General features: G+C 38.8%; 2 protein-coding genes, 2 non-coding genes and 1 pseudogene across 13 annotated transcripts; 4 read left to right on the plus strand and 1 right to left on the minus strand.

Annotated features, from left to right (window-relative positions):
• The first annotated feature begins 118,169 nt into the window (after positions 1–118,169).
• On the plus strand, positions 118,170–224,438 carry ARHGAP5 (Rho GTPase activating protein 5). Of its 10 annotated transcripts, none has more exons than XM_022553469.3 (7): positions 118,170–118,189; positions 131,536–135,423; positions 153,829–153,976; positions 179,002–179,079; positions 181,843–181,974; positions 184,075–184,180; positions 189,255–224,438. In XM_022553469.3, exons 2-7 carry the CDS (start codon positions 131,704–131,706, stop codon positions 189,580–189,582), a joined length of 4,512 nt encoding a protein of 1,503 aa, XP_022409177.1. In that variant the 5' UTR covers positions 118,170–118,189; positions 131,536–131,703; the 3' UTR covers positions 189,583–224,438. The 10 variants fall into 10 exon arrangements, 9 of the variants coding, with proteins under 9 accessions (XP_022409177.1, XP_022409178.1, XP_089763711.1 ...); XM_022553470.3 differs by lacking the exon at positions 118,170–118,189 and adding an exon at positions 118,474–118,569; XM_022553468.3 differs by lacking the exon at positions 118,170–118,189 and adding an exon at positions 118,738–118,943.
• On the plus strand, positions 224,342–224,448 carry LOC115803657 (U6 spliceosomal RNA). The gene has a single exon (XR_004024429.1). It is a non-coding gene; the product is annotated as a U6 spliceosomal RNA (small nuclear RNA).
• A 90-nt stretch (positions 224,449–224,538) lies between these two features.
• Positions 224,539–831,661, plus strand: AKAP6 (A-kinase anchoring protein 6). Its single transcript, XM_089907589.1, has 15 exons — positions 224,539–226,136; positions 289,684–289,784; positions 333,359–333,570; positions 451,182–451,539; positions 546,942–547,193; positions 557,032–558,798; positions 580,028–580,150; positions 601,328–601,424; positions 602,540–602,703; positions 684,747–684,895; positions 699,744–699,864; positions 733,784–733,930; positions 736,978–737,202; positions 769,626–769,841; positions 815,301–831,661. The coding sequence occupies exons 4-15, from the start codon at positions 451,216–451,218 to the stop codon at positions 818,679–818,681; spliced, it is 6,966 nt and encodes a 2,321-aa protein (XP_089763715.1). The 5' UTR covers positions 224,539–226,136; positions 289,684–289,784; positions 333,359–333,570; positions 451,182–451,215; the 3' UTR covers positions 818,682–831,661.
• LOC115803658 (U6 spliceosomal RNA) lies at positions 225,482–225,588 on the minus strand. Its single transcript, XR_004024430.2, has one exon. It is a non-coding gene; the product is annotated as a U6 spliceosomal RNA (small nuclear RNA).
• On the plus strand, positions 238,087–257,120 carry LOC149750263 (zinc finger MYM-type protein 5 pseudogene; annotated as a pseudogene).
• Positions 831,662–1,078,714: the final 247,053 nt, after the last annotated feature.

Consider the following 1,078,714-nt stretch of genomic DNA (forward strand, 5'->3'; position numbering starts at 1 on the left):
CTTCATTAATGTTGCTTATAGTGAGGCCTTTGTCACATATACGATTATGGGAGATTGACTCCTCCTGAATGTGTAAACACAGAGCACCAGTGAGAGGCTCCAGGCAGGCAGCAGCCTGAAAAGGAGCTTTTCTGCTGTTGGAGGGATGACATATGCTTTCGGTCCCTAGGGATGGGGGCCACACTGGAGGACCGGGTCTTAAATATCGGGGACTGGCTCTTGCTCCTCGGTCCTTGGCCCCGGGGGCCCACCTCTGCCCACCAGTCACCTCGCGTGACCTCATGTCCTTATCCATTCCTCCCTCCCCTCAGCCACATTCACCAAGTCCACTCAGGTTTCCGCCTTAACATCTCTTAACTCAATCCCTTCCTCTTTCCTCCTCCAGGGTCCTGTCCTCATCTAAGGCCACCATCATCTCATGGCTGGATTCCTGCGACAGCCTCTTAATCATACTGCCTACCTCTAATCTTGTACCACTCTCCTCCATTCTCACCCTGCTGCTGTCCTCATCTTTCTGAAATGCAAATCAGTTTGGGTCACTCTCCTTCTCTGGGAGAAGGCCAAACTGCTTCACCTGGTCTGCAAGGCTCTTCAGAACAAGGCCCCTGGAAACTTCCAGGCTTCAACCCCATCCCCTTTTTGGGCTATACTTTGTTCCAAGTTTCCAAAACAATTCTACCTTGAGCCTGATATCTTCGGGCTTTTACCTAAAGCAATTTTTTAGTTTTTCAAAAAAAATATTTTTATTAAGGTATAATTGACATATAACATTAGCTTCAGGTGTACAACCTAATGATTCAATATTTGTATACACTGTTAAATAATCACCACAGTATAAGTCTAGTTAAGATCTGTCACCATACAAAGTTACAAAAAAGTTTTTTCTTGCGGTGAGAACTTTGAAGATTTAGTCTCTTAGCAACCTTCAAATATGCAGTACAATATTATTGACTATAATCACCAGGCTGTACGTTACATCAACATGACTTACTTATTTTTAGCTTTTAATTCACTTACTCTGCCATTTCTCAGATTAAGCCAGGAGAACATGGGGAGGTGGATTAAATAAAATATCCAAATCACTGCTTTACTAAGTATCATTCTTCTCCAGGGATTGATGTTTCTGTTCTGAGCTGTCATACTCCGGCCACTTTAGGTGCAAGAAAGAGAACAGTCAAGTTACCAGAGGAAAAAAGGGGGAATTTATTAAAGGATATCCATGAGGGAACCCAGCGAAATCTGGCTTCGGGAAGGGTAGAAACAAGACAGCCCTATGGCCCTGCCAGTCTTTCCCTGTCTCTCTGTCTCTCTGTGTGTCTGTCTCTCTTTCTGTCTTTCTCATCAGCGTTACCTCTCTCCATTCTCTTTACTTTCTCTTGACCAGCTTCCTCTGCTTACTCATCTTGTACATAACCCAAAATGGCAGCTACATGCCAGGGTCTCCGTGGGCTTCCAACTTTAGCACCCACCACCCACTACAACTTCCTTTTGTTGGAGAGGGCACGGGCTGGTCCTGAGTCATCTCCCTGAGCCGGGCTGCAGCGGTCCTGGGTCCTGGTGGGCCTGGGGATTGGTTGTCCTTTGCTCAGAACTCTTTCCCGCAATTCTTCCCCATAGCTTTGACCCAGGGCAGGAGGTTACAAGGGTATCCTGCTTTCTCTGTCAGGGGCAGGGAGCAGAGGCAGATTATCAGTGGGAGGCTGTATTAATTTATTACCTTAACTGTATTACTAACAAAGTACCATAACAAAGTAATAAAGGAGGCTGTGTTAGTAACAAAGTACCACAAACTGGGTGGCTTAAACAATGGAAATCTGTTGTCTCAGTTCTGGAGGCTCGAAGTCTGAGATCAAGGAGTTGGTAGTGTTGGTTCCTTCTGTGAGGGAAGGATCTGTTCCATGCTATTCTCCTAGTTTCTGGTAGCCTTGAGCATCCCTGGCTTGTATATTGCATTCTCCCTGTGTCTTCACAGCATCTGCCTTCTGTACATGTCTGTCTCTGTGTCTTAAGTCTTCCCTTTTATAAGGACACGAGTCATATTGGATTAGGGTCCACCCTAATGACCTCATCTTAATTTGACCTTCTACAAAGACCCTATTTCCAAATAAGGTCACATTCACAGGTACTGGGGGTTAGGACTTCAGCATCTTTTGGGGGGCATAATTCAACCCATAACAGAGGCTAAGGTCAGGGCCAAGAAATATCTCTACTGTTCCTCTCATGGGTCCCCTCAGGAGCTCCCTGGTGAGCCCACTTTGCCAGTCTTCCAGATACAACTAGACACTGGAGTAGAGAGAGACATTAGGTGCAAATTGAGGCCCACGCTACAGACAGGAAAAGCCTTGTAAACCCCAAGTAAACACCTTCTACAGGTAAACAATGCCCCACTGAACCCTGGTCAGGAATATAGCTTTTTGGTTTTGTAAGACCTATAAGGAAAGATTATTTATAACCTGGATAGGTCAGTAGCTCTGATGGCAACTGTTAACCTGGCCAATAATAACTACAACAGTAATGCTAATACTGTATACCATGTGTGGGGCCTTAGAATTGTCAAAGTGTTTTCATATCCATTATTTTATTTGTTCCTCACAACAGCTGTGTGAAGTAGGAAGAAGCAGGTTTTCTTTTGTTTCATTTTATTTTACTTTTTTATTGAGGAATAATTGACATATAAAAGTATATTAGTTTCAGGTGTACAAGATGATTTGATATTTGTATATACTGTGAAATGATCACCACCATGGGTCTAGTTAACACCCATCACCATACTTAGTTACAAAAATGTTTTTCTTGTGATGAGAACTTTTAAGATCTACTCTCTTAGCAACTTTCAAATATGCAATACAGTATTATTAACTATGGTCTCCATGCTGTACGTCCCCGTGAATTATTTATTTTACAACCGTAGGTTGGTACTTTTTGACCCCTTTTACCCATTTTGCCCACCGCCAGCCTCTGTCTCTGGCAACCACCAATCTGTTCTCTGTATCTGTGAGCTTCTTTTTTTCTTAAAGATCATATGGTATTTATCTTTCTCTCCTGAATTCTTTAACTTAGCATAATGCCCCCAAAGTTCATCCATGTTGTTGCAAACGGCAAGATTTCATTCTTTTTATGGCTGAATAATATTCTGTTCTGAGTAAATCATATTGTATTTATCCATTTACCCACTGATGGACACTTAGGTTGTTTTCATATCTTGGCTATTGTGAATAATGCTTCAATGAACATGAGGTTGCATAAATCTTTTTGAGTTAATGTTTTCATTTTCTTCAGATAAATACCCAGGAATGGAAGCGCTGGATTTATATGGTAGTTCTATTTTTAATTTTTGAGGAATCTCCATACTGTTTTCCATAGTGGCTGCCCCAACTTACATTCCCACCAGCAGTGCACAAGAATTTCCTTTTCTCTACATCCTTGCCTACACTTGTTACCTTTTGTCTTTTTGATGATACCTGTTCTGACAGGTGTGAGGTGATAGCTCATTGTGGTTTTGATTTGCATTTCCCTGATTATTAGTGATGTTGAGCATCTTTTTACGTACCAGTGCAGATTTTGGTTATATTATTTCTTTGTGCCTCAGTTTCCTCCTCTGTGAAATGAAGATAGCAATAGCTGCTCAAAGGATCATTGCAAGAGTTAAGTGCATTAATAAATTTGAGCACTGGTACCCTGTAAACGTGATATAATGGATGATGTTTTCATCACCATCATTCATATCACAGTCAGAGAAAGGAGACATGGAGGGTAAGAGTCTCAGCTAAGACTCTCAAACCCACAACCAAGCCAGGGCTGTCCCTCACAGCTCAGGGGCAAGAGGATCAAATGGGTACCTCTGTTAACCCAGAAAGAAGATGCCCCTCCATTCCCACCACCTCTTTCCGTCATACCCTAGAGTTACTTTGCTAGAGGCTCATATAATGTCACTTCTTTAAACTATTTTCATTTATTTTATTTCCTGTCAGAGCTGTTTTGTTGTTACCAAAATTAAGAAAGCATAAAGAGAATATATTTTAGGTTAAAATAACATGCAACTCTTTAGTTATGCCTATAATATCCAAAGGGCATACAGTGCAATTTTTTGACGGAAAGAGAAAGGGGAAAGGAAACTCATACACCACATGTACGAACACACACACATATTAGAAGACATGTGGGATCTGGAAGATTGTACAAAATTTTTCTTTAGTTTCGGTCTAAAAACTGTCTAGCCCTTTCTGTCAAGCCCTCCTCTCTCATTTCCCTCCATCCACATCTCCGGGTCCCAACTGTTGGAGACTTGTTTTTCTCTCTCTCCCCTTTTTGCAGCCTCTTGGCTTCGTCCTGGGATGTCTTAAGTTGGGCTCCTCAGAGGCTGCTGCTGAGATAAGGATCATGTGAAAAAGATTTATTAGGAAGCATTCCCAGGAAAAATTGGCAGGGAGGTTGATCAGGAAGGGAGGTATAGGAAAATATCAAGCGAAGTCCCACAGAGCTGCTCTTGGAGAGAGAGGAGGTCATACTTCAGAGTTGTCTTCATCAGGAAGGGATGGGCAAGGCGCTGGAATATTTTCCACCTAATCAACAGTCATTGGTTGTTAAGTCCTACCCCTCCCCCTTTCCCTCCCCAGGACAGAAATTCCCCATCACTTCCAGCTGTCTGTGTGCAGGCCTGAGGGTGGGCCTTTACATGAGAAGCAGGTGCTGGCTGTTGGGAATGAAGGCACAGATGAAGCTGGTGTGTATGAAGGTGATAGAGAGATCTGAGGGGAAAGGGGGCAGCTCCATTGGGCAGTTCCTGCCTCCATCCTGTAAGAGGCTGCATGAAGTCCCTCCTGAGCCGCGCTGAGGCAGCTTTAAATCCTTGAGTGGAAAGTCTGCAAAACGATCACCTTTCTGTTGCTTGTGTGCACTGACTCTTTGGACAAAGCTTTGATGTTTCATGCTACACAGGGTATGGTTTTTTATTTATTTTACTAAACTCAGTGAAGGGAAAGAAATGCCATGAGTGAAGGTGGGAGAAAATCCCACCAGTCCACAAACATGTTTTAGTTCCATGTTACTGATTTTTAAACGAAAATAAGAGACCTCGTGGCCCTGAGGTCTCAGCTGTCCTTGGACATGTTCCTGATTCAATGTCAGGTGCCCCCTGTAATCGAAGACTCACTCCACATCTTTTTTTTTTCTTTGTCTTCCTCACTCTTCCCTTTCTGTCCAAAATTGGGCTTGGTTTCTTTATTTCCTTCTCCTTTTTTTCTTCTTTGAAAGCTATAGCTTTGCTAGTAAGGGGGGAGATGCTGAGAAAGGTGGGTTGAACCCCCAGCCTAGATCCTTTTCGGAATCAGAGTTTTGAGGTGAGAGGAGAGTTGTGAGGTAACCCTCCATGTCACGGATGAAAGGAAACAGGGAGGAACTTAAGAGAGCGTGCTGTCCGAACTCCACGTGTCAGAGGTAATTTCAGAAAAGACATTCTCCCTAATGAGGGAAGCTGGGTTTCTGGCCTACAGGTGGAGGGTGAGGTGCTTGGCTGGGGCAGGGGGAGTGGGGGCTGCTGGCAGCTGGTGCCTGAGGCAGGGAACTGGGCCACTCACCTCCAGTGCCTCTTGGCAGAAAGGCAAGGTACTTCCTAATGGAGACTGATGAAGCCGGAACTCTGAGAGATAATGAACTGAAACAGTATTCCTCGCTGAAATGAAAGTCAGGGCTGGCGATAATAAATGCAGCTGTCTCTATTGAGCCTAGAAGCTGCACTCTGCGTGGAACTATGTGAAATGAGGCCTTCCTTGTAGAACAACAGATTGTGAGGGGCGGACTCTATGTTTAAATTGCTGTTAAACTGAGCTAAGCGAAGTCAAGCCATAGCCTTCCAACTCAACAGATTTGTCCTGCAAGCAAGGTGCTTGGAAATGTCTAAGAGGCCTGAAGCCTTCTCAAATCTCCTGGCAACCTTTGAAAGGAAACAGTTGTAAAATTCCTCCTGCCAGGTAGGATCTTAAGCATCTCAAGGGCAACCTGCAACTATTGTCCAAGGTTGTTTCTCTGAATGGAGGGACATCCTCAAGTCGGAAATTTGTGATATTATGGGTAAACAAAAGAAGACAGAACCCTCAGCTGCAAGAACTTTGGAAGTCTAGAGAGACATTTTTCTGGGCTGGGAAGTATCAACAAAATATCCCAGACTTTAGGACACAGTAAAGAAGGAACTGAAGGAATGTTTGTTCCATAACAAGGTCGGATAACAAGTCTACTGATCCTGAACTCCCAGTGTGACTCCCAACATCACTAGCTTTTCTACTGTGCTGAATGGAAAGAGTTGGGCCTGGATCAGAGAGATGTGCTCTTGAGGTAGGATATTTCATTGATTTTTACACTGATATTTATCTGTATAACACTTGATATTTGCATTGTCGTTCACTAAGTTTTTAACTCCTGCCCTATGTGACTGCCAATAGTATGTAGTCTGTACTTCAGGAAATTTTGTGTAGGTTGGATTTTTTAAATCAATCATAATTTTGATGGTTTAAGGCTATAATAACACCATACATCTCTAAATCACTTCTACAGTTTACAGAGCATTTTAGTATATTTGGTATCAACTGCCACAACATCTTTGTGAGGAAGTGTTGTCATCTCCATTTTCCAGATGCAGGAACTAAGATTCATGAGGGTGCAGGGGCACACTCAACCTTCCAGGGCTTCCTGGCTTGTGTTCAGAAGTCAGTTCTCCTTACTGCAAATCTTATATTCTTTTTTAAAATTCAGTACTCATTAATTAAATTAACTCCCTTGTAGAATAAGTGCTCATTATGCCAGGTTAATTTTTCTGTTTAATATGTGTGTCAACAAATACTTCTTTTTATTTATCATATTATTGTAATGTGAGGTATACCTATAGTGTATCAGCATTGATACACGGTCAGCATTGAATGAGTATCAACTAAGACTGAAAGAAGGATTATTTTCCCCATGTTATGGGTAAGAGAATGAAACAATAGTAAGGTTAAGTGAATTTCCTAAAGTCTTGGTGAAATGGTAGTATCAGTACTGAGTGTTTCAAGTCTCCTGGTTAGCCCATAAAACACCCCTATCTTTTCTATTCTTGCTTTGATAGACCGGTTATTTGCAATACCCGTAAGAACACTTCCAGTAGAAGCATAATACGTGACCTTACACAAGACTCAAGGGCAGATCCATATGTCTGTGCTTTGAAGGTTACAGAGTTTAACAGAACAATTTTAAGAAAAAGAATACAAAATTAGTAAGGGACTCTGAAGATTAAGCTTCATGAGCTTCACAGTAAATCCACCTCTGCCAATAGCTGGCGGGAATGCTCCAGGCTCTCGCCACACTCCACCTCCCAGAGTTATACTATCCCCATGAGCAGGAATGAATTGATTTTTATCTCCCTTCATTGGTGAGGACACAGCCTAGAAAGATGAGGTAAAGCCCCAACTGAGGACAAAGATATTGAGAGCAGCTGGCCATTTGAAATGCATTCAGGTCTCCAAGGCCAGATAAATTACTTTCCAGGGAACCAAAACAATTGAAATATATGATTAAGGAACAACTTTTTAACAGTTTTTGAGCAAGTTACCAAGGAAGGAATAGCCACAGGTCAGAGGGAGAAATTGGTACCCCCCAAATCTCAGAGGTGGATTCTGCAAACTGCAGCCTAGTGATCTTAACATTAGCCACCGGCAGATTTCTAGAATGGGTTATCTAACAAATAGTTTGTTAAAATGTAGACAGGGGAGACATGATTACCAGGTTCTACGATGGATTTAGTAAAAAGAAATCATCACAAATCAAGTTCATTAACACTTTTTAAACTGAAATATTAAACCCAAAGATCAGGGGAATATGTTTGGGTTTTAGAAGGCTTTTTGACAGACTTTTTCATGATAGTTTTTCAAACAAGTTGGAGAAATGTGGATTGAACTATGAAATAGTTAAATAGATTGGTTTGGTTGACTGATAGAGTGAGATGAATCAGTGCTGAAGTGAAAGAATTGCCCATTTCTTTTCAGCTCTTGTTCAATGGGGATACAAAGATGAATAAGACAGGGCTACTGCCTTCAAGACTTCAGCAGAGGAAAATGATATATAAGCAACTAGCTATGGTCATTCTGGAGAGGGCTGTACCAAGGATATATACAGGAAATGGGATGACTGAAGTAGAATCACTGGGGTGGTGGGTGGGAGAGCTTTATGGCAGTTAGCAATGTCAACTGATACAGAGACCATCTTGCAAATTAGTGAGGATTTCAACTGGAGAGGAGATAACTTGGGGAAGGTCATTGAACCAAACGACTTTCAGGTTCTCTTCAAAGGCTAAGCTTCTGAGTTTGTTCATGGTTAAATCACAACAGCTGGTCTCAGCACAGCCAAGCCTGGCCAAAGCTCTGCTTCCATCTCCACAGCCAGACTGTGGGGCAGGGGAAGCAGAGCTGCTGAGGTAGGTACCAGAGTCAGCTCGGAAACCACATTTATGCTAGGAGCAAAGGACAGGGAAAGAAAGCTTGTTAGCTTGTTCAGATTATTGGGATCCTCCTGAAAGGGAACATATTTGTCTATTTAAAAAATTACAAGCTAAAGGGTCCGGGAATTAAAGGAGGCTTGTGGTGTAGCAAACGAAAGCTGGCAATAGTGGGGGGGGGGGAACCCTCCACTCAGAGAGATTGAATTTATGGTAAAGAGTGCGGAAAACCTCCACATTCTCCTCATTTCAAAGCTTTTTCATGCCACTGAAAAGACTGATTCTGCTTTTCGAAAGAACAGTGTGGGTTATTTATTAACGTTCATAAGAAATATTTCTGTAATGCTACCTCAGGGTTTGAAACCAATCTGGCTGGATGAGGCACATCTAAAGTCTAAAAATCCTAGTAATGTCAGCCTTGTTTCCTGTGCAGAGCATGGTTTAAAATGAAATATTAAGTCATTGAGTCATCTAAGTACCTGGAAACGATTCACATCCGACTGGGAAGAATTTATTAGAAAAACACATCCCAGTCCCCCAGCACAGGAGCCCACAGCTCACCACGCACAGTTGTCAACAGCAGAGTTCTGTTAGGTTCTCTCACTGGCAGCTGTCGTGGCCTAAATCTAAACTCTGACCAGGAATCTTCTCCACACCCCAAAGTCACCGTAACAAGATAGCCACCCCTCCTCAAAATCGTTTATAAATGTCTCTCCCTAGGGGCTCACCCTTTCTCAGATTGACACCCTCCTCTAAGGACAAAAACTGGGCATGTGGTGTGAGCGAAGCCCTTTTCACCAGGCGGTCCCTAATTACGCACGGCCTTTCTCCAGCGCATTCAGCGGCAAAGACCAGCCAGACAATGAACCCATGTTCAGGGCCCTGGATAATGCCGGGCATTTAATGCGGTTGAATATTGCAGCCAGGGCCCTCCTGTTTCCAAACCAGTCAATAGAGGTGCGGGGCCCTGAGTGTGTTTCCCAGCCTTTTGCCATCCCGTGGAAAACAAAGAGGAGTTTGATGTCTGTGCCCTGAATACTTAGCACAAGATGCTGAGGTCCAGCCTTCCCTCTGCACGGCAGTGGAAGGCTGTGGTGCTTGGACAGATCGGGGTAGAGCTCAGTTTGCTAGGCAGCACCACGCGCTGTACTCACAGGTCCACAGAGGGGATGGTCTCAATGTGACTGAAAGGATCTTTGGTCACAAAATAGTTTTCTATTTTCCCACATAAATATACAAACATTATACTTCTTTCAGGAACAAAAATATTAGTTGAATTTACCCGTCCATTTTCATACCCTGGCATTCCATGTTTTATTGGTAAAAACCACCTGTGTTCTTTGAAAATTTAATGAAACAATATTAAATAAATAATCCAGAAGTAGCATAATAAAATGCCAGTACATCCAGGCTGTGACTCCGTTCTGAGAGATGGGTGACGTGTAAATCTTGCTTTCTTTCTATTCAGGGAACTACCCTGCTAGTCTGAACATGTGAAAATCTAGCTGGGATGGGCCTTAGACCTTTGGCTCTTGGTAATAGAAAGAGAATACAGATTTGTACATAGGCAGTCTCTTCATTTTATCCATAATAGCTTGGCAGTCAGATCATTCCCACATTTCGGATGAAAACGGAATGCTATGAATAGCAATAAACTGAGTGAAACCAATGGGCTGGAGTGTGCTGTAAGAGAGAGCTCAATCCATCCCTCTCCCATCCCCCTTCCCCCCTACCTTCCATTTGTAAGAAACACTATCCCAAACATCTCAGGCAGCTAAGAATGAAAAGCCACAGAGATGCTATAAAATATGTGTGCTTGTGCACCTCCCCAGACCATGTCTAGCAAGTACAAAGGACTTGTGTGTTCTTGGCTAGGAATATATAGATGGATGGATAGAATCGATAGATCAGTAGATACAGACAGATAATTACATTATCATTTAATAACTATTTATGGCATAGAGTCCGTTTAAATAAATAGAGGAAAGCCAAGGTGACAATCCTAGAAATGATCAAGCTATGTTAAATCTTTCAGTTCTTTGAAAATACTCTTCTTTCATTCTCCCTAGCACCCATAACCAGCTAACTCAAGGTCTTATTTTAAGAAACACCAAAGATGTGAAGCATTCCATGATCTCCCAAGCCTAGGAGAAGAGTTGCCCTCGTTCTGTACCCTGTAGCATGCTATTCTCTCCCCGTCAGAGGGTCTTCATTGCCAGTCCGTGTTGTAACTGCTTGTTTAACTATGTTTCCCACTGGCCTATTAGTTCCCCATCTTTCTCACACTTTGATCTCCAGCGCAGATCGTGACACACAGTAGGTTTTCAATAGGCATTTGTTGAATGAATGATCTCACTGTAATTCAAGGTCACCCTACTTTGTAGGGCCAACAAGTATGAATTGTGCCCCTTTTATGTGTGAACACCATGCTCTGTCCTGGTTCTCCTGAGGTCATTGAAGGATATGAGCAGTGGCCCTGCTGTCAAATCCTTTGCAGATGAGCCAGACAAATGAGACAATCAGAAGCTCATCAAGAGCCTCTTTGAGCTGCTGATTTCAGCTGAAATTCAGAGAAGCGAGAGAGCATGGGGGCCTAGGAAGTCCTGTGAGGCAAGGAGTGAAGGGGACTGCAGCTGGGCTGGAAGGAGGGGGGGAATTTGATTAGGCAGAGAGGGTGAGGCGGGCACTGCGGAAAGGAGGAATAAGAAATGGAGGTGGGGATGAGTCTGGCATGAACAGGGAACAGGGAGGAGGCTGGCTTAGCTGGAACAGAAGGTCCAGATTCTCCACGACCTGTAGAAGCTGGAGCTGGATCCTGGAGGATTTGGAAAGCCAGGCAGAGGGGTCTGGGCTCTAGACACTGCATGACAGGATATTGATGTAAAACTTGGAGTGGGAATTTCGTGATTAAAAAAAAAGTCGTGAAGGAAGAAAGTCTTATGGTCATGGCAAGGAAAACCTGAAGGGGAGAGAACTGTGCTGAGGAGGCCACACTGTAGCCATTGCAATTACCCAAGAATGAGATGACATGGCCTGGGCTAGGGTGATGCAGGAATATGGGAAGAGAGGAAAAAGAAAACATTTTGGAGAAAGGAATGGCAGGCCGGCCTCAGCTAGAGGCATCTTATGCTTTTCAAAAGCCACAGGTCTGATTCTTCTGAAGGTACAAGTGGCTGCACCCTGGGAACCAGTGGCCAGGGACTGGATGGCCGATGAGGAGGAAGGAGATGGCTTTGGAGGTCATCCTGCTGTCCTGGCGCCCCTCATGGAGGTTGCCGGCCAACCTTCCCTTCCCCAGGGCGGTGCTCCTGTGCAGCTTTTACTCCCCTGGCAAGCACAGGGGGGTAACCTTCTCCCATCGGCACCATGCTTCTGTCTTCCAGGCGGCCGTTCAAGGACAGCTACCTTGCAGAGCTTCGAGTGCCTCCAGGACAGAGAACCCAGGCTGTGCTGGAGGCTTAGTTGAGGGCAGGACTGTACCAGGGGTTGTTGGGGAAGAATTCATTTTTAAAAATATGCCAGCCTTTGACTGCCTTCTCTAAGGCCTCAGGGTTCTGCTTTCACGCTTCCCTCTAATGGCTTTTCATCGTGGTCTTGACAACCGTCACATGAACGTATTACGTGAAAAGGAAAGGTGCCACTTTTCCAGAATGTGCTCAGGAGGAGTAGCCGTTTCCCTTGTGTCCCCATTCGCAGCTAAGCTCTTGGTCTGGAGAGAACTCGCGGCCTGGTTGCCGTGATTTATCATCCTGGTGTCTTTCCCGGACAGCCTGCCTGCTCCCCCAGTTCAACTTTTCATCATCATTTCGGGGCTGTTTGCTCAGCCTTCACTATTGCTGTTGCAATTGTGTTTTGGACCTGACCTCCTGGCAAGCCGTGGGCTTGGCTGAGGGAGCTGGCAGAGGCTGAGCCCAAGCTCCTGAGGGTGGGAGGAGACAGAGACACAGGTGTGTGTTTTCTGAGCCAAGAAGGGGATTCACTGAGCAACCAGCTTTGGTGCTTTACTGGAGCATTCTCTGGTGACCAGGGTCCTCTGTGGTGTGGCTTCCTCCTTCATCTCTCCTTAATTCCAGCTCCCCCTTCAGACTCCCATGCTTTTGCCACCTCCCAAAAAGATGATTATAATTCTCTCCAAATGGTGCTTCGTTTGAAATAAACTCAAAAGCATCCCTGAGGGCAGGACATAGCTGCCTGCTTCCATTTAGGAGCCAGGGCCCTGGGAGCCAGAGTCCACTCGATCTCCTCCCTGCCGCCCCCTTCACCCCTGGCCTGAGCCTACAGGCTGGCGAGGCAGCAGAGAGATGGAGAAGGGGAAAGAGCTTTGGCCTGGATGTCTGGACATCCCGGAGTCCAGAACCATCTCTAACCACCTTCTCCTGTGCTGCCTACTTTATAAGAACAAAACCACCAGCCTCTGTCTTGACCTAGGAGGGATGGATTTAGCTTTACTGATCATGTATTATGTGTCAAGCTATTTACATACCCTGTTAATCCTCAGGACAGCCCTTAAGAAGTAAATAGTTGTATCCTAAATTTATGGTTGCTCAGAGAGTGAAAATAACTACCTAAGGCTGCACAGCTATTAAGTGCTAAAGCTGGAATCGAGGTCTTCCTAACTTCTCTTATTCCACACTGCCTCTGAGAATGGGTGGGCCAGCCTGTACACTGGCTCTTTCTGATCCATACTCAAGCATGCTGTTATTGACATAAAATATATATATATATATATATATACCTTTTGAGTCCCTTCAATGTAAAGCAAGAAAATGCTTCTAGCTTCTCAGAGGAAAAATGCCATAGAAAACTCAACTTAGGTTCATAGTGGTTCTTGACCACCTCTCTTCAGGGCTATTTTGATGACCTTATGCTATGAACCATTGGGCATCATGTTTTCTACTGTCAGCTCAGACAAGTCTTGAACCAGAAGAGCCTGATGGCTGGTCCCAGCTGTCTCCTGTGTGTCAGAGAACTCATCATGCAGCCTGTCTGGGTTCCAGTTCCTCCACCTCAAAGGAGAAACTGAAACCCATGCCCTACAGAGCTTTGCTGTGAAGATAGATGCAAACATTTCAGGTTTACAAAGGTGCTACTGACAAACAAAAAGCTATACCCAGGTAATTTTCTGTTGTCCCCTCCTGGGAAGACAGGAAAAAGATTTTTCCTTTACCAGCTTCCCTTTACTTCTGAAACAAATCCATCCTTCCTTGTCCCCGTGTCACCCCTAACCCAGGAGCAGAAGCAGTTTGCTCCATCAAATTGTATAACACTAGCATTTTACACATGGGCAGGCGATCTTGGGGTACAAGCAGCTTATAGCACAGGCATGTCTTCTGGGCAGACTCAATTATTCATGGGGCCTGGTGCAGAATTAATGCTGTTTCCTTCCTCCTTCAATAAACTGGCTGCTCTTCCGGACTCATGCTTTGGGATAACAGACTTTGCCAGGTGATTTGACTTCTTAGCTTAGCCTCTTGGAAAACAGGACCTTTTTCTGTCTGGGCCTCGGATCCAGCCCCAGGACATTCCTTGAGTTAGGCTGAGACTGTTCTACACGCACCCAACAACCTACATAGAAGGCTTGAGCCACACCACGGATCTCAGCCGTCTGTTGGGGCTCCTCCCGGGCCCCGTTCTCGTCTTCCTTAAATGACCTCACACTCTTTCACCGCCCTGTCCTTCCTACGCTCCAGCTCAGCCATAACTAATGGCTTATATTATGTCTATCAACACCAACCACCCGGTAATGACCGCATGAAATACAGCGTTGACAAGGATTCTGAAGTTAAGCCTCAGTTTGGTGGGAAAAAATAGCCTAGACTTGATTAGCGGTGTCTGTCACGGGCACGGGAGGAAGGGGTCAACATGCATGTGAGGTACTTGCTGTCTCTGCACCAGCATTTTAAGAGCTTGTTTCCCTGGCCTCACATCAAGTGTTTTTGTTTTGTTTTGTTTTATTCTTTATTCAGCTCACATATTTTCCCCTTGGATGTGCAGTACCATTTTCTCCCCTGATAAGAGTAGCGTATTTAAAAGCACACATTTACATTTTATCATAATTGCCCTCCTCAATGCAGTGATTCTTAGAGAAAGGGTACTCTTTTTGCCATTGAGTTCTGTAGAAAATTTTGCTACTAGTAGTTCCCTCCTATTTCCTTGAGAAGTTAGAAAAAAAAATGGGAACATATATTTTATGGAGACAGGTACTAGAGATTTATTCACTCACTAAATAAGTCTTTATTGAGTGGTTATTATGTGCCAGAACTTCTAGGCACTAGGATACAGAAAGGAAAATGACACCGACTCTCTCTGCAAGAAGCTCACATTCTGGCCTGGAAAAGCCACATGTTAACAACTGACTATAAACAGATCACAAAGCCTTGCCACCTCTTCTAAGGGAAGCCACCATGATGTTCTTGGAACTGGAGAATTGTTCTCACCAACTTTCATTTTCTAAATAGGTTAAGCTGTTGAAGGAAGGAAGTTCAGAAGGAAGAACTAACCTCCTCCACGTTGTTATCTATCAATGAGTCAGTTCCCAGTGTCAAAGTTCCCGTGGTGCCTTTAAAACACTCTCAGGCAAAAACTGCTGAACTGGGCTAATAAATCTGACTGAGGTAGCAACCAGCTATTTGGCAATAGTCCTCAGAACCACCCTGTTCAGCCTGCACAGATTCCGATGCTCAGGAGTTGGCTGCCCATCCTGCATCCTGAGTTAACTCTGCCCTGGGCTTGAGATCTTCAGGCTGTGCCTCGCACTCCCAGTGTAACCTCACAACCCGGGGCTTCAGATTTCAGGCCTCTTCCTAAAACAGCACTTGTTTCCTCACGTGAAGTCCCGTGGCTGACGCCACTGCCCATCTTCAGTGCTGCCTTTTCAGACCAAGCCTGACCTCCTGTCGCTGACTTGGCATGCCCCAAATTCCATTTCCGCTAAGAGTCACTGCACCAGAATGGGTCACCCATGTAGCTGCTAAATGGTGCTAGAGCATGGGGATAGGCCTGAATTAGTTTGGCGATATCCAGGTATTTCACATTTGCTTTCATTGTGATTCTGGGCTGAATTTCAGAGCTCATCAACATGTTTGGCAATCCAGAGACTCAGCCTTGGCCTGGAGAAGGCTGAAGCCATCTGTTCTTTTAAGTGATAGAAAGGATGAGACTGAATTAGTTAGAACCAGGATAACACAGGGAATGCTTTCTGAAGAGCATGACCGGGTAGACATTTTGCTTTGTGTGCTTATGCAGAAATACATAAAACTGTGGGACGCAATTATCAGAAAACTGTTGTCAGAGACAGAAACTGAGTTAGTGGTTGCCAGGGGTTGAGGGATAGAGGATAGGGAAGAATGGCTAACGGTTACAGAGTTTTGGGGAGAGGTGGTAAAAATGTTCTCAAATTAGATAGTGGTAATAATTGCACAGTTCTGCGAATACACTAAAACCCACTGAATTGTATACTTTAAAAGGGTGAATTTCATGGTTTGTGAAGTATATCTCAATAAAGTTGTTATTTAAAAAAAGAAATCTATGATGTGTAGCAAAGACAACAACCAATAACCTGGGGTACATTTAACAAACACTTGCTCAGCATCTACTATATGCATCAAGCTTTGTCTGAAGCGTGAGAGGCATTCAGAAATGAGACAAACAAGGAGTTTGTAGCTACAAGCAACCCACAGATGCAATTGAAACTCCTCCTTGCCCACATCTAGGGCTCACCTGGATATTGGTAGCCTAGAGTCAGGTGTAGATACCCGTCCAGCCACAGTGGTCACCTTTGGACTTTCTACCAAGGAAAGACTGCCTGTCTTGGCAACCCTGAAGCCCTTTCATCTCCAGGGAGTGTTGCACTGATGAGCTGGCTTATCTCACTCATTTGTTAGTAATCACAGGAACAGAACAGTTTGTAATGAATTTTTATCTTTCCCTATGCTTGTGGGAGTCATCCAGACCTTTTTCTAGGGCTCCATAATCAGAGCCCCAGAGCTAATACAAGAAGGAGAATGCTAATACAAGACGTCCTCCCAAGTGGGTGCACTCCTGCAAGGTTGGATTGCCTGGCAGTTCCAAGTCCTTAGTAGGCCACTGTAACCAATTTTCATCCTCACCTTGAGAGGCTAAGTCCGTGGAGTGGCAGTCACGCTCCTGGACAAAGATGAGGCCCTACCTCCACTTCCTCTCTGGGAGACCATGTCTGCCTTGGCAGGGACAGTATGTTATTTATGTGAGATCATTCTCAGCCATGGTACCCAACCACACCTCCATCCACAACCAAAATTAAAAGAGCTTGGAAGCAATCTTCCTGTCCTTCACAGCTTACATTTTCTAACTTCCAGAAATGTCCAACATCTGGCCCTCAGCCTTCCGTCCAAACCAGAGCAAGGCCAGGCCTTGACTGACCCCGCCCCCACCCACCCCCATACCAAATACAACCCACTGTCCAACACCCACCTCTTTCCTGTGGAGCAAAACCAATTATAACCAGATGAGGATTTCCATTTTTGCCAGTGAGCTCTCAGACAGGAGAAGAAAGGGACAACTTTAGAAAGATGTCATCTAGTATGGAGACAGTTACGAGTTCACACCCTGGGAGCCAACTGGCTGTAAACTGAGCCTAGACTCCTGCTCTGAGATACATGCGTACATCCCTCAGGGATGGGAAAGCTATGCAGACAAGCACAGCCCTAGTAGTGTACTTGGAAACTAGGAACAGAGAGGAGGGGGGCTGTGGGAGGACAGAAGGACTCAGGGCATCTAGAAACTAGACACTTCCAGTTTGGGGGCTGTCTGGGGAGTTGGGTGGGGCTCATTACTTCTTCTTTAAGGACTTGGGCTAGGTGGGAAAGCTTACTTGGCAGAGGAGATAGAAATACGAAAGTTCATTTTTATTTTCAATGAAGTGAAACTTCAGCTTAAAAAAATTCTGTCATGACCGTGACCGGAGCCCTTCTCACAGATAAACACAGAAAAGCACCATTGGCTATTGCCATCTACCCTCAGTAACTGTGCCTTCAAAACACACTAAGGGGCATTTTGAAGGTCATGAACAGGTCCCGTCCAGCTGTCTCATAGGAGAAGAAAACAGGAGAGCAGAAGGGGAAGAGTTTAAAATAAGGGGGCTCTTAAATAGAGCTATAAAACTGGGTGGCAAACCTAGTCCAAGGGTTAAAAACAAGCTTTTCCTCCAAAGTTTCTATGGCAACTAGATAAAAATCTACAGCAAGAGTGTACTTAATGAAATATTTCTTCTAGATCAACATGTAGCAATAGCTAGTGAAGGCCGACTTTGTGCAGGGATCCAACACAGGTTACATTTTTAGCTGCTTCTGTTTTTTTCCGGCAAGAATTAGGTATGGAGTTTGGTGAGACTCCATTTACTATACACCCTGATATCTCTTTCTCACAGCACAGAGTCTAGAAAGCGGGGGCAGATATGCTGGTGTGGATCCAAATCACCTGGACTGGAGAGAAACCTTCTCCCTCCCTCCTTCCCCGCCCCCACCAACAGTTTGGATTCCTTTGACACACACTCACAGTGTTAATTTGGACATTTAGCATAAATGCTCGTGACTTACTAATTTTATCTGTACATAAAGAATAAACACAATCTGGTGAGGTTAGTTGGGGGCTACTTATGTTTTACGTGATGAAGAAGCAATGAGAATGCTTGGACTTGGAGGCCTTGAAATGGTATTTTAACCTGGTCAGTTATTAGCAGCGGGACTTTGGGCAAATTATTTACCGTGTCCCAAACTCCCATAAAATGGACCTGAGGGAAGTGCCCACCCAAAAGCTGGTTTGAGGATTAAAAGAGGTTAAAATGTATAAACGTGCCTAGCAGCAACTGGTATAGAGTAGGTTTTCAATAACAGCTTATTGAATCTAATTAAATTTCTTTGGCTACAAATCAGTTTCGGGTTCCAGAGGAGCTCCACTATGTTTCTCACCAAAAAGATTGAATCCTATATCCTTTCTATTAAGGTGGCTTCTCAGAGAACAATTTTAAGATATGAGATTATTCTAAAAATGGAACACATAATTGGATAATAATAAAAGTGGCTAACACTATTGACACTTATTTTGTGTTAGGCATTATTCAAAGCATGGTATATGCATTTGCTTGCAATCCTCACAGAACACTATGTGGTAGGCAATAGTATTATCTGTTTAACCGATGAGGAAATCGAGTCACAGAGAAGTTAAATTCTGGATAATGTCATAGATTATTTAAGTTAGCACCATTACCACCATCACTGTCAACACTAACATCTCATGAGCCTGACATTGTGCCAAACACTTTATGTGTATTATTTCATCACATCCTCATAACTTGGTATGACCACCTTACAGATGAGGACAATAAGCCTGTTATACTAAGTAATTAGTCCAAGATCACAAAGATAGTATGTGTTGTAGTCACCATTCAACATAAGCAATCATGCCATCTGTAAATAAAGACAGTGTTGTTTTTTCTTTTCAGATCTTTATGCTTTCCGTTTCTTTTCTTGCTTTATTGCACTGGTTATGACTTCTTTGTTCAACGATGACTAGAAATGGTAGGAGTGGACACTTTACCTTGTTCCCATCTTAGGGGGAAAGCAGCCAATATTTCACTGCTAAGTATATTTGCTGTAGGTTTTTATAGATGCTGTTTATCACACTCTGGAAAATTCCCTTCTAGTTCTCATTTTTTGAGAATTTTTAACCACAAATGAATGTGGAATGTCAAATTCTTTTGTTCCTCTATTAAGATGGTGATATGGCTTTTCTCTTTTATTCTGTTAAAATGATGAATTTCAATGACTGATTTTCAAATATTATGCTAACTTTCAATCTGGAATAAACCCCACTTGGTCATGATGTATTATCCTTTTTGTATTGCTGCGTTTGATTTGCTAGCATTTTATTATGAAGTTTTGTGTCTATAATTCATGAGCTATATTAGTCTGTAATTTTCTTTTCCTGCATGTTATTGTCAAGTATTAGTATCAAGGTTCTTCTGGCCTCAAAAAGGAGTTGAGGAGTATATGCATTAGGGTTCCAGCAGAAAAGAATCTAGTAGGGTAAATATATGTGTATATACATATGTATGTGTGAGTGTGTGTGTGAGAGGAAAGAAAGAAAGAAAGAAAGAACAAAAGAAAGAAAGAAAGAGGAAGGAAGGAAGGAAAGAAAGAAAGAAAGAAAGGAAGGAAGGAAGAAAGAAAGAAAAGAAGGAAGAAAGAAAGATGGCTATATTGCAAGTATTGGCTTATACTTATTGGGTGCTGGGTAGTCAAGTCCAAAATTTGTAGGACAGGCCATAAAGAAGGGCAGTGGGCAGGAGTTGAAGTTTCAGTCTACAGGTAGAATTTTTTCTTCTTCGGGGAAACCTCAGTTCTGCTCTTAAGGTCTTTGTAGCTGATTGGGTCAGGCCTGTCCAAATTAGTGAGCATAATCTCCTTAAAGTCAGCTGATCAGTAGCTGTTGATCACATCTACAAAATACCTTCAGAGTAACACCTAGATTACTGTTTGATTGAATAACTGGGGACTATTGCCTAGTAGAGTTCACATAAAACAGATCATCACAGTCTATCCCTTATCAATGTGATGCTCATATATATCTCCTTAAACTATACTTAATTTCCAAATAAAGACAATAACAAAGCCCTACTTTTGCCTAACATGATACAACTATCCTGTATATAACCAAAAACGCACTGATCCTTTCTCCAAAAGAGGATGAAAAGGTCTTGGGTGATGTTCACTCTTCTCTTCTCCCTGATATCCTATAATTTAAATACTGTTATGTAAAGTTCACTATTAATATATCTATGTTAGATGATATGGTGATAAGAGAGGGAAGAAAACAAACAAAAATATATATACACATATACATAAACATGTTTAATAAAATAAGCAAGAAATACTCATAGCAATTATAGTCCTCATTTCTGTAACTGGTCACATGGTTATAGCTGGTATTTATAATTAGCTTCTTATACTACATTTCCATATTCCTTTTGTTTGCAGCAAGCACCTTAGCTGATTGTGGTTCCTTGCCTCATAGTGTGATCCAGACCTTCATTCCTGAAGGGTCTGTCTGGACCATTAGCAGTTCTGCTTGAATTGGATTGTTCTAGTTTTCCACTGACTTCAATCATATAGCATGGTAGTACTAAGAGACACCCTGAGGGATTCTTATATTCCAGACATTCTCTTCCTCATATCCATTGTGTAGTACCAGCCCAGTTTCCCCTTGCTAATCAGGATCAATAACTCTAGCCAGTATAGTAACCCTCTTCTTTGCCTGTTGACTCAGAGGCATGAGGAGTCCAAAGTGGCTGAATGGCAGTTATACCTTCCAGTTCAATAGAATCATTGTTGTGTCTCCTGGTGAAAGCATTTCTCCCTTTGGGACAAAGATCAACAGACCAACAAAGCATTAAATCACAGGGATGGGAAGCAAACATTTTACTGGTGGATCACTAGAGGTAATAGTGAGTGGTGCTACTCCCATTTCCACCCCTTGGTTCTTAGACTCATGAATTCTGACTGTGGGAGAAACAGCACCACATACTGTATGCTGATTTAAAGCATACATAGCCTCTTGGAGGATATTGCCATAGTCCTGCAAGGTATTGCCACCTAGCCGGCACTGTGACTAAGTTTTCAAAAGGCCATTCCACCACTCTGTCAAGGCAGCTGCTTCAGGATGATGAGGAACATAGTTTGACCAGTGAAATCCATGAGTATGGGCCCATTGCCACATAGCCCATCACTGTGAAGTGAGTCGCTTGATCAGAAGCAATGCGGTGTGGAATACCATGATGATGGATAAGACATCCCGTAAGTCCATGGATGGTGGTTTTGGCAGAAGCATTGCACAGAGGTAAAACAAATCCATTTCCAGAGTAAGCATCTATTCCAGTAAGAACAAAGAACTGCCCCTTCCATGATGGAGGTGGTTCATTGTAATCAACTTGCCATCAGATAGCCAGCTAATTAGCCTGGGGAATGGTGCCATATCAAGAACTCAGCGCTGCTGCTGGCCGATTGGGTCTTCAACAGTAATTGTATTCAGGTGGGCCTTGGTGAATGGAAGTTCACGTTGCTGATCCCATGCATAATCTCCTTCATTGCTACCATAGCCACTTTATTCATGAGCCCTTTGGAAAATGGCAGGAGTGGCTGGAAAAAGAGGATGACATGTATTGCAGAAAGGGTTATTCTATCCCCTTGATTATTAAAAAATCCTCCTCGCTTAGGTCACCCTTTGGTGAGCATTCACATGGAACACAAATATATTCACTTTATTTGCCCATTCAGAGAAGTCTGTCTACATACCTCTTTCTCAGACTTTATTGTCACCAATTTTCCATTCATGTTACTTTCAAGTCCTTACCCATGCAGCCAAACCATTGACCACAGAACATGAATTACCATAGACTTGTACCTCTGACCATTTTTCCTTCCAAACAAAATGAGCAACAAAGTGCACTGCTTGAAGTTCTGCCCACTGGAAGGATTTCCCTCCACCACTGTCCCTCGGGGATATCCCAGAAAGGGGCTGTAGTGTTGCAACTATCCACTTTTGAGTGACACATGCATATAGTGCAGAGCTATCTGTAAACTAGGCATGAGTCTTCTCTTTCTCAGCCGACTTATTGTAGGGAACTCCCCATGAAGTCATAGGTGTGGGCTAGGGGAGAGAGGGTAATGTGGCAGGAGTGGGAACCATGAGTATTTGTGCCACTGCTTCATATAAATTACTTGTGCCTTCAGGATCTACTCAAACCCAATCTTGTATATACCACTTCCATTTGATAATGGGGTGCTTCTGGGCAAAGCCAACCTTGGTAGGTCAGACAACACCCAGTTCATGATGGGAAGCTCAGATTGCATAGTAACTTGGTGGTCCATAGTAAGGCCAGTGTGATGTCTTCTGGAAGGGAAAGGTGATCAAGGTACTGTGGACTAAATTAACAGGACTGGAGAGTTGCTATACCACTGAGGTAGGACAGTGAAGATGTATTGCTGGCTTTGCCCCTGAAAGCCAACTGTTTCTGGTGTTCTTTACTTAACAGGCTTTGAGAAACAGGCATTTGCCAGATCAATAGCTGCATATCAGGTGCCAGGGGGAGTGTTACATTTGCTCAAACAATGAAACTACATCTGGAACAGCAGATGCAATTGGAGTCAGCACTTGGTTAACTTTACAGTAATCAATTGTCATTCTCTAAGATCCATCTGGGGGTTATACCTCCTGCTCTGTTCTTTTTCCACAGGATTGCTTTGGCAATTCTGGGCCTTTTATGATACCATATAAATTTTAGGATTATTTGTTCTAGTTATGTGAAAAATCTCATGGGTAGTTTGATAGGGATTGCATTAAATCTGTAGATTGCTTTAGGTAGTATGGCCATTTTAACAATATTAATTCTTCCAATCCAAAAGCATAGAATATCTTTCCATTTCTTTGAATCATCTTCAAATTCCTTTATCAATGTTTTATAGTTCTCAACATAAAAGTCTTTGACATCCTTGGTCAGGTTTATTCCTAAGTATTTTTTATGTGATTTTAAAAGGGATTGTTTTGTTACTTTCCCTTTCTGATATTTCATTGTTAGTGTAAAGAAATGCAACTGATTTCTGTATGTTAATCTTGTATCCTGCTACTTTGCTGAATTCGTTTATCAGTTCTGGTAGTTTTTCTGTTGAGTCTTTAGGGTGTTCTATGTATGGTATCATGTCATCTGTATATAATGACAATTTTAGCTCTTCTCTTCCAATTTGGATACCTTTTATTTCTTTTTCTTGTCTGATTTCTTGTCCTAGCTGTAGCTAGGACCTCCAATACTCCATATGCTCTTGAAGAGAAAGTGTATTCTCAGTTGTTGAGTGTGGTGTTTTCTAAATGGCAACTGCATCTAGTTAGTTGATAATCTTGTTTAAATCTTCCTTGTCCACTCTGATTTTTTAAATTGTTTTATCAGTTGCTGAGAGAAGGGTATCAAAATCCCCAACTATGACTGTCTATTTCTCCCTTTAGTTCTGCCAGTTCTTATTCATAAATTTTGAAGTTCTGTAATTAGGTAAGTATACATTTAGAATTTTTATGTCTTCCTGATTTCTCCTTAAGAAATATCCTTTTAAAAAATCTGTGATAATACTCTTTACTTTGTCTGATATTAATGAATCACAGCAGTTTTCTTTTGCTTACTGTTTACATCGTATATATTTTTCCAACCTTTCACTTTAAGTTATCTCTGTGTTTATATATATCAAGTGGATCTCTTCTTGACAGTATTTAGTTGGGTCTCACTTTATAATCTCTCCTTTTTAATTGGCATATTAGTTCATTTATATTAATACGATTATTAGTTTCAAGTATATCATCTCATTTTTTTTTCTAGTTGCCAAATCTGTTTTTTGTTCCCCCTTTCCTGACTTCTTTTGGATTAAAGAAATACTTTTTAGTATGTTAGACCACATGATTGTCACATAGATCACTGAGTTTTGTTCATTTTTTAACCTATCTTTTATCTCCAGAATGGATAATTTCTATTTGTCTTTCTTCAAGTTTACTAATAATTTTCATTTCATATATTTGTACTTGTCAGTTTTAGAATTTCCATTTTATTCTTTTCTGTATTTTTCACCTCTGCAGAGATTTCCCATCTGTGCACTCATTTTAACCATCTTTTAAGTCCTTTGACATATTTGTAGTAGCTCTTTTAAAGTACTTGTCTAATAATTCCAACATCTGGAATATCTTGGTTTTTTTTTTTCTTTTTTCCCCTCTATTTCTTTAGTTTAGGTCATATTTATCTTTTTCTTTGCACGCCTGGTAAATTTTTGTTGTAGCCTGGACATTATGGATGATACATTACAGAGACTCTGGATTATGTGTTGAGTGTTGGGTGTAAAGAGTATTGAGTTTTGTTCTTATGGGTAGTTAAGTCACTGGTAGATACTTTTTGGTTCTGTCAGACTCAGTTTTGTTTTTTGTTAGGGGAGGACTGTTTTGGTTTTGAAGTTAGTCCTTACTCTATGATATGATTCTTACTCTTAAAGTTCTTATTTCTCAAGTAGGAACTGTAATCCTAAAACACAGTCTTTCTCAGGTCTCAACTGAATTCTACTACAGCCCCACCCATACCAAGAACCCATGGTGAATCCCCACACAGACTTTTGGGACCTCCCTTTGCACAGGTTCTTCTCTAGCATCTGATCTCACGCACTAACTGTTTCAGCAGCCTGGAACTGTAATCTCTGCCTTATCTGCACATTCTGCTTTGTCTCCATCTCCTCATATTATGGCAGAAGTATGCCCAGGGCAGAAAACTGGGGCAATTCTGGGGTTCATTTCACGCTTCCCTTCTCTCGAGAATTGCAGAATTACAAGAATTATAGTCCTATGCTCCCTATTGTTCTTTGCCTGAAAACAGTTGCCTCATATGTCTTGTTCCTTGTTATAGTTTATTGCAGTAGGAAGACAAGCCAGGTATCAGTTACTCTGTCATTGTGGGACGCTGAAGTCTCTGAACACATCATCTTAAAACCATTTTGAAATATGGAATGCTCGTATGTGATGTTTGCCAATGAGAAGACCAAGCTTCTGTAAAGAAAAATATGGCTATTTTCTATCTCTTTTAAATGAATATTCATACATCCAATGGCTTAGAAGTATTTACACTTTTTACTTGGTGTGTACCAAATAAAAGATAAAATCAGTTCAACCAATATTTTTGCTAACCCACATATAGGGCCCTGAGAGGCGGAAGAAAAAAAAACCAGAGCCCTAATGTCAAGAAACTTTTAATGTACTAGGAAAGTCAAGTTAAATATGAAGACAAGGCTGAATACAATTACATACTAAGACTTGTTGGAACAAATAGGTGAGACAAGTCTGATTTAACTTCCTCTTCTAGCTGCAGGAGCACCTCAGCATCACACATGCTTCCTCCCCCACAACTAACCTAAGGGTATCAATCTACAGATAATGCTTCGCCAGTGAGATTTCCCTCTAAGGATTTGAATTAAGAGACTCAGCCACTGCAGTCAAATGGTGCTCTGTGAAACTCTATGGAATTATGTTTACTTTCACTCCATCCTGGCTGATCCTCAAGTGGGTATTTTACGCCTCTAAGATGTAGAATCATTTAGGGTAGCACTAGAACTAAATGAAAATCAGAATACTAGGTTTGAATTCCAGCTTAGCTAATCCCCTTGTGGCCTCCCAGCATCTTGCCTCGCTCTCCCTGTCTGTATAGAGAATGAACATTGAAGGTCTTAGTCCTTGTTTCATATCAGACTATCGTTATAAGAATTAATGAGATCATGTTCATAAGAGGATTTAATATCTGCATTGTGGTAAAATATCAGATTGTAAATCCACCCAGCAGTTGTTGCCATAATAATTATAGTAAGCAATAGAGAATCTAAAGAGAGAAGTGGTTTTCTACTTTTGCTGTAATCGTGAGGAAGATTGGGAAGTGAGAAGGAAGGGGTAGAGAGATAAAAGCTAGCCTCACTTTGACTTGGATGGCATCTGACTCTCCCTTGGAGGTAGATGGAGATAAGAAGAGTCTCAGGAGGAGTAACTTCCTAATCCTTTACTCTGCATCACCACAGCCTTCTCACTGTCCTCTTTGAGAGAGCTGAAAACATCTCTGTCCTTAATTAAAGCTTTCCTATTTGTTGGGATGAATGGTGACATTTGGTGTAACGGCAGCACAGGTCAGGTTGAATAATTGCTTTGCTGTAAAGGGATCTTGCAGTAGAAGGATAGACCTGTAAGGATAGTAGAAGGTAGAGCTGTAAGAAACGCAAGACAGGAACAGTATTAAATTTGCAATGGCCAATGAAATGAGGGCTCATTTTGCATGTCTTGGATGATTCGTGTTAATGTACAGGCAGCGTTCTGACATACATGGCAGAAGTATCAGGCAAGCCTGCATGAGGTGATAATGTTCCCCATGAAGGAAAAAGTAGAGGCCAGAAGGCAACCAACTATCATAAAAGTAATTAATTGTTTTACTTTATAATGGTCTGGCAAGATTGCCTTTAAAAAAATGAATCATACAAATGGGACCATGACGTCACTCAGGCTGTCCATTGAGACACAATAAACTAGTTCCTGCTATAAATTATGACAATGAGTTAGTTTTTAAAATGTTTTATGAGGTTAAGAAGTGCAACGTCAAATTATTTTTCCTCCATATCTCATTGCTTTGAATGCCTTTCAGAAGACAGAGGGTAACATTTCCTCTCAAAAATTCTTTCCAAGTTTACTGGCTGTTGCTTTACCAATCAGGTCTTTCTCCAAGGATGGTTTTAGTGCATGATTTTCGTGACTCAGCTTAAAATGAACAAGACCCCATTGTTGGCTTTCTTGTTTTTGCACCAGCATTATTGACAAGATCTGCATAACTCTTGGGAAAAGGTCTGTTGTCTAACCAAGCTACTATGGAAACCTGATCCAGGCCATTTAGAAGCCTAATGCCTTTTCCTCTTGAATTGGTGAAAAATTTTGAGGCTGGTAAAACTTCACTCTGAAAATATTCATCAGGGCAGAGGGGTACAGCTTGTTCATTACACTTTGCTTTTCATCTTAAATCAGCTTTGCAAATAGACTCACTGGCCCAGGGTGAGAGACGGGCAGCGCTGCCCAAAGGGTCATTGTAAAAAAGCATGCAGCTTTCACTTATTTTATTCCTTACGTTCTGACTGGGCAGGAGCAGAGAGAAGCAAGGGCTTGGCTTCTTTTTTTTTTTTTTTAAAGCACACCTACATAATTGATAGCTGGAAAAAAATTGTAGATACCTATTTTATATCAATAATTAGCTCTATATGTAAGAAAAAGAGTTGAAACTTTACCTTAAACTTCCAGGTTCTAAAGAGGAGCCCAGAAATGTAGTCTATATTCTGCTCTCTCAGGAGAATCTTCCTCTTCCCACCCCCTTTCTCTAGGTATCACCTGAGAAGGGAAAGAACACACTGGAAGCCAACACCAGGAGTGCCCCAGCTGTGGCTGGTCAAGGACTTTCCTTAATAAATTCTTCAGGCCATTTCCTTTCCCTGTTTATTGCTGAGCATCCTGAGGCCTTAAAAGGGTGGAGGGAGGCTTTACTTTCAGTATCTTTAGGTATAAATCTCATCTCTGTGCAACAAGCCTTGCAAAATTTATAATGTGGTTATTCGTCATTATTTATGATTCATATACACTTAAACTTTATGACAACTCTGACCACAGTCATCTCTCCTGGAACATGGGCCAGAGGGAGAGAGCCATGGGGACGTTTCATGTGAACACTAACAGGATTCCTCACAACGTGACAACCGGGAACCGAGTATCTGTGAGTAACAGTCTCCTTCTTGGGATGTGAGATGCAGGATGAGCCCATGCTGTGCCGGGCAGGATACAGAACCTGAGGAGATCAGAGCCATTTCATATTCTCCTTTCATCCTCCTCAGAGGTGATAATATAATCACACCATTATCTGAGGTAATTGGGATAACTCAATGCACAGAGTCTACCCCTAATTCATGCCAATATTTCAAGCTCTTTTTCCTGCCAGATCTTTTATACAGGCTGGAAATTCAGTGCTATTGAGGTTTATGTTTCCCCTACCCTTTTGCTCAAGTTCTGCGATCTTATCAATAATGGTGGTGCACAAACAAAGTGAGGGAAAGAAAAAAAAGCAGGAGTTTGAACAGTCCAATGCTGGATTATCTGCCCTCAGTGAGGTCATTCCTGGCCCAGGGGGTATAGCTGAAGCTGGGGTGTGGTTTGGGCTCCCTCAGATTCCCCTGGGGAGTGTTTCTCCCACAGTTTCCTTTATAGAATCTAAGATACTGGCACAGAGACTTCAAGAAGGTGGTCAGCTTCCTGGCAGATTCAGTGAGAGCTAGATTCTGAGTTGGGTGGAAAGACTATTGGGTTATGACATATTAGATTATTAATTGATTCAATCAAAAAATTTTATTGAGTACCTAGCCTACTATGGGCTGGCCACTGTTCCAGATGCTTAGAATACATTGCTGAACAAAAAAGACAAAAATTCCTGCCCCCATGGAGCTTACATTCTAGTGGAAATAAAACCAATAAAAATAGGCAGAATCAATCCTCTTTAATGATAAAGATAAGGGGGACTGGAAGCACTGAAGGGTGCAGTTCTGATTTTAAACAGTATTAGTTAATTAGAGTGACCAGGATAGATCTCATTGAGAAGTGAGGTTTTGAGGAGAGTTGAAGGTGGGGAGGGAGTTCTCCATGGGGCTATATCAGAAGGAAGAGCATCCAGATGGAAGGGACAGATCAGGGGAAGGCCCTTAGGCAGGAACCTGTTGGTGTATTTGAGGACAGCAAAAGGCCTTGTAGCTGGAGCAGAGTGAGCAAGGGGGAGAGGAGTAGGAGAAAAGGTCAAAAGCAGTGGGGTGGGGCAGAGCAAGTAGCCACTTGCAGGCCATTGGAAGGACTTTGGCTTTTACTCTGCATAAGATGGGCAGCCACTGGACAGTCTGAGCAGAGGAGTGATATAATCTGACCTTGTGCAAGGATAACGCTGGTTACCGTACTAAGCACAGGCTATAGGAGAACGAAGGAGGAAGCAGAGACTGTTGCAGTCATCAAGGTGAGAGACGATGGTGGTTCAGCCCAGAGCGCTAGGAATGGCAGAGTGAAGAGAGAGAGAGAAAGGGAGGATTCTGGATATATTTGGCTATGAAGGTAAAGCCAGAAAGACCTCCTAATGGGTAGGAGAGTGAGTGAGTGGCTTCTAGTTCTAGGAATAAGTACTATGATAAACATGAGCAGAAGAAAAATCTCAGTGCCCAGTGAGAGTCCCCCAAGACTTGGTTGGCCCTGGGAGCAGCAGTAGTAGTAATAGCAACAGCTCGTGGCTGGGCTGGGTCTGCTTGGTCCTGAGCCCTCTCGGACTTCTGGCCTGTCTTTTCCCTCTTTTATTGGCTACTCCACCCCAGACACCTTCAGGGTAATATGCCAAAATAATATTAAATGTACACTCTGCAGCTTATTCAAGTATTTATCCTGCAAATACATATTTAGCACCTGTTCTGTGCCAATTACTGTACCAGATGCTGAGGATAAGAGACTCACAGTCATGCCTTGGTCTACTCAGCCAGACTGGGATCTCAGCTCAGTGCCTGCTCATCCAATTCCTCCCAAAGATCCTTTGGGATAAGGACTGTTTTTGTCTCTGTTTTACAGATAAGGAAAGTGGAGCTTAGAAAGGTTAAATAACTTTCCAAGGTCACAAAGCTAGTTAGGGGTGAGCTATTATTTGACCTAGGTGTGTCTGACTTAGATAGTACTTTTAGCCTCTATGTTCTAAAACAGAAGTTGGCAAACTTTTTCTGTAAAGGGCCAGAAAATATTTTAGGCTTTGTGGATCATGTTGTCTTTGTCACAACTACTCTGCCATTGTAGTGAGAAAGCAGCCAAAGACAGTATGTAAACCAGCGGTCCCCAAACTTTTTGACACCAGGGACCGGTTTCGTGGAAGACAGTTTTTCCATGGGGACGGCAGGGGGATGGTTCAGGCAGTGACGTGAGCGATGGGGAGAGATGGGGAGCAGCAGATGAAGCTTCCCTCGTGCTGTGTGGCCCGGCTCCTAACAGGCACTAGTCCTTGGCCCTGATGTAAATGATCGAGCATGGTTGCGTTAGATAAAACTTTACTTATGGACACTGAAATCTGAATTTCATATTGTTTTCATGTCATGAAATATTATTATTCTGTTGATTTTTTCCGACCGTTTGAAAATGTAAACCCCATTCTTAGCTCACAGGTCATTAAAAAACAGGCAGCAAGCTGGATTTGGCCCATGGACCATAGTTGTCAACTCATACTCTGAAAGAGAAAGTCTCCTAAAATTGTGGAATTTTCCACACACAATGTGTCCATTAGATTTTGATCCTCATAATTCTGGGATTCAGAGCAGGGGAAACTGAGGCCCAAAGGGGCTATTACTTGCTGAGGGCCACAGAGCAGTGGTGACTGGCCCTGGGCCTGCTGAACGCATTCATGGGCTTCTGTAAGGGTCACTGTCCCGTTGTTTATGGCTGCCTGCTTTCCGTAGAATGCTGAGGGCAACAGTCTCCCAGGAACATCATCAGGGTCCCTGCAGGCCTCAGTCTACTTAGCTTAGGGTTCTCAGTAGTAAAATCTTGAGATCAGAAAGGAAAACAAATCCTGGGCTTGACAAGAGACTTAAAGAGGACATGAGAGAGATTAATTACACACCTTTTAAGAGCTTAGCCTCCATCATCTGAGCCAGACAGAATGATTGTCACCTGCCAGTCCCTTTGCTGTGAATTTAGTTGTCTCAGTTTGTTCCCTCTCCAAGTTCAAGCAGTCCTCCCTACTGCTAAGAGAAGCAAACTCCCTAATACAGCATTTCTGGTCTCTGCCCAGGACCTGCCACACAGGCTGCCCTTGTCAGATCTAGAATCTGCCCAAGGCAAAAAAAAAAAAGCTTGTGTGACTTTTGATTCCACATGAACTGCAACGTCTTTAACACATGTCATGATTTTTAAGACATTTTTGGGTAAAACTAACTGATTAAAAATCAATCAAAAAATTGAAATGAACCTCCTACTGCCTTTAAAGGGGAATGTAGGAGATAAAAGAGCATTCTTGGAGAAGGAGGAGGATAGTATTTGGGAGGTCAATGGCCTGATCCTTCTAGAAGCTGTCCCTCAAGTGATTTCTGCTGAAATCAGAAATCTGCATCACATCATAGGTGAGTGGAGCTGGGGGGGGGCATTGGCTCATGCCAATGAGCATTGACTCAACCAGTAGAAAAGCCAGAGACTTAGGAACTATTGACCTGGCTTGAAAAGATGATCTGAGATCATCGGACTCCTCTATGGGTAAACTGTGACCGAGAGAGTTGATGGAGGTAAGGCAGTAAACTCAGACCCGGAGCTGTCACGTAGCCCAGTACAAGCTGAAGTGATGAGGAAATCAGGAATCTCCGAGGAGGGGAGAAGTGAAGCGTGGTCGTGTTGGAGTGCTGGAGTCAAGGTCTTCCCAGCCCTGCCATTGAGGTCCTGGCCACCCGCTCCAGTTCTTGCCTCCAGGACACCCAGCCCCAACAAGTAACCTACCAACTTTCCTATTGTTGGGTTTCTGTAAGACTCCTTCTTATTAAGGCAAATCCCCTTTACTTGAGATTGCTTGAGTGAGTGTCTGTTCCTATCAACCAGAGGGGAGATACCCAAAACACATATTCATCTATTTGCTCATTCACTCAATCAATATTTATTTTTAAGTTCTGGGGATCCAGCAGTGAGCAAGACGAAGCTGCTGCTCCTGTGGGCTCATGTTCTAGTCGGGGTCAGGGAGGGATAAAAGAGGCTAAACAGATAAACAAGTGAATATACTATATCAGATGCTGGTAATTACAACGGAAGAATGTGGAGGAAATGACAGAAGTCCTCACTGATAAGGTAACATCTGAGTGGAGACCTTAGGAGGTGGGAGAGCCAGTCCCACAAATATCTGGGGGGAGCATTCCAGGCCCAGAGTACAGTGAATGCAAAGGAAGCACATGTTTGGTGTGTCTGAGTATCAGCCACAGGACTCGAGTGGCTGGACTGAGTGAGTGAGGGTGAGAGCCGCAGAAGATGGATCAGAGTTTCCAATTATTATTATTCATTCAATAACCTTTGTTGAACTCTGCTATGTGCTAGGTCTCTTGAAAGTTCTAGAATTAGGAATTAGGGTACAAATGTCTTTTGTCTTCAAAGGCTCCCAGTTTCACTCCAGCCATCTGACACTAAAATAATCTGCAGCTTGTATTTTCCATACTCGAAAACGAAACAAATATATTAGGAGAGATAAAGCGGTCAAGTAATTTGCTTACTTCCTCGGACGAGTATAACGCATAGAAAAAGATACAGAACTGCAGGGTTGAAACAAGGCTTTAAAGTTTTATTCATCTACTTCTGCCCCTGCCTCCACGGCGGCGGTGGGGGGGGGCGGGTGTGCTCCCAAGTTGCCCCAGAAATGCAGCCCCTTCTCCTGAGCTTTGGAGAGATTCCAATGAGGACTTTCCAAAGCTGTATTTGGAAATGCCTTCTACAAACCCAACACTGAACTTGTGCTGTGCTGCATGAAAACATAAAGGCTTTCCCCACAAGGTACTGCTGCTACCAAAAATGTTACCAGGTGACCCAATTCCTTCATTCAAATGTTATTTTTAGTGAATGTCAGATAAAGGAAGAGTATCATTATGAAGCCGAGGACAAATCCCCTGCACATGCCTCCTCTTTTCATCTGTACCACCCATGGAGGACAAGAGTGACACCTGGCCAGTCTCTCTCTCTCTCTCTCAAGATGATATCTGACCAGATCCCAAAGTAGTCATGCTTCAGCCGAAAGATGAGTCTGCCTTTTCTCTTCCAAAGAAAATCAAAACCGTCCCCCATTTAAGTTCCTAAATGCATAATAACTCTGCTAAGTAACAGACTTGAATATAATTTACCATTTCCCAGAGACAGAAATAACATTAATAACTACCATTTGGATACATCTGCTCCTCAGATTTACAATCAATCTAAAAGATTGTATATTTGTTTCTGTGTCTTCTATGAAAAGTCTTTAAGTGTTGACCTGTGCTCCCTTAAAGAAAATGCATGAAAATGAAGTATTACTAAATCTCCCATCCTGCTCTCATTATAGACAAATCACTATCACTCTTGTGTTTGCTGTACTGCTGTTGGTGGCTCTGTGTGTGTGTGCATGTGTGTGTATGTATATATTTGTGTGTGCAGTTGTGTGTGTGTGTGTGTGATGGTGTATGTGTGTAGGGTTTGGACAATCCACATTAGAAATCTGCCTTCTGTTTGTCCCAGTGAATTTCCATTTTCTGTTCCTTTCTTCTTGCAAGCCAAGAAAGGCAAAAAAGAAAGTGTGCTCAATTGTCAGAAACACAGATTCTTGCCATCTGTTTACTAGGGTACAAAAAATGGAATTGCTGAAGATAACGCTTAGGATTTGATGAGGGCAACTGGTTTCTTTGGATGAAGTGCAGTGCTAACGTGACCAGGGCACAGGTTCAATCCCTTATGGACCACCTCGAGTCACACACAGATGAGACCTGGCTTCATAGTGTTTCTACCTCCTGAACCTTGACCAGTTGTCCTTTCAGTGTTCACTGTTGCCCACAAATAGGAAACCACATGCAGTGAGTAGAGCTCCATGAAAATTACTACAGAGGAAATAGCTCAAAGAGCTGGCCCTGCCAATGGGAAATACCATCTATATGACATAATGACTAAATGACAGAATATTGCCAACACTTGGTGCTTATGTAAATGTAAGGAGCTCAACATCTGTACACTGATATCTGTTTTTTCAGTATGATTAATTTCTTTATAAAACCAGTAGAGCCTAATGATTAAGATCTTCAGCTCCAGAGTCAGAGAACTTTTTTTTTTGCATTTTTTTAAAATTTAGTTTTTATTTTATGTTGGGGTATAGTTGATTTACAATGTTGTGTTAGTTTCAGGTGTACAGCAGAGTGACTCAGTTATGCATATACATGTATCCATTCTTTTTCAGAGTCTTTTCCCATATAGGTTATTACAGAAAATTGAATAGAGTTCCCTGTGCTATACAGTAGGTCCTTGTTGATTATGTATTTTATATATAGTAGTGTGTCTGTGTTAATCTCAAACTCTTAGTTTATCCCTTCCCCCAACCTTTCCTTTTTGGTAACCATAAGTTTGTTTCTGAAGTCTGTAAGTCTGTTTCTGTTTTATAAATAAGTTCATTTGTACCATTCTTTTTAGATTCCACATATAAGTGATATATGATTTTTGTCTTTCTCTGACTTACTTCACTTAGTATGATAATCTCTAGGTCCATCCATGTTGCTGCAAATGGCATTTTTAATTCAAAATCCTTCTTCACCTTTTACTAGCTGTGTCATCTTGGACAAATTAATGAACCTCTCTAAGCCTCAATTTCCTATCTGTTAAATAGAGGTTAAATAGTAGCCAGCTCATTATTAACAGGATTATACGAGATGCATGTAATACACTTGGCATACTGTCCCCCACAATCAGCATTCAGGAGCTGTTAGCTGTTGTTATTCAGTGTTATTTGCGTCTGCAGATAATAATGATAGTGCCTACTGCATCAGGCTGTTGCAAGCATTAAATGAGATAATCCAGGTGAAGAGCTTAGCACAGTGCCTAAGTCATAGTAAGGGCTCAATAAATGGAGGCCTCCATAATAGTGATAATGATGATAATGACCAGAGAGGTGAAGTGACTATCTCAAATTTACATAGTTGGTTAGTGGGTGAGTGGGAAATAGAATCTGAGTGCAGTGTCAGTTCTGTACTATGCCTCTATATTAAAATGTGAGCTAAGGGGACTTCCCTGGTGGTCCAGTGGCTAAGGCTCCACACTCCCAGTGCAGGGGGCCCAAGTTCGATCCCTGGTCAGGGAACTAGATCCCACATGACGCAACTAAGAGATCGCATGCCACAACTAAGAGTCCACATGCCACAATGAAGATCCCACGTGCCGCAACTAAGACCTGGTGCAGCTAAATAAATAAATAAATAGATACATTTTTTTTAATGTGAGCTAAGAACTGGTAATGAATATAATTCTTCCTGAACCTTAATTTCTGTCACCTTAGCACCAGTAGACAGCTTCTTAATATTTGAAAAGTTTGTTTCTCTTTACTTCGGGGAATCCACGTTTTTCTAGAACCACATTTCAAACAAAAGTCTCTTGTCCCATCTTTCATATGATGAATTAATCAGCTTTTCAATTTTCAATAAATTCAATGGCCATTTTTCATAGACAAAGAGTTTATCACTTCTGGAGAACAGTAGAGAACAACAGAGTCAGGCTAAGATGAGATTCAAAATGACAAATTCCTATGTATCATAGAAATCCAGAGTCACTTGCAAATAGCAGAAATGGCACATTGTAAACATGCCAGTGTGAAATCCTCAAATGCCAAGGGTCTACCCTCCCCATTCATTTCCCAAGATACTGTTCTAGGAAAAATCTTTGGAGAATTTGGAGAAAAGCCTGAAATAGTTTCAAAGAACATTAGCTTTAAACTGTCTCTTGGTATGCAAGTTTCTTACAAGTTCAGATTTAATCAAACTCATTTTTAAAAATTTAAATAAAAAGATATGATAAAGAACACCTATTGTCATAGTTGGTGGTAGAGAAAGAGTTGTTTTAGTCTCACTAATCCATCATGATAGTTGAGATAGTTGCAGCTGGGAAAAGCACATTTCTTCAGTGACCTGAAAGATTTTTCTTTTCTTCAACAAATCTCATTTGGAATTTTAGACTTCATCATAATTTCTTATATTTAATTATTATTACTTTAGATTCAGACCAATTAATTATTACTTCAGATTCAAGCACTTTTCAAAAGCTATTCTACCTATACTAAGCTGGGTCTTATAGGAGGGCAAGAATAGATTTCATAGGTGGTAAATCTGGGCCTAAATGTCTCTGAGTATTATGGGAATAGACATATTTCTCATTTTGTTGTCAGCAGAACCTTTCTCTCATATTTCATGATAATGTAAATTATTCAAGGCATTATAAAGAATGGGAGAGGAGGATAATGGGAAGGGTTGAATGAGAAATCAAGACTTGCGTGGTATCAGATACCAATGAAGTATGTAGCCCGATGGTTGTTTCTTACTATGATTAGATGCCATGGGAGATCAAAATGAAACCCATTCCTCATGTGCATGGTGCACCCCACACTATCCAAACTTTCCTAGAGTTTGGGTAGAAGGGGTGGGAGGTGACACCCCTGCTCTTGATTCCTGCTTCCAGTGGAGTAGTTTATGGGTCATCTGAGCACCTACGTGTGTATTTCTTACTCACTTGGTACTTTCCCACACATGAAACTCAGCACCTTTCGCTGCTTGGCACAAAGCAAGTAAAACAACAAAAAGGCCTCACTTGTGACCCTTGTGTGTACAGCAGACTTTATATAAATATGGGGAGATGAAGGGATTTTATAACCCTGAAACATAACTTCAAATTGAATTTAATACACCCCTGAGCTTAAACATCTCTGCTCCTGCCTCCTGAAATGTTTAACCCTCTCCTCTTCCCTTTCTCTCCCCTCTTAAAAGCTAATTTCTTCCATTTGCTTATGTATAACCATTTAGCTTTTCCTTTGTTCTGCCTTGCCCTTCCAGATGCTGTATTTAGTCTGTGTAAATGGTCCATCAATGTTTTTTATGCATTCATTTTTTTCCAACAAATATTTATTGAGCACCTATTATGTGCCCACCACTGAGCTAGGCACTGGGTATCCAAATAGCAGTAAAAGAGATATAGTTCCTATCCTCATGGAACTTAGCAGTCAGTTCTCTACACAAAAGGAATTCTGGTAGCAAAGGTTCTGACAGTAATTCTTTTTAAATCTCACTACATTATAAATTGGCATCTGAGCTTCCTAATTCATCATGTCATCCAATATTCTGTCATCGTGATCATAATTTGGAAATGTGTTAAATCCTCGTGGGAACATGGCAGTGGGCTATTCATGTCCCAAGTAAGTTTTAGTACTTTAAAGTCAACAAAAGGCGAACAGGTCCAGAGAGATATTTAAGATGCTAAATCCACTCCTCCACTCCTCTTTCTCCTCCTTCTCACCTCGTCCGGTCTCTGCGCTCCCGCTCCGGAACCCACAGCCTTCCCCAGACCATGCCGGGGACTCGGACCCCGCACCCTGAGAGTCTTTCTTAATGGATGTGGTGGCTCGAAGCACCACGACCCGGAGGAGCAGGTTGAAAAAATCCGATAGCAGCACCACTCTGACAAGCTTCATCCTCAGACAGGAGGAAGACAAAATGTAAAAAGCCAACGTCTGCTTCCGGGTCAGCTGAGGGCCGAACACCGGAGAGGAGGTGCACCAGCCCTGAGTGACAGGTGGAGCCCCAACGACGTTGGAACAGCCCTGGGGCTGAGTGGAGGTGAACAACAGGCTCAGGGAGATTTGGGCTGTGCCTGGGTTCACAACCAGCAAGTGCCCGAGGCATCACTTCATCCAGTTCTTCTAACTTTAAACCCTTCTGCTCTCTCAAGTGTCGGATGCCTGCCACAGCCATGTGGCAGACAGGGTCTTGGTGCTACGGCCGAGTGTCAGGCTTGAGCCTCTGAGGTGGGAGATCCAAGTTCAGGACATTGGACCACCAGAGACTTCCAGGCCCCATGTAATATCAATTGGCAAGAGCTCTACCAGAGATCTCCATCTCAACACTAAGATCCAGCTCCACTCAATGAGCAGCAAGCTCCATTGCTGGACACCCCATGCCAAACAACTAGCAAGACAGGAACACAGCCCCACCCATTAGCAAAGAGGCTGCCTATAAACATAATAAGGTCACAGACACCCCAAAACACACCACTGGACACGGTCCTGCCCACCAGAAAGACATGATCCAGCCTTATCCAACAAAACACAGGCACCAGTCCCGTCCACCAGGAAGCCTACACAACCCATTGACCCAACCTTACCCACTGGGGACAGATACCAAAACAACAGGAACTACGAACCTGCAGCCTGCAAAAAGGAGACCCCAAACACAGTAAATTAAGCAAAATTAGAAGACAGAGAAATATGCCGCAGATGAAGGAGCAAGGGAAAAACATTCTCCAGGATAGATTATATCTTGGGTCACAAATCAAGCCTTGGTAAATTTAAGAAGATTGAAATCGTATCAACTATCTTTTCTGATCACAATGCTATGAGACTAGATATCAATTACAGGATAAAAACTGTGAAAAATACAAATACATGGAGGCTAAACAATATGCTACTAAATAACCAAGAGATCACTGAAGAAATCAAAGAGGAAATCAAAAAATACCTAGAAACAAATGAGAATGAAAACACAATGACCCAAAACCCATGGGATGCAGCAAAAGCAGTTCTAACAGAGAAGTTTATAGCAATACAATCCTACCTCAAGAAACAAGAAAAATCTCATATAATCAACCTAACCTTACACCTAAAGCAATTAGAGAAAGAAGACCAAAACAACCCCAAAGTTAGCAGAAGTAAAGAAAACATAAAGATCAGATCAGAAGTAAATGAGAAAGAAATGATGGCAAAGATCAATATAACTAAAAGCTGGTACTTTGAGAAGATAAACAAAATTGATAAACCATCAGCCAGAATCGTCAAGAGAAAAAAAGGGAGAAGACTTGGGCTTCCCTGGTGGCGCAGTGGTTGAGAGTCCGCCTGCCGTTGCAGGGGACATGGGTTCGTGCCCCGGTCCGGGAAGATCCAACATGCCGTGGAGCGGCTGGGCCCGTGAGCCATGGCCGCTGAGCCTGTGCGTCCGGAGCCTGTGCTCCGCAACGGGAGAGGCCACAACAGTGAGAGGCCCGCGTATCGCAAATAAAAAAAAAAGGGGGGAGAAGACTCAAATCAACAGAATAAGAAGTGAAAAAAGAGAAGTAACAACTGACACTGCAGAAATACAAAGGATCATGAGAGATTACTACAAGGAACTATATGCCAATAAAATGGACAACCTGGAAGAAATGGACAAATTCTTAGAAAAGCACAACCTTCCAACACTGAACCAGGAAGAAATAGAAAATATAAACAGACCAATCACAAGCATTGAAATTGCAGCTGTGATTAAAAATCTTCCAACATACAAAAGCCCTGGACCAGATGGATTCACAGGCAAATTCTATCAAACATTTAGAGAAGGGCTAACACCTATCCTTCTCAAACTCTTTCAAAATATAGCAGAGGGAGGAACACTCCCAAACTCATTCTACGAGGCCACCATCACCCTGATACCAAGACCAGCCAAAGATGTCACAAAGAAAGAAAACTACAGGCCAATATCTCTGATGAACATAGATACAAAAATCCTCAACAAAATACTAGCAAACAGAATCCAGCAGCACATTAAAAGGATCATACACCATGATCAAATGGGGTTTATCCCAGGAATGCAAGGATTCTTCAATATACACAAATCAATCAATGTAATATACCATATTAACACACCGAAGGATAAAAACCATACGATCATCTCAATAGATGCAGAAAAAGCTTTCGACAAAATTCAACACCCATGTATGATAAAAACACTCCAGAAAATAGGCATAGAGGGAACTAACCTCAGCATAATAAAGGCCATATATGACAAACCCACAGCCAACATCATTCTCAATGGAAAACCTAAAACCATTTGCACTAAGATCAGGAACAAGACAAGGTTGCCCACTCTCACCACTCTTATTCAACATAGTTTTGGAAGTTTTAGCCACAGCAATCAGAGATGAAAAAGAAATAAAAGGAATCCAAATTGGAAAAGAAGAAGTAAAGCTGTCACTGTTTGCAGATGACATGATACTATACATAGAGAATCCTAAAGATGCTACCAGAAAACTACTAGAGCTAATCAATGAATTTGGTAAATTACCAGGATACAAAATTAATGCACAGAAGTCTCTGGCATTCCTATACACTAATGATGAAAAATCTGAAACAGAAATTAAGGAAACACTCCCATTTACCACTGAAACCAAAAGAATAAAATACCTAGGATAAACCTACATAAGGAGACAAAAGACCTGTATGCAGAAAACTATAAGACATTGATGAAAGAAATTAAAGATGATGCAAACAGATGGAGAGATATACTATGTACTTGGATTGGAAGAATCAACATTGTGATAATGACTATACTACCCAAAGCATTCTACAGATTCAGTGCAATCCCTATCACATTACCAATGACATTTTTCACAGAACTAGAACAAAAAATTTCAGAATTTGTATGGAAACACAAAAGACCCCGAGTAGCCAAAGCAATCTTGAGAACAAAAAATGGAGCTGGAGGAATCAGGCTCCCTGACTTCAGACTATACTACAAAGCTACAGTAATCGAGACAGTATGGTACTGGCACAAAGTCAGAAATATAGATCAATGGAACAGGATAGAAAGCCCAGAGATAAACCCATGCACATATGGTTACCTTATCTTTGATAAAGGATGCCAGAATATCCAATGGAGAAAGACAGCCTCTACAGTAAGTGGTGCTGGGAAAACTGGACAGCTACATGTAAAAGAATGAAATTACAACACTCCCTAACACCATACACAAAAATAAACTCAAAATGGATTAAAGACCTTAATGTAAGGCCAGACAATGTAAAACTCTTAGAGGAAAACATAGGCAGAACACTCTATGACATAAATCACAGCAAGATCCTTTTTGACCCACCTCCTAGAGAAATGGAAATAAAAACAAAAATAAACAAATGGGACCTAATGAAACTTAAAAGCTTTTGCACAGCAAAGGAAACCATAAACAAGACAAAAAGACAACCCTCAGAATGGAAGAAAGTAGTTGTAAATGAAGCAACTGACAAAGGATTAATCTCCAAAATATACAAGCAGCTCATGCAGCTCAATATCAAATATCAAACAACCCAATCCAAAAATGGGTGGAAGACCTAAATAGACATTTTTCTAAAGTAGACATACAAATTGCCAACACACACATGAAAAGATGCTCAACATCACTAATTATTAGAGAAATGAAAATCAAAACTACAATGAGGTATCACCTCACACCAGTCAGAATGGCCATCATCAAAAAATTTACAAACCTTAAATGCTGGAGAGGGTGTGGAGAAAAGGGAACCCTCTTGCACTGTTGGTGGGAATGTAAATTGATACAGCCACTATGGAGAACAGTATAGATGTTCCTTAAAAAACTAAAAATAGGACTACCATATGACCCAGGGGTCCTACTACTGGGCATATACCCTGAGAAAACCATAATTCAAGAAGAGTCATGTACCTTAATGTTCACTGCAGCTCTATTTACAATAGCCAGGACGTGGAAGCAACCTAAATGTCCATCGACAGATGAATGGATAAAGAAGATGTGACACATATATACAATGGAATATTACTCAGCCGTAAAAAGGAATGAAATTGAGTTATTTGTAATGAGGTGGATGGACCTAGCGTCGGTCATACAGAGTGAAGTAAGTCAGAAAGAGAGAAACCAATACCAGATGCTAACGCACATATATGGAATCTAAAAAAATGGTACTGATGCACCTAGTGGCAGGGCAGGAAAAAAGACACAGACATAGAGAATGGACTTGAGGGCACAGTGGAGGAAGGGGCAGCTGGGACGAAGTGAGAGAGTAGCACTGACATATATACACTACCAAATGTAAAATAGATAGCTAGTGGGAAGCTGCTGCATAGCACAGGGAGATCAGCTCCGTCCTTTGTGAAAACCTAGAGGGGTGGGATAGAGAAGGTGGGAAGGAGGCTCAAGAGGGAGGAGATATGGGGATATATGTATACAAACAGCTGATTCACTTTGTTGTACAGCAGAAACTAACACAACATTGTAAAGCAATTATACTCCAATAAAGATATTTTTAAATAAGTTAAAAAAAAATAAAAGATGCTAGATCCAGAGGAGATTATTATGAACCCTCCCTGATGGCCTGGACACAGGCATAGCTGACCTCAGAGCCATCACGAAGATGGAGCAGGAGAAAGAGCCCTGTCATCACCGCCTGCCTTTTTCTATGGAAAAAAAAATACAAGGGAAGTACCCAGGATGTTCCTAGGAATATGGGTCAAAATAAACAATGGATTGTGGACGCATGAAAACAGCATTCTTTAAACATGTTTAGTCCTCAAATTAGAGATCCCTGGGACGTATGAGAGTGCAACAAGTGTGAGGGCCAGGAGTTTGAATTAGCTCAAGGGAGCCCTTTTTCTTCTCTTACAAGTGCCATGCAGGTGCAACTGAAAGCACCCAACTGGGGACAGCTAGAGACATGCAAAATCAGAGTCTAAGCCAGGAGACTCGTACTTGGGGCTGGAAAGAAGGGCAGCAGTCAATGGGCAGATTGTGCTGCCTTCTTATCAGGCCCCAGAAGCTAAATAGTGCAAGACTTGTCCAATATGCAGATGGTGAAAGAGCAGATTCTTGTTTTCTACCAATGGCCTCATAACTACCATCAAGTGAAAAGCAATAGCAACGGGCAGACGGTCGGGATTTATTTAGAGCAAGAGGGGTGGAATGGCTCATTTGGGGCCAGGCATCACACAACCAGCCCATACAGCAGCATGCCTGGGTCAGCCCCGCCCAAAAGAACCCAGCTGCTGGCCAGCCTCGGGACACGGATGTGGTAGGTAGTTTTGTTAAATACAGCAGCTTGTGCTTCTCAAATGTTTCTGCTCAGGCATCCTACTTGCCAGAGCACAGACATGCTACTCCCTGGAAGCCTGGCATTGAGCAAACTACTCATGGATGTTGGAAGAGTTTGTTTCACTCTCTCCTTTTATGTTAAAATTATATTAGAATATTATACTCAATATATTGCTTTTTTTAAATATAAAACTATTTAAATTACTAGTTAAGTTGCTTTACGTGTCCCAACCCCCAGATCTTTGGGGAAAACATTTGTATTCTGGGAAGATGGATTTGTTTATCCCTTGGCTACCAGTACCAGGCACATGGCTACCTATTTCCCGGAAGGAGGAAGGTGTATATTCTGGTTTGAGAAATAGAGCATAGTGGAAATGAGTAGCAATGCTGCATATGCTGAGAGAGGGATGAAACTGCTTAAAGGTCATCCCTCCGCACTGCCACCACCACCCCTTCTCCTCCCTTCCGTCCTATGTTCTCATGTTGGTGTCATTTGAAAGTCAGTTCCTGCCAGTTCTCAGTCATTTAAGTATGATAAACAACCAAATAGCCACCTCCTTAAGAGACTGAAAAGCTATGCATTATTTAAACCCACTTGTCTCGGTCTTTCACAGACAGAATCAACACAGCCTCTGTCTTCTCTGGATAAACCTATAAGAAATGTTCTGAGACAGATGATCAAAAATGTTTGGTCATTAACTTCTTCCTTTTTCATTTGGAGTGAGTAGAAATAATGGGCATAAAAGAAGATGTGTAATTTCCATCTTTCCTAAAATAGGATAGAAACTGAGATGAAAGTAAAGTAAAATCTAATCCCTTCTCAACTTCATAATATGGCCACTTTGGCACAGGTAATCCACGTGAGAGAGAATTGAGAGATTCCAGTTCTACCTAAAAATACAGGTCTCCAAAGTAAAACAGAATGTGGAGGTAAGTATGCTGGTAAAATTCTAGCCTGTTCCTGAATTAATCTAGATTCAGACACAAGTGAGATTTTGCCTGAACTGCCCATGGCAATTGAGATTGTAAGAGGTTGCCCCAAAACAAGAATGTGAATACAACTGTTTGAGACATACCAAGGCCAGAAGAATAATTGACCAATTCCTTGAAAAACTTGGTTGCAGAAGAAAGGAATCATGACTGTGTTCCTCATTCCATTACTTTTCTCCTCTCTAGTTGGCAGTGCCACTTGATCCACCCAGCAGAATCTGGGAGACATTCCACCAAGAGAGAGAGACTACATCTGCATGTGGTAAACGTCCCAAGGAAATCACAATATCTGCTAAAGCTGACGAAAAATGGCTGTTCCTTAACCTAGAGATTTGTCTGCAGCTGAGTGCTAGGTTCTCTCACTTTTTTAAATGAAGCGAGAGATCTCATGGCTCAGGATGGGATTATTTCAGTTTGAAATGTGTCCCACCAAGGGTGGGGCTAGCAGATGGAAATGTTGTCATGAATAGCTGACTTGCCAAAATCCACAGAAAATGAGAACCGGGCAATCAAACTTGAAATCACTTCTGAAATTCCAGCCTTAAAACCGAGAAGAGAGAGTTCATACCCTCTCTTTTTGGAAGAAGTGGCCAATGGGACACTGTATTATCAGGAATTGGAGGTATAAAGGAGGCTCCCAGCCCATGCAGCCTCTTCAGGACAGAGTGGGTAGGGGGCTAGTAACACTTAACACTGTAAAGGTAGCTCTACCAACCCTCACCCAAAAGGTAGCTGGGCAGGTATCAACTTTCCTTTTTCCCTTTTGAAACCAAGCGTTTACTTTCAGAGAGAATTTCCAAGGTAACCAAAGAGATTCTACTCACCTAATTTGACATCATACCCAGGAAAACTCTGGGCTGAAAACCTAGAGCTGCAGATCAAGATTGTGAGGGGTCTGTTCTGAGAGCAGCACTGTTCGAAGTGTGTGTGCAAGAGGTGTGCCAGCCCAGCAGGCCAGTGAGTCAAAACAAGTTATGGAGTCTTAAAAACCACTGGCAAATATTATAAGATATTGCTTATATGTAGAATCTAAAAAAAAAAAAAAAAAAGATACAAATGAGCTTGTATACAAAACAGAAATAGATCTACAGACATAGGAAAAAAAAAAGTTAGGGTTACCAAGGGGGGAAGGAGGGAGGGATAAATTAGGAGTTTGGGATTAATATATGCACACTACATATGTAAAATAGATAACCAACAAGGACCTACTGTATAGCACAGGGAACTCTACTCAATATGAAAAAGAATATATGTATAACTGAATCACTTTGCTGTACACCTGAAACTAACACAACATTGTAAATCACCTATACTTCAATTAAAAAGAAAAAAAAAAAACCCACTGGCTGGACCAAGGAGAGAAGACTGGGCTGCCCGCTCCAGCTCGCATCCTCTTAGACGGGGCTTGGGCAGCATTGTGAATGGAAGAGCTCCCGCTGCCCCCAGCCCCGCTTCCAGAGGGAGTCATATGATGAACAAATTCCCACCGGCTTGTTAATGATTCAGTGTGTGGTTTGTTGTCTTCTCCCAGGAGACAAGGGCAAGGAATCTCTAATGATGGAATTCCACAGATGCTGTTGAGCTGGGAGGGCATGTTGGCTGGGGATGGGGCCTTTTCCTCTCCCCTTGGTCCCCACCGCCTTCTCTGAGTATGGGGTCAGCCCACACTCTGAGCTGCAACCTTCTGTTCTGACTTGGGGTTGGCCGTCTGTTTCCCTGACCCCAGGGGATGCCAGTCTTGCCTGCTGAGTGAGTGTCTGTCCTGTATGAAAGAATCCTGTGAGTCTCTGCAAAGGTAAACAGTTACGTAAGGAAAGATAGACTTACTTTAGTCCTAGATCTTATTGAGTGGAGCCTGCAATACCACATGGGGTATTAAAAAATAATGTGGGGATTTGTGCCGTCTCTTCTCTGTTTGTTCTTCTGAGTCATGCTCTAGTTTAAGCAGCAAGAAAGATGATGACCTTTCTCCTCACTCTAAATTAAAGAGCAACTGACGCCTAATGGAAAATTTTGAGAAAGTTGTCATTATGAAGCAATTAAATGGCCAGAGAATTTCCTGCAAGGCTTGTTTTTTTTGAGGGGGGGGGGGACAAAGAGAATTTCAGGGTGAGACACCTGGTGTGGGAGGATGAATCAGGAGGTCCGGGGAAGTGTTAGAACCGCAGGGGGACCAACAACAAGCTCCCCTTCGTGGCTGTGGTTCTCGGAAATTCCTTGAGATTTTTCTGGACTTTTACCTTGAAGACATGAAGGATACTTTGGACTGTGGGCAGGGCAAGGAAGTTCAAGTTCAGACGCTGGAGATTTTTCCTGGCTGTGCTGATAACTTGCTGGGGAACGGCACATTCCGGTTTCTTCCCTCATGTGGAGGTGATAATTCGTGCCCTATATGAGTCTTATAAAACTGTTTGGAAGAGTATGTGGTCAGTTTTGGGGTGATAATCTAGGCTAAACGGTAAAGAAATATGCAGTTAATTCCCAATCTGAAATTGTTTTATTGTGATTCTCTTCCCTGTGCCTGGTTCATGATGCTGCGCACGAGGATGTGTTAGGAAAAGGCAGCAGAAGCAGGTCTCATTGTCTATTTAGTTATTGTTCAAAGCCTTCCTGGAGAGGAGGGGGTGGAGACGGCTAATGAATAACCTAAGAGTAAAGAGTATCAAGGAATGTACTGTACAGAAGATGGGTGCTAATTAGTCTCCTCTGCTGAAGCTGCAGAGAGAGGGAAAAGGAAACTTGTATTAAAGCAAGAGAGATACAGGTTAGACATAATGAAGAACTTGCTGTTAATGAGTATTTTAAGTTGCTGAGCAGGGCAAGTAAAACCATAATCTTGGCCTTGGCCAATATAGAAAACAATGAAGGGACTTCCTGACAGCCCAGTGGTTAGGACTCTGTGCTTTCACTGCTGAAAAAAAGGCAATGAAGTGGGCCAGATTTCCCACAAGGAAAGAGCTCATATCTGAACTATCTGAATAAGTTAAGTCTGCTTTCTGGCATAAGCAGGCTTCCTTTCCTCACAAAGAGCACTCTAACCTGTGGGCTTGGCAATTTTAGGGTCTCTCCCTTTTTGGAAATGAGAGCCTTTCTCATCACTGTGAAAGTGAACTTACAGTTTCAGGAAAACTATAGATTTCTTAACTGGGAGAGTTTTTTCCTCCCTCCCTCTTTCTTTCTTGCTATCTTAAATGTTTTATTCAGTCCATTATACCACCACAGACACAGACTCTTCCCAGGGGGCTATTTCTGCCTCCCATTTATGGAGACTACCAGGTCATATCACTTGTTTTCCATTAACTCAGAGCTCTCAGAAGCTGCTATTAGGCCATTAACTGCTTTACTAGATGCCAACTCCCAAGCCTTCCTCCTCTTCCCTCCAGTCTGGCTACTTCACTGCACTTCCTTCCTCCTATATGCTCCACTGTCCTTCCTGCTTCCCTACATCCTCCTTTTTTTTACCCTTTCTCTCTCCTCCTGACAGCAAGCGAGCTTCTTTCTTTCTTTCTTCCTTTCTTTCTTTCTTCTTTCTTTCTTTCTTTTTTCTTTCTCTTTCTTTCTTTCTTTCTTCTTTCTTTCTTTCTTTCCTTCTTTCTCTCTTTTCTTTCTTTTTTTCTTTTCCTCCCTTTCTTCCCTTCTTCCTTTCTTCCTTTCCCCTTCTAAAACATGCTTACTGTACCTTCCAGAGTCATGATTGGAAAAACTAGATTGCTTCTGGAATCTACAATAGGAAGCTTGGCTGAAAATCACTCCTGTGAGGTCCAGGAAAGCCAGAACAGGCATTCAGATTTGTTTATTCATTCAACAGATATTTACTGAGCAGCTACTATGTGCCACATCCCTGAGATTAAAGCTCTCGGCAATCTTTAAACTGAGAGATAGTCTTGCTCATCTGACACATAGCCTTAATCGAAGATTAGAAGATGGACTAAAAAGCCCTTGTGTTATTCCCCAGCTCTGTGTTCATAATCAGTGATTATTGCTACAAAAAAAGTGCAACCAGAGCCTTTTACAAATGTTGCAAACATCCCAATGGCCATACTGGTTTTCCTTGGAATGTCACTAGGATTATGTGTGGTAATTAGTTTCCTTTTTCCCAGCCAAAGCCCCCTTCAGCATAGCAGTGTCTGGCCCTTTTCAAACCCTTTGAGCAACCGGTTTCTAGATCATTGTAACCAATTGTTTCCTATGGGCAAACCCTTCTCGATAATGAGCTCATCCTCCTATCAGGGGAAAATACAGCAGCACAATTAATATTTTGGGATAAAAATCGATTACTGTTTTCTGAGTAATGAGCCCTGAGTCCTGGTTTAAAGCTGAATATGCAGTGCAAGAACAAAATATAATTCTTTTCATGAGAACCGACAGACTTTACTTCAAACCAACTATACTTCATTAAAGCTCTGATAAGAGTCTGCAAAGCAGCACAGAAATGTTGCAGCTGTGGGATCTCGGAGAGAAGGAAAGAATCCTTATATTGTTCAAGTATGACACAATGAGTTTGTTATGGAGTCACTCCATCCCAGATATATTCGGATTCAATGCATTAATTCTCCTCGCCTGCCACCAGGGTTCACTTAATGGTGAAAGGGAGGCAGCATCCAATTCTCTTACTTGCTTTAGACTGTAAGGCATTGAGCAACAGAGTTGGAGCTGGGGGGAGGTGCAGAAGCATAAGAAGGATAAACTCCCTCTGAATAAGAGTGTGGGACTAGGAACAACAGTTTGGGCCAATCACATCCAGCCAAGATATGGAGGAGGAAAAGGGACTGGAGGCTGGACAGGCCTCCATAGAGGTGGAGGAGGTGACCACCCTTTGTGACTGCATTAGTGACGCTGCCTCTGGACTAGGAATTGGGGGTCAGAGGCTGCTCAGAGACCATCTCCTCCAGGAAGTCTTCTGTAATTCCTCAGGCCAAGTTAGGTGACTCCTCTGTGCTCCCCAGGTATCGTAGACAAACTCCTTTATAGTTCTTGCTATCTTCTACCGAAATTGTCTACATTTTCACAGTGGTTGCACCATGGACTTTGGAGAAAGGCTGTTTGGCTCTTTCACCGATTAGCTGTGTGACGTTGGGCAAGTCACTTAACCTACCTGATGCTTGGCTTCCTCGTGCATAAAGATTAGAGGTAATAACACTTCATAGGGAAGATGTAGTAAGTTAGTAAAGGACCTGGCATATACTAATCATTATCACCATTATCATTAATAATATCATCTTTCTCACTTTATCAGAAGTTTCATGTTCAGGGTTTGTATACTAAGAGCTCAGCACATAGGACACTCTCAGTAAAAATCTGTTTGATGGATTTCACAGCAATCTGCCAGCATCCAGTAAGAGGCTAGATGTGCCTCTCATGGGATGGTGATTAAGCCTGGAGAGAACTAAGAGTCAACAGTGACACAGAGGGTGTCACTTGCTGTTCTATATCTTTGCAGTGGTCAACGAGAAGTGATAGGAATGGCCTTTGCAATGAGGGTTAGGATAGGAAGGACTTCCTGCTGAGGAGGTGGTATGCTAAATCCAGAGAGCCTTGCACCAGGTACAAGCTCTCTGCCACACCTCAGGTGTGTCCATTTAGAAGGGAGTGACTATTGGAGCATGTGTCCCAGGAAAAGGTCCTTAATAAAGAGCCCAGCATCATGCATGTAGGAAATGGAGCTGTGGGTAACTTTGTACCCTTCTCTGTCTGCACTGCCTTTTATGGGCCTCCAAGGGCAGTGGGGGTCCTCTGGTCCCCTTTGCTGCCCACAGTGTGCCTGTGTATGGTGTGTACTCCTACAGGGTTGACACTTAGCAAGAATTACTGAAGGGCATTCCCAAGGGAGGAGTCCTCTGTATAAACAGTCAGATTTGATTACATCTGGGATGTACGGGTGTGATCATGTCTAAGGTGAACAAACTAGATAACTAGTTTGCAGCCCTTTGGGTACAGGAAATAATCTGTGTATATGTGCGTGCGTGCGTGTTTGTGTGTGTGAGAGAGAGAGAGAGACAGAGACAGACACAGAGAGATAGAGAGACAAGCGGGTAAGAGGCAAAGAAGAGAAAATCATGGCATTTCTAACCAAATTGTTTCTACAATATTTTCTCCCTTAAATTAGCATAGCTAGTGAAATGAGGAGGTGCTGCTGACTTGGAGATATTTCAGACAGCAGTGTTTCCACCAATTAATCAGAGATGTCATTAAGAAAGAGAATGACTAAAATCTGGTGGTATAATTACTGCTTTTAGCAGCCTTTTTCGAAGAGAGGGACTGGCTCACCTCTGGAACAGGGGACTTCAAAATTAAAGGGGGAGATGTTCATGTGACACGGTGACAAAAGTACAGCTAAGGAGAGGGCATGATAACTGAGCAGGGAATAGAGGGGAAAAACGTCTAATGGGAGTTAGGACATCTGGGTCCTAGTCCAGAATCTGCTACTAACTAATGTGTGATCTTGGGCAAGTCACTTCATTTCTTCAGACTTCAGTTTTTAAATTTGATGGGTCTCTTCCAGTCCTAACGTTCTAACTTATTAAAGCACGAGTATGTACATGTGAAATAGCAAATAAGACAGAGCTCTACTCTTTATATATTCTTGCACATTGGAATTCTGATGCTGCGTTAGTCCATGTTTATCAATGTCTAGACAAACATTCAAATGGGTTATATATTGATTCTCTTTCAAAGTTTCTTATAATGAAAATTGCTCTATCATCAAAAAAAAGTACAGCTCCCCAGCTCATGGCATTATTTCAAGTAATTATTTCTACGTTTAATTCTTTCATCCAGTTATTTAATAAGCATTTTTAACACCAACTGTGTGCCTGATGCTGTCCAAAGGAAGATGACACCAAGATTCCTGCACTTAAGAAGCCACCACAAAGTGACAGCCCAGTAAAACATTAGCAGCATCTTGGAATATGTCTCAGGACCTGACCTGCCCACAAATTTTGAAGTGATTATTTACATGAGTATTTCAGCTGAAGACAGCTAATCCAGGGTGTGCCTACCTGCAGCATCAATACTGTGTCAGCCAGGTTTGCATTGACTAAGTATGCCACTTCCTTTGTCCAAGGAACGATGGAAAAGTAATGGGGAAGTTCCCACCCAAAGTCTGAGAAGACAGGGTCTGGGATCCTGATAACTTTACAGGGGATGATGGACTTTCCCTTGATCTGGGCTCATCCAGAGTTCCAGCTCCTGACAGGTGGCGATAGTGGGTGATGACTGGAGCCCTGGCATGGAGGATGTCCACTGCACGTTTTCCTGTAAACACTTCTCTACTTCCCTGAGGCTTTTATCAGGCTTCGTGGTCTCTGTGTATTGCAGAAGAGCTCAAATATTTTAACTCAAGGGGTACCAAAAACCAACAAGGAAGTGATCAGCAAAGGGAACACGATGACAGAGGATGCTATGCAGGTACAAGCTTTGTAAATATTTAATAGGAGTTTTTCTTTAACGGCTTCCAACTTAAACCTTTAAATCACTAACCTGATAGTGTGTGTGTAGGAGATGTTTGCTCTGTTCTCCCTTCCTAAGGATTAGGGAGCCCTAAGGGATGGGCAAGAGCTAAGGGTCAGATATGACTAGTGAGAGGAATTGGGCAAATAGTATCTCCCAGCCCTCAGTAGTCCTGGTTTACAAGAATCTTCAGGAACCTCCTAGGCAAAGAATTTGAACTGAGTCCTTTAGCAAACTGCAGGAAAGGGATTTGGAAGAGAAAGATGTATCAAATACTGAAGTGCAAGAGCTGTACAGTCCCTGGGAGAAAACTTCTCCTTAGGGGAAGAAAAATTCTGGCACAGCAAGCTGGACTTAGCAAGAGAACTTAAGGATCGAAGAGTAATGAGTCTTGGTTGAGCACAGAGGCCATTATTTGAAGCCACCCTGGCCCAATTATCTCAGTGTTGTATGGTAGCCCTAGAGAGAAGAATAAATAAAACTGGAAAAGCAGTGTCACCGAAGTGTAACACCACAGAGCCCAGACAACTCCACTGCAGCGTGAGGCCTCTCCCCCAACAGAGCTTAACACAAGGAAGAACACCATCTCCCTTCTGTGTGGCCAGGGCGCTTGGCAATGCTCTGCCCCCCAAGCAGAGCATCGGCATTGGCAGGGCTGTTAGCCTGCAGCGGCAGTGGCTGCCAAAGTTGGGACGGGATGCAAACAGAGGTGTGGTCGTCACAGTGAGCAGTGCCCGATGGAGTCTCAAACACATCTGAGACATTCCCCAGATTCCCAAGAACACCTACAGGGTGAGGGGCTGTGGAGAGGGAATAATGCAGGTGGAGTCCTACACAAGCTAGTAAAATTCCATATTAAGGACAAAATTGGTTCATTGATTCCTATAGCCTGGAAACAGTTGGGTCACACTTCTTTGGAAATGTGCTTTTGAGGGGTGTATCAAACACGTCAGGTTCTACTTCAGTTATTCTCAGCCTCACCTGCTTGTTCCAGCTGCTTCAGAAGTAGCCAGCTCTGCGTGGACTCCAATGGGCTTCACACAGCTGCCACCTGACACTGTCTACCCTCATGACTGCATTGTAAGCTGTTCACCTTCCTGGTGCTTCCCTATTGACACAAAGGTGTGGGACCCCCACCCGCCAGGTGCCCATGCATGAGCAACAACCTAGAAGTGCAAGAGAGTTAACAATCCCATGGGTCATACCTTTGACCAGTGGGAAATGGGAGTTCTCCACCAACGGTGGAGAAATTCTTCCATCTTTCTCTCCCATCCCAGCACAACATACAATCTTTGAGGTGCAGTTTATGCACGTTCTTGGAGGATGGTCCTATCAGATGGAGCAAGGAGGTGTGGAGAAGAGACACATAGCTTGGCCTATGTGACTGGGCACAAAGTGTGCAGATCTTTGTGTCTCATATTAATGATCACCAAAGAGTATCCACCACAGAGGAGGATTTCAATAACCAGGAGGACCGCTGATTTATCCTGTGGAAATAAGCCAGTGTCTCTCGTCAGCTACCCAGTGCTTGAGCAGTGATCCTGTAAACAGTGTGGCCAAGGTAGCAAGGAGCCTATGCATGGGCCCAAAGTATGGGCTCCCCCTTACCAAGGCTGCTCAAGGCTTCTTGGCAGAAACAGAGACCAGTGTTGATTCCTTGCTATGACACCATTCTTCAGTGAGGCAGCTGGCTACGTCATGGCAGGGCAATCATATTGGTCCCTTCTACCCTGATGGGCAGCACTTCAGGGCTGATACCTACTCTGCATATGGGTTTGTTTTCCCTTCCCGTAGTGCCTCCACCGATATAACCATCTGAGGCCTTTCAGAATGCCTGACACATTGATGTAGTAGCCCTTACAACATTGCATAAGACCAAGAGACCCATTTTACAGCAACAGCAAAAGAGGTGTGACAAGAGGCACCTAACTACAGGGTCTACCATGTACCCTGTCATCCAGAGGCAGCCAGTCTCATAGAATAGTGGAATAGGCTAGTAAAGTCTCAGCTAAGTTGTCACCTTGGAGAAAACACCCTGCAAAGTTGGAGCACTTTCCTCTGGGCATGTAATATATGTGTTGAACCAGCAGCCAATATATGGTGTTATGTTCCCAGTAGTTAGGACACATGGGTCTGGGAAGGAGGCATGGCCTGTCTTATCAGTTCCAGAAACCTTCTTAGTGAATCTATTTTACGTTCCCACAAACAGAATTGTCCAAGTTTAGAGGCCCTGGTATTCAGAGGTTTCCCTTGAACTTGAACGGCAACTACAGCTGGCTCACTTTGGGCTCCTTATGCTGGTGGATCAGCAAGCAAAGGAAGAGGAGCTGTGGTTCTTCTGCGCAGTGTGAACAGGGGAGAGTACTTCTGAAACCCACAGGATTCATGAAGATGTATTTTGTTGCATCCATAGAAAATGGGTAATGACAGCAATCACAGCCCAAGGGCAAAGCAATATAAACCTCAGATCCCTTGGGAGTGTAGATCTTGATTATGCTACTAGGCAAGCAATGCAGATCAGTGGCAAAGTGCTGGCCAATGTGATAGAAATCTAAAACGGGAGGTGGAAGAGGGGGATGGTGAATGTCAATTATAGCCTTAGGACCAGCTGCAACTGTAGTACTACATCTTATATCATTAACCCTCTTGCTTTAGAGCTTTTTGAAAATTTCAGCTGCCACCACCTTGAGGGAAATTCTGTGACTGATTAGATTTAGACCTCCCCTTCAGGGAAAAAAAGTGAGAGCATCTTGCTCTTAGGAAAATAGAGGTTCCAGAGTAAACTAAGTGAGCCAGATGACAGAGGGCACAGCAGGCTGCTTGGTACAGGGGTGGGCTGTACTAGACAGTTCTTATCCACCACTTTAGATCTCTCAGTTCCAGCTGTCAAGCAGTGTCACAAAGGCACAACCTGACAACACTTTGCCTCACGTGCATGCTGTACACCATTTGCCTGTTACTCTGGGACTTCTTTGATACCAAGACATAGACATAGAAATTCACAGCAACCCTCACGCTTGTACACCTGGGTGTGCAGGAGAATTAACTCTATGGAGTGAAACTTTTGACCAATGGACTGTGAGAGCAGGGGATAAATTCTTCCCCTACTCTTCCCTAGAGGTACATTGCTGAGACATTGTTTACATGGCTCCATGGAAGATGGTCCTGTGATATCAAACAATCAGTTGTGCTCAGTGGTCGTCAGCTCAGTACACAGCTGGTCTGTGTACTTGTATACTGTGTACTTCCTTGTATGGGTTCTATCTCCTTTTCTGCCTTACTTCCCTTGTCCTTCACTCCTGATCCTTGGTGTACCCTCCCTAACAATATAGTAGCACATGAACCCTTGCCTCAGGCTCTGCTTTCTAAAGAAACCAGGCTAAGAAAATGTATCTGATGATAGAAAAATAGATAAATATACAAAAGAAATCATCCTCTTCCATGGAGGAAAGATAAGTCAAAATTTAAGCCCAACCATAGATGAACAGTCCACTGTACCAAGTGTCCCCAGTGGGGCTGAGATTTAGACTTGAGTCCTTGGTGTCAGGTAGCAAGAGCTATAGAAGGGCAGTTTATAAGCCTTTTTAAATTGCCATAGGGTACTTCCATTGGAGTTTCAGGATATTTTTATATAGAATTCAAGAGCAGCAAACACTAGTATCAGATTTGGGTTGGCCCAGGGTAACCTTCTAAGAAGGTGAAATTGATCTTTAATGCCTCTGCAGATATATTTTCAGCATCTTGCACTCATGTCCTAAAACCTTCAGTGCTTATGTTTTCTTTTCTCTCTCCCTTATCCTAACATTTTTAGCTACATATTATTTGGAAGTGGTCACTTAAGATTTGCAGTTGAGGGGCTTCCCTGGTGGCGCAGTGGTTGCGAGTCCGCCTGCCGATGCAGGGGACACGGGTTCGTGCCCCGGTCTGGGAGGATCCCACATGCCGCGGAGCGGCTGGTCCCGTGAGCCATGGCTGCTGAGCCTGCGCGTCCGGAGCCTGTGCTCCGCAACGGGAGAGGCCACAACAGTGAGAGGCCCGCGTACCGCCAAAAAAAAAAAAAAAAAAGATTTGCAGTTGAATGTTAATAACTAATAGAGTTTAATCTGGTAGTCCTCCTAGCACCCCAGGAGGTTTATATAGAACAATCCATAAACTCAGAAGACCATGTTTGTAATGGTAGAATTTCTGGCATCAATACTTGGCTGCTATAGATAGATTTGAGGGTTCCTTAAAAAAATCACATATACAATTCTTACTTTTCATTATGTCTAGGACTTAGTCCAAGCTATTTTCTTTCTGTGTCCTTTCAGATAATGATCTTTAACTATTAGAAGAAAGGGCAAGAAAAGTTAAAAAGCAAAACAAAACCTTGACTCAGTTTTTTACCACAATATTATTATAAACTGTTTAATAATAAAGTTGAAAGTTAAAAAAATTTTACATGAACGTGCTTATACCTACCACCTAGATTTCTTTCATTAATATTTCACTATACTTGCCTTATGACGGGTCTACATATCTATCCATCCCTCTATCCAACCCAATAATCCATTTTAGTTTTTGATGCATTTCAAAGTAAATTGCAGGCACTCTTCCCCCTAAATACTTCCCTGGCTTGATTTCCTTCTTAAATAGTCTGCAGGTCAGGACAAAGCAAAGAATTCAGCAACTGCTGCTTAAAAGCTCATTCATTACTTTGGGAATCAAGGCAAAGTGATACACGTGGATGGAATGAATTCAGTTCCTCCTCCTATTGTCTTTCTAGCAAGGAGGTGACTAAAGCCCTGAATGTGCGTTTCCTGGAAACTTAAAGTCCTGACTTGTCATCTTTGTAGTAAGAAAGAGCCATCAAACATTTCTTACGTAGCCACATGCCATAGTAAAACCAGCTCTCAACTGTTTATTTTAAAGACTCAAATCATTTTGCAGTGTCTTTGTGTTTATAGGTAAAAGTGTTTGAAGCTATAAATCAGACCTTGAACTAAGTACAAAGTTTGAGTCAGACCAACATAAGTTGTCTGATTGCATTCCTGACCCACACAGATACCCTTTGTGGATAAAAACAAGTTGCCGCATCTCAATCCTTTCTAACTTCATCTTCCTGACATGGCACCAGCCACTGGGTTGGTGGCTTCTCCACAAAGTGTTCCTTTACAGCTTCAGGAGCAGGGCTCTCCCATGGCCACCTGGCACAGCTCTACTTATTACCACACAGTTGAGCACTTAACTGTTTAACTATCAGTTGTTTGACTATGGGATGATCGTGTCTCACTTCCTGTGTCTAAGTTCTTGGAAGATAAGAAACCTGTCTTCTGAATCTTCTACATTCCTAGGGGGCTTGGCATAGTGCTAGGCACACACCTAGGACTATAGATCTTAAAGTCTTCAGATAGATATATAGATTTTTTTTTTTCCTCTCATTAAACTCAATGCATAGTAGACTGTTTGGCCTACTTGCTTCCAAAAAACTGGCTCTGAGTACTTTCAAAGTGCTTCCCTGGGATACATGATCACGGCAATTAATATCAGCAAGAATATTTTCCAGCAAGTCCGCAGGCAGTCATCATGAGCAGGGACTTAGAGACAGGGTTTTTCTGTGTTGGAGCCAGAATTCAGAAATGCTCTGCTTTTCTTGTTTAAAAGAGACCCAGGGTTTTTCTTTTGAACACCCATTTGCACTGACCTCTTTTTCTGGCTTCTCAGTAAAAGGATTAAGGACTCAGGAAGCACTGGAGCGGGGGAGCGAATGGCTTGTTTAGCTGGAGAGGGGGCTTAGGCAAGTCTGACAGTGTGGAGTGGAAAAGCCATGAAGGAGCTTCCTCTATGTCTGGCAGTTCTACAAACCCAGGTCCCTGTCCAGCTCTGGGTCATCCCAAGATGTGCATGGCAGTACGTCTGTTACGTGTACATTGCATCAAACTATTCCCTCAAGTAAGCACATCCTGGGAGTTAGCAGGACACAGGGTGCTGAAGCACTGGGGCAATTCATCAACTCGTACCTTAACAACCTAAACCATTTATGTTGGCTTCCGGAGGGTCCAGTATCTTCTAAGAATGTAGCCTATGGCAATGTGTTGATCCTTACACGTAACACCTTGTGGGTTTAGCTAAAAAACAAATACCCCCATATGCTTAAAAAATGAAAACAGATTCCAGCAATAGATGAATGTGCTTTTCTTTCTTCTAAATTTCCCCAGAGAAACTTCCTTCTCATTCTGACTTTTATGTGATAGAAAAATCATCTATAAATGCACTGGAAATATTGAAAATAATTTCACTGAGGCCCCATGATAAGTGACAGAAACTGAGTCTTACGGCTTGTTCCTGACCTGAGCTGGATTTAATCCCAGAACGCAGGTGGGCTACAAAGTGACCCACTTTTCATTATCCTTGCTTTTACTGTGATTTTGCAGTACTTTCAGCGATGTACAGACTGAAAGAAATCCTTAGGGGCTTATCATCAAAGTTGGATATAGAAACAGAGATATAAGGCACCCAGCAAGAAACTGATTATCTAGAGAAGAGTGAGTCCCAGAGCTTCTACTTCTGTATTTCTTCCTTCCTCTGTCATTCTACAATATCATTGCCTTCAATGTTTTTCATAATAGTCTTCCCAGGAGTGGTCTGGAAAACAAGGAAGCGTGGAGAACAAACTTCGCCAGAAGAAACATAACCGCACTGAGGGAGAAGAGGTGGGGCAGCTTTATAGTGATCTTGGCAAAGAAGCACCATGTGATATTCAGAGGCCGCTCAGTTCTCCCCTCCATGTCCACACATGTGGTGGTCTTGAATTCCCATCAGAGCCTACATGCCATGGTGCCTAAAGATTGCAGAGACCCCTAGGCCACCTCAGACACAGCCTGTGAGTTGCCAGATTGGGACCCCTGCGACTTATTAAGATGTTTGCATGCAGTGGCCAGCCCTGCAGGAGCCAGGAGGGCCTGTGTATTTTACAGCTCCATCTTGCTCAGATGAAGTAGAGTAATGGGTTAATAACTCCCCCTCCCCAATTAAACCCTAATTCCCTCACAGGAGGCTGTTATCAAGCCCACAGTCAATTTAAGAGAGCTCCCAGAGAGGATTCAAGAAAGTCAGTCTCAGACTGTCAGGAGGGACTCTCCTAAAAGATTTCCACCAGAGGAGGAAGCAGTACATGGTGAACAAAGCCAGAAGAACAGCTGGAGGCAGAGATGGTAGGGCTTAAACCCTGGATTAAATAGTGACAGTATTAGATGGAATTGTTCAGTAGATAGTAACAGAAAATCCACTATGAGAATGTCTATTGTTTACTTAAGAAAACCTTGAGCTAAGCTTTCCAGGTTTGTGTCAGCATCTTCAGAATTCAAGGGTTCTGAGTCAGAGTCTTTGCGATTCTCTTGACCTTCCACTCAGGATCACAAAATGGCTGCCGTTTGTGACCTCACAAAGCCACTTCCAAAGGCAGCTATTAGCAGAGATGTTCTTCGTGTGCCTTCTATCGTTTATTAATTATAATCATAACTAACATTTTTAAACGTTTACTATATTTCAGGGACTAGCCTAAGTAATTTCTATGTGTTAACTCCTTTAATTCTACAGCAGATAAGAAAAACCAAAGCAAACCAAACCAAAGCACAGGAAAAACCAAAGAGAGTACAATTAACTTTATCAGGGTCACACAGATAAGAAGTAGTAGAGCTGGGACTCACCCTCTGACAGTTTGTCTCCAGAGCCCTTACAGTGTCAAACTAGCTCCCAATTAGGGAAGAAGAGATTTTCCAGAATCCCCTCAGCAGCCTTACCTTATGCTCCATGGTTTAGACCTGGGTCACATGACCACCCTGGCTGCAAGGGAGGCTGGGAATACAAGTATCTGCCTACTTCAACCCATAGCAAGATAGGGGCTGTGAAAGTCAGTTACATGGCCAACCAAAAGTGTCTGCCATGGTTGCAAAAGGAACAATGGCCTTTGTCATAGGGGAAAGGTCCTAGTGCACTAAGGGCGTAGGTAAAAGTCTGAGGTCACAGGGTCATTTGGCTTACTGCCGCTGGGGAAGAAAAACAAGCTTCTGGACAAGACCAGCCAGAAATAACAAAAATGCCAGCAGCCTGGTAGTCTTATCTTTCAGCCAATCACTGGAGTGTCTATGCATGAGCAGTTCTTATTAAATTATTCATCCTGATTTAATGGGGAGGAAATCAGATGCAACAGGTATGGCTCTTCCTGCTCGTTAAATGGCTTTAAAACAAACTTCCAGATATTGGTCGCCTTGGGGGAAAGCAGCAGGAGGACAAATCAGCTGTATTTAAGCTAATTACCAAAATGCTACACTAGTACCTGTCAAAGAAGGACATTTGTTCTGGTGTCAGTGGTCATAAAATAAAAACCTGGAAAGAAAAAGAGAATATTACACAAGCAATATGCTTTACATGTACTTTAAAAAAGCCTCTCAAATGCAAGGTATAGTCACATCCCAAGTGTTATTGTACCTGCTTGTAAACTTGAGTAGAATCTCATTTTAATAAGCTTGAAGAGACTTCCAAATTGCTACATTAGATCCAAATCTCATTAAACTTGAACCCTATTGTTATAATATACTAAAATATACTGTATTGTTTCCTGGATTTAAAATTCACTTGCACAAAGCAAATGTTAGGTATACAATTCATTTGCAAATGACATGTGGGGGTGAGGGGGAAGAGATGGGTGCCAAAGGACTTGCTTGCCTTGTGCCAACCCGTTAGAGCCAGAGAAGGTAAATGATGCTACATCTTTCTGCAATGACTGAAGTTGAATGCAGCACAACATTTTAATGAAATATGACATGTGTTTCAAATGTTAGGTGGTTATGTTTCACAGTTTTATAAATTGTGGTTGTTAGGTTTTGCCCCAATTTCTCTTTCTCCTTTTTGGTCCTCAGCTCATTGTATTGGTACTAACAGCTAAAAAAGGATGTAAAATGAGCAAGGTTTTGAAGTGCCGTTATCTATTCAGAAAATAATTAGAGGTTCACTAAAGACAGTCTGTAACTGGAAGATGCTGAGAGCTCACAAAGCAAACCTACCCAGATCCACTCTTGTTTCTCCCTGGCCCTGCATCACCTCCACTGTCCCTCATCTCCCTGAGCCTCAGTTTTCTCATCTGCAAAATAGGGAACTGGACTCAATGATCTCTTGGGTTTTTGAAATGCTGAGGTTGTAAAGTTCTATGATTCTGCACACCCTGGGTCAAGATTTAACAGAGATCCCAAATTTGATAAATATCACTAAGCCACAACTGACATGCTTTTTCATATGCTGCTAAGAATATTTAACCGAGTAATAAGGGATACAGTCAATCACACTGTAATAATTTTATACGGTGACAGATGGTTACCAGCCTTGTTGTGATGATCACTTCATAATGTATTTGATTGTCAGATCGCTATGTTGTACACCTGAAACTAACATAATATTGTATGTTAACTATACTTCAATAAAAAGAATGTTTAACAATGCAAACAAAACACTATGTGAAAAGGAAATATCTTCATTCCAAAAATAGATGATTAAGAGGATACATATTTCTAAATGCTTTGTTGCACTGGGATTTTTTCCTCCACACCATTCCCTGTAGGCACACTGACAAATAATGCTAATGCACAAAGCACACTTAAGGCATGGAAATAGCCTTGTTCAGTTGGATGTTAAAATGGCATTCTCCTTACATTTTGCTTTATGAATGGAAGGTTAATGAAATTGTGCATGTTTCAGTTTTCACTCTGCATGTTATTTTGTAATAAGGATGAGACTGTCTTACCTTTAATCTGGTGTTTTATTAAATTAAATTCATTTCAAAGGAAGGGCTGTTTTATTCTGCTATTCTGTCTTATATTCACAAGCAAGAGGGCATGCTAAATGCTTTCTCTGTTGGTTCTTTTAGGAGTCTCCTGTTTCCAGTGAATGTGATATAAGCCCATATTTAGCACATAGAAGAAAAGTAATATTAATTTCTTTAAATCAAAGGTCTTTAAACTGAGGCAGGAGCTTCCTTTTGGATTTTTATGATTTGTTCTCATCTCACCTAAAAAAAAGAAGACTTAAACATAGGAATCGTTGGGACTTCCCTGGTGGCGCAATGGTTAAGTATCCGCCTGCCAATGCAGGGGACACGGGTTTGCTCCCTGGTCCGGGAAGATCCCACATGCTGCGGAGCAACTGGGCCCGTGTGCCACAGCTGCTGAGCCTGTGCTCTGGAGCCCACGAGCCACAACTGCTGAGCCCACGTGCCACAACTACTGAAGCCTGCGCACCCTGGAGCCCATGCTCTGCAACAGAAGCCACCGCAGTGAGAAGCCCACGCACCACAGCAAAGAGTAACCCCCGCTCGCCACAACTAGAGAAAGCCTGCGTGCAGCAATGAAGACCCAATGCAACCAAAAATAAATAAATAAAAATAAGAAACATATGAATGGTTAACTCAATGGTTCTCAACTAAGGGCTTAACATATCCTTTAACTCAGTGGTTCTCAGCTGCAGGGTTATTATTGTTGGTGGAACAATATTCGATTTTCATGACTGACCATGCATTGCAAGGTATCTGGCATTCCTGTCTCCCACTCACTAAATGCCAGAAGCACCCTCCCACCATTTCGACAACCATACTTGCCCCACACACATTACCAAATGCCAACTCCTCTGAAACAGTCCAAAGTAGAAGTGTCCCTCTGCAGAAAGGAGGTCTGGTCATGAGAGGTTAGTTTTCAAAAGCCCAGAGAGGGTCTGTGTCCACATGTGGAGAATGAGACATTTCATCATTTCAGTCCTCGTCTCCAGTTGACGTACCTTGGTGACTTCATTGCTCCCCAGATGATGACACATATATTAAGAGAAAAAGCATAAGAGAGGATGTTTGAGAATCATATGACTTATAAAACATCGTACACTTTTCCTGGATCTTAAATAAGAATCGAAGCTGGCAACATGTAACTTTATAGAAGATGTAGACTTATTTCTCTTTCATACTCTATGAAGTAGACTGCATGTGGTCCACCGTAAAATAACCCTTGAGAAGTAAAGATCCTGCATAATGAGAAACACACCAAGAGAATGAGTGGATTTTGTTTCCATATTCCAGATTCTTCTGTGGTGTCAGCGTTTTGAATTCCAACAAAATTCAACATTTCTGGGTATTGCGTGCTAAATGAGAAGGATTCTCTCTTGGGCCCTGGGAATGTAAAAGATGAATCAGACATGTTCTCTGCTTTTGAGGCTCACAGCTGTGCCTGGGAGACTGACTCTTGGAAAACCAGGATGTAAAATAATAAACACCACCATAGAGGTATGTTTACGTGCTATCGGAATCAGGAAAAGGGGTAGCTGATTTCACCCAGGCATAGGGGTATGGTGGTGGTGAGAGAAGGCGGAGACTGGCAGCTCCAGGGAAAGCTTCAGAGAAAAGGGGTCAGGTGAGTGGGCCTTAAGGAGAAATGGGCATTTGCCAGGTGGTGATGAGGTGGGGAACAGAATTCCTAGGAGAGAACAGCATATACGTGGTCACAAAAGTGTGAAAGAGAATGGAGAAAATGCAGCGTGTTGAGGCCTTAGTGGAAGGATGGTGGAGGGGACGGTATCAGCATCTAGAAGGCCTGATATACCAGGCTAAGAAGTTGGAGCTTAACTCACAGGTAGAAAGAAAGCAATTTAGATTTTTAAGCAGGAAAGTAAAATAATCAGATTTATATGGGGACAGAACTCTAATGGCAGTATGGAAGATGGATAAATGTAGACAAACTTCAACCAGGGATACCAGTTAAGTGAATTGACTGAATACTTCACTATTAAGCTTTCATTCATAAGATTTGAGAAACCAAGTTAATCCACAGCAAATTGAAGGCAGATAATACATTTGAAGATTTTCACCAGGGAAAATGTTCATGACTTGTCCTATTTTCATACTCTGAGTGCTGGCTCCAACCACAGTTTCTTCCTTTCTATACAAGGAAGCATGAAACATTTTCTTACACCAGGACACCATGTTTGTATGATATATTCCCACTGCCAAAGACATAGATGATTGAGTCAGAGATTCACTGTAGGCACCATAAAGAGCCATTGATAGCCTAGGTGGACTGGCTCTGGGTTCTGACCAGTGATGGGTGCCCTTTATTGGGTAAGGGCTACCCAACAGATCCTCTCAGGGTGTATGAACACAGACATAGACAGAGGCTTGCAGAAAACACAATGGTAAAGAAGCCAAGATACATAGAGAACAGCTCACACAAGTAGTGAGGAAGAAGAAACCAGGAGGTGCTGAGAAGAACAGAGAGACCATCAGAAGCAGCAGGAAAGAAAGATGCGGGACCAGTGAGGAGGTGAGTCTTGTGGGTGGGGCAGCCAAAGTCCCTCCTGAGAGGTACTCCTGAGCTTCCAGGAATACTGCCCCCAATTCGAGTCCTTTTCATCACCTATGTGATGTTCTAGCTCAGGTTTTTTCCTGCTGTTTCTTGTTTCCTTGTATCTCTTTAAAAAATTCAAATTAACTGAAAAAACTTGTATATGTCTCTGTTTCTTTCAAACCGAAGGAAACTTTCACATCTCACTGAGTGAGATGGTGGCATTTCTTCACAGTTCATAATGCAAACACCGTTTGCTGATGGCTCACTAAGTGCTGGGCACTGTGACGGGAGTTGTGCGTGCATGATCTTGCTTGAACCCCATGACAAATCTGTGAGACAGATTCTTCCATTATTCCCATTTTACAGAGGAGGAAAGCATCTCAAAGGTGACATAACGTGCCCCTGTCTACATGGCTAGTGAGTGGTAGAACTGGGGCCTGGATTCAGGTCCGTTGGGCTCTAGAACTGGCATTCTTGACAACTGTACCTTTGTGGCAGAGATGGCTGGCTGCTCCCGCCAATTTATATTCCACATTTCCTAACCTCCTTGTCCGGGGGCGGGAGCCATGTGACTCGTTCTTGCCAGTGGAGTATGAACTTTGGTTTTGAGTGTCACCTGTGGGCAGAGAGAGCCTTCTGCACACTCTCCTCTTCTGCCAGCTGAATGCAGATGACAGACGGGGCTCCAGGGAACAACAGAGCCACGGTGTGGAAGAGCCCAGGTCCCTAAGTCATAATATGGAAGAAAATTGCTGAACTGAAACCCTTGTATTGTATTATTGCATAAGCAGGAAATAAACTGAGACTTTGGGGTCTGTTTGTTTCCACAGTCTAACAGCCACACTGCCTCGCCTTCTTGCCTTAGGGGTCAAGAGCAGGGCAGTAAGCTTAAAGCTTGAACCTCTCGTGCCCTGGTAGGTTAACCAGCGTTGCTAAAGGAGCATGGTAACCACCTCAGATTGCACTGCTTTCCCACACCAAGAGTAGCTCCCTCTTTTTATTCAGCATAACAGGAAAACCAGAAGGTGTCAAAAACACAGAGTATGTTTTTAAACACATTGTTCTTATGACTTCTCAAAATCCTTGAAAACTCAGGAAGAAAAAAACAACAGGGCTTTGAGCCTTGGAGCACCTCTCATCTTTCAGAGGCCTCCACTCTAGTCCAACTTATATTTAGATGTCACTCCCTCTTTTACACTTCCGCCTGCTAGATCGCAGCCACCTTTGGTGTGAAACCTGGCACCTGTTTGATGGGCTCACAAGAGACGACACAGCTCTTTTCGATAGTAAGCAAAAGAGTACCGGACCTTGGGGACTTCCCTGGTGGCGTGGTGGTTAAGAATCCGCCTGCCAATGCAGGGGACACAGGCTCGAGCCCTGGTCAGGGAAGATCCCATATGCCGCAGAGAAACTAATGCCTTGCGCCACAACTACTGAGCCAGCGCTCTAGAGCCCACGAGCCACGAGTACTGAAGCCCACGCACCTAGAGCCCATGCTCCGCAACAAGAGAAGCCACCGCAATGAGAAGCCTGCGCACCACAACGAAGACTAGCCCCCGCTCGTCGCAACTAGAGAAAGCCCGCGTGCAGCAATGAAGACCCAATGCAGCCAAAAATTAATTAATTAATTAAAGAAAAAAAGAGTAACACACCTGGGAAGAGGCAGCATGACTAGAAAGGAGGAAAGCTAGGAATGTGGAGAGTTCGCCTGTACTCCTATCCAGTTGTGGGCTATGCCACTGATACGGGCGCCTGGGATCCGCCCCACAGGGACACTCAAGGGAGACACACAGACCGCACCTCAGAGTTATCTGCCTGGGCGGGTAGAAAGGGAAAGCACTTACCCATGAGTGACCATCCCCCATTGGTCAAGGGTTGCTCAGTGGGGTGTTAATCCCTGAGAACTTCCAGGTTACACATTCCTGGGGGCCAGTTCCAACAGGTATACCACGCTCAGGTGTCAAAAGCAGCCCCACTGAGAGAAGAGAGGCTATGAGGTGGGGCACCAGCAATGTCTGATACAGACCTCAGTGTTAGACAATGCAGGTGGGATTTGAATCCAATACCTTCTAATTCCAGAGTACAATGTCATTGCCCACACACTGGCCTAGGGGAGAGAATGCAGGCCTGGAACTTGGAACATCTGCTTCTAGCTCTGGAATTGCTGCTCCTGGCTACTTCACTTAGGCAAACCCTTTAATATCTAGACCTCAGTTTCTTTACCTCTAAAATAGGGATACTGAACTAATTCATTATTGCCCAAAGTGTGTTCAATGTTACAATAATGTTGCAGAATATTAATTAACAAGTATAGTTGAGAAGAGGGGGTTTTGCGGCCAAATAAGATTGGTAAATGGAGCCAAAATTATGCAAATTTCTTCCCCAAAGGCTATTTCAGAGTCTTTACAATATATATTACACAAGCTTCTTTATTTGAGAAACATTTTGGAGAACTAGGTTGGTTTTTATGCTGATATTTATTGAGTACTTACTATTTGCCAGGAATCATGCCAAGGACTTCTCTTGTATTCTTTCAGCCATTCATTTCTTCAGAACAACGTTGGCGAGCTCCTGCTATGTGACCACATTGTTCCTGGCACTGGTGATACCTCCATGAACAAGATAAAGTCCCTGATTTTTACTTGGGAGTAAGGTAAAGAGAAGACAGAGAAGAAACAGGTAAACAAATAGGTGAACAAAAAAATCAGCATGCCTCATCTCATATTCTCAACTAGTGCAACAGGGACTATTTTTATCTGTCCATTTTATAAATAATGAGACCAAGGATTAGAGAAGGTCACATTTAAAATCATAGGGGTGGAAATACCAGAGCTAGGACTATGTGTGCATTAAAGTCTGCTTTAAAAATGTTGTTGGCATCAGGTGAACAGCCCTGGATTAATCAGTGTCCTGAGTCCAATACACTCCTTGTCGTAATCCACGTATATCTCATGCCCATACCCACGGAGGTTGCCACCACTGTGCTGTGTGGTCTTGTCCACCATCCTGAAGGTCAGTGTTCTGCAAAACACCATCTTGAGAAACAATGCACCAGATAGTCTGGAAGGAGAACCTGTGGCCCCAAAGAGATGAGAAGCAGCAAAAGATTTTGCTCATATACCCAAGTAGGGATTTGGAACTCAAGCGAATGAGAAGTGACAGTTTTGCAAACTACTGCATAGTGTCTTGTGAGTTATGTCTTGCAACAGTTCTGAATAGACTTACATTATTATTCTCTTCTTACCATAACAAATTTTTTCTCTATAAGAAGTAAATGATGTTTGTGGAAGTTCTTGCAACTTTAATAATCTAAGGAGTGACTTGTCAGTGATAAGCTGATTTTAAAAGCATGTACTTTCTCTCGACACTTTCCTCTGAAGAAAATAAAAAATCCAGGGCCTGATTAATGATCCTTTGGTCTGTGATATCACTATCAGAAAAAATAAAATAGGGAAAGGAGGATTATATTTTCTGTGCATGGCCTACTGAAATGGTCAGGATTGTTGAATGTTAGATACAATGAAATATCCTTTGAAGATATGAACTGTTCATATGTAGATAACATTTCCTTAAATGCTTTGCTATTTTTACCATTGAAAGACCCCTCTTAAAGCTCAATCTAGATCTAATCTGACTTTAAAACTTCCCATACGAAAAGGGCTTGAGAGAGTTATAATTTATATAAGATCCCCTCAGTAGATGGAAACATCACGTATACACAGCATTATGTTTAAACGATTAAGTGACCAGATTTGAAAAATGAAACATTGTTCTTCCTGGAGATTTGCACAGTAAAGAGTTACAAACATAAAAACAACACAGGATAATCTTAGAATGATGAGACCTCAGTCATCTGAGGCCTTTAGGCCACATCCCCACTGGATCTGAAAACTGTAGCAAAATAGTTTCCTCTGCTTGCACTGGTTGACATTCAGCTGGGCCATTTTCTTTGGATGTGCATTAGGGAAAAGAACGGGAACAGGAAAAGGTACAAGAGAGTCAATGCAGTGATCATTCACCATACAGCATGTGGTTTTAAAAGTATATCATCTTGGGCTTCCCTGGTGGCGCAGTGGTTGAGGGTCCGCCTGCCGATGCAGGGGACGTGGGTTTGTGCCCCGGTCCGGGAGGATCCCATATGCTGCGGAGCGGCTGGGCCCGTGGGCCATGGCTGCTGGGCCTGCGCGTCTGGAGCCCGTGCTCCGCAACGGGAGAGGCCACAACAGTGAGAGGCCCGCGTACCGCAAAAAAAAAAGTATATCATCTTATTTTTAACAGGGTTGAGGCAGGGATCACAGATCTTTGACTTCTGACAGAGACACAGTGAAGGTGACTTAGAATGGGTTAGAGGCCGTGCTGGGAGAATGTCAAAAGCCCCAACATTTTTATGTTGAGGCAAGCCTCAAAACTTAGTTCTCCACTGCCCTATAAGAAAACATGGTCATCTGTGTCCAACCTTCCTAGAATAACCAAGGTTTCATCAAATGTGAAGTAATGATATAATATTCAAGTAGATGATCAAGGGAAATGCATCCACTATTCTAAACAGGTCGTAGCAGAAAACTAATTACAGATGATTGAGAAAAGAAAAGGGCAGGGTGTGTGGATAATGAGGCAGAAAAACACATTACAAAGCAAAGTCCATCTCATCTGGTCTTTGAAATTTGACTCAGGATTCCTGAGTCCTCGTTAAGAGGAAGTAAGTGTTAAAGCTGTAATTCTCATCTTGCACAGAAGGAGTCCATTTGCCACCTCTACAAGAATTCTTTGGATACTCATGCAAAGTCAGAAAGAAGAGGACAAACGTTTGCAAAGGAAACACTTGCCTATCTTACTAGAATAAAATCAGAATTAGAACTGCTTTCTAGCAATGACTGGGATAGTAAAGTTCTGGTGTTCTCTGTTTTAGAGGGGATTTAGCCCAACTAGTCCCCCTGAGCTTTGATCCTTTCTACCTCATCATCACCAAACTTAGATACCCCCAGGGTCAGAAACCTACCTCTGGTCTGACACAGCCTACATTTTTATGAGGATGACACAAACAGAACACCACCTACTCTGAAAGTCCAAAGGTGGTCATTAGAAGGAACTACTCATGATAGGTATGGGTGGCTAATTTTTTCCCTTCGTTAATTCATCAGACCTATGCTGAGCAATTTCCATGTCTCTGCTAGGCCTTGGGAACACCAAAGCGAATTACACCTTGTTTTTTGAGAGCTTTCTGTTTAGTGTGTGTGTGTGTGTGTGTGTGTGTGTGTGTGTGATAGATAGGTTAGATCAGTCGCAGGAAACTACAGTATGGTAGTTAATGGGGGAGATACATGGTCTAGGAGCACAGAGAAGAGATGCTTAAGAAAACCTTGGGAAGTTAGTGACACCTTCTACAAGTTGGCAAACAATAACCATTAAAAGAGGATTATGAAAATTGAGTAAAAAATTCCCATATGCATGCTCTTCTCTTGGTATCCAAGCACACAGAAACCCCTTTTATTTTTTTAAATTTTATTGAAGTATAGTTGATTTTCAATGTTGTGTTTAATTTCTGCTGTACAGAAAAATGACTCAGTTATACATATACATATTCTTTTCCATTATGGTTTATCATAGGATATTGAATATAGTTCCCTGTGCCATACAGTAGGACCTTGTTTATCCATCCTATATGTGGTAGTTTACATCTGCTAATCCCAAACTCCCAATCCTTCCCTCCCCTAGCTGACCATCCCTTGGCAACCACAAGTCTGTTCTCTATGTTTGTAAGTCTGTTTTTCTTTTTAATAAATTTATTGTTTTTATTTATTTATCTTTGGCTGTGTTGGGTCTTTGTTGCTGTGCTCGGGCTTTCTCTAGTTGCAGCAAGCGGGGGCTACTCTTCGTTGCAGTGCGAGGGCTTCTCATTGTGGTGGCTTCTCTTGTTGCGGAGCACAGGCTAAAAAACGCTCAGGCTTCAGCAGTTGTGGCTCGTGGGCTCTGGAGCGCAGGCTCAGTAGTTGTGGTGCTTGGGCTTAGCTGCTCCTTGGCATGTGGGATCTTCCTGGACCAGGGCTTGAATCCGCGTCCCCTGCATCGGCAGGCAGATTCTTAACCATTGCGCCACCAGGGAAGCCCTGTGAGTCTGTTTTTGTTTGGTAAGTATGTTCATTTGTGTCATATTTTAGATTCCACATATAAGTGATATCATATAGTATTTGTCTTTCTGACTTAACGTCACTTAGTATTATAAGCTCTATTATAGGTCCATCCATGTTGCTGCAAATGGCATTATTTCATTCTTTTTTATGGCTGAGTAATATTCCATTGTGAATATATATACCACATCTTCTTTATGCATTCATCTGTCAATGGACATTTAGATTGATTCCATGTCTTGGCTATTGTAAATAGTGCTGTTATGAACATAGGGGTGAATGTATCTTTTCAAATTATAGTTTTGTCTGGGTATATGCCCAGGAGTGGGATTGCTGGATCATATGACAGCTCTAGTTTTAGTTTTTTGAGGAAGCTCCATACTGCTTTCCATAGTGGTTGCACCAGTTTACATTCCCAGCAACAGTGTAGGAGGGTTCCCTTTTCTCCACACCCTCTCCAGCATTTATTATTTGTGCTTTTTAATGATGGCCATTCTGACCGGTGTGAGGTGGCACCTCATTGCTGTTTTGATTTGCATTTCTCTAATAATTAACCGTGATGAGCGTTTTTTCATGTACCTACTGGCCATCTGTATGTCTTCTTTGGAGAAATGTCTATTTAGGTCTTCTGCCCATTTTTTGATTGGATTGTTTGTTTTTTGTTATCGAATTGTAGGAGCTGTTTGTATATTTTAGAAATTAAGCTCTTGTTGGTTGCATCATTTGCAAATATTTTCTCCCAGTCCATAGCTTCTCTTTTCATTTTCTTTATGCTTTCCTTTGCTATGCAAAAGCTTATAAGTTGATTAGGTCCCATTTGTTTATTTTTGCTTTTATTCCTATTGCCTTGGGAGATGAAACCACTTTCAGAAGTCTACCATATTTCTTTTCCCTGAATGCTGTCACCTTGTGCTGTGGTGGGTTGAACAGCTCTGAGGACCTATTGGTGCCCTGTTAATAGAATGAATGTTTGTGTTCCCTCAAAATTTATATGTTGAAGCTGCACCCCACATTGTGATGGTACTAGGAGGTGGGGCCTTTGGAAGGCTATTAGGATTAGATGAGGTCCTAAGGATGGAGCTTTCATGAATGGGATTAGTGCCCTTAGAAGAGTCATAAGAGAGACGGCTTCGTCTACTCTCGGCCATGGGAGGATACCACGAGAAGGTAGCTGTCTGCAACATGGAAGAGATTTCTCACGAGAATCTGACCATGCCCACACCCTGATCCTGGACTTGCAGCTTCCAGAACAGTGAGAAATAAATTTCTGTTGTGTATAAGTCCCCCAGTCTATGGTATTTTGTTATAGCAGCCTGAGCTGAATATGAGATGGCCCCTTGCTTACCTTCATTTAGTCTTACAGGTCACATTGGTCACATGCTGTCTGAATCCTTTTCCAGGCTTGGTACAAAGGCAGTGCTGGGCACAGGTCCAGATAAAGAGCTTGGCCTTCATCATTGTATTTTAACCAAAGCACAGTGTCAGCTTTGTCTCTTTTATTATGCTGATAGCCTGCACTAATCAAATTTAACATTTTGCCCTTCTATTCATTTTCTATAGCTATCATTCCTTTGATACTTCATTACTTACTTTTTCACAGGAAATAGTTTTTGTCCAATGTGGCAGGGGTATGCTGGAGAAGAAGCTGATTGCAAAAGATTTATCTAAGTAGAGAGTCACATAAAATCAGTTACTATCAGTTCAATAAAAATTTGTGTCTGTTATGTGCCAAGTATAGGCAACTTAAATTTGGGGTATATAACTTGTCATATATGCAAATAAATTAGTGGATGGATCGATGGATGGATGGATGGATATGGTTGGAAGAAGAGTCAAACTGATAAGGCAGGTGCCTCTGTCCCCTAGAATATCACCAAAAGGAAAACAGTTCACACTCCTAGTGGGATATATGCCATAATTACAGTTGCCATGCTGTCTAAACCAAGACTGCCAAGTGCTGGCATCCTTGTGTAGGTAAACTGACAGACTATTTGAAACTGAGATTGCCAGAGAGCTAGAACTTAAGTTCACTCTACGTATAACACAAGACAAAAATAAAATCTTAAAAGAACAAATCAGTTCTGACGAGGAAAAGAGGGATGTTTACACAAAGGAGTTGATATATGGGTGGGCTGTGAGGGGCGAGCAGGGTTATTCCATCAGGTAACCAAGAAGGACAAAGTACTGAGGCAAAAAGAACACTTTGCAAAGGGCACAGGGCTGGGTAAGCTGTTATCCAGTGGGCCCGGAGGGTTGGGGTTCTGCCCTGAGGTGCTGGGAGATGGAGCCTGAGAGAGGAACTAGGGTTGCTGGTGAAGGGATTTTTTGCTCCACAGGAAATGAGGAGACAGAGATGAAGTGACACTTTAAACCTAAAATGGGAAGGAGGGCAAGGGAGTCTGACCATGCATCTTGAGCTCCAGGAGGCCAAAAACCATGTCTCCTACCTAGTTCAACAGAATTCCACCAGTAAACATTAGAGCTTAAATGAAGATTAGAAGTGTCCATCGACAGATGAATGGATAAAGATGTGGCACATATATACAATGGAATATTACTCAGCCATAAAAAGAAACGAAACTGAATATTTGTAGTGAGGTGAATTGACCTAGAGACTGTCATACAGAGTGAAGTAAGTCAGAAAGAGAAAAATAAATACCATATGCTAACACATATATATGGAATCTAAAAAAAAAAGGTTCTGAAGAACCTAGGGACAGGACAGGCATAAAGACACAGATGTAGAGAATGGACTTGAGGATACAGGGAGAGGGAAGGGTAAACTGGGATGAAGTGAGAGAGTGGCATGGACTTATATATACTACCAAATGTAAAATAGATAGCTAGTGAGAAGCAGCTGCATAGCACAGGGAGATCAGCTCGGTGCTTTGTGACCACCTAGAGGGGTGGGATAAGGAGGATGGGAGGGAGACGCAAGAGGGAGGAGATATGGGGATATATGTATATGTATAGCTGATTCACTTTGTTATAAAGCAGAAACTAACACACTATTGTAAAGCAATTATACTCCAATAAAGATGTTAAAAAAAATAAAATAAAATAAAATAGTGAATCAAAGAAAGGAAGATTAGAAGAGCTCTAGCATCTAGTCTACCAGCCCTCATCTCCAAATGAGAAAACCCAATGACTTAAATGACTCACGTAACTACTCAAATGACTGATTTACTACTTAGTGATAAAATCAAATTTCTGCTTTGCCCTTACTATATCTCTGGCTTCAGGCAAATTACTTAACCTTTCCAAGTCTTAGTTTCCCCACCCATAAATGCATGGTTGTTGTGATGATTCAGTGATAATATATGTAAAGTGCTTAGTAACATGCCTGATATGTAGGAAGAACTCAATATTAACAGAAATTATTATGAACAACAAAAATAATAACTACAGTATTATCGAAGTTCCCTGATTCTGTCCAATGCTCATTGGCCAGTAGGGCCCAATGCTGGCTGATCATCTTAATCACCTGGGGTGTTTTAGACAGTTATAAAGTTTCTGGCCTACCCCAAGCCTACTGAATATGAATCTTGAGATGGTTGGGGTACCTGAGCTTTTGAAAAGCTACCTAAATGTTCCTGACAATAAGACTAGGATTAGAAACAATTGTCCATATTTACTGCTGTTCAAATACTGCTTTATTTTCTTAGTCTTCAGATAAGAACATGGAATTATCTTTCATAGTTCAGTCCTTTAAAGGTAGGTGTAGGAGCAGGGGGTTGGGAGAGGGGTATTGCACATAATGCTGTGTTCCCAGGAGGTCTCTGCTCCCAAGAAAGGAGGGATTGGACCACAAGATTGGAAATGGGACATTTATCACTGGTGGAAATGATTAATTATACCCAGTTTTGCACATACATTAGCATGCCTCCTAATATAACATATGCAAATACAACTTTAATAGCATGACTTGTTTGCCAATGTTGAATGCTAACCATAAATAATTTCTATTTTTTGTAGTGTTTAGGAAACTTCAATATGGCACTTGCTGGCAGACAGTTGCTGTCTCCTGGATTTAGCAACATATTAAGTAATCATTACAGAAACATTTTTTCACTTACTACTAACAAAAGAAGTCTAGACAATTTGTGGTTGTCTATGGAAACAGAAGATAGGTAAAGCAGAAATAATTTAAATTTATGAAAAAAATTTAAAATATGGCCTATAGTTTCCATTTATTTTTTCCTTACTAAGTTTTGGCTAGTACAGAGCAAAATAGGCCATTAGACATTTCACCCCTTCTTTTAGGATCCTAGTTAGTTTTTCTGATGTCATCAACAGCCAACATAAGGTGGGCAATAGAATAGAGAGAGAAAATACCCAGGCGCCCTACTAGCCAGTACCTGGAAATATTAATCCCTGAATAACTACCTATTAATATCCCCCTCTCCCTGACTTCCTCTCCCCCATGCCATCCCCCAACACCCAGTGCATTGTTCTTAGTCTGTATAGGACTCATAGAAACTCTTGTTTGACCTGTGGATTCCTGGGACCTCACTTTCAGAGTTTTTGATACAGTATATCTAGGGGGTGGGCCTAGAAATCTGCAATAATAACAATACCCTCCCTCCCCAACCAGCCCTGTGATTTTGATGTAGATGGTCCTCAGGACATACTTTGATAAGCACTTCCCTGGGTAATGTAGAGCCTTGAAACTCAGTAGTTCCTGGGCCAGTAGCGTCAACATCACCTGGGAGTTCATTAGAAATGATGAATCTCTGGACCCAGTCCAGGCCTACTCAATCAGAATCTGCATTTCAACAAGATCCCAAGGTGATTCATAGGCCCATTTAAGTTTAAAAAGCATTGGTCTAGAGGAGGCATCTTCTTCCTTTTTTGTATGTATGAACCTATTTTTTTACTGAGTCTTCCTCTCCTAAATTACCTGGGATTGCTGGGTTCTCAAGGTGGATCCCCAGACCTACTGAGTCAGAAACTCTGCGGGGAGGGCCCAGCAGCATGTGTTCTAGCAAGCCCTCTGGCCGAGGTCCAGGTAATTTTGATGCATGCCAAAGTTCAAGAACCACTGGCATAGTTGATGTTATTGGTCTACATTTTAAAATGAAGTTCACTGGAATACACAGTGTCTTCAGTCATGTATAACAAATAGGCCAGTGTCACCTGAGGTAGAGCACATCTCACAGACTTTTGCTTTGCGTTGTCAATACCCCAGAATCAGTCAATCCTGCAGTGTCTCCTACCTCCTGCTTCACTGGTGAAAAGGATGCTTCAACTAACGCAAGTGTTGGAGGCAATCATCTCCTGCAGTAATTAGTGAAATGCCAGGATCTGCGAGCACCCTGGGCAGCTAAGCAGTATTATGGTATCAGGGGATGAGTGGCTCAGACTGTTTGAGTTTCAAATGAAAAATAACTCCCTGATCCAAATACCTTAGCGATTACAAATTAGTATTCTCCACTTTCTGGTGACTGACCCAACTAGAACAACCTGAGTAAAAATACCAAGGTTAGATGATGCTCAAAATAGAGCCCCTGAACGTGACGTGGGGGCATGATGTGGAGGAAAGGTCAGGGATAATATGATTGGACCACGGAGCAAGTCAATTTAAGCTGAATACATCTACCTTCCTTTCACTCTTGTTTGGACTTTCCAACAGGTTATTATACTCAATGCCTAACCTAATATCAACTAGCTCTGAATTAGAGGCTTTTGTTTCTCTCTCAGGTTCTCGCTCTATGTCATCTGTCTTGGGCTCTCTCTGTGTCTCTCTCCGTGTCTCTGGGTCTCTTCCTCTGTCTGTATCTCTTCATCACACTCTCTTTCTTTCTGTCTCTGACTCTCGCTACCTTCCCATCTCAATCTCTTTAATGAAAAGATGGAGCACACCTCCCAGGGGATTGTGGGAGGGGGAGGGAATTTCAATATGAGCAAAAGCAAAGAGGCTGCCAATAGGTTTTTGTTGGTACTGTTGATTATTTTTTCTGATGTTGGAGAGCTGCATGTTATCCTGATATCTCTGCTCCTTTTTTTTTTTTAATTTGCAAGTGTTTGCTATAGATTATTATCATGTTATTTCTCCATGGGACTAGAGTACTAGTTTATCAAAATGTCAGCATAAAGACCAAAAGTCAAGCAAATTTGCTGCAGTAAGGAGAGGCTGTAAATTTGCTGTCAGTTAAGAAATCCTCTCAAATTCAAAGTGCAAGTCTAGCTGAAAGCATTTTTTAATAATTGTGACTGAAAGAATGTGAGGTTAACCCAGTGTGTGTGCACTTTGATCTTGTGCCTTGTTAAATTTCTCAGTTTTAATAATAGGGGCCATTATTTATGCTATGATTCCAGGAGCTATGCTATCAGGGAATGCCAAAAATATAAAATCAGGTTCATTTTGCTAATTCATTTGTTGAAACACATATCTATCCCCCTTTTATTCTTTTTGAATGTTAATAATGATGCACCCAGGAATAACTTCCTTCTTCAAGTCTTAATTACAGTTTGAGTGAAATAGTGAACCGTTTTAACATTGAAAATATTTGGCAAATAAGCCTGATAAGAGAAATTTTTATAAAATTTCTCATTGTGGCCTGGATATAAGCACAAAGAGATGAAGCATGTGGAGAAAGACCTTTACCTCCTTGGAATTTTAAGTCTTTCTGTAATACACAAAGCAGTCATAGAATAGCAGTCCCCAACCTTTTTGGCACCAGGGACCAGTTTCGCGGAAGACAATTTTTCCAGGGACGGGGGTGGTGTGGAGCTCAGGCGTTAATGCGAGCCGTGGGGAGTGACGGGGAGCGGCAGGTGAAGCCTTGCTGTGCGGCCCGGTTTGTAACAGGCCATGGACTGGTACTGGTCTGCAGCCCAGGGGTTGGAGACCCCTGTCGTAGAAGACGAAACAAAAAGACTTCCTCAAATCTAATTATCAAAAAGCAATTCATCTTGCTTGAGTAGTTCAATGAACACATCCCTGAAACCACTTTCTCAGTTTGCTCTCCTGTCTGATGTGTGGATTTGTGTGTGTGTGTGTGTGTGTGTGTGTGTGTGTGTGTGTGTGATCATTTGGAGAAACCTCTTAGCATATGGTGGAAAAAAGGCTGTTTTGTTAATTTTATGTTTTATTTCTTAATAGCTTACTTCTCTGCAGCAGCTTTAGTAGAATGGTTTAAGCTCAGTCTGACTTTTTTGAGAGTCATTTACTCTGTGACAGTGACTCAGCTGGGTTAGAGCCAAGATGTTTACATGATTGAGGTGTGCACATCGGCTTCAGCTTTTGCCGCTTTTGCAGAGAGCTTACAAACTGTAGGCGCTCAGAATAAGTGGCATCATTTGTGGGCACAAAATGCCCTAAGGGTATGGGAGTGATTTAGAACTCTAGGATTCAGTGGAGAGAAAGTAGGCTAGGGGCTCAGGTGTCTGAGGGAACTGGATCCAGTAGTAGTGCTGAAGTGTGACCCTGGTTGTATCACTTGACCTTAATTCTTTACCTTTAAAATAAGGTGAATACATGCATTTTTCCTTTTCTTGAAATGCTGCAAGTTATCAGGGCAGTATTTGTCAAGCACAAGGAAGTCTTTTCACTTTAAGACAATTATTTTAGGTAATGATTTGCAAAAGATTACTTAACACAGGCAGCTTTCATCTAAGATTCTGTGAAAATGGCATGTGTCACAGTGGACATCAGCTCATAACCAAAGGGGTCATTGGCAGAATAACTATTTCATTTCCCTCAAAAGGGAGAGATGAGCTGGGCTCTTTGGAAATTTGGTCTTTTGAAACAAAAGTTGGAATTGTATAAATAACTGAATCAACCATTATTTTGTAGCCGAAGTCAGACGATCATGCCTACATTAGTATTCCCATCAAATGTGCATACCCTTGGTAAATCAATAAAGCAAAACATAAGTGCTCAACTGAATTTTTCCTATGTAATCACTGTGTTACGCACTGCTGGGTTTCCAGAACCTTAGCTATAGTCCTTACCCTCCAAAGGTTTAGATTTCAGACCTTCACTCTTTAATAGAACTTTCCGTGATGATGGAAATGCTCTCTACCTTTTTGGATGGGCATTTTAATCAAAGACAAAATTAATGCCCATAAAATCATCAGTGACCACCCATAAGGAGGTTTATAAAAAATGTTGTCTTGGACGGAGGGAAACTTGAGCTGAGCCTTGTTGGCTAGGGTAAGACAGAGATGGAAAAGAGAAGAGCGGATGTTCTGGACTAAAGGGATAATAAACCAGTGACCTAGAAACAAGAAGAGCCTGGCGTTGTTACTGAATAGTTAGGAGATCACCTGGACGGGAGCTGAAGGTTCCTGCTAGAGCTGAAGGGGAAAGAACACTGGAAGGGGTGGGAGAGAGGGCACAGAGGGAACGCCTATTCTGTACTAGGCACTTTGCACGTGTAATATAATTTAATCCGCACAACCAACTGATGAATAGTTGCTGCTATTATCCTTATTTAACGTCAGGGAAAAGACTCAGGGAAGTTAAACAATTTCCCCCAAGATCACCAGCTACAGTAGTGAGCCAAGCTTCAGAACCCAGGCAGCTTTCCTCCAGATGCCATACTTTTTAACCGCCTCACTCCACTGCAGTGATTGAGAATTTGAGCTCTGGGATCATCACACTTCTTTCTCTATTAGCGTGTGACAATGGGCATCTATAAATTGAGGACAGAAAAAGCATGTCATTTAAGACTGTTGTGCTAGGATTACATAAGATATTTCATGTAGAGCACCTAGCAGTTCCTGGCATATAATAAAGGCTCAATAAACCTTTGCCCAATCTTATTATGTCAGCAATAGACTCGAAAGGCAGCAAAGAAATTAGGGCTTGCTTGAGTAGGCATTAGGCAACCATTGCATCTTCTTGAACTGAGTGTTGAAGTGTTGAAACTATTATAAAAGACAAAGGACAGAAGGAAGAAGGACTGGAATGAAGGAGGCCTCCAAGAGGCAGTTGCAGTCAACTAGATCTGGAGGCTCACATTCAACAGATGAAAGGAATGCAATTTTATTCTTCCCCTAGAAACAAAAATAATATATATTTATTGGGGATAATTTTAAAATTTTAGAGGACAAGAAAGAAAATTAAAATCACCCATAATACCACATCTAAGAGATAATCACCATCAGTATTTTGGCATATATCCTTCCAGGTTTTTATGTTTGTGCTTGTATGTGTTAATTCATTTTTTAAGTTTGCCATATTCACCTACAGTAAAATTCACACTTTTGGTGTAATGTGGAGTTTTGACAGACACACACTGTCCTGTTACCACCAGCACAATTAAATTACAAAACAGTTCTAACAACCTCAAAAAAATTCCTTTTGTTGCCCTTATAGTCAACCTCTCCTCTTACTCCCGTCCCCAGCCCCTGGTGACCACTGATCTGTTTTCTCTTCCTATAATTTTGCCTTTTCTGGAATGTCATATAAGCAGGCTTGTACAAGATGTAGTCTTTTGAGTCTGGCTTCTTTCACTTAGCATAAGGCATTTGAGATTCATCCATGTTGTGTGCATGAGCAGTTCATTTCTTTTTATTATTGAGTAAGATTTTATTGTATAGATAGATGTACCACATTTTTTTTCCACTCACCAGAGGTACCTTTGAGTTGTCTCCAGTTTTCAGCAATTTGAATAAAGCCAATTGGAAATAAGTTTTCATTTCTCTTGCATGAATACCTAAGAATGGGGTTGCTAGATCATATGTTAGGTAAAGGTTTAACTTTATAAGAAAATACCAAGCTGTTTTCCAGACTGGGGATGAGAAATTTCCAGTCCACACAAATTAACTCTTCTAATTAGCTGATAACCTTTGAAAAGGTCTGTTTGCATCTTTGATGAAATATGAAGAGAAAACTGCTGTAAGTTTTGAAAGCCATTATAAATGCTGAGGCAAAGGAATGGTCATAGACTCCTGAAGTCAAGCTACTCCTCAGGAATCTGGGGAATCGAAAATCTCTATCTTATGATAGTAACTGTAAATAACTTTAACGTACAGTAGAGTTCTCTGATGTTTGTAAAGAAAGTTCTCTTTCTTCCATTAAAAAATACTTGTGTAGATAGCTATAGATGCAGATTTACACATGCATATACATAGGTTTGAGAAGAGAGAGTCAACAACCTTTTGATAAATTTTATTCTGAAGCATTTTTTATTTTGAGATGATTTTTCCCTGGATAAGTAAGTTTTCCATTAAAAAAAATAGAAATGTGAGTGTTTTCGACCCTAGAAACATGCATTCAAGAGTAATACTAAGTACCCACTTTAGTCTTATTTTTAGAGCTCCAAGAATCTGCTTTTCTTCCAAGTTTTATTTTAGAAAACGCAATCTAGTTACTCTTCAGATGCTCATAAAAAAAATGTCATTCATTGCTCTATTTTATAATTGAGTCAGAGCTCAAGATAATGGTAAATCTTGCCCGAAGGCCTCAGGGATACTAAGCATGAAGTTTGGGAGGAGTTTGGTTTTGTTGGTGTCCTTCTTTCCCAGTCTGGGGTTCAGATGAGTCTGTGTCTTTCAAAATGTTTGCACGAGAGGATGAACTTCAATGTTTGCATCGTTTCCCCTGTTTTACACTCTCTTCGCATAGACCACAGCTGAGAGTTTTAGAGAAAAGGCGCTTTCGGCAAGTGCAAAGTGGGATTGTCATGTTGCTACTGGAGCTGTCTGTGAGAGCCAAGAAAATAGGACAGAATAAAAAGGAAGTAAAATAAGTCATAGTGAAACCCTCTCCCTCAGAGGAAGGAAAGCAAACGTTGAAATATTGCTTTTTCCTGGCTGCTTATTAAAGGGGAAATTTGCCTACTGTGTTGGAAGAGTTTTATTCATCATTCTGTTGATGTGAAGCTTCCAATTTGAGGTTTGTTTTTGTATGCACAGCCCATTCTGTTTCTTAAGGTGAACTCTACTGACAGCGAGTATTGAACAGATTCAACGTTTCTCTGATTACAAAAGATGTTGCTTTGTTTTCATCCTTCAATAATTTAAACTGAAACAGTTCAGTTTAAACATGTTTGCGGCAAAGTCCCTTCAAATTTCTGAAATATATGAAGTCATTATTTATATGAGAGTGGAAGTCTTGTTTTTAATATGGATCAGTTTGTTTGAAATAGATGCTATTTGGATAGCTTGTGAAACTTACATAATTTTGTCACTTTCAGAAATGTTTAGGTACAGGGTATTGTAAATTAATTAATATAAAACCTCGAGTTTATAGATATAGAATTGTAGTGCCACATTATGCAATTAAATACCCGATGTTCTATTTTCATAAGTCCAAGGTCTTTGGTCTAAAGTACAATTATATAATTTCTGTTATGATTGCTGGTGATTGGTATAATTCAACTAATTATTGCCTAAACAATGGAAGTTGGCTGGGACTCAAACTGCAACAAATGCTTTTTTATATGAGAAGCACAAGGAAACTTAATACTTTTTCCTTTTATCATTCATTATGTTAGGCTGCAATTAATCATAAATATTGTACTGGGGAGTGTAGAAAGCTTTCCTTATTTTCCAGGATCATCTTTCTTGAATGGGATGGAAGGTAACCCTCCAGAGAAAAATAAATGATTATGTTTAGGGAAACATCACATTGACTGACTAATTGGAAGGATAGCGGAAAAATCCCACAGGAAACGGTCTGAAGCCTGTGACTTTTACAGTCAATGCTCTTCTTAGACAGAGCAAACATTCCTTTTAATGGCATAAAAGTCCATTTAAATTGAAAGTACCATCTGCCCAACCTTATTATCTGACCACAGGGTCAAGAGTAACCATTGCCAGATAAGGAAATAATAAAATAATAAAATGTCATGAAATATGGAATGAACTTGGGTCTAAATAATAAGAGTGCGATTACAAATTAGGGGGCTGCCTTTTGAAAAGGTGCTTGTACTTTGGGGCAACTTAATATATTACATCATTTATTAAAATCTTCTTAGCCTTTCCAACCTTTCCAGTAATTTCTTTGTCTATTTTGACCACAAACTTTGAATGAATTGGTGATGAGAGAACTTGGTCATTGTCACTTTCCAGAGGCATAGAGATTTGTGTGAGTACAGATAACACAGAACCGCCACAGCTGAGAATAGAAAAGCTAGGGAAGAAAATAGTGTGCACGATTTAGCTGTGCACCCAAAGATGTTAGGATTTGCACAGGGTTCTTGGAATTCCTTAGCATCTCTACTAGAGCTGAGGAACCCCCTGGTCCCTAGAGGCGAGGGGTATACATACCGTAAAAAGTCTACTGCTGAGGAGGCGCTGTGGGGACATCCCAGGGGCCCAGGGTGGGCAACAAGTTTTTTCCACAAACCTCAAGGCAATGAGGTTTTCCCAGTCAAAGTGACAGGATTGAGAATTCCATCCGTCTTATGGTCACTTCCCACAAATTCTAGGTAGAGAGTTGCCCCTTCTTCCCCAACCCCTTGCAAAGAGCTTTATAACTTGGAATATGTTCACAGAGACTGTTAATGCCATTTCCCCACATGTTGTATCCTCAATGTCAGAAAATTCCTATTAAAAAGAATGACAGATTGGATAGGGTAAATCTTCCATGCTAGTATCACATTCTAAAATTAATGGTATGCCTTCTGAAGTACTGAATGAAATAAATTGCCTTTAGTACAGCACAATGTAGCACAAATAAAAACGTTAAGTTCTTTATTTAAATCTCATTTGAACGTTTTATGCTGCTCACCTTAGAGATTGTCTCATTTCGTTGGCAACTAAGGACAAGTAGGCAGAGACAAGCTGACCGTTGTGGAGCTGGACCTTCTGGAAACAAAAGAGGCCTTCTGGAAGGCCGTATAGCACACCATTTAAACATGTCAGACCTGGAACCCAGTTGCCTGGGTTAAATTCTTGTTCTGCCACTACCAGCTATGAATCCTCAAGCAAGTTGCTTAACTTCTGTGGATCTCAGTTTCCTCATTTGTGAAATGGAATATATAATTATACCTACCTCAAAGGATTACTGTGAGGATTAACCAAAATCATTCATGTCAAACACTTATAAATTTTAGCTGCCATTATTATGAATTCATTTCTTCTACCTCGATATTCCTTCGTCTGGCGTTTCACACACCAGGATTATTCAGAATTATTACTGAGAATGCTTTAGCCTACCAAAATTTTAAATGCCTAAACAACAATCCTAGAGAAAGTTATTTATTCTTTAGATACAGTATAGGCACATTTCCAAAAAGGCCTGCTCTCTGGGTTTCCTCAGCACTGATAGAATATCCTTAGACCACAGTTATACCCAAAGTTATTTAAGTGAGCCCAGAACCTCTAAAAAATTAGGCAAATGAAAAATTTGCAGGCCAAGTAGCATTCCAATGATTCTGAACATCATGATTATAGAAGTTTCTGATCCACTGAGGGCACACTCTTCTCATTTGTCTCAGTAGCGAGAGCTCTGTAGTTCCACCACCCCCTTTTTAGCTCACAGAACTATTCCTTCATTTTTGAAGATGCAGTAAAATGTGAAGGGGGAAGGTGCTTGAGCACCTACATAGCCTGGTGCCCACCTGGTCTTTGATGGTTTGTCAGGGGTTTGGTTCTGGAGTTCATATTTTGGGTTATGTGTGGATTAGAGGTTATTGGCTGGAATTTTTTCTAAGCCGGAAAAAATAGTTACTTTGGTTTTTTAGGTCATAGCAGTCATGAATGTTATTAAAGATTAGTATGGAGTATAAAAAATTGTTTTCCTTAGAACTCTTGATCTAAAAAAGTAAGCTTTTCATTTTAACCTCTGAGCTTACCTTGCAATACAAGTAAATAGACTGCAGCAGTATTATACTCCTTAGCTCCAGCAGCAAACATTTCATCTTTCTAGGATGCTGCAAAATCATAAACTGAAGAAGTCAAAGTCAAATTATGAACTCTCCAAGATCTTATTAAGGAAAGAGCTAGAAAACAGACAGAAAATGTATATTTATCCTTATGGTACATGTAAAATAATCTCAGTACACTTCCCTAAGTGCCTCTACTATGCTATGTAGGCTATGTAAGATTATGAATGCATTGAGTTTCCTTAATATGATGCTTTTGGGAATGTGGTATAATTGAAAGCTTCAGAGATAAAACTAGCATCAATTGAGTTGAAAAGTTCCTTTTTAAATAAGAGCTGTTAAATTATACTGCAAAATGCTGGAGAAAATATTACACACTATCTAAATGTGAAATTAATGTCTCCCTTAACATTGCTATAAGTAGCGCATCTCAACTTAGTTCATAATTGAGAGAATTGTTTCCTTTGTTTCTGGTGATTCAGATTTCCCACGTAATAATATATCTTTTCCTTGTCTCTTTCTGTAACCAAATTCTGCTGCTAGAGTAGTCTGTTTGAACAAGAAAATTAGTGCCTTAGAAAGGTGTTAAGAAGTCACAGAGCTGAGAGGAATATTTCAAGGTAAATATATGACACAATTTTCTGAAAGTGAGCAAGTTTGCTTCATGATTTTCCTCACTGACTTAGAACCATAGCTCTTTCACCGTGGTCTTCCTTCTCTTTTGTAACTTGTGGCTTCATTTGTGTGACTCATTTCACTTGTTAGGTTTATCTCCATGGATACTAACCATCCAATAAGCCATACTTTGGACATTTAAAAACAAGATATAAATCAGCAATTCTCAACCTGTGTTTTCAGTATCCAAGGGTGTGTTGATGTAAATCAAGGGTTATCTTTAGTTCTTTAAAAGCTAACTCAAAATAGCTTTGGACTTCAAGATGCTACTGAAAACTAGAATGAATGATTGTGCAACAGCTTGTTTTCTAAGATTTGAAATACAGTTGACCCTCAAACAACATGGGGGTTTGGGGCCCCATTCTCTGCTCAGTGGAAAATCCTCCTATAACTTTACAGTTGACCCTCCGTGTCTGTGGATCTGTATCCACAGATTCAACTGTGGATCATTTAGTACTACAGTAGTTACTATTGAAAAAGTCCACATATAAGTGGACTGGCACAGTTCTAACTCATGTTGTTCAAGGGTCTACTGTATATATACTTAAAGAATTCTTAATATAGCTATAACTACTTGATTGAAGAAATCAGTTGCTAAGCAAACAACTGAATGGTCTTAAAAATATAACTTGTACTTGCTTCCATTTTTGGATTCCCATGCCCTTCCCTCAAATCCATAATATTTGGAGGCACTGTGTTGATATTATAAAATTTATAGAGAAACTAGACTCTGCTTATTAGATTTCACCATTGAAATGGTTAGGCTCTAGAGGTCATTATCATTTTAAAAATTGGCTTTCTTCAGCCAAATAAAATCATAGATACCTGATCTTAGGAACTCCTCATTTGTAAAGGAGCAAAGGCCCACAACATTCAAAGGAATTGTTTGAGTTTACCCAACTAGTTAGCAACAGAGTTCTACCCAGAACCTAGGACCCTTCCCACCAGTATTTTATTTTTTTCCCAATATACCAGACTACTATCTCATTGGCACATATCCATACATTTTAGAATAAAGTGAGTGACAAGGCAAGGGAATAAGAAATTGAGAATTAGAAATTTGGTGTAGGGTCTATGACATTGTGTCTCAAAGTATAATCTGATGATCACCTGTATTAATTACTTGGATGCCTGTTTAAAATGTAGATTCCTGGACCCTACCCCAGACCTACCGAATTTCAATCTTCCAGGGGTGGAACCCAGGAATATGCAACTTAAACAAGCTCTCTAGGTAATTTTTCCATGCCCTAATGATATCCTACATGTTTCACTAGAATGTTATTTAAAACATTTTAAAGTGTCATAATAACATAATAGATTCCCGTTTGAGAAATGTGTAAAATTTTGCAGTGGATTCTCAGGAGTGGTGCAGAGGAGACAGGGTGAAAGGGAAGGGCCTTGAGTTTTGGTTTCAGTCCAGGCTCTTCCACTTTTCTGTGTGAGCCTGGTCAGGGCACTTAACTCTCTGAGTCTCCAATTTTTCTTCTTTAAAATAAGAATAACGCCACCCTTGCAGGATTGCTGAGAGATAATGGATAGAAAATACCTGGCAGGCACTGGGCCTAGCATAGTAGAGGCATGCAGCTATTAATTACTGTCATTACCTAAGCTAATATAACTATTTTTTTCCATGCCTCTTCCCTTCCCATGCAAAGTAGAAATATATTGAATTCTACATTGTTTTAGACTTAGCTACCATCTGTGAGTAATTTCTGCCCTTCACTCCTCCTCCTGTCCTCTGTGGCTCCCTGCCTATCTCTTGGCCATTTCACTGTCCATTAGTCACCTCCACCAGGAAGAAATGGAAAAAAAGAAATTCAATTCAAAACACCTATTTTCCTCATATGTTATTACTTTTACTAAAAGGTTTGGTTTGAGAGAAAGAGGCTGAATCACTGACAAAAATAACAGTTTTTAGTTCTTTTGAGAATTGAGTTTATCTATTTTTTAGATAGTTTCTCTTCCTGCTCTTGTAATGGAAAAGTGGTAGTCATCTACTTGACATGCCCTCATTTGAAAACAGTGATTTTAGTCAAAACTGCATGATAAAGGGATATTTCTAAGTGAATCATCTGAATCTTCTTTCCTTCCTTACATTTTAGGGAAACTGAGAAGATGTGGTTTAGTGAAACTCATTAAGATCCTACTGAGAAGGAACCCGAGTATGAAGTAGGTCAAATTCAATCTCCCAGTCATGCCCTTCAGGCACTGCTGACATGAGTCTCTAGCATGGCAGAGGTGGATTGCATGTGGATGGATTCCTAGATCGCAGAGCTGCTCAGTCAGTATAGCTCACACCTAATGAGAAGGTGCCTGCACAGGGCCGGCAGCCAGGAGCCTAGAGTTTCATGTAAAATGTCCTCGGTTCCTTCAGATCTTCAGGTTTTTCCTCATGAAAAGTTCTTGGTGATAGGCATCTGTTGGTTGGAAAGGAGAGCCACAATCTCAGCTGCAAGAACTGTGAACCTCCAGAGGTGGTAAAACCCAAAGCATCACACAAAGGTGAGTGTAGCAATACGGAATTTTTTTCTTAACCATGCTGGTGTGTAGTCAGACTCTGGCAGGAGGGTGGGGGTGGGGTGTGGCTGTCTGGAGCCCTGGTCTTTTCTTCTTCCCACTCTTTACCTATTGCCAATCCTGGGTCCTGACAGGGTGTCTGATACTGGCCCTCAGGTGGACCAGTGATATGGTTGACATGTGTGGCATGAGTGGTCCACTAGAATAGCATCTTCTTGAGGGTAGGTATTTTTTTGTTTTGGTTTGGTTTTTGTTTTTAATTAGTTTCTTTTTTTCACTTTAGTAAAGTTGATTTACAGTGTTGTGTTAGTTTCAGGTGTACAGCAAAGTGATGCACTTATACAAATATATATATTCTTTTCCATTATGCTTAATCTCAGGATATTGAATATAGTTCCCTGTGCTATATGTAGGACCTTGTTGTTTATCCACCCTATATATAATAGTTTGCATCTGCTAACCCCAAATTCTCAACCCATCCTCCCCACTCCCCCTTCCCCCTGGCAACCACAAGTCTGTTCTCTATGTCTATGAGCCTGTTTCTGTTTCATAGGTAAATTCATTTGTATCATATTTCAGATTCCACATATAAGTGATATCATATAGTATTTGTCTTTCTTTTTCTGACTTACTTCAGTTAGTATGATAATCTCTAAGTCCATCCATGTTGCTGCAAATGACTTCATTTCATTCTTTTTTATGCCTGAGTAGTATTCCATTGTATATATGTACTGCTTTTCTTTATCCACTCATCTATTGATGGACATTTAGATTGTTTCTGTGTTGTGGCTTATTGAGGGTAGGTATTTTTGACTGCTTTTTTCACTCTTCTAATCCCAGCACCTAGAACCAGGTCTGGCATAGAGTAGGCACTTAATAAATATTAATTAAATAAATGCATGAATTAATCATCAGGGTTAATAAATGTTGAAGGAAAAGAATGGGGGTGGAGGGGCCTTCAAGATGGTGGAGGAGTAAGAAATAGAGATCACCTTCCTCCCCACAAATACATCAAAAATACATCTACATGTGGAACAACTCCTACAGAACACCTACTGAACACTGGCAGAAGACCTCAGACCTCGCAAAAGGCAAGAAAATCCCCACGTACCTGGGTAGGGCAAAAGAAAAAAGAATAAACAGAGACAAAGTAAGAGGGATGGGGACCTGCACCTCTGGGAGTGAGCTGTGAAGGAGAAAAAGTTTCCACAGACTAGGAAGCCCCTTCACTGGGGGTGGGGGTGGGGCAGCTTCAGACCCATGGAGGAGAGAACAGCCACAGGGGTGCAGAGAGCAAAGCGGAGAGATTCCCACACAGAGGATCAGTGCCAACCAGCACTCACCAGCCCGAGAGGCTTGTCTGCTCACCCATTGGGGCAGGGGGATGCTGGGAGCTGAGGCTAGGGCTTCGGAGTTCAGATTGCAGGGAGAGGACTGGGGTTGACTACATGAACACAGCCTGAAGGGGGCTAATGCACCACAGCTAACAGGGAGGGAGTCCGGGAAAAACTCTGGACCTGCCTAAGAAGCAAGAGACCATTGTTTCGGGGTGCATGAGGAGAGGGGATTCAGAGCACCCCCTAAACGAGCTCCAGAGACAAGTTTAAGCTGCAGCTATCTACTTGGACCCCAGAGACAGGCATGAAATGCTAAGGCTGCTGCTGTAGCCACCAAGAAGCCTGTGTGCAAGTGCAGGTCACTATCCACACACCTGCCCCAAGAACCTATGCAGCCCACCACTGCCAGGGTCCTGTGACCCAGGGACAACTTCCCCAGGAGAACACACAGCTTGCAATGTCACGCCAGCCTCTGCCGCCACAGGCTTGCCCCACATTCCCATTATAACTACCGTACCCCTCCTTCCCCCTGGCCTGAGTGAGCCAGAGCCCCCTAATCAACCACTGCTTTAACCCCGTCCTGTCTGGGAAGGAAGAGAAGCCTGCGGGCAACCTACACACAAAGATGGGGCCAAAACCAAAGCTGAACCCCAGGGGCTGTGCGAACAAAGAAGAGAAAGGGAAATTTCTCCGTGCAGCCTCAGGAGCAGCAGATTAAATCCCCATGATAAACTTGAGGTATGCTGCATCTGTGGAATACCTGAATAGACAACGAATCCACCCATAATTAAGGCTGTGGAATTTGTGAGCAACTGTAGACTTGGAGTTTGCTGTCAGAAGCTGACTTGTTTCTGATTCTTGTTTTCTTAGTATAGTTTTTAGTGCTTGTTATGATTGGTGGATTTGTTTATTGGTTTGGTTGCTCTCTTCTTTTTCTTATTACTTTTTAATTTTAATATTGTTTTAATTTTAATTATTTTATTTTACTTTCTAATTTTTTTCTTTCTTTTTTCTCACTTTTCTTCTGAGCCATGTGGCTGACAGGGTCTTGGTGCTCTGGCCTGGTGTCAGGCCTGAGCCTCTGAGGTGGGAGAGATGAGTTCAGGACATTGGAAAACCAGAGACCTCCCAGGCCCATGTAATATCAATCAGTGAGAACTCTCCCAGAGATCTCCATCTCAACGCTAAGACCCAGATCCACCCAACAGCCAGCAAACTCCAGTGCTGGATGCCCCATGCTAAACAACTAGCAAGATAGGAACACAACACCACCAATTAGCACAGAGGCTGCCTAAAATCATAATAAGTTCACAGACACCCCAAAACACACCACCACATGGAGCCCTGCCCACCAGAAAGACAAGATCAGCCCCACCAACCAGCACACAAGCACCAGTCCCCTTCACCAGGAAGCCTACACAAGCCACTGAATCAACCTTACCCACTGGGGGCAGACACCAAAAACAAGGGGAACTACAAACCTGCAGCCTGCAAAAATGAGACCCCAAACATGGTAAGTTAAGCAAAATGAGAAGACACAAATATGCAGCAGATGAAGGAGCAAGGTAAAAACCCACCAGACCAAACAAGTGAAGAGGAAATAGGCAGTCTACCTGAAAAAGAATTCAGAGTAATGATAGTAATGATGATCCAAAATCTTGGAAATAGAATAGAGAAAGTACAAAAAAGGCTTAACAAGGACCTAGAAGAAATAAAGAGCAAACAAACAATGATGAACAACACAATAAATGTGATTAAAAATACTCTAGAAGGAATCAATGGCAGAATAAGTGAGGCAGAACGGATAAGTGACCTGGAAGATAAAACAGTAGAAATAACTACTGCAGAGCAGAATAAAGAAAAAAGAATGAAAAGAATTGAGAACAGACTCAGAGACCTCTGGGACAACATTAACTGCACCAACATTTGAATTATAGGGGTCCCAGAAGAAGAAGAGAAAATGAAAGGGTCTGAGAATATATTTGAAGAGATTATAGTCGAAAAGTTCCCTAACATGGGAAAAGAAATAATCAAGTCCAGGAAGCACAGAGAGCCCCATATAGGATAAATCCAAGGAGAAACATGCCAAGACACATATTAATCAAACTATCAAAACTTAAATACAAATAAAAAATATTAAAAGCAGTAAGAGAAAAGCAACAAATAACATACATGGGAATCCCCATAAGGTTAACAGCTGATCTTTCAGCAGAAACTCTGCAAGCCAGAAGGGAGTGGCAGGACATATTTAAAGTGATGAAAGGGAAAAACCTACAGTCAAGATTGCTCCACCCAGCAAGGATCTAATTCAGATTTGACAGAGAAATTAAAACCTTTACAGACAAGCAAAAGTTAAGAGAATTCAGCACCACCAAACCAGCTTTACAACAAATGCTAAAGGAACTTCTCTAGGCAAGAAACACAAGAGAAGGAAAAGACCTACAATAACAAACCCAAAACAATTAAGAAAATGGTAATAGGAACATACATATCAATAATTACCTTAAATGTAAATGGATTAAATGTTCCAACCAAAAGACATAGACCAGCTGAATAGATACAAAAACAAGACCCATATACATGCTGTCTAAAAGAGACCTACTTCAGACCTAGGGATACATACAGACTGAAAGTGAGGGGATGCAAAAAGATATTCCATGCAAATGGAAATCAAAAGAAAGATGGACTAGCAATTCTCATATCAGACAAAACTGACTTTAAAATAAAGACTATTACAAGAGACAAAGAAGGACACTACATAATGATCAAGGGATCAATCCAAGAAGAAGATATAACAATTGTAAATATTTATGCACCCAAGGTAGGAGCACCTCAATACATAAGGTAAATGGTAATAGCCATAAAAGGGGAAATCAACAGTAAGACAATCATAGTAGGGGACTTTAACACCCCACTTTCACCAATGGACAGATCATCCAAAATGAAAATTAAATTAGGAAACACAAGCTTTAAATGACACATTAAACAAGATGGACTTTATTGATATTTATAGGACATTCCATCCCCAAACAACAGAATACACTTTCTACTAAAGTGCTCATGGAACATTCTCCAGGCTAGATCATATCTTGGGTCACAAATCAAGCCTTGGTAAATTTAAGAAAATTGAAATCATATCAAGTATCTTTTCTGACCACAACGCTCTTAGACTAGGTATCAATTACAGGGAAAAAACTGTAAAAAAAGTACAAACACGTGGAGGCTAAACAATATGCTACTAAATAAGCAAGATATCACTGAAGAAGTCAAAGAGGAAATCAAAAAACACCTAGAAACAAATGACAATGAAAACATGATGACCCAAGACCTATGGGATGCAGCAAAAGCAGTTCTAAGAGGGAAGTTTATAGCAATACAGTCCTTCCTCAAGAAACATCTCAAATAAACAACCTAAATTTACACCTAAAGCAATTAGAGAAAGAATAATAATAAAAAAAAATTAGCAGAAGGAAAGAAGTCATAAAGATCAGATCAGAAATAAATGAAAAAGAAATGAGGGAAATGATGGCAAAGATCAATAAAACTAAAAGCTGATTCTTTGAGAAGATAAACAAAATTGATAAACCATTAGCCAGACTCATCAAGATAGAAAGGGAGAAGGCTCAAATCAACAGAATTAGAAATGAAAAAGAAGTAACAACTGACCCTGCAGAAATACAAAGGATCATGAGAGATTACTACAAGCAACTATATGCCAATAAAATGGACAACCTGGAAGAAATGGACAAATTCGTAGAAAAGCACAACCTTCCAAGACTGAACCAGGAAGAAATAGAAAATATAAACAGACCAATCACAAGTACTGAAATTGAGACTGTGATTAAAAATCTTCCAACAAACAAAAGCCCAGGAGCAGATGGATTCACAGGCAAATTCTATCAAACATTTAAAGAAGGGCTACACCCATCCTTCTCAAACTCTTCCAAAATATAAGAGTGAGGAACACTCCCTAACTCATTCTATGAGGCCACCATCACCCTGATGCCAAAACCAGACAAAGATATCACAAAAAAGGAAAACTATAGGCCAGTATCACTGATGAACATAGATGCAAAAATCTTCAACAAAATACTAGCAAACAGAATCCAACAGCACATTAATAGGATCATACACCATGACCAAGTGGGGTTTATCCCAGGAATGCAAGGATTCTTCAATATACATAAATCAATCAGGGTCATATACCATATTAACAAATCGAAGGGTAAAAACCATATGATCATCTCAATAGAGGCAGAGAAAGCTTTCGACAAAATTCAACACCGATTTATGATAAAAACCCTGCAGAAGGTAAGCATAGAGGGAACTTTCCTCACATAATAAAGGCCATATATAACAAACCTACAGCCAACATCATTCTCAATGGTGAAAAACTGAAACCATTTCCTCTAAAATCAGGAACAAGACAAGGAAGTCTGCTCTCAACAATATTATTATGCAACATAGTTTTGGAAGTTTTAGCCACAGCAATCAGAGAAGAAAAAGAAATAAAAGGAATCCAAATTGGAAAAGAAGAAGTAAAGCTGTCACTGTTTGCAGGTGACATGATACTATACATAGAGAATCCTAAAGATGCCACCAGAAAACTACTAGAGCTAATGAATGAATTTGGTAAAGTATCAGGATACAAAATTAATGCACATAGATCTCTTGCATTCCTATACACTAATGATGAAAAATCTGAAAGAGAAATTAAGGAAACACTCCCATTTACCATTGCAATAAAAAGAATATAATACCTAAGAATAAACCTATGTAAGGAGACAAAAGACTGTATGCAGAAAACTATAGGACACTGATGTAAGAAATTAAAGGTGATACAAACAGATGGACAGATATACTATGTTCTTGGATTGGAAGAATCAACATTGTGATGATGATTATACTGCCCAAAGCAATCTATGGATTCAATGCAATCCCTATCAAACTACCAATGGCATTTTTCACAGAAGTAGAACAAAAAATTTCAGAATTTGTATGGAAACACAAAAGACCCCGAATAGCCAAAGCAATCTTTAGAACGAAAAACGGAGCTGGAGGAATCAGGCTCCCAGACTTCAGACTATACTACAAAGCTACAGTAATCAAGACAGTATGGTACTGGCACAAAATCAGAAATATTGATCAATGGAACAGGATAGAAAGCCCAGAGATAACCCTATGCACATATGGTCACCTTATCTTTGATAAAGGATGCAAGAATATACAATGGAGAAAAGACAGCCTCTTCAGTGAGTGGTACTGGGAAATCTAGACCGCTACATGTAAAAGAATGAAATTATAACACTCCCTAACACCATACATAAAAATAAACTCAAAATGGATTAAAGACCTAAATGTAAGGCCAGACACTATAAAACTCTTAGAGGAGAACATAGGCAGAACACTCTATGACATAAATCACAGCAAGATCCTTTTTGACCCACCTCCTAGAGAAATGGAAATAAAAACAAAAATAAACAAATGGGACCTAATGAAACTTAAAACCTTTTGCACAGCAAAGGAAACCGTAAACAAGACGAAAAGACAACCCTCAGAATGGGAGAAAATATTTTCAAATGAAGCAACTGCCGAAGGATTAATCTCCAAAATATGCAAGCAGCCCATGCAGCTCAATGTCAAAAAAAAACAAACACCCCTACAGATGAACTGGTTTACAGTGCAGAAATAGAGACACATATGTATAGAACAAACATATGGACACCAAGGCGGGAAAGTGGCGTGAGGGGGAGGGTGGTGGTGGTGGTGTGATGAATTGGGAGATTGGGATTGACATATATACACTAATATTTAAATTGATAACTAATAAGAACCTGCTGTATAAAAAAATTAATTTAATTTAATTTAAAAAATAAAAGCAACCCAATCCAAAAATGGGCAGAAGACCTAAATAGACATTTCTCCAAAGTAGACATACAGATTGCCAACAAACACATGAAAAGATGCTCAACATCACTAATCATTAGAGAAATGCAAATAAAAACTACAATGAGGTATCACCTCACACCAGTCAGAATGGCCATCATCAAAATATCTACAATCAATAAATGCTGGAGAGAGTGTGGAGAAATGGGAACCCTCTTGCACTGCTGGTGGGAATGTAAATTGATACAGCCACTATGGAGAACAGTATGGAGGTTCCTTAAAAAACTAAAGGTAGAACTACCATACGACCCAGCCATCCCACTACTGGGCATATACCCTGAGAAAACCATAATTCAAAAAGTCATGTACCACAATATTCATTACAGCACTATTTACAATAGTCAGGACATGGAAGCAACCTAAGTGTCCATCAACAGATGAAAGAATAAAGAAGTTGTGGCACATATGTACAATGGAATATTACTCAACCATAAAAAGAAACAAAATTGAGTTATTTGTAGTGAGGTGGATGGACCTAGAGTCTGTCATACAGAGTGAAGCAAATCAGAAAGAGAAAAACAAATACCGTATGCTAACACAAATATATGGAATCTAAAAAAAGATTTAAAAATGGTTCTGATGAACTTAGGGGCAGGGCAGGAATAAAGACACAGATGTAGAGAATGGACTTGAGGACATGGGGACAGGGAAGGGTAAGCTGGGATGAGGTTAGAGAGTATCATTGACATATATACACTACCAACTGTAAAGTAGATAGCTAGTGGGAAGCAGCCGCATAGCACAGGGAGATCAGCTCGGTGCTCTGTGACCCCCTAGAGGGGTGGGATAGGGAGGATGGGAGGGATACATAAGAAGGAGGGGATATGGGGATATATGTATACGTATAGCTGATTCACTTTGTTATACAGCAGAAACTAACACAACATTGTAATGCAATTATACTCCAATAATGATGTTAAAAAAATAAATAAATAAAAGTAAAATATATGTTAAAAAAAAGAAGAAGAAGGTGGAAAAATGGGAGGGGGAAATTATGAGGTGATGATTGGCCTGGTTGAGTCAATCTGATCATCTAAAGAGTGTCCTTTGCAGAAAAAAGAAGATACTTCTTTGGTCAAAGGCCCATGAGATTCCTGCTACTGCTAGATCCTCCAAAGTTTTAGGGTCTACCCCTGATAGTATTAATGCTGATGACTGTGTGAATTAGAAAAATAATGATAATAATGATGATGAACAACAACAACAGCAGCAACTGACATTATATAGCACTTACACCATGTGGATTATATTTCCCAATCCATTTGTAAACTTAGTGAATGATAGTAAAAGTATAATGGCGTTTTGCCACAGCAGTGTGAGAGCTTACTATAATATGGTATCAAGTCCATTTAGTCACTGGAATGCAATGTTACAAACAGGTCCTAAGGGCAGCAGGCAAGCCTAGTTTCTGTAAAAAGACACTTTGTGTGTGTATGTATGTGTGGGTGGGTGCATGCATATATGTGCATCTAAATACACAAAGCCTACTCAAAATCATTTTAGTGATAACCTTGATTCTGGAAGTTGGGTTGCTAGGTAAAGCTAAGTATAATTTTTACCTTAAGGCCACATCCTTTTATTCAGAGGATGGTTTTCTGGGAAGTTTCCAAAACCACAAATGCAAATGACACAAGCATCTCTAGAAATTTCCCTTTTAGGTGAATGGCAGTATGCCCACAAACGTGATGTACTTTTTTTTTTTTTTTTTTTTGCGGTTCACAGGCCTCTCACTGTTGTGGCCTCTCTCTCCCGTTGCGGAGCATAGGCTCCGGATGCGTAGGCTCAGCGGCCATGGCTCATGGGCCCAGCCGCCCCGCGGCATGCAGGATGCTCCCGGACCGGGGCACGAACCCGTGTCCCCTGCATTAGCAGGCGGACTCTCAACCACTGCGCCACCAGGGAAGCTCCAGAGTGTACTTTTAAAAGGAGCCCCTAACCTGGTCTGTATTTTATAGATCTGCTCTGTGATCTTTATTTTGTCATCTTTGTTTGCTGCTTTAACACTTTGGCTCTCAAAGGTACTTTAGTTAAATTCAGTGAAGGCAAACCGAAATGAATGGAACCATTAAATAGATTGTAGTGTCCTTCAGCGTGTCCTTTGTGAAAGGCCATAGGCTTTGGAAGAAGACAGGCTTGGGTGGTTTGGATTCCAGCTCCGCCAGTGGTCACTTGAATGATGTTGGGTAGCTTTCTTAATAATCAGAGTTCTCCACAAAATAGAGAAAGAAATAACCTCTGAGGGTTGTTGTGAGGATCAAGTGAATAATACATACAATAACATCGCATGTGTAAGGCGTATATATACTTACTTCCCTTATTACCTGCTCTTATCAACCCCCTCAGCATCCTGCACAGTGTTGGCTGCTTGTATACCTAAACGTCCACAGAACTAGAGTAAATTAAGAAAAAACCCAGTTTTTCCTCCTGTGTCTTTCTCCTTTATGTTCACACAGAACACTTCACTTCTGGTCACCAAAATGGTCACCAAATGCATGGAGTGTTTTCCCCCACAACAAGGAATTCTCTGTGACACTCAATTCTGGCCCTGTCTTCCTGGAGATAGTGTCATATCCCACAGGTTAAGGGCTTAGTTCCACAAGACAGCTCTCATCTCATTTCAGATGCCAATCGCAAATAGTCGGTCCCCAACTTCTGTGGGGCTTGGCTACGAATCAGAGGTTCCCACTACTTCCATCTTGGCTTTGATTAATTTGCTAGAGCAGCTCACAGAACTCAGGGAAACACTTACTTACATTTACCAGTTTATTAAAGGATACAGATGAACAGCCAGATGGAGAGATATATAGGGCGAGGTCTGGGAGTGTCCCAGATGCAGGAGCTTCTGTGCCTGTGTAGCTGGGGTGCATCACCCTCCTAGCATGGATGTGTTTGCCAACCTGAAAGCTCTCTGAACCTCATACTATTGGGATTTTATGGAGGCTTCCTCATGTAGGCCTGATCAATCATTCACTCCACTTCCAGTCCCTCTCCCCTCTCTAGAGAAGTGGAGGAAGGAGCAGGGCTAAAAATTCCATTTCTAATCATGGCTTGGTCTTTCTGGTGATCAGCCCCCATCCAGGAGCCCACCTGGAGTCACCTCATTAGATCAAAAGACGCTCCTAGTTCTCTTATCACTTAAGAATTTATAAAGGTTTTAGGAGCTCTGTGTCAGAGACTGGGGATGAACGCCAAATATATATTTCTTATTGTAAATCACAGTATCACATGGAGCCTCAGGGCAGCCCCTTCTTTCTCTCATAGACTGTTGCAGTTACAGCTAGACATTGTACTTCCAGCCCATTCTCTGCATTGCCACAAGCATTATCTTAAACACACACACACACAATCTTATTCTACTTCCTTCTTAGTTTTCTGCTGCCTTCAGGATAGAGCCTAAGCTCCTTGTTGAAGCATGCAAACCCTCCTCTTCTAGCTGTAGGTCTGTTGACTCATTTCTTGCAGATCCTGAACTGTTTCTTCAACCTTTCCATGCCCTTTTACAACTCTGTGTCTTTGCATATTTTTTTTTCCGGCCTAAAATGCCCTTCCACTCTTCTCTACACAGTGAATATCCACTATGTCTTCTTTAAAGGTAGAGCTCAAATGTTATCTCCTCTATAAATCCTCTCTGGACTGCCTGAAGCCAAGTCGGTCACTCCCCTTTATGCCTTTCTGACTCCCACAGTTCTTTAGGTATATCTTTATTTTAGCAGTGTCATGCAGTAATTAAAATTCAAACACACTTAGCAATGCCACTTTCTGGATGTGTGACTGGGGGCTCTATTAGCCTTGTTGTTTTCATTTGCACAGTGGAGACAATATTAATACCTATCAGACAGAATTATTGTAAGTATTAAATGAGATAATCCATGTTAACCACATAGTACAATGCCTAGAACATGGTCTTTACAGGGCTATCCTTGTTAGGCTGTGAGCTACTTCATTTTTGTATCCCCATTACCTAGCACAAAGTCTGGATCACAGTAGGTATTTAATATATGTTTGTTGGAAGAAAAGGAGGAAGCAAACAAGCTACATTTCATCTCTATTAACAAAAAACAGAAAGTGTTAAGCTGTATTTATGAGGAAGGCTCATTAGCTGTTCTTTCTTTCAACCTTCAGTCAATACTCGGATTTTCAGTTTTACCGGCTATAAAATGCCTACTTCCTGCTCTCCCCCAGAAAGCTTACAGAATATAATATGTAAAAATTACACAGCCTTAATTAAGTCTTCTAGGTACATCTTAGCTATAGAAACTGCTCCAATACTGTCCCCAAAAAGGGAAGAGAAATTAAGAATGCATTTAAACTGAAATTAAGGAAACTTGGTAAAATGGAGGTCAGATAAGCCATTCAGTAGCATTTCTAGAGTCCTCCATTTTCTGTATATAGTGTCAACACTTTTGTTTTCAGAAAACTTCACTCTCCTAATTATCAATCCTTTTAAAATTAATTGTCAATAAAATGATACTGTTGTCTTCCTTTACTTAAAATTCGAAACATAATTGTTAAAAACAAATGCCAATTGAGGACGCGGGGAGGGTGAAGGGTAAGCTGGGACGAAGTGAGAGAGTGGCATGGACTTATGTACACTACCAAACGTAAAATAGATAGCTAGTGGGAAGCAGCCGCATAGCACAGGGAGATCAGCTCCGTGCTTTGTGACCACCTAGAGGGGTGGGATAGGGAGGGTGGGAGGGAGGGAGATGCAAGAGGGAAGAGATATGGGAACATATGTATATGTATAACTGATTCACTTTGTTATAAAGCAGAAACTAACACACCATTGTAAAGAAATTATACTCCAATAAAGTTGTTAAAAAAAAAAAAGCCAAGTTTCACCGTAATAGCATATTACGGTATAGCAGCCCATTTCTTTCTGTCTGTCTAAAAGCGAGCTTTGGCAGTGGATGGCAAGATTTTGGGGTTCTAGTTCAGGGACAGGTATTAACAAGTGAGTTAATCCGGCCAAGTTTATAATTTACTATCTTAACAGCACTGCTGGTTATTTCTTAGATGCTTTGAAATTTTTAACATTGTTTAATTTTTCTGCAATTCAAGTTCCTCGTTTGCAAAAAGAAAGTAAAAATACCTATGGGAAGATATGAAGGTTAAATGAATAATGTAGATAAAACATCTAACATGGTTCTTTGCATGTAGTAGATGCCTGATAAATGTTATTTTCTTTTTTGTCAGGATTTTGTTTACAGCACCACGTTTTATTCAGACTAACCTGCTTAACATATGGTTTACCTCATTATACTGCAAACTCATTCGTGGCAGGAATTATGTTATACTCATCTTTGGATTCCTAGCACCCAGCACACTACTTAACACATAAGAGGTGTTGAATACATAATTATGGAAGGCAGGAAGGAAGGATGGGAGGAAAAAAAGAAAGAAGAAAGGGAGGAGAAGGTGAGAGATGGAGGGAACTAAATACTAGGTAGAGTTGAGTACCATGGAACAAAACCCCCTATATAATTATTCAAGTTATTGTGTTTTAAATATTTGTTTTATCATACTAATTGTAATGTCTAAGAAATTACCAGCACTATAAAAAATACTTGAATGCTACTTCATACTTTTGAAATGAAAAAAATATATATATATATCTCCTTTTGTTTTTGTTTTTTTGTTTTTTTTGTGGTACACGGGCCTCTCACTGTTGTGGCCTCTCCCGTTGCGGAGCAACAGGCTCCGGACACACAGGCTCAGCGGCCATGGCTCACGGGCTCAGCCGCTCCGCAGCATGTGGGATCTTCCGGACCGGGGCACGAACCCGTGTCCCCTGCACTGGCAGGCGGACTCTCAACCACTGTGCCAACAGGGAAGCCCCTCCTTTTGTTTTATGCCAATGTTCATGAACAAGCATTACTGAATGAAAATTGATTGTCAAAAATGTAACAAATGTGAGGTGGGCTGTGATTTTGATGGCACGTGTCACTTAGGCCAGCAAAATAAGAGAAGTGTCACCATGTTTCAGGGCTCTTATGTGGCACTTAGAAAACTGCAGTCTGTGACCTAGTCAAGGTGATTTATCACAGGTAAAAAGCATATGTTTTGTGCCTTTTTAGTGATGTGCTTGGCACATATTAAGAAATGATACAATCTGTATAGTATAAAGTTGCAGTGCATACCAATCAGAGATGTTATGCTTCGGGCTTACATAATTCACTGTTTGAAAATACCTTATCTGAAGAAAACAAAAGAACAAGAATCTGCTACCAAGATAGTTTTCAGTCTTCTCAAATAGACTTCTAGTACCCCTTCTCTAGTGTGTGCTATGGCCCCTAACTTTCTTTATTTTAGACTTTTTGTTGCTATTCTTTTCTCTTGGTTGACAGTTGATACATACTGTTTTCTTTTTAATTTTGTAAAAAGTTTTAATCATAAAATGTAAACAACATAAAAGTGTAAGTAACAAATTCCTCTTTGCCGTGTCCTTAACCCCCTTCCCTTGCATTCCAGCCACTTTCTTCCACAGGTATGTATCTTTCCAAATCTTTACCGTATATTAAATGTATAGATATATGTACATATACATACACATATATTTTTCACACAAATGGGATCCAGCCATATGTATGTATGTGTGTGTGTGTGTGTGTATATATATATATATATATAAAATTAAGTGACATGCTTTTTTCATTTAATATCTTAAGACACCTTTTCATGTTAGTACATATAAATACATCTCATTCTAATGGCTGCATAGTATTCCATGCCATGGTTCTAACAAAATTGATTTATCTATTCTTCTTTTAATCAAAATACATTTGTTTCCCCTCTTTTGCAATATAAATAGTATAGCAATTGACATTCTTGTCTATTTATCTTTCCATAGGGTAGAGTCCTAGAAGTAGAATTGCTGTGTTAAAGGGCACACCATTTTTCTGAGTGCCACTTAGAACAGTCTATTGCAACATTTAGTAACCATTGCTATTTGTTTTTTCTTTCCTGTTTTATAGAGGTTGGAAATCTACTCTGGTTTAACCGATCCTTCAAATACATTGAGATGTCAGCATAAAGAAGCTTTTGCTTCTTAAAAAGAAGGGGGAAAGGAAAGATTGTGCCTCTTATGTTAATTTAATCAGGAAGCTTTAATGATGTCTTAATGTATGGGTTTTCACCATAACAAAGTTTCTTTTAAAGTTGAGTTCAGTTCGTTTTACCTTATTGTTTTATCTTATGCCACATCCAAGAGGAGTTTAACCATTTAAATTGGTAGTCACTTAAAAAAGTTATCTCCCCACAGCATGCATTTGAGGGGGGCAGGCAAATATGGAGTGAAGTGCTTCTCATTAGATTATACGATTGCAATCCAGTTCTACTGAAGCCCTGCAAAATTATTGCTGCCAAATTTAATGTACATTTTCTGTTTTTTGATTTTGGGGGAACAAATGCTTTCATTATTTCTTTTGTATTGCAGAAAGGGAAGAATCTAAGAATTCTGAAATTTTAAGTGTTGAAAATGAGAAATGTAAGCTACAGCTATACGGATCATGTTTTGAGCTATCTTTTTAAAACGTTATGGAGATTTCTAAGAATGGGGTTATATCACAGCCCCTCAAATGGGAAGTTATGAATAACACTCATAGAGGACTGAGGAACTAGGGCCATAGAGTTCTGGGAAACTATTGGATGATGGTGTTTTGGGGCTGTTTGGTCATACCTCCTGGACTCCCTCCTAGAATCTCCTGGTACCCTCCTCCACCTATCCTGACTGCTGTGGTCACAAGTGAAATGATTTTCTTTATCATGTTATTGTTAAGCTTCTGCTACAGCTTCAAAAATCAGAAAATTTTAAAGTGGAAAAGGAGTCCTTGGAGACCACTAACTTCTTTCTCTTGTCCTGCAGTAATAAAATTGAGCTGCATTCTAGTGTAATCACAGGTCATCTGTCTTTCCAAATGATTCCTATTGAATTTCTTTCACTTATTTTTTAACTAAAAAAAAAAAAGTGATGACTAATAAGAACAGAATGAGCAAATCAAACATCTCCCTCTCCATGCCCTCAGCACATGTGCCCATTCCTTGGCCTTTCCCTACTCTGTTCAACGTTGCAGTTCCTCCTCCTTATACAGACTCTGGTTGGTTATCACTTCCTTGGTGATGGAAGCCATCCTTTGTATACCCTCACTCCCAGTGGAGAGCATTCTTCTAACATGCTTATCACTATAATCTGATATTTTTCTCCTGTTTGTCTCTCCCATTAAACAGTGAGAATAGATTTGTCTTTATCTTTGTATCTCCAGCACCAAGCACAACATCCAGCACTCAGTATATGTTGGTTAAATGAATGGACGAATGAACAACTGACTGAATAAACCAATTGGATAAACAGTCCTTTCTTAGATGTCAAAAATATTTTTCAATCTAGAGGAAGAAGGATGGATTAGAGTTCCCTCTCTACTTTCTGAGTCCGTAAAAGCTATAGTCATTTTACTTAGACGCTTTAAAATATTTGAGTATGGATGATAATCACCTACTTTGGAGAATGACTAGTGCATGATTTGGTGTTTGTTAATGTGCCAGAAGGCATCATGACAGCAATTGTTCATCCATCATTTGGTAATTTGCTGGATTCTTACTTAGCCCATGGAAAGGATTCCAGAGCTTTGTTGTAGAGACCTCTGATCGTCTGGACTGGGCCAAACTGATTCATAAAAATCTGAAATTTTCAGGGCCATATGTACCAAGAAACATTCCAAAATTTGTGTGTGATTGTGTTTAGATTAGATTGCCTTTTTTAAATTTGTCAGATGATGGCCAAAGTGACAAGACCTGTATCAAAACAAAATGCGCTGTGAAAACTGCTAAACAGTGGCATTCGGGAAACATGGTTAAGTGTGTGTGCTTTTGTAAAAGTGATTAAAGTGAATCAGGATTAGCAAAAGTTTAGGGTTCAAGATTAGCATAGAAATTAATTTCTGAACAAGCAGGTTGTCTTGTTTCATTTCATTGCTTCCTGTGTGATTATGTAAAGCTGAAATTAATTTCTGAGCTGTTTTTTAGCCATGGAACCATGCTAGTATTTCTCAACTTTTTATTTGTGTCTGTATCTAGATTCCCATTTTGTGTCCTCCCGTCATGCAGTGGCTAATCAAGGGCCTAGCTATACGCTTGTGAATTTCTGACTAGTTGCTTCTGACCCTACCTATCTCATGTAGCACTTTTCAGTTTGTATCTGAACCATTCCTTAATCAGTGTGTTTTTGAGGAAGATCTTTATCCTGCCAAGAACCTGGGAAAGCTTCATGAAGAGATTGCTCAGCAGCCTAGAATTTGCAAGTGCTTAATCAGGGTGCAAAGCTTGCTTAAGGTTGGAGAGTTAGTTCCCATGAATGCATCTATACCCACACAGCAGAGTGACTCTGAAGGGGGCCAACCCCTAATAGGGGCCTGCAGTGTGGACCAGCCATCCTACTTTATTCAGGAATGAGAAGGATAAAAAGAAGGAAGAGTTGTGGTGACAAAAGTCTTAATGCCATACTCCTTAGCTCTATAGAAGTTTCCTGGGTTTAAGGTCCTTCTGTTTTAGGCTCTATTCTTCTCCTTTTCACTGCCAGCTAAACCGCTGAAACTTTATCATGCTTATTTTGACATGACCTCTTAGATTCTTACTCAATATAATTTTTTATACCTGGGTGAAATGTAAACATACTAAATCCTCTTTAAACTGGTACTGGTTTGTTCTGGACAGTAGTTCTATTGCCCTAAGTGAAAAGCTACTCTTCTTCCCAGTACATTAGGTGCTTAGTTACTCTTAAAACACTGGCTATCCCAAGTTTCTTGGAGTAGAAATCTCTTTATTTCTAGGCTCCCAGTATTTTAAAATAAAAATATTTCCTGTAATTAGGCTTTAAAATGATGGAACAGTTATGAATAAAATTATTTCTGTGACTACCTAAAATATCCACTAAAAGTTCAAAATGATTAAGAAGAGGATGTGTGCTTGGCACTTAAATATCATATGTTTGTGTATAAAGTCATATTAGTTTTGTACATATACTCACTTCAGGAAAAAACATGGTCAGAAGAGTAAAATAGGGCTTCCCTGGTGGCACAGTGGTTGAGAATCCGTCTACCAATACAGGGGACATGGGTTTGAGCCCTGGTCCGGGAAGATCCCACATGCTGCGAAGAAACTGAGCCCGTGTGCCACAACTACTGAGCCTGTGCTCTAGAGCGTGCGAGCCACAACTACCGAAGCCGGCGTGCCTAGAGCCCGTGCTCCACAACAAGAAAAGCCACCCCAATGAGAAGCCCATGCACCACAACAAAGAGTAGCCCCCGCTCACCACAACTAGAGAAAGCCCTCATGCAGCAAGGAAGACCCAACACAGCCAAAAATAAATTAATTAATTAAAAAAAAAGAAAAGTAAAATAAATGTTAAAGATAATGCTACAATCACATTATTAAAGAAAAGTGAACATTAAATAGATCTATAAACATTAAAATTAGATTTGATATTTTAAAATTAAAAGGTATTATCATTTGTTGAAATTTACTAGGAACAGCACTTACAATTTCACTAACTCATTCGCTCTCAAAATTTTCCTGAAATGCTATTTATATAAGCAATAATAATATTAATATTAAACATTTTATGGTATAGTTCAACTTCAACATTTAAAAAGCATACACAAACCCTGATAGAGTAGCTTCATAGTCTATTAATCAATTACAATCAAATAGCACAAACCAGAAAAATACTGAGTTAATAGTCATCAGCAATTAGGATAGTGATAGTTTTGGAGAAGAAAATTTCCTACAGTGATTATTTCCATAACTTACTCATTGCTGTGAGGAGAGCATTAACACATACTTTTAGCATTCTTTGCAGAAATTATCTTCTAAAGACAGCTCTGTTCTAAACTATGTCACTGACATACTATGTGATTCTTTGGACAGACTTCAATGTTTCCATCTATAATACATGGATAAATATGTTGAAACCTAATTTTGAAGATCCACTGACTAAATGGAATATAAAAAATAAAGCAATGTTTGAAAATAGGCATGCTGCATATTTTTAATGGGTTTACTGAACACAAATGTGCAGGAATATTGAGAAATTTTTGGTAAGAACAACTTCCCTAGCATGAAAAGCATATTAATATTGCCACATGTTGACATTTACAGCCACATATGACATTTAAATCCAGTTGCATATGGTTGCTAAATCAAGGATCTGATATAATCAAAGTTTTAAAGCTCAAAGGATTCTTAAAGAGCAGCTAGTCCAAGCTCCTTATTTTATAGATGAGGAAATTATGTTCAGAATGGAAAACGCATTTGTTCATGTTTTCATGGAGTGACTGCACATCCAGATCTCCTCAGTTTCAGTTGTTATTTCCCTCAGAGGGCTGACTTTTGTTGGGACCTTTGAAGGTGCATACCAGTGTCTGGAAACTTAACATATAGTGTCCCACAGGTACAATTTTTCAAATGTACATAAATGCTACTGGGATTAACAAAATACATTCATTTTTAAATAATAAGAAAATTCACGATAGTTGTTATTTTTGCTGTTGTCATTTTGTATTTGTCTCATCAATAGATTCTCAAAATACAAAATATCACATGGAAGCCACTGAAAAATTTTGAAGAGAATATGAAAAGTTTGGGAACCATGACACAGTATCCCTTCTCCTCTCTATTTATTAAAATTTTGAATGGCTGGAAAGGATAATGATTTATTCATTTGTTATGATGATGGTGATGATGAACTGGGGGAACAGAGGCCCAGATATACTGATGCAAAGATGAGCCTGAAACCAAGGGCTCAGGTAAGCATGCTGATACTGGTATGTACCCTGTGCCACTGGAGCATTATTTACCATGCACTCACACCAAGTGAAAGGCAACCTCCTTATTTTATAGGCATGTTAAGACACACAGAACATTTGATTTTAATGGCATTTTTCAATTGACACTAGTAGTATCATAGTAATATCCACCTAGTCCTTTATCCTGACTTACTAGCAATACTCCTGATTCTGGTTTTCAAGCAACTCTGGAGAAGCCCGAAAACCCCTAAGGTATCTAGCAGTGTCAGGTCTTCCTTCTTTTTAACCTTATGGCAGTGTAAGCTCATTCCCTTTTGTTCATTCTTCACTGCTTCATTTATATGCTTAAAAATAGTTTTCCTTTTCTCAAGCAAAGGAATTCAAGTTACTTCAGCTCTTATGGAGTTTATTTTCCATAAATTAGGGCACTCAGAAGTACTCGTATTAAATTGCGCTCTGTTGAGGAGACAGTGAGTAGCACATCACTAGAGCAAAACACTCTGCCATGAGTCTGCACATAAGCAGGGTTCAGGAAAACATTCTGAGGCTTTCCCAGAAGAAAGGAGGATCCAGAACACAACCCTTATTACAATTCCACAAACCAACTGAGCATTTGTAGTCAGAACGTTCTCAGAGTCTCCTCTATTATATTCTCTGCGTTCCATGTTTGTTTTGATGTATGCACCTCATCCCCATTAACTTTAATGAGTTTTACCCGCAATCAAGAGACTGACCCTTGTATGTGGGGAGCTACCATTCTCTGTATTTCTCAGGAAACAAGACGCCACAGGGGTAGTCTTACATGGGAAGATAACCAAGGTCTTCCTTAAGGCCTCCTTTCCATAGCAGAATCTGCCTCTCTTTGCATTTAAGTGCTCGGAGTCTAAATACACTTTTGCATTTAAAAGAATAACTAAGATTTTTAGGTTAAAAGTTTGGCAACCCAGAAAAACCTAGTTTTTGTTTAAACAATTTGAGAAATAACACACATTGCTAAAGAATTGTGACTATTATTTGTGTTGAATCAACTAATACATGTACAAAATGTTGATATTTTTAATTCTTGGATTTTCAAAATTTATTTAAAAGGGTTAATGTTTAATTATGTTTATTATTTTTCTATACTACTATTACTACTGCTCTTGCTGCTACTACTATTAATATTACCAAGAGGACTTGCTGAATAAGAATTCTGTGTTTTGCTTGTCTTAAAACATCTCCCTTTATCACTTTTCTTGGAATGTCCTGCTAAAAGTTTAGTTACACTGAAGGAAATGGAAACAGTATACGAAGGAGGGATGGCTTTTATGAAATGGAATTTGCGGAATGCCCTCATTTTGGATGAGTTGCAGACTCAAATTCCACAGAAACCCAAATAAAAACAGTTATATGCCGTTAAAACAAGACTTCACTTGGTCTTGGAATGGTCTCTGTGTCATTTGGTGGTATGGCACTAACCTAAAAACTGCAAAAAAAAAAAAAAAGCCATGAGACTACAAATTTGACAGTAGAAGAGAAAAAATGAGTTAGAGTACCTCTAATGATCAGAATCTGAAAATACCATAATTGCAAAAGTAATTTGAACAAGTTAGTTGTTTAGTTAGATTAAGGAGAAATTATTGTCCATTCAAACTTGTCATTCTATAGATGGTTTTATCTATCTTTTTATCTATCTATCTATCATCTATCAATCTATCTATTTATCTGTCTATGCTTGTCATGTTTAAAAGGACAAATTGTAAATGATGAAGTTATTATAGAATAACAAATTGAAAGACTTGTTTGATCTTCACAGATGTAATATATGGACCTAGTTCTCAGTAAAGATCCAATCCTAGGACATGAAAATGAGTTCATTGCAGGCAGGGGCCATGCCTTTCATGTTTATATTTCTGGTTTGAGCAGAGTCTTTGGCACATAGTTGGTACAAATTGATAGTTGTTGAATGAGAGAGTATATCAAAATAATATTCCAAAGAGATGGTCTACTTGTTTCAAAACTCTTGTTGATTGTATTCTGTCTGCCAGACAGTGTAATTTTAAGGAACGTTGTGAATGAGAAGACATGATTAGTATGTGCAGCATTAAAAAAAGAATCCTCTTTTTAAAAAGTCCAATAAAGTATATGGATAGATAAGAAAGTATATAAGATGAATATGCAAGAAGTATATATGATAAGTATATTTTTTAGAAAATTACCCAGAGATAGCCACTGTTCATATTTTTATATATTTCCTTTCAGGCTATTTAAGTATTCATATGATTTTTATATTTGAACAAACTTGGAATCATATTGAATTTCCAAAATATGTCAAACTCCACATATATCTCATATATAAAATAATCCAGAGTAAACTAAAAATAATTACCCTATAACCAGCTTACACTTAATATATATCACTTTCAAACAATGAATTTTCAACAAATTTAAACTAAAAGCAAAAACTAAATAAGATTTGAACCAATGTAACAGAACTAGGGGGACTGAGGAGATTTCTAGTTGTCAGCACTCCTAGAGTGTTTCCCCTTTGTATGAAGACTTTCCATTTTCAAATGAGGGCATTTTACTTTAGCAGCTTATAGAGTATTTATTCTCAATATCTTAGGAGAGTTTGATAGGCAAGCATTCCCTCTAAGCTGCAGGTGTACATAGTGACATCTGATTTCTGAAAACACCTTGGCAAATACCTATTATTGTGATGATTTAGCTAAAAATACTTATCTGAAAGGTGGGCTGTGGTAGCCAATTACAGCAAGTTAACTGATGAGATGACTGGGCAGGGTGAAGAGTTTTATCCTCAGGTAAATTCAAAGAATTGTCAGCAGCCTGTTCCAATACAAGGTGAACATACAGAATGCTGTCAAAGCCAGAGCTCTTTTATTAGAATTAGGGTGACACTTGGGATGCTTACCACAGTAGCATGAACCCACAGGCCACACTGCAGATGTACACATAGTAAATCAGAAGAGAGTATCCAAACTGCAGTAGCCTCTTTTCTTTCTAATCCCTAAATTGCTGTGGCACATGATTTCTTTGAGGCCAAGAAGTTGCCTTACACTGCAAAATATTAAAAGGCATGGCAGTATTTCAAGGTATCAAATGAAAAGATCACTTTGAAGTGTTTTAAAATTGTATTCCCTTGGCTTAAAAGAGTTAACTCACTTTCAAAAACACTTACAACTATATACCCTGAGAAAACCATAATTCAAAAAGAGTCATGTACCAAAATGTTCATTGCAGCTCTATTTACAATAGCCCGGAGATGGAAACAACCTAAGTGCCCATCATCGGATGAATGGATAAAGAAGATGTGGCACATATATACAATGGAATATTACTCAGCCATAAAAAGAAATGAAATTGAGCTATTGGTAATGAGGTGGATAGACCTAGAGTCTGTCTTACAAAGTGAAGTAAGTCAGAAAGAGAAAGACAAATACCGTATGCTAACACATATATATGGAATTTAAGAAAAAAAAATGTCATGAAGAACCTAGGAATAAAGACACAGACCTACTAGAGAATGGACTTGAGGATATGGGGAGGGGGAAGGGTGAGCTGTGACAAAGCGAGAGAGGCATGGACATATATATACTACCAAACGTAAGGTAGATAGCTAGTGGGAAGCAGCTGCATAGCACAGGGATATCAGCTCGGTGCTTTGTGACCGCCTGGAGGGGTGGGATAGGGAGGGTGGGAGGGAGGGAGACGCAAGAAGGAAGAGATATGGGAACATATGTATATGTATAACTGATTCACTTTGTTATAAAGCAGAAACTAACACACCATTGTAAAGCAATTATACCCCAATAAAGATGTTAAAAAACAAAACAAAACAAAACAAAACACAACTGAAAGTGAATTAGGCACCAAGGAGAAGAAGGTTAGTTGTAGTAACTCACTTTTGATCAAAATGCCTCAAAAGTTCTGCTCAAGGCTCATGCTATTGAGATAGAGACCCCAATTGCCATGGATCAGGGAGCATATGACTCAGAGTTTAATAGTCGTTCACCCAGATTTTCTGGTAGAATGTGTGTACTGTTTCTACAACAAAATCAAATAGGATAACTGGCATGAAGCCATCCTGTTTAAACAATAAGGAAGGGGAAGGAAAGTAAACAACAGCTATGTATTGCCAATTAAGCAAACTGATTGTAAGACTACCCTAGAAGAGAAAATATTTTACTCAATGGTATTGTATTTTTTTACAACATTTTGCAAGCTGGGAGAAAGAAGCATTACAAACATGCAAGGAAGTATTGGGAAATATTAATAAAGTCATTGTTGCATTAAGAAAAAGTCTTAAGGATATTTCTGGGGAAAATTCAATCGGAGAATTTAAGATCCAGGGAGGCCCAACTCAATTATAAGGCTCACAACCCGATTTTAAAATAGGCAAAAGATTTTAATAGATATCTTATCAGAGAAGAGATACCAATGGCTAAAAAGCACATAAATAGATGTTCAACATCATTTGTCATTAGGGAAATGTGAATTCAAATTAGAATAAGATACTATTTCTTACCCATTAGAATGGCTATAATAAAAATGACAGACAATAACAGGTATTGGCCAGATTGTGGAGAAACTAGAACCCTCATACACTGCTGACAGAAATGTAAAATGGTACAACCACTTTGGAAAATATTTGGCATTTTCTTATAACATTAAACATAAATTTATTATATGACCCATCAATTTTACCCATAGGTATCTACCAAAGAGGAATGGAAACATATATCCATGCCAACATTTGTGTGTTCATAGCAGCATTATCCATGGTAGCCAAAAAAGTGCAAACAATCTAAATGCTAACTAACTGGTGAATAGATAAATAAATGTGATATATCCATACAACAGACTACTATTCAGCAATGAAGAGGAAAGGATCACTGATGCGTGCTAAAATATGAATGAACTTCAAAAATATTATAAGTCAAAGAAGCCAGATACATGAGACCACATATTGTATGATTCCATTTATATTAAATGTCCAGAATAGGCAAATCCTTAGAGGTAAAAAGAAGATTAGTGGTTGTCTGGGGCCGAATGTGGAAACAAGACTGATTGTAAATGGACACAAGGGAGAAAAAACATGGTGAGACCATGAGCAACTGAATAGATTACTAAATAGGATTGTGAGGACCCAGCATTGGCTACTGGATGCCCAGGATGGTACTGCTGATTGGGGGGTGGGGGACAGAGTGATGAATAAATTGTGGGAGTATAAAGAACTGTAAGCTTAGAAACTACAAAGCAACCTTTTGTCAAAGAAGGTTCAGAGAAGCTGACCTTATAACAGGGATGTGGCTGGCTTGTTCTAGCAAACCGGAGGTCCAAACCTAATGAAGTAGATTTTAGAGATGGGTTTTGGAGGAATGTAATTAATTTAGTTTCATCAGGATGAAGTTTTTTTTTTTTTCTCTTTGTGGGGAGGGATGAGGTATGGGACCCAGACAAAACCCGCAGGGAAGCTGAGAGTAACAACTTTGTCCTGGGTGTGATGGTGGGTGTAAATTAAGTGTGAAACAGGAAGAAGTGAAGCCTGGTCTATAGGCTAACCCTGTAAAATAATTTCAAACTCAATAAGGTTAAAGTGGCAAAGGGACAATTTTATGGATATGGAAACTTCAGAGAGATTCAATGACTTCTGAAGGTCACACAGAAAGCAGAACCTGAGATAACAAATTCAAGTCTCCTCATCCCCAGTTTGGTGGCCTTTCCACTACAGACTAATTTGTGCCCCAGCATTCCTTTGTACTATAGTTAAGACCATCTTTACCTTTCCTTTAAACTGGTAATCGATTGTACTGTGCTGAGGATATAGTGGAGGAGGAACTCTGCAAGATAAATGTCTGACTTAGAAAAGCAACCCTCATTTCCTTAGGGGTGATAGGAAGAAAAGGTAGCCTAAGTGTCAGCAAATCCACATGGGAAACCATCCAAATGGAACACATTTTATCATAAACCTTGTGCTACAAAGGGAAATACCAGAGCATGTGGAAAGATCAGTTCGGCTTTATCAGCATTAGAGAAGCTACTTATTGTCTATACCTGAAAGCTTTTCAGCAGAGTCTTAGTGTAGAAACAGAGCTTAAAATCTGTGCCATGAGACCATCAACAATAGAGGCATTGGTGTTGGCAGATTTACATAATTTAAAATAAGTCATTAGGGACTTCTCTGGTGGTGCAATGGTTAAGAATCCACCTGCCAATGCAGGGGACATGGGTTTGAACCCTGGTCCAGGAAGATCCCACATGCCGTGGAGCAACTAAGCCCATGCACCACAACTACTGAGCCTGCACTCTAGAGCCCACGAGCCACAACTACTGAGCCCGTGTGCCACAACTACTGAAGCCAGAGCACCCAGAGCCCATGTTCTGCAACAAGAGAAACCACCACAATGAGAAGCCTGCAACGAAGAGTAGCCCCTGCTCACCTCAACTAGAGAACACCTGCGTGCAGCAATGAAGACCCAATGCAGCCAAAAATAAATAAATAATTTAAAAAATAAGTCATTAAATATAATAAAATGTATGTTCTTTGCTTGATTTGGTCTGTAAGAACTTTAAAAAAAGTTCATCAAAGACAATACAATCTAGTGGTGGAAATAATAGGTTTGCCTATACCATTTCATTCCCTTACCTCAGAGGCTGCTGCAGACAGAAAGAGACAATGCCCAAGGTGGCTTGTAAAAGGCCCAAGAGAAAGTTAAGGGAGAAGGAAAAGAAGATGGAGAATCAAAAAATAAAAAGAAAGGAAGAAGGAGGAAACATCTAAAGTAAGAGTAAGAGGGGGAAAAGAGTGAAGAAAAGAAAAGGGAAGAATAAAAAACAATAAGTAGCTATATATATAGTAGGCAGTTCAATTGCTTCAAGACAGTTTACCTTATTCTGCTTTATACATTGCCTTTTTCTCAATTTTCAATACCAGTATAATCCAAACTTTTATTGCACAAGAAATAATAGGTTCATTTTTAAAAGTTTTAATTGCAGAAAAAGCAAAAAGAATAAAATAAACATTAGCTGTAATATCACCATGTAGATTAAATCTCTAGTAACATGTTAGTCAATAATATTGCCATCTTTTCAAAACATTTTCTTTTTTATAAAAATAGAGCTGTGCTTCCTTTCTCACTTTGTAGCCTGATTTTTTCACAGAAAATAAATGAATATCTTTCTACCTCAATAAATACATACTTTCAAAGTATCTTAGGGCTTCCCTGGCAGTCCAGTGGTTAAGATTGCATACTCCCAATGCACGGGGCACGGGTTCGATTCCTGGTCGGGGAAAGATTCCACAAGCCACACAGCGTGGCCAAAATAAATAAATAAATAAAGGGTGTCAAAAAATATTTTAAATATTTGCCTCCATTTAAATTTAATTTTAAAGAATTTGATTTATAGGACACACAGAGCTTTTACAAATTTATGAATTATTGCTTTTACTTTTTTATCATGTCTGTAAAATCTCAGAATTCTTTTTTTTTTTTTTACTTTTTATTTTTGGCTGTGTTGGGTCTTCGTTTCTGTGCGTGGGCTTTCTTCTAGTTGCGGCGAGCGGGGGCCACTCTTCATCACGGTGCGCGGGCCTCTCACTGTCGCGGAGCACAAGCTCCAGACGCGCAGGCTCAGTAGTTGTGGCTCATGGGCCTAGTTGCTCTGCGGCATGTGGGATCTTCCCAGACCAGGGCTCGAACCCGTGTCTCCTGCATTGGCAGGCAGATTCTCAACCACTGCGCCACCAGGGAAACCCTCAGAATTCTTAATGTAAACACTTTTGGGGGAAAGAATAGAAAAGAGTTACTTAACGTCTACTTCTAAGAGAACCAAAGCTAGAAATAATAAAGTATATGCTAGAACCCTGTGCCGGGCTCTGCTGAAGAGAGATGGGAAGACTATTTAGGGAAAGATGAGTATTGTTATTCCTCACTATGTAATAGGTGTGTATGAAAGAAGCTGTGCATCCATCAGAAAAATCACATTGTTATTTGTGAAGCTTTTTGAAGAAAATGCAGTAGCATGGATTGGTGAGACAAACATTTGCCATCTATTGCAGTTTACAATAACAGAGGAAAATGACAAAGCCTTAATTGTGAAATGATTATACACCCTATCATTGATTTCAGAAACTGCTAGTTGCATTTCTTTAGAATGTTCTCTGATGTTTCAGATCCATGGTTACTTGTCGCTAGTAACTCACATTTACCTACCAGAGAGATGTAATATGGAGAAATGTGGGTTGTACTTAGGGAAGGACATCTAACTCAACTTTCACAGGCTAATTCCTCAATTTCTTTAAATGATTTGTATTTTCCAAAGTGACTATCTCAGCTGTATTTCAAAATATAATCCAAAGCCTTCTGTTGGTAATAAATCCACAGAAATCCATAAAACCTAGAGTGTTTCATATTATTATTATCAAACATTTATTGAGCTTTCTACTAGTTGTATTCTAGTTATTGTATAGGGCCAAACATTCATTTGTGATCCCTACCTAGAGGGGCTCGCAATCTAAATTTGGCCTAAAGAGAGTGGGGATAAGGGATATTCACAAAAATTATGTGTATGGTTAAATAGTCAAGCAATACAAGTTCCTGTTTCCCATTGTAATGATTTACAAATTACAATGGCAACAATCTCAAAGAGAGAATTCCGTTAGCAACCTTTGCAGTTATTTTTTATCTTTATGGGGTTAACCTTACAGGGGTTGATTAAATTCAAGCTGCGATCTTTCATGAAAACTCAATGGAGGGTCCAGATGGTCCAACATTACCTCCTTTTGTGAGAGGAAATAACTTGAAGATTTTTGTCTAATTAAAGTATTTGTGCTGGTTATTCCTTTAAAAGGAGTCTGCATTACAAATAACCTTTATAAAATACTAATTAGTCAAAACTAGAGCTCTGATTTCACTCTTTCAGTTATGTCTGAGAACCAGAGCAGCATGAACACGACATTTTGAAACTAGACTCTGATACCATCTTTGGGATTTCAGTCTGAAAATACAATTCTGAAAAATCAACAGAACAAGGTTCTGTGGAACAAAATGCCAGGAAGGTCAATGCATTACTTTCCTACTGTTCCAGTCCCATGCTCACAATTACCTTAACTCTTGTCAAAATATTTTCTATGGTAACAGCCAAGACATAATTAGCACCTTTTCTTCATGCTGAAAATATCATTGGTAGCCATAAAACAAATTTGGAGAAAGCTTTTCAGCACCTCAACTTGGCAAATGGCTACTATGGTTATATTGTGGTCATTAGTTATTGGTATTTGCTTGCTAGTGGGAGAAACACTCCATCTTATTCTGCCTTCCCTCCTTCTAATAGCCCTAACTGTATGAGATACAGAGAAAGAGAAAAGTCTAGGGAGAAGGTGGGGATTAGGTGGGGTATGGAAATGAGTTGTGACCTTCTATAGGAAATTAGGCAAGAAACAACATTAACATGCTTTGGTTATTTAGTTATTTGCCTTTGTTATTCTCCAACTTCTTTGGGTATTTTGTCTGTAATCAGGTTGATATTCTCAGATAGTTTGTTCTCCAAAAGCCTGTCTTATGTCAGACAGGCAAAAAGTATGGGTCAATTTTGTTATGAATGGAAAGGCCCTTTATTTGGCTTTTCCTATGTTCTTGGTTCAGCCTACAAAAGCCAAAGTAGTTATGATCAGAGATTTCCAGCAGGGGGTGTACCTGCTTCTATAGGGTAAGCTCATTGAAGCCAAATGACATCAAACATCTCAATATGGTATGTAGTGTTACCACTGATGGTAGAAGGTGGAATTTTGATAACATTTTTTATGGCTGTCATCTCTTTTGATCCTAAAAAGGCCATGCATATTAATACTTTATTAGGATGTGTTAAAGAACTAGAAACTTGTGGAGAATATTTAAACTAAAAACCTAAAATGCCTGACTGAAATCTTATTCTGCTAATTTTTAAAAAGTAAATGAAGAACAAAGCTTCAGGTGAATTTAATTATCCAGTACAGCAGAACAAGTGCTTAAATTTTTTTTAAGATAAGAAGAGTAGTTGATCTGAGAGGGGTTGGTAATATTTACTCTCTCTCTCTCTCTCTCTCTCTCTCTCTCTCTCTCTCTCGCGCGCGCGCGCGCGCGCGCGCGCGCACGCGTAAATGATGAATTACTTATTTTCTCAAAGTTTTTGTTTTGGGTGGGGAGCGTTGGTGTTTAAAGCAATTTCTCTGAAGGCATGGTTCCTGATCAGTTTTAAAACATGCCATGTTGTCCTTGGGTTTTATTTTCTGCTGTTTATTGCCTTTTATTTGTATATATGTAAGCATTTTTAACCCTAGAACTTTTGCCCCCAATTCCTATTTTCAGATTTTTATGTGTACAGAAAACTGTATGCTTTCTTTTTTGAGAGGAGGCAGGTACTAACATAAAAATGATACAAATTTGTTAGTTATTAAGCAGTTTACCAGTATATTAGTATTAATAAGGAGCAAAGTTGTAAAGTTCCAGACCCCTTAAATCAAGATGGATGATGCAGGAGGACTAAGAAGTAAAAACAATGCCAGCTATGAAAATTATCTTTTGAAAACCATGACTTTTTTCCCCCTACACTTTCTGGTGTCTTCGTTATGAGAAAATGAGATTTCAAAAGTCCTTTTTTTCCTCCAGTATCATGTCCTGACTCTTCAGTATCATGTCCTGTTTTAAAGAAAACAGTATTATGTAAAGAAAGTAACACTTTTAAAAGCCCTGATTTGACTTTGGTTTATATTGATACATGTCCATGGTTATGAAATTTCTGATTATTTAGGAAATAATTTAAAAAATATCTTTAGGACACCCTATAGTACTTAACATTTCAACCTCAAAATTATGGCTTTGAATTGGCTTCTTGTACTTTTAAGGACTTTTAGTACAAAGGTCAAAAAATGCATGAACTTTCCAACCTATACAAGTGGTGTGGCTATGTAAGGCATTAGTACCATGTTTTGATGGATCCACTCTCCGAAATTTCCTCCTCTCCTCTTTTTTCTTCCTTTTCTCTGTATTTTCTTTCATTGCAAGTTTTCTTTAGTGTCCTTTTTCCCTGCCTATAGTTTGTAACTGAAAGAAATAAGTACCTATGTACCTTACTTATCTGGTACCATTCAGATGCGAGGGAGTGACTGGAGTAATTTTAGTCACACCTTTTTAAACTTAGGGAGCAAGAAACATATAGAGAAATTAAACATCCCTTCTGTTTTTGTCTATTAAGTTTACCTTAGAGAAACATGGAGAATAGAGGGGCAGGGGTGTGGAAGAAATGAACAGAATTTCTGCTGGAATATTGTGACAGATTTACTGACAAATATTTTCTAACAGATTTTTACCAAAAGGCAGTTTTTGTTTTTCTTTACTGACAGACCGGAAACGTACTTCTGGTTGGAAGCAGCTGCATCATTATAACACTAAAAAGCAACCTTGGCTAACTTCAGTACCTTATGTAACATAAGAAATACAGAATAATTTGAATTTAAAAGACTTTTTTTTTTATATGTTAACTTTATTGATGACGAACTGTTTTCAATGCAGGAAATCTATCCCCAAAGAGAAATTCTCCCCCACATTACTTCTTTCTTTTAAACTTAACAAATTGGGGTAGATTTATGTTTTCGCTCATTCATTCTTTCATCTGCTGGCAGCTATTTTAAGACCTCTGTGTAAGAGGGATTCTGATGACCTTGGGAAAATCACAAGACCTCAGTTTCTTCAATGGTAAAAGAAAAGGCATTCTTCCACCGTCCTTTCTCCACCATTCAATGCCAATGCCCAGATAAGAGATACACCGAAAGCTCAGTGTACCCCCAAACTTGTGAGATTTCCACAAGTCTCAAAAAATATTGAATATACTTAAGGCAGTGTAATAAAAGCCGGGTGGCCGATGGTTCCTAAGGTTGGGCTGGTAGTGGTGTGAGCAGGGGTCTTCTGGGCCACCCCAAAATCCGCCCCATGTCTTGGCATCTCGCTCAACTTCCACAAGAACGGACTCGAGGGCCTGCCTCCGTCCTTGTGCGGTGTCGACGGCGAAATGGATTCTTCTTGCTCCCATGGAGTTTTGCTTTCTGGGTGAGTATGGCACCAGGTCCCGTGCGGGTGATGTCTGTAGTTGGCCAGCGATCCCAGGCAGAAAACTGGCTGCACACACAGGAGCATACAGGCAAGTATGTCCCTGAGAACGAGCTTGGGCGCATATTTTCATCTCTTGAATTCTTTAACGCTCTGAGGCCGTAGGCTGATTTATCGAGAATCATTCAGTGCCCATGCGATGTTTTGCGGCTAACACAATATCTGGTTCCTTTTCAGTATTGTGGTTTGCTCTCAGTTACGGCCAGAAACCGGAACAGAAGGAAAGGGAGAAAGCAGGAAAGGTTTGGAGACGACCGTGCTCAGGGCGGCATGGTCTGCAGCTTCTAAAGCGTGGAGGATGGGACGGAGGAGGAGCAGAATACGGAGAAAGGGGAAAGCAGAGGAAAAACACTCACGCCAATGGGTAGAAGGGAAAAGGTGAGAAGGAATGGAGTAAGAGAGGGAACCAATGGGTGGGAGGGGCGGAGGAAGAAGGGGGAGGGGCAGAAGCCAATGGGGGAGCCGGGACGCGAGCGAGGACGCGGCCCCGCGCGCTCGCTCCCTCCCTCCTTCTCGGGAGCTCGCGCCTTCCCAGGCTCCCGGGAGACGAGGGCAGGGGCGGGGCCCAGCCGGGCTCGCGGCGCGGGAGGCGTCGCGAGGTGAGGGCGGCGGGGGCGGGGGATTGTGGGGAGGGCGCTGTGGCTGCGCGCGCGCGCGCCCCGTCGAGGCTGCGCCGCCGCTCCGCCCCCGGCCGGGTGTGTGGCAGCGCGCGCGCGCGCGCGTGCGTTCCGGCGGTGCGCGCCGGGAGAGATGCTGAGGTAAAGTTCGGGAGAGAGGGAGAGATCCGTCAGCGCGAGGGAGCCCGAGTGGCCGCCATTACTGAGCCCGGCGCGGCGGCGGGCGCAGGGGAAGGGGGGAGGGACGGGGCCGCCGCTGGTGGCGGGGAGGGAGGGAGGGTGGGTTACCCGTCCGCGGGAGCCGTAGGGCTTGAGGTTTCGGGGCGTGTGTGTTGGGGAGGGCGGGGGGAGGTGGCTGAAGGGACGCGGCGCACGGTGAGCGCGCCGGGGAAGAGAGACGAGCAGAGAGTGGAGGAGGAGGCGGCGGCGGGAGCGCTCCCCAGGAATGTCGCTGCCGCCGCCACCGCCGGGGCCGCTGCCGTTGAGGAGGAGATGGAGGAGACCGACGGTGTTAGGTAGGACCTTGCGACTCCCCGCTCCTTCCGGCCTGCCGGCTCGCCCCCTCCCCGCCGGGGACCCTCCAGCCGCCCGCTGCCCTCTGTCCCGCTCGGTCGCCGCCGCCGGTTGTAACCAGTTCAAGGGGCTGGGGCCCCGCAGCCGCCGAGGGGAGCCTGGCGCCGCGCTCGGTCCTTGCAGGCCGGGGCGGGGAGCGGCTGCCGCGGGGAGGATACGGGCGGCGTGAAGGGCAGAGAGGCCGTGGGGGTGGGGGGCGCTTTCTCCACAGGTGACGGGGCAGGGGTCGGCGGAGGCCTGGTGGCGGCCGGGGATCGCGCGGGCCCCGCCGGGTGTCCCATCTCGCCCGCCGCCCTCACTTGCTCTGGTCTCGGATGGTGCGTGGGGGAGGAAGGTGGCCGTGTCTGTTGCCCGGGTGGCTGCTGTTAACGAGTTCCACCTGGAAGGGGGAGAGGGGGTGGGCGCATATTCGCGGAGACACAGTCCTCGTTGCAAACTTGAGCGTCTTTCTGGGGGATCGGCCCTTTCACTTTTTTCCCCTAGCTCCCCCACTTCTCCCTGGGTTCTGTTCACCAATTTCCCGTCTGCTTCTAAAGCTCAGGGTAGGATATGAGAAGTTGCGCTGCGCAACCAAAACACAAGAGTCCTAAGGGTTGATTGCGACTGGGTGAGCCTTTGATACTGAGTTCTCGCTAGAATAACCTCTAGATTCTCCCTGTTTCCACTAAAGAAAAGTATCGGGGTGGGGGTGGGGAGCTGCGCGGGAGCGCGCGCGCACTTATCCACACATAAATACACTCACTCCTTCACACCCTCCCTCTCCAGCGTTACTAGAAATGCAAGTGAGGTGGACGCTCTGGGTGCAGCTGAGGCTGAAAGGTGCTCGGAATTCAAGGCAAACTATCAGGACGTTTAGTAAAATTTCGAGAAAGTTGTAGGGGAGAAGCTCCAGTCTGGGCCCACGTTGAATATATGGGAATTTAAATGTTCTAAATTTAGGCCAAAATAGGCATGCAGATGGTGTGTACGCGCGTTTTTAACTTTAAATTCCCAACGATAATTTGCTTTTGCCTTTGTGATTGGTAGGAAACGACATCATTCTTTAAAAAGTGTTCAGGTATAAAACAGTGAAATACATCGCTATATTTACTGATTTTTACTTATGCTGTCTTCTACAGGTGTTGGGGGGCGGGGTTTGTCGACTCCACTTAAATCCAAAACCAGTATTCAATTTGAATAGTATATTAGGGAGTGTTTATTTACATGGATGTTCTCCTTCATTTCAGGGCATATTTCTCTAAGTCTCCATTTAAGATGGTTCTTTTAACAAAAATGTGATCTAGATTCAACTCTTAAGAAAAATATTTAGTTAAGTAAGATATGTTAATAAAATGTGTTTGGAAGTGTTTTGCTGTCAATTCCAGTTTATTTGACTTTAATGTGATAAAACTGTACTCTTACTTAGTATTTTTAGATAGACATACTGACCATATAGGTAACCTGCTAGACAGTTTCCAGATTAAGGTTTTGCTTCCATTTTAAATTGCTTTCTCATTTTTGGCTTTTTCATGTGTTCTTTGTAGTTGACTCACATTTCTTGTATCTGTGTAGTATCAATAGATCAGAGGAAGAGACTGGTAAATGCAGATCACCAAAAACTTTTATAGGCCTTGGAGCATATAACTAAACATACATGACCGAAAAGCTGGGAATACCTGTGCATTTAACTTTCAAGAAATAGCACTATTGATCAGATGGACTTAAAGCAAAAATTAGAGCAATACAGGTGACTAGATAACAATCGATTTGGTTGTCATGTGTAGGCTACATTTTTTTTTTAACCCACCTCAGCATGTCTTATTTTACCATTCTTTGTACGTTAATTGTAAGAGCACTGGGGAATGGGGTGTGTTACACTTTGATATGAGAAAGAATTGTCACAGAATCTGATATCTTTATCAGTTTTTTAGCACCCCTCCCCCACATTTAAATTAGCCATTTAGAAATTGTATTGCAAAATTAATATCTTACTTCTGTCACCTGGTACTTATCCTAAATGTTTTCAAACCGTGCCCCTGCCCCCATCTTTTTATGTTTGAAAGGCAGATTTAAATCTGCACACTTGCTCTTTCGGAGAAAATTATTTTGACCTTGAAAGTTAAGATTTTTTAAGGAATAAAATACTGTACTTGCATTCTTTTTTTGGAATTGAAGTTGTGGCACAGCTTAGAATAATAGTTTTGTAACTCACTTTTAAATTGAAAAAATTATTTCTCAAGAAGAGCTTACTAAACTTTTACTTTTTCATCATTAGCAGGACTTAAGGTAAGTGTTGCCTTTAGTATTCACTTCTTAAATATGAAATGGCATAATAGAGATTTTCTTGATAGCTACAGAATGTTTTAATTTTCACAAGTTCAGTTTCCGTAGATATTATTTTTAAAACTGTTTATTTGGGCTAATTGTTTCTTTGCCCACTAAGGAAGGATACAGGTAATATAGTTCACTCAAGAAACGCTGTATAGTGTTCTGTTTTAGTAATGTCTTATGTTCCTAAAGGATGTTTGTAAAATACATTTGAAGTACACCAAGGGAATTCGGCTTTTTAAAGAACTGTGAAGAAACTTTATAAAGTGATCCATTATTTGGTGACTTGAGTAATCAAGCTCCTATTTGTTTACATGAAGGTTGTTGATAATTTTCTCAAACTCGGAAAATTAAGAAAAAATAGTTCAGTACTAAGAATTTTAAGTATGAACTTTAATTGGTTTTCAAATTCTGTTCCTTGGATCCCTTATGGATTTTTGCTGGATGTCTTGAGACTTCCTCTGTTACCCCACCCTTCAAAACCAGGGCAGCCTTTATTTTTGTCTATTAAATGCATTGTATCAATACTTAAATATAAAAATTCCTTTGAAAAAAGAAATCATCTGCATTAGGAATTTTTTGAAAGCCTCCAATTTGTATTCATTAGTTCAGATTATCTTTTTTGGCACTTATTATATGCCTGGCCTTGGGGGTACCAAGATAAGTTAGTAGTAACTTTACCAGGAGTAAATAGTTACAAGTACTAAGAGATGCGGAAAAGAGAACCACTGTTTCTATCAGGGCCTCTTTGGGAAACCTTTACAGAAGAAGCATTTGAATTTGGATGTTTTGACTGCAAATAGGAGTTTGAATGTAAGAGAGACAAAAAAGGTTTTTGTTTTTTCACTGTATTTTGGAGGTTGACTGTCCACAATTCCTTAGATTTGCAGTCAGATAAAGTAGGTTGTTAATATTTGGTCATGTCTGTGTGTTTTACTCCTTAGAATTAGACTGTTGGGAAAAAATTATGCATAACTTTGTAATTTTAGGGTTAAAATATGACTGGTATGTTCCATTTGGTTAGATTCTCAAGCTTTTCATCATGAAGAGTTAATGGAAAGGTGAATTTTTATTTTTCTAGCTTCGTATTAGATTTAGTCTATTTTATTATCCCTGACAAGTATTTTATTGAGCAACTAGACACTGTGAGTGATACAAGGAAATATAAAATATTGCTCCCTTAAAAGAGCTTACAGCTTTGGTGGGGAGTGAGCTTGGCAATTTAGGAATAGTTAAATGCCAGTTAGAAGTAGAGTAGAAGAGCCATATACAAGGTAGTACCTATTGATTTAAAAATTGGTGTAAAGGAATTTAGATAAAGGAGATGTCATTTGCAAGTTGCCTAGGATTGGAATGAGTGAGAAAAAAAGACATTTAAGTTAATGACACTGTGGACCCAAAGCACAGGGGAAGTGTGGATAAATTGACAGGTGAGGAGAAAATATAAGGTAAAAATATAAGAGCATCAGTTTGTATGTTGTGAGCCAAATTGAAGGATTGGGGAAAAGTGTTAACACAAGGTTAATAGGAGGAGTAATCGGGAAATAAACAAATTACATCTTCATTACTGTCCTTGTTATTATATTTGGCATTGTCAAACAGCCTTGGAAAACTCATTCTTTGGCTTCTGTTAAGGTATATAGTTTGTTCTTTTTCTTCCTAGTGATCCAATATTGTGATCCAGTATTTTATGTTTCTTTCTATACTTGCCTTTCCAGAGTCAGGATAATGTATCTCTTTTTATTTGCTCCTTTATTTTTATTTTGGTTGATTACTGAAGAGAAGGTAGAAAATTAACATTCCTATGATCTGGGAAACTGAGATCCAGATTTCTACTCTTCTCTGTAAGTTTGTAACTCTTTGGATGCTTGTTAAAAAGAGTATTAAATCAAATGGTCTCTTAAATAATTTTCTAAAGTTTATGATCTTGAAATTGATGTTACTGATCTTGACTTTGCCTCATTTCATTTCTGTATTTTCATTTGTCTTGGTAATACTGTTACCTGAAACTCAAGTGATAGCACCATCTGTTGCTGAGACTGATTAGTTTTTCTTTAAGAAACATTGACTCATTTGTTTTTATTTCTTTTATCTAGCAGCCAGTCACCAAGATCTTTGTCTTGGACTGCTGTTTTCAGTTCTGTGATAGTTCAGGTGCTTTCAAGCCTCTAGTATATATACATCTCTTGGGCATTGTGCCCTACCAAATCCAGTTTTGTATTCTACGTCTAATCTGGAATGGCTTCTTATTGCTCATTACAAAGTCTAACTCATGTTTGCCCTTGAAGACCTTCCGTAGATCTTATATCTTCAGAAATAAATAAGAAATAAGTTTCCACTTTCCAGCATGGCAGCTGTGCTCAACCACTCCATCCTAATCACACACCAGGAAGGACTTCTTTTTAAAATCCAAATCCAGTCTGTTTTCAGAGTTTACTCAGATCCTTTAATCTGTTGCAGGGGTCTGCAGATTATAGCCTCTGGGCCAAATCCAGCCTGCTGCCTGTTTTCATTTAATGGCTTTTTACATTTTGAAATGGTTGAGGAAACAGTTAAAAGAATAATATTTTGATATATGTGAAAATTATATGGAATTCAAATTTCATTGTCCATAAATAACCAGTGATCATTTTTGTAAGTATTGTCTATGGCTGTAATATTTACTGTCTGGCCTTTTACAGAAAAAGTTTTCCAAGCCCTGACCTATACCAATATGTACTGATTTTTCATTTCTTTGAAATCCTGTTACATTTATCAGTTCCATAGTATAACACACTGCCTGTGACTCCTCAGCTATGGTACTATATATAAAGCTTCTTAAAAATAGTGGAGAAAGTGTTTTTCAGCCTTTAAAAAAAAAATCCATACCTCCTTTTTAGTCTATACCCCTTTTTGAGATTCTTATTTGACCACCTAATGTTCCCATAATTAAGAATATTGTTAAACTTAATACAGTTTGTTTTCCCTCCTGTGTAGCATTACAATAACAAACGTTAAATTATGCCCTTTCCCCCTGCTTTTCAGTTCTTCAAAGTGAGAAGAAAGGACTCAGACCCTGGAAGGGAGCATATTCATAGCCTGGCTTAGTGGACTTCCCTATACATACCTTTGTACCCTCAAAACTTCTGACATAAAGCTAAGCAAATAGTAGCTAAGCACAGTATGTACTTAATGGGTTGCTTACATAGGTTGATGTAAATGAGGTTACTGTTGGTTCTTCTGTTTTCATCACAGAATAAGGAAATGGACTAGGAAGAGTTTAGAATAACTTTGACACCACGTCCTCAGAGACAACATGTTGTTAGAGGAAAGTGTGGATTAAAAACAGGATAGGCAGTTAATCTATCTAGGGAGTAGTTTACATCATTGCTTTTCAAATATTTTCTGCAATGAAACTTTTTCAAACAATAAATCCTTGAAATATCAAAAGGTAAAAATGGATAAAAGCAGAATTACATTTGCTGAGTAGGTTTTGGGGAGATCTCAGAGTTCTGCCTACTGAGACCCTTCTGGAAGGTACCCTTCAGGCTTAATGTTTATAAGCCCATAATTTGTTAATGAGCAGACTAAAGATCTTGGAAAAAATACTGGACTTTTTATATTAGAATATTCTGCTGTGCTAAACCTTATGGACCCATAATAGTGTGTGATTTTGTTAATTGTGACTGTGAATATGACTTCAAGATTGTCCAGTGGTTTGGGATCCGAGTCTGGAGATTGATTCATTCAGTCATCAAATACTTGAGCACCCACTGTGTGTCAGGCACTGATCTGAGTGCTAGGAATATGGTAAAAAACAAAACAAAATCTCCATCCTAACAGTTTATCCTGAATCTTACCAAGATATGCTTCAATAAAGACTAATTCATAGGAATGATGACTTCAGCATTCCTTTCACCCTTAAGATAGTGTGCTTATGTGGTACAGACCTTGGTCAAAGAAAACATGGAATATGATTGACTCTCCTACAGGTGTTAACATTGTTTACTTAGCTATCTTTTATATGTTAAAATGACTTTTCCATTTCTTCTTCTAATTTTTATGGCATATATTTGTCATTGAGAACTAGCAACATTAAGAAAAGTATATTTTAAGGCAATATTATGCCATATTCATCTTTTAGTATACAGTTGATGTTTTTATTCTCAAACTGTTCTCGATAAGTTTACCTAAGATTGTGGAATATATGATCACCTTTGGGCTTGGATCTGCTTCTGTCTTGAATATTTGTTTATTTAAGGGATATTTTCTCTATTTGACTTAAAGAAGATGGAGCACATAATTACAGAGCTGCTTCTGCATAATTAGGTCTTTGAAATGTTTTCTGTAGTAAATAGTTGTGATTTAAAAAAATTTTTAGGTGTCAAAAATAAAAGTTAGATGATTATTCTGGCTGAATACAGGCATACATTTTATTACGCTTCACAGATACTGTGTTTTTGCTCATTCAAGGTTTTTGGCAACCCTGTGTAGAGCAAGTCTATAGACACCATTTTTCTAACAGCATTATTTTTTAGTTAAGGTATGTACATTGTTTTTTTAGACATAATGGTACTGAACACTTAGTAGACTACAGTATAGTGTAAACATAACTTTCATATGCACTGAGAAACCAAAAAATTCATGTGACTTACGTTATTGTGATACTTGCTTTCTTGTGGTGGTACGTTATTGTGATACTTGCTTTCTTGTGGTGGTCTGCAACCAAACCTGCAATATCTCCGAGGTATGCCTGTACAGTATTATAGATTATAGTTAGTCTTTATTCTGATGGCTTAATTTTTGACAAAAAATTTTGGGACCTTGAATATATGTATATTTTCTCCATAAGTAGCTTTAGAAAATCTTTTAGATTATTAAATCATGGCACCTATTTAGTAAACCTAACGTGCTTTACTTTTTTTTTTTTAACCGAAGATTTAAGAACATTTGATTTTAATATTTATTAGCATTCATGCATTTGTTGAATAGCTACTAGGTGGGAAGGACTGTTCTGGGCTCTTGGGAGCCCAGATGATGGAATGAACAGATTTGTGCCTTTGTGCATCTTTATTAAACCTGGAGTGGGGCAGGGAGAGGGATAGAGTTAATGACAGATAATAAAGAAGTAAGTTGTATAGTAAGTTAGGAGGGTAAGCAAAGGGGAATTTGGGGAGTATTAGGAAATAAGTGCAAAGGTAGGAACATGTTTGGCTTGTTGAGCGACAGTTCAGGGTTTCTCACTGTGACTGGAATAGAATGAGAATGGGGAGAATAGTATGAGAGTAGGTCAGAGAGTAAGATAGGGCTGGAGAAGGTAGATCTTGTAGAAAGCCATTGAAAGGACTTGGCTTTTATTTTTAGGAACCACTGGAGAGTTTTGAGCAAAAGAAAGGAAGGATCTGACTTATGTTTTAAAAGAATTACTCTGGCTGCTCTATGAACAGACTGGGGAAGGGGAGCAGGAGTGGAAGCAGAGAAATTAGTTTAGAAGCCTTTGGAATAATCCAGAGCCAGAGATGACAGTGGAATGAGATCAGAGTTATAGCAGTAAAGGTAGTGAAAAGCAATAAATTCTGGATGTATTTTGAAGATAGGGCCAGCAAGAATTTCCTGACACAGTATGGTAACTTAAAAGTGTAAAATAGTTTTTAAAATATACTTTTTATTGATTAATGAGTGCAACAGTTCTGTGAAAAGGTACAAAACAAAATTTAGTTTAAGTCCAGAATTAATAAGAATCTTTTCAGTTTCCTAGATCCCTTATAGAACTTAAAAACATTTTTTTTTGCAGAAAACCACTTCATGTTATTAAAACTCCATTAAAAGGAGCATGTTACGTTTGAATGGCTTAAAATTGCTCAGAAAACTTAGTTGTAGAGGTAGCTTCATTGCAGCAGACAACTGTAGGACAGTTCCACTCAAAAATTGTACATTGTCATTAATTTCTGTAAGGATGCTTAATCTAAACATTTCCTTGAAGTGAAAGTTTATAGGATAATCTTAAAGGCAGGATGAGAAACTGATTGCAAACTATTAAAAGCAGCACTACTGCTTAAGAAAGTAGATTGGTCATCAAGAGACTCATCTTAACCCTCTAACTTTGAGTAGGTCATTGTTTTTATCTTGGTTTTTTCATGAGCAAAAATCAGCATGATAGTAGATGTTAGAGAGAACAAGGTATTTTTAGTTATATGAAAATAGTTATGTCAAAAATAGAAAAGAGGGGCTTCCCTGGTGGCGCAGTGGTTGAGAGTCCGTCTGCCGATGCAGGGGACACGGGTTCGTGCCCTGGTCCGGGAAGATCCCACATGCCGCCGGAGCCTGTGCGTCCGGAGCCTGTGCGTCCGGAGCCTGTGCTCCGCAATGGGAGAGGCCACAACAGTGAGAGGCCTGCGTACCGCCAAAAAAAAAAAAATAGAAAAGATATGTCTGGATTGACATAGTCAAATATTACCATTAAAAATATTTGAAAGGAATTTTCAAATTAAATCAAACAGGCTGCCTATAGACATTGGCCGTTAGCTTATTAGTGGGAACTCAAAACAAAAAAAACCAGAAGGCATTCATTTTTTATCAGCACAGCAGAAAAATTACCTTGGTTAGTTAATGAGGGCAGTTTTGACTTGGATAGTGAGGGCCAGTGGATAATTCATGTATGTATAAACTATCCAAGTGTCTGAAAGTAAATTTCTTTATAACCTATTACAGCCAATCTCATGAGAGCTGTCTTTCTCCCTTGGGGTGGTAATAGCGTACTCAAACAAATGGCAAAATCTTTTTGAGGGCAGGATGGCAACAATTTTTTTTTTTCTGGTCTAGGATTTCTGAAACATTTTAAAGATCGGAAAACACTTTTATAAACTTCAGTTTCTGAGTTAAGTAAACCTGTAAATCAAATAAAGAAGACACTGCTCTGATGAAGAGTTGGAGAGAGCAACTATTTATTTGCCCAGTGTTCTTTCCCACCTCTAGATGAAAGAATTTTCCCACCAGAATTTGAAAATCACTATATGGCGACTCATGACATAAACTCTGGATCTGACTTCAGAATACCAGCAGGTAGCCTGCCTGAGAGCATCGTTAGAAAAAAGAATATGGATGTTCCTCACTGTGTCTAATTGGTAGTTTACTGTAAATTTGGTTTGTTAACCATAAATGTCACACAAAGCTACCTTAGTTTTAATTTAAACTTCAGTATTTGTAATTCAGAGACTGCCACTAACAAATTAATTAGGATGTGTTGAAGCCTTAGTATTAAAAATTATCCTCAGTATAATAGAGGGGCTTCCCTGGTGACGCAGTGGTTGGGAGTCCGCCTGCCGATGCAGGGGACACGGGTTCGTGCCCCGGTCCGGGAAGATCCCACATGCCGCGGAGCAGCTGGGCCTGTGAGCCATGGCCACTGAGCCTGCGCGTCCAGAGCCTGTGCTCTGCAACGGGAGAGGCCACAGCGGTGAGAGGCCTTCGCACCGCAAAAAAAAAAACACATAGTAGAGGGTTTTTTTTTTGTCTGTTAGATAAAAAGCCTTCCAGTTTTCAATGACTGATGAAAGCGTGAAGACTTCATGCCTCCACTCATCTTCATTTACTTTTAAGGCCTTTTTCTTTCTGAAACTTTAAAAATTGATTTTGTGATAGTGTTTTTATTTCTACTCTTATACTCTATAACTTTAGATAGAAAAGTATCTCAGTCTTTTGAGGTTTATGCTCTAGGAGAGCATGAATGATTCTTTTCATGTGTTTCAATAAGTATATGTAAAAAATATTAACAAAGATGTGACCATTATGACAAGGATTAGATTTGTAGTTGAAATTTTTCTGCAATATTCAGTTCCATATGATGTTGTATTGTTACCTTTCTATTAACAGCTTTGTGTCTCTTAAGCTGGAAAGCAGGGGATAGTCTTAAACTTCTTTGAATTGCTCTTAGTTTTCAGAATAGATGTTTGTCTACCACAGAGTTAATAAAGAGCTATGTGTAGTTCCAGTGTTTGTACTGTTTAATGTAAAAATTCCCCAGTTATATTTTCTTTTGATTTACATTTAAAAGGATATCTTCTGCAATTTTTTGCTTGCTTAGTAAGAAAGAAGGATAGACCTTCTTTCCACGTATTCCACTGTGTTTTCAATTTTTTTTCTTGTTAGTTATGAATCACTATGCTATTTTCACAAACCAATTTCCCTTTTTATCACTGTTTATAACTTTGTTATCCAGTTAGTTCACTGTTGTCTTTTCAGTAAATATCCATTAAGTAGCCCAGTTGTTCTTTTATGCAGTTTAGGTAAAGAATGTTAAACTTGGTGCTAAGTGCAAATATTCAGTTTGATCACTTTAAGATTTGTAAAAATTTTTACTTAATGAAAGAGAGTTAAGAGCATTGGGTGGGACTGCCCTAATTTCTTATACTGCTAGTTATTGTATATACTGCTACCAGATAAATATTTGTAAGTCACCAGTCTGATCACATCATTTTTAATAAATCTTCAAAAGCTTCCTTGGTTCTAAGAATCAAATTTTAAAAGCAGAACTTAGTATTTGTTAAGCATTTTTTTCTTTGCTAGGCACTTAACATTAAAGAAAAAATTAGTTCTTAAATTTGTATAGATAGGCAGCCCTATTTTATAGATGGGGGAACCATGTCTCAAGAGGTTTAGGGCTTTACTATTGTCAAACTAGTAAATACTAGGAGTTGAATTTGAAATCAGTTCTATTTACTCATGGTGTTCTACTACTTATGTTGCTCCTTCAACATGACAATATTTTATTTATTACCGAATTGAAGATAATAAACATTTTGCTTGAATATCAGATGGTTGATATTGTTAAAATTAATATTTGGTTGAGGCTGATAGGATAAACTTAGAGAATACAAGAATAAATCTGAAATTTTATTTTAAAATATTGTACTAGAAATATTAGAATTTAAATTTCAAGAATAATTTCTCTTTACCATTAGTTGTTAGTATAGCAGATGTGCAGCACAACCTAAATAGATGTTTACTTGCAATTTTGAGGGTAGTGGAGAAGCCACATATTGGGGGCAGGTAGTGGTTCTTTTCTTACCTTTATTTTTTTCCTCATGGTCTTTTTATTCTTTTATTTTGTCTGGATTGAAGATAATTTTCACATATGTTGATGTACATGACTGGATATTTTCCTTGTGAAATTTTGATGTGGTAGAAATGATGTATTGCTTTTCCTTCAACCTCAAAAGAATGTGAAGAATCTCCAAATAATACCTTCGTAAGAGACTGATTCATTGCTTCCACACAAATAACCTAAATTAAATTACATGCAATTCTTAAAGTTTATTTGATGTTGTTGGTATATCAAATAATTCTAAAAGATTTTCTCAAATATACAATCGTAAAATTCTTTAGCTTTGTGCTACTCAAAATGTGATCTCTGAGCTCTTTGTAAATACTCAGAGGGAATAAATACAGAAATCAAAAACATTTAGAAACAATTTGACAGTAATTTTGTATCTCTTGAATCTAATAAGAAACTGGGACCTAGATTTTTTAAACATTTCATTCATTGTATTTTTAAAAATTGACTTACAGATATGAAATAAAAGGTCCTTAGATCGTTTGAGAAGCATTGATCTAGTTAAATGCTGTCATTATTTGTATTAACTGTTCATTTATATTTCCTTGTTTAAGTATATGAATATCCTTAATTGGTTTTAGATATAAAATTTGATAGATTTCACAGGAGTATGTTGAAACTTCTTGAAAATTTTTTTTAATTCTAAAATTTTGCTAAATTCATATGAAATTCCATTTTAGGGAATGAGTTTTGAGGAACCATGTTACAGAAAGCAGATAGTTTTTTAAAGTTGTGAGAGAGCTGTTCACGCAACTAGTATGTTTTAGTTATCGTCAATCATAGCCAGCCTCCAGTCAGAAAAGGCAGGAAAATTGAGGGAGGGGAAAAGACTAGTTGTTTCCTCAAACTCATAGGAAGAAGTAGAAACAAAATGCACATTTGGTTAAGAGGGTTTTATTTTAAACTTTGTAAGATCACATTAAAATTTGTATTTAGTTTTTTTTGTTGTTAGATTTGTCTTAAATTTTGAGGTCATCGTGCATTTATAACAGTAAATCATAAACTGTCTTTGGTGATTTCTTAAAATACATGTAACATTGTTAACTTGCCTGGTGCTTTGTTATGAACATCTTTAATATGTATATAATTCGACATGTGTAATTCATGATTAAGATTTGTCCTTTTTCTCTTTCTAGGAAGATGATCCATATGATCTTGAAGACCTTTCTGCACAGAAATGAGGGAAATACAAAGAACCAAATATTGTTCTGAAATTCGGGATCTGTATTTTGAGATGATTTTATTTTCAGAATGAGAAGTATATCTGGTTATCTTTATGAATGTAGAGACATGACAAGAGAGTTATGATGGCAAAAAACAAAGAGCCTCGCCCCCCATCCTATACCATCAGTGTAGTTGGACTCTCTGGGACTGAAAAAGACAAAGGCAACTGTGGAGTTGGAAAGTCTTGTTTGTGCAATAGATATGTACGCTCAAAAGCAGATGAATATTATCCAGAGCATACTTCTGTGCTTAGCACCATTGACTTTGGAGGACGAGTAGTAAACAATGATCATTTTTTGTACTGGGGTGACATAACACAAAGTGGTGAAGATGGAGTAGAATGCAAAATTCATGTCATTGAACAAACTGAGTTCATTGATGACCAGACTTTCTTGCCTCATCGGAGTACGAATTTGCAACCATATATAAAACGTGCAGCTGCCTCTAAATTGCAGTCAGCAGAAAAACTGATGTACATTTGCACTGATCAACTAGGCTTGGAGCAAGACTTTGAACAGAAGCAAATGCCTGAAGGGAAGCTCAATGTAGATGGATTTTTATTGTGCATTGACGTAAGTCAGGGATGCAATAGGAAGTTTGATGATCAACTTAAATTTGTAAATAACCTTTTTGTCCAACTATCAAAATCAAAAAAACCTGTAATAATAGCAGCAACTAAATGTGATGAATGTGTGGATCATTATCTTAGAGAAGTTCAGGCATTTGCTTCAAACAAAAAGAACCTTCTTGTAGTGGAAACATCTGCACGATTTAATGTCAACATTGAGACATGTTTCACTGCACTGGTACAAATGCTGGATAAAACTCGTGGCAAGCCTAAAATTATTCCCTATCTGGATGCTTATAAAACGCAGAGACAACTTGTTGTCACAGCAACAGATAAGTTTGAAAAACTTGTGCAGACTGTGAGAGATTATCATGCAACTTGGAAAACTGTTAGTAACAAATTGAAAAATCATCCTGATTATGAGGAATACATCAACTTAGAGGGAACAAGAAAGGCCAGAAATACATTCTCAAAACATATAGAACAACTTAAACAGGAACATATAAGAAAAAGAAGAGAAGAATATATAAATACTTTACCAAGAGCTTTTAACACTCTTTTGCCAAACCTAGAAGAGATTGAACATTTGAATTGGTCAGAAGCTTTGAAGTTAATGGAAAAGAGAGCAGATTTTCAGTTATGTTTTGTGGTGCTAGAAAAAACACCTTGGGATGAAACTGACCATATAGACAAAATTAACGATAGACGGATCCCATTTGACCTCCTGAGCACTTTAGAAGCTGAAAAAGTCTATCAGAACCATGTACAACATCTAATATCAGAGAAGAGGAGAGTAGAAATGAAGGAAAAATTCAAGAAGACTTTGGAAAAAATTCAGTTTATTTCACCTGGGCAGCCATGGGAGGAAGTTATGTGCTTTGTTATGGAGGATGAAGCCTTCAAATATATCACTGAGGCTGATAGCAAAGAGGTGTATGGTAGGCATCAGCGAGAAATAGTTGAAAAAGCCAAAGAAGAGTTTCAGGAAATGCTTTTTGAACATTCTGAACTTTTTTATGATTTAGATCTTAATGCAACACCTAGTTCAGATAAAATGAGTGAAATTCATACAGTTTTGAGTGAAGAACCTAGATACAAAGCTTTACAGAAACTTGCACCTGATAGGGAGTCTCTTCTACTTAAGCATATAGGATTTGTTTATCATCCCACTAAAGAAACATGTCTTAGTGGCCAAAACTGTACAGACATTAAAGTAGAGCAGTTACTTGCCAGCAGTCTTTTGCAGTTGGATCATGGCCGCTTACGGTTGTATCATGATAGTACCAATATAGATAAAGTTAACCTTTTCATTTTAGGGAAGGATGGCCTTTCCCAAGAACTAGCAAATGAGATAAGGACACAATCCACTGATGATGAGTATGCCTTAGATGGAAAAATTTATGAACTTGATCTTCGGCCTGTTGATGCCAAGTCGCCTTACTTTTTGAGTCAGTTATGGACTGCTGCCTTTAAACCACATGGGTGCTTCTGTGTATTTAATTCCATTGAGTCACTGAATTTTATTGGGGAACTTATCGGAAAAATAAGAACGGAAGCTTCTCAGATCAGAAAAGATAAGTATATGGCTAACCTTCCATTTACATTAATTCTGGCTAATCAGAGAGATTCTATTAGTAAGAATCTACCAATTCTCAGGCACCAAGGGCAACAGTTGGCAAACAAGTTACAATGTCCTTTTGTAGATGTACCTGCTGGTACATATCCTCGTAAATTTAATGAAACCCAAATAAAGCAAGCTCTAAGAGGAGTATTAGAATCAGTTAAACATAACTTAGATGTGGTGAGCCCAGTTCCCACCAATAAGGATGTATCAGAAGCTGACTTGAGAATTGTCATGTGTGCCATGTGTGGTGATCCATTTAGTGTGGACCTTATTCTTTCACCCTTCCTTGATTCTCATTCTTGCAGTGCTGCTCAAGCTGGACAGAATAATTCCCTAATGCTTGATAAAATCATTGGTGAAAAAAGGAGGCGAATACAGATCACAATATTATCATACCATTCCTCAATTGGAGTAAGGAAAGATGAACTGGTTCATGGGTATATATTAGTTTATTCTGCCAAACGAAAAGCATCAATGGGAATGCTTCGAGCATTTCTGTCAGAAGTTCAGGACACCATTCCTGTACAGCTGGTGGCAGTTACTGACAGCCAAGCAGACTTTTTTGAAAATGAAGCCATCAAAGAGTTAATGACTGAAGGAGAACACATTGCAACTGAGATCACTGCTAAATTTACAGCACTGTATTCTTTATCTCAGTATCATCGGCAAACTGAGGTGTTTACACTGTTTTTCAGTGATGTTCTAGAGAAAAAAAATATGATAGAAAATTCCTATTTATCTGATAATACAAGGGAATCAACCCATCAAAGTGAAGATGTTTTCCTGCCATCTCCCAGAGACTGTTTTCCCTATAACAACTACCCTGATTCAGATGATGATACAGAAGCACCACCTCCTTATAGTCCAATTGGGGATGATGTACAGTTGCTTCCAACGCCTAGTGACCGTTCCAGATATAGATTAGATTTGGAAGGAAATGAATATCCTATTCACAGCACACCAAACTGTCATGACCATGAACGCAACCATAAAGTGCCTCCACCTATTAAACCTAAACCAGTTGTACCTAAGACAAATGTGAAAAAGTTGGATCCAAACCTTTTAAAAACAATTGAAGCTGGTATTGGTAAAAATCCAAGAAAACAGACCTCCCGGGTGCCTTTGGCACATCCTGAAGATATGGATCCTTCAGATAACTATTCAGAACCCATTGACACAATTTTCAAACAGAAGGGCTATTCTGATGAGATATATGTTGTCCCAGATGATAGTCAGAATCGCATTATTAAAATTCGAAACTCATTTGTGAATAACACCCAAGGAGATGAGGAAAATGGATTTTCTGATAGAATCTCAAAAAGTCATGGGGAACGGAGACCTTCAAAATACAAATACAAATCTAAAACCCTATTTAGTAAAGCCAAGTCATACTACAGAAGAACGCATTCAGATGCAAGTGATGATGAAGCTTTCACCACTTCTAAAACAAAAAGAAAAGGAAGACATCGTGGAAGTGAAGAAGATCCACTTCTTTCTCCTGTTGAAACCTGGAAAGGTGGTATTGATAATCCTGCAATCACTTCAGACCAGGAGTTAGATGATAAGAAAATGAAGAAGAAAACCCACAAAGTAAAAGAAGATAAAAAGGTAAGTTTAATTTATGGTTCATAATGTTTCTAAAGATGTTTGCTTTTGACTTTTAAAAAATTATTTTTTAAGAGAATGGATTTGACATCCATGAGAACTTAGGCTGCCTGTGTCATTCAGTAAATATAATTGACAGCTCTTTTAAATTTTCTGAGTATTTTGTGAGGGCAGATTATTTTTTGTTACTTATTACATTTTATTTACTTGAGCTTTATCTTATTTGGGGTGGAAGTTTGATTTCATATTCTTCAGCATAAAAGTTCTAGCTGAATATGTGTGTTCTCTCTGCAGAAACTCAGATGTAAAGTGATTTTGTTCATTTTTTCTGTTTGTCTGTAAGCATCCCATTTGTCTGTTTTTCCCTTTTGATCTACCATTTTGCAATATTAATTTGATACATTGACATAGCTTGTTTTATTGTGCTTTGCTTTTTGCGCTTCTCAGATACTGCATTTTTTACAAATTGAAGGTTTCTAGCAACCCTGCAACAAGCAAGTCTTCATCAGCACCATTTTTCCAATAGCCTTTGCTTACTTCTTACTTGCTTCCATGTTACATTTTGGTAATTCTTGCAATATTCCAAACTTTTAGATTATTATATTTGTTACGGTGATCGGTGATCTTTGATGTTGCTGTTGCAAAAAGATTACAGCTCACTGTCGGCTCAGATGATGGTTAACATTTTTTAGACTAGAAAACTATAGACAAAGATCTGGCAAGATTGATCAGATAAAAAGAGAAGGCATAAATCCTGAGAATGAAAAGGGGAATATAATTACAGATAGATCAGATTAATAAGCTAGTAGAGAATACTATCAACAATTTTATGTCAACAAATTTGAAAGTTTAAACAAAGTTAAACTCCTTGACAAGAAAGCTTAGAATAATCCTGTAACTATTAAATAAATTATGAAGTAATAGTTACATCTTGCCACAAAAATACCAGGCCCAGGTAATTTTACAGGAGACTTTTTAGGGAACATATCATTCCAGTGTTCTACAAATCCAGGAAATAGAATAGGAGAATACATTCTTTAATTCATTATCTGAAGTTATCTATTCTTAATTCCAGAACCAGTCACGGGTAATATTAGAAAAGAAAATTATAGTCCCATTTTACTTATGAGTGCACATGCAAAAATTCTAAATAAAGTTCAGATCTACAGACCCTTAACTGCAATTTTGAAATCCAGTAACCTCTGAAAACCAAAAGTTTGTTTAGAACTTGGCAGCGTAATCTGATTTACCCTGTTCTTGGTGGGAAAACCTGACTTGAACTAATGTGTGAGGCTACGTATAAGCATTGTCTTATTTAGAGTGAATATCCATATAGTTCACTGCAAGTGTATTAATGTATTTGAATACAGGTACTGACCCACAGTTTGTTGGGGTTGTTACCTAATACATGTTTTTTGTACTGTACAGTAGGGATGATGACTAAAATTTTCTAAATTCTAAAATATCTTACCCTAAGGGTTTTACATAGGGATTGTGAATGTATAATACCAAAAAAAAAAAACTCCAACAATATATATAAAAAGCACTTGATAAAATTTAATTCATGAGAAAGCTACTAAATTATGAACAGATGAGAACTTACTTGAGAAAAGGTATCTATAAATATGCAAACAAGTGAAATCTACAATAAGCATCATCCTAATTAGGGAAATGGATTCCCTTTTCAACCAGGAACAAGACAGAATGTACACACCATCACCACTTCCAGTTGGTATTATACAGAGATCCTAGTTAAAGCAGTAAGATAAGAAAAAAAATTAAAAGGATGAGTATTGGAAAGGAAGAAACAAAATTGTCACTCTTGACTGATGATATGATTGCCTATGTAAAAGCCAAAAGGGATCTACAGATAAATTATTAGTATTAATAAAAGAGCAAAACAGCTCCATATAAGATCAGTAATCGTCCGTTGCATCTCTATACATCAGCAGTAAACAACTAGAAAAAATATCAGAGAAGACACCATTTTTAAAAGCATGGCAGATTATCAAGTGCCTGGGAGTAATTGTAACATCATGTGCAAACCTCCGTGTGGAAAAGTATAAAATTTTGTTGTAAGACATTAAAGAAGATCTAAGTAAATGGGGTCACTATTGCCTTCCTATCCATGAATATGGCTTATCATAAAGAAGTTACTGCTGTTCAGACTTATCTCTAGATTCAGTGTTGTTTCATTCAAAGTGTCAAAGATTTTTCAAGAAATTCTGCACTGATTCTAATACAAATATGGAAGAGTAAATAGTAAAACCAAATATTGAATAGCCAGGACACTTCTGAAGAAGAAAGGCAGAGGTAGAGTGGTGATGATATATGTGCTTATTCTATCAGATAACGTAAAACTTTAGTATTTAACATAATGTGTTATTGGCTCAGAGACAGGCACATTTACCAGTAAAACAGAACAGAGTGCTCCCAAATACACAGACCTCTGACTTGGAGCTGTCCTTCCAAGCCATGTGAGGCTGTTGAACACTTGAAATGTGGCTAATCTGAATTGGGATATACTGGTCTACAGGGTGAATAAAGGCTTCCCTGAGACTTGTCATTTTGTCAGATCTGATAGATGAATTGGACTTAAGTAGGGGAGTGGTTTGGTGGATGGAAGAATATTTAATACTGAATGAATAGAATGTGCATATTCTTGAAGGAGGTCACTGTGGCTAGTCATTGATCTAAAGCCGTCGTTGGCAAACTTTCTGTAAAGAGCAAGATAATAAATATTTGAGACTTTGAAGGTAATACCTCCTGTATTATAATTGCTCAGATCTGCTGTAAAAAAAAGCAGGCATGGACAACATGTAAGTGAATGAGTATGGCTTCTTTTTATTTATTTATTTTTGGCTGCATTGGGTCTTTGTTGCTGCGTGCGGGCTTTTCTCTAGTTGTGAGCGAGGGCTTCTCTTGTTGCGGAGCACGGGCTCTAGGCACGCGGGCTCTAGAGCGCAGGCTCAGTGGTTGTGGCACAGAGGCTTAGTTGCTCCTCAGGATGTGGGATCTTCCCAGGCCAGGGCACGAACCCATGTCCCCTGCATCTGCAGGTGGATTCTTAGCCGCTGCGCCACCAGGGAAGCCCAGTATGGCTATTTTTAAAAACAGGCAGCAGGGTGGATTGGTCCCCTAGGCCATAATTTGCTGATACCTGATCTATGGGAGAGAATAATACAAGGAGAGATTTGAGGCTAGGGACTAGATGCAGACCTTTTTAGCACTGTTAGGAATTTTTGTTATTTAGCCTAAGAGTAAATTGAAATTAACAGAGTTAGTGGATCTGAAATCACTGGGTTTCTGTATGGAGTATGGGTTGAGTGATACAGAAGACCAGTAGGCATTTACAGTAGTCTAAGCGAATCATGATAAAAGCTTTGAATAGTTGGAGTGGGGAGGGAGAGTGGTTTCAATGGATAGAATGGGATGGATTTGAGAAATACTTAAAATATATAAGATTTGGTAATGTATTGCATATGTGGGGGAAGAGTAAAGATGATGAAAGAGATAGGAAAGATATCTCCTTGGTTTCTAGCTTGTGCGGCTTAATCAGTGATGATGCTGTTCCTGACGTAGAGCATTGGAAATTTGCCAGGTTTGGAGTGGAGGGATGGAAATGAAAACTTTTAGAGTTCAAGTGGAGATATCAAATGGGCAGTTAGATATATAGGTCCTCAGAGAAGAGGTCTGAGTTGGAGATATGCATTTAGGAGACAATGAAGTAGAGATGGCAGTAGATGAAATGACCTAGGGAGTGAATGCAGAGGAGTGCCTAACACAGCCTAGACCAATGTTGAATGGCCAAGGAGCAGAGAGGATCCTTAAAGGTAGGGAGAGTAAAAATAGACCACTTACCCTTTCTTAGCTCATTCCCTCACCTGTAAATTAGGAATGATAATGTTTCGCTTGGAATTGTGGTAGAAATTGGAACTGTGTGTCTCAAGTGCCTGACATACAGCAGTGTTCAATAAATGCTATTGTAGTGTGCTTCGGGCCTGAAATATCCCAGTATACTCTGTCTGTATTTCAGAATAGTCCTTTGACCCATTTGCTGGATTAGTCTCCTGACTCATTTTTAAATTAAATACTCCTGTGATTTCTGATCCTGAATTTATGTACTTCTTCTTCTTCTTTTTTTTTTTTTTTTTCCTCTCTAAGAGAAAAGTTCATTCTCTTTACCTTCATTCTTTGATTCCAACATGGGAGCTATAGTCTAGGAATATTTTCTCAGGTTCCTTGACATTGGAAAATTATAACTTTTGGGCATTAGTGGCATCTAAGGAAGGCTCAAAATCTGTTTCTCTTAATGTGGGCTTTAGTTGTCATTCCTGCCAAGCAGAGAAGGCTTTATGCTTAATTATCTTTTGTTCTATACCCCAAAATGAGTTTAGTGTTAGTTGTGGGAACAAAACCTCTAAGATATTTCTTGATTTGCAAGGATTTTCTTAAGTCATAACCCGTTATAGACATAAATATTTCTATGTAAAGGAAATCTTGCAAAACAATACCTACTTTATAAGTTATTTTGATTTTCTAGTCTATTGCAGTGAAAAAAGGGGTGCTGGTTGTGACCTACTGAATTGACTTTAACTTAACAGGTGCTTGAAAAATAGTGCTTAAGAGAATGAACTGAATGAGAAAATTTGAGTTGTATTGATAAAATTGCCAGTTTTTAACATCCATTCAGTGAGATATACTTGTGTTTAAACTAGTTTGTTTTTTCTTCAGTATCCATTTCAGTGCTGTCAGCTTGATTCAGATAGTAAATAGTAGAATACTTTGTGAATTTTGTGGTGCATTAGAATAAGCTGGTATTCTAATGATTTTTCTTTTTGAGCTTTTCTTTAAAATTGTTTTCCTGTCTTATTTCCAGGTCATGAATCTTTTCATCCTCTTATTTATATTAGCAACTACCAACTCCTATTTTACTCTCAAATGTTCCATCCAGTCCTTATTATTTTCTCTGTGTTTTATTGGTCCCTTCTTATTAAACCCCTCTATCAAATAGTATCTTAGAAGATTCTGCTGCTTTAGCCATTATACTAGGGTTTGGAGCCTGTTTAGGGAAGAATACCAAAATAGGTATGTTTTCTTCAAAAAACTGAAGAGATATCTATATGTATATATTGAGTCGAAGATGTTAATTTAGTATTAGTAGATAATGAACTGATACCAAGCTATTAATAGGGTAGATCCTTTAGAGTATAGTAAATCTTAAGTTTAGAATTATTTGACTTCTGACTTCTAGAACCTACAGTCTTTATTAAGTAAAATGCCTTTTGAAAACACTGTCAACCAAACAGTGGTGACCAGAATTTTCTCTTGATTTATAGATTGTTCATTCCAGATATAAAAGTAATGAAGTATATGAAAGTATGTCTGTGGTGAACTGCTGTTTGTCTGTATCAAAATGTATAAGTTGTAGGGTAAGTTTGCTTTTTATTTTTAGTGTATATCACTTAACCTCTTGACAGTCACTTAACTGACTGTCAGTGTTCACATCTGAGGTTCTTGGAAGAGTTATAATTAAGGCTAAATAAAAATTGGATGGGGCTTCCCTGGTGGCGCAGTGGTTGAGAGTCCGCCTGCTGATGCAGGGGACACGGGTTTGTGCCCGGTCTGGGAAAATAGCACATGCCGCGGAGCGGCTGGGCCCGTGAGCCATGGCCGCTGAGCCTGCGCGTCCGGAGCCTGTGCTCCGCAACGGGAGAGGCCACAACAGTGAGAGGCCCGCGTACCGCAAAAAAAAAAAAAAAAAAAAAAAAAAAAAAAATTGGATGATTAAAGAGCTTACTGTAGGAAGAGCAATACTTACAGATCAGATACAGATAGAGTAGTTTGCACTTTGTTTAATGAGCTAAGTCATTTAACAAAGTCTTGAACTGCTCGACAGTTTCAGGTTTTCTATTTTTCACCTATTTTTTGGGGAGTACCTTGGTTAGATTTCTGGGCAGTTGATAATAGGGTGCCCATTATATATGTTATTACTTTGCAGACACTTCCTTAGGGGAGAGAGTGAGGGTCACTTTTATAAAGGAAGTATGATCAGAAGAATGAGAAAACTGCTTTCCCAGATTCCTCAGCCAGCATCTTTTCCAGCCTCATTGCCATGAGTTGGGTCTTATATCCATTCCTGACCAGTAAAGTCTGGCCAGAGGTGGAGAATTATGCTATTGAATGTAGGCCTGAGCCTTTAGAGCTCTTGGCGAGGTTGGCTTCCCCCAAATTAGGGTAATTTCTAAGGGATGAAAACTGCAGTGTCTAATGCAGGCTAGATTTATATGTTGTTTATAGTTGATCTCTATGGCCTAGCATAGTATGTTGTACTATGATCAGTTGAAGTCAGTAGGAGTATATAGGTTTGTTTTTGTAGTGGTAATGAAAGAACCATTTATGGGTTTTTAAAAATAATTACATTTTTTGACTCAAGGAAACTGTTGCTTTATTCAACAAGCATCTTACTGAATGCCTTCTATGCCTGAACACTGTCCAAAGCTAAGGATACAGGGATGACTTGGTCATGGGCTCTGCTCTCAGGCATTCAGTTTAGTACATTTGATTTTGGTGAAAATTAAACATATTTTTTATTTTCATCAAGGTTAGTAAAACTTCTGGTTCTTTCATATCTCTCATTTCATTTGGAAAGCATTTACTTAGGAGTCTTAGTAACGATTTTTATTGCTTTCATATTGGCTAAATATGTTCTACATCTGACTGATTAGTTCTGAGGTGTTTCTGAAATTTCTCATAAAGTTAAAATTGGTTTCTTTAGTAGCATTTCTGGTGCTGGCGACATCAATTTATGGTATGATGTAAGTGTGGATATATAATGTGAATATTTCTGCCTACATTTCACTATTTGCTGTTTCTTTGAATTTGTTCTGTGCTGTTGGGTTGACCATGATCTGTTACTCTTCAAATTCAGAATGAAATGTAACGAGATGGTTAGTTTTTAAAGTATATTTTGACTGATGTGTTCTAATAAGACTCAGCTTAAATGATTGTGTCAGTGGTATGCTTGTTTTCACTAATTTAAAAGCAAATGTAAATGTCTTCAGTGTGGCTTTCTATTCAAACTTTGTGTTTTTACTTAGTTTTCATAACAGCATGTTGAATGTTTAGCAAAAACTGGCATAGCACAAAGTATTGAAATTACTCTTCTGCAGCACATTCATTATATTAATTGTTAGACTATATTTAGTTAATATATCAAGGAGGTACTTTACCTCTATAACATAGAATACTGTGTTCTTACTATAATTTTATATCAATGGGCAATTGTTACTATTCCAAGACTTATAAGTGAGTTTATAGGGTTGTCAATTTTATGTGCTCCAAAAATTTATATACTACAAATCATCCCACTCAAACCTAGAAGAGTTATTTCCACAGTAGGTATAGTTTTATGATTTTCAGCTCTGTAATGTTTTCTTGTCATCTCAGCTGATGCGTTGAAAGAGTCCTCAATAGGGCTTAATCTATGACTGTGTTAAGAGAAACCTCAGCGGAAGGAGGACTGCTTTTTAAAAGTAGTAATATCTGATGTTTACAGTTCTTACAACAGAATATAAGGGTGTGACAAAAGTGATCTTGAGTTAGTATCTAACTTTGTCCATATAAAGGTACACCTTGCATATGTTTGTGTATGTGTGTGTAGTTGTTTTGAGCTTTTTGGAAATTGTTCTTAGCCTTTGAAAATCTGAGGAAAGGTTTGGATATTTTAACTGGAAAAATGCACGTTCACAAAATTTTAGTGGCATTTTAAGGGTGTCATGTATACTTTCTAAAGTATATATGGACTCTAGAACCTCTGTTGATGTAAGAGAAGAGAAGAACACACTTGAATTTGTCTCATTCTTTACTGATGCTCTGATTTGCAATCTTCAGAGTGACAGAAAGAACCTAACAGATGACATGGGAAACAAAGGGAGAAATAATGGTTTTAAGAATGAAATGCTGGGTATAATATAAAACTTATTTTGATTTGAATACACTTGAAAAAATATTTTTAGGGAAGTTGGGAAGAAATCACTCATCATTAACTTGAATAGCTGGATGTTTTGCTAGGACCCTCTCCAGGTGACTCCAGGTCTAATTTTTTGTTAGTAAAGTTGTTAATGGCATTAATAAAATGCCTGCCAGGTAGATAATATATGTTGAAATGCTTTATAGGAAGGTGTCATCTTAGAGATGAATCAGTGCAAGAACCAGTTTGTCTGATACATGTATACAAGAACCCAGACCACATTTATTTGCCCTCAGTTATTTTCTCTTCCCTCTTTACACCTAGTGTTAGGTTAAAGGGTCTGAAAGAGCATTCACAACATCCAGCACCTAACAGCTTTTAGAGAATTAAAAAAAAAAAAAAGGATTGAGTAGACCTTCATGGAGTACTGACTCTAAAGACTTCTTTTTTATGTTGATGTGTTATGCTATGGTGTAATACTTATTCTTCCCACATAAAGTAATCACTTTCTAGTAGTTTTATTGCTTTGTAGTTTAATAAGTTTTGTTTTTCTTACTACATTGTAAGCTTTTTGAAGGCAGTTATGATTATCATTCATCTTTGTGTACCGTACAGTAGTGATTCTCTATCTTGAATTATGTATTGACTTTTTTTTTTTAAGTTAAAGTCTCAGACTTCCCAGGGCTATATCTGTAGCCATCTCCCAAACTTGAGTTCTTAGTCCTTGATTTTATTAGCCTAGTGCAATGGTTCTCAACCAGGGTCAGTTTTGACCTGCAGGGAGCATCTGGCAATACCAGGAGACATTTTTGACTGTCACAACTCAGGTGGGGAATTGCTACTGGTATCTGTTAGATTGAGGCCAAGGATGCTGCTAAACACCCTGCAATTCAAAATGTCAATAATACTGAAGTTGAGAAACCCTGTGTAGCCAAATGTGGTCTTTAATGAAATTCCTGTGAGATTCTAGAAGTCAGTCATACAAGGCTTGTTTGTACTTGCTCATTAGGAAAGGCAGGTTTTTCCTCACAGGTCATAGATATTTCTTCCCTATCCTCACCATGATTGGGTAAGGATGTATTTTCAGGAAGGCGGTACTGTGGGTCAAAGCTACATGCTCTTGCTATTTAACTTGTCTGATCTTTATTCTGCTGTGAAACATGTTGTTTCCATTTCATTGTCACAGTCTTAGTTGAGGTTATCATAACTTCTTACTTGGATTATTGCAATGACCTTTTTTTTAAAAACTCTTTTTAATTTGAGGTAATTGTAGATGGACATACCATTGTAAGAAATAATGCAGAGAGATTCCATGCACCCTTTGCCCAGTTTCCCGCAAAGGTAACATCTTGCAAAACTAGTAAAATATCACAAACAGGGTATTGACATTAATGTGACCCGCAGATACTTTAGTCCCCCAGGTTTGCTTGTACTTGTGACTGTGTGCACGCGTGTGTGTGTGTGTGTACTCTCTGCAGATTTTCACACGTGTAGCTTTGTGTATCATATCCTGCACAATACCTAGCATGATGTTATGCACATGGTAAATGCTCAGTTCTTACACACTGTTGAAAGTATATTACCATATTACCTTATATCCAAATGAATTCACATAGAGTTGGCTATTTAATCCTTCTTGTAGTTTTATGATAAGAATCATTATTTTGTATGAATCCTGATTTTATTAGGTTCAGATGCTTAAGCTTAGATACATGTATATAATGACTCCCGTAGTAAAAAAAAATTAGGTATAATGAAACTGTTTGCATAACTGGTAAATAAACTAACAGTATTTCGTATGTTTATTAACAGAAATCTTATATGGTAAAGGCTTTCTCTGGTTCTTGTTTATAATTTTGTTTGCTGCTGTTAGTGTTGACTGAGCACCCACCATGTGCCAAGTTATAGGTACTAAAAAGGAAAAGTGGACAGTTTCTAGAGTATTTCGGAAGTCATACCAACAGAGCTTCTTATGCATTCGCTGTGGAGAGTAAGGGAAAATCAAGGCTGATTCATAAATTTATGGTTTAAGCAACTGGGTAGATTTAGATTTACTGAGATAGTGAAGAAGGTTAAGGGTGAAAGGTTTCAGACCAGAGAGACTCAAGACATCTGTTTTGTGCTTTTTATATTATGTTTAAAATATCTATGTTGACATCCCAGTGGAAGTATAAAAGTTAGATTATGAATCTGGTATTCAGAGGAAGACTTATCAGGTTATAAAATGATTGAAAGTTATGAGTTTAGATAAATTCACATAAGGACAGAGAATAGCTAGAGAAGAAGGGAGGGGCTCAGAAGTGAGTTTGGGTAGACCAGGAAGACTTGTTGGCAGGTGAAACCGATCCCACTACTGGGCATATACCCTGAGAAAACCATAATTCAAAAAGAGTCATGTACCACAACGTTTATTGCAGCTCTATTTACAATAGCCAGGACATGGAAGCAACCTAAGTATCCATTGACACATGAATGGATAAAGAAGATGTGGCACATATATACGATGGAATATTACTCAGCCATAAAAAGAAACGAAATTGAGTTATTTGTAGTGAGGTGGATGGACTAGAAACTCATACAGAGTGAAGTAAGCCAGAAAGAGAAAAACAAATACCGTATGCTAACACATATATATAGAATCTTTAAAAAAAAACAACAAAAAAAAGGGTTATGAAGAACCTAGGGGCAGGACGACAGGAATAAAGATGCAGACATAGAGAATGGACTTGAGGACACGGGGAGGGGGAAGGGTAAGCTGGGATGAAGCGAGAGAGTGGCATGGACTTATATATACTACCAGATGTAAAATAGTGGGAAGCAGCCGCATAGCACAGGGAGATCAGCTCTGTGCTTTGTGACCATCTAGAGGGGTGGGATAGGGAGGATGGGAGGGAGACACAAGAGGGAGGAGATATGGGGATATATGTATATGTATAGCTGATTCACTTTGTTACAAAGCAGAAACTAACACACCATTGTAAAGCAATTATGCTCCAGTGAAGATGTTAAAAAGAAAGAAAGAAAGAAAGAAAGAAAGAAAGAAAAATGAATCCCTGGTGAGAAAAGAGGAAAAACTGGTAAAGAGTAGTGACATGGGAGCCAAGAGAGCAAGTGTTTAAGGAGGAAGTGATCAAGAAAGAATGTTGCTGAGAGCTCAAGTGGAATGAAAAGTTTCTTTTTGATTTGATAGTGTGGAAGTATCTGATCTTGACAAGCAGTTTAGTGGAATGGGAGAGAAAGCCAGATGGAAGCAGGGTGAAGAATGAATGGGATGTGAAAAGTAGAGATAGATGTAGATGACACCTTCAAGAAGTGTTTCTATGAAAGGGAGCAAGATTTGGGTCAGTAGCTAGAGTTCAATATGGGATCAAAAAAGGGTTTTGTTTTCATGTTTGTTTTTAAAAATGAGAGATATTATATTTGTATATTCATAAGAATGACCCAGGAGAGGGACAGGTTGATGCTATGAAAGAAGAGGCAAGGGGATATTGGCTTGTATGAACAGGGGATACTACAGTCATAGGAAGGAAAACATGAATCAGGGTAGAGATACATAGGTGGGTTGGTTGTAGGTATAAATGAAGAAAAGGGAATTCCTATGTGTCTTTTCCAATGAAATGTGAGTTGAGGACATTAGGAAGAGAGAGGGTAGGTAGTGCTTGTAGTTACATGAGTTTCTTTAATTGTACAACTTCTCAGAATTTTTTAGCATGCTGTGATATGTTGAGAATCTCTTGAGTGTGGGACAGAGTATATAGGGCGGGACCAGAGAAAACTCAAATTGGAAGCCATTGGGGAGAAATTTGATTTCCTGTTTCTTTCCATTTTGAAAAGAGGATTAAAGTTCATATATCATAGACATAAATTTTTAAATTAATCTGTTTTTGGCTGTGTTGGGTCTTCGTTGCTGCGTGCAGGCTTTCTCTAGTTGTGGCAAGCTGGGACTACTCTTTGTTGTGGTGCGTGGGCTTCTCATTGTGGTGGCTTCTCTTGTTGTGGAGCATGGGCTCTAAGCACACGAGCTTCAGTAGCTATGGCACACAGTCTCAGTAGTTGTAGCTTGCGGGCTTCAGAGCGCAGGCTCAGTAGTTGTGGTGCATGGGCTTAGTTGCTCCACGTCATGTGGGATCTTCCCGGACCAGGGCTTGAACCCACGTCCCCTGCATTGGCAGGTGGATTCTTAACCACTGTGCCACCAGGGAAGTCCCTCATAGACACAATTTTTTAAATCTTGATTTTTTTTCTGGTTACACAAGTGATCTTTATCTTTTCAAAAAGTCCTTCCTTTACAAAAGGAAATGTACAATTTACAGTGAAAATTCTGTATAACCTCCCCCCGTCTTTTCTTTCTCTTTCCTTCTATACCCTGCTCTAAATTTAAGGGTATCGTTGTCAATAGTTTGGTATTCGTTTTTTAATTTTTGCTATAATATTAACATAAATGATTTATTTTGATGGAATGGAATTATACTATTTATCCTGTTCTTAAACTGTAACATATATCAGTATATGTAAATCTGTTAAAATCAGCCTTCTTAATTCATCTTTATTATCATTAATTTTGGTGTACTAGATCTTGACAAGGACTAAAGGAGATCATTTAAAATTTCTTATTCTGTTTCCATAGAGGTACATATTTCTGCTGTACTTTGTTTCTGCTACTTGGTGGATTGAATTCTAGATAATTGTAAGTGAGTCTCTTTTGTATAGTTCAAAGCTTTTTGCTTTGAAGACAGCTGCAATGTTAACCTTGCTCTTGTAAAAACAAAAAAAATCATTATTTTCTCCATCATTTTGTTTTCAGTTTTTAGGAGTCTGTTTAAATGGCATGTGGTTAGTTAGTCACGTTTAGTTTTTTGTTTTTTTGTGTTTTTTTAAATGAATGTATTTATTTGTTTGTTTGTTTTTGGCTGCATTGGATTTTCAATGCTGTGCGAGGGCTTTCTCTAGTTGTGGCAAGCGGGGGCTCCTCTTTGTTGTGGTGCACGAGCTTCTCATTGCGGCGGCTTCTCTTGTTGCGGAGCACAGGCTCTAGGCGCATGGGCTTCAGTAGTTGTGGCACACGGGCTTACTTGGTCTGTGGCATTTGGGACCTTCCCGGACCAGGGCTCGAACCCGTGTCCCCTGCATTGGCAGGCAGATTCTTAACGACTGTGCCACCAGGGAGGTTCTCCTGTTTAGTTTTGTACCAAGTCTGAGAGTCTTTTATAGCTGATCTGATCTTAATCCATTTACATTTATTTTTTAATTTGCTTTTTTCTTGTTATCTATTTTCTTCATCAGCAAAAAGAGAGAGAGAGAGAAATAAAGGAACTAATAGTTATTCTTTTTCAGATTCTTTTCCCTTGTAGATTATTACAAAACATTGGGTATAGTTCCCTGTGCTATAAAGTAGGTCCTTTTTGGTTATCTATTTTATATACAGTAGTGTTTATATGTTGATCCCAAGCTCCTAATTTATCTCTCCATGCCCTGTCTCCGCCCGATGATGTTTCATTATGTGTTTAGGATTTCTAGGGCAGTTCGAGAGTGCTATAATTTAAATATTAACTATTACATATTTGAGAACTTAAAAAAAGCTGTAGTTGCTTGTTACACACATTTGGATGACATACTGGCTAAATAAAGAATCTTTGACAAATCTTTTTCCCATGAACATTCACATAGAAGTCTTCTGACTTCCCAAGTTTTCGTGAGGACTTTGAGGCTAGCCTGATATTTTCCCTCCTTTGTTGGTCATTGGTTTCTTCTGCCTAGATGCTTTTAAGATTTTTGAAGCTTACTGAGTTCAGTAGCATATGTCTGTAACTTGATGGTTTACTCCTATTTGTGGTGATCATTCAGTCTACAAATTAAATTCATTATTTCAGAAGAGACCTCGACTATCTTTGCACTTTTCTCTTTCTCACAAGCAGAATTCCAGAGCATTGGAGTATGTTAATGAACAAAGCAGATAAAAATCCGTGCCCTTGTGTGGAGCTTAAATTGTAGCAGGCGTACACCAAAATAATAATGATGATGATGATGATATATGAGAAAATTTATATAGTGTTGTGGGTAGGAAAAGCAGTGTAAGAGGGATTAGAAGTACTGGGCGGTAGTTAGAGAAAGGCCATAGATAACAATTTTTAGTAGTCCATGTAGGCCTTATTGAGAAGGTAAAGGGAACAGCCAATGCAAAAGTCCTAAGTTAGGAGCATGTGTCACATGCTAAAAAAGCAAGTAAGCTGTGTAACTTACTTGCACAAGGAAGTAAGGAAAGGGAGTAAAATGATGGAGAAAGTAGAGGAAAATGAGGTCAGAATATATAGAAGCCGAGTTCAAAGCATGCTAGATTATATATGGCCTTGAAGGCTGTTATTTGTGGGTCACTATCATTCTGGGTGCTTTATTGAGAACGGTATGTAGAGAATGGTGGTAGAAGCAGGGAGGATTGATTGAGCAGTCAACGCAGTAATCTACATATGTGAAATGGTGATAGCTGTATGGACCAGGGAATTAGCAGTGAAGATGGTTAAGATCTCATAGATTTGGAAGTAAGGCGTGAGAAAATAAGAGGGATCAAAAATGACTCCAAGATTTTAGCCTGGCAGCTGAAAGGATGGAATTGCCAGCAACTGAGATGTAGAAGGCTGAAGATGGAGCTCATTTTAAGGAAATCATGAGTTCAGTTTTGCATGTTAAGAAAGAAATATCTCTTAGACATTCAAGTGAAGAGTCAGGTAGAAGGTTTCAAATGAGTCTGGAGTTCAGGAGAAAGAGCTGAGCTGGCAGTATTAATTTGGGTTAGCAGCATATGGATGACATTACCAAGAGGGTGATTATAGATACTGAGAAAAAAAGGCAGGGACTGAGGCCTGGGGTATTCACAGTATTACAAGGTTGCCGAGGAGGGACAAGCTAAGGAGACTAATAAGGGGAGAACAAGTGAGGTAATAGAGGTCGTCTCCTGAAGTCCACTAAAGAGAGTGACTGCTGAAAAGTTAAGTAAGATGAGAGCTGAGAACTCACTATTGCAAAACAGTCATTCGTGAACTTAAGAAGAGCAGATTTAGTGGAGTGATGAGAGTGATAAACTAATATAAGTACATATAAGAGGGAATGGAAGGAGAGGAATTGGAGACAGCTAGTATAGATGATTTATATAGAGTTTGTTCTACAAAAGGGAGTAGAATTCTGGAGCAGTAGCTAGCAGAGAGAAGAAGATTAAGACTTCTTTTAAAAATGGGAGCAAAAGTATTTTTTGGCGTGTGTCAAAGAAATGATACAGTAGAAAAGAGAACTCTGATGATCTTTTCCACTTTTCTCTGATCTTTTCAATCATATTGGTTCTTTTACTAAAGAGGTATTCATTTCTTTAATGGGTTTTTTCCTTCACTTTCTTTACATTTTGCCTCTGGTTGTCTCATTTCTTCTTTAATCTTTTATTTCAAGAATCCCATAATAAATTTAAGAGAATAGAGAAGTCCAGAATTTCTTGTTTCCTGGATTTATTCTTTGAAAGCGTCCTCAACTGTTTTTTGCTACTTAAGTTTTCTGCAGTTTGTTGGTTACATATGAAGCAATTGAGGTATTGTTTTTTTCAGTGTTATTGATTGTATCGACAGTATTTATTGAATATTTGAGGATGTTGCTTAGATGCTCTCCTTTGTTGTATTGCTGATATTGCTGAATGGAAGAGCAGATTCTGTAAAGAGCTATTTATATGCCTTTTCCTGGTCCTGTTTACTTATACTAATGACAGTTTTTAATATCCACTGGACACTTAACTGATAACATTGTTTATATTGTTTGTGAAATACAATGTTTATTTTACTGGATATGCTTTTGCAGATGTGAGATTTGCCTAAGTGGCCAGGAAGAAAAGACCATGGGTATTTGCATTTAAGCAGAAATTAAGATTTGTATGAATGTAGTAATGAATCAAAAGTTGGATTATCATAAATCAGATCCTGTTTTCCTGCTGGCATAATTATTTATTGGGACCTGCCATTTCTGACTATTGGTTCATCAAAAGCTATAGATATAAATGACCAAATAACCATATGCCTCATCTTTTTCTTGCATTTCAGAGAACCTTGATGGGATTTTATAGCAGTTGTAATCATCTAGCCTTAGTTTAATTTATGAAATAGATTTTAAATTATATAAGTTAATTTGAATTGGTATAAATTTGTAGCTATAGATTAGCAACTTTTAAGTAAGGGTTGTATGTTAGAATAATGTAGAGTTTTTCAAAATTCACATTTCTAAAGAACTCCCTGAAGTGATTCTTATGCTTAAGAACTATCACTTGTAGAAAAAAAGTTATATATGTTTTTATTCATCATAAAAGCTAATATAGGAATGTCTAATTCAAAACTATTTTCCTACATAGAGTTTTCTTTTGCACCACTGTAAATTAGTAGAAAAATTGGTAAAGTCACATAAGCTTTTTTTTCCCCATATATGTGAACTATAACTTGACTGTCAGGGCAGTTGTATGTTAGTAAATTATCCCTTTATACTTTGCCAGAAATTCCATGCTATAAGCCACTTAGCATTTCATTGCCTCAGATTACTGGTGTAATCTGATCTTGGAGTAACTGCAGAATTAAATAACTTGCCCTTGTAACTTTATGGACTTTGAGGGATGGATATTCCCTGAGCATAAGCCAGAGAAATCTACCCCCAATTTTAGTGAAGTATTCAGAGTTTAGTTTGGTTCCTAAAGGGTAATATGAAAAGAGAATTTCTTAAGAGTTGATTGGAACAGTTAGGACTAGCTAGCTTACTTTTCTTACAATTTTGTTTTTTAGGTGTCATTGCAGATTAAGATCTTTTATTCCTGTTGCTCTTGCCGTAGGTTAGGCATTGCTGTTTTCATTAACTTGCTTAAGTGTAATCTTTTTCACCACTGCATTATCTCTCTAAACAGAAACATCCATCTTTGGCTCAGTTTTCACTTTTGTAATCAAATGGTGCAGCTAATAGTTTGCAGGCTGGAAAGCACCTTAGTGCTCCTGAGAAAGAAGAGGACCCAGTCGCTGTATCCCTACCTCAGCTTTGAAATTACAATCTCTTCATTTCTACTTTCTTGCACATTGTTCTGTTTTGGTGGTGGTGGTACAGTGGAAGGATTGTTTAAGGAGTAAGGAAGGATCCACACTACTTGACTTGGTGGGCTAGGTCTTGAGCCATACCAAGTATTCCAATGCTTTGTTGGTAACATTTCAGACAACTAGTTATATTGTATGTAATCTGTACCTACCAGAGTTTATGTAATCTGTATCATCAGAGTGATAATATATGAAGACTTAGAAGTTGGATTTCATGAGATCTGGAAGTTTGCTAGGTAGAGCAGCCTGAAATTGAAATGAAGAAAGGACTTGATTGATTATGCAGGGTATCAGTTGCATAACTTGGAACTTGGAAGAACACATTGAAAGATCAATCCATCCAAAGGAGAGACTCCTCTGGAAATTAAAATGAGGACTGTTGCTTTAAGCATTGAAAGCTCTGCCTGTGTTCCCTCCCCTGCCCCCCCACACACTTTTCTGATTAGAAATGGTATGTTTTTATGTGATTTGTAAGTCAGTAACAATACTTACGACAAATATAAATACACCCTACTTAAGGAAGACTGACTCAGAATCTCCTTAAGGGTTGAATTCCAGGCAGTATTTCCTTAGGTTTTTGAAATGTTCGCTCCCTGGTTAAGAACCCATTTTCTCCCAATGCAATATTGAAATTAAACTTTGAAAATTCTTACGTAATTTTGTTTATTATTGTGAAAATGTTTTGTCCGTTACTTATAAAAATTATCTTTTTGGGGGTGCTTAATAAAACATTTTTAATAGACTAAATTAACATCTCCTTTCCCACTAGGATGTTATTTTCTTTTATAAAAATTATCTTAATATTTAAGAAATAGATAGGAAGAAAATGGGGTAATGATGGGGTTAAAACTCATGGAGTTGCATAGCTTCATTGTATAATCAATAATTAAAGCTATGTTATATTCTTACTAATATAGCTATGCACAAAAATCTCACTTGGAACTTCCCCAAAGACCAAATAACAAATGCACCAATCAACAGACCACACTGAAACTGTGAATTGAGCATTGCTTACTCCTAGTTTCTCCTTTTACCTTGGCATTGAAAAATGATCTTTTCTAATTTCCCTACCTATCCAGTTTTCTAGTATTTTACAAAGGGAAAAGTTTCTTCTATTCAGCCATTTTTTTGTCTGTTCACTTTTGTCTCTTTCTCTTGGTCACATTGCTGCTTCTAGCAGAATTTTTTTAATGAACCCGGTATTAATGGACATTTAGGTTGGATATGGCTTTTAAATATATCTTTTGATACAAAATGTTTATTTACATTGCTTAATACTAATGTTTTTCTGAAGGAAATTAATTTTAATAGTTTTAACTTGAATATGTTTTCTTATAGCAAAAAAAGAAAACTAAGAACTTCAATCCACCAACACGTAGAAATTGGGAAAGTAATTACTTTGGGATGCCCCTCCAGGATCTGGTTACAGCTGAGAAGCCCATACCACTATTTGTTGAAAAATGTGTGGAATTTATTGAAGATACAGGTAGGATAGAAGTATCATTGCAAGAGGTTTGATATAAAATTTCACTTTTGCTACACCAATAGTTTGTCAAATGTTCCTGATTCAAGCTAAAATTTGAAAGAGGTGTATCGTTCTCATTAGGATTGATTATCTTGAGTATTAATTCTAGATGTAACCATCTGATATTTGAAAGCAGTTTTGTTGTTAGCCAGTCATGCTTTTGTTGGACTTCTCTTTATTAAATGGCTAAGTCAAATACTAAAATGTTAAACTTACTTTTTTCTGGAATTTAGAATAACTCAGTTATTAAATTATGCTACTGTTTAATCATAGTTATGATTTAAATCAGTAATTTGAATGTTTGCAACATTTTAAGTCTAATACTATTTTTTAACTCATTTTACACGTGAATTTTTGTTTTAAAAATTCATAGCAATATTTGTGAATGTGCAAGAGGTAGCTTGTGATGTTACTATTTATTCAGCAGCACTAGCTTAATATGGTTTGTATGGTTTGAGTTGTATTTGTAAGGAGTGTGTAGATATCCTCACTGTTTTAAAAACAAGCCTGCTCTTATGTTTACTTTGTCTGATGAAACTATTCAGAAAGTAGTCAGAGTTGGGTTATAAAGGCAGAACATTATGTTTATGTGCATTTAAAATGAATACAAGTTAACCATGAAACTTCAGTGATTTGAATAGACTCCAAAATGTAATGGTTTGAAAACGTGAGCTAATTTCATTTTAGCTTTATTTATTCTTAATGACCTCTTTTGATAAACAAGTATTGTTTAAAGAATAAACAAGCTAGGATGCCCATGTCCTATCTAAAAAATCAAGCTCATTTTTACTTAGGTGTATGTACACCATACCATTTAATCTTGACTGTCAGCTAAGTTCTATACGTACCTATTAGGTTGTCCGGTGAGAAGTGCTAACTTTCAGTTTTAATAACGATTGGAATATGGGGCGATACCTGTTATCCACTGGTATTAGAGTTGAAATAGCCTATCTTCTCCCTTAAGTTAATAAATTTTAATTTATAGAGCCTGTATTTGTATATGCCTTTAATCATTTGTTTTTTCCTTCAACAGAAGTATTAGGCAAATTTCTTTATGTATTTCTGTCCATCTTTAGCATAGTAGAAATGCAGAGGTTCTTATAATATTAGCTATCTGCTTTGAGGTAAAAGAAATCTCATTTTCTCTAGTAATATAATTAGGCCTTGTGGATATGACTGAGCAATTCAAAAAGACTTTTCTTTAGTGATTAGAAAATAATAAAGTAATAATGGATTGCATTTTGTACATTTATTTTTATAATTAAAAAGTCCCACTTCTTGAATATTTTCATGGTAGTTGAGTGATTTGGCTTGAGGAAAATAAATTCCAAGTGTAAGATAAAATGAAAATTCTAGTTCAATTCTTAGCAACATTTGAATTAGTTCAGTCAACTGGCAGGTAATTTATATATTTAAGTGCTTTGTTAGAAGTATACTTAGGTACCATAAAACCATAAGAATACTTATATAAAGATTAAAGCTAGTTCTTTTGTTGATGTAGTAGTATGTATTATTTTGTTACTGATTAATGCTAATCCATTTTAGCAGAAATTCTCAGTTGTTTAAGAATTGAATATCAGATTCTCATTATGGACTGGAGCAGCCATCTCCATATTTAAGGTTTAACTTGTAATGTAAATATAATCAACACCCTTGTTTAGAGGACTAACCTTCTTTTAAACAACCCTGAAGAAAATATGGTGGAAGTTTTTAAAATCAGCTTTACTGTCATAACTTACATGCAATAAAATTTACCAATTTTAATTATACAGTATGAGTTTTAATAACTCTATAGTCATATAAGCGCCACCACAATCAAGATTTAGAACATTTTTATCACCTCAGAAAACATCTAGTCTTTTGTCAGGTATGATGTTAGCTCTTAGTTTTTTGTAGATATTCTTTATCAGGTTGAAAAGTATCCTTCTATTTTTTTAAAGAAAGCACTGGCTCTTTTATTTTTATTTTTTTATTTTTTAAGATTTTTATTTCTTTATTTTTTTTAAGTCTGTCGGGTCTTAGTTGCGGCACGTGGGGTCTTCGTTGAGACACGCGGGATCTTTCTCGTTGCGGTGCTCGGGCTCTTCGTTGTGGTGCTTGGGCTTCTCTCTAGTTGTGGCGTGTAGGTTTTCTCTTCTCTAGTTGTGGCCTGCGGGTTCCAGAGCGCCAGGACTCTTTAGTTTGCAGCACGCTGGCTCTAGTTGAGGCACATGAGCTCAGTAGTTGTGGCATGTGGGCTTTAGTTGCCCTGCAGCATGTGGGATCTTAGTTCCCTGACCGGGGATTGAACCCACGTTCCCTGCATTGGAAGGTGGATTCTTTACCACTGGACCACCAGGAAAGTCCCAATCCTTCTATTCTTAGTTTGCTGCATTTTTATCCAAAATGGATGTTGATTTTGTCATGTGGCTTTTCTGCTTCTGTTGATATGATCCTAGAGTTCTTATTAAAGTCTGTTTATGTGGTGAATTATATTAATTGATTTTTTTTTTTTGAGGTTTTTTTTTTTTTTTTTTGGCTGTGGGATCTTCATTGGGTCTTTGTTGCTGTGCAACGGGCTTCTCATTGTCATGGCTTCTCTTATTGTGCAGCACAGGCTCTAGGCACTCAGGCTTCAGTAGTTGTGACTCGTGGGCTCTAGAGCGCAGGCTCAGTAGTTGTGGTGCATGGGCTTAGTTGATCCGCGGCATGTGGGATCTTCCTGGGCCAGGGCATGAACCCGTGTCCCCTGTATTGGCAGGTAGAATCTTAAGCACTGTGCCACCAGGGAAACCCCATTAATTGATTTTTAAATGTTGATTTTTAAACTAACCTTGCGTTCCTGGGTTAGTCATACACCATTTGGTCATAATGTTTTATCGCTGGATCCAGTTTGCTAAAATGTTAAGGGTTTCTGTATTCTAAGAAATATTGGTCTATAGTTTTCTTTTCTTGCAGTGTCTTTGTCTGGTTTTGCTATCAGGGTAAACCTGGCATCATAGACTGAGTCTATTTTCTGGAAAAGTTTGTATAGAATGGTAATATTTTTTTATTAAATTTCTGTAGAATTCACCCAGGAAACTATTTGGACCTGGAATCTTGTTTGTGAGGAGGCTTTTAACTATACATTAAATTCCTTTAATAGATACAGGGCTGTACACATTTTCAGTTTCTTCAGTAAGCATTGATTGTGTCTTTCAAGGAGTTTGTCCATTTCATTCAAGTTGGCAGAGGTGGTTTATAAAATTCCTTATCATACTTTTAATGTCTGTAGCATCTGTCTTCTCTTTTGTTTTTGGCATTACTGATTTCTTTTTTTTGTCCTCTTGAGAGAGGTTTATCAATTTTCTTGATCTTTCAGAGAACCAACTTTTGGTTTTATTGATTTTCCTCTCTTGTCCATTTCTAAATTCATTGAATTACACTTTTTTTTCTGTTTTCCTTCTTTCTGCTTTCATTTTGTTTCTTTGTAGTTTCTTAAAATGGAAGCTAGATAATGATTTTGACCAGTCTTCTACTATAATGTTAAATGTTTAAAAATTTCCTGTAAACATTATTTTAGCTGTGTGCCACAGATCTTGATATGTTGTTTCCATTTTCATTCAGTTCAAAATACTTTGTAATTTCTCTTTTGACTTTTTAATTTAACTCATTGATTATTAAGAGTGTTTTATTTCTAAATGTTTTCCAGATATCTTTCTGTTATTCATTTCTAGTTTAATTCTATTGTAGTTGGAAAACAGTTTGATTTCAGTGTAAGTTTATTGAGACTTGTTATTTATAGCCCAGAATGTGGTCTGTTTTGAAGAATGTTCCATGGAGCCTTCAACAGAATGTTTTTTAAGCTGTTGGGTGAAGGGTTCTATAAATGTCAGGTCAAGTTCTTGAGAGTATTCGTCAAGTCTTGTCTGTCCTTACTGATTTTCTTGTTGACTTGTTTTTTTTAATCGAGTACTATTGAAATCTGAAATCATGATTGAGATTTGTCTGTTTCTCCTTTCAGTTGTGTTAGTTTTTGCTTCATGTGTTTTGAAATTCTTTTAGTTGCACATACATTTAGGATTATGTCTTTTTTTATGAACTGACCTATTATCATTATGAAGCATTCTCCTTGTTCTGAAGCCTCATTTGTCTAAAATTAACATAGCCAATGATATTTTCTTTTGAGTAGCGTCTATGTGGTATATCTTTTTTCATCCTTTCATTTGTATCTTTATATTTAACATAGTTTCTTGTGGATAGCATATCTGAATCTGACAATCCACTTCTTTTAAGCAGAGCGTTTATTTGATCATTGGCTTTTCATGTAATAATCAGTATAACTGGTTTTAAATCTGCCATCTTGTTTTTATTTTTCTTTTTGTCTCATGTGAACATTATTCCTTTTCTTTTCCTGCCTTCTTTTGGATTAACTGAATATTTTTTATTCTATTTTAACTCCAATGCCAGGGTTATTAGTTATATTTATCTGTTAGGATTTTTTAGTGGTGCTCTAGAATTTGAAATAATAAAAAGTTCAGAAAGTTAAAAAGGCATCAGTTATCACTTTTATACCATCCTAGTGACTTTGGTTTTTAAATGAATGAACAATGATGTACAGTTTTTACTATGTGGCCACTGGTTTAAAAGATGCTGACTTTATTTTTTCATTCATTTTTGCGGGAAAAGGGGACTTGTACATAAGGTCAGTCCTGCTCCCTCAGAATCATGTTAAATGTGGCTAACAGTGTGGTACAGAACTGTAGTTAGTTGTGCATTTGTGATTTTTATCACTGTTTGTTTAATCACAGTTCATCTTCAGGCAACATTACACCACCATGATATGTAGCTTAAGAACCTTGGACCAGTTCATTTAACCCTCCTATCCCTTGTTCTTTTGTTGTACATTTTAATTTTCCAATATGTTTTAAACATCACAATATATGTTCATAATTTTTGCTTTAAACAGATAATTATCCTTATTTTTGAAAGATATCACATACTCTGCAATTCACCCATTTAAATTGTACAATCCAGTGGTATATTTGTATATTCACAGAGTTGTGCAGCCATCGGCACTTTCAATTTTAGAGCATTTTCATTACTCCCAAAATAAACCCCACCCATTAAGCAGTCACTCCCTCTTCTCCACACCCACCCCCCCTTAACTTTCTGTCTCTATAGATTTACCTGTTCTGGTCTTTTATGACTGGCTTCTTTGATTTAACATAGTGTTTTATAACATCAGTGTTAGCATCTATCAGTACTTCATTCATTTTTATTGTTGAATAATTTTCCATTGATGAACATTTGTGTTGTTTGCCACTTTTTGACTATTGTGACTATTGCTGCTGTGAACCCTCCTGTAAAAGTTTTGTGTGGACACGTTTTTCACTTCTTTTGAGTATATATACCTAAGAGTGGAATTTCTAGATCATATGGTAGCTCTGTGTTTAACCGTTTGAGGAATTTACCAGACAGTCTTCCAAAGTGGCTGCACCATTTTACATTCCCACCAGCAATATGCAAGAGTTCCAGTTTCTCCACATCTTTGCTAACACTTATTTTCTGATTTTTTGATTATAGCCATCCTAGTGGGTATGAAATGCTATCTCATATGGTTTTGATTTGCATTTCCCTGATGACAAATGATGTTGAACATATTTTCAGGTGTTTATTGGTCATTTGTATATCGTCTTTGGAGAAGTATATATTCAGATACTTTACCTTTTTTATTTTATTTTTTTCCGGTACGCGGGCCTCTCACTGTTGTGGCCTCTCCCGTTGTGGAGCACAGGCTCTGGATGGACGCGCAGGCTCAGCTGCCATGGCTCACGGGCCTAGCCACTCCGCGGCATGTGGGATCTTCCCAGATTGGGGCACAAACCCGTGTCCCCTGCATCGGCAGGCAGACTCTCAACCACTGCACCACCAGGGAAGCCCCTGGATACTTTACCATTTTTAAATTGAGTTGTTTGTCTTACTGTTGAGTTTAAGAGCTCTTTATATATCCTGGATACAAGTTGCTTTCAATATGACTTGCAAAATTTTTTTCCCCAGATTCCTTATTGGTATCGTTTGAAGCACAAAAGTTGAAAATTTTGATGAAATCCAGTTTTTAAAAAAATTTTGTTACTGTGCACATGGTATCATATCTAAGAAGGTTTTACCAAACCCAAGATCACAAAGATTTATTCCTATATGTTCTTCTAAGAGTTTTTTTGGTTTTAGCTCTTTCATTGAGGTCTATGATCCATTTTGAGTTAATTTTTGTGTATGGCACAAGGAAGGATTCCAGCTTGATTCGTTTGCTTCTATGTATCCATTGTCCAAGCACCATTTATTGAATTGCCTTGGCATTCTTTTTGAAAATCAATTGACTAAATATGAGTACTTCTGCACTTCCACGTATATTCCATTTATCTATATGCCTATCCATTTTTTTTTAATATATTTATTTGGTTGCACTGGGTCTTAGTTGTGGCAGGTGGGCTCCTTAGTTGTGTCTCATTGGCTCCTCAGTTGTGGCATGTGAACTCTTAGTTGCAGCATGCATGTGGGATCTAGTTCCCTGACCAAGAATTGAACCTGGGCCCCCTGCATTGGGAGCATGGAGTCTTAACCACTGCATCACCAGGGAAGTCCCTATGCCTATCCTTTTTTGCCAGTACCACTTTGTTTTCATTATTTTAGCTTTCTAGTAAGTTTTGAAATCGAGAAGTGTAGTCTTTCAACTTTGTTCTTCTGATAGTTCTAGGCTGTTGATGGATTTCTTTTTTCTTTTCAGCTTTTTTTAAAAAAATTTATTTATTTTTGGCTGCGTTAGGTCTAAGTTGCTATGTGTGGGCTTTCTCTAGTTGTGGCAAGCGGGGGCTACTCTTCATTGCGGTGTGCGAGCTTCTCATTGCAGTGGCTTCTCTTGTTGCGGATCACGGGCTCTAGACGCGCGGGCTTCAGTAATTGTGGCACATGGGCTCAGTAGTTGTGGCTTGCGGGCTCTAGAGTGCAGGCTCAGTAGTTGTGGCACATGGGCTTAATTGCTCTGCGGCATGTGGGATCTTCCTGGACCAGGGTGCGAACCTGTATCCCCTGCATTGGCAGGCGGGTAACCACTGGGCCACCAGGGAAGCTCTTCTTTTCAGCTTTTTAAAGACTGCTTCTTGTCTTCTGCATGATATTTAAAAGGAAATCTGCTGCTATTCTTAGCAGTATTCCTCTGTATATGATGTGTTCCCCTTTCTCCCTCGATTCCCGGCTGCTTTTAACATTGTTCTCTCTAGTTTTTAGCAATATTATTAAAAATGTTATTTTAGTGTGTGCTTTAAAAAAAAAACACTTCTGCTTGAGGTTTCTGGAGCTTCTTAGATGTCATGGTTTGTAATTTTCAAATTTGCAGCCATTATTGAAATATTTTTTCCTGTTCTATTTCCCAGTTATGGACTCCAGTTACATGGTATTAGACATCTTAAAATTGTTCTGCAGCTTACTGAGACTGTTCATTTTTTTAAACCTTTTTTTCTTTCTGTGTTTCATTTCACCTAGGCTGTGTATCTATTGCTATATCTTCTAGTTCACTGATTTTTTTTTTTTTCCCCCTGTATGGTCAAATCTAGAAGTTCCATTTTAAGTCTCTTTTTTATCATTTATCAATATCATGTTGATATTTTCTTTTACATCTTTAAATATACTTATAAAATTTATAATAGCTGTTTTAAGGCCCTTGTTTTATGGATTCTGTCATATTTTATTTCTCGGTCTGTTTATGTTTCTGTTGGCTTTTCCCCTGATTATGGGTTGTGTTTTTCTGCTTCTTTGACTGGCGGTTTTGATTTGACATCAGACATTTTGAATTTTTCATTTTGCGTGGTGAATTTTCTAGTGTTCCTTTAAAGAGTGTTGGATTTGTTTTGTCATGTGTTAAGCCTTTTGTGTATCAGTCTGGTCCTTTCTAGGCTTGCTTGTAAGTTTATTTTGGCAGATCCATGACAGCTTTTATTCTAGTATTTATTTAGACCTACTTTAAGGTATGAAGACTTCACTTACTGCCCTGCATATTAGAAGGTCTTAAAATCAGCTATGCTTCAATTAAAAAAAAAGTCTTTTGAGAATAGAACTTGGACTAGTCTCAGCCCCTGTCCTCAGAAAGTTTCCTCTCACACACTTGCAGTATCCAACCAAAGACTCCAGTGTCTTTTCTGCATATCTCTGAGGCTTTCTCTATATATCTCTCCCTCTTTTTTTGGTACTCTACCTCACAAATTCTAGACATCTCATCCTTTCTGAACTCCTGTCTCCATATTCTCAACTCTGGTAGGCCAATATGATTCCACCTCTCTGCACTGCTATCTAATATCTGTTTCCAGGCACTAAATCGGGGCATTCAGACATTTTAATTTATTTGCTTCTTTTTCCTTACAGATCAGTTTTGAGCTGCCTATAGTTCAGTGTCTGAAAACTGTTGTTTCATTTAAATTTTACAGTTTTTAGTTGAAGTTGTGATAAGTTCCATTTAGGAAATGACCCTTGAAATATTAGTATAAGTTTTAAGTAGACAGAAAGTGTGGTGGAGAGAGATTGAAAAGAAAGAGTAATAGTCCTCTCTAAGAAACTATTTAGGATAGATAAGGAGTTGAAAGAGGTCTCAAAAATGCCTCTCAGATTCTATATTAGGGTGACCATAGGTGGTACACCATTAATGAAAACAGGAATTATGGTATGAAAAGCAGATTTGACAGTTTGATAATAGATTCATATTATGTACATCTTAAATCTTAAGGTGCCTGTAGGGCAGTGGTCCCCAACTTTTTTGGCCCCAGGGATCGGTTTTGTAGAAGACAATTTTTCCACAGACTGGTAGGGGCACGGTGTCGAGGGGGGTGGTTTCAGGATGATTCAAGCACATTACATTTATTGTGCACTTTATTTCTGTTAATATTACATTGTAATATATAATGAAATAATCATACAACTCACCATAATGCAGAATCGGTGGGAGCCCTGAGCTTGTTTTCCTGTAACTAGATGGTCCCACCTGGGGGTATTGGGAGACAGTGACAGCCGAAGTGTGTTGCTTATGGTCCAGTCTACTATGTAAGATGCAGCTTAATGGTCACTTGCCACTCACTGATAGGGTTTTGATATGTTTCTGCAAGCAGTTGATTTATTATGGTCTCTGTGCAGTCAAACCTCTCTGCCAGTGAAAATCTGTATTTGCAGCCGCTCTCCAGCACTGCAGTGGGGAACAGCTGTAAATACAGATGAAGCTTCCCTCACTCGCCCACTGCTCACCTCCTGCTGTGTGGCCTGGTTCTTTAAAAGTTCAAGATTCAATTGAATGTATGGCTGTGGATCTTTGGAAAGTTATTTGGTCTTTTTTTTTTTTTTTTTGCGGTACGCGGGCCTCTCACTGTTGTGGCCTCTCCCGTTGTGGAGCACAGGCTCCGGACGCACAAGCTCAGCGGCCATGGGTAACCGGCCTAGCCGCTCCGCGGCATGTGGGATCTTCCCGGACCAGGGCACGAACCCGTGTCCCCTGCATTGGCAGGCAGACTCTCAACCACTGCACCACCAGGGAAGCCCAGTTATTTGGTCTTAAGATGAGATTTTGGTAATTGTCATTGTATAGATATTAATGTAAACTATGTGCTGATGAAATTCAGGGTGAGCATAGAGACTGAGAAGAAAAGATCACATTGCAAATAGGCTGTACAAAAGAATGGAGCCCTAAAACACTAAGAAGAAAATTTTTAATAAGAAGGAAGCATGGTTATCAGCTTTGAAGTTACAGGGGTTAGATGACTTAGAATACTTTTTTTTTTACATTTTTATTCAGGTGAAGTTCATATATTATAAAATTAACCTTTTTTTTTTTTTTTCTTTGGTACGCGGGCCTCTCACTGCTGCGGCCTCTCCAGCCGCGGAGCACAGGCTCCGGATGCGCAGGCCCAGCAGCCGTGGCCCACGGGCCCAGCCACTCCGCGACACGCGGGATCCTCCCGGACCGGGGCACGAACCCGCGTCCCCCGCATCGGCAGGCGGACTCTCAACCACTGCGCCACCAGGGAAGCCCTAAAATTAACCATTTTAAGGTGTACAGTTCAGTGACATGTAGTACATTTACCATGTTGTACAACCACCGCTTCATCTAGTTCCAAAGATTTTCATCACCCCAAAGAAAACTATACCAATTAAGTGGTTATTCCCTTCCCTTTTCCCCCCTTGCTCCATCCTCTGCCACCATAAACCTACTTTCTGTATTTATGGATTTACTTATTCTGGATAGTTCATATAAATGGAATCACACAATGTGTGGCCTTTTGTCTGGCTTCTGCCATTTCGCATAATGTTTTTGAGATTCATCTGTTGTAGCATGTGTCATTGTATGGATATATACTGCATTTTGTTTATTTGTTCACTTGGTGGGCATTTGGTTTGTTTCCACCCTTTCGCTGTTGTGAACAGTGCAGCAGTGAACATTCATGTACAAATATTTGTTTGAATACCTGTTTTCAGTTCTTTTGGGTACATACTTAGGCGTGAAATGGTGGGTTGTATGGTAATTCTATATTTAACTTTTTGAGGAAATGTCAAACTGTTTTCTGCATTTTACATTTCCATCAGTAATGTATAAGGGTTCAAGTTTGTCCACATCCTCCTCAACACATGTTATATTCTGTGTGTGTGTTTTATTTATTTTAATTTTTTTATACAGCAGGTTCTTATTAGTTATCTATTTTATACATATTAGTGTATATATGTCAATCCCAATCTCCCAATTCATCCCACCACCACCACTCCCCCACTTTCCCCCCTTGGTGTCTATACATTTGTTCTCTACATCTGTGTCTCTATTTCTGCCTTGCAAACTTGTTCATCTGTACCATTTTTCTAGATTCCACATATATGTGTTAATATACGATATTTGTTTTTCTGTTTCTGACTCACTTCACTCTGTATGACAGTCTCTAGGTCCATCCACATCTCTACAAATGACCCAGTTTCATTCCTTTTTATGGCTGAGTAATATTCCATTGTATATATGTACCACATCTTCTTTATCCATTCATCTGTCGATGGGCATTTAGGTTGGTTCCATGACCTGGCTATTGTAAATAGTGCTGCAGTGAACATTGGGGTGCATGTGTCTTTTTGAATTATGGTTTTATCTGGGTATATGCCCAGTAGTGGGATTGCTGGGCTCATATGGTAATTCTATTTTTAATTTTTTAAGGAACCTCCCCATACTGTTCTCCATAGTGGCTGTATCAATTTACATTCCCACCAACAGTGTAGGAGGGTTCCCTTTTCTCCACACTGTCTCCAGCATTTATTGTTTCTAGATTTTTTGATGATGGCCATTCTGACCGGTATGAGGTGATACCTCATTGTAGTTTTGATTTGCATTTCTCTAATAATTAGTGATGTTGAGCAGCTTTTCATGTGCCTGTTGGCCATCTATATGTCTTCTTTGGAGAAATGTCTATTTAGGTCTTCTGCCCATTTTTGGATTGGGTTGTTTGTGTTTTTAATATTGAGCTGCATGAGCTGTTTATATATTTTGGAGATTAATCCTTTGTCCATTGATTCATTTGCAAATATTTTCTCCCACCCATTCTGAGGGTTGTCTTTTTGTTTTGTTTATAGTTTCCTTTGCTGTACAAAAACTTTTTAAGTTTCACTAGGTCCTGTTTATTTTTGTTTTCATTTCCCTTACTCTAGGAGGTGGGTTAAAAAGGATCTTGCTGTGATTTATGTCAGAGTTTTCTTCCTATGTTTTCCTCTAAGAGTTTTATAGTGTCCAGTCTTACACTTAGGTCTTTAATCCATTTTGAACTTATTTTTGTGTATGGTGTTAGGGAGTGTTCTAATTTCTTTCTTTTACATGTAGCTGTCCTGTGTGTGTGTTTTAATTCTAGCCATCCTATTATTCCTTTTTGATAGGGATTGCATTTTGATCTGTGGATGACTTTGGTAATATTTTCCATCTTAACAGTATTAAGTCTTCCAATCCATGAACACTAGATGTCTTTCCATTTATTTAGGTCTTCTTTAATTTCTCTCAACACTGTTTTATAGTTTTCATTGTACAAGTCTTGCATTTCCTTGGCTAAGTTTATTCCTAGGTATTTTATTCTTTTGGATGCTGTTATAAACGGAATTATTTTCTTAATTTCATGTTCGGAATGTTTGTTTCTACTATATAGAACTGATTTTCGTGTGATTATCTTTTATCCTGCAACTTTGCTAAAGTTTTTTTTATTAGCTTATTAGTTTTTTGGTGTGTGGGTGTATTTGGGATTTTGTCTGTATATAAGGTCATATCCATTTGTGAATAGGGATAGCTTTACTTCTTCCTTTGAAATTTGGTTGCATTTTATCTCTTTGTCTTGCTCTGGCTTGAACTTCCAGTGTAATGTTGAAAAGCTGTGGTGAAAGTAGGCATTGCTGGTATTCCTTACTTTAGAGAAAAACTTTCATTCTTTCACCATTATGTTAGCTCTGAGTTTTTCATAAATGCTCTTTATCGCATCGCGGAAGTTCCCTTCTGTATTAGTTTCCTGGAGTTGCCATAATGAAGTCCCACAGACTGAGTAGTTTAAAACAACAGAAATTTATTTGCCAACAGTCTAAAGGCTGGAAATCTGAAATCAAGATGTCAGCTGGGTCACACTTCATCTGAGACTCTGGGTAGAATCTTTCCTTGCCTCTTTCTGGCTTCTGGTGGTGGCTGTCAATCCTTGGTGTTCTTGGCTTGCAGCAGTGTTAACTCCATTCTCCCTGTGTCTCTGTCTTCTAAGAAAGACACTAGTCATTGTATTAAGGACTCACTCTACTCCAGTATGACGTCATCTTATCTTAGCTAATTACATCTGTGATGACCCTGTTTCCAAATAAGTTCCCCTTCTGAGGTATTGGGGGGTTGTGACATCAACATGTCTTTTGGGGAGACAGAGTCAACCCATAAAACCTTTTATTCCTAGTTGAATATTTTTTATCATGAAAAGGATTTTGTGAAATGGTTTTTCTTTCTCAATGGAGTTATCATGTGGGTTTTTTTCTTTCATTCTATTGATGTGGTGAGTTGCATTGATTGTTTTTTTCTTATGTTGAACCACTTTTGCATTCCTGTGATAAGTCCCACTTGCTCATGGTATATAATCTTTTTAATGCTGTTGCGTTCAGTTTACTAGTGTTTTGTTAAAGTTTTTTGCATCTGTATTCATAAAGGATATTGGTCCATAGTTTTTTTTTTTGGTGTCTGTCTGGCTTTAGTATCGGGGTAATACCTCATACAATGAGCTAGGAAGTGTTTCTTCCTTTATCCTTTTATCCTTTAGAATGATATTTTAATGAAAGTTTTCTCTGGTATTAAAAACGTGCTATCTTCAGAATCTTTTGAAGCATTCCTATGTTAGAGACTTTCTAAAATTTTTTCTAGATTTTATAGTTTTTCAGTTTCCTGCTTTGTTGTCAGTGTACCTCCTGCTGCTTATAATCTTATTTTACTTTTCCAGTTTGCAACTTCTAATCTGCTGTGAGTGAGGAAAACATATGGCAGAGTTAGTTTAAGTTGTGTTTTTGGTTAGGTTAAATAGAATCTGGAAAAACAGGAGGTATTCCTCCTATAAAGGAAATAATATATTTTAGTGCAAGGGCTTTGTACATCTTTTTGGCTATTTATAATCCTTTTTGTTTCCATTTTTTCAGTTATGACAGGTTAGGTGATCAGATGACCAAGTTCCAGATAGGGGAAGAATTTCTTCACCTATGTATCCTAAAATTTATATTTGCATGTAGATGTAGTTAATCTGGAATGCCCCCACTATTACAAATGGATTATAAAGAAATAAACTATCTGTATAGCCTAGAGGTTATTTTTCTGCTAAGACTCTGTTAGAAGGATGAATGTCTCGGTAAGTTTCTTTAAATATTGGTCTAAAAATTATGTTGTTCCAACACACCAATGATGGATGAAATAAATGAGGTTAAATGGGTAAAACAAATCTTTGTTTTATTGCTAAAATAAAGGTCAGTATAACTTTCTTTTTATTTAAATATATAACTTCCTTTTTATTTGATTTATTTATTTTATTTAAAAGCATTCCCATTTGCTTTTTTGAAGAACTCCTACTAAGTTTCATTATTCTGACACTTTTTCACTAAATGTCATTAACTAATGTCTTCTGTACTTCCTTGTCCTACTTATATATATCTCAGTCCATTTTTATATTCACTCCTTTGCATACCTCCTCAACCCTGACCATGTTATTCTCTTGGCAGACCTCAACTTTGGTTAAACTAACTCCCTGTCTACTCTGTGGTTGGACCAGAAAGTAGATTATAGCTGTAGAAAAACAAAAACCATGCATTTCGTGTTAAATGTGTGACCACAAATCTGAAGTAACCATCCCATATTTTCTTTATTTCTTCACATTTTGAAAACTTTTGAACGTTCAGAAATGTTGCAAGAATAGTATGATTGAGCATCCATATATCTTTCATCTAGATATACCAGTTTGGATGGGGGGCTGGGTTGCCACATTTCTCCCCAACTTTTTTTTTTTTCCCCAAACCATTTGAAAGTTACAGACATCATGGCACTTTGCTCTTAAATCTTTTTGGCATGTGTCTCTTAAGAACAAGGACATTTCCTCCACATAACCACAGTATAAATACCACCTTCAGGAAATGTAACATTGATAAAATACTGTTATTTAATATTTTACTTATAATCAAATTTCCTTCATTGTCCCAATAATGCCCTCTTACAATTTTTTTGTTCTTTCACTTTAGGATCCAGTCAAGGAGCGTGCATTGCATTTCTTGTTATGTTTCTTTAGTTTTCTTTAATCTAGAATAGTTCCCTAGCCTTATGTATGTTTTCCTGACACATTCTTTGAAAATTTTAAGTCACTTTTTTGCAGAATGTTCCTGAAGTTTGTCTGATTCCTGGTCAGATTCAAAGTAAACATTTTTGGCTGGAATTCTACACAGGGCAGTTGTGTCTTTCTTTTTTTTTTTTTTGCGTTACGCGGGCCTCTCACTGCTGCAGCCTCTCCCGCTGCGGAGCGCAGGCTCAGCGGCCACGGCCCACGGGCCCAGCCGCTCCGCGGCACGTGGGATCCTTCCGGACTGGGGCACGAAACCGTGTCCCCTGCATCGGCAGGCGGACTCTCAACCACTGCGCCACCAGGGAAGCCCTGTTGTGTCTTTCTTAATGCATCACACTAGGAGACATATTATTTCCTAAAGGACTTTTTATGTTGCTTTTGAAATTCTAGGCTTTTAATAACCTTATCCGTGTCAAATAATGCTAAAGGTTGGTATCATTGGCATCTGAATTTAATGATTCAAGTGTGACTTGTTTATTCTTGATCTAGCAAAGAGGAATTATAAATTAGACCTTAAAGCCTTTCTTTAGATAATTTTAGTATGCCTATATCTAGCAGAAATTCCTTAAGGTTTTTTAGTATGTTAATATGTTACCTTTTGTGTTTTCTAGTTTTGAAATAAATTTTTATCTGTTAGCAAGAACATTTTCTTCTTTGAAGTAGTTGGTCATTGGGTTACAGCCAATGCTTTGTTTTGTTTTGTTTTTTAAACACCACAGCCATTAGACCATAATCTCTAAGAGAGGAGGGACCCCCAGCTCCTAAAACTAGGAGGACATGTGAATAAATCCTTTTTTAATAAATGTTTAAAAAATGAACCCTACTTAATTTTAATAATCCTAAGTGTGTGTCCTTGTGCCAGTAGTTATACATGAATGATATCTCTTTAAGTCTTTATTTAACAAACTAGAATTAGCATTTATTATTTTTTCCTACAAAAATGCATGACCTTTGCAAAAGATGAGAGAATGGAGGCATTTGTGCTACAGTGTGACTTTTATAATTTACATTTATATCAATTGACTAATTTGTATTGTGCTGAGCTGTTATATCATTAAAAACCCAGGTTTTACATTGTAATAATAGTGGATGATGAAGGTGATACACAATATGCAAGATGCTCTGTGGTTATGACAGAGAAAGAAAGGCTATTCTCAGGAGAAAGCTATGTCAAATACTTTGTTTGTAAGTTAGATTGAAACATATGGAATCGTCATTTTTTTGTTATTGACAACCAGGTGATTATACCTGTAGCTCTTTTGTTTTTTTAATGGTGAAATTCCAGCAGGAAAATGAATGTGGTGCAAGTCTGAAGAAACACTCTAGCCCTTATCCTTTTTATCCCCAAGGTGAAATAATTAGTAATGTATTCAGCTTTTACTGAATGCTTGCTATTTGTATAGTAAACTTTCGGTATGCTACAAAATAAGTGTGTTGTTTTTTCATTTAATTTTTTTAAAGTATTTATTTATTTATTTATTTAGCCGTGCCCTGTGGCTTATGGGATCTTAGTTCCCCGACCAGGGATTGAACCCTTGTCCCCTGCAGTGGAAGCATGGAGCTCTAACCACTGGAATGCCAGGGGATTCCCTGTAGTTTATTCATTTAATTTTCACACCTCTATGGCGTGTGTGTGCATTTACTATCTCTGTTTTACAGAGCAAGAAACTGAGGCCCAGAGAAATTAAGTAATTTGTCTGAGGTCACACATTTAGATTCTAGCCCAGGCTCCACTACAATTATCGCTTACAGGTGATATTTGATAGCCAGGGGTTTTTTTGTTTGTTTGTTTTGATTTGTTTTAAGGAAAGGAACTATCTATTTCATTACAGCAGGAAAAAAAGTACAGATGAGTCCATAAGGAATAGAACTGAAAAAATCACCTGTGATTTCATGAGCAAGAGATAAGTTTTTCTTCTTCTAAATGTTTACACATTTAAACATATAGCTTTTTCAAAAGGGGAAAATTCAACATGGTTTTGTAATATTTTTAATACATGAGCAAAACTTCATTCCATTTGATAAGATACTTTAGAATTATTTTTTATGACCTGTATTTCGTATCTAACATCTTGATAATTATGGTTTATTCAGTAATTCCGTATTTCTGGACATGTCTTGAAACAGTCAATAATGGCACTTATCCTTTTGTTTACATCTATGCTCGCGTTTTTATTTTCTAGGAAACGTGACTAGACATGAAATTGCTATGCCCAACCCCAGTGATAGAAATCATGCAGAGAGAGGAAATCACCTAGCATAAAACAAATGGGGTAGCATGTCAAAAATATTTCCTTTTATATATTGAATGAGACAAACTAATGACCCTGGCTTGCCCAGTTTCTGATTTTAGCAAGTCACTTCACTTTTCTAAGTTTGTTTCCTTATCATTAACGTAAGGCCTCTTGTCTGTTATTTTGAAAATGGAATGAAAACAATGTATGTCATGTTTATGTTAAGTATTTTTAAGCATTATATGTAAAGAAAGTAACAAAATGAAAGATTGGAACACTGTTGTTGCTTTTTCTTGGATATTAAAGAGATACATATATATATATCTTTAATATAGCTTCCCCCCATTTTTAAAAATACTGTTTTTGATTGAGGAAAAGAAAATACTGCCTTTAGCCTTCTTATTTCTGTAACATTCTTGTCCCTGAAGTGTCACTTATCATTGCTAAAAGACTCTCGCTCCATTGATGTTACTTCATCCTTATAAGCTTTGATGTATCTATATATGTCTATATCTTTTTTTTTTTTTTTCTTTTTTTGCGGTTCGCGGGCCTCACTGTTGTGGCCTCTCCCGTTGTGGAGCACAGGCTCCGGACGCGCAGGCTCAGCGGCCATGGCCCACGGGCCCAGCCGCTCTGCGGCACGTGGGATCTTCCCGGACCGGGGCACGAACCTGTGTCCCCTGCATCGGCAGGCGGACTCTCAACCACTGCGCCACCAGGGAAGCCCTATATCTTTTTTTTTTTTTAAAGAAGTTTTAGGTTTATAACAAAATCAAGAGGGAGGTTTAGAGATTTCCCATATACCCCCTATCCCCCCACACATGAAACCCTCCTCACCCCCAATTACCAACATCACTCACCAGAATAGTACGTTTTTTGCCAAGGATGAACCTGCATTGACACATGATAATCACCCAAAGTTCATAGTGTACATTAGTGTTCACTCTTGATGTTGTACATTTTGTTGGTTTGGACATATGTATAGTGACATATCCATCATTATAATAGCATACAGAGTATTTTCACTGCCCTAAAAATATTCTGTGCTCTGCCTATTCATCTCTCCCCACCTCCCTCACCCCGGCAACCATTGATCTTTTATTGTTTTCATAGTTTTACCTTTTCCACAATGTCATATAGTTGTAATAATCATACAGTATGTACCCTTTTCAGATTGGCTTCTTTCATTTAGTAATACGCATTTAAGTTTCCTCCACGTCTTTTCATGGTTTAATAACTCATTTCTTTTTTGGCATTGAGTAATATTCCATTGTCTGGATGTACCACAGTTAAATTATCCATTCACCTCCTGAAGAACAGCCTGTATGCTTCCAAGTTTGGGCAGTTATGCAGTAAACATAGCTATAGCTATAAAATAAATGTTGTAAACATCTGTGTGCAGATTCTTGTGTAGATATGTTTCCACTTCCTTTGGGTAAAATAACAGAGGATGATTGCTGGATGGTATGGTAAGAGTACATTTAGTTTTGTTTTTTGGGTTTTTTTTGGGGGTTTTTTTTTTTTTTTGTCCACACTGCACAGCTTGTGGGATCGAACCCAGTCCCCTGGCAGTAGAAGTGTGGAGAGGACATTTAGTTTTGTTAAGAAACTACCAAGCTGTCTTCCAAAGTGTCTGTACCATTTTGCTTTCCCACCAGCATTGAATGAGAGTTCCTGTTCTCCACATCCTTGTCAGCAATTGGTGTTGTCAGTGTTCTACATTTTGGCCATTCTAATAGTGGTATCTCATTGTTGTTTTAATTTGCAATTCCCTAGTCACGTGTGATGTGGAGCATCTTTTTATGTTTATTTGCCATCTATAGATCTTCTTTGATAAGGTATCTGTTAAGGTCTTTGCCCCATTTTACAATGGAGTTTTTTGTTTTTTTTTTTTTTATGTGGTATGCAGGCCTCTCACTGTTGTGCCCTCTCCCTTTGCGGAGCACAGGCTCCGGACATGCAGGCTCAGAGGCCATGGCTCACGGGCCTAGCCGCTCCACGGCATGTGGGATCTTCCCAGACCAGGGCATGAACCTGTGTCCCCTGCATCGGCAGGCGGACTCTCAACCACTGAGCCACCAGGGAAGCCCTGGAGTTGTTTTCTTATTACTGAGTTTTAAGAGTTCTTGGTATATTTTGGATAACAGTCCTTTACCAGATTTGTGTTTTGTAAATATTTACTCCCAGTCTGTGGCTAGTCTTCTAATTCTCTTGATGTTGTCTTTCACAGAGCAGAAGTTTTTAATTTTAACGAAGTCTAGCTTATCAATGTTTTTTTCACAGATTGTGTCTTTATCTAAAAAGGCATCACCGTAGCCAAGGTCATCTAGGTTTTTTACTATGTTGTCTTCTAGGAATTTTATAGTTCTCCATTTTACATTTAAGTTTCTGATCCATTTTGAGTTCATTTTATATTTATATATATATTTATATATATATATATATATAATTGGCTGAGTCGGGTCTTAGTTGCAGCACGCAGGATCTTTTCATTGTGGCACGCATGCTCGCTCTTCGTTGCGGCATGCAGGCTTCTCTCTAGTTGTGGCACACAGGCTCAGTAGTTGCGGCACGCAGGCTCCAGAGTGCGCAGGCTCAGTAGTTGCGGTGTGTGGGCTTAGTTACCCCACGGCGTGTGGGATCTTAGTTCCCCAACCAGGGATCAAACCCACGTCCCCTGCATTGGAAGGCAGATTCTTAACCACTAGACCACCAGGGAAGTCCCCAGTTTGAGTTCATTTTGTCAAGGGTGAAGGTCTGTGTCTAGATTCATTCTTTTGCATATGAATGTCCTTGTTGAAGAGACTGTTTTTGCTCTGTTCTTATTGCCTTTGCTCCTGTGTCAAAGATTAGTTGACTGTTAATGGGTGTTTATTTCTGGGCTCTCTACTCTGTTCCATTGATCTATTGAATATTTGCCTCTTTTTTCCTCAATACCATATTGTCTTGATTACTGTAGCTTTATAGTAAATCTTAAAGTCATGTAACGTCAGTCCTCCAACTTTGTTCTCTTTAAATATTGTCTTGGCTTTAAGTCTTATCCTCTCTATATAAACTCTAGAATCATTTTGTTGATAACCATAGAATAATTTTCTGGGAATTTGATTGGGGTTGCATTGAATCTGTAGATCAGGTTGGGAAGAACTGACAACCTGACTATTTTGTCTTCCTTTCCATGAACATGTTGTATCTCTCCATTTACAGTTAGTTGACCCTTGAACAACGTGGGTTTGAACTGCGTGGGTCCACTTATACCTGGATATTTTTCAATAGTAAATACTATAGTACTACACAATCCATGGTTGGTTGAATCCGTGGATGTGGAGCAACAGTGGATACAGAGGGCCAACTATAAGTTATACATGGATGAACTACTGCATTGTTCAAGGGTCAGTTGCATTTAGTTCTTTGATTTCATTCATCAGTTTTGTAGTTTTTCTTATATAGATATTGTACATATTTGTTAGAAAATTCTCATTTGGGGACATGCTAATGTAAGTGGTATTGTGTTTTTAATTTCAAGGTCCGTTTATTCCTTGGTATATAAGGGAAGAAGTTGATTTTTGTATCCTGCAACCTTGCTATAATCACTTACTAGTTCAAGGATTTTTTTGGCAGATAGATTTTCTACATAGACAATCATGTCATCTGTGAAAAATGATAGTTTTATGTCTTCTTTCCCAATTTGTATACCTTTGATTTCCTTTTATTGCTTTAGCAAGTACAAGAACTTCCAGTACCAGATGTTGAAAGGTATGGTGAGAGGGGACATCCTAGCCTTGTACCTGATCGTAGTGGGAAAGCTTTGAGTTTCTTTGGGTACTAGACCCTTATCAGATAAATGATTTGCAAATATTTTCTCCCATCTTATAGGTTGTCTTTCTTGATAATGTCCTTTGATGCACAAAAGTTTTCAATATTGTTGAAATCCAATTTATCTTTATTTTGTTTCTCATGTGTTGGTGCTGTATCTAAGAATCCATTGCCAAACCCATTGACATGAAAATGTACTCCTGTGTTTTTTTCTAAGAGTTTTATGGTGTAAGTTCTTATATTTAGTAAGTATTTTCATCAGCAATTAGGACTAATTTTACTTAATTTTTTTATGCTTTGGATTCCTTTTATTTCTTTTTCTTGCCTAATCTAGCTAGAACTCCAGTACAGTGTTTATTAGAAGTAATGAAAGCAAACATCGTTGTTGATTCTCTCTGTTTTTCTACCTTTTTATTTTTGTATTCTACTTTTTATTTTGTTTATATCCATTTTACTTTTTATTATTTCCTTTGTCCTATGTAGGTCTCTTTGAGTTTATCCTGTTTTCAGTTCATTGAACTTCAGGTATAGATTTGTAGGTTTCTTTTTCATATTTGGAAGTTTTCAGCCATTATTTTTTCAGATATTATTCTTTCTTCTTTTCCCCTCTGGGAAAGTTTTTATGCTAGTGTTGGTATGCTTGATGGAGTCCCAGAAGTCTCTTTGGCTCTGTTCATTTTTCTTCATTCTTTCCTCTTTCTGCTCCCTAGACTGGGTGATCTCAATTAACCAGTCTTTAAGTTCATTGTTTCTTCTGCCTGCTAAAACCTGCTGTTAAACCTCTATAGTTTATTTTTCATTTTAGTTATTATACTTTTCAGCTCCAGATTTTCTCTTTAGTTCTTTTAATAATTTCTGTGTGTTTATTGATATTCTTCATTTGTTAAGTCATCATTCTCTTGGTTTTCTTTAGTTCTTTGCTCATGGTTTCCTGTAGCTTTTTGTGCACCTTTAAAGATTGATTTAAAGTCTTTGTCTAGTAAGTGCAGTGACTGGGTTTCCTCATGGACAGTTTCTATTAATTTCTTTTTTTTCTACAATGGGCCATACTGGCTTCTTTCCATGCCTCTTAATTTTTTTGTTGAAAATAAGAGGTTTTGAATATTTTAACATAGTGAAACATAGGCAAGCCCTCGTGCTCTTTCTTCTGGGAGCCACCAGACAGGTCAAAATATGCAACTACAGTTCTTTGAGAATAAGATCTGTGTTGCTTCCTCTGGCACTTGAAACCTAAACCCAGAGTGCAGGCTGCCTTCCTTATGGTCGTTGCCCGTCTAGAGTGGCAACGGGAATGGTAGGTGGGCAGCTTAAATCTTCTTTCTTCAGCAAGCCTTCTAATGGTGGTTGTAATTTTTTTTACTAGATTCCAGAGGTTCTGCAGAAGTTGATTCTGATACTTTTTGGCTGCTCATTAGTTGGCTTTTATGGGGGAACCAAGCCCCAAAATTCCTTTTTCTATCTCTTTTGCTGATGTCACTTCCCATAGACATATTAATCTAATTTGTGGATTATCTACACACCTTACTTCCCCTTTACCATTTGTAATCTGTTTTATGACTTCAGTGAAACTCTTGTATCTGTTAGCAACTCAAAGAGAACTTAGACCATTTTAGAACTTAAGATATCAAGAGTTCTGTGTAGTGTAAGGATTAGTTACCTTTCTAATGAAAGAAAAAGGGGTGATGATACTTGGTTCAAACATATTTTAAATTTAGTTTTGGAATATTGGTATAGATTTTTAATACCTATATATTACTTGGAGGCCCAGGATAGATACTTTGGGTGATTTAAGTTAAACTTGTATAATTCACATCTAGATAATTGAGTTGGCTGCTGCTGCTTTTTTTTTTTTAAAGTCAGTCATTTATTAGTGAATGGAAGGCAAGATTTTTTATCATAGATGATTAAGCACCTTATAATTTTCATTTAGCAAATAAATGCTTATCACTATGTCAGGGTTTCTCAACCTCAGCATTATTGACATTTTGGGCATTTTAAATTCTTTATTAGGCAGACACTTCAGGAGCTAATCTATGTGCACTGCTTTTAGTAATCATGTCTTTTTTAACACCTTTAGTTTGGGAGAGTTGCTCAGCTTCTTTTGTTTTTCTTGACTTTGAGACTATCAGACTTTCAGCCACTAGTTTTAGCTTCCGTTGATGATTTTTTTTTAGTCTCTCATTTTTTGTATGTTTATTGGTTGGCATTTTACTGTACAAATGAACTTTTTCTTTCTCCTTCAATTTGAGGTTACTGTTTCCTCACTATTAAATTCAAATTATGCATTTTTGTTAGAAATACCACCAAAGTAATGTTGTATCCTTCTAAGTGCATCATATCTGTTGGGATAGGATGTTATTTTGTCCCACTGTAGATGATAATAATTTTGGTTATTTGGTGGTGTCTGCCATGCTTCACTGAAGTTAAAACTTTGGATTTAATAACTTTGACACTTTCATCAGTGGATTTTTGCTACCTTTATGACCATGAATTTCTGAATATAAAAAATTAGAATTAACATATTGTCCCATACAAGCGCCTTGACATTTGTCCAGGAATAAATTTGACAAATTCTACGTTTCTGTTGATTCTTTTTTTCCCTTGGGATCAGAACAATACAATGCCTTATCAAATGGAGCCTCTTTCAGAAGTGCTTTCAGAAACTTCCCATTGAACATAGAGATAGGTTTTCGGCTGATGACACAAATATTAGATCTTTTGTTATTGTCCCACAAATCCCTGAGGCTCATCATTTTTTTTTTAGTCTAATTTCTTTATGTTCTTTAGATTGGGTAATTTCTACTGATTTGTCTTCAGGTTCATTTATTCATTATCATTACTCTGTCATTACTTTTCTGTTATTGATCCCATTCAGTGAATTTGTTGTTTCTGTTACTGTATTTCTAGTTCCAGAATTTCCAGTTAGTTCCTCCTTATATTTCTGTTTCTTTGCTAAAACTTTCTATTGGGAAGTTTGTTTCAAGTGTGTTTATAATTGTTCACTGAAGTGTTTTATGATGCTTTAAAATCCTTGTCAGATAATTCCACAACTGATATCTTTGTGTTGGTGTCTGTTAATTGTTTTTTCTCATTCAGGTTGAGACTTTCTTGGTTCTTGGAATGATGAATGATTTTAGTTTTATTATTATTGTATTCTAGACATTTTGGAGAGTATGCTGTGAAACTTTGGATCTTATTTAAATCTATTTTAGCAGGCCTCCTCTGACACTGCACCAGCAGGGGAGGTGCAGCTGCCTCATTACTACAAAGTGGGGCTGGAAGATTGGACTCCCCTCCCCACTTGATCTCTACCAGCCTCTGTTGACTACCATGGTGAAGAGGGGAGGGTACCTCTTACCTCAAGGTGGTAGTAGAAGTTCAGACTTGCCATTCAATCCTTGCTGACACTCTATAGAGGGGAAGGGGCACCTTTGTTACTGCTGGCAGAGGTAGAATTCTAGTCTCCCTACTTGGTTCCACTGATGTGGATGAGGAGGAGTGGATTCCATGGTGTTTGGCTGGAGTAGGGCAGTAACAGTAAAAAATGTTTTTGCTTCCTAGTCTGCACCTTTCCCAATCCTTTTACTAGAGAGAACTGGCTTTTCTTGTTGGTTTTCTGAGTGGTGTTTTGTTTTTATTTTTATTTTTTTGCCTGTGCTCATTGGTACTTCTGGGTTGCAGGCTTCTCTGTTGCCTGGTCTAAGATACGTAAGAAGCAAAAGGAAAACCCAGGGAACTCACTGTGTTGTTGTTCTTCAAATTCTGTGGTTGCTATTCAAATTCACTTTCTCTCCACCTTTCAGAGTCTTTTGACGTTTTTAATATATTGCACTCAGGAATTTTAGCTGTGTTTAGTGGACTAGGAAGAAATGTATCTTATTTTACATGGAACTGGGTAGTCTAAATGGTTTAAAATTAAGGTAGTCCATTAAGAACTTACTTTAAATGAAATGCTCAAGAATATTTTATTCTTAAAAATATTTTACCACCATATTTTCTAAGTCACTAAGATGTACATAAGGTTAAGTATATTCTTTGTTATAGCTATATATTTATGTGTAAAAGTCTATTTATTTCTTTATTCTTTTAGGATTATGTACTGAAGGACTGTACCGTGTTAGTGGGAACAAAACTGATCAAGACAATATTCAAAAGCAGTTTGATCAAGGTAAGAAGATAATTATAGATATATTTATATATATATTTGATCAAGGTAAGAAGATAATTATAGAAGATAAAATCATTGTTTTATTATTTCCCTCATTGAAATTTCATATGAAAACCTCCTAAGAATATGGATGTTTAGGGGAGAAAGTTTTGAAGTAGTATTGGAAGTATTTAATGGAACAGATACCACAGTCAACAAATGGGAGAGCTATAAATCCATTACCAGAATTAGAGAAGCAATAAATTGAGTTATGATGCATCATCATCTTTGTATATCACAGATTGCACCTATTTAAAGTTGTGATTTAAAAGGTTTTTTTTTTTCCTTCATGATACTGGGCCAACTAACCATTAGGAAGTTTTAAAAAGCTGAATTTCCTACTCATATTAAAGGAAATCTGTATGAGATCAAAGGTTTAAATGCAAAAAATGAAAACTAAGTTCTAGGGAGAAAAACGAGTGAATATATTTATAATCTTGGAGTAGGGAGAGGCCTAAACTTGACATGAAACCTAGAAAGCATGAACAAGATGATAAACTAGACTGCCTAAAAATGTAAAACTTCTGTATGAAATAGTGTATAAAGCAAACAGAATCAGGAGACAAACTGTAAACTTGGTGTGGCTGTGGAATTTCTTTGCTAGATTAAGCAATTCATATCAGAAGAAAGCAACCAACAAATATATGAAAATATGCTCAGCTCTGTCAGTTATAAAGAAATAAAAATTAAAACAAAAAGGTTGTATTTTATTATTTGAGTGGAAAAGATTGTTGGTAGGGTGTAGGCAAGCAGGTGTGTTGTATGCTGTTGGTTATGGGTGCTTCAGGTAGCTTTGCTGGAGAAATTCTATTTGTAAATACTTATGTTACAAAAGTCTCTGTGTAAGCATACCAAGATATTTATTGCAGCATTGTTTGTATTTTGTTTTAAAGGTAGGGGGACCAGTCCTGTTTACAAGTAGAATACTAGGTAGCCGTATAAAATAATGAAGATTATATGTGTTGAAATGGTAAAATGTTGAGTGGTAAATGGTAAAGTTGAGTGGTGGGTGGGGTGTTTGTGTGTGTGCCTTGCTTTGAAAGACTGGTACTTCATTATTGCATGGTATTTCAAATACCATACATTATTGCATGGTATTTCATTAAAAACAAAATTGTTAGAAGAACTGTTTAGACTTTAGCAAATTGGTACAATTTCACTTCAGGTAATGAAGGAAGAGTAGTCGTCAGTACCAGGGCCTCTTGAATTAGAGTTTCTGGTTTTGTTTTCTGGTTCTGCCACTTACTGTCTTTGTGGCCTAGTGAGGTTAACCTTTCTAAATCTCAGCTTTTTCATATCTAGAATGGGAGTGATAAGAGTAACTGAGGAATAATGAGATAATGCATATAATGAGTTTTCTGTGCCAGGCACCATGTTAAATGTTCACTGGGTAGCTGTTATTACAAGGAATATAGCCTGCCTAAGGACCTAAGCTTTAGTACATAAAAGTTGTTATCATAACATCTTTATAATATTTTTAAATGAAATAAATCTAAATGTTCAGTAATAGAATATTATGTAAATTTTTATATCTGGGAGAATGTTTTGTAGCCATTAGAATTGCTTATGTAGGGCAGAATGTAAGGATTGGTGATTCTTGGTTAAGGATATATGTGAGTTCTTTGTATTTTTATTATTCTTGCAAATTTTCTGCAAGTTTGAAATTACAATGAAATGTTACCTGCCCCCTCAAAAAGTTTTTAAAAGTTGCTTGTGAAATTTTATTAACCTTGGATAATGCCTTAAAAATTAAATCCGATATACAATCTATCTATCTATATATATATTTTTTAATGAGCAGAAAAGGGCTGAAAGGAAACATGCTAAAGTATAAACAGTGATTATCTCTTGGTTATGGGAGTAATTTTTTTATTTATCATAAATATTCATTGTATTTATAATAAGGAAAATGTTACTTTTTTAATAGCAAATTAACCTTATGATATACCTTTAATATGTTACATTCTTATTTTTTAAGTCAGAACTTCACTGATAAGTGTTTTATATTAAAATTTTTTAAGTATAAGTTATAAGTTCCCCACCAGGGAACTAGTAGATTTACACTGTAGATTACAATTTATATTGGCTTGCAGTATAATATTGTAGAAAAAACACACAAAAGTGGTCCTGCGATGTGAGAATAATAATGTATATTGAAACAATAAAATAGTGTTCGCCTTTTACCCCTTTTATGTCCAATTAAGCATACTCCATGAGGTATAGTGATTTTGTTTTTTCTTCCAGTTTTATTGAGATATAATTGATATACAGTACTGTATAAGGTGTACAACATAATGATTTGACTTATATATATCATGAAATGATTACCACAGTAAGTTTAGTGAACATCCATCATCCATCAAAACTTGAATTTATATGCATGATTCCTATCTTTTGTCTTTCTGCTTCCTTATGGCCTCTTTTAAATAGCTTATGTGAACAAAATGTTTCAAAAGAAGAGAGATGTCTCATATACTGACAAGCCTAATAGCATTTTTTTATTGTCACAGAAAATGCTTCTTACTTGGTTTTCTCTTTCCTTATCTATAGTTTGTCAGGCAAACTTATATTAAAACAATGGGGGAGGGATGAATCAGCCTGTGAAGAAAGGTGGTCCATGAGAAGACTTAAATGTCTTTGGATCTACAAGTATCCATTCAACTTACTTCTCCTGTAATAAATTTAAATCTATTATAGTTTTTAATTTTTATTTTTGTCTTATAGATCATAATATCAGTCTAGTATCAATGGAAGTAACAGTAAATGCTGTAGCTGGAGCTCTTAAAGCTTTCTTTGCAGATCTACCAGATCCTTTAATTCCATATTCTCTTCATCCAGAGCTATTGGAAGCAGCAAGTAAGTAAAAGCCTCCTTTTTTTTCTTTTGAGAGGGATGATGATAGTGGGGTTTGTACATTGATTGCTTTGTGTTAAAATCAGTCATGCACTAGAATATGTAGCTAATAAAAATTTAGCTTCTAGAACTGTTTATTAAAGCTCTTTCCCTTTAAATAAATAGTTTTAGCTAGGCTCCCAGATGACTAGGTGCTCTTAGAAGTTAGATCATTATACTAGAAGTTTGAGATTTGTGTTTTTAATTCAAACTCAAAGGCATTGTAAGAAAAAGAAATTAAGTCTTGGGCTTCCCTGCTGGCACAGTGGTTGAGAGTCCGCCTGCCGATGCAGGGGACACGGGTTCGTGCCCCGGTCCGGGAAGATCCCACATGCTGTGGAGCGGCTGGGCCCATGAGCCATGGCCGCTGAGCCTGCGCGTCCAGAGCCTGTGCTCCACAACGGGAGAGGCCACAACAGTGAGAGGCCCACGTACCGCAAAAAAAAAAAAAAAGAAATTAAGTCTTCAAATGAATGTATCTGTAATGTATTTTAGTAACATATTAACCTGTGTATGGTCTGTACACATGTGTATATATATATTTTTTAAGTCAAAGAAATTAACTTTGGCCTCATGTCTTAATTCAGTTTTTGAAAAAGTAAGACAGGAAAATGGGTACTCATTCAGTATTGATTCCTACTTGGCATCATCATTCATCCAGATGTTTCTATGAAGCAAATACTCATTTGTTATCTGGAAAATGAGACCAAAGGTCTATTTGAGTATCAGGTAACCTAGTGCTTAATCCACATTGTGTTCTCAATGGCTAAATTTAATGTAGTTTCTAAATATTTCTCTTTAATATTTCCTTTTGATTACAAGTCTTCAAGCTCTGTAGCGTGAGACTACTTATAATACTTATTGTTAAAGTTCTCGGTTAATTTTCATTTCATTGAAATCCACTTTAGTATATTGTCATAAGATACAGTTGCCTTATACATTCTCTCATATGAAAACTAGGAAAATAGTCAATTGATAGCTTAGATTTTCTTACGTTTTGGCTATGAACAATAGCCTCAGAACTTCCCTACTTAGGAAATATTGAGGGCTGATTTAGAAGTAATATGTGGCAAATGAGAAATTTGTTAGTACTTGGTGTACTACCATGAGTTGGTTGGCAGACTGGCCTCCTCCAGAGGAATCCATTGTTATTTTTGAAGAATGAACTGAATGAGGAAGAGCAGAGCAGTAAGGCACTCTGTCCTCTCCCATTTACAGCAGAGCCACATTTCAGTTATCCTGTTTCATAATTTGTGTAAATTTGGAAAGTAACTGAGCTAAATGCTTGTACTGCTTGTGCTACTTGTGAAGAACAATGTTTTATAAGCTAAGTGGATTATAAATAAGTATAATGCTTTAAATCAGGTGTTGGCAAACTGACCTGTGGGCCAAATTTAGCGTGCCATCAGTTTTCAGAAGGCTTGCAAGCTAAGAATGTTTTTTTACATTTTTAAATGGTTGAAAAAATATTAAAAGAAAATTTTACAAAATATTAAAATTATATGAATTCAGATTTTTAAAGTTCTATTGGATCACAGCCACTCTTGTTACATATTGTCTGTGGCCGCTTTTGTACCACTGCAGAGTTGAGTAGTTTCACCCACAAAGCCTAAAATACTTACTATCTGTAGCATGAATATAAAGAGCCTAACAGATTTGTAAGTAATTAGTTAATTCTAAATCAGTATCTAGTTATATAAGTTGCTTAGAGAAATTACTAATATACCATTTCCTATTTTACCACCCCCAGGTTACTTTGATCTTCAGTTATTAGCTTTACTTGTGAAAAGGCTATTGTAAATACATGGTATATTATTAGCAGGTTCTTTACAACATTTTTATTAGCAGGTTCTTTACAAATTTTACAACATTTTTATTAGCAGGTTCTTTACAACCTGTTTATTAGCAGGTTCTTTACAACATTTTCTTTGTTTTTGTTTCCCTCTCTTGATATGCTTTATATACATTCTTGATTGTCTCATACAATAAGCATAGCAGGAAGCTTTATCAATATTTTTTAATGTTTGTGTTTCACACAAATTCCTCGCTACTTTAATTTTACAGAAATCCCGGATAAAACAGAACGTCTTCATGCACTGAAAGAAATTGTTAAGAAATTTCATTCCGTTAACTATGATGTATTCAGATATGTAATAACACATCTAAACAGGTATTTTTATTTTTCGTTTTTGCAAATAAAATGCACTACGGATTTCAAACACGTAACTTTATAAATTGGGTAATCATAAAATAGAGAAAGAGAGACTAATTTAAACATGCAGTTCAATTTTGGTTCTCTAAATTATTTTTTCTGTATTTTTAAAATAGATTTTTCATCAACTTGTTTAAAGAAAGGTATATGACACTTTTAGTATCTAACATGATTATATAAATAATAAGTGTGGTGAGTACTTTTTTTTTGTCACTGCTGTTTTTTAACAATTCTCTTCTATAGAATCTTAGAATTTTAGTTATGAAATGACGCTTAGATAATTAACCAGATCAACCTATTTGAAGTTGGAAAGGTTGAGGTTTAAAGAGAGAAATCATATGCTCAAGTGACACATCTTATAACTAGAATCCAAGTTTTATTAAGTGGTTTAATTGCCTCTTCTTTTGTACTGTGTCTCTTTTATGTATCTTGCTTGTTTTGTTTGGATATTCTTCATAGTGAAATTTTATTAGAAACTTGAATTCATATCACTATCCACCTTGACTGTTACTGAAATGCAGGACATTAATCCTATATCAAAAGCCTTAAATATGTTAAGCTTCAAGTTTATACTTTTTTCTATAAAGATACTCTTCCCAACACCATTTCTTAAATGAAAGGCAATATTAATATTGTATAATAGCGTAAAGCTCAAGACTGTGGAATTAAATAGGCTTGGTTTTGAAACATTTTTAGTTCTGTGGCTTTGGACAAATACTTCACCCTGCCTAAGTCTTGATTTTTCTCAACTATAAGAATGAGAAGAATAATAGCTCACAAAGTTGTTATTGAGACTGAATAGAATTATTAGTATTTGTACTACTTTTTTCAAAAGTCTACTCTTCACAGTATTTTCTACTAACATTTTAACGAACTGAGGTTTGGTTTTTTTTAACTAATAATGTCAGTGTCCAAAACAAATACATTTCAGTCTGTACCTCTTAAAAGAGAGTATTAAGCAGTGTTTAAAGTTTTTTTGTTGTTATCAATGTAGCATAAAATTATATTAGCACTTCTAGTAACTCTTCTCTGGGGTCTCCCTCTGTGAGAAAATACCAACATACATAGTATTGCAGTATAATTAGTGGAATTTTCTCTTTTGAAAATTACCATGCAATGTGGTTCATGATTTAACAGATGTGTACAGGGTACTACAGGAGACCTTACCCAATATGGAATGTAGGGATGGTATATGAACATATTATTGTATTGCCTGATTAAAGTGCTGAAACAAGAATTGGACTTTATTAAAAACAATAGGGAAAAGAGACAAAGGGAAGAGCATATGCGAAGAATCACAGTGCTAGCCCACCATCAATGTTATATTAAGACACTTAACTGTGTTTGACTCCAGTGATACAACAGTTAATGACAGGCATATTTGGCATGTTGAGGAACAGCAAAAAGGTCTGTGTGGTTTGAGCAGAGTGAAGGATAGGGCAGTACTACCCAGAGTTTAGCCTATTGATTAGCTTTAGTCCTCAAAATATTTTACTGACAAGGAGGTTGCTTTCATGTCTATCACTAAGTGCACTGTTGAGTTCAGCTGACATTTATGGGGGGTGGGGTGGGGAGCAAGACTTTGTCAATGAAAAAAGCATTGCATGATTGTTACTCTGAATGGTATGGGGAGCCACTAGAGAGTAGAACAGAGAAATAGTATCATCAGACTTAAATTTTAGAACAAACACTCAACTATTGATTATAATGGATGTACTCTTTGTGCCAGGTACTCTTGTAAATGCTATACAGACATAGCAGTAAATAAAATAATCACATTTCATGGAACTTTACATTCCAGTATAGGAAATAAATGATAAATATATATTGGGTGATTGACAGATTGCAAAAATTAATCCATGGAGCTGTTCTTTGGATGTATTTTCTCTCACCTTCCATATTCAGTGAGTTATTGTGTCAAATTAGTTTTTTCTCCTGATTAGTTTTCCTTTTCATTCCTCTGCCACTGCTTTAGTTTAAATTTTATCATTTCTCATTTAGGAAACTCTAGTTTGTCATTGAGCTCTCTCTCTGCCTATTTTTCTTCTTGATTCTCCCTTGATCCTGATGCCAGAATGATCTTTCTAAAAGCTCTTTGTGTAAAGATCACTTACATCCTAAAGGAAAAAAATCTAAATTGTTTATCATTAAGTGGCCTAGTTCTAACTTACTCTGTTAAATCTCCTTTCCTTTTCCACCGTGCAACACCAAGTGCCACTGTATTAATATTAAACTAATAGGACTTAACCGAAAGTATCAATTTGTGCCTGGTCCCTTATCACATCTTAACATGACTGCCTCAGTCTTGCTCAAAATTCAGTCCTCAAAGCAGCAGCATCAGCATCACCTGGGAACTTGTTAGGAATGCCAATTATCAGGCCCCACCCCAGACATAATTATCAATCTGTGTTTTAACAGGCCCTCCAGGAGGTTCTGATACACACTGAGAATCACTGGGGGTGGGGGTTTGTTTGTTTGTTTTTTATCGAAGTATGGTTGATTTACAACGTCATATTAGTTTTCAGGTGTACAGCAAAGTGATTCAGTTATATATATTCTTTTTTTAGATTCTTTTCCATTATAGGTTATTAAAAGCTATTGAATATAGTTCCTGTGCTATACAGTATTGTTTATCTATTTTATATATAGTAGTGTTTATCTGTTAATCCCAAACTCCTCATTTATCCCCCACACACCCTTTCACTCTTGGTAACCATAGGTTTGTTTTTTGTGTTTGTGAGAATCTGTTTCTGTTTTGTAAATAAGTTCATTTGTATCATTTTTTTTTTTTTAGATTCCACATATAAGTGATATCATATGGTATTTATCTTTCTCTTTCTGCCTTACTTTGCTTAAAATGATAATCTCTAGGTCCATCCATGTAGCTGCAAATGGCATTATTTCATTCTTTTTTGTGGCTGAGCAATATACCATTGTGTGTGTGTGTGTGTGTATATATATCATATCTTCCATGTCTTAGCTATTGTAAGTAGTGCTTCTGTGAACATTGGGGTGCATATATCATTTCAAATTAGAGCTTTCATCTTTTCTGGATATATGCCCAGGAGTGGGATTGCTGGATCATATGGCAACTCTATTTTTCGTTTTTTAAGAAACCACCATACTATTCTCCATAGTGGCTGCACCAATTTACATTCCCAACAACAGTGTAGGAGGGTTCCCTTTTCTCCACAGCCTCTGCAGCATTTATTATTTGTAGACTTTTTGATGGTGGCCATTCTGAGCAGTCTGTGATGGTATCTCGTTATAGTTTTGATTTGCATTTCTCTAATAACTAGTGATGTTGAATATCTTTTCATGTGCCTGTTGACCATCTATATGTCATCTTTGGAGAAATGTCTATTTAGGTCTTCTGCCCATTTTTTGATTAGGTTGTTTGTTTTTTGATACTGAGCTGTTTGTGTATTCGGAAATTAACCCCTTGTCAGTCACATCCTTTGCAAATATTTTCTCTCCGTAGGTTGTCTTTTCATTTTGTTTATGGTTTCCTTTGCTATGCAAAAGCTTATAAGTTTGATTTGGTCCCAGTTGTTTATTTTTGCTTTTATTTTTGTTGCCTTGGGAGACTGACCTGAGAAAACATTGCTACGATTTATGTCAGAGAATGTTTTCCCTATGTTCGGTTAGGGGTTTTATGGTGTCATGTCTTATATTTAAATTTTTAAGCCATTTTGAATTTATTTTTGTATACGATGTGAGAGAGTGTTCTAACTTCATTGATTTACATACTGCTGTCCAACTTTTCCAACATCATTTGCTGAAGAGACTGTGTTTTCTCCATTGTATATTCTTGCCTCCTTTGTCAAAGATTAATTGACCATAGGTGTGTGGGTTTGTTTCTGGGCGCTCTCTTGTGTTCCAGTGATCCCCATATGTCTGATTTTGTGCCAGTACCACGCTGTTTTGATTACTATAGCTTTGTAGTATTTGAGAACCACTGTTTTGACTAAATTACTCTTTCTTCCTACTGTTTTACTAACACCCATCACCCTTGGCTCAACTCAAACATTACCTCTTCAAGGACCCTGACCACTCTCATCTAACTGATTTGCTACCTTTCCTTTGTACTTTTTGACTCAACAATTAGATTTGATGCCCATATTCATGTCTTTCAAATCTATGGGTATTTTCAGAACCTATACTTGACTACCACATAGACACACCTGACTGGGCCCCTCTATACACTATATTTTAACAGAGGTTGACTTTATTCTGAATATTCTAATTTAGTCTCTTAACAAATAGTAATAACTTTTACCACAGAACACATGTTTTTAGAGCACTTATTTTACCTCAGATGAGCAACTCCTGTGTTTGGGGGTGTGGGTCCTTTGGTTTAGATTTTTAATTTTTTGATACACAAATTCAAATAAAAAATTTTCCTGCTACCTTGCATATTGGGCAAACTGTTTCTTCATGTGTGAATGAGAGGATTGGATAAAATACCTAAAATTTCCTCCCAATTTAATAATTTTGAGTTAAAATTCAAGATTTGCTTCTTATGTTTCTTGCTTATTACAGACAATGGTAGTAGTGCTTGCTCACATATTTAAAAGACTGGATGCAAAATAGTTAACATATGGTCATTTGTAAATTATTTATTGTCAGATCAAAAGAATTTTAAGGTAGAATTTGCTCTCTGAACTGTTGTCATTGAAATTAAATTTGTAACGATGTACAAGATAGTTAATGATTAAAAAGATTGTTTTTTGGAATACTAGAAACTTGAGTTTTTTGAAAGTTGAAAAGTCTCCCGGTTGGAGGATATGATAGTTTTTCCAAAGTAAAAACCATCTTTCGTTCTCATAAGGAATGGATTTTACTGCTTTTTTCTGTTATTAGAATGTAGTTGAACATGGAATGCACAAGCAGGAAAATGTTTTAAATTTGAAGTTAAGATTTTTAAAAAAGGTAAAACCAGATCATCTGAAATAATATTCAGCTCTCAGATTCTTTAATTGCAATGAGTTTTGACTGGTTTCTAATTGTTTTTTTCCTATCATAATTTCAGGGTCAGTCAGCATAATAAAGTCAACCTAATGACAGCAGACAACTTATCCATCTGTTTTTGGCCAACTTTGATGAGACCTGATTTTGAAAATCGAGAGTTTCTGTCTACCACGAAGATCCATCAATCTGTCGTTGAAACATTCATTCAACAGTGTCAGTTTTTCTTTTACAATGGAGAAATTGTGGAAACTGCGAACACTGTGGCTCCTCCACCACCTTCAAACCCAGGACAGTTGGTGGAACCAATGGTACCGCTTCAGTTACCACCACCATTGCAACCTCAGCTGATACAACCACAGTTACAGACGGATCCTCTTGGTATTATATAAGTAGGAAGTGATTGCAGACAGCCTGAAATTGGACAAAAGCAAATCTAGGCATGCATGTTTCAGGGTTCAGTAGTATACTTCATGTTTCTTACAGATAATTCACATTCAAAATAATGAAACATTTTCTCTTTGAACTATATGGTATTCCTTATTCATTTATATTACAAATCTAAGACCATGTGATAAGCATGACTGGAGAGGTTTAATTTTTATAAACAAAAATAGCTATAAAATACAAAGCTGCTGTTGCATGCAACCTTATTGCAATCAGTATATCATTCCTGTGGCATTTTCTGTCACATTATATTGTGAATAAAATTTTTCTATAGAAATTAAATGATTTAAAAACTCACGTATATGAAACATTTAATGCTTTCCAGCCTGCTTTATGGCTGGTTTTGTTATTTGATGTGCTAATTTGAGCAACTTAATTTACTTTTATCAGTCTGTATAGATAACTAAAAGCCCAGTTAAGTATTTTATAATTTCAGGCTACTTATGCCATGCTTGGGATGTTGTTTGAAAGAAAGAAAAGTACACTTAACATATTTCTGCACCTTCATCTTCTAAGTAAACCTGTGGATGATCTGATGGGGGTAAATGGATATATTTCTTGTACACACATACCAAGGACATGCTTGTGGCTAAAGTGAGTTGATAATGTTGTGCAAAGGATAGTTGTCACCAACTCATTTCTTTATAGTCCATGATGAAACAAACATCTTGTATACTGTTAATTCTGTAAACAGATGCATGTTCAAAAGATCTATTATGGTCTTGTAATCTTAATCTAATATATTTTAGATATTTTAATTTTTTCCCTCTCGGGAAATACACTTAGTATAGTGTAGAAAATACTTCATGACATTTTCATATAAGGTTATATAACTTTTCATACATAAACATGAAATTTGTTGTAGAAAATTCTTTAAACCAAACATTTTAATCTAGGATTTCAATTTAAATCTGTCCCTTGAATCTATTTTTATGTGGCCCTTAAAAACATATCCAAAAATCCATTGCTAATATAGCAATAAAAATACTTTGGGTACTGACAGCCTCTTTGGAGTATGTATATATAAAGTTGCATACTTGTATTCATATTCTTTTCTGTGATATGTTGTACTAAAATCCAAAGTGGCTTTTGCACCATTTTTTAAACCAATTTTTTCCTTTGATGTTGGTACCAGATTTGCTGTAAATGACTGCTGCTTTGGAGGTTAAACATTTCGTTAGTGAAGTTACAACCAGAACACGAAATTATGGATAAAATTTTCAGAATAAGTGGCATAGGTAAATTTTGTTAGGCTTTATTCAAAATTTGTTCATTATCAAACCATGCCAGTTTTTTTCCCAGAAAGGGAAAAAATGGTTTTTTTGTTGCTAGGTTATATTTTGTGTAGTAAAGAAAAAATTCTTTGGTCCACATTGTAATCTTCATACTGCAATTTTAAGGTTGTCTTATGTGTACTGTAGTAAATAGATGATTTTGAGATTTGAGGCTCCTAAGAGTTTGATTTACTCCATTTTTTCCTAAAATAAATATTGTCTTTCCCAACTGTTATGTCCTAGGTATTGTACTTCTAATTTTAACTTCAGAATCAAGATGTTGACATGAACCAGGCTGCTGTTGAAGTACATGTATATTATAAATTATCTTATTTGTGTTATACTCTTACATGTTATTATCTTTTCTAAGAAAACAAAGTCCCTATTATTCCTATTGCAAAGCACACAGGAATTAAGAAAGTACAGTAATTTTTAAAAAGAAAAATCTGGTAAATGTAGTATTCTTAACCTGTTCTATATTACTTATACCTATTGTCTATATAGCTTTAATTTATAGCTGTCAGTTTAACATCGGCATGTCTGGCAAAGAAAATTAAACTTTAAGAGTTTTATAAACTGTTTCTAGGTTGCTAAAGAATTTATTTTTCTACTATATATGGTATAGACAAAGCTCAAAACTATGTACAGGAAAAAAGCCTGACTATTTCTTTTGGAAGTAGGCTGAAAAGAGAATTTTCAGAACTGTTCATTTCTTCAGTTCATTTGGTCATAACTTTGCTATTGTAATATGTGAATCCCAGTTTATTTAAGCTATTCTCTTTTATACTGTGTTAATTTAACTTTCATGTGCATTTAGTACAACTTTTGTTATTGAAACTAGCATTTACCATTTTCCACATTTACTACCTTACACCTTCCCAAAAATTTATCTCCACTTTTCTATGCATTCTATAATTGATTTGAAAAGCTTCATAGTGGGTCATTTAAAATTCTACTTTTGGTTCACTTAACAGATAGGTTACAGTTAATTGAAAATTAAAATACGGTTTAAAGCTCAGTCTGTTACACTGAATTGATTGCGTTTGTTTTTGCCAAGGGTTTAGATATGTTTTTAAATATTAGAAAAATAATGCTAAAAACAAAATAATATGATTAAACTTTTTTCTGGTAAGTTACTGGAAGGTTTCACTGTTTAGGGAACTATCATATATGAAACTTCTTAAAGGATGAAAAGAATATTAGGTAGTCTCGTAATTATGCGTAAACATTAAGGCATTATATTTTACAGTTTTAAATAAAATTCCATCTACACACATGTTGCCATCGTTTCATTTAAGCTTCAGTGCTTGTAATTATTACAGTATTGTACTTAACGGTATCTAGATTAGCAATATAAAGAAGCGTAGTGGAATTCTCAAATTTTCAGTAGATTTATGGGAAGTCAAATTCTGTTCAACAAACACTTATTAGGATATACAATTAATTTTAGAACAAAATTCCAGGCACAACATATTTTCATTTGAAATGGTATTTGTTAGTAGTGCTTATTTTTTCCAACATTTACAATGTAAATAATGTAGGTAGCAGCAATCTAACTTAGCCAAAAAGCAGCTTTTATTTTCCATACTGTATGTAAATAATGTAGACTTTTTTTTTGAGGTACTGCAATTTAATTTCTAATATCTCTTAGATAGGAACAAAAAGGAACAATTGGAATAAGAACTTAGGCCTTAGCTTCCATGTGATTTTTAGTTTTTTATACAGTAATAATTGTGATGCTATTTGTCAACTGGATATAAATATATATATATAATTTTAAAAAGTCAAAAGTGCTTTGTTTCTTCGTTTATAATTAATGTAATTTTGTGCTTCACCAACAGGATGCTGCAGTAAATTAAATATCAGTGAAGCTTCTTCTGTATGGAGAATGCTGTGAATAAAACATTAAGAAGCTGTGTAATTTTAAGTTATAGTTGCCTCTAATTTTACCATTTTATTGGTAAAAATCAACTAATATTTTTTCATAAAATAGGAAAATGTTTTTAAAATTGTGATGAAAATTTTATTAGGGAAGTGTATTATTGAGCTTTTACTGTACCCATGAGAGGAGATCTAAAATTTATTCTGGATGTATACATACAGATGAAAATTAATTTTTAAACGTTTAGGAAAACAGGATTGCACAGATTTCTAAGACTCAAATGTTACCTGGAATTTCGAGCTGTGGCTAGACATATTTTGAGCCACTGAAAATATTTTGAAGCCTATTCTAGTTTATAACAGAGGTGCTAACATTGAACAACAATATTTTTATTTTCTTCATGGTTTATGAATATTAAGTCAGACTTCTATAGGTATATGTTGTCAGATTCTATGGATCTGGTGAGGTCAGTTTGACCTGAATCATTGTATTTGTTTATCTTGAGTTTAATCCTTTTAATTAAGTTCCTTAATTCTTAGGCTGAACAATTTCTGATTTGTTTCAGAACTTTATGGGACACTTAAAATTTTTTATTGTGTCTGAACTGTTAAAGTTCTTAGCATTTTCAATTTATCAAATGTCTGAAAATAAAATTTTCTAAGGTTTAATAAGGGAAGGAACTACTCTTCAAAATTGATTTGTTATGGTAGGATTTGTGTGTAGTTGAGAAGACTGTACAAGCATTAATGACATCTCATATCCAATATCCAGTCATTAGATGTGATCCAAGTACCATGATCTTTTTAAAGCAGTTAAAAATCTACTAACTAAGGAACTTTGGGAACATCCACTATTCAGTTGGTCCTCATCATCATTCTATAAGCACGAGTCCATTTTTTTTTCCCTTACAATATTAGTTTTAACTCTTGGGGTGTGTTTGGGGGGTGGCGCTGGGTGGGAAGGATCCACAGTTCTCACATTAAGTCTTAAAATGTTCAATATTAGTCTGTAGAAATTTTGCAGGCAGTAGGAATGATTTTGAAAAGCTAATCAATGGTAGTCAAAGGTAGTATTTCAGTTATAACTAAGTTTAATGTATAAAATTATAAACCTTGAAATTAATGCAGTGCTGGCAGTTCTGGTTTAGTTATTTTTTACTCATCATTAGAAGAGTGCCAAGACTTGCAGTATACGCACTTCTTGCTGTAAGTAGTTGTCAAGGAATTCGTACTTTAGAAACGACCTAATACTTGTTTATTCGCACAGTATAGTTTTTCTATTCAGCTTTATTTGCCTCATAAAATTTATTCATAAATTTATTATGAACTATTTAATAATGGCTTTCTTGTTCTAATAGTTTATCTGATACTTAGTTAAGATTCCCTTAGTGTTAAAACCTATTTTTTCAAATTTCTATTTTGTGTTAAATCTTATTCCAGCACAAGTGATGTTGGATTAGCAATTGATATATTTACTAATTGCTTTACTAATTCATCAAACTTAGTTTTAGTTATGTATCTGTACTCACCAGATCATTTTCTTTTTTTTCTGTTATCTATTTTATACATAGTATCAATAATGTATATATTATTGATATATATATATATATATACACACACACACACCCAGATCATTTTCTTATGACCTTGAACTAAATGTTCTGTCCTAACTATTTAGTATTTTTTAGGTCCTTACCAGTTTTTTTTTTTTTTTTTTTTGCGGTACGCGGGCCTTTCACTGTTGTGGCCTCTCCCATTGCGGAGCACAGGCTCCGGATGCGCAGGCTCAGCGGCCATGGCTCACGGACCCAGCCACTCCACGGCATGTGGGATCTTCCCGGACCAGGGCACAAACCCGTGTCCCCTGCATCGGCAGGCAGACTCTCGACCACTGCGCCACCAGGAAAGCCCCCCCCTTACCAGTTTTTAAACTATCTTATCAGTTTCAAATTTGGAGCTCTTAGTTTCCCTTATCTCTAGATTCTTGGTATTTCATTTTATCCAAATAAATGTCTTTGTAGGCTTAGTTGCTCCACGGCATGTGGTATCTTCCCGGACCAGGGCTTGAAACGTGTCCTCTGCATTGGCAGGCGGATTCTTAATCACTGCGTCACCAGGCAAGTCCCTATCCAATTCTTTATTGCAAAATGACTTGTAAGTTACTTTAAAATCCACTTAGATAATTATGATCATGGTGAGCAAACTTTTTGGTGAAAGGACAGACAGTAGATGTCTTAGACTTTGTAGGTCATGCAGTCTCTGGAACTACTCAACTCTGCTGTGGTGCAAAAATAACCAGAAAAATATAGAAATAAATTAACACGACTGCCTTCTAATAAAACTGTGTTTATAAAAAAAAAAGGCAGCAGGCTGGATTTGGTCCACAGAGCTGAGTTGATTGATCCCTGCCTCAGATGGTTAGTAGAATTAGGATCTTCCAAGTTTTATCCAGGTGGAATAATGTATGATAGAGTAACACAAAGTAATGTAGGTCAAAGTAAAATTTTATGAAGGATGATGACAGTTGCCCGCTGTTCATGCTGCCTTTTTTCCCAAAGGAGATCATCTTTTTTTAGTCGTAAGTAATGAGAGCTATGTGGAATAGTTTTTTGAAAGATCATAATAAATTATTAAAACGTTGCATCTAGAAGGTAGGAATGATGATATAATTTTATACATCAGAACTGAATTGCTTTCATAGCTTTATTTCTCAAGGATAAAGTAATATTTTTGAGGGCAGTAATTGCCATCTCCACACACTATATATTAATCATATATAATCATACATATAATAAGTACGTCAATAAGTTGTTACATAGGTTAATGAAGTGGTTAATATTTTTAAACTGCTAACCCTAAAATAAAATCATGTCCATAATGGATCTAGTAATAGGTGACCATCATTTAATGGATCATCTCTTCAAACTGCAGATCTCTACTTCTGAAATCTTTTTGGTTGTTTTTAGTCTATATTTAAGTGCTATATGAAGCTTATAATGGCAAATCGTAATAGATTCATACTTAAATTCAAACAAGTTCCTTCAGGTAAAAATAACCTTTCTCAAGTTTTAAGAATATGCTGGCCTTTGAGTGTTTTTCTGTTTATAGCAATGGTTTCCATACATCAGAATCACTTGTGGGAGCTTTTTAAGAATCAGGCTATCCAGAAGCTAGCCAACTATACAAATCTCTGAAGTGCAAGTGTAACAGATTTATTCCCAGTCATGTGCTTTTGTATTCCATCTAGGGAGGACAAAATGGAGTTTCCAGAAGAAAAATTTCATATGGTAAGGGTTAATTACATAGAAAAAGCCTTGGTATTCAAATTTAAACTCATAACTATATCATGTAGGCTTGATAGTTACTGAGCAATTTTATAATCATCCATTGTAATAATCTAGTTAAAACTAAGCTTTTTAATGGCAGAGATCTGGGCTTGTTAGTAAGGAAATTTTAATGTTTTTTCCTAGAAAATTCAAGTATTTACAATTCCTTCTTCCCCTTTTTGTGAATAAAAGGGTTCTATCAAAGAAATAGGAAAATGATAATAAAGGGAATAGGGCAAGGAATTGGAGGAAAAAGAGTAATTTGTATGTAGAATGTTTTTTAGTGTTCTAACTTTATACATCCTGAATTTTCCAAAGTCGTCATTTTCATTTTTATACCACTTTAATATTTGCCTTACAAACAATGTAGAGGTTCTATTTTCAATGGGATGTAGTAGGTCACAGCAGGTAAAACTACACCATCTAACATATAAAAAAGCAAGATAATTTTCGAAGGCCATATTTTTAAAGCCATCAGTGTGATATGGAAATGACTGACTCTAAAATAGACTTCAGTCTCACAGAGGGGAGAACTATTCAGAGGTTAGTGGAAGATCAAAAACCTTTTTTTTTTTTTTTAATCTCCCTTATTTCCTTTGCAGTATCAGGGCATAGTCTGGGGATCTGGATTTGGCCCAGGCAGAGGGCCATGTTAAGGGAAAAAGAAACCAGCTATGCTTTTAATGATTGCATAGGGCTGGAGTTACAAAATTGGAGGTTTGAAAGAATAGCCAGTCTTCCTGTCAAGATATTAAATGTTGTAGCTTAGAAAGGCTGAAAAAGCTAAGCGGAACATTTCTGACAGGCAGAGCTGAATCCCTTGCAGATTCCTGTACCTCAGAAATGTAATAAGTGGGTTTTTTTGAGAATTCTTTAGGAGGTAGCTGAGCAGCTGAGCAATACTTCTGATGGCCTCCTGTAGGCATAGGTGGGTTTTGAGTTTGGGGGTAATTTACACAGCAATAGGACATCAAAGCACAATTGCACATCAAAGTTCATAGTGGGGGTTATGAATGCAGTGATTGTGCATTTCCTTCACTTCCAAGTCACAGTTCCAAGTGTAACAAAATTCACACAGAGTGATATCATATATGTGTACTGAGTGAGAAAGCACTAAGTGCTAGAGTAAATCTCAGTAAATGTCAGAAAACTCCCTGTAATGAAAAATTATATTTGTACCAGATAAGAGAGAGCCTTTGTAAAGAAATCTTTAAAATACATGTCAGAGAACCTGTACTAGACAGAAATTGTATGAGTGTGCTGACTGTGGTAGCTCCTCTAGGAAATATCACAGAAGCAGTGGAATCCAGTGGCTGCTGGACTCAAAAGGGAAAGAAACTGTGTGAGAAACTGTGTGTGTGTGTGTGTGTGTGTGTGTGTGTGTGTGTGTGTGTGAAGGCTTTTCCAAACAGTGTTTGAATATGACCAGAGTAGTCATGCTTAAGTCACCGTTAATGCAGTGACGGTGGGAAGGGCCTTGGAATGAGTTATAGTGTATATCAATTTAAAACTGAAAGAAAATCTGTTTCTTCAAAGTGAGAAAGTCTTACAGAATCAGATGAAATTGCACATTACAGATTTTATATAGCCTAGAAACTATATAAATATATTTGTGAGAGGAACTCTGAGGAGAACAAAATGAAGGATGCATTGAGGAAAGGGCATCTCATTTCACTTAAGTAATAATTCATAATGATGGAAAACCTACCAGTTTGAAGTATTAGGGTGTGGACCAGCAAACTTATAAAGGGCCAGATGGTAAATATTTTCAGCTTTGTAGGCCAAGAGGCCAAAACCAAAAATATTATATAGACACTTAAGAGAAAACAAATGTCCACAGTATTTCTACTGACAAAAATTAACGTCATTGCATTGCAAATCATTTCCAATTGAAGTTTGGAAGTTCCACAATTGCACAAATATATTTTTAGATATAGAAATTTCCCTTGCAATTTTATCAAGGTCCGAAAAATCCTGCTGGAATTATAGTGTAAGTTTGGAAAGTACATCCAGTGCAAATTTGGAAATGAAGGATTCACTTCTTGTTTTAACTTCTGATAGTACTGAAAGTGTATAAAGCAGCTTGACATTACTTTTGATTCAAACAATGTTAATTGTCATCGAGATGACTTTACTGCAGCATAGATTTTGCATGTAAGAGCTATTTTGCCACCCTCCACAAAAGAAAGAAAAGCATTTTATGTGAACATAACACTCAAGTGGAATTTAAAGGAAAAAAAAAAAAGTTACACAAGTTTGTTTCGTTTTGTTTTACCACAGTTCCCACATATCTTCACCCTTATCAAGCCACCTTTTTTCTTACAAAAAGTCAGGTTCCTATATAGTTAGAATATAAATGACTTCAGTAACAAGAAGGGATTTCCATTTATAATAATGCCAGGTAAGGTCATTTGGACCAACTCTTCAACTTAGGACACTTAGAAAGAAAAAAATGGACAAAATTATTTCAAAAAAATCAATTTGAAGTCCATCAAAAAACTAATAGTGAAGTGAAGATTTGCAGCTAATAGTGAAGATTTGCAGCCAGGAGTTTGGAGAGAAAAGATGCCTAGATAGATAAACCTGTGTTTGGAATCACTTCCCCCTTGGGTTTTTTTGAGAATTCTGTAGGAGGTAGCTGAGCAACTGAGCAATACTTCTGATGGCCTCGTGTAGGCATAGGTGGGCAGAAGTTGGAGTTCAAGACCTCAAGTTTGGTGTCCATTACAAAATAAGTCATGTGTGGAGATAAGGCAACATGTATTAAAAGTAACAGAAACACAAAATTTAAAATATGCTAACTGAGCCCAAGGAGATAAAAGTCAAGATGGAGATTGCAGCAGATAACTGGGAAAGTACAGAAAAGTACCAAATGGAAGTTAGAGAACCAAAAAATATATTAATTGAATTTAAGAATGCAAAGGATGAGCTTATAGCAGATTAGACACAGCTGACGATAGAATTCGTGAAAGACTGGTCAGAAGAAAATAGAATAAAATGAGAACTGAAAGAATAAAAATACAGAGAAGAGAGTTTTGTGATAAATTTAATGAACTTCGCAGAAAGAGAAAGAGGTAGAAGGATTATATGAATGGATAATGGCTGAGATCTTTGCACAGCTATCTGAGAGCAAGCAACTGATTCAAAGTTTGTGAATTAACCCCATGCAAGAAAGAAAAAGAAATCCATACTTAAGCATATCATAATAAAGCTGCTGAAAACTGGACAAAAAATTATAAAAGCAACCAGAGAAAAAGAATCACCTTTGAAAGAGTACTGCTTAGACTAAAATCTGCTTTCTTAATCAAAATATTAGAAGCCAAAGAACAGTGAAATTATCTTTACCTAAAATTCAGTAACAAAAAATTTAGCCTTTAAGGAATCTCCAATGGAATGCTGATATGTAGGAAAGAGAGAAGAATGAAAAGCAATGAAAAATACCTTGGTAAATCTAATGTTAACAATAATAGTAAAAAAGAGTCTAACATCAAAGTCAGTAGAAGGGGGAAAATAAAAAATGCTTAATAAAAAGGGGAGAAAAAGAAGAAAGAATAAAGGCAAATAGAACACAAATGTATTATGGTACATTTAGACCCAAATATATTAATAAGTACATTGAATTAAAAAAAATGTTCTAAGTGATACGAGAATCAGACTGGATTAAAAAATGACAAAATTGCAAGCATTTACAAGGGCCCCACCAAAAGTCATAAGGATCAGAAATATTAAAAGGAAAAAGATTATAAACAACTGATACCTATTAAAATGAATCTGTAACTTCAAAGTTCATGACACACATAGGCCTACATGGCTTTGCTGGTGAATTTCACCAAATAAGGGAGAAATAACACAAATCTTATATAAAGTCTTTAGCAGAACTGAAAAGGAGGAAATACTTTAACTGATTCTATGAGGCCAACATAATCTTGATAATTAAATTCAACAAGGGCATAATTATGGGGCAATCTCATGAATATAAATGCAAAAATCTTAAGTATTTGTATTTAGCAAGATATTAAGAGGGAGAAATAGAGTTGGTTCAACTTTCAAAAATCAGTGACTAATTTGCATTTATGGAATAAGAAAAATATATGATTGTGTCAAAAGATAAAAAGGCATTTTAGAAAAATATATCATGCAAATACTCATAGCTGGTATTGCCACGCTATTATCAGACAGTAAAATATAACGCAAAAAGCATTACTAGAGAGAGACCATTTAATAATGATGAAGGGTTTATTCAGCAAGAAGAGATAGCAATTCTAAATTTGGAAGCACCTAATAACATAGCATTAAAATAAATAAAGCAAAAAAGAAATACAAGGAGAGAGAGAAAAGTTTACAATCCAAGTAGGAGATTAGCACCTCTCTTTCATAGCTGATGGAACAAGCAAATAAAATATCTGAAGGTATCAAAGATTTGAACATGGTAAGCAAACATGACATAATGGACCTATATTACACATGGCACCTAATAATTGTAGATATTTACATGAAATTGTTACAAAATTGGGGCTTCCCTGGTGGCGCAGTGGTTGAGAGTCCGCCTGCCGATGCAGGGGACCACGGGTTCATGCCCCGGTCTGGGAAGATCCCACATGCCGTGGAGTGGCTGGGCCTGTGAGCCATGGCCGCTGAGCCTGCGCGTCCGGAGCCTGTGCTCCACAACGGGAGAGGCCACAACAGTGAGAGGCCTGCATACTGCAAAAAAAAAAAAAAATTGTTAACAAAATTGAATATACACTGAACCACAAAGGAAATCTCAATAAATTTCAAAGGATGAAAATCACACAGAGTTTGTTCTCCAGTTACATTAGAATTAAGGTAAAAATCATTAACAATAAGATAAGAAAGCCTCCAAATGTTTGGAAATTAAGCATATACTTCTAAAAGTTCATGGGTGAGAAAGAAATTGAAATGAAACATATTTTGAACTAAAAGATAATGAAAATAACATCAAATCTCGTGGGATGTTAATTGTGGGAGGTTGCTTAGGGCCGTGCTTAGAGGGAGATTTATGGCTTTGAATGCGTATATTATAAACAGGATTTATAGCTTTCAATGCATGTATTAGGAAACCTAAATTATCAGTACAGAAAAAGAGTAAAAAGTAATGAAGTAGAAAACACACACACAGAGTAAAGCCACAACTCATATCTTTGTTTGCTTTTTGTTTTTTAATCTTTCCCCAATGTGAAATTTTTTAAATTTTATTTTATTGAAGTATAGTTGATTTACAGTGTTGTGTTAATTTCAGGTATACAGCAAAGTGATTCATATATATATATATATATATATATAATATATATATTCTTTTTCAGATTCTTTTCTCTTATAAGTTATTACAAAATATTGAGTATAGTTCCCTATGCTATACAGTAGGTCCTTGTTGGTTAACTATTTTATATACAGTAGTGTGTATATGTTAACCGCAACTCATATCTTTGAAAAGACAAATAAGCAGAGTTACCTATATTTTTAGGTATATGATGGGAAAAGACAACATGTGGCATTTATGGTATCATTCCCCAACAGAAGAATCAAAACAGAGTTTCTTAGGATTTTGAAGCAATCCATATCATCTGCAGCAGAGAACTGCATACTTTTTAGAAAGCTCCTGGCATGCTTATGGGCCATGGAAAAGACAGAAAGCATGATCATGGACTATTAAGTGACCATGTGGCCAGAACTATTTAAGATGAGGTAGGTTCTGTCAAATCCATCAAGTCATCCTGAGGTCAGATGGACCCAGCAGCAATCTATCATAAGATGGAAGTGGCACATCTGTGATTGGGCCTTAGTGGGTCTGGAGGACCCAATTAAGTTGCACAAGCAAGTCATTGTGAGCCCCATCTCATCATCTTGTGTTGCCCTAGTGCCTGCTTCTCAGTTCAAAACCATGTGCATATGGTAGCCATGGAAGCACACTGCTCAAATCTTTCAAGAATTGCCTCTAGGATTGCACTCGGCTGACAGTCCTAAGCTGCAGCACTTTCAGAATCCACTGCAGCATTTAAATTCAAGACATACTATCTCTGGGTACCTATAGCCAATGACCAAGTACTGGTGGGGTTGGACAGATATTAGGATCTAAATATTTCTGCATTCACCAAGATCCTGTGACTTTGCATTCATCAAGACCATCAGGAATGTTCTTGTGAGAGGGGCACCAAGTATCACTAAAGAGTGTAGTGGTGACTCCTCTCATCTACAGGCTGGAGATGGTGGTAGGAAAGGTAGTCACAGAACTGAGCTAATTAATAGCAACAGGAATGATGGCATCCCAAAGCAGGTGGCACACTAAACTGCAAGAAGTCACAAGGCCATAATTACAATGACCTGCAAGGTTGGAGGGGTAATCTCAGAGGCTCGACTAGGGAATTGTGGAGAAGGCTAATAGAACATTTCATCTCGGGGGGCAAAAGAGATGGGCATTCAATAAGGATGCTGTTTAACATCTAAAAAACTTTTTTTTAACCAAGTATGGAGAAACAAGTGGCCAAAGGCAGCCAGTCCAAAAAAGTTGAAATCCCTTGCTTAGTTCCCTGACCTGTATTCACAACCAGAACCAACTGACTAAAAAGGCGAACAGGTCTCCAGGAGGAAAGATCCCACAACATCTCAGTATATATTATAAGATTTCCTGTGTTTTCCCAAAACGACTGAGGCCCTTTACTCAGGTGATTGTACACTGGAGAAAGAGGAGAACCTTGCATTTCAAAGAATATTAGACACAGGGTCTGAGTTGACCTTTGATACCTAGAGACCCAAAGCATCATCACCACCCCTTTGTTAGAAATTCACTAGTCTGTCCTCCGAAGAAACCAGATGGATCCTGGAGAATGACTGTAGACTATCATAAATTCAACCAAAGGGTGTTATGTAACATTACATAACAGATGTAATGTTAGGCATATCATTGATAGAGTATGTTAATAATATACATGTCATGTGTCCATTGATTTGGCAAGTATAAGAATATATTCCAATTGGGAAAGAGAATCAGAAACAGTTTGCTTTCATGAGGAGCAGATGATGTTGATTTAAGTTTTACCTCAGAACTCTGTCAGTCCTCTTAACATCTGTTATAATACATTGTGAAGAGATGAAAGTGTCTGGGCATCCCATGATCCATTAGACTGATGTCACACTGATTACGCAGGTGGAGTCCTTGATGAGACAATGCACTCCAGAAGAGGGAGATAAGCCCTTTAAAGATCAGCGAGCTGTCACTTCAGTAGAATTTTTAGGGGTCCAGCGGTCAGGCACGTGCCAGTATATTCCCTCCAAAGTAAGAGAAATTTGCTGCATCTTGCATCCCCTTCTACAAATAGGGAAGTACAGCACCTGGTAGGCCTCTTCTGGCTCTGAATGCAACACATTCTACAGCAGGGTTTTTCAACCTTGGCACTATTAGCACTTTGGACCAATTAATTCTTTGTGTGGGGAGCTATGTTGTGCATTGCAGGATGTTTAGCAGTATCCCTGGCCTCTACCCAAGTTGATGCCAATAGCACTCCCCCTACTCCAGTCATGAAAATAAAAAGTGGCTCCAGACTTAGCAAATGTTCCCTGGGGAGCAAAATCATCCCTGATTTAGAACCATTGTTATATACCTAGGAATTCTGCTGTCCCATGTACCAAGTGACAGGGAAAGCTGCCAGATTTCAGGGTGGTCCAGAATACAAAACAGCCCAGCAGAAGGTACAAGGTTTGGTATAAGCAAATATACTATACTATCCAGTAGACCCTCTGGTCTTGGAGGGGACAATAGTGGAAATGTAGAGTTTGTTGAAAGTCCTAAAGGGACAATTACAGTGCAGACCCTTGGGGTTCTGGAGCAAGGCCATGCCATCTACAGTGGAAATTCCTGTATCTTTTGAAACACAGCTTTTGGCACATTCCTGGGCTCTGGTGGAGAAAGGAATATTTGACTGTGGACACCAAGTGTCCACACTCTGTTGTAGGGAGGAAGGTGGGACACTAAGGGAGATGCTGGATCATTATATGACAAAGGAGGAAGAAACCTTAAAGAACCTCAACATTTCACCATTGAGGAAGCTGAGTCCAGAGACATAACTTTGCCTAAAGTCATCACGAGGTTAGTGGAAACCAAGTTAGGAGTCTTCTACTCCATGTAAGTGAGAATCTCACTTCATAAATTGAAAACGATTGCATTTTCCCTGTGGAATATTCTTACACACAATTCTTGGGTTGTTTAGTACTGTGGCTACAGTGCATTATAGGTTAAAGAGAATTTTGTGGGCCAGTTTGATGTCTTTCTCTTACAGAATGCATTCTGAGTCCCTAAAAACTGACCTACAAAACAAACTTGAACACTGGGAACTTCTTGGTATGTGTGTGAGGTATGTTGTGGGCTGTCAGGTTTTGGAACAATAAAAGGGAATCCTCCCCCATACTCCTGCCCCTGCCCCATATACTGGGCAACAAACCTTTCTGCCAGGTTACATGGAGCAGCAGTTTTCAATTCTCATTTTGACCAAGACCCAGAGTAAGAGATATTTTTGACATCATGACCCACTGTGTGTATGTGCACACATACACACTCACACATACAACACAGATATGAAAGTTTCCCAAATAGAACTTGCCCTTACCATATATAATGCTTTCAAATATTTCCTCTATGTTTTTAGTATTGATCATAACCAACTAATCATAGCTACAATCCTCCTGAGTAGGTAATTTCACAGCCCATTAATAGGCTAGGTCCCAAAGTTAAAACAAAAACAAAACACCAGTGTTGAGAGTTGTAGGCCTAAAAATTCTAGACTCTAAATATAACTTGATAATAATATGTACTCAAAGATTAATTTTTCGGGATTTCCCTGGTGGCACAGTGGTTAGGATTCCACAATCCCAATGCAGGGGGTCCAGGTTCCATCACTGGTCAGGGAACTAGATCCCACATGCATGCCCACCTAAGAGTTTGCATGCCACAACTAAGGCCCAGTGCAACAAAATAAAAAAAAAAAAAGATTAGTTTGTAAAATATGAACACTTACTGGAAGTTGGCTGTTTGGATGGAGAATACATTTCACATTGGGAAATATATCTTTTAAGGTATAAAGCAGGCCAGTCCACAAAACTTTCTTTCCATAAATGTATACACAGGAATAGGACACCAATTGGGCAGCATCTTGGGGTGGGCAGTCAGCCACTTCACTGATGCCCTTATGTTTTCTTCTACAGCCATTTCAAAAACAGGACATTCTCTTTTATAATAGACCAAAAAAATGCTAACCAGCCCCTTGGAAATTATGATAACCCAAAATGCAAAATTTCTTGAAATGGAATTTTTTGGTCCACACAATAGGATTATTAAGTATGTGATGTTTAGAACTTCCTAAACCAGATTCTAGGAGAAGCATTTTCATTGTGTATGAGTTATACCCACTTAGAAACATGTTATCCCTAACACTGAGTAGGAACAGGGACAAGAACTACATAATAGAGCACCTAGAGGCTCTACAATAAACACTTTCTATACAACACTTTCTGTACTGGGCTTAGTAATTCTATGAACAATATTTTTATCCTGCAGCTGAGGAAACTGAGATGCAGATATTTTAAATGTAATTTTCTGAAGACCATGCAAGCTTTATGGTGGATTTGAACCCTGGTTGTTCTGACTACAAAGCCCATGTTCTGCACAGTCTCATCTGCTTCTTAGTCATTTGATTTGTTGATTGGGAAGAAGTGGCCATCCTTTGACGGTCGGTCCTTTGAAGAAGTCCATAGAGCTATGAGTTCTTACTGCACCAGGAAGTGTCAGGTAAGCCTGAAAAGCTGACTTTGCTCCAGTTTTGATCAAGATGGAAAAAACTGAACTCCAAAGTCAGTGATGTATCACCTGAAACGTGAATTTCTGAGATTGGACATAATAATATAAAGAAAATTAGGGAATTCCCTGGCGGTCCAGCATGCTTTCACTGCTGTGGGCCCAGGTTTGATCCCTGATGGGGGAACTAAGATCCTGTAGGCTGCGTGGTGCAGCCAAAAAAATAAATAAAAATAAATAAAAATAAGGCCAGAATTCTAAAAAGATATTTTTTAAAAAAAGAAAATTAACAATGGTTTCAATAAGAACTCTAACATAATTTCATACCTTGCATTGTCTTCCACTGTTGATAGGGTACTGATGTTTAGGCCTTTCCCACCCCACTCCCACCCCCAAGTAATATTTCATATGTCTTTCACTATACCATCAGAGGCTTAGCATGAAATATGAGAGTTCAGACAATCCTTCCTTTTCTGGTCAGGAGGAATCCAAACAATCTTGGGAGGATCATCTAAAAGATCACCTCTCTTTGGTGTGAGCCTGAAATTTTTTAGTGAATTTTCAATTTGCACCAGTCCATAACCACATCAATCTGATATGATTGACAATATTTTTCTACAAATTTGTCTCATTCATCTAAACTTTCAAATTTATTGACGCTAGTTGTTCATGTTTATTACCCTTTTAATTCCTGCTGTATCTGTAATATCCCTTCCTCTACATTTTAAACATTGCTTATTTGTACCTCTTCTCTTTTTGTATTGATTAGTCTTGCCAAAGTTTGTTAATTTTATTAGGTTTTTTCCAAAAAATCAAGTTTTTGCTTTATTGGTTCTTTCAAAAATAGGGTCTTTATTTTTTATTTCATTAAATTCTGCTTTTATCGTTATCATTTTCTTCTGGGTTTATTGTGTTGTTTTTATAATTTCTCTGGTTACCTAGATCATTAGTTTTGGAGTTTTTTCATTCCTTTAATGTACATTTAAAGCCATAGGTTTTCCTATATGTAGTACATTAACTGTATTCTACAAATTTTGATATAGAGTTTTTATCATTGTTTATTTTGAAATATTTCCTAATTTCTGTGTATTAGAAGCATTTTTAATATTTTATATACAGAAGATTTATAGTTATGTTTTTGTATGATTTCTAATTTAATTGAAGTTTTTAGAGATCATAGTCTTTCTAAAATTTTTCTTGTCTTGCCATAAAATATGAATTTATTTCATCATAATCAAAGTCGACAAATTGTCCTCTGATTTTTTTAACTAAGAGAAAAGGTTGATGAAAAGAACTTCAGTTGGGGCAGTTCAAAATTGGGATTTCAGCTGGTGCAGCTCACACATGGTAGAATCCTAGAAATCATAATCTTTCTAAAAACACTTTGAAATTAGTTGAGATCTATTTTATGGAGAGTATGTGATCAGTTTTCTTTCCATAGACACTTGGAGAGAAAAGGTGAAGTCTCTAATTCTTGGGTACAATTCGTGTTCTATACCTGTCCTAAATTACACTAAGCTTAGTAAATTGTTATGCTTTCGATCCTTAATATTTTTATTGATTTTTTTGTCTATTGCTCTCAATTACTAAGATAAGTGTGTTAAAATCTTTCATATGATGTAGAATTTGCCAGTTTTTCCTTACGTTCTGTCAATTCTTGCTTTAGATAATGTGAAGTTCTTTTTTATGTTCATAAATATTCATGATTATTAAACTTTCTTGGTGAATAATATCATCATTGTATAATGTCTCTTTTATCCCTGTTTATGCTTTTTGCCTTAACATCTATTTTGTTCATTATTAATACAGCTCTGCTGCTTTCTTTGTGTTAGCATTTACTGAGTATGTCTTTTTTTGATCCTTTACTTTCAATCATTGTGTTGAAACTTCATCTCAAACTTTAAATATTTCTCCTGTAAATGGCATAGGGATGGACTTCTCTTTTTTTTTTTTTTTTTTTTTAACCAATTAAATAACATGCTTGGCTTCACTTTCAGCCTTAATTTCTACTACACTTTTTTTTTTTTTTTTTTTTTTCCGGTATGCAGGCCTCTCACTGCTGTGGCCTCTCCCACCGCGGAGCACAGACTCCGGACGCAAAGGCCCAGAGGCCGTGGCTCACGGACCCAGCTGCTCTGCAGCATGTGGGATCCTCCTGGACCAGGGCACAAACCCGCGTCCCCTGCATCGGCAGGCGGACCCTCAACCACTGCACCACCAGGGAAGCCCTCTACTACACTTTTTAGCAAGGATGATTGATTTTTTAAAATTAATTAATTAATTATATTTATTTTTTGGCTGCGTTGGGTCTTTGTTGCTGCATGTGGGCTTTCTCTAGCTGCGGCGAGCAGGGGCTACTCTTTGTTGCAGTGCGTGGGCTTCTCATTGTTGTGGCTTCTCTTGTTGTGGAGCACGGGCTCTAGGTGCACAGGCTTCAGTAGTTGTAGCACATGGGATCAGTAGTTGTGGCACACGGGCTTAGTTTCTCTGCAGCATGTGGGATCTTCCTGGACCAGGGCTCAAACCCGTGTCCCCTGCCTTGGCAGGCGGATTCTTAACCACTGCACCACCAAGGAAATCCCAGGGATGGACTTCTTTTTAACTTAGGGCAACAGTTTTGTATTTCAGTTGGAAGTTCTATATACTTTTTGTAATCATTTATATACTCAAATTTCTTTTTGTCATCTTATTTTGTGCTTTCCATCTGTTCCATTTTCTCTCCCTCCTTTGTTTCTTGCCTTCTTTTGGCTTTGAGTGAGTATTTTTGTTTATTCCTTCTCCTCTACTAATTGGAAAATTTTACACTCTATGTCTGTTCTTTCAGCTTTACTCTTAAAATTTTAATATGCTTTCTTTTTAAAAAATATTTAGACTGCGCTGGGTCTTAGTTGCAGCACACAGGATCTTTGTTGTGGTATGGGGGATCTTTACTTATGGCATGCAGGCTTCTTAGTTGTGGCATGCATGTGGGATCTAGTTCCCTGACCAGGGATCGAACCCGGGCCCCCTGCATTGGGAGCATTGAGTCTCAGCCACTGAACCACCAGGGAAGTCCCTTTGTTTGCTTTCTTAAATTTTAAAGTTAGTCAATACATTTATTTTTTTCTTGATCATTACAGGAGCTTTTTAACTCTGACCACCCCCACCCACCTATATGTTATTATTTTCTAGTATTTTTAAAAAATTTATAACCATATAAATTAATTCCCATTATTATTTAGCATAGTAAATATTTGTTTTTATTTAATCACATATTTACTATTTTCTTTGCTCACAATTCCTCCTTTTAACTCAGATCTTGTTTCTGGATTTATTTTCATTCTTTCTGGAATATATTCTGTATGACTTCTTTTAGTGAGGATTCTAAGTTTTAGTGTTGGAAAAATATCTTTATTTTGCACTTTTTATTAAAAAATAGTTTTACTAGCTATGCATTTCTAAGTTCACAGTTGATTTTGAAGATATTATTATTCCATTATCTTTTTACTTTCATTGAAGCTGGTGATAAATCTGCTGTCAGTCTAGTAGAGGTTCCTTTGTAGATAATTTGTGTTCTCTGTCTTCCCCTAAGATTATTTTTGTCTTTGGTATTCTGTAGTTTCAATATGATATGTCTAAGTGTGTATTTCTTTTCATTTATACTGCTTGGATTTTTAAAATTTATTGAACATCAGTTCTAACTGTTCTCAATCATTATGTCTTTGAATATTATCTCTTTCCTGTTCTATCTAGTCTTGCCTATTGTTATGGACTTAATGTGTCCCACCAATATCCATATGTTGAAACCCTAACCCTCAATGTGGTTATATTTGGAGATAGGGCCTTTATAGAGGTAATTAAGTTTAAATGAGGTCATAAGGGTGAGGTCTTAATCCAGTGGTGTCCTTATAAGAAGCGGAAGAGAGACCAGAACTCACTCTCTCTCTCTACACATACATAGAAGAAAAGCCTTGTGGGGACACAGAGAGAAGGCAGCTATGTACAAGCCAAGAAGAAAGACTCCACCAGAAACCAACCCTGAGAACAACACCTTGATCTTGGACTTCAAGCTTCTAGAACTTTACATATGTTTTAATATCTGTATTAGTCAGCATTCTCCAGAGACTGGCCAATATCCTCTATTTATTTATTTACCTCTACATATATAACCATTTACAAATCTGGAGAAAGAAAGAGAGAGAGAGAGAGAGAGGAGAGAGAAGAGATTTATTGTGAGGAATTGGCTGACATGATCATGGGGGCTAAGAAGTTCCACAATCTGTTGTCTGCAATTGGAGATCCAGGAAAGTGGGTGGTGTAATTCTAGTCTGAGTCTGAAAGCCTAAGAACCAGGGGAGTCAATGGTGTAAATGCCAGTCCAAGATCAGAAGACCAATGTCTCAGTGCAAACAGGCAGGCAGGAAAGGGATAAATCCTCTCTTCTTCTGCTTTTTGTTCTATTCAGTCCCTCACCAGATTGGATGCTGCCCACCCACATGGGGAGAGCAGTCCACTTTACTGAGACCATTGATTTAAATGCTAATCTCATCTAGGAACACCCTCACAGACACACTCAGAATAGCATTTAATCTGGGCACTCCGTGGTCCAGTTAATTTGACACATAAGATTGACCATCACAATATCTTTGTGCTATTTTCTGATTTTTAGCTCTATCTTCCATTTTAGTTAATTCTCTCTTTAATTATAAACAATCTGATATCTAACCTGATCATTGAGTTTCTTATCTTAGTTTCATTTTTCATTTTTAGATGTTATGTTTGATTTTTTTTTTTTTTCCGGATCTACCTGATATTTTGATGGTCTCTTTTTCCTTGGGCCTACTCTTAATACTCTCTTGTTTTTTAAAACATAGTCACTACAATCTGGCACCACTTTTTTTTTTTAATGGTCACCACTATGTATTCCTTTGTTTTTTTAATAAATTTATTTATTTATTTTATTTTTGGCTGTGTTGGGTCTTCGTTGCTGCTCACGGGCTTTCTCTGGTTGCGCTGAGCAGGGGATACTCTTTGTTGCAGTGCGTAGGCTTCTCACTGCAGTGGCTTCTCTTATTGAGCAGCCCGGGCTCTAGGCTCACAGGCTTCAGTAGTTGCAGCACCCAGGCTCAGTAGTTGTGGCTCGTGGGCTCTAGAGCGCAGGCTCAGTAGTTGTGGCGCATGGGCTTAGTTGCTCCATGGCATGTGGGATCTTCCCAGACCAGGGCTCAAACCCGTGTCACCTGCATTGGCAGGCAGATTCTTAACCATTGTGCTAGCAGGGAAGTCCCTCTTTTTTAAAAAAAAATATTTATTTATTTATTTGGTCGCACTGGGTCTTAGTTGCAGCAGGCAGGCTCCGTAGTTGCAGTTCTCCAGCTTCTTATTTGTGGCACATGGGCTCCTTATTTGTGGCTTGCAAACTCTCAGTTGTGGCATGCATGTGGGATCTAGCTCCCTGACCAGGGATTGAACTCGGGCCCCCTGCATTGGGAGCTTGGAGTCTTATCCACTGTGCCACCCGGGAAGTCCCATAGCATCACTTTAAACTAAACTTTCAGCTTAATATAAATTCTGGCCTGTAACCCAGATGAAGGCAGACTTGTGATTAGGAAATCTTCAGAGAACATTTTCCCAACTCTATTCAGAAATAAGATTGAGACTGGCATATTTCCTAACTATCTTCCTCTATGTGATGGGGTTTTGCCCAAGTTTATCCTTCCATTAGAATGACACCTCTCAAAGTCTCAGCTTTATGCCAGTATCTTACTTTGAATTGCCATTTTATATATGTGTTCCAATTAAACTTTATATATGGACACTGCGATTTGAATTTTATACAACTTTCATGTGTCATAAAATACTATTCTTCTTTGATTTTTTTTCAACTATTAAAAAATGTAAAAATTATTCTTAGCTCATGGGACATATAAAAATAGGTGGTAGGTTGGATTTGGCCCATTGGGTTATAGTTTGACAATCCCTGTTCTATAAGAATGTTTTCAGCAGCAAAATAATCGATACAACCTAAGTATTCTTTATGCAAGAGTGAATAAACTAAAAAACAGTGACATATCCAGGAAAGGAATACTACCCAATAGCTACATGTATTAGCATGGTTAAACATAAAAAATATAATTTTAAGCCAAAACAAAGCAAAAAGTTGCAGAAGGACATTCTAATATGATACAATTTAAATAAAGTTTTAAAATCTGCCAAAGAAGACTATATATTACTTATGGATACATATATATGTGTGTATGGAAAATTATTTTTTAAACTCATGAAAATTGGAATTTAGAGAGAGAGGAAGAATGGCAGCTGAGAGAGATACACAGTGGGTCTAAGATATATCTGTTATGTATTGTTATTTTTGAAAAGTTTGAAGCACGTTGGGCAAATAAGATTTTATATATAGGGTTTTCTTAAATTATTCTCAATACTTGTGTATATGTTTGAAATATTCCATAATTTTAAAAATAATCTAAGATTTCATCTTAAAATTTGTATGGAGACACAAAAGACCCCGAATAGTCAAAGCAGTCTTGAGGGAAAAAAACGGAGCTGGAGGAATCAGACTCCCTGACTTCAGACTATACTACAAAGCTACAGTAATCAAGACAGTATGGTACTGGCACAAAAACAGAAATATAGATCAATGGAACAGGATAGAAAGCCCAGAGATAAACTCACACACCTATGGTCAACTAATCTATGACAAAGGACGCAAGGATATACGATGGAGAAAAGACAGTCTCTTCAATAAGTGGTGCTGGAAACCTGGATAGCTACATGTAAAAGAATGAAATTAGAACACTCCCTAACACCATACACAAAAATAAACTCAAAGTGGGTTAGAGACCTAAATATAAGACCAGACACTATAAATCTCTTAGAGGAAGACATAGGAAGAATACTCTTTGGCATAAATCACAGCAAGATCTTTTTTGATCCACCTCCCAGAGTAATGGAAATAAAAACAAAAATAAACAAATAGGACCCAATGAAACTTAAAAGCTTTTGCACAGCAAAGGAAACCATAACCGAGACGAAAAGACAAGCCTCAGAATGGGAGAAAATATTTGCAAATGAAGCAACGACAAAGGATTAATCTCCAAAATTACAAGCAGCTCATGCAGCTCAATATCAAAAAAACAAACAGGCCAATCCGAATATGGGCAGAAGACCTAAATAGACATTTCTCCAAAGAAGACATACAGATGGCCAAGAAGCACATGAAAAGCTGCTCAACATTAAAAATTATTAGAGAAATGCAAATCAAAACTACAATGAGGTATCACCTCACAGCAGTTAGAACAGGCATCATCAGAAAAATCTACAAACAACAAATGCTGGAGGGGGCGTGGAGAAAATGGAACCCTCTTTCACTGTTGGTGGGAATGTAAATTGATACAGCCACTGTGGAGAACAGTATGGAGGTTCCTTAAAAAACTAAAAATAGACTTAACATATGACCCAGCAATCCCACTACTGGGCATACACCCAGAGAAAACCATAATTCAAAAAGACACATGCACCCCAATATTCATTGCAGCATTATTTACAATAGCCAGGTCATGGTAGCAACCTAAATGCCCATCGACAGACGAATGGATAAAGAAGATGTTGTACATATATACAATGGAATATTACTCAGCCATAAAAGGGAACGAAATTGGGTCATTTGTAGAGATGTGGATGGGTCTAGAGACTGTCATACAGAGTGAAGTATGTCAGAAAGAGAAAAACAAATATTGTATATTAACGCATATATGTGCAACCTAGAAAAATGGTACAGATGAACCGGTTTGCAGGGCAGAAATAGAGACACAGATGTAGAGAACAAACATATGGACACCAACGAGGGAAAGTGACATGGGGGTGGTGGTGTGATGAATTGGGAGATTGAGATTGACATATATACACTAATATGTCTAAAATGGATAATAAGAACCTGCTGTATAAAAAAAATAATAAAAGACCCTTGCCTTATTCACCACCTGAAAAAAAATGATCTAAGATTTCATTAGTTTGCATAATATTAACATGGTGTAAAATGCACATCCTGGTTTGGAAGAAAGTTTGGAGAAATGAAAAGAACACTAAACAACTTAGGACAACTTAGTCCTAAGCACTAGACTCTATCAGGAACTAGCCTCAGACAAGAATGTGACCTCAAACAAGTCTTTTCATATCTTTGGGTCCAATAGAAGAAGTTCTATCTGATGACAGTGTGCCACCTGTTTGAAAACAGTGATACGAAACACCCTAAAAATGCAAGAAGATACATATTTTTTGTTTGTTTGAGACACACACACACACACCCCTCATTTTAAGCCTTGTCCATTGTGAAATTTAACACACATACATAAAAAGTGCATAAAATAGTAATGTATACCTTAATCATCATAAAATCAAACCATGTAGCCACTACTCAGATCCAGAACACTGGCAGCTCCCAGAAAACCCCTGAATGCTCCCCACCCCTCCACCTATGATAATTGCTTCCTTGCTTTCCTTTTCAAGGTAATTGTTAGTCTTTTTTTTTTTTTTTGGCAGCCCCACACAGGGCGATTTCAGTTCCCCAAGCAGCAGTGAGAGCTCTGAGTCCTAACCACTGGACCACCAGGGAACTCCCCTTCAAGGTAATATTTTTATTTGTTTGTTTCAAGATATTATCCTTGATGAAATTTACTGTGACCAGAATTCTTACAGTATTTTGACTCAAAGGTCTTTGGAATGTCTGTGGGCTCAGAGAGAAGGGGATTGGGAAATTCCTTACTAGATTGTTGTTGAGAACTCTCCTTTCTCCTGAAAGGGAAACTCAGGCTTAGGCTGTGCCTTGAATGGCAATATCAGCTGCCTAGATGCCCCACCTCTAGCCTGTACTGTGCGGTGGGCGCTGTTTTGGGCATTGTATATATTTACATCATTTCATCCTTGAAACAGACTTGTGAGAAAACTGAAGTAGTCTCTAAGGTCAAAGAGCCAAAGAGAAAGATAAAGGAAAGAAAAGTTGCACTTAATTCCTAAATATTCAAGACTATTAATTTATTTACATTTTTTCCCAAGGTAAAATGTACAAGGCATAGCCCCAAGTGACTGATTTGAATTTGCCTCTTTAAAGTATTTGCATAATTGCCATTTACTTTATCTGTGGAGAACTTGAAAAAATAAATTTCCGTGGATCAAAGCATTTTGAACACATTTAGGGCTCACCAAAATTCTTATGAATTATTAAAAATGTATCATGTGTACCTATAGTCAGCTGTACTGTAAATTGCAGCTAATCGATGTTTAGTTGACAAAAGGTGGAATAGTTTGGCTGATTTACTCCTTGGGCTCCTCCTGTTTCACTGGAAAACTCATCTAAACATGTATGTCACAAACTAATTTCAAGACAAAAGCAAAGCCTCAGCTGAATGGTGAAAACAGATAGCCCCGTCCAAAATAGATAGCCCACCTTCCCAGGTAAGACTGGGAAGACTGCCTGTCTGAAGGAAACGGCCATCAATCTAAGTGAATGCTCCAGAAAGACACTTCTAAAAATAAAAGCAGCCTCTCTACAGGAGAAAAGAAATATCACTAGACATTTTGACCGTGGTTTTATTTCATTAAATTGCTGAGTGTAAGCTGAGTTACAAGAAGTAAAATTCAATATATAGTTTCCAAGTGCCTCCTCTGTTTAAGGCACTATGTGGTGGGTGCCAGAGGACGCAAAAAGGAATGATCTGCCATCCTCACTATTGAGGAGGTTATAATCTAAGGAGGGGTAAACAGCAAGATAACATTATATGAGCAATGTGTGATAAGGCTTATGAGAAAGAAGCAGAGGGGAAATGAACCAAGTTATTTGAGTACCTTTCATAGGCCAGGCATGTTTCATACATCATCTTATTTTAATCTTACAATAAGGTAATGAGGTTGATATTATTCCCAATTCTAGGAACTGTGGGAAAGTACAACCAAACAACTAACCCAGGATCACACTAGTAAATGGCACAGCTGAGATTCAAATCCAGATATGCCTGCCTCAGAACTTGTGTTCCTAACAAGCCCACAGGCCTTAACCATGTGATGGATAGAAAAGAGGTCCTTACTGACCATGACTCTCAGAATTAGAAAGGAGCCAGGAGGATAAAACATATTAGGGTGACTTCAGACACCATTTATGTGTGCCCTCCAATACATGATTGTATGATTTGGCCTTGTTTTCTTAGCCTAGAATGTAAAACACTTCGGATAGAAGACATGGAGTGAGATTTGATCACAGGCGTTCTTCTGTCTCTGCCATCAACCTCACTCTGCTCAAAAAGATAAAACGAATTGAATTTTATTATTTATTCATGTGAATACTAACACTGTGGATATATTTTCATAAAATAAGAAAAAAAAACCCCTCAGCCTCACCATATAAATTGTAGGAGTCCATTTTCACTCTTATTACTATTACTATTTATCATTTTGATTCTTAATTGTCCTTTGTTCAGGTGACTATGCAGCCCCAGTTGTCCTTCTCTTTAAGTGCTTGCTTTCGCTTGAATACCTGCTTCATGGTTTCTCAAGAGCTATCATCATCGTTATCATCATTATTTTGAAAGGTGAATGAACATAAATGTCGATTTTAATCATGTGTAGACTCCACTGACAATCAGCAAAAGTTTTTCTTTCATATGAATTGTATAGCTAGAAGATTAGCCCCAAATGGAAAGTTCAGCACTCTCTGGTTTAATTTCAGTTCTGCCAGTGAGCCACTGGGCAGACCACACTGCCCTTTGGCATGGTCTCTGTTTCTAAGCAGGTGACATTAAAGATGCTTGTCACCCATTGTTTTCCCTGAAGTGCTAATAGGGTTTACTAATGAAAGAAAACACCATTTCTCAAAATGATATAAAGCATCATAGAAACTAAAATTACGGGAAATAATTTCACCCACATTTTGGCTTGCACAGGCCTACCTGACTTTGGGAAAGTTGTTTTTAGGACAAGGGTTGATCTACCGTAGTTGAGACTAATACAGTTTTAGCTTTTCATCAATGTCAAACAAAGCTAAAACACCAATAGCTAGAATCTCTTTCTGTTCCTCCACTGATGAGAACCAAAATAAACTTCAAGACATCAGGAGCAACAATACTATGGTGTGGTAACAGATGCTTAAACTGGTGAAATCCTGTGGCTCAACTGCATGACTCTAGAACAATTCCAGTGAACTAGTTGCTAAGACTTTAGAGTCTGAAACTTTTATTCCCTATACCGTACATGTTATATGAACGAGGGCTTGGTATGTAGTATGATTTTCATGGGTCATTTCAAGCCAGTAGGTTTTAGAAATCCCCAGTCACTTACTAGTATACCTTCTTAAATATTCAAGCCTTGAGGAGAAAGTGGGAGTTTCCAGTGAAACTGAGGGATGATAGTGGATCTTAACAGTGTGGTGTTCTTAAATGCACAGTCCATATGCTTTTAATTTATGTGTAATGATTTGGTGAATTGTCAATCTGTCCTTTTTTAAGAGCGTGTGAGAAAATGTACATAAATGTGCACCAGTGAAATAGGCCTTCATGTTCTCATGTTTTGAAAATGTGTTTTCTTCATAGAGTGAGAGCAAAAGTATTTGAGAATTGATATTTGAAATCGTAACAGAGCTAAATGTGACATGCAGTTTGACAGGCAAATATGTGATTCACACACCCTGCCTCAGAAATGAGTAAAATGTGGTCAAATATTTCATTTTCCTCATTGCATTTATCACCATCTGAAATTACCCCATTTATTTATTTGAATACTTTTAAAATGTCTGTCTCTTCCACACTCAAGTGAAACTCCATGGTCACTGCTCTACCCCTGGTTCCTAGAACATTACCTGCCACACAATAGGTGCTCAATAACTATTTATTAAATAAAGGAATTAATGTAAGTTGAAAGATATTTAGTGCACTACTTTAGAAGTATATTTATCTATTTCTTTTTTAAAAAAATATTTATTTATTTTTGGCCGTGTTGGGTCTTGCTTGCTGCATATGGGCTTTCTCTAATAGTTGCAGTGAGCAGGGGCTACTCTTTGTTGTGGTGCACGGGCTTCTCATTGTGGTGGCTTTGTTTGTTGCGGAGCATGGGCTCTAGGTGCGCGGGCTTCAGTAGTTGTGGTACACGGGCTCTAGAGCGCAGGCTCAGTAGTTGTGGCGCATGGGTTTAGTCGCTTCTTGGCATGTGGGATCTTCCTGGACGAGGGTTCAAACTTGTATCTCCTGCATTCGCAAACGGATTCTTAACCACTGTGCCACCAGGGAAGTGCCGAAAGTATACCTATTAATTCATCTTGATGAAGCCTCCACAAAGGCAGTATCTACCAGCTTTACTAAGTGCCTTGTTATTAGATGGGATCAATATATGTCTAGTAAGGGAGTATAGATAAAGTTCCAGGAACACTGGTTAAAAACAGCAAACCCTTCGGCATTAGATTTCAGCAACAATTCTTTTGTTCTTGCTGCTTTCTTCTTTTTTATGGAAGCATGCTTTTTTTATTGCAGTATAATTGATAATGGTGAGATGCACTCATTTCATGTGTGTAGTTGATATGTTTTGACAAATGTATACACCCATATAACCCACATACTGATCAAGATATAGAACTTTACATCATTTCAGAAAGTTCCCCTGTACCACATTCAGTCCATTCCCCATTTCCCTCTCCCCCCTAAGTAATGGCTGTTCTGATTTCTATGACTATTAGGTTAGCATTGCTTGTTCTTAAACTTTATATGAAAGAAGTCATACAAATGTATTCTTTTATGTTTGGCTTCTTTTGTACAATTTACCTGTAAAATTCATCCAGGCTGCTATGCATATCAGTGATATGATCCTTTTTATTGCTGAGTAGTATTCCATTGTATTAATATACTACAATTTATCCAGTTTCCTGTTGATGGAAAACATTTGGGCCGTTTCCATTTTGGAACTATTATGAGTAAAGCAGTTGCAAACTTTCTTATACAAATCTTTGTGGACATATGTCTTAATTTCTCATGGACAAATACATAGAAGTGGAATTGATGGTTCACAGTGTCAGTGTATGTTTATCTTTATATGAAACTGCCAAGCAGTTCTTTGAACGTTGTATCATTTTATACTCCCACCAACAATGTATGGGAGTTCTTAGTTGCTCCACATAATTGCCAATATTTGGTATTATCAATCTTTTACATTTTAGCCATTCTAATAGGTATGAAATAGTATTCATTGTGTATTAACTAACAGTTCGCTGATGATTAATGATGTTGAGCATCTTTTTATTTGCTAATTAGCCATTTGTATATCTTTTTTTGTGAAGTGTCTGTTTAAGTCTTTTGGCCACATTTTATTTGGGTTGTTCTTTTTATTGTTGAGTTGTAAGAGTTCCTGATTTATTCTAGATACATGTCCTTTTCTGGATATCTCATTGTTAACTATTCCTGAATATTTTCTCCCAGCCTCTAGATTACCTGTTTTTTTTTAATGGTGTCTTTTTATGAGCAAAAATTTTTAATTTTGATGAAGTCCAGTTATCAACTTTTTAATGGTTTCTGCTTTCTGTGTCCTATCTTAGAAAGCTTTGCTAACCCTAAGGTTGCAAAACTATTTTCCTATTTCCTTTAGAATCTCCATCTCTAATTAATTTTTGTGTATTTAAAAAAAAAAACAAACCTGAGTTTTACCTACCTTTTTAGGAGCTCTCAGAAATGCTAGAACTCTGTGTGACTCTACTGAGGTTCATTAATGAAAACTATTTGATTAAAACAAAAGCTTACTACCTAAAACAGAAAGCTGATTTTAGTTGATAAAACATGCATTCAAATAATTGAGTTATTATTTATTTTATTAAATTATTTTTCAAAAACTGAATTTTATTTTATTTTGCTTAATTTTTTTTAAAGAACTGACCACTAAAGGCAATTCTGAATCACTTGTTTTAATGGAGGACAACATGGGCATAAATCCTGGCTTGGGCCATTTTATTATTGTTTTTTATGGTCACAGGCTTTTTTTTCTTCTGTTTCTTTTTTCTTGACCACAACAATTATATTACCTTTAATTCACAAGTTATCTTCAGTGGTCTAAAAAACATAACCCAGAACATTTTGGAAGATAAAAATAAGCTGTTGAGACAATTTTTTTCCTTCCTAAGCTAGAAACAGAACACCTAGAGTTGACTGAAGTTTCTCCTCTTATTATGATCTACGTATTGATTCCCCAAGAATTTTAAAATAGTTTATAAAGATTTTCCTGGTTAAAGCTATATTAGGATTCCTCTAATGTTAAATAAAATTATAGAATAAGAAGGAGCGTGGATTTGGATTCTGAGGAAACTGAATTTGAATTCTGGCTTCCCCCAGTCCAATATTATTACCCATATGAATTTACCCAAGGTACATAATTCCTTTGAGCATCAATTTCCTCAGCTGTAGAATGGGATAATACCTACCCCTCAGAATAATTGCAAACATTAAATGCAATCTTGTATGTAAAATGCCTACCAAGTAGTTGGTGCTCAATAACTATGACCCCCTCCTTTTCTATTTCTAATTCTTGAGTTGTCCTCTCAAGAAAAGGACACATATAAAGCTACACAAACTCCAGAAAGTAGATTTTTCTATATCAGCCTATACAGTGTTTCTCAAACTAGGATCTAGAACCTCTTGGAGACTTCAGACAGATTCTCAGGGGTCAGAGGCTTTTCTACAGGATTTTCAAAAGAAACTGTTTATATTTGGATGATTATCCTAAAATATTAAAATAAGCAGAGTCTGAAACTTCTGAATAAGTTATCTTTAGCTTATAACTAAGCATTGCCATAAGATTTCAATATGAATTTGCATTTACCTTTGCCATTTCAGCTTACTGAACTAAGGGACCATCAATGTGTCAGTGCTGTTTGGTTGGCATGTCCTACTATCTAAATGGCAGCAATGGCCAGTGTCTGCTATTACACTCATGTTGTCTGTGAAGGCAAAATTTCTATTTCCTAGTAATAACGTACATACGAATAACATTTTCAATGATGAAGACTTTAGTTTCTTGTCTTTTTAATAAATCAATACTTTGATTTCTCGTCAAGAAAATGACACGCCACTGAGTATTTACTATTTTGTAGAGGCTAATGAGAAATGAACAGAGGTAGACTGTTAATGATGCACTTGCACCAAGAGAAAGCCAAATGCTTTCAGGACATTCTATACAAATAAAGATTTAATGGTAATTTGAATATTCTAAATTGAAAACAGAGTGGAAGCAATCATAATAAAATCTGATTTATGATCAATTTTGAAATGTTGTAAATGAGGCATTTTCAGTATCTAATTGCCTCTGTGAAATTCTGCACTCTCAGGCCTCATTCGTGGTAAACATGGCGCTGAGTCTGTTGAAAACCCACAAGGCTTGTGATGCCTGTGTCAGACTTGTTTCTCTGTAGGAACCTGTCTGCCTTGTTTTGGGGGTGAGAGGGTAATTTTGATTATACAGCCTCTCTGTTAATCCTTTTCTCTCTTGCCAACAATTGTTGAAATATTGTCCAAATGGAGTCCCAAGCAGATATAAACAAAACACTGTGAGAAACCTAGTTCCTTCTTTGCCTTCAACAGTCTATGAGCTCAGGACTGAAATTGAAAAAAAAAAAGTTTAAAAAGTATTTCTAGGAGTTTAAAACTAACTTCACATAATCTTGTTCTAAATTTCAGCAAAATTTGATTATGCATTTAGTGCTGATTTCAATTATACTGTTATGCCAACTCCATGTTGAAATAAGTAATACAGCTTTACAGAGTCATCAAGCAAGTATTGCTCACTGCAGAATGTTAATTAGGAGGCCTAATTTTCCGAAACTACCTTATTTCGTAGAGTCTCAGCTCCCATCTATTGTGTGCTGTATCCTGATTTCAAAAATGCTACAATATCAAAAAAGTATGTTCCAGTATCTATATAATTTGGTAGTAAACAAAGGTTCAGTTTTTTCAGAACATACTTATGGGAACTGGCATTCTCTGCATTAGTCAAAACACAGAAACAAATTAAGTATAGAACTGAACCTGAGGCTACATCTTTCCACTATCAAATCCAACAGTGGTTATTCAGTTTCAGCCAAACACATTATCATTATCACTGCAACAAATTTGAATTGTATTGATTTGCAGTTGTGTGTTTAATTTGTAAATCTGCTTTGGTTTTAGAGTATGTAACAGCTATAAGCATGAGTTTATACCCAGTTTTATGTTTACACATATTTAAATAACAATATAATAGAAGTAATTTGGGAATACTGGGAGCCTAGAGATAATTTATTTTTTTAAAGGGGGTCATGCATATATCACCTGTGAGAAATTCTGCTCTAGTTCTTTAACAGCTCATTGTTCAAAAGTGCCATGACTCTGAAAACATGCGTTTTTGCTATTTCTGTACACATCTGATAATTTAAAGCCATTATAAAGATTTTTCCTCCAAAGGATTTGATCTTTAGTCAACTTTCAAGTCTTTTTTTCTGTCTGTGGTAAACATTTTTCCTCTTTTCAGAATATAAACATTTTTCCTTTTCCTGGCTTAAACATGGTCATCCAGAAGTGTAGCTGACTGAAGGAGCTTACAACTTGTTAGAGACATCAAGCTCATGTCCCAGGAACTCTGACCATCCTTCCAACTATAGATTCCTCTAATCATGTATCCTTTAACAAACTGGTTGTAAGGTTTCTAAAGAGAGTAAGAACATGAAGGGGTTTTGATATATTTCTTCAAATCATAAAATTGAACATCAATTTACTATTTCTTAATAGCTTTGAAGTCAGAAATGCTTATTGGAAAGACAGGCTATTAGAAGAAATACATCAAAGCATATTTTATTTGTAATTGGGAAACTTAACTCAACCAGCTGTCATTTTTTGCCTAATTTGGGGGGGGGGGAAGAACAGTATATTTTATTACTTTTCAAAAGCTGTGAAAGTAAAGAATTATAACTATAAACACTGAGAAAGAAAGGTTGAGCAATAAATAATCCCTATAGGCTTTCTGTTCCTTTCTCTATTTTTGTTTCAGCAATACCAGAAACTCTTACATGGTTTCACACTACTTTCTTTTTGTACATCATAAAACTGGATACCAATTTTAAAACTTCTCAAAATTACTTATCTTTCACAGGTTTTTACTTCAAACTATTATGTTGTGGAAAGGATAGGACGACCATAGGAAGGAGAAAAAAGAAACAAAACTTCACTTATTCTATAAATATGCCATATTCCTTGTTGAGGGTGCCATTTTAACACAACGCAGGCAAACCTGTGCCCTTCACTTCAATATATGAAGGCTTTCACCTTTGGCCCTCAGTTCACTACGTGTAAGGCTGTAACTTGAGCAGCAGTTAATATCAGAATGTTTTAACACTAACATTCCAGTATTTCTTGCAGGTAGATCTGTCCTGCATGTTTGTAGCATAATAGGGCTAGGGTTAGGGTGTGGGGAAGTATACTTAAGTACAAGAATGATTCTCCAGTTCAGCTCTAACAGTTTAATTCTTCGAATCCATCTCTCAGGCCGAACAGGTGCGCTTCAGCGTGTTCCAGTGGGTTGGAGGCCAGGCTAGAAGGCGGCCTAAGGGATGACACCTGTGAAGGGCGTGGTCACCCATGCTGGCTGCACCACCCCCCCATCCCAATGACGCCTGCTTAGAATGGACTCAGGTCGAGACACTTGTGCTAATACTCGAAGAGCCCAGGGCGTCCTAGAGTGTGGTGCTGACCGTCATATCTGAGTGGTCAGTCGTTGGGAGGAATCTCCCGGAGAGCTGGACGGTGGGTTTCGCCATTTCAACAAAGCCTCTGGAACTGGCACAAGGCTCCTATGTCATGGGTGAAATATCGGTGACACGTTCCATATTTTGCTGGGAGGACCGGAGCTCGATCCAGAACCCTAGTGACCCAGCGTCCTGGTTGGTGGCCCAGCAAGCCAACCGATTCTCAAACCTTAGAGAGACTTGGGAGAGGCGCCGCTTGTTCCAGGCAGGCCGCCAGGGCCGCCTCAATCGCGCCAGCCTGGTGGCCCACTCCGCATCGCGGCCGCCTCAGAGAGCGCGTGTCCAGCTCGCTGGCCGGGTCTTCGAGTGCGCCGCGCTCGCCACTCCCGGCATGCTCCGCGAGCCGAGCGCCCCCGCGGGAGGGCCCACAGCCCGGGACCTGGGGCCCGCGACGGGGCTTCTTACCCAAGGTGCCCCGGGCGCTCATTTGCATGTCCCTCCGAAGGGTGAACCCAACAGGCCTCGTGGTTTAGCAGTCATAGCACCAAATGTCCGAGCCTGCTCAGTGGTTGCGAGACATCAGATTTCCCTAAACGTTCGGCGGTGGCTGGGAAGACGCGCAATTCAGTCACCATAAGCGGAAGAAGCAAGAAACTCCCGTGCCTTATATAGGCTGTAGGCGAAGAGTATATCGTGCTCGCTTCGGCAGCACATATACTAAAATTGGAACGATACAGAGAAGATTAGCATGGCCCCTGCGCAAGGATGACACGCAAATTCGTGAAGCGTTCCATATTTTGTGCCCTTCCCCACCATCTGGACACCCTTTGTTCATCAGCTCCTAAAGGAAAAGCTATGGGCCAGAAGCACAACGTCTGGCACTTAATGCTGAAATTAAGTGATTTTCACTGTAGTGATTTTTCACTATAAAAATATTCGTGTAAGGCAATGTATGAAATGTGAATGACGCCGAGTTGTACACCTGGGAATTTACGTGCAAATATGTCGTTTCTACGTATCTTGGAAATGAGAAAATGTCAACTTGCATTTCCTTCATAGAACTTGAAAGTTCTGAAATCGCCTTACTTATGGTCTGTCTCCCTTAACAACACAAACTCCAGAGGCCCAGCTCTTATTCACTATAGACTGACACGAGTCGCTCGATGAGTCCATACCAAATCATTTCTAAATTATTAAATCACTGAATTATTGCGAAGTTAATGAATCCTTGCTAAAGGAAGTAAGCAACAGCAGTGCACAAATCTTGGGCCTACTTTGTGACATTCGTTTGTCGTTTTAGACCGGAGTTCGTACGCTCTCAGACTGAGCTACACAAAAGCAGGGAGTGTTACCAAGGAGTGGTTATACCGGATGAGATCAATGTTGGCCGGTGCCTGTGGATCCTAGAGCTCCAGCACCAGTTGAAAACTGGCTAGAAGCAGCAAGCCCATTCTGATCTGCTTTCCTAAGAAGTCATTTTTATCTGATCATTTTATCACTCAAAATGCCGCTTTACCTAAATCGGGTGGATTCTGTGATGGGAAATTTAAGAGAAAAGTTAATTGCCCAAACCAAAAGCGGATTTTAACCAATAGTAACAAGCATTCGACTGCAGACATCAAGATTATCTAGGCAGTTTAATAATAGAAATGAGACAGGTCGGGCCATGGGCATGCCGGGAGGCCATCGAGGTAGAATCGACCCTGGGAGGAAGAAGTATCTGGTGGTAGAGCCATGCAGGAAGCCTCAGAGCGGTCTTCCAGAGCTGCCTCTCAAAACTACACTGTTTTTTTGTGTTAATCAGCACAGGGGTTGGGACGGTGGGAAAGGGCACAAAATATGGAACGCTTCACGAATTTGCGTGTCATCCTTGCGCAGGGGCCATGCTAATCTTCTCTGTATCGTTCCAATTTTAGTATATGTGCTGCCGAAGCGAGCACGATAGTTTTTCTACCCACAGCATATATAAAGCACGGTGACTCTCGACTCTTGCGCTTACGGTGACTGAACTGAGAGTCTTCCTGGAGATCGCCGAACGTTTAGGAAATTTGATATCTAGCCCCACTCATGAGGCTCGCACATTTGGTGCTGTAGTCGCTAGACTGCGACGATCTGTCGGGTTCATCTTTCGGAGCGACATGCAAATGAGGGCCCGGGGCACCTTGGGTAAGTGGCTCCGTCGCGGGTCCCAGGTCCGGGGCGTTGGGTCCTCTCGCCGGGGCGCTCGGCCCGCGGAGCATGCCGGGAGTGGCGAGCGCGGCGGACTTCCCTGCGCGCGGCGGCGTGCCCTGCGCGCGGCGCCCTCGAGGACGCGGCGAACGAGCGGGACCCTCGCCGTGCGTGAGGCTGCCGTGGTGCGGAGTGAGCCGCTCGGGTTGGTGCAGCACTTCAGAGCACGTCGTTTCCCACTTAAACTTCCTTTGATGAGTACTTGGAAAAAAAAAAAAAAAGTAAACACCCAGCCATTATCACACCTCGAAGAGTTAAGGTAATTCCTTAATGTCACCTAATATTCACTCTACGTTCCAATTTCCTTGTTTTAAAGATGCCTTTTATTGGTGGTTTGTCGTAAGGATCCAAACGAGGTGCAGTGCTCCCACATGGTGTTTGGTTGCTATGCCTCTTAGGTCTCTATTAATCTCCTAAAGCCCCCTCTCCACTCCCGCCCTCCCCCCACCGCCATTTCTCTTCACGCTCTTGATTTGTTGGGGAAACCGGATACTTGCACCATGAAACGTCACATTTCTTTCATTTGGCTTATGTATTACTGATGATGTCGTTTAACTTGTTTCTCTATCCTCCATGTTTCTTGAAAGTTTGTAGTTAGATCTAAAGCCATAATTAGGTCCTGGTTTAATTTATTTCTTAAGCTTTAGAGGCCCATTGGTAGGGCGTATCCTTCCTATTGCATGTCAACATAAGGCAGGTAATGTCCGGCTGCACCAGTGGGTTCAGGTGAGGTCAGTAGCCTGATCCCTCCATTATCAAGTTTCTCATACATCTTTCACTTAATGATTTTAGAATACGCTGATGAACGTTGCCCAGGTAGAGGGTCTGGCGGTCCGTTTGTTGGTTTGTTTTCAACCCTTGGCTCATGAGCTATAAGGATGTAAACCCAAGGCCCTTGATGTCCAACTTCTGTACCCCAAGGAAGAAATTGAGAGAAAAAGACCAGGAAAAGAAATGAAGGAAGAGTGTCATTGGTCGTTCAGTCCTTTCCGTGATTTGCTTACATTAGCTAACAAATTGCCTTTCTTGCTTAGGCTGGATTGGAGCCCAGTTTCTGTCTCCTCACTGCTAAGAGGCTCTTATGGAGCCAGCAACGGGTCTCCAGACACCACCTCCCTCACACAGTCTGCTTTTCTTTAGCTACACTTTTCTTGTGTAGAATCAATTGGATAAGAAAAATAGCCCCACCCACCTGTATCACTATTTGAAGGCAGGCTGTTTCTTTTCTGGATATTTTCTGAATGTTTTCTGTCAGGCTATACATTTATTGAAGGCCTCACCTAGGAGGACAGTTGCTGGAGGTGTTCAAATTAACATCTTAGGTTTCCTTACTCTGTTCTCTCCTTTCTGTTACACAGTTGTCTTCTTTTTCCCCCCAAAACTCTTGTGTTCTCCTACTCTTCTCCTCCTGTTTCTTCTTTCTCTATCCTGTCCCTCCTCCCAGCTACATCGAATACCTCACTAACTGAGCATATTTACCCAGTTCACCTTATGCCTTTGTAATCACCCTCATGTTTTCACACTACACATTTGCAGCATTGAAACCCTATTGGCTTCTGCCAAACTACAAAATATTTAAGACCCCATATTTAGATTTTGAAGAAAACAATTCTTGTTCTTATCACCGGTTAAGTATGTGTAAGTCTCCAATTGCTTTTTTACGGGGAGATAGTGATCTTTAAACACATCTTTTGGAAGTCATATAGGAACGTTCTGAGGAAGGTGGCTTTTTAGTTAGATAATCTTTTGTATCTTAAGATCTCACATGAGGAGTCTCACTAGGCATTTTTTAATAAACAGACTTTAGAAAAGGTTGATTTAAAGGATTTTTCTCAACTTATCCGATTTTTTAACAAAAAAAGCGTTTTATTTTTATGTACTGGAACATTTGGACTCTGTTACCAATAAATGCTGTCATCATAATAATTCTAACTATTTACATTAGCAGTGGAATAAAACAATGATCTATGTTTTCTTAGTGGTATGTAAAACTGTGGTGCCTCTTACAGTCAGTGGCATTATAGATCCAAAGAGATGGAAAATCTCATTTCTGAGAGAAGGAAACTGAGGCTGAGGTAAGTGTGTGGTGATTTCCCTGGGCAGTACTGGCACTGGTCCTACCATCTTCTGAGGCCAAATTCACTTCTCTTTCTACTTTGCAGTATTACTAGGTCATACTCTTTGCAATAGCTTAGAAAAGAATAAAGACTTCAAGCCTGTCATTTTACAGCCACATTTCTGAGTCCTGCTCATTTTACTGCAATAACAGGATAGCACACACTGATAAGTGGAAAATCTACCTTATTCTTTTTCTTTTTATTCACCGAAAGGGAACATTCAGTGATGTGACTCAGTTGAAACAGGCAAAACCCACAAGTCATTTCCTCTTTAGGAATTTTGCTCTAATTAAAAAGAAGAGGAAGCTCAACCAAAATGCTCACATCCTCTTGAACAGGGAACAGATGAGTCACTTAGAACCACAGTATCAGTGACCAGCTTTACCTGGTGTGAAATTGGTGAACTTCAGCTGGGGAACAGAGGTTAGCACCCTGGGCTGCAGTTTGTAATCACCATGAGAGCTTTTTAAAATATCAGTGCCAGATCCCTCCCCTGAAGGTTCTGATTTAATTGTTCCCCATTTCTCTGAGTCTCTCTACTGAAGAAGCTCATTGGAGTTCCCCACTAGCCCCCTTCCTTTGCTATTCCTTCCCTTTTATGGCCATTCCCCCTTCCCTCATGTTGCACCCATTGACTCCCCAGGACACCTCCTAAATATCCCACCTAGAAAGAACTCCAAGGACCTTTCAAAACTTACTAGTCCTGGGTTTCATCTTTTCAGGGCTCTTCTGGCTAACTCCATAAACTAAAAGGTGATAGAGCAGGGTTTCCCAAACTTGCCTAGAGATAGATTCCCAGAGGATTGGCCAGTGCCAAGGCAAAGGATGATACAGCATATCTCCCAGATGACCTATCTGTGGCTTAAAGGCTACTTTTACTGAAATGAGAAAGTCACTGTGGTAAGGCTGGTGTGAGGTATTTTTGTGCATGGAACCCTTTCATAGCAACCAGCTCCTTTAATTTGTAGTAGCAGATAAATCTCATGTTTTGTTTTATGGGGGGAGTGGGAAGGGGGAAGAGGGGAAAGCATGCACAAGAGACTTATCAGAGATGAGCTTCCTTAATTTCTTGTCCTTATTACAGATTTACTTATATTCACATACATCCCTGTTTCTTCTGTTTTCATGGGAGAGGTGTCTCTTGTATGGGAAAAATTTGTGCCCAGGTGGACAACTGCATTATCTAGAATCTAGACAATCCCCCAGGGTTATCTGATTAGGGTTATCTGATTCCAAATCTATGGAAACTATCTTAAAACTCTGTAAATTGTAGATAACTGATAGCAATACAAAATAATTCTTGTTTATAGACATGCAAAATCTATCCTTACCAGTAGAGGTTCAGTTGACTTCTCTCTACCACTGTGGAAGAAGCTTGTTTTGCTTCCATTTGCAGATTCATTTCAACATTCCTTTACTCTGTATAAGTTTGTGGTTTTTGATTTCTCCTTTGAGCTGGTTACAATGTCTACCTTGTTTCTTCATTGATTAATACATTCAATACAATCTTTTAACACATTTTCATTTTATATCTGTATGAGAGGCATGATTTTTACCTTTTTTTTCTCCAAATGTCTTTTAACAGTTTGGAGGTCTTCTACTGAGTTGCCCAATGGATTCACCTAACAAAACTAGGTATAGTTCTGACCAGAGGAATGCAGCTCATGGGTTGCTTAACGCCCAGACACATCTTTTTTTTGGCTCTCAAAATAACAACTTCACTTTGCTCTGTTTTTCTAGTTTTAATATTGTTCTCTATTAATTTTGTGGTTTGTCTTTGTTGTGCTTACAGCAATGTCATTGCCCACTCTTGGTAGCAACGATTAGGAATTTGGTGTTATGTTCTGACCAGAACATGTGAACGGATTAATGATTTGTAGAGATCTTTTCTCTGTTGGCTGAGAGACAACAGAGAAACTAGTTTGTTAGTCTTGTTTGTTTGCTTATTCATTTATTTGGGCTCAAATAAGTTAAGAATGTTGTATTCCACCAAGAAGGAGAACAGCTCTTTGATATCTGAACCAGTAAATTTTTTGTGCTTCTGTGTTTACTATTGACTCATGACTGAAATTTTAAAATTGAAATCATAAACTCTGTGTCTGTATGTCTATATGTCTGTAATTCCAAAAGGTCTTTACGTCTCATTGTATGGATGTGTAACGCTTTCCTGAATCCAGATGGTATTATTAGATTATAAAATTTCCTAAATTAAAGAAGTCCTGTTCTGATTGACTTATGAGATAAATAAGTGCTTATTTAAATATAATATTCCTGTAATTCTCAAAAAATAAGGAAGTTGAATTTCTGAGATTTAAAATGTGCCAGATTTAAAAACTATTTTAAAACAAATCAGCTCAGAATCATTTAAAGAATTCAAGTTCACATAATTTAGGTAAATCCTTGGCAAACTAGACTTTTTTAATGGTAAGATCCTTGAGGCAGTGCACCAGGATGGGCTTCAGACATTTCTTTAACAGAATGAAGGTCAGGCTCCTCTTCTGAGAGCAGAGCAGGAAGAAACAAGGATGAGAGCAAATGCAGGTGTGCTTTCAGGGGTGTGTATGGAGTGGGAATATACAGGGAGATGCTTGATGGATTTCAAGTCTGATGGATTCTCTTTTTAAGAATCTAGGAGGTGAGGGAGCCTGCTGAGGATGAAGGGCTAGGTTTGGGTAGAAGGCCTGGGGAGGGTAGCAAAGGCTTAAGAAAGTATTTCACAAAGTGGAGGAGCTAAGTCACTGATGTACTTTGAGGCGATTTTCGTGGGTACGTAGGCAGAGTTGTTTTTTAAAAGTTTAATAGTTATGAGTTTATTTTAATGCAGAGGGTGTTTTTTCATTTTAATAGTTTTGTTTTTAAATGTGTATTGGAAATAAACAATTAGCACATCAAACCTAATATTTTATGGATATTACTTATAAAGCAAAAGTACTGTTTAAAAATTAAGTTAGGGCTTCCCTGGTGGCGAAGTGGTTGAGAGTCCACCTGCCGATGCAGGGGACATGGGTTCGTACCCTGGTCCGGGAAGATCCCACATGCCGCGGAGTGGCTGGGCCCGTGAGCCATGGCTGCTGAGCCTGCACATCTGGAGCCTGTGCTCTGCAACGGGAGAGGCCACAACAGTGAGAGGCCCACATACCGCAAAAAAAAAAAAAAAAAAAAAAAAAAAAATTAAGTTAATTTGAAGAAAGGGATTCAGTTACTATTACCTCAGGGGCTACTTTGATATGGCAAAAATCCCAAAGGTGGTACTCAAAAATTTGGGAAAGTTTGATTTAAATAAGATATCCAATAGGGCACTTGGGAAAAGAGGAACAATGTGGGTAAAAAGACTGGTGAGTGGTGCTGAGACCCTAGCCACCTGAAATCACAGCTTTTAGCACTGGCTCAGACCATAATTCTTCCCTGAAAAGCCCTCATGCTTTCATGGGGATGTTGCCAGTAACCGCTGAAAAAATAGGATTTGTCAGAATCAAGATAAGCAACATAAACTGAAGAGTAAAACAGTACATTTTTTTTTCTTTTTGGTTTAAAACAACAAATTTGGATTAAGAGTTCTGGTTAAAGGAGCTCCAGAGATGGGCGCAAGCCATGGCTAACAGTGCGTACCCCACAGACGGGCATGAGACGCTAAGGCTGCTGCTGCTGCCACCAAGAAGCCTGTGTGCAAGCACAGGTCACTATCCACACCTCCCCTCCTGGGAGCCTGTGCAGCCCACCACTGCCAGGGTCCCGGGATCCAGGGACAACTTCCCCAGGAGAACACACGGCGCACCTCACGCTGGTGCAACGTCCCGCTGGCCTCTTCCGCCACAGGCTTGCCCTGCACGCCATGCCCCTCCCTCCCCCCGGCCTGAGTGAACCAGAGCCCCTAAATCAGCAGCTCCTTTAACCCTGTCCTGTCTGAGAGAAGAACAGACGCCCTCCGGCGACCTACGTGCAGGAGCGGGTCCAAATAGAAAGCTGAACCCCGGGAGCTGTGCAAACTAAGAAGAGAAAGGGAAATCTCTCCCAGCAGCCTCAGGAGCAGTGGATTAAATCCCCACAATCAACTTGATATACCCTGCATCGGTGCAATACCTGAATAGACAATGAATCATCCCAAATTGAGGAGGTGGACTTTGAGAGCAAGATTTATTATTTTGTCCCCTTTTCCTCTTTCTTTGAGTGTGTATGTGTATGCTTCTGTGTGAGATTTTGTTTGTATAGCTTTGCTTTCACCATTTCTCCTAGGGTTCTGTCTGTCCAGTTTTTTTTTTTTTTACTTAAAATTTTTTTTCTTAATTTTTAATTTTAATAACTTTATTTTATTTTATCTTACTTTATTTTATTTTCTTTTATCCTCTTTCTTTCTTTCTTTCTTTCTATTTTTCTCCTTTTTATTCTGAGCCGTGTGGATGAAAACTCTTGGTGCTGCAGCCAGGAGTCCATGCTGTGCCTCTGAGGTGGGAGAGCCAACTTCAGGACACTGGTCCACAAGAGACCTCCCAGCTCCACATAATATCAAATGGCGAAAATCTCCCAGAGATCTCCATCTCAACACCAACACCCAGCTTCACTAAACGACCAGCAAGCTACAGTGCTGGACACCCTATGCCAAACAACTAGCAAGACAGGAACACAACCCCACCCATTGGCGGAGAGGCTGCCTAAAATCATAATAAGACCACAGACACCCCAAAACACACCAGCAGATGTGGACCTGCCGACCAGAAAGACAAGATCCAGCCTCATCCACCAGAACACAGGCACCAGTACCCTCCACCAGGAAGCCTACACAACCCACTGAACCAACTTTAGCCATTGGGGACAGACACCAAAAACAACGGGAAATACGAACCTGAAGCCTGCAAAAAGGAGACTCCAAACACAGTAAGACAAGCAAAATGAGAAGACAGAAAAACACACAGCAGATGAAGGAGCAAGAAAAAACCCCACCAGACCTATAAAATGAAGAGGAAATAGGCAGTCTACTTGAAAAAGAATTCAGAATAGTGATAGTAAAGATGATCCAAAATCTTGGAAATAGAATAGGGAAAATGCAAGAAACGTTTAACAAGGACCTAGAAGAACTAAAGAGGAAACAAGCAACGATGAACAGCACAATAAATGAAATTAAAAATACTCTAGAAGGGATCAATAGCAGAATAACTGAGGCAGAACAACGGACAAGTGACCTGGAAGATAAAATAGTGGAAATAACTACTGCAGGGCAGAATAAAGATAAAAGAATGAAAAGAACTGAGGAAGTCTCAGAGACCGCTGGAACAACATTAAACACACCAACATTCGAATTATAGGGGTCCCAGAAGAAGAAGAAAAAAAGAAAGGGACTGAGAAAATATTTGAAGAGATTATAGTTGAAAACTTCCCTAATATGGGAAAGGAAATAGTTAATCAAGTCCAGGAAGCACAGAGAGTCCCATACAGGATAAATCCAAGGAGAAACACGCCAAGACACATATTAATCAAACTGTCAAAAATTAAATACAAAGAAAACATATTAAAAGCAGCAAGGGAAAAACAACAAATAAGACACAAGGGAATCCCCATAAGGTTAAGAGCTGATCTTTCAGCAGAAACTCTGCAAGCCAGAAGGGAGTGGCAGGACATATTTAAAGTGATGAAGGAGAAAAACCTACAACCAAGATTACTCTATCCAGCAGGGATTTCATTCAGATTTTTTTTTTTTTTTTCCGGTATGTGGGCCTCTCAGTGTTGTGGCCTCTCCCATTGCGGAGCACAGGCTCCGGACGCGCAGGCTCAGCGGCCATGGCTCACGGGCCCAGCTGCTCCACAGCATGTGGGATCTTCCTAGACCAGGGCACGAACCCGTGTCCGCCGCATCGGCAGGCAGACTCTCAACCACTCTGCCACCAGGGAAGCCCTCTCATTCAGATTTGATGGAGAAATTAAAACCTCTACAGACAAGCAAAAGCTGAGAGAGTTCAGCACCACCAAACCAGCTTTACAACAAATGCTAAAGGAACTTCTCTAGGCAAGAAACACAAGAGAAGGAAAAGACCTACAATAACAAACCCAAAACAATTAAGAAAATGGGAATAGGAACATACATATCGATAATTACCTTAAATGTAAATGGATTAAATGCTCCCACCAAAAGACACAGACTGGCTGAATGGATACAAAAACAAGACCCATATATATGCTGTATACAAGAGACCCACGTCAGACCTAGAGAAACATACAGACTGAAAGTGACGGGATGAGAAAAGATATTCCATTCAAATGGAAATCAAAAGAAAGCTGGAGTAGCAATTCTCATATCAGACAAAATAGACTTTAAAAAAGACTATTACAAGAGACAAAGAAGGACAGTACATAATGATCAAGGGATCAATCGAAGAAAAAGGTATAACAATTGTAAATATTTATGCACCCAACATAGGAGCACCTCAATACATAAGGCAAATACTAACAGCCATAAAAGGGGAAATCAACAGTAACACATTCACAGTAGGGAACATTAACACCCCACTTTCACCAATGGACAGATCATCCAAAATGAAAATAAATAAGGAAACACAAGCTTTAAATGACACATTAAACAAGATGGACTTCATTGATATTTATAGGACATTCCATCCAAAAACATAGAATACACATTTTTCTCAAGTGCTCATGGAACATTCTCCAGGATAGATCATATCTTGGGTCACAAATCAAGCCTTGGTAAATTTAAGAAAATTGAAATTGTATCAAGTATCTTTCCCGACCACAACGCTGTCAGACCAGATATCAATTACAGGAAAAGATCTGTAAAAAATACAAACACGTGGAGTCTAAACAATACACTACTTAATAATGAAGTGATCACTGAAGAATTCAAAGAGGAAATCAAAAAATACCTAGAAACAAATGACAATGGAGACACGACAACCCAAAACCTATGGGATGCAGCAAAAGCAGTTCTAAGAAGGAAGTTTATAGTAATACAATCCTACCTTAAGAAGCAGGAAACATCTCGAATAAACAACCTAAACTTGCACCTAAAGCAATTAGAGAAAGAAGAATAAAAAAACCCCAAAGTTAGCAGAAGGAAAGAAATCATAAAGATCAGATCAGAAATAAATGAAAAAGAAATGAAGGAAATGATAGCAAAGATCAATAAAACTAAAGCCTGGTTCTTTGAGAAGATAAACAAAATTGATAAACTATTTCATCAAGAAAAAATGGGAGAAGACTCAAATCAATAGAATTAGAAAGGAAAAAGGAGAAGTAACAACTGACACAGCAGAAATACAAAAGATCATGAGAGATTACTACAAGCAACTCTATGCCAATAAAATGGACAACCTGGAAGAAATGGACAAATTCTTAGAAATGCAGAACCTGCCAAGACTGAATGAGGAAGAAATAGAAAATATTAACAGACCAATCACAAGCACTGAAATTGAAACTGTGATAAAAAATCTTCCAACAAACAAAAGCCCAGTACCAAATGGCTTCACAGGAGAATTCTATCAAACATTTAGAGAAGATCTAACACCTATCCTTCTCAAACTCTTCCAAAATATAGCAGAGGGAGGAACACTCCCAAACTCATTCTACGAGGCCACCATCACCCTGATACCAAAACCAAACAAGGATGTCACAAAGAAAGAAAGCTACAGGCCAATAACACTGATGAACATAGATGCAAAAATCCTCCACAAAATACTAGCAAAGAGAATCCAACAGCACAGTAAAAGGATCATACACCATGATCAAGTGGGGTTTATTCCAGGAATGCAAGGATTCTTCAATATATGCAAATCAAACAACGTGATACACCATATTAACAAATTGAAGGAGAAAAACCATATGATCATCTCAATAGATGCAGAGAAAGCTTTCAACAAATTCAACACCCATTTATGATAAAAACCCTCCAGAAAGTAGGCATAGAGGGAACTTTCCTCAACATAATAAAGGCCATATATGACAAACCCACAGCCAACATTGTCCTCAATGGTGAAAAACTGAAAGCATTTCCACTAAGATCAGGAACAAGACAAGGTTGCCCACTCTCACCACTCTTGTTCAACATAGTTTTGGAAGTTTTAGCCACTGCAATCAGAGAAGAAAAGGAACTAAAAGGAATCCAAATTGGAAAAGAAGAAGTAAAGCTGTCACTGTTTGCAGATGACATAATGCTATACATAGAAAATCCTAAAGATGCTACCAGAAAACTACTAGAGCTAATCAATGAATTTAGTAAAGTAGCAGGATACAAAATTAATGCACAGAAATCTCTGACATTCCTATACACTAATGATGAAAAATCTGAAAGTGGAATTAAGAAAACACTCCCATTTACCATTGCAACAAAAAGAATAAAATACCTAAGAATAAACCTACCTAAGGAGACAAAAGACCTGTATGCAGAAAACTATAAGACACTGATGAAAGAAATTAAAGATGATACAAATAGATGGAGAGATATACCATGTTATTGGATTGAAGAATCAACATTGTGAAAATGACTCTACTACCCAAAGCAACCTACAGATTCAATGCAATCCCTATCAAACTACCACTGGTATTTTTCACAGAACTAGAACAAAAAATTTCACAATTTGTATGGAAACACAAAAGACCCCGAATAGCCAAAGCAATCTTGAGATCGAAAAATGGAGCTGGAGGAATCAGGCTCCCTGACTTCATACTATACTACAAAGCTACAGTAATAGAGACAGTATGGTACTGGCACAAAAACAGAAAGATAGATCAATGGAACAGGATAGAAAGCCCAGAGATAAACCCATGCACATATGGTCACCTTATCTTTGATAAAGGAGGCAGGAATGTACAGTGGAGAAAGGACAGCCTCTTCAATAAGTGGTGCTGGGAAAACTGGACAGGTATATGTAAAAGTATGAGATTAGAACACTTCCTAACACCATCCACAAAAATAAGCTGAAAATGGGTTATAGACCTAAATGTAAGGCCAGAAACTATCAAACTCTTGGAGGAAAACATAGGCAGAACACTGTGTGACATAAATCACAGCAAGATCCTTTTTGACCCACCTCCTAGAGAAATGGAAATAAAAACAAAAATAAGCAAATGGGACCTAATGAAACTTAAAAGCTTTTGCACAGCAAAGGAAACCATAAACAAGACCAAAAGACACCCCTCAGAATGGGAGAAAATATTTGCAAATGAAGCAACTGACAAAGGATTAATCTCCAAAATTTATAAGCAGCTCATGCAGCTCAATATCAAAAAAACAAACAACCCAATCCAAAAATGGGCAGAAGACCTAAATAGACATTTCTCCAAAGAAGATATACAGATTGCCAACAAACACATGAAAGAATGCTCAACATCATTTATCATTAGAGAAATGCAAATCAAAACTACAATGAGATATCATCTCACAATGGTCAGAATGGCCATCATCAAAAAATCTAGAAACAATAAATGCTGGAGAGGGTGTGGAGAAAAGGGAACACTCTTGCACTGTTGGTGGGAATGTCAATTGATACAGCCACTATGAAGAACAGTATGGAGGTTCCTTAAAAAACTACAAATAGAACTACCATATGACCCAGCAATCCCACTACTGGGCATATACCCTGAGAAAACCATAATTCAAAAAGAGTCATGTACCAAAATGTTCATTGCAGCTCTATTTGCAATAGCCAGGAGATGGAAGCAAACTAAGTGTCCATCGTCGGATGAATGGATAAAGAAGATGTGGCACATATATACAATGGAATATTACTCAGTCATAAAAAGAAAAGAAATTGAGTTATTTTTAGTGAGGTGGATGGACTTAGAGTTTGTCATACAGAGTGAAGTAAGTCAGAAAGAGAAAGACAAATACCATATGCTAACACATATATATTGAATCTAAGAAAAAAAAATGTCATGAAGAACTTAGGGGTAGGACGGGAATAAAGACACAGACCTACTAGAGAATGGACTTGAGGATTTGGGGAGGGGGAAGGGTAAGCTGTGACAAAGTGAGAGAGTGGCATGGACATATATACACTACCAAACGTAAAGTAGATAGCTAGTGGGAAGCAGCCGCATAGCACAGGGAGATCAGCTCGGTGCTTTGTGAATGCCTGTAGGGGTGGGATAGGGAGGGTGGGAGGGAGGGAGACGCAAGAGGGAAGAGATATGGGAACATATGTATATGTATAGCTGATTCACTTTGTTATAAAACAGAAACTAACACACCATTGTAAAGCAATTATATTCCAATAAAGATGTAAAAAAAATAAAAGCAACAAATTTATTATTCTGCAATTCTGGAGGTCATCAGAAGTCTGACATGGATCTCACTGAGCTAAATCTGTTGGCATGGCTGAATTCTTTTCTGGAAGTTCTAGGGAAGAAGAATCTGTTTCTTCACCTTTTCAGCTTCTAGAGGTCACCTGCATTTTGTGGCCTGTGGCCCCATCCATCATCAAAGCCAGCAATGCCATCTGAGTCCTTCTGCTGCCATCTCTCTGATTCTCTCCTGCCTCCTTATTCTCCCAATCGATTCTTGAATTCAGAAATTCCTGCCCATGTTGTTGGACTTAATGCATATGGGGGAGGAGAGGACAACATATATCACTATGGTAGGTCATAGCACAGTCGTAAACTCTTGCTATGGAAACAGGTGAGAGTTGCTAACCAGTAGAGCTAGAGAAGATACCTTTGAGGTGACATTTCACCCGGTGGGCAGGGTTGATGAGAAGCCAAGGGAAGTCACACCATAAAAGCTCAGAGGTGTGGAAGGGCATGATGAGTAGAGGGTGTATGAGATGATCCAAAAGGCCTAACTCAGATGAACTCTTCCTAGCCTTGATGGCTGAATGTTCTTCTAGTCACTAGAGCACTGCATTTTTACTCAAATTATAAAATATTCTTTTTAAACTGTGATACCCTTTCTAGGAGGGCTAAGGCAGGAAGCTGTTATCATTGCTTGGGTTTATTTTTAACCCAATCTGTGGGTTAAAAATAACTGTGAGTGTGGGTCCAGAATAGAGGAGGGAACTTTCCATAAGAGCAGCCAAGCATCTGGAACCTGTGGTTGCCTGTGTGGAGTGTTCTAAGGGGATGTCCTGGGAAAGCAGAGGCCACTGATTAATTAGGGAGGGAAATGAGCGGTTTCTCAGACGGGCTGACTCAATGAGGACCATTCACATATTCATTCATTAAATACCTGTGTCTAGTCTCATGAATGTAGGAAATTCATTTAGTGGTCCACCTAATCCTTTACTTTCTAGGTCTAATAAATTTCAGAAGTCATCAGTGGAAGATGATGATGTTGTTTTTATCGAACCTGTACAGCTTCCCAACCTTCTGCACTAGTGGTAGCTGATCAAAGAACCATAACATTTATATCATCAAAAAATTAGGAGCTGCAATGAAATGATTCCACAATTCTTCCCTCCTCAGAAGAATTGGCTTCTCAGAAGGGACGTGTGAGACAATTGTCGTTGGTGATGAAGAGGACATGGAAACAAATCAAGGGCGAGAGAAAAATTCCTCCAATTTTATTGAATGGCAATCTCCTGAAACTAAAACTAGAACCCATGATGTGGATTTCTCCACTTCCAGTTTTTCAAGAAGACCAAGACTGCAGTAGGACCTTTTAATCCTGGTAGAATGAATGTGGCAGGAGACTATTTCAAAATGTAGATTCTGCAACTCATCATAAACCTGATTCTTGGATCTCCCAGTCAGCATCATTTCCCTGTAATCAGAATCAGCCAGGGGTAGAGTCTTTATCACCAGCAGCCTTGCTTCCTAAACAGATTTTCCAGTCTTCTGCGCATTAAACCAGTTAAAGTCTCTTGCGCAAACTGCAAAAAAAGAAGGGATAGATTAATAAAAATAGCTATGTCTTCTCTGATTTATCAGTATTACATATAATGCAAGTATACATTTTTTTTTATACTTGGGTATGTTTTTTCTAAACTTATACATGTTTACAGGTCAAGTAAGCTAGCATTACTTCCATTTAATGCTTTGCTTATGAAAAATATAAATTTGTGTTTGACCAAATTAAATCTTTATTCTGATGTACTTTGTTTAATTAGTAATTATATCAGCTTAAAGATAAATTTCCAAGATCTAGGTAAGTTAAATCTTGGATTGGCATTAGATTGGGTTAATTAATGGAAAATCATTGGGTACCTAGATCATTTGCAAGTAAGATCGAACACTAAATTATTAAGCATAATTTAAATTTTATATACCTTAGCTTCTTATTTTTATATACTACAGAAAAATCATATCTTTGGTTCATGTTAATGAACACGTTCATTTCTACCATTTTGAGAAGTTGTATATGGAATATTAGTGACTGTAGAAAGTTGTGTTATGTGAATTCTTGAGCTCTGCTAGTCTGATAAAATGCTGGGGTGTGACAGTTCACATTATCCACGCCCCCAGTCTTCTATGCAAAATAGAAGTTATTTTGGTTTAAAGTTATAATTATTATAAATGGTTGAGACTACACTGAGAAGCAATATTTTCAGAAAATTATAACTGTGTACATGCTTCTGTGTTTTCAGGAAAAGACTAGTTTTGTCCTAAAGCAGCAGCATGACGTTTTTCATAATATTACCTTGTTTTTCTTTTAATCTCTCTAGTATCTGTAATGAGGTCTCCTCTTTTGTTCCTGATGTTGGTAACTTGTGTTTTCTCTCCTATTTTCTTGATTTGTCTGGCTAGAATTTTATTAATTATGTTGTATTTTGCCAAAAACTCCCACCAGTTTTGGTTTCTTTTTTTTTTTTCTATTGCTTGTTCATTTCTATGTTAATTTCTACTCTTTATTTCCTTCCTTATATTTACTTTAGCTTTAATATACTCTTCTTTCTCTTGTTTCTTATAGTGGAAGTTTGGATTATTAATTTTAGACCTTCTTTTCTAATAGAAGCATTTAAATTTGCTTCTAGGCAATTTTAGCTGCTGTAGCTGTACCCCACACATTTTTTTTAAAAAAAATTTTAAGTATGGTTGATTTACGATGTTTTGTTAATTTCTGCCGTAGAGCAAAGTGACTCAGTTATACACATATATATTCTTTTTCATATTCTTTTCCATTATGGTTTATCACAGGGTATTGTATATAGTTCCCTGTGTTATACAGTAGTGTATATCCATACGCTATACAAGTGTATGGATAATCCATACAAGTTATTGTTTATCCATCCTATATATACTAGTTTGCATCTGCTAATCCCAAACTCCCAATCCTTCCCTTCCCCACTCCCCTCCCCCTCCCCCTTGGCAACCATAAGTCTGTTCTCTTTGTCTGTGGGTCTGTTTCTGTTTCATAGATTTGTTCATTTGTGTTGTATTTTAGATTCTACATATAAGTGATATCATATGCTATTTGTCTTTCTCTTTCTGACTTACTTCGTTTAGTATGATAATCTCTAGGTCTATCCATGTTGCTGAAAATGGCATTATTTCATTCTTTTTTATGGCTAATAGCCCATTGTATATATAAACCATATCCTTATCCATTCATCTGTCGGTGGACATTTTGGTTGTTTCTGTGTCTTGGCTATTGTAAATAGTGTTTCTGTGAACATAGCGGTGCATTTATCTTTTTGAGTTATAGTTTTGTCTGGGTATATGTCCAGGAGTGGGATTGCTGGATCATATGGCAACTCTATTTTTAGCTTTTTGAGGAACCTCCATACTGGTTTCCATAATGGCTGCATCAATTTACATTCCACTAACAGTGTAAGAGGGTTCCCTTTTCTCCACACCCTCTCCACCATTTATTATTTGTAGACTTTTTGGTGATGGCCATTCTGATTGGCGTGAGGTGATACCTCACTGTAGTTTTCTTTTTTTTTTTTTTTGGCGGTATGCGGGCCTCTCACTGTTGTGGCCTCTCCCGTTGTGGAGCACAGGCTCCGGATGCGCAGGCTCAGCGGCCATGGCTCACGGGCCCAGCTGCTCCGCGGCATGTGGGATCTTCCCGGACTGGGGCACGAATCCCTGTCCCTTGCATCGGCAGGCGGACTCTCAACCACTGCGCCACCAGGGAAGCCCTCACTGTAGTTTTAATTTCCATTCCTCTAATAATTAGTGATGATGAACATCTTTTCATGTACCTCTTGGCCATCTGTATGTCTTCTTTGGAACAGTGTCTATTTAGGTATTCTGCCCATTTTTTGATTGGGTTGTTTGTTTTTTTGTTACTGAGTTGTTTGAGCCGTTTGTATATTTTGGAAATTAAGCCCTATCAGTTGCATTGTTTGCAGATCTTTTCTTCCATTCTGTAGGTTGTCTTTTCATTTTGTTTATGGTTTCCTTTGCTGTGCAAGAGCTTGTAAGTTTGATTAGGTCCCAGTTGTTTTTTTTCGCTTTTATTTCTATTGCTTTGGGAGACTGACCTGAGAAAACATTGCTACGATTTATGTCAGAGAATGTTGTGCCTATGTTTTCTTCTAGGTGCATTTATCTTTTTGAATTATAGTTTTGTGTCTATAAGACACATACAGTGTCTTATAGACACTATATATAAGACATATGGTGTCATGTCATATTTAAGTCTTTAAGCCATTTTGAGTTCATTGTTTTGTATGATTTGAGTGTCATAACTTCATTGATTTACATGTGGCTGTCCAACTTTTCCAACACCACTTGCTGAAGAGACTGTCTTTTCCCCATTGTATATTTTTGCCTCCTTTGTTGAAGATTAATTGACCATGGGTGTGTGGATTTATTTCTGGGCTGTCTATTCTGTTCCATTGATACCACACTGTTTTGGTTACTGTAGCTTTCTAGTATTGTAAAGTCTGGGAGGGTTTTGCCTCCTGCTTTGTTCTTTTCCCTCAAGGATCGCTTTGGCAATTCTGGGTCTTTTATGGTTCCATATAAATTTTAAGATTATTTGTTCTAGTTCTATGAAAAATATCATGTGTAATTTGATAGGGATCACATTAAATCTGTAGGTTGCTTTGGGTAGTATGGCCATTATAGCAATATTAATTCTTCCAATCCAAGAGTATGTTTACCCCACACATTTTAATGTGCTGTGTTTATATTTTCATTTAGTTAAAAATATTTACTTTACTTTTTATCTTTTTTTTCTTTGTCACATGGATCATTTAGATGCTTACTTTTAGTTTCCAAATATTTGGGGGATTTTCTAGATATCTTTGTATTGTTTTTAAATTTAACTCCCTTGAGGTATGGTTTCAATTATTTTAAATTTATTGAGACTTGTTCTACAGCCCAGGTTCTATGCCTAGTGAATGTTCCATGTCGGCAGAAAAAGAATGTGCAGTTGTTGGCTGGAGTGTTCTATAAATGTTAATAGGTCAAGTTAGTTGATAATGTTGTTCAAATCATGTATATCCTTGGGACTTCCCTGGTGGCACAGTGGTTAAGTATCTGCCTGCCAATGCAGTGGACACAGTTTCGAGCCCCGGTCCAGGAAGATCCCATGTGCTGAGGGGCAGCTAAGCCTGTGTGCCACAACTACTGAGCCCACATGCCACAACTACTGAAGCCCATGCGTCTAGAGCCCGTGCTATGCAACAAGAGAAGCCACTGCAATGAGAAGCCTGCGCAGCACAACAAAGAGTAGCCCCTACTCACCACAACTAGAGAAAGCCTGCGTACAGCAACGAAGACCCAACACAACCAAAAATAAATAAATAAATGAATTAATTTAAAAAATGCTTTATAAAAAAAGAATCATGTATATCCTTACTGATTTTTTGTACTTCTTCCATCAATTATTGAGTGAGGACTGTTGAAGTCTCTAGCTATAATTATGGAGTTTTCTATTTGGTCTTTCAGTTCCAACAGTTTTTGCTTCATATATTTTGAAGCAAATGTTGTTGTTAGCTATATACACATTTAGGATTGCTATGTCTTCCTGAGGAATTGGTCCTGTTATCATTATGAAATGTTCCTCAGTGATCACAACTAGTAAAATTAATCTAGTGGATTTTTGTTGATTTATAGAAACATTTAAAATGGACACACAACTTGTGTTTTGTGAAAGCTACGTCCCCTGTATCCTGCTTCAGTTTTTTCCATGGCATCTGTGTCCATCACACAATTTATTTGTTTTTTTATTTTCTATCTTCCCCCACTAGAATAGAACTTCCAAAGAGTAGGACTTCATTTGTTTTGCTCACTGCTGTATCCCAACTACCTGTCACAAAGTCTGACCTCAATAAATACTTTCTGAATGAATTAATGTTTAAAAAAGCTGCAATAGCTATGAGCAGATAATATTCCCATGACGACTCTATCCCATTTACTCCATGGTAAGAAGGCCCTCTGCTCACACAGGGCCTATTTCAGAAATAACTTCTACATTCCAGTGTGCTCTCACACTGCCCTTCAGCACAACTAGTGCCACAAAACAGTGTTGCTTTGGGTTCTTAGGGTCTCAGGGAGACGTTAGTAAGATAATTCTTTGTTTTAATTTGTTCTTTGTATCTTTAGTCCTGAATCATTCCAGAATGGTGATTCCAGAATGACAGACACCCAGACTCTGCCCCCCACACCCTGGACCTGTATTATGTGCCTCCAGTCACTCCTTCAGGAGGCCATTCAGGCCCTCATGTAAGGTGGACTTTTGGGCTAGCCTCACTGCTTCCAGGAGTGGCTCTATATATCCCTGGATTGTAGGGTGAGTAAGAGTTTGGTTCTTATACCAAGACGCCAACTGTATAAAGCATTTACATTTCACATCTCCTTAGCCACACTGTGGTTTCACTTCCCCCACCAACTCTGTTCCATCACGCAGCTGAAGGGTTTTGTTTTCCCAGGAAATTTAGCCTTCAAATTCACCAGGAAAACTGAGCCTACCCTGATTGAAATATTTGATAATGTAAACTGCAGATAAAACATCAATCAAGTATTCCTCTCATATTTACTTTTGAAGAGAAAAAAAACCTTTTTAAATTAATTGTGTGTTTCATGTATCATAAAAAGACCCCTGAGCCTGATGGTCAGAGTTCAAATCCCTGCTCCATCCCTTGGACATACACCTTCCTGTGAAGGGAGAAAATAATAGTGTCTGCTCTGCTGGCCTCTGAGGGTTGATGGAAGAATCTATGAGAAATGCTTGGGAAAGTGCCTTGTGCATTGCAAAGCTCTGCAGGTGTGTAAATTGCTTTCGTTGCCATGAGAAGCTTTTTTCAACTTTAAGGTTTGCAGTGATTGAATATTTTTTGCTCATTAATTCAAGAAGAGCATTTGGGTATTTGGATCAGAGGCTTTCACTACATCGTGAACTGCACCTGCCTGCAACTCTTAAACTGGGAGGAATACAACCCAATATCCATTGGCTGTTACCTTGGAAACTAGGACAATTTAAAAACACTGGAAAGGAAATGCTGTAACTGGGAGGAAAAGCACACTTGGGGCCAATCACCTTTTTTCTTCCAAAGCTTAAAATATTAGACACCTGTGTAAACATTTCTTAATCATTTTTTTAAACCCATAAGTTATTGTTAAATACATGATGAAAATGAGAGAGGGCATAAGATCTTTTCTTACTTTGGGGAAGTTAAGACTTAAAAGTCCTACTACTTGTATCTACTGTATACCTACTATTAGCCTATTGGTTTTCCTTACTGTCTAGGATGCTATCAGCAGGCTCAAGCTGTATTCTTGGTCAGCTGTAGGAGTCCCAATGTAATTATCTAGAACTACAGAGGAAAAAAAAACCCATCCAAGCACCCAATAGAACTTTCTCCACAAACTCCCTTATCCTTGTGATAATGTATAATTCTGGTTCCTGCTAAGCTCACAAACTCCTTTCTTTCTGTATCCTTCGTTGGCTACTCTTTGTGACCCATAACTGTTGAGACACCCCCCCCTCCCCCCACCTCCTTCCCCCTATGCTTTAGTGCTTGGATCCTTCTTGGATCCTAAGCTCAGCCACTTGGAGTTTGGTCTACAGAGTATACATATCTTATTTCTGGTTCAATGCGGGACACTCCAGTGCCCTCAGTACCTCCCTCCTCTAAATTCATTTAATCCAGATTCCTGGGATTGTGGTTCAGTAGGACTGGAGGGGAGCCCTGAAATCTGCATTTTAATAGGCACACAGGGGATTCTGATGCAGGGCTCTAAGGGCTACTGTTTGAGTATCACTGTATTCAAATGCTGGCCTGATTTTTATCTTTGATCTTTATCTTTCATCTTAAATTTAATGAGCCTAAAACTAACCTCCACGAATAGATACAGGTTTCTTTTGCCTGTCATCATGCCTGCACCAGTTTTGTAAATGTAATCAGTGTAATCTTTGTTCTTCCATCTTCCCTTCTTTCCTCCATCCTCCTCCCCCTTCCTTTTTTTCTCAATATTCCAGTCCTTCCCTGTCTGGTTGGCTCCTCCTCCCCAGTCTTCATTCACATTAAATCTCATTCTTAGGGCCATTCCTCTAAATCCCCACTCTCATCAACTCACTCATGGACTACCCAGGTCTTCTAGCCTCTCTCTTTCTGTTCTAATACTTCTTTCACGTTTTCACCATGTCACTTAGCTATTCAAGAATAAGTAGTATTGCCTGTTTGCCATGTCAGAACTGAACTTCTCTCCCTAGTATTTTATGTTTTCCTTGTTACTCCGAAATTATGTATTTTTATTTTCTGAACTAGTGCCTCAGTCCATTATTTAGACACAATTTCTTTTCTCTTGCCTTTGAATGTGTAGTCTCAAAATATATTCATTGCAAACTTCCATGGACATAGAATTTATTTGTTAGAGAGGTATTTTTATATACTGACTACATTATTATAAATTCCTTCCCATAGGCGAGGTCTAGAGAGGAAACCAAGTGGACTGGTGGACTGATTGAATGAGAACGTTACATTCCTCTATTTTACGGCAGAGTTAAATTTCATTTTTGTGGTTTCCTTAGATTAAATGAATTTCTCTTGTGCAGTGAACTTTGAACTTTTAGAGGGAGTAGATTACCTTTTAATAGGTTGTCTATTGGTAAAATTTTCCTAAAGCTGTTCAGCCAAGATTTTAAGTCAATATATAGATTGTTTTGTACACCTTAAAAACTATTTTCTGTCCTGAGCAGCTGTACATTTAGTTAAACTGAATCTACTAAGACAAAACTCTGACATGTTTTGAAAATTAGAAACAAGTACTCAGAAAATCAGGAGAGGTAGCTGGTCACTCTCATAACAGGTTTTTTTGTTCTTATTCCAGTGCTTTGATGTCTCTGGTACCCATGCAGTAGCTTATGTTGGAAACGGTTTAAGTACTTGATAAATCACAAATGTTTCTTTTCAGGGCGCTTATCATTGAGGTTGGCCACTGTCCAACACCTTGATAAAGACTTAACAGTTCTCAACCTCTTTTTACCACAACATAACATCCCTAAGCGATCCCCCTCTTTCTGACAGTGACAGAGGTGTACTGAATTAGTTCTCAGAAGATCTCTCCTTTTCTCCTCTCTGGGTAATGTATTATTTGAAAAAGTTCCTCAGGTGGTTCTGAAACCCCCACCCATTCTGCATTGGGAGTCACAGCTTTCAGATCTCCTAATTGCTCCTTCTTTAATATAACTAAAATTTATTGGCTTGATTTATCAGTTTCTGAAAGATGCATGCTGAAATTTGCCTCTGAATTTATAGTTGTGAAGAAGTTTTCATTGTAGTTCTATCACATTTGCTTTATATAATTAGGTGCTTACAAGTTCAAGATTGTTTCATCTTCCTGGGGTGTTTTCTTTCTCTCCTTATGTAGTATACTACTTTATCCCTGTTAATGTTGACACATTACCTTTTATATTGTCTGATATTAATATTGCTATGTGTTCTTTCTTTTGGTTAGTATTTGCTTGACATATCTTTATCCATTTCCTTATTTGCAAACCTTTGGTGAGATTTTTAAAAAGTATGTTTTCTGGTAAATAGCATTATTTGAATCTTTAAAAATTGACTTGCTCTCAGGCTTCCCTGGTGGCGCAGTGGTTGAGAGTCCACCTGCCGATGCAGGGGACACGGGGTTCATGCCCCGGACCGGGAAGATCCCACATGTCGAGGAGCGGCTGGGCCCGTGAGCCATGGCCGCTGAGCCTGCGCGTCCGGAGCCTGTGCTCCGCAACGGGAGAGGCCACAACAGTGAGAGGCCCGCATACAGCAAAAAAAAAAAAAAAAAAAAAAAATTGACTTGCTCTCATCCTATTTTTTAATACATGGGTTTAATTCAGAGGTCAGCAATCTTTTCCTAGAAAGGACCAGACAGTAAATATTTTTGGCTCTGTGACCCATATAGTCTCTGCTGTAACTACTCAGAAATAGCCACTGACAATACATAAATCAATGCACAGGGCCAGATTTGTCCTGCCAGCTGTAGTTTGCCAACCCTTGGGCTTAGTCCATTTACATTTTTGTGATTGATAATATACCTACATTATTTCTGTCAAATTATTTTATGTTTTCTGTTTACCATCTGTATTACTTAGGGTAGTGCCAGCTGAGGTTACAGATGAACCTGGAAACCTCAGTGGCTTAACATAATAGAAGTATGTATTTTGTTATATAAAAATCCAATCAGTGGCACAGAGGGTATGGTCTGCCCCACACAGTCATTCAGGAATCAAGGTTTCTTCCATCTTGCGGTGCTGCCACTCCCAACATGTAGGTTCCAAGATCACCCTAGAAAGGGAAAGAAAGGGTTAGGCTGCTTCTTAACCACATCAGCCTGAAAGTTATTTATATCACTACTGCTCACATTTTGTTGATGAGAACTAGTCATATGGTCCTACCTAGAAGCAAGAATGGCCTGGGAAATGTAGTTCTTGGCCTGACAGCCACTTCCCAGCAGCAGTTCCTCACTGTGGTAGAGGATCACAAATCTTTGGCAGACATCTGGACACTTCTGCTGTAGTCACGCTTTTTCTTTGCTGCTTTTTTTTTTTCTTTTCTGCTTTCTGTGTGGTTGATTTTTTTTTCTATTTTCCTTTATTCCCTTTGTTGCTTGCAATATATATGATGCATTACTTTTATTTTAGTGGTTGTCCTTAAAGTTTTAACATATATACATAATTTTAAAAATTTCTATAAAGCCTATGTTCATTCAGTATATCTCGTCTCTTCTAGATAAGAAAATAATTTCTTTGTTCCTCTCTTCCTCCTGTACCTACACTGCACATATCTTTCTTCATATTGCTGTCTAGGGTTTTATTTGAACCTAACCCTCCCCCCCAAATAGTTATTATTTTTATGGGTTAGGATTAAATATACAGTTATTATATTTTTATCAGTTTCTATATGCATTCTTCAGTTTTTTTTTTGTTTCTTTCAGTGAGTCTCTGGGTAGTAAGCACCCCTAGTCTATTAGTTTTTTAAGGAACCTCCATACTGTTTTCCACAGTGGCTGTATCAATTTACATTCCCACCAACAGTGCAAGAGGGTTCCCTTTTCTCCACACCCTCTCCAGCATTTATTGTTTCTAGATTTTTGATGATGGCCATTCTGACTGCTGTGAGGTGATACCTCATTGTAGTTTTGATTTGCATTTCTCTAATGATTAGTGATGTTGAGCATCCTTTCATGTGTTTGTTGGCAATCTGTATATCTTCTTTGGAGAAATGTCTATTTAGGTCTTATGCCCATATTTGGATTGGGTTGTTCGTTTTTTTGATATTGAGCTGCATGAGCTGCTTGTAATTTTGGAGATTAATCCTTTGTCATTTGAAAATATTTTCTCCCATTCTCAGGGTTGTCTTTTGGTCTTGTTTATGGTTTCCTTTGCTGTGCAAAAGGTTTTAAGTTTCATTAGGTGCCATTTGTTTATTTTTGTTTTTATTTCCATTTCTCTAGGAGGTGGGTCAAAAAGGATCTTGCTGTGATGTATGTCATAGAGTATTCTGCCTATGCTTTCCTCTAAGATGTGTATAGTGTCTGGCCATACATTTAGGTTTTTGATCCATTTTGATTTTATTTTTGTGTACGGTGTTAGGGAGTGTTCTAATTGCATTCTTTTACATGTAGCTATCCAGTTTTCCCAGCACCACTTATTGAAAGGCTGTCTTTTCTCCACTGTATATTCTTGCCTCCTTTATCAAAAATAAGGTGACCATATGTGTGTGGGTTTATCTCTGGGCTTTCTATCCTGTTCCATTGATCTATATTTCTGATTTTGTGCTAGTACCATACTGTCTTGATTACTGTAGCTTTGTAGTATAGTCTGAAGCCAGGGAGCCTGATTCCTCCAGCTCCATTTTTCTTTCTCAAGATTGCTTTGGCTATTCGGGGTCTCCTGTGTTTCCATACAAATTGTGAAATTTTTTGTTCTACTTCTGTGAAAAATGCCATTGGTAGTTTGATAGGGATTGCATTGAATCTGTAGATTGCTTTGGGTAGTAGAGTCATTTTCACAATGTTGATTCTTCCAATCCAAGAGCAATGGTATATCTCTCCATCTGTTTGTATCATCTTTAATTTCTTTCATCAGTGTCTTATAGTTTTCTGCATACAGGTCTTTTGTCTCCTTAGGTAGGTTTATTCCTAGGTATTTTATTCTCTTTGTTGCAATGGTAAATGGCAGTGTTTCCTTAATTGCTACTTTACCAAATTCATTGATTAGCTCTACTAGTTTTCTGGTAGCATCTTTAGGATAGTCTATGTATATAGTACCATGTCATCTGCAAAAAGTGACATTTTTACTTCTTCCTTTCTGATTTGGATTCCTTTTATTTCTTTTTCGTCTCTGACTGCTGTGGCTAAAACTTCCAAAACTATGTTGAACAATAGTGGTGAGACTGGACAACCTTGTCTTGTTTCTGATTTTAGAGGAAATGGTTTCAGTTTTTCACCATTGAGAATGATGCTGGCTGTGGGTTTGTCATATATGGCCTTTATTATGTTGAGGTGAGTTCCCTCTATGCCTACTTTCTGGAGGGTTTTTATCATAAATGGGTGTTCAATTTTGTCGAAAGCTTTTTCTGCATCTATTGAGATGATCATACGGTTTTTCGTCTTCAATCTGTCAATCTGGTTTATCACATTGACTGATTTGCATATATTGAAGGATCCTTGCATTCCTGGGGTAAACCCCACTTGATCATAGTGTGTGATCCTTTTAATGTGCTGTTGGATCCTGTTTGATAGTATTTTGTGGAGGATTTTTGCATCTATGTTCATCAGTGATATTGGTCTGTAGTTTTTTTGTGACATCTTTGTTTGCTTTTTGTATCAGGGTGATGGTGGCCCTGTAGAATGAGTTTGGGAGCGTTCCTCCCTCTGCTATATTTTGGAAGAGTTTGAGAAGTATAGGTGTTAGCTGTTCTCTAAATGTTTGATAGAATTCGCCTGTGAAGCCATCTGGTCCTGGACTTTGGTTTGTTGGAAGATTTTTAATCACAGTCTCAATTTCAGTGCTTGTGATTTGTCTGTTTATATTTTTTATTTCTTCCTGGTTCAGTCTCGGAAGGTTGTGCTTTTCTACAAATTTGTGCATTTCTTCCAGGTTGTCCATTTTATTGGCATATAGTAGCTTGTAGTAATCTCTCATGATCCTTCATATTTCTGCAGTGTAAGTTGTTGCTTCTCCTTTTTCATTTCTATTGATATGAGTCTTCTCCCTATTTTTCTTGATGAGTCTGGCTAATGGTTTATCAATTTTGTTTATCTTCTCAAAGAACCAGCTTTTAGTTTTATTGATGTTTGCTATCATTTCCTTCATTTCTTTTTTATTTATTTCTGATCTGATCTTTATGATTTCTTTCCTTCTGCTAATTTTTTTTTATTATTATTCTTTCTGTAATTGCTTTAGGTGTAAATTTAGGTTGTTTATTTGAGATGTTTCTTGAGGAAGGACTGTATTGCTATAAACTTCCCTCTTAGAACTGCTTTTGCTGCATCCCATAGGTTTTGGGTCGTCGTGTCTCCATTGTCATTTGTTTCTAGGTATTTTTTGATTTCCTCTTTGAGTTCTTCAGTAATCTCTTGGTTATTAAGTAGTATATTGTTTAGCTTCTGTGTGTTTGTGTTTTTTAGAAATTTTTCCCTGTAATTGATATCTGGTTTCATAGCATTGTGGTCAGAAAAGATACTTGATACGATTTCAGTTTTCATAAATTTACCAAGGCTTGATTTGTGACCCAAGATATGATCTAGCCTGGAGAATGTTCCATGAGCAGTTGAGAAGAAAGTGTATTCTGTTGTTTTTGGATGGAATGTCCTATAAATATCAGTTAAGTCCATCTTGCTTAATGTATCATTTAAAGCTTGTATTTCCTTATTTATTTTCATTTTGGATGATCTGTCCATTAGTGAAAGTGGGGTGTTAAAGTCCCCTACTATGATTGTGTTACTGTCGATTTCCCCTTTTTTGGTGGTTAGCATTTGCCTTATGTATTGAGGTGCTCCTATGTTGGATGCATAAATATTTCCAATTCTTATATCTTCTTCTTGGATTGTCCCTTGATCATTATGTACTGTCCTTCTTTGTCTCTTGTAATAGTCTTTGTTTTGAGGTCTATTTTGTCTGATAGGAGAATTGCTCCTCCAGCTTTCTTTTGATTTCCATTTGCATGGAATATCTTTTTGCATCCCCTCACTTTCAGTCTGTATGTGTCCCTAGGTCTGCAGTGGGTCTCTTGTAGACAGCATATATGTGGGTCTTGTTTTTGTATCCATTCAGCCAGTCTGTGTCTTTTGGTGGGAGCATTTAATCCATTTACATTTAAGGTAATTATTGATATGTGTGTTCCTATTACTATTTTCTTAATTGTTTTGGGTTTGTTATTGTAGGTCTTTTCCTTCTCTTGTGTTTCCTGCCTAGAGAAGTTCCTTTAGCATTTGTTGTACAACTGGTTTGGTGGTGCTGAATTCTCTTAGCTTTTGCTTGTCTGTAAAGGTTTTAATTTCTCCATTGAATCTGAATGAGATCCTTGCCGGGGAATCTTGGTTGTAGGTTTTTCCCTTTCATCACTTTAAATATGTCTTGCCACTCCCTTCTGGCTTGCAGAGTTTCTGCTGAAAGATCAGCTCTTAACCTTATGGGGATTCCCTTGTATGTTATTTGTTATTTTTCCCTTGCTGCTCTTAATATTTTTCCTTTGTATTTACTTTTTGATAGTTTGATTAATATGTGTCTTGGCATGTTTCTCCTTGGATTTATCCTGTATGGGACTCTCTGTGCTTCCTGAACTTGATTGACTACTTCCTTTTCCATATTAGGTAAGTTTTCTACCATAATCTCTTCAAATATTTTCTCAGTCCTTTTCTCTTTTTCTTCTTCTTCTGGGACCCCTATAATTCTAATGTTGGTGCGTTTAATGTTGTCCCAGAGGTCTCTAAGACTGTTCACACTCCTTTTCATTCTTTTTTCTTTATTTTGCTCTGCAGTAGTTATTTCCACTATATTATCTTCCAGGTCACTTATCCATTCTTCTGCCTTTATTCTGCTATTGATTATTTCTAAAGAATTTTTAATTTCATTTATTGTGTTGTTCATCATTGTTTGTTTGCTCTTTAGTTCTTCTAGATCCTTGTTAAATGTTTTTTGTGTTTTCTCCATTCTATTTCCAAGATTTTGGATCATATTTACTATCATTACTCTGAATTCTTTTTCAGGTAGACTGTGTATTTCTTCTTCATTTGTTTGGTCTGGTGGGTTTTTACCTTGCTCCTTCATCTGCTTTGTCTTTCTCTGTCTTCTCATTTTGCTTAACTTACTGTGTTTGGGGTCTCCTTTTCGCAGGCTGCAGGTTCGTAGTTCCCGTTGCTTTTGGTATCTTCCCCCAGTGGCTAAGGTTGGTTCAGTGGGTTGTGTAGGCTTCGTTATGGAGGGGACTAGTGCCTGTGTTCTGTTGGATGAGGCTAGATCTTGTGTTTCTGGTGGGCAGGACCGTGTCTGGTGGTGTGTTTTGGGGTGCCTGTGACCTTATTATGATTTTAGGCAGTCACTCTGCTAATGGCTGGGGTTGTGTTCCTTTCTTGCTAGTTGTTTGGCATAGGGTCCAGCACTGTAGCTTGCTGGTCTTTGAGTGCAGCTGGGTGTTAGCGTTGAGATCGAGATCTGTGGGAGAGCTTTCGCTATTTGATATTACGTGGAGCTGGGAGGTCTCTGGTGGACCAATGTCCTGAACTCGGCTCTCCCACCTCAGAGGTACAGGCCTGACACCTGGCTGGAGCACCTAGACCCTGTCAGCCACGTGGCTCAGAAGTAAAGGGAGAAAAAAAGAAAGAAAGAAAGAAAAAAATAAATAAAAAGAGATAAAGTTATTAAAATAAAAAAAATTATTAAAAAGTAATAGAAAAAAAAGGAAAAGAAAGAAGGAAGAGAGCAACCAAACTAAAAAACAAATCCACCAATGATAACAAGCACTAAAAACTATATTAAAAAAAAAACAAAAACGGACAGACAGAACACTAGGACAAATGGTAAAAGCAAAGATATACAAAATCACACAAAGACGCATACACATATGCACTCACAAAAGAGAAAAAGGAAAATATATATATATGTATATATATATATATAAAAGGAAGAGAGCAAGCAAATCAGTAAAACAAATCTACCAATGATAATAAACTCTAAACACTAAACTAAGATAAATGTAAAACCCGAAACCAGTCAGTCGCATGCAGCAAACCCCAAGTCTACAGTTGCTCCCAAAGTCCACTGCCTCAATTTTGGGATGATTTGTTGTCTATTCAGGTATTCCACAGATGCAGGGTACATAACGTTGATTGTGGGGATTTAATCCACTGCTCCTGAGGCTGCTGGGAGAGATTTCCCTTTCTCTTCCTTGTTTGCACAGCTCCTGGGGTTCAGCTTTGGACCCGCCTCAGCGTGTAGGTTGCCTGAGGGCATCTGGTCTTCACTCAGACAGGACGGGGTTAAAGGAGCAGCTAATTTGGCAGCTCTGGCTCACTCAGTACGGGGTGGAGGAGGGGTACAGAATTCGGGGCGAGCCTGTGGCGGTAGAGACTGGCGTGACATTGCACCAGCCTGAGGTGAGCCGTGTGTTCTCCCGGGGAAGCTGTCCCTGGATCACGGGACCCTGGCAGTGGTGGGCTGCACAGGTTCCCGGGAGGGGAGGTGGGGATAGTGACCTGTGCTCGCACACAGGCTTCTTGGTGGCTGCAGCAGCAGCCTTAGCGTCTCGTGCCCGCCTCTGGGGTCTGCACTGATAGCCACGGCTCGCGCCCGTCTCTGGAGCTCTTTTAAGTAGCACTCTTAATCCCCTCTCCTCGCACACCAGGAAACAAAGAGGCAAGAAAAAGTCTCTTGCCTGTTCGGCAGCTCCAGACCTTTTCCAGGACTCACTCCTGGCTAGCCGTGGTGCACTAGCCCCCTTCAGGCTGTGTTCATGCCGCCAGTCCTCTCCCTGCATCAGACCAAAGCCCGAGCCTCAGCTCCCAGCCCCACCCGCCGGGTAAGCAGACAATCCTCTTGGTCCGGTGAGTGCCAGTCGGCCCTGATCCTCTGTGCGGGAATCTCTCCGCTTTGCCCTCCGCACCCCTGTTGCTGCGCTCTCCTCCGTGGCTCCGAAGCTTCCCCTCTCCGCCACCCGCAGTCTCCGCCCGCGAAGGGGCTTCCTAGTGTGTGGAAACCTTTCCTCCTTCACAGCTCCCTCCCACTGGTGCAGGTCCCGACCCTATTCTTTGTCTCTGTTTTTTCTTTTTTCTTTTGCCCTACCCAGGTACGTGGGGAGTTTCTTGCCTTTTGGGAGGTCTGAGGTCTTCTGTCAGCATTCAGTAGGTGTTCTGTAGGAGTTGTTCCACGTGTAGATGTATTTCTGATGTATCTGTGGGGAGAAAGGTGATCTCCACGTCTTACTCCTCCGCCATCGTGAAGGTTGCCCCTTAATACATTCTTTTTATATTTTATCTGTTGCTTTATGTTTGGAGTAGTGGTGAGAGGGTTGTGGTCCAATTCTTCTTCTTTTAGGAACCAATCTCCCCTATTTGAGACCTTTCCCCTATTCCTTTTGATTCCTTCATCGTGATAATACTGCTTTGTCCATTTTCTGTACCTCACATCACTGTTGGATCCCCAAATGCACTCATAGCAAGCAGGCATGCATTGTTCTAGATAATTTTCCTCAGAGACAGATGGTGGTGAGTGAGCCTGATGACGGGAGTGGGTTGGGTCTCAGTGGCTGTGTCAGAGTGAGGTTAGGACATGGCTGGCTTGAGTGTAAGTCCTGGTAGGGCCACCATGTTTCTGTCACCCTTGCTCCTCCTAACATCTCTGTCCTTAGCTAGCCTGGCACAGACTGTTGCCCCAACATGCAGAAGGGTGTGAGAAGGCTGACCCAGACATGACACCTGCCATCTTTTCTGACACTCTGCCTTGAACCTAATTGTTTCTAACCCCTGAGCTATGGAATGGAACGGCTCTGTGTTGCTATGCGTTGTGCACTGTACCTGAGCACAAATCATGCCCATGTTTCACCCAAGCTGTGCACCCACAGGTCTCTATCTACTCACAGTGAGGGAGGGCCTTCTCATTTACACAAAGATGTCAGTTAGACTATGTTGGCCATACAAGGACTCCTGTATAGTTTCTCTCTGGGCTTCTTGTCATCACCTCAGATAAGATGGCCAGGCTCTAAACTCCTTGTTTATCACCCTTATAGACAAGAGTATTGCTGAACCCCATCCTGGGGATGCTTTCCTACTAGGGTATGGTGAAGGGAGGGCCAGAGTCTGGTACCAAGTTGTTGTGGCACCTGGCTGGCAGCTGGAAGAAACTCCAGAGGCTGGGCTTTTGTCTCGTATTTCAGTATAGACCTGGCAGGTGAGGTACCAGCTTCCCCTTTTATCTGGGTTATACCTCATTTTTTCCAACAAGTGACACCCTCAGGCTGCCAAGGGGCCAAGGGAGTTCCTGGCCTTTGTTCCCTCCAGGGGCCAGCTTTTTGTGCACACTGCCACTGACCCCCTGGGCCTGGATCTAATCCTGTCTCCCTCTGCACCCTGCCCTCCCTCGCCCCAGTTGGGCAGTAGTTTCTGGCCATAAAGCTATTAGAAATTGGCACCAGCAAATGGGTCGCTGGAAACCCAGCCCTTGGTACAAGGAAAGCCATGGTAAACATCACTTTGCAGTGCTGCTGAGATACTCAATATTAAGTAATGTTATAGCCTGACTCCTTTTCAAGGGACCCTTCTGCGCTAGTGCCTAAGGTAGCATAAAAGCATTTGTTTTCCAGAGCCAAAAGCCTGCTTCCTTTAGCTTTTTTGGGTTTTGCTTGCTTTTTTTGACTGGTCTTTAGCATTCTTGCTACTTTTGCCAGAACTTACTAAAAAATTCCTTCAGGGAAGTTTAGGAGATGACAGAAGGAAGGAGAGGTTCATTTGTAATAGGAGGAAGAACAGTAATTATGAAAAGCACAGAGGAAGCTAGAGAAAGAAAATCAAGGAAAAGAGACTGGGAACAGTCCAATCCGAGGGATTCATGTTGTGGTTGGTAGATTTGGGTTGGGAGTCTCTTTTACAGGAGTGCCTTGTGCCAGCCACTGTCCCTGAACCCAGTTAGTAGGGACAAGGGAACAGGATTCAGGGACCATGAAGAATCTGTCTTACAACCAGGGTGCAGGAGCATGGTAGTCAGCCTAGCAAAGCTAACGTTAAGAATTATGGAAGCTTTTGATGCACTTTTCTTCTAGGAAGCATTTTACTAGGCCAGACAGAGTTTACCAATGCAGGGGACAGGAGAGCTGCATTGCTGTTTGGAGCAGGACAGTTCTTCCTTGTGTCCCATTGTGTGGGACACTGTTTTCAGCTAGGCAGTGAGAGCATTTGAAAGTCTATAGATGCCGTCCGTGATTGTTACGAAGAAAATACCAACCATGGACCCTTGAATACAACAGAGCAGTTGTAGGTACAATTCCTAGAGAATTAAATGGACATGGGTTCCAACATCAATGGAATTTATCAAGTTATCTGTAAAGCAGAATCTCAGGTGGCTGTTTCCACTCAGACCAGAGAAATCAAAGGTAGAGCTATGAATGTCTTTGGTACCATGGGAGAGATGTAGGAATTACACATAAGAAACTAGGAAGCAAAAAAAAAAGAAAAGAAACTTAAGGAGCAGAGAATGTGTTCTTATGATGGCAGCATTCAGAGCGCAGGAAGGGGAAGTTTGTAGGTAGATTATAGACTGTAATGAGGATGGAACTTGAGACCCACCAGAAAACTTTGTTCCCATGAGTGTGGCCATTTGGGATGCTGAGAAGGCAGAGTCTGGGAGAACTTTCTCACATTATGCTCATGCTTTATTCCACATCTGTTTCACTTTCCTATCTACTTATACATTCATTCCTTCTGTCCTACCCCTACCATTTTACCGTGTATTCACAGTAATCTTTCCTATCATCATCAAGAGAGCTTTGGCAGTGCTGCCTTCTCTAAGGCATCTTTCTCACCCACTGGAAAAAATAGCGTTCCTGTAATGTAAAAAATAACTGCACAAACAAATGGGGTTTGTGCAGTTCGCATGCATCATCTCATTTCATGGTCCCAGCAAATCCATGAAGTAGTTATAAGAGAACTTTCTGGAAATCTCCAAATGGGGTTTAAGATCCCTGGGTCTGACTATGTAAAGGTGTTTCCATCCCATAGGCACAGAGGGTATTAGTGAATTGTGAGCACTATTTTTAAACCATATTGACAAGTGTTGCTGCAAGACGATTTTACAAAATCTTCTTTCGCTAGGGGAAAATGAGTAACACATGCTTTATTTAGGCTCCTTTTAGTAAGCAAACATGTCTGGGAGTCAGGTTTGAATCAATGAGTGTCAATAGCAAGTCAGGGAATGTTGGTACCTTTCTAGGCAGGTGTAATGAAATAACATTCCTTGCCAAGGAGGAGCAGGAGTTGAGATTGTTGTAGTATTGAATCCACTGAACAACATACACTGCTCAGGAGAGACATGAAAGGCTGAGCAATTGATTTCTCAGAGTGGATCTGAGCTGGCCAATTTGTAGCAAACTTGGTTATTCAAAATATATTTTCCAGCTAAAGACAGATGGACCCTTTGATATGAGATGTTTTGCTGTGCTCAGAGAGCTCATAGCCAAGGCACAGCCAGGCACTGTGAGCAGAGTCAGTTCATTTACTAGAAATCACCCTGATGAAGTTATGGAATCCAGAGCATATGGATTACAGGGAAAGATGGGGGCAGTAAGGGAGCATAGAGATCCTAGGCCTTCTGTTAGGGGTGTTAGAAGATAACTAGTGGGATGTGGGAGTAGGAGATGGAGTTGAACATTTGATGCCCTTCATGTGGGGATTATTGGAGAAAGAAATTCTCCCTGACCAAATGATTAAGCCATAGATTCATAGAGCTTGAGTGATAGGTGGAGCTTAAGCAAATAAGCCTCTCATTATGCAGTTGAGAAGCTGAGTCCCCAAGAGATTTGTCCAAGGCCACGCAGCTAGGAACGAATAGAATGGGATTCCAATCCATGTCTTCAGACTCTAACTTTACATCCTGTTATATAGAGTTAATTTATTTTTTTAAGGTTCCTGATTCAGTCTGATATGGCCAAATGAGTCTCTTGCTTCTTTTTATGAAGACAGAGACTATAGATCTGCTATTATTTCCTTATTAGCAGCAATGTCAGAAGCTCATAAGAAGTTTACACCCCAGATAATAAACTCCCACTCATGGTCTGAGAGAAAGATTGAAAAAAATTACACAAAAAATATCAAAATCCCAAACTCATTAATGGATCCAATTCTTACTAACATTCCTTTTCCCTCCTACTTCTTTTTATTTTTATGACGGTTTTGGGCTTCCAGGAGTGAATGATGATTTATCTTGAACAAAATAGAATTTGTTCTTGAATCCTGCTGGTGTAAATGCTAAGCTAAATAAATGGAAATAGATAGAAGTCTCAGGAATAAATCAGACTCCTTGCTTAAAAAGCAAGCATGTAATTCAGCCCTTTCTTTTTGGTAGGTAAGAAAAAGCCATAGGACTAGAAGTCCATCTCCTTGTCCATATGTAGGCCCTCACTCAAGTTTTTGTTCATTTATCCATTTGTAGCAATACAGGGTTTTCTTCCTCCCTTGCTTCCTTCTTTCCTTGTCTCCATTATCACTCATTCTTGGGAGGGGTCTTTGGAAAGTCAGAAAAAAAATAGAGACTTTGTCAGCACAAAAATATATTGAAGTCATGCTATGAAAGGTTGTGAATATTAGCAAGGAAGGATATTTTAGAAGTGGTGTTCCTCTGAGACTCTGAAGGACTTAAAATAATCAGAACTCACAGGACACGGAGAGGCTGACTCACACTCCCCACCCCAGGGGTAGAGCCAGGACTCATGAAGGAAAAACAGGGATGGAAGAAATAAGGGAAACATGGGCAAAGAGATAAAACGGGAGACCAGAGAAAAAAGGACCTCACAAAGTCCACCAAAGACAGGCTCTGCAAGGACTGAGGAGTGACTTGGTTGAAAAAATAAAGGGCCCCATGTGTATTTGTGATCATCTAATCAATGGAAAACATTCATTTTGGTGACAGACTATATACCTAAAGTAAAATATAATTTGCTGTCCAAACTGATACTCTTTAGCAAGTAAAAGGGGCCATTACTGATTATGCGGATACAACAGGTATAATCTGGGATTATCAGGCAAATCAGGACATATGGTTACAGACTTTACCTCTACCCCTTCCAGACTTCATGGGCATAGAGCTAAGAAGTTAGACTTTCACTCATTCAAAGCACAGTTATTAAGCCCTGATGTGTCCGGCATCACGCTTGGCACTGAGGGTACAAAGTTGAGCTCTTCTGCTTCTGCAACAGATGAGTAGTTCTTTCTGTGGCTGAGACTTTCATGACTAAAGATCAAGGCAAAACCTTCACAGTCCAGTTAACCAGTCATGATACTTCTCAGCGGGGCTTGTGTATGTGGCTCCCACCTGGTCTCCGGCGTGTTGACGGCTGCACACCCTGAAGCGTGGAGTGAGTGGTGTGGTTTTGCTCTGCCTCTGCCCTGCATATGCTGCTTTTAATCAGATGAGCGCTTAATCCTGTAGCGAGTCTTATTACGCCCTTTGCCCTTTCCCATTCCATCTGTTACATGTCTCATTGTCTATCCTCCAAATGGAATAAGCTATATTTTTTCTCAGACTTATTTTCTTTCCATGTTTGATGTCTTTCAGAAATAGGCCTGGAGCCAAGAATTACAATCAAGCTGAAGTGGGTCTGACTGAGGATTTTCAGTACCTTGAGTTACCTTCCCTAATGCTCCACTTCTGTAATCAGCAAAGCCTCCAATTTTGATGGCTTTTAATGTAGGGTACTGGGGAGCTCTGCAGTTGGTTTCACAGATCTTCCTCTTAGGACTGCCATTACTGTCTCCCCAGGGTGTAAAAGCCTCTTGGGGCACACAGTTATGGTGGCGTCCAGTTGATCAGTAGGTCTGTGTCCCAGCCATGCTGCAGAGCCCAGATATATGCTGATGGATGGATCATAATCTTGTCTCAGTGGGCCTTTCTAATCCTTTTGATCTCTTTGGCTATTTGCTATCTTACTGACCAAATCATTCATACACATCAAAACCAGCTCAACTTGGAAATAGACCTCAGGGCCTCTGTCCTGGGATTAGTAAAAGAATATAGACAAATCTTCCTCAAGGAGCATATTTCTGTTTATTGTAGTTTCTCTCCTTCGCAGGTATGATAAGGTTTTACTCTGGAAGAATGAAAAATATTTAAAAGTTGTTGATGGTATGGCAAGTTCCAAATTTGGTTCTCTTTCAGCAAGCACAGCCCCATACACCTGGGCTCTGTCTCTCTTTTGTATTATTTATTTTTGTGTCTGTGTGTTTCCTCCAATTTTAAGGTCATTTGAGGGGAGGCTTCTTGTCTCTCATCTTTCAAGCCCTTCTTCACCCTACCCTACTCCATCCTAGTGCTAAATCCTTTGTTTTCCATATGGAAGGCAATTGATAAATGTTTCCAAACTCAATAAATATTTCTGGCTTGTAAGTCAGTAATTTCCTTATTTGATACTTCTTTAGACTGAAAGACTTACTGATAGGTTCTTAGATGGAATGCAGGGGTTAATGTCCTTTGAGTAATAAGGCCAGACCAGACATGTGGAAAATATGAAAGTCACTCCACGTGCAGTCCTATGGGGGAGATTTTGCTATGCCAGATGCAGAATCTTCAGAGTTCTAGGGATGCAAATAAAACATGAGGTTGATGCCGCATCCTATCTTTTTCGACTCTCTTGTTTACTGCTGTTGCTGTCTGACAAACACTCAAACTTACTTTGCAATAGATGGAAGGAAAGGTGTTTTAGACCTAGGAACACAGGTAAACTAAGGCCCAGGACCTGCCTTAAAAGTAGCATCCAGAATCCTTGGTTGGTTCCCAGACCAAATTAGGCTAGTACACGCCCCACCTTGAACTAGACAGGAATCAATCCAGCCTAAAAAACCAAAAGGAATAAGACATAGGGCAAATGGCCACTTGGTTCTCTACATTCTGTTCCTAATTATTGAGTGTTTCAACCCAGGTATAGCATGCTCCCTATCCTATTTGACACTTTCTTGTTGCTTCTCTCTATTAATAGTCATTCGGCTTCTGGTCAGCCAAGGATAATTATGCTTCATTACCACCCCTGGGTAAAACTCTGGTTGCCAGAAATTCTCTTTGTGTTGTATTTGAGAACAATCCAAGTTTCTGCCTCATCGAGGGGGGTGGAGGGGTGGGTCAGGATCGGCCATTATGAACAAATGATGAAAGTTTAAGGCACTAGGAATCTTCACATGAGTTTCCAAGTAGAGAAGTATGGAAAATGTATTATAGTAACTTTCTGTGTTTTGAAAGTAGACCCCCTCTTGTTCAGGGCTGGGTGGTGAGAAACCTGAGATAGTATCTCCCATTTATGTAGTGATAGCCATGAATTTGGAAGGCAGAGAGGTGCCATCCAGGACCAACCACACATGGACATGCAGTACATGCCCTGCACAAAGCCTGCCTCCAGTCAGTCAGGAGGAGGGTGTGACTTTTTGGTCATTTGTCTGCCCACAGAGGGGATGCCTTTTTGAAATTCTAGTAATACTAAGCCTTCTAGTCATCTACCCATCAAGAAGAAGGAAAACTATCACTAAGATTGTGTCTCCATCATAAAATCACATTCTAGCTCGGCAGAGACATAGGATATCGTCTTTTGCTTTTAGATAGTGTTCTTTGCCTAGCTCCATCATTTTGCTGTGTGTGTGCTCAGGGGCAACCCACAAGGCTATCTATTAAATTTCTTCAGGATGGCTCTTCTCTCTACTCCTTTCCTGAGCTCCAGTATTTTAAACTTAAAACTCCAGTCCTGACTGATGCAACACCACACATAGCTACTAAATGCTGGACTTCAGGCTCCTGGGAATCCCTGGTGATCGATGCCAGTTAGATTGCCATAAGCCACAGCAGAAAAAGCCAACAGGAACTTCGAGCTTTCTAATCTAGGCATAAACAGCCGGGTAGTGCTTCTTTGAAGTTCAGAAATTGGGAGATGGTATGTGGGCCCTGGATTGGGAGAGAAGGGGGTGAAATATTCTGGTAAAAGTAAATATAGGCACAAGCCAGTTGTGTCACGAACAGATAGTTTCTTAGCGTGCCTTGAACTTAAGTTCGAGGAAAGGAACTATATTTCAGGAACTTGAACTTTTTTTTTTTTTCGGTACGCGGGCCTCTCACTGTTGTGGCCTCTCCCATTGCGGAGCACAGGCTCCGGACGCGCAGGCTCAGTGGCCATGGCTCACGGGCCTGGCCGCTCCGCGGCATGTGGGATCGTCCCGGACCGGGTCACGAATCCGTGTCTCCTGCATCGGCAGGCAGTCGCTCAACCACTGCGCCACCAGGGAAGCCCAGGAGCTTGAACTTTAAAACTCAGGGTTAAGAGAAGCAATGAGATTGCAAGTTCCATAGGCATGGGTTATGCCTTACTTATTAAGTGTCTTTGCAGCTGCTAAGGTAGTATTTTACCCTTGGTGGGCACTCAATAAATGTTTATTTAATTGGATTGAGCTTTCTGCAGATAAGGAGGAAATTGGTTGACAGTCCTGATTTGGGTATTTTTCAGTCCGTTTTCTCTGTACAATTCTGTGATTCTAGGAAGGCCAGCAGGCAAGAGAACAGCAGGTATGAAGGTCTGGAAGAGATTCTGTGGGGCTGGAACATGAAATGTGAAGGAATTCTGGTGAGAGATGCGGCTGGAGAGGTATGTGGAGGCCAAGTTATGCAGGATATCTTCAGTTGGTTAAGACATTTGGACTTCATCCTAAAAGCAGAATGGAGCTACAGGAGGATTTTTAGTGAAAAGCACGACATGCTTAGATATACATATTAGAAAGATCACTGGGTTCAGCATAAGGAATGGATTGGAAGAGCTCAAGTAGGGTCAGGAGACCGGTTGGGAGACTTATCTCAACTTTGGGAAATAATGATTTTTACCTGAACTAGGCTGGTGGTTGTGAGAGTGGAGAAAAGTGGATGGATTCAAGAGAGGATGGTGACAGTGTTTGACGCTGATTGGATGTGAGGGGCCTTGGGTGGGGAGGAGCAAGGAGTGAAGGCTGAGTCCTAGGTCTCTTATATGGGCAATGATAGAAGATGGTGCCGTCAACAAGAGAAGGGAGAAGGAAAAATGGCTGTGAGGAGGCGGCGGAGAGAGAAGATGATGAGTTCAGTTTTCTACAGATTGAGCTTGGGGTGCTTGTGGGAGTTTGGTAGTTTCATGAATGGGTCTGAAGTTCTGAAGAGAGATATCAGTTGAAGTACAGGTTTGGGAATATATGCTGTGCCCATGGGAATAGATGAGTTTGTTCAGGGAAATACCAACATTTAGGGCTTGGCAGAAGGAGAGGGATACATAAAGCAACCTAACCATGAGTGGTCAGAGAGGTAGGCGGCAAACACAGAGAGGTGTGCATAGGGGAAAAGAGAATTTAAAGAAAGAGGAAATGTCCAGCTTCCTTACCTTTAAGTCATCCAATCTCTAGGTTCCCAAATATTTCAAACTACTTTTGGCCAATAGGCCCTAGATTAGAAAAAATGCATATCCAACCACTCCTATATGAATGATATAGCCTAAGGTCATTGGTCTATTTTATTTAAATATATCTAGGTTCTGCTCCGTCTGAGGATTTTACCTAATGCTAAAGAGAAAGAGAAGAAGTCCTCATCATACAGTGTACAACCACACTAAAGGTAGCCAGCAGGGAAATTGACCTATAAGTACTCTGAGCACATTAAGGTAAGGACATTTTTAAAAACGGTATGTCTTTTGATTATGGTCTAATGTGATGATTGGCGGAACTGGAACTGAAGAGTGGCAGGAAATATTAATGGAAGATAACACACAGGCTTTTGGCCTTAGAAAGAGCAATGGGCTATATCTGTTCCCAGAGGGAAAGTTTGATGAGTAATGATCCTGATATACGTTTTAAACATTGTGATGATGGCATAATGGGTACTGCTTTTACTCTTTGGACAGCAGACTCTCCTTTGCTGTAGTCGGGTCTATTACTTCAAGTCTGTTTAGAGGGCCACCTGAGGGTACACTGGAAGCATCACGACACCTATATACCTGTTCTAGACAGTGGGTGCTGTAAAACGCATGGTATAAGAGGCTGTAAGTGGGTGCTGTCACATCAGGGCTTGCTTTCCGTACAGAGGGAAGAGCGCCAATCCAAAGGTCTCGCAGGCGCGCTTTCCCCAAACTTCCCACCCCCCAGGTTGCTGATTAAGAGCTGACGATTCACATTTAGATGCCCTTGCACCTCCACTCCCTTCCTAACCATCCAAAATTTGAGTCAAGCTTGAACCCTGCTAAGAAAACAGATTTGCCCTTTTTAGTCTTAGCAGCACTGAAGTCTAAAGAGAGACTATGTGGGAAGGCAGATCCTTAGTTCCCTCTTCTCCAGGCTGTTGGAGGAATTTCAGACCTCTGCTTGCCAAAGCACTTTTATGGAGCTCAGATTTTTAAATTTTTTTTTTTTGTGGGGTGAGGGAATGCCTTCAGTGACTCACTCCCCTCCCCTCTCTGAGCCTCAGTTTTTTCCTCCTAACAGAGGGGTCTGGATTAGGGGATCCTAGAGGGCCCCAAGGCCTAGCCTGTGTCCCCGCCAGCTGGCCCCACCAGCAGAGAGCTTGTTCTCAGAGAGGCCCTTTCCTGGTGAGCTAAACTGGCCTGAAAGGACTGCTCTATATTTGGACAAGGCAAGTCACAATATGTCAGTTTGCAGAAAGGGAGCTTGTTTGGAGTGGGAACTCCATGGGAAGAGGCTTCTAAGTTGAAAATGCACACACCCTGTGGGATGGGGGGAAGACAGAGAACCCCAGTTGCTCTAAGGGGCCTAGAAATCAGAATGGTTAGTTTGCCTGGCCCCGCCAGTGCTTTGCTTGATTCCCTGGCCTCTTCATTTTGTGTTCACGTGCGAAGAGGCCCCTGGCTGAGAGAAGGGTGTCGGAGGTAGATGAACCTAGCTCTGTCCCTTAGTCGTTGTATGATCGTGAGTTGTTGGACTTTCTGCACCTTATTTTCTTTATCTGTTAAATGAGGATGCTTTATAGACCTGGATGAGGAATAAATGAGAAAACATACATAAAACAGCCGTACAGAGTCTGGCATGGGGGGCAGTTACCTCCTTCCGTTCCCAGTCCTCTTCTTCTTTTACCATTGCTCACATTATTCCCCCCACCTGGACCATTCTCTCCACCTCTCCAAATGTGACTCAGTTTCAGTGCTCAGCAAGATCTTTCTGCCTGTCCGAGTGCTCGAGTTCTCCTGCTGCCCCAATCACGTATTACCTGACTTCACATTCTGGTAACTGCCTTCTTTCTTGATACTGTTTTGCTGATTTTTCCCATCTAAACTGCTGCTCCCTGAGGGAAGAAATTTGTCAAATAACAGTTATCTTTCTATAATATCTGGTAAGATGTTGGGGACATAAGCAATATTTGAATGAATGAATACAGAAAGAACTAAGTTACAGGGAGAATGCGGTAGGGGGCAGTATGTACTGTGGTTAAGGTCTGGATGCTGGAATTAGCCTGCCTAGGTTTGAATCCTGGTGTTGCTAGTTATGAGCTTTGCAACTTTAAGAGTTGTTGCATCTGTCTGTCAGTTTTCTCCCTGCATAAAGGTAGTGGCAAATATAGTATTTCTCTCCTAGGGTTGTTGTAAAGATTAAGGTTAGACTTGGAGAGTGTTTAGATCAGCGCCTGGCACGTGGTACTATATAAGAACCACCATTATTATTTTAAAAAACATGAGTTTAGGATTAGACAGGCCTGAGTTCAAAGACTGCTGTACTGCTTACTAATTATGTGACCTTGGACAGAAGTTATTCAGTTTCTCTGTGCTCCAATTTCCTTATCTGTAAAATAGGGATGATACGCCTGCCTAATAAGTTGTAGTGAAGACAAAATTAAGAGCCTAGAACACAGTATACGCCTGAGAACTGGTGGCTACTAGAAGCCTGCTTCAGTCTTCTAGAAGCAAGAGTTTGAGGTGACTGCATGAAGAGTCATTGCGGTGGCCTGGGCCCCATTTAGGAAACTGAAAACCTGGGGCTTGCCTTGACTGGGAAGGATTGAGAGAAGAGTCGAAACAGGGGTTGTGGGTACATTGTAGGAAGGAATAGGGAAGCTACTTTGTGCTGGTTGCTAAGCTGTATCACCAAAATCCTGACCAAATTAGGTCATTAGAGATACATTTGGAAGGAGCTAGAGACTTTTGCCTGAGTGAAATTCCGATACAAGTCCATGCATGTCACCTTTCTGCATATCTTTGATTATGTAAGGTGTTTCTCGTGTTTTGTCCTTACGTAGCCAGCTGTGTTACTGTCATGGTGATGCCACAGGCGTGGGTGAGTGGAGACGCGCCATCCTCTGCTGGCCAAGCGGATCTGTGATTCTTGTTGTCCGGGAAGGTAAAATTTGCCAGTTCAGAGCTTGTGTAACTGAGGGGTACCATTTAGCCTCTTCTGACCCCAAGTTGGGACTCTGAGAGTCCTAATTTCTACAGTTTAGTCTATTGATTCTCAGTCCCCAGATCTTATTTGGTGTGCTGAGTGATGGTTTAGGGCCTTAGGAAGCCTATCTCCCCTTAACTTCTGCCAGCAGTAAGAGGCTGACTGTTCTGCACTGTTCAGGGCAGAGGGATCTGAGTGGTTTCAGTCAGGAACCCCACTAGGTCCACTGGCCTTGAAGGGAGGTGTGGGAAAGGAAAAAAAGCAAAGAAGAGGCGGGCAGGGAGGCCTTGGCATTGCTGGCTTCTTCCCCAGATGGCGATGCTGTGTTCACACCATAGGACTAAGGGTTTGAACCTCTCTTCCAGCACCATCTGGATATAAGTTTAGACTTTTCACGATGCAGGCTTCTCACATCCCTTTCTTCTCTGTCCCTCTGTTGCTTCTTTGTTTGAATTTAATGCTGAATTCTGCAATGCAATAAATCCTTTGGTAAGGAGATGTAACACATTTATACCTCAGAATTACAGATTTGCTACATATTTGCTATATTATCTCACCATCTCATCAACATCTTGTGGCTTCGTTGTTAGCAGTGCCAACAACTGGTTTCAAATATCAAGATAAAAGTACCCACTTCCTTTTTTTTCATTACCTCAAAGCTCTTTATGATTACAGTCTTGTTTTTACTCTATTCCGGTGGGAGGACTCTCGATTAACTTCATTGTGCAGAATAAAATTCAGATATGGGGAAGTTCAAAGAAGGCAGTTAATTACATTCAGGTGGTGGGCCTGGATACCCCAGCTCAGTGGTACTCAACCTGGCCGTCCACCTGAGGATTTTAAAAAGGTACTCTGCTCTGGACCAACCCCAAGCCGATTAAGAATGATAGTCCATTGAGGCGGGAAGGATGGTTTAATCTTTTCAGGTGAATCTAATGGGTAAGCGTGGTTGAGATCTCTGCTGAATTTACTAAGGAAGCAAGACTTTCACAGTTTGGATTAGGAGATCACAGGAATGACTTGTAGCTGAAAATGTTAAGTTAAAGCTTGCTTATGCTATTACTTTTCAAACTAGTTAGCATTTTGCATATGAAGGTTTTTGGTTAACTGTAGATTCAAGGCTCTGTCTTTGGGTTTTTCATTTTAAAGAGTAAAACTTCAGGGTAGGACTGGAGGTACTCACGCATTGTTCATCAGTACCTTAAATCATGAATATGTTGGTGTTACCCACCTGTGTTCTCTCTTTGCTTTATGATCGTGTTAGATAACCTAAGTGATTTCCAATGAGGTTAAGCAGAGTCCCTTCAGGGGGCTCTCCAGTCACTTTTTCAGAGTATATGCGTTTTCAAACTATACCCCGCGTCTCATCCCCCAGCTTCCTCATTCTGATCTGTTCCCTGCGGTAGACAGCCTTGGTAACTAATGGGAGTATATCTTTTGGGTATGTGAGGGCAGAAGTTAGGTTAAGGGCTACTTTCTTAGAAGTTTCCCCAGCACTCTATTAAGTATGGTATATTTATCCTCGTCTTTAGAGCTTTATGTGGAAACGTCAAGCTAGTTATTGCAAAAGACCTGGTACTGGAAATTCCTTGCATTTAATGTGAAAGTTTGATGCAGCTGTAGTTGGGATGGTGTGTTTTTTAGGGATGGAGTTCAGAGCAAAAGGAAAATGTTCTGTGTAAGACTTGCCCTAAAAAGGCACCTCTGACTGGCTGAGTCCCTCTTGAACCACTTTGGGATCCTTCAAGTTTCTAGCTTGGCTGGGTTGCTTTTGGAGCCAAGGAGAGTTCTAATCATTAGCATTAGTGAATTGTTGCTCATTAGCATTTGTGTGGAGTACCCAAATCACTGCAACAAAAGTGTGAAACCCAGCTGGTGGTGGGGGGAGGGTGAGCGGGATTGTTTCTTCTTGGATTAATACCAGAGTTATTTCCCTTGGTGCAGATCCATTCTTCCCTGTGTGGGAATGTTTAACATTCATACTGTTAGGTGAGAGTCTCATTCAGAGAACTTTAAAAAAATACCCATTTTTCTCAAGTTATCTTAAAAAACCCACAAACCCAACGGAAGTATACTTTCTCTGTACGATGACTTGTTCAGAAATTTGAAAAGACCTTCTGCTGCGTGAGAGAGCTTTTCCTGCAATGCAGGTCCACCAGTTATTCAAGCAAAGAGTTAACCGAGGTCAGGGAGGCTTCTCTGGCAGCCTGCAAGCTTTGTGCAATAGCCAAGCTGGGGGCTGAGAGAGACTGATATTCATTTGTTTGTGTATGAAGCTTTCATTCCCAAAGTCTTAGACATCACATACCAGGAAAGATGACTGTGAAAAGCACGGACAAGCTCAAGTGTTTCCTGGCTGTTCTGGTTGCCTTTGATACATCTAATTCTGCCTGACAGTGTTTGCCGCTTGGTTGTCCAAACAGAATTGTCTTCTTCAGTGGTGAGTGAGAATTAATTATTCACATCCAGTCGTCATCATAAATACTCTTATGTGAACCTGTGTCCCTAAATGAGTCTTACAGTAAAATCTTTAGTTTGGAAATCTTCAGTCCTCCCATTTTATTGTACCATGTGTAAGCTTCACCCTGGAATTGCATAGTTTGATGAGGTGTAATGGTCTTTGGTTCTGAGAAACTGTGCAGTGTGGTTGTGCAGAGAGGCCCAGCTAGGAATGTCTCCCAGGAGTTTGAGAGCTCTGTCACTTCCTTTTCCTCCATGGCTCCAAGTTCCTTGGGCCTGGATATAGCAACAGCACCCTCTAGTGTGTGATAGGGTGAGGATGGGCTCCTGCTTAACAAGGTGAGGTGCTTTGGCTTCACTGAGTGAGGTGTGGGAAACAAGGGGCTTGGCATTTATTGAACAGTACAGCTGAGCCTAAATATGCAAAAGCAGCATGTCTTCTAGGTTTTGACAGCTGAGAAAGGAAGATAGAGACAGCAGGAAGATAGGGTTTTAGATTATTTTACAAAGATGTGAAAGCTAAGGAGAGCCAAAGGAGGGAATCCGGAGGTCATTGGGGAAAGGAACTGTTCCTATGAACAGTTTGCTGTTCTTCCAAAGAATTCAAAGCTTGGCCATATGCACGGGGAGGAGGATGGATAGGGCCTGGCCACAGAGACCTTCCATTGCTGACTGAGGCTGGGCCTGCAGAGGGGCCAGAGCTTTTTTTAGAAAACTGAAATTCCAAACACTCCAAGCAGTGGTTTAAAGGCTACTAAAATGTAAATGACTGATAGGTATTACCTGACAACAGAGTTTTGATGAAAGGAACTAGACTTAAGTATAACAGGGAGCAAAAAGTGGGTAGAGATGGATTGAGTATAGAGAGAATGGAAGAGGGATGCTTCCATCCTTCATTTTGTTCATCTAGCAAATATTTACTGATGAACTGCTATTCAGTGACAGCTTCTGTTGTAGGTACTGGGTGTGAATTCACACTAGGTGTAAATAAAAGAGAGTCCCTGCCCTCATGGAGCTTATGTTCTTTACAGTTGCCAAGGGGTTCCAGGGCTCAGTCCTCCATGCTTACATTTTTATAGTGTGGTCTGTTTACAGGCAGAATGTCATTTGAGGACATGGAAAGTACCCACTGCTCAAAACTGTGTCTGCTCCAACTGGTCTCTCCTGCAATTTCCAAACCCAAACCCCTTGTTCAACAAAGACATGTTTTCTGAGAGAAGTAACCACGAAGTCAGACACTTTGTCCCCACGCTTGTCGTCTGGTGAAAATGAACAATCTGACGAGACCTGGAGGGACGGGGGTAACTCTGGCACCAGAAAATTGTGGCCTGGGGGAGTGTATTTTTCAGAGCCAAGGTTTCCTCATCAGTGGAAGCAGCTGTATTAATTCCTCTGTCAGATCCTTTCTGGATCTAACATTCTATTTTACATGGCAGGTAGCATCCTGGAAAGCACAGAGTGTGGTACATCCCTGGGAACACTGGGTAATTGTTTGGGGGTGGGGGCAGGACCGGATTAGACACTGTAAAAAAAAAAAAAAAAAGAGGAGAGCATGGAGAAGGAGCATGATTTGACAACCAAATTAAGGCTATTTAAAAATGTTTCTAGGACATATATTCCTGGGTCCAATTTCTGACTAGAAGTTGCCTGCAAGGGAGGGTGGTAGTGTAGGTATGGTTGTTGCAGATTTTTTGGAAGCTCAATTACTGGTACTTTTGAGGATGCTAATGAGTTTTGAAAATTATCTAGAAAACTCATGGCCGTAGATCTGACCCCTGAGCTGCAGCTGCTGCTATAAAGAGCTTTATGGTGAAGATGTTCTTGTGGTGTGGTGTGCTTTCCTTTTAACTGCAGATGGAGTACCACAAGCTGATATTCTTTGAATCCTAGAGAGCAAGTGACCTACTTACTTACTATTGTGTCTGAAATATTCAGTTAGAGTATATTTTAGGAAAAACTTTTTCAGTTTGGAACATGGTTTTGCTTTTGTGAAAACACACACCCGTAGAGACACAAGATTAGTTTTCTTGGCTGTTCTGACCCACTGTGTCAGGAATAACTTTGGATACTGTATGACTTCTCTCATTGGAAAGAGGCAATGTAAAATCCATGGGCTTCTTTAGTAAAGACTATTCATAACTATACCTTTATAGGCTCATGTGATGAAGATTAATGAAAGCTTTCGGTTTAGAATGAAAAAATGCACGAGTTATTTGCTAGGCTCTCTAACATCTCGAAGATGTTGATCCTGGTCTTTGCAGTTTATTGGTCAGGCTTTCTTTACCTTGTGGCTTTTCCCTTTGCAAAGAGTTTCAGCCTCTCTGTGAAGTACAGTGTAAATAGGTTTCAAGGTGGAGTGTGGGTGGGACTTCTTTTGCAAACTTTCTTCTTTCAAGACTTTTAAAGAAATCATACCCGGGACCAATTGAGAGGCAGAAACCTTGGGTGGCTTTGGAGTTTTCTATGTGTGTGTTCTGCCATCTGCTGGAAAAGGATCACCAAGCTTGGAAAGCTGACTGGCAGTGTGGAAGAGGGTGTGCACTCCTGGTGCCTCCATCCCTCTCTCAGGGCTGGGCAGAGTACACAGCAAAGCTTGTAAAATGCCATGATGTACTTGGTTTTCTGTTGGATCACCTTAACTCACAACCAGAGTTATCTCACAGGGATTTCCCTACCAGTCTGCTGAGCTCAGGTCCAAGTTGCTTTGGGAGCCTGGATCACAGTATCCTCTGGCCTCATTCTTCTGGGTATACAGTATGTTGATTGGGATTGCCTTGAAGTACTTTTCATTGGTTTAAAGTGGAAATAAAACAAAACATTCAATCCAAGTCGGGGGTGGGGGCAAGGTGGCTGCCTTCGTAGTGATGTTAGTATAAGAGGGCTAACTGATCTATTCAGGAAAGATCAGCCCTTTTTCTCTGAGATCATAATCTCCCTCCTTTTTGGTGTTAAAATGCCCTTTTACAAAATGATAGTAATAGATGAGAGCGATCATGTTAAGCATATATTTGCACGGCAAAAGTAAAAGTTAGCAACTGTGAGTCAGTTTCCTAATTCTTTTAAAAAACATTTTCGTGTCTGTGAAATCCCAAAGTCTGGGTTTGCTACTCCCTGTGGTCTCACCTTTTCCTTCATGTGACAACTCGAGTAGAAAAGTAGGGTCAACAATCCTCAGTTGTAGCTTCCATATTTTCCTTGGCAAATCCTCCGTGGATTTTTCTGTGCTATGACCCACATAGAAACACAAAAATAATAGTCTGGTAGAATGAGGATAATGTCTCCTTACTAACTGGGTCACTGCTTTATAGATGGATTTTGGTCTGTAGTAAATGCTTGGCCTGGTTTCGCACCCCTCTGCATCATTTTCTTCCTCTGGAGTTCTTGATGGAATGTGACCTTCCTGTCTGGATGTGTCTGTGGGACTCCCATGGGGAAGACTTAAGATTTTTGGCAGCCGGATCCTCAAGGCAACTGGGACAGGATGTGAAAGGCCAGCATCCTTGTTTCTTCTTAAAATTTCTCAGAGGCTTATAATCCTTTCGAAAGATTTTAAAATGGTAATATGACATTTTGATATCTAAGATTAGTTAAAGGTTCTAGTAACTGAAGTAATGAAACTGACTTTCTTCTTTATTAAGGGTTATACTTACAGAAACATATGATTTTTTTCCCCAAATGTTTTAAGGCCTAATTCAAATAAAATTATAAAGATTAAAGATAAAAATACAACTGGAGTTACTCTGATTGAGGTAGGTTTGGTATTTGGCTCTGTGGAACCTGAATTGAAAATTGCTATTGTATAAAAACTGAATTGAAATTTATTTCTGAGAAGCTATTTAGCTAAGAGGGCAGATATTTGAGATCTGAGTAGGTGGAGGCTGGGAAAATAAGTTTGTACTGAAGCCAGAGCACATGGTGTCTTCATTGGAAATATCAATAGATGTTCCCAGAGAATAAACGTTTTTGTATATTTATCTAGAGATAACAAGTGCTTCTGAACGAGCAAGGACATTCAAGATTGCAGGGTATGAGTTTCGTATGGGCACACACAGAGGCTTGTGACCTAAAGGCCATGTGAAGAAGGTGGAAAAATCCTCCCCAGTTAAATTTTCATGGGCCAGATTGTTAGAAACATGTCCAAGAAGTGATTTCATAAAACTTTTGAAACTTGGCTTAAAACCCTGGCAGATCTGTATCATCTGGTAAATATTTAGGACTTTGTGTATATTATTTTCAAGGAACGGCAATAAACTATACAAAAAAACTTTCTTCAGCAAAAACAAAACACTGCAGGAATGTTAGCGTTTGAATCAGAATTTTGTTTTTTTTTTCCCAAGGGTAGCTGTGGGGTGGGGGAGAGGGAAAGAGGTCTTATTTCTGATAGAATTAGGTCAGTTTAAATTCTCTTTCATTGAAGGTGACTATCAAAGTTTACTATGATTTTCTTGTGAACTTAGCAACACTGGGCATATCATAGCTTCATTTTTTATCACCTGGTAGTTTTTTGCTTTTATTTTAAAAAATTTTCTTGCCTGAAAGAGCTTATGAGATTTCACCATTACCTGCACCTTAAAATCTCAGTATGTAACTCAAGAGCAATTGAAAATGTGAATTTTCCTATCTAGTAGGAGAATTAAAAAGCAGGAAAGTAGAGTTCAGGAATAATACTCCCAAAAGGGAACAATCAAACATCAAGGCCATGTTCTAGTTTCCTCAGGTCATAGCCTTCTGTCAATGATACCATCTTATATTTCTTTTCCAATGGGATTCACATCTGTTTGTCTTTCACATATCTCCTAAGGCAAATGGCTATAATAATCATGCCCCTATTATATAATTTGGGAAACAGAGTCATAGATGAGGAATTACTTTCCTGTCTCTCTTTTCCTCAATACATTGTTCTATTGTAGTGAGGAAAACACAGATGTCAACCAGTTATATATGCCAAGCACTTTACATGTATTATCTCATTATTTCCTATGAGGTAGGTGTATTTCTATTTTTTTTCTTTCAGATGAGGAAATAGTGGCTTATAGAGATTGAAAAACTTACTAGAATTTATATAGCTAGTACGTGGCAGAATGGGGAACAGAAACCATTACACCATACTGCCTCTCCAGTAATATGCTACAGAGAAAGCAGCTTCCATAGCCCAATTGAACCCAGCTGTCTATTCCCAGGCTCCCAGCCTGGTACCTTTCTTCATGTCCAGCATTCAGTGAACCAAGGAGTTGATTTAGACCTCCCAGGAAAGGGGTCTGGAGAGGCAACAATGTCCTGCTCTCTAGCTTAGAGTTAGCTGTCACTGATAAGACCTCTCTAAGATGCTTTAAAACAGCATGATAAAAACGTAGTAAATGAATATATGTTCTATGCAAAGGCTCATGAAACAGCAGCTCAGCAATTGCCCAAGGCCTAAGCAGGCAAGCAGGAGGCCTCACACTGGACACGCCTCCCCAGTGTGTAGGCAGACATCTTCTCACAGGCTGTATTCCCATCCTGGCCTCTTCCCTTTTCTATTGACTTGGGCAGAGTCCCAACTTTTCCTTACAAAAGATCAAAACTAAGACTTCTTGGCTGTCCAGATCAGATCGTCACTAAGGTTTGGCCGTCTCTCAGAAAAGACAGGCTGGGTTGGCCTGAACTTTCCTCACTTGGCATTTCAGGGAGTTCATACTCCACTGAAGGACCTTAAAACCAACAACTGTCTCCTTCATACCGTAGTAATGGCTTTGACTCAAAAACTGAATGTAGCTGATGCCAAATAAATGGCAACTCAGACGATGCTATCCAGACTCGGCAGCTTTTAACCCATTTATCTTTAGAAACCTAACCCTTCTCTTTCAGACCCAGGCCTGTACAAATGAAATTCTATTTGGGTATAAAGTTTATTCTAAAACTAGCTTTTTGGACTGCTACTGATTTTGAATACTAATGGCCATCTTTGTTACTTTTTTGATTATGAATTTTCTAGAAGGAATAATTTTGTAGAACACAAGTACTCTGGACCCTGTTTGTGCAGAATTCACTTTAAGGGAATGCCTGACTGTACACTATGTTAGAAGGAGAAAAGACATCTAAGCACTACATTTGTTCCTTTTTTCTTAGTTCTGTGAGCCTGTGAGACTTAGCTCTTCAGTTTCTCCCATGCCTCAAAAATTCAAATCTCAGGGACTTCCCTGGTGGTCCAGTGGTTAAGAATCCACCTTCCAATGCAGGGGACACGGGTTTGATCCCTGGTCGGGAAACTAAGATCCCACATGCCATGGGGCAACTAAGCCATTGTGCTGTAACTACTGAGCCTGCATGCTCTGGAGCCCGTGTGCCACAACTAGAGAGCCCCTGTGCCACAACTACTGAGCCCACGTGCTCTGGAGCCAGCGTGCCACAAGAAGAGAGCCCACGTGCTGCAACGACTGAGCCCATGCGCTCTGGAGCCCACGTGCCACAACTAGAGAGAGGCCCGTGCGTCACAACCAGAGGAGCCCGTGGGCTACAACAAAAGATCCCACATGCCGCAACAAAGATCCTGCGTGCCGCAACTAAGACCCGATGCAGCCAAAATAAATAAAATAAGTTAAAAACAAAAAAGAAAGCAAGCACTAAAGTTTCTTTAAAAAAAAAAAATTCAAATATCTAAGCTACCCACCACAACAAAATATCACAAGTGCTTTGGGAATTTCAGAGGAGGAAGGGTGTGGTCAGAATGCTGCCTTCTTTTTCCTAGCACAGTCAGACAGCATCTGCTCACTTTCTAATTCACTACAGAAAAACTGACCTTTCATTTTAGCCTCTGCATATTAAGAACATGATTCCTAACATTCCATTCATTACAACAGAGGCCCATTATTGTAAATATCTGGTCTCAGATGTTCATTATAATGCTGTGTTTCCTCTTCTGCTTTCAGAGAGGGAGGTAGTGTCACTTACATCTGGCATATGGGAAAGGGTTAAATAAACAGGGACTCATCAACCAGTTCAGCCCTGGCCCCAAGCAGCAGGTGGTTCTTTTGCTCTTCTCACTAAACTGGGACTTATACAGGAAACAGCCGTTGAGGAAGGCAGGTTAAGTAACTTAACAGTTTTGTAAGGAACATGCATGTAAACCAGAGGATAATCCTTTCATGCCCCAAACATCTTATAAAATAGTGGTGGAACCAGATGTACAGGGGATCCCAAACATGCAGTTTCTGCACTGCAAACATTGTCCACTCATGAGCTGTAGAAGTGTAGCTGGTGATGCCTTGCTTATGTCTTAAACTGAAGAGAATGAGGGGCTCTGCATTTAACAGGTTACATATGCTATCAAAGAAAGCTGTACCCCTTGGCAAAGTGCATCTTCTTTGGGGATCAGGACCTCTAACCCTACAGAGCCGAGAGTGATAAGGATGGGAAACACAATGACCCCCCGTGGGTCCTTGAGAATGATGGTAAGGTGGGGCCACTCCCGCTTCCATGTCTTGGTTCGCAGACTTATGAATTCTTCCTACTGGGACACAGCACCGTATAGATTCAATACTTACACTACATCCTTGGAAGATGGCACTCCATCCTTGCAGAGAATTGCTTCCAAGCTGGTATTTCAGCTATACCTTCAACAAGGCATTCCAATGCTCTGTCATGCCAGTGACTTCTGTCTGGTGCGGTGTGTCATATGACCAGTATATTCCATGGTCATGGGCCCGCTGCACATGTCCTTCACTGTGCAATGGGTTCCTGGTCATACACTGTGTTTTGTGGCCTTCCACGTCTGTGGGATAGGCACACTGTGATTCCTGATAGCGGTGCTGCTTGAGACTCGGCAGATAGTAAAGGCAACCCCATACTCAGAACAGGTGTCTACTCCTGTGAGAATGAGTCATTGGCCCTTGAAGGAGTATAGTCAGCTTGCTGCCAAGTGGCTAGTTGTTCTCCTCAAGGAATAGTGCTATATAGGATGCTCAGCTTTCATCTCTGAGGTTGAAAATTCAGAGATGGCAGTAGCCAGATTGGCCTTGATAAGTGGGGATCATGTTGTTGGGCCCAGGTATACTCTGCCATTGTGGGCCTGTGCCCATCTTGTTAGTTCAGCATGGTTGATGGCAAAGGCTGACTCATGTCAGCTGGCCGAGTCATTTTGCCTATTTAATTGCTCAGTGCCTATTCCATGGTGGCACTTACGGCATTAACATGATACAGAAATCTTCACACTTCATTCTCACAATTACATGTCCATTTACATGTATATTTTTGTCTCTGATCTTCTGGTATCTTTTCCTTTCAGGTCCCTGACCAGTCAGCTGTCCCTCTAGCCTTGCCAGTCACTGCAATAATTTTGTTCTCCTGGCTTCTGTGCTGCCACCAGGGCTCAATTGCTTTGGGGCCCCATCAACCCCATCACTGTCAATAAGCCAAGCTTTGTGACTGCCTCTCTTACCATAGGCTCTGGCTTGCAGAGTAGAGCCACTACTGAAGTTCTTAGTGAAGCTGGCTCTCCTCTCCCTAGCAAATTCCTGATGGCCTTGGTCCATGAAGCATCCTCTTGGCTCTCCTAAGAAATACCATCCTCTGGTGAGTCTGTGGTATCACATAATGCATCCATTCCAGTATGCCAGCTTCCCCCAGCCTCTTTATCCCTTCTTCTACTGCTTGCTGTGGCCACGCAAGCATTTCCACTTTCTTTACAATAGGCTATAGTTTTCTCCAGGCTTCTAGGAGCCTCCTAACTGCAAGTTTGCTCCTTTGCTGGTGTCCTTGCCAGGATGTTAAATCCCATGTCCCAAGAGAATGCCCCAAGGCAATTTATTCTTGCTTACACAGTCTTATATTCCTCCTCCTTTGATTAAGCACCCTTAAAATCCAGCCACAGAGGTCCTTCCCCGGACTGTCGGGACATGCTAATTCTGGCAGGTCTTTGCTCTCTTATCAGCCTTAGCACGTCACCACAGATTATGCCAGAATTTATCTCTAGTTATCAGTTTGGCAGGCAGGGGACAAGTGGGACTACTCCTGAAGGTGGCATGTACTTCTTGTGGCAGAGAGGCCTCTGTAGTGTCTTCCTTCATGGGGGATGTGCTAGCTTCTAACACTGAGTGATAGGCTCTGCAGGCTCTGAGGGTTTAGGAGAGCATGTAGAGCCATAAGCCTCTGGGGCTTTAACCCAGGTTCCCCTATATGGGTCTCAGGTTTTTCTAATTAGGATTTTTGCGTAATAGACCTGCCTTGGCTAAGCATTTAAATGTTTCTGGAGCTTTGGACTATTCAGCCATGTGTTTGCTCCTCAGTTGTGTCTATTCTCTCATTATGGGAGAGAAGGGTCTCTTTGTAAACTACCAAAAAGGTTTTCTGATTGTTATACTCAATTGTACTTATACTTTGTTAGAAGGTGCTCTCAAGTTGTTCATTATCCCTCTGCAGGACAATACAATTTAGTGATAACCAACTGACTCTACTGTCCTTTTATACATTGTTCCCCCCTTACCTTTCAAATGCCTGCATCTTCTCGGCAAGGGCATTCCCCTCCAATGGGATGTGTTCCCACATCACTACCAGTAACATCTTCAGCAGCTGGCCCACCACCTTGTGCCAGGGACTATCTGTGCCCCACAAACCACCTGGGGTATGCTCTTCTTTAGATGAGGGGTGGTTGATCCAGTCTAAAACTCTCATCTTACTGCCTGCTTTCTCAGCCCACTCCTGCTACCGATTGTGTCAGTTCATGTTCTCTGGATGTAGATGCCAAAATGGAATTAGAAGTGCAAGGGATTTATAGAGGGAGACACCTGTGAAGGATAAAGGGGAGTAAGAGCCAGAGTAGAAGGGAGAGCCTTTGGATGGCACTGTAAATCTGAAACCAGTGACAGAAGGGAGGGAAGAAAGGAGGAAAGGCTAGGAAGAGCCTGAGACTCAGCACAGCTCTGAGATAGTCTTAGGGGGCAGGTAAGGAACCAGAGTAAAGATTGCCCTTAGAGGCATCCTGCCCGGGCTGGAGTGGGCCTGCCCTAGTGCCCTGCTGTGCACAGTCACTGGCTGAGAGCAGTTCAGGCAGTCTGTGGCCTTGGCTTGAATGCTGCCTCAAAGCCTGGAGGTGCATCTGCTGGAGACTGGCAGCTAACCACATGCCGCACAGCAGGGAGATCTGAACAGTGCACCTCATGGCTGCCATCTCCACTTCTCTGTCTGTAGTCTTCCCTATCTTCATGGCAACATATCCTGTTCTTAGGCCAAAATCATGGACTTATGCTTTATTCTTTTCTCTTTTACGTTCTCCACAATCTGTCGGGATAACCTGTGGCCAGACCTTCATATCTTAACTAGAATCTGACCACCTCTCATTACCTTCACTGCTCTCATTGATATGAAGAGACACAGGGAGAAGACAGCTGTCCACAAGCCAAGGGACACCTGAAGCTACCACAAGCTAAGAGCGAGGCCTGGAACAGATCCCTGCCTAGGCCCTTCAGAGGGAGCATGGCCCTGCCAACACCTTGATCCCAGACTTCTGGCCTCCAGAACTATGAGACAATGAATTTCTGTTGGTTAAACCACCCAGTTAGTGGTACTATGTTTGTGGCAGCCCTAACAAACGAATACAAATACCATCTCTCATTTGGATTACTGCAAGAGCCTTCCTGTTGATCTGTTTGCTTCAGTCTCTTTTAACAGAGTAGTAAGAAGGATCTCACTTAATGTAAATCAGATTATGTCACTCCTCAGTTCAGAAATCATCTGGAGGATTTCTGTTTTAGAGTAAAAGCCAAAGTCTTTACACAGGCCCACATTACATGTGCTTCCCCTTGCCCACTCTGCTCTAGGTACCTACCTTTAGTTTTCAAGCAGGCCAGGCTCTCCCACATAATGGCCTTTGCTAAAGCTGTTTCCTCAGACTGCCCTTCCTGCAAAGGACAAGGCTCATTCTCTCACTTCTTCCAAGTCTTTGTTCAGCTGTCACCTTCTTTACCTTGACCACGTTGCTTAAAATCACAATCACTCCCTCTGTACACCTGATCCCCTTTAACCTGCTCTGTTTTGTTCTTTTTCCATAGCACTTATCAACTAACATAGGATATTGATTATTTCAATTATTTATTACCTGTCTCCCTCCACTAGAATGTAGGCTATGAGGGAGAGGAATTTTTGTTTGTATCCCAAGCAAAATAACAGTGCCTGGTTCCTGGAAGATGCTTAATGTTTGCTGGATAAAGAAATGGGCTTTCCAGGATAGGAAACAGAATAAAATATTATACCGGATAGCCTGGTAGCACAACAAATCCCTCCACAATTTAATACCTGGCTTGCATCTTGTACCGAGAACTGATCTACCTTCATCCACCTAAGACGTATCAAAAGCATCCTGTGTCAGGCGCAAGATCAAAAAGGAGTAATGTTTGGTCTGTGCCTTCAAGGACTCAAGAGTCTAGTGGCTGGAGGCAAGCAAATGTGTGCCCTAGATTATCTTTTTGTCATCTCTCTTCTCTTTTTTCTTTTTTTAAATATATAGTAGAAGTAAGGCAAGGGGTACTAGTGAGTGATGACAGCCTGGTAGATTTATTTTGCTTCATATAGTCCAAGCAGGCTTTCTTTGAGGGGAACTTGAACCTTATTTCAGGTATCACAGTAGCATTAAAATCTTCCCTCTCCCACCCTGTGTCTAATAAAACAGTATAGGTTTCACATAAAAAAGATGTCATTATCTGGACTATAATGATTAACCTATTTTAAAATACAGAGACATTTCTATTAATGAAAAATTATGATCATTATGCAAGTTTCTGACTAATCCTAATTGCTTCCAGGCCAATTTCATGAAAACTTGTAAATAAAAAGTGCCGCTGGTACCGTTATGCAAAAAGAAGCCTTTAAACATGATTTATTTAAGTCTGGTGAATGCAGTGAAAGATAAAAATAAATTAATAATCTGTTCATAATCTTAGGTAAAAAAATAGGTACTTATAGTCCTATTCAAAACTTTTTTTTTTTTTAAAGAAGATGTTGGGGGTAGGAGTTTATTAATTAATTTATTTTTGCTGTGTTGGGTCTTCGTTTCTGTGTGAGGGCTTTCTCTAGTTGTCGCAAGCGGGGGCCACTCTTCATTGCGGTGTGCGGGCCTCTCACTGTCGTGGCCTCTCTTGTTGCGGAGCACAGGCTCCAGACGCCCAAGCTCAGTAGCTGTGGCTCACGGGCCTACTTGCTCCGCGGCATGTGGGATCCTCCCAGACCAGGGCTCGAACCCGTGTCCCCTGAATTAGCAGGCAGATTCTCAACCACTGCGCCACCAGGGAAGCCCCTATTCAAAACTTTAATTCTCTGAAATGTCTTTTCATGATCTGTCAAAATATAAAATATTTAAAAACTATTTCATTTATTATTATTATTTATTTACTTTTTTATTGAGGTATAGTTGATTTATAGTATTATATTAGTTTCATGTATATAACCTAGTGATTCAAAATTTTAAAGAATTTTTAAGAAGCAAAATTTTGAGAAGCTTTACATTTTAATTGAATTATTTTTCTTGAAAGAATATTTTTAGTAGTTCTCGATGTCTTGTCTTTGATGTGACTTAGAAGTCTTGAGTGATTACTCAAGGAAAAAGCAGTGTTTTTGTGTGTGTATATTTTTCTGTTCGTCATTTCCTCCTTTATTCAGTGTTTCTTGAGTGACTACTAATATAAAGAATTGTCTACTTTGTATTAATTGCAGTGACTTTAAAGGAAATAGTTTTTGTATCTCTTTTGGCTTAAAATTCTTAGTCTGCAAGAGGGAAAAAGCCTTGTACATAATTGAATGAGGAAAAGAGTAAACAATGTCAAGAGTTCAAGGTTTAAGAAAAACACCTATATTTCCACCTCTAAATGACAATTACTGTTTGATTTAAAATATCAATTTCTCTATTTGTATTCATTCCTATTTTTTTCCCAAAAGAAGAATTGCTACTTTCTTCCTTAATGTGAAAATTTTCATTGATGTTCTTTCCCTCTCTTCAAGATAATTTCTGAAAATATTTTCTTCATGTATATTTCCTTCTCTTATTTTGTGACATTTCCATGTTTTCTATTTTCTAATTAGCCTTTTTATGTGCAAACTATATTTGTTCACTTTTAAATTGTTTATTACCTATATAGTTATTTTCATTTTTCAACTGCTATACCTTTTTTTTTAACCTGAGAAAATAGTTTGGGTATACTGATTTGGGATGCAATACATTACAATTTTTTCATTTAAATGAATGGAAAAAGTTTTTAAACTTAATGGCTTTTCAGTTTGCAGTCTGTTTTTTAGGAATGAACAGAAGTTCCTAACAGGTATCAGTGTATCAATTTGTGGATCAACCTAAAGCATGTCTGTGGAGTAGATTTGGCCAGCAGGATGCTAGTTAGTGACATTCAATGAAGAATGGCTGCAAAAGTACTGTAAATATGTTAGCGTGCTGAACAAGCTATGGGGGTTATTATTCTAGGCCTTTCAGGGTGCAGGGTGGAGGGTGGTGCTTTTTTCTTTTTAACATCTTTATTGGAGTATAATTGCTGTACAATGTGGTGTTAAAATCCTCAACAAAATACTAGCAAACAGAATCCAACAGCACATTAAAAGGATCATACACCATGATCAAGTGGGGTTTATCCCAGGAATGCAAGGATTCTTCAATATACACAAATCAATCAATGTGATACACCATATTAACAAATTGAAGGATAAAAACCATATGATAATTTTAATAGATGCAGAAAAAGCTTGTGACAAAATTCAACACCCATTTATGATAAAAACTCTCCAGAAAGTGGGCCTCACATAATAAAGGCCATATATGGCGAACCCACAGCCAACATCATCCTCAATGGTGAAAAACTGAAATCATTTCCACTAAGATCAGGTACAAGAGAAGGTTGTCCACTATCACCACTATTATTCAACATAGTTTTGGAAGTTTTAGCCACAGCAATCAGAGAAGAAAAAGAAATAAAAGGAATCCAAATTGGAAAAGAAGAAGTAAAGCTGTCACTGTGTGCAGATAATATGACAGTATACATAGAAAATCCTAAAGACACTACCAGAAAGCTACTAGTGCTAATCAATGAATTTGGTAAAGTATCAGGATACAAAATTAATGCACAGAAATCTCTTGCATTCCTATACAATAATGACAAAAAATCTGAAAGAGAAATTAGGGAAACACTGCCATTTACCATCGCAACAAAAAGAATAAAATACCTAGGAATAAACCTACCTAAGGAGATAAAAGACCTGTATGCAGAAAAGTATAAGACATTGATGAAAGAGATTAAAGAAAATACAAACAGATGGAGAGATATACCATGTTCTTGGATTGGAAGAATCAACATTGTGAAAATGACTCTACTACCCAAAGCAATCTACAGGTGCAATCCCTTTCAAACTACCAATGGCATTTTTCACAGATCTAACTAGCTTTTAAAAAGCTCTAGAAACTCACCTCAAAATCCCTTGAGTAAATCAAGTTATTCTCAGATTATTGCCCTGGTCCCTTGCCTTTTTTTTTTAATCTTCTTTGGCCTTTTTCTTCAAAGATATCATCCTATTTTTATTTCTCTTTCTTCTGAAATATAGTTAACCTACTTCTTTTTGAAATTTTCTGGATCTCATTGAATTTCTGGATTTGAGAAGTCTTTTAATAGATTTCAGAGTGCTGTCTCATTCATATTATGAGTCTAAGAAAGGTATTCTTTACTCTAAGAAACTTTCTTCTTTCACATTTCTGGATGTTTCCTTTATTTCAGTTCCATCTTGTTTTCCCTTCACTTTTTTGTCTTCTTCCTGGAAGACACAAAAACTTCCTCTTACTGAATTATCATTGGTTTATTTGTAGAGTGATTCCAAGACAAAATGTCAGATTTTTCCTTTCATGTTAGGGAGATACTCCCAACATCTCTTCCTCTCTGGGCCTCTGGTAGGTTCATTTTCATAAATGCCATTTTCTAGTTTTCCTTTAAGAGTATATAAACAGTCACTTCTGTGATTTTCCAGAGTTTGCCTTATCTCTTAAGGGCACCAGATGGCTTACTCCATATTCTCATGTTAGGCTCACTTACTTATGTACCATATTCAAAATGTCGAAACCAAGTGATCTTGGATTGTTTACTTTTGTTATTTTAATTTATCTGAATTAGACAACTTACCTCCTTCCAGTTAAACTCAAACTCTTAGGCTTCCCTGAATGTTTAATTAAAATTTTTTCTCCAGGTCCTTTTCCAACCTTTTAGCACATCAAGACATTACAATTATGTTTCTGGAATTCTCTTCTCTAGCTAAGTTGAGGGCTTTGGTGGTGTCTCTTTTCCGTGAAAGGCTAGTCCAGTCTCAGACTCCTCAGTTTCAACTTTAATAAAAATTGTTCCAGGGGACTCCCCTGGTGGTCCAGTGGTAAAGAATCCACCTTCCAATTCAGGGGATGCAGGTTCGATCCCTGGCCAGGGAACTAAGATGGGGCAACTAAGCCCGCGTTCCACAACTACTGAGCTCACGTGCCTCATCAAGAGAGCCAGCGTGCCACAAACTACAGAGCCCATGCACCCTGGAGCCTGCGCGCCACAGCTAGAGAGAGAAAACCCGTACACTGCAACTAGAGAGAAACCCGAGCAGACTGCACGCTGTAACGAAAACGATCCCACATGCCTCAACAGATATCCTATGGGCCGCAACTAAGACCCGATGCAGCCAAAAGAAAAAAAGGAAAATAAATAAAATAACTAAATATTAAAAAAAAAATTGTTCCAAAACACAAATGCTACCCCCCTTCCTCTCTCCTTTCTGTTTGTTAAATTCAGGAGTTGTCTGCTCATTCTGACACCGTTTGATTGAAAAACCAGTTCTTGGGAATAAAAGTTTTTATTCACTGTCATGTTTAGGGGTCAAATTATCAGTCAAAATGTGACCAAAAAACATAATGCTCCATCTTCTCATGTTCTTAGCCTTTTCCTTCTTTATAGGATTTATCCTTTAGTATGCTTTGTATTCCTGAAAACTGGCTTGAGAGTCCCTCACAAAAAAGGATTCATCTTATTATTTTTTGAATTGTGAATCAACTTGTTCTCATTTCAAAAGGATCTTTTCTCCTCACTTTGAGTGATAAAGGTTCAAAAAAATAATTTCTCTGCACACTAAAAATTCGTCTTTAGAATGTAAATGAAAACCACAGTGAGATTCCACTTCATACCCACGGGGATGGCCCAGGCTGGTGGGGAGGGTATAATGGGTATGAGACTTCTTTTGGGGATATGAAAATATTCTCAAACTGTAGTGATGGTTGTGTGTATCTGAATATATTAAAAACCATTGAAGTGTGTATTTTAAATGAGTGTATTGTATGGTATATGAATTATATCCCAATAAAATTATTAAAAGAAAAAAATTTTAAACACATTTACTTTTCAGTGATCAATACCACTTTCTCATGAAATGCTTACATATGAGAAATGTTCCTGTGTCTTCTCACCTTAAATTGTTCTCTTTTGCTTAGAAGTCCTGCTCATTCCTCTGGCTAATAATTGCATCTGACAGAATCCCGTCAGTGTTTTTGCTTCTTCCTTTATTAGCCAGACTACTTCCAGTTTAAAGAAAATTTTGCCCTCAACAACCACTAGGGTTCCCTAAGGTATGGTTCATAAAGGAAAGGCAGGACAGGTGCTTGATTCTTTCTTTCTATTTATCAGCTTTACAGATAGTAAGTGGTTCCCTAGCGTGCAACAATGACCAGTGCTTTTTAGGGTCATTATGAACTTAGGGATTTAAACGCATGTGATATATTCTAATCCATTGCAGGTATTATTATCCTTATTGGTGCTTAAATTTTCCCATATTTGCCCAGTAGGAGCATTCACGTTGACTCCTGGGTCTTCTAGATACAACTCCAGTAATGTTTGATGACTTCTTTATTTTCTGGTGTAAAAAATTGCTCTTGGCTCCTCTTTTACATTTTCTGTTCCAGACATGAATTTACCATTTCTCCAAGAAGCCCTGGGGTATTTTAGAGACCACTACCTGGATGCTATGGGTGCTTATTGCTTCTGGTTTCGTCATTATTTCTAGGTCTTTTCAGCAGACAGATACAAGAAATATTTTTTAACATAAAATAAATTATGAATTCATACTGATACTTCTAATTCAAAAAAGAGGGTTTTTACTTAATTTCATTGATCTTAATCCGTACCTTTCTTCTACATCGAAATCTCATCTTAACACCAATTACTCATTTTCCTTATCCCCCACTAAACACACAGTAGTCCAAGTGTAGCATTATTAATGCTACTCTAACAATGTGATTAGTTGAAAATGTTAGAATTGTTTGAAGTTCTTTTTTGTAATGAGGGTATATGCCTAAATAATGAATAACCAGACACATTACTCTGTTTTCAAGTCACTTGGCATGATTTGTTTCTGGTGGTTATACCACCAACTAGACACACATTTAGGTTCTTTTTTTTTTTTTTTTTGCTTTTTATTATTAAGGATATTTTATACTTCTTTTTAATAAGGTATAATGTATATACTGTACAATTTATCCTCTTTAATGTATATAGTTCTGCATATTTTGACGAAAGCATAAAATCATGTACCCTGCACTAAAACCAAGATACGGAACAGTCTTATCATCCCCCCGAATTGCCCCAAGCTCCATTACCGTCAACCCCCACTCCAGTTCCCAGCAATTTGAATCTGTTTTTTTGTCCATGTAGTTTTGCTTTTATTCAGAATGTCATATGAATGGAGTCATATAGTATATAGCTTTTTGAGTGTGGATTCAGGATAAAAGTATTGCTTTTTAAAATTTAATTTTGTTTATAATGACATAAAATATTTACATGATTCTGCAGTTTAATCAACAGAAGTATATGTAAAGAAATTTGGCTTATTATCCTGTCCTCTTCACTTTATGCCTTTCCTCCCTCTATAGATAGCCATTTTTTTAACATAAATTTATTTATTTATTTATTTATGGCTGTGTTGGGTCTTCATCGTTGGGTCTTCATCATCGGGTCTTCGTTGCTGCATGTGGGCTTTCTCTAGTTGCAGCGAGTGGGGGCTACTCATAGTTGTGGTGTGCAGGCTTATTGTGGTGGCTTCTCTTTGTTGTGGAGCATGGGCTCTAGGTGCACAGGCTTCAGTAGTTGTGGCACGCAGGCTCAGTAGTTGTGGCTCACGGGCTCTAGAGCACAGGCTCAGTAGTTGTGGTGTATGGGCTTAGTTGATCCGCGGTATGTGGGATCTTCTTGGACCAGGGATCGAATCCATGTCCCCTGCATTGGCAGGCGGATTCTTAACCACTGTGCCACCAGGGAAGTCCCTAGATAGCCATTTTTTATTTTTTGATATCTACCTGTCTACCAATCTCATATTTCCCTCTCTCTCCTTAAACAGTTAACATAATATGCACACTTTGCTCAGGTGGGGCATTTTAGTTTAAATTAATTTCAAGGACTCAGAATTAAAAGGGCTTAAGGTTAATAATATATTTGACTAGTCTCTAGTTTTAAATTGGAATTGTATTATAGGTTTGATAAAAAGTAGTAAATCACCCTTTTTTTTTCTTTCTTCCCTCCCTTATTTACCCCCAAATTTTGTTAGGGCCAGTGATGTGTCTGCTGCTGTGGACTTGGAGGGTGGTATTTGTGCTGCAGTTTAGGGTTGGCTAGGATTTCCCGAGCCCTCTATGTCAAAGTGAGCCTTGTGCAAGCTTATGCAGCAAAGAGCAACAGTTATTACTGAGTAGCTACTTGTGCCAGGCATATTCTAGACCTGGGGGATAAGGCTGGAAACAAGTCACTTTCTCTGACCTATGATCTTACAGTCCTCTGAGAAAGGAAGACAAAGGATGAGGGAATGTTTGCCCTGTGTAAGAGATGGGAGAAGCTGGGGGTTCCTATCTCCTGTGGGGTGGCCAAAGCTTGTCACAAGAGTAGCCAGATGAGGCAGCCACCTACCTTAAGGCCCTCTTTTGCCTTCAAATACCTCACTACCAGGCCTGATCGAAATTTCCATATCTGCAAAACTCATTCCTTGGGGCTACCATTATCTTCAGAAACTTTTGTTTAAATGTAAAAGGGAGGGGCAGCACAGTAATATATTAGATCTCCTTCCATTCTTGCCCAGGGTGTTTAATAGATTTCTAGAAGGTGGAAGGACCCTGAGGAGTATAAATAGAAAGGGTATGGGGAGGACAGCCAGGCGTTAGATTGTAATGAAGCTTAGTTAGCTAACATACAGAATGACAGGTAAAATGATCTCGATAGGTTGGGAGGATGGGCCAGGTATCAACAAGATAAAGTAATATATGGATAAAAGTACATTTCGAATTCTTCACTACAGAGCTAAACATACACACCTGGCCCAGGAGTTGGAGAAGCTGAGGAAGATCCAGGGGAAAGTAGAGCAAGTTGCAGGCCCAGCTGCTGCCGCATGCAAACGAGGTGAGTGAGCAAAGATAAGCAGCAACCTGTGTGAGCTGCAAAATGGTTACTGCATCATTTCTGCCCAGCAAATCTCCCACAAGAATATTTCTTGTGGCTGACCCTCATCAGAAATATATAGGAAAGGGAATTCTGGAAAATGTGGTTCAGCTTAGTTAAGTTGACACATTAAAAAGACACCACAGATAGGTACTATTGTGATTCTGTGGTGGCAAGTAACAGACTCCAGTCAAGATTAGCTAAGGAAAAAATAACTTGCAAAATACCAGGAGTGACTCATGTAACGCGGAGCAAGAATGTAGCCAGGCCTCTGGAGGGCCTAGGATCAGGTGTGTCTTGCCATAGGCCTGTTTCCTCTGCCCCTTTGACCTTTGGCAAGTACAATATGGTCAGCCTACAGGTTCTAAGCTGTGTCATGGTAACTGGATGAGGCATCCCAAGAGGCTCAGCCTGTTTCTCTGTCTTTCCCTTCTTCCTTCTTCACTATTTCAATTCAGATATTGGTAAATGGACTTTGATTGGCCCAGCTTAGACTTCATGCCTATTCTTGGTCCAATCAGGATAACAGAGTCACACTATACAAAGTGGCTTCAGGACCAGGACCTGCCACTGTGAGGGAAGCAGACAGTTAAGGCGAGTTCACTCATCAGCTAAATTTGTTCTAAAATTTGTCCCTAAGCAAGGTGTTATACCACAGGAGATGCCTAGAGCTCCCTGTGGTTCTGGGTAGTGCCGTGCATCTTTGTTTTCCCCCTTTCTAGTCTTTTCCCTTTTCCCCCTTGCACCACTCAGAGCTCTGATACCCCAGTCCCTCCAGGCCTAGGAAAGCAATCAATGTGTGACCTCCTCACTCCCATTCTGAACTAGAACTATATGCATTTTTAGAGAAATAGGAAAGGGCAATGTAGTATTTAACCTAAGGGAATTAAGGGTAATGCCTGGACCCAAAACAACAACAACAACAGAACCCAGCCAACCAAACAAAACTCCGAAAACCTTTTTAGTAACTAGCCACTTATTTTGGTTCTGAGTCAGACAAGCGTTGGATTTTGGAGAAACCAAAGGGGCAAAACAAGGCATGGAGACTGGGCCAGCAAGAAATCAGCATTGTCATTTGGTTTAGTCCAGATGGCAGTCCTGAAAAGGGTCCTAACATTGAGGCAAATACAAAGATACTATTCACCCTCATCACCACCAAATACTGCTTGTTAAGCAGTTCATTGTTTTGTCTTTACTGAACGATTGCGTGGAATGATGAATAGCTAGAAACGTTATGACCACTGGTTGGAAACCACCTGAGGAGTAACAAAATAAATTCTGTTCCTCTCTGTGAGTTGTGGAAAGACCAGGGTGAAAAGAACCAATTGTATTATCTGGACACTAATTCTTACTGATAATTCTTAGTGATAATTGTACTGCTAGTGTTTTCTGGCCTGTTTCTACAGGCCAGATATGCCTATTAAAGCGTTAACAACATGAGCAAGCTGTGAAGTAGATGAATTTTGCAGTCTGTGTCCTATGCCTCCAAACCCAACTCACTCAAGTGAGTTAAGTGCCTCCTATATGGTAAGCATTGTACTACTTTCTAAAACTCTCACTTAAAAAATAAACCCATAGATCCTTAGATTTAGACGGGATTTTAGAAGAGAATGAGACCCACTCTGTCTAGGACTCTCTTCCAGTGACATCAAGTGCTGTACATTCAAAGGAAACACCCTCCATCAGTGATCATCTCTGAATGATAAAAAGCTCTTCCATATATTGTGATGAAACTTGATTCCTGTTTCTACCCATGGATTATAATCTGTCCCATAGAGAACAGTCTCATTCCCACTTACACATCCCAGCCTCTTAAGGTTTGTAGACTTCCTTCAAGTCTCCTCTAAGGTGAGCATCCTCAGGGTTCTTGGCTGTTTCTTTGATATCACGTGAATGCTCTAGTTGCAGCCGTTCCTCTTTGAACGTGATGCTGAGAACAGGACACGGCAATCCGTAAGTGACAAGTTCAGTAGGAGTGTTACGCTGGGCTAGTAACATGCTCTGCATTTGTTTTACTAATTATTTTGAACATACTGCGTTTGAGTTAACTAAAACTCCAGGGGGAAGCCAGAGCTCTCCTACTCCACTCCTGCCATTGATTTCTTGAGTTCAAGTGTATTAGCATTATAGTCAAAGAGGACTCTATTAATTTCTTATTGCTGCTTATTAGCACGAATTTGTTATCTCACGGTTCTGTAGGTCACACGTCCCACCTGAGTCTCACTTGGCTAAAATTAAGATGTTAGCAGGGCTTCTTTGCCTTCTGGAGGCTCTCATGGAGAATCCATTTCTCTACCTTTCCAGAGCTAGAGACTGCTCACTTTCCTTGGACTCTGGCCCCCTTCCTCCATCTTCAAAGTCATCAACGTTGCATCTCTGTGCCTTTATTCCATAGTCACATCTCCCTTCAACTCGCCTCTTCTGCCTCCCTCTTTCATTTCTAAGAACTCTTGGAATTACATTGGACCCACCTGGATAAACCAGGATAATCTATTTTAAGGGTTAGCAATTTTAACTCTATCTGCAACCTTAGTTCCCCTTTGCCATGTAACCTAACATATTTACAGGTTCTGAGGATTAGGATATGGACATATTTGGAGGGCATTATCCTGCCTACCATAAGGGCTACAGCAGCTCCAGAAACCATCTTCCAGCAAAACAACATCCAAAGATATGAGAAGGGTCATCTCTTTTGCATGTCCCCTTTTAAGAAGGAGGGGGGAAATTTCCTAAAACCTCTTTGCACCCAACATATTTCCCTCATCAACTGGCCAGAATTATGTCACATGGTCATTCCTAACCCAGTCACCGGGAAGGAAAATAACTGACCATGATTGGCTTGGGCTACTCAAGATGCATCCTCTGGGGCCGAGGAAGGCCCAGCCTCCCAGGAGGCAAGCAGGCCTCTGACGCCTGAATCAAATTGGGTTTCTGCTAACAAGAAAGAGATGGAAAATGGCTTTTGGGTATTCTTTATCCTATAATGTCACCATGTAATGGCTTTTAGTTATGACCTAGTTAACTGAAGGGGAGAGAGAGAGAGAGAGAGGGATGTTTTAAAATTATTTTTGCCTTTTCCCTTCTATGTTGAAGAGAGCACAGAGATGTGAGATATCCAGAGAAAAGCAAGAAAAGTATCAACATATTAAGTATATGGGTGTGTATCTGTAAGGGTTCGTCAGATATATATATATCCCCAGCTCCCACAATAATATAAGGTCTCATACCTGTAACAAATCCCTTCATATATGTACATATATATATGTACACATACAGACACACAGGGATTTATTGTAGGGGTGTGACCTTATGTAACTGTGGGAGCTGGTCAGGCAGTCTCTATAATGCTGTCGTCTTCACATTTGAAGTTGGAGCTTGTGGACACAGAGCAGGCAGGGAAGGGAAGATGGCTGTAAAGTAGCCAGTGCAGGAGAGCAAGAGCAAACTGGAACCATAAGCACAAGTGGGATCCCACGAGGATGGACTGAACCCATTTGAATTGATTGTCTCTTTCTTTAACATGGACTGAATCTTACTTGGATTCCAGTATTTCATCTACTCAGGATTTGTTGCTACTCCTGACTTTTCTTCCCTACATTTGAACTTTTTCCCATTTAGGAACACTGGCAAATTTAAACATTGGAATAGGTAATGTGCATTGATTAGAGGCCTGTATTTTAAGGGCTTTGTTTTCTGGCAGCAGAAAGGGGAAAAGAGTAGTATATTTCAGGTATTATGTCAGGTGGTTCCCTTTGTTTTACCTTTCCTTTGCTGTGCTTATGAGTGATTTAAAAACAAACTCTCTGAGACATTTGTTTCTCTTCAATAAGCAGGAGCCATATATTATACTTTAACAATCCTGGTTACAGTTCATTTTAGGTTTGGCATTTCTTTTTGGTCACTGGATTGAAAGATTAGAGAGGAGTTTTGATATCCTCAGTATAAATTCTCTTGGTAAATGTCAATTATAGTATTTAAGGCTAAGTGGCTATATACTTAACTAGCAGTAATGGTCTCATGAGATAAATACTAGTAAAAAATGTAAAATTATGTTTTATAACTTTATTAACTGTTGTTATTTGTTTATTAATAACAGTACCATGTATAGCTTAGGAAGAATTTTGCATAAATTATTCATGTTTGAATTAAAGGGAAGATAATCAAATATACTGAATCCTCAGAATTTGTCTGGTGCATGTACGTGTTCTCATCTCACTAATCCACATTACAGCCCTATGGAGTAACTCCATGTACAGTGGAGGAAACTGTGCCTTAGAGTGGTCATTTATTTGTCTCAAGTTCTCTGAATTGTAAATGGTGGAGCCAGGATTTGAACACAGTTCTATGTGATTCTGAAGCCCATTTTTGTTGTTGTTGTTTAATTAAAAAATTAAGACTGATCTAGTAAGCTTAGGTTTCCTTCGTAAAGTTTGTTATTAATATACCATAAGATATACACTTGAACACACTGATTTAAAATTACATGAAACAGCAGGATGTCTGTATGTGTGTATATACACACACGTATACACATGTGCACTCATGGTCATACACTTTCCTGTTAGGTAGAGTGATTATCTAATCTGACTCTACATTAAGAATAATAATTCTAAAAAAAAAAAATGAATAATAATTCTACGTTAAAAGGGCATGGTGAAAAAACGGTGCTTTTCTTTCTTTTTTCCTTTTTCCTTTCTTAAAAGGGAATTACTTATAAGGTGTGTATTTACATACATGAACTATTATATTGGCATTTTATGGTGATATTGTCTGATGATGGCATTATTGCAACCATTATTATCAGCATTCTCATATAATTCTTTTTTTTAATTAACTTATTTTACTTATATATATTATTTGTTTTTGGCTGCGTTGGGTCTTCATCGCTGCACGTGGGCTTTCTGTAGTTGCAGCGAGTGGGAGCTACTCTTCGTAGTGGTGCACAGGCTTCTCATTACAGTGGCTTCTCTTGTTGCGGAGCACAGGCTCTAGGCATGCGGGCTTCAGTAGTTGTGGCGCGTGGGCTCAGTAGTTGTGGTGCGTGGGCTCAGTAGTTGTGGCTCGCAGGCTCTAGAGAGCAAGCTCAGTAGTTGCGGCACATGGGCTTAGTTGCCCTGTGGTATGTGGGATCTTCCTGGACCAGGGATCGAACCCATGTCCCCAGTATTGGCAGGCGGATTCTTAACCACTGCACCACCAGGCAAGTCCCAGCATTCTCGTATAATTCTTATTTCAACTCTTTGTATTATATTTAGAATCTGAGAATGAAGAAAAGAACTGACTACCCAAATCATCTTTTTCAAAATTAATCTATTCACTCTTGGAAGTTTCCTTTCCTTGTCCTTCTCTTTGATTTTTTGTTCTGTTGTCTTCAATTACACAGGCCTTTGATACAATCAGTAGTCATTAATTTTGAATCACACTTAACAAAATTTACCTTGTAGATAGAAGTAAATATTTTAAGGCCATATGAATTCATATTGCTATTTTTCAAACATGTCCATAAAACGTGTTACTTTATTCTGTTTCCCTCTTATTCAGACACAAGCTAGCACTTTTTATATTCTACAAAGACTGAAACATGTTTAGATGAGAATGGACATGCCCATTTCTTCTTCCCTTTTGACATTTGTCTCCAGTGACGTCAAAAGCTCCCATGCCGACCTCTGTGAGTCACACACACCAATTTGGGATTGAATTCAGGCTAGTGTGTATTGGGGAATGGGGTTCAACAGTGACTTAGGAAAGTGAGGATACAGACCTGCTTCATTGTTTATGGAGGAAGGGAAGTTGGGGAGACAGAAAGAGATGGATTTTATGTGAGTTGCAGAATTGTGACCCCAAAAGCAGCAGTTTGAGGGTAACTCTTTTGGTTTCTCTTCTCCATCTGTTACATGCAAGGACAGAGGTACCATTGATACCCCAATCCAGTGTTCAGGGCAGGGACATCTAGCATCTACTTAAGAGAAGTGTGTGTCAGGCCAGGAACTTTCCTCACTCCCACCCCTTCATGCCATGAGGACTGTGGCACTGGATATTAGACTCTTTCCTTATAGACCCTGTTTCATTTCTAGTCTCCAAACTACCCAGGACTGACTTTCTTGTAGAAACATGCAGAGATTCAAGATTTTTACTTTAAAAGAAGTTAATGTTGTACAATTGTGTATAATTTCCAGGATTGGAAATTGAATGTAAAATTGTTCAAATGACTTGTCTGTTCACAGCTTTGTCTATCTTTGGTGAATTCTTTGCCAACTATTTCCATAGCCACACTCCTAGATTTTGAAAACAGTTAATTTATCTAGGCAGGAACTTTTCTGCTAGCTTTGTTTCATGGCCAAATCATTCAAACAACTCGACTTAAATATGTTTTGGAAGCTTATTTATAATGAACAACAACAACAAAAAAGTTACAACTTGGCAATGTCTATTAAAATCTACTAAAATAAAAAAATATATAGTAAACTAGAATATCTAGTAATCACTATGTCAGGAATTTATTCTACTAAAATACTCTGAAAAGTATGCAGTGATACTACTCAGTAAAAGATTGGTGAAATAAAGGCATAAACTTAAAATGGAGCACTATTTAGCTGTTAAAGCAAATGAGATAGATCTATCTCAGCAACTGGAACTACAGCAACTGGAAAAAAGCAAGAGGCAAAGAGTGTATAATATGATCAAATTTTCATCTTAAATATCTACATTTATGTACAAATAGCGCACAGTTACCTTTGTATGTCTATAAGAAAGCTAAATAAAAACACTAAATTGTTATCCTCTGGGGAGATAGGTTTATGGGCCACATTTTCTTTTTTTGTTTTATATTTCAAAACTGTTTCAATTTTTAATAATTATCACGTGTTCCTTTTGAAATAGAAAACATACTTTAAAAATACCCTGTTTCTTTCCTCTTCACCCCTTTAAAACAAGTCAGGGGGCCCAGTCAGGGCAAGTATTGGGGTCTGTGATCCTAAGAGATCTGATGTATGAAGACTTGGGCCTCCTTTCTCAGTATGATGTTTTGTCTCAAGAGTCTTATCCTGACTGAACCATCAAGCCTAATTAAAAATGGAAAATTCATGGGAGGAGAGGCCTCCCTGCACACCCCAGGGGAGCCATTCTTTCCTGGCTCCCTCTGGATCCTTCCAGTTCATTAGCTAAGAAGGAGTTAGAGGAGATGTCTCTGGCCACAGCTGCTGCCTTCTCGAGTGTCACTCTGATCCGGTGAGCAAAACCCCCCGTGGGAAGCAGCAGGCTCTCAGCAGCCTGCCAGCCCAGCCCGCTGGCTGCCTCCGAAGCAGGCCTGCTGGCTAGGCCTGCCCTCCCTCCGTCTACCCCCTCCTTCCTCTTTAAGCCACTGTGGTACGGATAATCATTAGGAAACAAGGGAATTGAGGGGCTTTATTCTTCCAGGTGGGTGTGCCAGGAGTGAGGCACTCAGACCTTGGGGATTTACTGTGGATATCCCAGGCCTGAGATCTTGGAGATGACCAGAGCCAGTGGCCCTATTTGGGTGAGGAACACTGTGTGCCCCCTGGCAACTGTACTCTACTCTGAGGGGTGTTTAGGAAAGAGAACCATTCTTTGCTGCTCTTCCCTGTGAACATGAGGCCCCCTTTGTGGGGATGCTCTCGCCCTCACTGTGGCCCAGGAGAAACCCAAGGAAGGACACAAGACTGAGAACAAGAATCTCATTAATTTGAAGGTGGCAGGCAGGATGAGTCACATAGCAGATAATGACATCAGGAACATCTGGAGCTGGTTCTGCTGTGGCGGCAGCCCGCCTGACAATGGAAATGAAGTAGGAAGATAGCGAGAGTCCAGCAGAAGACAGAAAGTTCTGCCCAGAAGGGTCCTTCTCTGCTCCTTAATTCCAGAAGTATGTTTCCATAGATCACGTTCCATCAAAGAAAATCGCAGTTTGGTCATTTCCTGACCATTTACACTAGAGTTTCTGTAGTCTTGGTTCTCTGCCCCCTCTCCCCTCCCCCTTTTACTGATATGATTATATTGACCACAGGGCAGGCAAAACCAAACTAGTTCTATGGAAATAGCCCCTTTTTCCATCTGAGGCCTAATCATTTGACTTTTTTATATCCTAGTAAATTTTTTGCTTTCATTTTTTAATAAGAAATCTTGCATATCTTGATTACTTAGATAATTGTAGTGCTTTTCTTGTGTCATCGTAAAATGAAGTATTTTCAAATCATATCTGTGTGTAGCTAATTCAGGTAGGGCAATCTCTGTATTTAGATAGAGATAAATTACACTAAAGAAATTACTGTCAGATTTTTTATTTTCTTTCAAGTCCAGGAATTTGCCGCTTGTGGTAGAGCCCACTGGAACTCACTAATAAATGTGTTCTTTCCTTCCTGGGCACAAAGCTAGACCTCATTTCTCAACCTCTTGTGCTCCTCTTCCAGGACTGACCCATAAAAGTCTCCTATCACCAAGTCCTACTCTCTTCTCCATTTGTCTGCTGAATGGAGAGATTCAAAGACTAAAGATCAGAATTACAAGATGGAAGAACCTGAGCCCTAAATAACTTTGTGGAGCAGAGTCCCTCTAATGACCCACATTGGACTGTGCTATGAACAAAAAGTAAACTTTTAATGTTCTAAGCCACTGAGTTTTTTGTTTTGTTTTTTTTTTTTGCTACAGCAATGTCTCTTCTAATATCTTATTTAAATGAGCTACTTTAAAAAGAGTTCAGAGGTGCTTTCTGTCTACTTTAACTTATTTCCGTGATAGGAGATACTGCAGGAGTATTAATATTCTATGTTGTTAGGTCTCCATTTATAGGCAGAGCTAGTTCATGGCATCAGTAACTCTTTAAAGCAAGTTTTGTTTCTTTTTTTAAATAGCAATATCCTATGAAATATTTATGGACAAGCCCTCAGGCACTGTTTACATTGGAGTGCTGTTAGTTTCAAGGACAAAAAGTTGACTTTCCATGTAGCAAGACTAAACACAAATTAAAATACTCACTTTCTTCAACTGCAACATAGTGGCTGGAGGTAAGGGAGCATTGTTATTACCTCATTTCTAAGATGCCTTCCAGATACAATGTTCTGATCCTCTAAGTTTACTTGTAACAGAAACTGACTAACTTTTAGTAAAAGAAAAAAAATTTATTGAATAGATTTGCCTAGCTCACACAATAACAGAAAATAAGATCTCACAAGTGTAGAAGCCATGGGATCTCAGTTGGAGTAGCTCATGGAAAGTCTCTTTAGCGGCCATCAGAATGATTCAGCTCCATTTATCTTCTATCTGTTCCTCCCTTGCCCAATATTCCATTTCCTGGCGGAGAGGGTCAGATGTAGATTGTTTACATGCCTACCTCTCAGCCAGGATAGGGTGTCAAGACTGAGAGACCCAGGAGTACCACAAGGAGGGTCAAAGGAGAGCACACCCAAATGAAAAGCAGGACTCCGAGATACCCCTTTAGAAACACAAAAGGTGGTAGCAGGAAAAGTAGAAGCAAGGTTAGATGGCTGTCACTCTCTTTTGCCTGATTGTGTCCTCTGAAGGATCTGGGTCCTCTTTCTTGTCTAATAAATATCTGAAAAGATGATACCAGGTCAACATATAGAACTTTTACAACTGAAGGCATTATTTTTGTAACTAGATGATTGAGTTACCAATCATTAGAATAGTAGTAGGCATTTATCACCTAAAATATTTTACTTTATTTAGTTGCTTATAATATGAATGAGACTCTTGGGCGTCTATTCTGAAAATGTGAGGTATAATCATTATAAGCACGTGGCACTGTGGGTAATGGCAGTTTTTAATACTATGCTTAAATTAGCAACATTAACAGGGTACAGCCAAATTGAATATTGTATCTTCAGATTGACAGCAACTTTTAAAGTAATTACTTCATTTTAGTAAGAAGCAACATTTGGGCTCATTAGCATCTGAGGTCAAAAGGACAGTGAGTAAATCATGTGAAGCTTGGTTATTGATTCTTGAATCACTGGGCTCTTAATCCATAGTATCGCTAGCTCCTTGTCTGGGTTACATGTGCTCTGTGAAATGCAGTTACATTCATTTTAAAAATTCTATTTGGAAATAATGTTAGACTTACAGAAGAGTTTCAATGATAGTACAGAGAGTTCCCATATACCCTTCACCTAGCTTCCTCTAATGTTAACACTTTATGTGTCCATAGTTACAGTCATTATTTGTGGTTAAACATGAACACAGTTATTTAGACTTAACAGAGACAGATTGATGCATTTAAAAACATGGGGTTTTGGATTCTAACAAACTTGGATTTAGGTGCTATATCACACTTACTAGCTACTAGACAATGTCAGACAAGTTACTTGTCTGTAAAAATGGGGTGCCTTCTTTCTTACAAGGTCCTTGTGGGCATAAAAATGGAATCATAAAGTTTTAGTACATGGTAGATCCTTAATAAATGTTCATTTCTTCCTGCACCTCTCATCAATCTTTTTGCCCCTCTCTAAACCTTCCTTCTCCTCCTTCTTTGTTCATATCATTGGATAATGTTACTTGTTTTCTGCTTTTGTGTCTGTCCCCAACCAGGCTGCCTTCCCAATCCTCCAGTTCTGGCATTTTCTGGTGCTGGGGGAGGAGATGGCCTTTTTGACCTTAGTATTGCCCAGCCTCTTGCCGATTTAGCTTTAACACTCACCAAGCTGAATTCGAAGTACAAAATGTTTCCACATCACTAACAAGGACATGGAGAAATTATAAGGAAAAAAATGAAACCAACTTTCTGTTACAAAATGTTTGTGAATGTATTGTGTGTGTGTGTGAGTGTGTATAGGTGTGTAGGGGGGCAATCAGACAATCAGACAACAATATAAACTCTGAAAAACAACTCAAACTCCCCTTCACTTTAACACTAGAAGGGATTCCTAGTATGTGAAGTTCAACACTGTGGATCCAAATAATCCATTTTAGCCAAGTGGGACTCAGATTCTTAAAGGGCTAATCTACTCTCTAGTCATTTACTCTGATGAATGCCCACAGGGAAGGGAAACAGTACAACACTGGCACCATTTCACCTCTCAAAAAAACCTGCTTAAAACCAGATGCTTGGTAGCCATATGACAGACGCTCCACCCTGAGGAGGGGGCTCCCCTCAGGGACCCAGGAGAGGCACGGGTGATTATGCTGTATGCTTGCTTCTAAGCCTAATGGGCAGGCTGGGAGGGAGAGATGGAGCCCTTAACATCTTGGAGGTGACACCCTCTGAGCCATAAGTGCTCCAAACAGGATTTAGTCTCAGCTCAGCAGCTGTCCCATGGCTGCAGCCTTTTTTTGCCATATGGGGGAGCCGTATTTGGCATGGAATCGGGATCCTCAGGCTGGTGGAAACCCCATTATCTGTGTGAGAGTGTGGGTCAGAGGCCTAATTTGAGAGTGAGGGAGAGAGAGGAGAATAGGCACTGTCACTCCCTAGTTGCCTCTCTTTTTTAAAAAAATTTAAAAAATTTTAATTCCAGGGCTGTTGTTTTGGTCTCCAACCCACAATAGGAGAGGGGCATGAGTGTTCCTTTGTCACCATCAGGGACTATAATAAGGAAAAAACAATAATTAGGGTTGGGCTGGCAAGGAGTTTCTCCAAGAGGAAATGCTTGCCCATGGTGGGTTTGTTCGGAAGTCTAGCATGGGTCATTGGAAGGATCACAAAGTGAAAACATGACCATTTGGTAAAGCAAATGGAAGCCAGATGTGAGGCAAGTAGCATTTCCGTAGTAGCTACACACTGGGATTTGTAGCAGCGCAGGAAGCTCAAAGGCTGAGGTCCGGCAGTGTTCTTGCTTGTGGCGGCTGTGGCTGGGATATAGGACCAGGGGCGCCTTCTTTTCCTGAGTGATGTGGGGAGGGCGTGGACAGAAGAGGGATGATCAGTGGCCTAATTTGTTATGGTTAAGGATTGAATCATTAGCAAAAAACGTATTGGATAGTTGAGCTTTGCAGAGGTAGCAGAAACATAATCATTTTGACTAAGAGCTCAGTGTTAGGAATATTCAAGTTTGTGGAAATATGATATGCAGTCTTTCAGAAGAAAAACACTAACATGTCATATCAGTACAACTATGTGACCTAGTAGAAAAGTGGTTGACAAACAAGAAACCTGATTTATCATCTAGGTTCTTTGGCTGATTTGCTTGTTTCTTTTATGTATCAATGGGAATGATAATAATGGTTAACACCTTATAATGATTAGCCAGGTACTTTCTAAACACATATAGGTACTGTTAATGTCCTCTTCATTTTATCATGAAGGAGCTGTGACCTGAGTTAAAGAACATAGCTAGTATCACAGAGTCACCATTTTGATCCTGACTCCAGAGCCTATATGTACAACTCACACACCATACTGTCTACTCTATTTACCCCATAGGGTTTGGCAGTGATGAAATTAGGTAATTGAAAGGAACAGACTAGTTTTGAGATGGCTGACAGAATGGAAAAAGCCTACACTTTGGAGCCTGGTAAAAGTGGATTTGAATCCTCTTATCAGCTTGTGACTAGCTGCAAATTACTTAATCTTAATTTTTGGTTCTGTCATTTTAATTGGGAATGGTAATGACTGTTTTGCTGATTGTTGGAAGGTTAGAGATGATGTATATAAAGTGTTCAATTTGTAGTAGGAACTCAAAACTTGGTAGCTATCATCGTTTGCTCCTACTTTTATATATTAGTCTTGAGAACCAGGACCATGCACATATCTTTACATCCTGCTTTTGTTATAATGGGGCTGAGAACAAAGCTGTCACTCAGCTATCAATAACAAAGGCTTATGTTTACTTGGGGCTTACCATGGGCTAGGTGCTGTTCTAGGTTCTCTACATATATTAACTGATGTCACCACCACAAGGTGAAGAAGTTACTCTTAGTGCCCTGATTTTGCAGATGAGGAAGTAACTTGTTCAGAGTCACACAGTTTGTAAGCGACAGAGTTGGGTTTTGAAACCAGGAGTCTGGTTCTTAATTACTATGCTATTAGTCATGGCTTCATAAGATCATAGAGTTGGAGGAAGAGATAGAGGTTTTATAGTTCAACCTTATGCCCCACGGTGTGAATTACTTGCTTGATATTTCTGAGAGATGCTTATTCAGCCTCTGCTTGTTTATCTTCAGTAATAAGGTGCTCCAGGGCCCAAGGAGGCAACCCTTTCACTTGCTGGGCAACTCTTTGTGAGCGCTTTGTAACGTTAAACTGAAAGCAGCTTTGCCTTTTCTTTCTCCATTGATCTTCTAGTTTTTGAGTACCAGAACAAGGTTAGCTCACTCTTCAGCATGACACCTCTTTGCTATTTGAAAACCACTATGTCCTCTTTTGCAAGCCAGCAACTTCAGTTTCCCTCAGTGGTGACTCATTGGCCAACTCGTCCTAGTTGGCCCTCTGGCTGTTTCTTTTTATGTGTGGTAGAATAAAACATGACAGTTACTGTCCGTCAACCGTACATTATTATTTTCTTAAGTAAAGATTGCGTTAGCTTTTTGCGCAACCTTATCACACGGTTTGTTCCTACTGGCTTTAGGTAACTGTAACCTCCTGTTTATTAGTCTGCTCAGGCTGCCATAGCAAAATATCATAGACTAGGTGGCTTAAACAACAGAAATTTATTTTCTTATGATTCTGGGGGCTAGAAGTTCAAGATAAACGTTCTGGCTGATTTGGTTTCTGGCGAGAACTCTTTTCCTGGCTTGTAGACAGACGCCTTCTCACTGTGTCTTTACATGGCCTTTCCTTGGTGCTTGTGTGTGTGGGGAGAGAGCAAGAGCTTGATGTCTCTACCTCTTTTATAAGTCCCATCGGATTAGGACCCACCCTTATGACCTCATTTAACCGTTATTACCTCCTGATAGGCCCTAACTCCAAATGCAGTCATATTGGGGAGGGGGGTGATTAGGGCTTCAACATACAGATTTTGGGGGACACAGTTCAGTCCACAGCATCCTATGACCACAGGGTGTAGCTGTGTGCTGGAGACCTGTGATGGAGAACTGAAGGGAAGGGCCATGGCCACTCAATCTTGGCTGCAGGGCAGTGTGGAAAGAGTCAAAACTGCCCTTCTGTCTTCAGGGCTTGTACTCTCTGTCTCTGTAATTCCACTGAGCCACTGAGGTTTCCTTTTCTTGGTTTTGAGTAGCTGTGATATGACAAAGTGGTAAAAGAAAGGGAGACAGCTGAAATCTGTTATTGCATCAATAACTCTGAGCTTCAAGCCCAGGGATTTCCCCATCTATCTCATATTGGGCATTTTGCCTTCCTGCCATAGGAAACAGATGCAGGGAGGGCAGGTTGTAAGCCGGAGCCCTTAATCATAGGTCAAAGGGAGCTCTCTCAGGACCTTCATTGCTGGTAGAATGACTGTGGAGACCTGCCAGAGAAATTCCAGCAGCCTTATAGAGAGGCTTAAGGTAGGGAGACCTACTGCTCCTGGGACCCAGCCTACTTCAGCCTGGAGGAGAGTAAGGACAGGGGAAGCAGGGCATGTCCATTAGGATTCTCCAGATTGCAAGCACTAGAAAAGCCAACCTAAAGTGCCTTAAGTAAGATGAGAATGTATTGGTTCACATAAAGTACACGGGCAGGCTGAGCTTCCAGTGTGGTCTGATCTAGTGCTCACATATTATCACCATGATCAGTCTCTAAGCTTGCTTCGTTTGGGTGTCAGCTTTACTGGCTCACTTTGTGGTTTTATATGCTCTCACTACCAATTCCAGAGGAAGACTAAACATGTTTCCTTGGCTCTGACTGGTTGATGTGCCATTCTGGAAGTAATCAGTGTAGCGACAGGGATGGGATACATTGTTTTTTAAAGCCAGTCTGGGACTCCCCTGCAGCTAGGGTTGGATTCAATTCCACATGACTGGAGAATAGTGGAGGGTGGTTTCCAAAGGTAATTTTGGATCCTCTTTCCCAAAGGAAAATAAGCTTAAGAGACAAAAACTTTGGATATCTCAGAACTTTTGGAAATGGCTGTTGGGTAGAAACAACAGCTGTTTATTAGAGAGCATTTCTGACATGGTCCCCAAAACAAATCTTCACTCAGTTTTACTGGAATGTCCCTGAGAATTGTAATAAAGTGTCACTTTTTCTTCATACTCTTATTACAGCAACTTTATGTTTTTATATGCTGGAGGTTAGGACTATAGTCCTTTCAAACTTTCTCCCATTTATTTTTTATTATTATTATTATTTTTAACATCTTTATTGGAATATAATTGCTTTACAATGGTGTGTTAGTTTCTGCTTTATAACAAAGTAAATCAGTTATACATATACATATGTTCCCCTATCTCTTCCCTCTTAGGTCTCCCTCCCTCCCACCCTCCCTACCCCACCCCTCTAGGTGGTCACAAAGCACCGAGCTGATCTCTCTGTGCTATGCGGCGGCTTCCCACTAGCTATCTGTTTTACATTTGGTAGTGTATATATGTCCATGCCACTCTCTCACTTCATCTCAGCTTACCCTTCCCCCTCCCCCTATCCTCAAGTCCATGTTCTAGTAGGTCTGTGTCTTTATTCCCGTCTTGCACCTAGTTTCTTCATGACCTGTTTTTTTTTTTCTTAGATTCCATATATACGTGTTAGCATACGGTATTTGTTTTTCTCTTTCTGACTTACTTCACTCTGTATGACAGACTCTAGGTCCATCCATCTCACTACAAATAACTCAATTTCGTTTCTTTTTATGGCTGAGTAATATTCCATTGTATATATGTGCCACATCTTCTTTATCTATTTATCGGTTGATGGACACTTAGGTTGCTTGCATGTCCTGGCTATTATAAAGAGAGCTGCAATGAAAATTGTGGTACATGACTCTTTTTGAATTATGCTTTTCTCAGGGTATATGCCCAGTAGTGGGATTGCTGGGTCACAAGGTAGTTCTAATTTTAGTTTTTTAAGGAACCTCCATACTGTTCTCCATAGTGGCTGTATCAATTTACATTCCCACCAACAGTGCAAGAAGTTTCCCTTTTCTCCACACCTTCTCCAGTGTTTGTTTTTTTTTTTTTTTTGCGGTACGCAGGCCTCTCACTGTTGTGGCCTCTCCTGATGCGGAGCACAGGCTCCGGATGTGCAGGCTCAGCGGCCATGGCTCAAGGGGCCCAGCCGCTCTACGGCATGTGGGATTTTCCAGGACCGGGGCACGAACCCGTGTCCCCTGCATCGGCAGGCGGACTCTCAACCACTGCGCCACCAGGGAAGCCCTCCAGCATTTATTGTTTGTAGATTTTCTGATGATGGCCATTCTGACTGCTGTGAGGTGATACCTCATTGTAGTTTTGATTTACATTTCTCTAATGATTAATGATGTTGAGCATTCTTTCATGTGTTTGTTGGTAATCTGTATATTTTCTTTGGAGAAACGTCTATATAGGTTTTCTGCCCATTTTTGGATTGGGTTGTTTGTTTTTTTGATATTGATCTGCATGAGCTGCTTATACATTTTGGAGATTAATCCTTTGTCATTTGCTTCATTTGCAAATATTTTCTCCCATTCTGAGGATTGTCTTTTGGTCTTGTTTATGGTTTCCTTTGCTGTGCAAAAGCTTTTACGTTTCATTAGGTCCCATTCGGTTATTTTTGTTTTTATTTCCATTTCTCTAGGAGGTGGGTCAAAAAGGATCTTGCTGTGATTTATGTCATAGAGTGTTCTGCCTATGTTTTCCTCTAAGAGTTTGATAGTGTCTGGCCTTACATTTAGGTCTTTAATCCATTTTGAGTTTATTTTTGTGTATGGTGTTAGGGAGTGATCTAATTTCATACTTTTACATGTACCTGTCTAGTTTTCTCAGCACCACTTATTGAAAGGCTGTCTTTTCTCCACTGTATATTCTTGCCTCCTTATCAAAGATAAGGTGACCATATGTGCATGGGTTTATTTCTGGGCTTTCTATCCTGTTCCATTGATCTATCTTTCTGTTTTTGTGCCAGTACCATGCTGTCTTGATTACTGTAGCTGTGTAGTATAGTCTGAAGTCAGGGAGCCTGATTCCTCCAGCTCCGTTTTTCTTCCTCAAGATTGCTTTGGCTATTCGGGGTCTTTTGTGTTTCCATGCAAATTGTGAAATTTTTTGTTCTAGTTCTGTGAAAAATGCCAGTGGTAGTTTGATAGGGATTGCATTAAATCTGTAGATTGCTTTGGGTAGTAGAGTCATTTTCAGAATGTTGATTCTTCAATCCAATAACATGGTATATCTCTGCATCGATTTGTATCATCTTTAATTTCTTTCATCACTGTCCTATAATTTTCTGCATACAGGTCTTTTGTCTCCTTAGGTAGGTTTATTCCTAGATATTTTATTCTTTTTGTTGCAATGGTAAATGGGAGTGTTTTCTTAATTTCACTTTCATATTTTTCATCATTAGTGTATAGGAATGCCAGAGATTTCTGTGCATTAATTTTGTATCCTGCTACTTTACCAAATTCATTTATTAGCTCTGTAGTTTTCTGGTAGCATTTTTAGGATTCTCTATGCATAGTATCATATCATCTGCAGACAGTGACAGCTTTACTTCTTCTTTTCTGATTTGGATTCCTTTTATTTCTTTTTCTTCTCTGATTGCTGTGGCTAAAAATTCCAAAACTATGTTGAATAAGAGTGGTGAGAGTGGGCAACCTTGTCTTGTTCCTGATCTTAGTGGAAATGGTTTCAGTTTTTCACCATTGAGGACGATGTTGGCTGTGGGTTTGTCATATATGGCCTTTATTATGTTGAGGTAAGTTCCCGCTATGCGTACCTTCTGCAGGGTTTTTTTTTATCATAAATGGATGTTGAATTTTGTCAAAAGCTTTCTCTGCATCTATTGAGATGATCATATGGTATTTCTCCTTCAGTTTGTTGATATGGTGTATCACATTGTTTGATTTGCGTATATTGAAGAATCCTTGCATTCCTGGGATAAACCCCACTTGATCATGGTGTATGATCCTTTTAATGTGCTGTTGGATTCTGTTTGCTAGTATTTTGTTGAGGATTTTTGCATCTATGTTTATCAGTGATATTGGCCTGTAGTTTTCTTTCTTTGTGACATCTTTGGTTTTGGTATCAGGGTGATGGTGGCCTCGTAGAATGAGTTTGGGAGTGTTCCTCCCTCTGCTATATTTTGGAAGAGTTTGAGAAGGATAGGTGTTAGCTCTTCTCTAAATATTTGATAGAATTCGCCTGTGAAGCCATCTGGTTCTGGGCTTTTGTTTGTTGGAAGATGTTTCATCACAGTTTCAATTTCAGTGCTTGTGATTGGTCTGTTAATATTTTCTATTTCTTCCTCATTCAGTCTTGGCAGGTTGTGCATTTCTAAGAATTTGTCCATTTCTTCCAGGTTGTCCATTTTATTGGCATAGAGTTGCTTGTAGTAATCTCTCATGATCCTTTGTATTTCTGCAGTGTCAGTTGTTACTTCTCCTTTTTCATTTCTAATTCTATTGATTTGAGTCTTCTCCCTTTTTTTCTTGATAAGTCTGGCTAATGGTTTATCAATTTTGTTTATCTTCTCAAAGAACCAGCTTTTAGTTTTACTGATCTTTGCTATCGTTTCCTTCATTTCTTTTTCAATTACTTCTGATCTGATCTTTATGATTTCTTTCCTTATGCTAACTTTGGGGTTTTTCTGTTCTTCTTTCTCTAATTGTTTTAGGTGTAAGTTTAGGTTGTTTATTTGAGATGTTTCTTGTTTCTTGAGGAAGGACTGTATTGCTAGAAACTTCCCTCTTAGAACTGCTTTTGCTGCATCCCATAGGTTTTGGGTCATCCTGTTTTCATTGTCATTTGTTTCTAGGTATTTTTTGATTTCCTCTTTGATTTCTTCAGTGATCTCTTGGTTATTAAGTAGTGTATTGTTTAGCCTCCATGTGTTTGTGTTTTTTAGTTTTTTTCCTGTAATTGATATCTAGTCTCATAGCGTTGTGGGAGGAAAGGTACTTGATACGATTTCAATTTTCTTAAATTTACCAAGGCTTGATTTGTGACCCAAGATATGATCTAACCTGGAGAATGTTCCATGAGCAGTTGAGAAAAAAGTGTATTCTCTTATTTGGTGATGGAAAGTGCTATAGATATCAATTAAGTCCACCTTGTTTAATGTATCATTTAAAGCTTGTGTTTCCTTATTTATTTTCATTTTGGATGATCTGTCCATTGGTGAAAGTGGGATGTTAAAGTCCCCTACTATGATTGTGTTACTGTCAATTTCCCCTTTTATGGCTGTTAGTATTTGCCTTATGTATTGGGGTGCTCCTATGTTGGGTGCATAAATATTTACAATTGTTATATCTTCTTCTTGGATCGATCCCTTGATCATTATGTAGTGTCCTTCTTTGTCTCTTGTAATAGTCTTTATTTTAAAGTCAATTTTGTCTGATATGAGAATTGCTACTCCAGCTTTCTTTTGGTTTCCATTTGCATGGAATATCTTTTTCTATCCCCTTACTTTCAGTCTGTATGTGTCTTTAGGTCTGAAGTGGGTCTCTTGTCGACAGCATATATACGGGTTTTGTTTTTCTATGCATTCAGCCAGTCTATGTCTTTTGGTTGGAGCATTTAATACATTTACATTTAAGCTGTTTATCGATATGTATGTTCTTATTACCATTTTCTTAATTGTTTTGGGTTTGTTACTGTAGGTCTTTTCCTTCCCTTGTGTTTCGTGCCTAGAGAAGTTCCTTTAGCATTTGTTGTAAAGCTGCTTTGGTGTTGCTGATTTCTCTTAGCTTTTGCTTGTCTGTAAAGGTTTTAATTTCTCCATCAAATCTGAATGATATCCTTGCTGAGTAGAGTAATCTTGGTTGTAGGTTTTTCTCCTTCATCACATTAAATATGTCCTGCCACTCCCTTCTGGCTTGCAGAGTTTCTGCTGAAAGATCAGCTCTTAACCTTATGGGGATTCCCTTGTGTCTTATTTGTTGTTTTTCCCTTGCTGCTTTTAATATTTTTTCTTTGTATTTAAGTTTTGATAGTTTGATTAATATGTGTCTTGGCGTGTTTCTGCTTGAAATTGTCCTGTATGGGACTCTCTGTGCTTCCTGGACTTGATTAACTATTTCCTTTCCCATATTAGGGAAGTTTTCAACTATCATCTCTTCAAATATTTTCTCAGTCCCTTTCTTTTTCTCTTCTTTTCTGGGACCCTGTAATTCAAATGTTGGTGCGTTTAATGTTGTCCCAGATGTCTCTGAGCCTGTCCTCAGTTTTTTTCATTCTTTTTTCTTTATTCTGCTCTGCAGTAGTTATTTCCACTATTTTATCTTCCAGGTCACTTATCCGTTCTTCTGCCTCAGTTATTCTGCTATTGATCCCTTCTAGAGAATTTTTAAATTTCATTTCTTGTGTTGTTCGTCATTGTTTGTTTGCTCTTTAGTTCTTGTAGGTCCTTGTTAAACGTTTCTTGTATTTTCTCCATTCTATTTCCAAGATTCTGGATCATCTTTACTATCATTATTCTGAATTTTTTTCAGGTAGACTGCCTATTTCCTCTTCATTTGTTAGGTCTGGTGGGTTTTTGTCTTGCTTCTTCATCTGCTGTGTGTTTTTCTCTCTTCTCATTTTACTTACATTACTGTGTTTGGGGTCTCCTTTTTGCAGGCTGCAGGTTCGTAGTTCTTGTTGTTTTTGGTGTCTGTCCCCAGTGGCTAAGGTTGGTTCAGCGGGTGGTGTAGGCTTCCTGGTCTAGGATACTGGTGCCTGTGTTATGGTGGATGAGGCTGGATCTTGACTTTCTGGTGGGCAGGTCCACATCTGATGGTGTGTTTTGGGGTGTCTGTGGCCTTATTATGATTTTAGGCAGCCTCTCTACTAATGGAAGGGGTTTTGTTCCTGTCTTTCTAGTTGTTTGGCATATGGCGTCCAGCACTGTAGCTTGCTGGTTGTTGAGTGAAGCTGGGTCTTAGTGCTGAGATGGAGATCTCTGGGAGATTTTCGCTGTTTGATATTACATGGAGCTGGGAGGTGTCTTATGGACCAATGTCCTGAACTTGGCTCTCCCACCTCAGAGGCACAGCCCTGACGCCTGGCTGGAGCACGAAGAGCCTTTCATCCACACGGCTCAGAATAAAAGGGAGAAAAAATAGAAAGAAAGAAAGAAGGAAGGAAGGAAAGAAAGAAAGAAAGAAAGAAAGAAAGAAAGAAAGAAAGAAAGAAGATAAAGTAAAATATAGTTATTAAAATAAAATCTAAAAAATAATAATAATTATTATGTTTTTAACAACTTTATTGGAGTATAATTGCTTTACAATGGTGTGTTAGTTTCTGCTTTATAACAAAATGAATCAGTTATACATATACATATGTTCCCATATCTCTTCCCTCTTGCGTCTCCCTCCCTCCCACACTCCCTATCCCACCCCTCTAGGTGGTTACAAAGCACGGAGCTGATCTCCCTGTGCTATGCGGCAGCTTCCCACTAGCTCTCTACCTTACATATGGTAATGTATATATGTCCATGCCACTCTGTCACTTCGTCCCAGCTTACCCTTCCCCCACTGCATATCCTCAAGTCCATTCTCTAGTAGGTCTTTGTCTTTATTCCCATCTTGCCCCTAGGTTCTTCATGACTTTTTTTTTCCTTAGATTCCATATATATGTGTTAGCATATGGTATCTGTTTCTCTCTTTCTGACTTACTTCACTCGTATGACAGACTCTAGGCCCATCCATCTCACTACAAATAATTCAATTTCATTTCTTTTTATGGCTGAGAAATGTTCCATTGTATATATGTGCCACATCTTCTTTATCCATTCATCTCTCGATGGACACTTAGGTTGCTTCCATCTCCTGGCTATTTTAAAGAGAGCTGCAGTGAACATTGTGGTACATGACTCTTTATGAATTATGGTTTTCTCAGGGTATATGCCCAGTAGTGGTATTGCTGGTTCGTATGGTAGTTCTATTTGTAGTTTTTTAAGGAACCTCCGTACTGTTTTCCATAGTGGCTGTATCAATTTGCATTCCCACCGGCAGTGCAAGAGTGTTCCCTTTTCTCCACACCCTCTCCAGCATAAGTAAAAAACAAAATAAAACAAAAACGGACAGACAGAACCCTAGGAGAAGTGGTAAAAGCAAAGCTATACAGACAAAATCAAACACAGAAGCATACACATACACACTCACAAAAGAGAAAAAGGGATAAAAGTATATATATCTTTGTTCCCAAAGTACACCTCCTCAATTTGGGATGATTCGTTGTCTATTCAGTTATCCACAGATGCAGGGTACATCAAGTTGATGGTGGAGATTTAATCCGCTGCTCCTGAGGCTGCTGGGAGAGATTTCCCTTTCTCTTCTTTGTTTGCACAGTCCTGGGGTTCAGCTTTGTATTTGGACCCGCCTCTCTGTGTAGGTCGCCTGAGGGCATCTGTTCTTCGCTCAGACAGGACGGGGTTAAAGGAGCAGCTGATTCGGGGGTTCTGGCTCACTCAGGCTGGGGACAGGGAGGGGTACCGATGTGGGGCGAGCCTGTGGTGGCAGAGGCTGGAGTGACGTTGCACCAGCCTGCGGCTCGCCGTGCGTTCTCCCGGTGAAGTTGTCCCTGGATCCCGGGACCCTGGCAGTGGCAGGCTCCACAGGCTCCCGGGAGCGGAGGTGGGGATAGTGACCTGTACTCGCACACAGGCTTCTTGGTGGCAGCAGCAACAGCCTTAGCGTCCCATGCCCGTCTCTGGGGTCCGCGCTGATAACTGTGGCTCGCGCGCATCTCTGGAGCTGGTTTAAGCGGTGCACTTAATCCCCTCTCCTTGCGCACCAGGAAACAAAGAGGCAAAAAAAAGTCTCTTGCCTCTTCGGCAGCACCAGACCTTTTCCTGGACTCCCTCCCGGCTACGTGGTGCACTAACCCCTTCAGGCTGTGTTCATGCTGCCAGTCCTCTCCCTGCGATCCGACCTCCAAAGCCAAAGCCTCAGCTCCCAGCCCCGCCCGCCCCAGCGGGTGAGCGGACAAGCCTCTCGGGCTGGTGAGTGCTGGTCGGCACCGATCCTCTGTGCGGGAATCTCTCCACTTTGCCCTCAGCACCCCTGTTGCTGCGTTCTCCTCCGTGGCTCCAAAGCTCCCCCGCTCCGCCACCCGCAGTCTCCGCCCGCGAAGGGGCTTCCCAGTGTGTGGAAACCTTTCCTCCTTCACAGCTCCCTCCCACTGGTGCAGGTCTCGTCCCTATCCTTTTGTCTCTGTTTTTTCTTTTTTATTTGCCCTACCCAGGTACGTGGGGAGTTTCCTGGCTTTTGGGAGGTCTGAAGTCTTCTGCCAGCGTTCAGTAGGTGTTCTGTAGGAGTTGTTCCACGTGTAGATGTATTTCTGATGTATCTATGGGGAGAAAGGTGATCTCCACGTCTTACTCTTCCACCATCTTGAAGCTCATGCCTCTCCCATTTATTTTTGAGATTTCCCCCATGGTACTGTCATTTGTGTCCATCCATTTAAAAACAAATACTTGTGGAGTGTCTGTGTGTGGAGTGTCTGTGTGCCAAGGGACGCTAGATGCTGGGGATGTTGCAGTGAACAAGAGAGAGATGGTTGCTGCCCTCATGGGGCTTTCAGTCTAGTGTTCCAGTCTCCTCATCAAGCCTGTCCATTGCATTATGTGGTATAGGCATCTCTTATCTCCCTCAGGCCATGGCTGCCTTCACTACCACACTAGCCATGCCCTATTCTTGGGTACAAAGATCAGGATCTCCCCTTAATTCTGCACAGCATGGGAGAGACTGCTGAATGCTGTCATATGTATAGGATGGCACTTGTTACAATTGTCATGAATTATCTTCATATTTATTTGTTTAATATCTTCCAGTCTAGACTAATTATAAAGGTAGTGTCTGTGTCTACCTTATTTGTCATTGTTTTCCCTTGCCTAGCACAGTTTACAGAGCATATTAGGCATTCAAATACCTTGAGAGATCTGTTAGACTGTCAGGTTTAATAAGACTATTTAAGGTGAAGGAATAATGAAACAAACAAACAAAAAATACAAAAAGTATCCTAAAAGTTACTAGGTATGTGTCTTGGTTGGCTCAGGCTGCCATAACAATATATCATAGATATAGTGGCTTAAACAACAGAAATTTGTTTTCTCACAGTTCTGGAGGCTAAATCCAAGATCAACGTGCTGACCAATTCAGTTCCTGATGAGACCTCTCTTCCTGACTTGTAGATGGCTGCCTTCTTGCTATGTCCTCACATGGCAGAGAGAGAGAGAGAGAGAGAGAGAGAGAGAGAGAGAGAAAACGTGCTTGCACTCTCTGGTTTTTCTTCTTATAAGGACACTAATCCTGTTTGATTAGGGTCACACCCTATGACTTCATTTAACTATAATTACCTCCTTATAGGCCCTATCTGCAAATATAATCACATCGAGGGTTAAGGCTTCAACATGGATTTTTGGGGGGGGACACAGTTCAATTCATAGCAGTGTTGTTATCTTCAAAGCACATAGCTCCAGGGTACCTTCAGGGACCTTTTAGTGTACACCTGCCTAGTTTTTCTGGATGCTTCTATGTGGCAGAGGCCAGCTAACCATACACTGGAGTGCTCTACTTGTAAGAATCTAAGCATACTTCTCCCAAGACCCAAAAAGAGAACAAAGTTCCTCCCCTCCCAATCTATGGTTGGCTTTCTCTGTCCCTATTTTTTGTCCAAGTTTCTGTCTCATCCTAGTATTGGGAATATCCACTCCCTTTAGGTGAGCCTTTTTTTCAGTCCATAGCTCCCTTATGAAAAAAAGGAAAAAAAATTTCTAAAGTCTGCTCAAGCTCAACCTAACGTGAAAACCTTCCCTACCAAAAAGAATACTTATGTTGTAAATTTAAAACACCTACATTTAGGTTATTTCACATTGTTCTCCAAGGAAAATTGGTAGATGTAACCAAGGTACATTTAGATGTTTTTTTCAAAACGAAGGTTCTACCCACTCTGAAGGGAATTCAGGTCCCTGTATCTGGGCAAATAGAAGTGTTTCCAGCACTTAGATGGCAGCCTCTCTTCCACTACCTCTTCCCTTCAGATTTTACCCATCAAGGCTTGGAAAACCTCAGGAGTGGCCAGAACTCTCATTATACTTACATTGAGTCTGGTACTAAATCACACAGTGCAATATTTTAGTCTTTGAAGCTAGACTTCTGTATCTCTGAACCTTGACGGCTGGAGTAAAGGAAAACTCCTTTTCTAAAACTTCCAGAAATGTGTTTTCTCTGTATGTAATGGGTGGAAGCAGGAATAATATATGGAGCATAGTTCTTCTTTTTTCTGAAAGTCCTCTAGGTCAGATAGCTGTAATTAAAAAACCAACTCCTGGTTGCATGAAATAGCCTTGGTTACTGGTAAAGTCAACCAGGTTGACCCTGGAACAATGAGGTGGTTAGAGGCACTGACCCTAAGCCCTCGAAAATCTACTATAACTATAGTCGGTCCTCCATATCTGCAGTTCCACATCCATGGATTCAACCAACTATGGATCATGCAGTACTAAAGTACATATTTAGTGGAAAAAATCTGTGTGTAAGTGGGCCTGTTTAGTTCAAACCCATGTTGTTCATGGGTCCACTGTACTTCAGGCTGAGTGATGTTTTCTTTAATAACAGAACATAATGTTTCTTGAAGAAAAGGACAAATTTTTGAAAGTGTGTTTTTCTTTTTCACTGCTCTCCTCATTGATTGATTTATCTAGAATTTCTGCGGAGAATACTTGACACGACTAATAAGTGCTCTAAAGTCATTTAAGAAATCACCTAGGGGCTTTCATGGTGGCGCAGTGGTTAAGAATCTGCCTGCTAATGCAGGGGACATGGGTTTGAGCCCTGGTCCGGGAAGATCCCACATGCCGTGGAAGAACTAAGCCCGTGCGCCACAACTACTGAGCCTGCGCTCTAGAGCCTACGAGCCACAACTACTGAAGCCCGCACGCCTGGAGCCCATGCTCCGCAACAAGAGAAGCCACTGCAATGAGAAGCCCTTGCACTGCCATGAAGAGTAGCCTCCTGCTCGCGACAACTAGAGAAAGCCTGCAGCAACGGAAGACCCAACGCAGCCAAAAAATAAATAAATAAAATCTATTAAAAAAAAAAAAAAAAAAGAAACCACCTAGACCATTAACAGCTTAAAAACAAGAAATGAGTAAAATATAATTTTCAAATGGTGGAGTTCTGGATATTATCTTTTTGGTAATAATAGTAAAGATAACATTTATATAGTGCTTTAGAGTTTACAAAACATTTGCTAGGTTACCATTAGGTCTGTTTTAGGGCTGAGCACTCTGCTTAAGCCCAAGCTGGTAACCCTGAATCTCATCGTTCAAATAACTAGTGGGTATTTGTGGTGGGGGTGGGAGCATAGTTTTGGTTTTTCCCACCTCCAGCGCTGCCTCTGCTTGTGCTAGGTCACTCCATTCTCTCTGCCCTGCCATTACCTGCCCCAAGCATTTCTAGAGCTTTTGCTGCCTCTGGGACCAAAAAAAGATGAGGGAGTCTTTGCCACCAATGAAGAAAGAGCTGACCGTGAGATAACAATGTTACTTGACTGAACGCAAAATTATCAGCTCAGTCCTTGTACTTCTGTATCCATCCTGGCTCACCATCAGCCACTTGGTGGATATTTGCTAGTACACACCCATTTGATGCCACCAGATTCTGTATTTTTCCATTACCTAGCTGAGGGCCGCTGTTGGCAAATGCTGAGCTTGGCAAGTTAGGAATCTAGAGTCAGGAAATCCGTTCCTGGGTGAGCCAAGGGAAATTTCAAGACCTGTAAGCCCTGACCGGCCTTGGAGATGCGGTGATGAGATAGGTGATGGATTTTAAACCATGGACACTTTCTTCCAGTACCATTCCTGGAATTACTGCCCACATGCATCCCCTGCAGAGCAGAAGAGAACCTAAGCTTTCTACCCCTTGGGCTCTCTGCTCAGAAAGCTCTGAGCAAAATTGCTTCTCCGCTTGGAATTCAGCCAAATGGAACCTTCTTTGTGACCTCTGATTTCCTATCACTGAGGAAAGAGGAAAGTGCTGGGTTATGGAGAGCTCATTAGGCCTCTACAGAAAAAGGCTCCTGACATGTTTGTTCCCAAAGGGCAGATTGTTGCCCTTCATTCCCACGTTAATAAAAATACTGTCTAGTAGTGGTAAGTGAGAGTCTTCCTAATATATCTTATTTTAATTCCTTTGAGTTATTCCATTAGGTTGTTTATTTCTTGTTGTGTTGTCATTTTGATGTGCTGTGTTTCTTTGGCTGTACCGAGTCTGTATACGTGTATTTGGATAGGTGTGCTGGTGTCTTCATACATGTATTTGCTAACCAGAGTATGTGTTTTCCCCTTTGGAATTGCTCTTATTGGAAGGATGTTTCTTTATATGTGGTTCATGGTCAAGCTTTGCCTGCTTTTGGCTCTTTGTAATTGTTTTCTTTTTAAATATATACCAGGTATATATTATTATTATTATTATTTTTTGCTGTACGCGGGCCTCTCACTGCCGTGGCCTCTCCCGTTGCGGAGCACAGGCTCCGGACGCGCAGGCCCAGCAGCCATGGCCCACAAGCCCAGCCGCTCCGCGGCACGTGGGATCCTCCCGGACCGGGGCACGAACCCACGCCGCCTGCATCGGCAGGCGGACTCTCAACCACCGCACCACCAGGGAAGCCCCCAGGTATATATTATTAAATAAACTTCCTCCCCCATGTTCCCCAAGGGAATCCCTGCGTTAAAAACAAGGGCAAAAAGGAGGAAATTCCAATGCATCTATGCTTTTGGTTACTTTATCAAACAATAATTAAAATCTTCACCACAAAAAGAAAACCTAGATTGTGAGGATAGATGGGAGAATCCATCTGGTGTTTTAAGTTTATTTTCTTGGCTTCACTGTGGTCGCTCTCCCAACCTCTTCGTCCTTTTCCCCAAAGTACCTGGGACAGACTTGGGCCTCTCTTTCAGGTAGTTATCTAAGCCTTTCTGCTCATTCCCTGATACCCGAAAAACTGACTTCGAATCTGCAGGACTGGAGCCTCTTAAGATGTTGGGGTTTTGAGAGTCAGAGAAGAAGTTTCTAACCAAGGCTGAAGTTTGAGAGCACAGGTGCCTAGGATTCTTTCTCTTGAAGTATTGAATGAATCGGGCTCACCACTGTTCAGAATTCTCCCAGCTTCTTTCTTTAGCATCTTCCCCATTTAACGGTAGCATTGAGTTGCTGCATCTGATAACGGATGACAATTTACAGGACTGGTATGATGAAACCTGTATTTAACATCCATTAGCATTTGAGCTTCCTCAGCTTGCAGGGTTTGCTTAATTTCTTTTGACTCGATGCCTATAAATCAGTGCTTATTTGCATGAGAGACTTTATCTTAGTATGGGGATAGATGATCCACAGTGGAAGAAGGCATAGGCTGGGATAGCATTGCAGTGATTACTATTGCTGCCCTTACTACTATTGCTCTGTTATTGTTGCTGCTACCTGCTGCTCTAACAGTGATCCAGCTGGTGCTGCTGTGGCTGATTTTGCTCCTACTAGTATTGCTTCTTCTGCTGCTGCTACTAGTCACCGTTCACATATTCAGTTCTATGCCAGAAGCTGTAGGGATTTTTAAAAATTCATTTTCAAAGCCTTGAAGATGTTTGTAGTCTACGTAAGACTAACCTGAGAAATAATGGCTGGCAAACAAGCACAATATTTACCATTTACTTAGCACTAATATGTGCCAGATGCTTTCTATAATTAGCTCATTTCGTTATTTTGACTATTCTAAGAGATAGGTCTTACTGTTAACCTTTTTCAACAGATGAGAACATTATGTTTAGAGAGGGCAAGTAACTTGCCCATCATCACACAGTTAGTGAATGACAGACCTGGGATTTAAACCTAGGTCTGTTGGGCTCTAAAACCTTTGCCATTTTCACTGGGCTGGCCTGTAGACTTTAAATACAGAAAGCACATTCCCCATTATTATCTCAGGGAATCTCACAATAGCCCCCAGAAATGGCAGGGCATGTATCATGACAAAAACTGAAACACAGAGAAGATGAATGACCCTCAGAGCTAGTTACCAGGACTGAGACTCAAGGCTCTCAATTCCCAGCCCTGTGTTCTGCTTCCCTCTGGAGCCACAGTGTGTTTTACTGACTCTTTTTTTTTATAAAGCAACCCTTCAAATTAGCACGGACCCAAAGCCTGAAAATTAGGCCAGGGAAACAAGAGTTCTAGCAGTTATTGAGCTTGTACATCCTTGTAGCCTTGCCATGCCATGTACCTTGTGCAGCCACACTCTTTGATCAGTAGCGTTGTCTTTAAGCACCTTTGTTCCTTGAGCAGCATAGGCACTATAATGTGGAAATAAATGCCTGGGCTGTTCATATTTTCTATTTCTTCAGTCTTGGGAGCTTGTGTCTTTCTAAGAATTTGTTCATTTCTTCTAGGGGGTCCATTTTGTTGGCATATATATATGCTTGTTGTAGTAGTCTCTTATGATCCTTTGTATTTCTGTGGTGTCCATTGTAACTTCTCCTTTTTCATTTCTAATTTTATTCATTTGCACCCTCTCCCTTTTTTTCATGATGAGTCTGGCTAAAGGTTTATCAATTTTGTTTATCTTTTCAAAGAACCAGCTTTTAGTTTCATTGATCCTTTCTATTGTTTTCTTCATCTCTATTTCATTTATTTCTGATCTTATCTTTATGATTTCTTTCCTTGTACTAACTTTGAGTTTTGTTTGTACTTCTTTCTCTAGTTGCTTTAGGTGTAAGGTTAGGTTGCTAATTTGAGATTTTTCTTGTTTCCTGAGGTAAGATTGTATTTCTGTAAACTTCTCTCTTAGAACTGCTTTTGCTGCATCCCATAGGTTTTCGATTGTTGTACTTTATTTTCATTTATTTCTAGGTAATTTTTGATTCCATCTTGATTTCTTCAGTGGTCCATTGGTTGTTTAATAGCATATTGTTTAGCCTCCACATGTTTGTATATTTTACAGTTTTTTTTCTTGTTGTTGATTTCTAATCTCATAGTGTTGTGGTCGGAATAGATGCTTGATATGATTTCAATTTTCTTAAATTTACCGATGCTCACTTTGTGGTCCAGCATGTGATCTATCCTGGAGAATGTTCCATGTGCGCTTGAGAAGAATGTGTATTTTGCTGCTTTTGGATGGAATGCTTTATAAATATCAATTAAGTCCATCTGCTCTAATGTGTCATTTAAGGCCTGTGTTTCTTTATTGATTTTCTGTCTGGGTGATCTGTCCATTGATGAAAGTGGAGTGTTAAAGTCCCCTGCTATTATTGTGTTACTGTCAATTTCCCCTTTTATGGCTGTTAGCATTTGCTTTATGTATTGAGGTGCTCCTATGTTGGGTGCATATATATTTATGATTGCTATATCTTCTTGGATTGATCCGTTGATCATTATGTAGTAGTCTTCTTTGTCTCTTGTAACAGTCTTTATTTTAAAGTCTATTTTGTCTGATGTGAGTATTGCTACTCCAGCTTTCTTTTGAGGTCCATTTGCATGGAATAACTTTTTCCATCCCCTCACTTTCAGTCTGTATGTGTCACTAGATCTGAAGTGTGTCTCTTGTAGACAGCATATATATGGGTCTTGTTTTTGTATCCATTCAGCCCACTTGTGTCTTTTGGTTGGGGCATTTAATCTGTTTATGTTTAAGGTAATTATCAATCTGTATGTTCTTATTGCCATTTTGTTAATTGTTTTGGATTTGTTTTTGTAGGTCTTTTTTCTTAAAAAATAAAATTAGTATCTTACCGTATACCAAATAGGGTATTTGACTAATAATCAGTGACAATATAAATGTCCATCAACAGGAAAATGGATAAATGAATTTTGGGCTTCTCATGAAATGAAATACTTTACAGCAGTTAAAATGAATGTCCTAGAGCTATTTCTGTCTACCTGGATAGATATAAAAAATGTAATGTTGAGCAAAAAACCCCAACTTTATGCAGGGCCACCATTACATAAACTTTAAAACCAAATTTACAATACTGCATAATGTATATGGATGCATCAATATCTAGTAAACTTGTGGTAACATGCATAGGAATAATAAAAACTGAGTTTGTAATAGAAAAATGCCTGAGCTAGTGGCTGAATAGCTTAGATCTGGGTATTGCTTTGATCAACAAGAGTTTATTGAAAACTTAATACATGCCCATTAGTGTCAGATTGTACCAACAAAGTTTTGTTAGGCAAGACTTTTGCAATTGGTAGCCTCTAAAATGTGAGGGGCCAATTGGAAGCTCTTTAAGGCATAGTCTCCTCTTCATGATTTATACACAGCTAATTTATATTGTGGATTATTGGAGTGAGCATGGTCTCTCTTTTCCACTGCTGACTGAATTCTGGGTTGCTGCTGGGGAACCAAGTGGTCAAGGCAAGATGCCTGGAAAGGTCTTTTAATGAGGGAGTGCCTGTGTTCCAGAGATAAATATAAACATTTGGGGGATTATATTCAATATGCTGTGTCTTGGAGGTTAAGAGTACAGGCTCTGTCCAAAATATACAAACAGCTCATACAACTCAATAACAAAAAAGCAAACAACCCAATCAGAAAAGAGGCAGAAGACCTAAATAGACATTTCTCCAAAGAAGACATACAGATGGCCAATAGGCACATGAAAAAATGCTCAACATCGCTAATTATTAGAGAAATGCAAATCATAACTACAATGAGGTACCACCTTACACCAGTTAGAATGGCCATGATCAAAAATCTACAAAAAAAAAAAAATCTACAAATAACAAGTGCTGGAGAGGGTGTGGAGAAAAGGGAACCCTCCTACACTGCTGATGGCAATGTAAATTGGTATAGCCACTATGGAGAACAGCATGGAGGTTCCTCAAAAAACTAAAAATAGAGTTGCCATCTGATCCAGCAATCCTCTCCTGGGCATATATCCAGAGAAAAATAATTATATTATTTTCATATAATTTGAAAAGATATATGCACTCCAGTGTTCACAGCAGTGCTGTTTACAATAGCCAAGACATGGAAGTAACCTAAATGTCCATTGACAGAGGAATGCATAAAGAAGATGTGGTATATATACACAATGGAATATTACTCAGCCATAAAAAATAATAACATAATGCTATTTGCAGCAACATGGATGGACCTAGAGATAAATATACTAAGTGAAGTAAGTCAGAAAGAGAAAGACAAATACCATATGATATTACATATATGTGGAATCTAAAATATGATGCAGATGAACTTCTTTATGAATAGAAACAGACTCACAGATATAGAAAACAAACTTATGGTTACCAAAGAGGAAAGGGGAAGGAGAGGGATAAATTGGGAGTATGGGATTAACAGATACATATTATATAAGTAAAATCAGTAAACAATAAGGATTTACTGTGTAGCACAGGGAACTATATTCAATATCCTGTAATAAACCATAATGTAAAAGAATACGAAAAAAATACATATATATATATATGTATAACTGAATCACTTTGCTGTATGCCAGAAACTAACACAACATTGTAAATCAACTATACTTTAATTAAAAGAAAAAATAGTACAGGCTCTGTAGTCAGTCCACCCACCTGGATTCAAATCCTGGTTCTTCCACTTATAGCAGCAAGATCTTGAGCAACTCTTGGCCCCTCTGTTCCTTATCTGCAAAACGAGACTCAGTACCTTTCTCACAGGATTATTTAATGATTAAATGAATTAATACATACCCTAACCGTGCCTCTCACATAGTTAGCTATTATAAGAATAATAATTATAATTTTTCTCTCATTTATTCTTTCTTATTTCTCAAAAAGTAACTCATATTTGACTAAAATATTTGAATCCCTTACTCTGTATACCTTTGTTGTATATATGTCTCCTTAGTAATTTAAGCTGAGAGTATATTTTTATTTATTTATTAAATATTTATTTATTTGGCTGCGCTAGGTCTTAGCTGTAGCATGTGGGAACTTTGTTGCCACGTGCGGGATCTTCATTGTGTCATGTGGGATCTTCAGTTGTGGCATGTGAACTCTTAGTTGCAGCATGTAGGATCTAGTTCCTCTACCAGGGATCAAACCCAGGCTCCCTGCATTGGGACCGCGGAGTCTTAGCCACTGGACCACCAGGGAAGTCCAAGAGTGTATTTTTAAAAGATAGCTTTTAGATACAAAAAAAAGGGAGAACTATACCAATTTAGAGATTAATAGAAGAGCCCGTTTCTAGGAATTCCAGATGAGGATGTATTATAAAACTCTTAGAAGGATAGCCTTTAGAATATGCCTCTTCCTAGTTTAAAATTCTGAGTGGCTCCACATCCCCCTCACCCCCTAGACTGAGCCCTCTTTAAGGCACATTCAAGATCCTTTCATTCTACTTCTCTCATCTTGCATACTCCCCCTCACCTTCTGTAAGTCAAGTGAACAAGTAAAGTGTGGATCAGAACGAATATGTCACCCTTAGTAGAAAAACTCCGAAGTTCCTGTTCTAGCCACAGGAAGTGCATAGCGATCCTTCATGTACATTAAGTATATACTTATACTTCACATAGTGCAGCAAAGTTACTCTTAATTATTCACATATGAATTTTTTAGTTCAGCAGTTCTCAATCCTGACTGATCATTAGAATAACCTGGGGGGCTTTGAAAAATACATGTAACATCTCAAATATTATAGTAATATTTTTCTCCTCATTTAACAGTCCACAGTGGGTGTTTCGGTCGAAGAGCAGTTTTCTTCAACTGATGCTGCAGGGTGGTGCATCCTGGGCACGCAGGGGTTCCACCTCAGTCTCTCTCCCTGGTACCATCTGGTTTGCCGGAACTTTCTTCCCTTCCTCAGCAGAGTTTACCTCTTCTAAGTTCCATTTCTCCATAGAAATAGAATCTGGCTAATCTGATTAATTTGAGCTAATAATAATATTTTACATTTTATAAACACCGTACATTGTTAGTATCAATGAAAATGTTAATTAACGTCTACTGAGTGTCTGGTATATGCCAAGTACCATGCTAGACACTTCGATTCACACTAGAATGTCAGCTCCCCAAAGACAGAGATTCTGGTCTGTTTGTTGACTGATGCATGCCAAGCACCTAGAATGGTGCTAACTAAATATTGGTTGAAAAAAATGAATAGATAATCTTAATAATAACATTGAAAGGCAGAATTATTATCCCCATTTCCCAGAGGAAAAATGTGAAGCTTAGATAAATGCTTTGCCCAAGGACATACACTTAAGTGGGAGCAGAGCCTAGAAGAATTCAGGCTCCAAAACCTACATTCCTTCGCGCCTTTTCCCTTCCTTTGTGCCCCTTTCCCTTCCTGTTGCTTCTCCCCTTCCACTTTCCCCCATTTCCCTTGCTCTTTTCCTCCCCTCCTTTTTTCATTCCTTCTTCCCTTTTCCCTGCCCTTTTTTCTCTTCCTCATTCCCCTGTCCCTTTACTTACCTCTCTCCCTCTTTCTTTTCCTCTTTTTCTTCCTCCTCTTTTCCCTTCCAACATTTTCTTTTTCCCTTTCCCTTTACTCAGCTCCTCCTTTCCCTCTTCCTTTCTTATAACACTTACAAATACGGCATTTGCTTCTAGATTCTCATGGCACTGTTAGGTAAGCAGAGCAGTTACTCCTCATTTTACAGTTGAGGACTCTGAGAGAGGTTAATGCCTTGCCCGATTTCCCATGGCTGTTAGTGGTGGGGCTTCAACCTATTTGTCTTCCCACTCGTCTGCTTAGTGCCTGTCCCACAGCACGCACTGCCTTGCGGGTATCAGTGGCTGCGATGGCAGATGGTGACACCTCTCCTCCAAAACATTCATTAGCTTCCAACTGAGTGGAGTGGATTCTGAGGTAATTTAGGAACCAAAGCAGGTTTGTGAGGGAGACCATGGGGCAGGTGGGGCTTAGACTCTCCTCAGGTCCCACTGTCTGCATGACAGTTACTCATAAGGCTGTCTCCTATGAAGGAGACTCCAAAGCTGATTTCAAAGCCCACCAATACATGGGAGCCCACACAGCATCAGAAACAGTGCCTCAGAATGGTGCCACTTTGGCGGGGGGCGGGGGAGTGGGGTGGTGGTATTTACTTATTTTAAATCACCACTTGAAGTCCCAGATAGATAAATGGTGCTGGCTCATTTTTACTGTGACACATCATCTTTTTGTTCAGTCTAGCTCATCTCTTGTACTATTCGTGATACTCTACAGCACACCACTAACATTTTAAAACCTGAATGGCACATTATTAAAGTGCTGACCAACTACAGCAGGTACTATCTACAGTTATGCCACACTTCTTGGGTGTTTTAAGACATTAATCCAAGGGCCAGCACACCAACTAAAACAGGTCCTGAAGTATTTTGATCTTATATTAGTTAGGAAGCATACAAGATCCGGGTGTCTTTTTTCTTGTTGTTGTTATTTTCTCCCTCTATCCCCCAGCTTTATCAAGGTATAGTTGACAAATAAAATTGTAATATATTTAATTTGTACAATGTGATGATTTGCTATACATATACATTGTGAAATGATCACCACAATCAACTTAATTAACACATCTATCGCTTCACATGGTCACTGGGTTTTTGTTTTTTGGTTTCTTTGGTGAGAATGCATAAGGTCTATTGATACACTCTCAGCAGATTTCAAATATACAATACAGAATTATCAACTATAGTCACCATGCTGTACATTACATCCTCAGAACTTACTCATCTTATAATTGAAAGTGTGTACCCTTTGATCAATATCTTCCCCAAGGCCCTGGCAACCACCATTCTATTCTCTGAGTTAAAAAATTTTTTTTTCAGATTCCATTTATACCATACAGTATTTGTGTCTTTCTCAGGCTTATTACATTTAGCATGATGCCCTCCAGGTTCATCTGTGTTGTTACAAATGGCAGTATTTCCTTCCTTTTTATGGCTGAATGTATTTTATGTATATATATATATACACACACACACACACACACACACACACACTCATATGTGGAATGGGAGATATAAATCCCGTATATAGATACCTTCCATAGATTATATATGTCTTCCACATTTTCTTTATCCTTTCATCTTTTGATGGACACTTAGGTTGTTTGTATATTTTGGCTATTGTGAGTAATGCTGAAATGAACATTGGAGGGCAGATATCTCTTTGAGATAGTGATTTCATTTCCTTCGGATATATACCCAGAAGTAGGATTTATGGATCATACGGTAGTTCTATTTTTAATTTTTTGAAGAACCTCCATACTGTTTTCCATAGTGGCAGTACCAGTTTACATTCCCACGAACAGTGTATAAGGGCTCCCTTTTCTCCACATTCTGGACAATATTTGTTATCTATTGTCTTTTTGATGACAGACATCCTAGTAGGTGTGAAGTGATATCTCATTGTGGTTTTGATTTACATTTTCCTGATTAGTGAGGTTGAACATCTTTCATATACCTTTTGGCCATTTGTATGTCTTCTTTGGAAAAGTGTCTATTCAGATCCTTTGCCCATTTTTAAATTGGATTGTTGTTTTGCTATGAGTTGTAAGAATTCTTTTATATTTTGGATATTAAACCTTTATTGGATATATGGTTTGCAAATATTTTCTTCTTTCTTGATTGTTTCCTTTGCTGTGCAGAAACTTTTTAGTTTGATGTAGTCTCATTTATTTTTGCTTTTGTTGTCTGTACTTTTGATGTTGTATCCAGAAAATTACCGCCAAGACCAATATCAAGGAGCTTTTCCCCTATATTTTCTTCTGAGAATTTTATGGTTTCAGGTCTTTTCCTTAAGTCTTCAATCCATTTTGAATTTATTTTTGTGTATGATATAAGATAAGGGCACAATTTCATTCTTCTGCATGTGGATATCCAGTTTTCCCAGCTCCACTTACTGAAGAGGCTATCTTTTCCCATTTTGTGTTCTTGGTGCCTTTGTTGAAAGTTAGTTGACCACATATGCATGGGTTTGTTTTGGGTCTCTCTATTCTGTTCCATTGATCTATGTGTTTTATTTTTATGCCAGTACCACACTGTTTTGCTTTCTATAGCCTTGTATGATAGTTTGAAATCAGGAAGTGTGATGCCTCCAGCTTTGTTCTTCTTGCTCAAGATTGCTTTAGTTATTTGTGATCTTTTTTGGTTCCATGCAAATTTTAGGGTTGTTTTTCTATTTCTGTAAAAAATGCACTGGCATTTTGATAGAGATTAAATTGAATCTGAAAATTGCTTTGAGTATTACGGACATTTTAACAATGTTATTTATTCTAATCCATGAATATGGGCTACCTTTCCATTTATGTGTGTCTTCATTAATTCCTTTCATCAATCAGTGTTTTATAATTTTCAGTGCACTGATCTCTCACCTTCCTGGGTTAAATTTACTACTAAGTATTTTATTCTTTTTGACTCCATTGTAAATAGGATTGTTTTCTTAATTTTTCTTTTGTTATAGGTATATAGAAACACAACTTAGTTTTGAGGAGCTGGGATCTTAATCTGTTTGGGCTGCTATAACAGAAATACCATAGACTGGGTAGTTTATAAAAAACAGACATTAATTTCACACAGTTGTGGAGTCTGGGAAGTCCAAGATCAAGGGGCTGGAAGATTCTGTGTTTGGTGAGAACCCACTTCCTGGTTCATAGACAATGCTCTTTGCTTTGTCCTCACATGGTAAAAGGGGTCAAGGGAGCTTTTTGGGGCCTCTTTTGTAAGGGCGCTAATCCCATTTATGAGCGATCCACCTTCATCACCTGGTCACTTCTCAAAAGTTCCATTTCTTGATACCATTACCTTGGGGGTTAGGATTTCAGCCTGTGAATTCTGGCGGGATACACATATTCAGTCCATAGCACCGAGCAAGCACTATAAACATAGAGCTAGGTAAAGCAATGCTTTTATTACTTGACTTTATTGTTTTGTATGTTATCTCAGTGTATTTATTATGGTGTATATTCTTTTTGTGACATGTATACTTATGAATATTTTAGATTTACTTTTATGTTTGTGTCTGTGTAATCTTTTTCAAAAGAATTCCATGAAGCAATAATATTTTGTATTATGGTGAAATGTTTTTATAATAAATACATTTTGATAGAATGTTTAGACCAGCAGTAAATTAATACATTTGAAAGTAAAATATTATCACTGGCTAGAGTAAGAGGGAAATATTGGTATTATGTGCAAAAGCTCATTCTCATGTTTTCAAGTCAATATGTGTATGTGTTTATATGCATGTATATTTATGATTGACTGGTGGTTTGGGAGTTTCTAATTGCATGTCTTTAGCTGGCCAGGATCAAGTCTCTGAGTTTGACAAACTCATGTAAAGAAGCATTTACTAGGCAATGTACACGACAAGTGTTTGCTACACAACCTACTCTGCTCTGGAAGACTTAGTCTTTGCCCTGAAGATGCTTGAAGTTGTTTCCATGACAGACATGCGTCCAGTTAATGGAATATAAGGCAGCCTGATATAACGACTCAGATGTAAAGCAAAATGGATACTTGTAATCGGCTGAACATTTCAGCTCTCTTGTTTGTTTCATAGCACTCTAGCAAATGAAGATAACTTTACCAATGGTGTGTAACTCTGTACTTTATATAGAGCTGATTTTTAAGAGTACATTTACTAAATTGGATTATTCACTAAAAAAAATGTTTGTACCTTGTAAAACAAATCTCTTTTATCAGAGCTACTTGTAACTTTGATTTAGTGAGCCCTTTAACATATTATTTACTGTAGGAATTTTACATATGAAGGTATGATGTAATTTGTTTCTTTTCCATAGAAAAGAATCACTTTTTCTAACTAAAGTTATCTCAGGAAACTCCATATTTCTAGAATGCATTATGCTTATGCCAGGTTAGTTATTTTAATGTAAATGAGGGTTAGTTATTTTATTCATGATTTTTCTCAGGTAAGGGGAGGAATCTAGTTTTTTAAAAGACCGTGTGGGCTGAAAATGCTATGTTAATTAAAAGACTCAGTCGTAAATAACTTGAAACAGGTATCATGATCACTATTCCTTCTGTCTCTGATGACACATATTAAATGTTTGTTTGCTGGCTTGCGTTATGATTTTTGGTCAGATTTTCTTAGTAGCAAATTACTTTTTGTTATTTTAGGCAGCAAAAGGAAGGGGAAAAGATTTACACATGTAAGCCTTAGTAAAATCTTATAACATTTCAAACTCTGCTGTGATAAGGAGAAAGCTGTTAGGAAATTTTTCTTTGCCTGGAATGGAAACAATGTTACTTTAACAAAAAAGAAATTAAGAAGGACTTGTTAGGGGATTACTTATGCCTAGGAGTGCACTAAAGGTTATGGGGGAATCAAAAGTAGCGCAAGACATTGGTAGTACCCTAAAGAGCTGTTTACTTGAGTAGATAAGATTAAGACCTATGAAAAAATTGAGTACTACAACAGGAAAGCCCCAGAAATGCCAGTGCAAAGTTTAAACAGCACATAAACCCTCATCATATGTTGGTCCTGATATATATAGGTATTTCCTTTACCTATATAACTCAGCACAACTGGACTTCCACCGGCACATTAAAGCCACTTGGTTTTATGTCAAATGTTTTTGTTTGGCGTTAAATCTAGTGAAGCAGCAAACCATATTAACTCTAAAGTCGGGCAAGAGAAAATCTTAAATTCAGAAGATGACAGGGAGACCTTTGAACAGGTTGGGGCCAGTTTCTTTGGCGAAAATCACCCCAAGGTTTGCTTCAGGTTCCAAATTGAGGTGTTCAATCAGGAGCTAATCCATCCTCCCTGGGCTTTTGGAGGCTTTTTGGCCTTTGCTGATGGGAATTTTGCCTGGGAAAGGACAGAGGAATGGGGCTTAAGCTGATTGGAGTATGTAGTCACTGTCAAGTCTGGGAATGTCCAGGAGAAAAGATGAATAATGCATTGCGCCTTCCTTGTGAGGGGGTCTTGCCAGCTCTGGCCCTGACCCTAACCCTTTGAGGGGTCTCACTGTTCAGTCTCATGCACCACTCCAGAGCCCAAGCTTTTTTTTTTTCTTCCAAGTACACTTCATGCTAATGGTGCCAATTTATGCCTTACACAGTTTCTTCAATGATTGGATCAGTTAGGGCTCTGTTTACTGTGACTGAAACCCCAAAACATACTGGCTGAAGCAGAAAAGGGGCTTTTTGGCTCTTATAACCTACAGAGTCAGAGTAGGGCTGATTTCTGGCCCAAGCAGTGTCATCAGAACTCAGTTTCTTTTCTCTCAACTTATCTCAGCCCTCCCTCTGTTGGCTTAGACAGATTCTTCACTCATGAATACAAAATGGATGAGCTACTTCAGATTTGACACCCTTTCAAAACCAGGAGCCAACAGTGATTTCTTTAAAATGTCTCACTGTATCTTATTGGCTTCAGTGGGGTCTCATATCATCTTTGAACTAATTTCTGTATGTCTGGGGATGGAACAAGCTTATTGGCTTAAGACTGAGTGGCATTCTGCATTCCTTGGTTGGATTCCCACCCAAAGCATATAAGTTAGAATGTGGAAGAGGTAATGTCTGAGAGGAAATAATAAATCCAGACATTAGCTAACTACAATAATAACTGAGCTTATTATTAATATTATGGTTGCAAATTCTATTCTGATCACCCATGATTAACATCTGTGTGGTTATCTAAAAAAAGTAGAAGGGATGGTGTGCATTTGACAACAGTAAGAGCCACAAATGACCACTGTAATTTGGTGTCCAAATATTTTTGGCCAGCAAATGTTCTCAGAAAGTATATAGTGTACTGATTAAAACAGCATCTACAGCCAGCATGGGTATATGGTCATGTAGGCCTGTGGTTAGAGTGCTTGAGTATTTGTATATTTTGTGAACGAAGGTCAATTTTGAAGCCAGAATTCCAGAATTGGGCATTGTTGGTAAAGGATTAACTAAACCCCTTCTCCTTCTGCATAAGATTTCAACCTTTGGTTAATTCTGTAGCTCTGTTCTCCTGGAAACCTGAAAATAATAAAATGTCAACAGTATAGCCAAGTAACATTGCTTAGGGTAGAAATGACCCTTGGCTAGTAAGAATGGCCACCTGGAAGTAGGAGAGTTTCCTTGGTAAGGCCCTGACTCTGTTCTCCAAGAGGAGGTGTTTATGCATTCTGCCCATGGCCCTGGCTCTGTCCTCTGGGAGGACCCCTTGTCGAAGTGAGTAGTGAGGGGTAAGCCCGCATTGGTAGCTGTGCAGACCTTGTAAGCCATTTCCTAACCATCTTATTCCAGAGTCCAGAATCTTACTGGACCTACAGGCGAGAGCTGAATAGCCTCCCCTGACTGGGGTGAGTGGGCTGTTAACGACAATATTAACAAAGGTTCCGCTTTTGGTTTCCAAATGCTTTTATAAACATTAGTGCATGCAATCCTCAAAACAACACCACAAATTGAGGATTTGGAGGTAGTGAGAAAGGCCATTAGGAAATTCAAGGTGAATTACTACAGCCCCATTCACACAGCAAGAAAATACTTCATGACTTGCTTCTGCTTTATGGGTCCACTTTTTATTAGGCCATTTTGGGGGCCAGTAATTCAGCCACTTCAGGTTGTTAAAAGTCTGACTTGGCCTCAGAATTGATGAGACATCCATCTCTTCCCACCAAACCAATGACATTTTTCTGGCAAAGGAAACTCATACTGAGAAGCCATAATCAAGTCTGGAACACCTGATCCCACCCTCTTCTCTCCCTTTTATAGAACCGTAGATTTCAGTTATGGAAAGGCTTATAATATTGTTATAGAGCCATGACTTTCACTCCATCTTCCCCAGTGGCTGAGGGTTTCATCAGAGTGCCTTCAGAGGTCAAATCATAGCAGGTGAGATGGGGCATGGGGTTGAGAAGAGCTCGTCAAACTTGGCTCTGGGCTTCTTATCCCCTCTCACCCAGGGCAGCCCAGCTTTGGTCTGTATCATTAGAAGATAGGGTTCCACGACTAACAAAAAACTTGAAAACCATGGTTATTAGCTAAATCCATCATCTCTGCAGGTGAAAAACTTGAGGCCCAGAGAGGTTAATTGATTGACCTGACGTTACACAGATGCTCACTGGAGGAACTGGCATTAACACTTGGGTTTCCTGAATCCCAGATCAGTGCTCTTTACACTGGAGTGGCTGCCTGTTACTTCCCTTGGTGTGGCATGTGGCCTAAGATAAAGGGTGGGAGTCAGGCTCTGCGCATGACTGAGAGCATGGATGACTTGGGCAGGCAGCTTCACATCTTGCTCTTGGCCTCTCAATTCCTCATTAGGTGAAGCAAGAATAATCCTGGCTTTGCATCAGGGAGGGGATGCTCTGTGCATAGCTGATGGTGCACCCTGCTAGGATCTTGGCGTCTTTCAGGCATTTTATCAGCCCCCATTTACCAAGCCACTGCCTGAATTCCTTCTGCTATTTCATCTCCCCATCCCCCATGCTGCTGGTTAACAATGCCATTTAAAATCTCAAGTAGGAGGGGACGACATAATTGTCTCATTAGATTTGGGGGTTTTAGAATGTTGTTCTTCCCCAGAGTTGTGCAGATAGAGTGGATGTATGTAGGTCAGCTTGATTCTCTCTCTATCCGTGGTCTGAGAGTATTAAATATGCAAGAGATGGCTGCTTTGTCCATGTCTCCTTCTCCCCAGTTCGCATCACATAATGTTTGTTTCTGCTCAGGAGTGGAAAGAAATGATTGCTTTAGATTTGCTTTTCTTTTACGAACTACAGAAATACCTCACTATGTCTTATCTAAATGTGGCTTTTCACACAGTTTCAGCTTTTGTGGGGGGAGGGCTGTGAGTAATTTCCTCCTGTGTGTCTCATTGCCCCATAGAGAGGAAAACAGAACCCCAATGTTTGGAATGCCAATGATTTGGAAGTTTCTAGCAGGTCTGCCATTTGTTCCAACTACCAGGTTTGGTCCCAGAAAAAGACTCTTGCATTTTGGCTCTGAGTGGTAGGGGTTCTCTGCATGTCAAAGGAAGGGGCCCGAGAAGTTGAAGGTGATGTGGTGTGCCCCCTAGATTCTAAACCTCCTTCCATGTGCCTATCCAATGCTCAAGTGAGAGCTGGGGCTAGTCTGCATGAGAAGGTTCTGTGTCACGTGTCATGTGTCTGGGTTGGTGTCCATCAGTGGAAATGATTAGGACAGACTTTGTTGGTAGGAGTTTGTCCATATTCTGAGAATTAAACCCTATTTTCTTTAGAATTAGAGTCACTTTCTCAGCTGTTTATATTCCATTTTTAATTTTTTTTTCTGTTCCTTGCTTTGTTCTTTTCATCTTTGACAAATGAGAAAAATTCTTTTTAATAACTTTTTTAAAAAGTAATTGAAATGCTGTCCAGAGAGGAAAAAGTAATCAAATTGCCTAACAGAGAAACATTGTCCATTTGAGTTTTTATTTGTTTTAGCACTAAATCTAATTCCCCCCTCCCCTTTTTCTAAGTGTGTAACAACAAAGTAGGAGGTTATTTTTATTTTTTCCAAAATGACTTCAGGGAAATCCCTTTTAAACCTATGGATTTTAGCCCAATGAGGGATCCTCTTCCTTTGATCTAAATTTTGCATATTGTCTGTTTCTTACAGGGCTTCCGTATTGTCTCAGGCTCCACTGGAAATGCAGCAAGGATTCCTAGCACATCCCAGTTGCCATAGCAACAGCAGTCTTTCCCATAATGAGCTGCATCATCTGAACTGATGTCACAGCATCATGCAGCAGGTCAAACAAGGCATCTCCTAGTATTGCATCCTACAGATGTGCTGTAAACATCAAAAGAAGGCGGTGGGAGCAGGAGATGGTGAGTGTTAAATGTCTGGGCCTTAATTTTATGGCTGTTTTCTTGGTTAGTCGGTGTCTGCTAAGGCGGTGATGGGGGGATGTTGTCTGCTTAAAATGGACTAGGGAAAGAAGGGCTGTTTTACCTAAATCTGTTTTCAGGCTGCTGGGTTAAGACAAAGGCCTATAAGAGTCATAGAGGGATCAAAATATGTGGAATTATTCTTGTTCTATCTCTGCCTGTTATTTTTAGTGTTCTCATGGAATTTTTCATAAACATAAGATATTTTTCTGTTGCAAAACCCCAAATAGGCTCTAAATTGAGCAGTTCACAGTATTTAAAGATTGTAAAGATACCTATTTCTTTTTTATGGGGAGAGCTCATTGGTCCCCTATTTGTTCTTGTGATTTATGAAATATTAAGTGATTTACAGTATGAAATTCAGTATTTACCTCGGTTGGGTTTCAGTTTCTTCATGGCAAGGAACGAATGCTGAATAAGCATTTGACATAGCCCTGATGTGAAAGGGGATCTCTTGAATGTTCAAGACAGAATTTTTTAAAAACATGGAGACCCAAACAAAATGAAATTACTTGAGCCTATTGATTTACATGGTAGTCCTTTGACCCATGTCCTTCATAGTTAGTTGAAAGACTGCCACAATATTTTTTCATCTCTAGCTAGTCCTCAAAATAGCTGGAGTTATCTGCAGGCTGACTTGTAACAAGTCTCCTCTCTGCGGCAGTTGCAGTGAAAGGTAACCCTATGGAGAGCCTCTGCAAGTGGCAATGGTGTTGCTACCTCTTGCTTAACTTTAACCAGAATCTGATAAGATGAATAAATAGCAGAGTCCCCAGTGATGGTGGCGAATACAGATCTCTGGGCTCAGTCATAACCTCAACTCAATTCTGAAACTCTATGTAAACACGTATGGTGCTTATTTCAACTCCTAGCTCTGTCTTTAGGCCTCTTCATTATTATTATTATTTTTTTTCTAAAAATTATGACCTGACGTTATCAGATAAGGAGCAGTGAGTTGTCTTTTGTTTTGGGCAATGGATTTCCCCGGTGCAGCTGATTGCTACTAAGGGAAGGAAAGGAGGAGGTGCATGTCAGTCCAATGGATCAGCGTGTCCACTTGGGATCAGGGAGTGGTCTTTGGCTCAGTGCTGCCAAGCTGATAGTTTTTATTTGAAAAGTCGTACGGGAATGAATGGCAACCCTTGAGTTCCTCTTCTTTGAGGCTGTTTATTGAGCCTAAAAGACATGTATCACAGGAAGCAGGAAAAGCAATACCTCTTGCTAGCTTGGAGTGATTTGTTTTTTTTGTTGTTTTGTGGGTTTTTTTTGCACAGAGTCGAGCCTATTGGTCCCATTAGGCGCTAGCTGGGATGAAAGATCTTGGATTTAATTAGTTTGTTTATACACATCACACACATGCTGCTCTTGGTCCTTTAAGTTTATGTGCCTGACATGCAGCTGTTTGGGATGGGAGAGGTCAGCTCAGCCTGGCTTTATCGCAGGCACTTAGGAGCATGGGTTCATTGCCTGCTTTTTTTATGTCGTAAAATGTGAACAGAAAGCTCTGCTGGGACTTCTGGGTGTGAATACAGCTAAGTCAGAAGCTCTAAGGTGACAGGGAGGAGTGCTAGATGGTGATGGGGGAGGGGAAAGTGCATCTAGTGGCTAGATTATGGGTCTAGAGAAAATCACTCAGTGGCCATTGGAATTCATTTAAAGTATTACTTGCAAGGAAAAGCAATGAAGAAAGACTTGCTTTGGTAACATAAATTGCTAGGAATAAAAATAACCAAAGGTAGCATTTTAAGGAGTTTCCTATTTGCTTAATTTTTGTTTCTTTTGTCTAACAGTGCTCTCAGCTGCTTCATCATGGGTGATTTGTACCATTACTGGAAGTCGCAGAAGCCAGATTCCTTAAAGGCAATGATAGGAAAAGTGGAGTCATGCTTTGAGGGTGGGGAAGGCGCTGGAGGGTGTGGGCTGATGCAGTTATCTGGTAGAATCTCCTTCCAGTTTAGAGGAGCCTGTGATCTCTCCTCACCTCTGCAAATGTTCAAAATGCTTTTGTAGTTCCCCAACTTTATGCTTTTGTTCTCTTTTTGCTCTAGGAGAACAAAGCCCTAGTAACGGGAGCTGTCATCCTGGGTGCTCGTTTTCTTTGCAGAGGGCCACAGCCTGTGCTGCTCTCTGATTAGCTGTGTGTCTTAATTACTGGCTAAGGCTATTTCAGTTGTCTTAGTTTAATATATCCCCAAGGGGTGGATGGGGTGTGTGTGTGTATGGGGGAAGGGAGAGATTGCTCTATGGCTTCATTTTGTGGTGTTTCACTGAAACTTTCTAGAATTCAGAGAATTTTGTTTCACAGTGATTAGTGAAAGATCATTAAGATCATATTTATTGTGTGGCCAAGTTTAGACCATGGAAGCCTGACAAGAAACTAACTTCTTCCATGCTTTTGGTTATGGCTTTCTTCACTGAATTACAAAGGTACAAAGAAGTTAATTCTTTGTAGATAACTAGGCCATGGTGGGGTGATAAAAAGAAAAATCATAGTAACAACCACAGCTCTTATTTATTCAATTCTTATTATGTAGTGGCACTGGATTAAACATTGTATGTAACTTATTCAGCCCTTATAATGACATTATGAGATAGAGAGTAACAATCTCATTTTATAGGAGGATTAAGTTATTATTATTTACATTTTACAGAAACTAAGTTTTAGCCAGGTTACCAAATTTGGCTAAGGTCATATAGTTAATAAGTTATTGGACCAGGATTCCAAATCAATGTGATTTGACTGTGATGCCCACCTGCTTACCCACAGTCATCTTAGTTTTATAACATCTTAACTGTGTATACCATAAGAGCAGTCGTCTTTACTCTATCAAACTCACCCCACCCTTCTCACTGTAATTGGAAAATCAGATTTCACACGTAGAATGAAATCTCATTTACAGCACTAAGATCCATTTTACTACAGGGATGAGCATGAATCTTGGTCAGATCCTACTCTGATCCCAGAGATTAAAGTAATGCAGACTTGATGCTCAGACCTTTTGCCAGTACCCTTGCTTGACATATCTTTCTAGCAGGATCTGAGGATGGGAAACGCTACACGAATGAGTGTGGGCATGATGGAGTTGTAATAAAAGCAGGTCTTACCTGAGTCAGTAATGATTCAAGTTTGTTGTACCTGTCTTACCAGCTACATATGTAGTGCTCTGCTAACTTTAAGACATTTGAATTCCTTGCCAACACCAGCAAGGAATAGAAGAGTAGACTTCTCTTACAGTCAGGAAGGTGTAATCCATCTCATGGGTTAGGAAGATAAAAGAGAGTTATTTTGCTGAGTATTATCAGTGGCTGAATCTAAATGCTGCCTACCTCTGACAAAGTACAAGAATGACCGTCTCTGCAACATCCTGGAAGCCTTGTGTTTGAGGAGAGCTGCTATAGTCATCTCTGCATCATCTTGCCCATCCCCAGCTATCCACGCCCAGTGTCATTATTGGGCCATAAGGGCTGTTCTTTGTTTGACTGTGGGGCTAATGCACACACTGACAGCACATTGATATTGATTCCGGTATGATGAATACTTAGAAATATTATTCCACAGAGCTCATTAGCCATTACTAGGTTCTGGGAAGAAGTTAATCTTTGTCCCAGCCTGTTTCAATGAGGCCCAAGCTTGTGTCTGCATGAGCTACAGGAATTAGAGGCTGACCAGAAAGCAACGGAGTTGCTGGGTGCAGTGACCACAGGAGTTAGGCTCTATTTAGGGAATAAAAAAGCCAGTGGAATTTAGGGAAGTTGGTAGTCCTGCTGCATGTCTCAGGTTTCCTTCTATTTCCAATCCTAGAACCAGGGAATGATAACTTGTTTTGATCCTATGTATTCAATTCAATTTAACACCTATTTATTGAGTATCTACTATGTGCCAGGCAATGTTAGGAACATAGCAGTGGGACAAGACAGATGCAGATCTCTTACCCCACTGCATTCTAGCGGCAGGGGTGGAGGTGCGGAGATAAAAATAAACAGATAAATTTACAGTGGAATAATTTATTCTCTTTGATGCTCTAATACTATTTCCATTTACTTCTATTCCAGAGATACACCCATTATCTCTGCACATATGCATATATGGTCTACATGTGGAGGTAAAATTGCTGCATTGAATAATAGGTTTGGTTTTTCTCTTACTTTTTTATATAACATTCATTTTTATTTAACAGCTGCCTTCATTAGATATTCATTGAAAAGAGGTTCACTGTAAGCAAGAAATAGGTGCGGGAAAGAGGTTGAGCATCTAGAATTTTTTTATATCAAACTTTCAATACAAATTAAAAAATAAAAATTATTTTGTTCCAGTCAGCAAAGAAAAATAAACTGTGGGCACATCAGACTAGGAAAGAGGAAATGCAATGTTAAGTGAAAAAAAAGGGGAGCAGTGTGAACTAGCAGAATAGTTCAGTCCAAACTTTTTAAAGATCCTGGAGTTGTTTTCATTTTTCTACCTTGACAGGCTTAAGCCCTGTGATTTTTGCTTGATTTCCATAGAGCATCTCCATCACTTTGGCTTTGGTGGAGCCAAGTAGCTTTGGTTTTTTCTTCTTGAGTTTGGATTAGAATCTTGCTGGGTGTGAACAAAGCCAATTTGGTGATTAGCATTTTGTTTTATTAAGCTATTCTGAAAAGTATAATTGTAATTAAACAAAAAGCACATGTCTGTCTCAATTGACATAAACCTGACGTATGGAAATATGAAATGTATATGACAGATCAGTTTAAGGAGTTTTTTTCATTTTTATGAAAGATATTTTTAATCTTTAAAAACTGTCCAGTAAGCCCTCTAAATGGAACATTCCAGCTAGCATGCTGGTAGAGGTATGTGCCAGTCACCTCCAGCTACAAGCAGCCTATTTATTCACCCTAGTATGCCTTACAAACGTCACTTTAAATGGGAAGCATTTGTCTAAACAATCATATTAACTAATGTATTCAAAACTATGATTGTGGGACTTCCCTGGTGGTCCAGTGGTAGAGTCTAGTCTGTCTTACAATGGAGGGGATGTGGGTTCGATCCCTGGTCGGGGAACTAAGATCCCACATGTTGTGGGGCAACTAAGCCCGTGAACTGCAACTACAGAGGCCACATGCTCTGGAGCCTGTGCGCCACAGCTACGGAGCCCACGCACCACAACTAGAGAGGAGCCCATGTGCCACAATGAAGACCTGACATAGCCAAAAAATAAAATAAATAAATAAATAAACATGAACAAAAAACAAAACTATGATTATATTTTTTTAAATGTTATTTATTTATTTTCCTTATTTGTTTTTGTTTTTGTTTTTTGGCTGCCTTGGGTCTTAGTTGCAGCACTCGGGATCTTTGTTGAGGCGTGCGGGATCTTTTTGTTACAGAGCGCGGTCTGCTCGGGCTTTTCTCTAGTTGTGGCGTGTGGGTTTTCTTTCTGTAGTTGTGGCGCGTGGGCTCCAGGGCACGTGGGCTCTGTAGTTTGTGGCACGCGGGCTTAGTTACCCTGCAGCATGTGGGATCTTAGTTCCCCGACCAGGGATCAAACCTGCGTCTCCTGCATTGGAAGATGGATTCTTTACCGCTGGACCACCAGGGAAGCCCCTCAAAACTATGACGCGTGTGTGAAGGATGTCTGACTTGTGACAATCACTTGTGGATTGACTGTTCCTCTTTGATGGCAATTGCACATACCCAACTCTATAGATGGGCCATGAATGGGAAGGTTTTTCAGGGGAGTATCACTTTTTATAGAACTTTGGCTATAGCAACAGACTTTTAGGTATTTTGAATTAATAGGGCTGAAGATTTCATTTCCACAAGCACATACCTATCAACAACTGAATCCCCCAGTTGGTTTTAAGACTTGGTGAAGACAAAGGAGAGACTTCTTCCCTTGTAAGCCACCAGCTATGTTTTTCTCTGTTCTTTAGCTGTAGGGCATGCTCCAAACTCTTCCAGCCATCTTGCATTTGTTTGCTTTGAGCCACAAGGGGAAGTGGGAAGAGAATGTAGAACCTTTAGAGCAGGGTCTCAAACTGGGTGATTCCTGAGCTTGTTTTGTATAGCTGCAGGGCAGGCTTCATGGGCTGGCAACCTATGTCGCAGCATAGGGCCCTGCGCTGAGAGGGGTCCACACCTGGTTTAATGCTCTGCTATTGCCAGCTTGCAATTCTTAGTAATTTTTGAGCAAGGGGTTCTTCATTTTTATTTTACACTGGACCCTGCAAGTTACCTAGGCAGTTTTGTATGGCCCTTTTGATATAAAAAATTGACACACAAATCTGAGTTTTAAGCTTCTCTTTAAGAATTAGATCATGTGGCTCACTTGGCAAGAGTTGACTGCCTTAGATGGAGCAGTATTCTCCAGTTCATCACGGTCTCCCCGCTACTCCCATCCATTTACCCCCACTGCTGCTGCTTGAACCCTGTGGGTATTTGAGTTTGAGACTTCTATTCCAGAATAATTCAAATGGCAATTGTAGAGCTTAAAAAAAACAGAAGGACCATTGTCAAACAACCCAGAGAAAAGATGCCATGCATAGTAATTTAGAAGCATCCATGGTGATTCACCACCATGCACAGTAGTTCAGTGGCATTTCTTTTATAGGCAATGGGGGGACATGTTACATTGTACCTGAAGATATTTGATAGGTCAGGATTATTTGTCACCACCACTGCTTTCAGGGGAGAAATCAAATGTTCTTTGCAAAGCAAGCTAATTAACCGTCCTGTTGGTTCATTGTTTGTATTAATTTTCCCGCCCTTTGTTTACTACTTGATTACTTTTATCCCCTGCTTTGTTTAACTTTATTTAAATTACACAACATTTTTATGCTGGCTGGGTATTTTTTTAGCGCTGTTTTTTTCCCTCTATTCTTTCTTTCCAGGAGGCTAGGGGCCTATAATTTGAGATTATATTACTGTAGGAAGAGTTCACTTTTTTTTAGTTAAAAAGGGAATTGCAGTCAATATTTATAATGAACCCTTCTCCAGCAAGGGAGCTCCAGCCATGCTAATGTTAATGTTCATAAGTCCAGATCTGCCATTACTATTTATAATAATGAGATGCTGGTGACAGACTCCTGGACCTTATAGTAGGTGAAGCATTCTCACCCATCATGTCACAGTGAAAAGATACTGTATTAATCTACAGATGTGCAGAGAAATGTTAGAGAATTAACATGAATGATGGTATTTGCTGCACTGGAAAAAGGTTAATTTTTTGGCCGTGTGACAGTAAACAAGGACCTGACAAATCCATGAGGGGCTTTTGTCACATCTTAGAGATGGAGTCTTCTCTAAGGATCAAGCCCCAAGGACTCACAGCTTTACTCTGTACCCTGTAACAATCCTAATGCCCACCATGTCCACCACTGTACAAGCTGTAAAGCCAGCTGTTTCAGATAATTTCATCAGCAGTCAACAATCAACAGATGTGTCAAATGTCTACCATGTGCAAGACCATGTGCTGAAGAAACACTTTACCAATTAGGACAACCAAAGGCAAGCACATGTATATTACTTGGAGAGCTTGTCATAGATTTAACACTGTGTTGTCTGGGCTCTGCTTATAGACAATTCTGATTAGTTCTCCCCTTGCTCTAGAGGTACTCTGAGATGGGGCTCCAGGTATGTCTGGGGCTGCCATCTCATCTTCTATTCTTTTCATTCAATTCCTTGATTTAAATGTTTTTTCTTAAATAACTCATTACGTTTTCTGGCCCACTCAGAATCTTTGTTTCCCACCCACTCTCAGCTTTTTCAATTTTTAGTGCTCATCCTTTGTTTCTATCCCATCAGTCTCCAATCACTGTAACCTTCTGGGATAGCTGTGAATCCACCCAAATCCTCCCCACCAGCAGCCCCCCAGGCCCACATCTTCCCTGCTACTGTTTATTCCCATTATATTAGCATAAAAATAGCCCATCTAAAACCAAGTGACACTTCACCTCCCCTTCTGAAGTAATCTGCTTACATTTAGCTTTAAATATTTAATTCAAATATTGCACTGTATTTAACCTGTTCTTTGTTTTGCTGTGAATTAAAAGAGAATGAGTCTAAAACGCATATTAGTCACTCTTCCAGGCAATCTATGTGGGGCATCAACTAGAAATTACCAAAATAGCAGGGCCTTATGTGGTAGAAGACTACATGCAAAATTAAAACAGGTGTACAAATGTAGTTAAAAATTTTTGTCCTTCAGTGTTATTACTACATTGCATTTTCAATTAAAAATAAATAAAAATGGGGGGAGGGGATGGTGAGAACGTAGGCATCACAGCAAGCCTCCAGAGAGAAACACATTTCTTCAGCCTTGGCTAGGAGTGGCACGCAGCTTATAGAACACTGAGAATATCTGTCTCAGAAGAGCAGCTGCTTGAAAAGAAAGAACAGACCTAAAAATAATGGTAAAAAATAAAAACAACCACAAAACAGGCATGATTGCTCAGAGAACTAATAAAGAATCAGATTGGTGAATTAAAATATTAGAGTTTTCACTAATTTAGTATTAAATAATTAATAACATGATTTTTAAGCATTTGAATTTTGACTAAACTGAAAATGAATATGCTAAGAGACAGAGGACCAAGAAAAAGGTAATGTAACCAGCTTAAGAAGAGACATGTTTCACCATGTTATTTTTTACTTGGAGAGTTTTTCCTTTTGGTCCTTGCTCTGGTTAGTATTATTAGGTTTATTTGTTGTGAAGGTGAATAAACCCATATATTTTGTTTTAATTAAAAAATATATTTTCTTTAAGAAAATAACAAAAATCATGGTCTCTGGCATGATGTTTTTTTCTGGTTCTCAGATGCTAGATCTTAACTCCATCCTTTTGTAATTACTACTTATGCTTAATACCCAAACACGAAGTAGTAAAATGAGTGCTGTCAACCAGTCTGAGGGGAAAACAAAATGCTCCTTTTCAGAGATACTCTAGAATCTCAGGTAGTGGTGGAAAGGCCACGTTACCAAATTTAAAGTGAATTTTTGCAATGGCTTGTACCAAATGAGAGATCTCTATTCTGGATTTTGGAATCCTAAAATCCAACAATTTACACATATGTATGTAGACTGATATTCTCTGTGCAGGAGATTAGTGGTGGGGGAGTTGGGCGGGGGGGGGGGGGGGGTTGGTCCCAAGAAGGAAGCAATAGCTTGCTTCCCTTTTGACTCGTTTGATCTCCTGACACCCTAAACCTAAACAGTAAACAAGAACAGAGCCTGGCAGGGTGGGTTTTGGAGCCAGGCATATTTACATTTGAATCAGCTCTAACATAAGATGATAAGATCTGTGATTTCGAGTTTTTTAGAGTGTCATTTTTCCCCATATGTAAAATGAGGAGAATATCCATTTTACAGAATGACATGAAGTAAGTATTTTTATGTAAAGTTACTAGCACAGAGTAGGCATTTGATAAATAAAAGTTATTATTGTTTCGCTATTCACAAGTAGTGGGGTAAGATTATTACTCCCCCAAGAAGAAATTTAATTTCTCAACTTCAACCCTGAAACCAGTGAAATACTTTTCAGAGCTTTTATTAATGGAAAGAAAACCCCTTTAATATATTTTAAATGCTATAATATATTTTAAAGGCACATATATTATCTCACATAATTGCTTTTTCCTGCTTAATTTTTCTCCATGGCATTTATCACCATCTGCAAACTACACATTTTACCATATTGTTTGCCTCCCCTTAGTACAAAGCAAGTTGCACGAGGGCAGAGATTTTTGTCTAATTTTTTTTAACATCTTTATTGGAGTATAATTGCTTTACAATGGTGTGTTAGTTTCTGCTTTATAACAAAGTGAATCAGTTATACATATACATATGTTCCCATATCTCTTCCCTCTTAGGTCTCCCTCCCTCCCACCCTCCCTATCCCACCCCTCTAGGTGGTCGGAAAGCACCAAGCTGATCTCCCTGTGCTATGCGGCGGCTTCCCTCTAGCTATCTATTTTACGTTTGGTAGTGTATATATGTCCATGCCACTCTCTCACTTCGTCCCAGCTTACCCTTCCCCCTCCCCCTATCCTCAAGTCCATGTTCTAGTAGGTCTGTGTCTTTATTCCCGTCTTGCCCCTAGTTTCTTCATGACCTTTTTTTTTTTCTTAGATTCCACATATATGTGTTAGCATACGGTGTTTGTTTTCTCTTTCTGACTTACTTCACTCGTATGACAGACTCTAGGTCCATCCACCTCACTACAAATATCTCAATTTCGTTTCTTTTTATGGCTGAGTAATACTCCATTGTATATATGTGCCACATCTTCTTTATCCATTCATCCGTTGATGGACACTTAGGTTGCTTCCATGTCCCGGCTATTGTAAATAGAGCTGTAATGAACATCTTGGTACATGACTCTTTTTGAATTACGGTTTTCTCAGGGTATATGCCCAGTAGTGGGATTGCTGGGTCGTGTATGGTAGTTCTAATTTTAGTTTTTTAAGGAACCTCCATACTGTTCTCCATAGTGGCTGTATCAATTTACATTCCCACCAACAGTGTAAGAGTGTTCCCTTTTCTCCACACCCTCTCCAGCATTTATTGTTTCTAGATTTTTTGATGATGGCCATTCTGACTGGTATGAGGTGATACCTCATTGTAGTTTTGATTTGCATTTCTCTAATGATTACTGATGTTGAGCATTCTTTCATGTGATCGTTGGCCATCTGTATATCTTCTTTGGAGAAATGTCTATTTAGGTCTTCTGCCCATTTTTGGATTGGGTTGTTTGTTTTTTTGTTATTGAGCTGCTTGTAAATTTTGGAGATTAATCCTTTGTCAGGTGCTTCATTTGCAAATATTTTCTCCCATTCTGAGGGTTGTCTTTTGGTCTTGTTTATGGTTTCCTTTGCTGTGCAAAAGCTTTGAAGTTTCATTAGGTCCCATTTGTTTATTTTTGTTTTTATTTCCTTTTCTCTAGGAGGTGGGTCAAAAAGGATCTTGCTGTGATTTATGTCATAGAGTGTTCTGCCTATGTTTTCCTCTAAGAGTTTGATAGTGTCTGGCCTTACATATAGGTCTTTAATCCATTTTGAGTTTATTTTTGTGTATGGTGTTAGGGAGTGTTCTAATTTCATTCTTTTACATGTAGCTGTCCAGTTTTCCCAGCACCACTTATTGAAGAGGCTGTCCTTTCTCCACTGTATATTCTTGCCTCCTTTCTATTTTGTTCATTGATGTTTCCTTAGCTCCTAGAATAGTGTCTGGCATGTGGTGGTGCTCGGTAAATTCTTGTTGCATGAATGAACGAATCCACATAACCCTGTGAGAGAGGCAACTTGATTGTATTCAGTATGTAGAAAATGAATTCTCTTTTTCAGTGATGGTTTTCAAGGTTCTGAACACCTTTGAGTGATTCTTGCTATTCCAGATAGCAGGTCAGGAAGCCCTTCTGGCTGATGGTTAAGCCATCATACACCATCCAGTATTCTAAATTCTTCCATTGAAAGCAGGGATATTGACCAGGCAGCTCTGATGGGCTTCTCCTCTCCATGGGGTTTCTAAGAGGGAGCTGGAGTTTCCTTGGTCATTTGAAAGATACATTGATTCTTCTACCAGTGGTTGTCTCTTTCTATCTCTTTAGTGAATTTGAGACTCCTTCAGGATCACTTATTTATTCTCCTTGAAATCATGAATTCTGAGCTGTAAATCTCAGATTGATTGATGGATTGGTGGCTTTCAAAGGAATCTTCAAGGAAAGCACCAGATAGGGAGAATAAGCCATGGCAGTCAACCCTTTCCTATTGCTATAAAAATGCTCTAATGAGAAATAAAGCAAAGCACAGGCACATAACAATACGCTTGCTTGGTCAGAAGAACATACCACTTCATAAATGAAGGAAATAATTAAGATAGCCGATTTCTGCTATATATTTTGAATTAGAGGCAAACTATCTTTTAACAGTGGATATCTATAGCTGAATTTTGTACCAAAGACATATTCTAAATGTCATGCTTTTGAACTATTTCTCAGCCAACAGGTGTGAGATTTTTTTCTTGAAATTCAAACCATTTTGACAGCATCCTATTTTTAGAATGCCTTCCTCTTTTAAAAGGCAAAACAACATCCAAAAGCAATTAGAAAAACATCTTGAGAGAAGGCAGTGTTCTTGTTATACCATAATAATAATGGGCTGAATAAGAAAATGTAATGCTGTTAAATTTATAGTTCACAATGTTTTCATTAATTTTATTTTTAAAAATTTTATATATTTTTGGCTGCATTGGGTCTTTGTTGCTGCGCGAGGGCTTTCTCTAGTTGCGGTGAGTGGGGGCTCCTCTTCGTTGTGGTGCGCAGGCTTCTCATTGCAGTGGCTTCCCCTGTTGTGGAGCATGGGCTCTAGGTGTGTGGACTTCAGTAGTTGTGGCACACGGGCTCGGTAGTTGTGGCTTGCAGGCTCTAGAGTGCAGGCTCAGTAGTTGTGGCGCACGGGCTTAGTTGCTCCAAGGCATGTGGGATCTTCCTGGACCAGGACTTGAACCCGTGTTCCCTGCATTGGCAGGCGGTTTCTTAACCTCTGCGCCACCAGGGAAGTCCTATATAGTATTTTTATTTTATGGTTATGAAACACTTTTAATATATTTACTTTTAGCAACCTCATCATGCTATAGGATAAAAATGATGCCTTATGAAAGTTTCCTTACAGCTGTAATACATGCCATGGCCAGTTGCAGTACACAAAGACATTACTGTGTTCAAATAGCATGCTATTTTGATCTATTTCAAAGAGCCCTGGACTGGAAGTCAGGAACCTGAGTTTTAATTCCTGCTAATATAATCTTTCTGAATTGTAGTTTCCTCCACAGTAAAACAAAAGGTTAAAATAACTGATTTCTGTTTCCTTTTATCTCTAATATTTTATGCCTCACTTAAAGGGTTCTCCCTGTCTTTCAATTGTTCAGCTTTGTCATTTTTCCAGAATGATATTCCAGTAGAATATTTTAAACTTGCTTAATTCCCTCATATAGATGAAAACATATTTTAGTTTATACACCATTTACATTTCACACTTGTGTGTTTCATTAGCTTGTGTTTCACAGTACTCTTGGTGGTTAACCTATAGTCGATACATAAGTTTTCACTTAAACTAACAAATTACTGTCTTTCACAACAAACTTAAAAATTTTTTTTCCAGTTTTATTGAGAAATAATTGACATACATCTCTGTATTAGTTTAAGACGTAGAACATGATGGTTTGATTTGTATATATTGTGAAATAATCACTACAGTAGATTCAGCTAACATCTGTCTTCTCATATAGATACAATAAGAAAAGAAGAAGAAAGGAAAAAAATTTTCTCCTTGTGATGAGAACTCCTAGGATTTACTCTCTTAACTTTCCTATATATCATACAGCAATGTTGGCTATAGTTGTCATGTTGTACATTACATCCCTGTACATTACATCCCTGTACATTACATTACATAACTGGACATTTGTACCTTTTGACCACCCTCCTCCAATTCCCTCTCTTCTTACCCCCCTCACAACAAACTTTTAAACAGTTCCCTTATCTTGCAAATTCAAATATTTTCTATTTATTCTTTCTCCCTTTTAGCCGTAACATGTATTTTCTGTTAATGAGTTGAGTGAAATATTTGGTGCTCCTCTACCCTTTCTATTGGGTGTGGAATTTCTTTAGAAACTCACACTGCTGCTCCAGACATTTCCCCCAAATACCTGTGTATGTGCTTTTATAAGGTCAAACCATGTGGAATTCCCATTTTCGTAGGTCAAAAATGGCCAGATATTTGCAATTTCATGTGGTTCAACCTAATAATTTGTTATTATCATAACAATATCTTTACTATCTTTATAATGCAGTGATGAAGTCAGTCCCTAAATGAGTTAGGGAAGTAGCGCAAAGAGCACCGCAGGGGCTTTAATGAAAGACACATCAGGGATTGAATTCTGCTTTTCTGCTACCAACGATGTGCCTTGGTCAAGTTGCTCAACTTTGCTGAGCTTCCATTTCATTTGTAAAATGGAAATGCTGATGCCTGCCTCATGGGCTTGCTGAGCAGAATGCTCATGGCTCCTAGAATGGTGCCTGATACATGCTTCAAACTCAGTAATGGTCACGATGTTGTTACTAGTAACCATCGTTGTACTCCCGCAATGATAAATATCTAAACGTTTAGCTAGAAAAACAAACAAATTGACCTAAATAGATTAAATGAGAAATGGTTACAAGAAGGAGCAGATTCCTGGGAAGAAGAGTCCTATCTTCTAGGGCCATGTAGACTTTTAACAAGATTCCCAAGGGACATTTTAGGGGAGAATGGGAAGGTTGTCTTTCATGTCATCCTCAAATAACTATTTCTGGAGCAATAATGCCATAATTCATCTGGCATCTGCAAATTTACTTCAAATGTTTTCCTTTTTACATTTTGGTTTTTGAGAGTAACAGTAACAAAGTTCTCTTATGAAAACTATGGACTGTAAAACTGTATTTATTTATAACAAATAGATTTAAAATTTTATTTGTAAAATTCTTTGAGCCAAAAAAAGTCAGTGTTTAAATGTTCACTAGTATTACATATGTTTTAATGCCCACTAGGTAAGTGAGTTTAATGTTTTATTTAGCCTAAAACAGCTCCCATGAGACGGCGAGTCTGGTCCCAGAGCAGAAGGGACAATCTTTAACTCTCCTCCTTTCCTCTGAATGATCCTGTGCTTGTCGATGGCTTCTCCTGTAGCCATGTGCTGATGACTCATGAATTCAGATTTTTACCCTCTGATTATTTTCCCTGAGATTCAGATTTATATTTCTCCTGCCTTCTGTTTGTGTTCTCCCAAATCTTCCTTGAGTACCTTCACTCTGCACATCTAAAATCTCATTCTCTTCCCCATTCCAAACTTGTTCCTCTTTCTGAATTCCTTGTCTAGAATAAAGCCCCATCAATCCCATCCCTCAGGGCAGAGACTGGGTGTCATCCTTAGCCTTCTGTTTCACCTCTCCCCTCACCCAAGTTCTGCTGAGTCACCAAGTCCTGCCGAGTCACCAAGTCCTGTAGAGTTTCTAACTCTATGGAATTTGGTGAAAATGAGCTTAGGGTCACCCTAAATAATTTTTTATTGTGTAATAGACTTAGGTCATGCTTCCCCACCTCCTGGCTTCCCCTTTTCTAAACTATAGACCTGATAATTTTAGACTTTCTTTCATGGAAGGCCCTTCCATCCCCATGATCTTTCTAGCTGTGCTCTGAACCTTTTCCAGCTCTGTGAAAGCCTGTGTCCAGGACAACCTCAGGTATCCAGTGTGGCTGGTGTGCTGTGGTGAAGAGGGGGAGAAAATGCACAGTGTGAGCACTGGATGGGGACTCTAACAAATAAGAAATGTGTTATCCTAGATGGAAAAAGTGTGTTATTTTTTTTTCACTTTGAAATAAAAATTTATCTGATCAGAGAGTTCCAAAAGTTGATACATAAAGTTACTACATCTTGACTCAAGAGGATTACACACTGCTGACTTCAGCACCAGAATGTATTTCTGTTTTGCAGGCGTGATTCTCATTTGTCTTTTGAATTAATTCCAATGGACAGGAGCCAGTTTTTTTTTTAAATTTTTTTCTTATTAGTCATCCATTTTATACACATCAGTGTATACATGTCAATCCCAATCTCCCAGTTCATCACACCCCCCCCACCCCCTGCCGCTTTCCCGTCTTGGTGTCCATACATTTGTTCTCTACTTCTGTGTCTCAATTTTTGCTTCACTTCACTCTGTATGACAATCTCTAGATGCATCCACATCTCTACAAATGACCCAATTTTGTTCCTTTTTATGGCTGAGTAATATTCCATTGTATATATTTACCACATCTTCTTTATCCATTCGTCCATTAATGGGCATTTAGGTTGCTTCCGTGTCCTGGCTATTGTAAATAGTGCTGCAATGAACATTGGGGTGCATGTGTCTTTTTTTTGTCTGTTTGTTTTTGGGTTTTTTTTGCAGTACGCGGGCCTCTCACTGTTGTGGCCTCTCCTGTTGCGGAGCACAGGCTCCGGACGCGCAGGCTCAGCGGCCGTGGCTCACTGGCCCAGCCTCTCTGCGGCATGTGGGATCTTCCTGGACTGGGGCACGAGCCCGCGTCCCCTGCATCAACAGGCGGACTCTCAACCACTGCGCCACCAGGGAGCCCTATTATTAGTTCTTTAAGGAACCTCCATACTGTTCTCCATAGTGGCTGTATCAACTTACATTCCCACCAAAGTGCAAGAGGGTTCCCTTTTCTCCACCTTCTCCAGGAGCCAGTTTTAACTCTGTGGCTCACAACACTGGCATTGTTCACAGTAATATTCAAAAAAGAGCAAATCAGCAACCATTTTTCCCATTGAAGACAACTAGTTCCCTTGAGGAAGGCAGGTGGCATGTTGGTGAGCTGTGATTGGGGTCAGTTAGATCTTCTGAGTTCAGATCCCAGTCACATACTAGCTCTGTGCCTAAGGAAAGTTGCCCTTCTGGGCTTTGCTTTTCTTCATAGTACCTGCCTTGTCAAGTATTGTATAGTTTAGGCACAATGTATAGTTTAGGCACAAAGCACCTAGCACAGTGTGTGAGATACTGAAAACTCTCAGGAGTGTTTAGTGGGGGCTGGAGCTATTCATAATGTAAAAACATGACTAACTGGTGGCCAGCCTTGCTGCCTGACCTTGTTTTAGGAGAATTTCTGTTCCAGTCCCAGACCTGTGAGATTTCAGTGGTCAAAGGAGTCTTGTATCAGCATCTTATCCAACTACCCTGCTTCTTCCCTAAATTGGACAGGAACAACCATATCATATGACTGATATTTATACAGATATTCCTCAACTTATGATAGGGTTACCCATTGTAAGTTGAAAATATTGTAAATCAAAAAAGCATTTAATACATATAACCTACTGAACATCATAGCTTGGCCTAGCCTACCTTAAATGTGCTCAGAATACTTACATTAGCCAACAGTTGGGCAAAATCTTCTAACACAAAGCCCATTTTATAATCAAGTATTGAATATATCATGTAATTTATTGAATACTGTACTGAAAAGCAGAATGGTTGACTGAGTATAGAATGGTTTTAAGTTTATCAGTTGTTTATCCTCTTGATAGTGTGGATGACAAAGCTGCCGCTGCTCACCATCAGAGAGTGTCATACTGCATATCACTAGCCCAGGAAAAGATCAAAATTCAAAATTTGATGTATAGTTTCTACTGAATGCGCATGCTTTTGCACCATTATAAAGTTGAAAAATCATAAGTTGAACCATCATAACTTGGGGACAGTCTGTATATCAAATTTTATTTTCCTTATGCTTCCTTTCTACACTAATTTGGGGAAAATGTTTACATAGAAAATTGTTTTGGGCCCAGTGAATAATAACATTTACTGTTAAACTCTCATAATCTTGTCAAGGGAAATTCCACACTTTAAAATGTGCATTTACTTTTCTGATACAGATTCAGTTCACACAATCTGTTGCACCCTCAGGTATTAAAATACTCTAAATACTCAATATTAAATGTTGATTTCACATTTTTCCCACAGACATTGAATAAGTAAGCAGACAAAGAGGTTATGCATCCACTCTCAGGGGACACGATTGCCTAGAGAGGTTTTCCCAGTACAGGTAAAGCTTTGCCTTGGAAATGATTATATGATTTAGCAGTGAGGGGTTAATATTCCTTACACTGTCAGATGTGGTGTAGGCTGGAGCCTCTCAGCTTGAGTTGCCTCCATCACTGAGCTCCAGACATGTCTGGGCATGTCTGCTGAATGTCTGCCCTATGTTGCTGATGATTTAGTGGTCTGTTCTATCAGTAGACAGAGTGTATTGGCACTAGGGTCAGAAGAGATTTCTGAAGAGAACTCATCCTAAGAGAAATGGAGTCTGCCATGATAAGCTCTAATTGCCAAAGGGTGAAGTGACTCTGAGCCCAGTTTGAGGTGGTCACTCCCTGGACTCAGGGCTGAGACCTGCAAAAACTGGGGAGGGGCAAGTGTAGTGTACATAAGAGCTATTCAACTAAAGAATCTGTATCTGATTTGAGCACAAGACCACTGCTTCAGCAGCCTTAGGCAGAGTATATTGTGCAAGAGGGAGAAAAGTGTGTTCCCATCTATCTACAGATGCTCTAACCAGAGGTTTCCAAATTCTCTTGTCAGCCTTATGTGTTAAAAAAATGTCTAAGCTCTCACTTGTATTATATTATTTTATAAAACATACACAAAAGTAAAAATTAAAAAGGATGAAACAAAAATTAAGCAGAAATCTTAACTTTTCTTCATATTCCCAAAGGTTTGTCTTGCATCTCCCATGGGGTGAGCCCCCAACCTGTAGATTATTGCCCAGAGCATCAGTGAGAGGGGCCTGCTAGTGCCTGGAAATATCAGCTCTTCCTGGCAAAGGTGCCCATGCTGCAATGAGTGTGCACACACATTTCATGCTGAAACATCGTGAAATTCTACCCAGTGCTCTTTTTTCAGGGAACTAGGCTCTGGTGAGGCAGGTAAGAGAAAGAAACTGGTAAATGTAAGACATTACCAATAATGTGACTCCATCTGTACCCCTGAGCTGGCCAGCCCTGGGGAATCTTGGGTTGTACAAATCAAAAACCCTTCTGAGACAGTATGTCTGTACTGGATTTTAGAGTTTACAGTCAGCTTTTTACACGTAACTCCTCAACAACTCTGTAGGATATGAAGGATGGAAATTGAGAATTTCCTTAAACCAATTTGATCACACCCAATTCTCAGGTTCTTTTTGGAAATCATAGTAGCTACCTAAGAAGTTTGAACTGATAATTAACTACTCTTCCACAACCTTTACCAAGTTGTAATGACTGCAAGCCTCAGACCAAAATTTACCACGCATACAGGTATTTATTAGACAAACATTTATTAACAAAGTAGGCACAAAATATTTCATACAATCCGTTTGATAGGATTAATGAAGTTCCAGCTCTATTTCCTTTTAGGTGCTCCAACTGTATAGTAAAAGCTTTACTTGAGGTAGGATTCTGTGCCCTTTAGTAAGCATCACACAGTCAGAAATTCTTCTGAACCAGTGGTTGAAGACAAAGACAGATTAGGGATTGAGCCTCAGACAACATCACTAAGGGGCACATCTGAGGATTCTTATTCTTTTCTTCCCGGAAGTGTTTCTACAGTATTTTAACTAACTCACATGTCTTGAATACCTTTAGTTTTTCCAAGGAAAATCCATTTCTAACTTTCAGCTTTCTAAATGACAAAGCAGTGATTGTTGATTGATGTAGGAGTGAGGCTACCCCCTTTTTGATATAATGCTGGCTGGCACGTACCCCCCACCCTCGACTATATTTACCAGATATTACTTTAGCTAAGTCTAGAAATGAAGCTTAAGTTAATTGTCATATGTATATCACACAGATTATACTGAAGTATTTTAAAGTAAATTATAGATTTTGTTAACACTGGGTTACCATCTTACGTTGAAGCGTATAGTCTATGATTTGCTTGAAGTCTCTTTGCTGGTGAGGGGTGGGTCGGAAACTGAACCCAGGTGTAAATGATTCTCAATCCTGCTCTCTCTTTGTAATACCAATGCATCTGACTGTATGCACTTCCAGTGCTGGCCTCCTGGGATTGAAGCCTTCTGCTCCTTGGCTACTTTTCAGTAAAGTCTAAAGATTAGTTAATAGTAATAACCCAATGTTAGAAAGTAAGGAATTGCTTCTTCTGCTGACCTGGTCCCTCCTGTACTTCCTGAGGAGGGGAAAGATAATCCCCACCAGAACTATGAGGCTTTGCTTCCATTCCCAAAAGGTGGCTTTGGTTGCTCTGATTCATATAACTCTTTTCCTCAAGGATATTGGGATATGTTTTCCGGGGCCTGGAGGACATTTGTGTGAAGCCACATGGTGCCTGAGGGCCATGACCCAAGGGCAGGGGCTGCTCTGGACAGTGAGATAGAGATGGACTGAGCAGGTTAAGGACCTGGAAGAGACAGCTGGGCGGGATCATGTTGGGAGCAAAAGCAAGAAGTTCAAGGTAGGCCAGACCAGAAGTATTCTAGACGGGAGCCAGGGGATTTTACAGGTTGCAGCCTATGTTAGGGATCAATTAGCCTTGCTCAGAAGAATATAGACCTGGGTTAGACCAAAAAAAAAAAATTAGTACATTCTGAGATACCAAGAGCAAAAAGCAGTTACCCAAAAGCTAATAGAAACCCAGAATGTTTAGGAAGAAGATCGTGGATGCTGAAAAACTGAGAAGAGTTTTGTCATGTTGGGAAACTTCTGCTTCCTTTTATCTCCTAGCACTCCTCCTGCAGTGCTTTTACCCTGTACTCTATGAGGCTTCTGATGTATCCTAAAGCAGGGTGAATTTTCCACAGTACTTCCCACCCAGCAACTCTGCAGGGCCCAGGTAATGCCCTGAAAGGTGCGAGTGACCCTATATTTTTTAACCATTCCTATTCCTGTGTCCTGAGCCTGCCCATTGGTCCCAGGGTCCTCCCACAGATCCTCCCAGGGTCTGTGTCTCCCAGGACACCTCTCTGATTCTCATGACCAGAGGATACCTAGTGGCCACTCTAACTGGCCAGAGTACTTAAGGTAGAGGTTCCCTTTAAGTCACCCCCTTAGAACTCTTGCTATTGGTTATTTAATTCATAAAAGGGACTCTCTAGTACCTATTGCTCAATAAGAATGATGGCATTTGTGGTTTGACACAACAGGAATTGTTTGAAGGGGTTTTTACAGATCTGTTGGACAATAGCCATTTCCATTCCAATGACATTGCAGCATTTCTAAACAACAGTTATTTGGGGCAGGAATTCAGAACTGCACTCTATAGATCCAAAGTGAGTTTGACTTGTATATGGGAGTGATTCTTTTTTAAATGCCCTTGAAATGTTTCATTTAAACTTAAAAATTAAGGGACATCTTTTTCCACAGAAGTCTTTCGATTTTATGGCTCTGTGTAGATGCTAGGATAGGAAAGAAAAAAAGTCTTATGGTCAAAGAATGTAGAATCCTGGGCCAGGGGTGGAGGAATGTCTATTTCTTGGCCTTATGTGTTCCTGAGCCTCAGAAATATAGAAAGATTGGTAGGCCTATTGGGGCTTGATATAATGACTAATGGGATATAATTTTAGTTTAGGATTTGGAAGTTCCAAATTTGTTAAAAATGTACATAATAGTAATAATAATAATAACAATGACAATAATGGCTTTCTTCTGTTTATTGGTTGCTAATTATGTGTCAGGCTCTATGTTAAGAAGTGCTTCACATATGCTAACTTATTAAATCTTCAACAGATTTATTAAAAGGTAGTTGAAGGGACACATTCCGTGCCCAGAGCTTGGTTTCTAAACACCCTTCTTCAATAAAAAGAATAATTTTCTAAGGCTAGGACAGGGATGAGTGTAAACATCGTGTAGTATGAGAAAGTAAGGAAGTGCTCACGAAACAAAAGCAAAAGGATGGGGCATGTCAAAGGGGCGCAGGAGGCAAGCTGCAAGAGCTTCTTTTTTTTGGTCCAGCCGCACAGCTTGCAGGATCTTAGTTCCCTCATCAGGGGTTGAACCGGGGCCCCCGGCAGTGAAAGCACCGAGTTCTAACCACCGGACCATCAGGGAATTCCCGAAAGAGCTTCTAATAGCCAAATTTGGAACACTCTGAGCAATAAAATAAACAAATCAGATACTATTGAGTTATAATCCAAAGTATAAAATAAATATACATGAATGTATGTTAATATAAATAAACAAACGTGAAAAGAGGCACGTCTTCCTTACTGAAGAATTCAAAATAATGTACATTAGTACTGCTATCTCTAGGAATAAGAGCTTAACCCACCCCCACCCACCCACCCACCCCCACCCCCGCCACTTAGGGTGGCCTAGACTTGATGGCTCACTTCCAAGGAACAGTACAGAAAAAGAAAATTATGAAGTAAATTTACAGGGGAGAAGTCTGGCAAACACCACTATAGGCAAGTGATGAAGTAACCTTTGCCAGTGATATCATGCCGAAGTCATGTACCCCCGATACTGATGTGATGATAAGGGCACTTCATCTCCATGATAGTCTATCCAAAAACCCATAACCCCATTCTAATCATGAGAGAAACATCAGACAACCCAGATTGGGGGACATTCTATAGAGCAGCTGGCCTGTCTTCTTCAAGACTGTCAAGATCATGAAAAACAAGGAAAGCCTAAGAAACTGTTACAGACCAGAGGAGACCAAGGAGATATGACAACTAAATGCAGTATGGTACTCTAGATTGGGTCCTGGAACAGAAGAGGACGTTAACGGAAAAACTGGTGAAATCCAAATAAAGTCTGGATTTTAATTAATAGTAATGTACCAAGATCAGCTTTATAGTTTTTACACACGTCCCTTGATAATGTAAGATGTTAAGAAAGGAGGAAACAGTGTGTGGTTGTTGTGGGAACTCTCTGTACTATCTTTGCAGCTTTTCTGTAAATCTAAAATTTTTCCAAAATAAAAAGTTTACTAAGATAGATAAATGAATGAATAAATAGGTTAATAAATAGTCAAAAGTTTAAAGAAATACAGGCTTATTTTTTTTTTAAATCAGAGTATTGTAGAAAATGAAAAGTAAAAATTCCTCTCCTCTCTGAGTAGGAACTCCAAGCCCACCCCATTGCAATCCCAGAGGTAAATATAGTTTAACAATTTGGTATAAATTTTTCCAGATGTCTGCTATGATCTATATGTGCGTACTTTAAAAATGTGTAACTGGAATCTTGCTTTTCATTCTGTCCCATGATTTATTTTTTCTCTACTAAAACAAAACCATGGAATTAGCTTCAAGACAGAACGTAATGATTTTCCAGGTGACTTTTAAATATTCATGAGAGTATCGCTTCCACAGAGGCATTAGCTATCAAGTCTACATCTTACCTAATTTTTAAGCCTTTTAGATGTACTTCTTGTAGATATCTTAGGCCTTTCTAAATTTTAGTCATATTACCCAAGATTATTACCTGCTCTGCTCTAAAAATAGTATTTGGTAATCATGGACTTTTAAGAAACAAAGACTAAGAAAATAAAGTTATTAATGATTTTAAAAAATAGAAATAGGAAAGATGTTGCTAGTTGACCACATTTATGTCATAACTGTAGATGGATGCTAACTGAAGTTGTTAATGATAGAAATTGAATATATTTCTGTATATATGTGTGTATGTGTGTGTGCATGTATGTATATGTATATGTGTGTGTATAATTTTAAAACATTACTTTACTGCTGCCTCAGGTAGGATAAGAATAATAATCTCTGAGCTCAGAGCCAGAGAAATTACTGATCTGAATAAAATTTTCTTTATTTTTACCCTTCTTTTTAACGCAGCCAGAGCTGGGACTTGAACATGGTTCTGTCTTAGCATCTTGCTGCTCTGCCTCCACCCCCACTGGGTAGTCTTGCTGTAGAAGCTGTAGAGGGTTACACAGCCATGGGCAGTGGCTCCTGTGCAACCTTGGGGAACTGTGTGTGTGTGTGTGTGTGTGTGTGTGTGTGTGTGTGTGGTGTAGGGGAGTCTTCAGTATGCTCCTCAGGCCTTTTCCTATCATATGTCTGTCCCATTTCCAGCCCACATTGTAACAATCCTTCACTGGTCAGCCTCACTGTGCCATTCCCAACCTCCCATTTCTCAACTAATGGCTGCTATATCCTGCAGAGAAAAGAGAAGATTAATGATAGGAATCTCTCCCATGTCCTACCTGCTTAATACAAATCTATAAGCTGGTACACCCCCTTTTACCTACCTTCTCTTCCTGCTTTTACAGGAAGAGGCAAAATACTGTTAAAAGCATGGATTTTGGAGTCAGAAAGAAATCTACCTGTTCTCTGCTCTGCCACTGTAGCTGTGTGACCTTGAGCACTTTACTTAAAACTTTCCACACTCAATTCCCCATTCTCTGAAATGGGCATAATTACAGTACCCATTTGGTAGTATTAGAAGATAATGCAGGAGAAGCCTCTTTAGCCTGGTGTCTGGCACAGTAAGTACCTGGCGTGGTAAATGGCAATAGTAACTTCTTTCTCTTCAGAAGAAATCCATCTTCCAGGGCTCACCCAGATCTTAAACTGCCCCTATTGCTCCGACTCCTTCCTCTATCTAGAAATATGGTCAAGTTGCTTCTAGGTTAAAAGTAAACAAGAACCAAAAAACCCCTCCTTTGATCCTGCTTTTATTTTCTACTGTTGTTCTATTTCCCTTTTCTCACTGCCATGCTTTTTAACAGAGACAGATACCCTGCTTCACTTTACATCGGCTCCTGGCCTAAAGTAATCTGGATCCCATGCCCCTTACACAGAAACTGTTCTCACCCAGGTCACCAGTGAGACCCCTGGAAGTGGACATTGGCTCACCTTGCGTGCTTTCCCCTTCTGGTACTGGTGTGCCATCTTGGGAACTGCCTTCCTCTGTGGACCTTGGTGTAACTGTCAGTTCAGGTGCCCTGCTCTCTCCCAGCCCGAGGGGTGGACACAAGACCCCAAGCCAGGCCAAATGGATAAGCACGTCAGGGGAATTGTAGACGGTGGCATTTCCTTCCTGCTACCCTGATCCCCCTGGACATTCTTGTTCCCCGTCTTTTCTATGGACAAATTCTTCAGTTTTTCCTTGGAGTCTGTGATCTTCCTCATATTCTTTCAATGCATTTCTTTTTGCTGACATGAGATAGTTGGTTCTATTTCTTACAGCAAAATAACCCAAACTGATACAGGTTCTTTGAAGCATCTTTGATACCTCACATGTAGTTAATGCCTCCCACCTCCTTTCGTCCTTGAACCTAGCATATGTCCCCAGTAAAGTTCATATTACTTTACTAGTTTGGAATACATGATTTACAATCATGTATCCATATATTTCTCTTTTCCACTAACATGTGAAGTTCTTGAGGAAAAGGGCCATATTATATTCGTTTATGTATTTCCAGATCCTAGCATTGTAAGAGCTCTTAGCATATAGTCATTGTTCCCAACAAATATGTGTTGACATATGTAGTGTTACTAAAAAAATAAAAATACCACTATGTGATTCACCCAAGGAGTAAGTTTGTTTTAGGGGATGAGAGCAAATTAAGGAGTCTCTCCCATTATAAATTTAGGACAAAATTTTAGCCTCACTTTGAAACATAATTGGACCTCTCTAGTGGAGAAACTAGGTCACGGTACAGTTGTAGTGCTGGGAAAGTGAAATTTATAGGCATTTAAAAAGCTGGTATGAGTTTCTGTATATAAAAGCTCAGCCAACCATGTCTGTTTTAGGATACTATTTTAGCTATATATATTATTATTTTGTATGAAATTGTTCTTTTTCCCCATATCTATAAATGTTTATCTGAGTTGAGGTTAGATTTACTGCAAGTGAAAACTCTTAGAGAAATAGCCAGAAAGTCAGAAATATTTGTGAGTCCTTACTGTGGACTGGTGTTTTAAGAATTTAGAGACAGAATTACTGGTTGGAGAACAGTCTTACAGCATGAAATAAAATCATAGCTGCTGCTAGCCCATATGGCACCTTTATGCAATTTAGAAAAAGATATCCCTTCCTCAAAACACTTTACTTCCACGTTTAGGGAACTGTCATCATATAGTGATTTTTATGGAATAGGGTGCTTTCCTGCCATCTTCCGGAAAACCACACTAATAAATATGCAAATCTTGATATTTATGATGTGAAGGGCCCCCCTAGAAGTGGTGCCCTTGTTTAATGCGCAGCCTGCATTGTGGTATATATAGCAGCCTTAGCTATGGGATTGTATTTAGCAGTTTCTCCTTGTATGCAGTTTTGCTACCAATTACTTATTGTTCAAACGATGGTGAAAGTTTGCAGATGAAAAACAAAAAGTCTCAGCTATACTGAGGGGGAGAAGAAGCTGACTTTGGGCATAGCCAGGTGACTCTCAGACCATTCATTTTCTCCTACAGAACTGAATCAGAGCACCGAAGAGTGCTATATTTAGACTGTTGCTTACCTGGCTTGAAAAGTATCATAGCCTCAAGGGTTCTGAAACATCCTGTGCATTAGCTATGGCTCCACAAAGGGTACGCCTTCAGTTGCCAACTTCCTGTTCTAGAACTCTGAGACAGATTTCCAAGTATAAATTTTAGGTTTATGGTAAAGCACCACAAATTATGGCCACCATTTGATCTTTGCCACTTCTTACACTCCCTTGCTGTAGAATTTAGAATTCCTGTTCTTAGGCAAATCCTGCAGTTAATGCTCAACATATGAAGCCAGGGAACTATTTGTTCCTTGAATAAAAATGAACATTTGCTTATTTTCTCATAAAGAATGAAGTTTTGGATCTAAAATAATTTGGATATACTTTGCATCCTGTGTTTTTTCCCTCTAGGTTTGTTCTCTGACATGTGTTTTGGGTAGGGGCCTGGAATGCAGTGAGCCACAGCAGTTTACTTTAGGTATATTCTGGCTTTTAACCTCCCAAGAGGACCAGCATAACAGGAGAACCATGGTCCCAATAAAGCTGGGAGGTGAACAGAACATTTTGAGGATAGGTACAGGCTGTAGGAGAGCCTGTTTACTTTGGAGCTGGAGTGATGGGTGGGGTTCCCCAGGGGACAGTGGAAAGGGAGAAAAGCTGTGAGATGTGAGTGAGATGGGGAGATGCCTGGGCCAGTTTGTAAAGCCCACTGGGTAAGGATCAATGATCATACAGGCTGTATTTTCAGTGGTGACCAGGGTTGGTAGAGATTTGAATTGGCCTGGGACTGACTGGTTTCAGAGCTCTGCTTTAACATTGCATCAGAGCAGACACCTGCTGAGGCCCCAGGTGCAGAGAAGGTCTAGAAAAACAGCAGCTGGCAGGCCAGCCCTGAAGGTAGGGTTGGCTCAGGGACTGTCCCTGTATGGATGGAGGCTTCCTTCCTGCCAGTAGCTCCGCTGACACTCACTGGATTCTAAGTGCTGGGTAAGAGTAAAAGGGCCCTTGCCTCCATAGAGCTGCTAAGAGGAGAGACACATAACAACTATAATAAAAGGAGGAATAAACTGAATGCTGCAACAGAGACTCTGAACAGACAAAATCCTAAAGGAATGCAGCATAAGGAGCAATTTACCCTCCTGAGAGGAGCTTTCTCCAAGAAGGTGGCCTTACATTTTTTTTTTTTTTTTTCACCACGCCATGCAGCATGTGGGATCTTAGTTCCCCAGCCAGGGATCGAACCCATGCCCACTGAGTTGGAAGCACGGAATCTTAACCACTGGACCGCCAGGGAAGTCCAAGAAGGTGGTTGTTAAAAATGAACATCTTTCTGTTTGTTTCTGATTTTTCAAGGAAAACATGCTCATTTTAGAAAAATGGAAGTATAAAATACATACAAGAATCAGAAAAAGAAAAGGTATACTTTAAAAAACTTTTTATTTTGAAATAAACCTAGATTTATAAGAGTAGCAAAGATAGTATGAATGTCCCCATATAACTTTTACCCAGCTTCCTCCAGTGTTACCCTCTGACATAACCATGATATATTTATCAAGACCAAGAAATTAGCATTGATATACTACTATTAACCAAACACTTCTTTTCCTCCAGATTTTCCTGTTTTTTCCATAAATGCCCCTTTTCTGTTCCAGGATCTGATCCAAGACCCCACATTGCATTAAGTCATCACATCTCTTTAGTCTCCTCTAGTCTGTGACAGTTTCTTTGTCTTTGCTTGCCTTTTGTGACCTTGATACTTTTGAAGACTAGTCAGGTATTTTCTAAAATGCCCCTCAGTTTTAGTCTGGCTGGTGTTTTCACCTGAATAAAACTAAGATTATGAATTTGGGGGGGGGACACCATGGAAGTGATGTCCCCTTCTCATCATGTAAATCAGATGATCAGGTTATCTCATGGTAACTGCACAACTGATTGCTGGTGATTTTAACTTTGATCACGTGGTTAAGGTCGTGGTTGCCAGTAAAGTTACTGTTTCTTCCTTTCCATGCACTATGCCTCAGAAGCAAGTCTCTAAGTTCAGCCACACTCAAGGTGAAGGGACTTGAGCTTCATCTCTTGGAGGGAGGTCTGTCAAAGGATCTGTGGGCATCTGTTAAAAGCATCACAGTCATTAGTAAATTTGGGAGGTGCTATTTTGAGGCTGTGCTAATATCGTTTTTCTCCTGAACAGTTTTCCCCAATGATTTTAGCATTCATCAATGGATCTTGCCTGTAGCAATTATTACTGTGGTATTATAATGGTGATTTTCTATTTCCCTACATTTATTAATTGGAATTTTTGGTAAGGAATATCACTCTTGCCTTTATTCCATTATTCAAGCATTTATTTACGTCAGTATAGACTCATAGATGTGTATTTTATACTTTAGGTTATAATTCAGTACTATGGCTATTTGTTACATTGCTCAAATTGTTTCAGCTCTGGCCATTGAATATATATTTCTGAGAAGCTGGGGAAGGCCATCGCAGGCTGAGCACAGTGTGAGTGATGATCTGGTAGGGAAAGAACCTGGTGGGATCAGGGAATGGAGGCTAGGCTCTGCTATACATGGCAGAGGATGAAGGGAATCAGGGTGAGAAACACCAGCCAGGAGGCCAGTGAGGCCAGCACTGGAAAGAAGGCAGGAAACAGACTAGTTGGCAGCTATTTCAAAGTACAGTAACTAATGAATCGCTGGACCTTTGAAAGGGACGCCATCTAGAGTTTTGTTTTGGACTCTGCTGGGTAAAGTGTGATGTGAGGGACTAATTAGAGTTTTCTTCATTGCTTCTGAAATCTTTCCCCTTCCTGTAGGGGATATTTCCAACTGCAGTTGTAATAAGGATTGGGTTCTTATTGGTTTTTATTAAGTTTTACACTATATATGGCTCAATCTCAGCAGAGACCAGGGCTCACTTAAGCTACAGGGAAAAGCATTTGATTTCTGCTTGTTCATGTGTTATCTTTGATGGCTCTTTCTCATTCATTAGGGCCAGTGGGGCGCTGCTGTGCTTCAATGCTTAAAAAAGTTTGATTCCTTTTGGCCAGGCTTGTCTTTGAATTTCACGTCAGTAGGGGGCTTTGCTGTTGGCTGGCTGCAGGAACTTGGGAAAGTCTTTTTCTCTCCGAGGTTGCCTTTCTTCAGCACTGAAAAGGAAATAATTTACTTACCTTACAGGTTTGTTGTGAGAGATAGATAAGATGCTTGATTTAAAAAAAAAATCACCAGCATAGTGCTTGGCCTGTTTTACTCAGTAAATGCTCTGAGAATCAGACTAGAATTGAGAGGGTCCTTGAGGGATTATCTAGTCCATCCCTCTGCCTGGGGACCAGTGTGTGCCCCCAGCATTCAGGTTAAAGTTTCGTATTTTCTTTTCTAATATTTCTAGACGTGCGGACTCTACAGTCATCTTCAGCAGTGGTGAAAACATTTATTAATAACCTCCTATATGTTGTATTATATGGTGTGTGTGCATTACAAAGATGAATTAGATAGGTCTTGGGCTCCAACAAGTTACAATACTGTAGGGGACACAGCTGTGTAGACAGTATTAAAATTCAGTACATTAAGTGCTATACTAGGGGTATGAACAAAGTAATGTGTGGGTGCAGTGTGAGAGAAACGAATGAATTCTGGCAGACTTGAGAAAAGCTTCAGGGAGAAGTTGATATTTGAGCTGGGCTTCTATCCAAAATAGGAACTTGCCAGGAAAAGGTATGTGTGTGCACATGCCTCTGTGTGTGTGTGTGTGTGTGTGTGTGTGTGTATGTGTGTGTGTTTGGGGAAGAGAGGGAATAGACAGGTGATGGTGGTGTTCCAGGTAGGGTGGAGAGCACATGCAAAGGCATGGAAGCAGGAACAAACATGGCATGTACCAGTTTAATGTGACCCAAGCGTAAAGTGAGTAGATGGCTGGTTGGGGCAGGTCAATCACAGAGAGGTAGGAAATGGGACTGGAGAGGTGAATTGGAACCATGCTAAGGAATTGACTTTATCCTGTTGAATAGAGAAGTTAGACCTGTGTTTTAGAAAATCACTTTTGCAACAACTTGACAGGTCAGTCAGTGGTGGGAGGGCTGGAAGTGATGAGCAGGTTGCTGTCATAGGCCAGGTAAGAAAAGACAAGGGCTGGGATGAGGCTGTGACCATGGGGTTGCAGAGCAGAAAAGGGGAAGCCAGTGACTCAGAAGTATATGTCAGGACTTCGGTGGAGTAGGGGAAGAGAGAAAAGGGTGAACCAAAGGTGATCCTGAGGTTTGCAGTGTGAATGGCTGAATGGATGGAATATTATCTGAGGTATGGACTATATAACACAGTTTTATTTGTTTACTGCTAGATGCCATGCTCTTCTGGGCACTGGAGTTACCGAGAGAAAACGTCATCCCCTGTCTTGAGTAATTTACCATCCTAGTGAATAGACAAAAGCACAAAAATCACCAACCAACCAACCAACCAACCAAACCCTACTAGTAACAGGTTGATTATGTACTATGTGCTGTGCGAACACAGGAAAACAAGCATTTAAGTCTACCTAGGGGAGTAGAGAAAGATTTCACAAGGGAGGTACCATTTGAGCTTCCACTAAAAAGATGAATAGATGGTTGCTAGGACGATAAGACGGAGGAACATCTGGTAGGTAAAAAATAATGAGAGAGGATTGTAGAGGAAACAGCTGGCTTGCCCGTTAGACTGTAAGTGGGGTGAGGGCAGGGGCCATGTCCTTTTTGCTCAGCATCCTATCTCGAATCTGAGTGGTAGAGAGAATAGGAACTGGAGGAAGGGTGGTAGCAGGAGGTCTCTTTACCATGGGGTGAGGATGTAGAGGAAATGAATCTGGATTGTTCTTTGGGGAAAAAAGCTGAGGAGGAAAAGGAAGGTGTGAGAAAGAAGGCGGCAAGTTTTGAGAGAAACTGATGTGGAGAAATGAAGTCGATTTGGACCAGTTTAGTTCAGTCCTCTCTAGGATTCTTCTAGATATCGATGCAGAGAGGCCTTCATTGTAAGCTCCCTTTGCACCCCTTGCTTCTTAACACAACCAGGGCCCTCGGAAAATCTGATTGGATTGTAGGCTATGGATGCTGCCTGGTGGGCAGGGCAGAGTGGTGTACCCCATCTGCTGAAGGGCGGGTGATGGGGGTGGTGGGGAGGAGTGGGATTGTCTAAGTAACTGCTTGTCTCTTTGGCTAAGGTAAGTAGCCATAATTTCTTCTGATCTTTCACACGGGAGGTATTTTCAACTTTTTATTCATTTGGACCATGTCGCCTGCTCTCCATTCCAATACTTCCCATTTTCTGTCTTACCCCCACCTCCCAATGAAGTATAGAAATTTCAAGGGAAAAGAGCTAAGATTTTCAGGGCTTCCCTGGTGGCGCGGTGGTTGGGGGTCTGCCTGCCGATGCGGGGGACGGGGGTTCATGCCCCGGTCCGGGAAGATCCCGCGTGCCGTGGAGCGGCTGGGCCCGTGGGCCATGGCCGCTGGGCCTGCGCGTTGGGAGCCTGTGCTCCGCGGCGGGAGAGGCCACAGCAGTTAGAGGCCCGCGTACTGAAAAAAAAAAAAGAGAGATAAGATTTCACTTCAAAGAAAAAGTGAAAAGGGGGCTTTTTGAATCATTTCCCTCAATTTATATTTCAGAAGTCCCAACTGGGAAAACTTTTCTAGATGATAATCAATGACACAAACAGCAAATTATGACAGGCACATTGGTGTCCCAGATTATTTCCCATTCATTTGTTGCTAAGTGGTAGATTTAGGTTGCCAGAGATGCTTGGACTCTGGCATCAGGTGTTTAAATTATAAGTAGAATTAATGATAGAATGATAAGGAATAATAGAACCAGGGAACAGCTTAGAAATCATCTAGATTCTGGGACAGACTCCATACTTCACAGATGCAGACACTCAGAATGTCCAAGTCACGCGCTCCCGTTATCGCAGGAACCCAGCTACGCTTGCCTCAAGTCTCCGGGCTGGACTCCCTGCCTGCCTGGCATGTGGCTGTGCTGCGGGTGACTGGATGCAGCGCTGCATTCCCCTTCCCTGATTGCTTCCAGCTGCTCTGATCTCTCCCTTGATTGTGGAAGCTACAAGGTGGCAGTACCTCTGTGAAATGAGTCATCTCAGGATGGTAGAGTGGGTTATCTAATGATGAAGTCATGGGACAGTAGGGAGAGAGGTTCTCTAGGTCCTAGTCTTCTGCAGCTCAGTAGGCATTTCCATGCTGCTTCTTCATCCTGGGACGTAGTCTTTCCCTTTTGTAGAGCACTCACATGAACACTGCCATCAAGAGGGTCTAATGTCTCACCAGGACTTACTGATGACCCCAGTGAGCCTTCTTTTGAAACCAACCATATAAAGTGCACCTTGTATGGTCAGTTAACCCTCTTGACTACTGATTCCAGTCCTTTCCCACCTCCTCTGAACAGCTTTCTCCAGCTGCCCTGGCCCTCATGGACTCTACTCTCTTCTGTGATCTCCCGTGGGGGCTACTCCTGGGACACCTGTACCCAGGCCAACTGTCAGGAGGGCCTCTGGGCCATCAGTAATCCTCCTGGTCAGCCTTTCCCCTGTCTTCTCAGAACCAGTCCAAACTTTTGCCTCATGCCCCTCAACTTCACCAAGAAGTGGTTGATCATTGGGTAAGAACTCCTCAGCTTCCACACCCAGGCTTGCCTACCACTATTTGCACTCACTGTTTCCTCCTTCCTCAGGGGAGAGGTGTCCCTGCCCTGTCCGCAGTTAGTCTACCCCTCCCCCCTTCCCAGGGCCCTTGCCCACTGATCACCCCCTGTCTATTTCCTCTATCTTCAAACCTCTCTTTCTTTGTTGACTCTTCCCCTCAGGACAACAGTCCCCAACCTTTTTGGCACCAGGGACCAGTTTCGTGAAAGACAATTTTTCCACAGACCGGGCGTCGGGGGAAATGGTTTCGGGATGATTCAAGCACATTACATTTATTGTGCACTTTATTTCTATTATTATTACATTGTAATATATAATGAAATAATTTTACAGCTCACCGTAATGCAGATCAGTGGGAACCCTGAGCTTGTTTACCTGCAACTAGATGGTCCCACCTGGGGGTACTGGGAGACAGTGACAGCCGAAGTGTGTTGCTTATGTCCAGTCTAATTCGTAAGATGCAGCTTAATTGTCACTTGCCACTCACTGGTAGGGTTTTGATATGAGTCTGCAAGCAATTGATTTATTATGGTATCTGTGCAGTCAAACCTCTCTGCTAATGATAATCTGTATTTGCAGCCGCTCCCCCGTGCTAGCATCACTGCCTCAGCTCCCCCTCAGATCATCAGGCATTAGATTCTCATAAGGAATGTGTGACCAAATCTCTTGCGTGTGCAGTTCACAGCAGGGTTTATGCTCCTATGAGAATCTAATGCCGCCGCTGATCTGACAGGAGGTGGAGCTCAGGTGGTAATGTGAGCGATGAGGAGCGGCTGTAAATACAGATGAAGCTTGGCTCGCTCACCCACAACTCACCTCCTGTGCGGCCTGGTTCCTAACAGGCCACGGACTGGTACCGGTGGGTTGCGGACCCCTGCCTTAGGATATAAATACCCTCAAAGTCTCTCCCATTAAAAGAAACAGACATGAGCAAAACCACACACAACAAACAACGATCCATTGGTCCTGGCCTCCCTCTGCCATCCTACCCTTCCTTGGTTGCCCCCCTCCATGAAGAGCTACCTCTGCTCAGCCCTTATGCCATCACCCCACATCCTGCTTCTGCCATTTGCAGTGGCCTGATGACTGATCACCAGACTTCATTATTTTATTTGCTAACAAGTCTTTCTTCAGTTAGAACACAGCACTTGAACTAACCTTGATGCCAGGGGTCCCAGGAGTTAATTCTTCGTGGGGCAGTCCCTTCTGGGGTCAGAATCCTCTCTGGATGCGTTGTCAGACTGTGGGCTGATAGTCTGTGGCCGATTGTGACTGTGGGTGGAGTAGGGGGATGGCTGTGATCCTTGGCAGATACTCTCTGACTTCAGTCCAAGGTCTTTAGAAAACCATTGTGAGAGCAAGACAATCTGTCCTGAGAATGAAGCCCTTTAATTTTTAGAATGTTGACTTTAACCGGCATCGCATATTTTATCTCTTGCTCTGTTTCTTTTCTAACTAGAGAGTGATATCTTTCTCTCTTTACATTTGGATTAGAAAATGCTGTGTGTGTGTGGGGGGGTGCTGCTGGGGAGTAGTGGTGGCAAAACTGTAGCAAGCATTTCTATTTACATTTAGTCTGTTTAGTCAAAATGTTAATTATGAACATCGAGGTGTTTAAATCTCAAATTTGTCCCCTAGGAGAAAGAAAGTCTTGTGCCAAGGTCATAGCGCAACTCAGAGGAGGCCAGGGGAAAGAAGTTCCAAGGCACACACCAGGGTGCTTTACAAACCAGCCTGACCTCCCTGAGTTCCGGAACAGGTCCTTGAAATGGGCCTGCGTGGTAGCCAAACATAAGGGCATTCTAAAATTCCCTGCAGTGGGCTGCTCCAACTCAAACCATGAATAATTCAGATCTTTTGGAAGCCCTCCTGGGAACAGCGGTCCCACTCCCCTGGGACAGGCTCTTTTGAATGAGAAGGCCTAGCTACTTCTTCTGACTTTCAGCTGGGAATTTCTTTCCTGTCCCACTAAGTCCACAGATCAACAGGGCCTCCAAAACGGAGATCAGTGTCATCAGTTTGTCACCTGGAGTCTTATCTCAGAGCCTGATAAGACATGCATGTTTACACCAGTGACTTGAAGGTTGGGTTAAGGATATGAAGTGGTCAAAAGTATTATGTTCATGGAATTAAGTGGTCGAAAACTCCATCTCCTTGCTTGTTTGTTTTTAAAATTATTAATTACTCAGGAGCTATGAACACAAGTGTTATTAGTTATTATTTATTATGAAGATCAGATCTTTCTTTCTCTTTACCTTGAACTAAAGTGAACAGCTTTTTCTTTTTCTTGTGTTTATTAAAAGTTGACTGCTGATTCCAATATCTTCTTGTATATTTTTGTTGTATTTTTAAACAGGAATGGATTACCATCAACCATTTAATTTTCTCCTCAATGACTGTACTGTTAGTATCCTGCTCTTTAAACCTTGCTTCTTATGCTACTTGAGCAAGCCTGTTTTTCTTCACAGGTGTGTAGAGGGGGACAGGAATGAATTCCCAGCCAGCTGAGTGAGGTATGCATAGGAGTCTTTTGGGGACTTCCCTTCTAATCTGACCAACCTGCTTTAGCTACTTCAATCTCTACTATTTTTTTCTTTGCTACTTATGACTAAAAATAATCTAGTCCAATCTCACACCCCCGCCAAGTCACAATTTGCCTATAAGGAATGCCTCACAGACAACACATTTATTTTCAGGTAGCTTTGACTGCTAAAAAAGCCCAAGCCTCTTGTCCTCTAATTCCTTTCATTGATCCTAGCAGGGCCATACGAAACATGTTTAATATTTCTTCTAGAAATGTGAAGACAGTTCTCATTTCTTTGTTTCCTCTTTCCCTCTCCTTTCTAGGCTGAACTGTCTCAGTTTCTGTGTTGTAGTCTGTTAACGTCCCTGATTGCTTTCCTCTGAGCAGGCAGGGGCTATGTTTATATTAACAAATGGTATGCAGGACTAAACCTCACCCACTGCAGTGTGAGGCAGGACTGTCATCCCATTTTATCTTTATACTGTACGTTTAAGATCGCATTAGCTTATTTTCACTAATTCAACTGTAATTTATTAGCTGCCTCCCATGTGGTAGACATTGCATTAGGTGCCTGGGTGCTGAGAATATGTATAAATGCTATCCGGAAGCAAACAGACTAGGAAAGAAGGAGAGAGGGAGAGAGCAAGCAAAAATACTTAACTGGAAAGTAAATATGATGAGTATTAGCTTAGGAGAAGTACAGAGTGGTGTGGGCATAAATAATTCGGGGACATTTCGTAACTAGAGGGTTAGGGAGGGCCTCCTAGAGGAAAGACTTTAAAGCAGGGCCCTAAAGGAATTGGGCTAGAGATTAGGGGGAAGAGAGAGGTAGAGCTGTCGGAAGGAGGGGAATGTACCAGGCGGAAGGAGGGGAATGTACCAAGCAGAAGGAAGAACATATGCAAAGGCCTAGAGGTGAGAAGGAACTGAAAGTAGTAAAATCTGACTGAAGGTTAGACTATAAAGAAGAGAAGGCAGAGCTGAAGTGGGAGATAGAGGTAGTGCCCACACTGTAGGTTCCTTAAAAGCTAATCAGTCAGCACATGTTTGAGTATATACTATGTGCCAGGCACTTTTCTGGTCCCTGGAGTCATGGCAGTAAAGAAAACAGACCAAAAAAAAAATCCCTTCCCTCGTGGTATGTACAGTTTAGTGGTATTAAGAAGTTAAAAAGCCTTATCAAAGAATCTGGACTTTAAGGGCAAGGGGAAGCCACTGAAAGGGTTAAGTGGAGGAGTGATGTGGTTAGAATTATGCTGTTTTAAAGATAGGCGTATGATTTCACCCACTGGGGGGCACTTTTGAGAATGAAAGTAATTATTAATAATTATGATAGAACAATAGGTGTAAACTGGGCAAAGCAAGAAAGAAAGATAGGCACCCTTTTAAAATATGGGCAAAAGACCAGAGAGAAGCAAGACTAAAGGAAGAGATTGGCTATTGCAGGGACCAAGGTGAAAGATAGCCAGGACTGGTACCAAGATGTGCAGTGAGGTGGAAGGAAGTGCATGGGTGAGAAGCACTTAGAGGGAGAGACCTGTTGTCCAAAACAGGCAAAGCACAGGAAATGCAGGGTGGCACCAAAAGCCTTCTTCCAAACTGATTAGAACTCAGAAAACAGTAACCATTAGCTAAGGTAATTAGATCTGTTACTGATCTCCTGTTGTCCTGTTGTCTTGTCTACATCTTGACCAACTGAGTCAAAATTCTTGGTGGAATCTATATAGGTATACACATCTATTATGTTTTTCTGAACTGTTTGTCCAGTAAAACTGTTTAGAAACAAATAATTTTAGGGACGGTTAGCCTCATAGAACTTGTTCACAGAGAATGGCCTCTTGATCCTGAGATTGTCGCTTCCTTTTGTTTCAAGTGTTAGCTTATAGCTAGTGCACTAAGTTAATCAGGGTTCTCCAAAGAAACAGAACTGACAGGAGGTGTGTGCGCACACACACACACACACACACACACACACACATACATATACACATATAGATATACATACCTAGACACATACATATACATATACACATATAGATATACATACCTAGACACATACATATACATATACACATATAGATATACATACCTATACACATACATATACATATACACATATAGATATACATACCCAGACACATACATATACATATACACATATAGATATACATACCCAGACACATACATATACATATACACATATAGATATACATACCCAGACACATACATATACATATACACATATAGATATACATACCTATACACATACATATACATATACACATATAGATATACATACCTAGACACATACATATAAATATACACATATAGATATACATACCTAGACACATACATATACATATACACATATAGATATACATACCCAGACACATACATATACATATACACATATAGATATACATACCCAGACACATACATATACATATACACATATAGATATACATACCCAGACACATACATATACATATACACATATAGATATACATACCTACACACATACATATACATATACACATATAGATATACATACCCAGACACATACATATACATATACACATATAGATATACATACCCAGACACATACATATACATATACACATATAGATATACATACCCAGACACATACATATAAATATACACATATAGATATACATACCTAGACACATACATATACATATACACATATAGATATACATACCTATATACAGATAATTCTTACAGGAATTGGCTCACACAGCTACAGAAGCTGGGAAGTCCCACGATCTGGTGTGTGCAAGCAGGAGGAATAGGAAAGCTCATGGTGTGACTCAGTCTAGGTCCTAAGGCTTGAGAATTGGGGAGTCAGTGGTATAAGTGGCAGTCTGAGTCCAAATGTCCTTGAAACAGGAGCACTGATGTCTGAGGGCAGGAGAAGATGAATGTCCTAGCTCAAGCAGAGAGAGCAGTTTCGCCCTCCCTCTACCTTTTTGTTCTATTCAGTCCCTCAACAGATTGGATGATGTCCACCCATATTGCTAAGGATAATTTTTTTTTACTCGGTCTGCTGATTCAAATGCTAATATCTTCCAGATACACCGTCACAGATATACCTGGAAAAAATGTTTTACTAGCTACCTGGGCATTCCTTAGCCCAGTCAAGTTGACACATAAAATTAACCATCACATGCATAATACATGTATAAGATTAAATTAAAGGACCTTTTCCTTGATAAGTGAGGGAGAGAACAATCCATTTTAAGCACCGAGTTTATCTGTTTAGTGGTTGACTTGCTCCAACTATAAATAACAATTCTTTTAGTTGTTCTCAATCCCTTTTTTCTTTTTCTTTAGGCGTGTAAGTTCCCTTTAAATCATAACTCCCTAGAGCAGCTTTACATCAGGCCATTACATGACCATTATTTCTAAGCCAGTATGTTTTGCTCCACTTTGGCCACAGAGAATGTGATGCATGGCATTTTCAGGACAGGGTCAGAAGTTCTGAAATATTGCTATCCATCAAGAGAGGAACTAGTAAAAGACTGAAGGACTGTGGAAAAATCAGCACAAACCAGAAACTGCTGTTAGAGAAGCAAGTTGGTACGTACCCTCAGGGAGAAGCATCACTTTCACGCAGAAGGGAGGGACTTTCTTGGTCCCTGACCACCATAACTTTGCGGCTTATAAAGATGATACTATTGATCTGGTGGTGGTGTTCTAGGTTCTTATGAGGAATGCTTATAAAAATTGTTGCCGAACATGCTAGATATGCAAAATGCTATTTAAATGCTTAAGTACTAGAAGTGAACCCAAATAATGACTGAGTTTGCTTCCCTACAGACTAGAACTGCTGCTCCCAATACATGACCATTAGCAGAGTTCTGCAGTGTCTCTAATTGCACAGTCCTGAGGCTTAGCCATAAATAACTTACTGATCGATCAGGGAGGAAACCACAGGCCCTATTAGTGCTGGTGAAATGGAAGGTCTAACTTGCGTGAAAGAAATCTTTTACTTTACTGTTAAATGATGGGGAGAAAGGAAGATAGTCTCTTAAAGCTAAAATATATTACTCTTGTAAAGGCTCTCAAAATGTAAACAAACGAGTAAGTGGTTAAAGGTCTGTTTGGGGTTTGTATTTTCTAGGTTTACTGGCATGCAGAGACTGGGGCAGGTTTTATTACCGGAGGGACCTGCTTCATTCTCTGTGTGCAATCCATTTCGTGATTGCATCCCTTTTCTTTGTGCAAGAGGAGGAGGAGTGACTCATGATGACTCCTGGTTTTAGTTTCAGTGAATTCCTGAAGGTGCAAAACTGAGTCAACAAATCTTCTCATTTAACTTCACTCTGGTTTATTTCTTTTGAGGGGATATATTTGCTAGTTTAAATATTAATATTGAAAAGTAGATTATACATTAAACTATGGCAAGAGAACTCCAGAAACATGAAAATTAACTAAGTCCTAGGAAAAAATGCTCATCTTGTTTTCTAGGACCTAAAAGATGTCATAAGCAAGACACATGAGCCATAATCCCTGCCTCTCCTTCCTTCCTGTCAACACAGTGTTTACTGAGCACTGACTTCATTCCTGGCGCTATAGTATGTCCTGGGGATAGAGAATCCACCCCCCCCATCCCCCTTGTTGTTGCCTCTCCTTGAAGGGGTGACTAACAAACAAATTGCCTTAAGGGAGGATGCGTGTGTGCCTGAGGTGGCCAGCATGCTGGGGGAGCGGCTAACAGCCTGGGAAGCAGGGGAGGCTTGTTATGCAAATTAAAATTGTCAGCATTTTGTAAATGCTGTTTATTAACATTTTTCTTTTACTTTTGATGGGTCCTTTGTGGATTCCTATGATGGTAGAGGAGTTCTGAGTCACTGTTGAAGATTTCTGTAAAGAAATACAGCATTGCCAGGCAGAGGAGGGGGAGTTTTAATTCAGTGAACCTTTGCACAGGACAAATTTAGTGGATCAGATGGAGTGTTTGTAATGGGTAAACAGTACTAGTCATCCAAATCAAATGCCATCACAGTGAACCCAGAAACTGTCACATTCCTTTCACTAGAGTAAAACTTCTTTATAATAAATGCATTTGTTAAAAATCATGTTTTTGGTTTTTGGACACTAGAGACAAAGTAGAGGAAATGGCAAGACTCAGATTTTTGGAATCAAGCATTTACTTGTTAAATTGACAAGAATTTTCCTGAGCACAGTGGAAGGAGGGGTTAGGCATGCCCCAAACACGATTTTGTGTAGTTTGGAGGCTGTTTCTTATGAGAACACAGAGGGATTAGAGGGAAGTGAAATGAGAGGTTGACGTGTTATTACTAATGGTTGCCTGTTAAGTTTTAGGGGGAGATAAGAATGTTAGATGGAAACTTTGGTAAAAATTCTGAGGGACTTTTCAGTGTTTCAGTGTCTGATGGTTCTAGTTCTTTATCATACAAAATTTCATTTAAACCTTAAGGGTTTGTTGTTGTTGTTGGCACTTCTAGAAACAGACCAAGCATCAGCTAGTTGTAAGTGTGCTTCTCCTCTCTTGCATGTTGATGTAAAAGTCTTTATAGGAAGAAAAAAACCCTTATTCCTTAATTATAGAAAATAGACTTGAAATGTGTGCAACCCATCTGGATTAAGATAGAACAACTATATATCCTGGTATCATAGTTATTCCTGGTTAAAGATGAGGGGTGATGAGAACAACTGTTTAATGGAACAGAGGACAGAGAGATTGCTACTGAGTGAGGTGAAAGGCTGAGAGAGAGCAATTTACAACTTTGTATAAGAAGTAGCACACTTCTTAGATTGGTGCTCAGTTTAACTCAGAGACATGTTTTGAGGGCCTATGCTGTTGGGACATGTGTTGGGACTATGCTGGGTATCATGTATACAAAGATTGAGAGACATAGTCCATCAGGAAGCTCCTAGTATGGGTAGGAAAAACACCAACCGCAGCTCAACAGCAACTTATTAATACAGCGATCAGTTAATTTTGTCCAGGAGGTCACCTGAGAGGAGATGCTTGTGCTAAGAACAATTAGACATTTTCTAGTTAGAGAAATAATGGAAGGGTCTTCCAGACAAAGAGAAAAGGATGATAAAACCTTGGGCACAGAAGAGTCTATAAGGCATTAGGGCCTTTGACTCATTTGTCTAGAACATAAGGTACAAATCAGGGGGAAGAATGGGAGGCTGGAGTGGTAGATAGGTGCCCAACTGTGATGGGCCCACCTAAGATGTTTGGATGCTATCCTCTAGATCAGGGGTCCCCAATCCCCAGGCTGTGGACAGGTACTGGTCAGCGGCCTGTTAGGAGCCGGGCCGCACAGCAGGAGGTGAGCGTCAGGTAAGAGCGCAGCTTCATCTGCCGCTCCCCACCGCTCCCCATTGCTCGCATTACCACCTGAACCATCCCCCCACCTCGCCAACCAAGTCTGTGGAAAACTTGTCTTCCATGAAACCGGTTCCTGGTGCCAAAAATGTTGGGGACCACTGCAGATGACAGGGAGCCTTCATGATCCTCTGGGCACCAACATTTTATTATGAACAGTTTTAAGACATACAGCAAAGTTGAAAGAATTCTACAATGAGCACTTGTATAACTGTCATTCAGATTGGTACTATAAACATTTTACTATACTTGTTTAATCACCTATCTTATCCAACCATCCATCCCTTTGTAATCCATCAATCCATTTTATTTTTATGCATTTCAAAACAAATTACAGATTTCAGTACATTCCTCTCTGAATATTTCAACATGAATATCACTAACTAGAATTTGTTGTTTAAGGCATTTAATGTAAAATTATATTCTTTATAGGTTTTAAAGTATGAGAATAAGATAATCGATTTTGTTTTTATGAAATATAATGTGAAGAATCAATTGGAAGAGGGAAACAAATTAGAAACCTGCTTCAAAAATCTAAATGAGAGATGCTAAGAATGTAATGAAAGCCTGTAGTAGAAATGGAGAGGTACCAGTTAATTCAAGAATCAGTCCAGAAGTGGCGTCAATGGATCACTTGACCAGCTGAATGTAAGGAGGGGAGGAGTGGAGGGCAAAGGCTGGGTTGGGGAAGTATAAAAAGTGAAAGATGGATCCAAGGTTTTCTAGTCTGGATAACTGGGTGTTTGATGATGGGATATGTAATACAGAGGGGAAAAGAGGTTTGGAAGTAGAACAAAAGATAAGTTGAGGCCATCTCTCAAAGAGAGCATTCAGAATAAGTAGAGAACAGGGGCTAAGGTGACCGCTCTGGGGAAAGCCAATATTTAAGGAACAAGAGGAAAATGCTGAGCCCACACGAGAGGCAGAGAGGAATAGTCAAAAGGCTAGGAAGGAAATCAAGCCTCAGACAGATAGACAGACAGACAGACAGACAAAGGTTTATTATGTGTTTACTATATTCCAGAGTTCCTAAGTGGGTTATATTCATGGACTCATTGAATCCTCATAACAACCCTATTTTATAGATGAGGAAATAGGGGAACTCAGGGCCAGAAATGTCAAGTAATTTGCTGAAGGTTTTGCAGTTAGTAAGTGGCAGAGCCAGTTTTGAACCTAAGTCATTCAGATTTGTCTTATCATCGTGGCCAAGGAAAGAGGGTATTTCCAGGAGAGCGTAGTCAGAGGGTCACGGTCCTCCATGATCTGAACCCTAACCTACATTTCCAACTTTGTCTTCTAATTACTCTTCACTTACTCGAGACTGGTCAACTTGAAATGCTCCATGTCTTTACACAAGCTCAAACTCTTCTAGAGCTTCCCAAAGTGTTTTGTAGGCCACTAGTTCCATGAGATGCTCTGTGAAAAAAAGTGTCTTGTGGTCAAATAAGTTTGAGAAATGCTGTCAACTTTATTATCTTGGAAATTTGCGAGTTATGTTAGCCCATCAAAGGTATTGGGAAGTCCTGCAGTAAAGAACCTATTCTAACTTTGTCTATCAGTGCCTCCCAAACGTCTTTGAACTTATTTGACCTTGGGACCCATCCCTCTTTTCCTCATAGAAAATCTATAAACTCCTCTCAGAACTAGAATTCTGAAACCCTCCTAGTGAAACAAGACTTTACTTTTCCTCAGGTGGTTTTAAGTGAGATACATGACGTAGCTTTATCTGCCTCTCACTCTTGATGGCCATGGAACACATTCTCCCCTGAAACATCATTGTTTGTGCCCTGCACTCCTCCCAGTGCCCCAGGAGAATGGTGTCCTGGTCTGTTTCATCTTAGGATCTTACATGGGACCTAGCACAGTGCCTTTCATACAGTCATTGTTCCATCAAAATCTATTTGTGGATAAATAAAATGCACAAAACACAGAGGAAATTAGTACTTTTTCTCTTAAAATAAAAGTTTTCTTTTAAAAGGACTTTTCTGTTCAAAACATGGATGCAAATTTGGACTCAAACCAGGCTTTTCTTTGAGAATAAGGAGAATGTATGTTTCGAGTTTCAGTTTTCATTTGAACTGTTTGCTCTTGGGTTCAGTTGAGGATTAAACTGAGGAAAGTAACATTTTGCTCATTTCTGTCCTAACTGCATAATGGGATATACTGCGAGGTCTTGGAAACATCACTTTTCTTGAGCAGTATCTGGTCTTGTCAGACTTGGATTTCTTAGTTAAATCAGTGTGTACCTGTACCCTTTGAACTTCCTTACTGCTTTGATGTAATTATTTCTCTTGCTCATTCTGACTTACTGTTGGCAACAGTCCCACTGGTTTCATTGTTTCATTTGTGAGTCCTTATATATGGACCTTAATCAAGTGTGATGTTGTGTCTGACCTTCCTCTTTTGAATTGTATAACACATTCAGCTATGCCCTGCTCTGTTTTCCCTGTGGGGATAGAAGAGAGACTTTTCTGATGCCCTCCCACTCTCTTTTCTGCATCATACAGCTCACAACTCCCACATGTGGTGAAGTCATTTAGAAGTGTGTGTGTGTATGTGTGTGTGTGTGAGAGAGAGAGAGAGAGAGAGAGAGAGAGAGAGAGAGAGAGGGAGGATGTGTGTGTACAAGCCAGGGGAGTCATGCGGAGTGAGACAGACCAGTCATGAGCATAGGCAGTCACGGGAGCACGGAGATCCCTAGGAAGAGCCTGAGCATTAGGGTAAAATGGCTGCTTTCCTCCTACACATCAACCATGCCTGTATGCACGTTTTGTTTGCTTATTCCTTAGCTGGATGTCCTACCCCTGGAGCAGGACACCAGAATCCTTGTGAGTTTAGAGGGCTCCGTAGGAGTTTTATTAGCTCACGTGCTTGTTTAAGAGCCCCTGATAATCATAATTATTGTTTTAGAATGAGTCTGAGATTTTTTTTATGGAGAAGACAAACCCTTTTTATGGAGTATATTTTTATTTTCAGAGTCTCTTTAATGCCACAAAGAGCAAGTTTTTTGAATTTGCATATGTTCATGTGGTGATGGTACCTTGATAATCATCATTCAGAGAAACAACAGGCCTGGTGGCCACTTTACAGAAAGTTCTAAATTTATTATAGTAAATGATTTGAAATTTAGGAGAGGAAGAGAGACCCAAGAATCAGATCTGGCTCTGTATGGTAAAAGAACATTGTGCTATCAAGAATAATTCTCATCATTTTCCATAGTGACATTATGGTATGCAATTAAAATGGCAATATTTTACATGGAGTGACAAAATTGTATTGTCCTGACCACCATATCATAGAGAGAGAAAACTAACATTTAGCATCACTGTTACTAATACTGAAATATTTAGGTCAAGCTTTAGAATGTTTTTAAAGAATGAACAACTATTATGATGTCATCAAAATGGAAAGTGTTGCAAAGGGAAGAAAACACACTTTTGGCTGAATGCACAGGGGATGCTGATGGTATTCATTAAGCATGAAATAATAAGAGGAAAAGAATTTCCATCTCCATCCCCTTCCCTATGATATATCTTCTGTGTTTTCAGTGCTCCCTTTGAAGTCAATATATCTTTGCTTTAATCCATTTTTAAAGCTTCCTTTGAAATCAGTGGGAGCTCATGCCTCGAAGAGAGGGAAGTGGCTGAGGATCGGATGCCTGCTGCGGAAGAGGGGCCAGCCTAATCGTCACTGGAAAATAATATTTATTGACTGTCCTCATGTGCATGGTCTGTTAGGCTCCACACTAAAGTGACTTTGAAACTGGTCTGATTCATTTCTAATATTACAAAACTAATAAGATGACCGAAAACAGTTGCTTCTTTTTAGGGCAGGGTTTTCGTTTCAAATGACTGGAGAAAAATGAATATTTTAAATGGAAATAATTCTTTTATCTTGACACTCTCACAAACACTGTTTCACCTAAGTGAATTTTCCAGATAACTGAAACTAATAATTGTCTAATAGACTAATTCCTTCGAGGACAATTGAAGAGTGTAGGATTATTTTCTCCTCTATGCAATTACTTCAGACTGCTTGGCTTTAAAAAGAATTCTCGTTAAAAACTTTGGAGCAACGTAAAAGTAATTTATTTCTCATTCTTCCTGCCTCTTCCTTTACTGCTGCCAGTTGTCCTCTGTAATATAGGTCATGTGTTCTCCGTTTCTATTCTGCTGTCTTACTTTTACATGGAGTTTCCTGAAGAAGGGCCCGGAGGCCTGAAGTAGCTCTATACCTTTCCTACAGGGTGAAACATAAAGATGGTCCCTTCTCTCATTTCCTTTTTCTCTCCCCTTGTCTTTTCCTGCTCTTCATTTTCTGTCCCTCCTCTCCTTGGACCACCTGCCTCTTTTCCTTTCCCTTGTGATCCACCCCCATGATGTCAGCCCCATCTATGAGCAGGGGGCGGGGGGGGCGGGGGGGGCCTCTGTCAATGTCTGGCCTGTGTACTTTGGTCACAGGCTTGAGCTTTGCATCTCCGATTGGATCTTGACCTGGATCCCTCTCGGGGCCTCAAACTCAATACTTCAAAGCTGAGCTCAGCAACTCCTGCCAAGATCTTCATTTTCAGTCTCTGTGAGTGGTATCACCTTCCAGCTAGCCTCCATCTAGCCTGAAAATCTGTCAATTGCCCTTGACAGTGTCTCCTCCCTATCACTCCACCTCTAATCATTTAGCAAATCCTGTCCTGTCTGCCTTGGGAGTCCAGAATCTGCTCCTTCTCCACTCCTCCCTGCCACTATCTCATCTGGTCCCTCAACACATCTCGCCAATGACAGCAGCTGCCTTCTCTCTGGTCACTTTCTTATGCAAACTTGTCTTCACAAGGTTGCAACTTTTCTTCCTAAAGTTGGATGCTGGCCATGTCATTCTCAGACTTAAGAACCACCCCCCGCCCCTTTGCCTCAGCTGAGCATGTAAAGTCTTTTGTAATCTGTCCTGACTCTCTAGCTCCTTTTCTATGTAGTAAGCCCATTGCTCCTGCCACTGAAAATGCTTCTTGATTCACTTGGCAAATGTCTGCATATCCTTCAAGAGTAGGTGGAGTGTCTTTTCTATGAAGCCTTCCCCAGTGTCTTCAGACAGTCTCTTCCCCCTTCTTTGGGTTCCCACCCTCTCTCCTTTCGAGGTGACCTGTGATGATCTGTTTTTATGTGTCTCCTGCACCAGAATGAAAGTTCCTGGAGAGTGCAGTTTATAATTTGTTTCTCTGTCAATTCTCATCCCAACGCCTACCTCAGATCAGGTACAAATCAATAAATACTTGGTGAGTGAAGATTCTGAGAAGTCTTTTTCACTTACATTTGGGCTTGAAGTTATTTTATGCTATTGGAGATGCTGGTTCAGACATTAAAATAATAAAACATTTTAACAGATTCTCCCTTCAGGAGCCATATGTTAGAGAATATATAAATTTTTTTATCTCTTAGAAGGGAAGACAGTGCCCATACACTGAGGATGGTCCGGCAGAAGGACAGAAAGTTCCAGTCCATAGGGATGTCCTTAAACCCTTGTACCATCTCCAGAATAACCTGTTGCTGGAGTCCTTGTTACATGAGAAAAGTAAGCCCCTATCATTAAAACCACTTTTAGTCAGGTATAGAGAGAAGTCATCTGCTTCAGAGTTTCCACTCTCAAGATTTCTGAGAAGATTTCAGCTAAGAGCCTCTAGTGAGAGAGTTTTTTATTGGTGTTTTCAGCAAGACCTATAAATCAAACACACAAATCCTCAAAATCTTATTTTAAAAAAATGATAGTACAGTGGGAGAAACATCCAGCCAAAGTACCTAACTTATGGTAAAAATGAGAAACCTTTTTTTCTTTTAAAGAAATGTAGAAAATATAAATAAGGTCCCCTTACTTGGAGAAATTTGGTTTTAATTTCAGCGATGTTTCTGAGCAATGGTAGAGATAGAAAATTGTCTAATTTAACAATTGAGTGAGAGCATCTGACTTTATTAAATAAATATATGAAGTAGAAGTCTGTTTCAGTTTCATTGTTTGGGCAATTAAAGGAGAGGGAAAATAGGTAAGAGTGATCTGGGGGCAGAGCACAGCCTGCATTAGAGGAAAGGCTGGGAGGGCGGAGCGAGTCCAAGAGAAGAGGAGGTTGTTCCCCTAGTCGTCCCCCCCCCCCCCCGTAACCTTCTCTTTGAGGTCTCCACTTCATCGTCCCTCCCTCCTTTCTAACTTACCTCATCTGGCCCAGACCATCCTCCAACGGCATGTCTATCCAAGGCACTTAAGTTCTTCTCTGGCTGCTTTCTAATCACTCTCTTTCCCCAGCCTCTGCCTCCACACCCTTACCCGCCCAGCGTCTATGGTCCCGCTTGCTGTGGAGCTCATCTCCTCCCTCGTCTCCCTAGGTGGAGGAAACTTCTGCCTGCTCATCTGCAGCTCAGCAGGGTCCTAACTTACCTTTCGGTGCGCTATTTAGCCCTCTGGGCCTCAGTATCCCCATCTGTGAAAAGGGGATTACTAACACATACCTCACAAGACTGTGAGTCCAGCAGGTCCTCAACAAACATTCATTTCCCTTCCCTTCTTTGCTTTTTGCTGCTCTTCCCACTTTTTGCTGCTTCACTTCTGCTCTGCTGATGCCAGTGCTTTCCTTTCTTCTCGCCAACTAAGCCATCAGCTGGGAATTTGTCTCTGGAATTCTGCCTGGAGTCTATACCTATGTCTGAGAGTAAGGGTTTCAGAGGGAGGCTCTGAGGTACGGACATCTCTGCACCAGCTGCAGAGTCAGACATCAGATTCAGGTCCTTGTCCCACCATGTGCTACTGTATGAGCTTTGGGAAGGTTGCATATTCTCTTGGTGGCCTAGTTTCCTCATTTGTAATTTGGGGATGATAATTATTTCTGTTTCTAGGGTTGTGGGAAGGATTAAATGAGCTACTTCGTGGAAAGTGTTCAGCGTAATACTCAGCGCATTGTAAGTGCTCGCTGAATGGTATAGGTAACAGCAGTGTAGAAAAGGGTCCTGTGCCTCGTGACCAATGGCATGGTGTCCTCAACGCTTCAGCTTCATTATCTCATCTCAGAAGGAAAGCATGGCAGCATCCAAGTGGCAGTTACCAGGGCACATCCAGAGCAGGCCCTTGGTAGATGCTTGATGGGGTCCACTGTCTGTGGTGGGTGTGGGAGTGTGCACCAGCTTTGTTTTGTATGGGAAGGAAGCTGTATCAACAGGGAAGCAACTTCTGCATGGATTCTGACCTAAAGCCTCCTTCGCTACACAGAACTCACCACCTCTCTGGGCTACAAGCAGCAAGTGTCCATATATTGCTGACGGGAATCACCTGTTGGGGGTGGAGATTACTTTTAACCCATTTCTGGGTGAGCTTAATCAGCATAAATTAGTATTCATGCCTGAAAGACTTCATCATGAATCTTATGCCCAAATATAGCTCAGCAAGTTTACTAGCTTTCTGATCGTCAGCTGTGTTGCTCTGCTCATGCCGTCTGTGAGTGTGCAAGAGAGGGAGAGAGAGGAAGGAGAGGTAGAAAGGAGAACCGTGGGGGTGGGCAGGATGAGGGCAAGGGGATGGGGCTGGGGGAGAGATTGAGAGAGAATATTTATTTGCAGGTTTCACCTTCTGCTGGATTACATTCATATATAATTGGGGAGTTGGGCCCATAATTCAACAATGTCACTGAAAATGAAGATGATACATTTCAACTGCATTTTTAAAGACAGAAATATATATGCTAGACTTTTAGATATACCACAGGAGGAGTTTGGCTATATTCCAGAATGTCATTAAAGAGCAGAAAATCTCTCTAGAATTCTAGCATCAGAGCTGGAAAAGATCTCAGTTTAGCTTTTCATTTCCCAGAATCAGAAACTGAAGTATAATGATGCTAAGAGACTTTGCCAGAGCTCACCAGCTGATCAGAGGCAGAGCAGGGACTAGACACAATTCTGCTGACTGGTATTCTGAGGGCTTTCTGCTGCACCCCGGACAAGTGTGCATACATAAAATGCCAGAAAACTAACAATACCTGAGAGCCTACAGAAAAAAAAAAGGATTGGTTGGAATTGAGTTGGAAGCGAAGGCAGGAGAGGCTGCCCTGTTCTGCAGTAGGAACAAGACTGAGGTGAAGATTTTGAGGGAGGGGGGCCCCCTCAGGTAGCCTGTGATGGAGCAGGGTAGAGTCTTAGTCAAGCGGAGGACTCTGGAGAGAAGAGATACTATCTTCTGCAGAGAAGAGACCTTTGTGGTGACCAAAGGAGTGGTAAGTGAACATGGCTGATATCCTTCGTATCTTCACTCGTCTGGCTAATGGGAGAGAGAGAGCTGGAGAACACCAGGCATCTCGATGAGGGTGGTTGAAGGAACTGCAGAGAAAGGAAATGCTGGAGGTGCCTGAGATTTATCATTTTGACTCTCCAGTCTTACCTAGTGTTAGTCCTTCGCTTGCCAGCTGTATGTAGATTTTTAGGGCAGTTATATTTTTAGGGCAGCAGCTTCCACACAGACTTTAATGGGGATGTTGTCATTGATTGACACCAGCAAAAGTATGATTCACAAAGTAAAATGCACCCATGTTACAGACCTAAGAACAACCTATGTAAATATTTGCGGAAAGTACTTCCTGGCATCTGTTCGATGCATATTTACATTTACAAACACACATTTATTTTTATACAAATGTGATCAGACTGTACATCTTGTTTTGTAGTTTTGCTTTTTTAATGTTTTAAATCATTTTTATTGAATCTACGGATTGAAGAGACAGGTGAAAATCCTTCTTCAAACTTAAACTTTACTTTTATTTTTCTTAAATCAACTTTATTGAAGTATAATTTACATAAATAAAATACAGTCATTTAAAATATACAGTTCAGTGAGTTTTGATAAATATAAAGAACTCTTACAATTCAATAATAAGAAAACAAACAACCCAATAAAAATGGGCAAAGAAAGGACACTTTATAAAAGAAGATATTTCTCCATTTAATTCCATCAATTTTGGCTTCTCATAAATTGAAACTCTGTTAGGAGTTTGAAATTGTACAGAATTGTTATATCATCTTCATGAATTGACTCCTTTTTCATTATCATAGTCCCTTTTGCTCCTTGGCATTATTCCTTGTTCTGAAGTCCACTTTGATATTGAAATAGACTCTATTAATTTCTTGTGGTATATCTTTTCCATTCTTTTGATTTTAGCCTGTTTCTATGTTTTATTTTGACAGTATGTAGTTGGGTCTTGGTTTTTAATCTTTGACTTTTAATTGGACTGTTTAACCAATTTATATTCACTGTAATTATTAATATGGTTGTATTTAAGGTTTCAATCTTCATACTTGTTTTTATATTTTTCAGTTTGAAACAAGATTTAAAAATTTTTTTTTTTTTTTGCGGTACGGGGGCCTCTCACTGTTGTGGCCTCTCCCGGACGCGCAAGCTCAGTGGCCGTGGCTCGCGGGCCCAGCCGCTCTGCGGCATGTGGGATCTTCCCGGACCGGGGCACGAACCCATGTCCCCTGCATCGGCAGGCAGACTCTCAACCACTGCACCACCAGGGAAGCCCGAATTTTTTTTTCTTTTTAAACACCTTTATTGGAGTATAATTGCTTCACAATGGTGTGTTAGTTTCTGCTTTATAACAAAGTGAACCAGCTATACATATATATACATCCCCATATCCCCTCCCTCTTGCTTCTCCCTCCCCTCCTCCCTATCCTACCCCTCTAGGTGGTCACAAAACACTGAGCTGTTCTTTCTGTGCTATGCGGCTGCTTCCCACTAGCTATCTGTTTTACATTTGGTAGTATATATTGGTCCATGCCACTCTCTCACTTTGTCCCAGCTTACCCTTCCCCCCACCCCGTGTCCTCAAGTCCATTCTCTATGTCTGCGTCTTTATTCCTGTCCTGTCCCTAGTTTCTTCAGAACCATTTTTTTTTTTTTTTTACTTTCCATATATGTGTTAGCATACGGTATTTGTTTTTCTCTTTCTGACCTACTTCACTCTGCATGACAGACTCTAAGCCCATCCATCTCACTACAAATAACTCAATTTCATTTCTTTTTATGGCTGAGAAATATTCCATTGTATATATGTGCCACATCTTCTTTATCCATTCATCTGTCAATGGACACTTAGGTTGCTTCCATGTCCTGGCTATTGTAAATAGAGCTGCAGTGAACATTGTGGTACATGACTCTTTTTGCATTATCGTATTCTCAGGGTATATGCCCAGTAGTGGGATTGCTGGGTCGTATGGTAGTTCTATTTTTAGTTTTTTAAGGAACCTCCATACTGTTCTCCATAGTGGCTGTATCAATTTACATTCCCACGAACAGTGCAAGAGGGTTCCCTTTTCTTCACACCCCCTCCAGCATTTATTGTTTTTAGATTTTTTGATGATGGCCATTCTGACTGGTGTGAGGTGATACCTCATTGTAGTTTTGATTTGCATTTCTCTAATGGTTAGTGATGTTAAGCATTCTTTCATGTGTTTGTTGGCTATCTGTATATCTTCTTTGGAGAAATTTCTATTTAGGTCTTCTGCCCATTTTTGGATTGGGTTGTTTGTTTTTTTGATATTGATCTGCATGAGCTGCTTGTAACTTTTGGAGATTAATCCTTTGTCAGTTGCTACTTTTGCGAATACTTTCTCGCATTCTAAGGGTTGTCTTTTCGTCTTGTTTATGTTTTCCTTTGCTGTGCAAAAGGTTTTAAGTTTCATTAGGTCCCATTTGTTTATTTTTGTTTCCATTTCTCTAGGTGGTGGGTGAGAAAGGATCTTGCTGTTATTTATGTCATAGAGTGTTCTGCCTATGTTTTCCTCTAAGAGTTTTATAGTGTCTGGCCTTACATTTAGGTCTTTAATCCATTTTGAGGTTATTTTTGTGTATGGTGTTAGGGAGTGTTCTAAATTCATTCTTTTACATGTAGCTGTCCAGTTTTCCCAGCACCACTTATTGAAGAGGCTGTCTTTTCTCCATTGTATATTCTTTCCTCCTTTATCAAAAATAAGGTGACCATATGTGCGTGGGTTTATCTCTGGGCTTTCTATACTGTTCCATTGATCTATATTTCCGTTTTTTTTCCCAGTACCATACTGTCTTGATTAATTTAGCTTTGTAGTATAGTCTGAAGTCAGGGAACCTGATTCCTCCAATTCGATTTTTCTTTCTCAAGATTGCTTTGGCTATTCGCGGTCTTCTGTGTTTCCATACAAATTGTGAATTTTTTTGTTCTAGTTCTGTGAAAAATGCCATTGGTAGTTTGATAGGAACTGCACTGAATATGTAGATTGCTTTGGGTAGTAGAGTCATTTTCACAATGTTGATTCTTCCAATCCAAGAACATGGTATATCTCTCCATCTGTTTGTATCAACTTTAATTTCTTTCATCAGTGTCTTATAGTTTTCTGCATACAGGTCTTTTGTCTCCTTACGTAGGTTTATTCCCAGCTATTTTATTCTTTTTGTTGTAATGGTAAATGGGACTGTTTCCTTAATTTCACTTCCAGATTTTTCATCATTAGTGTATAGGAATGCAAGAGATTTCTGTGCATTAATTTTGTATCCTGATACTTTACCAAATTCATTGATTAGCACTAGTAGCTTTCTGGTAGTGTCTTTAGGATTTTCTATGTATACTGTCATATTATCTGCACACAGTGACAGCTTTACTTCTTCTTTTCCAATTTGGATTCCTTTTATTTCTTTTTCTTCTCTGATTGCTGTGGCTAAAACTTCCAAAACTATGTTGAATAATAGTGGTGATAGTGGACAACCTTCTCTTGTACCTGATCTTAGTGGAAATGATTTCAGTTTTTCACCATTGAGGATGATGTTGGCTGTGGGTTTGTCATATATGGCCTTTATTATGTTGAGGTAAGTTCCCTCTATGCCTACTTTCTGGAGGCTTTTTTTTTAATCATAAATGGGTATTGAATTTTGTCACAAGGTTTTTCTGCATTTGTTGAGATGATCATATGGTTCTTCTCCTTCAGTTTGTTAATATGGTGTATCACATTGATGGATTTGCATATATTGAAGAATCCTTGCATTCCTGGGAAAAACCCCACTTGATCATGGTGTATGATCCTTTTAATGTGCTGTTGGATTCCGTTTGCTAGTATTTTGTAGTGGATTTTTGCGTCTATGTTCATCAGCGATATTGGCCTTTAGTTTTCTTTCTTCGTGACATCTTTGTTTGGTTTTGGTATCAGGGTGATGGTGGCCTCGTAGAATGAGTTTGGGAGTTTTCCTCCCTCTACTATATTTTGGAAGAGTTTGAGAAGGATAGATGTTAGCCCTTCTCTAAATGTTTGATAGAATTCGCCTGTGAAGCCATCTGATACTGGGCTTTTGATCGTTGGAAAATTTTTAATCACAGTCTCAATTACAGTGTTTGTTTTTGGTCTGTTTATGTTTTCTGTTTCTTCCTGGTTCAGTACTGGAAGCTTGTGCTTTTCTAAGAATTTGTCCATTTCTTCCAAGTTGTCCATTTTATTGGCATATTGTTGCTTGTAGTAATCTCTCTTGTTCCTTTGTATTTCTGCAGTGTCAGTTGTTACTTTTCCTTTTTCATTTCTAATTCTCTTGGTCTGAGTCTTCTCCGTTTTTTTCTTGATGATTCTGGCTAATGGTTTATCAATTTTGTTTATCTTCTCAAAGAACCAGCTTTTAGTTTTAGTGATCTTTGCTATTGTTCCCTTCATTTCTTTTTCATTTATTTCTGATCTGATCTTTATGCTTTCTTTCCTTCTGCTAACTTTGGGGTTTTTTCTTCTTCTTTCTCTAATTGCTTTAGGCATAAGGTTAGGTTATTTATTTGAGACATTTCTTGTTTCTTGAGGTAGGATTGTATAGCTATACACTTCCCTCTTAGAACTGCTTTTGCTGCATTCCATAGGTTTTGGGTCGCCGTGTTTTCATTGTCATTTGTTTCTAGGTATTTTTTGATTTCCGTTCTGATTTCTTCAGTGATCTCTTGCTTATTAAGTAGTGTACTGTTTAGCCTCCATGTATTTGTATTTTTTACAGTTTTTTTTCCTGTAACTGATATCTAGTCTATAGTGTTGTGCTCGGAAAAGATACTTGATACAATTTCAATTTTCTTAAATTTACCAAGGCTTGATTTGTGACCCAAGATATGATCTTTCCTGGAGAATGTTCCATGAGCACTTGAGATGAAAGTGTATTCTGTTGTTTTTGGATGGAATGTCCTATCAATATCAGTAAAGTCCATCTTGTTTAATGTGTCATTTAAAGCTTGTGTTTCCTTATTTATTTTCATTTTGGATGATCTGTCCATTGGTGAAAGTGGGGTGTTAAATTCCCCTACTATTATTGTGTTGCTGTCAATTTCCCCTTTTATGGCTGTTAGTATTTGCCTTATGTATTGAGGTGCTCCTATGTTGGCTGCATAAATATCTACAATTGTTGTATCTTCTTCCTGGATTGATCCCTTGATCACTATTTAGTGTCCTTCTTTGTCTCTTGTAATAGTCTTTATTTTAAAGTCTATTTCATCTGATATGAGAATTGCTACTCCAGCTTTCTTTTGATTTACATTTACATGGAATATCTTTTTCCATCCCCTCACTTTCAGTCTCTATGTGTCCCTAGGTCTGCAGTGGGTCTCTTGTAGAAACATATATATGGGTCTTGTTTTTGCATCCATTCAGCCAGTCTATGTCTTTTGTTTGGAGTATTTAATCCATTTACATTTAAAGTATTTATCAGTATATATGTTCCTATTCCCATTTTCTTAATTGTTTTGGGTTTGTTATTGTAGGTCTTTTCCTTCTCTTGTGTTTCCTGCCTAGAGAAGTTCTTTTAGCATTTGTTGTAAAGCTGGTTTGGTGTTGCTGAATTCTCTTAGCCTTTGCTTGTCTGTAAAGGTTTTAATTTCTGCCTCAAATCTGAATGAGATCCTTGCTGGGTAGAGTAATCTTGGTTGTAGCTTTTTCCCTTTCATCACTTTAAATATGTCCTGCCAGTCCCTTCTGGCTTGCAGAGTTTCTGCTGAAAGATCAGCTGTTAGCTTTATGGGGATTCCCTTGTATGTTATTTGTTGTTTTTCCCTTGCTGCTTTTAATATTTTTTCTTTGTATTTAATTTTTGATAGTTTGATTAATATGTGTCGTGGCATGTTTCTCCTTGGATTTATCCTGTATGGGACTCTCTGTGCCTCCTGGACTTGACTAAACTATTTCCTTTCCCATATTAGAGATGTTTTCAACTATACTCTCTTCAAATATTTTCTCAGACCCTTTCTTTTTCTTCTGGGACCCCTATAATTTGAATGTTGGTGCATTTAATGTTTGTCCAGAGGTCTCTGAGACTGTCCTCATTTCTTTTCCTTCTTTTTTCTTTATTCTGCTCTGCGATAGTTATTTCCACTGTTTTATCTTCCAGGTCACTTCTCCATTTTTCTGCCTCAGTTATTCTGCTATTGATTCTTTCTAGAGAATTTTTAATTTCATGTATTGTGTTGTTTAGCATTGCTTGTTTTATCTTTCGTTCTTCTAGGTCCTTGTTAAACGTTTCTTGTATTTTCTCCTTTCTATTTCCAAGATTTTGGATCATCTGTTCCATCATTACTCTGAATTCTTTTTCAAGTAGATTGCCTATTTCCGCTTCCCTTGTTTGGTCTGGTGGGTTTTTACCGTGCTCATTCATCTGCTGTGTGTTTCTCTGAGTTCTCATTTTGCTTAACTTTCTGTGTTTGGGGTCTCCTTTTTGCAGGCTGCAGCTTCATAGTTCCCGTTGCTTTTGTTGTTTGACACCAGCGGCTAAGGTTGGTTCAGTGGGTTGTGCAGGCTTCCTGTTGGTGGGGACTGGTTCCTGTGTTCTGGAGGAGGAGGCTGGATCTTGTCTTTCTGGTGCGCAGGATCACATCTGATGGTGTGTTTTGGGGGTGTCTGTGACCTTATTATGAGTTTAGGCAGCCTCTCTGCTATTGGGTGGGGTTATGTTCCTGTCTTTCTAGTTGTTTGGCATAGGGTGTTCAGCAGTGTAGCTTGCTAGTCGTTGAGTGGAGCTGGGTCTTAGCGTTGAGGTGGAGATCTCTGGGAGAGCTTTTGCCATTTAATATTACGTGGAGCTGGGAGGTGTCTGGTAGACCAGTGTCCTGAACTTGCCTCTCCCACGTCAGAGGCACAGACCTGAAACCCGGCTGGAGCACCAAGACCCTGTCAGCCACATGGCTCAGAAGAGAAGGGAGAAAAAAAGAAAGAAAGAAAGAAAGTAAAAGATAAAAGAAAATAAAGTTATTAAAATAAAAAGTAATAAATAATAAAATATTAATAATAAAAATTTTAAATAATAAAAAAAGAAAAAAAAAGGAAAGAAAGAAAGAAGAGAGAAACAAATCCACCAATGATAACTAGCACTAAAAACTAACTATACAAAAAAAAAAAAAAACCAAACAAATTGACAGACAGAACCCTAGGACTAATGGTAAAAGCAAAGCTATACAGACAAAATCACACAAGGAAGCATATACATACACACTCATAAAAAGAGAAAAAGGAAAAAAATATATATCGTTTCTCCCAAAGTCCACCATCTCAGTTTGGGATGATTCGTTGTCTATTCAGTTATTCCACAGATGCAGGGTACATCAAGTTGATGGTGGAGATTTAATCCGCTGCTCCTGAGGCTGCTGGGAGAGATTTCCCTTTCTCTTCTTCGTTTGCACAGCTCCTGGGGTTCAGCTTTGGATTTGGCCCCGCCTCTGCGTGTAGGTCACCTGAGGGCATCTGTTCTCGCACAGACAGGACGGGGTTAAAGGAGCAGCTGATTAGGGGGCTCTGGCTCACTCAGGCCGGGGCAGGGAGGGGTACGGATGTGGGGTGAGCTTGCGGAGGCCGGCACGACAGTGCAACAACCTGAGGCGCACCGTGTGTTCTCCCGGGGAAGTTGTCCCTGGATCCCGGGACCCTGGCAGTGGCGTGCTGCACAGGCTTCCAGGAGGGGAGGTGTGGATAGTGACCTGTGGTTGCACACAGGCTTCTTGGTGGCGGCAGCAGCAGCCTTAGCGTTTCACGCCCATCTCTGGTGTCCATGCTGATAGCCGTGGCTCGTTCCCATCTCAGGAGCTCATTTAGGCGGTGCTCTGAATCCCCTCTCCTCGGCACCCGGAAAAAATGTTCTCTTTCCTCTTAGGCAGGTCCAGACTTTTTCCTGGACTCCCTCCCGGCTAGCTGTGGTGCACTAGCCCCCTTTAGGCTGTGTTCACGCGCCCAACCGCAGTCCTCTCCCTGGGGTCTGACCTCCGAAGCCTGAGCCTCAGCTCGCAGCCCCGCCCGTCCCGGCGGCTGAGCAGACAAGCCTCTCGGGCTGAGTGAGTGCTGGTCGGCACTGATCCTCCGTGCGGGAATCTCTCCGCTTTGCCCTCTGCACCCCTGTTACTGTGCTCTCCTCCGTGGCTCCTAAGCTTCTCCCCACCATCCCCCTGTCTCTGCCAGTGAAGGGGCTTCTAGTGTGTGGAAACCTTTCCTCCTTCACAGCTCCCTCCCGCTGGTGCAGGTCCCATCCCTATTCTTTTGTCTCTTTTTTCTTTTGCCCTACTCAGGTACATGGGGAGTTTCTTGCCTTTTGGGAAGTCTGAGGTCTTCTGCCCGCATTCAGTAGGTGTTCTGTAGGAGTTGTTCCATGTGTAGATGTATTTCTGATGTATTTGTGAGGAGGAAGGTGATCTCCATGTCTCAATCCTCCCCTCATCTTGAAGGTCTCCCGTATTTATTTTTCTATTTGCTCTAATTATTCTTTTTTTAATTGAAATATAGTTGACATACAGTATTGTGTTAGTTTCAAGTGTACTGTGTAGTGATTTGACATTTGTGTGCATTATGAAATGATCACCATGATAAGTCTATGTTCTATCCTTTGTTACCTTTTCCCTATTTTCCTGCCTTCTTTTGGGTAGAGTATTTATTATTTTAATATTATTATTTAATGTTATTTAGGAGTGGATATTTATTATTTTACCACCTCTATTTATCTCTTCTATGTTTGCTATACTGCTTTATTGCTCTAAAGTTTACAATATACATCTTTAACTTACCACAGTTTATCTTCAAAAAATATTATAGTAGTTAATGTGTAATGTAAGATTCTAACAACCTTCAGTTTCTCCCCTCTGACCTTTATGCTATTGTTCTTATACATGTTGCTTCTGTATATGTTGTAAATCCCCAAATACATTGTTATTATTTTTCTTTAAGCAGTCAATTATTTCTTAAAGACGTTTTAAAATGGGAAAAATATCTTCTATATATGTATATATGTGTATATATATATACACACATATTTGCTATTTTTAATACTCTGTTTCTTTGTATAGATCCACATTTCTATTGAGTTATTTACCGTTCACCTAAAGAACTTCCTTTAACATTTCTTACAGTACAAGTTTGCTGGTGATAAATTTTCTCAGCTTTTATTTGTCTAAAAAATTTTTTTAATACCAGTAAAAAAAATTTTATTTTTGAAAGATATTTTCACTGGTTGTAGAATTCTGGGTTGACGATGTTCTTTTACACACTAAAAGTGTTATTTAGCTCTCTTCTGCCTTGCAGATTTCTTATAAGAAGCCTATGATCATTTTTTGTTTCTTATTATATAAAGTATCTTTCTTTCCTCTGATTGATTTTAAGATTATTGTTAAAATCCATGTATACATGGATTTTCAGCAATTTGATTATGATGTGCCTTTGTGTTTATCCTGCTTGGAGTTCATTGAGTATTTGGGATTTGTGGGTATATATTTTCTGTAAGAGAGAGAAAATTTTCATGATATCATTATTTTTGATTGTGTTCCAGTCATTATGAAATTTATGTTGTGTGTGCTGGATTTTTTTGTATTCTTTAAAGAGTGTTGAACTTTTTCTAGAAGAAGTTAGAGGATTTGCAAATCATTTCAACATTTTAGAGTTTTATTCATAAGCTATTATAGTGCTGGTCTAGAACAGCCTTTACCAAATAGGTAGTTTAGTCCTATTACCAGGGTATGACCCTTATGGGATCTCCTGAATGCCCTGTATGTTCAAGAAAGTTTCTGTACTCTGGCTAGTGGAAGATAGAATAATTCGCAGTTCTATGTGAGCTTTGGGAATTGTTCAGCTTACATCTCTCTTTAATTGCTGTTTCCTAGGAAGTTGACTGACCTTGTGGGGTTTCATCCTATGCATATACAGATTGCATTCAACTAAAAACTCAGGGAGTTCCTATTCATATTTCTGGAGCTCTTTCTCCTTGTAGTTTTCTCTTCTTTTGTATTCTGCCCTACCAATTTAAGCTGCCATGTCCTCTCCAAACCCCCATTTCTGTCTCCTTAATTCAGTGAGAGACCATCAGCTCTCTTTGGGTTCCCTCGCCCTGCAGTTTTGTCTGGAATTTGCCCCCAGGCAGAAATCTGGGCTTACGGTAGGGCTGATTATCATTTATTTCCCTTTTTCCAAGAGGCAGAGTCATGTTGATGCTTGCAGGCCAATGGCTAAAAACCAGGGCTGAGATGAGGTTGAGTAAAGGTACCAAGGGTATAGAATTTAAGAAGGTACTCTCAGGGCCATGAAAGTGCCTCCTTAAATTTTGAACCCTAAGCATCTTTCCTGCCTCACTCTAGTCCCAGCCCTGATGAGAACAGTTGTCTTATATATTTTATCCAGTTTTCTTGTTATGTATGCTGGGAAAGTGATTCTGAGCTCTGCCAATCCCTCATTGCCCAAAGTGCAAGTCTCCTGTTATCTGCATATTTAACTCAACAATGTGTCATGGACATCATTTTACATCAGAGAATTTAGATATTTACCGCCCTTTAAAATGATTGCCTTGTATTTCATTGTGTAGATAGATGTGAGAAATTATGGAGATTAAAACTCATTTCTTAAAAAGTCTCCTCATATCAGATGTGACATTAATGTATTGCTGAAAATAAAATATGTGGGTATACATAGTTTTTTTCATTTAGAAATATGCTTTGTACTGAGTCTGTTAACTAAGAAGCAAGAATAACAGATGGTTTTTCTGTACACCTCTTGATTTGTTACCTGGATGTGTTGTTAATTCACAGTAGTGGCCTGGAATAAAACTTTTCACTGTAGCAATGTTCAGCATTACATTCTGGAGCGTGGGGTAACCTTAATGATGAATTAAAACCACAGTTTTAAGAGATTGATAAGACATATAAAAATTACTATCTTTAGGATGTCACTCAGCTGTTCTTCTTTCTCATTTAAAAAATTTTTATCAGAGGTAAAGGTGAAATAAAAACACTAAGGTCTATCTAGTATTTAAAACAAATATAAACGGAGACTAGACTGTCTGATATATATTGTCCTCTTTTCAGATTAACAACAAACTAGGTATCCAAAAATCATAGTTTGTTCTAACAACTATGAAAGAAATAGAGTTTCCTTTAACTGTCATTTGTAGCTTTCATGGTGCCTTTTAATTTTTGAACCAGATATAGAAATTTTATCATTATAATAATTATTAGAAATTATGTAAAACCAATAAAAAATACCAGAAGGCTATACAGGGAAATGATAAAACATTGATTTGTTTAGGTGGTAGGATTTGGGCTGGTATTTCTTTCTTTTCTATTTTATTCATTGTTTTTTAATGTAGTTTCCACACTTTTAGAGTAGAAAAGTACATTTCTATATCAAAATTCAATGCAAAACAAAATGGTAGCAAGTTGAATCCAACAATATATAAGAAGGATTATACACCATGACCAAATGGGATTTATCTCAGGTATGCATGGCCAGTTCAACATTTGAAAATCAATTAATGTAGTCCATCACACTAACAGGCTAAAGAAGAAAAATCATATCATATGATTTTTCTTAATAGATGATCATATTAATAGATGCAGAAAAAGTATTTGACAAAATGCAACACTCATTTATGATATTAAAAACTCTCGGTGAACTAGGAATAGAGGGGAACTTCCTCAATTTGATAAAGAAAATCTACAAAAAACCTATACCCACATTGTAATGGTGATGGACTAGAAGCCTTCCTGCTAAGATCAGGAACAAGACAAGGATGTCTCCTCTTATCACTCCTTTTCAACATTGTAGTAGAAGTCCTAGCTAATGCAATAACGCAAGAAAAGGATAGAAGAGGCATGCTGAAAGGGAAGTAAGAAATAAAGTAGTCTTTGTTTGTGAGCACTATGATTGTCTATGTAGAAAATCTGAAATGATTTCTTGGAGCTAATAAGTGATTATAGCAAGGTTGCAAAATACAAGATTAATATACAAATGTCCATAAATTTCTTATATACCAGCAGTGAACAAATGGAATTTGAAAATAAAAATACAATATTGTTTATATTAAGCACCCCCAAATGAAATTATTACACATAACTCTAACAAAATATGTACAAGATCTGTATGAGAACAAAGAAGAACTAAATAAATGGAGAGGTCCCATGTACATGGATAGGAAGACCCAATTTTGTCAAGATGTCAGTTCTTCCCAACTTGATCTGTATATACAGTGCAATCCCAATCAGAATCCCAGCAAGTTATTTTCTAGATATTAAAAAACTGATTCTAAAGTTTATATGGAGAGACAAAAGACCCAGAATAGCCAAAACAATATTGAAGGAGAAGAACAAAAGAGAACTGACACTACCTGACTTCAAGACTTACTAAAAAGACCTACTGTAATCAGGACAGTGTGATATTGGTGAAAGAACAGACAAATGGATCAATGGAACAGATAGAGAGTCCAGAAACAGACCCACACAAATATAGTCAACTGATCTTTGACAGAGGAGCAAAGGCAATACAATGGAGCAAAGATATTCTTTTCAACAAATGGTGCTGAAACAACTGGACATCCACATGCAAAAAAAATGAATCGAAACACAGAACTTACACTTTTCACAAAGGTTAACTCAAAAATGGATCATAGACCTGAGAGGTGGCTTCTGGTGCAACTCAGAATAAACTTCGCCCGGAGCTTTAAAAAAAAAAAAAAAAGAAAGATCATAGACCTAAAAGTAAAATGTGAAACTATAAAACTCCTAGAAGGTAGCATAGGAGAAAACCTAAATGACCTTGGGTATGGGGATGATTTTTTAGATACAACACTGAAGGTACAGTTCATGAAAGAATTGATAAGCTGGACTTTATTATAATTAAAAACTTCTGCTCTACAAGAGACACTGTCAAGAGAATGAGAAGATAAACTACAGTCTAGGAAAAATATTCACAAAAGACATTTCTGATAAAGGACTGTTATCTAAAATATACAAAGAACTCTTAAAACTCAACAATAAGAAATGAATGACAAAGTGAGAGAGTGGCATGGACATATATACACTACCAAACGTAAAATAGATAGCTAGTGGGAAGCAGCCGCATAGCACAGGGAGATCAGCCCGGTGCTTTGTGACCAACTAGAGGGGTGGGATAGGGAGGGTGGGAGGGAGGGAGACGCAAGAGGGAAGAGATATGGGAACATATGTATATGTATAACTGATTTACTTTGTTATAAAGCAGAAACTAACACACCATTGTAAAGCAATTATACTCCAATAAAGATGTTAAAAAAAAAAAAAAGAAATGAATAACCCAATTTAAAAATGGACAAAAGACTTGAATAGACATGTCACAAAAGAAAATATACAGGTGGCAAATAAGCATATGAAAAGATGCCCAGCATCATCATATGTAACCAGGGAACTGCAAATTAAAACAATAGTAAGATATCACTACGTACCTGTTAGAATGGCCAAAATCCAGAATGCTGACAACACTACTAAATACTGATGAAGATATGGAGCAACAGGAACTCTCATTTGTTGCTGGTGGGAATGCAAAATGGTACAGCCACTTTGGAAAACAGTTTGGCAGTTTGTTAGAAAACTAAACTTACTCTTACCATATGATCTAGCAATTGGCTCCTTGATACTTACTAAAAAGAGCTGACAACTTATATCCACCCAAAAACTGGCATATGGATGTATATAGCAGCTTTATTAGTAAGTGACAAAACTTGGAAGCAACCAAAATGTCCTTTAGTAGATGAATGGATAAATAAACTATGATACATGCAGACAGTGGATTATTCAGTGCTAAAAAGAAATGAGCTATCAAGCCATGAAAAAATATGAAGAACCTTAAATGCATATTACTAAGTGAAATAAGCCAATCATATGATTCCAACTATATGACATTCTAGAAAAGGCAAAACTGAAAGGATCTCAGTGGTTGCCAAGGGTTAGTGGGGAAGAAGGTATGTATAGGTGGAGCGTAGAGGATTTTTAGGACAGTGAAACTATACTGTATGATAGTATAATTGTGGATACATGTCATTATACATTTGTCAAGCTGGTAGAATGTACATAACTAAGAGTAAAGCCTAATGTAAACTATGGACTTTGGCTGATAAAGATGTAACAGTGTAGCTTCATTGGTTGTAGCAAATGTACCACTCTGGTGCAAGATTTTGATACTTGAGGAGATTGTATATATGTGGGAAATCTCTACCTTTAGCTCAATTTTGCTGTGAACCTAAAACCTAAAGTAAAGTCTATTAAAAATTCAGTGTAACACTGCATAAAATTTCTAAGTATTATAAGGCTAAGTATAAGAGTCTTTGCTTAGTTTTTCTAGAAAGCAGAGCCTAAAACAAGAATTTAAGTGCTTTATGTGACGGTGCAAACCCAGGTGGTGAGGATTGAGAGTGAAAGGGAAATGAAGGAAGGAAAAATGCCAAGCCGTGTGAAGCAAAGCATTGTTGTATTGGCTAGCACTTAACAGTGAGGAACAGGTCACTCAGCAGGCAGGTGTCCTTAAAGACTTCTCCAGAAGAGATGCAAGAAAGACCTGACCCTTCAAGTATTCCATTGAATCTGAAAGTGAAGGAGCAACCCAGTGCCACTAACCAAGAGAAAGAAAAAAGGAGATGGTTAAGGGAATATGGAGACATGCAAGTTTCGAGTATATTTGCCAATGCATTAAGCAAGAAAGAATGAGGAAAATGCAGGAAGAAATGGCATCAAAAAGTCAGGAAGGGCAGTAGGCAACTGTTTCAAGGACGCATGATGGAACAGGACATTAATGCTGGAGTTATACCTGGATTTAAATCCATGTTCCATCATGTAACAGTTGTGCGATCCAGGGGGAAATTAGATCACCTTTCTAAGCATGTTTTCTTCATCTCTGAAAATGAAGTGAATTATCACTTCATAGGGTAGTTTTAAGAAATAAATATATTAACTTAATGAAATTGCTTGGCACTTAATATACATTACTTTCCTCTATTCCAATTCTGTTATTTCATTTCACAAAAGTCCATCATGCCAGTTTTTCCCCAGAATTTGTTTCTAGGGAGATTGGGGCATTAGAGACGGAAGGACTCAATGTTGTTCCCCAACTTTATTGGGAAATGACCCAATAAATTTGAATTCTCCATAGCTTCTTTTGTCCTCAGCCTGGCTAATGCCAAGGGGAAGCTTTCTAATTTTACCGTATCATTGGAAAAAAAGACCAACATGCCTCCTCTTGAAAAGTGAGTCATTTATTCTCAGATTATTTTCTTTAGGTCCAATGTTACAGTCTCTTGACAAAATGTTTTTTATTTTTGGGGGGGGCGCTTATATTAAAAAGGTAACTTAATTAGCTTGTTTGTTAGCTTTTCTCTGATAGTAAGCCATGAGTAACATAGCTAAATATGGTTCAAAGCTAGAACATTTGGTGTTTTACTGCCTTTGGAAAGTGCAGCTGCAGTTTTATCATCAGTGAAGATAGTTTTCTTTAGTAGTTCAGCATGAGGTTCAGCATTGTCAAAGACAGCTAACTTTACTAGGTGGCCGTTTCTAACTGCTGTGGAGTCTTATTAATGCATAAAATCTATTTTCATTTATTCCTAATTTATACCTGAATTATAGTTTATTTTTTACTTTCAGTGGTTAGTTATTTGCTTTCCTTATGCTTTTTCTCTTATTTGATGCTCAGTAGTTTGACACCCATTTGGTTCTCAAGTCTTTTCATTTTCATTTTGGAGATGGAAGAATTGTATATACAGGAAAACGGCATCATGGAGGATCTTAGAGCCTACATTCTCAATAGAGGCACTATGACACCCCTGCCCCAGGGGGCGAAAACTGGTTCTTGAAGGGTAAAAATAAAATCGTATTCTTTTGATATTTAAAGCACAGATATACCTAGAGTACATGTAGAGTATATCTGTGGTAGTAAAATTTTATGAGGGGTGATTACAAAAATATGTCTAAAACAGCACCTGAGGGGTGTTGATAATGAAAAACAGGTTGAGAAACACTGATCTAGAGCCAGAAAAGATAATTTTTAAGAGATAAAACTGTGGTATGAACTGAGGGATTCAGAAAAACTGCCTCTGTTAACACTGTGTTATCTATGTTAGTGATCATCACACCATGGAAAAAGCTGACCATGTGAAAATTTGGTTATTATTTACATCTTTCCTTTTACTTTCTAACCTGTTAATGTTTCTTTTGTTTTTGTTTTCTTTCTAGCCTATTAGTTCTTGTAGCTATTATTCATTATTTTCCAGTGATGATTAAATTATATAAAAAGATCAGAGTTGGGATCCATTGAGTTGTTGGGTAAAGTTTGGAGTTTAGAATCATCTGTTATGTTACATTCCAACACAAATGAGTGCTTTCTCCTTTTCTCTATTTCTCAGGCCTATAATATTTCATTAGTTAAAAAAAAAAATTGGAACCGTTGGTAACCATCTGGTGTGTCTTTAACCATTGTTTTGAACAGGACTCTCTCATTCTGAATCTCCAGAGCACTTTTTACATCACTTTACTGTCATATGGCCTCGCTTTATAGCCTTTTCCTTAGTTCTATATTACTGTATTTCTTAGCTTCCTACCTGTATTGTCTTAGGTCCATAGTAACTGGCATTTGGAAGGTGCTCAACAAATATTCAATAATACTTCATTAATTTACCAGAGAGTTAAAATATAACACAAAAGAGAGATACTAGAAATGATGACATAATTTAACATTTATGTGGAATATTTTTCTAGGTGAGATGCTTTACTGTAGGTGAGTGAGGAGCAATTCTGTGCAGTAAAAGGAGGAGCCCTGCCAGGTTTAGGTATGCTTATCTCTGCAACTGGTATTTTTAGAAACGTTTTCCTCTAGGAAATATTAGTTCAGATATTCCAGAATTTGAACAAGCTGTCATATGATTTTCCTCCATCCTTCTGGAGAAAATTTCATCCCCCAAACAAAAGACTTAAACCGTAATCTCTATGAACTGATATAGAATGGTTTCCTTGATATAATAAGTGAAAAAAGCAAAGTGTAAATGACCATCTATAGTATGGTACCTTTCATGTAAGAAAGACAGGCAAAAAAGAAAATATTCATTTGTGAAAGAAGAAATACAAGGTGGATAAACCAGAAACAAATGAAACTGGTTATATAGAGAGGGAGGGAGGGAAAAAGTGTGTGTGTTTTGGGGGGCATAGGGAGAATGGAAATGGAGTAGATGAAGTGGGGAGTGACTTCTCTGAATATACCTTTTTCTATAGTTCTGACTCTTAGAACCATGTTAATGTTTTATTTACTCAAAAAATCATACAGGATGTGGGGAAACTCAAAATAGAATATAAATAATAACAAACAAACCTAACGATTACACATGAATAATGTAACCAAAGTGAATGGGATGGAGAAGGAGAGAATTAATCTAAGCAACTCTGGAAAACCGGCTTTGACTATACATTGTAAGGTGACAGACTAAAAGGACTGCACACAAATAATGCTCTCGGTTAACAGCTTATTTTTTCACAGGGGTGCAGGTTAGCAATTTTAAATCATCAATGGATGCTAAAACTAGTAGACAGAAGTATTTGCATAATCTCAAAGTATATCTCCACTAAATGCTTATTAATTTCAAAGAGAAAAATAGTAGCTTTATAGTGGAGAAACCCAGTAGACACCCTTTAACCAAATGATCAAATTTAACATCATCAATAATTGTTGACATATTGACATCATGTCTCCTACTATCATACATTGAGAAAGGTACAATATCAAATCTATGGTATTCTTGCCAAAAATGCATAGCCTGAATTTAATAATGAGCAAACATCAAACAAACCCAAATTGAGGGGCATTCTGCAGAATAACAGGCCAATACTCTTCAAAATTGTCATGGTCATAAAAGAAAAAGACTTAAGAACCAACCGCTCCAGGTTGGAGGAGACTCAGGAGACATGACAGATAAATGCATTGTATGATCTTGAAATGGACCTAGACTGGAAAAAGGACATCAGTGGGGCAAATGGCAAAATTTGAATCAGGTTAATTGATTAGTTAATAAAATTTTATCAATGTTTTATTTTCTGATTTTGACAATTGTCCTGTGGTTATATAAGATGTTAACATTTGGGGAAATGAAGGGAAGAGTTTACTGGAATTCCTTGTACTATTTTGCAACTCTTTTGTAAATTAAAGTTAAAGTCAAAACGTTTTAAATTTAAATTTAAAAAACTAAAAAGAAAATTGTAGCAAGGAGAGACTTAAGGGCAAATATGGTTTTTAGTTCTCTTCTTGGCTATTGTTATTTCTGGGTATGACTAATAATGATAAAAAGGAAGAAAGTGCTCTTTAAAAATAAGGTACATTCATAAACACTTGAGATTTGTCATATATTTAAAATTTTAACTGGCAGAATGGAATATATGAATAAATAATAGAATGAGGTGTGGAAATTAAGTGGAAAGGAAATTTTTTAAAGAGAAAAGAAATCCTGTAGAAAATATCTACCTTTAACCAGGTTCCTCAGGTTTCAATTACTGCATATTTAAAATCAATAATAACCACCAAGCACTCTCATCTACAGTCATGTTAAATGATTATACTTAACACAGGTGCATGAATTCTGCTTATTCAAGTATGAAACTGACAGTTGGTGGTATAACATTTATTAAAGTGATCTTTGAGCAGTAGATGAAATTGAAAGCCGCTTGATAGTGGAATTTCAGGAGTATTTCTGATGCTCTTCTTCTGAGATCATTTTCTATTATCATCAAGAAAGTTTACTGAGCATTCATGTTGTGTTGTGTGCCACCCACAAGGGATACACTCTTTGCTTGCTTGAGGCAAATATTCTAAACTTCCAAAGATTTAGGAGTCCAAAGGAGTCTGGCAAATATGTTATAACATTAGGGAGATAAAGGTCCAAAACTGGGACCATGGGGTGGTCTTATAGTTCTACAGAGTGAGATGGAACATCAGAGTCAGAGTTTCAAAAAGAATAAAATAAAAAATGTTGTAGGACCGGAAATGTGGGGTCACTGATGCATGATAGCAAACAGACTAAAAAGCAATCAAGGTGACCTACTCTTGGAGAATTTATATTCACATCACACAGTAGTTCTCTTTCCTTCTCTCTTCTCTACACCTGAATGCAAACACATACACATACACACAGATACCCTTGAACTTGGCTGCACCATATTTATTTGTTGCATGTGTCTCTTTTTGCTGGGGTGACTTTTGGTTCTAGTCAACTGAAACATGCAGTTTTCTTAATTTGTATTCTGCTGTTTAGCTGGAGAAGCAATTCCTTTAGATATGGCTTTATTTTTATTTAAAGTGTCTATATTTGCCATTCTTAGAAACTAAAGGAAAAGGAGGAAAAAGACCCCTGTCTCTGAAAAATTGTGAGGCAAAGCAAATTGCACATGTGAAAAATGAGGTGTCTGCTGGATAGCATCATTCATTATAGAGTGGACCCTGATACAAGTTAGGGCCACCTTAGTTTCTTTTCCATAGCCTTGGTTACCACAAGTTAGGAGTTGACTTAAGGAATTAAGTAGTAACGGCATTAACCTAGAGCTGCTCTCCTCACCTTTTCCAAGCAGGCACTCAGACAGATCCCGTTCATATCTACTATATACAACCATAGGAAACCCAGGCATATGTTCTCTCCCCATTAGGCTAAATATAACTCCATTCCCTTTCTTCTCCACCTCTGAAAGCACATGAAAAATGATAGTAATAGGCTTATAGTGATAACCGTGAACCTGCTCTCATTTATTAAGTGGTGAATCATTTGCATATTCTAGTATTTTATTATTAGTAGCAAGTTACTTTCAAAATATCTCAAAACAGTTGTGTTTTGAGCCTCCACACTGAAGTGGAGCATTCTGCCCTGTGCAGGTCTGCTGCTTTGTTTTACAGATGAAATGCTGTGTTATCTCTGTTGACTTATAAGCGTTGGCCAGAAACAACTTTTTTCCCCTTATTTATCTTTCAGAACCTTCCCGGAGTATCACTTCCACCCTTCATATGTCAGGTGGATTTCATTGCTTTGGTGTGTAGTAGTACATTTACAGTGTGGGCACATGTCTATCCACTGCATCCTGCATTGTGTTCATTTGTTCACATATCTGTCTCTCCATTTCACTGTGGGTCCTAGAGATGAGGACCCACCCTCATTGTATCCCCTTTGCTTAACACTGTGCCTGACTTAGAGTTGCTGCTCTAAGTAATGTCTAGTAAGCTATGGAAATAGCTCCAGGTTACATTATTTGTGAGTCAAATATGTCATTTATCATATTATCATATTATCATATTATCTATTGATACAATGTGTATTCATATCACATTGGGGAAATGGCCAGAAGACCTCAGCTATGTTATAGAGAATTGTATTATTAGGGGTAGGAGAAGAAACAAAAAGCAAATAGTTTCTGTTTTTCACTCAGCTCCTGAGTTTGCCTGTGGGATTTGATAAATTTCCCTCCAGACTAATTACCATTCAATGCTGAGGGCTGGAGTTTGTGGTCTTGGCTTGCCAGCCTCATGATATTTAGCTTTAACTGCCATGTCGAGAACAGATAATTTCCCTTGCTAAGAGGATGTTCTTGGAAATGAGTTGACACCTATCAGTCATTCCTCCTTTCTCCTCCCTAGCTGAACCCTGATTTCTTTTTGACATCCACCCTCTACAGGGTGGTGGGGAGAGCTGACTCTACCTTCAGACGCAGGGCCTGATTGGTCAATCCTATCCTTCCTGCCAGTAATTGGTTCAGGAATGACTTCATGTTGCAGTTCGGATCCGTGATGAAAGAGAAGAAAGGTGTGTTGGAGACTTCTGGGAAAGCTTTCCCTCACTCTTTTGGGAGTTGCCAGAGGTGAGCCCTCTCTCTTCCACGAGAGGCTTTTGTGTGCCGATGTGAGACTGGGCTGCCACGCCATCTCACTGGCAACCTCAGAGGAGGGCAGAATTAATAGAATTCTGGGGAAACCAGGCCAGGGCTGGTGGGTTAGATCAACCAGGGAATCTGCCCTATGTTAGTTTTCCAGTTACATGAGCCAATAAATGTTCTCATTGTTTAAGCTAGTTTGATAAGTGTCTGCTGTGACTTGCAGCCAAAAGTGTTATAACTTGTTAACAAAACAAAACAAAAATTCTCTAGTTTTGAAAAGGTGGAAAGTGTAAACAATGCAAGACAGTTTGGCAGGGAGGAGCTTTAAAAAAGTAGTTCCTTTAGACCAGTGATTCTCAAACTTGAGCATACATTAGAATCACCTGAAGAACTTGTTAAAACTTCTGCGATTCAGCCCCAGAACTTCTGATTCCTTAGCTCTGGGTGAAGCCTGAGGATTTTCATTTCTAACAAGTTCCCCAATGGTGTTGATGCTTCTAGTTCAGTGACCACACTTAGAGAATCACTACCTTAGATTTCCAAGTATTCTGCCTTTTCTGCCAGGATATCCAAGAGTCGGGGACAGGGCCATGGTGCCAAGAAATGAGCTCCAGCTGTTTCTGAGGGAGCCACCAAGTGCCTCAAAGCAGGTAAACCCACATAATGGGACAACTTACAATTGTAGTTGTCTTTTCACCTGTTTTTTTCCTTCCAGTTTTATTGAGATATAATTGACATACAGCACTGTATAAGTTTAAGGTACAGCATAATGATTTGACTTACATACATCATGAAATGATTATCACAATAACTAGTTAACATCGTTCATCTCATATAGGTACAAAATTAAAGAAATAGAAAAATATATTTTTCCTTGTGATGAGATGATTGTCTTCCTAAATGAACCATATACTTCATGTGGAGAGGGTTTGTGACTTAAATATCTTTGTTCCCCAGAGGATTTAACACACAGCTCTAAACAGGCTGTAGGCACTCACTAACGCTTGATTAACTTACTGGAAGGAAAGCGCTATCTGCCAAGTGTTTGTGGTTGGATGTTTTAAGAGGAGAGTATGTGCAATACAAGGCTAAAACTAACCCAGGATAATGATTATGTAAATAAGAGCTCACCTAGTTGCTAAGAAACTAGCAACTTGTCCTTTAGGGAAACGGCAGCTCTGAGGTCTCCTCTTTGAAGCCTTGGGCTTCTGAACAGGAAAACTAATCACCTGTCACTTTCTACTTTTCACACTAACTACAGAATAAATGTCAGATACTGCTCTACTAGTTTAACAGCGTTTCTTGTGCCTTCAAATATTTACTCCTTCTGTAGACACATCTACTCCCAGTTTATAATAAAGGAGACCTTTGTGTTGCAGACAGATAACAAACTGACTTTCTAAGAGAAGAGAACCTTCCTGCTCTTTCCGTAGCTTGCATTCAAATAACTGTTTCTTAAATAAGGAACATAATTGGTGATTGTGCAAGGGCCAGGAGTACTTCTCTGCTTTCTTTCCAAGCAGCAAACGGTGGTCCCAAATGCAGTGAGGCTCTGCCTCTCTCCTGTGATGGAAGGAAATCTGCTGTGGGCAGGTGTGAAGCCTTCTCCCTGGCAGGGAGGGAGTCGCTCCTTCCTCCAAGCCTCTGTTTAAAACAGGTGTTTGTTTTCCCTGAGGCAGGGTCAGGCAAGGGCTTCTTGGTTTTAAGTAGCCTTTTGCGGTTCTTTTGGCGTCAGGTTTTGCCAAGTGATTCACACATTCTGGAGATGCAGGGAGGAATGTGAAGGAGACGCCTTTCCCTTAGCCAGAAATGGATTAAGACAGAAACGTCAAATTTGATGAACATGGTTTGACGCAAACCCTGTGCTTTCCAGCTATCCACTTGATATATACAGGCCTCTCCCATGGTTTCAGGCTTCTGCTAGGCCTGGCCAGCACAAGGGGTGTGGCAGTCTTTGTGAGTAAGTAAGTTTATGATGATTACTAAACTGCAGGCCTTCACAACAGTGTTTCTCCAACACTGGAATTGAATTTGTATTTGGTACAGATTGATGGTACTCTGCAACTTGCATTTTTCCCTTTTTATATTTCTACAAGTTATCAGAAATAAATTTTAAAAGAAATTCTCCTCATTTAGGGAGTCAGAGAAAAAGGCTATAAGTTTGATAAAGAAGACTCACTCTGATAAAAAGAGGTTTGAGTTTAATATGGTACTTTCTGAAATGTTTGCCTTTGTTGTGAAATACCATAAATATAAATATTAAGCTCTAAGTTTAAACTCTGATAAAGAAGTTCTGCAGAGCAAGGATTTCACAAAGTTTTTCATCAAACATTCCCTCCATATTCTCACAAACATCATTACCAATCATTTAACTACTGCTCAGCTTCTCACCCTGTTACAGCAGGGGACAAGGATGAATCTCTCCATGTTGTGGTAGGCATAGGTATTGGATACCATTTTGGTGATTTTGGTGATTCCTTGCTTAGATCCTCAAATTACAAAATGCTTTATGGGGTGATGAGATTAACCTTAAGCTTCCCTAGCTTCTCTGACAACTTCTATTGCAACCCAGGATGATTTCTGAACGAGGTCATACATTTCTTGTTAAGAATGATAAGAGGTTGGAAATTTCCCTATTATATATCTTTTTCAAATCTGCTTGGTTCTTTTATTTTTTGATAGTATCTTTTTCCTTTCTCATATTTTTAAGTCTTTCTTGACTTCTAAAAATAATTTAAAACCTCCTGTCCTGATAATTCTATTACGTGAAGTTCCTATTTGTTCTTTCTGCTGACTTTCAGCCATGGTGACATGTTCCTTCAGGTTTTGTGATTTAGGATTGTGAGCTCTTGTCTGGGAGAACCCCGTGTGACCTGAGATGAGAATGTGTCTTTACAAAGAGGCTTCCTGTTTTCTTCAGCCAGGACCTCAGGGACAGTGACAATCTGGAAACCAATTTTTATGTTACTTTCTCTGCCTGGGATTTATCATCCTTGCAGGTAGTGTAAACCCATACCTCAAACCCACATGAGGGCAGACCTGTTGTTACAAATTATCAGGGGAGATTTTTTTTTTCCCCTTAGAGGTCTGCCTGAGGTAGAGGAGGTTCCTTCTCCTCCCTCTGTAGATAGATCTGTTTTTTAGTCCACCTGTTCTCAGAGAGTATAGCCCTTCTAGGGTCCTGGCTCAACATAAGAATCTTAGTTCTATCACCCCATCTTGTGGCCTCCTCATGTATCATTTACATACAAGCCCCTTTGTCCTTGAGAATGGCAATGACCTCTATCTAGAGTAACAAACTTGAGTACCTGTTTTTCAGATTTCTCTTTATTTTGGGACTTTGGGGGTTTCCTCTCCATTCCTGAGAGAAAAAAAGTATCTGTTGTATTTCTGGGCCACCTTTTCAGGCTTGGTTGACTCTGGACTCTAAGAAGCAGTTAGGAACCCTCCTCAGGGAAGCCTCACAACCTGGAAATTCCTTACAATTCCAGGACCCAAGAAAGACTGTAGATTTGAGGATATTTCTCTGGTCAATCTTCATTTAAATGTGAATATCAAGGAGTTTAGAGCCTCCCTAGAATATAGAGGTATGGACTTGGGCAGCCTCTATCTTTCAGCTCTGGCATAATGGAATGAAAACTAGATTTTTTTTTTTTTTTTTTTACATCTTTATTGGAGTATAATTGGTTTACAATGGTGTGTTAGTTTCTGCTTTATAGCAAAATGAATCGGTTATACATATACATATGTTCCCATATCTCTTCCCTCTTGCGTCTCCCTCCCTCCCACCCTCCCCATCCCACCCCTCCAGGCAGTCACAAAGCACCGAGCTGATCTCCCTGTGCTATGCGGCTGCTTCCCATTAGCTATCTACCTTACGTTTGGTAGTGTATATATGTCCATGCCTCTCTCTCGCTTTGTCACAGCTCACCCTTCCCCCTCCCCATATCCTCAAGTCCATTCTCTAGTAGGTCTGTGTCTTTATTCCTGTCTTACCCCTAGGTTCTTCATGACAGTTTTTTTCCCTTAAATTCCATATATATGTATTAGCACATGGTATTTGTCTTTCTCTTTCTGACTTACTTCACTCTGTATGACAGACTCTAGGTCTATCCACCTCATTACAAATAGCTCAATTTCGTTTCTTTTTATGGCTGAGTAATATTCCATTGTATATATGTGCCACATCTTCTTCATCCATTCATCTGATGATGGACACTTAGGTTGTTTCCATCTCTGGGCTACTGTAAATAGAGCTGCAGTGAACATTTTGGTACATGACTCTTTTTGAATTAGGGTTTTCTCAGGGTATATGCCCAGTAATGGGATAGCTGGGTCATATGGTAGTTCTATTTGTAGTTTTTTAAGGAACCTCCATACTGTTCACCACAGTGGCTGTATGAATTTACATTCCCACCAACAGTGCAAGAGGGTTCCCTTTTCTCCACACCCTCTCCAGCATTTATTGTTTCTAGATTTTTTGATAATGGCCATTCTGACTTGTGTGAGATGATATCTCATTGTAGTTTTGATTTGCATTTATCTAATGATTAATGAAGTTGAGCATTCATTCATATGTTTGTTGGAAGTCTGTATATCTTCTTTGGAGAAATGTCTATTTAGGTCTTCTGCGCATTTTTGGATTGGGTTGTTTGTTTGTTTGTTATTGAGCTGCATGAGCTGCTTGTAAAATTTGGAGATTAATCCTTTGTCAGTTGCTTCATTTGCAAATATTTTCTCCCATTCTGAGGGTTGTCTTTTGGTCTTGTATATGGTTTCTTTTGCTGTGCAAAAGCTTTTAAGTTTCATTAGGTCCCATTTGTGTATTTTTGTTTTTATTTCCATTTCTCTAGGAGGTGGGTCAAAAAGGATCTTGCTGTGATTTATGTCATAGAGTGTTCTGCCTATGTGTTCCTCTAAGAGTTTGATACTTCCTGGCCTTACATTTAGGTCTTTAATCCATTTTCAGCTTATTTTTGTGTATGGTGTTAGGGAGCGATCTAATCTCATACTTTTACATGTACCTGTCCAATTTTGCCAGCACCACTGATTGAAGAGGCTGTCCTTTCTCCACTGTACATTCCTGCCTCCTTTATCAAAGATAAGGTGACAGTATGTGCGTGGGTTTATCTCTGGGCTTTCTATCCTGTTCCATTGATCTGTTTTTCTGTTACTGTGCCAGTACCATACTGTCTTGATTACTGTAGCTTTGTACTATAGTCAGAAGTCAGGGAGCCTGATTCCTCCAGCTCCGTTTTTCGTTCTCAAGATTGCTTTGGCTATTCGCGGTCTTTTGTATTTCCATACAAATTGTGAAATTTTTTGTTCTAGTTCTGTGAAAAATACCAGTGGTAGTTTGATAGGGATTGCATTGAATCTGTAGATTGCTTTGGGTAGTAGAGTCATTTTCACAATGTTGATTCTTCCAATCCAAGAACATGGTATATCTCTCCATCTATTTGTATCACCTTTAATTTCTTTCATCAGTGTCTTATAATTTTATGCATACAGGTCTTTTGTCTCCTTAGGTAGGTTTATTCCTAGATATATTATTCTTCTTGTTGCAATGGTAAATGGGAGTGTTTTCTTGATTTCACTTTCAGATTTTTCATTATTAGTGTATAGGAATGCCAGAGATTTCTGTGCATTAATTTTGTATCCTGCTACTTTACCAAATTCATTGATTAGCTCTAGTAGTTTTCTGGTAGCATCTTTAGGATTCTCTATGTATAGTATCATGTCATCTGCAAACAGTGACAGCTTTACTTCTTTTCCGATTTGGATTCCTTTTATTTCCTTTTCTTCTCTGATTGCTGTGGCTAAAACTTCCAAAACTATGTTGAATAAGAGTGGTGAGAGTGGGTAACCTTGTTTTGTTTCTGATCTTAGTGGAAATGCTTTCAGTTTTTCACCATTGAGGACAGTGTTGGCTGTGGGTTTGTCATATATGGCCTTTATTATGTTGAGGAAAGTTCCTCTATGCCTACTTTCTGCAGGGTTTTTATCATAAATGGGTTTTGAATTTTGTCAAAAGCTTTCTCTGCATCTATTGAGAGGATCATATGGTTTTTCTCCTTCAATTTGTTAATATGGTTTATCACATTGATTGTTTTGCGTATATTGAAGAATCCTTGCATTCCTGGAATAAACCCCACTTGATCATGGTGTATGATCCTTTTAATGTGCTGTTGGATTCTGTTTGCTAGTATTTTGTTGAGGATTTTTGCATCTATGTTCATCAGTGATATTGGCCTGTAGTTTTCTTTCTTTGTGACATCCTTGTCTGGTTTTGGTATCAAGGTGATGGTGGCCTCATAAGAATGAGTTTGGGAGTGTTCCTCCCTCTGCTGTATTTTGGAAGAGTTTGAGAAGGATAGGTGTTAGCTCTTCTCTAAACGTTTGATAGAATTCACCTGTGAAGCCATCTGGTCCTGAGCTTTTGTTTGTTGGAAGATGTTTCATCACAGTTTCAATTTCAGTGCTTGTGATTGGTCTGTTAATATTTTCTATTTCTTCCTGATTCAGTCTTGGCAGGTTGTGCATTTTTAAGAATTTGTCCATTTCTTCCAGGTTGTCCATTTTATTGGCATAGAGTTGCTTGTAGTAATCTCTCATGATCTTTTATACTTCTGCAGTGTCAGTAGTTACTTCTCCTTTTTCATTTCTAATTCCATTGATTTGAGTCTTCTCCCTTTTTTTCTTGATGAGTCTGGCTAATGGTTTATCAATTTTGTTTATCTTCTCAAAGAAACAGCTTTAATTTTATTGATCTTTGCTATCGTTTCCTTCATTTCTTTTTCATTTATTTCTGATCTGATTTTTATGATTTCTTTCCTTCTGCTAACTTTGGGGATTTTTTTTTTCTTCTTTTTTCTCATTGCTTTAGGTGCAAAGTTAGGTTGTTTATTCGAGATGTTTCCTGTTTCTTAAGGTAGGATTGTATTGCTATAAACTTCCCTCTTAGAACTGCTTTTGCTGCATCCCATAGATTTTGGGTTGTCGTGTCTCCATTGTCATTTCTTTCTAGGTATTTTTTTATCTCCTTTGATTTCTTCAGTGATTACTTTGTTATTAAGTAGTGTATTGTTTAGCCTCCATGTGTTTGTATCTTTTACAGATCTTTTCCTATAATTGATATCTAGTCTCATAGTGTTGTGGTCGGAAGAGATACTTGAAACAATTTCAATTTTCTTAAATTTACCAAGGCTTCACTTGTGACCAACGATATGATCTATCCTGGAGAATGTTCCATGAGCACTTGAGAAAATGTGTATTCTGTCGTTTTTGGATGGAATGTCCTATAAATATCAATTAAGTCCATCTTGTTTAATGTATCATTTAAAGCTTGTGTTTCCTTATTTATTTTCATTTTGGATGATGTGTCCAATGGTGAAAGTGGGGTGTTAAAGTCCCCTACTATGAAGGTGTCACTGTCAATTTCCCCTTTTATGGCTGTTAGTATTTGCCTTATCTATTGAGGTGCTCCTATGTCGGGTGCATAAATATTTACAATTGTTATATCTTCTTCTTGGATCGATCCCTTGATCATTATGTAGTGTCCTTCTTTGTCTCTTCTAATAGTCTTTATTTTAAAGTGTATTTTGTCTGATATGAGAATTGCTACTCCAGCTTTCTTTTGGTTTCCATTTGCATGAAATATCTTTTTCCATCCCCTTACTTTCAGTCTGTATGTGTCTCTAGGTCTGAAGTGGGTCTCTTGTAGACAGCAAATATATGGGTCTTGTTTTTGTATCCATTCAGCCAATCTGTGTCTTTTGGTGGGAGCATTTAGTCCATTTACATTTAAGGTAAGTATTGATATGTATGTTCCTATTCATATTTTCTCAATTTTTTGGGGTTCCTTATTGTATGTCTTTTCCTTCTCTTGTTTCTTGCCTAGAGACGTTCCTTTAGCATTTGTTGTAAAGCTGGTTTGGTGGTGTTGAACTCTCTCAGATTTTGCTTGTCTGTAAAGGTTTTAATTTTTCCATCAAATCTGAATGCGATCCTTGCTGTGCAGAGTAATCTTGGTTGCAGGTTTTTCTCCTTCATCACTTTCAATATGTCCTGCCAGTCCCTTCTGGCTTGTAGAGTTTCTGCTGCAAGATCAGCTGTTAACCTTATAGGGATTCCCTTGTGTGTTATTTGTTGTTTTTCCCTTGCTGCTTTTAATATGTTTTCTTTGTATTTAATTTTTGATAGTTTGATTAATGTGTCTTGGCGTATTTCTCCTTGGATTTATCCTATATGGGACTCTCTGTGCTTCCTGGATTTGATTAACTATTTCCTTTCCCATATTGGGGAAGTTTTCAACTATAATCTCTTAAAATATTTTCTTAGTCCCTTTCTTTTTCTCTTCTTCTTCTGGAACCCCTATAATTTGAATGTTGGTGCGTTTAATGTTGTCCCAGAGGTCTCTGAGACTGTCCTCAGTTCTTTTCATTCTTTCTTCTTTATTCTGCTCTGCAGTAGTTATTTCCACTATTTTATCTTCCAGGTCACTTATCCATTCTTCTGCCTCAGTTTTTCTGCTATTGATCCCTTCTGGAGTATTTTTCATTTCATTTATTGTGTTGTTCATCATTGTTTGTTTCATCTTTAGTTCTTCTAGGTCCTTGTTAAATGTTTCTTGCCTTTTGTCTATTCTATTTCCAAGATTTTTGATCATCTTTACTATCATTATTCTGAATTCTTTTTCAGGTAGACTGCCTATTTCCTCCTCATTTGTTAGATCTGGTGGGTTTTTATCTTGCTCCTTCATCCGCTGTGTGTTTTTCTGTCTTCTCATTTTGCTTATCTTACTGTGTTTGGGGCCTCCTTTTTGCAGGCTGCAGGTTCATAGTTCCCGTTGTTTTTGGTGTCTGTCCCCAGTGGCTAAGGTTGGTTCTTTGGGTTGTGTAGGCTTCCTGGTGGAGGGGAGTAGTGCCTGTGTTCTGGTGGATGAGGCTGGATCTTGTCTTTCTGGTGGGCAGGTCCACGTCTGGTGGTGTGTTTTGGGGACTTATTATGATTTTAGGCAGCCTCTCTGCTAATGGGTGGGGTTGTGTTCCTGTCTTGCTAGTTGTTTGGCATAGGATGTCCAGCACTGTAGCTTGCTGGTCGTTGAGTGAAGCTGGGTGCTGGTGTTGAGATGGAGATCTCGGGGAGATTTTTGCCGTTTGATATTATGTGGAGCTGGGAGGTCTCTTGTGAACCAGTGTCCTGAAGTTGGCTCTCCCGCTTCAGAAGCACAGCAGTGACTCCTGGCTGCAGCACCAAGAGCCTTTCATCCACATGGCTCAGAATAAAAGGGAGAAGAAGTAGAAAGAAAGAATTAGTAGAAGAAGAAAGAAAGAAAGAAGAAAAGGAAGGAAGGAAGGAAGGGAAAGAAAGAAAGAAAGGGAAGGAGGGAGGGAGGGAGGAAAGAAGGAAGGAAGGAGGGAAGGAAGGAAAAAAAGAAAGACGATAAAGTAAAATACAATAAGGTTAAATATAGTAAAGTTATTAAAATAAAAAAATAATTATTAAGAAAAAAAAGAAAAATTATTAAAAAAACAAAAAAATCGGACCAGTAGAACCCTAGGACAAATGGTGGAAGCAAAGCTATACAGACAAAATCTCACACAGAAGCATACACACTCAGAAAAAGAGGAAACGGGGAAAAAATCATAAATCTTGCTCTCAAAGTCCACCTCCTCAATTTGGGATGATTCGTTGTCTATTCATGTATTCCACAGATGCAGGGTATATCAAGTTGATCGTGGAGCTTTAATCCGCTGCTTCTGAGGCTGCTGGGAGAGATTTCCCTTTCTCTTCTTTGTTCTCACAGCTCACAGGGGCTCAGCTTTGGATTTGGCCCTGCCTCTGCGTGTAGGTCACTGGAGGGCGTCTGTTTTTTGCTCAGACAGGACGGGGTTAAAGGAGCCGCTGATTCGGGGGCTCTGGCTCACTCAGGCTGGGGGGAGGGAGGGGCACGGAGTGTGGGGCGGGCCTGCGGCGGCAGAGGCCAGTGTGACGTTGCATCAGCCTGAGACGTGCCGTGCGTTCTCCTGGGGAAGTTGTCCCTGGATCCCGGGACCCTGGCAGTGGTGGGCTGCACAGGCTCCCCGGAAGTGGGGTGTGGATAGTGACCTGTGCTTGCACACAGGCTTCTTGGTGGCGGCAGCAGCAGCCTTAGCGTCTCATGCCCGTCTCTGGGGTCTGTGCTGATAGCCGCGGCCTGCACACGTCTCTGGAGCTCGTTTAAGCTTTGCTCTTAATCCCCTCTCCTCACGCACCAGGAAACAAAGAGGGAAGAAAAAGTCTCTTGCCTCTTCGGCAGGTCCAGACTTTTCCCCGACTCCCTCCCGGCTAGCCGTGGTGCACTAACCCCTTCAGCCTGTGTTCACGCCGCTAACCCAAGTCCTCTCCCGGCGCTCCGACCGAAGCCTGATTCTCAACCCCCAGCCCCGCCCGCCCCGGCGGTGAGCAGACAAGCTTCTTGGGCTGGTGAGTGCCGGTCGGCCCTGATCCTCTGTGCGGGAATCTCCCCGCTTTGCCCTCCGCACCCCTGTTGCTGTGCTCTCCTCCGCGGCTCCGAAGCTTCCCCCCTCCGCCACCCGCAGTCTCCGCCCATGAAGGGGCTTCCTAGTGGGTGGAAACCTTTCCTCCTTCACAGCTCCCTCCCGCTGGTGCAGGTCCCGTCCCTATCCTTTTGTCTCTGTTTATTCTTTTTTCTTTTGCCCTACCCAGGTACGTGGGGGAATTTCTTGCCTTTTGGGAAGTCTGAGGTCTTACGCCAGCGTTCAGTAGGTGCAGGAGTTGTTCCACGTGTAGATGTATTTCTGGTGTATCTGTGGGGAGGAAGGTGATCTTCACGTCTTACTCTTCCGCCATCTTCCCGGAAGCCCCCGAAAACGAGATTTAGAATCAGAAGACCTAAGCTCAGATCTTGACTTTGCTATGTAAAATTGGTTGAGTTAACTTAAATTTCCTGAGCTTCCATTTCTTCATCTGTAAAATGGAGACAGTAATACCTGACAGAGATGTGTGTAGAGTTAAAGGGTATAGTGAAGGTAAAAAAAAAGTTGGAATGGAGCAAGCATTCACAAATACTAGTTGAATATAAGTCTTTGGTCATCTTAATGGTTGTGGTCTGCCTCAGTTGCTGATCCCTCCACCAGTGTCCTGGTCATTGTGGTTGGGAATCAAATACCCATTCTACTCTAGTCTAAACTGGTGGTTCACAAACTTAGGTGCATCTGAATCACCTGGAATTCTTGTTAAAACACAGATTGCTGTGCCCCAGCTCAGGAGATTCTGATTCAGTAAGTCTGGAGCTAGTCCTAATAGTTGCCTAATAGTTGCATTCTTCCCAGGTACCACTGATGGTCTGGGGACTGCACTTTGACAACCACTCACGGTAATCCTGTTCTTCCCACTGGTGCTTGGTTTAGGAAGGGGCACGTGATCTAAATCTGCTGGAAGAGATGTAAGGGGAAGTCAGCCTCAAGCTTCCAGGAAAGATTCCCTCAGTCCTGAGAAAAAGACACAGGAAAGGCTGTCCTCTGGCCACTGTGTCAGGACATGATATCTAGAATTACTATAGGCATCTTGCTTTCATCCTGAGGATGAAGCCAATCTAGGGTAGAGGGCAGAGCCAAGAGAATCCCAGGGCAGCAGACCTGGAATCCTGATAGCTCCTCCTTGGCTAGGTACTACCCTGCTTCTGTTATTTATTATGTGAGGTATTGTATAAATGGAAAAAACTTTAAAAATTTAAATACAGTTTGAGTCAGAGTTTTCTGGTTGTTTACAACACCAAATATTCTAAGTGATGCAGCCATTGTATTAGTTTGTTAGGTCTTATTCTTGCTACCCCCAGTTATAGAGTGTCAACGTATGAGTTCATTTAAAATTATGCTTTCAGTTCTTTTTTTTCATCTACTAGTTTTCTGTGATACTTTCTTCTCCACTTTACCTCACCCTTCCACCCTCCAATTTTATCCAGTCCTCTGGGGATATACTGTAACACTGTCAAAACTATGAATCTCTTGAAAGGAGGCAACTGCTCCAAACCTGCATCTCCTTTGCACATGTAGGACTGCAGTATCCATTTGTGGTTGAATGCACGATGACAGTTTTACTGGATGTCTTCTTCCTTGTATTCTATTTCTATACATTGTTATTTTTTGGCAAGCCTAGGTAATTAGTAACTTAACCTGTCTCCTTTCAGACTTTTTTCTAGTTTCTAGAATTCCCCAATCAAGTCAACATTGATTCTACCAGAATTCCAATTATACCCTGTCCTTCTGTGTGGAATTTTTGCTGGAAAGAATTGCAGCAAGAATCAAGGCCATGTGATGCAAATTCCTGAATCCTGAATCATGACCAGGGTTGCAAAGAAAAGAAAAAGGGAGCTCTCTAGGGAGCTGAGTCAGTTCAGCACCTCCACATGGCGTCTGAGAAAAGGAACAGTAATTTTTTCCCCCCTTCTTTTTAATCCTAGTTTGGACAGCTTCTTTATTCAGAACATCAAGGGCTGTTCAAGTTGAATGAAAAGAGTAGGGGCTCCTGGGATTGCTAATGAGTTAGAAAGCCACCTCAGAATCAAAATAAATTGCTATCTGTTGGCTTCTCTGGCCACAAGGGGATGAGTTAATAGCTGCAAGCCAATTCCTGTTGACAAGTATCCTTATCCTAGTGAACAGTGTGATGCACCGTCTACTTGGCTTCTGAGAGGAAAGGCCAAGGGCTGCCAGTTGTGTGCTGTCCTCCCAGCAGATAGCTGGGCCAAGGTGAGCACATTGGTACTAATGGGGCAGGAAGCACAGTATCTGGTAGGAGAATAAGGTTCTTAACAATTGTAGCTAAAACATAATATTTCTCATAAAAGTAATTTTCTTAGCCTACAAATTCAAGCAAGAGTTAAAAGGAAGAATTCTATTATTTTCTGATATCAATTGCCATTTCTTATTTCCTCTCCAGTCATAATCATTTCTCTAGACCACATCATATTCCAAGTCTTCTTTTAAAGCCTTGCCTGACAACCCAGGCTAGAAGTAATATTCTTTCTTCTGAGTCCCTAGAGAAGTAATGACCATACTCTTATCCTGTCTTATTTTGCAAATTTGACTATGCAGCTCTTTGAAGACAAGCGTATAGAATGTCTTTTCTTATATTCTCCACACAAGATTCAGCACAGTGCTTTGAAAGTAGAAGTCACCCAATAAATATTGGATTTTTGGTTGATTCTTTTTAAAAAAAAATGAATTATACAGCAATGTAGACATAGAATTCATCTAAGAAGAGAGTTTTCTCACCTAGGGTCTATGGATGGGCATCAGGGCTTCTGCAAACTCCCTGAAATGGAATGCAAAGTAAATGTTTTCTGGGGAGAGGGATCATAGCTGTCAACAGATTCACAAAGGGGTTCTTGATTCCCTCCTAAAGAATGAGAATTACTGAACTAGTTTATTCATTTTCTTTTCTCCTGACAAAACTAGGTCCTAATGTCATGTCTATGACTTCACAAATGTTATGGTAGTAAGAGTTCTCTTGGGATACCTCAGTTCCCATTTTTAGTTGTTGTTCCTGAAAGAGAAGTAGAAATTAAATGGAATTCATGTACTGTGATAAAATTATTTTATTTTATTTTATTTTTTTTGCGGTACGTGGGCCTCTCACTGCTGTGTCCTCTCCCGTTGCGGAGCACAGGCCCTGGACACGCAGGCTTAGCGGCCATGGCTCATGGGCCCAGCCACTCCACGGCATGTGGGATCTTCCCAGACCGGGGCACGAACCCGTGTCCCCTGCATCGGCAGGCGGACTCTCAAACACTGCGCCACCAGGGAAGCCCTGATTTTATTTTTTTTAATTGCACACCAATAAAACGACTGTTTTCCCAAGCTCTAGTGGAGATGGTATGTCTTGGTGGTTAGATGTATGGGCGCTAAGCCAGATGGCCTACACTTGAATCCCAGCTCTGTCACTTACTAGCTGTGTCATCTTGGACAAATCACTTAAACTCTCTGAATCTCAGTTTCTTCATCCGTAAAATGGGAATAGTGATAGTGATCTAATTCCTGGGATTGCTTTGAAGATTAAATGAGTGAATGCACGTAAAACATTTAAAACAGTGCCTTGCACACATAGTAAGCATGATGTATTAGATGTTTTTATTGCTATTGTTGCTGTTGTTCAACTCTACCTCTCATTTTCATCAATTCAGATTAGTTATGGTAATTGTATCTTCAGTGGCCCTCTCCACCACCAGATTCTCTCCTGAGTAATCACGTTAAAGTCAGATCAGATTGATGAATTGCTTTGCAGAAATCATGTTTTACTCTTTACTAGGTAGAATTCTGTTTTCTTGCTTGAGTTTGCTTGGCACCCTGAGGTCAAGTCCTCACACTGTGAGAGTATTTCAGTCATTGTAAACATTACAAGGCAGATAATAGAGATCCTTTGAATTTCAATGAATGTGCCTTTTCTCCTATAAAATTGTTTTGAAAATTATTAACAAAAGTGTTCCTCATTCTAAGAAAAACTTACGGTAGAGTCTTTTAGTCATGATTTTAAGTGCTGTTAACTTAGAAATGGATGAAATGAAATGCAGAGGATGTGGACAGATTAAAGTCAGTGCTGCCTGGAATTAATTCTTCCCAATAGCTTTAAGATTAGCCCTTTTAAAATGATGAAAGGTTTTGATTAATCCCAGAATGTATAAATTTAATTTTTAGAGATGGTATGAGTGGTGAGCTCTTAGTTCCCACTGTTGGGAAAAGCAGAAAAATAATAAAGTGATTTTTGTGGAGGGAGGAGTTGTGCTAAATGAGGCAATTTGTCCAGTGTTATTTTTATGAGGTGACTGGAAAATATTTGAGGAGGGAGGTGATATATAGAGGCTGTGCTGCAGCGATTCCTCAGCTAAGTGCACATCTACTTCTCCCTGAATAGTGAAACTGTAATTAAACAACTGATATCAACTACTCCATTCCCAGGATCCTAAGACCCTATGGAATTAGAATATACATAGTTAAGGAGGAGAAAAATTTCCATTTGAGGTCTAGGATAATGAAGAATTGTGATGGAAATTGGGGTTATAAGGAGTAAGAGTACATATTAGTTAGGGTCTTAGCAGGAAATAGGTGATTTCTACAAATGGGGTAATTTTCAGAGAGTTTAAATAAAACTAAATTTATAAAGGCATGGACAGGGCATAGGGAAATGACAAGGGATAGTCTAGTATCCTCAGGCTACTAAGGGATGAGAGCAGTGCCTGTCCACCCCTGGGTCTGAATTGATAAGATGAGCAGGTAATAATCATAATCCAGAGGGAAGGAGAGGGAGAGGGAGAGAATGAGTGGTCGAGGCGGGGAGAGAGAATGACTTTGGCCAAAGCCAAAGGATGGTGGGAATGTAAACTGGTGTAGCCATTATGGAAAACAGTATGGAGGTTCCTTAAAAAAAAACTAAAGAGAGAACTTCGATGTGATCCAGCAGTCCCACTTCTGATATATATCTGAAGGAAATGACATCACTATAGCTGTACCCCTATGTCATTGCAGCGTTATTTACAATAGCCAAGATATGGAAAGAGACTAAATGGCCATCTATGGATGAATGGATAAAGAAATGTGGTATATTGGAATATTATACAACAGATTATTATCCAGCCATGAAAAAGAAGGAAATCCTGTCATTTGCGACAACCTGGATGATTCTAGAGGACATTATACTAAGTGAAGTAAGCCAGACACAGATAGACAAATACCGTATAATCTTACTTGTATGAGGTATCTAAAAAATCCTAACTCAGAAAAAGAGTAGAACTGTGGTTGTCAGGGCCAGGGAGGTAGGGAAATGGGGAGATGTTGGTCAAATATATAGTACTAAGTTTCAGTTATGCAAGCTGAATAAGTTCTCGAGATCTGATGTGCAGCATGGTGACTATAGTTAATACTGTATCATATACTTGAGAGTTGCTAAGAGAATAGGTCTTAAGTGTTCTCACACACACACACACACACACACACACACACACACACACACAAAGTAAATATGTAAGGTGATGGGTAGGTAAATTCGCTTGATTGGGGAAATCATATCACAACGTATACATATTTCAAAACATCATGTTGTGCACCTTCAATATATACAGTGCTTATTTGTCAATCACATTTCAATACAGCTTGGGAAAAAAGTTAAAGGATGTTGCCAGACTGGGGCAAGCCTGCAAGGAAGGGAATTGATGAATGCCCCAATCTTGCTCTTCTGCTTTCCTAATCCCCACCAGTGGTCCTGTACGAACCCAATCAGAAGCCAGAGAGCAAGGGAGACTGTTTACGTGCTCCAAAGAGGTAATGGTGTACCTAGCTTTTTTGACACCCAGAACAGATAATTTTTAATACCCTTATCCTTGCCCATATAGGACAAAAATTATTTTCATTAATAATCATGCAAATAATCAGTCATAATTATCATTTCATTGATTCACCCTTACATTTTATGATACGTATAGTTAACAATTAAAAAGAATAAATTACAATTTAAAGTTATTTAAATTCAGTAAAATAGTTCATGTATGATCTTAAGTTTGCATTTATCAAACAAAACATTACAGTTGCACTCTGTTTTACTGCTTTGAATTTTAAACATGAATTAAAAATTCCATGTGACCACACAGAACGGTAGAATTGATGTAACTCAAGTTTTGGTTTTCCTCTCGACAATCACTTTTTCTAATCTACTGTTTGAACAAGAGATATGTAGTACTCTGGGGGCTAGAGGCAAGAATGCTCTTGTAGCATATACCACTGATTCTAGACCCCTAGAATTTAACTCTGGAAAGAAGTGCCTGTAGCTGGGTCTCTGTATGTCGAGGCTGATGGTATGACTGGAAGCTAATTGAATTAGCTTCCATGTTGAGTACGATGTTTAGTAAAGTCAGAGAGAGAGAGAGAAATAGAGGTGGGGGGGAAAGGGAGAGGAAATTTGAGGCCTATATACATATTATTAAAACTGTAGCAATTCTTGGTTTTAGATATTTAGCCATGTGTTAATAAAATGCTGATTGACTTTTGGTTGGTTTATTTCTTATTTTCAAATTCTCCAATTCTCCACCAACAATTCACCCCCTTATTGCCTATACCGGGGAGCAGGATAGGAAGTGGATCCAGAGTGGCAGTAGGAACATGTGTCTTGCCCAGGACATTAAGCTATGAATCGAGAGCTTTCTAAGCCAGAGGTAGTGAACCCTTACATCCATGCTGTTTCTCTCCGATTGGTTTTCTATTCCTTGTGTGTCTACATGAGATTGTCAGGCGTGTTAGCCTCCTATCACAGATTTTGTGACAGCTGTGTATTTGAGGTGAGTGGCTGAGTGGAGTGATTATAACAAAATGGAGGAAGGACCCGATCTCAGGTGGCCTCGGCCTGCAGCGGCTTGAAGCAGGGTTTCAGTTCCTGGCCAGTGATTGAGGTTGGGTCGTGTCAGTGAGAGCACCGAATCCTAGCCACTAGACCAGTGGTCAGTGACAAGGCTCTGGCCCTACAGCTTTGCAGAAAAAGAATTCCCACAAAGACGGAAAGTAGTAAAACAAGTAAAGTATTTATTAGGAGAAAAAATGAGTACGATACATGTGGATAGACACACGGGCGGGCTCAGAGAGAGTTGTGACCTCGTGGCAGTTTGAATCACTTTTATGGGGCATTTCTTCTGGGTTTCCTCTGGCCAGTCATTTGATTTGCCTGGTATTTGGTATATCTCAGATCTTCCCATGTGTGCACACGCATCTCTTAACCAAGGTGGATTCCACCGAAGAGGCCTATGGTGGTTAGCATCGCTTAGCTATCACTCCCCTTTTGACCTCCAAGGAGCCTTTCTGTGCATGTGTAGTCGAGGAGGTCTCCTGACTTCAAGAATGAGAAATATGTGATTTCTTATCTTCTGTCTGGGCAGGGCCCAGCATCCTCTCTCAGTTGTCCTGCTGTTCTCATCTGGGAGTATCCATCCACAGGGAATGAATCTCTAATTGCTTTACCCTGGGGGCACCAATCTACTTCCTGCCTCAGACCCATTATTCTGTATAACAAATAAAAACCTTAGGAACTCTTCTCTTTTTGCTGCAAGACTGCTTCCAAGAGCTTTTGGAAGATGCTTTTCTGGGCTTTGTATGATCGTATCTGCATATTCTTCTCTGGGAGTCTCCATCCCTCACCCAAGTGCCTCCCATTTATCTGCCTTCCCCTTCTTCCTGCTTCTGCAGATTGCTGTTTCCATTCGCTCTCTTGGCTTTCTTCTCCCCACCCCCTTCTTGGCTACCTCTATTTCCTAATTCTTTCTTCACTGGACCAGACCTGAATTTGTCCTGGGAACTTTTAGTAATCTATGGAAAGGTTGTAAAAGGCTTCATGTCCGATGTTCAGTTGCTTAGTAACTCAAAGAGCCTCCTGCCAAGTTTATGTTCAGAGAATTAGACAAACCGTCCAGCCCCCGCTGTTTTCGGGCCTGGGCAGCATCAGTTCACCAGCTCAGCTATGTGTGAGGAGATCACCACACAGGCACAGAGAAGAACCTCAGCCACCACAGAGCATAGAGGGTAGGAGCAGAGGTTGAGCCCACCTTGCCAGGCCTGAAGAGGCACCTGGGGAGGCTAACACGCACAGAGGTGTGGGCAACGTTGTAGAGTAAGAAAAACTAAATAATCACTGCATGTCGGGGAGGTGGTTTGAGATTCAGAGTTTCTCTACTTCTTCTTTTATTCTACTTTATAAGCTATCATTCTCATTTTACTTCCTAGTAGTTTTCAGGAAGCCCATAGTTTTAGATTTAGAGACCCTCTAATAAATGGTGCCAGGTAACCTCAGAGCAATGGCAACCTCCACAGAAACACAAAAACCAAACAAACAAAATCTCCTAGGAGTCTGGGTTGTGAGGTACCAACCTGGAGGAAACAAAGCCTCCATAGTGGTAGGTAGGATGAATCTGGGTAACATATTTGCTTTAATGCCTATGAGGAGCCGAGGCACCAGCAACACCCCCAGGTCCTAACAAGAGTTCCTTGCTGGACTGCAGATGGTACCTACTGTCTGATGATGTGCAGAAAAGTGCTAGAAGAGTAGGCTTCTTCTGGCTGGTGTCAGGAACCTCTGCTACCTGCGTAAATCATTGGCCTTGTAACTCCCCCAAACTGTAACACAGAGGAGGAAGTAAAGCTTCTCAGAAGAGACGAGCTGCCACAGCATGAGTAAAAAGTAGTATTTGGCACACCATGGTTAGCTGCGGAGTAGGGGAGCAGACTGGCTGGCTGGGAGCCAGGATTAATCAAGTGGATGTGAACAGGGAAGGAGGGGGAAAGAACAAAAGTCTACTGAAAGGTACAATAAAAATTTTAATGAGTCTTCAACTGTTGCATTATCTTGTAAAAGTCATTGCATCATTTGCAAATTTAACTTTGAAATGATTGACTTGAATTGGGCTGGAGATATAAAAATTTACAGAAAAGGAAATGGTCTCAGATTAGCAAAATTATTTATACTAAAATGTTTTCAGCATTCAGGGAAACAGACAGGATGGATTTTGGTGATGGTTTTAACTGTTGGGAGCTCATTGGATTTTCACTTAGGTGAATGAGAAGTCTCTCTAAAGATAAGAATGAGAACTTGGGTGTCTACTGTACAGTTTTTCCTAAGATTACAAGTAAATTGAGTGTGACAATTTTAGCCTCTTTCATAATCAGGGATATTAATTATACTCTGCTATAGTTTAAGGTATCTCCAAATAGGTGTATGTAGGGGAGGAAGATGACATTTGTGCCTTTACTCCCATGGCCTTAGAGTAGGAATAAGGATCACTCCTTGGTGAATGGATATTGGTGAAGGGTAGAGGCTCACGTCCATGGAGAGAGGATGATGCTGGTGAAAGGCTGCATGATTAGTTGATATAACCAATCTTACACAAAGAGTCCTTCCCTTTTTTTTTTTTTTTTGAGGTATGCGGGCCTCTCACTGTTGTGGCCTCTCCTGTTGCGGAGCACAGGCTCCGGACGCGCAGGCTCAGCGGCCACAGCTCACGGGCCCAGCCGCTCCGCGGCATGTGGGATCTTCCCAGACCGGGGCACGAACCCGCGTCCCCTGCATCGGCAGGCGGACTCTCAACCACTGCGCCACCAGGGAAGCCCGAGTCCTTCCCTTTTGAAAATGCTAACTACCTAGGTGACTTTGGGTGTGTTTGAAAGGAGTTAGGTACAGGTGGAAAGGGTTTTGGTGGCAGGGGTGCACTGTCAGATGTCTTAGGAAGCTTGTTCTACTTCATTTCCTGACACTGCTGAGGCTTAGGGATATTTGGGGGCTTCAAAATACATGGATGAGGGAGGAGCCCAGAACTTTTGAACTGAAACTGATGAATTAGAGAGAAAAATACTTTTTTCTTTAAAGGTTAGACCTTTAAAAGAAGGTTATAAAAGTAGATTTGGGTGGCTTTCTCATTGATTCACAACTGAACCATCTTCTTAAAAAAACAGCAGCCCTTTATGCTTGATCATGTTCCTGGAATCTTGATGTGGTGATTCTTTCCTGGGATAAGAGGTTGACAGATGGCTCCCGAGGTTCCTTTCTACTTTGAAACTGTATGGTTCTCATAAAAGCGTTTTTCTTTCTTTTTTAAAAAAATGTATTTTATTGAAGAATAGTTGATTTACACTGTTGTGTTAATTTCTGCTGTCCAGCAAAGTGATTCAGTTATACTGTACCTATATATATACATTCTAAAAGGATTTTTCTTACATGCACAGTGTACTTCACATATTTATATAGCGTAATAGCAAAGGTTTTCTTCCCCTTTTAATTTGAAACTGACATTAAAAGTAGTTAACAACGTGAAAGGTAATAACATTCCACATGTTTAAACTGATATTAGATGCACATCTCTTAAAGGTGGCCAGAACCTCAGAGGTGTCCTCAGGAGAATTCACCTGACTTACTCACCTCTCTTGATCATCATGTATGATGAGATTTTTAGATGATGACGATGATGATTAAGCTAATAAATGTTCCTTGAGTGAGAAAGAACAGACTGTTTAGAATTTTGTAAAATAAAGTAAACCTCAGTTCATCTCTCATAGACAGATAATATTAATAGTTTTTGTTTTTAATTTTTAAATTTTGGGGGGAGGGATACATTTAACTTTAGATGGTGTTTTTTAGAAAGTTTTTTTACGTTTAGGTCTTGTAAAGAACAAAATAATTTTAGTTGAGAAGAATCAAACTACACTATGCTTCCTAAATGGTTAATTAATTCAAACACAGATTACAAGAGTATCTATATTCACCCATACATAATTTCAAAATATTTAAGAAGGTGATTTGAAGCTCTGGGTATGTGGGAGGGGCATGTCAACTGTGAGTCTCAATTAAGGCAGTGATTCTCCACCAGGAGTGATTTTGCTCCTAGGAAACATTTGGCACTATCTAAAGACATTTTGATTGTCATCACCGGAGAGGTGGGAGTGCTATTGACATCTGGTGGTGAACATCCTACAATGCACAGTTCAGCTCTTTTTTTTTTTTTTTTTTTTTTTTTTTGGCTGCGTTGAGTCTTCATTGCTGTGTGCGGGCTTTTCTATAGTTGCGGCACGCGGGCCCTAGAGCGTGTGGGCTTCAGTAGCAGCGCATGGGCTCAGGATTTGTGGCACACAGACTCTAAGGTGCACAGGCTTCAGTAGTTGTGGCACGTGGGCTCAGTAGTTGTGGCACACGGGCTTAGTTGCTCCACGGCATGTGGGATCTTCCTGGACCAGGCATTGAACCCATGTCCCCTGCATTGGCGGCAGATTTTTAACCACTGCCACCAGGGAAGTCCCAGGTCAGCTCTTTATAATAAAGAATTATCTGTCCCCAAATGTCAATAGTATCAAGGTTGAAAAATCATGCTACAGGGTGATATGAGCTGTTTACTGATGGAATATCCTCCCTCAACAATATCTTTCAGTCTTTCCTTTGGATCTGATCAGATTCCAACCTCCTGACTAGAGGGTTAAGGCCATGCTGATAGCATTCTGGGATCTGAGTGGAAGAATAGATGAGATCTAAACATTAAATAAGTATATGTTGACCTAATTCTTCAGCGTAGGGTATGGTACCTCTGCCTTCAATTGTGTTTGTATCCTGTAGTCCAGAGACTCTTCATTTTACTCTCTCTAGAGAGAGGCAGACTCCCAACAGAGGGAATCTGGGGTTCTAGCAGCGTCTTAAATGGCAAGTGTAGGATTGATTGCCTTGTTTACAATGAAAGCCTCCAGATTCAAGATTAAGACAAACAAAAGTGCATTGTCTACACCTACTCTCAGCCCATCCTACCATCTTTTCTCTTTAATCAAAGGCATTTGTATTCGTTAAGAAATACAGGACCAGACTAAGTAAGGCAGGTTGCCATTTTATATACAGTGTCTCCTGGATTTCTACTGTGGAGGCTATCTAGAGGGCCTTAGGATTGGATATACTGCTTTAAATTGCCTGTCTTTCTTTTTAACAGCTTCTTGTCCTGATCACCCAAAGGTACAATGTAAGGATAGCATTAAGCAAGTAAGGGGTAGTCATAGGGACAAAATAAAAGTTTCAGGGAAAACCATTCTTAAATCTTGTAATTATACAGCCATAGGATGGGGAAATTTCATAGTTATTGAACCACAAATTTCTCTCTTGCTTTCTGCTCCAACTCATCCCCAAACATAACTCAAAGTGAAGTGCCCTCCCAGTGTGCTTTCTGCTGAATTTGTCACAGCTCTTGATGACAGAAGAAGCTCTTCAAGTGTTTCCTCATTGACTGATGGGTGAATCCAAGCTGCATGAAACATTGTTGGATTTCTGTGTCTTTATGGAGCACATTCTCATTGTCACAGTTTGGGGTTTGCCTTTATTGAATCTGTCACAGGCAGAAGGATGAGTCCAAAGTAGAAACCTAAATTGACAGGTATCTGCAGAGGATCAAAGGGAAACCTAGACACTGAGCATAAAAAAACGCCAGAAGTTAGTCATAGATTTGCCTAACCAGAATCTAGAATGTCAGATTAAGGGTCCCAGTCTGAAACTAAGGAAATATCAAAAGAGACATACACCTATCAAATGCAGAATGAGAGATTCAGAGTTGAAATTAAAAGGCAAATAAAATAGAAAACTAAGCAGGACTTGTAGTCTTTTCTTCTTTTAATACTGGTAGATTGCAGTTGGGTCAGGCTGGGCAGACAGAGGAAGGGACTGCTGAAGCCAAAAGACAAAAGGCTTCTTGCTTTTGACTACACGAGGTCTGGAATCCACACTCTTTGTATACAAAGAATACTTGAAGTTTTCCAGAGTAGTGTTCCCCAAAGTGTGTCCCAAGGAGCACAAGTTCTGTTAATGCAGAAAAATGTTTGGAAAATACTGGATTAAACAAAATTAAGTTTCTTTCCGAATACTCCCAGGGGCTAACGTGTGCTGTGTATCTCCCCTAGGGGAAGTGTGTAAACAGTGTTTCCCAGATGTATTCAACCTCTGAACCCTTTCTTACAAGGACTTTACAGGACCAGTATTATGTAGACCATGTTTTGGGAAATCATGCTCTGGTCACTATCTATGTTCATATAGAATCTCTATGTCTTCTGTTCAGAACATTTGTTCTGCTGGCTGTCAGAGCTTACCTTGTCAAATTTTGCAGCTGAATGAGTATATTGATATATTTTATCCTTATTCTCTAGGCATTGTTTATGAAGATGACACAAAGCATTGAGGAAAAATTTGAAGGCCTTTTACTTTATAGCCAAGTTACAAATGAGAGTGACAAAATGAACTTCTGGTAGTTTAGGTCTCTAATTAATCTTACTCCAGGGAGCAGATGACCTTGAATAACTTACCAGACTAATCCACTCACTACGTTAAACTTGCCTCTGTTCAGATAATTAAATTTGGATTATGTTGAGTTTGAAAAAGAAGTAATTATTTTATGTATTTTTAACCCCTCTCCCCAGTTGAATTTTGAATGGAGGTAATTGATCCAATTACACCCTAAGAATGAGATTTTAAGATATTTTTCTCTGTAAATATTTCATGGACACAGAAATATCTGGTGATACTGGAAAAAGAAATAACGACAAGAAGACAAAGGGGTTCAATCTGCATGATGTTGAATTTTTGGGAGGTGTAATGCAATATATGGGTGTAGAAGACTATTAGCCATCCGATGATGTCATCCTACAGTGTTATTGTATGCAATACACGTGCATTTCCTAAGGTTTTTAGGGTGATTTTTTTGCACATGTGCTTACCGCAGTGCCTTAACTGAGCAGATACTCAAGTGTTTAAGAATTACCATTGTTATTTTAAGACTTTTGATTACTTTTAGAATAATAAAAAACAATGTTATTTAATTCAAATGACTGCCGCATAGTGTGGCCCCAAGATGCTATTTTAAAATGTTCTGCCCTCATAAAGATAATTACTTTAAATTTCATGGTAAAAGTATGCATGATCACAGAGATCATGTTATAATATAAACCTTGTTATATTTAAATATATATATATAAATCTTGTTATATTAAAAGAAGGTTAAATATATAAGTGTAAATGTAAAAGGTTATAAGAACCCTGGTAATGATAGTCAGATAGCTTTTTTTTTTTTTTTTTGGTACTGTAGACTCAGAAGCTTAGTTTAAAAGTATAGTGGGGGCTTCCCTGGTGGCGCAGTGGTTGAGAGTCCGCCTGCCAATGCAGGGGACACGGGTTCATGCCCCAGTCCGGGAAGATCCCACATGCTGTGGAGCGGCTGGGCCCGTGAGCCATGGCCACTGAGCCTGCACGTCCGGAGCCTGTGCTCCGCAACGGGAGAGGCCACAACAGTGAGAGGCACGCGTACCGCAAAAAAAAAAAAAAAAAGTATAGGGGAGAGACGCAAGAGGGAGGGGATATGGGGCTATACGTATGCATATAGCTGATTCACTTCGTTATACAGCAGAAACTAACACAACACTGTAAAGCAAATTATATTCCAATAAAGATGTTAACAAAAAAAAAAGTACAGAGACATGACCTGGTAGAAGATACTCTCATCTGTGCCCTGAAGATCCTGAAAGGGCCTTAGACTAGGCATTAGTCCCTTGCCAGCCACAATCCATGAGCAGGCCTGTTGGCATAGGGACCACACAGGAGAAACTCTCATCTGCATCCCAGGAGAACGTGAAAGGGCCTTATATGTGCCTTTAGCTTCCTCACAGCCACAGTCTGCCAGTCTGCCAACAGTCCTGAGGCTGTAGGGTCCCAGCAGGAGACACTCCCATTTGTGCCCTCAGAGATCCTGAAAGGGCCCTTTACTCCAGTCCCTTCACAGCCTCAGTCTGCTAGCAGTTTTGTTGGCACAGAGACCAGGCAGCAGACACTTCTGTCTGAACTCTTGGAGATCCTGAAAGAGCCCTATACTTGGTTCCAGGCCCTCCCAGCCACAGTCCACGAGCAGTTACGTTGGCTCAGGGACCAGGTGGGAGACACGTCTGTGCTTCAGGAGATCCTGAAAGGCCCTACACTTGGCTTTAGCCCCTCTAGTCACAGTCAGGGACCAGTCCAGCCTGCTCAGGGACCTGGTGGGAGACACACTGATCCATGCCTCCAGAGGCAGGTCTGCAGACTTCAGTCTTGGCTGTGGAAACTGAAACTGCCCTGGGGCTTGCTTTCAGCCTCTCTCAGCCATGGTCCAGGGTCAGTCTTGCCCACACAGTGACCCATCCAGTGACCAGGCAGCAATCGTCCCAGACACTATACCTGCCACACATCTGGTAATAGATCCACTGTCTGAAGACCCCACTGTGGACCCTGAAGTGGACACTTATCCCAGCACCACCTTACTGAATAAGGTACTAGAGGCAGTTCTAGCCACCTGGGCACCAGGCATGATCCATATCCACCTGAGACCCTGATAACAAGCCTGCCAACCATAGATCTCACCGCATACCCAGCAACAACCTCATAACCAGCTCCAACCCAGCATAACTGTGATTCTATAGGTAATCCCATCAACCCAAGGAACAGACAGGAGAAGGTATTTTCTTGCTGAAACCAGTCTGTAAAGCCTGAAAGAGGTGTTCAATCCTTTAAATGCACAAAAAACAATGCAAAGCTACATGGATCATGAAGAGTCAGGCAATATGACACCACCAAAGGAAACCAAAAAAGCTCCAACCACAGGGAAATGAAGATCTATAATTTGCCTGACAAATAATTGAAAATAATCATCTTAAAAAACAATGAAATGCAGGAGAACACAAATAGACAACTAAACAATCTCAGGAAAACAATGCATGAACAAAATGAGCTTAATAAAGAAATAGAAACCATAGAAAAGAATGAAACAGGAATCCTAGAGCTGAACAATGCAATGACAGAACTGAAAAATTCAATGAGAGCTTCAGCAGCAGACTTGATCGTGCAGAAGAAAGAATCAGTGAACTAGAAGACAGGTCATTTAAAATTAGCCAGTTAGAAAACTTTTGTTTCACTTATATATGTATACATATTAGATAAGTGTGTGTTTGTTGGATTGTGATATAAAATGTATTTTTTATATCAAAAAAGTTTTCAGGCCATTGTAGTTAAGTTATGCTAGCAAATAAAAGCACAAATTAACCTCAAAAAAATTAGCCAGTTAGAGGAACAAAAAGGAGAAAAGATGAAAAAGACTGAAGAAAATCTACCTGAATTATGGACATCATCAAACGAATGAACATTCTCATCATGGGAGTCCCAGAGGAAAAAGAGAGAAAGGTCAGAAAGATTAAAGAAAGACATAATAGCTGAAAATTTTCCAAATCTTAGGAAAGATATGAACACTCACTTACGGGAAGCTCCAAGGATCCCAGATGAGATCCACCCAAAGATTACTTTGAGACACATTACGATTGAATGTTAAAAGTCAAAGAAAGGAGATGATTTTGAAAGCAGCAAGAGAAAAATGACTTGTCACATACAAGGGAAACCCCATAAGGTTATCAGTGGATTTCTCTGCAGTACTGTGCATTTCAGGAGTGAGTGAGATGATATATTCAAAGTGCTAAAAGAAAAAAATCCTGCCAACCAAGAATACTATATCCCTTTTACCTTGTAGGCAAAAACTGTCCTTCAGAAATGAAGGAGAAATAAAGACATTCCTCAACAATCAAAAGCTAAGGGAGTTCATCACCACTAGACCTGCTTACAAGAGATGCTAAAGGGAGTTCTTCAAGCTGAAATGAAAGGGCACTAAATAGCAACATGAAAATGTATAAAACTCACTGATGAAGTTATATATATAGTCAAATTCAGAATACCCTATTAATGTGATGGTGGTGTGTGAAACACTTTTATGTCTCTAGTATAAAAGTTAAAAAACAATAACATTAAAGATAACTATAGCTACAATAATTTGGTAATGGATGTACAACATAAAAAGATGTAAAGTGTGACGTCAGTAGCATGTCTGGCTAAAGGTTTATCAATTTTGTTTATCCTTTCATAGAATAAATCTTAGTTTCATTGGTCTTTTCTATTGTTTTTTTAGTTTCTATTTTATTCATTTCCACTATCTTTATTATTTCTTTCCATCTACTAACCCTGGGTTTTCTTTATTCTTTTTCTAATTCCTTTAGGTGTAAGGTTAGATTTTTTATTTGAGATTTTTCTTGTTTCCTGATGTAGGCTTGTGTTGTTATAAACTTCCCTCTTAGCTTTTGCTGAGTCCCAAGATTTTGGGTTGTTGTGTTTCCATTTTGACTTTTCTCCAGGTATTTTTTGATTTTCTTCTTTGATTTCCATTGGTTGTTTAGTAGCATGTTCTTTAGCCTCCACTTGTTTCTGGTTTTGCAGTCTTTTCTTCCAGTTCATTTCTAGTCTCATATTATCATGGTTGGAAAAAATGCTTGATATGATTTCAATCTTCTTAAACTTACTGAGACTTGTTTTGTGGCCTAGCATGTTATTTGAAAAGAATGTGTATTCTGCTGTTTTGGATAAAGTGTTCTGTATATATTTATTAATTACATCCGGTCTAATGTGTCATTTAAGGCTAGTGTTTCCTTATTGATTTTCTATCTGGATGATTTGTCCATCAGTTTAAGTGGGGTGTTAAAGTCCCCTACTATCATTGTATTACTGTCAGTTTCTCCCTTTATGTTGTGAATATTTGCTTTATGTATTTAGGTACTATGTTGGGTGCATATATATTTATAATTGCTATATCTTCCTGTTGTTTGATTCCTTTATTATTATGTAATGTCTTTCTTTGTCTCTTTTTACAAAGTCTTAGACTTTGTTTTAAAGTCTATTTTGTCTTATATATGTATTGTTACCCCAGCTTTCTATTCCTTTCCATTTGCATGGAATACCTTTTCCATCCCCTCACTTTCAGTCTGTGTGTTTCTTTAGATCTGAAGTGAGTCTTTTATAGCCAACATATATATGGGTTTTGTTTTTTTATCCATTCAGCCACTCTGTCATTTACATTTAAAGTAATTATTGATGATTATGTGCTTCCTGTTATTTTATTAATTGATTTCTGGTTGTTTTTGTAGTTCTTTTTGTTCCTTTCTTCTTCTTTTGGTGTCTTCCCTTGTGATTTGATGTCTTAATGGTATGCTTGGATTCCTTTCTCTTTTGTGTTGTGTGTGTGTGTGTGTGTGTGTGTGTGTGTGTGTATTATAGGTTTTTGGTTTGTGGTTACCATGAGGTTCATATATATGATTATTTAAAATTGATGATCTTTTAAGTTTGAACACATTCTAACCACCCTACAGTTTTACTACCATCTCCATGTTTAATGTTTTTGACATCATATTTTATGTCTTTTTGTTGTGTGTATGCCTTAGCTACTTACTGTGGATATAGTGATTTTACTATTTTTGTGTTTTAACCTTTCTACTAGCTTTATAACTGGTTGATCTAGTACTTTTACTGTATGTTTGCCTTTACCAGTGAGATTTTTCCTTTCACAATATTCTTTTCTTTTCCATTTAGAGAAGTCCCTTTAACATTTCTTGTAAAGCCAGGTTAGTGGTGCTAAACTCTTTTGGCTTTTGCTTTTCTGTAAAACTCTTTATATTTTCTTCAAATCTGAATGATAAGCTTGCCAGGTAGGTTTTAGGTTTTTTCCTTTCATTTTGAATATATTGTACCACTCCCTTCTGGCCTGCAAAGTTTCTGCTGAAAAGCCAGCTGATAATATTATGGAAGTTTCATTGTGTATAGCTAGTTGCATTTCTCTTGCTGCTTTCAAGATTCTTTCTTTATCTTTAATTTTTGCCATTTTAATTAGAATGTGTCTTGGTGTGGACCTCTTTGGGTTGATCTTGTTTGGGACTCTGTATGCTTCCTGGACCTGGATGTCTGTTTTCCTTCCCAGGTTAGGGAAGTTTTCAGCTATTTCTTTAAAGAAGTTCTCTGCCCCTTTCTTTCTCTTTTCTCCTTCTGGGACCCCTATGATATGAATGTTAGTATGTTTGATGTTGTCCCAGAGGTCTCTTAAACTATCCTCATTTTTTGAAATTCCTTTTGCATTTTTCTCTTCAGCTTGGGTGGTTTCCACTATCCTGTCTTCCAGATTGCTGATCTGTTCCTCTTTATCATCTAATCTATTGTTGATTTCTTTTAGTGTATATTTTTATTTCAGTTATTGTATTCTTCAGCACTGTTCTTTATATTTTCTAACTCTTTGTTGAAATTCTCACTTGTTCATCTATTCTTCTCCCAAGTTTGGAAAGCATCTTTATATGATCATTACCTTGCACACTTTATTGGATAGATTGCTTATCTCCACTTTGTTTAGTTCTTTTTCTGAGGTTATGTCTCATTTCTTTGTTTGGAACATAGTCCTCTGTCTCCTCATTTTGCTCAATTCTCTGTGTTTATTTCAATGTGTTAGGTAAGTTGGTTACATTTCTCAATCTTGGAGAAGTGGCCTCAAGTAGGAGATGTCCTATGGGGCCCAGAAGCACTCCCCTCTGGTCACCAGAGCTATACACTATAGTGTTGCCCTCAATGTGGGATGAGTTTGCCTTTCTATTGTGTTGGGGCTGATTACTGTGGGTGCACTGGTAGGCCAACCTCTCCCCTGGCCTGATTGGCTGCAAGGTCATGCCTCATGTGGTGGCTTCAGGGTAGGCTTCCTGTGCAGTGGGCTGTGTGGCTTGGGGGTGGGTGAGGCTGGGTCCCCCTGTGGCTGTCTGTGCAGCCCAGAGGGACTAGGGCCTGGTGTTGGCCTGCTGGAGGGTGGGGCTAGGTCCTGCTGCAGCTATATGCATGGCCTTGGGGGCTAGGGGCTGGTGCTTGCTCACTGGGGGTCAGACTTGAGTCCCCATGTGGCTGTCTGCACAGCCTTGGAGGGGGGCCAAGATTGGGGCTGGTGCTAGTCCACTGGTGAGTTGAGTTATGTCCCTGGTGCTATAGGCTAGAGAGAGGATTCCAAAATGGCACTTGCCAGTGCTGGCGTTATTGTGGTAGAACAGACTCCCCAGAATGGCTGCTCTAAGTGTCTCTTTCTTAAGCGGGGAGTCCCAGTTGCCTCCTGCCTCTCCAGAGGGCTCTCCAAGATCAGCAAGTGGATTGACCCAGACTCTTTTCAAACTGTTGCCTCTGTGATGGGACTCAGAGCATGTGAGGTATTGTGTGTGCCCTTTAAGAGTGGAGTCTTTGTTTCCTGTAGCCCTCTTGCTTTCCCAAACAAATCCCACTGGTTTTCAAAGCTAGATGTCCTGGCTTTGTCTTCCCAGTGCAGGAGCCCTGGCTTGGGGAGCCTGATGTGAGGTTTGGGCCTCTGCATGAGGACTCACTGGGGGTCTCTACAATTATGATGTTCCTCCCATTTGTGGGTAGCTGACCCAGGTATCTGAGTCCTGGCTATACTGTGTCTGCTACCCATCTTATGCTTCCTTCTTTATGTCTTTGGTTGTAGAAGATCTTTTCTGCTAGTCTTCAGGTTTTTCTCATAGTTGCTTTATAAGTAGCTGTGATTTTGGTGTGTCTGTGGAAGGAGGTGAGTTCAGGGTCTTCCTACTCTACCATCTTGGCCACCTCTCTAATATTATTAAAATGTCCATATTACTCAAAGCCATATATAGATTTAATGTGGTCTCTATTAAAATTCCAATGGTATTTTTCACAAAAAATAGAAAAAAAAACTATCCTAAAATTTGTGTGGAACCACAATAGGCTCTGAATAGTCAAAGCAATCTTGAGAAAGAACAAAAAAGCTGGAGGCATCACAGGTCCTCATTTCAAACTATACTACAAAGATATAGTAATCAAAACAGCATGGTACTGTCATAAAAACAGACACATAGACCAATGGAATAGAGCATAGAGCTTACAAATAAAACCATGCATGTATGGTCAACTCATATTTGACAAAGGAGCCAGGAATACTCAATTGTGAAGAGAGAGTTTTTGCAGTGTATGGAATGGGAGAAAACATTTGCAAACCATATATTAGATAAGGAGTTAACATCCAAAATATGTAAGAAACTTATACAACTTGATAACAACCCACCCCCTGCAAATAGTCCAATTTAAAAAATGGGCAGAGGACCTGAATAGAAATTTTTCCAAAGAGATATACAAATGGCCAACGGGTACAAGAAAAGTTGCTCAATGTTACTAATAATCAGGGAAATACAAATCAGAACCACAGTGAGGTATCACTTCACACTTATTAGAATAACTATTCTCAAAGAGACAAGTGGCAACAGGTGCTGGTAAGGATGTGGAGGAAAGGGAACTCTTGTGCACTGTTGATGGGAATATAAATTGATGTAGCTACTATGGAAAACAGTATGAAGGTTCCTCAAAAAATTAAAAATAGAACTACCATATGATCCAGCAATCCTGCTTCTGGGTATATATCTAAAGAAAATGAAATCGCAATCTGGAAGAGATATCTGTACCCCCATGTTTATTGAAACACTGTTCACAATAGCCAGGATATGAGAAAAATCTGTGTTTATCAACAGACAAATGGGTAAATAAAAGGTGATATATATATATATATATATATATATATATATATATATATATTCATTCCATGAAAAAGGAAATACTGCCATTTGTGACATGGATGGACCTGAGGGCTAAAAGTCAGACAGGAAAGGCAAATACTGTATGATTTTACTTGTATGTGGAATCTAAAATAAAGCCAAGCTCATAGATATGGAAAGTAGAATAGTGGTTGTTAGAAAATCTTCCAGTTATAAGATGATTAGTTCCTGGGAATCTATTGGACAGCCTTGTGACTATAGTTAATAATACTATATCTTAAGTGATCTCACCACAGACACACAGAGTCATAATTATGTGAGTTGATGGATGTAACTAACCTTATGTGGTAATCATTTTGCAATATTTCTGTGTATCAAATCACATGCACTTAATTGTACACAATTTTATATATCAATTATATCTCAATAAAGCTGGTAAAAAAAGGAAAAAATGGAAAAAAAAGTACAGACTTATTCTTTATGTTCAAGATCAGTTTTTCTCCAACCTATTTCTCTTTATAGTTCAGTTGACAAGTAAGTACACACAGAAGCTGCTAGTTCTTCCTTTTTTTTTTTTTTTTTTTTTGCGGTACACAGGCCTCTCACTGTTGTGGCCTCTCCCGTTGCGGAGCACAGGCTCCGAACACGCAGGCTCAGTGGCCATGGCTCACGGGCCTAGCCACTCCGCGGCATGTGGGATCTTCCCAGACCGGGGCACGAACCTGTGTCCCCTGCATTGGCAGGCAGACTCTCAACCACTGCGCCACCAGGGAAGCCCTGCTAGTTCTTCCTTTCCTAGACCTGAAGTTCCTGGAAGGTGGATGGTAAACAAGTGTTGACTCACTTGTTTTCCATAGCACCAGGAAAGTGTCAAAGTGAGATGCTCATTAAATTCCTTTTTTCTTTAAACTGTGGTATACATAAAACTGTCAGGCCATTATATTCCTCTGCTTCCTTATAAAGCCGTCTAAATCTGTTTTCTTCATGTTATTTTGAGCATTATGGTGGAAGAAAAGAAAAACCATATTCTCTCAGCTGCTTGTGTTACATTATTTAAAAAAATGAAACAAAACTCTCACCTTGTAGACTCCAGTTTAATTAAAGGGTCATTCCAAATACTCTTATTTTAAAAATTGTCGGCTACATATTGAAGAAATATTCTCGATTGTTCATTTCCAAGCGTATGAAGTAACATTTCTTGTTGAAGAAATTCATTCAAAAGACGTTTAATATCCAGATCAAGGAATCATATGGAACTATTAACAATGAGAGGATCAGGGCAAAGGGCACAATGAATAGAAGCTATGACAAGCAGAAGTTGTCTGAGGTTCTTTTGTATTTGGCTGCAAATGACTAAGTAAGACCCAAAATATCTGTGTCATGTGATGTATGATATGATTGTGAAGCATTAACTGAAAAATTATAAACAGATGCTTTTCTGAGACTATTGGAGAAGGAACTACTGTTTCTGGGTGTCATATCAATTTTAACTATTGGTAAGGAAGATATGAAAAATTAAAATAAAAATCTTAGTCAGTTTTAATGCATCTGAATCACTCTTGGATGACTGCCAGGTGCTCATGTGCTTGATGATAAAGTCTTATCCAAGACTTACCTAAGGAGAGCAAGAAGTGAAAGCCTCAGAAATGATGACCTCTCTGGGAAACTGCTGCTCCCTTCCCACACCACAGCTAGACTAGGCTGGTGGTAAGTGATAAAATCTAATGGCTGGAGGGTTTTTGATTTCAACTTAAGCTTTAGCTGTGTTACAGAGGGGAGAGAGTATGGGTTGATCTATTATAGTATTCATCATTTTGTCTCTTTTACCCCTATGATTTAGAGGAGCCACCTAAATTAAAAAAATAAAATATTTTTTTCTATATGCTGAAAGGAAGATCTGTCAAAGCATCTGGTAATATTCAATCTAACAATTTTTAGGGTTGGTGAAGGATCTGCTAGGTTTTTAGGTTTTTAGAGGCTTTTAAGTCATTAGCTCTTACTCAGCACTTTCTATTATTGCTATTTATTTTCTTAGGCAAGAGAATAAATAATTTATTAAGAAAAAGACAAAAATTAAATGAATGTGAATTTATGCTAAGCTAGTTCATGCCCCATGCTTTTATTGTCTACCAGCATATACAGAACACTAAATAAATATGGGCTTGTACTATGTATCTGCTTTTCATTAGAAAATATATATTTTATTTTTCCTTGAAGATCCATGATGTAGAATTTTTATTTATTATAGGAATTATTTTTTAAAACACCAATTCATGTTGGAGCAAGTCATACTTTATCAGACACCCACCTTCAAGTTAGATGACTAGATGGGCAGAAACGCTTGACAGTATCTAATGAATTTGATACAAAAATTTTAAAGCAAAATGATTGTAAAATATTTGAAATAAATAGATTCTACCGTGCTGAAATTGTTTCTTTGAAAAGTAAATATAGTACCAGACCTTTAATTATTCTTTCTGTAGTAAAGAGCATTCAGAGGGAGGATCTCTGATCACATCAGACCTTTGGATATTAAGAGCCTTTGCTGTCTCCATTAGTATTTTTAAATCTGACATCAGAATCTTCTAAAGAAAATCTTTTTTTGCATGTCTGGGAGGTTAGGGTGAGTAGGAAATAACAGTGGATAGGAAATAATGCTTTTGAAAATCCTGGCCTTTATGAGGGTTCATCACCCGTAAAATGCTTTCTGTTTATGAAAGAACAGCAGTGTGGGTAGTTATTTGAAGTGTTCTCAAGTTGCAGCATGAGTAGCACAAACAAATGTAATATTAGTTGAAAGATTTGGCTTAAGTTCATTATTTTGTATTTCAGTCTGATTCAGTTGTCTTCAGAAATAAAAGTTATTCACTCCAGAACAAATCTACTCATGGGACAAATAATGAAATAACCTGTAAACTCAGTCACTTAATCACCTGTGGCTTTCATTATGATATCAGATTTAGTTCATAGGAAGACTTATTTCTTAAAGGAATTATTGGACTGACACAAATACAACCTTATTATTGAACTGAATCACAGTAAGCATTTTGTATTTAAAAATATAGTGTTTAAACAAGTGGGTAGGTACAAGTTTAAATTTAGCATTTTAACTGAGTGCCCCATCCAGTCTGGTGACATTCTCTACCCAAAACAAAACAAAACAAAAATAATCATTTTCATAGTCAAATAAGTTTGGGAACTAAGGCACCAAATATTCCTACCCCTTATTTGGAGATTCTCAATATATCAGAGAGTATTAAAGCCCTGTCCCGCAATTAAGAAACACTTTCATTTTTTAATCTAGATATTTTAAAGTTATGTGTTTATACACAAATAGTTGAGAGTAAGTAGTTTTGGGATTTTAGACAAACAGCAGCCCTTAGACCTTCTTTTCCATTTCCCATTCTCCAGAGGCAACCATTTTTCATCTGTTAGCTGATTCTTTCGTAACTACCTTCATCTTAAAACAACAGAATGGTATGGCTACCTCCTGAGTATTTTTTCTATTTTTTTAATCTATTGAGTTCTCACTATGAAAGATGGGAGTTTATTTAGCTTGTTCCCTGATCCCATCCCTCTCTCTCTCTTACTTTTCTCTCACAGGGGCACACGTGCACATGTGTGCACACACACAATTCTTACCCCCCCAGTTCTTCCTGTAAAATTATGTTGTGATTTGGATTATACCAACATTTAGTGTTTATATTAAGAATATGTAAATGCAATTTTTAGCTAAACCACATAGAATAATATAATTCCTATTCTATTTTTGTATACCTTTTAACTTTTTTCTAGAGTTTATTGTTGTTATTTGCTTAGTTTTCTATGTGTTTAATTCAACCCCAATTCTCCACTAGATCAATAAATCTGTTCTTGGTATGTTCATTTGCATCAGGTTTTCTTTCAGGGTCATCTGTTTCAAGAAGTCTTTCTGAGAGCCTTGTGACCTGTTCCAATCTGTGCTGGATGCCTTCCTTGCCCAGGTGTATGGCTGGCATCCTTAGAGTTCTCTTCCTCACCACCCTGGGGTGCTAGATCTCCTGTTTGCTGTGTCTCCTGACTTCCTCTTTCTTGGTTTACTCTTTTTTTTTGGTAGAGTATCTACCAAAGAGACTGGTATCTCTTGAGAAAATGTCTGGAAAATAGTCTCTTATTCTATCCTCACATTTGATTTTTTATCAAACTATATTATTCTCAGTATACAATTATATGCTAGAGTTCTTTTTCCTTCCTTTTTAAAAATTAAAAAAAAATTTTTTTGGCCGTACCTTGTGGCATGCAGGGATCTTACTTCCCTCATCAGGGATCGAACCCATGCCCTCTGCAGTGGGAAGACTGCCAGGGAAGTCCCCTCTTTTTCCTTCTCGAGGAAAACAATTGTCTTTTAGCTATCAATGTTGCTCTTATGGAAGGTCACACTCCTGTGTGTCTCTTCCGCTCTCAGTACTGTTCTTCACTTTTGGCATTTCTGATCACCAAATGTGTGGTGGTTTTTCCCACACCAAGCGACTCAGTGATACCAGCTTGGTGTCCTATAATTTAACTGTCTGCCTGAAAATAGTGTCAGATCCCACCTGTTAAGGGCTCAGTCCCACAGGACTTCCCCCCTCTCCCTACCCACTTCAGGTACCAATTGCAAATCCAGATTGTTTCCTGTGGATATAACTGACTGGCTGTAAATCACCCCCCTCCTCAGGTTCTCATGACCCCTCCTTAGGTTCGATTAATTTATTAGAGCTACTCACAAAACTGAGGAGAACAGGTTACTTACTAGATTACCAGTTTGTTACAAAGGATATTAAAGAATACGAATGAATAATCAGATAAAGAGGCATATAGGGCAGTGTCTAGAAGGGTCCCGAGCATAGAAGCTTCTGTCTGTGGAGTTTGGGGCATACCACCTACCCAGCATGTGGATGCATTCTCGTTCACCAATCTTGTGGCTCTCCACAGCCTGTCCTTTTGGGTTTTTATGGGGGCTTTATTGCACAGGCATGATTAATTAAATCATTGGCATTGGTGACTGACTCAACCTCCAGCCTCACTCTTCTCCCCAGAGGTTGGGGGGTGGGACCAAAAGTTCCAACCTCCTAATCAGGGTTGGTTTCCCTGGCAATCAGCCCCCATCCCTTCTGAAAGTCACCTCATTAACATAAACTCAGGTGTGGTTGAAAGGGACTTATAAGAATAACAAGACTCCTTTCACCATTATGGCTCTGGAGCTATTTCATGAACTGAGGACAAAAGAACAAATACTATAACAAAAGATGCTCTCGTTGCTTTTGTGCTTTGGACTTTCCAAGAGCTTTAGGCGCTGTGTGCCAGAAATGGGGACAAAGACCAAATATATATTTTTATTATAAATCACAGTATCACAGTTGCTGTTGAGAAATCCAAAGCAATCTAATTTATAATTCTTTGTATATACCTCTACCTCTAACCCAAATCTTATTTTCCTAATATTCTGGGATTTCAATAAAGTGTCTTAGTGTGAGTCTATTTTCATACACTAGATGGGTCTTTTTAATGTAGAGACTCACGTCCTTCACTTCTCAAAAGATTTTATTAATGATATTTTCCTTTCTCTTCCCTTTTGCCTTCAGGGACTCCTGTTCTTCAGGTGTTGGACCTCCTGGATTGGTCACTAATTATCTTTCTCTCCTAATTTTTGTCTATTTATCTTTTTCTTTGCTTTCTGTGAGATTTCCTCAACTTTATTTTCAGCCATTGTATTGAGATTTCCCTTTTTGCAATCATGTTTTTATTTTGCCAAATTTTTTTGTTCTATAAATATTTCTTTTAAAAAATAAAATTCTGTTCTTGTTTCATGGATACAATAGCTTATCTCTGATCATTTTTCTTTTTCACCAAAATCATCTTCTCCTTGCATAATCTTTCCTCTAGGTTGAGGTTTTTTGTTTGCTTCCTTTGGGCCTGTTATCCAAATTAGAGTTTTCCCTTCATCTCTGCTAATCCTTGACTGCCTGATCATATTTAAGAGTAGGAGACTAGAAAGCTGATTGAATGCTCTGAGTGTGTGGGTAGGCCTATTGACTGAATGTCATTGTAGGGTCATCTGGATGTGCCAATTTTCAGTATCATGTCTTCTTGGACTGATCAGATCTTCTTGGGGGGGGGGTGGTCTCTAGTCTGCTAACTGGAGGATAAAGGCTTAGGAGAGTCAAGTTGTGGAAGGGGACTGGGGATGGTCTCAGCACTCAGAATGCCTATGTTAACTTAATTCACCTATTTTCAAGGTAACTCTATACTCAACTGCCCAGAGTCCCTAAGTCCAGAGACCCTTTGATTGATTCTTTCTGGAGAATAAAGCTCTAGAATTGGAGTGGTACACCTACCCAGCAACACAGAGTAAGGAAAGACCTAGAATTCTAACTGCTTCTAAACATTTTTAAATCAGAATTAATCTTCTCAATGTGTCATTGCCCCTTTACCCAGAGTTAGGCCAAACTTGAGGTTAAGGGTACAGTTCTCCAAGACTGTCTAGTTTGCCCAAGACTTCTGACACCAGCTGCAAGTTCAGGGGTCTCCAGGGCTGTCCTCACATGAGATTAGCTAATGATAAATTTGGAGGTTCTCACAAATTCCTTCAGATTTGATAATTTGATAAATCAACTCACAGAGCTCAGGAAAGTGCTATACTTATAATTGTAGTTTTATTATACCAAAAGGGTACAAATCAGAACCAGCCAAAGGAAGAAACACATAGGGTGGAATCTGGGACTGAGAAGTTTCCCAACACAAAGCTTCCATGTCCTTAGGGATGCACTACCTCTTGCCCTTGGTGTGTGACAATACTCATGGGGTGTTGCCAACTTTGGAAGTTTGCTTGAGCTTCAGTGTCCTAGTTCTTATTGGGGCTTCATTACTTAGACATGAATGATTGAATCTTTGCCCATGTGGTTGCTCAAAGCCCCAACCCTCTAATTACATGAATGGTCTTTCTGTCTGGCTAGCCCCTATCATGCATCACCATGTTAGTATAGACTATTAGGTGTCATCTGAGGGGCCCACCATGAACAACAAAAATAATCCTATCACTCAGGAAATTCTGAAAGTTTAGAGGTTACCTCTTAGGAGTTGGAACAAAGGCCAGACTTTTTTTTGGGTAAAGTTAATTTTTCACTACATACTTTTCCATCTCCAGTTCCAGAGGTATCTGGTTCCAGCAATTTCAAAATACTTAAAGAATTATGAAGTAAAATCAGGTTGGTTCTTTCCTCTCTGTACCATTAGTTTAGGATTTTGTTTTCTTGGGTTGGCTAAGGCATTTATCACTCGTTCATCTGATTTTCAGCTTCCAAAAATATTACTATTTTTCCTCCCATTCTTGAGTGTTTATACTTAAAAAAAAACAAAAACAAATTTCAAACTAAAACCACTCTGCAGTAGTGTTAGTGAGGTTTCTGGAGGGAGCCAAATTAGACACATATATTCAGTTGGCTGTCTCTTCCCAGAAGTTGCCTAGCACTCTCAATTTATTTGTCAGGGGCAACTTTTTGTAGAATACCTATTAATACCTGGTAAATAAACACTGCATTAGCAAACACTTCTATATTGCTTCATTAGTAGAGATAACCAACGAATTTAGGCTTCAGAATCTTTAAAGACAACTTTTCTTTTAGGGCTCATTTCCTTTCTACTTTACATATTGAGGGCACAAAAGCTAAATAGCCCCTTATCACTTATTGACTGGGGATGAGAATATTGGGATAGAGGAGGATCTTTTAACTTCAGTGTTATCTATTTTTACAATGTTTGAATTAATATATATTACTTTTTAATTAATTAAAACTTTTTAGATTAAGAAAAAACATTGCATAAAATGATCCTAAAATTTTTTCCACTTCAAATCTATGATGCTAGGGTTAATGGAGAGCTAAAAATGGAGAACTCTTTTTATATTTAATGGAGTAGGTAGAACAGAGCACAGAACTCCTTTAATCACTCTGATCTAAAAGTCAGACTTCTAGATCTGAATCAGTCTCTCTTTCTGTTTTTTTATGGGCTATAAAGAAGTTTTTAACCTTACATTTTATATTGATGACGTCTGCCTGGAAAAGAAGATGCTGATTCTCTCATAATGCTGATTTCTCATTTCATTTTCTTGGTAAATAAGAGTTTGTATATTGATTTTTCTGTCTCATTCTAGCAAACAACTGTAATTTTATTTCTCTTCTTTTGCTATCTTTTTAGAGTTCCTGATCCCTGTGAGACTCATTCCAACCTCCATAGTTTGGTGTTCAAAGCCCTCTTATAACATGGCTGCAATTTACCTTATAGCCTTATCTGTTTCCGGTTCCCAGTTCCCATCAAGCTCCCAATTCCTCTCAACACTGAGTTATTTGCTGATTCTCCCAACTTCTTGGTATATTTGTCCATGTATTTCTCCCAGCCTGGAATTCTTTCCCCATCTCCCTTCTCTTTCTGCCCATCTAAATCGTAGCCATTTTTTGGTTTTGTTTTGTTTTTGGCGGTACGCGGGCCTCTCACTATTGTGGCCTCTCCTGTTGCGGAGCACAGGCTCTGGACGCACAGGCTCCGGACGCGCAGGCTCAGCGGCCATGGCTCACGGGCCCAGCCGCTCTGCGGCATGTGGGATCTTCCTGGACCGGGGCACGAACCCGTGTCCCCTGCATCGGCAGGTGGACTCTCAACCACTGTGCCACCAGGGAAGCCCAATCATAGCCATTTTTACAAGCGCATCTCAAGTATTTCCTTCTTCAGTAAAGGTTCTTCCTTATGTTTCCTCCATCCCGGATTAATGCCATTCCACTGGGGCCTCACAGGGCTTTGCCCACATCCTGCCTATGTAATAGGTATCAGTAGATGTGTGTGTGTGTGTGTGTGTGTGTGTGTGTGTGTGTTAGGGGAGAGTGGAGGGAGGGAAATTGTCCCCATTAAATTATAATTTCGGTGAAAGTAAATCTGATGAGTCATAGATATACATAATGCCTTATATATAGTTGATTCTCAGTAATGTCAGTTGATTTGAAATGAATCTTGTTTCATTTTCTTTGTATCAATAGCATTGACAAAAGTAACAACTGTATAAATTATGTATTATTTTTACAAATCCACCCCAAGTGGGGTGATGCAGCCAAATGAATCTCTGAGTGACAGCAGCTGACCACTGTAGTGGTGGAAGGAAGACATGGGAGGTGTGATGACTAACTGAGTCAATCTGGGTGTCCATGCCACAGGAGAAGGATCTGACTAATGCAGGGTGGGCGCGCGTAGTAGGAGGACGGACGGCTTGAGCAAGGAAGATGATTGATGAAGTGTGTTATGGGTGACAGAAGACCCTATGCTCTGGGCAAGGGAGTTAGCAGTGATTGAGGAGAGACCCAGGAGAGGGTGCATGGTCTCTGTGTGATTAACCAGATGTAATCAGCCATTTGCCTGAGGGGACAGCCATACAAAAGGATATAGTAAAGGGGAAAAGTGTTGGGGGGAACATCAGTGATAACACCAAGGTCTTTTAAATTGTAGAAATCTGTCTGGGCCCCTGTATTTACGTGCTGTGTTCACTCCCTTTCCTGCTCCCCAAGCCTGTGCACTTAAAGCTTGAGATTTTTCTTCTCACTGACATCCACTTGCAGGCTGCTCTGTTATGGCAGGAGGATTAGAAAGTGAGCCTAATCTGGGGTTACCACAGATCTCACTTATCAGTGTTACTCCAGATGAGTGCTGGAGGGTGTGGGGCTGGGAGGAGAAGAGGGCCAAGGAGAAGGAGGAATCAGTGATTATGGAAACTTCCTTAGAGCATCTTACAAAAGCCACTCACTCTTTTTTCCCTTAAGTACAGATTTAACTTAATATTTTGTAGGAATTCTTCGGCTCTCCTCTTAAAAAGCTTAAAGCCATTTAAAGTTTCCCAACCCTTGACCTCACAAGAGGCCAGAGAGTAAGACAGGCAGCAAGATTTAAAACTAGGTGTTGAATTAGAGCCTCATTCATCTGGGTAGACTGCGACATTTAATTAAGCAATTTATTAAGCTTGTTTTTGTGGGGTTTTTTTTGTAGAGCCCGATTCTAGAGTCCTGGAATCGGATATAGGGTTCACCTCTTGAGTTTATTTATTTTTCCTTAATGCAGTCAAAGCATGAGAGCTAGCCAGAGACAAAATTCAAAACATTCCAGTGGAACTTTTCTTTCCCTTTCAAAATTCAGTCTCTGTGAATAGGTTCTGTGAAGAATGATTATGAGAATATGAAAGAAAAAAAAGAAGCAAGAGCAAAAAGCACACTTAGTGATGCCTAACTTAATTTTCTCTACCCCAGTTTTGTAACATGTCCTTTGTAGCAAGCAGATTCGCTAATTTGGCCTGAATTATGCTTTAGTCTCTCATTTTGGGGGCAGTAAGCAGAGCACAGAAAGATTGAGAGTAAGTATTTAGGTTTGGGGGTGATTTACATGATGATAAGACTACCTCTCAAACTATACACGTGAAGATGCTCTTGTTTGGAAAGAACAGTTTCTTCCTAAGAGAAGAGAGAGGGCTTGAATGCATTTAGCTCAGATTGACTTTGTCAGCTGGTTATGTTACTATAGTACTATTAATTTATTTATACATTTTAAAATTTATCCTGCTTTAGGATTTGCTCAGTCTTGGGGTATACAGTCTTGGTTCTTCTGAACCGTGCCTGACTGTGCTCTGTCTACCCAAATCCTCTTTTCCATAGTGATCCTTGTTCTGGCAACTGTCTCCTTTTTCTCAACTCACTTATCACGGCTGCAAAAGCCCAGCCTATAACCTTACAAGCCTGGAGCTTATAGATTAGCTTCCAAATAGGGACAGTGTAGTAGCCCTCTCTTTGCAAGAGATTTAGGCCGCTAAGGGCATTTGAAGCTGGTGCCTTACAGACTCACCAGTGTCCTGCTGGCATGAAGCAGCCCTGATACCGGCCTTTATCTTGTTTGGCTACAAGAAGAGAACCGAGGGGGCGAGAGCAGGGGGAGCCAGGCACTTAATCCTGAAGGGCCTTTAGGGACAAAAGCATTTACAGTGAGTACAGCCAGCTGATTTCCAGCTTTTCTGTCCTTTTATCTAAGAGAGACAATCACAAGAGAAGGGAGAAAGAGGTGGGCAGTTTTGATGGGTGTGTAGCTGCATTTTTTGCTTCCTAGTTTGGTCGAAGAACACGCTCCTGATTTAAATGTCTTATTCAAATTGAATATATTCTGCTAACATCAGGTTTCGACTGAAAATTTGTGGACTGTCAGGGAGGTAGCAGCACCAGTCCTTGGTTAGTAGGCGAGCCATGGTATGTTTCTTCTGTTTCTGTAGGATGATAGAGTGTGGTGAGAAAAGCCTTAGCACAAATTTTTTTTTAAAAAACCTTTAAAATCTTTACTGCTTTTGACTTTTGCACCTTAAATGTTGAATCTTCTTTGGGTTTGTGGAAAGGAAAGGATTTGATCTGTGTTATTTTTAACAGCAGCTGGGTTCAAGGTGGTATTATCTCTAATGCTGGAAACGTGGCCACAGATAAGCATTTGATGGGGGCAGAGGGGTGGAGGTCATTGGGTTCCAAAAAGCTGGTTGATCCCTCCTCTCATGCAGCTTTGCAGCCAGAGATATAACTGCATGGGTATCTGTATGTACTTGAATCAGTGCTTCATTTGCATCGTCAGAAGTTGTTGTCTACTGGCTTTTTTTTTTTTCTTCAAATTTCTCTGTGACTAGAAAGGAATCTTATTGGATGGATCCTTGCATAAAAAAAAATAGAAAACTTAGAATTTAGAAGAATATATAGAGTTGTGTTGAATTTCCTACTATTTGTTTGCATTCAAATGGAGTAATTAATTTGATGGGAAAGCAAGCTTGAATAGTCATGATAAGGACAGGAAAAATACACACAAAGATTGTTATTGTAGATCTCTACAATATGAGGCAGTTTTCCTTTAAAGTATAAATTTATCTTGGAAATCAGATGTGCTTTTGTGAAAATCAGAAATACAGGTTGGTTATCCATGGGTGGTACATCTAAATGTGAACTACTGGAATTGAAAATTAAATGTTTATAGTAATTAGTTTCCATGAAAATGGGTAATTAATCAATTTTATGCCACTTCCTGAGCTTGCTATGCTGTTATGACACATACAGTATTCCTTCCCCAGGGACAAAGCTGTATATGAAGGAAAATAAATAGAAGTTGAAATAAAACTTGAGTAAAGCGTTGCTTTGCTTCACTGTTTTGGGTTATGGAAATTCTCTTGTTTATAGTCTGATCAGCTAAATATGGAAACATCACATGCAGGTTGAAATTTTGTAGATGCAGGTAACTTTTGCCTTGGCAGCTTGAATATAAGGTTTCCTTGCCCTTTACTCATGTGTGATGCACACCAGCCACATTTTTTTTTTTTTTTTGCGGTACGCGGGCCTCTCACTGCTATGGCCTCTCCCGTTGCGGAGCACAGGCTCCGGACGCGCAGGCCCAGCAGCCATGGCTCACGGGCCCAGCCGCTCCGCGGCATGCGGGATCCTCCCGGACCGGGGCACGAACCCGTGTCCCCTGCATTGGCAGGCGGACTCCCTACCATTGCGCCACCAGGGAAGCCCACACCAGCTACATTTTTGTTTAATGTTTTTATTTTATTCTATTTGTCCTTTGCATATATAACCACATCTGTGTTATCAGTCTTAAGTGCACACTCCCAGAGGGAAGAATCTCCCATATTTATTCCTCTGGAAAGAATTAGCAACATATAATGTGTAAATAATGATTTACAAAATGTGTTTGCATGGTAATAATTTATTTCTTTCCATTCTTTCCATTGATGCCGTTTGCCTGCTTTGGTGAAATGGAGGTCCATCATTTAGTATCTACATAGCTCTCAGTATAGGTAGGATGCTTCTAATAGCTTAGAAATCTCTGGATAAATAACCCTAGAGCTTAGAAATCTCTGGATAAATAACCCTAGGTAATTACAGATTCTCATGGTCAGATGGAATCTTATTGATCATTTAGTCCAATTTTGTCATTTTACAGATGAGAAAACTGAGACCCGCAAATGTGGAGCATCTTGCTCCAAACCACACAAAACTGCACTGTGCCTGCCTGGTGCACGGCCTGATAGTATATATAGAAATGTATGTTGGGATATAAATTACATTGAGCCAATTCTTTGGTATGTTCTTTAGTTTACAGTAAGATATGTATTTCAGAGGAGGCCTTGCCTCGATTTAGGGGTTTCAGAGAAAACACAATGACCAAGCATTGTTTTTCAGTTGTACAGGGCTCTTAGGTAGGGGCTTGGAGCTGAGTGAGTGTGTGGGTGAAGGTGAAACAGTTCATTTCACACTGGCCTGGCACTTAGTTTTCTGGTTTGCTTGAGTCTGGTTTCTTAGAAGAGGGAACCACTGTGACACCAGTGACTTCTTCATTACTAGTTCTTTGACCTTGCACTAAAAACCTTTATTAACCTTTGTGTATCAGATTCCTTCTCTGGGACAGTGATTCTAAATAGTGGTTCACCACCCCAGAAGGCAGTGAATTGATTAAAATTTTTAAAGTGCTTTTGGAAATCAGAATCAGAGACTGAGACTAGGGTATGGTTTATTAAGAAGTAGTGTGGTAGCTCACTCTTCCTGGAGCTTCATCCCTCCCAGTGAAATTTTGATATCTTCTAATTGGTTTCAAAAAATAGTCAAGTCTAGTATTATTGTTATTTTAAAGACTGTATGCAAGGGTGGTTAAAAATGTGGGGCATGGATTTCTCCCTCTTGCAATCAGGTGTGGAAAGCTGTTGAAGCCTAAAACCATTCTCTAAGGCAGGTACCAAAGTGATAAACTTACCTTATGACATAATATTTTGCTCTTTGCAAATAACTTTGTTTTCAAAAATGCATCTGTAAACCCCCTTATCATTTAATTTAAAAATAAAATGCTCAAGAAATTGGGGGAGAGGCAGTATGCTACAGCATTAAAAGGCTTCTGAAATAATATATCATGAGAATAACTTATTCTTAAGGCTTTTGTCAATTCAACAAGTCTTTTTATTCCCTGTGCTCATTCCTGTGTGGAAGGTTACATATTCCTAGTCAAACTGGGAGCTTTCTTGACTTTTCCCTTCCACGTTTGTAGGTAAAATAGTTTTGCTTTTGTTATTAAGTTAATCTTAAGAATATAAAGAAATATAGCTACTTTCTGACAATCACATTTAATTTCATATTTTGATCAACCGCCTTTCATCTTTGGAGGAATGGGGCTATAAACTAACTTGAATGTATAGAACTAGAAAAAGACTTAGAAAAGGAAAAGAAACCCATTGCCTTGAAGAACTTTCTCTTGAAACTAAAAATAATGTCTATTTAAAGTGTTCAAAGTACAAGATCCTAAAAGTTGTTATTTTATATCAGACTGGTTACAGAAGAAAGATAAATTACATAGCTAGATCATTAGTAAACTAATCAACTTTATCTTAAAAAGAAACCGTACACTTCATTGGTCAGAACTTAGCCACATGACCACAGTGAGCTCCGATGGAGATAGGGAATGTAGTTTTAAATTCTTGGCAGGAATATGCACAACTGAAAATCAGGAATTTGTTATTAAGGAATGAGGTGAGAATGGATGTTGGGATAGGCAGTACCACACTGTTTTGTGTTCCTATTGAACCAGTATAGGAAGGACGCTTCCAATAGCTTAGAAATCGCTGGATAAATGCTGGGTCTTGGCTCTAGTTGGTAGAAACTCAAAACACCTCTTTCTGTTTTTGTTATGAGCTATGGTTTCTTAATTTAGAAACTTGGCTTAATTTAGAAATCTTGCTTCTTCTGTGAAGTACCATTCCTTTATTTGGGAATCTTGTCTGACTTTTGCTCTCTTTTTTCCTTTTGCCTTTCAGCTGTTTTGGAAAGAAGTAAGGCTTAGACTTCTCCATGTTAACCATGAGCGTGACACTTTCCCCTCTGAGGTCACAGGACCTGGATCCCATGGCTACTGATGCTTCACCCATGGCCATCAACTTGACACCCACTGTGGAGCAGGGTGAGGGAGAAGAGGTGATGAAAGACATGGATTCTGACCAGCAGTACGAAAAGCCACCCCCACTGCATACAGGGGCCGACTGGAAGATTGTCCTCCACTTACCTGAAATTGAGACCTGGCTCCGGATGACCTCAGAGAGGGTCCGAGACCTAACCTATTCAGTCCAGCAGGACTCGGACAGCAAGCATGTGGATGTGCATCTAGTTCAACTAAAGGTAAGGAAGGTCTCTGGGCTCAGGTCCATTCCAGACAGAAGTCTGAAGGTGGCTGTAGTGCCTAGAGTCTGAGTTCTGTAATTCTCAAGGAGAAAGCATCCAAGAAGAAAAACAGAATAACAGGTTTGAAACCATTATTTTTGTAGATAAACATGGGTGGAATTCTTTCCTCATTTTACTTTGTGGGCTAAACATCTAGAATAAAACTGACCTCAGGGGATAATGCGGAGAAGCGAGGAAAAATGGGGGGATGGAATTTTTGTGCAATGTCATAGAAATCAGTAGTAAAGAATAAAAATATTACAAAAGGTTTAACAAAGACTCTCATAGGTAAAAAATCAAACTGAGCAGTGATTGTATATGTATGTGATTACTAACTTCTGTTGAAGTTGATGCTGCCTTTGTGGCAAACAGTGGGTTCTCGCATGATGGAGAAGGGCGGTGTTCTCCTTTTAGAATGAGTACATTCTAAAAGGTACAATACATCATGCAGAACAAAGGTGCTTTTATAACAGCTCATCTAAAGTTTAGACATTAAAAAAATGTGTGTGACTTTTAGAGAGCCGTTAAAAAGCCTGACCGTTGATAATAATGAGACGGAGATGCTAGTAAAGAGTGCTATTAATAGAGATTTTGGCCTAGGAACCCCAAAATACCGTGAATCTTGCCCTGCCATAGCCACTCCTCTCTTCCGGGTCCCCGAGGGAAATACATGCTCAGGTCAATGGTGGGCAAAGCAGGGCAGATTTATAACCAATTAGGACATTGGCCCCAAACCCCAATGTTAATTTCTAGTCAGTTAGATGAGATACTAAGGAGAATTCCTCTACCTCAGCTGGTTCATTTTAAATGATCTGAAACCAAAGACCAAACAGATTCTTGCATCTTAATACTTAAATGACGTAAGATGCAGCCATCAGCGTGAGAGGAAAGGACAATTAAGAGAGCGTTATGTGCCCCAAAGCCTAGAGCAGAGCTGGCTTAGCCTTCCCAGGCTGGTTCAGCAGATCCTGGGCCCAGCTGCCCCATGAGAGAGAGTGCCCAAGAAAGGGAAGGAGGGGGTTGAAGAGAGAGAGAAAAAACAAAAGGGTCAGAATGCCAAGGTGGCTGGGCTTCTCCCAGGTTGAGCAGGCCTGGGTGGCCTTCTTTCTTCGGGTTCTTGGGAAAGAGCAAGCATGAAAGGTATCAGAGGTGGCTAGGAGCCCGCTCTAACGGACAGAGCTTTAACGGAATGCCAGCCCGACTGGTTTCCCCACCGTGGCAGCAGGGAGTGGCATCTCTCAGTTCCTGCAGCACAGTCCCTTCAATCAGAGGAGCAGCTCCCCAGCTCCTCCGGGTTGCAGTGAGATGGGAGTCAGGGGGCTCCGCAGCACCCCACCCCCTCCTCCATTCCCTCTAATGTTGCACTTACTTATGTGGCTCCCTAAAAGAAATACAGGATTGGGTTTGCAAGGAAAGATGACTGTTGCTCTCTAAAATCTTTCAGATCTACACAGAAAAGGTGATAAACGATAAAGGAGAATGGGGGAAATGGAAATATCTTTAGAAGATTCCACTAAAAATGCTAAGGGCACCTGAAAACAGTGTGTCAACTAACTTCATTTAATTACATCAATATAGCACTTAAGTGAAAACTTAAATTTTAATTCCAAATAGGAATGTAAAAGTTTTTGTACAGTCAACCGGGATTATGTTTAGTGTTGAGAAATCCCCTGTGGGGCAATTTGCTTCTTTTTCTCATTGGGACTGCCTGTCACCTTCTCACCTCGCTCAAAAGGCATCTCACTGCCTCCGTTCAGCTCTGTCCCACAGTGTGGTCTGTCTCCCCTGCTGAGAAAGGAGCCCCAGGAGGGCAGGAAGTCAGCACAGTAGTCACATAGTAGCTCATCAACAGCAGCTAAAGGGATGAAGTGAAATTGTCTTATGTTAATTTAATTCTAGGATTTCTATCATTCCGTTTTTGATGCTTATTTCATCAAGTGACTTAACCAACGTTCTCTGAATGTTCTAGAATATTCTATAATAATAGAGCCCTTCCACATTGAGGCCAAAGTCGACAAACTGGTCAGTGAGCTACGGCCTTGTTAACACAAGGGCTTAGTTTTGGTCTCCTAATCTGCTTATTTAAGTTTTCCCTTTATTTGCATAACTTTTTAATTTAACCAGATAAGCACTTTGATACATTAAAGAAAAAGATTTTAAATACATGTCAGTTCTTCAGATTTCCACACTGATCCACAAGAATAAAGGGGAACTGGGTTACAGAATTTTATATGTGGAATCAAAACAACAGCAAAACAACCTTGTAGAAGCAGCTCTTAAGTTAGGTGTATGGCAAAGCAGAGGGGCAGGCCTAGCCGGGGAAAGGCCAGCTATCTCCTATGGGGCATCCCCCCTTGGCTCCATGCCTTGGTGAATTATTCAGTTTATTAATTTACTATGAAAAATAACCATCGCAGGGATGGGAATGCCATGGCTTTAAGGACCATCTAGGCGCATATAATTTCTAAATTTATATATCCATCCCAGTGTTCTCCCAGGAGCCCCAACTGCCTAAGAGACATCTTGTATCTCTAGTGAGCATCTCAAACTGATATGCCCATTGAAAAGCTCTGAATGCCTTCCCGACCCCATCTTCCCAATTTCAGTAAAAGGCACCACTTTTTTGCCAAGCCAAAGTGTGATTCCATGCCCCACATATATGTCTATTAACAAGTCCTGGGGATCCATCTCCAAAATATGCCCTAAATCCATTCACTTCTCCCCTATGCTACTGCTGCCACACTAGTCAAGCCACATCACTGCTTGCCTGGGCTACTTTTAGAGCCTCTTCTACTACCCTGCAGTTTATTCTCTACACAGCAGCCAGTGGGATCTTTTAAAAATGTAAATCCAGTCATGTAACTCCCTTGCTTCCTGTTGGCTTACAATAAAACCCAAACCTCTTCCTGTGGTTCTGCCCCTGCCTGCTTCTCCTGCCGTGTCTCCTGTTACTTCCCCCTTGTTTATAAAGCTCCAAGCGGATTGAAAGTTCAAAAGAAATGTTAGTCTAGTTCTTGCCTCACAGCTTTTCCTGTTGCCTCTGCCTAGCTCTAGCTTTGCCTCGCAGATTCTGGATCCTCATCAAGCAGTCGGCCAGCGGCACAGCCAAGTTCTAATATCTGGAGGCACAAGCCTGGGAGAAGGTTGAGCAGGGGTTGGGAGCGAGGAGGGGCCTGTGCTCTGCTCTGTGAAAGGCAAGCACAAAAAAGGAGCTACCCTTACCTAACTCGCCTACACGCCTCAGACTCCCTTTCACATTGCTTGTTCTAAATCTTGTCATCACAGTTTTCTCTGCCATCCTGTTGATGTATAACTTAAAAAAAATTAGTTGAGAAATGCTTTTGGAAAATGCTCAGGGTGGGCTCCCTCCTCTGGTTTTATATTTAATGTCACTTTCTCAAAGAAGCTATTCTTAACCCCTATTCTTTTTTTTTTTTTTAACATCTTTATTGGGGTACAATTGCTTTACAATGGTGTGTTAGTTTCTGCTCTATAACAAAGTGAATCAGTTATATATATACATATGTTCCCATATGTCCTCCCTCTTGCGTCTCCCTCCCTCCCACTCTCCCTATCCCACCCCTCCAGGCTGTCACAAAGCACCAAGCTAATATCCCTGTGCCATGCGGCTGCTTCCCACTAGTATCTACCTTACTACGTTGGTTAGTGTGTGTATGTCCATGACTCTCTCTCGCCCTGTCAAAACTCACCCTTCCCCCTCCCCATATCCTCAAGTCCGTTCTCCAGTAGGTCTGCGTCTCTATTCCCGTCCCACCCCTAGGTTCTTCATGACATCCTTTTTTTTCTTAAATTCCATATATATGTGTTAGCATACGGTATTTGTCTTTTTCTTTCTGACTTACTTCACTCTGTATGACAGACTCTAGGTCTATCCATCTCATTACAAATAACTCAATTTCATTTCTTTTTAAGGCTGAGTAATATTCCATTGTATATATGTGCCACATCTTCTTTATCCATTCATCCGATGATGGGCACTTAGGTTGTTTCCATCTCCGGGCTATTGTAAATAGAGCTGCAATGAACATTTTGGTACATGACTCTTTTTGAATTTTGGTTTTCTCAGGGTATATGCCCAGTAGTGGGATTGCTGGGTCATATGGTAATTCTATTTGTAGTTTTTTAAGGAACCTCCACACTGTTCTCCGTAGTGGCTGAACCAATTCACATTCCCACCAGCAGTGCAAGAGTGTTCCCTTTTCTCCACACCCTCTCCAGCGTTTATTGTTTCTAGACTTTTTGATGATGGCCATTCTGACTGGTGTGAGATGATATCTCATTGTAGTTTTGATTTGCATTTCTCTAATGATTAATGATGTTGAGCATTCTTTCATGTGTCTGTTGGCATTCTGTATATCTTCTTTGGAGAAATGTCTATTTAGGTCTTCGGCCCATTTTTGGATTGGGTTGTTTGCTTTTTTGTTATTGAGCTGCATGAGCTGCTTGTAAATTTTGGAGATTAATCCTTTGTCAGTTGCTTCATTTGCAAATATTTTCTCCCATTCTGAGGGTTGTCTTTTGGTCTTGTTTATGGCTTCCTTTGCTGTGCAAAAGCTTTGAAGTTTCATTAGGTCCCATTTGTTTATTTTTGTTTTTATTTCCATTACTCTAGGAGGTGGGTCAGAAAGGATCTTGCTGTGATTTATGTCATAGAGTGTTCTGCCTATGTTTTCCTCTAAGAGTTTGATAGTTTCTGGCCTTACATTTAGGTCTTTAATCCATTTTGAGCTTATTTGTGTGTATGGTGTTAGGGAGTGATCTAATCTCATACTTTTACATGTACCTGTCCAGTTTTCCCAGCACCATTTATTGAAGAGGCTGTCCTTTCTCCACTGTACATTCCTGCCACCTTTATCAAAGATAAGGTGTCCATATGTGCGTGGGTTTATCTCTGGGCTTTCTATCCTGTTCCATTGATCTATCTTTCTGTTTTTGTGCCAGTACCATACTGTCTTGATTACTGTAGCTTTGTAGTATAGTATGAAGTCAGGGAGCCTGATTCCTCCAGCTCCTTTTTTCGTTCTCAAGATTGCTTTGGCTATTCGGGGTCTTTTGTGTTTCCATACAAATTGCGAAATTTTTTGTTCTAGTTCTGTGAAAAATGCCAGTGGTAGTTTGATAGGGATTGCATTGAATCTGTAGATTGCTTTGGGTAGTAGAGTCACTTTCACAATGTTGATTCTTCCCATCCAAGAACATGGTATATCCCTCCATCTATTTGTATCATCTTTAATTTCTTTCATCAGTGTCTTATAATTTTCTGCATACAGGTCTTTTGTCTCCTTAGATAGGTTTATTCCTAGATATTTTATTCTTTTTGTTGCAGTGGTAAATGGGAGTGTTTTCTTGATTTCACTTTCAGATTTTTCGTCATTAGTATATAGGAATGCCAGAGATTTCTGTGCATTAATTTTGTATCCTGCTACTTTACCAAATTCATTGATAGCTCTAGTAGTTTTCTGGTAGCATCTTTAGGATTCTCTATGTATAGTATCATGTGATATGCAAACAGTGACAGCTTTACTTCTTCTTTTCCGATTTGGATTCCTTTTATTTCCTTTTCTTCTCTGATTGCTGTGGCTAAAACTTCCAAAACTATGTTGAATGAGAGTGGTGAGAGTGGGCAACCTTGTCTTGTTCCTGATCTTAGTGGAAATGCTTTCAGTTTTTCACCATTGAGGATGATGTTTGCTGTGGGCTTGTCATATATGGCCTTTATTATGTTGAGGAAAGTTCCCTCTATGCCTTCCTTCTGCAGTGTTTTTATCATAAATGGGTGTTGAATTTTGTCGAAAGCTTTCTCTGCATCTATTGAGATGATCATATGGTTTTTCTCCTTCAATTTGTTAATATGGTTTATCACATTGATAGATTTGCGTATATTGAAGAATCCTTGCATTCCTGGAATAAACCCCACTTGATCATGGTGTATGATCCTTTTAATGTGCTGTTGGATTCTGTTTGCTGGTATTTTGTTGAGGATTTTTGCATCTATGTTTATCAGTGATATTGGCCTGTAGTTTTCTTTCTTTGTGACATCCTTGTCTGGTTTTGGTATCAAGGTGATGGTGGCCTCGTAGAAGGAATTTGGGAGTGTTCCTCCCTCTGCTATATTTTGGAAGAGTTTGAGAAGGACAGGTGTTAGCTCTTCTCTAAACGTTTGATAGAATTCACCTGTGAAGCCATCTGGTCCTGGGCTTTTGCCTAACCCCTATTCTTAAAACACCCATCATCTAGTCCATTATTCAGCTCAGTTAATGGCAAAAATTCTTCAATGCTATTACCATATTTGAAAAAAGGTCTGTCAGTTACTCAAAAGTTAAACATATATATTCCATAAGCTCAGAAATTCCATTCCTAGGTATTTACCCAAGAAAAAGGAAGCATATGTTCATAGAGACTTGTTTAAGAATTTTCATATCAGCTTTATAAATAATAGCAAAAAACTGTCTGAAGCTCAGGTATCCATCAAGAGGAAAATAAATAAGAAAGTTGTGTTATATTTGTACAGATGGATTGCTATTTAGTAATAAAACAGCACGAACTGCAGATATCTGCAACAACATGGGTGAAACTCAAAGCAAAAAGTATGCAAAAGAGTACATACATCCTGTATCACTCCATTTATATCAGGTTCTAGAACAGGGAAAACTAATCTGAGGTTAAAAAGAACCAGAACAGTGTGATGAGAGCAAGGAAAAGCAACATAAAAGAATTTGGGGGAGGCGACGGAAATATTTTATACCTTGATAGATTTTTTTTAAATTTTATTTCTTTTTTATACAGCAGGTTCTTATTTATTATCTATTTTATACATATTAGTGTATATATGTCAACCCCAGTCTCCCAGTTCTCCCCCCCCATCCCCCGCGTTCACCCCTTGGTGTCCATATGTTTGTTCTCTACATCTGTGTCTTTGTTTCTGCCTTGCAAACTGGTTCATCTGTACCATTTTTCTGGATTCCACATGCGTTAATATACGATATTTGTTTTTCTCTTTCTGACTTACTTCACTCTGTATGACAGTCTCTAGGTCCATGTCTCTATAAATGACCCAATTTCGTTCCTTTCTGTGGCTGAGTAATATTCCATTGTATATATGTACCACAACTTCTTTATCCATTCGTCTGTCGGTGGGCATTTAAGTTGCTTCCATGGCCTGGCTATTGTAAATAGTGCTTCAGTGAACATTGGGGTGCATGTGTCTTTTTGAATTATGGTTTTCTCTGGGTATATGCCCAGTAGTGGATTGCTGGGTCGTATGGTAATTCTATTTTTAGTTCTTTAAGGAACCTCCATACTGTTCTCCATAGTGGCTGTATCAATTTGCAATCCCACCAACAGTGCAAGAGGTTCCCTTTTCTCCACACCCTCTCCAGCATTTGTTGTTTGTAGATTTTCTGATGATGCCCATTCTAACTGGTGTGAGGTGATACCTCATTGTAGTTTTGATTTGCATTTCTCTAATAATTAGTGATGTTGAGCAGCTTTTCATGTGCCTCTTGGCCATCTGTATGTCTTCTTTGGAGAAATGTCTATTTAGGTCTTCTGCCCATTTTTGAATTGGGTTGTTTGTTTTTTTAATATTCAGCTGCATGAGCTGTTTATGTATTTTTGAGATTAATCCTTTGTCTGTTGATTTGTTTGCAAATATTTTCTCCCATTCTGAGGGTTGTCTTTTTGTCTTGTTTATAGTTTCTTTTACTGTAATAGTTCTTATCACTAGCTTTAATTTCCTTATTTATTTATTTGTATTAGCTCCAAGGACCTCAAATGTCTGATTCTCCACTGTATCCCTGTTGCCTAGGGCAAGGGCTGGGCATTTGGTGGAAACCAGTTCATATCTGTGGTTGGATAGATGAGTCCAAATCTGTATGGTCAGTGCCTTCTCTCCCCATAGGCAGGCTTGCACTGGAATTCACAGGAGGAAGCCTTCGTGGTGAGGATTGAATTAGGACAATGGTGTCGGATGAATCAGGCTCAAGTGCATTTGGGATATTACTCTCCCATCAGGGAGAGTCTGCGTGTGATTCAGAATCTTGGACGTCTTGTCTGGGGAGTCTGCCTGGGGGAGTCTATTCTGCCTAGGTAGCTGTGCTGGTCTTCCTTCCACCCCACTTTCTGTTTGACTCCTTCTTTGGCAAGGATTTTGGTCCATGAGCTAGAGGGCCTGGAACTGCTCTTTTTCTTTAAAGGTAACTTTGCTTATCTTCTGGTCATTGTGTTGATCTTAAAGTTTGTTTATCAGAGGCTATTCTTACCAACCTTATTTCCAAGTTCTTAGGGGAAGTTTTATTGTAACCCCCAGGGTGAACTACAAACCACTATTATAAAGTTCCCAAAATTGGGGTGGGGGTTGGTGATTGTTCTAGAGAGTGAATAAATAAAAACATCTCAGTTTAAGATTAAAATATGGAAACAATGCGATATATTACACTGTGTAGTTTTTTCCATTATTTTTTAAATAGAAAATGTAATCCACATATTTTGCTTCTTAGCTTCCAGATATTCTTTAGGAGTAAGTATGAGAAGCCAGCTGAACCATTTTTAGAAACTTTCCTTCTCCTCCCCCCTTGTCCTTTGGATTCAGAGGCTGTGCTGTGCAGGAAAACCAGACCAAGAACCTAAAAGGGTTTGACTTGAACTGCAACTTCTGGTCTGGATGAATGTATTTGGGTGCTAAATAGGCAAATTAGATACCCATGCTTCCTGATTAACAGTCTTCTTAGAGAGAACATTATTTGTATTCCTGGAAACATGATAGCAGGAAAGAGGCAAGGCTTAGACTAAAAGATGTGGCTGGATGCCAGATAGAAGTCTTGAAGTGACTTCGCTGGAATCAGCTCCCCAGATAACCCCCTTGAGATAAATTCCACTCTCCAGGTGAAATTTGTGTCTGTATCTTCGATTTGCGCCTGATTCTCAAAGACAGAATGTTGAACGGAGACTCTGTTTACAAGACGTTCTGACTGGGCTGTACCCAGACTGAGATGTGCCTAACATCTGGAGTTAAATCCAGATACCCAGTGACTCACATGGGGTCTGAAGGGCTTCCTGGGGAAAAGGCTTGAATCCTCTCCACAGTTGGGGTTGTCACATCAGATGTGCCTGAAGGACTGAGGACTATGGAAGTCCTGGGATGATGGAGCTCTTGAAAGAGGGTTCACCTTCATCCTGGGGCAAGGAGACTGCCTCAGAGCAGAGGGGAGGGGAATAGTGGTGTGTGGTAAAGTGTGTTCCCGGTTCTGGAACCCATCCTGAGCAGCCACCTGGGCAGTGTGGGTACCCAGTGAAGGGAAAGGGCTGTGGGGGTAACGCGGGGGACCTGTCTCAGCTGACTCTCTGCCTGGACTTCTCCCTTGTTCCATAGGTGTAGGAGGGAAAGAATGTTCTCTGTCTCCCACTGCTGGAGCATAACAAGCTCTGCCTGCTGTGGCAGAGGAGGTACCAAAGTGGCAACTGTAGAGTCCAGGGTCTGGCTGGCTGTGACAGTGAGCGAGAGCTGGGGTTGATCCTTGGGTACATCCAAAACTCACCCTAGGAGTTTCAGAAATTCTTGGTAATGGGGACTCTGAGTGGAACTAAACTTCTGACATCAACAGTTTGGGGCTTGGAGGATCTGATCTTAATGTTAATAAACTGTGTGTTAAAGCCTGAAACGTTCAATTTATAACATCTTTGAGTAGTTTTCAATTTGTAACGTATCTTAGGTTAAATAAGTACCAGTTTAAGATCAAATACCATTGTTTCTGGGAAAGAGTAAATATTTTCCTCTTTGCTCTTTAGATGGCTGTTTTTCAAGAAGTAGCTCTCAGTGGTTAGTGGTTAGTTGTGAAATCAATTTGATGAACTAAAGAGCTAAAACAGTGAAATAGAATTACATGAAGTAAGGATAACTACTATTTTGTGAAACTTGGTTTTAGTTTTATATATATATATATGATTCATCATGATGTAAAATTTATGTCTTTCTCTTCTGAGTCAAGCCAGAACATTTTGATAGTTACTGCTTTAGACCGCTCTCAACTTTCCTCAATATCTTTGATATGTATTTTAATTTTGGAACGTACTATGCAAGTAAGTGTAACTTGGTCCAGTTTTTGCAATGTGATTATTTTGTATTTATATGGGATCACATGACAACCCCCCACAGTATATTCCAAATCCCAGAAAACTGGAAAATGAAGCCGATTTCTCTGTTGGTGGGTCTGAGGATGTTAAATTTTTTTATTTTCCCAAAGCCCAGATTTGTGGCTGGAATCTCTTTTTTGGCTGATGTGTCTTCCTCAGGGTGTATCTTCTCAGGGAATCTGAATACTAGTTGTTAAGTGTCCTGGGAGTATGGGTCAGTACAGTGATTAACAGTGGAAAAGTTTTTCCTATTATTAATGTCTAGGCTGTGTAAGAATATTTGGTATCATGGACCAATAAAAATGGATGAAATAAAAAGAATGTTTAATGTTTGGAAGGCTAATTTTAGATATGTAAGAGACACAATTATGTGAAAAAAATCGATCTTAATTATTGAGTAATAATCTCTCCACCCCTCCCCCTCCCCACACACACACTCCAAGTGCTAAATAAATACTTTTTGATTGTTGAATGATTAATATATTTTCATTATGATTTTGGGAGATGATCTAAAAATCTCAGATCAGGCACATGTTTAAAAATATTTACGTGTGAATACTCTTGGTTAAGACTTGGGAAGGGTGACATGGAAAAAATAACTTTGGTAGTTTATGACACATATTATGGAAGATCTTTGGGTACGCATGAACCTTAGCCACATTGCTAATGTATTTAGAGCTCAGGATGGGAGCATTAATTTTCAAGGTGGCCCAACTAGTCTACTAGATTGTCCAGCTGTGTAATTTTTAAATAGCAATAATAGCATGGAAAATGAGGATTATCATAGACATCACACTTTGAAGGAAACCATGAACACAGGGTATAGAGAAAAGTAATAATATAATTAAAGAATTTGAAAATGAGTTCAATGAGAAAAGTCTGAAGAAAACAGCATTTTGATTAGAGAATTAGATGCTTTTAGACACAGCATCCAATTTGAGTTATTACTACTTTAGTTGTTATGAGGAATCCTGTTTTACTCTATTCCATAACTATGTATCTCTGATGATACATTTGTGTGACTTTGAAATCAGGACAGAAGAAAATAATCAGCATAAAATACATTTCCTCTGATTATTTTGTTGATCGAATACAACCTGATAAACTTAGACTTGTGAATAATTAGCAGATCTTCTTCAGGGAAAGTTAGTTCACACTTACGCTGGAAATCTGAGGGCATGCATATTTCTATGTCTGCCACAAGACCATAAATAAGAATAAATATTTCATAACTGTTTCATGCGGTTACTCTAAAGTTCAATACATCTTTTTTTTTTAACATCTTTATTGGAGTATAATTGCTTTACATTGTTGTGTTAGTTTCTGCTGTATAACAAAGTGTATCAGCTATATGTATACATATATCCCCCTCCCTCTTATGTCTCCCTCCCACACTCCCTATCCCACCCCTCTAGGTGTTCACAAAGTACCGAGCTGATCTCCCTGTGCTATGTGGCTGCTTCCCACTAGCTATCTATTTTACATTTGGTAGTGTATATATGTCCATGCCACTCTTTCACTTCATCTCAGCTTACCTTTCCCCTCTTTGTCCTTTGTCCCCACTTTGTCCTCAAGTCCCTTCTCTACGTCTGCGTCTTTATTCCTGTCCTGCCTGTAGGTTCTTCAGACCATTTGTTTTTTATTTTTAGATTCCATATATATGTGTTAGCATACGGTATTTGTTTTTCTCTTTCTGACTTGCTTCACTCTGTATGACAGACTCTAGGTCCATCCACCTCACTACAAATAACTCAATTTCTTTTCTTTTTATGACAGAGTAATATTCTATTGTATATATTTGCCACATCTTCTTTATCCATTCATCCGTTGATGGACACTTAGGTTGCTTCCATGTCCTGGCTATTGTAAATAGGGCTGCAGTGAACATTGTGGTACATAACTCTTTTTGAATTATGGTTTTCTCAGGGTATATGCCCAGTAGTGGGATTGCTGGGTCATATGCTAATTCTATTTTTAGTTTCTTAAGGAACCTCCATACTGTTCTCCATAGTGGCTGTATCAATTTACATTCCCACCAACAGTGCACGAGGGTTCCCTTTTCTACACAACCTCTCCAGCATTTGTTGTTTGTAGATATTTTGATGATGGCCATTCTGACTGGTGTGAGGTGATACCTCGTTGTAGTGTTGATTTGCATTTCTCTAATAATTAGTGATGTTGAGAATCCTTTCACGTGTTTGATGGCAATCTGTATATCTTCTTTGGAAAAATATCTATTTAGGTCTTCTGGCCATTTTTGAATTGGGTTGTATGTTTTTTTGATATTGAGCTGCATTAGCTGCTTGTATACTTTGGAGATTGATCCTTTGTCAGTTGCTTTGTTTGCAAATATTTTCTCCCATTCTGAGGATTGTCTTTTCGTCTTGTTTATGGTTTCCTTTGATGTGCAAAAGCTTTTAAATTTCATTAGGTCCCTTTTGTTTATTTTTGTCTTTATTTCTATTTCTCTAGGAGGTGGGTCAAAGAGGATCTTGCTGTGATTTGTGTCAAAGAGTCTTCTACCTATGTTTTCCTCTAAGAGTTTTATACTGTCTGGCCTTATATTTAGGTCTTTAATCCATTTTGAGTTTATTTTTGTGCATGGTGTTAGGGAGTGTTCTAATTTCATTCTTTTACCTGTAGCTGTCCAGTTTTCCCAGCACCACTTATTGAAGAGGCTGTCTTTTTTCCATTGTATATTCTTGCCTCCTTTATCAAAGATAAGGTGACCATATGTGCATGGGTTTATCTCTGGGCTTTCTATCCTGTTCCATTGATTTATATTTCTGGTTTTGTGCCAGTACCATACTGTCTTGATTACCGTGGCTTTGTAGTATAGTCTGAAGTCAGGGAGCCTGATTCTTCCAGCTCCATCTTTCTTTCTCAAGATTGCTTTGGCTGTTTGGGGTCTTTTGTATTTCTATACAAATTGTGAAATTTTTTGTTCTAGTTCTGTGAAAAATGCCATCGGCAGTTTGATAGGGATTGCATTGAATCTGTAGATTGCTTTGGGTAGTATAGTCATTTTCACAATGTTGATTCTTCCAATCCAAGAACATGGTATATATCTCTCCATCTGTTTGTATCATCTTTTATTTCTTTTATCAATGTCTTATAGTTTTCTACATACAGGTCTTTTGTCTCCTTAGGTGGATTTATTCCTAGGTATTTTATTCTTTTTGTTGCAGTGGTAAATGGCAGTGTTTCCTTAATTTCTCTTTCAAATTTTTCATCATTAGTGTATAGGAATGCAAGAGATTTCTGTGCATTGATGTTGTATCCTGCTACTTTACTAAATTCATTGATTAGCTCTATTAGTTTTCTGGTAGCATCTTTAGGATTCTGTATGTATAGTATCAAGTTATCTGTAAACAGTGACAGTTTTACTTCTTCTTTTCTGATTTGGATTCCTTTTATTTCTTTTTCTTCTCTGATTGCTGTGGCTAAAAATTCCAAAACTATGTTGAATAATATTGGTGACAGTGGGCAACTTTGTCTTTTTCCTGATCTTAGTGGAAATAGTTCCAGTTTTTCACCATTGAGGACGATGTTGGCTGTGGGTTTGTCATATATGGCCTTTATTATGTTGAGGTAAGTTTCCTCTATGCCTGCTTTCTGGAGAGTTTTTATCATTAGTGGGTGTTGAATTTTGTCAAAAGCTTTTTCTGCATCTATTAAGATGATCATATGGTTTTTATCCTTCAATTTGTTAATATGGTGTATCACTCTGATTGATTTGCATATATTGAAGAATCCTTGAATTCCTGCGATAAATCCCACTTGATCATGGTGTATGATCCTTTTAATGTGCTGTTGGATTCTGTTTGCTTGTATTTTGTTGAGGATTTTTGCATCTATGTTCATCAGTGATATTGGCCTGTAGTTTTCTTTCTTTGTTACATCCTTGTCTGCTTTTTGTATCAGGGTGATGGTGGCCCTGTAGAATGAGTTAGGGAGTGTTCCTCCCTCTGCTATATTTTGGAAGAGTTTGAGAAGGATAGGTGTTAGCTCTTCTCTAAATGTTTGATAGAATTGGCCTGTGAAGCCATCTGCTCCTGGGCTTTAGTTTGTTGAAAGACTTTTAATCACAGTTTCAATTTCAGTGCTTGTGATTGGTCTGTTCATATTTTCTATTTCTTCCTGGTTCAGTCTCAGAAGGTTGTGCTTTTCTGAGAATTTGTCCATTCCAAGTTGTCCATTTTATTGGCATATAGTTGCTTGTAGTAATCTCTCATGATCCTTGTATTTCTGCAGTGTCAGTTGTTACTTCTCCTTTTTCATTTCTAATTCTGTTGATTCGAGTCTTCTCCCTTTTTTTCTTGATGAGTCTGGCTAATGGTTTATCTATTTTGTTTATCTTCTTAAAGAACCAGCTTTTAGTTTTATTGATCTTTGCTATCGTTTCCTTCATTTCTTTTTCATTTATTTCTGATCTGATCTTTATGATTTCTTTCCTTCTGCTAACCTTGGGGTTTTTTTGTTTTTCTTTCTGTAATTGCTTTAGGTGTAAGGTTAAGTTGTTTATTTGAGATTTTTCTTGTTTCTTGAGTAGGACTGTATTGTTATAAACTTCCCTCTTAGAACTTCTTTTGCTGCATCCCATAGGTTTTGGGCCATTATGTTTTCATTGTCATTTGTTTCTAGGTATTTTTCGAATTCCTCTTTGATTTCTTCAGTGATCTCTTGGTTATTAAGTAGTGTATTGTTTAGCCTCCATGTGTTTCTATTTTTTTACAGTGTTTTTCCTGTAATTGATATCTAGTCTATAGCATTGTGGTCGAAAAGATACTTGATACGATTTCAATTTTCTTAAATTTACCAAGACTTGATTTGTGACCCAGGATATGAGGTATCCTGGAGGATTTTCCATGAGCACTTGAGAAGAAAGTGTATTCTGTTGTTTTTGGATGGAATGTGCTGTAAATTCAATTAAGTCCATCTTGTTTAATGTATCATTTAAAGCTTGTGTTTCCTTATTTATTTTCATTTTGGTTGATTTGTCCATTGGTGCAAGTGGGTGTTAAAGTCCCCTACTATTCTTATGTTACTGTTGACTTCCCCGTGTATATTAGCATGTGCCTTATGTATTGAGGTGCTCCTATGTTGGGTGCATAAATATTTACCATTGTTATATCTTCTTCTTGAATTGATCCCTTGATCGTTATGTAGTGTCCGTCTTTGTCTCTTGTAATAGTCTTTATTTTAAAGTCTATTTTGTCTGATATGAGAATTGCTACTCCAGCTTTCTTTTGATTTCCTTTTACATGGAATATCTTTTTCCATCTCCTCACTTTCAATCTGCATGTGTCCCTAGGTCTGAAGTGGGTCTCTTTTAGAGAGCACATATATGGGTCTTGTTTTTGTATCCAGTCAGCCAGTCTATGTCTTTGTTTGGAGCATTTAATCCATTTACATTTAAGGTAATTATCAATATGTGTGTTCCCATTACCATTTCCTTAATTGTTTTGGGTTTGTTATTGTAGGTCTTTTCCTTCTCTTGTGCTTCCTGCCTAGAGAAGTTCCTTTAGCATTTTTTGTAAAGCTGGTTTGGTGGTGCTGAATTCTCTTAGCTTTTGCTTGTAAAGGTTTTAATTTCTCCATTAAATCTGAATGGGATCCTTGCTGGGTAGAGTAATCTTGGTTGTAGTTTCTTCCATTTCACCCCTTTAAATATGTCCTGCCACTCCCTTCTGGTTCTCAGAGTTTCTGCTGAAATATCAGCTGTTAACCTCATAGGGATTCCCTTGTATGTTATTTTTCCCTTGCTGCTTTTAATATTTTTTCTTTGTATTTAATTTTTGATACTTTTATTGATATGTGTCTTGGTGTGTTTCTCCTTGGATTTATCCTGTATGGGACTCTCTGTGCTTCCTGGGCTTGATTGAATATTTCCTTTGCCATATTAGGGAAGTTTTCAACTATAATGTCTTCAAATATTTTCCAAGTCCCTTTCTTTTTCTCTTCTTCTTCTGGGACCCCTATAATTTTAATGTTGGTGTATTTAATGTTGTCCCAGGGGTCTCTGTGATTGTCCTCAATTCTCTTCCTTCTTTTTTCTTTATTCTGCTCTGCGATAGTTATTTCCCCTGTTTTATCTTCCAGGTCGCTTCTCCATTCTTCTGCCTCAGTTAATCTGCTATTGATTTCTTCTAGAGAATTTTTAATTTCATTTATTGTGTTGTTCATCCTTGTTTGTTTGCTGTTTAGTTCTTCTAGGTCCTTGTTAAATGTTTTTTGTATTTTTTCTATTCTATTTCCAAGATTTTGGATCACCTTTACTATCATTACTCTGAATTAGTTTTCAGGTAGACTGCCTATTTTCTCTTCATTTGTTTGGTCTGGTGGGTTTTTACCTTGCTCCTTCATTTGCTGTGTATATCTGTGTCTTCTCATTTTGCTTAACTTACTGTGTTTGGGGTCTCCTTTTTGCCGGCTGTAGGTTCATAGTTCCTGTTGCTTTTGGTGTCTGTCCCCAGTGGGTAAGGTTGGTTCATTGGGTTGTTTAGGCTTCCTGGTGGAGGGGACTGGTGCCTGTGTTCTGGTTGATGAGGCTGGATCTTGTGTTTCTGGTGGGCAGGACTGCATCCGGTGGTGTGTTTTGTGGTGTCTGTGAACTTTTTATTATTTTAGGCAGCCTCTCTTCTAATGGGTTGGGTTGTGTTCCTGTCTTGCTAGTTGTTTGGTATGGGGTGTCTATCCCTGGAGTGCTGGTCGTTGAGTGGAGGTGGGTCTTAGTGTTGAGACGGAGGTCTCTGGGAGAACTCTTGCCGATTGATATTACGTGGGGCCGGGAGGTCTCTGGTGGTCCAGTGTCCTGAACTTGGCTCTCCCACCTCAGAGGCTCAGGCCTGACACCCGGCCGGAGCACCAAGCCTCTGTCAGACACACGGCTGTGACAAGTTTCATGAGCCATTAGAAGGGATTTTCCATCCCTGCAATATCTTGCTAGTACTCCCCTTGGTGCTCTGGCATAATCAGGAGAAAACTCTGAGTTCCTGGCTTCTCCTTGGGGAGGAAAAGAAAAGACTGAAGTATTCATGCAACTTTCAGACTTTTGGCGGAGGTACGCAAAGGGCTCAATACATGTTTCAAAATGCAATTCCATAAATGTGTTGCAGGTTTCCAGAAGAAATGTATTGAAGCTTAAAGCACAAGGCTTAATAAAGAGTATGTATTTATTTAATAGAATTTTATGGCCTCTGCTTTAATTTTATAAATCAAATGTGGTAATTTTTATTTATCATCAAACTTAGGTTCTGTTGTTTGTTTTATTTTGATTTTTATAGATTTATTAGTCAAAGATAGTAAAAAAAAATCTTATTCCAAACTGAATCTATTTAAGAAGATGAGTATGTTTTCCTTATATCATAACCCCAGCTAGACATTACAGCACAAATTCTAGACTCATAACTATTCTCATTCACAACTAACTTAAAACCAGTGATCCAAAGCCTAGCGCACATCTCCTCTCTCAGCTGTAAAGCCTTCCTGGATGCTCTCAGCCCTCCCTGCTCTCTTGATCCATGATTTAGCACCAGTGTTTGCTATCTTGCGTTATTATTTGCTTTTTCATATGTTGTTCTCTAATATTCTCAAACAAGTTCAAAAGCTTTTGCCCCCCTTTTTATTTTATTAAAAAATTTTTTTACAGTAGGTCCTTGTTGGTTATCTATTTTAAATATAGCAGTGTATACATGTCAATCCCAAACTCCCAATCTACCCCCCCGCAAAAAAAAAGCTTTTTAAGGGAAAGTTCTCCCACTTTTTTGTATAAAAATGCAAACATTTTTGGTCAGCTGATTGACTGAACCCTCATATTATCATTTTAAACTTTCCCTACTGCTCTGAGTGGCATTAGCATGCCAGGGAAAACATAACTTCCCGAGGATATTTCAGTGAAATAGTAAAATGTATTTATAAGAATTTTAAAATTAGTATAATTGTTCACAGTAGTTTTGGGGTTAGGTCTTGGCCAAAAACAAGCACAATTTTGTTGGAATTAACTCAGAGCAAACTTTGACATTTTCCTTAATAAGAATGAGGTGATGAGAAACCTTAATTAAATCCCCTTGAAAGACAAGATATTCTGGTTAATAAAACCCAAAGTTTGGGCCAAATTAAATTTGTTAAGTCCTACTCAAGTCCTTTACCAGTTCAGTTCTTCTAAATCTCCAGTGTAACACGTATTCATGTTTGAAAGGAAGTGGAATTATGAACCAGTTTCATCTTTGACTACTTGGCAGTTTAATGTTCCTTTACACCCATTCTGTGTCCAGGTGAAAGCTGGTATGGAAATGTGCTCGCTCGTGACATTCTCTCTAACAGTTCCTAGTGGGAATCTTGGTTTCAAAGGTTAAAACAGGTACAATGACATATTTAAATCCATCGGAAATCTACCCATGCACACTGCTTTTTCTGCAGCAAGGAGAGCAGAGGGGGAAGAACTAGAATCGAAATGCACTGACATCTTGATTAATGATGCCCAGGACCAAAGGTCCTCTTGCAAGGGAGGAAAAATATCTGTAAATCAGGTGAAGCTGAGTGGTTTTGTTTGTAGTTGGATAACAACAGTATCTCAGTGGCAGCTTCTGTTTGTTCTTGGCTGCCTGGAGTAGGACCCAAATCCAGTGTCCAAGTTCTGTCTCTAACCTTATGATATGGCAACACCTCTCTTTTCTGGGTCTCATCTTCTTCATTTATAAAATGAGGGAACCATAGGGCTCCTTCCAGCCATAACATTTTGCAAGGATAACTAGGTATACCCTAAGCAAACTGTAAATTCTGCCAAGTTTGTGGATTTGATCCTCAGTCTCCTCCTTCTGCATCTGGATAAGAAAACTTCCTTCCTCTTAAATTTCCTCTAATCCTTTTCTCTGCTAGTAATAATACTAACCAGCTACCTAGCATTTATGCTTTGCTTTCCTCAAAGTGATTTGTATGTATTTTCTCAGTTAATCCTTACAATAATACTTGGACTTCTGGTGAGGGATGTGAGGTACAGAGAGGTTAATTGACTTGCCTAAGGTCACACAGCTAGAAAGTGGTAGAGCTAGGAATAAAAACTAGGTCTTTCCAATTCTAAAGTCTGTGTTAACCTTTTTTAGATTAGTAATTTCTTTGAGAATGTGCTGAAAACTATAAATCATCTTCACAAGGCATTGCACACACATGCCCATAATATTTTGCATACTATTTCAAGACACCTTTGAAACCCATTCATGGGGACTCCAAGTTAATTCCTGTAGTATACTATATAATGCTGCTTTTTCAGTTCACTTTTTCCTAATTTCAAAATGGGAAGATTCTGAAAGAGAAAGAGATATATTGAAAATGCATACTTGATTCCACAGTCTTATGTTTAGTGGAAAAGAGTCACCTGGATTCTCCTTTGCATTAGGTTTTTTTTTTTCTTTTAAACATACATGAACATCAGGAGCTTTGAGGGAGCTGCCCAGTCCCAGGTATATGGTAAGATTGCAGGAGAGACCTTCACCTTGAAAAATCAACTTCCCAGTATATTCTTTAATGCCTGAATTCCCTCTGTCCTCCACGAAGGCTTCCTTTCCATAATTGGAGATAAAGCATTAAAAATAAATGTCATTGGGATAAGTAATGTTTGGGCTTACATTCACATCAGGAATACCTACCAGAGGCTTTCTTATCAATGTTTTTTGATGGAGGAGAGGGCTCTGGGCCCGTGAACGGTAGATGGAAGGAAAAGGCTTCCGAAAGAGGCCCTGTTGAAAACTGCCAGTTTTTACCTCAAGTCATATGAATTCAAGCAGAAGAAACTAGATTCTAAACATATTGGTCATAACTACTAAAATGGTTGAAGGTATTCTTAAAGCTGGGTTGAAGCTGTCTTCTAGAGTATATAGGGCATATTGGAATGTCTCAGTCCTTTTTTTTTGGTGGTGGCTCCTTTAGTTTAAGCAGCCTCAAAGATTTCAGAAGCACATAGGGAGTAATGAACGCTTGATGCCCCACTGGTATAAACCAGCTTATAATGTTGGAATGGGAGTTCTTCAAATCAGTGACAGTCAGTTGTCATCCCTGCCCTCATGCCTGCCCACTTTCTGCTGGCTCAGGGCTGGCGGGAAGTGAGGCTGAGTGGAAAGCCCCCGGGATCTGGAGATGGCAAACCTGGCTCTTAGCCTGTCCCTTGGTTAGACACCAAGCGGTTCAGTAATGCCTATGAACCTTATTTTCTTGGATGTAAATATTTATCTCTAAAGGCTAAAGATCAAGTAAGATCATTCTTTAGAAGAACATGGACGTCTCTCAGGTGCTATATAAATGTCCCTAGTCCTGATTATAATTTTGCAGTTCAAACTCTGCTTGCTGCTTTTGTGGCTACGGCAGGGTGAGCTGGCAAGTGTGCGTACGTGTATGTGTGTGAGATTTGTGGCAACTGTGTATACTGCCAATTACAATACACTTTTCTAGTATTTGCTTTTTGTCATTAAAGCACAATAAAATATAGCTTTTTTTTTAAGATAAAGCATAGTTTTATTCTTTTACCTATTGAGGAAGAACATGATCTCTGAGCCTTGTTTTCAAATTATACTATTATTTTACACCCAAATATATTGAAAAGGTATTAAAAAAAAAAACAAAAATTAAGGGCTTCCCTGATGGCGCAATGGTTGAGCGCCTGCCTGCCGATGCAGGGGACACGGGCTCGTGCCCTGGTCTGGGAAGATCCCACATGCCGCGGAGCGGCTGGGCCCGTGAGCCATGGCCGCTGAGCCTGCGCGTCCGGAGCCTGTGCTCCGCAACGGGAGAGGCCACAACAGTGAGAGGCCCGCGTACCGCAAAAAAAAAAAAAAAAAAAAATTAAGTAAATATAGCCTTTAAAAAAATAAAATATAGCTTTAAGTAACAAGGGCTGCAAGGGGCAGGACATATTTCATTTGACATTCCTAGTTAACAGAATGAAATAAAGAACAAATACTAAAAAAATTTTTACTGTGTGTTAGTACGCTGTCTCCCCAACTTTCAAGTGTATAGTACTGAACATACCTAAATCTTTCTCAGAATTAAGGATACTAAAGCTTTTGAGGTAATCATTGGAACATCATTTTCACCAAATAGAGTAATGTAGATTTCGACGTAGTAAGAGGTGTATGCTGAACATTTCCTTCTTCCTTCAATATCCTTTTTGGGATTATTTTTTTTCTCCTAAAAAGTAGAATAAGGGGAAGATCCAATTAATTGAGGACCTTAATTAGTTATAGTTTTATTGTTAAGAATGCTACAATTTGGGCCAATTTGTTCTTTAAGAAGCCTTTTTAAAACCCCAAATGTAGGGGGAAAAAAAAGCCTTCTACATGAATATGTTTATTATAGCTTATTTATAATAGCAGAATATTAAGAAAAACACAAATCGGGCAAGTGGTTTCATTATTATATTTCATCTACCTAATAACCTGGTAGTGGAAAAAATTAATTGACTTGAGGGAAAATGTTGCTTTAGTTTGCAAATAGACTGGAACTTGGAAACACCTGTGAACGAACAAACATCCTTCCTGCTTCATGCAGGTCTTAAAAGTCAAGTTAGCCTTTAGCTAGTTTGCATGATTCCCTAAGACTAAGCTTTTTACTGGCTGGCATTTGAGAAAATAAGGTATTTTGTTGCTTCATTACATTTCGATATAATCAAAACTTGTAAGTAGAAGGCATGAGCTTCCTAATCACTACAGATCTATTCAGTGAGTTGAATAGTTTATCATCCTTTCAAAAGTCTGGCCCTGCTTTCAATGCTCCAGCTTTTATTTTCTGCAGTCTTCCATTTATCACTCTTTCTTTCTGGTCTATTCACCAGAGCTAGCACAAAGGATATAGCTTTCTTGGCATAAAGCTATTTATTTGCTGGTATGTGAAGTATCTAGGAAACTTGCCAAAGTAGCACAATCATGCCCAGGTTTGGAAACCATGCATATAAAACATGGATTGGGATCTCACTCTGCAGGAAGAGCAGCTCCTTTGATAAACCTGCTGTGAACTAATTTATTCCTGTATCTTCTGGTTGTCTCTTAAGTACAGGTTGGTTGATTTGTTGTTGCTATTGATGTTTAAACAAAACATTTAATATTCTTTCTGATTATAAAGCAACACACAGTCATAAAATAAATACCAATGTCTGCTGTGCTGTCTGAATCAATAGCGACTAGCCAAATATGGATATTTAAACTTCAATTAATTAAAATTAAATAAAACTTTTAAAAATTCAGTTCCTTAGCCACACTTTAAGTGTAGTTGGTGGCAACTATATTTGACAGCACAGACGAACATTTCCATAATTGCAGAAGTTCTATTGGACAGTGCTGATTGATGTTTTAACCTCTACTTCCTCCACTCCTTGTCTTTAATTCATGGGTAAGTTGTGGCCTTATTTCCATGTAATTAACTGTATAGCTCTTTGCAATCTTGTTTAATGTTGTGTAGTAATCCACTGCCTGGATGTGCCTTAACTTATTTGCCTAGTCTGCTCTTGATGTACGTATACGTTGCTTCAATTTTTTCACTGTTACAAAAAGTGTTGTGATTATTATCTTTGAGCATATACCTTTTTGTACTCATGTAAAAAAATATTTAAGATTGGTCCATATTGCAGAGCTGCCCTCCAGAGACTGCATTAATAAGTATTCCCTTGGTTGATTATGAGAGAGGCATTCATATCTACTGGGGCAAGTCACTGAACCTCTCTTAAGTCTCATTTAATTTTTCTATTCAAGATATGAATAATAATACTTACCACTTAACTCACTAGACAGGTTTTAGAAATGAAATAATATTTATGAATACTTTAAACAAATAAAAGGAAAGTGCTACTGTCATGTATGATATTCGTATTATTAAAACATCTGTTGGTTGTAAGGATGGAAGTCAAGAGACCCTTAATCCTCTACAATCTAGTTTAACACCTAAAGTAAGGACTAATGATGGTGGTAGTGGTGGAGAGAGCATGACTTGGAATACTTCATCATGGGAAAGGGACCCCTGGCTTCAGAAACATTTTTTTTTTTGTAGGCATAAATACATAAATACAAAGGTCAGATTTTCTATACAAGGACATTTAGAGAAGTGGGGTAATTTTTGTTTTAACCTTACAATGTGATGAAACCTGAGAGATCATGCAATCCCGCTCCTCATTCTACAAATGAGAAAGCGGAGGTCCAGGGAAGTTAAGTGAGTTCTCAGATTCACACGGCTAACAAGGGGCAGAATCTAGGTGAGGCCCTGCTCTTCTGATCCTCTACCTAGCATCCTTTCCTCTACATCCTTAAGCTCTAAATGACAAGTCAGGTGGTGGCAGGATTTCTGCTGTCTCTCAGATGAAGTTTAAGCCAGTGTTACAATCCGGTTTGATAACTAGTATTTATCTAGGAGTTTATTTTGAAGTAAATGCTTGTATAGGCTGACAAGCCATTTAAAAGTCAGGCTGCCAAATGCTAATTAGTAACTATTTCAAATTCCTGTAGTGATAATAGAATTTTTCAAACTGACTCTTTAAGCCAAATTACAAATCAAATCTTTTTCTCGTGAATGGCGTCCAAGTTAGGCAACATTCTTAGAAGTGAAGGTTCTTTGAGTTTGGTGAAGCTGTCAGTCTCTGTCTTCAGCTCATCTCTGAACCTTGAACTTAATACCTTAATTTACTTTATGACTTTACATAAGAAACTGTAAGGACGGACAGCTTCAAGTTATGCATAAGGTTTTCATCAGCCTGCAAAACTAACCAGATGGCCACGGCCTTCCCGCAGTTTGAATATGCCTTCAAAGTCATTTTCTTGAGTGTTTAGGTGTGGTTGCCTTCCTCGGGATCTCTCTTTGCACTGGCATATTTTGAACATCCAGTGGCTGCTAGCAAAAAATAACTTGGTGAAATTAAGGTTGCTGGACTTCCTTCAATTTCATCTGGGTCTTCTAAGACACGTAAGAGATCTTAAATTTAGAAAGGGCATACGCCTTCCAGCGAGTCATGTGCTAGATATGAACTCTTTGAGAATGCTTCTCCTTCTGTAGGAACCAAAGACTCGCAAGGTTTCTGGTCAGAGCACAGCTTCTTACGTGGCCAGCTCTGATACCTATACCACAGGGATTTCCACTCATGGCAATACTTAGTCTTGTACTTGCTGATGTAAAGCAGTTGAAAATGAGGTGACACAATGTAAGGACCAATGGTTTGCTGGGGTAGACCAAAAGGAAGATAAATTATAGTGAAAACTTGATCTTTTTATGAGATGAAAAGATGCAGATAATACACATTTTTAGAAGTTTAAGGAGTTGTTTTTATTTCACATTTCTTTTTTACAATATAGTTAAAAAGGCATATAATTATAGATTTGGAATGATAGAGTTATTTTCCCCAACATAAATCCTCTCTTGTATTAAATTGTTTTCTTTCTTATATTCATTTAAAAATTTGGTCATGTGTTTTTCTTGAATATACAGCAATTGGATGGTGTGTTTTTCTTGAACATGTAGCAGCTGAATGATGTTAATATGAGAATTATCCGTTGGAAGAGGGTCTCAGTGTGTTTGCCAAGTTGTCATCGGACATGGTTTACTCAAAGTCCCAAGAAGTACTTCCTTGACAATAAATTTCCTTCTCCTCCCCTTTTTATTGAAGCAAAATTTGTTCACTCCAAAATCTTCTTTTGTGATATTGACGCTGGGAAAAAACAATGGTGAGCCTTATAATCCCTGTCGCTTTTATCTCCTTTAGAGTGACTCTGGTCTGTTTTTATCAGTGCTGTTCTATTTTTAAATTACATGACATTTGTAACTTGCCCCAAACCTACTTTGGAAGTACATGAAGTATAAATCCCAGAGATTGAGTTACTGTCCATCTGCCTATAAAAAATGGGTCAGTGGGGGAAGGTGATTGATCAAAGCAGGACAGTCTGGAGCAGCCACATTGATGAGAGGAAGGGATTTTGTTGTTGCCTTTGCCTCATCATTTTTTAAGGGCTGAAGTTTTGTGGGGTTTTGGTTTGTTTTTTTAAGTGGTGGAACAGCATATGTAGAAAAGGGCACAAATACATGCGTTTCAAAAATTTACAAGGGGGTAAGGATTAACTTTTTTTTTTTTCCGATACACGGGCTTCTCACTGTTGTGGCCTCTCCCGTTGCGGAGCACAGGCTCCGGACGTGCAGGCCCAGCGGCCATGGCTCATGGGCCCAGCCGCTCCGGGGCATGTGGGATCTTCCCGGACCGGGGCACGAACCCGTGTCCCCTGCTTCGGCAGGCGGACTCTCAACCACTGCGCCACCAGGGAAGCCCGGATTAACATTCTTTTAAGATGTGATAAATGCATGAGACTATTTGATTATAAAGCAGGTACAATAATAGTGCTGAGGACAATAGGATCCATGGAAATTGGTCTAGATATTATCACAGTGCCTTATATGAAAAGCAGCATTCAGTGGTTTCATTTAAATTCTGAGCAGTCTTTGAATGGCATAGTATTTAATTTAGCAAACCTTTCAAAATGAAGAAAAAAGCAGAAATATTGTCTTCACAGAAATGTAGTTCAGTTTTGACTTTAGAAAGAACAGAAAGCAGAGATCAAAATTCTTTTTACAAAAACCAAAACCCAAAATACAGAGTAAAAAACTATCATACTGTGTAAGCAAATCACCAAATACAACTGCAAATCACCAAATACAACTTTCAAGATTTTTTTGTTTCATTATCGAACAACAAAAATAAGTAGCTGGTAGAAATACTTATAAAATAATGTTCTCAAATTGAAACAAATAATTTTGATAGATGTGAAATCTAAATCAACCAAGATTATATTATAGTTAAAAATGGCTTGTCATATGGCTGAGTCAAGATATCTATTTCAAGGGACTTCCCTGGTCCCTATGCTCCCAATGCTGGGGGCCCGGGTTCAGTCCCTGGTCAGGAACTAGATCCCAAAAGCATGCCGCAACTGAGAGTCCGCATGCCACAACTAAAGATCCCGCAGGCCACAACGAAGATCCTGCGTGCCGCAACTAAGAGTCGGTGCAGCCTAAATAAATTTAAAAAAGAAAAAAGATATCTATTTCAAAACAGGTACCTTAAATTGTCATGTATTTGCCGGTGGCAGACAGGGCTGGTCATGACCAGAGTTAGAGAACTGGATCATGCCCATGGACCTCAAATATAACTCTTAATGGACTTGCTACTTCTTTAGTGCTAATAATTATATGCATTTTAAGCAAAGAAAGATATTGTCTTACCCAAGAGGAGGGAGTAATACATATTAGGAGAAATAATTTTAATATGAAATAAATCAATGATCTTTAACCTATGATATTGAAAAAAATGATAGTCTTCAAACTACTTTGGAAACTTCAAAAAACCTAATAGATATTATACATTTATCCATGATATGGTTTCAGAAACTGATATTTTTTTGACTGCTTTCTGTCTGAAGTTCTATTAAGCCCATGAGGTAACTAACATCTCTTATCTCATATTGGTCAGGGAGCTCTGAGAAGCAGTTGTATTTGTCATTGAATAAATGGAAAAATAATTTTTAAATAAATTTAATTTTTCCAACAGGCACAGTCTTTCAGAACATGGGGTTTATGGTGGGAAAGGATTGGCTATAGTGAGATAGCTAACAGAAGAGGTTTCTTGGTGAAGACAGGGTTGAGGAACCATTGAATTAATCTACAGAATAGGGCCTTATCATCTACTGAGTAGGACCTGAGGAAATGTAATATAGAATATGAAGGTTTTGATCAAGTGGGGGAGGGGATGGGCCTGAAACTTCCCTGCCAATGAGCATTTTTAGCAATATCAGATGAAGTCATGAAGATTCCAAACTTCATCTGCTTCACATTTTGGCCCTCAAATGGCCTTGGTGTAGAGTGGAGGCAGCTCGAAATTCGAAACTTGTCTATACTGCAAATATGGTAAAATACCCCTTCCCCTCATTCTTAGCACTAGGCCAGGGCAGGCAAAACTCCAAAATCCCAAACTACTTATTAATCTAGGATCAACTTCAGGACTTCAGCACAGTGCTAGATGGAGTGAAACCAAACAGAAAGATACTTGTGTGATGACCACACTGGAAATTCTTTCCTGTGTGCTGCAGGGGCTGACATTCTGATAAAGTTCAGATGCCTGGTGAAGCTACAAAGACAGGGCCCGGTCTCTGGACCACATGCTTCTTGTCTACATCATAAACATGCATTTCTGAATTGTTCCTGTTGGCATTTTCATCTCTGTTCGGAGACCATAAACCTTAATTATATAATGGGACCCAAATTATGACAAAATAGAAAATTTAAATGTTTCCCTTATGTTCAGTTGCCTGAAACCTTCCTTTCCCAACTTTTCAAGGCTGACCTGGTCATTATTTTAGCAAATCACAATAATTTACTTTGCGAGGTAGGGATTCCACCCATTTTGCTACAGATATTCACCAGCCGTCAAAGTCACATCTTGTTCAATCTGCCTCCTTGATAGCAAGTTAGTGTGAATGAAAACCCTTGGCAAATATATGTTAGTGTATAAAAGAAAGTTAACATGTTCAAGACAATTCTTTTACTACCCTAAAGCTGTATTAACAGTTAAAAGTGTATCAAATTTTTTTTCGTTTTCTAAAAGGAATCCAAAGCAGAGAAAAGTCTACTTAGAAAAGACAGTTCTTCAGATTAGGATAACGAATCTTCATTGCAGTTATGTACATCTTCGTATATAGGTTGATAATTAGGAGGTTAGAGTTGTAACATTGCCCTACTGTTAACTTGAAGCTTATAAATTCCAGGTGTATCACTTTCTTCTTCAGTAAAATAAGGATAAACACTGACTTCATAAAATTCATAGACAATAGTAATGTTAACTACCCTCCACAGTTGATGGAAGCTGTATAATTATCTGCGTTGCTGACGACATACCTAGTTTTGTATACTCTTGGATTAGGAAGTTTTCCTATATTATATGTAATTGCAAATGCCCTTAAAAGTATTATTAGTAGCCACAATAGTAATAAAGAAAATGAGCAACAGAAAAGGTTGATTACCATACAAAAATATTATTAAAAAAAGAGAGATGAAGGAGCAGAAAACAAAACAAAGGAACAAATAAAACAGAACAGATACAGAGAACAAGCTAGTGGTTGCCAGAGGAGAGAGTGGGGGTGGGAATGGGCAAAATTGGTGAAGGGGATTAGGAGGTACAAACTACCAGTTATAAAATAAATAAGTCACAGGAGTATAATGTATAGCACAGGGAATATAGTCAATAATATAATAATAACTTTGTATGGTGAGCAATCTGTAGAAGTATCGAATCACTATATTGTACATCTGAAACAAATATAATATTGTAAGTCAACTATACTTCAATTAAAAAAAAAAGATAGGAGAATAAGGAGCAGAATAACATCTTTGCTGACAGTGAAAGCATGCCAGAAAGATATGCCCACAAAACATGAAAATGATACCTAGTATTTCCAACTGAGCCAAAAGCAATTAAGAAAATAATAGAAGCTATGAAGTAAAAACATGAATCAGAATTACAAAACTCAGAAGTATGACTGTTGAAGAGAAGGAAGATTTTAACAGAGGTAAAAAACTCAGGAAAGAATTAGAAATAAAGGAAAAATAATTTCGGGAATAAAGACTTTAAAGGAGGAACACAAGGGCAAATAAACACAACAGCTAATACCTTAAGAAATATGGAATATGGAAAGGAGGAAAGACATTCCTAATAGCCCCGAAACAGAAGTAGCCCAAATACCCATTAACTGGTGAATAGATAAAGAAATTTTCATTTATCCAGAAAGAAATAGTACTTAACAATAAAAAAATGAACTAACTGTACATGTATCAACATGAGTAAATCTCAAAAGTATTACGCTACGTGAAATAAGTCAGACACAAAAAAGACTACATGCTGTGCAATTCCATTTAAATGATATTCTAGAAAAGCCAAAATATAGGGAGTGAAAACAGATCAGTGGTTTGGGAGTTCATGTATGTGGGGAAGGGGGAAGTGATTGACTGCAAAGAGGCATGAGAAAACTTTTGGGGAGATGGGAATGTTCTATATGTTGGAAACGCTCCTAGTTACATTTGCCAAAGCTTGCCAAACTGTATATATAGCTGGCCTTGAACAACATGGGTTTGAACTGAGCAGGTCCACTTATATGCAGATATTTTTCACTAGTAAATGCTCCAGTACTACACCATCCATGGTTGGTTGAATCCGAGGATGCAGAGGAACTGAGGTTATGGAGGGCTGACTGTAAGTTTTAACCCCCTTGTAGTTCAAGGGTCAACTGTCCTTAAAAAAGATTAATAGAATTGTATGTAAATTACATCTCAGTAAAAATAAAGAAATAAAGAGTTAAAAAGGATTTGAGAAAGAGTAATAGATACAGGTAGATTGCCAAGCAGATTAAACATGCACAGTAAGAATCTCCAAGGAAGAAAATTAAAACATTAGAATAGAATGAATATTAACATCTCTATTTCATGAAAACTTTCTTGAAATAAATTTTAAAATGATTTAAAATTATGTATTGGAAAGGAACTACACATATGAGGGGAAAGAACTCTACCTAGAAAATGAAAAACCTTTGGACTATAAGAAGGAGGAAAAAAATCCTATGGTCATCAAGGCTAAACAACCAAGTCATTAATATGGGAAAGAATGTGATTGTCACTAGATTTTTGTCAGCTGATTAAAAAAATTTTTTTTTTGCCAGAAGACAGTGGAGTAACATGTCTAGGATACTTGGGGAAAGAAGGATTCAGCCAAACAGAACTTCAAGTATAAAGACCACAGATAAATTTGCAAGAAATCAGGGTATGTTGTTTCCTGAGTAGTTACTAAGGAATCTACTGGAGAATATGTGTTAGGTAATCAGAATGACTGGACAAAGGTCCATATAAGAACTGCTGGCAGTAATTTTCACTGGCTGATAAAAGTCACAAAACGAAAGACAACCATATGTAACTCTTTACAAAACTGTACAATACCATCCATAAATTAGTCTTGCCAAAAGAAGAAAAAAGAAAAAGAAAGAAAAAGAAACCTGAATATGATCAAGACTTTAGATCTGACTGTCAATTTCCAGGAAACATGGGGGATAGGGGGATGTGTTAAATAATACCATGGGGTTGCAATCAGCAAAACCCAGACTATGTGAAATGTGAAGCTCTACAGGACAGACAATGCTACTTCTTCAACAGAATTTCCAAGACAGGGAGAGAGATGGAGAGAGAAAACCTATAGATTAATAGAGGTGTTAGAGCCATATTAACCAATCAGTGTTGGAACTTGCTTGGATCCTGATTCAAAATTCAAGGTATACAAACAAGATATATACAGGACAATTGAGGAAAATATGGACACTGATTGGATACTTTATAATATTAAGGAATTAATTTTTAGGGGTAAAATTATGGTGTGGTAGTTAGGTTTAAAAAGAGGGGTCCTTGTCTTTTAGCAATCCTCATGAGGTAGGAACCCAAACAATAGCATTTAGAATCTAGGAAGACATGATTTTTCTATTCAGCCACTAATATGAGAGGAACTCTGGTGCCTTGAACAAAGTAGGCACCCCATTAATATTTACAGATGATGTCAATGAAGAGGAAATGAAATGACATACTCAGAAGAGTTAGTTTCATGACAAAAATATTTCCTACTCTGTGCCTTTTGAGGGGTTGGACTCAGTTTTCATCCCTGTCTGCCGTGCTTTCCATATCTAGGAAACGAATACGTCAGAGACTTGTCAGACAATGCCTTGCCCTTTTGTGGACTGAAGGTCAGCCTACCCCATCAGTGTAGCACAGAAACACTAGATTGGGCATTCCTCGAGGGCAGGGACTTCGTTGATTAAAGTTTACATCTCTGTGCTTAGGCACCCTGTAATTATGGGGTGTTGCAGGATGTCATCTCTCTTGTTCGGATCAAGGTCTCTGCTAGGTCACACAGCTGTGCTACCGTGACTTAAGGCAAAACTGCAGAACAGGACTTTTGTTCATGGCATGTTTTGTTGTCCTACCATCTCTCATCTTTGTCGCTCCATTCTGTCTTCATGGTACTCCACACCCTCATGTTGCTTCCCCCCCACCCATCAAAGCCCTCGCATAATCACAACAACGTCTAGAGACTTGCCAGTCCCCAAGTGCCCTGCATTCTGATTGGACTTGCCCTCTGCTCTAAGAATCCTAAAGCACCTTCATCAACATTATTTCTAGGATACTGATCTGAGATTTGTTTAAAGTGACTTGTAATAAGATGTGAATAATAGGCAGGTTTAGTACAAATTAATCTCTGTTTAGTGGAATGTGTAAAACAGATTGTCCTAAACTCTCTAGTACTGCTGCTGGAAGAGGTATTAGTTAAGCCTTCTACTAGAAAATTTGCTGATCCCTCCAAAGTGCTGCTTTGTCACTCCTTCCTGACTCATGGGGTTTACCATGAGAACTGATGCAGCTTTGGGGAAGTACTTTCCTGTTCTGCCATGAGACCTAGTGCCTGGAAATCATTTTTAGCCATTGTCTGGTAAAGTTCATCAACTTTCTTTGAAGCAGGCCTATGAAACGAATCCAGGAAATCAATAGAGGGTTTTGTGTTGCCCTTAAACATCTCTAAGGGAAGAGATTTTCACAACTTCCTTTGTATGCCAATGTATCACAAACTTTGTGACCACTAAGATTCTCTCATGTAATTTAAGAACAATTAAAAAACATATGCACACAAATGTTCATCAATAACTATTAGGTTATGTGACATATTAAACTATCAGTAGATTGCTGTAGTGTTTCCTAGAAGTAGAAAACTTTTGAAACATGTCCATTAATCTCTATAATAAGCTCAAGATCAATTTTGAACTCGATCTGTAAGAAAGTAAGCAAGATTTAATGATAAATCATTAAGAATTGAATCCTGGCAGGGGAAGGTATTTGCTGTACATTTACAGTTTACTTGTATTATAGCACCACCTAGCGTCAACAGAGAAACCAGTTCTCTGCAGCTTTTCGAGCTTTCCTTGCCTTGCTATTTAGCAGAAACAGATGCCTAAGGCATACTCTTGGTCTGTCAGCCAAAGAAATGCTGCTCAAAGATGTCTCTGAGTTATGAAATACAGATTGCGTTGTATGTTTCTGAAATGAAGGATTATGCCTTCAGTTACCTAATGATCAGAATGGACATATTTACTGACATGCATATATGACATTTTAACTCTTTTAAGCCTAATGTCTATCTTTTTATTTCCTAAGAAAATAGCCTGTAGATGTTGGGAAATTATTGAGTTGCTTTAACTTCAGTTGCTCTTTCAACAAACAAATCTTTAAATAGTGCAACATCAATTCCTGCAAATATATTAATACCATATTAGGTCCAGGGTTAGTACTTTGCGCCGCCACTTCCTTCCTGCTACTCCTGACACAATCTTCACCACTAAAAAGGCTACAGAACATCAGCTGGAGTACTGACGTTTAGAGCTTTGCTACCCAAAGTGTGGTCTGTGGACTGGAAGCTTAGTCAGTGCCTGGGAACCTGCTAGACGTGCAGAATCTCTCCTCCTGCCCCAGACCTACTGAATCAGAGCCTGCAGCTTGGCAAGATCCCCAAGTGACCCATATGCCCTTTAAAAACTGAGAAGCACTGTTTTAGAGACTTAACTCCCGCCTGCCCCCACCCCCCACCCCATGAGAGATTGTGAATCAAACCAAGACTAAGGACTTTCATTATAGTTTTGGATTTACAATATTTTGTTTTTGGAGAAAGTTACATGATTTTCTTATCTGACTCATGATTTATTCCATAGAAATTGTATCATTGCTGTTGTTGGGACTCACATCAACAACTGAACAAAGAAGGCATAGTTCTTTCCTACCAAATTCATCAGCTTCATCTCTCGGGAAACATAATTAGGGAGCCATTTAAAGCAGCTGAGAGGAAAATTGCCATCTCTGAAATTGGAGGGCATGTAAACGCTAACAAAATATTTAAGTTTGCTGTGATAGAGAGATTCATAGTTTGAACAGACGGTAGGAGGTGAGGCTTAAATAATTGCTGACAATTGAGGTAGAAAGGAACGCTTAGAAATTGCATTATTAAAGTTGAAAATTTTAAAGCTTGATTTTTCTTAAGCGTTTAAATAGTGCAACGTCAATTCCTGTATCAATTCCATCTATCAAGTAATTTGATACTGGAAACTTATCTAGTAAGTTGAGTATAAAAATAAGATAACTTTTTGGTTAATGTTCAATTAGCTCTTAAGTTTAACAAATTATATCATTCACAAATTCAGTTAAATTTCCTAAAACATTTTACCCTATCAATCTGACACCTTAAATGAATACTAGCATAGACTTAGAAGCTTAACTAAGCCAATCTTTCTATGCACTTAGGCAAATTAGAAAATATAATAAACCAAAATTATAACCATAATAAACTAGATCCTTTTATATTAAAAATTAATCAAATTTTAAATTTTATTAAAATCACAGCAGGTATGAAACATTTCAAATTAAAACCTTAAGGCAATATTATATTTCAGATTCTTTAAAAGATTTCAAAAACTTTAAATAATGAACAGATATTATCTCGATAATTACAAAACTTAGTACTAAATCTAGCACAAAGTACCATGATTTATGTTATCATCTCTATACTCATTTCTACATTTTCCTAGTGTTTTGTAGTCACACACATAAAGGAAGCAGAAGTTACTTGATCCATGACCAGTTCTTCAATCCAGTTATGGACATGTATAGTATAGTAACACACTGGCCCAGAAAGCAAACCCTGGGGGCTACTTTGGAAACCATAAATTAGCATGCTGAACCTTCTCATACATAGTTTAAATCTTCCCTGCCAGTGGGGCAATCCAAGTCCATGGCCATCAGCTGGGATTTAGTTTCACAAGCCAGTGCATCACTTGTCCCTGAGGTATATTTCTATCTTTATTCAATTTTTCTTGTAAACTCTTTCAACATCCTCTCACCCAGTTGGGGTAGATAGAATTGTGTACCTCCTACCAGGGCTGCAGCTAACATCCTTATTGCACAATTAACGTTAATCGAAACCTGCACCCCCATCCAGGGTACAAACTGTCTTTATAGCTTCTTATCTTTTTCATCTGCCTCCGTTTTACCGTGGTTCTGTTGACGTTGCTGACTGGAGTTTGGCCAAGAATGAAACACTGGACATTGCCTTGCTGGACTCCACTGAGCAAGCACGTGTGTCATGCATTCTGGGTTATGACTTGTGTGCTGGCACAATTATTGTGAATAAACCAAGAAAAATAGTCCTAATGAGATTTCTTTCAGACTTCAATATGTGGAGGCTAAGTGGGTTGTTCCTTAAAAGAAACCAGAGGTTTGAGAATGTACTTGTCATAGTAGGTTGGGTTCCTAGGAAGCAGATTCTGAGGCTCTGAGATTTGCATGTTGGAGGCTTATTGGAATGAACCATTGGGAAAACACCTGAGAGAGCTGAGAGAGGTCAAATCAAGCAGAGGGAGGAGGTGAACCTCAGTGCAGCTGCAATAGAGGCCCTAGTCATTCCTGTGGGGAACTCCATAGAACTGTACCCACTCCTTCCCTGCCACGCTTTATACCTCCCCCCACGGAGCAGACATTGGATGTGGAAAGCTCCCAGGGAAGGGTGTGACCTTGGGTGAGGCAGCTGAGGGCAATTCCCAGAGAGGGTCTCAGCTGAAAGCAGTAAGCAGCCAACACTGCTTACAGCTGGGGGCATAAGTTTCTTAATCAGAAGTGGTGGGGGAGTATAAATGCTTCCCACAGCTTTTCTCTGTTATTGTTGTTGTTATTATTATTAAAGGGCTTGGCCCAGAAAAGATCATGGTCTTTAGCCATGGAACTTAATTCTGGGAGAGGCAATGTAACAGCAGACTGATCTCTGTAATGCAAATGAAAATGCCCCGCTTTGCTGAGAGGCATTGTGGAGAACTCAGGAAAACATGGCAGTGATGTTGGCAGGGAGACCGCAACGAAGTTCTCTGAACCAACTGTCTCCTGCAGCTGTGAAAAGACACACAGCCTGGCTGCCAACTGTTGGGCTCATTGTGCTTTGGCTGAATTTAGTTCCTTCTTATGTCAACTTGCAATTCTGTGTTGAAGAAAATTGGTCTGGTCTGCCACCATCTTCATCTCTTAGCAACTGAGAGAGGTTGAAACAACAGCTGGGTAATTTGATACTGGAAACTTAAGGGTTGTGAAATGGAATATAATGGCTATTGTATTAAAGGGAAAAAAAGAGAGAAAATGATGTAACTCTAATGCATAGAAATGTTGGGAATGCCACATGGGCTACAAAGAGTGAAAATCTAGTTTAAACTGGTTGGACTATTCCTCTCTCAGAATGATTAAAGTTGAGTCCAGAAGCACACCCAAACACCTATATTTGCCTAAATATAAATTCCTGTGAAATGTTGGAACTGCAATGTGAAAAACAGTTTCTACGTTCTGCATTTATTTTCTCTAAGGTTGACCTATTGCTTTTTTTACCACAAGTTTTGAAACAATATTTCCAATATAACATAGGTGACAGTTTAGAATTATGTCTTATTTTGCTTTTGGTGGGCAGTGGGTTGAGGACCAGGTGGAGATGGCAGATAATAAGGGTAATAAGGGGTAGTGCTCAGAGGCAGTGATGTGCTGGAAGCCTGCTTTATAGACTGTTCACATTGTCTCCAGGGCGCACACATAACAGGTAATAATGGAATTATGAGTTTGAAAACTAGAAAATGAAAAGCCAAGCGCAATTGTTGATAACAAGTTGTTTTCCCTCTTCCCTGGGGCCAGTAAAGAGACCATCTGATTTTCAAATTAGTAAAGCCAGAATATACAGTGTTTGCTCTCAGAATAAGTCCAATGTCATACTTAATGAAAATTCCGAAGCAGAAAGAGAGAAAGCAAGGGAATGGGGGAAGAAGAGATTGAAATTCCTCATTAATGGGGCAATCTGCTTTCTGCTTATGTTCCTATAGGTTCATAATTCAAGCATTTTGCCATTGTTTAGTAAACCTGCCTGGACAAGGTTCATTGAAGGGGTGTGTATTATAGGTGAGGGGACTGAAAATCTAGCCCTCTACATGGGAGGTATCTGCCTGGTCTTGTTTCTCAGAATAATTTGTTCATCCACCGCATGTGCAGCTTTCATCCCAGCGCAGGGGGCAGAAAGTCATTGTTTTCTTTGCTTGGTTAGTGGTTTACTTCTTTGTTACCTTCTCGTACAGTTGGGTCATGGGTCTACTGCTGCTGGCAACGTGAGCAGCCTTGTCTTTTTTCATCACCACTAAAAGAATTTAATTCCTTCCACGGGAGGTGGTTCCAGTTCCTCAACAAGTGTTTGGTTTTGTGATACGACAACTTTGAAAAGGTGAAGTAAAAATGCGTTGAGAAATACATCCCTTCTTCTTATCCATCCACTTCCTTACCTCCCAGCTCCCCCAAAAGCGCATCCATCCAGTTTACAACAAATGAAGCAGAACCATATGAAATTGCTTTTTTTGTAGGGCATAGGCAGTTAAATATAGGTAATTTCACATGTTTCAACTTCTTTCAACTTGCATATACAAACAAGTTCTCTGGTTAAAAATATACTGACTGTGAATATCATCCTTAGAATTCTCTGAGGAGAGAAAAACTGCTTCAGGGTAAACAAACTGACAGACAAACTTATTTGTAAAGAACTAAATTCCAGATGGGGCTGGCTTCTAGTTCACAAACAGAAAAGAAATAGGGATTGCATCTTGCAGGAAAGTGCTTCTCCCTGAGGGAGATGAGGATCGAAGTTCTCTATGAGGGATATGTTTCCAGTTTACTTGGTCTTGCATTTAGCTTAAAAATTCTGCTTGGTATTTGCATCTTACTCATTTTCCAAAATTTGTTCTGATTCCAGATCTCTGTTACTTTTCTATAAATTTGTTTATATGTTCTTTGATTTGGAAGATAGGAAGTATATTGGTTCTTTTAGATGAAAATTAACTTTCCATTCACTTGGGAAAGAATTGTGCATTTGTTCGCTTCCACAGCTCTGGAACATGCATTCTCAACTTTATATTTTTATTCGAGACATAGGAAGTATATTTGTTTAAATTTTCTCTTGGAAAATGAAGCCAGAGCTACAGCCTGTTGAACATTATACAAAGGAATAGAGATCTCAGTGTAGTATTCTTTTATACTTTACTTTTAATGGTCCGTGAATGTATAATTCATCACAGTGAACTTTTATTCAGCACTTACTATATGTCAGATACTATGCGTGTACTATCACATTTAATCCTCATCCTGTGACATGAGTCCTGGTCCTAACTTAACAAATGAGGGAACTGAGGCATCAAGGTTAAGTTTCTCTCCCAAGGAATCGAAATTGTTAATAGCAATGCTAAGACTGACTTTCAGGCTATCTCTAGACCTACTCTGTTAATTTACTATACCATTCTGCCCTCACACTGACTGCACTGATTCAGACGTACCCCCAGTTCATCATTTTTAGTGAATATTTTTGATCTTGGTTTGTATTTTGAAGGTGATATTTGGGCAAGGTGTCTTGAAGGACTGATGGCAGGTGCATATTGACTCTTCTTTGAGGAGCAAAGCTTCAGAAGAAGCATCTTGATGAATTTCCTCAGTGGGAGATTCAAGGAAAACCAGCTTCTGTTTGCAGCACTAGCTTACAACCACTTGCTCACCTGAATCCTTACATCATAGTCTGTGAGCCGAGTCTGCAGCCAGAAAACATTTTTAGCTCTTTCAACTAGCCATAAAAATGTTTTAAGCCCACTTTTAACTGCACGGTATTGTAATTATTATCTACTTTGTGCCTTTAGATTGTACTATTTCTATGCTGAAACAAAAGTTCAATATATTGTTCTTAAACATATTTATATGCTATATTTCCTGGTATCTTATATGATATTTATCAATTCAATAAATACTGCGAGCTTACCACATGTCAGACATTTTTCTTGGCATAACAATGAACAAAACTTGACAAAAATTCTGACCTCGAACACTTAACATTCTTGCAGTGATCATTTTTAAAAGGGTTATCAACAGAAGGCGAGGGAAGGAGGGTAGATCTATAGAATCAACAGCTCCTTAGATAGGGTTGAGAGGTCTGGGGGAAAATGCATGGCGCCTCCTTATTCAGGAGCCCCTAAAACCAGCTCAGATTCTACTCAGACAAGAGCAAACAGCAAAATGGGGGCTGGAAGAGGTTTCAGTTGAGCTTCCCTTGTGTAAATTACCTCAAAGATGCATTGTATTAAGATACTTGCATAGCAGTCTAAGTCTCCTACTGGATTTTAGCCTTATTTCCCATACATAGAATTTAATCTAGCCATACCTTAATTGTGCAGATAAAGATTAAAACCCTTAGATGTTGGACCCCAAGTTGAGGATCATTCTGAATCACAGAGTTAAAAATAATAAAGAGAGAGAAAAAATATTCCATAAGTAGAAGCAGCTGAAAAAGGAAGTTGAGGGTGGGGTTCACAGTTCTCCTGAGGAGTGGCTGAGGCTGGCTGGTTGAAGCTCAGCTCCAAGGCAACTTGGCTTCCATATGTGTGTGAGTGTCTGTCCTGACAAACTAATTTAGTGCCACAATTCAAGACAAGTGTGTATCACAGACTTGCAAGAATGCCTTGTGGCATATTTACTACTTTGGTTCCCAAACTCAGAATTTAGCCAGATCTTTTCAGTAATGAAGCATTTTTATTTATAGAGCTCTTGCTACATATGAAAGGCCATTTAGAGTGGTGGTTAAGGAAGTTGATTCTTGGAGCCCAACTGTCTGGGTTCAAATTCCAGCCCCACCTCTTGCACAGCTACAAAAGGCAGTTCACTGTGCCTCATTTTTCTTTTCTGATGGTCATAATAATAGCATCTACCTCATAAGACTGTAATGAACATAAATTAAATAGTATCTGTGAAATGCTTAGAATGATGCCTGGCCATTATAAGCACCATGTAAATGTAGCTAGTATGATGAGAGTCTTAGATTTTTCAGTCAATAGGCATGCCTGGCTGGGGTTTAGCATCCACAGTGAATCTTTCACATAGCTGGGCATGACAGATCTAGTGGGCATCAGCCCTAAAAGCCAGAAGCAAACACTGAGACTCAGAGCAAAGATATTTACTGAGCATTGCCATGTATGGAGTTTTGAGTTTTCATATTTAATGATTAAGAGCCAACATCAGTGAATGTTGTTGCCAAGAAGCATCACTCACACACACACACACACACACACACACACACACCCACCCATGTGCCTGCAAGCCAAGTTCCTATGTGATTGCTATCAAATGTGCCAAGAAGACATCACACTCAGATCTCTGAAACCAAGGGATAGATGTCAGGAAGATGAAGGTCCTTCTGCTAAACAGATGGCTGAACGGTTAAGTAAGTGAATTGTGAGGAGGAAAATTCCAGCCCCCACATGGAGTCAAGACGTGAAGCAGCAGCAGCTAAGCTAATAGACCATGGCGACAAGGATTAAAGATGAACTGAATGTCCTCAGAGGGAAAGCCAAGTGAGATAGAAGACACATCAGAGGAGACCTCTGCCATCAGGAAACACAAAAATGTAATTTGATGCCAGAAAGAGATAATTAGCACGTGGAAAACCAGATTTAGCCTGAAGTATATGTCTGCCCAAGGTGCAGGTCAGGGAAAGAAAAGGAACATCTCAGGGTAGGTTTTATGGGGAGCTCCCAGGACACACAAACTCCATTGTGATGACTGTGTATGAAGAAAGATGAGTATGGCTCTTTTAGAGAGAGAATAATTGGATTAAGATAGAGACTGAGATAGCAGCGTGAACAAGTCTCATTGGTACTAATGGAATTCACCATTCACCATAAGAATTCCTGATTTCTACTATGTTGTCTTTGGTTCAGAATAAAATTAGTATACAGGAAGAAGGAACTAGTCTCAAGTTAGAGAGCATTGAGGAAAATATATTGGGAGGAGAGGATGGGGCTGCCTGCTCCTATTTCCATGAGAATTTGACATGTTAAAGGATGCCCCAAGGACATGGGGAAAATGCCTTCTGAGAAAGAATTCCATTGGGTTTAGATTTAGGAACGTGTAGCTTATATCAGGCAAACATCCACTTCCCACTTTGATTTATTTTTAGCATCACATACAGTTGCTTTTAAAAATCACTTCTATTGGGGCTTCCCTGGTGGTGCAGTGGTTGAGAGTCCGCCTGCCGTTGCAGGGGACGCGGGTTCGTGCCCCGCTCCGGGAAGATCCCATATGCCGCGGAGCAGCTGGGCCCGTGAGCCATGGCCGCTGAGCTTGTGCTCTGCAACGGGAAAGGCCACAACAGTGAGAGGCCCACGTACCACAAAAAAAAAAAAAAAAATCACTTCTATTATTTCCCCCTGATTATATGAATAATACGTATTCTTATAAAAATGAGAAGAAAATAAAAATCATTGTTTCTTTAACTTAATATTATATCCTGAACATTTTCTGTATCATGTAGATGGGCCCATATGTTTATCTTTTCTCACAACTCTTGTGCTCAGGGGTTTCTAGAGTTCTTTACCTTCCTCATGCTGGCACTGTGGCCATTTAGGCCTTGTGAGGCCAATTTGGGATTTGCAGGGTGTCTTGAGCTGTGAGAGGAAAAAACAATCTTTCTGCAAATGCAAGAGAATTGGACCTTGGTGTTGGGGTTTGTGTCTCTTAACAGTCTTCCTTTAAGGAGCATATTCTGACTAAATGTATATTCACATTTCAACAAATTCAGACAAGTGATGGGCAGCTGTTGGTTGAGAGAAATATTGGTCACTATATCAGAGGTTTAAAAGAAGGAAGCAGTTGATCATAGCCCTAACTAAGAGAACATTGGAGTCATCTTTTAAGAGGACAATATTCACAACTGACCTGATAGTAAATTCTCCTGTGTGGGCTCTTGCATTAATGAAAGATCTGTATTAAGCCCTGAAGTCTTGTGATTGAAATAATAGCACAATATGCAGAATCCAAAGGGCTCTCTTCTTAAACATTTGTGTCCTGTTCATAGTCAAGGTGCCCATTCATAGTTGGTCATGCTTTCTGACATTGGATTTCTTTCCATGATTTGTAGATATTTGTGTGAAGTGACTCACATATCTATTATGAAGGAAGGAAGAAATGGTTTCATGATTTAGTATAAACCAGTGTGGAGCCCAGATATTTTAAAAAATCTATTTTCATTTATCATTTGTTTGAATTTAGGTGTCACTGTGGTAGGCATGGTTTGGTATGTAAAGCAGTGCAAGACATGCTCTCAGGAGCCAGAGTTTAGTATGCTTTTACTCAATCAGCCCAGGTCTAATTCTTCTTATTCCCCCTCAGCCCCTACCCCATCTGCTCATGCCTGAAGACCCCAGTGACCCAGGAAAGTATCTAGTTGGTCTTCTTGTTGCTTTAGCACACAGAGGATTAATTCATATTTATAAATGCATATATGGTAAAGATAGTTTTAAAATATGAAAAATATATATGTTTCCTGATATACAAGATTGTTGTAAAAAAATAAAACAACAGATAAGTGAGAATTCTCCTTTCATATTTATTTGCGATAACCTCTGGTGACAACTTGGTATATATTTTTCTCTAGACTTTTAGTCCATATTTATATTCGTACTTATATAATTTTAAAAAACATACTGGTTACTATTATTTAGCCAGCTCTCTTACCTCACAAAATATTTTAGGATATCTTTCTGTGTCAATATTATAAATATCTACTTTATTGTTCTACTTTGTTTATTGATTGATTTGTGATTAGGTAATGCATGCAAAGGTACAAAATGGTAAACACTGATGCCTCTCTCCTACCCTTATTATCTGGCCTTAAGGTTCTCCTCTTCAGGGGCAATCATTGCTATCAATTTAATATAGATTCTTCCAAAACAAATATAAGCTGCATTAGTCCCTTCAGTACACAAACAAGCAGTAACATAGCACAGCCTGAAACAGGAAGAACTCTTCCTTGGCTTGTACATTCCCTTTCAGCTACTACCTCATTTCTTTGCTCGCCTTACAGCAGTAATCCTTAAAAAATTGTTTTCAATTACTGTCTCCAATTCCTCTTCTCCAGTCCTTTGATAAACTCACTGAAATCTCCATTTTCATGCTACATTTAAGCTATGTGGGGCTATAACGGCCTGCCCGCCCCCCTGCCCCCCGCCATTTCCCTACTTGGGACAATTTGAAGAGCATTCTCAGTTTCAGAGTTCCATTTGGGGTGGACTGATCCATGAGTTGAGACTGCTTTACAGCCCAACTTGCCCAACCCCTGCCTCCTTCCTTCCCCTTCCTCAAGCGTTCATCCCAAGAGCACTCCCTAAAAAACTTCCTGGATACTAATCTTCGTTGTGGAATCTGCTTCCCAGCACACCATCCTGTAACACTCTCCAGTGGTTTTCCATCTCAGAATAAAAGCCCTAAGTCCTCGCAATGGCAACATGTGTCCTTCCCTCCACACCACCAACTTTTCTGGCTACATCTCCTACACTCTCCCCCTTGTTCAGGTCTAATTAGTTTTTCCCTAGATACACTAAGCATACTTAGCACTCCTAAACCTTTGCACTTGCTCTTCTGACTTCTTCGGATGCACTTCCCCCAGATGCCCTCCTGTCTCAACCCTCATTTCCTTGATGTCTCTGTTCAAATATCACTTTATCAGAAAGTCTTTCCTGACCACTCTATATAAAGCAGTGTCCCCACTACCACCTAAGTGCTCTCTATTCCCCCTATTTTGTTTTTCCCTTCCTTCAAAGCACTTACTACTAACACACATACACTATATAGTTTTTCTTATTGTCTGTCTTTTTCTGGTTTGTCCTCTGATATTTTCCAAGGGCCTAGAAAAGTGCTTGGCACAGAAAATATGTTCAAGTAATATTTATGGATGAATGAATTATTCATTTTCTTTTTCATGCAAATGTTGCAATCTTTACAAAAGTGTTTTGCACGTATGAGAACAATACACATCTTGGAGAACATTCCAAATCAGAATAACGCCTGCATAGTTTTGCACTATATGTATAAACTATTTATTTAATCAGTCCTCTATTAATGGACATTTATGTTATTTGCAGTACTGAAATGAATATCTTCATAATGTCATCTTCTATTATGTGAGTATATCTGCTGGAAAAGAATCTCTAGAATTATAATTTGCTGGTCAAAGGGTATAAAATTTATATTGGTAATTTTGATAGATAGTGCCAAATCATTTTCTATAAATCTTATACAAATTTATATTCTCACCAGCAAGATATGAGCATGCCTCTCTCAACACATACTCTTTGATATTGCTAATCTGATAAATGAAAATGGTATTTCACTGTAGCTTTAATTTTCAATTCCCTTATAATGAGTGAGGTTGAATATCTTTTTACATATTTAAAAGACAATTGTATTTCTTTTCATATAATCTTCCTACTAATACCTTTTCTATAAACTTTGTTGGGTTGTTGATCTTTTATTTGTTGATTTATAGATAATGTGAATATTTGTGAATACTCTTCTTGGTTTTCCATTTATCTTTTTAAAAATTATTTATTTATTTATTTGGCTGCGTCAGGTCTTAGTTGTGGCACATGGGATCTTCGTTGAGGCATACAGGATCTTTCATTGCAGCGTGTGAGTTTCTCTCTAGTTGGGGCATGCAGGTTTTCTCTCTCTAGTTGTGGTGCATGGACTCCAGAGCCCGTGGGCTCTGTAGTTTGCAGCATGTGGGCTCTCTCCTTGAGGTGCGTGATCTCAGTAGTTGTGGCACACGGGCTTAATTGCTCCCCATCATGTGGGATTTTAGTTCCCCGAGCAGGGATCAAACCTGCGTCCCCTGCATTGGAATTTACCACTGGACCACCAGGGATGTCCCTTCCATTTATCTTTTAACTTTGTTTATAGTGTTTTATTTTCATATAGAAGTATAATTTCTTTTATAGTGGAATATATCAAATTTTTTCTCTTATAGGTTTTGTGTCATATTTAAGTCTTCCTCACTTTGAGACTGTAAATAATTTTTCCATGTATTTTCCTCCAATACTTTTAACTTTTGATTTTTTAAATTTTAAATCTTTATTCTTTGAGAATTTATATTGACGTACATCTTAAAAACAGGGGCATAAAAGTTTTTTTAACCAAAGATCAAAGGTTACCTTGGGGCACTAAGGTAACCTTTGATTATTTGTTGAATAAATGATCTTTTCCCCACTTACACCATCTTCATCACATTTCTGGTTCTAGCTTTATATTTCCATTCATCTACTTATTCATGTATAAGTACTACATTGCTTTATATAGTATAGTTTTATGTTTCATTAGTTATCTGGTTGTTTTTGTCTCTACCTCCAACTAAAAGAAAAGTTCTGAAAAGAATGATATTTTCAAAAATTTGCTGCCTTTCTAGCTTATTTTTCCACTTAAAATTTATAATCAGCTTGTCTGGTGCCAAATAAATTTCTGGTTTTTTAAATTAGGCTTATGTTACATTAGAGGTGAATTTAGGAAGAATTGACATCTTCATAATCTTGAGTCTTCTTATCCAATAACATAGTATCTTCTCGTAGTTTCTTTATCCATTCAAGTCTTCCTATATTCCTATCAGTATATATTTCCTTTTTAAAATTGCTGTAGTTATATATATGTGTGTGTGTGTGTGTGTGTGTGTGTGTATATATGTTTTTGATTTGAAAAACTCTAAAGCAAACATTTGACTTATTACTACCTAGCTTAAACAACAAAGTAGAACTTTGCCAGGAACATAGAAACATCCCACATACTCCCTCTGATCTCAGCCCCTTCATCCCTTCAGAAGTAACCAACATTCTGACTTTATGATAGTCATTTCATTGCTTTATAGTTTTGCTGCCATGTAAGCATCTCTAAGTAATATAGTTTAGTTTTGCCTGCTTTTGAGCTTAAAATAAATATAATTATGCTAGGTATATTCTTTTGTATCTAACTTCCTTTGCTCAAAATATGTCTATGAGATTTATCTATGAATGTTGCATTTTTAGTGAATTTTTTTTTCCTGAATTGAGATCTTTATGTGATTTTTTAAAATTTCTTTTTCAAACATTAAAGCAACATTGCTTTCCTGGAATGAATCAAACTTGGTCATGATATATTATTCTTTTTTATGTATTGCTGGATTCATTGGTGAGGACTGGCCTATTCCTGATTTACTGTACTCCTCTAGAGTGGTCCTTTAGAGGTTGCCCCTGAAAGCCTGATTTTTGTGTTTGTTTTGGTGTTTTTTTTGTTTTTTTTTTTTAACCAGGGCTCCTTCTCCTTGCTGCGTTCTGAGCTCCAGTTTTTGTCCCTCCAGCACTGAAAACTGCTAGAAGTTCAGCCTACCTTCTCAACCTGTTAGCTCTGCTTACAACTCTGCAAAGGGCTTTAAGGGGAAAATGGTGCCAGATATCTTCTCTCTCTGAATTTCCATTCTCTGTGGGATCTTAGTTTCTCAAATCCCTGTTGCCTTGGTAATTCTCTTATGCCTTCAAACTGATACTTTTTTGTTCAGCTTATCTAGTTATTCTCAGTGAGATGGTTGGTCTACATAAGCTAGTCTGCCACAACTAAAAGTAGAAATCAAGAAATGATAAAAATGGAAGTTTAAGATACAAAGTATAATGGTATTATCAGGGAATGGTAATTATGATTTATGTCCATGCCTCTGGGAGCCACAAAGGTAGTATGAACTAGGTCAAATACCAAGAATATCATTTAGTGTCCCATGGGATGTGAAGGTGATCTGGCTGTGACATCTGTCACTCCACTGATCTCAGGCTCATTCTGCTCATCTCAAGGCTAGGTGACATCTCCTTTCTGAATGAATAATTCATGTGCATCCCATTAGATACCTCCTCCTGATTTACTCAGTTACCAATGCCAGGAAACAAGGAGTTACCCATGCTCAGTATCTCTGCTTCTTTACCCACAATGTCCAACTGGTTACCAAATAATGTCGATTATATCTCTCTATTGTTTCTATAATATGTTCACTCTTTTCCATCCCCACTGCCTTTGCTTAGGTCCAACTATCATAATTCTTCGTCTGAGTTATTGAAAAGACCTCTATTCTCACTCCACTTTTGAAATAAGGAGTGATCCTTCTAAAATACAAATCTCACCCAAGCTTTTGCTGCTATGTTTAAAATCCAACAATAGCTCTCTGTAACCCATAAGATAAAATTATATGTATTATACTTATCCTCCCCCCCCCCACTACAGCAAATACTGAAGGCAGGGACTGTGTGCTGTAGGATACTCATAGATCTCCGTCATTATACAGGGGCTGCCCCTTTCTAGCATATGACTGAAACAAGTGACAACCTCTCTGGACCATGGTTTCCTCCTCTACAATAAGAGGAAATTGAACCAGAAGATTTCCAACCCCAATGATTTTGTGATTCTGAATCATTGCTTTAAAATGTACTATGTGTGCTTTTAAAAATGAAGCTTATGTTTATAGCTACATCCATATTTAGGTTGTAAATACTACATAAAGAGTAAGATCAAACATCACTCACGCAATTTTTATGTAACAACAATTGATTTTATCTACATGGATTCATGACTCAAATGGGAAACTAAATCATGACTTAATTGAATTGTTTTAATTGAAGTCCTCTACCACAAAAGGCTCGCAGAAGCCCCTCAGGATTAAGGTGCACTGCAAGCCATTATCCTAGACATCCCTGCCTCTGGGCTGACCTGCAGTGTGACAAATTATCTTATCCTCTGGTTCGATCTCTTGGCTCTCTGCTCACTCCCACCCTCACATGCTGGGCTCTTCTCGTACTGACATGTTTTCAGCTCCCTCAACAAAAGTACCTCATACTCTGCTGCTTCCAGGTCTTCTCATAGGATGCTTTCTTTCCTTGAATGCTTCCCCACAAAATCCATGTCTGACCCTCTCTTACTTGTTCTTTGGGAAAAAGCTTTACCTCACCTCTTTTTTTTTTTTAAGATTTATTTTTTATTTATTTTTGGCTGGGTCGGGTCTTAGTTGCGGCATGTGGGATCCTTCATTGCAGCGCGCGAGCTCTTTGTTGTGGTGCGCAGGCTTCTCTCTAGCTGTGGCATGCAGGTTTTCTCTCTCTAGTTGTGGTGTGCGGGTTCCAGAGTGTGTGGGCTCTGTAGTTTGTGGCACGCTGGCTCTAGTTGAGGCACGTGAGCTCGGTAGTTGTGGTGTGTGGGCTTAGCTGCCCCACGGCATGTTGGATCTTAGTTCCCTGACCAGGGATCGAACCCGCGTCCCCTGAATTGGAAAGTGGATTCTTTACCACTGGACCACAAGGGAAGTCCCCTTACCTCTTTTTCTTTTTTGGAAGGTACAATATTTTATTTTATTCGTTTATTTAAAAAATTTTTTCCATTAAAAAAATATTTTATATTAGAGTATAGCTGATTAACATTGTTGTGTTAGTTTCAGGTGTACAGCAGAGTGATTCACTTATACATATACATGTATCTATTCTTTTTCCAATTCTTTTCCCATTTAGGTTATTACAGGGTATTGAGCAGAGTTCCCTGTACTATACAGTAGGTCCTTATTGGTTATCTATTTTAAATATAGAGGTATGTAGATGTCAGTCCCAAACGTCCAATCAATCCCTTCCCCGCCCCCCATAACCATAAGTTTGTTCTCTAAGTCTGTGAGTCTGTTTCTGTTTTGTAAATAAGTTCATTTGTATCATTTTTTTTTTAGATTCTGCACATAAGTGATCTCATATGATATTTGTCTTTCTCTGTCTGACGTACTTCACTTAGTATGATAATCTCCAGGTCCATCCATTTTGCTGCAAATGGCATTATTTTATTATTCTTTATGGCTGAATAGTATGCTATTGTATATATATACCACATCTTCTCTATCCATTCATCCGTCAATGGACATTTAGGTTGCTTCCATGTCTTGGCTATTGTAAACACTGCTTCAGTGAACATTGGGGTGCATGTATCTTTCTGAATTATGGTTTTCTCCAGATATATGCCCAGGAGTGGGATTGGTGGATCATATGGTAGCTCTACTTTTTGTTTTTCAAGGAACCCCCATACTGTTTTCCATAGTGACTATACCAATTTACATTCCCACCAACAGTACAGAAGGGTTCCCTTTTCTCCACACTTTCTTCAGCATTTATTGTTTGTAGACCTTTTGATGATGGCCATTCTGACTGCTGTGTGGTGATATCTCATTGTAGTTTTGATTTGCATTATTTGTATTTCTCTAACAATTAGCAATGTTGAGCATCTTTTCATGTGCCTCTTGGCCATCTGTATGTCTTCTTTGGAGAAGTGTCTATTTAGGTCTTCTGCCCATTTTTGGATTGGGTTGTTTGTGTTTTTGATATTGAGCTGCATGACGTGTTTGTAAATTTTGGAGATTAATCCCTTGTCAGTTGCATCGTTTGCAAATATTTTCTCCCATTCTGTGGGTTGTCTTTTCATTTTGTTTACGGTTTCCTTTGCTGTGCAAAACTTTTGAGTTTAATTAGGTCCCATTTGTTTATTTTGGTTTTTGTTTCCATTACTTTAGGAGACGGATCCAAAAAATATTGCTGCAATTTATGTCAAAGATCATCCTGCCTATATTTTCCTCTATGGGTTTTATAGTATCTGGTCTTACACTTAGGTCTTTAATCCAGTTTGAGTTTATCTTTGTGTATGGTGTTAAAGAATGTTCTAATTTCATTTTTTTACACGTAGCTGTCCAGTTTTCCCAGCAACATTTATTGAAGAGACTATCTTTTCTCCATTGTATATTATTGCCTCCTTTGTCATAGATTAATTGACCATAGGTGTGTGGGTTTATTTCTGGGTTTTCTATCCTGTTCCATTGATCTTTATTTCTGTTTTTGTGCCAGTGCCATACTGTTTTGATTACTGTAGCTTTGTAGTAGTCTACAAAGGAAGTCATAGTATAGTCTACAAAGGAGGAAGTCAGGGAGCCTGATTCCTCCAGCCCTGCTTTTCTTTCTCAAGATTGCTTTAGCTATTTGGGGTCTTTTGTGTCTCCATACAAATTTTAAGATTTTTTTGTTCTAATTCTGTGAAAAATGCCCTTGGTAATTTGATAGGGGTTGCATTGAAGCTGTAGATTGCCTTGGGTAGTATAGTCATTTTGACAATATTGATTTTTCTGATCTAAGAACATGGTATCCCTTTCCATCTGTTTGTGTCATCTTCGATTTCTTTCACCAGTGTCTTATACTTTTTTGAGTACAGGCCTTTTCCCCTCTTAGGGAGGTTTATTCCTAGGTATTTTATTCTTTTTGATGTGATGATAAATGGAACTGTTACTTTAATTTCTCTTTCTGAACTTTTGTTGTTAGTGTATAGAAATGCAACAGATTTCTTTGTATTTATTTTGTATCCTGCAACTTTAAAGGTACAATATTTTAAATTAACTTCATGAGATATATTTTTAAAATACTCTGTCTTTATTTTGGTTTTCTAATCAGTAACTAAAAAGTAGTCTGTTAAAGTCTTCACTACTATACTGTTTCTGCCCATCTTTTCTTCATATATTTCCAATTGTCACTTTTTATAATTTGAAGCAGTATTTCATTTACTTAAATGCTTTTTCTTTTTTTGGTTTGTTAATTAATGTATTTATTTTAATTTTTGAATTTTATTTTATTTATTTTTTTATACAGCAGTTTCTTATTAGTCATCAATTTTATACACATCAGTGTATACATGTCAATCCTAATCACCCAATTCATCACACCACCACCCCAAAACCCCCGCCGCTTTCCCCCCTTGGTGTCCATACGTTTGTTCTCTACATCTCTGTCTCAAGTTCTGCCCTGCACACTGGTTCATCTGTACCATTTTTCCAGGTCCCACATATACACGTTAATATACGATATTTGTTTTTCTCTTTCTGACTTACTTCACTCTGTATGAGACTCTCTAGATCCATACACGTCTCAACAAATGACCCAATTTCGTTCCTTTTTATGGCTGAGTAATATTCCATTGCATATATGTACCACATCTTCTTTATCCATTCATCTGTCGATGGGCATTTAAGTTGCTTCCATGACCTGGCTATTGTAAATAGTGCTGCAATGAACACTGGGATGCATGTGTCTTTTTGAATTATGGTTTTCTCTGGGTATATGCCCAGTAGTGGGACTGCTGGATCATATGGTAATTCTATTTTTAGTTTTTTAAGGAACCTCTGTACTGTTCTCCATAGTGGCTGTATAAATTTACATTCCCACCAACAGTGCAAGAGAGTTGCCTTTTCTCCACACCCTCTCCAGCATTTGTTGTTTGTAGATTTTCTGATGATGCCCATTCTAACTGGTGTGTGGTGATACCTCATTGTAGTTTTGATTTGCATTTCTCTAATAATTAACGATGTTGAGCAGCTTTTCATGTGCTTCTTGGCCATCTGTATGTCTTCTTTGGAGAAATGTCTATTTAGGTCTTCTGCCCATTTTTTGATTGGGTTGTTTGTTTTTTTAATATTCAGCTGCATGAGCTGATTATATTTTTTTGAGATTAATCCTTTGTCTGTTGCATCATTTGCAAATATTTTCTCCCATTCTGAGGGTTGTCTTTTTGTCTTGTTTATGGTTTCCCTTGCTGTGCAAAGCTTTGAAGTTCCATTAGGTCCCATTTGTTTACTTTTGTTTTTATTTCCATTACTCTAAGAGGTGGATCAAAAAAGATCTTGCTGTAATTTATGCCAAAGAGTGTTCTTCCTATATTTTCCTCTAAGAGTTTTATAGTGTCTGATCTTACATTTAGGTCTCTAATCCATTTTGAGTTTATTTTTGTGTATGGTGTTAGGGAGTGTTCTAATTTCATTCTTTTACATGTAGCTGTCCAGTTTTCCCAGCACCACTTATTGAAGAGACTGTCTTTTCTCCATTGTATATCCTTGCCTCCTTTGTCATAGATTAGGTGACCATAGGTGCGTGGGTTTATATCTGGACTTTCTATCCTCTTCCATTGATCTGTATTTCTGTTTTTGTGCCAGTACCATATTGTCTTGATTACTGTAGCTTTGTAGTATAGTCAGAAGTCCGGGAGTCTGATTCCTCCAACTCCATTTTTTTCCCTTAAGACTGCTTTGGCTATTTGGGGTCTTTTGTGTCTCCATACAAATTTTAAGATTTTTTGTTCTAGTTCCGTAAAAAATACCATCGCTGGTTGATAGGGATTGCATTGAATCTGTAGATTGCTTTGGGTAGTATAGTCATTTTCACAATATTGATTCTTCCAAACCAAGAACATGGTATATCTCTCCATCTATTTGTATCACCTTTTATTTCTTTCACCAGTGTCTTATAGTTTTCTGCATACAGGTCTTTTGTCTTCTTGGGTAGGTTTATTCCTAGGTATTTTATTCTTTTTGTTGGAACAGTAATTGGCAGTGTTTCCTTAATTTCTCTTTCAGATTTTTCTTCATTAGTGTACAGGAATGCAAGAGATTTCTGTGCATTAATTTTGTATCCTGCTAGTTCACCGAATTCATTGATTAACTCTAGTAGTTTTCTGGTGGCATCTTTAGGATTCTCTATGTATAGTATTATGTCATCTTCAAACAGTGACAGTTTTACTTCTTCTTTTCCAATTTTTATTCCTTTTATTTCTTTTTCTTCTCTGATTGCCATGGCTAAGACTTCCAAAACAATGTTGAATAATCGTGGTGAGAGTGGACATCCTTGTCTTGTTCCTGATCCTAGAGGAAATGCTTTCAGGTTTTCACCAGTGAGAATGATGTTTGCTGTAGGTTTGTCATATATGGCCTTTATTATGTTGAGGTAGGTTCCCTCTATGCCCACTTTCTGGAGAGTTTTTATCATAAATGGGTGTTGAATTTTGTCAAAAGCCTTTTCTGCATCTATTGAGATGATCATATGGTTTTTCTTCTTCAATTTGTTAATATGGTGTATCACATTGATTGATTTGCATATATTGAAGAATCTTTGCATCCCTGGGATAAATCCCACTTGATCATGGTGTATGATCCTTTTAATGTGTTGTTGGATTCTGTTTGCTAGTATTTTGTTGAGGATTTTTGCATCTATATTCATCAGTGATATTGGTCTTTAATTTTCTTTTTTTGTAGTATCTTTGTCTGGTTTTGGTATCAGGGTGATGGTGGCCTCATAGAATAAGTTTGGGAGTGTTCCTTCCTCTGCAATTTTTTGGAACAGTTGAGAAGAATGGGTGTTAGCTCTTCTCTAAATGTTTGATAGAATTCACCTGTGAAGCCATCTGGTCCTGGACTTTTGTTTGTTGGAACATTTTTAATCACAGTTTCCATTTCATTACTTGTGATTGGTCTGTTCATATTTTCTATTTTTTCCTGGTTCAGTCTTGGAAGGTTACCCCTTTCTAACAATTTGTCCATTTCTTCCAGGTTTTCCATTTTATTGGCATAGAGTTGCTTGTAGTAGTCTCTCAGGATGCTTTGTATTTCTGCTGTGTCTGTTGTAACGTCTCCTTTTTCATTCCTAATTTTATTGATTTGAGTCCTCTCCCTCTTTTTCTTGATGACTCTGGCTAGTGGTTTATCAATTTTGTTTATCTTCTCAAAGACCCAGCCTTTAGTTTTATTGATCTTTGCTATTGTGTTCTTTGTTTCTATTTTATTTATTTCTGCTTTGTTCTTTATGATTTCTTTTCTTCTGCTAACTTTGGGTTTTGTTTGTTCTTCTTTCTCTAGTTCCTTTAGGTGTAAGGTTAAATTGTTTACTTGAGATTTTTCTTTTTTCTTGAGGTAAGCTTGTATAGCTATAAAGTTCCCTGTTAGAACTGCTTTTGCTGCATCCCATAGGTTTTGGATCGTCATGTTTTCATGGTCATTTTTCTCTAGACATCTTTTTATTTCCTCTTTGATTTCTTCAGTGATCTCTTGGTTATTTAGTAACGTATTGTTTAGCCTCCATGTGTTTGGGTTTTTTACATTTTTTTCCCCTGTAATTCATTTCTAGTCTCTTAGCCTTGTGGTCAGAAAAGATGATTGATATGATTTCAATTTTCTTAAATTTACTGAGGCTTGATTTGTGACCCAAGATGTGATCTATCCTGGCAAATAATCCATGTGCACTTGAGAAGAAAGTGTAATCTGCTGTTTTTGCATGGAATGTCCTATAAATATCAATTAAATCTATCTTGTCTGTTGTGTCATTTAAAGCTTCTGTTTCCTTATTTGTTTTCATTTTGGATGATCTGTCCATTGGTGTAAGTGAAGTGTTAAAGTCCCACTATTATTGTGTTACTGTCGATTTCCTCTTTTATAGCTGTTAGCAGTTGCCTTATGTATTAAAGTGCTCGTATGTTGGGTGCATATATATTTATAATTGTTATATCTTCTTGGATTGATCCCTTGATCATTATGTAGTGTCCTTCGTTGTCTCTTTTAACATTCTTTATTTTATGGGCAGAAGACCGAAATAGACATTTCTCCAAAGAAGGTATACAGAATGCCAACAAACACATGAAAGAATGCTCAACATCATTAATCATTAGAGAAATGCAAATCAAAACTACAATGAGATATCATCTCACACCAGTCAGAATGGCCATCATCAAAAAATCTAGAAACAATAAACGCTGGAGAGGGTGTGGAGAAAAGGGAACACTCTTGCGCTGCTGGTGGGAATGTGAATTGGTTCAGCCACTATGGAGAACAGTATGGAGGTTCCTTAAAAAACTACAAATAGAATTACCATATGACCCAGCAATCCCACTACTGGGCATATACCCTGAGAAAACCAAAATTCAAAAAGAGTCATGTACCAAAATGTTCATTGCAGCTCTATTTACAATAGCCCGGAGATGGAAACAACCTAAGCGCCCATCATCGGATGAATGGATAAAGAAGATGTGGCACATATATACAATGGAATATTACTCAGCCTTAAAAAGAAATGAAATTGAGCTATTTGTAATGAGATGGATAGACCTAGAGTCTGTCATACAGAGTGAAGTAAGTCAGAAAGAAAAAGACAAATACCGTATGCTAACACATATATATGGAATTTAAGGGGAAAAAAAATGTCATGAAGAACCTAGGGGTAAGACAGGAATAAAGATGCAGACCTACTGGAGAATGGACTTGAGGATATGGGGAGGGGGAAGGGTGAGCTTTGACAGGGCAAGAGAGAGTCATGGACATATACACACTAACAAACGTAGTAAGGTAGATAGCTAGGGGGAAGCAGCCGCAAGGCACAGGGATATTAGCTCGGTGCTTTGTGACAGCCTGGAGGGGTGGGATAGGGAGAGTGGGAGGGAGGGAGACGCAAGAGGGAAGACATATGGGAACATATGTATATGTATAACTAATTCACTTTGTTATAAAGCAGAAACTAACACACCATTGTAAAGAAATTATACCCCAATAAAGATGTTTAAAAAAAAAATAAAAAAAAATAAAGTCTATTTTATCTGATATGAGTATTGCTACTCCAGCTTTCTTTTGATTTCCATTTGCATGGAATATCTTTTTCCATCCCCTCACTTTCAGTCTGTATGTGTCCCTAGGTCTGAAGTGGGTCTCTTGTAAACAGCATATATATGGATCTTGTTTTTGTATCCATTCAGCATGCCTGTGTCTTTTGGTTGGAGCATTTAGTCCATTCACTTTTAAGGTAATTATCGATATGTATGTTCCTTTGACCATTTTCTTAATTCTTTTGGGTTTGTCTTTGTAGGTCCTTGTCTTCCCTTCTGTTTCCCACTTAGAGAAGTTCCTTTAGCATTTGTTGTAGAGCTGGTTTGGTGGTGCTGAGTACTCTTAGCTTTTGCTTGTCTGTAAAGCATTTGATTTCTCCTTTGTATCTGAATGAGATCCTTGCCGGGTAGAGTAATCTTGGTTTTAGGTTCTTCCCTTTCATCACTTTAAGTATATCATGCCACTCCCTTTGGCTTGCAGAGTTTCTGCTGAGAAATCAGCTGTTAACCTTATGGGAGTTCCCTTGTATGTAATTTGTCATTTTTCCCTTGCTGCTTTCAATAATTTTTCTTTGTCTTTAATTTTTGCCAATTTGATTACTATGTGTCTTGGTGGTTTTCTCCTTGGATTTATCCTGTATGGGGCTCTCTGCACTTCCTGGACTTGGGTGGCTATTTCCTTTCCCATGTTAGGGAAGTTTTTGATTATTATCTCTTCAAATATTTTCTGTGGTCCTTTCTCTCTCTCTTCTCCTTCTGGGACCCCCTATAATTCGAATATTGTTGTGTTTAATGCTGTCCCAGACGTCTCTTAGGCTGTCTTCATTTCTTTTCATTCTTTTTTCTTTATTCTGTTCCACAGCAGTGAATTCCACCATTCTGTCTTCCAGGTCACTTATCCGTTCTTCTGCCTCAGTTATTCTGCTATTGGTTCCTTCTAGTGTAGTTTTCATTTCAGTTATTATATTGTTCATCTCTGTTTGTTTGTTCTTTAATTATTCTAGGTCTTTGTTAAACACTTCTTGCATCTTCTCCATCTTTGCCTCCATTCTTTTTCTGTGGTCCTGGATCATCTTCACTATCATTATTCTGAATTCTTTTTCTGGAAGGTTGCCTATCTCCACTTCATTTAGTTGTTTTTCTGGTGTTTTATCTTGTTCCTTCATCTGGTACATAACCCTCTGCCTTTTCATCTTGTCTATCTTTCTGTGAATGTGGTTTTTGTTCCACAGGCTGCAGGATTGTAGTTCTTCTTGCTTCTGCTGTCTGCCCTCTGGTGGATGAGGCTATCTAAGAGGCTTGTGTAAGTTTCCTGATGGGAGGGACTGGTGGTGGGTAGAGCTGACTGTTGCTCTGGTGGGCAGAGGTCAGTAAAACTTTAATCCATTTGACTGCTGATGGGTGGGGCTGGATTCTCTCCCTGTTGCTCTTTTGCCCTGAGGCAACCCAACACTGGAGCCTACCTGGGCTCTTTGGTGGGGCTAATGGCAGACTCTGGGAGGGCTCACACCAAGGAGTAATTCCCAGAACTTCTACTGTCAGTGTCCTTGTCCCCACGGTGAACCACAGCCACCCCCTGCCTCTGCAGGAGACCCTCCAACACTAGCAGGTAGGTCTGGTTCAGTCTCCCCTCGGGTCACTGCTCCTTCCCCTGGGTTCTGAAGCACACAGTACTTCGTGTGTGCCCTCCAAGAGTGGAGTCTCTGTTTCCCCCAGTTCTGTCAAAGTCCTGCAATCAAATCCCAGAAGCCTTCAAAGTCTGATTCTCTAGGAATTCCTCCTCCCGTTGCCGGACCCCCAGCTTGGGAAGCCTGATGTGGGGCTCAGAATCTTCATTCCAGTGGGTGGACTTCTGTGGTATAAGTGTTCTCCAGTCTGTGAGTCACCCACCCAGCAGTTATGGGATTTGATTTTACTGTGATTGCGCCCCTCCTACCATCTCATTGTGGCTTCTCCTTTGTCTTTGGATGTGGGGTATCTTTTTTGGTGAGTTCCAGTGTCTTCCTGTCGATGATTGTCCAGCAGCTAGTTGTGATTCTGGTGTTTTTGCAAGAAGGAGTGAGAGCATGTCCTTCTACTCTGCCATCTTGGTTCAGCCCCTCACCTTTATCTTCTCTGTCTTATTCTGACTATGGTGCCCCTCCTCACCTTCCTGTTCTCATGACACCCTCTGCAGATACCATTTCTGTGCTTCTCAAACAACATTGTGATTATTTACTTATCTATTTCTCTAAATTCTAAGTTCAATGAGGATAGAGGCCATGTTCTTTAAGTTTTTAAATTTCTGAGAGCTGAGCACAGAACTTAATATATAATGTATATTGAACAAACTTATTTATATTTAAATGAATGAATATATTTCTCAATGAGAGCCATTAAAGAAATACATTTCCCTTATCTCATTTTAGAAGAATCTCTTTTTTTATAGCCTTGTTGAATGTCTCTATTGGATGATCTATCTTTCTATCTATCTATAACTTGTGTTGTGTGCTAGACTTATGGAAAGTTATGTATGGATGCTTCTTAAACTCGCTGAGAAGTATGTAAATTCTCAGATAAGTATAGATTTCCAGACCAATATTAATACTTGGTTCTGGTCAGAAAATCTTGTCTTGATTTTGTCATCTTTCTTCTTTTGTGCGGGCAAGAGCTGACAGCTATTTAAATGAGAATTAAAAATAGGACCCTGTGAAGTACATGTTCTTTTTCTACTGCCAGGATATAACTGACCACAGAACTGGGGTTATATCTCTCTCTCTCTTAAAAAAAAAAATGCCACAGGCTATGCTATCAAGTTCTAGAAAAAAATCAGCGATGAAAAAATAACTCCTAAGAGATATTCCAGTGGTACAAATACTTTTCATTACTCCTAATAGAAAATATGTTTTTTTCCTCATTCTTGAAAGATATTCAAAGAATTTGAAGATTAAAGTGCCACCAGTTTGTAGCCATTATAGTCTGTGATTCATCCACGTTGTGAGTTGGCTTTGACTGCTGGATGTGTCTTCCCTTTCTGTGTCATCATCACAAATGGAAAACTTCAGATTGTGGGAAGTTTGAGCTGGGGTGTTAGAGAAAAAAGGGTAATTTCATGTCAGAGAGGGAACTGTGTGAAAGCCTCTTGGCTTTGGGAAGGTGGATTCTTATTTATCATTGGCACTAAGTGACTAGAGCAGGCCTGGCTTAAGCCTGGAAGTGGGAAAGGGCTCTAAGAACACTTTTCCTAAAGATGTGATGTGTGGTTTATTCACTTGTTTGCTCCTTCATCAAATAGTCATCCGGTTTTATAGCGAGGTCTGTGAGACATCTATTGTGCCACCTCAGAGCTGCTGGTCACCCTGAACTAACAATATCTCAGGAGAGTGGGAATACAGTGGGAATGGCCTGTTGAACCCAGAAGCAGGCCTTGTGTACTCCAGTGATTCTAGAACATCCCCCAATTTGTTCATTCAGCAGACATTCTTTGACATCTGCTAAGGGCCCAGTGCTGATTTAAGCCTGCTCTGCAAAGATGAACATGGCACATCGACTGCCAAGTAGAGTTCCCTGTTTGGGGTGCTAGGAAGAGGTAACAAGACCATTAAAGAAAGCACTGATTAGGGGGCATTAAGCTAGCTAAGGGGAGTCATGTAGCTTCCAGAGGAGGTGACCACTGAGCTGACTATCAAGAAGTTTGAGGGAGCAGTAACCAAGGAAAGAGATGAGACCTTTAGACTTTACCCATTTTACTCTCTTTAGGGAGACCATGGCTAGCCATTTCTAACAGATTTATCAACCCTTTTATTTAAACTTCTCTTAGAATGAGGTTTGACTCATTCTTTCTACAAGTAGTTCTCAGCAAATCTCCAACTCAGGAAATTCTTCCTTATGTCTAATTTATATCCACCCCTTCCTGGGAGTTCAAGTTCTCTCTTTGAGTTCTGACTTTTGTGGAAACCATGAGAAGGGTGTTGATGAGGAAGTTGAAATGTTTGTGAATTTATCCCATGTTCCCCTGGGAGTCAGAATGTTCAGTGCTGCATGGAGGGACTCACTGGTAAGGTGCACAGTGCAGTTTCCTGCTACTGTTTTCTTATTTCGGTTATTTCTCCCATGAGACAGTGTCTGCAAAACAGTCATATTAGCCAGTAGGTGGAGTACTTTATTAGAAATAGTAGGACCTAGTAGATATGTATTAGTTTGTAGAGGGGAACTAACTTTAATAATTATGAGAAATGTTTATAGAGTATTTTGTATTTCTAGCTTTCTCTCTGAGAGCCTGGAAGGGAATCAATAATCTTGATTAGATTCTGGGTAGTTTACTTTTACTGGGACTTCCTGTGGAATGACACACTATGTGACTAAATACTGAGGGTCAGAACTTAAAACTGTTTCATAAAAAAGCTGTCCAAGTTGCTTGCATGCCTCTGTTGAATTATTATTATTCATGATGGGTCTAAGCTCTCTGTGGGTATTAAATATAGGTGTATAATTTCGGTGTTTCTCCTCAGCTAAAGTCAAAATACATGTAGTGGGGTGTTGAGGAAGCACTGCACACAGATTGTGAGCTTCTCGAATGAGCTTTCTATTGTAACCAAGCAGCTTGACACATTAGACTCCCCTTCGCCATCAGCTTACATTCTCTGAGAACTTAGGTCAGTGCCTAAAATAACCCTGCTAATTGTGAGGGGCACATGTGGACTGAAATTCCAGTTAGCAGTCTGGGAGCTGGGGACTGACGGGACTGAGGATTTGAAAGCTTACTATAGTTAACAGTTCAAAACGCGCCTCTAGGCAGTTAGGCCCAAAGCATGTAAGTGTTCAGGTATGGAAAGAAAGTTATATGATGTGTTTTATACTCTCAGTTTGTAAAGCTGGTTGCCAGTGACAGCTGGTTAAAGACCAAGCCTAGAGTTTTAAGATCTGGGCTTTCAGTGCCCTGCTTTCAATCTGTTGGTCGGTGGTGGAGTAACTGACAGAAGCGGATTCCTTGGCTGAGGGACATGAAACTTCCGCAGCCTGTGTAGGACCCCACGGTGCTTTGGATCTCTTCTTGCAGTGCAGTTCAGGTAGGCTGTTGTTTACATGGAATTTTTTTATCAGTTGGACAGAGATCATAAAACTGTTGAGTTCCAGAGGTGGACATGGGATCTCAAATGCCTCTTTTGCACATGGTGTGTCTGTATTGGTGGGCACTTTATTTCAGTCCCTTCCTTGACATTTTGCAAATGAAAGTCTTTATTTTCTTACTCAGGTGCATGAAAATTCTAGGACATAAGGGAGACTGATGGAGTTCAGACAAAGTACAATTTATCTGGCATGTGGTGAAATGCCTCTTTAAAATTTACCTCCCTCTTTTCTGTTTTATTTCTCTTATCCTAGCTCCAAAAGACAGGCTTTATATTTGTGAGAAACAATGGGAGAAAATGTTAAGCCTCTTAGTGTAGTTTTCATATATTTAAAAAACCACTTAAGAGGGTCTAGGTTTTTATCTTTAGACTAAGATGAAAATCAACACTACTTTTATCCAAATAACCTCACTTAGCCTTCTGTCTGTGCTCTGTATCAGTGTAACTAACATAAAATGCTGCAGTATTTTCTCTTCTTTCTCCAATGTTGACCTATATTATAAAGTATCGAATTTAGTTTTGGCTTCCAGATATCTGGCACATAAAATAAGTATGTAAATGCTGTAAGTGATGCTTTGGAACTTCTGCCTGGGTGGGTTATTTAATCCAGCACTTATTCAGATTTAAACGTATACCTCATATCATATGACAGACGTATTTCTGAAACATATGTGCAAACAGCGTTCTGTAATTGGAATAATTTAACACATACTTCAAAAGCTGATCATTTTTAAGGAATCTATGTATAAAATGAATAAGAAGTTATAACAAACTATGTTTAGATGGGTCTTCTTGTGCATCAGGTTCATAAACTGAGATACACTGATATTGCATGAACTCGGATAAATTTCTCAGGAGCAAAAACTGTCCTTTCATTATCAAGGAACATATAGGTGTATATATATGATCACCTGAAGCCTTTTGGGTATCCCTAGAAGGATGTCTGTGGGGTTGGATTTGGGGGTGGCCTATATTGGATATATTGGATATTAAATTGTAACCTTGGTGGGTAAAGATTTTCTAGAGACAAGGGTCATGATCTGAGACTTAAGAAATTAAAAAAATAATAGTTGAAAAGAGTATTATCCTGTTTTTTGTGCATTATGTCTATTTAATAACCTTGAGAAGCTGCAGTATTATTGCTTTTCTAACATTTATATCTATTGTAGTCTCAGGAATTATTAGCTTGAACAATATGTAATTGCCAATATTTGATAATTTTGGACCTGTAAAAATGGCACTTTTGTGTGGCTTATTCTAAGTGATTTATGAACATTAACTCACTTTAATGAAAGTTTAGCCTTAAATCCCCAACAATAGTAGCAAGAGTGAAATATTGTCCTGAAGTATGAGAGCTATCTCGTTAAAAACATGCTCATCAAGGTTACTTCCTGTGAATACATCCAGTATGTCTGTGTTATATCCTTCTTTCGATTCTTAACTTCTTTGTTTGGTCTTCTAAAAAGAACTTACTGTTTCTGCTAAGTGCTGCCTACGGTGTTTGTCAAGCCTGGTGACTGTGGGCATACATCCTCAGTGGCTGAGAGTTGATATTTAGCAGGGATGTCTTTGAGAAGGTTCATCCTTGGTAGCTTATTAATGACCAAATGTATATTATAGTTTTAGGGTTTCTCTACGTATACTATCTCAGTGCTCTTCTTTTTCTGACTTCCTATGGTGGAATCTGAGGTCATTGATTTGAGTCTTTTCTTCAGTTTTCATATAGGTGTTTAGTGCTATAAATTTTCTCCTAAGTACTACTTTAGCAGCAGCATAAGAATTTTTATAGGTTGTATATTTATTTTTATCCATTTAAAAATGCTTTCTAATTTACTTTTTGATTTCTTCTTTGACTCATGAATTATTTAGAAGTGTATTATTTATTTCCCAAATATATGGGGATTTTCCAGAGGTCTTTTTGTTACTGTTTTTAGTATTCTAATTTAATTTCATTGTAGCCAAAGAGCATAATTTTTATGGCTTGAATCTTTTAAAACTTATTGAGACTTGTTTTATAGTTAAATAAATTTATAATTAAATAAATCTATCTTGGTAAACATTCTATGGGCACCTGAAAAGAATGTGTTTCCTGCTCTTGTTTGAGAAAGATTTGTAAAATGTCAATTCTGTCAAGTTGGTTGCTAGTGTTGTTCAGATCTTCTCTGTGTATGTATCCTTACTGATTTTATGTCCATTGGTTCTATCAATTATTGAGAGAGGGGTATTGAAATATCCAGTTATAACTGTGATCTATTGCTCTTTGCAGTTTTATCAATTTTTGCTTTATGTATTTTGAGGTACTCTCATTAGATGCATTGACATTTAGGATTGTTATGTCCCCTTGATGAACTTATCCCTTTATCATTATGACTCTTTATCTCTGGTAATATTCTTTGCTCTGAAATTTACTTTTTCTGATATTAATATAGTGACTCCAGCTTTGTTTTAAGGGCTTTTCTCTTTTAGGGACTTTCTATCTAAGGTATTTATGCAAAAATAAACAGTATAACTATTTTATTTATTAATATATTTATTTTATTAATTAAGGTATAAGTAGAATTCACTAACAGCTTTCAGATGTCCTTCTACAATTCCGTTTTCACAGTAGCAGGGTTTCTAAAGCCATCCCTCCTCCACTGTTATGTGACTGTCATTTTACAGTAAGTAGCCTTCTTTCTATATAATACATGATATTCATATGTTTAACATGTACCATAAAATGAGCACTGGCCAATCATAACTGATGCCAGCTATAAGCTATAAGCAAACTAAGGTGTGGCCTTAGTGCTGGATGCTGCCTGAATATCAGTCCTGAATAGATAACAACTGATGACCCTTGAATTAGGTGCTAGAATCATTTTTCCAGTCATGCCTATAATATTCTACCTTCTTTTTTTTTTAACATTTTTATTGGAGTATAATTGCTTTACAATGGTGTGTTAGTTTCTGCTTTATAGCAAACTGAATCAGTTATACATATACATATATCCCCATATCTCTTCCCTCTTGCATCTCCCTCCCTCCCACCCTCCCTATCCCACCCCTCTAGGTGGGCACAAAGCACCGAGCTGATCTCCCTGTGCTATGCGGCTGCTTCCCACTAGCTATCGGTTTTACGTTTGGTAGTGTATATATGTCCATGCCACTCTCTCACTTTGTCCCAGCTTACCCTTCCCCCTCCCCATGTCCTCAAGTCCATTCTCTTGTAGGTCTGCGTCTTTATTCCCGTCCTGCCCCTAGGTTCTTCATGACCTTTTTTTTTGTTTTAGATTCCATATATATGTGTTAGCATACGGTATTTGTTTTTCTCTTTCTGACTTACTTCACTCTGTATGACAGACTCTAGGTCCATCCACCTCACTACGAATAACTCAATTTCGTATCTTTTTATGGCTGAATAATATTCTATTGTATATATGTGCCACGTCTTCTTTATCCATTCATCTGTTGAAAGACAACTTAGGTGCTTGCATGTCCTGGCTATTATAAATAGAGCTGAGACAAAGATGTCACAAAAAAAGAAAACTACAGGCCAATATCACTGATGAACATAGATGCAAAAATCCTCAACAAAATACTAGCAAACAGAATCCAACAGCACATTAAAAGGATCATACACCATGATCAAGTGGGGTTTATCCCAGGAATTCAAGGATTCTTCAGTATATGCAAATCAATCAACATGATACACCACATCAGCAAATTGAAGGACAAAAACCATATGATCATCTCAATAGATGCAGAAGGGCTTCCCTGGTGGCGCAGTGGTTGAGAATCTGCCTGCTAATGCAGGGGACACGGGTTCGAGCCCTGGTCTGGGAAGATCCCACATGCCGTGGAGCAACTAGGCCCGTGAGCCACAACTACTGAGCCTGCGCGTCTGGAGCCTGTGCTCCGCAACAAGAGAGGCCACGACAGTGAGAGGCCTGCGCACCACGATGAAGAGTGGCCCCCACTTGCCACAACTAGAGAAAGCCCTCGCACAGAAACGAAGACCCAACACAGCCAAAAAAAAAAAAAAGATACACAAAAAGCTGTTGACAAAATTCAACACCCATTTATGATAAAACCCTCCAGAAAGTAGGCATAGATGAAACTTACCTCAACATAATAAAGGCCATATATGACAAACCCACTGCAAACATCGTCCTCAATGGTGAAAAACTGAAACCATTTCCACTAAGATCAAGAACAAGACAAGGTTGCCCACTCTCACCACTATTATTCAACATTGTTTTGAAAGTTTTAGCCACAGCAATCAGAGAAGAAAAAGAAATAAAAGGAGTCCAAATTGGAAAAGAAGAAGTAAAGCTGTCACTGTTTGCATATCACATGATACTATACATAGAGAATCCTAAAGATGCTACCAGAAAACTACTAGAGCTAATCAATGAATCTGGTAAAGGAGCAGGATACAAAATTAATGCACAGAAATCGCTTGCATTCCTGTACACTAATGATGAAAAATCTGAAAGTGAAATGAAGGAAACACTCCCATTTACCATTGCAACAAAAAGAATAAAATACCTAGGAACAAACCTACCTAAAGAGACAAAAGACCTGTATGCAGAAAACTATAAGACACTAATGAAAGAAATTAAAGATGATACAAATAGATGGAGAGATATACCATGTTCTTGGATTGGAAGAATCAACATTGTGAAAATAACTCTACTACCCAAAGCAATCTACAGATTCAATGCAATCCCTATCAAACTACCACTGGCATTTTTCACAGAACTAGAGCAAAAAATTCCACAATTTGGATGGAAACCCAAAAGACCCTGAATAGTCAAAGCAATCTTGAGGAAGAACAACGGAGCTGGAGGTATCAGGCTCCCTGACTTCAGACTATACTACAAAGCTACAATAATCAAGACAGTATGGTACTGCCACAAAAACAGAAATATAGATCAATGAAACAGGATAGAAAGACCAGAGATAAACACACTCACATATGGTCACCTTATTTTTGATAAAGGAGGCAAGAATATACAATGGAGAAAAGACAGCCTCTTCAATAAGTGGTGCTGGAAAAACTAGACAGCTACATGTAAAAGAATGAAATTAGATCACTCCCTAACACCATACACAAAAATAAACTCAAAATGGATTAAAGACCTAAATTTAAGGCCACACACTATAAAAGTCTTAGAGGAAAACATAGGCAGAACACTGTATGACATAAATCACAGCAAGATCCTTTTTGACCCACCTCCTAGAGAAATAGAAATATTCTACCTTCTGTAGGTACTTTTTGTTTGGTTGGTTTTGTTTTTTTGACCTTACTGCGCGGCTCGTAGGATCTTAGTTCCCCAACCAGGGATTGAACCCGTGGTCTTGGCAGTGAAAATGTGGAGTCCTAACCACTGGACTGCCAGGGAATTCCCTGTAGATACTTTTTATTAAAAAAGAATCTTTTTTCTGTTTAGAATCCCTAGAGCTATTCAGTAATCAAGCTAACATGTATATCAACATATTAAGGCATAACTTCTTTATATAAGGGAAAATTCCATAAGGGAACTTTTTTTTAAACTTTTATTTTAGATTTTAGCTTAAGTTTCAGGTAGCAAATACTTGTTCATTAATTTACCACTTATTTATTGAGGCCCTCCCATATGTCAGCCAATGGGAATTGGAGGATGAATGACACTACGTGGTCCCTGCCCTCAAGAAGCTAGTGCAGTCAGGAAGAGAGGCCTATTGCACGTTCTAGCACACCTAGGCTGTGGTGCAGCAGCGTGTGGCCAGTGGAGTGTAAGAGGGCACCCTCTGGCCTCATAGGATCGCTTAGGATAGAAGAGCCCAAAATAAATTAATTCACCTATTTCCAAAGAGGTAGCAACTATTTTATAATATATATCCTACTTCCTTCTTCCAGAAATTTTTACCATTTACCTTGTAATCAGTGTATCTTCAATGATTACTTTTTTCGTCCATGTCTGGGTTTTTACTAGAGCTCTTACTCTGCTTACTATGCTCCATGTCACATATATTACCTAATGGAGTGCCTTACACAGTCTTGGAGCTCAATGAATATTTGTTGAATGAATGAGTATTTACCTATGTGTATGGAAGATATAGGAAGAAATTGGAGCTTTTGTTCAGCGCTGTCATGAGCTGGGTGTTACCTAAAGGAAGTGATTATCACCAGAAGGCACTCCACGGCAGCACTTGGCGAGGAAGGTGTCTTCAGGGACCAGGAATGAGCTATCATGATATGCCTATAGGACTGAAATCAGAGCAACAAAATGATTTTGTGTGTAGAGCTGTTAGTGTACTGAGGACAGAGTTCAGAGAAAAGCAGCTTACAGCAGCTCAGACCCCAGCTGGGATTTACCTCTGTTTCTTTCCATACAGTATATATAGAATCTTCAATTTGGCCATGGGAATAAATTAGCTTCAGTCACCATCTAGGCCAGGGCAGCTCCAAGGCCCTGGGGTCAGGAGGTCAGCCTGGTTTGGTTGTATTACCAGCAAAGATGTTTAGAGGCTCTGAACTGCCAAGTAAATAATAGTTGGTAGTTAAATAGTTCTACATATCTTCCCTCCTTTTCTTTTTTTGTCAAAACATTTTGGAAACTGTTAAGCAAACCCAGTTTATAAATGAGAGAAATTTCTAAAGCTGGGTGATGGGCACATGATTGTTCGTTTTATTATTATTCTTTATACTTTACATATAAATTATATATTCTATTTTTAGAACATTTCTTGTGATAGAAGACATACAGGATAGGAAAAAATCTTTTAAACTTAATGTTATATGAGAAAAGCAAAACGAGAATACACACTGTATGATTACATTTATATAAAAATCAGAAACAGGATAAACTAAACTGTTTATTTAGGTGCCCATACTAACTAGGTAAAATGATAAAAATAGAAGGAAGAAGGGTTAACATAAAGTAATAGGCTTAATCACCTCTAGACAAAGGGTATATGAGGAGCATCTTGGCTGTTAGCAATGTTCAGTTTCTTCAGCACAGTGATGGTTACACATGTATTCACTTTGTGATTATTAGTTAAAATTTAAATTTATGATGTGGTTTATAAATTTTATCTTTGCAAGCTGTATTTCACAACACAAAAGTTTAAAACACTTGAGAAAAATAAAACTTAGTGCAACAAAAGGAGAGAGAGAGAAGGAATTTTCATTCGTAATCACTCATTTAGGCCTCTCATTCTTTATACAATTAGGAAGCTGCCCCTTGCTCAGCTTTTAGATGATGTTTGATTTTGATCTTACACACTCAGGTCTGTGTATATTATAATGTGACCTGTTTAGAAGATGAATGTGGTAGATAATGCAAAGCCTTGATATTGATGCTTAGAATAGAACTTGGATAACATTTTTTGATACAGTAGTAGTAATATTAAATAAATATCACTATTAATATATTACATGAAGCTTGAGATATTACTATATATTTATTATCATTTTTAATTATATATTTGATATTATCACATATTTATTATCAAACTAAAAATGGCATTGAGTTTTACATATTTCAAATGTTAAAGTTTTTTAAGCATTAATCAAAAAGAGAGACTAGACACAGTCTTTGTTACATGGTTTTTAATCTGAAAAATCTCACAATTGCAGTTAATTAATCCTCACTCATACCAAATACCTATTACTAAAAGTAGAACTTATTGAAGAAATTTATATGTACATGATAAAAAATTAAAGCTTTTCAGTAAGAATTTGTATGAACTGAAACAGTGTATCTATATATAGGTATTATTTATAACAGTTTAACTGTAATTGACATGTCCAAGAAGTACCTGAGGCTCTGATTTTGTTCCCTTTCTTTAGTACCTTTGTGCTTGGTTCACTTATAAAAGATCTTTATGTTCAAAAAGAAAGAGACAAAAAGAGGGAGGGAAAAAGTCACTAACGTGGTTTATCAGCTTGATCTGTGGAATTATCAACAGGAAATATAAACAGATTATTCTTAGCAATGATCTTGCTTACAAAAGACTTGTGTGGGCTTTGTGAAGAAGTAGTCGCCCACATACATCCTATGACCTGACCGTTTGGCAGATTGCTACAAAGCATTTACTTGGTAAGATTTTTTGTTGTTACTATGTGAAAATGAATATTGCAATATGTCTGAAGGAAAGGAGGAAAATATCATACTCAACCAGTTGCTGTTTCCTGCACTTGTGACACTGAACATACTTCTCTCAAGCCTCTAGTAGGAAGGAGAGCATGCTCAGCATCCAGGGTGCACAGGTGCCGATGGTTAAAATTGCATTCCTGTAATGTATCTACTCAGGATTGGTATGGTGGTGTCATTATGGGGTGCCTGTACTAGTTAGAATGGTGAAGCTTTGGATGGGCAAATAGAACTGAGCAGTTCTGTACTTCAGTGCTGATCACCACCTGTGTGGAGAAGTCTCTATATCCCCCAACTTTTATCCCTTTCTCTACCAGCTTTGCCAAATGTTTTCCAGAGTCTGAATGTATGATGGTCATAACCACATCATCTCATAAGATACTCTTCCCCCATCCCTTTTACCCTTGGTGTAAACAAATCTCTTTCCTTTAGCTCAGCTGGAGCAGGTATGCATACAGGGGACATAGGTTGAACTCCCAAAGGAACAAAGGTTGAGCCCTGCAGTTTATTCTTGCAAAAGCATTCTGGACTGGTGATGGCATAGCACTGTAGTGAAGCAGTTCTGCTCTTTGCAGTCATTCAGGGATCAAGGCTCCTAACATCTGGAGCAGCGTTGTCCAATAAAAATATAATGTGAGCCACAAATGTGAATCATGTATGTGATTTTAAATTTTCTAGTAGCCACATTTAAAAAATAGGCAAAATAAATTTTAATAATATTATTTTATTTAACCCAGTTTGTCCAAAATATGATTCTAACATGCAATCATTATAAAAATTATTAATAAGCTATTTAAAACTTTTTTATTCTAAGTCTTCAAAATCCGGCATGTATTTTATATTTACAGTACATCTCAATTTGGAGTATCCACATTTCAAGTGCTACCATATTGGACAGTGCAGTTCTTGAGACTCTGCCATTTTTCTATGACCTCAGATTTCTCCACTGGATCTTTTGAATCCAGCCAGAAGACAAGGAAGAGAGAGTTCCTAGAGTATCCCAAAGGAGGTTTTGGGGATTAGGCCTGGCAACAAAGTATCACTTCCACCCACATTCCATTGGCCAGTACTCAGTCATATGACCCCACCTAACTCCCTGGGGCACCTGGGAAATTAGCCCTGTGCCCAAGAGGAAAAGGAAATGGGTTTAGTGAGCATGTAGCAGAGTCTCTACCATAGCAAATAGGGTGTTATTATCCACATTTTACAAATCAGGAAACTGATGTCCAAGCAGACTAAATGATGGGCTAGTTGATGAGGAAATATAAATAGAATGCAGGTCCCTAGAGTGATGTTTCTTCAATCAGACTGCCCAACCTTCATTTATTTATCCCTCAACCTACTCTTTAATTCTGTCCATGTAGATACAGTTCTTGCAGAAAACCTGATGTCTTCAATATTTTCTCTCATCAGTTCTCCTAGGCTGCTCTATGACTTAATGACAGTATCCTATTACTGCTGTTTTGTTAGATGACAGGCACCCCAGTATATGAAGCAAATATGCCTTGTTACTGAATGGTTCAACTAACAGTACTATTCTGAGCACCACATTATCTTTTTTTTTGCGGTACGCGGGCCTCTCACTGTTGTGGCCTCTCCCGTTGCGGAGCACAGGCTTCGGACGCGCAGGCTCAGTGGCCATGGCTCACGGGCTCAGCGGCCATGGCTCACGGGCCCAGCCACTCCGCGGCATGGGGGATCTTCCAGGACCGGGGCACGAACCCATGTCCCCTGCATCGGCAGGCGGACTCTCAACCACTGTGCCACCAGGGAAGCCCTGCATTATCATTTTGAGTGGGCCTTTTCCTTCAGCATACTGAAGTTCCTCATTCAAAGCATAGGATTATTAAGGTCCTCATCAAGCTGTTTCAATCAATGTCTAAATTGCATTTTATGTTATAATGAGCAGTCTGTTCAATTGAAGTTTTCAGCTTTTTAGAAGTGCTTAGAAGAATAGTAACAGAAGTGCTCTTAATGGTGAAACTGTTGAATTGAAGTGCTTGAATAAGCCGCTTTATTTCTTAGATGGAAGGGGATATTTTAGATGAAGAAAAGAGATAATATTCCTCAAAACAGACTAGTAGTAAAGAGTGATGGCTCTCCATGGACTACTGATTATAGCACGAGTCCCTTAGGTAAGGTTTTATTGAAGATAATATAATTAGACCACTGACTGCCCTTTAGCTTTAAATTACCTATAGCAAACTAGTTTGGAGTTTTTGGTGTTGTCTTAAATTTTTGAATATGAAATACATTCACAGGCTTCAAAATTTTTTAAATATTAAAATATATATATTGCAAGGTGCCCCTTCCATCCTCCAATGCAGAGGGTTGGCCCTTCTGCCAAGCTTCTCCCTTCCCTACCCCAACCAGGTAGGTACTCATTCTTATCTGTTTTTTATAGATCCTTCCTGAGTTTGTATATGCATTTATAAGCAAATATGAATATATATTCTTTCTTCTGTGTTATTCTATACACACTATTCCAAACCTTGATTTTTAAACTTAATGGAGGTCTTTCTGTGTCAGAATATAGAGATCCTTTTTATCATCACCATTCTTTTTTTTATAGCTGTGTAGTAGTCTACTGGATGAATGTACCATAATTTACTTAACTAGTCACCTATTAATGGACACTTAGTCTGTTTCCGATATTTTGATATTATAAATTGTATTATAATAAATAGGCTTGAACGTGAGTCATTTCACAAAAAGTGTAAATATATTAGAGACGTAAATTCTTAGAAATAGGATTCTAAGTCAATGTGTGTATGCATTTGGAATTTGATAGAAATAGCCAAAGAGCTCTCTACAGTGGTTGCAATAATTTACCCTCTAACCAGGAATGTATAAGAGTGTCTATTTCCTACACCTTTGTTAATAGTTTGTGTTATCAAATTTTTGAATTTTTGCCTTGTAGCTGAGAAATGATATTTTGGTGTAGTTTAAATTGATATTTCTCTTACTCTGAAAAAGGTTGAGCAGCTTTTCATATGTTTAGGACCATTTGTATTACTTTTTCTATGAACTGTGCTCATTTCCTTTGCTTTTTTTCAGCTGTGTTGTTGGTCTTTTCTTTATTGATTTGTAGGAGCTCTGTGTTGATTAGGGGTATAAGCCCTGGGTTATGAGCCACAATATTTTTTTTCTAGTTTGTCATTTGTCATTGACTATGCTTCAGGTATACTTTTTCACCATTATGCAGAAACTTTCTTTTTTCATTTTAGACAAGTTTATCTTTCTTTTAATAGCTCTGGATTTTGAATCCAGAAGGGCTTACTCATTCCAAGGTTATAAGTAATTTAGCTATTTTTTCCTAGTAATTTTTACATTTTTATTTCTTTACATTTAAATCTTTGATACATTTGGGATTTATTCAGGCATATGGTGGATCCAGCTTAATCTTTTTAGATATTTATCTAGTTGTTACTTTTTTCCTCACTTTTTTGAGATGCCCCATTTATCACATGCTCAAATACTCATGTGTATTTGGGTCTACTCCTGGACTTGTTTTTTCCATTTCTATGTGACAGTATTACACAGTTTTAATTACTGAGACTTTATAACATATTTTGATATTTATTAGACTAGTCTGCCCTTATTGTGGTTTTTTTAGGTTTTCTCTAGTTATTCCTGTTTATCCAGTTTTATGTTAGAATCACGGGTTGGGTTTTCAACACCAGCCTTTAACTCCTCCCCACAATGAAAAGGGCAATCTGTTGTTATTTGTATTGGGACTTGTATCACATTTATAAAATAACTTAGAGAGGGCTGCTATTTAATGATGTGGAATCCAAGGACATATTTTGTTGTTCCACTTTTTATCTTTTTTAAAAAAAATCTTCATTAGTGTTTTAAAGTTTCCTTCATTTAGGTCTTCTACGTTTTTCTTAAGTTCATTACAAGGCACTTTATCTTCATTGTTGCTATATTGTTAATGAAATCTTCAGTTATAGCTTCCAAGAGCTTACTGTTTGCAAATATGATAGCTATTGACTTCTAGGTATTAGTTTTTTACTCTACTCACTGATTGAATTTTCTTGTTTGTTGCAACTTTCCAAGTATGTAATCATATCATCTTTGAATAGTAGTAGGCTTACCTTCTCCTTCCCAATAGTCACTTCCCTGGTTCTGTTGGCTTTCTCCAAGTTATTTTGTGGCAAGAAACAACTCTCAGATCTTTTTTTATAAGTATAGTTGATTTACAATATTATATTAGTTTCAGGTGTACAGCATAGTGATTCAGTATTTTTACAGATTATGCTCCATTAAAAGTTATTACAAGATAATTGCTGTAATTTCCTATGCTATACAGTATATCCTTGTTGCTTATCTATTTTTACATAGTAGTTGTATCTCTTAATCCCATACCCCTGATTTGCCCCTCCCCATTTCCTTCCCTTTTGGTAACCACTAGTTTGTTTTCTACATATGTCAGTCTGTTTCTGTTTTACATATATACTAATTTGTATTATTTATTAGATTCTACACATAAGTAATATCATGCAGCATTTGCCTTTCTCTGTCTGACTCATTTTACTAAGCATAATATTCTCTAGGTCCATCCATGTTGCTGCAAATGGCAGAATTTCATTCTTTTTTTTATGGTTGAGTAATAAACCACTGTATATATATACCACATCTACTTTATTCATTCATCTGTTGATGGGCATTTGGGTTGCTTCCATATCTTGGCTATTGTAAATCAACTCCCAGATCTTCATGGTTTACAACAACGTGTGAACTCACGTTACATGTCCATCATTACATGTCCATCGCAGACTGGGCTTCAGCTCTGCTTCATGTCTTTATCATCTGAGATCAGGCTGAAGGAGTGGCTCTTTTGGTGATATTCAGGTCTCCTGAAATCAGAAAGGAAAGAGTGATGAGTCACTCTATGGTTATTAAAATTCTAACTATTTCATTTTGGCTCACATTTCATTGGCCAAAACAAAAGTCATATGGCCAAGCCCGTTATCAGTGGGGTGAGGAAGTATAATCCTTTTACAGAGAAGAGCATTAACTATTAGAAATCAGTAATACAATCTACTATAACTTCTCATTTATTTTTCCAGATAAGCAGTGAACTTTGAATAATATAATCATAACTCTTAGAGTCTACTAGCCCCAAATACTTAATCTGTATAGACCTATAATTGTCATTGCTGTATCAGCTCTTGCTGCATGAGAAGCCACTCCACAATTCAGTGCCATATGGCAGCAAGCATTTATCTAGCTCATGTGTCTGTTGATTGGCTGGTGGTGGCCAATGTAGGCCTGGCTTAGCATGGGAGGTTCTGTCATCTTCCTTAGCCAGTAGGTTAGCCAAAGCAGAGCTGAGATTAGTGTGAGGCAAGTGAGGGAATTGCCTCAGGCACAAAATTTCAGAGGGTGACAAAGAAACTTAGTAATCAAGATAAATAATATTTTAATGAAATATTTTAAATAACCAAAATCAATGTAGACAAATCATGATGAACAAAATATCAAAATTTTAAATAAAGATGTGATCAATAACACTGCTGTGTCAATAACACTGATCCTGTACTTAGGAACAGTTATTGAAAAAGTATATTAATTGAGTATTATGTACAAGGCATTCTGATACATGCATAATGTATATGCATATCTTATTTATGAGTTATATGTAAATATGAATGATTCCATTTAGTTGCTCAATCATAAGGAATTTGTATCAAATGTATTCATTTTCACAATCATAGTCCAATAATATGCACAGTAGTTTGAAAATCCATTTTTTGGAATCTCCTTTAGAGACACCTGCATACTTCTTTGAAAGTCCTTAGTGGTGTCCAGTTCTCAAACTTTTTATAGTAAATTTGATTTTTGAAAACAGGCAAAAGTTATTTAGGGCCAAGCGTAGGGTGAGTAAGCCGGGTTACTAAGCTGGGTATTATTGGTCAAAATAAGAAATGAATGTGAAGACATGACATTCATTTTACTGTGCAATTTGTGAACTTGTCCTGAAGGCTGTTCTTAAAGTAGAATTCTAGAAATTTCTATTTTAACTGTACTGTTGAAAAAGGCAGATAGCTCCACAGAGTGATGACTTTGAGAGAAAACATTACTTTTGGATGTATAAACTCTAGCATTAATCCTCCTCCATATCAATGACTTGAAGGAATGTCCTAAAGTCCTGATGAATGGAAGGGAATATAATTGTCAGAAACTTAATAGAATTATCCTAAGAACATTGAATCAGCTTTGTAGATGGAGTGTAAAACAAAAGTCATAGTTCTATTTGTTCTGCCACGGTGTAGAAAGTGAAAATAAAAATAGCCTGCAAAGATTATGGTAAATGCTCTACTATGAAGATACCAGCTCCTACCACATCCACATAACCTGCACTCCCTCCCCCAACCCCTCCAGAATTTCAGTCATCCTATGGCTGTAAGATCTGACCTTGATTTTGTGTGCATATGTGGGTATCTAGACATATGTACATTTGTTGGCCAATAGGGGGAGATGGTCCATTCACGCATCAATAAATCTGTGAATGGATCAATTATCCAGTCCCTGATTCAGAAATACATAAAGAGACAGTAGATCCCAAACTTGTGTATCAATATGTCAATAATAAATAACAGTTTTATGGCATATGTAACGGCCATATATGTATATCTCATTTTAATTCTTCAGTCTAAAGGAAGTTCCCTATCTCTTTTCCTGTGTTCATATATCATTATACACACAGCCCCCACACACATACTTCTTAGGAAGACCTTAAGGAAAAGAAAAAAATGTCTATGCATTGTGCCTAAAAAGCAGTACTTCCCCTGAGTTATGGTATTGGTATAAGAATAGACAGTTGTGACTCAAAGAAGGTAAATTAACTGTATTACAGGGTTTTGTTTGTTCTTTGGCATAATAGTAACTATAGTAAAATTTTTTGACCATCTTCTTTCCATCTTGGTCGGTATTGTGTTTATCTATCCAGTAATTGCTCATTACTTGTCAAAAATATGAATCAGTTAGGGGATCATACCATAGCAAATCTCAATTTGGGCCTTTGTAGAATTACTTATAGAAAAGTAATCAGATTTGTTCCAAAATTTGTAGTATAATGCTTTGCACAAGGCACTATTGTGAATACTAAAATAAGTAAGGCACAGTTTTTCCCCTCAAAGGTCTTACCATCCAGTGCCTCAAAGTATAAAAAATAATCTTGCCTTGAAGCTGGAAGGCTTTTGCAGAAATCAGCAAACCAGAAACACTGGCCTTAAATTAAGTTCCACATTTAAAATAAGGAAGGGTGAAAGGAAGCATCAAGATGTAATGCTTGGGCGGCTGTGCTTATTAAGTGGCCTGCTCCAGCATCAGAATGTATTTGCCTGGCTCAACACATTGTATGGTGTTTTTTCCATTTCCACCATTCTTTTCCTTCTTACACATGCAGTAAGCTACTTCACTCAGCTGTGAAATATTTCCCATTGCAAGGCAATGTATAATTAAGTGCTGGAATGAGTGGGGCAGGCACGTGCTATTCTAGATCAGAGGACTAAGAATTGAGCTTGGCCTGGGAAAAGAATTGTGGAGGAGGCAGGACTTGAACTGGGCCTTGAAAAAGATTAGATCAGGCACAGAAGCCAGACAGGAGGACAGTTTAGGCAATAGTAAGGCTCTGAGCAAAAGGCAAGAGCCAGGCGAGTCATGCTTATTTCGGGACAGTCTGAAAACTGTCTCCTCTGAAGTGAGGATCTGGGTAGGAGATGAAGCTGGCAAGGTAGACTGGGACACAGCTGACGTGGCCTTAAGGAACAAGCCGTGGCCTGCAGGCCAAAGACCTAGGTTCTACCACTGGCCAGCCATGTGTCCTTGGCAGGTCATTGAAACTTGTAAGCTTCAGTTACCTCATATGTGAAATGATGGTTTCAGACTGAAAAATCTCTACGGTAGATTCCCATTTTTAAAGTATTCTGTGATTATTTTATGGCGGTCCTTGATAAACTAGAATAAAGACTTTTGAATTTATCCTTGCATTGCAGAGACTTTAAGGTTGCTCTGAGCAAGGGAACCACATGATGAAAGGGGGAATTCATCACATAATTAAAGGGGCATGTATTGGTATTTAACTCAGTAAAGGAATGAGGGAACGTGCCTTAGGAAAGGTGGTTAGACATATTAGAAAAAGGAAACCAGCTTGAGGGCTTTGCCAGTGGTTCAGACAGGAGCAGGGCCATTGAAATAGGAATCAAAGAAAGAGGACAGACAAGTGTCATTGCTTATTCATTCTTTATTGATCTTTAGAAACTGTACTAGGTTCTGGAGATCCAGTGACAAGACAGGAAAGGTTCCTATTCTCATGGAACTTAATATTCTACCAAAAGGAAAAATCGGAATTTAGTGATTGACCAATAGGATATTTGTGCCGTTAAGAGAATGACACTCCAAGGCCAACATCCAGCTACAAAGGATTGATTCAAACAATACTCTGTTTTCATAAAATGGAATACTGTGCAGCCATAAAGAATTGTGAAACATATTTATTGACATGAAAGAATATTCATGTTATGCCACTGAGTGAAAAACAGCACAAAAATAGAATACAATCTAGAAAGTTATGCACTACTTTGTATGAAGAGTAGGTTATTGGAGATTTATTTAATTATTCTTCATTCAGTGATTATTTACTTATTGAGAGCCTACTATGTGCCAGGCGTTGTTTTGGGATCTAGGGATAAATGGTAAATGAGACAGACATGGTCCCTAATTAATTTTTTTGTCTTAGCTTTTCTAACTTTTTTGCAGTAAACCTCTGTTGAACAATAATTTTTTTTTTAAGTTTTAAAAAATCCTTTAACTGGCCATTTGTGTGGTATATAAGTGTATTTTATGACTTCTCCTTGGCTGTATAAGTGAAGTGCAGGTTGCGCTGTTATAAATGACACTGTCCTGGCCTGTGTCTCATCGAGGCGCTTACACAAGAGGGGAGGTGGCTCCAGGACACCAGCCTCTTGCTTGGGCTGGATCAGGGCACTGCCTGCTCATCGGTGGCTGGAGTGGTCACAACTCCCAGACTCAGTCTGGCTCCAAGGCAACTAGAGTCCTGCTGATGAGACGTGCAACTCTGCTGGCTTTTTATAGTCCATCTGAGGGCTGGTCATTCAAGCCTTGGTGTCAGTTTACACTTGCTGTATGTTACTTGACACTCTTTTATTTTCACTGAGGTTGCCTCTCCCGGAAATCTTTGTCATTCCATAAGCCCTAGCAGCTGACCTCCCACAGTTTGAAAAACAAGATGTATTCTGGCTACATTTAAAGGAAGTTTTAGGGTGAGTTCATGGGTCAGGACTTGGCTATAATATCTTTGTGGGCAGAGCACCTTAAGGGGGATCTGGCACTGGTCATCACCTAGGTTCCGGGGCCCTTACACAAAAGGCTTTGTGTTATTTTTTTCCCTCCTTCTGCCCAGCTCTTCTCCCATTACTACTACTAACCATGTCTTTCTGCTGCAATGCACTTATTGCCTCCTATTTTTAAAAGACAGGGTCTTTGTGTATATGCTGAAGAACAAACAAGCAGGCAAAAAGATTATTTATAATCTTTTTTATAATTATTTATATCACCAAATGATTATTTTTTGAAAAATATTCCATGTTCCTTATGCTAAATGGTAATATATAAATAAACATATGGATACATATAAAGAAAAAATTACCTCCAATCCTGTTTCCCAGAGATATTTTGATACTTATTTTACATTCTACTCACATAGTTGTTGTCAGCTTTTGTTCTGCCACTTTCATAGACTATTTATAGATCTTAAGCTGTATCCATGCTAATATTTTCCACCTAAGTGACCTGTTCTATAGAGAACGAATGCTATTATAATTAGGTGCTTAGCTGCTTTTTCCAACATCTAGATGGCCTCTTTGCTCTCATCATGTGATGACAGAATGTTTGTCAATTTCAGGGACGCATCTGTTTATTTTCTCATGTCAGCCCCGGATGAAGGAAATCCCTGGAGTCAAGCTGACCAGTCAAATCCTTATTCTTTGTTGCTCTGTGATGAAACCCCAGGGGCATTTTGATACAGAGGGCTCCTCGGGGGTCACTGGTGATCTTGACCTTTGTACCGACCTGCGGGAGAAAGGAGGAAAAGAGGTCCCTCTGGATCAGATCTTCCTGCACATACCTTCTACCCTCTGCTTGGAGTGTGAGAACCTTCTTGATGTTTGTGTGAGCAAACCTGGAGAACAAATCCTCTATAGAGTATAAGCAGACAAACACCATGGACAAAGTTTAATTACAGAATCTGCTTTTCACTAGTTCCAGAGATAAATTTTCCTTAGGAATTTCCTTGTCAATGTTCTCCCTCTAATTTCAATTCAGCCATTTCCAGTCTAGGTGGGCCTCTCTGCACCTGACTTTCTCAGTTGAAACTTTGGTTCTGTTTTCCACTCAAAGTCTCAATTATTGCCAAGAAGATGTCGTGCAATTCCAAAGAAGCAGGATCTTCCATGTGTGGTTGTTCCAGGTCCTTAGTTCACCCCAGTCACAGAAACCATCTACTGCCACCCTCTTGTGTTAACTATTGATAATTCCTTTATGTCTCAAATTTCTCACACCAGGTCTTTTTCTTCAGCCAACCACTTCTGGTCACACATCTTCTCCTCCTTCCGTAGAGCTGAACTGAGTGCTTGAATGCAGCAACTATATCATTTTAAGTGTCTTATTTATTTTTCTCCCTCCTGTTCTTTTTCAGACTTTAACAGTAAACTTTACTATTTGTAAGCCACCTTCCTCTCTCCCCCTTTTTTGGGCAAAGGTAAGATCTAAATCCTGGAGAAACAATCTAAGTTACCTTATCCTTGTAAATCTCTCTTATCGTCTTTCCTTACTCTTATTTTCTGATCTCCAAGTCATTTGCCCCTTTTAGTTTATTTCTTTAATTTTATTACTCATTAATTTACTTGTACACACCAGAATTTTCACTAGACATTCACAAGACGGTTTCTGTCCGCAATTAAATAGGGGTAGAGGGGCTTAAGAGTTAGGATACTATAGGGAGGAGCTTATTAATCATGGATTAAATGTTGAAAGGAGTAACCTAAGGTTTGCTGGGTCTTTGTGCTTGCTCAGAGCTCATTCACTGGTCCTGCTTTTCCTTTTGTGTGCTTTGTGCTCCTTGTGAGATATGAATAGGATTCTGTGTGTGTAGTCAGAAAACAGAACGTTCTTCCTCACTAAGTTTACAGTCAAACTAAGTAAGCAGTGAGGTTAAAATGATTTTATAGGTAAAATTAATCTGGAAGTTTGGAAAGTGCAATTGAAATTGAATTTATTTCGCAGTTGGTTGCTGATTTCAAAAGTAGAGTACAATGTCCTTTGAGGAGCCTGAATCAGTGTTATAAGACTATTTGAATGGATCCTTCGTCTTTCATTTTGGTGTGTCATTGGGACATTAATAATAGATGGTTTCTGTACTTGGTGGTCAGATATGTTATTTTGATCCATTTTTATTTCCCAAAGGGGCCTCTGGAAAAGGGCAATGAGGGTAGATTTAAAACCATATTATTGGAATTCATAACTTTCATCTTGCTTTGTATGTCTAGTTCTTGCTGAAGAGCAGTTCTGATACAGAGTCAGTCAAGCACGACGGAGCAGGCAAAATACCAAAATGATTTTCTTAACTAAGATATAAGCTGAATTCTATGTTTTCATTTAGGCTTTGATGCTCAGCATTAAATTTTTCAGAGAATGTGCTAGATGTGTGCTTTTTGCTCTTTGTGGTTCTGTGGATGAAGGGATGAGCATAGGAACAAAACAAATCCACCAGTACAAGTTATTTGCATTTATGGAAGTAAACAAAAGTTTATATAAATCAGTCAGCAAAAATTGTGTATTTCAATAATTCCTAAGCAATTGTGAAGAACTGTTACTTTAGTTATGTAAAGTATACCCCCAAGGGAGTGCTGAGTTCTCTTTAGATGTCTTCACTTCTCCAGTAATTAATCAAAGTCTGTAGTAGCTTGAAAGTGAAAGATTCTGAATCCTAGGATATTGAGGTCACTCCTGGAGATAAACAAGGTCTTACTTTGTCAAGTAATGGAATCTTTCCCCAGAAACATCCCTCCCTTATGGGTTTATATGAAAATATAGAAGAGGGTTAATGATCTATGCAGTCACGCTCTGGGACAAATCAATCAATCAAATTAGAAGGGAGAGAGGATGAGTAGTACATACATTCTCACTCATTTCAGGTGATTAATGTCTTTCCCTCACCTGTATCTTTATATCAATTATGTTAAACTTTAAAAAAGGCAATCAAAACAAAAACAGAGCTGAAAGTCTTAATAACCACTGATTAATGATATGTTATTTATCTGTTAGTACTTGGCTAGTAGCACCTGGCCATCTGACATAGAGCCCTAAGAGAATGCTGGTAGGATATCTGTGAATGAAGTGACAGGTCTATCCCTACAGAAAAAGAATGCCAGGAGTCTGGGATCCTGTTTCTCTGACATTGATCTTTTTCAGTAAATGATTTTGACTCTATTGATACTGTACTCTACATATTACTTACTCTGCATAATTGTGCATTCCTTGACATGTTGCCATAGAAACTAACTTCTTCATTGTTGTTTACTTTTTACTTCTCTTTTTCACAAAAGAAATGAATCTCTAGTGGAGAAAAACAGTACATTAAAAATCATTTACAATGCTGCCACCTAGAGGATATACTATGAACAGCTTTAACATTTTTCAGTTCTTTCCCTATGAGTATACGTAACTATAATTTTTAATAGAACTCTTATATAACTTAGTTTTTCTCAATTAACAATATATCTTGAACATCCAACACGCATATTGTAGTATCTATTTTTTCATTGTATGGAACACCACATCATGTAAAACCAATCTCCTCTCTTTTGATTGTTAGATTTTTTTCACAATTAAAAAAACAACTCTGTGATAGCATTTCAGTAGGTAAATGCATTACTGCCGTAGGAGAGTCTCCTGGAAATGAAATTATTGGGTCCATGGGAGGCAGTGGGAGGTTTTCAGAAGGTTAATTGATGACCTGCATTCCCATCTACCTTACATAAAAGGGTAGTATTGGCTTCAGAATACGGATTTGTTGTTATCTCATTCACAGGGTGTTCACCATGGCCCCTAAAATTAGTTTTTCACAGTACTCTAATCCTATGAGGTTTCATTTCCTGCTCCGGACTCTCAGATGTGAGATCTAAAAACTTGTGTCTATAATGTTAGCTTCCAACAGGCATGCTGTAGGTGTTTAAATACAAATCAACAGCCAAGCTAGTTGCTGTGGATATATTTATGTGGGGGAGGAAGACATAGAAACACATCCTTAGAAGCTGTGCCATGTTCTTAGTGATCTAAATATATAGAGTGCATCTAAGAAAGAGGTTGACCTTTCCAAGGTCGCATCATGAGTCAGCAATGAAATCCCAAATAGGACTTTCATCCTCTTAACTTCTTTCTCCCAGTATGAAGAGTATTTATGAATAGGTCAAGAGAAAGCATTTGTAGATGAATTTGTAAGACCATTTATAACTTGAAATGCTCCAAAATTTCAAGAGAGTTACTAGAAAATTTCCATCTCAGGTAAATAAATCTAAATTGCTAAAAATTTTGATAAATTTTTAGAAAATAAAATCTTAAGTGACTGGAATGAAGAGGTAGTAGTGGGTGGTATAGGCAGATGGGAATGAGCCTCAAAGGAATATGTGTATATGCACAGGCGTGTGTGTGTGTGTTTGCAGGAATGGCGGAATAGGAAAGTGGAAGAATAATGGCCTGAGTCTATCATGGTGACTAAGGAAAACACAACCAAAGGGGCTCCTCAGGACCTTTAACCCTGGGGTGGAAGTGTAGGGGTCTTAGCTCTCTCTTTTTTTTTTTTTGTAATTCTGTATTTATTTTTTAATTTAAAAAATTTTTTTAACATCTTTATTGGGGTATAATTGCTTTACAGTGGTGTGTTAGTTTCTGTTTTTTAACAAAATGAATCATTTATACATATACATATGTTCCCATATCTCTTCCCTCTTGCGTCTCCCTCCCTCCCACCCTCCCTATCCCACCCCTCCAGGCGGTCACAAAGCACCGAGCTGATCTCCCTGTTTAGCTCTCATTTTGAATGAATCATAGATCTTTCCTCCTCAGCCTGCTGGTATGGATCAGTGCTGTTATTTCAAATCTTATGGGAGGGTCACCTGCAGAACCCAGAGAGATACTTTTCAATGTCCCCAGGACTGGAACTCAGGTCTCCTGATTCCTAGTCTAGTGCTTGTTCTACTACTAGAAGGAAGTAGCAGTCATGTTACAAGGATTTTCAGAGATACACAAAAACTTCTGGGTAATGAAAATTCAGGCTATGTATTATGGGAGGGCTACACAAAATAAAAGAAAAAGATAACAAAAGAAAATTTTAGAGCTTGATGGTGGTGGATGGAACACCATCCAGCTTGGTGGCTGGTATTCCATCTACCACTTTATTGAAGATGAGGAAACTGAGACTCAGTGATCTACTGGGACAAGGATAACCAGGGCACAGCAAGACCAAGAACTAAGACCTTCTAATATTCATCCTGGTGCAGAGTAATCTAGATACATGTTATGATTCATTTATTCTTCTCATGATCATCTTACACACTCCTATTTCATGGTCCACGAATTAAGGATCACTAACATCAGCATGTATTAAGAATCTATTTGCTTGTGGTACCATACTCTATAAAGCAAAATAGACAAATGCATTGCTTGCCACACAAGAATTTTCTAAGGCAGACAGACCTCATAGAAATAGACAGAAATGACCTATAGATCACTGAACAAACAAAGCAAATATGTGAAGTGCACAACTTTGGCCACGTGAGATGGAAAATGAAGAGATTTCACAGTCCATGGCTTAAAGAGAAGATCCATCTTCATCTCTGGTCAGCCCTAAACTAATAAGAATCACCCTATGCTCTGTAGGCGTTATACTGGAAAGGAAAAGAAAGAGTGCTTTATCTGGCAAACCCAGCACTCAAGTTCATGTAATGGTGCAGTCTCTTTGGAATACTGTTGATTACTACTTTCACTGATTTTTGTCCTTTTGCATATTCTGTGATGATCTGCAAAGATTAGAAGGGTCTGCTGAGGCAGGAAGTCTGTTAAGGCATGCCTTCTAAAAGCAAAGTCTTTTCCCTCCTTGTAGGAAAACTAATGGTCATGTGGTTATATTTTTATTGAGGCTTTTTTTCCCTTCGAAAAGGACCTTGATTAATGTGGGAACCTACAAAACCCGCAAATGTTTAAACTGTGTAATATGAACAGTCATGAATGTGAGACTAGGGTATAAATTCCTTTCTCTCAAAGACCAGTTAAAGACAAACCAAAGGTGACCCAGCTCTCTTCTGTGGTAACGAAAGCCACGTTGACCAGATCTTTTACATACCTATCGTAGACATTTGCTTCAGGGCCAGTATTAATAGTAGTATTAGCATTAGTATTCTGAAACTGTCATATGTATAATGTGAGATAAAGCAAATGAGTAATTATGGGATTCTCTAATTCCGTCACCGCCTGTGTTCTTGAGAATCAGAATTCTTGGTGTGGAAGAAAGGAGATAGAGATGTCATATAGAAGATATTAGGTTAAAACCCTGTGGTCATGAATTTGAATTGGAAATATCAGTTATGAACTCATAAAGTATTTTTTTTAAAAAAATATACATATCTACTAGCTCTGTTAATTAAAAAAAAAGCCTAGAAACAATCACTAACCTAGAAGTAATGAGCATCCCTACTGTCCAGATGGTAGTCTGAAAAAACTTTTCTCATTAAAGGAAACCAAGGCTTATTAGAAAAATGGCAGATTTCAAGTCTGGAAATATACAAGATGAGCAAGGAAGCTATCAAAGTCTACTTAGAATAGCCAACCTGGAGTCAAATTGAAGGGGATACCACTGGCCAAAGATGGACAGTTTGCCCTTCAATAAGGTTGAGAATTGCTATGGATCAAAATCCGTCGAACATGTTTAAATCCATGAGTACAACATGATATTGAAAACCGACTGGTTGGTTACCTTCTGAATGTAACAGAGGACCAATTCATTGTCTTGAAAACCAATTCATTATCTTGAAAACTGATAAAGAAAAGGAAAGAATCAAGCATATATCTTGACTTTCCTTTATGAATTATATCACTGTAACCAAATTTTCCATAAAGAGAAGCATCTTCTATTCCAGCTAGTAAATGAAAACAAATTGATAGAATATCATCATTTTACAATCCCCAATACATTAACAGTTTTAGGTACAGAGCATCAACTGTCAAAATAGTCGATAGCATCAACTATCAGAAAAGAGCAAAAACCAAAGTTAAATTCCTCTTGATGAAAGAACACAATACTACTGCTGGTTTAGTCAAAGACATTGTACCTTAAACTAATCAGGCCTTAGGATCCAGCTGCCAGTTTGTAGGAAGAGGACCAACACACTGACTGTTTTCACATGGCTGCAACCAACAAATCCAAGTTATGGGAAACTGCAAGTCTAATGCCCTAGGACTTTCAACAGGTGAATTGTATGAAAAAAACCAAAAGGAATAGAGATGGACTCTGTAGATTTAAAAAGACTTACAGACATAGCAAGTGAACATATGGGCAACAGTAAATTATAGTACCAGGCATGCATTCTTGGGTGATAAAACCATAAAGAGATGCAGGAAAGTGATTGCTCTTCAAGTCAGGATAGTGATCACTTTTTTGAGGCTTGGAGGGTCTGTGATGGGGAGGGGGCACATGGGGGCACTTCTGGGGTGACTGGCAAAGTTCTAATTTTTGACCTGGTTAGTTGTTTGCCTTATCATAATTCACTAAGCTATATATTTTTATGTGTGATATTTTGTATCTGTTTTATTATATTTAAAAAGTGTAAAAAATCAGAAAAAAAAATAAAGCATGTTAGAAAAACCTGCAAACCTGATGCTACCCTAGAGATTATCACAACACTGTAAGCAGTAGATAAATAAGGTTGTGGAAAATTGTGCTCTGGAACACAAAGAATGTAAATTCTCCGGTAGAGACATCTGTGTAATGTCAGTGGCAGACTGCCTTTCAAGTAGCTGGGTTTTGTTCTTAGGGTTGTGTAGCAACAGGCTTGCCTGTAGCTCCTGTTTCTAGACAGATGACCCACCTCTGGCTCAGTGTTTTTCAATTGTGGTTGGTGCTTAGAACACGGGCATAATGACCACTGCATGCTTAAGAAAATGCAGGTTTCTTCATCCCATCTCTCTTCAAAAGGAGCAGCCCTGGAATCTGCATGATTAACACACGATTATACTGCACACTTCAGTATAAAAACCGCCAGTGAGTTCTCTGTCAATTTCTACCTGAAATCAGTTCTATGAAGATGTCCTGGGGAAAGTACAGACCTTCCGAGCAATTTCCAGATGAGCTATTGAGTGTTGAGGCCATAGCTGTGATTTTCACTAGTGAATGAACTTACATTTTGAACCTTTATCTAGAACACTGACTATGAATGTGACTAAGCATAGCTCAGTTAGAAAAAAATGGTTTTTCCGGTGTGCAATAGCAATTGTCAATTTTCCTCTTGTCTTTCTGCTCAGGATTTTTTCCCTCTCGAATAAGTCAGAGCCTGGGATTAAGAATTTAAAGTGGAATCTTCATCAGTGAACTCTCTGACACTTTTAAAATAACAATTTTAAATCAAAAGACTTTCAGTAATGGAAAGCAGAACAATCCTGATTTGGATATGGCCAGGCATGGCCAGGCAGAACTTTTACTTGGTTCTTTCTCAATTTAAGGCAAAGGAGGCTTTCAGAGCATGGAAGCGGAAGTGTGCAGGCTTCCAAGTCTGTATTAAGCATCTTCGTCCTCCTCTTTCTACAATCTCCTTCACTCTCCCAAATCCATGTGCTTTCTTCATCACCTCTCCTAATCAAAGCAGGAGATGATGTCAGTTAATTACGTTTGCAGATTGCATACTGATGAGCGTGGATGTACCTGGGAGAGGAAGCTAAACTAGTACTTGCTTTTTAAGGATTTTACATTGATTTGTGAAATACAGTATTTTATCCAACTGTTTTTGTTTTTGTTTTTGTTTCTTGCGGTACGCGGGCCTCTCACCGTTGTGGCCTCTCCCACTGTGGAGCACAGGCTCCGGACGCGCAGGCTCAGCGGCCATGGCTCAGCCGCTCCGCGGCATGTGGGATCTTCCCGGACCAGGGCACGAACCTGTGTCCCCTGCATCGGCAGGCGGACTCTCAACCACTGTGCCACCAGGGAAGCCCTATTTTATCCAATTGAATCCAATTCCTCAGGCATCCTTTGGACACTGCCCACATGTATGGTGGTGTCCTAGCAGTGCAGACGAGTGAGATACATTTCCTGCTTCCAGAAAGGTGCAATCTAGTGAGGGAGGTGGATGAGTACCAGCTAACGATAACAGAAAAATCACTTCTGCATAAATAATCTCATTTCAGTCCTCATACTTGCAGAATTTTAGTAATTAAAAGGATAACCACTCTTTATACTCATAAAGTTCTTCAAACTTTGGAGAGAAGTACTATGATGATCATAAAAGTCTCAGCATCCCTCCTACCAGTCTTCATCACAGTCATTCTCAATATGACAAAGAAGAAACTAGGACCATTAGAAAGTGAAGAGGAATAGGGCTTCCCTGGTGGTCCAGTGGAAAAGAGTCCGCCTTCAATGCAGGGGACGTGGGTTTGATCCCTGGTCAGGGAACTAAGATCCCATGGGGCAACTAAGCCCATGCGCCACAACTACTGAGCCCACACGCCTCAACTAGAGAGCCCACGTACGGCAAACTACAGAGCCCACGCGCTCTGGAGCCTGCGTGCCACAACTAGAGAGAGAAAACCTGCACGCTGCAACTAGAGAGAAGTCCATGTGCTGCAACGAAGAGCCCACGCGCCACAACAAAAAGATCTTGCATGCTGCAGTGAAGATCCCGCGTGCCACAATAAAGACCTGTCGCAACCAAAAATAAAAATAAGTAAATAAAATATTTAAAAAATACGGCCATAATTTAAAAAAAAAGAAAAGTGTAGAGGAAGGGAAAAAAGAGAGGGTAGTCTTCTTTTGCGGAAATAAAAATACCTTGTCATAGGAACATCTATTAATCTGTCTTTTGGAGAAAGTACAGTTTTGAAAGTCAACTGAAGGTGACATTCATACTCTGCAATATTTTTTATATGAGGTTGCAAGTTTTAGTTCGCATGGTTCACTTGCAAGTTTTTTTAAACAAGTAACTGCTATTCCCTTGATCTGTATTTTAAAATACAAAGTACATGTATTAGGTAAGAATCTCTTTTCAGCTTTTTCTAATGAACACACACATATGGTGAGCATATGGGTAAAAGACACTCTAATCATTCATTTCTACAATTGCTAGTAAACAAAATGGGCAGTCGTGATGACATGGCATTTTGCAGTAAGACTAAATTATGTACACAAAATACATCTTACATTTACTTACCTCTTGCTTACTGACTTTAGAACATAAAAACTCTTTATTTTAAATGTAATGGTATCCTCTGGATAAGATGAGGGCTCAAGGTTTTTGAAACTCTGATAGGGAAAAAGATGGAAGTGGGAGTGAGGAGGCCTATCCTTTAAAAGTAGACTTTAATTCATGTTTGTTTTAGAAAAACCATCTCTATGTGTCCTGCAGTTATACAAATGTAACTCAAGAGTGTTTTGAGAGAAACAGTGAAATTATTTGGGGGAAGAGAAAGAAACATTATTTGGGTAGTAGAAGAATGCAGAAATGACTGTTGATTACTGTTTGTCCCTATGGAGAGGCAGGTTGTAGGTACTGGAGGGATTTGCTATGTTTTCTCATTTGGGGATTGCACGTAGGGAAGCAAGAAACAAGAGAGAAGTGGGAGCGGCTGCATTTGTGGGACTTAGTGAAACTGGGGTGCCCAGTGTTGCTTTAGGACCTGGGCGAGAAGGTTGCTGGAAGGACAGGTTTCCCTCCACATTCTCATGGTGCCCTTGGAGACTGGCAGTTGGGGGCACTTTGGCAGAATGTTGATCCACAGACACTTGTAATTTAAAGAGGAAACCTTCAAGATGTTTTGAGAATGGTTGGAAATGGGCGTGGTGGCCTAATGATGAGGCAGCAAACAGATCCCCTCCCGGGGACAGCTAGCAGGAGCTGGGGCAGTCATACTTAGGGTTATTAGAGTAAGCAGTCAGAACACACAGGAAGGGCACCCTCATTTTCCTATCTCACTCTGGTGAAAACTGGACATACTGGTTAAATACATAACAGGCATCTTAAAAGCCCTATATCTGTCTAGAAGAAATAAGATACAACTGGAAAATACATATACAACAATCTTACCAAAAAAAGACACCTCTCTCACCTAAACATACAACTAAATTAAAGGAAAAATACTGACCCAACCAGCTGGAGTTTATTTGTAAACAGTCTCAGGTCCTCGGTGTTTGTGTCAGCTACTAGGTAACCGGAGAAGAGTCCTGTTTCAGCGACAGGCAGCAGCAGCTTGAGACCGCAAGGTGTCATGAAGGTTGGGTGAAGTGGGCAGCTGGCAACATAATGTCTTCAGTGCATTTTGTGCTGTGAGTAATGCTGAATGCCACAGGGGCTACTGTGCTGTATGTGAATTAAACAAGAAAATAGCATCACTTTCCCACATTAATGCAGTGATACCTATGGACAAAATTTTCATGCAACTTTTGAATATACATTGTTTCCACTGTCATTTGCCTTAATTCACTTTGCGATGGGCTCCAGATGAGCCTCATTTTCTTTTATACTTGCCAGAAACTAATGTGGAAGCTACAGCATCAGAGATGATGATAGTAGTGCCATGACCTTAAGGGCTGTGCTGCTAGTTGTCATTTCCAAGAATATGAAGGGAACGTGTGACCCCAAATTAATTTTTACATGCATTTTACTAAGAGAATATAAACTGGCTTCCTTTTGTTTCATTAGTTTTAAAATTATCATACAGCAGAATTGTGGGGGGTTTTGGTGCACTGTTCTACGAGTTTTCACCCCTGTGTAGATTTCTATTACCTTCTCCGTAATCAGAATTCAGAACAGCTCCATCAGCCCAAAAAATGCCCTCATGCTATCAGTCGATAGTCATGCCCTCCCCACCCCCAATCCCTGGCAACCACTGATATATTCTTCATTACTATAGCTTTGTCTTTTGAGAATGTTGTATAAATGGACTTATACAGTGTATACCCTTTTGAGACTAGCTTCTTTCAGTTAGCATACTGCTTTTGAAGTTTATCCAAATTGTTGCCTGTATCAATAGTTCTTCTTTTCCCTGATTGCTGTGTGTTGTATAGATGTACTGTAGTTTGTTTATCCATTTCTCCACTGAAGGACATTCAGGTTTTGGTTTTTATGAATAGAGCGTCTTTTCATTTTTGTGTGTACCTGAGTCATCATTTCTCTAGGATAAACACCCAGGAGTGGGATTGCTGGGTCAGATTGTAAGTGTATGTCTAACTCCATAAGAAACTGCTCAACTGTTTTCAAGTATGACTGTACCATTTTGCATTCTCATCATCAGTGCAGGAGAGTTCCAACTGCTCTGGAACTCCTCAGCACTTGGTATTGTCAGCAATTTTTTATTCTAATCGGTCTAATAAGTATAAACTGGTATCTCACTATGGTTTTAATTTGCATTTCCCTAATGGCTAACGAGGCTGAAGATTGTTTCATGTGCTTATTTACCATCATTATGTCCACTTAGGTAAAGTGTTTGTTCAAGTCTTTTGCCTATTTTAGAATTGGGTTGGTTGTTTTCTTACTGTTGAGTTTTGAGAATTCTCTGTATGTTCTGGATAGAAATCCTTTGTTGGGATTTGCAAATATTTTTCTCAGTCTGTAGTTTATCTTTTCCTTTTCTTAAAAATATCTTTCATGAGCAAAAGTTTTAAATTTTGATGAAGTCAAAATTTGTTCTTTTATGGATGGTGTGTAATATGCCGTGCCTAAGAAATTGGTGCTAAACCCCAGGTCCACAGTTATGGAGACAACACTGACACCTGCTACTTCCTGGAATGTTCTTCTCTATCTCATCCTCCTGGTTGTCTTCTTCAAGACCCAAACTTTACTTCCTTTGAAAAGCGCTTGTGCCCCTTTCCTCTTTGCCCCTGTGGACACAATCATTTCCTCCTCATCTATGTACCCTTTGTGAACACTTATTTTCCTGACTATAATTTCTCATTATATGCCCCCTCCCACCAGGCAGGGAACTCCAGGGGACCAAACCCTGGCATTATTCACCTTTGTTTCCCCAGCACATGGGTTAGTACATAGTAGGTACTCAATACATTCACTGAAGAAAACAGAAGTAATTAATTCCTAAAGACATTATCCTTCTATCCTTAATTGTGCTGGGGACATTTGAGTAGCTATAAAAAATGTTATTGCTTTAAGGACATTTAAAGACTACCTTCAGTTTAAAATTAAAGTTTGTTATTCTTTGAGATACCTGTTGATTTAGTCATTTAAATGAGCTTGCTGGAGAACATCTTTTCTCAGAGGAAAGGTTATAAGAGAATGAATGAGATTCATGTTAGAATTATGGGAGATTTTAAGTAGCTAAAGCAGTTGATACCAATTGATGATATTGAAAAATAAACTAAGCAATTTTATCTACTGAAATTAAGTTTTTGTTCATTATTAGTCTGTTAAAGTAAGATCCATATCATCAAAATTCTTGACTGCCCAATTTAATGGTAGCCACTAATTATACAAAGAGGTCCTGAGAAACCAGTCCTCTACTTGGGGAAAACATTCACATGCTGAAATAAATCCTCTGGGAATGAAGCTACCGTCTGATGATATAAAATCTTCATTAATTATGTGAAACAGCCTCCTGTTGCCACATATTCATAGGAAGTTAGATTTTTAGCTTTCCTTTGTCTATAACAGAACAAGGTAATGGGACCAACTCCAGGTGAGCTTCTGAAGGTTAACAGTTTGTCTTGGTATCCTTGGCCCCTCTCTCTGGATCTGCCTTTCCTCCACCTCTACATTCCCAGAGTCCTCCAGCTCTCTGTTTGTGGACTTGGTTTACAAGGAGTGCGAGCTGCCTTTAAGGGCGATAGACTGAACCTAGAGTCTTAAGAGTGTGAGGAGTCTGGGCTGGTGGATCTGTCCATGGTTGCATTATTCCAGATGATGCATACTTGGGAATCAGGAGAGGAGTCTAGAAGTCAGAGAAGAAAGGTCTAACACAGACAACATTGGGGAGAGGGGCAGGAACTGATGGAAATAGTGACCAGAATTAGGCGTGAACAGGAGAAATGGGATAATTTCAGGCTATGACTATGAAATCAGAGCCTGGAATAAATTGCTTTATGGAAGATGGACCAGTGGACCTAACCATTTTTCTCATGGTTGCTGGAAAGGACTCCTTGGCTGTCACTCATAGACTCATAGAATCTTTAGCATCCTCATCCCTTTCTTGACCTTACCTCTTCTGTAGACATTCAATTTTCTGCCTACTAACACCCTCTATCAAAATAGGAAAGAATCTGAAATCAAACATTAACACTTTTTGGGGAATTACACTTCACTATGAATTTTAGTCACTGTATCAGCATAACTACTCATTGCCATGTTAAGCGTTTTAAACCTCCAACTATGAACGAAAGATTTTATTTCCTGTTAATACTCTTAGTAAACAGATGGGGAGAAATATTTTTGCTTATAGGTTCTTCAGATATATATTATGTATCTCCAGTCCCAAAGGGATTGTTTCTTTCCATATTCCTAAAAAACTGTGAATTTCTTCTAAAGTTACCACTTTGTTTTGCACCAAGTAGCACTGCAGTGCTCGAAAGTTTGTTATACACTGAGCAATTCATCCATGTGAGTTGAGTCCAGTTTCCAGTTGCTATCTGCTCAAGTTAAACATCTGGTAGAAGCTGAAACGCCAGTGATTCCTTACATGCATCAGTTGGGCTCCAATCCAACTCCACACCCAAGCTTCTACTTCATCTTATTAATCTACTGCCCACAGGGCCTCCAACGAGTCAGATCTCTCAGTGCCTTTTAATGCCAAACAATCTCTGCTGGGAGGAAGCCATTCAGCAAATCAGTTTTTAAAGTTTCTGATACCTGGTTATCTGACTGAATGTCCATAATCTTCAACTTGTTTCATATAACATCCAACAAACTGGCAGTAGTTAAGGGCCAAAGCACCAGAAGCTTCAGGCTGAATATTTTTTTAAATATTTGTTTGACATTTATATAGAGGGACAGGGAAAAGCAGATCTTCTGTTATTAAAACCTAGATGTAGATTCAGAACTAGCTACCTTTCTCTAAACAAACATCTCAAAGTGTTCAAAGCATAGTCCCCGTTTAGAGGGAGAGGGAGTATATACACTCACACACTCGAATATACAACCTACACATTTATCTGTAGTTCTTGTTCTATAATTTGTGCGTGCGTGTAATTTTGTCAAGCCAGACAACCAATGGCAAAGTAGAGGGCATAAAAGTAATTAAATAAATTAATAGACTCCAGAAAATTGCACCATGCTGTGCATTATTTAGTGTCCGAATTTCAGCAGATCCTTCGTGTGCATATTGCCAAAATACTCAACAGAGTGAGGTCAGCACCTGTGGGGAGGGTGTTTCTTTCTCCTCAGGGCCCATCTGCTTCTGTGGGAACAGGGCTAATTCACATTTCACAGTTACTAAGGAGGAGGGTATGAAAACCTGAGTTAACTGGCACCATTGATGCTTTAGTGCCCCTTACACATAGTTTCCCCTGGATGGTTGCCTGACATCTTGACCCATGAACTGGCTCTGACTAGATTCCTGCATCCATTATGAAGGAGCCAAATGTGTGTAAATAGAGTGGATGACATGTGCTTTGGCATGAAGTTTTCATGGTACCAAGGCTGTACATATAACCTTCTGTGTTGGGAGATGAGCGTAGGATGGTGTAGAAATGCCTATTTAGCTCTTCTGAGCAGGTGGCAGAAGGGTTACTCAAACCTTTTTCTGTCTCAGGTATGTCATTTTTCTGCATCTCTAGATTGCAGTGGGGCCTAAGAGACAGAGACTCACGAATTCTGAGTCATGGAATCAAGAGTGCGAGGAAGTTGAGCACACTGCCGAGAGAGTGGTTGAAGTGTAACCACTGTGGAAGCTGTGCTAGGAGACGGGGGGTATATGAGGAAAGCGGCTGGAGGGGATGGTGGCCTGGAGGGGGTTGAAAAGCACCTGTAGTGGGGGAATGGGAGTAAAAAAGTCTGTCGAAGAGAGGTTGGGGGCACAAGGGACTTTCTGATGTTGTTCCCCAGGTGAAGTGACGACCGGGTCCAGAGTCATCCAGTAGAATGGCATGAAGGTCTTAGGAGTAGTGAAGTAAAGGAAATCCGAGGCTAGAGCGTTGGCTGGCTCCTCAGTGTGAACGCTGAAATTACCTAAGACAATGGTGTGCTCAGGATAGAGGGGAAAACCGTGAACCAGATGCATTCTTCAGTGCAGCGGAGTGAGAGAGAAGAATGTAGGTAGCAGTAGTAAGGGAGGATGACAGGAAGGTTTAGCAGACAGTAGGCACCTACGAAGAAAGAAGGCAAAAGAGTAATGATCAGAAAGTGACAAAAAAGCACTGAGGTCTGCCCTTCCCCCCATCAGGCCCCTCCTTCCTCCACCCTTCCCAATCTCTCAGCTGAGGCCTGGGAGAATGAGCTGCTTCCCCTGGGAGAGCAGTGGAGGAAGCAGAAGCCTTGGGCAAGGTCAGGTTTGGGTAGGAACAGGAGGTAGAGGTAGCATTTGTGAAGAGGTTAAGGCACGTTTTTACAATGGATTGGGGATATTAGCCAGGAGGGTCCTGAGAATTTGGAAGAGGTCAGCAGTGGGAGGAAGGGCATTTTCCAAGGCAACACAGTACTACATAGAAATGAGCATCCTAATAGGACAAAGCATGCAGGGCATTTGCTTTGGGGTGGTGGTTGAGGTGTCAGGAATAAAATGCGTGGGGTAAGTGGAGTAGATGTCCAAACAAGCATCAGCTAAGACCCCAGGCTACATGGACTATCTGGTGATAGAGGCCTGCTCCTTTCTGCTGAAGGTAAACAGAGACTACCTAATCCGGCCGTGATTAGTTCTTATGTACTGGTTAATAGGGTATTATTATTTTTGCCCCAAGTCTCTATTGGACCGCATAAGCCCATGGGCCATATTTTTTTCTAAGAAATTTACCTAATCAGAACTCCAAAGTCTATTTAGTTTAAACTTTTAATCTGTTTCAAGTTATTATCACCAATTTATTACCAGTTAGGTCTTGGATTTCAAGAACTAATGTTGGAGCATGTATTGGAATTGTACCATAATTTTTGTTCAGAATTCAGCACAACTTTCTATCATTATTCAACAGTTTTTTTGGCTCACTATTACACATTGTCAAATACAGGTTACATTTTAGTTTTCTTTGAAAACAAGTAATTGAATTGTATGAAATCAGAAGGTTGTATTTCCAGCATAGAATGACTGTTTTGATATTCAATATGGGGCTCCGAACTCAAAGGCTGTCTTAAAATTTTAGCTTTAACAAAAACATAAATAAAAGCTGCACTTAAAAGAAATGACTGATACATAACTAAAAGTGAGTAACTGAGCACTTTTTGCTGACATGTGCATCATTTTGATGCTTAATGGACTCCAGTTGCTCAAGTAGGTATTACCAGTGATGCTGCCCATTTCATGCTGCTGGCCTCTGACAGCACATTGAAAATGTGGGAACTTGTAAGGACAAGTGACACATCAGATAAAATCTGCCTACCTAATAGTATGTGAGGAGGACATTGAAACTTTGATATAGTAATGGTTTTATTTTAAATGTCTGAGTCTTAAAAACAAAACCAAACTGTATTTTGTTTTTCTTCACTCTTGGGGTTTCTCTTTCCTTCCTAAGAGTGATTTTGTTTGCAAAGCGTGGATACCCATTAAGAATTTAAATATTAAATTGTGTCCCTGTGGGAAAGTGACAATTATCCCTTACCTTGAAGATCCCGCTCACTGAGAATGGCTAGGAGTTCCAATGCAGCACACATTCTAGCCCATTTTTCTTCATGCTACATGTCTGGAGGATGCTTCTATCCTGAGATACTATGTGTTCGGTGGAGCTCACCAGTAGCAAAGAGAAGAGCTGTTGGCTCCCTTACCTAAATCCCAAACTAACAGTAAATAAAGAGAACAGAGAGCGGATTTGTGAGGTAACCTCTCACCTTGGATGAACTTTCAATGTGAGTACCTGAAAAATAGTAGAATTTTCGTGGCTTAGAAAGAGATCAACTTACCTGTGTGCACTGAAGGCCCAGTGCCCAGGAATATGGCCTGTGACTCTATCTGAACTGAAACAAAGGCCAGCTATCCAACATGTGCTTACCTGACCTGTTGGCCCTGATCATTGGTGTCAGGTGAAGGAGTGACCTTTCTACCATCCCCATCCCAGGTTAAGGCAAAGGAGTCATCGTATATTTGCTTTTCTGTATTGCAGGACATTTGTGAAGATATTTCTGATCATGTTGAGCAAATCCATGCCCTCCTTGAAACAGAGTTCTCCCTGAAGCTGCTATCCTACTCCGTCAACGTGATTGTGGACATCCACGCGGTGCAACTCCTCTGGCACCAGCTCCGCGTCTCAGTGCTGGTTCTGCGGGAGCGCATTCTGCAAGGTCTGCAGGACGCCAATGGCAACTACACCAGACAGACGGACATTCTGCAAGCTTTCTCCGAAGAGACACAGGAGGTGGGTGTTTTCCTTGAAGCCAAATAGTGCATTGTCATGTGTCATTATTTGAGGATGTTTTCAGTTCAGAGGTGTGGGATAGGAATTCTTTATAGGTAAATAAGCAGGTCCTAAGCCCGGTGTTGAATCTAGGTATAGTGACTAGAGGCTAGGGCACTTCTAATGTGAATGAAGCTAAAAACCAGAGTTCATTCACAGCCGGTAGTTTGCACAGATACCACCCGTAGCTGTTGGTGCTAACCTGGCTTCCTGTTCCTCGTTCAATTATTTGATAAATATTCATTGAGTGCTTATATGGGCGAGGCACTAGGTGCTAAGAGTGTAATAGTGATCAAAACATGGCCTCTGCTTTCAAAGAGCTGAGACTAGTGGGGAGTGGAGGCAAGTGGACAGACATTAAGACCAGACTGTGATCTGCGTGATCTACATGCAGATACAATGGTCTACATGATGCCACTGGAGGAGAGAGAAGGGGCACCTAATTCAGACAGGGAAGCCTTTACAGGAGAAGTGAGTCTAACCTGAGACCTGAAGGAGAAGCAGGATTAGACTGATGAACAGAGGTAGAAACTGTTCTAGACAGAAGGAATGGCATGATCAAAGATCCAGAGGTAAGAGAGAGAATGACAGCCTCAGAGAGGAAAAAGTTCAAGGGACCAGGAAGCAGGATTTGAAGTAATATGTAAGCAGAGGTCAGATCATGAAGATGAAAAGCCGTATTAAAAAGTCATGTTAAGAGAAGTGGACTTTATTTTGAGGATAACAGAAGAGTTTGTTCAGGGAATTGATGCGATTCAATTCACGGTTTAGAAAATCATTCTGGTTGCAGTGAGTCATATGGACTTTAGAATTTTGCACAACCAGTATATTTAGATTTTTTTGTACTCATAGTAAGCATAGTTTAAAGAGTTTGCTGCTGTTAATCTTGATTCATAGCTTAAGAATGAACACTGTAAAGTTAAATCCAAGTGAACTCTCCTATTCCCAAATAAAACTGACATATATGTCAGAACGAGAGAGAAAGAGAGAGAGGGAGAGGCATTGTGCTAGCTAAGTAGGGGCTGTATATACGTGTGTGTGGATGGATGGATGGATAGATAAATAGATGGATGGATAGATGGACGGATGGATAGGTAGGTAGGTAGGTAGATAGATAGATACCATGTATAGATACATAGAGTGTGTGTGTATGTATATAGTCCCTTGACTCTTGAAACCCAGTTTAGTGCTCTACTGTTGATTTTGTGGAAAATATGTATTATACAAGTTTAGAAGGCATTAATATAAATGTGTATTAAAAGGCCTTATAAAGAGTGTTGCATCTCATTAAGTTATTAATGTTTCAGTGGCTCCAACATTATCAACAACACAAAACAAATCTGGACTTCTTCTCATAAATGATTTATATTTGTTGATTATTGTTTTTGTAATAATGATGCTCTTGCTGTGGCAAATTCCCTGCAGGCCCTGGAAGTTTCTGGGAATGAAAATCTACTGGGCTCACTTCTAACTTTACGTCACAGTCTTTGTTTCCATTTAGCTTTTCCTAATATTGTGGCAATGAGGGAGGTGATACAGACTTCGATAGAGTTCCTTTTAAAATCGTAGAATGAATATGTAGGTGTGTGAGATAGTCCTCAGATGCCATCCATCCCAAGTGGGATCCCTAGAAGGTTCCTGATTGGGACCCTTGTGGTTATGGGAAACAACAAAGAATCCCAAACTAGTCAACTCTGCCCTAAGTCTGGTGTTTAGGAGGAGGTGTATGCTAATGAGGTGGGAGATCAGAGATGGGGAAGGTTTGTCTAAACTCTGAAGAGACAGTACTTTAGATATCTACCTGGTATCTCCAATCTGTACATTCTTTTTTTGTTTCTACCCATGTGTTTTCCTGGCTCTGTCCAAAATCCAGTATTGATCAGTCATCAGATCTGCCCACTTTCAACCACTTAGAGGGGGCATTAGAAATCATTGAGTCAAACCAACTCATATTACATATTTATTTATTCATTCAATAAACATTTACTGACCACAACTCTGATTAGAGCTGGGGATATGAAAGTGCTCTAGGGTTTATTGTTATTGTTGTTATTGGTGTTTTGTGGAATATGTTCATCATGTGTTTATTTGAACTTGTATTATTCACAAAGTGGTAGCCCAAGAAAGATGAAAAGCCATTGAGACTATCTAATTGTTACTGGCCACTATTTTCACAGCTATGTAGTGAGTTTATATTAAGTAGTACCCATCATGGGTATCACAATGTGAGCTCAACAATTATTTACAGATTCGATTGAAAGCAATTCAGTGCATTTTCATGTTTGAAGTCAGTCTTTAGTCCTGTTGTAGAGATGCAGGAATACGTTGTATGAGGGGTAAAGGAACAGTGGATTCTCAGCCATCTGCTTTGTGGACATTTCTCTGTGAACTGAAGCACTGTCTCCATTACCGTCTTTCCTGAAGCAATGGATTCCTGATCTTATTTGTTAGTTTTATTTGTTTCTGTCAGCACACTGGAACTGTGGAAAATAGGAAGAGAATTAGGATAAAATTCTCAGCTTTATCAGAATAAATTCAGCTGTGAAAGATTTATAGAATGAAGAGGGAGATGGCGTAAAACATGCTGATAAACTAGAATAGTAAATGTCCTTCCAGTGAAGGTAAATTCATTTTTCTCTTTTTGGAAATCAGTTGAGTTTCATAGCCCATTAAAGAATAGGTTTGGGGCTTCCCTGGTGGCACAGTGGTTGAGAGTCCGCCTGCCGATGCGGGGGAGGCGGGTTCGTGCCCCGGTCCGGGAAGATCGCACGTGCCGCGGAGCGGCTGGGGCCGTGAGCCATGGCCGCTGAGCCTGCGTGTCTGGAGCCTGTGCTCCGCAACGGGAGAGGCCACAACAGTGAGAGGCCCGTGTACCACAAAAAAAAAAAAAAAAAAAAAAATAGGTTAGAAAGTGGCAAGTTCTCTTTCTGTCCATACAAAAACAAAGTGAGTTTTATTCCTTTATTTAAATATGGAGCAGACCATATCTTGTAAACAAATTGGCAAATGCCTTACTGAAACAAAACCAGCTGAACAAACAAAAAATACTTTAGGGCAAAGCTCCCATTGTGTAAAAAATGTGTTATACTGAAATTTTCTATATTTCATATACTGTGATAAGCAATTTATATTTATTGTTTCATTTAGTAAGGAGGGTAATGTGTATTAAAAGTAGTTCCATTTCAATATTACTCATCCATAAAAAAGAATGAAAGATTGCCATTTGCAGCAACATGGATGGACCTAGAGATTATCATACTAAGTGAAGTAAGTCAGACAGAGAAGGACAAATACTATATGATTATCACTTATATGTGGAATATAAAAAATAATATAAATGAACTTATTCACAAAACAGAAACAGACTCAGAGACATAGAAAACAAACTTATGGTTACCAAAGGGGAAAGGGAGGGAGGAGGGATGAATTAGGAGTATGGGATTAACAGATACAAACCACTGTATATAAATTAGATAAAACAAGGATTTACTGTATAGCACAGGGAAGTATATTCAGTATCTTGTAATAGTCTATAATGGAAAATGAAAAAAATATATATGTAACTGAATCACTTTGCTGTACACCTGAAAATAACACAATATTGTAAATCAGCTATACGTCAATTTAAAAAAATAGTTCCATTTTATAGATGGAAAAATTGAGTTTAAGAGAGTCTAAGCGAATGCTTAAGGGCATAAACCTAAGAATAATTAAATAAAACAAGCAAAACCAGCTCTTAACTGATCTCTTTGGTAAAAATAATAATAATTATTTCCTTCTTCCCTTCCTTCCTACTTTCCTTTCTACCTCCCCTAAATATTTATTGATTTCTTACTCTTTATAAGGCACTAGGCATTCAAAGATGAATAACACATGCTATTAAATGTTAGGAATCACCGTCATACTCTTGTTAGATCCTCAAACAGTTCTGGGAAGTCAGCAGGGCAAGTGCTATTATCCTTATTTTACAGATGATATTATTGTATCCATCTTACAGATAAGAAGACTGAGGCTGAGAGAGGTAGTCACACAGGTAGTGATAACTGTTAATAGTAGTAACACAATAGCGAACATTGATTAAGAACTTACCATATGCCAGATGGTGTGGTAAGCACTTTACCTAAATGATACTCACCCTCTCAGTGGGAACACATTGGTCTTTCCAGAGCACTCACATCATTGCACTTTGTGTGTTCTTCCACAAGCACTTATCACAGGGCAATTTATATTACGACAAAGTGCATGCTAGATTTGAACTTCGTGATTGTTGGCACCAGATTATAATCATCTCTGTATCTCCCCCAGCACCTAGTTCGTGTCGCTGTATATAAAAGCCGATGAGTTGAACTGAAGTAAATAATGCAGATAATAACTGCTTTAAGTGTGGAAGAGGGAGATATCACTGTAGGTTGGTTGACTGGGATTGATCATGGAGATTAGCTATTTGACTCATAAATTCAGCCTGTAGAAAATGGAAATTGTCAAGAATTATTACTATAGTATAAATAAAAATATTGAAAGACTTTGTCTATTTTCCCTTTTCCCATCAGAAACTAAACTTTGCCTTGCTTCCCATTTCCCTATCATTGCTTGTTCCTCTTCGTCCACTGCTGCTCTCTGCAAGGCAGTCAGAATCAGAGCACCAACGTGGGAGAGCCGAAAGGAATCTGAGCAAGGGTCTGGACCCTGTGGTCTGAGGACTCTGGGGAGCTGTCGCCTTCTTGTGAGAGGTCCATGAATTTATATGTTAGTAATTGAAGCATAACAAACACCATGTAGTGAAATTAGGGGAGGAAGGGTAGAGAGAGGCATACAAAATTTTTTGCCGTAACCATAATTGAAAGAGTGAAATTCTGTTTTCAACTCTTCTGAGTAAGGTCACTAAATCAGGGCACAAAGTCAACTCTGGAATGGCAATGGACACTAATATAAACCTTGGGGGCATTTTAGTAGGGAGATCTTCAAATCTCTAAATTATAAGTATCAAATCTCATGTTCAGCTGGTGACAGAATTCACGGTTAAACAAAGAAAGATCTGAGAAGGCATTTGGAATTAGAACTTCAAACTTATTTATGGGTAAGGAACAAAACAAAATTTCTTGTTTCAAATTAGGGAGGAAAAAGGGTTTCCTTGATGTCTGAGACAATATTGAAGCCAGCAGTAAAGTGAATAAATTGCTCATCAATAAAGTGAATAAGATACCATCTCCATAGAACATAACCTTCATCTGAGAAACTGCCTCATAACATATTAAATGGGGGTCTGTTTGGACATTGCTAGGCTGCCATGACACAGCTAAAAGCACTACAAAATAAAATGTGGTATTTCTAAAATAAAAAGGCCAGTAAAAACAACATGCACTCTTCCCCCACCTCCATATCCACCTGAGACTTTATTACTTACATGCATTAGAAAACTATCTGGGAAGGTGGTCCGGTAGAAAGCAGTGGGACTAAAATATTAGTATTACTAAGCAACATTTTAAGAAATGAAACTCATTATTTATCTGCTCTGAGAAACTTCAGAGAACTTTATTTTTTTTAAATTGCCTCTGCACTGTGAAATGTCGAAAAATACTTTTGAGGAATGCTCTTAAATAATAGCCAACTGTGTTAAAATATATGGGTAGATGCTTGCCACTTGGTCTTTAGGATGTGAAATGCATATGCTATGTGCTGTTTTTTTGTTTTGTTTTTCAGGGAGGGATTTTTTTTTTCACATTAAAAAATGCAGTATGAATTAAAACTAGTTACCCCTGAATGACAATCAGCCATGCACAGCAGTAGTTGGCCTGATTGACAACAGGATGGGAGAGGGCTCCCTTTGGAGCATTAAGTGTTTTTTTTTTTGTTTTTTTGCGGTACGCAGGCCTCTCACTGCTGTGGCCTCCCCCGTTGTGGAGCACAGGCTCCGGATGCGCAGGCTCAGAGGCCATGGCTCACGGGCCCAGCCGCTCCGCGGCATGCGGGATCCTCCCAGACCGGGGCACGAATCCGCGTCCCCCGCACCGGCAGGCGGACTCCCAACCACTGCGCCACCAAGGAAGCCCCATTAAGTGTTTTTGAGTATGGTATTTTCTTTTCCAAACGAAGGACTGGCTAGGGAAGGGATCTTCATGGGAAGACTTAGGAAAAGGCAGCCATACCCTATTATCTAGATGTCTCATGCCATATGTTCAGCTAACATCATTTATTGAGTACCTGTTATTTTTGAACAAGACAGTATCCCCTGGTCTTAACGTTCTGTGACCACCAAAATTGGGATCAAATACTTTCCCACGGTTATGGTATTCCTTGCCTGTCCAGAAGCGGGTAGCTGACATTTTCATGGGTCTAATTTTTACCTGAACTCTCACATCTCTTTTTTTCTATTCATCATAGGAACATGTTTCCTTAATGCCTCTTTGACCTCACTTAAGTAGATGCAGTGCTGTAACTTTGTGATAAAAATGATTAAAAATAATGTAAATTTCAACTAGTTAATAATTTAAATACTAACTTATGGGATAGCTTTGGAGCTTAATCGCTATTTATAGTACTATTTTTGTAAAGGAGTAAGTTCTAAACATTGAACAACCAAATAAAAAAACTTTTAGTAAATGCAACCAGCTTTTAAATTGGAGTTTCCTCTATTATTCTCTTGAAAATTGCATGAACTGTGACTTTTGTTTGACTGGCTCATTCCTTGGTGTTTTGGGCTTCTGACTTCTTTCTTTAAAGATCCTGCTCCAGATATGAAGCATAAAAGCTGAACAATTCCAGTTAGACCATTTTTGTTGATATTGGCAGTTAATATTCGTTTCTTACTTTGTGCAGTATAATTTAGCATAGGGACACCTCTCATTTTGATGAAACTTCCCCCCTTGGTATATTTGATTAGTAAAAAAATATATAATAGGGCTTCCCTGGTGGCGCAGTGGTTGAGAGTCCGCCTGCCGATGCAGGGGACACAGGTTCGTGCCCCGGTCCGGGAGGATCCCACATGCCGTGGAGCAGCTGGGCCCATGAGCCATGGCCGCTGAGCCTGCGCATCCGGAGCCTGTGCTCCACAACGGGAGAGGCCACAACAGTGAGAGGCCCACGTACTGCAAAAAAAAAAAAAAAAAAAAAGTATATATATATATATACACACACACACATATATAATAAGTAATAAGAGTAAGCATTCATTGAGAATCTATCCATGTGCCAGACTTGTGTCTTACATATTCTGTCTTCTTTAAGCCTCACAACAGCCCTATGCATGGCTTATTGTTTCATTTTTACAGATGAGGGAAATGAGGCTTAGTGATATCAAGCTACTGGTTCCTGATTACATGAATAATTAGTGCTTGAGCTAGAATTTAACTCTGAGGTTTGGGCTTTTAATTACTGGAATCAACGAAAACTACATAATCAGAGGAATAAACTTCATGAAGGCATAGAGATACATTCCAAAATGTCTTCATTCATTCATTCATTCAACAGATGTATCTTTGAATTCGGTGTAGCTCACTGTGCTAAGTGTTGCAGGTATCCTGGAAAGTCAGCCATTTTCTATGTGATTTATACTCTGTGGTGCTTACAAACTAGTGGGATAAACAGATTAATCAAATAATCACAATAATATGTATTTAAAGCTTGAGATAAATATTTAAAGGACAAACAACATAGTTTTATGAGCGCTTATAAGAAAAGATTCTGACTTAGGTGGGTGTTTAGAATCTTGCAGAAGTGAAGCTTGATCTGAGGTCTGAGGGGTGAGTAAAAATTAACTAGTTAAGAGTTTTACAGGTGGGAAGCTTTCTTGGCAGAGGAAATAGCATGTGCAAAGGCTGTGGGGCAGGAGGAACACATTCAAAAACTGGAGGGATGATACCGTAGCCGAGTGCAGCCAGGGAGGGGAGAGTGGCTTGAGAGAGGACTCTTCATGTCTGTTCTTAAAGGGTTTGGGTTTTAACCTAGCAGCAGGAAGTTAATAAAGGATTTTAAGCAGAGAAGTAATAGCATCAAGACTTGAAATTTGTAAAGGTTACTCTGGTGGCAATGTGCAGGACAAACTGGAGGAGGGGGTATGTCCGTTTAAAATAACATCCAGTGAATCAGAGAAAATTATGGCACAGGGGTCAAATTATGGGTCAGACAGCCTTTGTTTAAGGCTTAGCTCAGCCTTAGTCCTGAGGCTGTGTGCTAGTTATGCACCTTCTTTTGGCACAGCTCCACTTACGTAAAACAGGGACAATCGTACAGACCCCAGAAGAAAATTGTTTTGAGGATTAAATGAAAAAGTAGTAGTGGCAATCAACCACCCCCATTTATAAGATGAGGACATTGAGGCCTAGAAAGGTAAAATGAGGTTTTTCGTCATTATTATTTATCTGGATGTTGTGGAATAAGAGTGAAGGGAGTGGGCTTCCCTGGTGGCGCAGTGGTTGAGAGTCCGCCTGCCGATGCAGAGGACATGGGTTCGTGTCCCGGTCCGGGAAGATCCCACATGCCGCGGAGCGGCTGGGCCCATGAGCCATGGCTGCTGAGCCTGCGCGTCTGGAGCCTGTGCTCCACAACGGGAGAGGCCACAGCAGTGAGAGGCCCGCGTACCAAAAAAAAAAAAAAAAAAAAAAAGAGTGAAGGGAGTAGGAGGTAAAGGCAAGGTAAAGGTCTGAAGGGAGAGAACAAAGCAAAACAAACAATTGGCCCCTAAAACTTGATGTAAGGTCCTCGAAAGGCCAGATCTTGGGATGACGTGGTTGAAATGATACAGGGCCCTGCTCACCCCATCCCTCCTCCAGGAGAACAGAGATCTGGGGATATAGCCACCCTTTACTTTTCAGTTTTCTTCCTTCATCTCCTAAGGGGCTAGATTAGACCAGCTATCCTTCAGCCTGGTAGGCATGTAGGATTCCAGGGGTCCTTCTGCCCCGAACCAATCATCAAGTAAAAGTCTCCCCATTTGTTGTGTGATAACAGCAACTGCGTTAGTAATGAGAAAAGAACCTGAATTATACAACTAAAGATTAAAAAATTAAAAACATTTACTTATAATACTATTTTTTAGCATAGGGGAATTTCACATCAGCTTACCTTGAAGGAAGGTGGGCACTTGGTATCTAGCACACACAAATGGAAATGGGGATGGGGGTGGAGGGTAGGGGAGAGTGCACACAGAGGGCGGGGATGGGGGCTAAGATGATACACTTTTGACTCATTAATTTTCTCCAGGATTTCCTGTGTTTACCTTTAAAAGGTGGGGACAAACAGAAGTTGGCCTTGAACTATTTTTGTTATGTATGCAAATTCAGTAGTTCATCTTCTTGTGATTTGTGAATATATATTTAACACAACAGACTTACTATAATTAATTATTCTACTTTAAAATATTTACTGAGCATCTACTATGAGCTCGCCACTGTGGTAGGTGATGGGGTGATAAGCAAAAGAGACATCCATGGAGATTTCACTCTCATGTTATTTTGTTTTCAGAAATGTTATTACTTAAGGCATCACTTAAGAAATGCTTACTAAATGAAAAATACACCATTTTAAAATAGAAAGTTAGGGTAAGAATGGTTATTTTTGGCTTGGCCTTGACCATTTCTATCAAGGCTCTGTTCTCCAGATTAAAGAAAAATCCTTAAATATTTAAGAACAGGATACTATATAAAGCAATATGATAATGAATGTGCCTTTTTATATCTCAAACCAGAAGCAATTGAGATTGAAGCATTTTTGACCTTTATAGTGGCCTCTGCTGAGATTTCATGTGAGCAGCAGTTGAATATAATGTTGCCTTTACTGAAACCATTTCCGTTGTCTGTTTCAGGACCGGCTTGATGCTCTAACAGAAGTGGATGACTCAGGACAGTTAACTATCAAATGCTCTCAGAATTACTTGTCTCTGGATTGTGGCATTACTGCTTTCGAACTGTCTGACTACAGTCCAAGTGAGGATTTGCTCAGTGGCCTGGGTGATATGACCTCTAGCCAGGTCAAAACCAAACCCTTTGACTCTTGGAGCTACAGTGAAATGGAAAAGGAGTTCCCTGAGCTTATCCGAAGCGTTGGGTTACTTACGGTGGCTCCTGACGCGGTCCCTTCCAACTGCAGCGAAGCAGTTAGTGAGGAGGCGTCTCAGGTGTCTCTTTCAGCAGATGACAGAGGTGGATGTGAGGAAGACAGTGCGGCCACAGCGGAGGAGCAGCCAGGCTTAACGCAGGGGCTATCATCTTCAGGGGAGACTCTGACAGATGCTGGACAAACCTCTTTGGAGACTGTGAAGCAAGAATCTGATTCCTCTTCCCAACTTGGGGCAAAGAATCAACAGTCTCTTCCTTGTGAAAATGCAACCCCCAAGCGATCCATCAGAGATTGCTTTAATTATAACGAGGACTCTCCCACACAGCCCACGTTGCCAAAAAGAGGACTTTTCCTTAAAGAGGAGACTTTTAATAATGATCTGAAAGGCGCTGGTGGCAAGAAGCAGGTGGTTGATCTCAAGCCTGAGATGAGCAGGAGCGCACCTTCCCTGGCGGACCCTCTTGACAGAGCTAAACTTTGCCTGGTGTTACAGTCGTCTCACCCCAACAGACCTTCTGCTGCCAGCTACTCACATGAGTGTTTGCACAAGGTGGGGGATGGGAATCTTGAAAACACAGTCACAAGTCACATTAAGGAGATCTCCTCCAGCCTGGGGAGGTTGAATGACGGCCATAAAGAGAAACTTCGACTTAAAAAGCCTCACAAGACCGTAGAAGAGGTGCCTTCATGCCAGACACCTAAACGGGACCCCAGTTCAGGCAAGCAAGCCCAAAGCACTAGGAGCTCAGTAGTGCCGAATGGAATTCCTTCTAGCACTTCCAAGGCCGTAGAGGGGCCAGAAACAGATTCTGCTTCCACATCCTCACTTGAGCCGTATAACCAGAGTAGTTGGAATGCCAAATTGCCGGTGCAGTCAGAAACATCCAGTTCACCACCTTTTAGTCCAAGCAGTGAGTCCTCTGTTGGCTCAGACAACGTCACGTCTGTGGTACCCCTTCTTTCAGAACACAAAAGCAAAAAAAGCTACACCTCCTCCCCAAGTCACGTCACCAGGAACGGTCAGGTTGTGGAGGCCTGGTATGGCTCTGATGAGTACCTAGCACTGCCCTCTCACCTTAAGCAGACAGAAGTATTAGCTTTGAAGCTGGAAAACCTAACAAAGCTTCTGCCTCAGAAACCCAGGGGAGAAACCATTCAGAATATTGATGACTGGGAACTGTCTGAAATGAATTCAGATTCTGAGATCTATCCAACATACCATGTCAAGAAGAAGCATACAAGGCTAGGCAGGGTGTCTCCAAGCTCATCCAGTGATATAGCCTCTTCGCTCGGGGAGAGCATTGAATCTGGCCCCCTTAGTGACCTTCCTTCCGACGAGGAGTTGTGTGTGCCTCTCTCTGGCATGAAAAAATACATTGATGAGAAGTCAGAGAGAGCTTCATCCTCTGAGAAAAATGAGAGCCATTCCACTACAAAGTCTGCTTTAATTCAGAAACTGATGCAAGATATTCAACACCAAGACAACTATGAAGCCATATGGGAAAAAATAGAGGTAAGGGTGGTCTTCTTAATCGGAATGATTTCTTACCTGATTTTTGGAAGTATTGCTGGGAAAAGGTGAACTCTTCCCCACCCCATGATGTGTTGCTATTTTTGACAAACATAACAGATTCCCTAAAGGAAGAAAAAAAAAAAAAAACACGATGATCACTGAGTTTTAACAGTGGCATCATTAGGAACTGCCCTTGTCTGTGCATTAGCTTGATGTGTCCCTGCTGGTATACATCTCTCTGTTGATATTGCTCAAACCTAGCATGGCTCCTGATGAGTGGTGGACCCCATTGAACGGAATACAAAATAAGGTAGAACAGTAGCTGTGCACACGCCAGTACCTCAGGAACACATGAATGGAAAGCTCCAGTTACCCTCAGTGCTTTTTTGATTTGTTGGTTCTAACCCCAGAATAGCTCTCACATCTCCAATATTAACTTCTTGTAGAAAAAGACCAGGTATTTCTAATTTATCAGGAATTTTTTTCTTCAGTCTTCCTCCTCTGGCTAATAACCATGCTACCTATACTCTGTACCATCCATGGGCTCTGAGATTGGGGAGTTGATGTTTTGGGTAAATCTGTACTTTTAGAACAAATTGTTATGTGATGGAATCTTTAAGGACAGACATCAAAATTCTCAGAATTCAGCTCCTTAATGTAAGCTGTGATTTAAGATACTGGATAAAAGTATAGTACATATGGGTACATAAAACAAAGAGGGTAAAGCTAACAGCAATATATAATAATCGTAACATCTATTAAGAATTGTTTACTAAGTATTTATGTGTCCAACCCTCACAACAACCCTAATATTAACCCCATTTTACGTAGAGGAGACTGAGGCTGAGAGAGACCAGGCAGTCTGCTCTAGAACCCATACTATTAACTAAATGCTCCCATGCCTCTCCATTAGGAAGTGACTAGTACGTACTACATGTAAATACTGTAGTGTAGAGAAGAAATAATATCAGTAGAGCTAGGATTTGCCCGGGAAGTTCTTGTGAAATAATAAACCTTCACCGGGGCTTTGAAGGATGTGCCAGGATTTAGAGAGAAGGAAGGTGGGCATTTCAGGTAGAAGGAGCAAAAACCAAAACACAAAGGTGGGTATTGGGAATGAGCATGGTATTGGGGTCCACAGCTGTCTTGACTGGAAGGTCAGTGAGCAGAGAGCAATAAAAGTTTCCATACATTTAATAGACCTGGTAGCTGCAAGGCCCTGATGGCCAGACCAAGGCAATTAGGATTTGTTTACCAGGCATCCATGGTAACTTCTCTGAAAGGGACTAAGAATAGTTATACAACTAACAATAACTCATGCTCCTTGGGCTCTTATTTTGTGCTGGTTCTGTGCTAAGGGCTTTACATGCCTTATCCTACTTAAGTCCTGAGAGGTAAGAACTTTTCAGATGAAGACTCTAAGGCAGACTGTGGTTAGGAAACTCGCTCAAGGCCTCACAGCTAGTGAGTGCAGAGCCAGAATTTGAACCCAGAGCCGGCACACTTAAAGCAGTGTGTGCCATGGCCTCCAATAGCCTTTCTGGAGGGCCTAATTGGCAATAACAGGAAAGACGGTCATGGCAGCCATGGCGGTGACCAGTGCAGAGATGCCTGTGGCAGCCAGTGTTAGGGGCTGCTGTGATGGGGGATGGGCGAATGGGGGGCGCTGTTGACAAAGTGAACGGGATCCAGGAAACTGGTTCCAGCCCTTGCGCAGTCATTAAAGCCAGGAGTGGCCCGCAGCTAATGCTGCTGCATTCTGGGCCTCGTTTCTTTTTTGTAAATAGAGATGTTTTAAGCAGATGATGGCTATGATACCAACTTCCAATGGAAGCATCCTTCTGTTCCATACTTCTACGGAGATGAAGCTAAGTTTTCAGTCTCTAGGGACTGGTGTCGTTTTAATAGAAGGAAGCATTTGGATGGGTGGCCGCTTGAGGTGGAGGTGAGGCAGGTAATTTTTAAAAATACATGCACTGATACTGAGTATATGATGAAACTTTTAAGAGGAAATGTAGGCCGTTGGAAATACTGTCTTGGAATTGGGATATGAAGTGAAACCTGAAAGGGGATTAAGCCCCTTCCTCAGCCCAACTTCCTTTCAATGCTTCAGGCAGGGGTGACTACAAATCCCCATGTCAGTTGACCTTGGGTATCACATTCTAGCTTTGACCTCCTCCATATAGTGACCCAGAAAACGTATTCAACCAGGAAAATATAATAAGAGAGGGTATAATTTAACATCTTCCTTGTATCAGGCAAATACTTGGCACTTGATCTGAAGTAGTGCTCTCATAAGATTCTCAAAACAGCCCTACAAGGTAGGTTTTATTCTCTTACATTGGCCACTTCTCTTCCTCTCCAGTACTCCCACTCTGGTCCTAGCTACCATCACCTCCTGCCTGGATTACTGAGGTAGCCTCCTAACTGGTTTCCCTGCTTCCATTCTCCTCCCCTTACAGTCTATTCCCAACAAAGCAGCCAGAGTGATCCTTTTAAAACATAAATCAGGGATTTCCCTGGTGGTCCAGTGGTTAAGAATCCACCTTCCAACGCAGGGAATGCAGGTTCGATCTCTGTTCGGCTGGGGGGGCGACTAAGACCCCACATGCTGCGGGACAGCTAAGCCCGCGCGCCACAACTACTGAGTCTGCGTGCTTCGATTAGAGAGCCCGCATGCCGCAAACTACAGAGCCCACACATTCTGGAGCCCGTGCGTCACAACTAAGACCCAACACAACCAGAAAAACCAAAAACATAAATCAGATCATGTCACCCCTCTGCTCAAAACTCTGCAACAGCTCCCATGGCATTCAGAGATCCTACATGGACTGGTCCCCTAATTTCCTCTCTGACTCATTTCCAACTGCTCTTCCCCATGCTCACTTCACTCCGTTCCCACTGGACCCTTTGCCGTTCCTGGAACAAGCTGGGTACACCCCTGCCTTTCAGACCTTTGTCAGCTCCCTCTGGCTGCACATTCTCTGTCAGATGCATTTTTTTTCTAATTCCTCCACCTCCTGAGACTTGGTCAAATAATAATTTCTTAGGGGAGGTTACCCTGACCACCTTTTAAAAAGTGTGACCTGACTTCTTTTTCTTTTCTTCTACAGCTCTCACCATATTCTGTAATTTTATATCATTCTCTTATTTAGCATGTGTATTATTATTAATTTTTGTCTCCCCCTGCTAGACTGGGAGATCTGTGAAGGCAGACATTTTTATCTGTGTAGCTTGCTAGTGAATCTCATGTACCTAGAACATTGCCTGCTACGTAGTAGGTGCTCAATAAAGGTAGTTGGATGAAAGGATGAATGAGTCCCCATTTTAGAGTGGAGGAGAGGAGTTCAGAGAGATGAAATCACCTGTCCTAAGCTGCACAGCTAGTAAGTCATAGAGCCATGCTTCAAGCCCTATCTGCTTTGCTCTTCCCACTAGATAAAGTCTTGGGAATAGAATTCCCTGAGAGACTGAGGATAGATGGAGAAGAGAAGAGGAGGACAACTGACTTTCAAGTTTTAGCCCAGTTACGAGGCAGGAGTAAGGAAGAGGCCTAGTTGTGGGGACCAGGAAGGAACAGGATTCTCGGGTATTAAGTAAATGAAGGGAGAAGAGATGTGTAGCATGATGAACACTAGCTTCATTCTTTGCAAAATGGAGATAAAGAAGAATAAGGATAAAGAAAAAAAAATAACCTTCAACCTTTAGATTTGTTTTAAAGAGTCAGTGAGGACCTTAGAACTCGTCCTGAAAGACATGACTCCATTAGGTTGGACTCATTGGTACCAAGTTAATGGATGCATGACGTAGCTGATTCCTTTTCTCCCCAGAGATATAAATGTCTTCAAATGCTAGATTATGGTGTCCCAGCTATAGTTCAATGACTCAGCTGTTTGTTAGCATTTTATCTCAGAGACATCTATAACCCAATTTAAAAACCCAATCTTTGGTGCCAGCTAAGAATGTCCTTGCACATAAATTATTTCAGATTCACTGCAGCAAATATTTGTCTGAGTGCTTGATCTTTGTAACTAGGCTATGTAAAATTGCAGTCTAGTCTGTGGTAGCAGCACAAAGACAGTCACCCTTGCTGCTGCCTAGAGGTAGAGCTGGGATGTGGTCAGTAATACCAGGTTAATGGGAATATAGAAGAGGTTTGGTCCTGGGATTAACTTGGCACTCATTTCTGCATTTCTTTTTCCAAGAGGTAAAATGGTCCAGATAGGATCCATCCTATCTTTCACCCTCATTTCGACCATATGTTGACACATCAATGATACCACACTGATGATGGCAGTCATTAAAGAAATATCATGTTGTCCTGTGCTCTCTTTTCCTTCTTCTTCCATTGTGGTAAAAAAACATAACATAAAATTTGCCTTCCTAACCATTTTTAAGTGTACAGTTCAGTAGTAAGTGTATTCATATTGTTGTGAAACAGATCTCCAGAACTTTTTCATCTTGCAAATCTGAAACTCCATACCAATTAAACAACTGCCCTTTCCCCCTCTCCTCCAGCCCCTGGTGGGCACAATTCTACTTTTTGTTTCTATGAATTTGACTACTTTAGATGCCTCACATAATTGGAATCATATAATATTTGTCTTTTTGTGACTGGTTTGTTTCACTTAGCATAATGTCCTCAAGATTCATCCATGTTGCAACATATGACAGGATTTCCTTCCTTTTTAAGGGTGAATAATTCCACTGTATGTATATACCACATTTTGTTTACCCATTCATCTGTGGAGGGATATTTGACTTGCTTCCACTTCTTGGCTATTGTGAATAATGCTGTTATGAACATAGGTGTGCAAATACCTCTTCAAGACCCTGATTTCAATTCTGTGGGTATATACCCATAAATTGGATAGGATTGCTGCTGGACCATATGGTAGTTTTACTTTTAATTTTTTGAGAAATCACCATACCATTTTCCGTCATGGTTGCTCCATTTTACAATCCCAACAACAGTGCACAAGAGTTTCGGTTTCTCCATATCCTCATCAACAATTGTTATTCTCTGGGTTTTTTTTTTTAAGATAGCAACCATCCTAATGGGTGTGAGGTAATATCTCATTATGATTTTTTAAACATCTTTATTGGATTATAATTGCTTTACAATGGTGTGTTAGTTTCTGCTGTATAACAAAGTGAATCAGCTATACATATACATATATCCCCATATCCCCTCCCTCTTGCATTTCCCTCCCACCCTCCCTATCCCACCCCTCTAGGGGGTCACAGAGCACGGAGCTGATCTCCCTGTGCTATGCGGCTGCTTCCCACTAGCTATCTATTTTACATTTGGATTTGGTAGTGTACATATGTCAATGCTACTCTCTCACTTCGTTCCAGCTTACACTTTCCCCGCCCCGTGTCCTCAAGTCCATTCTCTATGTCTGAGTCTTTATTCCTGTCCTTCCCCTAGGTTCTTCAGAACCACTTTCTTTTTTAGATTCCATATATATGTGTTAGCATATGGTATTTGTTTTTCTCTTTCTGACTTACTTCACTCTGTATGACAGTCTCTAGGTCCGTCCACCTCACTACAAATAACTCAATTTCGTTTCCTCTTATGGCTGAGTAATATTCCATTGTATGTATGTGCTACATCTTCTTATCCATTCATCTGTCAGTGGACACTTAGGGTGCTTCCACGTCCTGGCCTGTTGTCAATAGAGCTGCAGTGAACATTGTGGCACATCACTCTTTTGAATTATCTCATTATGATTTTGATTTGCGTTTCTCTGATGCTTAGTGATGTTGAACATCTTTACATATGCTTGTTGGCCATTTGTATATCCTCTTTGGAAGAATGTCTATTCAAGTATGTTGTCCACTTTTTAAATTGGGTTATTTGATTTTTTTGTTGTTGAGTTGTAGGAGTTCTTTATATTCTGGATCTTAACCTTTTATTATATATTTGATTTGCAAACATTTTCTCCCATTCCTTTTCACTCTGTTGATTGGGCCCTTTGATGCACAAAATTTTTAAAGGATGATGTGGCCCCATTTGTCTCTTTTTGCTTTTGTTGGCTGTGCTTTTGGTGTCATATCCAAGAAATCATTGCCAAGACCCATGTCATGAGGCTTTTGTTTTATGTTTTCTTTTAGGAGTTTTACAGTTGAAGTCTTGGGTTTAAGTCTTTGAGTTATTTTGTATTTTATCTCAGTGTGATTACCTCTCATACTTTAAAGATCTCACCCCTAGCTTTTTTGCATGGTAGGACACAACTTCAAGAGACAAGATTTGTCTTTAGAAAAACACTTGGGAGTCACTCTTTTTAAAAAGTCCTGTCTGCCATTCTTTACTTGATTTGAAACACAGCTGTATTTTTCTTTATTTGTCCCCAGAGTAACTTATAATCAAGGTCTGCTGTAAATTTAATTCTCACCTGCCTTTGATGTTTCTTTTATACCAACCACATAGCAATTTTCCTAGAGTTGGTGGAGTGGTAGTCTGCACTTTGGTGTTTATAATGATCTCTTAAGAGCATCCTATCAGATAGGAAGCATTTTAAGGTTATTGGATTCCACTGTTCTTCACTGGCATTTCGTTTTGTATGTGCCTTTCCCTTATGCTAACCTTTTCCCTCACAGTTGCTAGTCTTCCTCCTGTATCTGAATTCTCTCTCTTCCTTATATCTTCTCTCCTATTCTTTTTCTTCACTATTCTTCTGGAATATATAGTTTTCACTCTCTGGCACCTATTTTCCCTTTTAATTTCCCTCCTCAAGAGTATCTTCTACTTTCTTCCTCTGATGTTGTCCTAGAGATTCTCAGATTCCGAATATGAGAGGAGACTATGAGTTGGCTCTTCATCACCATTCGAGCTTGAACCCTTGATCTTCTCAGTACATTTCTTAGTCTTAGAAATATGTATCCAGAGGGTTGAGGAACTGTTTAGATGCAAGAATAAACAATTCAGTTTAAATATCAAGGAAGAAGCTACATTTTTAAAGAGTTGAGAAGGCTCAGTTTTGTAATTAAAATTGGAAGATTCAGGAGTCCTAAAAGATCACAAACTGAACATGAATTGATAGTACAGATTACTATTCAACAAGCGGTGTTAGTAGCAGAATGCTGTAGGAACTCTGAACATTCTTCTTTATGCTATGCACAGTCTAAAATTTTGTTTTAAATTCTGGACTTAGAATTTGAAAGAGATAGGACAACATAATTCTAGGCTCTGTTTATTAAATAAGATAATATTGGATAAGTCTCAAGTGGAAAGTTACACAATGGGAGAGCAGAGGAAGGAAGATAACAAGTGTACCTAGACCAAGCATCACAGCAGGTGGACTACTTGAGCTGGACCTTGAATAATGAGTAGAATTTAGGAGAGATGAGAAGGCAGAATGTTAGTGACAGAAGCTTTGGTATAAGCTAAGGTTGAGGGCAAGAATATTTAAGGTATATTTGGGAAATAGTAAAGGGTGTAGGCTAAACTGCTATAAACAAAGGGATCCCCAGATACATAACAAGAGGTAGGCAGACAATCCAGGGAAGATAGGGGCCATCTAGGGATTCAGGTGCTTTCTCCCTTTTGCTACTATGGTGCACCAATGCTGTATCTGTGTTCCATCTCACCAGAAGGGGAACGTGGAGAGCACCCAGCTTTCTTCTCACAGACAGGACTTGGAAGTTGTACACATTTCTTCCGTTCACATCCCATTGGTCCAGACTTTGTCATATGGCATCACCTAACTGCAAAGGAGTTTGGGAAGTTAGCCTCTAGGCTATGAACTTTAGGAGGGAGTTGTTCTCTTAAACCAATTGCTGGTTAGAATAGAGTTAGTTGAAGGGAAGGGGAATATAAAGTTAGAAAGAAAAGACCAAAATATGAACTTTGAATTCCAAGTGTTTACATAGCAGAGACACAAAATAAATACCTGTCTAATGAATGCATGAATAAATGAATAAGTGAGTGAGTGAATGTATCATTTAGATTGAACTTTTTCCTTGAGACCAGGAGTTACAAACTAAAATGACTCTAAGAGGGGCGGACAGATAATATAAATGAGTCATACAGCCGGGTGGAAGTGGGGAGTGAAAGAGACTGAGTAACGGGGGGTAAGTGCCATGTCTAGAGGGCAGCCAACTGCTCAGTTCCAAGTGATTGTTGCATGGGAGTGTGGGCCCTGTGTGGCAAGATCTTGCAATTTTTAAAAAGAAGTAGCAAATCTGGGTTTTATGTGACACCTCCCAATTTGTTAGTTTTTGGTCTGAACAATTTAAAAACGGGCCAAATAAAACACATCCATAGGATAGGTTTAGCCTTCCAGTCACTAATTTGCAATCTTTCTGAAGAGGAGACATTACTTAAAATTTTTGGCTCAGATGGTTGGTAGTTTAAGGTTAATCTGGCCATGGTGTGCTGGATACAGCTCTAGCGAAGTGGTTCTTGATTGTGGCTGCACAGTATAATCACCGGGGTGCTTTGAAAAAAAAATTCCAACTTCAGCCTCCACCCAGAGCTATTAAATCAGACTCTTGAGGAATAGGTATTTTTTAAAGCTCCTTCATGCATTTCTGACGCACAGTCAAGGTTGGTAGCTAATGCTCTAAGATTAATTTTGAAGGTTATTGCTAAAAGGGTCTGAACTGTGGTTTTGGAAGCCAACTAAGGAAAATAAAGAAACAGAGGTGGGAGATGTTATAAAAGACAAATCAGTACAATTTTGTGGCTTTTAAAAAATGAGATAGTGGAGGAAGGGGGTCAAAATAGTTGAGATTTCAAGCTGAGGTTTGGGGCAGGGAGATGTAAGGACTTTAATAAATGGTTCCAAGGGACATAAGAAATTAAGATACACAGTTGATGAACGGAGCAAAGGTAAATGTTATCTTATATGCAAATGCTGTGGCCAAATCCAAGTTGAGAATTCTCAATTAATAACATTAAAATATAAAGCTACACAGTTCTTTTTAAGGGTAATATTGTATATATCTGTGTATAATTTATTTGTTGCAATGCCAGGAAAAAAACTGAATTAACATTACTAATGGATTTGTTGGGACAGTATGTCAAGGTCATTGCTCAAGGCTGCTGGAGAAGAACCATAGGGAACCTAAGCAAATACCTTCCTGGTTAACCCAGTAGGAATGTTTCAATCCTGCGTCAGTTTGGTTTCTGCAGAGCCTTAGCTGGGTCTCGAGCCTTTATCAATGATGATTTAGCACCACCGTGAGGCTGCATCCAGTCAGTGCGTCTCATTTTTACCTTCTGAAATGTATACGGAAGGTGCAGTTTTTTGTTTGCAGTTTTAAACATTAGGATGAAAATAGTTCTTTGTTATTTTCTTGGTGTGAAAAAGCTATGATTAAATTACATTTTGTTGTGTCAAGATGATGAAAGTTCCTAACTGCATTTGACAGCAAATATTTCTATGATGATGAAAATCAAAAGAGGAATAAATTCAGTGTTATATTTTTAAATTTAACCAAAATTATTATTAGGATATTAGTGAATTCTTCTTTATCCTTAAGCCCAAAGTAATGACTCTGTATTAGCCGTAGGATGTTTTAGAAAGGTAGCAATTAAAAAAACAAATAAAACCTTGACATATATTGCCTACTTATAACATGTCAGGCAAGATGCTAAGAGTTTTATTCATTTAACACATTTAATTCTCAAGAAAAAAAAATCCTTCTTTGATGAAGACACTTCTATTATATCCTTATTTTACCAATGAGGACAGAGATATTATACATAGAGAAGTTAGTAATTTACTTAAAGGTACAAGACTTAAAAGCAGGAACTTTGGGCTCAATTCACAGCCCCCTACTGTTTAATTATGAAAACTTGAATAAGTTGCTGAAAATTTACTGTTTAAATCTCCTAGTCTTTAAAATGGGATATTAAGTATGTTTGTTACGCCATTGCACAGATTATTGTATGAAATTACAAAGAGCAACAGTTCGTTGTCAACTCTAAAGGCTACATAAATACTAGTCTTATCATTATTGTGACTTTTCCTATGAATTCAGGGAATAGCATCAACAATAATAGAAAGAACTAGAATAAGAATCTTAATTCTGCCCCTATGTAGCATTGTGACCTTGGAAACTTAACTCCCAAGACTCAGTTTCGAAAAATAAACATTAGTAAAGAAATTGAATTGGCTGACCTCTTAAGATACCTCTCAGTTCTGAAATTTTATAAGAGACTAAGAGGCATAACTAAGAGATGCAACCAGTTCTCTGCAAAATATTCACTGGAACATATCACTTCAACAAGGAATTTCTTTCTGTTCCATGGAATTCTGGGTGAATCTCCCTTAGAAGACCGTAGTGGTAAGTGAGTGTGAGGCTATGGCATTAGTGAGCCTGGAGGTATGCAACTATTCATGCTGCATTCCCAGCACTGTAATGTGAGAAGAACCAGACATCCTAGAGGAATTTGGGGCCTGGCTAGTGTTTGCTAGATGCCAAGAGACCAGGGACAATGGTGAACAGCACACAAGTGAGTAACCCAGTAAGAATTAGATATGGATTAGCCCGAATTTATAGCAAGTAAGGTCAGCTAAATGGAGCAGATTGGAAACATTCATCTTGGCAGATTTGCCGTTGTGATGTCTTAAAATTAAGTGTCAGCACTGCTGTTTGTGCTCTGTTCTGACAGTATGGGGGCAGATCGTTCCAAGAGTGTGGGTTCTGTGTCCAGCTCACTCATGATGTCAGATCATGTCTGAGGCTCTTGATCTCATTCTATAAAGATGATTGGCCTGAGATTTGCATGGTGAATAAGCAGCTTTACCCAGGGAAGGTGCTGCCTGTATGCTGAGGCCCAGGTGCTTTCCATCTGTCAGGTAGATGAGGTTCTGTGTATTATCACCTATGTTACCTTGAGCAAGTGACTTGATCTCTCTTGCCCCAGTTTCCTCCCTTGCAAAATAGGGTTAAAAGTGTATCTTCCACATAGAGTTTTTTTTTTTTTTTTTGGACCATTAAATGTGTAAAGAGCTTAGAATAGTACCTGGCATGTAGTAAGCATTCAATAAATGTTAGCTCTTGTGGTTGTTATTGTTGTTATTATTACTATTATGGGAGGGGAGGGGTGAGGCCTCAGCAGCTCTTTGTACGTAGATGGCTCTGGCCTTTTGGGATCAAATGCTACCACCCTATTTTCTCCTCCTACCTTCAGTCATCTTGGTCATTATGAAGCTTCAACCTCCTACTCACCCCCAACCCACAATGGTTAAGGCCACCTGTCCTCCTTCCTGGGACCTGTGATAGTCATCCTAGACCCTGCACCCCTCTTCCCTGTGAGCCTTCTGCCTTGACAGATGATTCTTATGTTGTGTTAGAGATAATTCTCCTCTAACTGGCCCAATAATTTTAGTTAATGCACTTCTCTGACATCTTAGAAAGTTTATGTAGGGGAATTTATGCTATGAATGTGTGTTCAGATAAACACAAACAACCTTCTAGTTTATAATATTGTCACACAACAACTTATAAATAATATGTACTTATTTATGTATAATTTGTATTTATACATATTTATAATATGTATTTATAATTATGTACTTATAAATAGTAGTTCCCACAGCACTCTAACCAGAGGAATCTCATTACAGCGTATTATGGGAAGAAAAAGGAAGGGACTACAATAAGTTTACAATTGCCCCTGAGACCCCTGACTGCTAAAGATAGAAAAATTAAGCAAGTGTGTTGAAAAGGTAGCACTAGGTTGGGATCATTTGCTAGGAGACGAGCATTGAAGCTGCGTCTTGAAGGATAGATATGGTGAGGGGAGTAGAAGACATTGGGAAGGTATGTGGAAGTCACCAAAGATCAGTTCCCTGTGTAACTAAAAGAGAACAGGTAAATCATCTGAACATCCCTGGCTTTGAAGGAGGCTCTATATGCAAGAACCACAGATGGTAACAGTAAGAAAGGTATGAGAAATTGTCCAACTTAATTCCCTCATTTTATAGCTAGAGCATGCCTCTCTCAGGAGTGCTTCCTATTAGCACATCCTATTTTCTGGTTATACCAGATTTTGCAAAAAGCTTGTCACAAAGGGGCAGCAAGTACTTTTTTTTTTTTTTTTTCCAAGATCAACATGAATATGTTCCTAGTGCGCCTCAGCTGTTGGCTTTTTATCTTTGTTGCCCTGATGGACTTTGAAGCAGATTTCCCTTCTCTGAATTTGGTGTACGTTTCACAGTTTAATTTAGGGACACAGCCGGTGTCGAGAACCACTGAGACAGACACAGAATGAGGGACTGGGGTGAATAAAATTGAGTGCATTGCACTGTGGGGCCTCAATCTGTAGAAGACACAGTGGATATGCCCCTACACACTGTTCCTAGGTTCTCTCCATGCCCATGGTCTCCAGCACCACCTGTATGTTGCTTTCTCCAACCTGGATCTTGCTCCACACCTCAGAAGCCAAACTCATGCTATCTAATACCCTGTTTATCATATACCTGCAAATTACTTCTTCCTTCTGAATATCTTATTGCTTCTTTCAGAGAATAGTACCTCCAACGAAAATTGAAAGCTGGCAGTCATCTCAGATTGTAACAAATTTCTCAAGTTTTTGAATCCATCACATTCAACTGGTCCTGTCCACTTTAACTTCTGTCTCTCTCTGCAGTCTTGCATGTTCCCTCCATGTCCACTGGTGCTACTCAGTCTAGCCCTCATCGACTTTTTCATGCAGTAGTGTAGCAGCCTTTTTACTGGCTTTTCTGATCTCAGCCTAACACCTGGCAATCCACTCTCCACACTGCAGTCAGAGAAAGTCTTCTCAGATGCTAATCAGATTATCCCTCTCTTCTGCTTCAGACCTGCAGTGACCACCCCCATTGTTCTTAGGATAAAGTCCTAACTCCGGAGCGAGGTGTAGGTGCCTGGCCCTTGGCCAGACTCTCCAACCTCATTTCTCAGTTTCCCTATTTGCCTCCAGAGCATTAGCCATCGGCTACTTAGATTTCTCAGAATGAACTGTTCTCTACTGGATTTTATCTTCCAAGAATGTTCTCTGTTCCTCTCAGTGCCCTCTATTCTTTTTCAGCTGGTCCAATGCCACCCAATCTAGATACTATACCCAATTAAGTAAACCAACAGTACTCTGGAATTTTACATTATTCTTTAAAACTCTAATTCTGTCCTTTTTTTTGAACTCTAGAAATTTTGCTCAAAAGATGTCCACAAAAACTTTAAAGTGAACAATTAGAGTTCTATAGTTAAGGACACAGCACCTGCGTTCTTCTGCCTCAGCTACCAACTGGCTGCCTGTTACCAATCAAGTAGTTAACCTTTCTGAGCCTCGGTTTCCTCACCTGTAAGATGGGGGCATTGAACTAGATGGGATGTAAGGGCCTTTTGAAGATCAGGTCTGTGCTTCTAATCTGCATGGGAATGCTTCTCCTTTTCAAGCAGATGTATTTTAAATGCTGTTTTCTATCTTCTTGGCTCCAATGATAGTGCAGTGGCTGAGTTGTTACCCTTTACTGACTCACCGCCTTGAACTTCTCTGGTAGAAAGTTGGTTATTTTTTTGCTCATTCAATGTGATAAACTCTCCACATTGAGTTCCATTTTTTTCTAAAAGTATAACTTTGTTATTACTGAATAACTGTATGTCCCCTAGAGAAAATTTAGCATATTTAGGTAAATAAGACTCAACAATCACAAGTAACCTTTTTAATAATTTTAGTATCTACAAACACTCCCATCTTGCTACATGCATTCTTGTTCCAGTTATTAGATTTACAAGGAGGTTTTACTAATCAGGAAAGTATTTATATCTAAACACAAGATTATAACAACATTTCAGCTCTGTACTCCAGTGTCAAGGAGACAGCCCTTTTCATTAAAACTGTATGGACATGTGAGGAAATGTTGTTTGTTAAAAGTGATTGATTAGCTCCAATAATCAATTGTTGGGGGAGACTTTGAGCTATAGAAAAAAGAGAGTAAGGAAGAGGAGAGGAAGGGAGGGGAGTGAAAGAAAGGAGAGAGGAGGGAAGAACAAGGGAGTGAAGGGACGAGGGGGAGAGGAAGGGGAAGGAAAAGGCAAAAGAGAACAGTAGTCAAGAAAGAAAGGAGAAAAGGAAGATGGAAGAGAGCGCAGAGTAGGGAGAATTATTTAAAACACAGGTGGCAGTGATGGGAACGTTGAAGACGTGTGGCACAGGCTGGGCTTCTCACAGAGGCTTGGGAAGTAAGAATGGACAACAGTGGATGTTTCTGTCCTTTGTTTTTCTCTGTGAACCTCAGGGTGAGTCTGCTTAGAAAGACGGTGTGGTGTAGCAGTTCAGAGCTTGAGCCCTGGAGCAAAACTACTTAAGAGCTATTTAATGGCTTTATGACCTTGAATAAATTGTATAACTCTTCTATGCTTCAGCCTCTTCCTCTGTACAGTAGAGAAATTTGTGAAGATTAAAGGACTACATAAATGATCAGAAGAATAGTTGGTAGACAGTCAGCACCCAGGTGTTTAGTACTGTTACTTATAATACTGGATAGAAAATACCTGTAAGTGAACTAGTAAATGATCATAATCCTAAATGCTAAAGTGTGAGCATCTCAGGTGCTTGTCTGGGAGTTAGAGGCAGATAAAGATGACCTGATAGGCTCATCCAGTGCCTCTGGAAGGTTGGGGGTGCTTGAAACACGGTCTTACACAGAGCCAGTGAGCAAAGCTATGTGAGAGAACCCCCAGCTTCACTGCTGACAGCGGTTAAGTATTTGAGCTTGTCTGTGCTTCCATTTTCTCCTCCGTGAAACGGAGAGTGTGGGATTCTTACAGGCTAGAGTAGTTGTAAGTGTAAAATAAGCGCCTGGCATATCATTGGTACCCAGTTAATATTATTATTAGTTCCAGTTTATTCCCAATCCTTTTATTCATTCCTATTTTTATTAGACTTCGATGATATGCATTCTAAACTTGTTTTTCCCTTAAAATTGTCGATTATTTCTTCTTAGAAATCAATAGGGAGCAACTGAAGTCAAAGCCTCTGGATTTGTTGGAGGGAACCCTTTCCCATTATGAGAGTCAGGGATCTTTCTGGGCTCTTCCTTTCCCAGCTGAAACCACTGTCATTAGTGTTTGACGAAATTGGGGATTCAGCTCAATTTATCCCTTCCACATGATACTGAGTTCAGAATAGAACTTCCTACCTGGTCAGTTTTAGATAATACCACTCGATGTCTTTTTTATTCTCTCTTTCCAACTGACAGCCTTTATTCTGGGATAATTTTATCAGAAATATTTTAAAATTCTAAAGACATTCCATTCAACCTTTAGAAGAGAAGCTAAATATTTCATAAAACATTTCAGTATTTGAGTTTTCTTGTGGCAACAGGGTTAAAACTGCCTTAAACCATTTCATCTTCTCTTCAGTCTTTCTTCTAAGAGTACACACCATACCCTCCCTTCTGTCAATTACTGGTACTGCATTGCATTTTATAGGTAAGGATGTGGGTAAATGTGTGAGTTGGTTGAGTCCAAAGTACCACTTTGAACTCGCTTTGATTTTACCTTGAGCCTCTGTGTCTTGGTGGCACAGTAAGTACATTGATATGCGGTTAGGAAAGGTGCATTACGCTTGAGCACTATTGTGTAAAAAGCTTAATTAGTCATTTCATATAGGAATTCGGTGTATAAGAATTAAGCAAAAATGGAAGATGAAATATATATGTTGGTAGATGTACATATAAAATCTCAATGCATAAGTTTGCTTCTAAGGGGAGTTCTAATTTTACCAGCTGTCAGAGCCTAAATTAAGCTTCCTTGTGGGTAGGGTGAGAGGATTGCGATTACTCACTGGCAACCATTACTAATGTAAAGACTGGCTCCAAAGCATGTGTCCTGTTTTGAAAAATTAAGCCAGATTATTCTTAAACTTGTAGTTGTTTAATAGAGAAATGTGATCCCCTTCGGACTTGCTGGTGGAATAAGGAGGTAGGGAAATCTTTGCTAACCTCCAGGTTCAGATGCTGCCCCTGCCACACCGCCTCATGTGATGATCTGAGACAGAAGTCATGACTCCCTCCTCTGCACCCCCAGAGTGGTTGGTGCCACCTCTCATATCGTGGCTGTGAGAAGACTTTTCTCTCCATCTTTCCTGGACACCTAGCAGAGTGCTGTATGCTTAGAGAATAACCAAAAGTTTTGAGTGAATGACTTAAAAGATCAAATTGGAACCTGTTAATTAGGAATGGTTTTTAAAAATCATTTATCAAGCCAGGCTTTAAAATATAATTTCTCTTGAAATCCTCACATAAACCCCAAATGGATATCCCTGTCCCTGTCTTATAGATGAAGAAACTGAAGTTCAGAGACATCAAGTAGCTCATTTAGTTTACACTGTTAGTAAGAGGTGAATGGAGCCTGGAATCAGATTCAGTTTCGTCTGGTTGTAGCAGCTATTCTCTTATCATTATCCACACTGGTTGATGATAAGCATGTTTTTTTCTCTTTTACTATACCCTCTTCTGCTTCCACAATTAATCCTCATTTAAATGTTTTTCAAGTTCTAATTTCTGCCAGGAACTTAGACAAATTATTAGATCAGCTGGCCCAGCTAGATCATTTGAGTCTCTTAAAGACCCTGTGAGGTGGGTACTACTGTCACCCCATTTTACAGATGAGAAGACTGAGGCCCTGAGAAGTAAGGAGACATGCCCAATGCCATGTGCCCAATACCTGGCACATAGTGAATGTTGTATGAGGATTACTTATTGTTTCAGCTAGCATTGTTCAGATGAGGTCATTCACTGAATCCTTTAATCTTGGAATACTAAGAAAGGGGTAAATACTTGTTTTGGATGGTTTAAAAAGTTCAACAGCAGAGGCTGCCCTTTTTTATTTTCAAAAATACAGTGAAAATAGTTCACTTCCTGATAATTTTCAGCAGGTCCCTCTCTGAAGGCAGCTGACTTGATCTGGACTAGGTCAGATTTCACACTTGATTTCTCTGTCCACTGAGAAATGTACATCCTTCTGGGGGTGAACACACACATGTTCACACACACATCCAAACAACAAATACTGAGAGGACATTAGCAGTTGAGCGCATTGGCTAAACTATCTCCTGATAGTTGATGAACCAGGGGCCATCTCCTCTGTAATTAAACTGAGTCAGACTCATCTGTAATTAAGGCACTGTTAGAATGGGCTCACTTAAGCATGTAACTGCCTTAAAGCTTTGGTTTAAATTTTCTATAAATTAGAAATGAAATTTACAGTGATTTTTGCTTGCTTTTAAAAAAAAAGTTTTTTGTTGTGTCTAACCTCATCACCCATCCCCTTTCAGAAAAATTAACAGAAAATAGTGAATGTGAAGGGAGAAGGACTTAGAACGTAGAGAGTTTTATCTCAGCGGTAAGAATGTGGGAGTGGCAAGAAATGTTTCTTCACCCTCATCTGGGTCAGATAATGTGTCTCTAGGAGCGCTGTTTCTAGAGGGCACCGTGGTACCCTGAGAGGAATAGACTTTGGAGTGAGATATGGGTTCAGGTCCCAACCCTGCCAGTGGGCTAGTCACCTTCTTTGACCCTCAGTTTTCTCATCTGTAAAATGACCATAATCAGCACCACTTCATAGAATTGTGTTGACAAGTGTCTACTTCCTGTTGTATACTTCCCCTTTTAGAGAAATAGTTTTCAATTTCAATTTGTTCTAAAAATCATGTAATTCTATAAAAAAATTACCCCTCGGCTTTTAACTCCGTAAGGCGGGGACCATGTCTTGTTTCCTACTATGTCACTGTTTCCTGGTCCCATGTCTGATATAAGGAAGGCCCTCCTTTTTGTCCCAGCTGCACATGACAGCTTTGTCAAAGGGCAACAGTAATCACCCACACAGTTTCTAGTTAACCAGACTAGGTTTGTCATAGAAGAGAAATAGTTAGGAAAATAAAAGAAATAATGAGTATTCTTCTTTAAATTGAAGCATAGTTGATTTACAACATTGTGTTAGTTTCAGGTGTACAACAAAGTGATTCAGATACATATATATTTTTTTCAGATTATTTTCCATTATAGGATGTTACCGGATATTGAATATAGTTCCTTGTGCTATACAGTAAATCCTTATTGTTTATTTTATATATGGTAGTGTGCGTCTGTTAATCCTGCACTCCTAAGTTATCCGTCCCCCCCAATTTATGCCTCCCCCACTTTCCCCTTTGGTAACTATAAGTTTGTTTCCTATGTCTGTGAATCTGTTTTGTACATAGATTCATTTGTGCTATTTTTTAGATTCCATATATAAGTGATATAATATTTGTCCTTGTCTGGTTTACTTCACTTACTATGATTATCTCTAGGTCCATCCATGTTGCTGCAAATGGCAATATTTCATTCTTTTTCGTGGCTGAGTAGTATTCCATTGTGTGTGTGTGTGTGTGTGTGTGTGTGTGTGTGTGTATACCACTTCCTTATCCATTCATCTGTCGTTGGACACTTAGGTTGCTTCCATGTCTTTGTAAATAATGCTGCTATGAGCATTGGGGTGCATACATCTTTTCGAATTAGAGTTCTCTTTTTTTTTTGGATATATGCCCAGGAGTGGGATTGCTGGATCATATTGGTATTTTTAGCTCTTTTTTTAGTTTTTAAAGGACCTCCCTACTGGTTTCCATAATGGCTGCACCAGTTTACATTCCCACCGATAGCGCAGGAGGGTTCAGTAATGGGTACTTAACCTGTTATGAGAGTGTAGCTGTTTGCAAGACTAACCTTATATTTTCCTTGCAAATATAATCTTCAAATGTATGTTAACCCGCTGAGGGCTCTAGCAAATTATTTTTCACAAACCTGAAAGTGTACCTTTACATACACTTGCACTGTGCTTCTTAGTCTTTAAAGAGATTGATGCTCTAGAAAGTTTAAGAGTAAGATTTTTTAAAAGCACCTCATTAAGGAACTTTCAAAATGCAAATGATTTGATTCCTCCAGCAAATGATTTGGAAGTGGGAAGTGTGCTGTCAACTGATGGTAGTAACAGGCTAACGGCTGTTTCATTTTCTCCCAAGTTGGATGACCAAGGTTTCTTCCAGGGGTTGAATCCTGGCTTGGCTCCAATCATCAGGCTCTCAGAGCATGTATCAAATATGAGTATGGCAAGGGGCCCACCGAGGAGGAAACAATTAAGGGGGTAGCCCAAGAGGACTGGGACCTGTGTACTGGTCACCCTCAGTGTGCCCCTGGAGAGCTCTGCAGGGAGTCAGAGAAAGGTAATGGAAGAGGGGCAAAAAGGGACAAGAAGGACACCAGTGGTAGAAAGTGACAGGAGAGAGACTGAACAGATGAGATACAGGAGTCTGAATGACGAAGGCTAAAATGTGGCCTTTCAAAGGTTTGTAATTCAGCCTGTAGCAGTGAGTCGAACATGTGTAAAATGTGCTTTTTATGTAGTGCAACATTGGATTGTGTCGTGAAGAAAATGTGATTTTTATAGTTGTCTTTGACTCTCCAGGTAAGTACATGGGAACTCAGAGTATTAGAGAAACAGACAGGTCAAATACTAAAAATAGAAACAAATTTGGCTATAGACAATTCTGATATGGACAGAGTACATTTCACAGGAAAATCCGGGAGCGTGTCCCAACTCTTTATTGCTTGTAAAACTTTTTCTAATGATTAAAATTACCTGAATTCAGTAGGCCAGTGCTTAGACATGCTTAATTTCAGCTGAAATTTTTACTTCAGTGATATTTATCATTTTATTCCCAGTAATATCCAACAGTGTGCTTTACACAGAGTAGGTGCTTAATAAATATTTGTTAAAAGAATGAATGAGTGACCAATATATCTCTTGTACTAGGATTGATTTATATTACAAAATAAGTAAAATTTTGTATTTTTTTCTCATTTTCCTATGTTGTTACTTATGTCAGCCTCATTTTCCTTCATTCACACCACAAAGCCTTTAGCAGAGCTTCTGAAAATGAGCATCAAATATTCGTTGTCTGCATCCAAATGTGAATTCTCCTGCACATTGCATAGTTCGGCATATAGAGTGGAGACTACTTGGTTTCTCTAAGAATAACCGTCTCATGATATGGGGGTAGTAGTCAGTACACTGTCCACTACACAGAACACTGGTGACAGTACACACAGAAAGGGGCTGGGAGAGGTGGAGAAATAGCAGGTGACAAAGATATCAAGAATCGGATGGACTACTGTTTCATTTGCTTTCATGATTTCTGTTTATATTTTTGTGGCTACACATGTAAGCAGGAGGGGAGGTGGAAAGCTAAGATTCCCCCTGATAGGGAGGAGTGTTTAGCTTTTTATTACAAGTTAACTCACAAGTTGAGCATTAAAATATTAATCAAAATTAATCAAAAGGTAAATCTGAAAAATGGGTTAAGTTCAATAGGGAAATAGTTCTCAAGCCATCTCAATGAGTTCACATGTAGAAGCCTGTCCTTTCTCCTTTCGACCTCCAGGTGGTGCTGTTTACCCAGCCATGGCAAGCAGGTGCCCAGCCCCGTTTCCTTCCCCTAAGGTTCACAGCTGGGCTTTCATTTTTTCAAAATATTTTCAGTTTCCACAGATGTGTTCTTTTAAATGGTCAATAAATTTTTCTAACCACTATTTGAAAACTTGCAAGATTGTTGTGAATTGTGCTTCTTAACCAAGAATATTTTTTTTATGTCCAGGACACACCCAGAGTTAGGCGTTTACATTTGTTCATTGGTCCTCTACCTTTCCTTGCTTCTTAGAACCCAGATTCAGTAACAGACATTTGGGCTGTTAGTAGAACTCATCACTCATCCAAGTCCCTTTAAACACTTTTGTAATTTAAAAATAGATTTCTAGTTCAGTTAAGACACCTCAACTCCATGGGCTTCTGAGTAAAGAACACCATCTTTATAGGAGTACTTTTATCCCCCAAAGCCAATGAGTGTTCCTAGCAGACCTGACCTGATTTTTTGGTGAGGGGGCGCTTGCCAGACACCCAGAAATGTTTTGATGATTTGAGGTCACCTTTCCAATGACACCCTGCAGTCCAATCCAAATTCCTCAAAAAAAAGTGTTCCTAGGAAAAAACTAAGAGGGAGTCATGGACAGTTTCTTTCCATTTTAATAGATTTCAGTGGCAAGAATGGTGGGAATTTTGTTGTACAACGTGGAAATAGGATGGGGGTGCAATGGTATCAATTTTACCATCGACAAGGTTTGGAATTTTTAAGATTGGCTTTAAAAAATAACCAGTTAACATGCTTTTCTTGTCCTTTTTTCCTCTTTTCTGTCACAAGGGGTTTGTAAACAAGCTGGATGAATTTATTCAATGGTTAAACGAAGCCATGGAAACCACTGAGAATTGGACACCTCCCAAAGCAGAGACGGATGGCCTTAAACTGTACCTGGAGACGCACTTGGTAGGCAAGATTATGCTGCTCTTGCTGTTAGTTAGGGAAGGATTTTAATGTGCTACTTGTTTGTTTATGGAGAATATCAGTTTTACTTATCAGAAGTCATTATATGCTAATAAACCAAGTTTTAATGGGGTAAACTGCAGAAGCTGAAAATTTACAGGTATTTCAAGTAATACTATGAAATCTAAATCCTCCATATTTCAAGCTATTTTTTCAAAACTTTTTCCATAAAGGTAAGTAATTATTTAAAAATATACCTTAGAAAATTGTACTAGACCTTTGCTCTCTAAAGTGACAATTGAAGGTTTTCCTCTTCTTAAAAAGAAAAAATGAAAGAGGTAATTTTGATGACCATTCTAAGTTTTCTAGAATTCTTGTAAAATTAATGAACCTCTCATTATCAAGAGAGTCTACTTTATCTGTTCTATATTGGGTTATTTTAATAAAATATTTAAAACGATGATCTCCATCATTTTTGCTGCTATGTGGGTTTTTCAGCATATAATTAATACAACTGTCATTACACTGGTCCCTGTGCACAGGGAAATCCATGGAGAGGAAGGAGAAAACACTTGGATGAATATGCTTCTGAATATGTTAGAAGCAAGAATTATAGACTGGGGGACATTTGATGAACCTCATGAGGTTTTTACTGAATGCTTCAAATGGCCGATATCAATTATGAAGGGGTGGAAACCAAGTAGTGGAGTGTGATAAAGCATGAAGAAAAAGCACGTTGTCATAGGAAATGAAAATTCAAGCTTTAAGGATCTCATCTTTATTCCTTTCACTGATAGCATAAAATCGACAAAGGCAATGAACACGAATCCTTGGGTACCCAACTGTGGGGCTGATTTTCTGCCCCTCTTACATACTCAGAATTTGGATTGAGTAAACAGTGTGTGGGAGTCCTGCATGTATGTTAGTTCACAGGGTTCCAGAACAGTTCCCTGTGATATTAAATGAGAGAAGGAGAGAGAGGGAGAAGAGAGAAGGAGAGAAGAGGGGGAAGACAGAGAGGATGTTTTAGTTTTTTGCTGCTTGTGTTTTGCAGTGTATTTTATATCATTGCAAGAAAAACAGCCTCAAAATCCTGTTGCTGCATGCAGATAGTCTTGTGAAAGATAAAAAAAAAAATCACAAAACTGGTAGAGGATGCTTCTGTTTTTAGAGACCTGGGTTGATGGTGTGTAAAAATGCCAGTGACCCTAACCACCTCTCTTGTACGTGGGTTTTTAAATACTGCCCTTAGTATTCAATTCCCTGTTGAGTAGAGCCCTGACTTTTTTTTTTTAAAGAGGGCATTTCATAATAGCAAGATAAAGATATTCAGTGCTTTATAAAGTAAATTGTATTAATTAGAATGTCAACTTTTCACTGGCATTGTTCTGACAGAAATTCTAATCTGTGTTTAAACAGGAGTATATGAACTTTATTTCACATTAAGTGTGCTGTCTTAATTTATCTTGATTTAATATTTTATGGAAAACACACATTTTGTTTTTGAGGTCCCAGAGGGCATGGGGACACAAAGGGCACTTTAACGCTAGACTATTTATTGAAATGAAAGCCAGGCTAGGAGAATATGAACCAAGGTCTCTCCTCTCTTTGGGAGTTGAGTGACACAACCTCTTTGTAACTAACGTGCACTCCTGGTCTCAAATCCGTACTACACAATTCTTTACTTAGAATCCCTGTGTTGGCCTCTGTCTCATTCTAGCCCACCACTATCCATTAGAACTTTCTGTGATGATGGAATATTCTATATTGCACATCCAGTGTGCAATAACTAACCACACCTATCTACTGAGCACTTGAAATGTGGCTAGAGCAACTGAGGAAATGAATTTTCTAACTGTAATTAACTTACGTTTGCATTTAAATTGCCACAGTGTCTTGTGATGACTGTATTCTAGTCCTGTAAATTGTGGAACTCTTTACAGATGTAATGAATGGCAAGTATCCAGCACCTGCCTCATAATGGCATTCTCGGCCAAAATGTGAAAATCATTATCCCCTTTGCTGTGGATCTCTACCTCAGATCCACAACAAACAGCCCTTCTTAAAATGTTTATCTCTTAAAGAATAACCTTGTTCCCGCCTAATGGTCAACACTTTCTTGAATGAATTTTCTCCACCATCATGTCTGTATTAGTTGGGCTAGAGATAACATGGGAACATCGTTACCTCTGCTTTGCGAATAGTGAGGGACTGTAATCTCCAGATTTGTTCACTGTTGTTAACTCACAATCTCAGGGGCTGAAATTATGAATAATACTGTTTAACAGTTACTGAAGACCTACTGTGTGTGGATTGCCATTGAATACTTAAAGACAATTATTGAGTCACTGTTTTACTGCATGCTGTGTCTGCTAGTCTAGATACAGCCTGTTGTTTAAACATCTTTCAAACAAACTCTGAGTTACTGTCTATCTGAGCACAGTGTCTATCTACATATCTCCTGAGCAATATTGTCATTTATATTTTTTATTGTATTTCCTTACTGTGGTGCTGAGTTAATATTAAGTTATTCTTCTCCAAAGAAGGCAAAAAATATCTACCTTTCCATAAAGAAAGTATACAACTAAGTCTAGAGATTTATATTTCTTAGTTCACACTGCATAAGTCATTACTGCTCCTTAATGAGTGGGCAAGAGGTATTTATTTGCAAGATTATCTAGTATGTAGACTTAGGTACATGAGTTTCATTAAACATCTCTATAGAGTCTATAATTTAAACATTAAACCAACAGATGTACAAGCCTCTGAGTCTGGTGTCTCCCCTGAGTTAATAATGTGTTAGAATAGTTGGCACCCTGCAATATTTATTATAAACAAAAGCACATAAACAATAACAAAATTTGTACATTTATATTTTGATACTTAATTCAATTCTTTTCCATAACAGTAACCAAGGGTTTTCACCAACACAAATCAATTAAACCTTCACAATACCTTTATGAGAGATATGAAGGAGCTTTATTCTAACTGTAAGAAATACTGTGAAATTGCGATGATACATCAATGATTTTCCATGATAATTAATCATTTGCTTGCAACCTGGCTGCTCCTTCAAAAATACAATTCCTATCTTTTTAGAAAATGACATTTGCAGGAAAATGTTTGAATTTTGCAAGTACTGAGCATATTGAACATTGCTCTTTGAAAACCACTTTTAAAATAGCATTGTATACATATGTTCTTGAATGGATTCCCTTCTTCTTCACCTCTGTCCACTTTTTTAACAGTTTCATTGAGGTATAATTGGCATACTAAATTGTATATACTTAATGTAAACAATTTTGCAAGTTTTGACAAATTGACAAATGTATACACCCATGAAACCGTCACCACAGTCAAGGTGGTGAACATATCCATCACCTCCAAAAGCCTCTTCATGACCCTTTGTAATTGCTCCCTCCCTTCCCTCTCAGCCTTTCCTTCATCCCTAAGTAATCAAGGGTCTACTTTCTGTCACTGTTAGATTGTACTTTCTAGAATTTTGCATAAATGGAATCAAACAACGTGTTCTCTTTCTCTCTCTATTTTTTTCTTCTTTGGTCTGGTTTCTTTCACCCAGCATACTTAGTTTGATGTTGTATGTTCCAATTGTTCATTCATTTTTATTGCTGAGTAGTATTCCATTGCATAGTTATAGCACAATTTGATTACCCATTCAACTGATGGTGGACACTAAGGTTGTTTCCCTCACCACCATTTTTATTGGCTAAAGAAGCAAAAGTCACCAAAAATTACATGTAAGTAGAAGCATCATAAATAGTTCTTTGCGGACTATTTAGATTTTTTTCCTTTGAAAGAATTTATATTATCTTCAGAGTTAGACTGCTGAAGAGTAAAGCAGCAGAGCATGACAGCAACTTCTCCCTCAAGAGATTACATTTCATGTCCGTTTGCTTCCGAAAAGATAACTGTCATCTCCCAAATAGTTTTTATCCATGCCTAATTCACAAAATGGTACCACATCGTATGCAATCAATTGCAGGAAAACAAAGCAGAAGTTTTTTTTTTAATCTGTAGCCAATCAGAGTATCTAGTAGGAGAAAGCAAAGTCAAACTGACACCAGACATCTGTGCGATAATTAGGAAAAAGAGCCAAGCATAAAGGCCTGGCTTAAACTTGGGAGATAAATTTGCATAGGTAGCACCATGTCATGTTGGGCAAACATTAACCAACCACATAGAAATAGCCTTGGAAAAACAACATTCTTAATTCAATTTGATAAATGAGAAAACATGGGGGAAATGGTGATGATGAGTTCATATATGTTAAGCACCTGCGAGTGCCAGGCAGTTGTTTATGTGTTAGGAATACATGATGAATGAGTTTCGCTTCTTTCTTCTAGGGATTTGAAATCTAAGGGAGATGACCATAGAATAAATGTAGTCATCTTTGGACCCATAAATGATGAATGTAATATAATTTTGAGCAGTAAACTTCTTGTAGGATAAGCAAAGTACTGTTTGGAGCACAGAACAAAGTTTTATTGGTTCTTCCTCAGAGTAGGGAAGGCTCAGAGAGGTAATTTGATGTAGACCTCACAGGCCATATATGATTTGTTGGATAAAGAGGGGAGGAGAGGAGATGGGAGGAAATTTTATGGGCAAGTAAGGGAGGTGGGGTGAGCCATCTGGTGTGGCTGAGGCTAAGTTGTGTCCTCCAGGTTAGGGCTGGGTGGTAAAAGAGGTTGAATGTCCTTTTAATGGATTGAACTTTTCTCTGAGGGCAAAGGGGACTCATTGAAGGTTTGATTTTATTTTAAAACAGGAAAGTGACAAGAATCAACTGTAAATTCCATGGGAGAAGGGTCAGCTTGCCATAGATTAACTGGATAAGTCCATGGCTTAAATGAGAGAATAACAATGGGCATAATGGAAAATGGATTGGAGTATAACAATCTGCCCTTGAAGGGTCTGAAATTTTTTCCTCATTCCTTATTGTGTCATTACTCTAAGTACTTATAAAAACAGACTGAATTAAACTAATAATATGACTGGCTAACAAAAGCTCAGTACAGATGTTTTCCTGCCATCTATATTTAGGTATTTATATCATTTTTTAAAAAATAGCTTTCATTTGTATCATAAGAAAAACAATATACTTCTCACAAAGTTTTTATTCATACCAGAAAATTTCCCAAAATACATTCAGCTGTGTTTCTTTTGCTTGCCCTTCTGTGTCTACCTGTGTTCCATTTCTCATTGCTTGAAGTGAAGAGATGACAGCCTCTCCATTTTCCCAGTTTCCGGTGCCCACCTCTCCCTGCCTACCCTCCTCTGCTGAGAGGAGAGGCAGCTCTGGCCCAAGAAAGCTGAGCTTCACAACACGAGCAGCTACCACATGCCTGTACTCTTCAGTTAACAACAGACACTCGATCGCGCTTCAAAAGCCTAAGCTGTCTCAATTTGGCTGCCACCTCCCCTCAGCCTTGCTGAGTAGGGCTGGTGGCCTCATAGGAGCTTTGAAGTTCCATTTGCTTGTCACCCTTGATTCCTGTCAGTTTAAGGTGAGTAGCTGAGAGTTTATCAGGGAGAAGCATTACTTCTGTTTGAGGGATTTGAGATACTCGACTCCCAGCCTTGAGTTACTTACTTTGGTAGCTTGTGGATGGAAAGATCTGCTGGAGATTTATAGCACTTAGGCATTTTGAGGTTGATGCCTGGGGAGAGGAGGCTCATCTTGGACATGTGAAAGTCCTGGACCACATTCTTTTGCTCATATAACTTATTCTGTGCATCTAGGAGACAAATAGTGTTGTCTTCCCTTTTCAGTTAAAAAGGATCCCTGAACTGTTCCAAGCACCTGGGAACATACTTTCTGCCTGACTCAATTTCGAGACTCTCGTTCCCATCATTTTAAAAATTGCTGTCGGAGATTGGATCAAGGTGGCGGAGTAGAAGGATGTGCGCTAACTCCCTCTTGTGAGAGCACCGGAATCACAACTAACAGCTGAACAATCGTCGACAGGAAGACAGTTGAACTCACCAAAAAAGATATCCCACATCCAAAGACAAAGAAGAAGCCACAATGAGACGGTAGGAGGGGCGCAATCACAATAAAATAAAATCCCATAACTGCTGGGTGGGTGACTCACAAACTGGAGAACACTTATGCCACAGAAGTCCACCCACTGGAGTGAAGGTTCTGAGCCCCACATCAGGCTTCCCAACCTGGAGGTCCGGCAACAGGAGGAAGAATTCCTAGAGAATCAGACTTTGAAGGATAGTGGGATTTGATTACAGGACTTCTACAGGACTGGGGGAAACAGAGACTCCACTCTTGGAGGGCACACACCAAGTAGTGTGTGCATTGGGACCCAGGGGAAGGAGCAGTGACCCCAGAGGAGACTGAACCAGCCCTACCTGCTAGTGTTGGAGGGTCTCCTGCAGAGGCGGGGGGTGGCTGTGGCTCACTGTGAGGACAAGGATACTGGCAACGGAAGTTCTGGGAAGTACTCCTTGGCATGAGCCCTCCCAGAGTCTGCCATTAGCCCCACCAAAGAGCTGGGTAGCCTCCAGCGTTGGATGGCCTCAGGCCAAACAAGTAACATGGAGGGAACCCAGCCCCACCCATCAGCAGAGAAGCAGATTAAAGTTTTACTGAGCTCTGCCCACCAGAGCAACACCCAGCTCTACCCACCACCAGTCCCTTCCATCAGGAAACTTGCACAAGCCTTTTAGATAGCCTCATCCACCAGAGGGCAGACAGCAGAAGCAAGAAGAATTACAGTCCTGCAACCTGTGGAACAAAAACCACATTCACAGAAAGATAGACAAGATGAAAACGCAGAGGGCTATGTACCAGATGAAGGAACAAGATAAAACCCCAGAAAAACAACTAAATGAAGTGGAGATAGGCAACCTTCCAGAAAAAGAATTCAGAATAATGATAGTGAAAATGAGCCAGGACCTTGGAAAAAGAATGGAGGCAAAGACCGAGAAGATGCAAGAAATGTTTAACACAGACCTAGAAGAATTAAAAAAGAAACACTAGAAGAATTAAAGAACAAACAAACAGAGATGAACAGTACAGTAACTGAAATGAAAATTACAGTAGAAGGAATTAATAGCAGAATAACTGAGGCAGAAGAACGGATAAGTGACCTGGAGGACAGAATGGTGGAATTCACTGCCGCAGAACAGAATAAAGAAAAAAGAATGAAAAGAAATGAAGACAGCCTAAGAGACTTCTGGGGCAACAATAAATGCAACAACATTCGCATTATAGGGGTCCCAGAAGGAGAAGAGAGAGAGAAAGGACCAGAGAAAATATTTGAAGAGATTATAGTCGAAAACTTCCCAAACAGGGGAAGGGAAATAGCCACCCAAGTCCAGGAAGCACAGAGAGTCCCAGTCAGGATAAATCCAAGGAGAAACATGCCGAGACACATAGTAATCAAATTGACAAAAATTAAAGACAAAGAAGAATTAATGAAAGCAACAAGGGTAAAACGACGAATAACATACAAGGGAACTCCCATAAGGTTAACAGCTGATTTCTCAGCAGAAACTCTACAAGCCAGAAGAGAGAGGCATGATATATTTGAAGTGAAGAAAGGGAAGAACCTACAACCAAGATTACTCTGCCCGGCAAGGATCTCATTGAGATTCGACAGAGAAATCAAAAGCTTTACAGACAAGCAAAAGCTAAGAGATTTCAGCAACACCAAACCAACTCTACAACAAATGCTAAAGGAACTTCTCTAAGTGAGAAACACAAAAAAAGAAAAGGACCTACAAAAACAAACCCAAAGCAAGTAAGAAAATGGTAATAGGAACATACATATCAATAATTACCTTAAACATGAATGGATTAAATGCTCCAACCAAAAGACACAGGCTCGCTGAATGGATACAAAAACAAGACTCATATATATGCTGTCTACAAGGGACCCACCTCAGACCTAGGGACACATACAGACTGAAAGTGAGGGGATGGAAAAAGTTATTCCATGCAAATGGAAATCAAGGGAAAGCTGGAGTAGCAATATTCATACCAGATAAAACAGACTTTAAAATAAAGAATGTTACAAGAGACAAGGAAGGACACTACATAATGATCAAGGGATCAATCTAAGAAGAAGATATAACAATCACATATGCACCCAACATAGGAACACCTCAATACGTAAGGCAACTGCTAACAGCTATAAAAGAGGAAATTGACAGTAACACAATAACAGTGGAGGACTTTAACAGCTCACTTACACCAATGGACAGATCATCTAGACAGAAAATTAATAAGGAAGCACAAGCTTTAAATGACACATTAAACAAGATGGACTTTATTGATATTTATAGGACATTCCATCTAAAAACAGAAGATTAATCTTTCTTCTCAAATGCAAACAGAACATTCTCCAGGATAGATCACATCTTGGGTCACAAATCAAGCCCTAGTAAATTTAAGAAAATTGAAATCATATCAAGCATCTTTTCTGACCACAACACTATGAGATTAGAAATCAATTACAGGGAAAAAAATGTAAAAAACACAAACACATGGAGGCTAAACAATATGTTATTACATAACCAAGAGATTGCTGAAGAAATCAAAGAGGAAATGAAAAAAATGTCTAGAGACAAATGACAATGAAAACGTGACGATCCAAAACCTATGGAATGCAGCAAAAGCAGTTCTAAGAGGGATGTTTATAGCAATACAAGCCTACCTCAAGAAACAAGAAAAATCTCAAATAAACAATCTAAGCTTACACCTAAAGGACCTAGAGAAAGAAGAACAAACTAAATGCAAAGTTAGTAGAAGGAAAGAAATCATAAAGATCAGAGCAGAAGTAAATGAAATAGAAACAAAACAATAGCAAAGAAAATAAAACAAAAAGCTGGTTCTTTGAGAAGATAAACAAAATTGATAAACCATTAGCCAGAGTCATCAAGAAAAAGAGGGAGAGGACTCAAATCAATAAAATTAGGAATGAAAAAGGAGACGTTACAACAGACACAGCAGAAATACAAAGCATCCTAAGAGACTACTACAAGCAACTCTATGCCAATAAAATGGACAACCTGGAAGAAATGGACAAATTGTTAGAAAGGGGTAACCTTCCAAGACTGAACCAGGAAGAAATAGAAAATATGAAGAGACCAATCACAAGTAATGAAATGGAAACTGTGATTAAAAATGTTCCAACAAACAAAAGTCCAGGACCAGATGGCTTCACAGGTGAATTCTATCAAACATTTAGAGAAGAGCTAACACCCATCCTTCTCAAACTCTTCCAAAAAATTGCAGAGGAAGGAACACTCCCAAACTTATTCTATGAGGCCACCATCACCCTGATACCAAAACCAGACAAAGATACTACAAAAAAAGAAAATTAAAGACCAATATCACTGATGAATATAGATACAAAAATCCTCAACAAAATAGTAGCAAACAGAATCCAACAACACATTAAAAGGATCATACACCACGATCAAGTGGGATTTATCCTAGGGATGCAAGGATTTTTCAATATACACAATTCACTTAATGTGATAAACCATATTAACAATTTGATCATCTCAATAGGTGCAGAAAGACATTCTGACAAAATTCAACACCGATTTATGATTAAAACTCTTCAGAAAGTGGGCATACAGAGAACCTACCTCAACATAATAAAGGCCATATACGACAAACTCACAGCAAACATCATTCTCAATGGTGAAAAACTGAAACCATTTCCTCTAAGATCAGGAATAAGACAAAGATGTCTACTCTCACCACTGTTATGCAACATAGTTTTGGAAGTCCTAGCCACGGCAATCAGAGAAGAAAAAGAAATAAAAGTATACAAATTGGAAAAGAAGAAGTAAAACTGTCACTGTTTGCAGATGACATGATACTATACATAGAGAATCCTAAAGATGCTACCAGAAAACTACTAGAGCTAATCAATGAATTTGGTGAACTAGCAGGATACAAAATTAATGCACAGAAATCTCTTGCATTCCTATACACTAATGATGAAAAATCTGAAAGAGAAATTAAGGAAACACTGCCATTTACTGTTGCAACAAAAAGAATAAAATACCTGGGAATAAACCTACCTAAGGAGACAAAAGACCTGTATGCAGAAAACTATAAGACACTGGTGAAAGAAATTAAAGATGATAGAAACAGATGGAGAGATATACCATGTTCTTGGTTTGGAAGAATCAATATTGTGAAAATGACTATATTACCCAAAGCAGTCTACAGATTCAATGCAATCCCTATCAAATTACCAATGACATTTTTCACAGAACTAGAACAAAAAATCTTAAAATTTGTATGGAGACACAAAAGACCCTGAATAGCCAAAGCTGTCATTAGGGGAAAAAACGGAGCTGGAAGAATCAGACTCCCTGACTTCTGACTATACTACAAAGCTACAGTAATCAAGACAATATGGTACTGGCACAAAAACAGAAATATAGATCAATGGAACAGGATAGAAAGTCCAGATATAAACCCATGCACCTATGGTCACCTAATCTATGACAAAGGAGGCAAGGATATACAATGGAGAAAAGACAGTCTCCTCAATAAGTGGTGCTGGGAAACCTGGACAGCTACATGTAAAAGAATGAAATTAGAACACTCCCTAACACCATACACAAAAGTAAACTCAAAATGGATTCAAGACCTAAATGTAAGACCGGACACTATAAAACACTTAGGGGAAAACACAGTAAGAACACTCTTTGACATAAATCACAGCAAGATCTTTTTCAGTCCACCTCCTAGAGTAATGGGAATAAAAACAAAAATAAACCAATGAGACCTAATGAAACTTAAAAGCTTTTGCAAAGCAAAGGAAACTACAAACAAGACAAAAAGACAACCCTCAGAATGGGAGAAAATATTTACAAATGTATCAACCGACAAAGGTTTAATCTCCAAAATATATAAACAGCTCATGCAGCTCAATATTAAAAAAACAAACAACCCAATGAAAAAATGGGCAGAAGACATAAGTAGACATTTCTTCAAAGAAGACTTACAGGTAGCCAAGAAGCACATGAAAACGTGCTCAACATCACTAATTATTAGAGAAATGCTAATCAAAACTACAGTGAGGTATCAGCTCACACCAGCTAAAATGGGCATCATCAGAAAATCTACAAACAACAAATGCTGGAGAGGGTGTGGAGAAAAGGGAACCCTCTTGCACTGTTGGTGGGAATGTAAATTGATACAGCCACCAAGGAGAACAGTGTGGAGGTTCCTTAAAAAACTAAAAATATATTTAGCTTATGACCCAGCAATCCCACGCCTGGGCATATGCCCTGAGAAAACCATAATTCAAAAAGACACATGCACCCCAATTTTCACTGAAGCACTATTTACAGTAGCCAGGTCATGGAAGCAACCTAAATGCCCATCGACAGACAAATGGATAAAGAAGATGTGGTTCATACATACAATTGAATATTACGTAGCCATAAAAAGGAACGAAATTGGGTCATTTGTAGAGACGTGGATAGATCTAGGGACTGTTGTACGGAGTGAAGTAAGTCAGAAAGAGAAATACAAATATCGTATATTAACGCACATATGTGGAGCCTAGAAAAATGGTACAGATGAACCAGTTTGCAGGTCAGAAATAGAGACACCGGTGTGGAGGACAAACGTATGGACACCAAAGGGGGAAAGTGGCGGTGGTGTGATGAATTGGGAGATTGGGATTGACATGTATACACTGATATGCATAAAATGGATAACTAATAAGAACCTGCTGTATAAAAATATAGATTAAAATAATTTTAAAAAGATAAAAATTGCTGTCACCCAGACATTTTACCGATTTATTACTTTATTCTTTTTCTTTAGAATGTGATGACTGTTTTAAAGTAGAATGACAGAGAAATACTGGATTTATTGAGCACTTGCTATTTAGGATCATGGTATGCTAAGCACTGAAGAGACAGTTTGCAGACTGCCTTGTACTATGAGGGTTTATGCACTATCGAAGGACACCATGTATGGACAAGAGCCAGTGTGTGACCTAACTCACTTGAGCCAGGTTGCTGTCACCCACTATCTGTCTCCCTGTGTAGACCCATGTGCAGATCTTACTTATCTACCGTGTTACATGGAATTTTGGAATCTTGAAGCAATTCACCTGGCACAAATGATATTAAGATAGAAGTTTCAGGCCTGAAACAGATCTTTACTCTAGCCAGAAAAATGCCTGTCGTATCTACTGAAGGTTGTTGTGAAGATCGCATAAACCTGTTGTAAGTGAGGATGCTTTGTTCATTTTGGGGGAGTTGTGCGCACCCCTCGGAGACCCTGAGAACAGGTGGTGTGAGAATCTCGGGTGTTCCTAGAGAGGTTGAATCTCTCCCCACCTACCCTGCCCTAATGATTCACCTGTGACCGTCACCTCCTTGAGGGACTGCTTGTGTCTTTTTGGTGTCTGCTCTGACACCCTGCCCTGTACATGCATAAAAAGTACTAAACAAATCTGTTAAATGAATAAATGAGCACTTGTGAAAACAGCAGCAAATTATAGCTAATAGTATAAATCATCAAACAATAACTGAGAATGTCTGCAAGGTAAATTATTTCCTCTACAGTTTCCAAATCAAAATGGACTCTGGTCACAGAGCTTTCTGGGTATTGTCTGGTATATTTGTGACAAGAAAAACACCTATGAGGGAGAAAATAGGATAGTTTCTTCTGCTTTCAGGGTGTAATTCATCCCCTTTGGCAAAAAACACAAGGAAAATAAAATGTTAACTCAGGTATTAGAAAGGTTAAAATTCCACAGGTTAACATTACTATTTCAAAAGATGAAGACTGTATGACTACACAGGATGTTAATGACTTGACATTACGAAATTTATTAAATTTATTTTTAAAGCAATTTGGTTCCCCCTCTCAAATGCATGAAGCATCTGGGAGTTGGAATAGATCTTCCCCAGGCTGCCAAACAAATTTATAATGAAACTGGAGTCCTTCAGGGATTGTCCTAAATCCACATAATATTCTTAGGCCTTGGTGTTTGCACTGGGACCTGTATATTAACAGATGTACGTGTGAATAATATACTTATATCCATCCATCACCTTGGTGACTCCACATCTGTAGGGGCTGCTGCATATCAATAATTCCACCGCAGGAGGTAGAGAGATATTTGGGCCAGCATTGACCTCTTTTTCAATTAGGGCCTCAGAGCAGTGTGTTCTGGAAGTGACATGGTCCCTTTAGACAGAACCTCTACAAATCCATTTGGCCTAATGTGGCCATGCTGGGAAGTCAATGTGATTACCTGTGCCAGGTGTGGAGGTAGCGTGCAGAAAAGCAAATGAAAATTTGGTCACTAAGAGGCACCGTCAACATTCAGAATCTCTCCCATCTGTCTAATCCTTGAATAAGATATTAGCAAGTCTATCAAAAAAAGAATGCCAGCCTTAGTAAAACATATTTACCTTCCACCAAAAAATGCAACTGCTTGTTTGAAAGAAATTGTGATTTGGTTGAGGAGCTAAATTCACTTTCGAATGCTTGGAAATGTTTTTATTATCTGCAGTTTCAGGGGAAAAATGTTTCCTCAGGAAGAACAAGGATTTTTGTCTTTATATCTTAGTGCCTTTTTTAAAAAAAGGAAAACAGTGTTTTTATAATGCTTATCTTTTTGTTCATGAACTTGGAACATCTTTCTCAAGAGTACATAGTGCTTTCAATTTTTTAAAGCTTCTGATATTATACGTGGTGGTGTGTTGCATATTGTCGTAACCAATAAATCAATGACAAATGTAGCCACTTCATTTTGTTGGGGAGATATATAATTGTGGTGGTGGCTGACTATTTATTTAATTATGTGGTAAGTACCATATGATGAGAGGGTAAAGTTAAATTGATGATTTGGGCTATCTCGGCCAGGGTACAGTTTACATGGCAATTACACCGGGATCATCTAAGTGTAATTGGCAAGTAATTTTGTAAGCGAAGGAGCATGACAGCTCATTTGCATGGCGTTCAATGAGTAAAATTTGGGGACATTTATCAACCACCTCCAAGTGAAGAGTGATTGCACCAATATAGCCCAAAATACTATAGGCAGCATTTTGAAAGCTTCGTGGAAGGTTTTGGGTACGAATCTTCATTCATTTGCTCCTTGAACATTTATTAGGTGTGTGCTATGTGCCAGGCACTGTCCTAGGCATTGAAGATACAAGCACAAATGAAAAGTGAAGTTCTACTTTCAACTCATGGGTGGGAAGCAGACCCATCATCAATAGTTATACAACAGTGTAGTAAGTGGAGGTTCGAGCTCTGCAGTTACTGTGGATGCTGAGGAGGGGAAACCAGGAGGCTGGAAGATGGTCAGAGAAAACTTGCTAGCAAGGGTGACACCTGGGATGAATTTTAAAGGATGAGCAGGGCCGAGCCAGGGGAGGGGAAAAAGGACTTTTCAGGCAGAGGTGCAAGCAAGAGCAGAATCTTAGATGACGAAGATGACTGATGTGAGCTGGTACATCTCAAGGCAGACCTGGGACGCAAGAGGCAGACTTGAGTGGGATCCCAGAGACTCTGTAGGTCATGCTGGAGGCTGGACCTTATCCTGCAACCTGGGGGAGACATCGGAGGCATTTAACAAGAGTTGTTTTGTAGACAGAACATTCTGTGTAATAAAATGTTTTTATTGAGTTATTACAATATGCCAGGCTCTGTTCTACAGGTATCAAGGCATTTCATCCTCACAGCAACCCCATGAGATAGGCACTGACATATCCCCCTTTTTACCTTTGAAGAAACTGAGTACAAAGAGATTGCCCTGAGCTACACAGGGGGTGATGGAGGAGCCAGGGTTTGAACCCAGGCTTGTCCAGCTCCAGAGCCCATGCTTGTCCCCAGCACCCACACCATGTCATTAGTCCCCTTGATATAATCAACTGCAACCCCCTGTTTTTAAGATACACATTCCCCACCTCCTGCCCCCGCCACTAGACTGTGAGCCCTATGAGGCCAGGAAGTATATCTATCTTGCTCACAGCCATATCCCTCGAGCTTAGGATGATTGCCCGCACCTTCGTAGGCATGCCACAAATAAAGAAAAAAATGTAGTTTTGAGGGGGTCATGACTGGAGGCTGTTGAAGTCAGCCTGGCAAGGGATGATGGTGAGGGCCTGAATCTAAGGCAGTGTTAGTCGATACAGAGAGGTGAGGATGGAGAAATAAATTGTCAGGGCTTGGTGATTGACTGGACGTGTGGATTTTGTTGGCATATCCTCACAGTGTTTCTGATCTCCAACTCCTATGCTGGAGAGATGACTTGGCAAAAGAATCCGAAGCTGAGGGAAGCTTGTGCTCCTATTCACAGAGCTCTCAAATTCCTGAGAAGAAACGTTGCGGACTCAGGATGAGAAGTTAGAAGAAATTTCCCTGGAGATAGTTAAAAATAGAATGAACACATCTGCCTGGGATGTGGAGGGACAGAGCTGCCCTAGGGTAGATGAGTAGTTAGACGGCCTTTGGGATTTTTCCCGCTTTGAAAATTTTCTGCTTTAGAATAAAAATTCTCCTGAGCCACCTGGGCTTAACTGTGTGGCTTAAAGATAAAATCGAAGTGTCCAAGAAATGGAAAATATTGAGTCCAAATGCCTGGATTGTAGGTAAAGAAACAGAAGCCCAGAAGGGTTAGATGACTTGTCCAAGGGCACACAAAAGGAAGACTCAGATCACTGGTCTCTCAGTCCCCTGCTCTCTGGACTCTCAGAGAGCAGCATCTGTGTGTGGGTGCCCCCCATGCTGGGTGGTGGCCCAAAAGCAAAGAGAACCTGGTATCTGTACTTGAGTTCAGAGAGCCTCAACAGTAAGTGCCACTTGTCACCTAAAAATGCCATAAAGTACCACTTGCTACACAGAACATTTGGAAAATAGAGAAAATGAATTTAAAAAGTCTATAATGATTTTTCTTTAGCCCCACTCATTGCCAAGCACTGCTTCAATGCTTTACAATCATTATCTCTAATTCTTACAACTTGGAAGTTAGATTGTATTACTTGTCATTTTATGTTTCAGAAAGCTAAAGCCCTGAGAATTCATTCCATTAAGACCAGGCTACGTTAACTCTAAGTCCTACCCTGCACAAGTGGTGTTAACATTTTGTTGCATTTCCCTATAGTCTTTTTCTACACACTGGGACTATCCATTTACATAGTTACAGTTTAATCATGGATACAATTTGAACTTTCATTTTTTGGCTTATAATGTGTTCTATCTATTTTTCATGTGATTTCATAGTCTTCATTTTAATGGCTGTATAATGTCTTATCAAGTTTTTCGGAGGTTCTTAAACAAAAATATTTACTCATGAAAATCTTTCCATTTTTGGCACATGTGGCATTTGGAAGGTATATTTTATATTTTGAGGACCATCTGACCATCCTCTATGGATGGCATTGGGCAGAGCAGGAGAGAAACTGCCAGGCTGTGCGCAGAGGATCATGACTTTCTTCCCCATCAAGAGCCCCTCTGGGAATGCAGGATGGTGCTGGGCACAGCTCAGATGGAGCCCGGGTAGAGACGGCCTAAGGCAGATAGCAGGTGACTTTTCAAGCCTCTGCTTTTCTGACTGAACACACATTCCTCCTCCTGCCCTTGTGAAAAAGCAAGTTTTCATTTTCTTAGGGTAGTAAAAATCTTTTGTGTGAAGAAAATGTGTCATCATGTCTTATTCATCAGCATATATAGCATCTCTTTAAAATGACAGTGGGAGTAAAAGTTCATCAGTTCAATATGTCTTTCACATTTGGAGACTCCTGACTAATAAACCTCTGGTATTTATCATCAGAACAGCCAAAGAACTAAAATCTGGCACATGCTGTTCTCACGCACTGAGAAAAACTTAAAAAGACAGAAGATTTTCTCCATTTTTCCTTCTTCCATTCATTTAGAAGAAAAAACATACCTTTTTTTAATTAAAAAAAAATATGAGCATACAGAAACATCTGGCCTCCATTACCATAGCAGCCTCCTAAATGGCCTCCTTGTCTGCCCTTCTAAAGTCAACTCTGTATAAAAGCCAGAAAGATGTTTCTAGAACACAGAACTGTACCGGTCACCCTCCCATGTTGTTGACCTCTTCTTCCATGACTCTTATGGCTCTTGGAGTTAAATACCGTGTGTAGCTGCAGCTCCCACATCCCCTGCTTCCACCTTGTCCCAGCCATACCAAGCTGCTTCTGGCTCCTCTATTCCTGCTGCAGTAGAGCGTGTCTCCAGCCCCACATGCAAATCAATCCTTTCTTCCCAAGCTCCCTGCCAGCCTCTGCAGAACCTGGTTCCCAGCTTGAGCTCCCATAGCACCTATCTAGCACTATCACACTCATACGGAATATAGCCTACAATCTTATTTTCACTCGGCCTGCATGATACTTTAATTTTAAAACATTAAATCTCATTGGGCATGCATATCACTGTTCAGTTTAAGGCCCTGCCACTCTCTGTTATACATCAAACCCCAATTACATATTTATTCTGTGCTGGGTCATATAAGGCTACTTGCTTTTGATCTGTTTTACCCAACAGACTATAAGTTGTGTGTGCTGGAATTGGGTATTGTTAATTTTTGTGTCTATAGGCCTGGCAGAGACTGCTCAATAAATACCTGTTGTATTAATTTATGCTTTTTTTTAAAAGCATATATTATGTCGGGAGAGATGCGGTAACTCTTTTTGGCCTCTCTGTTCACAAACATTATAAAATTCATGGACCTCGGTGGACCTGGCAGACACTAACAGTATTCCATGGGGATGACAGAAAGTCTATGTTCATGATGCGATTCTGCTCAAACCTAGACATTTTGGATCTTTAAGCTTCTGAATGTGATTATGGTCTTCCCACTACTTCCTGTACCAGGAGATTCATATCAATTCTTATGATCCCTCATGAGTAACTATTTTCATGTTTGTCATAGTTTTGTGCATCAAGGTGTACATTTCCTTGGTTTCATTTCATATCCACATGATCTCCATACTTCCATCAAACTGGGATCTTCAGAAATTTGAATGGAATAGGATAAGCTGTAGTTTTTTATCTACTTAGTAAGGTGTGATCATGATTAAAGTACAATCAGTGTGCTTACCTGAATTTGGATCCTGACAAGGAGTAATGCACCCATGTCTATAGATGCTGGTGAGGCTAGGAATACCCATTGGTCAGCCTGTGAAGTATCATCTTTTTGATAATCTAGTCCTTTGTCTCAGCCACTGTATTTTTCATTTCCTTAGTTATTCTCATCTAGATGTTCAGTTTCATGCTGCTGTAAAGACACAAAAAAGATGGGGTGTCTCACAGGTCCCAGATTACTCATATTTATGGAATTTCACATAATTATCAATGATGTAGATCTGTGGTACCTGTCTATGGCCATGTTGTTGCCGTAAATTAAATCTCCAGAGAATGCCCTGCATTTTCAGGGAGTGCTATGGGTGTTGCAAAGGGACTATATACCATAAGGCATTGCTGAGGAAACATGTTAGTAGCACAAGAATGGAAATGTGTCCAGGTATCAAGTTCAAAAAAAAAGAAAAGAAAAGAAAAGAAAAAACTCTTTCGCCTAAGCTTCCTTCCCTAGGGAAGAAGTGGGGGCAGAATGGGGAGAGTTTATTACAGAATCCTTTAGCAGCCAGAAATTTCATTGACAATGTTGTTAATGTGTCTGCTTGCCTGCCTTCTCAGAGGCCCATTGTGAATTCCTTACTTGATATTATTAATGGTTAATGGATGCACCTGAAAATTAAGCAATATTGTACCATTTGGGTAATAGTTATATTAAATGGTTCTTTCCTAGAGCATAAAGCTTATCTTTTTTTAATAATGAATACTTCATCTTTTCCAATGTCCTAATCAAATGCTTCCACATCATCTTGAGGCAGAACCAGATCCAGCTGCATCTATTCTATGCTATTGGCTTCAATTATGTCAAATTGTCCAACCTACCCACAGGTCCTAAGGTTCTCTTTTGCTGAGACATAGGCCTGATGCACGTCTTCAGAAGCTCATGATTAACAACCATTCAGCACTAGTCTGCTGTAAGTAAACAGAGAATCAAAGAGAACACTAGGCTAATTTTACAGTTATGAGGAAATCTCTAGAATAGATTTCTTCCTCAACGTTGGCATTCTCGGGTTGATCTCAAGTATTTTTCTTTTCCATGTCCATTTTTCCCTGAAACACAAACATGTACCTCAATCTGCATGGCATTCCTTCAGAGTTGATGATTCCCACTGCAGTGGCAAAAAGTAAATTACAGTCGTGTTTTGGCTATAAATAATAATTATTTAATTTTTAATAGCTATTATATCGTTTGGATTGACCAGAAGCATCAGGCTTCTGATATATTGCCATACTTTATTTTATTCAACCAAATACCTGTAGCTGAAAGAGGGCAATATAAGAAATAGTGAACAACCCTTGGGGAAACCAGTAAGTCTCTTTCTGCCATATTATGCTGAAACTTTACTGTTTCTTATGCTTCTAGTAAGATGAAATGATTCATCATTTTGGAGTCATTTTTTTTAGTCAAGATTCTTATCTTTATACTTCAAGTTCTGATCTGCCTGTCCCTATCTCCTTCATTTTCAGCTTATTTTGACTGTTGTGCTTTTTCTTTTGAGCTTTAAAAGACCCCTTTTTTCCACTAAGAAAAAGACTCACCAATGAACATCCAAGGTGATGGAGGATGCCCTTTGATGTGCAGGGGCCATGCCTTATACCCCTTAAATTGCTATTACCCTGTCCAGTGTACAGAATAGGCATAATACATGGTTTCTGAATGAATGAATGAGTGAAAGAATGGAAAAATTAATATCTAATTTCATAAGTTATGGTTGTTTAACCTCTTTCATCCAAATTACATTCCAACTGAGACTATCATCCTGAATTTCTGTCAAATATTCTTAATACTAAGCTCAGTGTATAGTACATGCAGCCATTGCTCAGTGAGTGTTTAGTCAGAGCAAAGTATATTGTATACTTTGGAGCCCTATTATGGAGAAGCCGAAATGTGGCACATATTCTTTCAAAATCCATACTTTTTCAAATTAAGTCAAGGAACGGATTTTCACCCTGAAGACTAACCATTGATTCAACAGATTGGTCACTATGATTACTCTCCATTGGACCTCCTGTGTTTGGAACACCTTATAACATTCCAGAGACGGAAAAATCTTTGGAAAACCATCTGTGTTTCTTGAAATATTTAAATGGAAGCCTTCCCCTTGAGAGAGTCCTATTGATCCAGTTCAGCAGATATCCACTATTCCTGCAAACATTTATTGAACACCTCGTATGTGACATGAGTTGGAAATAAATGTGAAGCTGGCGATTCTTTCAATTGTAGTTCTTTCTTGCTTATAGGTTGGTAGGCAAGTATAGGAATAAAGCAGAATTCAGTATGATAAATTCTACAATAGAAGCAGGTATAAGGAGCAGAGGACGCCGAGAGAGGGGAGTAATTAATTCTGTGTAAGGCATTAGGGAAGGCTTCCTGAAAGAAATGGCTCTGAGTTGGAATTCATCCATAACCGTCTTTGTCTTTTGGATGACTATCATGAGTGAAAAATGCCCCTGATGTACTCGACGTATTCATTTATAACTCAATGTCATATTGTAAGGAATAAACTTAAAATTCAAACATTTGAAAACCATTGGACTCCTCACTACAGCACCTGAATCCACCTCAATATCCTGTGGTTTGTGTGATATCTGAGAAACAGCTGAATCAAACCCCACTATATTAATGGATTTATATATGTGCACATAAGGCTAATATAATTTATGTTGCCAACTTTTTTATGGTTTCATAAATAGTGCTATCAGTAACATTTCTAAAAGTGATGAAATGAGCTCATATGTGCTGGTAGAAATTCAGTATATTTTATAGAACACTGCTACTCTTGATATAGCCCACGGGATGTGACTTTTCATAAAAACCTAATGAATTTCTAGATTTGTCAGCTGTTTCCAAACAGATGCATTCTGCTAACCTACTGGAAACATTCTGAGCCCAGATCCCAAATATCAATAGCTTTTAGTATTGCCAATTAGTTTGTCTATTGAGTAAACTGCACTGTGTGGCTCTTGATAAAAAGTAGCAAGTAATTTTCTATGGATGTTTTAACTGCCTTGCCGGGCTTTGATGCTCGTATTTTTCCTTGCAGAGCTTTAAGTTGAATGTAGACAGTCATTGTGCTCTCAAGGAAGCTGTGGAGGAGGAAGGACTCCAACTTCTCGAGCTTATTGCATCTCACAAAGCAGGTAAATCCTCCTGAAATATTGCAAGTCTTTATGTCTCCAGACTATTAAGAATGAAGAAGCATTGCTGTAAATTACTGCATATATTCACTTCCTTATGTATTATTAATATTTACATTATCAGATTGACCTTCAAGATTTATAAATGTTTCATATACTGCACACAATGCTGTGATGCTTGTAAGATGAAATACTGCCTCCAAATGGTCTGTTCATTTGGGGCTTGGTGTTCGCCTGAGTTTCAATTGAAATCACATTCCTGAAAACTTCACTGACATGCTTTTTGATGTAGGTGCTCTGGAAATAACATTAAGATAATGAAGGAGAATTGTGCATGTAGTTATAATGCATATGCATTCAGGTACTTATAGATATCATTACAGATATAAGGCAGGCAGTCTAGAGATACCTGATTATTTCCCTGCCAATTCACACACGTGGACATTTTGCATGTTCTTTGCTGGTCATTGCATTAGCAGAGTTTTGGCCTTAGACCAATTCTTACTCCAGTATTAATGTATTTATGAGGAACAGATTATAAATAAAAAAGTTTTGTCATTTGGTTATACTTATCCTGGTAGTAAAAGACCATAAGACAGGATGAATTACAGTTTGGCACTTGTTTTGAGCTTACCACAGCTAAATAAGAAAAGAGCAGCATTAATCTGATGTGCTAATACTAAAGACTGCTGTCTTAAATCTGGCCCATTTACTATAGTTCGGGTTGAATTAACTTTACCTATTTCCATACATTTTCTGATCATTATAAAGTCTCCACACAGATCCACACAGGGCCTTTTATTTGGAATGTGAAGCTGTGGTGTTAATAATTTTTATGTAGCGTGATTTTTTGTTCCATATGCATTTCTTTAGTCAATATATTAAACGGAAGTCGATTCCAAACCATGCATCTATGTGGTTATCCCATTTTTGTGTCCTTATGCCTTCTGTCAAGTCAGAAATCCCCAACCTCTGTTCTGAGTGGCAGGTGATGGTAATGGTTGCTTAAAATTGTGTTTATTGTTGGAAATATCCATCTAATTTGCTAAATGAAAAACAATAATGGGTAAAAATGCAGTTGCGTTCGTAACTTGTGCTTTCCCCTCCTTCTGGAGAAGGACTAAAGGACATGCTGCGGATGATAGCAAGTCAATGGAAGGAGCTACAGAGGCAAATCAAACGGCAGCACAGCTGGATTCTCAGGGCTCTGGATACCATCAAAGCTGCGATTCTGGCTACTGATGTGTCTGTGGAGGGTGAGGAAGGGACGGGAAGCCCCAAGGTAAGTGGCTTGAAGTTTGTCTTATTTCCTCTTACTTCTGTCTTCTTTTGAACTAGGCACCACTGAAGTTTTCTTTCTACTCCTAAGGCTTTTCGTTTTTACTGGGTAAACTTTATATATCTCTCTGTGTATAGGTATGTATAAACAAAATGAAATGGTTAAGTTTAAAACAATAAAAAAGCCTACAACTTTCAAGTTTTCCAGGAAGGGGTCTTTTTGTGAAAAGTGGCAGAGTAGGAGGGGGAAAGTACTTTAGGGGTAGGAGAAAGGGGGACATAAAACATTTAGTAGACAAAACATAAAGCATCTTTAACATGAATAATCCGAATGGTTTTAAATTGTTTTGTTGCAACTATAAATCACTATAATCAGTGCAATCACTCAGCTCTGACATCCATTAGCCGCTTGGTTACAGCAAATTAACAAAGAAGAGAGAAAGTGATTCATTATCTCATTCCTGTTAATGACTATCAGATGCATTGCCTAATTAGGGGATGGTCATTGTAGTGAGAAGAAGGTCATATGCTTTGCTACAAATCTTTCTGCTCTGAGTGTAAGTTCTCCATAATGGTGCATGCACCGAATACAAGTACTTTAAGAATGAATATTGACATGTTTTGGTTATCTACTTTAGATTTACAAAATAATCCGTAAAGCATATGCAGTTAAATTTTAAATGAGGCACCTTCTGATACAGTGCACCACTGTTCTAAAGGTATCTTTGGGCTCATGACATAGAAGATAATGGACTCATGAAGTAGAAGATAATTTTATTAATTTGATATTTTCTTGCAGTCTCTCTTTTCTTTTGTATTTGTTCTTTTGTGAAAGTTGATGCAGAAAACCAGTCTCATAATAGACTAAGCATGGAAACATACTGTAACATGGGGGGAACAGATTTAAGAGTTCGTGGCTTCTATTCCTGGCATGGACAGAGTAATTAAATCATCATCAAGTCACATTTATTCAGTCCCCATGTGGATTGGCATTGGGCTAAATGTATACAGAGCAAGTTAAACAAACCCTCTGCCCTCTGAGCCTCACATTCTCAAGTGCAGGCAAGGAAAAACCCAATCTGCCCTGCAGTGGTGAGGCCACGCAGCCAGCGAAAAACTTAGGTGGTTTATAGCTTTGGAATCTCGAACAACAACCTTGAGCTTATTTGTTGGAAACAGAGGATGGAATGATGAGCTCAGTTCCCTTTAAAGAAGGTTCCATGGAGGAGGTCACATTTCAGGAAATACTTGAAGGAAGGAAGAAAGGTGGCTTGGCACATGCACACATATTTTAGGAAGTGACGTGATGAAAGGATCAAAGCTGGAACTAATCATAGGGAATGGAGAGTGTCTTCAGCAGACTTCTCAGGGCAGAAGTGGAGCCCTTTCAAGGAGCAGACTGCAGGAAGAAGTTGATTGGGCTAATACTTTGGCTGGGATAGGGGGCAGTGATGATGAGAAAGGACACGACTAAAAACTTTGTTGTGTTTTATTTATTTAACAAAAATAAACAGAGTGCTTACTTTTTAAAAGCTATCCTGTATTGGATGCATTCCACATGCCAGACACTGTTCTACAGTACTTCTGTGTATTCTCTAATTTAATTCTCACAACAAACTATTTAAACCTTATAAATAAGGCAGTCCTATTCTAATTTCCAATGGAAAAAATGGAGGCACAGAGAAGTTAAGTAACTGGCTTAAGGTCACACAGGTAGTAGGTAGCAGAGCTAGGATTTGAATCTGAGCCCTTTGGCCCCCGAGCCCATTTTCAACACCACCTAGAGCACTGCCTGTTACTGGCACTGCTCAAGGTGGGGCATGGTGGTGGACAATCAGCCTCAGTACCTGTCTCACGGAGCTTGTGGTGAAGTGGGGTGACAGACTTAAATCTAACAACCATGCTTTTAGAAACCGTGATGGGCTGTGAAAGAAAAGAAAAGGAAGCAACCAGAGGTTGGACTGGGAGAAGCGATTTAGATCAGGGCATCAGGGAGTGCTTCTTTGAGGAAGTGGCATTCTGTGAGCAGGCTGTGCAGCTAGAGGGGAGGTGGGGAGTGTGCAAGGGAGGCTGAGTGGCTGTGGGCACAAAGGGGAGGGTTTGGGAGTGAGCAGGGAAACGACAGCATTGATTCGCAGCCTAAAAACCTGTCCTTGGCTTTGGTGTGGAGCGTGGGTGGGTGAGTGCGGTGAGTCTGGGTGAGGGTGGGGAGGCACCAAAGTGGAGCTGCAGAGATGGTGCAATCACCTGTGTTAATAGAAGACCTGTGTTGAAAACGAGTGGCTCTATTCACCAGGGCCAGTTTGAACTGGACACTTTTAAATGAGCTCATTTTGTCGGGAGATGCTGAGATGAAGTAAAGAGGATAACTGAGCCAAATGGGGAGAAAGTATTATTAAATGAGAGGCAATGTTAACATTTCTCAAAAAGAGGACCACCTTCCCCAGGCCCCGCCTCAAATGAGTCAGAGTCTCCTGGGAAGGGCCCCAGAATCTGCATTCCACAAGCTCCCAGAATACCGCTTTCATAGGCTCTAAGAAGGCCCTTTTCCTACGGTGCTATACGATCCTCACATAATGGGGATCCTCACACAATGTGAAAGAATGTCTGTCCTGTTGTTACTTATAATACCAAACAATTTGTATCAACCAAAATGTTTAAAACAGGGGCTGTTTAATTAAATTATGCTACATCTTATCCTAATGAAAGGTTACATAACCATTAAAAATAATGTTTTAGAAGAGAATTTTTAAACATTGGAAGAGATCTATAAGATGCAATTATATAGTTTAAACTATCTTTGAATTTTCTAAGTCTCTACAATGAGTAAGAATTATTTTAACCAGAAAAATAAAGAATATATGTAAAATGCAAGAATTACAAAGTGATTTAAAAGGTAGAATATATGCCATTGATCTGAAGGGACTTGAGATGTGAATTTAGATATTAGGAGGAAAAATAGATACATCTGATTCTTAATGATTTGGGTGTCTCAGTTCTAAACAAAACAAAACAACAACAGCAACGAGAACCCTCTATTTGAATCATCTCCCAAGTGAAAATGTCTTTCTTGAGTCACATCAGTCCACAAAGAATAGCATAAGTAGTTTTTCTGGTTAATAGTATTACTATTCCAAAGCATTTTCACGTCACACTACGTGCACAGTGTGGTACATCTAAAAGCGGCTACGAGGAGAGGCTTCTGTGGGCGTCTACAGATGTAGAACCTGAGGGAGGTGTGAGAGTCTAAGACTTGGACGTGACAGAGCTGGCCACACCCCAGGCCTTCGCCTCCCAGCTAGTTCTCTCTTCTCCAGTTTGGGTTGAATTTTCTTAGGACAGATGAACTCATCCATAGTCAAGGGTGAAGGTAAAATCAACTTAAGACAAAGAAAATATATTTCTAAATTTAAGCTTAGGAAACTGAGGAGAAATCAGAATGGTCATTCCTTCTATTTGCTTAATGTTTATGAACTGCCTTCCTTAGTCCCTTGGGCAAGCACGAGGAATAACAGGAGGGGCTCAGACTATGAAGTCAGACTGTCTGAGCTCAACTCCTGACACTTAACTAGCAATGACTTAACTTCTCTGTGCCTCAGCTCCCTCATTTGTATGACGGAGGCAATGCTAACATCCAGCTCAAGGAACTGTGATGCAGATTAAGGGGTGCCTGGCACATAGTAAGTCTGAGATGAGGGTAAACGTGCAAGACTTCATACTCTAGTGGTGGAGACAACAGACAAATAATTCTAATAGAATCTGACAAATACTCTAGTAGAGGTAGATACAAAGTTCTATGAGTACAAGGAGAAGGAAATAACTACCCCCAAGTGGGAGTATCAAGGAGAGACTTGAAGGGGGGTTGATGTTCTAAATGGAGGGTGGAGGGAAGGATTTCTGCCTGGGTGAAGTTGATGGGCACAGAGAACAGACCTGGGATCTTCTGGGCCACGATTAGGCCAGCTTGCCGCAATTTACCCAAGGCTCACGATGTGACAAAAAAATGACCCTTAATGATCAGTGATGTGAGCAGTAATTCCTCGTATGTCTCTAACTGACACTATCCAAGCCGAGTGAGGTCCCTAAACAGAATGTATCTGATCTGTCCTGTTTAAACAGAAATTTTTCTTTCCGTGTTGCACCAAATAGAGCAAGCTTAAACCCTGGAGTTCACCAAGACTAAAAGCTGGATTCAACTTTTTATCTATCATGTCGGCCCTCTTTCTGTGACGTGACCTTGAGCAGGTCATGTACAAATTGTGCCATGAAATGCATCTCCTAGCACAGCAGTTATGATCATCTATTTCATCTTAGTCCTAAAAGAGGAACTAAAATTAAAACATAATAAAAAAATAACTCCAGAATTCATCTTAGGTTTACTTCAGAAGCTACTGGGAACTTGAGAAGCATAATAGAAATCTAAGGAATATATCTAGGGGGTATTTTTCTTTTTTACCTTGTTTGAGAGACTGCAGAAAACGACTTGGTCTTAGAAATCTTGTAAAGGAGGAGGATAGGAGGAAATTCAAAGACTCTGGGAAACTTCTCCCCCAGGACTCGGCAGCATACCTTATTTGTTGTATTTCATTTTAAAAAAAGTATTTTCCCAGGATTGTGAGATCTTTTATACATGGAAATAGAAAACAAAATTCACTAATTCTAGAAATAGAGATTCGGCATGCATATCCAAGAATTGAAAGTATGCTTGTAATTATATATTTTATTTTAAGATAGATTGGTGAAAGTTTATCACCTTAAACTAGGCTTTTTCAGTATGTTAAACTTATGAATGGTGTATAGCTGGAGGGATTTCAAAACACAGTGAATATCTAACTCCTAACAAAGGGTGCATTCTTTTTTTGACCTCTCAAGGCAAAAAACAAAAATCCTGAAAGGAAAAAAGCATTCTTAAATTTTGCACGTTGCCTCCTTTAAACTGTACTTATCCTGTTTTTACTTTTTACCTATAGAGCTTGCCATCATTACAGATGTCTTAGAATCAAGGCCAGGATTTCCCCACATGACATCTTGAACTTTGCATCATAGAAAGCACATAACAATGGTTCTTTTGTCCTCTTTAAGGAAATATATACATTTCCAAAATAAAGAATATTTGAAGACTTTATTGTAAATTCAGAGAACTTTATAGCTACTAGAAGGGTGACCTAGCCTGGGTTCCAACCAAGATCTTCACTTCCTTAGTGAAAGGAGATAGAGGGTTTAGCTGCTTTGAACTCTAGGGTTGTGCTTATTTTATCTGGCTTCTTTGAGGTTCTTAGATTGAAGTTGTCATCTCTTTGGAAATGGATATCAGACTGTGAAGGTCATCAATGTTATCTATTCAACAGTAGCACAAGAACAACTGATTCACTTTGTTATAAAGCAGAAACTAACACACCATTGTAAAGCAATTATACTCCAATAAAGATGTTTAAAAAAAAAAAGAACAAGGTTAAGGACACTTCTTAAATATGTTTGCTCAGGCCTACGAATGACAGTTTCAGATATTGGCTGAGAAGGGACGTTTGTGGGTACTCTAACTTGGGTATGTCACTGACCACCTAGCCTTTCATTGAATGTCAAGAGTGGGCAAGTCTAATACTAACACATATTTTCTGTTTGTTTACCAGACACCCAAGTCTTAACCTAGTATTTATGCTAATGAGTTATGGGTAACTTTCTTTAACTGAAGGGAGAGAAAGAGGCTGATTTAGGGAGGACTTTATATGATAATTTTCTCTGTGTTATATAGTATCTCTTGGGTAATAGTGCAGCTGGATATTATTATCCTGGAACGCAATTTGATCCTGATTCTTCCAAAGCATTGGTGAGACAAAGCATTGTCTCTGCATTCTTTTCTTTTCTGGCTCAAATGCTTTTGTAGTTGCATGTTGTTTAATATAGAATCTTCAGAAACAGCTTTAAGATATTGAATGGGAATTGCATTTATATACGGTTAGTCCCACATACACTTGGCACTGACATATATAAAGAATTACTTAAGATACTTTTCTCTTTTCCTCATGCAAAAAAAAGGAGCACAGGTATATGTTGTCAAAGGAACCAGAAATGATATCATAAGGTTAAACTGGGCCTAAAGTAGTAGAAACAAAGACAACAGGCAAAGGCCTGGCCATTATTTATTGAGTGCTGACAGAGGGCTCTGCCCAGTGCCAGGTCAGACATGAGGGAAGACACGCTTTTCTGCTCTGTGGGCTTATCATCTCAGTGTAAGCACACAGTGTAACATCTTGTCTAATGTAGATTGGGCTATCTTAGATCTAGAATAATAGATCACCTAAGATTTAGATCATCTTAATTAGGATGTTGGCAGATTGAAATGGAATGGAGTTCTTGATGCAAGCAAATGAGTAGTAAATGCATTACCAATTCCACCTCTTCCTTGCAGAATTCTTCCTAAAAGCCAGTATCCAGTTCCTTTCCTGCTAAACTGAAATGCAGTACCTAAGGAGAGCTCTTTCTTCTACTGTGGATTCTTCAGTAGTCCTTTTTTTGTTAATAGAAGGGCAACTTTTCTTCAAAAATGTTTGTGAAAGACAGAAACAAAAGTGAGTTATTTTTTTGAAGATCAGTTGTGGTTACTAAATTTGTGGTGGAATCGAATAAAAGATAGTTCTTCTAATCTCCTTGAGGCACTTAAATTTGCATATTATCAGATGTGTGGGTGGGCCCAAGATGAGGAATTGTCTTAGTAGTCTGCCACTGCAACTAGGTGACTGAAAAAATGATTGAGATGATATAACATATATTAAGTCAAAGGACAGCTAATGGTCAGCCCTATCATGGTCTATATGATGTATAAAACCATAGCTTATCTTGATTTTTCGTACTGTGTTTCCATTGCTGGATGATTCTGGGAGTGAAATTCTTTGGTGTCTCTAATCAACACAGGGAAATGTCACTGGCAAGAGTAGGTAGCCTATTTTTTTTTCCCCTATTTAGTCAAAGAGTGCCTAATCTCTGAATCCGTAACAACTAGGGCTGCAGAGATGCATGGTATTAGATGCAAAGTTACATTCTGCAGAAAGCAACACTCTTTTACTGGCAGAACTCACATTTTGTAACTCAGCCTGATCTATTCTGAAGATAATATATAGTTAAACACCTTAGAGGTACTTTTTGATATATAGTGGAGGTCAACATTTTTTTTTAAATCTATAAGTATTTAAGCACGAAAAAGAAGGCAAGATACAGAATTGCTTCAAAAAACCACTTTAAAATTAATAAGTAAATTATTTGAAAGTGTGGAACAATTACCTCAGTGTGTGATTTACACTTTTTCCCCGGAATGTGTTGTTTCTGGCAGGGGAGCACCTGAGCTGGGAGAGCCCTGCTAAAGGGATTACTTTGCTCTGGCTCTTGTGTTTATTGAGTCACCTAGGACTTCTTATAAAACAGCAGTTTTCAAATGTACACACACCTGCACTCAACACCCTGAATACTCCAAAAGTTTGTTTAACTGCTCTCACACCCAGAGTATCTCTCCCATCCAGTGAGGTCAAAAAGCATCGAGATGTCCACATTCTGGTTTTTCCTTCTCCTCGGAAATTACTTGGAATATAGCCATTTATGTGGTTCTGATGCTAACAGAGACAGAGATATTTTTTCAGTGTACTGTAGTGCTCTTTGCCACCAGGCCTCACAGCACATCACCAGTCTTACCTCCCACTGTGCCAAAATGAAGGTTAACGTTTCTCAGCAACCATTAACTAGATTAGAGGTCCTGCTGGGCCAGAGTCCAGGGATCCATCTCACTGCGGCTTCCAGGCCATTTTGCGTTGGGTGGGAGTGGTGACTTCTCATCTTTGTACTTATCTGGCCTGCAGAGGCCAGCACTGATTTAGCATTGCCCCCTGCAGGGCTAAGCAAGGCCATGGATCTTTCTGTGTGAGAAAGGGGAGAGGGAAAAAGGAAGCCTAAAGCAAGAGGCTAAGACAAAGGAAAAGAGAGAGGGAAAGAAAAGAGAGAGAAGGAACAGAAAGAGAAAGATGAAGGAAGGAAGTATGTATCCAGTGAAGTTCATCTGCCTAAGTCGCTTCATGAACATTAATGCTTTCATGTCTCTTGCTCTTTCTATCTTATTCTTTCCTTTCTCTAGCTGTGGAACTCAAAGCCAGAAAAACTGTCTTTATTTTTGACATCTTAGACATTATTGTATAACCATTGTGTGTGTGTGTGTGTGTGTGTCTAACATACTCTATTAATGGGGTTAGCGTAGTTAGCAGGCTTACTATGGTCTAGGTTTGTATCAAGCCTTTTACCTGGATCGTCTCATTCATTCTTCCCAACAGTATAGCAGTTGTAGCTTCTGTTGTCATTTTTACTTTACTGATAAAGAACTTAGACTCCAAACACATATTAGGTACTCAGGCTTATTCAAAGTCTTTTTGAAATCCGTATGTGACAGCGTAAAGGCCAAATTCCTTACCCTGTCATTGGACTCCACCTGCTTAGTCAAGATTCATGTCACTGTTTCATTTCGTTAATGTTCTAGTTAATTCACCATCTTCCAAATGCCTTTTGCCTTTGCTTTTGCCCAGGGCTTTTCCCGTTCTCTCTACTTACACTGCTCTTATCCATCCTTAAAATCGATAAATATTGAATACGTAACTACATTGTGATGTCATAGCTCTGGACAGGACACTGTTCCTCTCCATGCTCACTGCCCAGCAGTAGAGAAAGACACACACATATATAATTCTAAATTAAGGCAGACTGTGTGATGAATACTATAATAAGAGATAGGAACATAAGAAATAGGGAAATTGGGGGAAGGGACATTATTTCAATCTGATTGTGCCTGGGAAAGCTCTTTGCTCTAAGAGAAGATGGATTTTTGTGGAGGTCTCTAATATTCTGACAAATTGTTAGTAGGAAGATATTGAAGGGAGAGCATTCCAGGTAGAGGAAATAACATGGTAAAAAGCATGGAAAAAAGGAAGATATGAGGGACATCTAGAGAATGGTGAACAGCGAATAGTTTGGCTCTTTTGAACATAGAGTGTCCATGTGTTCATGGGAAGGGATGAGGACCTAGTGGAAAATAAAGCCTGAAAAGCTTTGAGCTATGTACTGGAGAGGTCTGAATATCAGCTGAAGAGTTTGTGTTTTGTTAGTATGCCTTTAGCGTTTTTAATCAGTGGTCCCCAACATTTTGGCACCAGGGACCGGTTTCGTGAAGACAATTTTTCCACAGACAGGGGGAGGGGGAGAATGGTTCAGGCAGTACTGTGAGCGAGGGTTCAGTTGGTAATGAGAGTGATGGGGAGTGATGGGGAGCTGCAGTTGGAGCTTCTGTGTGGCCCGGCTCCTAACAGGCCACGGACTGGTACTGGTCCATGGCCCGGGGGTTGGGACCCCTGTTTTAATGATTGGATTTAGCCACAGAAAACAGATGGCAAAAGTAGGATGAGAGCGGAAGGACTGACAATGAATTAGGAAACTAGTATAATAACTAAAGGCAGCGAAAGTCAAGCAGTGGCCGTGATAATAGAAAGAAAAAAGTAGAAGCGATATTATAGAAGAAATATTAGGATTTGGCATCGAGGGAATGGAGGTCAGGGGGAATAGTTAATGATGATTCAAAGGAATTGAGCATGAACAGTTAGGAGAATGGTGTTACTATTAACTGAGGTAGGACAGGTGTCTAATTAATAAGAATATCTGGATGTATAACCTGGGCAGAGATATTTTGTAACCTCTGCAGGTGATTCCAAAGTGCAGGCAAGTTTGAGAACAATGATTTAGAGATGGGAGAAGCCAAAAAATTATCTGTGTAGTTATGTGCAACACTCAGTTGAAAATGTAAGCCCGAAGCTTGGAGCAGGGATCAATGCTGAGGTTGCAGGTTTGACAGTACACATAGATTTTTAAAAAATTTTTTTATTGGAGTATAGCTGATTTACAATGTTATGTTAGTTTCAGGTGTACAGCAAAGTGAGTCAGTTATACATAAACATATATCCACTCTTTTTTAGATTCTATTCCCACGTAGGTCATTACAGAGTATTGAGTAGAGTTCCCTGTGCTGCACAGTAGGTTCTTATTAGTTATCTATTTTATATATAGTAGTGTGTATGTGTCAATCCCAATTTCCCAATTTATCCCTCCCCTGCCTTTACCCCCTTAAGTTTGTTTTCCATATCTGTGACTTAAGTTTGTTTTCCATATCTGTGGAAAACAGATATGGAACCTTAAGATTGTTTTTCATATCTGTGACTCTATTTCTGTTTTGTAAATAGGTTCATTTGTACCATTTTTTTAGATTCCATCCATAGGCGATATAGATGTCTTTCTTTGTCTCACTTACTTTGTCTTTCCTTGCCTGACTTACTTCACTCAGTATGACAATCTCTAGGTCCATCCATGTTGCTGCAAATGACATTATTTCGTTCTTTTTTATGGCTGAGTAATATTCCATTGTATATATGTACCACATCTTCTTTATCCATTCCTCTATTGATGGACATTTAGGTTGCTTCCATGTCCTGGCTATTGTAAATTGTGCTGCAATGAACACTGGGTTGCATGTATCTTTTCAAATTATGGTTTTCTCTGGCTATATGCCCAGGAATGGGATTGCTGGGTCATATGGTAGCTCTATTTTTAGTTTTTTAAGGAACCTCTATAGTGTTCTCCATAGTGGCTGTACCAATTTCCATTCCCACCAACAGTGTAAGAGGGGTCCCTTTTCTCCACATCCTCTCCAGCATCTGTTGTTTGTAGATTTTTTGATGATGGCCATTCTGACTGGTGTGAGCTGATACCTTGCTGTAGTTTTGATTAGCATTTCTCTAATAATTAGTGATGTTGACCATCTTTTCATGTGCTTTTTGGCCATCTATGTCTTCCTTGGAGAAATGTCTATTTAGATCTTCTGCCCATTTTTTGATTGGGTTTTTTGTTTTTTTGATATTGAGCTGCATAAGCTGTTTGTATATTTTGGAGATTAAGCCCTTGTCAGTTGCTTCATTTGTAAATATTTTCCCATTCTGAGGATTGTCTTTTCGTTTTGTTTATGGTTTCCTTTGCTGTGCAAAAGCTTTTAAGTTTCATTAGGTCACATTTGTTCATTTTTGTTTTTATTTTCATTACTCTAGGAGGTGAATCAAAAAAGATCTTGCTGTGATTTATGTCAAAGAGTGTTCTGCCTATGTTTTCCTCCAAGAGTTTTATAGTATCCAGCCTTACATTTAGGTCTTTAATCCACTTTGTTTATTTTTGTGTATGGTATTAGGGAGTGTTCTAATTTCATTCTTTTACATGTAGCTGTCCAGGTTTCTCAGCACCACTTATTGAAGAGACTGTCTTTCCTCCATTGTATATTCTTGCCACCTTTGTCATAGATTAGGTGACCATAGGTGCGTGGGTTTATCTCTGGACTTTCTATCCTGTTCCATTGATCTATATTTCTGTTTTGGTGCCAGTACCATATTGTCTTGATTACTGTAGCTTTGTAGTATAGTCTGAAGTCAGGGAGCCTGATTCCTCCAGCTCTATTTTTCTTTCTCAGTATTGCTTTAGCTATTTGGGGTCTTTTGTGTTTCCATACAAATTGTAAGATTTTTTTGTTCTAATATTCTGTGAAAAATGCCACTGGTAATTTGATAGGGAAGTCCATGTAGATTTAATAGCTGTAGCCTTGGAAGTTGATGTTGACAAGAAAAGCCTATTGTGTGAGAATGAAGGAGAAGTATGATAGAGCCTTGAGGAATGTCTAGGGTAACTGAGAGCAAGGACGTCATATTACAACTGGGGATTAAGTGAGAATATACATGCTCAATAGTGAAACTCCCAGCTCTTGCCTCCCAGAATGCTGTTAACCAGGGGATAGTAGGAATGTAGTTAAAAGGAAATTTTCATGGGGTAGGGGTGACCTTAGCATGTTTATAGGTTAGAGAATAGGAATAGTTAAAAAGGGATGGTTGAAGAAGATAGTTGCAAGAAGGATGAGAAAGAAGATGAATTGGCACAATGATTCAGATGTTGGAGAGGAAGTGAGTCAGGTGGAACTGTGAATTTCAGGAAGGGAGGGTATGTCTTATGAGATAGGAGAGAAAGAAAGAATATTGAGTGGTAAGCAATGGTAAAGAGGGAAGGAAGCCAAAGGATTTAGAACAAAGGCAAAGTCAATGTGATTAGTCAGTGAGGCAATTATATGAATAGAGAGAGGGTTGAGAGTGAGGAGGGACTGGAGAACAAGAGTGAGATTCAAATCCCACCTTCTCAATAGAGATTTCCTGCAACTTTCCAGTCCTAGGTGATTGCTATTCCTTCTAAACTATATTGTATTTACTATTTGTACCATACATTTGGTGATTAATCACACACAGCCTTGTGACCCATTTCCATTGTTGTCTTGAGCTCTCATTTATACCTCTTGTAAGTTAACTTTTAAGGTGATTACACTCCATGACTAAAAAGTCCTCAGGGCAGCGACTACATCCTAAACTTCTTTGTTTTGCTCACTTTAAACTTTATTTGAGCTAAAAGTATATATTTAAAAAATTTTAATTCGTCGATGTAATATTATTATTAAAGTTAAAGACAGCACTCCACTTTATCTTCTCATCTTTTTATCTTAGCTGTGTAAATAATGGCACAATCCTATCTTACCATCTGATCTTCCTCTCTACAGTTCTCTCCCATTTCCTTTGCCTCTTGCTTTTTACTGTAAATAAAACAATCTTTAAAAGAGCTGTTTCACCTCTTTCTCCCCAAATAACTAGTAATTTATATGATAAAGAAGAAGTGTGATTTTATTTACTTACCTTTTTTTTTTTTTTTTTGTATTTCCTTGAATCACTTAGTTAATTGTTTTAATAGGCTGTTAGTTTTTTGTTTTTTTGTTTTTGGTTTCTATTTAAACAGACTTGCTGAAAAAATATATTCTGAGTTGCTTTGAAAAAGATTAAAAGCATCTAATGTGACTTAGCAGCTGACCAGCACACTGGTTGATGAAATATATAGTCTTTGCTCGGAAGATCTCTAACAAGATTAGGTGAGATTGAACCTGAGAAGGTAAAGGTTTCTAAATTGACATAAACTCAAAGGACAGAACTAAATCATACTACTATTTGAATCTCTAACAAAGCCTAATCTTTGACATATTATATTTGGTACACTATAATCTGTGTACATACACATCCTTCTAGTAAATGATGAATGAGGTTTAGCTAACATAATGTAGTTTATTATTTTCTTTTATACTCTTCTAGACCTTTGTAGGAAATTTAAGGTTGGGGAGGTCTGCTTTGTAAAATGTCCCAGATCACTTCACTGGAACAGAGTCTCTATAGAACACACATGCACGCGTTTTTCCAAAACAGCTTGGTCAAATGTATTTCCCTACTGTCATTCATTTGATGCCTTGTCTGGCTGCCATTAGATAGATAGGGGGAAATATTGAATTTCACTGGATAGTTCCGTCTGGCTAAAACCGGTAAAACCAATACTTTCTGGTGGGAGTTTTTGGTCCAGTTGTGAAACCAGAAAGAAATTAGTAAAGCTTCATCAGCATATTTGACCTTCAGTACTTATCTGAACCTTCTCAGATTCATCCATAATTTGAGGGCTATGCTTTTTGAATTATGTAGAATTTTGAAAAACCTCTGTCTGTCTCAGATTTTTTCTCCTTTTCAGTCCCTCATCCCCAAAGCTTTTATTTCTTTCCTATCTGAAAGTAACTAATAACCACATGATGTAAACTTGCGATTCCAATGCTGAGCAGGCTCAATAGTATCAGTGAAATTGACTCTTGTAGGACGATGCCGACCAGCTTAATGTGTTGGAATTTTTCCCGTTACTTAAGACTTCAGGGGTTCCGGAACCTGGCCTGTTGTATATAACAAGTGCTTTATACTGACCCCCTTTTCTGGTCACACACTGTTTCTCCTCTTTGCAAACTCTTCTGAGAATTACATATTTATAAAATAGCATCTTTCTGGACCCCACTGCCCATTCTCATTAATGAAGTTCTTGTGTCAGGAGTTTTTTCTTTCAAGTAAATTAGATTAACATGACAACAGAAAACAAAATGTATTTTTTCAGATTATCATTAAATAGTGCTAATAATAATGTTGCGTTTTGGAATGAAATGAAATCATCTCATTTCCGAATAATTGAGAATTTTATAACTGTTACTGTAAATCAGTAATTGAAAATTTCCCCCCTTTTTTATTTTGGTTGAAGGCTAAGAATTATTAACCGTGTAATATAGAACAAAGAGAACAGTGACGTGAACAAAGATATCACTGGATAAAGGTAAACTTGATGTTCTGAGTGTCTTTTCTTCCCTTGTAATTACTTTTGTATTTTATCCAATCGTGAAGTCGTTTTCAGTTGTATTACTGCTTCAGACCTTTGACAAATATCATCTTCTGTTGCTATCTGCAGATTTCTTTTAGTCTCAGTTGTACACAAAAAGCTTAATGACTATTCTCCTTTGGCTAAAGCACAAAAAGGACATCAGGTGAAAGAGTTTGAAGGTAGAATTTCTTTGGAAATCTTGCATTTTAAGCAGCTGCTCTCTTACAACAGCTTCTTGCAGCGAATGCCTGGAAATTGAGACTCCTGTTGTGTGTACTTTTCCTAGGCAATCAGTAGTTCTCTCTCTTCCTGTAAATGGGAAAACTGGATATTAGGGAGTATAGGCACACTTCTTCTCCTAAAAGGGAAGTGGGTTGGGGATGTTGCACTAATGATACAATCAGCAGCAGCAGCATCAAACGACGGTTATTAAAGTCATCAAACAACGGCTACGTGATGACTTTAGCCACAGTCACTTTATTGAAATTATCCTCATCGGTGTTCACTCATGACTTCTTGGTTATCAAATAAAACAGTCTCTGAGCCTCAGCTCCCTAATTTATAAACAAAACATTTGATCCTGATTAGTGGTTTTAATTGATAAATTATTAGCCAATAATTTTTTTCAAAATAAATGTTATTCATAATCCCAATATAGAAAACAAACCAAAGTGAAATTTCTTGGTTGACTCAGAACCTGGAGACTTTGTCCCCTGCTTGCTACCACCTGGACCTTCTATAGCCCTACCTGTCCCCAGCCTCTGCAGAGCTCGCAGGTTCCATAGGACGAAGTTCTGAAACTAGCCTCCCAATTTGACCTTCTTGTCTGTGCCTCTTTTTCATTTGCACCGTGACTCTCCTACGCAGGATGCTTCAGTGGTTTTCCATTGCCTGCCTGTAAAGTTCCTTCCTTTTGAGCATTGTTCCTTTGAGTCTCTTGTCTTCCTTTGCAACATGGGCCCACTTCTGGCCTCCAGAACTGCTCAACTTGTCCTTTTTTCTATGCTCTTCTCATTCTGCTCCTTATATCTTTGCCCATCTCTAACTGTTCAGTCCTTTTCACTCTCACCCAATACCCATCTAAGTCAAATGACTCTCAATTTTCTCAACGTTCCTAAAGCATTTGTACCTCAATTATAGCACATATCACATTCTGTCTTTGAATTTTGTATTAAAGATGTCCCTCAGGCTGTTTGCTGTCTGAAGGTAGGGAACTATTTCTTGTTAATCGTTCTATACACTGCAGTGCTCAACATATGTCCCTTAAAGTCTACTTTCAAAAATGCTTGTCAGTAAACAAAACACTTACAACAGAAATCAAAGTCCTTCAATTATGTGGGTATTCTTTAGATTATTTATTTCTGTTAGTCCCTTATTCTGTTAGTCTGTTACTCCCAGTTTTGTAAACTGTTCTATATTCTCTGAGGTTATGTAGATTACAATGATTAAATTTAATCGATATGATGGAATCTAGGCCAGTTGTATAAGACTAAAGTGAAGTATCTTTGTAATGCAAAATGTTTTATAGCTTTGCATTTCATAATAAAAAGAAAAAGGAAAAACAAAGCAACCTACTATGTGTTTGGAAATTTGCCTTTTCTTGACATTTTTTTTCCTTGATATTTTAAATAGGGTTAGTTATGAGTTAGTTAGCTCACTGACATCCTAGACATACCAGTTATATATTAATAAGTGTGGCATCTGTACTAACACTATAATTTTTAATTTTCATTTAAATAGTTGTTATTGAGCTCCCAGGGAGGACAATGAAATGTGTAATTTCAATAAAGTATATCTCTTTTTGTATTTATTTTTCTGTTTCCTGTAAGTTCTATAAGATTATCATCCCTTAATAGAATATGTCTGAGAATTCAATTAAGTTTAATGAAAGTTACAAAAGCTGGTAAAGGAGAGAATGTACCACTGTACAACTATTTAGTTTCTATTACTTCATTTTAGTTACTTAGTGCTTCATAATTTTATTAATAGTTTCGGGATAAGGAAAGGTATGCTGATTTGGTAAACTTTATATTGACATTTCAAACAAACTGTAATAAGAATATGTCCTATGATATAGTAGTGATAGTATAGTGATTAATATGCTTTGGAGGAAAAAGCCCAAATAAATTTAGTAGGTTTTTTCCCCCAAGACTAATATTATCAATTATTTTCATAACTGGGGAAGAACTGACATTGAGACTAGAAATAATGATAGAGACAAATAGATATATTTCAGAATTAGGAATCTGAGGGCTTGAAATAAGTCCATATATCCATAAACCACAGACGAATGGAAGGTACTTTCCCCAGGGATCATTAAGTCAGAGAATCCCTTCTCTGCACCTGTGTGGTCATCTGCAAAGGAGGAGTGATAATGCTACCTCCCTCCCTCCCAAGCTTGTTGGTGAGATCAGATGGTATATATGGAAGTACTGTCAGAGTTGGATGGTTGACCAATTCATACGTGGTAACTAAGAAGACCAGAGACATTTTGTACACTTCTAGACTCTTATAGTTGCAGCCAGGGTAGGAGTCTGACTCCCTGTTCTCTTGCAATGGTGGGTGTGTGGGACTGGGGCCTCACTGGGTTACAGTGAGGAGCTTTGAGTGGGACATAGAATGGAGGAGAGTCACCTCAATCAGCGACGAGGTGAACAAGTAAACCAAAGACAGTCGTAAGCAAGGACTAAATCCGCAAGTGGAGTCAGAAGGAATGGATGTGAAAAGGAAAACAGGAAGTCAAACCTGAAAATAGCCACTTTGAGGCACCAATACTCAGAGCCAGATGCTTCACAATAGGGACCCTGGGTGGTACCAGAGGCAGTGGTGGTGGGAGCCGTTAAGGTGCCGGAAAAATCAGTCCTAGCACAGGCCGTGCCTTCTACACACCATCCCGTGATTCCTGGAATTTCTCTTCAGTGCAGAAATACCAGCCTTATAGGCCCCACAGATTCAGTGTGTGACATCTTCATACTTTTTGAACTCTAGCATAATACCCTTAGGTGACTAAATCCTGAGATTTAGTGATCCAGGATCTGAACTCTTGAATTATGATTTTATGTTTGTTATTGGAAATAATTAGTATGATATCTTGTCAAGGGTCTTTGATGTTAAGATTATATTAATATGTATCTAGAGCTCTACAGTAAATTGCTTCTATGACTTATATTCATTATTTACTCTTGGTAGGTCTAGTACTCATAGGGTAACATTTAAAACATGCCAGCTGGCACTGAGCACTAATTTAGCTGCTGACCCCTTTCCGCTTCCCACATCCCCCGACTCTTTGCCCATTCATTCTGTGGGACTCAGTATAAATCAGGAAAGGAAAAAGTGTTGCGTAAAATGAGTGTAGTCAGGGAGAGGCTCTGGTTCTTATGGCTTTGCCCTTAGGAGCCTCAGTAAATTCCTTTCTGCAAAGTATTTGACTCTTGCGGCTTAACTACCAGTGATGCCTCAGCGGGGTTAGCCCCTGGAGATGAGAGAACGATGACCGCAGATGCGGACAGAGAAGACTCAAAAGAGGGTTAGATAAGGAAGTTATTTCCAAGTAGCTTCACCTGTTTCAGCATATGTGGCCTGGTCTTTAAACTCCAACCCATAAAGCAGTATTTCCTGTCCTAATAATTTTCATATCTTGGTCTCCCAACAAGCATGGAGCGGAAAGTGGGCTTCACTGTCTGTCTGCATCTGACTGCCCCGACTATGTTAATCATCGTCTGCTCGTAGAAGCGTGGAAACCCTGGGAGATCAGTGCTTGGCAGAGTCAGTAAATTGGTCGGTTTGTGCAAAATTTTGGGAGAAGAGAGTGAAGTGGCAAAGTGAGTTGACTTTGGAAATATGAGTAGAAGTGGTGCTGAAAGTGCAGAGGGACGGCCTCCTACCTCATTGTATTGTGCTTTTAAAAAAAAAAAAATTGAGGTATAGTTGATGTACATAATCGTTTTGTGATTTTGAATAAAAAGATCTTTAAGTACAAGCTATTTTAGTTCTTTTCAGGGCTAGTAGGAAGCTATTTCATCTAGTGTGAATGAAAAGCAAGTCTTTGGGTTTATGAGTCCAGGGCCCCATACAACTGCAGAGAGTATCGGAAGATACTTGTGTTAGGTGGCCATAAATGATGACAAAGCAATGGGACAGATGAAAATACGCTGTTCAAGAAAAATAGGCTCCTTTTCATAAAACACGTGACATTCCTGCATCCTGCATCTACCATAATATAAGGACCCCATTAACAGAAAAGAAATGAAAAATAAGGAGTCAGCATGCTTGTTACCTAAACCCAGCATAACATTTTAAAATGCTTAAATTGTCGTTCCTAAAAAGAAATTACAGCCATCGAGTGGCCGTTTTGGCTACTTGGCAAGATCTGTAATTCAAATGGTTCAGGACTTAATTCTTAGGGAATTTTGTTCACTTTTCCTATGTAAAAGGGTCACAGCATTTTATATATTACAGAAAACTATGAGATGAGTAAGGCCGGGAAAAATAAGAAAACATACCTCTTTCTCTGTTTCGTAAAACTGTGGTAGGGTACTAAGTAAGACAAACAACCTTATAATTAGAAAGAAAATTATAAGAAGTTATTTTTATTCTAAAAAGCACATTAATGGCTTTATCTGCAGCGCAGTTATTACCAATTGCCATTAACTTGTCGGCACAAACAAGCTTAAAATTTATTTCATATTCTGTAGTCCTAATAATTTTTTTGAAAAAAGGTGGCATTCAAATGGTGTAATTAAAACAAGTAGAATAATAAACATATTTTTATGAAGGGTTGTATATATGTATTTGTTTTAAGTTGAACAGGTAATTTCTAGTGATTTTGTGAGTCATACAGTGAATAATTAAAATAAATTTAAATATTAACATTTCAATTTCCAATTTGGTGAACATAAGCAAATTATTTATAAGTTTGTTTTCGATTCCTGCAAAGCTTATTAAAATTAACTTTTCCTCCATTTAAGTAAACTTCCTTCCTACTGTGAAACAGTTTCATTTATTGCTATTTGTAAACTGCCTAGGATAGATGCAGAGTGGATTGGGCTTGAAACTCCTTGAACAGTTTCTTTTGAAATAACACTACATACGTTAAGCTCAATTACACATCCAAACAGCCACAGCTCACTTTTGGTAATTTATTCATTGATTTAACATAGTACCCAGAAGAGCCATGCCTGCTGTCATTTTTGTAATATATTATGTTTTAAATATACTCATGCTCACCCATGCACACCATTAAGGTGTGCATAAACCTGTGTTTTTCTCTCTTGACAGCTATAAATGTTTGTTATTATTACACAAAACATATGTTCATGTTGTTTTTGTCTAAATTATTCTATCTGGGGCTATAAAGTTTTAATGTTATTAGTTGCCCTTAGAATTTTAATGTTTCACTGCTGTAACCTTCTTAGGATTTCTGTGCAATTAAATAGAAACTATTTCACTGCAGCCTGGAAGAACAATATATTTTCCAAAAAAAAAAAAAAACCTTCTTGTGCCATTTTCTTTCAGTGTAGTAAAAATGTTTGGTTGACAGTTTTTCTTTTTGCTCTATGGAAGCCTCACCTGTGATCATACCTGAGCCCCAGCTGCATGCAGAACATAGACCATTGCTTGTCCTGCTCCTGGCATCTGCTGGAAAGACATGAGTTAAGCACTGTTTCAACCAAAGGGACAATATTTCACCAGCCCTTCCGGAGTCATTCCAGGTGTTATTTAGTTTGGCCTGGCTCCACTTGGGCCTGGCTTTGGTCTAATATGTACAGAGACCAATAGGGATGAAATGAGAAGTCCGTTATAATACCAGGTATGTGTCTAACTTGGTTTGTTTCGCCAGCTTGGATCAAGGAGCATTTTATTTACAAATCAGTGGAGACGCTCACGTTCGGTTGAGCCATTGAGATGCTTTTCTGTTATGTCTCATCTCCTTTCTATCCCCAATCACTATACTTGGTCTAGGCCTCGTTTTCCAGCCAAACTGATCTTGAAATCTAATTTCCCACAGACAGAATCAGTGAATTGCAAGTAATTTGTATTTTACAGATGAGGTTCTAAGGGTACCCTGACTGTTTGCCTATAATTCTATGGTATTAACTTGGTGGTGCCCAACCCACCCCAAGTCTCCCCACCCAGTGCTGGGGATGAGTAATGTCCCTGACTTTTAATTGACTCTGAGCCTCAATTTTATGTCTGTGTGCCAGTCATTGTACTTCCGTTGCCTTCTTCCTAAAATACATGTTGGATCACATCAAACTTCAGCTCAAAAGCCTTGCCATGTGTAAATCTGAACTCCTTAACAAGGCATTCAGAATTGTCCTTGATCCAGCACCAAATCACTTCTCCAGGCTCATTGGCCCTTAGTTCTGTTGCATAGCCCATACCTCAGCCCTGCTTTTCCAGCATGACACTCAACCATAGGTGCAAGACTGTTTCCTTGGAGTGTTCTTCTTTGCTCTCTGTCCATTCAGACTCTATTTCTCCAAAGTTCAGCTCAAATACTGCTTCATCCGTTAGGCTCTTCCTAATTTTCCCCCAGTCAAAATTAATCGCATCTGCTACATTTCTTCAGCATGTTGCTTCTGTGTGATTTCTCATGTATTCCATTCTGTCTTATTATTGTTCACTAGATTATGAACTCCTTGAGGGCAGGAACTATGCCTCTTTCATCTTTGTTTTCTTACCAATACCTTGCACAGTATATAATAGGTACTGCTTTGTTGGTGAATGGAGGAACAATATTTCTTTTTTCTTTTCTTTTTTTTACCCTGAACTAATTGGAAATCGCTGAACGATTAGGCTGATATTAACTGAAGTTTTATTCAATTTCCCTGCCTTTGTTCAGGCTTTATAGACATGAATATAGACCTAAAGTCTGACAGACTTGTAGACAAAGGGATTATATATCTCCTCAGAGCGACACATTACATTAGCAGAAAAATCCTTGTTAATAAATTCTTTTGCTTACATCTGAAAGTACCATCAGATGCTTAGTTCATCTTGTATCTGTCCTCTGAGGAATCAAAGATTACCTGGCCGTCATTCTTTGAATAATCTCCTGCTGCAGTAAAAAACTCAATGCAAAAGTCAGAGAAACACAATACATGAACTTTGAACAAGGGGTATCATATGTATCAGCACTACTTGACTTCAATTTGAAGTCCAGTTTGACTTGGAATAAAATTAGTTATTTAGTACTCTGTATTTGGTACTATTTTAGTTTTCTAGTTTGTGAGTTTGAGTTGCCACAAAAATTGGATTTGTTTTCTACCAACTTGATCCGTTCTTAATTAAGGTATAAAGTTTCAGAGCATTATAAGGAGCTTATTCTTTTTCCTTAAACAGTGCCCCTAAAATAACTTACATTGTGGAATGAGAATTTCTCAATGTTCTCAGGAGCTGAACCTAGTAGGACGTTATTTTAACAGAAAATTGGGTTAGTGTCCCTTCTCTTTCTTCTCTGGCACTACCCCCTGGTTAATGACGGTCTCTGGAAGAAGGAAAACAGGAAATGAAGTTCTTCAAGGATTTGTGGAAGTCTCTCTTGTTAAATCACCCTTTTGGACTTTTCTTCTTTTTTATCTCCCACATGTTCCAGTTTAACACCGTTCGCAAAGCCCAGTTGGAAAGAGACTTAGAAAGCCACATTTAACTGCTTTGTAAGTCTTCATTTTTTTTCTTCTTTAGAGTGATCTCAAATCGTAGAGATTAAGGTTCTTAACAGGCAGCAATCACTGCTCACGAATAGTAGACCTACTCTAACTTACACCATTTTAATTACATTTGAAGTTTTTACCAATTATATGGTGAACCTCTGCAGGGCAAAGGGAGGTGGACGGATTGGTGTGGAGCCTGAGCGACTTTCTCTTTTAGAAACAGAAACACCTGTAATGGAAAAACACATTTGTCAAAGAATGGAGATATGGTAAGTCAAGGTGCTTGGTTACACAATAATCCCCCATAGAGTGCTCATCACTGCTAAGTCCCTGACTGTGTTACCAGAAGGTTTCTCAGTGAGGAAGGGATCAGGAGGTCAGTTATCTGGTGGGTATTAAGAGGGTATTAATGCTACTAAGAATAGAACTCTAACTTTTTATTGAAGTTTTTAGTTAAATGATATTAACTTCAAGTTTTAACTGAGGTGCAACCATCCAAATTCTACAGCCAGGCTCCACGAAGTAATGAACATAAATTACATGTTCTTCTGATAGGTTGATGGGTCTTTATTAGAATTTCAAAGACCTCCACAGAGCTGTTATTAGACACAAACTGCTCTAAAGTCTTCTATGAGAATTAGGGCTGGCTGATTGATTCCAGGAAATAATTTCAACCTGGACCACTGCAAGGAAAAAAAAGCAGGGGGAGGAAATGATATAAGGAAAGAAGTGTTTTGTTTGTTTTTGCCTTTTTTTTTTTTTAATTGAAAGGGTCTATTTATATGGCTAGGTGTGGATGCATTTGCCAAGCCTTTAAAACACAATACACATCTCCCTTCTTTCCTCTCTTTATTTATTCCTTCTGTTTCTCCCTTTATCTCCAACTAAATGGGAATAGAAACCGCCCCCGCAACGGAGTTTTTTTTTTCCTTCAAATTTTAAGGAAAGCTCATCTCTCTTGAGAATTCCATACATCTGTGTGTCACTGGTTCTATCAGGGTAGCAGTACCTGTGAGAAGTCAGAATAAAATAAACATTTTATTAAAATATTTAAGTTGAGCCAAACAAAAGTGAAAATGAATGCCAGAACTTTGCCATCCGTGATTTATAAATAAGCTGTCTTCTAAATAAAAACTTCAACTACCTGCAGTTCAGATCTCATGGAGAAATGGGAGGGATGTGCAGTTTGAGGAGGAAATCTGCTATTACTCCTTCTCTAGGAACAAAAGAGAGAGATGGCAATTTCAAGGTTTATAATTTTACCTCTTTGAGCCAAGAAGGAAAGAGCTATGGGTAGTGAACAATTTCATAAACAAAATCATCCATACCTAAAACCCTTTGTTTCGTTGTAATCATAAACTTTGTGAAGATTTGGTATTAAGTTGGTTGGCTGCCATTTTACAGCGAAGAAATTTGCTAAAGGAATTGATAATAGCCTTTTCTTCCTTTGGAAAGGATTTAAACTACTTTACATTTTTGGTAGATAGCCAGCGTTTTGTCATTTAGACATGTCACATTACTATGAAAGCATCATGCATCATAACACAGCATAACTATGTGATTTGCTGAAGTGCTAGTTTCTTGAAAAGAAAAAAAGAAAAAAGAGAGAGAAAGAAATGAAAAAAGACAGGCATATATATGTTTATATAGTTTATATAATATATAAATGTAATATATTATATATATATATTTTTTTTTTCATTGTGAAAGCCATACAGCATAATTTTTCCCCAGGAGCCAATAGAAGTAAGCTCTTTTTAAAAATTTTTATTTTTTTAATTAATTTTTACTAAAGTATAGTTGATTTACAATGTTGTGTTAGTTTCTGCTGTACAGCAAAATGAGTCAGTTATACATACACATATATCCCTTCTTTTTTAGATTCTTTTCCCATATAGGTCATTACAGAGTATTGAGTAGAGTATTGAATAGAGTACCAAAAATGTAAAGTAATTTAAATCCTTTCCAAAGGAAGATAAGGCTATTATCAATTCCTTTAGCAAATTTCTTTGCTGTGAAATGGTAGCCAAGCAACTTAATACCAAATCCTTGCCTACCTATACAGTAGGTTCTTATTAGTTATCTATTTTATATATAGTAGTGTGTGTATGTCAATCCCAATCTCCCAGTTTATCCCCACCCCCACTTACCCCCTGGTAACCATAAATTTGTTTTCTACATCTGTAACTCTATTTCTGTTTCGTAAATAAGTTTATTTGTACGATTTTTTTTTTTAGATTCCACATATAAACGGTATCATGTCATATTTGTCTTTCTCTGTCTGACTTACTAGAAGTAAACTCTGAAACTAGTCCCATGTCTCTGGATGCCCAGGTGTAAGTGAGCTTCTTTTGTAAATATGAGAAGACAATCTTAAGCTTTTTTTCTAATCAGAGAACATCCATGTAAGGTTATGACATGTTCCAGTGTAGCTAGTTGCCTGTGAGCATTCATTTACCAGGAAGCTGGAAGGGCTTGACCCCAGATTTTTAAACACAACCAAACTTCTTCAGTGACTTGAAATTATGTCTTTTTAAGAATGGTAATACTCTGGCATATTACACTGAACAATCACAGTATTAGTTTGGAATGACCTCTACGTGAGAGGGAAAGAAAACTGCTTTCCAATAGCTAGGTGATTATGACCATTTCACTGTGATTCCTGGAGACTTATTATTCTAACATGTGGATTTTTCTTCTCCAGTGTGTAAACTGAGGCTATAGTTCTCATCTGCCTCCTCTGTCTCCATTAAATAAAGTTGTCAAAATATAACAAGTAAATTTTTTGTTTTTTTCTTTGGTACACGGGCCTCTCACTGTTGTGGCCTCTCCTGTTGCGGAGCACAGGCTCCGGACGCGCAGGCTCAGCGACCATGGCTCACGGGCCTAGCCGCTCCGCGGCATGTGGGATCCTTCTGGACCGGGGCATGAACCCGTGTCCCCTGCATCGGCAGGCGGACTCTCAACCACTGCGCCACCAGGGAAGCCCCACAAGTAAATTTTTTACTTGAAGATCTCATCTCATTTTAAACTTGGGTTTTGAGAAGATCTTGTTTCATAGGCCCATTTAATTTACTTCAAACCATCTTTAAACTGAAATTAGAAATAAGATTCCAGATGAGAATATAAGCAAGCAGCTTATTGTATTGTTCAACATTTAGGAAATGAAAGATTTTTTTTTCAACTCTGAAAAGAATATAATGGAAATTACCTCATGTTGCTACTATGGAAAAGAAAAGCAATATAATGCATTACTTGTAGAATTTGATGAAAAACCTGTAAATGCAATGGAGTTGGGTATCAGCACTGATTTTATTTTCCAAGACATATTTGTAATAATTTAGTTCAGGGAAAAAGACTAGATGGTTTTGGACCAGAGAGAAAATATTCCTATCAAAGCAAATGTGTTACCTGCTAGGACTCAGATGCAAGCAATAACCCCAACAGAAGTGAAATTATAACCTGATAATATACGCCTCAAATATTCTTTGAAATTTAAAGTAAAAGGTAAGCCCTTCTATGTAGAACGCATAAAGTCTGCTTAACAGTATAAGCCTTTCTTGATTCAAAGGGACTATTTCTTTAAATGTTCTAGACAATTTATTATTCCTTCTGATATTAATAGTAATAGATGTTCATTGAAGAAAACATGGAAACTACAATAAACAATAAAAAAGATATAAAGTGATAACTACCTTACCATTGAATTGTAAGGATGGCTAACATTTTTACATATAATATTTCCTTCTAGTCTTTTTTCTATTTCCAGAAATTTTGGTGAATTTTTAAAAATTCACAGATTATATAGAGATTTAAATTAGATCAAGAGGGGCTTCCCTGGTCGCCCAGTGGTTAAGAATCTGCCTGCCAAGGCAGGGGACATGGGTTCAAGCCCTGGTCCGGGAAGATCCCACAAGCCGCGGAGCAACTAAGCCTGTGCACCACAACTCCTGAGCCTGTGCTCTAGAGCCCATGAGCCACAACTGCTGAGCCCTTGTGCCACAACTACAGAAGCCTGAGTGCCTAGAGCCCATGCTCCACAACAAGAGAAGCCACCACAATGAGAAGCCTGCCCACCACGACGAAGAGTAGCCCCTGCTCACTGCAACTAGAGAAAGCCTGTGTGCAGCAATGAAGACCCAACGCAGCCAAAAATAAATAAAAATTAAAAAAAATAAAATAAATTAGATCAAGGTATTTTATACTTCATATTAAGAAACACGGTTTCCATGACTCATTTTCCACAAATGGCACTTCATTTTGTTTGAGAGGTCTGTTCTCATATCTATTTTACTAAAATCTCACATTGTGCGTGAAATACCCCAGCTATTGTTTACCATGTTATTTTTAGAAAATTATTCTTTGTGCACCCTATGTTTGTGCGTAAGATTAGGGTTAGCACCACTTCCGTGCTTATGCAAATGAACTCATGACGTTATAATGACAGGTTTTATATTTACCAATTTTCCACTTTTCAGAATGCCTTCTTGGATAGTTTATGATTTCATGATTGGATTTCATGATTGATTATGATTTTTTAAGATTGAGATTGGTTAGATTTTAAATAGGTTTTACAAATGTAGCAAAACAGAGTTAGTAAACACTATATATTACAGTTATGCAGTTGTACGAAACTAGGAGAATAGGGCTTCTCTGGTGGCGCAGTGGTGGAGAGTCCGCCTGCCGATGCAGGGGACGCGGGTTCGTGCCCCGGTCCGGGAGGATCCCACATGCCGCAGAGCGGCTGGACCCGTGAGCCATGGCCGCTGAGCCTGCGCGTTCAGAACCTGTGCTCCGCAACAGGAGAGGCCACAACAGTGAGAGGCCCGCGTACCGCAAAAAAACAAAACAAAACTAGGAGAATACATTTATTGATCTCCTGAGAGCAGTAATTGCACCAAGAAGAGATGTGATCCTGTTCATATTTTTCCAGTGTTTCAAAGTTTGTAGCTGTGATTGAAGCCAGCCCTCCAGCATTTCACAATGAGATGCAACTCAAGACTATTTGAGCTACTGTATAGAAAGTAACCTTAGAATAAGCAGTTGAAGTTGCCACATAAATGAGATGTTTCAAATGATTTAAAAATTTACAGCAGCATTTTGATTGTCCATTTAGGTAAAGGTCTTTAGAAAACAAATATAATGTACTCTAGATGCGGTTATGCTGTGAGTGGTCAATGTTCTTTTATAAACATGGTTACATGTAATAGATCATTATAATACAAAAGAAGCCTTCTTAGACCTTGATGACATTCTAATAACATTCTGTAGTGTTTAGGAAATAGCATTTTAGACGATGGGGAGTGAGACAACTTTCTCTTCCTAACGTTAGAATTTTCAGCGTTATATTCATTCCTCCCCTCCCCCCAACCTGCATGCCCAGGACCTAAAAAGGTTTGTTTAAAAAAATAGGGGGAGGATGGGAAGTGACGCGATGGGACATCTGTTTTGCTATGAACTATGGACTATACTTTTTCCTCCTTGTCCTGGTAAACAACGATAAATAATTATTGAGCATCTTAGGCAAAAAGTATATTGAATTCTCTTTAAATCCCTTTAAATAAAAGTTCAGGAGCTTTTGCTATATAAGAGAAGCTTAACTGCTAGAATGATCAATCAATTTACTTTTCCATTTACAAATATTTATTAAGTACTTAATATCTACTGCACATCCCAATATGTTGTCTTCCCTAGACTTTCAAATTGCATGTTCTGGGAAAACTTGGGCTCCCCTTAAAAGATTTGGTAGGATTTGCAAGAAAGGAGAGAGACAGACCATTTTCTAATGGAATGTCAGGCAAAACTGATCTTTAATGGGAATGTTCTGGTATCAGCAAACTTTATGCTCAGGTGAAGTGATGAATTTGCAGAGACATGCATCTCTGTTTAAGAATTCAAACAGGAAAGCTTGATGTGCAGCTAGGAAGGGGAATCAAAGAACCAGGCTTCGAAGCAGATAAACAGTGACCTTTTGGAATCACCTTGAAAGCTATAAATGATCAGTGGGGACAAGAGACTTGACTGGGAAAACCAAATAGTGTAAAGCTAAGGTTCAGATTTAAGTTTTATAGGTTTAAAAAATTCCAAAAAAGGTTTGGAAATGACTCATTCTAAGAATATCATGATATCATTTTTATTTGATTTAATGATCTGCATGTTTGGGGTGACTTGTTTAGCGCTGTTAAATAAAAATTCAACTGAGTAAATTTAAAGGTCAAATTGGTTTATTAAATGATTCATTTAATAAATTGGGCAGCATCCTATCTAGCAAACCGAAAGGAGCCCCACCAAGGTATAGAAAAGAAAAGGTCTTTAAGAGTGGAAAGGGGGCAAAAAAAGAAAATATTAGCAAAGAATGCATTGCTTCAGGGAAGGTTGCCCTCCTAAGTGGTACAGCAAGGCCTATTGGGTGGATTACCTCACTAGTGCTGACCAGATAATTCCTGCCTGACTGGTTAAAGGTTACATTCCTGGGGGGGAGTTGAAACGGCAGTTAGGTTAGGTATTAAGTCTTGGTTTGCTGACGTGGGGTTTAGCACAAGTGACTCCATTTTGGGCCTGCAGTCTCCTTTTTAACAGCACCAAAATGTATTTAGGTTAGTTCATTTTTAACTATCACTCATTTGCATCACATATATTTTGTACACAACTGGAATCGTTTATTAAGTCAGCAGCCTCAGAGTCAATAGGTAGAATCATCTTAATTATAATGCCATCTAGGATAGAGAATCAAGACAGTATAGACATGTTAACTGGGTCCTTTCTCTGTTTACCTTTCTAATTTAATTTAGTTGTAATTGTAATGAGACAGAGTATAAAGGATTCATATCCACTCCATCAATTCATATAAACTGTCTTTGATTCATTTTTCAGTCTTTGACAGATTTTAGGCACGGGATGATAAAATCATACAGCATAAGACTTTTACATCAGCAAATATGGAAACAGAACAGCAGTTGTTCTCCTTAGAACAGAGCCCTCTATCTGGGGAGAACAAGAGATTTCACCTCCTTCTGTGACGTTTACTCATTTCAGTCTGTTGCTTTAATTTACAGTGACAGCATCTGTAAAGAGCACAGGCTTCCTCTGGTAGATTGCATTATTGTTCCCACGATTCACTCCCCTTTCCTGTAAGAGGATTATACACCCTGCCTTCTACCATGTGACTTGCAGGCCTCCTGTGGAGGAGGATGCACCCCTGCCCCATCGACATTGAGCTTGAGCTTGGCTGTGTGACTTGCCTTTGACAAAGTGTAAGTGAGCAGATGTTTTAAGAGCCATTGCATGTCTTCGTTAGCTCTCTGGCTCTTTTCCTCTGCCACAAGAATAGCATGTCCAAATAGGGGCTGCTCTTTCAGCCTGGATCCAGGAATGAAAAAGACAGATGGGGAAAACTCACAACTCACTCACAGCCATCCTTAGCAGACATGTAACTTAAGTGAGAAGTAAACATTTGTTTTTGTAAGCCCCAAACATTTGGTGGTTGTTACTAAAGCAAAGCTTACCAAATACAATTACCAAAGGCCTAACCAAGTGTTTCTCCATCCTCATCAAACCAGTCCTCACGTCTCTGCAACTCTAAGTCTTCCGCCAGCACTGCTGTCTTGCTCACAGACCTTCCATGGCTCCTTATTTCAAATTCAAACTTTTCTATTTCTAAGGCAGCCTACAATCTAATTCATATATCAAACATTTTCTGCATTTACTCCACATAGCCTCCATCACTAGTTGGGTCAGTTTCTTCATTGTCCCCCAACCTCCACACATATGTTTAGGGCACTAGAGTTTAGGGCACCCACCATCGACTGACTGGGTAACCTTAAACAAGATACTCAGGCTATCTAAGTTTCAACTTCCTTATCTACAAAGTGGGGACAATCAAAGTACCCAACTCATGGGGCTGTAGAAATAGCAATGTTAAGCTTGTAAAGTGCTCACTGTGGTCCCTGTCACATAGTAAATGCCCAATAAATGTTAACTGGCTTTATGTACTTTCCTTCACCTGGAATGCTTTTCTGACTTCTCATTTACCTCAGTCACTTCTAACCAAACTTCAGGTTTGAGTTCAAAGCCTACTTTCTCTATGAAGTCTTCCCTGACAGATTTTTTTTGGTACTGTCTTTTACTTGCTCACTATTGTTTCTTCCTGGTTTTAAGCTTTTTGAAAATAGCGATGAGTTAAACCTGCTTTGAATCCTTCTATAGGCTGAGGACATCGTGGCTATCCAACTTAATTGATTGATAGTAATTCCCTTGAGGTTATTCATCTTGACAGCTAGTTATTTGGGGGTGAGGTGGGGGGGTAGAGTCAGTATAGCAATGGCCATAGCTTTAATGCATTACTACTTTCAGACCATTCTGAAAATGGTTGACATCTGGCATATCATCCAGTTCTCTTCCTAAATACACCCAAACTTGAAAGAGTCATGTAGCCATAGCAATAGGTTTGGTGTTGAGATAAAAACATGTCAAGAATTCAGAGCTAAAAGAAGTGAGACCCAGGCACTAGGGTTAGTTTTCAATACAGAGCTCAAGAGTGACCTCAACACTACTGAATTTAATCAGAGGAGTTTTGAAAGGGAAGATCATTTCTAGCTCAATGAAGTGTATGTCTGCCAAGGTTAAGTTATCTTGTATTATTTGGGACTCACTTCCGAGTGCTTTATTAATTGTTTTCAGGTTGGAAAATCAAGTTACAGCCTTTCCAGGAAACTCTAGGAGTCGATTTATTTTAGTGGGGGAATAGGGGCATGGAAAACTAGCTTGCCGATTCTATACAACTGTGAAGAACAAGGAATTATAGAAAGCTTGCTGTATGAGTCGTGATCGGAGTAAAAGTCTTTGCTGTAAGGCTTAAAGTATGTATAAAGTTATATACAAAAATAAGTAACCGGGGCTCTGTGTTTGGATGTTTTATTGTCCACTTTAATTTGTATCATTCACTACAAAAAAAATCACATAAAGCAAGTACATCCTCAGTCCATCTCTAATTATTAAATTGAAAGTAATTTTAGAAAATACTACCCTCAACTCTATTATTAATTGAGCTGTGGCTAAGAAGCTGTCTGGAAGCTGGGAGCTAGTGTTATAGCTAAGCTAGATGAATGAATTAGAACAGAATAGGATTGAAAGACACCGGTAGAAATAGACAAGGGTTACATTCACGGTATTGATAATTATAGTGGGGGAAAAGAATGTCAAGCGTTTTTATGGGAAAATGATTTTGTTTCACTGGGCATATTTTACTAAGCACATAAAGAATGTTGAAAGTTAGTGATTAATTACAATAGTTAATTTTTTTAAAGTGTGGATATATATGTGAAGGTTGTAGGAAAATATATGTTAAGCCAAATAAAGGTAGAAGAGGAGATTACTTCAAAAAACAGGGTTTTATGAAGCCATGTTTATTAGCTTTTGTGAGAACAATGTGGAACCATTCAATTTATTCGTTGCTTTACGTTAGATAGTTCTCAAGAGATCTGGAATCTACTACTAAGCTTAACCGATTTACATGCAAATAGTGTTCTTCTAGCTCAGTTGTATATGTATAGACTAGTGTTTGTAAGGACTTCGCACTTACTTTAAAAATTATTTAAAATAAAGGTGTCCTGGTATCTGTTAGACATTTTAACCAAAAAATCTATATACCTTTAAAAATAACAGACTTTGAAATGTAGTAAATGGTACATGTGCTGAAATATCTACACACATATGACATAATTGCTGGCAATCAAATGACTTGCCCATCAAAACAAGCAAATGATACCTGTTTTACTCTAAATTCATGGACGCTGTCTTCATTGGGAGTGTGAATTTATCAAAACATCATTTGTTGCACTTGGAAAATGATAAAACAAATTTCCTTAGGTGTATGACAGATTTTGAAAAACATTCTTTCGGTGTATGAGTTCAGATCAGGACAGCTAAATTAGAAAGAAGATATTGAGAAGTAAATATTTGAGTTCCTCTGTATTGATAGGCACTGTGAGTGGCACTGGTGGTTCAAAGTTGAGAAAATCACAGTCCTGCTAGCCCTGCAGGAGATCATAGTTGAGTGTGGGAGTGACACGTAAGTGTGCTGTGAGTGCAATACGATAAGTCACGGCGACGGAGCAGGGCATCTACACCAGGCATCACAAAGACTTTCTGGGTGGACTGTGCTGAGTTTTAAAGAATGAATAAAAATGAATCTGATGAAAGTGTACTTCAGGGAGTGGCCGCAGTGTGACCCTGTCAGGGAAAAATAAGTGATTCCACCTGGGTATGGGAAGAGGAGGAATGGCATGAGTAGGGTGCCAGGGAGGCTGGCCAGGGGCAGACTGTGAGCAGACTTGTGGGATAAGTGTGCCCCCTGAGCCTTAGTCTGACAGTTAAGGGGCAGCTGTACAGGTATTTAAGCAAGGGGGCATCACTGCTATATTTAAAACAGATAACCAACAAGGACCTCCTGTATAGCACAGGGAACGCTGTGTAATACTGTGTAATAACCTAAATGGGAAAAGAATTAGAAAAAGAATAGATACATGTTAATTTATAACTGAATCACTTTGCTGTACACAAAAAACCACAACATTGTTAATCAACTATACTCCAATATAAAATAAAAATTTTTTTAAAAAGCCAGGGGGTGACATGATCAGCTGCGAAATTTAGAGGGGTCTCTAGCAGCAGTGGAGAGCATGGATGGAAGACACACAATGGAGCCAGGGAAAGTACTGAGGAGGGGAGCTTCTTGATGAGCTGGAACAAGGCAGTATCAGTGGGGAAAGAGAGGAAAGGATGGATCCAAGAGATGTTAAGGAGGTGGAAGGATGTTGGCTTAGCCTATCATCTCTAGTTGTTTCCGTCTCTATAAAATGGGAATAATGGTAGTACTGTGTACTCCATAGCATTCTTGTGAGGAGTAAATGTAAAGCACTTAGCACAGGCCCTGGCACATAGCATAAGTTCAATGAATGTTAGCTTATGACACATCATAATACATCAGCATAATTTGGTAACTGGTGGGAGGGAAGGGGGATCATAGCAACTGCTGGCTTTTGATGAAGCAATGGGTGAAGAGCAGTGTATGCTGAGATAGATAATTGTGGAAGAGGCACCGCTTCTGAAGGACAGAAGCCAGATTACACTGGGTTCAAGAACAAATTCAAGGTGAAGAAATGTAGAGGAGACTAACAAGATATTTGGGAGGGGAAAGAAAGAAACAGGATCATAGCCAAAGGGAGATGTTATATAGAGATTTCTTTCGTTGTTTTATGTTTGGGGGGAGTTATTTGTAACACGTACAAATATGTCCAATTGAGTCAAGAGTCAGGAAATAGTGGTAAGGGGATGACTGATGTAATGATTAGGTTGGAAAAAAAAAACAGGAAGATGAAAGAGAACTGACATATGGGCATGGATTAGAGTTATTTAAGACACGTCTGGAAAAAGTAAATGCATTAACAGTTGAGGGTAAGAGGGGAGGGGAAGGAGAAAGCACTAGGAGAATCAGAGAGATTGTGGTCAGAGAGTGGAACATGGGAGTTTACGTTCACATCCTAGAAATGGCAAGAATATGGTTATGGGAGTGGATTGCAGAATGGTTAGGTTATCAGAATGAAAAAAGCCAAGGAACTGGACTGTGGGAAGAGTTGCCCTCACAGACATTGGAATTGTCCGAAGCAGCTGGAGATGGTGGGGAAATAAAGATCCTGAGCCTGGTGCCACAATCCTCAACCAAAGGGTGGGAAAAATCCAGGAGCAATGAGCCACCCAGAGAGATTCAGGATGGGTCTCCAGGGACATTTTTAAATTAGGGTAAAGGAGCAGTGATCTGGAAAAGGCTGTGGGGAGTAGGAAGACTGTCTTGTGCACACTGTGGTTAGTGGAACGGGGAAGCTGAGCAACCCCCACTGAGGAAAAGGCTGGTGGGGACGTCAAGAGGAAAATGAGTTGGGGGCAGAATTGGGGTAAGAGTAAGTGAAAAGACAGAAAAGGAGTCTCTCCTTTGAGTAAAGAAACATGGTAGGATCCACTTGTCCCAAACTTCCATCCTGACACAGGCAGAGGCACTGGAGGGTGGGCTCCAGTGTATTCAACTCTGTGTTTTATAGCCTCTGCTTTGTTTCCTTTTCTCTTCTGCATCCAACATTTTGACTACTTCACTGTGTATTAATGTTTTAGCCAGATAAGTGAAGGAGAGAGCTAGTGAGAAGGAATGAAAACCTAATCACAGATGATGGCATATTGTGATGAAACCTTAACAATTGCTGAGTTTTTTGTGAAATAACTGCTGCAAATAGTTGATATTATCTAATGGCCTGACCCAAGCAAAATGGTATCATCAATGGAAAGAACACCATTTGTATCCATCTCCTTTTTCCCCCTCCCTTTTCCTCTTCTCTCTCTCTTTAATTTTTTTTCTCCTCCCTCCACTTAAAACATATGTATTGTGTTTTAACTAGGAAAGCACCGTGCTTGGTTGTTGGTTGGATAAAGTGTTGGAGGTGTCATACCATGAACAAAACTTGGTTTCTACTCCTAAGGTCATTATAGGTGAGGAAAGGGACTGACAATATACAAAATTATAGCTATAATACCAGCAAAAAACATGGACTAAAATCAGAGAATGCATGATACCTTATGGAAGTATAGAGGAAGGAGCAGTAAAGAATATGAAATGCTTTATGAATTTATGTGCCTCACTGGGAATTTTGGTCCTGATACAGCAATAACACTGTCTAAATTTCAAAGTCTAGATGGTTTCATATATACAGGATTTACTTTGGTTCTCTGCCATCAGCATGGATAACTGACATACATGCAATATATAATAGTATTTAAATGCTATTGCCATTGAACGGTTCAAAATAAATTAACGTTATGATCCATTGAGGCTTACCAGTAAGCCCTGAAGGTGATTAAAAGGACTGTTGGTGACCCAGAAATACCTAAGTTGTTTTTGCGTGTGTATACATGATCTTATGACTTGTGGCTAATCATTTTTGTGCTCATAGAACAGAGATATTTACTCTTGGAGAAAAGGTTTCAAGTATATATCAAAGTTTTACAGAGAGGATGCTACATCCATCTTCATTTATCTCAAGAGTAGAACTAATGTCTATACAACAATAATCATTCCAATAAAAAGTGAAAATCACTCATTCATTCACTTGCCAAATGTTCATTGAGTGCCTTCCATGTGCTAGAAATCACACTAAGTTTTGGGGAAAACGATAGTGAGCAAAACCAGATAGGATTTGTCCCCTCATGAGGCTTGAGGAAGATGGGATGTAGTCAAATATCTGCAGAGATAAAAATAAAATTGCACCTGTGAAAAAAATAGCCCAAGGGAGAAGTCTAGAGTGTTAGGAGAACTTGCAGTTGTTTTGATCTAGTCAGGGAGGTCAGACACGTGTTCACCAAGGTAGCAAAATGGAATGGAGATCTAATTAATGATTAGATACTAAATAGGTAAAGGTGTGGTGGAGTGAGAAACTGAAAATCTTTTATGGCTGAGAGAGTATTGGTGATTATGCTCCGTAGTGGCTGGAGCAGAGAGTGCAAAGAGGGCCATGGTGTGTGTATGTTGGTGAGGGTGGGGGACTGGGGGTGGGATTTGGGAGGGAAGGAGCAGCCAGACTGCTCAGGGCCTTGTAGTTCTTCTTTGCTGTGAAGGCAAAAGATACAGCAAGTAAATTTAATTTTATTCATGTCATTTACCTTAATGTAGCTATATCTCAAGGCAAATGTCTTTTCTAAGAATAAAGTGGAGAAGACATTACTGTCATGAGAGAATATTTTAATAAAATGTAAAGGCAGTAATAGTCTATTTTTTCTTTCCAGTAAAGACAAGATAGCTTACCTTTTCTTCACTCAAAATTAATGTATACATAAGAGGAAAAATAAGATCTCTAGCTCCTATCTTGTTTATCCTAATCAGGATTAGCTTTATCCTAATCAACAATCTTATATTCAACCTTAATGATATTTCATTAGCTTCTCAGAACCACCTTTCCTGTCTAGGTCTAATTATATCTAATGTAATGTATCTCAACTCACTATATTAAATCATTTTTTAAAAAACATTTTAAAATCACTCCAGAGCTTTGATTTCGGCCTTAGGGAGGAATGAACCCTCTTATTTCTTTTTGGGGGTCCATGACCTTCCAGTTTTCTCCTCAACATATCTTCTTTATTATCCTCATATCTAATCTAGGGAGATGAAAAGAAATAATTTTATTTTTAATAATTCATAAATGTCTACATAAATAAAATGCAAACATAAGCATATGTTCTAATCAATCCTTAAAATTAATGAGTTTTTCTGTATGCTTCACATAGTGACTAGAGAGCAACTATCTCTTACCTATGCTCACATCAGCCCTCACAGATAACCTTTGATTGATTCAGAGTCTTAAACACATCTAGTGGTATATTTTAATATCCTATCATTCCCCAAAGAGATCAGAGTTCTAAAACATGAATGCTAAGCTTCAAAGAATGTGATTTAGAAACAACACAGGAATACTACCTCAGAGAATCTGTGTAGTAATGGCATGGGACTCTTTGTTACAGACAAATACCAACAAAAAAAATGTACAAACAAAAGTATGCAAACAAAAATGTAGAAACAAGCAGAAGTGCACAAAGAGAAATCTAAAGATGTGAAACAGGAGGGGATCATTAGCTGCTGCCATTTTCCTTTGATGACTTTTTGGTGACATGTTTCCATGAACTATTGCCACTGGATGTTCCACCCAGAGAATCCTCAGCTTTCTTTTAAGGCATGTCGCGGATACCATTTTTAGTGGGGATGCAGGAGAAATAGATTACTGCTCTTCTACTCCCTGCGAGGTCCTTTTGAATTCGTCCTTCACTAAAAATAATATTTTGAGACTGATAAAGAAAAATATGCCCATCTCCTCTCTGTGACGGTAATGAGTAATCAGGTAATATAATTTGATTAAATCTGGCATGCTCCGTGTATAGAAGGGTAGATCTGAGTGCAAAAAGAAGAATACAAATTATATAAATGGAAGAAGTGGAAGATATAATAATATACTCTACAATAAAGAAAATCTGAAAGCTAGGATGTTCAGGCAAAGAGAAAGAGAACTTCTGTCTTTTGGGTGAAAAACTAAAGGACTTATATTAACCAAGCCTGCTCGACTTGAACTTTGGGGTTATTTCTAAGATTAATGGACAAAAACGATGGCCTCCACAGGACAAACCTCAAAGACTCCTGATGGAGATTGGTTAAATTCAGTGTGGTCCCTACATTTCACTCTGTGAGAAATAACAGAGAGCTACAATTAGAACTTGAGTAGAGGGGAATTTATTTAAGGAGACTAAAAATGGTATAATCCATAGGTTCATGCTTGATAAAATTGTAAATAACAGGGTGCAAGGGTTCCATTAAAGAAAGCAGGGAACATTTTGTTTTTAGGGTATTGCATTTTAACCCGGCAAGAGAGAGAGAAAAAAAAAAGCCAGTGTTTTATGCTGAAAGTTGTTTTTGAAAATGTTCTTAGTAGCTGAAGATTTGGAAATGGCAAATCAGCAAATGAATGAAGGTATCTTTAAGGAGAAAGACTGTTAACATTGTTTTTCCAGAAATGCAATATCATTTACTGAGAGGAACAGAAATGATTAATATAGTCTTTTTGTTCAGGGAAGCTATTCCACAAGATAAAAGGCTAGTAATCTAATAACTAGCATATCAGTATTATTTTATTTGCTTTTTCCTGTTTGCAAAATAACTTCGGTGCTATCTTGTTACTGCTGTTATACTTGGCTAGTTATACATCTCCGATAAGAGAACATAATTAATGTGAAAAATTATGCTGAAGTGGCTGTGTTTATTTTGTGTCACTTTAGCAATGCCCCCTTCAGGCGTGCTATTCTTATTTTCCACTTGCATTCAATAATAGACTTGCAGCCAGTGGCATTGTAGTTACACAGTTTTTGTCAAAACAATTTTATCGCTAATAGATTTTTATCTACATTGACTGAAAACTTCTGTTTCTGTTTAAAACTTTAATGTAATTTCTTGCATATCTATTTCAGGCAATAGAAAAACTTTTGAACTTATATATACTTGGCAGCTCTACATGTTTTCTTTCACAAAGTTGATTTATTTTTTTAAATAGGGGGAAAATGTCCTTAAAATTAGGCATCTCATTTTTCAATGGGCTTTGAGGAAAGCAACAAATTTTAACATAGTTTATTCTATTCATTCACCACAGACAGAAGCATTTAAGAATTACTCCAAATGCTGTGACCTTCAAATGATTAGAGCTGGTTACAAATATAAATGAATTCCCCACAAACGTTAAATGAACCCCCAAGAAGCCTTATTTGAGAATATGTAGAGATGTATTTTCATTTCAATGCACAAGGATTTACATGTGTGGCTCCCTATTAGCATTACTCAGGTAAATCCCATTAAAAAATTCATACGCCTCTGTGTGTATAAATTTATACATGAAGCACAGTTAAAGTATATCAGTGTTAATACTGTACCATGGGAATACAATATGACGAGGAAATTGGAAATACAATTAAAGTTCACATAGTATTAGAATTTTTTCACTAGGATAAAAAAGTTTTTATGACAATATAAGAGGATAAATAGAGACTTACTAGTACAACTAGAACCAATGTGTACATTTCAGTATAACTCTGAAAAACATATAATAAGGAAGATTAATGCTCTGAATCTCTTGAAAGGGACTATCTTATTAATGTGTTACCCTAATGACTGTTCAGTAATCTTCTAACCCTGAAAGGAGAAAGTAGGAACCAATGGTGAAACCCACCTACAAGGATGCATATTATGTAAAGAAAGGTGTGTCCTGTTTGCCTCCCTCCCCTCTTTAGTTTTTCTTTCGTTCTTCATTTTCTTTCTACATTCTCTTTTGATCTCCTGCTCTTCTTCTCCCCCCCTTCTTTTTCTCCTCCTGATTTATGAGCATGAGAATGTTTCCTTTTTTTAAAAACATTTTTGCTGTTGAAGAAAGGTTACAGTGTTGCCTTTTGCCAACTATGTGTCATGGGGGGGAAACATAAAGGCAAGAGACATGTCCTTTAAGTAAATGGACATTTGAGCTGTAATGGACTTGGTACTTAGTCTTGATTCTCTGCCCAGACTAAAGCCATCTGAAGTAGAAATGAAAAATGCATGTTTCTTCATCTTCAGTTAGGATTCAATATGTAGGCTTAAATATACTCATAATGCTGACTTTGATTATTTGCCTCTTTCCTCTGTTTCTCATAGATATATTCACCTGACATATTGAAATATTAATGAACCCTACATTAATAGATGTTCATATATGTACACATATATAGAGAGCACACAGTTTTGACTTATGAAAGGTACTCAGTTGCAGACCCTTGAAGATGTGACATTTGCTAGAGTAGATCATTTCCAACAGATCATGTGATGTTAAATGGTCTGATTTAGTTTGGTGATCTATTTGCCGCAGAAGGATAACAGAGGCATTGTAAGCCCAACATCTACATAGATCTTAGTGCAGATGGAGTTGGGATTGCACTTCAGCAATTTGAAGAGGTGGTAGGGATGGGAAGTTGCTACCCTCCAAAGCCTGTCAAATAATGTCCAGAGAAGTGGCTTTCTCTGTGAGGGTCATTTCTTCCTCCTATCAAGTGTTTCCAAGCCAACATCACAGAGGAAAGCTCTCAGTAATTTGTAACCTGGCTGGGTTTTATCTGGTGACCTTGGAGCGAAGAAACTCTAAGGTAGCGCTGGTTTCTGGAGACATTCATTTGATCTCTCTGTAAATACTGCCCAAGGGGTTTTGTTTCCAGGATGTTCCCAAGAGTTCTACTGGCCTAGGAGCTAAAAAGGGTTTTAAATACTTGAACTATTTTTCTACTTTTCTATAAAGTGACACAAAGTCTATATAACAAAGCCTTGGATTGCTTTTAAGTTCCCTATAGTATTTTGGGAACCAAGATTTTTTTAATCCCATAGCTTCTCTATGCCTCTTTTTCCTTTGCTCCATTCTTTATACTCACCAACTCTCACATACTGAAACATTTGTATTTCTCCACACATATAAATTCTTTTTTAGCCTTCTCACTTAATCGCTCCAATTTCTTCCACAAAGAGTGCAGTTCTTCATATGATTACTCAATAAAATTCCCTTTTGTTTTTGTCAAGAGTGGGCTACTTTTTTTAAAAGAAAAACCGCCATGTCATGATTCTTCTGGTCTTTGACTAACAGGTGTGTTTACTGTAATCAATGGATCATTCATGCACAAGAGTTACAAACCAGCCACCTCTAAGTTACAGGTTTATTTCTGTGACAAACCTAAATCTTTTGTTATCATCTTTGCTGTGAAACATGCTTCGGTATGTTGTTTAGGATGGTGCTATTATCCAGCTAAAGACATAGTATTTATATTTGATAGTGACCTAATCTCAAAAGGTTAGGCTCTACTCAAATTCTGACTCTGTGCATAGAAAAATTGTCATTAAATAAAATCCCACTTTTTTTTTTTTTTTTTTTTGCTGTATGCGGGCCTCTCACTGTTGTGGCCTCTCCCGTTTTGGAGCACAGGCTCCGGACGCGCAGGCTCAGCGGCCATGGCTCACGGGCCCCACCGCTCCGCGGCATGTGGGATCTTCCCGGACCGGGGCATGAACCCGTGTCCCCTGCATCGGCAAGCGGACGCTCAACCACTTCGCCACCAGGGAAGCCCAAATCCCACTTATTTATTTGTATGTATAGTATCAGAGAAAACTATTTCATTCTAAAAGGTGCACACTTAAAAGAGCAAAGTAGCACTGAGGAATTTTTCAACCTTGAATATTTTATTTAAATTCCATTAAGCTGGGGCTTCCCTGGTGGCGCAGTGGTTGAGAGTCCGCCTGCCGATGCAGGGGACGTGGGTTCGTGCCCCGGTCCCGGAAGATCCCACATGCCGCGGAGCGGCTGGGCCCGTGAGCCATGGCCGCTGAGCCTGCGCGTCCGGAGCCTGTGCTCCACAATGGGAGAGGCCACAACAGTGAGAGGCCCGCGTACCGCAAAAAAAAAAAAAAAATTCCATTAAGCTATCAGGAATGTTTGCTGCATTTCCTTTCCCATCATTGCAGATTGCTAATATATTCGTGGGTAAGCAGACAATCTTTTTTGTAACTGGTCTCCTCCTACCTTGTGTGCTTCTTGATGGCAGTCTAGTGCGGGTGACAAAGAAGCTCACTCCTGTGTTGATGAGCTCCCAAGCCTCAAACAGGGCTGTGCGGAATTCAAGTTAATCTGGCAAGAGATGCAGGAGGATGGTAAGGGAAGCAGACACTGTTTATGTATAATTCTTGGGAACCTGGCAGGAGGATCAGAGCATGGCAGGGAAAAGGAGTCTTCAAAAAATATCACACAAGGCTCAATAACACTTTTTAATGGGAAATTCCTGTTTTGGTTCTAATTTTATGCTTAGATGCTTTTAATTTGATCCACATTTAATTTTCCATTCCTTGGAGAAGGCATTGATTATACAAGAAGCTATCTGCTCTACTGCTAACAAAAGAGGATTGGTTTCAGGGGCTACCACGATGGCATTGTATTTTAATTGTGCCCACTTGGAAACGTTGATGCACACATCTTTGGAATCGCTCTATCAACCCTAGGCCCACTCTTCGGGTTGTGGTGGCCTGAAAGCTTTGTTAAAGTCACAGTTCTAAAGAAAAATGGGTCAAGATGTGTCTTGAAAAAGCAGAAAAAAAGCCAAGATTGGACATTTGAGTTACAAATCATTGTAAAGGATCATAAAGAGCTAAATGGCAGTTGTACATCTGAGAACACATATAATAGATATATTTATAGGTATTGGGATTTCCCAAAACCCAGTCACTTTGACACTGTAATGTGTCAATGATGACATCCACTGCTGGTATGACAAGTTCCAGAGAAATTCAGATAGAGATTCTGGGTTTAGGCTTAGCAACTGCATGGTAGCATTTATTTTTGTTAGAAATCTGAAGCTGCATATAAAATCTACTATAAGCATTGTTTCAGAAAATTCAAGTCTTCTATTTTTTAAAAATTAGGCTGCCATTATTTCTGAAATTCTAATGGCTGAACTGGCAACAGTAAAGATGTCCAGGTTTCAATGAAATATATTTCATAAGTTAGCTTATCATTGCACTGATTTAGCATGCCTAGCAGGTGAGAGACAAAAACATGTGTTATCTTCCCTAGGGAACCTTCAGTGAATGTCATTCTGGCTTCATAAGTCTTTCTTCTCTCCCCTTCTTGAACTGATATAAAATTCTAATGTGTGCCCCCTAGTTCCATCTTCACTGAAATCTAGCAAAACCGCTGAAGGTAAGATAGTGGCAATGGTGCATGAAAAGACGGAAAAGGAATGCAGTGATTCATAGCATATTTGAAGAAAGTTGCAATTGTTAACAGCACTACTTTTGTATGTAGACAGGTTAAAATGTGTCATATTAATGATGCAAATAAAGTTATTCATCTTGGCCAGTTCTTAAAGTTCATGGGAAAGGCACTAAAACTATATTGGCCACTTGAAAATATTTCTGTATGTGTCTGAGGGCATACCAAGTCACCCTCTCCCAAAACAGTAGTCAAAAAAGTAGGCGTACCTGCTAGGATTATCAGTAATCTTGACAAGTGGTTGTTGTTTAAATACCAGAAATGGTAGGTGTTATGAAAAACCCTGCTCCTATTATTATGAAAATGAAACATGACACTTTTCAAGTATAGTAGCTCAGGCTGACATCTCTTCTCTCTCTGTCTTTGTTCTTCTATGCAAATTGAACCACTGATACAGTTATCATTTTACAAGTGGTATTCATTGGTCTTTACATCTGCAGATGCCAGGGCTTTCATGAAGGCATAATCCTTTTCCTTAGGCATTATTCCCATTTGCTAGAAGAGAAAACTGAGGTATAAGACCAAATATGTTTCCTTTTACTGGTAAGGAAAATAGGCTCTTGGAACCCTGCTTACTTTCACTTTTTCTAGTCCTCTTTTTTAATGAAAATGTATAAACCTTTTTCCTTTTTCCTTATCTTTTGCTTAGGAAGCCTGAGCAGACTTTAAATATCATCCTTAGTTTTTAAAAATTATTATTATTTTACTGAAGTGTAGTTGCTGTACAATATTATGTTACAGGTGTGCAGTAGAGTGATTCACAATTTTTAAAGGTTATACTCTATTTATAGTTATTATAAAATATTTGCTATATCACCCATGTTATACAATATATACCTGTAGCTTATTTTATATCTAATAGTTTGTACCTCTTACTCCCCTACTCCTATATTGCCCCTCCCCACTTCCCTCTCCCCACTGGTAACCGCTAGTTTGTTCTCTATATCTGTGAGTCTGCTTCTTTTTGGTTACATTCACTAGTTCTATTTTTTAGATTCCACATGTAAATGATATCATAGAGTATTTATCTTTATCTATCTGATTTATTTCACCTCACATAATGCACTCCAAGTCCATCCATGTTGCTGCAAATGGCAAAACTTCATTCTTTTTTATGGCTGAGTAGTATTCCATTGTATATATACCATATCTTCTTTATCCATTCATCTGTTGATGGACACTTAGGTTGCTTCCATGTCTTGGCTATTGTAAATAATGCTGCTATGAACGTTGGGGTGCATGTATCTTTTTGAATTAGTGTTTTTGTGTTTTTCAGATAAATAGCCAGGAGTGGAATTGCTGGGCCATATGGTAGTTCTATTTTTAGTTTTTTCAGAAACCTCTTCCTGTTTTCCACAGTGGCTGCACCAATTTACATTCCTATCAATAGTGTATGAGGGTTCCCTTTTCTCCAAATCCACGCCAACACTTGTTATTTGTGTTCTTTTTGGTGATAGCCATTCTCACAGGTGTGGGGTGGTATCTCTTTGTGGTTTTGATTTGCATTTCCCTGGTGATTAGCAATGTTGAGCATAGTTTCATGTGCTTGTTGGCCGTCTGCATTTCCTCTTCGGAAAAATGTCTATTCAGTTCTTCTGCCCATTTTTTAATCAGGTTGTTTGGTTTTTTCATGTTGGTTGTATGAGCTATTTATATATGTTGGATATTAACCCCTTACCTGTCGTATCATTTGCAAATATTTTCTCGCATTCAGTAAGTTGAATAAAGCCGTCTGGTAGAAGCTTTAGCCAAGATTTTGTTCTGATAATAAGACAGAATGAAGATATATCAATGACTTGTAACAGCCTTTGAGAGTATCCACACAGTTTAAATTAGACTGCTAACATCTAGCTAATAGATGTTGGCACCACTGGTATAATTTAGGTATATGAGTGCTAAAAGTTACTATTCTTTTTAGCAATTGAAGCTCTGAACTTCATGTCAGCGGAGCATTAGCCACCACCATCTACTCTGCCCAGCTCTATGAAATATGCCTTTTTATTCAGAGCACAGACATATTCAAAAGCCCTTCTGGAATTAATTGAAGAATTCAAAGAATTATATTATCAGTATGACTATACTTGCCTTTTTCCATCAAAAGAGAAACTATGCAAGTATGCCCTGAGAAGATATACCTGTAAGCTATAAAATAAATTTTAAAAAAACACCCAAATAGTGATATATGAAAGTGCGCCAAAATGGGAATTCGTCTAGAGTCTTTAGATCACTATTTCTCCGTTTACTGTCTTTCCATTTAAAATAATGCAAATGGCTACTTCAGTTCTTGAAGCTTCAGCAGTCATGAACGTGAGAATTGCATGTGTTCTCATTTCTGTGACCTCAGCAAGCCAGGACTATGCATTAAGGCCCAAACTTAGCTAGAGGAGAATTTAGGAAGAGTTGTTTAAAAGGCAGACATTTTAGAAAATATGTTGATTTGAGCTGGTTTGGGTTTAAAAGCTACAACAAAATATCTGTCTTGAGTAAGATTTGGTTTCCATTAGTTACTTCTTTGGTTGTGGTTTTCTTATGAATTACTATTCATCTATGTAGAAATTAGTTTTTTAGCACTGCTTCATAAATAATAATGGTGATCATTTTTAGAATTACCTTTTTGAGGAACAGATAGGAGTTCATTTCCTTTTGGTCAAGTGCCTTAAGCAAGAAGGATTGGGCCTTCCTTTCCTGTTTATTACGCTTCCCACTTTGTCATTATCAGGTCTGATGTTTAGCAAAAACGGTTTCCAGTTGCCTGGGTGTGCTTTGACAGAACTGACAGTAGAAACTGTATCTTAACGTACTTGAATCAGTGCTGTAGAAAAGCACCCAAGCATGCTGAAGACAGCTTTTATGAGGTACATTTTGTCAGTGTAAACACTGTGAAATCCAGCACATTTGGAAGAGCATACTCTGTATTTGTTAGAATGAATGAATCACTAATGGATTAAAGAGCACAGCCAAATAAACCTAGCCTAGTCATAAGCATATGTGGCCTAATATTCAAATGTAGGAAATCCAATTAAGCTCCAGCTCGCCTTAGTTTTTCATTCATGAGGCAGTATCTCTACCAAAAAAAGCGAATAACTAAAAAGTTTCTTTTACCAAAAAAAAAGGCATTGCATTTTTAAAATATAAGTTTGAAGTTAGTCTTCCACAGATTTAGCCAATTTAATTATGCTAAAAATGACATTTTTAATTAAACACCAAGGTAAGCATAAATGGATTTCAAAATAATTAATCAAACATCAAAAAATTGAAACCTTTTTCTGCTTGAGCAGCAGAAATGAAAGAACCAGTCTTTGGGTCTCATAGAGATTCAATCTAATTTAATTCTCTGTCTTCTCTAAATAAACATTCCTAAAACCTTTTTTTCATCTGGGGGAATAAGGATGAGAGGGGTAATCAATATTTCTAGCATTTTAATTAAAACCGTTAGTGGAATAAATCCATTTAATTATCAGTTAATGAAATACAAGGTCATTTACCTGACAGGAACTTTGAGGGTGGATTACTAGCTGGAATAAAGCAGAAGAACCCAATGTCACAGCCATTTAACTTCCGCCAAATTTAAGGTTAAAATCCTTTTAGACTGTTTAACCTATTCTGTACCATTTTTCTATTACATATGCCAATTGGCAGGAGAAATGCACGTTAAAACTTATTTTACATTTAATTGTGCTGAAAAGTTTTCATTAAATTTCTACAAATATCTTTATATTTCTAAGACATTAACTGAAAGGCTAATTTTATTTTTATTTTGTGCTTATCACTTATAAAGTTAAACAGACATTTTTTTTCCTACTACAAGTCAGGTATTCTGCTTTTTTATAAATATGAGATAATTAAATATAAGTTTTAGCAGTCTGAAAATTTAGGATGCAAATACAGAACAAATATGCAATAGTAAACAAATCACTTTAAATAATTTATGGTAAATTTTATACAACACCTTTTTAAAGGGAGTTATTTATTTATTTATTTTTGGCTGCATTGGGTCTTCGTTGCTGTGCGCGGGCTTTTCTCTGGTTGCAGTGAGCAGGGGTACTCTTCCTTGCGCTGCACGGGCTTCTCATTGCAGTGGCTTCTCTTGTTGCGGAGCATGGGCTCTAGGTGCACGGGCTTCAGTAGTTGTGGCACGCGGGCTCAGTAGTTGTGGCTTGGGGGCTCTAGAGCGCAGGCTCAGTAGTTGTGGCGCACGGGCTTAGTTGCTCCACGGCCTGTGGGATCTTCCTGGACCAGGCATCAAACCCATGTCCCCTGCATTGGCAGGCGGATTCTTAACCACTGCGCCACCAGGGAAGCCCACAACACCTTTCTGAAGTGACCTGGATTTCATAAGAATGATATAAAAAGGTAAGAGTTGGTTGGTCACTAAGCTAGTTTTGCAGAATGGTTTGGTAAATGATTTTCAGCTGGTTTAACAAATGAAGAGAAGGCAGAAGATGTGTTGTAGAGAAAACTTCCTGGTCTTTGATGGAGACACAGGGTTTCTCTAAGCGGCACACAGTGCTCACGTTGTATATAGACCACTTTTAAAAATAGGCCTTAAGAGGGCCTCTTGTTCTTTCTTACTTTAACATAGATGCTGAACTAATTATCTACGGTTTGGGATTTTATTTGAATTTTGTAGATCTGAGTTTGTCTCATAACCATAAATTTCAGAGTTAGAGTTTAAAAAGATAACTTATTATTGGTGTCTCATTCTTCTTTTCTCAAATGAAACTCCCTAAATGTTAAAGTCGTGTGCAATGCAAACAAGTATAAGCAGTTTACTCTGTGGCAGTTCATCCTGAGGCAGCTTAGCTGTGTACTGTGCAAGAAGCCCAACATAATTTAGAGTAGTTTGCCTTTTAAGGACATACCGGTGATCTATTCTAACTTCTAAATGCTACATGTTACATGTTTGGCCTCAATTTAGGTATTCTACCACTGAAAATGTAATTACCATGTTTGGCCATTTTTTTCCCCTCCTCTTTGTTTTGTTAATCTATAAATATGGCTTGTGTATCAATTTCCTCATCTATGTAATGGGAATGATGACATTTATCTTTAAGAACATAATGAAATCGTTGAGTAGGCAGTAACAGGTGTGTATTTGTTCATTTGCTCTTTCTGGTCTCTGTGTTAGCAAAACTAGAGCAAATGAAAGATTGCCTCATTTTTTTGTTTATGGTCATGATATGTTCAACAGAAAAATGCAAGAATTGATTTCTATCATTTCATGTTCACGCAAGTTGAATGAGTGGCAACGTACAGGTTTCTGACCGTTAAAAACCTGTGCAGACTCATAGTAACAAATTAGAAGACCCATGTCTTGGGCCATTTGGGTTCTTCTGCCATGTGCACAAGCCTAATTGGAAACCATTGTACCTTAAACTCTTACTAATTGCTCAAACTTAAAGTCATTATTTCAGACCATTATTAAAAATCAGATTTTTCCCTATAAAATGCCCATAATTTTTAGCAGCTATATATCTGCTATGTAATTTCCTCTTTTAAATAATGTCATGCTCAATTTAATATTGGTATGTCATTTGCAAGTGACTGGGGCACTTTGCAAGGCCATTACAAACTCTAGTTTCACAAAAGTTGGACTCTGAAGCCTGCACCACTGACATTCTGGGTTTGTTTTCCTGACACTGTCCTACAGCATATTTTTCATACCCTAAAGGCTCCCCTAGGGGATGTTCTGTCATGGAATGAAATGGCTTTGACTAAAATGAGAATTTTCTCCTCTATGAGAAAGTGAATTAGGAAGAACCCAATCACAAATGCAACAGACCAATTAAATCAAAACAAAACGCACAATTTTGTGGGCTTATTACTTAAGAGTGAGACATATCACACTATAGTATTTTAGGAAGATGCCTTGTACACAGTTAGAAATATTATTAAGTAACTATTTTTATACAATAAAAAAGGATACAAAAGAATCATATTCTAAGGACTTCTATAAATTAACAAAATAACATATGTAGCACTTGCAGCCTCAATCTTATTTATTACTTAAATTTTGGTTGTAAAATATTTTGATGATGAAAATGCAAACTGAGAGTTGAATTCAGGGCTTCCCTGGTGGTGCAGTGGTTAAGAATCCACCTTCCAATGCAGGGGACACAGGTTCGAACCCTGGTCCAGGAAGATCCCACATGCCACGGAGCAACTAAGCCCGTGCGCCACAACTACTGAGCCTGAGCTCTAGAGCCCATGAGCCACAACTACTGAAGCCTACACACGCCTGGAGCCCATGCTCTGCAACAAGAGAAACTACCACAATGAGAAGTCTGCGCACTGCAATGAAGAGTAGCCCTGCTCACCGCAGCTAGGGAAAGCCAGTGTGCAGCAACAAAGACCCAACTCAGCCAAAAATAAATAAATTTATTTATTTATTTTTTAAAAAGAGTTGAATTCAGAAAAATTCATCATCACAAATACTGTATGTATCAATGGGTAAAATTGATTATCGAAATAGAAATAACTATCAGGAAAAGCATGAATATGCAGCAGATTAAGAAACAGTTAACTGTCAGAGATTTCTGTCTCATCAGAAAATGAGTTTTATTGGAATGCTTTAATTTGAATTAAGATATAAAGTCCATTTTTGTAATAAAATATTTTATAAATTGGTAAACATAAAAATCACTATGGTTTTACCATAAAGCTTAATTTTAATGTTCAATTAAGAACAGAATTCAAGTTTTAATTCATTTTATATATTGTAAAATATTCACCTATGATTCTTCTTGATTTTTAGGAGATCCCTACAAATTCCTTGAAGGGACAGAGTATCCCACTGATTCTGCCATGTTTTGCCACAGAAACACATACTCTTTATCTGAATGATGTTATTCATTCTCTTGGGAGAGAGAAAGGGAGAGAGAGGGCGGAAAGGAGAGAGAGAGTTAGTGGTTATGAAACCAAGCTACTCAGATTGGGAATTGAACCCACGGTCTTTTGAGATCACACAGCTGGTCTTAGGACTTAATGAAGCTCAGGTTCTTGATGCCTAGGGGCAGAAAGAATTCAGTGAGAGACCAAGTGCTGAGTAAGAAGTGGATTTATTTAGAGGGAAACACACTCCACAGACAGAGTGTGGGCCATCTCAGAAGGCGAGAGGCCCTGAAATATGGGATGGTTAGTTTTTATGGACTGGGTAATTTCATAGGCTAACGAGTGGGAGGATTATTCCAACTATTTTGGGGAAGGGGTGGAGATTTCTAGGAATTGGGCCACCACCCACTTTTTGATCTTTGATGGTTGGCCTTGGAACTGTCATGGCGCTGGTGGGTATGTCACTTAGCATGCTAATGTATTACAATGAGCATATCATGAGGCTCAAGGTCCACTGGAAGTCAAATCTTCCACCATCTTGGACCTAGGTGGTTCTAACCAGTTTTTGTCATGTCCTATGTCTATGTCATTCTTTTAAAGGTTGTACCCTGCTCCTGTTTCAGTTATAATTGGGTGAGATCCTTGATTATTACCCTTTCTTTTCTCATCAATTACCTTCTACCCTGATGATACTATTCAATTCAATGGTAATGCCTATTCATTCATATATTTTCATTTTTGAGAGGAAAGGGAAAAGATGGGAGAGAAGAAGAAAGAGAAAGCAAAGGAAAAAAAGAAAAATAGTCAGTAAAACTAAAAATTGTTCCCTAATGTAATTGTCTATCATTCAGAAATATGTGGGGGGTAAATACAAAGTAATATATAGTTTTAAAAGTCAGGGTGATGCTGCTATGTTAATTTATGCCGTGTGGATGGATGGATGTCAGAAGTAATCACACTTTGTATTTTCAGTGTCTTTACTGTTTGTCTTTCACTTATCTCTAGTTTAGACAATATTGATATTTCTGGGTTACGTTTAAGGAATGGTAGATAGAGTTGACACTTTGAGGATTGTATACAACTGTATATCTGTATACCTTCTACTCAGTAAGATACTACAGATTGCAACTGTGGGAGAGCAGAATATGCCACCCCAGTGTGCCACTTTGGCATGTGGATTGTTTTGAGCAGAAGGCCATTAAGACCCAACAGACTCAGAAAAAACTTCTTCTCCCTTATCTGCCTGAAAGAATTTAGAAGGAGGCCAGTACCAGGAAGCCAGCTCTTACCAGAGATAACTTTTTATACAGAAAGACTTGTCTGCATGGCATGGTAAACATTTGTTTACCAAACATTTGATCTCATCTTCCTGTGAGTTGTCTTCCTCCCCCTTTGAAGCCCCAAGACCCTACCCCCTTCTTACCTCAGGATGGTATTTAAGCCTCAATGCCTGACTGCCTTTGAGTCTCATGTCTTTGTGGGGCTCCTGTATGTACATAATTAAATTTGTTTTCCTCCTGTTAATCTGTCTTATGTCAATTTAATTATTAGGCCAACCAAAGAACCTAGACAGAGAAAAGGGAAACTTTTCCTCCCCAACACAATAAACACATCATTACTGTTCAGTGTTAGGGGTAGACAGTAAAGCACTTTTACACTTTTGTGTAGTTTTCCTCAATAGTAGCTATTATTCTGAAACTATTTTCCAGAAATTGAGTATTATAAAAAAGTTGAAGTCACCTCCAACTGTACCAGCCTATGATGCTGCTAATTTAACTTCTTTCACCTCAGTACTTACCTAGTCACTAACATTCTATTATTCTTCTTCTACCTTGGTGACATCTGTGACCTATATGAATCTATATCTGGTTCTCATGTGGATTTTGGGTGAAAAATGTTAACTATAACTCAAACTAAAGGATAAACCCTATACCATATTTGAATAATATATTATTGTATCTTTTTGTAGATCTTTTTATTCTTCATTTATTTGATTTTAAGGTATTCTTTATTTTTCTAGATTTATTCAGATATAATTGACATACAAAATTGTATAAGTTTAAGGTGTACAACATAATGTTTTCATATATGTACATATTGCAAAATGATTACCACAATAATATTAGTTAACATCCATCACCTTACATGGTTACAAAGGTTTTTTTCTTTGTGATAAGATTGTTAAAGATCTACTCCTTTAGCAACTTTCAAATATACAGTACAGTATTGTTAACCATAGCCATCATGTTGTACATTACATTTCCAGGACTCAATCTTTTAAAATGTTGATAACAAGCTTTCAGGTAACTCTGATGTGTGAGGCAAGGTTCTAAAAGCTTTGGGAGATTCCTTGACTATAAGAAGATTGTGATTTAATTGGGAAAAGAAGACTTACACACCTGAGCAAATAGATCTTTACCAGTGCAGGGTGGCCAGTGATACATAATGGAAGAATAGAGGCACAAGATTTGGAATTGGGGAGGTGTTAGTGTTGGCCCTTCGAGGACTTTTTTTTTTTTTAAGATTTTTGTGATGTGGACCATTTTTAAAGTCTTTATTAAATTTGTTACAATGCTGCTTCTGCTCTATGTTCGGTTTTCTGGCCACGAGGTATGTGGGATCTTAGCTCCCTGACCAGGGATCAAACCCGCACCCCCTGCATTGGAACATGAAGTCTTAACCACTGAACCGCCAGGGAAGTCGCAGAGGACTTTTTGGTTTTATCTAAGTGAGAGAGAAGACTAAAGAAAGTGTTTCATGGAGGAGAAATGTTGCTTGCAAAGGCTCAGGAGTAGAAGGCTTCTCGTTAGGAGCCATGATGAATAGACAAATGGCCTGGGGAAGAAGATTGTGTAGAAGGTAATGGGAGATAAGATTGAAAAAGGAGATTAGGGTCAAAATGGGGAAAACCTTTTCTGCCCTCCTAACCTTTTTGTCTAGGAGGGTGAGTTGAACCTATTTTCCCAGATTTGTGGTGATCATGTCTTACAGAGTATAATCAGAAATCTAAAGAAAGTCAATGTATGTTAAATCTATCTCTTTTAAGATTAGTCTGTTTCTCTCAAGATAAACCTCTTTTAATTGTTTCCGTGAAAATCATGAGGAGTTGGTTGATATGAAACATGATAAAGATTCAGCCTTCTGTTGGTGAAGTAAACATAATAAAAGTAGAGTGGAGCTAACTTTGACTTTTTTTTTTAAGAAATGTATTTGAAAACTCCATGCTTAAAATGTGTTTATGAAGCAATATTTATATCTACAGCAGAGATGACTATAAAAATATATTCAAAGTGAACATAAATATTTCTATTTTTATGTGACTTTTATTATCTGCCCATCAAATTTTGTAAATTGTCAAAAGTGACTCAATTTTAACAAATCTTTCCCCTAAAAACTTATTTTTTTCTTCCACATTAATCTATACGGAAGTTACGCAGCTAGATATGGACTATTTTGCTTATTTTCAGGACCATCTCCTGTAATATGATAAGTAGGGGACTGTGGTTTCTCTCTCTCAGAGGTTCTCCAGATTTACTCTGAGTAAGAATTACCTGGATGCGCTGGTTAAAAATGACCCACCCCCAGAAACTAGGATTCATTTCCTCCCAACTGGGCCTCAGAATCTGCATTTTAGTGAGCCCACAGGCTGATTTTGAAGATGGTGGTCTAAGAAACATTACTTCAGAGTGAGGAAGAGAAAGAATCGATTCAGTGGAGAGTGAATTTTCGCTGTTAGGCCTTTGTCTTAAATGTTGATATGCAGTTAAACAAATGGCTCAGTGCTGGATGCAATGGGTCCACTCTTGGAACACTGGAGGACTTCTCTAGGAAAGACCTCGGAACTTAAAACCAGGAGGGATGTTTGTGAAGATCTGTCACACATTTCTAAATCAGGGTTCTGTGCTTATGTCTCTCCTGCTTGTACCCTTCCTGCCTGAAAGCCCAAGTGAATTTAATGGGAAGAGCATAGGTACTACTGATATATGGCCACCCTATATAAGGAATTTTGTCATAATCTCCAGAACAGAGGAAGAATTTGATAAAGGCTTTTCAAATTCACTTAAACAGAATTGAGAGGTGCCCTTGCACCTGTTTCCAGGCACTGCCCTCAGCACCGATCCAGGGAGGACACCCGGCTCCTGCATGGTCTCCCGGGAGCCCAGACCCTGATTTGCCATAGGAGAAGGGGGCAAGGAATTCACTGTAACAGCTTGGAGAACCCAAGAAACATTCACTGCCCAACTTGTCAGCTGAAAAGGAGCTCAGAGAGTGAAGGGTAAAAATGCTGACACCGTGTAGTAGGCTGTGGTGAAGTGGCCGATGGTGGGAACAGACCCAACTCTCTCTGAAGTCTCTGGGAACAAGCAATTTCCACGTCAGTAACTGCTTAAGACGGCAGATGAGCCTACAAATCTAACCGTGGAGGCCGCTGCCTTTTCTCTCATTGCACCAGCTTTTACCACAATGGCTGTGATTTCTGGTATTTTCAGTTTCAGATTTGAATGTAAGCTCATGAGGGACACTTTTGTCATGGTCACTTGGGTCTTTCTGTCTAAAATACTGCCTTACACACTGTAGGAGATCAGTGGGGACTTAGTTATTTTAATTTTGTGCAAAATATTATGAATGTTTTTCTTAATGCTTAATCAGGATATGATTGCTTTTTCTGTAAATGTGGGTTTTAAAAGGCTTGTAATGTTTTTACTATAATTTTAGTATGTCTTGGGACAAAAGAATACAATGTTTCACATGGGTACCATTTATTCCATATAAAGATGAAGCTGTTTTCATTAAAATGATCAAAAAATAGGTAATGTAGAATATTAACAATATTAATAGTACTTGAAAATTGGCACATCTACTTGATCATAGTAAAGAAATAACATGAAAGTCAGTTTTGTGTTTTACAAAAATACGTTCTTAGTAAGTAATTATTGGTGGTTCAGTACATGGTAGTTGACAATAAAGAACTATTCCAATGCATGTGGCTCTTTAAGATAAAACAAGGCAAGATAGGTTGTTTTAAAAATGAAACTTTTGCTAGTTTGAAACCTTAGGTACTAAACGACATTGCACCTGATGCTTTCTTTGGTCCCTGGAAAGGATAAGAAGAGGTTGGGAGGCAGTCACATTGTTAACTCTATTATAGTCATTTGTTTATTTCATATAAGGAAGATAACAGTCTATGGGGATCCTTTTAAGTCAAAGTCTTCTGCCCTCCAAATGATCATTGAAAGATTATAATGTAATTCATGTTTCAAATGTGAATGCTGTTGGCTCTATATTTTCTAAAGAACATTCTTTTTCATTTTGATAGAGTTTTCACTCATATTGTATGTATCTCCCTGTTTAATATTTTAAATTTGGTGTGTACTTCAAAAGTGATTGCTGTTTTGTGATTTACAGCCTTGGAGAAAAATAACATAGTAGTCATAACTTTGCAGTTTTTTGTGATGCACGAAGATCAGATTTTTTAATGTTGGTTAATGCTTTGCTAATTAAAATGTGCATGTTAATTAAAGCAGAGGCTAATGTTAATTACCTATATTAATGGAATCTCATGGAGCACCTGCCTGAAGCAATGGGTTCAATTTTCAAAATATCTCAATTAAGGCTGAAACTTTTGATTTGCATCTAGTAGGGTTTCAATTAACTGCATTGAAAACTTAAATAACACTCTTAGGAGTGCAAAATATCAGTGATTATATGAAGTACAGTGGAGTTTGGTAGGTTCATTTCTGAAGGCTCTTTTTAGCCTAACTTTATTTATTTATTGTCTGCTGGTCAAAATTCTGTTCACCCACTAAGACCCAGTGGAAATACCATCTCTCCCATGTATTTCCAATGTACTATTAGCTCCTTTTTGTTGCTCTTCTTTCTTTTATGCCATTCTGCCTTGCATTATAATTACCTGTGACAATCTGTGTCTTTTGCTAACTAACTAGAAGCTCCTTAAAGACCTTATCTCCATCCCTTACAAGGCCCAGCACACCTGATAAGATGCTAGGATGTTTTCTAAATTGAAGATACTCTTTAAGTGTTTGCAAAACAACTAAATACCTTTATTGACTGAAGTGGAAATGAGTGAATTTTTAACTTTCAGCCAGACAATTGCACTGTTGCTACATGTGTGACTGCTTCAGGTAAAGCACGAAGTTGCTGTTTGGGATCTTATTGCTTTGTCAAATAAAAGATCGATGGCTTTGTTAATTTCAGTTAAATATGAGCTGCAATGGGGAAGAGGCTTCTTGTTCAATATAAAAGAGTCAGTGGTATGAGATCAGAGGACTTGTGTTTATGCTGGCAGGGATGATGTGAACACCCTCTTTTAGTCCCAGGTTTATAATCTGACCATTTTGCGTGCAGATCTGGCCTGCGACCCCATAAGCACAAATATTGAATACTTTAAATAAACTATAAATTTAAGAGAGCCATAGAGGGCTTGTTTTATCTTGGAAGAGAACACGTTATCATGTAGTGGGCCGAAATTTTAAATTAATGAATTAAAAATATAGATAGATGCCTGCAGACAGGTACATTGTAATTAGTATGCATGTCATTTCTCCGAAACTTAGTGTTATGTTTGCTGGAGTCCCAGTCACAACCATTCCCATTGGGTCTTGGGAAAGGATTATGAGCTAATGGTGCTAACCCTTTTGACATCTAGTATAATCATGGTTTCAGAAAAATAGTTTCCATTACTCTACATAATTGAAGGGAGCAGTAATCTCCTCAAGAAGTATACACAAATAGATCCCACACTGATTTACAGGCTCTGGAAATAAGCACCAGTTACTGCTGTTCCTGGGCAGACTTTGGCTCTAACTGACTGTCGATCTCAGAGGACCTGGATTTGTCTTCATTCAGCTGTGGAGAATATCAAATGAGCATAAGATTTCCACGTGTAAGGTATAACCAGAAAGGTGACAAAAAGGCACGTAACTGCTTACCGTCCTGCTGATTTAAAAAATAATTTTTTTTTTTTTTTTGCGGTACGCGGGCCTCTCACTGTTGTGGCCTCTCCCGTTGCGGAGCACAGGCTCCGGACGCGCAGGCTCAGCGGCCATGGCTCACGGGCCCAGCCGCTCCGCGGCATGTGGGATCTTCCCAGACCGGGGCACAAACCCGTGTCCCCTGCATCGGCAGGCGGACTCTCAACCACTGTGCCACCAGGGAAGCCTAAAAATAAAAAATTTTTAAGGAAAAACTAATAGTACTTTTTGGGCAAGAAGATGTCAGGTGTCGTCTTGATGGCAGGACATATGATTGCTGGAAATGAGAAGTGAATGTGTCCATTAAGAGTGATACAGGCTTAGAGGTGATAGTGAGTGCTTACATACTTCATGTCACAAGTGGCTCAATGTTGGTTAGTTAGCAGCTGAGATAAATACAACAACTATTTGGAGAAATGTGACAACTGTGCAGATCAGATTTCTCATGATGAGGCAATGGGCCAGGTCTTTACAAGTCTAAAAGTAAAGTCACCAAAGCATCTAATCTCCATTGTGGCACCATTAAGGTGGCAGATGGCAGAGCATTAGCAGAAAGACATTGGGAACAGCTGGAAAACATCTGGTAGGAAGTGACAACCTGAAGGGTATACTGGGCTTTTCCTAATTGTGAGGCGATCACTCAAAAAGCCTGGAAAGAAATGTCAGTGTTTTGGTGGTGGGAGAAAGGAGTTGGCTGGAAGACTACCTTCCAGCCCAGGGGTTTCAGGGAATTCTGAAAATAAGTGATTTTAGCGCCTGGCAAAATGCTTACAGGGAAAAAAAAAGATTATAGAAAATTAACCTGCTTTTCCTCAAGCGCTAAATAAGAACAAACTTTTTAGAGGTGTCAGTGAGGCTTACATGAACCTGGAATCCACTTTAGGAAGATAGTTGATTCATCACCACCTTGTGAATAATATTTAAAACATACGATTTTGAGGGTATAGGGAAAGGTTATGTGTTCGCAGAGAATGTGGAAACACTAATTAAACCGGAGTGAGGAAGGTGAACTATTTAATGACTCAATTCACCATACATCTTTCTTAATTTACTATCTCATGATTTTTCTAGAACGTACATGAAATATAAAAAGGCTTTTGGGCTATTTCTGTCACTGTATTTCTTCTTCTTTTTTTTTTTTCACTTTAGCCATTTGTCCTTGACTATGTCTCAATGCTCACTCTCCCACTTTTTCACAAAGATCACCTAACTTTTCATAATTGCTAGCTTTCAAGACTCACCATAAAACAATAAATGCTGGAGAGGGTGTGGAGAAAAGGGAACCCTCTTGCACTGTTGATGGGAATGTAAATTGATACAGCCACTATGGAGAACAGCATGGAGGTTTCTTAAAAAACTAAAAATAGAACTACCATACGACACAGCAATCCCACTACTGGGCATATACCCTGAGAAAACCATAATTCAAAAAGAGTCATGTACCACAATGTTCATTGCAGCTCTATTTACAATAGCCAGGACATGGAAGCAACCTAAGTGTCCATCGACAGATGAATGGGTAAAGAAGATGTGGCACATATATGCAATGGAATATTACTCGGCCGTAAAAAGAAACGAAATTGAGTTATTTGTAGTGAGGTGGATGAACCTAGAGATTGTCATACAGAGTGAAGTAAGTCAGAAAGAGAAAAACAAATACCGTATGCTAACACATGTATATGGAATCTAAAAGAAAATATAAAAAGGTTCTGAAGAACCTAGGGGCAAGACAGGAATAAAGACACAGATGTAGAGAATGGACTTGAGGACATGGGGAGGGGAAGGGTAAGCTGGGACGAAGGGAGAGGGTGGCATGGACATATATACACTACCAAATGTAAAATAGATAGCTGGTGGGAAGCAGCCACGTAGCACAGGGAGATCAGCTCCGTGCTTTGTGACCACCTAGAGGGGTGGAATAGGGAGGGTGGGAGGGAGGCTCAAGAGGGAGGGGGGCTTCCGTGGTGGCGCAGTGGTTGAGAGTCCGCCTGCCGATGCAGGGGACACGGGTTTGTGCCCCGGTCTGGGAAGATCCCACATGCCGCGGAGCGGCTGGGCCCATGAGCCATGGCCGCTGAGCCTGCGCATCTGGAGCCTGTGCTCCGCAACGGGAAAGGCCACAACAGTGAGAGGCCCGCGTACCGGAAAAAAAAAAAAAAAAAAAGACAAGATAACAAATGCTGGTGTAGATGTGGAGAAAAGGGAACCCCTGTGCACTGTTGGTGGGATTGTAAATTGGTACAGCCACTATGGAGAACAGTATGGAGGAGCCTCAAAAAGTTAAATATATAACTACTGTCATGTGATCTAGCAATCCCACTTCTGGGAATATATCCAGAGGAAATGCAAACACCAACTTGAAAAGGTACCTGCACGCCCATGTTCATAGCAGCATTATTTACAATAGTCAAAACATGGGAACAACCTAAGTGTCCATCAATGGATGAATGGATAAAGAAGTTCTACAAAATAGAGTATTATTCAGCCATAAAAAAGAGGAAATTCTACCATTTGTGACAAAATGGTTGGACATTAAAGGCATTATGCTAAGGGAAATAAGTCAGAGAGAGAAAGACAAATACTGTATTATCTTACTTATATGTGTAATAAAAAAAAACTCATAAAAAAAGAGATCAGACATGTGGTTCCAGAGGCAGAGGGTGGGGGGAGGGGGAATTGGAGGAAGGTGGTCAAAAAGGTACAAGTTTTCAGTTATAAGATGCATAAGAACTAGGGATATAATGTACAACATGATGACTGTAGTTAATACGGCTGTATGATATATAGAGAAGTTGTTATGAGAGTGACTCCTGAGAGTCTCATCACAAGGAAAGGTTTTTTTCTTTTTTCTTTTCTTTTTTCTTTTCTTTTTATTGTATCTATAGGAGATGATGGATGTTGGCTGAACCTATTGCAATAATCGTTTCACAGTATGTATGTAAATCAAACCATCATGTTATACTCCTTAAACTTATACTGTGGTGGAAGTCAATTATTTCTCAATAAAACTGGAAAAACAACTCCACTCAAATTGAAGTCCCAGAAGCCTTTAAATACCAATTTGAAGGAACAGGTGAATCATTATGTGAAATGTTTTATGTTCTAGATTTGTCTGATTACTTCCTCATGGTGTCTTGTAACTTTTCCCCCTAGCCCCTATTTCCTATAACCTATAAATTTGGTCCAGAGGCTTCCTTGGATTCAGATTAAATGGTTTTGGCACCTATACTTCATATGACATCTCATCAGGTTGTGTTGTCCACTCTCTGTGATGCTAAAGTGGTGACAGCCAAATATCTTCTTCATAGACATCAGATTGTCCTTATAATTAGCAGGTAATCTGTAGGACAGTGTTTTGACATCATGTGAATATTTAGTTCTCCATCAAAGCTTTGCTTAACGGTTTTAGAATCCATTGATGATTTTTGTTGGAATCAGTGATTTCTTTGGGGATTGTGAAATGCTGGTTTTCTAATTCTGTTATTTCCTAACTTTTTTTTTTTTTTTTTTGCGGTACGCGGGCCTCTCACTGTTGCGGCCCCTCCCATTGCGGAGCACAGGCTCCGGACGCGCAGGCTCAACGGTCATGGCTCACGGGCCCAGCCGCTACGCGGCATGTGGGATCTTCCCAGACCGGGGCACGAACCCGTGTCCCCTGCATCGGCAGGCGGACTCTCAACCACTGTGCCACCAGGGAAGCCCTCCTTCCATATTTTTAACTGGCATTTCTTTTCTGTAGAGCCTCCTCATATCAACCGCAGATGAACTACAGTTTCTCTTTTAAAAAGCAAGTGAAATACCTTAGTTTTTCTTTTTACTTACCAATTTTGTGGTAATAGTCATCTTAAGTAGTGACACTTTTTTTTTTTCTCTTAGCTCAACTAAGTATTTTATCTCAGGGTTAAAGTATCATAAGACCTGCTAAAATTAAGCATCATCACTTTAAATTAAAATGTGTAACACAGAGGCTTCATTGCTCCCACAAGTTTTCTTGTTTGCAGTTCTTAGACAATCCCAATCTATTTTAAACTGAAGGAATCTCAGGAGACTTTGGTCAAAGCATCACCTTTAAGGATATTCATCCTGCCACAGCTCAGGAAGTCTTTAAATGCCACCATTTATATCTTACCACTCAGATTGGCAACCTGAGGTGTTTGCAGCACTGGCCAAGGATCTCTGCTTTCTACCAGGACATTGCCTCTCCTTCAAGCTTCCTTGAAGGATTGTTCATGAGCCTTCACTCAATAACCCATTCAGTTATTCATTCATTCATTCAATCAACACACAATTTTCTGACACTGAGGATACAATGAAGAGGAAAGATAAGGTCTCTGCCCTTGTGGAATTTACATTTCACTGGGATATGGATCAGAAAAAGCAAGTGTGTAAATAAGCAAAAAAAAAATCATTTAGTCCAATAACTATAATTGTAAGATATAGTAAATTTAGGAAGAAAATAAATACGACCTGAGAAAGAGAATAATAGGAGATACTTATCTGCAGTGAGATGATCAGGGAATGAAGTAATATTTAAACAGACCTAAAGGATATGAAGATGATAGCCATATGAAGAAGGAAGGAGGAAAGTTCTAGGGAGAAGGGACAGCATGGGAAGGAGCTAGTGTTCATTCAAGGAATTGAAAGAAGCCTAGTATAGCTGGAATGTGTGGGCGAGCGTGAGAGCAGCTTGGAAGGAATGACAGACAGCAAAGGCCAGAAACAGCAGGCCCCTGAAGACTCTGATACCTAAGGGAAAATATGTCTGCACCACACTGGTTGAGGCTAGGTCAGATCTTTCCTTTAAATAGATTTTGAGCATAATATCTAATATCTACTATTGTGTTATCGATAATGGGGAAATACAGAATAATGGAAATATAAAATAATAATGGAGCAGTCTGTTGTAATTTGTCAGCCATGGACAGAGACATGTTTAGAAATTCTTTTTATAACTAGTCTTTTGGCTTAGGAGATAGCAATAGTTCATTTTTTCACTCTGGTCCTAATATAATGATCAGAAAAAGAGTTAAGCAAAAGGGAGGAGAAAGAAGGAGGATATAATTTTGCTTAATTTATCCCTTACTTAGAACAGCAGTATGCCTGATGGGTAGGAATCAAGCCTTCGAAGAGGAAATAAAAATGTGTATTTGTATTTTTTTCAGTCTCTTCCAGATATAATAGCAATAAGCTAGTGAGTATTTTCAGAAACAACTAAGCAACAAGCCCACCTTTATAAGCTGTAAGCAGCAGTGGTGATCAATCTATATAGTAAAAAAGATGATATAAATGCATGGGAGCTACTATTGCAAAGTTTTGTGCAAGTGTGTGTGTGTATGTGCATGTGAGTGTGTGGCTCTGCCACAGATTTACCAGAAAATAGCTGCAGTAGCTCTTTTTAATACTTGGTGAACTTGTAGAAAGGAGGGAAGAATTATTGGATATTGTCTTAGTCTGTTTGGACTTCTGTAACAGAATGCCATAGACTGGGTGGCTTCTAAACATCAGAAATTTATTTCTCACAGTTTTGGAGGCTGGAAAGTCCAAGATCAAGATGCTGGCAGATTCAGGGTCTGGTGAGGGCCCACTTCCTGGTTCACTGTGGCTCACATGTCAGAAGGGCGAGAGAGCTCTCTGGGGTTTCTTTTATAAGGACACTAATCCAATTCATGAGGACTCCACCCTCATGACTTAATCACCTACCAAAGGCCCCACCTCCTAACACCAGCACATTGAGGGTTAGGTTTCAACATATGAATTTGGCAGGGGACACAAATATTTTAGTCTATAACAAATACGTTTTGCGTTTAATTTGGGTTCTAGAGTTTCATTTTTAAGCATATTACAACTTCAGCCTATGAAAGAATTTTGTTTAAGTCAAGATTTTATTTAAGAACATTCCATTTTGGGTTTGTAATAACCATTCTTCACACTCATCATACACACTTGCTTTTTTCCCTTGCTCTTCCACTTGCCTTTATTCTCCTCATACTACTTTCCTCCTGTTGGGTCTCCTTCCGTGTTGACACGATAAGCTAATTTCTGAGGCTCTGAGGTCTTTTCTGGCTGTGCAAATTGGGGCCCCAAAGGAAACGCAGCTTCACGTGATTTCCTCCTGCCTGATACCCAGACCCCTGGGAGCAGGGCCAGGATGAGTCTTAGGTGGAGATGAGGGAGGTGGACACTCAAGACTTGGGGGTCTTTTGCAGGCTCTCCTCACCGCTGCTGTGAAAATAGATTTCCATCCATTAACCTTTCTTAAAATTATCTTGTAGATCAATGTATTTCAATCTTTAAGTGAAGAATATTGAAATTCATGAACTTAGAGATGGGTACTATGTTAATGTTAATGCCTGTGAATATTTGATACGTACTAGTACATCAGATATCTTTCTAATTCAATAGCTAACAAGAGTAGGGATGGGGATCATGGACAAAAGTAGTGAGAGTTTTTTTATGGAGGCTCTTTTTCTTTTTAACATCTTTATTGGAATATAATAGCTTTACAATGGTGTGTTAGTTTCTGCTTTATAACAAAGTGAATCAGTTATACATATACATATGTTCCCATATATCTTCACTCTTGCGTCTCCCTCCCTCCCACCCTCCCTATCCCACCCCTCTAGGTGGTCACAAAACACCAAGCTGATCTCCCTGTGCTATGTGGCTGCTTCCCACTAGCTACCTATTTTACGTTTGGTAGTGTATATATCTCCATGCCACTCTCTCACTTTGTCACAGCTTACCCTTCCCCCTCCCCATATCCTCAAGTCCATTCTCCAGTAGGTCTGTGTCTTTATTCCCGTCTTACACCTAGGTTTTTCATGACCTTTTTTTTTTTCTTAGATTCCATATATATATGTTAGCATACAGTATTTCTTTTTCTCTTTCTGACTTACTTCACTCTGTATGACAGACTCTAGGTCCATCCACCTCACTACAAATAACTCAATTTCATTTTCTTTTATGGCTGAGTAATATTCCATTGTATATATGTGCCACATCTTCTTTATCCATTCATCCAATGATGGACACTTAGGTTGCTTCCATATCTGGGCTATTGTAAATAGAGCTGCAGTGAACATTTTGGTACATGACTCTTTTTGAATTATGGTTTTCTCAGGATATATGCCCAGTAGTGGGATTGCTGTGTCGTATGGTAGCTCTATTTTTAGTTTTTTAAGGAACCTCCTCACTGTTCTCCATAGTGGCTGTATCAATTTACATTCCCACCAACAGTGCAAGAGTGTTCCCTTTTCTCCACACCCTCTCCAGCATTTATTGTTTCTAGATTTTTTGATGATGGCCATTCTGACTGGTGTGAGATGATATCCCATTGTAGTTTTGATTTGCATTTCTCTAATGATAAATGATGTTGAGCATTCTTTCATGTGTTTGTTGGCAATCTGTATATCTTCTTTGGAGAAATGTCTGTTTAGGTCTTCTGCCCATTTTTGGATTGGGTTGTTTGTTTTTTTGTTATTGAGCTGCATGAACTGCTTGTAAATTTTGGAGATTAACCCTTTGTCAGTTGCTTCATTTGCAAATATTTTCTCCCATTCTGAGGGTTGTCTTTTAGTCTTGTTTATAGTTTCCTTTGCTGTGGAAAAGCTTTAAAGTTTCATTAGGTCCCATTTGTTTATTTTTGGTTTTATTTCCATTTCTCTAGGAGGAGGGTCAAAAAGGATCTTGTTGTGATTTATGTCAGAGTGTTCTGCCTATGTTTTCCTCTAAGAGTTTGATAGTGTCTGGCCTTACATTTAGGTCTTTAATCCATTTTGAGTTTATTTTTGCGTATGGTGTTAGGGAGTGTTCGAATTTCATACCTCTACATGTACGTGTCCAGTTTTCCCAGCACCACTTATTGAAGAGGCTTTCTTTTCACCACTGTATATTCTTGCCTCCTTTATCAAAGATAAGGTGACCATATGTGCGTGGGTTTATCTCTGGGCTTTCTATCCTGTTCCATTGATCTATATTTCTGTTTTTGTGCCAGTACCATACTGTCTTGATTACTGTAGCTTTGTAGTATAGTCTGAAGTCAGGGAGCCTGATTCCTCCAGCTCCATTTCTCATTCTCAAGATTGCTTTGGCTATTCGGGGTCTTTTGTGTTTCCATACAAATTGTGAACTTTTTTTTTCTAATTCTGTGAAAAATGCCACTGGTAGTTTCTAGGGCTTGCATTGAATCTGTAGATTGCTTTGGGTAGTAGAGTCATTTTCACAATGTTGATTCTTCCAATCCAAGATCATGGTATATCTCTCCATCTCTTTGTATCATCTTTAATTTCTTTCATCAGTGTCTTATAATTTTCTGCATGCAGGTCTTTTGTCTCCTTAGGTAGGTTTATTCCTAGATATTGTATTATTTTTGTTGCAGTGGTAAATGGGAGTGTTTTCTTAATTTCACTTTAAGATTTTTCGTCATTAGTGTATAGGAATGCAAGAGATTTCTGACCATTAATGTTGTATCCTGCTACTTTATGAAATTCATTGATTAGCTTTAGTAGTTTTCTGGTAGCATCTTTAGGATTCTCTATGTATAGTATCATGTCATCTGCAAACAGTGACAGCTTTACTTCTGCTTTTCCGATTTGGATTCCTTTTGTTTCCTTTTCTTCTCTGATTGCTGTGGCTAAAACTTCCAAAACTATGTTGAATAAGAGTGGTGAGAGTGGGCAACCTTGTCTTGTTCCTGATCTTAGTGGAAATGTTTTCAGTTTTTCACCATTGAGGACGATGTTGGCTATGGGTTTGTCATATATGGCCTTTATTACGTTGAGGAAAGTTCCCTCTGTGCCTACTTTCTGCAGGGTTTTTATCATAAATGGGTGTTGAATTTTGTCGAAAGCTTTCTCTGCATCTATTGAGACGATCATATGGTTTTTCTCCTTCAATTTGTTAATATGGTTTATCACATTGATAGATTTGCGTATATTGAAGAATCCTTGCATTCCTGGAATAAACCCCACTTGATCATGGTGTATGATCCTTTTAATGTGCTGTTGGATTCTGTTTGCTAGTATTTTGTTGAGGATTTTTGCATCTATGTTCATCAGTGATATTGGCCTGTAGTTTTCCTTTTTTGTGACATCTTTGTCTGGTTTTGGTATCAGGGTGATGGTGGCCTTGTAGAATGAGTTTGGGAGTGTTCCTCCCTCTGCTATATTTTGGAAGAGTTTGAGAAGGATAGGTGTTAGCTCTTCCCTAAATGTTTGTTAGAATTCACCTGTGAAGCCATCTGGTCCTGGGCTTTTGTTTGTTGGAAGATTTTTAATCACAGTTTGTGATTGTCTGTTGTGATTTGTCTGTTCATATTTTCTATTTCTTCCTGATTCAGTCTTGGCAGGTTGTGCATTTCTAAGAATTTGTCCATTTCTTCCAGGTTGTCCATTTTATTGGCATAGAGTTGTTTGTAGTAATCTCTCATGATCTTTTGTATTTCTGCAGTGTCAGTTGTTACTTCTCCTTTTTCATTTCTAATTCTGTTGATTTGAGTCTTCTCCCTTTTTTTCTTGATGAGTCTGGCTAATGGTTTATCAATTTTGTTTATCTTCTCAAAGAACTAGCTCTTAGTTTTATTGATCTTTGCTATCCTTCCCTTCATTTCTTTTTCGTTTATTTCTGATCTGATCTTTATGGTTTCTTTCCTTCTGCTAACTTTGGGGTTTTTTTGTTCTTCTTTTTCTAGTTGCTTTAGGTGCAAGGTTAGGTTGTTTATTTGAGATGTTTACTGTTTCTTAATGTAGGATTGTATTGCTATAAACTTCCCTCTTAGAACTGCTTTTGCTGCATCCCATAGATTTTGGGTCGTCATGTCTCCATTGTCATTTGTTTCTAGGTATTTTTTGATTTCTTCAGTGATCACTTGGTTATTAAGTAGTGTATTGTTTGGCCTCCATGTGTTTGTATTTTTTACAGATATTTTCTTGTAATTGATACCTAGTCTCATAGCGTTGTGGTCGGAAAATATACTTGATGCGAGTTCAATTTTCTTAAATTTACCGAGGCTTGATTTGTGACCGAAGATATGGTCTAACCTGGAGAATGTTCTATGAGCACTTGAGAAAAATATGTATTCTGTTGTTTTTGGGTGGAATGTCCTATAAATATCAATTAAGTCCATCTGGTTTAATGTATCATTTAAAGCTTGTGTTTCCTTATTTATTTTCCTTTTGAATGATCTGTCCATTGGTGAAAGTGGGGTGTTAAAGTCCCCTACTATGATTGTGTTACTGTTGATTTCCCCTTTTATGGCTGTTAGTATTTGCCTTATGTATTGAAGTGCTCCTATGTTGGGTGCATAAATATTTACAATTGTTATATCTTCTTGGATCGATCCCTTGATCATTATGTAGTGTCCTTCCTTGTCTCTTATAATAGTGTTTATTTTAATGTCTATTTTATTTGATATGAGTATTGCTACTCCAGCTTTCTTTTGATTTCCATTTGCATGGAATATCTTTTTCCATCCCCTCACTTTCAGTCTCTGTGTGTCCCTAGGTCTGAAGTGGGTCTCTTGTAGACAGCATATATATGGGTCTTGTTTCTGTATCCATTCAGCCAGTCTATGTCTTTTGGTGGGAGCATTTAATCCATTTACATTTAAGGTAATTATTGATATGTATGTTCCTATTCCCATTTTCTTAAATGTTTTGGGTTAGTTATTGTAGGTGATTTCCTTGTCTTGTGTTTCTTGCCTAGAGAAGTTCCTTTATCATTTGTTGTAAAGCTGGTTTGGTGGTGCTGAACTCTCTCAGTTTTTGCTTGTCTGTAAAGGTTTTAATTTCTCCATCAAGTCTGAATGAGATCCTTGCTGGGTAGAGTAATCTTGGTTGTAGGTTTTTCTCCTTCATCACTTTAAATATGTCCTGCCACTCCCTTCTGGCTTGCAGAGTTTCTACTGAAAGATCAGCTGTTAACCTTATGGGGATTCCCTTGTGTCTTATTTGTTGTTTTTCCCTTGCTGCTTTTAATATGTTTTCTTTATATTTAATTTTTTATAGTTTGATTAATATGTGTCTTGGCGTGTTTCTCCTTGGATTTATCCTGTATGGGACTCTCTGTGTTTCCTGGACTTGATTAACTATTTCCTTTCCCATATTAGGGAATTTTTCAACTATCATCTCTTCAAATATTTTCTCAGTCCCTTTCTTTTCTCTTCTTCTTCTGGGACCCCTATAATTCAAATGTTGGTGCATTTAATGTTGTCCCAGAGGTCTCTGAGACTGCCCTCAGTTCTTTTCATTCTTTTTTCTTTATTCTGCTCTGCAGTAGTTATTTCCACTATTTTATCTTCCATGTCACTTATCCGTTCTTCTGCCTCAGTTATTCTGCTATTGATCCCTTCTAGAGTATTTTTAATTTCATTTATTTTGTTGTTCATCATTGCTGGTTTCCTCTTTATTTCTTCTAGGTCCTTGTTAAATGTTTCTTGCACTTTCTCTATTCTATTTCCAAGATTTTGGATCATCTTTACTATCATTATTCTGAATTCTTTTTTAGGTAGACTGCCTATTTCCCCTTCATTTGTTAGGTCTGGTGTGTTTTTACCTTGCTCCTTCATCTGCTGTGTGTTTTTCTGTCTTCTCTTTTTGCTTATCTTACTGTGTTTGGGGTCTCCTTTTCACAGGCTTCAGGTCCGTAGTTCCCGTTGTTTTTGGTGTCTGTCCCAAGTGGCTAAGGTTGGTTCAGCGGGTTGTGTAGGCTTCCTGGTGGAGGGGACTAGTGCCTGTGTTCTGGTGGATGAAGCTGGATCTTGTCTTTATGGTGGGCAGGTTCACGCCTGGTGGTGTGTTTTGGGGTGTCTGTGGCCTTATTGTGATTTTAGGCAGCCTCTCTTCTAATGGATGGGGCTATGTTCCTGTCTTGCTAGTTGTTTGGCATAGGGTGTCCTGCACTGTAGCTTGCTGGTCGTTGAGTGAAGCTGGTTCTTGGTGTTGAGATGGAGATCTCTGGGAGATTTTCACCGTTGGTATTACGTGGAGCTGGGAGGTCTCTTGTGGACCAATGTCCTGAAGTTGGCTCTCCCACCTCAGAGGCACAGTACTGACTCCTGGCTGGAGCACCAAGAGCCTTTCATCCACACGGCTCAAAATAAAAGAGAGAAAAAATAGAAAGAAAGAAAAAAAAAGAGGATAAAATAAAATAAAATAAGATAAAATAACATTAGTAAAATAAAAAAATAATTATTAAGAAGAAAAAATTTTTTAAGTAAATAAATAAATAAACAGACGGACAGAACCCTAGGACAAATGGTGAAAGCAAAGCTATACAGACAAAATCTTACACAGAAGCATACACATACAGACTCACAAAAAGAGGAAAAGGGGGAAAAATAATATATCCTGCTCCCAAAGTCCACCTCCTCAATTTGGGATGATTTGTTGTCTATTCATTTATTCCACAGATGCAGGGTACATCAAGTTGATTGTGGAGCTTTAATCTGCTGCTTCTGAGCCTGCTGGGAGAAATTTCCCTTTCTCTTCTCTGTTCTCACAGCTCCCAGGGGCTCAGCTTTGGATTTGGACCCGCCTCTGCGTGTAGGTCGCCGGAGGGTGTCTGTTCTTCGCTCAAACAGGATGGACTTAAAGGAGCAGCTGATTCAGGGGCTCTGGCTCACTCAGGCCAGGGGAAGGGAGGGGCACGGAGTGCGGGGCGAGCCTGCGGCAGCAGAGGCCAGCGTGACGTTGCACCAGCCTGATGCACCCCTTGCGTTCTCCTGGGGAAGTTGTCCCTGGATCCCAGGACCCTGGCAGTGGCGGGCTGCACAGGCTCCCGGGAGGGGAGGTGTGGATAGTGACCTGTACTCGCAAACAGGCTTTTTGGTGGCTGCAGCAGCAGCCTTAGCGTCTCATGCCCGTCTCTGGAGTCCGCGCTGATAGCCGCGGCTCGCACCCGTCTCTGGAGCTCCTTTAGGCAGCGGTCTTAATCCCCTCTCCTCGTACACCAGGAAACAAAGAGGCAAGAAAAAGTCTCTTGCCTCTTTAGCACGTCCTGACTGTTTCCCGGACTCCCTCCCGGCTATCCGTGTTGCACTAGCCCCTTCAGGCTGTGTTCACGCAGCCAACCCCAGTCCTCTCCGCCTCAGCTCCCAGACCCCGCCCGTTCCGGTGGGTGAACAGACAAGCCTCTCGGGCTGGTGAGTGCTGGCCGGCACCTATCCTCTGTGCGGGAATCTCTCCGCTTTGCCCTCCGCGGCCCTGTTGCTGCGCTCTCCTCTGTGGCTCCGAAGCTTCCCTCTCCACCACCCGCAGTCTCCGCCCGCGAAGGGGCTTCTTAGTGTGTGGAAACCTTTCCTCCTTCACAGCTCCCACCCACTGGTGCAGGTCCCATCCCTATTCTTTTGTCTCTGTTTTTTCTTTTGCCCTACCCAGCTACGTGGGGAGTTTCTTGCCTTTTGGGAGCTCTGAGGTCTTCTGCCAGTGTTCAGTAGGTGTTCTGTAGAAGTTGTTCCACGTGTAGATGTATTTCTGATGTATCTGTGAGGAGGAAGGTGATCTCTGCATCTTACTCTTCCGCCATCTTCTTCCCTTCCCTTTATGGAGGCTCTTACATATGGCTTTGAGATATACTCCAATGTTCTTATTCAGCATTTGGGGTCCTTGCCTTACTCATGGTAAGCATCCTCTGCTTTCATTAGAATTTCCTAATTAAACACTATTATCTGCCTTTACATTTTTATTATGACTTTAGTAAATTAATTAATAACCAGTATATTGAAAAGCAAAGCGTTTTCCCTAGAAAATTATTTTTATATTTCCTACAAATATGGTTTTAAATAAAATATCTAAGTTTTTTAATGACTTTTGATTTCTTTCCTTTCTTCATCTTCAAATAGTTCTCATTTATCAGTGAATCACATCTCAGTATAATATCTAGATAAAATGTGTTTTCTCTCCTTTTAAATACTTTTATATTCTCATCTGTTTTTATGGCATGTTACTGCATGTCTCCAGAGGCACACAGCATTTTTATTTTCAAGTAAATTTATATTAGTTACAGTCTCCAGCTGTTTTAGATATAGGATCATTTCCTGTCGGTACTGTTTCCAGGACAATTCTTTTTTTCCCTCACAAAAATGAAAAATGTAATTTAACAAAGACATCCTATAATTGCCTTCATATCTAGCAAGGTATCTAGCAATCTAAATACTTATTTTATTTAAAACATCTGTCTACATAATATCTAGTGATTGTCCAGGGCTAGATCATCCTTGGGAAAAGCAGCTGCTGCCGTTTTTATTTAATTTATAAGGCACCACCAAAAATGTCTCCTTAATATTGAATCTTCTGCCACTATGTCATATGTGAGATTTTTTAAAAAATGAGAATAGCTTACCTTTTCGGTGTTTGCAGTTAGTCTTTTTCAAATTAGGAAAGACTATTCTTTTAAAAATCACTATGGAAACATTCTGCAAGAATAGTAAGCTTTTGTTACGTATATCAAGATATCATAATAAAAATGGTGACATGCTACTCTACTCATATAACTAGACTTACATTGGATTCACATTTTATTTATTATTTATTTATTTTTAAGATTTTTTTTTGATGTGGACCATTTTTAAAGTCTTTATTGAATTTGTTACAGTATTGCTCCTGTTTTATGTTTTGTTTCTTTGGCCGCGAGCCATGTGGGATCTTAGCTCCCCAACCAGGGATCGAACCCACACCCCCTGCTTTGGAAGGCAAAGTCTTAACCACTGGACCGCCACGGAAGTCTCTGGAATCACATTTTAATTGTCAAGTTTTTTTAGACTTATTTGTCTGTAGTGCATTTTCTTTTTATTTATGATGAAAATGTAAAGTCTTTTTTATTGTGAAGTCGGTCTGCTGATTAGAGCTATTAGTCAATGTGCTCTTGTTATTTTTCAGAAAATGCACGAGAAAGATGACAGCTTCTATAAAAGCTCTTTGTCTTGGGGGTGATACTGAATATTACTTGTAGAGGAACCAATTGGAAACTCTATTTATTGTGCAAGATCCTTGGAGCCTAAGATAAAGTGTTTAACTTTTAATAGATTGTATCAATTGAGGCTCAACCAAATGCCAAAACCAACAGATACCCAGGCTCACAATAGTGTGTCTAAATGGGAAAGTTTACCTTTTCCAGGGATGTAATCAAAATATTCCTTTTTGGAACACTAAGAGTATGAAAGGGAAATGATTATGGTTCCCTACTGACATACTGTTATGATTGACAGGAAAAACCAACATGCATGCCACCTGAGACATCTTGTTCAGGAACTTTCTGGAGGGTAGTAAATTGGTGTTGGCACAAACACAAAAAAATAAAATGACTTGATTCAGCACTTTTCAATTCTAAATCCCCAAACACTAAAGAAAGAAGTAAATATTCATCAAATGATCAAAATTTATATTGATTTTTATTCTACATTAGCAGCTCAAAGTCAAGACTCTTGACAGGGTGGATGTCGGTTTGAAAGATTCTCTTTGAAATGAGGATACAGGCACTGAGCTGAGTGCTACCGTGCATTCCTGAACCATAGGCCCTGATTATTAGAACCCTAGGAGGCTAAATTTTTAAAAGAACAGTATAAAGGCAGACTTGTTCAGTTTTGTTTTGATAGCTAAATTGTTATTATTAGTATGTAAAGTAATTCTTGTTGTTCCTGCTTCATTCCTTCCTTTCTATCACCATCTAAGGACAACTATTTTATAGAATTTCAAAGGAGCTGGAGTGCACATTGTAGTCATAGAGTTAATAGCAGCATTTGCCAACATAATTGTACTTGGGAAGGAACTGCCAGTCCTGCAGGGCAAGAGAAACTAAGATTGTATCTTCACATTATACATCTTTAATTTTTAGTTTCTGCCAGAAAGTACATAAGGATTTGCTGTAGTGGAATTTGGAAGATGGGAATAAGGATACAGCTGAAGAATATAAACACAGACTTGATGCCTGTGTCATCGTGCAGAGATTTGCTAAGGAAACAGTAATGGAGAAACATCGAAATTCTGATCATCCCCTCCAGTCCACACAGTGTAATCACACTCCCTTCCCACCCTAGCTCATGACATAAGATGCTGAAATTTTAATCGCTTTAACTACTTCCATTGCAAAGAGGAGGAGGGTGGTGGTGGATAAGGCTATCCACAAATGCGATTGTGTGATATATTTGTTCTTTATGTTTGTTAGGTGGAGGCATTATTGTCGCTGTTTTTACTAAACATCTCATCTATCATTAACATGGAGAAAGGAAACATTTTTCTTTACACACAAATGCAGAAGAAATAATGAAAATAGCATTCATGTTAATTTTTCTGCTTTGTTTAAATGCTTACCATTTAACAAATATCATTAAGGACATAGCTTTAAAATTGAATTTCTTAAACATTACAGTGAATGGTTTTAATGGTTTGCAAATAGCACCAAGTCAATAGAAATAAAGATGACATTTTAAAGATATAATATTTTTTACTTAAATCAGTTATCTTTTGCAGTTGTCCTGAGTTAATTATCCATGAATATAAATATAAGTAAACCTTGGGAACCTAAGGCTAGTTTTTCTGGGGCAGCCAATATGGTCAGAGAAGTTTTATATCCTAATGTACAGATTAGTATATACAGTAATCTTTGCTAAGTATAATATTGAAATAGCTTTGAGATTCTTGTTAAATTTTTAATGTATATTTAACTTTAACTGGGAAAATATTTATATATTTAAATACTTTTATAACTTTCTTATCCATTGATAAAAAGAATATTCTAACGAACTTACTGTTTCTTTGACAACATTTTCAAAGTGTAATATTGGTCATATCCTTGAATAAATATTTTAGCTCCTATTACGTAACATAATTTTCTGTAATTCTAGGTTTAGGTTCCCTAAGGACAGGCACCATGTCTGACCCAAATTTGTATCTTGTACAATGTCTTACATATAAGAGACTCCCAAAATATGTTTGTCAAATGAAGAAATGAAGACCTTTAATCAGTTTTACTCCAAAGAGACACATTGCTCCTTAGTCCTATGACTCCCTGCTCCAACTCTGTAGGAGAAGGAGGCTTTGTTACTCCATTCAGTTGTGCACACAGGGCTGAAGAGAGACTTCTCATCCTTTATAATGCCAAATATTCTTTGTACTTAGTTAGAATGTAGCTAATCATGGATGTGTGATAAATGTCTTCAGAGAGTTCATTTCTAGACAAAAGAAATGCACTTTGAATTCAATTCCAAAGATGAGTTATTTCAGGAAACCATGAACCTCCAACAGTGATGGCAAAAGCAACAACGCACAAAATAACTGGGATCTTGGGCGAAGGAAATACTGTAGAGGTGACAACGCTAAATCCTGGAGTGAGTATGAGGAATTCTGCCAAACAAAAGCATGGAGATTTCCAAGTGTAGATTCTAATCAACCCTGAAAGTCCTTCTCAGAACCTGTGGGGGTCTAGAGACTGAAGGTGTTTCCAGAAGAATGAAGCAAGTTGGGCTAGTTGCGTGAGAAGGATACTGTGGGGAGGCGAGAGGGGAGGCATAGTAAATATTTGTCTAAGGAATAAGAGAAAAAGGCATGTGATTAGAGACAGTGCATCAAAGGGTAAAAACAACAACAACAACAACAAAAACTGGTAAAAGTAGGAAGATATTCCCAAATGACAAAATTATTGTCGGAAAAAGTACAGTTCCCCTCCATTGTATTGATGTATCCCCATGGTCTTCCTGAATTGGTGTGGATTCTTCCAAAGTGTGACATTGCTAATGTTTCTTCCAAAAGCTCAAATGACTCTTTTTTAATGGGCAATCAGATTTTATTAAGCTAAAACAAGTTCTTACCCAGAAGACTTAAAACTTCATTTTGAAATGGATTGCAGCTTACTGCATGATGACAATAGCTGAAATTTTCATTCTATAAGTGTGAGACCATCATGGTTAGTTTCTAATATAATACGTGAAGTATAGGATCACTCTATTAGCTGAATAAAATATTACCAAATGACTCGAAATAAAGAAGCTTTTCTTCTTCCTTTTTTTCCTAGATAAAAGTAAACAAGTTGTATATTACAATAATTTTCTGTCAAAGAAAAAAATAGTCTCCTTTCTAAGAGAAAATGAAGCCAACTATTTTAAAAATCAAGCTGAGGCTACAGCCTTCAAACTATCTGTTTTATTTCTTTGTAGACTTTAAACCATTTTAGATTTTCAAACTCAGTAAGTCTATTCAGCTAATTTGTATAGAGCGCCTATCACATACTGTGTGCTGTGCTGGGTGCTGGAGATGCAGCAATGAATATATAGATAAAAGTCCCTGTCCTCACGTGGCTTTCAGTCCACTGGGGGAAGATGGACAATACAAAATAAGTTACATATTTTAGCTACACATGGTGAATATGTATAAAGGATGATGAGGATTGCTGGGGGTGGGGGTCGGTTGAAGTATTAAGTAGAAGATCAAATAAGACCTGAATAAGAAGATGACATTTTCAGACAAGACCTGAGGGAGGTTAGGGACCAAGCTAGCTTGCAAACAAGACCAAATGCCCCTAGAGCATGCCCACAAGCCATGCTGGAGCATGTCCGGATAGGTTGAAGACTGAGGACTCAACTGGGGAATTTGGACAACAGCCTAGTTGGAGTGTATTCAAGAGAAAATAGGAGAGGGATTGGACATAGTGAGTATAGATAATACATGTAAAAGTGACTTTGCTGTAATGGAGAACAGAGAAATGGGGCTTTAGCCAGAGGATAGATTGGTATCAACTGATGTCTAGAGATTATTTTTCCTTTTTTCTTTTTTTTAACATGGGAGAAACAGCATCTGGGGGTGGGGTGGTAATGTGCTAATGAGAATAATTATAGTAGAGAGGAGAAACTTGATGAAGGGGAGAAGGGTGGTTTGCTGCTGGGGTGATAATCTTTGTGTAGATAAGAGGGGGTCTAGTGCCTAAGTAGAGGGGATTGGTCTTGGATAGAAATACGGACTGTTTCCACAGAAAAAGGAGAGAAAGCAGAGGATGTGGACCCAGATGCAAGTGGGTGGGTAGATGTGGTGGGAAGCTATGAAGTACAGTATGAATTAGCAGGCAGACCTACAATGGCATGAGTTAAGAAAGAGTAAAATTAATTATTTAACATTCTCAGGATACTTAACCCAACAAAGGATGCTGTGACGTGCAGTGGTAATGAAATAATTGATATTTCTTAACTAAATCAGTGCTTTTTAGGGCAAGGATAAGGCATATGTCTATATGTGATTATAAAAGTATGTGTTTAATCCTTAAAGACTGTTAGAATAACTGAAACTTACCTCCCCACCACCAAATTTTTCATGGGCTAACTACTTTGTCATTAGACGCAATATCAGAGGAAGGTAGATGGTTGAGTAATTATTCAGGCCCTGGAGAAGATCGTTGAATTTGGATCACCACATAGCAAGCCAAATTTAAATAAAATATTTTAGAACACTGTCTTGTGTTCTGATTATATTATTAATTTGTAGTCTAAATTTGAAGGAGTATCTGTAGTGATTTAAGCTATAGGTGCATACAAAATAAAAGGGGAAAACATACTAGCAATGATAAGCGGCAAAGCAATTGTATTAAACCTCAGAAGAGAAGGCAGTGTTTCTAACTTTATTATGTGTATTAGTCTGCTAGGGTGGCAATAACAAACTACCACAGACTAGGGGCTTAAACAACAGATTTATTTATTTATTTCTTACAGTTCTGGAGGCTGGAAGTCCCAGATCAACATGTTGGGAGGTTTGGCAGGTTGGATTTCTGGTGAGGCCTCTCTCCTCGCTTGTAAATGACTGGCTACCTTCTCATTGTGTCCTCACATGGGCTTTTCTCTGTGGGAGCGCTCTGCATCTTCTTATAAGGACACCAGTCCTGTTGGATTAGGGCCACACCCTTGTGATCTATTTAACCTTAATTACCTCTTTAAAGACCCTGTCTCCAAATACAGTCACATTGGGGTTTAAGGCTTCAACATACAAATTGAAAAGTTACGACATCATGTGTCCTGAGTCTATAACATTATGTTAAACGTTTACTAGAGAGATATGAGTTAGTAGAATCTCTTAGGCATTCCCCCTGTTTGGGATGCTGGGCTTCTGGCCTCTTGGAAGCTGTTGATTCCCTTCTCAATGCAATGTTCTCAAAGTACACCAGGAGGTAGGAACTTTATGAGCATATTTGGACTCATCCATCAGACACCTATGTTCCCATGACAGAAAAAGGGAGATGGAGGAAGATAATGCCATCACAGAAACAATGTCATCTTTTGTTGGCAGGTCATTGGATAGGGTTCCGATTCCCTAACCTGACATCCTCCATAGCCTATCCCCTTCTACTTTAGCCTCTTCATCCAAATGCCTCCCAAACTCCAGCCATCATTCTCTGAACATGCCACATCCTTTCATAACTCTGGGCCTCTGAACAAAATGAGGTACTCTGCCTATAAAGATATTCATCTGCTTCTTTACCTGACAAAGTCATAGCCATGCTCCCAGATCTGGCTCAAATGCCACCTCTGTCAAGCCTTTACTGCCTACTCCTCACCTTCAGGCAATTAGTTCTTTTATTTCCCATCTTCCCCCACAATCATTTCACTTGGCACACTTGTAGGTATCTGTTGGCATGGCTCTTTCCTCCACTACACTGCAGTCCCTTGAGAAAAGGGGCTATGTTTTGTTCTTCTTTGTACCCACAGTCCCTGGTACAGTTCCTGACACATGATAAAGGCTCAGTGAATATATGAGTAATAAATTATTTACTGAGCCCCTATCATGTTCCAGATACTGCCAAGGTGCTGGGAATACAAAATGGCTGAGGAGACAGACAGACAGTGTCCCTGTATGGAGCTTAGAGTCTGGAGACAGAGACAGAGAAAGTGTAAGCCAGCAAATGTAAGAATTTTTTTTTTTTTTTTTTTTGCGGTACGTGGGCCTCTCACTGTTGTGGCCTCTCCCGTTGTGGACGTGCAGGCTCAGCGGCCATGGCTCACGGGCCCAGCCACTCCGCGGCATGTGGGATCTTCCCGGACCGGGGCACGAACCCGTGTCCCCTGCATCGGCAGGCGGACTCTCAACCACTGCGCCACTAGGGAAGCCCCAAATGTAAGAATTTTAAGTTCTGATATGTGCTCTGAAGGAAATTAACACTTCTGAAATGGAGAAAGATAGAGTGGATCTACTTTTGATAGGGTGGTCAGGGAAGGCCTCTCTGAGAAATAACATGTCAGCTGAGAGCTAAAGGATGAGAAGATGTTACCAAGAGAATGTTCCAGAGAAAGGGAACAGTATACGCAGAGGTCCTGAGACAGGAAAGAGCTGTTTAAAGAACTGGGAGAAGGCAAGCATGACGGTGCATAGTGATGAAGAGGGAGACAAGTAGGAAATGAGGTCTGAGACAGGCAGGAACCAAATCTAATGAGCCGTGGAAGAAGTTTGTGTTTTAGATCTGAATGCAGTATGAAACCAACTCAGTTTTATAGAGACCACTCTGGTCCTGTAAGGGAAAAGATTAGAGGGGCAGGAATGGGTGAGGGGAGATACATATTAGAAGATAATTGCTGTACTACAGGGGAGAGATGATGAAGGCTTGGACCAGTCTGGCAGCAATGCAGACTGTGAAGCCAGACTGGAGAGACGTTTTGAAAGAGGAATCAACAGAATTTAGGGAGTAACTGGCTGTGGAAAATGAAGAAGAGGAGTCATGGAAGACTCTCAAGTTTCTGACCTAAGCAACAGATGGTGCCATTGATTTAACGGGAAAGTCCTAAGAACAAAGTTTCGGGGCACACGATAAGGATGAGAATGGAGAGTGTTTTAAATAGTGATGCCTAAAGTAAATTCAGTTAGCAATGTCAGGTGATTGATTGGGTAGGTAGTTATGGCACTCAGAGGAGAGAATAGGAGGCCATTACTACATAGATGGCATTGAAAGCCATGGAAGAGAGTATAAATAAAGAAAAGAGATCCAGAATTAAGCCCTGAAATACCAACAACCAGTGATCCCAGAGGTGATTCAAAAAGATCAATGAACTAGCTATAAAATAGATTTGGGGATGGTGGAGAAAGAGGGAGGGAGAGTGTTTGAGAATCCATCGCATTAGGTCAGCTAAGGTGTAATGCAGGCCTAGATTAGAATAGGTGAGAACTGATTCTTTTTCTCTTCTCATCATACACCATCTCCCATGGCAGTCTCATTTCCTTTCCTAATGTCAACCATTGCCTCTGGGTTTATATTTCAGTCTTAATATTTCCACTTGCTTGCTGAACATCTCATTTGGGGAATCACACTAGTACCTCAAACCAAAAGACTCAATTCCAGCTCATTTGTTCCATTCACCTGTACTGCTGTTTTTATATTCCTACTCCCATTGACGGCACCTACCAGGAAGTGAGAGGTGGATCTGTCACTGAGTCTGTTCCCTCTTGTTCCTTTTTATTTTCCTTAATAGGTTGCTAAATCCCATTGATTACAATCAATCCCATTGATTGATTAGTAGGATCAGTAATATTATTTAATGTCTTAGTTTCCATTTGTAAAATGTAGTCACTTTTAAAAGTATTCACAATTGTAGTAGATGCTAAGAAATGAAATTCTTTTAATCAAAGATTCAGTGTTACTATTGTTTTAAGAACTATAGTTTCTTCAAATCTTTTTCTTAAAAATTTACCTTTGGGGCTTCCCTGGTGGCGCAGTGGTTGAGAGTCCGCCTGCCGATGCAGGGGACACGGGTTCGTGGCCCGGTCTGGGAAGATCCCACATGCCGTGGAGCGGCTGGGCCTGTGAGCCATGGCCGCTGAGCCTGTGCGTCTGGAGGCTGTGCTCCGCAACGGGAGAGGCCATAACAGCGAGATGCCCGCGTACCGCAAAAAAAAATAATAATAATAATAATTTACCTTTGGACTAAGATACAGTATGAGAAAAAGTTAAGACAGTTTGCAGAGAGATTTAGACTGGCAAAGTCATTCAACCTTAGCAGAAGAAGCAACTTTGGTTCTATTTTTATCATCACGTTTAGGAATGAATCACTGAAAGCAGAGATAGAAATAGAGGTGGATAGAAAAGACCTGGGCCATCTAATTCATCTCCTTGTTAGCACAGGGAAGTTTCCTATGTCAAATGTCTTTGAGATATTGTGCAATAAAAGTCTTAGATTAACAACATTTCAATCACTTTTGTAAGGTGACTAATTATTTTTCAAGTTGCTCTCAGCAGCTTGCCTCTCTCTGAGCTCCTTTCCATGTATCCCTGTCATGAGAGGTGTTTCCCTCTGTGCACAGAAATGGCCTAGGATCTCAAAGGGATGAACTTCAATTATTCTTCTATAGTAGTGATGAGTCTATATTAAGTTGGCCTCCCTCTTCATGATGCTTTTTGTGACCAGTGACACACATTTGTGAAATCTTTACCCAGAACAAGCAGTGGTCTAATTTGCTACCTTAGGGTGGTTAAAAATTAATGGGAACCTGTAGGGATCAGACATGCCCCTTGGCATCTAATGGTGCAGATTCAATATTTTAATGGGGTTACCAATAGAATACTTTGTGTGGGATGTCCTCCTCAGTATCCCTATAGCATTAAGGAGGGGAGGGGTGGGGGGGTAGCATTTGGAAAGATTGTTTTTAAGTTATTTTTTAAAATTATTATTACTGTTATTTTACTGAAGTAGAGTTGACTTACCATGTTGTGGCAATCTCTGCTGTACAGCAAAGTGACCCAGTTATGCACACACAGACATTCTTTTTTTATATTCTTTTCCATTATGGTTCAGGATATTGAATATAGTTCCCTGTGCTATATAGTAGGACCTTGTTGTTTATCCATTCTAAATGTAATAGTTTGCATCTACTAACCCCAAACTCCCAGTCCATCCCTCTCCCTCCCCCACCCCCCTTGGCAACCACAAGTCTCTTCTCTATGTCTATGAGTCTGTTTCCGTTTTGTAGATAGGTTCATTGTGCCATATTTTAGTGACGTCGTATGGTAGTTCTCTTTCTGACTTACTTCACTTAGTATGATAATCTCTAGTTGCATTAAATTCTTTGACTATTGTTCAGTATCTCTCAGTTATCTCATACTTAGTTACTTAAGAATATTGTATGCTCTTTTGAAAGATATATTCTGTTGTTTTTTTCTAATCATTGACTCCCTCTATTCAGCTTCATGTACCTCCCCCCAACTGTTAAAAAATATTCTTAGGTCTGTAGGTATCATTTCTCCAAATTCTATGATATCTGCAAAGCTCTGAGTTGGCACTTTTCTGTGTTGCCATTAATATACTCCATACCTTCTCTTTCACTATCTATTAATAAATATGCCAAACAACACTAAATCTAGTATTTCCTTTGTGCTTTTCCATCAGCCATACCCCTCTTCCCATACTGAATGTACTCCATGTAACATTATCCTTTGTTTATACTGTTTGACGTAATTCTTAATCCAGTTGAGTCTATTCTTATTCAAGCCAATTCGTTTGGGCAGGAAGAGTTTACATGAACCAATACGTAGATTGCAGTTCTTAATTGATTTCTGAAACTTCAGTTATATGAGTATAGTAATTTTAGCATTTTTAAAGTTCTTCCTCAGCATCTAGAACATTCATAAGTAGCTGCTTGTGGAAAGCAACAAAATGCGAACTCTAGAGCGGTTCGAGATCTTACATTTCGTAAGCTGCCCATTTCCTTTACAGAGTCCTGATTTGCCCTTTTAAGCAGCTGCTACTTTGCAACACTCTCTCTTTCTTTCCATGGTTGAGTCTGTAAAACCAGAGACCAGGCAAAAGGCCTTGGTTGGCACTGGATGCAAAGAGTAGGAGGTCATGTCTGACTTTGCTTTTCCTGCATGTTATAGAATTCTGGCAACCACCCAACAGCTGACCCAGACCTGTTTTTTTGTAGGAGAATATATAATTAAATTATAAAGAAGCAGAAGTGTTAAGGCTATTGAGAAATGTTAACGGGCGTGTTGGATTTAGTGAAGTGCGCCAAAAGAAAATAAGAGCTCCTTTGGTCCACAGTGCACATAACTCATCATTGCCCTTTCCCCTTCACCATAGGCAAGCATGCCACCGAGAAGACTTCATTCCCCGTCTCATCTGGTGTTCTAGGGAACTCTAAAGCCACAGGGATCACAACAGCTGCAATAAATAAAGCATCTATTCAATGCTATTCCATGCCAAATATTATTCAGCATTCTTTTGGCCTTGGTTTGATAGAAAACAGCATGGTGAACTTACTACCTCTCCCTGTACTACAGTGAGCCCCAAGTATCTATGAAAGATTTAACAATTCAAGCCTGCATGTAAGCAAAATCACTGTTCTCTCTATTTTAACATTATTAAGACAAAATCCAGAGAACCAAAAAAAAAAAATGTAATACAGGAAGTCCATTGTCACTATTGGAAAGGTATTGAATTAATACTAGGCTTTTTTATTCTCCTCGGGGAAGATAATGAGAAGCATTCAGAGTATGTGTCCATGCAAATGTATGGGTCGGAGGGGGAATCTTTAAAAAAATAAATGTTACATATGTGGCAATACGAGGAAGAATATTATTAAGGAATTTCACAGAATTTTTATGTAAAGTCTCATCATACAGTATTATGATCTCAGGGATATTTTGTGATATTTACTGAGTCTTCTGAGAATTCATTTATTCAGGTCATATTTTAAGGAGGAACTTATAAGATTCAAATCTAAAATATAATTCTGTAATATGCCCAGCTGATCCCATTAAATCCAACCTGAAAAGGAGCAGTATAATGATGTGAACAATTCCCATTCTTTGAGTTGTTACCCCTCACTTGAAATGCATTCCTTCTGGATTAAAACAGCAATTCCTCTTTTTTTCTCTCTCCAGGCTGAGGTTCAGCTATGCTACCTGGAAGCACAAAGAGATGCTGTTGAGCAGATGTCCCTCAAGCTGTACAGCGAGCAGTATACCAGCAGCAGCAAGAGGAAAGAAGAGTTTGCTGATATGTCAAAAGTTCATTCAGTAGGAGGCAATGGGTAGGGAACTATTCTTTTTGTTGTTTTATTCTCACTAATCTCTACTTTTTCAATGATGTTCCACTGGTAGGTGTTAGGCAGGCATTTCGTCCCTAGATAACAAGAGAAGCGCGATAGACGAGGCATTTATGTTCTTTTCCATTCACTTCAGAATTGAAGACTGTGGATTTTATCAGTGTGTCATCTCACCCAGAACTTCCTAACTTTGTTATTATTGTTTTCAAAACAGCCTTGTGGTTTTATGAGTGTTTCTGTCACTACACTATACCTGTAACTCTTTTCAGTGTGTTTCCCCCTCTTTAAACTTCACCGTTTATTTTAAAGTCTATAGAAGCAACTTTTAAATACCAGAACCTCACTGTAAACTTGGTAGAACATAATTTTTATGAAAAATATAGATATTTAATAATTGTTTAGGGGTTATGAGCTAACCGGTTTGTCACATAAAGTCAACTGGAATAATGGACTAGTGCTTATTGTCTATGGTATGTGAAAAGACCCAGCAACTTCAGTGACCCACCAACAATTTCATTCAGCCTGAGACTGATGGACTAATGGCTGTCTTTATATTGTACTAACTACCCATGCTATTGAATAGTTAAGTCACGCATTCAAATATTCCCAAATTACTTTAAAGTTATGCGAACATTGTGTGTGTATATATAAATATGTATGTATATATAATACATGTATAGAATTTTTTAAAAACGTATATTTAAAAAAATTTTTTCTGGCTCCATTTGAATATTTAGTAGGTGATTATTAAAGAGTAAAAGAGTATAATGAAATTTAATTATTTCATAGTTTTAATGAGTTGATAATAATTATACTCATAAAAATGGAAACAGTGACCTATTTCGCTCTTATACTTGAGCCAGACAACACGGCGGAGAAACTGTTCCCCCAAGTTCTATTAGATGTTAATAGCACAGTATAAATCTATGGGGTGTAACTCTAGCCAAAATATTCCTTGAAAAGGCAGGAGGAAAGAAGTAAGTGCTTATGGTTCTGACGTGACTTAAAATCCAAATTCAAATTTGGGGGATAAATTAAGAACACAGGTTACAAATCCTGTCTTGTGATATAACCCAAGGTCTAAGAATGCAAGAAAAGAATCAGAGTCATAATTCTTTTTTAGGAAATGGGAAAGGACTTTTCAAATTTTGAAATTTACCTATCCATATAATTTGTTGCTCTATTAAGATATTTGTTATACATAGACATGTTATACATATATTTGATTCATCTTATACGATTCAGAAGACATTTATTCGCAAGAGGACAAGCATAGCAGCAAATAAGAAAGAAAAGGTTAAATCTTGGAGCATGAACAATAAGCTGTTTTGAGGCCTTAACGTGCTTTAATTTTTCTAAATGCCTAAATAGTCTCTGGTGTACCCACAACCACAAACTTTAGGTCACATTTTCATGTTTTCTAAAAGTGCTGGGGGTTGAGCGGGCACCATGTGCTTCTGACCTTGGATTCCAAGGGCCCAACCTGAGTACTTACTCTGGGCTCCACAAATCATAAATCTGCCCTGGGAATTGCTTAGCTAACAGCAAGCATTGTTCTGTGAAGTGGGAGTACGTGAACTTGCCTGATATCCTTTGTTTATGCTCCTTAGGGTGCTGAGGGCTGTGCATTGTGCAGAAATTTAACAGTATGCTAAAGAAAAGGCAGCTATTCAATACTAAGGACAAAAAGCATATACTCCTTTCTATTTTCTGTTTACATACAGAAAACCATTGTTTGAGAAATGTATGTGGGTGAGGTTATCTGGGGTGTCCTGCCCCTAAGACTCTTTGCTCCCACAGTTGAATCCTTAATTCTGAAGCCTTAAGAACACAGCCTTGTAAAATTATCTGCTCCGATGATACATAAACTTCATTAACCGTTCATTTTGTTACATAGAATGAGCATTGTTTCCGATAAGCAATTGTGGGAATAGTGTGGGATTTCTAGGGTCTTCATTCCATATGCAGATAGATATCCAATCTACTAAAGAGAACATTAAGTTAGTGATACAATTTGTATATTTTCATTTCCTCCCCGTGCCTACATGCATGCGAAGAAGAGTATGTAGTTGAAAAATGTATAAGATTACTCCAGGGAAGACTCAGCTGCTAGACTGAATGGAGATCTTAAATTTCTAAGAATTTTGCATAACCAAAGTATTGTTTAGAAATGAGTTTATAACCTTTCTGGCTTGACGAAAAGGTGTGCATCAAGGTGATTTAACACAGCTTATATACAACTGTGAAATGTGTGTTTAGCAGTCATGAATATGTGCAGTGGGAAGATTTCCCCAAAAGTATGTGAACATGTGTGAGCTGTAGTAACAGAGTGTGCCCCTCTGTGGGAGACTCTGGGCACTGGCTTCTGCATCACAAAGTGGGAAACCATGGCTTCCTGTAGGGACATACAATGCTTGAATCACTGGTGATTCTCAGTGGGAGCAGGTTGGTACTTTTGATTCCGGCTGATTTAAATGAAAGCTTATAGATTGTTTTGTGTCTTTCATCCAGTAAATATCCACTGAAGGCCTACTAAGTGCATGGCATGATGTTCTGAGCAGAGTTTGTCAAGAACACTTATAATTTGTGTACTTTGTAAAGTATAACCATCTCTTTTTGTAACACCTCTTTCTATCAAGGAGTTATCTGATTTCATTTTTTTTAATGAATTTTAAAATCTTGTTTAATTCATTAAGTAGCATCCATGTCAAGACTTAGTGTAGATTAAAAACCATGTCTTTTGTTCAGCTTGTAAATGATAGAACTGAGAGGCAGAAAGGCAGGGTGACTGGCTTGTCCAGGACCTCAACTCAGAGTCCTGGGTCACGATACAGTGGACAACCCATAAAGTTACACTTTGCCCTCTCTCTGAGAATTTCATTCAGACCCTTGATAAACATTTTTCCCCCTAAAACACATGTTATGCATATTCCATACTGTATAAAATTTAAATTATGGTATCTTCCTACTATGGAAAAATGGAAGAGTCTTAAGGCAATTTCATTAAAGCCACAAGGAAGTTTGGGCAAAAACATTGCAAAGCAGGTGCTAAGTGAAAACAGAATTGATTTCATTCATTAATTTGATGAATATTATTAAATACCTCCTATATGAAGTGCAGAGATGAAATGGTCCCTGCCCTTGAGGGACTCACAGTTTGGTAGGAGGAGCCAGATCTGTAAACAACATGTAGTAAAGGATCACAAGTGCTGAGTTAGAAATCTGCTTGGAGTCAGGATCTTATGGAGTCAGGATCTTATGGAGTCAGGGCTTATGGAAGGCGAAGCTCAATGCTGACTGCAGTAGGGGGAGTTGGAGCAGGTCAGGAAAGACAGCAGAAAGAGAGGGCTCTGGAGATGATTTTCAAAAGAATCCTAGGTCAGAGGAAGAGTTTTCCAATTTAATCTGAACAAACATTTATTGAGCACTTACAAAGACAGACCGTAGTCCCTACCTTCATGAAACAGTCTAGCAAGAGAGTGCAGCATTAAGCCAGTATTTGCCTGTGCAACGAGGAAGAAGGGGAAGCAGAGGGTGCCAGGGAAGCTCAGAGCGAACAGTGTAGACTCCATGAGGCAGGGTTGTGCCTGTCATGTTCACCACACTCAGCCCTGCACCCTGGAATGTGCTAGGTGCTCGGTGAATGCATTGATGCATAAATGAATAACTAAAACGGATCTGGGGGTCTGAGAGAGGGAGCAAAGGTCTGGAATCATTAGACTACCTGCTGTTCCATATGACTGGAGAGGAGGGTAGAAAGTTGGAGGGGGGTGGTGAAAAATAAGGCTTAGGAAGAAAGTGAAGCCCAGATCCTAGAGTTAATCACTGAGTTCATGGTTCTTAACCAGGATAGTGCATCAGGATTACCTATGCAGCTTTTAAGCCAAAAAATGCCTGCCCGTCTCACCTCCCTAAAAATTCTGACTCAGTAGACAGGAGTGGCCCAAGATGTATTTGATGCCCACTTCCAGTTGAGAACCATTGCTTTAGTGGTTTTCAAAGTCTGGACCAACAGCATCAGTGTCTCCTGGGAATTTGTTAGACATGCAAATTCTGGGTCCCACTCCACATGTACTAACTTGGAAAGCCTGGGGGCGGAGACCAGTAATGGAAAAAGTGGAGACAGGATTGGAGGCTAAAGCCAGAAAGAGTCAATAAACCTTGGCTGAGGGGAATGAGGGAGAAAAAGGAACCACTCTGGTGCTCCAGTTGCTGGCTCAAGGGGGAGAAGGAAACTAGGAGGATTTGGATTCAAATGATTTTCGTGTCATTCAACACTTAATAACTCTTGAGCAACTAGGAAGTGCAGACTCTACTAGGCACTGGGAATGTAGAGACAGTGGGACCCAAAGGGTGGCAGGAGCATGTCAGTCAGGAACGCCTGCTAGGAGAAGTGTCATGGAGGATGGCCCGGGTCAGAAGTGACAGCCAGAGTGTCTCCCACAAAGGAGACAGTGTGTACACACAGCTGGAACCAGCCAAGGATCCCAGCAAGACTAGACTGGCAATTTTCAAACAGTATTCTGTCAGCAGTCGGGAGAATACATTGCCATGGGCAATACTAGACAGCGATCGGTTAAGAGGCTATTCCAGTTATCCACGTGAGAAATAGTTAGAGCCTGAGCTAATAAGACAGCAGGAATGGAAACTGAAAGAAGGACGTTGAAGACAGGCCCTGGTCACTGAGGGGATGGGGGGCATTTAAGACAGCTCCTCCCCTGAAAGGGAGGAGCAGGGGGGCGGGGAGAAGCTGGGTGTTTGGGACATAGTTCTTTTTATGATCTGCGTAACATCTAAGTAGAAATGCCCAGGAAGCAGGTCTGGAGCTCAGGAGTGTCTTGGGCTCCTCAACCATCAACAAGGACAGTATGGTAACTATGAGGTGGTAGAGGCCAAGAGAGCTAGGAGCTTACCTTGTGGTAGTCTATCTCATAAAATCTACCCCAGGTAGACATAACAGTATCTCTAAGAATGCTCGTTTTAAAAGGTATGGCTAATAGGAACGTTTTTCTTTCAGTTAGACTCTTTCAGGCTCTATTATAGAAGTCTTCTAAAATAAAAACTACACCATTGAAAATTCCATGTGATATCTTGATTAGCAGGAATTGAGGACTACAGCTGACTATTATTTTCTGTCTTAAAGCTGCAGGCAACATGTCCTGATCCTAGATATTAGAATGCATTAGGTCTGCTCTGATTGCTTCCAAATGCACAATAACATTTATTTTTAGGGACGGTCATACATCCACTCTAGTCTAATTTCTTAAAGGAGGAGAGAGAGCATACATGATTAAAAATTAAAGATTGGGATTCAAGTTGGCACTCTGCTACTTTTTAGCTGTGTGACCTTGATTGAGACACTTAACCTCCTCAGTATGCAATATCTCAGTCTGTAAAATAGTAATATTTTATTATTCCTATTATTATTTTATTATTCCTATTATTAAGTAGACTGATTATTATCCCAGTCTACTTCCCATGCTTTTTGCAGCATAGAACTACAATAATCAATAAGAAAATGTCTAAGATACCTGGAATGTAATAGATATGTGAAAAACTAGTTAATGAAATATGCATCAGAGCAACTACTATGTTGCAAGGAGTTGTATGAGGTGCTAGGAATGGAAAAAATACATATGACTTTATCTCTACTCTCTAGTGAGGGAGAAAGACAGAGACACTCAGATACAACCTTATGAAATGATGGTCAAAATTCCAGATAGATGGTATTATGGGGATACTTAGGAGGCTTGCCTAATCCAGCCTGGCTAGAAGGGGTCAGGGAGGCTTATGGGAGGAGGGAACATCTGAGCTGTCTTAAAAGATGCATAGATACTAGCCATTAGGAAAAGGTCAGGTAGAATGAGGGTGAGGATTTCAGGTGTGTATGTAGGGGTGTGTGTGTGTGTGTGTGTGTGTGCGCGTGTGTGAGCGTGCACGCACGCACGTATTAAGGGTTACCATAAATAATAATTTGAAGCAGAAGGGCATGGAGATATTTCCTGACTCTGCTTCCTGGGATCAGGAGGGAATCCCAAGGGAGCTCTTAGAGACTTCTGTTCTTGTGGTAAAGTTCTAGAAGATACCTCAGTCTCAGTCATATGCCAGGCTTCCTCTGGTTGTAGGGGAATTTGGGCAGTGTCTACAGATGGATATGTAGTTAAGGTTTATGCTCTGTGTGTAAGAATACAGGAGTATTCACCCTGTAAGGTTTTAGTGTAACTTTTACTTCCAAATACAAACAGTATATATAGGTTATTTCCAAGCACAACAGGCTGAACTCAGTGAACTTTAATTAGACAAAAGGCTAAACGTTCAGCAGGAAAGATGAGTCCATTTTCCTTTAGGAAGAGAAGTATCCCTGGATCAGTGTGAAAACATACACAGATTATATATATATATATATATATATATATATATATATATATATATACACACACCATATATAGAAAACACTCCCAAAGAGGAATGATACTGACAGATGAAAACAAATATATCACTATTTAAAACATTGCTTGATTAAAGATCAAATTTGACTCTGAATTAATTAAGCAATAAGATACACTGAATGACTGTAACTACCTGAGAAGCGATATAATCACCCCTGGATTTCACTGCAGCAGGGTGATCTTTCTAGTTTTCTGTTGAGCAAAAGGCCAAAAATATCTCTGTGCAGTGGGATGAACATTCATGCTCACTCATATTCTCTCTCTCTCTCTCACATGCACACACAAAGACACACACACAAAAAACGACAATTTGGAATTTCTGCTCAATGGGTGTTTGTGGAACATTGCTACATAAAATGTTTTCTTTTTGGTACACGCCAGCCATAAAATGAAGTACCATCTCTTACGTGTGCCAATGTTGAGAACACTTTTGCAGATATATCACTAGGCAGCCCAAAGAGACCTTATTTCCACCCTGCATTTCTCTTTTCTTCCCCTGATTCTTCCCCTGTCTTAAACTAATGAACAGCTGCTCAGTGTTCCGTTCCGGTTCTTTTTGCACCTTCTCTTGTGCTGTGGTGTTATTGAACAGTAAGATCTCAACACAGCCTGTAGTCAAAGGAGCCAAAAGTGCCTGACTACCTTCTGAAAAACTGACATCCTAGGCACTATGTGATTATTAAAATAGGTCTTTCTGGGCTGAAAAAAAAAATCTCACCAGTATAAATGTATTCATTTGGGATCATGATATTATATCCTTCTAATGTGCAAATACATTGAACTAATTTTAGACCTAGACAGTCTTCCACTTCAGTAATCTAATGCCATCCATGCCAGGAGCCAACAAAGGGTAAACCAGAGAGGTAGTGGCATAATTTCTGGGGAAGTATTATTTCAAAGTTAACAACGGTAAAGTCAACAATTTTATATATATATATATATATATATATATATATATATATATATCCTTTCCATCTTAATAATGTTCAAACAATTTCTGTACTGCTTTGGAGAGTTTATGGGGTCTGTTGAAGAAGGACAGAGGTATGAGGGAACCTAAGACAAATCTAATCTACCTCATTTTAATGTGCAGAGCTTAATTCTTTTCTTTAAAATTTATTCCTTTATGCATTCCCCCATGTCTTTCACAAAGGATTTAAGTCAACTTACAAAAATATTTACAATAAAATAGAATAAATATTTGACTGAAGTAAGTTAAGCAAAAGTAAAACATGTGTAAGAAAACAAACAAATGCATATTCTATGCATGTCCTCAAGAAGGGCAATGATTTGGCTCTAAGCTTTCCACATCCAAAGAAAAGAGTGAAATCTCATCCATCAGAAAATTCATAGTGTCCTAAGATTAAAAATAATATATAAAGCTGCGGAAACAGCTGCTTATGCCATTGAGTCCTGAGAGGAATTTCTCCTGTAGTTCTTAAAGGAGAAGATAGGCATCTGTGATACTACATCCCTATAAGAGAAAACAAATTCCCAAGGCAGTTTTTTGATGTAGGCTGCAGAAGTGATGGCAAAGCACAATTCACTGAGAGCCGTTCTACAAGTAACCAGAACCCTGTAGTCTGAGCATAGCACTCTGTGGCCAGGGTCAGCCTTGATGGAGGAGATAGACAAAGTCATTTTGGGAGAGGACTCCATATTAAGTCTGCCACCAGGTTTTTGTTAGGGATTGGGTGGCCGAGAGTTATTTCTAGGTTATTTACCTCCTACCCTAACACTGAGGGTAAATATTCTCTGTTGCTTCTTAAATCTTTGAAAAACAGGGAGGCCTAGGGTGGAGTAGACCTTTTACCAAAGGCTGAGCTGCCCAATGCTCACCAGTGTGCCAGTGGCAAGTCTGGATCCAGCCCCGTCTAACACACAGACAATGACATAGGAAGGTTTATATCTTTTTTCTTTTTTTTTTTTTTTAAACATCATCTCTTGCTTTGTCTTTGGACGTATAGGTTCTCCCGTTTGTGTTAGAATCACTACTGATTCTAAATCCTTCAGAATGTTTTCAAGCTTTTTGGCTAGAACTTAGTCCAGTGTATTATCTGAAAATTTAGAGAAAGATTTGACTTCCTGACAGCCTAACAGAATCTTCTAAATACGTCTAGAAATTTACATTAATATTTCTAATTTTATGGCTAATCCTGGAGGTTAGAATTTTTTTGCTTTATGGCTTTTATTTTAATAGCAAGTGTTTATGGACAGACTGTCCATGAGACCATGAGAGAGTGGGGCCAGTCATTAACAAATCTGTAGGGTTGATCTTACTTTTCTTAGACATTTTCATATGTACATGGGTATATATGAGAATTGAGAAAATTACTGCTGGAAAGAACTCCATATTCCTTTTTATTTATTAATGGCAAAGGCAGGCTGCTTTTCTCATGAGGAAGTGGCTCATGAATTTTCATTCAAAATTGTAAATTAGTGTCCACACTTTAATATGTTTAGAGTGGAAAGGGATTCTACATGCAACTGTGCATATCAGATATCATGTCTGGAAAGCTAAATTTTATTCTTTAATGATATTATGATTGGGCTAGGTGCCACTCTTGTATCTCCCTTCTGTGCTTACGTGACACATGGAATAGAGGATGATGGGAAATTCTAATCTATTATTAGTATTTTACTTCAGTAATATTCTTAAACTATTTTTTTTACAAGATTTTGTTACCATTACCTTTAGTGTCATTTTTGAAAACCAGAGGCAAACTTCCTTGAGCAAATAAAGTGAACAGTGAACACTTAGTGAATATTTGGGGAAAGAATCAATATGCTAAAGACGCTAGGAAAATTGGATCATTTAACAGAAGTTCCAACATAGACAAGCTGGTATCTCAGGAACCTATCTTGTGTTTTTGGATGTGTTGGTGTGAAATGAACCATTCAGTTTACAAAAGATGGATTCTTAAATGCTCCAAAATATGTATTACTCAGCCTTAGGTAGAAAAACTTCCAGGGCTTTTTAGTATTATTTTTTCTTCAACTAATAGTTGCTCTATTTTGATGATTTCTTCATTTGGTGTCTGGTTTAATCAAAATTCCTTAGTGGACCAAGCTGGAACCTCATATATTCACACACACCTCCCATTGATTTCACTTGGGTGAAACTTTATCTTTTAAGCAAAGTTTAAGTTGAAATGTTGAGTTAATGATGCTCACTTTAAATACCAAAGGCTGAATGCATTTATGTATTCAAACACTTAGCTGGTCAAACATAACTCCCACCAGGGTTTAGAGGAAGGATCATTTCTTAGACTGTGCCGGCCTCACAAATAATATATTGCTATCCAATCTGCAGAAAAATGATACTGAACAGGCTTGTTAGTATTTTATTTCTATGGTGAAAGGCCCTGGAATCTTTTTTTAACCTTAAAAAGACAGAGAAAATGGTGAACAAGATGTTGGGAAATACTTTTGGCAATTACCATAGTAGTTAGCCCAAATTTAGAAATAAACTCTAAAGAAAAAATTGCACATTTAGTTTTCCATAGTCTTGTCTCTGTCTCTATTAGAATTTCAGACCATGAAATAAACACATAATTCTGTATTTGTCTAACAAAAACTGACATTGATTTAGAAGGCTTTCTCCTCATACCATGATGAAGCTTTTAAAGCCCCGACACTGGTTATATCATACCTACAATAGAATGTCCAACTCTTTTGTTGTGAACCCTTCAGGTATGTGGCAACTTAAAGGGGAAATATCCGGAAGAATAGCATTTTGGTCATGTGTTTGATTTATAACACCTTCTTAGAGTATTATACAAGTCTGCCTCGTAACATTTTCATAGAGAGTATAACATATTCATAGAGTACTGAAAAGTTGTGCTTTGAGACCTTTTAACATCTAGGAGATTATATATTTGAGTGAATGAGTTGACATGAACCCAAGCATATTTACAAAGAAAATTTTATAAGGAAAATCCCTCCAAAAGAGTAGTTCCTGTACTTGTAGCCTTTATAAGATTCTGAACTACTTGCCACAATTTCAGTCACCTCTCTCTCCCTTTAAAAAAGAGAGTGTTTGTCACCGGGACTTCAACAAAAAGTACCTGGTTCTGAATTCAGCTGATTGAATCAGCATATTCTTCAAAGGGATGTAGAACTGTTAACTAGTTCTATGCTACCCCTGATAAATTTACTCATGTATGATCTATTTTGTTTTCCTGTATAGTAGCTGGCATTTTCCCTGGAAAACGTCTTTTATAAAATCACTAGTATACAGCACACCTTTGCAGGTAATATAAACATAAGACAGTAAGCTACTTCCTTACCCAAGGATTTTCCTAATATAATGAGCACGTTAAATTATAGTCATTTCAGAAGGTTTCAAAAAAACCAACAAAGAAATTCTAGTAATTTACTTCTGATTTGCTACAAAGTTATGTATTTGATTTCACTAATTTTGGAAAACTGTCAGGGTTTTTTCTAAGCTGTGAATTAACACATGGCAAAGAATCTGAAATCAGGCACAAATGCTTAAAAAATGTTTTTGTCGGGCTTCCCTGGTGGCGCAGTGGTTGAGAGTCTGCCTGCCGAAGCAGGGAACACGGGTTCGTGCCCTGGTCCGGGAAGATCCCACGTGCCGCGGAGCGGCTGGGCCCGTGGGCCATGGCCGCTGAGCCTGCGCATCCGGAGCCTGTGCTCCGCAACGGGAGAGGCAACAACAGTGAGAGACCCGCGTACCACAAAAAAAAAAAAAAAAAAAAAAAGTTTTTGGCTTCAGTATTAGGACCTTATGGGAATTTGTTGTTTAGAAAACACTAGCGCCGATTCTACACTTAATGAAACAAACTATAGTACCAAAGCATTTACCATATTTAACAAACTCAAGCCTAAATATTCTCAGCTAGGATGAAAATAGACTAGACTGGAGGAAGTGTATCTGTGTTAGGTTCATTCACCACTCGCTGGTCTCCAGTGTAGACCATCCGAGAACGAGCCAAAGGTACATTTAACTGGAAGAAATGGCTTTTGTTCCAAGTCCTTTGATAGGGAGAATAATAGGAGGGAACAGCTCAATGGATATAAAGACATGTTAAAGAGCTAGTAAAAAAAATTCCATGATTGTGAACATTTTATCATCCCATATGCAGTTTTCATCTATTTAAAATCTACTCATAAATCTCCTTTAATTTTTAATATAGAAGCAGGATGTGAGAGGAATGGGAAGGCAACTCACATTAATTGAGAATATACTGCATATAATCATTTCAAGTAAGCAAATGTACCATTGTACACTGAAGGCAAAATCTCACCTTCAGAACGAATGAAGTCTGTCTATATTGTACTGGTTGGTATTGGCATTTGGGGATGAGATATTATCTCTATCACATACTGCTCTTCTGAAGTCATTCTGGTCCTACTAAAAGTTTTTGATTTCATTATCTACATTCATTCATCATCATTTACCAGGCACTATCCTGGGCATTAGGGATACAAAGATAAACTCATACCTCGCCCTTGAATTGTTTAGTCATAATCAAAGTTTCTTTTTAAATCATACACGTATAGAAAAGAAAACAGGCTTCCTTATCATCTCTTACTGATTGATAATTTATGAGACTTCCTAAATACATACTTCCCTGGTACAGCAAGGGAAAAAAACCTGGTTTTAAGATCAGAGTTCAGGCTCTTACACAAAATGCTTGTAGCCTCTCCTAACAAATTAACTTTCTCTTTAGGGAACAACCTCTTGGGATAAATGCTGTTTTTCAGATTTCCTATTCCTCTCCCTTCTTTTGTGCAGGATGACATCTGAGCATATAGCGGGCTTACATGACCTTGTGATTCTGGGGAACAGTGAGGCCCCCTGGCTTAATGTGGCCCCTGGGTGCAGGCTGGCTGTGTTCAGTGAAATGGGTCTTGCCCCCGACATTATGAGGTTGCTCCCGACAGAGGGCTGTGGCTGTGTTGTTATCTCTTGGCTTGGTCAGGCGGTATTTCCTGCTGACTAAGCCTCATCTCAGCCTTCACTGGCCCAGCCAACTCCCTGAGGTCTGGCTTCAGAGGCCCCCCTGGCTCTCCTTGCAGGGGTGGGGGGTGGGGGTGGTCATTGTGTCTCTGTTGCCATGGCAACACCTCTGTCAAGTTCACCAGCTAAACTCCAAGAAACCTCATGGAAGGATGAGAGAACTGTCTCCTCATGGGGGATGAGAGAACAGGGTAGCAAAGGGAGTCCTAACCACAGCTCTCTGACTACAACATCCCCACTTCAGGTTATTGTGAGGACATTGTTTAAGGCAATCTCCCAGACTTCCTAGCAGGAAACAGAGCTGACATCCTGGTGCTTTTGGCTTTCCCTTTAGGTCTTAGGCCAAGAGAGGGGCGGACACACATTTGAGCACCTGCTCCTCTTACCTTTATTTTGTTCTTAGTTTCCAAATCCACTGAGATGGAAGGGGTGAGCTTTTTCTTTCCTTTACCCTTTGCTTTTATTATTCCCCTGGATATTCTCTCCTGTATGCAAGTATTAGGATCATACTCTCCTAATTTGGGGGATAGCATTCTACCTTTCCCCTGTCTTTACGGTCAAAATGTGGGAGGGTGCAAGGAGAGAAAAACAATGAACATAATTCAGGATGTATTTCTAAATGACTGTGCCCGTCGTGTGAGCAAATGCTTATTAGTCATTCCTTATTAGTCACTCACAGAATGAATAAAGAAAGACTGATGGTTTATTTGTCCCTGTTGCAGTGGTTTTGGCTTGTTTGGTAGTATTTTGAAATGGGATACTATTTCAGATTTCACACGTATGCTGTAAGTCCTTGCTACTCCAAGTGAGACCCAGGACCAGCAGCGTTGTTAGTTGCCAACACTCATTAGAAACACAGAATCTCAGCCCCACCCTAGAAGTACTGAGTCAGTATCTGCATTTCAACAAGCTCCTCAGCTATGCCATATGCACATTAGAGTTTGAAAAGCACTGCTGTAGACCACCTTAGCCTTACTAAAGGTTTGGGCTACATCACCTATACCCATCATTGGCATTCAGTAAACATTTATTAATTAATTCTATGTGTTAGCCAATGATAATCCTTGTCCTGGGCACTTATGGTTCTAATCAAGAAGCTTTATAATTATGGTAAAGTAATTAAAATAAACTAGACAATTCTAGATCTAGTCTCCTTCATCACCAGACACACCTTAATTTTTTTTGACAAATCTATTAAGATTAAATTGTAAGTTATGAAAAGTGGATGTTCATTTTCTTGGAAAGCAGTCATTTTGTGTATAGAGACAGGAACAAGGTGGTAATAAAATGCTCACTTGATAAATTCAGATTCATACCTGAGGCTGCTGCTTCATTAGTACTGATAGGGTTTTGCTCAGTTAGAGTTTGACAAGACTCTAGGATTTCTTTTAGGGGGATGATTTTGGGGAGAAGGACACAGTCATAGTTTTTCATTCTGTGCTTTCATTTTCTGATCACAGTGTTTTAGAAGAATCTGAGCTTTACTTATTCACCAAGCTTTCAAGAGAGAATCACATTAATCCTTTTAAGCTCCTTATTCTAATGATTTATTTTGTTGAAAACCACAGTGATCCTCCTTTGAATTTTAATGATTGCTGGCTATTCAGAGATTCATTGTTTTGACTTCCTGTCCTTACCTTTGTTTCCTACATGTCTGTGGGGAACACCTGTCTCATACTGGATCTACCCCTGGTTCTCACTGGCTTACCAGAGTCACTCAAGCCTATCCCTGAGTGTTAAGCTGAAATGCTGGCTACTCATCCATGACAATATATGTAGGATATATGTTTGCAGAGATAGACAGATAGACAGCAGAGGGACAGATAAATGATTGAGTCACTTCCCAGTGAAAATAATATTTTGGATATGATAGTATATTGTGATCATTTTAGAGAAGTTAGTTGAATTAGTATTCTTAATCATGAAGGCATTGGGATGTAATATCTGTGGAAAATCTAGTCATAGAGAAAGGGGTTTGAATGTTGAGAGTGCTGTTTTTACCCCAAGTTCTTGACTGTGTAACCTTCACAAGGCACTGACCCTCCATTTCTCATTCTGTTAAAAATGGCAATGCTCTTTCTCAAGGACACAGTAGTAATCATTTTGTTCAAATGCTGCAAGTCCTCAGAAAGGGTGAACAAATGGAAATAGCCATGGTATGTCTCAGGTATGAGCATCAGAATTACAGGTTATGTTTTCAAAATCTAAGCAATGGCTATGTCACAAGCTTGAGTTCCTATTTTGCTCTCTGTTTAACCACACAGAGAATTTTTCCTTCTCTTTTTACAGGTATCACCTAGGAACATCACAGGTTTTCAAGAATATATTATTGTAATATGAGATTTGAACAACTACACTGTATTTATGCATAATACATTCTGTGCCTTATCTTCAGGCTTCTGGACTTTGATTCAGAATATCAGGAGCTCTGGGATTGGCTGATTGACATGGAGTCCCTCGTGATGGACAGTCACGACCTGATGATGTCAGAGGAGCAGCAGCGGCATCTTTACAAGGTCAGAGCTACCCTTCTTGCCTTTACCTTGCTGTGGAAGATCTGATTAGCCTGACAAGTCTTTCTCTCAGGATATCTTTTGCGTTCATTGTATGTATCATGGTGTCTATTAGAATTCCCTTCCCTGTCCCCAAACTCATTTCCATCCCTTGTGTGCTGACAGGCTGCATGGACATCATAATTGCAAGAAAGTTCCCTTTATCACATTCTATTTGGTGTAATTCTATAGAAGGACAAAGGTTTATCTTCAAGATGAATAGCAATAAATGAAACTGCATTAATAAGTAGACTGAAACAAAATGAAGGATAAATGGATTGGTAACATTTAACAAAATGTGTTTTGATTGGAGTACTCAGGTGGAGTCTATCCACCCCTCAGATCTTTCCAGAGATAAAAGAAATTTGCCTTCTGTTTGGCTTGCTGCTTCCGGGGTACGGGCCTTGTCCAATTTAATGTTTATTGGTGTTACATAGCGCAGACGTTGTCAAATTAAGTCAATGCATTTGCATGTGATTTAAGGAAACTGGCTTTGTACTCAACATATTGATTGTAGGCAATCCATCTAATAACTATCTATATTGTTTTCCATGTCTGTTAATTCACCCCTAGCTTAATGTGTTTTACCAATTCTATTTAAATAGCCTTAGAAGTTCTTACAAAACAACCATGAGATTTTGACTGAAAAAAATGGTTGTAAGATTCAGTGTCTGAAAAAGCAGTTGGGGAGGGTAGAGGGACTTTCCACTGAAATATCAGACGGCAGTAAATCTTCCTCATTTAGGCAATTTTTATTGGAGTAATTCTGACAGTTGTCATCCTTGAATTGCTTTGAGCATATGGCATATTTCAAAGAGCAGATTGTGAATCATAAAAAATAAAATTAATAACTAACCACAGAATCAGCAACAGTATAATGACAAGAAACAACTACCCTCTAGCTTTTTAAAATTTCTTATAGAATAAGAAGTACATTCAAGGTCAAATAAAAGTTGTCTTCTTTCTTCTCCAATTTTTATCATTTTGAGTTACCTTTCCTTAATATATTATTTTAAATTTTACCTCCTCTAAAGAGAGAGATTTATTTTCAAGGGTCTGGTAGACTTTAATTAGTGTCCTTCGGGGATCATCTCAGTTAAGAGAAGATATAAGCTCCCTAGGGACTCAGCAAAAGGTGATATTTTACTCCCTGAAGAATTCTGTCCAACATTAATCAAGTTTGTTGACTACTAGCTGTTTCCTATATGGATAGCTGTCCACATTACCCACAAAGCTACCATCTTCTGGCCTCACATATTGTTAGAGTAACAATTTCAACCTAATGTAACCAAAGCCAGGTGATTTCGCATTTCATGCCGGGGTCAAGAATTATGTGTGAAAAGTGCCTATAAATCTATATTGATTTAATGGTACAAAAATATTTGTTTCATTCCTAAGACTTAAGCATTAAAAGTCCAGCCAAAAAAGAAAAAAAAATACAAAAGTTATCTAATCATAAGCCATTATCTCAGATTTTATTTCACCCATGATGCCAAATAACATTTCTTGATGCATTTTGTATTTTGCACATAAACCACTCTTTTTTTTAGAAACAGTGCTATTCTTTGTCAAAATCACATTCATATAATTTACATCACAATTAATAGGAAGACATTGAACAAAAAGTGCACTCTTCCTTTACTTGTGGTTTCCTTGTAAGTGCTCTGCCTGAGAATTCCCATTCTGGCACATTGAAGGCCATTATTCCACCCTGTCAGTACTTCTGGATTATAGTATTTTTCCAAACATTTATTTATTTATTTATTTATTCCGGTACGCGGGCCTCTCACCATTGTGGCCTCTCCCGTTGCAGAGCACAGGTTCCGGAAGCACAGGCCCAGCGGCCATGGCTCACGGGCCCAGCCGCTCCGCGGCATGTGAGTTCTTCCCGGACCGGGGCACGAACCCATGTCCCCTGCATCGGCAGGCGGACTCTCAACCACTGCGCCACCAGGGAAGCCCTCCAAACATTTTTATACTGGGGCTCTTCATTTGTGACTCATGTCCTCTGTTTCTTCTTTCAGATGCTCCGCATATCTAAGCTCACTAGACTAGCACTGATTTTGCATTAGGCTTGTAAACAAATTAAAGATTATGTTAGAAACCAAGGACAGTGCTATAGGTTTGTAGAGGGTCTCTCTTTATATAAGCTCCCAAATTATTCCAGACGTTTAGAAACCTCCAAAGCAATCCTGAGGATATTGATGAAAGAGTCATTTAGAACTTGGGGTGGCTCCTGAATTAGAAAAACTGAGGGAAGAAAATTAATCTCAGGTCTTTGCCAAGAATCCCCAGGGATTCTTAGGTTAGGTCAACATTTTCAGTGTCCCATTTCTCTGTTCTAATCTGCTTTTCTAGGAATCAACAAAACTAATGCCTTGGGCGAAGGAGGTTTGGAGCCGGTTGATCACAGAGACCCCTAAAGGACTAAAGCTTTTCAGTTGGTCCCCGGCCTTTCTAGGCTTTCAACACCATTTGAGTCTACCTTAATCATCTTTAATCTTAAAATTTGTTGGCCCTAAAAATTACCAATGCTTCATCAGCATTTTTCACCAAGGGTACCATTGACATTTGGGACAAAACAATTTTTTACTAGTTTGTGCAACCGTTCCTTCCACTACAGGACATTTGTTATTCATGTTCCTCTAGTCATTGTGACAACTCAGTTGGACACCCAACTCATTTCATAGCATTTTCAATCTATCTCAACTTATCTACATCATCTTCATTTCTTAAAATGCTTGTATAACAGCAAGAAAAATGCTTTGCCCTTGTATTCTTTGTTATTAAGCAAAGCACCTTACATGGTTGATATTGAACTAATAGTTGTTGAGTTAAAACAATTAAGGATGGGATTGAAGCTCATGATCCCTGCTATTAATGTAAACAATGAGGGTGAAAAACTTTTAAGAGAGACCTTCAACTGAGTGATGGTAAAATTCCAGGAACTGTAGATCAGGACAGAATCATTATTCCTGTTATCGTAGAATCTGAAACTTTTGTTCTCCTTTCCCTGGGGTGGGGCTCTCTCTGTTTCATCTTTCAGCTGATTTCCTGGTATGCATAGGCATGCCCAGACCCCAATTCTGCATTATTTAGTCCTAGGTTGATGCCTGAAAATCACCTTTGGAAATGTTAGGTTAGAGAAAAGATAGTAAGATGGTCGTCAGTGAGTGTGAAGATTTTTTAGCATTTTCAACGTTAGACACCACCTTTCCTGACTTTACCTGTTTATTTTCTATTCTTGTCTCTGCTAGAAAATCATGTGACCTTAACTCCTAGATATGGAACTTCTGATAAAGACCCCAGACTATTCATTCAGCAGACCTCCTGTGCGGAGCACCTGTTATGATATCTTGGTTACCCCAAACCAGCAAAATATCCAAGGAACTTTTAAAGGAAGAGAATTAGGTTTAACAGGCAAAGAATACATGGATACAACCTCACATAATTTAGAACCTTAATATTACAGTGGGCTGTAAGGTGGATTATCTGTTTAAAACATTTCTTGTTATTTTCAGATTGTTAGAAATTTAAGATCATTTTCTTTCTGATTAGTTTTAAACTGCAGGGCCATTAGAACAACCTGATTCTTATTAAAAAGTAACCACTCCCTTAATATGTTTTCTTCTTTGTTTGGAGACAGTGAGACGTACTGCCAATGTCTTTCCTTCCCCCTTTTCGGTCTGGCTCAGCCTCAGAATGGGGACCTTCTGAAGCTATTTTCTAATAAACATTGGCAGTATCATCAGCTTAGAAAACACAAATGTAGTCTTTTCTCGTCTTTTTCTTCCTCAATCTGAGAATCAGCTCCAAGGAGAATTTACTCCCACTCTCTCATTTTCTTTCTCTTCATTCCTGCTACCTTCCTAAGTAGGACAATTTAATTTGTCAAAAGTAACACCATGATTTTGAAAGTTCAGCTCCTATTTGGACTAGCGTTACGAAGCCAGAATTCATAATCACAGGGAGCTGTCTGCATGTGCATTAACTATTAACGGAGAAATATTTAAAACCCACTTGCAAAGGAAAAGCTTCATTTTTTCATATCTGCAGATCAAAGGTGGCATTATTCTTGGGTTCAGGGAAGCTCAAGACACCTCCTCCCCCATCCTATATATTTTATAGACTGAGTGGCCTGGAAGCATCTCCATGATGGGAGAGCTGGAGGCCAGACAGCGGCTGTTGCTGCCGCCTTGCCCTCTGCAGCAGGCGCAGCTGGTTCTGGAGTGCCGTGAGGCTGTGCCCTGTCATGGGCTTCTTTCCTTGCCACAGGGCACTGCTGTTCTCTGCCACCTGCAGAGCACAGGTGACAGAGCCCCTAGCCGTCCTGGATGGGTGTGGGGTTTCAAGGGTTAAGTTCAAGGGCCCAATTCAGAAGTTGTAGGCTGGTGATTATTGTTATAATTAAACAAGAGCTGTTTTCAGGTAGTGTGAAGCTCACTAAAACACCACATTTATAGATTTGTTCCTTGAGTGAATGGCTTAGCTGTTGCTCATCAATAAAATATTAGATTATATTACTTATCAGGGGTTAAAAATAACCCTTCCAGCTTAAAAAAAAAATAACAATATTAACACTCACTTCAACCAAGACCTGTATACTTTCAGGGAATTTACACTGAAGATGCTATACTTAATTTAGAGGGTTGGTTACTCATGGTTTCTGCTTTTATGGGAAAAATGCAAGTGTCCTCTATCTTTCTCCATTGGCATATCTGTAAAAATATATCCTGTGTGAAAAAGGAAAAGAACCATTCATTCTATATAATACAATGCTCACTAAACATATTAATTGCATTTTTATTTTGTTATTGGTTTGAGGTTGTAAGAACTTATAAAAATTCACAGGGGAAAAATAAAAATATTTTTAATATATAAGTACAAATCAGAACTGGGAAAATATATGTAAGCTGGATTCTATTTCTGTGAGAAGAGTTAACGTGTAGGTACATAGACTATAAGGTCCTACACAATTACTAAAGATGATCCTAAAAGTTTATTCTGGGTTTCCTGGTAGTGAAAGCAAAGAAGGAAATGTGGTCAAATGCTAAATTTACATTTTCCATGAGAAAAAACATTACACTTCCTTTGGAGAAATTGTTTATTTTGATACTTAGAAATGAAGATATTTTCTTTTAGGATTTTTTTATATAAGGGGTTAGAATGGTATAGTAGAGAAATGCCTAACCACAGTATTTCTTACAAGTAGATTTCTGAACTTAATACTTCTGACAAATGAGTTAGTTATTTTTCCTCTGACTCTATTGCCAGGTAATGGTTAGAGATTTTGAGCACAGCTCTCGCCCATAGGCAGCTCCTTTCAATGATACTGTGACCAGATGGAATTAATGAAAGGACATCGTTATTATATATTGGAAAAGAAGAGGTTATTAGTAAAATGAGAAAGAAATATAAACATTGGAGAGATGGAAAAGCAGTTGAACTTAGTTAATTCAAAGTTAACCAAAGAAAAAAAGAATAAAGGAGTAAATTAAAATCATGGGTAGATGAATGAATAGATAAGAAAATGCTAAAAAATCAAATACAAACAAATTTTTAAAATCAAAACATTGAAAGAAGAATTGTTTCAGGAAGAAAAGCCAGATACAAGAAAGGGCTAAATTTTAAAGGAGAAAATGTTACTTTAGAGAATTTGGGTGTATATTATAAGACAAGCATTATGACTTTTAAAAGAAACATGTATGGAATGAGATAAGAAATTCTGGGGGATAAGAAATACAGTGTAAAAGAAGAAAAATGGGACATAGTTGACTTGTTATTTTATAACTGTTGATGCCAAAATGATGCCAAATGATGCCATAGCTATGAACCAATCATAGAAAACAGATTAATCATGCTATTCCTATATTTTATAAATTCAACCCTCTACAATAGTTCTCTTTCATTTTGTTCTGAACTACATTGATCTAAATAATTTCAGATGTGGCTTGATACCTTTATGACTGAACTTGAGCTCTTAAAAATGTAATGGTAGGCTGGTTCATAGTCCAGGTCATAGTAGCTAGGATTAAAATAGAAGAAAATCCATGAACTTATTAAAAAAAACTTACAAGAATAGAAGTACACGTCAAAAAATTAAATTCTGTTAATTAGGCCTTATATTGGAATTTCAGTACCTAAATTTTCTACCTTGATTGTTCAAAATGAAGCAAATTACTAGTCATTGAAGCCGTCAAGGTAAAAATGTACCAGATATATCAGGCACAAGAACCTAATGATAATTTTTTACCTCTTTCCCAGTAGATTATTTGTAGAGCTTAATTGTATGTTAGATTAAAACTCTATTAAGATAAGAAGAATATGCTTAAAATCATTATAATATTTCAAAAAACATTATCTAATCTTTTTTAAAGTGATCGGAATGGAAAACCCTAGGCCACCTCCACTGCTATCTAGAAGTGAATTTGTTGTTCCATTTTTATTAAAGTTCAAAAAGTCCTTAGATTAGTTGTCATATTAACTTGAGCTTTGATTAATCAGTGTTTGCTCTGAATACTTGAATATATGTATATGTTTTTTTTCTTTCCTTTTCTTTTCTTTTTTGAGAAAGGGCAAAACTTATCCTGAAAATGTTTAGAAGAAAAAGTAGATGGATGTAGTTTCTGAACAATATATGAAACACTATTTATGCTGGAGCTTATAATACCTATTTTCATTGCTTTTTTAAAAGGAAAAAAAAAAAGAAGGATGTTAAGAGAATAGTATGCCAAGAAGTAGCTGGCTCTGTGTGCAGAGGGGCAAGGAAGGGAAGCCCCGCCAGCAGTTTTTGTCTCTGGCGGGTGAGCCACTGGCCGGAAGGTGCGTTGGCTCTCTGGGCAGCCTCTGCTGTATTGTGCTTCTCCCTCTCTCCCTGGCCTGGCCTGCTCTGGCCTAGAGTGGATCAAACAAGCCGTGGGGAAAGTTCCCCTCATTTGCATCACTTCTAGACAGCCCTGTCTTACTCTTTGCTGACAGGAAATCACTGTCTTTGTCACCTTTTCTCAGGGCCCTCCTTTTGGCAGAGATGGGCCATGTGACCACGCTTAATCACAACAACAGGGCTGGCTCAGGACTCAATGACATGTTTTCCTCAGCACTTCAGTAAATGGGGTAGAGGAGTCAGTAGGAAATGACTACATTAATTTTAGAGTGAAAAGATAATTAACACTTGAAGGACTAATGCTACAACCTATGGAATTATTATTCAAATTGAAGTTAATTCATCAAAAACTTGTGAAAACTATCTTCCCTAATGCAACTGTTTAAAAAAATAGACCTTGAATAGTAAGATTTGGGCATGTTGGAGGGAGAGTGGGAAGAAGGCGGGGAGAGAGGGGCTTTGGGTGGAGAGTGGAGAGAGAAGCGGGGATAAAGGGAGAGGAAAATCATAGCAGGCATTAGCTATGTTTGAAAAAGCAACTTAAATGGGCTAAAACTTCAACATTTGGGACTGCAGGCTGGAGCATATAAAACGCTTACTTAGATGATATGAATAGGACACTGGCAAACAAAAGCAGCAGTGTGCTCCTAGAAAACTGTGCTTAAAGGAGTTTCCTTGGCAACAGAAATGCAGTTCCAAAAGTAGACAGAACTTTCCTCAGAAAACATACTATTAATAACAACCTTCCGGAACAACTTGGAGCAATTTGACAACTTGGCAATAATAATGCCAAGTGTTCTGCAAATTAATCTAACACATAACTGTTATGTTTCCCTTGCCCATAGTTTTGCTGGACTCTACCTAGAACTCATTGCTTTTCAGTGGCACAAGTGTGAAAATTATTTCTAAATGTTGTCATGGAAAAAAGAAAACCAAAAGAAGTGCTAGTGGCCAACAGTGGCCAGTGATTGTGTTCAGCCTTTTGGAACCTACCAGAGAACTTGGTTTAATGAGATGAGTTTATTCCAATTAAAGCTATTATATTTAATATCTCATTCCAACAAAGATACTTTCACAAACAAAACTTGGTAAAGGGTTAACAGCCTGAGATTTGCTGTGATGTGAAGCACATCTTGAGGCCATTGGTTATATAAATGTAACACTTCACTAGATACGTGCTGGGTGTTATTTTTAAAAGCATCATCATTTCTTGTCAGCCCAGAGAATGAACTAATCTTGGGTCTACTTGGCCAATGGGAATCATTTGAATTCTCCTGAAGGCTATACATTTGCCAGCCAAGAAAGGAAGAATGTTCCCCTATTATAACCTTTCTTGAATCCTTGGATCTAAAGGTTAAAAGTAATCAATATCTCATTGTGCTACTTGGTTTCACAGTAATAAGTAATAACCGTCATATTAAAATCCAAATGATTACAGATAGCACTTAAATGAGTTGACCTGTTTGGGAGATTTTATTAATTGCAATCAGGATAATCATTAGAGTTTGCTAATAAAAATTTGGATTAAATTGTGAAAATTTCAGCCTTTAGCTTTTGAAAAATGACTTTTACTTAATTAGATGTGAATGTGCAGTGTTCCCCCCCCCCATGTTAAGCTGAGATATTTGGCTTTAACTCTACATATTTGTAGCTTTCTTTCTGGTTTTTATAAAATAAATTAGAGGAACATTTAAGTTCCTTATAAGAAAGGGCGTTTGGTTCACTGCCACCTTTGGCTCCTGAACCGCTCAACACTATATAGATATGTTTCAGATCAGTGACTTAATGGAAATGTCCCTCACCTACTTTTTAGCATTTCCTATTTTTAAATTACTTATTTGTAGCGGTTATATTCATATGTAAGCTAATCTGGTTTGAAGCTAGAAAAAAGTTATATGATGTGTGATTAAACTTTACAGACAGCCATGGTAAGAACTGGGGGTTATTTATTTTGTCAAAAATAAGTACCAGAGTTTAAAGATGAAAACCAAGTATTGTCATTGACAAAGCGGTCTTAATATAAAAGGATAAATGTTAGGTTTAATGTTTCATGTAATTACATCAGGAAGGCATTGGTTATCGTAACTGTAACTACAAGGAAGTGTATAAGATATATATGCTATTGAATCCAAATATTTCGTCTTTATTATCATTCTAGTTTTTACAGCTTGTTAGGATTTCATGCATATATTCCTAAAGCAGGGAGGTGGGGCTAGAAGGGTACATAAATAATGTTTTAGTTATTTCAAAGGAAGTCCAGGTACCTGTTCAGAATAGGCTGGTGAGCCTTGGCTGGGGATGGGGCAGGGGGCAGGCAAAGCTCAGTCATAGTGCTTTTACAGATAAACTCACTAACCTCCTTCCTTTCTGTCCTTGTTTTACTACTATGTCTAACTTTAAATCCCATCCTTAAGATTCATTTCTTTGTGGTAAAAAAGAGTGTACTCTACTGGATGCAGATAATCTATGGGGAGGGGGAGAATAATATTGAATTAAATGCCAATTTTAACATCTAGTTTAAATGGAAAGACACTGAGAAGGGAAGATAGAGTGGGGAGTGGGTAGAGGGAAGAAATCCAGAAAAGGGACCAAGGACACAGATGTTACCTACTTCACCATTTGATAAGAAGGGAAGTGTGTGTGTGTGTGTGTGTGTGTGTGTGTGTGTGTGTGTGTGTTATGAGACAGGAGTAGGATAGAGGGACAAAAAAACTAATATTAGTCAAATCTTACTATTTGACTATGTCAGTGCCCTATGTACATTATTGTATTTAATGCTCACAATGATCATGGATTATTTTCCCCATTTCATGTACTCTGAGCCTGAAATACAGTTAAGTGGCTAGCCTGAAAGACACAGAACTAGTTTCTCAGTCAGGTTAGGCTAGGGTTTGCTGAGATAACAAACAACCGCCAAATCTCAAAGGTTTAAACCTGCAAAGATTTATTTCTCATGTATTTATACTACATGTCCATCACAAGTTGGCTATGAACTATCCTTCACATTGCTATTACTCCAGGAATCATACTCATGGACCAGCCATCCTCTTAGATATTCCCTCAATGTGGCAAAGAGAAGAGAGACTTCTGGAGGGTCTCACTCTAGTCACTAAATCTTCTACTTGGAAGAAACACATGTCACTTCCTCTCAATCATTGGCCCAAACGAATCACATGGCTCCACCTTACTCCAAACTGAATGGGGAAATGCATTCCTACTATATGCTGGAAGGCAGAAAACTAGAAATATTTGTTGAGCTGCACCAATAACTACCACAAGAAATAAGTAAATAAGTCAGCGTTTGATCCTTGCCTGCTCAGTGTTGCCCCATATCCTCTTCTCTACAATAGGTAAAATTCTTGCAAGAACATTATTTCCGCCCTCTTCATGAACTTTTTGTGCTAAGATAGAAAGAAGAAAGTCCTAAATATTTAGATGGTACATCTGCAGAGAAAACATGATGGGTTTGGGCTGGTTCTTTAGCCACTCATCAGCCTTTCTTAAGCACCTCAGCACCCTGGGGAAGTGTTGCCATAACAGGAGCCTCCTGTTATATTCTGTCAGATTCAGGAAAGCCAAGGCTGAAAATATTTATGTCATTTTGGGAGATGCACTAAAGGCAGCATTGCCCAAGGAAGGTTCAACCTCATGGACTCTGTTATTGCCAAAGGGGGTCATTGAAGAAGTGTCCCCCGGGAGAGATGCTCTAGAGGAATATCATTTACAGAAAAACCACCTTCCAGTCCTGTCAAGGAAGCAAATGCATTTCTCAGAAACAAGGGCATTCCAAGCATATTTTTAATAAAGTGGGCATTTGTGAAGCTCATACTTTCTTAAAATAGGCACTTCTGTGACACTCTATCCCTAATGAGGCGCACTGGGAAGCTAAGAGGGAAGAGTGGTCTTGCTGCTGAACCTTGATTCATTTACCTAAGACGCAATACACACACATACACACACACACACACATTTTCTTTCTCTAAAGCTAGGAAAGAGTCAACCAGACTAAAATCTTTATTGCTTTTGGGGTTGATTTCAAATTTTCTTCCAATCTTTCTCAGACCACAACTTTCTCCAATAGGATATCTATACACCCCTGAAACTCGTCTGAATTTACTACTTCGGCTGCTTCTTAAGTGGTTGATTCCATATGCTCATAGACATTTGCATAAAGCTTTGTGATATTCCCCTTGTCACCTCATTTTAGCCATTGAAAACTAGGAAGTCTGTGGAAGAGGTACACACATTTATGCATACATTTATGTGTGTTTACACATATGCACACATATACAAAATATTAACATGTTGAATTAAAAGAATCTTTCATCAGGATTGAATCTGGATGAAGTCAGACTCCTTGGACCAGACATGCTGGCTGTCCCAAGACATTTAAATCATGCATATATAAATAACTATACAAACTCTTTTCATATCTGCCAAGTTTCAGTCTGGAGCTCATTTCTATGTTATAAAATTTGGCATACTGGATTTTGCTACCTTCATTACAATAGAATTATCCCTTTCAATACTCACAGGTGCCTCCCTGAGAGAACCCTCCTTGAGAATAATTTAGCCATGAGTACTTTGTTATTAATAAAATGCATATTTTTAAATAATATGATAGATTTAAACTTTGTGGACTAAATTTGAGAATGAATGATTATAATTTTTGTTAGATTTCACATTCCAAGGGCAGGATTCATGTCTGTGTTGTTTATTGATATAGCTCCAGTGCTTAGCACAGCACCTGGCACAGAATAGAAACTCAATAAATATATGGTGAGAAACATTTTTCCAATAAGGCTTATTTAATAATCTATTAATTAGATCCTATTAATCAGAGCTATGCTATCAACTCATTACTTTTTCAAGAAAACAATCCTATTTTCATGCTGTGGTAATTGAGTCTAAAACTTCATGGCTTCCTCTTACATTATATATAAAAAGAAAAACAAAAATGTCTCTCCTTGAAAAACCAATGTGCCTTAAGGATAGTTCTTAATACTCAGAGTACCCAGATTTGGCCAGGTTGATATCAGGGGAAAAAACATGGTGATAGGGAAAAAAAGAGGGAGGGAGGAAGGGAAGGACAGTGACATCCATGTCTGAGGCAAATGGCACAAAAATGTACAAATAATCACCATAATTCTATGGCTAGTTTCCAACCTTTCAAACTGTAGTATTCACTGTAGTATTCTTGATTATGTAGACAATCTCAGTACAAGTGTTTATACATGTGAGGATAACATGAACCGTGCAAATGCGAAGCCTAATAATAGAATAATAAGTATAGGTAAACATGAACAGTCATTTGAAATGTGAAGTGTATCACCACAATTTGTTCTTGTACCATAGTTACCAGGAGATTTTACTGACACTTTCATTGTAGAAAATCTGGTTTGACTTCAGAAGAGTGTGTGTCTAAAAATTTAATCATGAAGGGGTGAGAAAAATAGGAGATTTGGACTTTGGCTGGCTCTTTAATCCAAGTCCGTCATGATGAGGGTGAAGAGGGGAGAGAGTCTAAAAGACTGACTCGTCTTTCCAAAGCTATAGCAAGCCAATTCAGAATATGAAACTTAAAAAACTAAATTTCACTTCTATAATGTCAAGAAAAAGCTGAAATGTAATTTCGAAACTTACTCCCACTCTTGTATTTAAAAATTTTATACTCTTCATTATTTAAAAAAATAATCCTCATATGTGGTCATTTATACTTTTAGTGATTAATTGTAAGCTTTAATGATTTTAAGCAATAAAGAAAAGGTTAAAAGATGTGCCATTTAAAATTAGAATTTGATAAAGATTTGTGATAAATTCACTTCTTGCCCCTCTTTGTGTCTACTTTGGCATCCTTTGGGTTTACTGTCTTCCCACTGAACTTTGTCCTTCCTCCTCAGCTGGGACATGCTGAGATTTGAAAATAAGCCTGAGGAACACTTCTCTCTGTATGGTTGTTCTCTCCTCTTCTTCACTCTCTTCAGCCTGGTGATACTAAAGACCCATTCCTTGAATCTCTGGTTTTCTTATAAGCCACGAACAAAAATCCTCACGTTCCTGAAGACTTCAATATAAATGAATCTCTAGAGTTGAGCTCATTGAATTTTTTCTCTACAACAAGGGAGTATAGCACAAGAGCCCAGATTTGGCTAGCATTTTATAACCAGTGTTTTGATGATACTTTAAGAGGCTCCATCCATCCAAGTTTGGGCTAGAAAAGGAAATAAAGTATAGAAACACTGTCAGAGCCTTTTCTGTTTACAAAAAGATCCAGGGATACCATGAATAATGCCAGAAATTTCATGTGACAGCCAGCTCTTGCAGGATTTTTGAGGTCACCAAGTTCAGGAAATAGTTACAAAAAGCTGACTGGAGCTCAAAGATTTTTTTAAAAAATTATCTGAAGTAAATAATTGTGTTCCCTCTCCATTGTCCACGCTGCTGCTCAGACATGTGCCCTCCTGGGGTGGACGTCTCCCCAGAGTTAGGTAATATTTGACACTCAATAAATACTTTCTGAATTGAATCACCTGCTTAACAAGTGTTTTCTCCTGAATCTTCCAAAGTGAATCCCTTAGAGGTTTTGTACAGTTATTTACCCATGGGAAGTGAGAATTTTACCTGGAGTTTCAGGACTGCAAGTGACCTCAAAACGACCTTCATTTCAGTTCCTCTCTTTCAGAGATTGTTTTTTATCCATTCCAGATAGGAGAGAATTTGTCCTCCATTAAAGACCTTTCCAGAGGGAATTCACAACCTTCCATTAAAATGTTTAACAATTCTCACTGCCCTGAAAGTCTTCTTATATCTAGTATAAATCCCTTCTGTTGTTAGGTTTAATTGTCAAATCAGCCAGAATCCATGTTCCATAATTAAATCTTTTCTATTTTCCAATATAGTCACATATCTGAATCTTTTGCAGTTTTCTTTTCAAGTTAAAAAATCTTTTAAAAATCCTTTATTTCAGTTTTGTCTACACTCCATCTAAATGAAACCACTTCAATCCTCTTTTGTAGGAGAAAATATGCTAATATTGAGAGACTGCTGGTAAATCCATGTATTTGAGGGGCCTTAGTGAGCTCTGTGGATTTCTGCATCAGGTTTTTCAACTTTCTCTTATTAACAGTTAATAAAATAGTTCGTGGTTAGTTTGGAAGAGGAATGTGGTCTGAGATGGTATGACTTACAGTGTATACCTGGGGAAAAAAAGAGTTTAAAAAGAAAAAGAAAGTAAGATAAAAATGGACCAAAAGAATCCTCTTGCCACTTAGGGACAGAGCTGCTTCTTCTCCCAGTGGATGCGTAATATATTATTTATGTAAGAGTGAGCATCATGTTTTTGGCTCACATTCCATTTGGAACATATATGGTATGACAGTTTCTTTGGCTTATTGTTGTATATGTGGCTATCTATTTTTAATACATTGCTTTTGTTTTTTTTCTGTGCTTGCTTGCATCTGTTGTTATGAAAACTGACATAAAGCTTTTAAACATAAAAGAAGTGATGGAGAAAGAGATGGTAAGAGACAACATTTCAAGAGAACGTGAGGTAGAGAAACAGGAGCAAAGTCATCATGGAGGGAAACCAAAAGCAGCCTCTGCAGGATGAATGAGAGGGAGGGTCAGAACAGGTGTCCCCAATCACAGAGAAAAATGGTCAGGAGGCTACATAAAGCATTTCTAAGTTAGAGGGAGCAGAGTACATTATACACCAAATTATTTAAACTTTTTTTTTAATAGTCAGCACAGCACCTGACATTTTTTTTTATTATTAATTAATTAATTAATTAATTTATGGCTGTGTTGGGTCTTTTGTTTCTGTGCGAGGGCTTTCTCTAGTTGTGGCAAGCGGGGGCCACGCTTTATGGCGGTGCGCGGGCCTCTCCCTATCGCAGCCTGTCTTGTTGCGGAACACAGGCTCCAGACGCACAGGCTCAGTAATTATGGCTCACGGGCCCGGTTGCTCCGCGGCATGTGGGATCTTCCCAGACCAGGGCTCGAACTCGCGTCCCCTGCACTGGCAGGCAGATTCCCAACCACTGTGCCACCAGGGAAGTCCCTATTTAAACTTTTTAAGCTGCAGTTTTTAAACCTGTGAAATGGGGATAGCACCTACCCTGAAAGGTTGTTAGGACTCATTGAGGTATGTAAGGGGTTCAGCCCTGTGCTTATAGTAAATAGTACGTGCTCAATACATAGTACAGAATCAGGGGTTGACAAACTACAGCCTGAAGGTCAAATCCAGACTATAGCCTGGCTTTTTTCAAATAAAGTTTTATTGGAACGCAGCCAGGCACATTCATTATGAATTGTTTGTGGCTGTTTTTACACTAAGATAGCAGAATTGAGTAGTTTCAGCAGTGACTATATGTTTAGGCTCCCAGGCCTAAACTGTTTACAGTTGACCCTTGGACAGTGTGGGTTTGAACTGCATGGGTCTACTTATACATAGATGTTTTTCAGTAAATAAGTACTACAGTACTACATGATCCACAGTTGGTTGAATTCATAGTTGCTGAATCTCAGGTGGAGAGGGTCCACTGTAAAGTTATACTTGGAATTTTGACTGTGTGTGTGTGTCGGTGCCCCTAACCCCCGAGTTGTTCAAGGGTCACCTCTACTATCTGGCTCTTCACAGAAAAATTTTGCCAGTCCCTGGTATAAATAATAACTATTATGGCAACATTTTAGGAATATACGTTATTCTGCAGACGAATGATTTTCCAGTTCAGTTTTCTCTCTGTTGTATTGCAATAATACATGTTGACTATCAGTTTTTTGCTCAAGGTTCTAGTTTTTCTTTTTTAACAAGCCCAAATCTGCCTATTTTGCTTGCTTTTCAATGTAATATTAAATGGTTAATTGGTTCATTTCACCACCAGGTGGCCTCCTATACTCTAGCGTGCTTGTGGGACCCAAAGGAAAGCAGAGAATGGCTCTAACGCACTTCTTTCAACTTTGGCTGTTATTCTGCTTTTATTAGTATTTCTCTGGTGGCTGGACTGCTCTGAAATCATTCTATGAACCCTAAATTTCGTGTCTGACCCAGAAACAGAAATTTACACTGACCTTTTTAGAAAATGAATTATCAATCAGACTTAGAAACAGTAAAACCAAAATAAAAATATTTAGCTGCACACTCTCACATACACACATACAGCAAAGTGGAGTTTAAAAAAAAGTTTGACTATTACTCTAAGAGCTTTACCACAACTCAGTCACACTCTCATATGCATACTATCAGGATTAACTGATCTCGAGGCTTCCTCAGGAAAAGGCAAAGGCCACTGTCACTCAGATCTCCACATATTAAATTCTCTTGAGGATGTGAATGGACTTCATTTCAGTGCCTCAGTTTCTTTATGTTATTTTATAATCTAGATCCTCTTTTGAGTGTTCTTTGATCTTATTTTTAAGCTTCACTAAAGACCAGTGATAGGAAAAAAGATTGGAAAGCCCTGTGATAAAGCACAAGGAGGCCGGATTCTCCCTAGGCACTGACACTCATGCTCTCGGGTTTCATTTTCTTCATCTGTAAAGTGAGGGGGATGGACTAGGTAGCTCCAAGGTGTGTTCCAACTTCAATATTCTCTCTTTGGTGAAAAAACAAAGATTGTTCTAATTAGTAATTGATTTTGCCTATAGGCAATCTGGCAAAAATCAGGATTTTAGGAACAATTTCAAAGCTAAGGAAACAATATATATTTGAATTAATATAATTTTTTTTGGAAAACTACCATAACAGGGGTAATTTCTAATTTTTTAAAAATAAATTTATTTTATTTATTTATTTATTTTTGGCTGCGCTGGGTCTTCGTTGCTGTGAGTGGGCTTTCTCTAGTTGCAGTGAGCGGGGTTATTCTTCGTTGTGGTGCACAGGCTTCTTGTTGCGGTGACTTATTGCGGAGCTCGGGCTCTAGGTGTGTGGGCTTCAGTAGTTGTGGCACACGGGCTCAGTAGTTGTGGCTCACGGGCTCTAAGAGCACAGGCTCAGTAGTTGTGGTGCACGGGCCTAGTTGCTCCACGGCACGTGGGGTCTTCCCAAACCAGGGCTTGAACCCATGTCCCCTGCATTGGCAGGCGGATTCTTAACCACTGCGCCACTAGGGTAGCCCAACAGTGGTAATTTCTAAATGCCATGTTATTTTTAGTTCATCTCAGATAGTAGTCATAAATACATATTTTATGAGCCTTCTTGGACCCTTTCCTTTCCATTTTACTTTTATTCAGTAGTAGATAACTATTCTTTTTTTTCAAATTTATATAAAATTTCATTTGTTTTTAAATGAATTTTTATTGGAGTAGAGTTGATTTACAATGTTGCGTTAGTTTCTGCTTACAGCAAATTGAATCAGTTATACATATACATATATCCACTCTTTTTTACATAGCTATTCAATCAGGTTCTCAACAGTGTCCTTTGCTAAATCTGTCATGGAAGTTCAGCTTTCTCTTTGACATCTTATTTTCCACATACTTTAATTTTCCTACCATTTTCTTTAGGCAGAGTTACCAAATGTTCCTTAGATTTCTTGACAGCGTAGAATAGATATATTTATTTATATCTCCATTGAAAATGGGTCACTTCACATCGTATGAACAACCTGTTCTTACCTTCTGCTTGTGTTACGGTATGTACACCCCTGGTTTGTATTTCATTCGTCACATTGGATGTCATGGCAAATATGGCTAAAGGCGTTTAGCTGTCTATAACAAAAAGACCAGAATGGTCTCTAGGGTATTTTGGTAGAGAATAGGCTCACATTTGAATTCAAAGTCAGCCCTGGGAGACCTAGTGACAGACGATCACACTAATTCCAAATTCCCTACTGGGGCTACTCCTCTGGAGAGCTATCTGGTTAAAGGCGGATTCATATTTACTTGGGGAAACATTGATTTCAAGTTTTTTTCTACTTTCCAAACTGTACTAATTAGTATCAAGCCCCACTAATAATTTATGAAATTTGCATCACTTTCTGTGTGCCTACACACAATGATATTTCCTACCTTAATTCTCCTTTCTCACATATATTTTAAAAATTAAATATGTCCGTATGTTCTAATACATGTATTAGGAATTAATGGTTGAATAATTCCACCCTTACTTTAAAAAGTAAGGAAGAGTAAGGAATGGTGCTGTCTGACTATGAAGATGAGGTAATAAGCATTTGTTAGGTATTACTATATTCTATGGAGAACAGACTAAAAGGAAGGTTATCCTTTTCCATAGTAATTTATAATCCATTAAGAAAAATAAAACCAAAAAACATGAAATTACAGCCAAGTTAGCACATTTGTGTGGTATAAAAAAAGTGCTGGGCTTCCCTGGTGGCACATTGGTTGAGAGTCCGCCTGCCGATGCAGGGGACATGGGTTCGTGCCCCGGTCCGGGAGGATCCCACATGCTGTGGGGCGGCTGGGCCCGTGAGCCATGGCCGCTGAGCCTGCGCGTCCGGAGCCTGTGCTCCGCAACGGGAGAGGCCACAACAGTGAGAGGCCCGCGTACCGCAAAAAAACAAACAAACAAACAAACAAAAAAACGTGCTGGTCTTAGAACACCTTTGTAGAAGAAATGAAATTTGAACTGGACCTTGCCAGATAGAATTTTAATAAGTTGAATGGAGACAGGTGCATTGCAGAAGAATGCAATATGGGAAAACCCCTCAGATTTGGGAATTAGTTTGACATGCTCCTAGGCCTTTACCAAAATCAGGAAGACACACTGGGGAAGAGTAACAAACCAATGGCAAATCACAATAGCTTTCAGCCATGTGTTCAGTGGAAGTCAATAAAAGGCAAGGTTTTTTCCTACTGAATTTTGATTCCTAGATTCAGTGTTTTATTTAGTGAAGGGAAGTTTTACATAAATATACAAACTAGGGGCATAAAAGAGAGGAGAAAAGTTATGCCACAGGTTATTTTTTTAGCGTGCAGCATTTGGATCAAGTGTGAACAAACACTTGAATATAGTGCTTATTATGTAATAGGAATTGTCTAGGACATTGCATATATTAGCACATTCAGTCCTCAGAGCAACCTTGTGAAAGAAGTATTAATACTATCCCCCGATGGTCAGCTAAGGCGTAGAGAATTACACAGCTAGTAAGCAATGCAAGCAGAGTTTAAAAATGGGCAATCTGATTCCAGGCGTATATTTTCTTTTTTTTTTGGCCTAACTCTTTGAAACTCATTAGTTCACAAATTAAAATGTTTGGCATGGGTCCTTTTCTGTTTCCATGTTTATAGAACTTGGTTATTAAATGGTCATGTGTGTACAGATTTTGAGAAGTAGTATTACTGGGTAATATCAACATGTTCCCTCCTCCCTTCATTAAGGGTAGAGAAAAATAGTAATGCTTTGTTGATATATTTTCTAAAAGATCAGGGAAAAAAATATATATATATAGTACCTTTTCAATGACTCCCCTCCAGTGTGACTTGTTTTACTCTCTAATGTAGTCAATAGTTATAGTACCTTATTTCTAAGACATATAAGAAAAATGAATGGGAAATTTGCATTCTTACTTGCAAATGGGTAACAGATCAAAAAAATCTTATTACAAAAGTCATGTTATTAAAAGTAGAGACTTTTTTTTTTTAATGATGCTTTTCCACAGAGATTTGAAATTTTGTAGAAACATGACCTATTTACTTCTTAAAATATATCTGTGGTGGGTAAGTGGTGAGTATATCATTGTCCCTGTCTTAAATGGAACAGATTTTACACAGAAATATGAAACGGCATCCCTTGGACCATGTAGCAAGCCACCAATATAGCAAAGGCAGAATTAACAGTCACGGGGAAGATGGTGCCCCGTGAAGGGGCTCCCTATTGATGGTGCTTAGAGAAAATCCTCGAAATCACAAATTTTAGTACCTATTTATTCTTGAAAAGTTATCCTTTATTATGGATGTAAGCTGTACTAAATGGCCACATCCTGGTACTTCTGCCTCTTTTTGTTCTCATCTCCTCTTAGTGAATTTTTGTAGCCCTTACACAATTTTTTAAGCCATCATTATCATATTCTTTCATCTGATTATTTCAGGGAAGTTATTCACTGAAGACCTTCTCTCCAGCTGTGATTTTCTTCCTCTTCTGCAATACTTTTATTTTTATGTAGTTGTGGTTTATTCTCTGCAGACTAGTTATTGTTTCCCCTATCTGTTTAAACCTTTGTAATTTTCCCTATTTACTTATTACTTTCTCTCCATCCATCTATGCATTTCCTTCATTTTGTTCTCTAAATCTTCTCTCCATCCTCTTCCTTACTTTTATCACTTGTGTGATTGGATACACATACATACACATACACACAAACACAGTATGTTTCTCTTTGATGTGCTGTTTTAGTAAACTTACTTGAATGTTTATGGTAGACTCCCTTACATAACTGGAAAAATGGTTAAAAGCAGTTGTCACAACAAAGGTTTGCTCTTTATAGTCTTAGTTTATACTAATAAATTTTTACCTGTACCCCAGAGCTCCTGGATGACAGGTATGACTAACAGTGAGAACTCTCCTATCTGCCCTTTTAGCCTCAGCCTCATGCTGTTGAAGATGTATGGAGGTTTGGAAGATGAGCCTACACCAAAGTGAATCTGGCTGTAGAAGCTATAAGGGTGGGGTTCTTAACTGTGTTTTGACTACTCTAAAGTCACTTTGGATGGCATGCTTGACTTTATTTACATTATACTCCCAGGGCCCACCAATTTCCTCAGATTTCTGGACTGATATCTAAAGACGCATTTTCAAGAATAACAGAATGGCCTAGCAAACTAAGCTGAAATTCTTCCAGAAAATTCTGTTTCTGCCTTTTAGCATGGTCTTATTGACCTTGGGCAAGTCACCTAACGTCTGTGTATCAATTTTTAACCCGTAAGACAGAAGTGATATTACTAACTTTCCCCATGGGTTTGCCGCGTAGGAGAGCAAAAAAGAGAAAAATCCATTGAAATGACAGTCAAGCTTTTTGAGGCTGAAGCAAGACACAGTACTTAAAGCTTAAAGCCTAAAATCTTTAAAGTTTATTTTCTTAAAAGCTCTGTCTGGTAAATATGGACATGTACCCCAAAGAAACAAAGAAGAGAGGCTAGAACAGAAAGGTTTTTAAGTCTATAGCAGTCTCGTGTTAGAACTAGAAATTGGAGCCAGCCTCTTGCATTCTGATCAAATATTATTGCTGTGAGAAAACACTGAACTCATAAAAGGTGTCCTTAAATATTTAAAGAGCTGCTGTCACCTTCCTCTTTTCTTTGATACATTTTATAGGAGCTTTTCTTATATTAACCATTCCTGGCCATGGGAAACAATTAAATTTGTTCACTGTTTCTAAACATTCTATACGGGATGCTTTAACCAAATAAGTTTTATTGAGCATTAAATTCAAAGAGAAATAAGGCAATCACCTGCTACTCATTTCTGTGTACTATATAATTTTACCTGGCATATATTTCAACAGCCTGATACAGGCTCACCTGGTCTTTTAGGAGAAATTCAAATGAATAAATATTTTCCAACTACCTTCTATATCTAAGCCATAATGCTTAGAGTTACAGCCGGTAGAGGGTCAACAAACATGGTCCCTGACCTTATATACTCCATTGCAGGAGCTTATATCCTAATTCTGAAACAACGTTCATCCTCATCTGATGTGAAGACACCCAGAGTACTCTCAAAAAGTGGCCTAAGAGATCAAATATTTTATCATACAGGGATTCAGGCAGTCACCAAGAAGAACCCCATGGCATTATGGATCTATTAAGATTATAGATGTTAAAACCCTTTGAAAGGTTAAAAACACCCTACCAAAGAAAAGTCATGATGTGAATACATAAAGGTATGAGGGCATTTCTCTTGTGTTTTCAGAGCAGACAACCCTGGAAATGTTTTGATTGGCTCTGTCTTAACACCTTCATGGTGAGTTCTAGACATGCTTCTCAGTGCTGGAGTCCATGGCCCCTAGGGAATGCCCATATGCACTAAACTTGAAAAGATTGTTCTTGATGATGACAGTATGGGGGACAGTGCTTTCAGCCTTCATTTAGGCCACTGATTTTCACAGATTTTCAAAGTTACCACGTTCGGCAGTAATATCTTTTTGATACACTACAATGGCTACAGTGTTCTACTTCTCATTTTTCTTGTCATCCTCAAAGAGAAAGCAGGATACTCTCTTTGGAGAAACATTATCAACAGAGTTAACATAAGAAATATATAGTTTCTTCCTTATGAGATTAATTTGGCATTATTTTTGAGGTGAGCAACATCTTGGCAACTGCTTTGGTTTAAAACTCTATGTGATTTGGGAAAAGCACGTTTCAGAATGTTTAATTCAGTGATACAAAAGGCACTAATGAAATATGCATGTATGAATTTTATATCATATTAGTTCCCTCTTTCTTGAAATCTGAATAAAAGCCAAACATCTGGATTACGTTTGAAAAGCCTGAATTTCCAATTTTCAGAGAGATTCAATCTATTTTGACATTGCACACTTAGCCTTAACATTTACAGTGTGTTATTAACATTACTTGCAATTGTAAAAAAAAAAAGTCCAGATTTAAACAAACTTCGTCCCTCCTAATGCTAAAAATATATCTATATTTGAAATGGCTGCTGCTGCACAAGTGTACACATCCATGCTTTAGGCTTCGTCAGCACTTCTATTATAAATGCATTGAACAGGCCTGTAATTCAGCTATAAAGATATGGGGTAAGCTTTGATATATAAATTCTCCCATGATTGTATATTAAAACAACAAAAAGCAGTTCATGTATCACTTAGTTTGAGAATTCATTGACTCAGTGCTTTCTGAAGGCCTCAAATGTTCAAGATACTCCATGGTTGACCAAAAAGGCATGCCCTCATCCTTTGAGAGTTTATTCTTCAAATTTATGACAAATGACAAGATTTCTATTTTTGTAGATATTTGGGTATATTTTGGCAGCTGGACTAAAGGCAAGTGAATACTTGTGGTCATAATTTAGAGAAGTAAATATGGATGCTAATGCTTTATCTCAATTCATTATCTTAGTTTCTTTTAAGACAGAGCTGGTCAATTGAGTTTTAGGAGATGAGGCAAGAAATTCTATGTGCAAGAGATCAAGGGCAACAGAAGAATGTGACATTGTATTTGAAGTTTGCATAATAGTAAGCCTCAGTGGGCTTTAATTTATTACACTTAAATTTTTACTGGATTTCTTGTCGCATATATTAGGTGAATCTTATTCTTTTGTGACATACAGAGAACAGCTTACAGTCAAGGACTTCCCTTTTCTCTTCTTATTTTGCTTTATTAAAAAAATCAGTCCATTAAATTATATAGTAGTATCCAATTAAACAAAAATAAATGTGATTGAAGGCATTTGTTTAGTTTGGGAGATGGGAAACAAAAGAAATGGTATTTTAAATTAGAAACTTTTTTAAAGGAGAAGACTGAGTTTCATTACATTAACTGCTGCTCCTCATGTCTTTTTTCTTTTTTCTTTTCTATTCTACACTGCATACTCTAACAGATATTACATAATTGCATAACTATTCTTACTATGTGCTGACATGACATTACAACAGCCCTGATAGGGTATATCATAATGAAACTATAATTAGAACAGTCATGATGTATTATGGCAATGATCCACATCGTCACTGAAGTGCATTGGAATGAACAGAAAACCCATTGAGATGTGCAGATTTTCGACATAATACAGCAGAACCATGAAGTTTCATAGCATGTAGGAGAAATTGCCATTATGCCCACACTGCTGGCAGCAAGGGTTATAACACATTTCCTAGGTATCTGCTAGAGAAAGTTCTGATATATATCAATGGAAGAAAATTTTTGAGAGTGGTATTTGTGAAGTTTGTCTTTAAAATATCTATAGGAAGGACTTCTTGAAATATGGGCCTAACTGCATAAATTGTATAGTAGAAGTTTCCTATATCCTAAAAATATTTAGTCAAAAACAGGACCCAAAAGGTTTCCTTAAGTTCAGGAATTCATCAAATATGCCTCTAAAGTAGGACAGATTGAAGATGATTTGAGAATATTTCAGTCAACCTTGCCTTTTCTTTTTGTTCTCTGTATTTGAGCTTAGATTGTATAGCTTACATTTTATGTGGTTGTGTCTTTGCTCCACTGTTGGTCTCCTGGGTTTCTCTGCATGAGTATCTTATATCTGAGTCTCTTTCCAGCAAGTGACAGCTTCTCCTTAACTTGCTGTTTTTCAGTCTTGGCATTTCTTCTGCACATAATAACGTGATTGTTATGGCTGATCTGGTAAATGTGGGCCCAAAGAAGCTCAACTTTCTAAAATAGAGAGGAATTCTAGACTATCTTCTAGACCAATCCTCATTCAGTGCCTCATTATCCCATAAAATATCCCAACTAGGTAGACTTCTGGTCTCTGCCTAAGTAAGTCTGGTGAGTGTGAGCTCACTATCGCCCAAGCTTTCTTTCTTCTTGTGCTTCAGTCTTTGATCCCAGGCTTGACCTCTGAGGTCAGATGAAACAAATTAATGTTTTCTATTTACTCCTCTAAATATTCCAAATCTGCTAACATGTTTTTCCCTCTCTTCTGTCATATTCAACTCTTATTTATCTCTCGGCTGAATATCTATCTCTGGCTTCTTCAACAGCCTGCTCCCTGGAGAAGTGTTGAATCTTCTCCCTTCCTTAAGTGCTCTCCTTTGGATATTTAATACATTGCTTAGGTCCCTCTCGGAACATGGAACCCAATGAGAACAAGGACTACAGGTTTGGGCCTAGTAAACCACAGTCAAGCTGACCTGTCTGCTACCTTTCTTTTTTTTTTTTGACCCTGGGTTTGTCTCAGTTCAGCCCTGAATATATTTCTTTTTTTTTTTTTTTTTTTACATTCCTTCCACTGTCTGTTGACTCATTGAACCTAAAGACAATTGAAACCTAGTCACCTCCATTCTTTGTGCAGTTTCTGTATTTCTATTATTTTTGTGAGGGGAGGGGATGGTTATTAACACCGTCTGGCTTGATATTTGTCCTATCTCCTTCTTCAGTTTCATCTACTATGCCAGCATGTTGTGTTCTCTTTGGAGTCTAGTATCATCGTCTAAAATAGACACTGCAAAATAGTTGCCTGCAAATTCAGATCTAACTCAGAGACGTAGGTTGACGTGTACAGTGTTAAAAAATTTAAATTCAACATAGAAAAATTATAAGATTTCACATAAAAATATACATTCTATCTTCTCTTCAGATGTGTACCTGGCCATACAGAAGCCATATCGAAGCCATATTCCCACACAGGAACAGTTGGCAGAGCTGAGTAGAGAAACTTGTGCTCTCCTATCCTCCATAATCCACACTACTTCCTTTTATTTCCCCTTGACTAGAATCAAATGTTAGTAATCATCACATTTATGCATTTTCTTTTAGTAGAGAAAAATATCAATAGTTCTCTTTTTCTATGACCCTAGCAATAGTTAGAGTATGAAAGATAGAAGATGACTTATCTATACTCAACTCCTGTGCATTAGATGCCAGGTAGTGGGCTGCTGGATCTGGTTAGTTCTAGCTTTTGAGAGCTGATTGTCAAATATTCAGGAATTTTGCCAGCAGTAGCAACCATTGGTAGCTTGGAATCCACCATAATGGGAATATTTACACCAGGGAAATCACTCCCCCAGGGAGCCTGCTTACTAGTATACCACTACCTGTAGGTGCTTGAGTTTATGATATCTGAGCTAAAATATTTATTCTTCTTTATTCATAAATGAGATTAGTATAATCTGGCAATCTAATCAACATGCCATATACAAATATGTTCACTAATAAAAATACTGAATAAGACTAAACCAAAAAAAGGGCCCTATGGCATGACATATCTATTAAGCAGTGATCTTTACAAATGGCTTTCAACAGGTTCTTAGCAAAATTCCTTGTACTTCTGTACTTCTAAATGATTGCATCCTTCTGCTCACTTTATGCTTATGAAAATCTAATAGAAGCATATATACCTGATCCAGGGATCCACATCCTTGCTGTAGGGATTTAAGTCATTAGATTTGGGGTGTATGTTCTTAGCAATTTAATTATGTTTAAAGTCTGGTTAGTAGTGTAGTAAATAACTGGTATTGCTCCAAAATTGCATCGAGAAGGTAATAGGATTGAATTTCTGCACAAGTTGACACTCAATTAAAATTTCTGTATATCCAATGAGTTAGCCAGTCCTTGGCTTGGGAGCTAGAACAAATGCCTTCCTCCTTAAGCCGATCACTTCAAAACAGCAAAATTTACAATAAAGTCAAATCAAGACTCAGTGCATCAACTAAAATTTGAGTTTGGCTTATCAAATATGGATCAAAAGAAAGGAAGAGACTAGAGAGCCTTCACGATATTTCTTTCTTAAATTCTTCTATTTTTTTATTGACACTGGAGGAAAAATAACACATTAAAACCTCCTTACTGAATTACTGTCCTAAACCAATAGATCCATGGGGCTTGTTCAGCTAAAAGCCACAACAGACTTTGTAATGCAATGATGTAATCTTGGCTTTGTGTCATTTATATTCAACCTAAAAAAACCAATTTTCCTGAATAGACAGGCTGACAACAATATTGTTCGGTGTGGGTTTTTATTTGGATTCTTTCCAAATGGTTCACATGCCTTCACCGTAACACATCATGCCTGCTTACATCTTTTTTTTTTTTTTTTTTGCCTGAATTCCAAAGTTTTCCCCTTTTACTAGCTCTCTATTTTTCTTTTAAGGTCTCAGTTATGTTTGTAAAACTAACCAGCTCCACCACAAAATTAGGATGTATCTTGCAGAGTGCATTCATTTTACTTTTTGCATATTTTTCCCGAGGTCATGTCAAGGTTAGTTTGAATTCCATCCTACATTAAGACTTCTTTCACAGCTATTTAGCTCGGCAGCCCACTCCCTGCTGGGGTCTGCCCCTTGGGCACGTCAAAGCTTCAGACCTGACAAATCACACGCAGATGAAGCTGTACAGTTTTTTAAACAGTTTCATCAGTAACTTTTTTTCCTTTTTCACTATCCTTATTCATGTTGAGATTTTTTTTTCTCTGAATTACCATTTCAGGAATGTCGATTTCTATTTGAGACGGTTTGTTTTTACATCAGACTTTCAAACAAGCAATATCAGTTATTTTACAGTAAATCATACCAATAGCCTTCTATTCACCGAGACTGCAGACCGAAAGACCTACAGACCATTCTTGACTAGTATAACTGTTAATTCCATTATTAAAATCTATTTGTAGCAGGAAGCTTAGTGTTGTGAAATGTGGCTGTATCACAGAGTCTACCGGAATCAGAAAAAAATGTCAACCATAAAAACGCATCCAGTTTATAACATATTATGGGTTGAGCCTGGAAATGTTTCTCAAATGGTTAGCAATATGCTCTTATCAGTATTTTAGCAAATTGTGGCTAACGGTGCAACTCCATTTCCTGTTTAATTGATGAACTTAAAATGCTTGGTTGCTAATGAGTGTATTAGCAAACAATGTTCCCTTCACAGGCTTAAATAGATCAGGATTTTTTAAAAGCAGCTTACTGTCCTTATTTTCATATAAAGAAAAATATTGACTGCCACAGAATTGCTAGATCAACTGAAGAAGTGGTGTAATTATTGCTGTGTAGTCATTTTGGCAATGTCAAACAACCAGATTATAGTTTTCTAGTTCTCATGCTAGAAAATAGTTATTTTCTTTTGCAAACCATGGGCTTTTCATTACACTTTTATTCAGGACAGACAACACCTGAAGATCTTAACTGCAGACCAAGTAGAAAACTTAGAAGTAAGAGGGAAAATATATATATTTGAATGATTCTCCTCTACTCGGTCCCGTTTTACACTTAGCTCAGTATGAAAGTACCCATCGAAGGGTCTATAAAAGGTGGCTGGTTGAAACTAATTAAAGACAGGTCTAAATAGAAGAAGAAAAGGAAGGGGGATCAAAGGAATTACATTAGGTGTCAGTGTGTTGTTTGGAGATATTTCATTTAGATTTTTGTAATTCAGGGAAAAAGCTAAATTCTAAAAATATCCATTTTGTGCCATAATTTCATATTTACGTTATTTTTGCAATAAGATACATGTCAACAGGCAAACATCTTGAAATCATTTCGGCATTGGCGCATTAACACATTTTGGTGAAAAGAGAGGCTTGTGCTTTTCACGCAGTGCATTTCAGTCTTCAATTAATGTGAAAGCACTACAATGCCTATGCAACTTCTCTTGCCTAGTGGTGTACCATTTATCATTGCAGTTTTACATTGACCTTGACACCCACTTCATTAGAATAAAGATTGTCTACCATTTAGGTTACATTGTTCCTCTGCACAGAGACCCCATGCAAATTTCTGTTCAGATAGAAGAGCTGCGAGGCTGTCAGAGGTCATCTGCATTAAATGATTGCAGCTATTTTCCAACTGCTTCTTTTCATTCTACTCAATTCAGGCTAGGAGGATCAATCAAGTCCTCTGCCTGAAACAGTGGGACTGCTGGGAATATAACTGTTTTTGGTAGTAGTGGATATGCCCTAAACAGTATTAAATATTTAATATAAACTCATTAAAGGCCATGCAGAGACTTCAGAAAGACATCAAATTTATAGAAAAATCTAAGGGGCTAGAGGACCTTTTAAGAAATAAATAGAAGAATAATAATCAATTTTATAATTTCAGAGTATGATTACAATAGTTCTTAAACTTAATAAATCTTTTCTGTAGGAGGCTTTTTTCTCACCCTAGACCTGGGTAGGGAAGGGACAAGACAGGCAGATTTGGTGTTCTTATGCAGTATTTTACTTAAAATTGGCATTGAAAAGTTTTCAGTCATGGTTGTTTTTTATTTTTGTTCTATAACAGTGAATTTTGCTCTGGGTATTTATTTAAAAAGCCTTAGGTATTTGTTATGTAAAAGGAATGATTGGAGAAATAAGTTGCCAGGTTTCCTACTTAAGTTTTCTGAGTGATATAATTGGAATTAAATTATTAATGGGGGATACTTTAAAAAAGATTGTTTTATGATCTTCTATTAGGGAATTTGCAATTCATTTTAATATTTGTAGTTTGATTTATATTAAAGATAATGCAATCTATATCCAATTAACAATACATGGCCAATGTAATGTGATTTCCAGATCATGCAAATGAAATAAGCTAGAAGAGGGGGGAAAACTCAATTCTTAACCTCAGATGTAATTTGCTGTGTGAGTTCTGGCAATTTTAAATGACATTGCACTTTTTAATTTTTCCAAAGGCTCAGCAGCAGATTTATCCCAATCAAGAAAGCCTGTTATCAATTTACGAGGACTATTATAGGAGTCTTTATAATTTCTCGGTGCAGTTATTTGCCATAAATTGCTAATGGTAAAATACAAGGAGTTTGCAAGAAATAAAGACTTTTGACAAAACAATAAGACAAACTTATTGTTTGTCTTGGGCTTGAACCCTCTTCTTCAATCTTGAACATCTTCCCTAAGTGCTGGTGATATTGGCTCCAAGTGAAACATCACATGCATTGTGAGATGCTGGACACTAGTGCTCTGAAAAAGGGGGCAGTGCAAGAACTGCTGCAAAGGGGACACTGGCCTCTAGCAGATTCCTGCACTCAGCATGTACAGCTGAGCTGTGGACCCTGGACTTTCATATAAAAAGACTCTTTGTTCACCACTGAATGGCATTAGGCATGGACTTGCTGAGGGGCCACCATGAAGCCTCGCATGAGGAGGGCAAACACTAGCCGGAAAACACAATACGGGAGTCATAGACGGACACATCCCTGCATTTTTGTGCAAAAATGCATATTTTCACGCATAATTTTACCAGTGGTTTGGCATTTTGGTGTGGTCCTAGCATAAGCTTTCTTGTTGATAGACTATAATACATTTTATTTTCTCATTGTATTTTCTCTACCTGTTGTGTGTTTATGGGAAAGGGGATTATGCTGGATATACAGGTGTTTATGGTATTACTTTGCACTGGGAAAGATAATCAAACTGTAATTATAATAACTAGATCATTTTCTTTGCTTTTACTCTTCCTCATATAAAATCACATGAAGCCCAGTTAAAGAACAGTGTAAGATGTAAATACTCAAACCCTGAAGATACAGCATCTGACAGCCCTATTCTAATAATCAAGAAAATTCTTTGGTTTAATTCTTGTGTTTTTCGTAGCCAAAACTTCACTCTCCGCTCAGCAATGTCTGGTCTCTTTTCAGCATAACCAACAGAAGCACCATACAAAAGTCTTACAATGGATGTCTTAATCTCTCTGTGTGCTTTTTAGAGCATTATTTTGAATTCCATCATGCTGCCTTTTTTCTTTCCTCTTCTGAAGTTTTATTACAACAGCAGAATTCCCAGGGAGCTTTGGGGGCAAGGTTCACATAATATAGCCCTGAAGTTTTGCTTAGGTGGAATCCATCCCCCAATCCTGGCCATCTTTTGATGATCTTTGTATTTCAAAAAGATTCACTGGGTAGAGTCTTGTAGCATTAGCTGTATGTAGTTTATTTTTTATTTTTTTACTTACTAGACGGTGAGCATCGACATCCCTTTCATGACGCTTTCTTTCTCTGACCTCACAGTGACAAGGCATCTTGTTCTTTAACATTGAGGGAGGCAGAAAAATGCTTGAGTTGCTCAATGTGTGCCTTCTATACCAGTTTCAAAATGGCTTATTCTTCTGGTTTCCATGGTGACAATTAACACTGTTTCAAGGCATTGTTCCAGTCTCCATTTGGGCAGAATTTTCGGTGTGATTTTTAACAAAAAAAAAAAAAAAAAAGGAAAAAAAAAGGTTTGGGGGAAAAAATCCCTTTAGCATAACTGTCAAAAAAGTTATCTCAATCAAGTCTTCATGCATTTCTAATTTTATTTACTTCAGAAGTCCTGTTTTGGCTGACTTTGTTTTATAATTCAATTTTAGTATTTGTGCTTTTAAAAAGGAAGCACTGAATAAGAATTTTCTAACAACTTCTTTAATTCTTAGCTTTAAAAATGAGCTAGTGTTTGTGGTTATTTTTAATTCGGTTTTTAAAGGTTTCTTTATATATCTCTATATACACACAGGAGTGGCATTTAGAATAGGAGTGGCCTGTGTCTTTAATTTAGATCATTCACATATCTATTAGGAGGCTTCATTAGTCAAAATTGAATTGGCCAAGCAAATACACTTAATAATGTAAATACGCCCTTTCAATAGAATATATTTTATTTTTGACTAGACAGGCCCACAGCAGGTGCTGTGGGGAAATTAAATACTGGATGCTTATTTACCTTAGCACTCAAGAAAAGCCATGTGACTTTAACTTTGTTAATCTCATTTTTGACTATTGAAGAGTAGTCTATATCATAACATCCCTAGACTACAGGGCACAATGGGGCAACCTCTGCTTGCTTACTGCTGTGGACGGAATGAATATGAAGACTAAATTATTTTCTCACCACAGGCTAAAGTAGCCCTACTTGATAGAATGACCGAGAACTAATAGAGCTGACAGTTGATTGTCCCTCTCTAATGCTTCTGAAAATGTTGGAGAGAGAAAAGCGAAAACATACTAACATCAACAAAAATATAACCCTCTGGCATGATGACATATACAGCTTGAGGCCCTAAATTATATCAGATTCAACCTTCAGAGTGCTTCAAACATTAAAATAAATATTTTCATCTTAAATTACATGACATTCTATTACCTCTCACGCACATACCAATACATCTAACAATTAGCTGTATTCTCTTAGCTTTTATAGTTTGAAGGCATTGTCCATCAATCACATCTTTCATCAGTCTGTTTATACAGTAGGTTACATGGTGACAAAGACAGAGAGCATGCTTAAGGACAAGGTTTTTAATGTAATAACCTTTTATAATAGCTGTTGCAGTGACTACCGGTACTAGATTTCATAGAGAAAATTATTTTATTATGTCTGAAATTAAATTAATTGTTTTTTATATTTTTATTATTACAAGACTATGATGTTTATGGGACACATCTAAACTGTTGTCTTTCTTGACTGATCTGCTGGGGAGGAGCTGTTCAAATTTGGGGTAACGAGAGGAGGTGAGCTTGTTACAAGTGAAAGTGGTAACTGGTCGAGGCTGATCCCGGGTGGCACAGCTGGAGGACTCCCTCTGTCAATTAATGCACATGGCATAGGCAAAAGATTTGAATAGGATTCTTCTGCTTGCTTGAAATGCTAGTTCCCCCAATATTATGTCAAAGAAGTCTTACCAAATTAATTATGTAAACCTTTGTCAGCCATATCATCTTTAGATGGGACTCTGCTTACATAAAGCAGGTTGCCCTCTCCTCCAATCATTACTCTGATAAATAAAACACTATTTAGGTTTCTAGAATACTTGTTGAGTGTTGACTCCAGAAAACTCGAGTGGACAGTGTGTTTTATAAGTGTTGTAATAATGTGGTCTTGGTAATTGCCTGCCATTAGAAAATACAATCAGAATTCCCATGTATCACAGGCCAAATTCTGGAAGAGCTCTAAAGCAACCGTTGATTCTTTTCGTTATGCATATTCATGTAATTTTGGATACTCTGACACCCTGATCAACATTCATTAATACTACGAAATGCTTTAAATCACCTCATTTAAAACATTTTGTTCTGTGATCCACAAATGACTAACATTTGGAGAAGTTTACATAATACAAATGATGTGCATGTTTAGTGTAAATGAAAGATTAAAATATGAAACTAAAAGTATGCAAACATATGCAGGAAAATGCTGAGGACCTATTAACCGAAACAGGGATTTTACACCTTCTTTTCCTTTAAGCTGCTTCCAATTGTATTTTAGTTTGGGATCTTACACAGTATCATGTTTTCAAGTTGAATAAAATCACCCAAGTGCTTGGGCATGTTTTGAATGTGCTGATTTCCTACTTTGCCCAGACAAAAGCATTTCTTATTAGATCTGGTAAGGTGCTCATCTTAGCTCAGTTAGGACAATGGTGTATTATTACCAAGGACCCCAGTAACCTAACTTTTATGCATTGAAGAAAGAAGTTTAGGGATTGCCAGTATACATTTGGAAATGTGCTAAAGTTGTAAAATATGTTTAATACTCTAACCAGAATCCAGTTTTTCTATTCAGAGTTGTTTTTAGGTGCATATTTAAAAAATACATCCATAGTCAATTATAGTTGTCCTATAATATAGGACTTTCTAACTATGAAGTTATCCAGATAGAGTTATTTGAAGAGAATCACCCTAGTTAACTGTCACATTAAATAGCACTTATTATCGCCAGCAAAACATCCTTTAGGAGACACCCACTTGGCAGTTTGTTAGAATACAATGTATATTGCGGGAAGAGAGTTCTGTAATCGGTTGTGATGTTTGGGACGTTTTACAGCAATCAATAAGGAAGTGTAGATTTGTAACCATTCTCAAAACACTGTTCTTTTGTTTTTTCCTCTCTATATGTACCTCTTCTCCAAGCCCACACAGAATTTTTAAGTAAAAGAAAAATGAAAAAAAAAAGTTATCAGAATTTAGGGGACTTATAGGATAAGGAGGAAGTTACACACTTTTTAGGGATCATTTTATTTGTACCACTCTGAGACTAGTCCTTTGGGAGGCAGAGATGAGTGATGGGCAGTACTCTGGAGCCAAATGTTGGCCAAAACTAATTTTGATATTAAATCCCTCTAGACCAGGTATGTTCCTATTTGGAGTATTTTAAGATAAAGATCAAATGTGTGTACAAACTTTAGTTAGGAAAGACATAAATCGTAGTCTACTAAATGGAATACCTTGGATGTTTGTGTATATGTGAGAAATTTGTATATTTTTAACTGTTTTCAGCAATTTTTCTCAACTACTCAAGTTTCTTAGTTTAGCCTCCCCATTAATTTTATTGGAAACACAAACTTTTAACACCCATGAACCTCACTAACTGTGCTCAGAGATTTTCTAAGAACACCTCTTTCCCTGACGGTATCTATTTTTCTCTTCCCGTTTTAGCGATACAGTGTGGAAATGTCCATCAGGGGCCTGAAAAAGACGGAGCTGCTTAGTAAGGTTGAAGCTTTGAAGAAAGGTGGCGTTTTACTACCAAATGATCTCCTTGAAAAAGTGGATTCAATTAATGAAAAATGGGAACTGCTTGGGGTATTTGCATTTTTATTACTGTTTGTAGGTTATGTGTACATTTTTTGTGAAGCGCCCTGTCTGATTTCTAATTTGAGGCACAAATATCTCTCTCTTTCAATTCACTACCTACATTTCAAACAAGCTATTCATGCTATTATGGGGGAAAAACACAGCTTTTCCTCTTCTGTTGATTTTTTTTTTTTTTTTTTTACTCTGAACTTGTCTTCTCTCAGATTTTTAATAATTTTGGTTCTTTAATACGTAAAAAAGTAAGTAAAATATGCCATGTATTATGGGCATGCACCAAGTCAACTATAATACAGCATATCCTGATATACACTGACTGTCATGCTTGAATGAATGTTAATAGAATTTATTCTGAAGGTACATGTTAGAGACATCCACTGTTTAACTATTTACTGTACCCTTCAGATGAAAAGTGGAGTTGTCACTATAGCTTTCAAGTCACACTAAAGCCACAAAAACAAAGATGCAAACTTGACCCAAATCTGAATTGCAGCCTCTGTTTTGTGCCTCAATTTCCAGCTCACTTTTAACAAAAGCCAAAAAAAAAAAAAAAAGTTTCATGTAATTCATTTCACGCAATGATGGGCTGGGTCTCAGCCAAAGACTGAGATGCAAGAATCTGGCAAAAAGGCAATATAGAGATTCTGTTACCCAGAGACCAGGATGGCACTGTGCAGGAGACAGTACTGTCCTTTTGTAGGAAGACAGCTGAGAGAGAGAGGTTAAACTGTATTTTTTCATCAACTTCTCTCCTAAATTGCCTTCACTTCAAATCAAGGGTAAGCTAAATTTGTCAATTACTTAAATGATTAATTATAACAGCTAAGTATGGGTGGTGTCAGTTATGGAGCATGATTTTGCATGCCTTCCCTTTCCTGCCTTTTAATTTTTAAAGAAATAATACTCCAAAAATATTTTGAATAAAAAGCTCTCCATGTACCTTGATGACTTGGAGGAATGCCAGTGTTCAGTTTATGCCATGCTTAATCTAGGTGATTAAAAAACTGCAAGTTTAAATCCTTGCTTTCTCATTTAAATTCACCACACTCTGCAATCGTGCAAAGTAACTTAAAACGTTAAAAGTTTTTACTCTGACCTATTGTTACATTACTTTTCAATAGTAATTAATGGCTTTCATTTTATAATATGGTGATTTAAATCAGAACCTACTAAATTCTACCTAATTCATTGATCTCATACAGGAGAAATGCGGTTAGTGTCTGACATTCTAAAAGACTGTTTACTAAATAGATGAGAGCAGCAACTTTATAATGCTTGATAGATAAAGCGATAGTCTGCCTATGCTGTATTTTCACATATCTATTTCTAATTTGATAAATAATTAACAATAATCTTTTTGGAAAATTGTTTGAAGTATGTCATGTATATAGCACCCTAAACAAAAATTTTAAATCAAGATAACATTAAAAAAAGAAACAGAATATTTAGCTATCCTTTATGAGCCAGATACCTTAAAAATGGTTGTCATTTTAACAAAAATATCATTCGAATGCAGTACGCAGAGTTTTGTAATGATTTCTGGGGAGAGAAGGGTGCTGGGAAGATTTTAACAAAACCTGTGCTACACTACCACCACCAGGCATACTGCTTTAATTGGCATGATTACATGTTAATTGGCATGAAAAAATTTTAAAGACAAGGATTTTAACTTCTAACAATAGTAAAATAGAGGGATATGGTTTTTAATATTACTTTCATCTAAGGTGAACAGTGTGGAATGGAAATACATTAGAATGAAATGTCAGTGGTGCGTACAGTTTAATCTGTGAAATTTTGTCCCCTGTGCTGCATATTACTCTGTCTCAATTGCATATTAAACAGCCCTATCAAGGCAGGCATTGGCATCTGCTGTGCTGACACAAATTGTGAATTAAATGAAATTGATGTCCTCTGTCGTATATTTATGAAGATGGACCATTCTCTGAAGTATTCTGTTTATGAAGAATTTATGATTGCAAACTGTTCCAGAACAAAAAAGTGGCAATAAATTCTTTTTTGTGACCCTACCCTCCAAGGGCATTGATTTCACCTCCTGCTGCTACTTTTGTTACAGCATAAAAACAATAGCTAAATCTGGATTCCACTGAGGGTCTTCAAATTATCAATATTTGCACCATGAAAATACAAGGGTGTTGCCACGAAAGGCGATTTTTCTCCTAAAGATACTATTTACGGAACACTACACAGCAGATGAATGTTTGTTGACTTAATTTTATTTGTGTTTTAAAGCCTATTTTTGTAGCTTTAATTCATCATTATAGATTAACTCGTCCTGATTCTCCAGAGTGTTTTCCACCAAAAAAAAAAAAAAAAAAAAAAAAAAAAGCCTTTCCTGACTGTACCTTCGTGCCATAGTGGTTCATCTAAGCAGGCTTCTAGCATAGTGGATTGGGGCTTATTTTAACACATATTTTAGAAAGTCTAGCATCCACAAATGCAAAGTGGGAAGAATTGAAGGGTTGAACAATTTCTAGGTCAGGTAAAATCAACAGCACCAAGGAGGCTACCCCTTCTTAACAGTCCTGTGTCATAAGGTTTAGGGAATTGTACCTCACAAAACAAAACAAAAAAAAAGGAATTTAATTCTCCATGCACAGTCTACTCTTGGCCTCTTTAGTGTATTGATTAAACTCAAACTTCTATCTCCTGAAAATTTTTTGCAGAGAATTTTTACTGTAAACTCCTGTCATGAGAATTGAAATGAGTTTTTATCAGTGACCATGGTGAACTTTTGGGTCAAAGCTCCTTTCTGTTAGAGGAAATTAGAAGTGAATGACGTCTTCGTAAGCCTCTAGTGGTAGTCAGAACAACATCCATGGCTCGAGAATCGAATCCTAAATGGAACATTGAGCTAATCTGAACTGAATGTCTGTTGTGAGGTGGGAGATGCAGCAGACACCTTCCAGGTGGCTCTTGTCACCAGCCAAACTGTGATACGTATTTGGTACCTACGCTAATCAATGTTTTTGTTTTTTGCTGTTGGTGTTTTTGTTTTTGTTTTTAATCTGATGCATTAGAAAACCCTAGGAGAGAAGATCCAGGACACAATGGCAGGGCACAGTGGGTCGGGTGCACGTGACCTGCTCTCTCCTGAAAGCGGAAGCCTGGTAAGGCAGCTGGAGGTCAGGATCAAAGAACTGAAAGGGTGGCTAAGAGATACAGAGCTTTTCATCTTCAATTCCTGTCTGAGACAAGAAAAGGAAGGAACAATGAATGCTGAGAAACAACTGCAATACTTTAAGGTAATAAAAAACAATCAAAGTTTATAAAAAGCTTTCTTTATGGTAGGGATAAAATATTTATCAAGTACGTAAAGTATTATACCCATGTATCTATGTATCACTGTGCTCTTAAATGTTTCCTTGAATTTATAGGCACCCTCCACATTTCTTATATGCCAGCGTCTGTGTGTGTATAAAGATGAACATTAAGCGTATCAAATACACATTGTATAGGGGAAATCTCTGCTGATTGTGTGTTTTGTGCAACGCCTGTTGAAGGAGGGCTTTGATAAATTAAAAGCAGACCAGCAAACACTAAAGATTACTGAGGACTTTGAAAGGCAGACCTAAATGTTCTATAAATAATGTGGCTAAAAATACTTCCATAAATTGATATGATAAAAACACATGATTTAAGATAAGACCATTAATGCTAACAAAAGGAAACATAATTTTTACACATGAAAGAATCAACTATTTATGGAAGGAAGAAATAAAGTAAAAGTGTTTCCTACATTAGAGGCATTTTCCACTCTAGAAAAATGTCAAACTTAGCCACATGGCTGTGTACATGTTCGTTGTATGTCCATGAAGAAGACGTGTTCCCTTCGTTTGTTCCCATGGTTTACACAGTATCTATTCAAAAGCAGTTTAAAGTTGAAATCTTTGTTCTCATTGGCCACACTGGCCTGTACTGCTTGAACCCTCCTGTAACTGCAGTGATTATTCGAACTCTGGCTGGTGTCAGCCTAAGGCTTTGGGGTTGCAAACATGAATTTGCTGGCTTAACAGGTCTGAAAGAGGAGAAAGGGGAAAATCAAGAAGGAAAGAACTTCTTGAGACCAAGCAACTATTTCTTCTCAAAGCCTTCTAGGACCAGGTTTTAGTCATCTCACATTCTGCTCTGCAGTCTTCCAGCAATCTACATATCAGAGAATGTAGTCACATGTAGTTCACCTTCCCTCTGCCAGACAGACAGGCCCCCCTTGCTCACCTGCATAACCCAAGAGGAGGCCCCCTCCAAGGTAAGACCACAGTACTTCTCAGTAAACTGTCTGCATTACACATCTACACATTGTTTTACTTGAACTCCTTGTCTGCCACTGAGTTGAAGTTAAAACCAGAAGTTAAAAAGTCTCTTGCCAAGGCAAATGGGTTTCACTATCTAAAATCTAACATCCAGATGATTTGTTACTTGACCTCCGCTTGTTTCATTCTAACCCCCCATTGCAGGGAGATGGAGTCTTCAGATATTTCCCTCTGTGTTGTTTGAACTTAACAGGTACCATATAAAACATCCCGGTCATCAGTAGGCTAGATGTTGTGAAATTTATTTTCTCTCTATAGTATCTATATTGCAGCTTTAGTGAACTGGTTAATGGCCCCAGTCAGTTGTGTGACCTTGGTCATGTTTCTTGTATGATCCCTGGTGCCTCAGTTTCTTCATCTATAAAATGGGATGCTGGTAATATTTATCTTATGCGGTTATGAGTTCATACATGTAAATCATTATTTCTACTTTTTGTAATGGTGCATTCATAAAGGATAGAAATCTCAATATTATAAGCCCAAAGATTTTACATAATAATTGGGTGCTGCCAAATGACACTAGTTTTATGCTTTAGGCTTATACAGTGTCATCAACATTATCTTCAGCTAGGTCCTTGTAACAAATTTAAAAGAGATTAAGAGACACAGAGAGAGACAGAGAGAAATCTCTAGGCTTCCAAATCATTGAATAATTCCTAAGAGTTCTAGTCATTTGCTAACAAATACTTTGTAGCCACTAGGGAATATTCACTACCCCTAATTCATTATTTACCATGTGCATCTTAGTGCCTGAAAATAATCATAGAATTTTTCTTTCAAAAGTACCAGAGATTATCACATGCTTTTTGCTCTTTTATTTCTTCAAAGCATGTTTATGTTTTCAGTATCACCATTCATTAAACTCACTACATTTATGCCCGACTCTTATTTATTTAGCTATTTTTAAAATAAGATAATAAATAGACTTTCCTACTCCAAAGAACAGGCAGGATCTTGATGGTGATGTATACCTCATCATGTGTTTTTCCCAGCCCTATTCCATCCCCTGCTATCCTTACCTAAGATAATCATGATCCTGAATCCCATGTTCTTTATTTCCTTGCTTTCCTCTAGTAAGAAAGAATATTTTGAATTTTAGTTGTTTTTAAACTTATTAAAAGGTAATCATGCTGTATGTTATCTTTTAGGACTTCTTTTTCATTTAACATTATAATGCCAAGATTCATTCATCTCATTGAATATGGCTGTAATTCACTTACTTTGACATTGTGTAATATTCCTTTGTGAGTATATACATATAAAGCTAACAGCAACTTATGAGGTTGGTATTAGGATCCCAATTTTGCAGATATGGAAACAGGCACATGGAGGTTAAGTTTTGTGTGTCCAAGGCCACATATAATGAGTGGTAGAATTAGGTTTTAAATCCAGAACTGTCTGACTCTAAAGCCCATTCTCTGAACTACTATGCAAAATTGGTCTTTATTGGTATTTACTGGATACCCTCACATGCCAGGTGACTCAATGGGAAGAGCAGGACAGAACTAAATATCATTGTTTCTTTGTGGAAGGTTTATTAGTCACAATCTTCAGCAATTTAGCCAGAATAGCAAATGGCTGTAGCTATTAAAGATCTGGGGAGGTGAAAATATTTGTGTTTTCATTTTACATTTTTGTACAGTATCAGTGTAAATTTCTTTGCCACGTGTCACTTTTTATTTTATTATTTTATTTTTTTTAACATCTTTATTGGAGTATAATTGCTTTACAGTGGTGTGTTATGTGTCACTTTTTAAATTGAAACTTTTAAAACTTTTTGAGAATATGGAGCCCTGATGATTTTTCTGTATGACCTGAAACTCTAGTCCCTTCTAAAGTTTTGACCTTGAGGAGTTTGATTGGATAAGCTAAGTGGATCTAGCATGACAGCACTTTTTTTTTTTTTAAAGAAAGCTTTCTGTGTGTCAGTTGGAGTAAACGTCTTTCCTAGCCAGAATTATAAATATTTCTGAACTGTTTACTCTTTAGTGCTCAGTATATTAGTTAAGTGTTCTGTATATTACCACACTCATTGGAAGAATGAAACCAAACGTTTGTAACAGAATAATATTGTAATATAATGTTTAAAACCTGTCAAAAATCATAATTGGTAATAGGCATATGCAGAATAAAAACTTTTTACTTACCACAAATCCAGAAAACAGATAACCTCTGCCTTTCTAAGTGATAAAACCACTCAAATAAGAGAGTTATTAAAGAACCTTTATGTGTCAGAAACTCTTTGCCATGTTCTGCCTCTTCTTGTGGGTTCCCAAATGTCTTCTGCTGTCATTGGTCACACAGAACACAGAAGACAGGCTTTATCCACAGGGTTTAGTTTTATGATTCTCCATTCTCTAAAATCTGAGGCTTTTCACAGAATGAATTTCTTTATATGACACCCAGAGTAATGATAGCTAAGCCACAGTGCACTACCCAGGAGAACAGGGAGGGAGGGTGCTGCATATAAAAAGGAAAATCTGTTGCTTTATAGACACAACTGTTTCCTTCTCAGAGTTTGGTCTGGGATGAGAGAAAGGATCAGGATCTTAAGTTTTCAGAAAAAGAGAAAAAGCAATTGTGGAAAATATTGATAAATGTGGGATTAGACATGAGGCAAAATTCTACCTAAGAAAGAGTTAAAGCCCAGGATGGGAGAAACACGAAGGTGTGAACCTAAAAGCCCTGGGACAGAAATGCAAAAGTGTCCAAGAGTGAACACACCATGACAACAAAACTCAGAGAGCACATCAGAGATTTAATGAGGCCAGCTGGCAAAGGGCCCCTTAGAGCTGTGTACGGGCAGCTTCAATGCCATTGGCTGGAAAGCTTTACTTTTTAATGATGATCCTTCAGAGAGAAAAGAAAATAATTACTTAATCATATGTTCCCTGTATCCCATAACAAAATTCATTATTCTGAAGACTCAAATTGGGGAGAAATTATCGGTTACCAGCTAAAGGAGACTGCGGCACTGGACTGGGCCCAGAACCAGCCTGGGAAGGACAAGTTTAGACCAGCCAAGAGGCTCTGTCATAAGAAGAATGAATGGGATAGATTTGGTAACCTTCACAATGACTAATGTCCCAAATTTGCTTACCAATTTAAATTTGACCAAGCACTGATTGGTTCAAAATGACAGAGTAGAAGGACGTGCACTCACTCCCTCTTGTGGGAGCACTGGAATCACAACAAACTGATGAACAATCATTGACAGGAAGACACTGGAACTCACCAAAAAAATTACCCCACATCCGAAGACAACGGAGAAGTCTCAATGAGATGATAGCAGTGGCGCAATCACGATAAAATCAAACCCCATAACCGCTAGGTGGGTGACTCACAAACTGGAGAACAATTATACCACAGAAGTCCACCCACTGGAGTGAAGGTTCTGAGCCCCACACCAGGCTTCCCAATCTGGGGGCCCGGCAACAGAAGGGGGAATTCCCAGAGAATCAGACTTTGAAGGCTAGTGGGATTTGATTGCAGGACTTCAAAAGGACTGGGGGAAACAGAGACTCCACTCTTGGAGGGCACACACAAAGTGTGTGCGCATTGAGACCCAGGGGAAGGAGCAGCGCCCCCCCCCAGGAGACTGAGACAGGCCTACCTGCTAGTGTTGGAGGGTCTCCTGCAGAGGTGGGGGGTGGCTGTGGCTCACCGTGGGGGCAAGGACACTGGCAATAGGAGTTCTGGGAAGTACTCCTTGGTGTGAGCCCTCCTGGAGTCCACCATTAGCCTCACCAAAGAGCCTGTAGCCTCCAGTGCTGGGTCGCCTCAGGCCAAATAACCAACAGGGAGGGAACTCAGTGCCACCCATCAGCAAACAAGCAGATTAAAGTTTTACTGAGCTCTGTCCACCAGAGCAACACCCAGCTCTACCCACCACCAGTCCCTCCCATCCGGAAGTTTGCACAAACTTTTTAGATAGCTTCATCCACCAGAGAGCAGACAGCAAAAGCAAGAAGAACTTTGTTCCTGCAGCCTGTATAATGAAAACCACATTCACAGAAAGACAGACAAAATGAAAAGGCAGAGGACTATGTACCAGATGAAGGAACAAGACAAAACCCAAGAAAAACAACTAAATGAAGTGGAGACAGGCAAACTTCCAGAAAAAGAATTCAGAATAATGATAGTGAAGATGATCCAGGACCTCAGAAAAACAATGGAGGCAAAGATTGAGAAGATGCAAGAAATGTTTAACAAAGACCTGGAAGAATTAAAGAACAAACAAACAGAGATGAACAATACAATAACTGAAATGAAAAATACACTAGAAGGAATCAATAGCAGAATAACTGAGGCAGAAGAACAGATAAGTGACCTGGAAGACAGAATGGTGCAATTCACTGCCATGGAACAGAAAAAAGAATAAAAAGAAATGAAGACAGCCTAAGAGACCTCTGAAGCAACATTAAATGAACCAACATTCGCATTATAGGGGTCCCAGAAGGAGAAGAGAGAGTGAAAGAACCCAAGAAAATATTTGAAGAGATTATAATCGAAAACTTCCCTAACATGGGAAAGGAAATAGCCACCCAAGTCCAGGAAACGCAGAGAGTCCCAGGCAGGATAAACCCAAGGACAAACAAGCCAAGACACACAGTAATCAAATTGACAAAAAAAAAAAAAAAGACAAAGAAAAATTATTAAAAGCAACAAGGGAAAAATGACAAAGAACATACAACGGAACTCCCATAAGGTTAACAGCTGATTCCTCAGCAGAAACTCTACAAGCCAGAAAGGAGTGGCATGATATATTTAAAGTGATGCAAAGGAAGAACCTACAACCAAGATTATTCTACCCAGCCAGGATCTTATTCAGATTCGACGGAGAAATCAAAAGCTTTACAGACAAGCAAAAGCTAAGAGAACTCAGCACCACCAAACCAGCTCTACAGAAAATGCTAAAGGAACTTCTCTAAGTGGGAAACACAAGAGAAGAAAAGGACCTACAAAAACAAACCCAAAACAATTAAGAAAATGGTAATGGGAACATACATATCGACAATTACCTTAAATGTGAATGGACTAAATGCTCCAACCAAAAGACACAGGCTCGCTAAATGGATACAAACACAAGATCCATATGTATGCTGTCTGCAAGAGACCTACTTCAGACCTAGGGACACATACAGACTGAAAGTGAGGGGATGGGAAAAGATAATCCATGCAAACGGAAATCAAAAGAAAGCTGGAGTAGCAATACTCATATCCGATAAAATAGACTTTAAAATAAAGAATGTTACAAGAGACAAGGAAGGACACTACATAATGATCAAGGGATCAATCCAAGAAGAAGACATAACAATTATAAATATATGCACCCAACATAGGAACACCTCAATACATAAGGCAACTGCTAACAGTTATAAGAGAGGAAATTGACAGTAACACAATAATAGTGAGGGACTTTAACACCTCACTTACACCAATGGACAGATCATCCAGACAGAAAATTAATAAGGAAACACAAGCTTTAAATGACATGATAGACCAGATAGATTTAATTGATATTTATAGGAAATTCCATCCGAAAACAGCAGATTACACTTTCTTCTCATATGCACACAGAACATTCTCCAGGATAGATCACATCATGGGTCACAAATCAAGCCTTGGTAAATTTAAGAAAATTGAAATCATATCAAGCATCTTTTCTGACCCCAACGCTATGAAATTGGATATCAATTACAGGGCAAAATACATAAAAAACACAAATGCATGGAAGCTAAACAATACATTACTAAATAACCAAGCGATCACTGAAGAAATCAAAGAGGAAATAAAAAAATACCTAGAGACCAATAACAATGAATAGATGACGATCCAAAGCCTATGGGATGCAGCAAAAGCAGTTCTAAGAGGGAAGTTTATAGCAATACAATCCTACCTCAAGAAACAAGAAAAATCTCAAACAATCTAACCTTACACCTAAAGGAACTAGAGAAAGAAGAACAAACAAAACCCAAAGTTAGTAGAAGGAAAGAAATCATAAAGACCAGATCAGAAATAAATGAAATAGAAACAAAGAAAACAATAGCAAAGATCAATAAAAGTAAAAGTTGGTTCTTTGAGAAGATAAACAAAATTGATAAACCTTTAGCCCGACTCTTCAAGAAAAAGAGGGAGAGGACTCAAATCAATAATATTAGAAATGAAAAAGAAGAAGTAACAACAGGCACTGCAGAAATACAAAGCATCATAAGAGACTACTACAAGCAACTCCATGCCAATAAAATGGACAACCTGGAAGAAATGGACAAATTCTTAGAAAGGTATAACCTTCCAAGACTGAACCAAGAAGAAATAGAAAATATGAACAGACCATTCACAAGTAATGAAATGGAAACTGTGATTTTAAATGTTCCAACAAACAAAAGTCCAGGACCAGATGGCTTCACAGGTGAATTCTATCAAACATTTAGAGAAGAGCTAACACCGATCCTTCTCAAACTCTTCCAAAAATTGCAGAGGAAGGAACACTCCCAGACTCATTCTATGAGGCCACCAGCACCCTGATACCAAAACCAGACAAAGATACTACAAAAAAAGAAAATTACAGACCAATATCACTGATGAATATAAATGCAAAAATCCTCAACAAAATACTAGCAAACAGAATCCAACAACACATTAAAAGGATCATACGTCATAATCAAGTGGGATTTATCCCAGGGATGCAAGGATTCTTCAGTATACACAAATCAATCAATGTGATCCACCATATTAACAAATTGAAGAATAAAAACCATGTGATCATCTCAGTAGATGCAGAAAAAGCTTTTGGCAAAATTCAACAGCGATTTATGAGAAAAACTCTCCAGGAAGTGGGCATAGAGGGAACCTACCTCAACATAATAAAGGCCATATATGACACACCCACAGCCAACATCATTCTCAATGGCGAAAAACTGAAAAAATTTCCTTTATGAACAAGACAAGGGTGTCCACTCTCGCCATGATTATTCAACATAGTTTTGGAAGTCCTAGCCATGGCAATCAGAGAGGAAAAAGAAATAAAAGGAATACAAACTGGAAAAGAAGAAGTGAAACTGTCACAGTTTGCAGATGACATGATACTATACATAGAGAATGCTAAAGATGCCACCAGAAAACTACTAGAGCTAATCAATGAATTCGGTTAACTAGCAGGAAACAAAATTAATGCACAGAAATCTCTTGCATTCCTATACACTAACAATGAAAGATCAGAAAGAGAAATTAAGGAAACAATCCCATGCACCATTACAACAAAAAGAATAAAATACCTAGGTATAAACCTACCTAAGGAGGTAAAGGACCTGTACCCAGAAAACGATGAGACACTGATAAAAGAAATCAAAGATGACAGAAACAGATGGAGAGATATACCATGTTCTTGCATTGAAAGAATCAATATTGTGAAATTGAATATATAACCCAAAGCAATTTACAGATTCATTGCAATCCCTATCAAATTACCAATGGCATTTTTTTACAGAACTGGGACAAAAAATCTTAAAATTTGTATGGAGACATGAAAGACCCTGAATAGCGAAAGGAATCTTGAGGGAAAAAAACAGAGATGGAGGAATCAGACTTCCTGACTTTAGACTGTACTACAAAGCTACAGTAATCAAGACAATATGGTACTGACACAAAAACAGAAATATAGATTAGTGGAACAGGATAGAGAGCCCAGAGATAAACCCACACACCTATGGTCAACTAATCTATGACAAAGGAGGCAAGGATATACAATGGAGAAAAGACAGTCTCTTCAATAAGTGGTGCTGGCAAAACTGGACAGCTACATGTAAAAGAATGAAATTAGAACACTTCCTAACACCATACACAAAAATAAACTCAAAATGGATTAAAGACCTAAATGTAAACCGCACACTATACAACTCTTAGAGGAAAACATAGGAAGAACAAACACTCTTTGACATAAATCACAGCAAGATCTTTTTTGACCCACCTCCTAGAGTAACGGAAATAAAAACAAAAATAAACAAATGGGACCTAATGAAACTAAGAGCTTTTGCACAGCAAAGGAAACCATAAACAAGATGAAAAGACAACACTCAGAATGGGAGAAAATATTTGCAAATGAATTCAATGGACAAAGGATTCATCTCCAAAATATATAAACAGCACTTGCAGCTCAATATTTAAAAAATAAACAATCCAATCAAAAATTGGGCAGAAGACCTAAATAGACATTTATCCAAAGACATACAGATGGCGAAGAGGCACATGAAAAGCTTCTCAACATCACTAATTAGTAGAAAAATACAAATCAAAACTCCAATGGGGTATCACCTCACACCGGTCAGAATGGGCATAATCAGAAAATCTACAAACAACAAATACCGGAGAGGGTGTGGAGAAAAGGGAACCCTCCTGTACTGTTGGTGGGAATGTAAATTCATACAGCCACTATGGAGAACAGTATGGAGGTTCCTTCAAAAACTAAAAATAGAATTACCATATGACCCAGCAATCCCACTACTGGGCATATACCCAGAGAAAACCATAATTCAAAAGGACACATGCACCCCAATGTTCATTGCAGCACTATTTACAATAGCCAGGTCACGGAAACAACCTAAATGCCCATCAACAGATGAATGGATAGAGAAGATGTGGTATATATATACAATGGAATATTACTCAGCCATAAAAAGGAATGAAATTGGGTCATTTGTAGACACATGGATGGACCAAGAGACGGTTATACAGAGTGAAGTAAATCAGAAAAAGAAAAACAAATATCATATATTAATGCATATATGTGAAATCTAGAAAAATGGTACAGATGAACCAGTTAGCAAGGCAGAAATAGAGCCACAGATGTGGCTATGGACAAACTATGGACACCAAGGGGGGAAAGCGGGGGGTGGGGCATGGGAATGAATTGGGAGATTGGGGTTGACATATATGCATTAATATGTATAAAATAGATAACTAGTAAGAACCTGCTATATTTAAAAAAATTAAATTAAAAAAAAAAGGAATTTGACCAAGCACTTTTATGCATGTTATTATATTTAAACCTTACCCTAATTATATAAGTTGAAAATTGTGGTCACCTTCTTATGTGTGTTTTTATTTATTTTCATGAATGAAGAACTTGAGATATGGAAAGTTAATGTGACTTGTTTGAATTCGCACAGCAACCAGCAGCAGAGACAAAGCAAAAGCCGTGGTCTTTGGGTTCAAATTTTAGTATTCTCCCATTCTGTCATTTGCTGACCTTTCGGTAAACATTGAAACCTTGTTTTACTCTAAATCAAGGGTTGGCAAACATTTTCTATAAAAAGCAGGTAATATAATCTCTGTCGCAGTTATTCAGCTCTGCTGTTATAGTGTAAAAGCAGCCATAGAGAATATGTAAATGAATAAATATTGTGTGTTTAATAAAACTTATTTACAAAACTATTTACAAGAGCTGGCAGTGGCTAGCAGACCTTAGTTTTCTGACCCTGCTCTAGATTACAAAAATTATCATAAACATGGGAATGGGTACCATCTGCATCTCCTTTAAGGAAAGGAGGCCACTCAATAATTGCATTAGGAGGAAGAAAACATTCTTTTAATAATTGTAATAGTGACAACCAGTATTTATTGAGTGCTCATTAGATGTGAGTCACAGGTTCTAAGTTTCTCCATTCACTTATTTAATCCTCATCACCATCTTGAGGCAGCTGGTTTATTATCCCCTACTTATGGATAAGAAAACTGAGGCAGGGAAAATTGAAGTTAATGAAGTTCATACAGTTAATAAGTGATAGAGCCAATAGTCAGGCCTAGAAAGTCTTTCAGAATCTGCCGCTACTTTGTAGACTCAGTAGTCCTTGGGTCAAAGATCTATTTTCTGGAAAAAGAAAAAGATGTTAACTCATAACTTACTCTATTGTTCCTCATCCCTTTTCTGATTCCTTGGATAGCCATCTAGAGGATGTTAGGTTGTAACCTCATCAGGAGCTTCCCAGATATAACCTGAAACCAACCGCCACAAACAGAGGGCAGGAAGAGACTGAAGAAAGAGGCAGACCACTCCAGATTGGTAGGTGGCAGGTTTAATAGGAAAGGGAACTTAGGAGGCTTGTCATGGGCAGCCACAAGACAAGAAATTTCCCCACCTCCAGAATCTTAAATGTTTATATAGAGGCCTGAACTGGGTTCAGTCATGTACACAGTCCAGATAGTCTCACCACCACACTGTTATCTCAAGGCTGTATCCTTGGGGCAGCTTCTGAGGGCAGGGAAGGCAAGCAGAACACACATTCCGAGGACAGGGGAGGAGAAGAGGAGTTCAGTTGCCCGGGTTCAGCTTGCAGGTCAAACGATAGTCATGTCTTCTTGATGACCACCACCCCGCCTCAATAGAGGAAGTCAGCAAGTCAATGTTTTAAACCTTGGACATTAAAAATTTTAGAGTAGAGTCTTTAACAGGATTTCAAATTAACTATGAGGTATGCAGCATTACTAAGTAATTACTCTGAAAGGGAATATCGCTGATGTACTTTTACAAAATAGATAAATAAAAGAGCTAAACACAGTTCACATGCTTTAAGAAGTATCTTCCCAAATCTCACTGTGTAATTTCCAGAAATAAAAATAGAACCAATCTAGCCAAGACATTTAGAGGGAATTTCCCATGTCCACTATAATCAATCTCAAATGGCACCATAAATAATCACATGTCCTATGTCCTTCAAAACCCGCATTTTTAAGGAGATAAGGTTGAAAGACAGAAGAGAATATGTTGGAAGTTTTGAGATTTGAGAGAGGAGGCCATGGTTCCTACAGGTCCAGGATCATCTCTGCTGCTGTGTCCTGGAGCCATACAAACTTGGTAATGATGCTGCTGGCAAAGCTGCAAACAAAGAATTACAGTAATTCAATCTGGCTGTAACAAAAGCGTGTAAAATGCTTTCAAAATCAACAGATAACAGACAGGATTTAATCCTTTCTATGTGTCTTAAATACATTTTTTTAAAAAGCTATTATATTAACCATGTATGTTCATCAAAAAGTAAATACTGAAATCAGCTTTTATTAGATATTTTCCCCACTGTATATAAAAAAATCCATTGCCTAACACTGCTTTGGAAGTAATTTTGAGTAATTGGATACAATGTAGAGCTGCCTTGTAAAGAAAAAAACATTGGCTAGGTTAAGGTTGAAATTCAAAGATAGATTTAAATAAATGTTATTCACACTACCATCTGGGGGTAGTGGGAAGACCCACAGGAAATTTTTATAGGCAATCCCATTGTAAGCCTTCTAAAGTAAAAGAAAATGGAGTAACAAAGACCTAATTCTTTCTGAGTACACCTTTTTCTAGAAGATGCTGAATGATTCCTGAAGTGGGGCAATCTGCCCCTGAATTGAGGATTCATAGAGGTAGCCATATACTCATGTCATATGTGTCGTTTGTATTACTGCTCTCAGGTAAACCAGATTCATGGAAGTTAAAGGCTGCACTGCTAATCTAGAAAGATGACAGAGAGATGTCACCCATCCTTACTTCACTGCTGCCTCAAAAACCAGACAGAACTGCATTTAGGCTCTGAAACCACAGTGATGAATATTTCTATTCTTACTTGATTTCTTAACATTATTTAAATGTTATTTTAATTGATAATAAACTCAAATTATGAAGAAACTGGGAGCACAGAATTTCAAAGATGTCTCCATGCTCTTCATGTAGATAAGATTGAAGCAGTGAATCTGATCCACCATAATGTAGAAGCTTAAGCCTGTGGGTTCAAGACGCATGAGTTTATCCTGTCTCTACCTATTTCTAATCCATGATTTTTCTTAAAGCCCCAGGTTTCTCATCATAAAAATAGACATAGTAATAACACTTACCTCATAGAGTGGCTATGAGTATTAAATGAGATAATATATATGAAAGCTCCTTAAAATGGAGCCTACCTAGTGAGAACTCAGCATTATAATGCTATCAGCATTATAATTACTATAGCATAAGCTTGTCCTTTTTAAAAAGCATTTATTTGTAATACAGTAGCGCAAATGGATAAAGTAAATAGTAAATAGTAATCAGGGAAAATTCCATGGGTTTCAATTACTTCAGGATTAGTTGTAGGGTCTTTAAGAACTGAATTATCTGTTAGTTGGATCATTGGCCTATTACTGCCTAGGTCAGACCACAAGAGAATTGTTTTCCTCTCAAGACTAGAAAAAAAGGAGATAGTCAGTAGACCTCCTAAGTTTGCCCTTTGACCTGTGGACTGGACAGCTTTTCTGGGGTGCAGAAAACTAGGTCCCAGATTATCAAAGGTGGGTCTCCACATTAGGCTGCTTTACAGCTTTTGAGCAAGGTGGTAACACTTGGAGGACATTTTCTTCCCTACTTTCTGTCTCCCTGACTCTCTTTTGTAAACACCCCTTTATAGCTTCATCATATTTCTCACAGATTATTGCTCTATACAGATACACGTATACCACACACACACACACACACACACACACGCACGCACACACACACAAAATTAGACCTTAAATTAAGGCAAACCTTTTTTTTCAGTGTTCATATTGAATTGTCAGTCATTTTTCTGTAATTTTACCACATCATTCTTTTATATTTAACCAGTTAATGGTATTTATTGAATATCTCTCACTAGGTTCTGTTAGTTGGCAACATTATGGTCTAGGATTTTCCTCTGTGTAATCTCAGCAAATAGTTTCTCTTCTCTTTGCCTGATACTTTTTATTTGTAAATTTAGACTCTTGGATTGAAAGAATTCAACTCTAGCATTCTGTGATTCTGTACTAGCCATCTTTTTCTATCAGTAAATTTATTCAATTGTAGATGCCGTTTAATTCCTCTAAACAATACTTTTGGTTTGGCACAAAATTTCTGGTATATAATCAACTTTATATGCCAGGATTCATGTTTACTTCATTGAAAATGATGCTTCAGAAGGACAAAGGCATCTTTTGAACCAAAGTTGCAATGTTGTTGCCTTTGGCACCATGATAGCTTTCTCTTCATACCCATTTCCTTTCTAACATTATAGTGTCTTTATAATTTGAATAGAGATGTTGTATAAAATGTAAATGAAAAGGTCTTCCTAGTTATGAATTTCAGTCAGGATGGTGGCACAGGTAACATGTTTTGTTTCATCAGGACTTGGTTGATTTAAAAGTAGAAAGAAATAATGCCAGTTAATTATTGGTGCAGCTAATTATTATTATTTTATTAATATAATCACATTCTTTCTCATACTTTCAATAGTTTCTTTTGACATTTGCATTTATTTTATAAGAAGATGAAAAATAATTCAGAATTAATTCTTTATACATTTTTTATTCCTCAACATAATTTTTTATACCATGGTTTTCCATTTTAAAAAATTATTCTTAGTACTGACTATTGGATTGTCTTCTAATAATTTTTATAGAAAAAGTACTTTCCTGGTATATTCTCCAAACCATTGCATGTCTGAAAATGTATTTTTCTTGACCTCACATATAAACAATAGCTTGCTGAACAGAAAAGTTTGTTATGGGGAGTATAACCTTTTGCCATCAAAACTGCTAATGATTCTTTTGGCATTTGGAGATGCCAAAAAAGGAGAAGTCTAATTTTTGTTGCCACATAGAACTTTATTTTTCATTTGTGTGTGATTGGGTGTTGGTCTCTTTATTTCTTTTGCTGGGAACTTGGTGAGTCCTAATTGATTTTGAGAACTTAAACCCTGCTTTAGATCAGGAAAGTTTTACCTACTATTTGATTATCATAAGTTCTTTATATGTTTAGTTCCCTCCTTTTGAAAGTCCTATTCAATGCATATTGATGAGCCTATATTGACACATCATACACCCAGCATCCATAGTTTATGTTACTGTTCACTCTTGGTTTGTACATTCTGTGGGTTTGGACAAATGTATAATGACGCGTCCATCATCATGCCTAGTATTTCACTGACCTAAAAATCCTCTGTACTCTGCCTATTCATTCATCATCCCGCACTCACCACCCCAACCCCTGGCAACCTCTGGTCTTTTTACTCCCCATAGTTTTGCCTTTTCCACAATGTCATGCGTTTGGAATTATAGTATGTAGCCCTTTCAGATTGGCTTCTATCAGTTATATTAGTAATATGCATTTAAGATTCCTCCACATCTTTTCATGGTTTAATAAGTCATTTCTTTTTAGCACTGAGTAATATTCCACTGTCTGGAGGTACCACAGTTTACTAATTCATTCACCTACTAAAAGACATCTTGGTTGCTTCCAAGTTTTTGTAATTATGACTAAAGCTGCTATAAATATCCATGTGCAGGTTCTTGTGTGAACATAACTTTTCAGCTCCTTTGGGTAAATACCAAAGAGTGGGATTGCTGGATTATATAGTAAGAGTGTGTTCAGTTTTGTAAGAAATTCCCAAACTGTCTCCCAAAGTGTTGGTACCATTTTGCATTCCTACCAGCAATGAATGAGACCTCCTGTTTCTCCCTAACCTTGCCAGCATTTGGTGTTGTGTGTTCCAAATTTTGGCCATTCTAATAGGTGCATGGTGGTATTTCATTGTTATTTTAAGTATATAAACTTGTTAAGAGTAGGAACTATATTTTTTTAAAAAATTTTTTATTGAAGTATAGTTGATTTACAATGCTGTTCTAATTTCAAGTGTACAGCAAAGTGACTCAGTTATATGTGTATATATATTGTATATATATTATATATAGTATATATATATTCTTTTTCAGATTCTTTTCCCTTATAGGCTATTACAAAATATTGAATATAGTTCCCTGTGCCATACAGTGGGCCCTTGTTGGTTATCTATTTTATATATAGTAGTGTGTATCTGTTAATCCCAAACTCCTAATTTATCCCTCTCCCCATTTCCCCTTTGGTAACCATAAGATTGTTTTCTATGTTTGTGAGTCTGTTTCTGCTTTGTAAATAAGTTCATTAGTATCATTTTTTTAGATTCCACATATAAGCGATATAATATGAGATTTGTCTTTGTCTGGCTTACTTCACTTAGTATGATAATCTCTAGGTCCATCCAGGAGTAGGAACTATCTTGAAGTTGTCATTTTTTGCATGCCCTTCACAGTAACAAAGACAATGCCTTAGAGTTCCTAGATACTAAAGAAGTACTTAGCACATTGTAGAATTTCATCACAAGATGGTATTTGAGGTCATTTGGCTATCTCAACCTCCTTATTCCAAAGAAGAGAAAACCAAGTCTCTGATAAATTGAGTGACTCACCCAGGACCGTACAACCAGAGCCAGATGGCAGCCCATATCCCCTGAATCCTAACCCAGGCTATAGTCCAATAATACCAAACCAATGATTTTATGTGAGTCATCATTGATGCCTTTGCAATTTTCACATCTTGATTTTTCCTCTACAAAATAGAGATAATAAGCCTATCATTTGATGAATAGAAATTAAAAATGATCATCACAAGGGACATTGTGATTGATAGGATCATCACAAGGGACATTGTGATTGATAGGAAATGTAGAAATGCTTACTAATACCATGAAGTACTATTTTAAACAGTATTAAAACAAACCAAGGCTTTTCTGGCATTGGAACTCAGAGTCTACCCATCCTGACCCTGCATCTTCTCATTTCAGGGGTTTTACTCTCAGGAGTTCAACTCAGTATGGAGTTTGCTATCATTTTTCACCTTGTGTTTATGTTGTACCTCCATATGAGGAGCTTAAGGAGCTTTACAGACATTAGCTCATTAATCCTCCCAAAAACTTCTCTAAGATAGGGCAGGGGCAAAAATTATTATTCCTATCTGGGAAAAAAATGGCCTAACTTATCTCTCTTAATTTTACTGTTACTCTAAACCGTTGATTAAATCCTAACTTATACCCTGTACACTTAAAATATAATATTTTCTTCCCCAAGGATATTTTTCTTTCTTTTTCAATGTAATGTCATGAAGATAAGTGTGAAACCAGAATGACAGGTCTGGTGTTACAAGCTCATTTGCAAAGCATAGGATAGGCGATAGGTTCCTCCTTCCCTATATGCTCTCCTCATTTTCTAAAAAATATCCTTTATTGCCGCTCAGTCATGACAGAAGAAGTGACTTTTAGGATTTGGAGGGATGTTTCGAGACCAATTCACTCCTTTATCTGTAAGCCAAGACCACCAGCAAGAGAACCAATGGATCCATTCAACCATGCCATACTAACTCTATAAAACACTGGTGCAACAGACTTCAAAGCTTTGCAAAAGCAGCAATAGAACTTAAATTTTCAGTCTTGTGTGCTTTGCTTAGGCATGTGGTTCTCACTATAAAGATATTTGGAGTTAGACTTTGAGGATGTTAGAACATGACCAAGACATGAGAAGAATCTGAGGCCAAGCAAGGTTGTTTCCTGTAAACGATTGCAACAACACACTTGTCCATTTAGAGCGGTTGCCCACAGTTCAGGCCAATGAAAAGGAAAATGAATAAGAATGATAAAGACAAAGTGAAACTAGTACCCTATCACCCCTCAAAGTTTATCAGAGCGGGTAAGAATCATCTTGCAACTGATTTGAGAGATATTCCATGTTTTATTATCATCTTTTAAAAGACCATCTCAGACCGCCATATGATATTTTTCCTGTCTCATAACAAAATTAAGTTATGTAATAATCTGATGCCAGAAGATGGTAAAGGCTAAAGAATCATTGCATTTTAGGGAAGGGGTATTGAGGGCACATAAAAGTTACATCATTTACTTGAGATCACATAAATAATTATTGCCAAACTAGGTGAAGGCCCTAAGTTGTGTTTCTTTCCCTCCCTCAATCCAAGTTGCTTCTCAGATGTTCAACTAAAATACCTTTATGCTTAGATGACTTATGTTCTACCTTGCTGCCTGATGAAGGGGTTTAATGAGAGGACTTCCCCCCAGTGTATTTAATCTTGTTTTGGGGAACAGGCAGGAGAGGGGTGCGGCATCTTTTCTCAGAAGAAAAGAAAACATGTTCTTCTAAAAGGAAAATTAGCTTTTTCAAGAAACTGCTCTCAAAAATTTCTCCTGGACCTCTGCTTTGTTTAAGCTATGGGAGTGTTTAAAGAATGAAGTTCTTATTACATTTCCTTTTCACAAGGTTGTGGAATATTGCTTTGAGCTAAGTAATCATCAGAGCAATTTACCAGTTGGCTAATATTTAGTCAGCATCTCTCTACTACCTGATATAACAGTTAAAGAGTGTTTTGCCGTTATATATTAGTTAAACTTCTAAGAGAAGTTTACTAACCTGAGAGTGTGGTTAGTATTACTGCACATCTGAGAATACTGAAAACTAGCAAAAAAGGAGTTGAATTGCCGGGGCTTCCACCACAAAAGCAAAGGAAAGAGCTAAGAAGCAAATTCCCAATGGTCCAGACCCACAGGAAAATGTCCTATTTATTTTAGGTGCTATGAAAATAAAATCAGAAATATGAAGTTTATAGAGCTGGCTATACCTCAGCCTCTTCCAGGTCAGGGAGGAATAAATGAAAAAAAATAGAAGGGTCTTTCTTATATTGACTTTTTGTCCTTAGTATCATTTTCCTCTTTTTTAGTGGTGTTATTCCCCACAGCCTAACTTTCTTCCTGCATTCTTGCTGTGTCCCTAGAGTTCTTGAATTCATTTACTTCCCATCTGTAGGATTCTTGAATAACAGTAATACTTCCCTAAAATACCAATTCCTAGCTGTTATACTTCAAGTAACACTCTGAGCTTTGTGATGAGTTCCAGGAGTGGCTTCATAGGAAATAACAAGTAAGTTAGCCAGAGATAAGTCTGGAAAAATACGGTTTGCTGGAGGAGGCGGGTGAAGAATAGTCAACTGTGTATGGATGAGAGAGTTAGAAAACAGCACACAGCAGAGTTGAGTGATTCATGAAACAAATTAGTCCAATAATCTGCCCTGTCCTCTGTGTTCCACATTATCCCTGGGAATTCCTTTTGTGTCGTCCTTGCTCCCGTGTTCTCTTGCTTTCCTTCTTAATGCTATTTCGTCCCCCAGGTGTGGTCTTTATGATGGTTCTTCTTTCATCTGAACTCACAGATGAGTTCAGGTAGTTGGGATCCACAAATAATCCAGAGAAGCAAATCACCTTCATCCGTTCACCAGAATTACTTGTTTTTAAAAAATATTTATTTATTTATTTATTTTATTTTTGGCTGCATTGGGTTTTAGCTGCGGCATGTGGGCTCTTTCATTGTGGCGTGCGGTGGTCTTCGTTGTGGCACGCAGGCTTCTCTCTCTAGTTGTGGCGTGTGGGCTCAGTAGTTGCCGTGCGCGGGCTTAGCTGCCCCGTGGTGGCATGTGGGATCTTAGTTTCCCAGACAGGGATTGAACCTGCGTGCCCTGCACTGGAAGGTGATTCTTAACCACTGGACCACCAGGGAATTCCCCTCCAGAATTACTTTGAGTGGAATCAGTAAGAGTTAAAAAGCACAGTGGGTATTGTAAAAAGATTTCAAAATATAATGTAAAAATAAAAGGCAATTAGTGCCTCATCTGCTTATGAAAAGAGAGTGGGATTTTAAGAAAAGGTATAGTATAATGGCTAAGTTGCATTTATATCCAGCACCCTTTCCCCCTTATTGCTAAAAGTTACCTTTCTGTAATTGCAGACTAGTTTAGCATCTTAACAATAATGGACATGTTTTTAAAGTGCATTCTTTATTCCAGGGAGACTCTGTAATAGATACCAGCATTTTAGTAATGATACAAGCAATCTGTAAGCTATTACAGTTTTCTTTAGAGTAACGTAATCTTCATATTGTTTTGTATGTCTGGAATTTTAATAGTGTTTTTAATTTAGAAAAGGAAGTATATAACATATTACTAATTACATGTGAATATGAACTAAGCACACGACCACTGAGCTTGATTCTTAAAAACAAACATGTTTAAAAGTACTTAACCTAGTGTAGGGTAAGTCACAAAGAAATTAAAGAATGCCACACAGGGCTAACAGCAGCTTTCATGGAATAACACAGTGAGGGTCTTCATTTTTAGAATGGTTATTAATTTTGGTCTACAGCTAAAAAGTAGCTAAGAGGTATAGAAATACTCCTTTCCAAATATAATTAATGTTTTTTGAACAGATGAAGGTACAAGAGAATTAAAACATAAATATGAGTGTATTAAAAGAATGTTTAGTTTTTCCCTTGATGACACCATTCATTGAAGGGTGTCCAAGAATTTGTAGTATTAATAGTCCTGGTGGCCCTTAATGATTCAACTTAATTGGTGAGGATACTAGATTGCAAGAACAAGTAAGATCTTTTTCTAGGTCAAAGGTCAGGCTAATTAGGCCTGGAGGTAAAGGTGACACCTCACTTATCTGCTGCCTAGGTGAACAGAGGGTAGATGATTTTTCTTAAAAATGAAAGTGTTTGCTGAAACTATTTTGATTTTAAATGGTTAAAATAAATCATTTAGTGTTAGAATCTAGACTTATACTGTCATGTACAATTTAAAAAGTATTTTGGGACACATCCCAGACCTTCTTCAAGGAGCTGATAGAGATGTGCTTGGTGAATCAATTCAGGGGCCTTTACTGCTATTTTTAAAATCCAGCTTTTACATTAAATAAACCAGTTTGTTATTTTGCAAGAAGTTATAATCTACTTAGAACTGTCATTCTCTGTTTCTGACTTGCAGTTAGGTGGTATTTCCAAAATGTCAGACCTAGATTCTGCTTCTACCGTCACCATAATACAGTGTGACAGCCAAGATATTATATCAGTACCTTTTCCATAATTAGCAATAAGGATCCTGCCAAGGGTTAACTAGAAAAGTTTCATAAATGTTTTTCTACAAATGGTCCTGAAGGCAGTATTACGCTTTTAAAATCTGCTAATGTAGCAAAGACTCATGACAACCAGGAGACAAATCTATGAGCAAAACTGTTCGGAGAGAATAGTTTTGTACTGTATGATGTATGGTATGTAAATGAGCTTATTAGGACTCTCATCTATTTTATTATTGGTGACCAATTTGATAGAGGCATTTAAAAAACAATATTTCTGCCTGACTCCTAGAAATGAAGAAGATACATTGATATAATTGAGAGCAAATGATTGCATGTCGTGCCATTTAATCATGTCATTTTTCAATTGCTAGTTTTTGCACTTCACTGCATGCTTATAGAATATTTAGCTCCAATATAGATTAAGTCCCAGAGTTTGCAACTGAGCTGAGTTCCTATATTGGCTGACATCTTTTAAGTTTGGAATCAGGTAAAATATGAAGATGTCTTTTGTCCATATTTTCTTTAAAATATGCAAGTTGTCATTCATACCTCACTTGAGGTGTTTTAATTTTTTTGGCTGTTTTGAATTACTCCTTTACAGTTCCAGATTGGAAATTCTTTTTCCTTTCATATTTTTTTAAGTTTTATTTTTATTTTATTTATTTATTTATCGGCCATGCCGCGTGGCTCGTGGGGTCTTAGTTCTCCGACCGGAGATTGAACTGCGCCCTCAGCAGTGGACGCATGGAGTCCTAAGCACTGGACCACCAGGGAATTCCCTAAAGTTCTTTTTTTTTTTTTTTTTTTTTTTTTTGCGGTACGCGGGCCTCTCACTGTTGTGGCCTCTCCCGTTGCGGAGCACAGGCTCCGGACGCGCAGGCTCAGCGGCCATGGCTCACGGGCCCAGCCGCTCTGCGGCATGTGGGATCCTCCCGGACCGGGGCACGAACCCGTGTCCCCTGCATCAGCAGGCGGACTCTCAACCACTGTGCCACCAGAGAAGCCCTAAAGTTCATTTTTAATAGAATCATTTTTCTGATATTCACTTCCATTTTGGTTTGGAGCTAGATTTATTTCTTTTTTTCTTTTTCTTTTTTTTGACTAGATTTATTTCTGACATCATGTCTGTTAAATTCATGTTTGCCAAAAGAGCCAAAGCTGCCTGCTCAGCCCATTCCTTATCTGTGATGGCCACCATCTCCTCTACCAGAACAAGATGGCTCACACAAGTCAATACACAACAGGTTGCTCACCATTCTTTTCAGTGGGGTTTTCAGGATAATATAGATATGGGTGTGCATATTTAGAAAAAGGGTATCTTGCTTTAATACTTCCAATTTCTTTTCCCTGTTTCCTTTTTTTTCTCTTCCTATCAAAACTGTTAATCTTGCTAGGTCAGTTTATTTTTTTTAATTTATTTTTATTTTTTCTTATTTGTAACATACACTGTACACTAGGTATAGTTAAGTTAAGCACATAATTGGCTCCAGAATGGAGATGTCAGGACCAAATCTGCTGACCCCTTGCTGGAAACTTTGATAATCATTTGCCCTAATGAATGTTTCTTACTTTTGTTAAATCTCTTTATTATTTATATGATTTACATCTTTCTCAGAAAAGAGATTATCTCCCACTGTCTGCTAGAATATGAGGTCCTTGAGGGCAGAAAGTTTTGTCTGTTTTGTTCACTGATGTATCTCAAACACTGAGAACAGTGCCCATTATAAAGGTGTTTAATAAATATTTGTTCAATTAATTAATTAGCATTTTTTCCACCTCTGCTATCATTAACTACCCTGGGCTTAAGAATTGCATGGGTTATAAATTCTTATCATATTTGCAGACTTAGGAGTGGGTATAAGATAGACCCCTGACAGGTATATGGAAGAAGTTGTTGGCTCTCTGATCAACAGTAACTTTATGGCTGTGGTCACTTCTGGTTAGAACTCAGGGGCAGAGATGGTTTGAAAATGTCGAAATTTTCGAAGCTTCTTCAGCTCTCTTATGAAAGGCAGTGTAGCATAGTGTTTTCATGAACTGGCTCTGCGTTCAGGTGGCATGGGTTAAAATCCTTTGCTCCTTATTTGCTGTTACTTAACCTCTCTGTGTCTCCGTTATCTCATTTGTAAAATAGGTAGATGACAGCAATGTATGTCTCAGAGTGCTGTTGTGAGGATTAAATGAGTCCATACATATAAAGTACCTAAAAAATGCATAGCACACAGAAATACACAAAAAACATTTGCCATTAGTGTAGGAGATTAGTGAAAAATAACTAAGAAGATACTACTAAGAAAAGAGCTCTAGCAATTTATGGCTCAGTGATTGTTGGTTATTATTTTGCATTCAAGTAAATCTTGATTATTTGAAGCAAACACAGCATTATTTTTATTGTGTTTTGGTTCAGATCCATATAGTCAACTCAGAATCATCTTTGGTAAAGTATATGAAGTCTATCTGACATGTCAGGTCTCTCATTCTTGTACAGATACTAACACAATAGATTACAATTTCATAAGATGTATCTAAATATATATGAAACTCATCACTGCAATAATTACACTTAACTAACATTCTTCAACTCCCACATTTTCTTCAACTCCTTTTCCAGGCATGCTCTTATATATATACTTTTCTGTTATGTTTTATGATGTCTCTAGAAGTTAAGACAGCTATATTAAAAAAGGAACTGTATTTTTTTTATCATATAGCAGAATGTTTTATCTGTTGACTGAGATTTATAGGTCTGTAGTTGTAACTGTATCCCAGGAAATTTTATAGCCATTACTTTTAAAAAATAAATACAAGTTCTACATTTGCATTTGTAAGTGTATTGATCAGTGTATTGATCCATGGTTGCAGAACCATGGTGACAGACTGGATGGTATTGGTAATATCGAGTCTGTTGTCATAACACACTCTAAAGGAATGGAAAATTATCTGATTATATCATCAGCTTTGTGGTTGACAATATATACCTGCCCTTAACTGAGAGATTTTAAAAAATAACAACTTTATTGAGATATAATTCATATACCATAACATCTAATTTCAAAATGTTTTTACTGCCCTGAAAAGAAACCGTTTACCTCTCAGCAGTCACTCCCTATATCCCCCGACTGCAGCCCCTGGCACCTACTAATATACTTTCTGTTTCTAGGCACTTGCCTATTCTGGCCACTTCATATAAATGAACTCATACAACACGTGGCCTTTTGTGTCCAGCTTATTTCACTTAGCATAATGTTTTCATCCATGCTGTGGTATGTATCAGTACTTCATTCCTTTTTATTGCCAAAAAATATCCCATTGTATGGATATACTGGTTTTTTTAAATCTATTTATCTATCAATGGATGTTTGGGTCATTTGCACCTTTTGGCTATCATGAATCATGGGGTTATGAATTTGTCTACAGGTTTTTGTGTGGTCATATGTTCTCAGTTCTTTTGGGTATATACCTAGGAGAGAAACTCCTGGACCATATGGTAATTCTGTTTAACTTTTTGAGGAAATGTACTGTTTTCCAAAGTGAGTACGTCATTTTGAAATCCCACCAGCAACAGATGAGGGTTCCAGTTTCTCTGTCTCCTCACCAACATATATTGATGTTTTCTGGTATGTTTATTTATGTTTTATTTCCAGCCTCACACCACTGCCACCCCCCAAGACACAGGCAAATTTGCATATAAGTTCCATGAGAGCAGCAATCTTGTTGCCCACCGTTATATCCCTACCAGTGAGAACGGTGCCTGGAATATAGGAGGCACTCAAGTACATTTAGATGGATAGATGGATAATTGAATTATTATTAACATCACATTCCACTTGAAATTCCATGCTTTTTAAAATGTTGCAAAAGTTATGGTTTCTTGGGCATTCCCTGGTGGTCCAGTTGTTAGGACCATGCGCTTTCACTGCCGAGGGCATGAGTTTGATCCCGCAAGCCGAGTGGCGCGGCCAAAAAAAAAAAAAAAAATCTGTAGTTTCTTGACCTTTTCTTATGTGAATCCCCCAGCTATAATGCCTGTCCTTCTTCCCCTCCACTTTTTCGAACTTCAGCAACTTTCATGGCCTAGTTCTAGTCCTATGGATCTTTATCTACTCCAGCTGGTAATGATCTTTCTCATCTCCAAAGTCAATGCCCATAATTTAGCATGTATATCAATTGCACATTACTTTTGGGTCACAGCCTCACTAGTCATGTGGCACATTCACCTCACTTACCTCATTTAAAACCTACAGGGCTTCCCTGGTGGCGCAGTGGTTGAGAATGTGCCTGCTGATGCTGGGGACACGGGATCGTGCCCCGGTCCGGGAGGATCCCACGTGCCGCGGAGCGGCTAGGCCCGTGAGCCATGGCCGCTGGGCCTGCGCGTCCGGAGCGTGTGCTCCACAATGGGAGAGGCCACAACAGTGAGAGGCCCGCGTACCGAAAAAAAAAAAAGAAACCTACCACAACCTGATGGGTTAAGTCTTATCAAAAACCTTTGCCTTGCATTGATAGCTCTCATTTTGAGTAGCCAGAGGCTTCTCTTCACAGCCAGATTACAAGCCCTTAAGATCAGGTACCACATCACATCATATGCCTCTTATCCACCAATGCCATTCCTGTAATGAAAATTATGGTGTTTGGCACATAATTGATACCCAATAAATGTTTATTGCTATAAGAAATATCATTCGTGTGATCTTTGCCAACCTTGCCCCCAAATTATGATTCTGAACCAACCAGTCAAAAGCATCTTCTGGAGAATCATAGAGGTACCAGTATAGCCTTTCATTTTTCCCACCTGCTATACATTCTTCTCAGACCATGGCTGTAGGCAGTAGCATTACCTGATGCCTTGTACCTTCCAAACAGTCATCAAGGTTTGATTACTATGTAAACTCTATGAGAGCAAAGCTTCTATCTAATTTAGCACAATGCCAAATATGTTAGAGTCATTAATTAGTAAATGACTTACTTGATAAAAATAACCAAAAGGAGTAAAATCGCCAAATACAGTACTCAAACAATCAGCATTCTTTTTTTAATTTAATTTTATTTTTATATACAGCAGGTTCTTATTAATTATCTATTTTATACATATCAGGGTATATATGTCAATCCCAATTTCCCATTTCATCCCACCACCACCCCCCCCTCCACTTTCCCCCCTTGGTGTCCATACGTTTGTTCTCTACATCTGTGTCTCTATTTCTGCCCTGCAAGTCGGTTCATCTGTACCATTTTTCTAGGTTCCACACATATGCATTAATATACGATATTTGTTTTTCTCTTGCTGACTTACTTCACTCTGTATGACAGTCTCTAGATCCATTCACGTCTCTACAAATGACTCAATTTCGTTCCTTTTTATGGCTGAGTAATATTCCATTGTATATATGTACCACATCTTCTTTATCCATTCATCTGTCGATGGGCATTTAGGTTGCTTCCATGACCTGGCTATTGTAAATAGTGCTGCAATGAACATTGGGGAGCATGCGTCGTTTTGAAGTATGGTTTTCTCTGGGTGTATGCCCAGTAGTGGGATTGCTGGATCATATGGTAATTCTATTTTTAGTTTTTTAAGGAATTCCCATACTGTTCTCCATAGTGGCTGTATCAATTTACATTCCCACCAACAGTGCAAGAGGGTTACCTTTTCTCCACACCCTCTCCAGCATTTGTTGTTTGTAGATTTTCTGATGATGGCCGTTATGACTGGTGTGAGGTGATACTCCATTGTAGTTTTGATTTGCATTTCTCTAATAATTAGTGATGGTGAGCATCTTTTCATGTATTTGTTGGCCATCTGTATGTCTTCTTTGGAGAAATGTCTATTTAGGTCTTCTGCCCATTTTTTGATTGGGTTGTTTGTTTTTTTTGATATTGAGCTGCATGAGCTCAGTATTCTTAATTATATTAAAATTCTGGAGATCATCAAGCAAATACTAATAATATAAAGTTATCACTGGCTGAAAAGATCTATTCATTGATTGATTCATTAATTTTTTTAGCCATTCAATAGCAATTAAAAAATAATTGGGGGTGGGAGGAATTGGGAGATTGGGATTGACACATGTACACTATTGATACTATGTATAAAATAGATAACTAATGAGAACATACTGTACAGCACAGGGAACTCTACTTAATGCACTGTGGTGACCTAAATGGGAAGGAAATCCAAGAAAGAGGGGATATATGTATACGTATAGCTGATTCATTTTGCTGTATAGTAGAAACTAACATAACATTGTAAAGCAACTGTATTCCAATAAAAATTAATTAAAAAAATAATTGATCACTAATGGGTGTGGTCTTTAGGCTCTTGGCGACAAGTGTGACTCCAGAATCAGAACTTACACCTTCTATTTTTATACTTCTAAAAAACTACTAAACTAGATTAATTTTCTTACCTGAAAAACTAAGTTCCTCTGTTTTCTGTAGAGCAATGTTCTCAAACTTTAACATGCATTGTAATCACCTGTAGGGCTGGTTAAACCATGCCTCATTGGGGCCACCCCAGAGCTGCTGATTCACAAGATATGGAGTGGCACCAGGGAATTCTTGTTTCTAACAAGTTTCCAGATGATACTAATACCGCTTGGCCCAGGGAACACACTGAGAAATTTTGCTCTAGAAAATTTGGTCACAGGTAGAAGACTAAGAGAAGACAATTGCTCACCTCATGTAATTAGAATGGTAAAATACAGAAAATGCAAAAAAGAAGAAAAGCACCTGAAAAAGTGTAGAAAACCCTTGCAACAAAGAGATAGAGCTGTCTGCTTTTGTATGATCCTATTTAAACTAGAAGAATGTGCCTATCTTTTCACTTCTCTCTTTTCTCTCTGTATATTTCCTCACGCCAACTACGTTGAAGGCAGGTACATATCATATACATATACAGATTGACGTTTCTTTGTTGTGCTTGCCACATAGAAGGCATATTCAATAGATAGTGTTTAAACAATTGATTCATCTAGAAGGTAAAGTCATGTTTGACTTTATAAATGGAATTGCTTCATAAATAATTTTTTAATTTGACGCATTACCTAAAGTCCCACCACTTTGTTTCTGTTGACCTACCTAATGATGTTACATTAACTGCTAAATAAAATTATGTAAGAGATATGGAGACAAATTTCTTTGGAGTTTCTCAGCTAGATTTAATTGTTTTCTCTCTGCATTTACCATATACTTGGTTTTGGTATTTTTTGAATTTCATTTTCCTCCTCATGTCTTTTTTCTCTATTTAGTTCTTACATTTTATTTATTGTGCATTTTGGTTCTTGGTCTAATTGTAGTTCTTTAATTGTAGGCTTATTTATATCCTTTTGTAATAGGAGATGACAGTATTATTTAATGTCAAGAATATGGGTATAGATTTGACTCTTGAACAACATGTGTTTGAACTGTACAGGTCCACTTATATTCGGATTTTTTTTCAACAGTAAATACTACTGTACTCTATGATGAGTGCGTTGGTTGAATTTGCAGATGTGGAACCCTGGATACAGAGGAACCCTGGGCTGGACATAAATTATAATCAGATTTTTGATTGTGCTGGGGATTGGTACCCCTAACCCCGGCATTGTTTAAGGGTCAACTGTACAAGTAAATATAATCATTCTATGCAATATGTGTGCATAAATACATAAATTTAATGTATAATGAAGAATAAATTACCAATATTGGAAGCCTTACGTTCAGTGGTGTTAAACTGAAGCCAGTGGCAGGAATGATGTTACATCACGTTTGGCTCCATAATATGAGTGGTTTCAGCAGTCAGAGAAGTTCATAAAGCAAGTCAGGAGAGGAGACAAGCCCTACTTAAACCAAAAACACCCCTTTGTATCACCACTGGTGAATTGAAAATCGGATTGATCGTTTATAAGTATAAAAATCTTCCGTCTGTTGGCAGCTCTCTTATAACATGTCCAAAAAGATATGTTTAAAGGGTTGGAGATTTGTAAAGGAAAAAACAAATTAGAAATTTTGATTTTCACTTTTATATACTTCTCAACTTTTATAGCAAATATGCTTTTTGAGTAACATGAGGAAGTTGGGTAGAAGTGTAAAATAACCAAATTAAATAGGTCATTAGAGACTTAAAAGTAGAACACCGACCTATATTCCAACAGTTGGATTCTGAAGTGATACTAAGACAATGACCTCCATACTAACAGAGATAGCTTTGTAGGAAAAAGTTCCTAAAGATTACCAAATAATAATGATACTAAATACATAACTGAGTACAAAAGTAATGATAATTAAATACATAACTAAATACAAAAGCATTTGGAATATCTTTCTCTTAGATATATTGATAATTAGTTCTCCTTCTTTCTTTTTACATTTTCTTTCCCACTTCTTTTCTTTCTACTTTTCTGGGAAGGCAATATGACTGTCCTTGGGAACCAACATGATCTCATTGGATATCAAGGACAATGAATGCTTCAAAACTGGCAAAAATGAAAAACCTTGTAAACTTTTCTGTTCCTTACTTCCTTTTCCATCTGCTTTACTCTCTCTTTTCTCCAACACACTGGGTACTCCCAGGGTCCCAGGCTACTTGCTACTGGACCTTCTGTCCTCATAACCACAGCCACCCAACTTGGACCATCTGGCTCACATTGTTTCCCTGAAGATTTCACGACTCCTCCGATAGCAACCTGCACAAACTTCTGTTAGCACCTACCTCTCTGTATTATTCTTGGTACTGTATAGTCCACCTCCAATAGACTCTCAGCTCCTTGAGAGAGGGAGCAGTAACTTGCTCCTTTTTGAAGCCTCCATGCCTGAAACAGTGCCTGGCAGATGCAAGGTGCAATACACATTTGAGGAGGTCTGGAAGGCAGGGATGAGTCTGTCTTATTTCTGTGCCTTACTTAGATTGCTTAGCTTGGGTTTCTGTTCTGTTCTCTGAAAATGTAAGCCAAAAATAGTTATAATAATCATTTTGTTCCTATGTAGTTATATTTAACATTTCTCTACGCATAGTGTACCATGGAAGTAATGTGAACTCTACTGATTCTAAGAAACATTACCAGCAAATGCACTGATTTTATTTAGTATGTGTTTGTGATTATAAATAAGCATGTACATTTTAATGGTTGTCATGGAAACACATTTATGTAAAAGAATGTTATCAGTTATATCACTTAGATGTAAAAAAGTACTGAAAAATATGTTGGCCATGTAAAATTCTCAGTGTTCCTCTCCTTTTAAAAGTAGTGTTATTTCCAAAGTGTGCATATAGAATAAATTAATCTAGAATGTGCACTAAGGTCTTTGAATATTTAAAACTTTTTAAACTGAAGAATTGTGGAGATCTGAAGATCAGATACTGAGTGTTTCCAGTGTCAACAGTTTTTAAAAACAGCTAACACAGTTTTAAAACCCATAGAATGTCATTAAGATGTGGGGTGGGGATCATCTGGATACTTAAATACTGGATACATTCTAGATACTCATAAAAAGTTATGGCCAATCACCTTTATGAAAATTTCCCCTAGCAACCTCACATGTCCTGTTTCAGAACTTTGAAAATGCCTGTGAGGTGAATGAAGCCCATTTGGGCTGCTTTGTGAATATCACCTAATGTGGCTATGCTAAGTCCACACATACCTTTAGTGTCATCCATGGCAAACTCTCATTTAGCTAAGAAACATAGGGACTTTTTGTTGGCTGGAGAAATGCAGGCATTATTTTAGTCAACTTAAAATGGAGTTTTGCAAGATCCAGTTTTGTGGCATGGAAACATCTCTTGATTTTTCTAGCCCTTTATTTTTAACAGTTTAATGACAAAACACAGACGAAAAACCAAAATCTTCAACATGTATGTACATTCATAGAACTCATCTGAATCAATCCCAGTTGGCTATATTATTATCTTGAAGTGTTTAATATTGAGCCAAAAAATGATAGATATTAAGTGGGCTTGATAGTTTGACTTGCTCAACAGTTGTTCTAGAGCAAGAGAGCAAATTATTGAAGGGAGTGTGTGTGCGTGTGTGTGTGTGTGAGAGAGAGAGAGAGAGAGAGAGAGAAATAGAGAGAAGGAGAGAGAGAGAGAATGCATGTGGGGAGGGTCAGTTAGCAGGATTGGGAGAGGTAATGGAAACAATGCCTATTGCTTTGGTAGACCCTCAAGTTTTATCTTTGAATGTGTAGGGGTTTCTCCTCATTCAGCATTGAACTAATGAATAGCATCAGTAAAGAAATTTGTCAGACCTGGTCGTTCTATCAGGAGTTATATAGGAAAATAGTAATGATCCCTAGGAAAATAAATAAGGGTAAGTTCAAGAAACATAACAAAAAATGCTGTACTGGTATAAACTGAATAATAAAATTCCTAGTCATATTTTGCTGTAAATAGAGGTATGGGAATTTGTCATTCACCTTATTTAAAATTCAAAAATATTAAAGGTACAGGGTTCTCTCATTACAGAAATAATAGAATTCCAGCTATTACTGAGTTAGGGTTGTTTAAATGGCTATAGCATGTATTATATCAGTAAGTGGAACATCTGTATGAGACGTCCACCTGCTGGTCTACTACCACTCTGCACATTTCAGTGAACTGCACTTAATCATTTTAAGACTTCTTCTAATGAAGACTTATCTAGATTAACATTTTAAGCACAAATACTTTTAGGCATTAAAACTCTAGCACTAAATGAAATTGCATTGTCTTGTGTATCCTTGTTGATTAATAAGCAATCTGTTAACTGTTAGTCCAATTGTGGCAGTAGAAGGAGATTAGTAATTCAGTGGTGTTTGTGGATATAATCATCGTTTCTCCCAAAGGCTTTGAATTAGAGTATCACTTACACACTGTCCGTAGGCAAAGAAGAGATATAATACTTTTAGACATGTGTACCCACTATTTTGCTTGAATCGTTCAGCTTAGGGTCACTGCAGCAACACAAATGCTTCGGGGGGCAAAATCTTACTTTGATGCATGCATATCCTTAAATAGTGTGAATGTCTATTAAAAGAAACACGCAACTAACAAATAATGCATTAATAATCCAGTATCCTAATTTCTGTTTTCAGAACATTATTGCTTTGTTAATCAAGTTTCGGAAGAGAAATGTTGCTTATCATTTTTTTCAAACAATAGCTGTTATATATCAATTTTTTTGCAATCTTATTTAACTTATTTCCAGCCTAGAAAAGTAAACTTTTGGCTCCAAAGAATCTAGGAGTAAATTTGGAAATACTCCATTTCCTTTTGGAGGACTTTTCTGTCTTTTGTGTTTCCTATGACCTTGAATCAAAGCATGTCAACCTGTTTGGCATAAATGCTTTATTTCATTAAGTTAATCACCTAGATATCAAGGTGGGACCCAACATTTTAGATGTAGAAATCAGTTTAAAAAAAAAAAAAAAAAGGAAAGAGGAATGAGATACAGCTAAATTCATTGGCATCAGTTGGGTGTCTGTAGAAGATCTCTAATCCAAAGGCAACTCCAGAGTCCTTCTTGTCCTATTGTTCGCAGCTGAGCGTATCACTACAATTTAAAATTATGGTGGAAGAGGGTGTTTTATGTTTTAGGGAAATGGGCCCTAGAAACACTAATGGATCGGTCCCTCTTTCTGTTGCAGTCCCTCTGTTGTGAAATAAAGCAGCGACGTCGTGGAGTGGCCTCCATCCTGCGATTATGCCAACATCTTCTGGATGACCGGGAGACCTGCAATCTGAACGCGGACCACCAGCCCATGCAGTTGATCATTGTAAATCTTGAAAGAAGGTGGGAAGCCATTGTCATGCAAGCCGTCCAGTGGCAAACACGGCTACAAAAGAAGATGGGAAAGGAACCTGTGAGTGATGATTTCTTTTTTAAAGCATAATGCTCTCTCATTTTTCTTAAAAAAAAAGAAATTCTTTCAGGGCTTGGAAAATGTGTTCATCTTACAAGTGGTTTTGCTAGCTAAATCTCTAACCGCTAAAAGAAACTGCTTTTATCATACAACAGAGATTCATTTGCCTACCGATAAGATGCATTTTAGTCTCATTGTCTTTTAAAAAATTCATATGGAGACTTTGCTTAACCTTACCAAACTAAGGTTTGGTAAACCTCACCAACAATATCATTAATCATACAATACCCCATGAAGATTTTGCTAGGAGGTGGTTTACCACTCTCGGAGCATATGGAGCAATGTGTATGCTTTACAGACAAGGCAACAAAGTATACAGTTTACCTTTTCTTTACATGATACGAATTAACACCATCCACGTGTAAAACAATCTCCATTGCTCCTGCTTAGAGCTCCTTCCAATACAGTTGCGTTGCTGAGAACTAGCAAGTTTCCTCTGAGAGTTTTAATGCAGTGCTCAAGGCAGAGGTCGGGACCCCTTTTAAGAATTTTCCAAATTGACTGTAAATGCAAGCTGTTGCTAGATGAAGGAAATATATATATATAACTAGAGTTGTTTTATTATAATGTAGAATACACACTTGTCCAGAAAACCTTAAGGGAGAGCATTTATTGATAAAAAGATTACATTCCCCAAATGACCTTGAAGTTAGTGTCTGTTAGTTGAAGGCCTAATTCTCATGTTTGACTTACATAAATGAAATACACACACACATACATACATACATACATACAATGGAAATTTTTTCTTGTGTATTTATATTATCAGTTCTATGTCTTTGGAAAGTTCAAGATTCAAAATTGTAAAATCAAGTATAATAATCCTGCCACTGAAAAACAGGCTTCTCCTATGAATTCTAATTTTAACAATACCTAAATATTTAGGTTATCTGATGTGTTTGGCATTGGGGACTGGGAACAGAAGGGACAATGAAGCAGTAAGCCTTCTCACTCTTTTTGCATCTGTAGTTATGTCGAGTCTAGGGGGTGATTTTATCCTCAATAGTTCACTTTAATTGTTTTGCGCTGAAGTCATTAAATTTCTTAAGACTTCCAAGTTATTACCAGTAATCAGATTCTATATAATTGGATGTCTTTTCTTGAAATGACCTATTTGTTGTGAAGCTATTTAGCTAGAGTGTTTTCTTTTCTTTTCTTTCTTTTTCTTTCTTTTCTTTCTTTCTTTCTTTCTTCCTTCCTTCTTTCCTTCCTTCCTTCCTTCCTTTCTTTCTTTCTCTCTTTCTTTCTTTCTTTTTCTCTGAGTGTTTGAAAGCATAGAAGAGGTTATTTTTTATTCTATAGTTTGAAACATCTAAGCATAGTAGTGGTGATAATAAAATTTACCCAAAAACCAACTGCACCTGGAGAACCTCTTAACATTTTGGAAGCATTCAAGCTTTGGAGGAAACAAAACTGGGTTTCTTTGGAGATTTATTTGAAATCGTATGATGAGGGATGCAGGACTGGATCTCTGCAGACTAGCTGTAGACATTTTTATCCTACTTCTGTGGTAAAGGGGTAAGCTTTAGCTTTGAAACCCTGGCTGCTTCTTAGAGGCTCAAGCTACTACAGAGAGGTAGATAAAAATTGCAGATGGACAAAACACCCCCTTTTCTTTAGGTTGGCTGCTGAATGTTAGGTTTTCTGGAATGATGAGGTAGCAAATAAGGTCCTCTGTGCTAAACAAGATTGAAAATCACTTGAGAAAGGGATAGAAGAGTATCGAGTGGCACTAATGCCAGCAATACAATGAACACCATGTACCTCATTACATTGGAGATATTTCTTGCTCTGATCTCTGTTGGTTGGGTAAAGAGTCCAAGTTGCTTTGATCAGCAAACAAGTATTTTACCAATGTGGGACACTGCCTTTGTAGAGACTCAGAAGCCTCTAAGTGGTCTGTTTGCTTTTTTATCCTATGTCCCCACCCCCATGCCATCCCCTTCTTGTGTACAGGGACTTTCACTGCTATATTTCCAGGGCCTGGGACATTCCTGCATATAGTAGATGTTTAATTGACATTTGCTAAATGAATGAATACAAGCTTTCAATTGATAAATTTTGTTTCATTCTGGCATTTGGTTTAGAGTTACTATTTCTATATTAATTCTCAGTGTTCATATCCTCACAAAATGGCTTTGAGTGTTATGTTCCTATGTGAATATTTCACCTTCGTGAGATCACCAAGGAGATACCTTTTAACCTTTATTCTTGCCTGGTAGGGTCAGTTTTTCCAAGTTTTAAAGTATGATATGAAGTCCCCCAGGGTACACTCTCTTTTCTTCAAATTATATCTGAAGGAAATTCTCTATGAGGTATTGAATAAAGTCATTCTGAAAGTGTGGGCTACGTTCTGGCACTTAGAATTAGAAGCTCTAATTCTATCTCCGTGTTGTAAAATTTCCTTAGTCACTTTGGAAATAGCCTGTATAAGAGATGTCACCTAATCGTCTATCCAGTGCTCCTCATTTTTCATGTTACATCTGTTTGTGTGATGATTTAATTACTGTTGGTCTTCTCCACTAGTCTGAAGAAGGCAGCCACACGCCAGTTTCTGCTCACCTTTACATTCCTAAAAGCCCTACATAGTATGCAGGACTTAACAGGTACTCCATAGTATTTGTTAAATAAGTGAATTTTCTCTAAGTGATGCTCTATAGTAATCAGTGTTAGAGATTTAAAGGTAAACAAAATATCCTCCTTCTCCTCAAAAAGTATAGTTAATACAAATATGCAAATAACTATGATGCTAGGTCTATTGAGGTAATTATGCGCTTCAAGCTTACAGTTAATACTGACAAAAATATGGAAACTCTTTCCATAGTGTTCAGGAGAATTCAGATAAATGTACAAATGTCAATTAAGCAAGCTTCTCTATTTCTCCTTACTAGGTAAATAATGAATCTCTCTCTCTCTTTTTTAACTGGAAGAAAGCAAGAGATCTTATATTAAATTCTGGAAGTTAAAACAGACAAAACCCAAAAGCATCTTTCTCCCTTATCATCAAGATTTGAAATTGCATAATTATTTGACACTACACCTTGTTCTTTCTACATTCAAGCTCTTTTCCCAGACTTATTTGGTTTATTTCTGTGTTACCTGTAAAAAATGATCTCTGTCTATACTTTTTACTCTTTAATTCTAATTTTCATTTGAATCATATGTTATTATTTCTAGTCTCCTGCCTTCTTTCTATGATTCAGGCTCCACACTTTGGCTAGCAATACCATGTGCCTGAGTTACCTTAGATCGTCCCACTTGCCAAAATAGCGTTCTGAATTTGTGATGTGTTAGTTATAGAGAATCAGGACTTTTTTCTGTTAAAAGTTTGAATCTCATTTCCCACAATATATGAGACAACCATGGAAACACCAAGAATCCATACCAATAATTTATACATCTACTCATATTAATCATTAGCAAAGAGAAGATAACTTATTGATGAAGGCCATAGGCCTTCTTCCTCTAAAAATGCATGGGCAGACTTCCACTTCCAGCCAGGATTGAGTAAAGGACCAGGACCCTTCTACCTGAAACACTTTAAAAGCTGGGAAAAAAATCACAGTTTTAAGACCTTGGATACCAGGCAATGAAGAGATGTGAAATGATTGAAGTGATACTATGATTACTCAAATTTCTGCCTAGACAGAGTTTTCAGGTCACGGTGTGCAAAGGGGAAATCCATGCAGAGCCTAGCATTATCCCTGGGTTGAGAGGACAGGTCTGGGAGTCTGAGGAGGACAAGGCAGCTAAAGTTGCTACAAGGCATAGTACCAGAGAGGAGAGAGCTGCACAGAGAGATGACTCTAGAGCTATGCAGAGGGATCCTTTTAAATCTTCAGCAGAAGAAACCACCTGAAAAAATTATAGGGAACAATCCTTGGAGCTGACACACAGCTGGGAATAGTTCCTTTTCCCATCAGTCACAGTAGAACCCTTATTATTCACAGGGCATGTGACACAGTTTCAAGAACAGTTTTACCTTAGTAATGGGGCAAAATTAGATTAAATGCTACTCTAGTCTTGCCCAAAAAGCTTAAAAGGAAGACCTGAAAGGATCAAACTCTTTCAAAGTTATTTAACTATATCCCAGTTACAAAACTCAAGAATGCTTATAAGCATCTAAGTATCCAGCATCCAGCAAGGTAAAATTTATAGTGTCTGGCATCCAGTCCAAAGCTTCCAGTGTACAAAGAAGAAGTATAATATCTTTGAAAATGAGGAGAAAATTCAATTAATAGAAACAAATCCAGAAGTGACATATTATAGATTTAATAGACAAGAACGTTAAAAGTTATTTTTTTTGCATTCCATACATTCAAGAAACTAGAAAATATATTGAGCTTATTTAGTAGAGACATTGAAGATATCTGTTTAAAATCAAACTTCTACAGATGAAAACTATAATAACTGAGATAAAAAATACCCTGGCTGGTATTAACAACCAAGTAGACAGTGTGGAAGCAACAATTCATAAACCTGTAAACATAGCGATAGAAACTGTCAAAAATGAAACAAAGAGGAAAAAAAAGACAAAAACAAAAGCATAGCATTAGTGAGCTGTGAGATAACTTCAAGCAGCCTAATGTATATGTAATTGGAATCCCTGAAAAAAGGGCAGAGGGAGAAACAATTTTTGAAGAAATAATGGCCCCAATTTTCCAAATTTGATGAAAACTATAAACCCACAGATCCAGAATGTCAACAAACCTTAAGCACAAGAAACATGAAAAAAACTACACCAAGGGGTATTCTGTTCAAATTGATTAAAACCAGTGATAAGAGTATCTTCAAAGTATCTAGAGGAAAAAGGTACATTATATACAGAAGAATAAGAAGAGTTATAGCATACTTTTTTCAGAAATAATACAAGTCAGAAGATAGTGGAACAACATCTTTAAAGTATTGGAAGAAAACAACCCAGAATTCTATACACAGAGAAAATACTATTCAAAAAGGAAAACAAAAACAAATGGTTTTCAGATATCACAACTTTCAAAAAAATCAGCAGCAGCAGAACTGCAAGAAATGTTAAGGGAAACCCTTACAGGAAAAAAGAAAATGGTATTAGTGGAAGCCTGAGTCTGCACAGAGAAATGAAAAGCACTAGAAATACTTACTGTGTGGGTTAATATGAAATGTCTTTTTTCATCTTATTTAAATCTCTTTAAATGATAATAGGTTATTTAAAGCAAGATAATAACAATGTATTATGGGATTTATAACATATGTAGAAGTAGAACATATGACAAAAATATCACAAAGGCCAGGAAATGGAACTATACAATTGTATGGTTCGTATATTAAGTATAGTATCACTTAAAATTATATAGTATCACTTAAAGATGGATAAGTGGTATAGAATGGTATAGAATCACTTAAAGATAAATAAGATAAAAATACATACTATGATTCTTTAAAAACACAAGAAGCTATAACAAATAGGCCAACAAAGGAAAGAAAAGGAAATCATTTTAAAATATCACACACAATGCAGAAAAAGAGGAAAAATAGGAATAAAGAACAGATGTAATAGATAGAAAATTGAACCAAATGCATCAATAATTCTGTTAAACATAAATGGACTAAAACCCCCAATTAAAAGGCAGTAATTAACAGATTGCATTAAAAAAGCAAGACTGAACTATATGTTGCCATTTTAATTATAAAGAAAAATTAAGTTAAAAGTAAAAGGATGGAAAAATATATATTAAGCTAATGCAATCAAAAGAGAGTTGGAGTGTCCATATTAATATTAAACAAATTAGTGCTAATCAATCAAGAGGACACACCATTACTAAATGTTTGTGCTGTAGTAACAAAACTTACAAATTCATAAACCAAGTACTGATACAATTACAGGAAGATAAGAATATACAATTTGGGGCAGAGATTCCAATACTTTTCTCAATAATCGATAGTAGTAGACAGAAAATCAGTAAGGATATAAAAAACTTGAATCACACCATAAATCAACTTGACCTAATTGACATTTAAAACACTCCATCCAACAACAGGAGAATATACATCCTTTTCAAGTGTTGACAGAACATCTACCAAAATTGACTCTCTTCTGAGCCACAGAGCAAGTCTCAAATTTAAAAAACATTCTTATTACACCCTGTTCTCTGACTATGATGGAATTAGTTTAGAAATAAATATTAGAAATATATTGGAAAAGTCCTCAAATATAAGGAAACTAAATAACACACTTATCTACAACTCCTGGGACCAAGAAGAAATGAAAAAGGGAAATTAGAGATTATTTTGAACTGAATAGAAATAGAAAAAATATTAAAATTTGTACCAACGAAAATTTGCCACCAAAATAATAATCTTAGTTTTCACATTTATGCAACTAGAGAAAGACAAATTAATCACAAAGTAAGTAGAAGAAAGTAAATAATAAAGTTTACAGGAGAAGTCATTGAAATTCAAAACAGAAAAAAGTTAATGAGGAAGAAAGCTGGGTGTTTTTTGTTTTGAGATCAATGAAACTAATAAAGCTCTAGCAAGACCGATCAGGGAAAAAGGAGAAAAGAAACAAATTATCATTATCAGGAATAAGAGATAGACATCACTACAGATTCTACTAATATAAAAGAATATAAAGGAAATACTATGAACAATTTTATGCCATTAAATTCAATTATTTAAATAAAATATACAAATTCCTTAAAGTTGCAAACAGTAGACATTTACTCAAAAGGAAATACACAACCTGAATAGCTCCATATCTGCTAAATACATTAAACCATTAGCTTAAAATTTCCCTACAAAGAAAACTCCAGGCCTAGACAGCTTTATGGGTAAAGTCTCCCAAATAGTTAAGGAAGAAATTATACTGATTTTATGCAAAATCTTCCAGAAAATTGAAAAGGAAGAAATACTTCCCAACTCAGCATTACTCAAAGACATTACAAGAAAACTACTGACCAGTATCCCTCATGAATATAGATAAAGAGATTCTTAATAAATTTTTATCAAATAATCAATGTTATATAAAATAGATAACACATTATGACCATGTGAGGTCTAGAAATGCAAAATTAGTTTGAAAAAAAAATCAGTGTGATTCACCACAAAGAGAAAGGGAAACTACATTCCAGGGTATGCAGAAAAAGCGTTTGCCAAAATCCAACACCCTTCCTGATAAAAGCTACATCATACTTAGTGATAAAACACTGAACACTTTTCTTCTAACATAAGAGGAACATGGTAAGAAGGATGTCCATTTTCACCATTTCTATTCAGCATTGCACTGGAAGTTTTAGTTAGTGAAATAAAGCAAGAAAAAGGAATTAAAGACATGCTGCTTGGAAATTAAGGAGCACAGTTATCTTACTCATAAACTCTATGGTCATCTATGTAGAAAATGCTATGGAATCTCCAAAAAAGATCCTAGAGCTAATAAAGGATTTAACAAGGCTGTAGGATACAAGATCAATATATAAATATCAGTTGTATTTTTATATACTATCAATTAACAATCAGAAATTGAAATTAAAAACAATATCATTCACAATAGCAGCAAAAATATGAAATGTTTAGGGATATATCTAATAAAAATATGGAAGACCTATATGCTGAAAACAAAATATTGCTACAAAATATTACTGAGAGAAATTATATAAGTGAGTGATGAACACTATACTATACACTATATGCTATACTGTGTTCATGGATCAGAAAGCACAATATTATTATTATTATTTGTTTTAATTTTATTGGAGTATAGTTGATTTACAGCGCTGTGTTAGTTTCAGGTTTACAGCAAAGTGATTCAGTTATACGTACACATATATTCATTCTTTTTTAGATTCTTTTCTCATATAGGTTATCACAGAATATTGAGTAGAGTTCCCTGTGCTATACAGTAGGTCCTTTTTGGTTATCTATCTCATATATAGTAGTGTATGTACGTTCATCCCAACTCCTGATTTATCCCTCCTCCACCACGTTTCGCCTCTGGTAAGCATAACTTTGTTTTCGATATCTGTAAGTCTGTTTCTGTTTTGTAAATAAGTTCATTTGTATCATTTTTAAAATTAGATTCCACATATGAGTGATATCATATGATATTTATCTTTGTCTGACTTACTTCACTTAGTATCATAATCTCTAGGTCTACCCATGTTGCTGCAAATGACATTATTTCATTCTTTTTTATGGCTAATATTCCACTGTATATATGTACCACATCTTTATCCATTCAGTGGACATTTAGCTTGCTTCCATGTCTTGGCTATTGTAAATAGTGCTACAGTGAACACTGGGGTGCATTATCTTTTTGGATTATGGTTTTCTCCAGATATATGCCCAGGAGTGGGATTGCTGGATCATATGGTAGTTCTATTTTTAGTTTTTTAAGGAACCTCCATACTGTTCTCCATAATGGTTGTACCAATTTACATTCACACCAACAGTGTAGGAGGGTTCCCTTTTTTCCACACCCTCTCCAGCATTTATTGTTTGTGGACTTTTTGGTGATGGCCATTCTGACCAGTTGAGATAATACCTCATTGTAGTTTCAATTGCATATCTCTGATAATTAGTGAGGTTGGACATCTTGTCATGTGCTCTTTGGCCATCGGTATGTCTTCTTTGGAGAAATGTCTATTTAGATCTTCTGCCCATTTTTTGATTGGGTTGGGTTTTTTTTGACATAGAGCTGCATGAGCTGTTTGTATATTTTGAAGATTAATCCCTTGTCAGTCGCTTCATTTGCACTTTCTCCCATTCTGTGGGTTGTCTTTTCATTTTGCTTGTGGTTTCCTTTGCTGTGCAGAAGCTTTTAAGTTTAATTAGGTCCCATTTATTTATTTTTGTTTTTATTTTCATTACTCTAGTAGGTGGATCAAAAAAGATATTGCTGCAATTTATGTCAAAGAATGTCCTGCCTATGTTTTCCTCTAAGAGTTTTATAGTGTCTGGCCTTACATTTAGGTCTTTAATCCATTTTGTATTGATTTTTGTGTATGGTTTTAGAGAATGTTCTAATCTCATTTTTTCACATGTAGCTGTCCCGTTTTCCCAGCACCACTTATTGAAGAGACTGTCTTTTCTCCATTGTATATGCTTGCCTTCTTTGTCATAGACTAATTGACCATAGGTGCATGGGTTTATTTCTGGGCTTTCTATCCTGTTCCATTGATCAGTGTTTCTGTGTTTGTGCCAGTACCATACTGTTTTGATTACTGTAGCTTTGTAGTATAGTCTGAAGTTAGGGAATCTGATTCCTCCAGCAACGTTTTTCTTTCTCAGAATTGCTTTGGCTATTTGGGGTCTTTTGTTTTTACAAATAGATTTAATTTTTTTTTTTTTTTTTTTTTGCTCTAGTTCTGTGAAAAATGCCACTGGTAATTTGATAGGGATTGCATTGAATCTGTAGATTGCCTTGGGTAGTATAGTCATTTTGACAATATTGATTCTTCCAATCCACGAACATATTATATCTTTCCATCTGTATGTGTCATCTTCAATTTCTTTCATCAGTGTATAAGAGTATAGGTCTTTTGTCTCCTTAGGTAGGTTTAGTCCTAGGTATTTTATTCTTTATGATGCGATGGTAAATAGAATTGTTTCCTTAAGCACAATACTATTCAGATATCAATTCTCCCCAGATTTATCTATAAAGTCAACTTAATACAAATGAAAATCCCAGTTATGTTTTTGGTAGAAATTTATAAGCTGATTCTAAAATTCACATGGAAATGCAAAGAAACTGGAATAGCAGAAACAGTTTTATTTTATTTTATTTTAAATTTTTATTTTATATTGGAGCATAGTGGATTAACAATGTTGTGTTAGTTTCAGGTGTACAGCAAAGTGATTCAGTTATACATATACTTGTATCTATTCTTTTTCAAATTCTTCACCCATTTAGGTTATTACAGAATATTGAGCAGAGTTCCCTGTGCTATACACTTGGTCCTTGTTGGTTATCTATTTTAAATGTAGTAGTCCAAAAAAGTTTTTTAAAAAATGAATAAATTTGGAGGACTTACAGCTCCTAATTTCAAGACTTATGATAAAGCTATAGTAGTCAAGAGAATATGGCATTAGTGTCAAAGCCAAGAAATAGATCAGGATAGATATTTCAGAACTAGAGCTCCACATAAATGGTTAATTGGTTTTTGACAAAGGTGCAAAGGCAATTCCAAGGATAGTCTTTCAACAAATAATCCTGGACTAACTGAATATCCGTATGCACATATATGAAATTGAACAATATATTGCACCATATACAAAAATGAGTCAAAATGGATCATAAACCTATATGTAAGATGTAAAAATTTAGAAAAAATATTATAGGGTAAAATCTTTCTGACCACTGGAAGAATCATAAAACGTAAAGAGGGAGCTTTTTGGAGTAATAGATATATCCATGATCTTGATAGTATGATGGTTTTGTGCATGTATTCATATGTCAAAACATATAAAATTGTACATTGTACATGTCATACAGTTTATTTTATGCCACTTATTTCTCAATAAAATGTTTTAAAAAACACATGGGCAGATACAGAATTTTACATGTAATTACAAATGGGTGGATAGATTACCTTGAAGCCCGACAGTGAGAATCCTTTCCTGGGAGTAAGTAAATAAAAATAAGCAATCATTTTCTGAAGAACCAAAATCATAATAATAGTAGTAATTATAATAGCTAACACAGCACTTAATATGTGTCAGGCACTTTTCTAAGTGATTTACATTTTAAGTCATTTAAAAATTTTGATAACCGTATGATATATGTAGTATTATTCTCTTAATTTTACACACTGAGGCAAAGAAGGTTTCAGCAACTTGTCCAAAGTAACCCAGCTAGTTTGTAACTGATCTGGCATTCAGATATAGGCATTTTGGCATTTTCACTCCAGGGTCAGTGTCCTGAATCAACATCCTAAATTGTCTCTCTAAGATGAAGCCTTCTTTAATGATAAGGGTGGTGTGTATGCCACCACTTTTCTTTTCAAATCAAGTATAATAATAGGACTTTCATAAATACAAATTGAGCCTAGTGGATTTTGAAATTAAGTAATCCCATTTTTCCAATACAGTTTAGGAAATCATGGATCAAATTTCTTCATTATCATAGGTGATATCTAAAGAAGTTTTCATTGCCAAAAATCAATCATATCTAACTGGGCTAGGAAAAGCAGTACTTTTTAAAAATAAGAACCTTAAGAAAGCAGAGTAAATAAGCATTTTCCCATTCAAAGCACTAGAAAAACTAGAAAAGAATTTGGGCTGCCATGTGTGTTGGTTGACCACTGACAACTCATTAACACTTATTTAAGCATTTCCTCTAGGTATTTGAGCTTCTTATTAAATTTACACATTCTTCACAGAAACTCCTGACATTCATGAAATTTGTCTCAAGAAAGCCAGTTTTCCAGAAGTGATTTGTATGTATCACAAATCAAATTTCTTTATTCAAGTGCTGTCTCAATAAAACTTCTGTCTACCAGACAGGTTCAGTCTAATATAGATCCGTTCCCTCAGGGGAATTCACAAAGTTGGTAACACAAGAAAGTTTTATATATCTTAAGGAAATGTATTTCTCAGTTTATTTTATTTTCTCGTGTTAATTTTGTTTGTTTGATTGTCTGGCAAAGATCCCTCTAAAAAACTAAGTAGTACTAAGTATTACTCACTATGAGGACAGGACTGTTTGTTATTTGCTAGCAGTATTGAACGTGTACCATGTCCTGGTCACTGGGTTACCATTTTTCATACATTATCTCATTTAATATTCATAACAACTTGAAGAAACTAAATTTTTGAAAGATTAAGTAAATTGTGCAAGGTCATAGAGCTAGTAAGTGGAGGAAGAAGATCTGGATCCATGCATACCTGATTCTAGGCCTTTCAGCTCTTTCAGCTCTTAAAGGGTCTATCGATATAATTCTTTATTGAAGTATAGTTCATTTACAATATTGTGTTAGTTCCAGGTGTACATCAAAGTGATTCAGGTATCCACCTGTACATCAGGTGATTCAGGTAGATTCTTTTTCAGATTCTTTTCCCTGTTAGGTTATTATAAAATGTTGAGTACAGTTCCCTGAGTTCCGTGTGCTATACAGTAGGTGCTCGTTGGTTATCTGTTTTATATATAGTAGTATGTACATGTTAATCCCAACTTCCTAATTTATCCCCCTCACCACATTTCCCTTTGGTAACCATAAATTTGTTATGGTCAATAGTTTTTACTCCAAAAATACTTCTAAAAATAATAGAATGATTTTATGTAAAACTCTTTTGAGTTTGCTGTTGAATCCAAAGATAAAAATGAAGGGAAAAATGACCTGACATTAATACATGTATGAGGCTTAGATGGTAAAGTATTTTCAAAGTGTTGCAAATATAAGGCTCTTTGGGTGTTGATTTGGCAGTGAAGTTTGGGATTCTCTCATAAATATACCTGTCCTGCCAGCCTTTAAAAGATCTTTGTACAGTACAACTCCTCCTTTTACCAACTCAGTTTCTTCTATCATCTGCAGCATATGGATGGATGCTGTACCTATTTGAAAATACTCAAAATAAATCAAGACATAAATTAATAAGTGAAAGGACAGAAGATGTTCTTTGGTTTTCAGAAATCTGAGAGTGTGATTATTTTTTTGAGAAAAGAAAACCTGGTGAAGATACAGGGATCATTCTCAGCAAATGAAACTCGTTTGACGAAGTGTCAAAGTGTATTTATTGATGATGTCCCCAGATAATGTCCTGGATTTATTGTGGAGAAATATCCAGGAGTCATTCATAATACCTGAGGACGCCACTAGCATTAAATGGGTAGATGTGGGATGACAATAGCTAGGCATAGAGCAATCTATGGCTTGTCTCCCACAAACACCAGTAGTGTCCCATTAGGAAACATTATATGCTGTAACCATTTCAGGGTGCTCTTACCGTCACCTTCATGCTGGGGACAGATCTCTGTAAAATACTATTGTGCTTATATTGTATGTCTGTAAAGTACATAGTATAGCTCTGCTTAGCTCTTTTCAAAACCCAAACCTTTATCTAAAGAGGAAGAAAACTTCTGTCTTTTCTATCTCAGTTTCCTCTCCTGTCTAACTCATCATATAAGGCCTCTGAATGGTCCCATCAGTATTTTCTTACCTAGAAGAAGTAGTTATCAATAGCAAATAAATCATTCTTGCTTTCCATACAAGTGTTTTAAAAAGAAGTAACCTGGATTCCTTTGAAACACCTTTATTTCAGCAAGGGCGCCTTTGAATCCTTAGTGTATTTAGGGTTTTAAGTTTTTATTCTTCACAAAAATATTTTTTTCCTTTTGCCCTGTCACTCCAGAGCTCTAGCATTGAAAACACAACCTTGTGTTCAGAAAACCCCTGCATATTTATTGGCCTTGAAAGTATGCAACACATCTAGCCACATAATTGAAAATAATAAGGCCACGATAAATGGGATGGCCCCAGGGTAAAACACCCAAGGGATTCAATTGGTGTCGCTTTGCATCAATGTCCATGCATCATGGTAATTGAGGTAACATAACCAATTACCACATTTTAATTAGAGTTCTAAGAACTTGAGAAAATTTGCAATGATGAGACAGCTCACTTTAAAAAGAAAAAAAGCAAAGAAAGAAAGAATGAAAGAAAATTGGGGGGGAGAATCCCACATATTTTGTTACCCAAGCTTGTTTCTTGCAAGAAGAGGTTACATAACATGATGTTTTGTGAGTCTTCTTTATTTCTAAAGCTTTTTCTCTCTCTCAATCTTATTATTTGGTGATGCATTTTGAGATACCAAGTATTTTAAAATGCCATTTTGTGACTAAAGCAATAACATTCTCACCCTATTATGACTGATGATTTTAGAAACTTATGACCAAAGAAATTCCCTAGAATATGCCTTGGCTTATAATTTCATTTCCCATCTAAGTGTTTCTCACCATCGTAATTTAGGGATTTATTCTAAGTTTTAAGTCAGTGTCTGAACACAGTGACACATTATTAAATTACATATTTCTCTGGCTCTGGTTGCTAAACAAAAATAGACCTAGATTCCACCCCCCTCAAAATTAAAAGCAGAAAGAATTACAGCATTTAGAAAATAATTTTGACTTGTGGCAATTATTTTTATAACGGTAGAGTTTAAGTGAAAAACCTCCTGTAAAATTTTAGTGCTGCTACATAATCAAGTAATTATGTAATTACTTATACTTAATTACTTACAAGAGAGATGGTTGTTAAAAAATCTTTATACATGTCAAAAACAACTTTCTTCCTTTAGAGTATTTCTAGCCAAGCTTCAAATACCAAATCTCTTTTAAAAGTAGTTTCCAATAGATTTATTTTTCTTTCATATATCCCTTACCATTTTTCTTCGATGTATGAAAGTGCATTATATACAGCTCTACATGTCCTCTCTCCTGTTTCCACTCATAATAGCCAAAAAAAAGGAAGGAAGGCAGGGAAAGAGGGGCAGAGGGAGGGTGGAAAGGGAAAGGGGGAAAGGAAGAAAGAAGGAGAGAAACAATTTTAAATTACAGTTGAAGATCTTGAGGTTAAATATAAGAAACGTGTCCTTAATGTGAGCATTTCCAGTAGACAGAGTAAATTTTCAAGAGAAGTTGAGGAATTTTCTTTCCTTGAGTATTACAATAGAATGTGGTGACTAAGAGCTTGGGCCAGACTTTGCCACTTAGTTTCTATGTGATTGTGGCAAATTATTTAACTTTTTATGCCTCATCTTCTTCATATGTGAGATGGAGATAACAGTAATACCTACCTTGGGTTTGATAAGGTTTAAATGAATTAATAGGTGAAAAGTTCTTTGAACAACTGCTGCCACAGGGTCAGTAAATGTTAGCTGCTATTATTGTTTATGTTATTGTAGGAACCAAGTCTTATTTATCTTTTAGTTATCTAGAAATTAATACATTGTGTGGCATACTAGGCAATTAATATATTTTTGCTTAATAAACACATGAACAAATGACAGAGAAGTGAGTAGTTGAGGAAATCCTAAATTAAGTGATAGATTCCATGGTTGGCATAACCACTCATGCTTATCTTCCTCCTTTTCATTCAGAATTGGCCAAAGCATTATTTTGCTCTTTTTTATGGCTGAGTAATATTCCATTGTGTATATATACCACATCCTCTTTATCCATTCCTCCCTCAATGGACATTTAGGTTGCTCCCATGTCTGGCTACTGTAAATAATGCTGCCATTTGCAGCAACATGGATGGGCCTAGAGACTGTCATGCTGAGTGAAGTAAGTCAGAAAGACAGATATCATATGATACCACTTATCTGTGGAATCTAAAAAAATGGTACAGATGAACCTATTTACAAAACAGAAATAGAGTCACAGATGTAGAAAACAAACTATGGTTACCAAGGGGAAAAGTAGTGGGAGGGATAAATTGGGAGATTGGGATTGACATGTCCACACTACTATACATAAAATAGGTAACTAATACAAACCTACTGTATAGCACAGGGAACTCTACTCAATATTCTGTAATGACCTATATGGAAAAAGAATCTAAAAAAGAGTGGGTATATGTATACGTATAACTGATTCACTTTGCTGTACAGCAGAAACTAACACAACATGTAAATCAGCTGTACTCCAATAAAAATTAATTAACAGAAAAAGAATTGGCCAAAGCTAAACCAGTTGAATTAATTAGCCACACTCCTCTCAACACTGGTTGATTTAGTTGATTTTCTCTATTATTCTGTTTTCAATTTCATTGATTTTTGTTCTAATTTTTACTATTTCTTTTTTCCTGCTTGTTTTAGAGTTAAATTGCTCTTTTTTTCTCAGTTTCCTAAAGTAGGAGCTTAGGTTACTGATTTTTAGATCTTTCTTCTTTTCTAATATAGGCATTTGATGCTATAAATTTCCCTCTAAGCACTACTTTTGCTGCATCTCAGAAATCTTGATAAATTACATTTTCATTTTTATTTAGTTTAAAATATTTTAAGGGACTTCCCTAGTGGTGCAGTGGTTAAGACTTCACCTTCCAATGCAGGGGTGTGGGTTCAACCCCTGGTCGTGGAGCTAAGATCCCACATGACTTGTGGCCAAAAAACCAAAACATAAAACAGAAGCAATATTGTAACAAATTCAATAAAGACTTAAAAAAATGGTCCACATCAAAAATAAAATCTTTAAAAAAATAAATTAAAAAAATATTTTAAACTTTCTCTTGATATTTCTTTAACTGTGTTATTTAGAAGTTTGTTGTTTAATCTCCAAATATTTGGGAATTTTTCAGCTTTCTGTTATTGATTTCTAGTTTAATTCCATTGTGGTCTGAGAACAATACATTGTGTGATTTCTATTCTTTTAAATTTGTTAAGGTGTGTTTTGTGGCTCAGAATGTGGTCTGTCTTGGTAAATGTTCCATGTGAGTTTGAGAAGAATATGTATTCTGCTGCTAAAATATTCTACAAATGTCAATTAAGATCAAGTTGATTAAAGTGAGAGAGTGACATGGACATATGTACACTACCAAATGTAAAATCGTTAGTTAGTGGGAAGCAGCCACATAGCACAGGGAGATCAGCTCGGTGCTTTGTGACCACCTAGAGGGGCGGGATAGGGAGGGTGGGAGGGAGGGAGACACAAGAGAGAAGAGATATAGGGATATAAGTATATGTATAGCTGATTCACTTTGTTATAAAGCAGAAACTAACACACCATTGTAAAGCAATTATACTCCAGTAAAGACTTTAAAAAAAAAAAAGATCAAGTTGATTGATAGTGTTATTCAAGTCAACTATTTCCTTACTAGTTTTCTGCCTGATTGATATATCACTTACTGTAAGAATGTTGATTAATCTATCAGTTACCGAAAGAGCTAAGATCAGAAGTCCTCAGCACTAGTTGAAATCCAGCCATAATAATGGATTTTCTGTTTCTCCTTGCAGTTCTGTCAGTTTTTGTCTCATGTATTTTGATATCCTCTTGTTGGATACATACATGTTTAGGATTATTGTCTTCTTGAAGAATTGATCCCTTTATTATTATACTGCCCCTTTTTATCCCTGATAATTTTCCTTGTTTTTGAGTCTGCTTTGTCTGAAATATATATAGCTACTCCAGCTTTCTTTTTTGTTGTTGTTGTTGTGTTGGAAGTCATTTCAATTTTTTAAAATTTTATTTTAAAAATTTTATTTCAGCTTTCTTTTGATTAATGTTAGTATGGTATATCTTTATCCATTCTTTTAGCCATTCTGAGTCTTTGCATTTAAAGTGAGATTCTATAGACAACATATAGTTGGATCTTATTCTTTTATCTATGCTGAAAATCTCTAGCTTTTAATTGCATTATTTAGATCATCCACATTTAAAGTGATTATTAATATAGTTGGATTAATATCTATCATGTTTGTTTTTTTCCCTTTGTATTCCTAGAAATGCCTGAATTCTATAATTGAAATTGTTATTGGTATTGATTTCATTGTATATATAATTACATGTTATATACATATTATATACTATAATGTTATATATGTTATAGTGTATATAACGAATATATGTTATATTATTTTGCTGTAATTAATGATAATATTCAACAAGTGTTTAAAATTTGAATTTCCAACAAATATTTACAAGATAGCCATAAGCTAACTTTTGTTAAAAATCTCCTTCCAAGTCTGTAAGGCTGTCTTTTCTTCTGCCCTCTTAAATACTACAGGTAATGACTGGTTGAGGACAGCATAAATTTATGTCATTTCTTTTAAGGAATAGTAAATTATCCAAAAATGGGAATGAAATAATGCTTACAAATTATTTGTATCCCATATATAAAGATAGAACACAATATAGAACACAAAATCAAAATGTATATCATGATAAACATAAAGATTCTAAAAGAATTTTGTTGAAGTATAGAAGTAATTCATTTGTTAACAGAAGTCATAATTGTTTTTTATTCAAACAGAAAGTCACAAAAATTATATTCATCCTCATCAGTTCACTCAGTCCCATGTAATTAATATTTTTTTCATCTTGATCTTTTGTTAGCACTTTTATGAATTCATCAGTTTTCCATTAGAGTTCTGAAAATGCTTATTCATTCAATTCAACGGTATAGTCAGTTACCAGAAACCTGTGCTTGTCAGAGTCTTTTCCATGAATTCCTTGAAGATCAAACCCTTTTATAGGAACATTTTTGCAAAAGCATCAGAGTGCACCCAGAACTGTCTGTAAATGACAAAAGACTTAAAAATGACCACGGTTAAAGATTTGATGACAGTTCATAATAAGGCAATTGACAAGGAAATTTAGTTATTTCTGAGATGAACATTTTAAAATAAAAACTAGAATTATGACTTATAACATTATACCAGAACATATAATATTTTTTGGAATTTCATGTAATATCTGAAACATTTATATTAACATATTTCCATACAAATAACCCACAGAAAGTTTAGTATTAGTTGTTTTTTTAAAAATTTTAATTTAATTTAATTTATTTTTTTATACAGCAGGTTCTTATTAGTCATCAGTTTTATACACATCAGTGTATACATGTCAATCCCAATTGCCCAATTCATCACACCACCATCGCCACCCCCCCACAGCTTTCTCCCCTTGGTGTCCATATGTTCTCTACATCTGTGTCTCAACTTCTGCCCTGCAAACCGGTTCATCTGTACCATTTTTCCAGGTTCCACATACATGGGTTAATATACGATATTTGTTTTTCTCTTGCTGACTTACCTCGCTCCGTATGACAGTCTCTAGATCGATCCACGTCTCTACAAATGACCCAATTTAATTCCTTTTTATGGCTGAGTAACATTCCATTGTATATATGTACCTCAACTTCTTTATCCATTCGTCTGTCTATGGGCATTTAGGTTGCTTCCATGAGCTGACTATTGTAAATAGTGCTGCAATGAACATTGGGGTGCATGCATCTTTTTGAAGTATGGTTTTCTTAGGGTATATGCCCAGTAGTGGGATTGCTGGATCATATGGTAATTCTATTTTTAGTTTTTAAAGGAATTTCCGTACTGTTCTCAATAGTGGCTGTATCAATTTACATTCTCACCAACAGTGCAAGAGGGTTCCCTTTTCTCCACACCCTCTCCAGCATTTGTTGTTTGTAGAGTTTCTGATTATGCCCATTCTAATTGGTGTGAGGTGATACCTCATTGTAGTTTTGTTTTGCATTTCTCTAATAATTAGTGATGTTGAGCAGCTTTTCATGTGCTTCTCGGCCATCTGTATGTGTTCTTTGGAGAAATGTCTATTTAGGTCTTCTGCCCATTTCTGGATTGGGTTGTTTGTTTCTTTAATATTGAGCTGCATGAGCTGTTTATATATTTTGGAGATTAATCCTTTGTCCACTGATTCGTTTGCAAATATTTTCTCCAATTCTGAGCATTGTCTTTTTGTCTTGTTTATGGTTTCCTTTGCTGTGGAAAAGCGTTGAAGTTTCATTAGGTCCCATTTGTTTATTTTTGTTTTTATTTCCGTTACTCTAGGAGGTGGATCAAAAAAGATATTGCTGTGATTTATGTCAAAGAATGTTCTTCCTATGTTTTCCTCTAAGAGTTTTATACTGTCTGGTCTTACATTTAGGTCTCGAATCCATTTTGATTTATTTTTGTGTATGGTGTTAGGGAGTGTTCTAATTTCATTCTTTTACATGTAGCTGTCCAGTTTTGCCAGCACCACTTATTGAAGAGATTGTCTTTTCTCCATTGTATATCCTTGCCTCCTTTGTCATAGATTAGTTGACCATAGGTGCGTGGGTTTATCTCTGGGCTCTCTATCTTGTTCCATTGATCTGTGATTCTGTTTTTGTACCAGTACCATATTATCTTGATTACTCTAGCTTTGTAGTAATCAAGATAATATGGTCTGAAGTCAGGGAGTCTGATTCCCCCCACTCGATTTTTTTCCCTCAAGACTGCTTTGGCTATTTGGGGTCTTTTGTGTCTCCATACAAACTTTAAGATTTTTTGTTCTAGTTCCGAAAAAATGCCATTGGTAATTTGATAGGGATTGCATTGAATCTGTAGATTGCTTTGGGTAGTATAGTCATTTTCACAATATTGATTGTTCCAATCCAAGAACATGGTATATTTCTCCATCTCTTGGTATCATCTTTAATTTCTTTCATCAGTGTCTTATACTTTTCTGCATACAGGTCTTTTGTCTCCCTAGGTAGGTTTATTCCTAGGTAGTTTATTCTTTTTGTTACAATGCTAAATGAGAGTGTTTCCTTAATTTTTCTTTCAGATTTTTCATCATTAGTGTATAGGAATGCAAGAGCTTTCTGTGCATAAATTTTGTACCCTGCAACTTTACCTAATTCATTGATTAGCTCTAGTAGTTTTCTGGTGGCATTTTTAGGATTCTCTATAGTATCATGTCATCTGCAAACAGTGACAGTTTTACTTCCTCTTTTCCAATTTGTATTCCTTTTATTTCTTTTTCTTCTCTGATTGCCGTGGCTAAGACTTCCAAAACTATGTTGAATAATCATGGCGAGAGTGGATACCCTTGTCTTTTTCCTGATCTTAGAGGAAATGCTTTCAGGTTGTCACCATTGAGAATGATATTTGCTGTGGGTTTGTTGTATATGGCCTCTATTATGTTGAGGTAGGTTCCCTCTATGCCCACTTTCTGGAGAGTTTTTATCATAAATGGGTGTTGAATTTTGTCAAAAGCTTTTTCTGCATCTATTGAGATGATCATATGGTTTTTCTTCTTCAATTTGTTAATATGGTGTGTCCCACTCATTGATTTGCATATATTGAAGAATCCTTTCATCCCTGGGATAAATCCCACTTGATCATGGCGTATGATCCTTTTAATGTGTTGTTGGATTCTGTTTGCTAGTATTTTGTTGAGGATTTTTGCATCTATATTCATCAGTGATATTGGCCTGTAATTTTCTTTTTTTGTAGTATCTTTGCCTGGTTTTTGTATCAGCGTGGTGGTGGCCTTGTAGAATGAGTTTGGGAGTATTCCTTCCTCTGAAATTTTTTGGAAGAGTTTGAGAAGGATGGGTGTTAGCTCTTCTCTAAATGTTTGATAGAATTCACCTGTGAAGCCATCTGGTCCTGGACTTTTGTTTGTTGTAACATTTTAAATCACAGTCTCAATTTCATTACTTGTGGTTGGTCTGTTCATATTTTCTGTTTCTTCCTGGTTCAGCCTTCAAAGGTTATACCTTTCTAAGAATTTGTCCATTTCTTCCAGGTTGTCCATTTTATTGGCATAGAGTTGCTTGTAGTATTCTTTTAGGATGCTTTGTATTTCTGTGGTGTCTGTTGTAACTTCTCCTTTTTCATTTCTAATTTTATTGATTTGAGCCCTCTCCCTCTTTTTCTTGATGACTCTGGCTAATGGTTTATCAATTTTGTTTATCTTTTCAAAGAACCAGCTTTTAGTTTTATTGATCTTTGCTATTGTTTTGTTTCTATTTCATTTATTTCTGCTCTGATCTTTATGATTTCTTTCCTTCTGCTAACTTTGGGTTTTGTTTGTTCTTCTTTCTCTAGTTCCTTTAGGTGTAAGGTTAGATTGTTTATTTGAGATTTTTCTTGTTTCCTGAGGTAGGCTTGTATAGCTATAAACTTCCCTCTTAGAACTGCTTTTGCTGCATCCTGTAGGTTTTGGATCATCGTGTTTTCATTGTCATTTTTCTCTAGGTATTTTTTGATTTCCTCTTTGATTTCTTCAGGGATCTCTTGGTTATTTAGTAACGTATTGTTTAGCCTCCATGTGTTTGGGTTTTTACGTGTTTCTCCCTGTAATTCATTTCTAATCTCATAGTGTTATGGTCAGAGGAGATGCTTGATATGATTTCAATTTTCTTAAATTTACTGAGGCTTTATTTGTGACCCAAGATGTGATGTATCCTGGAGAATGTTCCATGCACACTTGAGAAGAAAGTGTAATCTGCTGTTTTTGGATGAAATGTCCTATAAATATCAATTAAATCTATCTGGTCTATTGTGTCATTTAAAGCTTCTGTTTCCTTATTTATTTACATTTTGGATGATTTGTCCATTGGTGTAAGTGAGGTGTTAAAGTCCCCCACTATTATTGTGTTACTGTCGATTTCTTCTCTTATAGCTGTTAGCAGTTGCCTTATGTATTGAGGTGTTCCTATGTTGGGTGCATATATATTTATAATCGTTATATCTACTTCTTGGATTGATCCCTTGATCATTATGTAGTGTCCTTCCTTGTCTCTTGTAACATTATTTGTTTTAAAGTTTATTTTATCTGATATGACTATTGCTACTCCAGCTTTCTTTTGATTTCCATTTGCATCGAATATCTTTTTCCATCCCCTTACTTTCAGTCTGTATGTGTCCCTAGGTCTGAAATGGATCTCTTGTAGACAGCATATATATGGGTCTTGTTTTTGTATCTATTCAGCAAGCCTGTGTCTTTTGGTTGGAGCATTTAATCCATTCACGTTTAAGGTAATTATCGATATGTATGTTCCTGTTACCATTTTCTTAATTGTTTTGGGTTTGTTTTTGTAGGTCCTTTTCTTCTCTTGTGTTTCCCACTTAGAGAAGTTCCTGTAGCATTTGTTGTAGAGCTGGTTTGGTGGTGCTGAATTCTCTTAGCTTTTGCTTGTCTGTAAAGCTTTTAATTTCTCCATCGAATCCGAATGAGATCCTTGCCGGGTAGAGTAATCTTGGTTGTAGGTTCTTCCCTTTCATCACTTTAAGTATATCATGCCACTCCCTTCTGGCTTATAGAGTTTCTGCTGAGAAATCAGCTGTTGACCTTATGGGAGTTCCCTTGTATGTAATTTGTCATTTTTCCCTTGCTGCTTTCAATAATTTTTATTTGTCTTTAATTTTTGCCAATTACTATGTGTTATTGGCAAAATAACTATGTTACTATGTGTCTTGGCATGTTTCTCCTTGTGTTTATCCTGTATGGGACTTGCTGCAGTTCCTGGACTTGGGTGACTATTTCCTTTCCCATGGTAGGGAAGTTTTTTTTGTTTGTTTGTTTGTTTGTTTTTTGTGGTACGAGGGCCTCTCACTGCTGTGGCCTCTCCCGTTGCAGAGCACAGGCTCCAGATGCGCAGGCTCAGCGGCCATGGCCCACGGGCCCAGCCACTCCCCGGCATGTGGATCCTCCTGGACCGGGGCACGAACCCACGTCCCCTGCATCGGCAGGCAGACTCTCAACCACTGCACCACCAGGGAAGCCCCCATGTTAGGGAAGTTTTTGACTATAATCTCTTCAGATATTTTCTTGGGTCCTTTCTCTCTCTCTTCTCCTTCTGGGACCCCTATAATGTGAATGTTGTTGTGTTTAATGTTGTCCCAGAGGTCTCTTAGGCTGTCTTCATTTCTTTTCATTCTTTTTTCTTTATTCTGTTCTGCAGCAGTGAATTCCACCATTCTGTCTTCCAGGTCACTTATCCATTCTTCTGCCTCAGTTATTCTGCTGTTGATTCCTTCTAGTGTAGTTTTCATTTCAGTTATTGTATTGTTCATCTCTGTTTGTTCTTTAATTCTTCTAGGTCTTTGTTAAACATTTCTTGCATCTTCTCGATCTTTGCCTCCATTGTTTTTCTGAGGTCCTGGATCATCTTCACTATCATTATTCTGAATTCTTTTTCTGGAAGTTTGCCAATCTCCACTTCGTTTAGTTGTTTTTCTTGGGTTTTGTCTTTTTCCTTCATCTGGTACATAGTCCTCTGCCTTTTCATTTTGTCTGTCTTTGTATGAATGTGGTTTTCATTACACAGGCTGCAGGAGTGTAGTTCTTCTTGCTGTTGCTGTCTGCTCTCTGGTGGATGAAGCTATCTAAAAAGCTTCTGCAAACTTCCTGATGGGAGGGACTGGTGGTGGGTAGAGCTGGGTGTTGTTCTGGTGGGAAGAGCTCAGTAAAACTTTAATCTGCTTGACTGCTGATGGTTGGGGCTGGATTCCCTCCCTGTTGGTTGTTTGGCGTGAGGCAACCCAACACTGGAGCCTACCTGGGCTCTTTGGTGGGGCTACTGACAGACTCTGGGAGGGCTCACGCCAAGGAGTACTTCCCAGAACTTCTGCTGCCAGTGTCCTTGTCCCCATGGTGAGCCACAGCCATCCCCTGCCTCTGTAGGAGACCCTCCAACACTAGCAGGTAGGTTTGGTTCAGTCTCCCCTGGGGTCACTGCTCTTTCCTCTGGGTCCTGATGTGCACACTACTTTATGTGTGCCCTCCAAGAGTGGAGTCTCTGTTTCCTCCAGTCCTGTTGAAGAGCTGCAATCAAATCCCACTAGGCTTCAAAGTCTGATTCTCTAGGAATTCCTCCTCCCGTTGCCAGACCCCCAGGTTGGGATGTAAGATTTTATTTTATATGTAAGATTTTATTTTACCTTTAATTTTTCCTTCTTCAATGCTTTTTCCTTTATACAGATCCAAGTTTCTTACCAATATTTTTGTCCTTCTTCCTGAAGAACTTCTTTCAATATTTCTTGCAGGGCAGGTCTGCTGACAACGAATCCCTCAGTTTTTGTTTATCTGAGAAAGTCTTTATTTCTCCTTCACTTTTGAAGAAGTTTTGGGATATAGAATTATAGGTTAGTGATTTTTGTCTTTTGATAATTTATATATTTCACTACAATTTCTTTTTGCTTGCATGGTTTCTGATGAGAAGTCTGCTGTAATTCTTGTCATTGTTCCCTTATAAGGGAGATTTTTACCCACTCTGACTTCTCTCAAGATTTTCTTTCTCTTTGGTTTTTCTGCAGTATGAATATGATACACCTAGGTGTGTATTTTTTAGTGTTTATCCTGCTTCCTGGCTCATTGTTTTAGTGTCTCATTAATTTGGGAGTATTCTCAGCCTACTTCAAATATTCTTGGCCTCCATTCTCTCTGTCTTCTCTTTCTGGTATTCCAATTACGCATATATTGTACCCTTTGAAATTGTCCCAAAGTTCTTGAATGTCTGATTCTTATCACTTTTTCTCTTTGCATTTCAGTTTGGAATTTTTTGTTGACTTATCTTCAAGTCTACCAAAGGCATTCTTCACTTTTCTTTTACAGTTTTTTAAATATCTAACATTAAATTTTTATTCACTCTTAGAGTTTCTATCTCTCCGCTTACATTACCCATGTATTCTTACATGTTGTTTCCTTTTTCCATTAGAGCCCTTAATATTTGAAACATAGTTATTAAAAATTTTCTGTCCATTAGTCCCCAAATATGTGTCATATCTTTCTGATTCTAATGCTTGTTTTGTCTCTTCATATTTGTTCTTTTACTTTCCTTTCAGCATGCCTTGTAATTTTGTTGTTGTTGTTAAAGCTAGACATGACATATCAGGTGATAGAAATTGAAGTTAGTAAGGTTGAGGTTTTATGTTAATCTGGCTAGGAGTTGAGGTGTATTTCATGTTTCCCATAGCTGTAATTCTTTTATGCTGAGCTTCAAATTCCTTTGGTGTCCTTGTTTTTGTCTCCTGTATTGCCTTTGAGTTTTCCTATGAATTCTTCCTCAGACATCTTGCAGCTCTTTTAGCTCTGATCTGCTATTATTGTACTGGACCCTTTGTATAGTGATAATGATTGGGGGAGGAAAAGTGTTCTATAATTTTAAGGTTATCACTGAGCTTTAGTGGGCCTATGCCCTTGGGCTGTGACCTTCGTAAATGTTTCTTAGCTTCCTCACCTTCTTAGGTGAGACAGGAAGGCTACAGGGAGTGAAGTCAGAGAGGTGCCCTTCCCTCAGTTGGGATAAGGCTCTGGTAAAGATCTTTTTCCCAGCAAAGTAATCCTTTGTTATGGAGAATGTTTTGGATATACTTCACAATGGTTACTCTTCCGCTCCCCCTGTCAGAACCACAAGGGAATCATTCTTGGCTCATTACTGTGAGAACCTGCTGGGGTTCCTGGAGGTAAAACGCATGAAAATGTGTCCCACCCCCACCCCCCAAGACTATGGTCCCTAGGAGTTTTTCACTCTCAAGCTGACCACATGCAGCCTTCAGCAAGTCACTGAAATTACTATTTAATAGTTGCTACCAATTTATGGCTCCAGTGACTTCAGCTCCAGATGATCAGATCTTATCTATGATTCTCTAGATTCACCTGTGTCTACAGATTTCAGGGTAACAGTTTGCCCTGCAACCTCAGTTCTCTGATGGGTCCAAGAAAAGTCACTGAGTTTCAAGTTGCTTAGCTTTTCCTTCTTTTGAAGACAGGAGTGACAACTTCCAAAGCTCTTTACCTGTAGGAGCGAAAATAGAAGTCCTCAGCACTGGTGGAAATGAAGGGTTCTAGTCCAAGCTAGGACTTTAAAGCCTGTTCCAAGGCTGCAGGATGTAAATCCAGGAGAAATCTAAGATACAGGATCAGGGTCAAGCAGGGCTAAGAATCCAGTTCTTAGAAAGCATCAATCCAAAAGGGCCTTGGCAAGAGGTTGAAACTCAGATTGAAGCAGAGGGACTGTAAGCAGAGAGAGCCCAAGGGCAATGAGAATGATTCCCAAAGGAGTGAAGACCTTTTCAACTGAGAATCTGAAGAAACAGAACTGTTAATGGTGGAAGTGGGTTTGAGCTGGACTGTAAACTCCCATTTACCTTAGTAATTTTTGTGTGACAAAATTGATGAAAGGACACATTCCGTTTTTTGTTCTCTCTACCCTAATGCTAATCTACTCCTATTGCCACAGCCTAGTGGCTAGAGTAGACTCCTTGCTGGTGTGCTTACTTCCAAGCAGCCCCTCCATTCTACACAATGTACCACTGTCGGGCTTCAGTGACTGAAATGCTGTTATAATCATGTTATTCCACTGAATAAGGATATGTTGTAGCTCCATTTTGCTTGTAAGTCAAAGTTCATAATCTTCCAAGACTACATAGGCTAGTCCCACTCTGACTACTGCCACCCTAAATAAGGAGGTAAACTGAGGCAAGCTTGAATTACTAGAAATTGAGTTTATTTGTGAATAGCAGAGAAATTGCAATTCAGGAAAGGCATGCTGTAGCAAGCTACAGGCAAGTCCATTGAGGGTTTGGGGCAGGCTCTATTTATGTGCAGGGAGCCAGAGTCCAAGCAGTAAGTCCATTGGCTTGAGGATGGGGAGAAATTCTTGGTGGATATTCATTGGTCAGGAGGTAAGTCTCAATCCTCTGTAAATTGGGCATTTACAGGGAACTTAGTCTCTCAGTTATTAAGTTCTGTTCTTCTGAAGGACTGTGCATGAGATTTTCCCTTTTATATCCTCCAGTTCCATTTTAGATTGAAGTCCTTTCACACTACATAAACCTTTGCCCCAATAATTGTCCATCCAGTTAGTTTTAAATGTCAAAAAAGAAAAAAGGTGGGCAAAGGGCATGATTAAGTGATTCACAAAGTAATAAATACAAATGGTTACTAAACCATTGAATAGATAACCAATCTAAGTAGTAATGAAAGAAATGAAAGTAACACAGTTTGTCAGTTGTTATTTTTTCACCCGTCAGAAAGAGGGAAAATTTATGACAAATTCCCCTGGTAGAGAGGTGAGAATGGGTTGCCAACTGGCATAATCTTTAGCTATTTATCAATATCCTAAAAAGTGTTCATGCCCTTTGGCCTAGTTTTTATCCTTCTCGAATTTGCTTTCAGAAGATAATCTGAGCTCTTTATCAGAACATGCCTATCATGTTTTATTGACAAAACCAAACATAATGGGAAACAATAGGGATTTTGAATAATATATATTATAAGTAAACATTTTAGTAAATTGATGGAATATTTAAAACCATTAAAAAATCATGATTTTTCAGAAATTTTTTCATGGCTTATTGGTCTTTCTTTCTAAATGGCTCTAAAGTCCATCCAGTTTTCCCTAACTGTATACCACCTTAGTCCAAGCTACTAGCCTCTCTCATAAAGTGTTTAGGATACTGTTACCTGGCACAGAGAAAGTGTTCAATAAGTGTTAGTTGTTATTATTCTTATTCTACCCGTATCACTGCAGTAGCCTCAACCATTGCTTTCCGCATACCAACTTTTGCCCCCTTTCCAGTTCGTTCACTACACTGTAGCCTGTGTAATCTTTTAAAAATGCTAATCTGATGCCACCTTGCCTGCTTCTCCAGAACAGTCACATATCCTCTCCCTGTAGACCAGACCCACTTTCTGCCGTCAGGCCCTCAAATACAGCATGCTCCCCCCTGCCTAAGTGCCTTGTTCCTTCCGCCTTCACCACTCACCCATACCAGGAGTTCCCTCCCAGAAAATTTGTATTATCCTTCAGAAAACAGCTCAAGAACCACTTCCTTAGGCAACTTTTTCTTGACCTCCTAGAGTAGATCAAGACCACCACTTCTATTTTGGCACAGATTGTGATCTCAACTCACTAGGTCTGAAAACTAAATCTTGTCTGTCTTATTCAGTACTGAGCATTCAGTAAATATGTGTTGACTAAATTTGCTGAATACATATTTATTGGATGAATGAATGAAGTTGTTGAAAAAGTTCATGATAACTTGCTTTAGTATGCTTATTTTTTTTCTTTCTACACTAGTCAGCCATTAATTCAGTCTTCATTTACCTACCTCTCTGCCTTCTCATATGTTTATGGCTTTCTTAACCAGAAAAACCTCTAATTATATTTATCCTCATGTATAACTGCCCTTCCATGTATGCTGAATCAGTTAGAGATGAATTAAAATATTGAAATCCTTATCCCTCCTGGTGTGGGGAGGAGGGCAGGGTAGGGCCTGGGAGGAGTCCAAGCCATTTATTTGCCTTTTGCAGTGAGCAACCTCTCCTTCCTTCCCAGTATGTAAGTCTATATTAGTATTTTCTATATGTCATATCTTGAAAAAGATTGGGAAGCACAGGTCTAGAAATAATAGGTATTAAGCCTCAATACCAACCCGCTGATAATGAAGCAATAGTCACATTTAAATTTTGATTGAACAGAAAACATCTAAGTGGAAATGCCACTGGGGTAAAATAATTTTCTTATCCCACTATATAGAAAGATCAGATTTACTCTAATTTTCTTTTTTATACAGGGCTAATATTTTAGGTCTGTTGTTTCACTTGAATTATGCTTATGCTTTTTTTTAACATATAAATGACTAAGTTTGCTGAATATCAAAGAAAAGATTCTATGTTATTTATCCAGGGGGTTAAAATTGAAACACCAATATTGAAAAAGCTAATTTTTGCATAGAGGAGTGTAGTAGTGCAAAATAGTACGAGCAGGCCCATAGGCCTAAAGTCAGAGTACCTAACGCTGTTTTACTATAGATTAAATATTTTCCCAAGCCATAATACCATCAGTGTATCACTCCTGATTATGCAAGTTTGGGATTCTGAATATTTAACCTATTTGCCAAGATGGTTTGTTGTCTGATTCCATTGGGTCATAGTATCGGAAGGAACTGAACCTATTGGCAGATAATGATCAAGTGCCCCTTGAGTACCTGCTCCGTGCTCAGCATTGTTCTGAGATTTGTCTATACAGAAGTAGTTCAGGACATGACCTTCAGTCTCAAGGAGTTTGCAAGCTATATGGAGTGATATAGTAAGATAATATTGACATAGATGAGACAATAATTATTCCAAGCTGTGTTTGGGCTGAAAAGGACAGTACCAGTTAGAAAACTAAATGCAAAGCTGCAAGATACTTGAGAGGTGAGTCTGTGCTCAGTTCACTTTTATATCTGTTCAGTGCTTGGGCCGTACTATGTAGTAAGTATTTAATGAACATTTGTTGAACAAATAAACAAATGTTAATACTAAATTGTGTGGTTCTATTACTAGTGTAAGAATCAAAGGAGAGGGAAATCACTGAGGGCTGAGTATTCAGAGGAACCTTTATAGAGGAGTTTCAGCCTGAATTTTGAGATATTTGGTGAGGGCAATAGAAACCACATTCTTTCATTCAATCAAAAAATATTTATTGAATACCTACTATGAATATAGGCATGGTAACATACATGAACAGTGAATATTCTTGAGGCAGTAACTATAGTGAAGGTCAGCTTTGGAGGAACATTAAATTAAATCTCAGTCATTTTTATATGACCAGATTAAGGAATGCCTTAGAAGTCAGTCAGGGGACTTCCCTGGCGGTGCAGTGGTTAAGACTGCGTTTCCGATGCAGGGGGCACGGGTTCGATCCCTGGTTGGGGAATTAAGATCCTGCATGCCATGCAGAGCAGCCAAAAAAAAAAAAAAAAAAAGGTCAGAATAATTTGAAGAGAAAATGACCATTGCAAGTTATTTATTTGTTTTGTTTTGTTTTAGTGAGAGGAGTAATGCAATGAAAGGATTTATTTTAGGAAGCTTGGTTTGAAAGTGGTATGTAGGATCATCCTGAACATGTTGTTGCTTCTTCTGTTTTTAAAAATGTCTAGGGATAGATTTTTCGCAAACTGTCATGGGAGTCTATGAGAATGTTCTGTTGCCCTTTTAATAAAAAATCCTTTTGGTATATCTTACCTACTTTTTCCTGTTGCAATGTAATTCCATTTCTTGCGTTTGGAGTTCTGGAAATAGAGAATTTTTTCATTGTTCAAGTCATAGTAACTTCCGAAGTGCTATAGAAAATAAGTCCCAATATAGCCTTTTCCTCACCTGGTAAAATAACTCCAGCTTCCTTGACTGTTCTGAAATGGTTTGTTTCTTCAGCGTTAAAACACATTCCTTGACTGTTAAACTCTAATGATATCTAACTAGATTCTCTCACATGGCCCTGATTTCTCCCTTTGTTTTTACACTTAGGCAAGAGTAGGGGTAGTGACAATTACTTCTAAAAATTAAAGAGCTAGACGCTCCTAAAATAATCCCATTTCAAGAGTAGTTTTTGCAGGTAAAGAAAAGTCAACCCTGTCCAATGCAGGATAAAGAATTTTTTATTTGGTGGAAGCTCAAATATTTTACATTCTTTTTATTCCTTACCATATCACCATCATCATTTGTTATGTTACTTTCTTAGCTCTTTATATAGCTCTTGTCATCCCCAAGGACTAGAAAAAGGCTTACAGCAATAAACATCCAGAGAGATGTCCCTTCTTCCTTAGGACACCTGTACATCTAGATATGGACGAGAAGGGTCAACTGACATGCAAGAAGAAAGACAAGTTAGCTGAGAACTCTAGGCAAGTCCTGTCCACTGGATGGTGTATCCTGATGGAGCTTTAATGGGCCCAAATGGCCTGCTGGACCTCTCTAACCAAGGATTCCATTCGTGGAACTTAAACTGTCAGTTAAGGAGCACAGTGCTCAACTGAAATTGTCAAGTGTGGAGAAAAGGCTAGATAGGAATTCAGGTGTCTTTGTATATTAAAGGTTGTTCTTGTGAGATCACTAACCCACCTCATCCAAATTGATACATATGAAAATGGGTTTGTTATGAAACAAAAGGACAGAATATTAGGGGATCCAAAATAATACACGCCCTTCTGCTCTTTTCTTGTTTTGCAGTCTGAAAGAACCCACTTCAAATAAGGAAGGGAGTCCAATTTTCAAAAAGCAATTCTTCCTTTTTTTTTTTTTCTTTCTGAGTGACACTCATACAGTAGCAGTGGTAAAATAAACAACAATGTGTTGGATTTTGTTTCTCTTTATCTATATGACATTTGTGTCATCACCGTAGCTCTAATCCATATTCAGGTCTTCATGTTTGGTGTGCAGTAATATGTAAATTATCTCGCCAGCTGCATGGAGCAGTGTTTGTTTATTCTATTTCTTTTGGCACTGCACAGAACTGAATTTCTGCCAAAATGGGGCTGCTTCAGGGAGCACTAATGCTCCAGGAGGAAGTTTTGAAAGGAAACGCACATCATAAGTCTTCACTCTGTGAAGCAGCAAAATCAAAACAAACTTTCTGTTTACCAAAATATCGGTATTATGAATATAAAATAATGTGTTTGTTAAAATATAATGAGCACGCTGCCTATCTCCAGGACGCCTGGTGTACGTGGGCTTTGGAAATGAGGACACAATGCTGAGAAAGCTAGTGTATTTTTATTCTTGGAAAGGAAGTAGGTGAAATGAAATAGACAGAGACAACATCTAGAAGTTTAAGGGGAAAGAAATATTTTAACATGCATATTAATCTCTGGAAACACATGGCATTTACATGCATTTAAATGTGGACAGCTGTGGCGTTTTAAGTGTTAAAAAATTTCATTAATGATGCATAGAGCTATCTACTTCTGTTGGCAGGCCTTTCAGTCTTCAATCTGACACTTCCTTTTTTATCCAGCAAGCTAATTTCCCCTCTTTTGTGAGGAGTAACTGTTTTCACACTACTGCTTACCCAGCAAGCCTCCTTATTGTTTCATGGTTAATTATCTTCTCCAGCTTCACCTTCCCCAGCAAAGGAAGCAGGGCTATGCCTCCCCAGCACTAATGAAAGCTGGGTTTTATGCGTACACTGTGTAAATAAACGCAAGGTCTGATCAGACAACATAATAAACGAGTTCCTAAAGTTTATGGAGTCAGAGCTCATCTAGTGGTTTTACTGAATAATGAGGGAAAATGGTTAATTTTGTGGGAGGGGGGGCTTTAATTTTGGAGAAAAAAACCAAACTCTTTGTTACCTTGGTATAGAACCTATCTGTAGATAAACATAAGGGATCTCTGTTTATCTAAGTGTTCCCCGTTCTTCCTAATAACAGCAATGATATCTTCCAGGAGAATGTCTTGCACGGAGTAGGCCTTTGAAAAACATTGTTGACTTGGTAGGAGGTGGAGGTCACCTGGCTTTATATTTTCCTGATTACTTGCCATTTATTAAGAAAAAAAGTAGCCAAGCTTTCTGTAGTCAAAGTATGCCTCAGTCTGCACTGACTGCAAGCAAAGCAGAGATGTCACAAATGCTACCATGGTCGCATGCTTGCAGTAGTAAATTGAGCAGGTCTGGCCCAGGTAATTAGCTCCACTGGCCATCAGTGTCTTGCCTCTCTGGACTATAAGCTTAGTATATTCTCTTAGTTGCCAGCTCAAGGGCCCGTATCTGAAGAGTTCGGGGTTTGAAATTATTTTTGGTTATTTGTTACATTGAAAAAGGATTTTAAGGGATTAAGGTGACCCTAAGCCTCTAATATTCTTTTTTTATTTTTTAATTTACAAAATGAATTCACGTTTTGAGATCATTTTTCCTCTAGAATGAAATTTTTTTTAACATCTTTATTGGAGTATAAGTGCTTTACATTGTTGTGTTAGTTGCTGCTGTATAACGAAGTGAAACAGCCATACGTATACATATATCCCCATATCCTCTTGCATCTCCCTCCCACCCTCCCTATCCCACCCCTCTAGGTGGACACAAAGCACTGAGCTGATCTCCCTGTGCTATGCAGCTGCTTCCCACTAGCTATCTATTTTACATCTGGTAGTGTATATATGTCAATGCTACTCTCTCACTTCGTCCCAGCTTACCCTTCCCCCTCCCCGTGTCCTCAAGTCCATTCTCTATGTACGTATCTTTCTTCCTGTCCTGCCCCTAGGTTCTTCAGAACCATTTTTTTTTCTTTTTTTAGATTCATATATATGTGTTAGCATACAGTATTTGTTTTTCTTTTTCTGACTTACTTCACTCTGTATGACAGACTCTAGGTCCATCCACCTCACTACAAATAATTCAATTTCATTTCTTTTTATGGCTGAGTAATATTCCATTGTATATATGTGCCACATCTTCTTTATCCACTCATCTGTCGATGGACACTTAGGTTGCTTCCATGTCCTGGCTATTATAAATAGAGCTGCGGTGAACATTGTGGTACATGACTCTTTTTGGATTATGGTTTTCTCAGGGTATATCCCCAGTAGTGGGATTGCTGGGTCATATGGTAGTTCTATTTTTAGTTTTTTGAGGAACCTCCATATTGTTCTCCATAGTGGGTGTATCAATTTACATTCCCACCAACAGTGCAAGAGGGTTCCTTTTTCTCCACACCCTCTCCAGCACTTACTGTTTGTAGATTTTTTGATGACGGCCAATCTGACTGGTGTGAGGTGATACCTCATTGCAGTTTTGATTTGCATTTCTCTAATGATTAGTGATGTTGAGCATCCTTTCATGTGTTTGTCTGTAATCTGTATATCTTCTTTGGAGAAATGTCTTTTTAAGTCTTCTGCCCATTTTTGGATTGGAGTGTTTGTTTTTTTGATATTGAGCTGCATGAGCTGCTTGTATATTATGGAGATTAATCCTTTATCAGTTGCTTCATTTACAAATATTTTCTCCCACAGAATGAAATTTACATTTCTTTGATTTGGGTTACAGTTTGAATTAAGGTCCCAACATTTAAAACTCTCAAGAGCCTCCTTCATGACAGCCCAGGACCAGAGCTTCTATTCCAATGAAGACTGAATTTTTAAATCTAATCAGAGCTCAGAATCATTACTATTTTTCCCTTGAAATCTCAAAAAAAGAAAATCCCCCAGGGATTCTACATTTTTTAAAAGTAAATTTATTTATTTCATTTATTTTTTATTTTTGGCTGTATTGTGTCTTCATTGCTGTGCACAGGCTTTCTCTAGTTGCAGCGAGTGGGGCTACTCTTTGTTGCACTGCGTGGGCTTCTTATTGCAGTGGCTTCTCTTGTTGCGGAGCACGGGCTCTAGGTGCATGGGCTTCAGTAGTTGTGGCATGCGGGCTCAGTAGTGGTGGCTCATGGGCTCTAGAGCACAGGCTCAGTGGTTGTGGCACACAGGCTTTGTTGCTCCGCAGCATGTGGGATCCTCCAGGACCAGGGCTCGAACCCGTGTCCCCCCACACCGGCAGGTGGACTCCCAACCACTGTGCCACCAGGGAAGCCCAGGGATTCTACATTTTTAACATGCCTAAGGACTCTAGGAATCAGAAGTATAAAATCTCTTGGAAACTTACTTCAAATACATTTACTACCTTCTAGGAAAATTCATCCTGAAATTTCAAGCAAATTTTCTAGCCTAAAGTGTAACTTGTATATTCTCCAGTCATTTTATAGAAGGAACAGTATAGGTCTAGGGAGCTATTCTAGCAGAGGTTTTTCAGTTCTCCTTAAGTCTAAAAGCAGTTGTCTTTAAAGGAGGCTATTAAAACAAAAATGTAAATCAAATCAAGTCAGATGTATAAACAAAGGTTAAGCCATTTAAGAAAACAAATCATAACTGACTTCCTTGTTAATCATGTTAACATTGGGCCAATCAGATAATAAACTGGGAAAAGCAAGAAACAAGTTTGGTTGACTGGCACAAATAAGATGGAAAAGAGATTAAAATGATATGCACCATTTTTGGTCATTCCAACATTTTTCTTGTTTTCTTTCTCTGAATGGTGAGTTGTAATCACACTATTAGAATTGAATGGAAACAAACAAAACGAATCCCATACCCCTATTTATCTGAGAAGAGCAAACCATTAAAAACAGCAGTAGCTGGGACTTCCCTGGTGGAGCAGTGATTAAGAATCTGCCTGCCAATGCAGGGAACATGGGTTCGAGCCCTGGTCTGGGAAGATCCCACATGCTGCAGAACAACTAAGCCTGTGCACCGCAGCTACTGAGCCTGCGCTCTAGAGCCTGTGAGCCACAACTACTGAGCCCACGCACCACAGCTACTGAAGCCCGCCCGCTCAGAGCCTGTGCTCCACAACAAGAGAAGCCACCACAATGAGAAGACTGTGCATTGCAACAAACAGTAGCCCCCATTCGCTGCAACTAGAGAACGCCTGCGCACAGCAACAAAGACCCAACACAGCCAAAAAAATAAATTAAATAAATAAATAATAAATTTTAAAAAAGAAAACAGTAATAGCACAATGTTTGTTCTTAATGTGGACCTTTAGAGAGTGAAAAGACACAACAATTCTCTCAACTACTGGGTTGGCCAAAAAGTTCGTTCGGGGTTTTCCGCAAAATGGTAACAAAAATCCGAACGAACTTTTTGGCCAACCCAATGATATGTACTTCATAAAGGACACTGATCCTGGACGTGAGTGAACTTTGTCAGCTGATATTTGGCTTTGCAGGCAGACTTCAGCGTGTTGGCAAAGCTCTCCTTGTACGTGAAGCTACCTCAGAATCATGCCACAAATCTGTGTTCTTAAAATTCAGTCTGAAAGTTGGGAAACTAAGTCTATGTCAGTAAAACTTCACTTGTTTACAAGACTGTTCTCCTCCTCTTTACTACAAATATACTTTGTAGGTTTTAAAAAATTGTGGGTTTTATTAACGGGAGCCCCTTATCATAAAGGGAGGAGCAGGAGTATACTAAGACAAAGGTGAGGCAAAAATTACATCCCAAGGCACAAAACTCAAATGTTATGTCAACTTTTGACAGTCAAAAGGCAAACACCAAACAGAATAATGACAGAAGAATGGGGCCAGATGTTATCATTAGGGGAAAAAATCGTTTATGCAACTTGGCATGTGGGTCTGTTGTCATTCAAATAGTTTTACTATGTGGTAGAATGTAGAAAATGCCACCATTTTACTACGGTTGGGTTTTTTACAACTTTATTGAGTTTATTTTTCTTTTGTACTTCATTTTATTGGTTTCAGTTCTACACAGTACTGAAGAGGTCAGATAAAGAAATTCCTTTTATTTAAAAATCTCTTCCCAAGTTGTTGTTTTTTTAAATTCATTTTTAAATAATCCTAAATGTAGATACTTTCTTGCAACTCTGGGGAAAATTTTCTGGAAAACAGAAGAGTGACTAAAAACAGAAAAATAAGCCAATTTTCCTATTCAATCTGTTCTGAATACAATAAAATTTCAATGTTTGCACATAAAGCAATATTTAAGATAAAATAATTTATTTTCCAGTGGAAGTAGATTATTTTTCTAGTTATAATACTTTTAATGAAACATTCAGAGTTGGGTGGGAAAACAGCTTTTTCCTACAGTGGATGCTTAACGAATAATGATTTATACAATAATTAATTTGTTTAAAAAATAGCTTGATGCAAGAAATTCATCTTTGCCACCTAGCTTTAATATACCAACACTGAGGTTACTACACCTAAGAGTTATTTAGACATTTTGACAGTAATTAAATTTATTTAATTTATTGGCACAGACATGTTGCCTTTTAGTCAAAATAGTATTGTGACACTGAAGTTACAGAAAGGGCAGAAAGAAGTGCTTATAATTTGTGTTTCCTTCTTTCTTCTATGGAATTCCTCCTTACAGCCTCACAATCACCCTGTTTATAGAACCTTAAATTTCTTGGCAACCTGTTCTTCACACAAAAAAAATCAAACTTAAAAAGTATTAAATGGGGGCTTCCCTGGTGGCGCAGTGGTTGAGAGTCCGCCTGCCAATGCAGGGGACACGGGTTCGTGCCCCGGTCCGGGAAGATCCCACATGCTGCGGAGCGGCGGGGCCCGTGAGCCATGGCTACTGAGCCTGCGCGTCTGGAGCCTGTGCTCCGCAACGGGAGGGGCCACAACAGTGAGAGGCCCGTGTACCGAAAAAAAAAAAAAAAAAGTATTAAATAGGATTTTTTTGGTTTTTTGTTTTCAAATGGATACAGAGTCAGGATGGGTTACTGTGTCTGAAGTTGAGGGAAGAGATGTTAGAACAACTGAAGAGTTTCCTGTACATTCTGTGGCCTCCACGGTTTCTCCATTTGTGCTCTCCTTCCACGACTGGTGCTAGAAGGCAAGAAAGGCGGTGAATAGCACCTGGTAGGACCAGGCTCCCAATTTCAACCGCAGCTTTACTGTGGAACCTGGATTCCTTCAGGTTACTCTCAAGCACATCCTGTGCTCCTTTCCTCACCCACCAGCCTCTAGGACCTGCCCTTTCCAAGGCAACAAATAACTTTCTTCTTGCTAATTCACTGGCTTTCCCTCACCTCCCATTCATCTTATCTTCTCTGCTTCTATAACACTCTTAACCACCTGCTACTTTAAAAGGATTCTTCTCTCAGTTCCCAGAATTTCATACCAGTCCTACTTGGATATTCTTCCTGTGTTTCTTTTGCTGGTTGCTCATCCTTCCCTTGAAGGTACCCACAAGGCTCTGTCCCATCTGCCTTTGCTTCTTACTCTTCCCTCTTCTTGCAGTGTCCCCCTCCTCCAAACCTTTCCCTGAATGCCTTTCTCCTCAATGTAGCCTATACCACCCTCAAAATAATAGACAATCAGGCCTCATGTGGCTAAACCTATGGTAGGAGAGTCTGTAGGGTGAAAAGAAGCCAAACAGAACTGTGGGACACACTATCATTTAACAGTCGGCTTGAGTGGATTTTACAAGGAGGCTTAGCATCAAGGTAATCAAAGGAGGAGAAAATATCAAGAAAAATGGAGTCAAATGCTGTGGAGGAATCAAGTGAAATAAGGGCAAAGGAGAATCAGTTGGACTGGGCTGTCAGAAGGTCACTGTTGATCCTGCCAGAGGGTTCAGCAAATGAGGGCTCTGGTAATCACACTCCTTCTCTCTCCTCAAGAGACTGTTGCATCGAAATGAGTGAAGTTGAACTAAGAGAAGTATTATACACAGGACAGTCTTTCCTTCAGCATTTCTGGGAATGATGGGCATGCATTCAGACCAAACAAAGAAGCCTGTAATAAAAAATTATCTTTATTGATAATATATGTACAGTGATGTAAATGAGTTCAAAAATATCTGTTGTAATATTTTTGTAAGCAAGTTCCTCAACAGAGCGATGATGTCCTGTTATGTTTGATGATCTTACAGGTTCAGAAACAGTAAGACCGAGGACTACTATTTGCTTGGGTTTTTTGGGGTTTTTTGTTTTTCGGCTTTTTTTGAGGTGAAATTAACATAACATAAAATTAATCGTTTAAAGTGAGCAATTCAGTGGCATTTAGTACATTCACAATGTTACATAACCGTCACCTCTATCTAATTCCAAAACATTATCTAATTCCAAAACATTTTCATCTCCCCAAAAGGAAACCCCGCACCCATTAAGGAATCGCTCCCCATTCTCCCCTCCCACAAGTCTCTGGCAACCACCAATTTTTTTTTTTTTTTCTGTGGTACGCGGGCCTCTCACTGTTGTGGCCTCTCCCGTTGCGGAGCACAGGCTCCAGACGTGCAGGCTCAGCGGCCATGGCTCACAGGCCCAGCCTCTCGGCGGCATCTTCCCGGACCGGGGCACGAACCCGCGTCCCCTGCATCGGCAGGTGGACTCTCAACCACTGCGCCACCAGCGAAGCCCTAGCAACCACCAATTTCGATTCTGTCTCAGTGAATTTACCTAGTCTGGCTATTTTACATAAATGGAATTATACAACATATGGCTTTTTGGTGTCTGACTTCTTTCACCTAGCATAATGTTTTTGAGGCTGCTCGCTCTTATAACTGAGCAGTAGCACCAGTTATACAGTCAAAAATTCTCCATGTGGTTTTGTCATGGCAAAAAAACCGCAGAACCTTTCCCCAGAGTTGTTCAACAATTCATGAGACCACAGACAAGTCTTTCTTTGCTCATTAAATAATTTTTTGAGAACCTGCTCCCTGCCAGGCATGGTTTTAGTTGCCAGGGCACTAGTGGAGACAGGACAGAGGAGCCCCTGCCCTCATAAAGTTTATAGCTGGGAGGAAAACCCCTGATTCTCAACACTGAACTCTCTTTCGTCCCTGGTTCCTGCTGAAAACTAAGGCAATTTTTGCTATTGTAAAACTTACTTTAAAACAACATCTAATGGATTTTTCATTTTCAGCTAATTCAGAAATATCTCTGTAGCCAAGACTAGGAAATATGTCCATGTCAGTACTCATTTTAGTGAGATTTGTGAGATGACTTTGGGTTTTACTTGTCTGTTTTGAGTTTCTGATCAGCTTTGTTATTGAAAAAGAGCATTCACTAGAACAGTTTTTGATCATTAGTGTGAGATAGAATTTCAAAGCTTTTTCTGAGCTGAGACAAGTTACTTTAACATTATTGTCAATCTGATAGATAGTGAGCAGGATTTGATTGCTCTAATGTGTCAGTTGTGATAGAATTTCACAGACAATAGACCTGCCTTTTGAAAAAAAAGATTATTTTCAGGAAATAGAAAGTCCTTGAGCTATGGGCCCTGCTGAGGGCTGGACAGGCTTCTTTTCTCATCTGGCTTTTCCTAAGGGATAAGCCCAGTGAGGACATGCAAAGACAAACCCACACCCCATTTGCAGTGCAATGGGAGTGAGTTAGGGGCCTAACTGGTGTTGATTTCATTGGATTCCATGCATGTGGTTGCACTAAAGAGCTTAGTCAACAAACCACCAGTCTTAATGCAAACCTTGATAAGGTTATTTAACAGTCAGCTGCACTACCTTCCTTCTCTTTACAGGCAGTATATGCTGATAGCTGCAGTCCTTGTACCACTACTGTGTGTCAGGCCCTTCCCATAGGACTTCACAGACATCTTATCATTTAAAGCTCCCAACAGTCTCTAAGATAGACACAGTGTGCTCTGATTATCTTGAATAGATAAATGGTGGAACTGAGGCACACAGATGTTAAATAACTCATCCAGGATCATACCACTAACCTGTGAAGGGGGGGATATCCAGGATTCAAACCCAGATCTGTTTGCCCCAAATCCCAAAATGTTTGATAAACAGTGAACATTTTTGCTTTTTATCCTATTTCTCTTTTCGTCTATATTTTTTCTTGCTAACTCTGAATCTGTTCTCTGCCCAACAAGCGACAAAGTACTACAAACTCTGAATTCTCATAAAAGCTGTCTTTCTATTTATTAAGGACTAGCTCTTTCTTATGGTTGTTGATGTTGTTTTTAAAAAGTTTCTACCTCAGTCTAATTCAGGAAAATAATTATGCATCTAATGATCAGACACTTTGGTTTTTGCATTTGGAGGGGTGGGAAAATATTGCATCAAAAAAGCAGAGTGAGTATATGAAGGGGTGGAATATCCCCTCATTTAAATGGATTGCCCCACCCTGATCTATATATTATTTTCTCCCTGTTTCCATCGCCACCTCAGGCTTCCCTGTGTTCTGCTTTTTGCCCTAGGGTAAATATGCTTATCTTTATTCAATTATGGTTAATGCTGTTTATGTTTTTGTTATTTTTATTTATTGTATGTTTCTGTTGTATTCTACTTTTCCGCAGATAAATCTTTCCTCCCAGGGCTTTGCAAGTGGTGTTGCTTAATAAATTCCTGGATCTAGAATACACAGGGGAACACAGATTGCAAGACCTCCTAATGGTTTTGGCCATTCTGAGCACCAGAAGTTTTACTGGAACGTTCAGTTCATCCTAGTCTTTTCGAGATACTTTAGTTTTTCAAAAGTTACAACTTTTTAAAGGAAATTAAAGGAACTCAGAGGTAGCTATATCAGAACCCTGTTGGGTTTTTGTTTTATAGAATGTCAGGTTCCTTCGTCTCCACTCTTTAGCTGATAATGTGTTTCTCATTGCTTATAAAAATCTACCATAACCTAAAATATTATCAAAATACTAGAAATGCAATCCTGGGATACCTAACTCAAAGTCATGCAAGTACAGAAGGAAATTAATTTAGATATGTATTACTTGCTGCAACTGGAATATTGGTTCTTTCATCATCATCGTATTTCTCCAGCCACTTTTTAGTTACTTTCTCTGCATATATTATACTAATATAAATAACCTGCCTCCAAGAATAAAAAATAAAGTAACACCAATTAAGTCCACTTGGTCTTGAGCAGATCTGTAAAGATGTGTGTGTGTGTATGTGTGTGTGTGTGTGTGTGTGTGTGTGTGTGTGTTTGTAATTCTTTATATAGAGCCCTTGGTTTAGGCCAAAATTCTGCACCAGTGAAACAAGTTTGTAAATGAAAGGACTTGGCACAAATGAATTTAATTCAGAATTATCTCTGGAAAGCCAGACTCTCTATTGGAACCTCGTGTACTACTCACCATCCTTTTGGCTTCACAAATATTCTTAGATTTTTTTCTAAATCCATGCTTGATTTATCACTTTATCAAAGAAAGGAACATTTGTGACTTTTTAAAAAGTACCAGACAATTCCTCTAGAGAAAAAACAACAACAAAAAATGCTTAACTAGCTTGAGGATTATTGGCTATTTTGGGCTATCATCAAAGAGAGCATTTGACCAAATAATTTTACAGCCAGTTAACATCACTCTGTACATATGTCTTTTTTTTTTTTCAAAGACAACTTTTTCTGTTATATAAATATTGTAATATCCTTCCTCTTGGAAACTTTTCCTATTTTTTGCCCCCAAGGTATGTTTTATGTTTGAAGTTAAATCTTGAAGAAATGGAGATTTTATTGAAAATATTGACAGAATTTAATTCACGACAGAAAAAAAGTGAATGAGGGCAGAGTGAGTAGCACTTCTTTGATATGTAAAATTTAAAGTCTAAATTGAATGATTTTCTAATGGATCTTGTCAGATATTCCCCGCAGTTGACATAAAAATTTTTTGGAAGTTACAATAAATTTAAGAGATTTATAGGAAGAAAGAATTAAGAAGGGTAAAGGACAATATTACATACAAAAGTTTCAACTTCTCCTATGGAAATTTTCCACTCTCACTACATTATTGAGCAAAAGATTTGTTCTTTTAGATGCTGCCGCAAGTTTTATACGTTTGTAGGCTTGCATTTGTAAAGCCATAAAGGCTTTGGTCAGAAAATGACTGTCATGGAAGGCAAGTCCGAATCACAGGCATCACTTGGGCTAAGCTCCCAGCGCACATCCAGATGGCAAGGTTCCTGCAGCTAGTGTAAGCCCCGCGGTTTGGGACTCTCACGGAAAATCTGTGCTTCTAAATGTTAAAGTCAACCAGAAAGTTACAGAGAGAACTCCTTTGAAAGACGAGTTCAATTATTTATTAGCATTCTCAGAGTACAGTGTCTCCAAGATAGTATTTGAAATTAATATACTATTTGATTAGACTGATTGATTGTTTCTACAGCTGAAGATTTTAACATTCATTAGCCATACTAACTGGTCGTTAGTACTTCCTTTATCAGCAAGCAAAGAATAAACAGAAATTCTAATAAAAATTCATCACGGTGAACATACTCCATACCTAAGTGAGCGTGGTGACGGCCAGTGTACTAGATTAACTGCTGTAACGTTGGCAGGGAATATTGTGTTATAACATTTAAGAATATCCCTTAATTAATGTTTACTTTGTATCTGGACTCTTTTAAACTTAAGTAAGCTATACAGATAATCTCTTACATAACCAGTATAATAAAGTGCTAATGGTTTGTTTTTTTGTTTTTTGCGGTACGCGGGCCTCTCCCGTTGCGGAGCACGGGCTCCGGACGCGCAGGCTCAGCGGCCATGGCTCACGGGCCCCGCCGCTGCACGGCATGTGGGATCTGCCCGGACCGGGGCACAAACCCGCGTCCCCTGCATCGGCAGGCAGACTCTCAACCACTGCGCCACCAGGGAAGCCCGCTAATGGTTATTTTATACTGAATGTGTTTGTGTGGTATCCTTCAACTATTAGTTTCCGGAAGGACTGAGGACTTCTTAGGAAAGTTCTGTGAATGTGCTGCTGGTAAAGCCTTTTTCCCACTCCTGAGGAAGAAAAGCATCATGGCCTGTTTTTCAACCAGACTGTTAAAATAATTCTGAATTGTAATGCAAATATGCTCACCTGTTAATACTGTGGGACACCTCTCTCTACCTACCATGTCATGAATCCCTTGTGGTTTTTATAATTTTTAAAAAATTTATTTATTTTATTTATTTATTTTTGGCTGCGTTGGGTCTTTGTTGCTGCGCGCAGGCTTTCTCTAGTTGTGGTGAGCGGGGGCCACCCTTCATTGTGGTGCGCGGGCTTCAGTAGTTGTGGCACACGGGCTCTAGAGCACAGGCTCAGTAGTTGTGGCACACGGGCTTAGTTGCTCTGCAGCATGTGGGATCTTCCCGGACCAGGGCTCAAACCCGTGTTCCCCACACCGGCAGGCAGATTCTCAACCACTGAGCCACGAGGGAAGCCCTCCCTTGTGATTTTAAGAGCAAATTGAAAGGAATGATGAGAAGGGTTCTCCCTTCATGAATTAAGGCCACTCTAGAGCAATTCTCCATATGCACTGAGAATTATAGCTGCTTTATACTGACTGCTTCCTCAGCCCTTCACAAGCATTAGCCCATTTAGTACTCAGAATTATCTCCAAAGATAGATAATGCTCACCCCCTTGAAAAAGTGACGTGAGGAGACTGCTGCTTGGAAAGGTTAAGCAACTTGCCCAAGGCCATGCAGCTGGTTAGCAGCAGGTCAGCACTTCAGCCGCTCTGCATCGTTCTAGAATCCTGTTCGTCCACCTGGTTACCCTGCATAAGCATAAGCTGAACCGCAGGGTTCTGTTTGAGTTTCTGTTTGTGGGTGAGCCTGTCAGGGCCTGCAGTACCTGTATCACCTCTCTTGGCTCTAGCATGAATCCAGACAGCTGGCCAGCAAGTAAGGATGGTGGAGGAATACAGAGTCCAGGAGCGCATTCAGCTTCTATGTCCCAGAATGTGTCAGGCTCCACCAAGCAGGGTTAAAATCAAGAAGTCCAAGGAAAGATCAAGGTCCCAACTGTGCAGGCAGAGAGCAGCATAAGAGAATCTGGGCTCCTTCATCCCTGGAGTCAGGAAGTCCTCAGATAGTTGTTATTGTAGGGCTGCAGGTGGGCTGGAGCGGGAGGTTAGTGCCTGTTAGAAATAAGGAGGCAATAGTGAGAGAAGTTAACAAGGATCAAAGTGGAATCTCTGTCATAGAGAGGGACTGGGGAAGAGAGGGACTGAGAGAACTGTGATTAAGAAGCTGCCCTGCAGCACTGGGGCCCGAGACGCAAGGTCCAGAAAGATGTAGGTACGGAAACCAGTCGGAGGTTGCTCATCTTGGGTCTGATTGGGAACAGAGCCAAATTCTGAAGAAGAAGAATGCTGAAAGGGAAGACAGTGGAAAAGATAGACACGTGAGAGCCTCTGGCCTGTGAATGGCTCTACAGGTAGACACAACTCTATTCTCTTTTCCCAGGCAGAAGCTGCTTCAAGTGGAGAACCCAGGAATAGAAGCAGGAGGGGGTTCACCATATGTGGCTGCAGATAGTACTCCATTATGAACTCCAGAACTGAGATAATATCAGAGTGAATATTCCCTAAAAGATGTCATAAGCTATACCCTTTTTACCTTTATTTACCTGACAGTTTTATCTTCACCCAATCCAAGGTTAAAAATGTATTGATAGAAGAATCAATGGGAAATGGCTAATTCCATATATTACAATTTGACTGTAATAATCTTACATTTTAATCTATGCTACTGCCCTCAGTGAGAAATTACTATTGATGGAAAAGCATTTTTCAATAATTTTGGATGTTATTCCAGAGAGGAGTAGAGCTGATAATTAGGCTATCTTTCAAATTCATGCTTGGGGCAAATTTCTTTCCTGACTCTTCCAAGAGATTTTGAATGGATAAAATTTTCATGCTTGTGTTCCCTAATTCTTGTTTTTTTTCCGCTTCTCCTACACAGGAGACTTTGAATGTGATTGATCCTGGCTTGATGGACCTAAATGGGACAAGTGAGGATGCCCTGGAATGGGATGAAACTGACATAAGTAACAAGTTAATTAGTTTGAATGAAGAATCGAATGACCTTGATCAAGAATCCCAACCTGTCTTGCCTTCCTTAAAGCTTGAAGAGACAGGTAGTGAGGACCCTGGTTATGAAGAAGAGGCAGGTGACCACGGGGCATCTCAGTGTACATCGAGTATCACTGCCCCGTCCAGTCCACACATTTACCAAGTATACAGCCTCCACAATGTTGAGCTCTATGAAGACAACCACATCCCATTCCTGAAAAACAGTCCGACCTTCACTAGCATGACACAGTCTAGTGTTTTAACTAAGAGTCTCAGTAAAGACTCTTCATTTTCATCTGCCAAATCTTTGCCGGATCTTCTAGGGGGTTCCAATTTGGTGAAGCCCTGCCCATGCCACGGAGGAGACGTGAGTCAGAATTCAGGCAGTGAGAGTGGAATTGTCAGTGAAGGAGACACTGAAACCACTACCAACTCTGAAATGTGCTTGCACAATGTGGTGGATGGGTCCCCAAGTAACCCTGAAACTGAACATCTGGACCCACAAATGGGAGATGCAGTTAACGTGTTAAAGCAAAAGTTTAAAGATGAGGAGGAACAAATTCAGCTCCCAAATAGCTCTCAGTTATCCATTTCACCAGTCGGTTGTGTAAATGGAAAAGTTGGAGATTTAAACAGTGTTACCAAACATACCCCTGATTGTTTGGGAGAAGAATTACAAGGAAAACATGATGTGTTTACATTTTATGATTACTCATACCTCCAAGGCTCAAAACTCAAATTACCAATGATAATGAAACAGTCACAAAGTGAAAAAGCACATGTGGAGGATCCCCTGCTTCATGGTTTTTATTTTGATAAAAAATCCTGCAAATCTAAACATCAGGCTACAGAGTTACAACCAGATGCACCTCCCCATGAAAGGATTTTGGCAAGTGCATCTCATGAAATGGATCGCAATTCATATAAAAGTGGTGATGTAGAGAAGACCTTCAGTGGCATGCAGAATGCCAAACAGCTCTCCCTTTTATCTCATAGTTCCTCTATTGAGTCTCTTTCTCCAGGGGGTGATTTATTCGCATTGGGCATCTTTAAAAATGGCAGTGACAGCCTCCAGCGAAGCACTTCTTTAGAAAGTTGGTTGACATCCTATAAAAGCAATGAAGATCTTTTTAGCTGTCACAGCTCTGGGGACATAAGCGTGAGCAGTGGCTCAGTTGGTGAACTGAGTAAAAGAACATTAGATCTCCTGAATCGTTTGGAGAATATCCAGAGCCCTTCGGAGCAAAAGATAAAGCGAAGTGTTTCCGATATCACTCTTCAAAGCTGTTCCCAAAAGATGTCTTTTCCTGGCCAACTGTCATTGGACATAGCATCTTCTATCAATGAAGACTCGCCAGCATCTCTTACAGAACTTAGCAGCAGTGATGAGCTCTCTCTTTGCTCAGAGGATATTGTGTTACACAAGAACAAGATCCCGGAATCAAATGCATCATTCAGGAAGCGCCTGCCTCGTTCAGTGGCTGATGAAAGTGATGTCAATGTCAGCATGATCGTGAATGTCTCTTGCACCTCTGCCTGCACTGATGATGAAGATGACAGTGACCTCCTCTCCAGCTCGACGCTCACCTTGACAGAAGAAGAACTGTGCATCAAAGATGAGGATGACGACTCCAGTATTGCAACAGATGATGAAATTTATGAAGAGTGCAACTTGATGTCAGGGCTGGACTATATAAAGAATGAGCTGCAGACCTGGATTAGACCGAAGTTTTCCTTGACAAGAGATAAGAGAAGGTGTAATCTCAGTGATGAAATAAAGGGCAGTAAGGATGTAAGTAGTAGTGAGATGAACAATTCCTCTGACACCCTGAACATTGAGGCCCTTCTAAATGGCTCCATAAAACATCTCTCCGAAAATAATGGAAATAGTAAGAATTTACCCCACACCTGTGAGTTAGGGACAAAGGGTGAAAATAAGAAAAATATTTTCGAAGTTAATAAAGATCCATATGTGGCAGACATGGAAAATGGCAATATTGAAAGTATTCCAGAAAAGCAGAAGGACAAACTGAATGAGATTTCAAAGGAATCAGAAAATCTCGGTTCAGCCGGGAAAAGGATTTCAGAGAGTGAGCTGTGTAAGTGCAGAGCATTTATGGATAGCTCAGATGATTCAGATATTGCTGGAAAGGAATTTGTTCCCCAGATGGTTAGACATGTTCCAAAGAGATGTCAAAATCACCACCATTTTGAAAATCAAAGTGCTGCTTCTACTCCCGCTGAGAAGTCTTGTCCAGAACTGCCTTCAGAAACCAGTGTTATCAATAGACAGGACTCTGAGGTACTGAAACCTTCATCTAATGATGCACCAAATATGGCTGGAAAATCTGCTCGTTGCTGCCTAGCACTTGAACAAAGCGAAACAGAGGAAACCGTTTCTATCAGTGACAACGTTTCCTGTTGCAACTGTGACCCAGATGTTTTCCATCAAAAAGATGCCGAAGATTGTTCAGTACACGACTTTGTTAAGGAAATCATTGACATGGCTTCAACAGCCCTAAAATGTAAATCTCAACCTGAAAATGAGGCAGCTGCTCCTACTTCATTAACTCAAATCAAGGAGAAGGTGTTGGAACATTCTCACCGGCCCATCCAGCTGAGAAAGGGGGACTTCTATTCATACTTATCTCTCTCATCTCATGACAGTGATTGCGGGGAGGTCACCAATTACATAGAAGAGAAGAGCAACACTCCACTGCCACCGGACATGACTGACTCTGGCTCAGAAGACAAGGAAGACACCGAATGCTTCTTCGAGGCCTGTGTTGAGGAGGACCCTGCTGAATACCAGTCCTGTTTGTCCAGCGCTCTTCCAAATGAACCTGCAGTTCCCAGTGAAGCTCCAGTGCCACTGCAAGCAGCAGCAGGCTCTTCCAAGTTCAGTGATACTTCTCTCCTCGTCGATGATGCAGACATGATGGCTCTTTCAGGTCCTCCCCCTCCAAAGAGAGGTGATGTAGGAAAGGAAGTGGATGGTTTACCCCAAGCTTCTAATGTCTATGGAGAAAGCTCAGAGTTAACTACTCCTTCAAGGCTGAGCGGTGCAAAGGAGAGTTCAGAAAACTCAGGTGAGTCTGGAAGGCCAGAAGAACATGATGCTTCTTCAGCCCAGTCTAGAGTTCCTGGATTCTCCTCGAAGGCAAAGCAGCCAAAAGACACGGCTGCATTGCATCCCAACCCCAAAACTTTAACCTGTGAAGAAAATCTTCTGAACCTTCATGAAGAACGACATAGAAATATGCATAGGTAGAATGTAACCCTCTCCAAGCATGAAAATCATCTCATTGAAAGGTGCGTATAGTCCTCATGTTTTTATATATATATATATATATATATATATGATATATTTTAACATATATTTAATATATACATACTTAAAATGTGAATTTTAGTCAACAAAGCTATGATAGGAGAAAAGACTAGTCAGGATAGCTGTTCATGGCAGATATTTACCTGAATAAGACATTTAGATGAAAGAAATACTCCCAACAATGCAAGTAACTATGAAGCAAAAGGGGGAGAAAACAGTCACAATTGACATTTTTAGCAACATTACCTTTATTACATCGTTATGGCAAGAAGAATAAAAAATTTGAGGAGGTAGTCAAATAATGTAGGGCCTCAAATTCTTCCATTAAGGGAGGAAAAAAGGTTCTGAAAATTGCAATTATACCCTCTGATCAGAATGCATGCACAGTGACAGTGCTCCCCGCTTCAGCTTCTGTGCACAGAGATGCCCGCTTCCTTCAGTGCCTGGAGATGAACAACGATTCGGTTAAAGGCTGCATCTCCTGATCTGAGCCTTCCTTTTACGCTTCTGTCTAACGTAACTATCATCACATTTGCTTCCCCGGTGGAAGGCTGTGCTGTCACAGCTCCTAATCAGGACCAAGTCTGAGGATTCAAATAGGAGGGGAAAGCTGATGTTAAAGAAGAGGCTTTTATTTATCCACACAGAGACTGAGAACAGGCTCAGAAAGCAAATGCGGAGAGAATACGTGACAAGTTAATGGTGTTTTGATAAGAACAGAATTTTTGAATTTTGCCTGAAGGTGACAGGCTGATTTCCATCCAATTTTTTTGAGAAAGTCATTCTACTCTTCATGTTTAAGAAGACAGCTATTGATTGATAATTCTGATATGATGATACAGCTCTAAAAGTGACACAAAAATTCTGTTATTTCCCGTTTCTAAGCCCCAATGATGAATATACTTTCTCAATCAAGTTTAAAGAAGAAGATTTCAGTTTTTGAATGTGAGAGTTGTATTTCACCGAAGTGTGAGGTGCTGAATGCTGTCTCCACCCGTACTCCAGAAGCTTAATGCAGTAACCTAAACTCGTGCTATAGGAAATGAATTACAGAAGCAATCTACCCTAATTTGTTAACTTATTCAAATAACAGTTATTACACTTAACTATGCTAAAGATTATCTTTTTTGTGGCAGATTGTTTATTTTTTGATGAGCCTAATTACTGATTTTCTAAAAGTAATTTACATTTATTACAAATACATCTTTTAAAATGTGACAGATAAATGTTGTTCCCATAATGTATTATGAAAAAAGTTACTATTTAAAAACACATTATTTAATTTGAAAGATGAATGGCAAACATCATTACTTTTTTTCCTGTAACACCTGTGCCCTCAGCTCATTAAAATGTGTGATTCTGTGTAGAGCTGCTAGAAATGGGGAGTGAGGGGGGGAATCTATACCATATATATACCCTAAAAATAAACTCAGTATGCAAAATTGAAGAAAAGCATCCTACTTACTAATATAGCTCAACTAATCTTCTGTGTTTCAGACTCTATTTACAATTGGTTGCAAGGGAGAACAAAAGTAGGAGAGAGAGAAATGTATTTTCTGTGAAACATGTCCACCCTATAACCACATTCTCTATCAGTATGCTGTAAAACTGACCATTAAGGAAGAACAACTGCGATTCCATAAGCTGCTTCAAAACAAGTTCTATTAGAACCAATTGTACCACCGGCTCTGCTAACCTCCGCAAAAGGGCCGGTAGAGCCTGGCTGATTTCTGTTTTCTGAAAGGGGATCAAGGCTTGAAAGCAACACCACTCTGAGCACGACATCATGTGACTGTGACCCTCAAGTCACCAGTCATGCTGAGATCTGGTCTCAAGAAGCTCTGGCACTGGAGAAGCCTATGGGGTGCACTCCTCCCTTTTAGATGCTCCGGGGATTTCTTCTCTCCCCTACACAGATATAGAATTGGAATGAAATGTAATGACTCACAGCTCCATCTTTAGACTCAGGGATGGGAATATGCTGATGGATCTGTGTAATCCTCACATTTTACAGGCATGCACAGTGTAAAACTATAAGCCAGCCCACTTTCCATTTAGCAATATTTTGTGGGACCCTGTGGTTCAATGCCTGGCTGATCTCAGGCAATAGGAGAAGCAGCCTGATTTTACTTCTGCAGAACTCACATCGCCCCCCAGTGACTTGTTATCAGCCTAAGGCCATTTAGGTAGCCATATTTACTGGGCCTATTCAGTTTTTCCAGTATCATGTAGAGAAACATCTGGATGCCTAAACTTTTCACCAGTCATTAACACTGGGCACCTGGTGTAAATATTTACCTATTGTTAAAATACTACCAACCAGGACAAGTTATTTTATCTCAAAATGCTGACATGCCTTCTGTGTTAAATGTCAGGAATACATAGTAAAATTATTTGGTAAATAAGAGGTTTCATGTCTATAAAAGCTTGACTGTTGTCATTGTTCTTCCTATAAGAAAAAGCTCTACTTTTTTAAGCCATTTGAAAACCATCAGTTGGGGTGCTCTTTTTATCAGGAAAATAACGTTCACCGAATTCAGTTTGCTTTTTTTCCCCAGAAATAAGTTCTCAGATGATGAAATTATTGTAATGCCTTCTAGAAGAGCTATAACTTAGAACAGCAGTTACAGTCTGCAACAGTAACAAACTTTTTTTTCAAAATTTTTGGAACACGTTTTTCATTTACTGTGTTCTAATTAAAAACCCACTGAAACTGAGAAATTTCAACACGATCTAACACAGTATGCATTTGCACTGATTTCCGGGTACACTGCTGTGCTTTTCACTATTTTCATATATGTGTCATGTTTCTACAAAAATAGAGAGGTCAGTTACAGCAAATCACATCAAAGGAAAGGTAACTGGATACATCCAGATATTTCTGCCTGATTTTGGGGAAGCATATAATGTTTTTCTGGGGAGCCTCCTAGGACCTGCCTGAGAGGTATACTTTGCACTCATCTTTTTGCTGTATTCTGATAGTTATTTCTTCATAATCCTCATCGTAAGCCTCTGAGCTTTGGTGAATGATTTAACCGTAAACTTCAGGCTGGATGAATCCTGCAGTACAAAAATTGAACTCACCATGTTCAGCCAGTGTACACGCTGTTTTTCCTTGCGGTTTGCTCTGCTCTTCGGGCTTGTTTTAGTGTGTGGGGGTACTGTATTTACTTAGGATGTATCTATTTCCTTCAGAACTTCTTAGCTCTATTGCCTTTCCTACTTTATTGGTCTGCAAAGAGTTGGCCTATAGATTTTAGATTTTAGGCAATCACTTGTATTCGTACATGCTCAAGTATACACATACACAGTGAAAAGTGCTGCCGCTCAGTTTTTACAAACTCGGAAAGCTGTAAAAGCAAACGTTTCTCATGTACACAACACATTCTTATTCTATTAGTTGGATTGACATTAAGTGTTTAACGTGACCCAAAGCTGACCAAGCAAGTTTAAGAAACTACTCTTGGTGAAAGAGTATTAATTTTTCACTAAACAACATAGGTGTAATCTTAGCATATTTACCTTTAAAATCACTTTAATAAATCAAGGTCTTGGTGGATGTGAAGTGTTTTCTAATTATCTAGCACTTCTGAATAATGAGCCCTGCCATGCCAAATAACAAAGATTTTATTGGGCATCACCCATCTCTCTCTCTCTCTCACACACACACACACACACGGGCACACACACACGTGGGCACACACACACATGGGCACACACGCGTGCACACACACACACACACACGCACAGCCCAGATCTTTGTCTCAGCCAGTTTGTCCTGCCCCTTTCCACGTGGGCCAAGTTGAAAGTCTTGATTATGCAGAGGAATTTAAATACCATCATTTAGTGAGACCGTATTTGCCTCACCTAAGGATTTCCTACTCAGTGGCCAGATTTCAAATGAGTCGTGTCCTCAGCATTTGAACAATGCACCATGCTTTCTTGAGTTACTGCGTTATTTTACTGTACCAAATTTCGTCCCATCTGTTCCTGTCTGTCTCCCTGTTTTTGATAATTTGCCTTCTCTCCCCAACATCCTGTGGCTCCAGCCAAACCACATTTGCTCAAGTTTTTCTGGCTCTTAAACGGGTTGCAAGATTATAGAGAAAGAGAGAGCAAGACAGAAAGAATGAGAACATTTACTTCTAGAAGGACAGTAAAGCAACCTGACATCAGACATCAGACTTCAGAACTCAGTTTAAACCCATACAAGCAAAAGCCTTGCTATATTTGAAAGCTGGTCAGAGGACCTAACGTAATTGTACCCTGCATTGCCTAAACCTGGAATTTAATTGTTCCTCACACTCGACAGGTTGCTTTTAGCTACTCAGAAATATGAAGAACCAATTGAGTTTGTAACAAATTTGTATCTGAGCCATCAGATGTACAGAAATAATTGAATCATTCTCATTTGCACAATGCTGTCTGTGCTTTAAATGAAATGCATTCCTATTTGAGCTAGAAGCCCCAGTTGAATCCTTTTATAGGCAAGAGACTGAAGCATTTGGGATTATCACAGTTATGAATATTTCCGCATTATAAAATAATGGAATTGTTCAATTCCACTGTCACACATATAGTGATTGAAGGAAAGGTTAAACCCGAGGGTCAAGGCTCCCAGTTTGTGAATCACTGTTGATACTTTTCTGCATCACTTGGCATTGGCAGCCTCACATATTCATATTGATTTGAGGCTTCTTGAGTGTTCAAAACTGAGTTCACAAGCAAAAGAATAGGTGAGATCCAGAGAAAAGATCAAACTTGATGATTTTTCTTTTCTTTAAAACTATGTCTTTTTAAAATATATATATGTTTTTCACATTGATTCTGAAACATTTGGGCTTTTAAAATCACTATATTTTATGTATCCTTTTATTTCAGAACATTAGCAAGTAGTTCTAAATGGCAGCCTTCATTGTTCTTCAAAGGGGCTCAGTTTTGCAAATGAAACAGACACTTCTGAAATCTTTTCTTGTCACTTTTGTGTTTCTTGTAGGTAAGCCTGGCTGCAACTCAGGGGTGGCCTCATATTTCCGCCCTGGGCTGGTCTCTGGTTCCATCGTGTCACTGCCATTTGTTACATTGACCTCTCCCAAGATGAATCTTTCTTCCGAATGCGGTTGTCCACATGAGCCTTGTGATCTGGATGTGTGCACTGGTTCTCTTTAGGTGGTTGTCTTTGAAGTTCAGCAAAGCTGCTTGTTCTCCCATGGATTCCTGTCCCAAGCTACCTCTACCGGCCCCACCTCTCCAGAGAGACTTTTCAGTTTGCCTTCTCCCCTCCCCATCTACTCTCTAAAATTCTGGAGTTCACCAAATTGATGGTCCATTAAATTCACCTGTCTGGAATGACCCCCCCCCCCCCCCGCGCTGGTACTTGACCAATTTCACATTTCAGTCTGGATTTTTTTATGGTATGATGCCTATGTTCATGGAAAGAGGTTTACGTAAAAGGCCAACATTTGATTTGATTGCAGCATAGGGAAGAAACACTGGCCCTTCTTTCAAAATTAAGCAACTTTTAAAAGCGCCATTTTATTTATTTCCTTTTAAAAATAATAATCTATGCAGCACTTCAGGAAACAACTATATGGTGTTGTATATTATAAACTGGTGACATTCTACTATTAAATTATGTACAACATTTTTGTTTTTTATGCTTCTTGAGGTGGCAATGAGAAAAAAGTTTTTTAAAAAAGTGTGCCTTGCTGTATTTCTTATACCATTTATTAAAAAGCTGCTTTCACGGTAAAATTATGTTGGTTTGAAAGGAGGAAATAGCAAGGTTAAGATGTGTGAATAATTTCTGTATATATGTATAACCAAGTACAAACACTGATGTATAATGACAGTATAAAATGCTTTCATTTTTGTGATGTCTAGTGATGTGGAAAATATAAGCCTTAAATCCATTAGATTGCATGGTAATTAAAATTGGCATAATAAACATAGTTTATTGGGGGAAAAGGAAAATTAGTGATCTCTTCTACCTGTGTTCTTTACCAAATTATTGCATCTGGTTCTGGAAAAATGTGACATGTAGCAGCTTCCAAAATATCCATATTGTATAAGAGACTTAAAATTACTTAAACTACACATGAGGCTGTCACAATTTCCAAAATCTTTCTGGTAACTATAAAGATCTTGGAATGCAAATGATTAAATGCTGGTTCCCCTAAACCAATAAAAATTTATCCTAGATATTTTATTTCTACTTATCATTAATGGTTTAGTGTTGGGTTTCAGGATACCTAGCATATCTTGTATTTATTTTATATAATTATTTTGAATGGGTTTGATGGAAAGATGGTAGAGAAGTATAAAAAAGTTGATTATTTTTTGATTTAGACTATAAATTTCAGGTGTATTTATTTTGTGTAAAAGAAATTAGCTAAGAAATATTCCATTTAGTCTTTATTGCTCTTGTTAAATGTAGTTTTGAATTTATATCCTAATACCTACTAAAGTGCCTGACACATAGTAGGTACTGAATAAACATTTGCTGAATTGAAGTATTGAATTAGGTAATATGGATGATATTTATCTATTCATTTTGAGAAACCTACACTAAAACACTTATAAACAATTAGAAAAATGATGAAATGCAATATAAAACCATACAATATATAATCAGTTTATATCAAATTTCAAAAAGAAACAATGTAGATTCAGAGAGTCACAGTAATGACAATCATTCATTCAACTGATAATTCATTAACATCTTTTACCTGCAAGGCATTGTTCTAGATGCAGGGGATGCAATGATGAACAAACAAAAGCCCTGCCCTCAGGAGGCTTACCTACATTATGGACGAGGTGAACACACAGTGAGATTCAGTAGTTGTCCTGTACATGAGGAAGAGAAGAAAGCAGTGAAAGAGGCACAAAGACAGAAACAGCGATGAAGGACGAGGAGGAAAAAAAGGGTTAAAAGAGAGCCGGAAGTTTGACAGTAGAAAATAGTGCAGCTTTATTGCAGGGATAGTAGGAGAAACAGTAAATTGTGAGACTTAATGAAAGGTCTTTTAAAATGTTAGGTTGGAGCTTTTGTATGTAATATGCTAAGTAGTAAGGAAACTTTGTATCGTCTTTGTTTTGCACCTGATTTTACTTATTATTAGAACTTTATTAGTACCACACCAAGAACATTTAAAAAATAATAGCCTATAGTTCTGCCACTTAATAACTATTTGTATTGTTATGCCTCTTCTAATCTTTTCCATACATATTTCTAAATTGATGAATCATTCTAGGCTTTTTAATGGGTAGCAATTTGTTCAAAAGGGGTTTTAGGCAGACATCTAGCTGCAGTATTCAACACAGGGGAAAGAGATTAGAGGTAAATGCCTCGTTAGGGGGCAGCTGTAGAAAATAAGCTAGGCTCGAGATTATCACAGAGTACACAGGGTTAGCAGCCAGACCATAGAGAAGGAACAAATCCTGGAGCCTCTGAAATACCTAAGAGCATTCTGGAGCTCCGTTGAGGTACGGTATTACTTTATATGCTGAGACAACCTAAATTTTCCTTGCGTAGTAATTAACAATGCCAAGTTTAAGTCTATTGGTAAAACATTTGAAGAGCAAACTGACCGAGATGTTCTGTTTACCTGTTGTGTGCTCATTGAAGACTTTGAGGTACTGAAAATATGTGTTTTTTAATTATCTGCTTAGTATTGACACCAAATTTGTAGCATGACTTTCCGGTTTATTGAACAGTGCTTTTTCAGGCTGGAAGTGATGGAATAGCCTCACTCCTTCACTCTAGGTAGGCACGACACCCCTGCCCCCCACCAGGCAGCCTTGAAAACTGTCGCACCAACTCTGCCTACGCACTTTCAGTGACAGTGGTTCATTGTCTGTCAAGGCAAGCTGTCCCGCCGTTGGATGCGTCTCTTTGTTAGAAAGTTATTTCTTAGGTTGCTAAAATCTGCATAGTTCTGCTTTCCCCTCGCCTTTAGTTTTACTCAGTGGTCCTAGTTCTGTCCTGATGAGCCACTCAGAGTATTTCTGCTCCTTTCTCCTGGCAACCCCGAAGAGAGAGACCAGTTAGTCATCCTCTCCCAGCTGCTGTGATTTCTGTTCTTCGGTTCCCTCCACCACCCTTCATTTGTCATGATTTTCAGATCCATTTAAACCTGACTGAATGTTAAGAGGCAGTATCCTTGAAACTGAGGAACTGTCTTGCCCATCATACATGTAGAAAAATATCCGGACATTTAAGTGGTAAGTTTTCTCTCAAAATATATCCAAGATATATGTTTATTCTATTATTGTAAATTTCAATAAATAAATAAATAAGTAAATAAATAAGAATTCATTACTTCCTTCAGTGGCCCAGTCCAGTGCCGGAGTCATGTTGAATCCTTTCCTTACGTCAAATCTGAACCTAACCTGTTTCCATATAAAGCAGGGTCCCCCCACTCCATTTATTCATCCAGTCATTCAACAACATTCATTCATTGACTGGCTACGTGTGTGAGGCAATGTGTTTGGCGTTAGAGATACAAAGGCAACTAACACACGGCTTCTGCCTACAAAGGGTTTACAGTTTTTTTGTGAAAGTACCTTTCATGTCCTTGAATAGGGTAATTTCTCCAAATTAAAAGAGGACTCATTTATTTTGTTTCCTATGTTGTTTCCCTACATTTTCAAAAATCTAGTGAGCAAACAATATGCAGAATTACCTGGATTTGACTACTAGAAGTGGTTTTTGTATTTGTAAGTTTTAATTGCAGAAAAAATATATTTCAGATTTCTGGTCACTGAATAAATATGCATTTTATGCAACAACAGAACAATCTAATTTAAGGGCTTTTGAGAAGCTTAGTTTAATAACTTTGTTGTGTTTGATTAGCCCAACTCAGGTTTTACCAATGCTGTAATTTTCCTGGGAACAAATTAGACGAAAATATCAGAACACACTGAAATGATCCAGCTGTTTCTTATAAGTCAGATTGTTTTAATTTCTAAATGGAATTGGTATTATTTTTAGAATTTTAACAAATACTTAATTTTTCAAGTACCATATAATTCTTATCTTTCAAATTTTTCTAACTTGAACCAACTAAATTTACAGCTGTCTCTGTTTTTCTATATATTCTTTGTCCAATTTTTATTTTGAATATTTCCAGGCCTATAAAAGTTGAATGACTAGTACAGTAATATTCGCATCCTCGTCACTCAGATTTATTTAATCCTAATATTTTACCACATTTGTTTCATCTCTACACACACACACACACACACACACACACACTTTTGTGTGATCAAACCATTTGAAATTAAATTGCAGATCTGTAAATGCTGCGGCATGTATCACCTAAGAGCAGGGCATTATTCTACAAGTCCACAACACCGTTCTCCCACCCAAGAAACTTAACATTGATACAATAATACCTGATAATACATACTCAAATGAATTTCTCCAAATGCCCCAATAGTGTCCTTTTACAGTTGTTTTTTTGCTTTAACCCAGGATCCAAGCAAAGGTCACACATTGCTTTTAGTTTTCCTATCTTTTTAATCTTGAACAGTTTCCCTGTGCTTTTATTCTTTCTTTCTTTGGTGGTTCATAACTGACATTTCTGAAGAACCCAGTCCAGTTTTATAGAATGACCCACAGTCTGGATTTTTTCAGTTTTCTCATTCAACTCAGGGTAAAGTTTTTTGTCAAGGAGAGTACATAGGTGATGTTATGTTCAATGGCTACTCTTTATTGAAGGGCGAATGATCCACTGACATTCTTCATGTGTCTGGAAGTTCCCTGCCTACTCTTACAGCTCATGCTTCATTAGGCTAAGACAGGGGTCAGCAAACTACAGTTTGTGAGCTAAATCTGGCCCACTGCCTGTTTGTTTGGCCTATGAGCTAAGAATGGTTTTAAAATTTTTAAATGGTTGAAAAAAATCAAAAGTGTTTCATAACATGTGAAAATTACATGAAATTCAAATTTTAGTGTCCATGAATAAAGTTTTATTGGAACACAGCCACACACATTTGTTTACATATTGTCTATGGCTGCTTTTGCACTATAATTGCAGAATTAAGTAGTTGTGATGGAGACCATATGGCCTGCAAAGCCTAAGATATTTACTATTTGGCCCGTTACAGAAAAAGTTTTCTCATCCCTGGTCTACAGTACCCTAAATTCTGACACCATTTTCTTAGAGGTAGATAGATTTTCATTTGCAAAATCAATGTAAGTTATTAGCACCTGCAATAGTTATTTTTTGCTTTCTAGATTTTATTGAGTTCTCGATTTCAATTTCATGTGTCCTTAGTAAAATGAAGTGTGCTTTGTTTCATAAACTTAAAGATTGTTCTACATCCATAGTTGGTTTAAGGATTTAAATTTGGTTCACTTATTACAGGCTGGGTTTGATTTAAAGGGTTACTCAGTTACAGACTAAGTCATTAAGTTCAATCAAAACCATCAGGAAAATTGACACAACCTAAACTCACTTCGATTCACCAGTAAACTGGAATCCCTTTTCTGAATGTTTTTCTAAAGTAGTCCAAAGAAATTTAAAACCAACCCATTTCAGAGTCAGGATTTTCAAATTTATTTTTCAACCCAAACAAAGGTGAAACCATGATCAAAGACTGTTTAAGATACACTTGCATTTCCTAGGGGCTGGTCATAAATAACAATCTGAATTTACTAAGGAAATAATTACTCACCACACACCCTGCTGTGGTCATACGTAACGACACTCTTATTGAATAGATGTTCAAAGGTAACAGTCTTTCTTTACCTTTTTTTTTTAAAGAACATCCATTTTTTATTTTTATTTTTTTATAAATTTATTTATTTATTTTTGGGTGCATGGGGTCTTCATTGCTGCGCTCGGGCTTTCTCTAGTTGTGGCAAGCGAGGGCTACTCTTCCTTGCGCTGCGCGGGCTTCTCATTGCAGTGGCTTCTCTTGTTGTGGAGCACAGGCTCTAGGCACGTGGGCTTCAGTAGTTGTGGCACGTGGGCTCAGTAGTTGTGGCTCACGGGCTCTAGAGCGCAGGCTCGGTAGTTGTGGTACACGGGTTTAGTTGCTCCACGGCATGTGGGATCTTCCTGGACCAGGGCTCGAACCCGTGTCCCCTACATTGGCAGGTGGATTCTTAACCACTGCGCCACCAGGGAAGTCCCTTTACTTTTTTTCTTAATTCACTTTTGACAGCACTGCCATCTCCCACTGCCATCTACCTAGAGAGGGGACACTCAAAGACAGTGGTCTTTTAGCCACTTTCTCTTTCTTAAAAAGCAGCCACTGCCTTGCATATAGCAACAGCCTCTTAATTTGAGACTTGTCATGTATTTGCATTTCCAGAGTAAAATAACAAGTGACAGATGCAAGTCAGGCCCACAATGTTAAGGTTTCTCTGGCCAAGGCCTTTTGGCCAATGCCTCGAGACCATTCTGATCCTTGACTAATGGGCCCTCACCAAAGCAGAAAACATGAGGACTGTTTGTACTTGTGTTTTGAAGTAAGCCAGGGCATGCGACTTCAAAGCAACTTTTCTCAGTCTCTCTTCTGTTGCAACACACACAACATGGAAGGTGTTCCCACGTGTGAGACACTTCCAACTTTTGCCAAGCATTGATTAGCAACTTCCAGTCAGGAAAGGCCGTGCCCCCTTCTCCCCAACTCATGAAGGGGACCTTAATGCAGCTGAGTGGGGTGACATTAGTCTATGTATAGCTAATTCTTTGAAGACAATCTAATTCATACTTAAACAAAAAGTGATTCCTAAATATTGGTACTTTGTTATTGGTTACAAATCCCTTGTGACGTCATGTTTACGAACCACTGATACGGAGGCTTGCACTCTCTTGCTTGAAAGGAAGTGCCCCCAAACCTGGGAAAGGACTTCCAAAGAACAAGAGAATCAACGCCCCTGTGTGTGGATGTACAGCCCCAGATGCTCCGCAGCCACAAAGAACTTGTGCTTTCTGGTGAGTCCGTTCTTCAAAAAATGTGAATTTAAGAGAAGTAGATGTAAAATGCAACAAAACTTGGCCTCAAACTTACATTGGTGAAATGGCTCATTTTGATGATTTAGCCTAAGTAACTTCACTCCTTGTTAACTACAGAGGCATAAGATATGGAACATCAAGATTTTCCAGATGCTCACAAAACATTTTGTGTCTCTACTACATAAGCTGCCATGTTCATCAACTTTATAGACTGTGGCATTGTTCTTTTTCCTTCTTGACCTATTTTATGTGGGAAATTTGGACTAGTATCACCAGATGTAAAATTTGGTATTTTTTCCACACCACCAAGACACATAATAATGGATTTTATTAATTTAATAAAAAGTATTACTAATTAATTACATGATTTAATAACAACTATACTAAAGTTATTAAAACATTTATTTGTCCTTGCACTTAACCTTCCATTAAAAAAAAAAATCCCACCTCCCTGTAAAAAAATGGGCCATTACTGGCATAAAACAAATATTATTCCGCAAAATTTATCCAAGGACTAAAATGATTAGGAACATTAGGTTTAGGAACATAATGCATTAGGAACATAAAAATGCATAAGATCCTCTTTAAATCCCTATATTCCCTAACCACTGGTTTATAAAAAAATACTCTAAGGTTTATAGAATTAGTCTGGTTCTATTAGTTGATCAAGTTACTTTCACTGTCAGCAATTCAAAACAAATAATTCCCTCTGTGTGTGCATGTTTGCTTGCTTGCAAGTATGTTTCATTTATTTTAAAGTGTCTTTTTATATAGAAATCCAAGTTGCTGAATTTTATCTTGTCCTTAAAATGGTGTGAAAATCAAATCAGTCTTCATATAGGTTCTCTCATCCTTGCCAATCTCAAATGACTGATGATACAGCAAGCTTTTGTAAAATACGAGCTCCTTAACTTTTCAGAAACAGGTCCTTTTTAACATGTATACCATTTGCCCCTCTTCTAGTACTTTGTTCAGTGTTCTAAGTTTAGGATTATTCTCTTATAATATACTAATGATACAAACTATATGGAAAAATATTTTACAGAATGTAAAATTACTAATTATTTAAAGGCTAAGTGGCATTGTTCAACGTGAATGAAATATTTAATTGCTATATTTAAAAAATAAAAGATTACAGATTCTGATTGGTTCAGAATGATTGAACATCAGAATATTCTTCTTCTTAACTTAAGGGTCTGATTTTTTAAGTTATGTATGACTTCCTGGCAACTTAACCATTTTTTTAAAAAAATGTAACCTTTGATGATTCAGCAGCATAATGATTACCAATTATTGTCCAGTATGGTAAATGTGTAAATTATAGGAAATCAGACTAAGTCAGTAAACACACTCTGGATATTATTTTTTAAATCAATCTAAATAATAACCAAATAAATCATTATTACTTGAGTGCCCACTATGTGCCAGGCACTGTGCTAATTTTATGCCTGTTTTACAATAAGGAAATTGAGGACTGGAGAGGTAGGTGAGGGGCTGTACCCTGCAGACCTGCAAGCCCTGTACTTGCCCAACCTCAAGACCAAGGGAAGAGCCCGGCGTCAGTGACAGAGACATAAATGGTTTAATGGATGGGGGAGCTTACACATCTAAAGCAAAATCCTGTAGCAACACCCCACTGCGTGCAGCAGGCGGTGGGCAGGATATGGCAGTAATCTTCACTACCAGGGGAAGAGGGAGAGTACCAGTTATAGGGAGAAATGACATCAAGTTGGCCCATCGGTTGCCAGGGAAACCCCAGAGGGGCGCACCCCTCACAGCCCCTTTGATAAACCAACATAGTGGAGATAGTCCTGATCTAAAAATTAGAATAATTGCTAGCTGGGGCCAAGGGCAAGTACACAGGCATTTCCTGATTAGGCTCTACGATTGAGAAGGAAGGTCAGTCAGGTGAGTAAGGTATAGGTGAGGCAGTGACTGGTCGAGCAGGGGATGTACAGAGAGCAAAGAGAACGGCCACCTTGGGTGTCCTGACCATACAGCAGGCTAGTTATTACTTGTTTCCTTTTCATAAAAGCAGAGTGTGTGTGGAGGAAAAAAGCTGTTTCAGAAACTCATTTCCCATCTAGATAAATAAGGATTTATTTTACAGAGTTTACTTAACATCCATATGTATATTACTAAATTTCCTGTCTATATTATATATTGAACATATAACTCATGCCAAAACTGAAGAAAGGACTTTTCATTTTTAAAAGTATTTCTTACAAAAATTCGATATGAAGAAATGATAGCTAAATTAGCACTTGAAAAAGGCAAAAGAAAATTATATACTGTATATAATTATGCCTCATTATGACCTCTGTACATTTTCTGGAAAAGTTAGGCATTAAAAACACACACAACAGGAACACCTTAAAGGTCAGAGCCTGATGAAAGAAAACTGCAATAGTTAATTATGAAGGATGAGATTAATGTTCTAGTAGGAACGTACATTTTTGCTTGAGAATACTTAAAATATGCAATTTCCCTTTCATGTATTTTGTTTCATATCTGAAAGAGGTGATGGAGAGAGAAAATTCAAAGTATAAGTATAAATTAAATTTTAATTTAATGAAATGAAAATGTGGGCTTTTCATCTGATTTTTCTTCACTTAGGTCTTTTTGCCCCTAAAGGTAATAGTTTTAAGAGTAAATACTGAGGTCTCAATTTGTAAAAAATTTATCTCAAAATTTCTCATTATCTTCAAAAGATATTTTCTAAGATGGCAGAATTCCTGGATCATATTTGCTGAGTTTCACACTGGCAACACACCTAACTATACACATTTTCCCCCCACATGTTTATTGGAGTATAATCGCTTTACAATATTCTGTTAGTTTCTGCTGTACAACAAAGTGAATCAGCTATATGTATACATATATCCCCATATCCCCTCCATCTTGAGCCTCCCTCCCACCCTCCCTATCCCATCCCTCCAGGTCATCACAAAGCATCGAATTGATCTCCCTGTGCTATGCAGCAGCTTCCCACTAGCCATCCATTTTACATTTGGTGGTGTATATATGTCAATGCTATTCTCTCACTTCATCCCACTTTCCCCTTCCCCCACTGAGTCCTCAAGTCCATTCTCTACGTCTGCATCTTTATTCCTATCCTGCCACTAGGTTCATCAGTTCCGCTCTTTCAGATTCTATATATATGCGTTAGCATACGGTATTTGTTTTTCTCCTTCTGACTTACTTGACTCTGTATGACAGACTCTAGGTCCATCCACCTCACTACAAATAACTCAATTTCATTCCTTTTTATGGTTGAGTAATATTCCATTGTATATATGTGCCATATCTTCTTTATCTATTCATCTGTCGATGGACACTTGGGTTGCTTCCATGTCCTAGCTATTGTAAATAGTGCTGCAATGAACATTGCGGTACATGACTCTTTTTGAATTATGGTTTTCTCTGGGTATATGCCCAGTAGTGGGATTGCTAGATCATATGGTAATTCTATTTTTCATTTTTTAAGGAACCTCCATACTGTTCTTCATAGTGGTTGTATCAATTTACATTCCCACCATAGTGCAGGAGGGTTCCCTTTTCTACACACCCTCTCCAGCATTTATTGTTTCTAGATTTTTTGATTTTGGCCATTCTAACTGGTGGGAGGTGATACCTCACTGTGGTTTTGATTTGCATTTTTCTAATGATTAGTGATGTTGAGTATCCTTTCATGTATTTGTTGGTCATCTTGTATGTCTTCTTTGGAGAAATGTCTATTTAGGTCTTCCATGCATTTTTGTTTGTTTTTTTTTGATATTGAGCTGCATGAGTTGCTTGTATGTTTTGGAGATTAATCCTTTGTCAGTTGCTTCATTTGCAAATATTTTCTCCCATTCTGAGAGTTGTCTTTTCATCTTGTTTATGGTTTCCTTTACTGTGCCAAAGATTTTAAGTTTCATTAGGTCCCATTTGTTTATTGTTTTTATTTCCATTCCTCTAGGAGGTGGGTCAGAAAGGATTTGCTGTGACTTATGTCATAGAGTGTTCTGCCTATGTTTTCCTCTAAGAGTTTTATAGTGTCTGGCCTTACATTTAGGTCTTTAATCCATTTTGAGTTTACTTCTGTGTATGGTGTTAGGGAGTGTTCTAATTTCATTCTTTTACATGTAGCCATCCAGTTTTCCCAGCACCACTTATTGAAGAGGCTGTCTTTTCTCCATTGTATATCCTTGCCTCCTTTGTCAAAGATAAGGTGACCATATGTGCATGGGTTTATCTCTGGGCTTTCTATCCTGTTCTGTTGATCTATATTTCTGTTTTTGTGCCAGTACCATACTGTCTTGATTACTGTAGCTTTCTAGTATAGTCTGAAGTCAGGGAGTCTGATTCTTCCAGCTCCATTTTTCTTTCTCAAGATTGCTTTGGCTATTCGGGGTCTTTTGTGTTTCCATACAAATTGTAAAATTTCTTGTTCTAGTTCTGTGAAAAATGCCATTGGTAGTTTGATAGGGATTGTATTGAACCTGTAGATTGCTTTGGGTAGTATAGTCATTTTCATAATATTGATTCTTCTAATCCAGGAGCATGGTATATCTCTCCATCTGTCACCTTTGATTTCTTTCATCAGTGTTTTATGGTTTTCTGAGTACAGGTCTTTTGTCTCCTTAGGTAGGTTTAATCCTTGGTATTTTATTCTTTTTGTTGCAATGGTAAATGGGATTGTTTCCTTAATTTCTCTTTCTGATCTTTTGTTGTTAGTGTACAGGAATGCAAGAGATTTCTGTGCAAAGAGATTTTTGTATCCTGCAACCTTACCAAATGCATTGATTAGTTCTAGTAGCTTTCTGGTGGCATCTTTAGGATTTTCTATGTATAGGACCATGTCATCTGCAAACAGTGACAGTTTTACTTCTTCTTTTCCAATTTGTTTTCCTTTTATTTATTTTTCTTCTCTGATTGCCGTGGCTACGACTTCCAATACTATGTTGAATAATAGTGGCAAGGGTGGACCTCATTGTCTTGTTTCTGATTTTAGAAAATGCTTTCAGTTTTTCACCACTGAGAATGATTGCTGTGGGTTTGTCATATATGACTTTTATTATGTTGAAGTAGGTTCCCTCTGTGCCCACTTTCTTAAGAGTTTTTATAATAAATGGGTGTTGAATTTTGTCAAAAGCTTTTGCTGCATCTATTGTGATGATCATATGGTTTCTATTCTTTAATTTGTTAATATAGTGTATCACATTGATTGTTTTGCATATATTGAAGAATCTTTACATCCCTGGGATAAATACCAGTTGATCATGGTGTATGATCTTTTAAATGTGTCATTGGATTCTGCTTGCTAGTATTTTGTTGAGGATTTTTGCATCTATGTTTATCAGTGATATTGTTCTGTAATTTTCTTTCTTTGTGATATCCTTTAACTGGTTTTGGTATCAGGATGATGGTGACCTCATAGAATGAGTTTGGGAGTATTCCTCCCTCTGCAATTTTTTGGAAGAGTTTGAGGATGATAGATGTTAACTCTTCTCTAATTGTTTGACAGAATTCACCTGTGAAGCCTTCTTGTCCTGGACTTTTGTTTGTTGGAAGATTTTAAATTACAATTTCAATTTCATTACCTGTGATTCATCTGCTTATATTTTCTAATTCTTCCTGGTTCAATCTTAGAAAGTTGTACCTTTCCAAGAATTTGTCCATTTCCTCTGGGTTGTCAATTTTATTGGCATATAGTTGTTTGTAGTAGTCTCTTATGATCCTTTGTGTTTCTGCAGTGTCAGTTGTGATTTCTCCTTTTTCATTTCTAATTCTAGTGATTTGTGTCCTCTCCCTTTTTTTCTTGATGTATCTGGCTAAGGGTTTATCGATTTTGTTTATCTTCTCACAGAACCAGCTTTTAGTTTCATTGATCTTTGCTACTGTTTTCTTTGTTTCTATTTCATTTATTACTGCTCTGATCTTTACGACTTCTTTCCTTCTACTAACTTTGGGGTTTTGTTCTTTTTCTAGTTGCTTTAGGTGTAAGGTTAGATTGTTTGAGATTTTTCTTGCTTCTTGATGTGAGTTTGAATTGCTATAAACTTCCCTCTTAGAACTGCTTTTGCTGCATCCCATACGTTTTGGATCATCTTGTTTTTGTTGTCATTTGTTTCTAGGTAGTTTTTAAAAATTTCTTCTTTGATTTCTTCAGTGATCTCTTGGTTATTTAGAAGCACAGTCTTTAGCCTCCATGTATTTGCTTTTTTTACAGTTTTTTTCCTGTGATTGATTTCTAATCTCATAGAGCTTTGGTTGGAAAAGATGCTTGAAAAGATTTCAATTTTCTTAAATTTTACAAGGCTTGATTTGAGACCCAAGATGTGATGTATTCTGAAGAACGTTCCATGTGCACTTGAGAAGAAAGTGTATTCTTCTGCTTTCAGGTGGAATATCCTAAAAATATCGATTAGGTCTATCTGGTCTATTGTGTCATTTAAAGATTGTGTTTATTTATTTTCTGTCTGGATGATCTGTCTGTTGGTATAAGTAGGGTGTTAAAGTCCCCCACTATTATTGTGTTACTGTCAATTTCTCCTTTATGGCTGTTAGCAGTTGCCTTATGTATTGAGGTGCTCCTATGTAGAGTGCACAAATATTTATAATTGTTATGTTTTCTTCTTGGATTGATCCATTGATCATTATGTAGAGTCCTTCCTTATCTTTTGTAACAGTCTTTACTCTGAAGTCTATTTTATCTGATATGAGTATTGCTACTCCAGCTTCCTTGTGATTCCATTTGCATGGAATATCTTTTTCCATCCCCTCACTTTAAGTCTGTATGTGTCCCTAGGTCTGAAGTGGGCTTCCTGTAGACAGTGTATATAAGGGTCTTGTTTTTGTATCCATTCAGCCAGTCTGTGTCTTTTGGTTGGAGGATTTAATCCATTCACATTCAAGGTGATTATTGATATGTATGTTCCTATTACCATTTTCGTAATTGTTTTGGGTTTGTTTTTCTGGGTCTTTTTCTTCTCTTGTGTTTCATGCTTAGAGAAGATCCTTTAGCATTTGTTGTAAAGCTGGTTTGGTGGTACTGAATTCTCTTAGCTTTTGTTTGTCTGTAAAACTTTTGATTTCTCTGTGGAATCTAAATGAGATCCTTTCTGGGTAGAGTAATCTTGGTTGTAGGTTTTTCCCTTTCATCACTTTAAGTATATCATGCCACTCCCTTCTGGCTTGTAGAGTTTCTGCTGAGAAATCAGCTGATAACTTTATGGGGATTCCCTTGTATGTTATTTTTTGCTTTTCCCTTGCTGCTTTTAATATTTTTTTCTTTGAATTTATTTTTTGTTCATTTGATTAATATGTGTCTTGGTGTCTTTCTCCTAGGGTTTAGCCTGTATGGGACTCTGCAGTTCCTAGCCTTAAGTGGCTCTTTCCTTTCCCATGTTAGGGAAGTTTTCAACTATAATCTCTTCAAATATTTTCTCAGACACTTTCTTTTTCTCTTCTTCTTCTGGTAGCCCTATAATTCGAATGTTGGTACATTTAATGTTGTCCAAGAGGTCTCTGAGACTGTCCTCAAATCTTTTCATTCTTTTCTCTTTATCCTGCTCCATGACAGTTATTTCCACCATTTTATCTTCCAGCTAACTTATCTGTTCTTCTGCCTCAGTTATTCTGCTATTGATTCCTTCTAGAGTATTTTTAATTTCAGTTATTTGTTGTTCATCACTGTTTGTTTGCTCTTTAGTTCTTCTAGTCCTTGTTAAATGTTTCTTGTATTTTCTCCATTCTGTTTCTGAGGTTTTGGATCATCTTTACTATCATTACTCTGAATTCTTTTGCAGGTAGGTTGCCTATTTCATCTTCATTTATTTGGTCTTGTAGGTTTTTACCTTGCTCCTTCGTCTGTAACATATTTTTTTGTCATTTCATTATTTTTTGATGGGTGAGGCTGTATTCCTGTCTTACTTGTTGTTTGGCCTGAGGCATCCAGCACTGAAATTTGCAGGCAATTAGGTAGAGCCAGGTCTTGGTGCCAAGATGAGGACCTCCGAGAGGCCTCACTCCGATTAATATTCCCGGAGGTTCTCTGTTAGCCCAGTGGTTTGGACTCAGTGCTCCCACCACAGGAGCTCAGGCCTGACCCCCAGCCTGGGAACCAAGATCCCGCAAGCTGTGTGATGTGGCAAAAGAAAAGAAAAAATGTAGCAGTACAATAACAAAGCATAAAAAATAAAATTAGAAAGATAAATAATATATTAGAAAAAATATATATAATTGAAACACCTGCAACAAGGTAAAACAAAACCACAACAGAAAAAAGAAAGAAGAAAAACAAAAAGAGAACAAGCCAAAAGGAGCAGAACAATAACAAAGTATAAAATAAAATTAGAAAAATAAAAGATTTATTAGAAAAAATATAAATGAATCAACAACAACAAGGTAAAACAGAACCCCAACCTAAAAGAAGAAAAAAAAAAAAGGCCAGAAAAGCCTTAGCTACGGGGGTGGAGCTTAGACAGGGGTGGAACTTAGGTTTAGGGTGGGGTAGGGTCTATGTGAGGTGATGTTCAAGTGTGGGGCGGGGCCTAGGCTTAGGATCTGCATGGAAGGGGAGAGGCAGCATGTCCAGAGGGGGACCTCCAGAGTGTGGAGTTTAGAGTTTAAAGGTAAGGCCCTGGATGAGGGTGTGTGGGTGGGGTTTAGGCCCAGCGTGGTTGGAGGGCTTCTCCCAGTGCCGCATGTAGAGGTGGGGCCCTGGGTGAGGGTGTAGGGGTGGGGTTTGGGTTCTGCACAGCAGGAGGGAGGCTCTAAGGGCAGAGGATTAGGCCGGGGATCCCAACAGACTCCATGGTGCCCAAGAGGGCAGGAAAAGTGCTGACCATGCTCCCTTCCATTCCTCTGCACCCCCCCCACCCAGGGTCTCCCCCATCACTGCTGGACCCCTAACCATGGTCGGGTCCCGCTGGGTGTAGGAACTCCTCCCCTCCCCCAGCTGCCCCTCAGGGGTGCCAGTCCTGTAGGCCCAGCCTTTACTTTTGCTCCCCCTTCCCTCCCTCCCATTCCATCAGAACCCATGCAGCTGGAGGGGGCCTCAGTGGTAGAGGATGAGGCACAGGATCTCAGCAGGCTCCCTATGGCCCAAGTAGGCAGGGGAAATGCTGGCCATGCTCACCTTTGATCCTATGCCCTCCCAGTGGTCCCCCCTTTCCCCCTACATGGCATGGGACCCCTTCCCCTCCCCCAACCACCCCTCAGGGGTGCCAGTCCTATAGGTCCAGCCTTTACTTTTGCTCCCCCTTCCAGCCCTCCCATTCCATCAGGACCCACGCAACTGGAGGGGGCCTCAGTGGTAGAGGATCAGGCACAGGATCTCAGCAGGCTCCCTGTGGCCCAAGTAGGCAGGGGGAATGCTGGCCATGCTCCCTTTTGATCCTCTGCCCTCCCAGAAGTCCCCCCTTTCCCCCTGCATGGCGTGGGACCCCCTTCCCCTCCCCCAGCCACCCATCAGGGGTGCCAGTCCTGTCCCGCCTCCACTTCTCCTCCCCACTCACTCCCCCACACGTCCTACCCAGTCGCTGGGGGTTCCTCCCATCCCCTTAGGTGCCCATGGTCCCCCATCCGTGCCTGGTAGGTGCCCTAGTTGTGCAGAGACACGAATTCGACATCTCCTAGTCTGCCATCTTGACTACACCCCTATCCACATTTAAAATAACAACAAATGACAACTTTTAAAGTTTTATTAGGAAATAAGTTCAGATTTACAAATTATTACAAAAATAAAAATAGTGTAATAGTGTACCTATTGTTAATATAGGTACACTACATTGTTAATAGTGTACTTATTGTTAATATCTCAGCCCATTTGCTTTATCTTTCTACCTACCCAACCATATGGCTTTTTTTCTGAGCCATTTGAAAATAAATTATATACATCATGGCCTTTTATCCCTAAATATTTTATTATATATTTCTTTATAAGGGTATAGGTGTGTTCTCTTAAATAACCATAGTGCAGTTGTCAACCTGATAAATTTACATTGATATATTTATGGATATAAATATAAAATATATGAAGTCTATTTATTTGATCTACCTTTCACATTCCAATTTTGTAAATTTCCTTAATAATACCCCTTATTGCACTTTTCCCCTCTTCAGTACACAATTTAAGTCTTGAATTTAGTTGTCATGTCTCTTTAATCTCCTTCAATCTGGAAACATTTCCCCAGCCTTTCTTTGTCTTTTTATGACATTGGAGATTTTGAAGAATAAATTCTCCCTTTTTAAAATAGATTATTCTGGGACCTCTCTGGCAGTCCAGTGGTTAAGACTTCACCTTCTAATGCAGGGGGTGCAGGTTTGATCCCTGGTCAGGGAGTTAGGATCCCACATGCCTCGTGGCCAAAAAACCAAAACATAAAGCAGAAGCAATGTTGTAACAAATTCAATAAAGACTTTTAAAAAAATGGTCCACATCAAAAAACTCTTTAAAAAAATAATAATATAAAATAGATTATTCCTCATTTTGTGTTTGATCTTTCCTTGTGATTGGATTAAAGTTATGCATTCTCAGCAAGAATATTGCATAGGTGATTTTCTGTCCTTCTCAGGATATCATATGTAGAGACACACAGTGTTCATCTGCCCCCCATTAGTGATGTTAATTTTGGTCATTTTATGGAGAAACACTTTAAAACCATGTAAATATCCTGCACCTCCTCAAAATTTTCCCTTTATTTAGCATCCATTGATAATTCTTGTCTGGTCCAATCCTTACCAAGATGGTTGCAAAATTGTGATTTTCCAACTCTACCACTCTCTTCACACTTACCAGGTGGCCCTTGGTATTTCACCACAACAAGATCTCTCCTTTCTCCCCTACTTATCTATTTATCATAAGTATGAATTCATGACTTTCTTTTTTCCCAATTATTTATAATTCATTACTATATTCCGATTATTTTGGTATAGAAATTGTCCCAGGTTTGGCTAGTGAGAGCCCCTTCAATCTAGCTCTTCAATTCTTATGACATCTTTTAAACAATCCCTTACTTTCTGGTATAACAAGGTGTTCCAGTCTTACCTTGTACCTACCTGCCCAAATTCTTTATCAACCATTTCTCTGCAGAGCCTTGGTTCTTTTTAGTAGGGGTTGGCATTAGAGACCAAGATATAGAGTGGTAGGTGTGCTTAGGGCTACTGAGGTGTTCTTGCTTTTTTGACTCTTCGGCCAACAAAGATAGGAAATACACAAGTGTGTATATACATATATGTACACGTATATGTGCAAAGGCATATTCATATGTACAGATGTATACATGCACATAAAAACATGCATATGCATATACACTTATTTTAGAAATCAGGAGTTTGTACCAGTTCCTCCAATTTCAATCCATCCCACAGATTCTTTCTTGACTTCTCCCATTCCATATTCGTATTTCCCTTCTTCCACCATGACAACCCTGGATACCCACAACATTAACACATTTACTCATTTGCTGAATAATATAATACATTTTAAATGGTTTCAGAATTGCATCAGAACTGTTATAATAAACAAATCTGCTAAAAAGAGTTCAGAATTCATCTGCAGTTTCCCCATCCCCACATTCTCTTTCCCAACTCTGCTCAAGACTGAGGGTGTGTGGTCAAATACTGTGTTCTAAAGTTACATTGTTACTAAGTTATCGGTTCCTTTCTCATCCTCCCTTCCTGCCTCCTTTCGTTTCTTCCTTCTTTCTTTCCCTTCTTTCTTTATTATTTCCCTTCCATTATGACATTCATTTAGAACAAAATTAAGTTCATTGTTTCCATTTCCTTTCAGTTTTAGATTATTTTCTTCTTCCCTCCAATTCTTATTAACTTAATTGTATTTTTATATATGTAGTATATTAACATGCTTTCCAAAGTCAAAACTACACAAAAGGTATATTCAAACAGTGTCACTCCTTCCTCTAGCTCATCAACCTCGATTCCCCTCAGGCCTTGTAAGTCCAAAGTTCCAGTGTCTTCTGGCTTATTTTTCCTTTGCTTCTTTCTGTAGTAATAAGCAGATATACTAATATGTTTTTATTTTCCTTTCTAGCACAAAAGGTGGCATACCACCTGTGTCTTTTGCCTTTGATTTTTTTTTCATTTAATAATATCCTCTGGAAGTCACTCCATATCAATTCTTGAGATCTTCCTCATTCTTTTTTTTAACTATATGGCACTCACTGAAGTCACAACTTTTTTGAAGCTCTTTTGTAAATGCAAAAGGAGATTTGGAATCCATTCCATGTCCATATTGTGTGAAAGGATTAATGATGAGAGATTTTTTTAAAATAAGGTGTTGGCATATTTAAGAGCATTCTAAGAGCACCTGTGGTTTGAGTCCATGTTCTCACGCTTCCCTTGATTTTCCCCTAGCAGTTATCTTTATCCTCCTGTCTCTTAGCTACACTCCATGCCATCCTTACCCCCACCAACAAATGGTGGCTTTATCAAGTCCTAGAAACATTCTTAAATATGTGCTGTTATCAAAAACTTTCTCTCAAAGAGTGTCACCTCTGTTTGTACACTGCACAAAAAGGGGTCAGTCAGGATGAAATCATCCAATATTCTGCTGGCCAAGTCACGCCAGCACACACATGGGAATATGTCTACCCAGAGAAAGTGTCAAATTGTCCTAATTTTTCAAAAAGCACCATAGAGTCTAACAGCAGCTTCCTCCTCAATCCTTCTTCCTGATCATGTGACCATCATATCTCTCCATCCTATACTATCTGAATTCTAGTTTTATGCTAGTCTGCCCCCTCCCATTTGTTCTCCCTCTGCAGTCTTATTTCTGCCCCCTCCACTCTGCTGAAATGGCTCAACTACAATTCCTCGGGAAATTATAATCCTACCAGACAGCAAAGGAGCATCTGGCAGTTGAAACCTTTCTTGAAAGCCATTTTTCTTTTGACTTCTGAAGCCCACAATTCTCTCTTCTACCTCCTACATTTTGACACGTGTCTCTTTCCTCCATTCTCACTGGAGGTCTTTCTCCAGGTTTCCTTCTTAGCCTATCTTTCTTTTCACTCTATAGTTCCACTCTATCATGGAAGTAGAGGGTGCAACCTCTACTTCCATGATTTCAACTCACCTCTAGGTGTAACATTCCAGCATTTCATCACTGAGCTTGGCTTTTCTCAGGAATTCTAGATCTAGGTCCATTTATCCAACTGTCTTTTCACCTAATAGTTTTCTTAGGACCTCATACTTTAAAACCCAAACTTGTAATTTTTTACTCTTTTACATGATTGTCTATCTCACATAATGACATTAACTTTACCCACTTGCCCAACATTCAGATTCTGGAATCCCTCTCTCTCTCTCTCTCTTTAATGCCCCCAAATGTGACTAGAAAAGACCTGGTGTTCCTTCTTCCCCACATTTTGAAATTTTGTTTAAATACTTTCCATTCCCACTGCCACCCTGTTGCCAAGACTCCCCATGACTCACACATGGTTCATAGCAATAATTTTCCAATTCCTTTTTCATTCTTGGTTCAGGCATAGGGCTTATCACTTTGCCTCACACATTTCATTTAATCAAGTCTTTTATGAATATCTAAATTTGTGTCTTACTAGAGCTGTAGACAATGCTTGTGAAATATAAGATGTATCCTTCTTTTGAAGGAAAGTTAGTAACTTTGTAATTCTCAATCCTTAGTCTGTAGAAGACTCACTGGAGAAGCTTGTGAAAATGAAAATTCCCAGTCCCCACATTTATTCTGATCCAGTAGACCTGGGGTAAAGCCTAAGTGTCTGTATAACACAGGCATCAGGTTATTCTTCTGCAGGTATTACATTGACCACGCTTTCTTAGTCATTCCTCCAAACAATCCCTAACTCACTACCCAATCTATGTTTCACATGTATTTATACACTGCCTACTTTCAAAAGTGATGTGTGATATGAGGCAGTTTACAATAAAATCACAATTAAGTGGAAAATCATTAATATAATAAAAGACATGAGCCAAGAAATAAAAATAGTGAGGGAATAATTATTTGAAAATCCAGACTAAGGGAAAGTACTGAATCTAAGCATAAAAATTTACTCTGAGCTTTTCAGCAATCAAAGTAAACAATAAAATGTGACCAATGAGAGTGTTCCTTATCTAATAAAAGGAAGTAACTTTTTTTTTTTTTTTTTTTTGCGGTACACGGGCCTCTTACTGTTGTGGCCTCTCCCGTTGCGGAGCACAGGCTCCGGACACGCAGGATGCACAGGCTCAGCAGCCATGGTTCATGGGCCCAGCTGCTCTGCGGCATGTGGGATCTTCCCGGGCCCGGGTATGAACTCGTGTCTCCTGCATTGGCAGGCAGACTCTCAACCACTGCGCCACCAGGGAAGCCCAAGGAAGTAACTTTTTTCCTGCACCTGAGCTTTGGAGGAGGAATTTGCCCAATGAGTCTTTATTTGGGGACCATTGAATAACACAATAGATACTATAAGTCTACTTTTTAAAAAAAGAAGTCTGCATAGAGCTACTTCTTACAATAAGCTTAGACGAAAACTGAGGGCACAACATGGTTGTATTTTGGAGAATCTTGAAAATGCCTGATTGGTGGATCCCTTTGGCAATTCCACCTAAGTATCAATAGTCTCAGCCAGGCTTTTGACAGAGGATGAATAATACACAATTCAAGTTTGAGATTACTATCTTGTTCTACTCACAGATAGTCCACATTTCTGAATGAAAAAGAGATCGGATGTGTAGATGACAAAGATGTTGTTGCCCTGTGAAAATAAAAATGTTTGTCTGATATTTTTATCTTAATGGAGAGTCACTTCACCTCTGTACAACAGAGAGCCAAATGAGCACTTTCAAACAGATCAAGGGCAATTCTCACAAAGCAATTCAGTGTCTGCACAAATTGATAGAAACGTCAGAACTCTGTACCATAAGGCACAAAGGAGATGGCCTGTCTTAGAAGGTTTTGAGGATAACAGAAGATCCTTAACATGACCCCTGTAAAAGACCAACTGCATACCAAGGGTTAACCAGGTAAATCACAAATTTGATCCTTAGGAGTTATGTATGGCAGTCGGTTGAGCAGACTAGTTTAATATTATCCATTTAGATGTCAAAGCATGCCTGCCATAATTGATCATTTTGGTTTTAGGAGAATTAATATTTAGAAGCTTCTCCTGACATAAGTTGGCCAATAGGCTGAACTGCTTGTCAAAGCCACTTCTGTAACCATAGAGGAAGGCATGTCATCAACATATGAGAAGTACTTGTCTTGCTGTGGCCGGGTCATCTAAAGACAACCAATTTGTTCAGTTATAAAATTAAAAGGAGGACACTTGGGATCCAGCCCTGTTTTATGCCATTTAAAATGGACATTTCATCTGTCAAAAAGAAGGCTCATCCTAGCCATGTTAATTTGTGCCATACTGTCCAGCAGTAATGGCCCTGAGAGAGAATTATAAGCCTTGAATCTATGTTGAGATCATACACTTAGGCCTCTTTATGGATTCAGTGACCAGTGATAAATCAATAAGTTCTATGAAAAGTCTTAAAATACTCCTAATTGAAAGACTGCATTTTACCTTCAGAAATATATGCTGCATGCTGATTTCTCATCTCCCTTTCCGTTGTCCTGAACTATTTTCCCAACTTACCCTCATAATTCTTCTTATACACTCCCTTATTTAATAGTTATTTTAACATTTGTCTCATAGCCCCAGTTAGCTTTCTGTTTTATTGGGTCATCTAAAGCTTTGAACTGTCATTCTCTAAATTTATAAATGCTCTGTGTCTTTGCTAAATAAAAGAATGAATGACTGGTGGGTGAATGACTAAATGGGTCATATTTCCTACTCTGGTTATGATCAAATACAAAGTTCCCAAGCATAAAATTTGGTGACACAGAAGTAAGAGACAAAGAGTCAAAGAACATGATGAATGTGATCTGTGTCCTTTAGCTCAAGCGGTTGTTTTGGCTTTCTGCCAAGGAAATTTGGAATTGTATCACTCCAGATTTTCAAAGTACAGATTATTGGAAATGGATGGGCTGTATCAGCACTTGTCATGAAGTGACAGATCTTGTCACATTGGCCAAGTCATTGTAATGTTCCAGTTGGATTCCTCTAATGTTCTTTTCCTAAGGAAAATCCAAGGAACACCTAAACAGTCTGAATAATGAAGACTGTAAATTCCTTAATTTTCTCATTTCTGTCCTGGCTTCTCCTATGTGTTCACAAGCTTGTATTTAGCCTCCAAAAGGTTTTCAGTTGATTGATAACATTTGTGTGTAGATGCCAGCTCTTTTTCAGACCATCACACAACCAAGTCATTATTTCCTATATTTTTCACCTCATGGCACATACGAAGTGATGACATCCTACTCTGGAGTAAATAGAGGAGGTTGTCCGTGGTGATGGGCCACCATGGGGGCTGAGAGGGCCCAACCTCAGACAACAGTGACACCACAGGCTGGTGTCGGACAGAACTGAGTTTGGAAAGCTCTGGTCTTCAGTATACAAAATTAAATCTTGGAGTAGAATATGGTTATCAGGTCCAGCTTTTCATTCCTAGGAATTAGATTTAATTACTCTAAACATCCAAGATAGTGATTATTTATCTTATGTTTGAAGATTTCTAGAGGTTGTTGAGAGACTGTCCTGCGGTGGGAACGTCCATCGTTGTGGACAGAAGTCCTTATGTTGTCCACTTTGCTGTCTACTATCTACAGTCAGCTCCCTTATCTTCTCATATATGAAAATAACACTCTCATAAAAGCTATCCTTCAAAACCTTGACCAAATAACTTATCAGTCTCTTTTCAGGTAAATAAGGCCAATCCTTTCTATCTTTTATCCCAGGGTTGGTTTCCTATTTCCTCACTCAGTGTTTTATTTTATTCTTCATTCTCTAAATTCACTGTGATTTCTCCACATATTTTTAAAAATACAGAAATCAAAACTTGGCAAATTATTCTCTAAAAACCTGGCCATCCCTGCCTGTGTGCCTATGGGCTTACTCACCTCTTACTGTGGTCCACTGACATTCTCCTGCATTATTCCAGTTAGTCCACTGATAGCATTTACACTTGTTCTTAACAAACAAATGAGAGAATGTGGACAAGGGGCTCAAATAATAAAACTCTAAATATTAATATTAATCATAACTATTATTGAGTTAAGCACTGTAGTTAGTAGTGCCTGACAAATGTTAACTTATTTGGTTCTCACAGTAACCTAACTAGTAGATATATTAGCATTCCTATTTAATAGATGAAGAAACTGAGGTTCAGGAACATTAAGTAACTTGTCCAGGGTTGGTCTTGGATTCAAGCAGTTTGGTTGTCTGACTATGGTCACTTAAGAACAGTAGTTTAGAATAATAATGAGCAAACCAATTTTACCTGTGTACATTATTTTGGTTCTTTTGTAGTTACCCTGATGCGGAAGCCAATTCACACTAAAAGGTGACTTCTATTGTACCTTCAAGTTTTATCAATTCCCTACTTAGGAGGAGCAAGCACAACTTTAAAAGACTTAATGCTCCTCAAAATATGCTTCTAAATGTGTTTTTCCTAATCCATTATGATAATTTTTTATTAAGGTACACCTGACATATAACATTATACTAGTTTCAGGTGTGCAAAATAATGATTCAACATTTGTATATATTGTGAAATGATCACCACAGTAAGTCTAGTTCACATCTGTCACTGTGCATACCATACTATTTGTGTACAATTTTTTTTCTTTATGAAATGTTTAAGATCTACTTTCTTAGCAACTTTCACATGTGCAATACAATATTAGCTATAGTCACCATGCTGTACATTACATCCCCATGACTTATTTATTTTATAACTGGAAGTTTGTACCTTTTGACCCCCTTTATTCTTTCTGCCCATGCCCATCCCTTGCTGCTTCCCCTGGCAACCACCAATCTGTTTTCTGTATCTGTGAGCTAGTTTTTGTTTTTGTTTGGTTTAGGTTACACAACCACATATAAGTGACATCAGACAATAGTTGTCTTTCTCTGACTTATTTCTCTTTCATTTCACTTTCTTTTTTATGGCTGAATAATATTCCAGTGTGTGTGTGTGTGTGTGTGTGTGTGTGTGTGTGTGTATCACATTTATCTATTCATCTATCAATAGACACTTAGGTTATTTCCATATCATGGCTATTGTAAATAATGCTGCAGTGAGCATGGGGGTAGAGATATCTTTCCAAGTTAGTGTTTTTGTTTTTCTTCAGATAAATATGCAGAAGTGGAATTGCTAGATCATATGGTAGTTCTATATACATATTTTTTTTTTGAGGAACCTCCATACTATTCTCCATAGTGGCTGCATCAATTTACGTTCCCATCAACAGTGCACAAGTGTTCCCCTTTCCTCACATTCTTGCCCTTTGCTATTTCTTGTCTTTTTGATAATAGACATTCTAGGAGGTATGAGGTAATAGATAATCATGTTGCTTCAAGAAAAAAGCATCTTATTTATTAAGCAGATTGTTATATAGCACTCACTATGTGTCCAAATGCTCGTCTAGGAGCTTTACAGGTAGAACACATATAAGTCTATGAAGTAGATACTACTTTAAATATGGAGGAGCTGAGAACAGAGACGTTAAATAATTGCCCAAAGTCCCAGAAATAGTACGGAAGTAGAACTGGGATCTGAACCACACGGCACCAAGCACTGAATCACTCTACAGTCCTCTGTTGTTTGCTGAGTGATGTGTTATTTATAGGATGTAGGATGACTGTTTTAACTCTATGACTGAATTTAAAACCATCAAGTGTGTGTTTGTTGGGAGGTGTGTCTAGGTGATCATATGCATACTGACACGCCTTTAGGGAGGGAGACGCAAGGGGGAAGAGATACGGGAACATATGCGTGTGTATAACTGATTCACTTTGTTATGAAGCAGAAACTAACACACCATTGTAAATACTCCAATAAAGATGTTAAAAAAAATCTAAATGGAAATGAAAACAAGCCCTCTTATCTCCAGATAGCTTTATTTTTGGTAACATAGTTCAAGAAACCTATGGTCAAATACACATACAAAGCTCAAGTTTCAAAGCTTCTGATGCTGTGACATAAACGGGAAGTCACCAAATTTCCTCCCCGAGTTTGGTATACCGAGGTTTCCAGTGGATCCAGAGCCCAGACAGGACTGAGAGCCCTGCCAATTATCCTGGACGTCCCCATCCTCAAGACAAACTGAGGGGCCTCGAAAATATTTCAACCTTGTACCCATGGGAGCCTCAAGTCTGACTCTTCTTTTATCATTGGAGAGGATATTATTCAACTATGACATATCTGTCAATTTTCAATGACATAAATACATCGCATCAATACGTCACAATTATTTTACATCATCAGACGTTGGTCATTGCATGTCTCATAAAGGCTGTTCAATTCGATTTAAACAAGGAATTTTATCACCTGACACCCTCTACCTGGTTAATTTTAAATAATGTAATTTGGAAGATATTTGGGAGTTCTTTTTAATCTAATTTCCCTATAAGGGACTTGGGCCATTTTGACCTTTGTTGAAATCAGCATATATTTCAATTTGGGGAAAGAAAAGAAAGAATGTCCCTTCTTATAGCTTATGTTTGATGTGTACAATTGCACCTGAAATAAGACCCTAACAGATACTAACTAGAATTTTAAAAGATACTGTATATGAATATAGGTATTACATAAGCAAGCAGTAAAACCTATAGGCAACACTGCTAGCTAGGAGAGAAGTTTGATGTGCTTTGGATGCACACCAACCACAGTAGAAGAAGAACTTTGGGCTTTGGACTCACAGGGCCTCAGTTCGAATCCCAGCTCTGTCACCCACTATCTATATGTCTTTAGGCAAATTACTTATCCTTTCAGAGCCTCAGATCCCTCAACTGTATAATGAGGATGCAAATAATTGGCAAGGTTGCTTTGAATATGAGAGATAATGTATTAATTAGCCCAGTTCCTGGCTCTTGGCTCTTTGTAGGTATATATATATATATATATATATATATATATATAAATGATGTTCTTTATTACAAAGATCTATACTCATTTAAAATTTTGACATGAGAATTTAACAAAGAGAAGAAATAAATGCTTTTGGCATCATCAAAATGGCAAAAAGAAGGTTTTGGCTCCCTTTTGGGGCCTCAAAAGCTGGACGCTCTGTTGTGAAATGTCTAATATTGGGTGACCAACACATACTAATCCAACATACTGCATGCAGTGATGCTGGACCAAATGTTTGCTCTATCACCCTGGTTTATTGTGAGATACTTTATTTGAAACAAAAACATAAAAAAAGCACAGCTTCAATTACTAACTAGGTTTCCATGATGCAGACAAACTTATTCAAAGTAGGACCATTTTGCACAGACTTAGAGCTCTACAAAGTGCCACAGGCAGCATGTATAGTCTACATACACTTTCCCAGATGCAGCAAACTGTGATAAATTATATCTCGACAAAGAAGCTAGTCTTATTCAAAGCAAGTTTGGAAACAATATTTCAGGGGTCTAACTCTTCTTTAATCATATACTTTGATGGAAGAATGTTCTTATGCACATCAGCTCAGCTCAATTCCTTCCAGAAGGACTGACATCTTAAACTGCACTAAACAATGAATCACCTTGTCAAATAAAGTGCAAAATGGAAAACCTGTTCCCAAACTCATCTGATATAATGACATTTACAACAACATGTTTGAGGTGATAAACCGACAATAATAATTATATTTCCTTTAGACTTTGATTGTACTCTGAAAGTTCGATGCAATCATACTTTCTTCCTTCAGGAAAATTTTACACCCCGACATTTAATTTCTGAAACTTCAAACCTTCTATGAACATGCAAATCACAGTTGGCATTAAAAGAAGCACTCTCCGATCTCCTTCAGGAGCCTGGAATAATGATGATGACGATGATGCAAACAATAGCTAAGTATAGGAGACTCTTCCTGTAATTCAAGGTTGATGGAAGCATTTCAGTTCGGAAATGACAAATAGAGCACTTTCCTCTCCCTAACAACAAGATTTTGCTGGTTGACTTTCCTGAGGAGAATAAAAGCAGAAGCAAGGTCATGCAAAACACCAGATTGCAGCTGCATACATGGAGCTTTTGCACACAGTAGACACTTAATTACGATTAAATGAATAACCATTTCTGGAAATTTTTCATATAATATTCTGAGCACTCAGAAGACTGGGTCACTCCTCTAAGGGTGAGGTTTTAATTACCCTCACAGAGCAGGCCGGGTCTGGGAGCGTAGAGCCTTACAGACTACTGCTGGCTCCCTCTGCTGCCCTATAACCCTGCTTGGTGAACGGACTTCCCCACCAGCTCCTGGGCAAACGCCTCTCTTCCCTCTGGCGGGGTGGCCAAGCATTGGATCCTCTCGTACATTCCTAAATTCTCATTGCAGTTGGGTTCAAAGCCTCTGGGCTCATGGTCACTAGCAGACTCCATCTACTTTGCTATTTTTCAGTAGCTCTGGCCAAAGGTTCAGTAGGAAAAATATTAAAACTTTGGACTAAAGTGAGATTTGATATACTGTTTGCAGATACCAGTTATCCATGCTCTATCTGTCTCGGAACTCCCCAGAGAATCAGGCACAGGCTGTAATCTTTTCTCAGAATATTTGTGATTAGAACGTCTATTTATGACCCAACAGTTTAAAGATTAAGAGAAACAAAAAAACTAAATCACATGTACAAAAATGGGATTTTATTTCTAGACATAACTGTTTTAGGTCCTCTACTGAACATATAAATTGTATATTTTATATGTCTAGGAAGTTTTAATCTTACATAAGTGTTAACATATGAATACGTTAACATATAAGTATGTTATATACATCTTTTTTCTCTACGATCCCTCAGATTCTATATGGCTTCCCATGATAGAGACAATAAACTCTAAGACTCCAGACCTGAATTACCTAAATTATAAATGTGTTTATTAGGTTACTTGTTTGAAATACTTTGTCTACACCTGCGTCAATTATTAGATTGCAAACTCCCAGTGGTCTGTGTCTTGTTCTAATGCTAGCATCATGATTTCCAAAACAGTAGCACCTAACAAGTTGGTTAATATTGAAATGAATATAGATATTTAAATAAAGGATACCCTGGATTTTTTTTAATACCAAAATGCAGGGAGATTTCTAAGGCAGCTGGACTCACACCAGACCCAGCACATAATAATTTCACAGCTCATATTTGTTAAATGAATAAGTGAGGAATGACAGGGCGATGTTGAATATATGGAATATGAGACAGTCTCACAATATAGAATTCAAGGGAAGATGATCCTATTGATAAATGAACAAATCGGGGTGCTCTGAGGGTTTAGGCAGCAACAATGACAGCTATGATCAGTCATGACAGGAACTTCATGTATAGCTCTAATGCATACACTCTCTCTAATGCTTTGCAAGATGTTTATTATGAAACCCATGGCACAGAAGATGATCAGCAACTTTCCTGAGGTCAAACAGCCACGATGGGGCTGAGCCACGATTTGAAGGCAGGCCAGTCCCTTCTGAGACCTATTGTTTTCCCACGCCCCTGTGCTGTCCTGTTATCACCTAAAGTCCACAGAACCAGTGAGAGTGGGGGCAGGGCAGGTGGGGAAAGGGTATCAAGCTTACAGCCTTTCAGACTCATTACAGGGGATGGAGATTTGATGTAGTGAGGTTAGTGAGGAGAGGATACTACGATTCTGTTGATTCTAAAAATGAAACTTTCCTGCATAGGCACACATATGACTCTAGCCATTTAAAAAAAAATTATTTTGACCCAAAGTGTAGAAGAACATTTGCTCATTCTTTGAAAACAGTAAGAGGTGATTGGTGGCCACATGCTGAAATGGTTATCTTCTCTCTGCTCTACACATCATTATTCGTGAAATCATTGAGAGGGGAAAAATGATAGACTCCATGTTGTGCAGGATACTGCTGCATTCAAATAGCTTTGTCCCTTTCTTAAGAAATCAGGCAGGAAAACTGGCTAACTGGAGGACCAGCAAGTCCATGATGTCCACATAATGAATTCCAGGGGGAAGGGCACATCCGGGCTCACAATCTAGTAAATGACTATGGCAGTGAAGAAATCAGGAGGTTGTCTTCTCACGCGCTGTGTCCGCCCGAGGAAGAGCCTCATGTAGTCTGCCAACGTCACCCGCGTAGAGTCTGGGCTAATGTCTGTATTAATTTAACTTTTCGCTGGAATTGCTGTTCAGCTTTTTCCTTTGGAATGAATCACTGCTTTACAAAATGAAAAATCTATAAAATGCAGCAAGGGCTCGAAGACAATTAGTGCCTGTGCTCTTTTTTAATCCTCTTTTGGAAGCAGAATTTTTCATGGTTCAGATACTGCTCCAATAATTAATTTGAAAATTTGCCATATTTTTCTGAATTAGTGTTCTTCATTTTCCTCCAGGGAAGAAAATGAGGAACTGCAAAGCCTTAGAGCAACCTGGTTGAAACCACAAGTTAAATGATAGCAATCGTAATCATACTTTTCTGTGTCTCTCTCCGGGCCAGTAAAGTTCAACACGCTGCCCCTCAGCAGCCTCTGCTTGTGGAGTTCAGCCACTGGGAAGTGATGTGACCATCAGGTGTCAGCAGTGGGCACGAATTTGGGAAAAATCATGTCCAGAATGCTCACAGGTGCTTGTCAATTTCATAACTGCTAATTGAATCTATCGAAGTCCAAGCTCAAGTCAATTCACTAATATAACAAACATTCTTGAGGCACCTGCTATGTGTTAGGCTGGATGCTAAACACTGAAGATACAAAAATTTCTCAATTCAGAACCCTGGAAGTCAACGCTGCTTAATAATTTGCCCTCATCTACTACCATTCAACCCTTTGTCTGGTGCTATTTATTCTGTGTACAAAAAATCTATTACTTTCCAAATTTCTTTTGCAAGGGTTGAGCCACCATCATCTCTTGCCTCTACTACTGTATATTTTCCATTCATCCACCCAGCAAGCATTCATTGGACTCCCGCTATGCACCAGGCACTTTTGGGTGCAGGGAACATACCATTGAACGAGACAAACAGAATCCCTCTTCTCATGGAGCAGCATTCCAAAGAAGGGATACAGATAATTTTTAAAAAGAAGAAAAAACCAGTTAGTGATTAATATACTACTACTAATAAAACAGGGTTCTCTTTTAGAGGCAATGGTGGTAAGCAGAGATGCATTCAATTTTTGTTTGGGTCTTCATATTCAGACAAAATCTGCTATTTGTCTTTGACCTCAGCCTTTGGATGGCAAAATACCCGAATGCCTATTTCAAGGTCATTTTTGGCATCCCTAAACTTGTCAATAATTAATGATTGGTTAATCATGTAGGTTTCCAGCATTACTAATGAAAATGACATTAGTAATAAAAATGAAATATATCATTAAGATTCATTGTTAATATCTGAGTATTTATTTTCAACTATAGATAAGCATTATAGACATAATTAGGAACGAAATCTACTTTATGCTTTAAATTCTACAAAGACTCAGTTGAAATAAAAATTTATATTTATTATCACTGTAACTGTAGAGTAGCTGCTACGCTATATGATGATTACAAAAGCTGAGAATTTTACTTATGTACAAATGCAGTTGTGAGGAACTTTTAACCCGTTAAATAAATAAGGAAATAGATTGGCAGAAAAACAAACAAAACCCTTTAAGATGTATATTTAACTTTCAGTTATCAAACTCCATTTAGGCTATAATTTTGAGAAAATATCCTCCTTGGGAATCATTTGCATCTTGTTAAGATGAATTAAAAGCAGAATGCCAAATTTTATACCTCAACATTTCCTAATGAGGCGCAACTTTAAAAAGCATGTTTTACACACCCATGGTAAACCACTGCGTCTGTTCATACTACAGACTACAGAGAGCATGAAAACAAGACGAGGCTGCCAGAGAAAAAGCAGGAAACCCCAAACTATCTTCTCCTCTACTGAAGTTAATAGGCGGTAGCATTACAGTGACTGTGTGAGCTGTCAAGTGGTTGATGGTGCTGAGAAATAGTTTCTGTCCTTCAGTTTCAAACTTTCAAAATCCACTATTAAAACTTTCCATGACAAGATTGTAGAAATAATTACATTTATTTATTCAAATATTAGACTTATTTTTTAAATCAGGCATCCTTTTTTAAAACATCTTTATTGGAGTATAATTGCTTTACAATGGTGTGTTAGTTTCTGCTTTATAACAAAGTGAATCAGTTATACGTATACATATGTTCCTATATCTCTTCTGTCTTGCGTCTCCCTCCCTCCCACCCTCCCCATCCCACCCCTCTAGGTGGTCACAAAGCACCAAGCTGATCTCCCTGTGCTATGCAGCTGCTTCCTACTAGCTGTCTATTTTACGTTTGGTAGTGTGTATATGTCCATGCCACTCTCTCACTTTGTCACAACTTACCCTTCCCCCTCCCCATATCCTCAAGTCCATTCTCTAGTAGGTCTGTGTCTTTATTCCCATCTTACCCCTAGGTTCTTCATGACCTTCTTTATTTCTTAGATTCCTTATATATGTGTTAGCATACGGTATTTGTCTTTCTCTTTCTGACTTACTTCACTCTGTATGACAGACTCTAGGTCCATCCACCTCACTACAAATAACTCAATTTCGTTTCTTTTTATGGCTGAGTAATATTCCATTGTATATATGTGCCACATCTTCTTTACCCATTCATCTGTCGACGGACACTTAGGTTGCTTCCATCTCCTAGCTATTGTAAATAGAGCTGCAATGAACATTTTGGTACATGACTCTTTTTGAATTATGGTTTTCTCAGGGTATATGCCCAGTAGTGGGATTCCTGGGTCATATGGTAGTTTTGTTTGTAGTTTTTTTAAGGAACTTCCATACTGTTCTCCATAGTGGCTATACCAATGCACATTCCCACCAGCAGTGCAAGAGTGTTCCCTTTTCTCCACACCCTCTCCAGCATTTATTGTTTCTAGATTTTTTGATGATGGCCATTCTGACCAGTGTGAGATGATATCTCATTGTAGTTTTGATTTGCATTTCTCTAATGATTAATGATGTTCAGCATTCTTGCATGTGTTTGTTGGCAATCTGTATATCTTTAGAGAAATGTCTAGTTAGGTCTTCTGCCCATTTTTGGATTGGATTATTTGTTTTTGTTATTGAGCTGCATGAGCTGCTTGTAAATTTTTGAGATTAATCCTTTGTCAGTTGCTTCATTTGCAAATATTTTCTCCCATTCTGAGGGTTGTCTTTTTGTCTTGTTTATGGTTTCCTTTGCTGTGCAAAAGCTCTTAAGTTTCAATAGGTCCCATTTGTTTATTTTTGTTTTATTTCCATTTCTCTAGGAGGTGGGTCAAAAAGGATCTTGCTGTGATTTATGTCATAGAGTGTTCTGCCTATGTTTTCCTCTAAGAGTTTGATAGTTTCTGGCCTTACATTTAGGTTTTTAATCCATTTTGAGCTTATTTTTGTGTATGGTGTTAGGGAGTGATCTAATCTCATACTTTTACATGTACCTGTCCAGTTTTCCCAGCACCACTTATTGAAGAGGCTGTCCTTTCTCCACTGTACATTCCTGCCTCCTTTATCAAAGATAAGGTGACCATATGTGTGTGGGTTTATCTCTGGGCTTTCTATCCTGTTCCATTGATCTATCTTTCTGTTTTTGTGCCAGTACCATACTGTCTTGATTACTGTAGCTTTGTAGTATACTCTGAAGTCAGGGAGCTTGATTCCTACAGCTCCATTTTTCATTCTCAAGATTGCTTTGGCTATCCAGGGTCTTTTGTGTTTCCATACAAATTGTGAAAAATTTTTTTCTAGTTCTGTGAAAAATGCCAGTGGTAATTTGATAGGGATTACATTGAATCTGTAGATTGCTGTGAGTAGTAGAGTCATTTGTACAATGTTGATTCTTCCAGTCCAAGAACATGGTATATCTCTTCATCTGTTCATATCATCTTTAATTTCTTTCATCAGTGTCTTATAATTTTCTGCATACAGGTCTTTTGTCTCCTTAGGTAGGTTTATTCCTAGATATTTTATTCTTTTTGTTGCAGTGGTAAATGGGAGTGTTTTCTTAATTTCACTTTCAGATTTTTCATCATTAGTGTATAGGAATGCCAGAGACTTCTGTGCATTAATTTTGTATCCTGCTACTTTACCAAATTCATTGATTAGCTCTAGTAGTTTTCTGGTAGCATCTTTAGGATTCACTATGTATAGTATCATGTCATCTGCAAACAGTGACAACTTTACCTCTTCTTTTCTGATTTGGATTCCTTTTTTTTTCCTTTTCTTCTCTGATTGCTGTGGCTAAAACTTCCAAAACTATGTTGAATAAGAGTGTTGAGAGTGGGCAACCTTGTCTTGTTCCTGATCTTAGTGGAAATGGTTTCTGTTTTTCACCATTGAGGATGATGTTGGCTGTGGGTTTGTCATATATGGCCTTTATTATGTTGAGGAAAGTTCCCTCTATGCCTACTTTCTGAAGGGTTTTTATCATAAATGGGTGTTGAATTTTGTTGAAAGCTTTCTCTGCATGTATTGAGATGATCATATGGTTTTTCTCCTTCAATTTGTTAATATGGTATATCACGTTGATTGATTTGCATATACTGAAGAATCCTTGCATTCCTGGAATAAACCCCACTTGATCATCATGTATGATCCTTTTAATGTGCTGTTGGATTCTGTTTGCTAGTATTTTGTTGAGGATTTTTGCATCTATATTCATCAGTGATATTGCCCTGTAATTTTCTTTCTTTGTGACATCTTTGTCTGGTGTTGGTATCAGGGTGATGGTGGCCTCATAAAATGAGTTTGGGAGTGTTCCTCCCTCTGCTATATTTTGGAAGAGTTTGAGAAGGATAGGTGTTAGCTCTTCTCTAAATGTTTGATAGAATTCGCCTGTGAATCCATCTGGTCCTGGGCTTTTGTTTGTTGCAAGATTTTTAATCACAGTTTCAATTTCAGTGCTTGTGATTGGTCTGTTCATATTTTCTATTTCTTCCTGATTCAGTCTTAGCAGGTTGTGCATTTCTAAGAATTTGTCCATTTGTTCCAGGTTGTCCATTTTATTGGCATAGAGTTGTTTGTAGTAATCTCTCATGATCTTTTGTATTTCTGCAGTGTCAATTGTTATTTCTCCTTTTTCATTTCTAATTCTATTGATTTGAGTCTTCTCCCTTTTTTTCTTGATGAATCTGGCTAATGGTTTATCAATTTTGTGTATCTTCTCAAAGAACCAGCTTTTAGTTTTATTGATCTTTGCTATCATTTCCTTCATTTCTTTTTCATTTATTTCTGGTATGATCTTTATGATTTCTTTCCTTCTGCTAACTTTGGGGTTTTTTTGTTTTTCTTTCTCTAATTGCTTTAGGTGCAAGGTTAGGTTGTTTATTCGAGATGTTTCCAGTTTCTTAAGGTAGGATTGTATTGCTATAAACTTCCCTCTTTGAACTGCTTTTGCTGCTTCCCATATGGTCGTCGTGTCTCCATTGTCATTTGTTTCTAGGTATTTTTTGATTTCCTCTTTGATTTCTTCAGTGATCACTTGGTTATTAAGTAGTGGATTGTTTAGCCTCCATGTGTTTTTTTTTTTTTTTTACAGATCTTTTCCTGTAATTGATATCTAGCCTCCTAGCGTTGTGGTGGGAAAAGATACTTGATACAATTTCAGTTTTCTTAAATTTACCAAGGCTTGATTTGTGACCCAAGATTTGATCTATCCTGGAGAGGCATCCTTTTTATAATGAACTTAATATTGAATTTGACACTTAACAATTCAGCCTTGATCCATAAAGGTTATTAGGTGTGCATCCAGCAAGAAGTAAGAAAGGCCTCTCTGAGAAGGGGACTATGCACTGTGACCCAAAGCACAGGACTGAGCCATTCAGACAGTGATCTGAGTGAGGAGCATTCCAGGTAGAGAAAATAAATGGTGCAAAATCCCAGCTTATTACACAGAGAGGAAGAAAGAAGTGGCTGAAGAACAGGAGGCAAAACACATTTTAAACACAATATTTTATACTCCAATAAAAATTAAGAGAAAAAAAAAAAAGGACCAGGAGGCAGTAGGGAAAGGAGCACAGCTGAGGACTGAGAGAGGCAGGCAGGAGCCAGATGTTGGAGGTTCTCTTCCACTTTTGTCCCCTCCTCCACTGTCTCGACTCCCAGGCCCCATTCATTCCACCCTCAACGTTCTGCAGAATGGTCTTTTTGCAACGTAGTTGTGTGCTATCACTCTGCTTAGCATCCTGCCATGATTTTCCACAGCATTCGGAATGCTGCCCAAACTCCTTGCAAAGCCTCCAAGACCTGGCCCGTGCAGACTTTTCTAGGCAGATCTCAGGACTGTATCCCTTTTGCTCATTAGTTTCCAAGCCCCTTCTCTCTGCTCATCCACCTACCAATCTATGTTAAATCTGGCCTGTTGCCCATGCTATTCCACTTGCCAGGATGCCCTTTTCTTCATCTCTTTGCATGATGTGCAGCTCCTTTCTCAGGCCTTCTCTAACAACAGCCACCAAAATTGGGTCTCCCTCTCCCCATCTCATGCTGATATCCCCCATTAGCTACTTTCCCCCTTAAATTTCTTTTCTTGTTTATTGACTCTCTTCCGCATGGGACTGAAAGCTACTTGAGAGTTGGTGCCATGTTCATTTTCTTTGCCATTGTAGCATCTGCACCCACCATGATGCCTGGCAATGGTAGGCCTTCAATTAATGTCCATTGAATAGACAAAATAAAAATAACAGTGATCCTTTAAGTTACAACACAGTAGGGGAATTTTAAAAACACAAAACAAACAAACATAACAGTAACGCATGAAATGAATATCTCTCACTACTAACTATTCACTATATGCCACACATATAGTGTGCTCAATGATTTTATTTTTCATTTATTACCCACAGCAAATTTATGAGCAAGATATTACTCTCCCTGTGTATTTCCTTGCCCAAAGTCATAGCTGGTAAATTGTGGAATCAAGGCCGATCATGGAAGGCCTTGAATTCCATTCTCAGAAAGACTATTTAATTGGCATCTGGGAGGCACCGAAAGTATTGTGAGCAAAGTAAAATAAATCTTAAAATATTTTATTAGTGGGAGTATTCATTCCCTGAATTATACTAGACCATCGTACTTTTAATGCTCTGAAAACTAAAGGGAGCCGGTGTTCCATTTTGCTCCCTAGCTTTTCCTGAGGACTCAATTTCTGATTCTATTCCTTCAATTAAAGAGAACTGGGGTAACTTTTAGAATGGGAAATGCTCCTCTGACACACAAATAACCACAAGGACAATTAAAATGATAAAATCTTAGACCAAATGTGAAATAAAGTGAAACATTTCTTCTCAGTGTTTATAATTATTTTTAGACATAAAATCATGTACTGTGCAAAAATTCATGAATTCTAACTTTCAAGAAAGAAAATAGCACAATCACAGTAAGCCCTACCTAAATGTGTTTTTAAATACATTATTATTTATACCAACTTTTTTATATGAAATATTTTCAGTGTGCCTGGTTTGGGTCAATCCTGTTAAACAAAACAAAAACCATGTAAAATTTATTTTTCCACGTGGCTAGGTATATTCCCAGGTCTTGAAGAAACAGATTATGTACTTATGTTCTTCTTTCTTCCAAACTATGAATGGAAAGTCAGGGACAAAAAAAATGTATCCTTGGGCAACACAATAATTTGCAAAAGGCTACACCATGAAACAAGCATTTTTCCAAGAGTTAAAAAAATAATAAGGGAGCACACAAGCACAAAAGCAATTAAATTTCAAGCTGTAAGGGCTGATTTGAAAATTTTAAAGAAAGGTACAATTCAGATATAATTATATGACTTTTTTCCCTTAAAAATAATCCACTTGGTTATTTTCATATGTCATTAAATATTGTTCACATTTTGTATAATTTATAATTCTTCAACAAGAAGTTATGTCAGTATTTCTTTAGCAAAACATTTTTGTAGCAAAACTTTTTTGAAGATTTTTTTTTAGTATTTCAGCTTCAGTAATGTAAAAAAATAACTCACTGGGATGAAAATCTTTTTTGATAATTAGCTTTATTAAGGTATAATGTACTTAAAATAATCCATTTAAAGTTTATATGTCAAGGAGTTTTGAAAAATGTATGTGTGCAACTAGTATTACAATTAAGGTATAGAATACTTCAAAGAGAATGTCCTTTTATGTCCCTCACTTCCTGGCCTGGGCAACATTTGATCTGTCACTATAGATATGTTGTGCCTATTCTAGAGTTTCAGATAATAGAATCACACAGTAAGTATACTTTTAGATCTGGCTTTTATCACTCAGTGTAATGTTTTTGATACCTATCCATGTTGCTTGTGTGACAGAAGTTCTTTGCTTTTTATTGCTGAGGAGTATTCTATTGTATGGATTAACTACAATTTGTTTTTCTTTCTCCCACTGAGATGTTTGGCTTGCTTTAGATTATGGCTAGTTTGAAGAAAACTGCTATGAACACTTGCGTTCAAGTTTTCCTGTGAAGATGCTTTCATTTCTCTTGACCAAATACCTAAGTGTGGGATATCTGGGTTACACGATAAGTGAATGCTTAACTTTTTTTTTTTTTTTTTTTAACTTGTTATTTTAGAAAGATTATAGATTTACAGAAAAATTACGAAGGGAGTACAGAAAGTCCCTGTATACACTACACCCAGTTTCCCCTATTATTAATATATTACATTATATGGTACATTTGTTACAATTAATTAACCAATATTGACCCATTATTATTAGCTAAAGTCCATACTTCATTCAGACTTCTTTACTTTGTATCTAAGGTCCTTTTTCAGCTCCAGGATCCCATCTAGGATACCACATTACATTTAGTCATCATGTCTCTTTGGGTTCCTCTAAGATGTGACAGTTCCTCAGATGCCCTTCTTTCTTATGACCTTGAAAATTTTGAGAACTACTGATTAGATATTAGATATATATAATGTTCCTCAACTGGGATTTTCCTGATGTTTTCTTTTTTTTTTTTTTTTTTTTAAACATCTTTATTGGGGTATAATTGCTTTACAATTGTGTGTTAGTTTCTGCTTTATAATAAAGTGAATCAGTTATACATATACATATGTTCCCATATGTCTTCCCTCTTGCGTCTCCCTCCCTCCCACTCTCCCTATCCCACCCCTCCAGGCTGTCACAAAGCACCGAGCTAATATCCCTGTGCCTTGCGGCTGCTTCCCCCTAGCTATCTACCTTACTACGTTTGTTAGTGTGTATATGTCCATGACTCTCTCTCGCCCTGTCAAAGCTCACCCTTCCCCCTCCCCATATCCTCAAGTCCGTTCTCCAGTAGGTCTGCGTCTTTATTCCTGTCTTACCCCTAGGTTCTTCATGACATTTTTTTTCCCCTTAAATTCCATATATATGCGTTAGCATACGGTATTTGTCTTTTTCTTTCTGACTTACTTCACTCTGTATGACAGACTCTAGGTCTATCCATCTCATTACAAATAGCTCAATTTCATTTCTTTTTAAGGCTGAGTAATATTCCATTGTATATATGTGCCACATCTTCTTTATCCATTCATCCGATGATGGGCGCTTAGGTTGTTTCCATCTCCGGGCTATTGTAAATAGAGCTGCAATGAACATTTTGGTACATGACTCTTTTTGAATTATGGTTTTCTCAGGGTATATGCCCAGTAGTGGGATTGCTGGGTCATATGGTAATTCTATTTGTAGTTTTTTAAGGAACCTCCATACTGTTCTCCATAGTGGCTGAACCAATTCACATTCCCACCAGCAGTGCAAGAGTGTTCCCTTTTCTCCACACCCTCTCCAGCATTTATTGTTTCTAGATTTTTTGATGATGGCCATTCTGACTGGTGTGAGATGATATCTCATTGTAGTTTTGATTTGCATTTCTCTAATGATTAATGATGTTGAGCATTCTTTCATGTGTTTGTTGGCATTCTGTATATCTTCTTTGGAGAAATGTCTATTTAGGTCTTCTGCCCATTTTTGGATTGGGTTGTTTGTTTTTTTGTTATTGAGCTGCATGAGCTGCTTGTAAATTTTGGAGATTAATCCTTTGTCAGTTGCTTCATTTGCAAATATTTTCTCCCATTGTGAGGGTTGTCTTTTGGTCTTGATTATGGTTTCCTTTGCTGTGCAAAAGCTTTGAAGTTTCATTAGGTCCCATTTGTTTATTTTTGTTTTTATTTCCATTACTCTAGGAGGTGGGTCAGAAAGGATCTTGCTGTGATTTATGTCATAGAGTGTTCTGCCTATGTTTTCCTCTAAGAGTTTGATAGTTTCTGGCCTTACATTTAGGTCTTTAATCCATTTTGAGCTTATTTTTGTGTATGGTGTTAGGGAGTGATCTAATCTCATACTTTTACATGTACCTGTCCAGTTTTCCCAGCACCATTTATTGAAGAGGCTGTCCTTTCTCCACTGTACATTCCTGCCACCTTTATCAAAGATAAGGTGTCCATATGTGCGTGGGTTTATCGCTGGGCTTTCTATCCTGTTCCATTGATCTATATTTCTGTTTTTGTGCCAGTACCATACTGTCTTGATTACTGTAGCTTTGTAGTATAGTCTGAAGTCAGGGAGCCTGATTCCTCCAGCTCCTTTTCTCGTTCTCAAGATTGCTTTGGCTATTCGGGGTCTTTTGTGTTTCCATACAAATTGTGAAATTTTTTGTTCTAGTTCTGTGAAAAATGCCAGTGGTAGTTTGATAGGGATTGCATTGAATCTGTAGATTGCTTTGGGTAGTAGAGTCATTTTCACAATGTTGATTCTTCCCATCCAAGAACATGGTATATCTCTCCATCTATTTGTATCATCTTTAATTTCTTTTATCAGTGTCTTATAATTTTCTGCATACAGGTCTTTCGTCTCCTTAGGTAGGTTTATTCCTAGATATTTTATTCTTTTTGTTGCAATGGTAAATGGAAGTGTTTTCTTGATTTCACTTTCAGATTTTTCATCATTAGTATATAGGAATGCCAGAGATTTCTGTGCATTAACTTTGTATCCTGCTACTTTACCAAATTCATTGATTAGCTCTAGGAGTTTTCTGGTAGCATCTTTAGGATTCTCTATGTATAGTATCATGTCATCTGCAAACAGTGACAGCTTTACTTCTTCTTTTCCGATTTGGATTCCTTTTATTTCCTTTTCTTCTCTGATTGCTGTGGCTAAAACTTCCAAAACTATGTTGAATAAGAGTGGTGAGAGTGGGCAACCTTGTCTTGTTCCTGATCTTAGTGGAAATGCTTTCAGTTTTTCACCATTGAGGATGATGTTTGCTGTGGGCTTGTCATATATGGCCTTTATTATGTTGAGGAAAGTTCCCTCTATGCCTATTTTCTGCAGGGTTTTTAGCATAAATGGGTGTTGAATTTTGTCGAAAGCTTTCTCTGCATCTATTGAGATGATCATATGGTTTTTCTCCTTCAATTTGTTAATATGGTTTATTACATTGACAGATTTGCGTATATTGAAGAATCCTTGCATTCCTGGAATAAACCCCACTTGATCATGGTGTATGATCCTTTTAATGTGCTGTTGGATTCTGTTTGCTAGTATTTTGTTGAGGATTTTTGCATCTATGTTCATCAGTGATATTGGCCTGTAGTTTTCTTTCTTTGTGACATCCTTGTCTGGTTTTGGTATCAAGGTGATGGTGGCCTCGTAGAAGGAATTTGGGAGTGTTCCTCCCTCTGCTATATTTTGGAAGAGTTTGAGAAGGATAGGTGTTAGCTCTTCTCTAAACGTTTGATAGAATTCACCTGTGAAGCCATCTGGTCCTGGGCTTTTGTTTGTTGGAAGATTTTTAATGACAGTTTCAATTTCAGTGCTTGTGATTGGTCTGTTAATATTTTCTATTTCTTCCTGATTCAGTCTTGGCAGGTTGTGCATTTCTAAGAATTTGTCCATTTCTTCCAGATTGTCCATTTTATTGGCATAGAGTTGCTTGTAGTAATCTCTTATGATTTTTTTTATTTCTGCAGTGTCAGTTGTTACTTCTCCTTTTTCATTTCTAATTCTATTGATTTGAGTCTTCTCCCTTTTTTTCTTTATGAGTCTGGCTAGTGGTTTATCTATTTTGTTTATCTTCTCAAAGAACCAGCTTTTAGTTTTATTGATCTTTGCTATCGTTTCCTTCATTTCTTTTTCATTTATTTCTGATCTGATTTTTATGATTTCTTTCCTTCTGCTAGCTTTGGGGTTTTTTTGTTCTTCTTTCTCTAATTGCTTGAGGTGCAAGGTTAGGTTGTTTATTCGAGATGTTTCCTGCTTCTTAAGGTGGGCTTGTATTGCTATAAACTTCCCCCTTAGAACTGCTTTTGCTGCATCCCATAGGTTTTGGGTCGTTGTGTCTCCATTGTCATTTGTTTCTAGGTATTTTTTTATTTCCTCTTTGATTTCTTCAGTGATCACTTCATTATTAAGTAGTGTATTGTTTAGCTTCCATGTGTTTGTATTTTTTACAGATCTTTTCCTGTAATTGATATCTAGTCTCATGGCGTTGTGGTCAGAAAAGATACTTGATACAATTTCAATTTTCTTAAATTTACCAAGGCTTGATTTGTGACCCAAGATATGATCTATCCTGGAGAATGTTCCATGAGCACTTGAGAAAAATGTGTATTCTGTTGTTTTTGGATGGAGTGTCCTATAAATATCAATTAAGTCCATCTTGTTTAATGTATCATTTAAAGCTTGTGTTTCCTTATTTATTTTCATTTTGGATGATCTGTCCATGGGTGAAAGTGGGGTGTTAAAGTCCCCTACTATGAATGTGTTACTGTCAATCTCCCCTTTTATGGCTGTTAGTATTTGCCTTATGTATTGAGGTGCTCCTATGTTGGGTGCATAAATATTTACAATTGTTATATCTTCTTCTTGAATCGATCCCTTGATCATTATGTAGTGTCCTTCTTTGTCTCTTGTAATAGTCCTTATTTTAAAGTCTATTTTGTCTGATATGAGAATTGCTACTCCAGCTTTCTTTTGGTTTCCATTTGCATGGAATATCTTTTTCCATCCCCTTATTTTCAGTCTGTATGTGTCTCTAGGTCTGAAGTGGGTCTCTTGTAGACAGCATATATAAGGGTCTTGTTTTTGTATCCATTCAGCCAATCTGTGTCTTTTGGTGGGAGCATTTAGTCCATTTACATTTAAGGTAATTATCGATATGTATGTTCCTATTCCCATTTTCTATATTGTTTTGGGTTCGTTATTATAGGTCTTTTCCTTCTCTTGTGTTCCTTGTCTAGAGAAGTTCCTTTAGCATTTGCTGTAAAGCTGGTTTGGTGGTGCTAAACTCTCTCAGCTTTTGCTTGTCTGTAAAGGTTTTAATTTCTCCATCAAATCTGAATGAGATCCTTGCTGGGTAAAGTAGCCTTGGTTGCAGGTTTTTCTCCTTCATCACTTTCAGTATGTCCTGCCACTCCCTTCTGGCTTGTAGGGTTTCTGCTGAGAGATCAGCTGTTAACCTTATGGGGATTCCCTTGTGTGTTATTTGCTGTTTTTCCCTTGCTGCTTTTAATATGCTTTCTTTGTATTTAATTTTTGACAGTTTGATTAATATGTGTCTTGGCGTATTTCTCCTTGTATTTATCCTGTATGGGACTCTCTGTGCTTCCTGGACTTGATTAACTATTTCCTTTCCCATATTAGGGAAGTTTTCAACTATAATCTCTTCAAATATTTTCTCAGTCCCTTTCTTTTTCTCTTCTTCTTCTGGAACCCCTATAATTCGAATGTTGGTGCATTTAATGTTGTCCCAGAGGTCTCTGAGACTGTCCTCAGTTCTTTTCATTCTTTTTTCTTTATTCTGCTCTGCAGTAGTTATTTCCACTATTTTATCTTCCAGGTCACTTATCCGTTCTTCTGCCTCAGTTATTCTGTTATTGATCCCATCTAGAGTACTTTTAATTTCATTTATTGCGTTGTTCATCATTGCTTGTTTCACCTTTATTTCTTCTAGGTCCTTGTTAACTGCTTCTTGCATTTTGTCCATTCTACTTCCAAGATTTCGGATCATCCTTACTATCATTATTCTGAATTCTTTTTCAGGTAGACTGCCTATTTCCTCTTCATTTGTTAGGTCTGGTGCATTTTTATCTTGCTCCTTCATCTGCTGTGTGTTTTTCTGTCTTCTCATTTTGCTTATCTTACTGTGTTTGGGGTCTCCTTTTTGCAGGCTGCACGTTCGTAGTTCCCGTTGTTTTTGATGTCTGTCTCCAGTGGCTAAGGTTGTTTCAGTGGGTTGTGTAGGCTTCCTGGTGGAGGGGACTAGTGCCTGTGTTGTGGTGGATGAGGCTGGATCTTGTCTCTCTAGTGGGCAGGTTCACGTCTGGTGGTGTGTTTTGGGGTGTCTGTGGCCTTATTATGATTTTAGGCAGCCTCTCTGCTAATGGGTGGGGTTGTGTTCCTGTTTTGCTAGTTGTTTGGCATAGGTTGTCTAGCACTGTGGCTTGCTGGTCGTTGAGTGAAGCTGGGTGCTGGTGTTAAGATGGAGGTCACTGGGAGATTTCCACCGTTTAATATTATGTGGAGCTGGGAAGTCTCTTGTTGACCAGTGTCCTGAAGTTGGCTCTCCTACCTCAGAGGCAGAGCCCTGACTCCTGGCTGGAGCACCAAGAGCCTTTCATCCACACGGCTCAGAATAAAAGGGAGAAAAAGTAGAGAGAATTAGTAGATGTATGAGGAAAGAAAGAAGGAAAGGAGGAAAGGAAGGAAGGAAGAAAGAAGCAAAGAAGGAAAGAAAGGAGGGAGGGAGGGAGGGAGGAAGGAAGGAAGGAAGGAAGGAAGGAGGGAAAGAAGGAAAAAAGACAGAAAGAAAGAAGATACAGTAAAAATAAAATAAAGTATAATATATTTATTGAATTAAAAAATATTTAGAAAAAAAAAAAAAAGAGGGACGGATAGAACCTTAGGACAAATGTTGGAAGCAAAGCTATACAGAGAAAATCTTATACAGAAGCATACACATACACCTTCACAAAAAGAGGTAAAGGGGGAAAAATCATAAATCTTGCTCTCAGAGACCACCTCCTCAATTTGGGGTGATTCGTTGTCTAAAGGAGGGAAGGACGGAAAGAAAGAAAGAAAGAAAGAAGGAACGACGGTAAAGTATAATAAAGTTATTACAATTAAAATTATTGAGAAAAAAAAATTTTTTTTTAAAAACCATGGACGGATAGAGCCCTAGGACAAATGGTGGAAGCAAGAGTATACAGACAAGATCTCACACATAAGCATACACGTACACATTCACAAAAAGAGGAAAAGGGAAAAAAATCATAGATCTCGCTCCTAAATTCCACCTCTTCAATTTGGGATCATTCCTTGTCTATTCAGGTATTCCACAGATGCAGGGTATATCAAGTTGATTGTGGAGCTTTAATCCGCTGCTTCTGAGGCTGCTGGGGGAGATTTCCCTTTCTCTTCTTTGTTCTCACAGCTCACAGGAGCTCAGCTTTGGATTTGGCCCTGCCTCTGCGTGTAGGTCGCTGGAGGGCGTCTGTTTTTTGCTCAGACAGGAAAGGGTTAAAGGGGCCGCTAATTCGGGGGCTCAGGCTCACTCAGGCCGGGGGTGAGGGGGGGGAAGGAGGGGCACTGCGTGCGGGGCGGGCCTGCGGCGTCAGAGGCGGCGTGACGTTGCGGCAGAGGCCGGCGTGACGTTGCACCAGCCTGAGGCCCGCCGTGCGTTCTCCCGGGGAAGTTGTCCCTGGTTCCCGGGAACCTGGCAGTGGCGGGATGCACAGGCTCCGCGGAAGAGGGGTGTGGAGAGTGACCTGCGCCCGCACACAGGCCCCTTGGTGGCGGCAGCAGCAGCCCTAGCGTCTCCCGCCCGTCTCTGGGGTCCGCGCTTTTAGCCGCGGCTCGCGCCCGTCTCTGGGGTTCGCGCTTTTAGCCGCGGCTCGCGCCCGTCTCTGGGGTTCGCGCTTTTAGCCGCGGCTCGCGCCCGTCTCTGGAGTTCCTTTAAGCAGCGCTCTTAAACCCCTCTCCTCGCGCACCAGGAAACAAAGAGGGAAGAAAAAGTCTCTTGCCTCTTCGGCAGGTGCAGGCTTTTCCCCGAACTCCCTCCCGGCTAGTCGTGGTGCACTAACCCCTTCAGGCTATGTTCAAGCCGCCAACCCCAGTCCTCTCCCTGCGCTCCGTCCAAAACCGAAACCCGAGCTTCAGCTCGCAGCCCCGCCCGCCCGGGCGGGTGAGCAGACAAGCCTCTCGGGCTGGTGAGTGCCGGTCGGCACCGATCCTCTGTGCGGGAATCTCCCCGCTTTGCCCTCCGCACCCGTCGCTGTGCACTACTCCTCGGTCCCGAAGCCCCCCCCTCCGCCTCCCGCAGTCTCCGCCCGCGGAGGGGCTTCCTAGTGTGTGGAAACTTTTCCTCCTTCACAGCTCCCTCCCACTGGCGCAGGTGCCGTCCTTATTCTTTTGTCTCTGTTTTTTCTTTTTTTCTTTTGCCCTACCCAGGTACGTGGGGAGTTTCTTGCCTTTTGGGAGGTCTGAGGTCTTCTGCCAGCCTTCAGTAGGTGTTCTGTAGGAGTTGTTCCACGTGTAGATGTATTTCTGGTGTATCCGTGGGGAGGAAGGCGATCTCCGCGTCTTACTCTTCCGCCATCTTCAAGGTCCCCCCGAATGCTTAACTTTTAAAGAAACTTTTAAAGTTAACTTTTAACTTTTAATGCAAACTCTTTTTCCAAAGTGGTACCCCACTGAACATTCCCACCAACAGTGTTAGCAGTGTTCCACTTGATTCAAATCCTTGCCAACACTTGGTATGGCCAATCTTTTTAATATTAGCCATACTAATGTGTATGTAGTGGCATCGCACTGTGGTTTTAGTTTGCATCGTCCTACTGACTCATGATATTGAGCTTTTTCATACGCTTATTTGCCATTTGTATATCTTCTTTGGTGAAGTGTCTCTTCCAATCTTTTGTCTAATTTTTAAATGTATTGTTCGTCGTCTTCTCGTTGAGATTTGAAACTTTATAAATCCCAAATAAAAGTCCTTTTATCAGATATATTTAATACAAATATTTTCTTCCAATTTGTGTCCTTACATTTCTTAATCGTGTATTTTGAATGTCAAAAGTATTTTAATTACTGAAATTTAATTTATGATTTTTTTCTTTTATGACTTGTGCTTTTTGTGTCTCGGGAAATTTCTTGGGAAATTCCTTGGGAAATTTTCTAACAAACAGCATTTCAATAAACTTTGTTAACTTACTAAATGAAAATAAATAATATGTTGCTATTTTCCTGAGATTAAGATATACTTAAACTCTATTACTTCATAAGGCTGTGTGGGGATAAATGAGATCCACATAAAGCAATTAGTCCAGTGACTCTGGATGTTATTGTTCAAACATGTTAGTTTTTATTATCATTGTGTTTACCAGAAACTTGCCTTTCTTCTCTTATAAATTCCTTTGCACACAAAATTTTAAGAACTTTATAATCAGGGAACAAACTTCTTTTTCCATTTTCATTGCCAAATTTTTTCCCACATAGTACCTTTTTAACTTTTTAATTTTTCTCATTACATTTCTTCTGTGATTTTTTTTTTCTTTTTTTTCAGTACGTGGGCCTCTCACTGCTGTGGCCTCTCCCGTTGTGGAGCACAGGCTCCGGCCGCGCAGGCTCAGCGGCTATGGCTCATGGGGCCAGCCGCTCCGCGGCATGTGGCATCTTCCTGAACCAGGGCACGAACCCGTGTCCCCTGCATTGGCAGGTGGACTCTCAACCACTGTGCCACCAGGGAAGCCCTCTTCTGCGATTTTTTTCCCCCACTGGTTTTCAGATCTGAAAAGTTCTTCATCATCCAGAATACATTCTGGATATAAAAATGTAATATATGGTACAACTGGCACCACAATATGATTGGGGAAAAGAAATCAATAAGTTATTTGGGGAATACTTATACTTTAAAATTTAGAAATTCATATCACATCATAATTCAAAATAAATTCTAGGTGAAGTAAAGATCTAATTTTAACAATGGGGTAAAAGTGAAATAAACAGGAACATGGCATCCATCACCTTTGCCACATTCTATTGGCTAGAAGCATGTCACAGGTCCCAGCCACACTGGGGGCCAAAAAGTGTGTGGCTCCGTGCGGGGATCAAATTAGGGCATGTCCACCACCACTATTCATACATGTTACAAAAAGAATGAATCTCAAAATCATTATGCTGAGTCAAAGAGTGAAAAAAACAGACAAAAAGAGAGCACATCCTTTGATTATATTTACATAAATTACAGAATATGCAAACTAATCTATAGTGATATGTTCCTCTCCAAGTAATACAACACAGAAATTCAGGGGAGTTTACACCTTGTGGAAAGAATCTTTGGCCAACAGGTGATGGAATCACTGGATAAATGCAACTCCTTTTCATCTTGCATCACTCCACTCGAACCTCATCACTGCTCCCGAGGATTGTACCTCTATTTTTACTGAGGTATAGTTGATTTATAATATTATATTAGTTTCAGGCATACAACATAGTGATTCAAAATTTTTATAGGTTATACTCCATTTAAAGTTATTATAAAATAATGGCTATATTCCCTGTGCTGTACAATATATCCTTGTAGTTTATTTATTTTATACATAGTAGTTTGTACCTCTTAATCCCCTATTCCTCTCTTGCCCCTACCCACTTCCCTCTCCCCACTGGAAACCACTAGTTTGTTCTCTGTCTGTGAGTCTGCTTCTGTTTTGTTGTATTCATTCATTTGTTTTATTCTTAGCTTCCACACATAAGTGATAATATATAGTATTTTTCTTTGTCTGACTTATTTCACTAAGCATAATACCCTCCAGGTCCATCCATGTTGTTGCAAATGACAAAATTTCATTCTTTTAAATGACTGAGTAGTATTCCATTGTATATATGTACCATATCTTCTTTATCCATTCCTCTGTTGCTGGACACTTATGTTGCTTCCATATCTTGGGTGTTGTAAATAGTGATGCTATGAACATTAGGGTGCATGTATATTTTTGCATTAGTGGTTTTTTTTTCGTTGTATATATGCCCAGGAGTGGAATTGCTAGGTCATATGGTAGTTCTATTTTTAGCTTTTTGAGGAACTTCCATACTGTTTTCCACAGTGACTGCACAAATTTACATTCCAATCAACAGTGTATGAGAGTTCCCTTTTCTTCATATTCTTGCCAACATTTGTTATTTGTGCTTTTTTTTCATGATAGCCATTCTGACAAGTGTGAGGTGATATCTCATTGTGGTTTTGAGTTGCATTTCTCTGATAATTAGCAATGTTGAGTACTTTTTCTTGTTCCTGTTGGCCATCTACATGATTTCCATGGAAAAAATGTCTTTTTGGGTCTTCAGACCTTTTTTTAATTGGGCTGTACTTTTTTTTATTGAGTTGTATGAGTTGTTTATATATTTTGGATATTAACCCTTTATCAGTCATATCATTTGCAAATATTTTCTTCAATTCAGTAGGTTGTCTTTTCATTTTGTCAGTGGTTTCCTTTGCTGTGCAAAAGCTTTTAAGTTTAATTAACTCCCATTTTTTAAATTTTTGTTTTGTTTCCTTTGTCTTAGGAGATAGACCCAAAACAATATTACTACAGTTTATGTCAAAGAGTGTTCTGCCTATATTTTCTTCTAGGACTTTTATGGTTCTCAGTCTTACATTTAGGCCTTTAGTCCATTTTGAGTTTATTTTTGTACATGGTGTGAGGGAATGTTCTAATCTCATTCTTTTACATGTAGCTGTCCAGTTGTCCCAGCACCACTTGTTGAAGAGAATGTGTTTTCCCCATTGCACAATCTGGTCTCCTTTGTCATAGATTAGTTGACCATAAGTGTGTGGGTTTGTTTCTGGGCTCTCTTCTGTTCCATTGATCTATGTGTCTGTTTTTGTGCTAGTAACATAATGATTCAACTACTGTAGCTTTGTAGTATAGTCTGAAGTCAGGGAGCATGATACCTCCAGCTCTGTTCTTTCTCAATGTTGTTTTGGCTATTTAGGATCTTTTGTGTTGCGATACAAATTTTAAAATTACTTGTTCTAGGGCTTCCCTGGTGGCACGGTGGTTGAGAGTCTGCCTGCTGATGCAGGGGACACAGGTTCGTGCCCCGTTCCGGGAAGATCCCACATGCCGCGAAGTGGCTAGGCCCGTGAGCCATGGCCATTGAGCCTGCACGTCTGAAGCTTGTGCTCCGCGAGTCCGGAGTCTGTGCTCCGTGCATCCGGAGTCTGTGCTCCATGCGTCCAGAGCGGAGCCTGTGCTCCGCAACGGGAGAGGCCACACAGTGAGAGGCCCGCATACCGCAAAAAAAAAAAAAAAAAAGACTTGTTCTAGTTCTTTGAAAAAAATGCCTCTGGTGTTTTGATAAGGATTGCATTGAATCTGTAGATTGACTTGGGTAGTATGCTCATTTTAACATATGAATTCTTCTGATCCAAGAACACAGTATACCTTTCCATCTGTTTGTGTTGTCTTCAATTTCTTTCATCAGTGTCTTATAGTTTTCAGAGTACAGGTTTTTTGCCTCCTTAGGTAGGTTTATTCCTAGGTATTTTATGCTTTTTGGGGAATGGTAAATGGGATAGTTTCCTTAATTTCTCTTTCTGATACTTCATTGTTAGTGTATAAAAATGTAACCGATTTCTGTATTTTAATTTTGTATCCTGCAACTTTACCAAATTCATTGATGAACTCTAGTAGTTTTCTGGTGGCATCTTTAGGCTTTCCTATGTATAGCATCATGTCACCCACAAACAGTGACAATTCTACTTCTTCCTTTTCAATTTGGATTCTTTTTCTTGTCTGATTGCTATGGCTAGGACTTCCAATTCTATGTTAAATAAAGTGGTGAGAATGGGTATTATTGTCTTATTCCTGATCTTAGAGGAAATGCTTTTAGCTTTTCACTGTTGAATATGACATTAGCTGGGCATATCAGATATGACTTTTGTGTGTGTGTGTGCATATGGTCTTAGATTTTGAGTATATTGGAAATATTTTACAGACACAGCAACACTCAAGTCTAAGAGAATGAGTAAGATAGAAAATTATCATAAGCCATTCTGTAGCATAAAATTACGTGTTTCAAAAGTTCTGCCATCAAACGTTGGTATTGGAAAATAATTACAATAGAGAAGAAACAAAGATAAATTATACTATACTTCATTACAGTTCTGTTTGTCTAGCCACACTTGGGACTAGCACACAAAGAACATGGTCAACACCACCAAGTTCTGCCAAATTAAAAGGTAAATTTCGAATGTAATAACACTTAATGAATGTAATAGACATTCATTGCATTGCACTTGGAATTTTACAGTATGGAAAATAAAGGAAAAATGTTTTATTCAATAGATTATTTTTCAAATAATTCTATTATGCTTGGTAAGATCCTTAGAATTTTTTTTCCTATGCATTTTTAATTGTTATTTAACATCTTTATTGGAGTATAATTGCTTTACAATGGTGTGTTAGTTTCTGCTTTATAACAAAGTGAATCAGCTACACATATTCATATATCCCCATATCAACTGCCTCTTGCATCTCCCTCCCATCCTCCCTATCCCACCCCTCTAGGTAGTCACAAAGCTCCGAGCTGATATCCCTGTGCTATGTGGCTATTTCCCACTAGCTATCTATTTTACATTTGGTAGTGGTGTATATATGTCCATGTCACTCTCTCACTTCGTCAGCTTACCATTCCCCCTCCCCGTGTCCTCAAGTCCATTTTCTATGTCTGTATCTTTATTCCTGTCCTGTCCCTAGGCTCTTCAGAACATTTTTTTGTTTTTTAGATTCCATATATATGTGTTAGCATACGGTATTTGTTTTTCTCTTTCTGACTTACTTCACTCTGTATAACAGACTCTAGGTCCAACCACTTCATTAAAAATAACCCAATTTCATTTCTTTATATGGCTGAGTAATATTCCACTGTGTACATGTGCCACATCTTCTTTATCCATTCATCTGTCAATGGACAATTAGGTTGCTTCCATGGGCTGGCTATTGTAAATAGAGCTGCGGTGAATATTTTGGTACATGACTCTTTTTGAATTATGGTTTTCTGAGGGTATATGGCCAGTAGTGGGATTGCTGGATCATATGGTAGTTCTATTTTTATTTTTTTAAGGAACCTCCATACTGTTCTCCATAGTGGCTGTATCAATTTACATTCCCACCAACAGTGCAAGAGGGTTCCCTTTTCTCCACACCCTCTCCAGCATTTATAGTTTGTAGATTTTTTTTATCATGGTCATTCTGAATGGCATGAGAGGATATCTCATTGTAGTTTTGATTTGCAATTCTCTAATGATTAGTGATGTTGAGCATGCTTTCATGTGTTTGTTGGCAATCTGTATATCTTTGGAGAAATGTCTATTTAGGTCTTCTGCCCATTTTTGGATTGGGTTGTTTGTTTCTTTAGATATTGAGCTGCATGAGCTGCTTGTATACTTTGGAGATTAATCTTTTGTCAGTTGCTTCATTTGGAAATATTTTCTCCCATTCTAAGGGTTGTCTTTTCGTCTTTATGGTTTCCTTAGCTGTGAAGTTTCATTAGGTCCCATTTGTTTATTTTTGTTTTTATTTCCATTTCTCTAGGAGGTGGGTCAAAAAGGATCTTGCTGTGATTTATGTCATAGAGTGTTCTGCCTATGTTTTCCTCTAAGAGGTTTATAGTATCTGGCCTTACATTTAGGTCTTTAATCCATTTTGAGTTTATTTTTGTTTATGGTGTTAGGGAGTGTTCTAATATCATTCTTTTACATGTAGCTGTCCACTTTTCCCAGCACCACTTACTGAAGAGGCTGTCTTTTCTCCATTGTATGTTCTTGCCTCCTTTATCAAATTAAGGTGACCATACATGCATAGGTTTATCTCTGGGCTTTCTATCCTGTTCCATTGATCTATACTTCTGTTTTTGTGCCAGTACCATACTGTCTTGATTACTGTAGCTTTGTAGTACATTCTGAAATCTGGGAGCTTGATTCCTCCAGCTCCATTTTTCTTTCTCAAGATTGCTTTTCTATTTGGGGTCTTTTGTGTTTCCATACAAATTGTGAAATTTTTGTTCTAGTGCTGTGAAAAATGCCATTGGTAGTTTGATAGGGATTGCAATGAATCAATAGATTGCTTTGGGTAGTATAGTCATTTGTACAATGTTGATTTTTCCAATCCAAGTACATGGTATATCTCTCCATCTGTTTGTATCATCTTTAATTTATTTCATCAGTGTCTTATAGCTTTCTGCATACAGGTCTTTTGTCTGCTTTGGTAGGTTTATTCATAGGTATTTTATTCTTATTGTTTCAGTGGTAAATGTCAGTGTTTCCTTAATTTCTCTTTCAGATTTTTCATCATTGGTGTATAGGAAAGCAAGAGATTTCTGTGCATTAATTTTGTATGCTGCTACTTTACCAAATTCATTGATTAGCTCTAGTAGTTTTCTGGTAGCATCTTTAGGATTCTCTACGTATAGTATCATGTCACCTGAAAACAGTGACAGCTTTACTTCTTCTTTTCCAGTTTGGATCCCTTTTATTTCTTTTTCTTATCTGATTGCTGTGGCTAAAACTTCCAAATCTATGTAGAATAATAATAGTGGTGAGAGTGGGCAAACTTGTCTTGTTCCTGATCTTAGAGGAAATGGTTTCAATTTTTCACCATTGAGGACAATGTTGGCTGTGAATTTGTCATATGGCCTTTATCATGTTGAGGTAAGTTCCTTCTATGTCTACTTTCTGGAGGGTTTTTTATCATAAATGGGTGTTGAATTTTGTCAAAAGCTTTTCCTGCATCTATTGAGATGATCATATGGTTTTTCTCCTTCAATTTGTTAATATGGTGTATCACGTTGATTGATTTGCATATATTGAAGAATCCTTGCATTCCTGGGATAAATCCCACTTGATCAAGGTGTATGATCCTTTAAATGTACTTTTGGGTTCTTTTTACTATTATTTTGTTGAGGATTTTTGCATCTATGTTCAGCAGTGATATTGGCCTGTAGTTTTCTTTCTTTGTGACATCTTTGTCTGGTGTTGGTATCAGGGTGATGGAGGCCTCATAGAATGAGTTTGGGAGTGTTCCTCCCTGTGCTATATTTTGGAGGAGTTTGAAAACGATAGGTTTTAGCTCTTCTATAAATGTTTGATTGATTCGCCTGTGAATCCATCTGGTCCTGGGCTTTTGTTTGTTGCAAGATTTTTAATCACAGTTTCAATTTCAGTGCTTGTGATTGGTCTGTTTATATTTTCTATTTCTTCCTGGTTCAGTCTCAGAAGGTTGTACTTTTCTATGAATTTGTCCATTTCTTCCAGGTTGTCCATTTTATTGGCATAGAGTTGCTTGTAGTAATCTCTCATGATCCTTTGTATTTCTGTAGTGTCAGTTGTTGCTTCTCCTTTTTCATTTCTAATTCTAGATTTGAGTCTTCCCCTTTATTTCTTGATGAGTCTGGCTAATGGTTTATCAATTTTGTTTATCTTCTCAAAGAACCAGCTTTTAGTTTTATTGATCTTTGCTATTGTTTACTTCATTTCTTTTTCATTTATTTCTGACCTGATATTTATGATTTCTTTCCTTCTACTAACTCTGAGGGGTTTTGCTCTTCTTTCTCTAATTGCGTTAAGTGTAAGTTTAGGTTGTTTATTTGAGATGTTTCTTGAGGTAGGATTGTATTGTTATAAACTTCCCTCTTAGAGCAGCTTTTGCTGCATCCCATAGGTTTTGGGTCGTGGTGTTTCATTGTCATTTGTTTCTAGGTATTTTTTGATTTCCTCTTTGATTTCTTCAGTGATCTCTTGGTTATCTAGTAGTGTATTGTTTAGCCTCCATGTGTTTGTAGTTTTTACAGATTTTTTCCTGTAATTGATATCTAGTCTCATAGCATTGTGGTCAGAAAAGATACTTGTTATGATTTCAAATTTTTAAAATTTACCAAGTCTTGATTTGTGACCTAAGATATGATCTATCCTGGAGAATGTTCCATGAGTCTTGAGAAGAAAGTGTATTCTGTTGTTTTTGGATGGAATGTCCTATAAATATCAATTAAGTCCACCTTGTTTAATGTATCATTTAAAGTTTGTGTTTCCTTATTTACTTTAATTTTGGTTGATTTGTCCATTGGTGAAAGTGGGGTGTTAAAGTGCCCTGCTATGATTGTGTTACTGTTGATTTCCCCTTTTATGGTTGTTAACATTTGCCTTATGTATTGAGGTGCTCCTATGTTGGTTGCATAAATATTTACAATTGTTATATCTTCTTCTTGGATTGATCCCTTGATCATTATGTAGTGTCCTTCTTTGTCTCTTGTAATAGTCTTTATTTTAAAGTCTATTTTGTTTGATACGAGAATTGCTACTCCAGCTTTCTTTTGATTTCCATTTGCATGGAATATCTTTTTCCATCCCCTCACTTTCAGTCTGTATGTGTCCCTAGGTCTGAAGTGGGTCTCTTGTAGATAGCATATATATGGGTCTTGTTTTTGTATCCATTCAGCCAGTCTGTGTCTTTTGGTTGGAGCATTTAATCCATTTACATTTAAGGTAATTATAGATATGTATGTTCCTATTACCATTTTCTTCATTGTTTTGGGTTTGTTATTGTAGGTCTTTTTCTTTCTTGTGTTTCCTCCCTAGAGAAGTTCTTTTAGCATTTGTTGTAAAGCTCGTTTAGTGGTGCTGAATTATCTTAGCTTTTGCTTCTCTGTAAAGGTTTAATTTCTCTGTCAAATCTGAATGAGATCATTGCTGGGTAGGGTAATCTTGGTTGTAGGTTTTTCCCTTTCCTCACTTTAAATATGTCTTGCCACTCCTTTCTGGCTTGCAGAGTTTCTACTGAAAGTTCAGCTGTTGGGCTTCCCTGTGGCGCAGACGTTGAGAGTCTGCCTGCCAATGCAGGGGACACGCGTTCGTGCCCTGGTCTGGGAAGATCCCACATGCCACGGAGCGGCTGGGCCCGTCAGCAATGGCCACTGAGCCTGCGCGTCTGGAGCCTGTGCTCTGCAATGGGAGAGGTCACAACAGTGAGAGATCTGCATACTGCAAAAAAAAAAAAAAAAAGAAGATCAGCTGTTAACTTTATGGAGATTCCCTTGTATGTTATTTGTTGTTTTTCCCTTACTGCTTTTAATATTTTTTCTTTGTATTTAATTTTTGATAGTTTGATTAATATGTGTCTTGGCTTGTTTCTCCTTGGATTTATCCTGTATGGGACTCTCTGTGCTTCCTGGGCTTGATTGACTATTTCCTTTCCCATATTAGGGAAGTTTTCAACTATAATCTCTTCAAATATTTTCTCAGTCCCTTTCTTTTTCTCTCCTTCTTCTGGGACCCCTATAATTCAAACGTTACTGTGTTTAATGTTGTCCCAGAGGTCTCTGAGACTGTCCTCAATTCTCTTCATTATTTTTTCTTCATTCTGCTCTGCAGTAGTTAGTTCTACTCTTTTATCTTCCAGAGCACTTATCCGTTCTTCTGCGTCAGTTATTCTGCTATTGATTCCTTCTAGAGAATTTTAAATTTCAGTTATTGTATTGTTCATCATTGTTTGTTTGCTCTTTATTTCTTCAAGGTCCTAGTTAAACATTTCTTGTATTTTCTCCATTCTCTTTCCAAGATTTTGGATCATCTTTACTATCATTACTCTGAATTCTTTTTCAGGTAGACTACCTATTTCCTCTTCGTTTGTTTAGTGTGGTCAGTTTTTACATTGCTCCTTCATCTGCTATGTGTTTCTCTGTCTTTTCATTTTGCTTAACTTAATGTGTTTGGGGTCTCCTTTTTACAGGCTACAGGTTTGTAGTTCCTGTTGTTTGGCGTGTATACCCCCAGTGGCTAAGGATGGTTCAGTTGGTTGAGTAGGCTTCCTTGTGGAGAGGACTGGTGCCTGTGTTCTGGTGGATGAGGCTGGGTCTTGTCTTTCTGGTGGGCAGGTCCACGTCTGGTGGTGTGTTTTGGTGTGATTGTGAACTTATTATGATTTTAGGCAGCCTCTCTGCTAATGGGTGATGTTGTGTTCCTGTCTTGCTAGTTGTTTGGCATAGGGTGTCCAGCACTGTGGCTTGCTGGTCGTCATGTGGAGCTGGGTCTTAGCATTGAGATGGAGCTCTCTGGGAGCGCTTTCATCATTTGATATTACGTGGAGCCGGAGGCCACTGGTGGCCCAATGTCCTGAACTTGGCTCTCCCACCTCAGAGGTACAGGCCTGACACCTAGCGGGAACACCAAGACCCTGTCAGCAACATGGCTCAGAAGCAAAGGGAGAAAAAAATTAATAAATATATTAATTAATTAAATAATATAAAAAGTTATTAAAATAAAAAATATAAAAATTATTAAAAGTAAAACTAATTTAAAAAAGAACTGACAGACAGAACCCTAGGACAAATGATAAAAGCAAAGCTATGCAGACAAAATCACACAAAGAAGCATACACATACACACTCACAAAAAGAGAAAAAGGAATAAAAAAATATATATATATATTACAAAAAAATGGAAGAGAGCAACAAAATCAATCAACTAATATACCAATGATAATAAACTCTAAATACTTAAGTAAGGTAAACGTAAAACCAGATGCAGAAAGTGAACCCCAAGTCCGCAGTTGCTCCCAAAGTCCACCACCTCAATTTTGGGATCATTTGTTGCCTGTTCAGGTATTCCAGAGATGCAGGGTACATCAAGTTGACTGTGGAGATTTAATCTGCTGCTCCTGAGGCTGCTGGGAGAGATTTCCCTTTCTCTTCTTTGTTCGCACAGCTCCTGGTGTTCAGCTTTGGATTTGGCCCCGTCTCTTCGTGTAACTTGCCTGAGGGCGTCTGTTCCCGCACAGAGAGGACGGGGTTAAAGGAGCAGCTGATTAGGGGGATCTGGCTCCCTCAGACCGGGGGGAGGGAGGGGTATGGAATGCAGGGCGAGCCTGCGTCGGTGGAGGCTGGCGTGACATTGCAACAGCCTGGGGCGTGCCGTGTGTTCTCCCGGGGAAGTTGGCCCTGGATCATGGGACCCTGGCAGTGGTGGGCTGCACAGGCTCCTGGGAGGTGGGGTGTGGATAGTGACCTGTGCTTGCGCACAGGCTTCTTGGTGGCTGCAGCAGCAGCCTTAGCGTCTCATGCCCATCTCTGGAGCTCATTTAGGCAGTTCTCTGAATCCCCACTCATGGCACACCCCAAAGCAATGATCTCTTGCCTCTTAGGCAGTTCCAGACTTTTTCCCCGACTCCCTCCTGGCAAGGCTAGCTGTGGTGCACTAGCCCCCTTCAGGCTGTGTTCACGCAGCCAACCCCAGTCCTCTCCCTGGGGTCTGATCTGTGAAGCTGGAGCCTCAGGTTCCAGCCCCCACCCACCCCTGTGGGTGAGCATACAAGCCTCTCAGGCTGGTGAGTACTGGTCGGCCCTGGTCCTCTGTGTGGGAATCTCTCCACTTTGCCCTCTGCACCCCTGTTGCTGCGCTCTCCTCCATATCTCTGAAGCTTCCCCCCCTGCCAGCCCCCGTCTCTGCCAGTGAAGGGGCTTCCTAGTGTGTGGAAACTTTTCCTCCTTCACAGCCCCCTCCGAGAGGTGCTGGTCCTGTCCCTATTCTTTTGTCTCTGTTTTTTCTTTTGTCTTTTGCCCTACCCAGGTACGTGGGGAGTTTCTTGCCTTTTGGGAAATCTGAGGTCTTCTGTCAGCATTCAGTAGGTGTTCTGTAGGAGTTGTTCCACATGTAGATATATTTCTGATGTATTTGTGGGGAGGAAGGTGATCTCCATGTCTTATTCCTCAGCCATCTTGAAGGTCTCTCCAGATATGACCTTTATTACATTGAGGTATGTTCCCTCTGTTCCTACTTTGTTGAGAGTTTTTATAATAAATGAATGTTGAATTTCGTCAAAAGCTTTTTCTGCATCTATTGAAATGATTATATCATTTTTAAAATTTTCAGTTTGTTAATCTTGAGTATTACATTGATTGATTTGTGGATATTGAACTGTCCTTGCATCCCTGGGATAAATCCAACCTGATCATGGTGTATGCTCCTTTTAATGCATTGTTGAATTTGATTTGCTAAAATTTTGTTGAGGATGATTGCATCTACCTTACCAGTGATACTGGCTGGTAATTTTCTTTTTTAGTGATGTCTTTGTCTGATTTTGTTATCAGAGTGATGGTGGCCTTGTAGAATGAGTTCAGAAGCATTACTTTCTCTTCAATTTTTTGGAGTAGTTTGAGAAGGATAGGTTTTAACTGTTCTCTAAATGTTTGGTAGAATTCACTTGTGAAGCCATCCTGTCCTGGACTTTTGTTTGTTGGGATGTTTTGAAATTACTGATTCAATTTCACTAGTGGTAGTTGGTCTGTTCATATTTTTTATTTCTTCCTTGTTCAGTTTTGGGAGATTGTACATTTCTAGGAATTTGTACATTTCTACTAGGTTGTCTCTTTTATTGGCATATAGTTGTTTGTAGTAATTTCTCATGATCCTTTATATTTCTGTGGTGTTGGTTGTAACTTCTTTTTTCATTTCTGATTTTATTGATTTGGGTCCTCTCTCTTTTTTTCCTGCTGATTCTGGCTAAAGGTTTTTCAATTTTGTTATCTTTTCAAAGAACCAACTCAATTTCATTGATCTTTTCTATGTCTCTCTAGTCTATATTTCATTTATTTCTGCTCTGATCTTTTTTTACTTCTTTCCTTCTACTAAAGGAAAAGTGTTTGTTCTTTTTTCTAGTTTCTTTAGATATAAGATTAGGTTGTTTACTTGAAACTTTTCTTGTTTCCTGAGGTAGACTTGAATTGCTAGAAACTTTCCTTTTAGAACTGCTTTGGCTATGTCCCATAGATTTTGGATCATTGTGTTTTCATTTTCATTTGTCTCCAGGTGTTTCTTGGTTTCTTCTTTGATTTCTTCAGTGACCCATTTGTTGTTTAGTAGCATATTGTTTAGCCTCCATGTGTTTGTGTTTTCTGCAGTTTTTTTCCTGGTAGTTGATTTCTAGTCTCATGGCATTGTGGTTAGAAAAGATGCTTGATATGATTTCATTTTTCTTAAATTTATTGAGACTTGTTTTGTGGCCTAGCATGTGATCTCTCTTGGACACTTTTCCATGTGCACTTGAAAATAATGTGTATTCTGCTGCTTTTGGATTGGATGGTCTATATATATTTATTAAGGCCATTTTGTCTACTGTGTCATTTATAGCCAGTGTTTCCTTATTTATTTTCTGTCTGGATGATCTGTCTATTGATGTAAGTCAGTGTTAATGTTCCCTATTATTATGTGGTACTGTCAATTTCTCCCTTTATATCCCTTTATATCTGTTAGTATTTGCTTCATGTATTTAGATGCTCCTGTGTTGAGTGCATATATATTTACAGTTGTTATATCTTCTTGGATTAATCCCTTGATCATTATATAGTGTCCTTGTTTGTCTCTTTTTTGTTGTTGTTTTATCCATTCACATGGAATCATTTTTTTCTATCCTCTCATTTTCAGTTGTGTATGCCTTTAAATTTGAAGTGAGTCTTTTGTAGGCAGCATGTATATGTGTCTTTTTTTGTGTCTATTCAGCCATTCTATGTCTTTTGGTTGGAGCATTCAGTCCATTTACATTTAGAGTAATTATTGATAGGTATGTATTTATTGCCATTTTGCTAATGGTTTTGGGGTTGTTTTTGTAGTTCATTTGTGTTCATTACTTCTTTTGCTCTCTTCCCTTTGATTTGGTTGCTATCTTTAGTGTTATGTTTGGATTCCTTTCTCTTTTGTGTGTATGTATATATTATAGATTTTTGGTTTGTGGTTACCATGAGGTTTATATATAGCAATATAAATATATATATGTAATTATTATACCTTGTTTATCCCTTAAGTCTGAATACAATTTAACAACACTGCATATTTACTCCCCATCCCAAAAACGTTTAATGCTTTTGACATATTTTACATATTTTTGTTTTGTGTATTCCTTAACTACTTATTGTTGATACGGATGATTTTACTACTTTTGTATTTTCACCTTCTCAGTAACTTTATACGTGGTTGACCTACTATATTTACTGTATATTTTCCTTTACCAATGAGATTTTTCTTTTTGTAATTTTCATGTTTATAGGTGTAACCTTTTCTTTACCACTTAGGAAAGTCCCTCTCACATTTCTTGTAAAGCCAGTTTCATGGTGCTGAACTATTTTTGCTTTCGCTTGTCTGTAAAACTCTTCATCTCTCCTTTAAATCTGAATGGTAGCCTTGCTGGGTAGAGTATTCTTGGTTGTAGGTTTTCCCTTTCAATTTTAATTATATCATGCCACTCCCTTCTGGCCTGCAGAGTTTTTGCTAAAAGTTCAGCTGAGAGTCTTATGTGGGTTCCCTTGTATGTAACTAGTTGCTTTTCCTCTCTGTTTTTGATATTCTCTCTGTATATTTAATTTTTTGCCATTTTATTTACTATGTGTCTTTGGTGTGGACTTCTTTAGGTTGATCCTAGTTGGGACTCTTTGTGTTCCTGGACCTGGATGTCTTTTTCCTTTCCTAGGTTAGGGAAGTTTTCAGCTATTACGTCTTAAATATGTTTTCTGACCCCTCTTTTCATTCAAGGGCCCCTATAATGTGAATGTTAGTACACTTGATATTGTCCCAGAGCTCTCTTAAACTGCCCTCATTTTTTTTATTCGTGTTTTCTTTTTTCTGTTCATCTTCAGTAATTTCCAATACTCTGTCCTCTGGCTCACTGATTCGTTCCTCTGGATCATTTTATCTACTGTTGATTCCTTCTAGTATATTTTTAATTTCAGTAATTGTATTCTTTAGCTCTGTTTGGTTCTTCTTTATATTTTCTAACTCTTTGTTAAAACTTCTAACTTCTCATACTGTTCATCCATTCTTTCCCCAAGGTTTTTGATCATCTTTGTGATCATTACCTTGCACTGTTTATCAGGTAGGTTGCCTATCAACTTTACACTTAGTTCTTCTGGGGTTTTATCTGGTTCTTTTGTTTGGAAAATGTTCCACTGTCTCCTCATTTTTCCTAATTTTCTGTTTTTATTTCTATGTGTCTCATCCGTTGGTTATGTTTCCTTGGAGTGTGTTCTTATGTAGGAGACATCCTATGCATCCCAGCACCATGCTCCCCTCTGATCACTAGAGCTACTTGCCCCCTATGTGGTCTGCATAGATTCTTCAGTTGTGGTGGGCTGACTACTCTGGGTGGTCTGGTAGGTGTGGCTGGCCCCTGGTCCAGTTGATTGCCAGATCCTACCCTGTGTGGAGCTTGCTAGCCACTGGTTGGTGGGACCAGGTCACAATGTGCCTGACTGTTGAACCACATAGGGTCCTATGGCTTGTGCTGGCTCACTGGTGGGCAAGCCAGGTTCTGGGGTGTGTTGTGGGGTTGCAGTTTCCTAGGTTGGCCTGATGGTTGAAGCTCATTCCTGACTCAGCTGGCTGGGGTTCCAGGATGTCCCAAAGTGGGTACTGGCCCATTGGTAAGGGGTTTGGATCCCAGGGAAGCTGTCTGAGGAGTTTAAGGTATTTTAGAGCTGGTGTTGGCATGACAGTGGGCAGGGCCAGGGCCCAGTGTGTCCCAGAGTTAGCGCCAGCTCACTGGTGATGGAGCTGGGTCTGGGATCTCTGGCTGTATGGCTTTAGGGGTTCTTTCTGAAGCTCATGTCAGCCTGCTGGTGGGTGAGGCTGCATCCTAGGTCCACCCTCTGACAGGCCCAAAGTCTCCCAGAGATGAAATTGGCCACTGATGGTCAGGGCCAGAGCCTGGAAGGTCCCACGGCTGGTGCCAGCCTGCTGGTGTTGGCTGGGTCCTGCCACAGCAGGCTACAGGGCTGCTGTGGTCCTGGGGCTGGTGTCCGCTCACTGGTGGGCAGGGCTGGGGCCCAGGGCCTCTGTATGTAGTGCATTGGGATACTAGGGTCTGGCACCCATGCACTGATGTTTGGGGCTGGGTCCTTGGCCCTCTGGTGGATGGAGCCATGTCCAGGGGTGACTTCAGGCTCTGGGGGTCTGAAGCCAGCCTGCTTGCTGGTGAGTGTGGTTGTGTCCCTGCCTGGCTAATTGCTTGGCCAAAGGTATCCCGGTACTGGTGTCTACAGGCTGGTGGGATGGGCCAAGACTGGGTCCCAAGGCTAGTAAGGTACAGGGAGGATTCCAAAATGGCAGCAGTGTCTGTGTCCCCAGGATGACATCCAGTTGCTTCCTGCTTCTCTGGGAAACTCTCCAAGATCAGGTGGGTCTGACCCAGGCTCCTTTCAAATTACTGCTTCTTCCCTGAGTCCCAGAGCATGTGAGATTTTGTGTACTTCCTTTAAGAGTGAAGTCCCTATTTCACACAGTCCTTTGGCTCTCCAGAAAGTAAACCCTGCTGGCCTTCAAAGCCAAACATCCTGGGGGCTTGTCTTCCTGGTGTAGGTCCCCTGGACTTAGGAGCTCAGTCCTCTTACTCCTCAGGGAGAACCTCAGGGACTTAGGGGCTCAGACCCCTTACTCCTCAGGGAGAACCTCCAAAATTTTAATTATTCTCCCATTTGTGGGTCACCAACCTGAAGTTATATATCTTGACTATACCATGTGACTCTGCCTCTCTTACCCATCTCGTTTGGTTCCTTCTTTATAGCTTTAGTTGTAGAAGAGCTTTTCTAATAGATTCCAATCTTTCTCACCAATAATTACTCTTGACGTAGTTGTAATTTTGGTGGGCCCATGAGAGGAGGTGACCCCAGGGTCTTCCTACTCCACCATCTTTCCAAGAGTCAGGATTGTACTTTTTAATAAAGGATTTGTACATAGGCGTTCTGCCTGGGGTTCTACTTTCTGGGGTACCCAGGTTAAGACACAATTACAAAGAGAATGTCTTCATGCTATTATTATCCATATGAAGACATTCTTAAACTGCTCTGTTACTACTTGCAGATCTTAATAAGCTAGAAGTTGACATAGTCTCCAGTCACCCCTCTCTGGCTACTTGGAGAATGGTGGGAAATAAGTAGAGGAGCATGAGAAAAAATATCAAGGTAAAATCTGATGCTGGCATAATCTTTCCTTAGTTGGCATCACCTTTCAGGTGTAGCCACCACTGTGTGTATATTTTCTTCAATCCTTTTTTCTTTCTTATCTCGTTTTCATAAAACAAACAAAAAATAAGCTAAAACTAAAATGCTTTTGTTAAGACATAGTAACATCTTCCTCAGTGTCTTAGGATATCACAAAACCACAGATCCTCAGGTCACTATATTTGGCTTCCTTTCTTGCTGATGCCTAAAGGACATGGAAAATATTTGAGGATTAAAAATACTCAGCCAGGGCTTCCCTGGTGGTGCAGTGGTTGGGGGTCCGCCTGCCGATGCAGGGGACGCGGGTTCGTGTCCCGGTCCGGGGGGATCCCACGTGCCGCGGAGCGGCTGGGCCCGTGGGCCATGGCCGCTGGGCCTGTGCGTCTGGAGCCTGTGCTATGCAACGGGACAGGCTGCGGTGGTGAGAGGCCCGCGTACCACAAAAAACCACAAAAAAAACTCAGCCAACTACATATGACAATTGAGCCCAAATGCCAGTCTCCAGAAGCAGCAAACATAATGGTGTGGTGTCACGAAGATTAGAGACAAACCTCCATCTTCATTAGAATCAGCCAAACTAAAACTGTGAGAATAGATTACAGTTCAGTAGCAACACCCTAAAAATATTGGAAGCTTCCTGCATGCTGGGACTGGAGTCATCAAAATCTGTTTGTCCTCTAAACTCTATTTCACTGACTTGCTAAGTTTCTTGAAATTCTCTGGGGTTGCTTGTTTAGTTTAATACAGATCTGCAGAAGACCTTGTTAAAATTGCAATGTGTTATCTTGTAGTGCTCAAACCTTAATCCAGACCCACTTGTTGATCATACTAGAATAGATTTGTTTACCAGTTTATGAGAGAACTTAACTCTAAAGAAATAGTATACAGGAAAAGAAAATTTTCTGGGAAAAAGATTTGATAAAGATTCCAGAAAATCTGGAAAGTGAGATGGCAGTGAGTAGATTAGAATAGGCTAGATTGGTGTAACAGATAGACCCCCAAAGCTTAGCAGCATCAGAACAAAGAGATTCCTTGCTTACAAAATAGTTCACATTGCTCTACAGTCTTCCAGCGTCCTGGGCTAACAGTGGCAATGCCATCTTTACCCTGTGGCTTCAGAGGTTAACCCTGAGGGTTGCAACCCAATTGGGCAGAAAAGGAAAATAGCAGAGGGAAGCACACTTGGGAGGGTCATGATCCAGGTTTTAAGTTATACTACTTCCTACCCTCACTGGGCAGAAGCTAATCACATGGCTCCACCCAACCTCAGGGAGGCTGGACACTGTGGTCTAGCCGAGCGCTCAGGACGTTGAGGAAAATAGGTTTTGGTGAACAGTTAACAACCTACAAGGAGACAGGCCTGAGTGGGGATTGGTTTCCAAGGTTAGGTGTTTTTGAGGTAACTAGAGTAACCTGGGGAAATTGGATGGAAAGTATGGAAGTTGAATATTAGCTATCTATTGTTCTGTAACAAATTACTACAAAATGTAAAGCCTCGAAACAATCGTAAAATTTGTTTATTGTTTCTGTGGATCAGGAATTCTGGCCCCACTTGGCTAAGCAGTTCTGGCTTAGGGTTTCCCATGAGGTTCATTCAGAAGTTTATTGGGGCCATAGTCATCTGCAGGCTCAGCTGGGATTGGAGGATCCACTTCCAAGGTGGTTCACCCGCATGGCTGCCAAGTTGGTGCTGGCTGTTGGTGGGAGGATTCAGTTCCTCTTCACAAGAGCCTCTCCATAGGGCGCATTGATTGTCTTCATGATATCATCACAGGCTTCCTCCAGAAAGAATGAGCTAAAAGAACATTGCCTTTGATGACCTAGCCTAGGAAGTCACCTCTGCCATATTCTTTTGGTCACACAGACCACTCATGATTCAATATGGGAGGATATGCATAAAAGCACGAATATTGGGAGGTAAAGATCTTAGGGGGCAATGTTGGAGGCTGGCAAAAATCAGCTTGAAATAATCCACAGTCAACTAGCCTATCCGTTAATTAGCACCTCACTGATGAACTGTATATATTAGCTGCACACACTAAAAGCAAACTAAGTCAATCTGATTCGTAGCTTGTATATTCACATTTCTTTGGTATCAATCACTTGACACCTGAAACAAATCCCGTAACAGTCTTTGAAGTAAGCATCAGGAAAGGTTTCCTTGCTCTCTGTTTTAAGTTCTCATTCTCACTCTCCAACGAACCTACTACACCATCATAGCTCTCCTACGTGTCCCTAACCACTTACCCAGAAACATACTTCTTAGATTCTAATCTGGAAGCCTCATATTTGTAATTCCCAGGATTCCTTCTCCTGTAATCCCCATATATCATTAAGAACTTAAACTAAGAAATGAAGGAAATAGAGAGCAAGTCTTGTCTTTCTGTTTTCTCCCTGGAGTTTTATTATGAAAAATCTGGACTTTCTAAGAGGAAAACTGACACCTGAGAAGCTGGTTTACCCTGACTGTGGTCAGGTGCTGGATTTTCTAACAATCTGGCTTTGTTGTGTTTAGTGTTGGTTATACCCCTTGCATGTAGAGTGATTAACTAGGAATAAATAAGATCCAACATTGGCATGGTGCCCAGTGACAGTAACTCAATCTAGTACCATATAGGATATATCCAGTCACAAACAAGCTCAAAAACAGTCTGCCAAGAACAAAAATACACTTTATGCATCTCAAAATGCTAATTTGTAGCTGATAACCTGAACTTTCTGAATCTCTGGATGCACTGAAACTTTTTTTTATCTCTGGACCTACATATGGGGAGGTGGTTTAAAACCAGTGGTACCTGGATAAATTAATGAAGCAGGAAGAATTTTATCCTCTTTCCACCAACTGATCCACCTTAGCAAGATAATGTTTCCCAGAATTCAGTAAATTGAAGCTATGAAAGCATAACTCTGTGTAAACAAAAGAGTAATCCATAAACAAAGCATGGACAATAGGAGAAACCGCTATGACATGAAACCTGACAGGCTTAGTTGCCAGGCAGGCCACTGAGGCCTTTGGGAGATTGCCTTTTCTGCCCCTTTCTGGACATGGATGTGGACATGAATGTCTGTGGGTGGCATCTCCTGAGTCTTTCAGACACTTGGTGGTGGCAACTTATTATCGTTGCCCTAATACCATTTTCACAGTGGAAAATACTCTCGGTGTTATTTATATTGCTTGGGTAGAAAAAAGGGAATATTTCTGAAACTATAAGTGATGACCACACAACGTGACAGTGATGAATGTGTAGTGAAGAAAGGGATGCTTCTCTCAGAGGCCTCTGCGCCTGAACTTCAGAAAATGGAAACCGCCTAAAGAGAAATTCAGATTGTCATCTTTTTTTTTTTTTTGCTGATAAGAAGAAAAATATTTATCAAATCTGGATCAAATTAAAGTTGTTGTGTCTTCAAAGAAAACACTGAGTCAAAATACTTAAGTTTCCCTTTTGAGTTTAGGATTATTTGCTAAGAATAATGTCTCCATCATAACCTTTCCTTCAAGGATAAAAATGATGTTTCCTGAAAGCTACAGGGTCTTTTCTTTAGTGCTTACCTCCAGCATGATTTACTTTTCTGGTCATTTCTAATTGAATAGAACTCACATAAATATTTCTTTAGAATTTCCTAGTGTTGTTCATATGTAAATATATGTAAATTTGATTTATATGCTCTCGAAAATGTATTTAGCAGATGGTAAAGGAAACCAAATTTTAAGACATTAGATTCCTCCTGAAACTAAAAATTAAGATTTACATTTCCTTGACAAACTGGACTATAGCAATGTTTAACTGTTTAACTATTACCATTGTATAATTTCAGCAATTTCTTTAGGAGTATATTTGGAAAATGGCAGGGTAGACAATAGTAAATGTAAATTTGATACCCACCCTTGAAAGTTTTTTTTTTTTACCCCAACATTTAGCCACCAGCATACTGTAAATTGGTTTAAAAACACTTCTTTGGAATAAGGTAAATCCTTATTCCAAAGTTTTGGAATTTTGTAATTGGGTAATTGCAGGATGTCTGATTCCTTCTAGTCCTTGACTATTAGGACAAAAGAATGGGAGTAGTTTCCTTGATGTACTCAGGATAAAGTTTCGAAACAAAGAGCAACAGAATCTGTCAGAAACAATTTGCTCTCTTATCTCTGTAGACTGTAAAATATACCTGAATCAGACTTATGATGTCTAAATCACAGAAAGAACCCCTGTACTTTTCCAAACGTGCTACCCTATCTCTCAATTTTCTCATCTTTTCCTTTGCACATGTAACTCTTCCCTTGCCTAGAACACAGAGACTCTGCTGGTTTCCATGGTTAGCCACTGCTGGTCCTATCAAACTAGATGGTATCTCCCCTGAGTGGTTTATACACTTGCACACCACTTAGCATATGTCTCCATGACAGTAATTATCCTTTGGGGTTTTCTTTGTTTTCATGGTCTTCCCCACAAGACTGAAAGATCACTGAGGGCAGGAATTGTCAGCAGAGAATTTTGAGTGCCCAAGCTCATCTCAGCACAGCAGGTAGCATGTAATCAATACCACTGGATGAAGAAATAAATAGACACATTTTATATTCTCCAAGTGTGCTTTATTAGGTTACCCCTGTTCAAGAAAAAAGACCATATTTTGGAATTTTATTAAGAGTTTCTTCATATATTGCTTTTTTTTCTTTCTTCCAGTTTTATTGAGATATAATTGACATATAGCACTCTATATAAGTTTAAGGTGTACAGAATAATAATTTGACTTACAAATATCATGAAATAATTACCACAATAAGTTTACTGAATGTCCATCATCTCATATAGATACAAAATTAAAGAAATAGATAAATTTTTTTTCCTTGTGTTGAGAACTCTTAGGATTTAACCTCTTAACAATTTTCATATATAACATACAGCAGTGTTAATTACATTTATCATGTTGTATATTATATTCCTAGTATTTATTTCTCTTATAACTGGAAGTTTATAACTTTTGACTACTTTCATCAAATTCCCCATCTCCCCACCCCCTTCCTCTGGTAACCGGAAAGCTGATCTCTTTTTCAATGAGTTTGTTTATTTGGTCTTGTAGTATAATCGACAGCATTATGTTAGTTCCTGGTGCAGAACAGAGAGATTTTAAATTTCTATACATTTCAAAATGATCACCACAGTAAGTCTAGTTACCATCTGTCAGCATACCAGGATATTACATAATTATTGACTAAATTTCCCACACTGAACATTTCACCTGTGAGTCATTTATTTTGTAACTGGAAGTTTAAAACTCAAAATCTCCCTCACCTACTTTTCTTCTCCCTTTGAACCCCCTCCCCTCTGGCAACCACTTGTTTGTTCTCTGTATCTATAACTCTGTTTTTGTTTTGTTATGTTTATTCATTTGTTTTGTTTTCTAGATTACACATATAAGTGAAATCATATGGTATTTGTCTATCTCTCTCTGATTTATTTCACTTAGCATAACACCCTCTAGGTCGATCCATGTCATTGCAAATGGCAAGATTTCATTCCTTTATATGACTGAGTAGTATTCCATTGTATATGTGTACCACATCTTTATCCATTCATTTGTTGATGGGCACTTATGTCAGTTCTATACCTTGGCTATTGTAAATAATGCTGCAATGAACACAGGGGTGCATATATGTTTTCTAATTAATGTTTTCATTTTCTTCAGATAAATACCCAAGAGTGGAACTGCTGGATCATATTGTAGTTCTATTTTTAGTTTTTTGAGGAAGCTCCATACTGTTTTCCATAGAGACTGTACCAATTTATATTCCTACCAACAAGGTACAGGTGTTCCCTTTTCTATACATCCTCACCAACATTTGTTATTTGTTGTCTTTTTGATGATAGCCATTCTGACAGGTGTGAGGTAATATCTCATTGTGATTTGGTTTGCATTTCCCTGATGATTAGTGATGTTGAACATCTTTTCATGTGCCTGTTGGTCACCTGTTTGTCTTCTTTGGAAAAATATCTATTCAGGATCTCTGCCCATTTTAAAATTTTTTCATCAGGTTGGTTTTTTTTTGATGTTGAGTTGTATGAGTTCTTTATATATATTGGATATTGACACTTCATTGCATTTATTGTTGACAAATATCTTGTCCCATTCAGTAAGCAGCCTTTCCATTTTGTTTATGGTTTCCTTCATGGTGCAAAACTTTTAAGTTTGATATAGACCCTTTCTTTATTTTGCTTTTGTTTCCCTTGTACCCAAGGAGACTTATAAAAAATGTTGGTAAGACCAGTATCAAAGAACATACTGACTATGTTTTCTTCTATAAGTTTTATGGTTTAAGGTCTTGCATTTAAGTCTAAGCCATTTTGAGTTTACTTTTGTATATGGTGTGAGAAAGTAATCCAATTTGATTCTTTTGCATGTAGCTGTCCAGCTGTCCAATACCATTCATCGAAGAGGCTGTTTGTTTTTTGCCTCCTTTGTCCTAGATTATTTGCCCATATAAGTGTGGATTCATTTCTGGGCTCTATTCTGTTCCATTGATCTACGTGTCTGTTTTTGTGCCAGTACCATACACACTGTTTTCATTACTGTAGCTTTGTAGTATTGTCTGAAGTCAGGAAGCATGATTCCTCCAGCTGTGTTCCTCTTTCTCAAGGTTGTTTTTGCTATTCGGGGTCTTTTGGTTTTCCATGCAAAATTTAAAATTATTTGTTCTAGTCCTATGAAAAATGCCATTGGAATTTTGATAGGGATTGCATTGGATCTATAGATCGCCTTGGGTAGTATCATCATTTTAACAATGTTAATTCTTCTAATCCATGAGCATGGTATGTCTTTCCATTTGTTTATGTCATCTTCAACTTCTTTCACCTATGTCTTACAGTTTTCTAAGTACAGGCTTTCCCTCCTTAGATTTATTCCTAGATATTTACTCTTTTTGATACAATTATAAATGGGATTGTTTTCTTAATTTCTCTTTCTGGTAGTATGTTGTTAGTGTATAGAAATTCAACAGATTTCTGTATATTAATTTTGTATCCAGCAACTTTACCAAATTCATTGATGAATTCTACTATTATTTTTGGTGGTGTCTTAAGGATTTTCTATGTACAGTATCACTTCATTTGCAAAGAGTGACAGTTTTACTTCTTCCTTTCCAATTTGGTTTCCTTTTATTTCTTTCCCTTGTCTGATTGCTGTGGCTAGGACTTCCAATAATATGTTAAATAAAAGTGGTACGAGTGGACATCCCTGTCTCGTTCCTGATCTTAGGGGAAATGCTTTAAAATTTTCACTGTTGAGAATGATGTTAGCTGTGGGCTTGTCATATATAACCTTTATTATGTTAAAATATGTTCCCTCTATACCCACTTTGGACAGTTTTAATCATAAGTGGATGTTGAATTTTGTCAAAAGCTTTTTCTGCCTCTACTGAGATGATCATATGACTTTTATCTTCAATGTGTTCATGTGGAGTATCACATTGCTCAACTTGTAGATGTTGAACCATCCTTGCTTCTCCAGGGTAAATCCCACTTGATCATGGTGTATGATCCTGTTAATGTACTGTTGAATTCAATTTGCTAATATTTTGTTGAGGATTATTGTATCTAAATTCATTAGGGATATTGGCCTATAATTTTCTTTTTTTATGATATCTTTGTCTGATTTTGGTATCAGAGTCATGCTTGCCACATCAACTGAGATTGGAAGTATTCTTTCCTCTGCAATTTTTGGGAATAGTTTCAGAATGATAGGTGTTAACTCTTCCCTAAATGTTTGATAGAATTTACCTGTGAAGCCATCTGGTCCTGGACTTTTGTTTCTTGGGAGTTGGTTTGTTTTTTTTTGTTGTTGTTGTTTTAACTGATCAATTTCATTACTAGTAATTGGTCTGTTCATATTTTCTGTTTCTTCCTGATTCAGTCTTGGGAGATTGTACATTTCTAACTATTTAACTATTTGTCCATTTCTTCAAGGATATATGTTTTATTGACATATAACTGTTCATAGTAATAGCTTATGATCCTTTATATTTCTGTGGTGTCAATTCTTAACTTCTTTTTCATTTCTGGTTTTATTTATCTTTTATTTTTTCCTTGATGAGTCTGGCTAAAATTTTATGAATTTTGTATATCTGTTCAAAGAACCAGCTCTTAGTTTCATTGCTCTTTTTTTTTTTCATTGCTCTTTTTTAGGTGGTTTTTTTTTTTTAGTTTCTCTATTTATTTATGTGCTCTGATCTTTATTATTTCTTTCCTTCTACTAATTTTAGGTCTTATTTGTTATTCTATTTCTAGTTCTTTTAGGTGCGAGGTCGGGTTTTTAGTTTAATTTTTTCTTGTTTCCTTAGGTAGACTTGTATTACAATGAACTCTCCTCTTAGAACTGCTTTTGCTGTGTCCCATGGATTTTGGATAGTTGTGTTTCATTTTCATTTGTCTCCAGGTATTCCTTGATTATTTTTATATTTCTTCAGTAACCCATTGATTGTTTAGTAGCATATTGTTTACCCTCCATGTGTTTCTTTGCTGTATTTTTTTTCCTTTTAGTTTGTTTCTACTCTCATAGCACTATAGTTGGAAAAGATGCTTGATATGATTTGTCTTCTGATCTTTTTATGTATTTATTTTTAACAACTTTATTGCAGTATAATTGCTTTACAATGGTGTGTTAGTTTTGGCTTTATAACAAACTGAATCAGCTATACATATACATATACCCCCATATCTCCTCCTTTTTGCATCTCCCTCCCACCCACCCTCCCTATCCCACCCCTCTGGGTGGTCACAAAGCACCAAGCTGATCTCCCTGTGCTATGCAGCTGCTTCCCACTAGTTATCTATTTTACATTTGGTAGTATATATAAGTCCATGCCACTCTCTCAATTCGTCCCAGCTTACCCTTCCACCTCCCTGTATCCTCAAGTCCATTCCCTATGTCTGCATCTTTTTTCCTGTCCTGCCCATATGTTCTTCAGAACTTTCTTTTTTTTCTTAGATTCCATGTATATGTGTTAGCATACGGTATTTCGTTTTCTCTTTCTGACATACTTCACTCCGTATGACAGACTCTAGGTCCATCCACCTCACTACAAATTACTCAGTTTTGTTTCTTTTTATGGCTGAGTAATGTTCCATTGTATATATGTGCCACATCTACTTTATCCATTCATCTGTCAATGGACACTTAGGTTGCTTCCATGTCCTGGCTACTGTAAATAGAGCTGCAATGAACATTATGGTACATGACTTTTTTTTTTTTTTTTGGCGGTACACGGGCCTTTCTCTGTTGTGGCCTCTCCCATTGTGGAGCACAGGCTCCGGACGCGCAGGCTCAGCAGCCATGGCTCACGGGCCTAGCCACTCCGCAGCATGTGGGCTCTTACTGGACTGGGACACGAACCTGTGTCCCCTGCGTCGGCAGGCAGACACATGACTTTTTGAATTACGGTTTTCTCAGGGTATATGGCCAGTACTGGGATTGTTGTGTCTTATGGTAGTTATCCATAGTGGTTGTATCAATTTACATTCCCACCATAGTGCAGGAGGATTCCCTTTTCGATGCACCCTCTCCAGCATTTATAGTTTGTAGATTTTTTGATGACGGCCATTCTGACTGGTGGGAGGTGAAACCTCACTGTGCTTTTGAGTTGCATTTCTCTAATGATTAGTGACGTTGAGTATCTTTTCATGTATTTGTTGGCTTCTTGCGTATCTTCTTTGGAGAAATGTCTATTTAGGTCGTCCACTCATTTCTGTTTGTTTTTTTGATATTGAGCTGCATGAGCAGCTTGTATATTTTAGAGATTAATCCTTTGTCAGTTGCTTCATCTGCAAATATTTTCTCCCATTCTAAGGGTTGTCGTTTCCTCTTGTTTATGGTTTCCTTTACTGGGCAAAATCTTTTGCTGTGCAAAAGCATTTACGTTTCATTATGTCCCATTTGTTTATTTTTATTTCCATTTCTCTAGGAGGTGGGTCAAAAGGATCTTGCTGTGATTCATGTCATAGAGTGTTCTGCCTATGTGTTCCTCTAAGAGTTTTATAGTGTCTGGCCTTACTTTTAGGTCTTTAATCCATTTTGAGTTTACTTTTGTGTATGGTGTTAGGAAGTGTTCTAATATCATTCTTTTACATGTAACTGTCCAGTTTTCCCAGCACCACTTATTGAAGAGGCTGTCTTCTCCATTGTATATTCTTGCCTCCTTTATCACATTAAGGTGACCATATGTGAATGGGTTTATCTCTGGGCTTTCAATCCTGTTCCATAGATCTATATTTCTGTTTTTGTATCAGTATCATACTGTCTTGATTACTGTAGCTTTGTAGTACAGTCTGAAGTCTGGAAGCCTGATTCCTCTAGCTCCGTTTTTCTTTCACAAGATTGCTTTGGCTATTCGGGGTCTTTTGTTTTTCCATACAAATTGTGAGATTTTTAGTTCTAGTTCTATGAAAAATGCCATTGGTAGTTTGATAGGGATTGCACTGAATCTGTATATTGCTTTGAATAGTATAGTCTTTTTCACAATGTTGAGTCTTCTAATCCAAGTACATGGTATATCTCTCCATCTGTTTGTATCATTAATTTCTTTCATCAGTTTCTTATAGTTTTCTGCATACAGGTCTTTTGTCTCCTTAGGTGGGTTTATTCCTAGGTATTTTATTCTTTTTGTTGCAACAGTAAATGGCAGTGTTTCCTTAATTTCTCTTTCAGATTTTTCATCATTAGTGTATAGGAATGCAAGAGATTTCTGTGAATTATTTTTATCCTGCTACTTTACCAAATTCATTGATTAGCTCTATTAGTTTTCTGGTAGCATCTTTAGGATTCTCTTTGTATAGTATCATGTCATCTGCAAAAGTGACAGCTTTACTTCTGCTTTTCCCTTTTGGATTCCTTTTATTTCTTTTTCTTCTCTGATTGCTGTGGCTAAAACTTCCAAAACTATGTGGAATAATAGTGATGAGAGTAGGTGACCTTGTCTTGTTCCTGATCTTAGTGGAAACGGTTTCAGTTTTTCACCATTGAGAACATTGTTGGCTGTGGGTTTGTCATATATGACCTTTATTATGTTGAGGTAAGTTCCCTCTATGCCTACTCTCTGGAGGGTTTTTATTATAAATGGGTGTTGAATTTTGGCAAAAGTTTTTCTTCATCTACTGAGATGATCATATGGTTTTTATCCTTCAGTTTGTTAATATGGTGTATCACGTTGGTTGATTTGCGTATATTGAAGAGTCCTTGCATTCCTGGGATAAACCCCACTTGATCAAGGTGTATGATCTTTTTAATGTGCTGTTGGATTCTGTTTGCTAGTATTTTGTTGAGGATTTTTGCATCTATGTTCATCAGTGAATTTGGCCTACAGCTTTCTTTCTTTGTGACATCTTTTTCTGGCTTTGGTATCAGGGTGATTGTGACCTCGTAGAATGAGTTTGGGAGTGTGTCTCCCTCTTCTATATTTTGGAAGAATTTGAGAAGGATAAGTGTTATCTTCTCTAAATATTTGATAGAATTTTCCTGTGAATCCATCTGGTCCTGGGCTTTTGTTTGTTGGAAGATTTTTAATCACAGTCTCAATTTCAGTGCTTGTGATTTGTCTGTTTCTATTTTCTATTTCTTCCTGGTTCAGCCTTGTAAGGTTGTGCTTTTCTAAGATTTTGTCCATTTCTTCCAGGTTGTCCATTTTATTGGCATATAGTTGATTGTAGTAGTCTCTCATGATCCTTTGTCTTTATGCAGTTTCAGTTGTTACTTCTCCTTTTTCATTTCTAATTCTGTTGATTTGAGTCTTCTCCCTTTCTTTCTTGATGAGTCTGGCTGCTGGTTTATCAATTTTGTTTATCTTCTCAGAGAACCACCTTTTAGTTTTATTGATCTTTGCTATTGTTTCCTTCAATTCTTTTTCATTTATTTCTGATCTGATCTTTGTATTTCATTCCTTCTGCTAACTTTTGGGGGGGGTTGTTCCTCTTTCTCTAATTGCTTTACGTGTAAGTTTAGGTTGTTTATTTGAGATATTTCTTGAGGTACAATTGTATTGCTATAAATTTCCCTCTTAGAACTGCTTTTGGTGCATTCCATAGGTTTGGGGTTGTATTGTTTTCATTGTCATTTGTTTCTAGGTATTTTTTGATTTCCTCTTTGATTTCTTCAGTGATCTCTTGGTTATTAAGTAGTGTATTGTTTAGCCTCCATGTGTTTGTATGTTTCATAGTTTTCTTCCTGTAATTGATATCTGGGCTCATAGCATTGTAGTCAGAAAAAATACTTGATGCAATCTCATTTTCTTACATTTACCAAGGCTTGATTTGTGACCCAAGATGTGATCTATCCTGGAGAATGTTCTATGAGCACTTGAGAAGAAAGTGTATTCTGCTGTTTTTGGATGGAATGTCCTATAAGCATCAATTAAGTCTACCTTGTTTAATGTATCATTTAAAGCTTGTGTTCCCTTATTAATTTTCATTTTGGATGATCTGTCCATTGGTGAAAGTGGGATGTTAAATTTCTCTACTACGATTCTGTTACTGTTGATTTCCCCTTTTATGGCTATTAGATTTTGCCTTATGTATTGAGGTGCTCCTATGTTGGTGCATAAATATTTACAATTGTTATATCTTCTTCTTGGATTAATTTCTTGATCATAATGTAGTGTACTTCTTTGTTTCTTGTAATAGTCTTCATTTTAACATCTATTTTGTCTGATACGAGAATTGCTATTCCAGCTTTCTTTTGATTTCTATTTGCATGGAATATCTTTTTCCGTCCCCTCACTTTAAGTCTGTATGTGTCCCTATGTCTGAAGTGGGTCTCTTGTAGACAGTACATATACAGGTCTTGTTTTTGTATCCATTCAGCCAGTCTGTGTCTTTTGGTTGGAGCATTTAATCCATTTACATTTAAGGTAATTATAGATATGTATGTTCCTATTACCATTTTCTTCATTGTTTTGGGTTTGTTATTGTAGGTCTTTTCCTTCTCTTGTGTTTCCTGCCTAGAGAAGTTCTTTTAGCATTTGTTGTAAAGCTCGTTTAGTGGTGCAGAATTCTCTTAGCTTTTGCTTGTCTGTAAAGGTTTTAATTTCTCTGTCGAATCTGAATGAGGTCATTTCTGGGTAGAGTAATCTTGGTGGTAGGTTTTTCCCTTTCATCATTTTAAATATGTCTTGCCACTCCCTTGTGGCTTGCAGAGTTTCTGCTGAAAGATCAGCTGTTAACCTTATGGGGATTCCCTTGTATGTTATTTGTTGTTTTTCCCTTGCTGCTCTTAATAAATTTTTTTGGTAGTTAATTTTTGATAGTTTGATTAATATGCGTCTTGGTGTGTTTCTCCTTGGATTTATCCTGTATGGGACTGTCTGCACTTCCTGGACTTGCTTGACTATTTCCTTTCCTATATTGGGGAAGTTTTCAACTGTACTCTCTTCAAATATCTTCTCAGACTCTCTTTTTCTCTTCTTCTTCTGGGACTCCTATAACTAGAATGTTGTTGCATTTAATGTCCCAGAGGTCTCTGAAACTGTCCTCAGTTTTCTTTTCATTCTTTTTTCTCTATTCTGCTCTGCAGTAGTTATTTCCACTATTTTATTTTCCAGGTCACTTATCTGTTATTCTGCCTCCATTAATCTGCCTTTGATTCCTTTTAGAGAATTTTTAATTTCATTTATTGTGCTGTTCATCATTGTTTGTTTGGTCTTTAGTTCTTCTAGTTCCCTGTTAAACGTTTCTGTTATTTTCTCCATTCTATTTCCAAGATTTTGGATCATCTTTACTATCATTACTCTGAATTCTTTTTCAGGTAGACTGCCTATTTCCTCTTCATTTGTTTGGTCTGGTGGGTTATTACCTTGCTCCTTCATCTGCTGCATACTTCTCTATCCTCACATTTTTTTTTTACCTTACTGTGTTTGGGGTCTCCTTTTTGCAGGCTGCAGTTCGTAGTTCCCATTGGGAACATTGTAGTGTCCCATTGTCGTAGTTCCTGTAGTTCCCACTGTCTGCTGCCAGTGGGTGAGGTTTGTTCATTGGCTTGTGTAGGCTTCCTGCTGGAGGGGATTGGTACATGTGTTCTGGTGGTTGGGGCTGGATCTTGTCTTTCTGGTGGGCAGGGCTGCGTCCAGTGGTGTGTTTTGGTGTGTCTGTGAACTTAGTATGATTTTAGACAGACTCTCTGCTAATGGGTTTAGTTGTGTTCCTGTCTTGCTAGTTGTTTGGCATGGGGCGTCCAGCACTGGAGCTTGCCGGCCGTTGGGTGGAGCTGAGTCTTAGCATTGAGGTGGAGATCTCTGGGAGAGCTTTCTCTGATTGATATTACATGGGGTCAGGAGGGCTCTGGTGGTCCAATGTCCTGAACTCGACTCTCCCACCTTAGAGGCTCAGGCCCAACACCCACGTGGAGCACCAAGACCCTGTCAGCCACAGGTCTCAGAAGAAAAGGGAGAAAAAAAGAAAGAAAAAATAATAATAAATAAATTATTAAAGTAAAAAAATTAAAAGAAAAAAAAGAAGAGAGAGCAACCAAAGCAATAAACAAATCCACCAATGATACCAAGTGCTAAAAACTAACCTAAGATAAATATAAAAATCAGAAACAAATCAGTCTCAGACAGCAAACTCCAAGACTACAGTTGCTCCCAAAGTCCACCACCTCAATTTTGGGATGATTCGTTGTCTATTCAGGTGTTCCACAGATGCAGGGTACATCACGTTGATGGTGGGGATTTAATCTGCTGCTCCTGAGGCTGCACGGAGAAATTCCCCTGTCTCTTGTTTGTTCACACAGCTCCTGGGGCTCAGCTTTGCTTTTGGCCCCGCCTCTGCGTGTAGGTCGCCCTCAGACATTTGTTCCCACCCAGACGGGAGGGGTTAGAGCAGCGGCTGATTGGTGGGCTCTTGCTCATTCAGGCTTGGGGGATGGAGGGGATATGGTAGTTACAATTGGAATGTGGGGTGAGCCTGTGGCTGCAGAGGCTGGGGTGACATTACAACAGCCTGAGGCACACCCTGTGTTCTCCTGGGGAACTTGTCCCTGGATCACGGGACCCTGGCAGTGGCGGGCTGCACAGGCTCCCGGGGGGTTGTGGATAGTGACTTGTGCTTGCACATAGGACTCTTGGTGTCTGCAGCAACAGCCTTAGCGTTTCATGTCCATCTCTGGGGTCTGTGCTGGTAGCTGTGGCTCGCACCTATCTCTGGGGCTCGTTTAGGTGGTGTTATGCCTTCTGTGGGCAGGCAGGGAAGGAATCCCCTCTCTTCGAGCACCCCGAAACAATGGTCTCTTGTCTGTTAGGCAGGTCCAGACTTTTTCCCAGACTCCCTCCTGGCTAGCTGTGGCACACTAGCCCCCTTCAGGCTGTGTTCACACACCCAACCCCAGTCCTCTCCCTGGGATCTGACCTCCGAAGCCCGAACCTCAGCTCTCAGCCCCCACCCACCCCAGTGAGTGAGCAGACAAGCCTCTCAGGCTGGTGAGTGCTGGTTGTCACCAATCCTCTGTCCGGAAATCTCTGCGCTTTGCCCTCTGCACCCCGGTTGCTGAACTCTCCTCCGTGGCTCCGAAGCTTCCCCCCCGTCTCTGCCAGTGAAGGGGCTTCGTAGTGTGTGGAGACTTTTCCTCCTTCACAGCTCCCTCCCAGAGATGCAGGTCCTGTCCCTATTCTTTTGTCTCTCTTTTTTCTTTTTTCTTTTGCCCTACCTAGGTACATGGGGATTTTCTTGCCTTTTGGGAAGTCTGAGGTCTTCTGCCAGCATTCAGTAGGTGTTCTGTAGCAGTTGTTCCACATGTAGATGTATGTATGTATTTATTTATTTATTTATTTTGTGGTACGCGGGCCTTTCACCGTTGCTGCCTCTCCCGTTGCGGAGCACAGGCTCCGGACACGCAGGCTCAGCAGCCATGGCTCACGGGCCCAGCCGCTCCGCGGCATGTGGGATCCTCCTGGACCGGGGCACGAACCCATGTCCCCTGCATCGGCAGGTGGACTCTCAACCACTGCGCCACCAGAGAAGCCCATGTAGATGTATTTTTGATGTATTTGTAGGGAGAAATGTGATCTTCACGTCTTATTCCTCTGCCATCTTGAAGTTTTCCCCCTGGAATTATTTTGCAGGCTGCTACCTGCAAGCTCCAGTTATTCAATTTAATAATCAATTAAGGTCACAGGGCTTGGAAAGGAAACTGACAAGAGAAAAATGGGAATAGATCATTTAAAGTTGACTTTTTTCATAAAAATCATGGTAGTTCTGGGAAGTGAAGAAATGACTTTTTTAAAAATAACATGGTATCTTTAAAAGAGAGCAGAGGGCTCAAGGGAAAAACTAAGGAAAATAACTTTAAAAGAATAGATGTTCAAAATAGTTGTTTATTTTGTTATATAAACAGTTAAAAAATTCTTCAGAAAATATAAACTTGTACCTAGAATTTCATTAAAACCACAACACTAATAAACTATAGGTATTTGAAGTGAATTTGTGCTTAGATTAGAGTGAGATGCATAGAGTCATTTATAAACACTTTAATTTGTAGAAATGAACACATATTACCTAAGATTTTTCTAGTTGAACCATACTCTTGAGGAATGACAAAGTTAGGATCCATTTTACTTCATTAAGAAAAACAAGCTTCTACTTCATATCTTTCTTTTGAAAGCTACCTGCTGTCAGCCATATCCTTGTGTAGGCAAAATTTCTTATTTGTAAAATTCAGGCTTTCCATAATTAACCAAAAAGGAATAAAATAATTATATCACATTGTTTATTTGATTCATTAAAAATATGGATAGCCAGAAAGATGGCTAGTCAGACAGATTATTATACTGGCTGAATCCTTAAGGAACGTAAGATTAAGAACATGACCAGAAAGCACTAGGGAGGTATATACCAGAGAGCAGGAGACGGTTAAAGGAAAAGAGAATGTACTGCATTGTTGGGCTCGGAATGGAAAGGGCTGGCTTTTTACAGGCTACTCCATTGCTAGAAAGCTCTTGCAGCAAAGGAAACTTAAAAATGTATTATCCAGTACAACCTGCATCTTGAGGAAAGTGGTTAGTGCAGCTTGGTGAGTCTATAACAGAGCCGTAATATAGTGTTGAGCGGGGCCTGCTGAGGCAAGATGTAGTGTTGAAAATGTGCTGTTTCCTAGTAGTAATAGAGGTTACCATAGTGAGCCTCAAAAAAAGTAGTCCTGGCCAGTGATGAAGCTAACATTAACACCTTGTCCTACTTGCAAAGACTCCAATTTTCCCCAAGAGCCTCTGGTTCTTTAAGCTTTTTCTTCTTGTTTTTTTTGCTTGGTTTGGATATTTCATTTTCTGCTAGGATTTTGGAGACAAGGATGAAGGAGGGAAGAAAATCTTGTGGGAAACAGAGGCAGGAAGTTGGATTTTTTTCTTTCAGTAATCATTTCTCCTTCTTCTTTAAACTGGAAATATCCTGTATATCATATCCTATCATGTGTCGTGTTTCAGGATAGGGCAGACATGGCACAGTTAATGTCTGTAGAATGGGGCAGACTAGGAGGAAAAGGACTTTGGAATTAGACTGCCCGTTGGGGACGTGCGGTTCTGGAGGAGAACTCTGCTGCATGTGTAGGTAACGAGTTAGCCTGTCCAGTGGAGCAGGTTTCCAAAAGTTTAGGCAACAAATAGGTGGTAATTCCAGTAAGAAGCTGGTGTTGGAGGGGGCATTCAGTATGAAGCCTGTTGGAAGCTTGGTAAAAATGAGACAATGGGAAATCCTGAATGCCAGTTTGGAAACTCATATGGTAGATGGTGGGAAGCCTCTTAGTAGGGAGTGGCAGTGCCCCAGACACTGGCCTGAGGATAAAGAACATGACTCAAGCCCATGGTAGAGAAACTTGCATGAAATGACCCTTGCCCCGAGGGATTTTATTTTCCTGGCACTGATAAGATTCCTGTTTGGATAGTGGCTGAGTTGTTAACAGAGAAGAAGAACAAGGAAATGCACGAATTGTGGATTCTTCCAAAGTAGGTAGCAAAAACAGCAGTCGCAGGTTGACACTGCAAACTCTCATCTCTAACGTAACAGCACACAATTCCCTTGACAAGAGACAAAGCAACTGCTAGGTTTAATGTGTCTTTACATGAGCAAATGATCTCGCATAGTAATACTGCACCGTGCTGACAATCCTTTATGAATACAGCAGTGTAACGCCGACAGTTAGCTAACAACAGAGCTGCCTGCCCAGATAGAAGGTTTGGAAGTACACGGGAGGCACATATTCAGCTCAAGGTAATTCTGGGAAAATGTGGAAAGGCTGACATCTGGACTGTCATGCAAAGCAGATACATTTTGAAGCATAAGAGAAATACCGTCTGAGAGGTCCTAGTGAGGCTTCCAAATTGTCATCAAGAACTTGTTAAATTTTCATAATTTTAATGTGGAAGCAAAAAAGATTGCTTTAGAGAAGTAGTGGGAGGGACCAGTACTTGAGATGGATACATTTATTCATTTACTGAATATTTCTTGACTACTTTCTGTAGTCCAAATACTGTGCTAGGTGGCAGAGATATGGACATGAATAAGACAGTCCCTGACCACAAGAGAGTTATTATCTAAATTTGGAGGGGGAAGTAAGCCAACAATTACAGTGTGCTGTGGCAATAAGTAGGAATTAAGTAAAGTTTGCTATGGGAGCTGAGTTAAAGAGCATCTAACTCTGTATGCATGTGTATGCATGTGTGTATATGCATGTATGAAGGGTGGTATTGGTCAAAGAAAGTTTCCAGGAGAAGGGGATATTTGAATTAGGTATTATAGGGTAAGTAAGGATGTGTCAGAGGAATGGGTGAGTGGGTGGATAGGTGAGCATTCCTGTTGGAGGTAAGGATATATACAAAAGCTCAGATTCATAAAAGGGACATTTATGGAGTACATGGTGTACATTGTGCTGGGAGATATGGTGGAGACATGGAAGTCAAGAACTGCCAAATGCCTTATTCAGTAGCACCTTTTTGGGGTCTTTGTAAAGGTTTTCTTTCATGGCAAGACAGAATCAGCTTATATATCAAGTGTTTCCTGATACAAAACTGATTAGACCTTAGAGGAAGTTGTAGGAGAAGATTAAGAGATTTCCTTCTCTGAAAGATGTGCTGTAGAAAGTAAGGAGACTAATAAAGAGTTCTTTCATCTCTGGGATTTCTCTTTGTTTCCAAAACTGACTAAAAGGAGTTGGGAAAGATTAATGAAGGGGAAGGACACCGCATGGAATGCAACTGCAAAATGGTGCAAACACTGTGGGATCTTATATAGGGGTGCTTCAATATCAAGATGATGATTGTGGCATAACGGACTAAGATTATGTAATAACCCTAAAGCATCTGAACTACTTACAGTAAATTCTAACATGCTATCCTTGCAACTTTTAGAAACAGGATGCACTCGGTTCCGGAAACTGCACTGAAGAAAGCCCAGATCATTACGGACATTTGGTTGGTCTTCAGCAATGTGTCTTGATTTCCAGTACTCCCCCCTCTTATAGATTGTCTTCTGCCACTTGTGATCTGGAGGGCTCTGGTCCAGCCTGTGTATGGTAGCCCATTCATTAGTGGTGTCCAGGTTCATGTCTGGTTCTCTGTTAAACCCAACTACTTGTGTGCTAACTTTATCAAGTTTTTGCTTTGACATTTACATCCTACAAATTACATGCAAACTGTAAGCAGATATTTTGAGATATAAATGTATATCATGTTTGGTTTTCAAAGCACATTTCTCCATCTCTTCTTTACTTGTCACATTCCATCGATAACAGGAGAACCAGTACTACCAGAGATGACAGCAGGGCTGGCTCAAATGAGAATGCCATTCAAAGTCATCCCCATCTGGAAACATGGGAAAACATAGGTAATTTCATAGAATTATCAAATGCTGGAGTTAGTAAGGACATTGAAAATCATCTGGTTCCTCATCTTCAATTGGCAGATGGGGAAACTGAGGTCCTTGCTCAGAGCCCTGCAATAATAATGGACTAGAGTTTTAAATGCTAGGCCAACGCTTCCTTCTCAGCTGTACCGTTTTCCCTTTCATCCTTACGAATACTTCTTTTCTATTATGGGTCAGCTATTTTAGAAAACATTTTGAAAATATAAATGCCATAAAAATGTGTTATTTAAAAACAATTTGTATAAGTTACATTGAATTAGGACTGCAAACCTTACACTTATTAAAACCTCACATATTTGGTTACATTTTTCACACAAAGCTCCCAAAGTCCAACAGCCTCTGCATGTGGAGTTTTTTTTCACCTCACATGATCCCATGTGAAAGCTAGCAACCTGACTGGCAACTCTTCATGATAACTTGGTTGGCAAAGGCAATCGAGCAAATCTGTGTCATTACTTACTTAATTAAGCACGTCGCTTATTACAGAGTGATCCCATCTATTTCTTGCTTTGCCCATGTAATGGCCTTAAGAGGCACACAGGAAAGTATTAATTTCCCATCATAGAGATGAGAAAGCAACATCTTAGAATAATTGATTTGTTCACAGTCATGGAGCTGGTCTATAGCAGGGCTGAGCCAGTACCCAAGCTTTCTCACTTTTGGTTGTGTACTCCTTTTACCCTATCAAATCATTGTCATCATTACGACCATCATCATTGCCACCACCACCAGCATCAACAGCATCATCATCACATTTCTTTCTCCGACGATAGTAACTTTTCTAAGATCAGCAGATCTCGATATATAATAGCATCTCTCTTACAGTACCATTGCCCCGAACTTGCCTCTTGGTTGCCTAGGAGGTTGTAGGGAAGATGACCACACCTAACTATGTTTTAGGGACCCCATTCTACCATTAACTCCTCAATAGCAGTTAACAGTAGGATTGACATTTAGTGTGTCCCCAAACCATACTTCCTAAAACATCTGAAGAAATTGCTGACATTTTGTGATCGCAAGTACCGCAGTGAAAATTTTGATGGCAAAATTAGCAACTCAAAATAATTGGTCTTAAGCAACACTAGTCCTGCCTTTGGTGTTTCTTCAAGGAGTCCCATCCCTCACTCCTTGATCCTATATCTCCTAGTCCCTCTACACTTCTGTGCAGCTTCCCAACCACTGAGCTTGCCCACTTTCTGTGGCATAACTTTGGGCTCTCTGCTTCGCATTTTACAACTAACTAATTAGTACTCATGCTTTTATCATTTTCCCCATTAGTGACTCCAGTGACAGGGAAATACATAGGGGTAGACAGAAACTTGTGTACTCTTCATATCACCAGTATCCACTGAATATCTTTTTCCATCCCCTCACTTTCAGTCTGTATGTGTCCCTAGGTCTGAAGTGGGTCACTTGTAGACAGCATATATACGGGTCTTGTTTTTGTATCCATTCAGCCAGTCTATGTCTTTTGGTTGGAGCGTTTAATCCATTTACATTTAAGTTAATTGTTGATATGTATGTACTTATTACCATTTTCTTAATTGTTTTTGGTTTGTTACTGTAAGTCTTTTCCTTCTCCTGTGTTTCCTGCCTAGAGAGTTTCCTTTGGCATTTGTTGTAAAGATGGTTTAGTGGTGCTGAATTATCTTAGCTTTTGCTTCTCTGTAAAGGTTTTAATTTCTCCGTCAAATCTGAATGAGATCCTTGCTGGGTAGAGCAATATTGGTTGTAGGTTTTTCCCTTTCCTCACTTTAAATATGTCTTGCCACTCCTTTCTGGCTTGCAGAGTTTCTACTGAAAGATCAGCTGTTAACCTTATGGGGATTCCCTTGTCTGTTATTTGTTGTTTTTCCCTTACTGCTTTTAATATTTTTTCTTTGTATTTAATTTTTGATAGTTTGATTAATATGTGTCTTGGCATGTTTCTCCTTGGATTTATCCTGCATGGGACTCTCTGTGCTTCCTGGACTTGATTAACTATTTCCCTTCCCATATTAGGGAAGTTTTCAACTATAATCTCTTCAAATATTTTCTCAGTCCCTTTCTTTTTCTCTTCTTCTGGGAACCCTATACTTCGAATGATGGTGCATTTAATGTTGTCCCAGAGGTCTCTGAGACTGTCCTCAATTCTTTTCATTCTTTTATCTTCATTCTTCTCTGCAGTAGTTAGTTCCACTATTTTATCTTCCAGGTCACTTATCAGTTCTTCTGCCTCAGTTATTCTGCTATTGATTCCTTCTAGAGAACTTTTTATTTCATGTATTGTGTTGTTTATCATTGTTCATTTGCTCTTTAGTTCTTCTAGGTCCTTGTTAAATGTTTCTTGTATTTTCTCCATTCTCTTTCCAAGATTTTGTATCATCTTTACTATCATTACTCTGAATTTTTTTCAGGTAGATTGATTATTTCCTCTTCATTTTTTTTGGTCTGGGTTTTTACCTTTTTCCTTCATCTGCTGTGTGTTTCTCTGTCTTTTCATTTTGCTCAACTTACTGTGTTTGGGGTCTCCTTTTCACAGGCTGCAGGTTTGCAGTTCCCTTTGTTTTTGGTGTCTGCCCCCAGTGGCTAAGGATGGTTCAGTGGGTTGTGTAGGCTTACTGGTGGAGGGGACTTGTGCCTGTGTTCTGGTGGATGAGGCTGGGTGTTGTCTTTCTGGTGGGCAGGTCTATGTCTGGTGGTATGTTTTGGGGTGTCTGTGACCTTGTTATGATTTTAGGCAGCCTCTCTGCTAATGGGTGCAGTTGTGCTCCTGTTTTGCTAGTTTTTTGACATAAGGTGTCCAACACTGTATCTTGCTATTCATTGAGTGGAGCTGGGTCTTAGCGTTGAGATGGAGCTCTCTAGGAGAGCTTTTGCTGTTTGATATTATATGGAGCTGGGAGGTCTCTGTTGGACCAATGTCCTGAACTTAGCCCTCCCACCTCAGAGGCAAAGGCCTGACACCCAGCTGGAGCACCAAGACCCTGTCAGCCACACGTCTCAGAAGAAAAGGGATGAAGAAAGAAAGAAAGAAAGAAAGAAAGAAAGAAAGAAAGAAAGAAAGAAAGAAAGAAAGAAAGAAAGAAAGAAAGAAAGAAAGAAAGGAAGGAAGGAAGGAAGGAAGGAAGGAAGGAAGGAAGGAAGGAAGGAAGGAAGGAAGGAAGGAAGGAAGGAAAAGAAAGTAATTAAAATAAAAAATAATTATTAAAAATTATAAAGTAATTTAAAACAGAAATCAAGAAAGGAAGAAGAGAGCAACCAAACCAAAAAACAAATCCACCAATGATAACAAGCTCTAAATCTATACTAAAAAAACAAAAAATAAACAGACAGAACTCTAGGACAAATGGTAAAAGCAAAGCTCTACAGAGAAAATCACACAAACAAGCATACACACACACACTCACAAAAAGAAAAAAAGGAAAAATATATATATATCACTGCTCCCAAAGTCCACCACCTCAATTTTGGGATGATTTGTTGTCTCTTCAGGCATTCCACAGATGCAGGGTACATCAAGTTGACTGTGGAGATTTAATCCACTGCTCTTGAGGCTGCTGGGAGAGATTTCCCTTTCTCTTCTTTGTTTGCTCAGCCTCTGGGGTTCAGCTTTGGATTTGGCCCCGCCTCTGTGTGTAAGTCGCCTGAGGGGGTCTGTTCTTCGCTCACACAGGACGGGGTTAAAGGAGCAGCTGATTAAGGGGCTCTGGCTCACTCAGGCCAGGACGATGGAGGAGTACAGAATGCGGGGCGAGCCTGTGGCTGCAGAGGCTGGCATGACATTGCAACCACCTGAGGCGCACCATGTGTTCTCCCGGGGAAGCTGTCCCTGGATCACGGGACCCTGGCAGTGACGGGCTGCACAGGCTCCTGGGAGGGGAGGTGTGGATAGTGACCTGTGCTTGCACACAGACTTCTTGGTGGCTGCAGCAGCAGCCTTAGCATCTCATGCCTGTCTCTGGGGTCTGTGGTGTCCCCCCCCCACTCTGGAGCTCAATCAGGCAGTGCTCTGAATCCCCTCTCCTTGCGCACCCCAAAACAATGGTCTCTTGTCTCTTAGGCAGTTCCAGACTTTTTCCTGGACTCCCTCCCAGCTAGCTGTGGTGCACTAGCCCCCTTCAGGCTGTGTTCACACAGACAACCCCAGTCCTCTCCCTGGGATCTGAACACCGAAGCCGGAGCCTCAGCTCCCAGCCCCCACCCATCCCAACAGGTGAGCAGGCAAGCCTCTCAAGCTGGTGAGTGCTGGTCGGCACCGATCCTCTATGCGGGAATCTCTCCGCTTTGCCCTCTGCATCCCTGTTGCTGCGCTCTCCTCCGTGGCTCCGAAGCTCCCCCTCCTGCTACCCACTGTCTCCACCAGTGAAGGGGCTTCCTAGTGTGTGGAAACTTTTCCTCCTTCGCAGCCCCCTCTCACTGGTGTAGGTCCCGTCTCTATTCTTTTGTCTCTGTTTTTTCTTTTGCAATACCCAGGTACATGGGGAGTTTCTTGCCTTTTGGGAGGTCTGAAGTCTTCTGCCAGCGTTCAGTAGGTGTTTTGTAGGAGTTGTTCCACATGTAGATGTATCTCTGATGTATTTGTGGGGAGGAAGCTGATCTCCACATCTTACTCTTCCGCCATCTTGAAGGTCTCCCCCGTTCTGCTCTTTTTGGATGGAATGTTCTATATATATCTATTAAGTAAATCTGATCCAATGTGTCATTTAAGGCCAGTGTTTCCCTGTCGATTTTTTAAAAATAAATTTATTTATTATTTATTTATTTGTTTTTGGCTGTGTTGGGTCTTTGTTGCTGAGTGTGGGCTTTCTCTAGTTGTGGCAAGCGGGGTTACTCTTCACTGCAGTGCACATGCTTCTCATTGTGGTGGTTTCTCTTGTTGCGGAGCACAGGCTGTTTGTGCGCAGGCTTCCATAGTTCTGGCACTTGGGCTCAGTAGTTTGGCTCGCAGGCTCTAGAGTTCAGGCTCAGTAGTTGTGGTGCATGGGCTTAGTTGCTCTGCAGCATGTGGGACCTTCCTGGACCAAGGCTTGAACCCATATCCCCTGCATTGGCAGGCAGATTCTTAACCATTGCACCACCAGGGAAGCCCCTCCCCATCAATTTTTGTCTGGATGATCTGCCCATTGATGTAAGTGGGTAAAGTCCCCTACTATTATTGGGGACTTTACTGTCAGTTTCTCCCTTTATGTCTGTTAATATTTGCTTTATATTTAGGTGCTACTCTGTTGTGTACATATATATTACAATTGTTATATCTTCTTGGATTAATCCCTTGTTAATTCTGTAATGTCCTTTTTTCTCTCTTATTACAGTCTTTGTTTTAATGTCTATTTTTCTGATATAATTATTGCTACCTTGGCTTTCTTTTGATTTCCATTTGCAATGAATACTTTTTTCCAGCCCCTCACTTTCAGTCTAGGTGTGTCTTTATATCTGAAGTGAATCTCATATAGGCAGCACATATATGGGTCTTATTTTAGTATCCATTTCAGACACTCTGTGTCTTTTGATTGGAGCATTTAATCCATTTACATTTAAAGTAATTGTTGATAGGCATGTATTTATTGCCATTTTGTTAATGGTTTTCAGTTTTGTAGATCTTTTTTGTTCATTTCTTCTTCTTTTGCTCTCTTCCCTTTGATTTGATGACTATCTTTAATGTTATATTTGGATTCATTTCTCTTTTGTGTGTGTGTATTTACTATAGATTTTTGGTTTGTGGTTACCATGATACATACATACATACACACACAGACACACACACACACACAATTATTTTAAGTTGCTGATATCTTAAATTCAAATGCATTTTAACAACTCTACATTTTTACTCCCTTCCCCCATACTTAATGTTTTTGACATCATATTTTACATCTTTTTGTTTTATGTGTTCCTTAACTACTATTTATATAGATGATTTTACTACTTTTGTGTTTTCACATTCCTAGTAGCTTTATAAGTAGTTGATCTACTACCTTTATATTTCCACTGAGATTTTTTCCTTTTGTAATTTTCATATTTCTAGTTGTGACCTTTTCTCTTCCATTTAGAAAAGTTCCTTAAACATTCCTTGTAAAGCTGATTTCATAATACTGAATTGTTTTAGCTTTTGCTTGTCTGTAAAACCCTTGATGTCTTCTTCAGGTCTAAATTATAGTCTTGCCAGGTAGAGTATTCTTGGTTGTAAGTTGTTTCCTTCTATAACTTTAATTGTATCATCCCACTCTCTTCTGGCCTGCAGTTTCTGCTGAAAAGTCAGCGGAGACTCTTATGGGGGTTCCCTTTTATGTAACTAGTTACTTTTCCCTTGCTGCTTTTAATATTCTTTCTTTATCATTAATTTTTGCCATTTTAATTACAACATGTCTTGGTGTGGACCTATTTGGTTTGATCCTGTTTGGGATTCTGTGCCTCCGGGACCTGGATGTCTGTTTACTTTCCCAGGTTAAGGAAGTTTTCAGCAATTATGTCTTCTAATATGATCTCTCCCCACTCCCTCTCCTTCTGTGTCACTTTTAATGCAAACTTGATGTCCCAGAGGCCTTTTAAACTGTTCTCATTTCTTTTTGTTCTTTATTCTGTTCAGCTTCAGTGATTTTCTCTACACTGTCTTCCAGTTTGCTGATCTCTTCCTCTTTATCATCTAATTTACTGTTGATTCCTTCTAGTGTGTTTTTCATTTGTTAATGTATTCTTTTAGCTCTGTTTGGTTCTTTATATTCTAACTATATTTGAAACTTCTAGCTTCTCATTGTGTTCATTCATTCTTCTCCCAACTTTGTTGAGCTTCTTTATGATTGTTACCTTGAACTCTTTAGCAGGTTGATCACTTATCTCCACTTCACTTAGTTGTTCTTCTGGAGTTTTATCTTGTTTTTTTGTTTGGAACTTATTCTGCTGTTGACTCATTTTGCCCAATTTTCTGGTTTTATTTCCACATATTTGGTAAGTTGGTTATGTTTTTTGATCTTGGAGAATTGGCCTTTTGTAGGAGACATCCTATGGGGCCCAGCAGTGCACTTCCCTCTGGTCACCAGAACTATATATGCTCTAGGCGTGCCCTCTATCTGGGCTGCATGGGCCCTTCTGTTGTGGTGGGCTGACTACTGTGGGCACACTGGTAATTGTGGCTTTTCCCTAGCCTGGTTGGTTGCCAGGTCCTGCCTAGTATTGAGGCTGCTGGCTGCTGGTGTCCAGGCCTGAGTCACAAGGTGGCTGACTTCAGTGCCTTGCAGGGTCCCAGGGCTTGTGATAGCCCACTGGTAGGCGGAGCCACGTTCCAAGCTGGCCTCTCATGGGCCTTGGGGGGGGTCCCATAACTAGTTCCAACTTTGAAATGAATCATAGAATAAAATGTAAGGACTAACTACACAAATTCTATACAAAAACAGAAGAAAAATATTAGTGGCTTTGACTTATGCAAAGGTTTCTTAAATAAGACATAAAGAGTAAGAAATATAAAAGAAAACATGATAAAATGAACTTCATCAAATTTAAAAGCCTTTGCTCTTTGAAAGATAGTTAAGAAAATTAAGGTAAGTCATAGACTAAGAGAAAATATTTGCAATATATATCTGATGTAAAAAGTTGTATTCAGAATATATAAAGAACTTCTGACAACTAAGAAACAAGAAAACCTAATTTAAAGAGGAGAGGTTGTGAAGGTGCAAAAGACTTAAATAGATACTTCACAAGAGAAGATATACAGATGCAAATAAGTACATGTAAAGGTTTGTTAGGCATCAGGAAAATACAAATTAAAACGACCACAAGATACCACTTCACATTCACTATAATTGCTAAAATTAAAAGGTCTGACAATATCAAATACTGGCAAAGGTGTAGAATAACTGGAACTCTCACATGTTACTGGTGAAAATATAAAATATTTGGCAATTTCTTAAACAGACATCCACCTCATAGCCAAATATTTCTACTTCTAATTATCTGCCCAAGATAAATGAAAATATTTTTTCCACAAAATGACTTGTTTTTAACAGCTTTACTTATAATAAACAAGTCTGAAAACAACCTAGATATTCAACAGGAAAATGGAAAAACAAATTGTATAGTAATACAATAAAATAGTATATATTAAAAAGAAGTGAAATATTCACACACACATCATGAAGAAACTCAAACACATGTTTAGTGAAATAAATCAGATATAAAAGAGAACAGATTTTATGATTCCATTTATGTGAAGTTAAAGATTAACCAAAACTGTTTTATGGTGATAAATATCTAGAAGAGCCATTGCTCCTGGCGGGTTCAGAATTGAGTGCTAAGAGGGATACGGAACCTTTTCAAGATGATGGAAGTGTTCTTCTGATGGACATGGAGATATGCTGCCCCTTTAAGAAAGACCTTGTTGCCTTAGCAGCTGGGAGTGTTGTCAATGAAGATTGTTCAGCTGTCAGCCCTTTATAGGATTGCTTCAGCTGTAGAGACCCACTCACCACAGGTCATTCCCTTCTGGGGATGATCCACAACCAATGATTAATCAAAACAGAAATTAAATGTCTGGCCCTGTGGTCCAACATGAAACAACTCCGTTGGGCCATCCCAGCTTCACAGCTCCCCATAGGGTGGGCTGAGGCTGTTGGGCCTGCTTTGCAGCAGCAAAAGAGTATGGCGTGGTTGCATTATTTTTGAAAGAGACTATCCTTTCCCCATTGAATTGTCTTGATACCTTTGTCAAAAATCAACTAAACATACACTTAAGAGTTCATTTCTGTACTCTCAATTCTATTCCATTTATCAATGTATCTATCCTTATGCCAGTGTTGTACTGTTTTGATTATGGTAGTTTTGTAGTAAGGTTTGAAACCACTGTGAGACTTTCCTTCCTTCCTCCCCTCCTTCCTTCTTTCCTTTCTTTCTTGACTAATTTTCCTGGCTAGGACTTCCAGTAAAATGTTGAATAGAAGTAACAAGAGCAGACATTTTTGTCTTGTTTTTGATTTTGGGAGAAAGCATTCAATCTTTCACCATTAAGTGTGATGTTATCTGTGGATTTTATTTTATTTATTTTTTTGATGTGGACCATTTTTAAAGTCTTTATTGAATTTGTTACAATATTCCTTCTGCTCTTTATGTTTTGGTTTTTTGGCTGTGAGGCATGTGAAATCTCAGCTCCCTGACCAGGGATCGAACCTGCATCCCCTGCATTGGAAGGTGAAGTCTTAACCACTGGACCACCAGGGAAGTCCCCATTTACTTTCTTTTTTTTTTTTTTTAATTAATTTATTTATTTGGTTGCGCCAGGTCTTAGTTGCAGCAGGAGGGCTCCTTAGTTGCAGCTCCAGGCTCCTTAGTTGCAACTTGTGAGCTCCTTAGTTGCAGCACACGGACTCCTTAGTTGTGGCATGAGAACTCTTAGTTGCGGCAGGCATGTCAGCTCTAGTTCCCTCACCAGGGATTGTACCTGGGCCCCCTGCATTGGGAGCGCAGAGTCTTATCCACTGTGCCACCAGGGAAGTCCCCTGAGGATTTTTAACAGATGGCCTTTGTCAGGCTGAGGAAGTTCCCTTCTATTCTTATTTTGTTGAATTTTTTATCATGAAAGGGAGTTGGATTTTGTCAAATGCCAATAATGAATTTATTGAGATGATCTTATGATTTTTGCCCATGATTCTATTAATATGATGCATTATATTGATTGATATTTATATGTTAAAGCAACCTTGCATTTCTGGGATAAATCCCACTTGACTATGGTGTATAATCCTTTTATACACTGCTGAGTTCAGTTTGCTAGTATTTTTCTGAAGATTTTTGCATTTATATCCATAAAGAATATTGGTCTACAGTTTTCATTTCTTATGATGTCTTTGTCTAGTTTTGGTATCAGGGTAATGCTGGTCTCAGAATGAGTTGGGAAGTATTCCCTCCTACTCAGTTTTTTGGAAGACTTTGTGAAGAGTTTGTCTTAATTCTTCCCTACGTTTGGAGGAATTCACAGTGAAGCTATCTGAGCCTTCTCTGTGGGAAGTTTTATTATTATTATTATTACTAATTTAATCTCTTTACTTGCTACAGTTCTATTGAAAGTTTCTATTCTTGAGTCAGTTTTGGTAGTTTGTGTCTTTCTAGGAATTTGTTCATTTCATCTGGATTACATAATTTGTTGGCATACAATTGTTCATATTATTCCCTATAATTCTTTTTATTTTTATAAGTTTGATAGTGATGTATCCTCTTTCATTCTTGTATTTAGTAATTTCACTCTTCTCTCTTTTTAGTCTTGCCAAACCAAATATTAATCAAAAAAGCAAAGTGAATAATGATTCACAAATACTATGCTATCAGTGTTAAATTTAAAACCACACAACTATTATAAAAACTTTATGGATAATATTTATAGTAAAAGTCTTAAAATCTTCAGGATACTGGTTTCCTCTGTGGAAGGAAGGGGAGGAATAGGAGATTCAAATATATCTGTAGTTTAGACCTTTAAAAAGATACTTTTAACCTTTATTAAATAAAGATGGTAGATAAAGTAAAATTATCTTATTCTCTGTGTCATTATGTATATTAGACTTATTTTATAATTAATTTTAAAATTGGATCATGTTAGTCCCTTGCTTAAGACTTTCCAGGGGCTTCCCATGCCACTTAATACAATTCAGACTCCCTACCTCAGGTCTTCCATGACCAGACTCTTACCTCTAACACCCTGCCTCATGCTGTGCTCCTCTTCGCTTGTTAAAGCACAGCCAGCCTGGCTGGCCATACTTTTTCAACTCAGGATTCCTAAGCCTCCCTCTTTTCTGGGCACTTCTGTCTCATTCAGCTTAAATGTCATCTTAATGCGGCCATTTCTGCATATTCACCATCCCTGCACATTTCTTCTCTTTTTGTTACAGAATCATTCTCATTCCATTTCTTGTCCGTCTTCCTCACTGTGCTGTAAGCTCTAGCCGGGAACTAGTTTGCACAGTACTCTGTTCTGAGCCTCTAGCATGATGACTGTCATATACATGTGCTCACTGGATATGGTCCGGTGTAATATAAAGATTGTGAATCTGTAACCATAACTTTAGTGTCTTAGATATGTCATATATCTTTATTTTCTTTAAATCAAATTAAACTCAACCTTAAGGTCAAACCCTGCATGGATGGTGGGAAATGCAGCATTAATCAACATAGACGGTTGGATGGGGGGAGGGTATGCTTACCAGCATTCTCTGCTTTGGGACCCCCAAGTCACCACTTGCAGCCCCACTCCACTCTCGTGTAAGGTCTTCTACATCCTTTGGCCCCAAACAATGCTCATGTTTGCAGGCACTGCCATCTCTTACCTTCCACTCTAGGACACCTAAAATAATTTCTTCAGTGATAAGAAACTTTTGCAAAAGACAGTAAGAGAGTTCACTTCAAATTCTTCCCTGAGGCAAGGGTAGTTACATAATGAAGGTGATGAGAGAGAAATAAATGTAAGAGGGAAAAACATAAATTAATATCTCGGTGAACTGTTTTTCCATGGGGAAAAAGAAATGACTAAATAAATGAATGAGTGTAACATCATTGCTAAAGCTAATAGTTTACTATTATTGCAGCCGTTGGTTGTCTCCACCACCATTACATTTACATATCTACTTTTCCCATGATCTTTCAAAGGCTTCCTATTGCTCTTAGTTTAAAGACCAAAAACCTTAACAAGGCATGCAATGTACTCCGTGATCTAATCCCGAGCTTTTTCTCCAGCTGCACTCCCCCCAACTCTATGGCAATAGTTCTGAATTCCAGCTATGCATTAGAATCACCTGGGGAACTTTAAAAAATATATACCATAGGTCACTCTCATCCCAGAATGATTGGATCTAAATCTCTGAGGTGGTGTCCAAGCCCTGGTATATTTTTAAAGCTCCCCAAGTAAGGGTTGGTACTCAGAGCTGGGAACCATTCCTACATTCTCTAGCTACAGTGGCCTTTTTTCTACTTACTGCAAAATAAAATTATTCTTCCCAATTCTTCAAACTAGGTTGGCAAAATGGCATTCATGTCTAGCTTTTTCCATCATGGATGACTGACCAGTAATCTTCATACCTCAATCCAGCTATTTTCCTCAGGGAACTCTTCCCTGAGCCACCAAATGAGGTCAGACCCCCTGTTCTATGCTCTCATTGCACCCAATGCATTTGCTTTAGAGCACTTATCATGGTTTGTAATTATTCTTTTGTGTGACTTTCAAAAAATTAATGTCTGTCTCCCATGTTAGATTGTAAGCCTCATGAGGGCAGAGAATACTGTGGAATTTCTTCATAATTCTATCCAGAGCTTAGGGCATTTTAAGGAAGTAAAAATTTGTGGAATGAGCACTTGAATGAATATAGAAATCTGTGAACATTATACTTGGAGTATATGATCAAGTATATAGTATATAATAAAGACAAGAAATGACAATCTTTTTTCTTTTCTTTTTTTCTTTCTTTTTTCTGATAAAGTTTGGAAGATCTTGAAAATACTTCCATAGATGATAAGTTAACAAGCCTAGTTTTAAAATAGCTTGTTTGTGATTTTTAACATCTACACCAAACAGCATTAGTGAATAGTTTCAGAATTAATGAGAAATAGTTGATATTTTAATTATTTTAATTTAATTTTCCAACTTGAATAAAGGAAACTGAGTCTTGTGAAAAAAACAAAACAGAATATCTTGGCATGGCACTGAATGAAGAAATAAATAACTTCCAAAGCCTTACAGACTACAATATTTGTAGCTAGGTGCAAAAGTCATCTCTACAACACCAAAAACATGTCAAAACAAAATTAGAGTATCCTCTCCAGGAATTTTTTAGGAGATAGAAACAGATTCTGGATTCTATAACATCTTGTTTTGATCATTTATTTACTCAAAAACAAGCAAACAAACAAACCCTCAGTTCAGATGCACTGTGGGTTTTCAGTGAAGTCCTGCTTAATTTGAGGCATTTCTTTTAAAATTTTATAGACTTGTCCCAAAAAATTCTTGATTAAAAAAACTATAGAATTTTACACCAATAACTTTTTTCATCTTTCTTTAAAATGTGTTAGTATTAAAGGATTATAGTTTATCATTTAAACTCTAAGTATGAAAGATATTTAGTTTTACTTCTCAAAGTTTAAGAAACTGCTTAGATGATAAAATCATAATTTATAGGTTGAGTCATTATTTAGTTCTTAGGATGCTTTTTTATCTTTATCCATACAATTGCCTTCATATGTGACTTCCCTAATTGTAATGCCTCTGGTGGTTATATTAGAATATATAAGATACTACTTTGGTTTCTTTTAAAGATTATGTCTGGGTATCTCTGCTCTATCCTGTGCAGATGTAAGTATATATGTCACTATTTCACATTCAAGGATAAGTAATAGTCACAAAGTCCTTAAGCAGCTGTTTCTAATGTTCTGCTCTGTGAGTTGTGTAGATTAGTGGCACCCAGCTCAGAAGGAAGGCAAAGGCTCTCACGGAGCTCAAAACACTTGGCTCCATCATGCAGGCTCTTTAATAACATTTCTTAAACTATCATGACCGATTTCCCCCTTCAGCTGACTGTAGAAATGGTTGACCTGTTTGCATTTATAGAGGACTTTTTTTTTTTTTGCGGTACGCGGGCCTCTCACTGTTGTGGCCTCTCCCGTTGCGGAGCACAGGCTCTGGACGCGCAGGCTCAGCGGCCGTGGCTCACGGGCCCAACCGCTCCGCGGCATGCGGGATCCTACCAGACCGGGGCACGAACCCGCGTCCCCTGCACCGGCAGGCGGACTCTCAACCACTGCGCCACCAGGGAAGCCCCTATAGAGGACCTTTAAAGCAATATTTATGAAGCAAATGTCATGAGTATCTGCCCTATGCCGGACACCACGTGGAGCCCTGGAAAAACAAAGGTAAATTAATGCATCCAACAAATCCTGTTTTCAGCAAAGAAAAAGAATAGTTATTTCCATCACTTAACTGTTGGGATTTTTGTTGTCAAGGAGTTTGTCTTTACCTACATGGCCCCTTTTTAATAGAAGGAAGATAATTACGTTTGTTGGCCACCCACTAAGTGCCAGGTATTTCATATACATTAACAAATTCAATTCTAAACCTCAGAACAAGTCTCTGGGATAAGAGTTATTTTAGCTTCATTTTTCAGATGGAAAAACAGAGGCTCAAGGTTTTAATCACTTGCCTGTGAATGAGTGGCAGAACGTTACCTTGCTAACTGGGGAAAAGTCTCTGGAAACTAAGAACTCAGTGGAAATGGCAGAAGATGGGTCTACATCTCTCTTGCGGAAGGGTTGCTCACTAGAGGATCAAAGCAAGATGTCACTAAGAATATTAGAGGGAGGGAGGTGGGAAGAGCAGCACAAGGGGAGAAATAGATGCTTTTGCAAATGGTGGTGGGGTAAGCTTGAAAATGAGACCACCCTTCTCAGGTGCTACACATTAGCGAATTGCTCTCCACCCTCCCCTGTGAGTCTGTGAGCTTTAACACCAGCAGTTCTTTTGTATTAAAAGCATGACACCCATTTTTCTGCTAGTTGTACAGTCACTTAACAATGAAGCGATGCAAATATTTGTATCCAGGTGCTAGGCACACTGTATTTCAATCTATGACCGGAAGGTAGTAGCTTATGAGGTACCTTTAATGGTACCGAGCATGTTTCCCCAATCTATATTCACATCAGTTCCATTTTCAAATGAGTCAAATGGGAAGATGAAGTTAGCCAGTCAGAGCTTAACACCTCTGATTTATGGTCAGAAGTATCTTAATAGGATCATTCATTTTCCTTTGCTCGTTCAGAACATCTGATGTTACAAGTTTCTAGAAATGTTCGTGTATACTCTGGTTCTGCAAAAATATAATCTTTATCTCCAAAAGTGACCTTCAAATGAGCAGGAAATGAAAGCCAGCCGTTCTTTCTCAGTCACCTTGCCTTGCTTTATTGATGTGTCATAATGGAAATCTTGAGAGCCAGAAATCTCAGAATTATTATGATATTTAATCTTTTTAGGGTAAGTGTAAATGTGAAGGTGTAGGGCAGAAAGCATTAGTTTAGGCCTGGCTTTATGAAGTATCTCTTTCTTGCCCTTTTTCTCCTTGTTCAGTTGCTTTAGAGAGGATGTCTCTTCTGCAATCTGCAGTGTCTGGGCTTTCGTGAGCTTGGTCTTCTACTTTTTATATCTTCATAAGTGACTTGATTTATGAAATTGGTTGGAACAACTCTGAGCATCCGACCCCGACCCACACTCCCCTTCCCTTTGCTGTCCCCTCCCCCTCCCCTCCTTCCTCATCTGAGCAGCTCAGCACTGGTTCCTTTGTTTCTACTGCATATTTTACAAATATTTGTAAACAAACCTAACTGCAGTCTGTTATTAGTTTCCGTTCTCTCAGAAAAATGTCTAAACACATGCTTTATTTAGTGTGAGGCTGCGCGTGTCAGGACACAGAGTTCTAAGCCCAGAGCATTCAACTTTCTAAGTAGCAGGGACTCGTCAATCAAAGATCTTGCTCCAAAGCTAAAATCTTGCTGTTATTCTACGTCTTGAACGAGAGCTCCCAATGCCAAACCATCAGAATCACATATCCCTAGAATTGGTACTCCAAAATATTCTTTTGTTGAGATGAACTCTTAGTAATGGATCGGTTGCTTATCTGGGGTAATCATTTATTCTCCTGAAGCAGAAATGATCGCTGACTACTTGATCTAAATGCATCTCAAGGGTAACAAAAAATTAGGGTGAATTGGTGAATTTACAGTGCTGTTCTAGTCAATATAAAAATAACCCTTCTCACATCATGATTTCTGTCTTAGCCCCAAGATCACCCCAAAACACTTGCTTTTAACTGTGCACTGAACTTGTCTGAGACTACCAGATATATATATATTTTTTTAATGTATCAATCACCTCAAACATACTTTAGAAAAAAACATTGTGTTGACTTTATGTTAATTGCTAAATTACTAAATTCTCATTGCAAAAAAATCAAATATAGTAATGTACAAAATGAAAAGTAAAAGCTGCTTCTTAGGGTTTAATTTGTGTCTTTCCAAGTCTTTTATAGAAAAGTAGATGTATAGATATGATATTCAAATATATTTAATAAATATATAACAAAGCTATATTTCTATCCTAATATTTGTAATATGTCCTCAGCTTTATAGTTTCCAACCCTTTCCTGAAGGCTGTAGACTGTGGCTAAAACACCAGAGGCCTGTCTTGAAACTGGGGAGCTGACATCTTAGCTATACAATTGGTCCAAACTGAATGGATTGAACATCTGACACATTACATTTTAAGGTCTCAGGGAGATATTTCATGATCACATTGAACAGACCACATATTCTTTCCTTTAGGGAGGCCATAAAATTCCCAGATTGTGGGAGCAGATCTTGTGCTCAAGTATGCAATTCTCTATTTTAAGCTTGATTTTTCTTTTATTAAGATCTGTCAATGGTACTTTGGTTAAGTTCCCTCCTGTGGCCAAAGACTCCTTCCCTACATATTTGTTTTTAGAATCATGTGGTTTTTAAGAAGATGGACTTGCCATCTAAGAGGTTGTAATAAGAGGCATTCTTTTGTTGCTGAAAAGATCCAGCTGAGTTAATGACATTGTCAACATAAACAGATGAGGCCAAAATGTTTGTGATAGCTCAAAAATAATCATAAAGCCAATGGGAAGTTTCTACAGAGTAGAAAAATACCTCTTCTAAGTCATAATAAACTGAAAAGAAAAGACTCTGGTTCAGTATTTTACTGACAAACAAGGGAAGAAGGTAGGGGAGGTAGAATCCCTCATACACTAGTATGGTATAAAAGTCAAGTCCAAGAGGAAGAACAAATTCTGGATTTTTTTTTTTTTTTCAGATAAATTTTTCCAACTGAAAGGTGAGTCATGAATGAAAGTGTTTGAGTTTTATTTTCTACTGGCAGCCCCTTTAGGTTAGATGTTTTGTCCCACAAAGTAGGATTTCAAAATCTTTGTTCCTCTGAGAACAAAGCTGTTCCATCCAGCTCGCTCTGTCAGTCTCTTTTGCTGGTTAGAAACCTGCGGTACAAAGTAGCCACACTACAGCTTTTTTTTTTATTGTCTCTTTTCCATTTAATTTCTATCAACGGGCATCAGAGTCATCTGCTTGCCTTTCCATTGTTAATGTCCACTAGAATTGGTCAAGTTCCTCGCTTTCCCATAAATGGGGACATAACAGGAATCCAGTCTAGTTTCGCTTTCTCTTTTCTTCTCTCTTCAGAATCAGAGTCAATAGTCAGCAGTTTGCGCTCACATAAATCTTGTTATTGTTTATACCAACTCACCCTTTCTAATGCTATTAGAACCACAGTGGACAGAGACCCCAGAGATTTGCTCATCTTAAAGCTTTAAAACTGCACCACTTTTATGACAACAGTAAAGCCTTGAGCTGTCACTTTACCCCTATGACTTTTACTCACCGTGATTACTGGCATTTCTTTCTTGCTCATTCCCTCCTGCTCCCATCCCCCGCTTGATTGTTTGGAAAAAGGTATTTGGAACAAATAAGGTAAAGGACTAATGAATAGCAATTCTTAGTTGAGCTGTATAAAACTCTGTGGCTGCCTAGAGAGAACTTGTATCTGTTGTATATACATATACGTTCCTGAGAACTCAGCCCATTTTTCTGATGGATTTTTTTTTTTATGCTGCTGATTTATTTATTTTAACACCTTTATTGGAGTTTGATTGCTTTACAATGGTGTGTTAGTTTCTGCTTTATAAGAAAGTGAGTCAGCTATACATATACATATATCCCCATATCTCCTCCCTCTTGCGTCTCCCTCCCACCCTCCCTATCCCACCCCTTTAGGTGGTCACAAAGCACCGAGCTGATATCCATGTGCTATGTGGCTGCTTCCCACCAGCCATCTATTCTACATTTGGTAGTGTATATGTGTCCATGCCACTCTCTCACTTTGTCCCAGCTTACCCTTCCCCCCACCCTTGTCCTCAAGTCCATTCTCTACATCTGCATCTTTATTCCTGTCCTGTCCCTCTGTTCCTCAGAACCTTTTTTTTTTTTTTTTTTTTTTTAGATTCCACATATATGTGTTAGCATATGGTATTTGTTTTTCTCTTTCTGACTTACTTCACTCTGTATGACAGACTCTAGGTCCATCCACCTCACTACAAATAACTCAGTTTCATTTCTTTTTATGGCTGAGTAATATTCCATTGTATATATGTGCCACATCTTTATCCATTCATCTGTCGATGGACACTTAGCTTGCTTCCATGTCCTGGCTATTGTAAATAGAGCTGCAGTGAACATTGTGGTACACACCTCTTTTTGAATTATGGTTTTCTCAGGGTATGCAAATCAAAACTACGGTGAGGTATCACCTCACACCAGTCAGAATGGCCATCATCAAAGAATCTACAAACAATAAATGCTGGAGAAGGTGTGGAGAAAAGGAAACCCTCTTGCACTGTTGGTGGGAATGTAAATTGATACAGCCCCTATGGAGAACAGTATGGAGGTTCCTTAAAAAACTAAAATTAGAACTACCATTCGACCCAGCAATCCCACTACTGGGCACATACCCTTTCTGGTGGGTTTTAAGGGAGCTCTGAGAACAAGAGGGATAAAGAAAAATATGGCCTTCTTCACCTTAATGAGGAACTGGCTGTGTCCAGCCATGATCCTGCTAGGGCCACATGGCAGTTCAAGGCTGAACTCTGCTGAACTCAACTGCTTCCAGGCCGGGAGGTTCAGGCAAAGTATTAGCTTCTTTGGCATTCAGTTTCCTCCCTGGAAACATTACATCTGCCCCACAGAGCTGCTGTGAGGATCAAATGAAATGATGTATGTGGACGGGTATTATAAACTTGTGATCATACCATAAATATTCAAGCTTATAAACTTATTGATTAAAAGAAAGGGAAAGAAAGGTTTGGATGTGCAAAAGAACTAGAATTCACCTGCTCAGGGATTTAAAATTCACAGTCAAATGGCCCATCAGTTTTTGAATTACAAAATTGGAAGTTTAATTTTCTTTCTTTCTTTTTTTTTTTTTGGTTTTCACAGTTTTGTAGAGTTATAAGGTATTGTTATCCTCATTTTACAAATGAGGACATTGGTACAGAAAAGTTATGTCACTTGCCCCAGGCCCCTTCTTACTCGGAATCAAAAGCTTTCTGATTTTGACAGCCTAGATATTTGTCTCACAGCCTCCAGAGAAAGGAGAAGATTTATGTGGGAAATTCATCCTCAGAAAGGTTACATGTTCTCTAATGTATGTTCATTTTGCATTAACACTTTGCTCCATCCCAGAACTGTATTAAATGTATCTTACATTTTATTCTGCATTTCCCTAATAATATAAATCTGTTTTTAAAAATCTCATTGCAAAAATGCACTGAGAAGCACGGTTAATAAATAGAGAAAATAGGGCAGAGAAACTTCCTAAGTGCCTAAGTGAGCCACATATTTTCATGCTGAAAGCTCCCTCTTTCCATTTTCTTTCTCTTCTCTACAAGCATAAAATGTGCAAAACACATAGAGGTTTATTTGAACACTGTGGGATGGTGAAGGTGGTGTTAGAACTGATCCTTTCCATTGAGTCATGGAAGAATGGAGAGTTAAAATCTACTGCCTTGCTTACCCAGAAGGATTTTTTTTTAATGTTCATATTTAAAAATGCACTTGGATCAGTGCTTTGGCTCATTCTTTGACAAGTAAGTTTACGTATGAACAAAATAACAGTGTGCAGGATGAAATGAATAATCTGTAAAGTGGATATGTCTGGAAATTTCTAGGCATTTTGGTCTCCGAACCTTTTGAGGAAATTACTTAGCCTAACGTCAGTTTCTCAACCAATATGGCAAACAATGGACCACGGAAGAGTAACCCCAGAAGCTCCCAATGTACGAGTGGCTTAGAGCTAAGAGTTAGGACGCAAGTCAATTGTTTGAAATTTACTTTTTTCTTGGTAGTATTTCTTTGAAACACAATTTGGTTCCCCAGCTAGTCTGCAAAAACTTCACCCATAGTGAATCAGGGAACTCTAGTGTCATTCCAGGAGCAAAAATCACTCTCACCTCTCACACACCTCCCTGTCCTGGTGGCATCAGAATCGAAGGAAACAGATTCAAAGGATGACGACTGCTTCACAGAACAGGTAGATGGAGATTTCTGAGGTCTAGAGACTTCTGTCTTGCTTTGTCTGTCAGACAAGGTATTCCTCTAAATAAATTGCTCCCCAGACAGGGGAACGAAGGGGTGGTGCCCTTAAGAACTATGGGTTTGGGTTGTGCTGCCTCCAAAACTTTTCCTGCATGTATATTTCCTTTTTTTAAAAAAAAAATTTATTGAAGTATAGTTGATTTACAATGTTGTGTTTAATATCTGCTGTACAGCAAAGTGACTCAGTTATACATGCATATATATTTTCCATGTTCTTTTCCATTTATGGCTTGTCATCGGATATTGAATATAGCTTCCTGTGCTATACAGTAGGACCTTGTTGTTTATCCACCCTGTATATACTAGTTTGAGTCTGCTAACCCCAAACTCCCAATCTGCATGTATAATAGATTTCTTAAGTCTAGAATTTATTACTTGAGGAATCGCTGCTGGGATGCCTAATCCCCTTGCACACAGGGCACGTGTGTGCAAGCGAACGTGTTGAAGACTCATCTGCACAAAACCTGTCTCGGTGATTTTGTCCCTCACAAAGTTATTATTTCCAAAACAGAAATAATGTCTTAGGACTTAAAAATGGTCATGAAAAAGCTATTTGTAAGCTCTACAATCAAAAAAGCATCAAATTTGAGTTGGGAAATAAACTTTCCTCTTTCATTTTAGATAGAAAAATTATACCATGTAGTATCTTCTAGAAACTTCTTTGTATTTAAAGAAAGGTAAACATAGTCACAATTTAACTTAGATGTTATGAAGATTTACATTCAGCAGATGGTTCTTAAGAGAGGACAAATTAAAACTTGCTGGTCTCCAAATGGATATGTAAAGTTAAACATTGGTTTCATGTAACCTTTTAGTAAAAAACTAAAACTTTAAGGACCAGCCCAAATATCTGAGTGAAAGTAAAACCTTACATTCAACCCTAACAGCCTCTTTTGATCAAAGACCATGGGTATGATATCCTAAACTAAGAAGGAAATTGATGCGTATGGCAATAATAGCAGAATGAGGGAATCCTATTATTAGGTGATTAACCCACGCTAGACTTGGAATATATGCCATTACATCTCTGTTATCTTCCCTCTTAGCTTGCTAGCAAGTGCAGGCTGGGCTCTTCTCAGTCTCTGGGATGACTTTGGAGGAGGTGGGGGAGGGAGAGCGCACATGGCCACATATGAAGTGGTCTTATCCCAGCCTTCCGATCTTTGTGTTTCAGAGTATTAACCAGATTACAGGTCATAATCTGTAAAAGCTCCCCTGCTAGTACCCTGCTTGACTTCCTTCCAGATGAAATCGCTTCAAACAAATCCTGGATCACAAAGAATACTCTATTTTGTGTCTGGAGCCAAAGAGGAAAATAAAATGCATATAGAAAGACAAGTATCTGCCAAGGGTAAAGAGTTAGATTGATGAGGTTCTGCATTTATCACCTCTGGAAAAAAAATTGTTCCTGTAAAAGAAGCCAACTGCAACATTTAGGATGAAGTAATTCATCTAGTGATTCTTCTTCCAACTGAACTTTTCATTTCCTTGTGGTTTTTTATGGACGCCCAGTTTAAATGTGTCTAGATAAGGACATGACTTATTTATTGACACTAAGAGCTTTTTATAAATTTAATATAATTTATGGATTTTTAATAATCCCTCTAATAGTTTCTTTACATGAGTTACTACTTTTTTAAAAGCCAAATTTCATTTGCTTTATGACAGAAAATGAGTGAAAGAGAAAATTAAAGTTTAAATAAAAAGTTATCCCACTTGGCAGTCCAAACCCATCCTTCGGCTCATAAAACATTACTGATGGGGACACCCTATTATTTTTAAGGGTTCATGAAGTAGACAGAATTCAATTGTTCTCATTTGTTCTCTCAGCATACAGACAGGGTATTTATGAGAAAGCACTCTCAAAACAAACAAACAAAAAACAAACAACAAAACCCCATCCTCCCCCTAAAAAACAAACAAATCTTCTCACTGGGAAGGTCTGGGGTAAAGCAGTTGTAATCAAGCTTGTTTGCTAAATGCCCTCAACTTTTCAGGAGCAATTTCCCCTATCTTTTACAAAGCCTTTCCCCCCCACCCCCCCAGAGGATAACTTTCTAATTCAATAGATGTTTAGTAACCTTTAGCTTTTCATTTGTAAGCTGTTTAGAACTTGTTTCTCAGGCAAATAACCTGGTGACATCTTTAAAATAATTCCAACAGGACTAGCCTACGACAAAAGGCCATTGGTCTCTAGATAAATATTCCCTAGACCAGGAAGTGTATTCTTCCTTCCCTGTACATCTCGCAGCTGCACACCACAGATGCCCACATGGGGATGCTTCTCTGTGTGTTAACTCTCATCTATCACAGCCCTTCCTTGTCCCTACCTCCTATGTCGATACATTCCTATCGGTGAGATAATTCAGAAGACCTCATTCCTCCCTTAGTCACCTTTTGGCAGAGCTTCGAGCCTCATCTGGCTCTGATCACTTGTGGCACTGAAGCCAGCAAGCACCATAAATGAGGGCGAGTGAGGAAGCTACCACTCTATAATGAGATTCCCTCTCACCCCGATTAGAACTCCCAGGTCCTTCCCTTGCTGGGACCTGCCTGCATCTCCAGGCCGAAGACAGTTTCCCCAAGACTTCAGTCCATGACTCCTTAGAACTGTTCTTTGGGATCTACCTCCCCTGCTCTGATAAAATCTGTGCCGTGTAAAGTTCACTTTTTAATAATAGTTTTATTGAGGCATAGTTTACATACAATACAATTCACTCATGTGAAGTGTACAGCTTGATAAGCATTGGTATATATGCAGTCATGTAACCTCCACCAAGATATAGAACAATTCCATCACTCTAAAAAGTTCTCTTGTGCCTCTTTGTAGGAGAGGCCTTCTTATGCCCAGCCCTAGGCAACTACTGACTACTTTCTGTCATTATAGTTTTGTCTTTTCTAGAGTCTCATATAGGAATTATACAGTATGCACTCTATTGTGTTTGAATATCTCACTTAGCCTAATGCTTTTTAGATTGATCAGTATAGCTAAATGTTGTTAATATTTCTTTCCAAATTTTCACTAAGTATCTACCACAATATATTTATCTATTTTTTTTTTATAAATTTATTTATTTTTGGCTGCACTGGGTCTTCGTTGCTGTGCGCGGGCTTTCTCTAGTTGCGGCGAGTGGGGGCTACTCTTCGTTGCGGTGCGTGTGCGTCTCATTGCAGTGGCTTCTGTTGTTGCGGAGCACAGGCTCCAGGGCACATGGGCTCAGTAGTTGTGGCTCGTGGGCTCTAGAGCGCAGGCGCAGTAGTTGTGGCGCATGGGCTTAGTTGCTCCATGGCATGTGGGATCTTCCCGGACCAGGGCTCGAACCTGTGTCCCCTGCATTGGCTGGCGAACTCTCAACCACTGTGCCACCAGGGAAGTCCCTATATTTATCTATTGACCAGTTGAGAGATTCATATAGATTTTGCTTCACATCTTCCAGCTCTCCTGAAACTGATTTGGAAGTGAATTTCTTGAGTTTCAAGGTGTCTGCTTCAAAAACTTTACTTAAACATATATGCATTTAAATATAATAGAAAAGGTCCAAAGAAGTAGAGGGAAGAATATTTCATTGTACCAACAGTCTGTGGGAAATGAGGAATTATTCCAGTGTGGGAGATTAATGCCATATTGGAAAGGTGGAAAGTTCCTTCAACATCTGAAAGAACAAAAACACTGAATAGTCATGTCTCTCCTGTTGTCTGTCCTGATTCCCACGTCTGTTTGAGATAAAGTTAACTTAATTTTCCCCTCCTGACTTATCTGTTTCTTCTAATGGCCACTTAGATTACAGGTAAAACACTATTGATAAGGAACTTCCACAGTTATTTAAACATGTTAAGTCCCACGACAGTTCTTTCACATGTGGCCTTAGTATTTACTCCTTTTTCTATCTACATCAGTGTTGACATTTGAAACTCTGATGAAAAATTGTTTGAAAAGAATTGCAATTTGACTGAGCTCACAAGTCAATCTGATAAAAACTGGTTGATCTGAGTTGCTATAATCAAAAGTTATGACTTCTGTAGTGTTTTTCAAAATTTAATGTGCATAAAATCACCAGAGGTAACTTGACAAACACGAGGTTCCTCAGCCTCACCTTTCTGGATGCTGATTAAGAAGCTTGGGGTACACAGTTTAACAATCTGCGTTTTCTAAGCATTCCAGATGATTCTGAAGCAAATGGTATGTAGATCTCCTTTGACATGTGCTAGAATGCAACAGGCTGACATAAAAGGCTGGTCAGACTGGTTATTTGGCAAACGACACATGTTAGTAAGGACTCTTTCAGTTGCAAGTGACAGGAAGCTAAATCAAACTGACTTAAACCAAGCAGATGTATATTGACTCATATAATTGGAAAGTATGGGAGTAGAACAGGCTTCAGTAAAGATCTGTCTCTCTTCTGGCTTTCAAAGGATGTCATCAGAATTTGAGTTCTTTCTTCATCTTTTGGATTTGTTTTCCTTTTGTTGTTTCCTTCAGAAAGAACCTTTGTAAAAGTTGGCGAGATGGCCACCAATAGTTCTGTGCTTATACGTCATCTCAGTAACTTCATTGGAAAGACAAAAGTCCCATGACTGAGTCTCACTGGAAAGTTTTATCACATTCCCATCTCCAAAACATTCAGAATGTTCTAAATGGCCAGACCAGAGTCAGGTGCTCCTCTCCCCTTCCCAAGTGAGTGAGTGTATGTGTGTGTGTAAGCACATGTTTGTGTGTTAGGAGATGGAGGGCATGGATCAGCTGCAATTAAATCCCATGAACTGACTGTGGGGTAGGGGTGATTCCCTCCTCCACCAACCAAAAAATCAATGTGTCAGCTATAGAAAGCAGCCCAAGTCTGCTATATTACACATTTCACATAAACAGATGCCAGTAAAATACTATCTTTTTATCTGACTAGCTGTGTATATAGATAATCTTAGATTTAAACTCCTAGGGACAGAGTATAAAAACCAACTTCTTTGATATGGGGCTTAGTAAGCACATGCCAATACATGCTTAACAGATACATTTTCATGTCTAATATCAGCATTGTTATAACCAGTTAGCTTTGGAAGAGCCTACTATTCAGGAAAGGAGGGAGGGTACCCCAACAAGACTGTTTCTGTGGATTAGAGTCTCTTGGATGGTTAGGACGACGTTTTTTGAAATGTGCTTTGAAATCCATCACTTAAACTGCCATTACTAACTCTGATGATGGGGTGAAGAATTATATTTGAGAAAAAAACCTGTTAAAACTACCTCATCATTGAGAGGTGAGACGTAAAGTAGGAGGAATTAAAAAACAAATAGCAGAAATAATTGACAAAACTTGGATAAAGAAGAGGAATTTTAAAAGCTGTGTATACGAATGCAGCCATGACTATAAGAGTGAGATGATTCTCATGTGCAAAAATGTGGGCAGGGAAGAGGAGAGGTATGGTCCAATTGGGTAATCACAACTTGGCTCTGCATTAGAAAGACCAGACCTAGAATAGCTATGGGCAAGAGACCTACAAATGTAAGCACTTTTATCAGTAATGTTACATTGTGAAATAATTCCACAAAGGGTCATCTGTGAAGAAATTTAAGGCTAGGGTGAGCAGTACACAAAAGAAAAAACAAAACAAAACAGTGACATAAAAGAGCGGCAGGAAATGGGGAGCCCATGACCTGAAAGGTCTCTTTTGATCTCACTTTTCTATGATTCCAAAACAAATGTGTCTCCTTTGTGAATTCTTTCTAAGCAATAACAATTCGAGGTTCAGCTGAAAGTCAAACATGTCGGCCGCTCTCCTGGGCCTGCCGTCTGATGCAGGGCTGGTGAATCCTTATGGCTTGTGACTCAGCAGGTTCAGGAAGTAACAACAGATGTCTTTTCTCTGTTTGTTATAGCTCATGACCAATGTCTCTTATAACCTAGAATTTTAACCCAAAATGTCTAAAAATGATGAACCTCAGCTCGGAATAGACAAAATATTTTATGATTTATTCGTTCAAATTTCAGAAGTTCAAGGAATATGGCAAAATTTGGTGGTAATATGGCAAAAAATTTCTCCAGGAATCTAGCAGTCTATCAGAATTGTGTGTGTAATTTTTAAAAATTACCCAATTATATATACATATATATATTTTTAACTTTCCCTAATGGACAGTACATGATATTATTGTGTATGGAAATAGTTTGTTTCTTGACATTTTCTCTGAGATGAATTGACCATGTATCCTACTTAGAGAAAAGCAAGTTCAATGAAGCTATAGTAACTTAGCCACCACGAAGAAGACAAAAGACATGAATGTGAGTTGAAGTGACTTTAAGGGCTAGATATAGGATGACATCAGCATGTTGGCAAGAGACAGAGATACACAGCAAGGCTAGACTGTCTGATCTATCCAGGGTGGAACAAATGAAGAGGAAGACAAATGCAAAGCTACAGAAATAAATACAGCTGTCTAAAATATGCCCCTTGTGGTTATTAGTATATTTATTTTCTAGCAAAGAGGAAATTAACATAAGTGATTCATATATCACCTCCCTTTTTTCTTTACATGCTTTCGTCTCTATCAACTCTGCTCCAGCTCTGATCTGCCACCCATTCCAAGAGGATCCTTTGGAAACTTGTGTACTGTAATAAACTCCTCCTGCGTCTTTCAGGGCTCCTTCCTCCTCACCTAACTGAAACTTGACCTTTACGTGACCATGAAACCTTTCTTACTGTCTACTTAATGTCTTCTACTTTCAGATAAGGGTCTTAGGTTAATCCAGGAACTCAGGTCTGCAACAAGGGCTTGCATTCAGTTAGTATATTTGAAGAAGCAACCCCAGGAAACAGGATGCGGAACCTGGAGGAGTGAACCCAGGAAGGAGGGAAAGTCAGTCCAAAGATGTGTTATCAGACCTGTCACTGCTGTGGACAACAGGAGGCCAATCCATCTGGGATGCTCTGAGGAGACTTCTGGAAATCACCTCAGAATTATTTGCCTGACAGGTGGAGGAGGGGAGCATGTATCTACCAGAGAAGTGTTGGACAAGTACTGTCCATATTGGTGTTAACTCCCTCTGTTTTAGATTGCACGTATGTGAAGGCCTCATTGTATTGTCAGGCCCTGGGCTAGAAGGTAAGAGCTGAGTGTGTTCTAGAGCTGAGGTGCTGTCAGGTCACCTGTGTGTGCAGTACCCAGTGACCAAAGGGGACATGAAAAGATACACGTGACGTTTTTTATGCAAGAGGCAACCAATTCCTTAATCACTGCTGCATCTAGTTCATTATCCTCCTAACTTTACCCAGTCAACAGTCCTCTTCCGGAATCCATGACCTCTCCCCAAACCTCTCTCTCCCTCACCTCAGCTTCTGGTCACCCGGATGCTGCCCAATCTCCCCAATGATAGTGGCACTGAAGCCTCCACCATCCTCTAAAACCCGTGTCTGTCACCATTTTTCTTGGCTTCAGTGCAGATGGTGATGACCCAGTAACTCCCTGGCCTCACAAACCCTCATCTTCAGGCATCACTCAACTTCAGCTGGTCCTGGCACAGCCTCATCTGTGGCTACACTGTCACCGAAACCCTCCACACTTGTACACCTTGAATTAATTACAGGAATTTAAAAAAATACGAAACCTATTCACTTCCTCATTCCTTCTGCTCTTCTCTTTGTTCTCACTGTGTCCTCAAATTCTTCCCTTCTTCCAGCCCATATCCAGGTGATTCTGGTTTTACCTGCTTCCTTACCCAGGGTGGACTTCTTGAAAAGAACAATCCTGTCAATAACACATGAGATGTCACCTTAAAATCCTATGCCTCTTTTACCTACGGTCGCCTTTCTTGGTTCTGCATCCTTGGTTCTTATCAAAGTTTGCTGGAGGAAATTCTCAGGGCCATGATAACAGACTCAGCTACAAATTCACACTATTTCATCTCTGCTTAAATAGCAATCTTATGCTTGAGGTTTCAACCTTGGGAAGTGTTCAGGACCTCTATAATCAAGCTTCTCACATGCCCACACATGCCTCAGTCGTTTCCCTAACGTAGGAGGAGTCTGTTACTTAGAATATCTTTCTGCTTCCTTTGGACTGTCCGCATTCTACTCATTCTCTACACATTACATTGGTGTGTGTTACGCTTTCCTTTCTCTAGATACCTATTGTATATGTATTCAGCAGTATATTTGGTTATACACTGTTTTTATTATTTTTAATTATTTCTCTTCTGTTTGGGACTTTAACGAGGGAGTATGCTCCTTAAGAGCAAGGACTTTATCTGATACATCTATTGTCCCAACAATGGTGACCACCCATTAAGCACTTACTACAAATACCCATGGACTTCATTTCAGTGAGTCAGAGATTTTCACTGGAAAAAGGAACCTACATGTGCTCACTTGAATCTCAAATAGTATAAATTAGCTCTTCAAAATTCATAATCAAAATGAATTGGCATAATTAGGATCATCTTTTTATTTTTCTCTGAATATTGGTTGTGAATGACCTAGCTTCATGGGTAAATTGGACCGTGGGAATCATCCCTCAGTTTACAGTTCCAACTAAGCACAATGTCAAAGTGTTGATCTAAAACTATGTGGATGATGAAATATAAATGTAGCTTGTGTCTATGCATCATAAACACTTACATTAAAATATGAAAATATAAAAATCTGGAAACATAAAGGTTTGACTGCTTTTTAAATGTTTTTGAAGAGATGTTGACAGCAATAATTTTGGAATTTAAATATTTGTTTGGAATTTATACAAATCAGAGCTAAAACATAAGATTTTAACTCACAAGTTTTGTCTCTGAATGTTGAGGAGTCATTAGAATAAAAAATAATTTAAGCAAATAACACTGCAAGTCTCTCTTACAAACACATTTGATAAACGTTGATCTAGCCCAGCCTCCAGCCCCATGCCGGAATTCTCTCTAACATCCGTGTCAACCTACGCTTCAACGATAGGAATTGTAGGTTGATAGGAAGCTCAACAGCCCTTAAGGCAACCCACTACATTTGGAGACAGATTTCATTTTTTCAGAATTTCTTCATCCCTTTATTTTAAAGGAGTCACACAAGTTCAGATATCTAGGGGCCAGGCACATGCATAAATGAGTATGGCAGACAAGGTGTGTCAATAGGGAGCGGTGGGGACTGTGGTGAGTGGAAGGCACTGCCCGGCTCTTGCTGGATGCTGCTAGAGGAGTGCGGGGCCAATGCTGCCAGATCTTCCTGTGACTCAAAAGATGCTGAAAATCCAGATATATATATGAAGTCTTGTGGCTTTTCAACACAAGTAACTAAGTAAAAATGTTAGATAAATTACTCTGGAGGAGGGTGGTAAATTAAAAAAATATTTTTGTGGGCTAAACCTGGCTTGAAGCCCTTCAGTTTTTTAACTTCTAAGTCCTGTCTTACATTTTCACCTCTGGAAAAAATGTATTAAATTTCTACTCTTTTACTTTAAAAAAGAAAAAAGTAAATCAGATATTTAAGACCAACTATTGTTCTCTATACTTAACCCCGTCTTTTTAAAATTCCTTGAGTCTTTTGAACCCAAAACACATTTAGGTTGAAAAATAAATTACTTGTATCTTTATTGAGAGAGTCATGATTTAGAGGGTTCCTTAATGCAAAATATTGATTTCTATTATGATTGTTTTCCTTAGTTTTGGTCCACCAGTAAATTTCCATTTGTAAACCAGGCCTAGTATCCTCTAGGCCTCCCAGGTTTATGTCATACGCAAATTAGATAAGCAAAGCTTCTCAGTCCTCATTTAGAGCATTGATTAAAACTAAGTTTAGCTTTCCTGGACCAAGATAACTGTCCCATGATAGGCCACTAGTCCCACTGCCCTGATCCCCAACCAGCTGGCATACATCACTCAATAATCTCTAAATCTCTGGAAAATATAACCACCCTTTCAAGATGTCAAGGTGGAGTTTAACAAATATTCTGTTAAAATTTAAAAATACGTTGCGTACATTATCTTCCTTATTTGCCAACTCAGATTCCACTTAAAAAGGAGCCTAGATCAGTAACATTGTGTCACACAACTCGGGAATTCGTTCATAAAAAAAAAGATACTAATGAACTTATTTACAAAACAGAAACAGACTCACAGACATAGGAAACAAATTTATGGTTACCAAAGGGGAAAGGTTGGGGGGAGGGATAAATTAGGAGTTTTGGGATTAACATATACACACTATTATATATAAAATAGATAATTAACAAGGACCTACTGTATAACACAGGGAACTCTACTCAATATTCTGTAGTAACCTATATCAGAAAAGAATCTGAAAAAGAATAGATATATGTATATGTATAATTAAATCACTTTGCTGTACACCTGAAACTAACACAACGTTGTTAATCAACTATACTCCAATATAAAATTAAAAAAAAAAAGACAACTCTAAGCGTACCTCATAGAACACAATGTGGCTGGTGCCCCCTGGAGTTGTGCATCCACCATAGCCCTCAATGAGGTTAATTTGGTAATAAATCCCTGTGGCATCTGCACATATATGATAGCTCTTGATAGTCATGTTCATGGCCCAGGCTTTAAACAATAACAGAAACAAGGATTACAAAAACCTGACTAACAGTTTGCTGGCATCAGACGTACTTCAGTATACTTTCCTTTGATAAATATTTTGGTAACATTTGAACTTATACAAGAAATTATAATTTGGTCACATAATCAATTTTTAATCTTAGTAAATGCTGTGTAATCCAGAGAAAATCTAAATATCTCTGGCATTCCATATATATTATTCACTTACACTTATAAAACATATCTATTGTAGTCAAGATTACCTATTAGAGCAGAGATGGATGAATAGTTTTGTAAAGGGCCAGATAGTAAATATTTTAGGCAGTGCAGGGCATGTACAGTCTCTGTCACGTATTCATTTTTCTCTAGCAGTTACAAATGTTTTAATAGCTGGTAATTTAATAAATAGTAAGTATTGCATCACTGCTTTATTCTGGCTTTTTTTCTTCTGTTTATTTTTGGTACTATTTCCATACACTGCCCTAAGAAGTTTTAGCTATTTAGTAGTTTTTAGATGCTTACAATAACCCACGGAAATAGGCTTTACTATTGTCTCCGTGGTTTAGATTGGGAAATCAAAACATAGCAGGGGTTAAGTAACTTGCCCAAGTTTTCAAAGTGATTTTGCTCTTACAAAGAAATTCTTAAAATTGTATCTTACATACGTTCAAGGGTGGAAATAAGTACAAAATGTATATAGGGAATTGTGATTTATTTCTATATAAGGTAAAGTGGCCTCAGCCTTTTCCATTTTTTTTCTTTACACCACAGAGTGCAACTGCAGATGTGCGTGTTTCCACTATATTTTGGAATGATAAACTGATATGAAAATATTTTAAATAGCATGCCAAAAATGTCTTCCCTGTGCACAAAATGGACAAAGTCCAAATGTTAGTTTAAATTTCATATTATCTACCAATCTTCCCAGAAGAATCTGAAAGCTTTTATTGTTTAAGTCACATAGTTCTTCTGAATCATCTTTCCTTTGTAAACAGTTGGCAATGCAAACTCTGGATTTTTCCACTTCATGTTCAAAGGAAGCTCATTTTTAAGATCAGTTTTAGTCAGAGTATCTGTCACCTTCCTTTTTTTTTTTTTTTTTTTTTTTTTTTCGGTACGCGGACCTCTCACTGCTGTGGCCTCTCCCGTTGCGGAGCAACAGGCTCCGGACACGCAGGCTCAGCGGCCATGGCTCACGGGCCCAGCCGCTCCGCGGCACGTGGGATCTTCCCGGACTGGGGCACGAACCCGTGTCCCCTGCATCGGTAGGCGGACTCTCAACCACTGCGCCACCAGGGAAGCCCTGTCACCTTCCTTTTTAACCTTTATTTTGCCATTGCTTTCTGGTGCTGGTCATTATTGGACTTGCAGCTTTAAACTGCTATTCATTTTCTTCTTTAACACTGCAGTTTTCTATTCACCAAGATTTGCATTCCCTCCATGTTTTCTCTAAAACCAAAAATTAGTGGTCTTTTTTAAATAAAAGCTATAATTTTTACATGAACCTTGTTTCTTCTTTTAATTGGTGTTTTTTTTCTTTCTTTTTAATTTATCTGTATTTGTTACAACTTTTAAAGCAGAATGTGACTTGAGCACTACGTCTCCATTCACAAAACTTGCTCTGAGTCACTTTTCAAACAGCTTTACAACATGCCTAGGTAGACTTATAATTCTGCTACTCTCAACACTACTTTTCTGTGGAAAACAAGCCCTATGGTGTTCTTCTTTTAATTGGACAATGGTGGAGGGCTGGTGATGGGTGTTATTTATTTTGAGAATCCTGCTTCAGTGAAGCTGTTGTGAAGTAAAAGCTTGAAATGAAAACACTCCTGAAGGCCTCTGACAGGGGTGAGTAAAAAGAAAGGAGACGGAGAAGGAAGAGAAAGAAACATGGGAGGGAGCGGGGATAGCACTGGAATGTCCTCATCAAGTCAGAAATCAGAAGCCAGTCAGGAGCAGGTGACCAAAGGGTTTCTTCAAGTTTAAATACAAAGCCATGTTCAGGTGCATAGAGATCCAAGTTGCTAAAAATTCTTCCCCCCAGCCCCCACCAGCCCAGCTAAATAACAGAATGTTTCCTTCAACAGGTGTATGATGCACATTCAAGAGGAAAACCCACAGCTAAGATAAAGTGATCGTGTTGAAACCCCTTTCAGACAAACAAGTAAGTATTCACATTTCTTATCATTTTCTGGTTTTCCTCTCAGTGGGCTAATATGTAGCTACCTCTGTCATCATTAATTGTCCACTGTTCTTTTTTTTATTGCTATAATTTTAAAAATTGTAGTATAGTTGACTTACAGCTATACTTCAGGTGTACACAAAGTTATTCAGCTATATATATACATATAAACACACACACACATATATATTCTTTTTCAGATTATTTTACATTATAGGTTATTACAAGATATTGACTATAGTTCCCTGTGCTATACAGTACGCCCTTGTTGTTTATATATTTTATGTATAGTAGTTTGTTAATCGCAAACTCCTAATTTATCCCTCCCCCCTTTCCCCTTTGGTAACTGTAAGTTTGTTTTCTATGTCTGTGAGTCTGTTTCTGTTTTGCAAATAAATTTATTTGTATATTTTAGATTCCACATATAAGTGATATCATATGATATTTGTCCTTCTCTGTCTGACTTACTTCACTTAATATGATAATCTCTAAGTCCATCCATGTTGCTGCAAATGCATTATTTCATTCTTTTTGATGGCTGAGTAATATTCCATTGTATATATACCATATCTTCTTTATTGCTCCACCTGTCGATGGACGTTTAGATTGCTTCCATGTCTTGGCTATGTAAATAGTGCTGCTATGAACACTGGGGTCCATGTATCTTTTTGAATTAGAGTTTTTGTCTTTTCTGGATACATGCCCAAGAAAGGGATTGCTGGATCATCTTGAATGCATTGTAGTTAAATTATCTCCTGCAAGAAACTTAAAATGATGCTTTGAAGGAGGGTTCCCTTACCTAGAGATGGTTTGTAAATATAAAGCAGTATAAGGAAAGAAATTATATGGGATTTAAAACCTAAGTTCTTTTTATTTTAATTTGGACAAAGAAAATGGGCTAGAGAATTAGAAGATTTAGGTACTATTATATTCAATCCACAAAGTTTAATTTACTTAACATGTTTTAATCATTCTTTCAAGCTTGACAAACAGCAGTTCCAATCTTAGTTCTCTAATTTTACACAAACCACAGCTGGAAAAAAACATACTAAATATCTCTGAAAATTTCAATTAAAAGGCTTAAATTTTTTTTGCATCACCACAAATATCCAGTATTTGAAACTGTCACAAGTTTTCCAACATTTCCCCCCCCCCCAATTTCCATGGATTTAAACCTCTGACACTGTTACATTTTTTAATTACCTAATTTTTAGTATTGGTTTTCCTGCCGCAATGTTTCACTTAATAAAACTGTGTTAATTTTAGCATAGCTATCTAATTAATAGGACATACTTTTACCAGATTATAGTAATTAGAAAGCATCATTTAGAGAAGAATCATCATTAATTTTCTATAGTGTAATACATCATGATGAAAATAGAATAAAGTATACAAGGAGATCAGACCATGGGATATTTTTATATGGTGTTTTCAAATCAACTCTTTTATAAAAATGATTTACTTGCCAATTCATTCAAGAACCTAGTTGGTTATGGTTTTTATGCTTTTATTTTCAGGGACAAATATTTCATGTCCCCTTAGATGGTATTTATTCAGAAAGTTTCATATGCCGGGCCCTGAGCAGAGTGTTCTCAAAGAGTTCACTGGAAATGCTGTATGGAGTTGAGCACTTGTGCACTAGGAAACACTGCTGGTCACAACCAGTGGGGAAAAACCCGGATGCTCTTCCACATCACAACAAACCATTTATTGTAGAGAAAAGAGTGACCTAGTCAGAAAGACATGCTGTTGTAGAGATGTAGACAGATATTTAGAAGGTAAATAAATACATAGGTATATTGAGAAATAAATATTTGCATATAGAGGATGTTAATAACTGCTGGGTAGTGGAAGAGTTTTAAAACTCTTATCGAAGTACAGTGTGCATGCAAAAACTGTAGGTGTGGAACTCCTACAATTTTTTACAAATGATACGTGTATAATCCACATCCAGATCAAGGGACAGAATATTACCAGCATTCCTTAAACTATTCACCTTCCACCTTGAGGGTAACCCCTTCCTATTTTCTAACAGCATGGAGTAGTTTTGCCTGCTTTGGAATTTTATATAAATTGAAATACTCTGTATGTACTATTTTGTGTCTGACTTCTTTTGCTCAGCCTTTTGTTGGTGAGATTTAGCCACATTGTATGTAGTCATAGTTCTTTCATCCTCATTCTATCTTTGCATATGCCTTGATTTATTTATCCATTCTGTTGTTGATGGGTTTTGGGAAAATTTCTAGTTTAGGGTTCTGTTTTGGAAAAACCTATGGTTCTCCTCCTGTATCTTTTTCTTTCACTTCTGACACGTGTGGTCACCAGATGTGTGGGATTTTTCTCCACACCAAGCAACTCCCTATGACACCAGCTGGATATCCTGCAATTAAACTCAATCTGGCACTATCTACCTGGAGATAGTGAGAGATCCCACAGGTGAGGGGCTCTGTCCCATAATGCTGCCCCTCACTTCAGATGCCAATCACAAGTACTAGGTCCCCAGGTTACCTATAGCTTTTGTCCAACTTGCTGGCAAATCGGAGGTTCTCATCACTTCCTTCCCCTAGGATTTGATTATTTGCTAGAATAGCTCACAGAACTCAGGAAAACACTTACCAGGTTATTAAAAGATATGATAAAAGATACAGATAAAAAGCCAACTGAAGAGATGTATAGGACGAGATCTAGGAAGGTCCCAAGAACAGGAGCTTCTGTCCCAAGGGAGTTGGGGTATATCACTCTCCCTATTAGTAGACATATTCACCCACCTGAAAGCTCTCCAAAACCTGTACTATTGGGATTTTTATGGAGGCTTCATCACACAGTTAATGTTCAATCATTAACTCCATTTCCAGCCCCTCTGCCCTCTTTAGAGAAGAGGAGGACAGGGCTGAAAACTCCAAGCTTCTAATCATGGCTTGGTCTTTCTGGTGACCAGCTCCCATCCAGAAGCCATCAAGGAGCCCACCCTGAGTGCCTCACTAAAACACAAGATGTTCCTAGTGCTCTTATCACTCGAGAAATTACAAGGGTTTTAGGAGCTCTGTGTCAAGAACCAGGGGCAAAGACCAATAAATATATTTTCTATTATCTCACAGGTTCATATGAGTAATGCTGCATAAACATGCTTGTGCATGACTTTTGGTTAATAGATGTGTTTCTATTGGGTACTTGCTTGAGGCAGAGATGCTTAGTCACAGGGTGCGCGTGTTCTTTGGACAGTGCTGGTCTTCCAACATGGTTGAGCAGTCTGCAATCCCACTGGCAGCAGTTGAGAGCTGTTGCACAGAGCTGCTGATCTTACCTGTCCTTTACATTTTAACCGTTCCTGAGAATATGTAGTAACATCACACTGTTTTGCGTTTTCCTGATGACCACTGTGATAAATGTAAAAGCACATTGCCACAATAATCAAATCCTCATAACAATTTGTACTGATGAGGAAACTGGGCTTCAGCGGATTTGTGATTTACTCAAGTTCACTCAGATTGGATGTGGTGAACCAGGATTAAAAGACTAGGTTTTGCTCATTAGTGAAGCACATAATAATAGGCTTTTAGAGTCAGACGGGAGTTTTGAGATTATCCTATCCAAAAGTTTTTCACAGATGAAGGAATTGCAGTCCAGAGGATTGGCTCTGTTCATTACTTCAGAGATCATATTACATTTGGGGGTTTTGTCTGGTGGGGTACAATGGCCTAGAGGTCTGAATTCAATTCACTACCTACCAGCTGTGTGGCTGAGACAAGTCACCTGCTTTCTCTAGGCATCTATTTTTTTTCAAATTTTTATTGGAGTAAAGTTGATTTACAACGTTGTATTAGTTTCAAGTGTACAGTAGAGAGTCAGTTACACATATACATATATCCACTCTTTTTTAGAATCTTTTCCCATATAGGTCATTACAGAGTATTGAGTAGAGTTCCCTATGCTATACAGTAGGTTCCTATTAGCTATTTATTTTATATATCTTAGTATGTATATGTCAATCCCAATCTCCCAGTTTATCCCCCCCCACTTCTCCCCTGGTACTCATAAGTTTGTTTTCTACATATGGGACTCTATTTCTGTTTTGTAAACATGTTCATTTGTGCCACTTTTTTTAGATTCCTCATATCAGTGATGACATATGATATTTTTCTTTCTCTGACTTACATCACTCAGTATGACAATCTCTAGGTCCATCTATGTTGCTGCAAATGGCATTATTTCATTCTTTTTTATAGCTGAGTAATATTCTATTGTATATATGTACCACATCTTTATTCACTCCTCTGTCGATGGACATTTTGGTTGCTTCCATGTCTTGGCTATTGTAAATAGTGCTGCAATGAACACTGGGGTGCAAGTATCCTTTTGAATTATGGTTTTCTCCAGATATATGCCCAGGAGTGGTATTGCTAGATCATATGTTAACTATTTTTAGTCTTTTAAGGAACCCCCATACTGTTCTCCATAATGGTTGTACCAATTTACATTCCCACCAACACTGTAGGAGGGTTCCCTTTCTCCACACCCTCGCCAACATATATTGTTTGTAGGTTTTTTGATGATGGCCGTTCTGACCAGTGTGAGGTGATACCTCATTGTAGCTTTGATTTGCATTTCTCTAATAATAATTAGTGATGTTGAGCATCTTCTCATGTGCTTTTTGGCCATCTGTATGTCTTTGGAGAAATGTCTATTTAGAACTTCTGCCCAATTTTTGATTGGGTTGTTTGTTTTTTTTTGATATTGAGCTGCATGGGCTGTTTGTATAATTTGGAGATTAATCCCTTGCTGGTCGCTTCATTTGCAAATATTTTCTCCCATATTGTGGCTTGTGTTTTCATTTTGTTTATGGTTTCCTTTGCTGGGCAAAAGCTTTTAAGTTTAATTAGGTTGCACTTGTTTATTTTTGTTTTTATTTTCATTACTCTAGGAGGTGGATCAAAAAAGGTATTGCTGTGATTTATGTCAGGGAGTGTTCTGCCCATGTTTTCAGAGTTTTATTGTATCCAACCTTACATTTAGGTCTTTAATCCAGTTTGAATTTATTTTTGTGTATGGTGTTAGAGTGTTCTAATTTCATTTTTTTACATGTAGTTGTCCAGTTTTCCCATCACCGCTTATTGAAGAGACTGTCTTTTCTCCATTGTATACTCTTACCTCCTTTGTCATAGATTAGTTGACCATGGGTGTGTGGGCTTATCTCTAGACTTTCTACCCTGTTCCATTGATCTATATTTCTGTTTTTGTGCCAGTACCAAACTGTTTTGATTACTTTAGCTTTGTAGTATAGTCTGAAGTCAGGGAGTCTGATTCCTCCAGCTTCATTTTTCTTTCTCAAGATTGCTTTGTCCATTTGGAGTCCCTTGTGGTTCCATACAAATTGTAAAATTTTTTGTTCTAATTTTGTGAAAAATGCCATTGGTAATTTGATTACTGTTTAGCCTCCATGTCTCTGTGGGGTTTTTTTTACAGTGTTTTTCCTGTAATTTATTTCTAATCTCATTGTGTTGTGGTTGGAAAAGATGCTTGATTGATTTCAATTTTCTTAAATTTACCGAGGTTTTCTTTGTAGGCCAAGATGTTATCTATCCTGGAGAATGTTCCATGTACATTTGAGAAGAAAGTGTATTCTGCTGCTTTTGGATGACCTATAAATATCAGTTAAGTTCATCTGGTCTAATGTGTCATTTAAGGCTTGTGTTTCCTTATTAATTTTGTGTCTGGATGATCTGTTCATTGGTGTAAGTGGGGAGTTAAAGTCCCCTGCTATTATTGTGTTACTATTTCCCCTTTTATGGCTGTTAGCATTTGCCTTATATATTGAAGTTCTCCTATTTTAGGTGCATATATATTTTTATATATATATATATTTATATTACATTTATATATATTTATTTTTATATCTTCTTGGATTGATCTCTTGATCATTATGTTCTGTCCTTCCTTGTCACTTGTAATAGTTTTTATTTTAAAGTCTATTTTTTCTGATATGAGTAGTGCTACTCCAGCTTTCTTTTAATTTCCATTTTCATGGAATATCTTTTTCCATCCCCTCACTTTCAGTCTGTACGTGTCCCTAGGTCTGACGTGGGTATGTTGTAGACAGCATGTATGTGGGTCTTGTTTTTGTATCCATTCATCCAGTCTATGTCTATTGGTTGGAGCATTTAATCCATTTACATTTAAGGTAATTACTGATAGGTATATTCCTATTGCCATTTTCTTAATTGTTTTGGATTTGTTTTCATCAGGCTTATTTCTTCCATTCTTCTTTCGTTCTCTTTTCTTGTGGTTTGTTGCCTATATTTAGGGTTGTGTTTGGGTTGATTTTCTTTTTTGTGTGTGTACCTATTGTAATTTTTTGGTTTGAAGTTCCCATGATGTTTTGACATAGTGGTCTATATTATGTACCAAGTTGTTTTAAGTTGCTGCTCTCTTAATTTCAAATGCAGTTCACATTTCCTGCAATTGTCCTCTCTTCATGCTTGTGGTGTTGATATAATATTTATATGTAGATGATTTCCTACTATAACTTTATTTTTTAATTATTTTAAACATCTTTATTGGAGTATAATTGCTTTACAATGGTGTGTTAGTTTCTGCTTTATAACAAAATTAATCAGCTATACATATACATATATCCCCATATCTCCTCCCTCTTGTGTCTCTCTCCCCACCTCCCCCTCACCCCTCTAGGTGCACACAAAGCACCGAGCTGATCTCCCTGTGCTATGTGTCTGCTTCCTACTAGCTATCTATTTTACATTTGGTAGTATATATATATGTCCATGCCACTCTCTCACTTTGTCTCAGCTTACCTTTCCCTTTCCCGTGTCCTCATGTCCATTCTCTACATCTGTGTCTTTATTCCTGTCCTGCCCCTAGGTTCTTCAGAACCTTTTTTTTCTTAGATTCCATATATATATGTTAGCATACGGTATTTTTTTTTCTCTTTCTGACTTACTTCACTCTGTATGACAGACTCTAGGTCCATCCACCTCACTACAAATAACTCAATTTCTTTTTATGGCTGAGTAATATTCCATTGTATATATGTGCCACATCTTTTTTATCCATTCATCTGTCGATGGACAGTTAGGTTGATTCCATGTCCTGGTTATTGTAAATAGAGCTGCAATGACCATTGTGGTACATGACTCTTTTTGAATTATGGTTTTCTCCAGGTATATGCCCAGTAGTGGGATTGCTGGGTCGTATGATAGTTCTATTTTTAGTTTTTTAAGGAACCTCCATACTGTTCTCCATAGCAGCTGTATCAATTTTCATTCCCACCAACAGTGCAAGAGGGTTCCCTTTTCTCCATAACCTCTCCAGCATTTATTGTTTGTAGATTTTTTGATTATGGCCATTCTGACTGCTGTGAGGTGATACCTCATTGTAGTTTTGATTTGCATTTCTCTAATGATTAGTGGTGTTGAATATTCTTTCATGTGTTTGTTGACAATCTGTATATCTTCTTTGGAGAAATGTCTATTTAGGTCTTCTGCCCATCTTTGGATTGGGTTGCTTGTTTTTTTGATATTGAGCTGCATTAGCTGCTTGTATATTTTGGAGATTAATCTTTGTCAGCTGTTTTGTTTGAAAATATTTTCTCCCATTCTGAGAGTTGTCTTTTCATCTTGTTTATGGTTTCCTCTGCTGTGCAAAACTTTTAAGTTTCATTAGGTCCCATGTGTTTATTTTTGTTTTTATTTCCATTTCTCTAGGAGGTGGGTCAAAAGGATCTTGCTGTGATTTATGTCATAGAGTGTTCTGCCTGTGTTTTCCTCTAAGACTTTTATAGTGTCTGGCCTTACATTTAGGTCTTTAATCCATTTTGAGTTTATTTTTGTGTATGGTGTTAGGGAGTGTTCGAATTTCATACCTCTACATGTACCTGTCCAGTTTTCCCAGCACCACTTATTGAAGAGGCTTTCTTTTCATCACTGTATATTCTTGCCTCCTTTATCAAAGATAAGGTGACCATATGTGCGTGGGTTTATCTCTGGGCTTTCTATCCTGTCTCATTGATCTATATTTCTGTTTTTGTGTCAGTACCATACTGTCTTGATTACTGTGGCTTTGTAGTATAGTCTGAAATCAGGGAGCCTGATTCCTCCAGCTCCCTACTATTACTTTATATTTGAATTTACTGGTTAGCTTTCCCATTTGGGATTTTCTTTTTTCCAGTTGTGGCCCTTTTCCCCCTCTATCTAGAGAAGTTTCTTTAGCATTTGTTGTAAATGTGGTTTTTTTGGTGCTGAATTCTCTTAGCTTTTGCTTGTCTGTAAAGCTTTTGATTTCTCCATCAAATCTGAATGAAAGCTTTGCTGGGTAGTGTATTCTTGGTTGTAGATTTTTTCCCTTTCATCACTTTAAATATATAGTGCCACTCTCTTCTGGCCTGCAGATTTTCTGCTGAAAATTAGCTGATAAGATTATGGGGATTCCCTTGTACGTTATTTGTTGCTTTTCATATTTTTTCTTTGTCTTCAGTTTTTGTCAGTTTGATTAATATATGTCTCATCATGTTCCTCCTTGGGTTTATCATGCCTGGAACTCTCTGCACTTCCTTGACTCGAGTGACTGTTTCCTTTCCCATGTTAGGGAAGTTTTCAGCTATAATTTCTTGAAATATTTTCTCAGGCCCTTTCCCTTCCTCTTCTTCTTCTGGGGCCTCTATAATGCAAATGATGGTGCATTTTATGTTGTCCCAGCAATATCTGAGACTGTCCTCATTTCTTTTCTTTTTTCTTTATTCTGTTATGTGACAGTGATTTCCACCACTGTGTCTTTCGGCTCACTTCTTCATTCTTCTGCCTCCGTTATTCTGCTATTGATTCTTTCTAGTTTATTTTTCATTTTAGTTATTGTGTTGTTCATCTTTGTTCTTTAAATCTTCTACATCTTTGTTAAACATTTCTTGTATCTTCTTGGTCTGTGCCTCCATTCTTTTTCTGAGGTTTTGAATCATCCTTACTATCATTACTCTGAATTCTTTTTTGAACAGATTGCCTATCTCCTCATCATTTAGTTGTTCTTGTGGGTTTTTATCTTGTTCCTTATTCTGCAACATATTTCTCTGTCATCTCACTTTGTCAAACTTTCTGTATTGTGGTCTCCTTTATGCAGGCTGCAGGATCATAGTTCTTCTTGATTCTGGTGTCTGCACCCTGGTGGGTGAGGTTGGAACAGGGACTTGTATAGGCTTCCTGGTTGGAGGGACTGGTGCCTCTGTTGGGTGGAGCTGGGTCTTGTCCCTCTGGTAGACAGGGCCATGTCAAGGGGTGTGTATTGATGTGGCTCTGAGCTCTGTATGACTTTAGGCAGCCTGTCTCCTGATGGGTGTGTCTGTGTTCCTGTCTTTTTGGTTGTTTGTCCTGAGGCTTTCCAACACTGGAGCCTGCAGGTTGTTGGGTGGGGCCGGGTCTTGGTGCTGAAATGGGGACCTCTGGGAGAGCTCATGCTAAGCAGTATTCCCTGGAGCCTCCACTACTGGTGTCTTTGCCCCCACAGTGAGCTATAGCCAACCTTTGCCTCTTCAGAAGACCCTCCAAGAACTCTAGGTAGGTCTAGCCCATGTTCCTATGGAAGTACAGCTTTTTGCTGGGTTCAAGTGCACATGAGACCTTGTGTGCATTCTCCAAGAGTGGAGTCTCTGTTTCTCCCAGCCCTGTGGAGCTCCTGCACTCAGGCCCCACTGGTATTCAAGGCTAAATGCTCTCAGGGTTCTTCCTACTGATGCCAGACACTTAGACTGTCTTGGAGGGCTATTTTTATGTGGGAATGTCCCTCTGTAGCCTGTGTGGGTTTAATATCTTTTGATGCAAGTGCTGTTTTTAGTACAGATGTCTGCCACCCCTTTCCTCAGTGTATGCTGACCAATATCCTCTTGATAGGATGTGTGACTGATACTATGGTGACAAGAGCCTGCACTGGATACTAAGCAAGATATTTGCTCTGTGGTTGTCACTGCCCTGTCAGAGACAGTGTCTGCTCCCTAGTTGTTGGAGTAGAGGCCCCCAGCTCTGTTTTTTCGCTGTGTTTCTTATCTGTCATGTGAAGTATGTGGGATTGGAGCACTCCCACTGGGAGAGAAGCCACTGAGTATTCCTCCTGTGGAGCTGTTCATCTGTGGGTTGCTCTGTTGTGTCCCCTTTCACCTATTTTGTGGGCTCACAAATTACACTGTGTTTGGCACTGCTCTCGGCCTCACCTTAACTGTGGGTATGCCAGCAATTGGCCCAGGTGTCTCTCAGGCATTGTTTTCACCAGCCTCTCTCCCCATGCACTAGTCCCTGCCTCCCTGGGCAATAGGAAAGTCTCCTGCCCCATCCCTGTCAGGGTGGGCTCTCCCTTCCCTGGCCACTGCCACCTCCTCCACACCCCCTCCCTGCTTGGGTGAGCTCATATGCTTCGGGGCAGCCTCAAGAGCAGACACCTGTGGGTGGCCCACATGCAGAGGTGGGTCTGAAACCACAGCTGAGCCCCAGGGGTCATGCAACTAAGGAAGAAGAGCTGAAATCTCTCCTCACAGCTGTGCAAACCATGGATTTACACCCCTGTGACCAACATTGTAAACTCAGCACACGCAGAACATCTGAATGGACAGTGCATGCTCCTGCAGCTGAGATGGATCTAGCTTTAGCAGCTGTGGTCTTTGTGGGCATGTACATGTGGAGGCTGGGCCAGGCCAGAGTCTGAACTGCCTCCATAGTGCCCACAAGGGGTCCAGTTCCATGATTACTGCAATCCTGGAACCTGACCTCAGTGGATCTACACTAGTGGCATGGTGTAAACAATGCCTGAGAGTCACCTGGGCCAACTGCCGGCATACCCACAGTTAAGGTAGGGCTGAGAGCAGTGCCAACAACAGTGTAATCTGTGAGCCCACACACGGCAAAAGGGGACACAACAGAGCACACCCACAAATGAACAGCTCCACATCCTCCTACTCCTCCGCCACCTTGATTCCCCTCCATCTGTTCTTTAATGAGGGCTCTGTGGGCTCAAAAATGTTTTTATAATTTAATTTTTATCTTATAGTTGATTTCCAATGTTGTGTTAGTTTCAGGTGTACAGCAAAGTGATTCAGTTATACATATATCTATTCTTTTTCAGATTCTTTTCCCATCTATATGCAGAATATTAAAAAAATTTTTTTTAGTGAATAATCTTTTTTTAAAAATTTTATTTATTTATTTATTTATTTATTTATTTTGGACTGCGTTGGGTCTTTGTTGCTGTGTGCGGGCTTTCTCTCGTGGCAAGTGGGGGCTGCTCTTTTTTGCGGTGTGTGGGCTTCTCATTGCGGTAGCTTCTCTTGTTGAGGAGCATGGGCTCTAGGCGAGCAGGCTTCAGTAGCTGTGACACGTGGGCTCAGTAGTTGTGGCTCGTAGGCTCTAGAGCACAGGTTCAGTAGTTGTGGTGCATGGACTTAGTTGCTCCATGGCATGTGAGATCTTCCCGGACCAGGGCTTGAACCCGTATTCCCTGCATTGGCAGGCGGATTCTTAACCACTGCACCACCAGGGAAGCCCTATATGCAGAATATTGAGTAGAGTTTCCTGTGCTACACAGTAGGTCCTTGTTGGTTAATCTATGTTATATATAGTAGTGTGTATATGTTCAAAAATGTTTTCTTGTGTGTTTATAGCCACCCAGAAGACAATTATGATAAAAACCTCAATTTCTTGTGGTTACAGCTGGCATGGACTTGAATGGTCCTCAAGCAGCCTGTCCTCCCTCTGTGCCATGATTGCTTGTCCTCAGCTGGGCTCAGCTGTCCTCAGTTTTTGACCAATATTCCAGTGGTTTACTGGGTAGCTCCACCTGGATACCTACAGGCACCTCAACATGTCCCAACCCAAACATGTCCCCACCTCTGCTCCACCAACCCCTGTCTCCAGTCCTATTTGTAAGCCTGTTTCTTTTCCCTGTTTCCTCCTTTATTTGAAATTAATGTCACTGACCTCCACCTTTCATCTAAGCTACATTCCTTTCTCCTTTACTCCACTGCATTATCCCCAGTTCAAGGGCTCATCACCATGCCTCTTTCTACTGGAACAGTTTTTCCAAAAGGGTCCATAGCTCCCGTATCTTTTTCCACTAATGCACTCTCCACAATCTTGCAGACTTTATCTTTCTGTATTATGATATGATTATGCTATAATCTTGCTAAAATAAAATAAAAACGTCTTTAGTGACTCTCTATGAACAATGAGGTAAAATCGAAATTCCATGGCTTGGCCTTCAAGGTCTTTAAAATCTGGCACCTGCCTACTTTGTACACCTGAGTGTAATTTCTTGTTGCTCATTTTGCTTAGCTGCTTCACCTACATGCCCCACTGCAGACCCTGTCTGCTCTCTAACCACGCTCCACTCCTGGCCTGAAACATGCATGTTCCACTTCATCTACTAGAAACTGCTGACCTGGAATGCCCTTTCTTTCTACACCTGTTAAATTTCTACTGATTTCCTCATCTGTGAGGCTTCTTTTTTATATCTTTATTGGAGTATACTTGCTTTACAATGGTGTGTTAGTTTCTGCTTTATACCAAAGTGAATCAGTTATACATATACATATGTTCCCATATCTCTTCCCTCTTGCGTCTCCCTCCCTCCCACCCTCCCTATCCCACCCCTCTAGGTGGTCACAAAGCACCGAGCTGATCTCCCTATGCTATGGGGCTGCTTCCCACTAGCTACCTATTTTACGTTTGGTAGTGTAGATATGTCCATGCCACTCTCTCACTTTGTCACAGCTTACCCTTCCCCCTCCCCATATCCTCAAGTCCATTCTCTAGTAGGTCTGTGTCTTTATTCCCGTCTTACCCCTACGTTCTTCATGACCTTTTTTTTCTTTCTTTCTTAGATTCCTTATATATGTGTTAGCATACGGTATTTGTTTTTCTCTTTCTGACTTACTTCACTCTGTATGACAGACTCTAGGTCCATCCACCTCACTACAAATAACTCAATTTCGTTTCTTTTTATGGCTGAGTAATATTCCATTGTATATATGTGCCACATCTTCTTTATCCATTCATCTGTCAATGGACAGTTAGGTTGCTTCCATGTCCTGGCTATCGTAAATAGAGCTGCAATGAACATTTTGGTACATGACTCTTTTTGAATTATGGTTTTCTCCAGGTATATGCCCAGTAGTGGGATTGCTGGGTCATATGGTAATTCTTTTTTTAGTTTTTTAAGGAACCTTCATACTGTTCTCCATAGTGGCTGTATCAATTTACATTCCCACCAACAGTGCAAGAGTGTTCCCTTTTCTCCACACCCTCTCCAGCATTTATTGTTTCAAGATTTTTTGATGATGGCTATTCTGACCGGTATGAGATGATATCTCATTGTAGTTTTGATTTACATTTCTCTAATGATTAGTGATGTTGAGCATCTTTTCATGTGTTTGTTGGCAATCTGTATATCTTCTTTGGAGAAATGTCTGTTTAGGTCTTCTGCCCATTTTTGGTTTGGGTTGTTTGTTTTTTTGTTATTAAGCTGCATAAGCTGCTTATAAATTTTTGAGATTAATCCTTTGTCAGTTGCTTCATTTGCAAATATTTTCTTCCATTCTGAGGGTTGTCTTTTGGTCTTGTTTATGGTTTCCTTTGCTGTGCAAAAGCTTTTAAGTTTCATTAGGTCCCATGTGTTTATTTTTGTTTTTATTTCCATTTCTCTAGGAGGTGGGTCAAAAAGGATCTTGCTGTGATTTATATCATAGAGTGTTCTGCCTATGTTTTCCTCTAAGACTTTTATAGTGTCTGGGCTTACATTTAGGTCTTTAATCCATTTTGAGTTTATTTTTGTGTATAGTGTTAGGGAGTGTTCTAATTTCATACTTTTACATGTACCTGTCCAATTTTCCCAGCACCACTTATTGAAGAGGCTGTCTTTTCTCCACTGTGTATTCTTGTCTGTGAGGCTTCTTTTATCTTACCTTTCCTTTGCTTAGGCCACCTTCACCTTCTCATCTCTGCTTTCACCTCAGTCATCATAAAGCTCTACTGCAGCACTTCTTACATGGTACCCTAGTCATTTGTTTCTGTCTCTAACTTCCCTACTTTTTGGAGATCCTCAAGCATCAGGGTTGGGTCCATCCATCTCCATATCTCCAGTGCTGAATGAACATAGATGCTCAGTGAATATGACTTGAGTGTACTAATGAATTTACTGAATCTGAGGAGGCGAAACAACAGACTTTCCTTAGTAGCAAACTACCAAGATACAACTTTCCTCCTTTCTCGTTAATATGCTCGAGTTTCATTTCTTTGCTTTTCTTGTCATCAATATTTTGTTAACTAGGGGTTTGCAAGGATGGCACTTTTACGTACACTTTAAGTGCATCTGTTTGCAATTATGGCATCTCGAATCTGAAGATTTGCATGGGGCTCCTTGAGGCTTTAAATTGAATATTATAGATGAAATTTCTGAAATCAAATTTATCTTAAAAAATAGAAGCCCAGAGAGTTGCCAAGTGGAGTGTGTATAACGGAGTGCGCTCTCTTCAAAGGTGGTCTGCTCCTCTCTGTTTCCATTTTGCGGAGTGTAAAACTGATCCACTAAGCTGATTACATGATGGTGAGCATGTGATCAAGCATAATGTTGTTTTTAGAAAAATCTGGGACATATGAAAAAAAATCCAAACACATTTTAAAATTAAAATAATATAATGCCTAGGTAAAACAAATAAAAACCTACAAATAAATCTCTGAAATAGAAAGCCCCAGATTGTTCATAAGCCCTTTTCTAGAAAATAAAAAAATTATAAAAGAATCAGTTACTCATAAATGTAGAAATGCTTCACCTTTTCCTTAAGGTATTTTATGTAGACATGATCATCACTCAAAAGTTTAGCTTTTAATTTAACCTTTAAAACCTAAGAATGCTGATTTTTTAAAATGCTGCTATAAGAATACATTATCATAACGAGGAAGTGGCACTGTCAAGACAAAAGAGTCTCCATGATGTTCTTTACAATAATTAGGTAAATAACAATGCAGTAGAAAAAGTTCATTTGAATTTTCCAAAATGGTTTTCCTCTTACAACATTCCAGATTTTTAACAAGTTCTAAATAAGTTTTAAAAGACAGAAATGTGCTGAAAGGAGAATTTTCAGGCCAATCACAAAAGGAAAAATTAATAAGGATTAAACATTTCTCACACTTGGTTCAAAAGTGTGTACTTTGGGGCTTCCCTGGTGGCACAGTGGTTGGGAGTCTGCCTGCCGATGCAGGGGACGCGGGTTCGTGCCCCGGTCCGGGAGGATCCCGCATGCCGTGGAGCGACTGGGCCCGTGAGCCATGGCCGCTGGGCCTGCGCGTTCGGAGACTGTGCTCCGCAACGGGAGAGGCCACAGCAGTGAGAGGCCTGCGCACCGCAAAAAAAAAAAAAAAAAAAAGTGTGTATTTTGATTTTGTTCTCACTTAAGTAGTGCTAAATTATAATATGAAACCCACGCTTGTAACTACTCTTCAATAGCCACATTATCCAGGATTACTGGCATTAAATACTAAATTAGCAGTAGCTGTTATTATTTATAAATTAATTTTTTTCTCTTTCTCTGAGTTCTATGAATTACACTGTGTAACCTCCCTTTTCTGAAGGGATATAGGTTGTCACAGTGTAAATAATTGTGGCCTAGAAACTGAAGACTTAGAGTCAACATGTGATTTGCCACCAAGTGGTTCTGTGACCTCTGATGAGTCACTCAGCTTTTGCTGACATTGGATTGGATTGGAACCAGACTGCGTGACGTTGTTTCTAATTCTTATATTAAATGATCCTTCTTGGGCCCATATTAAAGAGGATTATGCCTTAAAACATATCACAGTTCAGTCCTTTCTCTACCATTTTTGTATTAAGACTCATCTAGTTGAAAGTGACTAAATCCATCTCAAACAGCCTGAAGCCAAAGAGACAATTTATTGGTTCATAAAACTGAAAAGTCTAGGAGTGGATCTAGGTCTCAAAGTCTGGGGGGACTCCAAGGGCTCCAAATGTGTCATCACAATCCAGTTTCTCAAATTCTTCTTCTCAGCTCTGCTTTCCTTTGCCTTGGCTTCCCTCTTGGTTAGGCTGTCTTCATGAGGTATTCTCTGGCAACTCCAGACTTACCGCATCTTTACAGCAAGCAACACCAATGGGGAAAAAAAGCATATTTTTAACAAAGGTCCCGAGTGGCCAAGTCTGAGTCTTGCCGTCTCTTGGAAGTGATGGGCGTCGGTGAAGATGGGGATGGTGGGGCATTTCCACATCAACAGAGAGGGGTGATTCCTCAGAGGAAAACTGGTGTAAAGTTTGCATAAAAAGGGAAAGGGATGCTGAACAGGCAAAAATAACAGGTGTCCCCTGGCAACTTTGCAACTTGGGCCACTTCTTTGTGCTGTGCATGGCTTTCCCTTTTTCTACACTGCCAGCTCCTCGGATAGCAAGAACCATATTTATTCACTCTGTGTTTCCTATCAAACCTACCACTATTCTTTGAAATGAGAAGTGTTTGTTAATAAAATAACTGTGGCAGCTATGGAAGTGGGACTCAGAGTGCAGTGAGCTGACAGCCAGCCTCCAGTTGCAGTGACTTGAGGATCTACCGCAGCATTTGCGCCTAGGCCAGGCTGGGACTGGGTGACCCTTTGCAATGACCAAACATGGCAGGGTTCTGGGGCCTGGCCGTTTCTGTCCGATGCTATACTCCTCTATGGGTGATTTTTTATTTGGAGCTTCCCACTGGGTTGGCCAATGCTTTGTTAGGTCTGTATGGCAGTCTGAGGTTCTTCCAGTTTGCTTCCTCCCACTTTCCTTTCATATGTTCAGACTTGCAACTCGTCTAAAGGTTTTCTCTGTCCAATCTTGCTTCCTTCCCCTTTACCTTTCCCAGGTGTTACCTCTCCCAGTAGACCTTATGCATTCCTAACTCTGCCTCAGCAGCTGTCTTCTGGGGGACCCAAACTGATGATGAAATAGGCTTTGGGCCTGGATTATTCAGCCCTCCTCTGGCAATGAGGACCCCCATCTTGGTGGTAAGCAGAGCACACATAGTCCCTGTCACAAGGTGGTGATTCCATTGCTAAAAACTTCACAGGTGTTGCTGTGGAGGGGGACACCCTGATTGCAACAATGATTGAGGACTTTGAAAAGTGCTGCGCGGGAGATGGGTGGAGAATAACGTATATAAGGACAATGTATTTGGCTGCTGTTACTAGATTGGATTGAAACACTAGAGAAAAATAATGAAAAGCTAATGGCAATTAACAGATCAAAAATCAAGTGAGAAGTCCTGGGGACCTCGTTAGCAGCTTCAAAAGCAGTCTTTATCTTCTGCAGGAGGTAAGCAGAAAAAGCCAAAAACCAACTCCAGACTTAGAATCATTGAGCTTCAGATGATTGAATGCTCAGTGGAGACAGACCTAATGAGCAGGGCACTAACTGGGAGAATCAGCAAGTTTGACATATGGGATAGGGAAGCATCAGAGTAGATAACCCTAAAGCTTTTGGCTCCCCAGATTCCTCTGAACATTCAGAGCCTGTGTAGGGCACCTGGTCATCCTTATGTGGGAAGACACTGCTGGGGCTTCTTTGCAGGAAGGCAATGGGGGCTTCCCCTCAAGATCTACCTCTACCACTTCTGGCTGCCATGTTGGTAACTGGATCAAGTCTCAGTGTAACCCAGCTAGAGATGTGCTGAGCCTGAGAATTGAGAAATCATATCCTAAATTAGCCAGCATATTCCAGCAGAAGCTGGGGAAGTGGCCCTGGGGATTAGATTTTGAAGGTGCTTGACAAAGGAGGCCAGAACATAGTACTGGATAAAGGAGACTTTATTGACTTAGAGGTACTCTGGAATATAGGATTTCACCTTGGCAAGGACCTCAGTACATGATATGCAGCCTTTGATTTGGCAAATGTGTTTGTTACTTTCTATCCTAATCAAGAAAAGTGAACAGAAATAGTTCTCTTTGGTCCACATGGTATAGACAACAGTATATATTCACAGTTTTGCCCCAGGGCTATGTAAACTGTCATAATATAGTCCTAAGAGATCTGGACCATTCAATATCCTTCAGAATATCACATTTGTCCATTGCATTGATCATATTAGGTAAATCTGGCAGGCTGAGTAAGAGGTGGCTAGCATACTGAAAGCCTTGGTAAGATACATGTCCTCCAGAGGACAGGAAATAAACCATATGAAGATTCAGGGGCCTGTCATATCAGTAAAATTTTAGGGACTCAGCAATCATAGAATCATAGACATGCTGGGACATCCCCTCCAAAGTAAAAAAAAAAAAAACCAAAAATATCCCCAAAACCCAAATTGCTGCATCTTGTAATTCTTACAACAAAGAAAGAAGCACAATGCCTGGGAAGTTTCTTGGGGTTCTGAAAGCAACACATTCCACACTTAGGAATACTACTTCAGCCCAAATACCAGGGGCAGGGCTCTGTGGCAGCTCCAGGCTGCATGAACAAGCCCCGCTGCTTGGACTATATGATCAGGCATATTTTATGATTTTGAAGATGTCAGTGTGGAAAAGATACAGTGGAATTTATGGAATACCCCAGTTGGAGAATCTCAATGCATGCCCCTGGGGTTCTGAAAGAAGTCCAAGCTATCTGTGGCAGAGAGAAACACGCTTTTGAAAAACCATGAGGAGCAGTTGGGGTGATGACTGAGGGCAAGGGAAATTTAGAGTGAGAGTGGGAAGAAGGGCAGTGAGGCACACCAGCTGCAAGAAGGGCTGTAGTTCTTCTCAGGAAGAAAGACCCACTGGAGTCCTGGAGGGCTGCTCCTGATTGCAGACATGGATCCCTATGGCACAGGAGTGGCCTGTGGGCACCACAGAAGTGTGCCGCTTGGATCCCCCTTCAGGAAAGAACTTGCCATTCAGCTGTGAGATGGCCGACAGCCTCCAGGGGCAATGCTTGCATAGAATGTCACAGCTTTTGAGCCAAGACCACACTCTTCCCTGGTGGTCCTCAGACTGACTGAGCATGGTAGGCCTGCCAGGGCCTGACCTCTTCTGCCCAATGTGGAATTCCTCTGACACACAACTGACTCCCCAGGGTTTCACAATCTGAGACACTCCCTGCCCAATTCTTCCTCCCACTTTCTTTTCACAAATCTCAGATTTATATCCTAGTCTAAAGACTTTGCCAAACCCTGCTTCCTCTTTCTTTATCTTTCCTGGGCATTATGACCCATCGCCATCCCACACACAACTTCTAAAACCTCTTGCACTCCTTTCTTCATCTTTGCATTTCATTCCTAGATGCAATATCTAAATAACTTGATTCTGATTTTGGCTAAAGTCTACATTGCCCACCTGCTTCAGGAGCACTTGAACTTTCTTTCAACTTAATTCATGGAAACTGTTCACCTGTGCCCTGTTACACCAGAAATTTTGCTACAATCACTGTCACGTTAGCCTCATTTCTCAAAACTATAGTGCAAGCCATAGCTTTGTGGCCAACAGACTGGGGTAATGATTTAAACTTCAGGAGTCCTTTCTTTACTACTTTTTACATTTGAATGAAAATAAAATTTAGGTCTTCGCTACATACCTGTTATATCCTGCAACAGGTCTCTGTCAAAGGAGTTTTTGATTAGATGGTGAGGAGGGCATCCATACCACAGGAGGGCATGTGTACATGTGAGAAATATGAATACTTTGAATGCCAAGCATAGTTTTCCGTTCTTATATCATGTGTTTTCCATGCTATTCTCGAGGTAAAGTCTCCAAACTTATTTGGAATTATTTGTTGGTCTTTTCTGTCTCAGCAGTACCTCTGGAAGAACTTTGAAGATGTTTTATTTCACTGATATTTAAGGAACACTGATCTTAGAAAGGATCTGGTTTCCTTTTTCTTACCCTCTTATTTTTCCCCCACGGGTTTTAGACTTCTCCATAACTTTTATTAAGCTATCTTTGAGTTCAGAAGGCTGCGAGAATTTTTCTTTTAAAAAGGAAAGCTTGCCTACCAGCCAGTTTTATATTTTTCCCCAAGCACTCAACAGTCTAATCTTTTTCCCATTTAAAATGAGAAAGAGTTTAGCAAGAAATTGACTTGATGTTAGGACAGGAGCTTTGGGAAGCTTTAATCTCTATGACAGCTTTAACAAACCAATCCCGCTCGCCGACCTCCTACATTTTGAATAGGACCTGCTCCTTCCAGCCCTCCAGGTAGGATAGTAAGCCTCTAAAGCGCGTTTGTGAGGGCTCTGTATTCACTCTTTCTTTCGGTTTTCTCTTCCGTACTTTCAGGATCTTGAGTCTTTGCAACATATTCCCTAGTCCTTTAAAAGTAGAACTTAGAAAGGAAATGAGACTTTGGTTTGCCTTTGAAATATTTGCTCAAGTTTTGCTATCTGCACAGCCCCCAAAATGGTGATTTGGGGAAATGTTTGGAAATGCTGAGTCTTTAAAGGAATGCTTTGTTTTCTATTTTCACATAAAGAAACAAATGACATAAATTTTTTATGCTAAGGAGAGAGACTTTTGCCTCAGAAAAAGATAACTTTATAATGATCTGTAATATTGTTTATTGGTTACCAATAATTATCCATGCCAGTGGTCCTCAAACTTTAAGGACATCATAGTCACCTGGGGGGCATAGGTCCCACTCTCAGAATTTTTTATTCAACAGGTGAGAATCAAAAATTTGCATTTCTAACAGGTTCCCATGATGATGATGCTGGTCTGGGGACCATACATTGAGAACCGTTGATCTATACCATTGCTCTCATTACCCAATAGGAAAAAAAAATCCCTAAAATTTCTATGAGCATTCCTAATTGAACTAGAGTATTATGACCATTTTATATCATTACTGAATGAATTTAGAAGGGGAAGTAAAAAAAATTCTGATTTATTTTAGGACAATTAATTATTAAAATATAAAAACTGTCAGTTATCTTCTCTATCTGATTGGTGGTATTTCATTCCTTTGTTTCTTACGTGAAAAATATATACAGCCAATAATATATACTTGTAAAACAATAATGCCACTAAAAAATATAAACTATTTTCATTGTCTTTATTTTTCTTTAGTTGTTCCAAGTATTTACTGGAGTCTGTTGTAATTAATGAATTTTTTCCATCTATTAATGTGGGGCTAATAGTATGTACTTTTTAGGGTTGTTATGAGGTTTAAAGAGAGTGTGTATAAAATGTCTAACATAGTACCTGACTACTAACAGATGACCAAGAAACATCAATTTTTAATTTTCATTTCTTTACCCATTTGAACACCGCTAATTATTTGTGGGTACTTTAAAATACATGTATTCTACCCTGAAAAATCAGAGAAATAAGAGAAGAGAGGTACAAATTATTTTAATGTGGGATTATTTTCCATTAGATATTACAGACTTTTTTCATTTGTTTGTTTTAAAAATAGGAATAACTCCTTCCATGCAGACTAGGTATGTTATTTTAGACTATTAATGCAAACTCAATTTTTTTGATTCATACTATTCCCAAACCCATATAACACCATCAATAATAGCTTCCACCTAGAATTGTGTTTGCATGTCAGTACTAGGCTAAACACTTTATATTGCTTACTTTATTTCATCCTTATAACAACCCTATTAAGTTGTCGTTTCTGACTTTTACAGATGTTAGTTCATTGCTATCTCCTCTTACCTATAGTGAAACCTCCACATGAGCAGCGGCTTTGTTTTAGGTCCTGCTGTAGCCCTGCTGCTTAAAAGAGTACTTGGCATATAATAGGTGTTCAAGGAGTATTTGTTGAAATAAATCCATGCATCATTAAAAGGAAATGAATGAAAGGAACTCTTCCCTGAGAGGCTAAGTAATTTGTCTCAAGTCCCTGGCCAGGTTAAAATCCAGGCACTGGATTTCAAGTTTTCCCTTTCCTGACCCCTAACATACAATGTAGAATAGGAGTTTCCTAAACTATTATTAAACCATCTGAGCTTCTCTATAATTTTCAAATGGTAACAACAGTGCATGTAATATTGAAATGTGCTTGAAAAGAAACCTGGAGTTACAAGTTTAAAAGAAGCTCAAGTTGAAGGTCAGAGAGTCATTGGTAGAGAATGGTTGAGGGAGCAAGTTATTCTATGGATATACCTTGTCTCTGCAGAACCAGATTGAAAATGTTAAGTCACCCAAGATCACCAATAGAAGGGTGTCTCATTCTCAAACTGCTGAATGCCTGCAGCCATTCCTTCAGTGAAAGTGGTGGTTGAGGTTTTCTAGAGTCCATGTTCCCACTATAAGCAATCTTGATTCTTTGTTTTTGTTTTTGTTTTTTGCGGTACACGGGCCTCTCACTGTTGTGGCCTCTCCCATTGCGGAGCACAGGCTCCGGACACGCAGGCTCAGCGGCCATGGCTCACGGGCCCAGCCGCTCCACGGCATGTGGGATCTTCCTGGACCAGGGCACGAACCCGTGTCCCCTGCATCGGCAGGTGGACTCTCAACCACTGCGCCACCAGGGAAGCCCAGCAATCTTGATTCTTGATACTTCTCCCTCATATTCTGAATATGGGTCAAAGGAACAATAGTTGACCACATTAGTATTGAGTAAATAATATCTGCAGGTTTCGCTGGGTTTAGTTCTATGTTATAAATACGTTTAAAATTATAGCGCACAATACAAGATTTCTTATTGCACTGAAATTCCAAAACATTTGTCTTCTTCCTTTAAGAAAAAAAAAAAAAAGAATGTGATCACATTTTACTCATATATCCCAAACATTTACATGAGAGGGAAATAAATTCCTATTTTATCTCAGCAGTTATTAATTTGGGTTGTTGTTACACAAAGCTGAAGTGATTTCATATACGGTATATTTTACTTTGGTAAGTTCAATATTTCGTTTTAGAAAAAGTTAAAAATAAAAAGTCATAATAGGGACTTCCCTGGTGGCTCAGTGGTTAAGAATCTGCCTGCCAATGCAGGGGACACGGGTTCAAGCCCTGGTCCATGAAGATCCCACATGCCGTGGGGCAACTAAGCCCGTGCGCCACAACTACTGAGCCTGTGCTACTGAGCCTGCATGCCACAACTACTGAGCCCGCACGCCTAGAGCCTGTGCTCCGCAACCAGAGAAGCCACCACAATGAGGAGCCCGTGCACCACAACGAAGAGAAGTCCCCACTGGTGGCAACTAGAGAAAGTCCATGCGCAGCAACAAAGACCCAATGTAGCCAAAAATAAAAATAAATGAAATTTAAAAAGTCATAATAAACCAAGATCTTTGACATCAAGGCACTTTCCAAGTGAAAATGCTTCTTATCATTCTCCAAAATAAAACAAAATAAGATTGGCAAAACTTTGAAATTTGGTTTAGATTTCCCCTCATGTATAATAACTTATAATTCTCAATGAATCTTCCTCAAGTTTATAGTTTTCTTTGACTATGACTACACAAATCACTTTTTAAGAGGGATCATTTCTCAGTCAAAATAAGTGAAATTAAAACAGAGTTATGTTGGTATCTTCCCTTTGTGCAAAGATACATGGATGACATTTCTCTGATACACATCCTTTCTTGATTCCCCTGAGACAAAAACACTGAAAAGCTGTCTCTGTAAATAAGTCAGCCAAGAAGCTTCTTCTTCTACAACTTCCATCAAATATGTATCTCACAGTTGAGATATAATTCTTGAGCCAGATTATTTTAAATTCCATAATAAATGATTAATTCTTCAGTAGTTTATCATCTCTTTGAGATATGCCTTTGATTATGAATACTAATAACAAGTAGTGATTTAACTTCAAAAGATTGTTACTCTCCTCCTATTTGGTCTGCGTCTTGAGCAGCTGTCCAGGGTACTTAAACAAAATTAATTAGTATAAATACTTAAATTACAGATCTTTCCCTTTTTCTTGTGGCTTGTGGGTTTTGAGACACTGAAGATGCTTTGCACAATAACTCAGTTTGTTTTTCCATTTTGAACAAGATTTTAAAATCCTCCAGCCTAAGAATAATGATAAATGATATAGAAAATATTTGTGGCTGCCTGTGAAGCTGTGTTAGAAAGATTGTACAACACTTCTTTGAAAATGGTGTTATGGTATTTTGCTTATGGAATAGAGATAATATGATTAAATATTATGTCTACATAGAATATGAACTTAAAGGTCACTGACTCCAGCTCTTTATCTGAATTCCTGGAAGGTAGTCATTTTGTTCCAAGCTAGGGAGGCTCAGCACCTCCAGAGGTGGCCCTCTTCAGGCTCTGAACAATGGAAAACCTCTTTCTGCTATGGAACTTAATCTAGCTCTTTCTGAGTTTCATCTTTCCATCCTTCTGAAGTATCATTCTGATTTCTGTATTCCCATCTTTTTCTTGGAGAACAGAGGGAAAATTAAGTTACTGGTCCCAGATCTTCAACATTAAGTGCTGGAATTGCTTTGTTAGAAGCTATACCCACTTCCTGGATAACAATATAAGAAAACAAAGTATCTATTTCTGAGTTCTATATGAAATCAAAATCCCAAGTACAACATTCATAATAATCTATTCATGATTTGATAGCAAACCGACACATAATTGCAAAGTGTATTTTCACTCTTTAAAAAAATACAGCAAAAAGGAAGTTTAAACTTTTCCTCTTACTTATTGGTCATAATAATAACTTAGACACATACTCTTAAGACAGCAGTTCTCAAAGTGTGGGTTGAGGATGTTTTCAGGGTGTCCATGAAGTCAAAACTATTTTAATATACTATAGTAATGCTAATAATATAATAATATTAAAACATTATTTGCCTTTTTCATTGTGGATGTTTCACTGTGGATGCTGATGGTACAAAAGCAATGGTGAGTAAAACTGCTTGGGCATCAGCATGAATCAAGGCAGTAGCACCAAACTACACTAGTAGTCACTGTATTCTCCCCTGCCACACATTCACAGTAAAAAGCTGCCAGGTTCATTTGAGAACAGCCTTGATGAAGCAGTAAGAATTATTAACTTTATTACATCTGGACCCTTGAACACGTATCTTTAAATATCCTTTGTGGTGAAATGGGAAGTACTGATAAAACACTTTTGCTACATATGTGTAAGTATCTGAAAAAAATACTCATGCCATTGTTTTTGTTGCAAGCTGAACTAGCCACTTTTTTCATGGAACACTATTTGAAAGAATAACTGACAAACTATGAGTATTCAGATGTGAGTATTTGACAGACATTTTCTTGAAAATGAATGAAGTGTGTCTGTCACTTTGAAGATCCAACTGACGGTATTTAGCTACCAATAATAATATTTGAGATTCCAAGCGATAATTAGAATTTTAGGAAACTTGTACCTGTCATTGTGCGCTTGACAGCTTCCCAGTATGTAGAGACTTTACTGAACAGAGTGGTAGAGATACTAGCAATTGTGATTTTTACTGATATTGTATAATAAAATGTGTTAACCTTTGGAAGAGCTGCGTAATCCAGTTAGTTAATGTTTTAAAAATTATCATTGCATATGATATAAAGCCATGTATGGGCAAAAAAATCTACAGGCCAATGGATTTCAGTGATTAGAGTGTGAAAACTTTCTTAATATCATTCCAGATTCCACATTACAGCTAACTTTTAAGAAATTACTACTTACGAGTGTTGGTATAATAACAGCAAAGAAGAATATCTACAATTATATGTAAAGGCTATTAAAATTTAACTTAACTCTTTTCTAACCTTGTATCTATGTGAACCTAGATTTTCTTCACCAAGACAACTTATTGTAACAGACTGAATGCAGAAAAGATATGGGAATCTTGTTGTCTTCTATTAAGCCAGATATTAAAGAAAGCAAAAAAAAAAAATAAAACAATATCACTATTTCTTATTTGTTTGGAAAAAATAGTGTTAAAATAGTTTACAAAATAGTGTTTAAAATAAAAAGTGTTATTATGTTAACATGTAATGAGTTTATTTTTAAAATGAACTAATAAGAAATTTTGCATATATATGTTAATTTTGACTACATTAAATATTGATAGATGTGATGTACATAACTCAAAGCTCTTTGAATGGCCTCCAAATGTTTAAGAGTTAAAGGAGACTTGAGACAAAAATGTTTGTGAATCATTGTGCCAAGGAATACTCTGGTAAAAGATTCAGTTATCCTTACCCTCATTAACTGCAAAAGATTGGAAATAAAACCCATATATTTGTTTCCAGTAATAACCAATACAATAGTGGATCTGTTATCTACTATTTTATTTTATGCCTCTACATATCTATTTAAAAATCTTTACTATATTTAATTTTCTTTAATCAAAGATTGTTTATTTATAATATGAAGGTTGATAACAATACCAACCAGATATATTTCTTGTAACAAGGATGATGGGATACTGCATTGCACACCTTTTTTTTCAGTTTTCTTTACAAATATATTTTTAAATTTTATAATGGAGTATAGTCGATTTACAATGTTGTGTTAGTTTCATTATACATATACATACCCCTTTTCTTTTTCATATTCTTTTCCTATATGTTATTATAGAGTATTGAGTAGAGTTCCCTGTGCTATACAGAAGGTCCTTGCTGCTTATCTATTTTATACATAGTAGTGTGTTTATATTAATCCCAACCTCCTAATTTTTCCCTCCCCCAACACCTTTCCCCTTTGGTAACCACAGGTTTGTTTTCTAAGTCTGTGAGTCTGTTTCTGTTTTGTAATTAAGTTCGTTTGTATCATATTTTAGAATCCACGTATGTGATGTCATATGATATATGTCTTTGTCTGACTTACTTCACTTAGTGTGATAATCTCTAGGTCCTATACGTCTTGCATATGATTAATGTCAGAAGTTTACTGCCCTTTGTGTAAAGCTGAACTTCAAGCCTCTAGAAAAGTGCACTGGACTTTAGGAAACACTTACAGTAATTTTATCTGGTGTCTTTCTTAACTTTGATCAACAAAGTTAGTCACTTAGAACTGCAGGTGTATTGTTGTAGAATTTAAAATAAATAACTTTAGAGTTGTCAACATTCATAAATAGAGCATGTAAATATTTCATAACTTATCTGGGTAACCATCAAGACCTTTCCCATCTCCAAGGAAGAGAACTTGGGAGAGAACTTAAGAGACTGTCCTCATGGTGATGACTACCTTCCATTGAGTAATTAACATGAGTCAGGCACTGTACTAAGTGCTTTACACACCCTATATCACTTAAACCCTACAACGATCCTTTGAGAACTACATATATTACTAGTTTTACAAAGAAAGGAACAGAGGCTTGGTGAAAATAAATAAATTGCTTGAAGTCACCCAGCTTGTAAATGGTAGAACTGTAGTCAAACCCAGAGTGCATGATTCTTACCCCAAGCTCCTGACCACATTTTATTTCTCTTCTCATCTGGTTCAAACCCCAACCTCCCATGCCACTTTTGTACTTTTTATGTAAATCTGTTGTTGCCCTTAGGACACTTTATTGCAATTGCAATAATTGCAACTGCAATTTCTTTACATATTTACTTCTGCTTATAAACCCTTGACTCCCTGAAGGAAGGAACTGTGCCCGAATCCCCATCAGGCAGGGCAAATCCATTTTTGCTGACCCGAATTAATACCAGGTTAGGTTGTGGAAGCTGAGAGAGCTTAAAGAACTTGCCCTTGACCACTCAATCAGTGTGTAGCAAAGTTGGGATCTGAATCTAGACCTCCCAACTCAACCCTCTATCTTAAACACTGCAGGTCAGTGGTTCTCAAATATGGTGCCTGGACAAATGGCATCAGTATCATCTAGCAATTTGTTAGAATTGCAGGTTATTAGCCCCACCCCAGACCTACTGAATAAGATCTTGTAAAGGTAAGACTCAGAAATTTGTGCTTTAATAAGCCCTTCTTGTGATCTGATGCATGCTAAAGTTTGAGAATCACTCCTCTAGGTGAAAAGACAAAACAGTTTAATAAAAACAGAATGTTTGACACAGCATGGAGTGTAATAAAACTGTTTGATTTGCTATGTGATTAGATTTATAAAGTATCCCATCCTACTGAAAATGAAAAATTCAAGTAAAAACTCATCTAGTATGGTTGTTTTCATTTTGAAAAAAATCAGTCCAAAGCCATGTCACTCCTTCAATCAAGCATGCACTGAGTTAATAATTTTACAATTAATAAGAAAATTAAGTGAAGAAGAGTCCATTGGCTATTTAAGTATGCCTACTTGGAGGAATCCAGCCAAACAGAAATAAAATTTCCAGTGAGCACTAGGTATAATTTTCACTGAAACAAAAAGTAGCATGGGCTGCTGGATCTGAGATGCAAGTCACAACTCACATCTTAGTGGGTCTTTCCAAGTTCTAATTATGCTGACAGTCATAGAAGAAGCAAACTGGAACCAACATTTTGGGACTCCTTTATCATCACAGGTAGATTTAAAATTGTCTCCTAAAAATTAGAGATATTTCAACCCCAAAATCAAATTCTCTATCATGAAAAAATAGGCAAGAGCAATTTTTGAGATTGTTGTTTAAAGACAAATTAGTCTTTTAAATATGTTAAGACAATTTAGTTTTTTTGCATGTAAGTCTAAGTTTAGCTTTAGTTAGATTCTATTGATTTGCACATGCTTTGGAATAATATTACATGATGTGTGAATATTTTAACTAAAAAAAAATAAAACCGTATGGATCTGAGACCCTTCCCCACTCACTAATTTTTTTTTAAACAATTCCTCCTCTCCTACTGCCTGCTGCTGATTTTAGAAAATAGCTAAAAGATTTTCTTCTCTTTTAACTAAACCTCTTCTGTTTCTAGCTGTATGTTTATAAAGTCCTCTGAGAATTAGTTTAGCATAATAGCTTGAGGTATTCAGTATTTGATATAGGTAGTAGTAATATGAAAAAATCCTCAGTACTCTCCTTATATATTATAAATGGACATACATATATTATAAATAATGATTTATTAGGTATTCTCTCTTAATTCCTTAGTTTCTCTTCTGGAATATTGAGTAAGACATTATTGTGAAGTTCACGTCATTTTTTTCTACCCTGACGTTGTAGCTTTGCTTCTGAATGGACTAGGAGACATATTAATCACATGGCAAAGTTAGTAGTAAGAGCTTGAATTCAAGTTGGATTAAGGAGCAAAGATGGAAAATTGTTTAAATCAAATATTAAACCCCTCTACAGAATGTAAAATCTCCTTCCCATGATATGCAGGGACCTTAATTTTAGCTCATGGCTTTTCCTACAATGAAGACTCACCTGTCAGATTATTGTAAATGATCTCACATGTTTTCTTTTTTGTGTGTGTGGGGCGCTGTGTTGGGTTTTCATTGCTGTGCGTGGGCTTTCTGTAGTTGCAGTGAACTGGGGCTACTCTTCGTTGCGGTGCATGGGCTTCTCATTGAGGTGGCTTCTCTTGTTGACCAGCACAGGCTCTAGAGTGTGTGGGCTTCAGTAGCTGTGGCACGTGGGCTCAGTAGTTGTGGCTCGCCAGCTCTAGAGGACAGGCTCAGTAGTTGTGGCTCGTGGGCCGTAGAGCACAGGCTCAGTAGTTGTGACGCATGGGCTTAGTTGCTCCACGGCATGTGGGATCTTCCCGGACCAGTGCTCGAACCCGTGTTCCCTACATTGGCAGGCGGATTCTTAACCACTGTGCCACCAGGAAAGTCCTCACGTGGGTGTTTTTTAATGGAAAAAAAACCCTCTCATTGAAGCATGATCCCTTCAATAAAACACTCAACTTTTCAGAGTAAAGCATATCTTACCTTATTCATTACATATAGTATTTTCATTCTGTTTATTTTGTTTTGCTTTATCTTTTTCTGATCTCTGTGTACTATTTTATTTTCCTCTTAAATACCTGACCAAAGTAAAGCAAAAATTAGATACAATAAAGCTTTGTAGCTCCTGTCTCCTACCTGTCACTGGCAGCTTCTGACAGCCAATCATGAAAATTCAAAGTCAAACCATTTAACTCTAAGTCAATGGAAATGAATTTCCAGAGAATAGATATTTATATCATATAAGCAAAAGGCACAGTTGTACAATGACACCAAGGATAAAGATGTAAATATATAATTGTGGTGGCTGTGTGTGTATCATATGTATGTTTTCAGAGTTATGACATCATAAAATCCTTTTCTATATCTCTACATAACCTAATATGTAGATTTTAGGTGGGGGGAGAAGGATATACAATGAGAAAGTATACAGTTTAATGTTAACTGGAGCCCTTTTGGTTGGATGAGTGCCAAAGCAACTTTCAAAATATTTCAAAACGGCTGCCAGCATATAAAGATTTTAACTGAAAGAGTAGAGTAATGAAATCTGAATTACTAATGAGGGAATAAACTTATATTTTGCTTAAGGTCCTTAATGAACATGGAGATAAGAAGATGCAATAAGGAATTTGTCTGTCATGCATGCAAACCAAACTTCCAAATTTTTACATGTAAAGACAAAATACTGAAACAGACTTATCACATACATTCTAAGGTAACCCACTGTGCAAGTCTTCTTTGAGTAGTCTGTTTATTTCTATTTTAGAAAAGAAAGTTTCTGGAGGGCAGGAGCCATATTAATTCTCTTAAATATGGACAGTTGAAAGCTTGGAACTTTGAAGTTGAATGTGCTCATTAAACTCTATTTTAATAGTATCAAGTATAATTGAAGTAGCTTAAGCATATCTAGTTTCAAATATCTAACAGCAGACCTCACATCTTCTTTCGAGTGGGATAGGTTTGCCCTTTGGGCTTCCAAGAAAAACTTGCCCTCCAAAAAAGAAGAGAAGCAAGATCACATATTTCCAGACTAACTAGTCTGTAAAATAAGTAGTCAATAAAATATAATAGCTGGTCTTTTCTATTCATAGAATCAATATTAAAACAGTTAAAGAAGAAGGGTGATACTGTCTATAAATGTAACTCGTGGATTGTGCAGAAAATACTCTAAAAGGAAAAATAATTTTCTAAAAATCCTTTTTTTGGCAAAAGAGCATTTTATCTGCCTCTGGCATCATTTAGCATATGAGGGACTGCCTCTGGATCCACCAGATCTAACCTGAAACATGGCATTACATATTGGAGTCAAAGTACACATGGAAGAAGCAGCCACTTGCTGGAAACCTCCACCAACTGGTTGACCTAGATATCAAATGCCAGGCGCAGGCACCAGCCCACAACGGGCCAATAATTCAGACATGCTATTTTATAGAAATCCACTGTCTGCATATATGTTCATTTTAAGCCTCATTGGTCAGCCGTTAACTGGGCTTCCTTTGGCCAACAGTACTGCTGGCCTTGACCTATGCAGTCAGAGAAGGAGAACTTTTCCCAACCCCTAGAACATTCCTGACCTGGCTATAATTAGCACAAACTCCCATTTCTTTCTACAGGAAAGCTTGCAGAGCCAAGAGTTGGTATTTAAGATCTCTTCAGACTCAGCCCTGAGGATGAGAGGTGGGGAGGGGAGAGCTCTGAGACCCGAGTCAAACCGCAAGGCCTGGCCTGGCCACATCTGTGACCTGACCCCTCCACGGTGTCTTTCCACTTAACCACGTGCCCCTACCCTCGCCGGTTCAGTGACTTTGCATTTGGCCACTGAACAAGTATTAATAGCTCTTAATGAAATGCCTTTGAACTAGAAAAAGACCCCTTCCTGGGAAGGAGGCAGTCAGGACCTCAGTTAGATATTCAACTAACTCGTGGGATCCCTAGCACATGCCACAGATGCTCATTACGATTCTTTTTACGTGCAACATGTGGGGGACGAAGCAGTTTCATATCTCCTGGTATTATCTGCCGTCCAAAGCATTTTCTTTGAGAGGAAAATGGAAACGCAGCTGCGCCGTGGGCCCGGCCAGCCAGAGCTGCGGCTCCCTCCCTCTGGCTCCCTGCGGCTGCCGGGCGCGGGCGGCTTCTCCGGAAACTGACTCGGGTTAGGGGAGCGCAGAGGTTGCTCAGCCAGAGCGGGACGCCGCCGGGGAGCGGACCGGCCTTTGTGCGGCTTGGCTGTTTTCCGGGAGCCACGAGGGTGAAAGGGGACGCCCAGTTCTGCGGCGAGGGTAGGCGTCTGGCCCCCAGACCTTGTGCCGGGACGCCTGGCTGGGCAGTCTCTATCGCTGTCGTCCTCGGCAACTTCTGGCCAATCGGCCCTGCCTCTCTGGGTCCCAGCGGCCGGCTGCGCCCCAGGCTCAAAGGGTTAAGCAGGTGCCTCGTCCGGCGAGGCGCTATTGGCAGAGGGTCGAGCGGCGCGGCCGCGGCCACCACGCTCCGCCGAGCCCAAGTTGGTTTCGCGCGGCGGGCGCGGCGGCCAGTTGTCCCCCAGCTGCCAGGCCCGGGCCTCTGCGCGCGGGGAGAGGAAGAGACGAGAGAGCGAGATGGGGAAACCAACAGGAGCACCAGCCAAGCTTGTTGGGGGCGGTGGCGCGCAAAAGGAGGGGAGCCCGAGCCCCGCGTCGCGTAAGGGCTGCACCGTCCTCCCGGCAACTCAGGTCCAGTGTCGCCACCCGGAAGAAAGAGGGAGGAAGTGGGGCCACTGGGGGTCCTGGGCAGGGGGTAGGGGTAATCATTCACTCCCATTGGCCCCACCCATTATGCAGGCTATAAGGAGTGCAAGTTGTCAGTGAAAGGGCGCGCCCAAACCACAGCATCCCTCCTCATCCCCTAAAGAAACACCGATGTAACAATATGGAGAAGTAACTGGAAGACACGAGGAAATAAATGCACGTGTTTTCTCTTTTTGTTTCCCTGGTGGTTGGAATTTGCAGAGTTCGCCCCAGTTGTGGCTGCTAATTTATTCGTTTCGTCGTTCGAAAGGGGCGTATAGAGATGGGTCATCAGGGGCACACCCGAATCCCTCCAGCTGGACCTGCAGTCCCCACCTCACAAGTTTGTCCAAGACCAACATGCCAGCCCACCAGAAGCTAGGAGAGTCCCTTCTTATAAAGGGAACAAACTCTCCATTGCACAAAAGCGCCCCCCCCTTCTCCTTTGCACACCATCCCTCCTCGATAAGCATCAAGTTCTCCAGTAGTCCAACTTGCAGTTGGCAACCCTCGCGCTGCCTAGTGTACAGAAGACGGGCAGAGAGGGGTCCCGGCCCGGAGGGGAGGCTCTGCGCCCCCATTCCTGCACACGCGGGCTAGAGTCCAGGTTACAGGGAGCCGCGGGAGGCGCGAGCCTGCTTGGATGGTGGTTATTTCTCTAGAGAAAAGAGGGGAGAGAGCGCGCCTGTCTTACACTTGGAGTCGGAAGTGCGCGGTGTGTGTGTGCGTGTTTGTGTCGAGGGGGCGGGAAAGAAAGGCACCCTCCGCTGCCCGTCATCCCCTTGCACCAGCCAAGTCCTCTCTAAGCCTCCCGGTGCATCCTTCCTCCGCCACCCCCTCCCCTTCTTCCCTCAGCTGGGCTCGCGCAGCGCAGTCGGAGCAGCCAGTGAGAGCAACATCCTGGAAAGAGGGGGGAGCACCACCGCCCCCCAAAAGGGAAAAAAGGACCCACCCTGACACGTTTTGCTGTTTGCAAGTCCCTCGCACGCCCCCCCCCCGCACCTCCTCCTTGCGCTTGCGGCCCCCCCAGCTCGCTGCGCGCACATCAAAGCGCCTCTCCGCCGCGCACAGTGGCCGCGGCTCACTAATGGGATTGCAGGCTAGTGCCTGGCTCCGCTGCTGCCGCCGCCGCCGCTGCTCGCGCTGCTGCTGCTGCCGCCGCTGCCCGAGCCCCAGCCCGAGCCCCCGCCAGCCCGAGCCCAGAGCCGCCGCGCCCGGGGGCCGAAGCCGCGGCGATGATCCGAATCTTTCCGGATTTCAGCGTGCAGGTGACGGCCGCGGCAGCCGGCGGGGCGGCCGCGGGGGTGCCGGCCGGCGCGGGCATGGGGAGGGCCGGCGCCGCGGCCAACGGCACCCCGCAGAACGTCCAGGGCATCACCTCCTACCAGCAGCGGTGAGTAGTCCCGCCTGGGCTGGGATAGTGCCCCCGCTCCGGGGTGCTGGGGTGGGACTCACTTTGCCTCCTGTTTTATGCGTTACAACACACATGCACATCGCCAGGGCTCACTTTGCTTGCCCCTCGTTCTACAGATAAGACAGGAAAAAATAATTCACAATTCGGATTGAGAGGCACTCCAGTGTACTGGCGAAGTCAAATCAACCTTTGCCTTCTGCCTGGCCCCAAATCTAGAGTCTCAGCCCCGCGTAGCCAAGGAGTTACAGCGAAGTCTGAGGCACAGAACAAGGTGCTTTTGCAAAGTTTGGGATTCTCGTCCCTTTCAGCGGAATTTTCTCAATGCTTCTGCCGGGTGCGGACTCGCGCTGACGGGCGGCCAGGGGGGCAATTGATCACCTGAGGCTGCTTGATCATTTGTTTCCAAACAGAATGGGAACAGTTTTCACGTGTAGCCGTACACTTGCAATTCTACATAATAGTGTTATCATGTCACCTGTTACTACAGGGAAATACAGCATGAAATCCGAGTCTCCTCGGCGCTGTTAAGTATTCATCTTAAACGTATTATAATGCAAATGTGTAAGATTCAGAGATGCAAGTTAGGAAGCAAATTTTACAAAGTTAGGTTAGGTGGGAAGAAGGAAGTTTTAAAGTATTTATTGTTTGCATTTCCTCCAAACATTTATGGATTTAAAAAAATATGGTTGTGACATTGAAATAGTAAACATTCTTTGATTCAGTTAGGAAAGAAAGGGGAAAAAAATTACCACCACCACCAACAGCCCTAGAGCCCTGAAGTTTTTCCTTAAGGACAACTTGAGATGTTGCAAGATTTTATCAAAAATGTCATCCACAAAAATGTGCTGAGAAATACTAACGATGTAGTATGAAAGGTAAGCTTCCCATTTGTGGGGCTCAGTTTTATAGAAGATGGGAGGAAAAAAAGAACACATGAAAGTGTGAAATTAAATATTTGTGTTTCCCAGATTGCATACGATTAAACATCTGAGAGCTTTGCCAATGGCATTTAACTTAAAATATACACAATGCATAATTCAAATAACAGCTCCTATTCTTACCTTGTATTTCAAACTTCATTGATTTGAGAACCTTTGATTTGAACCAACAGTGTTTAAACTGAAAAGGTTAAGATAATCTATCACTGCCATATTTTGTGCCTTCTAACCAGTGGCTCAGCAACCAGAGCAGGTTTTGCATAACACACTGAATGTTTTCCAAGTTGATGGCCAGTATTGCAGATATTCTGTAGAAGACTTCATTATATGCTCTGAGTATTGTCAGAAGTTTAAAACAAAGAGTCTTGAAAATAAGTCAAAAAGAGGCTATTCCTTGTCAAAGAGATTTTTTATTTAAATTATTTTAGTCTTGTTTTACTTCAGTGATTACAATAACCTTTAATACAAAAGATCTGGGAATCTTTCAAACATAAAGGACCAGGAAAGAATTAGATTTTTCCTTTTCATGGTTCAGGTATGGTTTTGTGGGGTTTTTTTTGTGTGTGTCACTTATAAAACATTTAAATGACAATAGAATCCAGTGATCACTTTAACTAGGAAGTGCAGGCAATAGTCACAATAGTGTGATCTCTGAAGTAGGGAGTCAAGGGTCAGAAATGTCAGATGGCCTTTGGATGATTTCAGGGACCTCCAGGGAACTTCAACTAACCCTTAAGATATGAATTGGGCATAAGAGGTAGTCATGAAATTTCAGCCTTTATGTTTACTCTCTGAGTGTTGGTGTCTTTCATCATAAAGATCTTCCCAGGGCCAATTTCCCTGCAAGTCAGGAGCATGCAGGGGTAATCCTCCATGGTCCCGCACTCAAACGCCGAAAGCTGTACCGATGCTTCCACCTTCATCTTTGAATTTGGGCCACTTTATCAAGTCTGAATCCCACTGCAGTTCTAAAGTCTAAAGCTTTAAAAATAATCAACTCTAAACTCTAGGCTTTGGGATGTATTGTTCCCTTCTTCTCTTTTTATGTTCTGTCATATTGACAGAAGAAAAGGTGCTAGTTGTGAAAAATGTAGCCCTTGGTTTCGTTACTCAGATATGATGACACCTGTTACTGCCTTTAATTTTAGTTAATTTGGGGACAGGGGAGCGAGTCATGTGGGGCAAGAAGATTATTGGCAGGGTCTGAGTCACAAGTCCCCTGTCCTCTGGAATTTTATTGGGAGTGTGGGCCACCTACTTGTTAGGCTGAAGGGGCTGTGAAGGGCAGCCTTAGTTAGTTTCCACCTCAAGACCTGGATCTGTCAGAGTGAATGGCGACAACATTCCCCCCCCCCGCCAAAATTTGTTTTTGCATTAACTTATTTTGGGGAGTCTGATGAGGGAGTGACGGGGTGGAGGGTTTTCAAGCAAAGAGTGGCCTGTTGGAAGAACACAAGCTTCTCTCATTTGTCATCTTTGGGTAGAAATGCCCTAAGCTGGCCGTCCTGGAGCCAAAACTTCCAGCAGGCAACTTTTCCCCCTCCCTTCCAGCCCCTGTCTATCTTGTACTCAACACTCTCCACTTCATTTTTCAATCGCTCTCATCTTCTCCTACCTGTAGAGTGTACTCCAAAGACAACTCAAACACCATCATGCAGGTTAAACACGTCTGTCACGAAAAACACTTATGTTGCCAAGTTTCTAACTCTCAGCCCCACTGTACTGGAATGGTAGAACTGAATGGGACCCCTTTGCAGGTCTATTTTTTTCTTAAGTTTAAAGTAAAATGCAAAGCCTCTCATAGGATTGATGTTTTTCCGTCTGGCTCTTTCATTTATTCAAAGTGGGAATGCTTTAAGAGTCCTTTCTACTTTCCTGGGTGACACATGACTGACCCAAGTCTCTGCCTAAAAAGCTGCCCACACCCAGCTGAGCGGTTTAGTGGAGAAAACGCTCTGACCAGGGGCTCCCCAGGCAATAGGATACCAGCACTGGCCCTGCACTGAGTGGCCCTTTCCCTAGGCCTCGCTGAGCTGTAAAATAAGGAGGCGACTGGGCTGGATCCCCGAGGCCCGCAGTGCGGTCGGGTCTCAGGTCCTATAAGCCAAGTCGAGAGAAGCGTTTTATCTAACTGCCTTTAAACTCCTGGGAATTCACTTGTGAACCCCGGGGTCTGCAGACTTGCAAGTGCGTGAATAATGCAGCTGCTCCGGCTTTGCAACGCTGCTGAGAGCGCTCGAGCCACAAGGTGCCTGTGCTGCCGCTGCACCCGCTCACGGGGCCCTCGGGGCCGCTCCGCCCGCACACCCCCACGCGCTGTCCCCGGAGGCGCGCCCCGGACGCCGTCCTGTGAAGCCCGCTCCCGTGGCCTCCCAGCTCCTCTCTCTGTTTCTTTCCTCCTGGCCGCGATACTCCAGAGAAGGGAAGTGTTCGAAACTGCAACTGAGTGGCGTTGTTGCGCCGGCAGCGGAGCTTCCCAGTCCCCGAACGCGAGAGAGAGAGAGAGCGAGAGAGAGAGAGCGAGAGAGAGAGAGCGAGCGAGCGCGCGCGAGAGAGAGACGGAGAGAGAGACAGAGAGAGACGGAGAGAGAGAGAGAGAGAAAGATGGAGAGAGGGAGAGGGAGGGGGGAGACATGGAGGGAGAGAGACGGAAGGAGAGGGGGAGAGAGAGAGGGGGGAGAGAAGGGGGAGAGGGGGAGAGAGAGAGAGAGAGAGAGAAGAGGAGAGGGAGAGAGAAAGGGGGGTGTCTGTGTGCGAGAGAGCGCTCTGGAGCAAAGCAGCTGGAAAATGCCCAGAAATACTTTCACAGCGGTCAAGCTGGAAACCCCCTGCGCGTCCTCCCCGTCCCCGCCCCTCCCGACCTAGGTCCCCCACGCCCCCCGCCGGGAGGGTGTGTACCCCACCTGCCACCGGGCCAGCTCTGGGTGGCGGTGGTGGGGTGACTGCGGGGGGTGTGGCGGCGCGCGAGGCGAGAACCCGGAGGCGGCGGGGCCCTGGGCCTGGCTGCCCGCGGGGCCGCGCGGCCGCCTCCCCCCCCCGCGCCGCCGCCTCCCCCTCCTCCGCCGCCGCCGCCGCCGCCGGTCGCCTGTCTCCGCGCTGGGCATGTCTCGGGAGCCGGAGCGGCCCGGGCCGCGGGGGCTCTGCGGCGCATGGACGGCGGCGGCGCCCGGAGAGCAGGGGGAGGAGAAGGCGCAAGCGGCGGAGGAGGCGGCGACCTGCGGCGAGAGGCACCGGAGGCGCGAGGGGACGGCCGGCCGCCGGCGAGGCTCCGGCCCCACTACTTTTCCGTAGCCTCCCGGCCTCAGCAGCACGGCCGCCGCCGCCGCCGCCGCCGCCGCCGCCGCCGCCACGGCCAAGGCCACGGCCGCCGCCCGCCTGGCCGCCGCTGAGCGCCGCGCACGCCCGCACTCACTCCCGCCACCCCACGCACACGCACAACCCCCTCCCGCCCTCCCCACGCCCCCCGCCCCAGGAGGGGGAGAGAGGCAAAAAGTAAGAGAGGAAAAAAAATAGCAGGAAGATGGCGCCCACCAAGCCCAGCTTTCAGCAGGATCCTTCCAGGCGAGAACGGTAACACTTTTCTGTTTATTGAACCTGCCGCCGGGGCGGCTGCTGCTGCCGCCGCCGCCGCCTCCGCCGCCGCTGCCAAGGTGGCGGGGCCCGCTCCGCAGCCCGCCTCTTGGGCCGCGAGCCCGCGGGGACCTGGTCGGCGGGCTGGCGGCTCCGCGCTCGCTCGCGGTCCCCGCGCGCATTGTCCGCCCGCGGCGGCTGCGGCAGCGGCGGCGGCGCCAGGCTCTCCGAGCGGTCGCACCTCCTCGGCTCGGCGAATGGAGTGACTCGCTGACAGAAAAAAAAAAAGAAAAAAAAAAAGAATGAAAAAGCAAAAAAGAAAAGAAAAAGAAAGAGAAACAAACAGAAAAGAAGGGGCTGCTGTGTGAGTGGGAGCAGCGGAGCGGGTGGGGGGACCGGGGGATCCCCGGGGCCGCCGCAGGTCCCTTGGCAGCTGCTCTCTAGGAAGGAATGAGGCGGGGGAGGGGGAGGGAAGGCAGGCGAGAAGGGGGAGGAGGAGAGGAGAGGAGGAGGAGGCCGGGGGCGGGGAGCGCGGAGCTCGCGCCAGGCCCGGACGGTGTCGCCGAGGGGCTGTCTCCGCGCGGAGCAGCTAGGCCGGGCCGGACGGAGAGAGGCGCGCGGCCGCCGCCTCCCTGCAGCCCAGGCTGCATCCCCAGCCTCGGCAACTTGTGGGTCTCCTGCTTTGCCCTCTGTTCTCCTCTCCTGCCCTCCTCTCCACTCCCTTGCCCCCCAGAGAAAATAAGGAAAAGAAAGAAGAAAATCCTTCAATCCAAATCAGCAAGCCAACAGCGAGATCCAAAATGTGCCAGCAGTTGGAGCATCTCTGCCCCGTTAGTTACTGTTTGGGGATCTCTGTTTAAAAAAGTTCCTGGTGAGAGTTGCCTAGCCAGGCAAGGAGCTCAGCCGAGCATGTCTGTTTGAAGTTAGTTAAACCAAAGCCAAAGGGAAAGGGAGTTTGTATTCAAAATTTCCTTAACCGTCCTACGTGGATGGCATTGTTAGATTTCGGAGTAACTAAGCACCCCTCCGCCCCACGTGGTTTTCCCTCCTGCTGTCCACCCAGCCTACTTTGTTTGGAATCCTATTTGCTATTAATTGGCAGCGTTAATGACATTAATTGCATATAGCATATTGGTTTGAGCAAAGTGAATATCTCTCTCTGTCTCCAAGGAGAAAATGCTCAGTAGGAAGTAAGAAATGTTACCCATTGAATCGTGAGGAAAACAAATGCGGTTAGATATATGCACCCCCTGTCCCCCCCCCTTCCCGCCCCCAAGCAGCGATGTTTACTTTCCTCACAGGCTTAAGTGAACTTGAAAAGAAGATGAGGGCAGTCCGCAGTAGCAAGACTTAATTATTATTACGTGGGCAGTTTTATTTTTGGTACAACGTAGCATTTAACCTATAGTTTACATCAAGAGGCGGTAGGGAGATATTATTAAACAAGCTATTCCTTTAAAAAGCTTCAGTTGCACTGTTGCTTGTTTCCTCCATACAGTAGGGACCGCAGAATTGTCAGGATTAAGGAAATAATTTTAAGTTGGTACTTAAGTGACTCATTCTAAACTCTAGCTAATTTCTATATAAATCATGTACCTGAGAATAAATCATACACAGTCCAGTTTTTAAAGATGTTAAAAGTGAGTAGCATTAACTATCTGACAACTCAAAGCTAAAACGAACATTTAGTCTTAGTGTTTTATGAGAATTCACGTATTAAGTACTTTACTCTTGTAGGTAGAAAAATTATGTCTCCGAGCATCGTGCAAGGCTTTTAATAATTACTTCTTATTTAACATGGTGATGAATACTTTTTGAAATCAGAAGTTTGTAATTGATTTCCTCCGTTCTTTCCTTCCTCTTTGCCTCCTTCATTCCCAGTTCTGCTGGTAGTAAGTGTATTTACTGGGATGGCCCCAGTAATCTCCCTAGCAGAGGCCTATTTGTGTGCCATTTTGGGAATTTCTCTGAGATGGGAATCTTGAAGATAGAATTAAATTCTAGAGGAAACTTCATAGCCTGTGCATGAGCGCGTTCTTTATCACCTGTCTCCATTTGGCATTCGAAGAAGGTAAATCAAAGTGCGCGATTTGTTATTCTGCTCCACTTGAGAGCTGAACTAAATAACACTTGGTCTGAAATTCTGATTGAAGTTGTAGGAGGATATACTGTATTTAATTTAATGCCCTTTAATAGCATCTTCTTGTTCAGCTCAGATGCTGTCATTTTAAAGGTTGGATCTGAGGAGGTTTAACCTGTAGGGAGAGGGAGTAGTACTAAGGAGGTAGGGGCAGAAGGAGCGATGTAGAGGAAAGGAAGGAAGGACTTATAAAACTAAATGTTTTCAAACAGTAATAACCACAAACTTGGCCCGTTATCCAAACAGTTGTTTTATGCCCCAAGGGTTCACTTTGTTATTAGGGTTTTAAATGTTCTTAACACTTTAAGTGTAAACATTACACATGTTAGTTGATTTGGTTTTGTAATGAGAAATGGGAAGTCAGATGGTTGGTTCAGGAGGGGTGTTTTTCATAGTTACTTGCTTCAGCTAAGTAGTCATTTTACCTTTGTGTGCACTTTGTGCCTGAACTTACTGGTTAATAGTATGATTTCTCTGTAACGGTTGAACACAAATATGTTTATAAGAGATGGCTTTCTGTGGACATGCTTCAAGCGATCTCCCTTTTCCTTAAAAAATGGTTTCCAAATCATTGATTTCATAAAGGCATTTACGGACACTATTCTTTACTGCTTTTCAAATATACCAGTAATCAAAAACTTGAAAAAATACATCTTTTGAATTGTCTTGTTGTTTATTTATGACATATCTTACCTGAGTTTAATAATACAGTACAAAAGTCATTTCCTTCTAATAATGTTTACAGAGTAAATTTTGGAAAGAGAAGCTTTTTCTTGATAATGTCTTACGTTATTATTTAGTATTCCTTAAATTTCTCTGACTCATACACACAGAAAGTGTCTCTTTGGAGCCTGAAAGAACAAGTTGAAAACCTTGTGCATTTAAACAAAACAAAAAACAAAACAAAACTCCATTAGGCTGCAAATTATATAGCACTACCACAGAGTGTTTCCACTATGTGGATGTATAACCAAGAAAATTAGACAGACAAAAGTGTCAGGCATGCGATATGCCCATGCTGGTTTGCAAAGCATATTCCATTTGCACAGGGCTTTTGGTTTAAAAAGTAAAGGTGGTGGTGGAGACTTTTTTGGAGGTATTTCTTCCTACAGTGTAAGCTTAAACACAGAGTGATAAATAATGATGTGCGTTGTCTAACACTTGCTTATATATAAATAGCTCCACAAGATTGCTTAAATGATAATCGAAAATATGAAATAGGATGGCCTTCATATCACAAGGCCAAGGGTCTACAAATGGATAAACTGAAATAATGAAATATTTCCAAGGCAACAGACTGTCAACAAGAACTGTAATGCATGGGCATATCATAGAACCACCAGAGAGGATATTAGATTGTATAGCTCTGAAGCCAGGAGTTATAATGACCTTCATTACGTAGGACCCTCCCACATTACAACATCCTTTCATATTTCCAATTTCTGATTTATAAATTGAGAGACACAAAGCTACTTCAAATCTGTAATATGCCAGTTACTAGATTTGATTTGTTACAATGAGCAAACTCGAATCCAAGATTATTTGATGCTTTTGGTTTAAAAAAAAAAAAGTTACATGAGTTATTTTTTAGCACCTAGTGGTATTATGAGTAAAGTTTTAGTCCCTGTGTCTTTAAAATATTCTTAAAAATATGACTTATTTTTGACTAAAAGTTATGGGAAATTAATGTCTTGTTCAGCAATGAATTGGTAAGAATTATATTGCAATTTAAATATAACCTACACATTGTAACAGCTTGATATTTTTGGCAATATGAAGTTTGAGTTTTCCCCAAAATTCTTCTACACAATGGTTGCCCCTACCTACAATAGATCTATTTTATGGGAATGCCAGAATTTCCATGAACCCCTCAACTCTTCTAGTCTGGCCCGCTGGCATGTTAAAATTGCATCTGTTTGAAACTGGACCTGATGTACAGGGTCCCCTGCTCTGTGGTGAGGTTTTCTATGATGGTGTATCTGTATTGTATATGCTTTTGTAAAGCAGAACTTTTGGGGGAGGATTTAGGCAGTTTAGCTTTTATTTAGTTATTTTTTAAGCTGTTGAGCTTTAAATTTTGTGGGGTATTTGCAGGGGATATGTCACAGAGATTTCTGAATCATTCCTGGTGATGTTTTTCTCTGTAAACTTCCTTAAGTGCTTTATTATTATTACTAATGACCCTTAGATAGTCTATTTTTCTTTTCCTATTTTTTCCTGCAATTCTAGTGATTCTCTTTCCTATGCAGAATGCCACTCGCTAAATTTAAAGAAAATTAAGCACACGTGAGAGCAGAACTAGCCCCTCCCCTGTTATATTTACATGGCTCCTTTTTCTATATTATAGCGTTTCATCTCTTGAATTAACTTTTAAAAAATTCTGCATTGCTGTTGGCTTAGAATCTAACTTCAAGTGCTTTATCAACATTTCTTAATTGCATACAATGGGTAAGGCTGAAACCTAGTGTAAGGGTTAGTATGTTGAAAATTTTAGTTCATTTGATTAAATATTAGTTTTAAAATTTAAATGCTTCCAAAGTTGCTCATAATGGAATATGTGAAACTTTAAATATTTAAATCTATACTATGATTAGCTAAGAACTTCCCGAATTTATGGGAAAATTCAGTTATGTTTGCTTAGCATTTAATGTTAGTATTTTCACAGTAAACAGTGCCTGTTTTTTTGTTTGTTTGTTCTTATTTCCTCATTGGGCAGTGTAATAAACCAACTGTAACCGAATGATATTTTTTACTGCGCTGGGCCCCATTAGTGTGAATAGGATGTTTGCGCTAGCAAGTTTGATAGAACTGTACATAGAATAATTTGTAGTAATATTAATAATAGTACAGTGCATAAGCAGGACATGGCTTAGTAAGAGGAAGGTGACTGCTACTATATCTGAAATTACTAGGGCAGTGACAAGATTAAACAACACTTGAAGTTGTCTGTATACATGTCTAAAGTGTAATGTTTTGGTGAATTAATTGGAATACTTGTGATCTCGTGTACAAAATCGTGAGAGGCAAGATGAAAATCGCACATTACTGTTGTCCAAACTGCTCATGGGCCCCGACTATAATTATTGATTGGTTTGTTCATTCAGCTTTATTTATCCAGCCTCTGCAATGGACCATCATGACTTGTGCGGGGGATAGTGGTGAATAATACACCCTGTAAGAGCAGTTGCTCTAGTTATAGACTTGTCTTTATGTCGGATATGTGAAATATTATCAAGGGCCAGAAAACACCCATTTCTGGAAGAGTAGGAAGTACAGAATTCATAGACCTATAAATAAGACTCCTTATCTACTTTGACTTCTGTTAGCTTAGTGTTCTGCGGGGACAGGTATTCAGCCTGTAAAATATTGTAAGTAATGACTATAAAATGATTAGAGGTTCTTGGGAGAAAGAAAGAAAAGATGCTATATAATGTAAATGAAATTATAGCAAAACATTTTAAAGATCTTTGATGGGATTTTAAAATGAAAATAGATCACATATGATCATAATAAAGATTTATTGGACATTACATGTTTCAGGCCCTGTGTTAAATACTTCGTAGTAATTTTCTCATTGGTTTCCCCACTGCCCTACAAGGGAAGTGCTAATATCCCCATTTATGGATGAGAAAACAGGCTTACTGTTCCCAAAGAAGGTGGTAGAGTTAGAGATTGAAATCAGGTTTGTCTCTAGAAATGTACCTTAACTGCAGTGTGGAGGGGCCTACATTTTTGGATTTTCTAGAGTCGGGGATTTCTGAGCCGATGCCAGAAAGTTCCTATGGCAGAAAGACTGTGTGTGCTGTGAGTAGTGAACTAGATCTCTGCTTCTTAGTCCTTAGATGTTTGGAGAAGTTCAGAAATACCGTGTTTATAAAGTTAGAGGAAGAATCAAGAAATTATTCTCACTCTACCTTTTAACATTCTGGTAGTTTTGTGGGCAAGCTCTACAGCTGTCTATACTTTGGGGCAGACTTTTTACTGAATGGTTTCAGAAGAATCAGTTTGCCATGTACGTAGGCCTCTTTGGTCTTAGACTGTGAAGTATTCAGTGACCTCTTCCGCCCATGTTTATTCTTGCCTCAGAGTGTGCCACAGTTTAATCTAAAGATTACAGTTGAGATGTTTTTATTTTGGGATAGTTTTGCCACTGAATGGGTAGAAACAACCTCATAGGCTTTCTGAATAACACACTCTAGTTCCTGTATTTCTGGATGTTGTCTTCTAAGATATAGAAGGACTCTTGTATATCTCAAAAGTTGGCCTCTTGCCAAATTATCTGGCATTATAATAATGACAGCAAGCATTTATATAGCACTGTGTACCAGGTACTGTTCTAAGGGCTTTACGTATATTAATTAACTCATTTAATTAAAAACATGTTAAAAATGGACCGCAATAAATACACAAGTGATAAGTTATCGTTACTGAGTTCCCCCCACCCTCCTCCCAGAAGCTCACACACTTGCCACATCTTCAAGAAGGGAAAGTCTTGGTAACATTTTAATTCCTCTAATGCCAGGGATCACAGAGGTTGGTCTGGTGTGTAACAGTTCTTTGACAAAAGCTATACTTCAGGAAACTTTGTAGCATCTGACTCTATCACTGCTCATTGTAGAATGTATGCTAGATTTGAGGTAATAGACAAGCATGCCACATTTATCTTCCCGTTTTTAGATCTAATACTGTCAACCAAATAGCTTCCTTAAAAAAAAAAATGTATAGTAGGAATTTCAGGGCTTGAAAGGACTAGATAAGCAGCGCTTGAGTATTTGTGGTTGAAAGCTGAGTATTTTGTTTGTGTAACAATTAAATATTCACTTTTACATTCAGAAAATTTCTTGTTTACATAAAGAATAGGTTGCCTTGTGAAATGTTGGAAAGGGCTCATTTAGAGAGATGTTTTGCTAAAATATGGAAGATAAAAAGCAACAGTCAATAGGAAGTATAAGTGAAAAATAGGCTACAAAATTTCAAACAGCATTCAGATCATCTTAAAAGAAATTATATCTGATTACAGTATTTTATTATCATCAGTATGCTAATGCAGAATTAAACAGCTCTGACTTGGGTACCGAGGTTATATATAACATTAAAACTTAAATATTTATCACATATTTTGGAAAGTAGTGCCACATAGCATTTTAAGACCACTTTATGGAATCACAGGTCATTTCAGTAATATCTGATTACTTCTGATAGACTGGGGCTTTCTTCATTTGTAAGATTTATTTTAAAAATTTTATTATAAAGAAAAGTGTAATAGTGGGTTAAGGGTCATCTTTAGTGAATATAGCTGAAATCAGTTATCCCCCCCCCCACAACTATGAACTCCTTTCTGCTATTGTAACACTGCAGAAAAGGGTACTAGTTCTAAACTTCATTCAGAAGCACTTTACTCATAAAGACTGCAGTATTTTGGTAGGAGCAAGTGGAATGATTGAAACTGTTTGCAGAACCTCTCTCTCTGGTCCTAGAAAAAGGAGATATCAATGAATAAGGATATTTTAGTAGCTAATATGTATTACACTGATTGAGGGAGCATTTTTCCCTACAAAAATAATTCATTCCTCAAAATCTATTTCTTAAAAACATATCCATTCTATTCGTATATATGAATGGGATGATTTTTATTTATTGTAGGAGATTTCTTTATGTTGTATACATGATTTATATATAAGCCAAACATATATTTATATATTGTCTTTACAATGTAACATATATAAAATATAAACCAGATATACCATGTTTGTATAGATCTACCTGAAATGGGAAAATGTTACAAAGGTATCTTGAACATATTATAAATGTCTTACTTTAGATCAAGTTAAATTTAAATATATGCAGTGGATTGGTGACTTTTTTGTTTTCCTAATGCTTTAAGGAAAAGTAGGCTCATCATTTTTTTTTGCACATTTTTATTGTTCTGTGTAAATGTAATTTGTTAATCCTGTGAAATTTGTCATAGATAAATTTGCTTGGATTATCTTGTCACCACCGTATCTGCATTCTTTTGTTCATTGCTTATTCATAATTTAACAGTCTGGCAGTGAGCCTTTTTGGGATGCTCACAAAAGATATATGACCTCTACCAGCTGCTACTATAACCTGCAGAATGCACAGCAAGACATTAGAAACGTGAGGATTCCTCTACTGATTAAAGCGCTCTTCATTTAAACAGTCTGTTCATAAGAATCTCAGGAATCTCTTGCTACCAGCAGTTTTGATTTTTTTTCTTCCTAACAAAATTAGTTCTAACAATTGAATCTTCATTTGGTATGAATATTTCAGATTATCCAAAAGAAGTTAATTCCTTGAATGCTGTTTCTTCTTTATAACTAAATACTTAAATGTTTTATATTTGGGGGTATTAAAGTTATTCAGAAATGGTTTTATTGGACTAGAAAAAATGGAGAGTGGAGTAAATATCTCACATCCTAACCTTAGAAGAAATGGTTGGATTAATCCTACTTGAATCCAAGCACTTTACAGTTCATACTGTAAACATCCCATGTTATGTAGTATGTAGCAGACATTAAAAATAGAATGTAACTTGACGTGTAACCACATCTTTACGTTTTCATTATTCTGAATTAGTTTAACATATGAATTTATTCTCATCAACCCCGCCCCCACCCCACCACCTCTCTCAAGAAATCAGCAGATCAGTTTATGAGTAATGGCTAGTTTTGCCTCTCTTCTGTGCAGGCATATGACTACAGTTCAAAATAATTCATTGCTAATCCATGCAGTATTGGTTCATCTCCATCACTCTGTTCTGTGATTAGAGCCTCAGGCCTGCTGCCTTGCTTTCTGCCCTGATTTTCTTTAACTGCAACCCTTGTTTTAATATAGTTCTGTAGTCACCACTCTCCTACTCTCCCCTCTCCATTCCTCATATATATCGATTGCAGTAGATTAATATTTATTTGAAGCTATTTTTCAGACTTTGTGAAAAATGTATTCATTTCTTACTGTGAATCTTCACCTAAAGGGAAAATGGAGAGGGAAGATGTAGGACTCGGGTATGCAACTCTTCTTATAGAGTAAAGCTATTGCTTTTACCAATCTTCATTCTCTGCTTTGGTCAATGTTTGTTCTTTATACACAAATCAGGAAGTTGAGTTTCCTTGAAAAAAATTTTAGGCAGATTAAGCTACAATGTTGACAGTTTATCTCTAGTTTGTAACAGTTCTAAAATGGCTTTCTGTATTTTGGAAGTACATACTGCAGTCACCACCATATACATTGATCAGCTTGCATTTTCAGGCAGAGACACAAAGCTATCATTTTCCTTAACATCAAAATTTGCCAATTTTACCAGAAGGTCATCTAACAGATTTTTAAAAGACTTTGTTTCAGATCTTAGTAGTCCTGTGTTCCTTTTAATAATTACTTTCGTCTCATTGTAGCTGTGTGTTTGAAAGTGTAGGTCAATGAGGATGATTGCATTCAGAATTTCATGATCTGTGTAGTGGAACAAATTGAAAGCAAAGCCTGTATCAATCACTGTGAAGGGAGGGTTAATTGTTACCGCTTCTCAAGCCTCTGGACAGATAAACCAGTAATGAAATACTTATTGCTCTGATATCTGAATGCTAAAGGATGAAACAATGGAAACAGAAGCAGTCTTCAGAGATAACCAAAAAGGCAAAGAAAAAAGAATAAACTGGATGAAAGTATAGAACTGTGTACTGCATTAACTCTCTTAAAAGTAATATTGTTTTTAGCCTCCTACCCATCTTTTTTGCTGGCAGGTTAAGGCAGTATCATATATCAGGTTGCTAAAGCCAAATAAGAATATAAATGGAAAACTCTCTTTGTGTAAAAAAAAAAAAAAAAAAAAAAAAGAAAGTGTAGTTCTATGCTTTATATGAATTCCATATATTTTATAAAAATGTTTGAATTACTATTTAAGGTTTTCTGTTTTTAAAAATTAGTGATGCTACATATGTTACATTTGTTAAATATTATACATGTATAAATGGGTTAAATTCTTATACATGTATAAATGGCTTAAATTAAAGGATTGTTTTATCTTTGAAGAGATTTTGGAATTATCGGTCATTATAGACCAAAGCATAGAGGAAGTTGTGAAATACATAAAGAAATAATAAAATAAGAATTAGTGTTGCCAAGAAATCATGAGATAAGAGTAAACACATTTAACCATTTCTTCCATATGAACTTAACATTTAAACATCTGTTGGTTACTTATATGTTGAAATATATGCAAAAATATTTAGCCAAATTGAAGTCTTAGGCCCATGACAATCATCTCAACACAGTGGGTAGTTCTGAAAATTAATGAGAATGATAATACTGTAAAGACTGTTCCAGAGTTTGCCCAAATTCATTATCTAAGACTCTTGTTAAGAACATCTCAAAGAATTTTAACCAGGAAAATATATTAATGGTTCAAAAGCATTTTCAAAACCCTGAATTATAAAAGTATAATGGAATTATATATGCAAGAGTTATAGTTAGCAACAGAGATAGCAGAAGGTATTATGAAGGCATATTTTTCCATAACCTGTACTGCTCTTGCACATGGTTTCATCCAAGGATTTAATCTCATACATTATTTTTTTGTTTTTAGGACAAGGAATTGGGATCATTTAAAAAATAAAATGGGGGAATTCCCTGGTGGTCCAATGGTTGGGACTCTGCAGTTTCTCTGCCGAGGGCCCGGGTTCCATCCCTGGTCAGGGAACTACGATCTCACAAGCCACGTGGATGGCCAAAATAAAAAAATAAAATGTTTTTTTCCCCCATTAATGTAGGGAAGCCTATATCTATAAAAAGTTAAATATATCTTTTAGCAGTCACTTCATATTTGATACAAACAACTACTAACAAGATAGAACATTCTTAGCAAAAAGAAAGAACTGTCTTACACCTTTGTATTTATCTTCAGAAGGTTAAGAACTTCCCAAGGCCCGTTTCTGCATAGTATTGATGTGGCTGTAGAGCAACTTAAACAAATGATTTGGGGCATAGCACTTTTTATGACAGTAGCACCATCCCCTAGTTAATGTGGTTTTGTATATCGTAAAAGATAACTATAATAAGAATGCTATAACATCCCTGGATCAGGATATTTAAACTGCTATTCAAATATGCTAGGACGTGAGTCAGTAGAGAGCCCTAAAAGTCAAGCTGTGCAAAGGGCTGTCAGTTTCTTTGTACAATAAAGGGCAGGCAAAAAGCAGGAAGAGTTCCATTACTCAATAATAAATGTGTTCTTAAGCTTAAGACAGGAGCCCATGGATATATCGAGATTGTCATGGCAATACCTTATGAATTACCATTGGCTACTTGCTTGTTGGGTTCTAGTAGAACAGCAGGTCATGGCATAAGTCCTGGTCACCAGTGTCAGTCTTTCATTATCTTTGTAGGAAGTTGTACTTTACATAGGTCCTTTACCCGTTTACAGCCTCAGTTTCTTTATTTGTATACTGAGTTGCTAACATTTCCTTCCAGCTACAAAATTATGTGACTACATGATTTGAATTGCATGACTGTATGATACAAAGTAACGAGTTGAAGTATTTGTGGATGTTTTTTCTGATGGTATTAACACTTACATATATTCTTTATTTATAAAACTATTAAAGTTTTTAGATCAAATGTGATGCTTGTCAAGCAGGTTTCAATCAATAAAATATAGGATACCTAAGTATTTTTCTTTTATGAAAACATCTTTGACAGGAAACTGCTTATTGCAGGAATGTCCAGAGGGACATTGCAGAGGAAGCAATAGGCTATATTAAGTTATATTTTAAAGTGACATATTATGCACATGACTCAATGTAACACTGAAGAAAAACACAAAAAGTGTTCAGTGATAAATACATTTGTTGGTTAAATTCAATCAAGACAGTAGAGCAACTGTGGAAATATTTGAAAACCAGATGATATACCATAAAGAAGGAAGTTAATGTAATATTTGATGGACAGGTGAGTGCTTAGGGGAATAAATGATCTCTGAAAATTTTGTGTGTTCCTAAAACATTTATAAAAGAATAAATTTCTGTAGTGAGATATATGCCTAAACTACAACAATTATTTATTTCATTTTAACCTTGTTTTTCAAAGGAGCTTTCTTCTAATTCCTCTCCCTTACTTGTAAACTTGAACTGACTTAGTGTTTGTAGTGTAGACAGATTTAAATATTTATGATTGGATAAGATTTCTTGCTTCTAATAGGCTAATGACTTTTTAAATAGATGTATCATCACTTATTTATTGTTTTCTTTGATTAATGATATTAATAGATACTGCAAGGAGGTAATTAACTTTTTTTCCTAATTTCTATATATATGCAGATTATCTAAATCTGTATTCTATATATTATCTGTAGATTAAGAGTATTTTATCCCCTAAACCTATTTTATACTTGTCAGTGATAATTTAATACCACTGATCAAAATATTTTCCCTAAAAGCACTCTATTCCTCAAAAGGTAATTTTCCATTTTTTACTGTGGAAACACTTAGGAAAAGAAAAAAGCAGGGCATGGTGTAGACTGGACTTCTGTAACTCCTGTCTCTCCCTTTCACTCATCAAAACCGTTTTTCCAAAGCTGATTTTGGCTAGCTGTTAGGAGATAATATGAATAGAACAATTTATAGTTAGGAATAAAGCTTATTTTCATTTTTAAAATGAACCAATAATAATAAACAAAATTTTAATTAATAGAACACAGAGAATCTTTACTGTGTTCTTGCCTGTCTCTCCATATCACACGTATATACCCCTTCCCAAGAGATACATTAGTCAACACTTTGAAATACCTCTTCCGAAAATTTAACATCTCATCGTGACATTGTTTTAGAAATGATGTGTTAATTTTCTCACATTATTGAGTGTAAAAATGGATAAATGTCATGAGCTGGGTTAAATACATGTAATGTACATATTTTCCTTGGTAACCATTTTCTTTTTCTGTCTAGTTAAAAGTCTCTCACTGTGGTAAAGAGCTAGCACCAAGAGAAGAGATTTAGATTTGGGTGGTATATTGTGACACCAAGGTTGGAAGTGTCCGCTCAGTGCTGAAATAGAATTTAAATGTGGAATTTATAGATGGCTATAGTGTTCTTTGTAGAAAGGAGTCTGCGGCAGATGTTTAGATTTGGGTTGAACCAAACCACAATAGACTTAGCAAGATCCATCCCATTCCCACTTCTTCTGAAGTTCATTTACCAAGTCTTGTTCCAAGGGCAAACATTACCATCTAGCTATATTTTGCTGTTATTCGCTTGTTAGCAGCATTTGCTCTATACATGGTCAGAAAGACTTTTGATAGGCCCTGATTGAGTGTGGCCCCTCCTAACTTAAGCAGGAATCTTTAACCCATGGTCCACGTTATAGCAGTAGGTGAATGGGCTTCAGAGGATCCAAGAATCTCCTGAAATGGCATATTCATAACATTTTCATCAGTTACACACGGGAGTGTATTTTCCCTGAAAACCTGTCTCAAGAATTTTGAAGAGTCTGAGACTTTATCCTACTTGCACGCTAATGGCCTGCTACAGTTTAATGGTTGCTGGTAGAAGATGCAAAACCCCTGATTCAGAGATGAAGAAAAGTTTAATACAGCGTTAGCAATAGCCAGGGTATCAACATTTAGTTCTGTGAGCCCCAGTTCCTACAGGATGATACAAAGAAGACTAGATAATACCTGCACATGCAGTAGCTTGGGTTATAAGAAGAACTCCGATCTTAGGGAACCTAAACCTTTTAGAGATGTCCCCCCTTTCCTATGAAGGGAGGAATGCTAGCTCTATCCTCCAAGGCTGTTCTCCATACAAACAAACATTAATAGATAGTTTGGAGCAAGGGACGGTTGGTACCTTGCCTGCCAGATGTGCAGAAAATGCAAGAAAACTCATGGAGACTTGTCTCTCAACAATACGTATCACTCTTATGGGGATTTTTATAGAAGGGATGAGAGGATCTAGTGCTGAAATAGTCCTATAGTTTAGAGATTCTTTGAGCTTAATGCAAAACGAAGTCAATGATTTGGAGAGAAAATGACCAAGGTTCCGAATATGTAATCTTTCCAAAATTGCATATGATGCAGTATCTGAAGCTTATGTAGGTTTAGTTGATTCGGTAGTGGATGGATCCTTACGATGTTAATACATTCATATTCTCATGACATATTATATCACAGTAGATATCTGTCCTATTTTGTAAGCATGCTCTCTTCCTGGTTTCCTCTATTTATCCATAAATTTTAACTTGCTGAGAGTTCACATCGTGCCTTTGCATTATATCGTTTAAGTTTCTCTGTCACACAATAAGATAGGCTTTGCCAATATCTCCAATTTATAGATAAGGTCACAGTTAGTGAGGATTTGAAACTGGGCTCAAACCTTAGTTTGTGTTGACTTAGTATATGGTAGAGATGACATCCTTTTACCATACTAGCTTCCTTCTGACTCTTGTGGATTTATTTTCTGTTTTCAATCTTTATTCTGGGGCTTCTCCATTTTCTCACCTCACCTTCATTCATCATAATGTTTTTCCCTTTTCTGTACCACCCCACATGGATCCAACTGATGATATAGGTCCCATCTTATATATCGCCTTTAATACATTCCATTGACTTGTAGGTATTGAGTCTTTTTGCATCCCCAAATTATACTAGATCATAACCTTTCTTATCTTCTGATTTCATGGTAACTATCTCTGTAAAGCTAATGATTACAATTGCAACATAAACAGATCAGCCAAAAGTTTGCAGATCATACCTAGAATTATGCTAAAGTATTACATTAAAGACTGTTATGAGAAGATTATGATCTTATTTAGCAAGTTATAATCTGTAGTTCTATTTCCTGCATGGTTTTTATAACACTCAAATGTGAATAGATTTATATTTTGTGAGTTATGGTGGCATGGGTCATAATATATTCCCGTCTTTTGCATAGCATGGCACTTTTCTATATACCATAGTTTGTTGATGTATCTCACTTAAAAGCCTTGCTTAAAATAACCTGTGGCTTCTAGTTAATTCAGATCCAGCTATAAATTAGGAGTTTACCTCCAATCAGTGCCCAGTGACTTGGCACTTCGCTTTCTCCCTTTCTAGTGTTTTAGCCCAGTTTGTATCCCAATAGGATTTAACAATACCATTCGAACATAATTTAATGCAAATTCATTATCAGTACATGGTCTAACTAATGAGACCACTCAGGTCCAAATATTCTCTATTGGATACATTCCCTAGTTATTCTCTGCAATGGGGATTTTTTTTTAAAAAAAAATCTTTATTGGAGTATAATTGCTTTACACTGGTGTGTTAGTTTCTGCTTTATAACAAAGTGAATAAGCTAAACATATACATATATCCCCAAATGTCCTCCCTCTTGTGTCTCCCTCCCATCCTCCCTATCCCACCCCTCTAGGCGTTCACCCTCTAGGTCTAGCTGACCTCCCTGTGCTATGTGGCTGTTTCCCACTAGCTGTCTATTTTACATTTAGTAGTATATATAAGTTCATGCCACTCTCTCACTTCATCCCAGCTTACCCTTCCCCCTCCCCGTGTCCTCAAGTCCATTCTCTACATCTTGTCTTTATTCCTGTCCTGCCCCTAGGTTCTTCAGAACCATTTTTTTTCTAGATTCAATATATATGTGTTAGCGTACAGTATTTGTTTTTCTCTCTGACTTACTTCACTCTGTATGACAGACTCTAGGTCCATCCACCTCACTACAAATAACTCAATTTCGGGTTTTTTTATGGCTGAGTAATATTCCATTGTATATATGTGCCACATCTTCTTTATCCATATAAATGCCAATCAAATATCTGGAGATCATGCTAAAATATCAAACTGGAAGGTGCTCTTGAGGACGTGCCAGTGGGACATAGAGATTGTCTACCTGTTGGCAAACAAATCATAATTCATCATCAGAATCTATTGTTAAAATTCTAAGTATTCATAACCAGAATAGAGTACTGTTAACCAAAATAATGGATGATAAAGAAATAAGTTATAGTTTCTTCTGTACTTGTCTTTCTATGTAGATTGTGACCTCTATGGAAGGGAAGAAATTATTCTCCTTCATTTTGCATGCCCAGTGGTGAAACACATTCCTGGAACAGAGCTAGGGAATGAAGTAATGAATGAATTTTAGTTCTAATTATGCCTATTTCGTATTTGTGTTTCATTCCAAAAATCCTCCTTATCTGTCAGAAATCTACAAACACCCTTTGCATACTGCATGACCACTGATCTAAAAAATAAATTATTAGGGAAAATTAAACATTTTATAATTATAAAATTTTTACCAATGCTTAGAAATTTCTAGTGCATTCTGGGTTTCAGAGCTGAATTATTTACATTATCTGTTCTAGATTCCCTGAAGAGTATACCCCTGTAACTCTATAGAGAATAGTCTTAGGTTCAAGATGTGTCAGGACTCTCTATTAAGCAGAGGACCAAGAAAATCAGTTAGAACCAAATATGCCATTGATAGTTTCTTTACCTCCAAATGATAGCACCAAATGGATGAATTCTGAAGCAATGGAATATTTCCAATTAGAATCATATTAAACCTATTTGATAGTCAATTATAGTTCTATAAAATTTGAATTTCATTAATTCTATATTTCACAAAATTGTACCTATAATAGTTTAAGTTGATTAGACTAAAATTAAAAAATTCAATCTTGTAAAATAGAACAGATTACAAAGAGAGCTGACATTTTTCCAGGCATCTCTTCTCTAGTAGCACAGTTCATCCATCACATGGCCATGTGTACATAGTACCTATAGCAAAAATCTTTGCACAGAAAATCACATATAAGGATACAGTGAAAAAACCATGATTAATTTAGCTTTTTACCATGATTGATTAATAGTGGTGAAGGTTGTTACTTTCATTCAAACCAGTAGAGGGATAAAATTTGATAAACTTGCTTGAACTTAATATATATAAAGAAATGAAATAATTAATGACTCTAGGGAAAGAATGGATCAGTAGTCCAAATATACTTATTCCTTTCTCTCTTTACTCTGAACATTGCTCACTTTCTCCAAAGTTTATTATCTGTAGTCACTAAATTTTGTCTTCAGTGCTTATCAGGCATATTCAGATATATTGATGTATATCTTGAATAATTTTAGGAATAAAATTTAGCTAGAAATTTATTAATGTATGCATAAAGAAGCACATCTAATTCCCTGGAACCAAAATAACATCTGATACCTTGATGTATACACCTAAATATGTCCATACACACACACACACACACACACACACACACACACATGATACACATGGCAACAGAGCTCTGCCCTATGACACAGTTAGAAATTCTATTCAGTGTTAATAATGAAATCTCAATCTAATGGGCAAAAGCTTTCTATTTGCCCGATGAGAGCACTGAGTTCCAGAAACGAATATAACGATGCATGGCTATTTGGTCTGGTGCCCCAATGTGATGATGATTTGATTTATTTTGTCCGGATCTACTCTGGCTTCCCAACTGCAGATAAAAGTGGTCTTCTATATCCAATGTCTATTTAGAAAGATTGCTCTCTTTCTGAAAAACACGGACCATCTCTGGACTGTGCTTTTCCACCTGGAAAATTTGAGCAACTACACATATGTCTTACAGTTTTAATAATAATATGTTAACAATTACTGCTTATTGCATTATGATTTTGTGTCACAGTGATAAACTCTTTAGCACATTAACTTTCTCAGCATTTGAATTTGTAACTCATTTTTGATATCTTTTAAGTGTTGCTCATTATAAGCGTTTATTTTCTATTCCAGGCATTTATTTTACATGTGCGTCGTCTCTTAGAAATTATGAAAGCCGCAGAAGTTTCGGTTTGGTTGACTGAGTCACTCTGTTATCCTTCTGTCTCTCACTTTGGAGAATGTATGCTGCTTAATCTCGAATTTGGTCGTAAAATCAAAGGAAGCATTATAAGCTTGTGCAAGTTCTCATTTTCTCTTAGTTTTATAGGTTAGGACATTTTGTAGCCTAAATGTAGAAACTCTCGCTTTTCAATCGTTGCTGTTATACTCCCCGCTCCCCACCCCAACTCAGAACAGGAAAGCTTCAGTGTAGCTTTCACATTTGACCACTCTTTCTAGGCTCCTTTATCTCAGACTCACTCAGCGTTTCCTTAAATATACTTCATCAATTCCCTTAAAGTCGGACCTTTCCAAGTGCCACCTAAAGGTTTGTTTTTCTTTTTGAAAAAACCTGTGACACCTATTCTCTACTTTGATTTTTTTCTTGTTTTCTTATGAATTGTTTAAAATGAAAGCTCTCCTCTCCCCAAATAACTGAATGCTTCCAGAAGTGTTAATACCCTCTTTCTCACCCCCATGAACTTACCGTGACCTTCAGTTTTTCTTAGCCAACGTTATATAGTCAGCTTCCTTGTATATCTCCACACTGGAAGTGACCTATTACCTATAGACACTTTCAGTCTTTATTTCCATAATCTCTTGGCAGCATCTGACACTTCTGACCACTCCTTCCTTTCTGTGACACTCTGTTCCCTCGTCTTGCATGATGCCATGCTTTTCTGGTATTCCTCCCAGCTCTCTGTTGTTCAGGGTTCTGGCCTGATTTCTACACACCTCATTCTCTCCTCCCTACAGGAGTCTACCACTTATTTCCATGGCTCATAAAAGCAAATAAAGACACTGACAACACCACACCTGTTAATTTTCGACCAGTATCTCTCCTGATCTCTAAATCCATATACACAGCTGTCTATTGGCCATAGCCATTCAGATGTCCCTTGGGCACTTCAAAATCAAAGGGACCCCACATTTAACTATACAGTACTTGCACACAGTATGTGCTCAGTTGTATGCCAAATGAGTGAGTGATAAGTAAATACACGGGCAGGAAATGTAGTCCTAGAACAGGCTCACAGCAGTGTGTTGTTGGTGATACTGCTATCTTGTTCTGTCACACAACTGGCAAATATACTGCTGTCTGCTTTGACCATTGAAATCTGGCCTATCTTTCTGATCTTTCTTTTGACCTCCTGGTTTCTGAACACTCTACTTATTTTGATCAACTCTTAAACTTGTTTACTTATGCCTTGATGTTTCTGTTCCTAAAGTTTTGCTTTACTTCTTATCTTATTCCCCAGAAACCACAAATCCTTTATTTCTGGATCTGGCTCAACTTTTGATAGGAGATGCCGGGTATTTACTAGGGGTGTGTGTGTGTTGTGTGTGTGTGTGTGTGTGTGTGTGTGTGTATTTGCATGCTTTAACAGTAAATCAAATAAAGACTCCAAAGATGAGTAATGACCTTAAGTCTAGTAATGTTAAGTTTGGACAATTGAAATAAGCTAACCCTTCAGAAGAACTATATTTTCATTTACAGGAGTAAATACTTCATGTACCATGATTGTATTGTCATTTTGCCATTTTTAGACTTCTTTTCTTTTGTGAAATCTGCAGTTTGCATGAATAGTGTTCAAGTCTCTGGCAGACACAGACTTAATTATGACTGTGATAGTAGAGGAGACAACACGTTCAGTGAGAGCCCCAGGAATATGCACATGGTGCTAGGTTTAGAAGCCTTGGGCTGGCTTCATTTCCTCAATAACAGCATCACCACTTTCTGTTGAAATCCCTGAGTATCTTCAGGTTTACAGAGGTGAAAACCCTCTTTTCTGAATTCACCAAGTAGTAAGTATGAATGTAGTACTATTATCTATAGTCTTTCTTGGCTGAAGTATACTCCACAAAAAGGGGATATGCTGACTGAAGCCAGGTAGCTTATGAAAGGGACACCCCATATACATAAGGGATACCCCATGTCTAATGTTTTATGTCAGTTTTCACTTGCATTTTCTGTGAGTAATGATTAATTGTTGAATTAGGTAGAATCTGTAGCTCTTCCTATCCTTCCAATTATGTATCAGGGGGCTTTGGCAGGGAAGGGGATACTGGTTATAAGATAGTAATCAAACACATGGAAGAACTTTAAAATGGAAATCATCCAAGAAGGTTTCCTTACTTTTATGTTTTCTTTATATTTAAATAGGTTTTTTTTTTCCATTGACTTAAATATCCTTTACAGTCATTAACAAACTCATGTAATGAGTTTGGAGAGAAGCAGGAAAGACAATGTTTATTACAGTAGCCATGGAGAAGATATAACTTATTATATGGTTATATCCTTGAATATTTCCTGGAACAGGAGAAAAGTAAAAGTAAAATCCTGCATTAACATGTAAAGAATCTGTTCAAATACAAATGGAAACTAAAGAGACGTATCTCTTCCTGTGCCCCAGAGGTAGTTGGCTGAGACAGCTTCTCAGACAAATCACCAAGAACACCACAGTGGAATGTCAAATTATAGACGTTTTCTTTTTTGGGGGCTGGGGTGGGGGAAGCAGCTATTCTATGCACTATTATAGCTTTTATTAATTCAAAAATAATAAAATGATTTTCCTCATTATTCTGTCATCTAGTCAAAGCAGCCATACATTTGTTTGAGTTTTTAAACATTATTTTGGTCCTTTACTATAGAATATAATCTTTGCTTATCCATGAATTTTATTCATACAAAATGTATACTTATGTGTTTAATGTAGAATTAGGAAAAAGCAGAGGACTTATGTAAAATGTAATAGCGATCCTTTAAGAAATAGTAGGAGAGGAAAACCTGTAGTAAGATGGTTTCATTTAATCCTAAGAACCCCGACAGCAGTATATTGTGTTTCAGTTTGTTGTGTTTCCCCCAGCATGTGTGTTTAAACATACTCACCAAACTCTGGAAGTATTTAGAGAAAGTTTGTGCTGCTTAATTCCCCACATAAATGGTAATTTCATGGCAGTTCTTGAAATAAACATTTTTAAACTTGAAATTGTTACTATTTCCATTACAGAAACAAATATTTAAAACCCAAAGTAATATTTTACCAGTAATTTGAAACCTAATAACATTTCTCTGAAAAATGTGAATTCATATCTGATTGTAGTGATGCCATTTTATGTTGGTTCTGCTCTGTTTCACACTTAATCTGTATAACATGTTGTGATAAATTGCTCCATGTCTCAAATTGAGGATGCCCCTGGGTTATTCATAGTGTGAGGATTGTCTGATACCTTATGTGGCCACACCCTCCATCTTCAGCATCATCGTGATGAAAGCAACATGTGTTGAACTCTTTCTGTGTCTCAGGCCATGTGCTAAGAGCATTAAACACATTATCTCATTTAATTTCCATAGAAACCCTCTGAGGAAGAGATCATACCCCCATTTTATGGGTGAGGAACTATGTCTTCTCTGCTAATCAGCTGTGGTCTTACTTAAATTCTTTTAGAAAGCTACATTTTAGTGGTAAATAAAAAGTAAAAGAATAAAGAGAATGGTTCAGAAGTTCAAATACAGAACAGCATATGATATTCAGTTATCAAAGTGTAACGTAAGTTAAAGTCCTCTTAAGTAAATAATGAAACACAAATATGAAACCCCTCACATAATTTTCATTTGCAGTTATGGAGTCAAAAGAAGCAATTAGAAGAAAAAAGAAAGCTTTTTTTTTAAACAAATATTTTGGTACAGTGGTGTGTTGCTTCCTGATGTCATTGAGAATCTGTGTGACGCTATTTGAGATTAGGGCCTTACTGTGTTAAAGGGAGGGAGAGGACAGGATGGTAATGAAATATTTTGAAGGTCTTCCTACCTGTAAAGGAGGATGTCCCCCAAAATGAATTGGCTAATTAATGTTGGTTTGAATTGAAACATATAAAGACTGATGTTTATTATTGAAGCTGTTAAAAATGAATTTTGAAATTATTAAGCGCTACTGATTTCAAACTGCAAGTAATAACATCAGCATAAAGTTATAACTAGACAGAGCATTTAATAAATGATTAATAGGGGCTTCCCTGGTGGCACAGTGGTTGAGAGTCCGCCTGCCGCTGCAGGGGACACGGGTTCGTGCCCTGGTCCGGGAGGATCCCACGTGCCGCGGAGCGGCTGGGCCTGTGAGCCATGGCCGCTGAGCCTGCGTGTCCGGAGCCTGTGCTCCGCAACGGGAGAGGCCACAGCAGTGAGAGGCCCGCGTACCACAAAAAAATAAAATAAATAAATGATTACTAAATGATGAAAAATGTTAAGAAGGGTTTGTATTTATAAATGGAAATGTTTTAAATGCAAGCATTAACAAGAGATAGATTACCAGCATTATATGAAATCTAAAAGTATACTAAAGTTTAGGAGTTTATATCACAATTTTAAAGTACATATTTCCTTCTAATTCAAGATTTCTTCATCTCCTTCCCTTCTGAAAACGATTTATTGTTTAAATGGGTACCATCCAGTGATTTTTCTCATTGTTAGTGATGATAGGTGATGATCCTGAAGAAAGTCTAGATAGAATTTAATGATAAAAACGACACTTTCGGGCTTCTCTGTGGCGCAGTGGTTGAGAGTCCGCCTGCCAATGCAGGGGACACGGGTTCGTGCCCCGGTGCAGGAAGATCCCACATGCCGCGGAGCGGCTGGGTCCGTGAGCCATGACTGCTGAGCCTGTGCGTCCGGAGCCTGTGCTCTGCCATGGGAAAGGCCACAACAGGGAGAGTCCCGCGTACCGCAAAAAACAAAAAAACAACAACCAAAAAACCCCCGACACTTTCTGGGGCTAAAGAAGTTGCTTTAAAAATGCAGGCAGTTCTGAATGCAAATAAATAATGGCAAAACAGGTCTTTTCTGTATTTTCTGTAATAAACCCCATGTTAGCTATCTTTTAGATTTTAAATACAGAGTAACATTTGATAAGAGGAGCTTTGCCAAATGGAGAGAAGACAGCAGATAAGGACATTAAACTGAAATAATGAGCTGCTAAAAAGGATAATGGTTCAGGCTGTTCCAAAGCAACTTGTGGGGGAAAAAAAGAAGAGAGAAACTTTGAAACTGGGTTCTTCAGCTTTTTCGAAGAATGGTCTCCTTTTACCTCAAGTGCTGACTGCAGGGAGAGGGCATGGAGTGGGTATGACTTGTATAGCTGACACTGAGGAGGGTGTACTGAATCCCTAAGCACACTTAAGGATGTGGTGGCCTGCAGCTTCCAGCCAGCCCATCTCCTTCCCTGGGAAGAACCATTTAAGAGACAGAAGCAGTCATTGGTGCTGTGATCAACTTTGAAGTTAGGAGAGAGCTCCCCATTTTGATGTTTAAATTAATTTTACGTTTGAAATTAATATTCAGTATGTAGCTAGAACTTAGTACATGATTCAGTGAGATAATGCATAGAAAATGCTTTGTAGATTATAAAGTTCTACATAATAAATACCAAGTAATATGAAAATTGCATGGCATAAAAAATCCTAGTATTTAGGACTTTTGTTATTGTTACAGAAAAAAGAAAAATAGACTGGGGAGGCGCTATGGTTTGGGGGGTCTGAGATGCCATTCATTAATGGAAGATGCAGTTTTTCACTGTATATTCTTCCTCGATATACCTGAAAATTGTGTTCAAACAATAGTTATTTTGCCTTCACTAAAATGTGAGTTCCAAAGTGATCACACTTATAAAAATAATGATGGAATATGGACAAAATGACTACTCCAAAACAATATTGTCCCCAACTGGAAAATTTTTTTCAGCTTTTTGTTTTACTTTTTTTTCAACACTAAAAAATGACAAACACTCATTGATTTATTCTAGACTCTGTGCATTATTCATTCCATATTCAACCCTATGGGATAGGTGTTATTGTTGCGATTTTATAAATGAGGATGCAGCGGTACAGAGAGGTTAAGTAAATTGCCTAAGGTCACACAGCTAGTAAATTTTATAGTCAGGATTCCAGCCCAGGTCCCCTGGATTCCAGATCCCAGGTTCCTGTCTTATATACCAGATATTTTATAGTAAATGTGCTGAACTCCCCACACCCCATTATTTTGACTATTTAAGTTAAAAAATGCAGTTGTACATATACATATGTATATGTATACGTACATATGTACGTATATTGTGTTGTAAATAGAAGAGAAGGAAATATCTCAATGAAGACATTTAAAATTCCATATGAGTAGAGGAAATCCTGAAGATTTCATGGGAGCATCTGTTGTAAATCAGGTAGCCTATTTATTCTGCCAGAGAAGGAGTTTGTACGTTTAAAAAGGTGTAATTAGGGCTTTCCTGGTGGCACAGCGGTTAAGAATCCGTCTGCCAATGTAGGGGACACGGGTTCGAGCACTGGTCTGGGAAGATCCCACATGCCGTGGAGCAACTAAGCCCGTGCGCCATAATTACTGAGCCTGCACTCTAGAGCCCACGAGCCACAACTACTGAAGTCCGCGCGCCTAGAGCCCGTGCTCCACAACAAGAGAAGCCACCGCAATGAGAAGCCCGCACACCGCAACGAAGAGTAACCCCCGCTCGCCGCAACTAGAGAAAGCCCTCACTCAGCAACGAAGATCTAACGCAACCAAAAACAAAATAAATAAATAAATTTATATATAAAATGTTTTGATTTGAATCATTGGTGTTAAAATTCTTAGGATGATCCAGGTTGGAGTCTTATATACGTATTAAGCTATATTATGTCAATGAGTTTGCCAGTTTTATACTTGGAATATAATTATGGACCACATGGTTCCTAAATCCAATAATAAAGTATAAAAATGGTACATTTTCAAGTTTTAAATCACATTACTTTTCATAACCAGTACACTTATATAACAACGTTTATTATCTAACGCAGTTTCTGAGGGAAAGGAATCTTGGAGTGTTTACCTGGGTGGTTCTGACTCAGGGTCTCACGAGATTGCAGTCAAACGCTGGCTGGAGTCTCGCTTCCAAGGTGGCTCAGCTCACATGGTTGTTGGCAAATCTCAGTTCCTTGCTGGATATTGCTGGAAGTCTCATTTCCTCACCTCCTAGACCTCTCCCTAGGCTGCCTCAGTGTCCTTACAGTGGCAACTGGCTTAACATCAGATTGAGTGATGAGAGACAGAGAGAGGGTCCGAGGAGAGACCCTAAATGGAAGCTGCAGTCTTTTAGACCCTAAACTTGGAAGTGTCATATCATATTCTCTTGGTCACAGAGAGCAACCCTGCTACAGTGTGGAATGAACTACACAAAGTGAAATGCAAGGAGGTGAGGGATTACTGGGAACCATCCTGGAGGCTGATTCCACAACAACTATTTCATTAGGGAAAAAAATGTACCAATAAGGTCCTAAAGATTTTTTTAAATTGAAGTGTAGTTGATGTACAATATTATATGTTACAGGTATACAATATAGTGATTCACAGTTTTTAAAGGTTATACTCCATTTATAGTTATTATAAAATATTGGCTGAATTTCTCGTGTTGTATAATATATCCTTGTAGCTTATTTTATACCTAATAGTTTGTACCTCTAATCTCCTACCCCTATATTGCCCGTCCCACTTCCCTCTCCCCACTGGTAACCACTAGTTTGTTCTCTATATCTGTGAGTCTGCTTCTATTTTGTTGTGTTCATTAGTTTGTTGGATTTTTTAGGTTCCACATATAAGTGATATCGTATAATATTTGTCTTAAAGCTTTTATGAGAAGGTATTGCCCATGTTGTGTCCCAAAAAGAGTCTGAACCAAATTCTCTTCCTACCTTGGTGATTTTGTTGAATTGAATGTGTAGGTTTAGATGGAATTTGTTATATCAGACTAAAAAAAACTTTTATAATGGAAGAACTATAGGTGCTGGATTTTAATGTCTGCTTTCCCATTTCCCACTGTGCCACTTCTGAATCTCAGCTTTCTTATCTGTAAAATAAGATTAATATTAGCCTTGTAAACTTGCAGATCCTAGTTGCAAAAATCTTATCCTGGTGATGAAAAATAAATGGTAGATAGTGGAATTAGTAGATGTGTAGACAAAAAAGTGTTTATTTTCAGAAACATTTTTAAAGAAAAGATGCATTAGAAATTAATTAATTCTTGTGCCCCGCCATAATTTAGAAAAGAATATCAGGTGGAATTGCCTCTTATAACTAAACATGTAAAAGGAAATTCATGTTACTAATAACTTAATATAATGAGGCTAATTGAGAAGAGCAAAGAGACACAGGCACGTAGGTTGAATGAGACATGAAATTAAAACTGTTTTTAGAGGGCATTTGCACTAGTGGGAACTAAAATTTTGAAAGACGTTTAGATATCTGGCTATTAATAAAAATGATTTTATAAACCTGGGAAGGACATTTTAAAACACAGGTTAAAAGGAATCAAAAGTCATCAGTGGTATAACAGCAGAACTTGATTTTGATTCTCTTCTATCAATTTGTCCTAGGTTAGAAATAGATTAACATCTAAACGTTCTCAGTTTTTGAAGAAAGGCAAAATATGCATCCTCACGGTTTTGTTGCTGCCTTCGGCTGTTCTCTCTTACCCTCAAGCTCCATGACTTCTTTAATTATCCAGCCCAGAGACCTAACCTAATTATGTCTATCTTGATTCTTGTGTAGAGTTTCATGTTTTTCTTTCTTACCTTTGCAAAAGGAATGGGATTTATTTTGACTTTTTATTGTTAATTAAAATTAATAATAAAAAATAAAAAAATAAAATTAACGTACTTCAGAAAAATCCATACAACGTATGTATATACAGTTTAAAAATAATTATAGAAAATAATTACCTTACTGTATTCGTTTTCTAGGGCAGTTGTAACAAAGCACCACACACTGGGTGGCTTAAATAATAGAGCTTTGGGCTTGCCTGGTGGTGCAGTGGTTGAGAGTCCACCTGCCGATGCAGGGGACACGGGTTCGTGCCCCGGTCCGGGAAGATCCCACATGCCGCTGGGCGGCTGGGCCCATGAGCCATGGCCACTGAGCCTGCGCATCCGGAGCCTGTGCTCCGCAATGGGAGAGGCCAAAACAGTGAGAGGCCCGCGTACCGCAAAAAACAAAAAAAAACCCAAACTAAACCAAACCAAACAAAAAAAGGAGCTTTATTGTCTCACCCTTCTAGAGGATAGAAGTCCAAGATGAAGGTGAAGGCAGGGTTGGTTCCTTCTGAGGATAGCGTGGGAGAATGCATTTCCCGCCTCTCTCCTCTTCTGGTGGTTTGCTGGAAATCTTACACATTCCTTGGCTTGTTGATGTATCACCCCCATCTCCGCCTTCATCTTCACATGGTGTTCTCCCCAATTTTTCCTTTTTATAATTATACTAGTCATATTGAATTGGGGCCCATCCTAATGACCATAGCTATATCTGTAAAGACCCTGTTTCCAAATAAGGTCACATTCTGAGGTACTGGGGGTTAGGACTTGAACATAACACCTACCCAGGGTAAGACAGATACTATTACCATCACAGAAATGGCCACCCAGAAGTGTGCACTCCCCCTCCTCCCTGTGGTAATTATGATTTGGACTTCTGTGAAAATGATTTCTGTTTTTCTTTATAGGCTTATCATTTGTGCAGCATCTTTAACAAAATATATGGCTTTTAAGACATCTTTCATGAAATGGATAAGTTTAAAAAAATAGGACTGAAAATTATTTTCCAGGTATAATGTTATCTTCAATTCCTAGGGGCAACATTTATTAAATATTTAATAATATTTGTTAAAAATGCCTACGTTTACAGGTGAAAGTAACTTAAAAATAATAGTTATAACTTTCAGCAGGAAAAATAGAAGAAATAATATCTGTTACTTCTCCATTAAAATGAGCTCCATTTCAGATCACATTTTAATTTTTTTGTGTAGACTGCCTCATCAATTGATGACGAATATCCATGTAAACTTTTCTGGAATGTAATTTATTTCCTCAATTTGTTCCTATTGTAATGAAGTTTATGATCATGTTTTCCAGACTTTTCATTACCAAGGACCCAAAGTATTATGTTCATTCCAGACCCGTTTAGAAATATTCTAATCTTGTAAACAGCACTTATTAGGATGTACTCAGGTCTTGCCATTCTTTATTAGTTACTGATAGATGTCTACCAGTGGGACCTTTGGTCAGCCTGAGATATGCTGTGTAGTAAACACTGACCGTGTAATACTAGTTAAAATCAAAGAAACTTGATGTTTTAGTTACCTTGTTCAGCCTTATTTAAGAACAAATGTAAGACTTTCCTCAGATTTAAAAAAAATACTGAAAATAGTTTATGTCCATTACTGCCTTAGAAGATTCCTAAAGATCATGGTTACTCAGTGAAACACACACACACACACACACACACACACACACACGTACACACGCATGCATGCATAGACTTTGCTGACGTCTACAGCAGGAAAGAACAGTTAAACTCCTTACAATCACATTTTTGTTTTAATTAGTCTTCAACCCCTTAAGTACGGATGGTTCCCAAATTTCAAATGACCCATAATAAATCCAACAGGTTGCCCCTGTTCAGCCATTGCTCTCTCCCTTATTAAAATCCCTGCTGTGTCTACTGTAGGAAAAGGGGTAAAAAGCAACACTTTGCCACATGGTAGATCCTTCATATTTCTTTGTTGAATAAAATACATTTTTAGAAGGGCCCTTGAGAACTGTGAGTCCAGGAATGGGAAAGAGAAGTGATAGAAGGATTAGGATAGAGAAGCTCACCCCCAAAGTCAGCTCATTCCAGACTTGTTTCTAGAAAGCCTCCCTCACGTGATGGAAAACTGCTGCCCTGATTTACCTGAAATGCTCACCTCATGTTGATGGGTGATGGGATGGTGATGGGATAGGGTAGCACACGCTCTCTTTTTACAAGGCAGATACTTCCGGAAAGCACCCTTGCAAATTAGTGTGATCACATTGCCTTCTTTATTTTACCTGAAGTAAAGAGAGTTTTGCTTGGGGAGTTAGAGTGGGAAAGGTAATGGTTTTGATGATGGTTAGGGACCCTTCTGTGATACAAGAAGGGGAGTGGTTATTAAGATTTGAATAAAGGCACTTTCAGCTTAGTATGTAGGCAAGAGAAGACTCTAAAGGAAGGAAAGATTCTAAGAACACATTCATCTATTTGGAGTTTTTGCCTTGAGCTAACTCCAAACCCAAACGAGGAGTGGGGTAGCGTGGGGTTGAGTTAATTTTTTTTTTTTAATTTCATTTTTCACTGACCTAGCGTTCGTGCTGGGAATATTTGATCCATAATTCTGCCACATTAAGGTTACACAGGCATCTGAGGCTGATCAGACATCTAACCATAATCTAAAAAGTGATTTGTTTGAAAAAGTATTCCAGGTTTCCTATGAAAATATACTTTTAGAATTTCATTTGTTTGTGAGTTTGAAATTGCTTATAAATGAAAATCTGTTTTAGTTCTACAAGTATATCTTGAATTTTGAACGTCACTTCTATAGCAGGGATACCCAGATTAAGTAACCCTTTCAAGTGCTGACATCTGAAATAGGCCATAGGGCATAATTTAAGTGAACATGTATTTTCTACAATAAATTACTTTATTTGAAGTCACAAACTATATCAAATGGATTTCTGCTCCTTTGGCATATAATATGTTGCCTTGCACATAGATTAATAGATTAATGTTGAGGAATGAATGAGTGAATGGTTATATACAGATAGAGTATATAAATAGAATCTACACAGGAGCCATTTCCATAAGGAGATTTGTGAGTCTGATTATTGTTGTCTAAGTGACAAAGGAGGTTATCATTCATTATCAATAAATTCATTCAATAAATATTAAACTAAATACGTATGATTGCTAGTCACTCTGCTGAGTGCTTTGTGGGGAGCCAAGATGAATGAAATAGGACCTCCACCCTCAAGAACTTCACCTTCCAGTGGGAAAAAAATCATAATAATAACACATAAAAACATGAGACTTTATACAGATAAAGTGCTTTACTAGTTCAGAAGAGTGAGAGTAATTCAGATATTTGGTGACGTTTGGACTCGATTTTGGAAATTAATGAAGAAAAAGAAAGATTAATTTTTTTTTAAGATAATGACAAGTACAGAGGTAGGTGACTATTGGTGTTCGTTTAACAGCCTAACGAAGACAGAGCTGGTTTCACCTTTGCTCCTCTTGGTTTCTTTTCCATGATTAGAAGGTAGCTACTGCAGCTCCACCGTGGCTGCACTCAAGACAGAAAGGGTGAGGGCTTGTGGAGGGACAGCCACCTTCATGCTTTTTATCAGAAAAGCAAAGAAAGGTTTTCCCAGAAGCGCCAAGCTTCCATCTCAGTGGTCAGATCAGTGCCACATGGCCACCCTTATTTATCACAATATCATCCAAATTATACAGGAAGGAAGGTACCTAAAAAAGTTAAAACCAAACAAAACCCAGATATAACACAAAAGAACAAACTAAAGAAGTTTTAAAAAGTATTTCTAATGAGAGTAAATAGAGAAGGATGTTTGATCAATAAAATAATGTCAGAATTTAGTAGGTAATCAATCATGATCTCTACATTTGTCTATAGTTAGAGGATGATACTGGTAGAATAGTTTTCCACTGTACCATACTAGCAAAATTTGACACAGAAGTCTGTAACAAGCACTTGAAAAATTAAAGACTTCTAACAGATGTGGGTATTTAAATAAAGAACCTTTTGCCTCCAGACCAAGTCTTTTAATATCACCAGCCTAGAGAACTTGTATCGACAGCTGGGTGATTCCTTGTCTTCTTTTGAGGAAATATGGTTGTTTCTTTTTCTTTCAGTTTCTAGAAGGGTCTTATTTCCATTATTTCTTTCAAATGGTCATGGTCACCTTTGTTGTTGTTGACAACAGCAGAGATTTACAAAGGAGCATCTTTGCTGTCTTTAAATCACTGAACCAGTGTGATGGAGCAAAAATATATACACCATATCTTAGTATATTCATATTATATCAGTTTTAATTTTTAAACTTTGGTAATATTTTTAGTGGAGGAATGCAAAGTACTTTATAGGAAAGGAAGACTAAAAATTCAACAGATCATGGAGGGTTGATACCAACAAATAGCTCTGCAGTTTTGACAGCATTTCTACCTCTTAAAAGTGATTTTCTTTCTTGGAGGTTTTTTCTTGCTGTTATGGTGACTGTGATGGTAGTGGTGGCGGTTCTGTTTGTGTGTGTTTTGCCAGAATCACTCTAACCTTAGACTTTTCCTTCTTCTGACCTCCTTGGGGACCACAAACAGGAAGGAGCAAAGGCAGTCAGCTCCTGGGGATTGATGCACATCATGGCTTTCAAACATTAGCGTGCATAAAAATTCTTTGGAAAGCTTGATAAACATGAAGGCTTACAGGCCTACTGATTAAATCAGGCAGGAATGAAGACTGGGAATCTCCAGGTACTTCAGACAGTTCTGATGTAGGTGGCCCCTGGACTCCACTTTAAGAAACATTCATGTAGACAGTAAGTGAGGTGGTAGGGGGCAAGTGAGAAGACAGCTCTCACACTAGGTCTTTGTGTGTCTCACTTGTTCCTTGTCTCTGAAATCAGGGTCTCCAAATGGGATGTGCTCACTCCAGTGGTTTGCAGAAAGACCTATTTTGGTTCAGGAAGAAAATAATGAAACTTTGATTTATATTCCTTTTTAAACTTTGCCTTTAAAATTTTATTTCTTCTCTGTTTTGTAACATACATGCAATATTAGTACAGTTGTACATATTTATAAATGGTACATGCATGCTAAAGACCGATTCTAGAAAATGTTTTACTGATAGTGGTGCACAATCAAAGAAGTTTGGAGATTGCTGCTTTAAATGATTTACCAGGCCCAATTCCATACCTCTTTCCTGTTCTTTCCAAGAGTTTATTGTTCCTTAATCATTTTTCATTTAGATATCAACATTAGTCAATGCTTCTTTTGTTAGTATATACATATACACAGACCATACCTGAAGACTGAGAGGAGGAAAGGGCTTTGAAATCTATGTCAGGGAGAAATATCTGTGTACTATGGTTAATTATCTGATCTGACACCTTTATTTAAACAGCCCCCACCGAAGAGTGAAAAGAGAAGAATCAAGGTAACTTCCATCTATCAGGTTATGGCCATCACTTCAAGCATTTATAGTCCTGTCTAGTCACAGCACACTCAGAGACTCAAGAGTGGATGAGTGTAAATGTGGATTTTCTAGAGACACGACTCATTCTTTGTCCTTGGTCCTTGAGTTAGCTCCTTCTCTTCTGTTCTCAGAAGACTCTTTTCTATCAAGTACAGTTCTCCAAGTTAAAAAAAAAAAAAAAAGTCACTGTTTTCACAGCATAAAATTTATTTTAAAGATATTTTTAGATTACAACAGCTGAAAACACCAATTATCACCATAATTATATATATAGTCTGTTAGGTCAACTTTTCATTTCCCTTATTTGGGGCAGGCATCAAGATTTTGCCTCCTCATATTTTCTGCGCTTTACAATAGACTGTAGGCTCCAAAGATGGCCATGATTTTCTAACTCAGGTTCCTCTAGTTGGTATTTCTAGACGTAAGACCATGATTACTTTTTTATAAGTTTTGTCTCTGATACACACACACACACACACACACACATACACACTCTCTCTCTCTCTCACACACACACACACACACACACACACACACACACACACACACACACACACCCCTAATCTATTTAGTCAATTGAATTGTCAATAGAGGAGAAAAAAACACAAAATTGCTGGCTTGAAAAACTTCAACAGTTTGTGTCAATATTGTCACTCTTTTAGTAGCCACACAGCACAGGCAGTGTCTGGAGATCTGAAATCTATTTTGGGGTCTCATTTAAAAAATGTATCTCTTCTTTTAGTGCTATTTTTCCTGGTATTTCTCACAAGTATTATTGTATGGGTCTGGGTGAATTGGAGAGGAATGGTAAAATAGTTATAATATTGTATTAATAAATATAATTAAACACTAATAATATTTATTGAGGCCACATGTGCCAGGCAGTGTGCTAGGTACTTTGTTCTGTCAGTTAATCTTTACAATAACCATTTGAGTTGGGTGCTATTGTTATTATCACATTTACAGATGAGGAAATGGAGAATTGGGGAGGTGATAAGACTTGCTAAGAATCACTCAGCTAGTACATTGAAGAAGAGGCTCTGTGCACCTTGAGCAGGGTGTGTATATTCTGCTTTGACTCTTGTAAGATTGGAAGTTAGGAGTTGAGGTGGCCACAGACCACTTTGGGGAAAACAAACATGTCTTACCTTACTCCAAAGGAAAAGCACAAATACATAGCTGGGGCCAGGGCCATGCCTTGTACAGCTCACAGAGCATGATTTCCCTTGTAATTGAAGCAAATGATGCCCCCTCCCCGAGTTGTGCAAAGTGGTGGTCCTGCCAGGAGCTTCTGTCTCATATATAGGAAGTTGGAAGGGGTCGTGGAGTTTGTATATATAAATCTTAGCTGTGTATAGATCTGGGCAATAGAATGCAGGGTAGAAGGAGGGCCTCCCAGACTCTTCATGGAGGGAACTGGGTCTCTGGCATTGGATGGGTTCACTAGGTGTCTAGGTTCCAATCCCTCAGAAATGTTCTATTGAAACCTCTTTTTAATCCTTCAATCCAGTATTGTTAATATTTCTGTATTTCACTTTACTGTAAAGTGGAAATGATAAAAATTTTGTGTACTAGAGAAATGTTGGATGGATTAAGGAGAAGAGGTCTGTAAATGGTTGGTTATTTTTTTTCCCTAAGTGTCAGGTAATGACAACGTTCAGTTTTAGATTGATGTCTTCCTCAGTCTCTAAGGTGACAACCTTTCAAGATTGTTTAGGTGTGATTTTGGAAAGTTGAGAGGTCAAGAATCCTGTCTGTCCTCTCGTGTTTGTATCCCCCATGCCTGGACTATCATAAGGACTTAATAAATAATTGCTGAGTGATTTAAAGTTGCTCAGATATTCTGAGCCTCAGTTTTTTCCTTATCTATAACATTGGGGATAATAGTGTGAATTTCATAGGGTCCTTAGGAGATTACACTGGATAATGTCTTAAAGAGCTTAGTATAGTGTGTAGGAACACAATAAATGTTTGCAAATAACAATATTAGTTATTATTCTGCTTACTGCTGTTTGTCTCTAAAACATCTGGCTCTGCCACTTAAAACCTGTGTGCCCTCCAACAAACTAGTTGCGCTGTCCAAGTCCCAGTTTCTTATTCTGTAAAATGGGGATGCTAATGCCCACTTCACTGTTTGCTGTGTAGTTAAGATTCAGAACTAACAGTTATTTAGTGAATATTATGTGCATCACTGAATTAGACACGTTTTCTCAACGATTACCTTGCAAAAATTTCTTGAGATAGGTACTATTGTTTTCATTTTACAATTTAGAACGCTAGGGCTCGGAGAGTAAAGTTTTCAGTCGAAAGTCAGATGAGTAGTAAGGAGTCAGTGTCTCTCTGATACCACTCTCCTGTACTTCACAATCTCCTGTACTTCACATCTTCACAATATTTAAGGCCATTTAAAAAGACCATACATGTCTGTGGGCCATTATTGGTGACATCTCCTTCCTTGGGTCTGAGGGCTGCAATATATCAAGGCACCCTAGCATAATTTGCTCTATTTAGGTATTTAAATACATCGTGGTTTTAAAGGCACCCTAACATAATTTGCTCTGTTTTAGGTATTTAAATATAACAATTGAGGGAATCACATTTTCCCCCAAATTCTCATTTTTAAACTTTTTTTCCACCCATCTAAAAATACCGGTTCCTGAATTTCTCAGGTCAAGAAAGAGTAAAGCTACATAACCAAAGTTCGGAATGAGGTTCTTTTTGCGTTACATTGCCCAATTTGTGGGCTTTGAGGTGGTTATTAAGTGAAAGCTGCTACTAAACCAGGAGGTGAGTTTATGTTTAGTATCATACCAATTGACTTGTCAGAAACTTTTTTTTTAAGAAAAGAAATGACATTATGTCCGTTCTAAAGCAGCTAAATAGAGTTTCTGTGAGTGTTAAAATTTTGCCAGAGGATCATGGTTTTGAACATATCACATATCCAGAGACCTGGAAGCTAAGACTAAGTACTTTATCACTATGTTTTTCCCTGGGGTGTCTTAATTAAAAGACAATTTGAGAAACAAGAAGAATCCATTCCTAGCTTGAAATATTGTTTCTCGGACAGATCTTTCCTTGCTGGAAGTCATCCCAAAGTTGTTTGGAGTGTCAGGTTCAGAGTTAATTGGGTTTTCCTATCTAGTGAGAAGAGGTGGCTCTTTTATTTTGGTCTGTTGTTCCCATGGTTGTGAGCTTTGGAAAGGTTTGACTCAGAAACCATGAGATACTAACACAAGCACTGTATTTTTGAATTAGTATTGATTGACAGGTCTCTATTCAATGTAAACAGCTTGAAGGGAGAGCTGCAGTGATAAGAATCAGAATTTGCATTTAAGAACACTCTCCTGTATGACATAATGATTGTTTCACATTAATCAAAATAAAAAGGGGGATATTAATTTTTTTTGTAATGGGCTGTAAATTAGAATACATTGAGAATAATTAAATTGTATTTTTTTTGTTTAGCTTTTTCTTCTCAGATGCTACCATTTCGGAAGAGCACAGTTCATGTGAAAGTCTGAATAAAATTCACAGAGTAGCATCAAGGACCTCTGAGCCCAGAAAAACTGAGTTTGGCAGTGCTAATTTGTATTAAAGTTGTTGTTGCATGACAGCCGGAAAAAGATTTAATGCTTGCCACCTGAATCAAGGCACGGAACATTGGTTTCTATAACTGCCATGAATTTGAATCAAGGCCAGTATCTCTAAATTTGAAATAAACTGATACTCTGTCTTGAAAGAAGATACAGGCCACTTATGTTGTGGAAGGTATTTAGAAAATAGTATTTCAATTTAATTTTTTAGATATATATATATATATATATATATATATATATACACACATAAACACATACATATTTTTCAAATTGTTCAGCTCCTCGGCACTGTGGCCTGTAGCGGTTCTTGTTGTTAGAGGTTCACACAGGAGAACTAAGAAATGCCTGCAGCCATTTATTATCCACTTTCAGCCAGGAGTTAGCAGTGAGTTTGCACCAGGTTCCAGGTTTGGAGTTTTTCTTCTTACCACAGAGGAGCTGCTCGCTTCATCAGAAAGTCATTATCCCTCTTGGATGTCACTCTGGTTCAAAGTATTAGTATTACAGTATTGCTTTAGGAATTTAGATTTTATCCCAGCCACCCCTGCTGTGGTAAAACCTTAGAGCCATCAGATGCAAAATCCATTCACATGCCTAGCACAATAAAAATGATGATGACAATAATTCATATTTTGCATTTGCAAAAACATCTTTCATCTGAAGAGCTTTTGTAAACGGAACATGCATCTTGAGACTACTTTATAGAAAGTGATCTTCGAGTCCAGTATGGAAATGAATCCACCTCTGAGGTGAAATGTGGCAGCCATTTAATTATTTTTAATGGGATCCATCTTAAGCACAGTTGTGTCTCTATTCAGTAAATGTTTTGATGAGAAACTATATAAATTATATGTTACATTAAAATTTTCAGGCATTTTTATTCTTACTGAAAACTAGTATGTTCTTTTGATTAGGAAAGTACTCAGAACATTGACTATTTAAAAATAAATCCTGCTGAGCTTTTTTTCGAGCCATAAAGGATTCCCTTAAGGTATCACATAGATGTTTCTCAGGCGTACTTACAGCAGCACATACCTTATTTCACTATTTTCATTGGGGTGGTAGTAAGAGCTTCAGCAGCATACTGTCTTGATGGGCACAACGAAAGCATACTCAACTCTTAATTGCACAAATGCAGATAATCCCAGGCCAGTTTCTCTTCTGTTTGTACTTTCTCCCTAGCTGATCTCATCCATTCTTAGGGTGTCAAATAGCAGCTCTATGCCCATGGCCCATCAGGTTGCATCTTTGTTCCCCATGTCTCATCTCAGTTTCTATGTTATTTTTCTAACTTTCTCCTCCCTCGAGGTATCAACCCAGCATTTCAAATTCCAAAATAGGATACCCCTTAAAATAACGCCTCTCTCTGTATGTACTCCTTAAGTAATTAACATCTCACCTCAGGTTTTTACTTCTGTTATGTATGCTCAATACTTGGCAGTATTTAAGACAAACTCCTCCTCCTCAAATCTGATTAGTTCCTAAATTCTATATGCTTATCTTCTGCGTGGTCCCTTGCATCTGTCCACTACGTTATATGCATTCTTCAATGGGCATTTTACTGCTAACGGTAGGATAAAGGGAAAAAAGAAAGTGAAACCAAAATCACTCAATTTCCCACCTGCTAGTATCACTCAGATGGTGGAGGCACAGCTGAAACTACTGGCTGAAATAAAGCTTTGGGTAACTTGCAGCTTTCATTTATTGTCCCGTAGTGGCGGGAATGATTTGAAAGTTTGAGGCTGTACCAGAAATGATATGTGTCTGGTTTGGCCATTTGTAGTAGTTTGCAGCATGGTATGTAATTATAAGTTATCCTAAGTGAAGATGAAAGGACAATTTGTTTTTCAGGTGTAATTAGAAAAGAAAAACAATTTTCAACATACAGAACCATAGATATTTGAATAGCATTTTGCTATTATACAAAGATATGGAGGAAGATTTTCATTGTCCTCAACTAGTAGTTATATTGAATATATTTTCCATCAAAGACAAAGAAATTCCTTAAGTTCTGTCTTTCTTAGAGTATTTTGTAGAGTTTACAAACTTGAAAATTTTTTCTTTGCAAAAGTTTGTATTTTCCTTTAGACTATAGAACTTCTCCCACTCCTTACTCCACCAAATACTGTGCGTGTGCGTATACTTTATAATGGTGGAATGATTTGCTAGAATAACCTGTTTACATTCCCAATATTCAGGGAACAGGGCACTGACTTATATTCAAGCATTCATTTTTGAGATGAACACTTTTATCTGGTATTGTAGGTTTTTTACTTAACTCTTTCAACAATAATCTTGAATGGAATATTTCCCTTTATAAATGAAAAAATAATATACACCAGTATTCATTCCAAAAGTCCTTGCCAAACACTATAAATTCAAATCTTTGGCTGAAACGGTATGGTATGTTTTGGGTTTCCTTCTCCAATAATGGCTATAAATTAGCGATGTTGTGCTATATTTATGTAATTCATCAAAGCTTATTGAATGAGATAGAATTATCAAGTGTAGCACAGGAAAACTCATTTAGAAGAAAAACTTTAATACACAGTGGTTTAAAATGCAGCCTGACTGACTAGATTCAGTATATATAACACATTCTATGTTGTCCCATGTTCTGAAAAAAAAAAGAGTGAGTTGAGTATTGTTTAGAGGTAACCCTGACCTGGATTATAAGGGCTCAATTTTAGTTTCGTTTGGTTTTAATCCCTGCTACGTTTTAGAATTTTATATGGAGTTAGAAACCAAGTGAGGATCTTCCTCATTCTGCTCTTCAGAGATCTTCCACTTGGATTGAGTGGGTGATATCCATGTAAATCTTGCCACCTTTTTTGGTGATTATATAAGGTGAAAATGCTTTAAAAGGGTTAAGTAAATATAAAAAAGGAAAGAGATGAAGTATAACAGCGATCTGGCGCTCTTTGAACAACATTTTGTCTTCATCAGTTTTTGGAGATGCGGCATATAAGTTGAATAACTACCTAAATACTATGTTTCAATTCTCTTTAAGCCTTTCTTGTGCTGTATTTCGAATGGAAATAATTTGAAGCAGTTTTTAATTTTCTTCTAGTATTTACAAAATTTATTCCAACAACATTATCAGCAAATTGGGTAACATTGGGATAGCTGGAATACTGTTGTGTTTGCATATATTTTTTAGAGATGGGAACTGCTTCAAAAAAAGCAACAACAATGGAACCAAAATAATGTCTTTATTGTTCATTCTTAACAGAAGCTCTATTTTCTTTTGTAGGGTGGAAATGGTTGACGTTAATTATCCTTAGTCATGTGAATATTCTGTGAATTTTTGCCCTGTCTTCTAAAAGAATTTCTGGAGGAATGGCCACCAAGTATGTGGTTCCAGTGTAGTCATTCCTATGTTCTAAAAATGCAGTATCTCACTTAATCGTTAAGGCCGATTGCATTAGGGGAGGTTTTCTGATTTAACATCTACCTTGCCAACCAATTAAGTTCTGGATGTAATTTGCATAAAGATGTAAAGAATTTGAGGGCCAAATTATATCTATTTTCTCATAAAGAGTCCTTTACTTTATGATAATGATTATTACTTGATATTTATTAGGGCCATCTGGGCATGACTTGCCAGAATACTGTCTCAGCAAGATATGCTTATAATAAGACTTAGGTAAACAAGCAGATAATATATACTGGTAAAGAAAATGGGAAACAAAGAAAGGAATCCTATAGATGGGCTTGGTAACAGTGGTTTTTTTATATGCCAGTGTCTCCTTTTTACTTAGTTTATGGAGGGCTTCAGTGATCTGTCTTGTAGGAGAGAGGTACAGCTACACAGTCCAGAGGTTACTGAACATTTTTGAAAAGCCAGAAATATACAGTACATAAAAAATATACATCACACAAATAACACAGGGAGAGGATCTTTGGTTATTAAAAAGTCTACTGTGTTGATGTTCGGCTGTTCCTGCGCAAATGGGGACTTCTACTATTTCAAGAATTAATGTTTATGCTTTTTTTTGTTTTTTTGTAAAGTGTTTATCTAATGCTCAAAATGTATATTATGTTTTGTAAAAAAATGGAACCTCTTTTAGAAATCTCCATGTTGACTTTCTAGGGAAGATATCTTTTTTTCATGTATGTACGTTAGGGATTATGTTTGAAAAACAAACAAAACAAAACAAAAAATCAGCCAACTCCAAAGAAAGGACACATCATTGAGGGGAAGAGAAGGTGTAAGAAAAGCTCTTGGGTTTATAGGAATGCAAACTTGTGAGCACTTCACAGGGATGCTTGGGATTCAGATTCTGAACATGGATGGAAACTTGATTCTCCATAATGCACAGAAATAGCTTAGAAGAAGCTGTAAAGTTCTATCACGTCATGGGTTGGTGAGCGAGGATGGATTTACACGATCAAGGATATAAATGGCTTTGAGTGAGTCCTTAGTTATAAGGTCTGCGATTCTTCATAATTGACATGGCTTTCCCTTGTCATTCAGACTGACAGCAGTAAGGCAGTAAGGATGTGGAGCTGCTGCCGTTGTCACAGGAGCCCTAGGAGCCCACGTGGATACCGCCGTGAGGATTCTGAACCGTGTGCAGGAGAGCACTGCCTGCCTCCCGGGGCAGTCTGTATGCCTCTGTGGTTTTGAATGTTTTTCAGCCTTTTAAAAATTTTGGTTGGAGCATTAGCTATACCCTGCCCTTACTCATTTGTATGACTTAGAGTAAAGAATGTGACCAATGGGTTTTTTTTCTCCAAGTGTGAATATATACATATATAATCTGTGTTTTGAGACTAAGATGGAAATGGTCTCATGCCATGCATTATGGTTCAGGCTTAAAAGGCATATTCTAATGAGGAGACAGGAAAAAAGTGTATTTTCTTCAACTTAAAATGTTTTGGATGGACTACTGAGTGTCTACCTTCCAAAGCATCATGGATATTTGCACACTCTGGGAAGATCTGGGTGCATATGATTTCCTTTGGCCATCAGGGAAAGTATGGAGAAAGGAGAAAGGGAACCCTCTGTGTGCCTTGATTTATGTGTGTTGATGTCAGTGGGGAGGGTGAGGTTTTTGGTTCCATGACTGTATGTCAAGTATATTTTAAAAATGTGACCTAAACCTAAAGGCAGTGTTAGCACCAATCAAAGGCTTTTCCATTAAAATTTTAAGTTATTTTTGGTATCTTATTGGGCTTTTTAAATAGCGGCAAAAGTTGTGAACATTAGTTTGAAGGTTAGTGGCAATTTAGAAAGTTAGCAGCAACACTGCCTGAGCTTCAGTCAGAGCAGTCAGTAGCTTTGATGGAGCTGGGCTGTGGGAATGCAGGTCTTTAGCTTAGGGTGGTTATGATTTTACTTTATTTTTTTTAAGGTGGAGAGATGAATGGGGCATGCATTCATGTTTTTCACCTAGGCCAAGTGGAAGACTTTGCAGTGATGTAACCCATTAGGTTGGAGAAGCTTTTCTGTGGAGCTGCCCCGCGGTGCTGAGAATAAGTTATGAATGCTGCACTGTTTCAGCGCAGAGGGCCTTGCCGGGAAGAGAGCGGTGTGCCTGGGCCCCAGCTATTGAGAAGATGCCAGTCAGGGCTGAAAACGTCTTTCATGAAACTATAGCTAACTTCCCTGTGACACATTACCATAAAGCAGAGAGTATTTTTAAAACCAATAGTGTGAAAATAAGCAAATACCTTATAAAAGTCAGAAGGCTTTATTTTAAAAGTATGCATGTTGAGTGACTAAAAATATACAGGTTTGTGTCGGAATTCTTTTCAGTGAGTTGGCCTAAGCAGTTTTCCTCCTCTCTCCCTCTCTCCTTGTTCGCAGCCCTGATTTCTTTTGCCTTTTGGTTACAACTACAAAAGATGTCTTCTGAGACAAATGCTGGTGCATGACATCAGGACGAAGGAATGCTCGGCCCAGTCCAGCATGTTGAAAAGCATCAGCTGCCTGAAAACTGTTACATTTTTCAGGACGGATTAAAAAAATTAAGATGATCCCTGAGAGGGGGGAGTTAGGCACAGACTCTTACAGAAGTTTTTTGTTATTACTTCCAGTGATCAGAGACATACTAAAATTGGAATTAGAGTTTGAATGTTAGTCGTATAGTGTTTTTCCTCAAACAGAAGATGTTCTGTGGTCTTTATAAAACAAGTGACGATAATAACAATAGGATAGCAGAGGTTGTCAATTTTGTAAAAATTATACAGACTTAAAATTGTAAATTTTAAGTACTGAATTTTTACTTTGGTTTTAGACTGTATAGTTTTATGAATTTAGAAGACTAGTTACTAAATAATTGTATGTCAAAATAATTTTAATTTCTGGTTCGACTCGGGTTTCGGCACCAAAAGAATTTTTCTTTAATTTCTTTTTGTTTTTCTTAGGTATTACCATGACTTAATTTTGAGCATTTTTCATGAAATTCCCAATACTTGGGTAAACTGCATATTAATTAATATAACAACTACAAATTTTGTCACAGTTCAGCATACAAAAGAAGCGTATTTCTTTTTTTAAAAAAAACTACCAGTATCCTTATAAAGTTAATTATTCTTACTAATTTCCATTCTTAGTTCAATAGAAGAAAATGGAAGTTCTGGAAAAATTTTAACAACTGCCGTTTCAATAAAATATATCAAAATGTAAAATATTCAGATCAGATTGGAGAAGTCATTGTTTTGGTGGTTTATTGCCTCTATATTTAAGAATTATAAATCTCTAAATGTTGCAGTTCTCTGTTAAGTGATAGCATAAAGTATTAATCATGTTAAAAGGTAAACTGAGTCACATTAAACATTTTAAAGAGTTGATTTGAGCATGACTCGATTTGAATCTGGCAGCCCCAACTGAAGGTGGTTAGGAGGGCTCCACTGACAGGACCTAGGAGCAGTATTTTTGTAGATTGGACACTGAAACAGAGCAAAAAATGATTTGATGGTTGTAGCTTAAGCAGTCGCCTTATTTGGGAAAGGCCAGCGGGCTGTTTGTGATTGGTCGTTCTCACGTTTCACTTTCTTGGATTCCAGCGCACGACTCTGACTTAGGTTTTGTTTGCTTATGTAGCTACCAAGGCATTGGAGCCACCCCAGTCTAATGGCCTCCTTGTTTAATTCGTTGGAAGGAAAAACCGAGGAAGGAGACAACTGAGGCATGCCGGCTGAACAGGGAGAGGCCAGTGAGTGCCCTATGGCAGTTCAAAGTGTGTATATGCCTCTTGAGCAGGAAAGGGGAGTTTGTGGGAGGAGAAGTTTGCTTACTTCACTAGGCCTTGAGTCTCAGAGTTGACAGAGGCCAGCAAAAGGCAACTTCTGTCTACTTTTTGTATGTTCTTTCTGGAAATTGAGCTTTTAGAACTGACAAGAAAGTGATGGGACTGGAATGACCCTTCCCTGTACACTTTGTATCTTGGCCATAGCGTCACGCTTGCTAATGGCTTTTCCTTGGGGCAAGACCATTGCTGCCTTAATTTAGAACAGAATAGGGGGAAGTTTATACGTACAGAAGATAAAGCAAATAACTCTGATATACTTCTGGATAAGTTTTCCAGTTGAACTGTGAGTTGAAGACATTTACTTCTCAACAGTTGCTGCCTCTCTGACTTTCCTTTTTCTAATAGATTTTTCTATGAATTAATATCTCTACAATGAGTATGTGCTTGCATTTTTCTAGGTACATTGTAAAGCATTTGGGGATTTTACAGCTGTTTATAGCACTCAAAAATACTTTGGGAATAACAGGAAAAATTCCTAGTTGAGCATTTGGCATAGTTAATCTGGTGATCATTTAACTGAAAAAATGTTTATTTTTATTCTGTAAGACTGTGTTTTTCTCCATGCCCATAGCAGACCTCTGTCAAAGAAAAGACTCAATAGGACAGTTTTCTGTAATCTTTCATATTCTCAGTTTTAAAAAATCTAAATGTAATTCCTTTTGTTTTATGTCAATAGTATAGAAACAAACACATCCCATATGTTGACAGTGATTGATTAAGATATAGTAATGAATAACAGTCTGACTACTTTAGAAACATGTTTAGGATTCAAGCTTTTGACCAGTCTGTTACTGCATGAAAAGAATGAAAAAATCTTATATAATGTCTTTCTCATTAGGACCCTGAAGGATGAATTTTGTTTTACACCACTAATGGGGTATGTCATCTTCGGGGGTATCACCAACCACAGCAGCACCACCAATAACTAAGTAGATTGGACACCTGTCACTTTTGTTGTCTTCACTGTTATACCACTGATGTCACTTGACTTGTGTTCTCTGAAACTTTTCTAGGGTTTACTTAGTCTCTCAAACCTCATTTGTACTGTTCAAGAAGATCTTTCAATTTATATTTTCCTCTAGTTTATTTTTTCTATATATCTGGTTGTGAAACCCATGGCCCAAATCCTACAGAAATCTTTCCCATACTATAGTCATTCAGCATGTATTTATTTATTGTTTACTATATAACTGCTACTGAGCAGGGTGCTAGAAATCACAGATGAACTGCCTGTGGTACCTGCCATCTAGGATCTCTCAATCCGAGTGTGGGGAGGGGCAGGAGTGGAGACAGATGTGCAAAGCAATAGTTGCAACTAGCATGATGTATGCTGTGGAAGAGGCAGGTGCTGAATGTTCTGGTGCCATAGAATTGGGACACCAGACCCACTGTAGAGGCTCAGGAATGAATGTCAGGAGCATGGGAGCCCTTTAAATCTTGAAGGATGAGAAGGAACTAGGCAGGTAGAGAAAGTGGAAAAGGATGTTCTATACACAGAGGCAGAAAAGCCATAGGGAAATCTATATAGGCTGTTGTTATTGGACACATATAGTCATATGACAGGAAACAAGGCTGGAAAGCTATAGTTTGGGAAATCATTAGAACTTGGATTTTGTGCAGTGGGTTTTGAACTTTTATTTTATACTTCCTATCATAGTGCCGGTGAATTGAATTAAACTGAAAGAGCTACAATGGATCAGCTTGGGAGTGAGCTGGTTAGATTTGAATTTTAGAAGGCTAACTCCAGTGGTGATGTGGAGGAGAGAGGAGGGAGGTGAGGTTAGAGGAAGGAGATGCCAGTGTGAGGCTGTGCAGTCCTCCAGGCAAGAGATGGCATGCTGGTCAAAGGCAGTATGAGTAAGGATGGGCTTGAAAATTGTAGGAGGCAGAATCTACAGAAATTAGTAACTGAGTGGGTGTGAGGGGTGAGGGAGAAGGAGAGAGTCATGATAAGCAAAGATTTCTTACTCAGTGGATTGTGTTTTTATTCCCTGAAATGGGGTGTGTAGGAAAATGAGCAGATTTGTGCCAGAGGACAATGAATCCCGTTTTGGATGTTTTGAGGCTGAGGACTTCCATTAAAAAGTGAGATGGCAGAAATGCAAATATTTGCAGACTAATCCAGCCTGTGAAAACAATCGAATGTATTTGATAAGTGTATGCTTGTTGCCCAATTGAATGGATGTGTAGATTAGCCATCAATTCATTACATTCTATTTTAATTTTCTTCCAGTTTTATTGAGATATAATTGAAATACAGCACTGTATAAGTTTAAGGTGTACAACATAATGATTTGACTTACAAACATCATGAAATGATTATAACAATAAGTTTAGTGAACATCCATCATCTCATATAGATAAAAAACTAAAAAAAAAAATATTTTCCTTGTGATGAGAACTCTTAGAACTTAGAACTCTCTTTACAACTTGCATTTATAACATACAGCAGTGTTAATTATATTTATCATATTGCACATTACATCCTTAGCACTTCATCTTATAACTGGAAGTTTGTACCTTTCAACTACCTTCATCCAGTTCCCTCTTCCCCCATCCCCGACCTCTGGTAACCACAATTTGATCTCTTTTTCTATGAGTTTTTTTGTTTGCTTGTTTTTGAAGTATAATTGACCAACAACACTATGTTAGTTTCTGTTACACAACATAGTGACTCAGTATTTCTATACATTTCAAAATGATCACTACGATAAGTCTAGTTAACCATTTGTCACCGTACAAAGATATTACATAGTTATTGACTATATTCCCCAGACTGTATACCTCATACCTGTGACTTATTTATTTTGCAACTGGAAGTTCGTGTCTCTTAATCTCTCTCACCTATTTCTTTCCTTCCTCCACTCTCCTCCCCTCTGGCAACCACCTGTTTGTTCTCAGTATCTGGGACTGTTTCTGTTTTGTTATGTTTTTTTCATTACATTTTAAGTGACTGTTATTGACTTGCTGTAACTATTTTAAAACCATACAGCACAATAGGAAGCATTCTAATTATTATAAAAGCAAAAGAATAAGTGACAGATATTGTCACGTTCTCACTTATTTCTGACTCCGCTTTTCCTCTGTTCCTATATTCTCTCCACAGCAGCTAGAGTGATCTTCATATTTTTAGTATTATATCTCTTGTTACATCTTTGTTGCTTAAAATCCTTCTGTGGCTCCTTATTTTCAGAATAAAGCCTATAATCCTTAGCCTGACATGCAAAGCCACCCATCTGTAATCTCATTCCTCTTTTGTTCCTCAGTCCCCTCAATACTTACTTGTTCTAAATTACTATTAATTTCTTGAGCAGTTACACCCACATTTCCAAAACTTTGTGTCTGCTTCTGACTCAACCCTCTACTTTAGGAACTCCTTGTAAGTTTTTCTTAAGGTCCTGGGCATACATATACAATAGCAATTACCATATGCATTATAATGATCCATCTTCCCTGCATTAGACCAGGACTCCTTTAGTGAATATCCTATGTCTTATTTATTTTTGTATCTCCAGGATTCAGAATAATTCCTGGCACATAAAAAAAGAAAACTACTATGTTGCTGTGAAGCACTTTAATACGGAATATTTTTTGTGAGCAAGCGTTCTTCAGTACACTACAAAGTAATGAATGCTTATAAATTGACTTCCAAAATGTACCTGATTTACTTATAGGACTTTCGGCTCTAGGAAAATCACTTATTTTCAAAAGTGAATCTCCTATGCAGGGAAAGGAGATTTGATTTAAAATGAGAAAAACTACCATCGTTTACCTTGTTTTGAGAAATAGGTGAGAACAGAATAAATGCCAAGGAAAAAGAAATATACTGGACATTCACTTTAATATCAAGAAAGAATGGAATTTTTATAGAATGAGTCTGGCAATACCCCCACCTAGGAAAGTATGAAGTAGTAGAAAGGGGACAAAAGCAGTTCATACGACATGAATTAAGCCCTCTGGGCCTCATATGAAGCTGGGTGTAATTCTCATCAGTAACGCAGGAATGAAATGGCTGCCCATCTAGTTTTACAAGTCTGTGATGAGGCTTGGATGAGAAAAACTATATGAGACCATTTTGTAAAGTATGCAATGCTATCAAATATAAGATTTAAGAACATTGCAAAAAAAAGAAAGAATAAGTAGCAGAAACAATTCTTTCTGTTGCATAAAAATTTCCAGATGGGTTAATGTGACTATACATAACCCTGCACTTAAAATTGATTAGTCTGAGTGCTACCATTTCCCCCTTCCCTGATGGCCAGTTTTTGGAACGTCTTAGTAACAATGGAAGGCTACTAGTGGGTGAATTCAGTAGACAGAGGAATAAACTGGAAGAGAAGTAACCAATTAAAAACTTGAAAACTAGGAGTGAGTATAGTTTCTTCAAAGCTAATGGGGGATTAATACATTTGGATTCAAGGTTTGTTCTTGGTGAGATTGATTACTGGAGACTTGTCAGGATCAATGAGATAAGTACAGGATAGTTTTAAATGGCCCTATAGAGGTATATTTGTGATCACTTTGTGATAAGGAATGATATTCTTGATATCCCCTCTGGCTATTGTAAACAGTGCTTGATTCTAAAGAATCAAGAGTCTCAGGTTGAGGGATACCTGGCCCTTTGGTTTCTAGCTTTCTATCTGCCATAGTTTCCCCAACAACATTAGTAGCATCTTCCTTTGAAACTGTATAAGGTACTGGCTTGTATCCTTGCAAGGGCAGTGGAGACTGAATGTAGGTAGAATTCTTCCCCCTGACCGTCCAAAACTATTAACATAACACACATTATCCACGTCTCTGCAAATGGCACTATTTGGTTCTCTTTTGTGGCTGAGTAATATTCCACGTCTTCTTTATCCATTCGTCTGTTGATGGACATTTAGGTTGTTTCCATGTCCTGGCTATTGTAAACAGTGCTGCAGTGAACATTGGGGTGCATGTATCTTTTTGAATTATGGCTTCCTCTGGGTATACGCCCAGGAGTGAGATTGCTGGGTCATATGGTAGCTCTAGTTTTAGTTTTTTGAGGAACCTCCGTACTGTTCTCCATAGTGGCTGTACCAATTTACATTCCCACCAACAGTGTAGGAGGGTTCCCTTTTCTCCACATCCTCTCCAGCCTGAGACGTGGATAGACCGAGAGACTGTCATACAGAATGAAGTAAGTCAGAAAGAGAAAAACAAATATCGTATAATATCACTTATATGTGGAATCTAGAAAAATGGTACAGATGAACTTATTTACAAAGCAGAAATAGAGACACAGATGTAGAGAACAAATTAATGGATACCAAGAGGGGAAGGGGAAGTGGGATAAATTGGGAGATTGGGATTGACATATACACACTACTATGTATAAAATAGATAACTAATGAGAACCTACCGTATAGCACAGGGAACTCTACCCAGTGCTCTGTGGTGACGTAAATGGGAAGGAGTTCTGAAAAAGAGGGGATATATGTATACGTATAGCTGATTCACTTTGCTGTACAGCAGAAACTAACACAACATCGTAAAGCAACTATACTCCAATAAAAATTAATTTAAAAGAACACATTATTCATTTAATGACTAGATGACAAAAATTTCAGTGATACTTACCATCTCTTAATTTGCGTCGTTCAGATCATATCCCATGACTAATTCAAAACAATTTTATTGGATTGTAAATGCTATCCCCTGTATTCAACATTAAAAAATATCATTCAGGGTTGGTTACAAAATACTTACTATTGCATTCCCCTTTAGGCCTCACAGTAAGGCATTTGTTGCCCTGGTTATTTGACTGTGTCTGGCACAGGGTCTGCCACTCAGCTCAGCCAACTTGGAAGTCTGGTGGCAGCACTTAGAGGGCAGATCCATCTCTCTCAGGTGGATTCACATTAACCACAGTCATGCGGCCAGTAAAACCAGAATGCCAAATTGTTCATTTACAATGAGAAATACAATCACACAGATGGAATGCTTATCTTAGCAAGACCCTAACATTCTTTTCCTGCATGGAAAGCAGACACGCAGAAGCCCCTAGTGAGCGTGGAATCAGAATAGGGGAATAAGATGAATCACAGTAAAAGCCCTGTGCTGCTTAGAGACTGTAGATTGGTCAATAGGGCAGGACTCCTCAAAGTCTGTTAACCGAGACTGCTCCTCCATGTACAGTACATGGAAGGGCACATCCAGCATTTGTCTCTGTGGCTCTCATTTCCTAAGTAGTATCTGTGGTTAAGTAATCCCTTTCTGAGTTTCATATTCTTTTTTTAAGTCATCAGGTAATAACCAAATCTTGATGTGGCTTAGAATTCATTCTGCTTCTTTATGATGACTTTGCCCTTTTTTTGCTCTATGGTTTATTGTTATGGTAGACATTTCATAGGTCAGTTTAATTTCTGTATGGAGGATGACACTGGTTAGCCTGCAGGTACAAGTAGTGTCTAGAACTGAGGTAGTGGGAGATGACCTGCAAAGGCCAACTCACTGGCTGTCTCTGGCCTTGGAACCACACCTGTCTGAGAGCCTGACATGACGCTGTCAGCAGGTAAGTTGCTGTGGTCATTATTGTTTTAGGAGTAAGCAGGGAGCCAGGGAATGCAGTGAACATATTTTCTGAGCCCAAAGGCACAAGCTGTTGTATACATTTACATGAAGGCATTAAACATTAATGAACTATCTTTATTGAAAAAATTATATGAAATATACATAATATCCTGATTAAATTCAGAATGAACAAGAGGAATTAGTCAAAGATGACTGAAAAGTTTTGCATAACCAGAAGAATGGTGATATCAATTAATCAAAATAGGTGGCCTGAGAAGTGGAGCTAGTTTGGCAAAGAAACTGATGATTCTCTTGGGACTATTCTGAGCATGAATTGTGTGAGAGGGCAGGGGTGCAGATACAGGTTTGTGAGTGACCAGTTTTAGAGCGTTGAGGGTAGGAAGAGCAAAGGGACTCTAAAAAAATAAATGTTCATGGAAGTGGCTAAAGAATAGGTCAGGAAATGCAAGAGGTAAGAAATTCTAAAAGAAAAATGTAATCAAATACAATCAAATTCCCTGCTTTGTGTAGGGTCAGGAGATGGAGGAGGCGAGAAGCGGAAGAGAAAATCATAGGCGAATACACGAAGGGGAAAGAAGATTCTGAACCTGAAAATGGCCACTGAATTTGATAATAATATCATATATGACAAAAGATCCATTTATTAGCCATTTTGTACTTTTTATTCAACTATGTGTTATTTTCCATTTGACAGGCAGAAGTGCTGGACTTCAGATTGTGGCCTTTTTTCCTCCTGTAAATTAATCATTCTCTCCAGTTAATTTTCAAAGGACTTGATTTAAATTTTGAATGAAGAGGAAGTTAGTATTACAAAAAGAAATAAAAGCATTAGAAAATTAAAATATTGTTACCTTTTTGAAGGCTGAGGTATCTTCATGGCTTCAGAGATATAGTAAAATTTTGATTAATAAAACGGTGGCATGAGAATCTTTCCAGACTTTCTGATATTATCAGATATGCTTTTAATTAAGCACTTTTGTTTACATAAACAGGATCTTAGCTTATCATATCCCAGAAGGAATTTGAAGAGGAAGATTTTTAAGTCAAATTAATTACCTTCTGCCCCAGGGAAAGGGAACCAGCAAGTTTTCAGAGATAGCCTCCTTTGAGTTTTGCAAGTGAGTTCTTAAGAGCTGATAGAGAAGCTGGGTGCTCTCTGGGGGAGGGAGGAGAAGGAGGTATGGATGATGGACTGGGATAGTTATTATTTTGTTTGAAATACAATGTGATGAATACCACAAATATGTAAGTACTTGTATTTGTGCTTAAATGTAAATACTGTTGGGATGCCATGGTACTTCAATATTTTGTTCAAACAGATACTTGTAGACTGACTCGCAGGATATTAAATTAATATCCTGTTAACAAAGAGTTAAGAGTGGTTAATATGATATCTCTCCTTCAGCAAAAGACAAACATAGTACATCAAAACTACAATAACTGGGCTTCCCTGGTGGCACAGTGGTTGAGAGTCCGCCTGCCGATGCAGGGGACGCGGGTTCGTGCCCCGGTCTGGGAAGATCCCACGTGCCGCGGAGCAGCTGGGCCCGTGAGCCATGGCCCATGAGCCTGCGCGTCCGGAGCCTGTGCTCCACAACGGGAGAGGCCGCAGCAGTGAGAGGCCCACGTACTGCAAAAAAAAAAAAACAAAAACTTTCACTGATAAGAATGTATCAGCCACTGTGGGAAACACTTTGGTGGTTCGTTACCTGAAAGATTTGAAAACAGGTACACAAACATTTCCAAGTACACGCATGTTCATAGCAGCATGATTCACAGTAGCCAAAAGGTAGAAACAACCCTAATGCCCATCAACACATAAATGAATAAGGAACTTTTGGAAAATTTGGTATACATAAAATGGAATATTACTCAGTCATTAAAATGAATGAGTAGGGATACATGTACCAAAGTGGATGAACCTCAAAAATGTTGGACTAAGTGAAAAAAGCCAGGCAGAAAACCTCACATATTGTATGATTACACTTATGTAGAGAGGTACACCCAGGGAGACAGAACACAGATTGATAGTTGCCAAGATGTAGGGGAAGGAGCAATAGCTTAATAGGTATAGGTTTCCCTACTGGGACGATGAAAATATTTTTGAACTAGAAAAGGTTGTGTTTACATGCCTCATTTACTAAATGATATTGAATTGTTCACTGTAAAATGATTAATTTTATACTATGTGCATTTTACTTCAACTTTTAGAAACCCAGCAAACTTTCACTGGCTCCCCCTTGTGTACAGAATTAATCTCTAGGATCTCCAGCTTTCTCTATATGACCCTACACAACCTGGCTGCCACCTAAATTTCCCATTCCTGTCCTGCTATTCCTTCCTCCAAGTCTCTCTCCTTCCCATATGGGAAGAGTTGCTTTTTCCTAAACACTTAGTATTTTTTCACCATTCTCTGCTTTGGTTTATGCTGTTTTCTCTGTCTCCTTTCTTGGTAAAGCCCAGCTGCATCCTTTGAGGAAGAGCAGAAATTCCAGCTCCTCTGTAAAATATTCCCATCTCGTGTGACTTACCCAGGAGATAGCTATTCTCCCTCCCCTTCCTTGTTTTCCTAGGCCCTGAAAACAGCCTGTGTCACGCTGCGTCGAGAATAGCGGTGTCCTTCTCTCTTTCCTTCGGTAGACTGTATGCTCCTTCAGGGCTGGCGCTTCATATGATTTATATTTGTACTCATTGTGCCCCATACAGTGTGAGGACCACAGTGGGTACTCAAAGTTGGCTTTTAAGTCTTATTTTTAAAGAGTAATTTTTGCTTCTTTAATTTCAGTTATTGACTGTGGTTAAAAAAAAAAAATCCAGTTGAACTTCTTTTCTATCCCTTGATTTATATTAGGAGTACCGTGAGGGATTAGATGAGGCTTATTATAAATATTTTACTTCTGTCAAACACAGTTGCATTTTGTAAATGGTTATCCAGTGTATGTCTCCATCCTGGCATGGTTTTATTTCTAATAATTACAGGTATATATATTTTTTAGTTTATTTTAAAAAGTGTGTTTTTCTTCCAGTTTTATTGAGATATAATTGACATACAGCACTCTATAAGTTTAAGATGTACAGAATAATGATTTAACTTACATACATCATGAAATGATTATCACAGTACATTTAGTGAACACCCATCCTCTCGTATATATCCAACATTAAAGAAATAGAAAAAAAATTTTTTCCTTGTAATGAGAACTCAGCATTTACTCTTAACAACTTTCATGTATAACATACAGCAGTTATGTTAATTATATTTATCATATTCTATGTTATATACCTAATACTTATTTATCTTGTAACTGGAAGTTTGTACCTTTTTGTGTGTGTGTGGTACGCGGGCCTCTCACTGTTGTGGCCTCTCCCGTTGTGGAGCACAGGCTCTGGACGCTCAGGCTCAGCGGCCACGGCTCACGGGCCCAGCCGCTCTGCAGCATGTGGGATCCTCCCGGACCGGGGCACGAACCCGTGTCCCCTTCATCGGCAAGCGGACTCTCAACCACTGTGCCACCAGGGAAGCCCGAAGTTTGTACCTTTTGACTGTCTTCATCCACTGCCTCCTCCCTCCACAACCCACTTCTAGTAACCACAAATATGATCTCATTTTCTATGAGTTTGTTTTTGAAATATAATTGACATACAACACTCTGTTAGTTTGGGTATATAATGTAGTGATTCAATATTTCTATATATTTCAAAATGATCACCACGATAAGTCTAGTTACCATCTGTCACCATACAAAGATATTGCATAATTATTGACTATATTCCCCACATTGTACACGTCATACCTGTGACTCATTTATTTTGTAATTGGAAGTGTGTACCTTGTAATCTCCCTCACCTATTACAGGTATATTTTAAAAATTATTTCCTTTGATATTTTGGATAATAAACAATTTAAACTTGTTTCTTACTTTTGGTAAAGATGATCTAAAAATTGCATACTTGGGGAAAGATCTGTTAATCATGTATTTTCCTAGGCCCAATTATCTTTACTCTTACTTGGTTCCTTTTTTTCCCCCCTTATACTTGTTTAGATTGGGTTTCTCTTGCTTGTGGTTAAAAAAAAAAATACCCTGAATAATGTAACTTAGTGTGCTACAAATGCTACCTTGGCTCTGGGGCTTTGAACAGATTCAGTCCTTGTCCTAAGGTGTTTGCAGTGTGTTTGGGTGAAGTAGATAGGAAAGCCCGCAGTCACTACCTTGTGTACAATTGACATTTATACAAAATGACCTAGTAGCACAAAGGAGGGAGCCCCTCACTCTGCTAGGGGAACAGAGGAGGTGGCACAGGTGCCATGTTATGCAGTTGAATCTTAAAGAATGAGTTGGTGGCAGCAGGGTCTGTTGGGGCCTGGAGAGTGTCAACAGCCTCTGACTTAAAATATTTTTACTAGTTGTTGCCAGGTCAAACAGGTGTAAACCGATTTGAACTGGTTTGCTACCAAATGTCTCGTAGTGACCTATTTTAATGACCATTGCCAAAATGAGATTTACTAGAGAGCATTTCAGGCTCAGATGCCAGGTAGATGTGCTATGTTGTCCAGCCTCTGTTTTCCTCCATGCTGCATTATATTTGATTGCTAAGATTAACTCTGTGGGCCAGCTTCTTCCCCAGCGATGCTGGATAAACGAGGGTGCCACTGCAAGACTGTGTGTGTTTATGTTATTGATGCAGATTTTGTGAGTTGTTAATGCATCTGGTGCAAGTACACGAGTAGAAGTTCAAACTTCAATTAGTTGAGTTTATGAAGCACTGACAGTGTAGGGCAATATATGAGGCATGTAGGAAATTACAAAGGGAACAGGAAACGCAATCTTTGTTCATATTGAGTTTATAATCTAATGGAACAGATATAAATGGAGATACATGATAGCAGATAAAATAAACATAAAAATATAGTTATAACCAGTTACAGATGGATAGAGATATTTGCACCAGTGCTGTGGGGCTGGGAAAATGATTGCAGCGACTGTTGTCAGCTGGGGTAAGTCAGGAATTGTTTTAGTACAGGACGTAAAACTTAGGCAAAAATACTAAGAACAGGAAGGACAAGGATTAGTGTGGGGGAAATCATTCTAGGAAGTATGAATGAAAATGAATAAAATGAATGAAAACGGAGGGAGTGGACAGGTTCTTTGTAGATGGCAATAAGGTTTGCTTGAACATCGGGGGTTTTGTAGGATAGAGATTTATTTTGGAAAACCTTACAGTAGGCTCACTGCTGTAACAAAGAATATCCAAAATATCAGTGACTTAAAGGCTATTTCTTATATCGGATCCGACGGGAATCTGTGTGTGTGGGTCTCTATTCTGCACTGTTATTCAGGGTTCCCGGCTCCTTCCAGCTAAATTTTAAGTTCAAGGAGTCTTCTAGGTTTCGACAGTATTTCATTCAGTTGGTGAAGGGGATGGGAAATGGAGGAGAGTCGGTGGGACGTATATGTGGGCCCAGCTTGGCAGTAGCCCTGCACAAACCCCAGTGGCCAGCACTCAGCCATGTGGCCGTACCTCTGTGCAACAGGCTAGGAAGGGTAATCTAGCTGGGTGCCCAGGAAGAAAAAGGTGTGAGTTTGGGGAAATACGTAGTGGTCTCTCTATCGTTTTTATGCTAGTATCCTCTGAATCTAGATCACATCCTTATTTTTCACCTGAAGTTTACTTTGTTCTTTCCAATTTGCCTGTTGAGCTTGGAGGCCCTGCCATCACCTCAAACCCACCAGTCCTTCCTTTCCTAGCTTCATTATTCATTATTTTTTAATCAACAATTCTTCATTCTTTTATTGCTATAGCATGATACCTCAGAGTCACTGTTAACCTTTCTCTTCTTTATGTATTTAACAGTGTTCCTTCAGAACGCCTGCTCAGTGTATTCTTTTTCTTCTTTTTCCATCTTCTGTACACTCTTGGCAGTGACCTCATGTCCTAACAGTTCCACTGGTATAATAATTTCCTACCTAGTGTTCCACCCTGAATATTGCTACTACATAAATAATCACTTTCATCTTGTGATATCCTTCTTAGTAATCCTTTTGCCTCCTGTGTGTGTGAAGATGAATTCCAAATTCCTAAGTTATACTTAGGAATCACTGTTATCCTTCCTCTATCTCCTTTCCAGCCTCATTTCTGACCACTGAGCACAAGAAGGCTGTACTCCAGGCAGGCTGGGCATATTAGCCTCTGAATCTAGAGGATGCTAATTCTTACCCTGGAGACAAGAGCTTTCCCTGGAGAACGAGCTATTCTGCACCTTTTGGAGCAAGCCCCAGCTCATGTTATGTATAACTCATGAAGCCTTGCACAAACACATTGGCCCCTAGTAATCTTTGACTTGCCTGTTCCACTCACTCCTGTGGGTGCTTAATCATATACAGCCTCGTTTTGCTGTAAAAATGTTTAGTGTGTGCACATTTTGTCTTTCCACATTGATTGTTCAGATCCATAAGGGCAGGGATGATGTCATATATCTTATAATTTCCTACAGGGCCTAATATACAACTAGGCACAAAGTAATTACTCAACAGCTACTTGCTGAATAAATGTATTGAATGGAGATAAAGGCACTTAGGTGTGAAGGTAATCATTTGGATGGGGGTTTTCATTTGATTCAAGAGGCATTTGGGAGCCATTTTTGGCTTCTGAAAATAGGAATCAAAAGTTACTCAGGGAAGAGGATTCTTATGGTTGTATGTAGGATCCGCTCAAGTTGAAAATAGATAAATACAAAATGTTAAAGATGGAGTTAAAACAAAGAGCATGGTTTGTTCATATAAACAGTATAGGGGCCCTGTTCCCTGTAGAATTGGAGAAGGTGTAAGTCTGAAGCCACAGAAGATTCCTGCTAGGCTTTCTAGGTTTGAAACATAAGACATAAAAGTAAATGATAGAAAAAAAAAAAAAAAGGTAAATGATAGGACTTACTGATGCCCAGAAAGCAAAGGAGAGAAATGGCTCCCACAAAACCTGACCGCAGTATACTACTGATGGTAACAAACTGGGAATGAGTGATGATTTGAATGAACGTAATATGTTGATTTAATATGAGTTTAGTTTCAGGTTGCAAAGACCTTTCAGATGCAGATAGGTGTTCTACAGACATCGGCAGGATGATATGTTTGAAAGAACTCTGATTGCAGACTTAGGAGACCAGTCATCTAGTCCTGACTTTATAGTCACTGGGGTTTGTAATCTTGTGCAAGTCATTCACGCTTTCTGTGTAATGTGGGGTAGGCATTTTCATGGGGTGGAGCAATTGAAAAAAGATTCCGTAGTCAATACATTTTGGAAATGCTGTATATTTTTCAACATTTTAGTGAACATTTCAAGCATACAGAGTAGTTAAAATACTTTTACAGTAGGCATCTATATACTTGTCACTTAGATTTGACAATGAACATTTTACTGTGCTTGTTATATATCTGTTCATCTGTCTATTAATTTATCCATTCATTGTTTTGTTTTCATCTCTTCTTCTTCCTCCTCTCCCTTCTCCTTGTCCTTCTCTTATTATTACTATGTATAATGCTGGTCAAAAAGAGAATGCATAGTAGTAATGAACTATAAAGATATAGATGAGTTTATTACTTGTAAAGAATTTAGTTTGCATACATCTGAATCCCTGGAGTCATCTTTGAACATTTTCTTATATCCTATATCCAGTCCATCATCTTCATTCTTTTTTTTTTTTTTTTTTTTTTTTTGCGGTACGCGGGCCTCTCACTGTTGTGGCCTCTCCCATTGTGGAGCACAGGCTCCGGACGCGCAGGCTCAGTGGCCATGGCTCACGGGACCAGCCGCTCCGCGGCACGTGGGATCTTCCCAGACCGGGACACGAACTCGTGTCCCCTGCATCGGCAGGCAGACTCTCAACCACTGCGCCACCAGGGAAGTCCCATCATCTTCATTCTTGAATCATCTATTCTGTACTCTACATTCTGTTCATCTCTTTGATTCTACTTTCAAAATACATCCCAAATCCATTTATTTCTTGCCATCGTCACTACTGCCCTGTGCCAAGCTACTGTTTTCCCCCATTGGATACCTAGTCCCCTGTTTTCACTTTTGCTTATCTACAGTTTCTTCCTTGCAGAGAAATAAGAATTATTCTTTCAAAATAAAAGTCAGAACAAGTCACTCTATTGCTCAGAATCTTCCAGTCACATTAGTGTGGCCCAGTAGGCCCTGTATGATTTGCTCCCTGGCTCATACTTTGATGACATTTTCTACCACACTTTCTCTTGCTTATTCGACTGTGTCCACAGGTTCCTACCTCAGGGCCTTTGCACTTGCCTGGAATCCTCTTTACCTAGATAAGTTATGATTCCCATACTAAACTCCTTTAGGTGTCTGCTCTAATGTCTCCTTATCATGAGGGCTTTCTTGATCAACCTATCTAATATATATATTTTTTTTTCACTCTCCATTTTCTCATCTTATTTTTCTTTTCTTCATGGCATGTATATTTATTTGTTCATTTTTTTCTCTCCATGAGGACAGATATGATCACTATCTATTCCGGGGGTATAGAACAATAATTGGCCCATAGTAAATACTTAACACATACTTGTTGAATATGTAAATGAACTGAAGATAAATGACATAGACCTAGAGGACGTAGAAGATAAAAAACATAGACCCTGCACTGATGTGGTGGCTTTCGAAATTAATACAAGTAAACTTGCTGAGTTTATAACACATACTGATGTCGTCTAAAATAGCAGAGTCCCAGGTATGACATGAGAGTGAATTTTACTGAAGTTGTCCCTGGCTTTTTCCCATCTGCATTCATCTGTGAGGAAGAAGATGGTGTGGGGCAAGCCTTGGTCAAGAGTGATAGAAAAATCACATGCTGGTAAAAGTTGATATGAAGTGAGTTGATGCTCAAGGCTAGGAATTGAGAAGCACAGTAAGAGGAGGATTAAAATCTGGGAGAAACCCCCCATATTTTTCTAAGTCAGTAATTGACAATTTGAGTTCCAACTAGCCTTAGTATGTTTTTGTTAAGCCAAGCCATTTTGCATTCAGGTATTGACTTTATTGAGCATAGATGCAAGGATTCCCCTGTATAGGCATGTATCATAGCAACTTGGGAATTCTAATAAAAATAATTATTTTATTCATAATATTTGTTTCATTTTTTGCTCAATTTAAGACATGAGAATTTCTTTCCTTTCTTTCTTTTTTTGCTATAAATATATTTTAGTATTAGCCCTTTTAAATCCCTTTCACCTTTTAACCACATCCACAAAATAAATACTTATCAGTTACTGAGAAATTGGAATGTAAGCTCAATTATGTTAAAAACTAATGGGTAACACTAACACATAGTAACAGCTTCTTTTGCAATATTTTTTCTCTTGGTGATAAAAGAAAAAAAAAAATAAGCCCAACAGCCCACTGCTGCAGAAAGAATTTAGCTACAAGTTTACCAATTTGAGCAGGCCAACTGCACAACTAAATGCATGTGAAACTTAACAAATCCCTTGGGGAAGCTGACTGTAAAAATTTTCTAGTCTGTGTTGAGTTACTGAGGTGTGACATGGTGGATTGGACTTAATGCCTTAGGCAAGCACAATCAAATAAGAGACAGTTTAAGATTTTTCTCTGTCCATGAAGGGATCTCTGGTAGATGTCTAAATGTAGCTTTCAGAAAGGAATATAACACCATCATGAGTTCTCTTTCCTGAATATTTTGCTGGGTTATTTTGGTTTAGAAGAAATCCAAGTAAGATTTATGCAGGGTAGGCTTTGTAACAGTTGAAAGATTTAAGATTGTGATTTGCTTCATAGGGATATGGGAAAATACAAAGCATTTCCCCTTAAATTTTAATTTTTAAGAAGAAAATTCAAGAATAGTATATGTGATTTACTGGAATTACTTTGGGCTATGGCATGTGATTTGTGATCTCTTAAAGTTGACCCACCCACCTCAGAATTTCGGAAGAATTTAGTGTAAGAGAGTTACTGTCATAAAGTCGTTGAGTGGAAAGGGCCTGGAGCCTGATGACCTTGATTCGAATCCCAGTTATATCACCTATTAATGTGTGACTTAGGACAAATTAGTTAACCTCAGTTTTCTAATCTGTAAAATGGAAATAATACCATCAATCTTAGGGTTGTGTGAAGATTAAGTGAATTAATAAAAGTAAAGCATTTAGAATAGAGCTTGACCATAGCACTCAGTAAGTGTTAGCTATACAGCAATGACTGTAATAATAATTTTTAGTATGATTATCCTGTGATCACTCAGGACATCTAGTGCAGTCTCTCAGGAGCATGAGTCATGTCGTGTCACAGTCCTTCAGCTGCCCAGTGCTTAGCTTATGACAATCTATGTGAGACATAGGTTTGCGAGTTGGATCCCCAGCCCCTGAGAGTGTTGGAACCCGCACCATATGAGGTTTTCCAACTTATAGAGGAAACTCACTCTGAAATCATCTGTATCACAAAATAGAACCTTTTACTCTAGAGAAGAGGATAAGCAGACCAGAGTTGAAGCGGGGAGTTGTCCTAGCTTTAAAGACAGTGGACATCTCAAAATTGTTAAAGTAACTGCTCCTTGGACATTACTTGGCTATTGGGTCTTCAGGATTCATAGAGCTTTCCCCCATTTTTCAAACATCAGTCTCCCATGATAGCCCTGAAGCATCTTCACAGTCACTTCAGTTCTTTGGACAAGTCCTTTCAATTTTCTCCTGTGACCTGTCCTCATGATACCGACCTATGGCCCTGACCACAGTCCTCCCACAGGAACCCTGCCCCTGACACTTAACCTTCCAGCCTAGACAGCCAACCTTGGAAGCATGCAGTTCCCTCCCTGTGACCTGGTTGACTGACCAGAAAGCAGGAAGCCATTGACATTGACCTCTGACTCTGTCATTTACCACTTTTCTTACTTCCTCTTGCCCTCTGGATTTCAGGAGCCCTGCTTGTCTCTGACTCTGGACATTGCTTTTTCCAACCCTGTGTTTCCCCTTTCTTCCTTCAGCACTTGCCTAATCAGGACTCTCGAAGAAGAGGGGGGAGAAGAGACCCCAGAGGAGGCAAAGATGAAGGGGAAGGGCTGGGCCTAAAGAGGGCAACCACATAATTTATGGTTCAACCTGGGATATTTTGAGGGGAAAGTGGGGGCTATTAATAATTACACTAGGACAACCTGACATAAACCTTGTTGTCCTGGGCAGACTGGATCCTTGGCCCACCCTGGGCCTAAGACTGTGGGGAAAGCAGTTATTTCCCCATTCCCTTTCCTTATTCTTTCCACTCAATAATAGCACCACCAACACATGAATGCCCTGATTTTTTTGTTGTCGTTGTTAAGTAGTTGCTGTGGGGAGGAGGGGCAGTCGTGGGTTACCACAGTGCTCATTTAAAAGACTAAGCAATCATGTCAGCAAAAGCGGTCTCTAAAAAGTCTGCCAAATGTCAATCTACAAATAATTGAGAAGTAATTATCATTACTATTATTTTTGATTAAATAGAACCATAAGACTTATTTCTCCATTCTTTTTCTCTCTGTATGGGAGAACACAATGGGAATTCAGCCCTTTGTACAATTGTTGGGACCCTTTTTATAGTCTCTATAAAGTTTCATAGTGAGGAATGCTGAAAAAGCCTTTAACGTTTACAACACAGGACAAGGGCTGGAAGCACGGTTCCCTCTTTCTACAAATGTGGCAAGACCTGGAAATTTAGTTGAAAATAATGAAAACATTTATATTTCTAATAAAAGCAAATTTATTTGTACATGCTTTGGGTCTCCTAATATTGTTTAAATGAGTGGTAGATTCTATTAGTAATTAACTCTGTAAATACCAGTTCATTGTGCATGAGCATAGAGTAAATAAATTCAAATTGTACCTTTTTTTTAATCCGTTAGGACCTATTTTCCAACTTAAACCTAAATTTTACAGTCAGCAACAGCATAAAATAATAGAGCATGTCAGTGAACGTTGTGATAATTTTAAGTATTAATTTAAATAAATGAAGTTCCTGTTATAAGTTCCTCCTTCTAAGTGTGAATAGTAGGTGCCAGAGAATGTGTGAGCTGGGACAGATCTTAGATCTCACCTAGTGCAACCACCCGAGATGCCAAAGGGTGCAGGGGTCACTTGGCTTAAATCACTATTTGCCTCACTCTATAATCTTGTTCCTTGTTTCAAATATTAGTAAATACTACTAGGCTGTAGTAGGTAAATCACCCCCAAATTTTGTATTTTGCTTCAAAATAGCAACCTAAATCACCAGTAAGGCTTAGGGCCAACCTGCTGTTTTTAAGTGGACTCCCTAATTTAATTAATTCACTCAATGTCTTCAAAAGTTATGAAGGACTTGAAGAAGCTATGGCTTTATATTGCATATTTTCAATTTTGGATTTCAACCAAAAGTGATATCATCATGCTCAGCAGATATGGACTTTCTCTTTGCTTTTTAGTAGCAAATGCCACTACAAATGTCTTATAATTAAAACATAAAGATACTGATCCTTTAACTTGCACTTTGTAGAAATAGAAGAAGCTTGCCAGAGAAAGACTATTTCATATTCACCAAACTTTTTTGGTAAAGGGACTGATAGTAAATATTTCTGGCTTTGTGGGCCATATGGTCTTTGTCACAACTACTTAGCTCTGCTGTTGGAGTGCAAGAGCAGTCTTAGACAGTATGTAAAGAACGAGCGTGGCTGTATTCCATTAAAACTTTATTTTCAAGACAGGCAGTGGATGGGATTAAAGCAGGCACTGTGGGCCATAGTTTGCCAACTCCTGTCCTTTTGTGATGATAGGTCTCAATTTAATGTTCACATAGATGAAAGCTATATTTTAAATTTATTTAAAGAAAAAATCTTCATCGTATCATTTATTGAGGGATTATATATGATTAGGATGCATGCTTAATTAAAATGATTTCTAATAAGATAGCATAGAGAACAATAGAGGAGTACTAGCAAGGGTAATCACTGCAACGTTATTTGTAATAGCAATGAAGGGAAACAACCTCAATGTTCATTGATAAAGAACTGGTTAAGTAAACTGTGGAAATCTGCACAGTTAAAAAGAATGAACTACAAGTATTTTAACTGACAAGGAAATTTCTCTCCAACACCGTTATTTTGATGGATAAAAAAGAGAGTTATAGATGTATACAGTATGACACCATTTATGCCAAGTGAACAAGTCACAAAAGACTACTGCATATTCTCTGTGGGTACAGATGACTGTAAATTTATGGTGAAAAGCTCTAGGGGAATGCATACCAACCTGACAGCAGTGATTACCTCCGGGGAGGGACTGGGTTTACGGGTGTTAGTCAAATAGAATGTGAAACCACCCATTTTAAAAAGACATTAGAGAATGACATGCACAAAACTGCTAGACAGACATTTACGTTCTGAAACAGTATAAGAAATGAGGACTTTTAATGTTTAAGTTTAAAATTATAGTACATGAATTTATGGTACATGAAATTTATGGTCTTTATAATTTTGAGGATTCTATAAGAAATGAATGTTAGGTAAGGATCTACTTCCAACGAAAAGGGCATGTGATTTATTTATTGCGTAGGCCTTGGTCTACAGAAATACTTTGAACATTAGGAAATTTGAGAAACTCAGTAACTTTGCAAAGGTAGTAGACTGACCACAGTGGTCAGCAATTTATGAGCTGTATGTCAATGTTATGCTCAGTCTGGCCTTCGGAATTTACACCTGTGCTAGTGTCACACTTTGACAGGGAAACTTATTTTGTAACATGCTACCTTCTCAAGTGAAATCTGTGTGGATTTGATGCCAGTATACCTCAATTTAGCACAGCCCCCAAACGAATGTAGTATGTGAGTCTAGATATAAGACGGATGATGTAAAGCAAAAACATGCTTATTTATGGCTGAGAAGAGACTGTATTTTCGCAGGTACTTGTTGCAGACCTACTATGAACTCCTCACTGTTTTGGAAAAGTCTGTAAAAAGTGTGAATAGCCTCTTTTCTGAAGACCATCTCATTGGGGAATAAGGAGAAATTAGATAACATCAAAAGATATTGTATTTTAAAATGCCATCTTGAGAATCCAGGAATATATACAGCAGATGAGGGGACCAACGTGGGCTGGAACTGTTGAGTGTCAGCTTCTTAAGATAGTTGCGTCTTGTTTTGGGTCTCAAAGTAAAGTTTGGATAGATAGGGGAGATGAAAAGGCAGATTTTAAGAAGGAGGGAGCTTGTGGGCAACTATGGTGAGTCAGAGAGCAAGTTTAGGCGTCTGTTCTGAAGAGGAGCATGGTGTAGTAACGATGCTGATGGTGGCAGTAATGACCCGCCGCGGCTGCTGGTAATGGAAGCGTCAGTAGCAGCATTTATAGCATAACCAGTATAATACTGGAGTCACCTTTTTAGCTTAAGTATAATTGACTTAGAATATTATATTAGTTTCAGGTCTACAACACAGTGACTCAATATTTTTATACATCATGAAATGTTCACCACGGTAAGTCAAGTCACCATCTGTCACCATACAAAGTTATTATAATACTACTGACTATACTATATTCCCTATGTGTACATTATATCCCTGTGACTTATTTTATAACTGGAAATTTGTACCTCTTAGTCCCCTTGACCTATTTCACCCATCCCCGCATCTTCCTCCCCTCTGGCAACCACCCATCTGTTCTCTGTGTCTGTGAGTCTGATTTCACTTACATGTGGAATCTAAAGATAAAACAAATGAACAAGTATAACAAAATAGGGTCCCATTTTTTTTTGACCAAGAGTTTTATGCCAGGCAAGGTACTGTTTCACATACCTTTTTCAACTCTCACTAAGCCCAAGGCCATGGTACAACTCTTCCCTCCCATCCTACAGGTGAGGAATCAAGGTTTTTAGAGGTAAAATAACTTCACAAAGAACATTTAGCTGGTGAGTGCCAAAGCCAATATGTTTTTGGCTGCCTGACTATAAAGCCCTGGACCACCCAAGGCCAAGCTGACCCAGAGGACAACCATTCTACTGCTGGTTCTGACACTTAAGTACCCCCTGACTCATTTTCCTCCAACCTGAAGTAAAGGCACTGGACAACACAATCTCTAAGACTCATTACACTCACCCTGTGATTTAGTTGCCTTATCAGAAAGTGGGGCTATAATTGTACTGTGCAGATAAAACAATGAGAGGATACATGGAACAGTGTCAGGCAAATAGTACACGCTCAATAAAATTTTAGAGTCCAATAAATAGAACATTGCTGTCATCATCTAATCATCAAACACTCAGTCTAGATAATTGCTTCAGCATTTGTTCTACTAGATTCATCCTAAACTTTGGATGAAAGAGACGTAGCAGGGTTAGCATGAACCTTTCTATTTACCCTAAAGATGTGGTTCATAACTAGGGGAGAGAACTTGTTCAAGACCTTCTTAACTTTGTTAAAATCTAACTGCCTATATATTGTATATGGGTCTTAGTTGCGGCATGCGGGGTCTTGTTGAGGCATGCGGGGTCTTCCGTTGCGGGCTGTGGGCTCTCTTTTGACGCCAGGCTTCTCTCTAGTTGGGGCGTGTGGATTTTCTCTTCTCTACTTGTGGCGTGCGGGCTCCAGGGCGTGTGGGCTCTGTAGTTGTGGCACACGGGGTCCAGAACACGTGGGATCTGTAGTTTGTGTCACGCGGGCTTAAGTTGTCCCGCGGCATGTGGGATCTTAGTTCCCCGACCAGGGATCGGACCCGTCTCCCCTGCTTTGGAAGGTGGATTCTTTACCACTGGACCACCAGGGAAGTCCCTCTATATGTATATATTTTTAAAAATTGTATTTTATTATCACATATTGACCATAATCGGCTTTTTAAATTAATATATTGTGGAAATCTCCACAAGATAATATAACTCTCTCTATAGTTGCACAGTATTTAATTGCATAATATTTCATGCAAGCAGTTCCTTATTAATGGGTATTTAAACTGATTTTAGTGTTTTGTTTTTATAAAAATTCTGTGGATATCTTTTTGCATTTGTGTGTGTATTTGTTCAATTACTAGATTTGCTTGGGATAAATTTAAAGAAATAGAATATGCATTTAAATTTTGATAAGTGTTGTCAAAGTGTGCTCCAGAATTTTTGTCATTTTCTTTTCATGTTAGTAATAACATGGAGATGTCACAAATAAGCCAAAATACGAAATAAGACCACTTTCACTTTTCTACATACATTCAAGTAATGAAGACACAAAGAAATCAATCTGAAATGTCGTCAGTGCAGGATCAGTAGAGTTGATCTTACTGCTTACTTCCAATATACCATTACTCAAATCAGAAAAGCAAATATTAAAAAAAAATAACCCCCATAATTTTGTTTAGGATAGGCAAAGAGATAAAATGTTAATTTTTGGATAATTTAAAGATATACAGTGTCATGTAATTTTTGGGAGGATGTGAGTATGCATTTTATGGCAGAGACACAGATAAGGGACAGAGGAAATTGTACTGCTTGTTTCCAGAGTAGATTATTCGTTTAAGGACTATATTTCATAACATCATGATTTTAATACTAAAAAAAGATAGAAATAATAGTTGTGGAGAAATATATGTTTGCTTTCTGTTCCTGTTTAAGTTCATATGTTTGTAATTAATATCCTAAATTTAAAATAAACTACTCAAATACCAAAATAGTAACCAAATGTTATATACCATTCTTTTGAACTAATCTTTTTTTCTTTTCTTTTTTTTTTTTTATGGTATGCGGGCCTCTCACTGTTGTGGCCTCTCCCGTTGCGGAGCACAGGCTCCAGACGCGCAGGCTCAGCGGCCATGGCTCACGGGCCCAGCCGCTGTGTGGCACGTGGGATCTTCCCGGACCGGGGCACGAACCCGTGTCCCCTGCATCGGCAGGCAGACTCTCAACCACTGCGCCACCAGGGAAGCCCTGAACTACTCTTAAAATGATGATCACATACTGATAAGAAAATCATTATTAATGTAGTCTCTGTAATGTGATCTATTATGTATCTTAAATGACCAAATGACATGCAGTCAAAGCTTAGTGTGTTAAGGAAAAAATCATGTTCGTTCTTTTAGTAAATAAACTTATTGGACTATAGAGAGATTTGCTTGTTTTAGATATCTGAGTGATAATACTTGTTCTTAGATTATTTTTTGATCAGGGCAAACAATGGAACAAATATTCAGAGAAGAAAAAAACATCAGAGGGCAATTATAAACCAACATCAAGATGTTGGTGAGTGTAGGAACTTCATTCCACGTGGAAAGAGAAGAGGCAGTTCTGCCACACCAGAGCTGTGCAGCAGATGTGAGCTATTCCCCTGGAGGATGAGGCTGAGCCTTCTGAGGAAGCACTGTTCCGTTCTGTGCTTGACAATGATCAGTGTTTACAGAGGAGTCTCATGCAGGGACTCCAGATGCTTCCGTGGTCTCTCTTGAGAAGTGGAAGGAGGCTGGATGTAGACCTGAAATGGCTTAATGAGAAATACACCACATTTTTGGAGTGAGAATATTAGAATTGATGGGTGGTCTGTTTTTAAATCTCATTGAACCCAAGGGCTGATGGATGCATAATGCATAAAGGGGGGTGGTTAGAAGGGGCTGAGAAGGTATCTTCACAGTTCTGAATGTGAACTTACATGCGTGAGATAAGGTAGCATCTTCATCTGTTTTTACAGTTTTCAGGACTGGGAAGAATGGGCGTGACAGGGGTCTTATTATTAGGGCCAAGAGGGCTTTCAATTGAAATTTGGAGCTAGTAAAGAGAAGAAAATGAAACAAAATGAGCACAACATAGATTTAATTTAATTTAACTAATGAAGAAGCAGTGTGAATGAAGACCCTGGAAGTTCTCTAGAAACCATAGTAGGGCATAATAATGGGGATGGACTTGATTATGGCTTAAGGGGTCTAAGTAAGTCTTAGCTCAAGGACTAAGAGGAAGGACTAACAATGGAAGGACCGCAGTGGAAGGGCTTTCCCTTGCAAGAAGCAGGTTAAAAAAATTATGCAGAGACTGACATGCTGTTATATTACATAGGTAAAACATTCAGCGTGGGCTTCCCTGGTGGCGCAGTGGTTGGGAGTCCGCCTGCCGATGCAGGGGACGCGGATTCGTGCCCCGGTCCGGGAAGATCCCACATGCCGCGGAGCGGCTGGGCCCGTGAGCCATGGCCGCTGAGCCTGCGCATCCGGAGCCTGTGCTCAGCAACAGGAGAGGCCACAATAGTGAGAGGCCTGCGTACCGCAAAAAAAACCCAAAAAACAAAAAACGTACAGCGCACACACATATACACACACACAGGATATATATACATACATAGACATATATGTGCGTATTCACACACTTATCTACATATATTCAGGAAGGAAATACACCAAAAATCTTAAAGAAATTACCTTCAGGTGGGAAGATTTTGAATAATTATGTTGTTCTTCTGCTTTTCTATATTTTCAAATGCTTCAGCAGTAAGCATCTATTACTTTGATAATGAAAATAGTATTTAAGTAATATTTTTGAATACCAAAACACACATTTGAGTAGAAAGCATTTGGGTGTGGATTAAATAATTAGAAGTAGTTGTTGGCCGCCTTTTGAAATGGACAATAGGGATGATGCTTTAATTATTGAGATTGTAAAACTGTTAATGAGGTAGGCATAGTAAATGTTGGGGAGTTTCATTTCTACAAGTGGTCTGCCAAGATTCTGAAAAATTTATGATGAACTTAAAAAAAAATCTCTCAAATAATTGAGGAAACACTGGAGTAATTGGCCACTCTTGATTGAAGTCTAAATTAAGGCAGAATTTGTTGGTCAGGTGAAGGCTGTACATAGTTAGAACTGTAGCCTGAGACTTTAGGAAGCAGATTTCTAAAAATCCAAGAAAAAAAAAGATTTTAGTTTCTTAAATTCAGGGCCCCAGTGGCCTTATAATAATTGGTCTGGAGTGGATAATCTAAAAATATTATAGGTATGATTCAATGACTTAAGACTTTAAAAGACTGTCTGGTATTTAGTAGACAGTAATATTTGTGTCACAAATTAATGAATCAGTGAATGAATGAATGGGCGATTGAGTAAAGATGGGTCATTGGTGGGGAGGCTCTGATAATAAAAATCTGACAATAATAGATGACCCCAACAGAGAAAAGAGTGATTGCCCCCAACATATCACACACAAGTTTTCTGTAGAACTATGAGAAAAAACTTAATGTTTGGAAACATAAAAGATGGGAAATAAGAGACCTAGCTCGTTTAATTGGCTGCTCCCCTATGGCATCCCGTAGTAGCTTGTTTGTTCTCTTACGTTTCAATTTTCTTTTGTGTTAACTTGACCCTTTCTGTCTCTGTGAATCTGCTTCCCGGTTTTTAAGCACAAGGGGTCATTGTTGTGTTCCCTTCGTTCTCATCAAAAATACTTGCACATTCTAGGTGCTCCATAAATATCTGCTGATTTGTATTGTTTGGAACAGATGGCATAATGTAAAAAGATGACTAAAGAGAAAGAAACACTACTAAATCCTATTTAACTTCTGTTTTCTCTGTAAAGGATAATGATTTTTCAAATTGTAAAGGGCAGCACAACCATAACTATAAGAACCTGAAAACTTAAGTTTCAGCTCCTAGTTGGCTTTAAACTGGTACAGATTCATCTATTGAACTAAAGAAATTATTATGTGGGGTTGGGGAACTACTTTTGGAAATCTTTGGAGAAACCAGGACAGAGGAGACATGAGCCAACATCCTGATATTCTGAATAAAGTGAACACCTAAATTTAGACTTGTTCTAGGATAGGAACTGTTAAGTAAATGGATGAATTGACAGCACTTGGGAAAAAGCAATAGTCATTAGATAACAGTGAGGGTGCCAAGGTAACCTCACTTCCTTTTGAAAAATATGATTACTGAATCTGTAGATTAGGGAAACTCCTAAGACAGCCTGTCTTAGTTTGTGTGGGTCATTGAGAAAGTGTCTTTGTTATAGTTGTGTGCTTTTTGTGGATATAGGCATTACGTGGTGAGGGATTCAGGATTTTTGAGTTAATGGTTCCCCAAAGGTAAACTAATCAAACTGGAGGCTGATCTTTAAAGAGACACTGCTTTAATCTGATTCTCTTCAGTAATTTTATCATAAGCCTATTTATTAATGTTTTACAAGGTAGGAAATTAAGAAGAATGGTCATTGATAGTATATTGGCTAAGGGTGACCTGAACTCAGACCTAGGCCCTGTGACTAGCTGAGTGACCTTGAGCAAATTATGGAAACTTTCTGAGCCTTAGTATTTTCATTTGTGAAATGGAAATAATGGTACTTACCTTACTTGTGTGTGGTGCACATAGGGCCCTTAGCACTGTGCCTGACACTTGACAGATACTTCATAAATGGTATCTAGTGCTTGTTGAGAATTTACTGTGCTAAGAGGCATTTTATACACAAGGAAGCTAAGGCCTAGAGAGATTAAATAGCATCAAATAGACAGGAATGAATTTCCTCAGGGTTAATAATGGACTAAGAAAATGTAATCTAAGAGCAGTAAATGAAAATTCATAAAATTTGTACATTTGTTAAAAATCACTTATGTAAAATTGACATAGAGGTTTTAATTGACTATGAGATGAATATGACCCATTGTTATATCCTGGCTTAAAAATTAGGATCAGGGAAAAAACTGGTCCAATTGCACTTGTATAATTTGACCACATCTGGAATATGTTTGTTTTTTTTCCCCCTCCAAGCATTTGTTAAGAGGGACAGATTGTGGAGGATGGACGCAATCCTGGGAACTAGATGGACGCCATCCTGGGAACTAGCTGGAAGAAGCAGAGTTAGTAAGTTTGGAAAAGAGGAACCTTTGATGAAAACATGATAGCTGTCTTAAAATATTTGGAAGGGATCATTTGAAAGAGGGATCAATTTATTCCGTGATACTCCAGTGTGGGTTCCAGCGGTAGAAGTTGTGGGAAGGCCAGTTAGACCTTTTGATTTTTGCTGACCTTTGGAACCATTCAGAAGTGGGATGGTGTGCCTTTCAAGGTAGGAAACATCATCTTCTCCAAGTTGTGGCAAAGGCAGGATTCTCTGAGAGACACTGTGGAGGGAATTTTCGAATTGGATGAGGATAGATGACCTCTCTATTCTCTTCCAAATCTAAGAATTTATTGTTCTCTGAGAGACTGAATCTTTCAAAATAATGCATTTCTTAAAAATGCATGTTACTGGTTTAAGGCACCTACTTTCCTTTAACTTTATGAATTTAATTGATTTTTGAGAACATAAACACGTTGCAAATATAAGAAGTGTATTTTTCATTCTGGAAAATGACGACTATTTCAGTGTTATTGGGAAAACCATAATTTTAGTTAGTAAAATTCAAAGCACTGAATCCATTACAAGAAAGGCAATTTCCTCTTCACTATTAATTGTAAGACATTTCTTCCATTATTGAAGAGAAATCATCTGTGTTTGAAGAGCATTTATGTTAAGAAGGTGACATTTCTTTGACGTTTGTGTGTACATAAAGGTAGCTTGTAGAGAAACGTAAGAACACAAGAAGTGCAAACTTGTAAAAAATAACTTTCACATGCAAAGCCATTTGATATGTGTTAAATATAAGCTAGACTTCATAAGGTTATTCATTTTAGAATCTGGATTTTCTTTCTTTTTTTAAAAAAATCTCTTAAGATTACTGAGTGCAGTATTATCTTGCCCAGATGTATAACCTTGTTAGAATTTTACTGAATAAAAATGAATCTGATTTTAGTAGTGAAATGTGCTTGATTCATACCCTCCCCTCCCCACCCAGGTGTCAGGCCAACCCAAGCTGTTTAGCACAATGAAAGTTCTTGTTTGACCATAACTGCACATCTCACTCCACAGGCAATCAGCATTTTAATTAGTGATTCAAAGGAAAGTCATTGTCGTCTAGTTGCTTTATCATAATTGCCAAATAATTTTCCATTGAATAAATAAGTAATGTAAAGGAGAAACCTCCCCTCATAATGCTGTCATTAAGGCTTCATTTTTTTACCCCCTCATTTGTATTTGTGTTAACACACAGCCCACTTGAAAAGGAGTAATTATAATGGCTTTCTGACGGTAGCCTGTGCTTTTTAAAAACTGGGGATGGTTTCCTTTTCCATCACCACTTTGCACTGCATGGCTTATTTTGAGGTTTAGATAAAGGAAGCTCATGGTGGCTCGTGTCTCTTCAAAGGTGTGTGAAAGTGAATGATTGATTTGCTGTGTGCATCATTGGAACTAGGTAACTTGCATTATGACTCTGATGTACTGTGTAATTGATGCAAGTCCTTTCATGGTATTCTGAGATTGAAATCAATATTCATTTGGAGTGCAACAGCTGTAATAAACTACATTCCTTTTGTAAGCAGTGGTCTAAGGCTTTGTAAAGGATCAGTTAGGAGTGACAGATTAACATTTCGGTTGGGCTGGGGTCTTTTTGAATAGATATGAACAATGTCTTCAAAACAACCCTGTTTAAAACAGCTGGTTTCATGAAATTAACTTTTTGATTTTGTTGTATAGAAACTCTTTTTGCTTTTCCTTTATATGAGTCTTTCTTCTGTCCGATTACAAACCTGGACCCAATGGAAAGAAGGAATAATAATTATTTCATAAATAAGTTGATTTTCATGAATATCACCACGGATATTATTTATATACCTCGACAGATTTTTTAAATGTCTTGTCTTTAGTGTTACCCCTTTCAAAATACTAATGCTTGGCAATTGGATTTGCACTCTTTGTTAAAAATGGATATGCCTTGACAGTATCTAGTACCGACTAAAAGTTCAGATACCAAAGAGATGCCTCCTGAATAAAGAAATCAATATCAGTGAATTCTTACAATTGGATAGGATATTTATCATTTTAAATATAGCCATGAGAGAGTTACCATAGTTTGGAGGTCAAAAGTGCTGGTTCAGAGGTCAGATAAATTTGAGTTCAAATCCTGGCCCTACTTCTGACCAGCTGTATGACCTTGGGCAAGTGACCTAAACCTTAGCCCGGGTTTACTAATCTGCAAAATGCAAATGAAAACAGCAACTACCCCTCAGTAACACTGGGATAATTAAATAAAGTAATTAGCATAAAAACCACTGAGCACATTGCTTGGCACACTTTAAGCGCTTGATACATGTTAGTGAACTATAAGGACAATGAATCATGCCCCTCTCTTCTTTTTGGATCCGAGCTCCTTTCTCTCCATCCCATTTCTACCACCTTGAAAGTGCCCCTAGCCCGTCACTGCCTGCGTAAGAATCTCAGTGCCCATTTTGCTTCCTGGCTGGCCTGTTCCTGCCAGACCAATCCTTTTTAAATGGTGGTCTACCCAAAACAGTTCATAGTGACTACTTTTACTATGACAAGTCCAACATTCTCCTATTCAACCCTATGCCACCTACCGTCTCCAATATGTGGCCCTGTGGGTTGCAGGGTGATTGTGAAGAATAGATGATGCTGTGAAAGTACATCACATAGCACCTGTTGCTACATCGTCATCATCGTCATGATCATCATCATCACCAAAATGGAAGCCAAGGTTTGAGTGTGTACTACTTTTTGGCAATGTTCCAAGTGCTCTCCCTGAATTAAGGACTATTATCCCCATTTTACAGAAGAAGCAGTTGAGACATGGAGGGTAATTGGCACATAGCAGTTGCTCAGAAATTGGTGGTTATTTTTACCCTTAACCTCACCTGTGTCTGAGTAGTTTTCTGCAAATAGTACATTTCTTAAGTATCAGGAGTCACAAATGATGGCCCAAGGGTCAAAACCAGCTTACAGACACAGGTACAAGATTTTAGTAACCAGGAATTTTCACACAAAAATGCCTTTCACACATGTGCTCCCACCCTCTCACCCTTCTAATCCTCCCAAATCCTACCTTTTTTCTTTTTAAAGCAAAGGTCAAATCCCTTACTGAAGTCATCCCTAATTATTTGTACCCAGTGTTATCTTTTCCTCCCTGAGCTCCTCCAGTACTTTTAGTATTTACACACATGTAATATTAAATTATGTAATAAATAGCATATGTAATATTTTGTGCTATAGACTGTATGATGTGCTTTATTCACTTAGGTTCTTTTTTTATCTTTACTATTACTTTTTTTTTTTTTTTTTTTTTTTTTTTGCGGTACGTGGGCCTCTCACAGTTGTGGCCTCTCCCGTTGTGGAGCACAGGCTCTGGACACACAGGCTCAGCGGCCATGGCTCACGGGCCCAGCCGCTCTGCGGCACGTGGGATCTTCCCGGACCGGGGCACGAACCCGTGTCCCCTGCATTGGCAGGCGGACTCTCAACAACTGCGCCACCAGGGAAGCCCCTATTACTTATTTCTTTTAATTAATTTTTATTGGAGTATAGCTGCTTTACAGTGCTGGGTTAGCTTCTGTTGCACAGCAAAATGAATCAGCCATACATATACATATATCCCCTCCCTTTTGGTTTTCCCTCCCATTTAGGACACCACAGTGCATTAAGTAGAGTTCCCTGTGTTATACAGTAGGTTCCCATCAGTTGTCTATTTTATACATAGTATCAATAGTATATATGTGTCATGTGGCAAGGGACAGTATAACAATAGTAGTAGGAGTGGTATTACACAGTAATTGTTATGACTTGTGAAAAGCACATATTTTACACATATAAAGACCACCCATGAAACCACATATCAGGGTAGATATCATAGTCCCCAGTGCACTGATGGGTACTACGTGGAGCCTCACAAAGGTTAGGTAGTAAACCCAAAGTCACAGAAGGCTGGACTGACATTCAAACCAGGGGTCTTTCAGACCCCAAATCCATACGTCCTCCACCACGTTCACCAGGCTGCCTCTTTTCTGTAGCCTCCTTCCTGCTCATTTACCAAATTTTAAAGCATGTTAGAGGAATCATGTCTTTGGCCTTTAATAGGTATATTTACATTAGCTCACAAAATACAAGCTATAAGCCTTCTAATGTCCATAGGAAAATGTTGAAGACAGAGATTCTGAATCAATACAAAATAATTTGAAGAACCCACTGGAGCGTATGTTTTGAAGATGAAACAAAAGTGTATACAAGCCACTTAAGTATCATCCAGCAAGGCATTTCCACTAAAGCTGTTAGAAATTACACATTTTCAGAGATTTTAAAAATATTACTTTTGTATAGAAAACCCTAGTTACGGTTTAATCAGTGCATAACTATAAACTTTGTAATGGTTCCTTCCCCTAATTCCTTATAACTTTTTAAAGGGATAAATAATATATTTTACTGTTATTGATGTTCATCAAAATAGGATTATGGGGCTTCCCTGGTGGTGCAGTGGTTGAGAGTCTGCCTGCCGATGCAGGGGACACTGGTTCGTGCCCCGGTCCGGGAAGATCCCACATGCCGCGGAGCGGCTGGGCCCGTGAGCCATGGCCGCTGAGCCTGCACGTCCGGAGCCTGTGCTCCGCAACGGGAGAGGCCACAACAGTGAGAGGCCCGCGTACCTCAAAAAAAAAAAAAAAAAAAGGATTATGATAGTTTATTTTGTTTGACAGATTTGTTCAGACTGGTTTGTTTTGTAGTTGGTTTGCAGTGAGTTACCATGTTTTAGTCAGAAGTTGCCTTTCTGAGTGCTGACAGAATCCATTGCCTTTAAGTTTTTAATCCAAGACTGTTAACAGTTTTGTAAAAAGAAGCAATTCTGTCTGAGGGCTGCCCTCAATAACATCTGTACTCTTCCAGATAGACATAACAAAAATAGTGGCAAACACGAGTTTAAAATAAAAAGAGGCTACACTAAAACCCTTTTCAGCCCTGTCTTCTGGTTGTCACTATCAAATATGGCTACCAGTTAAGATCACATTTCACATCTCTGACACAGACGGTTTGACAAGAAGCAATCAGAAGGCTTTCAGAAAGAAATCTGTCTGTGGTAGTTTCTGTGTGATATAAATATTACAAGGTCAAATTCATTTTTTTCCAGTGAGACAAAATGTTAACCGTACACTTGGATTCAAAGCTGACCCATGACATCACTTTTAGAATGAATATTTCTTTTCATTGGAAGGTGTGACCTAATCTCCATATTTCTTCTATGTATTTTATTTCCTAATTTGACTTTGAGTCAGAATCACCTTTTTTCATACATGTGTTGATGCTTTCTGCTGCTGGAAATAGATCTGTAGGCTGTTAACAATTACTGTCGTTCCTAATACATTCTAAAAATGCATTATAAAGGTGGATTGATTCTGTAGTTTTATAATAACCTGAATGTGGCACTGGTAAAGTGGATGGGAAGAGTATTCAGAAAATATCCTTTTCACATTAGACATTTAAATTTTTCAGTAGTTTGGGAGTTTTAGGAAAACACCTTTTCCTGGTCTTGATATAAAGTATTGACAAATGTGAGCTTTTGTCTTGAATACTATTTTCTGTTTACTTACAACATTTCTATTAAAGTTGAGAGGTTAGACTTGTTTGTTTATTGTGCATATATTTATGGACATATGTAACCTTGCCTTTATTGTCCAGTAAGTCTCAGATAGGCATACGTTCAGATCAATCAGCAAACATTTATTGAACATTTACTATATGTCAGACACTAAAGCAGGGGTAAAAAGATGAATAAGACACTGGTTTTGTTCTTAGATGTTCATAATATGGATAAATCACAGGGAAAACAGATATTTTCAAATGGTTTTAAAAGGAGAGTCACTTGGTATGTCTTTTGGACAGGACAATATGGTAATATACATTCGAGTCCTTATACTTAGATAGTCACGTGTGATTAGTGACTACCATATTGCATAGCACAAATCTATAGGATAAGAATACCTTTCATTCATTGAAAACCTTGTTCTTAAATACTATGGGGTTGTAAGGAAGTACTTACCATATAATGTTAAATGAATAAAAGTGGTTACAAAACATTATTCACAATTTTGATCTTAGTTAAAAATTATATACACATATATTGATTCACACGTAGGAATATAGAAATATACTAAAATTTTCACATGGACTAACTCTGAATATTGGGATTATGGAAGATCTTTGCTTATATTTACCTGTAGTTTCAAGCTCTTTATAATGAACATGTATTACTTTTATATGTTAACAGAGCCTATATACCAGCAATGGTCTGAATGTTTTCCCCATTTTTTTGGTTCTTCTCTGCTCACCTTGTTCTTCTTGCTGGTTTTTCACATTTTTCTGAAGAGCTGGGGAGGAATCTAAATCTCTAATCTTACCTGTCCCCATTTTAGCTCTTCCTCCCAATGGATTTGTCACTCTTGTTACTGTTGCTTCCAGGTCTCTCTTCTACTTTACAATCTTCCTCTTAGCTGTAGTGTACTAGTTCATCAGTCAGCTAGTTTAAATATATTTGCAGTCTCTCTTACACCTTTTTTTTTTGATTAATTAATTTACTTATTTACTTTTTGGCTGCATTGGGTCTTCACTGCTGCGCGCAGGCTTTCTGTAGTTGTGGCGAGCGGGGGCTACTCTTCGTGGCGGCGTGCGGGCTTCTCATTGTGGTGGCTTCTCTTGTTGCGGAGCACAGGCTTCTAGGCGCGCGGGCTTCAGTAGTTGTAGCTCGTGGGCTCTAGAGCACAGGCTCAGTAGTTGCGGTGCACGGGCTTAATTGCTCTGCAGGCATGTGGAATTTTCCTGGACCAGGGCTCGAACCCGTGTCCCCTGCATTGGCAGGTGGATTCTTAACCACTGCACCACCAGGGAAGTCCTCTCTTAACACCTTTTCAATTGATTCTGTTAATTAACATTTCGGGTAAATAAAAAGAGATTTGGCTGCTTGAATCCAGAACTCAGAGTTCCCCCTCCTTTCCCTGGGACTCTCTTCCTCTTGTTTTCCTCTCAACCACTGAAGCTGCTTCTCTCATTACAGAGTCTAGCAAGGCTTAATCCTTTGCAGCTAAATTCCAGGCACTCTTTAGGACCTGCCAACTCAGGGGAAGGGGTGGTGTTAAATATGATGTGCTTCATGCCCTTCCTTCCTGCGGTTGAGTGTATCATTTTCTCCAGTTGACCCAGTGAAGGAAGGTTAGCAAAACGCTTCTAATTCCTAGGTCAGATCAAAGCCTCCAGGCTGGACCACCAACGTTGGCAGGGGATTGGGTCACTGCCAGACACTTGGAGGTATGCACAAGGGCTCTATTTTTCTTGGGCTGAATTGAGGAGTCTTCCTGCTCCCTCCTTTTCTAGGAGTTTACATAGATGGAAAATAAGTTTTCTCTTTTGGCGAAACAGCAAGGCAGTTCAGAGAAAGACGTGTTTGGGCACTGAGTCAGGAGGAATAGGAATCATTGGAAAAGGTGGTAAAGCTGTAGCCTATTCATTTTTTTCCCTGATTTTCCAGGCTTTTTTTTTTTTTTTTAAAGTTCCTTTCCAATGCCCCCCACACACTGCCCCCACCCCGCTTCTCTGGAAATATGTGTTGGCACACAATGAGTTTCAAGATTGTTTAAAAATTTTTTACTTTAAGAAACTCTCAAGGGCTTCCCTGGTGGCACAGTGGTTAAGAATCCACCTGCCAATGCAGGGCACACAGGTTCGAGCCCTGGTCCGGGAAGATCCCACATGCCATGCAGCGACTAAGCCCATGCACCACAACTACTGAGCCAGCGCTCTAGAGCCCGTGAGCCACAGCTACTGAGCTCACATGCTGCAACTACTGAAGCCCTTGCACCTAGAGCCTGTGCTCCGCAACAAGAGAAGCCACCGCTAGGAGAAGCCCACGCACCACAATGAAGGGTAGCCCCACTCGCTGCAACTAGAGAAAGCCCGTGTGCAACAACGAAGACCCAACGCAGCCAAAAATAAATACATTTATATTAAAAACATCATTTAAAAAACTCAAATACTTAACACCTGGTTGGCTACATATTCAGATTAAGTTGGTCTCTCTCTTTCTCTCTCTCTCATTCTCTCTTTTTATTTCTTTGTCTTTGATATTCTAGTAGCCCAGCTTCTACTTAATTTTGGCAGCTTGGAGATCCCATTTTATTTTATGATTGTTCATAGAAAAAAGGTAATATATATGCCCCCACCCTCTAAGCCATCTACATTTGTTTTCTGTATTATGTGATTTAGTGCTTGGCTATAAATGACTCTATTACAGGTTCCTTTCCCTTCTATGCTACCCTTTAATATGTGAATTTACAAGGGGCAGTAGATCTCCCAGAAGCAATATACATATTTTTAACAGTACATGGGGAGGCTGAACCAAGTTATGCTGAGAGTAATGGACTAGATATGAAGGAAATAGGGATTGGCACAAATAGCTGACCTCAGTTTCAACCTTTTCCTATACCTTCTTTGCTATACCATATAGTACTATGTCCAAAGTATACTGTGACAGATGGATCTCGATAGTTCTGCTTTACAAGGAAAAGCTTGAACAATGTTGGGAATGATAAAATGAAAAAGAAAAAGTTAGTGAAGGTCACCACAAAGTTAACACAAAAGGGAACTTGATAATGGAAGCTGCTCCTTTTTTCTTCTTTTCATGCTGGGATCTCAATTTGAGATAATTTTCGTCATTTGGGTTATTTTGGACTCTGTGGAATTTTATTTATTTTGTTCCCATAAGAACCTAGTATCTATGGCAGTTAACATAGACAGACAGGTAGAGAAATAACAAAGATAGTCTTTTATATGCTCTGGCCTGGAATTGTTGTGTGCAGGTACTATGGGAACAGCAAGGAAGGGGTAAATACATTTATGTGGGAAAATCAAAGAAGACTTCACAGAGGAGCTGATGGAGGAGATATTTTGAAAAAATAAGAGTTTGACTAGGTGGAAGTGATCAGAAAATCATTGAGCCAAATAGCACAAATGTGCAAGGGCAGAATCGAGGAAGGGCCTGTAGTGATAGAATGACATGGAACTGATTCGTGGGGCTAGACAGAGGGTCCCCAGGACTGATGGGCAGCCGTGAGTTTTGCACAGCAGCACTTGAAAGGCAGGTATGTGACTAGGACTTTCTCTGATATGCAGTGGGGGGCACTGACTTTCTAATGATTTAGAGTCAGTTTCTTAGAATAACATCGATTTTAATATTTAAAAATGAATTGGAAGGTGAAGAGAGTCTTTTGAAGTAAAACTGAAGGGTGACCTTGATGAAAGTGAAGGAGATCCTCTAATACTGTAGAGAAAACTATTTGTTGCATAGGTTCCAGATTCTTAGGAGGGCTCTTGAATCTCCAAAAATGAATAATGTTTATCAGCCAAGTATTTCCACTAATGTTTCTCTTTTATTAAGGAGACTTGTATTTAAGGATTTAAAAAATATGATATATTTTAAAAATATGATATATTATTCACTCTTTATCATACTCTCTAGAATATGAGTTGGAAAGGTAGCATTTCTAGCCTTTTGTTCAGACTCTCTTGACATTATGGTCCTGGAAGGAAGTGAGGACCACCGAACCTCCTGATGAGATGAAGTTGGGTCATTTCATTTCTGTAGTTGGGGAAGCCCACTCCACTGCTGAATGTTCCTGATATAATCATGGTGTGAAAATCCGGACTGCCAAAACCAAAACGAGAAGACCTGAGTGCTGCCCATTCAGAAACCATCCCAGATGAGTAAATGTACCAAAAACCCCCTACATCCTTTTTGCCCTCCAAATGGATTGTGCCAATTTATACGTTATGTATTTGTTGATATTGTCAGGGTAGTGGTGGTGGAGTTACAACTTTGAATCAGACTTTCCCAATTAAACTGATGATTGAAGTGGTCTTAACTGTCTCAGTGAGTTCTACCTCCCTTTGGCAGTGCTTAATAAATGCAAATCTAAAATGCTGGTATTATAGCTTTTAAAATATGCCGTTGAGAAAAGTAAACCTGAATACTTGGATTTCAACCATTGAAGCAAAGACAGAAAGATGATTGAATTCAGTCTTAAATTTCATAGAACTAAATTTAATGGTGAGCACAATTGCACTCTGGTGATTGTTTTCAGTGCTGCTTTATTAAGTTATGTAATGGCAGGAGTTCAAACTCAGTGATTGTTGAAATGGTAAATTTAAGGAGTATTTGAGATTGCCTGCCAATATGCAAGTGTAAGAGGTTTCAAAGTGCAGAAAATATTATTTCTACCTTCCTGTTTCTGTAGCTTATATTTCTTATTCAAATAGTTTTTAGGGATTATATTTAATGCACTGGCTTAAAAATGTTTAAAAATCTCATTTTATTCCCCAAAGATTTGTTTTTTGCTGTTGCGATTAGATGATGACAGCTAGCTGGCTTTTAAAATTGATCAGGAAGTATTCTGGCAGTCATTCAGTGTTGTAATAGCACTTTAATGGATATGAGCTATTCACCCAGATCAGACTCAATGTCAAAACAGGCGAAAATACAGCTGTCACTCTGGACAACAAGATACTCATATGCAAGCAGCCGCTTAATATACTGTAGAAAGACAGCCTTTTAGTAATATTTAAAAGGTGTGCCAATGCCAGTATATGAATATACTGTGAAGTTGGGGTGTGCCATTTAGGAAAGAGGAGGACGAAGACGTGCAACTATTTTATCCGTACACTTACTCAAGTGCATCCTATGAAAATCATCTGTGTATGCACTATAGACAAGCAGGAGAGCCTTACAAAATTTCTTCTTTCTTTTAATAGGCCTTTTTGTTTATTGAATATGTACAAACACAGACACACACACACACACACACACACACATGCCTGCTTGACTGTTGGTTGATGCATGGTGTTAATGAGGTCAGTGTCCTTCATTCAGTCACCATATGAGGCTAGTTAACCCTGTCCTGAAGTAAATTCAAATGCTGATCCCTCTCCCCAGCTAGTCAACTTATACGTACAGTACAGGCGTTGATTTTAAGGAGAACTGAAACTGAGGACGGCACAATCAGAACAGATACTGGTAAAACTAGTCACAGCATCGCAGCAGTGGGTTGGTGTCACCTCCATCATTACCTGAAGGCCAGTGCCCCACTATGATAACACCAATAACTTGTGATGTTCGGTCACTAAACGTTTAAAGGCAACTTCACAGATACTAATTTATTTAATTCTTGGGTTAGCTATGTGAAATGTGTAGCAGAGGGCAGTTTATTTTCCACTTTTATGGGTGAGGCAACTGAGATGCAGAATGGCTAAGTGAATGCCAATGTCACACACCTAGTTATAACTGCAGCTTAGGTGTCAGACTCCAAGTTTAATTCCCTTTTTTATGACACAGTGGCACCTTTCTACAGTCATAGTTTCAATTCACACGTGTTTTGTGAGCATCTTATTGCATGGCAAGTATTGTTCTAGATACTGTAGGTGAAACAAAGTGAGTAAAATAAAGATCTTGATCTCAAAGAGCTGATAATGTAGAAGGAGAGTGAAGACAACTATTGCATATAAACAGACCTTATCCAAGCCTGATAAATGCCAGGGTAGAGAAGGGAATCAGATGCTGTGAAAGTACAGAAAGGAGCACATGTAAGGAAAGCCCACATGAAGGAGGCTCATCTCCTTAGACAACTATAGGCATCCTTTGAAATAGACTGTGATAAAGTCTAGATTTTCTCAGGTGAAGAGTAAGACGTGAGCAAGGACAAAAGTGTATTTGGGTGAATAGTGACTGCGCCTATTGACCAGAATAAGATAAGTACAGGAGAGATTGAAATGGAGAGAGTACGTACATGAGAAGACCAGTTAGAAGGTGTTTACAACATTCAAGGCAAGAGGAAATGAAGGCCCCAGCTAGGGTGTCAGCCTGTCTATGGGTTTCTATATGGAGCTTCTGAATGCATTAGAACAGCGGTCCCCAACTTTTTGGCACCAGGGACTGGTTTCATGGAAGACGGTTTTTCCACGGACCGGGGTGGGGCGGTGTGGGGGGGTGGGAGGGATGCTTCAGGTAGTAGTGCAAGTGATGGGGAGAGATGGGAACGGCAGATGAAGCTTCGCTCACTCACCTGCCGCTCACCTCCTGCTGTGCGGCCCGGGGGTGGGGGTGGGGGGTTGGGGGCCCCGCGTTAGAACACCATAGTACACATGATTAATGCCCACAGCTTGACTTCTAACTGGCAGCATTCTTGCTCCAGGGCTTTCTCTGGCTGCTGAAGCCCTTGCCAGGGAATTGACACAGTCCCCAGTGACCGATGGAAATAGCATATAAGTACACCAGCTCCTTCGCCCCTTGGATGGAATTCCTGAGATGTAGTTTACATTGACTCCCAGGGTTTCCTGGTGGGATAGGCTTCAGTGGCTCATAGTGGTAGTTCTGATTTCATATTCTTATTGACTACTTCCGTTTCACTTCCCCAACACCCTGCCAGTACTTCCTTCACCTCCAAAAAGTTACTTGCGCTCAGACCTTTATCTCATGGTCTGCTTTTGGGAGATCCCAAATAAAGACAAACTCGAGTTCCAGTTTGACCTTGTGAGCTTATATTTTATAATACAATATATGAGGTTTTGAGTCAGAAACTTTCACAAGTTCAAACTTTGGTTCAGACTACAAATTATAATTTGTTTAATTTGTAATCCAAAAATAGTTTCAGGGTATCTATAATTTTCTCATGATACCCACGTTAGATTATCACATCAAATAGAAACTCTGAGCAATGATTTGGCCCAATATCTTTGTGTATACAGATGAATGTAGATTTGAAAATGTGTTAATGGAAAATAGAAATACAATTAAGCCTTAGGTTGTGGTATATTGATATCTTCATTTTACTTAAATACATAAAGCTATTTGTACATGCATATGCACTACCTATTGTATATATCCTCATTAAAATCTGTGAACCAGTTAATGTCCTTGCCTATCAGAAAATTAGTAGATCATGCCCATGGTGTCACATCTATTCTCTGCCCAATGGTTCGTTTGCTTAACTGATGACCACTCTCTCCCATTAAGAGCTATCATACATCATAGAATAAAGATATCTTCCATATTTACAGTCCACTGCTATAGCAGTTACCTCTTAATCACATTCTAACATTGGCCAGATGTCAAGCCTTGCTTATATTTACTCCTTTGTCCCCATAGTTGGTATATTGACGTACTTTTAATGTGTAAAGAACATTTAGTAAATTGTTAAATTAAAAACAAAATTGTCGGGCTTCCCTGGTGGCGCAGTGGTTGAGAGTCTGCCTGCCGATGCAGGGGACACGGGTTCGTGCCCTGGTCTGGGAAGATCCCACATGCCGTGGAGCGGCTGGGCCCGTGAGCCATGGCCCCTGAGCCTGCGCGTCCGGAGCCTGTGCTCCGCAATGGGAGAGGCCACAACAGTGACAGGCCCGCGTACCGCAAAAAACAAAACAAAACAAAACAAAATTGTCATTGTAAGTACACTAGTCCACTGGCCCTTAGCCTTTAAACTTCATGCATACTGTACAACTACATTTGTTTAATGATGTTTAGAGACCTTATTTGAAAAACAAAATATCAAAGATAATTTATGATGTATTGAAGTAATGATGATTATATAAATCAGATAATCAGTCACTCTGAGGATAAACAAATAAAATGCTTTTTAATCACTGTACTTTTTGTGCTAGGCTTATGGAATTTTCTATTTTGAATGAAGGACTATTTTTTTCTACTTTGAATGAATGGTTCAGGTTTATTTCTGAGTTTTTTCTTCACTTTAAAGAATTATCATAGAATTAGGCTGTTAAAATATGCATTATTATATGAAATCAGGAGTCAAATTACAATAGTGTTTCTAAAGTAGGATCAATAGCTTGAAATTTTAAAAATATTTTATCTTAAAATATTGCAAAAAAGGTTATGTAACATTGTAAATAAAACCTTGAGTCTTTTATGCTCATTCTATTAAATATGATTAACTTCATCTATACTTGGTGGTATACTTGGTATATTCTCAGCTGGAAAATAAGACTAAAGATGGCATTTTAATATGTAAAACTATATATTAGTAGAGTTGTTAATATATAGCTGTTGCTTTAGGTATTTAAAATGTAAATGTATTTGCCTACAGAACACACACACACATGCATTATGTAAATTGTATATATATACAATTTTTAAAGACAGTTAAAACAGTGTTGGGCATAGTATGTATATTTTCAAAGAAAGTTTTTGACTATAAATATTAAAGTAATTATATTTAATTTAGTAATCCCAGGTAGTCCTTTCCGGGAGCAATTGCACATGGGGCCCTCAGAAAGCATCTTACTCTGACCTCATTTCATGAATGAAAAAACTAAGGTGAGGAGAGGATAATGACTTGAGTAAGGAGACCACGCAACCTGTGATAGGCTACACCTTGGGACACTTCTCTCCTTGTCTTCTGAACCTAGCTCAACAATTCTGATTCCTTGCAAAGGTTTTGTTAAGACAAAGTTATTATTTTCTTTTAAGATCATCTGTCAGTTTATAAGGAGCCAATTTCATAGAAAATTAAAAAAAAATTCAGTCGGGCTCGCTGTGTTTAACCAATGCCAATCACATTGATCGGCTGAATTTCTTTACTTAATGACTGAACTGATCAGTTATTTTGATATTTTTCAGACACCTAATGAAAGGGCATCATTTAAAAAGTTAGTCTTATTTTCTGAATGTATTTAGTGAATTTTGCATATAAATTAAGCCTAGTAAACTATCTATTTAATACATACATAATATTCACTAAACGGGCAAGCAAAAATCAAGGGCCTTTTAGAGGACATTTTCTAAATTGGCAGTGATCTCTTTGACTTATTTTTATCTGTGTTATTATTACTTGAAGGCAGATTTTTGTCTGTTTTGATGGTGCTAGGACTTGCCTTGGGAGAATGACAGCCTTACACCCCGAGATGGAAACACTTGCTGGTATTTTTTGACATTTCAAGTATTTTCATGTTGTGTTAGAGCTTAACCTCTACTGTGTACATGTCTGATCTCCCCAACTAAATTGTAAGCGCAGTCTTCTACATCTTTAAATCCCCTGAAGTCCCAGCAAAGTGCTTCCTAGTTGCTGCTCAATAAATATTTGTTGTTTATTTCAGAACTGGTTTTAATCTTTGTTGTCATTCAGGGCTTTGAAAATATTTATAACAGACATTAGGCAGAAACTTGAAATGCTTTTTAATCAGTTGGTGCAGCATTTTTCAATTACTTTGCAAAAAAGACTTCCGAGGGATGTTTTAGAATTGTCTGGGCTACCAATATGGCTTTAAGGATAAACAGACTTTTCATTGACATGAGCTCTTTTCTTTGCACCATTTGTGTGTTTGCCTCCTTAACATCATCCCTACAGTCCTGGGCTTCAGGTAAGGGGGACACTTTTGCTTCTATGGAAGTTCCCCAGTGCTGTTTGGTCACTTCTTAGTGTATATGTGGTTTTCATAAAATTGCCATATAGGAGGCTAGTTTCTTGGTCTGAAGGAGGAATAGAGAATAGGATAACAAAAGCCAAAGCACCTTATGCTTTCCTAATTTGTTTTGAATCTGCCCTGGAAGCCACTTCCCTTTTAATCTGTGAAGCTTATACAAGACCTATAGTCCTTCAGTTGGCCTTTCCTGGCATTTGGGAGGAAGGATCCCCGTGCTATTCCACAGCCATATTCATCATGTTTCCCGGAGTCTGCTTCTAAGGCAAAGATCTCTGGAAAGCAGAGGAGTCAGAATTCTGGTTATGAGGGTGGGGATGGGAGAGGGTAGGGTGCTGTCATTCTTAAGTTTCTAGCAATGGCTTCAGTAATGATGGGGGACCCATGGACCACAAGTTCTGGGCCAGTTCTCTGAAGAGTGAGAGTTATATTATTAAAGTATATGATAATGGTAGCAGCTTGGTAAGAACAAGGTACTCACAGAGAATTGTGATCAAGGTGATGGAGGAGGTCCCCCAGGAAGGAGGAATATCACAATATCACTGCTTGGGACATGACGGGGTTGATACTATAACGCCCTTTGGCCAAAAAGAGGGTCTGGACGCCTAAAGGAGTTAGGAGTTATACGGAAAAAAACCTAATGGGTGTATTTGTAAAGCAACTATACTTCAATAAAAATTAAAAAAACAGAAAAAAGTCACAACTTATTTTTAAAGTTCTGCATTTTCTCTCAGATTTTCCCATTTAGGGGTTTAAATATTTAACATTAAAAAAAAAAAAAAGGAATGTTGGACATACAGCAATGGAAGGAAATCTTTTTGTCTACTTCCAGCTTAAAAACAGTAAAAAAACAAAATCAGTCTTTATCAAGAAACCAGAAGAGACTCTTTGAAGGATGCAGAAAGAATAAATGTTTTCAGGTACCTGAACTGAACTAATTATATGGAAATATACTACTGACTTGCTCTGTTTTAGACCGATAAGGGGCTACGTGCACACAAATCTAGGCATCTTATTCAAGTGGTCATAATTATTATGTTGCAGAAAAGCCATAGCCATCTTTTGAACTGGTGATGCAGTTTAAAGCTGTACCTCTGACTAAGCCTCATCTTTTTAGCCTTGGAGTTTTTTGGTTTGGAGATTGAACTGCTGAGCTTTTGCTTAGAATGCACTTCGATACCATGGCTCTGGATTGAAAGTGTATATGGAATGGGGAGAATATCTAAACAGAAGCCAAGAATGATCATCTCAGGAATGAATCTGAGAACTAGCTACCTTAATTAGGTTTAAAAAATGTTAGCATCAATTTAAAAAAATGGTTAAAAAATATTAGCAATACATTCGTGAGTTTGAGTACGTATTGGAGTACCATTAATTCTTTCTGAATTCATGTTGTGTATTAAGATAGGTGGTTGAGATTTGTCAGACTTATCAAAATTACTATGCTAGCCAAAATATTTCTTGAAGTAATGACACCTATTGTGTATATTCAGAATTCTCTAAAGATATATGGCCAATAACGAAAGACTCAGTGAACTGCCTAGAGAAGTTGGATTGATGCCTTGAAACCAATTGAAGGAATGGTGACATGTCAGCCAAATTTCGTAAATAGTTTAACAGGAAGTTTCTATACTGCTCTCTGGTTGTTTTCTCTATTAAATTGATTGTCCTCCTAGATGACTGATTGGATTGATTAGCCTTATAGCTTCCTGTGGGTGTTTGGACTTTGTTGATACTTTGGAGTCAAATTAGAGGAAATTTGGTCTAGAAAAGTATCATGTCACTTGATTTCCATCTAACTTTTCCCTACCTCTGTGTAGTTTCTTCTTATTTGTCAGCTTTCTTTGTGGGAAGAATCTATTTCTTTCTCCCTCTTCTCTATTTTCATGTTTTTACCTATCTGAGCTTTTTAGCTTTCTTTTGTAGGATAAAATGGAAATGTGCTATTTCCCTCTCAGTTTTTAAACTCCTTAGGCAAGGAGGCTTGGGAACTAATGAAATGATTTTTAAAAATCTATCAATATATATGGCTTAATTGCCATATTTTTATTTCTGTGGCAGATAGAAACTTGATCCTCCCCACTTATAAAATAACAAACAAGAGGCATGCAGGAAGAAGGGGCAATGCAAAGGCCTACATGGATGCCTGGGATCAGTTTAAGAGCAATAATGATTAGGTGGCGAAATGATATAAATAATTTAGGAGGATGTTTCTATGCTCTTTCTAATATAATCTTGGTTCACTGAAAAGAGAAAATATTTGTTTCTAAACAGGAAAGACAAACATTCCAAAAATAATATTTAAAATATATATACTATGTATAGTGAAATTAGTATTTTTTTAAAGGGATAATGCTGTTATCATTACAAGTAAATTATTTTCCACACTAGCTGGGTGGCATTGGCGGTTAGCTGGACTAATGTGGTGAGCGCATACTTGGAAAAATCCATTTTTTCCAATGGGAAGATGGATAACCAGGCTTCCCTGTTTCCATTTGTTTATAATCATAAACATCTAGCAGCTATTTTATTTTCCTAAGCTCACCCAACTGATCTAAATTTTGAAGGTAGAAAAATGCTGACGGTCACCATCAAGGCAGAATACAAAGTTGTTGTTGTAAATTAATGACATTTATTGGAAACAAACATTAGAGTTTACCAGTTATCTTAGGCCAACTTGAAGCAGGGTTAAATTTGGTATACATAAATTGATTCCTAGATCTTATTCGGTATGAATGACTTTTCAGAGATGATGAGGAAGAAAAGTCCATGTGCAACGTGGGAACACAAAATGACATTTTTGGATGCCATCAGTATCCCGTGTGCGACTTCAAATATTTACCCTTGAGGCCATGACCAAAAATACTTTTTTTGAGAGGTTTATTTCTATTAATCGACTTCTTTCATCGAGTAATCTATAGCGTCATTCTTACCACATAAATGACGCTCATTGCGAGGTCATTCTGCAGAGCTCATCACTTGTATACGTTTTATGCTTTTACATTCATGTCTGCTTTTGTTGCATTTTAATAAGTGGAGGAAATGAACTTCCCATGACATGGGTACCTTTTTTTAAGGTACCTTCTTGCTACTGTCAGAAGCCTAATTTCCATTATATTCACTCTGCTACAGAAATACTTAATGCCAGGAAGGAAATATTTACTGGAATCCACGAGTCCAGAATTCATCATGATTCAGCGTGAAATCCACTGCCCTTTGCTCCCCACCCCCTCTCAGACTGGAATGAAATGTGCCTTAAACTGAAGTGAAATACATCACATGCAGCAACAGTGGGCCCTTGCTTTGCCTCTATTCCTGGTGTGAAATCGATACACTATCTTTCCTCCTGACCTGTTCCATGACCTCCATTGCAGCTTTCATGCTGCACAGCAATTGCTTTGAACAGTCTGGGTCTGCCACAGCTCACAAATGATTCTCAGCTTCTGTCTAAAACTGGTGCTGATAACAAAGGCTTGATTTTAAATAGTGCGGTTGTAGTAGTCTTCTAATTATGAATTACATAAAGTGCAAGCTCCTCTATTATTAAACACTTTCAATGGCAGGCACAGTACATGTGCAGGGTACACACAAGGGCCTGGGGCCTGGGAATCAGGCCTTTACATTTCCTTGGCTATATTTGGATTGATAGAGAAGGAGGAAGAGACATAAGGTATATTTACACCTTTCAGTCATTTCCTTCATAGAGTTCTGTTTGGTGATACATTAATTTTTTAGCATGTGAAGCTCTGTTTTTATACTTAAGGAAACATTTTTGAATACTACATTATAAGATCTTACACAAGAAAGGGCTAATTGACAAATATGTGTTTTTTGATAAACTGGATTTTACTAAAGAAATTCCAGAGTTAGGCTGTTGGGATTCTGACTTACTGGCAGGAGTGACAGTCACCTGCAAGGATATTCCTCTTTTTGATCACCCTGTAACTGAATTGGGGGAAGTAGAAGTATCTTATGATGGTCTTTTAGCCATTTTCAGGAGGCTGTTGAATGGAGGAATTTATTGTATCAAGGAAACAACAGGAACTTTTACTTGTACTAAGAAAATGACTGTGTAATTAGCTGAGTTGCTTTACTTGGCTTTGCCAGACTAGAAATCAAAGGGATGAGTGAAGTGGTGGGTAGGAGTGGAGTTTTTCCAAATAACTTGGTGCGAGATAAGGATAACAGGAGAATTTGGGGGGGTACCTTGTAAAACAATCATATATAAAATGAATAATTCTTATTTTTATTTGGTTAGTGCTAATGAAATGAAATTTGTTTAATAATGAAGGGCACATAATCTCCACAAAATGTTCCACATAATGGCAATTGTATAATCAATGATACTTTAACAGCACACACACATACACACACACACACACCCCTATATACGAGGAGGCATGAATCCATATATGATTTTGTTTATTACTTCATTCCATGAGTTGAGTGGAATCATGGAAAGAATATTAGAGTACTAGGGTGCTGTTCTTAAGACCATCTGCCTTTTATTCTAACTTGATTTTCTCACTTGTAAAATGTGGTTAGTGAATGAGGTTATCTTTAACATTTTTCCCAGTTTCAGATTTAGGTAATCATAACACAATAACAAACCTTCACATTTGCACAGAACTTTCCAGTGATTTTCCCATGCATCTGCCCTTCTCAAGCACCCTGTTAGGCAGCCAGAGCTTGTTATTGTTCCCAATTTCTTGAACGGGAATCCAAGACACGAAACAGTTTGAGTTTGTCAAGGCTACCCTGGTAGTAAGTGGTAGAACTTAAAGTAGAGCTGGGGCTTCCCTGGTGGCGCAGTGGTTGAGAATCTGCCTGCTAATGCAGGGGACACGGGTTCGAGCCCTGGTCTGGGAGCCACAACTGCTGAGCCTGCGCGTCTGGAGCCTGTGCTCCACAACAGGAGAGGCTGCGATAGTGAGAGGCCCGCGCACCGCGATGAAGAGTGGCCCCTGCTTGCCACAACTGGAGAAAGCCCTCGCACAGAAATGAAGACCGAACGCAGCCAATAAATAAATGAATGAATGAGTGAATGAGGAGCTGAATTAGCTGACAGCTAGTCCAGAGCTTATTGGGATGGAAAAGAGAGGGTGAGGATCCGTTATTAATATCAGAGCTTGAAAGGTAGAGACTTATAAACTCTCCATACTTTTTGCTCAAATGAAGTAATTCCTTTAAAATTTAGTACATACTAACAAGACAATCTCCAGTGGTGTTCATTGTTCTAACTAAATGTCTAATGACGATAATGTGCTGTCTTGGGACCAGCTCCAGGTCAGTTACCTACAAATTATGTGTATAAACACATGAAAATATATACTTCAATGCACTGGTACTGAACACGGGGAGATATTTATGAATGTGGTGACATACAGCGGAAGCATGACTAAGATTCTGCTCGGACCCAGTGGTTTCGTGATGATGATGATTTCTTCACAGTGGGATGTAACTTGAATCATTTGAGTTAGCAAACTGGAAGTTCCCAACAAAGTGTTATGTTCTCTTTCCAAATATGTCATATTTTCTCCTTGTGGGCACATTAAAAAGTGCTTTTAAAGTGTAAATAAAAATGGTGGGATACCTGAGGCTATATATCTAAGCCAAAAAGAAGGAAATACCAAAATTAGAACATGTACTATCATATATTTCCCCATCTTTGAAGGGAGAAGTGTGGGTCCTGTGTCCTAGGAAACATTTGACTGTGGGAACTTCCCATTATTCCTCCATGCAAGACAATTCCTGTTGTACTGAGACTTCTTCTTGGCACCTGTGGGACTATTGTGACTAGATGGATTGCCTAAGTAATTAGAAATCACAGACGGTGAGGAAAAGAGAGTGTGATGAAATGGATGTTTGTACCCTGGGTGTAGAATTCTCTACTTAGAAGCACCTTTGCTGACCATGCGTGAATATGTTCCATGATGAGAAGGACAAATGTATTCAACAAGAACTTCCCCACACACCAGGCATGAAAGGAGTTTTCAGGTCACTTTGTGAAAATCTTACTAACATAAAACTGTCTACTCAAAGTGATGTAGAAAATCCCTGCCAAAATAAAACCATCATTTGCCAAAATATCGGAAGAATTGAGACATTTTTCTTGTTTTCCGCCCCATTCTGTTTAATTATATGCATTATTATCGCTACTCTTTAACATGCCACTTCACTCAGTCATTGTGAACCTGGTCTAAGCATTGATATTATCCTTGATCACACTTCAGCATTTCAATTTTAAAGTCCCCATTTGAAGGTCTGCTGTCCCTATTAAGAGTTTTTCCATGAAAAGAGTTAATCTTAGCTAAAATTCAGTGGTAATTAAGCTTAACCAAGTTAGGAAAAGCCTTTTTTTCACAGTAGTTATTTTGAGACAGTTGAGTACAGAAATGTGGGTTCTAGAGACAGAAAAATGCAAACTTTTATGCAGAGCCTTTTTTTTTTTTTCATTTAAAGAAGACAGTGCTAATAAATCTTATTGAATCAAGACCTTGAAAGAAACTGAAAAATATGTACAGATCTCAGATGTACCCACGAAAAGTACTTTATATAACCTTGCTGCTGCTGCTTCACAATGTAATCTCTTCCACCCGAATTTATTTTCGAGAAATTGCCACACTGAAAGTTGAAACCATTTTTGTCATTCAAAAGAAGCGGAAGATCAATACTGAAGCTCTCCTATTAGTTGGTACAGTCTACTTTAGTGTTAAAAGATTTATGATAAGAACACATTTCTAAATATATATTACATACCAGTGGTACAGTAAAACTCCTTTTTGTTTTTTCAGGAGAAAGAGGTGGTCTATTTATTATTGAAATGCTACACTAAACTATAATTCAGTGATATTTTATTCCAATTAAATTCTCCTTAGTAGTAATCCTTTTTTATGATAAGCAAAACTGAATAATGCAGGGTATGTTCCCTCCAATGAATTGTTGTGTAACAAGACTTGATGGTAATTCTACCTTTTCCAAAATCTGATATCAGGCAATTTATCTTCTAAATAATACTCCTGAGTACTAAAGCTGAAATGTTTTGGCTTCAACCCAAATCAAACTCGAGGCAGCAGATTCTCCAGAGTATTTCCCTAACTCTGTAAATTTAATTGTTATAATGAATAGAATACATGTGTCAAGATTACTTGTGATATTACCTGTTTACTTTTCTTCCTAAAACAGAAAGAGCAACATGGTAAAGGCTGTTAGCTCTTACTGGAGTTAAAAAAAAAAAGTACTGGGACCTCCCTGGGGGAGCAGTGGTTAAGAATCTGACTGCCAGTGCAGGGGACACAGGTTGGAGCCCTGGTCCAGGAAGATCCCACATGATGCAGAGCAACTAAGCCCGTGCACCACAACTACTGAGCCTGCGCTCTAGAGCCTGTGAGCCACAACTACTGAGCCCATGCGCTGCAACTACTGAAGGCTGCACGCCTAGAGCCGGTGATCTGCAACAAGAGAAGCCACTGCAATGAGAAGCCCGTGCACCGCAACAAAGAGTAGCCCCCGCTCGCCGCAACTAGAGAAAACTCACGCGCAGCAACGAAGACCCAACGTAGCCAAAAATTAAATAAATAAATAAATAAATAAATTTTTAAAAAGTACTTAATATAACACATGATCATTAAACTTAAACTAATTTTAAAGGTCCAATTCCAGTTAATTTAAGAACAGTTAAATTTAAAAATCTATTGTTATGCCACAGTAAAATAGATTGATGGAAGTTAAAAACCTTCCACAAATATTTGTCTGTAAGGCACAAAATATTCAGATAAAAATATTTGCATATGCAAAGGGCATCTTCTACTACTCCACTTCATAGTAGTTAGTCACATTGCCTCATCTTCAATTTCTGTTTTTTCATATGCCTGCAAACATGATATATTTCTTATATTTGACTTTTGTGCAATATTTTTTCATAGACAATGAAATCCAGTGTTATACTTGAATCAAACCAGTATTAGTATCGCTGGCATTCATGCCAGAAGTCATACAGAGGTAAAGTTCGTTACTTCTTTTTCCAATTTATTTTAAAAACTGGAAAGGTGGGCTTCCCTGGTGGTGCAGTGGTTGAGAGTCTGCCTGCTGATGCAGGGGACACGGGTTCGTGCCCCGGTCCGGGAAGATCCCACATGCCGTAGAGCTGCTAGGCCCGTGAGCCATGGCCGCTGAGCCTGCGCGTCCGGAGCCTGTGCTCCGCAACGGGAGAGGCCACAACAGTGAGAGGCCCACATACCGCAAAAAAAAAAAAAACACCCAAAACTGGAAAGGTAATTGGGGAGAAGGCCAAAGCTTCTATACCTCATTACCATGGATAATCATATTAATTTTAATAACAAAAATAATCAACATTAAGTATATGTTGCTAATGTAGAGTAATTTATCAAAGGTTCTTTTTTTGCCATTTCTTTCCTTTGTTTAATTGTAGTTATTTTAAAATCGTTATTACTCATATATTTGAACTGTGGTTTTTAGATGAGGCAACCACTACATTTACTAATATTTCTATTAGAGAGAAAGACCGTGCCCCTTGGAAGACTTGAACATTTCTTGTAATGCTGAGCAGCATGATTACTGTTGAGTGTGAGCTGACAAATGTGTACATCAACAAATATTATTTACTTTCAGTCGATCCAGGAGAGTCTATATCGTTTTCAACTTGATTTATTCATTTAGGATTCATTAAGCCACAAACTTGTGCCAAGCATTGTGCAAAACATAGCATATGATAAATTCTTGCCTCCAGAATTCTAAGAGTTAGTTCTTTAGGGGAGGCAGAAGGGTAAACAAACCATTGCCATAAACTGTGATGACAGCTGTAACAGAGATGAGAACAGAGGGCTATGGTGACGGGGAAGAGGGGGTATATATGCCATAGTTGCCTCAGAAAGATTCCACAGGAGAGACTTTTTTGAAGAGGAATGGAAAAACTTGGATAGGTGTTATTAGTTAGGTAAAAGCTAAGAGGGTGTAACAAACAGACTATAAAATACAGAAGCTGAAAGAACGTTGAGGTTTATTTCTCTTTTATTTAATAGTTCAAGGTGAGTGGCCCAGTTGAGGGGGTGGCTCTGCTCCACAGGGTCATTCAGGGCCCCAGGGTCCTTCTCTTTTGTTGCTCTGCCATCAGCCTTATTCTTGTCTGCATGGTCAAAGCTGGATTTTTGTTACTTTGATACAGTTCAAGGGAAGAAAAAGGTATGGAGGAGCACATACCTAATATCTTATGGCCCAGACCTGGGAGTGGTCCTCATCGCTTCCTCTTCTGTTCTGCTCGTGAGAATATAGTCATAGGGCCATACCCAGCCACAAGGGATGCTTAGTATCTAGTTACAATGCTATTACAGTGACCTTCAGTGGACAGAGGCCAGATCACCAGGGGCCCCATATGTCATCCTGAACTAGGAAAAAGACTTAAGTTGCTTTTTTCCATGTGAGTCTTTATTTCTGAAATTTGCTGGAGAAATGTTAGTATTTTGCAGCCCCCTTCTCACCTTTGAAATCTTAACCTCTAAGTTGTAATTTGCCATGAAGTGTTTTCCTTTATGTTAATCTCAGAGGACTTTACATTTCTGATTTTATTTTTGGTCAGTAGGACAAATTGATTTAATTCATTTTGCAGGTGACTGAAATTCTAGGTACTATCTCTCTCTTAACCATGCTAGTTAGCAAACAATCCTGCTAATGGTAGGATATATACCTTTACCCCAGGTTGTGTTCACATCTTGTAGAGATGAGGCTGATCCATTCTATTCTAAGGTTTTCATTTTTGTTTTAGTCAAGATCGTTGTTAAGCTTAGTTCAGTTGGGCAAGAAGGCTGCAGAGAAGGGTCCCATGAGCAGTTCTTTTCTGGGTGGATGAATTTTTTTCAGCTAAAAATATGTTAGGGTAAGGCTTAACAAAGAGCCTCTAATTAGGTCTTAAGGCTTTGTAGGAAAAGATTAGAGTAATTGCCTTATAAAGAAGAAACCTTTATTTCTAGAGCCTTTAGACTACACAAGAGGGAATCTGGGCTGAGTTGGGGGTGGATATTCATAGACTATAGACATGTTTTGCCTTAATCCTCTTGTGAGTCTTTCCTGAGGTGGTTTTAGATATGGAGGATATAGAACTACTGCCCCGTACATATTCACTGGGCTCTTTGGCTTTACAACAGCTTTTAGAATTGGAATTCTAAAATGTAAAGCATGTTCTCATCTAGAGTACCTATTTTAACAAAACGAAACAGAACAACGAAAGCTTCCATAGAGGAGATTTTGAAAGATGTGCCCTGCTTTCTGATGCTAGTCAAGTTAAAGTCATGAAATAGATAAGTCCTGAAAGATACATGGAAGTCAGCCAGAGAAGTAAGAGGTAAGGTCATTGGAGGAGAGAAAAGGGCACCTGCAAAGGCATGTAGGCACATGCAGAAAGTGGAAGTGGTATGGGCTAGTGATAAGCAGAGGATAGATATGGGGGGATGGTGATAGGTGAAGCTGCAGAGGTAGGGCTGGGGTCAGATCAACATGAGCCTTGTGTGCCAAGCTGTGATGCTGGAGAGACACTACAAGGCAGTGACCCAATCAGACTTGCATTTAGAAAGCCTGTTTCTGTGTGGTGGATGGAGTGAAGGATGGTGAGTCTAAGCCAGCAGAACTTGGAGGAGGATATTTATCCAGATGAGGTGACCTACCTGAGCTAAGAATAGAGCACTGTGAATGGAGAAGTGACTTTGCAGAGAAATGTAGGAGAAAAATGAGAAAGGTCTTGGTGACTCCTGCAAATGGAGGGTAAGAGGAGGAAAGAGTAAAGGGCCAGTATGTGGCACCTGGGCGACCGTGCAGGGCTGATCCCTGAGGTACTTCCAACAGGGGATAAAAGAGCCACTTAGAGAAGATGACGGGTTCTGTTTTAAAAAGATAAATGGAAACTCTAAGTAGAAATGTCCAACAGATAGATGAATATACAGGCCTTAGGTTTGGGATTAAGAAGAGAACTGAGGATAGAGAATTGGGAGTCATTAGCATATAGGTAAAAGTCAAAGCCAAATGTTGTATGTGGTTAAAATCAGCCTGAGAACAAGTATAGTGGTTATTAGTTAAAACAATTCTTAAAGAACTCTTATAACATATTGTGTTTCCATTGATACTTCAGTAATTCCTCAAAGCCAAACAATTTCATTGACTAAAATATTTCTTAAAGCATGTGCAAGGTTAATCAGCAATGATGAAGTTGCTTGGTAATCAATAAGAGAACTGAAATGTGGCAACCGCTCTCCTGAAACCCATATCCCCACTGTGCATGCTGCTGTCCTCTCCCACCCAAGCCAAGAGCGGTAAAGAAATCAGGTGGAAACCAGAGGCCCTCATAACAGGGAATAGAATTTAGGTGAACCTTAACTAATGCATTTGGAGCTGTTTAACAATGTGCACCTATTTCTGGTGAGCCTTGGACACATGACCGTTCTGAAAACAAGGTGAAAAGTGGAAAGTACAATGCTGGTAGGTGAGAATATAAGCCTTCAACCGCTTCAAAACAGATCCTGAAGAGTGTAGACAGGTTCAATAGAGGGTGATCAGAAAAACCTCGCAACATGAATGCTGAGGGTTCTTAAGCACAAAAATTAAAAAAAAATGTTTGTTGGACTTCCCTGGTGGCGCAGTGGTTAAGAATCTGCCTGCCAATGCAAGGGACACGGGTTCAAGCCCTGGACTGGGAAGATCCCACTTGCCCTGGAGCCACGAAGCCCATGCACCACAACTATTGAGCCTGCGCTCTAGCGCCCTCAAGCCACAACTACTGAGCCCACGTGCCACAGCTACTGAAGCGTGCACGCCTAGAGCCCGTGCTCCACAACAAGAGAAGCCACCGCAATGAGAAGCCTGCGCACCACAACGAAGAGTATCCCCCTCTCGCCGCAACTAGAGAAAGCCCATGCACAGCAACGAAGACCCAACACAGCCCCCTAAATAAATAAATAAATAAATAAATGTTTGTTGAAGGCTTTTTGGCACTGTCATCAAAAGTAAAGAATATTGCTCTGGAACTCATAGAGTATCTGAGTCTACATCCAGCTCTGTTACTCTGTTAGTACTTCTCTCTGGCATGCCCCTTGACCTTTCTGAGTCTCAGTTTCCTCAATGAACATTCAGGTTTGTGCTAGGTGTTTCTTCTAGGTCTGAAAGCTGTCCACCTGGGATTCAGTGCATAGGGTACTCTTTGTTAATGGGAAAAAAAAGGGGTTTATGGAATCATAATAATTTAGAGATTATTATTTGCATTGCCGATGGATTGTCCTATTTATAACAGAATTTGCTGGTGGGATAGTACTTTTTAGAAAATTGGCTGTTGTCTGTTGAAAGAAGTATTGGGCTTGGGGTCAAAAGAGCTGCTCTGGGACAGGCTGTACTCTTCATTAGTTGTATGACTTAAAAGCTTTAAGTCTCAGTTTCCTTACTTTAAAATTAAAATACTAATAAAAACACCTGGCTACTGTACAGATCATCTTGAAGGCTGTAAGGCACATAAATGTAAGTTATTCTCACTCAGAAGAGACAGTTATCCTAACCTAATATGTATACACGTAATTCCTTTAGTGTTGGAGACTGGTTCTTGGAAATGGGCTCCTAGTGGGTCAGCACTGTAGGGACCCACCGTGGATGGCATAGCCCTTCGGGACAAATGACAAGCATTTTATATTGGAAATTGCTCTTCCCTTCTCTTCACATCCCTGATGTTGGGCCAGGCCTTCAGGCATAGCTTCTTTCCACAGTCATTGTTTCTGAAGTTGTTGGTCCAGCCTCCTGAGCTGCCTTGACCTTGGGAGGATTCCCACCAATCTCTCTGTGCCTGCAGATCTCTACCCACCCTTTCACCACCATTAACATGACAGTGCCTCAAGCCATGTAGAGCTTGCATTTTAATGTCTTTTGTTTCTTTGTCTAGTTCCAGGTATAGCACTGGCATAATGTTTTCAGCCATTGTAGTTCAAAACTGTTTCCCAGATCTGAAAACTAATGGAGAAAGAGAGGTCATAGTGGTAAATAGCCCATTCTGCTGAGCATACTCCTCTCTGAATGGGACTGAGAATGCTGCTGGCTGAGAGGTTCTGCAGTGTGGCATTTTAACACTTACTGAATGAGAGTTCCAAATACAGCTAGTACCCTTGCTCTTATTTGCCAAGAGGGTATACAGCACTCGGTGTGAAAGAAGATGATGTGTTATACATGTCTGGGGAGGAAGGCTTTTGATGGAGGGACTTCAGCTCCTTTCAAGGCACTGACCTACAAAATGTAGATCAGAGCTGTTCTAGACTTTACCTTTTTGTGATTACACATCTCCGAGGTCCACTGAAGTTACCGTTTATGGTCCCAATCAGCAGTGTTGTCTGTGGGCTTCATGGGTGTCAAACTCCTGTAGAGCGTCGATAGCATCTCTTGATGTACAATGCCTGACATGGATAACTCTCAGTAAATGTTGAATGAGTGAAGTCATAATTATGATGGTTACTGTATTTTATTCCAGGCATTGTGATAAATGCTTTATATCATCATCTCTAATTTGCATGAAATAAAATTTATATTAATTATGGGTGAGGAAAGTGAGGCTCAGAGAGGTAACACTCCTTTTTCAATGTCACATAGCTAGTATGTGGCAGAGCTGAAATTTGCATTCAGATCTGCCTGGTTTCAAAGCTTGGGCTGCTAAGCATGCTTAGACATGTCTCCCAACATATGGACAAATGCAGGAATCCTCAAACATCAGGGAGGTAAGAGGACAGAGGAATAGAGAGAGGGGCCCATCTAATTACTTCCCTTGTGTCTGATCCACTGAAGTATAATTGCACTGGATGTTCAATACTTTCCAAGTTATCCTCTTAGGTTTTTTGTTTGTTTTTACACTGAGGTAAAAGCTTGTTAGATTTCCAGAATTAATAGGAACTACA

Source organism: Delphinapterus leucas, chromosome 2 (assembly GCF_059928025.1).
Source record: "Delphinapterus leucas isolate spDelLeu-1000000601 "Yukka" chromosome 2, BTC_Dleu_Yukka2, whole genome shotgun sequence".
In the NCBI taxonomy this organism is placed as follows: Eukaryota; Metazoa; Chordata; class Mammalia; order Artiodactyla; family Monodontidae; genus Delphinapterus; species Delphinapterus leucas.

What these genes read in the sequence shown, in the direction of transcription:
- AKAP6 (XM_089907589.1), top strand. Translation starts at nt 451,216, where the DNA reads ATGTTAACCATGAGCGTGACACTTTCCCCTCTGAGGTCACAGGACCTG. An exon ending in TCTCCGAAGAGACACAGGAG is followed by an intron (nt 547,194 to 557,031) that starts GTGGGTGTTTTC and finishes TGTCTGTTTCAG; the next exon opens with GACCGGCTTGATGCTCTAAC. An exon ending in CCATATGGGAAAAAATAGAG is followed by an intron (nt 558,799 to 580,027) that starts GTAAGGGTGGTC and finishes TTCTGTCACAAG; the next exon opens with GGGTTTGTAAACAAGCTGGA.
- ARHGAP5 (XM_022553469.3), top strand. Translation starts at nt 131,704, where the DNA reads ATGATGGCAAAAAACAAAGAGCCTCGCCCCCCATCCTATACCATCAGT. An exon ending in GGAATTTATTGAAGATACAG is followed by an intron (nt 153,977 to 179,001) that starts GTAGGATAGAAG and finishes TTATTCTTTTAG; the next exon opens with GATTATGTACTGAAGGACTG. An exon ending in AGAGCTATTGGAAGCAGCAA is followed by an intron (nt 181,975 to 184,074) that starts GTAAGTAAAAGC and finishes TTAATTTTACAG; the next exon opens with AAATCCCGGATAAAACAGAA.